Raw genomic sequence first — 1,153,433 nt, forward strand, 5'->3', positions numbered from 1 at the left:
CAGGGTATCCTACTCCTCTCGGCGGAGTTTTTCTTGCCCCGAGTAGGCTGCAATGCCCCAAACCCGCCCTCTACCTCCAGGGAGATCTGGGCAGCGACCACGGCCTCAGAGCACCTACGCAGTCGCCAGCAGCCGCCCGATCCTCTCCGCGCCGCTTTGCGAGCTGGGAGAACTACGTCCCTTCTCGCTTGCCTTATGCCTGGCGAGAGGGGGACCGCACTATCGTGCTGCCTGCCAGAGGTTGGGGACGCTCACGTGCGTCCCTCTCCATCACAGCCAGCACCAGCAGCTCCCGGGAAACAAACGCGAAGACTACCCATGGTCAGTATTCTATTGCCCTGGAAGTCCAAATAAGAGGCAGGAACGAGTATCCGCGCGAACTAGGGAGCGGACACACCCCTGCTCACCCCCTTAGTTCGGCCGAACCGCTCCGGTCTGCAGCGCGCTCCGGCAGTCGCCTATCTTCCCCACCCTTTGACTGCTCCGCGGGAGCGCCTCCCGGACGCGAGGGGCGGGGCGAGCGCGAGCTTGGACGCCTGGAGGGAGCGCGTGAGCGGAGCCGAACGGAGCCGAGTCCAGCCGAGCGGAGTCGGCAGGCGCCGCGGAGAGGCTGGCAGAGCTGGGCCAACAGCCTGCGGCTAAGCGCGGATCGAGCCCCCGTACCCCCGTCTCTGCTCAAGCTTCCGCAAAACTTTTATTCTCTGAATGTGTGAAGGACTTGGAGCGCTTCGCCAGCTCAGGGTTCCCCTACAGCGGCGGCCGAGGGGACTTGCATCCCTCGCCCGCCAGCTCTCCCGCCCTGCGCTTCCTCACCTGCTGCTCACTCCCCGGAGCCGTAAGGGGCACCCCTGGAGGGACCGCGCAGGAGCCGCCGCCCCGAACTCTCTCGGCCACCGCAGCTCACCCGCCCGGCCGCAACTTTAACTTGATTGCTCTCGCCAAGTCTGGGTACCCGCGGCAGCTGCTGCCTCACAAAAGGGCGCGGGGAGGGGAGGCGGCGCGGGTGGCGGGTTCGGAGGTCCGTGCGCAGGACGCTGGCCTAGAGCATCAGAGGCGGGTAAACAAAAGGGAAACTGCCTCGGCTCGCAGTGCCCGCTCAGAGCAGCCTGCTCGTCCGCCTCCCGCTCGGCTCCTCACCCCTGTCCCCGGTTCTCGATTGCCGCTCCGCCTCCGTCCCTGCGGGCGGCCCCCGCAGTGTTCTGAGCCCCGGCGAGCCTTCGGGGCGCGCATCGCTTTTGGTTGGGGCTCTAGCGGTAATAAATGATAGAGGATACAATGACTTTGCTGTCTCTGCTGGGTCGCATCATGCGCTACTTCTTGTTAAGACCCGAGACGCTGTTCCTGCTGTGCATCAGCCTGGCGCTATGGAGTTATTTCTTCCACACTGACGAGGTGAAGACCATCGTCAAGTCTAGCCGGGACGCTGTGAAGATGGTGAAGGGCAAGGTGGCGGAGATCATGCAGAACGATCGGCTTGGGGGTCTCGACGTGCTCGAGGCCGAGTTTTCCAAGACCTGGGAGTTCAAGAGCCACAACGTGGCTGTGTACTCCATACAGGGCCGAAGAGACCACATGGAGGATCGCTTTGAAGTCCTTACGGACCTGGCCAACAAGACGCACCCGTCCATTTTCGGAATCTTCGACGGGCACGGGGGCGAGGTAGGACTTCCCCGGGATTTTGTTTCTGTGTGTGTGTGTGTGTGTGTGTGTGTGTGTGTGTGTGTGTAAACAACAGTATGTCGTGTGCGCGGCGGACTAGGACCTTGGGTGCAAGGGGCGTGGTGGTGACCTGGTGGTGCGCTGGACAAAGTCATTCGTTCCAAATGTAGCTCAAGCTGCCAAAAACACTGCTGTGCCCACATCCCTTGGGCTGAAGGTCCGATTTGGGGGACGGAGAGTCATCCACAGCCTGTTTCGTGCCTCTTAGTTTATGAGGTTCCCAAGGCTAGACCCCAACAAATGACTCTGCTAGTTTTGCGGGGGATTAACTGCGAGAATTAATGGTTTTGGCCTTGGGCTTCAGTGCCCCTGTTCTAGGGTTCGAGGTTGACTTTGGCACAAAGAAGGAAGAAAATATCGTTGATGCCCCATTGGGGAAAAGAGACTAAGTCTGCAGAGCAGTGTGGGGGCTCAGTGAGAGTGAAGGAAGCTGTGACTTGCATCGGCTTCACTTTGGGGAGAAACCTCAGGGACAGAATTGCGTTTCTTCCCAACTCCATCAACTTTGTATAAGTGTAGTATGGCCAGTTGGCAGGAGCGCCTAGCCGCCCGCCTTGTTTTAGCTGAACCGCGGTGCTGGACCCAGGTGCCCCTGGCCTTTGCAGAGGTGGCAGTTCCCGCAGAGGAGGCGGTGCCCAGACCTCACCCCTGTGCCTTGGACCGCGGTGGGAGATCAGACGTCTCCCCGCTCCTCGACTCCTTTGGGGTTCATCTGCGAGCAGGAGAGGGGGCTAGAAGTCGGTTAAAGTCCCTCTCCCACATTTCTGCGGCACACAGGGTGCGCGATGGGGCTTAAGTTTCCTGGAGAATCCGGCGAGGGTTGGCTCTAGTCTGATGGCATTGGCCAAGGCCGATAAGTGTGAAATGTAGCTCGACCTTCCTGCACCAAAGAACACCAGGCCACCCCATCTTTCTTAATTTAGCAGTTTGTAACAGTTTCATTGCTGCATAGTTTTGTTTAGGTGGGGGAGCATACTTTCTTGCCTTACCTCACCCCAACCCCCACCCGAGCCCAGTCCTGCACCCCCTTGCTCCTATACAACCTCCCCCCCCCCCCACCATTTGCTGGACCCTTTTGGGTCTCTGGGTGGGCTGTAGGGGATGTCATTCTCTTTCAAGCATTTGCTTGTTTTTTGGGACATTGTTTTGGGTGTACATTGTGAAAGCTTTCAGTTGTTTGTCTTATCTACGTTCTCTTTTTGATATAAAGGCACTCCACCTGCTATTCTGCTAATCTTTCCAAAAGATTTACTGCCTTGGAAAACCAACTTTGCCAGGAATGACAGACTTAGTAGGAAACCTTATTTGGGAGAACTGAAATCAGTTTCTGCTGTTTCCATTCACCTAGCTCCCTTTCGCCCAACCCGCCTTTTCTTTGGTCTTTCAAAATGAAAGTTTCTCATTAGTTTTAATTTTGTCCCCTCTTATGTAGTGTGGGGTTCCCCTCTGTATGGTCACTTGGTAGGGAAAAATGTGAAGTTAATCGAGGGAAGAGATGCTGCATACTTGGGCGAAAACATACCTGAATGACAAGGTTACCGGTGTAATGACTGATTTGTTTTTTTGGCTTGAGTCAGAATGTCTATGGCTTTCATTTTATTTGCCTAGACTGTTGTAAATTGTGCAATAAGCATATATATTTTTATATTAAATTTGTTGTCTGGGGATAATCTTTTTTAATCTTAGCACATTTTATTTTTAATTTAAAGGTGTGGATGTTATATTCATGTTGTGAAGCTTTGAGGTTGTAGTTTTCTGGGTGTGATGTATTGGCTTGTTTTGAGCCTATGTAAGCGAATGGGTAGTTAAAAACAATCTTTAAGTTAATATTCTAAAACCCGAAAGCTGCAGATCCAAATAGGTTTCAAACCAAACCAAACTAGCGACCCTGTAGGACAGAGTAGAACTGCCCCACAGGGTTTCCAAGGACTGCCTGATGGGTTCGAACTGTTGAAATATTTCCAATAGTGTCTTCCTGTAAATATCGTCTAGAAAAAGAACATAGAGATGATTTTATTTAACTGAAAGTATTTTAGATATACACGGCTTTTCATTACATTTTTTAAAATAAAGGAAATGATGAACATTGGTAGCCAAACCATGAAATGCTTTTCATTGTGCTATATAAATTAAAAAGCCTGCTGTTTGAAAAATAATTAGTATTATCAGTACCCTTAAAAACAGATTAATTGTTCTCTCTGTAACCTCTTACAGGGCACAGGCAGTTCATTCGTTTTAGCTTTGCCTTAGGGCAAGATAAGGGAAGTGCTATAAAAAGAAGTTACTTAGTTGCTTTTTGGAATGCAATAATAACAAATAATTTTAGGTAATTTCTCTCTTATTTTTATAGATCATTAAAAGAAAATCCCACTGCCTAATTCTATTTTTCTGTTGTTTAGCTTCTTCAACATTTGCTGGATGAAGGTGCCACTGTTTGGTTTTGGTACAGATGACAGTTATCTACTTCCAGAAAAGAGGGAGCCTTTTCTGAACATCCTGTTTTTTGTATGTGTACTATCTGTAGAGTGGTACAGAAGATAAGTAAAAGTTTAATTTTATTTCTGATTATTCAGACTAATAAGATAGGCCATTACAAAATAGGGACCATCTATAATCATAGGGCTTTTTAGATTCAGAAGGGACCTGAGCCACCTTGTACATCAGTTTCATTCTATTTTTTAGAGATGCCAATGGCTAGAGAAGTCATGACCTTCCCAAGACTACATGGCTATTTGAGGCCTTGGTTTGGTGATTTTTGTATTAAAACCTTGGACAAATTAGCTTGCATACTTACCTTGATAGATAGCACTCTGGGTGAATGAGACATGACCCCCATTCTCAGAAAGTTTCAGTCCTGTGAGAGATAGACTGTACACCAAAAATTAAGTCATGATGTATTTAGGGTATTATGGGAACGCAGAGGAAGGACATTTCAATCAGACTGGGAGGTGGGAGACCCAGGGGAAGAACCCTTAATGGGATCATTTACTCCATGATTAGAAGCATAAGCTTTGACTTGAGATCTGGGTTTGAATCTCTGCTCTGCCTTATACTAGCTGTGTGACCTTGGGCAAGTTGCTTAGCATCTTTATCTGGGAGTTTCTTTATCTGAAAAATAGGGATAATAGTGTGCATAAGGTGCATCCTCATTGTTGGTATTATCCCTATCTGGAGAAGGACTTAATGGAGAAAAGTACTTGAAAGAAGAAAGCTAGAGAGCTAGAAGTTTGAAATCTAAGAGAGAGACTCTACATATGGACATCACGGTTTTGATCAGTAGAAAGGTATATGTTGGACAGGGATAATTCATTAGATATCCCCAGAACTTTCTCATTCTCTTTGTTCTAACTTCTGGTGCATTTCCGATTACTAAATCAGGATCCTAGGTATTCTGGGACTGGGAAAGCAGTGATTAATGAAAAGGATAATCTCTATGATTAATTAATAAATTGGTATTCTGATTTGTACTTTAGCTTCTGATCGGTTGGGTTAGCCTGAGTTACTTCCCTTGAGCTTCTTATTCAACTCTGGAATCTTTGATAAAGATATTTCTCTGGACAGCAGATGCAAGCTGGCCATGATATTTTCTAGATGATGACATCTTAAAAAGCCTTGTCTTGGTGGTTCTGTAGGTCACCTTCCTCACTTGATGCCCTTAGGCCTTGAAACATTCTAATCACCATACTATGAGTAGATAATTGACTATGTGTATGTCTAAAGCTATGGAAGTGATTGTGTTGCTGTATAACATAAGATTAAAACAACGAAAAGATTAAAAAAAACCCCAAAAGCTCAGATTGTCAGTTGATATGGAAAGATTATATTTTTTAAAGTTTAACAATAATGTTTTATAGGAAAATGGTTGTTTTTGTGCTTATCTGTAATTCACAGGCAAAAGGTGGGTTTTTTAATTTTTGTACTATACCCATTGCCGTCAAGTCGATTCCGACTCATAGCAACCCCATAGGACAGGGTAGAACTGCCCCATAGGGTTTCCAAGCAGCGGCTGGTGAATTTGAACTACTGACCTTTTGATTAGCAGTCATGGCTCTTAACCATTGTGCCACCAGGACTAGCTGGAAGAAATATTACCAATCTTTTGTGGCAACTTTGCCAATATTCATGGCTGAAACGTGTCTAGAAGAATGGATTGTTATGTGTTATGTATGTTGATTACTGTATTAAAGATCATGTATTTTGACAGTTGACACACAACTTCGCCAATGCTTAAAGCTTAGAGCTCCACATTTTTCTTCACAGAAAAGCTGTTCTTCAAATGCTTGTCAGGAGCTGCGTTCTTGAAGCTCAGTACTTCTCAGAAGCTCAGAAGGAAACTGCTTATGGAGGGTTGTCTGAAGGACATACATACAGTCTAGTTCTTTAGATCCGTGGTTCTTAACTTTTCTTGGGGTATTCTTTTCTTTGGTAGTACAGTATTGTGAAACTACAGACATAGTCCCAGGAAAAATGCACATGCACATCAAATTTTGTTTATAATTTCAAAGATCAGTGGATGCACTGAAGCCTCTGGATCCCAGGCTAGTCTAGACAGAATGAAATTTGTTTCTGATAAATCTGGACCTACAGGGAACTGTGTACCTGGGCCTCTTCCTTGGCCCTCCTGCCCTCCTCTCCATAATTTGCCTTTATTGCCTTGTGTGTTACCATTTGCCTGTGAGGGTTGTTATGAAGAATAGCCTTTGAAAGCTCTTTGACAAATAAACTGCAAAGATGTTGTTGACACTTTTACTTATTATGTTATATAGTGTCTTCTTTATTAGGACCAAGGGAGAAATAGTTCTCTGATAGCTTTTTGTTTTTACCTTAAGAATGCTGAATCATGCAACTGATTAGGTCACCCAGTGTTTCGTTTGGTGTGTGAATCTCACTCACAGGACAGCTTATCTTTCCTACATTCAGTTTTCCTATGTCCCATTTTTCTCTTTTACCTTTTGTATGTGTCATTTTGTCTTGTTCTAGTATATGTATTTATGTAAATGTCATTAGATCTTTTCTGAAATAAGATATAGTTCAGAATAAATAATGAGTGGCACAATGGATGATCTGCTTTTGAGACATTACAGCTGCTGTTAGTAAATATTTGACTCCCACATTACTGATATTCAAGAGGCCTTTGGATTTAGTGTGGACAAAATGCCTGATTGTTTAAGAGAAAATTCAGATTAGTTTAAAATGGTACATTAAGATTTCTGCAAAAAAAAAAAAAAAAAAAGTTTTTTTCTTTTCTTTTTTGTTCTATGAAACCCCTTTCTTGTGCTTAGGAACCTCTTTGTAGGTGAAGGTAGTAATCCTGACTGCTGACCTTGTTGCATCTTCTGAACAGATTGTTTAGAAATTCAGTTTAGTTAAGCCAAAGTTTTATACATAGTCTGTCATATATAGAAAACAAAAAACCCAGTTCATATATAGAGTCATATATAGAGTCATACAGTATTAGGGTCTGTGTGATGCCCAAAGATGAATCTGTGCGTTCTCTGCTCTCAGGGAACATTCCATCTAGTTGGCGAGATGAGCTTTTTAAAAATAGAGCTTCAAGATGCAGTTAGACTACTGGATGAGAGTGCGTTGACCTGACTGAGGGAGCATGGGGGAATCTTGGATAGTTTTGAGGAAGAACAGACATTTTGGTAGTATCGCAGCATTTCAGTGGACAGAGACTGGGTCAAGGAAGGAGGGGAAGATGATATTGCAGATGGGAGAAAAAGGGAAATTTTATAGAGGAAGGAAAATGCAGGTACAATTGGAAAAGGCAGGTAGCCCCATTTGTTTAGAGCAGGCTTTCCCCAACTTCAGTCATATTTTTTTTCCCATGTTGGAGTACCTTCTCTATTTTGATATACTTAATATTGTTTTTTGAATTAACTTTTTTTCACTTAACTATACAGCGAAACCTGTGAGAGCCGGAACTCAATGGGACTGCCTTGTTTTTCTGGGTCTCTCAAGTTTTCTGCCTTTGACCGGGTGTAGTCTTAGTACGTTTCTGTTGCTCGTTTTAGTGGAAAATATTTTAGTTTTCCTTCTCTGACAGGTTTCTACCTTACACAGGTTCAGCTTTTGCAGGTTTTTACTATATTTATTTTAAAAGGAATCCTCATATCAGCACTGTCAGTGGAACAGTAGTAAAATGAAATTCTTGGCCTCTACCCTAATAAGAAGCTGTCTCCATTTTGATGGAGCCAGATGATTCTAAAATACTCCTCTTCTAGTCTTTGGTTGCCTCTAGAGTCTCTCTGCTTCCTCCGTTTGCTTCTTATGAACAGAAAGATGGCTTTTAAAATTTAATTGCCAGCCATAATTTGAAGCGATGCAGGTGTTTGCTCCCCTTGCAGATTGGTTTGGAACATCTCTTCCCACTGTGGCTCTTGTGACACATAACGATGTTACGTATAACACACCACCATGGTGAACCCAGTGTTATGGGCACTTCCTAGTGTTTGAGCAGCAGTTCCATTCTCATGTCTAATGCAGGTGAGAAAACATTATAGGAATGAACTTGTATCTTTTCTAGTTTATTTTTATAAATAATTAATTCACAAGTTTTGGTTATTGAGCCATTATTGGTTACAAATTATGACATACAGTGGACAAGATATATCTGTGTGCTGGGATCCACAGTTGAGAACTCATTACCTGCAGTTTAGGGAATACACAGGAGAAAAGAGTGAGAAATACTGATAGAGATGTTGTCAGCACTGATCTTGAAAGCCACGCTGAGGAACCTGGGCTGTGTGCTGTAGACATTTCTGAGCGGTGGAATGGCAAAAGATTTATGCTTTAGTAATGCTGTTCCTCTAACCTATAAAGGATTGATTTGTTCAAGACTAGAAGGGTCAGCTGGGGCGGTAGGGGAAGGGGATGTCAAATGGGAAGCCTAAGCCAAAGCTATAAGGATGAAAGCCAGGGGTGTGGGCCATTTCTGAAAGACAGGTAAAGATGGAGATTCAAGGTGATAAGACTGCTGCCAGGGTTTCCAGTGTGGTATTATCAACTGGAAAGAGGGCAGTTGGGTGGAGGAGCAAATTCAGACAATAGTAAATTTAACTACAGAGTCATTTCCTTTTTCATTTATATTTAGATATTTCTGGGCTTCCTAAAATGTTGGTTGACCAGTTACAAGTCAGCTCTTATAAAACATTGTTTCTTTCATATCTTATCTAAATGGATATATTTTAAAACAATGAAAAAATAAATTATATATCTGATTTGTTCAAATGGAAAGGCATTTATTATTGTTTCACTTTGTTACCAGGAATAATTTAGGTTTTCCAAGATAAGCTTTTCCAAGACTAAAAATTAGGACCATGTCTTCAGTTCTCTTAAATGATTTCATTTCCCTGACAGTGGTTTTAAGATTAAAATATTGCTCATTCAATCTCAGCTGTAAGTGGTCCCTGGGCTTTGTCTAACTGTAATAAAAAAAAAAAAATTTTTTTTTTTTTTAACTGTAATATAGGCCCATAATTCACTAGGGGCTCAGTTTTTAAAAAATAACATTTTTACTTTGAATGTCTAATATTTGAAACATGTGTTTTATCCTTAATTTCTTTTTTTAACTTTTATCATTACAGTAATATATTTTTGTGGTTTAATTATTTTCATAATTCCATCTAATGAATATTAAAATAAATTTGTAACTTTTTTTTATGTAAAAATTAAGTGAATTAAAAAATTGGTACAACTACATGATAGGAAATATAGAAAAGAAAAGCAGGCACTGCAAATCTCATTATCCTATCACATATCCACTGTTATGATTTTAGTGTATTACTTGCTGGTCTTTTTTTACCCCCTAACTCCTCATACCCCCTTCCACATCCCCTGGTAACTGCTGATCTTCTTTTGTCTTGATGACTTTTATCTATTCTGGGTATTTTGTGTAAGTGGGATTATACAATATTTGTTCTTTTATATCTGATTTATTTCACTGAGCATAATGTTTTCAAGGTTTATTCATTTGGTGGCATATATCAGAACTTCACTTCTCTTTCTGGCTAATTGTAAAAACAGCATGGGGAGGTGTCTGACCTCCTCTAATTTCACAGGGGGGAAGGAGAATCAAGATCGAAAGCCCAGAAAAGGGCCACATAAACCAGAGACTCCATCAACCTGAGACCGAAGAAATTGATGGTGCCTGGCTACCATGAATGACTGCCCTGACAGGGAACACAACAGAGAGTCCATGATGGAACAGGAAAACAGTGGGGTGCAGAACTCAAATTCTAGTAAAAAGACCAGACTGCATGGTCTGACTGAGACTGGAGGGACCCCAGAAGACATGGTCCCTGGACTCTTTGTTAGCCCACAACTAAAATCATTCCCAAAGCCAGCTCTTCAGACAAAGATTAGACTGGACTCTGAGACATAAAATGATACTGATGAAGAGTGTGCTTCTTGGCTTAAGTAGATACATGAGACCAAATAGTCGGCTCCTGTCCAGAGGCGAGATGAGAAGGCAGAAGGGGACAGGAGCTGGTTGAATGGACACGGGAAATAACAGGGTGGAGAGGAGGAGTATGCTGTCACATTGTAGGGAGAGCAACTAGGGTCACATAACAATAGGTGTATAAGTTTTTGTATAAGAAACTGACCTGAATTGTAAACTTTCACTTAAAGCACAATAAAAAGAAAGAAAGAAAAAAAACATCCACAGCCCTAGGCTGATTCCTATGAGGCAGGGGTCAGACATGTCTCCTCTCTCCACCACCTTTACCAATTCTGATACCAACCATCCCTCCCACTGAACTGTCTACTTCACTGCCGGGTTCAATAATTCATTGCAATGGCCACGCAGAACTCAAAGACAGTACTCAAGATTGTGGGGTTTATTGGGGAAGTAATAGGTTATAATTCAGGCTCAGGAACAATCAAGGATACCGCTCTTCCATCAGGACAGCTGTGCTCACAGGCACCCCTCTTCCTGGTCATAGGCCTCTGCCCAAAGGCACTCAGCTTTCTCTCTCAGTGGACTGGGAAGTCCAGTGTGCTGTCTACTGCTGCCAGGTCTCTCTAATAATACACCGTTGTGTGTAAATACCACATTTTGTTTATCCATTCATCTGTTGTTAGATTGTTCCTACCTTTTGGCCATTGTGAATAGTGTTGTAGTGAACATTGGTGTATATGTGTCTATTTGAGTTGCTGCTTTCAATTTCTTTGGGAATATACCTAGGAGTGGAATAGCTGGATCTTAACGGTAATTCTGGAGTTCTTGGTTGAAACAAGTGGTTAACAGCTCGGCTGGTAATTGAATGGTTGAATGTTTGAGTCTACCCAAAAGTACCTTGGAAGAAAGATATAGTGATCTGTTTCCAAAAAATCAGCCATTGAAAATCCTGTGGAGCACAGTTCTCCACTTAAACGCATTGGGGTCACCATGAGTCAGAATGACTTGATACAACTGCTTTTTGGTTTTTATGGAAATTCTATGTTTAGCTTTCTAAAGAACCACCAAACGGTTTTCCATAGTGGCTATACTATTTTACATTCCCACCAGTAATAAATGAGCGTTAGAATTTTTTCATATCCTTGTCAACATTTATTTTCCTTTTTTTTTGAAAAACAGCCATCCTAGTGGCTATGAAGTGAAATCTTATTGTGGTTTTGATTTGCATTTCCCTAATGGGGTCGCTATGAGTTGGAATCAACTCGAGGGCACTGGGTTTTTAATGACTAATAATGTTGAGCATTTTGTCATTTGTATATCTTTAAAGAAATGTTTCTTCAAGGCCTTTGCAAATTTTTTATTTGAGTTGTTAGTCTTTTCGTTGTTGAATTTTAAGAGTTCTTTATGTATTTTGGATATTAAACTCTTCAGTTTTGACTCGTAATGACCCTGTGTACAACAGAATGAAACACTGCCCCGTCCTGCACCATCCTCACAGTTGTTATGCTTGAGCCCGTTGTTGCAGCCACTGTGTTGATCCATCTCCTTGAGGGTCTTCCTCTTTTTCTCTGACTCTCTACTTTACCAAGCATGATTTCCTTCTCCAAAGACTGGTCCTGATACCATGTCCAAAATACGTGGGATGAAATCTAGCAATCCTCGCTTCTAAGGAGCATTCTGGCTATACTTCTTCCAAGACAGATTTGTTCTTTATTCTGGCAGTCCATGGTATATTCAGTATTCTTTGCCAAACCATAATTCAAATGCATCAATTCTTCTTTGGTCTTCCTTATTCATTGTCTGCTTTCGCATGCATATGAGGTGATTGAAAATACCGTGGCTTGTGTCAGGCGTATCTTATTCCTTAAAGTGACATCTTTGTTTTTTAACACTTTAAAGAGGTCTTTTGCAGCAGATTTGCCCAGTGCAATGCATCCTTTGATTTCTTGCCTGCTGTTTTCATGGGTGTTGGTTGTGAATCCAAATAAAATGAAATCCTTGACAACTTCAGTTGTTTCTCTGTTTATCGTGATGTTGCTTATTGGTCCACTTGTGAGAATTTTTGTTTTCTTTATGTTGAGGTGTAATCCGTACTGAAGGGTGTAGTCTTTGATCTTCATCAGTAAGTGCTTCAAGTCCTCTTGGCTTCAGCAACGCAGGTTGTTAGTGAGTCTTCCTCCAATCCTTATGCCCTGTTCTTCTTCATATAGTGTAGCTTCTTGGATTATTTGCTCAACATAGAGATTGAATAAGTATAGTGAAAGATACAACCCTTATGCACATGTTTCCTGACTTTAAGCCACACAGTGTCCCCTTGTTCTGTTCAAATAACTGCCTCTTGGTCTAAGTACAGGTTCCTCTTGAGCACAATTTAGTGTTCTGGAATTCCCATTCTTCAAAATGTTATCCATAATTTGTTATGATCCATACAGTCTAATGCCTTTGCATAGTCAGTAAAACACAGCTAAACATCTTTCTGATATTCTCTGCTTTGAGCCAGGACCCATCAGATATCAGCAGTGATATTCCTGGTTGTATGTCCTCTTCTGAATCTGGCTTGAATTTCTGGCAGTTCCTTGTTGATGCACTGCTGCAACTGCTTTTGAATGATCTTCAGCAAAATTTTACTTGTGTGTGATATTAATGATGTTGTCCTTTAATTTCCGCATTCTGTTGGATCACCTTTCTTTGGAATAGGCATAAATATGGTTCTCTTCCAGTTTGTTGATCAGGTAGCTGTCTTCCATATATGGTTTCCAAATATTTTCTCTTATTCTGTAGGCTGTCTTTTCACTTTCTTGATAATGTCTCCTGATACACAAAAGTTTTTAATTTTGGTGAAGTTCAGTTTATTTTTTCTGTTGTTACTCATGCTTTTGGTGTTTGTTATGGTTTGAATTGTGTCCTCCGAAAATGTGTGTCAATTTGGCTAGGCCATGATTCCCAGTATTGTGTGACTGTCCACCATTTCATGATCTGATGTGATTATTATATGTGTTGTAATCCTAACAGGTGTGATGTTAATGAGGCAGGATTAGTGGCAGTAATGTTAATGAAGCAGGACTCAGTCTATAGGATTAAGTTGTATTTTGAATCAATCTCTTGAGATATAAAAGAGAGAAACCAGCAGAGAGGAGAGGGACCTCATGCTGCCAAGAAAGATGCACTGGGAGCAGAGTGTGTCCTTTGGACCTGGGATCCCTGTGCTGAGAAGGAACTAGACCAGGGGAAGATTGATGATGAGGACCTTCCCCTAGAACCAGTAGACAGAGAAAGCCTTCCTGGGGAGCGGGTGCCCTGAATTCAGATTTCTAGCCTCCTAGACTGTGAGGGATTTTGTTTGTTTAAGCCATCCACTTTGGTATTTCTGTTATAGCATTAGATAAATAAGATAGTGTCATATCTAAGAATACATTGCCTGAAGTTGTGTCCCTGTTTTCTTCTAAGAATTCTTTGGTTTTAGCCCTTATATTTAGGTCGTTGATCCATTTTGAATTCATTTTTGTATATGGTGTGAGGTATGGCTTCAGCTTCATTCTTTTGCATGTGGAGACCCTGTTGTCCTAGTGTCGTTTGTTAAAGACACTATTTTTTCCCCCAGTGAATGGATGGACTTGACACCTTTGTCAAAAATCATTTGGCCATGGATGTATAGGTTTATTTCTGGATTCTCAACTCTGTTCCATTGGTCTATATGTTTATCCTTACACTGTGCAACCAGGGATATCATTGCTGATATCAGATGGATCCTTGCTAAAAGGAGAAAATACCAGAAATATTTTTACCTGTGTTTTATTGACTATGCAAATGCACATGTTTTTTAATATGCCTTTTAAATGTGATTTTACATAGTTAAAACAATGTACATATAGTTTATCTTAGTTTTTTTCCACTTTGTATAAGCCTGTAAACACACTGTTAATTTGCTCCAAAATTCTTTATTATATGTTCAATATTTCTAAAATGCTTAGTGATGAAATAATATTTTACTGAAAAGATACCTGATAAATTACTCAACTGCTTCCTTATTGATGAACATTTAGGTTTCTTTAACTTTTTACCATTGTAAATAACATTGCAATATTTCTGTGCTTCTCCTGGGTTTTGGATTATTTTTGAAGGGGAAATAAACTACCGTTATTGGTAATAATAATAATAATGGCTGACATTTACCGAGTGTGTACAATATGCTAGGCAGTGTTCTAAATACTTTATATATACTATCTAATCTTAATTTTTATAGCAGTTGATCGGGTAGATCCTATGTTATTCCCATTTTAAGGATCTAGAAATTCAGGCACAGAGAGGTTAAGTAATTTGCCCAAGGTCTTGTGAGGCTCATAGGTGGTAAAACTAGGATTTGAATCTGGAATTCAGTCGTAGATCTACCTATCTCCAAAGCCTGTGCTATCAGTTTCAAGTTGCGGCTCTACAAATCCCATAAACAGGGGCAAAAAAGTGCATTGTTAAGTGGTCATGGCCTGGTGTTCTTGTGTTGCTCAGTAGGACTTTCGGTTTCTTGTGTGGGTCTCTGACTGTTGTGTCCCTGTGACATGTGATGTTGTCCTTGAAAACCCTATGCTGGAAACATTGGTAGGTGGATCTTATAATTATCTGAGAAAGTCTTACAGTTAAAAAAAAAAATTGCAAGTGGTCACCCAAGGGACAACAGTTGGTCTCTATTTGCCTGGAGCAACAGAGGAAGAAGGAGGTTCAGGAATAGGAGGAATGGACTGTGTGGCTAATTGCCTCTGAACAAACTGCCTCCTTTGGTAGGAGACCAGAACTGGATGGTGCCCAGCTACCATTACTGAACATTATGAGTAATGACGCCATAGAAGGACCCTGATCAAAAGGGGGAAAGTGAAGAGTAGAATTTCAAATTTTCATGGACATCAGACTTTCTGGAGCTATGGAGGCTAAACTCGTCATACTACTGAGATAATCTTTAAACCTTAAACCAAAAATATCCCCTGAAGTCTTCTTAAAACCAAATTATAGCTTAGCTTGATTAGTTAGAAAAGTCTGCCTTGAGAATTACGCTCTTTTAGGAATTATCTATATGGCATCAAATTGACAGCTGTAACTTGAAAGGTTAGATAAGAACCTTAGCGAACAGTGAGTTTATGTTAATGAGGAAGGAACAACTCAGAAAAGGAGGGTGAGAAAAATGTAATCAGTGTCACTGAATTGTACATGTAGAAATTGTTGAATTTGTGTATGTTTTGCTGTATATATTCTCAACAACAACAACAAAAAACTCACATTGAAACAAATGTTTTCATCCACTCCTCCACGTGCCCCTTCTTTGTTGGCAGAATCTCTGTGCCGGTGCATTGACTGTCTAATATTTTTGCCTTTTGGGTCAACGGAAGTCTTGCATCAGAAGTTGTAATGGTGTTAACATAGCCAGTCGCAATATACAAAGATGATTTATAATGTTTTATTTTACTTTAAGGAAAGAAAGGCTTGATATTAGGGGAGGTGTATAGGGTTGTATATGTGTTTGCATAATTTCTGTTTATCCTGATGCACTAATAGTTTTCTTTTGAGGGCGGACATAATTTTCTAATATGTAAATAACTGTAGTTTTAAGAAGCAGAATATTTTAAAATTTATTTATAATACTTTGTTGATAGGTTTTGTCCGAATAGACGCTACTCCGTGTTTCCATTCCAGAAGGCTACTTTACACGTTATTCTCTGAGGCATCCTTAACTGATGCCCAAGCTCTGGCGAGGGTTAGTTATAATGTTTTTAATACAAACCTTCAAAGGCAAAATTTAAATAAGCAAAGGAAGACGTTACTTTTCGTTTTGTAGTTAGCGGAACTATGTTGTTGTTAGATGCTGTTGACTCAATTTTAACTAATAGCAAGCCCATGTGACACAGTAGACCTGCCCCATACGGTTTCCTAGGCTGTAATCTTTACAGGAGCAGATTGCCAGGTCTTTCTACTGTGGTGCTGCTGGGTGAGTTCGAACTGCCAACCTTTCAGTTAGTAGCCAAGTAGTTAACTGTTGTGCCACCAGGGCTCCTTAATGGAACTGTAGTACCTTTTGTAATTTTTTAAATTGGTATAGGCCCTCCCTTGAAAAGTATAAAGTATTTTTAGTAAACATTCGTGTAGACAAAAATCATGTATACTGATAAACTGATGTCTCTGTTTTTCTCTTTACTGAGAATAGGGTCCAACTTAATGGAACCAACCTTAGTTGCCTTTCAATTTCCTAAAATAAGGGAGGGCTAGTAATTGAGTAATCTCATAGGGTCACTATGAGTCAGAATCTGCTTGATGGCAGCGGATTTTTAGTAACTGACTAGTTGTTAAGAATGAGACTTTCCCTCCATTCCTAGACAATAAAGGAGTTTCTGTCAGCTATGGCACAGGGCTACCGTGTACAATCATGCAAGATATACACTGTACAGTGATACCAGGTAGAGAGGTACTTTTTTCTAATTAATACAAAAGAAATGTAAGCTCCCCAAGCCAGACATCTGTGGGTCAGCTGTCACTTGGAGAGAATGTCTTTTTCCAATTTGTACAAAAGTGAAAGGTGCCATAGCAGTATGGAGTGTTTTTTGAGACACACAGTTTTTACCATACCATCCATCATTATTGCCCTCCTTTTCCTGCACCTAACTGTGTGAGCAGTTGACAGATGATCTAAGTACGTGTCTTATTTGCTAAACCAAAGACCAGTTATCCATTGCACATCATGCTAGCAAACCTTGTGACTTCCCTCAAGAAATGAACACTTAATTTGCATTTACTTTTCAACATTAATATCCCAGGTTTTCGTCATTGTAATTGTGAGTAGGGTTTTAATGCCCTGTAGCAGTAAATCTTAAATATTTCTAATTGTATTTTTAATAGGACAGTACATACTCAGCACTACTCTTGAACAGTAAAGTTTGTAACATAAAAGTTCCATGTTTTTAAAAAAAATATTTCCTTAGTTATAGAATTGCCATAGGGCAGAAGCTGATATATTCTGATAAGTGTATATTATTAAAAAAAATCTAACAAGTGCTATCTTTTCTATTTTTAATTAAGTAAATTAACTTTCAGTTAAATTAGTCACTGAACATTTTCTAGACAAATATGTCTGTTACTGTCAGGATTTTATGGAAATTGAGACAGTAGAACCTTTGATCATACTGTTTACCTTTTTGTCCCCTAGAATAATGAAGTGAGTTTGCTATGACAACAGGTTTAAATAGGTACATAATAAATATGACTGTCCCATGTTTGGGATTAAAAAGTTTTACTTCTCTTTTATTTTAATACGTAGATGCCTTTCTAAATTTGGAAAGAAGATATGTTTTCCTTTTAGATATGACTGGCAGAGATCTTGAATTGTCATATAGTTGAAATGTAGTCTCTAAGGCTTCACAGCTACATGAATAATGTGTTTTTAAAGACTTTCATCAAGGAGATTCCACACTATCTCTGGAGAACCTTTTCTGTATAATCCTTTCTCTCAGGAAATTCATCTTCACACATGAACTCAATTCCTTGATTTAAGCCTATTTCTCTTAGCCTGGCCCCAATAGAGAGAGATAAATTAGGATTTGGTTGTTGCCATTTTTAGGTCAGTGAGATTACTGTAACTATAACATCCCCCCATATTAAATAAGTACATCAAATTTGTAGGAGACATAGCCACCTCAAAAAAAGGAGATGAAAGGTAATTTCTACCAAAGACAATAGTTTCTGGGTGGTCAGTAATAGCTCTTCTTTGAAAAAGATAGTTTGGCAATGTTCTCTTCTGTTTTTACAGATTGGTTGGTTTTGTCTTTTATGTCCATTGTCAGAAGCCTAAGTGGACGAAGTTCTAACTGGACATCTAGATGGTGCATTATTTGTAAGTTTTTGGTTGCAAGAGACAGAAGTTTTTTTTTTTTTTTTAATCCCATGTAACAAAAGGCCTGGAGGTGGGTGTTTTCAGGGTTGCCTGATTGAGCAGCTCAGTGACTTGAAGGCTCTGGTTAGTGTCTCAGAGATTGCATAATACCTTATGGATGCAAGATGTAAGACATAGGACAGCTGCAATCATCTTTGCATAACTATATTCAGAGACACAAAAAAGGAACTATTCCTTTTTTAAGTCTGAGGAAAACTTACCTAAAAGCAATCTCTCACATCTCCTAGGCTATCGTTGTTTCCCATGTCCAGCCTGAACAAATGACTTGACCATGGGAATATGATCACCATGATTAACTCCGGCCCATGATAATGTAACCGCCATCCCTCCCCCCCCGCAGCTTTTCCCTGTATCTGGGGAGGAGTCCAGTTTCCTCTGGAACACTTGACAGTCTAGGAAGTTGAACAAGACTAGAGTTTTGTTAGTTAGGAGGAAGGGGAAGTGGGAATGGTTGTTGGATGGGCCACACAAGTGACAAAGGGAATCAGAGAAGGTAGCCAGGGAGCATTCCTAGTTCCGCACTTTAGTAGCCTCATCAGAGAATGTTGCTGTAAGGTGTATGACCCTGACATGGGAGAAAGTAAGCTTAGAGGACTTTAGAAAAAGGTAAATATTCTTATTTTCGGATGGTTTTGCCTGGGAGCTGAGGTGTATATTTGATGTTTTAGGGCCCCAACAAGTCTTAAGAAACTGTTGGTGAATAGTTTTCTAACTCAGGGCTCTTCTCTTTTCTGGGAAAAGTAACAACGGGGAGCCTGAGTGTTTGTGAGAGCAGCAAGGTGGTTTTTTTTGCCTAGCATATTTAGAATTTAGTGTGTTTAGTGTAGTAAATTCAACTGATGAATGTAGAAATATCATAACAGTTCTTTTTTTTTTTTCCTATCTCCTGTGTTTAGGTAATGCATTTATTGGTCAAGTTCAGTAGAATTCTCATCCCTTGATTATTAGATATTATGATGTTGTACTGAGTTGTTTCTGACAGAACAAAACACTGGCTGGTCCTGCGCCATCCTCACAGTCATTGCTGTGCTTGAGCCCATTGTTGCAGCCACTGTGTTGATCATCTCATTGAGGGTCTTCCTCTCTTTCGCTGACCCTCTACTGAGCGTGATGCCCTTCTCCAAGGACTGGTCCCTCCTGATAACATGTCCAAAGTACGTCGCCACCCTCGCTTCTAAGGAGCATTGTGGCTATACTTCTGAGGTGTATTGACCCTAAGAGATTTGTTCTTTCTTCTGGCAGTCCATGGTATAGTCAGTATTCTTTGCCAGTATCATAATTCAAATGCTTCAATTCTTCTTCTGTCTTCCCTTATTCATTGTCCACCTTTCACATGCATATTAGGCAGTTGAAAATACTATGGCATGGGACAAGAGCATCCTAGTGCTCAAAGTGACATCTTTGCTTTTTAGGAAGTTAAAGAAGTTAAAAAAATTAAAGAAGTTTTTACAGAGAATTTGCCCAATGCAGTGTGTCATTTGATTTTCTTGACTGCCGGTCCATGAGTGTTGGTTGTGGATCCAAGTAAAATGAAACCCTTGACAACTTCAGTCTTTTCTCTGTTTGTTGTGATACTGCTTATTGGTCCAGTTGTAAGGATTTTTGTTTTCTTTATTTTGAGATGTAATCCATACTGAAGGGTGTAGTCTTTGATCTTCATCAGTTAGTGCTTCAAGTTCTCTTTGCTTTCCAAAATCAAGGTTGCATCATCTGCATATCACAGGTTGTTAATGAGTCTTCCTCCAATCCTGATGTCCTGTTCTTCTTCATATATTTCAGTTTCTTGGATCATTTGCTCAGCATACTGATTGAGTATGGTGCAAGGATACAACGCTGACCACACCTTTCCTAATTTTAAACCACGCACTATCCCCTTGTTCTATTCAAATGACTGCCTCTTGGTCTATGTACAGGTTCCTCGTGAGCACAGTTGAGGGTTCTGAAATTCCTGTTCTTCACAATGTTATCCATAATTTGTTATGATCCACACAGTTGAATGCCTTTGCATAGTCAATAAAACACAGGTAAACTCTTTTTGGTATTCTCTGCTTTCAGCGAGGATCCATTTGACATTAGCAATGATATCCCTAGTTCACATCCTTTTCTGAATCTGGCTTGAATTTGTGGTAGTGCCCTGTTGATGTAGTGCTGCCACTTTTGAATGATCTTCAGCAAAATTTTACTTACATGTAATATTAATGATATTGTTCGATAATTTCTGCATTCTGTTGGGTACCCTTTTTTTGAAATGGGGACAAATATGGATCTCTTCCGATTGTTTGGCCAAGTAACTGTCTTCCAAGTTTCGTGGCACAGATGAGTGAGCAAACCCAGTGCTGCATCTGTTTATTGAAACATCTCAGTTGGTATTCAATCACTTCCTGAAGCCTTGTTTATTGACAGTGCATTCAGTGCAGCTTAGACTTCTTCCTTCAATACCATCGATTCTCGATTGTATGCTGTCTTCTGAAATGGTTGAACAACAACCAATTCTTATGGTACAGTGGCACTGTGTATTCCTTCCATCTTCTTTTGATGATTCCTGCATCATTCAGTATTTTGCCCATAGAATCCTTCAGTATTGCAACTGGAGGCTTGAATTTTTTCTTCAGTTCTTTCAGCTTGAGAAATGCCAAGCATGTTTTTCCTTTTTGGTTTTCTATCTCCAGGTCTTTGCACATTTCATCATAATACTTTACTTTGTCTTCTCAAGCCACTGTTTGAAATATTCTGTTCAGCTCTTTTACTTCATCATTTCTTCCATTCACTTTAGCTACTTTAGATTCAGGAACAAGTTTCAGAGTCTATTCTGACATCTCTTTTGATATTTTCTTTCTTCCCTGTCTTTTCAATGACCTTTTTCTTTCTTTACGTATGATATGCTTGATGTCAGCCCACGACTTGACTGGTCTTCGGTCATTAGTGTTCAGTGTCTCAGATATATTCTTGAGATGGTCTCTCAGTTCAGGTAAGATATACAAAGTTGTACTTTGGCTCTCATGGACTGTTTTGATTTTCTTCAGTTTCAGCTTGAACGTGCATATGAGCAATTGATGGTATGTTCTGCAGTTGGCCCCTGGCCTTGTCCTGACTGATGATGTTGAACTTCGCCATCATTTCTTTTCACAGATGTTTTAGTTTTTTTAGTTTAGGTAGGTGGTGTGTTTCCAGAAGTTTGTCCGTTTCCTCTAGGTTTTCAAATTTGGAGTATAGTTTTTCATAACACTCTGTTATGATCCTTTTTATTTCAGTTGGGTCTGTTGTAATGTCCCCCATTTCATTTCTTATTTTGGTTATTTGCATCCTCTCCTGTTTTTCTTTTATCAATTTGGCCAGTGTTTTGTCAATTTTGTCGGTCATTTCAAAGAGACAACTTTTGGTTTTGTTAATTCTTTCTATTGTTTTTCTGTTCTCTATTTCATTTATTTCTGCTCTGATCTTTATTATTTCTTCTGGTTGGCATGGGCTTCTTTTGCCGCTCTCTTTCTGTTTGTTCAAGTCGTGTTGCTAATGTTTTGATTTTGTTTCTTTCTTCTTTTTTGGTGTATTTATTGCTATAAACTGACCTCTGAGCACTGCCTTCACTGTGTCCCAAAGGTTTTGGTATCATGTGTTTTCATTCTCGTTTGATTCTAGGAATTTTTTTATTCCATCTCGAATTTCTTCTATTACCCAGTGGTTTTTAAGCAGGGTGTTATTCAGTTTCCATGTAATTGATTTTTTTTTCCTTACTCTTCCTGTTGTTAATTTCTACTTTGATGGCATTGTGGTCAGAGAGAAGATACTTATTATTATTTCAGTGTTTTGGATTTTGTTGAGGGTTGCTCAGTGTCCTAAGATGTGGTCTGTTCTGAAGAATGTTCCATGGGCATTAGAAGAGAATGTCTACTTTGCAGATGTTAGGCGAAGTGTTCTATGTATGTCTATGAGGTCAAGTTGGGTGATTGTGCCCTTTAGCTCTTCTGTATCTTTGCTGAGTTTCTTTCTAGATGTTCTGTTCTTTACCAAGAGTGGCATGTTGAAGTCTTCTGGTATTATTGTGGAACTGTCAGTTTCTGTTTTCAGTGCTGTTAGAGTTTGTTTTATGTATTTTAGAGCCCTGTCATTGGGTGCATAGATATTTATTACGGTGATGTCTTCATGATGGATTGTTCCTTTAATCATTATATAGTGCCCTTCTTTGTCTTTTATGGTGAATTTTGTTTTAAAGTCTATTTTATCTGAAATCAGTATTGCCACTCCTCCTCTTTTTTGGTAGTTATTTGCTTGATACATTTTTTTCCATCCTTTGATTTTTAATAAATTTACATCTTTGTTTCTAAGGTGTGACATATGCACACCCATGTTCGTTACAGCATTATTCACAATAGCAAAAAGATGGAAACAACCTAAGTACTATCAACAGATGAATGAATGAACAAGCTATGGTACACACACACAATGGATTATTATGCAACAATACAGAACAATGATGAATCTGCGAAACATCTTACAACATGGATGACTCTGAAGGGCATTATGCTGAGTGAAATAAGGCAATCACAAAAGGACAAACAATGTATGAGACCACTATTATAAAAATTCATGAAAAGGTTTATATACAGAAAGAAACAATCTTTGATGGTTACAAGGAGAGGAGGGGTAGGGAGGGAAAAGGACTAATTAGACAACGGGTGAGTGTTAACTTTGGGGAAGGGTAAGACAGTACATGATACTGGGGCGGCCAGCACAACTTGACTAAGGCAAAGTCACAGAAGATTCATAGAAACATCCAAACTCCCTGGGCCCCTGAGTTACTGGGCTGAGGGCTAGGGACCATGGTCTTGGAGAATAACATAGTTTATAAGGAAAATGTTCTACCTCCAACTTTGTTGAGTAGTGTTTGGGGTCTTAAAAGCTTGTAAGTGGCCACCTATGATATGTCTATTGACCCCACCCCCTCTGGAGCAGGGGAGAATGAAGAAAACCAAAGACACAAGAGAAAACTTAGTCCAAGGGACTCATGGACCACAACTACCATGGCCTCCACCAGACTGAGTCCAGCACAACTAGGTAGTGACCGGCTACCACTGACTGCTCTGACAGGGATCACAATAAAGGACCCCAGACAGAGCTGTAGAAAAACGTAGAACAAAATTCAAACACACATTAAAAAAAGACCAGACTTACTGATCTGATGGACATTGGAGAAACCCCGAAGAGTATGGCCAACAGACACCCTTTTAACTCAGTACTGCAGTCACTCCTGAGATTCGCCCTTTAGCCAAAGATTAGACAGGCCAATAAAACAAACAATAATAAGCGTAGCTCAACCATGTATACGAGGCTAAATGGGCACACCAGCCCATGGGCGAGAACAAGTAGGCAGGAAGGGATAGGAAAGCCAGACAAATGGAAATGGGGAACCCAAGGTCGAGAAGGGAGAGTGTTGACATGTTGCGGGGTTGGCAACCAATGTCACAAAACAGTATGTGTATTAATTGTTTAATGAGAAACTACTTTGCTCTGTAAACCTTCACCTAAAGAACAATAAAAAAAGGGGGGGAGGTCCTGGTGATTTACTTCTGAATAATCAGCCATTGAGAACTCTATGGAATACAGCCCTACTCTGACACACATGGAGTCACTATGAGTCAGAGTTGACTCAAGAGCAACTGTTTTTTTTAAGCACCTGGAACAGGGTTGAGCAAAACATAAAGACTTAGAGATACAACACTAAAGGAATTTGAACTCTGATCGAAGAGGAAACCAAAACCAAAAAAAAAACTAAACCTATTGCTGTCGAGTCAGTTCCGACTCACAGAGATCCTATAGGACAGAGCAGAACTGCCCCGTAGGGTTTCCAAGGAGCACTAGTGGATTCGAACTGCCCACCTTTTGGTTAGCAGCTCTAGGTTTTAACCACTACAGCAGCAGAGCTTCTTAAAGAGGAAAAGTACCTTTAAAAATGAACAAAAACACAAAATGCTTTATTGTCAGTAAAAGGCCATAAGTTCAAAGGAGGGAATTATTATGCAAAGTTGGCATGACTGAGAAAGAGGTGGAAATTGAGGGAAGCCTTGAAATAAGGACAGTACACATCTGTGGGGAAGAAGAATAAGTCTCTCAGGCAGGATGGGGTAGAGTTAACAAAGATGCAGCAGTGGGCATGTGTTTCCATTGGGTATTCAGGGAATAATGAAGAGACCAATTTGCTGCAGTTCAGAGTTTTGTGTAGGGGTGCAACAGAAGGTAAGACTGAGTGAGGCAAAGTAGTCCAGGATGTTATTATGAGAATTCAACAATCAAATGTCCAGAGAAATAAATTACAGTTGCTGGAAATCATAGAAGATTTCTGAACAAGAAACAACGTACAACCCAGGAAGTGCAGAAGGCTGACCTATCAGAGACATCACTGAATGGACTGAAGAGGAGAGAGAACAGAGACTAAGGGAACAGTTAGGAAGCCACTGTCACAATCCTAGCATGAAGTGATAAAAGCATGAATTAGTACAGAGATGGTGTGACTAGAAAGGCAGCAAGAGGATGGGAGGCATTACAGAAACTCTTACAGACTTGAATGAAGAGGAAGGAAACAAAAGATGACATGGTAGTATCAAGAGCGGGAAATTGAAAGAATGACAACACCATGAGAGGAAGAAACAAATCTGGATAGGAAATTAATCTGGGGAGAAATGAGGCAAATTTGGTTTCAGACAGGTTGTTACTGAGGCGAAAGGTAGAAAACTTAAATCAGCACGTAAAGACACAGCTAAAACGAAGGTCTGGGCTCTAGATGGGAAGAAAGGATGGTCAACTCCGTGGATGCTGCAGAGATTCTGACACAAAGATACAAAATGGGACCAGCACACTGAGCACAACCTTCCCTGAAACCTGATTATGTGAAGGAAGCAAAGCCCTGAAGGAAGTCAGAGAAGGAGCAAAAGAAAATAAGTGGTGTCATTAAGACCAAGGAGATGAGCCTCAGGAAGAGAGAGAGATGATCAAGAAAGCCAGATCCTACAAAAAAAGCAAAAAGGATGAGGACTGAGAACAGGCCATCACACATGGCAATTATAAGGCCCCTGGAGACTGTCAAAAAAGCAGGTAAAAACAAGTATATACATACACATAAATATATGTATGTCCTGCTGCGCAGTGGTTAAAGTGATCAGCTGCTAACCAAAAAGTTGGTGGGTTTGAACCCACCAGCTACTCTGTGGAAGAAAGATGTAGCAGTCGGCTTCCGAAAAGATTTGCAGACTTGGAAACCCTATGGGGGTAGTTCTACTCTGTACTACAGAGTCACTATGAGCCAGAATCAACTCAACAGTAATAGATGTATATATACATACATACATACATACGTACACACACACACACACACACACACACACACACACATACATAAAGCAGGTTCAAAAGAGTGTCAAAAGGAAATGAGTTAAGTAGGAAGAAAACAGAAGCAGTATATATGGCCTATGATTTCAAAGGTACTTTTCTGTAGGGTTGCTATGAGTTGGAAACAACTCCACAGCAATGGGTTTTGGTTTTTTTCTAAGAGATACTTTACTAACATTTTAAACCTGGAATACAAGAACAGGGGGTTTTAAGAAATTGAAGGAATCTGATAATAAGCTGTCTTTGATGGTCACAGGCCCTTCCTCGGCTCTTCTGCCCTCCGTTTCATCTGATTTCTTGGTTACCTTTCCTAACCTCTTGACTCCTCTTATTTCTAGGCTGTACTTCATTAAGAAATAAAAATGTCTAATCACTGCTATCCCTTTCACCTCTCTGTTGCTTTTTTCGCTCTCACCATGGAGGCAAAGGTAAAAGCTAGAATTTACAAGCAAACAAAAATTTATACCTATTCCTCTCCCATGTCTTCAAAAGAAGGTAATTTTCCAAAAAGTACATGGAAAGATGCTCGACATCATTAGTCATTAAGAAAATACAAATTAAAACCACAATGAGATAATTACTTTATACCTACTAAAAAAAAAAAAAAAAAATAGCATGGCTAAAATTAAAAAGACCAGAGAGGAGGTGGTACAACTGGAATTCTCCTACATAGCTGGTGACAAGGTAAAATAGTATAACCACTTTGGAAAACAGCCTAACAGTTTCTTAAAAAGTTAAACATACACTTACCACACAATCTAGTCATTCTACTCCTAGGTATTTACTTAAGTGAAATGAAAGCACATGTCCATACAAAGACTTGTATACAGTGTTCACAGCCCAAAACTGGAAACAATCCAAATGTCAAATAGCAGGTGAATGGATTAAAAAAAAAAAAAATTAGAGCATACCCGTACAATGTAATACTTCTCAGAAATAGATTTGATAGATGCAACATGGATGCAATATGGATGAATCTCAAAATAATTATGTTGAGTGGGGGAAAAAAAAAAGCCAGGAAAAACGCACATACTGGATAATTCCACATATATAAAATCTTACAAATTGCAAAATAATCTATAGTGACAGAAAACAGATCAGTGCTTGCCTGGGGGTTTTAGGGGAAAAGGGTACTCCTGTACAGAAGAGACAGATTACAAAGGGGCACAAAGAAACTTTTGAGGGTGATATTTCATCTTGATTTTGGTAATGGTTTCAGAACATATACAAAATTTATCACAGCATATACATTAAAAATGTACAGTTTACTGTATGCCAATCATACCTCAATAAACCTGTTTTTAAAAAGGACAGCATTGGGACAATTGATGAAACTTGACTATGGGCTGTATATTATATAATAATATTATATAAATGTGTTAACTTTTTTTAAAAGAAGAAGGTGGCCATCTGGATCCCCATAAAATAACTCTGCCATAGAGGCTAGGGGTGAGAGCTTCTCTCACTACCAGGCTGGAACGGACTGTGGTAACTTGGGAACAACATCAGTCAGGAACTGCCAGTGTTATCCTATTTTTTTTTTTTTATAATTTTTATTGTGCTTTAAGTGAAAGTTTACAAATCAAGTCAGTCTGTCACATATAAGGTTATATACACCTTACTACATACTCCCATTTACTTTCCCCCTAATGAGTCAGCCCGCTCCCTTCTTCCAGTCTCTCCTTTCATGATGGTTTTGCCAGTTTCTAACCCTCTCTACCCTCCCATCTCCGCTATGGACAGGAGATGCCAATACGGTCTCAAGTGTCCACCTGATACAAGTAGCTCACTCTTCATCAGCATCTCTCTCCTACCCACTGTCCAGTCCCTTCCATGTCTGATGAGTAGTCTTCAGGAATGGTTCCTGTCCTGGGCCAACAGAAGGTTTGGGGACCATGACCGCTGGGATTCTTCTAGTCTCAGTCAGACAATTAAGTCTAGTCCTTTTTTTTTTTTTTTAATGAGAATTTGGGGTCTGCATCCCACTGTTCTGCTCCCTCACGGGTTCTCTGTTGTGCTCCCTGTAAGGGCAGTCATCGGTTGTGGCCGGGCACCATCTAGTTCTTCTGGTCTCAGGATGATGTAAGTCTCTAGTTCATGTGGCCCTTTCTGTCTTGGGCTCATAGTTATTGTGTGTCCTTGGTGTTCTTCATTCTCTTTTGATCCAGGTGGGTTGAGGCCAATTGATGCATATTAGATGGCTGCTTGTTAGCATTAAAGACCCCAGACGCCACATTTCAAAGTGGGATGCAGAATGTTTTCATAATAGAGTTTATTATGCCAACTGACTTAGAAGTCCCTTAAGCCATAGTCCCCAAACCCCTGCCCTTGCTCCGCTGACCTTTGAAGCATTCAGTTTATCCCAGAAACTTCTTTGTTTTCAGTCCAGTCCAGTTGAGCTGACCTTCTGTGTATTGAGTATGGTCCTTCCCTTCACCTAAAGCAGTTCTTATCTGCTAACTAATCAGTAAATAACCCTCTCCCACCCTCCTTCCCTCCCTGCTCTGGTAACCACAAAAGAATGTGTTCTTCTCAGTTTATACTATTTCTCAAGAACTTATAATAGTGGTCTTCTACAATATTTGTCCTTTTGCCTCTGACTAATTTCACTCAGCATAATGCCTTCCAGATTCTTCCATGTTATGAAATGTTTCACAGATTCGTCACTGTTCTTTATCGATGCGTAGTATTCTATTGTGTGAAGGTACCATAATTTATTAAACCATTCATCTATTGATGGACACCTTGGTTGCTTCCAGCTTTTTCCTATTGTAAACAGTGCTGCAATAAACATGGGTGTGCACATATCTGTTCGTGTAAAGGCTCTTATTTCTCTAGTGTATATTCCGAGGAGTGGGATTTCTGGGTTGTATGGTAGTTCTATTTCTCACTTTTTAAGAAAATGCCAGATAGATTTCCAAAGTGGTTGTACCATTTTACATTCCCACCAGCAGTGTATAAGATTTCCAGTCTCTCCACAGCCCCTCCAACATTTATTATTTTGTGTTTTTTGAATTAATGCTAACCTTGTTGGAGTGAGATGGAATCTCATCGTAGTTTTAATTTGCATTTCTCTAATGGCTAATGATCGAGAGCATTTTCTCATGTGTCTGTTAGCTGCCTGAATATCTTCTTTAGTGAAGTGTGTGTTCATATCCTTTGCCCCCTTTTTGATTGGGTTGTTTGTCTTTTTGTGGTTGAGTTTTAACAAAATCATATAGATTTTAGAGATCAGGTGCTGGTCAGAGATGTCATAGCTGAAAATTTTTTCCAAATCTGTAGGTGGTCTTTTTACTCTTTTGGTGAAGTCTTTAGATGAGCATAGGTGTTTGATTTTTAGGAGCTCCCAGTTATCTGGTTTCTCTTCATCATTTTTAGTAATGTTTTGTATTCTGTTTATGCCTCGTATTAGGGCTTCTAAGGTTGTCCCTATTTTTTCTTCCATGATCTTTATCGTTTTAGTCTTTATGTTTAGGTCTTTGATCCACTTGGAGTTAGTTTTTGTGCATGGTGTGAGGTATGGGTCCTGTTTCATTTTTTTGCAAATGGATATCCAGTTATGCCAGCACCATTTGTAAAAAAGACTATCTTTTCCCCAATTAACTGACACTGGGCCTCTGTCAAATATCAGCTGCTCATATGTGGATGGATTTATATCTGGGTTCTCAATTCTGTTCCATTCATCTATGTGCCTGTTGTTGTACCAATACCAGGCTGTTTTGACTACTGTGGCTGTATAATAGGTTCTAAAATCAGGTAGAGTGAGGCCTCCCACTTTCTTCTTCTTTTTCAGTAATGCTTTACTTCTCCGGGGCTTCTTTCCCTTCCATATGAAGTTGGTGATTTGTTTCTCCATCACTCTAAAAAATGTCCTTGGAATTTGGATCGGAAGTGCATTGTATGTATAGATGGCTTTTGGTAGAATAGACATTTTTACTATGTTAAGTCTTCCTATCCGTGAGTAAGGTAAGTTTTTCCACTTATGTAGGTCCCTTTTAGTTTCTTGCACTAGTACTTTGTAGTTTTCTTTGTATAGGTCTTTTACATCTTTGGTAAGATTTATTCGTAAGTATTTTATCTTCTTGGGGGCTGTTGTGAATGGTATTGATTTGGTGATTTCCTCTTCGATGTTCTTTTTGTTGATGTAGAGGAATCCAAGTGATTTTTATATGTTTATCTTGTAACCTGAGACTCTGCCGAACTCTTCTATTAGTTTCAGTAGTTTTCTGGAGGATTTTTTAGGGTTTTCTTTGTATAAGATCATGTCGTCTGCAAATAGACATAATTTTACTTCTTCCTTGCCAGTCCAGATGCCCTTTATTTGTCTAGCCTAATTGCTCTGGCTAGGACTTCTAGCACAAATTTGAATAAGAGCGGTGATAAAGGGCATTCTTGTCTGGTTCCCCTTCTCAAGGGACATGCTTTCATGCTCTCTCCATTTAGAATGATGTTGGCTGTTGGCTTTGTATAGATGCCCTTTATTATGTTAAGGAATTTTCCTTCAATTCCTATTTTGCTGAGAGTTTTTATCACAAATGGGTGTTGGACTTTGTCAAATGCCTTTTCTGCATCAATTGATAACATCATGTGGTTTTTGTCTTTTGTTTTATTTATTTGGTAGATTACATTAATGGTTTTTCTAATATTAAAGCAACCTTGCATACCTGGTAGAAATCCCACTTGGTCGTGGTGGATTATTTCTTTGATATGTTGTTGAATTCTATTGGCTAGAATTTTGTTGAGGATTTTCGCATCTATGCTCATGAGGGATATAGGTCTGTAATTTTCCTTTTTGTGGAGTCTTTACCTGGTTTTGGTATCAGGAATATGGTGGCTTCATAGAATGAGTTTGGTAGTATTCCATCATTTTCTGTGCTTTGAAATATCTTTAGTAGTAGTGGTGTTAACTCTTCTCTGAAAGTTTGGTAGAACTTTGCAGTGAAGCCGTCCGGGCCAGGGCTTTTTTTTGTTGGGAATTTTTTGATTAACCTTTCAATCTCTTTTTTTGTTATGGGTCTATTTAGTTGTTCTACTTCTGATTGTGTTAGTTTAGGTAGGTAGTGTTTTTCCAGGAATTCATCCATTTCTTCTAGGTTTTCAAATTTGTTAGAGTACAGTTTTTCATAATAATCTGATATGATTCTTTTAATTTCCTTTGCGTCTGTTGTGATATGGCTCATCTCGTCTCTTAATCGGGTCATTTGTTTCCTTTCCTGTATTTCTTTAGTCAGTCTGGCCAATGGTTTATCAATTTTGTTAATTTTTTCAAAGAACCAGCTTTTGGCTTTGTTAATTCTTTCAATTGTTTTTCTGTTCTCTATTTCATTTAGTTCAGTTCTAATTTTTATTTGTTTTCTTCTGGTGCCTGATGGATTCTTTTGTTGCTCGCTTTCTATTTGTTCAAAGTGTAAGGACAGTTCTCTGATTTTGGCTCTTTCTTCTTTTTGTATGTGTGCATTTATTGATATAAATTGACCTCTGGGCACTGCTTTTGCTGTGTCCCAGAAGTTTTCATAGGAAGTGTTTTCATTCTCGTTGCATTCTATGAATTTCTTTATTCCCTCCTTAATGTCTTCTGTAACCCAGTCTTTTTTGATCAGGGTATTGTTCAATTTCCAAGTATTTGATTTCTTTTCTCTGATTTTTCTGTTATTGATTTCCACTTTTATGGCCTTGTGGTCTGAGAAGATGCTTTGTAATATTTCGATATTTTTGATTCTGCAAAGGTTTGTTTTATGACCTAATATGTGATCTATTCTAGGGAATGTTCCATGTACACTAGAAAAAATTATACTTTGCAGCTGTTGGGTGGACTGTTCTGTATAGGTCTATGAGGTCAAGTTGGTTGATTGTAACAATTAGGTCTTCTGTGTCTCTATTGAGCTTTTTACTGGAAGTCCTATCCTTGTCCAAAAGTGGTGTGTTGAAGTCCTCCTATAATTGTGGAGGTGTCTATCTCGCTTTTCAGTTCTGTTCAAGTTTGTTTTATGTATCTTGCAGCCCTGTCATTGGGTGCATAAATATTTCATATGGTTATGTCTTCCTGATCAATTGTCCCTTTAATCATTATGTAGTGTCCTTTATCCTTTGTGGTGGATTTAACTTTGAAGTGTATTTTGTCAGAAATTAATATTGCTACTCCTGCTCTTTTTCGATTGTTGTTTGCTTGATATATTTTTTTCCATCCTTTGAGTTTTAGTTTGTTTGTGTCTCTTAGTCTAAGGTGTGTCTCTTGTAGGGAGCATATAGACGGGTCGTGTTTCTTTACCCGGTCTGAGACTCTCTGTATTTTTATTGGTGCATTTAGTCCATTTACATTCAGTGCAATTATAGAGAAGTATGTGTTTAGTGCTGTCATTTTGATGCTTTTTTGTGTGTGTTGTTGAGAATTTCATTTTTCCACTTACTTTTTTGTGCTGAGACATTTTTCTTTGTAAATTGTGTGTTCCTCAGTTTCATAGGAATCAAATTTATGTTTGCTGAGTTGATGTGTTTTTCTTGGTTTTTATTTTGAGTTATGGAATTGTTAGACCTCTTTGTGGTTACCTTAATATTTACCCCTGTTTTTCTAAGTAAAAACCTAACTTGTGTTGTCCTATATCGCTTTATTTTCCTCTCCATATGGCAATTCTATGCCTTCTGTATTTAGTCCCTCTTTTTGACTATTGTGATCTTTTACATAATGACTTCAATGATTCCCTGTTTTGAACATTTTTTTCTTTTTAAAATTAATCTCAATTTGTTTTTGTGATTTCCTTCTTTGAGTTGATATCAGGATGTTCTGTTCTGTGACCTTGTGTTGTGTTGGTGTCTGATGTTATTTTTTTTCTGACCAAACAATTTCCTTTAGTATTTCTTGTAGCTTTGGTTTGGTTTTTGCAAATTCTCTAAGCTTGTGTTTATCTGTAAATGTTTTAATTTTGCCTTAATATTTGAGAGAGAGTTTTGCCGGATAAATGATCCTTGGCTGGCAGTTTTTCTCCTTCAGTGCTCTATATATGTCATCCCATTGCCTTCTTGACTGCATGGTTTCTGCTGCGTAGTCTGAACTTACTCTTATTGATTCTCCTTTGTAGGAGACCTTTCTTTTATCCCTGCCTGCTTTTAAAATTTTGTCTTTATCTTTGGTTTTGGCAATTTTGATGATAATATGTCTTGGTGATTTTCTTTTTGGATCAATCTTATATGGGGTTCGATGAGCATCTTGGATAGATATCCTTTTGTCTTTCATGATGTCAGGGAAGTTTTCTGCCAGCAGATCTTCAACTATTCTCTGTATTTTCTGTCATTCCTCCCTTTTCAGGAACTCCAATCACATGCAAGTTATTCTTCTTGATAGAGTCCCACGTGATTCTTAGGGTTTCTTCATTTTTTTGAATTCTTTTATCTGATTTTTTCAACTATATTGGTTTGAATTGCTTTATCTTCCAACTCCACCCCTCTGCATTCCAGTTCCTCGATTCTGCTCCTCTGACTTCCTATTGAGTTTTCTAATTCTGTAATTTTACTGTTAATCTTTTGGATTTCTGAATGCTGTCTCTCTATGGATTCTTGCAGCTTATTAATTTTTCCACTATGTTCTTGAATAATCTTTTTGATTTCTTCAACTGCTTTATCAGTGTGTTCCTTGGCTTTTTCTGTAGATTGCCTTATTTCATTTCTGAGGTCATCCCTGATGTCTTGAAGCATTCTGTAAATTAGTTTTTTATATTCTGCATCTGGCAATTCCAGGATTGTATCTTCATTTGGGAAAGATTTTGATTCTTTAATTTGGTTAGTTGTAGAAGCAATCATGGTCTGCTTCTTTATGTGGTTTGATATCGAGTGTTGTTTCCAATCCATCTATAAGATATTGTAATGATTTATTTTATATTTGCTCACTGAGTCTTATCTTGTTTTGTTTTTTTCGATATACGTAGATCGGCTACTAGATTGCGTTGTCTTGATTATTGTAGCCTTTGAGTCACTTATGTCCTATTACCAGCTGGTTTGGGCCGTTACCAGTCATATAAGCCTAATAGTCCATTCAGTATTCTTGAGTAGAATCTGATTTTGGGTCATTTAGTGTGCGGGATAGAGTGTCACCTATCCACTTAGAGGAGTAGTGGTGTTAGTTGTGTGCATCAGATTCTAGTAGCTGCAGGGGGTCACATTCCAGGGGGCGCAGGATGCTGACAGACTTCCCCCAAGTGCCAGTGAGGTAGATGTGTCTCTATTCCTAAAGCAGTTTGGTGGGTGGGCTCTGCAGCTGTACCTTAGGCACCCAATGCATGTACCTGTACAGATTGGTAGATGTCACTATCCTCAGACCCCTATGGCAGGAGGTTAGGCAGTTTGGGTGGAGCTTCAGCCCTTAGTTCCCCGTTGTGGGTCAGTGAGGGCCCTGTTTAATAGGTAGAGATATCAGACCTGGTAAACTTGTCTTTGCAGTAATCTGCTAAAACAATTACAGTCAGATTACTAACAGAATTGCCTTTGCCTTATGATAGCCACCTTGTTCCCTGTAGGGATGAAAGCCCAAGACTGTGGATCTCATATGCTTGGCTGGAGCTGGTTCTGTATTTTTAGTCCAATTTGAGGTAGTCAGTGAAGGATTCTTGGTCCCTGGTTTTTTTGTAGCTGCTTCTTTCAGGCCAAGAGAATGCGTTAGGAAAAGATCAAACAAAGAAACAAACAAACAAAAAAACCCGCAGAGTACTTCACTCTCTGGCCCAGGAAATTCCAGTGTTAATGAAGCTGCCTGGGAAGGGGAAGGGAGGGGTCAGTTAGATAGGAGGGAGTAGCACCCAGGAATATAGACAAAGTTACTGTTCTTGCTTGGTGAGGACTGTTTTACCTGAAATTCCTGAGGTGTGGGTAGCCTTTGTGCGTTGGCTGGGTTGAGATTGCCCCCGGGGGTCAGGCCCGTGTCTTGTGCTTGTGCTGTCTCAGAAGCCGTGGTCAGTTCCTCAGCTCCCGGTCCAAAGCCCAGCGCCACAGTTCCCAAGCTGGGATGCTGCACTCCCGGCTCCAAAACCAGTCACTGCCTCCCGGTGACTTCTCCTCCTGTCAGCCGCGTCGCTGCTCTGCCTGCGTGTACAGGCTGGGCTTCTCCTGAGGTCACTTCAGGGGGCTAGGGCTGTGTCCCGTGTTTGCGCTGTCTCGTGATGCCATGCTCAGCTCCCCTACGCCCAGTCCAAAACCCGATGCCAAGGTTTTCTGACTGGGACGCTGGCCCCAGGCTCCGAAAACAGTCACTGCTTCCTTGTGGTTGCTCGTTCGTTCTCTCGTTAGCCCTGTTAGTGTGCAGCCTGCTTGCGCTGTCTGAGTATGGATTTTACTCCAGGGGGCTAGGGGTTAGGGCTGTGTCCTCTGCCTGCCCCGCCTCAGCAAGCCGCTATGAGCCCTGCCACTGGGTACCAGGGAACCGTGAGGGCTCAAGGCTGTGGAGTGGGTCGCGTGTTCCAGAAGTGGTCGCTGGTTCAGGGCGCAGCTTTTCGCTCAGCTGTTACTCAGGTCAACTCTTTATATCTGTGTTTGATGGTCAGGGTTTGCAGATTGTCATGTATGTGATCAATTCACTTGTTTTTCTGAGTCTTTGTCGTAAGAGGGATCCGAAGTAGCGTCTACCTAGTCAGCCATCTTGGCCCCGCCTCCTGTTATCCTGTTGTTGAGAATAAAAAATATAGTTGTCTTTTTCATCAAAGAATTCTTTCTTAAGCAATACTTCCAAAGTAAACGCCTGCCTGTACTCTTCCATGCCTAAATCTGTTTGCACTGAATAATACTTTGAGGATAGAGACAGATCCAAGATGGCAGAATAGACAGATGATTCCGGTGCACCCTGTTTACAACAAAGACCTGAAGAAAACAAGTGAAACGAATGTATTTGTGACAAGCTGGGAGCCCTGAATTTCAAAGGCAAGCTTAGAAAAGAAACTGAGGGGCAGGGAGAGAAAGAGACCGTTCAGAAGCAGAGAGGAGGTACCAGACCTGAATTGCAGGGAGCCCTCAGGCACCATTCCCGGCGCGGCGGCGGCAGGCTGGTACTAGTGTTTGGCTGCAGTTTCCTCAGGGGAAGGTAGCCAGCCACAGCCTACTACCACCTCCGGAACCTTAGGAGAACAGCGCTTTCGGCAAAAACTAAGTAGTTGCATATATTTTAACGCACCCCCACACCCGCAAACCGGCTTCAGTGGCTGAATTCCCTGGGCCTGAGATGGGCACTGTTGAGCACCTAGAGCCATCCTCCTGGCCTTGGGGAAGGAAAAAATTTGCGTTTGGGGGAAGAGAAAATTTGCTAGCTCCACTAACCAGGGAAGGTCAGGACAGCAGCAGCTCCTGTCCAGGCATAAACCATCCGTGCACTTTTGAGCACCTTTCCCTTCTGCATGGACCTGTGTGGGCCTTTTTCGGGAGCATAGGCCCTTGTTGGCATACTCCAACCATTTCAGCTGTGCGGTGGAAAGGTGGGGTTTTGATGTTTGACATTGCTTTGCCTATTAAACAAGATCCTCACCTACCCACTTCAGGGACCTAAGGACTGGTAGCTCCATTCAGTTCACCCAGCCACCCACAACAAGGGTCCAAAGATAACTGGTTCCTCCCAGTCCTTACAACCAAAAACTTTGGGTGCCCATGGTCTGTCTACAGAACCCACCCACCTGTATGCTCTAGGGAACAGGGATGTGCTTTCCTCAGAGACACTCGTAGGTTGCTTCTCAGCCCCCTGCCGTGTTCAGAGTGTAACCCCCTGCTGCAATCAGATACTGGTATATATGCCAATCACGCCTGCCCCTCTAAGACTGTGGGACAGAGCCCGTACGACACACTTGATGACCAGCTACCTGGAAACGAGCTGAATTCATACAAGAAAACTGAATGGACTCCTTGAATGATACACCTGTTAACAGCTCTAGCCATCTGGGGACAGGACATTAGCTCTCCAAAGGTGAAAATAATCAAGCTAGCTCACTCAAGCAACCCATAGGGGTATACCAAAACAAAACAAAGCAAGGAGATATGACCCAGTAAGCAAGCATAAACTAATACAATAACTTATAGATGGCTCAGAGACAACAGTCAATATCAAGTCACACAGAGAAACAGACCATGATCGCCTCAATAGGCTCTCAGAGAATCCAGGTATCTAGATGAAAGTGCATTCCTGGAATTGCCAGATGCAGAATACAAAAGTTTAATATACAGAGCCCTTCAAGACATCAAGAAGGAAATGAAACAATATGCAGAACAAGGCAAAGAACAAACAGATAAAGCAGTTGAAGAAATTAGGTTATTCAGGAGCATAATGAAATTTTTAATAAACTGGAAACATCCATAGACAGGCACCAATCAGAAAATCAAAAAAAGATTAGCAATAAAATCACAGAAGTAGACAATCCAGTATAAAGTCAGAGGAGCAGAACTGAGCAAGTAGAAGTTAGAATTTCTGAACTCGAAGATAAATCACTTGGCATTAATATATATGAAGAAAAACCAGATAAAAAAATTAAAAAAAATGAAGAAACCTTAAGAATCATGAGGGACTCTATCAAAAGAAATAACCTGTGAGTGATTGGAGTACCAGAACAGGGAGGGATAGCAGAAAATACAGAGAGAATTGTTGAATATTTGTTGGCAGAAAACTTCCCTGATAACGTGAAAGATGAGAAGATATCTATCCAAGATGCTCATTGAATTCCACATAAGGTTGATCTTAAAGTCACCAAGACATGTTATAATCAAACTTGCCAAAACCGAAGATAAAGAGAGAATTATAAGAGCAGCAAGGGATAAACGAAAAGTCACCTACAAAGGAGAGCCAGTAAGAAAAAGCTCGGACTACTCAGCAGAAACCATGCAGGCAAGAAGGCAATGGGATACCATATTTAAAAAATTGAAGGAAAAAAATTGCCAGCCAAGAATCATATATCCAGCAAAACTGTCTCTTAAATAGGAAGGTGAAATTAAGACATTTCCAGATAAATACAAGTTTAGGGAATTCGTAAAAACCAAACCAAAACTACAAGAGATACTAAAGGGAGTTCTTTTTAGAAAATCAGTAATATCAGGCATCAACCCAAGACCAGAACACTGGGCAGAGCAACCAGAAGTCAACCCAGACAGGGATCTCCCCCCGCCAAAAAAAAAAGAAAAGAAAAAGCTCAAAAGAGGGTAACAGCAGTGTTATTGTATAAAAGAAGACAGCATTAGAATAATAAAGAGGGACTAAGAAATGTTATCATACACCTTCCATATGGAGAGGAAGGTATGGTGATACAAAGAAATGAAAGTTAGGTTTAAATTTAGAAAAATAGGGGTAAATAATAAGGTAGCCATAAAGGAGACAAACTAACCTACCCATCAAAATAAAACACAAGAAGAAAATATAGACTCAGCAGAAACAAAATCAACAACAACAAATAGGAGGAAAGGACAATATATAATCTAGTCAATACATAAAATTAAGTGGGAAAAAGAAACTTTCAACAACACACAAAAAAAGACATCAATATGATAGCACTAAATTCATACCTATCCATAATTACGCTGAATGTAAATGGACTAAATGCACCAATAAAGAGACAGAGAGTGGCAGAATGGATTAAAAAATAAGATCTGTCTATATGCTGCCTCCAAGAGACACACCTTAGACTTAGAGACACAAACACACTAAAACTCAAAGGATGGAAGAAAATATATCAAACAACAATCAAAAAAGAGCAGAAGTGGCATTATTAATTTCTGACAAAATAGACTTTCAAGTTAAATCCATCAGAAAGGATAAGGAAGGACACTATATAATGATTAAATGGACAATACACCAAGAAGATATAACCATATTAAATATTTATGAGCCCAGTGACAGGGCTGCAAGATATATAAAACAGACTCTAACAGCATTGAAAATTGAGATAGACAGCTGCTCAATAATAGAGACTTCAACACACTACTTTTGGTGAAGGACAGGACATCCAGAGAGAAGCTCAATAGAGACATGGAAGATCTAAAGGCCACAATCAACCAACTTGACCTCATAGACATATACAGAAAACTCCACCCAACAGCAACCACGTATGCTTTCTTTCCTAGTGCACATGGAACATTCTCTAGAAGTCCACATATTAGGTCATAAAGGAAGCCTTAGCAGAATCCAAAACACTGAAATATTACAAAGCATCTTCTTTGACCATAAGGCCCTAAAAGTAGAAATCAATAACAGGAAAAGCAGGGAAAAGAAATCAAACACTTGGAAACTGAACAATACCCTGCTCAGAAAAGACTAGATTATAGAAGACATTAAGGATGGAATAAAGAAATTCCTAGAATCCAATTAGAATGAAAACACTTCCTATCAGAACCTTTGGGACACAGCGAAAGCTTGCTCAGAGGCCAATTTATATCAATAAATGCACATATCCAAAAAGGAAAGGGCCAAAATGAAAGAATTATCCCTACAACTTGAACAAATAGAAAGAGAGCAACAAAAGAAACCCACAGGCGCCACAAGAAAACAAATAATAAAAATTAGAGCTAAAATAAAATAGAAAACAGAAAAACAATTGAAAGAATTAACAAGACCAAAAGCTGGTTTTTTTAAAAAATCAACAAAATTGATAAACAACTGGCCAAATTGACAACAGAAAAACAGGAGAGGAAGCAAATAACCCAAATAAGAAGTAAAACAGGCAATATTACAACAGACCCAACTGTAATTAATAGAATCATATGAGATTACTATGAAAAAAGTGTTCTCTAACAAATTTGAAAACCTCGGAGAAATGGATGAATTCCTAGAAACACACTACCTATCTAAGCTAACACCAACAGAAGTAGAACAACCAAATAGGCCCATAACAAAAGAAGAGATTGAAAAGGTAATCAAAAAACTCCAACAAAAAAAAGCCCTGGTCCCGATGTCTTCACTGCAGAGTTCTACTAAACTTTCAGAGAAGAGTTAACACCGCTACTACTAAAGGTATTTCAGAGCATAGAAAAGGACAGAATACTACCAAATTCATTCTATGAAGCCACCATATTCCTGATACCAAAACCAGGTAAAGACACCACAAGAAAAGAAAATTATAGACCTATATCCGTCATGAACGTAGGTGCAAAAATCCTCAACAAAATTCTAGCCAATAGAATTCAACAACATATCAAAAAAATAATTCACCATGACCAAGTGGGATTCATACCAGGCATGCAGGCATGGTTCAACATTAGAAAAACAATTAATGTAATCCACCACATAAATAAAACAGAAGAATCACATGATCTTATCATTTAATGCAGAAAAGGCATTTGACAAAGTTCAACACTCATTCATGATAAAAACTCTCAGCAAAATAGGAAGAGAAGGAAAATTCCTCAACATAATAAACAGCATTTATACAAAGCCAACATCCAACATCACCCTAAATGGAGAGAGCCTGAAAGCATTCCCATTGAGATGGGGAAGCCGACAAGGGTGCCCTTTATCACCGTTCTTATTTAACGTTGTGTTGGAGGTCCTAGCCAGAGCAATTAGGCTAGATAAAGAAATAAAGGGCATCGAGATTGGCAAGGAAGAAGTAAAAGTATCTGTATTTGCAGATGACATGATCTTATACACAGATTACCCTGAGGAATCCTCCAGAAAACTACTGAAACTAATAGAAGAGTTCAGCAGAGTATCAGGATACAAGATAAACATACAAAAATCAGTTGGATTCCTCTACACCCACAAAAAGAACTTCGAAGAGGAAATCACCAAATCAGTGCCATTTACAGTAGCTCCCAAGAAGGTAGAATACTCAGGAATAAATCTTACGGGAGATGTAAAAGACTAATAGAAAGAAGAGTACAGTATACCTCTGCAGGAAACCAAAAGAGACTTAAACCAAAAAAAACCCACTGCCGTCGAGTTGATTCAGACTCATAGTGACCCTACAGGACAGAGTAGAACTGCCCCATAGAGAAAGTGGAAAAACGTACCTTGCTCATGGATAGGAAGACTTAACATTATAAAAATGTCTAACCTACCAAAAGTGATCTATACATTTAATGCAATTGTGATCGAAACCCCAATGACATTCTTTAATGAGATGGAGAAACAAATCACCAACTTTATATGGAAGGAAGAGATGTCCCGGATAAATAAGGCATTACTGAAAAAGAAGAACAAAGTGGGAGGCCTTACTTTACCTCATTGTAGAACTTTACCTGCACAGTAGTCAAACCAGCCTGGCAGTGGACAACAACAGATACATAGACCAATGGAGGAGAATTGAGAATCCAGACATTAAGCCATCCACATATTTGCAGTTGATATTTGACAAAGGCCCCAAAACAGTTAAATGGGGGAAAAGACAGTCTTTTTAACAAATGGTGCTGGCATAACTGGATATCCATGTGCAAAAAAATGAAACAAGACCATTAACTCACTTCATGCACAAAAACGAGCTCAAAATGGATCAAAGACCTAAATATAAAATTTAAAACAATAAAGATCATGGAAGAAAAAATAGGGACAACGTTAGGAGCTGTAATACATGGTATAAACAGTATGTAAAACATTATTAAGAATGCAGAAAAAAAACTAGATAACTGGGAGCTCCTAAAAATCAAACACCTATGCTCATCTAAAGACTTCACCAAGAGAGTAAAAAGACTGCCTACATACTAGGAAAAAGATTTTAGCTATGACGTTTCCAATCAGCGCCTGATCTCTATAATCTACATGATGCTGTAAAAACTCAACTACAAAAAGACAAATAACCCTATTAAAAAATGGGCAAAGTATATGAATAGACACGTCACTAAAGAAGACATTCAGGTAGCTAACATACGTGAGGAAATGTTCAAGATCATTAGCCATTAGACAAATGCAGATCAAAACTAATATGAGTTTTCATCTCACTCCAACAAGGCTGGCATTAATCCAAACAGAAAATAATAAATGTTTGAGAGGCTGTGGAGAGATTGGAATACTTATACACTGCTGGTGGGAATGTGAAATGGCACAACCGCTTTGGAAATCGATTTGGCGCTTACTTAAACAGCTAGAAATAGAACTACCATACGATCCAGCAATCCCACTCCTTGGAATATATCCTAGAGAAATAAGAGCCTTTACACGAATGTATATATGGACACCTATGTTTATTGCAGCACTGTTTAGAATAGCAAAAAGATGGAAGCAACCGAGGTGCCCATGAATGGATGAATGGATAAATAAATTATGGTATGTTCACACATTGGAATACTACGCATCAATAAAGAACCGTGAGGAATCTCTGAAACATTTCATAATGTGGAGGAACCTGGAAGGCCTTGTGCTGAGTGAAATTAGTCAGTTGCAAAAGGGCGAATATTGTATAAGACCACTAGTATAATAACTTGAGAAAGTTTAAACTGAGAAGAATACATTCTTTCGTGGTTACGAGAGGAGGGAGACAGGGATGGTGGGAGAGTGGTATTCACTAAATTGATATGGTAGATAAGGAATACTTTAGGTGAAGGGAAAGAGAACACATAATACAGGCGAGGTCAGCAGAAGTGGACTAAACCAAAAGCAAAGAAGTTTCGTGAATAAACTGAATGCTTCGAAGGACAGTGTAGCAGGGGTAGGGGTTTTGGGGACCATGGTTTCAGGGGACATCTAAGTTAATTGGCATAATAAAATCTATTAAGAAAACATTCTGCCTCCCACTTTGAAGAGTGGCGCGTGGGGTCTTAAACACTAGGAAACAGCCATCTAAGATACATCAATTGGTCTCACCCCACTTGGATCAAAGGAGAATGAAGAACACCTAGGACACAAGGTAATTATGAGCCCAAGAGACAGAAAGGGCCACATGAACCAGAGACTACATCATCCTGAGACCAGAAGAACTAGATGGTGCCCGGCTACAACCGATGACTGCTCTGACAGGGAACACAACAGAGAACCCCTGAGGGAGAAGGAGAGCAGTGGGATAAAAAAAAAAAAAAAAATGCAGACCCCAAATTCTCATAAAAAGACCGGACTTAATGGTCTGACTGAGACTAGAAGGATCCCGGTGGTCCTGGCCCCCAGACTTTCTGTTGGCCCTGGACAGGAACCATTTCCGAAGCCAAGTCTTCAGATATGGATGGGACTGTACAATGGTTTGGAGAGGGATTCTGGTGAGGAGTTATCTTCTTGAATCTGGTGAACACTTGAGACGATGTTGGCATCTCCTGCTTGGAAGGTAGATGAGAGGGTAGAGGGGGTTAGAAGCTGGTGAAATGGAAACAAAAAGAGAGAGTGGAGGGAGAGAGCAGGCTGTCTCATTAGGGGGAGAGTAATTGGGAGTATGTAGCAAGGTTTTTGTGTGAGAGACTGACTTGATTTGTAAGCTTTAACTTAAAGCACAATAAAAAGTATTTAAAAAAAAATACTTTGAGGATAAACAATTTCAATCTCTTAAGTAGCTTCGTGGACCAGTTCAGGGCCTTTGGCTCTGACAGGAAGGTGTAGAGAGCATCTCTCGCCACTGCCAGGATACCAGTTCTTTACTGCTCTTATTTCCTCTTCAGAAGCCACTTGGATCCCCTCGACTTTAAAAATTCGAGCTTCCTTTCCAGCAATTCTTTGCTTCTTTGTGAATATTAATCTTAGACAAAGCTAGGATTAGACATTTTGCAAAAGAGTTTTGTCCTGAAAGTGACATATCAGAAGCTTCAGGAGGGTTGCCAGGAAAGCAGGAAAGGTCAGAATCCCCAATTGATCTCTCTTCTGAAACTACTGGAGAATAAAATCCCCCAGAATCTCCAGCCATAGGCAAGAAAGAAGCAGCAAGTGTAAATTTTTTCTATATATCTATGGGTATAAATTTCCAGGCTGAGTGCCCATCTCTACATTGCCATCTGGTGCCAAAGAAATGGCTGGCACTTAGATTAAAAATAAAGCATTCAATATGGCATTACAACTATCCTTCAAAAACTGACTTTAAAAATAATCAGGATAAATTAGTCTTAACTCCAAAAAGCCAGATGTTTCTTCTGCTTAGGATCTTTAAAACTTTAAGAGACTATATATTTCCAAAGTAATTTCACACAGAAATATACAATATGGTCTCCTTTAAAAGAAAATTTTTATCACCACCTGAAAATCTTAAAATATTCTTCAATTCTTCAATTTCTTATTCTATTATCTTATGTAAAGTACAATGGAATGATAAATGGTACCATTCACAAATTTATAAAAATTGAAGATACTCTTTTATATAATTTAAAGCACTATAAATCTGTATTTTACATGCATATATTTTATCATGTACTATACACTTACTTCGGGTATTATACATTTATAACTGCATATCATTCTACAGGATAAGATGTGCAAAACAATGTATACAGTTCTTTATGGGAAATTTGAGGGATCTTTCAAAGGAAATTTTGACTATATGTGATTTTTCCTTGTACGTCACCAACTTAGGACCTCATCCCACTCACTATGGGATTCTTACTTTTCTTACAGAGCAGGTAGTAGAAATTAGGGCTAGGATTTTATGCACAGGAAGTCTCAGATAAAACAAGGATAACATTTATCTAACTTGCAAAAGTGCCAGGATAAGATGGCTCCAGACCTCCCAGTCCTCTGGAACCAAGAGGAGGGTTTCTCGTGTGTATCTCGCTGGGTCTTCCTCAACCTGCAGAACTGGTATCCTACACAGTTGGAAATTCTGCTTCTTCTTTAGACTAATGCTTCCTAGGACATTGCTGTGAGGTGAACTTAGTGATGATATTTTTTCCCCAAATAAACAAGTTGGTGTCCTTCGTGTCATGTAATCAATATACACTGGGTTCCAGCATCATGTCTACACTAAGTCCATCCTTGTGAATATTAAACCTCTACATTATCATACCTTGAATATCCTTTTTTCCTTAGCTCTTTCTTTACCACTGGTTGTCATCTTTCATTATATAAATATCCTATTATCCATTAACTAAGACCAGTTCATATTACCCTCATCTCAACCATTTTAAATATAATCACAAATACAGGAACATGACAACACCCACTATTACAATAATGCAGTGAGGCAGGAAACGAAATGAGTATTACCATTTAGAAAGTAGAAGACAAACTTACATTATTTTTGTGATTATATATACGGTTAACTTATTGCCATCAAGTCAATTCTGACTCACAGTGACCCTATGGGACAAAGCAGAGCTGCCTCATAGGATTTACAAGGCAGTTTTTTAATATTTACGGAAGCAGTCTGCACAACTTTCTCTTGAGAAGAGGCTGGTGGGTTCAAAGCACTGACCTTTTGGTTAGCATCTGAGCGCTTAATCACTGTGCCACCAGGGCTCCTATACATATGATTACATATCATAACAAAAAAGCACAGATCACTTCCAGCCAACATGGTGCCATAGACAGAAGCACCGCACCCTCCCTCCAGAGAAAAGACCCAGAAAACTAAGATAGAGACAGACGTCACTACAGGAACATGAAGTATCAAATGAGGAGATAAAGAACTCAGCCAAGCACTGAATGGAACAAGAAACTGACAGAGGACAGAGAGTGAACAGACTGCTGCCACCCCAGGCCCCTTGGATTCACCCCACCCACATTGGCTGTGACCCTGAGCTGATGTTGATTCTTTCCATCTCTTTTGGTTTCTTCTGTGCCTCCCACCACCTCCCCTTCCTTTCCATCGAACACGTGGCTCCAGGTGCCATCTTTGCTTCTTCTTGGAAGGCTGTGAAGCCCTGCTTGACTGGGGAACAACTCCCCCGGACCACGACACCACACTGGTGGGATCCCTGGGGCTTTTTTTTTTTTTTTGCTTGTTCTGTTTTGTTTTCCTTTGTTCTGTTTTGCTTTGTTTTGTTTTCTTTCTCTTTTCGCATGTGGGAGCCCCTTCTAGCTGGGCTGCACAGCACAGCGTAGGAGCCACTCCCACAGTCTGCACGGCCACGTAGGCAGGATCCCTGGGGGGCATTTCTTACCTCTTTTTTCTCTTTTTCCCGTTCTGTCATTCTTCGTTTCTCAGTTCTCGTCTGTCTATACTTACCTTCTTTTCCTGTCTCCTGAATACCTGATGCTGTGTGACATCTATACCCCCTCTAGCCAGGCTATGCTGCGTAGCCTGGGAGACTTCCCCGGTCTTCACACCCGCACTGGTGGGACCTGTGAGGGCTTTTCTTCTTTTCCTTTTCCAAATTTTTATCTAGTTTTCCCCCCCCCCCTTTTTTTTCTTTCTGCTTTTCTCCATTCCTCAGTTTCTCATCCACTCCAAGGACAAGGTCCCTTTGCACTCTTTTTTTAATTCTCCTTTGTTTGTTTCTTTGCTTTGCTTTTGGCTCCTGTTTCTCTTGTTTCTTTCTTTCCTTTTGGCCCGTTTCCTCGTTTCTTTCCCATACCCATATTAGCTCAATACATCACAACCTCCTCCCTCTCTTCTGCCTATCCGCACCATGTGTTGAACATCACACCACCAAGCGGCACAAGCAGGACCTACTGGAACCTGCCCAGACTGATTGCTGGCCCACCCTGTCAGCCCTACTATGGGCCACAAACAACCAATCCCAGACCCTCCCCTTCAGCTGGACCTGCCCTGCTGCACCATAGCTGAGTGACTGGCCCCACCCATTGGACAAGGAGGTGAAAAGTATCACAACTACATATGAGTAAACAAAGAATGCTCGCCTGCCTGCCCAGGCATAACCAAATAAAACAAAAAACCAGGACGAGACAAACAAATCTACAATCAAGAAACGAAGAAAATAACTACTGAATGTCCCAAAGACAGGAAACAATATCAAGACATATTAAAAGAAAAGGACATGATGGTTCCAGTAGGCATCCAAAATAAAACACCAAGTGACTTTCCAGTAGAAGAAAAAGCACTAGAATTACCTGACAGGGAATTCAAATCTTAATATTCAGGGCTATCCAAGAGATGAAGCAAAAAGCAGATGAAAAAACAAACAAATTTGTGGAAAAGGCAGACAAATTTGTGGAAAAGGCAGGCAAATTCATTGAAAACAGAAAAAATGGAAGAACTCAAGCAAATAATACAGGGAGAAAATGCCAAAATAAATTCACAACTAGAAATCATACCAAAAAAATTAGAAATCCATAAGATAAACAAGATTTCAGAAATGGACAGTGTATAGAAGGGCTGAGGAGCATGTTTGAGATGATGGAAGACAGGATAGGTGAAACTGAAGACAAACACCTGGATTCAACACCGTATGAGGAAAAATCAGAGAAAAGAATGAAAAAAAATGAGGAAACCCTGAGAATTACATGGGATACATTCAAAAGCAAAAATTTATGAGTGATCGGAATTCCAGAACAGGGAGAGAAAACGGAAAACACAGAGAGGGTCACTGAAGAACTGGCAGAAAACTTTCCTAATATCATGAATGATGAAAAGCTAACCATTCAAGAAGTCAACAAACCCGATATAGGATAGACCCCAAAAGAAAAACGCCAAAGCATATCATAATCACATTTGCTAAAACCAAAGACAAAAAAATCCTGAAAGCAGCTCTATTCTATGTCTATTCTAGGATATTTTCCTAGGAGTGAGATTGCTGGATAGATCACCAGGCCTTTCTTCCAAGGTGCCTCAACCTTTTGGTTAGCAGTCAAGAGCTTTAACTGTTTGCACTGTAAAGATGTCATACAATAATCCTAACAGTAATGATGCCAAGCAAATGAAAAGGAAACACCAGGTTATATGTCTGCATTTGCTATCCGTTTGTATCTGTTGGGAACCAAATGGGTTTGTTCATTCTGACTGTTGAGTGTCCACGTGTGCCAGGAGCTTTCACTGAATCCTCATGGTCTTTTGAGGCAGCTGTTGTTATCCCTATTTTACAGTTGGGGAAACTGAGGCTCAGACTGTTTTGTGCCCAGGGTTACACAGCTGCTAAATTGCAGAGCTGGGCCTAAGATATTTTCCACATTTGCCTGATTCCAAAAGCTGTTCTCTTTGTACCATGCTGTCTTTTACTGTGTGCCGACAGGCCTGGTTTGGCACAGTATTCACATGGGGGTTATTTCTGAGGTACTGTCAGCGCTCACTTTCTAGCACTGTACTTTATCTGTGGCAAATGTTTCTAGTCCGTGGGAATGGAATTGAGTTGAGATAGCGTAATTTATCTATACCATTCACTCTTATGTACTCTCTTTGCTTTTTTCATCTGCTTTCACAGCTTGCACAAAGTATGGTCCATCCAGAAGCCCTTTAAATAATGGCAAAGGAAAATTGAGATTAAATATATAATTCTGAAGGTTAGCTGAGGCAAGTGGTTTTCATCATTTTAATAGATAACACTATTCCTGGTGTAAGGCAGGACTTTTGAAAATTGGGGTTTAGCTCCTTAGGGGAAGCTAGGTAACTTTCTCAGATAACTCAGTCTGCCTTTCAAAAGATGGCTCAGTTATTTGGTTAGAAGTGTTATGGCTTACAGTACATTCAACATGCCTCAATTTTCAAACGTAAGTACAAGAACACGTCTTAGCGCTCAGTTGAAAAAAAAAAGTTCAGTCTGCAAAAGTATCATGCAAAATAAAAGTATACATAGTATTTAGTGAGCATCAAAAAGTCGGGAAATGTAAATAAAAAACTCCACCTGCCTGGGGGCAGAAACAGTGATTCATAGACCTGAAATTTGTAATTCAGAAATTCTTGGTTTGCTCTCAAAGAAGAGAAGCAGCAGATAAATTTCATTACAGAATGTAAAACAGCACCCTGATACTGCAGGAGTACCTTAGAAAGGAATAAAAATCATTGACTTCATCTGATTTTACCTGTTGTTGTCACTATATATATATATATATATTTTAAACATTAATTGCTGCATTAAAGGAACAATATTTTTTGAAAAGGTCCAACATGAGGAATTTGTAGAATTCTTATGTACAAGATGGACATGTTCTACTTTGGGGGTGCTTTATGAATCATATTTGAAAACCAAAGTAGCTCAATTCTTTATATGTAACATTACTAGCTTCGTCTTTCTCAGCTCCTCCAACAATGAGCCATAGCAGTTGCTTTGTGTTTTTTTATCCATGCAATTATCTCCACCTGTATCATAGAATGAAAATATGATGTTTTTTAAAACATTAAATTTTCTCATTGTGTTTTCCTCTCCTTTTCAACTTTTTTTTTTAGTCTGGCATATCACATATTTATTTACTTCAATGGTTAAACTTTAGAGTTCAAGCTGCTGGAATGGAAGCTCCCCATGGGAGCTTCTTATTTATCTTTATGTAAGAAAAAAATCCTACCTTGTGTATCTTTTTCTTCCTCACAGTTTCCTTGTGTAATGTGTGAGGGTCCAACGACAGAAGGCTGTCCCTTTCAAGATCTACTTGGTAAAGGGTACTGTTTAACCATCACCACTTTGGCTCTAGTGTATCGACAGCTGTCAGCTGGTTTCCATTTGGTTCACATATATATCTATAACAAAACTTGGGAGTGTTTTTCACTTGGGAATTTAAAAAGAAAACAAAAAGTTTAATTAAGGAGTCAGAAGCCACACTATGAAATGAGAGCTATGTGTAGTTACTGCTCAATTAATTTATGTGTGAATTTATGTATGTGTGTTTACTAACACACATAACAACTACCAGTACTATTTTATGTTTTTTTTTTTTTTTCTAGTATTAACTTCTAACCCTTATTCCTGGGAATAGGTGAAACCCTTAATGAAGTGAGGCAAAGGGAATTAAATTCTCTGGTGCTTTCCTTATCTTGATGTCACTTGCTTATCTACTTTGGAATGTAATTTTCATCTGTTTTCAGGGTCTGTTAATTTTCAGGTATGCTTTGTCACTCTGCAGTAGCTCAAAGCTTGAATATTAAGTAAGAATCTTTAATAGTTAGACAGCTAAGGAAGTTGCTTTCTTCCACTTTACAAAATTTTATGCATTTATTCCCCACTGAAACTGTTTCTTTAATTTAAATAGTCCCTGCTCTGACCCTTGGTAGTGTTAAATCTGAGCTGAAAAAGCACTTCTTACTTTTCTTAAACTGAATTGAAGTTATGGCTCCAAATGTTTTGACTAGCATTATGTCTGAGATTTTATTGTTTAGTTACTGTACATCTACTTTCAGATAATTGTACTTCCTCAGGTGCCTTATACAGAGTAAGTACTCCATAAGTATTTGTCAAATTAATCTTATGGAATCAGAGATGACTAGTGCTATGAAAGGTCTTTGGTAGCTTTTCTGTCCCTTCTAGTATAAACATTTCATCTAAATTATTTATAATTTTGCAGCTTTTTATAATGATACAATTTCCAACATACAGAAAAATTTTAAGACTATTATAAGAAACTCCTGCATACCCTTTACTCAGAGTTACCCATTATTTTTCAAGGATCATTTCGGTTACTGGACATTTTGTTGAGCACCTCTAGATTCAGAATGAATTACTTGTTGCTGGGAAAGGCATAGTAAGTGTGTAAAATGGCCTCTGTCTTACTGTGTAACACAAGAATGTAAAGCAGCAAGTACAAAGGGGAATGATACAGTTGAGAAGAAAAGTGAAAGGAGAACAAAACTGAGAGTAACTTGAGTGTGATGGACCTAGAGCTGGAGACCTGTCCCAGTGGTTTTCAACATGGGATAACTTTGCCCACTCCCCGCCCCACCCCCCCCAACCAGGGTACATATGGCAATGTCTGGAAACATTTTTTTTTTTAATTAAATTTTATTGAGCTTCAAGTGAACGTTTACAAATCAAGTCAGTCTGTCACATATAAGTTTACATACATCTTACTCCCTACTTACACTTGCTCTCCCCCTAATGAGTCAGCCCTTCCAGTCTCTCCTTTTGTGACAATTTTGCCAGCTTCCAACTCTCTCTATCCTCCCATCCCCCCTCCAGACAGGAGATGCCAACACAGTCTCAAGTGTCCACCTGATATAATTAGCTCAGTCTTCATTAGCATCTCTGTCCCACCCACTGTCCAGTCCCTTTCATGTCTGATGAGTTGTCTTCGGGGATGGTTCCTGTCCTGTGCCAACAGAGGGTCTGGGGACCATGACCGCCGGGATTCCTCTAGTCTCAGTCAGACCATTAAGTCTGGTCTTTTGATGAGAATTTGGGATCTGCATCCCACTGATCTCCCGCTCCCTCAGGAGTTCTCTGTTGTGCTCCCTGTCAGGGCAGTCATCGATTGTGGCCGGGCACCAACTAGTTCTTCTGGTCTCAGGATGATGTAGGTCTCTGGTTCATGTGGCCCTTTCTGTCTCTTGGGCTCTTAGTTGTCGTGTGACCTTGGTGTTCTTCATTCTCCTTTGCTCCAGGTGGGCTGATGCATCTTAGATGGCCGCTTGTTAGCATTTAAGACCCCAGACGCCACATTCCAAAGTGGGATGCAGAATGTTTTCATAATAGAATTATTTTGCCAATTGACTTAGAAGTCCCCTTAAACCATGGTCCCCAAACCCCCACCCTTGCTCCGCTGACCTTCGAAGCATTCAGTTTATCCCAGAAACTTCTTTGCTTTTGGTCCAGTGCAATTGAGCTGACCTTCCATGTATTGAGTGTCCTTCCCTTCACCTAAAGCAGTTCTTATCTACTAATTAATCCATAAAACACCCTCTCCCTCCCTTTCTCCCTCCCCCCCTCGTAACCACAAAAGTATGTGTTCTTCTCAGTTTATACTATTTCTCAAAATCTTATACTAGTGGTCTTATACAATATTTGTCCTTTTGCCTCTGACTGATTTCGCTCAGCATAATGCCTTCCAGGTTCCTCCGTGTTATGAAATGTTTCACAGATTCGTCACTGTTCTTTATCGATGCGTAGTATTCCATTGTGTGAATATACCACAATTTATTTACCCATTCATCCATTGATGGACACCTTGGTTGCTTCCAGCTTTTTGCTATTGTAAACAGAGCTGCAATAAACATGGGTGTGCATATATCTGTTTGTGTGAAGGCTCTTGTTTCTCTAGGGTATATTCCGAGGAGTGGGATTTCTGGGTTGTATGGTAGTTCTATTTCTAACTGTTTAAGATAACGCCAGATAGATTTCCAGAGTGGTTGTACCGTTTTACATTCCCACCAGCAGTGTATAAGAGTTCCAATCTCTCCGCAGCCTCTCCAACATTTATTATTTTGTGTTTTTTGGATTAATGCCAGCCTTGTTGGAGTGAGATGGAATCTCATCGTGGTTTTAATTTGCATCTCTCTAATGTTTTTTTTTTTAATGGCTAATGATCAAGAGCATTTTCTCATGTATCTGTTAGCTGCCTGAATATCTTCTTTAGTGAAGTGTGTGTTCATATCCTTTGCCCACTTTTTGATTGGGTTGTTTGTCTTTTTGTGGTTGAGTTTTGACAGAATCATATAGATTTTAGAGATCAGGTGCTGGTCAGAGATGTCATAGCTGAAAATTCTTTCCCAGTCTGTAGGTGGTCTTTTTACTCTTTTGGTGAAGTCTTTAGATGAGCATAGGTGTTTGAATTTTAGGAGCTCCCAGTTATCTGGTTTCTCTTCGTCATTTTCAGTAATGTTTTGTATTCTGTTTATGCCTTGTATTAGGGCTTCTAAGGTTGTCCCTATTTTTTCTTCCATGATCTTTATCATTTTAGTCTTTATGTTTGGGTCTTTGATCCAGTTGGAGTTAGTTTTTGTGCTTGGTGTGAGGTATGGGTCCTGTTTCATTTTTTTGCAAATGGATATCCAGTTATGCCAGCACCATTTGTTAAAAAGACTATCTTTTCCCCAATTAACTGACACTGGGCCTTTGTCAAATATCAGCTGCTCATATGTGGATGGATTTATATCTGGGTTCTCAATTCTGTTCCACTGGTCTATGTGTCTGTTGTTGTACCAATACCAGGCTGTTTTGACTACTGTGGCTGTATAAATAGATTCTGAAATCAGGTAGAGTCAGGCCTCCCAGTTTCTTCTTCTTTTTCAGTAATGCTTTACTTATCCGAGGCTTCTTTCCCTTCCATATGAAGTTGGTGATTTGTTTCTCTGTCACCTTGAAAAATGACATTGGAATTTGGATCAGAAGTGCATTGTATGTATAGATGGCTTTTGGTAGAATAGACATTTTTACTATGTTAAGTCTTCCTATCCATGAGCAAGGTATGGTTTTCCACTTAAGTATGTCCTTTTGAATTTCTTATAGTAGACCTTTGTAGTTTTCTTTGTATAGGTCTTTTACATCCTTGGTAAGATTGATTCCTAAGTATTTTATCTTCTTGGGGGCTACTGTGAATGGTATTGATTTGGTTATTTCCTCTTCGATGTTCTTTTTGTTGATGTAGAGGAATCCAAGTGATTTTTGTATGTTTATCTTATAACCTGAGACTCTGCCAAACTCTTCTATTAGTTTCAGTAGTTTTCTGGAGGATTCCTTAGGGTTTTCTGTGTATATAATCATGTTATCTGCAAATAGAGATGATTTTACTTCCTCCTTGCCAATCCGGATGGCCTTTATTTCTTTGTCTAGCCTAATTGCTCTGGCTAGGACTTCTAGCACAATGTTGAATAAGAGTGGTGATAAAGGGCATCCTTGTCTGGTTCCCGTTCTCAAGGGAAATGCTTTCAGGTTCTCTAGAAACATTTTTGATGTCACAACTTCAAGGGTCGTGGGGGTAGTATGCTGCTGGCATCTAGTGGGTAGAGGCCAGGGATGCTTCTAAACATCCCATCATGCACAGAATTACCCTTCCCAAAATTCAGTAATGCCGAGGGTGATAAACCTTGCCCTATCCTCAGGAACCATACTTTCAGGAAAACCTATTTTGAAAACTTTAAAGGTGTTTGGCCCAGAAGCTTTTCCAAAGCCCTTGGAAAAGACAGTGAAGACCACGCAGGTAAAAAATAAGGTATGAAAAAAGTATTTTCTGCTTTTTTTAATAAATAACCCGCAAGGAGAGGGCTTAGTTGGTTTGCTTACTATAAAATTTTTGCAGCAAACAGTCTAAAAATGCTTTCCTTGGTTTTATTTTGTGTTGCTGTCTCTTATAGTGAATGTGTTCTTGTTATCTTGTAGAATTACTCTTTAGTTCTTTTTTCTGTGCCACCTTCTGCTGTAAAAAAACTGTCTAAACTGTGAAAAAGGCAAACATCATTATACAAAAGATGTTGAAGCTTAGAGTGATAGGTGTTGGGGAAATGAGATTTAGATGGCTTCCTTTCAATTCTGTGGAGAAGCTAGGTGTCAGCTCTGCTTTATCATTATCTCTAATAGGCAGGGAAGGGAATGGAAATAGCATGGGCTTTGACATTTTGTAGACCTGGATTTGAATCTAGGCCCATCTATTAGTAGATGTCCAGCCTTGGGCAAATACCTTCTATACTCTAAACTCAGTGTTTTCTTCTCTGCCAGCAGGATAATTCTCGCTTCACTGAGTGGTGATGGGCAGTGGGGTGCATTGGTTAAGGTTATAGATTTTCAGACCTAATTGCTTGGCTTTAGGTCCTAAGTCTGTTCCCCGTCTAGTTCCGTGGCCTTTTGTAAGTTTGTCAGTCTTTTAGGCCTCAGTTTCTTCATCTGAAAAATGGGAATGATTATAGTAGTACTTACCTCATAGGGTTGTTATGACATTGTTGTTACGTTTGTTGTTGTTGCTAAGTGCCATTCAATCAGTTCTGACTCATAGTGACCCCATGCACAACACAACAAAACAGTGTCTGGTCCTGCGCCATCCTCATAATCATTGCTGTGTCTGTGCCCATTGTTGCAGCCTCTGAGTCAGTCCATCTCATTGAGGGTCTTCTTCTTTTTCACTGACCCTCTGCGTTGCCAAACATTCATGTCCTTTCCTAGGGATTGGTCCCATTGGTTATGACATTAGATTAATAAATGCATGTAAGACACTTTTAAATGATGCCTGGCACATAGGCACTCAGTAAGTATCAGCTATTTTTAGGATTAATTTGAGATGAGGGATTTAAAGAACCCTATAGAGTCTAGAGTCTAACAAATAGAAGGTGTTCGATAAATGTTTTAAATTTTAGTAGCAGAGTTTGTTATAATAAAATGCCACTATCACAAAAAATTTTATTAGCTCCTGAAGTTAAATTAGTGGGGATTTACTCCTAAGAAGTCTTCAGGATGCAAAACAGAAACTGGTTATTCTTTTGATTTCTACTTATACCTGGCAAAGACTCCTTCGGAACCTTGTTCACAGTGTGCTTAAATACTTGTAGGTCTAGCCAGACTGCTGTGGAATTATAAGAAGCTACCAGAACAGCCACTTGACTGCCTGAGTACTGAGGATGAAAGTTTGAGTCGGAAGTAATTATTCTTTAGTCCAACTTTCATGAAGCCATCCTCGGTAGAGTGGAAGTGGGAAAATAGCAAGGGAAGTTTGATTCTTTCAAACTCTTTGCTTATTCTTCATATGCAGGTGTATGTCAGGATAGGTGAATGGGCCTTTCTTTCCCTTCTTGACAGTATAGGGGATTTAGCCAGTTCAGCCAGAGGTAGTTTAGCATGGAACCAGATATCGGGCTATACCAGTTCTTGCCAGGCACTGGGTTGTAGACAGGCATATTTATAGAATACACCTTCCTTGAAATACAGGAGTATATTATCTCATTGTAAGATAAAGCGTATATAAAGGGTTTAGCACAGCAACTGACATTGTAAAGTGTTTTATTAACTTAGCTATCATCATTACTCTTAATTTTTTAGTTTTAGTTTAGTTAAGAAACTAATGAAGTCTTTACTGTTCACTCAACAATTCTGTTTCCCTTTTATTTCTTTTCATGGAAGTACACGCATTCAAAAAAGTACATATCGTAATGGTACAGTTTGTTGAATTTTCACACTCATGCAGTCAACACCCAGCTTGAGAATCAGAATATAACCAGTACCCCAGATGCCCTACTCATGTCCCCTTTTGCTTACTATCCCCCTTTTTTTTTAGGAAAAAAAAAGTTTTTCATTTGTGTCATTCAAATCTACTCATGGCTTTCTGTTAACTCCTAACTGTTATAGCTGACAATTATAGCCTAGTCAAAGGAATGTCCTTATTATATGTTTTTATTTTCTTTTGCTTAAAAAAGTGCATCTAGAAAGGGATTTCACTCCTGCAGGTTGTTACATTTGGAGATGGATGGGATGAGTGATCTTGTAGATCTTCCTTTACAAATAGGTGATGTGTTCTTTGCTTTTATTTATCCTTCTGTAGAAGCCCAGTGAAACCAAAAAGTTGTCCATTGTAATAAAAGAAAAGGAAAATGACTTGCGTAAACAGACCCCTTAGATGTCCTCTCCAAGAGTATTTCACATTCAAAAGAGCTCAGGGCACATGAAAGAAGTCCTGTGGTGGAGAAAGGCTGCACAATACTGTATGCACCTGCAGGCCCTTATCTCCTGTGATAGAATGAGATGATTAAGTTGAAAGAGTAACAACTTTTACAAGTAATGGAATAACAGAGCATTTACCCTGCTTTTGTCTGGTCATATTTGGAAAACCAATGTTAATTTTTTCAGAAGGCAGCTTCTCAGAGTAAGAATAAAAATTTAGGGGTGGAGTTTGAGGCTTTTTATAGATCCTCTTTTTGAAATCAAAGCATACAGCACATTTACTCTGAAACCATCTGTACTTTAGCCTTGTCTTGCACATGCTGTTTAACTTCCTGTGCCCAGGTAGTGGCTCTGCTAAAATAATGTACATGCGTTTCAGAATGTCAGCGCTCATTTTTGGCCAGTGTTGAAATTCATATATTTATTTAGTTAAAAGCAAAAATAATGCACATGCTATAACATTTACCCCTTTAAAGTGTATAGTTAAGTGATTTTTAGTATACTCACAAAGTTGAGCAACCATTACCACTATATAATTGCAGAACATTTTATTCACCCCAAGAAGAAACCCTGTGCTCATTAGCAGTTAGCCCATATTATATTTATTTAGTTTTGTGAAATAAATGTCATGTTTATCCCCGCTATTTCATAGAAGTCTTTCACAAAAAACGTGAGAGTTGTTTGACATTTCTCATGGAGTTTGTCTCATCTAACTTCTGATCTCCCTGCATGTCTGTCAATTTGTCGTACTGTGGGGGCTTGTGCATTGCTGTGATGTTGGAAGCTATGCCACCAGTATTCTAAGCTATGCTATACCAGCAGGGACACCCATGGTGGCCAGGTTTCAGCTGAGCTTCCAGACTAAGATAGACTAGGAAGAAGGACCTGGCAGTCTACTTCTGAAAAGAATTAGCCAGTGAAAACCTTATGAATAGCAGTGGAACATTGATACAGTGCCAGAAGATGAGCCCCCCAAGTTGGAAGGCACTCAAAAGGCACTCAATAGGCGACTAGGGAAGAGCTGCCTCCTCAGAGTAGAGTAGACCATGATAACGTAAATGGAGTAAAGCTTTCAGGACCTTCATTTGCTCATGTGGCACGACTCAAAATAAAAAGAAACAGTTGCAAATATTCATAATCGGAACGTGGAAAGTACAAAGTATGAATCTAGGAAAACTGCAAATCATCAAAAATGAAATGGAATGTATAAACATTGATATCCTAGGCATTGGTGAGCTGAAATGGACTGGTACTGGCCATTTTGAGTCAAACAATTATGTGGTCTACTATGCCAGGAACGACAGCTTGAAGAGGAATGGCGTTGCATTCATTGTCAAATAGAACATTTCAAGATCTATCCTGAAGAACAACACTGTCAGTGATAGGATAATATCCATACGCCTACAAGGAAGACCAAATAAAAATTAGAGCACAATTTAATGAAATAGAAAATAGAAAAACAATTGAAAGAGTTAACAAGACCAAAAGCTGATTCTTTGAAAAGATCAACAAAATTGGTTAACCATTGGCCGTACTGACAGAAGAAAAACAGGAGAGGAAGCAAATAACCCAAATAAGGAATGAGATGGGCAATATCAAAACAGACTCAACTGAAGTGAATCATAACAGAAAACCATGAAAAATTGTACTCTAACAAATTTGAAAACCTAGAGGAAATGGACAAATTTCTAGAAACACACTACCTACCTAAACTAACACAAACAGATGTAGAACAACTAAATAAACCTATAATAGAAGAGATCGAAAAGGTAATTAAAAAACCCAACAACAACAAAAAAAGCCTGGGCCCTGATGGTTTCACTGGAGAATTCTACCAAACTTTCAGAGAAGAGTTAACACCACCACTACTACTAACGGCGTTTCAGAGCACAGAAAAGAGTGGAATACTCCCAAACTAATTCTATGAAGCCAGCTTATCCGTGATACCAAAACCAGCTAAAGACACCACAAAACAAGAAAATTACAGACCAATATCCCTCATGAACATAGATGCAAAAATCCTACACAAAATTCTAGCCAATAGAATTCAACAACATATCAAAAAAAATAATTCACCACGATCAAGTGGGATTCATACCAGGTATGCAGGGATGGTTAAAGATTAGAAAAACAATCAGTGTAATCCGTCACATAAATAAAACAAGACAAGAACCGCACGATCTTATCAATTGATGCAGAAAAGGCATTTGACAAAGTCCAACAACGATTCATGATAAAAACTCTCAGCAAAATAGGAATAGAAGAGAAATTCCTGGACATAACAAAGGGCATTTATACAAAGCCAACAGCCAACATCATCCTAAATGGAGAGAGTCTGAAAGCATTCCCCTTGAGAATGTGAACCAGACAAGGATGCTCTTTATCACCACTCTTATTTAACATTGTGTTGGAGGTCTTAGCCAGAACAATTAAAAAAAAAAAAAAAGAAGAACAATTAGGCTGGAAAAAGTACTAAAGGGCATCCAGATTGGTAAGAAGAAGTAAAAGTATATTTGCAGAAGATAAGATGTTATACACAGAAAACCTGAAAGAATCCACAAGAAAACTACTGGAATTAATAGAAGATTTCAGCAAAACATCAGGATACATAAACATGCAAAAATCAGTTGGATTCCTCTACACAAACAAAGAGAACTTCGAAGAGGAAATCACCAAATCAAACTACTTACAATAGCCCCCAAGAAGATAAAATACTTAGGAATAAATCTAACCAGAGATGTAAAAGACCTATACAAAGAAAATTACAAGGTGCTACTGCCAAGAAACCAAAAGAGACCTACGTAAGTGGAAAAACATACCTTGCTCATCATAGGAAGACTCAACATTGTGAAAATGTCAATTCTATCCAAAGCAATCCACAGATACAACGCAGTCCCGATCCAAGCCAATGGCATCTCTTGAGATGGAGAAACAAATCACCAACTTCATATGGAGAGGGATGAGGCCCCGGATAAGTAAAGCATTACCTGAAGAAGAACAAAGTAGGAGGCCTCACACAACCTGATTTTAGAACCTGTTATACGGCCACAGTAGTCAAAACAGCCTGGTACTTGTGCAACAATGGATACACAGACCAATGAAGTAGAGTTGAGAATCCACATATAAGTTCATCCACCTATAAGCCCCTGATATTTGACAAAGGCCCGAAGCCCATTAATTGGGGAAAAGACTGTCTCTTTAATAAATGGTGCTACTATAACTGGATATCCATCTGCAAAAAAATGAAACAAGATCCATACCTCACACCATGCACAAAATCTAACTCAAAATATATCAAAGACCTGAATATAAAATCTAAAACGATATAGATCATGGAAGAAAAAATAGGGACACTGCTCGGATCCTTAATACATTGCATAAACAGTATACAAAACATTACTAACAATGCACAAACACCAGAAGAGAAACTAGATAACTGGGAGCTTCTAAAAATCAAACACGCTCCTCCAAAGACATCACCAAGAGAGCCAAAAGACGACCTACAGACTGGGAAAAAATTTTGGCTACAAAAAATCCAACCAGCATCTAATCTCTAAAAGCTACAAGATAATGCAAAACCTCAACAACAAAAAGACAAATAATCTAGTTAAAACGTGGGCAAAGGATATGAACAGGCAGTTCACCAAAGTAGACATTCAGGGTGCTAACAGATACATGAGGAAATGCTCATGATCATTAGCCATTAGAGAAATGGAAATCAAATGTTGGTGTTGGTGAGGTTATGGAGAGACCAGAACACTTAAACACTGCAGCTGGGAATGTGAAATGGTACAACCACTTTGGAAATCAATTTGGTGCTTCCTTAAAAAGCTAGAAATAGAAGTACTGGCAATAGAAGCACCCAGCAATCCCATTCTTTGGAATATATCCTAGAGAAATAAGAATCCTCACACGAATAGATATATGCATACCCATGTTCATTGCAGCACTATTTACAATAGCAGAAAGATGGAAACAACCAAGGTGTGCATCAGCAGATGAATGGATAAACAAATTATGGTATATTCACCCAATGGAATGCTACGCAACGATGCTTCTGTCAAAGATCTCATAACGTGGATGAATCTGGAAGGCATTATGCTGAGTGAAATTAGTCAGTCCCAAAAGGACAAATATTGTATAAGACCACTATTATAAGAACTCAAGAGAAACTTTAAACACAGAGGAAAACATTCTTTGATGGTTAAGGGGGTGGGGAGGGAAAGAGAGGGGTATTCACTAACTAGGTAAAACCTGAAACCTATTGCCGTCGAATTGATTCTGACTTACAACGACCCTATAGGACAGAGTAGAACTGCCCCTTTGGGTTTCCAAGGAATGCCTGGTGAATTCAAGCTGCCTACCTTTTGGTTAGCAGCCATGGCTCTTAACCGCTATGCCACCAGGATTTCCACAAGCTCAACGGCACTGGGTTTTTTGGGTAGATTTAGTAGGTAAGAATTATCTTAGGTGAAGGGAAGGACAACACACAATACAGGGGAAGTCAGCACAACTGGACTAAACCAAAAGATAAGAAATTTCCTGAATACAACCAAACACTTTGAGGGACTGAGTAGCAGGGTGGGGGTCTAGGAACCATGGTTTCAGGGGACATCTAGATGAATTGGCACAACAAAGTTTATTAAGAAAATATTCTGCAACCCACTTTGGTGAGTGGCATCTGCGATCTTAAAAGCTATTTAGCGGCCGTGTAAGATGCATCAATTGGTCCAAACCCTCCTGGAGCAAAGGAGAATGAAGAACACCAAAGACACAAGGAAAATATGAGCCAGAGAGACAGAAAGGGCCACATAAATCCAGAGACTCCATCAGCCTGAGACCAGAAGGAACTAAATGGTGTCCAGCTGCCAGCAATGACTGCCCTGACAGGGAACACAACAGAGTCCCTGATGGAGCAAGAGAAAAGTGGGGTGCAGAACTCAAATTTCTAGTGAAAAGAACAGACTCAATGGTCTGACTGAGACTGGAGGACCTCAGAAGTCATGGCCCTTGGACTCCCTGTTAGCTCAGAACTGAATCCATTCCAGAAGCCAACCCTTCAGGCAGAGATTAGACTGGACTATGACATAAAGTGATACTTATGAAGAAAGGGCCTCTTAGCTCAAGTATATACATGAGACTTAATGGGCAGCTTCTGTCCGGAGGTGAGATGAGAAGGCAGAAAGGGACGGGAGCTGATTGAATGGACAAAGGAATTCTGGGGTGGAAAGGAGGAGTGTGCTGTCACATTATAGTGAGAGCAACTAGGATCACATAACAATGTGTGTATAAAGTTTTGTATGAGAAACTATCTTGAATTATAAACTTTCACTTAGAGCACAATAAAAAAAATCTAAAAAAAATTGAAAAAAGAAGTTTAATTGATCAAGAAGCCAATTCTTCTGGTCACTGTGGTAAGGTTTAGGTTTATTTGTTTCTTTAGTATTTGAGAAAGTGAATAAAATATTTATACTTAGTTATCTCTGAAGAACTGGAATTGATTGTTTCTAAACTAACATTCTTCACTTTTTAAAAATGATACCTCATTTAGATTCTATAAAGCTTTCAAATCAGTATTTTTATTATTTTAAAAAAGTAATATATGCTAGTTGAAAAACTTTAAAAAATTTTTTATTGTACTTTAGATGAAGGTTTACAGAACAAACTGGTTTCTCATTAAACAGTACACATATTGTTTTATGACATTGGTTAACAACCCCTCAACATGTCCACACTCTCCCTTCTCAACCTTGATTTCCCTATTACCAGCTTTCCTGTTCCCTCCAGTCTTCTAGTCCTTGCCTCTGGGTGGGTGTGCCCCTTTAGTCTTGTTTTGTTTTATGGGCCTGTCCAATCTTTGGCTGAAGTGTGAATCTCAGGAGTGACTTCATTAGTCAGCTGAAAGAGTGTCTGGGGATCATCCTCTGAGGGTTTCTCCACTCCCTGTAAGGCCAGGAAGTCTGATCTTTCTTTTTGAGTTGGAACTGCAGCTGTGTCTGGGACCCTCTGTTGTGATCCCTGTCAGAGCAGTCACTGGTGATAGCTGGACACCATCTAGTTGTACTGGACTCAGTCTGTTGGAATCCATGGTAGATGTGGTCCATTAGTCCTTTGGACTAATCTTTCCTTTGTATGTTTAGTTTTCTTCATTGTTCCTTGCTCAGGAAGGGGAGAACCACTGGAGTATCCTTTTAAGACCCCAGATGCTACTCACCAATGTAGAATGTAGAACATGTTCTTTATAAACTATGTTATGCCAATTGATCTAGATGTTCCCTGAAACCATGGCCCCCACAACCCTCAGCCCAGCTCTTGGGTCCCTCTGGGAGTTTGGATGTGTGTATGGAGCTTCCATGACCGCGCCTTATACGGGTTGTGCTGGCTTCCCCAGTATTCTGTACTGTCGCACCCTTCGCTGAAGTTACCACGTATCTATTGTCTATTTAGTGTTTTTCTATCCCCACACCTCCCCTCCCTTGTAACCATCAGAGATTGTTTCTTTTTTGTGTGTAAACTTTGGCATGAGTTTTTACAGTAATGGTCTCATACAATATTTGTCCTTTTGTGATTGACTTATTTCACTCAGCATAAGGTCCTCCAGATTCATCAGTTTTATGAGATGCTTCACAGATTCGTCATTGTTCTTTGTTGTTGCGTAGTACTCCATTGTATGTATGTACCACAGTTTGATTATGCACTCATCTGTTGATGGGCATCTAGGGTGTTTCCATCTTTTTGCTATTGTGAACAATGGTGCAGTGAACTTGGGTGTACATATGTCTATTTGCGTGACAACTCTTACTTCTCTAGGATATATTCCTAGGAGTGGGATTGCTGGATCTTATGGAATTTCTATTTCAAGCTTTCTAAGGAAGTACCATATCGTTTTCCAAAATGGTTGCATCATTTTGTATTCCCATCAGCAGTGCATAAGAGTTCTGATCTCCCCACAGCCTCTTCAACATTTGTTCTTTGCTTTTTTTTTGTGTGGCAGTAATGCCAGTGTGGGATGGTATCTCTTTGTGGTTTTGATTTGCATTTCTCTAATGGCTGGTGATCCTGAGCATTTCCTCATGCGTCTGTTTGCTGCTCGAACGTCTTCTTTGATGAAATGTCTGTTCATTTCCTTTGCCCATTTTTAAGTTGGATTATTTAACTTTTTGTTGTATAGGTGTTAAATTTTCTTGTAGATTTTAAAGATTAGACCTTTGTCTGATTTTGTGATAGGCAAAGTTTTTCGCTAGTCTGTAGATTATCTTTTTACTCTTTTGGTGAAGTCTTATGATGAGCATTGTTTAATTTTTAGAAGATACCAGTTATCTAGCTTATCTTCTGGTGTTTGGGTGTTGTTGGTTGTGGTTTGTATCTTGTTAAGGACATGTATTAGGGCCTCTAGCATTGATCCTATGTTTTTCATCGATGAACTTCATAGTTTTTGGCTTTATATTTAGGTCTTTGATCCATTTTGAGTTAGTTTTTGTATATGGTGTGAAGTATTGGTCCTGGTTCATTTTTTTGCAGATGAACATCCATCTTACCAGTGCCGTTTGTTAAAAAGACTGTGTTTTCCCCCATTTAATGGACTTCGGGCCCTTGTCAAAGATCAGGTGACCATAGGTTGATGGATTTACATTTGGGTTCTCAATTCTGTTCCATTGGTCAATGTGTCTGTTGTTCTATCGGTATCAGGCTATTCTGAGTACCGTAGCTGTATCGTAGGTTCTGAGGTCAGGTAATGTGAGTACTCCTACTTTATTTTTTTTCTTCAATAGTGCTTTACTTACCTGGGGCTTCTTCCCTTTCCATATAGGGTTAGTGATGTTTTTCCATCTCTTTAAAGAATGTTGTTGGTATTTAGATTGGGATTGCATTGTAAGTCGCTTTGGGTAGAATTGGAAACCCTGGTGGTGTAGCGGTTATGTGCTACGGCTGCTAACCTAAAGGTCAGCAGTTCAAATCCACCAGGTGCTCCTTGGAAACTCTATGAGGCAGCTCTACCCTGTCCTGTAGGGTTGCTATGAGCTGGAATCAACTCGACGGCAAGGGGTTTTGGTTTTGGTGTACAATTGTAATTTTCACAATGCTAAGTCTACCTATCCATGAACATGGTATGCTTTTCCATTTCTGTAGATCTGTTTTGGTTTCCGGCAGTAGTGTTTTGTACTTTTCTTTGTATAGGTCCTTTACATCCCTGGTTAGATTTGTTCCTAAGTGTTTTATTTTTTAGGGGCTATTTTAAATGGTATGGAAACCCTGGTGGCATAGTTGTTAAGAGCTAAGGCTGCTGACCAAAAGGTCAGGCGTTTGAATCCACCAAGTGCTCCTTGGAAACTGTATGGGCAGTTCTACTCTGTCCTTATAGGGTCTCTATGAGTCCTAAGTGACTCTACGGCAATTTTTTTTTTAAATAAATGTTATTGTTTTCCTTATTTCCTTTTCACTGTTTTGGTGTACAGGAATCCAACTGATTTTTGTATGTTTCTCTTGTATCCTCCTAATCTGCTGAATCTTTCTATTAGTTCCCGTAGTTTTCTCGTGAAGTCTTTCAGGTTTCCTATGTATAGTATATCATCCACAAATAGGAACAGTTTAACTTCTTCATTACCAATTTCAATGTCCTTCATTTCTTTTCTTGCTGTATTGCTCTAGCTAGAACTTTCAGCACAATGTTAAAGAGGAGTGGTGACAAAGGGCATCCTTGTCTTGTTCCTGTTGTCAATGAGAATGTTTTCAGCCTCTCTCCTGTTAAGAATTATGGTGCATGTTGGTTTTTCATAGATGCCATTTACTATGTTGAGAAATTTCCCTTCTATACCTGTATTGTTGATAGTTCTTTTCAGGAGTGGGTGTTGGACTTTGTCAAATACCTTTTCTGAGTTGACTGAGATGATCATGTGATTCTTTTCTTTTCTTTTATTTATGTGGTGGATTACATCGGTTGATTTTCTAATGTAAAACCATCCATGCATACCTGGTATGAATCCTACTTGGTCATGGTGTATTTTTGTTTTGATATGATGCTGAATTCTATTGGTTAGAATTTTGTTGAGGATTTTTGCATCTATATGGTTTTCAAGCAGGATATTATTCAGTTTCAATTTAATTGATTTTTTTCCCTTGCTCTTCCTGTTGTTAATTTCTGCTTTGATGGTGTTGTGGTCAGAGAAGATACTTTGCATTATCTCAGTGTTTCAAATTTTGTTGAGGGTTGTTCTGTGGCCTAAGATGTGGTCTATCGTGGAGAACATTCCATATGCATTGGAAAAGAATGTGTACTTTCCAGCTGTTGGGTGGAGTGTTCTATATATGTCTATGAGGTCAAGTTGGGTGATTGTGCCCTTTAGCTCTTCTGTATGTTTGTTGAGTTTCTTTCTAGATTTTCTGTCCTTTACCGAGCGTGGTGTGTTGAAGTCTACTGCTATTATTGTGAAACTGTCAGTTTCTCTTTTCATTGCTGTTAGAGTTTGTTTTATATATTTTGGCACCCTGTCATTGGGTGTGTAGATGTTTATTATGGTTAAGTCTTTATGATCGATCATCCCTTTAATCACTATATAGTGCCTTTCTTTGTCTCTTATGGTGGATTTTGTTTTAAAGTCTATTTTATCTGAAATTAGTATTGCCACTCCTCCCTTTTTTGGTAGTTATTTGCTTGATATATTTTTTTCCATCCTATGATTTTTAATAAATTTAAATCTTTGTTTCTATATAGGCAGCATATTGATGGATCCTTTTTTTCAATCCATTTTGTCACTCTGTGTCTCTGCATGAGTGCATTCAGGCCATTTATATTCAGTGTAATTATTGATAAAAAAATTTTTTTTTTATAGGTCTGACTTTATTGCTGTTGTTTCGTAGTTTTTTTTTTTTTGTTTGTGGTGCTGACATTTTCTTTGTTCCTCTTACTCTCTCTGCTGAATTCCTTTTGTTTGTGTATTTCTTTTTCTTTTTTTCTAGTTTTTGTTTTTATTGAGCTTTTATGTTTTTCTTCTTTATTTGGTGAGTAGGTTTGTTAACTTTTTTTGTGGTCATCTTGAAATTTACCCTTCCTAGGTTTGAACCAGTATATTATTACTTGGTATCACCTTGCCTTCCTCTCCATTAGAAAGTTTTATATCTACACCGTTTATTCCCTCTTTTATTGTTGTCATTTACAGATTAACCTCTCTGGTTCCCTGTTGTAATTCTTTTGGTTTTGGATAGTCCTGGAGAGTTCATTTCCTAGGTTGGCATCTGACTGGTAAAATCTAGTGTCTGTTATTCAGGCTGTGGTCTGATGTTGTTTGTTCTCAGGCTGAAGGACTCCCTTTAATAATTCTTTTGTAGGTTTTGTTTTGTTTTTACATATTCCCTTTATTTCTGTTTATCTGGAAATGTCCTAATTTCACCATCATATTTTATTGGGAGTTTTGCAGGATATATTATTCTTGGTTGGAAATTTTTTTTCTTTCAAGGTTTTATATGTGTTATCCCATTGCCTTCTTGCCTGCATGGTTTCTGCTGAATAATCAGAACTTAGACTTATTGTTTCTCCTCTGTATGTGACTTGGCTTTTCTCAAGCTCCTCTCAGGATTTTTTCTCTGTCTTTGGTTTTAGCAGATGTGATTATGATATGCCTTGGTGTTTTTCATTTGGGGTCTATCCTTTACGGGGTTCATTGAGCTTCTTGGATGGTCAGCTTTTCATCTTTCATGATATTAGGGAAGTTTTCTGTCAGCAATTCTTTAATGATCCTCTCTGTGTTTTCTATTTCCTCCTCCTGTTTTGGACCTCTGATCACTCAAAGTTTGCTTTTGATTGTATCGCACATAATTCTCAGGGTTTCTTCATTCTTTTTTCTAATTTTTCCTTAGACAGAATTGTATCCAATTGTTTGTCTTGAATTTAGCCAAGCCTGTCTTCCGTCATTTCAAACCTGCTCCTCAGCCCTTCTATGACATTGTCCATTTCTTAAATCTTTTTGTTTATTTTTCTGATATCTAATTGTTGTTTTTGTAGGATTTCTAGTTGTGATTTTTTTTTTTTTTTTGCATTTTGTTCCTGTATTATTTTCCTGAATTAGTCCCTTTTTTGGTCTGTATTTTCCATGAATTTGTCTGCCTTTTCCAGGAATTTTTCTATTTTTTCTTCATTTTTGTCTGGTTTTTGCTTCAACTCTTGGATAGCTCTGAATATTAGAGATTTGATTTACCTATCAGGTAGTTCTAGTGCCTTTTCTTCTACTGTAAAGTCATCTAGTGTTTTATTTTGGTTGCTTACTGGAACCATCCTGTCTATATATATATATATATATATATGTTTTGGTATTGTCTGCTGTCTTCAGGACATTCAGTGTTATTTTCTTCATTTACTGTTTATAGATCTGTTTGTTTAGTCCTGCTTTTTTCTTTTATTTGGTTGTGTCTGAGTAGGCAGGCTGTGTGTTCTTTATTGTTTTCTTGTCTCTGGTCATGGTACTTTTCACTTCTTTGTCAGATGGGCAGGGCCAGTTACTCAGCTATGATGCAGGAGGGCAGGTCCAGCTGAATGGGAGGGACTGGGATGGGTTGTTTGTGGCATGTACTAGGGCCGACATCGCAGGCTGGGAGTCAGTGCTGGGCAGGTTCTGGGAGGCTGTGCCTATGCTGCTGGGGTGTGATGTTCAGTGCACTGTGTTGGTAGGCAGGAAGGAGGGTGGAGGTTGTGATGCGTGGAGCTGATATGAGTATGGGAAAGAGGAGAGAGAGCAGAGAGAAACAGAAGCCAGAAACAAACAAAAAAGAATACTAAGGGAGCTTGTCTTTGGAGTGAAGAGATGAGAAACCACGAAATGGAGGAAAACAACATGGAAAACAAAATAAAGTAAAAAAGAACAAATAACTAGATAAAAGTTTGAGGAAAATAAAAAAAAGAAAAAAGGAAAGAAAAGCTCCCAAGGATCCCACTGATGCAGCTCTAAAAACCAGGGAAGTGGCTCTCAGGCTGTGCAATATAGACTGGCTAGACAGTGTATAGATGTCACAAAGTGCCAGGTATACAGGAGACGGGGAAAAGAATGTATCGAGAGAGAACTAGAAGTGAAGAAAGATAGGAAAAAAGAAAAAAAAGCAGAAAGAAAGAAAAAGTAAATGCCCCCAGGGATCCCACCTACTTGGCTGTGTGGCTTGGGGGAGTGTCTTCTAAGCCATGCAGTGCAGCCCAGCTGGAAGGGGCTCCCAAGGCACGAAATTAAAACGACAAGACAAAGCAAAACAAAACAAAGAAAAGCAAAGAAACGAAAAGCCCAGGGATTTTACCAGTGTAGTGTTGTGGGCTGGGGGAATGGTTCCCCAGTCAAGTGGCCTTTCACAGCCTTTCAAGAGGAAGCAAAGATAGCACGTGGAGCCAGGTGTTTGAGAGAAAGGAGAGGGAAGTGGTGGGAGTCATAGAAGAGACTAAAAGAAATGGAAAATAGCAATATTAGCATCAGACAAATAGCACTCAGGGAGCTGGCCAGTGTGGATGGCCGAAGTACTTGCCCCCAGGCCAAGAGACTGCGGCTGTTGGGAATCAGAGTAGGCCAAAGAGGAGGGTCGGGGGGAGAAGAAGGGTGGGGGTTAGGAAAGCATATATTGTTGATTATTGAGTGCTCTCTCTCCTGCTGGGTAATTTGAGAAGCTGCTTTCCCATACTCCCTGTCTGCCTATCTCCAGTGTGAGTGGGCAAATCCAAGCAGTATGGATGCTGCACTTTCTGGTGGGCCGAGCCACTGCTGCCAGCCAGGAAGCACAGAAGTAGAGCAGTGGGGAGAGGATGGGGGGTTGGAAAGCGTGTATTGGTGGTTACCAGGTGCTGTGTCTCCTGCTAGGAGCTCCGTGAAGCTGCTTTCCCATGTTCACTGTGTGCCGATCTCCCACAGAAGTCCAAGATGGTGCATCCATGCTGCATTAGCTGATAGGGGACCTCCACACGTGTCTCTCCTTGCTCTCTGTTCTCTGCTTTGTATTCAGTTTGGCGCTTGACTGAGTTCTTTATCTCTTCATTTGGTGCTTTGGGTTCCAGGACTGACGTTTGTCTCTGTTCTGCTTAGTTTTTTGGTTTTTTTCTGTGGAGGGATGCTGTGGTGCTTCTCTCCATGGTGCCATGTGAAAAACTTTTAAATATGTAGAGTTTAGAACAGCTGTTAAGTAAAAAATAAAGTTCTTTGTCATCCTACATCTCACTTCTTAAAGTTTTTCTGTACCTAATCATATAACTTGCTTTGTCTTTATTTTTAAAATATACTGCAGGAATGTTTGTTTATTGAATTGTGTTTTATAATTTAACACTGTTTAATGTTGCTTGGATGCTTCATAATTTCTGCCTTTCCACATGGTGGTGGTTAAAAAAAACTCCTAGTAATCTTTCTTAAAAATTCCTTTGGCCTGTTCATGGGCCAGTGGAACTTCTGAGTAACTGTGGAAATGTGCATATTTCAAGAATTGCTCTGCTTATCATCAAAGAAAGCCCCATTAATACAGAACCCTTATAGAGGCCTCCTGCCTCAGAGCAGCTTTTAGAGAAATACCTTAGGACCAAATGACCTCCAGATTCACATCTGCATCTTTTCAGATTCAAATATTTCATCATGGTGGTGCTGCCTGCAGTTGTGTATGTTCATTTTAAGTACTTCTCAGGAATAGAAAGGCTTTATTATGTAAAAAAAAAAAAAAAATTTTATTGTAGAAATTGGTTATTCATTGGCAGAATTCTTTCCTTCCAATGTCGCCACCACTTGTCTATCAGTGATGACTTGTGTGTTGCTATGATGCAGAACATGTTTCAGTGGAACTTCCAGACTAAGATGGAGTAGGGAGGAAGGCATGGTGATCTTCTCCCAAATAATTAGGCAGGGAAAGCCCTATGGATCGTAATGGTCCGATCTGCAATCAATCCTGGGAATGGTGCAGGACTGGGCAGCATTTTTTTCTGTTGTGCATGGGGTGTCCACGCATTGGGAGCGGACTTGGTGGCAGCTAACAACAACAACAACTATGTATAGAAATTAAATAATGGAGGCATCAAATTTTTTTGGTTTACTGTGTTCTAGGGGAATAGAGTATTGCACTGAAGAAATATCATAAAGATATAAGACCACGAGTAAGCTTTGTGAGAGCACCAAAAAGAGATGGGAAAAGAAACCTAAGATTACTTAAATCATAAATACCTAAGAAGACTATAATGTATGTGAACTACTACTTTAAATAAAAAAGTTGGCCTTAACTATATTGCCTGAGCAACTACCTATGGTGGGTTTAGTATCTTTGAAAAGTGCAGTGATGGTTTTATTTTGCTAGGGTAACTTGTAACAAGTTAATTTTTAGGTTACTTAGTAATTCCATAGTTTCCTTTTTAAAAATATATAAATAATTTCATTGTATTTAGTTTAACTTGCTCGTAGGCTTGTTTCATGCTATTCTCATCTGTCACACTGTTTCATTCAAATACAGATATGTTGCAATTGTAATGTGACTTGATATTGACAATGGACTGGAAAAAGTTGTAAAGAGACAAGCAAACTATCTCCTACTATATGAATAGTTAATCAACAATAAGAATATCTTGCAGAAAACGCTGGAGCTTTAATGGATATTAGATAGAACTTGCTGTTGAAAGAGAAAATTGGAAAAAAAATACTCCACAGTATAAAATGAGGTCAAGTTACCCATACTGTTTTCCTAATAAAACAGAAAAGAATTTGTAGGCTCAGAAGCTTACCTTACGTATTCAACAATCCACAAAAGGTTTGATTTTAATACTTATTAAATGGTATTTTTAAAAACTGTTTTTGTTTTTTCTTCCTAAATGCTCTCTTATCCAAAGGCAAATTAATTTCCTTTTGTAGTCACCCTGTCAAAGATTAATTTATCTTAACAAATTTTTTTGTTGATTTCTAGAAAGAAGATTCAGATAAATTTTGGTTATATCAGTGGTCAGTTGGTTAGTTACAAGGAAAATACTTCTTTAATTGTCCAAAATAAGCCTTACCTAAGGAAACAGTTGGGAGGTTGAAGGAAAGGTATGCTGGTTAACAGTCTAAGACTGGAAAGACAAAAGTGGTGATTGTTTGGGAAAGAGTATATAATCAAGAAACCACTCTGACCAGTATATCTGGCTCTGTGGTTGTTCTGAGGATGACTGGAAACTCTCTAAGTCCTTGGCACAAGGAAGTTGTTTCTTCTGTTTCAAGACTAGTATTGGGAAGTATGTTTTGTCTCACCTAGCTCGTTTTTTTCTCTATGTCATCCAACAAACATTTATAAAGTGTTTGTTTACCATGTGCTTTATCCACTGTACTAGGTATTCAAAACCAGTAGTTAAATCATTAGTATTGTACTTAAGGGTCTAAATATTCACATTTTTATAGGAGAGAATATAAAGAGTTCACTTCCTGAAACATTTTGAATGTTCTGCATAATTTTAAGCTTTGTATAAAGAAATAATAAATATAAGAGTTGTTGATTTATATTACTGTAAGTCTGAAAGTAGAAGGAAAGATGTATTACCCTTTTTTATTACTTAAAAATGCTCAAACTAAAAAATGCAAATAGTGTAAAAATATGTTCAGTACAAAAATCACATTCCCTTCCTCTCCAGATATCTGACTCTCTCCCAGAGGGAATCATCTTTATCAGTTTCCTGTTGCATTTTTTTTTTTAGTAATATTTTAAGCATGTACAAGTATATCTCCACCATGTGTCTGTCATTTTGTTGTACTGTGGTAGCTTGCCTGTTGCTGTGATACTGGAAGCTGTGCCAGCTGTATTTCCCGTAACAGCAGGGTCACTAATGGTGGATAGGTTTCAACAGAGCTTCCAGACTAAGACAGACTAAGGAGAAGGACTTGGCGGTCTACTTATGAAAAAATTGGCCAGTGAAAACCTTATGAATTGAAGTGGAACATTGTTTGATATAGTGCGAGAGGAAGAGCCCCTCAAGGTGGAAGGCACTCAAAATATGACTGGGGAAGAGCTGACTCCTAAAAGCAGAGTTGACCTCAATGATATGGATAGAGTAAAGCTTCTGGGACCTTCATTTGCTGATGTGGCATGACTTAAAATGAAGGAAACAGCTGCAAACATCCATTAATTGGAACATGGAATGTACGAAGTATAAATCTAGGAAAATTGGAAGTTGTCAAAAATGAAATGGAATGCATATATATTGATGCTCTAGGCATTAGTGGGAAACCCTGGTGGCGTAGTAGTTAAATGCTATGGCTGTTAACCAAAAGGTCAGGGGTTTGAATCCACCAGGCGCTCCTTAGAAACTGTACGGGGCAGTTCTACTATGTCCTATAGGGTTGCTTTGAGTTGGAATTGACTCAACAGCAATGGGTTTGCTTTTGATTTTGGTTTTGGCAGTCCATGGTGTATTTAATATTCTTCACCAACACCATAATTCAAATGCATCGATTCTTCTTCAGCTTTCCTTATTAATTGTACAGCCTTTGCATGCATATGAGACGATTGAAAATACCATGTCTTGGGTCAGGTGCACCTTAGATATATTTGTGTTGTTAATGTTAGGTACCATCGAGTTGGTTCCAACTCACAGTGACCCTATGTACAACAGAGAAAAAAAAAAAACACTGCATGGTCCTGTGCCATCCTCACAGTCATTGCTATGTGTGAGCCAATTGTTACAGCCATTGTGTCAATCCATCTCATTGAGGATCTTCCTCTTTTTTGCTGACCCTCTACCTTACTAAGCATGATGTCCCTCTCCAGGGACTGGTCTCTCATGATAACATGTCTAGAGTATGTGAGATGAAGTTTTACCATCCTTGCATCCAAGGAGCACTTCTGACAATCCGTGGTATACTGAATATTCTTCGCCAGCTCCATAATTCAGAGGCATCAATTCTTCTTTGGTCTTCTGCATTCATTGTCCAGCTTTAGCATGCCTGTGAGGCAACTGATAATATCATGGCTTAGATCAGGAACGTCTTAACCCTCAAAGTGACATCTTTACTTTTCAACACTCAAAAGAGATTTTTTTCAGCAGATTTACCCGATGCATTTGATTTCTTGGGTTTCCAAGGAATGGCTGGTGGATTTGAACTGCCGACCTTTTGTTTAGCAGTAGCTCTTAACTACTGAGCCACCAGGGCTCCTCAGACTTCCAGAAAAACGAACAAATCTGTCTTGGAAGAAGTACAGGCAAGATGTTCCCTAGAAGTGAAGATGGCGAGACTTCATCTCATATACTTTGGATGTGTTATCTGGAGGGACCAATTCCTGGAGAAGAACATCATGCTTGGTAAGGTAGAGGGTCAGTGAAAAAGAGGAAGACCCCCAGCAACACACAGAGGCTGCAACAATGGGCCCAAACATAGCAACAATTGTGAAGACAGCACAGGACTGGGCAACATTTTGTTCTTTGGTATGTGGGTTGCAATGAGCCGTAGTTGATTCACTGGCATCTAACAACAGTAACAGCAACACAGATATATCTATATGATCTATCCCCCTTTTAACACAAATGGGATTATGTTATAGAAATTTTTCTGTAACTTGTACCTTCTTAGTGTGTTTTGGAGATCAATTCAGAGAGAGCTACTACATTTTTTTGTTTTTAGTGGTTGCAGTTTTCCATGGAGAAACACTCATTATTTAACCATCCTTGCTGATGGACATTTAAGTTTTCCCCAGGTTTTTGTACTTCCAGAGAATGCTGTACTGATATTTTTTATACATATGTCAAAGAGTATGTAAAGTTCTAATTCTGATAGGTATTTCCAGAAGGCTCTCTATTGGGATTGGCCAATTTATACTTCCATTAGTGTAATCCTAGAGTGCCTGAATCCCCACTTTTTTGCCAGAATACTATATTTGAAAACTTATTGATCTTTGCCATTTGGATTGATAAAAAATTGTATCTCATTTTAATTTTTATTTATTTAACTATCAGTAAAGTTGAACATTTTTTCCTTCTGTTCATGCCCTTTACCATTTTCACATTGTACTGCAGGTTTTTTTCTTATCAATTTGTAAGAATTCTATCTAAAGAAAATTTGTCTTTTGTCATATGTGTTGCAAGTACATTTTTGGTGTTTTCTTATTTGTGTTTTGACTTATGACAGTGTTTTCCATCACTGATTAAAGTAAAACTTTTATGCTGTCAAATTTAGCATTTATCTCTTACAGTTTTGGGATTTTGTGGCTCACTTAGAAAGCACTTTGACATTGAATGATGAATAAAATTATCTATTTTTTCCAATATTTTTATAGATTTATTATTTTTGCCTTTGATCAATCAGAAATGTAATGTGTTGTGAGAAGCGAGGTTGTTGTTGTTAGGTGCTGTTGAGTTGGCTCTGACTCGTAGGGACCCTGTGTACAACAGAACGAAACACTGCCTGGTCCAGTGTCATCCTCACAGTTGTTATGCTTGATCCCATTGTTGCAGCCACTGTGTCAATCTGTCTCAATGAGGGTCTTCCTTGTTTTGAGTGACCCTCTACTCTACCGAGCATGATATCCTTCTCCAGGGACTGGTCCCTCCTGATAACATGTCCAGAATATGTGAGAAGAAGTCTCGCCATCCTCATTTCTAAGGAGCATTGTGGCTGTACTTCTTCCAACACAGATTTGTTTGTTCTTTTGGAAGTTCATGGTGTATCCAATATTCTTTGCCAACACCATAATTCAAAGGCATCAATTCTTCTTTGATCTTATTCATTGTCCAGCTTTCACATGCATATGAGGGGATTGAAAACACTATGGTTTGGGTCAGGTGCACCTTAGTCCTTAAAATGACATCTTTGCTTTTTAACACTTTGTCTTAGTCATCTAATACTGCTGTAACAGAAATACCACACGTGGATGACCTCAATAAACAGAAGTTTATTCTCTCACAGTCTAGTAGGCTAGAAATCCAAATTCAGGGCGTCAGCTCAAGGGGAAGGCTTTTTCAGTCTGTTCTGGAGGAAGGTACTTGTTATCAATCTTCCCCTGGACTAGGAGCTTCTCAGCACAGCGACCCCAGGTCCACAGGATGCGTTCTTTTCCTGGCACTACTTTCTTGGTGGTATGAGGACCCCATGTGTCTCTGCTTGCTTCTCTCTTATCTTTCAAAAGAGGTTGGTTTAAGACACAGTCTAATCTTGTAGATCTCATCAACATAATTGCCACTGATCCATCTCATTAACATCATAGTTATAGGATTTACAACACAGAGGAAAATCGCATCGTATGACAAAATGATGGACAGTCATACAATATCGGGATCATGGCCTAGCCAAATTGATACACATTTTTTGGGGACACAATTCCATCCATAACAACTTTAAAGAGATCTTTTGCAGCACATTTGCCCTATGCAATGTGTCCTTTGATTTCTTTACTGCTGCTTCCGTGGGGTAAACCCTGGTGGTGTGGTGGTTAAGTGCTACGGCTGCTAACCAAAAGGTAGGCAGTTTGAATCCACCAGGCACTCCTTGGAAACTCTGTGGGGCAGTTCTCTGTCCTATAGGGTTGCTATGAGTCGGAATTGACTCAATGGCAACAGGTTTTTTTTTTTGCTTCCATGGGCATTGTTTGTGATCCAAGTAAAATGAAATCCTTGACAACTTCAGTCTTTTCTCTGTTTATCATGATGTTGCTTACTGGTCCAGTTGTGAGGATTTTTGTTTTCTTTATGTTGTGGTGTAACCCATACTGAAGGTCTTTGATCTTCATCAATAAGTGCTTGAAGTTCTCTTTACTTTCAGCAAGCAAGGTTGTGTCATCTGCATATTTCAGGTTGTTAATGAGTCTTTCTGTAATCCTGATGCCTTGTGCTTCTTCATTTAGTCCACCTTCTCAGATTATTTGCTCAGCATACAGACTGAATAAGTATGGTGAAAGGATACAACCCTGACATGCACGTTTCCTGACTTTAAACCACACTGTGTCCCCTTGTTCTGTTCAAATGACTGCCTCTTGTTCTAAGTACAGGTTCCTCATGAGCACGATTAAGTGTTCTGGAATTCCCATTCTTCCAATGTTATCCATAATTTGTTATGATCCACATAGTTGAATGCCTTTTCGTAGTCTATAAAACACAGGTAAACATCTTTCTGGTGTTTTCTGCTTTCAGCTGTGATCCATCAAACATCAGCAATGATAGCCCTGGTTCCATCTCATCTTCTGAACCCAGCTTGAATTTCTTGCAGTTCCCTGTCAATATACTGCTGCAACCGCTTTTGATTGATCTTCAGCAAAATTTTAGTTTCATGTGATAGTAATGATATTTGATAATTTCTATATTCTGTCAGATCACCTTTCTTTGGAATGGGTACAAATATGAATCTCTTTCAGTTGATAGGCCAGGTAGCTGTGAGTGAGCATTTCTAGCACTGCATCCATTTGTTGAAACACCTCAATGGGTATGAAATCAATTCCTGGAGACTTGTTTTTCGCCAGTGCTTTCGGTGTAGCTTCAACCTCTTCTTTCAGTACCATCAGTTCCTGATTTTATGCTGTCTCCTGAAATGGTTGAATGTTGACCAATTTCTTTTTGCTACAGTGACTCTGTGTATTCCTTCCATCTTCTTTGGACGCTTCCCGCATTGTTTAGTATTTTCCCCATAGAATCCTTCAAAATTGGAACTCAAGGCTTGAATTTTTTCTGTAGTTCTTTCAGCTTGAGAAATGCTGAGTGTGTTTTTCCCTTCTGGTTTTCTAACTCTAGGTCTTTGCACATTTCATTATAATACTTTACTTTGTCTTCCGGAGTTGCCCTTTGAAATCTTCTGTTCAGCTCTTTTACTTCATTTCTTCCTTTCCCTCTAGTGACTCTATGTTGAAGAGCATGTTTCAGAATCTGTTCTGACATCCATTTTGGTCTATTCTTCCTTTCCTGTCTTTTTTGTGACCTCTTGCTTTCTTCATGTGTGATGTCCTTTATGTCATTCCACAACTCATCTGGTCTTTGGTCAACGTGTTGAATCAGTTCTTGAGATGGTCTCTAAATTCAGGCAGGATATACTCAAGGTTGTACTTTGGCTCTCTTGGACCTGTTCTAATTTTCTTCACCTTCAACTTGAACTTGCATATGAGAAATTGATGGTGTGTTGTGAAGTTGGCCCCGGTCTTGTTTTGACTGATGATATCGAACTTTCCCATCGCCTCTTTCCACAGATGTAGTCTATTTGATTTTTGTATATTCCCTCTGGTCAGGTGCATGTGTATAGTTGCTATTTATGTTGTTGAAAAAGGTATTCGCAATGAAGAAGTCGTTGCCTTGCAAAGTTCTATTATGCGATCTCCAGTGTGTTTCTATCACCAAGGCCATATTTTCCAACTACCAGTCCTTCTTCTTTGTTTCCAACTTTCACATTCCAATCACCAGTAATTATCAGTGCATCTTGATTGCATGTTTGATCAATTCAGACTGCAGAAGTTGATAAAAATATTCAGTTTCTTCATCTTTGGCCTTAATGGTTGGTGTGTAAATTTGAGTAATAGTTGTATTAACTGGTCTTCTGTGTAGATGTATGGATATTATCCTATTGTGACAGCACTGTATTTTCAGATAGAGCTTGAAATGTTCTTTTTGACGATGAACTCGACACCATTCTTCCTCAATTTGTCAATGTAGCATAGTTGGCCATAGGATTATCTGATTCAAAATGGCCAATACCAGTACATTTCAGCTCACTGTTGCCTAGAATATTGATGTTTATGCATTCCATTTCATTTTTGAACATTTCCAACTTTCGTAGATTCATACTTCATACATTCCATGCTCCAATTATTGATGGATGTTTGCAGCTTTTTTTTCTCATTTTGAGTCATGCCAAATCAGCAGATGAAGGTCCCGAAAACTTTACTCCATCCACATCATTAAGGTTGACTCTAATTTTAGGAGTCAGCTCTTCTCCAGTTGTAGTTTGAGTGCCTTCCAACCTGAGGGGCTCATCTTCTGGCACTGTATCAGACAGTGTTCCACTGCTGTTCATGAGGTTTTCACTGGCTAATTTCTTCAGAAGTAGACCACCAGGTCCTTCTTTCTATGCTGTCTTACTTTGGAAGCTCAGCTGAAACCTCTCTACCATGGATGACCCTGCTGGTATTTGAATACCAGTGGTATGGCTTCCAGCATCACAACAACACAAAAGCCCCCACAGTCTGACAAACTGACAGACTCATGGGGGTGTTTTAATTACTATAGCTTTGTCATGTTTTAAAATCCAGACTTTTCCTGGCTCTCCTAGAATGTTTTATATTTCTATTTGACCTTTAGAATCAGCTTATCTTGTTGCAAAAATAAAATTCTGCTAGTATCCTTATTGAGATTGCATTACCTTATAATTTAATGCTAAATTGATTATAAAATACTCAGGAACAGAATGCTTCTTTAATTTAAGACTTTTTATTATGGCTTTATTAGAGTCTTAAAGTTCTAATATAGCTCTTTTACATTTATTGTTTAACTTATCCTTAGGATTTTTTCATTTTAGTTATTGCTTTTATAAATGAGATCTTTTATGGTATAATGTCTTCCAACTTTTTTTTTATTTTAAATATACAGAAAAGCCAACTCTCTCACTGTTTGTAGTAGTTCTTACAGTTGATTTTCATAGTTTTCTTCTTTTTCAATCATAGTAGCTGTAAACACTGATAATTTTTTCTCCTCGATTTGTGTTTGTTTCTTGTTTTTTTCCCCCATTGCTCTAATTGTGGAACCTTGGCGGCGTAATGGTTAAGTGCTATGGCTGCTAACCAAAAGATTGGCGGTTCAAATCCATCAGGCGCTTCTTGGAAACTCTGTGGGGCAGATCTACTCTGACCTGTAGGGTCACTGTGAGTCGGAATTGACTCAACGGCAGTGGGTTCAGTGGGCATACTTTTAGAATAAGGTTAAATGCACTGCATTCTTTTTTTTTTCTTCAGTTCAGCAGGGTTGTATCTAGAATTTTATCACTAATCATGATGTAAACTTTGGCCTTCAGATATATATATATTTTAATCATGATAAGGAACGATATGTTTTTTATGTTTTATTAGGAATTTTTAAAATTAGGAATTGATTATGAATTTTATCAAATGTATTTTAAAATTTATAATAGTTATCATTTTTTTTCCTCCTTTGACCTGCTAAGGTAGTAAATTATGTGGATAAAACAAAACCAAAACCAAATCCAGTGCTGTCGAGTTGATTCCGACTCATAGCAACCCTATCTTGTAATATTGAATCATCCTTGCCGTATTGATAAGAACCTCACATGATCATAAATGTATTATTCTTTTAAAGTATTGATGGATTTTATTTACTAATATGTTCATCAAGATTTCTGCATTGATATTTACATGCATGTCAAGATGAGTCATATGATATTCATAAATGAGATGGCCCTGTGGTTTTTAATCTTTTTAAAAAGGTATTTATTTCAGTGTTATTCATTATAAAAACAACTTGAAGTTTCTCCACCTTTTAACTCCCACGTATTTACATATCATTGGAATTATCCATTCCTCCAAAGATTTGGTAGAATTCACCTGTGTAACTATCAGAGTCTGGTGCTTTGTGAGGTGGTGCTTTGTGAGGTAATGCTTTAAGAGGTACTGCTTTGGCATACTTCTTGGTTACATGAGCTGTTACTAACCTATTTTGATGAAGTTTAACACTGGTTAATGACTCTGTCTTACACAGTTTGGACATGTCAGGAGGGGTCAGTCTCTGGAGAAGGACATCGTGCTTGGCAGAGTACAGGGTCAGCGGAAAAGAGGAAGACCCTCAACAAGGTGGATTGACACAGTGGCTGCAACAATGAGCTCAAGCATAACAGCTAATGTAAGGGTGGCACAGGACCGGGCAGTGTTTTGTTCTGTTGTGCAGAGGGTCGCTATGAGTTGGAAACAACTAGACGGCACCTAACAACAACAACAGCAATGACATGGTGTTTGTATATTTTATACTTTGTGAGAGTTCAGATTATCATTTTTAAATGTTTTTAAAGCTTTGCCAATATTCTTGTTCCTCTGTAGCACCTTACAAATAAGGTATGCTTACTTAGCTATAATGTCTAAAATAATTTTATCTGGGTAAAAATGTAGCACAGATCTTTGCAAATATGTTGATATATATAAGAAGATGCACTAAGTGGGGGAAGGCAGAGTGGCCTGGCAGAGATGCAGTGAATCCAGGGGCCTGAACACCCTATTTATGGGGAATCTGCCCTGTGGAGAGGATCACATTTCAGAACACAGACTTTGGAATGCAGAGAGCCATGTAGGAGAACCTGTGATACAGTGAAAGTGCGCTGAGTGTAGGATGTGTCACTGTGATGAAATCTTGATGAGGGCCATGCTACTTGTGAATGCTCCGTGCAGTTGGATCTTCTTTTTCGAGATGGGACAGCATGACAAGGTAGATCTGAAGGGATGTCACAGAAGGTGGCAGAGCCTGCCATGGGGAGGCCGGCCACATCTGGGTCAATAAGGGTTGGCATTTAGATTTATGTATGTAACAGCTTTCATGTTTTCTTTTCCGTATTTGTCAGAAAGTCTGATTTGGGATTGTGTTAGCTGTAAACTGATTTGGCAGAGTTATTTTCAAGTTATATTTGTATAATGTTCATAAAGGACTGTAGATTCTAGGGGGTTTCTTTAAGTCAAAAACACATGTATCAGTTAAATTGGAACTAAGCGTCTTGCCCAGTAGAGAGAGTGAGAAGGTCTTTGACTTGTAAACATTCTCACTAGCTCACAGTATTTTCATTCATAGTGCCCAACTTGATTAGCAGTACTTTGTTTTCTTGTCTCCATCACTAGTTTTACTAGGCTAAGGTTATAACCATAGTCACTGGACTCAACGTTCTTCTAGATGCCCAGTTTTCATGAGACCATTTAAAGAGGCCATAAAATGAAGAATTAACATTTATTCATAGAAGAAAGAGTAGAAAGAGCACAGGCTTAGAGTCAATCAAATGTGAAATTATGCCGTTTGCCATTGAATTACTTACTTGACCTCTTCCAGCCTTGATTTCCTCATTTATAAATAGTAAATAGGGATAATAATATGTACTTTGTGTGGATTTAATGAAATAATATACCTGAAGAACTTAAGAATTAGCACTTAAATTTTAAATTAGTTCCTCATTCTCTTAATACTCATAGATAAAAAAACCAAACCAGTTGCTGTCAAGTTGATTCTGACAAATGGTGACCCCATGTATCAGAGTAGAACTGTGCTGCATAGGGTTTTTAATGGCAGGTTTTTCAGAAGTAAATTGCTGGATCTTTTTTCTGAGGTACCTCCTGTTGGACTCAAACCTTCAACCTTTCGATTAGCAGCTGAGTGCGTGAACTGTTTGTATCACCTTGGGATAGCCAGTAGCTTGTATTTTAGTTTTATTGCGTCCTTCTCTTCAAGTCTAGTTCCATTTCATTCATTCATTTATTCATTCATTCTAAAACCATTCACTGAGCACTTACTGTGTATCAGGCACTGTTCTTGGGCCTGGGATTAGAGCAGTGATCAAGGCAGGCAAGGTCCCTGTACTTATGAAATTTGCATTCTGGTGGTCAGGTGGAAAGAGAGAAAAAATAAACTAGAAAATATCAGGTGGTGATTAGCAATGCAATAAAAAATATGAACAGGGAGAATATACATACAGTGTTGTGAATACTTGATGGACAGGAAAGATCCCTTGGATAAAGTGACATTTTACTGAGATCTGAATAACAAAAAGGAGCCACCTGTGTTAAGATCTGGAGGAAGAATATTCCAGGTAGAGGGACCAGCTAGTGCAAAAATGGCAATGAGCTTGTTATGCTTCAGAAAGAGAAGGGTACAATTGTGCAATTAAGTGCCAGATCTTGAGGGACCTCACAGGCAAGTGTCTGGAGTTAGGTGTAAGGGGAGTGTGGAGTTCCTTGTAAGCCTAAATCTATGGATGTGTGTAAATTTTCATGGCTGAACTGTTGTGTTAATAGTCTAATCTCAGCATGAACACAAATAATATACATAATATTGTCCTTTGGTCAGAATGAGAACAAAAACCTTATCTTAATATAGTGAAGTGAGTGGATTAAAAATCAAGTGAGGCTTAATACACGTAACTCATTATTGTGTTAGCTAATGAGAGGCAATTAAAATAATATGCATGTATGATTAACTTTTTGTTATTTTTCCTAATGCGATTTAGTTTATGATACCTCTTCTTGGAATATTGTGGCGTAATATGCAACGTTATGACCACTTAGGGAATAAATTCACACTGAACTTCACTCATACTTGATGGTGGCTTGGAATTAAGATAGAAGTATATATTCCTTAAATAAACTTTTAATTTTAGAATGATTTTAGATTTGCAGAAAAGTTGTGAAGATAGTTCAGAGAATTTCCACATACCCCACATCCAATTTCCTCTATTATTAACACGTTACATTAATATGGTATGTTTGTTACAGTTAACGAACCAGTATTTGTGCGTTATTTAACTTTTTTTTTTTATTTAACTAAAGTCCATACTTTGTTCACTTTTCCTTAGTTTTTACCTATGTCATTTTTCTGTTCTGTGATTCCATCAGGATACCACATTACCTTTAGTTGTCATGTCTCCTTTGGTTTCTCTTGACTGACAGTTTTTCAGACTTTCATTGTTTTTGATGACCTTGGCAGTTTTTGTAGAATACCCCTCAGTTTGGGTTTGTCTGATTTTTTTTCATGATTGGATTGAGATTTTTGGTAGGAAGACTACAAAGGTAAAGTGCCGTTTTCATCACATCGTATCAAGGGCACATACTATCAACATAACTTACCGCTGTTGATGTTGACCTTGATCACCTGGCTGAGGTAGTGTTTGCCACATTTCTCCACTGTAAAGTTACATGTTTTCCCTCCACTTTCGTACTGTTGTGCTCTTTGGAAGAAAGTCGCTGTGTGCAGCTCACACTTCAGGAGTGGGGAGTTACACTTTACCTTCTTGAAGGTGGAGTAAAATAAAGGCATTTTTGATAGGAAGAAAGAAAAAGATTTGAAATTTATAGGTCATTGAGAATCTGCTACATTTTCTAAATATTAGAAAAAGGGAATCATAGAGCTGAATGGGACCTTTCTTTAGATGAGCATATTGAGTCCCAGAGGGGCCACATGTTAGAAGCAGTTAGAGTTCACTGTTGCGGAGAGGCACTGCAATAATTGAAGTGCTGCATCTACACATTTCTGTTTCAAGTTGCTATGATGTGTGGCTTGTGAGGTGACCTCTGATAAACACGCTGAATAAAAAGTCATTTCCCACTGGCCCCCCCGCCCCAAGGCTTTCTAATGTGTTTTGTGATAGGAAATATGGTGAGAGCTGTTTCTTTTCATGTGTAAGTAACTCAGCTCAGTAAATTCATATGCGTGTGATTTAATTTCCATGAAATTTAATTCCTCCATTGGTTGACTTTTAGAAGTTGGACTTTGGAGGTGTTGTTACTGTTGTTTTTATCTGGGCAGATTCCACTTCTGGCTTATGGAAGGAATGTTTTAGTGTATCATATTCTCCCATTCTGTGGTCTGGGGTGTCAAATTACTTGTAAAACTAGTAGAGAAAAGATGATCACTGTATTAAAGTTGACAATTGGAAAGTGGGGAAAATGCATTCTAAGTTGGCTGAAGGTATTTGAGAACTCTGCTGTGACTGGTGTCCTCGTGTCTTATAGCCTTCTCCGTGATAAAACCCTAGTTTCTAGCCATATGCAAATAACATGAAATTTTAGGTCAGAATAATTACTGAAAAGCATTTGGTATGGAAGGAGAGATGTTGTTCACCTTGAACTTTGATTTGTGTCTGATTATTATTCCTTCAAGTGCTCCAAGCAGTGGGCATGGTTTGTAACATAAAACCACTTAGCCACTTTTGTCCTCCTTATGAAGCATATGGTTTTTAATGGACTGATTAATCCAAACAACACCCTCTGAGAGCAAGATTGTTATCTTCACTTTGTGGAAGGAAGAACCCAGGGGGTTATGAAGTGATCTGATTTGAGGCTGTGGCTGAACCTTGGGAGGAGATTACCCTTGGTTGGCTTTGACTGGGTCTGTATTTGAAAATTAAAGCTGCTTCTTTAGCATTAGCAGGTGAACCTTACCTACCATGCAGAAAATTATGCCTCTAGGGAGGAAGAAATATACTATGGTCTGAAAAATCAGATGAAAATAGAAAAGTACCACTTAACAGACTGTGCAATGCATTAGCATACCTCTTCTTTAAAATTCTAATCCATCAATAAGCATTTTTCCAATGTTACAATTTTTTAAAAACAATTACTCTTTTTAAATAGAAAGCTTGATGCTTTTCTAAGTATCTCTGGACCAGGGTTTCTCAGCCTTGGCACTATTGACATTTTGGACTGGAGATTTCTTTGTTGTGTGGTGCTGTCTTGTGCATGGTAGGATGTTTAGCAGCATTCCTGGTCACTATAACCATCACCCTTACTCCCCAGTTGTGACAATCAAAATTGTCGCTAGCATTTCCAAATATCCTGTGTGTGGGGCAAATAGACCCTCAGACTCCAGTTTTGACCATGATGTATAACTTGACAGTGCCGTGCATCACCATCTTCTCTCCTGCTGTAAAATAGGGAACATCATTTGTGCCTTTTTATCGTGTTTCTAGGTCTGGTTTAGAAGATAAGTTGCTAATGAGTAACTTTGTGTAGCAAATTTATCATGACACGGTATTGAACAGTTTGAAAGTAATCCAAATCATGTTTACAAGTTAAGTACTTTCATCCAGATGAATTTAAATTATCTTCAGTCGCTGCTTAATTTTGCTCTTTTTTTTGGTTTTAGGAAAACTGTAAGCTTTCCTTCACCTCTTTAGAAACCTCACAGGGCTCCCCCAGCAGTTTTTGTCTATAGCTCTTTGACCTCAGAGAACATTTGGTAACCAGAGCTCAGTACTGGGGATTTCAACTACGTACACCCACTCCTCACTTGACATGGTTAGGTTCCAAAGACCAGGTTGTTATGTGAAAATTGACGTTATGCAAAAATGGAGAATGACCACATCAGATCAGAGAATTGAGAATGACTATGGCATTATATAACTGCCGATTACATCATTACATAACTGCCAGACTACTAAGAATCATGGCCCAGCCAAGATGACATATAACTTTAACCATCACAGTCATTGTTATTCTCTCCTTGAACCACGTGTTCATTACCACCGGATGTATGTCATTAATGCGCAAAATAGTTGATTTTTTACTATTGTAAATGTGAAATGTTGAGTAATGAAATAGTAAGTGATGACTGAAAAAAAAAAAAAAAACTATTGCCATTGAGTGGATTCCAACTCATAGTGACCCTATAGGACGGAGTAGAACTGCCCCATAGAATTGCCAAGGAGTGCCTGGTAGATTCGAATTGCTGACCTTTTGGTTTGCAGCTGTAGCTCTTAACCACTATGCAACCAGGATTTCCAAGTGAGGAATAGGTGTAGTTATTTTCCCTGAGAAAGACCTGATGTAACTAATATCAGGGAAGTCCCTTTACTGCTTTCCCCTAAATCTGAGCTCTTAGTAGAGAAGAGGAGCCCAGCTGGCACAGTGGTTAAGAGGCACGGCAAGCTACAGCTGCGAACCAAAAGGTCGGCAGTTCGAGTCAAAGGGAATACTTTCTTTCCTATCAGAGAACTACCAGCAACCAGGGGCTTCCTCCTCTCAACCTTCTCCTCCCAGTTTAAAGCTGGGAGCCTTGGAAAACCCAAACATTTTATTTTCTTCCTACCTGGGCTTGCTGGCCTGGAATTACTTAAAGGAATCAATCTCTACTACTTTCTTTAAACGTTTTGTACACATTGTGGACAAAGTTATATGGCATTTGCTTTAATGCCCTTATGTAGAAATGAAGTAAAGCAAAAGGAAACCTTCAAGCATCTGTGGCATCCATCAATTTCTCTTTTCAGATTTTCTCTTTCTGGAAGGCATGTGTTGCTTCTGTGGAGGAGCTGGAGGTAGGGGCTGAGGAGTGAAATGAGCTGCCTGGACTCAGTGACAGGTATTTCTGGACTGCATCTCTGCCGCCTCTCTTCCCACTTCATTTACCATCCCCAGCTTTTGAAGATAATCTTTTACATTAATTTGCATGGTAAAAAAATAAAAGCCAAAGCCCAGCCTGTCAATTCAGACTCATGGGGCCCCATGCCTGTAGAGTAAAATGGTGTTCCATAGGGGTTTCAAGGCTCTGATCTTTTTTTTTTTTAAATAATTTTTATCGTGCTTTAAGTGAAAGTTTACAAATCAAGTCAGTCTGTCACATGTACGCTTATATACACCTTACTACATACTCCCATTTACTCTCCCTCTAATGAGTCAGCCCGCTCTCCGTTCTTCCAGTCTCTCCTTTCGTGACCCTTTTGCCACTTTCTAACCCTCTCTACGCTCCCATCTCCCCTTCAGACAGGAGATGCCAATACAGTCTCAAGTGTCCACCTGATACAGGTAGCTCACTCTTCATCAGCTTCTCTCTCCAGCCCATTGTCCAGTCCCTTCCATGTCTGATGAGTTGTTTTCGGGAATGGTTCCTGTCCTGGGCCAACAGAAGGTTTGGGGACCATGACCTCCGGGATTCTTCTAGTCTCAGTCAGACCATTAAGTCTGGTCTTTTTATGAGAATTTGGGGTCTGCATCCCACTGTTCTCCTGCTCCCTGAGGAGTTCTCTGTTGTGTTCCCTGTCAGGGCAGTCATCGGTTCTGGCCAGGCACCATCTAGTTCTTCTGGTCTCAGGATGATATAAGTCTCTAGTTCATGTGGCCCTTTCTGTCTCGGGCTCATAGTTATCGTGTGACCTTGGTGTTCTTCATTCTCCTTTGATACAGATGGGTTGAGACCAATTGATGCATCTTTGATGGCTGCTTGTTAGCACTTAAGACCCCAGACGCCACACTTCAAAGTGGGATGCAGAATGTTATCATAATAGAGTTTATGCCAATTGACTGAGAAGTCCCCTTAAGCCATAGTCCCCAAACCCCCGCCCTTGCTCCGCTGACCTTTGAAGCATTCAGTCTATCCCGGAAACTTCTTTGCTTTTGGTCCAGTCCAGTTGAGCTGACCTTCTGTGTATTGTGTATTGTCCTTCCCTTCACCTAAAGTAGTTCTTATCTACTAACTTATCAGCAAATAACCCTCTCCCACCCTTCCTCCCTCCCTCCCCCCGCCCGTGACCACAAAAGTACGTGTTCTTCTCAGTTTATACTATTTTTCAAGATCTTATAATAGTGGTCTTCTACAATATTTGTCCTTTTGCCTCTGACTGATTTCGCTCAGCATAATGCCTACCAGGTTCCTCCATGTTATGAAATGTTTCACAGATTCGTCACTGTTCTTTATCGATGCGTAGTATTCCATTGTGTGAATATACCACAATTTATTTAACCATTCATCCGTTGATGGACACCTTGGTTGCTTCCAGCTTTTTGCTATTGTAAACAGTGCTACAGTAACACATGGGTGTGCATATATCTGTTCGTGTAAAGGCTCTTATTTCTCTAGTGTATATTCCGAGGAGTGGGATTTCTGGGTTGTGTGGTAGTTCTATTTCTAACTTTTTAAGAAAACGCCAGATAGATTTCCAAAGTGGTTGTACCATTTTACATTTCCACCAGCAGTGTATAAGAGTTCCAATCTCTCCGCAGCCTCTCCAACATTTATTATTTTGTGTTTTTTGGATTAATGCCAGCCTTGTTGGAGTGAGATGGAATCTCATCGTACTTTTAATTTGCATTTCTCTAATGGCTTATGATCGAGAGCATTTTCTCATGTGTCTGTTAGCTACCTGAATATCTTCTTTACTGAAGTGCGTGTACATATCCTTTGCCCACTTTTTGATTGGGTTGTTTGTCTTTTTGTGGTTGAGTTTTAACAGAATCATATAGATTTTAGAGATCAGGTGCTGGTCGGAGATGTCATAGCTGAAAATTCTTTCCCAATCTGTAGGTGGTCTTTTTACTCTTTTAGTGAAGTCTTTAGATGAGTATAGGTGTTTGATTTTTAGAAGCTCCCAGTTATCTGGTTTCTGGTTGTCATTTTCAGTAATGTTTTGTATTCTGTTTATGCCTTGTATTAGGGCTCCTAACCTTGTCCCTATCTTTTCTTCCATGATCTTGATCGTTTTAGTCTTTATGTTTAGGTCTTTGATCCACTTGGAGTTAGTTTTTGTGCATGGTGTGAGGTATGGGTCCTGTTTCATTTTTTTGCAAATGGATATCCAGTTATGCCAGCACCATTTGTTAAAAAGACTATCTTTTCCCCAATTAACTGACACTGGGCCTTTGTCAAATATCAGCTGCTCATATGTGGATGGATTTATATCTGGGTTCTCAATTCTGTTCCATTCGTCTTTTTGCCTGTTTTGTACCAGTACCAGGCTGTTGAGACTACTCTGGATGGAAAATATGTTCTAAAATTAGGTGGAGTGAGGCCTCCCAGTTCGTTCTTCGTTTTCAGTAATGCTTTACTTATCCGGGGCTTCTTCCCTTCCATGTGAAGTTGGTGATTTGTTTCTGCATCACATTAAAAAATATCATTTGAATTTGGATTGGAAGTGCATTGTATGTGTAGATGGCTTTTGGTAGAATAGACATTTTTACTATGTTATGTCTTCCTATCCATGAACAAGGTATGTTTTTCCACTTATGTAGGTCCTTTTTAGTTTCTTGTACTAGTACTTTATAGTTTTCTTTGTATAGGCCTTTTACATCTTTGGTAAGATTTATTCCTAAGTATTTCATCTTCTTGGGGGCTACTGTGAATGGTATTGATTTGGTGATTTCCTCTTCGATGTTCTTTTTGTTGATGTAGAGGAATCCAAGTGATTTTTGTATGTTTATCTTATAACCTGAGACTCTGCCAAACTCTTGTATTAGTTTCAGTAGTTTTCTGGAGGATTCCTTAGGGTTTTCTGTGTATAAGATCATGTCATCTGGAAATAGAGATAATTTTACTTCTTCCTTGCCAATCCGGATGGCCTTTATTTCTTTGTCTAGCCTAATTGCTCTGGCTAGGACTTCTAGCACAATGTTGAATAAGAGTGGTGATAAAGGGCATCCTTGTCTGGTTCCCATTCTCAAGGGAAATGCTTTCAGGCTCTCTCCATTTAGAGTGATGTTGGCTGTTGGCTTTGTATAGATGCCCTTTATTATGTTGAGGAATTTTCCTTCAATTCCTGTTTTGCTGAGAGTTTTTATCATGAATGGTTGTTGGACTTTGTCAAATCCCTTTTCTGCATCAATTGATAAGATCATGTGGTTTTTGTCTTTTATTTATATGGTGTATAACATTAATGGTTTTTCTAATATTAAGCCAGCCTTGCATACCTGGTATAAATCCCACTTGGTTGTGGAGGATTATTTTTTTGATATGTTGTTGAATTCTATTGGCTAGAATTTTGTTGAGAATTTTTGCATCTATGTGTCTGTAATTTTCTTTTTTTGTGGTGTCTTTACCTGGTTTTGGTATCAGGGAGATGGTGGCTTCATAGAATGAGTTAGGTAGTATTCCGTCATTTTCTATGCTTTGAAATACCTTTAGTAGTAGGGGTGTTAACTCTTCTTTGAAAGTTTGGTAGAACTCTGCAGTGAAGCCGTGTTTTTTTTTGCTGGGAGTTTTTTGATTACCGTTTCAATCTCTTTTTTTGTTATGGGTCTATTTAGTTGTTCTACTTCTTTATGTGGTAGTTTAGGTAGGTAGCGTGTTTCTAGGAATTCATCCATTTCTTCTAGGTTTGCAAATTTGTTAGAGTACAATTTTTCATAATAATCTGATAGGATTTTTTAAATTTCAGTTGGGTCTGTTGTGATGTGGCCCATCTCGTTTCTTATTCGGATTATTTGTTTCCTGTATTTCTTTAGTCAGTCTGGCCAGTGGTTTATCAATTTTGTTAATTTTTTCGAAGAACCAGCTTTTGGCTTTGTTAATTCTTTCAGTTGTTTTTGTATTCTCAAATTCATTTAGTTCAGCTCTAATTTTTATTATTTGTTTTCTTCTGGTGCCTGATGGATTCTTTTGTTGCTCGCTTTGTATTTGTTCAAGGTGTAAGGACGGTTCTCTGATTTTGGCTCTTTCTTCTTTTTGTATGTGTGCATTTATTGAGATAAATTGACCTCTGAGCACTGCTTTTGCTGTGTCCCAGAGGTTTTGATAGGAAGTATTTTCATTCTTGTTGCATTCTATGAATTTCTTTATTCCCTCCTTAATGTCTTCTATAACCCAGTCTTTTTTCAGCAGGGTATCGTTCAGTTTCCAAGTATTTGATTTCTTTTCCCTAGTTTTTCTGTTATTGATTTCCACTTTTATGGCCTTGTGGCCTGAGAAGATGCTTTGTAATATTTCGATGTTTTGGATCCTGCAAAAGTTTGTTTTATGACCTTATATTGGTCTATTCTAGAGAATGTTCCATGTGTGCTAGAAAAAAAAGTATACTTTGCAGCTGTAGAGTGGAGTGTTTTTTATAAGTCTATGAGGTCAAGTTGGTTGATTGTAGCACTTAGGTCTTCTGTGTTTCTATTGACCTTCTTACTGGAAGTTCTGTCCTTTTCTGAAAGTGGTGTGTTATAATTGTACAGGTGTCTATCTCGCTTTTCAGTTCTGTTAAAGGTTGCTTTATGTATCTTGCAGCCCTGTCATTGGGTGCATAAATATTTAATATGGTTATATCTTCCTGGTTTACTGTCCCTTTAATCATTTTGTAGTGTCCTTCTTTATCCTTTGTGGTGGATTTAACTTTAAAGCCTGTTTTGTGAGAAATTAATATTGCTACTCCTGCTCTTTTTTGCTTGTTGTTTGCTTGATATATTTTTTTCCAGTCTTTGAGTTTTTGTTTGTTTGTGTCTCTAAGTCTAAGGTGTGTCTCTTGTAGGTAGCATGTAGATGGATCGTATTTCTTCTTCCAGTCTGAGACTCTCTGTCTCTTTATTGGTTCATTTAGTCCATTTACATTCAGCGTAAGTATAGATAAGTATGTGTTTAGTGCTGTCATTTTGATGCCTTTTTGTGTGTGTTGTTGACAATTTCATTTTTCCACTTACTTTTTTGTGCTGAGATGTTTTTCTTTGTGAATTGTGTGTTCCACATTTTCATAGTAGTTGACTTTATTTTTGCCGAGTCATTATGTTTTTCTTGGTTTTTATTTTCGGTTATGGAGTTGTTATACCCCTTTGGGGTTACCTTAATATATACCTGTATTTTTCTAAGTAAAAACCTAACTTGTATTGTCCTATATCGCCTTATTTCCCTCTCCGTATGGCAGTTCTATGCCTCCTGTATTTAGTCCCTCTTTTTGATTTTTTTTTTTAATTAATGTTATCTTTTACATATTGACTTCAATGAGTCCCAGTTTTGAGCATTTTTTTCGTTTTAAAATTAATCTTAATTTGTTTTTGTGATTTCCCTATTTGAGTTGATATCAGGATGTTCTGTTCTGTGACCTTGTGTTGTGCTGGTTTCTGATAGTATTGGTTTTCTGACCAGACAATTTCCTTTAGTATTTCTTGTAGCTTTGGTTTGGTTTTTGCAAATTCTCTAAGCTTGTGTTTATCTGTAAATGTTTTAATTTCGCCTACATATTTGAGAGAGAGTTTTGCTGGATAAATGATCCTTGGCTGGCAGTTTTTCTCCTTCAGTGCTCTAAATATGTCATCCCATTGCCTACTTGACTGCATGGTTTCTGCTGGGTAGTCTGAACTTATTCTTATTGATTTTCCTTTGTAGGAAACCTTTCTTTTATCCCTGGCTGCTTTTAAAATTTTCTCTTTATCTTTGGTTTTGGTAAGTTTGATGATAATATGTCTTGGTGATTTTCTTTTTGGATCAATCTTATATGGGGTTCGATGAGCATCTTGGATAGATATCTTTTCATCTTTCATGATGTCAGGGAAGTTTTCTGCCAACAGATCTTCAATTATTCTCTCTATTTTCTCTTATCCCTTCCTGTTCTGGGACTCGAATCACACACAAGTTATTCTTCTTGTTAGAGTCCCACATGATTCTTAGGGTTTCTTCAATTTTTTAAATTTTTTTATCTGATTTTTTTTCAGCTATATTTGTGTCAATTCCCTTGTCCTCCAGATCCTCCACCCTGCATTCCAATTTCTCCTATCTGCTCCTCTGACTTCCTATTGAGTTGTCTAATTCTGTAATTTTACTGTTAATCCTTTGGATTTCTGAATGCTGTCTCTCTATGGATTCTTGCAACTTATTAATTTTTCCACTATGTTCTTGAATAATCTTTCTGAGTTCTTCAACTGCTTCATCAGTGTGTTCCTTGGCTTTTTCTGTAGATTGCCTTATTTCATTTCTGAGGTCATGCCTGATGTCTTGAAGCATTCTGTAAATTAGTTTTTTATGTTCTGCATCTGGCAATTCCAGGATTGTATCTTCATTTGGGGAAGATTTTGATTCTTTAATTTGGGGAGTTGTAGTAGAAATCATGGTCTGCTTCTTTATGTGGTTTGATATTGACTGTTGTCTCCGAGCCGTCTCGAAGATATTGTAGTGATTTATTCTGTATTTGCTCACTGAGTCTTATCTTGTTTTATTTTCTTTCAAGATACGTAGGTGGGCTACTAGATTGCGCTGTCTTGATTGTTGTAGCCCTTGAATCACTTATGTCCTATTACCAGCTGGTTTGGGCTGTTACCAGATATATGAGCCTAATAGTCCATTCACTATTCTTGAGTAGAATCTGATTTTGTGTCATCAAGTGTGTGGCGCAGACTGTCACCTATCCACCTAGAGAAGTAGTGGTGATAATTGTGTGCACCAGATTCTAGTAGCAGCAGAGGTTCACACTCTGCGGGGGGGGGGGGTCAGGTTGCTGACAGGTTTCCCCCAAGTGCCAGTGAGGTAGGTGTGTCTCTATTCCTAAAGCGCTTTGGTGGGTGGGCTCTGCAGCTGTACCTTAGGCCCCCAATGCAAGTACCTCTACAGATTGGTAGGTGTCACCCTCTTTAGACCCCTAAGGCGGGAGGTTCGGTGGTCTGGGGGGAGCTTCAGTCCTCAGTTCTGTTGTGGGTCAGTGAGGGCTGAGTTATCAGACCTGGGAAATGAATATGCAGAGTTATCAGACCTGGGAAACTTGTCTTTCCAGTAATCCGCTAAAACAGTTATAGTCAGATCCCTCTCAGAATTGCCTGTGCATTATAATAGCCAACTTGTTTCCTGTAGGGATGAAAGCCCAAGACTGTGGATCACATATGTCTGGCTGGAGCTGGTTCAGTATTTTTAGTCCAAGTAGGGAAGGATTTTTGGTCCCTGGGTTTTTTGTAGCTGCTTCTCTCAGGCCAGGAGAATTGGTTAGAAAAATATTAAAAAAAAAGAGAAAAACTGCAGAGCACTTCACTCTCTGGCTCAGGAAATTCCAGTGTTAATGAAGCCACCTGGGAAGGGGAGGGGAGAAGAGAGAGTAGCACCCCGGAATATAGACAAAGTTACTTATCTTGCTTGGGATGACTGTTTTATCTGAGATTCCCGAGGGGCGCGTCGACTGTGTGCGCTGGCTGGGTAGAGATTGCCCCCGAGGGTCAGGCCCGCGTCCGATGCTTGCGCTGTCTCAGAAGCCGTGGTTTGTTCCTCTGCTCCCAGTCTAAAGCCCAGCGCTAAGGTTCCCCGGCTGGGACGGCGCACTCCCGGCTCTGAAACCAGTCGCTGCCTCCTGGTGACTTCTCCTGTCAGCCGCGTCGCTGCACTGTCTGCGTGCACTGGCTGGGCTTCCCCTGAGGTCACTTATGAGAGCTAGGGTTGTGCCCCATGTTTGGGCTGTCTCAGGTTGCCATGCTCGGCCTCCCTGTGCCTAGTCTAAAGCCCGGCGCCAAGGTTTCCTGAGTGGGACACTGGCTCCAGGCTCTGAAAACAGTTGCTGCTTCCCTGTGGTTGTTCGTTCTCAGTCTCCGTCACTCAGGTCAACTCTTTAGATCTGTGTTTGATGGTCAGGGTTCGTAGATTGTCACGTATGTGATTGATTCACTTGTTTTTCCGAGTGTTGCAAGAGGGATCTGAGGTAGCTTCTACGTAGTCAGCCATCTTGGCCCCGCCTCCAAGGCTGTGATCTTTTGGAAGTGAATTTTCTTAGTTATGTAGTGCTGCTATAACAGAAATACCACAAGTGGATGGCTTTAACAAAGAGAAATTTATTCTCTCCGTTTAGAGTGACAGCTCCAGGGGAAGGCTTGCTCTCTTTGGCGGCTCTGGGGGAAGGTCCTTGTTTTCAGTCTTCCCTTGGTCAAGGAGCTTCTCTGCGCCGGGACCCCAGGTCCTATTCTTCTGGCTCTTGTTTCTTGGTGGTATGAAGTCCCCCTGCCTATCTGCTTGCTTCTGTCTTTTAGATCTCAAAAGAGACTGAGTCAAGATACAATCCAGTGTTGTAGATTGCGCCCTGCCTCATTAACATAACACCCTCTAATCCTGCCTCATTAACATCAAGAGGTAGAATTTACAACAGATCAGAAAGTCATAGCAGATGACAAAATGGTGGACAATCACACAATACTGGCAATCATGGCTAACAGATCATTGCCAGACCTTTCTTCTGAGGTGCCTCTAGGTAGGTTTGAACTGTTAACCTTTTGGTTAGTAGTAGAGCGCTTAAACCATTTGCACCACTCAGGGACCTCAGGTAGCATGTTAGGGGCCATTTTTTGGGTGATCTGAAAAAATTGAAAAAACCCTGAGAAAAATGTATTGCACGATATCCATCACAAGGGTATCAGCTGCACAACTTCACCTTTCCTTTTGTGGGACCTCAGGTTAGTTTGAATAGTCTCCCTTTTATAGCTGTTGCCCTTGGGTATCTCGTGGAAATGGAGGAGCATAATGATTAAGGGCTTGAGTCAGAGGCTCTGCATTTAAATTTGGTTCCGCCCCTTACCAGCTGTCTCCTAACTTCTTTGGGCCTCCTTGTAAAACAGGTGCAACAACATCTACTTCATAGGATTGGTGTGTGGATTAAATAAGATAATACCTTTTACCTGGCACTTGTTAGGACCTCAGTGAAATGTAGTCCCTGTCCTTTCACACTTGCTTCTACCTTTCTTACCCTTCACTTACGGAAGCCAGTTAATTACAGATATTTTTGATAATCCAGCATAAACGAAAGGATCTCATCTGCCACTCTCCACTTGCTCACTCTGCTCAGTATTTCTAATTGTCAGCACAGCAAGTATGTTGTGCCTCAGGCCCTTTACATTTGTTATTCTTTTTGCCAGGAACATGCTCCCCCAGATATACACATGGCTTAATCCTTCACTTCCTTAGGTCTCTATTCATATGGCAACCACTGGAGAGGCCATCTCTGACTACCATAAAATAGTACTTGCCCACTATTTCCTGGTACTTCTCTCCCCTTTAAAAAACAAACCAGTTGCCCTAGTTGCTTCTGACTCAGGGCAACCCCATGTCTGTCAGAGTAGAAGTGCTCCATAGGGTATTCAATGGCTGATATTTTGGAAGTAGATCACCAGGGCTTTCTTCAGAGGCTGCTCTGGGTAGACTCAAACCTGCAATCTTTTGGTTAGCAGCTGAGTGTTAACCGTGTGGGTCACCCAAAGATTTGCTCATCCTCTTTATCTTCTGTATTTTTCTCCATACCACTTGTCATGGATTGAATTGTCCCCCCCCTAAAATACGTGTCAAATTGGTTAGGTGTGATTTCCACCATTCTGTGGTTGTCCTCCATTTTGTGATTGTAATTTTATGTTAAAGACGATTACAGTGGGATTTAACAAAAAAAAAAAAAAAATTTTTTTTTTTTACTCAAGTCTTATCCCTGATCCAACGTAAAGGGAGTTTCCCTAGGGTGTGGCCTGCACCATCTTTTCTCTCTCAAGAGATAAAAGGAAAGGGAAGCAAGCAGAGAGTTGGGACTTCATACCACCAAGAAAGCAACACCAGGCGCAGAGTGCGTCCTTTGGACATGGGGTCCCTGCACCTGAGAAGGTCTTTGACCAGGGGAAGAGTGAGGACAAGGACTTTCCTCCAGAGCTGACGGAGAGAAAAAGCCTTCCCCTGGGCCAATGCCCTAAATTTGGACCTGTAACTTACTAGACTGTGAGAAAATAAGTTTCTCTTTGTTAAAGCCATCCACTTGTAGTATTTCTGTTACAGCAGTACTAGATGATTAAGACACCCTTCAACATCCATTGGCATATTATTTGTTTGTTTTTGTATTGTCTGTCTCCCCCAACTAGAATATAAGCTTCATAAGAACAGGGACTCTGTTATTTGCTGTATCCTCAGTGCTTGGCCTGCATTTGCTACTCAATAAACATTTGTGGAATGTGTGAATAAATGAGTATTATTTTTTAATCTGCTACATTTTCGTCGTTTTTCAAGAAAAAAAACTTGTGTGTACTGATTTTAAAAGTAGTTAAAATATTTAAATTGTCTCTTACTGTTACCGTCTCAGAATATTATTCAACTTAGATGTGGCCATTTTTAGCCTTCAGTGTTTTGTATTAAAATATGATTTATTCTGAGGCTTTTTCCTTTGCACAGTTTTAATTTTAGAGATCTTTTAATTCTATCATTAACATTCCTGTCTGTAGGTCATTGTTGTGTGGTGGATTGGGAAAACAGGGAGAAACCTATGTCCTACTTGCATCAACTTTTTGAGACCTGCAGATGATTGCAAAAATATTTAGTACTTTTTTTTAATGGAGAAGTTGATAGTACATGATGTATTGAGGTAGATTTTCTTAATAACCTGAAATGGTATTGAGAGATGTTTTATGGCCACTTGAGGGAAATCTGCTTGAGTTTTGTTTTGTTTTTCTCTTTCTCTCTTTTTAAAATCTCTTTCTCTGAAAAAATAACATGCAATCTTTCAACAACCAGAGTTGGAATCATTTTTATTTTAGCAATTCTGATGATAATTACACTTGCAAACTAGGTGATTTCTCATGTAGCTTTAAAACTCTCACCTAAGATGCTGTTTTATTTTTTGCCATATTTGCTGGTGCTTCACCTCTGTATTCTGCACGTACACCCCCTTGGATTGCACTTAGAGGAAGGCAAAATTTAAGTAAATGGATTTTATATCTTGTAGGACTGGAGAAGTGTAATACTTTATTTCTGGCAGCCTATAACAGAGAACATGGTCCAATTTAAGGCCGCCAGTCCATTTCTTATTCACATGATAGAAACTTGTTGCTGTAGGGTCTATGCTGACTCATAGCGACCCTAAAGGACAGAGTAGAACTGCTCCATGGGGTTTCCTGGTGGATTTGAACTGCCGACCTTTTGCTTATTAGCAGCTGTAGCTCTTAACCACTACACCACCAGGATTTCCATGATGAGGAGTGCTTAATGCAGAACTTACCTATTTTTCTAAGTTTTATATACATCAGCAGATGATTCAAACTTATTTTTGTTCCCAGGTGCAAAGGGGTTTTTGTGCTGCTGTGATGAAAGTTGGCACAGTCTTCCAGCAGAGCAGTCTCTGGCTATTTGTGCTGAGGTAACTTGCACTCTCTGCCTTTCCTCAAGGGACTTCTGAAGATTTTTTTTTTTCTTTCCAAACTGTGTCCTCTGCCTCTAGTCCATTTCTCTTTTAGTATTTTTCCTAAATACCACAGTGTCTCAGCCTGAGGTAATTAAAAATATACAGTCTTTATAGTATATGGGAGTTTGGGGGCTTATATTATCTACAGATTAGGTATCTATGCTACATAGATTCACATTGCTCAGTCCTGGTAGGTTTAGTGTCACATGTAGTTTGAACTTCTATAGTCGTTTACAGCTCTCCTTCCAAGTTCCCCCTTCATCCAGATGCTGTCAAATGTGGGCTAGAGCTATTTCTATCCATTGCCTTGGTTATTGGGAAAGCAAACTCTGTGCCCCCTTCTAACCCACCCCAGAACCCAGATCCTTGGCTTCAAAAGTGCTTTCCTTATAACCTCATCTTGGTGGCTTATCTGGGTTCTTCACACATCCTGTCCAGGAATTAACTCTGTAAAACTCCTTCTCCCTGAACTTCTTCCTTACGTGGAAGGACTTGTCTTTTTGATCCCATCATATTTCAGAAAGCTCTAGTTTTCTCAAAGCTCGGTCCACATGGTTTCACCCTATTTTCTCTTACCTTGAGTCCCTAACTCCCCTTTCAGATGTTCTGTGATGGTGCTTGGTCATGATATTAGTATCTCACTGGCATGATTGTACAGGCTCTTTGGAGGTAGAAAATGAACTTCATTAAGAAAGAGCATTGTAACATTCCCTTCATGTATTAACCACATGATTCCTGAATTTTCCAGGAAGTTCGAAGTGAAAACAGAAGACACAGTACTGGCCAGCTGGTCTGGCTATAACATTAAAGCAAACTCTTAAGAATAGATCAACACTTCAGCGTAAAATATGCATAGGAGAAATTTAGAGTACTACTTTTTTGTACTCAAAAGCTAAGGAGCCTTAGTGGCACTAAAGTTAAGTACTTGGCTGCTAACGGAAAGCTTGGCATTTGAACCAACCCAGTGGCTATGAGGGACAAAGATGTGATACACTTGCTCCTATAAAGATTACAGCCTAGAAAACTCTATGGAGCAGTTCTGCTCTGTCACATGGGTTTGCTATGAGTCTAAGTCGACTCAGTGGCATCTAGGAACTTAAAAGATACTGCAGGAATGGTGGGAAGAGAAGGTTTTGTTTGTTTGCTTTTTCAATAGGCAGTTGTATACTCACAGTACAGTTCATTTTCCTTATTCCCTATGTGGTGTCACTAATCCAGGCCTCTCTCCTTGGTAAGACCATCCCTGTTCTGACATCTGATGATTTGCTTAATGAAAGTTACATTCTCTTTAAATCAGTACTTCAGAAATTAAGAACTTGTGCCATTTTTAAAGAAACCACTGGTATTTTTTGCACAGATATTAATTTCTATATCAAGAAAAAAATTATTATAGTGTGTCAGACAGCAAGTTTAGATAAGACCTAATTAAAATGTTCATGTTATTTGAGACATTCTTTTCTCATATGTGTACCTGTTTTCTTGCTGGAAAAACAAAATGAAACAGAAACATCTTCTAATGATGTTACTACTATTATTTCTTTAGCTAATTATGTATAATAATTGATGGAGAACTGTTTTTCAAATTAAGCTTTGAGCCTATATGTTCAAAGGTATTTTCCTTCCTCTATCTCTAGAGATCTGACCTGTTTTGAGTTTACGTAATATTTAATCTTAAAAATTATTTGAGAGACCCTTAGCATAAAAAAAAACCCATTGCTGGCGAGTCGTTTCCAACTCATAGTGACACTATAGGTTAAAGTAGAACTGCCCCATAGAGTTTCCAAGGAGCACCTGGTGGATTTGAACTGCCCACCTTTTGGTTAGCAGTTAATCGCTACGCCACCAGGGATTCTGCCCTTAGCGTAGAGATTGTTAAATGTAATTTAACTTTTAAACAGCCTCTTTGTCAAAGAGAGGACCATTGTTTTTGCTGAATTATAACTGTTACTGTGTAAGTTCAAGCTTCCAGAGATTCTTATATCTTGCAGTTCAAAAATCTCTCTTTGAAAGTTAGAATGCCCGAGAGACTCCCATTTCCATATCTGAAATTAGAAATGACATGCAGAGACCACAGACGTTTTACCAGACATAGTAATTATATGTTTTCTCTTTTTGTTAAAACCTGAAGAAAAAAAAAAAAAGCAGTTAGCTCTTTACCAATAAACAGTCTGTCTTTGGATAGTACTTCTGTCCATTTATTTTATTTGAGAATCAGTTATAGCCACATATTTATGATGTCTTCCTTACCCACTGTCTATTTTTTGATTTAGGCTTTCTTTCCCCTTCAGTATAATTTAAGAGGCCATACAGGTGTTCTCATTTCCCGATTTTGTTGATAGGTAGGTATGTTTATGGAAGGAGCCTTAGTGGCACAGTGGTTAAGAGCTTTGCCGCTAACTGAAAGGTTGTGCAGTTGAACCTACCAGCCATTCCCCAGGAGAGATGTGGCAGTCTGCTTCTGTAAAGATTACAGCCTTGGAAACCCAATGGGGCAGTTCTACTCTGTCCTATAGGGTCACCATGAGTTGGAATCAAGTTGGTGGCAATGCGTTTTTATGTTTGTGAAAAATGCCTTTGGCAAGTTAAGCCAAGCACTTTTTTACAAATTTTGACTCTTCTTTAAGTGCCCTGTCATGCTTGGGGTCATGTACACTCCAGCTCTGCCTCGTGTCTTCAAAGGGATGCTAACTTCTCAGGGACGGTGTGGAGAATCTGCGTTTGAAGTTGGTCTCTCTAGTATTTTGCCTGACCATCACATGTAAGGGCGTAGTTAGGGTGCACTACAGAACTGATTGCCACTCCTTGCCTTTCTGAATTGCACGTCTGCCTCCTCCCTCACATTTGGGAAATTGACCTTGGGGAGGAGACTGACATGGGGCCCGAGCAGAGGAAGCAAAGTTCTGTCTGGGGGCTGAGTGACCTTCTCCTGGCATCTGAATGCTCCACCTCCTGATGTCAGGCTACCCTGCTTGGGCAGCTGGCTGTGTTCCCAGCCTAGGGGAGGATAGCTGCCCAGGTCATAGAGCCCTAGCCCAGTTTACAGATCATCTGTGATTTTTGATTACCTCTCCTGTACTCTATTGGCATGTATAATTCAGATCTGACTGCAGCTGACATCACCTTGAAGCCTAATAAGCGCGGTCTCTACCTGCATGGGCTACCTGCATCTTAATATCTGCCCAATTGTTTTCTTTTTTTCCTACAGATAAAAATAAGAAGGTCCTGCATTGAACTTGAGAAACGAAAAAGTAGAAGCTGAGCTCAGAATAGTGGTACCCAGTACTAGCATTACTGGGTGGCATAAACAGTACAAACCATAACAATATACAAACACCAGAAGGGATAACTAAAACCAAAAAACCGAACCCATTGCCGTTGAGTCGATTCCTACTCATGGTGACCCTATTGGACAGAGTAGAACTGCCCCACAGTGTTTCCATGGGGCACCTGGTGTTTTCGAACTGCCAATCTTTTGGTTAGCAGCTCTAGCTCTTAACTACTACTATGCCTCCAGAGTTCCCACTAGATAACTGGGACCTCCTAAAAATCAAACTCAGGCTCATCCGAAGACTTCACCAAATGAATAAAAAGACAACCTACAGAGTAGGGAAAAAAGTTTTGGGTACGACAAGTCTGATCTAGGGCCTAATCTCTAAAATCTACGAGATACTGCAAAACCTCAACAACAAAAAAATGGGCAAAGGATTTCAACAGGCACTTCACTAAAGAAGACATTCAGGCAGCTAACAGATACATGAGGAAATACTCACGATCATTAGCCATTAGGGAAATGCAAATCAAAACTACAATGAGATACCACCTCACCCCAGCAAGGCTAGCATTAATCCCAAACACACAAAATATTAAATGCTAGAGAGGTTATGGAGAGACTGGAACACATATACTGCTGGTGGGAATGTAAAATGATACATCCACTTTGGAAATTGACTTGACACTTCCTTAAAAAACTAGAAATAGAACTAACACACAGTCTAGCATGCAACTCCTTGGAATATATCCTAGAGAATAAGTGCCCTCACAGGAATAGATATATGCACACCCATGTTCATTGCAGCATTGTTCACAATGGCAAAACATGGGAACAACCTAGGTGCCCATCAACAGGTGAATGGATAAACAAATTATGGTATATTCACACCATGGAATACTATGCAGCAATAAACAACAACTATGAATCCGTGAAACATCTCATAACAGGGAAGAATCTGGAAGGCATTATGCTTTGTGAAATCAGTCATAAAAGGAGAAATATTATATGAGACCACTATTATAAGAACTCAAGAAAAGGTTTAAACACAGAAGAAAACATTCTTTGATGGTTTTGAGAGTTAGCAGGGAGCAAGAAGGGTACTCACTAACTAGATAGTAGACAAGAATTATCTTAGGTGAAGGGAAGGAGAACACACAATGCAGGGGAAGTCAGCCCAACTGGACTAAACCAAAACCTAAGAAGTTTCCTGAATACAACCAAACACTTTGAGGGACAGAGTAACAGGTACAGAGGTCTGGGGACCGTGGTTTCCGGGGACATCTAGGTCAATTGGCATATCAAAGTTAATTAAGAAAATGTTCTGCATTCCACTTTGGTGTGTGGTGTCTGGGTTCTTAAAAGCTTGTAAGTGGCTGTCTGTGATGCATCAATTGGCCTGAGCCTACCTGGAGTAAAGGAGAGTGAAGACACAAGGAAAACATGAGCCCAAGAGACAGAAAGGGCTGCATAAGCCAGAAGCTCCATCAGCCTGAGACCAGAAGAAGTAGATAGTGCCCAGCTATCACCAATGACTGCCCTGACAGGGAACACAACAGAGAGTCCCTGACAGAGAAAAATGAGGTGGAGAACTCAAATTCTACTAAAACGACCAGACTTAATGGTCTGACTGCAACTGGAGGGACCCCAGAAGACATGGCCCCTGGACTGCCCATTAGGCCGAAACCAAAATCATTCCCGAAGCCCACTCTTCAGACAGAGTAGACTTGACTATAAGACATAAAATGATACTTATGAAGAGTGTGCAGCTCTTGTCTGGAGATGAGATGAGAAGGCAGAGAGGAACTGGAGCTGGTTGAATTACTGTAGGGAATACAGGGTGGAAACAAGGAGTGTGCTGTCACATTTATAGGGAGAGCAGCTAGGGTCACATAAAAATGTGTGTATAAATTTTTGTATGAGAAACTAACTTGAATTGTAAACTTTCACTTAATTATTTTTAAAGCACAATATATTTAAAAATAAAATTTGGGTATAGAGGATTAATTACATAAAACTATACCATTTTGTTACCAGGTAGAAACCCCAGGTTCTTCACAGTCGACATGACTTGTATTGGACAATAAACGAGAAACTGAGGTGTGAGAACAAAAATGCACCTAATTTGTTGTACAAGAAAATGGAATTGTTTGGTGCTTCCTGCTGCCAAGACTGCTGGCTAAGGGTGAGAAGGCAGGTTATTTTAAAGGGGTTTACAAGTAGAGAGTTCATACAAGTTGTGTTAGCAACATTTTACTTTCTTTTATTTTACTTTAGATGAAGGTTTACAAAACAAACTGGTTTCTCGTTAAACAGTTAGTGTACATCTTATTTTATGAAATTAGTTAACAACCGCATAGCACATGTCAACACTCTCCCCTCTCAGCCTTCAGTACCATCAGTTCTTGATTGTATGCTACCTTCTGAAATGGTTGAAAGTCGACAGTTCTTTTTGGTTCAGTGACTTTGTATTCCTTTCGTCTTCTTTTGATGCTTCCTGTGTCGCTTAATATTTTCCCCATGGAATTTTTCAGTACTGCAATTTGAGGCTTGAATTTTTTCTTCAGTTCTTTCAGCTTGAGAAATGCAAAGCATTTTCTTCTCTTTGGGTTTTCTCTCTCCAGGTCTTTGCCAATTTCATTATAATACTTTGTCTTCTCAAGTTGCCCTTTGAAATCTTGTGTTCTCTTTTACTTCATCAATTCTTCCATTTGCTTTCGGTACTCTGCGTTCAATAGCAACTTTCAGGGTCTCCTCTGACACCCATTTTTGCCTTTTCTTTCTTTCCTGTGTTTTTAATGACCTCTTGCTTTCTTCATGTAAGATGTCCTTAATGTCATTCCACAACTTGACTGGTCTTCAGTCATTAGTGTTCAGTGCCTCAAATCTATTTTTGAGGTGGTTTCTAAATTCAGATGGGATATACTCAAGGTTGTACTTTGGCTCTGGTGTAGTTGTTTTAATTTTCTTCAGTTTCAAATTGAACTTACATATGATCAGTTGATGGTCTGTTCCACTGTTGGCCCCTGGCCTTGTTTGAAGTGATGATATTGAGTTTCTCCATAGTCTCTTTCCACAGACATACTCAGTTTGATTCCTACGTATTCCATCTGGTAAGGTCCACATGTATAGTTGCTGTTTGTATTGTTGAAAAAGGTATTTGCAATGAAGATGTCGTTGGTCTTGCAAAATTCTGTCATGTGATCTCTGGCATTGTTTCTATCACCAAGGCCATATTTTCCAACTACCATTCCTTCTTTGTTTTCAGTTTTCTCATTCCGATCACTAGCAACTATCAGTGTATTTTGATTGCATGTTTGATTAATTCCAGGCTGCAAAAATTGGAAAAAATCTTCAATTTCTTGATCTTTGGCCTAATTGTTGGTGCATTTATTTGAATAATAGTCATATTAACTGGTTTTCCTTGTAGGCATATGGGTATTATTCCATGCCTGACTGCGTTGTACTTCAGGATAGATCTTGCAGTGTCCTTTTTGATGATGAAGGTGATGCCATTCCTCTTCAATGTGTCATTCCCAGCTTTGCAGACTATATGATTGTCTGATTCAAAGTGGCCAATACCAGTTCATTTCAACTCAGTAATGCCTAGGATATTGATGTTTATGCATTCTCTTTCATTTTTAATGGCTTCCAACTTTCCTAGATTCATACTTCGTACATTCCATGTTCTGATTATTAGTCATTTTTTGTTAGACCACAGAAAACATTGAATTTCAGTGACAGTTTATTATCTAGGTTGGAGTATGGAAAGGAATGGGAATAGAGATATGAAATAAAAGTCTAGTAGCTTCTAAAACTACTCTAAGGATTCTAAGCAAAAAGTAATTATTCCTTAAAAAAAAAATTAGACATTAGTTAATACTATAGTGGACTGTAACTAGATATGAAGTGACTAGATTGAGCGCTGATCTTCTTCTACCCCCCTCTTTCCTCCCTGTCCTGAAATGAAAAGCACTGTGGTAAATGAAGACATTGAGTCCATGCTACAATTCTCATCCATCAGAATCACTGAACCTCTCTTGTACAGTGTGCTCTAACATGGGTAGGCAAAGTACGGCCTGCGGCCTGTTTTGGTGCAGCCTCACAAACTAAGAATTGCTTTTATGTTTTTGAAGGGTTGTAAGAGAAAAGAAAAACAAATATTTTACAGAAACTCTATGTGGTCCTCAAAGCCTAAATTATTTACTGTCTGGCCCTTTACAGAAAATGTTCGCTCACTCCTGTTTTAGTATATTATGAGTGGTATCTTTCTTTTATGAGCTTTCTAAATTGTTCCCTCTATGAGCTCAGCACAGTACAAGAATGAAAAAGTCGTGGGCTTTTGATTAGTCAGACCTGGCTCTCAACCCTGGCTCTATGACTTTCTACCTGGAATACCTCAGGAAAGTTATAACTCCTCTAAACCTCCGCTTGCTCAAGGTTATTGTAACTCAGTACCTTGCAGTTAATGGGAACACAGCAAATGCTAGTTATTTAGTCAAAAGACAGTGGACCAACTATAATGTCCATGGACAGCTAAGAAAGATTGTAGCAGGCTTGTCTGCAAATGAGCAAGAAAGGGAGAAAGCATTTGCGAACGCCTGAGCCATACCAAGCACTTGGTGTGCGCTGTGTGGCCATCTTCTTACCACTTTAGTCCCAAAGCAGGTTCCGCCGGAATGTAGTATTACTGTTTTTTTTTTTCTTGTTGTTCTTCTAACTTTTTTGTGCTTTAGGTGAAAGTTTATAGCACATATTAGTTTCTCATTCAAAAATTTATATACAAATTGTTTTGTGACGTTGATTGCAGTCCCCACAGTGTGTTAGCATTCTCCCCATTTTCCTTTCCACCCCGGGTTTCCCTTGTCCGTTCATCCAGTTTTCCTCTCCTTTCCTGCCTTCTGCTCTTTCTTTTGGGCCGGTGTTGCCAATTTGGTGTCCTGTACATGAGTGAACTAAAAAGCATGTTCCTCGTGTGTGTTATTGTTTGTTTTATAGGCCTGTCTAATCTTTCGCTGAAAGGTGGACATCGGGAGTTGCTTCAGTTCTGAGTTAGCAGAGTGTCCGGGGGCCATAGTCTCAGGGGTCCCTCCAATCTGTGTCAGACCAGTAAGTCTGGTCTTTTTGTACTTTGAATTTTGTTTGACATTTTTCTCCCACTTTGTCCAGGACCCTCTCTTGTGATTCCTGTTTGACCGGTTGGTGGTAGCTGGCCACTCTCTAGTTCTTCTGGGCTCAGGCTGGTGGAGGCTGTGGTTCATAAGTCCTTTGGACTAATATTTTCATTGCGCCTTTGGTTGTTTTCTTCATTCTCCTTTGCTTCGGACAGGATGGGACCAGTGGATGCATCTTAAATGGCTGCTCACAGGCTTTTAAGATCCCAGGCGCTACTAAGTAGCAAAGTAGAACATTTTCTTTGTGAACTAAGTCATGCCAACTGACCTAGATGCCCCTTGAAACCATGTTCCCCAGCCCTCAGCCCCAGCAACTGGGCTCTTCAAGGTGTTTGGATGTGTCTTTTATGATTTTGCCTTGGTCAAGTTGTGCAGACTTCCCCTATATTGTGTGTTGTCTTTCCCTTCATCAAAGTTTGCTATCTGGTTAGTGATTTCACCTCCCCATCCCTCTCCTCATTTATAATTGTCAAATGTAGTTTTTTTTTTTTCCGTGTATAAACATTTTCTTGGATTTTTATAATCGTGGTCTCATATGATATTTATCCTTTTGTGATTGACTTATTTCACTCAGAATAATGCCCTCCAGATTCATCTGTGTTGTGAAAAGTTTCATGTATTCATTATTGTTCTTTCCAGTTGTGTAGTATTCCATTGTGTGTATGTACCATAATTTGTTTATCCATTCATCTGATGTTGGGCACTTAGGTTGTTTCTATCTTTTTTCTATTGTGGATAGTGCTGCAATGAATGTGTCTACTGATCTGACAACTGTTATTTCTGTAGGATATATTCCTAGTAGAGGGATTGCTGGATTGTATGGTATTTCTATTTCTGGCTTGTTAAGGAAGTCTCATATCATATTCCATAGTGGTTTTGTCATTTTACATTCCCACCAGCAGTGTGTAAGAGTTCCAACCTCTCCTCAACCTCTCCAACATTCGTTATTTTGTTTTTTTTTTTTTTTAATTCATGCCAGTGATGTTGGGGTGAGGTGATCTCTCGTTGTAGTTTTGATTTGCATTTCTGTAATGGCTAATGATGGTATTTCCTCATGTGTCTGTTAACTGCTTGGATGTCTTCTTTTTTAACTGTCTGTTCATATCCTTTGTCCATTTCTTAGATTATTTGCCTTTTTGTTGTTGAGGTGTTGAAGTATTCTGTAGATTTAGAGATTAGACTCTTGTCAGATACATCCTGGCCAAATTTTTTTCCCCAGTTTGTACGTTCTCTTTTTATTCTTTGTTGAAGCCTTCTGATGAGCATAAGTTTGATTTTTAGGAGCTCCCAGTTATCTAGTTTATCTTTTGGTGTTTGTGCATTGTTAGTTATGGTATGCGTTCTATTTATGCCGTGTCTTAGGACCCCTAGTATTGTCCCTATTTTTTCTTCCATGATCCTTATCATTTTAGGTTTATATTTAGATCTTTGTTCCTTTTTGAGTTAGTTTTTGTGTGTAGTGTGAGGTATGGGTCCTGTTTCATTTTTAAAAAAGACCGTCTCTTCACCATTTAATGGACTTTAGTCCCTGGTCAAAGATCAGCTGACCATAGGTGGATGGATTTACGTCTGGGTTCTTGATTCTGTTCCATTGATCTATGTGTTTGTCACTGTACCAGTACTGGGCTGTTTTGACTACCATGGCTGTATGGCAGGTTCTGAGATCAGTAGTGTGAGGCCTCCTGCTTGTTCTTTTTCTTCAATGATGCTTTGCATATCTGGAGCCTCTTGCTTCTCTCCTTGAAGTTGGTGATTAATTTTTCCATCTCATTAATAAATGTTGGTATTTGGGCCGGGATTCCATTATATCTGCAGATCGCTTTGGGTAGCATTGACATTTTTACAGTGTTGAGTCTTCCCTTCTGTGATCGTAGTATGTTTTTCCACTTTTGTGGATCTCTTTTGGTTTCTTGCGATAGTATTTTGTAGTTTTCTTTGTATAGGCCTTTCACATCCCTGCTTAAATTCACTCCTACGTATTTTATCTTTTTAGGGGCTATTATCAATGATATTGTTTTCCTGATTTCCTTTTCAAAATTCTCTTTGTCGATGTATAGGAATCAAACTGATTTGGATGTTGATCATGTATCCTGCTACTGTGATGAACCTTTTTATTAGTTCTAGTAGTTTTCTTGTGGAATCTGTAGTTTTCTCTATGTATCAAATCATATCATCTGCCAGTAGGGATAATTTTACTTCTTCCCTTCCAATTTGAATGCCTGTTTCTTTTTCTTGTCTTATTGCTTTAGCTAGGACTTCCAGTACAATGTTAAATAGGAGTGGTGAAAAAGGCATCCTTGCCTTATTCCCATTCTCAGGGGAATACTTTCAGCCTCTCTCAGTTAAGAATGATGTTGTCCATTGCTTTTGTATAGATGCCCTTTAGTATGTCGAGGAATTTCCCTTCTATTCCTGTTTTATTGAGAGTTTTTGTCAGAAATAGGTGTTGGATTTTATCAAATGCCTTTTTTGCGTTGATTGAGATGATCACGTGGTTCTTTTATTTTGTTCTGTTTACGTGGTGCGTTATGTTGATTGATTTCCTAATGTTGAACCTTCCTTGCATTCATGGTATGAATCCCACTTGGTCATGGTGTATTGTTTTCTTGATATGATGATGAATTCTATTGTCTGTAATTTTGTTGAGAAATTTTGCATCTGTATTCATGAGAGTTCTTTTTTTGTTGTATCTTTGCCTGGCTTTGTTTTTAGGGTTATGCTGGCTTCATAGAATGAATTTGAGAGTATTCTTTCCTTTTCTATGCTCTGAAATAATTTGAGTAGTACTGGTGTGAGGTTTTTGAATATTTAGTAGGATTTTCCAGTGAATCTGCGCAAGCTAGGGCTTCTTTTTCCTGGGAGTTTTTTTAATTACCCCTTCAACCTGTTCTCTTGTTTTGGGTCTGTTCAGATTTTCTTTCTCAGTTTGCATTAGTTTAGGTAGGTAGTGTGTTTTAGAAATTTGTCCATTTCCTCTAGGTTCTCAAATTTGTTGGAGTTCAGTTTTTCATAGTATTCTGTTACTTTCCTTTTTATTTCTTTTTTGTCTGTTGTAATATCCTCCATCTCATTTATCTGGATTATATGTTTCCTCTCCTGTTTTTCTTTTGTCAGTTTGGCAAGTGGTTTTTTATTTTTTGCAGATCTTTTCAAAGAAACAACTCCTGGTCTCCTTGATTCTATTGTTTTTCTGTTCTCTATTTCATTTATTTCTGCTCTAATCTTTATTATTTCCTTTCTTCTGGTGCCTGTGGGCTTCTTTTTCTGTTCTCTGACTCTTTGTCTGAGTTGTAGGGCTAACGTTTTGATTTTGATGTTTTGTTCTTTTTTGATGTGTGCATTTATTGCTATAAATTGACCTCTGAGCACTGCCTTTACAGTGTCCCAAAGGTTTGATGTGTCTTCATTCTTTTTTGATCCCATGATTTTTAAAAAAATTCCCTGTCTTTCTTCTGTTATTGAGTTGTTTTTAAACAAGGTGTTGTTCAGTTTCCATCTATTTGATTATTTTTCCTTGCTCTTCCTATTGTTGATTTCTACTTTTCTCTGTGATCAGAGAGAATGCTTCGTATTTTTTTGATGTTTTCAGTTTTATTGAGAGTTGCTTTCTGGCCTAAAATGTGGTCTGTTCTGGTAAATGTTCCTTGCGTGTTGGGAAAGAATGTTTATTTTACTGGTAGGGGTGAAGCATTCTGTATATGTCTATGAGGTCAAGTTGTTTGATTGTGGACTTTATATCTTCTGTATCTTTGTTGAGTTTCTTCGTAGATATTCTGTCCTTTACTGAGAATGGTGTGTTGAAGTCTCTTACTATTATTGTGGAACTGTCTATGTCTCTTTTCTTAATTGTTAGAGTTTGTTTTATGTGTATTGGAGTACTGTCATTGGGTGAGAGAATATTTATTAAGGTTATGTCTTCTCAGTAGATTGTCCCTTTAATCATGTAGTGTCATTCCTTTTCTCTTTTGGTGGGTTTTGTTTCGTAGTTTGTTTTATCTGAGGTTAGTGTTTCCACTTTTGCTCCTTTTTGGTTACTGTTTTCTTGATTTTTTTTCTATCCTTTGATTTTTAATATGTTTATGTTTTTGTGTCTAAGGTATGTCTTTTAGATGGCATATTGATGGGTCATGTTTTTGTATCCTTTCTGCCACTGTCTCTTTATGAGTGCATTTAAAAAAGCCATTTATATTCAGCGTGATTATCAATAGGTATGAGTTTATTGTTGTCATATTGTTGTGCTTTTTCTTGTGGTGCAGACATTTTCTTTCTTCCTCTGACTTTCCTGTGCTGAGTTCCTTTTGTTTGTGGATTTTTTTTGTTTCTTTTGTTTTTTGTAGATTTTGTGTTTACTGAAACTTTATGTTTTTTTTCTTTATTTTGGTGAGTAGGTTTATTAACTTAGTTTGTGGTTACTTTTACATTTATCCTTATCTTCCTAAGCTTAAACCAAACTTTTATTACTTGATACCACTATTACTTTCTCTTCATTTGAAAGCTCTATACCCGTATCACTTATCCCCCCTTTTGTTGTTTTGATGTCATCATTTACAGATTGACATCTGTTTCCCTGTTTTAACGTCTTTTAGCTTTGTTTTATTACTGAGAGCTTTTTACCTGTTTTAGTATCTGACTGATGCTGTCCTGTGTCCTAGACTCTGGTTGATGTCTGATGTTGTTAGTTTTGTAACTGAAGGACTCCTTTTAATATTTCTTGTAAGTATTGTTTGTTTTTTACGAATGCCCGTAATTTCTGTTTATCTGGAAATGACCTAATTTTGCCGTCATAGTTGAAAGGGAGTTTTGGGGGATATATTATTCTTGGTTGGCAGTTTTTTCTTTTAAGGCTTTATTTATCTAGTCTCATTGCCTTCTTACCTGCATAGTTTTTGCTGCATAATTAGAGCTTACTTAGTCTTACTGTTTCCCCTTCGTTTTAGTTTTTCTTGTGCTCGTCTCAGGATTCTTTCTTTGTGTTTGATTTTGGCCAGTGAGATTATGATATGTCTTGGTGACTTTTTTTTTGCGGGGCAGGGGGGTGGGTCTATCTTATGTGGCATTTGTTGAACTTCTTGGATGGTCAGCTTTTTGTCTTTCATGCTATTTGGAAACGTTTTGGGAATGTTTCTGCCAGCAAATCTTCATCAGTCTTCTCTGTGTTTTCCATTTTCTCACCTGCAATCACATGTAGATTTTTGCTCTTAATTGTTTCCCACATAATTCTTGGATTTTTCTTCATTCTTTTCTCTGACTTTTGCTCAAAGTGGCATCCATGGATTTGTATTCAGTCTCACTGATTCTGTCTTCCATTGTTTCAAATTTGCTCCCAAAATCTTTTATTGAGTTGTCCATTTTTGAAATTTTAGTTTTCTAGTTGCCCATCGGTAGGGGTGGGCATACCCAGGGCGGCAGCAGGCTGGTGCCTCTCTAGCTGAAGCGTTGTGGCCCAGGCTGGTGAGGACAAAGAACAGCAAGAAAGAGAAAAATATTTAAAAAATGGTGGCTTGGTAGGGACCAGCCAATGGGTGTGGGGTGGACCTGGGAGCCAGTGGGAAGGGAGGAGAGGTGATTTACAGGGGAATTGGGAGTGAGAAAAAAAGAAAGGAGAAAAAAATGGCAGTGCCACAGGAGCTCACAGAAGAGGCTGGGGCAGGCATAAGTTGGCAGTGGGCTGGTGGCTCTCTAGCTGTGGTGGCACAGCAAGGGCCAGCGGGAAGAAGGGGGAAGTGGTATACGGGGCTAGGTGGGAGGGAGAAAGAAAAGGGAGAAAGGGTACAATAGAGAAAAAATGACGAAGCAGGCGGGCTGGCGTGTGGGGGCATGGTGGACGCGGGGGTTGATGGGAAGGTTGGGGAGGTGAAAAATGGGGTAGGTGGAGAAGAAAAAAAGAAGGAAAAAATGGCATGGTAGGAGCTGACATGTGGGGCTGGAGTGGATCTGGGGTGGTGGTGGGTTGGTGGCTGTCTAGCTGCAGTGGTGTGGCGAGAACTGGTGGGAATCTAGGTGTATGGGTCTAGGTGGAAGGAAAAAAAAAGAAAGGAAGAGAAAAAAACTGCATGGTGGGAAGGAGTAGGATGGGCCTGGGAGGCACCTTATAGTGTAGACCTCAGCAGTGGGGGTTTCTGGGTAGGGGGTTTCTTGCTTCTACTCACCAGAAGGGTAAGGGGTGAAAAAGCATGTTCCTGTGGTTACTGGGTGCGCTGTCTCCTATTGGGAGCTCTGTGAATTTGCCTTCCCCCACTCCCCCTGTCCGGGGTTATTGCTGACTATGTTCCAAGATGGTGACGCTGTGCTGTGTTAATTGGTAGGGGACTTTCACTGTTCATCTCTCCTTTTTCTCTGTTTTCTGTCACTTCCTTCTTCCATTCAATGTTTGATTAGTTCTTTATCCCTTCATTTGATGCTTAGGGTTCCAGGATTGATGTTTGTTTTACTTAGTTTTTCGGGTCTTTTCTGCAAAGGAACAGCATGGTACATCCGTCTAGGGCACCATGTTGGCTTTGCCTCGTGGTATTACTGTTACTACCCCAAAGCTTGGATCCACAATCAATACCGTGGAAACAGCGGAAATCAGAAGACACCTTGCGTTGGGCAAATCTGCTCTTGAAAGGCAAAGATGTCACCCTGAAGACTGAGGTGCTCCTGACCCAAGCTGTGGTGTTTTCCGTCACCTCATATGCATGTGAAACCTGGACAATAAATGAGAAGACCAAAGAATTGACGCGTTTGAATTGTGGTGTTGGTGAAGAATATTGAATATACCATAAACTGCCAAAAGAACGAACAAGTCTGTCTCGGAAGAAGTACAACCAGAATGCTCCTTAGAAGCAAGGACAGTGAGACTATGTCTCACATACTTTGGACATGTTATCAGGAGGTATCAGTCCCTGGATAAGGACATCATGCTTGGTAAAGTAGAGGGTCAGCAAAAAAGAAGAAGACCCTCAAGGAGATGGATTGACACAGTGGCTGCAGCAACGGGCTAAAGTATAGCGATTGTGAGGATAATTGCAGGACCAGGCAGTGTTTCGTTCTGTTGTACATAGGGTCACTATGAGTTGGAACCGACTCGACGGCACCTAACAGCAACGACAACAATGAAAAGCTTTAAACCTTGATAGGGACATTGCCCTCTCAACTCAGTTCTTTAGTGCCTTTCCTGTCCTTCATCTGTTTAAAGTTGTTCATGTCTTTGAGTCTAAACACTAGACACTTATTCAAATGAATGTGAACTTTTGGGCCTTTGAAGGTGATTTGCTGCCAAGCACTGTTTTTTCTCTCCTCCCTCCCCCTTTTTCTTCCTTAAAGACAATGTACATTAATTGGGTCAAAAAGAGGAATTTGATCCTTTTTAACTATTCCTTTCCTGATTTTGTCACTGTGATTTCCAAATGACTTCAAGCAAGGCATATAAATCATTGCTCTTTTTTCCTTCTTTGTAAAATGAAATTGACAATACTTCTAATTTATTCCAGGGGGACTCAAAAGCATTACATTCTGGGATGCTTTCAGTGGAGGCTGAAGTTTTGGGTGTGGTTTTAGAAAAGTCTTTTCTGTTTGCTGTTTTGAAATGACTGGGGCTGAGAAGTTGTCTCGCTGTGCATTAATGCACTGCCGGATTTTCTAAGAAAAGGTGATACGGTTATTCCTTTGGAGTCCTGCATTCAGTCTATGAGCTTCTTAGAGCCTGTGACTAAGAAAGGGTGTGCAAAGATCAGGCTGTCCTCCCTTTCCCTGGAAGGGTGGTACGGCTTGGCAAGGCTGCTGTAGAGGAAGTGTTTAGTGTGTGACATCAGGTACTAGAACTGCTGGCTAGGATTTCTAGCACTGATTACAGGTAGCTAAGGATTAAAGAAATTGAACATTGGAAAGTGCTTACTAATCTTAACAGAAAGCAAATAACGTATATAATACCTTTTCATTTTCATGATAAAAAACATATGTAACAGAACATTTGCTAATTCCATAATCTTTACATATACAATACAGTGATTGATTACATTCATCATGTGCAACTATTACCACTGTCCTTTTCCAGATTATTTCACCACAGTTAACAGAAATTCAGTGTCCCCAAAGCAATGACTCATTACAGCGCCTTTTTTTTTGACGTGGTATTTTTCCTTCAAGGATGTAATGGCTTTAAGGTGTTACTTATTCTGTAAGGATATTTTTTTTGTCCCTTTGGGTATTATTAATAAACAGTTTTGTGTTGTTGTTTTTTAAGGGCCAAATGGCAATCTTTTTCTGAAACTAGTATGAGAAGCCCAAGTTTTCTGTGCTTCAAACCCTATTTTAAATTCCCCAAATTACCTAGAGAGGGAATAGAAATAATAGTTATCTTTAGGTGAAAGTTTACAGCTCAAGTTAGTTTCTCATACAAAAACTTATACACATATTGTTCTGTGACCCTAGTTGCAATCCCTATAATGCACATTCCCCATTTCCACCCTGGGGTTTCCTGCGTCCATTCAACCAGCTCCTGTCCCTTCCTGCCTTCTCATGCCGCATCCACACAGGAACTGCCCATTTAGTCTTGTGTAGCTATTTGGGACGGAAGGCAGAGAATACCAGAAGGATGTTTACGTGTGTTTTATTGACTATGCAAAGGCATTTGTGTGGATCCTAACAAATTATGGATAACATTGGGAAGAATGGGAATTCCAGAACACTTAATTGTGCTCTTGAGGAACCTTTGTATAGATCAAGAGGCAGTTGTTCGGACAGAACAACAGGATACTTATTGGTTTAAAGTCAGGAAAGGTTTGCATCAGGGTTGTATTCTTTCACCATACCTATTCAGTCTGTATGCTGAGCAAATAATATGAGAAACTGGACTGTATGAAGAAGAATGGGGCATCAGGATTGGATGAAGACTCATTAACAACTTGCATTATGCAGATGACGCAATCTCGCTTGCTGAAAGTGAAAAGGAGTTGAAGAACTTACTAATGAAGATGAAAGACCACAGCCTTCAGTATGGATTGCACCTCAACATAAAGAAAACAAAAATCCTCACAACTGGACCAATGAGCAACATCATGATAAACGGAGAAAAGATTGAAGTTGTCAAGGATTTCATTTTACTTGGATCCACAATCAACAGCCATGGAAGCAGAAGTCAAGAAATCAAAAGACGCATTGCATTGGGTAAATCCGCTGCAAAGGACCCCTTTAAAGTGTTGAAAAGCAAAGATGTCACCTAGAAGACTAAGGTGTGCCTGACCCAAGCCATTGTATTTTCAATCACATCATATGCATGTGAAGCTGGACAGTGAATAAGGAAGACCGAAGAAGAATTGATGCCTTTGAATTGTGGTATTGACAAAGAATATTGAATATACCATGGACTGCCAAAAGAATGAACAAATCTGTCTTAGAAGAAGTACAACTCTAATGCTCCTCAGAAGCAAGAATGGTGAGACTGCGTCTTACGTACTTTAGACATGTTGCCAGGAAGGATCAGTCCCTGGAGAAGGACATCATGCTTGGCAGAGTACAGGGTCAGCGGAAAAGAAGAAGACCCTCAAAGAGGTGGGTTGACCCAGTGGCTGCAACTCTGAGCTCAAGCATAACGATTATGAGGATGGCGCAGGACGGGGCAGTGTTCAGTTCTGTTGTGCATAGGATCGCTATGAGTCGGAACCGACTCAAGGGCACCTACCAACATCTACTTGGGATAAGAAGCACACTCCTCACGGGTACTATTTTATGTTTTATAGTTCAGTCTAATCTTTGAAGAGTCGGCTTCAGGAATGGCTTTAATTCTGGGTTGTCAGAGTCCAGGGGCTATGTCTTCTGGGGTTCCTCTATTCTTAGTCAGACCATTAAGTCTGGTCTTTTTACATGAATTTGAGTTCTGCATCCCAATTTTCTCCTGCCCTGTTGGGGACTCTCTGTTGTGTTCTCTGTCAGGGCAATCATTGAGTTTTAGTTGTTTGTGTCTTTGAATCTAAGGTGTGTCACTTGTAGGCAGCGTATAGATGGATTGTGTTTTTTAATCCATTCTGCCACTCTATGTCTCTTTATTGGTGCATTTAATCCATTTGTATTCAGTGTAATTATTAATAGGTTATGAGTTTAGTGCTGTCATTTGGACGTATTTTTTTTTAGTGTTGACAGGTTTCTTAGTTCTACTTAATTTTTTGTGCTGAGTTATTTTTCTTTTCATCCTTTTCTTCATTGTTGATTTTGTATTTGCTGAGTCTTTGTGTTTTTCCTTTTCCATTTGGTATGTAGGTTTGTTAGTTTCCTTTGAGGTTAGCTTAATATTTACCTCTATTTTTCTAAGTTTAAACCAATCTTTTATTTCTTGATATCACTTTGACTTCCTTTTCATATGAAAGTTCTATGACTATATTATTTAGTCCCTGTTTTTTGTTTTAATGTTGTCATCTTTTACATATTGATGTCCCTGTTTCCGTATTTTAAGTGTTTTAGCTTTGATTTATTTTTGTGGTTTCCCTATCTGAGTTGATATCTGGTTATTCTTTCTTGTGTTCTAGTCTTGGGTTTTTATCTGATGTTACTGATTTTGTAACTGTAGAACTCCCTTTAGTATTTCTTATAATTTCCTCTTGGTTTTTACAAATACCCTAAACTTCTGTTTATCTGGAAATGCCTTAATTTTGCCATCATATTTGATAGGCAGTTTTATGGGATATATAAATCTTGGCTGGCGGTTTTTTTTCCTTCAAGGCTTTGTATATTTCATCCCATTGCCTTTTGCCTTCCTGGATTCTGCTTAGTAGTCAGAGCTTATTCTTATTGACTCTCCTTTGTAGGTATCTTTTCATTTATCCCTAGCTGCTCTTACAATTCTCTATTTGTCTTTGTCTTTGGCAAGTTTGATATAATATGCCTTGGTGACTTTCTTCTGGGATCTACCCTGCATAGGGCTCTATGAGCTTCTTGGATAGATATCATCTCATCTTTCATGAAACCCAGGAAATTTTCTGCCAATGAATCTTCAACAGTTCTCTCTGTATTTTATGTTATCCCCTGCTGTTCTGGTACTGCAGTCACACGCAGGTTATTCATCTTGATAGAGTCCCACATAATTCTTTGGGTTTCTTCATGTTTTTTTAAATTCTTTTATCCAGTTTTTCCTCAAATAAATTGGTTTTGAGTGCTTTATCTTTAGTCTTACTAATTCTGACTTCCATTTTCTCATTCTGTTCTTATGACTTTGTTTTGAGTTATCTAATTCTGAAATTTTATTAATATTTTGGATTTCTGTTTGCTCTCTCTATGAATTTTTGCAGCTTGTTAAATTTGTCTGGTTCACAATCTCAAGGGGAATGCTTTCAGGCTGTCTTCATTTAGGATGATGTTGGCTATTGGCTTTGTATAAATGCCCTTTATTATGTTGAGGAATTTTCCTTCTATTCCTATTTTGCTGAGAGTTTTTATCATGAAAGGGTGTTGAACTTCGTCAGATGCCTTTTCTGCATCAATTGATAAAATCATGTGAATCTTTTGTTTTATTTATATGATGAATTACATTAATTGTTTTTCTAATGTTGAACCATCCGTGCATAGCTGGCATGAATCCCACTTGGTCATGATGAATTACTTTTTTGATATGTTGTTGAATTCTGTTCGTTAGAATGTTGTTGAGGATTTTTGCACCTAAGTTCATGAGGAATGTAGGTCTGTAATTTTCTTTTTGGGGGTGTTTTTACCTGGTTTTGGTATCAGGGATATGCTGGCTTCATAAAATGGGCTTGGGAGTATTCTGTCCTTTTCTATACTATGAAATACCTGTAGTAGTAGTAGTGGTGTTGCCTCTTCTCTGAAAGTTTGGTAGGACTCTGCAGTGAAGCCGTCTGGGCCAGGGCTTTTTTTTTTTGTTGGGAGTTTTTTTAATTACCTTTTAAATCTCTTCTTTCGTTACGGGTCTATTTAGTCGTTGTACCTCTGTTTGTGTTAGTTTAGGTAGGTAGTGTGTTTCTAGGAATTTGTCCATTTCTTCTAGGTTTTCCAATTTGTTAGACTACAATTTTTCATAGTAATCTGATATGATTCTTTTAATTTCATTTGGATGTGTTGTAATATCACCCATCTCAGTTCTTACTCTGGTTGTCTGCTTCCTCAATAAATAGACCTCTGAGTACTGCTTTCTCTGTGTCACAAAGGTTCTGATAGGAATCATTTGTATTCTCCTTGGATTCTATGAATTTCTTTATTCCATCCTTAATGTCTTCTATAATCCAGTCCTTTTTGAGCAGGGTATTGTTCAGTTTCCAAGTGTTTGATTTCTTTTCCCTGCTTTTTTCTGTTATTGATTTGTACTTTTATGGCCTTATGGTCAGAGATGATGATTTGTAATATTTCAGTGTTTTGGATTTTACTAAGGCTTGGTTTATGACCTAATATGTGGTCTATTCTATAGAATGTTCCATGTGTGTTGGAAAAGAATGTATACTTGGCTGCTGTTGGGTGGAGTGTTTTGTATATGTCTATGAGGTCAGGTTGGTTGATGGTGGCATTTAGATCTTCTGTGTCTTTATTGAGCTTCTTTCTGGATGTCCTGTCCTTGACCGAAAGTGATGTGTTGAAGTCTCTTACTACTATTGTGGAGCTGTCTATCTCTGTTTTCAGTGCTGATAGAGATTGTTTTACGTATCTTTCAGCCTTGTCATTGGGTGCATAAATATTTAATATGCTTATATGCTCCTGGTATATTGTCCCTTTAATCCTTATATAGTGTCCTTCCTTCTCCTTTACGATGGATTTAACTTTAAAATCTGTTTTGTCAGAAATTAATATTGCCACTTCTGCTTTTTTTTAATTGTTGTTTGCTTGATATATTTTTTCCCATCCATTGAGTTTTAGTTTGCTTGTGTCTCTAAGTCTAAGGCGTGTCTCTTGTAGGCAGCATATAGGCAGATCGTGTTTTTTAATCCGTTCTGCCACTCTCTATCTCTTTATTGGTGCATTTAGTCCATTTACATGCAGTGTAATTATGTATAGGTATGAATTTAGTGCTATCATTTTGATGTCTTATTTTTTGTGTGTTGTTGACAGTTCCTTTTTCCAGCTTAAATTTTTTGTGCTGAGTAGTTCATATATTGTCTTTTCCTCATATTCATTGTTGTTGATGTTGTTTCTGCAGAGTCTGTTTTTTCTAGTATTTTCTTTTGGTGTGTAGGATAGTTTGTCTCCTTTGTGGTTACCTTATTATATACCCCTGTTTTTCTAAATTGAAACCTAAGTTTTGTTTTGTTATATCGCCTTGTCTTCCACTGCATATGAAAGATCTATGACTACATTTCTTAGTCCCTATTTATTGTTTTAATGTCTTCTTTTATATAATAACATTGCTGTTTCCCTGTTTTGAGGGTTTTTTTTTTATCTTGATTTGTTTTTGTGATTTCCTGTCTGGGTTGAGATCTGAATGCTCTGTCCAGTGTTCTAGTCTTGGGATGATACCTGATATTGTTGATTTTCTAACCAAAGAACTCCATTTGGTATTTCTTGTAGTTTTGGTTTCGTTTTTACGAAAACTTCTGTTTATCTGGAAATGTTCTAATTTCACCTTCATATTTGAGAGACAGTTTTGCTGGGTATATGATTATTGCCTGGCGATTTATTTCCTTCAGTTTTTTATATAAGTCAGCCCATTGTCTTCTTGCCTTCATGGTTTCTGGTGAGTAGTCTGAGTTTATTCTTATTGGTTCTCCTTTGTAGGTGAGTTTTCGTTTGTCCCCTGTTTTAAAATTCTCTCTTCGTCTTTGATTTTGACAGGTTTGATTGTAATATGTCTTGGTGACTTTCTTTTGAGATCTACCTTATGTGGTGTTTGATGAGCATCTTGGATAGTTATCGTCTCATCTTTCATGGTATCAGGGAAGGTTTCTACAACAAATCTTTCAACAATTCTCTCTATATTTTCTGTTATCCCTTCCTGTTCTGGTACTCCAGTCACTCGTAGGTTATTTCTCTTGTTAGAGTCCTACATGGATTCTTAAGGTTTCTTCATTTTTTAAAATTCTTTTATCTGATTTTTCTTCAAATATTTTGGTGGTACGTGCTTTATCTTTAAGTTCACAAATTCTGCCTTCCACTTGCTCAATTCTGCTCTTCCCGAGTTTGTGTAAAAAAAAGATTGCTGCACAACTATGGATTTTTCCAGCTTATTAAATATTTCATGATGTTCCTGAATAACCTTTTCAATTTCTTCAACTGCTTTATCTGTGTGTTCCTTGACTTGTTCTGCTTATTGCTTGATTTCCTTCCTGAAGTCTTGAATGGTTCTGTGTATTAATCTTTTGTATTCTGCCTCTGGTAATTCCAGGAAAACACTTTCATCTAGAAGATCCTTTGATTCTTTGTTTTGAGTGCTTGTTGAGGCGATCATGGTCTGTTATTTATGTCACTTGATATTGACTGTTGTCTCTGAGACATCTATAAGTTATTGTATTAATTTATTTTATGTTTGCTTACTGTATCATAGCTCTTGCTTTGTTTTGTTTTGATATGCCCAGATGGGTTGCTTTAGTGAGCTACCTTGATTATTTTCACCTTTGGAGCTCTGATGTCCAGTCCCTAGATTGCTGGAGGTGTTATCAGGTATATCAGTCTAGGAGTCCTTTCACTTTTCTTATATGAATTCAGCTTAGGTGTCCAGGTAGCTGATCATTAAGTGTGTGGTACAGTCTATGTCCTACATTCTTAGAAGGGCAGGGGTGATTGGTGTTGGTACCGGTATCTGGTTGCAGCAGGGTGCCACACTCTGAATAAGGCAGGGGGCTGAGAATCATCCCCCAAGTGTCTCTGAGGAAAGCATGTCCCTGTTCCCTAGATCTTACAGGTGGATGGGTTTTGCACATGGATCATGGGCACCCAGTGATTTTGGTTGTAAGGACTGGGAAGTACCAGTCATCCTTGGACCCATGTTGTGGGCAGCTGGGTGACTTGAGTGGAGCCACCAGCCCTTAGGCCCCTGATGTGGGTACGTGAGGACCCTGTTTAATAGGTAAAGGGGTGTCAAACATCAAACACCCACCTCTTTGCCGCACAGCTGAAACAGTTGTAGTCTGCCAACAAGGACCTATTCTCCTGAAATGGGCCCACACAGGTCCATGCAGAGGGGAAAGGTACTCAGAGTCCGCGGACCGTTTATGCCTGGATAGGAGCTGCTTCTGTCCTGAGCTCCCCCAGTTAGTGGAACTGGCAAATTTTCTTTTCCCCCAATTGTGAATTTATTCCTTCCCCAAGGCCTGGAGGATGGCTCAAGGCACTCAACAGGGCCTGTCTTAGGCCCAGGGAAATCATTAGCCTCTGAAGCCTCCTTGGGGGCGGTGGAGTGGTATTAAAATATGTAAAAGTACTTAGCTTTTGCATAGAGTACCATTCTTCTCTCCTTCCGGAAGTGTGAGTAGGCCATGTTGCTGGCTGCTTCTCCCTGAGCAAACTGTGGCCAAACACTAGTGCAAGCCCGCCGCAGCCACTTCCAGGAATGGCACCTGAGGGCTTCCGGCTATTCAGGTCTGGTAACTCCTCTCTGCTTCTGAACCATCTCTTCCTCCCTCTGCCCCTCAGTTCATTTTCTAACCTTGCCTTTGATGTTCAGGGTTCCTAGTTTGTCATAAATATACTTGTTTCACTTGTTTTTTTCAGGTCTTTGCTGTAAGAGGGCTCGCTGGAAACGTTTGTCTATTCTGCCATCTTTGCCCTGCCTCCCCCTTTCTTTTCTCATTTGGGTTATTTGCTCACCTTCCTGTTTTTCTTTTGACAGTTTGGCCAATGGTGTATCAATTTTGTTAATTTTTTCAAAGAAGCAGCTTTTGGTCTTGTCAATTCTTTTAGTTGTTTTTTTGTTTTCTATGTCATTTAATTCTGCTAATTTTTATTATTTGCTTTCTTCTGGTGCCTGAGAGTTTCTTTTGTTTTTCTCTTTCTATTATTTAACTTTGTAGGGATAATTATTTGATTTTAGGCCTTTCTTCTTTTTTTACATGTGCATTTATTGAGCACTGCTTTCGCTGTGTCCCAAAGGTTCTGACAGGAAATGTTTTCATTCTTACTGGATTTTATGAATTTCTTTATTCCATCCTTTTAATGTCTTCTATAACCCAGTTTTTTTTTTTGAGCAGGGTATTGGTCAGTTTCCAAGTGTTTGATTTCTTTTCCCTGCTTTTTCTGTTATTGATTTGTACTTTTATTGCCTTATGGTCAGAGAAGATGATTTGTAATATTTCAGTGTTTTGGATTTTGCTTAGGCTTGCTTTATAACCTAATATGTGATCTATTCTAGAGAATGTTCTATGTGTACTAGAAAAGGAAGTATACTTGGCTGCCGTTGGGTTGAGTGTTCTTCATATGTATATAAGTTCAAGTTGGTTGGTTGTGGTATTTAGATTTTCTGTGTCTTTGTTGATCTTCTCTCTGGATGCCCTGTCCTTCACTGAATGTGGTATGTTGTAGTCTCCTACTTTAATTGTGGAGCTCTCTCTCTCACTTTTCGATGCTGTTAAGAGTTGTATGTATGTATCTTGCAGCAGTGTCATTGGCTGCATTAATATAGTTATATCCTCCTGGTGTATTCTCTTTTTTAATCATTATATAGTGTCTTTCCATATCCTTTGTGGTGGATTTAACTTTAAAGTCTATTTTGTCAGCAATTAACGTTGCCACTACTGTTCTTTTTTGACTGTTGTTTGCTTGATATATTTTTTTCCCATCGTATGAGTTTTAGTTTGTTCGTTTCTCTAAGTCTAATTCGTGTCTTGTAGGCAGCATATAGACGGATCAAGTTTTTTATATCCATTCTGCCACTGTCTGTCTCTTTATTGGTGCATTTCATCCTTTTACATTCAGTGTAATTATGGATAGGTATGAATTTAGTACTGTCAGTTTGATGTCTTTTTTTGTGTGTTGTTCACAATTTCTTTTTCCCACTTATTTTTTTTTTTGGTGCTGAGTAGTTTATCTTTATTTATTGTCTTTTTCTCTTATTCGTTGTTGTTGATTTTGTTTCTGCTGAGTCTCTTTTTTTCTTGTATTTTGTTTTGATGAGTAGGATTATTAGTTTCCTTTGTGGTTACTGTAATATTTACCCCTATTTTTCTAAGTTTAAATCTAACTTTGATTTCTTTATATGGCCTTGTCTTCCTCTCTGTATGAAAGATCTATAGCTACGTTTCTTAGTCCCTCTTCATTATTTTAATGTTGTATTATTTACATAATGACATTGCTCTTTCCCTGTTTTGAGCATTTTTAAATCTTGATTCATTTTTGTGATTTTCCTGTCTGGGTTGATATCTGGTTGTTCTATCCTGTATTCTAGTCCTATATTCTAGTCTTGGGCCAATACCTGATATTACTGATTTTCTAACCAGAGAACTCCCTTTAGTATTTCATGTAGTTTTGGCTTGGTTTTTACGAATTCCGTAAACTTCTGTTTATCTGGAGTTATTCTAATTTCACCTTCGTATTTGAGAGACAGTTTTGCTGGATATATGATTCTTGGTTGACAATTTTTTTCCTTCAGTGCTTTATATAAATCAACCCATCGCTTTCTTGCTTGCCTGGTATCTTCCGAGTAGTCCAAGGTTATTCTTATTGACTTTCTTTTGTAGGTGACTTTTCATTTATCCCTAACCACTCTTAAAATTCTCTCTTTGTCTTTGGTTTTGGCAAGTTTGATTACAATATATTTTGGAGACTTTGTTTTAAAATCTACCTTATGTGTAGTTCGACAAGCATCTTGGATAGATATCTTCTCATCTCTCATGATATCAGGGAAGTTTTCTGTCAAAAAATCTTCAATGATTCTCTCAGTATTTTCTGTTATCCCTTGTTGTTTGGTACTCCAATCACTCGTAGGTCATTTCTCTTGATAGAGTCCCACATGTTTAAGATTTTTTCTTTTTTTAAAATTCTTTTATTTTTTTTCAAATATATTGGTGCCAGGTGCTTTATCTTCAAGCTTACCAATTCTGCCTTCCACTTGCTCAATGCTGCTCCTCTGACTTTCTATTCAGTTGTTGAATTCTGTAATTTTTCTGTTAATCTTATGAATTTCTGATTGATATCTCTCTATGGATTCTTGCAGCTTATTAAATTTTTCATTATTTTCTTGAATAATGTTTTTTTTTTTTTTATAATAACTTTTATTAAGCTTCAAGTGAACGTTTACAAATCCAATCAGTCTGTCACATATAAGTTTACATACATCTCACTCCCTACTCCCACTTACTCTCCCCGTCTTGAGTCAGCCCTTTCAGTCTCTCCTTTCTTGACAATTTTGCCGGCTTCCCTCTCTCTCTATCCTCCCATCCCCCCTCCAGACAAGAGTTGCCAACACAATCTCAAGTGTCCACCTGATATAATTAGCTCACTCTTCATCAGCATCTCTCTCCCACCCGCTGACCAGTCCCTTTCATTTCTGATGAGTTGTCTTCGGGGATGGTTCCTGTCCTGTGTCAACTGAAGGTCTGGGGAGCATGGCCGCCGGGATTCCTCCAGTCTCAGTCAGACCATTAAGTTTGGTCTTCTTATGAGAATTTGGGGTCTGCATCCCACTGATCTCCTGCTCCCTCAGGGGTCCTCTGCTGAGCTCCCTGTCAGGGCAGTCATCAATTGTGGCCGGGCACCAACTAGTTCTTCTGGTCTCAGGATGATGTAGGTCTCTGGTTCATGTGGCCCTTTCTGTCTCTTGGGCTCTTAGTTGTCACGTGGGCTTGGTGTTCTTCATTTTCCTTTGCTCCAGGTGGGTTGAGACCAATTGCTGCATCTTAGATGGCCGCTTGTTAGCATTTAAGACCCCAGACGCCACATTTCAAAGTGGGATGCAGAATGATTTCATAATAGAATTATTTTGCCAATTGACTTAGAAGTCCCCGCAAACCATGCTCCCCAGACCCCCGCGCTTGCTCCGCTGACCTTTGAAGCATTCATTTTATCCCGGAAATTTCTTTGCTTTTGGTCCAGTCCAATTGAGCTGACCTTCCATGTATTGAGTGTTGTCTTTCCCTTCACCTAAAGCAGTTCTTATCTACTGATTAATCAAAAAAAAAAAACCCTCTCCCACCCTCCCTCCCTCCCCCCCTCGTAACCACAAAAGTATGTGTTCTTCTCAGGTTTACTATTTCTCAAGATCTTATAATAGTGGTCTTATACAATATTTGTCCTTTTGCCTCTGACTAATTTCGCTCAGCATAATGCCTTCCAGGTTCCTCCATGTTATGAAATGTTTCAGAGATTCGTCACTGTTCTTTATCGATGCGTAGTATTCCATTGTGTGAATATACCACAATTTATTTAACCATTCATCCGTTGATGGACACCTTGGTTGCTTCCAACTTTTTGCTGTTGTAAACAGAGCTGCAATAAACATGGGTGTGCATATATCTGTTTGTATGAAGGCTCTTGTATCTCTAGGGTATATTCCTAGGAGTGGGATTTCTGGCTTGTATGGTAGTTCTATTTCTAACTGTTTAAGATAACGCCAGATAGATTTCCAAAGTGGTTGTACCATTTTACATTCCCACCAGCAGTGTATGAGAGTTCCAATCTCTCCGCAGCCTCTCCAACATTTATTATTTTGTGTTTTTTGGATTAATGCCAGCCTTGATGGTGTGAGATGGAATCTCATCGTAGTTTTAATTTGCATTTCTCTAATGGCTAATGATCGAGAGCATTTTCTCATGTATCTGTTGGCTGCCTGAATATCTTCTTTAGAGAAATGTGTGTTCATATCCTTTGCCCACTTCTTGATTGGGTTGTTTGTCTTTTTGTGGTTGAGTTTTGACAGAATCATGTAGATTTTAGAGATCAGGCGCTGGTCTGAGATGTCATAGCTGAAAATTCTTTCCCAATCTGTAGGTGGTCTTTTTACTCTTTTGGTGAAGTCTTTAGATGAGCATAGGTGTTTGATTTTTAGGAGCTCCCAGTTATCGGGTTTCTCTTCATCATTTTTGGTAATGTTTTGTATTCTGTTTATACCTTGTATTAGGGCTCCTAGGGTTGTCCCAATTTTTTCTTCCATGATCTTTATCGTTTTAGTCTTTATGTTTAGGTCTTTGATCCACTTGGAGTTAGTTTTTGTGCATGGTGTGAGGTATGGGTCCTGTTTCATTTTTTTGCAAATGGATATCCAGTTATGCCAGCACCATTTGTTAAAAAGGCTGTCTTTTCCCCAGTTAATTGACACTGGTCCTTTGTCAAATATCAGCTGCTCATACGTGGATGGATCTATGTCTGGGTTCTCAATTCTGTTCCATTGGTCTATGTGTCTGTTGTTGTACCAATACCAGGCTGTTTTGACTACTGTGGCTGTATAATAGGTTCTGAAGTCAGGTAAGGTGAGGCCTCCCACTTTCTTCTTCTTTTTCAGTAGTGCTTTGCTTATCCGGGGCTTCTTTCCCTTCCATATGAAATTGGTGATTTGTTTCTCTATCCCCTTAAAATATGACATTGGAATTTGGATCGGAAGTGCGTTAAATGTATAGATGGCTTTTGGTAGAATAGACATTTTTACTATGTTAAGTCTTCCTATCCATGAGCAAGGTATGTTTTTCCACTTAAGTATGTCCTTTTGAATTTCTTGTAGTAGAGCTTTGTAGTTTTCTTTGTATAGGTCTTTTACATCCTTGGTAAGATTTATTCCTAAGTATCTTATCTTCTTGGGGGCTACTGTGAATGGTATTGATTTGGTGATTTCCTCTTCGGTGTTCTTTTTGTTGATGTAGAGGAATCCAAGTGATTTTTGTATGTTTATTTTATAACCTGAGACTCTGCCAAACTCTTCTATTAGTTTCAGTAGTTTTCTGGAGGATTCCTTAGGGTTTTCTGTGTATATAATCATGTCATCTGCAAATAGTGATAACTTTACTTCTTCCTTGCCAATCCGGATACCTTTTATTTCTTTGTCTAGCCTGATTGCCCTGGCTAAGACTTTCAACACGATGTTGAATAAGAGGGGTGATAAAGGGCATCCTTGTCTGGTTCCCGTTCTCAAGGGAAATGCTTTCAGGTTCTCTCCATTTAGAGTGATATTGGCTGTTGGCTTTGCAGAGATGCCCTTTATTATGTTGAGGAATTTTCCTTCAATTCCTATTTTGGTAAGAGTTTTTATCATGAATGGGTGTTGGACTTTGTCAAATGCCTTTTCTGCATCAATTGATAAGATCATGTGGTTTTTGTCTTTTGTTTTATTTATGTGATGGATTACATTAATGGTTTTTCTGATATTAAACCAGCCTTGCATACCTGGTATAAATCCCACTTGATCAGGGTGAATTATTTTTTTGATGTGTTGTTGGATTCTATTGGCTAGAATTTTGTTGAGGATTTTTGCATCAATGTTCATGAGGGATATAGGTCTATAATTTTCTTTTTTTGTAATGTCTTTACCTGGTTTTGGTATCAGGGAGATGGTGGCTTCATAGAATGAGTTGGGTAGTATTCCGTCATTTTCTATGCTTTGGAATACCTTTAGTAGTAGTGGTGTTAACTCTTCTCTGAAAATTTGGTAGAACTCTGCAGTGAAGCCGTCCGGGCCAGGACTTTTTTTTGTTGGGAGTTTTTTGATTACCGTTTCAATCTCTTTTTTTGTTATGGGTCTATTTAGTTGTTCTACTTCTGAATGTGTTAGTTTAGGTAGGTAGTGTTTTTCCAGGAATTCATCCATTTCTTCTAGGTTTTCAAATTTGTTAGAGTACAATTTTTCATAATAATCTGAAATGATTCTTTTAATTTCATTTGGTTCTGTTGTGATGTGGTCCTTCTCATTTCTTATTCGGGTTATTTGTTTCCTTTCCTGTATTTCTTTAGTCAGTCTAGCCAATGGTTTATCAATTTTGTTAATTTTTTCAAAGAACCAGCTTTTGGCTTTGTTAATTCTTTCGATTGTTTTTCTGTTCTCTAATTCATTTAGTTCAGCTCTAATTTTTATTATTTGTTTTCTTCTGGTGCCTGATGGATTCTTTTGTTGCTCAGTTTCTATTTGTTCAAGTTGTAGGGACAGTTCTCTGATTTTGGCTCTTTCTTCTTTTTGTATGTGTGCATTTATTGATATAAATTGGCCTCTGAGCACTGCTTTTGCTGTGTCCCAGAGGTTTTGATAGGAAGTATTTTCATTCTCGTTGCTTTCTATGAATTTCCTTATTCCCTCCTTGATGTCTTCTATAACCCAGTCTTTTTTCAGGAGGGTATTGTTCATTTTCCAAGTATTTGATTTCTTTTCCCTCGTTTTCCTGTTATTGATCTCTAGTTTTATTGCCTTGTGGTCTGAGAAGATGCTTTGTAATATTTCGATGTTTTGGACTCTGCAAAGGTTTGTTTTATGACCTAATATGTGGTCTATTCTAGAGAATGTTCCATGTGCGCTGGAAAAAAAAGTATATTTTGCAGCAGTTGGGTGGAGAGTTCTGTATAAGTCAATGAGGTCAAGTTGGTTGATTGTTGTAATTAGATCTTCCGTGTCTCTGTTGAGCTTCTTACTGGATGTCCTGTCCTTCTCCGAAAGTGGTGTGTTGAAGTCTCCTACTATAATTGTGGAGGTATCTATCTCGCTTTTCAGTTCTGTTAAAATTTGATTTATTTATCTTGCAGCCCTGTCATTGGGTGCATAAATATTTAATATGGTTATGTCTTCCTGATCAATTGTCCCTTTTATCATTATATAGTGTCCTTCTTTATCCTTTGTGGTGGATTTAAGTCTAAAGTCTATTTTGTCAGAAATTAATATTGCTACTCCTCTTCTTTTTTGCTTATTGTTTGCTTGATATACTTTTTTCCATCCTTTGAGTTTTAGTTTGTTTGTGTCTCTAAGTCTAAGGTGTGTCTCTTGTAGGCAGCATATAGATGGATCGTGTTTCTTTATCCAGTCTGTGACTCTCTGTCTCTTTATTGGTGCATTTAGTCCATTTACATTCAGGGTAATTATAGATAAATAAGTTTTTAGTGCTGTCATTTTGATGCCTTTTTATGTGTGTTGTTGACAATTTCATTTTTCCACATACTTTTTTGTGCTGAGGCGTTTTTCTTAGTAAATTGTGAGATCCTCATTTTCAAAGTGCTTGACTTTATGTTAGTTGAGTCGTTACGTTTTTCTTGGTTTTTCTCTTGAGTTATAGAGTTGTTATACCTTTTTGTGGTTACCTTATTATTTACCCCTATTTTTCTAAGTAAAAACCTAACTTGTATCCTTCTATATCGCCTTGTATCACTCTCCATATGGCAGTTCAATGCCTCCTGTATTTAGTCCCTCTTTTTGATTATTGTGATCTTTTACCTATTGACTTCCATGATTTCCTGTTATGTGTATTTTTTTTTTTAATTAATCTTAATTTGTTTTTGTGATTTCCCTATTTGAGTTGATATCAGGACGTTCTGTTTTGTGACCTTGTGTTGTGCTGATATCTGATATTATTGGTTCTCTGACCAAACAATATCCTTTAGTATTTCTTGTAGCTTTGGTTTGGTTTTTGCAAATTCTCTAAACTTGTGTTTGTCTGTAAATATCTTAATTTCGCCTTCATATTTCAGAGAGAGTTTTGCTGGATATATGATCCTTGGTTGGCAGTTTTTCTCCTTCAGTGTTCTGTATATGTCGTCCCATTCCCTTCTTGCCTGCATGGTTTCTGCTGAGTAGTCAGAACATATTCTTATTGATTCTCCCTTGAAGGAAACCTTTCTTTTCTCCCTGGCTGCTTTTAAAATTCTCTGTTTATCTTTGGTTTTGGTGAGTTTGATGATAATATGTCTTGGTGTTTTTCTTTTTGTATCAATCTTAAATGGGGTTCGATGAGCATCTTGGATAGATATTCTTTCGTCTTTCATGATGTCAGGGAAGTTTTCTGTCAGAAGTTTTTCAACTATTTTCTCTGTGTTTTCTGTCCCCCCTCCCTGTTCTGGGACTCCAATCATCCACAGGTTATCCTTCTTGATAGAGTCCCACATAATTCTTAGGGTTTCTTCATATTTTTTAATTCTTTTATCTGATTTTTTTTCAGCTATGTTGGTGTTGATTCCCTGGTCCTCCAGATGTCCCAGTCTGCATTCTAATTGCTCGAGTCTGCTCCTCTGACTTCCTAGTGTGTTGTCTAATTCTGTTATTTTATTGTTAATCTTTTGGATTTCTACATGTTGTCTCTCTATGGATTCTTGCAACTTATTAATTTTTCCAGTATGTTCTTGAATAATCTTTTTGAGTTCTTCAACAGTTTTATCAGTGTGTTCCTTGGCTTTTTCTGCAGATATCCTAATTTCATTTGTGATATCATTAAGCATTCTGTAAATTAGTTTTTTATATTCTGTATCTGATAATTCCAAAATTGTATCTTCATTTGGGAAAGATTTTGATTCTTTTGTTTGGGGGGTTGGAGAAGCTGTCATGGTCTGCTTCTTTAAGTGGTTTGATATGGATTGTTGTCTCCGAGCCATCACTGGGAAACTAGTTTTTCCAGAAAATCCGCTAAAAAAAAACTGCAGTCAGATCCCTATCAGAGTTCTCCCTCTGGCTCAGGCTATTCAGATGTTAATGAAGCCGCCTGGGGAGGGTGGGGGAGGGAACAGAGAGATAGGAGAGTAGCACCTCAGAATATAGCCAGAGTTGCTTGTCTTGCTTGGAATGACTGTTATATCTGAGATTCCCGCGGGCGCGTCGCCTATGTGTGCTGGCTGTGTGGAGACTGCCCCCAGGGGGTCTGGCCCGCTGGAGTCACGGCCAGATCCTTCGCTTCCAGCCCCACGCCCAGCGTCAAGGCTCCCCCACTGGGACGGTGCACTCTCAACTCCAAAATCAGTCGCTGCCTCCCGGGGACTTCTCGTCCCTCCAGCCGCGTGGCCGTGCCGCCCCCGTGAACCAGGTGGGCCCCCTCCCGGGGTTAGTTCAGATGGGTGGAGTAGCTCCCCGTGCTTGTGCCGCGACCAAGTGTCCCGGGTGGAACGCTGCTCTCCCCACTCCAATACCAGTCGCTGCCTCCCGGGGACTTCTCCTACCGGCTGCGTCCCACGCCGCCCGCGCGACCCGGCTGGTCCCCTTCCCGGGGTTAGTTCAGGGGGTGGAGCAACTCTCCGTGTTTATGGCGTACCTGCGAGCAGTCCAAATCCCTGCGGGACGGTTCCCCGGCTCGGATGCTGCTCTTTGTGCTCCAAGATCAGTCACTGCCTCCCGGGGACTTCTCCTACCGGCTGCGTCCCACGCCGCCCGTGGAACCGGCTGGTCCCCCTCCCGGGGTTAGTTCAGGGGGGTGGAGCAGGTCTCTGTGCTTGTGCCGTACCTGACTGGTACGCTGGCTCCAGGCTCTGGAAACTATCGCTGCTTCCCTGTATTAGTTCGTTCTCCGTCTCTAAATCTGTGTTTGTTGTTCAGGGTTCGTAGATTGTTATGTATGTGATCGATTCACTTGTTTTTCCGTGTCTTTGTTGTAAGAGGGATCCGAGGTAACGTCTGCCTAGTCCGCCATCTTGGCTCCGCCCCCCTTGAATAATGTTTTTAATTTCTTCAACTGCTTTATCTGTTTGTTCCTTGGCTTGTTCTGCATATTGCCTGAATCTTCTTCCTGGTGTCTTGAATGGTTCTGTAGATTAATCTTTTGTATTCTGCAACTGGTATTTCCAGGAATGCACCTTCATCTAGAAGAGCCCTTGATTTTTTGTTCTGAGATCTTGTTGAAGTGATCATTGTCTCTTTCTTTATGTCCTTTGATATTGACTGTTGTCTCCGAGCCATCTATAAGCTATTGTATTAGTTTATTTTTTGTTTGCTTACTGTATCCTAGCTTCTTTCTTCGTGTTGTTTTGATAGGCCTACACGGGTTGCATGAGTGAGCTAGCTTGATTATTTTTGCCTTTGAAGCTCTGACGTCCCACCAGATGGCTAGAGCAGTTATCAGGTATATCAGTATATAGGAGTGTAAAATAACTTGTATGGGTTCAGCTTAGGTGTCCAGGTAGCTGATCATCAAGTGTGTGGTACAGGCTGTGTCCTACAGTCTTAGAGGGGCAGGGGTGATTGGTGTAGGTACTGGTATCTTGTTGCAGCAGGGGGCCATGGTCTCAACAAGGCATGGGGCTGAGAATTGTCCTTTGAGAGTCTCTGAGGAAAGTACGCCCCTCTTCCCTACAGTGTACAGGTGGGTGGATCCTGCAGTCAAACCATGGGCACCCAGTGCTTTTGGTTGTAAGGTGTGGGAGGTCCCAGTTATCCTTGGACCCGTGTTGCGGGTGGCTGGGTGACTTGAGTGGAGCCACCAGTCCCTGGGCCCCTGATATGGTTAGGTGGAAAAAAAAAATTTTTTTTTTTTTTTTAGGACCCTGATTAATAGGCAAAGTGGTGTCAAACATCAAACACTGACCTTTCCACTTCACACTTGAAACAGTTGTAGTCTGCCAACAGGGGCCTGTTCTGAAATAGGTCCATGCAGGGGGAATGGTATTCAAAGTCCGTGGGCTGTTCATGCCTAGACAGGTGCCACTTGGAGCTTGCAAGTTTCCTTTCGCCCCAAGTGCGTATTTATTCCTTCTCTGATACCAGGAGAATCGCTCCAGTGTTCAATAAGGCCTGTCTCAGGCCCAGGGAATACAACAACTTCTGAAGCTGGCTTGGGGCAGAGGGCTCAGTAAAATACACGCAAGTACTCAGCTTTTGCTGAGAGTGCCGTTCTTCTCTGGGTCCTGACATGTGAGTAGGCTGTGGGGCTGGCTGCTTTTCCCTGCGGAACCTGCAGCCAAGTGGTACTGCCAGCCCACTGCAGCTGCTCCCAGTAATGTTGCCTCAGGGATCCTAGCAATTCAGGTCCAGTAACTCCTCTCCACTTCTGAATCATCTCTCCGTCTCTGCTGCTCCGTCCATTTTCTAACTTTGCCTTTGATGTTCAGAACTCCTAGCTTGTCATAAATATAACCATTTCATTTGTTTTTTTGTGTGTTTTTGTTGTTTTTTCGTGTGTTTTTGAGAGTTCACCGGAAGCATCTGTCTATTCTGCCATCTTGGCCCTTCGTCTGCTGTGCCTCCGTATGTGATTTGATATTGACTTTTGACTCCAAGCCATCAGTAAGGTATTATAATTACATATTTGCTTAGTGTGTCCTAGGTTCTTGTTTTGTTTTGTTGGAAATGTCCAAATAGTCTGGATGTGTGAGCTACTTTGATTACTAGCATCTTTAAAGCTCTCACATCCTGTCACCAGGTGTTTAGAGCTGTTACTAGGTATGTGAGCCCAGGAGTCCATTTACTTTTGTTGTGTGGATTTAGCTTAGGTATCCAAGTCATCAGTCACCGAGTGTGTGGTGTAGGCTCTCACCTATAGTCCTAGACGGACGGGCAAGGGTGATTGGAGCAGGCACAGTAGGGGGTTATGTGCAGAGCAAGGTAGGAGGCTGATAGTTGCCCCTGAATGCCTGAGTGGAATGTGTGTCCCTGTGGCCTAGAGGGTGTAGGTGGGTGGGTTTTACAGCAGGACCTTGGGTACCCAATGCTGTTGGTTGTAAGGACTGGGAGGCATCACTTATTTTCGGACCCCTGTTGCTTGTGGCTAGGTGATGTGGGTGGAGCCACCAGTCCTTAGGCCTCTGATGTGGGCAGGTGAGAACCCTGCTTAATGGGTAGGGCGGCGCCAAATATCATGAATCTCCCACTCCACTTACGGCTGATATAGTTGATAATAGGGTTCAGGTATATACCCTGTTGTACTGTGTGAACGAGGGCCTACCGTCTTGAAATGGGCCCACAGGGGTCTATGCAGGGGCGAAAGGGATTCAGAGACTGTGGACCCCTTATTCCTGTGCCTAGGCAAAGGTACTGTGTCTGCCCTGAGTTCCTGGCTTAGGGGAGCTGGCAGATTATTTTTTCTGTTTGTTACTCTGTTCCTTCTCCAAAGCCAGGAGACTGGCTCAGGGTGCGCAATGGGTCCTACTTCCAGCCCAGGGGGTGCAGCAATTGATGAAGCCCAACCAGGACTTGGAGCAGAGCAGGGAGGGGGCAGGCAAATGGGAAGATGTACTTCCCCGGAGGGGAGGGAAGTTTTTTTATCCCACATACAGTAGGCTAGATGTACTTAACTTTTGCTGGTTCAGCGCCACTTCTCCCTGATTCTGAAGGCTTGAAGAGGCTCTCCACTGCTTGGTTTTTCCTGATGTGGGAAGCTTGTTCCAAGCATTATTGCTTGCCTTAGCCTGTGCGCGCCAGCTGATCCAGCCTGCGAGATGCCGGCCAGGTCCGTTCTGGCAAATCCTCGCTGCTTTTGAGCTGTCTGTCCTCCCTGCTGCTCTGTCTGACTCCTCAACTTTGTCTTTTATGTTCAGGGGTCTTAGAGTGTCATGTATAATCGATTCACTTGTTTTTTTTGATGTTTGTTGTAAGTGAGACCACAGGAAGTGTGTGATTACTCTGCCATCTTGGCCCTGCCTTTGCTTTTTCTTCTTCTTTTTTTATAATCCGATAAAACTAAAATAAAAATTTAGCACTGTTCTGAGAACACTAACAAATAACACTCCTCATCTACCATGCACTACTATTGCAAACTCAGGCCATTGGTTTAGGTTCATGCATGCATTTAAGCCATACATTTTTTATTTTAAATCCAAAAATACTATTCTCTAAAAACAGTTGTCTGAGAGATTCAGAAGCAAGGGAAATGAGCTTGATTTAATGGAATAATTTGCATACACTGAAATTCTTCATTCTTGACAGAAATAATTTTTGACAATTTGACCACCTAATTCTCTACATCTGAAACAAATAAAGGGGTGGGGGGCAAAAGTATAGTTTACGCATTTGAGAAAGTTTGTTTATGGATATGTAGAAAAGTAAAGGTTTTGTTTATTATTCTCAAGAGTTTTAGCTTTTAGAAGTTGAAACTGGTAATACATAGTAACTTGCTTAGACCAAAAGAGATTTATATTAAGGAAATATTTGGAACAGGATTGAGAAGGAATGAAAAGTTAGCTGATAACTTTCTACCTCCAAAAAACTGCCCTTTCTCTTCCATCTTGTGCCTTATTACCTTCCCCTTCTTTGCAGGGCTATGTCTTTCTTCATGGTATCTGGGCAACTGGGGCCTGGTGAGGTCTGAATGATGAATACTGCCCAGAGTAGGTTCAGCCTGGAGCACAGGGTGTGTTAGGCCCACCTCAGCCTAGGTGAAGTACGTGGATAACACAAAGAGAGATGTGAGAGGCACTGCCTAGGACTTGCCTGCACTCAGTGTCCTACATGCCTTTCTTCCCATTTCTGCATAGCTACAGTTTACTCATCCGTCGGGCCCTGGCTCAGATGCTCCTCTGTGAGGCTAATTCTAATTCTTCCACCCCAGTGTATATGCTCTATATCTTCTTTGAATTCTCCAAGCACATTGTTTTCTAAACTGTTCTGTTGAGTGGTAAAAAATGTTCATTTAAGCCAGTGCTGATCAAATAAGTCTGGGAACCTTTTCTTACAGAATCCAGGATGCACAATTATATGTTAAGGGTTCTGAGAAAAGTACTTATTCCAGCATTGAAAAACTTTTGATCACAAGATCTTTCTTTCTCGGGAACAATGATTGGTATTTGAGGAAGGCTCGAGTTGTCCATAATGAGTGCTTAATAAACGTTCTTTCAGTGAATAACTACCCTTGTAATATAATATCTGACATTCTACCTTTAGAAATTATTTACAGGGGCTGTGTTGAGAAACCTGATTTCTGGGAGATGTAATCAAAGAGAAGGGAAAGGGTAAAGAATGGATAAAGAGAAAGTACAGCTTTGCTAAAACAACCCAAACATTTTATATTTTGCTTTAAACAGGGCTCTTAATAAGGGCACACATCCAATCCTGTGAACAGATACTGGGGCAGCGGAAGGGTTCTTTTTTTCTTCTCTCTGGATTCTTTTTTCCTAGGAAGGGTAATATGTTTAAATAAGGTGCCAAAATCTGGAAGGAAGAGAAATCCTGGATGTAAATACTACTTATCAGTTACCTGAAATTTATCTTCCTCTCATTCCTCCTCTCCTTTTTGCATTCTCACAAAAATATGCTATCAGAATACATACAGCCTTCCATTTTGCATAGACCCCCCCCCCACCACCCAATCTTTCCTTCAATAAAGGAAGAGACAAAGGAAGGGAGAAGTTTTAGAATATCCAGATTTCAATTGAGCTGATTCTCTCCTCCTTTTAAAGAGTAAAAAGTATTAGGAACAGGGAGAAAGGAGTGGCTTGTGTATGTGTGAGTATGATATATCTGCAGTCAATGACAATTTATTTCATTTTTAGGTAAAACTCATAGGCTTCAGATTGAGGCTTTAAATATTTGTGAGTACAGTGAGAATTGCTTGTTATATTTCTTTTCTGTGGAAACCAGAACGTTTTATGAAATGGAGGAAACAAAATCATCGTCTTTGGAATATGTAAGTATGGCCTAAGAAAATGATGTTAAGATGTGAGATTTAATAAAGGCAGAGAAGTGATCTTTCATAAGCCCAAGTACAGGCTCTGTAAAGATATCTTTTGTTTGATGGTGGGAAGAATATTATAAACTTTCCATAATTCCTTAATTTTGTATTTAGGTCATTGACCAATAACTTTCTTTTCCATCTTATATTTATCTGCACTGGAGGAAAACCCTGGACCCTGTTTAGCTCTGATGACATACAGGGAAAAATCTAAAAAGCAATAGTGGTAGAAGCTATGTTCATGTTAATTTGGTTCTCTTGAATACATGGAGAGCAAAGCATACTATTCATTTCTCAACGAGGCCTCCATTGTCAGCTCTGAGAGCCTTGCTTGGTCTCATTCTTGACCTTATTTTAGAATTGCAGTTAGAGCGTTGGATACTTGGTTATTCCACAGTAAGGTCTCCTTCCTTCCACTTGCCATTCTGTTATATCTGAGTCTTTCTTATTGATAACTATTGATTAAAACAATGATCAATAATCTCTTTAGATTTTAGATTTACTAGGGATAAGAAATTGCTGGTGGTGCCGTTGACATAGACAAGACAATGAAAAAGAAATTAAGTGGTAGAAAGGAAGAGAACTTAGGAAGAGAGAAATACGAGGAGAGAGAATAAAAAGGAAGCCATAAATATGGTTTCGATCTATTAGTTATCTCTTGTGTCTCATAGATTCATAAACCAAAAAACCAAACCTGTTGCCATCCAGTTGATTCCGACTCATAGCGACCCTATAGGACAGAGTAGAACTGCCCCATAGGATTTCCAGAGAGCCCCTGGTGGATTCAAACTGCCGACCATTTGGTTAGCAGCAGTAGCTCTTAACGACTATACTACCAGGGTTTCCCATATGCATGGGTACTTTAAATCTGTGATCTCTGAAGTGGAAGGGCTAGCACCCCTGGCACCAGGAGTGGGATATAAGGTTATATACGAGACTGAAGAGTTTGAAGAGTCATTGAAGGTGGCTGAGTAACTGAATGGCAAAATAAATTGTATTTTAGACTCAGACTGATGTCAAAAGTTTATGGACAAAAGGATTGGCAGAGAGGCAAGATTTGTTGAGATGGGAGATGAGGAAAGCCTGAACTGGTGTTGGTGAGTAGAAAGGAAGCACTGGTATTGAAGAGTAGAAAGGAAGAGATGGCTGTGAAGACAAGAATTGCTAAGATGGGGGTGACAGTAATTGAATGTGTGTGATTTTTGTCATGGCACCTGCTTCAAGTATCTTGTCCTCAAACTATAGCAATCTTTGGGAAATCCTATAATTTTAATATTCAGACTGTTGTTGTAAGTTGCCGTTGAGTCCATTCTGACTTATGGTGAGACCCCCTTGTGTGCAGAGTGGAACTACTCCAAACGGTTTTCAAGGCTGTGGATTGCCAGGCTGTCTTCTGAGGTGCCTCTGGGTAGGTTTGAATCACGAACTTTTTGGCTAGCAGTTGAGCTCTTTACCGTTTGCACCACCCAGAGACTCCAGTATTCAAACTGCTTTTCTTTAATTGCTTTCTTTTGTGGTGACTATTTTATTTATTTTTACAGATCATGTTCTAATTTTTGGTTCCATAATACAGATTTCAGGAGCTTAATAGACTAGAGGAGACGATAAGAGGCAAAGTTACTCTGAAGATCTGTGCCTTAGTAATTGAGAGATGTGGTGTCGTTGATGAAGACAGAGAAGTTCAGAAAGGGATTTGGTTTGATTGGGGGGTGTAGTTTGGAAAACGGTGAGTTTAATTTGACCATGTTTAGACTGAATATATTATAATTGACCAGATATGTGAGTATCTTTTATTGGCTATAGCCTGGAATGTATAGTGGGAACAGGGACTGGAACTGGACTTTTGAGAATCAGCCACATGATTAAATATGTTTTCACAGCCTGACATACTGTATACTTTACACATTTATTTTGTTAATTTTCTCTCTCTACCCACTGGCATGTACGCTCCTAAGGACAGTGAGATTAGCCTGGAGAGGTAAGTTGGCACCATGATTATTACTATTTTTTAAATAGACATTAGATGTATATGGAAACCCTGGTGTTGTAGTGGTTAAGTGCTACAGCTGCTGACCAAAGGGTCAGCAGTTCAAATCTACCAGGCGCTCCTTGGAACCTCTATGGGGCAGTTCTACTCTGTCCTATTGGGTCACTACGAGTCGGAATTGACTTGATGGTACTGAGTTTGGTTTTTGGTAGATGTATAGAGTTAGCTTAATCCTAATCTTTGTCCTCATCTTTGCTTCTTGACAAAATGCATCATTAGCCATTTTACTACTACTTTATTTATGTACTAATAATGGAAGGAAAACCATGGAATGGAGTCTATTCATTAAGAGACTGTGTTTGGGGGGACAACCACAGTTAATGGGCGGAAGGAAAGGCAATATTCAAAGGGAGATGGAATTATAGCATGGGCAAATCAGAAATGTACAGGTTAGGGAAGCTGAAGGAAAAAAGAATTTGAAGAAAAGTATAAATATTGCCAGATATTGCAAAGATATTCAAGTGAACTAGCACACTGTATTTGACAAGAAGTTTGGAGATTCTCACGAGCAATACCAAGCACAAAGGAAAGGTTATGGAACCAAGACAAAACTGCAGCTTAAGAAAGGTCAGTGGTGAAGTTGAAATCAGTGTAAATTTAATGAAAAGCATAGGACAGGACATGTTTCATGTGAAATTATCACATCACTCATATTGCTGGGACAGTGTATTTGTTTGAAAGCCTTTGTCTAGTATTTGCTGCATAGTTCTAGTAAACTGGAATGCCTTTGAAATGATGTCTAGCTGAGTTATTGAGCTCACTTGCCCTACATTTTTTTTAACTCCTTATCGCCCTTAGTAGCACTCCTAAAATACATCAAAATATTGACTAAATAATCAGTTGATAGTTTTTAAAACTCTGAAAAATAATATATATAGCATGCAGAAAAATATAGCCACGTATTATTAAAAATCTGATACCACTTGGGAGAGTCATTTTTACTCTCCTTCTCTTCCAACTAACGCTGATTTTGTCAGATTGTTTTCCATCTGTTATAAGTTTGTAATATCCTCTGATATGTTTTGGGATGAGCAAAAAACAAGCTGTCCTTTGTTTTACTAGTGTGTGGTTCTAAATTCTGTTGCCCTGTCTTTTGGTGAGCTGCATGAAGTCTTGCCTTGGCGTTTAAAGTTAGTCAAAAGTGATTGATACATTGCTGTTTAATGAGCTTCGTGGCAGAGTTGAACAGCAGATGAAAAGGAATGCGATAGTATAAACTGATTATTTTAATTATGGCTAACAATCAGCGGTGAGCCTAAAGTGATATTTTGAGTCCAAGACTTCTAAATTAGTCTTTGATAGATTTAACTTAAGGCAAATTGCTTAATCTCACTTGGCCTAAATTCCTCTTTTAAATTATAACAAGAAAGAAATTTCTTAAAAATTGAACTTTGTAAGGTACCCTGAGATAGGTAGATTCATGACAATACATAGTTCATTTAACATAGTGTAAAAAACTGAGTAGTCCAAGTCACGAGTATCACCTGATGGCGGTCTAGGCTCTAGACCTAAGTTTTCATTTGGATTCCAGCATTGTTGAAGGCAGAGTGCATAGCCTTTCCAAAATTCATTTTCCATTGGAAAAGTGAGGAACACCACAATACATATATAATAATACAGTAAGAGCTAACATTTATCGAGCACTTATATTGTCATATATTCATCATTCATCCATTCAGCAAACATTTATTGATTTCCTGCTATGTGTCAGGCAGTGTTCTAGGTGCTGGGGATACAGCAATGAAAAATTCCTAACCTCATGGAGCTTGCATTCTAGTGGGAACAATTGGGCAGAAAATAAAGTTTTCACTGTCTGACATAGTGTATGTTTTACATATTTATTTTTTTAATTGTCTCTGTGTATCCACTAGCATGTAAGCTCCATGAGGGCAGGGATATTAGCCTGGAGAGGTAGGTTGGCACCATTATTATTATTTAAAATAGATCTTAGGTATATAGAAGAATTAGATAAATCCTAATCTTTGCTTCATGATAAACTGCATCATTGGCCCTTTTATTATACTAATAATGGAAGAAAAAATCATGAACTCAACACTGATTCCAAGAATTATTACACTGACCCTTTCTTGATCCATAAGTTTTCCTGTTGTTTACTTATTTAGAAATGATGTTTTTAAACAAGAAGTGAGGACACCGTGGAGCACAGATAGGAGGCGGGTATAGACTAGAGGTGAGGATACTGGTTAGAGTTGAGGAGAGGGTTGATCACGTGTAACCTTAGCAGAGACAGTGGAATGACGAGCTAGGAGAGACTGAATTGGAGAGAGATCACATTATTATGTTGTTATCGTGGAACACATGTTTACCAAACCTTCACATAGGTTTGGATAAAGTGCATAATGATGGAATCATCCTTGGTTTATATGTTTTTATGCTTTCAACATTTAGTGCTACAAAGCTAGAGAATCCCAGAATTTTTATTTCAGCTTAAATTTTTTATTGTAAAATATTTAACATAAAAAGGTATACACAATTTAGTACATTGAACTCATGTTCATACTATCTAGTAGAAAAAATTAATTATATTAATCCCTGTGTTTCCCTCGATTTAATTTCTTTCTCTTCAACCCCAGTAGTAACTCAGCTATTTAAATTTGCTATTTATCATTCCCTTGCTTTTTTTTTTTTTTTAACTTTTACTACATGCATATGTATCTCTAAGAAATTTGTAGTATTGATTTGTATGGTTTTAAACTTTATATGTCTCTTATTATTATGCTGTAGGTATTCTTTGGCAACTCTTTTTAGCTTGAAATTGTTAATGATATAAATACGTGTTGATTCATGTAGCATTAGTTCGCTCATTTCACTGTTGTCCATTGTGTGAATATATTACAATTTTTTTTTTCCTTTTAATGGACATTTCAGTGTTTTCCATGTTTTGGTATTATAAACGATGTTGCTGTGAACATTTGTGTACATACTTCCTTGCGTGCATATGCAAAAATTATTTTTACTATATATGTGTAGGAGTAGAATTGCCAGGTGATAAGATATGCATACCTTTCCCTTTACTAGATATTACTAAATTGTTCTTCAAAATGGTTGCACCAGTTTATACTCCACCATTCATTGCGGAGACTTCTTGAATTTTACAGTTGGGGAGAGCCTATATTTTGTAGACTAGTGCTTCTTAACAAGGGCTTAGACAGTGTTTGATGTGTGAAAATCACCCCCTAAACCACACTTCTTTTTCTTCTGCTCCTCTCCAAGTTTTGACTCCTTGGTGTATTGGGTTGTTGGTACTGGGAACTGGGAAGTTTAATTATAATGAGTCTCGCTGGGTGAGACTTACTTTCTCTTTGACAACCATCAATTTAGTGGTTAATTGATTTAATGACATATTATCATCCCCTTACAACCTCTCATTTTGTTTTTCGTTTTTTGTTAGTTATACAACCTTTTTTTTTTTTTATACAACCTAATCCTAATTATTTGTTTTTCGTCTATTTCTGCAGTTAAAAAAATTGAAATCTATTGCAGTCCTCATCTTCAGTGTCATTTTCATGTATTGTCTGCAGCAAGGTTACAGTTTTCCTATATAATCTTAAAAAAAAATTGCTTAGCTGGCGTTTTAAAGACAGTAATGCTTTAGTATAATAAAACCGTGATAAATAGGCAAGTTTCTCTGGGAAATTTTAGTTAAAAATAGTGCAGCTAAGAGTCCTAGAAGCTAGAATTTAGCTTTCTCAGATCTACTACATTAGTTACAAATTATCCACTTGCTTTACAGCTTCTGAAGTTCTGTTATTGTCTTCTGTTTTCATCATATTTGTTTCTTTCTGGTTGCTCAGTAGTTAAGAGCTCAGCTGCTAACCAAAAGATTGGCAGTTCAAATCCACCAGTCACTCCTTGGAAACCCTATGGTGCAGTTCTACTCTGTCCTATAGAGTTGCTATGAATTGGAATCGACTTGGTGGCAACGGGTTTGGATTTTTGTTTTATATTTATTTTTAATCCCTTTTTTTCTAGTAGAGTTTTGGATGAGGATAAAACTAACATGTATTCAGTATACCTCCTTTTGTTGCCTGTTAATAACATTAGTATTACTATTATTTATTGAGTCCTTACCATGTGTCAGGTTCTGTCTTAAATGTATTACCTATGTAATCTCATTTAATCTTGTGATAGCCCCAGGAGTAAAGAGACAAAGCTGGGATCAGAACTGAGTTCTTCTGACTGCAAAGACTGTACTTTTCCTCCATACCACGCAGCCTCTAGATTTTTAGTTTTAATAATTTGAAAATTATTTATAACATCATGTATATAGTTTTTTGTATTTTTGTTAACACTATTAATTTTTCTTTGTCTACTGTAGATGAAGGCATAGTTTCTCATTAAACAACTAATACACATATTGTTTTGTGACATTGGTTGCCAATTCCTTTACAGGTCCCCTTCTTGACTTTTGGTTCCCCATTACCAGCTTTCCTGTCCCCTCCTGCCTTCTCATCCTTGCCTTGGGTGATATGCTGTTTTGTTTTTATGGGCCTGCCTAATCATTGGCTGAAGGGCGAACCTTAGGAATGACTTAAGTACTGAGTTAGAAAGGTGTCCGAGGGCCATACTCTTGGGATTTCTCCAGTCTCTGTCAGACCAGTAAGTCTGGTCTTTTTTTGTGAGTTAGAATTTTGTTCTTTTTTTTTCTCCAGCTCTGTCCAGGACCCTGTATTGTGATCTGAGTCAGAGCAGTTGGTGGCAGTAGCCAGGCACCATCTAGTTGTGCTGGACTCAGTCTGGTGGAGGCTATTGTAGTGGTGGTCTGTTAGTCATTTAGACTAATCTTTCCCTTGTGTCTTTGGTATTCTTCATTCTCCCTTGCTCCAAATGGTGTGGGTCAAGTGAAGTATCTTAGATGGCCTCTTACAAGCTTTTAAAGCCCCAGAGGCATGCAACAACAACAACATAAATGGTATGCTTTCCTGAATTCCTTTTTGCAGTTTTCTTTATTGGTATGCAGGAATCCAACTGATTTTTGTATGTTTATCTTGTATCCTGCTGCTCTGCAGAATCTATTAGTTCCAGTAATTTTCTTGTGAAGTCTTTTGGATTCTCTATGTATAGTATCATATCATCTGCAAATAGGGATAGTTTTACTTCTTCCTTACCAATGTGGATACCGTTTCTTTTTCTTGCCTCATTGCTCTAACTAGGATTTCCAGCACAGTGTTTAATAGAAGTGGTGATGAAGGACATCTTGGCCTTGTTCCTGTTTTCAGGGGGAATGTGTTCATCCTCTCTCCATTAAGAATGATGTTGGATATTGGTTTTGTAAAGATGTCCTTTATTATGTTGAAGAATTTCACTTCTATACCTATTTTATTGAGAGTTTTTTTCAGGAAATGTTGTTGGACTTTATTGACTACCTTTTCTCTGTCGATTGAGATGATCACTGATTCTTTTATTTATGTGGTGGATTACTTTGATTGATTTTCTAATATTGAACCATCCTTGCATTCTTGGTAAAAATCTCACTTGGTTGTGGTGTATCACTTTTTTTTTTTTTTTAAATATGATACTGAATTCTGTTGGCTAGAATTTTTGTTGAGAATTTTTGGATCTATATTCATGAGAGGTATTGGTCTGTATTTTTCTTTTTTTGTGGTGTCCTTGCCTGATTTTGGTATAAGGGTTATGCTGGCTTCATAGAATGAATTTGGAAGTATCCCTTCCTTTTGTATGTTCTGAAATAGTTTGAGTAGTACTGGTGCAGATTCTTCCCTGAATGTTTGGTAGAATTCTCCAGCAAAGCCATCTTTTTTTGTTGTTGTTGTTGTTGGGAGCTTCTCTTATAATGTTTTCAATGTCTTCTCTTGTTATGGGCCTGTTCAGATTTTCAACCTCAGTTTGTGTTAGTTTAGATAGGTAGTAGGTTTCTAGAAATTTGTTAGGTCTTCTAATTTGTTGGAGTATAGTTTTTCATTTCACTTGGGTCTATTGTAATGTCCCCCATTTCATTTTTCATTTGTGTTATGTGCCTCCTCTCCTGTTTTTCTTTTGTTAATTGGCCAGGGGCTTGTCGATTTTGTTGATCCTTTCAAGGAACCAACTTTAGGTTTAATTGATTCTATTGTTTTTCTGTTCTCTATTTCATTTACTTCTGCTCTGATCTTTATTATTATTCCCTTTCTTATAGTGACTGTGGGCTTCTTTGGTGTTCTCTTTCTATTTGCTTGAGTTGTGTAGCTAATGTTTTGATTTTGTCACTTTTTTCTTTTTTGATATGTGCATCTATTGCTATAAATTGACCTCTGAGCGCTGCCTTTGCTGTTTCCCAAAGGTTTTGGTAGGATGTGTTTCATTCTTGTTTGATTCTAGGAATTTTTTGATTCCATCTTTGATTTCTTCTGTTACCCAGTTGTATTTAAGCAGGGTTTTATTCAGTTTCCATATATTTAATTTTTTTTCCCTCTGATATTCCTGTTATTAATTTCTAATTGTGAAGTGTTGTAACCAGAGAAGATGCTTTGTAGTATCTCAATGTTTTGGATTTTGTTGATGGTTGCTTTGTGGCCTAAGATGTGATCTGTTCTGCAGAACATTCTGTGTGTTTGAAAAGAATGTGTACTTTCCTGCTGTTGAGTGGAGTGTTCTACATATGTCTGTGAGGTCAAGCTGGTTGGTTGTGGCCTTTAGATTTTCTGTATCTATGCTGACTGTGATGGTTAAGATTGTATGTCAGCTTGGCTGGGCCATGATTCTCTGTGTTTTGGCAGTTGTATAATGTCACGATCACTTCCCTGTTGAAATTTGGTATGTAATCGCCCCCATGATGGAACCTGCTGAGTGGTACTGGCAGGAGTGGGGCCTGTGGCAGCTGACTGCCCCCTCAGCCTTCATCTCTCTGCCGTCCACTGCCTGCTTCCTTCCTGCTTGCCTTGCAAAGATTGTTGGCTTGTTCCAGATCTAGAAGCTTTCTTTTGTCTGACCTCTGGTGCTTGGGACTTGAGCTAGCAGCTTACCTGTCCATTTTGGGATTCTTCAATCTTCATGGGCTGTGAGCAAGAGTTCTGCTCCCCAACCTACCTATCTTGGGTTCACCTGCCCCTACAGCTCCATGAATCAGGAGAGACTTTGCAGTATTGCCTGCTGACCTTGGGGATTCATCAACCTTCACAACCTGTGAGCGGGAGCCCTGCCATCCGACCTGCTCATCTTGGGTTCACCAGCTTCAGCAGCTCTGTGAATTGGGAAAAGCCTCTATCTGGAACTAAGGACTTGGAATGTTCCAAACACTACAATCACGTGAGCGGTTTCTTTGATATAAATCTCTCTGTATATATTTATATGCTTTACTGGTTTTGCTTCTCTAGAGAACCCAGCCTAAGACATTTGGTACCAGGAATGGGCTGCTACTCTGACAGATATCTAAAATACGGGAGCTGTTTGGCAACTGGGTGGATAGAGGAGCAGCAGCGACAGAAGTTCAGCAGCAGCAGAGAACTTGTAGTGGCAGAGATGTGTCAGTGAAGGAGAACCAGCAGCAGCAGAACCAGGAAACCAGTGCTAGACAGTGCTTCAGCTGACCCACGGAGAGAGAGAGCTGAGTGCCTGTGTGCAGGAGGCTTCCTGGAAGAGTGAGGTGCCTCTGGGCACTTATCGGTAGAGCTAGGCTTTCTGACCCACGGAGCTAGAAAGCTGGGTGCCTGTGCACAGTAGGCTTCCTGGAGGAGTGGGGTGCCTCCAGGCACTTATCAGTGGAGGTACAGAGCTTTGGAACAGTTGCCCTGGCAGGGCAGATGTGGGGGTGAGGCCCGAGGCCAAGAAACCAGGAAGCAGAAGCTGAAGAGACAAAGAACACAAGGAACGGAGCTGCCTCAGTCTCAAAAGCTGCCTCAGTCTCATAAGGTATGGCCATTACCTCAGAGGTTTCAAAGGGTGGAGCCATGGCCTCTGGTGTTTCTAAGGGTGTAGTCACTGCTCAGATGGACTAGGAGAATGGTGCGCCTAAAGCGGAGGGAGCAGAATTGCTTGTCCCAGTGAGCCTGGAAGGCACAGCTGAAGCCCAGGGCCAAGCGGCATCCACTTAGAATCTGGACAGTGTGGCCAATACCTAGATTCTGGAGGGCAGGGCCATTTGTGTAAATTGTGTCAGAGAACAGAGGAGTAATTTCAAAGCTTTGAGGGCTAATGTAATGTGTTCTGCTAACTCGCTTGGTGCCTGTTATGCCTTCTTTACCTCCAGTTTCTCCCATTTGTAGTGGAAATGTCTAGCTTGTGCCTGTTCTGGCATTGTACCTTTGGAAGCAGGTAACTTGTATTCTAGATTTCACAGATGAAGAGGAATTTTTGGATTTTGGACTTGGAGTTAAGACTTTTGCTATGATATGATGGGATGAATATGTTTTGCATATCGCAAAAATGTGATTATTTGGGAGTCAAGGGGTGGAATGTTATGGACTGATTTATGTTCCCCCCAAAACATGTGCATTAACTTGGTTAGGCTATGATTCCCAGTATTGTGTGGTTGTCCTCCATTTTGTGATTGTAATTTTATGTTAAAGAGGATTAGGGTGGGATTGTAACAGCCTTACCAGGTCACATCCCTGATCCAGTATAAAGGGAGTTTCCCTGGAGTGTAGGCTGCACCATGTTTTATCTCTGAAGAGATAAAAGAGAAGGGAAGCTAGCAGAGAGTTGGGAACCTCATACCACTATAAAAGCAGCAACAGATGCGTCCTTCGGACCTGAGGTTCCTGTGCTGAGATGCCCCCAGACCAAGGGAAAACTGATGACAAGGACCTTCCTCTGGAGTTGACTGAGAGAGAAATCCTTCCCCTGGAGCTGACACTCTGAATTTGGACTTGTAGCCTACTAGACAGTGAGAGAGTAAATTTCTCTTTGTTAAAACCATCCACTTGTGGCATTTCTGTTATAGCAGCACTAGATGACTAAGACACTGGCTTTCTATATGTTCTGTCTTTTACTGAGAGTGGTTTGTTGAAGTCTCCTGTTGTTGTGGAACTATCAGTTTCTGTTTTCAGTATTATTAGAATTTATGTAGTTTGTAGCTCTGTCATTGGTTGTGTAGATAGTTATTGTGGTTATGTCCTCATGATGGATTGTCCCATTAATCATTATATGATGTCCTTCCTTTTCTTTAATGGTAGGTTTTGTTTTATAGTCTATTTTACCTGAGATTAGTATTGCCACTTCTGCTATTTTTTGGCTGCTGGTTCCTTGATATATATTTTTTTCCATCCTTTGATTTTTAATATATTTATGTCTTTGTTTTTAATTTGTGTCTCTTATAGACAGCATATTGATGGATCTTTTTATTCCCATTTTGTCACTCTGTTTCTTTATGGGTGCTTTTAAGCCATTTATGTTCTGTGTGATTATTGATAGGTAGAAGTTTATTGCTGCCATTTTGCAGGTTTTTTTTTTTTTGATGATGCTGTTGTTTTGTTTCTCTTACTCCTCTGTGCTGAATTCTTTTTTTGTGTGTGGATTTTTTTTTCATTTCTTTTTTTGTAGATTTTGTACTTATTGAGACTTTATATTTTTCTGCTTTATTTTGAGGGGTGGGTTAACTGTGCTTTTTTGGCTATCTTGAAATTTATCTCATCTTCCTAAGTTTTAACCAGTCTTTTATTACTTGATAGCACCTTGCCTTCCTCTCCATTTCTAAGTTCTATACTGACACTGTTTATTCCCTCTTTTATTGTTCTGATATTGTTGTCATTTATAGTTTGACCTCTCTTGCTTCTTGTAAATCCTTTAGTTTTGTTTTATCCTTGAGAGTTCGTTACCTAGGTTGGTATCTGGATGGTGCTGTCTTGTGACCTGGATTGAGGTTGTTGTCTGATGTTGGTTCTGTAACTGAGGAACGCCCTTTAATAATTCTTGTAAGTTGGTTTGGCTTTTACATATTCTCTTAAGTCTTATTTGGAAATGTCCTAATTTTGTCATCATAGTTCAGATAAAGTTTTGCAGGATATATTATTCTTTGTTGGCAGTTTTTTTCTTTCAAGGTTTTACGTGTATCATCCCATTGCCTTCTTTCCTGCATTGTTTCTGCTGAGTAATCAGAGCTTAGTCTTATTGTTCCCCTTTGTATGTGACTTTTTGTTTTTCTTGAGCCACTCTCGGGATTCTATCTTTGTATTTGGTTTTGGTGAGTGTGATTATGATATGTCTTGATTTTCTTTTGAGGTCTATTCTATATGGGGTTCTTTGAGCTTCTTGAATGGTTGCCTTTTGTCTTTCATGATATTAGGAAAGTTTTCTCTCAGCAAATCATCAATGATCCTCTCTGTGTTTTCTGTTTTTCACCATGTTCTGGAACTCTGATCACACTCAAATTTTTTATTTTGATTGTGTCCTACATCATCGTCAGTGTTTCTTCATTCTTTTCTCTTATTTTTGCTAAAAGTGGTATCCAAGGATTTCAATTCAATTTCGCTGATCCTGTCTTCCATTGTTTTAAATTTGCTCTAAAAACCTTCTGTTGCACAGTCCATTTTTGAAATCTTGTTTATCTTTTGGATTTCTAATTGTTTTTGTGTTATTTCTAGTTTTTTATGTATTTTGCCATTTTGTTCCTGCATTTTTACTTGAAATCTTCCATTGCTTTGTCTTCGTTTTTCCTTATTTTATCTGTATTTTCCATGATTTTGTCTATTTTTTCCTTTTTTTTGTCTTTGTTTTCCTTCATCTCTTGGAGACCCCTGAATACTAGAGTTTTGAATTCTCTATCAGGTAGTTCCAGTGCCTTTTCTCCTACCAGAAGATTATCCGGTGTTTTATTTTGGAAGCTTTCTGGAGCCATCTTGTATTTTTTTTTAAATGTGTTTTGATATTGTCTGCTGTCTTTGGACATTCAGGGATTATTTCTTCTTGTTTATTGCTTTTTATTTCTGCTTTTTTGTTTTATTTGGTTATGTCTGGGCAGGTTGGCTGGGTGTGTTTTGTTGCTTGCCTTTGGACATGACACTTCTCACTACCTTGTCCTGGTGGGCAGGGGTAGTCACTAAGCAGTGATGCAGCAGGAAGGGTCCAGCACGGAGATGAGGCTGGAATGGGTAGTTTGCAGCATGAACATGGACTGATGAGGTGGGGACAGGGGGCAGTGCAGGATGGGGTCAGGGGACCATGTTGGTGCTGCTTGGAGGTGTGGCGCTTGGTGCACATGCAGAGAGACAAGAGGTAAGGGAGCAGATATGATGCGTGGAGCTATGTGGGTGAGAGAAAGAAGACAGAGAAACAGCTGCAAAAAAAGAAAATAAGGAAAAAGAAAAAAATAGTAGATAAAATGGTGTAAAGGTACCATTCGACACATGGGGTGGGGCAGACCCTGCAAAGCTGTGTGCCTATGGCTGTCTAGCCAAGCAGTGTGACTCAGTCCACTGAGAAGGGGCGTGGGTGGCACATGGGTCTATGTGGGTGGAGAAAAGCAAAGTGGGAAATGAGAGGGAAGAAACTAGCCAAACAACAAAAATTAAAAAAAAAAAAGAACAAAAATAAATGTGGTGGAGGGGCAGGCCATGGTGGGCGGGATATAATTGGTGTGGTAGTGAGCTGATGTCTCTCTCACCAATTGGCATGACAGTGTATGTCAGGAAGGGGTGGAGGCAGTGCAGGGCTTAGGTTGGAGGGAGAAGGAAAAGGGAGAAGGGAAAGATGAAAAATAAAAAATATGGTGCTGAGGGAGCTGGCCTATGGGAGTGGCCCATACTCAGGGAGCCTGTGTGCCAGAGGCTGTGCAGCTGAGTGGTACAGCACACCTTACCAAGAAGGGGAGGTGTTGGCACACGGGGTTTGGTGGAAGGGAGAAGAAGGAAGGAAGGAAGGGAGAGGATAAACAACAAAAAAGAAAAAGAAACAATAAACAGAGCAGCGCTAAGAGAGCCGCTTAGTAACGGTGGTGCAGACCCAGGGAGGCTGCATGCTGGTGACTCTCCAACTGAGCAGCACGGTACTATTTCTTGAGAAGGGGCAGGGGTGGTGCACAGGTCTAGGTGGGTGAGAGAAAGGAAAGGAAGAAGGGATAGAGTACCCATACCCATTGCCATCGAGTCGATTCCGACTCATAGCAACCCTACAGGACAGAGCAGAACTGCCTCATAGGGCTTCCAAGGGAGAAGAAACAAAGAAAAACAACAAATAAAAAGATATGACGCCACAGGAACTGGCTGTTGGGGGCGACCTGCACTTGGAGAGGCCATGCACCAGTGGCTCTTTAGCCAAGCAGTGCAACACTGCCTGTTGAGAAGTGGTAGGGGCAAGTCGCAGGATTAGGTGGGCTGAAGGAAGGAAAGGAAGGAAGGAAGGCAGAAGGAGAGAGAAGAAACTGAAAAAAACCTAAAAAAAAAAAAAATACCACTGAGGGAGCCTGCTAGCGGGGTGGTGTGGATCCGAGGCTGCCATGTGCTGGTGGCTCTTTAGCCGAGGGGTGTGGGATAGCCCATCAAGAAGGGGAGGGGATGGCATATGGGGCTAGCTGGGTAGGAGAAAGAAAAGGAAGGAATGGGGAGAGAAGTAATTAAAAAAGCCCCCCCCCACCAAAAAAAAAATAACAAAAAGCAAACAACAACAAAAAAAATGGTGCTGAAGGGGCTGGCTAGTGGGGGCAGGGTGAACCTGGGTGGCACTGAGCTCGTGTCTCTCCAGCAGAGGCTGTGTACAGGGAAGAAGAGTGGGGCATGGGAAAGCATATATCCCTGGTTACTGGGTGTTCTGTCTCCTGTTGGGAGCTCTGTGAAGTTGCCTTCCTGTCCTCCTGTGTACCATCCTTGATGGCGAATCCATGCCCTGTTAGCCAATAGGGGATTTCCACTCTGTAGCTCTCCTTGTACTCTGTTCTCTGTCAGCTTCTTATTCCACTAGGTGGTTGATCGAGTTCCTTCACTTGATGCTTAGGGTTCCAGGATTGATGTTTGTATCTGTTTTACTTAGTTTTTTGGATCTTTGCTGCACAGGGTCAGCGTGGTATTTCTGTCTACAGTGCCATGTCGACTCTAACTTCCTGTTAACACTATTATAAACTGCTTAAGATTAAGGAGAAACTACCCAAAACAATTGCCATTCTTTTTTTTTAGCTTCTTTTTCTAAAAGCTGAGCTCCATCAAATGAGATATTCTTTACATGAAGAAATTAGTGTTCTGTTAATGAAAAATGAAGCTATTCCAGTATTCTGGTTTTAAAGAACTGAAGAACTCTATTTTTTGAATAAAAAAAAAATCTGCTCTCATCTTTGCTCCTTTAGTTATTGCTGTCTCTTATAGGAACCCTGCCATGATTAGAGATATGTGTAACCAAAGTGTTTCTGGAGCCAAGATTTTTGGTTTGTGCATTTGGTACTTAATGTTCTGCCACTTAGGCTCTTTGAAATCTCTTTTTAAAAAAATTACCTACTTATTCTCTATAAATAAGCATCTTTTCTACCTTTATTTAGCATTATGATAGTAAATATCCCTGAGCAATATAGATTGGAAGGCATATTTCAATTTTGAAATGTTGTCTAATAGAAATTACCGTACTCTAAAAATAATTTGTGGAGTTCCACAGTGGTGAACATATATTAGAAGCAATTTATGGAGTCCCACAATGGTGAATGTATATTATGAGTAATTTATGGAGTCCCACACTAGTAAGTGTGTATTAGGAGTGATGAAAATTTCCATACTTCAGGATCTAAGAATATCCCACTTACCTGAGCTGACCACAAAATGTTTCACTACATTTGTTTATATACTGGGCTGTGTGCTATGTTCAAGACAGTACCCCAGGCTCTGGTGCATAAAATTGAAAGCTAAATTAAGGAAAGTTGAATTAGAATTATTCCTAAAAGGAAAAAATAGGCCTAGGTTTAAAGAAAGTACAATAAGATCAAAAGGGGAAAAAGAAACAAAAACTGTAAGATAAAAAAGGTATACGAAAAGTGAATCCTGTAAGAGAAAGTAAAAAAAAGTCTCTACTCATGACAATAAAACGGTATTATCTTCTATTATCTGAAGAGAAAAAAGGCACCCTTATTTATATAAATTAGGATGCATAATTTGTATAGGCACTGGACTCCGGGGAGGTTATCACTATAGTCTTTGGTGAGACAACATTCAGTTGAGTTCTAATTTCCATGAAATTAGTTAATTTTATTTTCTGTTCTTCATGCAGTTGTTTACCTCCTTTGATTTTTCTTAGTGTTCTTCTTGATTACAGATGGTTAGGGTACTATGGGATTTTTCAAAAATAGTTGCCATGGTTGGCATTATTACTACAAAGTAATGTTAAGGCTCTTAATCTCCTATTCCACTGTATACACGACTATACTTTTTATTTGGTCTTCATGTTTTGATTCCTCTTTACAACGTTCATTATTCATTTTCTATATTGATAATGTCAGTATTAGTATAAAAATGACCTGAAGTAATTAATATAGCAGTACTCACTAACTGCTACCATTTCATAAGCATTTACCATGTGCCATGTACTTTTCATATATTATTGTTTTTGTCTGCCATTGAGTCAATTCTGACTCATAGCAACCCCTTGTGACACAGTAGAACTGCCCTATAGGGTTTTCCAGGCTGTTATTTTTATAAAGCAGATTACCAGGTTTTCTTCCTGGAGTGCTGCTGAGTGGGTTTGAATTGTGAACCTTTTGGTTAGCAGCCACCGTTGTACCACCAGGCTTCCTATTTTAGCTCATTTAATTCTCATGACAGCCTTATGAGGTAGCCATTTTTTTTTATTTTATAGATGGACACCCTGGTGGTGTAGTGGTTAAGTGCTACAGCTGCTCACCAAAAGGTCAGCAGTTTGAATCCACCAGGCGCTCCTTGGGAACTCTGTGCGGCAGTTCTACTCTGTCCTATAGGGTTGCTATGGGTTGGAATCGACTTGACAACATGGGTTTTTTTTTTTTTTTTGGTTTATTTTATAGACAGAAACCCTGGTGGCATAGTGGTTAAGAGCTACAGCAGCTAACCAAAAGGTCGGCAGTTTGAATATACCAAGTGCTCCTTGGAAATGCTATGGGGAAGTTCTACTCTGTCCTATAAAGTGGCTATGAGTTGGAATTGACTCGATGGCAATGGGTTATTTTATAGATGATGAATGTACAACACAGTGACTTGCTTAAGATTGCTTAAGATCATATAGCTACCAAGCTGGGATTTCAATCCAGTCAGTTTAACTCCAGAGCCTTTGACCGCAGTGTCATTCAGTATAGATGACCAGGTCTGATTTACTCTAAAGTTGGCTTATTTGAATCACTGAGTTCATAATGTCAAGCGACCAAAAAGACTCTTGCTTTTATTATGCAGTTCCTAGCTACACACAGAGTTCTCATTGAATTTTGAAAGGAGTTATCTATGAATGCTTATTAAAATAGTGAATTATAAGGTTGATGGTATTTTCAGTGCATGTTTTAGAACCATTAGTGTGTGATTAGGGCAGGGAGCACCCCAACGAGGGAAAGGTCTCGGCAGGCCGCCTGTGTGTGTCAGTTAGCTGGCTTAGTTTATGGCCAAAGTTTGCCCTTTTAACCCTAGTCCCCCACCTGACAAAAGTGGGCTCTTGGGCATAAGAGACTCCAGATGAGAGGATCTGGACAAATCAGTGCACTACTATTACCAAGGTGATAAAACTTTGTCATTGAACGCCTCATCGGCAACTGTGTAAACCTAACATCTGTATATACTATGTAAATTGTTTTATGTATTTTCAAACAAGACAGTAGGAAATGGTTCCAGTCTCTTATTATGGACTAGTTTTTCTTTAAATTTTAAACTTTGTCTTCTAAAAGTTGTCTTTTATATATATTTTGTTGTCGTTGTTGTTAGGTGCCGTCGAGTCCATTCCAACTCATAGCGACCCTATGCACAACAGAACGAAACACCACCCGGTCCTGCACCATCCTTACAATTGTTGTTATGCTTGAGTAAAGAGGTCCTTTGCAGCAAATTTTCCCAATGCAATGCGTCTTTTGATTTCTTGACTGCTGCTTCCATGGCTGTTGACTGTGGATCCAAGTAAAGTGAAATCCTCGAGAACTTCAGTCTTTTCTCTATTTATCATGATGTTGCTTATTGGTCCAGTTGTGAGGATTTTTGTTTTCTTTATGTTGAGGTACAATCCATACTGAAGGCTGTGGTCTTTGATCTTCATTAGTAAGTGCTTCAAGTCCTCAACACTTTCAGCAAGCAATGTTGTGTCATCTGCAGAGCACAGGTTGTTAATGAGTCTTCCTCCAGTCCTGATGCCCCATTCTTCTTCATATAGTCCAGCTTCTCATATTATTTTTTCAGCATACAGATTAAATAGGTATGGTAAAAGAATATAACCCTGACGCACACCTTTCCTGACTTTAAACCAATCAGTATCCACTTGTTCTGTCCGAACAACTCCCTCTCGATCTATGTAAAGGTTCCTCATGAGCACGATTAAGTGTTCTGGAATTCCCATTCTTTGCAGTGTTATCCATAGTTTGTTATGATCCACACAGTTGAATGCCTTTGCATAGTCAATAAAACACAGGTAGACATCCTTCTGGTATTCTCTGCTTTCAGCCAGGATCGATCTGAGATCAGCAATGATATCCCTGGTTCCATGTCCTCTTATGAAACCGACCTGAATTTCTGGCAGTTCCCTGTTGATATACTGCTGCAGCCGTTTTTGAATGATCTTCAGAAAAATTTTGCTTGCATGTGATATTAATGATATTGTTCTATAATTTCCACATTTGATTGGATCACCTTTCTTGGGAATAGGCATAAATATGGATCTCCCCTTTTTTGTGTGCTGTCTTTCCCTTCACCTAAAGTAGTTCTTATCTACTATCTAATTAGTGAATGCCTGTCTCCCACCCTCCCTCCCTCCCCCCTCTCCTAACCACGAAAGTATGTCTTCTTCTCAGTTTAAACTTTTTCTCAAGTTCTTATAATAGTGGTCTTATGTAATATTTGTCCTTTTGCAACTGACTAATTTCACTCAGCATAATGCCTTCCAGGTTCCTCCATGTTATGAAATGTTTCACAGATTGTTCACTGTTCTTTATTGATACATAGAATTCCATTGTGTGAATATACCATAATTTATTTATCCATTCAACTGTCGATGGGCACCTTGGTCGCTTCCATCTTTTTGCTATTCTAAACAGTGCTGCCGTAAACATGGGTGTACATATATCTGTTCTTGTAAAGGCTGTCATTTCTCTAGGATATATTCCGAGGAGTGGGATTGCTGGATCTTATGGTAGTTCTATTTCTAGCTGTTTAAGATAACGCCAGATAGATTTCCAAAGTGGTTGTACCATTTTACATTCCCACCAGCAGTGTATAAGTGTTTCAATCCCTCCACAGCCTCTCCAACATTTATTCTTTTGTGTTTTTTGGATTAACGCCAGCCTTGTTGGAGTGAGATGAAATCTCATTATAGTTTTGATCTGCATTTCTCTAATGGCTAATGATCGTGAACATTTCCTCATATATCTGTTAGCTACCTGACTGTCTTCTTCAGTGAAGTGTCTATTCATATCTTTTGCCCATTTTTTTTTATTAACTTTTATTGAGCTTCGAGTGAAAGTTTACAAATCAAGTCAGTCTGTCACATATAAGTTTACATACATCTTACTCCGTACTCCCACTTGCTCTCCCCCTAATGAGTCAGCCCTTCCAGTCTCTCCTTTCGTGACAATTTTGCCAGCTTCCCACTCTCTCTATCCTCCCATCCCCCCTCCAGACATGAGATGCCAACACAATCTCAAGTGTCCACCTGATATAATTAGCTCAGTCTTCATCAGCATCTCTCTCCCACCCACTGTCCACTTCCTTTCATGTCTGATGAGTTGTCTTCGGGAATGGTTCCTGTCCTGTGCCAACAGAAGGTCTGGGGACCATGGCTGCCGGGATTCCTCTAGTCTCAGTCAGACCATTAAGTCTGGTCATTTTATGAGAATTTGGGGTCTGCATCCCACTGATCTCCCGCTCCCTCAGGAGTTCTCTATTGTGCTCCCTGTCAGGGCAGTCATCGATTGTGGCCGGGCACCAACTAGTTCTTCTGGTCTCAGGATGATGTAGGTCTCTAGTTCATGTGGCCCTTTCTGTCTCTTGGGCTCTTAGTTGTCGTGTGACCTTGGTGTTCTTCATTCTCCTTTGATCCAGGTGGGTTGAGACCAATCAATGCATCTTAGATGGCCGCTTGTTAGCATTTAAGACCCCAGAAGCCACATTTCAAAGTGGAATGCAAAATGTTTTCATAATAGAATTATTTTGCCAATTGACTTAGAAGTCCCCTTAAACCATGGTCCCCAAACCCCCGCCCTTGCTCCGCTGACCTTTGAAGCATTCATTTTATCCCAGAAACTTCTTTGCTTTTGGTCCAGTGCAATTGAGCTGACCTTCCATGTATTGAGTGTTGTCTTTCCCTTCACCTAAAGCAGTTCTTATGTACTAATTAATCAATAAAAAACCCTCTCCCTTCCTCCCTCCCTCCCCACCTTGTAACCACAAAAGTATGTGTTCTTCTCAGTTTTTACTGTTTCTCAAGATCTTATACTAGTGGTCTTATACAATATTTGTCCTTTTGCAACTGACTAATTTCACTCAGATAATGCCTTCCAGGTTCCTCCATGTTATGAAATGTTTCACAGATTCGTCACTGTTCTTTATCGATGCGTAGTAGTCCATTTATTTACCCATTTATTTACCATACAGTGAGATGGAATCTCATCGTAGTTTTAATTTCCATTTCTCTAATTCTTTTGCCCATTTTTTAATAGGGTTATTTGTCTTTTTGTTTTTGAGTTTTTGCAGTATCATACAGATTTTAGAGATCAGGCGCTGATCAGAAATGTCATAGCTAAAAACTTTTTCTCAGTCTGTAGGTAGTCTTTTTACTCTTTTGGTGAAGTCTTTGGATGAGCATAAAACCCAGATCCCGTGCCATCGAGTCAATTCCGACTCATAGCAGATGAGCATCGGTGTTTGCTTTTTAGGAGCTCCCAGTTTTCTAGTTTTTCTTCTACATTCTTTATAATGTTCTCTATACTGTTTATGCCATCTATTTGCGCTCCTAACATTGTCCCTAATTTTTCTTCCATGATCTTTATTTTTTTAGATTTTATATTTAAGTCTTTCATCCATTTTGGGTTAGTTTTTGTACATGGAGTGAGGTATGGGTCTTGTTTCATTTTTTTGCAGATAGATATCCAGTTTTGCCAGCGTCATTTGTTAAAAAGACTGTCTTTTCCACATTTAACCCTTTTGGGGCCTTTGTCAAATATCAACTGCTCATATGTGGATGGATTTATGTCTGGATTCTCAAGTCTGTTCCATTGGTCCATGTATCTGTTTTACCAGTTCCAGGCTGTTTTGACTACTGTGGCAGTATAATAGGTTCTAAAATCAGGTGGAGGGAGGTCTCCCACTTTGTTCTTCTTTTTCAGTAATGCCTTATTTATCCGTGGCCTCTTTCCCTCTCTGTTGTGGTACTCCAATCACTCGTAGGTTATTTCTCTTGATAGAGTCCCACATGATTCTTAAGGTTTCTTCATTTTTTAAAATTCTCTTATCTGATATTTCCTCAATATATAAGTGCCTAGTGAGTTCAGTTCAGAAATTCTAGCTTCTACTTGCTCAATTCTGCTCCTCTGACTTTCTATTGAGTTATCTACTTCTGTAATTTTATTTTTAATCTTCTGAATTTCTGATTGCTGTCTGTCTATGGATTTTTCCACCTTAGTAAACTTTTCATTATGTTCCTGAATAATCTTTGTAATTTCTTCAGTTGCTTTTCTGTGTGTTCCTTGGGTTGTTCTGTGTATTGCCTCATTTCCTTCCTGACGTCTTGAAGGGTTCTGTATATTAAACTTTTGTATTCTGCATCTGGTAATTCCAGGAATGCACTTTCATCTAGAAGATCCCTGGATTCTTTGTTTTGAGAGCCTGTTGAGTTGATCATGGTCTGTTTCTTTATGTGACTTGATATTGACTGTTGTCTCCGAGCCATCTATAAGTTATTGTTTTAGTTTATGCTTGCTTACTGGGTTGTAACTGCTTGCTTTGTTTTGTTTTGGTATACCCCTATGGGTTGCATGAGTGAGCTAACTTGATTATTTTCTTCTTTGGAGCTCTGGTGTCCTGCCCTCAGCTGGCTAGAGCTATTATCAGGTGTATCAGTCTTGGAGTCCATTCAGTTTTCTTGTATGAATTCAGCTCAGGTTTCCAGGTAGGTGACATCAAGTGTGTGGTATAGGCTCTGTCCTACAGCCTTAGAGGGACAGGGGTGATTGGTGTATATACCGGTGTCTGATTGCAGCTGGGGGTCATGCTCTGTACAAGGCAGGGGGCTGAGAGCTGACCGCTGAGTGTCCCTGAGGAAAACGCGTCTCTGTTTCCTAGAGCGTTCTGGTGGGTGGTTTCTGCAAAGGGACCATGAGCACCCAAAGTTTTTGGTTGTAAGGACTGAGAGTTTCCAGTTATTTTTGGACCCCTGTCGTGGGTGTCTGGGTGACTTGAGTGGAGCTACCAGTCCTTCGGTCCTGATGTGGGTAGGTGAGGACTGTGTTTAATAGGCAAAGTAATGTCAAACGTCAAACCCCCACCTCTCCATCACACATCTGAAATGGTTGGAGTTTGCCAACAAAGGCCTCTTCTCCTGAAATAGGCCCACACAGGTCCATTCAGAAGGGAAAGGTGCTCAAGGTCCATGGATGGTTTATGCCTGGACAGGAGCTGCTTCTGTCCAGAGTCCCCCTGGTTAACAGAGCTAGCAAATTATCTTTTCCCCCTAGTTGCAAATTTTTTCCTTCCCCAACATTGTGAGGATGGCTGTAGGTGTTCACCAGAGTCTATCTCAGGCCCAGGGATTCAGCCGCTGAAGCCGGCTTGGGGGTGGGGGCGCACGGTAAAATATACGCAAGTACTTAGCTTTTGCCAAGAGCGCTGTTCTCCTCAGGTTCCAGAGGTGTGAGTTGGCTGTGTGGCTGGCTGCTTCCCCCTGAGGAAACTGCAGCTGGATGCTAATATCAGCCCACTGCCGCTGCCACTGCCGCTCCGGAAATGGTGCCTGGGGTCTCGTCGCGATTCACGCCCAGTAACTCCTCTCCACTTCTGAATGGCCTCTTCCTCCCTCTGTCCCTCAGTTCGTTGTCTAAGCTTGCCTTTGATGCTCAGGGCTCCCAGTTTGTTACAAATATACTCGTTTCGCTTGTTTTTTTCCGGTCTTTGTTGTAAAGATGGCTCAATGGGAGTGTCTGTCTATTCCGCCATCTTGGCTCCGCCTCCCTGCTCCTAAACTTTAAAGACCCCAGATGTTACTGACCAAACCAGAATGTAGAACATGCATCTTTGTGAACTAGTTAATTCCGATTGACCTACTTGCCCCATGAGACCGTGGTCCTGAGCCTTCAAACCCAGTAAATCAGTCCCATGAGGTGTTTGGATAGGTCTAGGAAATATCTGTTAGTGTGCTCCCTATGTGCTTTATTGTATATATGAATATATATGCAGGACATACAAACATGTATATACATATACCCACAAATATACCCATATATGCTTGTACATATACTCTCATACACCTTCACTCAGCCATATAGCATACATGTCTACCTACATAACTGCTCATATATTTTTTGTTATTACTGTTGTTGGAAGATTGTATATGTTAAAGCATTTACCATAGTTGTTCTTTATTGTTATGTAATTCTCAGTGTGTTCATTTACCTTCGTCAAGTTGTGCTGACTTTTCCCCATTGTGTATTGCCTTTCCCATCACCAGAATTAACAATGTATCTAGTAAGTGACTCCTCCTACCACCGCATTCCACCCCTGGTAACCATCAAAGAATGTTGCTTTCTGTGTGTGTACCTATTCTCAACTTTTTATAAAAGTGATACCGTGCAATATTTGTCGTTTTGTGTTTGAATTATTTTACTCAGCATTAATGTCTTCCAGATTCATCCATGTTTATTGCATTCATTATAATTCTTTATCATTGCATAGTATTCCATTGTAAAAGTATGTACCACAATTTATCCATTCATTCATTGGTGGACACTTAGGTTGTTTCCATCTTTTTGCTGTTGTGAATAATGCCACAGTGAACATGGGTGTGTATATGTCTATTTGTGTCATTGCTCTTATACCTCTAGGATATATACCTAGGAATGGGATTGCTGGGTCATGAGATATTTCCGTTTCTAGGTTTTTGAGGAAGTGCCATACCATTTTCCATAGTGATTGTACCATTGTACATTCCTACCAGTAGCATATAAGAGTTCCAGTCTCCCTACAACCTTGCCAGTATTTGTTGTTTTCTGTTTTTTTGATCCATGTCATTTTTGCAGGGGTGAGATGGTACCTCATTATAGTTTTGATTTACATCTCTCTGATGGCTAATGATTGCAAGCATCTCTTCATGTGTTTGTTAGCCAACTGAATATCCTCTTTGGTGAAGTGTCTGTTCGTGTCCTTTGCCCATTTTTTGATTGGATTATTTGCTGTTTTGTTGTTGAGGTGTTAAAGTTTTCTATATGTTTTAGAGATTAGACCCTTGTCAGATTTGTCCTTACCAAATATTTTTCTCTAGTCTACTACTGTTTTGGTAAGGACTCTGGTGAGCATAAGTATTTAATTTTTAGGAGAGCTCAGTTATCTAGTTTATCTTTTGTTGTTTGTGTATTTTTGTTTATGGTTGATATGTTTTATGCCAAAAGTTAGGAGTCCTAGCTTTGTCCCAGTTATTGTGATGGTTGAGACTGTGTGTCAGCTTGGCTGCGCCATGATTCTCAGTGTTTTGGCAGTCCTGTGATGTTGTGGTCACTTCCCTGTTGAGATTTGATACATGATCACCCCCATGATTGGATCTGCTGTGAGTAGCAAATTGGTTGAAGGGGAGATACCTTGGATGTGTAGCCTGCATTGAGTGTGGGAAAATGTTTAGGCAGGGCTGGGGGCTTTTGCTCATTCTGGATTCTGCAGCTGGCTCCTGTTTGTCTGACTTCTGGTTCTTGGGACTTGAGCTAGCAGCTTACCTGTGGTCTTGCGTTCCAACCTTGGGATTTGTTGATCTTCACAGCCTGTGAGCAACAGCTCTGCTCTTCGAACTGCTGTTCTTGAGTTCACCAGCCCCCATGGCTACATGAATCAGGAGAAGCCTCTATCCTGACCCATGGACTTGGGACGTTACAGCCTCTATAGCTGTGTGAGCCATTTCCTTGATAGGAACCTCTCTCTTTATGTTTATTTATATGCTTTACTGGTTTTTCCTCTTTAGAGAACCCAGCCTAAGACCATTATCTTCCATGAACTTTATAGTTTTAGCTATAACATTTAGGTCTTTGATCCATTTTGAGTTAGTTTTGTGTACGGTGTGAGGTATGGATCCTGTTTCATTTTTCTGCAAATGTATATCCTGTTTTGCCAGCTAAGAATTCAGCTGCTAACCAAAAGGTCAGCTGTTTGAATCCACCAGCTGCTCCTTGGAAAACCTGTGTGGCGGTTCTAATCTCCTATAGGTTAGCTATGTGTCAGAATCAATGCTATGGCAATGGGTTTGGCCGTTTTGGTTTATTTGTTAAGGATACTGTCTCCTCTCCCTTGAATGGACTTCGACCCTTTGTCGAGGATCAGCTGCCTATAGACGGATGGATTTACTTCTGTGTTCTCAATTCTGTACACTGGTCTGTGCATCTGTTGTACCAGTACCAGGCTGTTTTGATTATCGTGGCTGTATAGTAAGTTCTGAGACTGCAAAGTGTGAAGAGGCCTCCTTCTTTGTTCTTCAATATTGCTTTAGCTATTTGGAGCCTCTTTCTTCTTTTCCTCCTTTGGATAGGAAGTTGGAGGTTAGTTTTTCCATTTCATTAAAGAATGTTGTTGGGATTTGGATCAGGACTGCATTGTATTTACAGATTGCTTTGAGTAGTATTGACATTTTCACAATGTTGAGTCCTCTAATCTATGAGCATGGAATATTTTTCCATTTATGTAGGATTTCTTCCAGTAATGTTTTGTAGTTTTCCTTGTTTAAGTCTTTTACTTCCCTGGTTAGATTTAGTCCTAGGTATTTTATCCTTTTGGGGGCTATTTTAAATGGTATTATTTTCTTCATTTCTTTTTCGGAGCTCTTCTTGTTAGTGTAGAGGACCCAACTAATTTTTGAATGTTGATCTTGTACCCTGCCACTTTGCTGAACCCTTCTATTAGTTCCAGTAACTTTCTTGAGAAATCTCTGGGATTTTCTATGTGTAGGATCATGTTATCTGCAAATGGTTTTACATCTTTGTTTCCAATTTGGAAACAAATTGTCTTACTGCTCTGACTAGGACTTCCAGTACATTATTGAATAAAAGTAGCGATAATGGACATCCTTGTCTCATTCCTGTGCTCAAGGAGAATGCTTTCAGCTTCTCTGTGTTGAGAACATGCCCTTAATTATGTTGAGGAATTTCCCTTCTATTCTTTTTTTTTCTTGAAGTTTTGATACAGTATTTATTTCTACAATATTAAAAAAAACAATTTTTATTGTGCTTTAAGTGAAAGTTTACAAATCAAGTCAGTCTCTCACATATAAAATTGTATACACCTTACTACGTACTCCTACTTACTCTCCCCCTAATGAGTCAGCCCGCTCCCTCCTTCCAGTCTCTCCTTTCGTGACCGTTTTGCCAGTTTCTAACCCCCTCTACCCTCCCATCTCCCCTCCAGACAGGAGATTCCGACATAGTCTCAAGTGTCCACCTGATCCAAGACGCTCACTCCTCACCAGCATCTCTCTCAAACCCATTGTGCAGTCCAATCCAGGTCTGATGAGTAGGCTTTGGGAATGGTTCCTGTCCTGGGCGGTCTCGGGACCATGACTGCCGGGATTCTCCCAGTCTTAGACCATTAAGTCTGGTCTTTTTATGAGAATTTGGGGTCTGCATCCCACTGCTCTCCTGCTCCCTCAGGGATTTTCTGTTGTGCTCCCTGTTAGGGCAGTCATCGGTTGTAGCTGGTCACCATCTAGTTCTTCTGGTCTTAGAATGATGTAGTCTCTAGTTCATGTAGCCCTTTCTGTCTCTTGGGCTCATAATTACCTTATGACCTTGGTGTTCTTCATTCTTCTTTGATCCAGGTGGGTTGAGACTCATTGATGCATCTTAGATGGCCTCTTGCTAGCGTTTAAGACCCCGGAAGCCACACTTCAAAGTGGGATGCAGAATGTTTTCCTAATAGAATTTATTTTGACAATTGACTTAGATGTTCCCTGAAGCCATAGTGCCCAAACCCCTGCCCCTGCTCTGTAGACCTTCGAAGCATTCAGTTTATTCAGGAAACTTCTTTGCTTTTGGTTTAGTCCAGTTGAGCTGACCTCCCCTGTATTGTGTGTTGTCTTTCCCTTCAGGTAAAGTAGTTCTTATCTACTATCTAATCAGTAAATAACCCTTTCCCACCCTCCCTCCCTCCCCCCTCTCATGACCACAAAAGAATGTGTTCTTCTCAGTTTAAACTATTTCTCAAGATCTTATACTATTTGTCCTTTTGCATCTGACTAATTTCACACAGCATAATGCCTTCCAGGTTCCTCCAGGTTATGAAATGTTTCACAGATTCAGCACTGTTCTTTATCGATGTGTAGTATTCCATTGTGTGAATATACCATAATTAATTTATCCATTCATCCATTGATGGACACCTTGGTTGCTTCCAGCTTTTTGCTATTGTAAAGAGTGCTGCAATAAACATGGGTGTGCATGTATCTGTTTGTGTAAAGTCTCTTATTTCTCTAGGATATATTCCTAGGAGTGGGTTTTCTGGGATGCATGGTAGTTCTATTTCTAGCTTTTTAAGGAAATGCCAATCAATTTCCAAAGTGGTTGTACCATTTGACGGAATCAGCAGTGTAGAAGTGTTCCAATCTCTCCACAGCCTCTCCAACATTTATTCTTTTGTGTTTTTTGGATTAATGCCAGCCTTGTTGGAGTGAGATGGAATATCATTGTAGTTTTAATTTGCATTTCTCTAATGGCTAATGATGGAGAGTATCTCCTCATGTATCTGTTAGCTGCCTGAATATCCTCTTTTGTAAAGTGCATGTTCATATCCTTTGCCCAATTTTTAATTGGTTTGTTTGTCTTTTTATGGTTGAGTTTTAGCAGAATCATGTAGGTTTTAGAGATCAGGCACTGGTCGGAGATGTCATAGCTGAAAATTTTTGGTGAAGTCTTTAGATAAGCATAGGTGTTTGATTTTTAGGAGCTCCCAGTTATCTGGTTTCTCTATGTCATTTTTAGTAAGTTTTGTATTCTGTTTATGCCTTGTATTAGGGCTCCTAACGTTGCCCCTATTTTTTCTTCATGGTCTTTATCGTTTTAGACTTTATGTTTAGATCTTTCATCCATTTGGAGTTAGTTTTTTGCATGTTGTGAGGTATGGGTCCTGTTTCATTTTTTTGCAGATGGATATCCAGTTATGCCAGCACCCTTTGTTAAAAAGACTGTCTTTTCCCCAATTAACTGACACTGGGCCTCTGTCAAATATCAGCTGCTCATATGTGGATGGATTTATATCTGGGTTCTCAATTCTGTTCCATTGGTCTATGTGCCTGTTGTTGTACCAGCACCAGGCTGTTTTGACTACTGTGTTGGTATAATATGTTCTAAAATCAGGTAGAGGGAGGCCTCCCACTTTCTTCTTCTTTTTCAGTAATGCTTTACTTATCTGGGGCTTCTTTCCCTTTCATATGAAGTTAGTGATTTGTTTCTCCATCACCTTAAAAAATGACATTGGAATTTGGATCCGAAGTGCATTGTATATATAGATGGCTTTTGGTAGAATAGACACTTTTACTATGTTAAGTCTTCCCATCCATGAGCAAGGTATGTTCTTCCACTTATATAGGTCCCTTTTAGTTTCTTGCAATAGTACTTTGTAGTTTTCTTTGTATAGGTCTTTTACATCTTTGCTAAGATTTATTCCTAAGTATTTTATCTTCTTGGGGGCTGCTGTGAATGGTATTGATTTGGTGGCTTTTTCTGTGATGTTCTTTTTGTTGATGTAGAGGAATCCAACTGATTTTTGTATGTTTATCTTGTAACTTGAAACTCTGCTGAACTCTTCTATTAGTTTCAGTAGTTTTCTGGAGGATTCCTTCGGGTTTTCTATGTATAAGATCTTGTCATCTACAAGTAGAGATAATTTTACTTCTTCCTTGCCAATCTGGATGCCCGTTATTTCTTTGTCTAGCCTAATTGCTCTGGCTAGGACTTTCAGCACAATGTTGAATAAGAGCGGTGATAAAGGGCATCCTTGTCTGGTTCCCGTTCTCAAGGGAAATGCTTTCAGGCTCTCTCCATTTAGGATGATGTAGGCTGTTGGCTTTGTATAAATGCCCCTTATTATTTTGAGGAATTTTCCTTCTGTTCCTATTTTGCTGAGAGTTTTTATCATGAATGGGTTTTGGACTTTGTCAAATGCCTTTTCTGTATCAATTGATAAGATCATGTGGTTTTTGTCTTTTGTTTTATTTATATGGTGGGTTATATTAATTGTTTTTCTAATATTGAGCCAACCTTGTATATAAAAAAAAATTATACCTGGTATAAATCCCACTTGGTCATGGTGGATTATTTTTTTTGATATGTTGTTGAATTCTATTGGCTAGAATTTTGTAGAGGAAATTTACATCTATGTTCATGAGGGATATAGGTGTGTAGTTTTCTTTTTTTGTGGTGTCCTTACCTGGTTTTGGTGTCAGGGATATGCTGCCTGCATAGAATGAGTTAGCTAGTATGCCATTATTTTCTATACTTTGAAATAGCTTTAGTAGTAGTGGTGTTAACTCTTCTCTGAAAGTTTGGTAGAACTGTATAGTGAAGGCATCCGGTCCAGGGCTTTTTTTTTTGTTGGGAGTTTTTTGATTACCTTTTCAATCTCTTTTTTTGTTGTGGGTCTGTTTAGTTGTTCTACTTCTGATTGTGTTAGTTTAGGTAGGTAGTGTGTTTCTAGGAATTCATCCATTTTTTCTAGGTTTTCAAATTTGTTAGAGCATACTTTTTCGTAGTAATTTAATATGATTCTTTTAATTTCAGTTGGGTCTGTTGTGATATGGCCCATCTCCTTTGTTATTCAGGTTGTTTCCTTTTCTGTATTTCTTTAGTCAGTGTGGCCAATGGTTTATCAATTTTGTAAATTTTTTCAAACAACCAGCTTTTGGCTTTGTTAATTCTTTCAATTGTTTTTCTGTTCTCTAATTCATTCAGTTGTGCTCTAATTTTTATTATTTGTTTTCTTCTGGTGCGTGATGGATTCTTTTTTTGGTTGCTTCTATTTGTTCAAGTTGTGGGGACTGTTCTCTGATTCTGGCTCTTTCTTCTTTATGTATGTTTGCATTTATCAATATAAATTGACCTCTGAGCACTGCTTTTGCTGTGTCCCAGCAGTTTTTCTAGGAAGCGTTTTCTGTCTTGTTGCTTTCTATGAATTTCTTTATTCCCTCCTTAATGTCTTCTATAACCCTGTCTTTTTTGAGCAGGGTATTGTTCAGTTTCCAAGTATTTGATTTCTTTTCTCTTATTTTTCTGTTATTGATTTCTACTTTTATGGCCTTACGGTCTGAGAAGACGCTTTGTAATATTACAGTGTTTTGCATTCTGCAAAGGTTTGTTTTATGGCCTAATATGTGATCTATTCTAGAGAATGTTCCATGTGCACTAGAAAAAAGTATACTTTGCAGCTGTTGGGTGGAGTGTTCTGTGTAAGTCTTTGAGGTCATGTTTGTTGATTGTAGCAATTAGATCTTCCGTGTCTCTTTTGAGCTTCTTACTGAAAGTCCTATCTTTCTCTGAAAGTGGTGTGTTGAAGTCTCCTACTAGAATTATGGGGGTGTCTATCTCACTTTTCAATATGTATCTTGCAGCCCTGTCATTGGGTGCATAAATATTTAATATGGTTTTATCTTGCTGGTAAATTGTCCCTTTAATTATTATGTAGTGTCCTTCTTTATCCTTTGTGATGGATTTAACTTTAAAGTCTGTTTTGTCAGAAAGTAATATTGGCCCTCCCGCTCTTTTTTGGTTGTTGTTTGGTTGATATATTTTTTTTCATCCTTTGAGTTTTTGTTTGTTTGTGTCTCTGTAAGTCTAAGGTGTGTCTCTTGTAGGCAGCATATAGATGGATCGTTTTTTTTATCCAGTCTGAGACTCTCTGCCTCTTTATTGGTGCAGTTAGTCCATTTACAGTCAGTGTAATTATAGATAAGGATGAGTTTACTGTTGTTATTTTGTTGCCTTTTTTTGTGTGTTTTTGGCAGTTTCATTTTTCCACTTTTTTTGTGCTGAGAAGTTATTCTGTGTAAATTTTGTGTTCCTCATTTTCATAGTAGTTGAATTTATTTTTGCTGAGTCGTTGTGTTTTTCTTGGTTTTTATTTTGAAGTATGGGATTGTTAGACCTCTTTGTGGTTACCTTAATATTTACCACTGTTTTTCTAAGAAAAAACCTAGCTTGTATCATCATATATCACCTTGTTTTCCTCTCCACATGGAAGATCTATGCCTCCTGTATACTGATTATTGTAATCTTTTACATAATGACTTGCATGATTCCCTGTTTTGAGCATTTTTTTTATATTAATCTTATTTTATTTTTGTGATTTCCCTATTTGAGTTGATATCAGGATGTTCTGTTCTGTGACCTTGTGTTGTGTTGTTATCTGATATTATTGATTTTCTGACCAAAGAATTTCCTTTAGTAATTCTTGTAGCTTTGGTTTGATTTTTGCAAATTCTCTAAGCTTGTGTTTATCTGTAAATATTTTTATTTCACCTTCATGTTTGGGAGTTTCCTGGATATATGATTCTTGGCTGGCAGTTTTTCTCCTTCAGTGCTCTGTATATGTCATCTCATTGCCTTCTTGCCTGCATGGTTTTTGCGAATCATCTGAACTTATTCTTACTGATTCTCCTTTGTAGGTGAGTTTTCTTTTATCCCTGGCTGCTTTTAAAATTTTCTCTTTATCTTTGGTTTTGGCAGGTCTGATGATAATATGTCTTGATGATTTTCTTTTTGGATCAATCTTGTATGGGGTTCGTTGAGCATCTTGGATAGATATCTTTTCATCTTTCATGATGCTAGGGAAGGTTTTTGCCAGCAGACCTTCAACTGTTCTCTCTGTATTTTCTGTTATCCCTCCCTGTTCTGGAACTCCAATCACATGCAAGTTTTTCTTCTTGATAGAGTCCCACATGATTCTTAGGGTTTGTTCATTTTTTTAAGTTCTTTTATCTGGTTTTTCTTCAACTACATTGGTGTCCATTGCCTTATCCTCCATCTCCCCCAATCTGTATTCCAATTCCTCGATTCTGCTCCTCTGACTTCCTATCGAGTTGTCCAATTCTGTAATTTTATTGTTAATCTTTTGGATTTCTGAATGCTGACTCTCTGTGGATTCTTGCAGCTTATTAATTTTTCCACTATGTTCTTGAATAATCTTTTTGATTTCTTCAACTGCTTTATCGTGTGTTCCTTGGCTTTTTCTGTAGATTGCCTTATTTCATTTCTGAGGTCATCCCTGATGTCTTGAAGCATTCTGTAAATTAGTTTTTTATATTCTGCATCTGGCAATTCCAGGATTGTATCTTCATTTGGGAAAGATTTTGATTCTTTATTTTGGGGAGTTGTAGGAGCAATCATGGTCTGCTTCTTTATGTGATTTGATATCGACTGCTGTCTCCGAGCCATCTATAAGATATTGTAATGATTTATTTTATAGTTGCTCACTGAGTCTTATCTTCTTTTTTTTGTTTCAATATATCCAGATGGGCTACTAGATTACACTGTTGATTGTTGTGGCCTTTGAATCACTTATGTCCTAGTATCAGCTGCTTTGAGCTGTTACCAGATATATAAGCCTAAGAGTCTATTCACTATTCTCGAATGGAATCAGTTTAGGTGTCCTGATTTTGGGTTACTATGTGTGTTGTGTAGGTTGTCACCTATTAACTTAGAGGAGTAGTGGGTGATAGGTGTATGCACCAGATTCTAGTAGCGGCAGGGGGTCACACTCCGAGGAGGGCAGGACGCTGACAGCCTTACCCCACATGCCAGTGAGATAGGTGCATTTCTATTCCTAGAGCACTTTGGTGGGTGGGCTCTGCAGCTTGTACCTGTAAAGATTGTTAGGCATCACTATCCTCAGTCCCCTTTAGTAGATGGCTAGGTTGTTTGGGTGGAACTTTGGCCCTCAGTTCCCTGCTGTGGATCAGTGAGGGCTCTGTTTAATAGGTAGAGAAGTATCAGACCTCCAAAATTTGCCTTTCTGTTGCTTCGACAAAACAATTACAGTCAGATCTCTATCAGAATGGCCTTTGCATTGTAATAGTCACCTTGTTCTCTGTAGGGATGAAAGCCAAAGAGTGTGGATCTCTTATGCTTAGCTGGAGCTGGTTCTGTATTTTTATTCCAGTTTAGGGAAGTCAGGGAAGGATTTCCCCCTGGGTTGTTAATTGCTGCTTCTCTCAGGACAGGAGAATTGGTTAGGAAAAAAAAAAAACAAACAAAAAACCTTAGAGCACTTCAGTCCCTTGCCCAGGAAATTCCAGTGTTAATGAAGCCAGCTGGGGCAGGGAGGGGAGGGATCAGATAGATCGGAGAGAGTATTGCCCAGCAATATAGACAAAGTTACATATCTTGTTTGGTGATGACTGTTTTATCTGAGATTCCAGAGGGGTTTGTAGCCTGTATGCGCTGGCTGGGTCCAGATTGCCCCCGAGGGTCAGTGCTGCATCCCTTGCTTGCCCCATCTCAGGAATCCGTGATCAGCTCTTCTGCTTCTAGTCCAAAGCCCTGCACCAAGGTTTTCTGGTTGGGACGGTGCGCTTCGCGTTCCAAAACCAGTCGCTGCCTCCCTGTAATTTCTCCTTCTCCTGTCAGCTGCGTCATCGTTCAGCCTGCGTGCGCTGGCTGGTTTTCTGCCAAGGTTACTTCAGGGGGCTAGGGCTGCATCATGTGGTTGAGCCGTCTCAGGAAGCCGTGATCAGCTCCTCTGTGCTTAGTCCAAAGCCTGGTGCCGTGGTTTTCTGACTGAGACACTGTCTCCAGGCTCTGAAAACAGTTGCTGCTTCCCCGTGGTTGCTCGTTCTCTTGTCAGCTGCGTCAGTGTGCAGCCAGCTTGCTCTGGGTGAGTCTCTACCAACGTTACTCCAGGGGGTTAGGCCTTAGGGCTGTGTCCTGTGCTTGCCCTGTCTTAGTAAGTTGTGACCAGCCCCACCACTCTGGCACCAGGGAACCGCGAGGGCTCAGGGTTGTGGTGTGGGACGCCGGTTCCAAGAGCGGTCGCTTCGTCGGGGCACGGCTTTTCACTCCCCTCTCACTTAGGTCAACTCCTTAATTCTGTGTTTGATGGTCAGGGTTCGTAGATTGTCATGTATGTGATCGAGTCACTTGTTTTTCCGAGTCTTTGTTGCAAGAGGGATCCACGGTAGTTCTACCTAGTCAGCCATCTTGGCCCTGCCTCCCCCTTCTATTCCTATTTGTTGTTTGTTTTTATCAAGAAAGGGCATAGGACTTTATCAAAGGCCTTTACTGCACTGATTGAAATGATCAGGTGATTCTTTTCCTTTGTTTTGTTTATGTGGTGAATGTTGATTGATTTTCTAATTTTGAATCACCCTTGCATGCCTGGTATGAATCCCACTTGATCATGATGTTTTGTTGAGCATTTTTATGCCTATATTCATGAGGAATATTGGTTTTTAGTTTTCTAATTTGTGATATCTTTGCCTGGCATTGATATCAAGGTTATGCTGGCTTCATAGAATGAATTAGGGAGTATTCCTTCCTTTTCTGTGTGCTGGAATAATTTGACTAGAATTGGTATCAAGTCTTCTCTGCGTGTTTGGTAGAATTCTTCAGTTAAGCCATCTTGGCCAGGGCTTTTTTTTTAACGGGTCTACTTAGATTTTCTACCTCTTTTTGTGTTAGTTTAGGTGGGTGGTGTGTTTCTAGAAATTTGTCCATTTCTTTTAGGTTTTCAAATTTGTTGGAGTGCAATTTTTCATAATATACTGTTGTGATTCCCTTTATTTAGGTTGGTTCTGCTGTAGTGCCACCCATTTCATTTCTTATCTTGCCTATTTGAGTCTTCTCATTTTTTTTTGTTTGTTAATATGGTCAGTGATTTGTCAATTTTATTGATGCTGTCAAAGAATCAACTTCTAGTTTTGTTGATTCTATTATTTTTCTCTTTTCTATTTCATCTGTTTCTGCTCTGATCTTTATTATTTCCTTTCTTCTAGTAACTGGACTTTTCTTGCTGTTCCTTTTCTATTTGTTCAAGTTGTTGGGTTAAGTTATTGATTTTGGACCTTTCTTTTTTGACGTGTGTATTTATTGGTATTAATTTTTCTCTGAGAACTGCTTTTGCTGTGTCCCAGAGGTTTTGGTATGTTGTGTCTTCATTCTCATTTGATTCTAAGGACTTTTGAATATCATTTTTACTTCTTTTATGACCCAGTAGTTTATAAGTAAAGCAGTGTTTAGTTTCCATGTATTTAATTATTTTTTCCCTTTCTCTTTCTGTTATTTATTCCTGGTTTTATAGCATTGTGGTCAGAGAAGATGGTTTGTATTATATTGATGTTTACTGAGGCTTGCTTTATCGCTTCGAATATGATCTGTTCTGGGGGATGATCCATAGGCATTGGAGAAGAATGTGTACAGTGCTGCTATTGGTATTGTGTTTTGTATGTGTTTGTGAGGTCAAGTTGATTGAATGTGATATTTAGATCTTATATATCTTTATAGAGTTTCTAGTTGTTATGTCCATTGTCAAAAGTGCTGTATTAAAGTCTCCCACTATTATTGTAGAACTGTGTATTTCTCTTTTCAATTGTGTTAGAGTTGTTTTATGTATTTTGGAGCTCTGTCATTGGTACATAAATGTTTATTATTGTTATGTTTTCTTGGTGAATTTACCCTTTAATCATTATTTAATTTCCTTTTTTGTCTCTTATAATGGATTTTGACTTAAAGTCTATTTTATCGAAAAATATTATTGCTACTCCTGCTCTCTTTTGGTTACTATTTGCTTAATATTTTTACATCTTTTGATTTTTATCTTATTTATGTGTTTGTGTCTAAGGTATATCCTTTGTAGGCAACATATTGATGGGTGATTTTTTTTTGTCTGCCACTCTTTGTCTCTTTACTGGTGCATTTATATCCATTTACACTCAATGTGCTTAGTGGTAGATATGAATTTATTGCTGTCATTTTTTTTTTTTTACTTTTTTTTTCGTGGCATTAACGGTTTCTTTGTTCCTGTTAATTTTGTGTGCTGAGTTCTTTGTTGTATGGGTTTTTTCCATTATTAATTGTTACTGTTGTTTTTGTGTTTACTGAGCCTTTTGATTTTCTTCTTTATTTTGGTGAGTATATTTATTAATCTTCTTTGTGGTTACCCTGAAGTTTACTTCTATCCTCTTAAAATTTAAAACCATCTGTTATATCTTGAAATCGCCTTGACTACCTCTCCATATGGAAGGTCTATAACCATACCTTTTATTCTGCTTTTTGTTTTGAAATTGTTGTAGTTTACAGCATAACACCTGGTTCCCTGTAGTCAGTTTTGCAGCTTTCTTTTTTTTTTACTTTTGTGAAATCTTTAAGTTGGTATCTGGATGATGCTGTCCTGTGTCTTTACATCAGGTTGTTGTCCCTGTCATTGGTTTGCTATCCGAAGGACTCCCTTTGTTATTTCTTCTAAGGCTGGTCTGGTTAGTATATATTCCCTTATTTTCTGTTTATCTGGGAATGTCCTGGTGTCACTATTGTTTTAAAAGAGAATTTTCCTGGATATGTGAACCTTGGTGGTGTAGTGGTTAAATGCTACAGCTGCTAACCAAAGGGTCGGCAGTTCGAATCCTCCAGGCGCTCCTCGGAAACTCTATGGGGCAGTTCTAGTCTGTCCTACAGGGTTGCTATGAGTCAGAATCGACTCGACGGCACTGGGTACTGGGTATATGATTTTTGGTTGACAATTCTCATCTTTCAGAATTTAATATATGTTATTCCATTGCCTTCTTGCCTGCATGAACTCTCACAAGAAATGAATGCTTAGTCTTATTGGTGCCCTTCTGTAAGTGATATTTTGTTTTTCCTGAGCTGCTTTCAGAATTCTTTCTTTCTCTTTGGATTTGGAAAGTTTGATTATGATATGTCTTTGTGAATTTCTTTTGAGATGTATCCTATATGGGGTTCATTGATCTTCTTGGATGGAAACCTTCTAATCTTTCATGATATTTGGGAAATTTTCTGCCAGTGTATCTTTGAAAATTCTTTTTTTGCCCCTCCTCTTTTGGAATTTCTATTACATGTAAATTATTCCTCTGATGCTGTCCCACGTAACTATTAGAGTTTCTTCATTTTTCTTCTTTCTTTTTCTTATTGTTCCTCAACCAAATTAGTATCAAGGGATTTGTCCTCTACTTCACTGATTGTTTCTTCAATTGATTCAGTTCTACTTCTGTGTCCTTCCGTTGTGTTATCTATTTCTGATATTTTATTGTTAATTTCTGAATTTCTAGTTATTGTATTTGTATGGTTTCTGATTGTCTATTGGGTCCATCATATTGTTCTTGTATTGTTTTCCTGAATTCTTCTAGGGTTTTTTTTTTTTTTTTTCTGTGTTTCCCTTGATTTGTTTGAGGATCCTAAATATCTTTTGAATTCCTTCTCAGGTACTTCTATTATCATTTCTTCCTCAGAAAGGTTTTCTTTCCCTTAATTTTGCTTGCTTGTTTGAGCTGTCTTATTCTGTTTCTTCATATGATTTGTTATCATCTGGTGTCTCCAAGGCATAAAGGTGTTACTTTGTTTTTTTGTATATTTATTTATTGATTGTAATTTGTTTTGTCCTGAGTTTTTGGGTTCGTTTTGTTTTGATATATCAGAATGGGTTAACTGGCTGTGCTCCATTGATCACCAGTCTATGTGCACAGAAACACTCAGCACCTATTGCTGGCTGGGTAGGGTGGCAGCAGGGGAGGGGGTTGCAGGGCAGGTGCACACCACCGATCACTGGGCTGGTGGGGTGACAGTTGGGGGCAGGTGGGGAGGATGTGCACTACTGCCAGTCATTGGTTAGGTGGCACAGAAGTGTGCTCTGCCACTTATTGGGTGAGCAGGGGAAGGGGGTGACAGGTGGGGCAGGTGTGTGCTGCTACCAGTTGTCTTATCAGTGTGGTAGTATGTGCTGCTGCTTGCTGGTTGAGTGGGGTGGGAGGGGGGCGAAGAGTGGGGTGGGTGTGCACCACCACCAGTTATATGTTTGGCAGCGCGGGAGTGTGCGCTGTCACCTGTTGGGTGGGCAGTGCGAAGAGGGGGTGGATGGGGTGTGTGCATGCCACCACCAGCGATCAGTTCAGTGGCGTAGGTGTGCACACTGCTGCTTGTCACCTGTGTGGGTGGGGCGGCAAGTCTTGGCAGGTGGGGTGGGGCTGGTTGGGGGGATGGGGGCCTCATATCATGGTCCCCGGATGTGCAGGGCACTGGGGAGGGAGGGGTCACGTCACTGGTCCCTGGGAGGGTGGGGGACAGGGAGAGCATGATCATCTGGTCACCCAGCGTGGGTGCTGGGGCTGTTCCCATAGGCTGCAGCTAGCAATCAGGACTGAGTCCTGACCAATTGCGTGTGTGTGGGTGCTTCCTAGAGTCAGGACAGGTACGGGACCTCCTGCTAATACTCTTTGGATCTACTGTGTGCACCACCCATCCTAATTGTCAGGCACTGCTGCTGGTGAGTGGTCCTTTGCCGAGTTCCTGCCTCCTTCTCTGTTCTGTAGTTGCCAGGATCCCAGGAGCTCTCACTGACCTTCCTATACTTTCCCTTGTTAGATCTGGTTCATGTCCTGCTCATCTTTTTCACTCTGGGTTTGTCTACACAGTTTCTATGTCTCCTATTGGGAATTCTGGGAAGTTGCCTTCCTGTGCTCCTCGCCCAGTGTTGCTGCTCTCTTTGTCTCAGGATGGCCACACTGCGTGAGGTCAGTTGGCAGGGCACCTCTGATTCATAGCTCTCTTTGTTTGTTGTTTTCGTTCAGTTTTTCCTCCCAGTCAGAGTTCAGTCTAATTCTTCATTCTTCCTTTTGATGCTCAGGGTTCCAGGATTGTCATCTGTCATGGATGGAATTATGTCCCCGCAAAAATGTGTGTATCAATTTGGCTGAGCCATGATTCCCAGTTTTGTGTAGTTGTCCTCCATTTTGTAATTTTAATTTTATGCTAAAGAGGATTAGGGTGGGATTGTAACACCATTACCCAGGTCACATCCCTGATCCAACATAAAGGGAGTTTCCCTGGGGTATGGCCTGTACCACCTTTTGTCTCTCAAGATATAAAAAGAAAAGGGAAGGGGGCTGAGAGGGCAGAGGTCCTATCACCAAGAAAGCAGTGCTGGGAGCAGAGCACATCCTTTTGGACCTGGAGTCCCTACATGGAGGAGCTCCTTCCAGGGGAAGATTTATGAGAAGGCCGACAGAGAGAGAAAGCCTTCCCCTGGAGCTGCTGCCCTGAATTTGGACTTTTAGCCTACTTTACTGTGAAGAAATATATTTCTCTTTGTCAAAGCCATCCACTTATGGAATTTCTGTTGTGGCAGCACTAGATGATGAAGACATATCTGTATCTGTTTCACTTGATTTTTCGGGTCTTTGGGGTAGGGACACAGCGTGATATGTCTGACGAAGCCACCACCTTGGGCCATATCCCTCCCTTAACTTCTTATCCTTCCCTACTCTGCCAGAAATCTATGTGCCCATCATTTTTTAGGCCAGCTACTGTTTGAGGACTTGAATATTTCTCCAGGTATCTTATTAGTTAGAAATACACAATTGGCTCTAACTCTGACAGGTAGGAAATCTGTTGCCTGCAAGCACTCATCTCAGGGAAACAAAGCTCTGAAGGTTTCCAGATGTATTTTTAAGAAGTAGGAAGCTGTGCTTGACTTTATTGCTTCTCTTTGGAAAGAAATGAAGAGAGATACAGCTCAGCTGCATGAATGCAGGTCAAGGGACTTGGGAGCCTTCTGTTCTAGTACTGATCTTGTACTCTCCAGCAAGAAGGTGTATGCTTTTAGGCAGGTCACTTAGCCTGATTTTCATCATTTTTAAAATGTACGGGTGGTGCAGTAGTTAGTTAAAATGTAGGAGCTGGATTGAATTATTTCAAACTTTAAAATTTTGTTATCTGTGATCCACAGATCCCTAGAGCTAAATAAGCTGCTCACAGTCACATGAATCACCCTTGGGAGAGCCAACACTGGAACTCTAGTGTCATTGCATTCTACCCTCCTCCGTTACCCCAGTTCCTGTAGCACCTACCTTGTATATGCACTGTAGGTTAGCTGTGCCAAGATTGGACACCCTCTGTGCTTTCTGAGTGGCCTCTTAATTAATCCATCTTTAGCCAACCGGTTTTGGTTATCACCATGTACATTCCAGGCATTTTTAGGTTTCTTAGAATAGTTAACTTTTTTTTTCCTTTGATCTTTTGGTGGACTTTAACCAGTGTCATTTGATAAGGATTGTGAAAGCCCTGAATAATATTCTCTAAGACCCCAATGCAAATTGGTATTCCACTTATTAAAGAGACCTTAGTGTCACTGGAGGAAATAGACACAAATGCTTATTTCATCTTAAGAATCAAAGTTCCCAGCATTACATTCTAAAGCAGTATTTTTGACATTAAATTATTTGAGCACCACTTTGTCATTTTCCCACTTGGTTACCACCCTTATTGTAATCTCCTTAATGTTTTTCTTTAAATTGACTTACTTAAATTAATTAAAAAAAATTTAATGTCTGTGAACTCACAGGATATGTTTCATTATATTGTTTCCAGTTTACTTTGAAGTAATTATTTAAAAAAGCATCCTTGTACCATCTAAAACCATCTCATATGCATGTATCATGCTTTGGAAAACCTTGTTTAAGACTATCTGGCTCTGTTGGTAGAATGACGAGACAAGGGAGGAATAAAAGATAAGAAATAAAAATGATACTGTAATGAGCATAATTTTTATGAGTGATAAGTGAAAATGGAAACATGATTTTGTAAAAGACAAACAAATGAGTTTCCTTGCCTTCAAGTCCTTTATTGTCAAGGTAAAATTGTACTGTAAAGAAGAAAGTCTAACAGAATGACATTCTAATTTGGGGCTTAAATGTTTGCCCTGCCTTCCTTGTTATGACCCTTGCTTCAGTGAATAGCATTAAGGTCATAAGGCCATATAGATGTAAATGCTATGCCGTCCATCTTGCCAAGAAGGCCAGTTATTGTCTTAGGGAAAGGAATGCTTGTTTTTGTTGTAGGAAGGTAAAGCAGAGTCAGAAACAAATGAAATCGGATTCAGATTTCCAAGCCAAGGACAGGACTCCTGGAGACCAGAAAGCAGATTGGAGAGTGTGGTTAAGAAAAAGGGGATGGCCAGGACTGCCTTCATGGCATGTGATCTGTGCAGTCACACAAGCTTAGGAGGGCCCAGCATTGGGTTTAATGCTCTGCTGTCACCACCTTGAAATTGTTAGTAATTTTTTAACAAGGGGCCCTATATTTTCATTTTGTACTGTGCACTGCCAATCCTTGGGGTGGGGTAGGGAGGTGCTCATAGAAAGCTTAGTGGTTTGGTTCATGGGGTAGAGCTAGAAGAGTGAGAACTCGATAACGAGTTGCAGAAGAAGGTTTCAGTTATCACTTGGTGGTGCCCCTTTTGATTGAAGGGGTCCAAGACTGGACTTGAAAATTCCTTTTGCCTTAAACTCCTAGGCTGGCTTATCTTTCTTCTGTGATTAAAGGGCAGTAGAGGGAATAGTAAATTATACAAGGAGAACTTGAACAATGCAGTGAGCTGACACCTAAGAACTTGGAAAAATCATGCAATAAGATTGCTTTCTGTGAGTTAAACTGTAAAATCAATCTATGGTGAATTAAACAAGGGCTGCAAAGTTATTAAATGCCCACCAAGTGTGGCTATAAAGACCACAGGGAGTAGTGAGCACCAGAGGGAGCATGACCTGTTAAAAAGGAGAAACTGCATTTGGTTTCAGCCCATTATTATCGTCATTTTATGTTCGGCCATTTTATTGTCCAGTGTAGCTAGACCTTCCAGTTTTTTAGGAGTAGCTGGAAATATGGATTTTTAAAATATATTTTCCAGTTAAAAAAAAAAGTACTGTGTAGTCTAAGTAAAGCATATCAAATTGAATTCATTTATTCTTTAAGCAGACTTAAAAGAAATGTTTTTTTTAACTCCTCTCAAGTAAATATGGGGCCCTGGTGGTGCAGTAGTTAAGAGTTTGGCTGCTAACCAAAAGGTTGCAGTTTGAATCCACCATCCACTCCTTGAAAATCCTAAGGGGGAGTTCTATTCTGTCCTGTAGGGTAGCTATGAGTCAGAATCAACTCGATGGCAACGGATATAAAGTAAATATGGGACAGGACCATTCAAATTAATGTTTTGGGGGAGGGAGCCATAGCAATGGGATTAACTTTAATATCTTTGATGAAACCATCTCTAGTGAGGAGATGGAGTCAGGGTAAGAGTTGCCTGTGAATTTTAAGGATTATGATAGAGAAGGAACTCTAGATGTTCTATATAGGAGGAGCTTAAGGGTTTAAAGGGAATTGATTCTTGAGGACTTATGGAGCTATGTTTGCATAGCAAACTCACTGTTTTCACTTAGATTGTATGATATAAATCATAAAAAAAAAAGCCCCCTAAAACCCAGGCTTTCCAATGCATTCTTCCCACACTTAAAATACGACTGAAAAAACAGCTAAGAACCATATCCAGGAATGAGGGGAAGGGGAACCATAGGGCTTCTGGAGATTAAGGGAAAGTAAAAACTTCTTATATTGCTAGGCCAGTCTTTCACCCAACACTTTTATAGTTTATTGTGAAAATGAGGTCATCGGTATTATTGGTATTATGAGATGGATGGAACGTTTAAAATCTTAGCCAGATTCCACTAAACATGCAATTCGTCTAACCAGTTATCCCCCTTACTGTGTCATTTTCTGAATACGATTTGGCTTCCCAAGTGATCTGCCAGAGGGATAGGATGGGTAGGTCTTGCAGGTTAGAATATAGGGGTTTCCGTGACTACTATTAATTGTAATTTAATAAATTGACACTCTGGTATTGTACAGCAGTCTCGTGACTGTCATTACTGTGCATCTGCCATTGAAATTTGAAATCTCTTTGTTGTGCTGATAAATTCAAGTTTCGCATTTGTAAAGTTCAGGGACAGATCATCCACTAGGCAAATTCCCCTTGGGAAGGCCTTTCTCTAGATGACACCAAAAATACGCCTTGAATATGTGCATCTTTCCATTTGGATTCCTTTAGTTATGAAGATGAAACACATGGTCCATAAAATCACCAGGTGGAGAGGGATAGCCCTGTGCAAGTGTTAATTTCAGATAGGCTTAGGAAATGCTGGTTTAAGCGAAGGTAAACTGGTTTCTTTGTAAGAGGACTTTTCCAAAATCTTTCATCTTCAGAGTGATCTCCAGTGGAAACACATGGTTTAAGTGGTGTTTTTCCAACCTCATTTGCTAATGGAACCTTAAAATTTTTTCTTTGGGAATACCTTTGTAAAACATCGTAAAATATTTGCAAAGTATGGTCTAAAGAATACACTGAAATTGAGGTGTTTCTGGAATTCTCCTGGGGGTGCGTATATCTAACAAGTTTTGGGAAATTTTTGCTGAGTTCCAGTTTGCATTCAGTTCAGTAAGACCCCCCTGAGCATTTTGAAATCCCCAGGAAAGTCTGGGTATGACCATTTACTCACTATGTATCTAAAATGGAATTACTCTGACATGGACCCCAGGATGGGAATGAACATTGGGAATCTGGTTTGGATCCACACACATATATGAAACAGTTTGGAATCCCCAGAGTCCAAGACTCCCTTTAACTGTGTATTTCTTCTACCGACAGCTCTCCTCTTAAAATAGAATTTGGGAGATTGCTTAATAAGATTGATTCCAGAACCCAGCCTTATCGTCACATACAGGACTCAATGAGCACAGTGGTTATCACTATAGAGATTATTTTTGGAGGATCAAAGATCAAATTATAGAGAAATATGGCTTTATAGACCATATTTCTTATGGTCATTTTCTTGTCTTTTTTATTCTAAAATAAAGAAAATGAATTCAAGACTTAATTTCCAAATGAGAAATGGTGATTGTAGGAACAGCCCAATTGTGTATTCTCAGTGTGTAATGACAACACTGAGAGGAAAATTGATTAGTAGTTTTAAAGCAGGAGGGAAATTATTTTCTGCCCAAACATTGATTTGTCTTTGAATGGGTTTTCTTATAATCCTTTTCTTCCATAGACTGCAGGGTGCAGCACAGTCATGTTTTATGTGGAGTCAAGCAAAGAAACCTACTTTCAGTGATTAAACTTAATTGCTGCTTTTTTCAGCAGATGCAGATAACTTTGTCTTCAGTAGTTAACACTTTCCTGGCTTGTTAACACATCAGAACCTCTTTTATTTTTATTAAAGAGATTAAGGAGTTTATTATCTTTATTGTGGAAACAATGGAATATTTAAATTTTCTCATGATATATATTCCTCCTTTTGGCTTATAAAAAGCAATATGCTTAGCATCCTTGCATGAGTGCTTTAAAATCCTACTAGCTGAATCTCAGGTAACATTAATTTGCTTCTGGGTAGATGTTATGTTAAAATACGTGGATAAAGAAGACTGAGGTCCTTGTCCTCAGAGAACATAAGATGTATTTGAGGAGTTTAAGACATAAAAAGACAGAGGTAAGATATATAAATATTGAGCCAACATGGAGGTATAGATAGAAGTATTATGCCGTCTCTCCATAGTAAAGACCTGAAAAACTAAGTAAAACAGAGACAAATGTCAGTCCTGGATCCCTAATCATCAAATGAAGGGATAAAGAACTCAACCAAGCACTGAATAGAATAAGAAGCTGACAGTAAACAGAGTGCGAGGAGAGCTACAGTGTGGAGGTCTCCTGTCAGCTAAAATGGCACAGATTCGCCATCTTGAGCCCCTCAGCCATCAAGTACAGTGGACAGGGAGTATGGGAAGGGAGCTTCACAGAGCTCCCAGCAGGAGACAGAGCACCCAGTAACCAGTGATACAAGAGTTCCCACCCTGCATCCTTCTTCCCCCTGTTTGGCCTCCACTGCTTTCCGGTGGGCCATGCTCCCTCAGCCAGGAAGATGCTCCTTGCTGCCTAGATTCATCTCGCCCACACCAGCTGGCCCTTCAGTGCCATTTTGATGTTGTTGTTGTGCTTTTATTGGCTTCTTTTGGTTTCTTCTCTGTCTCTCACTTCCTTCCTTCCCTTTCTCTCGAACACCTGGCTACATGTGCCGTCTCCGCTCCTTCTTGAAAGGCTGTGCAGTGCTGCTTGGCTAGGGAGCCCTTTCCCTGGTCTGTGCTGCCAAGCCAGAGGGCTCCCTCAGGGCTTTTTTAAAAATCTTGGTTTCTTGTCTCTGTCTGCCTACCTTCCTTTCCTTTCTGCTGGACACTTGGCATCGTGTGCCATCTCCGCTCCTTCTTGACAGGCTATACGGTGTTGCTCAGCTAGGCAGCACCTTCCCTGGTCCACACCACCACACCAGTGGGCTCTCTCGGGTCATTTTTTTTCCTTTCTTGGTTTATTGTCTCTCTCTACCTTCCTTCCTTACCCTTATCCTGAGCACCTGGCACTGTGTGCCAGCTTTGATCCTTCTTAACAGGCTGTGCCATGCCTCTCAGCTGGGGATCCACTTCCAGAGGCTCCCTTGGGGCATTTTTTTCTCGGTTTCTTGTCTGTGTCTACCTTCCTTCCTTTCCTTCCTCCCACCCACCTGGCATCTTCTTCTTTTTTTTTAATCTGTTTCTTGTTTCTCTCTACCTTTCTTCCGTTGCTTTCTCCCAGCCACATGGCTGCGTGTGCCTTTCTGTCTCTTTTTTTATCTAGTTTTTATCTCTCTACCTTCCTTTCCTTTCTCCCACCCACATAGCCGCATGTGCTGTATCTGTCCCTTCTTAATGGGCTATGACACACTCCCCAGCTAGAAACCCACCAGAATAGGGCTCGTGTGGATCTGTGCCACTCCAATGGTAGGCTCCCTCAGCACTTTCTTTTTCTGGCTCCTTTTTCTCCTCTTTTACCCACTAGGCTGCACACATCACATCCTCTCCCATCCCTCCTGCCTATCTGCACTGTGAGCTGAGCACTGCACCCCTGAGCTCCACAGGCATGGTCTACCAGAACCTGCCCTGCACTGCCCCGTGACCCTGCCCTGTCAGCTCCGGTACGTGCCACAGATGACCCATCCCAGCCCCATCCCCTCCACTGGACCTGACCTACTGACCCATAGCTGAGCGACTGGCCCTACCCATTGGACAAGGTGTGGTGAGAAGTATTGTGTCCACAGGTGAACAAACAACAAAGAACACCCAGCCTGCCTGCTCAGACATAATGAAATAAACAAAAAATCAGAATGAAACAAACATACCTATAATCAATAAAGGAAGAAAATAATTACTGAATCTCCAAAAGACAGCATACAATATCAAAACACTAAAAAATGGAACAGGATGGTTCCAGTGGATGTCCAAAACAAAACACCAGATAACCTTTGGATAGAAAAAAAGACACTGGAACTACCTCGTAGGGAATTCAGATCTCTAATATTCAGGGCTATCCAAGAGTCGAAGGAAAAAGGAGACAAAAATGAGAAAAAAATAGAGAAAATCATGGGAATATAGACAAAATCATGGAAAAAACAAACGAAACAATGTATGAATTCAGGAAAATAAATAATACAAGATCAAAATGTCAAAATAAATTCAGAGCTGGGGATCATACCAAAACAGCAACTAGAAATCCAAAAGATAAGCAACAAGAATTCAGAAATGGACAGAGTCATAGAAGGTTTGAGGAACAGGTTTGAAACAATGGAAGACAGGATCAGCGAAATTGAAGACAAATCCTTGGATACCACTTTGAGATAAAATCAGAGAAAAGAATGAAGAAAAATGGAGAAACCCTGAGAACAGTGAGGGATACAATCAAAAGCAAAAATTTGTGAGTGATCAGAGTTCCAGAAAAGGGGGAGAAAACGGAAAACACAGAGGATCATTGAAAAATTGCTGACAAAAAACTTCCCTAATATCTTAAAAGATGAAAAGTTGACCATCCAAGAGCTCAATGAACCCCGTATAGGACAGACTTCCAAAAGAAAATCACCAAGGCATATCATGATCACACTTGCTAAAACCAAAGACAGAGAATCCTGAGAGCAGCTCAAGAAAAACGAAAAGTCACATACAGAGGGGAAAAAATAAGACTAAGCTGTGATTACTCAGCAGAAAACCATGCAGGAAGAAGGCAATAGGATGGCATATATAAAACCTTGAAAGAAAAAATTGCCAACCAAGGATGATATATCCTGCAAAACTCTTGATCAAATATGATGGTGAAATTAGGATATTTCCAGATAAACAGAAATTAAGGGAATATGTAAAAACCAAAGAAAACTTACAAAAATTATTAAAGGGAGTACTAAGGTTAGAGAACCAACAACATCAGACAAGAGCCCAAATCTAGGATGCAGGACCGCATCAGACAGATACTAACCTAGGTAATGAACTCTCAAGGATAAAACAAAATTAAAGATTTATGACAGTGAACCAGAAAGGTTAATCTGTAAATGACAACAACATCAGAACAATAAAGAAGGGAATGAACTGTGTAGGTATAGAACTTTCAAATGGAAAAGTCAAGGCATTACAAAGTAAAAGACTGGCTCAAACTTAGGAAAATAAGGGTAAATTTCAAGGTTATCACAAAGAAAGTTAACAAACCTCCTCATCAAAATAAAGGAAAAAAATATAAAGTCTCAGTAAACACAATCTACAAAAATGAAACAAACAAAGGAAAAAATCCACAAACAAGAGGAATTCAGCACAGGAGAGTAAGAAGAACAAAGGAGACGTCAATACCACAAAAAAAAAAGCACTACAAAATAACAGCAATAAAATCACACCTATCAATAACTACACTGAACATAAATGGCCTAGATGCATTTGTAAAGACACAGAGAGTGACAGAATGGATAAAAAAATAAAAAAAAGGACACAGAGAGTGACAGAATGGATAAAAAAATAGGACCCATCAATATTCTATCTACAAAAGACATACCTTAGAAACAAACACATAAATTTATTAAAAATCAGAGGAAGGAAAAAAATATATCAAGCAAACAGATACCAAAAAAAAGCAGGACTGGCAATACTAATCTCAGATAAAATAGACTTTAAATCAAAATCCAACGTTAGAGACAATGAAGGGCATTATATAAATGATTAAAAGGACAATCCATCATGAAGACATAACCATAATAAATATCTATGTACCAAATGACAGGGCTCCAAAATACATAAAACAAACTCTAACAGCACTGAAAAGAGAAATTGACAGTTCCACAATAGTAGTATGAGACTTCAACATACTACTCTCGGTAAAGGACGGAACATCTAGAAAGAAACTCGACAAAGATACAGAAGATCTAAAGGCCACAATCAGCCAATTTGACCACATAGACAAATATAGAACACTCCACCCAACAGCTGCAAAGTACACATTCTTTTCCAACACACATGGAATGTTCTCCAGAATAAACCACATCTTAGGTCACAAAGGAACCCTCAACAAAATCCAAAACAGATAATACAGAGTATCTTCTCTGATCACAGCACCATCAAAGTAGAAATTAACAGGAAGAGCAAGGACAAAAAGAAAATCAAATACATGGAAACTGAGTAAAACCCTGCTTAAAAACCACTGCATAATAAAAGAAATCAAAGATGAAATAAAAAAAAATTCCTAGAATCAAGTGAGAGTGCTCGGAGGTCAATTTATAGCAATTCATGCACACATCAAAAAAGAAGGCACAAAATCAAAACATTAGCTATACAACTTGAGCAAATATAAAGAAACCAGCAAAAGAATCCCACAGCCACCAGAAGAAAGGAAATAATTAAAGATCAGAGCAGAAATAAATAGAAAGTAGAAAAACGATAGAAAGAATCCAAAAACTAGAAGTTGTTTCTTGAAAGAATAACAAAATCGACAAATCCTGGGCCAAATTGACAAAAGAAAAACAGGAGAGGGGGCAAATAACCCAAATAAGAAATGAAATAGGGTATATTACAACAGACCCAACTGAAATAAAAAGGATGATAACAGAGTGCTATGAAAAACTATATTCTGACAAATTTGAAAACCTAGAGGGAGTGGAAAATTTCAACACAAAATGATGTTGAAAATCTGAACAGGCCCATAACAGGAGAAGAGATTGAAAAGGTAATAAAACCAAACCAAGCGAAACAAAACAAAAAACACTTCCAACAACAACAACAAAAAAGCCCTGGCCCAAATGGCTTCAGTGAAAAATTCTACCAAACATTCAGAGAAGGTCTTACACCAGTACTACTCAAACTATTTCAGAACATAGGAAAGGAAGGGATACTTCCGAATTCATTCTAGGAAGCCAGGATAACCCTGATACTAAAACCAGGCAAAGACACCACAAAAAAGAAAATTAAAGATCAACGTCTCTCATGAATACAGATGCAAAAATTCTCAACAAAGTTCGAGCCAATAGAATTCAGCATCAGATCAAAAAAATGGTACCCTACGACCAAGTGGGATTCATACCAGGTATGCAAGGATGTTCAGCATTAGAAAATCAATCGATGTAATCTACCACATAAATAAAGTAAAAGAGTCACGTGATCATCTCAATCAATGCAAGAAAGGCATTCAACAGAGTCCAACATCCATTCCTGGTAAAAACTCTCATTAATAGAAGGGAAATTCCTCAACATAATAAAAGGCACTTATGAAAACCAACAGACAATGTTATTCTTACTTGGAGAGAAGCTGAAACATTGACCCTGAGAACAGGAATAAGACAAGGATGCCTTTTATCAACACTCCTATTTAACATTCTGCTCGCAGTCCTAGCTAGAGCAATAAGGCAAGAAAAAGAAATAAAGGGCATCCAAATAGGTAGGGACGAAGTAAAACTGTCCCTATTTGCAGATGATATGATACCATACGTAGAAAACCCAAAAGATTCCATGAGAAAACTACTGGAATAATAGAAAGATTCAGCAGATTAGCAGGATACAAGGTAACAAGATAAACATACAAAAAATCAGTTGAATTCCTATATGCCAGTAAAGAAAACAACAAAATGGAAATCAGGAAAAAATTAACATTTATAATGGCCCCTAAAAAGAGAAAATACTTAGGCATAAATCTAACCAGGGATGTAAAAGACCTATACAAGGAAAACTACAAAACACTACTGCAGGAAACCACAAGACAGCTACATAAATGAAAAAACATACCATGCTCATGAATAGGTAGACTCAACATTGTGAAAATGTCAATTCTACCCAAATCAGTCTACAAACACAAGGCAATCCCGATCCAAATACCAACAACATTCTTTAAAGACATGGAAAAACTGATCATTAACTTTACAGAGAAAGAGAAGACGCCCTGGCTAAGTAAAGCATTACTGAAGAAGAATAAAGTAAGAGGACTCGCAGTACCTGACCTCGGAACCTACTCTACAGCTATGGTAGTCAGAACAGCCGGGTACTGGTACAACGACAGATACATTGACCAGTGGAACAGAAATGAGAACCCAGATGTAAATCCATCCACCTAAGGTCACCTAATCTTTGACAAGAGCCCGAAGTCCATCAGATGGGGAAAAGACAGTCTTTTTAACAAATGGTGCTGGCAAGACTAAATGTCCAAATGAAACAGGACCTATACCTCACACCGTACACAAAAACTAATTCAAAATAGATTGAAGACCTAAATATAAAACCAAAAATTACAAAGATCACAGAATAAAAAATAGGATGAATACTAGAGGCCCTAATACATGGCATTAACAGGATACAAACCATACATAGCTAACAATACACAAACTCCAGAAGCTAAGCTACATAACTGGGATTTTCTAAAAATTAAATACTTAAACTTTTCAAAAGACTTCAACAAAAGACTAAAAAGAGAACCTACAGCCTGGGAAAAAAAATTTGGCCATAACAAATAGGTCTAATCTCTAAAACCTACAGGAAAATCCAACACCTCTACAACAAGAAGAAAAATAACCCAATTAAAAAATGAGCAAAGGATATGAACAGACACTTCACCAAAGACATCAAGCAGCTAAGAAACACATGAGGAAATGCTGGAGACCACTAGCCATTAGAGAAACGCAAATAAAAACCACAGTGAGATACCATCTCACTGGACATTACTGGCAGGAATCAAAAAAACAGAAAGTAATAGTGTTTAAGAAGCTGCAGGGAGATTAGAAGTATTATGCACTGCTGGTTGGAATGCAAAATGGTATAGCCATTTTGGAAAATGATATGGTGCTTCCTTAAAAAGCTGGGAATAGAAATACCATATGATCCAGTAATCCCACTCCTAGGAATATATCCTAGGGATATAAGAGCCATCAATCAAATAGACATATGCACACCCATGTTCACTGCAGCATTGGTCACAACAGCAAAAAGATGCAAACAACCTAGATGCCCATCTGAAGATGAATGGATCAACAAACTATCATACATAAAAAAAAAAAAAAATTTACACACAGTAAAATACTGTGGAATGGTAAGGAACAACGATTAATCTGTGAAACATCTTACAATATGGATGAATCTGGAGGGCATTATGCTGAGTGAAATACGCCAATCACAAAAGGACAAATGCTGTATGAGACCACTACTATAAAAACTCATGAAAAGGTTAACACACAAAAAGAAACAATCTTTGATGGTTATGAGGGATGAAAGGGGTGGGGATGGAAAATCACTAAATAGACATTCCACCAAAACACCCACTGCCGTCGAGTCGATTCCGACTCATAGCGACCCTATAGACATTAGATAAGTGGAAATAGACATTAGATAAGTGGAAACATTGCTGAAGGGTAGGTAAGACAGTATACAATACTGGGGAAGCCAGCACAACTTGTTCAAGGCAATGTTATGAAAGTTCCATGTTGTTGTTGTTGTTAGGTGCCCTCGAGTTGGTTTTGACTCATAGCGACCCTATGCACAACAGAACGAAACACTGCCCGGTCCTGTGCCATCCTTAAAATCATTGTTATGCTTAAGCTTATTGTTGCAGCCACTGTGTCAATCCACCTCATTGAGGGTCCTCCTCTTTTCTGCTGACCCTGTACTTTGCCAAGCATGATGTCCTTCTCCAGGGACTGATCCCTCCTGACAACATGTCCAAAGTATGTAAAACGCAGTCTCACCATCCTTGCCTCTAAGGAGCATTCTGGCTGCACATCTTCCAAGACAGATACGTTCTTTCTTTTGGCAGTCCATGGTATATTCAATATTCTTTGCCAACACCACAATTCAAAGGTGTCAACTCTTCTTCGGTCTCCGTTATTCATTGTCCAGCTTTCACATGCATATGATGTGATTGAAAATACCATGGCTTGAGTCAGGCGCACCTTAGTCTTCAGGGTGACATCTTTGCTCTTCAACACTTTGAAGAGATCCTTTGCAGCAGATTTACCCAAAGCAATGTGTCTTTTGATTTCTTGACTGCTGCTTCCATGGCTGTTGATTGTGGATCCAAGTAAAATGAAATACTTGACGACTTTAATCTTTTCTCTGTTTATCATGATGTTGCTCATTGGTCCAGTTGTGAGGATTTTTGTTTTCTTTATGTTGAGGTGCAATCCATACTGAAGGCTGTGGTCTTTGATCTTCATTAGTAAGTGCTTCAGGTCCTCTTCACTTTCAGCAAGCAAGGTTGTGTCATCTGCATAATACAGGTTGTTAATGAGTCTTCCTCCAATCCTGATGCCCCGTTCTTCTTCATATAGTCCAGCTTCTTGTATTATTTGGTCAGCATACAGATTAAATAGGTATGGTGAAAGAATACAACCCTGACGCACACCTTTCTTGACTTTAAACCATGCAGTATCCCCTTGTTCTGTCTGAACAACTGTCTCTCGATCTATGTAAAGGTTCCTCATGAGCACAATTAAGTGTTCTCAAATTCCCATTCTTGACAATGTTATCCAGAGTTTGTTATGATCCACACGGTCGAATGCCTTTGCATAGTCAATAAAACACAGGTAAACATCCTTCTGGTATTCTCTGCTTTCAGACAGGATCGATCTGAGATCAGCAATGATATCACTGGTTCTATGTCCTCTTGTGAAACCGACCTGAATTTCTGGCAGTTCCCTGTCGATATACTGCTGCAGCCGTTTTTCAATGATCTTCAGAAAAATTTTGCTTGTGTGTGATATGAACGGCACTGGGTTTTTTTTTTTTTGTGATATTAATGATATTGTTCTATAATTTCCACATTTGGTTGGATCACCGTTCTTGGGAATAGGCATAAATATGGGTCTCTTGCAGTCAGTTGGCCAGGAAGCTGTCTTCCATATTTCTTGGCATAGACGAGTGAGCACTTCCAGCGCTGCATGTGTTTGTTGAAACATCTCAATTGATATTCCATCAATTCCTGGAGCCTTGTTTTTCACCAATGCCTTCAGAGCAGCTTGGACTTCTTCCTTCAGTACCTGATCATATGCCACCTCTTGAAATGGTTGAACATCGACTAATTCTTTTTGGTATAGTGACTCTGTGTATTCCTTCCATCTTCTTTTGATGCTTCCTGCGTCATTTAATATTTTCCCCATAGAATCCTTCACTATTGCAACTCGAGGCTTGAATTTTTTCTTCAATTCTTTCAGCTTGAGAAATGCCGAGCATGTTCTTCCCTTTTGGTTTTCCATCTCTAGCTATTTGCACATGTCATTATAATACTTATAATATTTTTAATACTTTACCAACGACTTCTTCACTGCGAATACCTTCTTTTGCCAACATAAACGGTGACTACACACATAGACCTCACCAGATGGAACACACAGAAATCAAATTGACTACATCTGTGGAAAGAGACAATGGAAAAGCTCAATATCATCAGTCAGAACAAGGCCAGGGGCTGACTGTGGAACAGACCATCAGTTGCTCATATGCAATTTCAAGCTGAAACTGAAGAAAATCAGAGAAAGTCCAAGAGAGCCAAAATATGACCTTGAGTATATCCCACCTGAATTTAGAGGCCACCTGAAGAATAGATTTGATGCATTGAACACTAGCGACCGAAGACCAGACGAGTTGTGGAATGACATCAAGGACATCATACATCAAGAAAGCAAGAGGTCCCTGAAAAGACCAGAAAGAAAGAAAAGACCAAGATGGATGTCAGAGGAGACTCTGAAACTTGCTCTTGAACGTTGAGCAGTTAAAGCAGTTAAGGAAGAATTGAGGAAGTAAAAGAACTGAACAGAAAGCTCCATAGACACATCCAAACTCACTGAGGGACTGGATTACTGGGCTGCGAGCTGTAGGAACCATGGTCTTGGGGAACATCTAGCTGAATGGGCGTATCACAGTTTATAAAGATAATTCTCTGTATTGTATTCTGGTGAGTAGCTTCTAGCGTCTTAAAAGCTTTTGAGCAGCCATCTAAATACTCCACTTGTCTAACCCCATCTGGCGCAAGGGATAGTGAAGAAAATCAAAGACACAAGGGAAAGATTAGTCCAAAGGACTAATGTTCCACAAGTACTACAGACTGAGAACAGCGCAGTAGTTGGCGCCCAGCCACCACCACTGACTCCTCTGACAGGGATTACGCTACAGGGTCCTGGACAGAGCTGGAGAAAAATGTATAACAAAATTCTCACTCACACACAAAGATCAGACTTACTGGTCTGACAGAGACCGAAGAAGCCCTGAGAGTGTGGCCCTCAGGCACCCTTTTAGCTAAGTAATGATGTCACTCCTGAGATTCAACCTTCAGCCAAAGAGTAGATAGGCCCATAAAACAAAACGAGACTCAATGGGCACACTGGCCCATGGGTGAGGACAAGAAGGCAGGAGGGGACAGGAAAGCTCGTAATAGGGAACCCAACGTTAAGAAGGGGAGAATGTTGACATGTTGTGGGGTTGACAACCAAAGTCACAAAACAATATGTGTACTAATTGTTTACTTAGAAGCTAGTTCTGTAAACTTTCATCTAAAGTACAATTAAAAAAAAAAACAACAAAAACCTTTTGGAGCAAAATGGGCAAAGGACTTGAATAGCAATTTCACCAAAGAGGACATTGAAATGGCCACCAAATACCGGAAAAGATGCTTAGCCATCAGAGAGATGCAAATCAAAACCACAATCAGATACTATTTAACTCCCAGTAGGATGGCTAAGATTAAAAAAAAAAAAGAAGATAACAAAGATTGGCGAGGATGTGGGAAAATTGGAAACTTACCCATTGCTGGTGGGAATGTAAAATGGTACAGCCATTGTGGAAATCAGTGTGGTGGTTCCTCAGAAAGCTAAAAATAGAACTAGCTATCATAAAAAAAAGAAAAAAATTTTTTTTTTTTTTTTATAACCTAGCAATTCCACTCCTAGGTATATACCCAAAACACTTGAAAGTGGAGACTCAAACAGAGAATTGTACACTAATAGTACTATTCACAAAAGCCAAAAGGTGGAAACAACCTAAATGCCCATCAACATGAATGGTTAAACAAAATGTGGTACATACATACAATGGAATGCTACTCAGCCAGTAGGAGAAATGAAGTCTTGATACATGCCACAATATGGATGAAGCTTGAAGACATTATGCTGAGTGAAATAATCCAATCACAGAAGGACAAATATTGTATGACCTCACTTATATAAAATGATAAGAAAAGGCATATGTATAGAGCACAGAGTTTATTAGTGGTTACCAGGGGCAAGAGGGATGGAGAAGGGGGGTTAATGGTGATGGAAGTATCACATTCATTAAGAGTAGGGTTGCATAGCCAATTATTGTAATTGCTGTCAATAAATTGTACACCTGTTAAAAAAATATATATATAAATATTGGTATAAGATAGTTTATGATATGCTCCAAATGAGTGGTTTAGAATAGTACATGATAAGTATAGAATTCCAGAGAGACTGTTTGTGAATCTTGGGGTGTTTGGGAAGAGACTTAAACAAGAGCTCGGACTTGCGCTGGGCCCTGGAGGTGGGAAGGATTTCTTCAGGTAGAGAAGGATAGGATGGATGCTGGTGGCATTGACAAAGGTAGCTAAACTGGAATTGCCTTCTTTTTGAACTGTTGAGTAGACCTGTTTGGCTTTAATAAAGAATTCAAGAAGTGGGATAATGGGAAATAAAACTGGAGAATTCAAATCAGAAAGGGCCTTGAATGCCAGGCAAAGAAATTTAGACTTTATTCTGTAGAAGATGGATAAATGTTGAAGGCTGTTGGAAAAGGAATAAGTAGAAAATATAAGCAGTGGCTTTGAAGCCTCACACGTCCCTGAGCTGAAGTGCCTTATGAAGGAACACAAGGGTGAAAGAACTATATGTACACTCTGCTTTACTTTTGATGGGGACCTACGTAGGGTAGCTGCTTAATTTTCATTTTTCCCTTTGTTTTTTCTTTCCCCTTTTAAAGTTTGTATAAAAGTCTTTTTTTTTTTTTTTTTTCTATCTTAAAATGCGCTAATTCAAATCTGACCTTCCTGGCTGCTTGATAGTTTGAATACCCAAATCTATTTTTGGTTGTTCCAGATTGTCACAAGTGTTTGATGTCCAGGTGCCAACTGGAAGGGCCAAACCAGGCCTGTGGAGGATTGCTTTTAAAATCTGATTCTAATTTAAGCACTTTGGGACAGAAGAAATGAGATATGGCCTAGTTCTAACTCACCATTTAACTAAAAGTATATGTGTTTTTCTTCTCTACCTAAATATTTGGCTCTTTCAGATTCAAAAGGCATTTAACTGAAAGCCAAGAATGTTTAGGTTCCCCTTCATTCCTTCATTCTTTTCCATAATAGTTTTTGGCTTACCCTATACTCATGAAGTTATATGTACTTTTAAAGGAATTTTTCCATATATTAGTAAAAAATTCTTTTAAAAAATTTTTGGCCCTCCTCCTATCACATATCTGACAAATTGTTGAAATGCAATTTATTTTTTGAAATGTAAGCCATTGGTAGAATGTAGACTTTTAAACATTCAAAATTAAGTTATAAACAACACTACCCAAATTAGCAGAAGGAATTATGGTATAGGGAAATACAGCATAGTGCAAGCTTCGGAGCCGTAAAAGCCTGGATTTACATCTTTGCTGTGCCATTTGCTACTTGGGTGGCCTGAGTGTATTACTGTTACTACACTCCATTTTTCTAGTTCCATGGGCAGAACTTAAAGCTGGTTCTGTTGCCGAACCCGGGAAGGTGGGTCCATGTCTGGTATGCTCAGACTTGACAATGATCTGGAGAAAGTAATTTTATTGCAATGTGCAGAGCAAGGAGCTGGGATGAAGTTCCTCAGCTCTGACTCTCCAAGCTGTGGGAAAACAGGGCTTATATGTGATCTGAGCAGCAAGATGGCAGCTGTGAAGGCATACTACCCACCCACTAAAAAAGGGAGGGAAAATTCTAGAAGGCAGAAATTATGGCGGCCAGAAAACAGGAGGTGACGTGGTTCTTGTTGGATCTTGAACTTTGGAATGAGGTTCGGGTGATGATTTGCCTTCTGATTCATTCTACCTGTTGCTTTGTCCTCTGTTGAGGTCAATTAAAGGTCACAGCTGGCCTTTCCTAGCATGTGGGGCAGGCAAAATCTGGCTTGGGCTAGTTTAAGGCAGTCTTTTCTGACTCATAGAAATTTACTGGCATTCGTAGGGCAGGTTACAGTTCTTTCCTCTCTATATGCTTGGACTTTACTTTGAGACTTACAGTGACAGAATGTGAGTAAAAATGTAAATAGACTTTTAAGGTTGCCTCCTGGCCTACAGATCTTGTGAGACACGCTGAGATACAGAAGAGTGGAAAAGGTTAATGCCCCTTGGGCAAAAAGGGGGGTGAAGGATATGGTTCCTCAGACTCCAGGCCCTTATCCTCTCTGAGCCTCAGTGCCTTCTTCATCTTTAAAATGGAGAATAATACTTTCCTCACATACCTGGGACCCCTGGTGGCAGAGTGATTAAGAGCTACAGATGGTAACCAAAGATGAGTAGTTTAACCAGCTCCTCTTTTTTTTTTTTTTTTCCACATACCTAAAAATATCTTCTGTATACCTAAAAACTGCTTTCTGAAAATTTTCATCTGTTTTTTTTTCTTTCTGTTTTCCATTATCAGCCTATTTGGGTCCATAAACTGAATCTTTAAACTTTCTATTTTGAAATATTTGTAGATTCACATGCAGTTGTAAGAAATAATACAGAAAGATTCCATATACTCTTCACCCAGTTTCCCCCAAGTGGTAACATCTTGTGTAACTGTAGGTGCATTGATACAATCCACAGTGCTTACTCAGATTTCACCAGTTTTACATGCAGTCAAATGAGTGTATGTATATATGTGTGTGTATGTGTGTAGTTCTGTGCAATTTTATTGCATGTGTAGATTCATGTGATCACCACCACAGTCAAGGTATGGAAAAGTTCCATCAACACAAGGCTCCTTTGTGGTACCCTTTTATAGCCACAGCTGTATCTCTCTCCCCGGCCCCTGGCAACCACTGATTTTTCTTCCATCTTTGCCATTTCAAAAAATGTTATCTAAATGGAAACCCTATGGGGCAATTCTGTTTTGTCCTATAGTGTCGCTATGAGTAGGAATCAACTCAATGGCAATGGCAATGGGGTTTGGGTTTTTGTTTTTTAAATAGTATCACAAAGTTTGTAACTTTTTTTTTTTTTGTAAACATCTGACCATGGGAACCACTGTTTAAGTTTTAGCCATTCACCACAGAGAGAAGGACAAAGAGCAGCTAATCCTCCAGGTTCCAGAAGCCTTCCCTACTTCACATAGATGTTTATGACGATACATAAATCAGACGTGCATGATTTTTTTAATTGAAATTTTTATTAAAATAATTGTGTATGTAAGCTTTTGAGATTTTTTTTTCCCACTTATCATATCCCTTTGAGATCCACCAAAGCTGCTATGTGCATCAGTTGTTCTTTCCTTCTTACTGCTGAGTAGTATTCCTGGGATGGATGCACTACAGTTTATTTAACCTATTCACTCATGGAAGGATATTTGGGTTGTTTCCAGTTTTTGGCTATCACAAACAAAGCTGCTGTGAACATTTGCGTACAGATTTTTGGGTGAATGTTTTCTTTTCTGTGGAATAAATGCCTGGCAGTACAATTACTGAGTCAGAATATGATAAGCACATGTTTAGTTTTGTGAGAAACTGTTTGTATTCCAGAGTGGCACCAGTTTCTTTGCATTATCTGCGTCCTTGCCAGCACCGTTATCATTATTTTTAAATGTTAGCTAATCTAATAGGTGTGTAATGATATTTCATTGTGACTTTAATTTGTATTTTCTTAATGATAAATAGTGTTAACATTTTTTTCATATGCTTATTTGCCAACTGTGTATCCTGTTTGGTGAAATGTCTCTTCATGTCTTTTGCCCAGGTTCTAATTAGATTTTTTGTTTTTGTGTTTTTACTGTTGAGTTGTAAAAACAGTGTGGGGGTTGAATCTGACCTCCTCTAACTTCACAAGGGTGAAGGAGAACCCAGATCAACAGCCCAAGGCTGATTCCTATAAGGTGGAGATCAGATATTTCTCCTCTCTCTGCCATCTTTACCAATTCTTATACCAGCCTTCCCTCCCTCAGCACTGGGTCTGATAATTCAATCCAGTGGCCACACAGGACTCACAGACTGTACTCACAATTATGTGTTTTTTTTTTTAGGGAAGTAACAATTATGATTCAGGCTTAGGAATACTCAGGGTACATTTCTTCCATCAAGTTAGCCACTTCCCAGCCATGCTCACAGGCATGCATCTCCCTGGCCCTCAGCTTTCTCTCTCCATGGGCTGGGAAGCCCATCTGCTGTCTCCTGCTGCCAGGTCTTTCCTGCTGATCTCTCCTTCCTTGCTGGCAGTGGGCTCTTCTTTTTCTTGCCTCTGGGGTGACTCATTTCAAGCCCAGTGGGATGGCACAACTGACCAATCCCCTTGGTGGGCCACAATTACCCTATCACACAGTCCCACCCAATCACCTGGGTGGGAGTTACAAAACCATGGTTAGAAAGGCCACACACAAAAGCAGTCAGTTGCATCACTGGCCACCCCCTGGTTTTCCTAGCCATGGTTCTTTCATATTTGGAGGATAACTTCTCCCTCCTGATCATTTTACCAGTCCAAAACAGTCATTAACAGTCCTGCAGTAGAGTAAAGAGTCCTAAGAATGAGGTTTTCCAGGTACCAGCCAAGTCAGGTCTGCTGCAGGTATCCATCTGATTTGGTCAGGTTCTCCAAAAGTTAGGCTTGCCTTCACTCTTTCTGACCTCTGATAAAATTTAACTGAGAGAAGATTATTCCCTTGCTCTGAGCCTCACGAGGTATCAGCATAGCAAAACTTTAAAGGGACTTTAGGTTCGACCATTATCATGGACTGAATTGTGTCCCCCCAAAAATGTGTCAACTTGTTAGGCCATGATTCCCAGTATTGTGTGGTTGTCCTTCATTTTGTGATTGTAATTTTATGTTGAGAGAATTAGGGTGGGATTGTAATACCACCCTTATACAGGTCACCTCCCTGATCCAACATAAAGGAAGTTTCCCTGCAGTGTGGCCTGCACCACCTTTTATCTCTCAAGGGATAGAAGGAAACGGAAGCAAGCAGAGTGTTGGGGAACTCATACCACCAAGAAAGCAGCAGTTGGCAGTTTGAATCTATCAGGCGCTCCTTGGAAATCCTATGGGGCAGTTTTACTTTGTCCTATAGGGTTGTTATGATTCAGAATTGACTCGCTGGCAAAGGGTTTTTTTTTTTTTTTTGGCTAGGTGAAACCTGAAGACCCTGGCACTGTATCTGCCATCCTACTTATCTGGCCTGGCTTTGGCCCAGGCCTCTTCAGCTATAGCTTTCAGCCATTACAGGTAATCAAAACCAATGTAACTATCTAAGAATCAAAAGTTTCACCTCTCCCAAACCCCTTCCAGCTTTCTCTTACAAAGTTCCATGCTTCCATGAGTCTGGAGCCATTGCAGTGAGTTTCACTCTTGACACCAAATGTAAAAAATGGCCTGGGGGTGGAGTCTGACCTCCTCTAACTTCACAAGTGGGAAGGAAAATCAAGATCAACAGCCCAAGGCTGATTGCTGTGAGGTGGAGTTCAGACATGCCTCCTCTCTCTGCCATCTTTACCAATTCTTACAGCAACCATCCCTTCCTGCAGCACTCTCTACGGGGTTCGAGAACTCATTGCAATAGCCACACAGAACTTGCAGACCATACTCACAATTATATGCTTTACTGGGGAAGTAACAGTTACAGTTCAGGCACAGGAACATGTCAGGATACAGTTCTTCCATCAGGATAGGTTCTTTCCAAAGGCTTTCAATTTTTTCTCTCCGTGGGTGGAGAAGCCCACCGTGTTGTCTCCTGCTGCTGGATTTCTGCTGCCAGGTTTCTTGTGCTGGTCTCTCCTTCCTTGGTGGTGGGCTCTTCTCTTTCCCATCTCTGGGGTGGCTCATTTCAAGCCCAGTGGGATGGCAAAACTGACCAGTCCCCTTGGTGGGCCACAATTACCCTGTCATACAGTCCTGCCCAATCCCCTGAGTGGGAGTTACAAGACCATGTCTAGAAAGGCCACACACAGAAGTAATTAATCGCACCACATGACTCTTGAGAGTTCTTTATATATTCTAGATAGTAGGCCTTTGTTAGATATGTGGTTTGAAAATATTCACTGCAAGTTTTTAATTTTCATAAAGTGCAGTTCATCAGTTTTTCCTTTTATGGATTGTGCTTTTGATGTGAACTCTGCCTAGCCCTAGAATCTGAAGTTTTTTTTTTTTGTTTTTTTAAGCTATGTTTTTAAACAACTTGATTGAGATTCAATTCACATACCATATAATTCACCACGCAAAGTGTACAGTTAAATAGCTTTTAGTTATTATTTTCACAGAGTTGTACAACCATTATCATGCTCAATTTTAGGACGTTTTCATCACCCCCAAAAGAAACCCATAAGCAGTCACTCTCCGTTCCTCCCCATCTTCTCTGCCCTCCAGCCTTAGGCAACCAGTAATCTACTTGACGGAATAGGTTTTTCTTTTGTGATGGGCTTCTTTTGCTTAGCATAATGTTTTTAAAGTTCATTAATGTTAAACCATATATTCTTCATTTTTTAAAAAATTGCTGAATAATATCCCATTGTATGGATATATAGCATATTGTAGTTGATGAACATTTTGATTGTTTCTACTTTTCAGCTATTATGAAAAATGCTACTTTGAACATTTGTATGTAATATTTTCATGTGGATTTATGTTTTCATTTCTCTTGCGTATATACCTAGGAGTGAAATTGCTAGGCCATACAATAACTCAGTGTTTATCTTTTTGAAGAACTGCCAAACTTTTTCCCAAAGTGGCTGTACCATTTTACATTGTTACAAGCAACGTATGAGGGTTTCAGTTTCTCAACATCTTTTTTAGTACATGTTATTATGTCTTTTTGATTATGCTATCCTAAAAAAAAAAAAAAAAAAAAAAATTTTTTTTTTTTTTTTATCCTAGTGGGTATGAGGTTCCCTGGTGGCATAGTGATTAAGAGCTTGTACTAACCAAAAGATCAGCAGTTTGAATTCACCAGCCACTCCTTGGAAACCCTGTGGGACAGTTCTACTCTGTCCTATAGAGTCACTATGAGTTGGAATCAACTCAGTGGCAAAGGGTTTTTTTTTTTTTGGTTAGTGGGCTTGATGAAGTGGTATCTCATTGTGATTTTGTTTTGCATTTCCCTAATGGCTAATGATATTTAGCATCTTTTCATGTCATACACACACACATGCATTTGGTATACATTCATTGGACCAATGTCTCTTCAGATCATTTGCTCATTTTTAATTATCTTTTTATTATCTAGTTATATATATATATATTTTAGTTATGAGTTCTTTATATATTCTGGACTTGTGTTCCTTATCAGATATATAGCTTGTAAATATTTTCTCCAATTTTGTGTTATGTTTCACTTTCTTGATGATATCATTTATAGCACCAGTTTTTAATTTTAATGAAGTCATATTTGTGCAAGTGTATATAAAAAAATATATACATATATACATACTATATATCTTTTTTTTTGTCACCTTTTACCTTTGAAAAGGAGCCCTGGTGGCAAGTGCTTTGCTGCTAACCAAAAGGCCAGTGGTTCAATCCCAGCAGCCAGTCTGTGGTAGAAAGATGTGAGTTGGATTCTATAAAGATTTATAGCCTTGGAAACCTTATGGGACAGTTCTACTCTGTTCTTTAAGGTCTCTATGAGTAGGAGTTGACTCGATGATGGTGGGTTTGGTTTGTGTTTTGTACTTTTGATGTTGTATCTGAAACACTATTGCCTGGACTAGGAAGATTTACTCCTTTTTTTTTTTTTTTAACAGTTTTATAGTTTTAGCTCTTACATTCAGATCTGTGATCTATTTTGAATGAATTTTTCTAATAGTTTTATGTCTTTACATTTTATATTTAAGTCCATTACCCAGTTAATTTTTGTTAAAGGTGTGAGGTTCAGCCCAATGCTTATTTTTTTGTGCCTATGAACCTCCAGTTGCACTGACACCATTTGTTGAACTTAAATTGAATGTGTAGCTTAAAATTCAGCTGTCCCATAAGTAGTCAGGTTTCAAGTGGATTTTTCTCCTGAAAAGGAAATACATTTGAAAAGGAATCTCCCATTTCATTAGCCTTTAAAGAAGAAAAATTAATAGGAAGTAGAGGTATCAAGAAACTAAGAAACAGTTATACCACCTCAGTTTTCCCACTTGTGCATTGTATGGAAATCTCAGAAAATCAGAAATCAATCACTTTTTTGGTATCAACTATGATATTAAAAAACCCATTTTTTGCTTCTTTGTTTAGTTCTGACACCAGCTGCCCATGTGGTACTTCCCTCCCTGACCCTAGTTACCCAGAGCTAGGTCAGATCTCAGAAGTTAAAAGGACATCATCCTTCAGAGTGCTAAATAGGCACACACCAGCCACAAGTTTGGGAGTCCACACAACGCCCTAACTTCTGACTTGTGGGCTACAAATTTAACGATTTTCATCTACTCCTTCAGAATACAGTCGCAGGATCAGGAGTCCCCCTTGAGTTCCCTCACTTCTTACCTGCGAACTCCCACACTCCTTTGGGTTTGATAATGCTGGAGCAACACACAGAACTCACGGAAAGGGCTATACTTATAATTACAACCTTATTACAGCAAAAAAGGATGTACAGGAACAGGTGCCTAGGATGAGGTCTGGGAGGGTTTCCATTGTGCAGCTTGCATGTCCCAAAGTGCCCTATGGGGCCCCCTCTCCCCTGCCACATGTCTTTTACCAATCAGGAAGCCCATGGAGCTTCTGTATTTGAAGGCTTTATTGGCTTCATTATGTAGTCATGATTAAGGCCTCATTGCATAGACATTATTTGGAGCCTCATTGCATAGTCATGATTAATTGAATTATGCCCCCCCATCCTTATAGGGTCCCTATGAGTCAGAATTGACTTGATGGCAATAGGTTTGGTTTGGTTTTTTATCCCTGAGGTCAGCTGATATCACGCTACCAGATGGTCTTTGTGGTCCGGCCGACTGCCCACTCACTTGCACAAATCCTCAGCTGTTGTTTCAATATCAGTTATTCCGGAGATTCCAAGGGTTTAGAGTTATCTCTTAGGAAACAGGGGAAAGACCAAGTTACTTTAGATAAAGTTAAATTTTCTGTCCCACAGCTTCCTTCTTCTTGCCAGCATGAAAATATAAAGAATAAAATCAGATTTTTTTATACAAATTTTTTATTATAAAGCTACTTTATAATGCCAATTAAAAGACTTAAAAATGGAATAGTATTGGGTAAGATTGCCCCTCAAAACAGAAAATGGAAAAGAAGTTTCTCCATGGAAATGAAAACACATGTCTTATTATAAAAGTTCTTTTAAAGTCTTCAAGCTAAAATAATGAGGCACAATAAAACAGACTTGGTTTTTTCATGTTTCAAGTTTTTTTTGTCTGGAATTTTGTTCTTCCATGGTTTTATTAGATTGTTTGTAACAGTTGGTGGACGTGTGGTGAAGTCACACCTCACTAATAGAATACAAATTTTCCATTTGGTTTTGTTTTCTCTTTCTTTGCTTTAAGAACTTGTGTCTAGGGACGTCTCAGCAGATATTTTATATTTGTTTTAAGTTAAAGTCGTCTCTATACCTCATTGTGTTCCTTTAATATTTGTATCATTAGGTTGCTCAGTTTGCAAGATGCATTTCAAAAACGGTTATCACATGTGAGACAAGCCATTAAAAGTACAACAATCTCCCATTATCTAGAATAGCTGAATGACTGAGAATTGCCGTATATACCATCTATGGTTACCAGGGAAACCAGTTGGTTAGTCATAAAGTATATTTTGAAATTATGTATAGGGCTTTTATGATGCTCTTTATAAAAAAGTTATTGACATACAACATTATAATTCATATATCATATAATTCACCCCTTTCAAGTGTATAGTTTAATGATTTTGTTGATCATTCTTCAGGCAATTATGTTTTTTTTTTTTTTTTTTACAAATTTTATATGTCTAACTTACAAAATAGATTTGATGTAATTTACAATAACAGGCTCGTTATAGTAGGGCCAATGTGATATGAGATCAAAAACATCAGCAGAAATGGAGGGATAAATATACCACAATTTTAAATTGAAGGTAATTGTCTTAGCCTGGGTTCTCTATAGAAACAAAATTGGTAAAGCATGTAAATACATATATATACATAGAGAGAGAGAGAGATTTATATCAAGGAAACGGCTCACGTGGTTGTAGAGGTTGGAACATCCCAAGTCAGGAGTAGGTCAGTAGGCTTCTCCTTATTCACATAGCTGCAGGGAGGGGCTGATGGACCTAAGATTGGCTGGTCGGAGGATAGAGCTCTTGCTCACAGGGTGTGAAGATCGCCAAATCACAAGAGTGCAGGTAAGCTGTTAGCTCAAGTCCCAAGAACCAGAGATCAGATGAACAAGAGTGAGCTGCAGGATCCAGAACAAGGAAAAGATCACAAGCCTTGCCAGAATATCCACTTACATTCAATGCAGGCCACACAGCCAAGGAAACTCCCTTTCAACTGATTGGCTGCTCACAGCAGATCCCATCATGGAGATAATCAGTTTTATCACATCTGATCATGGAAGAGATTGCAATATCATAGTACTGTCAAACCAGTGAGAATCACAGCCCAGCCAAGTTGACACACAACCTTAACCATCACAGCCTACCACTTGTCAGCGTGGCATCTGTACACATCTCTTCAACCTTCCATAATCTCTGAATAAAGACAATTACAAAGTCATACTTGCACCTAATATGATACAGCAAACACACTTACAAAGCAGAAATACTCCTAACAATTACAGACCTTGTTTCTGCAACTGGTCACATGGTCATAACTGGTATTTAGAACAACCTTCTTCTACCACCCATTCCATATTCACTTTGCCCTGAGCAAGCACCTCAGTGGTTCTTTGCCTGCTGGGGTGACCCAAACCTTTATTCCTGAAGGATCTGGGCCGTTAGTAATCATGTCAGAATTGGATTGCTGTAGTTTTCCACTGACTTTAATCACAGAGCATGGTAATACCAAGAGATACCCTAAAGGGTGTCCTGAATTCCAGATATACTCTTTTTTTACCTCTATTATGTAATATCAATCCAATTTCCTCTTGGTAATTAGGATCAACCACACAAGCCAGTGTGGTAACTCCCGTCTTTGCCTGTTGATCAGTGAAATCAGTGATGTGTCTCCAGCAGTATTCTTCCCTTTGGAACTAACACCTCTAGACCCACAGAGCATAAGTTTGTGGGGACAGTAAGCAAACAAACATCTTGCAAGTGGGTCACTAGGGGTAATAGTGAGTGGTGCCCCTTTCATTTCTACCCCTTGATTCCTGGACCCATGAATCCTGGCTATGGGAGAAACATCACCATATGTTGGATGCTGTTTAAGAGCATATACAGCCTCTTGGAGAACACTGTCCCAACCCTGCAAGGTATTGCCACCTAGCTGGTGCCTTAATTGTGCCTTTAGAAGGCCATTCCATCATCCTATCAAGCCAGCTGCTTCACGATGATGGGGAACATGGTTAGACCAGTGAATTCCATGAGGATGGGCCCATTGCCCCACTTCATTTGCTGTTATATGAGTCCCTTGATCTGAGGCAATGCTATATGGGATACCACGACGGTGGATAAGGCATTCTCTAAGTCCACAGATGATAGTTTTGGCAGAACATCATGTGCAGGAAAGGCAAATCTGTATCCAGAGTCTATTCCAGTAAGAACAAAATGCTGTCCTTTCCATTATGGAAATGGTCCAGTGTAATCAACTTGCCACTGGGTTGCTGGCTGATCACCTCGAGGGATGGTGCCATACTGGGGACTCAGTGTTGGTCTCTGCTTGCTGCTGGCAGATTGGGCACTCAGCAGTGGCTGTAGCCAAGTTGGCCTTGGTGAGTGGAAGTCCAGGTTGCTGAGCCCATGCATAACCTCCATCCCTGCCACCATGGTCATTTTGTTCATGAGCCCATTGAGCAATGATGGTAGTTGCTGGGGAAAGAGGATAACTGGTTTCTACAGAACACGTCATCCTATCCACTTGATTTTTAAAATCCTCCTCTGCTGACATCTCACCCTTTGGGGAGCATTCATGTAAGACACAAGTATCTTCACTTCTGTGGCCCACTCAGGGAGGTCTATCCGTATACTTCTTCCCTATACCTCCTTGTCTGCAATTTTCCAATCATGTTCCTTCCAAGTCCCCCACCATCCAGCCAAACTATTGGCCACAGCCCATGAATCAGTATACAGTTGCACATCTGGTTGTTTCTCCTTCTAAGCAAAGTGAGCAACCAGGTGCACTACTCTAAGTTCTGCCTGTTGGAAGGATTTCCCTTCACCACTGTCCTTCAGGGAGATCCCAGAAAAGGCTGTAATGCTGCCGTTGTCCACTTTTGAGTGGTACCTGCATATTGCACAGAACTATCTATAAACCAGGGACGAGGTTTTTCTTCCTCAGTTAACTGATCATAAGGAACTCCCCATGAGGCCATAGGTGCAGATTGGGAGATGGAAGGTAATGTGACAGAAGTGGATACCATGGGCATTTGGGCCACTTCCTCATGTAACTTGTGCCTTCACGTTCTGCTTGGGCCGCATTTCGTATATATCACTTTCATTTAGTGATGGAGTGCTCCTGTGCACGTCCAACTTCATGACTCTGCAAGTCAGACAACAAACACCCAGTTCATGATGGACAGCTCAGGCTGCATGGTGACTTGGTGTCCCATGGTTAACCATTCAGTCTCCACTAAGGCCCAGTAACAAGCCAAGAGCTGTTTTTAAAAGGAGAGTAGCTATCTGCAGAGGATGGCAGGGCTTTGCTTCAAAATCCTAAGGGTCTGTGCTGTGATTCACTAATAGGGGCTGGCCAAAGACTCCAAACAGCATCTCTATCTGCCACTGACACTTCAAGCACCACTGTCTCAGCTGGATCTTCAGTCAAGGGGTTGTGGATCTTTGAACTTGCTCAAGTCTGGGAACTGATTGAGGGGCCATGACTCACTATTCTGTTGATTCAAGTTAGACTGCTGTTCACTTGACCTAGATTTCATCTCCTTGTACAGATCAAACAATATACAGTAGATTTCTTTTCTGCATTCTACTTTGGTGAGTTGCATATGGGGGTCTTAAAAGCTTGTTAGTTGCCATCTAAGATATTTCACTGGTCTCACCCTGTCTGAAGCAAGGGATAATGAAGAAAACCAAATACATAAGGGAAAGACTAGTCCAAAGGCCTAATGGACCACAACTACCACTGCCTCCACCAAACTGAGTCCAGCATGAATAGATGGTGCCCAGCTACCACCACTGACTGTTCTGACAGGGATCACAATAGAGGGTCTCAGACAGAGCTGGAGAAAAATGTAGAACAAAATTACAATTCATACACACACACAAAAAGACCAGACTTACTGGCCTGGCAGAGACTGGAGAAACCCTGAGGGTATGGCTCCTGGACACCCTTTTAGCTCAGTAGTGAAGTCACTCCTGAGTTCACCCATCAGCCAAGGATTACACAGGCCCATAAAACAAAATGAGACTAAAGGGGCACACTAGCTCAGGGGCAAGGACTAGAAGGCAGGAGAGGATATGATAGCTAGTAACAGGGAGCCCAAGGTCAAGGAAGGAGAATGTTGACATGTGTGGTTGCTAACCAGTGTCACAAAACAATATGTGTACTAACTGTTTAATGAGAAGCTAATTTGTTCTGTAAATCTTCATCTAAAGTGCAATAATAAAAATAAAAAGGATTTCCTATCTGTTTCACTCCTAGGGACACCATGACTAAGTAGCCAATGCCATAAGTCCATACAAATCAGACTATTCTGATCACTGCTTTGACTATGCTGTCCATTACAGTAACCACCTTGTCTTTGTTGATTGAGTGACGTCACTTGGCTCCTACCATCATGGGTTCCAGTCAGCACCATTGTAGTTAGGTGTCTTAATTCAGTTAGGGCAGGTCTCACTGTCAAATCTGACTTACATAAAATAGCAATCACAGCAGTCTTCAAGGATGCTGGAGCTCCTTTCACAAATTTGTTCCTCACAGTTGTGGTAAAAGTTGTGTCTTCTGGGCACTCTACATGTGGTTCTCTGGATCTAACCTGATAAATCCACTCTAGCATGCCAATTTCTGTAAGCATTTGGCTATCTTCATCTACAGTATACCAAGATAGGTCTGATACTTCAACTTGATTTAGTGTAGGCCACCCTGTAATCCGTGGTTAAGCTACCCAACCAAATAAACTGTTGGACCCTTTCCTCACTTCTTGAGCTGAAACATTGAATGAAGAATCTGTTCTTAGTGGGCCAATATCAATAAACTCAGACTGATCCATCTTTATGTTTCTTGCATCATTATCCCACACCCTTAGTAGCCATTCTCACATATATTCCTCAGGTTTCTGTTTGTACATATTAGAAAAGTCAAGTAGTTTGTTTGGAGTGTAGTGTACCTCCTCCTGGGTCATACTTTATACTTCACCTTTTGGGGCTTGCTGGGACTTAAGTCTAGTTATAGGTCTAGAAGCCAAATTGGTGGGGAAATATTTTGAGAACATTCAGGATTGTCCTGTACAACACCTGCCTCATTTGGTGCCCCAGAAAATGACTCAGACAAAGGCTCTTTACATGCAGCTGGGTTAATCTAATTAGATGGAAAGGCTAATGGTTGTACTGGGGAGGGTCGTTTAGTATACAAACATGGTATAATCTCTTCAGATGGGAGCAAGAGATCTGGTTCTGTTGGCAGGAGTCATTCAACAGAATTTTGGGGCTCAGTGTCTTCAGCTTCCTGATTGTCTTCCCATATGCCCCCATCCCAAGTTTCGGGATCTCATTTCTTCCCAATCAATGCCCTCATGTTAACTTCAGATACCTCTCAAGGTTGGCAGATGAGGTGGCTATGTAATTCAGCTACTCTAATAATAAGACTCTAGGTTTGGTTTTCGACAGTATCAGCTCTGTTACTACAAGAAATTCGGCTTTCTTTAAAGGCACAAGTAGATACTTTGAGGTCATTTATGTGGCACTGGAGCTTTGATTCTGAAGTCCTGTGCTCATCTCTTTGTTCATCAGTTTGTCTAGGAAAGTAGAACCAAGCAACCAGCTCCCTTTTACTTCTCATTATGACAAAACTGTAGAAAGGTATTACACATGTGTTCACTCAGAGGCTTGCCTTTTACCAATACCTGATGTTTTGGTGGTGATATTTTGTGTATTTGAATTTTCACCTCATGCCATAGATTAGCAGTGCCCTCTTTATTACTGGAAGCAGAGTCATCAACATCTTTAAGACTAACCAGACTTGAGAACCAATTTAGAAAACTCATCCTTACCATTTTGTTTCTCTAGAACCAGTCTCAATATCACATGTATTAGGCTGGTTTCTCTAGAGAAGCAAAACCAGTAAAGCATATAAATATATGTATATATATATATATAGATAGATAGATAGATAGATTTATATTAAAGAAATGGCTCACATGGTTGTAGAGGCTGGAATGTCCATGTGTCAGAATGGAGGCTTCTGCTGATTCACATAGCTGCAGAGGCTGACGAACCCATGATTGGCAGGTCAGAGAGCAGGGTTCTTGCTCATGGGCTGTGAAGATCAACGAATCCCAAGATTGGCGTGCAAGACCGCAGTTAAGCTGCTAGGTCAAGTCCCAAGAATCAGAGGTCAGACAAACAGGAGCCAGCTTCAGGATCCAGAATCAGCAAAAGCCCACAAGCCTTGCCAGAATATCCACTTATATTGAATGCAGGCCACACGCCTGCATTTAAGGAAACTCCCTTTCAAGTGACTAGCCACTCACAGCAGATCGCATCATGGAGATAATTGCATTATATCATATCTCAACATGGAAGTGATCGCAACATCATAGGACTGTCAAGCCAGTGAGAATCATGGCCCAGCCAAGTTGACATACAACCTTAACCATCACAGTAATATAGTATTGCTGTTGAGCAAAACATGTAATTCTAAATCTCCTGAATCTGATAGTATCCCACGTATCATGAGTGTCAAAATTATATTCCTAAAAACAAGTAGATCATACTGCTTCTCTCTTTGAAACTCCCTCCTGATTCCCACAGCCAAAAGCCATGTTTCATGTTAGTGAATAAGACTTATAGTATATATTGAAACTGGGTACATATATTGCAATTCATGGGCAGGGTTGGAGGAATGGGATTTGGGTAAACACGATGCATTTACTTGCAGCATTAGTTTTACGTAAACTGATTTTAGGGAAAAACTAATATTTTATGTTGATTTGTAAGCATTGCTTAATATAAAAATAAACATAGGGTAGAATGTAGAATTTTCATGAAATAAAACACTTCAAATGTTATATTTGCTCTGAATTGGTAAGGGATGTTATCCCAGGAAGGGTCCAGTGGTGGTTCTGCAACCAATCATGGGAATGATGCAGGACCGGGCAGCATTTAGTTCCATTGCGCATGGAGTTGCCATGTGTCAGGGGCCAGCTCAACGGTGGATAACAACATGATCCCAGGAATCTGTCTATCCTTCCTAGTATACTTTCTTTTTACAATTATCGATCCTGCCTTGGAAATAACTGAGAAGATCTAACATACCAACTGAGCACACACGTTCATGTTATGGCTTCTCTGCTGATTCCATGGGGGGAAAGAAGCTTATTCACTTTAAGGAAGGTTGTTTTTTTTGTCATGGTTGTTATTCTCTCTGTGTCCTTCCCATACTGGACAGAGAGTAATTTCTGCCTATTATTAGGACTTCCTATCCCTAACTATTATTGCAAGAGTTTCTGGGTCCCTTCAGTCCTCCAGTGCCCATCCCTCTCTAAAAAACACCCTTATATATATTGTTGTTTTACATTTTTATTTTTTTCCTTTTTTACCTATCACAAAAAGCTTGATGTATTATGAAGGCACAAAACCTGGTATATGTTAAATTACACTTGATTTTATAGGCAAGATTTCTTTTTTTTTAAACACATAGTTAGGTGATGGGATCTCATCGTTCAGAAGATCAAGTGATTACCCCTGCCATCACAGATGATTAACAATTAAAGACAGTACCTGCTTCTAGATTAATCTGTATTTATTGAAGTAGATGTGTTTTGATTATCACCCTGGTGGGCAGTGGTTAAGAGCTCAGCATCTAACTAAAAGGTCAACAGTTTGAATCCACCAGCTGCTCCTTGGAAACCCTATGGGACAGTTCTACTCTGTGCTATAGAGTCACTTTGAGTTGAATTGACTTGATGACAATAGGTTTTTGTTTGTTTTTAGGGTTAAAAAAAGGCATCAAAGCAGTGATTCTGTTCTTTTCTTTGAAAAGCTGAGAGCCATGTCCAAACTTGAGACCACACTATGGTGCAAGCGGGTAATTTACATGCTTGTTTTTTTTCTTTTTTCCTTAGGAGTAAATTACCTTTGCCGGTAGACTTCACAGCTGCTTGGCAGGAACAGTTTCCTCCAGTATAGTGCTTTCCAAGTTGAAGTAAATTATTCCTTTTAGCAAGTCAGATCTTCCTGGAACAATTACACGGTTTATCTTTGAAAAGAATGAACTCTGTTACTGTCTAGTCAATTCTGACTCATAGTTGTCCTATTGGACAAAGTAGAACTGTCCCACAGGGTTTCAATGGAGCAGATGGTGGATTTGAATTGCTGGCCTTTTGTTTAGCAGCCATAGCTCTTAACCACTGCCTCAGCAGGACTCTTTGAAAATAATAGTTCATTAAAATATCAAATGCATTTGATGAATATCTAATATGAAATTTTAGTGGGGGAAGAAAGATAATTTTTAGAGAACAGGAGTTTTTACAAAGAGGATGTCTTAGATAAAGTGTATAGTAGGAACATTTGTTAATTAGAAGGAAAGGTTGAGTACTAGGGAAATGGAGAAGGGCAAGCCAGGAAGTGGGAAGAAAGATGGGAAGTCACTAAAGACACACTCTGTAGTTAATCCTTAGAGTAAGCATTGTTGAAGCCTATATTCTCATACCCAAGACCTTCCATTCTCTTTCAAATGTAAGTCTTGGTTTTGCTTTTCATAGAGAATGGGTTCATTGTTGTTTCTGACATCATGTCAATTTTTTCCTGTAAGGGGTAGAAAATTAGAACTGTCTGATGAAGAAAAGGTCCTGTGGTCTGTTTTATAGATAATCATTTTCTGAACCATCAAGTGAAATCCAGCTTTAGTCTTCAGGGCATATGAAGATTAGTTAGGATGCATTAAATGCTGGGAGTTTAGTGTTCATGACAAGTGTTTCATCAAGGAAGATGCTGGCTATTATTCCTCCTCAGAAAGAAATTGTTGATAAGAAACCATTTTAAGAAGTAAGATTTTTAGCAACATTAGAAGTGAGAGAAGCTGAGGTAGCCAAGCACCCAGGGCAAAAGAGTGACTGGGACCACTGAGTTTTCCTTCTGCCGCCTCTGGCCTACAGAAAAAATTGTTATTGTTGTGTGCTGTTGAGTCAGCTCTGACTCATAGAGATACTATAGGACAGAGCAGAACTGCCTCAGAGGGTTTTCAAGGCTGTAATCTTTACAGGAGTAGATTGTCAGGTCTTTCCTCCCACAGAGCCTCAGGTGGATTTGAACCACCAACTTTTCAGTTACCAGCTGAGTGCTTAATTAACCATTGCACCACTAGGGCTCCTTATTTTTTGTATAGTGTCTGTCATGGATTGAATTGTGTCCCCCAAAAATGTGTGTCAACTTGGCTAGTCCATGATTCCCTGTATTGTGGTTATCCACCATTTTGTCATCTGATGTGATGTTCCTATGTGTTGTAAATCCTGCCTCTATGATGTTAATGAGGCAGGATTAAAGGCAATTTTGTTAATGAGGCAGAACTCAATCTACAAGATTAGGTTATGTTTTAAGTCAATATCTTTTGAGATCCAAAAGAGAGAAATGAGCAGAGAGAAATGGGGAACCTCATATCACCAAGAGAGCAGCGTCAGGAGCAAGTGTGTCTTTTGGACCTTGGGTCCCTGCAATGAGAAGCTCCTAGACCAGGGCAAGATTGATGACAAGGACCTTCATCCAGAGCTGACAAGGAGAGAAAGCCTTCTCCGGGAGCTGGTGCCCTGAATTCGGACTTCTAGCCTACTAGACTGTGAGATAATAAACTTCTGTTTGTTAAAGCCATCCACTTGTGGTATTTCTGTTATAGCAGCACTAGATAACTAAGACAGCCACCCCCCGCAACAAAAAAAGTAAGAGAAATACTTTTTAAAAGCAACACTCTATTTTAATGAAACATTAATCCCCAACAGAGTTCAATGAAAAGGGACAGCAGTGATAGAGCTTCCCCTATTTTATCTTACTATTTTTCTTCTCAAATAAAATACTTAAATTTTATAATCTGTTGATTCAGGGCACTTGGATGACCTCATTCATCCAAAGAAGCAAATGACCCAAATGTAAAAAGTCAGACACACTGCAAAAATCAACACAATTAAGTGGGTGAAGTTCATCCAGCTCATCCCCTTTAAACAAACTGGCTGGAAGGGTTCCAACTTTTCATGACTGTACAGTTATCAACCATGCTTTTACTGTTGTACTTTTCGAGTTGTGTTCCATGAACAATTGATCATCTCTAGAGGAGTTTCTGGTAGTTTATTATAAGTTTATGTTTATGATACAATGGTATCTATATTGTCTTTCATCTGGAATTTACTAAAAGGATACATGTAATTGCATTTAGGGCCTATCAAGATAAACATCTCTTCTCAAGATCCTTAATTATATCATTTACCATATAGGATAATATTCACTCTTACCACATAAGGTAATATTTAAAAGTACTAGGGATCAGGACATGGAGTTATCATTTTGGGAGCTACCATTCAGTCCACTACAGGTACTTTGTCCTTTCTAACTGGTCCATAAGATTTATAAAGTTCAATTGACCTAGTCTACCAGTATTAAGAATACATCATCCTAATGCCAAATGAGAGTGAAGTGTGTACAGCTTGATGAAGGTAAATGGTAATACTACAAAATACACAAGAAAAAATTACCTGTTGGTAATTGCTGTGACATATATAATTTTGAAACAACAGCAACTGCAACCCCCAAAAATAATATGTGTAGGTATATATGTATATCCACTGTTTGTCAGTTTGTTATAGTGTGATGGCTTGCCTGTTGCTCTGATGCTGGAAGCTAGGCCATCGGTATTTCAAATACCAGCAAGGTCACCTATGGCAGACATGTTTCAGCTGAGCTTCCAGACTAAGACAGACTAGGAAGAAGGACATGACATTCTACTTCTGAAAATATTGGCCAGTGAAAACCTTATGAATAGCAGTGGAATATGGTATGATATAGTGCCAGAAAATGAGCCCCTCAGATTGGAAGGCACTCAAAAGATGACTGGGGAAGAGCTGCCTCCTCAAAGTAGAGTCAGTCTTAATGACATGGATGGAGTCAAGCTTTTGGGACCTTCATTGGCTGATGTGGCACAACTCAAATGAGAAGAAACAGCTGCAAACTTCCATTAATAATCAGAACGTGAAATGTATGAAGTATGAGTCTAGGAAAATTGGAAGTCATCAAAAATGAAATGGAACACATAAAGATCTATATGCTAGGCATTAGTGAGCTGAAATGGACTCTTATTGGCCATTTTGAATTGACAATTAATATGGTCTACTATGCTGGGAATGACACCTTGAAGAGGAATGACATCGCATTCATCATCAAAAAGAACATTTCAAGATCCATCCTGAAGTACAAACTGTCAGTGATAGGATAATATTAATATGCTTACAAGGAAAACCAGTTAATCTGACTATTATTCAAATAAATGCACCAACCACTAAGGCCAAAGATGAAGAAATTGAAGATTTTTTCCAACTTCTGCAGACTGAAATCGACAGATTGAGATGTTTCAACAAATGTTGCAATGCTAGAAGCACTCACTTGTCTATGCCAAGAAATTTGGAAGTCTGCTACCTGGCCAATTGACAGAAAGAGATTCATATTTGTGCCCATTCCAAAGAAAGGTGATTCAACAGAATGGGGAAATTACCGAAATTGATGAAGATGCATTGATCATTACTGGTGGTTGTAATGTGAAAGTTGGAAACAAGAAAGGATACACCAAAAAAACAAAAACAAAAAACCCGCTGCCTTTCAGTCAATTCTGACTCATAGCTACCCTGTAGGACAGAGTAGAACTGCCCCATAGAGTTTCCAAGGAGCGCCTGGTGGATTTAAACTTTCGACCTTTTGGTTAGCAGCCGTAGCTCTTGACCTCTGTGCAACCAGGGTCAGTAGTTGGAAAATATGGGTTTGGATAGAAATGATGCCAGAGAGCGCATGATAGAATTTTGCACCACCAATGGCTTATTCATTGAAAATACCTTTTTCAGCAGCATAAATGGGCCTTGCAAGAGGGAATACACATGAATCAAATCAGCTGCCATCTGTGGAAAAAGATGATGGAGAAGCACAAAATCATCAGTTAGAACAAGGCCGGGGGGCAACTGCAGAACAGACATCAATTGCTCATCGACAAGTTGAAGCTGAAGAAAATTAAAGCAAGTCAGAGCCAAAATACAACCTTGAGTATATATTCCACCTGAATTTAGAGACCATCTCAAGAATAGATTTGACACATTGAACATTAATAACTGGAGACCAGAACAGTTGTGGAATGCCATCAAGTACAACATACATGAAGAAAGCAAAAGATTATTAAAAAGACAGGAAAGAAAGAAAAGACCCAAATGGATTTCAGAAGAGCCTGAAACTTGCTCATGAAAGTAGAGTCGCTAAAGCAAATGAAAGAAATGATCACTTAAAAGAGCTGAAGAGAAGATTTCAAAGGGAAGCTTGAGAAGACTAAGTATTATAAAGAAATGTGCAAAGACTTAGAGTTAGGAAACCAGATAGGAAGAACATGCTCAGCATTTCTCAAGCTGAAAGAACTGAAGAAGAAATTCAAGCTTTGAGTTGCGATCCTGAAGGATTCTACAGGGAAAATATGGAACAATGCAGGAAACATCAAAAGAAGATGGATGGAATACACAGAGTCATTGTACCAAAAAGAATTGATTGGCGTTCACCAATTTCAGGAGGTAGCATATGATCAAGAACTGAGGTTTTGAAGGAAGAAGTCCAAGCTGCACTGAAGGCATTGATAAAAAACAAGTCTCCAGGAATTGATGGCATACGAATTGAGATGTTTCAACAAATGGATGCAGTACTGGAAGTGCTCACTTGTCTATGCCAAGAAATTTGGAAGACAGCTACCTGGCCAAGTGACTGGAAGAAATCCATATTTGTGCCCATTCCAAAGACAGGTGATTCAACAGAATGTGGAAATCATCTAACAATATCATTAATATTACATACAAGTAAAATTTTGCAGAAGATCATTCAAAAGCAGTTGCAGCAGTATATTGACAGGAAACTACCAGAAATTCAAGTTGGATTCAGAAGAGAATATGGAACGAGGGATATCATTGCTGATGCCAGATGAGTCTTGGCTGAAAGCAGAGAATACCAGGAAGATATTTACTTGTGTTTTATTGACTATGCAAAGGCATTTGACTCTGTGGATCCTAACAAATTATGGGTAACTTTGTGAAGATTGGGAATTCCTGAACACTCAGTTGTGCTCATGAGGAACCTGTACTTAGACCAAGAGGCAGTTGTTGGAACAGAACAAGGGGATACTGCATGGTTTAAAGTCAGGAACGGTGTGTGTCAGGGTTGTATCCTTTCACCACACTTATTCAGTCTATATGCTGAGCGAATAATCTGAGAAGCTGGACTATATGAAGAGTGCAGCATCAGGATTTGAGGAAGATTTATTAACAACCTGCAATATGCAGATGATACAGCTTTGCTTGCTGAAAGTGAGGAGGATTGAAGCACTTACTGATGAAGATCAGAGACCACAGCCTTCAATATGGATTGCACCTCAACATAAAACGAAAATCGTCACACTGAACTAATAAGCAACATCATGATAAATGTAGAAAAGATTGATATTGTCAAGGATTTCATTTTACTTGCATCCACAATCAATGCTCATGGAAGCAGCAGTCAAGAAATCAAATGATGCGTTTCATTGGGCAAATATGCTGCAAAAGACCTCTTAAAAGTGTTAAAAAGCAGAGATGTCACTTTTATGACGAAGGTCCACCTGACCCAAGCCATGATATTTTCAGCTGCCTCACATGCATATGAAAACTGGTCAATGAATAAGGAAGATCGAAAAATTGATGCCTTTGAATTATGGTTTTGGTGAAGAATATTGAATATACCATGGACTTCCTATTTTTTTTTTTTTCCTAAAGAATGAATAAATTTGTCTTGGAAGAAGTACAGTGTGAATGCTCCTTAGAACCGAGGATGCCCAGACTTCATCTCATGTACATTGGACATGTTATCAGGAAGGTCAATCCCTAGAGCAGGACATCATTCTTGGTAGAGGGTCAGGGGAAAAGAGGAAGACCCTCAATGAGATGGATTGACACAGTGGCTGGAACAGTGGTCTGAAGCCAACAATGATTGTGATAGTGCAGGACCAGGTAGCGTTTTGCTGTGTTGTACATAGGGTCGCTATGAGTCAGAACCAACTCGAGGGCACCTAACAATAACTGGTGGTGCAACAGTTAAGTCTTGGCTGCTAACTGATAGGTTGATGGTTCAAATCCACCCAGTGACTCCTCCCGAGAAAGACCTATCGATGTACTCCTGTAAGGACTGTAGCCTAGAAAACCTTTTGAGGCTCAGTCACATGGGATCGCTACAAGTTGAAATTGACTCTACAGTACCTAATAACAACTTCCCCATTTTTGGTGTGAAAGCCTCCTGCTGTAATTGCTTCCTTTCCTCACTTTTAGTAGGTCTCTCCAGTATTCCAGCTCGGCCTTTAAATGTTAACAGAAAAAAAAAAAAAGTCGCATTATTTGTGAAGCATTCAGGGCATCTCAGTTGATATGAAAAGTTGTAGAGTCTCAGTCCTAAAAGGAGAGTTATCCATATTATATAATATGAACTACTTATGGTATTTAGAGCCAGATGTGTGTGTATTTGTGTACATATGTATAGATGCAGTACATTAAATCAGTGCCTCCGTTTTAGGACAGATAACTTTCAGAACAGCTTCAAGTGCAGTGAATCACAGTAGAGTCTAATCTCCTTGTTTTTATAATGAAAAAGGATGTATTTTCCTCAAGAACTGGGAAAATTTCTCCCATTATCTCTCTCTCTTTTTTTTAAGAACATTTTATTTTGCTTTTGCCAAAAGTTTACAGAGCAAATTAGTTTCCCATTCAATAATTTATACCAAGTTGTTTCATGATATTGATTACAATCCCTGTAACGTGTCAGCACTCATCCCCTTTCCATCCCAGATTCCCTGTTTCCATTTGTCCGGTTTTCCTGCCCTTCCTGCGTTCTCATCTTTGCTTTTGGGCAGGTGTTGCCCATTTGGTTTCGTATAGTTGATTGTTCTAAGGAGCACTTTCCTCATGTATGTTATTGTTTGTTTTATGTTGTCGTTAGGTGCTGTTGAGTTGTTTTCGATTCAGCGACCCTATAGACTTATCTAATATTTGGATGAAAGGCGAACCTTGGGAGTGGCTTCAGTTCTGAATTAGAAGGGTGTCTGGGGATCATAGTCTCAGGGGTTCCTCCAGTCTCTGTCAGGCCAGTAAATCTGGTCTTTTTTGTTAATTTGAATTTTGTTCTACATTATTCTCCTGCTCTGTCCAGGACTGTCTATTGTGATTCACGTCTCATTATCTCTTTTTAGTTTCATTTTGAGTAAAAACACAAGGCAAGAGAGTGTTTACTAAATAATGCAGCACAGATAAATAAAATCCAAGATTGTCTACATCCAAAAAGAAACCAAACCCATTGCCCTGGAATCAATTCTAACTCATAGGTACCTTATAGGACAGAGTAGAACTGCCCCAGATGGATTCCAAGGCTGTAATCTTTCAGGGAGCAGACTGCTGTATTTTTCTACCACAGAGCTGTTGGTGGGTTTGAAATGCCTACGTTTCGGTTCGCAGTTAGTGTTTAACGGCTGCGCTACCAGGGCTTCTTGATTGTCTACATAGGTGGTGTTAATTATCTGCTTAAATTCTGAATGAATTACTGAAAGCTTGAGATATAGTCCTCACTCTTTGACTTTGGGCACTTCACTTTCCTCATTTGTAATAAGGGGTTGGTATGGTAGACATTTGTTTTGTCTGCTCAGCTTCCATTTCCCCCAGTCTTGGAGGAGTTGCTGTTTCCATTTTTGGTTCTCATTGTTCAGGTGGAGCCATTCCTAGTCCCTTTTATCCAGGGATGGGCACGTGACCCAGCCCAGGTCAGTGAATCTCAACCTCACCTGGCTTCTGTGGTTGGTTAGGATGGGTGAGTGACCAGGGTGGATGAATCAGAAGTTGATTTCTACACTTTGTCTGGAACTATTGAGGAGAAAAAGCATCTTGCTTTCCACTAAAGTTCCTAAATTAAGTAGAATGGAAAGCTAGAGCTATAAGGAACCTTCACATGGTGAGATTTAGAGGTGGAGCTTATACAGAGGAAAGCAGATCCAATAGACAGAGAGAGTGAGAAATTCTTGACAGCATTGTCTGAACACCTGGAACCTTGCCCTGCCTGGATCTACCACTGTTTTTTCAGGTAGTTAACCAGTAAGGCTTTTTTTTTGTTTTCTTAAGTCAGTTTGAGTTGTTCTTTCTTCTGTCACATGTAACTGACAAGGTCCAGGCTAATTCCATTGGGTTAGTTAACCTCCAGGGCCTTTCCAGTTTCCACAGTCTGTAATTTTCTGCCTTCCTGTGTCACGTGCAAGTTAGATTACTTTGATGAAATGCGGTTAGGCAAATAACAACTAGATATAGTCGAGAAGAGTAACTTCTCCATGTCAGAAACATTGGTGGAAGAAAACACCAAAACCAAACCCGTTGCTGTTGAATCAATTCTGACTCATAGCGACCCTATAGGACAGAGCAGAACTCCCCCATAGGGTTTCCAAGGAGTGCTTGGTGGATTTGAACTGCTGACCTTTTGGCTCCACTACTTGCTGTTTGAGACTCCTTTGTGCTTCAGTTCCCTGATCTGTAAAGAGGGGACAATAACAACTACTTCATAGGATTGTTGTAAGTATTGATGATTACAGTAGTTTCCTACTGCTCCTGTAACAATTTACCACAAACTTCATGACTTAAAACAACACAATTAACTTTTTTATAGTTTTAGAGGTCAGATTTCCAAAAATGGGTCTTATGGGGCTAAAATCAAAGTGTTAGCAAGGCTGCATCCCTTTTGGAGTTCTAGGGGAGAATCTGTTCCTTGCCTTTTCCAGGTTTTAGAGGTGGCCACATACCTTGGCCTGTGGCCGCCTTCCAGCAATGACATCACTGTGACCTCTGCTTTTGTTGTAACATCTCCTGTAACTTTAACATTCCTGTTTCCCTATTATAAGGACCCTTCTGATTACATTGGACTCACTTAGATAATCCAGGATAATCCTCCCATCTCAAGATATGTAACTTCATCACACCTACCAAGTCCTTTTTGCCATGTAATGTAGCAAGCATATTCAAAGGTTTTAGGAATTAGGATGTGGACATCTTTGGGGGACCATTATTCAGCATACCACAATGATGATGATGATGACAATGATGATGAAGGTAGCTACTACTGTCAATATTTCACTTGCTTCCAAAATTGCTTTCTAGTATTTTGTCAAAGAAGATTAATTCTTCTATCACAAACCATTTAAGAAGAGCAAGGCTGGCCTGATAAGGGAATTGAGCTCTGATCTAATAAAATGCTTTCCTCACCTTGCAGTCTAATATGATTTCCTTCAGAGGCCTGCCTGAAGTTCCTGGAATGTTTACATTAGTCACCTCTTTGGACTCAGGTATTGAGAAGCTAGCAAAATGCAATTATGTTGTCTGGAAACGGTAACAAACTTAACCAGCTATCATTCCAGCGTAAGTGACTATTAGAAAAATTGAGTGAGCACTGAGGAGATGTGAAACAGGACAGGTTGGTTTTGATTTAGAGTAAGATAAAGGAATGGTTCAAAGCTGAGGGTTAAAATTCGTATTTGAAATATTGAACAATCTGTTTCACTCAAGTGTTGTTGAGAAGGCAGCCTTACACAAAATATACACAGGTTTTAGTTTCCATACCTGATCCTACACACATATACACAACATCACAGACAAATACACACACAGTTCTGAAACCATAATACTGCCAAATCTCTATGATTCTTCGTTTTCAGGGGAAACTGGATAAAAACAAAGAGGTCATGTTTAGGACAGTAGTAATAATAGTAAAAAAGCATGAATGGTTGCAGGACTTAAAGAATGTAATCAGTGTCACTAAATTGTACATGTGGAAACTTAAATTGGTGTATGTTTTGCTGTGTATATTGTCAACAACAACAAAATAAATAAAATTTAGAAGGAAAAAAAAAAAAAGCCTGAGTGAGATGGTGGCAGAATAAAATGATTATCAGCCTTTTTAAAACACTAGTGTGGGGGGCCAAGATGGAGGAATAGACAGACGCTTCTGATGAGCCCTCTTCTTACAACAAAGACCCCAAAAAACAAGTAAAATGAGTATATTTATGACAAGCTAGGAGCCCTGAACATCAAAGGCAAGGTTAGAAAATGAACTGAGGGGCAGGGGGAGGAAGAGATAGTTCAGAAGCGGAGAGTAGTTACCAGACCTGAATCACGGGAGCCCTCAGGCACTATTCCTGGGAGCGGCTGTGGCTGGCCAGTATTGGTGTTCCGTCGCAGTTTCTCAGGAAGAAGCAGCCAGCCACATAGCCTACTCACAACTCCAGAACCAGAGAAGAATGGCACTCTCGGCAAAAGCTAAGAACTTGCATATATTTTACCGCGCCCCCTCGCCGCCCCCCGCCAGCTTGCAAGCCAGCTTCAGGGGCTGATTTCCCTGGGCCTGAGGTAGGCCCTGCTGAGCCCCTAGAGCCATCCTCCCAGCCTTGGAGAAGGAATAAATTTGCAATTGGGGGAAAAGATAATTTGCCAGCTCCACTAACCGGGGGAGCTCAGGACAGAAGCGGCTTCTGTCCAGGCATAAATGGTGCATGGACTTTCAGTACCTTTTCCCTCTGCATGGACCTGTGTGGGCCTATTTCAGGAGAATAGGCCCTTATTGGCAGACTACAACTGTTTCAGCTGTGTGGCAGTGAGTTGGGTATTTGATGTTTGACATTGCTTTGCTTATTAAACTGGGTCCTCATCTACCCACATCAGGGGCTTAAGGACTGGTGGCTCCACTCAGGTCACCCAGCCACCCGCGACAGGAGCCCAGGGATAACTGGTACCTCCCAGTCTTTACAACCAAAAACTTTGGGTGCCCATGGTCCATCTGCAGAACCCACCCACCTGCAAGATCTAGGGGTCAGGGACATGCTTTCCTCAGAGACACTTGGAGGACGATTCTCAGCCCCCTGCCTTGTTTAGAGCTGATACCCTGCTGCAACCAGATACCGGTACCTACACCAATCACTCCTGCCCCTCTGAGACTGTAGGACAGAGCCTGTACCACACACTTGATTGGCTACCTGGACACCTGAGATGAATTCATACAATGAAAAATGAATGGACTCCTAGACTGATATACCGGATAACAGCTCTAGCCATCTGGGGACAGGGCGGCAGAGCTCCAAAGACTAAAAATCAAGCTAGCTCACTGAGCAACCCATTTGGGCATATCAGAACAAAACAAAGCAAGAAGCTATGACACAGTAAGCAAACATAAAATAAACTAATACAATAACCTATAGATCACTCAGGGACAACCATCAATATCAAGTCATTAAAGAAACAGCATGATCACCTCAACAACCTCTCAAAACAAAGAATCAAGGGATCTTCTAGATGACAGTGCCTTCCTGGAATTACCAGAGGCAGAATACAAAAGATTAATATACAGAACCCTTCAAGACATCAGAAAAGAAATCAGGCAATATGGAGAACAAGCAAAAGAACAGACAGTTAAAGCAGTTGAAGAAATTGAAAATATTATTCGGGAACATAATGAAAAATTTAATAAGCTGGAAAAATCCATAGACAGCAATCCTACCAGAGATGTGTAAGACATAAAAGAAAATTACAAAACACTTGTGCAAGAAACCAAAAGAGACCTAGATAAGTGGAAAAACATACCTTGCTCATGGATAGGGAGACTTAACATTATAAAAATGTCTGTCCTACCAAGAGCGATCTATAGATTTAATGCAATTCCAATCCAAATTCCAACAACACTTTTTAATAATATGAAGAAACAAATCACCAACTTCATGTGGAAGGGCAAGAGGCCCCGGATATGTAAAGCATTACTGAAAAAGAAAAACAAAGTGGGAGGCCTCATTCTACCTGATTTTAGAACCTATTGTACCGCCACAGTAGTCAAAACAGCCTGGACCTGGTACAACAACAGATACGTAGACCAGTGGAACAGAATTGAGAATCCAGACATATGTCCATCCACTTCTGAGCAGCTGATACTGGACAAAGGCCCTAAAGCATTTAAATGGAGAAAAGACAGTCTTTTTAACAAATGGTGCTGGCATAACTGGATATCCATCTGCAATAAAATGAAACAAGACCCATACCTCACACCCTGCACAAAAACGAACTCAAAATGGATCAAAGACCTAAATATAAAACCTAAAATGATAAAGATCATGGAAGAAAAAATAGGGACAATGATAGGAGCCCTAATACATGGCATAAACATACAAAACATTACTAACAATGCATAAACACCAGAAGAGAAACGAGATAACTGGGAGCTCCTAAAAATCAAACATGTATGCTCATCCAAAAGACTCCACCAAAAAAGTAAAAAGATTACCTACAGACTGGGAAGAATTTTTTGGCTGTGACATTTCCGATCAGCACCTGATCTCTAAAATCTACATGATACTGCAAAAACTCAACTACAAAAAGAAAACCCAGTTAAAAAGTGGGCAAAAGATATAAACAGACACTTCACTAAAGACATTCAGGTAGCTAACAGATACATGAGTAAATGCTCACGATCATTAGCTGTTAGGGAAATGCAAATGAAAACTACAATGAGATTCCATCTCACTCCAACAATAATCCAATAAGTACAAAATAATAAATGTTGGAGAGGTTGTGGAGAGACTGGAACACTTATACTCTGCTGTGGGAGATGTAAAATGGTACAACCACTTTGGAAATCGATTTGGTGTTTCCTTAAAAAGCTAGAAATAGAACTACCCTACGATCCTGCAATCCCACTCCTTGGAATATGCAGATATATGCACACCCATGTTCACTGCAGCACTGTTTACAATAGCAAAAAGGTGGAAGCAACCAAGGTGCCCATCAACGGATGAATGGATAAATAAATCATGGTATAGTCACACAATGGAATAGTACACATCAATAAAGAACAGTGATGAATCTGTGAAACATTTTATAACATGGAGGAAACCGGAAGGCATTATGCTGAGTGAAATTAGTTGCAAAAGGACAAATACTCTATGAGACCACTATTATAAGAACTTAAGAAAGCGTTTAAACAGAGAAGAAAATATTCTTTGATGGTTATGAGAGGCGGGATGAAGGGAGCGCTGGAGGGAGGGGTATTCACTAATTAGATAGTAGATAAGGACTACTTTAGGTGATAGGAAACACAACACACAATACAGGAGAGGTCAGCATAACTGGACTAAACAAAAAGCAAAGAAGTTTCCTGCATAATCTGAGTGTTCGAAGGCCAGTGTAGCAGGGGCGGGGGTTTGAGGAGCATGGTTTCAGGGGACAATTGAGTCAATTGGCATAATAAAATCTATTAAGAAAACATTTTGCATCCCACTTTGTAGAGTGGCGTCTGGGTCTTAAACGCGCGCAAGTGGCCATCTAAGATGCATCAATTGGTCTCAATCCACCTGGACCAAAGGAGAATGAAGAACACCAAGGACAGAAGGTAATTATGAGCCCAAAAGACAGAAAGGGCCACATGAACCAGAGACTACATCAGCCTGAGATCAGAAGAACTAGATGGTGCCTGGCTACAACTGATGACTGCCCTGAGAGGGAACACAAGAGAGAACCCCTGATGAGGCGTGAGAGCAGTGGGATGCAGACCCCAAATTCTTGTAAAAAGACCAGACTTAATGGTCTGACTGAGAGTTGACGGACCCCGGTGGTCATGACCCCCAGACCTCCTGTTGGCCCAGGACAGGAACCAGTCCCAAAGTCAACTCTTCAGACAGGAATTGAACTGAACAATGGGATGGAGAAGGATGCTGGTGAGGAGTGATCTTCTTAGATCAAGTGGACACTTGAGACTATGTTGGTATCTCGTGCCTGGAGGGGAGGTGAGAGTGTAGAGGGGGTTAAAAGCTGGGAGAATGGACAGGAAAAGAAAGAGTGGAGGGAGCGAGTGGGTGTCTCATTAGGCAGAGAGCAATTGGGAGTATGTAGCAAGGTGTATATAAGCTTTTGTGTGAGAGACTGACTTGATTTGTAAACTTTCTTTTAAAGCACGGTAAAAAAAAAAAAAAAACGCTAGTGTAAATAACACCCTTGCTTTAATTTTCCTTCTAATTTATTATGAGTTATAGGTCTGCTGAGGAGAAAAAAGCAAATAGGTTGTCATTTCCTTTAAAAACACAAATCAGACAAATTGTTACACAGCAGGAAAAGATACTGTGCTAATTTTGACAGCCACTCAATGTATTCATTTACTAGCCTTTTTCAGACAAAATACCTGTGTGGTTTTTATTTCTCCTGACGTTTTCACTAACACATTTTCACATATTGGGTGTTTTTGTCAATTTATGGCAAGTATAAATTTTTTTTTTAAAAGATTAGAATTTTTTTTAGTTCAAGTAGAATACCATGATTAAAATAGTGATTTTCAACTAGAATTTTTTAAGTGTAGACTTGGAAACCACATTCAAAACATTCCCTAGCATAAGACAAGGCCTCCAGTTATCTGGTGCTACCTTAGCTTTCTAGCCTTCTTTCTCAGCTCCTGGGATACCCAATGCTGCTTACCAGCCAACTAAGTTCACTCTTACCTCTTGGCACTTGTATGTCTCCTTTATCTCCACTAAATGCCTTTTGTGATTAAATCATTGTTTCTTACAGAAATCATTATTGGTCCCAAGATGAAAGCTTTGCTCTCTTTACCCATTGGTGAAACAGGGTAAAATTTTTCATTAAAGCTTCATTCCCAAGTCCTAGCCCTGATGTACTGTTTTGAAACATGGCCAGTACCTGCACAAGTGTGACTCTGAAGTTATGAGACTGTGAAGGGGGCACTAGGATAGCTATAAAGTATGTTACTGCAGTTTGAAACATTAGCACATTAGTGTGCAATTCTCAGGTATTTATAGTCCCCTAAAAGCCCACTGGAGCCCTGGTGGTGCAGTGGTTAAGAGGTATGGCTGCTACCCAAAGGTGGGAAGTTTAAATCCACCAGCTGCTTCTTGGAAACCCTATGGGGCAGCTCTGCTCTGTCCTGTAGGGTTGTTATGAGTTGGAATCGACTCAACAGCAATGGGTTTTGGTTTTTTGGAACGCTCCCTACTGATTCAAGGACGCAGGGTACAGCTTATTAATCTAATTGAAATATTTGAGATGGAAAAACCAGCTGTGTAGATGTGGGTAGAAGGAACCCTGGGTAGGTAAAGAAGCTGGTTTTAGTAGTGGCCAAAGTCCCCTGACAAAGCACCTCAGAACCTTCACTTCCCTCGCTCAGAACATTTTATTAGATCCCACTGACTTTTTTTTTTCCTAAATCATGCCCCAAAGAGATCTCAGAATCTCATCCCTGTTCCTGTACTGCCTCTTTCTGGATCACCATCTGCTTGGGCCCCAGAAGGAATGTGTGAAAGGATATGTATATAAATGAAAATTAGAATTACCGAGTAATCCACGTATCTACTTTTAGTCAATGTTTTTGTTGTGTGCTGTCTATTCTAACTCATAACGACTCCACGGGACACAGTAGAACTTCCCTATAGTGTTTCCTAGACTGTCATCTTTATGGAAACAGATCGCCAAGTCCCTCTCCCAAAGAGCTGATAGGTGGGTTTGAACCTTTTGGTTAGCAGCCGAACGCTTAGCCATTGTGCTACCAGGGCTCCTTACATCTGGTTATAGTTTGTTTCAAATCTTTATCAATTCTTTCAGCAAAGATTTTTTTTTTTTTAGCATCTTTTTTTTTATTATTTGCCAGGCGCCAGGCATAAATAAATGAATAAGGCATGAGTCTTGTTGTCATGGATAACCAACACCGTGGACATGATACTATTTCCCCAAGAGAGTCATCCTTTCCCTAGGGCCTAAGGCTAATATTCATTGAGGTGTAAGATAGAGTACTTTATTTTCAATAGAAAATAAAAGAAGTAAGCATAAATTTCTGGGTATTAACCAAGTATTAACCAAGATTGTCCAGGAAGTTTCTGTCTTAAGAATGGGTAGAACAATTGGCAATGAATTCAGACTTGCAAGTGCAAATAAACACAAAAGTTGGCAATGAATTCAGAGTTGCAAGTGTAAATAAACACAAATATAAAGGGAAACAGTTATATTTATAAAATGATGGGCTTTAATCTACCAAATATCCAAGCTTCACATATGGGCTGCTGGATGAAGACAACATATTGTAACACTTAAAAAGATTAGTAAAAACTAGCCAAATGAGGAAGGTTTTTTTGAGAAACAAAACAAATTTAAAAAATCTGCTGTCTTCATCATGGCCTTAATTTGTTTCTAATGTATCCAGTTCTGATGCCAAATACCGGAAAGTAGAGAGCTGGCGGGTTCTGGAAAAGTCATGGATTGAGGATATGAAATAGCGTCACATAATGACTGACTAAGGAAGACTGGCTTTCCAGAAAGACAGTCTCAGAGGAAACATGATCCAGGCCTACAAAATCATGAAGTATGTGAATAGGGCAAATATGAGCTTGTCTGTCAAGTCCCAGAAACATTTTAAAGCTTTGAAAAAGGAATTTTAGGGGAGATGGAAAGTCATAAGAGTTTTGTGTGAGTGTTGGCCTTAAGATTTATGCTGTAAGATTGCCTAATATGAAACTACTTTAAGATAAGTATCAATTATAGTAATTAAGTCCCCGTGGATTCATTTCAAAATTGTTTTGCCTTTTTCTGAATTAAGTTATAAGGTAAATGGGACTTTTAGCAAAATTTCAGATACAAGTAGAGAATTCTTTATTTCAGTGAGTGATAAGGACTTAATACAAATTAATACCCATTAAGTAGTAGGTGGTAGGTTATTAGAGAAATGTTAAATGTTTATCCCTTAGCATCAATAATTGATGTCATGGAGGGCAAATGTGTTTTTTCTTAAGATACATTTTGCTATTTCTGTCAGATACCAAGATGACAATTGATCTTACTTGGTAAGGCATCTCTCATGTTTTTCTGAACTATTACAGCTGCTGTGGCTTTTTTTCACATTTTTATTAGACACAGGGAGTTTTTCTCCTCTCAATGCCCAGAAAGTACTTGGCTAAAGTACTTCTGAATCCCAAGCAAGTAAAGCCTCCTACTTACAAAGTATCTGCTTTGTATTTAGTACTATGCAAGATGGCCATGCAGACACACTGTTTGGGCTTTTAACATTAACAGGATGGTTTCACTTTACTAATTTTATAAATTATAAAGTCTAGTGGAACTGTTTGCTAGATTTTACCATAGGGTCAAGCTTGTGAGGCTTTAGTCATTTTGCTTTATTGGAAAGATCCATATCCTATGCACATTTTATGACTTACCCACATTCCCTTTAGAAATATTCAACATTTAGTACTTAATTCTTACTATTTTAGATGATGCTGTACTCATGACAAGAATAATATTACTGAAATAATTATATGCATCACCACATAATTCAAGCATCAAATGTCTTTCAATTTAAAAATTTTCAACTTAAAACTACTTTGGTAGTTGAATGTGATTTCGATGGTACTTTTTTATAAGGTATGGTAATGGTAAACCATCTTCTCCCAAACAAATAACTCATTCTCCTTTGTATTTTAGTTGCTTTGTCTCTCTATTCATGAGGTATTTTGAGCAATTAATATGACATCCCATTGTATCTGTTTTTCTAATTCATTATCTAACTAGTTTTTGGACTCAAACAAAAGCTTTCTTCCATTGCCTTTTTATATTCTTAGAATCAACTTACCTTATAACTTGTAAAAGAACTGAGAGGAAAGACGATCAGCAAGTAATATGTAGTTACTGGAAAATTACTTGAGTATTTCTAAGTTTTTAACGAACTCTTAAAAGTACCTGTAGCCTTAATTGATTTAGCAGGAATCCTAAAATCTGATTTTCATTTATTATTTTGGCTTAAAGTCAGTTCTATGTTCTATTTCTTGCAGTTTTTCTGTTCTTTTATTTCAGATTTTAAGGACAGATATTTAAGTGTCCTGGGGTCTCTGCCTCCTCCTGTATGCCCACCTCCCATGCCTTGTAGTGTTATGATGTTACTAGCATTTTATTAGTTATAGGTAACTTTCCTTGGCACTTCCTCTCCTCCCCCCTTCTTCTTCCTTAGATGTTTAAATCTAGAAGAAAATTTTTTCCTGAATAAAATTTTTTCGTCAACGTTGTAAACAGACAATTGTAAACCTTGAGTATTTGTTGATGAAGTACTTGAAAATAGGATTTATTTTCTCCTTCATTATTCCTTCATTATTGTGTTAAAAAACAGCAATGATGTTTTGATGAATGGTTGATGAAATGCAACTGACACAGTGCAGTTGGTGGCATGCTGTGGTTCTGAAGGTTAAACAGCTGTGCTGAAAGGGTCATTTTGGTTTAATCCCTTTAACTGGGTGTCTGAATTTTTTTTGAAGCTGTGTTCCAGGGCACCCACTTTCCTGAATGTGTTTCAATGAAAGTAGGGGGTTTACTTTTTATTTGCTTGTTTTCTCCTAAAGCCTAGTCTGTGGAATAGGGATCTAGTTATTCTTGATACAACTGCTTTATTTTACTGAGATAGATAAAATTTAATGATGCTTAGGAATTAGGATTTTTTCTCAGTCATGGTTTCATTAAGTACAAAGCTATTTCTATTTTAAATGAAATACATCTAACTTTGAATCTAAACATATTTAATGTGACATTTAACCTTTCCTTTTCCAAGACAATTGCAAACAGAGCTTTACCAAATCTCCTACACAGCTGGATACAAACATTGCAAATTCATGAACTTGTGGCCCTAAGAATAGTAGTTATTGCTTTACGTTTAAAACTACAAGGTTCAGCCATTTGTTCTTGGAACAGGCTGCTCCGCCATGACATGAACAAGGCCTAGCCATTTTTCTCTCTTCTAAACTTATTCTTGACTGCTCAGTTCCTTTTTCCTTGTTAAAATTTTTACCAATGACTAATGTCCTTTTCAGATTGTAAAAACAAATGATATTTTCTAAGAAAGTCTTATGACCACCGAAATTACCCCAAGAGACCAGTCACCCCCTAGGTAGATGAGGTGATACGTTGGGAGCATGATCACTGGAACGAAGCCGGGGGAGAATAACATTCCACAAGTTCCTGAAACCCATGATCTTGCCCTATAAATCTTTGAGCCAGTTTCCATTTGGGGGATACAGGCTTTGGAGGAGATCATTCCACTCTGTCTCCTGTGTATGGATACACATTAAAGCTCTTGCTACTCACCTCACCCCTGTCTCAGGAATTGGCTATCCGTGGCAGGCGGCTCTGACCTGCGAAATTGCGGTAACAAATTTTGGCGCCCACGGTGGGGCTCCAGCCATCTGAGACACGGTGGCCCCGGAGCGGGGCTTGGGGCTGATCAGTAGTTCCGTCTAGCGGCTGCTGGGGACCTTGTTCTTCCCTGGAGTAGCTGTTGGACTCAGGCTCCCCACGGCACCATAGGTCCCTGGCCGCATTCTGGGGGTGAATAAAAAGGCAAGACCTAACCTGGTACTGGGTTAACCAGGATCTTAAAATGAGTTCACGACTCTCTCCGTGTTGTGCTGAGGGCCGGGGCGGATAGGGCAGACCAGTGTGGCTTCTGGAAGTGGATCCTAGCCCTTGGTTTCTGGGGTGAGTGGCACCCTGGATGACTGACTCCGTGAGTAGGGTCACAGAGAGGGACTCTGGGGAACACTGGAGTTGGAAGGTTGATGCGGCAGCAGTTCTAACCGGGGCGGGGGCGAGGGGGAGGGATCTGGGAGGTTGAGGCCGTCAGGATCACCCCCGTCACATCTTTTGGTCGTCTGGGGGGTTGAGGCTGTCGAGATTACCTCTATTACCCTTGTGTGTTAGTCTTGTGTCAGTCTAAACGTTCTTTGTATGTCTATTCATGTGTACTTGTACCCCCGAAACCTTGTAACATCGTCATCGCAATCTTTACTTGTATAAAACTGTCCACCAGATTTAAGAACTATTTTGGTCTAAGGAAGTTTACTGTGCACAGGCTAGCTTGGAGTGGAGTCTCTGGGGAGGTTGGGGCCCTAGAATAGGGATTCCAGTAATCCTAAGAAAATTGACTCAATCTTACCAAAAATTGCTATAAACACTATAAGAAACTAGAATCCTCATATCCTTGTTTCGTGTGGTGTTGTTCAGTGAGTTCATGTGATCTTTCTGTTCTAAGAGCTTACTTCTGGTGGAGAGCATTGTGTCTAAGTTTCTGTCTGGTATCAGGTTAGAGGCTATGGCTGAGAGTTGTTGGGTTTTTCTTTTTTTTAAGGCTGTTTTAGTACCTCAGTTCTTTTCCTTCTCCAGAAAAACTGTATCTCATGTCTGTCTTAAGATTCAGATTTTTAGTAACAACTTAGAGAAACTTTTATATAAATTGGTTTATTTGAAAAGTACAAGATTTTTATGTTCTGTATGTCAGTCTTAGAGGCAAAACCTTTCTAAGTAACTTAAGCTAGACATTATATGAGATGTGTTTTATTTAAAGAAAAAAGGGTTAATTTTGTCTTAAAGTAAAAGTAACAGTTCCAGAACAGTAAAAGGGAAAGAAATTAGTTATCTTTTGCCTTTCAAAAAGGTCTAGATCGACTTAAACATATATAGATGAATTAGAATGACCTAATCTTGTCTTCTACCATAAGTTAAAAGGTAGGTAGGGCAAGTCAAGATCAGGCTTTCTCAGCCCCCAGACCCTAGTCTCCAAGGTTGTGTAGCTCCAGGGAAGCTTTTGAAAGACTTTCCAACTAGATGGAGACACTTGAAAGACAAGAAATAAGGAAAACTGCTGTTTTACTATAGTTATCAGAAATTGGGCAGATCCCAACCATAAAAGAACTGTAAACAAATTATCTCTATTGTGGGAGAACTTTAAGAAGCCAAAAAGAAAATACATATGTGTGTGTGTGTTTGGGTCTGCTAATGAGTGAGTTCATTTTTGCTATTTAAAGGGATGTAATAACAGATACGCAACAAAGAACATTTAAGAGGTTTATTGAAAAAAAAAAAGAAATTTATTTGATAATGGTCAAAAGTTTTATCTGACTGAAGTTTAATGGTTTAATTTATGGGAGTTTTTAAGAGCTTTAATGTTAAATAACATATATTCTCGCTGTTAAAATGACAAAATTTTCTTTGATTACTGAGTTAAAGAGTTGATCTGTTCTTTGTGTAATGTGCCTCAAAGACCAAGGTTTGATCTCCTGTTACCAATTGCCAATCTGACACAAAGGGTCCTTGTCTTTTCCCAAGTAAGGATACACACGAAAGACAAACTTTATCTTCGGCAAGCTTTATTTTGCTTGAATCAAGCAAAAGGAATCAGCAGGGTACTAAGCCTCTCCAAAAGACTGACTTGTCAGAGTCAGGGAGGTCACAGCTCTTATAGTTTAGGGTAGGATAATCATGTCATCTTTATTCATGGTTTTTTGAGGAATAGGTATGGTCTTCTAGGAAGGGGTGTATTTTATTATAAAGAAGTACATGCGTACCTGGAATCCAAGATGGAAACCGTAGCAAACGCTCCTGGGACTACGTGGCAGGACTTACAATGGGGTGTCTCCCCAGTGCAGTCCCTCTTCGGTGCCAGTGCGATTTCTGTTGCAGGTACTTGCATTAGGCGAAGTTCATCCTTCAGTCACCTTGTGGATGTCTGAGCGTGCTCCAGGGACCAGATCTGGCCAGTCCTTCTGAAAAACATCCTATAAGGACGTACATTGTTTGTTCTTTCCTTATGGCACATGCGAGAATGGGGGTTTTGCATTAGTCAAGAACATAGTATTTTAAGTAAGTTGCAAGTCGCAAGTGTTGCAGGGCTCCTTGCCCAGGGGGCTCAGTCACTGTTTCTTCCCTATCTCAGCTATATTAAGTTTTTACTTTGCTGATTTTCTGAAAATGTTTGGCCAACAGGAAAAAAAAAAAAAAGGACTATATTAGCCTTATGAAAAGGACTGTGACTAGACTCTGTCAAGATTTCCAGAACTCCTATACAGAAGTTGATGGGTTTGCAGGCTGCGTTTGATCCAGAATCATTTGGAACAGAAATTAACTACGTAAGACTGAGTATACAAAATAATACTATGGGTTTTATGTGAAAATATTGCTGATGTTTTAAAGTCTTTGTTTCTGGAAATAAGAAATGCTTTACAGTCCTACTTTCTAGACACAAGAAACCATTTTCTCTTTTCTCCTAAATTATATAACTAGTGGGTTTAAGTACTGTTAACTCTTGAATTAGAAGTTCCTGGTGACAAAGTTAAAGTTATAAATATTATAATCAGAAAAGTGTCTAAAATTTGAGCTATAATTTTGTAAATTAAAATAACATTAGAGTACCTATCACTTCTCTCAAGGAATAGTTTGTGCCATAATAGATAAATGTTGCTGCATTTATATTAATATAAAATCTGAGGTCTTAGAGAATGTAGTTGCTGCTGAGGCACGTGAAAAGCAGTTACTGATGCTGTATATGCATAAACAAACACCTCATGAGATTTGTTTCCTTGGTTCAAAGACCTTAGAGTCATGGTTTCATTGGTTATGTCAGACAGTTGGCCTAAAATTATTTGTTAGTGTTTCTATTTTACCTCCTGATTTGCTGTATGGTACCTGAGATCTTAAAACCAGATAGTGCTCAATTACCGTTTATTGAACATTTTTGATCAAAGGATTCTGTAAGAAGATCGTGATCCAAAAGAGGGAACCATAAAAGAGTTGCAATTCTCCTGAAATCTGATTTCTGGCTTTAATGGAGGTTGGGGTAACCCACACAGGCCATTGCCTTTGGGTGTCCTTTTGAACCTCTAGCTTTGAGGAAAAACTGGTTCCTGAAGCCACTTTGAGTCAAACAGTTGTCTGGATAAACTAGCAAGACTATTTTCTCTGGGCATTGTGTTTTTCTAAAAAGAATTCAGTCTGTTTTGAGAAACTGACTCCAAAGATCCATAAAAAGTGTTATGTTTAGGGGAAATCAGTAATCGGTTTAAAATCAGACTTCAAGACAATGCTGTATGAAATACCTGTCTAATGTTTGTAATCAAACTCTCACCCTCTTGCTATACAGAAAAGTATGTATCTTAAAGAAACCAGGTTCTCAAAAGAGGTCGACCTCATGGCTCAGACTCCATTTTGTCTTAGGTTCCACTTCTGCTTCTGAGAAGGCGACCCATGACTGGTAATAGGTAAACCAAGGAGGGGCAGCTTGCCCTAGGGAAAAACATTTAGTATGTTTTAGACAGATTAACTGGAGACCTCCAACAGACATCCATACTGTATTATTAATCATTTATTCTTTAATAGAAACTTGTTCGTCACATGTAAATTTTCTGTACCTTCGGTTTTCTCTAGACAAAGGTTGTGTGCTTTATGAGTATATGTTTTTTTGTGTGATAGATTCAACAAAAGTAATATAGATGATCACTTTCCAACTGATAGAGAATTTACATGGGCAATCTCTTGTTTAGATTGCTGGTGCATACATGGGCAATGCACTTTGAGAATCTTAAGATTATCTTTAGATAATCATAGTAATGACACTAGTAAATACTAGAAAGATAAATGTTAATTTGTTATCCATTATAAAATGAGAGTCAGAAGAAATCTCATTGGTCCAATACTCAGGATACTTATGGTATAGTTGAATTACAAAAACGTGTAAGAAATTTTTCCCAATTATCATGGGACAAATAACAGATGAAATTGCTAGAGGGATGGAAACACAACGGTGATCTTTGACCTCATTAAGCCGAGGTGACACGAAATAATGAAATAGACTTGAGATTTTATTAGCCCAGGAAAGTACAGTCTGTAGATTAATTTGGTTGTTTACCGTCAGGAATAAGTAAATGAGCTAGATCACTACTGCAAGAGATAGTCCTGATAGTATTAGGCATAATAAAATTTATCCTCTATTATCGTACACACTTAAAAGACAAAAGAAAAACCTCAGGCTAAAATGTGAATGTACATGGAGTCTGTAATGAGAACTTTACTCTTACTTAAGATCCTGGTGCTTGAGTAAGTCCAGGTATTGATCATCTCCAATCTCCGATCAAAAAGAAGGAATGGTTTAAGACATTATTCCCTGTTTTTGAACATAAAGAATGTGACCCGGCTGGAGTGGCTCGCAAGTACATATCAACTGGGCCCTGAGGTATAAAGACAATAACTAAAATAATCTCGGAAAATACCTTTTAGGGAACTTTTCACATAAAGCCAAGCAAACAGTTTTTCATCCTTATCTTTTTCTATTAACATTTAGTGAATAGAAATTTGTTGGACCAATGAAGACCCTCCTGACTGTTATTACTGAAACCTGTACCAATGATTGTTAAGAAAAGCAATTCAAAATGTAAGATTGCAGTTTCTAGCCAACCTGTAAAAAAGTAAAGCTTTCAATGGTTTTGTCCATTTTGTACGCTGTAATATTCTTAGGACTTGGGCAGACATGGCTGTGGCAACATTCTTGTCCATTTTCTTATTCTTGCCTATTCTGTAATATTCCTTTGATTTGGACAGACATGGCTCTAGCAGCATGCTTGTCTGCTTCCCACTTTTGTCTTTTTGAATATATGAGCCAGTTAAAGGACTTAAGTGGCTATTCAAGAGACAAAACAAAGACCTGTAAATAAGTGCCGTAAAAATAAATGCTGTAGAGGTATTAAAAATTGTTTTTGCTCTAGCCCTTTTATTAATTTTTATTTTAATCTTTGCTTGCATTGTTTCTCTTTCTAGTCAAGCTTATGTGTCTTGGTGTATGTCTTAATGAGTTGCTGCTTTATTTCAAGTGATTTGAAAGTTCCAGCTCCAAGTAATGGTGGAGCAGAGATTTCAACCCATTCCCCATCAAGAGGAGAGACAACAGCCCAATAAAGGGCCAATATAGATACAAGAGAGATATAATATTTTAGCTCAGACAACACAAGAGTTCCACTTCTCTAACCGTTAGGCCTCACGCCCCCATCCAGCAGGAAGCAGCTAGAGAGACTCAAAGCCCTTTTGCCCAAGATTGAGAAACTCACAACAAAAGGGGCGGATTGGAACAGGCTGCTTGGCCAGGACATGAACAGGACCTTACACCATTTTTCTCTCTTCTAAACGCATTCTCGACTGCTCAGTTCCTTTTTCCTGGTTAAAATTTTTACTGATAACTAATGTCCTTTTCAGAAACAAATGATATGATCTAAGAAATTCTTGTGACCACCAAAATCACCCCAGGAGACCAGTCACCCCCGGGCAGATGAGATGATACCTTGGGACCATGATCACAGGAACCACCCCAGGGGAGAGTGACATTCCACAAGTTCCTGAAACCCGTGATTTTGGCCTATAAATCTTTGAGCCAGTCTCCATTTGGGGGAGACAGTCTTTGGAGGAGATCATTCCCCTCTGCCTCCTGTGTATCGATAAACATTAAAGGTCTTGCTACTCATCTCACCCTAAGGAATTGCCTATCTGTGGCAGGTGGTTCTGACCCACGAAGTTGCAGTAACATTCTCAGAGGAGCATCTTTTATCTGAATAGAGTTTCTAGAATTGTGCTCTGATCAGAAGCAGTTTAAGAGCTCTGAACTTGGACTCAGGGCTTTAACCATACCTGCTCTGAAAATTTGCATTAATTACTCAGTTTCTGTAATCCTTGCTTTCCTCATCTGTACATTGATATCTAGCTCACAAGGTTGTTTTGAGGCTTTACATTTGTGAAGTCTAGAAGTACAGTGTCTATGACAGAGAAAGCTCTTTCCTTTTCTCTGTTTTTCAGCTTAAATTAATAGCCGGACTTTTAGAAGAATTAAGGTAGAGATAACCCAAGGTAGAGATAGGGATATAAAATTATCATTATGATAATAGTAGTAATGTAACTATTTGTTATTGTTAGGTGCCGTTGATTCGATTCTGACTCATTGCAACCCGTGTACAACAGAACAAAACACTGCCCAGCCCTGTGCCACCCTCATCGTTGGTATGTTTGAGCTCATTGTTGCCACCACTGTGTCAATCAGTCTCATTGAGGGTGCTTCTCTTTTTCTCAGACCCTCTACTTTACCAACCATGATGTCCTTCTCTAGTGACTGGCCCCTCCTGATAACATGCCCTAAGTAAGTGAGACAAAGTCTCATCATCCTCGCTTCTATGGAGCATTCTAGCTGTACTTCTTCCAAGGCAGATTTGTTCCTTCTTCTGGAAATCCATGGTATATTCAGTATTCTTCACCAACGTCATAATTCCAAGGTATCAGTTGTTCTTCCGCCTTCCTTATTCATTGTTCAGCTTTCACATGCACATGAGCCAGTTAAAAATACCACGGCTTGGGTCAGGTGCACCTTAGTTCTCAAAGTGACATCTTTGCTTTTAATACTTCAAAGAGGTCTTTTGCAGCAGTTTAACCCAATGCAATACGTCTTTTGATTTCTCCACTGTTGCTTCCATAGGTGTTGATTGTGGATCCAAGTAAAATGAAACCCTTGACATCTTCAGTCTTTTCTATTTATCGTGCTGCTTATTGGTCCAGTTGTGAGGATTTTCTTTTCTTTATGTTGAGGTGCAATCCACACTGAAGGCTGTAGTCTTTGACCTTTATCAGCAAGTGCTTCAAGTCCCTTTCACTTTCAGCAAGCATCTTCCACATATTAAACAGGTTGTTAATTAGTCTTTCACCAATCCTGATGCTGACAGAAATTTTATAATTTATTGTATGTATATATAACTGTGTAGATATAAAAATTTTCTGCCTCTTCTTTTGTGAATTCCCTGTTCACGTCCTGTGCCCATTTCCCTATTATTTGCTCGGCTTTGGTTTCATTTGTAAAGGCCTCTTATTATTAAGGATATCTTATGTTCTGCATGTAGTGAATGTTTTTTTTCAACTTTGCCTTTTAACGGTGTATATGGTGTTTTCTATCATGCAGAAGTTTTAAAGTTTTGTTTTCATGTCATCAACTCTACTGGTTTTCTTTGAATCTAAGAACTATCAATTTTATTGCACATAAATTTCAGAGATGTCAAAATGTGAAGAAAAAAAAAAGTCTTAGATTTGATGAAAGAAGATATTACTATTTTCTTTTACAGTCCCTGCCTTTGGTGTTGTGTATGTGTGTGTTTGTGTGTGTGCATGTGTGTGTATACAAATGTTTGTATGCATGTAAATTGGGCTCATTTTCAATATTCAGAAGAAAGGTGTTATTAAAAACCTCAGTGGGTATGGGAATGTTCTCTTCAGCCAAGAAAACTCTCAGAAGAATGTAGTTGCATAGAGCTTAGAGACCCTGGCAGGTCCTTCAGGCATTGCTTTGGAATGCTTTAGTCTTGGTTTGTCCATTGTTGCCAGAATCACATGCTGCCCTGGCTTCTGCTCTTGTCCAGCTGTCACTGTTACTCAGACCCTCCTGATATCTATCTCTGTGGTAATGACAATTCAGAATTTGTGCTGAGGGCAGGGTGAGTCTTTCTTGCCAGTACCTGCCACTTTCCGCTCTGGATGCTGCCTGTGGGGGAGAGGGGATGATAAACTCTCTAAATTAGGACACAACAAAGGCTATGATGCCAGGTAAAGTGCCAGATAAAGGCTCTTGGGATACCATGCTATATAACTACCCCTTTACCACTTTTTAGTTTTGTTTTTTTTTTTTGTACCACTGTTGAAAGTCCTTCCTCCTCCCCTCTAAAAAAAGAGTGAAGGTTGTTAAAGGCCTAGAAGCAATTGTCCTCCTAAAGTAATCCAAGAATATAAGAATATTATATAAGATTATTTATTTGGAAGTCAAGATACTGAAAGTGTCCAGATGGTTCACAAAGGATTTTATATTTATTATAGACTTAAAAAATTATGCCACTATAGTAATTAAGAGCTACTTGCTATGGTATGGGGCAGAGTAATCAACAGTAAATGAGTTGATGATATTACAGTGGCCTAAGACCCATGACACAGACAGGATGGTGGGACTATGACAGATACTCATAGCAACATTGCTGTGTCTCTGGTAACTCATGAACTGTGACAGTTCTCTGTCAGCTCTCTGTTTTGGCAGGTAACTGGCCTTAAAGCCATTGAATCTAAAGCCTTAAAATTGTGAATTAGTTGTTCTGAAGCTGATAATTAGCTTACTGAGGTCCTCCTACATAAGACAGATCTTCACACACAATTTATGAAAACAGAATAGTTAAGAGAATTTTTAAAATTTTTCTCCTATAATATTTTATTTAAACAAATGTGATATAATTTTATCTCTGGTGAATCCTGAAATAATAATAATAAATAGAGGAACACAGCTATGAGAAAGAGTAGTTATTTTAAAATCTTGGTAGATAAGTGGCACATGCGTACTCATCTACTGAGCACACCTCTGTAATTTCTCAGAAATGAAATAGTATGACCCTTTGATTGAATCCAAAGCTGGATATTTAAATAGGTAACTTGAAAGTAATTGGCTGGAAATCCAAGAGTCTATTCTGGGATGCTTTAGAAATTTTTATTCCCTTTTCACCCCAGCTTTAAAATATATATAAATATCAAGGCTTCAGTTTCAAAGTCTGCTGTTTTTCTTCTTTAAACTATCGAGATTATTCTAATCTTTTTTTGGAATAAGATTTGAACTTGAGTGGGGAGAGAAGATTATTTGTAGGACTTAAGAAGGATATAACAGTGGAATCTTAAAAAAAAAAAAAGGTTAAAGAAACAGATGTTTATTTATTGCAGAGGAACGAGAGTAGAAAGGTGATATATTATCATAAAAGTCTTCATGCACATGAAATATTCTGTTCTGGACTGTGAGGGATTAGCTGTTCTTCATCTCTGCTAAGGGAAGAATAAAAGGTAATGTTTAAAGACTGAAACACAAAGAGATTAAAGCTAGACAAGGAATCATTTTAAATACTTGCCTGTTTAACTAAGTGTATCAAGCATTTAAACAAGACTAAAAAACTAAGTATACCAATAATTCCTCGCTATTAGTCTGATTAAGTTGTAGACTCTTGAGCCTTTACTGAATGTCTTTAAACTGTAGTGGATGGTTACGTATTTCTCAAGGTTATTCCAATCCTAAAAATCAGTCTTTCATTTCATTTCCGGAGACTCTGTAGCTAAATTGCATCTTCCCTCCCTTGCTCATTCCCCTCTCTTTCTTATTTTATATAATATCAAAGAATATTTTACATTTAGGTGTCTTTTTTTTTTTTTTTAAGTTCATACTAAAGTGTCCCTTTCCACTGTAGTTCATATTATATATATATTCAGATAGCATAATTGGAACATTTTTGTGAAGCAGAAAATGTTTACTTTTGTTTTTTAATTAAAGCCTCCTTTTTCTCCAGTATGTATTTTTTTAAGCAGTCTCAGCACACTAAAGCAATGCTGTGTACAATACAGATCTTTTCTCTATCTACTCAAAACAGTCATTTCTAGAGGATTAAGTCTTTGTCCGGAGCAAGACACTTCTGCAGTGCTGAAAGGTGATATGGGCTTTTACTGTGCATTGAAGCCAACACCCTGCAATCACTCAGAGATTTAAGAAGTGTATGTTGGGAGGGGGCCAAGATGGCTGACTAGGTAGACGCTACCTCGGATCCCTCTTGCAACAAAAACTCGGAAAAACAAGTGAATCGATCACATACATGACAATCTATGAACCCTGACCAACAAACACGGATTTAAAGAGTTGACATGAGTGACAGAGACCGAGAACGAACAACTATGGGGAAGCAGCAACTGTTTTCGGAGCCTGGAACCAGCATCCCAGTCAGGAAACTTTGGTGCCGGGCTTTGGATTGGGTGCAGGGGAGCTGAGCACGGCATCCTGTGAAGGTGCAAACACGGGGCGCAGCCCTACCCCCCTGAACTGACCTAGGGAGGGGGCCAGCCGGTCCACGGCAGCGGCACGGTGATGTGGCTGGCGGGAGGAGAAGTCGGCGGAGGCAGCGACTGGTTTTGGAGCCGGGAGTGCAGCATCCCAGCCAGGGAACCTTGGCGCGGGGCTTTGGACTGGGCGCAGGGGAGCTGAGCACGACATCCTGTGATGGTACAAACACAGGGCGCAGCCCCAGCCCCCTGAACGGACCCCGGGGGGGGCCCAGCCGGTCTACACAGGCGGCACGGCGACGCGGCTGGCGGGACGAGAAGTCACCAGGAGGTAGCGACTGTTTTTGGAGCCGGGAGTGCAGCGTCCCACCCAGGGAAACTTGACGCTGGGCTTTGGACTGGCAGCGGAGGAACTGACCGCGGCCTCTGAGACAGTGCAAGCACGGGATGTGGGCCTGACCCTCAGGGGCAATCTCTACCAAGCCAGCGCACACAGGCGACGCGCGCCTTGGGAATCTCAGATAAAACAGTCATCCCAAACAAGGTAAGTAACTTTATCTATATTCCGGGGTGCTACTCTCTCCTGTTTTTCTGAACCCTCCCCTCCCCTTCCCAGGTGGCTTCGTTAACATTGGAATTTCCTGAGCCAGACGGAGAACTGCTCCGTGGTTTTTCTTTTCCTTTTTTTTTTGGTCTTTTCCTAACCCATTCTTCTGGCCTGAGAGAAGCAACCACAAAAAACCCAGGGACCAAAAATCCTTCCCTACTTGGACTAAAAACACAGAACCAGCTCCAGCCAAGCATATGTGATCCACAGTCTCAAGCTTTCATCCCTACAGCAAACAAGGTGGCTATTATAATGCAAAGGCATTTCTGATAGGGATCTGACTGCAATTGTTTTAGCAGATTTACTGGAAAGAAAAGTTTCCCAGGTCTGATATCTCTGCGTATTCAACAGAGCCCTCACTGACCCACAACAGGGAACTGAGGGCTGAAGCTCCTCCCAGAGCTCCTAGCCTCCTGCCTTAGGGGTCTAAGGAGGGTGACACCTTCAAATCTGTAGAGGTACTTGCATTGGGGGCCTAAGGTACAGCTGCAGAGCCCACCCACCAAGGTGCTCTAGGCATAGAGACACACCTACCTCACTGACACTTGGGGGAAGCCTGTCAGCATCCTGCCCCTCCTGGAGTGTGAACCCTAGCTGCTACTAGAATCTGGTGCACACAACTATCACCAGTACTTCTCAAGGTGGAGAGGTGACAGTGTGCATCACACACTTGATGACCCAAAATCAGATTTTACTCAAGAATAGTGAATGGACTCAGGCATATATATCTGGTAACAGCCCAAACCAGCTGATAATAGGTGATAAGTGATTCAAGGGCTACAACAATCAAGACAGCGCCATCTAGTAGCCCATCTACGTATCTTGAAAGAAAACAAAACAAGATAAGACTCAGTGAGCAAATATAGAATAAATCACTACAATATCTTTGTGGTGGCTCAGAGACAGCAGTCGATATCAAACCACATAAAGAAGCAGACCATGACTGCTTCTACAACCCCCCAAACTAAAGTATCAAAATCTTTCCCAAATGAAGATACAATCCTGGAATTAACAGATACAGAGTGTAAAAAACTAATTTACAGAATGCTTCAAGACATCAGGGATGACCTCAGAAATGAAATAAGGCAAGCTACAGAAAAAGCCAAGGAACACACTGATAAAACAGTTGAAGAACTCAGAAAGATTATTCAAGAACGTAGTGGAAAAATTAATAAGTTGCAAGAATCCATAGAGAGATAGCATTCAGAAATCCAAAGGATTAACAATAAAATTACAGAATTAGACAACGCATTAGGAAGTCAGAGGAGCAGATTCGAGCAATTAGAATGCAGAGTGGGAAATCTGGAGGACCAGGGAATTAACACCAATATAGCTGACCAAAAAAATCAGATAAAAGAATCAAAAAAAAAAAAATGAAGAAACCCTAAGAATCATGTGGCACTCTATCAAGAAGAATAACTTGCGTGTGACTGGAGTCCCAGAACAGGAGGGATAACAGAAAACACAGAGAGAATAGTTGAAGATCTGCTGGCAGAAAACTTCCCTGACATCATGAAAGATGAAAGGATATCTATCCAAGATGCTCATGGAACCCCATTTCAGTTGGATCCAAAAAGAAAAACACCAAGACATATTATCATCAAACTTGCCAAAACCAATAAAAAGAGAAAATTTTAAAAGCAGCCAGGGAGAAAAGAAAGGTCTCCTACAAAGGAGAATCAATAAGAATAAGTTCAGACTACTCAGCAGAAACCATGCAGTCAAGAAGGCAATGGGATGACATATGCAGAGCACTGAAGGAGAAAAACTGCCAGCCAAGGATCATATATCCAGCAAAACTCTCTCTGAAATATGAAGGCGAAATTAAGATATTTACAGATAAACACAAGCTTAGAGAATTTGCAAAAACCAAACCAAAGCTACAAGAAATGCTAAAGGAAATTGTTTGGTCAGAAAACCAATAATATCAGATACCAGCACAACACAAGGTCACAGAACAGAGCATCCTGATATCAACTGAAATAGGGAAATCACAAAAACAAATTAAGATTAATTAAAAAAAAAAGCTCAAAACAGGGAATCATTGAAGTCAATATGTAAAAGATCACAATAATCAAAAAGAGGGACTAAATACAGGTGGCATAGAACTGCCATATGGAGAGTGATACAAGGCGATATAGGACAATACAAGTTAGGTTTTTACTTAGAAAAATAGGGGTAAATATTAAGGTAACCACAAAGAGGTATAACAACTCCATAACTCAAAATAAAATCCAAGAAAAACATAACGACTCAGCAAACATAAAGTCAAATACTATGAAAATGAGGATCTCACAATTTACAAAGAAAAAGTCTCAGCACAAAAAAGTAAGTGGAAAAATGAAACTGTCAACAACACACATAAAAAGGGATCAAAATGACAGCACTAAACACATACCTATAATTACGCTGAATGTAAATGGACTAAATGCACCAATAAAGAGGCAGAGAGTCTCAGACTGGATAAAGAAACATGATCCGTCTATATGCTGCCTACAGGAGACACACCTTAGACTTAGAGACACAAACAAACTAAAACTCAAAGGATGGAAAAAATATATCAAGGAAACAAGCAAAAAAGAGCAGGAATAGCAATATTAATTTCTGACAAAGTAGACTTTAAAGTTAAATCCACCACAAAGGATAAAGAAGGACACTACATAATGATAAAAGGGACAATTGACCAGGAAGATATAACCATATTAAATAATTATGCACCCAATGACAGGGCTGCAAGATACATAAAACAAATTTTAGCAGAACTGAAAAGTGAGATAGACACCTCCACAATTATAGTAGGAGACTTCAACACACCACTTTCGGAGAAGGACAGGACATCCAGTAAGAAGCTCAAGAGAGACACGGAAGACCTACTTACAACAATCAACCACCCTGACCTCATTGACTTATACAGAACTCTCCACTCAACTGCTGCAAAGTAAACTTTTTTTTTCTAGTGCACATGGGACATTCCCTAGAATAGATCACATATTAGGTGATAAAACAAACCTTTGCAGAATCCAAAACATCGAAATATTACAAAGCATCTTTTCGGACCACAAGGCCATAAAAGTGAAAATCAATAACAGAAAAATCAGGGAAAGGAATCAAATACTTGGAAACTGAACAATACCCTGCTGAAAAAAGACTGGGTTATAGAAGACATTAAGGAGGGAATAAAGAAATTCAAAGACTGCAACGAGAATGAAAATACTTCCTATGAAAACCTCTGGGACACAGCAAAAGCAGTGCTCAGAGGCCAATTTATATCGATAAATGCACACATACAAAAAGAAGAAAGAGCCAAAATCAGAGAACTGTCCCTACAACTTGAAAAAATAGAAAGTGAGCAACAAAAATATCCATCAGGTTCCAGAAGAAAACAAATAATAAAAATCAGACCTGAACTAAATGAATTAGAGAACAGAAAAACAATTGAAAGAATTAACAAAGCCAAAAGCTGGTTGTTTGAAAAAATTAACAAAATTGATAAACCATTGGCCAGACTGACTAAAGAAATACAGGAAAGGAAACAAATAACCCGAATAAGAAACGAGAAGGGCCACATCACAACAGACCCAACTGAAATTAAAAGAATCATATCAGATTATTATGAAAAATTGTACTCTAACAAATTTGCAAACCTAGAAGAAATGGATGAATTCCTGGAAAAACACTACCTACCTAAACTAACACAATCAGAAGTAGAACAACTAAATAGACCCATAACAAAAAAAGAGATGGAAAAGGTAATCAAAAAACTCCCAACAAAAAAAAGCCCTGGCTCAGATGGCTTTACTGCAGAGTTCTACCAAACTTTCAGAGAAGATTTTACACCACTACTACTAAAGGTATTTCAAAGGTTAGAAAATGACGGAATACTACCCAACTCATTCTATGAAGCCACCATTTCCCTGATACCAAAACCAGGTGAAGACATCACAAAAAAAGAAAATTACAGACTTATATCCCTCATGAACATAGATGCAAAAATCCTCAACAAAATTCTAGCCAATAGAATTCAACAACATATCAAAAAAAGGAACCCACCATAACCAAGTGGGATTTATACCAGATATGCAAGGCTGGCTTAATATTAGAAAAACCGTTAATGTAATCCACCATATTAATAAAACAAAAGACAAAAACCACATGATCTTATCAATGGATGCAGAAAAGCCATTTGACAAAGTCCAACACCCATTTATGATAAAAACTTTCAGCAAAATAGGAATTGAAGGAAATTCCTCAACATAATAAAGGGCATCTATACAACATTTTTTTTTTTTTTTTTATACAACAACAGCCAACATCACTCTAAATGGAGAGAGCCTGAAAGCATTTCCCTTGAGAACGGGAACCAGACAAGGATGCCCTTTATCACCGCTCTTATTCAACATTGTGCTAGAGGTCCTAGCCAGAGCAATTAGGCTAGACAAAGAAATAAAGGGCATCCGGATTGGCAAGGAGGAAGTAAAATTATGTCTATTTGCAGATGACATGATCTTATACACAGAAAACCCTAAGGAATCCTCCAGAAAACTACTGAAACTAGTAGAAGAGTTTGGCAGAGTGTCAGGTTATAAGATAAACATACAAAAATCACTTGGATTCCTCTACATTAACAAAAAGAACATCGAAGAGGAAATCACCAAATCAATACCATTCACAGTAGCCCCCAAGAAGATAAAATACTTAGGAATAGATCTTACCAAAGATGTAAAAGATCTATACAAAGAAAACTGCAAAATACTACTACAAGAAACTAAAAAGGACCTACTTAAGTGGAAAAACATACCTTGCTCATGGATAGGAAGACTTAACATAGTAAAAATGTCTATTCTACCAAAAGCCATCTATACATACAGTGCACTTCCGATTCAAATTCCAATGTCATTTTTTAAGGTGATAGAGAAACAAATCACCAAGTTCATATGGAAGGGAAAGAAGCCTCAGATAAGTAAAACATTACTGAAAAAGAAGAAGAAAGTGGGAGACCTCACTCTACCTGATTTCAGAACCTATTATACAGCCACAGTAGTCAAAACAGCCTGCTACTGGCACAACAACAGGCACATAGAGGAATGGAACAGAATTGAAAACCCAGATATAAATCCGTCCACATATGAGCAGCTGGTATTTGACAAAGGCCCAGTGTCAGTTAATAATTGGGGAAAAGATAGTCTTTTTAACAAATGGTGCTGGCATACCTGGATATCCATTTGCAAAACAATGAAACAGGACGCGTACCTCACACCACGCACAAAAACTAACTCCAGGTGGATCAAAGACCTAAACATAAAGACTGTAACGATAAAGATCATGGAAGAAAAAACAGGGACAACCTTAGGAGGCTTAATACAAGGCATAAACAGAATACAAAACATTACCAAAAATGACAAAGAGAAACCAGATAACTGGGAGCTCCTAAAATTCAAACCCCTATGCTTATCTAAAGACTTCACCAAAAGAGTAAAAAGACCACCTACAGACTGGGAAAGAATTTTCAGCTATAACATCTTAGACCAGTGCCTGGTCTCTAAAATCTGTAGGATTCTGTCAAAACTCAACCACAAAAAGATAAGCAACCCAATCAAGAAGTGGGCAAAGGATATGAACATGCACTTCACTAAGGAAGATATTCAGGCAGCTAACAGATACATGAGAAAATGCTCTCGATCATTAGCCATTAGAGAAATGCAAATTAAAACCACGATGAGATTCCATCTCACTCCAACAAGGCTGGCATTAATCCAAAAAAGACAAAATAATAAATGTTCGAAAGGCCGCGGAGAGATTGGAACTCTTATACACTGCTGGTGGGAATGTAAAATGGTACAACCACTTTGGAAATCTATCTGGCGTTATCTTAAACAGTTAGAAATAGAACTACCATACCACCCAGAAGTCCCACTCCTCGGAATGTACCCTAGAGAAACAAGAGCCTTCACACAAACAGATATATGCACACCCATGTTTATTGCAGCACTGTTTACAATAGCAAAAAACTGGAAGCAACCAAGGTGTCCATCAACGGATGAATGGTTAAATAAATTGTGGTATATTCACACAATGGAATACTACGCATTGATGAAGAACAGTGACGAATCTGTGAAACATTTCATAACATGGAGGAACCTGGAAGGCATTACGCTGAGAGAAATTAGAGGCAAAAGGACAAATATCGTATAAGACACTAGTATAAGATCTTGAGAAACAGTATAAACTGAGAAGAACACATACTTTTGCGGTTACGAGTGGGGGAGAGAGGGAGGGTTGGAGAGGGTTTTTTACTGATGAGTTAGCGGATAAGAACTACTTTAGGTGAAGGGAAGGACAACACTCAATATATGGAAGTTCAGCTCAACTGGACTGGACCAAAAGCAAAGAAGTTTCTGGGATAAACTGAATGCTTCAAAGGTCAGCGGAGCAAGGGCGGGGGTTTGGGGACCATGGTTTTTGGGGACTTCTAAGTCAATTGGCAAAATAATTCTATTATGAAAACATTCTGCATCCCACTTTGAAATGTGGCATCTGGGGTCTTAAATGCTAAGAAGTGGCCATCTAAGATGCATTAATTGGTCTCAACCCGCCTGGATCAAAGGAGAATGAAGAACACCAAGGTCACATGATAACTATGAGCTCAAGAGACAGAAAAGGCCACATGAACCAGAGACTTACATCATCCTGAGACCAGAAGATGTAGTTGGTGCCCGGCCACAACCGATGACTGCCCTGACAGGGAGCACAACAGAGAACCCCTGAGGGAGGAGGAGATAGTTGGATGCAGACCCCAAATTCTCACAAAAAGACCGTACTTAATGGTCTGACTGAGACTAGAGGAATCCCGGCAGTCATGGTTCCCAAACCTTCTGTTGGCACAGGACAGGAACCATCCCCGAAGACAACTCATCAGACATGAAAGGGACTGGACAGTGGGTGGGAGGGAGATGCTGATGAAGAATGAGCTAATTATATCAGGTGGACACTTGAGACTGTGTTGGCATCTCCTGTCTGGAGGGGGGATGGGAGGGTAGAGAGGGTTGGAAGCTGGCAAAATTGTCATGAAAGGAGAGACTGGAAGGGCTGACTCATTAGGGGGAGAGAACGTGGGAGTATGGAGTAAGGTGTATATAAACTTATATGTGACATACTGACTTGATTTGTAAACGTTCACTTGAAGCTCAATAAAAATGAAAAAAAAAAAAAAAGAAGTGTATGTTGGCCATTTTGTGTCCGTTTTGGGATACAAAGACAGAGATGAGGCAGTTAAATTTTGGAGGAGAATGGTTTAGGGGGCTATTTATAACATTCACTGTCCAGAGGAAATGAATGAGCAATCATTAATGAAGAAAGACATCAGTGGCTTGAATATCTTTTATAAAACAACCCATTACTGTTTCTTTCTTCTTTTTGCTATTTTTTAAAAAATCTCCTCCTTCCATTCCATTAAAACTTCAACAAGTGATGTTTATTGGTCACCTTCCATAGGCTATATTTTAGGAACTGGGGATACAGCAGTAAACAAGAGAGACAGCTAAGATTCCTGCCCTCATGGAAGTTGCATTTCTTCATCAGTTTATGCTCACTCATATGACAAGGAACAAACCAGAATTAGTGCTTGAGATGTGTCACGTAGTAAAAAATTTTGACTGTGTTTTAATTCATTGTGAAGCAAGATAAGAAAATACTAAGTATGTTACTAGTTTTAAGCATTCAAAACTTGTTATAAGAATACCTTAGGGGGCAGTTAAGTTTATGTTAATGGAGGTGGAACAACTCAAAAGGAGAATGAGAATAGTTGTACACTTGAAGTTTGTGTAGTCAGTGTCACAGAATTATGCATGTAGAAACTGTTGAATTGGTGTATGTTTTGCTGTATATAGTCTCAACAACAAATTAAATAAATTGTATAAAACTATTAGCTGTGCTATTTAGGATTCTGGGAAAATCAGTTACTCGTCTGTCAATATTTTCATTCAAAAATTTGCGAAGGACTTTGACCCGTTACCCTAATACATAGGTAGTGTATAAGATGATTAAAATAATTGAGGTGCAGAATTTCCTTCCATATGAGCAGTCACCTTGGTGTGGAGAGTTTTCTTCCTTCTATTACAGAGTGTCTCCCCTCCTGCTGCCGGTAAAGCCAAGGAGAGTCTTTTCCTGTTGCCAAGGTTAAGGCAAGAGTATTCTAGGTTCTAATGAGAACATGGGCATCCCTCACCCACAAAAGCCATGTTATAAATGCTTTTTATATCCTATAAACAATATTACTGGCTAGAGTTAGCTGTTGTACATAGGGTCACTGTGAGTCAGAACCAATTCGATGGCATCTAACAACAACAATAGCAAGAGTTAGCTGCATAAATTTTTAAACTAATTAGACTCTTAAGTGCTAACCTTGCTCCTTAATCAAAGCTTGCAAAATTTTATCCAAAATTCAGAACAGCTGACTACAAGTAGACTTTGGAATACTACCTACCCTTGCACTGGGTAGTATGTTCAAGCCCATCCTCTGTTAACAGAACAAGTACATTTCTATTTCTGGGATGTCTGTAGTGTTAGAATTTGACCTTCCTCCAATAGGATTATGATCTTAGTTAATTTAATATACTTCACTGTGAGGAGATAAAATTGAGGATTTGGCCTTTATTCCAGGTTAAAACCTGGCTGCTAAACATGCTCTGTTCTTTCCTTTTGCTACCAAATAATGGTATCATCTTTTACCTCAGAATTTTAGAGGAGGATTGTTAGTGTTCTGTGTCTTTCAGACATTTGCTGGGCTTTTGACTACCCATCATGTGGATCCCCATTTTCTTATTGGGGTGAATTTTTTGCTGTATGGACCCTTATGGAGGGCAGAATTCCTCCTCCAGAAGAGGTCAGATCCTACATCTGCTTGTCCCCTGGAAGCTAGCCCTTGAGCCTGTAACTTAGGCTAAGGCAATTAGAATCACCCACCAAGAACTTTGAATCTTAAGGGCATGACTCAAAGAGACAGTTTACTTTTGTTAGCACTGGTAATGTTGCGGGTCCAGCAATACCACTATATTGTCAAAAAAAAAAAAAACACAAATCAGTTGCTGTCGAGTTAATTCCAAATCATGGCAAGCCCATGTGTGTCACAGTAGAACTGTGCTCCACAGGGTTTTTTTGTTTTTTTTTTTATTAACTTTTATTGAGCTTCAAGTGAATGTTTACAAATCAAGTCAGACTGTCACATATAAGTTTATGTACACCTTACTCCGTACTCCCACTTGCTGTCCCCCTAATGGGTCAGCCATTCCAGTCTCTCCTTTTGTGACAATTTTGCCAGCTTCCAACTCTCTCTATCCTCCCATCCCCCCTCCAGACAGGTGATGCCAACACAGTCTCAAGTGACCACTTGATATAATTAGCTCACTCTTCATCAGCATCTCTCACCTACCCACTGTCCAGTCCCTTTCATGTCTGATGAGTTGTCTTCGGGGATGCATCCTGTCCTGTGCCAGCAGAAGGTTTAGGGACCGTGACCACCGCGATTCCTCTAGTCTCAGTCAGACCATTAAGTATGGTTTTTTTATGCGAATTTGGGGTCTGCATCCCACTGATCTCCTGCTCCCTCAGGGGTTCTCTGTTGTGCTCCCTGTCAGGGCAGTCATCGATTGTGGCCGGGCACCAACTAGTTCTTCTGGTCTCAGGATGATGTAGGTCTCTGGTTCACATGGCCCTTTCTGTCTCTTGGGCTCTTAGTTGTCGTGTGACCTTGGTGTTCTTCATTCTCCTTTGCTCCAGGTGGGTTGAGACCAATTAATGCATCTTAGATGGCCGCTTGTTAGCATTTAAGACCCCAGACGCCACATTTCAAAGTGGGATGCAGAATGTTTTCATAATAGGATTATTTTGCCAATTGACTTAGAAATCCCCTTAAACCATGGTCCCCAAACCTCCCGCCCTTGCTCCGCTGACCTTTGAAGCATTCATTTTATCCCAGAAACTTCTTTGCTTTTGGTCCAGTCCAGTTGAGCTGATCTTCCATGTATTGAGTATTGTCCTTCCCTTCACCTAAAGCAGTTCTTATCTACTAATTAATCATTAAAAAACCTCTCCCACCCTCCCTCCCCCCCTCATAACCACAAAAGTATGTGTTCTTCTCAGTTTATACTATTTCTCAAGATCTTATACTAGTGGTCTTATACAATATTTGTCCTTTTGCTTCTGACTAATTTCTCTCAGCATAATGCCTTCCAGGTTCCTCCATGTTATGAAATGTTTCACAGATTCGTCACTGTTCTTTATCGATGCGTAGTATTCCATTGTTTGAATATACCAGAATTTATTTAACCATTCATCCGTTGATGGACACCTTGGTTGCTTCCAGCTTTTTGCTATTGTAAACAGTGCTGCAATAAACATGAGTGTGCATATATCTGTTTGTGTGAAGGCTCTTGTTTCTCTAGGGTATATTCTGAGGAGTGGGATTTCTGGGTTGTATGGTAGTTCTATTTCTAACTGTTTAAGATAACGCCAGATAGATTTCCAAAGTGGTTGTACCATTTTACATTCCCACCAGCAGTGTATAAGAGTTCCAATCTCTCCGCAGCCTCTCCAACATTTATTATTTTGTGTTTTTTGGATTAATGCCAGCCTTGTTTGAGTGTGATGGACTCTCATCGTGGTTTTAATTTGCATTTCTCTAATGGCTAATGATCGAGAGCATTTTCTCATGTATCTGTTAGCTGCCTGAATATCTTCTTTAGTGAAGTGTGTGTTCATATCCTTTGCCCACTTCTTGATTGGGTTGCTTATCTTTTTGTGGTTGAGTTTTGACAGAGTCATGTAGATTTTAGAGATCAGGCGCTGGTCGGAGATGTCACAGCTGAAAATTCTTTCCCAGTCTGTAGGTGGTCTTTTTACTCTTTTGGTGAAGTCTTTAGATGAGCATAGGGGTTTGATTTTTTGGAGCTCCCAGTTATCTGGTTTTTCTTCGTCATTTTTGGTAATGTTTTGTATTCTGTTTATGCCTTGTGTTAGGGCTCCTAAGGTTGTCCCTATTTTTTCTTCCATGATCTTTATCGTTTTAGTCTTTATGTTTAGGTCTTTGATCCAGTTGGAGTTAATTTTTGTGCATGATGTGAGGTATGGGTCCTGTTTTATTTTTTCGCAAATGGATATCCAGGTACGCCAGCACTATTTGTTAAAAAGACTATCTTTTCCCCAATTAACTGACTCTGAGTCTTTGTCAAATATCAGGTGCTCATATGTGGATGGATTTATATCTGGGTTCTCAATTCTGTTCCACTGGTCTATGTGCCTGTTGTTTTACCAATACCAGGCTGTTTTGACTACTGTGGCTGTATAATAGGTTCTGAAATCAGGTAGAGTGAGGCCTCCCACTTTCTTCTTCTTTTTCAATAATGCTTTGCTTATCCGAGGCTTCTTTCCCTTCCACATGAAGTTGGTGATTTGTTTCTCTATCACCTTAAAAAATGACATTGGAAGTTGGATCGGAAGTGCATTGTATGTATAGATGGCTTTTTGTAGAATAGACATTTTTACTATGTTAAGTCTTCCTACCCATGAGCAAGGTATGTTTTTCCACTTAAGTATGTCCTTTTGAATTTCTTGTAGTAGAGCTTTGTAGTTTTCTTTGTATAGGTCTTTTGCATCCTTGGTAAGATCTATTCCTAAGTATTTTATCTTCTTGGGGGCTACTCCACAGGGTTTTTAATGGCTGATTTTTCTTAAGTAGATCACCAGACTGTTCTTCCTAGGTGCCTCTGAGTGGACTGGAACCTCCAACCTTTTGGTTGGCAGCTGAGTGCCTTAATCATTTGCACTACCAAAACTCCGTCCTGTCATGGCAGTAGTGGTGAGAAAGGTGTTTTAACTTAGACACTTTTGTGACTAAGACTCCTGTTTCCCAGCCTCCCTTGATTCTGGCTCATCTCCAGGCCTAGTTCTTAGCTTTTCCTTTAAGTATCGGAGTTCTCAATATCTTCCAAATAAACTTTTTTCACCTTTCCGATACTCAAAATTGGTTTCTGTTTCTTGAAAGTAGGAACCCTGACTGACACATTGTGTGTGACAGAGTATATTTTCCGAAGATGGTCTCGCCAATATGTATCCTATCCTACCTACTCGTCTTAGAGTTTGCTGCTGACAGCTCCTCCAATGAGAGGTGGGTGTCTATGTTCCCACCCCTTCAGCCTAGGTGGCTCAATAGAATGTAGGGTAATTAATGCTGCATGACTTCCAAGGCTAGGCCATAAAAGGTGATACAGCTTCCTCCTGGCTCTTTCTTTCTTGTGACTTGTGCCTTGGAAGCCCAGAACTGACATGTAAGAAGTCTAGGTACTCTGAAGCCACCGTGTTAGACAGATCAAATGGAAAGAATACATCAAGTTTGAGGAAGACACTGGAGGAGCCCCAGCTGTTCCGGCAACAGATATGTGAGCAAGCAAGCTTTCAGATGATTTTAGCCCCCAGCCTTCAAGCTGGCTTAGCTAACACTGAGTGAAGCAGATATAAAGTATCTTCATAGAACCCTGTCTGTCCAGATTACAGATTCATGAACAAAATGAGTGTTGCTATTGTTTTAAGCCACTAAATTTTGGGGTAGTTTGTTATGCAGCACTATATATCTGCAACAATAGCTGTTATAAACATTCAAACTAGAACACCTGTGTTACAATTCTGAGCATAGACTCATGTCCTCATATTCTTAAAAGACTGAGGATCATTGATCTGGAATGGAATTACTGATTTTACCTGTCCTCTTTCTCATTTACAGATTAAGAGACTGGTAGTTTTTTGTTCTATTGTAGAAGTATTTGGCTGGAGTAATAATGAAAACTTTATTGTTACAAATGCAAAATACTAAGGCTATCTTCATTATTGAGATGTTAAAAATATTATTTTTCTGGATGTTTATACCAGCTTTATATCTGACTCCATTGTGGCCATAACAAAATGTTGCTTGGCAGTCCTCTGTGCACGTATGTCTCTAAATAGGGTCACTATGAGTTGGAATCAACTCGATGGCAATGGGTTTGGTTTGGTCTTAATAGACTCTTATACATCTCTGAGGAAGAAGGATGAAAATGTTGCTTCTCTTTTGAATTTGTATGTCTCACCTAACGGATTTAGAAGAAGTTTTAGAAATTAAATAAAAATATCTAAAATTTATTGAGGATTTACTGTGTGCCAGGCACTATGCTAAGTGCCTTCCAGATCTTCTCATTTAATCATCACAACAATCATCAAGTAGGATTTATTACTGTCCTTGTTTTATAGGCATGGAAACACATATACCTTAAGTAAATCTTGTTTAGGTAACATAGCTAGTAGCTGGGATTTGAACCCAGGAGTAAATGAGACTCACAGGTAGATTATCCAATAAGCAAGGTAAGCGCTGTACTTACCTTGTTTATCAGATCACCCGTACTAGAACCAGATCAAAGATGTGATGAAACCCATGTGAAATTGTTCACTACAGATTAGTAAGTAAGCAAGTAAGCACAAGTAAGCCCATGCTTTTCTTGCTTACTGGGTCATCTGCCCCTGTCAGGGATTGTAAATTTAAAAAGGGGCTTTGATTCTGTGCAATGCAGTTGGGAGAGAGATAGTTGCAAGCCATACCTAGAAGCAAAATCTTTGATGTGGTGAAAATGTGAAATTTTTCACTACAGATGATCTGGTAAACAAAGTAAGCACTGTGCTTACTTTGCCTGTTGGATAATCCACCCCTGATGGGACTCCAGGGTCAGAGCGTTTGTAACCAACATGCTGCACAGCCAGAATTGCTATGAGTACTTGGTACTTTGGCATTTTAGCTCCTGCCTTCCTCTTACTTCAAGATTATCTTTAAGGCCTCTAATATAGCCCTTTTCACCCATTTCCCTTTCAGAATCAGGCAAGGATACATTTTTCACACTTCTCTCATTTGCTATAAGCCCTAGTCTAGAAGTGTTTTAAGGAGCTCACTTACTCTATTCGGGAAAAGTGTGAGAATATAAGCTTTATAGGATTTTGATGACCTCTGTGGTACCTTGTTTCCATTAATTCTCTGGATCAAATCTGCTTTTTGTAGGAAGTACAAAAGTTGTACACAAATGATACAAAATAATTTATCCTTTATGATGACACAAACTGTCCAGTGTTTAAATAGAAGATTTCTGCCTGTCATACTTCAAATTTGAATGACATGTGACAGTAATTCAAGTATTTGAAAACTTCTGAGGGAAGAACTTGGAGACCATTCTGGTTTTGAGTGTGTCTTTGTGCCTGTGCATACTCCCTGCCATGTCTGTTATCATGGAATGATAGCAAACTGTGGTGCCCTAGAGTTGAAAAAGAACGAGAAAAATTATATTAATGTTGAATGACATCCTGATTAATATTTTATGTGTACATCATGCCTAGCTTCATCAGCATATAAGATTTATAGGGGAAAATTGGCAAACAAGATGTTGGAATAAGTTGATCTTTGTGCTTTTCACCAATGTCCAAGTCTCTTCTGAAAATGCTTCCTGTATGTTATTGCAGACACTATGCTATTGCTACATGCCAGCACCACTGAATTTTATGCAGTGAAACTCTGAGAGCTGGAACTCAATGAGACTGCCTTGCTTTTCTGGGTCTGGCAAGTTTTCCACCTGTAATAGGGTGCAGTCTTACCATTTTTCTATTGCCCTCTATTTGTAGAAAATATTTGAGTTTTCCTTGTCAGGTTTCCGCCTTACACAGGTTCTGGCTTTTGCAGGTCTTATACTGCATTTAAAGGAAACCACAGGCCCCTGGAAACTCAGCACTTCCATGTACTTTGCATTGAGTTACCATAAGTCCTTTTAATGCAGAGTCTCCATGTGGGTACAATTACAATGTTTAGAACTCCATATTGAAGTAGGTGGGTGTGGATATCTATTTTTCCTAGAGACACAGAAGAGAAAGAATAAACGTATCATGTTGATTTTGATTCTTGCATACAGCAGTCTGAGCCTAGCATATGACAAAAAAGCCTTTGCTATTTTTATACCCTTTGGGAATGACTTCTAAAAAGATGGCAACCAATCACAGGCTGGGGACCCCAACTACAGAGGAAAAAAGAAAGTGTTACTAATTAACCACAGAAAAAGGGACATTGCCACATTCTAGAGAGTCTAGGTTCTCCAGAGTCCAGTCAAAGATAAAGACTTGCCTTTTTTTTTTTTTTTTAAAGTCTAATATTTGCTCTGTTGTTTCACTGAAGACCTAGATTTAACTTGAATACTTCTCCAAGGGCTATTTATCATGATCTGTGTGTGTCATAGATATAAATCTCAGTATTCAAACTCAGGTGTATAAGAAATAATCACAATTAAAAAAAGGAAAATTTCCAGAAGAAGACCTCCCCATTCCTACCAGGCAAGAGAGAACTTTGACCTTGTTATCTTTAGAGGTCTTCCCAACCCCAAGTTCATGGGAAACTGGGGATAACTTTGGACATGTTATCAGGAGGAATCAGTCCCTGGAGAAGGATATCATGCTTGGTAAAGTAGAGGGTCAGTGAAAAAGAGGAAGACCCTCAACGAGATTGATTGTCCCAGTGGTTTTAACAATGGACTCAAAAATAGCAACAATTGTGAGGATGGTGCAGGACCAGGCAATGTTGTACATGGGGTCACTATGAGTCAGAACTGACTTGACAGCTAACAACAACAAATTGGGTGAAATGAGCCTAAGATGCCTCTTGCCTTAGTGTGCACATCCTCTTCAGATCTGACAGCTCCCTCTTGCTTTCCAGTTATGCCTGGCTTATAGAAATCATTTTGTTTTTTGAATGTGAGCACCTGGTGCCTGCCATCTTCTTTCGCTAGACCACCATTTACATTGGTCCAGTTGGAATACATGCAAATAATTTAGGTCACACATGCATTGGCATACACAATAAACATTAATTCTTTGGATCAAATCTACTTTCTGTAGGAAGTGGAACATTTGTATACAAATGATGCAAAATAATTTATCCTTCATGATGACACAGATTGTTCAGTGTTTAAAGTAGAAGATTCCTACCTCTCATAAGAAAAAGATTTTCTTAGCTTTCATAAGCATTTGGGCTCAGCGGTGTAGTGAGAGGACATGGTAGAGAAGTTTAGCAGTTGGGGCCAGTTTCTCAAGTAGGCTTGAAGAACCTACAAATGCATTAATTGGAGAAGTGGAAGAGCCTAGGAGAAGCCTCACTCCGAAGTGTGCAGCTACTTTTTAAATACATCAGATCCAGGACATGGGAGGGCCCAGGTGATCCTTTCCATCATAATTTGGAACATCTTAGCACATTCATATTAATAAAACACATGCTCAGTGCTAACCGAATATATCTGAACACATTTAATTTATGTTTACCAGGTGGAAGAATGTCCCTATGGTTAGGTCCTCCCCAGGAACCACCACTAAACCCCCATCATTTATTAAACTCAGAACCTGAATCTTAAGCAACTGAGCGACTAGTTCTGCTTTGCTCGAGGAGAGTGAGGACACCCTGCATGTGAGGGGAAATATTTGTTTTTTATGCTTTGAATGGGGCAAACAAAGAGAAGACAAAACAATATTTTCCTTTTAAAAGAGTTTGGAAGGATATGTCCTGCCACAGCGGTAACTAATGAACCTTCCCATGTATATGACACCTACTGTGTGCTTCTGATAAAGAAATGCTATCTTTTCTTCCTTGTCAAGGTTATGCAGGCCTTTGGGGGAAATATTTTATGCAACTTTTAGTTTATTTTTTAGTTGCATTACCCAAACTTTGAAGCTAAGCATTTCCATCCTAAGAATGAATGAATCCCGCCTGGAGACTATAAATTGGAGAACTAGGGCTTTTTATTCCTAGATCATAATTAAGTAGAATATCTATCTCAGGTGAGTGGGAGTATCATACTCACAAAGGGAGAACTTTCCCCAAGCCCCCCTCCCCAGTCCTGTCATTATGAATGCTCATTATGTTTCCTTTTGCTCCTTAGCTGTGTGTAAGTTATTGGTGAGTGAAAGAAAGCAGTGGGGACAAGAGAAGAGGGAGAATTTTTGCCCCCAAGGATCTTATAAATTAGTTGGGGAATGTATATACATGAAAATGTTTAGGAACAATTCAAAGTGGCGTATGATTAAAAGCCCAAGGAATTGGGAGATGATAAGTTTTTCTCGGACAGTGGCTTTGAATCAGAATCCTCCAGAGTTCTTGTTAAAATCCAAATTTCTAGACTTTCTGATTCTGTAGGTGTGGAGTGGGGCACTATAATTTGAATTTCTATTAAGTTCCCAGATGGTGCTGATGCTGCTGATCTGGAGACCACCATGTGGCAACTGCTGCTCTAGAAGATGTGAGAATAGAAAGGTGATGACAAAGGTCTGATTGATGTGTATTGACGTGGTGCTTCCTGCCCTCACCCACCTGCTGCTGCTGCCCACATTTCTCTCTTCTGTCCTCCATTTTAAGAGGACAGTTTTTAGCACTCTTCAAAATGTCTCCTTTTGATATCATAGTCAGAGTATGCTCTTTCCTATAATTAGGTAATTCTCCATGGTGAAATTTATACCCTCTTCTTGGCCATAGTAGAAGAGAGGAGCAATATTCTCATTTTTGCTTTGATCATTACAATTTTCTTTTACCACTCTCCTACTTCCAGCATTCACCTCTACATTTCCTAATGTAAATTAAGAATTTTTCTGTAGACAAATACAAATAAGAAGTACATGTTTTCAGATTCACAGCCAATTAAGTTAAAAAAACAGAGAGGAGAAAAATTCAGAAATGATGTAGGGTGAAGAGTTCAGCAAGCAGGCTTTTTGAGAAGGGGTTATTTGGTGCTGTTGAAAAGAGCACTTGGTGATTGAGTATATATATATATATATATAAATAAATATATATATATATTTGGAAAAGAAATGTAATAACATTTTCACATCCTTTGGATGGGGTTTGTTGTAGTGTTTTACTGCAGTGAAGTGGGAGATTTCCTTGCTATTAAGTTAGCAGCAATCCAAACTATTCTACTCCCAAATATGAGTTTCTACCACATCATATTGCTGGAGAATAGCATTCTGAGGTTAAAAAAAAAAAAAAAAAAAGTAAGGAATCCTTACTTAAATGCATGTTATTTGACGTTTCTATCAAGTACAAGCTAAATAAAAAGTTTTCGTAAAGTATCTCTGTCCTCTGCTGAAACCAGCTCCCAATCTGCCACTTATTTAAGGTTGACCTAATCAAGTTGGCTTTTAGGCATTATGAGGAGGGACAAGTTACCATCATCTCCTACCACCCCCATCCCAATTTTGCCATTTTAGCCTTTTCTTCTATCTTCTCCAAATGATTTACACTTTACCCCCTTCCAAATACAGTGATATTATGATTTGGGGATATAGTGAAACTCAGTGTGTATTTCATAGGGCAGTAGTTCATTGTTTTACTTTATGGTAATTTTTTAAATACTTGGTTGCATGTGATTCTTAATACAGAGAGCAGCTTTTTATTTTTTCCCACTTTTTTAGCAGCATTTAAAAATACAACTCTCTAAACTCTTCTATCTTCAAGCATACCAGTGCCTATATATAATTAGGTACTAAGCAGTACTGTGCTACTGTGTTGTAAAGATTTTGACTACAGCAATGGATAGTAATCCTTTGAATGTGAAGACATGTGTTACATGATATCTGTTACTTTGTGTCATGTATTAAATCCTATCCCCCCAAAATTTGTGTCGACTTGGTTACACCATGATTCCCAGTATTGTGTGGTTGTCCTCCATTTTGTGATTGTAAGTTTATGTTAAAGAGGATTGGGGTGGGATTGTAGCACCCTTATTAAGGTCACATCCCTGATCCAATGTAAAGTAAATTTCCCTAGAGTGTGCCCTGCACCACCTTTTATCTTACAAGAGATAAAAGGAAAGGGAAGCAAGCAGACAGTGGGGACCTCATATCACCGAGAGCACCACCAGAGCAGAGCCAGTCCTTTGGACCTGGAGTTCTGTGTGGAGAAGCTCCTAGTCCAGGGGAAGATTGACAAGAAGGACCTTCCTCCAGAGCCAACAGAGAGAGAAAGCCTTCCCCTGGAGCTGACTCCCTGAATTTGGACTTCTAGCCTACTAGACTATGAGAAAATAAACTTCTTTTTGTTAAAGCCATCCACTTGTAGTATTTCTGTTACAGCAGCTCTAGATGACTAAGACACTTTGGTTCTTATATTTACTTTAAAGAATATTAAGGACCTGATTTCAAGAGAGGGTGGCATTTCTTATAAATGTTTTCCTCCAGTTTTTTTCATGATAAGGAAAAAACTTAATTGTACTGTCATTTCCTAGAAACTGAGCTATCAATTTTTTCTTAATTCAGCGACTGTATAGGAATAGAGGGTTATTAGAAAGGACAGTGTGAGGAAGTGTGTCGAGACTGATTTGCAAGTAATTATATTCAAGTATCTTTTCAGAATGATTTTAAGCCACCCCTCCCCCTTCTTTCTTAGGATGTTAGAATCCTCCAATATGACTCATTCATCTCCAGTTTTCATTCTTTTTTAGCACTAATTAGATTTAAGAATCTGCTTCCGCTTTCAACTATTCTTCCAAGTGTTTGTTATATTTATTCCTTCTTTTCAAAAGTATTGATGGGGTTTTCATGCCTGGTACATATCTAATGACCTCACTTGTAATTTGTGTCTTGAAAGTTCCCAAGATGCTCCTTAAACTAGTCAAGTAATTGATACATATTCCATATCATTCATCTTTGAATAGAGGAAAGGAGATACACAATCTGCCTCATATACATGCTTGAATACCACTGACAAACTTAATCTTAATTCCCCAAGATACATGAATAAAGCTTTCACTACTAGTTGATGTAATCTCTTTCCTCTATGATTGTTTATTAGAGCAGACATCATCCTCAATGACAAAAAGAATCTGATTTCTGGATTCTCCATAACTTTTCCCAGACTACCACATCTGGCACTTCGTTAACATTGGAATGAATGAAGGAACAAACATTCAAAGGCTTGGAGGAAAAGTATGCATATTTTAGTAATTTCTTCAAGATGGTTACTCAGTTACACTATAAAAAAAAAAAAAGAGCTGAGCTTTTGACCTATTTTAATTTGAGTAATTTTTGAATAGGCTATTGTGATGGTTAAGGTTGTGTGTCAAGTTGGCTGGGCTGTGATTTTCAGTGCTTTAGCAGTTCTGATGTAGTTTGGTAGCTGTGTAATGATGTAGTCACCTCCACTATGAACTCTGATATAATGTAATCACCTAGGTGATGAGATCCGTTATGAGCAGCCAATCAGTTGAAAGAGAGTTTTCTTGGGAGTGTGGCCTGCATCCAATATAGGTGGACTTTCTGGCAAAGCTGGTGGGGTTTTGCTCACTCTGGATCCTGCATGGGCTCTTGTTCACCTGACATCCAGTTCTTCAGACTTGAGCTGGTAGCTTACCTGCCCGTCTTGGGATTCGTCAGCCTCCACACCCTGTGGCCAGAGGCCTGCTGTCTGACCTGCTGGTCTTGGGTTTGCCAGCCCCTACAGCTATGTGAGTCAGGAGAAGCCTCTAGCCTGATCCAGGAACTTGAGACTTTCCCGCCTCTGCAACTATGTGAGCCATTTCCTTGATATAAATCTCTGTGTATATTTATGCTCTTCACTGGTTTTGCTTCTCTGGAGAACCCAGCCTAAAACAGTGATATAGCCACATTGTTTAAAAGTAAAAAGGTATATAAACCAGAAAAACCAAATCCATTGCTGTGGAGTCGATCTCGACTCATAAGAGAACCTATAGCATGGAGCAGAACTGCCCATAGGGTTTCTAGGGCTGTAATTTTTACAGAAGTAGACTGTCACATCTTTTTCCCATGGAGTGGCTGGTTGTTTTGAATCGTTGACCTTTCAAAATGGTGGACAATCACACAATACTGGGAGTCATGGCCTAGCCAAGTTGACACAAGTTTAGGGGACACAATTCAACCCATAACATCCATGAAACTCAACAAAGTATGTGTGGTTAATGTCCTATGCTCTCTAAAATATGAACTGTGTTATATATAAAAAATATATTAAAATATTGATTACTCTGAGAAATTTTGTAGTAAGCAACCTTTAACCTTGTTTAACCCAGAGTTCCCCATAGAGCTCTTAAAAACAACAACAAAATTATATCTTGCAATCCTACTGTTCCTCAGAATACGCTTTGAAAAATGAGCTTAGGAGCTAAACATAGAGTTAGAACATTGAGTTAGAAGCCAACCAATGAGTGAGGACTGAAAAATACAACCTTTATGCTGTTTGTCTCCAATAGGAAACAGGTTCTTTTTTTACTATGGGACCCATTGACTTGCTACTTGATGGAGTGGGGGGCGGGGGATGGAGGGTAGAGGAAAGCTCCTGGGCTTCGGGGTTAGAAAGATGTGGTATGAATCCCAGCATTGCCACTTGGAGCTATGTGTCCTTAAATAAATTGCTCCATTTATCTAACCTGTGTTTCTTCATCTAAATAGGAGAAAGACATAGTGCTTATTCCTAAAGAATTTGCAGTCTTATTGGAAGATGAGACTAGAAGACTTACAGGTTATGCAATAAGAATATGACTGTTGCTGTAAGCAATATACAAAGTGTTAGGGGGGTTTTAAAGGAGGGAGAAGTCAGCCAATTGTGGACAATCAGGAAAGGCTTCATGGAGGAATTGGCACTTAGATAGTGAGCCTAGGTGAGTTAGTAAGACTTTGATATTTAGAAACCTCAGAGTGGAGAACACATTTCGGGTAGAGCAAGAGAAGCAAGAGCAAAGGTGTGGAGATGGGAAAGGAAAGACACATTTAAGGAATAGCAAATTATCTCATTTCTCTAGAGATAGTAGAGATTAAGCAGCCATCTTAACTTTGTAGCCTGTGTGCCACAGATACCCAGTACTGATGGTGGCTTTTGAGTAGACTCATGCATTTAATAATCACCATGATGTCATTACCAAGTAAACAATCTTGTACTTGAGTAGAATTGAGCTCTTGCTGGATGTTCTTAAAAATCTGGTTACTGTATTAAGGTGCTAGTATACGTATTTTAAGGAGCCCTCGTGGCACAGTGGTTAAAAAGCGACCTACTGTTAACCAAAAGCCACCTCCAGTGGCTCCTTAGGAGAAAGATGTGGCAGTCTGCTTCCACAGAGATTTACAGTCTTGGAAACCCTATGGGGTCGCTATGAGTCTGAACCGACTTGATGGCAGTACATTTGGTTTTTTCCTTTTTTTTTAATACATAGTTTAATTTGGGGGCAAGTATACATATTTTGATTTGGCACAGTGCACCCATACAATAGAATAGGGCTGCTTTCATAAATATTTCAGGAATTCTAAATTGTCTTTCCAAAATAGTGTTGCAGGAAAGCCCAATAGACAAATATGTTTTTTTAACACCGTCAAATAATATAAAACAGGTTTCTTTACTCCTAAACATGTCAAAACCTTTATCGAGCTAATGTGCAGTGTGAGTCCCATATAGGGAGATTTAACGTGTGGTATTTCCAAAGCTTATTCAACATCAGATCCCTTTGTTCTCTGAGTTCAGGTTAACATTTCCCCAAAAAATGCTCTTCTGGTCAAGGTCAGTGTTTTTATTACAGAAAGAGCTTCTTTAAAAGACAGATGCTATACTTAGCCTGCAAATCCTGGTGGCGTGGTGGTTAAGTGCTATGGCTGCTAACCAAAAGGTCGGCAGTTAGCATCCACCAGGCGCTCCTTGGAAACCCTATGGGGCAACTCTACTCTGCCCTATAGGGTCGCTACGAGTTGGAATTGACTCGACGGCAATGGGTTTATACTTAGCCCTTTTTTTTTTTTTTTTCTCTACCCTGCTTCCCTTCCAGCATATCAGACTTTTGGTGGGGTAGGGGTGGGACAGATGCTCAGAAGTTTGGGAGCAAAGTAGGCTTCCTGGTGATTCTGATATCTCTTCTCTATCACTCCAGCCTCCCACTCCCTATCTCCACTTGACCTGACCCTTATATATCATTCTGTTTGTTGCTTGAACAGTTAAAACCCACTTTCCTAGTCCCTAATTACTAAACTTTTGTGAGAAAAACCTTATCAAATAGCTGTGAAGAAAAACTTAAATACGAATATATAAGCAAAGGCCAAGTAGGTTATACGCTATCTCTAGAATACCTGCAGACCATTGGAATATTGTTGGTGTTAGGTAGAACAGAATGAAACACTGCCCAGTCTTAGGCCATCCTCACAATTGTTGTTATGCTTGAGCCTATTGTTGCAGCCACTGTGTCAATCCGTCTTGTTAAGGGTCTTCCTCTTTTTCGGTGACCCTCTACCAAGCATAAGGTCCTTCTCCAGGGACTGATCTCTGCTGATAACACATCAAATTATGGGCTTTTAAGGAGCATTCCGGCTGTACTTCTTTCAAGACAGATGTGTTCATTTTTTTGGCAGAATATTCAATATTCTTCACCAACACCTTAATTCAAAGGCATCAATAATTCTTTGGTCTTCCTTATTCATTGTCCAGCTTTTACATGCATATGAGGTTATTGAAAACACCATGACTTTGGTCAGGCACACCTTAGTCTTTAAGATGATATCTTTGCTTTTTAACACTTTAAAAAGGTCTTTTGCAGCAGTTTTGCCCAATGCAATGCATCCTTTGATTTCTTGATGGCAGCCTCCATGGGTTTTGATTGTGGATCCAAGTAAAATGAAATCTTTGACAACTTCAGTGTTTTCTCTGTTTATCATGATGTTGCTTATTGGTCCAGTTGTGAGGATTTTTGTTTCCTTTATGTTGATATATAATCCATACTGAAGGCTGTAGTCTTTGATCTTCATCAGTAAGTCCTCTTCACTTTCAGCAAGCAAAGTTGTATCATCTTCTGTATATGACAGGTAGTTAATGAGTCTTCCTTCAATCCTGATGCTGCGTTCTTCATATAGCCCAGTTTCTTGGATTGTTTGCTCAACATACAGATTAAATAAGTATGGTAAAAGGATACAACTCTGACCTATACCTTTCCTGACTTTAAACCACACGGTATTCCCTTGTTTTGTTTGTATGACTGCCTCTTGATCTAGGTACAGGTTCCTCATAAGCACAATTAGCTGTTGTGGAATTCCCATTCTTTGCAAGGTTATCCATAATTTGTTCTGATCCACACTGTTGAATGCCTTTGCATAGTCAACAAAACACAGGTAAACATCTTTCTAGTATTCTCTACTTTCAGTGAGGATCCATCTGACATTGGCAGTGATATATCCCTGGTTGCATATCCTCTTCTCACTCCAGCTTGAATTTCTGGCAGTTCCTTTTTGATGTACTGCTGCAGCTGCTTTTTAGTGATCTTCAGCAAAGTTTTACTTGCATGTGATATTAATGATATTTTTCAAAAACTTCCACATTCAGTTGAACCATCTTTCTTGGGAATAGGCATAAATAATGGATCTCTTCCAGTCTGTTAGCCAGGTAGCTGTCTTGTAAATTTCTTGGCATAGACAAGTGAGCACTTCCAGCACTGTATCTGTTTGTTGAAACATCTCAGTTGGTATTCTGTCGATTTCTGGAGCCTTGTTTTCCGCCAGTGCCTTCACTGCAGCTTGGACCTCTTCTTTCAGTATCATCGGTTCCTGACCATATGCTACCTTCTGAAATGGTTGAATGTCAGCCAGTTATTTTTTGTACAGTGATTTCTGTGTATTCCTTCCATCTTCTTTTGATGCTTCCTTTGTCATTTAGTATTTTCCCTATAGAATCCTTCAGTATTGCAACTTGAGGCTTGAGATTTTCTTCAGTTCTTTCAGCTTAATAAATGTCGATTGTATTCTTCCTTTTTGATTTTCTAACTCTAGATCTTTACACATGTCATTATAATATTTTGTCTTTCAAGCTGCCCTTTGAAATCTTCTGTTCAGCTCTTTTACTTCATCATGTCTTCTGTTTGCTTTAGCTATTCAATGTTCTAGAGCAAGTTTCAAAGTTTCTTGATACCCATTGTGGTCTTTTCTGTCTTTTTAATGACTTCTTGCCATCTTCTTGCATGAGGTACTTGATGTCATTCCACAACTTGTCTGATCTCTTTGGTCATTAGTGTTCAGCACGTCAAACCTATTCTTCAGATGGTCTCTGAATTCAAGTGGGATAAACTCAAGGTTGTACTTTGGCTCCCATGGACTTGTTCTAATTTTCTTCAGCTTCAGCTTGAAATTGATGGTCTGTTCTGCAGATGGCCCCTGGCCTTGTTTTGACTGATGATATTGAGCTTTTCCATCCTTTCTTTCCACAGATATAGTCGATTTGATTCCTGTGTATTCCATCTGGCAAGGTCTGCATTTATAGTTGCTGTCTGTGTTATTGAAAAAAGGTATTTGTGATGAAGAAGTCGTTGGCCATGCAAAATTCTGTCATGCAATCTCCAGCATCATTTCTATCACCAAGGCTGTATTTTCCAACTCAGATCCTTCTCGGTTTCCAACCTCCGCATTCCAATCACTAATAATTATCAGTGCAACCTGATTGCTTGTTTGATCAATTTCAGATTACAGAGTGGGTAAAAAAACTTCAATTTCTTCATCTTTGGCATTATTGGTTGGTGCATAAATTTGAAGAATAGTTGTGTTAACTGGTCTTCCTCGTAGTGTATAGATATTATCCTATCACTGACAGCATTGTACTTCAGGATGGATCTTGAAGTGTTCTTTTTGACAATGAATAAATACAACACCATTCCTCTTCAAGTTGTCATTCCCGGCATAGTAGACCATATGATTGTCCAATTCAGAATGGCCAATACCACTCCATTTCAGCTCACTAATGCCTAGGATATTGATGTTTATGTGTTCCATTTCATTTTTGACAATTTCCAATTTTCCTAGATTCATAGTTCATAAATTCCATGTTCTGATTATTACTGGATGTATGCAGCTGTTTCTCTTCATTTTGAGCTGTGCCACATCAACAGATGAAGGTCTCAAAAGCTTGACTCCATCCACGTCATTAAGGTTGACTCTACTTTGAGGAGACAGCACTTCCTGAGTTGTCTTTTGAGTACCTTGCAACCTGAGGGGCTGATCTTCAGTCACTATGTCATACCGTGTTCCAGCACTATATCATACCACATTCCACTGCTGTTCATCGGGTTTTTACAGGCTAATTCTTTTCAGAAATAGAGTGCCAGGTCTTTCTTCCAAGTTTTTCTTAGTCTGGAAGCTCAGCTGAAACCTGTCTACCATGGGTGGCCCTGCTGGTTTTTGAATACTGGTGGCATAGCCTCAGCATCACAGCAACACACAAGCTTCCACAATAAGACAAACTGCATACACATGGGGAATTGGAATATTATCATGCTGGACCATGCAAAGGGATATGTTTTATAATTTTACAAGTTTATTCTAAGTCTAGTTTACTTTGACTTGAATATTTTAAGTCACATTAATGTATCTTCAAACCAAATAATAACACACAAAAAAGAAAACTTTTTACTATAGATTGGGGATGATATTATGATGTTTAAATAAACAGATGTATAATTTGGCTCAGAATTATGAAGGATCTGTTTGCAAATGATATTATTTCTCTTTGCGTGCATATTTTTGTTTCTCAGATTATTAGGACTTTTTAAGGGACCAGAGAGAAGATAAAATTCTTGTTTTTACTATGTTATAATCTCTAGGTGTAAGGGAGATCACTACTATTAAATTCCTGGAATTCACTGATTTAAAAAAAAAAAAAAACGCTTGCCGTCAAGTTGATTCCAATTCATACCAACCCTATAGTATAGAACTACCCCAAAGAGTTTCTGAGGAGCAGCTGGTAGATTCGAACTGCTGACGTTTTGATTAGCAGCCATTGCTTTTAACTGATAGAGAGTAAAATAATAATTCTGTTGACCATATAAGTGTTTTTTGTTTTTTTTGCAGTTTAGATGAAGATTTACACAGCCAAGCAGACTCTCATCAAAGAATTAATACATGTATTGTTTTGTGACAACCCCACAACATGTCAACACTCTCCCCTTTTCCACCTTGGGTTGCCTGTTACCAGCTTTCCTGTCCCCTCCTGCCTTCTCATCCTTACCCCTGTGCTGGTGTGCCCATGTAGTCTTGTTTTGTTTTATGGGCCTGTCTAATCATTGGCTGAAGAGTGAACTTCAGGAGTGACCCCAGCACTCCTGAAGTTAAAAGGGCGTCTGGGAGCCACACTCCTGGGGCTTCTCCAGTCTCCGTCAGACCAGCAAGTCTGGTCCCTTTTTTTTTTTTTGAGTTAGAATTTTGTTCTACGTTTCTCTTCATCTCTGTCTGGGACCCTCTATTGTGATCCCTGTCAGAGTAGCTGGTGGCAGCAGCAAGGCACTGTCCAGTTGTACTGGACTCAGTTTGGTAGAGGCTGTGGTAGTTGTGGTCCATCAGTCCTCCAGGCTAATTTTTCCCTTGTGTCTTTGGCCCTCTTCATTCTCCTTTGTTTCAGATGATGTGGGACTAGTGGAATATCTTAGATGGCCACTCACAAGCTTTTAAGACCCCAGACACCACTCACCAAAGTAGGATGTAGAACATTTTCTTTATAAACTATGTTATGCCCATTGAGCTAGATATCCCCCAAGACTGTGGTCTCCAGCCCTCAGCCCAGTAATTCAGTCCCTCAGGGAGCTTGGATGTGTCTATGAATCTTTCATGACCTTTCCTTGGTCAAGTTGTGCTGACTTCCCCAGTATTGTGTACTGTCTTACCCTTCACCAGAGTTACCACTTATCTGTGTTTCTTTCTTTAATCTAAGTGTCCTGATATTTTGATATAGAGCCTCTTGATAAATTTTTCTTAATGGTTTTCAGATAAGAATTATATATATGTATAAAATATCTTGAATTGCCTCTGTAGAATCAGTGTATTGTAACATCATTGCATGTTGAAAGTAGTATCATGATGTACTATACCAAAGAAGATTGTGTTCAGTGATTCTCAGAAGCAAGATGTCCTTACTTCCTGAGTACCTCAAAGTATACCGAACTTGCTTTCCTGTCATCATCAAAATCCATATACTTCCTGTTAGAAATGATAATATTTATCCTTATTTTTGTGATGGATGAAATTTTTCTCTATATAGAAGGCAGGAGACCAATATAGAATAGAGGAATTTTTGTTAAGTTGCTAAAATTTATACCTCCTTCAGTGTTTCTAAAAGCATCATAAATAGTAGTATATAGTGAACACCTTCCCTCCAGCTTAGCTTTCGGAATAGCTCATTTAGTATTTTTGTTAAATATCATCACTGATACATGAACCAAATAGCATTTCCTGTTCAGTTTCCACCCATCATTTTTCTGATTCCACAAGCCAGCGTCCAGATGTCAAAATATAAAGGTGAAAGTGAATGAAATTATTTATAATTATTATTATTATTTACAGAGCTCTCCAGATCAAACCAAGTAGATCAGAATTGCCTCCCTAGCTTCCATGCCCCAATAGGTTGGTCAGTGGTCCCAAAGTAAAGGTTTGACTTTATGAGTTTCTAAATCATCGTCAGCCTTCATTGTGGTTTAAGATAAAAAGTTATGCTATTCCCAGAGGCCATTTTAGCTGAATTGTGTAATCTACTTTAAAAATTTTTGCCAGAACACAATTATGATGGGCCTTCGATAATCATTGTAACAAATGCTTCTAGGGAATTTATAAACAAAGATGACACTGAAACTGTATTGCTATTTTAACATCTCTAGCATTTCAAGAAAGATTTAGACCTCTGCTTTCTGTTTTTGTTCAAGTACTTACAAGTCTGTCTTTAAGGTATAGAGGAAACATGTAAAATTGCTTTGTGAAACACCAAAGTGCTGTGTAAGTATTATATTGGCTTTGTAGGGCTTGACTTTCTCTTCTGTGTGCATTTTAGGTTTTGTTATATTCTATTAGGACTTTTGAATTGCCTGTCATATACCCAAAAGCTACGGAATTATTTGTTGTTTGTGTAGTTGTTGTTAGGTGCTGTCGAGTTGCTTCCAAATCATATCAACTGTGATGGTCAAGGTTGTGTGTCAACTTGGCTGGGCCATGATTCTCAGTGGTTTGTTAGTCGTATGATGTTGTGACCACTTCCATGATGAGATTTGATATAATGTGATCACCCCAATGATGGGATCTGCTGTGAGTAGCCAGTCAGTTGAAAGGGAGTTTTCTTGGACGTGTGGCCAGCATCAAATATTAGTGGACATTCTGGCAAGGCTCGGGGCTTTTACTCGCTCTGTATCCTGCAGATGGCTCCTGTTCATCTGACCTTTGGTTCTTGGGACTTGAGCTAGCAGCTTACCTATGGTCTTGCCTGCCGATCTCGAGATTCGTGGATCTTCGCAGCCTGTGAGCAAGAGCTCTGCTCTCTGACCTGCCAATCTTGGGTTTGCCAGCGCCTTCAGCTATGTGAATCAGGAGAAGCCTCTGTCTTGACCTGTGGACATGGGACATTGCAGCCTCTGCAACCTCGTGGCCATTTCCTTGATATAAATGTCTCTCTACATATATTTATACGTTTTACTGGATTTGCTTCTCTAGAGAACCAAGCCTAAGACAGTGATCCTATGTACAACAAATGAAACACTGTCCTGTGCCGCCCTCACAATCATTGTTATGCCTGAGCCCATTGCTGTAGTCACTGTGTCAGTCCATCTTGTCGAGGGTCTTCCTCTTCTTTGCTGACCCTCTACTTACCAAGCATGATGTCCTTCTCCAGAGACTGGTCCCTCTTTATAAGATGTCCAAAGTATGTGAGACGAAGTCTCGCCATCCTCACTTCCAAGAAGCACCATGGCTGTACTTCTTCTGAGACAGATTTGTTCTTTCTTCTGGCAACCCATGGTATATTCAGTATTCTTCACCAACAGCATAATTCAAAGGCATCAATTCTTCTTCAGTCTTTATTCATTGTCCAGCTTTCTCATGCATTTGTGGTGATTGAAAACACCATGACTTGGGTCAGGTGCACCTTAATTCTCAAAGTGACATCTTGAAAGAGATCTTTTCCAGCAGATTTGCCCAATGCAACAAGTTGTTTGATTTCTTGACTGCTTGGCGTTGATTGTGGATCCAAGTAAAATGCAATCCTTGACAACTTTAATATTATCCCAATTTACCATGGTTTTGGTTATTGGGCCAGTAGTGAGGATTTCTGCTTTCTTTATGTTGAGGTGTAATCCATACCGAAGGCTGTAGTCTTTGATCTTCATCTGTAAGAACTTCCAGTCCTCTTTGCTTTTAGCAAGCAAGGTTGTGTCATCTGCATATTGTAGGTTGTTAATGAGCCTTTCTCCAATCCTGGTGCTGCACTCTTCTTCATATAGTCTAGTTTCTTGGATTATTTGCTCAGCATACAGATTGAATAAACGTGATGAAAGAATTTAACCCTGACACAGCTTTCCTGATTTTAAACCATTCAGTTATCCCCTTGTTCTGTTTGAACAACTGCCTCTTTGTCCATGTACAGGTTCCAAATGAGCACAATTCAGTGTTCTAGAATTCCTATTCTTCACAGTGTTTTCCATAATTTGTTATGATCCACACAGTTGAATGCCTTTGCATAGTTAATAAAACACAGCTAAACACCTTTCTGGTATTCTCTGCTTTCAGCCAAGATCTATCTGACATCAACAGTGATGCCTCTAGTTCTAAGTCCTCTTCTGAATCTGACTTGACTGGTAATTTCTTGTCGATGTATTGCTGCAACCATTTTTGAATTATCTTTGCAGATTTTTACTTGTGTATGATAATAATGATATTTTTTGATAATTTTCACATTCTCTTGGACCACCTTTCTCTGAAATGGACACAAATATGCATTTCTTCCAGTTGGTTGGCCAGGTAACTGTCTTATAAATTTCTTAACTTGACAAGTGAGCGCCTCCAGTGCTGGTTCTGTTTGTTGAAACATTTCAGTTGATATCCTGTCAATTCCTGGAGCCTTGTTTTTCTCCAGTGCCTTCAGTGCAGCTCAGACTTCTTCCTTCCTTTAATAGACTCAAATCATTTTTAAAAAGAAGGAACCATAAATAATCCCTAGTTGAGTTGCTTTATTTTTTAGATCAGAAACTAAGGCCCAGAGGAGTGAGGTACTTTGCCCAAAATCGTAAAGTTAGTTAGGAGCAGAGCTGAGACAGGAACTTTGTAATCCCTAGTTTATTATTCATTTTTCACTTTAGTAGATATTGAATCATTATTTAGCAAGAATGTTACAACGACAAAGCGTATTGGTTTTCCTCATTTTGTTAGTGTACATTTTTCTGTGATAAAAAATATACTCAATGGCCATCCTGCCTTTACCATTTTCTAATAATCGGGTATCGAGATCAGTTTGTAAGTGTGCGTCTAATGATTTTGAAATGGTAGTTTCCTGTAATGTTTTTCTTCACTTCCTAAGAACATGTTAACTTATTGTTATTTGTCGTTATTCCTTTTTACTAAACTATATCTCTTCATTTTTTTTTTTTTTTAATGCTCCCATGCCGTTTATTATATTGTGCCCTGGGGAAGAAAAGGAATTTTTCACAGCTTGGAATCCCTGGTGGTGTAGTGGTTAAGTGCTACAGCTGCTAACCAGAAGGTCGGTAGTTCGAATTCACCAGGCATTCCTTGGAAACTCTATGGGGCAGGTCTACTCTGTCCTGTAGGGTCTCTATGAGTTGGAATTGACTCAATGGCAATGGGTGGAGTTATGTTATGATGTTGCTTATGAACAGGGGTTAGATGTAACTTGGGAGTTTACTGTGATACAGCCTGACTAAATTTTGTCCTCACAGTGGTGAATTGGTACGGAGACCTCTTGATTTGCCATTGGAAGACCTGGGTGATTTCCTGCAGTACCGTTTTTCACCTGCTGTCTTAATTTGGATCATTACTAATCCCTCTGAACCTATTTCCTGACAATAAAATGGGTACAATACTTGTTTATTCTGTATCTCAGAATGTGACCTTCATAACAATCCCTAGAAGTTTATAAAGGAGTTCTTTGTTTTCTTTGGGGCCCTTATCATTTGGGTATGTTTTCTCAAACAGAGACAGTAATGTGTCAGCCTAAGCCTCCAATATTTGTTAATGAGGAAAAAAAAAGAAGATAAAAATGTTTTAGACATTGAAAAATGCACTCTCAAGGCAATGTAGTCTAGCATTGCTAGTAGTTACCCCTCAAAAATTTCTTAATTGACAATAATTTAGCTTATCCTTAGAACCATGGGGCAGTTCTACTCTGTCCTATAGGGTCGCTATGAGTCGGAATTGACTCGATGGCACTGGGTTTTTTTTTTTTTTTACTGGGTTTGGGTATCCTTAAAAAAAAAAAAAAATAGAACCAAGAAATTGCTGCACTCTGCTATTTGCTGCCCTTACTTATCTTTCAAAATCTTATTCTTCTCTAAAGGTCTGTCTCAAACACTCCCTCCTCTTCAAGCCTCCCTGATTTCTTGCACCTTTCCCACATTAGGTTGGGTATCATGATTATTTTTCTACGTAGTCCAGAACTAGAATGAAGGCCACTTCAGGGACTGCCCTCATGCACCATGTAGGAGAAAGCCTCGCACATAGTAACTACTCAGGAATATTTGTTAAATTGATTCTGGGGGAAATGCAGTTTTTAGTATTGTTTCTCAAGTTCTTCCTTACATTTTTACTTTGAGTTTTTAACTTAAAGTTTAAGCAGTAGCCAGTAAAGTGTGGGAAAAATCTTTAAATATTTTTCAGTATGTATATTTCTATTGACCAGAATTTGAGAAGTTGAAAAAAAAAAAAAAAGGCATTTTAGAGGGAAATAGTTTATTTTATAAATTGTTTTTTGGAAAGCTTACTTTTAAAATCTTATTTCATATTTTTCCTGTTTTCTCTAGTGATCATATTTAAGTGTTCAAAGAACTGAATTTTGTGCAAATAATTCCTCAAAAATCATATTAATTCATTTTTTAAAAGAAAGTTTATTTCTATTTACTCATAGCAAACTGATTTTTGGATAAAAATGTATTATCTTAAAATTGGTGACATGCTCAAGATGGTAACCAGAGCCTTCTTACCCCTTTTAAAAAGTAATTACAGAAGCCATTGTGAGCAATGATGCTTTGCATTTTGTTTTTCACTACTAGAGTATTTTAAAATAATAAAAACCACTCTTGTAAATATTACGGTGAAGAAAAAAATATTTATTGGGTAGGAGCCTTGTGCTTCTGATAGCTTTACCTGGAGTTGTAATGGAAAGTTTGACAGATTCACAACTCAAATTGACATGAATGGGAATAGCTTCATTATGATCTTGTCTAGACTTATTAGAACGTCATTTGAAAATTTTAGATAATCAAATGATTCTATGACCAAGTAAAAATAGAGCTTTTTTTTCATGTTTTAATTATTGGGTGTTTCCAGTTAGTGTAGATTCAGCGTGCCCACTTCCTTTGACTGTTAACACCTCTCATAGCTATTTTATTACCAGCCCAGTCACGGCCAAATCTGTCTTGGAAGAAGTGCAGCCAGAATGTTCCTTAGAAGTGAGGATGACAAGACTTTGTCTCACATACTATGGGCGTGTTAAAAGGAAGGACCAGACCCTGGAGAAGGACATCATGCTTGGTAGAGAGTCAGGGAAACAGAGGAAGGTCCTCAATGAGATGGATTGATACAGTGGCTCCAACAATGGGCTCAAGCTTAACAACAATTGGGAGGATGGCGCAGGACCAGGCAGTGTTTCATTCTGTTATACATAGGGTCACTGTGAGTCAGAACTGACTTGACGGCACCTAACAACAACAACAGTTCCCAGTGAGTGACTGACATTTGTATTATTACTGACTTTCGTAAAGATCATCACCAGATGTTGAAGTGCCCCTGAAGTCTCTGACTAGGTGGCCTCTGTTTTCTTTATTGCCATGACCCCTCCATGCACCTCTATAGTGGAGATGGCTCATATTAGCTGGTCCCTTAATTCTAATATAAAGGACTGTAGAATGGGCAAAAAGACCAAGAGAGTTCAATGCTAGCACTGGCTCTGACACCTAACTAGCTTTGAGACTTTGAGCAAATGAGCTTGCCTTTTCAGATTTCATTTTTCTGGTCTGTAATATGAGGGTTTATTAGAGGATCACTAAGATGCCTCTGACTCTAAGATTCTGTAATTTATGGAAAATTTGTCTGTGAGAGTAGCACTGTGATCATTAGATAGAGTGACAGTTGCATGCATGGAAATAATCTTCAGTCTAGCCTGGCTACAACTAATGACTGCCCTGACAGGGAACACAACAAAGAACCCCTGAGGAAGCAGGGGAGCAGTGGGATGCAGACCCCAAATTCTCGTAAAAAGACCGGACTTAATGGTCTGACTGAAACTAGAATGACCCTGGAGGTAATGGTCCCCAGACCTTCTGTTAGCCCAAGACAGGAACCATTCCTAAAGCTGAGGATTGGACTGGACTATGGGATAGACAATGATACTGGTGAGGAATGAGCTTCTTGGATGAAGTAGACACATGAGACTATATTGGCATCCCCTGTGTGAAAGGGAGATGAGAGGGTAGAGAGGGTCAGAAGCTGGCCAAATGGACATGAAAAAAGAGTGGAGGGTAGGAGTGTGCTGTCTCATTAGGGGGAGAGCAATTAGGAGTATATAGCAAGGTGTTTATATATTTTTGTATGAGAATCCGACTTGATTTGTAAACTTTCACTTAAAGCACAATAAAAATGAAATCTTCAGTCTACACTGTCGCTAGTGAATACCTGTATTTGCATGTTTTAATAACAACATTCTTCTGAACTCCCCACCCACACACTCACTTAGCTAAAACCTTTCTCCTCCTTCACATTTTACAACTGTGTAATTTAATGAAATCCATTACTACCAACAGAAGAGTTACAGTGATATTTTTATATGCATGGTGTGTACCTTTTAATGCATTTTTAGTATTTGAGAAACATATTTTTATCTTTCACTTTTAAGAAAGAAAAATAAAACCCTCTTTATTTAAAATGGAGGAGAAAAGACCTCCAATAAAGAAAAATGCCAGAGGTGGGGCCAATAAGGCGAAGTAGTCGGATGCTTCTGATGATCCCTCTTACAACAAAGACCTGAAAAAACAAGGGAAACAATTATGTATATGACAAGCTAGGAGCCCTGAACTTCAAAAGAAAAGTTAGAAAATGGACTGAAAGGCGGGGGAGGGAGAGGCAGTTCAGAAGTGGCGAACAGTTGCTGGATCTGATTCATCGGGAACCCTCAGGTATGATCCCCTGGAGTGACCATGGCGGGTAGCGTTCCGGATGCAGTTTTCCTCAGGGAGGGACAGAGAACCGCATGCCCACTCACACCTCCAGATCCAGAGAAAAATGGCACTCTCGGCAACAGCTAAGTACTTGCATTTATTTTACCCCGTCCCCAGCCCCAAAGCCCACTTCAGTGGCTGTCGATTTCCCTGGGCATGAGATAGGTCGTCCTGCGCACTCTGAGCTATTCTCGTAGCCTTGGAGAAGGAATAAATTAACAATTGGGGGAAAAGATAATCTGCCAGCTCCAATAATCTGGGGAATGAGGACATAAACAGCTCCTGTCCAGGCACAAGTACTCTGCAGACTCTGAATACATTTCACCCCTGCATGGACCTGTGTGGGCCCATTTAAGGAGAATAGATCCTTGCTGGCAGACTACAAGTGTTTCAGCTGTGTGGCGGAGAGGTGGGTTTTCGATGTTTGACACTGCTTTGCCTTTTAAACAGGGTCTTCACCTACCCACATCGGGGCCTAAGGACTGGTGGCTCCAACCACGTCACCTAGCCACCCACAACAGGGGTCCGAGGATAAGTGGTACCTCCCAGTCCGTAAACCAAAATATTGGGTACCCATGGTCTGGGTGCAGAACCCACCCACCTGTGTGCTCTTGGAAACAGCGATGTGCTTTCCTTATCGACAATTGGGGGATGGATGTCAGCCCCCTGCAGTGTTCAGAGTGTGACCCCCTGCTGCAACCAGAAACCTATACCTACACCATCACTCCTGCCCTCTAAGACTGTAGAACAGAGCCTGTAGTACACACTTGATGACCAACTACCTGGAAATGTGAGGTGAATCCATACAAGAAAAGTAAATGGACTCCTAGGCTGATATGCCTGGTACTAGCTCTAGCCCCCTGGTGACAGGTCATTAGAGCTTCAAAGGCACAAATAATCAAGCTAGCTCATTCAAGCAGCCTATTCGGGCATATCAAAACAAAACAAAGCAAGAATCTAGGATACAGTAATCAAACATAAGATAAACTAATACAATAGCTTATAGGTGGCTTGGAGACAACAGTCAATATCAAAGCAGACCACGATCACTTCAACAAGCTCTCAGAACAAAGAATCAAGGAATCTTCCGGGTGAAGGTGTATTCCTGGAATTACCAGATGTAGATATACCAAAGATTAATATACAGAACTTTTCAAGTGATCAGGAAGGAAATCAGGCAAAATGCAGAACAAGCCAAGGAACACACAGATAAAGCAGTTGGAGAAATTAAAAAGGTTATTCAAGAACATAATGAAAAATTTAATAAGCTGCAAGAATCCATAGACAGCAATCAGAAATTCAGAAGATTAAAAATAAAATTCCATAATTAGACAACACAAAAGAAAGTCAGAGGAGCAGAACTGAGGAAATGGAAGGTGGAATAAGTGAGATTTAAGGTAATACACTTGGCACCAATATATTCGAAGAAGAATAATCAGAAAAAATAATTTAAAAAAATGAAGAAACCGTGAGAATCACGTGAGACTCTATCAAGAGGAATTATCTATGAGTGATTGGATTACAAGAACAGGGAGGGGTAACAGAAAATACGGAGAATTGTTGAAGATTTGTTGGCAGAAAACTTCCCTGATATCGTGAAAGATGAGAAGACATCTATCCAAGATGCTAATCAAACCCCACATATGGTAGATCCCAAAAGAAAGTCATTAAGACATAATCAAACTTGCCAAAACCAAAGATAAAAAGAGAATTTTAAGAGCGGATATGGGTAAACGAAAAGTTACCTACAAAGGAGAGTCGATAAGAATAAACTTGGACTATTCAGTGGAAACCATGCAGGCAAGAAGGCAATGGGATGACTTGTGTAAAGCATTGAAGGAAAAAAAATTGCCAGCCAAGAATCATATATCCAGCGAAACTGCCTCTCAAATATGAAGGTGAAATTAGGACATTTCCAGATAAACGGAAGTTTAGGGAATTTGTAAAAACCAAACCAAAACTACAAGAAATACTAAAGGGAGTTCTCTGGTTTAGAAAATCAATAGTATCAGGTATCAGGACAAGACAGTGAAATCAGATGTCAACCTAGATAGGAAAATCACAAAAATAAATCAAGGTTAAAAAAAAAAAAAAACACTCAAAACAGGGAAACAGTGATGTCATTATGTAAAAGAAGACAATATTAAAACAATAAAGAAATAAAGAGGGATTAAGAACTGTAGTCGTAGGTCTTTTATATGGAGAGTAAGACAAGGCGATATAAAGAAATAAAAGTTAGATTTCAACTTAGAAAAATAGGATAAATATTAAGGTACCCACAAAGGACACTAACAGTCCTACTCAACAAAATAAAATACAAGAAGGAAAAGACTCAGCAAAAACAAAATCAACAACAAGGAATAAGAACAAAAGAATGTATAAAGATAAACTACTCAGCACAAAAAATTAAGTGGGAAAAAGAAACTGTCAACAACATACAAAAAAAGACATCGAAATAACAGCACTAAACTCATACCTATCCACAATTACACTGAATGTAAATGGACTAAATGCACAAAAAAAGAGAAAGCGGCAGAATGGATTAAAAAAAACATGATCCGTCTACATGCTGCCTACAAGAGACACACCTTAGACTTAGAGACACAAATAAACTAAAACTCAAAAGATGGAAAAAATATATCAAACAACAATCAAAAGAGAGCAGGAGTGGCAATATTAATTCCTGACCAAATAGACTTTAAAGTTAAATCCACCACAAAGAATAAGGAAGGACACTATATAATGATTAAAGGGACACTACCAGGAGGATATAACCATATTAAATATTTATGCACTCAGTGTCAGGGGTGCAAGATACATAAACTCTAACAGCATTGAAAAGTGAGTTAGACAGCTTCACAATAATAGTAGGAAATTTCAACACACCACTTTTGTTGAAGGACAGAACATCCAGAAAGAAGCTCAGTAAAGACACGAAAGATCTAAATGTCACAGCCAACCAACTTAACCTCATAGATATACAGAACACTTCACCCAACAGCAGCCAAGTATACTTTCTTTTCCAGCACACATAGAACATTCTCCAGAATAGACCACATATTAGGTCATAAAGCAAGCCTTAACAGAATCCATAACATCGAAATATTACAAAGCATCTTCTCTGACCATAAGGCCATAAAAGTAATCAGTAACAGAAAAAGCAAGAGAAAGAAATCAAACACTTGGAAAATGAATAATATCCTGCTCAAAAATGAATGGGTTATAAAGACATTAAGGATAGAATAAAAATATTCATAGAATCCAAAGAGAATAAAAACACTTCCTATCAGAAGCTTTGGGACACAGCTAAAGAAGTGCTCAGAGGTCAATTTGTATCAATAAATGCACACGTACAAAAAGAAGAAATGCCAAAATCAGAGAATGATCCCTACAACTTGAACAAATAGAAAGAGAGCAACAAAGGAAACCCTTAGACACCAGAAGAAGGCAAATAATAAAAATTTTAGGCAGAATTAAATGAAATAGAGAACAGAAAAACAATTGAAAGAATTAAGAAGATCAAAACTGATTTCTTGGAGAAAATTAACAAAATTGATATCCATTGGCCAAACTGACAAAAGAAAAACAGGAGAGGAAGCAAATAATTCAAATAAGAAATGAGTTGGGTGATATCACAACAAACAATTGAAATTAAAACAATCGTATCAGACTACTATGACAAATCGTACTCTAAGACATTTGAAAACCTAGAAAAAATGGATAAATTTCTAGAAACATACTACCTACCTAAACTACCACAAACAGAGGTAGAACAACTAAATAAACCCATAACAGAAGAAGGGATTTTAAAGGTAATTAAAAAACTCCCAACAAAAAAAAAAGCCCTGGCCCCGATGGCTTCACTGGAGAGTTCTACCAGACTTTCAGAGAAGAGTTAATAGCAGTACTACTAAAGGTATTTCAAAGCATAGAAAAGGGTGGAGTACTCCCAAACTCATTCTACGAAGCCAATATATCCCTGATACCAAAACCAGGTAAAGACACCACAAAAAAAAAAAAAAAAAAAAATTACAGACCTATATCCCTTGTGAACTTAGATGCAAAAATCCTTAACAAAATTCTAGCTAACAGAATTCAATAACATATCAAAAAAAAAAAAAAAATTCACCATGACCAAGTGGGATTCATACTAGGTATGCAAGGATGGTTCAACATTAGAAAAAGAATTGAATGCATCATATAAAGAAAACATCTGATGCAGAAAAGACATTTCACAAAGTTCAACTCCCATTCATGATAAAAAGTCTCAGCAAAATAGGCTTAAAGGTAAATTCCTCAACATAATAAAAGGCATTTATACAAAGGCAACAGCCAACATCATCCTAAATAGAGAGAGTCTGAAAGCATTCCCCTTGAGAATGGGAACTAGACAAGGATGCCCTTTATCGCCACTCTTGTTCAACATTGTGTTGAAGGTCCTAGCCAGAGCAGTTAGGCTATATAAAGAAATAAAGGGCACCTAGATTGGTAAGGAAGAAGTAAAATTATCTCTATTTGCAGATGACATGATCTTATACACAGAAAACCCTAAGGAATCCTCAAGAAAACTACTGAAACTAGTAGAAGAGTTCAGCAGAGTATCGGGGTACAAGATAAACATACAAAAATCACTTGGATTCCTCTACACTAACAGAGAACATCGAGGAGGAAATCACCAAATCAATACATTTACAGTAGCCCCCAAAAGATAAAATACTTAGGAATAAATTTTACCTGAGACTTAAAAGACCTATACAAAGAAAACTACAAGACACTATGCAAGAAAGCAAAAGAGACCTATATAAGTGGAAAAAGATACCTTGCTCATGGATAGGAAGACGTAACGTTGTAAAAATGTCTGTTCTAACAAAAGCGATGTATATATACAATGCAGTTCTGATCCAAATTCCTGTGACATTTTTTAATGAGATGGAGAAACAAATCACCAACTTCATATGGAAGGAAAACAGGCCCTGGATAAGTAAACTATTACTGAAAAAGAAGAACAAAGTGGGAGACGTCACACTGCCTGATTTTAGAAACTACCATACTGTCACAGTAGTCAAAACAGCCTGGTATTAGTACAACAACAGATTTGAGAATCCAGACATAAAACTATCCACATGTGATCAGCTGATATTTGACAAAGGCCAAAAGTCGGTTAAATGGGTTAAAGACAGCCTCTTTAAAAAAAGGTGCCAGCATAACTGTATATCCATCTGGAAAAAATGAAGTAAGATGCATACCTAACACCATGCACAAAAACAAACTCAAATGGATCGAAGACCTAAACATAAAATATAAAACAATGAGGACCATGGAAGAAAAGTTAGTGACAATGCTAGGAGCCCTAATACATGACATAAACAGTATACAAAACATTACTAACAATGCACAAACAGCAGAAGAGAAATTAGATAACTGGGAGCTCCTAAAAATCAAACACCTATGCTCATCCAAAGACTTCATCAAAAAAGTGAAACGATTATCTACAGACTGGGAAGAAGTTTTTAGTTAGGATATTTCCGATTAGCGTCCGGTTTCTAAAATCTACATGACACTGCAAAACCTCAGCAACAAAAAGACAAATAACCCAATTAAAAAATGGGCAAAGGATATGAACAGGCACTTCACTAAAGAAGATATTCTGGTAGCTAACAGATACATGAGGAAGTGCTCGTGATCATTAGCCATTAGAGAAATGCAAATCAAAACTACAATGAGATTCCATCTCACTCCAACAAGGCTGGCATTAATCCAAAAAATACAAAATAATGTTGCAGAGGTTGTGGAGAGACTGGAACACTTATACACTGCTGGTGGGGATGTAAAATGGTACAATCACTTTGGAAATTGATTTGGTGCTTCCTTAAAAAGCTAGAAATAGAAATACTGTATTATCCAGCCATCCCCCTCCTTGGAATATATCCTAGAGAAATAATAGCCTTTACACAAGCAGATATATGCACACTCATGTTCATTGCAGCACTGTTTACAATAGCAAAAAAATGGAAGCAACCAAGGTGCCCATCAACTGATGAATGGATAAATAAATTTTGGTGTATTCACACAATGGAATACTACACATCAGTAAAGAACAATGATGAATCCGAGAAACATTTCACAACATGGAGGAGTCTGGAAGGCATTAGGCTGAGTGAAATTAAAAAAATATAAGAGTGAAATTAGTCAGTTGCAAAAGGACAAATATTGAATGAGACCACTAATATAAGAACTGAAGAAATAGAGAAGAAAATATTCTTTGATAGTTACGATAGTGGGGAGAGAGGGAGAGAGAGGGGTTTTCCCTAATTAGATATTAGAGAAGAGCTATTTTAGGTGAAGGGAAAGACAATGCATAATACAAAATGTCAGCACAACTGGACTAAATCAAAAGCAATTTCTTGAATAAACTGAACCCTTTTAAGGCCAGGATAGTTGGAGCGGGGATATACTCCTAGTTGCTCTCCCCCTAATGAGACAGCACACTCCTCTCCACCCTGTATTTGCATGTCCATTCAGCCAGCTTCTGTCCCCCTCGGCCTTCACATCTCCACTCCAGACAGAGGCTGCCAAGGTAGTCTCATTGTCCACTTGAGCGAAGAAGCTCACTCCTCACCAGTATCATTTTCCATCCTATAGTCCAGTCCAATCCCTGTCTGAAGAGTTGGCTTTGGGAGTGGTTCCTGTCTTGGGCTAACAGAAGGTCTGGGACCATGACCTCCAGTGTCCTCCAAGGCTATAATCTGTGTGAAAGCCAACTGTAACGACTTTTTCCAACGGAGCACCTGGTGGGGTCGATCTGCTGACTTTTTGGGTTAGCAGCCGAGCACTTAACTACTATGCTACCAGTGCTCCTTATAATTATGATACATTTATAATTCGGGTACATTAATGGGTCCTTTGTTTTAAACAGTTATGACAAAGGGTTATTAAGAGTCTTACACACTTTCTTTTAGTATCCTGAAAGAAAATCATCAAAAACAAAACAAAACTACCCTTTGCAATCAAGTTGTTCCTGACTCGTAGCAAGAGATTTAAGTCTATCAAGCATAGTTATATCATCTTTCATTAGATCTTTCCCTTCCTTAGTCCAGCACAGTTTTCAATTCTTTTTTAAATTTTTATTGTGCTTTAAGTGAAAGTTTACAAATCATTTCACTCTCTCACATAAAAATTTGTATACACCTTGCTACATACTAGTTTTTAATTCTTAAAATTGTAGTATTTGTCAACTCTGTTCCCATTTAAATTTTTAATAATTTTTATTGTGCTTTAAGTGAAAGTGTACAAATCAAGTCAGTCTCTCACACAAAAACCCATATACACCTTGCTACACACTCCCAATTACTCTCCACCAATGAGACAGCCCACTCTCTCCCTCAACTTTCTCTTTTCCTGTCCATTTCGCTAGCTTCTAACCCCCTCCACCCTCTCATCTCCTCTCTAGTCAGGAGATGCCAGCATAGTCTCAAGTGTCCACCTGATCCAAGAAGCTCACTCCTCACCAGCATCCCTGTCCAACCCATTGTCCAGTCCAATCCATGTCTGAAGAGTTGGCTTTGGGAATGGTTCCTGTCCTGGGCCAACAGAAGGTCTGGGTGCCATGACCACCAGGGTCCTTCCAGTCACAGACCATTAATTCTGGTCTAATGAGAATTTGGGGCATGCATCCCACTGCTCTCCTGGTCCCTCAGGGGTTCTCTGTTGTGTTCCCTGTCGGGGCAGTCATCAGTTGTAGCCGGGCACCATCTAGTTCTTCTGGTCTCAGGATGATGTGTCTCTGGTTCATGTGGCCCTTTCTGTCTCTTGGGCTCGTAATCGCCTCGTGTCCTTGGTGTTCTTCATTCTCCTTTGATGCAGGTGGGTTGAGACCAATTGATGCATCTTAGATGGCTGCTTCCTAGCGTTTAAGACCCCAGACGCCACTCTTCAAAGTGGGATACAGAATATTTTCTTAACAGATTTTATTTTGCCAATTCATTTAGATGTCCCCTGAAATCATGGTCCCCAGACCCCTGCCCCTGCTACATTGGCCTTCAAAGCATTCAGTTTATTCACGAAATTTCTTTGCTTTTGGTTTAGTCCAATTGTGCTGACCTCGCCTGTATTGTGTGCTGTCTTTCCCTTCACCTAAAGTAGTTCTTATCTACTATCTAATTATTGAATCCCCATCTCCCCCACTCCCTCCCTCCCCCCTCTAGTAACCACAAAAGAACGTGTTCTTATCAGTTAAAACTGTTTCTCAAGTACTTATAATAGTGGTATTATACAATATTTGTCCTTTTGCAGCTGACTGATTTCACTCAGCATAATGCCTTCCAGGTTCCTCCATGCTATGAAATGTTTCGCAGATTCCATTGTGTGAAAATACCATAATTTATTTATCCATTGATGTGCACCTTGGTTACTTCCATCTTTTTGCTATTGTAAACAGTGCAGCAGTAAACATGGGTGTGCATATATCTGTTCGTGTAAAGGCTCTTATTTCTCTAGGATATATTCCGAGGAGTGGGATTGCTGGATCATGTGGTAGTTCTATTTCTAGCTTTTTAAGGAAGTGCCAAATCGATTTCCACAGTGGTTGTACCATTTTACATTCCCACCAGTAGTGTATGAGTGTTCAGTCTCTCCACAACCTCTCCAACATTTATTATTTTGTGTTTTTTGGATTAATGCCAGCCTTGTTGGAGTGAGATGAAATCTGGTTATAGTTTTGATTTGCATTTCTCTAATGGCTAATGATCGTGAACGTTTCCTCATATATCTGTTAGCTACCTGAATGTCTTCTTTAGTGAAGTGTCTATTCATATATTTTGACCATTTTTTAATTGGGTTATTTGTCTTTTTGCAGTTGAGTTTTTGCAGTATCATGTAGATTTCGGAGATCAGGCGCTCATCAGAAGTGTCATAGCTAAAAACTTTTTCCCAGTCTGTAGGTAGTCTTTTTACTCTTTTGGTGAAGTCTTTGGATGAGCATAGGTGTTTGATTTTTAGGAGCTCCCAGTTATCTAGTTTTTCTTCTACATTCTTTGTGTTTTGTATACTGTTTATGCCACGTATTAGGGCTCCTAATGTTGTCCCTATTTTTTCTTCCATGATCTTTTATCATTTTAGATTTTATATTTAGGTCCTTGATCCGTTTTGAGTTCGTTTTTGTGCATGGAATGAGGTAAGGGTCTTCTTTCGTTTTTTGCAGATGGATGTCCAGTTATGCCAGCACCATTTGTTCAAAAGACTGTCTTTTCCCCATTTAACTGTTTTGGAGCCTTTGTCAAATATCAACCGCTCATATGTGGATGGATTTATGTCTGGATTCTCGATTCTGTTCCATTGGTCCATTTATCTGTTGTTGTGCCAGTACCAGGCTGTTTTGACTACTGTGGTGGTATAATAGGTTCTAAAATCAGGTAAAGTAAGGCCTCCCACTTTGTTCTTCTTTTTCAGTAATGCCTTATTTATCCAGGGCCTCTTTCCCATCCATATGAAGTTGGTGATTTGTTGCTCCATCTCGTTGGAAAATGTCTTTGGGATTTGGATCAGAATTGCATTAAACATATAGATCACTTTTGGTAGAATAGACATTTTTATAATATTAAGTCTTCCTATCCATGAAGAAGGTATGTTTTTCCACTTATGTAAGTCTCTTTTGGTTTCTTGCAGAAGTGTACTGTAGTTTTCTTTGAGAAGTCTTTTACATCTCTGGTTAGATTTATTCCTAAGTATTTTATCTTCTTGGGGGCGACTGTAAATGGCATTGATTTGGTGATTTCCCCTTCGATGTTCTTTTTGTTGGTATAAAGGAATCCAACTGATTTTTGTATGTTCATTTTGTATCCCAATACTCTGCTGAACTCTTCTATTAGTTTCAGTAGTTTTCTGGAGGATTCCTTAGGGTTCTCTGTGTATAAAATCATGTTATCTGCAAAAAGAGATACTTTTACTTCTTCCTTGCCAATGTGGATGCCCTTTATTTCTTTATCTAGCCTAATTGCTCTGGCTAGGACTTCCAGCACAATGTTCAATAAGAGTGGTGATAAGGGGCATCCTTGTCTGGTTCCCCATCTCAGTGGTACTGTTTTCAGTCTTTCTCCATTTAGGGTGATGTTGGCTGTTGGTTTCGTATAAGTGCCCTTTATTATGTTGAGGAATTTTCCTTCTATTCCTATTTTGCTGGGAGTTTTTAGCATGAATGAATGTTGAACTTTGTCACATGCCTTTTCTGTATCAACTGATAAAATCATGTGATTCTTGTCTTTTGTTTTATTTATGTGGTGGATTACATTAATTATTTTTCTAATGTTGAACCATCCCTGCATACCTGGTATGAATCCCACTTGGTCATGGGGAATTATTTTTTTGATATGTTGTTGAATTCTATTGGCTAGAATTTTGTTGAGGATTTTTACATCTACATTCATGAGTGATATAGGTCTATAATTTTCTTTTCTTGTGGTGTCTTTACCTGTTTTGGTATCTGGGATATGGTGGCTTCATACAATGAGTTTGGGTGTATTCCGTCCTTTTCTATGCTCTGAAATACCTTTAGTAGTAGTGGTGTTAACTCTTCTCTGAAAGTTTGGTAGAACTCTGCAATGAAGCCATCCAGACCAGGGCTTTTTTTTTGCTGGGAGTTTTTCGATTACCTTTTCAGTCTCTTCTTTTGTTTTGGGTCTATATAGTTATTCTACCTCTGTTTGTGTTAGTTTTGGTAGGTAGTGTGTTTCTAGGAATTCATCCATTTCCTCTAGGTTTTCAAATTTGTTTTAGTATAGTTTTCATAATAATCTGATAAGATTCTTTTCATTTCAGTTGGGTCTGTTGTAATATCTCCCCTCTTGTTTCTTATTCGGGTTATTTGCTTCCTCTCCTGTTTTTCTTTTGTCAGTTTGACCAGTGGTTTATCAATTTTGTTGATTTTTTTCAAGAAACCATCTGTTGGTCTTGTGAATTCTTTGAATTGTTTTTCTGTTTTCTGTTTCATTTAGTTCAGATCTAATTTTATTATTTGTTTTCTGGTGGTGCCTGTGGGTTTCTTTTGTTGGTTGCTTTCTATTTGTTCAAGTTGTAGGGGTAATTCTCTGATTTTGGCCCTTCTTTTTGGATGTGTGCATTTATTGATATAAATTGGCTTCTGAGCACCACTTTTGCTGTCTCCCAAAGGTTCTGATAGGAAGTGTTTTCATTCTCATTGGATTCTCTAAATTTCTTTATTCCATCCTTAATGTCTTCTATAATCCAGTCTTTTATGACCAGGGTCTGTTCAGTTTCCAAGTGTTTGATTTCTTTTGCCTGCTTTTCCTGTTATTGATTTCCACTTTTATGGTCTTATGGTCAGAGAAGATGCTTTGTAATATTTCAGTGTTTCGGATTTTGCTAAGGCTTGCTTTATGATCTAATATGTGGTCTATTCTAGAGAATGTTCCATGTGCACTAGGAAAGAACGTATACTTGGTTACTGTTGGGTGGAGTGTTCTGTATATGTCTACAAGGTCAAGTTGGTTGTTTGTGGTATTTAGATCTTCCGTGTCTTTATTGAGCTTCTTTCTGGATGTCCTGTCCTTCACTGAAAGTGGTGTGTTGAAGTCTCCTACTATAATTGTGGAGCTGTCTATCTCACTTTTCAATGGTAATAGAGTTTGTTTTATGTATTTTGCAGCCCTGTCATTGGGTGTGTAAATATTTAATATGCTTTTATCTTCTCGTTGTATTGTCCCTTTAATCATTATATAGTGTCCTTCCTTATCCTTTACGATGGATTTAACTTTAAAGTCTATTTTGTCAGAAATTAATATTGCTACTCCTGCTCTTTTTTGATTGTTGTTTGCTTGATATATTTTTTCCATCCTTTGAGTTTTAGTTTGTTTGTGTCTCTAAGTCTAAGGTGTGTCTCTTGTAGGCAGCGCATAGACAAATCATGTTTTTGAATCCATTCTGCCACTCTCTGTGTCTTTGTTGGTGCATGTAGTCCATTTACATTCAGCTTAATGATCGATAGGTATGAATTTAGTGCTATCATTTTCATGTTTTTGTGTGTGTGTTGACAGTTTTTTTTCCCCACTTGATTTTATGTGCTAAGTAGATTTTCTTTATATATTGTCCTTTGCTCATATTCGTTGTTGAGTAGGATAGTTTGTCTCCTTTGTGGTTACCTTATTATTTATCCCTATTTTTCTAAATTTAAAACTAACTTTTTTTTCTTTATATCGCCGTATCTTCCTCTCCATATGGAAGTGTACGATTACATTTCTTATTCCCTCTTTATTATTTTAGTGTTGTCTTTTATATAATAACATCACTGTTACCCTGTTTTGGGCTTTTTTTTTTTTTAATATTCTTGCTTTGTTTTTTTGGATTTCCCTGTATGAGTTGACTTCTGGTCGCTTTGCCCAGTGTCCTAGTGTTGGGTTGATACCTGATATTATTGATTTTCCGACCAAAGAACTGCGTTTATTATTTCTTTGTAGTTTTGGTTTGGTTTTTACAAATTCCCTAAACTTGTGTTTATCTGGAAATGTCTTAATTTCACCTCCATATTTATGAGACAGTTTTGCTGGATATATGATTCTTGGCAGACAATTTTTTTCCTTCAGTTTTTTAAATATGTCATCCCATTGCCTTCTTGCCTGCATGGTTTCTGCCGAGTAGCCCGAGCTTATTCTTACTGGCTCTCCTTTGTAGGTGACTTTTTTTTTATCCCTCTTATGATTCTGTCTTTATTTTTGGTTTTGGCAAGTTTGATTATAATATGTCTTGGTAACTTTCTTTTAACATCTACCTTACGTGGAGTTCAATGAGCATCTTGGATAGATATCTTGTCATCGTTCACAATATCAGGGAAGTTTTCTGCGAACAAATCTTCGACAATTTTCTCTGTATTTTCTCCTGTCCCTCCCGGTTCTGTGACTCCAATCACTCGCAGGTTATTTCTTTTGATAGAGTTCCACATGATTCTTAAGGTTTCTTCATCTTTTTAAATTCCGTTATCTGATTTTTCTTCAAATATATTAGCGTCAAGTGGTTTATCTTTGAGTTCAGAAATTCTAGCTTCTACTTGCTCAATTCTGCTCCTCTGACTTTCTATTTAGTTGTCCAAATCTGTAATTTTATTGTTAATCTTCTGAATTTCTGATTGGTGTCTTTCTATGGATTTTTCCAGCTTATTAAACTTTTATGTTCGTGAATAATGTTTGTAATTTCTTCAGTTCCTTTATCTGTGTGTTCCTTGGCTTGTTCTTCCTAATGCCTCATTTCCTTCCTGACGTCTTGAAGGGTTCTGTATATTAAACTTTTGTATTCTGCATCCGGTAATTCCAGGAATGCACTTTCATCTAGAAGATCCCTGGATTCTTTGTTTTGAGAGCCTTTTGAGGTGATCATGGTCTGTTTCTTTATGTGAGTTGATATTGACTGTTGTCTCCCATCCATCTATAAGTTACTGTATTAGTTTATGCTTGCTTACTGTGTCGTAGCTGCTTGCTTTGTTTTGGTATACCCCTATGGTTGTTTGAGTGAGTTAGCTTAATTATTTTCGCCTTTGGAGCTCTGGTGTCCTGTCCCCAGCTGGCTAGAGCTGTTATCAGGTATATCAGTTTAGGAGTCCATTCAGTTTTCTTGTATGAATTCAGCTCAGGTTTCCAGGCAGCTGATCATCAAGTGTGTGGTACAGGCCCTGTCCTACAGTCTTAGAAGGGCAGGGGTGATTGGCATACATACCGGTATCTGATTGTAGCAGGGGGTCACGCTCTGAACAAGGCAGGTGGCTGAGAACTGACCCCCAAGTGTCTCTGAGGAAAACACGTCCCTGTTCCCTAGAGTGTGCTGGTGGGTGGGTTCTGCGGAGGGACCATGGGCACCCAATGTTTTTGGTCGTAAGCACCAGGAGGTACCAGCTATCTTTGGACCTCTGTCGTGGGTGGTTGAGTGACCTGAGTGGAGCTACCAGTCCTTAGGTCCCTGATGTGGGTAGGTGAGGACTTTGTTTAATAGGCAAAGCAATGTCAAACGTCAAACCCCCACCTCTCCACCACGTAGCTGAAATGGTTGGAGCCTGCCAACAAGGGCCTATTCTCCCAAAAGAGGCCCACACAGGTCCATGCAGCAGGGAAAGGTGCTCAAGGTCCATGGATGGTTTATACCTGGACAGGAGCCGCTTCTGTCCTGAGCTTCGCCGGTTAATGGAGCTAGCAAATTATCTTTTTCCCCTAGTTGCAAATTTTTTCCTTCCCCAAGGCCCAGAGGATGGCTATAGTTGCTAACGAGGGTCTATCTCAGGCCCAGAGATTCACTCTCTGAAGCCGGCTTGGGGTGGGGTGGGCACGGTAAAATGTACGCAAGTACTTAGCTTTTGCCGAGAGTGCCGTTCTCCTAAGGTTCCAGAGGTGTGAGTAGTCTGTGTGGTTGGCTGCTTCTCCCTGCGGAAACTGCAGCAGAATGCTAGTACCACCTGCCACTGCCACTCCGGGAATGGTGCCTGAGGGTTCCCCACCATTCAGGTCCGGTAACTCCTCTCCACTTCTGAACAGCTTCTTCCTCCCCGTGCCCCTCAGTTCATTGTCTAAGCTTACCTTTGATGCTCAGGGGTCCCGGCTTGTCAGAAATATAGTCGTTTCACTTGTTTTTTCGGGCCTTTGTTGTAAAGAGGGCTCGCTGGAAGCATCTGTCTATTCCTCCATCTTGGCTCCACCTCCTGAATTAATTTTTGATGGAAAAAGTAGAACTAGATGAAACACTTTTAAAAGTTTTTAAGAAAACATCACAATTTATAAGATAATTTTTTTCTATTTGGGCCTTTACATTTGTATTCCTCTTTTAAGCCTTTTAAAATCTTATATCTAGTTTTACTTAGTCAACTTTATCCTCTCGTTTCTCTGTTGTTTCCTTTTGAGTTTCTAGTTATTTAACAGTTCCTAAATTTCCCTCCTCTTCTTAACGTTAATATTTTTCTTTGAGGCAAAGACCATGTGTTCATATGTTTAAAATTTTATATCTCTTACTTTGGTGCCCTTTCTCGTAGTTCCCTTCAGACTTTATTTCTGTGGGAATATCCATAAAAAGAAAGAAAAGGGACTGGCTAAAATGTCTTGATCAGTATGTGTATTAGTTATTTATTGCTACATAACAAGTTACCCTAAAGATGCCAGCTTAAAACCACAAGCATTTATTATCTCACAGTGTTGGTGGTTTAGGAATCTAGGTGCAGCTTATCCGGGGGTTAAAGGCTCATCTGAAAGTTCAACTGAGGGAAAATCTACATCCAGGCCTCTTATGTTGTTGTTGGTAGGATTCAGTTCCTCATGGATTGCTGTACTGAGGGCCTGAGTTCCTTGCTGTCTGTTGGCTGGAGGCTTTCCTGAGTTCCTTGCCACATGGGCCTCCATAGGGCAGCTCACTCCTCAGGAGCTAGTACCTCTCAAAGCAAGAATAGCATTCAAGATTGAAGGCACCGTCTTTTGATACCTGAAGGAGCATCATTTTTGCCATATTCTATTTGTTAGAAGCAAGTCACTTGGTCTAGTCTACATTCGGGAGGAGGGGATAGAGAAGATTACACAAAGACATATGAAATGCCTGGAGGCAGGGATTATTAGGGTCATCCTAGATGCTTCCTACCGTTGTATGTCTTTTAAGAACAGAGCATGAAACATAATTGGAGGGAACAAAATCATAGCTTCCACCGAGGATTGAAAGCAGTAAAAATACAAGTTTGAGGTAATACTATTGGGTTACAACAGTAGAGCAGTAGCAGGGCTTTGTAAAAATATAAAATATAGATAATGATAAATAAGTAGTTTAGGATAAAGATTAAAGAAAATTTTATCAATATTAATTCTAATCTTTTTTACCTTTGTTGAAATTCTGTTATTTGAAACTTTGTTGTTGTTAGTTACTACTTAGATCTTTTAAAATAGTAAAAAATAAAAAAATTAAGAATAACTAAACAGTAATTTAGCATACATTAAGAAAAAACTTATTTACATGTTTTTCTCCTTTTCTCTCGAGTTTATTTTTTTATTTCTATGTTGCACTTCATTTCTCTTAATTGGCAATATAGTGTTTTTCCTTTTGGGTAGATAATGTAGATACTGTTTTGGATAGGTACTGTTAATGTTTGACCTTAAAATGACGTTCAAAGAAGAAATATGGCTGCTTGTCACATATGGAAAAATAAGAAATAGATGCCATGTTGTTCACACAAACATAATTTTTGTTGGATAGTTGTTTATTAGTTTCCTTTAACCCTACTTTATAAATATTCATAAACTTGGAGAGGGAGGGAGTGTGCTTGATAGTAACTGGGATTATATGTAATCTATTTAACACTCATTTCTTGTTTTAAAAAGTACATTCTGTATTTAGAAACAGTAACCGTAACACAGAAGCAAAGAGGATTGATGAAACTTATTTGCCAAATATTTATGGTGGCCTGTCTGCTTAACCCAGATGGCGTAGTGGTTAAGAGCTATGGCTGCTAACCAAAAAGTTGGCAGTTCATATCCACCAGCTGCTCCTTGGAAACTGTATGGGGCAGTTCTCCTCTGTCTTATAGGGTCACTATGAGTCATAATCGACTCAACAGCAATAGGTTTTAGTCTGCTTAATGTGAATGCAGAGATAAATGGTGAAGGAATATGGTGATTCCAAGGTAAGAGTTGTTGCTCTCATGAAGTTCACCACCAAGTAGGGCAGTAAAATGAATAAACAGTTAACTGTAATGGTGGGCAGAGTCCGGTACATGCTCTGTTAGGCGTACAGGCAAAAGTACAGGGTTGCAGAGAGTGATCACAGAAAGACTAGTGTTTGAGTTGAGCCTTGAATGATGGGTAGAATATTACAGTAGAGGAAGGGAGAATCCATTTTGGGCTCAGGGAATGACATGAATAAAACATAGCGAACTCCTACATGTACAAGCAATGGCAAGAGTGAAGTGTGCTCAGAAATTTGGTAGAAGATGAGGCCAGCAAGAGAGCATAAGGGCTGAATTGTCAAGGTCCTTGAGTATTTTGCAAAGAATCCTTTACATTTTTTACATAGTCTCTAAGGATGTTTTTGAGAAGGGGAGATAAATATTGGTAAAGTGAGGGATCAACTGGAGATGTAAGAGTGTTGCAGAGAGAGGCTATTGGTGATAATGCACAAAGGATGAGGAGAAATTTGTATGAGGAGGACGAAGATTACGTGAGGACCATGGCAATGGGAATGAAATGGAGACCGCAGATGAGTCATCATAATCACTGATAATTGAAATGGGGAGTGTCTTTCATTTGGGATGATTGGTAGAGGTGATGTTGTTACCTAAGAAGCAATAGAAGAAAAAGAGCCAGCTGTGGAAGAAAGTTAACAAGTTCAGTGTTAGACTTGTTGAGTTTGAGGTATTGGAGCATTGGTCTAATGTAGATTAATGTAATGTAATGTAGATGCCCATTAGACCCATTGAAAATTTTAGCCTGGAGCTCAAGGGTTGCCAGGGCTCAGGATAGGAATCTGAGAACAACATAATTTTTAAACCTTTGGGGATCAGTGCACCCTTTTCCAGGGAGGGAGTTCAGAGTAAAAGGAGGGTCAAAAGAGAACTCTTTAAGGAAAGGTTCGACAGAATGCCGTAAAGGAGACTGAGAAGGAGTGATCAAAGAGATGGGAGGAAAGTCAGGGGACTGTAGTTGTTATGGAAGTTAAGGGGAGGGAGAGTTTTTGAGAGAAGTCAGCAATGGCACATTAAGAGCTATGTTTATAGCAACTTTCCAGTTAGTCTTTTTTACCCAGGAGCTCTAAATTCTGCCGATGCGGGTAGATTGAGGGGTCCTCAGCATTCACAGGAGTAATTCTGGGTCTCTAGAAAACATGAAGGTGACCCCTGTAGCTGAAGTGATGCTATGGCCTAGTTAATACCATTTGGTCCTGGGAGGGAAGGAGTTGTGGATCAAGAATTAATTTCTCATCATGATAGGTCTTATCATGCCCTGCCAGATCTTGTCATGATTATTAACCATTTCCCTTTTCTAGTCACAAGTGAAAGAAGAACCTGACTGTTTCATGAAAACATTGAGCATGTAGGGAGAACAATAATGATTTTTATTGTGGATTCTGGATCTTGAAACTTAATCAAAACTTGAAACTTGAGGTGGGGCCAAGATGGCTGACTAGGTAGAAGCTACCTTGGATCCTCTTGCAACAAAGACTTGGAAAAACAAGTGAATCGATCACTACATGACAATCTGTGAACCCTGACCATCAAACACAGATATAAAAAGTTGACCTGAGTGACAGGGGAGCAAAAAGCTGTGCCCTGAAGCAGCGACCACCTCTGGAACCGGCGACCCGCTCCACAGCCTTGAGCCCTCGCGGTTCCCAGGTGCCAAGTGGCGAGGTTGATTGCGGCTTGCTGAGGCGGGGCAAGCAGGGGACATAGCCCTAACCCCTAGCCATCTGGGGTAACCTTGGTAGAGACTCAGCCAGCACATGCAGGCTGCACACTGACACGGCTAATGAGAGAATGAGCAACCATGGGGAAGGAGCGACTGTTTTCAGAGCCTGGAGCCAGCATCCCAGTCAGGAAACCTTGGCAGTGGGCTTTGGACTGGGCGCAGGGGAGCTGAGCACGGCTTCCTGAGACGACGCAATCACGGGACGCAGCCCTAGCCCCCTAAAGTGACCTCGGGGGAAGCCCAACCAGCACATGCAGGCAGCGCAAATATGCGGCTGACATGAGGAGAAGTCACCAGGAGGCAGCTACTGGTTTTGGAGCCTAGAGTGCTGCATCCCAGCCAGAGAACGTTGGCGCTGGGCTTTGGACTGGGGGTGGCGGAGCTGAGCACGGCCTCTGAGACAGCACAAGCAAGGGACGCTGACCTGACCCTCGAGGGCAATCTCAACCCAGCCAGCACACACAGGCTACACGCCCCTCAGGAATCTCAGATAAAACAGTCATCACCAAGCAAGATAAGTAACTTTGTCTATATTGCTGGGTGCTACTCTCTCCTATCTATCTGATCCCTCACCTCTCTGCCCCAGGTGGCTTTGTTAACATTGGAATTTCCTGGGCCAGGGAGTGAAGTTCTCTGTGGGGGGGGGAGGTTCTTTTCCTAACCCATTTTCCTGGCCTGAGAGAAGCAGCTCAGCTACTAAAAACCCAGGGACAAAAAAATCCATCCCTGACTTCTCTAAATTGGAATAAAAATACAGAACCAGCTCCAGCCAAGCATATGAGATCCACAGTCTTTGGCTTTCATCCCTACAGGGAACAAGGTGGCTATTATAATGCAAAGGCATTCTGATAGACATCTGACTGTAATAGTTTTAGCAGATCACTGGAAAAACAAGTTTTCCAGGTCTGATATCTCTACCTATTAAACAGAGCCCTCACTGATCCACAACAGGGAACTGAGGGCTGAAGCTCCACCCACACCACATAGACACCAGTCAAAGGGGTCTGAGGATACTGACACCTACCAATCTTTAGAGGTACATGCATTGGGTGCCTAAGGTACAGCTGCAGAGTGCACCCACCAAAGTGCTTTAGAAATAGAGACACACCTACCTCACTGGCACGTGAGGGAAGGCTGACAGCATCCTGCCCTCCCTGGAATGTGACTCCCTGCTGCTACTAGAACCTGGTGCACACAACTATCACCACTACTCCTCTAAGTTAATAGGTAACAGTCTACACCACACACGTGGTGACCCAAAATCAGAACACATAAACTGACTCTATTCAAGAATAGTGAATGGACCCTTAGGGTTATATATCTGATAACAGCCCAAACCAGCTGGTAATAGGACATAAGTGATTCAAAGGTACAACAATCAAGACAGCGCAATCTAGTAGCCCATCTACATATATTGAAAGAAAACAAAACAAGACTCGGTGAACAAATATAAAATAAATCATTACAATATCTTATAGATGGCTCAGAGACAGCAGTCGATATCAAACCACGTAAAGAAGCAGACCATGATCGCTTCTACAACTCCCCAAATTAACGAATCAAAATCTTTCCCAAATGAAGATACAATCCTGGAATTGCTAGATGCAGAATATAAAAACCTAATATGCAGAATGCTTCAAGACATCAGGGATGACCTCAAAAATGAAATAAGGCAATCTGCAGAAAAAGCCAAGGAACACACTGATAAAGCAGTTGAAGAAATCAAAAAGATTATTCAAGAACATAGTGGAAAAATTAATAAGATGCAAGAATCCATAGAGGGACAGCACTCAGAAATCCAAAAGATTAACAGTAAAACTACAAAACTAGACAACTCAATAGGAAGTCAGAGGAGCAGAATTGAGCAATTGGAATGCAGAGTGGGGGAGTTGGAGGATAAGGCAATTGACACCAATATAGTTGAAGAAAAATCATATAAAAGAACTAAAAAAAAGGTAGAAACCCTAAGAATCACGCGGGACTCTATCAAGAAAAATAACTTGCGTGTGATTGGAGTCCCAGAACAGGGAGGGATAACAGAAAACACAGAGAGAATAGTTAAAGGTCTGTTGGCAGAAAACTTCCCTGGCATCATGAAAGACGAAAGGATATCTATCCAGGATGCTCATTGAACCCCATATAAGATTGATCCAAAAAGAAAATCACCAAGACATAGTATCATTAAACTTGCCAAAACCAAAGATAAAGAGAAAATTTTAAAAGCAGCCAGGGATAAAAGAAAAGTCTCTTACAAAGGAGAATCAATAAGTTCAGACTACTCAGCAGAAACCATGCAGTCAAGAAGGCAATGGGATGACATATATAGAGCACTGAAGGAGAAAACTGCCAGCCAAGGATCACATATCCAGGAAAACCGTCTCTCAAATATGAAGGTGAAATTAAAACATTTACAGTTAAACACAAGCTTAGAGAATTTGCAAAAACCAAACAAAGCTACATGAATTACTAAAGGAAATTGGTCAGAAAATGAATAATATCAGATACCAACACAACACAAGGTCACAGAACAGAACATCCTGATATCAACTCAAATAGGGAAATCACAAAAACAAATTAAGATTAATTTTAAAAAGAAAAAAATGCTCAAAACAGGGAATCATTGAAGTCAATATGTAAAAAACAAAAAAGATCACAATAATCAAAAAGAGGGGTTAAATACAGGAGGCATAGATCTTCCATATGGAGAGGAAAACAAGGCGATATAGGACAATACAACTTAGGTTTCTACTTAAAAAAATAGGGGCAAATATTAAGGTAACCACAAAGAGGTCTAACAATTCCATGACTCAAAATAAAAACCAAGAAAAACATAACGACTCAACAAACATAAATTCAACTACTATCAAACTGAGGAACACACAATTTACAAAGAAAAACGTGAGCACAAAAAAGTAAGTGGAAAAATGGAATTATCAACAACACACACAAAAAGGCATCAAAATGACAACCCTAAACATCTATAATTACACTGAATGTAAATGGACTAAATGCACCAATAAAGAGACAGACTAGATAAAGATACATGATCCGTCTATATGCTGCCTACAAGAGACACACCTTAGACTTAGAGACTCAAACAAACTAAAACTCAAAGGATGGAAAAAATGTATCAAGCAAACAACAATCAAAAAAGAGCAGGAGTGGCAATATTAATTTCTGACAAAATAGACTTTCAAGTTAAATCCACCACAAAGGATAAAGAAGGACACTACATAATGATTAAAGGGACAATTGACCAGGAAGATATAACCATATTAAATATTTATGCACCCAATGACAGGGCTGCAAGATACATAAAACAAACTTGAACAGAACTGAAAAGTGAGATAGACACCTCCACAATTATAGTAGGAGACTTCAACACACCACTTTCGGAGAAGGATAGGACTTCCACTAAGAAGCTCAATAGAGACACGGAAGGCCTAATTGCTACAGTCAACCAACTTGACCTCATAGACTTATACAGAACACTCCACTCAACAGCTGCAAAGTATACTGTATTTTTCTAGGGCACATGGAACATTCTCTAGGATAGATCACATATTAGGTGATAAAACAAACCTTTGCAGAATCCAAAACATCAAAATATTACAAAGCATCTTCTCAGACCACAAGGCCATAAAAGTGGAAATCAATAACAGAAAAATCAGGGAAAAGAAATCAAATACTTGGAAACTGAACAGTACCCTGCTGAAAAAAGACTGGGTTGTAGAAGACAATAAGGAGGGAATAAAGAAATTCATAGAATGCAAAGAGAATGAAAACACTTCCTATGAAAACCTCTGGGACACAGCAAAAGCAGTGCTCAGAGGCCAATTTATATCGATAAATGCACACATACATAAAGAAGAAAGAGCCAAAATCAGAAAACTGTCCTTACAACTTGAACAAATAGAAAGCGAGCAACAAAAGAATCCATCAGGCACCAGAAGAAAACAAATAATAAAAATTAGACCTGAACTAAATGAATTAATTAGAGAACAGAAAAACAATTGAAAGAATTAACAAAGCCAAAAGCTGATTCTTTGAGAAAATTAAGGAAATTGTTAAACCATTGGCTAGACTGACTAAAGAAATACAGGAAAGGAAACAAATAACCCGAATAAGAAATGAGATGGGACATATCACATCAGACCCAACTGAAATTAAAAGAATCATATCAGATTATTACAAAAAATAGTACTCTAACAAATTTGTAAACCTAGAAGAAATGGATGAATTCCTAGAAAAACAGTACCTACCTAAACTAACACAATGAGAAGTAGAACAACTAAATAGACCCATAACACAAAAGAGATTGAAAAGGTAATCAAAAAGCTCCCAACAAAAGAAAAAACCCTGGCCCGGACGGCTTCACTGCAGAGTTCTACCAGACCTTCAGAGAAGAGTTAACACCACTACTACTAAAGGTATCTCAAAGCATAGAAAATGACGGAATACTACCTAACTCATTCTATGAAGCCACCATATCCCTGATACCAAAACCAGGTAAAGACACCACAAAAAAAGAAAATTACAGACCTATATCCCTCATGAACATAGATGCAAAAATCCTCAACAAAATTCTAGCCAATAGAATTCAACAACATACCAAAAATAATTCACCATGACCAAGTGGGATTTATACCAGGTTTTTTTTTTTATGCAAGGCTGGTTTAATATTAGAAAAACCATTAATGTAATCCACCATATAAATAAAACAAAAGACAAAAACCACATGATCTTATCAGTCGATGCAGAAAAGGCATTTGACAAAGTCCAGCATCCATTCTGATAGACACTCTCAGCAAAATAGGTATTGAAGGAAAATTCCTCAGCATAATAAAGGGCATCTATACAAAGCCAACATCCAACATCATTCTAAATGGAGAGAGCCTGAAAGCATTTCCCACGGGAACCAGACAAGGATGCCCTATATCACCGCTCTTATTCAACATTGTGCTAGAGGTCCTAACCAGAGCAATTAGGCTAGAGAAGGAAATAAAGGGCATCCAGATTGTCAAGGAAGAAGTAAAATTATCACTATTTGCAGATGACATGATCTTATACACAGAAAACCCTAAGGAATCTTCCAGAAAACTACTGAAACTAATAGAAGAGTTCAGCAGAGGTTCAGGTTATAAGATAAACATACAAAAATCACTTGGATTCCTCTACATCAACAAAAAGAACATCGAAGAGTAAATCACCAAATCAGTACCATTCACAGTAGCCCCAAGAAGATAAAATACTTAGGAGTAGATCTTACCAAAGATGTAAAAGAGTTATACAAAGAAAACTACAGAGTACTAGTGCAAGAAACTAAAAGGGACCTACGTAAGTGGAAAAACATACCTTGCTCATGGATAGAAAGACTTAACATAATAAAAATATCTATTCTACCAAAAGCTATCTATATATACAGTGCGCTTCCGATCCAAATTCCTATGACATTTTTTGATGTGATGGAGAAACAAATCACCAACTTCATATGGAAGGGAACGAAGCCCCGGATACGTAAAGCATTACTGAAAAAGAAGAAGAAAGTGGGAGGCTTCACTCTGCCTGATTTTAGAACATGTTATACAGCCACAGTAGTCAAAAGAGCCTGGTATTGGTACAACAATGGGCACATAGACCAATGGAACAGAATTGGGAACCCAGATATAAATCCATCCACATATGAGCAGGTGATATTTGACAAAGGCCCAGTGTCAGTTAATTGGGGAAAAGATAGTCTTTTTAACAAATGGTGCTGGCATAACTGGATATCCATTTGCAAAAAAATGAAAAAGGACCTATACTTCACACCATGCACAAAAACTAACACCAAGTGGATGAAAGACCTAAACATAAAGACTAAAACAATAAAGATTATGGAAGAAAAAATAGGGACAACGTTAGGAGCCCTACTACAAGGCATAAACAGAATACAAAACATTACTAAAAATGACGAAGAGAAAGCAGATAAATGGGAGCTCCTAAAAATCAAACACCTATGCTCATCTAAAGACTTCAACGAAAGAGTAAAAAGACCACCTACAGACTGGGAAAGAATTTTCAGCTATGACATCTCCGACCAGCGCCTGATCTCTAAAATCTGTATGATTCTGTTAAAACTCAACCACAAAAAGACAGAGAACCCAATTAAAAATTCGGCAAAGGCAATGAACACGCCCTTACTGAAGAAGATATTCAGGCGGCTAACAGATATGTGAGAAAATGCTCTCGATCTTTAGCCATTAGAGAAATGCAAATTAAAACTACGATGAGATTCCATCTCACTCTAATAAGGCTGGCATTAATCCAAAAAACACAAAATAATAAATGTTGGAGAGGCTGCAGAGATTGGAACTCTTATACACTGCTGGTGGGAATGTAAAATGGTAGAATCACTTTGGAAATCTATCTGTTGTTTTCTTAAAAAGTTAGAACTACCATAAAAAAAAAAAAGAAAAAAAACCAGAAATCCCACTCCTCGGAATATACCCTAGAGAAATAAGAGCCTTTATACGAACAGATATATGCACACCCATGTTTATTGCAGCACTGTTTACAATAGCAAAATGCTGGAACCAACAAAGGTGTCCATCAACAGATGAATGGATAAATAAATTATGGTATATTCACACGATGGAATACTATGCATCGATAAAGAACAGTGACGAATCTGTGAAACATTTCATAACATGGAGGAACCTGGAGGGCATTATGCTGAGTGAAATTAGTCAGATGCAAAAGGACAAATATTGTATGAGACCACTATTATAAGATCTTGAGAAATAGTTTAAACTGAGAAGAACACATTCTTTTGTGATTAGGAGAGGGGGCATGGAGGGAGGGTGGGAAAGGGTTATTTACTGATTAGTTAGTAGAAAAGAACTACTTTAGGTGAAGGGAAGGACAATACTCAATACAGGGAAGGTCAGCTTAACTGGACTGGACCAAAAGCAAAGTAGTTTCCAGGATAAACTGAATGCTTGGAAGGTCATTGGAGCAAGGGCAGGGGTTTGGGGACTATGGCTTAAGGGGACTTCTAAGTCAATTGGCAAAATAAATTCTATTATGAAAACCTTCTGCATCCCAGTTTGAAGTGTGGTGTCTGGGGTGTTAAATGCTAACAAGTGGCCATCTAAGATGCATCAATTGGTCTCAACCCACCTGGATCAAAGGAGATTGAAGAACACCAAGGTCACAAAATAATTATGAGCCCAAGAGACAGAAAGGGCCACATGAACTAGAGACTTACATCATCCTGAGACCAGAAGAACTAGATGGTGCCCGGCCACAACCGATGACTGCCCTGACAGGGAGTACAACAGAGAACCCCTGCGGGAGCAGGAGATCAATGGGATGCAGACCCCAAATCCTCATAAAAAGACCAGACTTAATGGTGTGACTGAGACTGGAAGAATCTCGGCGGTCATGGTCCCCAAACCTTCTGTTGGCCCAGGATAGGAACCATTCCCAAAGACAACTCATCAGACATGGAATGGACTGGATAATGGGTTGTAGATAGATGCTGATGAGGAGTGAGCTACTTGTATCAGGTGGACACTTGAGACTGTGTTGGCATCTCCTGTCTGGAGGGGACTGATGGGAGGCTAGAGAGGGTTAGAAAGTGGGAAAACATTCAGGAAAGGAGAGACTGGAAGGATGGAGCGGGCTAACTCATTAGGGGGAGAGTAAATGGGAGTATGTAGTAAGGTATATATAAGCTTATATGTGAGAGACTGACTTGATTTGTAAATTTTCACTTAAAGCACAATAAAAATTATTTAAAAAAAAAAACTTGAAACTTAATCTGTCAGTTTAATTCCGTGGCTTTTCTTTTTTAAACTCAGATGTTTCCTAAAGCTAATTTGTTTCTTTGTGTGTTTGTGTATGTGTTCCTTTTTTTTTTTCACGGAAATTAAAATAACTATTTTTTAATGTTGCATGGCTCCAGACTGCGGCAGGTGATATGTATCATGGCAAGTTATTCCTTTTGGTACTCGAAGATATTTCTTGAATTCATGGTTCAGGAACTGAAATTTGAATATATGCTACAAACTACTTCAACATTATGGTATTTTTATACCCAGTTTGGAGTTTAAAGAGCTTGACCAAACAAGATACATTAGCATCCGATCATCTGTAATAAGTAGAAAGTTATTTTCATTTGTGACAGTTTAATTATCAGGGATGTGCATCTATTGATAGCTTTACGTACACCTTCACTGTTCTGGGCTTTAACCGCAGAAGACTTTTTGGAATAGTCTAGTGGACTGTCCTCACCCACCTGTGAGGGAAGACTCCTTTTACTCTTCTGATATATGACTTAGACTAAGAGAAGTCTCCCTGGGTCCATTCACTAGGTCGAACCTTCTAATGGTTTCTGCCATCCCTGTGAGGAACAAACCCCAGGGGGAAAAAGAGATAGTGCACTAGCATTTCTTCCTAGCCTAGGCCACCTGCACCTAGACCTTCGTAAGCCAGGGATTTTACCAAGCAGGAGTCCCTGGTTGATGTATGTGGTTAAACATTAAACTGCTAGCCAAGAGGTTGGCAGTTCGAACCCACCCAGAGGTACCTCAGAAGACAGGCCTGGAAATCTGCTTCCTAAAGGTCACAGCCTTGGACCCTATGGAAGCTCTATTCTGCACACATCAGGTTTCCATGATGGGGAATTGGCTCAGTGACAGCTAGCAACAACAACTTACAAAGCGGGCTGTAGCCTTGTCACACATGAGAGGAGGCCTTTTAAAGGAGGACCAGTAGCTTCTCTTGACTCCAAATAAAGGAACCCAGAAGGAGCATGCAGAGTGGAGCCAAGGACTGTTAACTGTCTTACTACCGAGTATGAGGACCATTTGGCGTTGATGCTTCACCCATACCAATATTTTTGCTTCTTGGAGTGACTGAGTGGGAGTCTTGAAATCCCTGGGGGTAGTATATATCTATAAACAAGAGGGAAAGTACAGAATCTGGTAGAAAAGCATCTCAATTTGGGATTAATCTGCATTAAATCAAGGGAAGTAATGAAAAGGGAGAGTGGTCATGTAAAAGGCTTGGGAAGACCTAAATAATGATGATAATGGTATGTGCAAAACCATGGGATCTGTAGTTTTGATAAGACTAGAATCACACACTCTGAAAACTGAAAAGGAATTTTAGAGATGATCTGGGGTATCTTGCTTGCCATCCCCCTCCTGGACCCAGGGCAAAACTTTTTCTCAGCCCTTCCTAAAGTACTGGTTCAGGCAAATTGTTTTGCAAACCAAAAACCAAACTTACCGTCAACCAGTGGATTCCAACTCATAGTGACCCTATAGGACAAAGTAGAACTGCCCCATAGGGTTTCCAAGGCTGGAATCTTTCGGGAAGCAGAGTGCCATATCTTCCTTCTGCAGAGTGGCTGATGGGTTCCAATAACAGACCTTTGGGTAGCAGCTGAGCACTTAACTACTGTACCACCAGAGCTCCTTTTTTTATGCAAAGTAGGGCCTATTTCCCATCTCTGATCCAGGGCTCCTACCTCCATCCTCTTATCAATTGGAAAATGATCCTTTATATTTATTGGTGTTGCCTTTACAAAGAGCTTCCACATTTATGATCGCATTTAACCTTACCCATTAATCTCAGGGAGTCCCTGGATGGTGCAGACTGTTAGCTTGGCTGGTAACCTAAAAGTTGGGGGTTTGAGTCCACCCAGAGGTGCCTTGGAAGAAAGGCCTAGTGATCTGCTTCCAAAAAATTTAGCCATTGAAAACCCTATGGAGCACAGTTCTACTCTGACACACATAGGGTCTTGAAGATTCAGAAGTGACTCGATGGCAACTGGTTTATTAATCGCAGAGGAAGAAATTTAGGCACTCTTAGGATGAATCATCTGCCCAGGCTCAGTTCTCTTTATTCCTCCACAGAGCTGTCTTTTGTTATTAGGATTCTGTATTAGGAGAGCAAACCCTTAAAAGTGGGGAAAAAGATACTAAGAGGCAGCTGTCTGAGGGATTCTGGAGGCATTTCCTTTCCTCTACTAAGACGTGAAATTCCACCAACTTGGTTGTTGTTCTATTGTTAGGTGTCGTTGAGTCAGTTCTGATTCATAGCAGCCCTATGTACAACAGAAAAAAACACTGCCTGCTCCTGTGCCAACCTCACAATTGTTGTTATGCTTGAGCCCATTATTGCAGCCACTGTGTCAGTCCATCTGAGGATCTTCCTCTTTTTCGCTGACCCTCTACTTTACCAAGTATGATGTCCTTTTTCTGGGACTGGTCCCTCCTGATAACATGTCCAAAGTATGTGAGACAGAGTCTTGCCATCCTTGCATCCAAGGAGCATTCTGGCTGTACGTCTTCCAAGACAGATTTGTTCATTCTTCTGGAAGTCCATGGTGTCTTCAGTATTCTTTGCCAACACCAGAGTTCCAAGGCATCAATTCTTCTTCAGTCCTCCTTATTCATTGTCTAGCTTTCACGTGCATATGAGGAGATTGAAAATACCATGAACTGGGTCAGGGGTACCTTAGCCCTCAAAGTGACATCTTTGCTTTTCAACACTTTAAAGAGATCTTTTGCAGCAGATTTGTCCAATGCAATATATCATTTGATTTCTTGACTGCTGCTTTGATGGGCATTGCTTGTGGATCCAAGTAAAATGAAATCCTTAACCACTTCAGTATTTTCCCCATTTATCATGATGTTGCTTTTTGATCCATGTGATGGTTAAGATTGTGTGTCAGCTTGGCTGGGCCGTGATTCTCAGTGGTTTAAAAGTCATATGATGTTGTCATCACTTCCATGATGGGATCTGCTGTGAGTAGCCAGTCAGTTGAAAGTGAATTTCTTTGGGTGTGTGGCCTGCATCGAATATAAGTGGCAAGGCTTATGGCTTTTGATTGCTCTGGATTCTGCAGTTGGCACTTGTTTGCCTGACCTCTGGTTCTTGGGGCTTGAAGTAGCAGCTTACCTTCAATCTTGCCTGCCGACCTTGGGACTTGTTATCTTTGCATCCTATGATCAACAGCCCTGATCTGGGGTTCACCAGTGCCTGCAGCTAGGGCAATCAGAAGGAACCTCCAGCCTGACCATGAACTTGGGATGTTTCACCCTCTACAACCATGTGAGACATTTCCTTGATATAAATCTTTCTATGTATACATCTGTATGCTTTACTGGTTTTGCTTCTCTAGAGAACCCAGCCTAAGACAGTTGGTGCTGAAACTGGTTCTAGAGAAAATTGTAAGGATGAGTTTTCTAAATTGGTTCTCAAGTCTGGTTAGTCTTAAAGATGTTGGTGACTCTGCATCCAGTAGTAAAGAGGACACTGCTAATCCATGACATGAGGTGGCAATACAAATATACAAAATATCACTACCAATAGATCAGGTATTGCTGAAAGGTGAAGCTCTGGGTGAACACATTTGTGATACCTTTCTACAGTTTTGTGGTAATGAGAAGTAAAAGGGAGCTGATTGGTTGGTTCTACCGTGATTAGACAAACTGGTAAAAGAAAGAGATGAGCTCAAGGCTTCCGAGTCAAAGCTCAAGTGCCACATAAACAACCTCAAAGTTTCCACTTGTGCCTTGAAAGGAAGGTTGATTTTTTTTTTAGTAACAGAGCTGATATTGTTAAAAACGAAACCAGTCTTATCATAAGAGTGGCAGAATTACAACACCAATTCAATTGCCAACCTCGAACTGTGCATGAAGTTTAAGTGAGGGCATTGATTGGGAAGAAATGGGATCCTGAAACTTGGGATGGGGACATGTGGGCAGATAATCAGGAAGCTGGAAACACTGAGCCCTTAAATTCCATTGAATCACTCCTGCCAACGGAACCACTCCCATCTGAAGAGAGTACTTCATGTTTGTCTGCCTACCACCCTGCCCAGAAAAACCATTAGCCCCTCAACTCCCATCTAATGAGATTAGCTCTAGCGCAGCTGCCTCTGAAGAGCCTTGCCTGAGTCATTGCCTGGGGTATCACCTGAGGAATCGTCTGAGGCAAATACTTTACAAGACAATGCTGAACGTTCTCAAAACTATTCCACACTACTGATGCTGGCTTCTAGACCTATAACTAGACTTACGTCCCAGCAAGCCCCAAAAGGTGAAATACAAAGTGTGACCCAGGAGGAGATATGCTACATTCCCAAAGAAATGCTTGACTTTTCTAATGTATACAAACAGAAACCTGAGGAATATGTGTGGGAATGGCTATTAAGGTTGTGGGATAATGGTGCAAGGAACATGCGTGGACTGATAGATGGATCAGTCTGAGTTTATTGTTATGGTCCACTAAGCACAGATTCTTCATTCGGTGTTTCAGCTGGAGAAGTTAGGAAAGGATCTAATAGTTTATTTGGTTGGGTTGCTGAATCATGGATTATGCCTTGGCCTACACTAAATCAAGTTGAAGTACCAGACATGCCTCGGTATACTGTAGAAGAAGGTATCCAAAGGCTTAGGAAATTGGCGTGCTAGAGTGGATTTATCAGGTTAGACCCACAGACCCACACATGGAATGCCCAGAGGACATACCTTTTACCACAACTGTGAGGAACAAATTTGTGAAAGGAGCTCCTGCTTGTCTCCTTGAAGACCGCTGTTACTGCTATTTGATGTAGGTCAGATTTGACAGTGAGAACTGCCCAAACTGAATTAAGACACCTAACTACAATGGGGCTGAGTGGACCCTGTGGTAGCAGGAGCCAAGTGTCAGCACTCAGTTGACAAAGACAAGGTGAGATTGATTACCGCAATGGACAGGAAAGTCACAGCAGTAATCACAATAGTCTGGTGTTGGCTACTTAGTCATGATGTCCCTGGCAGTGAAATAGATGGGAAATCTACTAAATATTTACTTGACCTGTAGAAGCAGATGAATTCTAGGTCAAGTGAACAGCAGTCTAACTCGAATCACCAGAAAAGAGAGTCAGTTCCCAGACTTGACTGAAATTAAAGACCCACAACCCCTTGAATGAAGGGGAGGCCAGGTCTCCTTGAGGAAAGACTCTGATACACTTCCAAAAACTTATACTGGCTGGCTCCACTTGAGGAAGGACTCTCATACACTGCCCAAAACTTATACTGTTAATCTTTCTCTCAGCCTTCCCCAAAGGGATCTGTGGCCTTTTATGAGAGTGACTGTTCACTTGGGAAAAGGAAATATTCAGACTTTTTGGGGATTACTGAATACTGGCTCTGAACTGACACTAATTCCAGGGACTCAAAATGTCACTGTGGCCCACCAGTCAGAGTGAGGCCAAATGGAGGTCAGGTTATTAATGGAGTCTTAACTCATGTTCATCTCACAGAAGGTCCCATGAGTGCCTGAACCCACATGTAGGGATTTCCCCAGTTTGGGAATACATCACTGGACCAGATACTCAGCAACTGGCAGAACCCTCACATTGGATTTCTGCCAATGCAGTAAGGGCTATTACGGTAGGAAGAGCCAAGTGGAAGCCCTTAGAACTGCCCCTACCTAGGAAAATAGTAAACCAAAAGCAATAATGCATTCCTGGAGGGATTATGGAGATTGCCGCCACCATCAAGGACTTGAAGGATGCAGGGCTGGTGATTCCTACCGCATCTCCATTCAACTCACCTATTTGGCCTGTGCAAAAAACAGATGGATCTTGGAGAATGACAGTGGATTATAGAAAACTTAAGCAGGTGGCGACTCCAGTTGCAGCCTTTGTTCCGGATGTAGTTTTATTTCTTGAGTAAATTAATACATTTACTGGTGCCTGGTATACAGCTATTGATTTAGCTATTGGGTTTTTCTCCATACCTGTTTTGAAGGACCATCAGAAGCAGTTTGCCTTCAGCTGGCAAGGCCAGCAATACCTTCACTTGCCTATCTCAGGGCTTTATCAACTTTCCAGCCCTATATCATATTTTAGTCCAAAGGGACCTTGCCTGCCCTTCCACAAGACATCACACACTGGTCTATTACATTGATGACACTATGCTAATTGGACCTAGTAAGGAGGACATGTCAATGACTCTGGACTTATTGGTAAAACATTTCATGCTGGAGGGTGGGAAGTTAATCCCACAAAAACAGGAGCCTTCCACCTTAGTAAAATTTCTAGGGGACCAGTGGTACAGGGCATGTCGAAATAATCCTTGTTAAGTGAAGGGTAAGTTATTTCATCTGGCTCCTCCCACAACTAAAAAGGAGGCACAATGTCTAGTGGGCCTCTTAGGATTTTGGAAATATCATATTCCTCATTTGGGTGTGCTAAACCAAAATACCAACCGGCTGCCATCGAGTCGACTCCGACTCATAGTGAACCTATAGGGCAAAGTAGAACTGCCCCATAGAGTTTCCAAGGAGGGCCTGGTAGATTTGAACTGCCGGCCTTTTGATTAGCAGCTGTACCGCTTAACCACACGCCACCAGGGGTGTGCTACTTAGGCTTATTTATCAAGTGACTTGAAAGCCGCTAGTTTTGAGTGACACTCAGAAGAAGAGAAGGCTCTGCAACAGGTTCAGGCTGCCATGTAAGCCACTCTGCCCCATGGGCCGTATTGTCCAGCTGATCCAATGGTATTTGAAGTGTCAGTGGCAAATAGAGTTGCTGTTTGATGTCTTTGGCAGGCCTCTATTTGTGAATCACAGCATAGGTCCTTAGGATTTTGGAGCAAAGACCTGCTGTCCTCTGCAGAGAACTACTCACCTTTTGAGCAGGAGCTTTTGGCTTGTTGCTGGGACTTAGTGGAGAAACTAAATGCTTAACCATGGGCCACCAAGTCACCATGCAGCCTGAGCTGCCAATCATGAACTGGGTGTTGTCTGACCCACAGAGTCATAAAGTTAGACATGCGCAACATCAGTCCATCATTAAATGGAAGTGGTATATATGAGATCGTGCCTGAGCAGGACTTGAAGGCTCAAGTAAGTTGCATGAAGTTGCCCAAATGCCCGTGGTCTCCACTTCTGTCACATTGCCTTCCATCTCCCATTTAGCAGCTATGGCCTCATGAGGAGTGTCTTAGTTATCTAGTGCTGCTTTAACAGAAATACCACAAGTGGATGGCTTTAATAAAGAGAAGTTTATTCTTTCACAGTCTAGTAGCCTGTAAGTCCAAATTCAGGGTGCCAGCTCCAAGGGGAGACTTTCTCAGCTCTGGAAGAAGGTCCTTGTCATCAATCTTCCCCTAGTATAGGAGCTTCTCTGCACAGGAACCCTGGGTCCAGAGGATGCGCTCTGATCCTGGCACTGTTTTTTTTGTGATACGAGGTCCCCACTCTCTGCTTGCTCCGTCTTCCTTTTATCTCTTGTACAATTGGATCAGGGATGTGACTTGAACCATAGTCAGAGATTATGATTTGTAACACATAGGAAAACCACAAAATGGAGGGCAACCACAAAATACTGGGGATCATGGCCTAACCATGTTGGCAAATATTTTTGGGACACAATTCAATCCATGACAAGGAGTTCCTTATGAACAGTGGACTGAGGAAGAGAAAACTCGTGTCTGGTTTACAGATGATTCTGCTCGATATACAGGCACCACTCAAAAGCAGACAGCAACAGCTTTATAACCCCTTTCTGGGGCCTCCCTGAAGGACAGTGGTGAAAGGAAATCCTCCTAATGGGCAGAACTTAGAGCAGTGCATTTGGTTGTTCACTTTGTTGGAAGGTAAAATGGCCAGATGTGCAATTGTATACTGATTCATGGCTGAATGGTCAGGGGCTTGGAAAAAAACATGATTGGAAAATTGCAGATAAGGAGGTATGGGGAAGAGGTTTGTGGATGGACCTCTCAGAATCAGCTAAAGAAATGAAGATATTTGTGTCTCGTGTGAATGCTCACCAAAGGTGACCTCGGCAGAGGTGGATTTTAACAATCAATAAAGTGGATAGGATGAAATGTTCTGTGGAAATCAGTTATCTTCTTTCCCAGCTACTCCCGTCATTGCTCAATGGGCTCATGAACAAAATGGCCATGGTGGCAAGGAGAGAGGTTATGCATGGGCTCAGTAACATGGACTTCCGTTCACTAAGGCCTACTTGGTTACAGCCACTGCTGAGTGCCCAGTCTGCCAGCAGCAGAGATGAGCACTGAGTGCCCGATTTGGCACCATCCCTCATGGTGACCAGCCAGTAGCAACCTGGTGGCAAGTTGATTACATTGAACAACTTCCATCATGGAAATGGCAGTGTTTTGTTCTTACTGGAGTAGACACTTACTCTGGATGTCGATTTGCCTTCCCAGAATGCAATGCTTCTACCAAAACTACCATCTGTGGACTTACAGAATGCCTTATCCACCATCATAGCATCCCACACAGCATTGCCTCAGATCAAGGGACTCAATTCACAGTAAACAAAATGGGGCAATGGGCCCATGCTCATGGAATTTTTGGTCTTACCATGTTCCTCATCATCTTGAAGCAACTGGCTTGGTCGATGGAATGGCCTTCTGAAGGCACAATTATGGTGCGAGCTAGGGGGCAATACCTTGCAGAGTTATGGCTGTGTATGCTCTAAACCAGCATCCAGTATATGGTACTGTTCTCCCATAGCCAAGATTCATGGGTCCAGGAATCAAGGGATGGAAATGGGAGTGACATCACTCGCCATTACCCCTAGTGACCCACTTGCAAGATTTTTGCTCCCTTTCCCAGAGACCTTATGCTCTGCAGTTCTGGAGGTCTTAGTTCCAAAGGGAGGAGTGCAACCACCTGGAGACACATCACTCATTCCATTGAACTGGAAGCTAAGAATGCCACCTGGCCACTTTGGGCTCCTTGTGCCTCTGGATCCACATGCAAAAAAGGGAGTTACCATAATGGCTGGTGTGATTGATCCTGATTACCAAGAAGAAATTGGATTGATACTACATAATGGAGGTAAAGAAGAGTATGTCTGGAATGCAGGAGATCCTTTACGGTGTCTCTTAGTACTACATGCCCTCTGGTTAAAGTCAATAAAAAACTATAGCAGCTTAATTATGACATGACTACTACTGGCCCAGATCCTTAAGAAATGAAGGTTTGGGTCACCCCACCAGGCAAAGTGCGATAACCAGCGGAGGTGTTTGCTGAGGGCAAAGGGTGGAATGGTTCGTGGGAGAAGGTAGTTCTAAATACCAGTTACGACAATGTTGCCAGTTGCAGAAACAGGACTGTAATTCTTATGAGTATTTCTGCTTTGTATGTGTGCATCAAATATTTTTGTTTTCTTCACTTATAAAATATAAGATGTAAACGGGGCTAGTACATTTTTCTTTATTAACTTTTATTAAGCTTCAAGTGAACGTTTACAAATCCAATCAGTCTGTCACATATAAGTTTACATACATCTTACTCCCTACTCCCACTTGCTCTCCCCCTATTGAGTCAACCCTTCCAGTCTCTCCTTTCATGACAATTTTGCCAGCTTCCCTCTCTCTCTATCCTCCCATCCCCACTCCAGACAAGAGTTGCCAACACACTCTCAAGTGTCCACCTGATATAATTAGCTCACTCTTCATCAGCATCTCTCTCCCCCCCGCTGACCAGTCCCTTTCATGTCTGATGAGTTGTCTTCGGGGATGGTTCCTGTCCTGTGCCATCAGAAGGTCTGGGGAGCATGGCCGAAGGGATTCCTCTAGTCTCAGTCAGACCATTAAGTATGGTCTTTTGATGAGAATTTGGGGTCTGCATCCCACTGATCTCCTGTTCCTTCAGGAGTTCTATGTTGTGCTCCCTGTCAGGGCAGTCATCCATTGTGGCCGGGCACCAACTAGTTCTTGTGGTCTCAGGATGATGTAGGTCTCTAGTTCCTGTGGCCTTTTCTGTCTCTTGGGCTCTTAGTTGTCGTGTGACCTTGGTGTTCTTCATTCTCCTTTGACCCAGGTGGGTTGAGACCAATTGATGCATCTTAGATGGCCGCTTGTTAGCGTTTAAGACCCCAGACGCCACATTTCAAAGTGGGATGCAGAATGTTTTCATAATAGAATTATTTTGCCAATTGACTTAGAAGTCCCCTCAAACCATGTTCCCCAGACCCCCGCCCCTGCTCCGCTGACCTTTGAAGCATTCATTTTATCCCGGAAACTTCTTTGCTTTTGGTCCAGTCCAATTGAGCTGACCTTCCATGTATTGAGTGTTGTCTTTCCCTTCACCCAAAGCAGTTCTTATCTACTGATTAATCAATAAAAAACCCTCTCCCTCCCTCCCTCCCTCCCTCCCCCCTTCGTAACCACAAAAGTATGTGTTCTTCTCAGTTTTTACTATTTCTCAAGATCTTATAATAGTGGTCTTATACAATATTTGTCCTTTTGCCTCTGACTAATTTCGCTCAGCATAATGCCTTCCAGGTTCCTCCATGTTATGAAATGTTTCACAGATTCATCACTGTTCTTTATCAATGCGTAGTATTCCATTGTGTGAATATACCACAATTTATTTACCCATTCATCCGTTGACGGACACCTTGGTTGCTTCCAGCTTTTTGCTATTGTAAACACAGCTGCAATAAACATGGGTGTGCATATATCTGTTTGTGTGAAGGCTCTTGTTTCTCTAGGGTATATTCTGAGGAGTGGGATTTCTGGGTTGTATGGTAGTTCTATTTCTAACTGTTTAAGATAACGCCAGATAGATTTCCAAAGTGGTGGTACCATTTTACATTCCCACCAGCAGTGTATGAGAGTTCCAATCTCTCCACAGCCTCTCCAACATTTATTATTTTGTGTTTTTTGGATTAATGCCAGCCTTGTTGGTGTGGGATGGAATCTCATCATAGTTTTAATTTGCATTTCTCTAATGGCTAATGATCGAGAGCATTTTCTCATGTATCTGTTGGCTGCCTGAATATCTTCTTTAGTGAAATGTGTGTTCATATCCTTTGCCCATTTCTTGATTGGGTTGTTTGTCTTTTTGTGGTTGAGTTTTGACAGAATCACGTAGATTTTAGAGATCAGGCGCTGGTCTGAGATGTCATAGCTGAAAATTCTTTCCCAGTCTGTAGGTGGTCTTTTTACTCTTTTGGTGAAGTCTTTAGATGAGCATAGGTGTTTGATTTTTAGGAGCTCCCAGTTATCGGGTTTCTCTTCACCATTTTTGGTAATGTTTTGTATTCTGTTTATGCCCTGGATTAGGGCTCCTAGGGTTGTCCCTATTTTTTCTTCCATGATCTTTATCGTTTTAGTTTTTATGTTTAGGTCTTTGATCCACTTGGAGTTAGTTTTTGTGCATGGTGTGAGGTATGGGTCCTGTTTCATTCTTTTCCAAATGGATATCCAGTTATGCCAGCACCATTTGTTAAAAAGACTATCTTTTCCCCAATTAACTGACACTGGTCCTTTGTCAAATATCAGCTGCTCATACGTGGATGAATTTATATATGGGTTCTCAATTCTGTTCCATTGGTCTATGTGCCTGTTGTTGTACCAGTAGCAGGCTGTTTTGACTACTGTGGCTGTATGTATAATAGGTTCTGAAATCAGGTAGAGTGAGGGCTCCCACTTTCTTCTTCTTTTTCAGTAATGCTTTGCTTATCCGGGGCTTCTTTCCCTTCCATATGAAATTGGTGATTTGTTTCTCTATCCCCTTAAAATATGACATTGGAATTTGGATCGGAAGTGCATTATATGTATAGATGGCTTTTAGTAGAATAGACATTTTTACTATGTTAAGTCTTCCTATCCATGAGCAAGGTATGTTTTTCCACTTAAGTATGTCCTTTTGAATTTCTTGTAGTAGAGCTTTGTAGTTTTCTTTGTATAGGTCTTTTACATCCTTGGTAAGATTTATTCCTAAGTATTTTATCTTCTTGGGGGCTACTGTGAATGGTATTGATTTGGTTATTTCCTCTTCGGTGTTCTTTTTGTTGATGTAGAGGAATCCAAGTGATTTTTGTATGTTTATTTTATAACCTGAGACTCTGCCAAACTCTTCTAGTAGTTTCAGTAGTTTTCTGGAGGATTCTTTAGGGTTTTCTATGTATAGGATCGTGTCATCTGCAAATAGTGATAACTTTACTGCCTCCTTGCCAATCCAGATGCCCTTTATTTCTTTGTCTAGCCTAATTGCCCTGGCTAAGACTTCCAACACGATGTTGAATAAGAGCGGTGATAAAGGGCATCCTTGTTTGGTTCCCGTTCTCAAGGGAAATGCTTTCAGGTTCTCTCCATTTAGAGTGATATTGGCTGTTGGCTTTGCATAGATGCCCTTTATTATGTTGAGGAATTTTCCTTCAATTCCTATTTTGGTAAGAGTTTTTATCATGAATGGGTGTTGGACTTTGTCAAATGCCTTTTCTGCATCAATTGATAAGATCATGTGGTTTTTGTCTTTTGTTTTATTTATGTGATGGATTACATTAATGGTTTTTCTGATATTAAACCAGCCTTGCATACCTGGTATAAATCCCACTTGATCATGGTGAATTATTTTTTTGAAGTGTTGTTGGATTCTATTTGCTAGAATTTTGTTGAGGATTTTTGCATCTATGTTCATGAGGGATATAGGTGTATAATTTTCTTTTTTTCTAATGTCTTTACCTGGTTTTGGTATCAGGGATATGGTGGCTTCATAGAATGAGTTGGGTAGTATTCCGTCATTTTCTATGCTTTGAAATACCTTCAGTAGTAGTGGTGTTAACTCTTCTCTGAAAGTTTGGTAGAACTCTGCAGTGAAGCCGTCCGGGCCAGGGCTTTTTTTTGTTGGAAGTTTTTTGATTACCGTTTCAATCTCTTTTTTTGTTATGGGTCTATTTAGTTTTCTACTTCTGAATGTGTTAGTTTAGGTAGGTAGTATTTTTCCAAGAATTCATCCATTTCTTCTAGGTATTCAAATATGTTAGAGTACAATTTTTTGTAGTAATCTGAAATGATTCTTTTAATTTCATTTGGGTCTGTTGTGCTGCGGCCCATCTCATTTCTTATTCGGGTTATTTGTTTCCTTTCCTGTATTTCTTTAGTCAGTCTGGCCAATGGTTTATCAATTTTGTTAATTTTTTCAAAGAACCAGCTTTTGGCTTTGTTAATTCTTTCAATTGTTTTTCTGTTCTCTAATTCATTTAGTTCAGCTCTAATTTTTATTATTTGTTTTCTTCTGGTTCCTGATGGGTTCGTTTGTTGCTCAGTTTCTATTTGTTCAAGTTGTCGGGACAGTTCTCTGATTTTGGCTCTTTCTTGTTTTTGTTTGTGTGCATTTATCGATATAAATTGACCTCTGAGCACTGCTTTTGCTGTGTCCCAGAGGTTTTCATAGGAAGTATTTTCATTCTCGTTGCCATCTATGAATTTCCTTATTCCCTCCTTGATGTCTTCTATAACCCAGTCATTTTTCAGGAGGGTATTGTTCATTTTCCAAGTATTTGATTTCTTTTCCCTAGTTTTTCTGTTATTGATTTCTAGTTTTATTGCCTTGTGGTCTGAGAAGATGCTTTGTAATATTTCGATGTTTTGGACTCTGCAAAGATTTGTTTTATGACCTAATATGTGGTCTATTCTAGAGAATGTTCCATGTGCCCTAGAAAAATAAAGTATACTTTGCAGCAGTTGGGTGGAGAGTTCTGTATAAGTCAATGAGGTCAAGTTGGTTGATTGTTGTACGTGGTCTTCCGTGTCTCTACTGAGCTTCTTACTGGATGTCCTGTCCTTCTCCGAAAGTGGTGTGTTGAAGTCTCCTACTATAATTGTGGAGGTGTCTATCTCACTTTTCAGTTCTGTTAAAATTTGATTTATGTATCTTTCAGCCCTGTCATTGGATGCATAAATATTTAATATGATTATGTCTTCCTTATCAATTGTCCCTTTTATCATTATATAGTGTCCTTCTTTATCCTTTGTGGTGGATTTAAGTCTAAAGTCTATTTTGTCAGAAATTACTATTGCTTCTCCTCTTCTTTTTTGCTTATTGTTTCCTTGATATATTTTTTTCCATCCTTTGAGTTTTAGTTTGTGTCTCTAAGTCTAAGGTATGTCTCTTGTAGGCAGCATATAGATGGATCGTGTTTTTTATCCAGTCCGTGACTCTCTGTCTCTTTATTGGTGCATTTAGTCCATTTACATTCAGCGTAATTATAGATAAATAAGTTTTTAGTGCTGTCATTTTGATGCCTTCTCATGTGTGTTGTTGGCAATTTCATTTTTCCACATACTTTTTTGTGCTGAGACGTTTTTCTTAGTAAATTGTGAGATCCTCATTTTCATAGTGTTTGACTTTATGTTAGTTCAGTCGTTACGTTTTTCTTGGCTTTTATCTTGAGTTATGGAGTTGTTATACCTTTTGTGGTTACCTTATTATTTACCCCTATTTTTCTAAGTAAAAACCTAACTTGTATCGTTCTATATCGCCTTGTATCACTCTCCATCTGGCAGTTCAATGCCTCCTGTATTTAGTCCCTCTTTTTGATTATTGCGATCTTTTACCTACTGACTTCCATGATTCCCTGTTTTGTGTATTATTTTTTTTTAATTAATCTTAATTTGTTTGTTTTTGTGATTTCCCTATTTGAGTTGATATCAGGACGTTCTGTTTTGTGACCTTGTATGGTGCTCGTATCTGATATTATTGGTTTTCTGACCAAACAATATCCTTTAGTATTTCTTGTAGCTTTGGTTTGGTTTTTGCAAATTCTCTAAACTTGTGTTTATCTGTAAATATCTTAATTTCGCCTTCATATTTCAGAGAGAGTTTTGCTGGATATATGATCCTTGGCTGGCAATTTTTCTCCTTCAGTGCTCTGTGTATGTCGTCCCATTCCCTTCTTGCCTGCATGGTTTCTGCTGAGTAGTCTGAACTTATTCTTATTGATTCTCCCTTGAAGGAAACCTTTCTTTTCTCCCTGGCTGCTTTTAAAATTTTCTGTTTGTCTTTGGTTTTGGCGAGTTTGATGATAATATGTCTTGGTGTTTTTCTTTTTGGATCAATCTTAAATGGGGTTCGATGAGCATCTTGGATAGATATGCTTTCATCTTTCATGATGTCAGGGAAGTTTTGTGTCAGGAGTTCTTCAACTATTTTCTGTGTGTTTTCTGTCCCCCCTCCCTGTTCTGGGACTCCAGTCACCCGCAAGTTATCCTTCTTGATAGAGTCCCACATGATTCTCAGGGTTTCTTCATTTTTTTTAATTCTTTTATCTGATTTTTTTTCAGCTATGTTGGTGTTGATTCCCTGGTCCTCCAGATGTCCCAGTCTGCATTCTAATTGCTCGAGTCTGCTCCTCTGACTTCCTATTGCGTTGTCTAATTCTGTTATTTTATTGTTAATCTTTTGGATTTCTACATGTTGTCTCTCTATGGATTCTTGCAACTTATTAATTTTTCCAGTATGTTCTTGAATAATCTTTTTGAGTTCTTCAACATTTTTATCGGTGTGTTCCTTGGCTTTTTCTACAGTTTGCCTTATTTCACTGGTGATGTCTTGAAGCATTCTGTAAATTAGTTTTTTATATTCTGTATCTGATAATTCCAGGATTATATCTTCATTTGGGAAAGATTTTGATTCTTTTGTTTGGGGGGTTGTAGAAGCTGTTATGGTCTGCTTCTTTATGTGGTTTGATATGGACTGCTGTCTCTGAGCCATCACTGGGAAACTAGTTTTTCCAGAAAATCCGCTAAAGAAAAATGCAGTCAGATCCCCATCAGAGTTCTCCCTCTGGCTCAGGCTATTCGGATGTTAATGAAGCCGCCTGGGGAGGGTGGGGGAGGGATCAGAGAGATAGGAGAGTAGCACCTCAGAATATAGCCAGAGTTGCTTGTCTTGCTTGGAATGACTGTTATATCTGAGATTTCCTTGGGGCGCGTCGCCTATGTGTGTTGTCTGTGTGGAGATTGCCCCCGGGGGGCTGGCCCTCTGGAGTCACAGTCAGATCCTCCGGTGCCAGCCCCACGTCCAGCGTCAAGGTTCCCCTACTGGGACGGTGCACTCCCGACTCCAAAATCAGTCGCTGCCTCCTGGGGACTCCCCGTCCCACCAGCCGCGTAGCCGCGCCACCCCGCGAACTGGCTGGACTCCCCCCCGGGTTCAGCTGAGGCGAGCGGAGCAGCTCCCTGCGCCTGCGCCGCGACCGCGCATCCTGGCTGGGATGCCGGTCTCCCCGCTCCAAGACCAGTAGCTGCCCCCCGGGGACCTCCCCCACCGGCCGCATTGCCACGCCGTCCTCGCGAACCGGCTGGGCCCCCCCCGGGGCTAGTTCAGGGGGTTGAGCTGCTCCCCGCGCTTATGCTGTGCCCGCGCCCCGCCAAAATCCCGGTGGGACAGTTCCCCGGCTGGGACGCTGCTCTCCCTGCTCCAAGACCCGTCACTGCCTCCCGGGGCCTTCTCCCACCGGCTGCGTGGCCATACCATCTGCGCGATCCGGCTGGGCCCCCTCCCGGGGTTAGTTCTGGGGGGTGGAGCAGTTCCCGCTCCAAGACCAGTCACTGCCTCCCGGGGACTTCTCCCACCGGCTGGGCCGCCACGCCGCCTGCGCGAACTGGCTGGGCCCCCTCCCGGAATGAATTCGGGGGCCAGGGCTGGGCCCCTTGTTTGTGCCGTCTGCCCCGCTGGGCTCTGCCCCAAATCGGGCGCCGAAGGTCACCTGACTGGTACGCTGGCTCCAGGCTCTGAAAACAATCGCTGCCTCCCCGTATTTGTTCGTTCTCCGTCTCTAAATCTGTGTTTGTTATTCAGGGTTCATAGATTGCTATGTATGTGATCGATTCACTTGTTTTTCTGAGTCTTTGTTGCAAGAGGGATCTGTGGTAGCGTCCACCTAGTCCGCCATCTTGGCCCCGCCTCCCGGCTAGTACATTTTTGATTGTGTGTTTCTTGTATCATATTAGGCACAAGTATGACTTTATAATTGTCTTTATTCAGAAATTATGCCAGGTTGACAAGGGGTGGACTGTGATGATTGAGATTGTGTGTCAACTTGGCTTGACCCTGATTATCAGTGGTTTGTCAGTCATGTGATGTTGTGATCACCCCCATTATGGGATGTGCTGTGAGTAGCCAATCAGTTCAAAGGGAGTTTCCTTGATCATGCAGACTGCATCAAATATAATTGGACATTCTGGCATGGCTCGTGGCTTTTTGCTCACTCTGGATCCTGCATCTGGCTGCTGTTCATCTGACCTCCGGTCCTTGAGACTTGAGTCAGCAGCTTACCTGTGGTCTTACCTCCCAATCTTGGGATTCATTGATTTTCGCAGCCTGTGAGCAACAGCCCTGCTGTCTGACCTGCCGATCTTGGGTTCACCAGCCCTTGCAGCTACGTGAATCAGAAGAAGCCTCCAGCTTGACCCATGTGTGAGCCATTTCCTTGATTTTAATCTCTCTACATTTATATTTGTACACTTTACTGGTTTTGATTCTCTGGAGATCTCAGCTTAAGACTGTCCAGATGTGAGGATTTTTGTCTTTTTTATGTTGAGATGTAATCCATACTGAAGGCTGTAGTCTTTGATGTTCATCAGCAAGTGCTTCAAGTCCTCTTCATTTTCAGGAAGCAAGGTTGTGTCATCTGCATATCACAGGTTGTTGATGAGTCTTCCTCCAGTCTTGATGCCCTGTTCTCCTTCATTTAGTCCAGCTTCTTGGTTTATTTGCTCAACATACAGATTGAATAAGTATAGTGAAAGGATACAACCCTGACACACACCTTTGCTGCCTTTAAAGCACACCCTTGTTCTGTTTGAATTACTTGCCTCTTGGTCTGTGTACAGACTCCACATGAGCGCAATTAGTGTTCTGGAAATCCCATTATTCACAGTGCTATCCATAATTTGTTATGATCCACACAGTTGAATGCCTTTGCATAGTCAAAATACAGGTAAACATCTTTCTGGTATTGTCCGGTTTCAGCCAAGATCTATCTGACATCTGATATCCTTCATTCAACCATCTTTGGCAACTCTTTTCTTGGAGTCTCCTAGGATCTTCTTTTAGACTGTGAATATCCATGCAAGAGGGCTCTTTGCTCAAATTAACGTGTGCCATATAGTAATTGGAAACCCTGGTGGCGTAGTAAAGTGCTACGGCTGCTAACCAAAAGATCTGCAGTTCGAATTTACCAGGCGCTCTTTGGAAACTCTACAGGGCAGTTCTACTCTGTCCTTTAGGGTCGCTATGAGTTGGAATCAACTCGACGGCAGTGGGTTTGGTTTTTGGTTATATAGAAATTAATGAAGAAGTGGTTGATAGTTTCATTTTCTGATTCATTTGACAAATATAAAAACTTGTGAAGTTCAGGGCATTGCTCTAGGGACTATGAGGAATAGAATGCTGAATAATAAATGATCCTTTTCCCTAAAATTTTAAAATATAGTAGGAGATCATCCAGTGAAGAGAGAGGGAAGATTTGGGAAACAGATTGGCCCTGGGAAGTGAATGATTGTGACATAAATAGCCTTAAGGTTTTTTTCATGAAAGTTGAATTTCATAACCACTTTGAGATATTTATTTGGTGGCTTTGCATGCTATAATGGGACAGTCGAATGTGAATCAGGTTCTTAAAGGATAGATGATATGTTTAATGGAATGTCCTGTAGCTAGGGTAGTCTGTGGATAAAATCCACACAGATGCCATTTGAATTTCTGGAAATAGATGCACTGTCCCTGGGACCATATTTAAGAAGAAGAAAAACATAGGTTCAAATTAAGGCACATAGAATCCTAGGCCCTATGTAGTAGCTAGTAGAGTTGCATTAATGATATTTGAAGGAGACAGTGTACGCATGTTAAATTATGAGGTTGTGAAATAGGTAAATTCTATGTTTTGGACAACAAGGGTCAGTAACCAAGGCCACCTAGAAGTAGACAATGACCCATGATGTCAGAGGTCAAAGAAAAGCTGGTTTCAGTAATTTTTTACATTTTGTTAGCATGAAACTAATTTTTTTGGTAATTTTATTATGCTTTAAGTGAAAGTTTACAGCTCCAGTTAATTTATCACTCAAAAATTTATACACATATTATTTTGTGACATTGGTTGCAATCCCCACAATGTGACAGCACACTCTCCCTTTCCACCCCAGGTTCTCTGTGCCCATTCATCTAGCTCCTGTCCCTTCCTGCCTTCTTGTCTTGCTTTTGTACAGAAGTTGCCCATTTTGTCTTGTATATTTGATTGAACTAAGAAGCAACTTCCTCACATGTGTTATTTTTTTGTTTTATAGGCCTGTCTAATCTTTGTTTGAAAAGCAGTCTTCGGGAATGCTTTCATTTCTGCATTAGTTTCATTTCTGTGTTAACAGAGTATCTGAGGGCCATCGTCTCAGGGGTTCCTCTAGTCTGTCAGACCAGTAAGTCTGGTATATTTTATGAATGTGAATTCTGTGCTACATTTTTCTCCCATCCTGTTCAGGACTGTCTGTTATAATCCCTGTCAGAGCAGTCGGTGGTGGTAGCCTGGCGCCGGTGTCATCTGGTTATTCTGGTCTCAGGCTGGTGGAGACTCTGGTTCATGGGTCCTTTAATCCTTTGGGCTAGTATTTTCCTTGTGTCTTTGGTTTTCTTCATTCTCCTTTGCTCCAGATGGGATGGGTCAGATAGATATATCTTAGATGGCCGCTCGCAAGCTTTTAAGACCCCAGATGCTACTCACCAAAGTAGGATGTAGAACATTCTCTTGATGAACTATGTTATGCCTTTTGACCTAGATACCCCCGAAACTATGGTCTCCAGCCTGCAGCCCCAGCTTCTTGGTCCCTCAAAGTGTTTGGATGTGTCTAGGAAAATTCTATGTATTTTCTTTGGTCCATTTTGAAACTAATTTTTTAAATAAACATTATTAAAGTATAATTTACCTACAGTAAAATGAACCCACTTTAAGTACATCTCAGAAGGTTTTGATAAATTTATATAGCTGTGGAACTACTACCACAGCCAAGATACACATTTTTGTTACTTCAAAAATCCTGTTGTCCTTCCCAGTCATTCCCCACCCTAATCCTTGGCCCCAGCCAACCTCTGATCTACTTTCTGTTACCCTAGATTAGATTTGTCTTCTTTAGAGTTTCATATGCCTGGAATCTTACAGTATTTCTGTGTCTGGCTCTCTCTCTCTCTCTCTCTTTTTTTTTTTTGGCTCAGCATGATGTTTTTGAGATTCCTGCATGTTGTTGTGTGTCTTAGTTACCCAGTACTGCCATAACAAAAAATAACACAAGTGAGTGGCGTTAAAGAACAGGAATTTATTATCTCACAGTTTTAGAGGTTAGAAGTCCAAATCAGGGCATCGGCTCTAGGGGAAGGGTCCTTCTTTGTTGGGAGCCTCAGGCATTTCTTGGAGTTCCTTGTAGTTTGTTTATCCCCTGTGGCTGTCTCTGTGTCTATTCTGTTCTTTTTATAACTCTGCAGTGATTAGGTTTAGGACCCACTCTGCTCTAGTATGACCTTATTAACAAAAAAAAAACCTATTTCCAAACAGAATTACATCCACAAATTCAGGGTCCAGGACTTCAGTATTTTGGGGAGACACAGTTCAATCCACCCAAACCAAACCCATTACTGTCAAGTCAGTTTTGACTCATAGGACATCCCTATAGGACAGAGTAGAACTGCCCCATAAGGTTTCCAAGGCTGTTAATCTTTACAGGAGCAAACCACCACATCTTTCTCCCATGGAGCAGCTGGTGGGTTTGAACCCCTGACCGTTCAGTTAGCAGCCTAGCCACTGTGACACCAGGGCTCTTTTTTGTTCAACCTGCAACATTATATATATCAGGAATTCATTCTTTTTCATCACTGTGTAGGATTCTATTGTATGAATATATCACAACTCATGTATTAATAGGTGTTTGGGTTGTTTCCAGTTTTTCACTACCATGAATAAAGCTGCTATGAACATTTACATACAAGTCTTTATGTGAAGATATATATATATATGTTGTTAGGTGCTGTCGAGTCATAGCAACCCTACTTACAAGAGAACGAAACACTGCCTGGTCCTGCGCCATCCTCATGATCATTGCTGTGCTTGAGCTCATTGTTGCAGCCACTGTGTCAGTCCATCTTTTTCTTTTTCACTGACTCTCCACTTTACTAAGCATGATGTCCTTCCCCAGGGATGGTCCCTTCTGATAACATACCCAAAGTATGTAAGACAAAGTCTCGTCATCCTTTCTTCTAAGGAACATTCTGGCTGTACTTCTTCCAGGACAAATTTGTCTGTGTATATTCAGTATTCTTCACTAACGCCACAACTCAAAGGCATTGATTCTTCTTCTTCGGTCTTCCTTATTCATTGTCCAGCTTTTGCGTGCATATGAGGCAATTGAAAACACCATGGCTTGGGTCAGGCACACCTTAGTCCTCAAAGTGACATCTTTGCTTTTTAACGCTTTAAAGAGGTCTTTTGCAGCAGATTTGCCCAATAATGTGTGTGTGTGTATATATATATTTTTTTTTCCGCCTTGAGTGAATACTAGGCGTGGAACTGCTGGGTCATATGTTTAAGGGTATGTTTACCTTTATAATAAACTGGCAAACTGATTTCCAAAAAGCTGTATATTTTTTTATTCCACCAGCAGTCTATGAAAGTTCAAGTTTTTCCACATCTTTACTAACACTTGATGTGGTCAGTCTTTTTAATTTTAGCCATTTTAGTAGGTGTGTAATGGTGTATCATTGTGGCTTTAATCTTCATTTCCCTGATGACCAATATCGTGCTCATTGGCCATTCATGTATCCTCTTTTGTGAAGTATCTGCTCTAATCTTTGGCCTTTTTTAAAATTCTGTTCTTTATCTTTTTATTATCGAGTTGTAAGGGTTCTTTATGTATTTTGGATACAAATTCTTTATCAGATATATGCATCGTAAATACTAACACTAATTTTGACCACTAGGAATTACTGAAAGAAAATCTTGCCACAAATAGTGGTTTCAGTGCATAGTCTGAATAAAGATAATAATCTAGATGCTAAAATATAACAGATCTGTTGTGATACAGCTCATTTGAGTACAATAGGAAAATATAGATTAAAAATATTCTTTTTGTCATCTCCACCTTTCATGATCTCAGATTTCAGCTAAGATGCCTGCCTACATATCTCTCTTTTCAGTGAACTCTGTAATCTACTTTAAATACATATATATATATACTTTTTTTTATTATTATATATAAAATATATACTATTTTAGGGAGCTGGCAGTTGATTGCCAATTTTATATTCCAGTTTTATCATGGCAACCCCTTTGAGGAAGATACACTTCCAAATTCAGTTACTACTTCTTGGTCCATATGTTTCTTGTTCCATTCCTAGGTATCAGAAAGGCATTTGGGCTGAACATGTGCTGATTAAGACTATGGAGCTTGGTGAAGCAGGCCACCAAATACTGCCTCCATAGGAGGGAAAAGAGAGCCAGACCACCACCAATGCTGAGGGAAATAAGTCAAGCACAAAAGGACAAATTTTGTATGACCTCACTTATATAAAAAGACAGGAACAATTAAAGGTATAAAGACCAAAGTTTATTAGTGGTTACCAGAGGTGGAAGGCATGGGGGAATAGGGAATTTATTTCTCATGAAGTACTGAGTTTCATTTTACGATGATGGAAAAATTGCATTGATTAAGAGTCGAGTTGCACATTGCTGCCGATAAGTTGTACACCTGTTAAAAGGTGAATTGGCAAAAGTTTTGTGATAGATACATTTACAACAACAACAAAAATTAAAGAAGAGTAGCTGCTGAGGCTCCTTATATACAAGCAAACACCTTATGGGATTTCATTCCCTGGTTTGTAGGCTTAGGGTCATGGTTTCATGGAATATCCCAGTTAATTGACCTAATAACATGTTTGGTACTTCTGTTCTACCACCTAGTTCGTTGTGTAGTGCCAAACCAAAAAAACCAAACCTGTTACCATTGAGTTGCTTCTGACTATGCCTGGAGTCTTAAAAACTTGCAAGCAGCTATCCAAGGTACAACAATTTGTCTGGAAAAACAGAGGATAAGGGAGAGTCAGGAATAGGAGGAGGAAATGGAATATGTGGCTAATTGCCTCCATGAACAATGGCCTCTTTTGCCATGAGACCAGAACTGAGTGGTGTCCAGCTACCATTACTGAACGTTTTGATCAAAGATTCCATAGAAGAAGCCTAATCAAAAGAGGGAAAAATGCAGAACAGAATTTTAAATTTTCATAGAATCCAGAATTTCTGGAGCCATGGAGGCTGGATGAACACCTGAAACTGTTGCCCTGAGATGATCTTTAAACCTTAAACCAAAAATATCCCCTGAAGTCTTCTTAAAACCAAACAGTAGTTTAGTTTAACTAGTAAAGAATATGTGCCTTGAGCATTGTATTCTGTTAAGATCTATCTATATGGTATCAAATTGACAACAGCAACTTGAAAGACTAGATAGCAGACTTAGGGGATAGTGTGTTTCTGTTAATGGAAGATGAACAACTCAGAAAAGGAGCGTAAGAATGGTTGCACAGCTTAACGTAATCAATGTAACTGAATTATACATGTAGAAATTGTTGAATTGGTTTATGTTCTGCTGTGTATATTCTCAACAACAACAAAAACAAAATAAATTATTTTTTAAAAAGTAACTTAGGGACATATAGCACTAAATGCTTTTCTGCCAGTGACTTAATATTTAAACTATACAAATACTTGCTCTACAGATATATCTTTTGCCATCTCTGTGCCTTGTTCCCAGCTACATTTCATGGGGAATAGTTTCTCAAGAGCTTACAGAACAGGTGCTGAGAAGAGAGGGAATTATGACTGAATGTTTCTAATACCATTCATTTCTGGTCTTCCACAGCTGTATATCATTCATCATCTACCATCATTGACTTAGAGGCTCATATAACAGTACTTGTTTTGGTGGCATTGAGTAGACATTCTGCAAATGAATTAGTGGGACAAATTTGGTTTCAAAATCCCACTTTTGCTTAAAGGTATTTAAAAAGTCTCCAAATCTGCTAGCATTATAAATAGCTTGTCCCAGCTAATTGTATAAAAAAATATAGCCTCATCTAAATTTACACTCTTAGGTAAAGTCTAGAGTGACAGGACAGTGTAAGTGTTTCTACTTAGAGAAATTGTTGACCCTTCTAGAACTTGCATTTCTGGTAGCCTTAATTACTTTGAACATAACTGATCAGTGGACAGTAAGCAAAGTGGATCCCTGGATGACTAAAATAGATATCATAAGGTCCATTCCTTGTATCTCATTTACTTTACTTACAGCAGAATTCTTCCAGCCTCCCTCAGAGCTTGTGTACTTTTATATTAGACATATTTTTCATAAGTCTACCTATCTGGGTTCCATGTTCACAGCTTTTGAAAGCACAAAGGGAAGTGGAGTGGGGAGAGACTCCTATATGTGGACACACTGATAGCAGATCAAAGGAAGAGACCACCATCTAAAAAAAGATATGTGATTTCAAAGCAAAGACCAATTTGGGAAGATTTAGTGTAGGTGTAGTAAATTTCAGTGGACCCTGAGGTTATAGGGCATACCAAAAATGTGATGGCCCTGAATTATAAAGAAAGTATTAAACTATCATTGGTGTTCTTTTGTTCTCTGTTTATAATAAAATTTTAGGTAGATTTCAAACCAAAGTAATTACAGTAAAATAAAAATTGTTATGCATCAAAATTTAAGGCTTTGACCATCTGGAAAACTATCTCCTCTTTCCCATTCTGGTACTTCTACATCACACTCTGGTCCCCAGCACACCCACACTTACATATACGCATAAGATTAACTCCTTCTTACCCTCAGAACTCAACTGCGGAGGGCATTTCCCCTGGGAAAATCTACTTTAGCTGCCCAGACTTTGATGCCCTTTGCTGTACTTTCATGACACTATAACCCCTTATGGTAATTGCTTGTTTACCTGATCATCTTCCCCACCAAAAGGAAGCTCTTTGAGGGCAAGGATATTCATCCTGGTATATCTCTAGCACTTAGCACAGTAGTACCTGGCACGTGTTGTTATTGAATGTCATTGAGTGGATTCCAACTGGTAGAGATCTTATAGGGCAGTAGAACCACCCTTGGGGTTTCCTAGGCTGTAATGTTTAAAGGAACAGATTGCCATATCTTTTCTCCTTCAGAGCCAGGTGGTGGGTTAGAATCACTGAGTTGAGCACTTAACCATTGCACCACCTGGTCTCCTTACCTGGCACATAGTAGATGCTTAATAAATATTTCTTAAATAAATTCATGGCTGATTATATGTTGAATGAATTCAGAATAACTTCTGGGTAGCCAAGCTTTGTCTAAATGTACTCTGGAAAAGCAGAATGCCCAAGCCTTTTAAAAATTTGTGCTCTAGTCTGTTTGGAAACTTTTGTTACAAAGCATAACAGTAGATAAGAGTTCAGAATATGGTCAGGAATATCTTTAAGATGTAAAAAAAAAAAAAAAAAGTATCTAAAAAGGGGATGTTATCCATAATTATTCCAACATAATAGACAAGTTATGGGTTAAACTTATCTCTCCTTAAGAGAGGTTGATTGATATAAAAATATCCACAGCAAATTACAAAACCGAGCAGACTATATTGCTATAACTTTTGTAATTATAGTTAAACTATTATTTATAATTAAAGTTCAACATTGACTTAGCTGAAAGAGAGCAATAAGAAAGGTGTTATTTTATGGATCAAGTAACTAATAAAATATTTTTCTCAAATAATTTAAATCCAGAAAAGAGAAAAAGCTCATTACTGACAGGTTTGCTAGTGATCAAAAATCGGAGAGGCGGAGCCAACATGGCGCTATAGACAGAAGCATCATGCCCTCCTTCCACAGCAAAGACCCGAGAAAGTAAAACAAAGACAAATGTCGGTCCTGGAACCATAAGCATCAAATGAAGAGATAAAGAACTCAACCAAGCACAAAATGGAATAAGAAACTGACAGAGGACAGAGAGCGAGGAGAGATACGACCAGAGGTCCCTCATCAGCTAATGCAGCACAGATTCACAGTCTGGGACTTCTGTCGGAGATCAACAGACAGGGAGTACAAGAAAACAGCTTCACGGAGCTCCCAGCAGGAGAGAGAGCACCTCATAACCAGCGATACATACTTTCCTACCCTCCAACTTTCTTCCCCCTGCTTGGTGTCCACCACTTACCAGCCGGCCATGGTCACTCAACCCGGAGGTGCCAGGTCTCTGCCTCTTGAATTCATCCTGTCCACACCAGCTGGCTCCTTCAGTGCTATTTCTTTGTTGTTGGTGTTGCTTTTTTCAGCTTGTGGTTTCTTCCCTGGCTTTCACCTCACCCCCCTCCTTCCTCTTGAACACCTGGCACCGTGTGCCATCTTTGCTTCTTCCTGACAGACTGTGAAGAGCCACTCAGCTGCAGAACTGTTTCTCAGGTCTGCGCTGCCTTTGATTTGAGAACAAACAACATCAGACAACAGCCTGAATCTAGGATGCAAGATCACCCAGCCAGATAAGAACCTAGGAAATCACACTCAAGGACTATTCAAAACCAAAAGATTTACAACAAGGAACCAGAGAGGTTAATTTGTAAATGACAACAATGTCAAAAGGATAAAAGAGGGAATATGCAGTGTACATACAGAATTTTCTACTGGAAAGGAAGGCAAGGCGATACCAAATAATAATACAGTGGTTCAAACCTAGGAAGATAAAGGTGAATTTCAAAGTAACCACAAAGAAAGTTAACAAACCTACGCATCCAAATAAAGAAGAAAAACATAAATTCGAAGGAAAAATCTATGAAAACAAAAGAAATGAAAAAAAAAATCCACAATCAAAAGGAATTCATCACAGAAGTGTAAGAAGTACAAAGAAAACGTCAGCACCACCAAAAAAAGCACTACAAAATGACAGCAATAAACTCACACCCACTAGCAATTACACTGAACATAAATGACCTAAATGCACCCATAAAGAGACACGAGTGACAGAATGGATAAAAAACCACAACCCATCAATATGCTGCCTACAAGAGACACGCCTTAGAAACAAAGATGTAAATTTATAAAAAATCAAAGGATGGAAAAAAATATATCAAGCAAATAGCTACCAAAAAAGAGCAGGAGTGGCAATACTAATCTCAGGTAAAATAGACTTTAAAACAAAATCCACCATGAAAGACAAAGAAGAGCACTGTATAATGATTAAAGGGATGATCCACCATGATGACAAAACCATAACAAATATCTATGCACCCAATGACAGGGCTCCCAAATATATAAAACAGCACTGAAAAGAGAAATTGACGGTTCCACAGTAATAGTAGGAGACTTTAACACAGAACTCTCAGTAAAGGAGAGAACATCTAGACAGAAACAAAAAAGATACGGAAGAGCTAAAGGCCACAATCAGCCAACTTGACCTCGTAGACGCATATAGCACACTCCACCCAGCAGCTACAAAGTACACATTCTTTTCCAAGGCACGTGGAATATTCTCCAGAATAGACCACATCTTAGGCCACAGAGCAGCCATCAACGAAATCCAAAACATTGAGATAATACAAAGTATCTTCTCTGACCACAACAATATTAAAGTAGAAATTAAAAATTGTAAGAGCAAGGAAAACAGCCAATTACATGGAAACTGAGTAACACTCTGGTTAGAAACCACTGGTTAATAGAAGATATCAAAGATGGAATCCAAAAATTCCTAGAATCAAATGAGAATGGAAATACATCATACCAAAACCTTTGGGACACAGCAAAGGCAGTGCTCAGAGGTCAGTTTATAGCAATAGATGCATACATCAGAAAGGAAGAAAGGGACAAAAATAAAAATATTAGCCACACAACTTGAACAAATAGAAAGAGAGCAGCAAAAGAAGCCCACAGCTAACAAAAGAAAAGAAATAAAGATCAGAGCAGATATATATGAAACAGAAAATAGAAAAACAATAGAAAGAATTAACAAAACCAAAAGTTGGTTCTTTGAAAGGATCAAAAAAATCGACAAACCACTGGCCAAACTGACAAAACAAAAACAGGAGAGGATGCAAATAACCCAAATAAGAAATGAAATGGGACATTACAACAGACCCAACTGAAATAAAAGGATCATAATAGAGTATTATGAAAAACTATACTCCAACAAATTTGAAAACCTAGAGGAAATGGACAGATTTCTAGAAACACTACATACCCAAACTAACACAAAATTATGTTGAAAATCTGAACAGACCCATAACAAGAGATTGAAAAGGTAATTAAAAAAAAAAAATACTCCCAACAAAAAAAGCCCTGGCCCAGGTGGCTTCACTGGAGAATTCTACCAAACATTCAGAGAAGAGCTTACACCAGTACTACTCAAACTATTTCAGGATGTAGAAAAGGAAGCGATACTTCCGAATTTATTCTATGAAGCCAGCATAACCCTGATACTAAATCCAGGCGAAGACACCACAAAAAAATAAAATCACAGACCAATATCTCTCATGACTATAGATGCGAAAATTCTCAACAAAATTCTAGCTGATAAAATACAGCATCACATCAAAAAAAATAATACACCATGACCAAGTAGGATTCATATCAGGTATGCAAGGATGGTTCAACATTAGAAAATCAATCAATGTAATCTACCACATAAATAAAAGAATCACAGCACAATTCGTGTGTCTCAATTGATGCAGCAAAGGCATTCAACAAAGTCCAACACCCATTCCTGATAAAAACGCTCAATGAAATAGATACAGAAGGAAAATTCCCCAGCATAATAAAGGGCATCTATACAAAACCAAACCAACAGACAACATCATTCTTAATGGAGAGAGTCTGAAAACATTCCACTTGAGAATAGGAACAAGACAAGTATGCCCTTTTCACCACTCCATTTAACACTGTACTGGAAGCCCTAGCTAGAACAATAAGGCAAGAAAAAGAAATAAAGGGGATCCAAACTGGTAATGAAGAAGCAAAACTGTTCCTATTTGCAGATGATAATGATGCTATACATAAACCAAACCAAAACAAAACCCATTGCTGTCGAGTTGATTCTGACTCATAGCGACCTTATAGGACAGAGTAGAACTGCCCCAAAGAGTTTCCAAGGAGTGCCTGGTGGATTTGAACTGCTGACCTTTTGGTCAGCAGCTGTAGCTCTTAACCACTATGCCATACTATACAAAAAAAAAAAAAAAACCAGTGCCATCGAGTCAATTCTAACTCATAGCAACTCTATAAGACAGAGTAGAACTGCCCCATAGAGTTTCCAAGGAGCGTCTGGTGGATTCGAACTGCTGACCCTTATGTTAGCAGCCATAGCACTTAACCACTACACCACCAGCGTTTCTGCATACGATACATAGAAAACCCAAAAGACTCCACGAGAAAACTACTGGAACTAATGGAAAGATTCAGCAAAGTAGCAACATACAAGATAAACATACAAAAATGAGTTTGATTCCTATATACCAATAAAGAGAACAATGATAAGATAATTGGGAAAACAATACCATTTATAATACCTACTACCTACCCATTGCCATCGAGTCTATTCTGACTCATAGCGACCCTATAGGACAAAATAAAACTTCCCTATAAAGTTTCCAAGGAGCGCCTGGTGGATTCAAACTGCCTACCTTTTGGTCAGCACCCATAGCACTTAACACACCAAGTTTTCTCCATTTATAAAGCCCCTAAAAAAATAAAATACTTAGGAATAAATCTAACCAAGAATGTAAAAGACCTATACAAAGAAAACTACAAAACATTACTGAAAGAAACCAGAAGAGATCTACATAAATGGAAAAACATGCCATGCCCATGGATAAGTAGAGTCAACGTGAAAAATGGCAATTTACCCAAGGCAATTTACAAATACAATGCAATCCCAATCCAAATACCAACAACATTCTTTAAAGAGATGGAAAAACTAATCATTAACTTTATATGGAAAGGGAAGAGGCCCCAGGTAAATAAAGCACTATTGAAGAAAAAGAATAAAGTAGGAGGACTCGCGCTACCTGACCTGTATACAGCTGTGGTAATCAAAACAGCCTGGTACTGGACCAGTGGAACAGAATTGAGAATCCAGATGTAAACCCATCCACCTATGGTCAACTGATCTTTGAGAGAAGAGCCCAAAATCCATCAAATGGGGAAAGACAGTCTTTTTAACAAATGGTGCTGGCAAACTGGATGTCCATCTGCAAAAAATGATACAGGACCCATACCTCACAACATGCACAAAAATGAATTCAAAATGGATCAAAGACCTAAATATAAAACCAAAAACTATAAAGATCATAGAAGGGAAAATAGAATCAACACTAGAGGCCCTAATACATGGCATTAACAGGATACAAACCATAACTAACAACACACAAACTCTAGGTAGCTGGGATCTTCTAAAAATTAAACACGTCTGCTTATCAAAAGACTTCACCTGAAGAGTAAAAAGAACCTACAGACTGGGAAAAATTTTTTGGCTATTATAAATCCGACAGTGGTCTAATCTCTCAAACCTACAGGAAAATCTAACAAAAAGATATAACCCAACTAAAAAATGGGCAAATTAAATGAACAGATGCTTCACCAAAGAAGATATTCAGGCGGCTAACAGACACATGAGTAAATGCTTGCAGTCACTAGCAATTAGAGAAATGCAAATCAAAACCACAATGAAATACCATCTCACCTCAACATTACTGACATTAATCAAAAGAACATAAAATAACAAATGTTGGAGAGGGTGTGGGGAGATTGGCACTGTTATGCACTGCTGGTGGGAACGCAAAATGGTACAATCATTTTGGAAAACTATATGGTGCTTCCTTAGAAAGCTAGAAATAGAAATACCGTATGATCCAGCAATCCCACTCCTAGGAATATATCCTAGAGAAATAAGAGCTGTCACAAGAATAGACATCTGTGCACCCATGTTCATTGCAGCATTGTTCACAAAAGCAAAAAGATGGAAACAACCTAGATGCCCGTCAACAGATGAATGGATAAACAAACTATGGTACATACACACAGTGGAGTACCATACAGCAATAAAGAACAACGATGAATCTGTGAAGCGTCTCATAACATGGATGAATCTGTATGGCATCACAGTGAGTGAAATAAGTCAATCACAAAAGGACAAATATTGTATGAGACCACTGCTATAAAAATTCATGAAAAGGTTTATGCACAAAAGGAAACAATCTTTGATGGTTATGAGGGAAATGAGGAGTGGGCATGGGAAAACGCTAAAAAGACAATAGATAAGTGGTAGCTTTGGTGAAGGATAAGACAGTACACAATACTGGAAAAGCCAGCACAACTTGTACAAGGCAAGGTTGTGGAAGATCCATAGACACATCCAGACTCCCTAAGGGACTGAATTACTGCGCTGAGGGCTGTGGGGACTATGGTCTCGGGGTACCTCTAGATCAATTGGTATAACATATTTTATAAAGAAAATGTTCTACATTCTACTTTGATGAGTAGCATCTGGGGTCTTAAAAGCCTGTGAGCAGCTATCCACAGGTCTCACCCCTTCAGGAGCAAGGGAGAAAGAAGAAAACTAAAGACATAAGGAAAAGATTAGCCCAGAGGACTAATGGACCACAACTACCATGGCCTCCACCAAACTGAGTCCAGTACAACTAGATGGTGCCCAGCTACCACCACTAACTGCTCTGACAGGCATCACAATAGAGGGTCCCAGACTGAGCTGGAAAAAAATGTAGAACAAAATTCTAACTTACAAAAATAGAACAGACTTACGTGCCTGACAGAGACTGGAGAAACCCTGAGAGCATGGCCCCTAGACACCCTTTTAGCTCACTCCTGAGTTTCACCCTTCAGCCAAAGGTTAGATAGGCCCATAAAACAAAGGGAGTCTAAAGGGGCACACCAGCCCAGGGACAAGGACTAGAAGGCAGGAGGGGACAGGAAAGCTGGTGGTAATAGAGAACCCAAAGTCAAGAAGGGAGAGTGTTGGCATGTCATGGGGTCGTGAACCAGTGTTATAAAACAATATGTGTTCTACCTGTTTAATGAAAAGCTAGTTTGTTTTGTAAACCTGCATCTAAAAAAAAAACTATTGGGGGATTCATGTTTGAAGGTTTTTGAGTTTATAAAAAAGCAACCATGTGGAAGGTGCATGATATTTTAAGTGAAAGTTGGCCTATGTCATACATGCTTTTCTACCTAACATAATATGTTCTCAGTATATATTTATTTAATGAACAAATAATAAGTAATACTGGAATGTAAGTTCTCAGAGAACAGAGATTTTTGCCTCTTTTATTGATTTAAGTACCTCAATCTCTTAGAAAAGTTCTGGCACATAGTAAAAAAAAAAAAAAAAAAGAGTAGGGTGTCCATAAATATTTGTTGAATGAAAAAATAAATGATACACAAGAAAAATATCCAATTTCTCACTTAAGGTCATGGACTAATATTATTGTTAAAATGTTCTTTGTCAAAAACATAGTATTTAGAAAGAATCTTGGCAATTTAGTTTGTGGGAATAGCAAAAAAGATATGATGAATGTAAGGTGAATGAAATAGGCCTATATACCACTCTCAATCCTTATGATGAATTTTTTTTATTATAGAATATGTAAAGATTTTTAATACTTTCTTCAATAAAATAGAGTTTTAAAGGTAAAAAAAAATGAATGATGGTAAATAACACCAGGAAATTGCACTAAATTTCAAAATGCCATGTTCAAGCCATTAAACTTGGAAGTACGATGATATATACAAATGAAGACGAGGCTGGACCTAGAGTCAGGAATAAAACAGAGATTAAAGGAAAGGGTTATCAAAAACTGGGATGGTTAATGAAAAAGATTGTGAAATCTTGGACTAGCATAACGACTTTGAAATTCCTTTTATTTGTATAAGTGAGAATCATAACCACTAATACTTTTATTTTTAGAATAAAATTGGTAAAAATCCGCTAAATGTAGGAATCTACTAAATACAGACTGGGTAGGTTTTAGGATCAGCTCTGTGAGCCCTTTGATCCAACAGGCTGACTGTCCTAGAAGGCTTTTCTGAGGGCCACTCTTTCCTCCTTACTTTTTCCCTCCACTTGTCCTCAATGTCAGCTATGTTCTGCTTTTTCATTTTATCTGAAATTATAGTTGGGGTACTTAAAAACTAGGCTTTCTTCCAAAATAGGATATTTGGTTGTGGCCATTTTGACATTATTGCCTTAAAAAGAAAAGGCACTTTTTTTTTTTTAATAACCAGTAGGTATAATAGTTTTTTTATAATAGGTATAAGGAGCTCTGGTGGCACACTGGTTAAGCACTCAGCTGCTAACTGAAAGGCTGGCAGTTTAAACCCACCAACCACTACATGGGGGGAAGATGTGGCAGTCTGCTTGTGTCAAGATTACAGCCTTGGAAATACTATGGGGCAGTTCTACTCTGTCCTATAGGGTTGCTGTGAGTTGGAATCGATTCGACAGCATTGGGTATAGTAAGTATGCCTGGGCCTCATGGCACCAACTGTACCCTCATAGGGTCAGGGATGAAAGAAGGCTCATGGAAAGGTAGAGAATATCTGTTGCACGTATTACTTGTTATACAAAAGTTAGTTTGTTTTTAGACTGAGGAAAAATACCCTGCTTTCAGAAATTGCTGCATCAAAATGTCATATATCTGCTTTTTCCTGTTTTGCATTAGAAAGTTAATAAGTGAGTAAAACCAGAAAACCAAACCCATTGCTGTTGAGTCGATTTCAACTTATACTGACCTTATAGGACAGAGTAGAACTGCCCCATAGGGTTTCCAGGGAGCAGCTGGTAGATTCAAACTGCTGACCTTTTCTAGATAGCAGCTGAGCTCTTAACCATTGCGCCACCAGAGCTCCAGTAAATGAGTAGCTGGTGTGAATTGCTCTATGAAACTTGGGCTCAAGAAAATATTACTTGTCCTTATTTTTATCACTCAGATTTGCTGTTTGAACCTCTCTTGCCAGGCTCTGAGGAATCTGATGTCAGTCATTATTGGGGTCCTCCCTCACTGTCACACACACACACACATATTGTCCTACCCACCCAGGGCTTAAATAATACTGGAACACTGGGAGAGGTCTATTCCTCAGCAATCGTATGATCACTATGCCTCCCTCTGTCTACTTTTCCAAGGTGGAAATGGCATTCTAATGTGGGGAACCACTGCTGGGAGTAGGAGCCTCTCAGAAGTACCTGCCTGTAGTTCTCGTCCCTCCAGGCAGGCTGCACAGGGCCAGTGAAATGCGGCATGCTCTGAAGCTGCCCAGTGTCCACACCCATATATGGGCACTTCTCTCTGAGGTCTGCTGCTGCAGGAGCTCTATGGAAATAAGGACCAGACCTCCAAGACTCCCTATGCGCCCAGCCCTAGCATCCTTTCCCCTCCCTCAACACAAGGAGGCTTGGTTACCTCAACACAAGAAGGCTTGGTTACCTCAACACAAGAAGGCTTGGTTACCTCAACACAAGAAGGCCTTTCTTGACCTTTTCTTTCACAGTGGGGTTAAATGGCCCATCTGGAAGCTCTTAATGGATAGAACCCTAGGACCACAAAAGCCTATTTACCATTCCTGGACATGAGGGACTTAGTTTTTAGGAATGCAGAGGGTCTCCCAACTCCCAAGGGTGAACTGCATCTTTCCTTTAGACAGCTGAAACCCAGCAATTGCATATAGTTTTCATACCCTGCCACATTAAATTCTCATTTTTTTTGGTAAGTTTTACAGGGTTATTGTGGCACGCTCTACAGCTTAAGGATGCTAAACACCTTGCAGGTGTATGGCTGCCTCACAGTCTCAAGGATAGATTTCTCCCCCTACCACCTTGCCCCCGCTCTCCTTTCTCTTTCTCTCTGCCTCTCTCTCTCTCATACACACACACACATTTTTTAAAGACCTGAGAATATTTTTTTTTATTGTGGTAAAAATATATATAACAAACCTTTGCCATTTCTATGTGTACAATTCAGTGACGTTGATCACATTCACCATGTTGTGAAACCATCATCACTATACTATTTGTTTTATTTTGGATACTTCCTTCTTTTAGCAGTTGAAGGTGGCGAAGGAATCTTGTCTTAGAATGCTTATGTTATAAAATTATTTTACTCTTTCCTCAGACTTTCTTCGTATACGAGAAACTGACTATAACATGATCCAATTATAGTGTAGAATGTAGCAGACCTAGGTGTCCCCCCACCCTCAGAGCTGAAAATGTTGAGTTGCTAGAAGACCCTTATTATACAATGGCCACACCTGTGAGATAGCTACACAGTAGTGACTATGACAGTCTTTCTATTTTTATTTAGCTTTCTAGCCCTATTCTGCTTAGCCTACATCAGTAATTTGCAAAACTTTTTCTTCTAACCACAGTTTTGCCAACCAAAACCAAAATCAAACCCAGTGCTGTCGAGTCGATTCCGACTCATAGTGACCCTATAGGACAGAGTAGAACTGCCCCCATAGAGTTTCCAAGGAGTGCTGGGTGGATTCAAACTGCTGACCTTTGGTTAGCAGCCGTAGCACTTAACCACTACGCCACCAGGTTTTCCAGTTTTGCCAAAGGCATAGAAATCTGGTCAGATTTCACCAGTCAAAACTCATTGAAACTCCTGAAATTTAGTTTAGACAATTCTTGTTTTTCACTGTAGTGTATTACTATATATGTCAGAAAGCAAAAATAGCAAAAATTGGTATTTACTTACCTGCTTTCTGCTAACCAAAAGATCGGTGTTTTGAACCCATCAGACACTCTCTGGGAGAAAGATGTGTCAGCCTGCTTCCGTAAAGATTACAGCCTTGGAAACCCTATGGGGCAGTCCTACTCTGTCCTATAGGGTCACTATGAGTCGGAATCAACTGGATGGCAATTGGTTTGGTTTGGTTTTCAGTGTAATTACTGGAGAGCCTACAGTTATGCTTTTCAGTCACTAGATGGCACTTCTGCCTTGGTAAGACTAATTATGGTAACTGGCCAATCCGCAGGCTGAATGATAGGATGGCAGAAACTGGCAGTTGGTGATGTGAGTTTTTTGGTGTTCCTCTAGAGTGATTTTTTTCTGTGTGACAATTATTTTTTTCTGTGTGACAAAGACTATCCAGAAGGCTTAATTTTGGTCTTAAAATTTGACATTCAATTTTTTTTTAATTACAAGTCAAAAAGCCAAGTTCTTCTTCAGGCTTTTAAGTTTAGCTCCCAACTTTACTTTTTTCTTTTTTAGATATAAGGGGACACATTTTCATAATAATTTAAGGGGCCTTTGAATAATGTTTGATTTCATTTACAAAATTGATTAAACATTTAAACTGTGCTTATAAATTTTATATATATATATATTTTTTCTCCTTAAGTATTTAAAATCCCTGGCTTAAATGAAACATACCTGGGTGGTAAATAATGCTTTCAAATCTAACAAATTACACTTACAGACACAGTGAGCCTTAAGTTTTCTTAAATGTTTCAAATACATAAAATTCCAAAAATGTATGGATTACTGATTAGTTGATTTTTTAAGTCTTTATATACTTAACTTTTTAAAGGTCTGGAACATAAGAGACACAAACCTGTAAGTTTAAGGAAGGCAGTTACTATTTGAGTTAACTAAGGTTGCTTCCTCACTTCTAGAAGCGAGAAAGGTGAGACTTCGTCTCACGTACTTTGGACATGTTGTTAGGAGGGGCCAGTCCCTGGAGAAGGATATCATGCCAGGCAAAGTAGAGGGTCAGTGAAAAAGACCTTCAATAAATGGATTGATTGACACAGTGGCTGCAACAATGGGCTCAAACATAGCAACGATTGTGAGGATTGTGCAGGACCAGGCAGTGTTTCATTCTCTTGTACATAGAGTCTCTATGAGTCGGAACCTACTCAAGGGTACCTGACAACAACAACAACAACATTACTTAGGATAAGGGATCTCAGTGAGTGAGAGCCTTAAGGATGGTTAAGTGTTTAGCTGCTAAGTGAAAAGCCGGCAGCTTGAAAGGTTGGTCACCAGCCACTCCGGGTGAGGAGGATGTGATTGTCTGTTTCCATAAAGATTTACAGCCTTGGAAACCCTGTGAGGCAGTTCTACCCTGTCCTACAGGGGTGCTATGAGTCAGAATCGACTCAACAGCAATGGATGTGGGTTTTTTTTTTTTTGTATTACCAACTAAGGAGAGCATCAAAACCAAAAAATCAGTTGTTTCCAACTCATAGCGAAATAACCCTATAGGACAAGGTAGAACTGCCCCATAGGGTTTTCAAGGAGTGGCTGGTGGATTCAAACTGCCAGCCTTTTGGTTAGCAGCTGAGTTCTTAACCACTGTGCCACCAGGGCTCCAAATCCCAAGTAATTCAGGGTTGTTTCTCAGTATGTGGAAGGTTACAGTGATCGGAGATTTCAATCTGGATGCTAATTAAATTCTCATAGGTGATCTGGATGGAATGAATAGAACTTATTTAATAGTTGCTCTCATTTGGTTTTATATGTTGTGTAGCCAGTGTTCCTGGGTTTAGATTATATACCAAGTTTTCCTGATTAGTCAAAGAAGTCTACACCATCTGCCTGGTTCATTACTTGCGTCTCTCTGGTTCTTAAGTTATATAAATGCCTCTTCCATGTAAGTCTCAAGACTTTTGAACTGGATGGAATCTTACGTTCTTTTATGTTCTTAGGACCATACAACTCTAACAGATACTTTAAATGAGAGATAGATGGGATTTGGACATATCAGTATCTATCTTCAAGTTACATTTCATGAAGTCATAGCTCTCACAGTAGTGAAAAGAATATTTGTATTTTTGCAGATAACCAAAATTACATAACAAAAATTTTGTTTTTTTTGAGAAAGTAGTTAAATGTCAGGCACTATATGTCAGTCATAAGGAATACAGTTGTAGTTAAGATAGACATGGATTCTTTTCTTATAAAGTTTATGATAAAGTGAAGTTGACCATATCCGAGTAGTGAAGTTTTGGGAATATAATGGCAGGTACCTAAATATTATTGGAGCTGTTTTCTACTACTAAGAAGGTACTAATTTTCCTCTTCTCTAGGTGAAACTCTGCTTGTTCAGTTGGAGTTGCTATAAAATTAAGTTGGAGATTATCATTAGCAACGTAACTAGAACTTGAGGCAAATTATAGTAAGAGTGACCTCATGGAACGAAGAAATAAAGTTCACTTCTAAAAGCAATTGATTTATTCCTTTTTCACTATGCTTTATTTAAAACTCAGGAAACCTGTTGTGTAGTGGTTAAGTGCTATGGCTAATAACCAAAGGGTTGACAGTTTGAATCCACCAGCTGCTTCTTGGAAACTCTATAGGGCAGTTTTACTCTGTCCTGCAGGGTTGCTATGAGTCGGAATCGACTCAATGGCACTGGGTTTGGTTATTTAAAACTCAAGCTACTGTTCCTTTGAGGATCTGTCTCACTGTAGATAACACAATAAGTTTGACTGTAAAGAGTTTGGGCAACTCCATTCGAAACCAATCAGGAAATTGGAATGAATCACACATTACAGAAACCAGTTAGGCCGATTCCAGCCTTATTTCCTCTTGAAAATATTTTTTGAGCGAATACATTATCATTCTGAAAGGACTTTATGAAAACCATATGTTTTATTTTCTGATTCTCAGGCAAGAACTTTAAAAGTTATTCATTCTAGTCAGTCATGATGGCTTATAAAATATGGCCTGGTTTTGGCAAGTTTTAAATCAATTGAATTGTACATGCAATTGTGCTCAATTTACTGACAACATTTGGGAAATAGCTTTATTCTTCTTTTACCACTGCTCTCAAATCGCATCATATCAAATATCGAAATGGGTCTGAGAACATTAAATAGAAAAGTAGTTAAGTATCAGTTTCCTCCTCAGTCACCCCTCACTTTTAAGTGAATACTGAGGCTGGATTGGAAATTCAGACACTGACCCAAAAGTGATTCTTTGCTGGGCAAGATAGTCTCTTTCAAAAAAGCATGTGGGGCTTCATTTGAACTTTAAAAAAAAAAAACCACTGCTGCCGAGTTGATTCTGACTCATACTGACGCTATAGGACAGAGTAGAACTGACCCATAGAGTTTCTAAGGAGCTCCTGGTGGATTCGAACTGCCGACCTCTTGGTTAGCAGCCACAGCACTTAATTACTACGCCACCAGCATTTCCCATTTGAAGCATAAGGAGTGATGAGGAGTGATAAAGTCTCAGGACAGCCCCTTCCTTGGGCTCTGGGACTCTTGATACCTCACAAGATGTTTTTTTTTTTCTTCTCAGAGGAAGTAGGTAAAATTAATGAACTCTGTTATCTGTTATTCTTAGGCAAGTTACATCATAATCTGTGTACCCTTTTCCCAAGAGATGACCTACTTCAGTAAAAATGGTAGAATTTTTTTCTGTAAATGTCCTGCTAAAAGACCCTCTTCATTTGAAAATTATATTCACTTTTTTAATTTTTCATGAAAAGACGTAAGCTCTACCCTTGTCTTAGTTATATAGTGCTGCTGTAACAGAAATACCACAAGTAAGTGGCTTAAACAAATAGAAAACTTTAGGAGGGTAGAAGTCCGAATCCAGGATGTCGGCTGTAGGGGAAGCCTTTTTCTCAGTATCAGCTCTGGAGGAAGGTCCTTGTCTCTTTTGAGCTTCTACTTCTCGGTGATCTTCATGTGGCTTGGCATTTCTCTTTTCCTCATCTCTGCTTGCTCCCTTGCTTATTGAATCTCTTTTATATATCAAAAAAGATTGATTTAAAACATACCCTGCACTAATACAGTCTCATTAACATAACAAAGACAACCCGTCCCCAAATGGGATTATAACCAGAGATTTAGAGATTAGGATTTATAACACATATATTTGGGGGACACAGTTCAATTCATAACACCCTCTGTCCAAAATGATGAAAGAGATGTGATTGGATGTCACCACTGAGCCACAGTTTCTGCCCCAGGGAAAATAATTACACTCTTTGGAGCAGTCACTTGGTTGCTCCCACAGAGCTTAGCTATAGGCTATGAGCAAAACCCAGCCAGATCAGCTTGAAGCCTAGAAATTTTGAATACATTAAAGAATCCAGTATTCTGCAGAGGATTAGAAGTAGTGTGTTGTTGTTGTTAGGTGCCGTCAAGTTGGTTCCAACTCATGTATAACAGAATGAGACACTGCCTGGTCCTGTGCCGTCTTGACGATCACCGTTATGCTTGAGCCCATTGTTGGAGCCACTGTGTCAGGCCATCTTGTTGAGGGTCTTCCTCTTTTTTACTGACCCTCTACTCTACCAAGCATGATGTCCTTCTCTAGGGACTGCTCTGTCCTGATAACATGTCCAAAGTATGTGAGAAGCAGTGTGAGTAATAGCTAAATATTGTACTTGATAGGGACATTAAAATTTTTTGGCTGTTTTCTGTCTCATTATTTTTATATTCCGAAACTAAACTTAAAACTCAGTTAAAAGAATCAAAGGAGGTCTAGCCCAGAGGGGAAATGATCAGTAATTTTAGCAAGTTCTATGATAGGTAGTGAGGAATCAAGTCTAGCCAGCCAAATCCAGCCTGATAATGAATGGGGCAATTTCCACATGTGGAATTCAGCACCTACCTCCCATTGTTCTTTAGGAAAACATGAAATAGTTTAACAAACCAAGAGTTTAATTGTTAGAAAAACACAGCATCGTTAGTATAGTTGGTGCTTTGTTAATATTTGTTGTTTCAATGCTTGGTAGAGGCACTGGTACATGTCCTCCTCAGTCTAATATAAGCACCATATGGCCCATCATAGGGAAAAAGCTCTAGAGAAGAGGAGCAGTTGTGTAATAGGCTGACTTCTCCATACGGGACAGAGGTAGGTCAGTTATACTTTTGCAACCAATTGCCATTGCTGTAGAGTCAATTCTGACTCATAGCAACACTGTAGGACAGAGTAGAACTGTCCCATAGGGTTTCCAAGGCTGTAATCTTTACAGAAGTACATCACCAGGTCTTTTCTTCTGTGGAATGGCTTGTGGGTTCAAACTGCTGGCCTTTCGATTTAACCATTGCACCACCAGTGCACCTTTACTTTTGTAAAGTAAATCTAAAATTACAAGCCAAATTCTCACATATGTCTGATGATAGGAACTAACTCATGTTTAAATTTCTTTTCAGATATATTATCCTTCTGTCAGCTCTTTACTGACATATAGCTTCATTGTAGAAGTGCTTACATAGATCATCAAACATATGTAAAGTAACTATTCTCTCCTATTTGTTTTATATTCCCTTTAAGAATCAGTTGCATCTGTTCAAACTCAACTTGTAGAAATCAGAAAATTAAGAAGCTATTTCTAATCACTGAAACCTGCTTTAGAATTCTAAATATGGAAACTACGTGTTATTATCAAACGAGAAATGGTCATGACCATTTGCAATAGCTGCTGTTCTGCAAATCTGACTTACCAGTTCATGAAAATTGAATCTCATTCCAATTCATGCTACCAATGAGGTTTGGAAGTAGAAATCATTCAGTTTTTGAGAGGTTTTTATTTATTTAGTATCAGTATATTATAAAGCACATGGAAATAGAATACAGTTTTACTTTAAGCTCACCACTTTGGTGATGAAATCAACAATTCAGTTGAGTGTGACATGTTGTTCTAATTTGGTCCTTATTAACAAATTTATGGTCTTCAATTTTTACAGCAGTTTACCTGTGAAGTGTTTTAGTGAGTTATTGTGTTCTTAGGAGGCTGTTTGTTTTGCTATAAACTAGTCTCCCATTATTGGAAGTAGAACAACAAAACTCTTCATTATCTCAATAAATCTTCACATCTGTATCATTAACAATAGGGATAAAAATAATTCTACCTTATGTTTTTGGAGAATCTTTAGATAACCTTAAAGTTTAGTCACACCTATTTATCTAATATCCCCCACATGTCTGTCAGTTTGTCGAACTATGGGGACTTATGTGTTGCTGGAAGCTATACCACCAGTATTCAAATGCCAGCAGGGTCACCCATGACAGACAGGTTTCAGCTGAGCTTCCAGATTAAGATGGACTAGGAAGAAGGACCTGGCAGTCTACTTCTGGAAAGAGTTAGCCAGTGAAAACCTTATGAATAGCAGTGGAACATTGTCTGATATAGTGCCAGAAGATAAGCCTCTCAGGCAAGCAAAAGAGGACTGATGAAGCTCTGCCTCCTCAAAATAGAGTCAATCTTTATGATGTGGATGGAGTCAAGCTTTCAGGGCCTTCATTTGGTGATGTGGCATGACTCAAAATGAGAAGAAAGAGCTGCAAACATCCATTGATAAGCAGTACATGGAATTTATGAAATATGAATCTAGGAAAAGCAGAAATAGTCAAAAATGGAATGGAACACATAAACATTATCCTAGCCATTAGTTAGCTGAAATGGACTGGCATTGGCCATTTTGAATCTGATAATCCTATGGTCTACTATGCCAGAAATGACAACTTGGAGAGGAATGGATGCCAGAAATGACAACTTGGAATACATCATCAAAAAGGAACACTGAAGATCCATCCTGAAGTATAATTCTGTCAGTGATAGGATAGTATCTATACACTATGAGGAAGACCAGTTAATACAACTATTACTAAATTTATGCACCAACCAATAATGCCAAAGATGAAGAAATTGAAGTTTTTTTAACCAACTTTTTTATAGTCTGAAATTGATCAAACATGCAATCAGAATGCATTGATTATTATTAGTGATTGGAATGCGTAAGTTGGAAACCAAGAAGGATCTGAGTTGGAAAATACAGCCTTGGTGATAGAAATGACACTGGAGACTGCATGATAGAATTTTGTAAGACCAACGACTTCTTCACTGCAAATACCTTTTTTTCAACAACATTACACATGGACCTTGCCAGATGGGATAGACAGGAATCAAATTGACTACATCTGTGGAGAGAGATGATAGTAAAGCTCAATATCAGTCAGAATGAGGTCAGGGGCTGATTCCAGAACAGACCATCAACTGCTCATATGCAAGTTCAAGTTGAAACTGAAGAAAATTAGAACAAGTCCACGAGATCCGAAGTATGACCTTGAGTATATCCCACCTGAATTTAGAGACCATCTCAGGAACAGATTTGACATGTTGAGTATTAATCACTGAAGACCAGGCAAGTTATGGAATGACATCAAAGACATCGTACATGAAGAAAGCACAAGGCCATTAAAAAGACAGGAAAGAAAGAAAACACCAAAATGGATGTCAGAAGAGACTCTGAAACTTGCTCTTGAACATCGAGCAGCTAAAGCAAAAGGAAGAAACGATAAAGTAAAAGAACTGAACGGAAGATTTCAAAGGGCGTCTTGAGAAGACAAAGTAGTATAATGACATGTGCAGAGAGCTGGAGATAAAAACCAAAAGGCTCAGCATTTCTCAAGCTGAAAGAACTGAAGAAAAAATTCAAGCCTCAAGTTGCAATAGTGAAGGATTCTATGGGAAAAATATTAAACTATGCAGGAAGCATCAAAAGAAGATGAAAAGAATACAGGAGTCACTATACCAGAAAGAATTGGCTGATGTTCAACTAATTTAGGAGGTAGCATATGACCAGGAACCCATGGTACTGAAGGAAGAGGTCCAAGCTGTACTGAAGGCATTGGCAAAAAACAAGGCTCCAGGAATTGATGGAATATCAATTGAGATGTTTCAACAAACAAATATAGCACTGGAAGTGCTCATTCATCTATACCAAGAAATTTGGAAGACAGCTACCTGACCAACTGACTGGAAAAGATCCATATTTATGCCTATTCCACAGAAAGGCAATACAACTAAACGTGGAAATTATCAAACAATATCATTAATATCACATGCAAGTAAAATATTGCTGAAGATAATTGAAAAGCAGCTGCAGCAGTACATTGACAAGGAACTGCCAGAAATTCAAGCCTCTTCAATTCTGAAGAGATGTGGAATGAGGGATATCATTGATGATGTCAGATGGATCCTGGCTGAAAGCAGAGAATACCAGAAAGGTGTTTACCAGTGTTTTATTGACTATGCAAAGGCATTTGACTGTGTGATGATAACAAATTATGGATAACATTGGAAGAATGGGAATTCCAGAACACTTAATTGTACTCGTAAGGAACTTGTACATATATCAAGAGGCAGTCGTTCGAACAGAGCAAGGGGATACTGCATTGTTTCAAGTCAGGAAAGGTGTGCGTCGGGGTTGTATCCTTTCACCATACTTATTCAATCTGTATGCTGAGCAAATAATCTGAGAAGCTGGACTGTATGAAGAAGAACAGGGCATCAAGATTAGAGGATGACTCATTAACAACCTATGTATGCAGATTACATGACCTTGCTTGCTGAAAGTGAAGAGGACCTGAAGTACTTACTGATGAAGATCAAAGACCACAATCTTCAGTATGGATTACACCTCGACATAAAGAAACAAAAATCCTCACAACTGGGCCAATAAACAACATCATGATAAGTGGGGAATAGATTGAAGTTGTCAAGGATTTCATTTTACTTGGATCCAAAATCAACACTCATGGAGGCAGGAGGCAGAAAATGAAACACACATTGCATTGGGCAAATCTGCTGCAAAAGACCTTTTTAAGTGTTAAAAAACAAAGATGTCACCTTGAAGACTAAGATGCTCCTGACCCAAGCCATAGTGTTTTCAATAGCCTCATATGCGTGCAAAAGCTGGACAATGAACAAGGAAGACCTGAGAATTAACGCCTTTAAATTGTGGTGTTGGCGAAGAATATTGGATATAACATGGATTACCAAAAGAACAAACATATCTGTCTTGGAAGAAATATAACCAGAATGCTCCTTAGAAGTAAGGATGGCAAGACTACATTTCACATACTTTGGACATGTTATCAGGAGGGTTCAGTCCCTGGAGAAGGACATCGTGCTTGGTAAAGTAGAGGTCATTGATAAAAAGGAAGACCCTCAACGAGATGGCTTGACACAGTCACTGCAACCGTGGACTCAAGCATAACAACGATTGTGAGGATGGTGCAAGACCGGCCAGTGTTTCGTTCTTTTGTATGTGGGGTCGCTATGAGTCAGATCAACTCAACAGCACCTAACAACAACAACAGCCCTATTCATTCTACTGTTAGGGGATGCGAGCATTCTTTAAGGGATCATCTTGAAAGGGTTGATATTCATAGTTGATTAAGCCTACTCTGGCAGTAAAGCAGAGTCTCTGGTGGTACAAATGGTTAAATAGCTCAGCTCTTAACTGAAAGGATGGTGGTTTAAGTCCACCCAGCGTTGCCTCAAAAGAAAGTCCTGGTAATCTACTTCCAAAAAGTCAGCCACTGAAAATCCCAGGGAGCACAGTTCTACTCTGACACTCATATGGTCTCCATGAGGCAGAATCAACTCAGTGGCAACTAACCTGTTGTCGAGTCAGTTTTGACTCATAGCTACTCTATAGGACAGAGTAGAACTGCCCCACAGGATTTCCAGGAAGCAACTGGTAGATTCAAACTGCCAACCTTTTGGTTAGCAACCAAGCTCTTAACCACTGCGCCACCAGGGCTCCCAGTGGCAGCTGGTTAGCTGTAAACAAAGGAAGGTAATTTTACAGCCAGAAACCTCTGGATTCAGAATTCCAGGATCAAGGAATGCTGTCGATAGCAAGAGTGGAGACAGGCGTAAAGGAAACAGGATGAGAGGGATGTAGCCTGTTTCCTGTCTCAAACTTAGAGATGAGTGGTCTGGCTTCCTTTTCTCTGCTGATTCATATCATAACTCAGTTGAATCCTCCCTTTCTGAAGGGGTCAGGCAGTACCCTCCTTTTTACTACTTCTGGCCCTTAGTAGTTTGCACCATGCATTTTGATGCTTGCTTAGAATTCTAGAAATTGGGAACTGAAGTTTATAGATATCTAACCATGCACTTTGATTGAAGTGAGTGGAGGGAGAAGACTGCTGTGTTTGGATAAAACAGCAAATGAACACTAGACCTGGAACGAGAACTAGTTCAGATCTCTTTCTGCTATATGATTGCTTTGTAATTGTTTCATCTCAATAAGTCTGTCTTTACACTAGAAAGTTAAGCTATTTGAGGACAAAGACTTCTTAGATTTCCCTATGACAACTACACAGTGCTGAATACATTCTAGGGCCACAAAAGTGCATATTGAATTGACATAGCAAAATAATTCTGCTGTGACTCCCTCTAACCAAGTAGAGGGGTGTTTGTGTCCTTAATTTGAGAAATCCCTTTCCTGGACTGTGTTCTGAGTGTGCTATGGCAGTGGTGGCTGTGGGTGGTGGGTACAAAGTCAAGGTACTAATGTCACAGGACTGTACTCTGACCCCAGATCAAGGATCATCATGACAACGTTCTCCTGAGCCCTTCTCACCTCTGGGAATATTAGATGTATACTGCGTGAACTAATAAATAGAGGGACTTCTTTAAGAGGCAAGGCACTCGTGTCTGTTTTTTTTTTCAAGTATGTTCCAAGGACCTTGTTATAGCCCTATAACTAATCATTGAACTTCCTAGGATACCTCACAGCTAGTATTATTTCTGTTTTGCAGATGAATCAAGAAAACCAGAACTTAAGGCGAGTGGGTTGGTATCATGTAAATAGATGCACTGAAGGTCAGTGAGGCAGGAGGCCTTTTTCTGCATCTTTGCCTTTGCCAAATGTGTGTACAAGGAGCACCCCAGCCATTCTGACAGTAAAGACAGAAAACCCTAACTGTGTCACTTTAATATATTAACATCAGCAAAGACCCACAATCAAAGCTGGGCTGTGTTATCTCTTCTAACCAGAAGCTCTCTTAAGAAAGTACGGTTGGAAAAACAAAATAATTTCCAGTTGTGTCTTTGAAGTTGTCTGGTGTGATATCCTGGATGCTTAATACATGTTGTGGATATTTTCAAAATAGGGAGCAACTACATTTAAGGTCTGAAATATAAACTACATAAAATTTTGTTTTACTTTTTATTACATAAAATTTTGTATAGCTGTGTTTATATTCTGATGCTGGTGAATTTGCATTTTAAATTAGAGACTTACACATGCTGGTGGTGAAACTGTTACATATTATGTGATTTTTTTATTCCATGAAGTTTAATGTTGTTTTCACAAGATCTGTCATTTCCATTGTATTTATGTTAGTGATTAGCATGTCTGTAAGAAAAGCTGTTTGCCTTTGTCTCCTGTGACTGGTCAAATGAAATTTGTCATCAATGGTTAGGTTTAATTGGTGACTATATGAGTTTATTATACTGACTTTTCCATTTTTTTGCTAGGCAGTTCCTTTGTTGTTCAGTGTTTTTGTTTGGTATTTGGGGTCTCAGATGAACAATACTGCAAGAGAAGAGTGGTTGGCACATAGTAGGTAGTAGGTACTCAGTAAAGGTGTATTGAACTAATTAAATAAATAGAGGAATGAATGACTCAAGAGTATACTACAAAACCTAAAATAAACCAGTTACCTATTTTAGAATCATAGAATGTTAGAGCTAGGAGTGACACTCCCATTGCCATCAAGTTGATTTCGATTCACAGTGGCCCTATAGGACAAAGTAGAACTTCCTTATGGGGCTTCCAAGGCTGTAATCTTCACAGAAGCAGACTGTCATATATTTCTTCCACAGAGCAGCTGGTAGGTTCAAACTGCTGACTTTTTGGTTAGCAGCTGAGCACTTAACTACTGTGCTACCAGAGCTCCTGAAATGACATTAAAAACCTGTTGCCTTCAAGTTGATTCTGACTCATAGCTACCCTTTAGGACAGGGTAGAACTCCCTAGTAGATTTTTTGAAGAGTGCCTGGTGGATTCAAACTGCCAACCTTTTGGTTAGCAGCCGTAGCACTTAACCACTACTCCATCCTTAGAGGTTGCTTAATCTAGGCCCCTATAAGGAAATTTCAAATGATTTAGATCTGCCTGCTCTAGAAAATCTTTTAAAAGAGAGATTTGGAGGGGGCCAAGATGGCTCACTAGGTAGAAGCTACCTTGGATCCCTCTTGCAACAAAGCCTCGGAAAAACAAGTGAATTGATCACATACGTGACAATCTACGAACCCTGACTATCAAACACAGATCTAAAGAGTTGACCTGAGTGACAGAGACTGAGAACGAACAACCATGGGGAAGCAGCGGCTGTTTTCAGAGCCTGGAACCAGCGTCTCAGTCAGGAAACCTTGGTGCCGGGCTTTGGACCGGGTGCAGGGGAACTGAGTACGGCATCCTGAAACGGCACAAACACGCGACCCAGCCCTAGCCCCCAGAAGTGACCATGGTGGAAGCCCAGCCAGTGCACACAGGCAGCGCAGCGACACGGCTGACAGGAAGAGAGGTCACCAGGAGGCAGCGACTGGTTTTGGAGCCAGGAGTGTGGCGTCCCAGCCAGGGAACCTTGGCACTGGGCTTTGGACCGGGAGCGGAGGAACTAACCACAGCTTCTGAGACAGCGCAAGCACGGGTCGGGCCTGACCCTCGGGGGCAATTTCGACCCAGCCAACACACACAGGCTACACACGCCTTGGGAATCTCAGATAAAACAGTCATCCCAAGCAAGATAAGTAACTTTGTCTATATTCTGGGGTGCTACTCTCTCCTATTTATCTGAACCCTCCCCTCCCCTTCCCAGGCGGCTTCATTAACATTGGAATTTCTTGAGCAAGAGAGTGAACTGCGCTGCGGTTTTTCTTTCTTTTCTTTTTTTTGATCTTTTCCTAACCCACTCTCCTGGCCTGAGAGAAGCAGCTACAAAAAAACCCAGGGACCAAAAATCCTTCCCTAATTGGACTAAAAACACAGAACCAGATCTAGCCAAGCATATGTGATCCACAGTCTTGGGCTTTCATCCCTACAGCGAACAAGGTGGCTATTATAATGCAAAGGCATTTCTGATAGGGATCAGACTGTAATTGTTTTAGCGGATTACTGGAAAGACAAGTTTCCTAGGTCTGATATCTCTGCGTATTCAACAGAGCCCTCACTGACCCACAACAGAGAACTGAGGGCTGAAGCTCCCCCCAGACCACCTAGCCTCCTGCCTTGGGGGTCTAAGAAGGGTGACACCTACCAATCTGTAGAGGTACTTGCATTGGGGGCCTAAGGTACAGCTGCAGAGCCCACCCACCAAAGTGCTTTAGGAATAGAGACACACCTACCTCACTGGCACTTGGGGGAAGCCTGTCAGCATCCTCCCCTCCTGAAGTGTGAACCCCTGCTGTTACTAGAATCTGGTGCACACAACTATCACCATTACTTCTCAAGGTGGATAGGTGACAGTGTGCATCACATACTTGATGACCCAAAATCAGATTCTACTCAAGAATAGTGAGTGGACTCTTAGGCTTATATATCTGGTAACAGCCCAAACCAGCTGATAATAGGTGATAAGTGATTCAAGGGCTACAACAATCAAGACAGCGCAATCCAGTTGCCCATCTACATATATTGAAAGAAAACAAAACAAGATAAGACTCAGTGAGCAAATATAGAATAAATCACTACACTATCTTAGTGATGGCTCGGAGAAAGCAGTCGATATCAAACCACATAAAGAAACAGACCATGATTGCTTCTAGAACTCCCCAAACTAAAGTATCAAAATCTTTCCCAAATGAAGATACAATCCTGGAATTACCAGATACAGAATATAAAAAACTAATATGCAGAATGCTTCAAGACATCAGGGATAACCTCAGAAATGAAATAAGGCAAGCTACAGAAAAAGCCAAGGAACACACTGATAAAGCAGTTGAAGAACTCAGAAAGATTATTCAAGAACATAGTGGAAAAATTAATAAGTTGCAAGCATCTCTAGAGAGACAGGATTCAGAAATCCAAAAGATTAACAATAAAATTACAGAATTACACAATGCAATAGGAAGTCAGAGGAGCAGACTCGAGCAATTAGAATGCAGAGTGGTAGATCTGGAGGACCAGAGAATTGACACCAATATCTGAAAAAAAAATCAGATAAAAGAATTAAAAAAAATGAAGAAACACTAAGAATCATGTGGGACTGTATCAAGAAGAATAACTTGCGTGTGATTGAAGTCCCAGAACAGGGAGGAATAACATAAAACACACAGAGAATAGTTGAAGATCTGTTGGCAGAAAACTTCCCTGACATCATGAAAGACAAAAGGATATCTATCCAAGATGCTCATCGAACCCCATTTAAGATTGATCCAAAAAGAAAATCACCAAGACATATTATCATCAAACTTACCAAAACCAAAGATAAAGAGAAAATTTTAAAAGCAGCCAGGGATAAAAGAAAGGTCTCCTACAAAGGAGAATCAATAAGAATAAGTTCAGACTACCCAGCAGAAACCATGCAGTCAAGAAGGCAATGGGATGACATATATAGAGCACTGAAGGAGAAAAACTGCCAGCCAAGGATCATATATCCAGCAGAACTCTCTCTCAAATATGAAGGTGAAATTAAAACACTTACAGATAAACACAAGTTTAGAGAATTGGCAAAAACGAAACCAAAGCTACAAGAAATACTAAAGGAAATGGTTTGATCAGAAAACCAATAATATCAGATACCAGCACAACACAAGGTCACAGACCAGAACATCCTGATATCAACTCAAATCGAGAAATCACAAAAACAAATTAAGATTAATTTTAAAAAGAAAAAAATGCTCAAAACAGGGAATCATTGAAGTCAATATGTAAAAGATCACAATAATTGAAAAGAGGAACTAAATACAGGTGGCGTAGAGCTGCCATATGGAGAGGGATCCAAGGCGATATAGGACAATACAAGTTCAGTTTTTACTTAGAAAAATAGGGGTAAATATTAAGGTAACCACAAAGAGGTATAACAACTCCATAACTCAAAATAAAAACCAAGAAAAACATAACGACTCAGCAAACATAAAGTCAAATACTATGAAAATGAGGATCTCACAATTTACAAAGAAAAACGTCTCAGCACGAAAAAGTAAGTGGAAAAATGAAACTGTCAACAACACACATAAAAAGGCATCAAAATGACAGCACTAAAGACATACTTATCTATAATTACGCTGAATGTAAATGGACTAAATGCACCAATAAAGAGACAGACAGTCTCACACTGAATAGGGAAACACAATCCGTCTATATGCTGCCTACAAGAGACACACCTTAGACTTAGAGACACAAACAAACTAAAACTCAAAGGATGGAAAAAAATATATCAAGCAAACAATAAGCAAAAAAGAGCAGGAGTAGCAATATTAATTTCTGACAAAGTAGACTTTAAAGTTAAATCCACCACAAAGGATAAAGAAGGACACTACATAATGATTAGGAAGGAACAATTGACCAGGAAGATATAACCATATTAAATATTTATGCACCCAATGACAGGGCTGCAAGATACATAAAACAAACTTGAACAGAACTGAAAAGTGAGATAGACACCTCCACAATTATAGTAGGAGACTTCAACACACCACTTTCGGAGAAGGACAGGACATCCAGTAAGAAGCTCAATAGAGACATGGAAGACCTAATTGCTACAATCAACTAACTTGACCTCATTGACTTATACAGAACACTCCACCCAACTGCTACAAAGTATACTTTTTTTTCTAGCGCACATAGAACATTCTCTAGAATAGACCACATATTAGGTCGTAAAACAAACCTTTGCAGAATCCAAAACATCGAAATATTCCAAAGCATCTTCTCAGACCATAAGGCCATAGAAGTGGAAATCAATAACAGAAAAATTAGGGAAAAGAAATCAAATACTTAGAAACTGAACAATACCCTCCTGAAAAAAGACTGGGTTATAGAAGACATTAAGGAGGGAATAAAGAAATTCATAGAGTGCAACGAGAATGAAAACACTTCCTATCAAAACCTTTGGGACACAAAAACGCAGTGCTCGGAGGTCAATTTATATCAATAAATGCACACATACAAAAAGAAGAAAGAGCCAAAATCAGAGAACTGTCCCTACAACTTGAAAACATAGAAAGTGAGCAACAAAAGAACCCATCAGGCACCAGAAGAAAACAAATAATAAAAGTTAGAGCTGAACTAAATAAATTAGAGAACAGAAAAACAATTGAAAGAATTAACAAAGCCAAAAGCTGGTTCTTTGAAAAAATTAACAAAATTGATAAACCATTGGCCAGACTGACTAAAGAAATACAGGAAAGGAAACAAATAACCCGAATAAGAAACGAGATGGGCCGCAGCACAACAGACCCAAATGAAATTAAAAGAATCATATCAGATTATTACAAACCTAGAAGAAATGGATGAATTCCTAGAAAAACACTACCTACCTAAACTAACACAATCAGAAGTAGAACAACTAAATAGACCCATAATAAAAAAAGAGATTGAAACAGTAATCAAAAAACTCCCAACAAAAAAAAGCTCTGCCCCAGACGGCTTTACTGCAGAGTTCTACCAAACTTTCAGAGAAGAGTTAATACCACTACTACTAAAGGTATTTCAAAGCATAGGAAATGACGGAATACTACCTGACTCATTCTATGAAGCCACCATATCCCTGATACCAAAACCAGGTAAAGACACCACAAAAAAAGAAAATTACAGACCTATATCCCTCATGAACATAGATGCAAAAATCCTCAACAAAATTCTAGCCAATAGAATTCAACACCATATCAAAAAAATAATCCACCACGACCAAGTGGGATTTATACCAGGCATGCAAGGCTGGTGTAATATTAGAAAAACCATTAATGTAATCCACCATATAAAAAAAAGACAAAAACCACATGATCTTATCAATTGATGCAGAAAAGGCATTTGACAAAGTCCAACACCGATTTCTGATAAAAACTCTCAGCAAAATAGGAATTGAAGGAAAATTCCTCAACATAATAAAGGGCATCTATACAAAGCCAACAGCCAACATCACTCTAAAGGGAGGGAGCCTGAAAGCATTTCCCTTGAGAACAGGAACCACACAAGGATACCCTTTATCACCGCTCTTACTCAAAATTGTGCTAGAGGTCCTAGCCAGAGCAATTAGGCTAGACAAAGAAATAAAGGGCATCCAGATTGGCAAGGAGGAAGTAAAATTATGTCTATTTGCAGATGACATGATCTGATACACAGAAAACCCTATGGAATCCTCCAGAAAACTACTGAAACTAATAGAAGAGTTTGGCAGAGTCTCAGGTTATAAGATAAACATACAAAAATCACTTGGATTCCTCTACATCAACAAAAAGAACATCGAAGAGGAAATCACCAAATCAATACCATTCACAGTAGCCCCCAAGAAGATAAAATACTTAGGAATAGATCTTACCAAAGATGTAAAAGACCTATGCAAAGAAAACTACAAAATACTTCTACAAGAAACTAAAAAGGACCTACTTAAGTGGAAAAACATACCTTGCTCATGGATAGGAAGACTTAACATAGTAAAAATGTCTATTCTACCAAAAGCCATCTATACATACAATGCACTTCTGATCCAAATTCCAATGACATTTTTTAATGTGATAGAGAAACAAATCACCAAGTTCATATGGAAGGGAAAGAAGCCTCGGATAAGTAATGCATTACTGAAAAAGAAGAAGAAAGTGGGAGTCCTCACTCTACCTGATTTCAGAACCTATTATACAGCCACAGTAGTCAAAACAGCCTGGTACTGGTACAACAACAGGCACATAGACCAATGGAACAGAATTGAAAACCCAGATATAAATCCATCCACATATGAGCAGCTGATACTTGACAAAGGCCCAGTGTCAGTTAATTGGGGAAAAGATAGTCTTTTTAACAAATGGTGCTGGCATAACTGGATATCCATTTGCAAAAAAATGAAACAGGACCCATACCTCACACCATGCACAAAAACTAACTCCATTGGATCAAAGACCTAAACATAAAGACTAAAATGATCAAGATCATGGAAGAAAAAATAGGGACAATGTTAGGAGCCCTAATACAAGGCATAAACAGAATACAAGACATTACCAAAAATGACGAAGAGAAACCAGGTAACTGGGATCTTCTAAAGACTTCACCAAAAGAGTAAAAAGACCACCTACAGATTGGGAAAGAATTTTCAGCTATGACATCTCCGACCAGCGCCTGATCTCTAAAACCTATATGATCCTGTTAAAACTCAACTGCAAAAAGACAAACAACCCAATGAAGAAGTGGGCAAAGGATACGAACACGCAGTTTTGTAAAGAAGATATTCAGGCAGCTAACAGATACATGAGAAAATGCTCTCGATCATTAGCCATTAGAGAAATGCAAATTAAAACTATGATGAGATTCCATCTCACTCCAACAAGACTGGCATTAATCCAAAAAACACAAATAAATGTTGGAGAGGCTGCGGAGAGATTAGAACTCTTATACACTGCTGGTGGGAATGTAAAATGGTACAACCACTTTGGAAATCTACCTGGCATTTTCTTAAAAAGTTAGAAATAGAACTACCATACAAACCAGAAATCCCACTCCTTGAAATATAAAAAAAAAAAAGAAATAAGAGCCTTCACACGAAGAGATATATGCACACCTATGTTTACTGCAACTCTGTTTAGAATAGCAAAAAGTTGGAAGCAACCAAGGTGTCCATCAACGGATGAGTGGTTAAATAAATTGTGGTATATTCACACAATGGAATACTATGCATCGATAAAGAACAGTGACAAATCTGTGAAACATTTCATAACATGGAGGAACGTGGAAGGCATTATGCTGAGTGAAATTAGTCACAGCAAAAGGACAAATATTGTATAGGACCACCATCATAAGATCTTGAGAAACAGTATAAACTGAGAAGAACACATACTTTTGTGGTTACGAGGCGGGGGGAGGGAGGAAGGGTGGGAGAGGGTTATTTATTGATAGTAGATAAGAACTACTTTAGGTGAAGGGAAGGCCAGTACTTAATTCAGGGAAGGTCAGCTCAAATGGACTGGACCAAAAGCAAAGAGGTTTCCGGGATAAAGTGAATGCTTCAAAGGTCAGCGGATCAAGGGCAGGGGTTTGGGAACTATGGCTTAAGGGGACTTCTAAGTCAATTGGCAAAATAATTCTATTATGAAAACATTCTGCATCCCACTTTGAAATGTGGCATCTGGGGTCTTAAATGCTAACAAGCGGCCATCTAAGATGCATCAATTGGTCTCAACCTACCTGGATCAAAGGAGAATGAAGAACACCAAGGTAACACTATAACTATGAGCTCAAGAGACAGACAGGGCCACGTGAACTAGAGACCAGAAGAACTAGATGGTGCCCGGCCATAACCGATGACTGCCCTGACAGGGAGCACAACAGAGAACCCCTGAGGCAGCAGGAGATCATTGGGATGCAGACCCCAAATTCTCATAAAAAGACCAGACTTAATGGTCTGACTGAGACTAGAAGAATCCCAGCGGTCATGGTCCCCAAACCTTCTGTTGGCCCAGGACAGGAACCATTCCCAAAGACAACTCATCAGACATGGAAGGGACTGGAGAATGGGTAGGAGAGAGACGCTGATGAAGAGTGAGCTACTTGTATGGGGCGGACACTTGAAACTGTGTTGGCATCTCCTGTGTGGAGGGGAGATAGGAGGGTAGAGAGGGTTAGAAACTGGCAAAATTGTCATGAAAGGAGAGACTGGAAGGGCTGACTCACTAGGGGGAGAGTAAGTGGGAGTATGTAGTAAGGTGTATTTAAGCTTATATGTGACAGACTCACTTGATTTGTAAATGTTCACTTAAAGCTCAATAAAAATTATTAAAAAAGAGAGAGAGAGATTTGGAATGTTGGAAAGGATACTGGATTTACAGCTAGATGATCTGGGTTCCATGGCCAGGTAACTACTTGATTTTTTTCTATGATCTTAGACTTGGAAATGCAATTTGATCTCTCACATGGTCAGCTTTTCCTTCCAAAGTAAGGATAAAATGAGACACTGGATGTAAAAGTGTGAGATGCATGTATTTAATCTGCCTGGCACTCTTCTCCACTTTTGGCAACAGACCACACACCCATTCTGACTACAGGGCCCAGGCTGGGCCTCTCCTGAGGCCTTAGCCCATCTGAACAGAGATTGGTCCAGGTCGTGGGCACATGACTGAAGCAGGACCAGTTTAAATCTTTCTGTGGGATTCTTCAAACCAAACCTAACAAAGGATTTTCTTCTAGTATGGTATTTCTATAAGGATCTGAACTTAGAGGTGCCAGGAGACAACCCCTCCCTTCCTACTCTAACCTTAGAAAGAATAAGATGACATATAGAGAGTAGCAGAGATACAAGTCAGATAGAGCTTAAGTTCCTGGCTTCAATTGGTCCTGAAGCAAACCTAATTCCTGTCTTGATAGCAGTTTTCTTTGTTTTTAACCTCAAAATTCACTTTTAGGGGTTAAGGTAATAAATACACTTTACTATTGTAATACACTTTAATATTATGACTTTTAAATGGAAGATTAGAGAGTAGAATGTGCAGTTCCATTGAACTAATCAAAACTTCAAACTTGGTAAAGCTAAATCTTCTCCCTGCTTCCCTCCCCCAGCTATGACTTTTGGCAACTGGTGACCTACCTTAAGTTTCCACTTGAGAGCCAGTTTCTAAAGTTGCAAGGCCTACATGGGAAAAAGGGAGGGCAAAGAAGAAGAGGAAAAGGGAAGAGTGGGAAAATGCTTACTTGACTGGTAGTGACACAAAATGGTTTCATGCTCTTAGTGCCTTGTGAGTGTTTAAGGCTGACTTTCTCTCCTGGTTACTTTTGTAAGTTTTTCAGGCACTCTGTACCTCCAACTTAACTGCACTTGTAATGTAAGCATTTTCCTCCAGCTGGCACTTCTTCCCTTAGTACCTGGTTTTTCAGCAGTCCTCTTGGGCAGGATCTAAGTGGTATCAGACTAGCCGTCTCCCCCATGTCCCCCGTGTGTCCACAGGAATTACTGAATATCCTTGGTAGGCAGTACAGGGAGTGCAGGACAATCTAGTGCAATCGCCTCACCTTCCCACCTCTCCTTCAGCTCTTGCTCTTTTAGCTTTTCTAGGTAGGCAGACATGTATCCATCATATACTCCTCACTGTAGTAGGCATATGCCAGGCTTTCTGAATGGTTCTTTTTAAACCTCTCTCCTGACTAGAGGTTAAGGGAAAAACACCCTTCCACTTCCTCCTTTCCCCCTGTGTTATATATGAGAAGGAACTCCCAGTATAGCTTTCTCCTAAGAAATCTTCCTCAAAAACCATTTCTTTATTTCCATACTCTTGGTCCTTTCATTTCTCAGTATGGGCTAGGGCTTTTTAAAATCACAAAGTAAGTTGCCAATATTGTTTTTTCAAATTTTGCTGCTTGACTGTAACCTCAAGTTGGAATTTCATGACCCTTGTACCTTGGTAGGAGCCCTGATGGCACAGTGGTAAGAGCTTGGCTGCTAACCAAAAGATCAGCCGTTTGAGTCCACCAGCTGTTCCTTGGAAACCCTGTGGGGAAGTTCTACTCTGTCATATAAGGTAGGTGTGAGTCGGAATTGACTTGATGGCAATGGGTTTGGTTTTTTTTTTTTTTTTGGTATGTCTTGGTACCATGAAGCTTCCAATGAAACAGATTTTTTAAAACTATTCTTTACGCTGTGAAGTGCTACACAAATATAAAGAATTAGCTCCCTTTGCCTAAAGAGGTACAGGGACTGACTGAGACAGAGCAGAAAATAAAATGTGTCCTTTTCAAACAGCAAACATTTGCAAGGCTGGTCAAGATGACTTTTTTGTGTGTGTGTGGCTAGTTAATAAATACTTTATTACTTGGTTAAGGTAAATTTGTTAATAATACACAGCTTCCAATTTGTGCTGCTCTCCTAACTAAATGTATAAATGGCAGTAATAAAGACAGTAGGGGACAAACATTTGAAATGAAAAACAAGAGTCGCCCAGGGAGCCAGCATTTCTATTCCTTTTAGTTAAGGCAGCCTGCAGTTTGTATGCACATACACACCATGTCCACGTACTCGCATAGGTTTTTGTGGTTGTGGTACTATGCCAATATGAACAAGCTGATTGACCATCCTGTACCTCGCTCAAAGAAGCACTTTCTTCACTCAAGTTGGAGAAGCTGTCAGAGAGAAGGAGAGATCAAATGAAAAGCTGCACTTGGAATCACAAACCCTCATTCATCCATTAATTCATTCAGCAGTTATTTATTGAGCATCAACTATTTTCCCAGAAACTATGCTAGCCACTGGGTCTATGGTGGTAAATACAACAGGTAGGGTCCCTGCCCTTCCAGAGCTTGCAATCTAATGAGAAGACAAGCTTTAGGCATTTAAATGCCCAATTGCAAAATGTGTTTAGTGCCAAGAAGAACAAGAACAGAATGGGGAGGGCAGGAGTCTCTTAATCTTCTAACTTAGTTTGGGGTGTACAAGGAAGACACTCCTGGCAGAGGAAATAATAAAGGAACAGCCTCACTATTCATCCAGAATTGCTGTTTACTTGTATTCCTAATGAAATAGCAGTAGTAAGTAATTCTAAGTAAAATATTACATTTAATCAGAACATAGTGTTTTGCAGGAGTACAACATAGGCCTGTTTTTCCAAAATATTGTTTTCTCTTTCAGATGTTGCTTGACACTTTTCCAAAGTACACTTTAGAATTTGTTTAAAAAAGACAACTTTGGGAAGTATCACTATTTATTGGAGATAAGTTTGCGAATAATGTTTCCTCTGAGTGGTCCATTCTGTCCTCTTAGAGCATAGAAAATCTGTAATTATTGTGGTAAAATAGTTTTTTGTTTGGCATATAAAATATTCATGTAAAAATATCCTTCTTACTTGGTAATTGCAATATGTTCCTCTAAGTTAACACGGATTCTAGTTAAGAAGATTTCCAAGTATATGCAATTGCCAAGTGTATTAATTTCTTAAAAGCTGTGTGCTTGGTTCTTTCTCATTGTCAGCTTTCCCGGACAGAGAGAGAGACTGAGTAGGAAAACAAACAAAAAAAAAAAAAAACACAAAGAAATTCCTCCCCATCCCTAACTGTTTAGATAAGAATAACTGAATTTAACGTACTGTTAATAGGGCATGGCAGTTGAATGACTTTGTTGAATTGGAGAATGGATCCCCTGCCAGATGAACTTTTTGACTGTTGAGGTAGCAATGAGCTAAAAAAAAAAAAAAAACCTGATAAAGAGAGCAATCTGTCTTGTAAGAAAAATGTAGGGGGGTTATATCTTCTCTGAGGTTAGTTACTTCCAAAAGTGAAAAGTGAGTTTAATGAAAATTGACCTTGAAAATCTGTTAGCAGGGTAAGTCAAACATGGTTCTTCCTCCAGGATTGAATAATTTGGAGGAAAACGATTAATGTGCTCGAGCTCAAATGAAATGGAGTGATCGGCTGGTATTTAAAGGTCATGATGTAAAAAGAATACATATTGTATCTTCACATACTAGAGTCATACTCAGCACAGCAAGATGCTACCACACAGAAAGATTGCAAGCTTCTACCTCACTCCATCCTGGGTCTGAGCTCATTGTGCAGAATGCAGTTAATCCCCAGGTCTGAATTATTTTTTTTCTGTTTTTGTTGTTGCTGCTGCTGCTGCACATAACTGCAACTATGTAAAGTAAATGTGATATAATTATATATCAAGGCAAAAACTTTTCATATACCATGCTTATACTTTTATATATAAATTATATCATTTCTCCCCAAATTTTGAATTGTCCAGTTTGTCATGCCTGAACTTACATCTAGTAAAGATCATCAGTATGATTTACTATTCCTGATACTCCTGGGAAACCCTGATGGTGTAGTAGTTAAGAGCTATGGCTGCTAACCAAAAGGTCGGCAGTTTGAATTCACCAGGTGCTACTTAGAAACTCTGTGGGACAGCTCTCCTCTGTCCTATAGGGTCACTATGAGTTGGAATTGACTCAATGGCCATGTTTTTTTTTTTTTTTTTAATACTCCTGACCACCACTCATCTGTCAGTTTGTCACACTGTGACAGCTTGCATGTTGCTGTGATGATGGAAGCTATGCTACCAGTATTTCAAATACCAGTAGGGTCACCTATGGTAGACAGGTTTCAGCAGAGCTTCCAGACTAAGACATACTAGGAAGAAGAACCTGGTGGTCTACTTTTGAAAACACTGGCCAGTAAAAACCTTATGAATGGCAACAGAACATTATCTGATATAGTGCTGGAAGATGAGCTCCATAGATTGGAAGGCACTCAAAAGAAGACTGGGGAAGAGCTGCTTCCTCAAAATAAAGTCAACCTTAATGACATAGATGGAGTAAAGCCTTTGGGACCTTCATTAGCTAATATGGCATGACTCAAAATGGGAAGAAACAGCGGCAAACATCCACTAATAATAGGAACATGGAATGTAGAAAAATTGGAGGTTGTCAAAAATGAAGTGGAATGCATAAAAATAGATATCCTAGGCATTAGTGAGCTGAAGTGGGTTGGTTTTGGCCATTTTGAATTGGAGAATCATATGGTCTACCCTGCTGGTAATGATAAATTGAAGAGGGATGGCAATGCTTTCATCGTCAAAAAGAACATTTCAAGATCTATCCTGAACTATAACACAGTGATAGGGTAATATCCATACGCTTACAAGGAAGACCAGTTAATATGACTATTACCCAAATTTACACACCAACCGCTAATGCCAAAGATGAAGAAATTAAAGATTTTTACTAATTTCTGCAGTCTGAAATTGTTTAAATAAGTAATCAAGATGCACTGATAATTACTGGTGATTGGAATATGAAAGTTGGAAACAAAGAAGAAGGATTGGTAGTTGGAAAATATGGTCTTGGTGATAGACATGACGCCAAAGATCACATGACAGAATTTTGTCAGACCAACGAGTTATTCACTGCAAGTACCTTTTTTCAACAACATAAAGGATGACTATACATGTGGACCTCGTCAGATTGAATACATAGGAATCAAATCTACCACATCTGTGGAAAGAGATGGTGAAAAACCTCAATATCATAAGCCAAAACAAAGCCAGGGGCCGGCTGCGGAACAGACTGTCAGTTGCTTGTATACAGGTTCAAGTCAAAGCCAAAGAAGATTAAAACAAGTCCATGAGAGTCGAAATATGTCTTTGAGTATATCCCACCTGAATTTGGAGACCAATTGAAGAATAGATTTGAAACATTGAACATTAGTGACCAAAGACCAGATGAGTTGTGGGATGATATCAAGGACATCATACGTGAAAAAAGCAAAAGGTCATTAAATAGAAAAGAAAAAAAAAGACCCAAATGGATGTCAGAAGAGACTCTGAAACTTGCGCTTGAACATAGAGCAGCTAAAGCGAGTGGAAGAAATGATGAAATAAAAGAACTGAACAGAAGATTTCAAAGGGCGGCTCGAGAAGACAAAGTAAAATTTTATAATGAAATGTGCAAAGCCTTGGAATTAGAAAACTAAAAGGGAAGAACACTGTCAGCATTTTGCAAGCTGAAAGAACTGAAGAAAAAAATCAAGCCTTTAGTTACAATATTAAAGGATTCTATGGGAAAAATACTGAATGATGCAGCATCAAAAGATCATAGAAGGAATACACAGAGTTAATGTACCAAGAAGGACTGGTCAATGATCAGCCATTTTAGGGTGTCATATGATCAAGAACTGATGGTATGGAAGGAAGAAGTCCAAGCTTCACTGAAAGCATTGGCAAAAAACAAGTCTCCAGGAATTGACGGAATACCGATTGAGATTTTTCATCAAACGGATGCAGTGCCAGAGGTGCACACTTTTCTATACCAGGAAATTTGGAAGACAGCTATCTGGCAAACTCAATGGAAGAGATCCATATTTGTGCCCATTCCAAAGAAATGTGATCCAACAGAATGTGGAAATTACCAAATAATTTTATTAATGTGACATGTAAGTAAAATTTTGCTGAAGATAATTCAAAAGTGATTGCAGCAGTACATCAACAGGGAACTGCTGGAAATTCAAGCCAGATTCAGAAGAGGACGTGGAACCAGAGATATCATTGCTGATGTCAGATGGATCTTGGTTGAAAGCAGAGAATACCAGAAAGATGTTTACCTGAGTTTTATTGACTATGCAAAGGCATTTGATTTTGTGGATCATAACAAATTATGGATAACAAAGAATACTTCATTTTGCTCATGCGGAACCTGTACAAAGAACCACGAGGCAGTCATTCGAACAGAACAAGGGGGTACTGTGTAGTTTAAAATCAGGAAAAGTGTTTCAGGCTTGTATGCTTTCACCATACCTATTCAGTATGTATGCTGAACAAATAATCTGAGGAACTGCACTATATGAAGAAGAATGCATGGGATCAGGTTTGGAGGAAGACTCATTAATAACCTGCAATATGCAGATGACACAACCTTGCTTGCTGAAAATGAAGAGGATTTGAAGCACTGACTGATGAGGAACAAAGCGTTCAGTATAGATTACACTTCAACATAAACAAAACAAAAATCCTCACAACTGGCCCAATAAACAAAATCATGATAAACAGCAAAAATATTTCATTTTACTTGGATCCACAATCAATGTCCGTAGAAGTAGCAGTAAAGAAATCAAACGACACATTGCACTGGGCAAATCTGCTGCAAAAGACCTCTTTAAAGTGTTAGAAAGCAAAGATGACACCTTGAGCATTAAGGTGCCCCTGACCCAAACCATGCTATTTTCAGTTGCTTCATATGCAAATGAAAGCTGCACAATAAATAAGAAAGACTGAAGAAGAATTTATACCTTTAAATTATGGTGTTGGCAAAGAATATTGAACATACCATGGACTGCCAGAAGAATGAGCGAATCTGTCTTGGAAGAAGTACAGTCAGAGTGCTCACTAGAAGCGAGGATGACAAGACTTCGCCTCACATACTTTGGACATATTATTAAGAGGGGCCAGTCCCTGGAGAAGGACATCATGCTTGGTAAAGTGGAGGGACAGAGAAAGAGAGGAGGACCCTTAATGAGACAGATTGACACCATGACTGCAATGATGGGCTCAAGCACAGCAACAATTATGAGGATGGTATAGGACTGGGCAGGGTTTAGTTTTGTTGTACTGGGGTTGCTATGAGTTGGGACCGACTCAATGGCACCAAATAACAACAATAATACTTCTGAAACATTATCGAGTATATACAGCAGAGGTTTGCTACCAAAAGCTTGGTGACAGGGAAAGATTTAGGAAATATAATGTTAATACTGTCTTGAGAAAGGTGGTGAGGGGCAAGGAAGAGGTTACTCTCTTTAAAATACGGAGTCAGTAGTACAGTGAATATGCAGGACCTATTGAGCATGATATTGCTATTAGGCACTAGGTATACACAGAGGAATAAGACATAGGCCCTATCCTTGGGAATCTCACACTCCAGGTGAGAAAGATAAATATAAATAGATAACTAGAATACAAGTAATACATGCTATAGTAAAAGAATCTGCAAGTTATTATGGAAACACAGAGCAAGGGGTGATTGAAAATGCTTTCAGAGTTGGAAAAATCTTCACAAAGAAGGAGATTTCATCTGGCCCCTGAGTTTTCTAGACTAAAATAAAGGGTTGGAGAAAGGAAGAGAAGTTCTAAGCAGAAACTATGGAATGTCACAGAATCATGAAAATGCATGACATGTTTAGGGAGGCTGAGACTTTGAGTGTGGTCTCTGTCAGCCCTTCCTCTTGTAGGCATGGGGAGTGAGCTCAGAGTGCAGCTTGGGTAGAGTGGGTGAAGAGCTGCTGCAGCAACTTTGTTTTGCAGGACGATATCCTATTTGGACTTCGAAAGTTACCTCTGCTTTGCTTACCTGAGATATCTTTTTAACCCTGACGCTCACCCTTGGTCTAAATGGTCTCCATTTCTGGAGCCCATCCTGCTTCCATCTTATTTGCTACTCTTGGGATCACTGTGCTTGCTTTGTTGCACAAGCGGGACTTGATAGCACTATTTTTAACTATTATTTCGTTGAAGTTCTACCTAGTTCATTACTTTCTTGCCATTGTTAGTTGTTGTCAAGTCAGTTCTGACTCATAGAGATCCTATGTACAACAGAATGAAACACTGCCCAATCCTGCACCATCCCCACAATCATTGCTATGTTTGAGCCCATTGTTACATCCACTGTGTCAATCCATCTTGTTGAGGGTCTTCCTTTCTTTTGCTGACCCTCTACCAAGCATAATGTCCTTCTCCAGGGACTGGTCCCTCCTGATTACATGTCCACAGTGTATGACATGAAGTCTCGCCATTCTCACTTCTAAGGAACATTCTGGCTGTACTTTTTCCAAGACAGATTTGTTCGTTCTTTTGGCAATCCATGGTATACTCAATATTCTTTGCCAACACCATAATTCAAAGGTGTCACTTCTTCTTCAGTCTTCCTTATTCATTGTCCAGCTTTCATATGCATATGAGACAACTGAAAATACCATGGCTTGAGTCAGGCACACCTTAGTCCCCAAGGTGACGTCTTTACTTTTTAACACTTTAAAGAGGTCTTTTGCAGTAGATTTGCCCAGCGAAATACATTGTTTGATTTCTTGACCGCTACTTCCATGGGCATTGATTGTGGATCCAAGTAAAATGAAATCCTTGACAACTTCAATCTTTCCTCGTTTATCATGATGTTACTTATTGGTGCAATAGTGAGGATTTTTGTTTTCTTTATGTTGAGGTGTAATCCATACTGAAGGCTGTAGTCTTTCATCTTCATCAGTAAATGGTTCAAGTCCTCTCCACTTGCAGCAAGCCAGGTTGTGTTATTTGCATATCGCAGGTTATTAATGAGCCTTCCTTCAGTCCTGATGCCGCGCATTCTTCTTCGTATGGTCTGGCATCTCAGATTATTTGCCCAGCATACAGATTGAATAAGTATGGTGAAAGGATACAACCCTGACACACACCTTTTCTGATTTTTTAAAATACTCAGTATCCACTTTTTCTGCCCGTTGTTCTATGTACAGATTCCACATGAAGTGTTCCGGAATTCCCATTCTTCGCAATGTTATGCTTAGTTTGGTATCATCCACACAGTTGAATGCCTTTGCCCAGTCAATAAAACACTGAAACATCTTTCTTGTATTCTCTGCTTTCAGCCAAGATCCATCTGACATCAGCAATGATATCCCTTCTTCCAAGTCCCCTTCTGAATCTGGCTTGAATTTCTGGGAGTTCCCTGTTGTACTGCTGTAACCACTTTTGAATGATCTCCAGCAAAAGATAATTAGCTCCTTGCCGGAACTATATAAAATAGTATATGTGTTAAACATAGCCACATGTTTCCTAGGAAAATTAGATATAACATGTTGACCTTATCCAGTTTTACAAATTTATTGCATTAAATAAGCTTATCCAACAAGAGAGGCCTATATTCAGTAAAAAGAAACAAACACACAAAAATACATTTTTTCCATACCTGTAGAGCACTGCTCCTTGTGAGAAAGATGTGACAGTCTGCTTCCATAAAGATTTACGACCTTGGAAATGCTATTGGACAATTCTACTCTGTATTACAGGGTTGTTGAATTGAATCAACTCAGTGGTAGTGAGTTTGGTTTTATAAGGAGCCCTGGTTATGTAGTGGTTAAGTGCTCAGCTTCTAACCAAAAGGTTGGTAGTTCAAATCCACCCAGCGGCTCTGTGGGAGGAAGATGGTGGCAGTCTGCTTCTGTAAAGGTTACAGCTTTGGAAATCCTATGAGACAGTTCTATCCTTTCCTATCGGGTCACTATAAATTGGAATCGACTCAATGCAATGGGTTTTTTTTGCGGGGGGGGGAGTAATAGAGCACAGATAAAAATTTGTCTTTCACAATTAGATGAAATTTGGACAACTATTTAAACCTGACTGGATTTGTATAAAAAACGAAAAGCCAAACCCACTGCCATTGAGTCCATTCTGACTCATAGTGACCCTATAGGACAGAGTAGAACTGCCTCATAGGGTTTCCAAGGAGCAGCTGCTGGATTCGAACTGCCAAACTTTTATCAGCTGATGTCTTAACCACTGTACCCTAGTGACCCTATAGACAGAATAGAGCTGCCCCATGGGGTTTCCAAGAAGTGGCTGGTGGATTCAAACTGCTGACCTTTTGGTTAGCAGCTGAGCTCTTAACCATTGCACCTCCAGGGCTGTGAATGGATTTGTATAAGGAGTTTTAAAACAGTAATCAGTTACATGATTGAATGCTTTGTCAGTTTTGGTCTGAGTTTACACAGTTAAAACATTTTCAATGAACACTAAATTTGAGTGATCTCCAGTGCATTGGGTGTTTCATATATTGAATAAAAACTCTACAGTTATGGTTTCTTTAATAATGAAGTATCTTTTTATATATAAAGAAGAAATTCTTTACCTGCCATTGGAACAATTTGGCATACTGAGTTCAAGTATGTACTTTTTTCCCGCCTAAAATCCCATGAAATTATAAAAATGATACATTCTAAATGAATGAATATATAACTGCTCTGTAACCAAAAAATAACTCTATCAGCAGACCAGAAATTTTAAGGAATTTCTGATGGAAAGCAGATAATAATAATAGCAAATATTTACTGAGTATATACTGCATGCTAGATATTGTTCTAAACAGTTTCCACGAACACATTTCACTCTTATGGAACACATTTAATTTTCACAACAACCCCAAGGGTAGGTATCATGTGTTATCCCCATACATTATGATGGGAAATGGAGGCACAGAGAGAGAGATTAGTAATTTGTCCGTGGCCGTACATCTGATAAGTCACTGAATCAGGATTCACACCCAGGTAGGCTATCTCCAGAGCCCATGCTTTTAACCAACCACTCTGCAATTCTAACCCAGACAGAACCAAACTGATGGAACGTAAGAGCAGTAAATAAAACAAAACAACGACAAAAACTCCCACAAAACGAACAAGCAAGAAAACGAACAAAAACACTATGGCTCATTACGTTTTCAGGAGAAGTGAGTACTGCCGACTTGATGGGAGTAGTTTCTTGAGTGTCCGAAGATCACAATCGATATTCTTTGGAAAATTGTGTGTAGAAGTTTGCCCTATTCCCTCCACTTTTAACGTGGTTTTTGTGTCCAAGATAAAGGGATAAGAGTGGGTGCTCATTATGGAGATATAGTGCTGTATCCTAGATAGCTAATGACCTTCAGAGAGATCTGTATTATACAAAGAAGAGTTATCAACACATGCTCCACTCCTCCCCTACAGTCACAGAAGGTATCTCTTATCATCAGAACCTGCAATCAGGAAAACAGGGATTCTCAAGCACAAGGATATACAGACAACTAACAATCACCAAATGTTTGAGAAAAGCCATGCTTGTGAAAGGGAAGCAGTAAACTTAACAAACAGAAAAATAAACTTAAACTCAACAAACAGAAAAATAAACTTGCTTAAAATTTTGGTGAACTATTGTATGCATAAAACAAAATGGGCTTTATAACAAAGAAGAAATTGGAGCTCTCGGAAATTTGTTGTATGATCATAGAAAAACAGATGAACTGAATAGGAGGATGAAGGTAACCAAAGAGCAAATACATGAGCTTGAAGATGTAGCTCAGTGATTTTTGGAGAATGTGATGTCGAAGGGCAAACAGTCGTTGCTAGAGAATACATAGATCATGACACTTTAATACCCAACTAATGGGAGTTCCAGGATAAATTTTAGATGTATAAATGATTTTTATCATACAAATGCTTGACTCTGCTTTTGTCATGTAACAAGATTGGGCAACCAAGTATTTGAACAGTATGATTCATCATTCATCTTGGTTCTACAGGCAACCTGGCCTACTGTGGAAAAACAAACAAAAATGGGAGTTTTAAACTTTAGTGTTACTTACTTAACACTATTCCATATATATAAGTATAAATGGAATGTTTTTAGGGCAAAAACATTAAGAAGAAAATTCTTTTTTATTTAAGACTTTGCAGGTGAAGAGATGCTTGGGTTGGGTGTTGGTAGATGATGAGATTGCTGTTCTTCTCAATGGGAAGAATCTGCCCAAAGGTGTGAATATAGTCGGCCTGACCGTTCTGAAAGAAGGTAATGGAGCCCAAAGGGAAAACAATTCAAGGCATTCTCTGCATGTTCCACTATTTGCCCCTGAAATTTTTTCATTTCTTTTACCCGCCTAATAGTGTTGTTGGAAAAGATCAGTGGCTACAAGCTTAATACTTGTCAAAATGCTAAAAAGTAGCTTCAGAGCCCAAGACCTGTTGGCTTCTTGTTACCCTGAACCTGAAGGGCTTGCCAGAGAAATCATTCTTTTGTTTTTTCACTCTTTCTCATTCTCTATGGTTAATCCCTCTGCTTGTTTATTCTGTTGCAAAGCAGGGATCCAAGGGAAGTGGAGAGGGTCAGAAGGATGAATGAGGAAAGCCTTTTTTGCTATGAGTAGTTTACTAGTAAGAATGTTTCCTCCAAAACAAATTACCTAAGTTTTTTTCAAGAAAGCAGGAAAGTGAATATGCTTATGAACATAGAACAATTTTGTTTGACTGGAGTGTAATGAGTTAGAAAAGGCTTATCTTTCCTCTGTGATATATAAAAAATAATTAAAATTTTATTTATTTATTTATTTTTATATCTGTGATATGTACCTGCTTAATATGTGGGCTATAGTGAATGCTTGACAGCTGTTTAAGCAATCAGTTAAGTTTCATTTTAATAAAAATTATTTCCCAAAGGCTGCATGACATAGGATAAGTAGCACTGGACTATGCATTAAGAAATTTGATGTCTGGCTTCTATTTTGCTACTGACTAGTGGTCATCCTTGAATAAGTCACTTTAGTGCCCTGTTCCTCAGTGTCCTTAGTTACCAGATGAGGGTAGTGATACTTCCTGCCTCACTGCCTCTCAGGGTTGTTGTGAAGATAAATGGAGTAAACTTATAATATGAAGAAGTTTTTGGATGATTAAAAATCTTCACATTTGATAAATGATGACTATTGCCATTCATCTCTTTCTGGGTTTTATATTTTTAACTGATCTTAGTCGATAAAACCATGCTCCCCAAGTTCATTTATCCTTAGGCCAAGATTCATGTCATCTTACCTGGGCACCTGGCTGGGTAAAAGTTTTATGACATGCTTTCTGTTACTACAGGTACTACTCCTGGCAGCTGTATTTAAAAAATGTGTCTTTTGAAGCAGGAAAGAACTAGGTTTGAATTTAAGTCCCATCATTCACTAGCTAAATGGCCTTGTGGGAACTTAATCTTTCTGTGCTTTAGTTTCCTCATCTGTGAAATGGCTGTGAAGATTAAATGATAAAAATTAATAAAGCGCTTACATACTGCTGGGTGTTATGGTAGGCTTTTAATAAGTGCTAGTTCTCTCTCCTTTAAAGTAAACAGTATTTATGTTGTTGTTCAGTGCCCTCGAGTTGGTTCCGGCTCATAGCCACCCTTTGCACAACAGAACGAAATACTACCAGATCCTGTGCCATTCTCACAGTCGTGGTTATGCTGAGCCCATTGTCGCAACCACTGTGTCATTTCATCTCATTGAGGGTCTTCCTCTCTTTCACTGATCTTCTACTTTTCCAAGAATGATGTCCTTCTCCAGGGGCTGGAGTATGTGAGACAAAGTCTCACCATCCTAGCTTCTAAGGAACATTCGGCTGTACCTCTTCCAAGACAGATTTGTTTACTCTTTTGGCAGTCCATGGGATATTCAATATTCTTCACCAACACTATAATTCATAGGCATCAGTTCTTCTTCGGTCTTCCTTATTCATTGCCCAGCTTATGCATGCATATGAGGCAGTTGAAAATGCCATGGCTTGGGTCAGGTGCACCTTAGTCTTCAAGGTGACATCTTTGCTTTTTAACGCTTTTTAAAGAGGTCTCTTGCAGCAGATTTGCCCAATGCAGTACACCATTTGATCTCTTCACTGATGCTTCCATGGGTGTTGATTATGAATCCAAGTCAAATGAAATCCTTGACAACTTCATTCTTTTTCCTTTTTATCATGGTGTTGCTTATTGGTCTAGTTGTGAGGATTTTTGTTTTCTATATGTTGAGGTGTAATCCATACTGAAGGCTGTGGTCTTTGATCTTCACCAGTAAGTGCTTCAAGTCCTCTTCGCTTTCAGCAAGCAAGGTTGTGTCATCTGCATATTGCAGGTTGTTAATGAGTCTTCCTCCAATCCTGATCCCCCATTCTTCTTCATATAGTCCAGCTTCTCAGATTATTTGCTCAGCATACACATTGAGTAAGTATGGTGAAAGGATACAACTCTGACGCACACCTTTCCTGACTTTAATCCAGTATCCCCTTGTTCTAGGTGCAGGTTCCTTATGAGCACAATTAAGTGTTCTGGAATTCCTTTCTTTGTAATATTATCCATAATTTGTTATAACAGTATTTATGGAGCCCCGTATTTGAAAAACAGATTTTCTTTATATAAGGATCCACGACTGGATGTGATTAACCCAAATTCAGTTTCTATTCAAATTTTGCTGCAGTTGAGAAAGTGAGGCACATCTGTACTTGTTTTCTATAAAATCGTATTTTAAAAAAAATTTAGTCTTTGTACTGTATACTTATTATTTAGGGAACTGATTACACCTTTTTTAAAATAGGCATATTACAGAAAGCAACTTATTGTTTTTATTTTATTAATTTAAGATGTTATAACTTGAGTAAATGATTGTTATTCATGTGGAATTTATATCCTACGTATTTCCAGAGTCCCTATGAGTCAGTGTTGACTTGACAGCAATGGGTTTTATTTCCAGAAAAGTTTTAAAGTTGTTTACATAATTAAGCACAATAGAAAAGGAAGTAATTAAAAATGAATTGGAACAAAATAAGATAAGCAGATAATATCTTCAGACACTGGTGATGAGTGTGTGAAATACCTGTAGGGTGGAGAACGGGAAGTCTGTTTGCTTGTTGAATTTCTTGTTGTTCCACCATCATTTTTCATTATCACTTTTTGAGCGTCTTCCACGTCCTCCCTGCTCCCTCATTGTTTGGAGGAATGGGAGACATGGGAGGTTGGTGGGAAAGGAGACAAAACTGACCAGGAATTCGTATGCGAGTAGAAAATATACATTCTTTTTGTTGTCTTGACACTTTTTCCTGAATTGAACTGCAAATACTGAGTCTACAGTGTGTTGACCCTTGTCTGGTTCATGGAATACAATCAAACTTTCTTTCTCTTTTCATTTGAAATGTTTCTGGGCAGGGATGATGGAACAAATGACTTCAGACAAGCTGGTTGAATTTATGACTGAATTTCTCTTTAATGAAAGTGCCTCATGAGGAATGTATTTAGTGGAGGTTTATTTTATTATGGATATTGCACCTAATAGTGTAATTACCTACCGTATGTCATTAATCCTATTTCCACAGGGAGTTTGCCTTAAAAAAAAAAAAAAAAGCCAAAGGATAACAAGAGCAAGTGTTTTCAACTTCAACACATTAAGAAAAAACCTTGCTGTTGAGTCGATTCCAACTACAGTAGAACTGCCCCATATGGATTTAAACTTCCAATCTTCTGCTTAGCAGCTGTAACTGTTAACCACTATGCCACCAGGCTTCCATTTAGCACATTATTCATTATAAATGTAAGTTGACAAGTTGAGGAAGTGAAAAATAAATATAGATGGATCTGTTTTTTTGAAAGTAGATACCATTAAACTGTTCAAAAAGAATGTCTCTTTGCATCCCTCTCCTTCGTTGGTTTAGTGTAAAACAACTTCTTGCCACATCTTCTGTTTTTAGACTTTGATTTTCTGTGGATTACACCCCACCCCAAATACTTTTCTGGTAGGTTCCTGCTACAACTAAAGTCAAATGCTTGGAAAGAAGGGAAGGTTAATATTTAAAGAAAGAATTTAATAGGTTACGCATTCGGTGTTTCTTTCCTCACTCTTCTTTTTTGAGAGAAAGAGGTGATACTATCTAGTTTTCCTTTCTTCTTCCCATCCTTCCTACCCAACATTTGTTTTTTATTACAAAAGTAATGTATATTTATTGTAGAAATCCTAAAAAAAAAAAAAGAATCCTATGTAATTCCTCCACTCAGAACCCCTATCAACAGTGGTTCTGTACACATCCATATCTTATGTGTATATAAGTTCACACCATAGGATAGTTTTGTAGACTTTTTTTTTCAGTTAGCAATATACTGTAGACATTTTACATGTCATTAAAACTTCTTTTACATCATCATTTTTAATGGCTATTTGTTCTCTCTATCATATAAATGCGTATATCTGGGGACAAAACATTTATCTGAAGATAAAATCCTTCAAGCCTCAAACCCTGTTGGTAAGTCACATCCATGTGACCCAGCTCTAGTGAAGACCTGTGTATTGTTCCTTGAAGGCTCTGCTGCTGGGGTTGCCCAGAGAACTTTTAGGACCTTAAGGAGGGTCTGAATTACTCCGTCCCTGCTTTTTTATTCCTTGTGCCTTGCTGCTTTGGTAGCTGAAAAAAAATCCTTGAGAGAGTATCACCTGTCATTGCTCATAGCAAACCAGATCATTTGTATACAATTTCTTTTTTCCCTTTGTAGTCTGCAGGGACTAGTCAACTCTTTTTAATTAAAAATAATGACCCCTGTGAACTTTATTTTGGCAATCATTTAGTTCTCTCCTCCTGGAGGATGTGGTTTAGATTCTAATCTATTAATTTAGTCCTGACTCCAATTTCCATCTTCTTTAAAAAAAAAAAAAAAAGTGTCATTTTCAACATCTGGCTGCATCTGGCTTGTCATCATTTGACCTCCAGTTCTTGAGATTTGAGCCAACAGCCTGCCATCTCACCTTCTGGTCTTGGGTTTGTCAGCCCCTGCAGCTGTATGAGTCAGGAGAAGCCTCTAGCTGGAGACCTGACCTGTGGACTTGGGACTTTCCAGCCTCTACAACTGCATGAGCCATTTCTTTGGTATATATATGCGCTTCACTGGTTTTACTTCTCTAGAGAACCCAGCCTAAGACATTTGAAACTGAGAGTGGTTCTAGAGAAACAAAACTGTAACGATGAGTTCTCTAAATTGGTTCTGAAGCCTGGTTAGTCTTAAAGATGTTGATGACTCTGCTTCCAGTAGTAAAGAGGACACTGCTAATCCATGGTGTGAGGTGACAATATAAATACACACCATATCACCACCAATGGGTCAAGTTTTGATGAGAGGCGAGGCTCTGCATGATCGCATGATGGAATACTTTTCTACAATTTTGTTAGAAGTTTAAGGAAGCTGGTTGGTTGGTCCTACTTTTGCTAGACAAAGTAGTGAAAGAAAAAGATGAACTCAGGGCCTCAGAGTCAAAGCTCAAGCACTGCATAAATGACCTCAAAGTTTCCACTTGTACCTTGAAAGAAAGCCCTATTTCTTGAAGTAACAGAGCTGATAGTGCGAAAAACCAAACCCAGAGTCTTATCATGGCTGAATTACAATGCCAATTGAATTTTCAACCTTGAATGGTGTCTGAAGTTAAAGTGAGGGCATTAGGAAGAAATGAGATCCAGAAACTTGGGATGGGGAAATATGGGCAGATAATCAGGAAGCTGAAAACGCTAAGCCCCTAAATACTGTTGAATCGCTCCTGCCAACAAAACTATTAGTCCTTCCACTCCCATCTGATGAGATTAACCCAGCTGTGTCTGAAGAGCTTTTTTCTGAGATATCACCTGGGGTGGCTTCTGAGTTACCATAATGGACAACAGAGTCAAGGCATTAATCAGAATAGTCTGATTATATGGACTTAGTCATGGTGTACCTAGGAGTGAAATAGATAGAAAATCTACTATTTATTTGATCTGTATAAGCGGAACAATTCTAGGTCAAGTGAACAGCAGCCCAACTCGAATTACCAGAATAGAGGGTTATGGTCCCTCAATTATTTCACAGATTTGAGCCAGTTTAGAGACCCACAACCTATTAAATAAAGGGGAAGCTGAGTCCCCTTGAGGAAGGACCCCACTACATTGCCAAAAATTTATACTGTTTGTCTGTCTCCCAGTCTTCCCCAAAGGGATCTACCGTCTTTTATGAGAGTGACTGTTCTTTGGGGGAAAGGAAATAACCAGATTTTTCAGGTACTGGCCCTGACTGTCACTAATTCCAGGGATCGTGGAAGAATAAGCCCAGTGGAAGCCATTAGAACTGCCCCTACTTAGGAAAATAGTAAACCAAAAGCTATAGTACATTCCTGGATGGATTGCAGAGATTACTGCAACCACCAAGGACATGAAGGATGCAGAGGTGGTGATTCTCATCACATCCCCATTCAACTTGCCTATTTGGCTGTGTAAAAAACAGACGGGTCTTGGAGAATGACAGCGGATTACCAAAAGCTTAACCAGCTGGTTACTCCAATTGCAGCTGCTGTTCCAGATGTGGTTTCATTGAGCAAATTAATACATCTCCTGGTATTGATCTGGCTAATACCTCTTATTCCATACCTGCTTTAAAGGACTACAATAGGCAATTTTGCTTCAGCTGGCAAGGCCAGGAATACATCTTCACTGTCCTACCTCAGAAATGTATCAACTCTCCAGCCCTACGTCATAGTCATAATGTAGTCCACAGGGAACTTGATTGCCTTTCCCTTCCATAAAATGTCACATTGGTCCATTACATTGATGACATTAGGGCTGATTGGACCTAGTAAGGAAGAAGTGTCAATGACTCTGGACTTATTGGTGAAACATTTGCTTGCTAGAGGGTGGAAAAATTATCCCACAAAAATTCGGGTGCCTTCCATCCCAGTGAAATTTTTAGGGATCCAGTGGTCTCGAGCATCCTAAAGTGAAGGGTAAGTTATTGCATCTGGTTCCTCCCACACCTAAAAAGGAGGCACAATGCCTGGTGGGCCTCTTTGCATTTTGGAGACAACATATCTGTCATTTGGATGGGCTACTCCAGCCTATTTATCAAGTGACTTGAAAGCTGCTAGTTCTGAGTGAGGCCAAGAACAAAAGAAGGCTCTGCAACATATTCAGGCTGTCATGCCAGCTGCTCTGCCGCTTGGGCCATATGATCTGGCTGATCCAGTCGTGCTTGAAGTGTCAGTGGCAGATAGAGATGCTGTTTGGAGTCCTTGACAGGCCCGTATTGATGAATCACAGCACAGACCCTTAGGATTTTGGAGCAAAGTGTGGCCATCCTCTGCAGATAATTACTTTTGGGAAACAGCTTTTGGCTTGTTACTGGGCCTTAGTAGAGACTGAACTCTTAACCATGAGACACCAAGTCACCATGCGACCTGAGCTGCCCATCATGAACTGGGTGTTGTCTGGCCCACAGAGCCATAAAGTTGTACAGCCACAGCAGCACTCCATCATTAAATGGAAGTGGTATGTATGAGATCAGGCCTGATCAGGACTGAAGGCACAAGCAAGTTGCATGAGGAAGTGGCCCACATGCCTATGGTCTCCACTCCTGTAACATTACCTTCTGTCTCCCAGTCTGCACCTGTGACCTCATGGGGAGATCCTTATAATCAGCTGACTGAGGAAGAGAAAACTTGTGCCTGGTTTACAGATGATTCTTCACGATATGCAGGCACCGCTTGAAAGTGGACAGTGGCAGCATTACTGCCTCTTTCTGGGACCTCCCTGAAGGAGGGGAAATCCTCCCAATGGGCAGAACTTCGAGCAGTGCACTTGGTTGTTCATTTTTCTTGGAAAGCGAAATGGTCAGATGTGTACTGATTCATGGTCTATGGCCAATAGTTAGGCTCAATGGTCGGGGACTTGGAAGGAACATGACTGGAAGATTGGAGACAAAGGTTTATGGGGAAGAGGTATGTAGATAGACCTCTCAGAATGGGCCAAAGAATTGAAGATATTTGTGTCTCACGTGAATGCTCATCAAAGGTGACCTCGGCAGAGGAGAATTTTAACAGTCAAGAGGATAGGATAACACATTTCATGGAAATGAGTCATTCTCTTTCTTGAGCCACTTCCAGTCATTGCCCAATGGACTCATGAACAAAGTGGCCATGGTAGCAAGGATGGAGGTTATGCATGGGTTCAGCAACATGGACTGCAACTCACCAAGGCCAGATAGGTTCCAGCCACTCTTGAGTGTCCAGTCTGCCAGCAGCAGAGACCAACGCTGGGTCCTGAATATGGCTCCGTTACTTGAGGTGATCAGCCAGCAATTTGCCAGCAGGTTGATTATATTGTACAGCTTTAATCATGGAAAGGGCAGCATTTTACTGCAATAGGCACATACTCTGGAGATGGATTTGCCTTCCCTGCACGCAGTGTTTCTGCTAAAATTACCATCTTGAATTTATGGAATGCCTTATCCACCATTATGATACCCCATACAGCATCACCTCGGATCAAGGGAGTCACTTTGCAGCAAATGAAGTGCGGCAGTGGGCCCATGGTCATGGAATTCAGCAGTATGACCATGCTCATATGCAGGTTCAAGTTGAAACTGAAGACAGAACAAATCACAAGAGCCAAAATATGACCTTGAGTATATTCCACCTGAATTTAGAGACCATCCCAAGAACAGATTTGACTCATTAAACATGAAAACCAGTTCAGTTGTAGAATGGCAATTAGAACAAGTCACAAGAGCCAAAATATGACCTTGAGTATATTCCACCTGAATTTAGAGACTATCTTAAGAATAGATTTGACTCATTAGACATGAAGACCAGTCGAGTTATAGAATGACATGGAAGACATCATACATAAAGAAAGCAAGAGGCCATTAAAAAGACAGGAAAGAAAGAAAAGATCAAAAGGGATGTAAGAAGAGATTCTGAAACTTGCTTTTGAATGTAGAGTAGCTACGAAAAGGAAGAATTGATGAAGTAAAAAGAGCTGAACAGAAGATTTCCAAGAATGGCTTGAGAAGACAAAGTAAAGTATTACAATGAAATATGTGAAGACCTGGAGTTAGAAAAAAAGAAAAAAGGGAAGAACACACTCAACATTTCTCGAGCTGGAAGAAGTCAAGCTTCAAGTTCAAATATTGAAGGATTCTACAGGGAAAATACTAAACGATGCAGGAAGCATCAAAAGAAGATATAAAGAATAAACAGTCACTGTACGAAAAAGAATTGGTTGTTGTTCAACCATTTCAGGATGTAGCATATGATCAAGAACCGGTGGTACTGAAGGAAGAAATCTAAGCTGCACTGAATGCGTTGGCTAAAAACAAGGCTCCAGGGATTGACAGAATACCAATTGAAATGTTTCAACAAATGGATGCGGCACTGGAAGCACTCCCTTGTCAATGCAAGACATTTGGAAGACACCTACCTGGCAACCGACTGGAAGAGATCCATACTTGTGCCCACTCCAAAGAAAAGTGATTGAACAGAATGTGGAAATCCTCTAACAATATCATTAATATCACACACAAGTAACATTTTGTTGAAGATCATTCAAAAGCTGTTGCAGCAGTAAATCAACTGAGAACTGCTGGATACGGAAGAGGATGTGCAACCAGGGATATCATAGCTGATGTTAGATGGATCCTGGCTGAAAGTGGAGAATACCAGAAAGATGTTTACCTGTGTTCTATTGACTATGCAAAGACATTCGACTGTGTGGAGCATAACAAATTATGGATAACATTGTGAAGAATGAGAATTCCAAAACATTTAATTTTGCTCATGTGGAACCTGTGCATAGACCAAGAGGCAGTTGTTGTAACCGAATAGGGGGATACCGTGTGGTTTAAAATCAGGAAAGCTGTGCGTCAGACTTGTATCCTTTCAAGTACTTATTCAATGTGTGTGCTGAGCAAATAATCTGAGAAGCTGGAGTATAAGAAGAAGAATGTGGCATCAGGATTGGAAGAAGATTCATTAACAACCTGCAATATGTAGATGACAGAACCTTGCTTGCTGAAAGTGAAGAGAACTTGAAGCACTTATTCATGAAGATGAAAGACTACAGGCTTCAGTATGGATTACACCTCAACATAAAGAAAACAAAAATCCTCACAACTGGGCCAATGAGCAACATCATGATAAACGGAGAAAAGATTGAAGTTGTCAAGAATTTCATTTTACTTGGATCTACAATCAACACCCATGGAAACAGCAGTGAAGACATCAAACAATGTATTGCATTGGGCAATTCTGCTGCAAAAGACCTCTTTAAAGTATTAAAAAGCAAAACTGTCACTTTAAGGACTAAGGTGCGCCTGACACAAGCCATGGTGTTTTTAATCACCTTATATGCATGTGAAAGCTGGACAATGAATAATGAAGACTGAAGATTTGATGCATTTGAATTATGGTGTAGGCAAAGAATATTGACTCTACCATGGACTACCAGGAGAATGAACAAATCTGTCTTGGCAGAAGTATAGCCAGAATGCTTCTCACATGCTTTTGACATGTTATCAGAAGGAACCAGTCCCTGGAGAACATCATGCTTGTAAAGTGGAGGGTCATTGAAAAAGAGGAAGACCCTCAACAAGATGGATTGACACAGTAGCTGCAACAGTGGGCTCAAGCATAACAATTCTGACAGTGGCATAGACCAGGCAGTGTTTTGTTGTATGTAGGGTCACTATGAGTCAGAACCAACTCGATGGTACCTGACAACAACCACGTTCCCCATCATCCTGAAGCAGCTGACTTGATAGAACCATGGAATGGCCGTCTAAAGACACGATTACAGTGCCAACTACGTGGCAATACCTTGCAGGGTTGGTTGGGGCAATGTTCTCCAATATGTATGCTCTAAAACAGCATCCAACATATGGTGCTGTTTCTCCCATAGCCAGAATTCATGAGTCCAGGTATCGAGGGGCGGAAATGGGAGTGGCACCACTCACTATTATCCCTCGTGAACCACTTGCAAACTGTTTGCTTACTGTTGCTGCAACCCTATGCTCTGAGGGTCTAGAGCTCTTAGTTCCAAAGGAGGACTGTTCCCACCTGGAGCCACAACACAGATTCCATTGAACTGGAAGTTAAGAATGCCACTCGGCACTTTAGGCTTCTCATGCCTCTGGATCAACAGGCAAAGAAGGGAGTTTCTATATTGGCTGGTGTGATTGATCCTGATTACCAAGAGGAAATTGTATTGATATGACATAATGGAGGTAAAGAAGAGCATGTCTGGAATACAGGAGATCCCTTGGGACGTCTCTTAGCAGTACCATACCCTGTGATTAAAGTCAATGGAAAACTACAGCAACCCAATTCCAACATGACTACTAATGGCCCAGACCCTTCAGAAATGAAAGTTTGGGTCACCCCAGCAGGCAAAGAGCCATGACCAGCTGAGGTGCTTGCTGAATGAAGGCAAAGGGAATATGGGATGGATATTGGAAGAAGGTAGTTCTAAATACCAGTTAAGACCACATGACCAGTTACAGAAACAAGGAATGTAATTGTTAGAACTATTTCTGCATTGTATGTGTGCATCAAATATTTTTGTTTTCTTCACTTATAAAATATAAGATGCAAACAAGGCTAGTGCATTTTTGATTGTATGTGTGTTCATTGTATCATGTTAGGCACAAGTGTGACTTTATAATTGTCTTTATTTAGAGGTTATGTGTGGTTTTAGGAGATGTGTACAGGTGCCAAGTTGACAAGGGGTGGACTAAGGTTGTGTGTCAACTTGGCTAGGCTATGATTCTCGGTGGTTTGGCAGTTATATAGTTTGTAGTTATGTAATGATGTATCAGTCTCCATGATGAGACCTGATATAATGTAATCACCTCATGATGAGATCTGCTATGAGTAGCCAATCAGTTGAAAGTGTTTCCTTGGGGATGTGGCCTGCATCCAATATATATGGACTTTGTAGCAAAGTTCGCTGGCTTTTGCTCACTGTGGCTGCTGCATCTGGGTTGTCATCATATGGCCTCTAGGTCTTGAAACTTGAGCCAGTGGTTTGCTGTATTGCCTTCCAGTCTTAGCATTCATTGGCGTTTGAAGCTTGTTAACTGGCAGCCTACCATCTTACGTGCCAATCTAGGATTCCTCAAGCTCTACAGCCAGCAACTTGCCTTCTGACCTGCCAATCTGAGGTGACCCACAGACTTTTGACTTTCCAGCCTCTACTACTGCATGAGCTATTTCCTTGATAATAAATCTCTGTCACACACACATCCACACCCACACACCCTTCACTGGTTTTGCTTCTCTAGAGAACCCAGCATAAGACACTTTGTAATGCAAAACAGCCTAAAAATGAAGAATTAGAAATAGCTCTGAGATTTTTTTCCCAAATGGACTTAATAAATCCTATCTAATACTATGTTTCCTTTAAGATAGTTTAATTAATTTTTCTCCATTAGAATTATTTAATTGATTGTGAACTTTTTAATTAATTTCTTATATTTTCCGTCATTTCACATAGGCATACCTCATATGTTTTGCAATGTTTGATAGAATAACTCTGAAGTATATGAATTTCACTTGAGAAAACCAATCTAGTGTGATTTTTGTGCTGGCCAAGTGATTATTTTCACTTCTAATTTTAGTTCACTTTAATTGAGATAATAATACATGCATAATTTTTAGCTCAGTACCCAGCACATAGTAAATGCTAAGTAAATGTTGTTGTTGTCAATTGCCATCAAGTCTATTCTGACTTGTGGTGATTCCATGAGTGCAGAGTAGAACTCTATATAGGGTTTTCAAGTCTGTGAACTTTCAGAAGCAAATTGCCAGGCATATCTTCCAAGGCGCCTCTGGGTGGGTTCAAACAACCAACCTTTTGACTAGCAGTCCTGCACTTAACCATTTGCATCACTCAGGGACTCCTGAATAAATGTTAGCACTTGTTAATGTTTTTATTCTACTGACTAAAATATTTCAGTTCATTTTTGCCTATAGTAGTAACTGGTGTATTTTTTGTTTCAAGTAATTAAATCTGTGAGTATTTGTGTAGTCTCACAGAATGAAAAGAAAGCCAAACTCTGAATAATTTTAATAAAATGTGATTCCTAGGAGCTAGTAATTTAAATTAACTTTATAGCGGTCTCAGAATTAAAACTCTTCTCATTTATCATTCATTTTATTTAATGATAAAAGAATGAAAAACATGAAAAGGAATTCTTTGGCCTGGTTAAAGCATTTCAACACTTTGTGCTATTTTTAAAATTTCATATTTATCTAGGTCCCAAATGTTTTTTGTACGGAAGTGCAGTGAATTGGCATGCAGAGTTATTGGTGGTAGAAAGAGTCACAGTGCCACAGGCCCAGAGTGCGTTCTAAGTGTGTATTCCAATATTTAAATTAATATAATTACTTTTTGCAGGTGTAGGGCTATGTAAAATTGAAAGTATGTAGTTTAAGTCTTATTAAAAAGACAGATATCGGCGGGGCCAAGATGACGCACTAGGTAGATGCTACCTCGGATCCCTCTTGCAACAAAGACTCGGAAAAACAAGTGAATCAATCACATACATAACAATCTACGAACCCTGAACAACAAACACAGATTTAGAGATGGACAATGAACAAATACAGGGAAGCAGCAACTGTTTTCAGAGCCTGGAGCCAGCGTCCCAGTCAGGTAACCTTGGAGCCGGGCTTAGGTCTGGGCCCAGGGGAGCTGAACTCACATTCTTGTGATGGCACAAACAAGGGGTGCAGCCCTACCCCCCTGAACTCACCCTGGGAGGGGGCCCAGCTGGTCTGCGCGGGCAGCGTGGTGACGCAGCCGGTGGGAGAAGTCCCCAGGAGGCAGTCACTGGTTTTGGAGCCGGGAGTGCAGCGTCCCAGCCGGGGAAACTTGGCGCCGGGCTTTTGACTGGGTGCAGTCACAGCGCAAGCACGGGGCGCAGCCCTACTCCCCTGAACTAACCCCGGGAGGGGGCCCAGCTGGTTCGCAGAGGCGGCGCGGCAACGCGGCCGGCGGGACGAGAAGTCCCCGGGAGGCAGCAACTGATTTTGCAGCCGGGAGTGCAGCGTCCCAGCCGGTGAACCTTGGCGCTGGGCATTTGACTGGGTACTGTCACGGCGCAAGCACGGGGCGCAGCCCTACTCCCCTGAACTAACGCCGGGAGGGGGCCCAGCCGGTCCGCGGAGGCAGCGCGGCGACGCGGCTGGCGGAACGAGAAGTCCCCGGGAGGCAGCGACTGATTTTGCAGCCAGGACTACAGCGTTCCAGCAGGGGAACCTTGACGCTGGGCTTTGGCGGCGGAGGATCTGACCGCGGCTTCAGGGGGCCAGACCCTCGGGGGCAATCTCCACACAGCCAGCACACATAGGCGAAACGGCCTTCGGGAATCTCAGATAAAATAGTCATTCCAAGCAAGACAAGCAACTTTGGCTATATTCCAAGGTGCTACTCTCCTATTTCTCCGAACCCTCCCCCACCCTTCCCAGGCGGCTTCATTAACATTGGAATTTCCTGAGCCAGAGGGAGAATGGCTCCGGTTCCGCAGCAGCTTTGCTTTTCCCTTTTTTTTTTTTTTTTTTGGTCTTTTCCTAACCCATTCTTCCAGCCTGAGAGAAGGAACCACAAAAAACCCAGGGACAAAAAATCCATCCCTAACTGGACTAAAAACACAGAACCAGCTAAAGCCAAGCATATATGATCCAAATCTCGGAATTTCATACTTACAGGGAACAAGGTGGCGGTTATAATCCAAAGCCAGTTCTGATAGGGATCTGACTGCATTTTTTTTTTAGCAGATTTACTGGAAAAACAAGTTTCCTGGGTCTGATATCTCTGCTTATTCAACAGAGCCCTAACTGACCCACAACAGGGAACTGAGGGCTGAAGCTCCCCCCAGACCACCTAGCCTCTTGCCTTAGGGGTCTAAGGAGGGTGACATCTACCAATCAGTAGAGGTACTTGCATTGAGGGCCTAAGGTACACCTGCAGTGCCCTCCCACCAAGGTACTATAGGCATAGAGACACACCTACCTCACTGACACTTCGGGGAACCCTGTCAGCATCCTGCCCACCCCCCCGGAGGGTGAACCCCAGCTGTTAATAGAATCTGGTGCACACAACTATCACCACTACTTCTCAAGGTGGATAGGTGTTAGGGTGCAGCACACACTTGATGACCCAAAATCAGATTCGACTCAAGAATAGTCAATAGACTCAGGCATATATATCTGGAAACAGCCCAAACCAGCTGGTAATAGGTCATAAGTAAGTCAAGGGCTACAACAAACAAGAAAGCACAATCTAGTAGCCCAACCACGTATATTGAAAGAAAACAAAACAAGATAAGACTCAGTGAGCAATTACAGAATAAACCACTACTGATGGCTCGGAGACAGCAGTCGATATCAAACCACATAAAGAAGCAGACCCTGACAGCTTCTACAACCCCCCCAAACAAAAGATTCAAAATCTTTCCCAAATGGAGATACAATCCTGGAATTATCAGATACAGAATATAAAAAACGAATTTACAGAATGCTTCAAGATATCAGAAATGAAATAAGGCAAACCGCAGAAAAAGCCAAGGAACACACTGATAAAACAGTTGAAGAACTCAAAAAGATTATTCAAGAACATAGTGGAAAAATTAATAAGTTGCAAGAATCCATAGAGAGACAGCATGTAGCAATCCAAAAGATTAACAATAAAAATACAGAATTAGACAACGCAGTAGGAAGTCAGAGAAGCAGACTCGAGCAATTAGAATGCAGACTGGGAAATCTGGAGGACCAGGGAATTAACACCAACATACCTGAAAAAAAATCAGATAAAAGAATTAAAAAAAACGAAGAAACCCTAAGAATCATGTGGGACTCTATCAAGAAGGATAACTTGTGTGTGACTGGAGTCCCAGAACAGGGAGGGAGGACAGAAAACACAGAGAAGATAGTTGTAGAACGGCTGACAGAAAACTTCCCTGACTTCATGAAAGACGAAAGGATATCTATCCAAGATGCTCATCGAACCCCATTTAAGATTGATCCAAAAAGAAAAACACCAAGACATATTCTCATCAAACTCGCCAAAACCAAAGATAAAGAGAAAATTTTAAAAGCAGCCAGGGAGAAAAGAAAGGTCTCCTTCAAGGGAGAATCAATAAGTTCAGACTACTCAGCAGAAACCATGCAGGCAAGAAGGCAATGGGATGACATATACAGAACACTGAAGGAGAAAAACTGCCAGCCAAGGATCATATATCCAACAGAACTCTCTCTCAGATATGAAGGTGAAATTAAGATATTTACAGATAAACACAAGCTTATAGAATTGGCAAAAACCAAACCAAAGCTACAAGAAATACTAAAGGATATTGTTTGGTCAGAAAACCAATAATATCAGATACCAGCACAACACAAGGTCACAAAACAGAACATCCTGATATCAACTCAAACAGGGAAATCACAAAAACAAATTAAGATTAATTAAAAAAAATGCTCATAACAGGGAATCATTGAAGTCAATATGTAAAAGATCACAATAATCAAAAAGAGGGACTAAATACAGGTGGCATAGAACTGCCATATGGAGAGTGATACAAGGCGATATAGGACAATACAAGTTAGGTTTTTACTTAGAAAAATAGGGGTAAATATTAAGGTAACCACAAAGAGGTATAACAACTCCATAACTCAAGATAAAAGCCAAGAAAAATGTAATGACTCAACAAGCATAAAGTCAAACACTACGAAAACGAGGATCTCACAATTTACAAAGAAAAATGTCTCAGCACAAAAAAGTAAGTGGAAAAATGAAATTGTCAACAACACACATAAAAAAGCATCAAAATGACAACACTAAACACTTATTCATCTATAATTACGCTGAATGTAAATGGACTAAATGCACCAATAAAGAGACAGAGAGTCTCGGACTAGATAAAGAAACACGATCCGTCTATATGCTGCCTAGAAGAGACACACCTTAGACTTACAGACACAAACAAACTAAAACTCAAAGGATGGAAAAAAATATGTCAAGCAAACAATAAGCAAAAAAGAGCAGGAGTAGCAATATTAATTTCTGACAAAATAGACTTTAAAGTTAAATCCACCACAAAGGATAAAGAAGGACACTACATAATGATAAAAGGGACAATTGACCAGGAAGATATAACCATATTAAATGTATATGCACCCAATGACAGGACTGCAAGACACATAAAACAAACTTGAACAGAACTGAAAAGTGAGATAGACACCTCCACAATTATAGTAGGAGACTTCAACACACCACTTTCGGAGAAGGACAGGACATCCAGTAAGAAGCTCAACAGAGACACGGAAGACCTAATTACTACAATCAACCAACATGACCTCATTGACTTATACAGAACTCTCCACCCAACTGCTGCAAAGTATACTTTTTTTCTAGCGCACATGGAACATTCTCTAGAATAGACCACATATTAGGTCATAAAACAAACCTTTGTAGAATCCAAAACATCAAAATATTACAAAGCATCTTCTCTGACCACAGGCAATAAAACTAGAAATCAGTAACAGAAAAATTAGGGAAAAGAAATCAAATACTTGGAAAATGAACAATACCCTCCTGAAAAAAGACTGGGTTATAGAAGACATCAAGGAGGGAATAAGGAAATTCATAGATGGGAACGAGAATGAAAATACTTCCTATCAAAACCTCTGGGACACAGCAAAAGCAGTGCTCAGAGGCCAATTTATATCGATAAATGCACACATACAAAAAGAAGAAAGAGCCAAAATCAGAGAACTGTCCCTACAACTGGAACAAATAGAAAGTGAGCAACAAAAGAATCCATCAGGCACCAGAAGAAAACAAACAATAAAAATTAGACCTGAACTAAATGAATTAGAGAACAGAAAAACAATTGAAAGAATTAACAAAGCCAAAAGCTGGTTCTTTGAAAAAATTAATAAAATTGATAAACCATTGGCTAGACTGACTAAAGAAATACAGGAAAGGAAACAAATAACCCGAATAAGAAACGAGAAGGGCAACATCACAACAGACCCAACTGAAATTAAAAGAATCATATCAGATTATTACGAAAAATTGTACTCTAACAAATTTGCAAACCTAGAAGAAATGGATGAATTCCTGGAAAAACACTACCTACCTAAACTAACACAATCAGAAGTAGAACAACTAAATAGACCCATAACAAAAAAAGAGATTGAAACGGTAATCAAAAAACTCCCAACAAAAAAAAGCCCTGGCCCGGACGGCTTCACTGCAGAGTTCTACCAAACTTTCAGAGAAGAGTTAACACCACTACTACTAAAGGTATTTCAAAGCATAGAAAATGACGGAATACTACCCAACTCATTCTATGAAGCCACCAACTCCCTGATAGCAAAACCAGGTAAAGACATCACAAAAAAAGAAAATTACAGAACTATATCCGTCATGAACATAGATGCAAAAATCCTCAACAAAATTCTAGCCAATAGAATTCAACAACATACCAAAAATAATTCACCATGACCAAGTGGGATTTATACCAGGTTTTTTTTTTTATGCAAGGCTGGTTTAATATTAGAAAAACCATTAATGTAATCCACCATATTAATAAAACAAAAGAAAAAAACCACATGACCTTATCAATTGATGCAGAAAAGTCATTTGACAAAGTCCAAAACCCATTCATGATAAAAACTCTCACCAAAATAGGAACTGAAGGAAAATTCCTCAGCATAATAAAGGGCATCTATGCAAAGCCAACAGCCAACATCACTCTAAATGGAGAGAACCTGAAAGCATTTCCCTTGAGAACGGGAACCAGACAAGGATGCCCTTTATCACCGCTCTTATTCAACGTTGTGCTAGAAGTCCTAGGCAGAGCAATTAGGCTAGACAAAGAAATAAATGGCATCCAGATTGGCAAGGAGGAAGTAAAATTATCTGTATTTGCAGATAACATGATTATATACACAGAAAACCCTAAGGAATCCTCCAGAAAACTACTGAAACTAATAGAAGAGTTTGGCAGAGTCTCAGGTTATAAGATAAACATACAAAAATCACTTGGATTCCTCTACATCAACAAAAAGAACATCGAAGAGGAAATAACCAAATCAATACCATTCATAGTAGCCCCCAAGAAGATAAAATACTTAGGAATAAATCTTACCAAGGATGTAAAAGACCTATACAAAGAAAACTACAAAGCTCTACTACAAGAAATTCAAAAGGACATACTTAAGTGGAAAACCATACCTTGCTCATGGATAGGAACACTTAACATAGCAAAAATGTGTATTCTACCCAAAGCCATCTATACATACAATGCACTTCTGATCCAAATTCCAATGTCATTTTTTAAGGTGATAGAGAAACAAATCACCAACTTCATATGGAAGGGAAAGAAGCCTCGGATAAGCAAAGCATTACTGAAAAAGAAGAAGAAAGTGGGAGGCCTCACTCTACCTGATTTCAGAAGCTATTATACAGCCACAGTAGTCAAAACAGCCTGGTATTGGTACAACAACAGGCACATAGACCAGTGGAACAGAATTGAGAACCCAGATATAAATCCATCCACATATGAGCAGCTGATATTTGACAAAGGCCCAGTGTCAGTTAATTGGGGAAAAGATAGTCTTTTTAACAAATGGGGCTGGCATAACTGGATATCCATTTGCAAAAAAATGAAACAGGACCCATACCTCACACCAAGCACAAAAACTAACTCCAAGTGGATCAAAGACCTAAACATAAAGACTAAAACGATCAAGATCATGGAAGAAAAAATAGAGACAACCCTAGGAGCCCTAATGCAAGGCATAAACAGAATACAAAACATTACCAAAAATGAAGAAGAGAAACCCGATAACTGGGAGCTCCTAAAAATCAAACACCTATGCTCATCTAAAGACTTCACCAAAAGAGTAAAAAGACCACCTACAGACTGGGAAAGAATTTTCAGCTATGACATCTCCGACCAGCACCTGATCTCTAAAATCTATATGATTCTGTCAAAGCTCAACCATAAAAAGACAAACAACCCAATCAAGAAGTGGGCAAAGGATATGAACACACACTTCACTAAAGAAGATATTCAGGCAGCTAGCAGATACATGAGAAAATGCTCTCGATCATTAGCCATTAGAGAAATGCAAATTAAAACTATGTTGAGATTCCATCTCATTCCAACAAGGCTGGCATTAATCCAAAAAACACAAAATAATAAATGTTGGAGAGGCTGCAGAGAGATTGGAACTCTTATACACTGCTGGTGGGAATGTAAAATGGTACAACCACTTTGGAAATCTATCTGGCGTTATCTTAAACAGTTAGAAATAGAACTACCATACAACCCAGAAATCGCACTCCTCGGAATATACCCTAGAGAAACAAGAGCCTTCACACAAACAGATATATGCACACCCATGTTTATTGCAGCTGTGTTTACAATAGCAAAAAGTTGGAAGCAACCAAGGTGTCCATCAATGGATGAATGGTTAAATAAATTCTGGTATATTCACACAATGGAATAGTACGCATCGATAAAGAACAGTGACGAATCTGTGAAACATTTCATAACATGGAGGAACCTGGAAGGCATTATGCTGAGTGAAATTAGTCAGAGGCAAAAGGACAAATATTGTATAAGACAACTATTATAAGATCTTGAGAAACAGTATAAACTGAGAAGAACACATACTTTTGTGGTTATGAAGGGGGGAGGGAGGGAGGGAGGGAGAGGGTTTTTTACTGATTAATTAGTAGATAAGAACTGCTTTAGGTGAAGGGAAGGACAACACTGAATACATGGAAGGTCAGCTCAATTGGACTGGACCAAAAGCAAAGAAGTTTCCGGGATAAAATGAATGCTTCAAAGGTCAGCGGAGCAAGGGCGGGGGTTTGGGGTCCATGGTTTAAGAGGACTTCTAAGTCAATTGGCAAAATAATTCTATTATGAAAACATTCTGCATCCCACTTTGAAATGTGGCGTCTGGGGTCTTAAATGCTAACAAGCGGCCATCTAAGATGCATCAACTGGTCTGAACCCACCTGTAGCAAAGGAGAATGAAGAACACCAAGGTCACACGACAACTAAGAGCCCAAGAGACAGAAAGGGCCACATGAACCAGAGACCTACATCATCCTGAGACCAGAAGAACTAGTTGGTGCCCGGCCACAATCGATGACTGCCCGGACAGGGAGCACTACAGAGAACCCCTTAGGGAGCAGGAGATCAGTGGGATGCAGACCCCAAATTCTCATCAAAAGACCATACTTAATGGTCTGACTGAGACTAGAGGAATCCCGGCAGTCATGGTTCCCAAACCTTCTGTTGGCACAGGACAGGAACCATCCCCGAAGACAACTCATCAGACATGAAAGGGACTGGACAGTGGGTGGGAGGGAGATGCTGATGAAGAATGAGCTAATTATATCAGGTGGACACTTGAGACTGTGTTGGCATCTCCTGTCTGGAGGGGGGATGGGAGGATAGAGAGAGTTGGAAGCTGGCAAAATTGTCACGAAAGGAGAGACTGGAAGGGTTGACTGATTAGGGGGAGAGCAAGCAGTAGTATGGAGTAAGATGTATATAAAGTTATATGTGACAGTCTGACTTGATTTGTAAACATTCACTTGAAGCTCAATAAAAGTTAATAAAAAAAAAAAAAAGACATATCAAGAGTGCTTGCTCTAGCCCCATCCAAGGGATAACAATTGTTCTCTATTACCTGGAGCAAGAGAGGAAGAAGGAGAGTCTGGAATGGGAGGAACAAATGGAATGTGTGGCTAATTGTCTCCACAAACAACTGCCTCCTTTGCCTTGACACCAGAAGAACTGGGTGGTGCCTGGCTACCATTACCGAACATTTTGATCAAAGATTCCATAGAAGAAGCCTGATTAAAGGGAGGAAAATACAAAACAGAATTTCAAATTTTCATGGCCTCTATATTTCCTGGAGCCAGGAAGGTTGGATAAACCCCTGAAACTATTGCCCCGAGATAATCTTTAAACCTTGAATCAAAAATACACCCTGAAGTCATCTTAAAACTGAACAATAGTTTAGCTTAACTAGTAAAAGAAGTCTTCCCTGAGAATTACGCTCTTTTAAGAATTATCTATACAGGATCAAACTGACAACAACAGCTCCAAAGATTTCATAAGAACCTTACGGGGTAGTGAATTTATGTTAGTAGGGAAAGAAAAACTCAGAAAAGGAAAGTGAAAATGATTGCATAACTCGAAGAATGTAATCAGTGTCACCACATGGTACATGTAGAAACTGTTGAATTGGTATATGTTCTGCTGTATATATTCTCAACAACAACTAAATAAATAAATAAAATTTTAAAAGATCCTCCCTCAAAAAAAGAGTGCTTGCCTTAAAGTGTTAAATGTTTTAAAATTCTTGACAGGAGTTCCACAGAAGTATTTTACCCATTGTTCATTCTTCTATTATGATTGCTTATTATCACTGCATGGTTGTAATGTTGAAAACCAGTCACACTAGGTCTCCTTTTGGCTGCCTTAATTAAGACTCATTTTAAGAGAATTGCTATTATTTAATAAATGCGTATGTTCATTGTCACTATGTGACAGCAAGATTTTGAGCCATCTGATTTCTTAGCTTGTTTTGGCATTTGAATAATGGCTTCATACTGCCAATGGATGGCTGCTAAGTCACTAAAGTAACTCAAGTCTTCAGAAAAACTTCTAATGATATCTGAAAATGTGAGCATATTTTAAAGCTTCTGGATAATCAGTATGCCTTCTGTTTGTTGTTGTTGTTAGGTGCCATCAAGTCGGTTCCAACTCATAGCGACCCTATGCACAACAGAATGAAACACTGCCCTGTCCTGAACCATCCTTACAATTGTTGTTATGCTTGATTTCATTGTTGCAGCCTCTGTGTCAGTCCACCTCGTTGAGGGTCTTCCTGTTGTTGAGATGCAATCCATACTGAAGGCTGTGGTCTTTGATCTTCATCAATAAGTGCTTCAAGTGCTTTTTGCTTTCAGCAAGCAAGGTTGTGTCATCTGCATATTGCAGGTTGTTAATGAGTCTTCATCCAGTCCTAATGCTGCACTCTTCTTCATATAGTCCAGCTTCTCAGATTATTTGCTCAGCAAACACATTGAATAAGTATGGTGAAAGAATACAACCCCGACGCACATCTTTCCCGATTTTAAACCATGCAGCATCCCCTTGTTCTGTTCCAACAACTGCCTCTTGGTCTATTTGTAGGTTCCAGATGAGCACAATTAAGTATTCTGGAACTTCCATTCTTCACAATGTTATCCAGAATTTATTACGATTCACGCAGTTGAATGCTTTTGCATAGTTAGTAAAACACAGGTGAACATCTAAATCATAGTTATCATATCAACTCATTAGTTATTATATAGATCACTTTAACTCATGCTGTCCCTGTTAATGGTCTACTTAAAGAACAACTGAAATACGACTCATTCGGACCTTGGAATTTATCTTGAAGTATTTCGTTTCTGTGGTCTTAAAAGCATAAAATAATTGACTATGTAGCCTGGAAATTGTTTTTAAAACACACACACAGACACACACCTTTTTAATCTCAATATGATAAAGCCAATTTAAGACCCCAGCAGGAAGTTGTGTTTGAAAATTATTTGTTTTCATCTGATTTAATAAGATGAGTCTAATATTATCTATTTGAGATCTCTGTTCTGTCAGACTTTCCCCACATACATGTATCCTCTACAAGGCTGCCCCAGTTACTGTCTTAAAACACAAGTCTGCAAGTCCATTCCTTTGCTTAAAACACTGCAGGATTTGTCACATTGTAGATTCTGCAAAAAAAAAAAAAAAAATTCTTACAAGTTGGGAATATAAATAACTTGGTCCTAAAATCAGATAGTGACTTGTGCTGAAATCCCAGCTTTCTAATTTACTAAATTGAGCATGTTACCTAGCCTTTTTGAGTCTTATCTAAAAAATGGGTATTAGAGAGTCATAATGAAGAATAAATGAGATAATGCATGTAAGTACTTATCATAATGTTCAGCATATAGAAATGGTTCAATAAATGTTCCTGTTTATTACCGTTATAGGATTAAATTTCCTAAATATACATACATGCTTCCAGCCTACTGTTAGTTCTTCACCTCCTGCCATTTCCTCGACCTTTCCTTTCTTCTCCAGACACACACACTCTGTCTCTCCCTCTTTCTCTCTCTCCAGTCCAACCCTGTAACCCAATTTTAACCTCAGACATACTATGCTTTTTCATACCTTTGTGTGTTTGTATGCGCTGTACTCTCTACTTGGGTTGCTATCCAGTCGTTCTGCCTTACAAGCTCCTTATATCCCTTAAAACTCAATCACCTATCCCTTCTAACATGGTGTTTCCAAGGCTGCTCAGAGAATTCACTGTACTCTTTTGTTTATGAATTGTCTACTTCCTTAAATTACAAGCTAATTTAGGGCAAAGACTTTGTTTTTGATTTCTGTGTCTTTAATGTTCAGCATAATGTTGGAGCATTGTAAATGCTCAATAAATGTTGAAGGAAGAAATACTTGAATTATTAGGCTTGCTTTGTAACCCAATACAGGCAGCCTTCTCACTTTCATAGCTGTGAATTTCTACAGTTGCTCATCTATTAGACAAGAGGACAACCATCTCTTACTGCATTTATTCACCTTGCCTCTAGAAGAGCATGGAAGTTCATTTCACTTGATTCATGGGTGGCATGGTTTCATGGTGTTTTCCAGAAGCATAGTCTGGTAATTCTTCTTTCATTCTTGTTCATTGGTTTCCTCAGTATTTTAAAAAGTTGGTCTATTACAAATAATGTTTGGAAACATTGATTTGGCAATAACATGTATGCGAACTAAGTATTCTAAGCTAACTATTGCTCACTTGTTCCAGTCTGTTAATAAAAATATTTGAAATGCCATGACTATAGAAACTTTCCATGCCCTATTTGCTTTCCTTTATCTAGCACATATGGACAATAATGAAAACCAGTGGCAGAGATCCTAGAGAAAATGGTTTACAGAGTGTACAGAGCTCTAACTTTCTTGATTGTATATCTATCTATATATATATTTTTCAAATGGACAAAAATGCAGCAAAGTATCTTAAGTGATTTAAGGTAAATGCATTATTAGTTTAACATTTTGGATATTGAATTTTTAAAATGTTTCATTGACACTGAAGTCTTTCAATTCATTCATTCAGCAAATATTTGTTGACTACTCTATGCCTGACACTGTGCAATGTGCTAAAGAACCAGAGATGAAAGGCATAGTTTCAGTCATGAGCCAAATAAGGAATATTTAGGGAAGAATATAAAGCAAAGTGCTAAAGAACCAGAGATGAAAGGCATAATTTCAGTCATGGACCAACACTGTGCAATGTGCTAAAGAACCAGAGATGAAAGGCATAGTTTCAGTCATGAGCCAAATAAGGAATATTTAGGGAAGAATATAAAGCAAAGTGCTAAAGAACCAGAGATGAAAGGCATAATTTCAGTCATGGACCAAACAAAGAATACTTACGTAAAAACATAAAGCTATATAATTTTTCGTAAGACAAACCATACAACTGGATTTATTCATAAGTTGCTCATGTTCCTTTACCCACTCATATATTATAAACATCACAGACATAGTAAAGTTTCTAGTTTTGTTCATTCCACATTGATGGATTTTCTGAGAATATATGAATCAAATGGGAAATTTTTAAATGATTTTTGATAAGAAGTAGATATGTATTAAATATGCACGTTTCTGCTTCTTACACTCCACTTACTTGAAGAATAGATTCTTTGTTCATCTCAACTATCTGGAGTATTAAAATGAACCAGGAAATAAACGAAAAAGGACTGAGGGGAAAATAACAATCACAGAGCCCATGCCTCCTTCTCCAGTAAGAAGGTTAAACATTTTCTGAGTCCTGGGGCTAGATACTTGTGAATAAAATAACCTCTTAGAAGCAGGGTTTTTCTGCCTATGGAGGGAGAACTCAGTTTCTCAGAGTGACCTGGCATGGGAACCAGCCCCAAAAGCAGGAGATAAGTATGTTACAACCCTCAATTCATGTTCCAAAGATGACCTGAGATCATCAAGAAAATACTCCATTTTCTTCAGTGCATTCTCTTTGAAGAAACGTGAAAGTTTGTGTTTCACTTTAGAAACATTTCTATCAAAAGAGGTTAAAATAAATTTTCATCCTTTAGGGCAGTAGAATTAAATGTGACATTCGCTTATGTGGCTAAATTACAACACCAATTCATTTGCCAAACTCAAGAGGTATCTGAAGTTAAGGTGAGGGCATTGATTGGGAAGAAATGGGATCCTGAAACTTGGGGTGGGGACATGTGGGCAGATAGATAATCAGGAAGCTGGGGACAATAAGTCCGTAATTCCATTGAATCACTCCTGCCAACAGAGCCAGCCCTCTCACTCCAGTCTGAAGAGATTACTCCATGTCTGTCTGCTAAACCACCCTCCCCAGTAGAAACATCAGCCCCTCCACTCCCATCTGATGAGATTAACCCAGCTGCATCCAAACAGCCTTTGTCTGAGTCATTGCCTGTGGCATCATCTGAGGCAGATTCTTTATAAGACAATGCTGAATTTTCTCAAGACACATCCTCACCACTCATTTAGGTTTCTAGACCTATAACTAGACTTCAGTCCCAGCAAATCATAAAAGGTGAAGTACAAAGTGTGGCCCAGGAGGAGGTACGCTACACTCCAAAAGAACTGCTTGAATTTTCTAATATGTACAAACCGAATCCTGGGGAATATATGTGAGAATGACTATGAAGGGTGTGGGATAATGGTGCAAGGAAACATAAAGATGGATCAGTCTGAGTTTATTGGTATGAGCCCACTGAGCACAGATTCTTCATGCAGTGTTACATTAGGAAAGGATTTAATGGTTTATTTGGTTGGGTCATTGAAGCATGGTTGTGGGGTGGCTTAAACTAAATAAAGTTGAAATACCAGACCTGCTTTGGTATACTGTAGAAGAAGGTATCCAAAGGCTTAGGGAAATTGGCATGCTAGATTGGATTTATCAGGGTAGACCCACAAACCCACACATGGAGTGCCCAGAGGATACAGCTTTTACCACAACTGTGAGGAACAAATATGTGAAGGAAGTCCCAACATCCTTGAAGACTGCTGTGTTGCTAATTTATGTAAGTCAGATTTGACAGTGGGAACTGCCTTAACAGAATTAAGATGCATAACAATGGGGCTGATTGGACCCCATGGTAGTAGGGACCAAGTAGCAGCACTCAATCTACAAAGACAAGGTGGGCGTGGTTACTGTAGTAGACAGCAGAGTCAAAGCAGTAACCAGAGTAGTCTGACTCCTATGGACTTATGACATTGGTTACTTAGTCATGGTGCCCCTAGGAGTGAAATAGATAGGAAATCTACGAAATACTTACTTGATCTGTACAGGCAGAAGAATTCTAGGTCAAGTGAACAGCAGTCTAAAATCACCAGAATAGAGAGTCACTGGCCCCTCAATCAATTCCCAGACTTGAGCAAGGTTAAAGACCCACAACCCCTTGAATAAAGGGGAGGCCAGGTCCCCTTGAGGAAGGACCTCACTACACTGCCAAAAATTTACACTGTTGATCTTTCTCCCAATCTTCCCCAAAGAGCTCTACGGCCTTTAACAAGAGTAATTGTTCATTAGGGGAAAGGGAATAATCAGACTTTTCAGGGATTACTCAACACTGGCTCTGAACTGACACTAATTCCAAGAGGCCAAAAATGTCGCTGTGCCCCACCAGTCAGAGTGGAGGCATGTCGAGGTCAGGTTACTAATGAAGTCTTAGCTCATGCCTGTCTCAGAGTAGGCCCAGTGGGTCCCCCAACCCATCCTGTAGTGATTTCACCAGTTCAGGAATGCGTAATTGGAGTAGAGATGCTCAGCAACTGACAGAACCCCCACATTGAATCACTGACAAATGGAGTAAGGGCTATTATGGTAGGAAAAGCCAAGAGGAAGACAACAAAACTGCTCCTACCTAGGAAAATTCTCAACCAAAAGCAATATCGCATTCCTGGAGGGATTGCAGGAGTGGTGATTCCCACCACATCCCCATTCAACTTGCCTATGTGGCCTGTGCAAAAAACAGATGGATCCTGGAGAATGACAGTAGATTTTTGAAAACTTAACCAGGTTGTCTTAGTTATCTGTGCTGCCATAACAGAAATACCACAAATGGATGGCTTTAACAAAGAGAAATTTATTTCCTCACAGTAAAGTGAGCTAACCGTCCAAATTCAAGGCATCAGCTCCAGGGAAGGCTTTCTTTCTCTGTCGGCTCTGGGGAAAGGTCGTTGTCCTCATTCTTCCCATAGTCGAGGAGCTTCTCGACTTCCTTTGCGGTTTGAGGTCCCCAACTCTCTGCTTGCTTCCCTTTCCTTTTCTCTCTTAAGAGATAAAAGGTGGTGCAGGCCACACCCCAGGGAAACTTCCTTTACACTAGATCTGAATAAGGATGGTGTTACAATCCCACCCTAATCCTCTCAACATAAAACTCCAGTCACAAAATGGAGGACAAACACAGAATACTGGGAATCGTGGCATAACCAAGTTAATCCACACGTATTTGGGGGGACACAGTTCAACCCAGGACATTGCACCCTTTGGCCCCCCAAAATCACATTCTTACAACATGCAAAACATGTTTATCCCATCATATTATAGCAAAGTCTTAAATCAACTCCAAGTCCAAAATCCAAAAATTCTTCCTCACTGTGAAATCTAGAATACAAGTTATCTGCTTCCAAAGGTACAATGGCAGAACAAGCACATGCTGGATATTTCCATTACAAATGGGAGAAGCTGAAGGGAAAGAAGGCATAACAGGCACCAAGCAAGTCAGAAGAACACATTACATTAGCCCTCAAAGCTTTGAAAATACTCCTTTGTTCTCTGAGACAATTTACACAATAACCCTGCCCTCCAGCCTCTAGGTATTGGCCACACTCAGGATTCTGAGTGGAGGCCCCTCAGCCCTGGGCTTCACCTCTGCCTTCCAGGCCCACTGGGACAGCAGCTCTGCTCCCTCGGCTTTAAGCGCACCATTCTCTTCAGCCGTCTGAGTGGCAACTCCACCCTTAGAAACACCAGAGGCCATGGCTCCACCTTTTGAAGCTCCTGAGGTCACGGCCATACCTTTGAAGACTGATGTAGCTCAGCTTCTTGTGTTCCTTGTCTCTTCAGCTTCTGCTTCATGATTTCTTCACTTCTCAGCTTCTAGGGCCTCACACCCACATCTGCCCTTCTGGGGCAAGGGTTCTAAAGCTCTGTAGCTCCACTAATAAGTGCCTGGAGCCACCCCACTCCACTGGGAAGCCTCTTGCATACAGGCACTCAGCTCTCTTGCTCCGTTGGTCAGCAAGCCTAGCTCCACCGATAAGTGCCCTGAGGCACTGCACTCCACCAAGAAGCCTCCTGTGCACAGGCACTCAGCCCTCTCGCTCTGTGGGTCGGCTCCAGCACCATCTCTTGCTGGTCTCCTGGTTCTGCTGCTGCTGGTTCTCTGCTGTTGCCACTTCTTTTCCATTGCAGGTTCTTTGCTGCCCTGGTCCTCTGCCGCTGTTGCAACTCTACCCATTCACAGTTTCAAAACCGCTTCCACATTTTCGGTATCTGTTAGAGCAGCACTCCACTCTCTCGGTACCAAATTCTGTCTTAGTCGTCTAGCGCTGCCATAACAGAATTACCACATGTGGATGGCTTTAACAATTTGTTTCCTCACAGTAAAGTAGGCTAAATGTCCAAATTCAAGGTGTCAGCCCCAGGGGAAGGCTTTCTCTCTCTGTTGGCTCTGGAGGAAGGTCCTTGTCCTCAATCTTCCCATGGTCAAATAGCTTCTCAGGCGCAGGGACCCCGGGTCCAAAGGATGCACTCTGCTCCCGGTGCTGCTTTCTTGGTGGTATGAGGTCCCCAACTCTTGCTTCCCTTTCCTTTTCTCTCTCAAGAAGTAAAGGTGATGTAGGCCACACCCCAGGGAAACTCCCTTTACATTGGAACTGAGTAAAGATGGTGTTACAGTCCCACCCTAATCTTAACAACATAAAATTACAATCACAAAATGGAGGGCAATCACAGAATACTGGGAATCATGGCCTAACCAAGTTGATCCATGCATTTTTTGAGGGACATAATTCAATCCATGACACAGGTGGTGACTCCAATTGCAGTTGCTGTTCCATTTGTAGCCTCATTGCTTGAGGAAATTAATACATCTCTTGGTACTTGATATGCAGCTATGGATCTGGCTAATGCCTTTTTCTCCACACCTGTTTCAAAAGACCATCAGAAGCAATTTTCCTTCAGCTGGCAAGGCCAGCAAGACACCTTCATTTGCCTGCCTCAGTGCTATATCAACTCTCCAGCCCTGTATCATAATTTAGGCCACAGGGACCTTGATCAACTTTCCCTTTCACAAGATATCACACTGGTGCATTACATAGATGACATTGTGGTGACTAGACCTTGTAAGGAAGAAATGTCAATGACTCTGGACTTATTGTTAAAACATTGGTGTACTAGACGGTGGTAAATTAATCCCACAGAAATTCAGACACCTCAGTGAAATTTCTAGGGGTCAAGTGGTGTGGCCGTGTCCAGATATCCCTCCTCAAGTAAAGGATAAGTTATTGCATCTGACTCCTCCCACAACTAAAAAGGAGGCACAATGCCTAGTGGGCCTCTGCATTTTGGAGACAACATATCCTTCATATGGATGTGCCACTCTGGCCTATTTATCAAGTGACTGGAAAAACTGCTAGTTTTGAGTGGGATCCAGAATAAGAGAAGGCTCTGCAACAGGTTCGGGCTGCCCTGTAAGCCATTCTGCTCCTTGGGATGTATGATCCAGCTAATCTAATTGTGCTTGAAATGTCAGTGGCAGATAGAGATGCTGTTTGGAGTCTTTGACAGGCCCCCATTGGTGAATCACAGCGCAAACGCTTAGGATTTTGGAGCAAAGACCTGCCATCATCTGCAGATAACTACTCTCTTTTTGAGAAACAGCTTTGGGCTTGTTACTGGGCCTTAGTAGAGACTGAACACTTAACTATGGGCCACCAAGTGCAGCAGTCCATCATTATATGGAAGTGTATATATGAGATCAGGCCCACACAGGACCTGAAGACACAAGTAAGTTGCATGAGGAAGTGGCCCAAATGCCCTCGTATCCACCCCTGTCACATTGCCTGCCCTCTCCCAGTCTGTACCTTATGATCAGTTGACTGAGGAAGAGAAAATTGTTGTTGTCGTTAGGTGCCATTGAGTCAGTTCCTACTCACAGTGACCCTATGCAGAACAGAACGGAACACTGCCTGGTCCTGAGCCATCCTTACAATCGTTGCTGTGCTTGAGCTCGTTGTAGCCGCTGTGTCAATCCACCTCGTTGAGGGTCTTCCTTTTTTCAGCTGACCCTGTACTCTGCCAAGCATGATGTTCTTCTCCAGGGACTGATCCCTCCTGACAACAAGTCCAAAGTATGTAAGACGCAGTCTCGCCATCCTTGCCTCTAAGGAGCATTCTGGCTGTATTTCTTCCAAGACAGCTTTGTTTGTTCTTTTGGCAGTCCAATATTCTTCGAGAACACCACAATTCAAAGGCGTCAGTTCTTCTTTGGTCTTCCTTATTCATTGTCCAGCTTTCACATGCATATGATGCAATTGAAAATACTATGGCTTGGGTCAGGCGCCACCTTAGTCTTCAAGGTGACATCTTCGCTCTTCAACACTTTAAAGAGGTCCTTTACAGTAGATTTACCCAGTGCAGTGTGTCTTTTGATTTCGTGACTGCTGCTTCCATGAGTGTTGATTCTGGATCCAAGTAAAACGAAATGCTTGACAACTTCAATCTTTTCTCCGTTTATCACGATGTTACTCGTTGGTCCAGTTGTGAGGATTTTTGTTTTCTTTATGTTCAGGTGCAATCCATACCGAAGGCTGTGGTCTTTGATCTTCATTAGTAAGTGCTTCAAGTCCTCTTCACTTTCAGCAAGCAAGGTTGTGTCATCTGCATAACACAGGTTCTTAATCAGTCTTCCTCCAATCCTGATGCCCCATTCTTCATATAGTCCAGCTTCTCGTATTATCTGTCAGCATACAGATTGAATAGGTATGGGGAAAGAATATAACCCTAAGGCACACCTTTCCTGACTTTAAACCAATCAGTATCCCCTTGTTCTGTCCAAACAACTGCCTCTTGATCTATATAAAGGTTCCTCATGAGCACAATTAAGTGTTCTGGAATTCCCACTCTTCGCAATGTTATCCATAATTTGTTATGATCCACATAGTTGAATGCCTTTGCATAGTCAATAAACACAGGTAAACATCCTTCTGGTATTCTCTGCTTTCAGCCAGGATCCATCTGACATCAGCAATGATATCCCTGGTTCCATGTCCTCTCCTGAAACCGGCCTGAATTTCTGGCAGTTCCCTGTCGATTTACTGCTGCAGCCGTTTCTGTATGATCTTCAGCAAAATTTTGCTTGTGTGTGATATTAATGATATTGTTCTATAATTTCCACATTGGGTTGGATCACCTTTCTTGGGAATAGGCATAAATACATATCTCTTCCATTCAGTTGGCCAGGAAGCTGTCTTCCATATTTCTTGGCATAGATGAGTGAGCACCTCCAGTGCTGCATCTGTTTGTTGAAACATCTCATTTGAGATTCCATCAGTTCCTGATCATATGCCACCTATTGAAATGGTTGAACATTGACTAATTCTTTTCGGTATAATGACTCTGTGTATTCCTTCCATCTTCTTTTGATGCTTCCTGCATCGTTTAATATTTTCCCCATAGAATCCTTCACTATTGCAACTTGAGGCTTGAATATATTCTTCAGTTCTTTCAGCTTGAGAAACACCTAGTGTGTTCTTCCCTTTTGGTTTTCCATCTCCAGCTCTTTGCACATGTCATTATAATACTTTGTCTTCTCAAGACACCCTTTGAAATCATCTGTTCAGCTCTTTTACTTCATCAATTCTTCCTTTTGCTTTAGCTGCTTGACGTTCTAGAGCAAGTTTCAGAGTCTCCTCTGACATCCATCTTGGTCTTTTCTGTCTTTTCAGTGACCTCTTGCTTTCTTCATGTATTATGTCCTTGATGTCATCCCACAACTTGTCTGGTCTTCGGCCACTAGTGTTCGATGGGTCAAATCTATTCTTCAGTTGGTCACTAAGTGGGATGTACTCAAGGTCATATTTTGACTCTCGTGGACTTGCTCTAATTTTCTTCAGCTTCAGCTTGAGCTTCCATATAAGCAATTGATGGTCTGTTCCACAGCCAGCCCCTGGCCTTGTTCTGACTAAGAGAAAACTACTACCTGGTTTACAGATGCTTTTGCACAATATGCAGGTACCACTTGAAAGTGGACAGCGGCTGCATTACAGCCTGTTTCTGGGAACTCTCTGAAGGGGACAGTGGTGAAGGGAATCCTCCCAGTGGGCAGAACTTCGAGCAGTGGACCTGGTTGTTCACCTTGCTTGGAAGCAGAAGGGCCAGATGTGTGATTATATACCGATTCATGGTCTGTGGCTAATGGTTGGGCTAAATGGTCAGGAACTTGGAAGGAACATGATTGGAAAATTGGAAACAAAGAGGTATGGGGAAGAGGTATGTGGATAGACCTCTGAATGGGCCAACGAAGTGAAGATATTTGTGCCTCGTGTTGATGCTTATCAAAGAGTGACCTTAGCAGAGGAGGATTTTAACAATCAAATGGATAGGATGACGAGTTCTGTGAAACTAGTCATCCTTGTTCCCCAGCTTCTCCCATCACTGCTTGAGGGGCTTATGAACAAAATAGCCATGGTTGCAGGAATGAAGGTTATGCATGGCCTCAGCAACATGATCTTCCACTCACTAAGGCCAACTTAGCTACAGCCACTGCTGAGTACCCAATCTGCTAGCAGCAGAAACCAACAGACTCCCCAATACGGCACCATTCCTTGAGGTGATCAGCCAGTATCCTGATGGCAAGTTGATTACATTGGACCACTTCTATCATGGAAAGAACAGCATTTTGTTCTTACTGGAATAGACACTGTGGATATGGATTTGTCTTCCTGCGCACCATGCTTCTGCCAAAAGTACCATCCATGGACTTAAACAATGCCTTATCCATGTCGTGGTATACCACACAGCAATGCCTCAGATCAAGGGACTCACTTCACAGCAAATGAAGTGCAGCAGTGGTCCCATGCTCATGGAATTTACTGGTCTTACACCCTGTTCCCCATCATCCTGAAGCAGCTGGTTTGACAAGCGTGAAATGGCCTTCTAAAGACACAGTTATGGTGCCAGCTAGGTGACAATACCTTGCAGGTTTGGGGCAGCATTCTCCAGGAGGTTGGGTATGCATCCATTATATGGTGCTGTTCTCCCATGGCCAGGAATCAAGAGGTGGAAATGGGAGTGGCACCACTCATTAATCCCTAGTGACCGACTCACAAAATTTTTGCTTCCTGCCCTCACCACTTTATGCTCTGCAGGTCTAGAAGTCTTAGTTCTAAAGGGAAGAATGCTCCCACCTGGAGACGCATCACTGATTCCACTGAAATGGAAGCTAAGAATGCCACCTGGCCACTTTGGGCCTCATATGTCTCTGGATCAACAGGCAAAGAAGTGAGTTACCGTCCTGGCTGGTATGATTGATCCTGATTACCAAGAAGAAATTGGATTGATATTACATAATGGAATTAAAGAAGAATATATCTAATGGAATTAAAGAAGAATATATCTGGAATGCAGGAAATTCCTTAGGGCATCTCTTAATTCTCCCGTGCCCTATGATTAAAGTCAATGGAAAACTACAGCAACCCAGTTCCAACATGACTAGGAATAGCCCAGACCCTTCAGAAATGAAAGTCTGGGTCACCCCAGCAGGCAAAGAGCCATGACCAGCTGAGGTGCTTGCTGAAGGCAAAGGGAATATGTAATGGATATAGAAGAAGGTAGTTCTAAATACCAGTTAAGACCACTTGATCAGTTGCAGAAACAAGGACTGTAATTGTTATGAGTATTTCTGCTTTGTATGTGTGCATCAAATATTTTTGTTTTCTTCACTTATAAAATATAAGATGCAAACAAGGCTAGTGCATTTTCGATTGTATATGTGTTCATTGTATCATGTTAGGCACTAGTGTGACTTTATACTTATCATTATTCAGAGATTATGTATGGTTTAAGGAGGTGTGTGCAAGTGCTAAATTGACAATGGGTGGACTGGGATGATTAAGATTGTGTGTCAACATGGCTGGGCCACAATTCTCAGTGGTTTGACAGTCATATGATATTGTGATCACGCCCATGATGGGATCTGCTGTGAATAGCCAATCATTTGAAAGGGAGTTTCCTTGAGCATATGACATGTGTCAAATATAAGCGTAATTGCTCTGGTAAGGTGTGGCTTTTGTTTGGTCTGGATCCTGCTGCTGGCTCCTATTCATCTGACTTCTGGTTCTTGGGACTTGAGCTAGCACCTTACCTGGGGTCTTGCCTTCCAATCTTGGGATTCATCCATCTTTGCATCCTGTGAGCAACAGCTCTGCTCTCTGATTTGCCAGTCTTGGGTTCGCCAGCCCCTGCAGCTACATGAATCAAAAGAAGCCTTCAGCCTGACCCATGGACTTGGGATGTTCCATTCTGTATAACTGCATGAGCCATTTTCTTGATATAAATATGTAAATATACACTTAGATGCTTTACTCGTTCTCCTTCTGTAGAGAACCCAGCCTAAGACAAGGATACTATGACTTGTGCATATGGTTGCTTTTATTTGTTTGCACTGAGAACCAGGGAACTCAGAGTGTTTTTAATTTATTTCTAACAAATGAAAGGAATCGTAGGCATGCATTTTGTGTTTCAACTTCATTCCTGGTTTCACCTTATTTTTACTATGTTATTTTTTTAAAACTCTGAATCCCTCAAGAATTAATTTTTTAAAACCTTGTATGTATTTCACAACTGTGGTCTTATGTTCTCTTAAATCAAGTTAGAGTATAAACACATGAATAAAACTTGTGTTCTTATTTCCCTGCACCCTGGTTTTCCCACTTTCTGATTTTATATTTTGATTACATTTATCTTGGAGCTATTTTAGAATTAGAGAGTGGTTGGGAAAGGCAATAGGTGGGTGGTTGAATGGTTAAACAAGCTTCTTTCCTTAAACATTCTAAAGTATGGTTACTCAGAATTTTCAACACTTATTGAGCACTCAAGATGTCCAGGGCCCTTTGGTGAGTATGTAAACCTCATAAGAATATATTTTCTCCCCCATTGTCTAAAGAATTATTTTCTTTACCAACAAGGCTGGCTCTCTCATTCCCGGAAAGGATTTTGAACCCTACAGTGTTCAGTTACCCATAGGATGAATGTCCCTAGGCCATAGGCTGATTTATCCCTGGTTTCACTGTGTGTCCTGGACTGGGAATCTGCAGAAATAGATTTATTAAAAATATGTCTTAGAGCAGTGATAGCCTAGAAACTGCTGATTGACTGGAAGTCCAGAAATAATCACTTTGTTACCAAACTTATTTAAAAAATTAGTTCAGAATGAAATTTCAGTTATTTTTATCTTTTCTTCCCCTACATTCATACTTTCCTTTAGTGGGAACTGACTCTACTACATTAATTAATTGAAATCTGCTTGTTGGGGCAAATGTGATAAAAGGAAATGTGCTGTGCATGGCAGTTAGGTGAACCCCAGGCCACTTATATCACTTGGTTAATAAGTCATGGGTGGAGAACGAACTCCCTTTTAAAACAAAAATAACTTTAAGGTCAGATATGTGTATAGTTATCCAATAGAAAACATATACCTTGTCCTAAAGTCCTGTGTGAAAATAATAGTACAGGTAGATTCTTGCATAAAACAATGGCTCTTACTTTTTCGAAGTGAAATGTCTTAATTTTCTAAGTTATTAATATTTCATACCATAAACAAAAATGAATGATAGATTTGCCACTGTTAATAAGTAGGAAATCTCATTAATCAGTCAACTATCTGTAGTCTTTTCTGCACGTTTAATGGAATAATTTCCTCAAGTCGGTTCTGACTCATAGCGACCCTATAACACTGCCTGGTCCTTCGCCATGCTCACAATCGTTGCTATGCTTAAGCCCATTGTTGCAGCCACTGTGTCATTCCATCTCATCAAGGGTCTTCCTCTTTTTCACTGACCCTGTACTCTACCAGGCATGATGTCCTTCTACAGGGACTGATCACTCCTAACAACATGTCCAAAGTATGTAAGACGCAGTCTTGCCATCCTTGCTTCTAAGGGGCGTTCTGGTTGTGCTTCTTCCAAGACAGATTTGTTCGTTCTTTTGGCAGTCCATGGTATATTCAGTGTTCTTCGCCAACACCACAGTTCAAAGGCGTCAATTCTGCTTCAGTCTTCCTCATTCATTGTCCAGCTTTCACATGCATAGGATGGGTTGAAAATACCATGGCTTGGGTCCAGTGCACCTTAGTCTTCAAGGTGACATCTTTGCTTTTCAACACGTTAAAGAGGTCTTTCACAGCAGATTTGCCCAATGCAATGCATCTCTTAATTTCTCGACTGCTGCTTCCATGGCTGTTGACTGTGGATCCAAGTGAAAAGAAATCCTTTACAACTTCAATCTGTTCTCCATTTATCCTGATGCTGCTTATTGGTCCAGATGTGATGATTTTTGTTTCCTTTATGTTGAGGTGTAATCCATACTGAAGGCTGTGGTCTTTGATCTTCATCAGTAAGTGCTTCAAATCCTCCCCACTTTCAGCAAGCAAGCTAGTGTCATCTGCGTGATGCATGTTGTCAATGAGTCTTCCTCCAATTCTGATGCCCCATTCTTCTTCCTACAATCCAGCTTCTTGGATTATCTGCACAGCATACAGATTGAACACATATGGTGAAAGGATACAACCCTGACGCACACCTTTCCTGACTTTAAACCACACAGTATTCCCTTATTCTGTTCAAACAACTGCCTCTTGATCTATGTACAGGTTCCTCATGAGCACAATTAAGTTTTCTGGAATTCCCATTCTTAGCAATGTTATCCATAATTCCTTATAACCCACACAGTTGAATGCCTTTGCATAGTCAGTAAAACACAGGTAAACATCTTTTTGAAAGCAGAGAATAACAGAAAGAATGACATACAAAGGTACTAAGCCTGTGGTGTTGGGATAATGTCTCTGTGAAGGGAGAGTCATAGTTTGGAATGGTAGAGATGACCACAGTAGGCATAGTCTTTTAAAAAAAAAAAATGATGCTTATCTATCTATTTTTACTTCTGGTACAAAAGTGATGAGTACTGCTTGCTCCAGCAGAGTGTATAACCAAGGATAAATTGCTTAACAAGCTCTTTAAATATAGGATTCTTTATCTATAAAAATCTATTAGGATTGTTATGAGGATTGAATAAGCTAACATATGTAGAGCATTCAGCACACAGTGATCAATCATTTCTCTTTTTATTGTTTTTATTTTAGAAAATTCAAAAATTACAGAAAACTACAGAGAGAAAAATAACCCATATTCTTACTACTATTAGACAACTAATGTTGATGAGTATGTTTGTTAACTTTCTTTGTGGTTACCTTGAAATTTACCTCTATCTTTCTAAATTTGAACCAGTCTTTTATTGCTTGATATCGCCTTTATTTCCTTTCCATTTGGAAGTTCTATATCTACACCATTTATTTCCTCTTTTATTGTTCTGACCTTTTTGTCGTTTATAGATTTACCTCTCTGGTTCCCAATTGTAAATCTTTTAGTTTTGTTTTATCCTTGAGAGCTTATTACCTAGGTTGCAATCTGGCTTATGTGGCCTTGCATTCTAGATTCAGGCTGTTATCTGATGCTGTTTGTTCTCTAACTGAAGGACTCCCTTTAATAATTCTTGTGAGTTTGGTTTGGTTTTTACATATTTCCTTAATTTCTGTTTATCTGAAAATATCCTAATTTCACCATCATGTTTGAGGAAGAGTTTTTCAGAATGTATTATTCTTGGTTGACAATTTTTTTCTTTCAAGGTTTTATATATGTCATCCTATTGCCTTCTTGCCTGCGTGGTTTCTGCTGAGTAATGAGAGCTGAGTCTTATTGTTTCCTCTGAATGTGATGTTTTGTTTTTCTTAAGCTGCTCTCAGGATTCTTTGTCTTTGGTTTTAGCAAGTGTGATTATGATATGTCTTGGTGATTGCGGGGGAGGTCTATCCTATATGGGGTCCATTGATCTTCTTGGATGATCAGCTTTTCATGTTTCAGGATATTAGGGAAGTTTTCTGTCAACAATTCTTCAGTGATCCTCTGTGTGTTTCCCGTATTCTTCTGTTCTGGAATTCTGATCATTTGCAGATTTGTGGTTTGGATTGTATCCCACATTATTCTCAGGATTTCTTCATTCTTTTCTCTGATTTGTCTCAAAGTGGTATCCAAGGATTTGTTTTCAATTTCACTGATCCTGCTGCCTTCCATTCTTTCAAATTTGCTCCTAAAACCTTCTATTGTGCTGTCCATTTTGAAATCTCGTTGTTTATCTTTTGAATTTCTAATTGCTGTTTTTGTTTGATTTCTAATTGTGAATTTATTTTGACATTTTGTTCCTGTATTATTTTCCGGAACTATTCCATTTTTTGTCTGTATTTTCCATGATTTTGTCTATTTTTTCCTTATTTTTATCTGTGTTTTCCTTCATCTCTTGGAGAGCCCTGAATATTAGAGTTTTGAATTCCCTATCAGGTAGTTCCAGTGCCATTTCTTCTATCAGTAAGTCACGTGGTGTTTTATTTTGGAAGCTTTCTGGAGCTATCCTTTTTTTTTTTTTTGTATGTTTTGTTATTGCCTGCTCTCCTTGGGACATCCAAGAATTATTTTTCTACATTTATTGATTGTCGATTTATTTATTTCATTCTGCTTTTCTGTTTTATTTGGTTATGTCTGGGCAGGTGGGCTGGGTGTTCTCTGTTGTTTGCTTGTCTGTGGGCACGATACTTCTCACCACCTCATACAGGTGGGCAGTGCATGTCACTCAGCTGTGGTGCAGCAGGGTAAGTCCAGTGGAGGGGGAGAGGTGAAGGATGGATTATTTGTTGCATGTACTGGGGCTGACAGGGTGGGGCCAGAGGGCAGTGCAGGGAAGGGTCCAGTGGTCCGTGCCTGGTCCAGGGGTGGTGCTCAGCATGTGTTGCATATAGGCAGGAGGGAAGGGGGAGAATGTGATGTGTGGAGCTCAGTGTGTGTGGGAAAGAAGAGAGATAAACAGAACCCAACAAAAATGTGTGGGGGATCCTGCCCTTGGAGTGGCATGCCTCGAGGAAACCACGTGCAGAAGGCTCTCTAGCCAGTTGGTGTGGCACATCCTGTGATGAAGGGATGGAGACAGCACATGTGGCCAGGTGGACAGGAGAAAGCAAAGGAAGGAAGAAAGAGAGACAAGAAACTGAGAAAAAAATAATGCCCTGAGGAAGCCCATTGGTGTTGTGGTGCAGATTAGGTAAGCTGTGTGCCAGCAGTTCCCCAACTGAGTGATGTGGCACAGCCCTTCAAAAAGCAGCAGAGACAATACATGCAGCCAGGTGGTCGAGAGAAAGGACAGAGAGTCAAGAAACCAAGAAAAAAAATTTTTAAATGCCCTGAGGGAGTCCACTGGCATTGCAGCATGGACCAGGGAAGCAGCTCCCCAGCTGAGTGTACAGCACAGTCTGTCAAGAAGGATGACAGATGGCACATGATGGCAGGTGGTCAGGAGAAAGGAAGGGAGTAGATAGAAGAAACACAGAGAAAGAAAAAAAAATGCCCTCACCCAATGACATGATGGCATGGACCAGGGAAGCAACTCCCCAGCTGAGCAGCACTGCACAGCCCGTCAAGAAGGAGCGTAGATGGCGCACGATAGCAGGTGTGTGAGAGAAAGGAAAGGAAGGAGGTGAGAGAGCGAAGAAACAAAAACTAAAAGATGGCACTAAAGGAGCTGCCCAGTGGGCGCAGAGTGAATCCAAGTGTCAAGGAGCCAGCATCTCCCCAGTCAAGGGACCGTGGTCTGCCAGAAAGAGGCAGAGGCCATGTAGAGGCATGAAGAGGGGAGGTGAGAAAGCATGTATTACTGCTTACCTGGGGCTCTGTCTCCTGCTGGGAGCTCTGTGAAGTTGCCTTGCTGTGCTCCATCTGCCATTCTTGGTGGCTGAAGGGTCCAAGATGGTGAGTCCATACCACGTCACCTGATAGGGGACTACAGCTGTGTAGCTCTCTTCGTTCTCTGTCAATTTATTATTCCATTCAGTGCTTGGTTGAGTTCTTTATCCCTTCTTTTGACACTTAGGGTTCCAGTATTGATGTTTGTTATCTGTTTTGCTTAGTTTTATGGGTCTTTGTTGTAGAGGGACAGCATGGTGCTTCTGTCTGTAGTGCCATGTTGGCTCCCCCATCCCTCATAATTTAATATTCTTTCATAACATGATTTCTAATGGCTACCTTGTACTCTGTTGCATGGATATGCCATAATGTAATAAACCAATGCCGAATTGCAATACACATTTTTAATGTCATGAGTAATACTTTGATAAGCATGTTTGCATGTAAGTTTTTGCACTCGTCTTTAACTTTCCTTAAGATAAGTTCCTAGAAAGAGAATCAAAAAAGACATAAACGATTTTGGAGTTCTTGTTACATTTTTTTCATTTACTGTCCAAAAAGATTGTCTGATGTTTACTCCAACCACAAGGTGTAAGAATGCCAGTTTTTCTTTTCCTCCAGACTCTTCCTTGTCTCCTTCTTCAACCCCATTCTATTTTAGGACAGCTTAAACTCAGGTCCACGCACATTCTTCCTCAAATAAGATTTAATGGTTTACTTCACTCCTTAAGATATTATAGTTGTTTACTGTTACTAATTGCTACAAATCATAATTCTCTGGTTTAACAAGAACTTTAGACCTCTTCACTACCCAGCTGTCTCATACTCCTAATGTTATCACCTTCATCTTGTATTATTTCTCCATATGAACTCACACTCACTGCTTTGTAGATTACTTTTCTTTCCTGCAGTAAGTGGCTCTTACCTCAAGTCTTTAAACTCCACCAGAATGACTTCTTAATTCTTTTCTGCGTCCCTCTCCAATCTTAATTTTTCTACCTAGAGGACTCTCAGCACTTAACACAGCTCACGTGTTAACGAAGTATATTAATATATCTCAAGATTGTTGAATATGCACGCTTATTTTTATGTTGCTCTATGAAATGTATTTTTCCATTGTTTCATTTGAGTGTTGTGTTGGAAGTTGAAACCGTAGGCTCCTTTATGGTAGAGCTTTGTTCTCCCAACAGTGTCGAGTCTAATGTGCTTTGCTCAGCAGACTCTGAATATGTTGGAATTGACTTGCTGACAGTTTTTTGTTTTTTAAGATGAATTGCGAAGCATTTAGTGACTTTCAAAATATACTTTTGCCCCCACCCTTCAAGTTATTCATATATATTATTTCTTATACAGCATACCACTGTAATACTAGGTAGCTTTTTGGCATAATGACCAATATCAGTATTCTAACTACTGTTGTTGTTGTTAGGTGCCATCAAGTTGATTCCGACTCATAGCGACCCTATGTACCACAGAACGAAACACTGCCTGGTCCTGCGCCATGCTCACAATCATTGTTATGCTGGAGCCCATTGTTGCAGCCACTGTGTCAGTCCATCTCGTTGAGGGTCTTCCTCTTTTCTGCTGACCCTGTATTTTACCAAGCATGATGTCCTTCTCCAGAAACTGATCCCTCCTGACAGCATGTCCAAGGTATGTAAGAAAGTAACTCTTGCCATCCTTGCTTCTAAGGAGCATTCTGATTGTACTCCTTCCGAGACAGATTTGTTCATTCTTTTGGCAGTCCATGGTATATTCAATATTCTTCACCAACACCACAATTCAAAGGCATCAGTACTTTGGTTTTCCTTATTCATTGTCTAGCTTTTGTATGCATATGATGCAATTGAAAATACTATGGCTTGGGTCACGTCCACCTTAGTCGTCAAGGTGACATCTTGGTCTTCAACACTTTAAAGAGGTCCTTTGCAGCAGATTTGCCCACTGCACTACATCTTTTGATTTCTTAACTGCTGCTGCCATGGGTGTTGATTGTGGATCCAAGTAAAATGGAATCCTTGACAACTTCAATCTGTTCTCCATTTATCATAATATTGCTTATTGGTCCAGTTGTAAGGATTTTTGTTTTCTTTATGTTGAGGTGTAATCCTACTGAAGGCTGTAGTCTTTGATCTTCAGTAAGTGCTTCAAGTCCTCTTCACTTTCAGCAAGGAAGGTTGTATCATCACCATAACGCAGGTTGTTAGTGAGTCTTTCTCCAATCCTGATGCCCCATTCATCTTCATATAGTCCAGCTTCTGGGATTATTTGCTCAACGTACAGATGGAATAGGTATGGAGAAAGATACAACTCTGACACACACGTTTCCTGACTTGAAACTATTCAATATCCACTTGTTCTGTCTGAACAACTGCCTTTTTATCTATGTACAGGTTCCTCATGAGCACAATTAAGTGTTCTAGAATTCCCATTCTTTGCAATGCCATCCCTAATTTGTTATGACCCATACAGTCAAATGCCTCTGCATAGTCAATAAAGCACAGGTAACATCCTTCTGGTATTCTCTGGATCCATCTGACATCAGCAAGGATATCACTAGCTCCACGTCCTCACCTGGATCTGGCCTGAATTTCTGGCAATTCACTGTCGATATACTGCTGCAGCTGCTTTTTAATGATCTTCAGCAAAATTTTGCTTGTGTGTAATGTTAGTGATATTGTTCGATAATTTCCACCTTTAGTTCTATCACCTTTCTTGGGAATAGGTATAAATATGGAACTCTTCCTTTCGGTTGGCCAGGTAGGTGTCTTCCAAATTTTTTGGCATAGACGAGTGAGTGCTTCCAGTGCTGCATCTGTTTGTTGAAACCTCTCAATTGATATTCCGTTAATTCTCGGAGCCTTGTTTTTTGCCATTGCCTTCAGTGCAGCTTGGACTTCTTCCTTCAGTACTATCGGTTCCTAATCATATGCTACCTCTTGAAATGGTTGAATGTCAACAGTTCATCTTGGTATAATGACTGTCTATATTCTTTCCATCTTCCTTTGATACTTTCTGCATAGTTTAATGTTTTCCCCATAGAATCCTTCACTATTGCAACTCAAGGCTTGAATTTTTTCTTGAGTTCTTTCAGCTCGAGAAGTGTGTTCTTGCCTTTTGGTTTTTTATCTCCACCGGTTTGCACATGTCATTATAATACTTTATTTTGTCTTCTCGAGCTGCCCTTTGAAATCTTCTGCTCATTTCTTTTACTTCATCATTTCTTCCTTTTGCTGTAGCTGCTCGACATTCAAGAGCAAGTTTCAGAGTCTCTTCTGACATCCATTTTGGTTTTTTCTTTCTTTCCTGTCTTTTTAATGACTGCGTGCTTTTTTCATGTATGATGCCCTTGATGTCATTCCACAACTCATCTGGTCTTTGGTCATTAATGTTCAACATGTCAAATCTATTTGTGAGGTGGTCTCTAAATTCAGGTGGGATATACTCAAGGTCATACTTTTGCTCTCGTGGACTTGTTCTAATCTTCTTCCGTTTCAGCTTGAACTTGCATATGAGCAATTGATGGTATGTTCCGCAGTCGGCCCCAGCCTCATTTTGACTGATGTTATTGAGCTTTTCCATCATCTCTTTCCACAGATGTAGTCAATTTGATTCCTGTGTATTCCACCTGAGCAAGGTCCATGCGTATACTCACTGATTATGCTGGTGAAAAAAGTTATTTGCAATGAAGAAGTCATTGGTCTTGCAAAAGAATTTTTATCACCAAGGCCATATTTTCCAACTACTGATCCTTCTTCTTTGTTTCCAACCTATGCATTTCAATCACCAGTAATTATCAATGAATCCTGATTGCATGTTCCATCAATTTCAGACTTCAGAAGCTGGTAAAAACTTCAGTTTCTTCATCTTTGGCATTAGTGGTTGGTGTGTAAATTTGTCAGTTTGTCATACTGTGGGGGCTTACTTGTTGCTGTGATGCTGGAAACTATGCCACTGGTATTCCAACATGAGCAGGGTCACCGATGGTGGACAGGTTTCAGCTGAGCTTCAGAATAAGACAGACTAGGAAGAAGGACCCAGCAGTCTACTTCTGAAAAGAAATAGCCAGTGAAAACCTTATGAATAGCAGCAGAACATTGTCGGATATAGTGCCAGAAAATGAGCCCCCCAGATTGGAAGGCACTCAAAAGACAACTGGAGAAGAGCTGCCTCTTCAAAGTAGAGTCGACCTTAATGACGTGGTTGGAGTCAAGCTTTTGGGACCTTCATTTGCTGATGTGGCACGACTCAAAATGAGAAGAAACAATTGCAAACATCCATTAATAATCAGAATGTGGAATGTACAAAGTATGAATCTAGGTAAATTGGTAGTTGTCAAAAATGAAATGGAATACATAAACGTTGGTATCTTAGGCATTAGTGAGCTGAAATGGACTGGTATTGGCCATTTTGAATTGGACAATCGTATGGTCTACTATGCCAGGAATGACAATTTGAAGAGGAATGGTGTTGCATTCATTGTCAAAAAGAACGTTTCAAGATCTGTCCTGAAGTACAACACTGTCAGTGATAGGATACTATCCGTAAGTCTACAAGGAAGACCAGTTAACACGACTATTATTCAAATTTATGCATCAACCTCTAAGGCCAAAGATGAAGAAATTGAAGATTTTTTACTGGTTTCTGCAGCCTGAAATTGATTGATTCTAAGTACTAAAAAAAAAAAAAAAAAAAAAAAACTTTAAAAAAAAAAAAGTACTAGGTTTCCAGAATTTAGATTCTCAGTGCTTCTGCTTCTTTTCTTCTATGCTTTTTGCCCACTGAGTTCTTTTTACAAGGTCTACACTAGCCCTTTACTGTCTTTCAGACTGCAGTTGACATGGTTATTATAAATTATGGAAATTTTGTAAGAAAGTATATCAGGCACCTTTTGTGCCCTGCACCACAAACTTTTAACGGATCTTTTTATTGTAGCTATTGCTGTGGCCATCAGCTTCTCAGGCATAAGTGGAGGGAACCACTGAACTATTTATGTTCCACTTTCTGCCCTGAGATTTCTCTGCCACCACTGGTTTGCGTTTGAGAAGCCACTCAGCAGTTCAGAGTTCACACCTCATGGGGCAACTCTGAAATCAGGTGCACAGTTCTGAGGTATATTCTACATGACTTCTCATAGGGTGCCTAGCAAAATCAAGCCCCATTGCGCAGAATTGATTAGCTCGATAATGGATCTTTAGATCGGCTATTTCTGCTTTCCATTTTACCCCCCTCAGTTCCCCATTCCTGCTCTTTGGGATTACTTCCAAAAATAAACTCCCTGCATGTAAGCCTTGGTCTCAACAGCTGCTCTTTGGGGAGAACTCATCTGAGACAGAAAGTGTCTGGAAAAATCATCTTAATAAGGTTGTGACTGGTTATAATTTCATTGAGAATAGTTACTAACAAAACTTTGTCTTAATAAAAGAGAGACATTGCCAACACTAAGAGTTTTTAATGTTAAAACAATTTCTCTTTTTCTAACTTTTATTTAGAACTCCTTTGTTTCCTGGTTGCCAGGGGCAGAGAAGAGTGCAGCTTTAAATGTATAGCAAGAGGGAATTTTTTGTGTCGATGGAAAGGTTCTACATCCTGATCATGTAATGGCTATGTGAATCTGTACATCTTTTAAAATTCATAGAACTGTGTGTTTTTTAAAAAGGCAATTTTACCTTATGTTAATTTTACAAAGTTAAATATTCAAAACCTCCTTTGTTCGTTTGATTGTGGGACAAATCAAATACGCCACTTTTGTTTTGCTCAGCCTTCTAAGATTTAATTAGTTTATAAATATGTGAATAACTACCGTGTGCCAGGTCCTGTGCTACATGCTGGGGATATATTAATAATTCTTATCACGTTATTTCACCTGACTGTGAAGTAGATGGAAACCCTGCTAGTGTAGTGGTTAAGAGCTATGGCTGCTAGCTAAAAGGTCAGCAGTTTGAATCCACCAGGCACACCTTGGAAACTGTATGGGGCAGTTCTACTTTGTTCTATAGGGTCGCTATGAGTCAGAATCGACTTGACGGCAAGGGGTTTGGTTTTGGGTGTATGAAGTAGGTATTATTATGATCCCATTATACAGATGAAGAAAATGAGGGATGAAAAGGTATGTAACTTGCCCAAGATCACTCAGTTAGTTAACGCTTTTTAGACAGCTCTCTCTGGTTAGATACCATGGAGAGGAGACTGGAGGAGGCAAGACTGGAGGCAGAGAGACCAGTTGAGGAAGCTGGAAGCTATGGCAGTAATCCAGGTGATAGAAGATGCTGACCTGAATTAAGTTAGTGGTAATAGAGGTAGACAGAAGAGGATAGAGTTAAGAGACGTGAAGAGACAGAATCAACAGTGCTTTATAATTAATTGGATATGGATGGTGAGAGAGAGAGAGAAGTCAATAACAACACCCATACTTCTGACTTGGGTGACTGGCTGGACAGTGGTACTATTCCCTGAGATGGGAAATACAAGAGTAAGAAAAAATTTGGGGTATGGTTGGGGGCAATAATGATGAGTTCCATTTTGAACTTGTTACAGTTTGTTAGAATTTTGGTGCCAAGGACCAACCAAAATGTTTAGTACACAAAATTTGAAAATTGTATAATATAGTATTGTCTTAAACATTTTGAACTCATCAAAGTATCTCTGTTCAGTCAAATATATCTTTTTTTTTTAATTATATATGGTTTACTTAATTTAGTGTTACTAAGTGTTTTGATACAGTTGAAACCAAACACTAAACCCCCATGGTTAGTTTTGTTATTTTCAGAAACTTCCTAATTAAAAATGAATACCCTAAACTTATATCTTTATTCCAGTGTGTTAGCAAGAATCATTTTCATATCCCAGATAAAAAGCTGTTATAGCAGCTATATATATATGTTATAATATGTACATGTAATATATGCATTTATACATGTAATATTTATATAATAAAATGGTATACCAAGTTATATTATGGTCTGTACACCATAATGTTGTTGTGTTTGAAGATAGATATACTTTCTATCACTAGGAAATTTGGCCTTTCCCAAATTTTGAGAATTATTTAGGATAGCTGAAAACCAACTCAACATATTTAAAATAAAACTTCTTGTAATGCACACGTTAAATTTATCTCTTAAAACTAAGAACACAAAACACATTATATATTTCTTGGAAATAAACCAAGCAAGAAATATGTAAGGACTATAGAAAAATATATATTTTTAAAAATAAAAAGGATATAGATAAAAAGATACAAGACATAACATATCTTTGAATGGAAATTTCAGTATTATAAAGATGTCAATTCTACACAAATGAACCTGTGAATTCAATGTAATCCCAAACAAAATCCTAGGAAGATTATTATGGAAAGTAGGCTCTCTTATATATACCGATGGTGGAAATAGAAATTGCTGTAGCCTTTTTGAAGAGCTCTATGGCAGATCTATCAAAATTCTAAGTGTATGTACATGTTTATTATCAGTCCGAGGGTCGAATGAATTCATTTGGGCTGACTCATGTTAACTAAACTCATAAGCATCTTAAGAATATAAACTTAGATTCCCAGTTGTTAATTAACAGCCAAAAATGTAACTGTCAGACAGACTTACATTCCCACGGAGCTGGCCACTGTATTTTCCGTACAAACTACATGAAAAGATCATTTGTTAAGCTTAGAATGAGAAAAAAATGACTACTGGTTATTATCATTATTCCTTATAAAAATAAGAGAGAGCCCTTACTATGTATTAAGCACTGATTTGTTATTTCAAGGTCTGATAGATAACTTTGAATTCACCCATCTCCACAATAGTAATATACTTGCTAGGCATAGCAGGCACTGGTATCTGGAGATCAACTCTTCAGAGAGTCCTTGTTTGGACACTCCCAAAATTTGCTCCACAGACACACCTTATTTTTCTATGTTCTGTTGACACATTTTTTTCTTTTGCAATACTAATATACACAAAGGGGTATATATAACAATTTAGTGAGCGTCCAGATACCCACCACCCAGCTTATGTATAAAATGTTCACGATACAGTGAAAGTTCTTTTCATCTGTCTTTTGATTTTAATGGCTTCTATGAGGTGTGGGATTTTATTTTACCGTACTTACAAACTATTAAATCTACCTGCTACCCTTTTATGAATGTTGGCACAGAACACAAAACTAGACAGAAACACAAGAGTTTATTGTTCACAGGACAGCAAGCAGCAGGAACATCTTGTTTGTGTCTGTTCCCCTTGTCCCCCACATCCAATGGGACAACTTCAAGGGGCCCAGATGGATGGTGCGCATACAATGGGCTTGCGTCGCAACTGAGGAACACTGAACATGGGAAACTCATTGTTTTGTAGCAAGACGTAAGCAAGACTGCTTTTAGTCCCCAAGAAAGTCACTACCTCATCCCTCAAGGTTGCTTGCTGCACTCACATTTTTTTTAATAATTTTTATTGTGCTTTAAGTGAAAGTTTACAAATCAAGTCAGCCTGTCACACATAAGCCTATGTACACCTTACTACAAACTCCCATTTACTCTACCCTTAATGAGTCAGCCCGCTCCCTTTTTCCAGTCTCTCCTTTCCTGATCATTTTGCCAGTTTCTTTTTAACCCTCTCTACCCTCCCATCTCCCTTCCAGACAGGAGATGCCAACACAGTCTCAAGTGTCCACCCCATACAAGTAGCTCACTCTTCATCAGCATCTCTCTCCAACCCATTGCCAGTCCCTTCCATGTCTGATGAGTTGTCTTCGGGAATGGTTCCTGTACTGGGACAACAGAAGGTTTGGGGACCATGACCGCCAGGATTCTTCTAGTCTCAGTCAGACCATTAAGTCTGGCCTTTTTATGAGAATTTGGGGTCTGCATCCCACTGTTCTCCTGCTCCTCAGAGGTTCTCTATACTGCTCCCTGTCAGGGCCGTCATCGGTTGTGGCCGGGCACCGTCTAGTTCTTCTGGTCTCAAGATGACGTAAGTCTCTAGCTCATGTGGCCCTTTTTATCTCTTGGGCTCATAGTTATCGTGTAACCTTGGTGTTCTTCATTCTCCTTTGATCCAGGTGGGTCGAGACCAATTGATGCATCTTAGATAACCCTTGTTAGCATTTAACACCCCAGACGTCACACTTCAAAGTGAGATGCAGAATGTTTTCATAATAGAATTTATTTTGCCAATTGACTTAGAAGTCCCCTTAAGCCATAGTCCCCAAACCCCTGCCCTTGCCCCACTGACCTTCGAAGCATTCAGTTTATCCCAGAAACTTCTTTGCTTTTGATCCAGTCCCGTTGAGCTGACCTTCCCTGTATTGAGTATTGTCCTTCCCTTCACCTAAAGTAGTTCTTTTCTACTAACTAATCAGTAAATAACCCTCTCCTACCCTCCCTCCCTCCCCCTTCTCGTAACCACAAAAGAATGTGTTCTTCTCAGTTTATCCTATTTTTCAAGATCTTATAATAGTGCTCTTACACAATATTTGTCCTTTTGCCTCTGACTAATTTCACTCAGCATAATGCCTTCCAGGTTCCTCCATGTTATGAAATGTTTCACTGATTCGTCCCTGTCTTTATCGATGCATAGTATTCCATTGTGTGAATATACCATAATTTATTTAACCGTTCATCCGTTCATGGACACTGTGGTTGCTTCCAGCTTTTTGCTATTGTAAACAGTGCTGCAATTTTGGGTGTGCATATATCTGTCCATGTAAAGGCTCTTATTTCTCTAGGGTATATTCTGAGGAGTGGGATTTCTGGGTTGTATGCTAGTTCTATTTCTAACTTTTTAAGAAAACGCCAGATAGATTTCCAAAGTGGTTGTACCATTTTACATTCCCACCAGCAGTGTATAAGAGTTCCAGTCTCTCTGCAGCCTCTCCAACATTTATTATTTTGTACTTTTTGGATTAATGCCAGCCTTTTTTTTTTGTTGGCGTGTGATGGAATCTCATCGTAGTTTTAATTTGCATTTCTCTAATGGCTAATGATTAAGAGCATTTTCTCATGTATCTGTTAAAAAAAAAAAAAAGTATCTGTTAGCTGCCTGAATATCTTCTTTAGTGAAGTGTGTGTTCATATCCTTTGCCCACTTCTTGATTGGGTTGTTTGTCTTTTTGTGGTTGAGTTTTAACAGAACCATATAGACTTTAGAGATCAGGCACTGGTCGGAGATGTCATAGCTGAAAATTCTTTCCCAATCTGTAGGTGGTCTTTTTACTCTTTTGGTGAAGTCTTTAGATGAGCATAGGTGTTTGATTTTTAGGAGCTCCCAGTTATCTGCTTTCTCTTTGTCATTTTTGGTAATGTTTTGTCTTCTGTTTATGCCTTGTATTAGGGCTCCTAACGTTGTCCCTATTTTTTCTTTCATGATCTTTATCATTTTAGTCTTTATGTTTAGGTCTTTGATCTACTTGGAGTTAGTTTTTGTGCATGGTGTGAGGTATGGGTCCTGTTTCATTTTTTTGCAGATGGATATCCAGTTATGCCAGCGCCATTTGTTTAAAAGACTATCCTTTCCCCAATTAACTGACACTGGGCCTTTGTCAAATATCAGCTGCTCATATGTGGATGGATTTATATCTGGGTTCTCAATTCTGTTCCATAGGTCTATGTGCCTGTTGTTGTACAAGTACCAGGCTGTTTTGACTACTGTAGCTGTATAATACGTTCTAAAATCAGGTAGAGTGAGGCCTCCCACTTTCTTCTTCTTTTTCAGTAACGCTTTACTTATCTGGGGCTTTTCCCTTCCATATGAAGTTGGGGATTTGTTTCTTCATCACATTAAAAAATGTCATTGGAATTTGGATCAGAAGTGCATTGTATGTATAGATGCCTTTGGTAGAATAGACATTTTTACTATGTTAAGTCTTCCTATCCATGAGCAAGGTATATTTTTCCACTTATGTAGGTGCTTTTTAGTTTCTTGCAGTAGTACTTTGTAGTTTTCTTTGTATAGGTCTTTTACATCTTTGGTAAGATTTATTCCTAAGTATTTTATCTTCTTGGGAACTACTGTGGATGGTATTGATTCGGTGAGGTGATTTCCTCTTGGATGTTCTCTTTGTTGAGGTAGAGGAATCCAAGTAATTTTTTTATGTTTATCTTGTAAACTGAGACTCTGCTGAAGTCTTCTATTCGTTTCAGTAGTTTTCTGGAGGATTCCTTAGGGTTTTCTGTGTATAAGATCATGTCATCTGCAAACAGAGATAATTTTACTTCTTCTTTGCCAATCCGGATGCCTTTTATTTCTTTGTCTAGCCTAATTGCTCTGCCTAGGACCTCTAGCACAATGTTGAATAAGAGCGATGATAAAGGGCATCCTTGTCTGGTTCCCGTTCTCAAGGGAAATGCTTTCAGGCTCTCTCCATTTTGAATGATATTGGCTGTTGGCTTTGTATAGATGCCCTTTATTATGTTGAGGGATTTTCCTTCAATTCCTTTTTAGCTGAGAGTTTTTATCATGAATGGGTGTTGAACTTTGTCAAATGCCTTTTCTGCATCAATTGATAAGATTATGTGGTTTTTGTCTTTGTTTTATTTATATGGTGGATTACATTAATGGTTTTTCTAATATTAAACCAACCTTGCATACCTGGTATAAATCCCACTTGATTGTGGTGGATTATTTTTTTGATATGTTTTTGAATTCTATTGGCTAGAATTTTGTTGAGGATTTTTGCATCTATGTTCATGAGAGATATAGGTCTGTAATTTTCTTTTTTTGTGATGTCTTTACCTGGTTTTGATATCAGGGATATGGTGGCTTCACAGAATGAGTTAGGTAGTATTCCATCATTTTCTATGCTTTGAAATACCTTTAGTAGTAGTGGTGTTAACTCTTCTCTGAAAGTTTGGTAGAACTCTGCAGTGAAGCCGTCCGGGCCAGGGCTTTTTCTTGTTGGGAGTTTTTCGATTACCTTTTCAATCTCTTTTTTTGTTATGGGTTTATTTAGTTGTTCTACTTCTTTATGTGTTAGTTGAGGTAGGTAGTGTTTTTCTAGGAGTTCATCCTTTTCTTCTAGGTTTGTAAATTTGTTAGAGTGCAATTTTTTGTAATAATCTGATATGATTCTTTTAATTTTAGTTTGGTCTGTTGTGATGTGGCCCATCCCCTTTCTTATTTGGGTTATTTGTTTCTTTTCCTGTATTTCTTTTGTCAGTCTGGCCAATAGTTTATCAATTTTGTTAATTTTTTCAAATAATCACCTTTGGCTTTGTTAATTCTTTCAATTGTTTTTCTGTTCTCTAATTCATTAAGTTCAGCTCTAATTTTTATTGTTTGTTTTCTTCTGGTGCCTGATGGATTCTTTTGTTGCTCGCTTTCTATTTGTTCAAGTTGTCGGGACAGTTCTCTGATTTTGGCTCTTTCTTCTTTATGTATGTGTGCATTTATCGATATAAATTGACCTCTGAGCACTGCTTTTACTGTGTCCCAGAGGTTTTGATAGGAAGTGTTTTCATTCTCATTGCATTCTATGAATTTCTTTATTCCCTCCTCAATGTCTTCTATAACCCAGTCCTTTTTGATCAGGGTATTGTTCAGTTTCCAAGTATTTGATTTCTTTTCCCTAATTTTCTGTTATTGATTTCCACTTTTATGGCCTTGTGGTCTGAGAATACGCTTTGTAATATTTCGATGTTTTAGATTCTGCAAAGGTTTGTTTTATGACCTAATATGTGATCTATTCTAGAGAATGTTCCATGTGTGCTAGAAAAAAATTATACTTTGCAGCTGTTGGGTGGAGTGTTCTGTATAAGTCTATGAGGTCAAGTTGGTTGATTGTAGCAGTTAGGTCTTCCGTGTCTGTATTGAACTTCTTACTGGAAGTCCTATCCTTCTCCGAAAGTGGTGTGTTGAAGTCTCCTACTGTAATTGTGGAGGTGTCTATCTCACTTTTCAGTTCTGTTCAAGTTTGTTTTATGTATCTTGCAGCCCTGTCATTGGGTGCATAAATATTTAATATGGTTATATCTTCCTGGTTAATTGTCCCTTTAATCATTATGTATGTACTGTCCTGCTTTATCCTTTGTGGTGGATTTAACTTTAAGGTGTATTTTGTCAGAAATTAATATTGCTACTCCTGCTCTCTTTTGCTTGTTGTTTGCTTGATATATTTTTTCCATCCTTTGAGTTTTAGTTTGTTTGTGTCTCTAAGTCTAAGGTGTGTCTATTATGGGCAGCATATAGACGGATCGTGTTTCTCTATTCAGTGTGAGACTGTCTGTCTCTTTATTGGTGCATTTAGTCCATTTACATTCAGCGTAATTATAGATAAGTATGTGTTTAGTGCTGTCATTTTGATGTCTTTTTCTCTGTTGTTGACAATTTCATTTTTCCACTTACTTTTTTGTGCTGAGACGTTTTTCTTTGTAAATTGTGCGTTCCTCATTTTCATAGTAGTTGAATTTATGTTTGCTGAGTCGTTATGTTTTTCTTCATTTTTATTTTGAGTTATGGAATTGTTAGACCTCTTTTTGTTTACCTTAATATTTACCCCTATTTTTCTAAGTAAAAGCGTAACTCTTATCGTCCTGTATCGCCTTGTTTTCCTCTCCATATGGAAGTTCTATGCCTCCTGTATTTAGTCCCTCTTTTTGATTGTTGTGATCTTTTACATAATGACTTCAATGATTCCCTGTTTTGAGCATTTTTTTTTCTCTTTAAAATTAATCTTAATTTGTTTTTGTGATTTTCCAATTTGAGTTGATATCAGGATGTTCTGTTCTTTGACCTTGTGTTGTGTAGGTATCTGATATTATTGATTTTCTGACCAAACAATTTCCTTTAGTATTTCTTGTAGCTTTGCTTTGCTTTTTGCAAATTCTTTAAGCTTGTGTTTATCTGTAAATGTTTTAATTTCACCTTATATTTGAGAGAGTGTTTTGCTGGATATATTATCCTTGGTTGGCAGTTTTTCTCCTTCAGTGCTCTATATATGTCATCCCATTGCCTTCTTGACTGCATGGTTTCTGCTGAGTAGTCTGAACTTATTCTTATTGATTCTCCTTCGTAGGAGACCTATCTTTTCTCCCTGGCTGCTTTTAAAATTTTCTCTTTATCTTTGGTTTTGGCAAGTTTGATGATAATATGTCTTGGTGATTTTCTTTTTGGATCAATCTTAAATGGGGTTCGATGAGCATCTTGGATAGATATCCTTTCATCTTTCATGATGTCAGGGAAGTTTTCTGCCAACAGATCTTCAACAATTCTCTCTGTATTTTCTGTTATTCCTCCCTGTTCTGGAACTCCAATCACACGCAAGTTATTCTTCTTGATAGAGTCCGACATGATTCTTAAGTTTTCTTCATTTTTTACAATTCTTTTATTTGATTTTTCTTCAACTATATTGGAGTCAATTGCTTTATCTTCCATCTCCCCCACTCTGCATTCCAATTCCTCGATTCAGCTCCTCTGACTTCCTATTGAGTTGTCTAATTCTGTAATTTTACTGTTAATCTTTTGGATTTCTGAATGCTGTCTCTCTGTGGATTCTTGCAGCTTATTAATTTTTCCACTGTGTTCTTGAATAATCTTTTTGATTTCTTCAACTCTTTTATCAGTGTGTTCCTTGGCTTTTTCTGTAGATTGTCTTATTTCATTTCTGAGGTCATCCCTGATGTCTTGAAGCATTCTGTAAATTAGTTTTTTATATTCTGCATCTGGCAATTCCAGGATTCTACCTTCATTTGGGAAAGATTTTGATACTTTAATTTGGGGAGTTGTAGAAGCTGTCATGGTCTGCTTCTTTATGTGGTTTGGTATCGACTGCTGTCTCCGAGCCATCTGTAAGATATTGTAATGATTTATTTTATATTTGCTCACTGAGTCTTATCTTGTTTTGTTTTTTTTTTTTCAGTATACGTAGATGGGCTACTAGATTGCGTTGTCTTGATTGTTGTACCTTTGAATCACTTATGTCCTATTACCAGCTGGTTTGGGCTGTTACCAGATATATAAGCCTAAGTGTCTATTCAGTATTTTTGAGTAGAATCTGATTTTCGGTCACCAAGTGTGTGGTGTAGACTGTCACCTATTCACTTAGCGGAGTAGTTGTGATAGTTGTGTGCACCAGATTCTAGTAGCAGCAGGGGTCACACTCTAGGGGGGGCAGGATGCTGACAGGCTTCCCCCAAGTGCCAGTGAGGTAGTTGTGTCTCTATTCCTAAAGCACTTTGGTGGGTGGGCTCTGCAGCTGTACCTTAGGCCCCCAATGCAAGTACCTCTACAGATTGGTAGATGTCACTATCCTCAGACCCCTATGGCAGGAGGCTAGGTGGTTTGGGTGGAGCTTCAGCCCTCAGTTCCCCGTGGTGGGTCACTGAGGGCTCTGTTTAATAGGTATCAGACCTGGGAAACTTGTCTTTCCAGTAATCCACTAAAACAATTACAGTCAAATTACTATCAGAATTGCCTTTGCATTATACTAGCCACCTTGTTGCCTGTAGGTATGAAAGCCCAAGACTGTGGATCTCATATGCTTGGCTGGAGCTGTTTCTGTATTTTTAGTCCAATTTCGGGGAGTCAGGGAAGGATTTTTGGTCCTTGGGTTTTTTGGAGCTGTTTCTCTCAGGCCAGGAGAATGGGTTAGGAAAAGATAAAAACAAAACAAAACAAAAAGATAAAAAAAAAAACCCGCAGAGCACTTCAGTTTCTGGGCCAGGAAATTCCAATGTTAATGAAACCACCTGGGAATGTTAGGGAAGGGATCATCGCTGTCCTGCCTGCGTGCACTGGCTGGGCTTCCCCCGAGGTCACTTCAGGGGGCTAGGGCTGCGTCCTGTGTTTGCACTGTCTCAGGATGCCGTGCTCAGCTCCCCTGCACCCAGTCCAAAATCCGGTGCCAAGGTTTTCTGACTGGGACACTGGCTCCAGGCTCTGAAAACAGTCGCTGCTTCCTCATGGTTGCTCGTTCGTTCTCTCGTTAGCCCTGTTAGTGTGCAGCCTGCTTGCGCTGGTTGAGTCTCTAAAGAGGTTACCCCAGGGGGCTAGGAGTTAGGGCTGTGTCCTTTGCCTGCCCCACCTCAGCAAGCCACAATCAGCCCTGCCACTCGGCACCAGGGGAATGTGAGGGCTCAAGGCTGTGGCGCGGGTCATTGGTTCCAGAAGCAGTCGCTGCTTCAAGGTGCAGCTTTTTGCTCCCTTGTCACTCAGGCCAACTCTTTAGATCTGTGTTTGATGGTCAGGGTTCGTAGATTGTCATGTATGTGATCGATTCACTTGTTTTTCCAAGTCTTTGTTGCAAGAGAGATGCGAGGTAGCTTCTACCTAGTCAGCCATCTTGGCCCCGCCTCACTCACAACATTAAGAAATGGCCTAGGTAAACAGTAGTCAAGGCCTTGTATTCTTGCATACTCAACAGTAATGTACAAGGAGGCTCAGGGCCCACGTCTGATTGCCTCTACCAGTACCTTCATGGAGTCATTCTGTCTGTAAATGACTGTATATTTCTAACCTGTTGTGTGTTTACTTCATTTGGTAATGATAAAAGGACAACCTGATTTTCAGGTTCCTGAAAGAGCCATTGTTGTTCCCATGGACCAGCCTTTAGGCATGGACTATTTTCTCTGTGTCTGGTTTAGAGTTAGCCAGCCTAATAGTTTTGAATAGCACAGATGGATCTTCTGAACTGGGCATAGAAGATCTACATTCTTGAGAAGGGTAGATGTTTGCAAATGAACACACATAAACCCAAAAATGCTTGGGGGTGAAATCATCATAGAAAGAAGTGAGATTAATGAAGAAAATGGTAGGAATAGATAAGATCAAATGATTATCATGGGTACGAGGACATTAAAGCTTCAAATACAGCTTTGTATGCGATGTACATAATTTGTCATTTTGGCATGTGAATGATGATTTGGGTTCAAGCTGTTTACTTCCTTAAAATAATGGCATCAATGATAATTAAATATCAAGGGTTGTTCCATTTGCCAGTAGAAAAGCAGATTTTTCTTCTCTATCTGGAGTCATAAAAGGAAGCTTTGATTGCAGACTATGCTCAAAGAACTATGAACTGTCAAAAATTTTTCTCCAAAGGTTACCTCAAAGTACCTGATTCTTAGATACAGTTAAGATATTGAGCTTTGTGATACAGAACACAAGCCATATGCTGGGGAACATGATGATGTAGAAGATACAATCCTTATTTCACCCAACTGGGAAGTTAAAATACCAACACAAATAATTGAAAGATGGTCGGGTACTATAAGAGGTATAAAAATAAAATTCTACTATTTGGTATTCATAGAAGTTAGATTAAGTATCACTAACACAGTATATTGCATTTGAGCCACACTTTGAAGAATATGAAGAATTGCACCAAACCAACAAGGTTATTATGAAGATAAACACTAATGAGGGCATAAATTGCTCAGAAAAGTATAAAGTACTACCCAAATGCAAGATACTGATAATGGTAATAATAACATCATTGTTTCTAGAATGGATATGTTATAAAAATATGCAATTTAGGATTTAAACTTCCAGTAATATTTCTAATTAATTAAAAAATAGGTAATCATTCCTCTATTTTTAATCTTGTTTGTCAGTTCATTTTTAGAATCCAAGTGAAATTATAAAATTTAAATTACTCTTTGTGTTACCTTACTTAGGGAGTAATTCTAATCTTGGGTAATGATATGGCAGCCTATTTTTGAACATAAGGTCATGCTTGAACATAAGGTCCCATTGCTAATTGAATACATTAGAGCATCACCTCATCACCTCAACATAAAGGTGATTTCTTGAAAAATCTTGACAGAGTCTAATATTTTACCTAGAGTTATTTCCTCCTTTTCTTCTAATAATCTCTTCCCTATGGAAAGAAATCTATACATGAAGTTACACTGGTTAAGATATGAAATTCCAAAATATAACTCCAATATGATCATTGATATAGGCCCTGTTCAAAGGCCTGCATTGTGGTTTTAATTTAAAAAGTAAGTTTGGTTTCAAACACAATCAGTGGGCACAATTGGGAGGAAATGGTGGAATGCTTTCAATAGTGTAACGTATATCAACTTTCATAAAATGTGAATTACAGAACCATTTCCTGTATCTTGTAGGTATTTCCAAGGGGGAAAAAAAAATAGGCAGATGTTACACTGAATAGCAAGGTACTGTGAGTTTAAAAAGAATTGTTCTGCAGTGCATCTCTTCATTTTTCAGTGAGGAGAAAATTGTTATTAAACTCTAGAATTACTTCTGGCCAACATGGCACCATAAACAGAAGCACTGTGCTGTCCCACCACAGCAAAGACCTGTAAAACAGAGACAGACGTTGCTTCTGGAACCCAGAGTGTCAAATGAAGAGATACAGAGCTCAGCCAAGCACCAAATGGAATAAGAAACTGACAGAGACAGAGAGCGAGGAGAGATCCGTGTGGAGGTTCCCTATCAGCTAATGCAGCATGGATCCACCATCTGGAACTCCTGTCAGAGGTCAGTGGACAGGGAGCATGGGAAAGCAGATTCACAGAGCTCCTAGCAGGAGACATAGCACCCAGTAACCAGTGATACATGCTTTCCCACCACCGATCCTATCCCTGCTGCTCTACCTCTGTTATTTTTGTCTGGCAGCAGTGGCTCTGCCAGCTGAGAAGTGCAGCATCCATGCCACTTGGATTCGCCCACCCACGTCGGAGATCGGCAGACAAGGAATATGGGAAAGCAGCTTCACAAAGTTCCCAGCAGGTGACACAGCACCCGGTAACCAGCAATATATGCATTCCTAACCCCACCCTTCTTCCCCCACCACCTTGGCCTCCTCTGCTTCCTGCTGGCCACAGCCCCTTGGCCAGGAGGCAACTGCTTCCACCTGGGCCACTTCGATTCACCTTGCCCACACTGGCCAGCTACCTGAGTGCCATTTGTCTGTTGCTGCTGTTGTTTTTTTCTGTTTCTCTTGGTTTCTTCTGTGCCTCCCACCACTTCCCCTACTGTCCTGTCAAACACCTGGCACTATATGTGCCACATTTGCATCTTCTTGAAAGGCTGTGAAACACCACTCAACTGGAGAGCCATTCCCTCAGCCGAAGACTCCACACTGGTGGGAACCCTGGGGTTTTTTGTTTTGTTTTGTTCTGTTCTGTTTTACTTATTTGCTTATTTTTTTAATTCTTTTTGTGGTTTGTGAGCCCTTCTAGCTGGGCTGCGCTGCTCAGCTTAGGAACCACTTCCCCAGTTGGTGGGATCCCTGAGGGCATTTCTTTTCTTTTTTTTCCCTTTCTGTCTTACTTCAGTTCTCAGTTCTTGTCTCTCTATACTTACCTCCTCTTCCTGTCTTGTGAATACCTGGCACTGTGTGACATCTATACCCCCTCTAGCCAGGTTATACTGTGCAGGCTGTGAGCCACTCCCTTGTCTTTGCAGCTTCACCAGTGGGACCCCTGGGGGCTTTACTCTTTTTTTTCCAAATTTTTATCTAGTTACTTTTTTTTCTTTTTTCCTTTTTGTATTTCTCCATGTCTTGGTTTCTTATCTCTCCACTCCAACGGCAACTTCCCTTAGCACTCTGTTTTGTTTTGATTTGTTTTGGGCTCCTGTTTTCTCTCCACTTTCTACTCTTTCCTGTACCCATATTAGCTCCGCACATCACAATCTCCACCCTCCTTCCTGACTACCTGAACCACGCACTGAACGTAACAACCCCGAGCCTCCCAGAACCTGCCCAGCACTGATTCCTGGCCCACCCTGTCAGCCCTAGTATGTGTCACAAACGACCCATCCCAGCCCCTCCCCTTCAGCTGCACCTGCCCTACTGCACCACATGTGAGCAACTGGCCCTGCCAATTGGAAAAGGAACTGAAAAGTATTGTGACCATGGACCAGCAAACAGCAAAGAATGCCCAGCCCACCTCCTCACACATAACTGATTAAAACAAAAAAGCAGGTGAAACAAACAGATCTACAACCAATAAATGAAGAAAATAACTACTGAATGTCCCGAAGACAGCAGACAATATCAAAACATATATTAAAAAAAAAAAGGAACAAATGGTTCCAGTAGGTGTCCAAAAGAAAACACCAGATGACTTTCCAGTAGAAGAAAAGGCACTAGAACTACCTGACAGGGAATTCAAATTTCTAATATTCAGAGCTATCCAAGAGTTAAAGCAAAAAGCAGATAAAAATGAGGAAGAAATAGACAAATTCATGGAAAAGGGAGACAAATTCATGGGAAATACAGACCAAAAAAATGGAAGAATTCATGAAACTAATGCAGGAACAAAATGCCAAAATAAATTCTCAACTAAAAATCACACAAAAACAATTAGAGATCTGAAAGATAAACAACAAAATTTCAGAAACGGACAGTGTCATAGAAGGGCCGAGGAGCAAGTTTGAAATGACAGGAAAAAAAAAGAAAAAAAGAAGACAGGATCAGTGAAATTGAAGACAAACACGTCTACAACTCTGTTTGAGGAAAAAAAAAAAACAAAGAAAAATGAAGAAATCCTGAGAATTATGTGGGATACAATCAAAAACAAAAATTTACGAGTGACCAGCGTTCCAGAACAGGGGGAGAAAATGGAAAAACAGAGAGGATCATTGAACAATTGCTGTTCAGAAAACTTCCCTAATATCATGAAACATGAAAAGCTGATCATCCAAGAAGCTCAACGAACCCCATGTAGGATAGACCTCCCCAAAAAATCACCAAGGCATATCATAATCACACTTGTTAAAACCAAAGACAAAGAAAAAATCCAGTGAGCAGCTTGAGAAAAACAAAAAGTCACATACAGAGGTGAAACAATGAAACTAAGCTCTGATTATTCAGCAGAAACAATGCAGGCAAGAAGGCAATGGGATGACATATAAAACCTTGAAAGAAAATAATTGCCAACCAAGAATAATATGTCCTGCAAAACTCTCATTCAAATATGATGGCAAAATTAGGATATTTCCAGATAAACAGAAATTGAGTGAAGGTGTGAAAAACAAATCAAACTTACAAGAATTATTAAAGAGAGTCCTTTGGTCTGAGGACAAACAACATTAGATGACAGCCTGAATCTAGGACACAAGATTGTACCAGCCAGATACCAACCTAGGAGATGAACTCTCAAAGACTTTCCAAAACCAAAAGAAATACAACAGGGAACCAGAGAGGCTAATCTGTAAATGATAACAATGTCAAAACAATAAAAGAGGGAATAAATGGTATAGATATAGAACTTTCTAATCGAGAGGAAGGCAAGGCGATACCAAGTAATAATAGGCTGGTTCAAACCTAGGAAGATAAAGGTAAGTTTTGAGGTAACCATGAAGAAAGTTAACAAACCTACCCATCAAAATAGAGAAGAAAAACAAAGCCTCGATAAAAGCAAAATCTACAAAAACAAACGAAATGAAAAATAAATCCACAAACAAAAGGAATTCAGCACAGGAGAGTAAAAGGAACAAAAAAAGCACCACAAAAAAAAAGCACTGCAATATGACAGCAATAAACTCACACCTATCAATAATTACACTGAATGTAAATGGCCTGAATTCACCCACAAAGAGACACGAGTGACAGAATGGATAAAAAAACAGGATCCATCAATATGCTGTCTATAAGAGACACACCTTAGAAACAAAGAAGTAAATTTATTAAAAATCAAAGGATGGAAAAATATATCAAGCAAACAACTACCGAAAAAGATCAGGAGTGGCAATACTAATCTCAGATAAAATGACTATAAAACAAAATCCACCGTAAAAGACAAAGAAGGGCACTATATAATGATTAAATGGGTGATCCATCTTGAAGACTTAACCACAATAACCATCTGTGCACCCAATGACAGGGCTCCAAAATACATAAAACAAACTCTAACAGCCCTGAAAAGAGAAATTGACAGTTCCACAATAATAGTAGGAGACTTCAACACACCACTCTTGGTAAAGGACAGAACATCTAGAAAGAAACTCAGCAAAGATACAGAAGAGCTAAAGGGCACAATCACCCAACTTGACCTCATAGACATATATAGAATACTTCACCCAACAGCTGCAAAGTACACATTCTTTTCCAGCGCACATGGAACGTTCTCCAGAATCGAACACATGTTAGGCCACAGGAGCAGCCCTCAAGAAAATCCAAAACATTGAAATAATACAAAGTATCTTCTCTGACCACAGTGCCGTCAAAGTAGAAATTAACAACAGGAAGAGCAAGGAAAAAAAAATCAATTACATGGAAACTGAATAACACTCTGCTTAAAAACCAGTGGGTAATAGAAGAAATCAAAGATGGAATCAAAAAATTCCTAAAATCAAACGAGAATGAAAACACATCATACCAAAACCTTTGGGACACAGCAAAGGCAGTCTTCAGAGGTCAGTTTATAGCACTAGATGCACACATCAAAAAAGAAGAAAGGGACAAAATCAAAACATTAGCTGTACAACCTGAACAAACAGGACAGCAAAAGAAGCCGACAGCCACCAGAATAAAGGAAATAAATATCAGAGAAGAAATAAACAAAATAGAGAACAGAAAAATGGTAGAAGGAATTAACAAATCCAAAAGTTGGTTCTTTGAAAGGATCAACAAAATTGATAAACCACTGGCCAAACTGACAAAAGTAAAACAAGAAAGGAAGCAATTAACACAAATAAATGAAATGGGGGATATTACAACATACCCAGCTGAAATAAAAAGGACCATAACAGAGTATTTCAGAACAAACTATTTGAGAACATAGAAAAGGAAGCAATACTTCCAAATTCATTCTATGAAGCCAGCATAATCCTGATACCAAAACCAGGCAAAGACACCACAAAAGAAGAAAATTACAGACAAATACCTCTCATGGATATAGATGCAAAAATTCTCAACAAAATTCTAGCCAATAGAATTCAGCATCATATCAAAAAAATAGTACACCATGACCAAGTAGGATTCTTATCAGGTATGCAAGGATGGTTTAACATTAGAAAATCAATCAACATAATCCACCACATGAATAAAAGGAAAGAGAAGAATCACCTGATCATCTCAATTGATGCAGAAGAGGCATTCGACAAAGTCCAACACCCATTCCTGATAAAAACTCTCAAGAAAATAGGTATAGAAGTGAAAATTCTCAACATAATAAAGGGAATCTATGCAAAACCAACGGCCAACGTTATTCTTAATGTAGAGAGGCTGAAATCATTCCCCTTGAGAACAGGAACAAGGATGCCCTTTATCACCACTCCTATTTAATGTTGTGTTGGATGTCCCTAGCTAGAGCCATAAGGCAAGAAACAGAAATGAAGGGCATGCAAATTGGTAACGAAAAAGTTGAACTGTCCCTATTTGCAGATGATATACTAAGAAAACCCAAAAGACTCCACGAGAAAGCTATGGGAACTAACAGAAAGATTCAGCATAGTAGCGGGATAGAAGATAAACATAAAAAATCGGTTGGGATTCCTATACACCAACAAAGAGAATGATGAAAACGAAATCAAGAAAGCAATACCATTTACAATAATAATAATAAAAAAAAACCCAATAGCCCCTAAAAAATAAAATACTTGAGAATAAGTCTAACCAAGGATGTGAAAGACCTATACAAAGAAAATTACAAAACACTACTGCAAGAAACCAAAAGAGATCAATGTTGTGAAAATTACAATTCTACCCAAAACGATTTACAAATACAATGCAATCCTGATCCAAATACCAACAACATTCCTTAAAGAGATGGAAAAACTTATCATTAACTTTATATGGGAAGGGAAGAAGCCCCAGATAAGTAAAGGACTATTGAAGAAGAATAAAGTAGGAGGACTTGCACTACCTGACCTCAGAATCTTCTATACAGCTACAGCAGTCAAAGCAGCCTGGTACTGGTACAAGGAAAGATACAGTGACTAATGGAACAGAGTTAAGATCCCAAATGCAAATCCATCCACCTGTGTCACCTGATCTTCAACAAGGGCCCCAAGTCCATCAAATGGGGAAAAGACTGTCAGTGCTAGCAAAACTGGATGTCCATCTGCAAAAAAATGCAGCAGGACCCATACCTCATACCATATACAAAAAGTAACTCAAAATGGATGCAAGACCTAAATATAAAGCCAAAAGTTATGAAGTTCATAGAAGAAAAAATAGGGTCAATGCTAGAGGCCCTAATACACAGCATTAACAGGATACAAACCACAACCAACAACACACAAGCTCCAGAGGATAAGCTAGATAACTGGGATCTTCCAAAAATTAAACACTTAGGCTCATCAAAAGACATCACCAAAAGAGTAAGAGAACCTACAGACTGGGAAAAAAAGTTTGGCTATTACAAATCAGACAGAGGCCTAATCTCTAAAATCTACAAGAAAATCTAGCACCTCTATAAGAAAGAGACAAATAATCCCATTAAAAATGGGCAAAGGAATGAACAGACACTTCCCCAAAGAAGATATTCAAGCAACCAACAGACACATGAGGAAATGCTCACAATCTCTAGCCATCAAACAAATGCAAATCAAAACCACAGTGAAATACCATCTCACCCCTGCATTACTGGAAATCAATAAAACAAAAAATGACAAATGTTGGAGAGACTGCAGGGAGTTCGGAACTCTTAAGCACTGCTGATAGGAATGCAAAATGATACAACCATTTTGGAAAACGATATGGGACTTCCTTAGAAAGCTAGAACTAGGAATAGCATATGATCAGCAGTCCCACCCCTAGGAATATATCCTAGAGAAATAAGAGTTGTCATGCCAATAGACATATGCACAATCATGTTCATTGCAGCATTGTCTGCAATAGCAAAAAGATGGAAACAACCTAGAAGCCCATCAACAGATGAATGGATAAACAAATCGTGGTACATACACACAATGGAGTATTACACAACGATAAAGAACAACAACGTATCTGTGAAGCATCTCACAACATGGATGAATCTGGAGGGCATTATGCTGAGTGAAATAAGTTAATAACAAAACGACAAATATTGTATGAGGCCACTACTGTAAAAACTTATGAAAATGTTTACACACACACAAAAAAAAACAGTCTTTGATGGTTACGAGGGAGAGGAGGAGTGGAGATAGAAAAATACTAAATAGACAATAGATAAGTGGTAACTTTGGTGAAGGGTAAGACAGTACACAATACTGGGGAAGCCAGCACAACTTGTACAAGGCAAGGCCATGTAAGCTCCATAGGTTTATCCAAACACCCTGAGGGACCAAATTGCTGGGCTGAGGGCTGTGGGGACCATGGTCTCGGGGAACAACTAGCTCAATTGGTATAACATAGTTTATAAAGAAAATGTTCTACATTCTACTGTGGTGAGTAGCATCTGGGGTTTTAAAAGCCGGTGAGCAGCCATCTAGGATATTCCTCTGGTCTCACCGCTTCAGGAGCAAGGAATAATGAAGAAAACTAAAGATTAACAAGGGAGAGATTAGTCCAAAGGACTTATGGACCACATCTACCATGGCCTCCACGAGACTGCATGCAGTACAACTAGATGGTGCCCGGTTACCACCACTGACTGCTTTGACAGAGATCACAATAGAGGGTCCTGGACAGAGCTGGAGAAAAATGTAGAACAAAATTCTAACTCAAAAAGAAAGACCAGACTTGCTGGCCTGACAGAGACAGGAGAAACCCAGAAAGTATGGCCCCCAGGAACCCTTTAGACTCAGTAATGATGTCACTCCTGAGGTTCCCCCCTCAGCCAAAGATTGGACAGGCCCATAAAACTAAGCAAGACTAAAGGGACACACCAGCCCTGGGGCAAGGACTAGAAGACATGAGGGAACAGGAAAGCTGGTAATATGGAACCTAAGACTGAGAAGTGAGAGTGTTGACATGTTGTGGGGTGATTAACCAATGTCATGAAACAATATGTGTACTCAACTGTTTAATGAGAAACTAGTTTGTTCTGTAAACCTTCATCTAAAGTACAACAAAAATTTTAAATAATAAACTATAATTAAATATGTTCTGCTAATGTGCTGAGTCTATTTACATTTTATGGAATAATTTTATTTGTTCTACACTGGCTGACTGGCACAAAATTGAACTATGCTCGATGATATATATTTTAAGGTTGTAATTCAATCAGCAGTTGACTTTGGAAATCTAAATGTAAACCCAAAAATAAAACATGTTTTGTGCTGTTTGGCTACTCGAAGGACTGAAATATAACCTTCCCCCATCTTGAGAAATCAGTTGACATTGCTCTGGCAAGTTTCTTTTCATCCTAAATTGTACTAACATTTGAAAGGAAAACTGTCAAGGTTATAAAGAAACATATTTTAAAGATTATTTTTTTAATTATAATACGTTAATAACAATATAGAAATGCAAAAACTAAAAAGTGAGTGTCTTCCATAACTGGAATATATCCTCCCATATATTCTTTTATGCATATATGATGGGTTGTTGTTGTTAGGTGCAGTCGGTTCCGACCCATAGCGACCCTATGCACAACAGAACGAAACACTGCCCAGTCCTGAGCCATCCTTACAATCGTTTTTATGCTTGAGCTCATTGTTGCGGCCACTGTGTCAATCCACCTCTTTGAGGGTCTTCCTCTTTTCCACTGACTCTGTACTCTGCCAAGCATGATGTCCTTCTCCAGGGACTGATCTCTCGTGACAACATGTCCAAAGTATGTAAGATGCAGTCTCACCACCCTTGCTTCTAAGGAGCATACTGGTTGTACTTCTTCTAAGACAGATTTGTTCGTTCTTTTGGCAGTCCATGGTATATTCAGTATTCTTCACCAACACCACCATTCAAAGGCGTCAGTTCTTCTTTGGTCCTCCTTGTTCATTGTCCAGCTTTCACATGCATATGATGCAATTGTAAATACCATGGCTTGGGTCAGGCGCACCTTAGTGTTCAAGGTGACATCTTTGCTCTTCAACACTTTAAAGAGGTCCCTTGCAGCAGATTTGCACAATGCAATGCATCTTTTGATTTCTTGACTGCTGCTTCCATGGCTGTTGATTGTGGATCTAAGTAAAATGAAACCCTTGACAACTTCAATCTTTTCTCCATTTATCATGATGTTGCTTATTGGTCCAGTTGCATATATGATAATAATTAATATTTATATATATGTTCTTTTTACAAAGAAGGATATACTGTCCCTGGTGTTCTGTAGCTTTGTTTTTTACCTTAATAATACATCATGGAAGTCTTCCCTTGACCTACCACATGTTTCTTGAAGGCTATGTAGCATACCATTCTACAAATGAAGAAAAATGAACCCCTACTGATGAGCATGTACTATATATGTATATCTCTCTGTGTGTGTGCTTAATTCAAACTTAAATTATATGGTGAAACCTGTGAGAGTTGGAAGTCCACGGTATTGCTTTGTTTTTTTGGGTCTCATAAGTTTCTGCCTTTGACAGCGTGTGTAGCCTTACCACTTTTCTATCACTCCTTTTAGTGGAAAATATTTGAGTTTTCCTTCTCTAACAGGTTTCTGCCATACACAGGTTTTGACTTTTACAAGTTTTACTGTACAGTTAAAATCTATACAGTAATAGAGGGGCCCAGGCAGAGCAGGAGAAAAATGTAGAATTCAAATTCACAAAAAAAGACTAGACTTACTGGTCTGACACTGACTGATGGAACCCTTGAGACTGTGACCCCTGGACACTCTGCTGACTGATTTGAAGCCATTCCTTGAAGTCCACCTTTCAGCCAAAGATTAGACAGGCCTATGAAAAGGCCTGTGAAACAAACAACACAGGTAAGGAATGTGCTTCTTAATTCAATCAAGTCAAAGAGACCAAATGGGCATCATCTGTCCAAATCGGAGAGGCAAAGGCAGGAAGGGACAGGAAAATGGATGAATGAACACTGAGAAGCCAGGGTGGAAAGGGAAAGGAGGAGAGTGCTGACACATTGTGGGGATTGCAACAATGTCACAAAACAATTTGTGTATACAATTTTTGAATGAAAAACTAATTCACACTGTAAACTTTCACCTAAAGCACAATAAAATTAATAAAAAAGCTGTACGGGCCTTTTAAAGAAATCTAAACTATATAGACATGTCTTCACCTTGTTCTAGGCTCATACCCCAGAGGCGATCTTTTTTAATAGTTTCTTTTATTTCAGTTTTCTAGTGGCTATGAGTATAATTTTAAACAATACATGTATACCTCCATTTATTGGTTTATCAACTTTAGACAATATCTAGGTGATGTAGGACTGCTCTGCAAGGAAATAGAAAACTTTTGACATTCTGCAGATACATGTTTTAAGGATTTCAGAGTGATTCACCCATCTGCTCTATCACTTAATTTCTCCCTTAAAATTTATTAAAGCTGTGATTCTCAATGGGAGGGAGAAAGTATGCTCTCTCCCCAACCCACCAGAAGAACATATCAGAATCCTTGGGAAGGTCTTTTTCAAAATGCATGTGCCTTCATTCCTACCCTACATGCTTACCTGGTTGAAGATCACCGCATGTAATCTCAGATGTTACTAATCGGGAGTGTGTTGCATACATAGGAGCCCCTGGATGGTGCAAACAGTTAAGCACTCAGCTACTAACTGAAAGGTTGGTGGTTCAGATTCACCCAGAGGCACCTCAGAAGGAAGTCCTGATGACCTGCTTCTGAGAGATCACAGCCTTGACAACCCTGTCAAGGGAGAAGTTCTATTCTGAAATGCATTGGCTTGCCATGAGCCGGATTTGACTTGATGGCAGTTAGTTAGTAGTTGTGTACATAGTGTGAAAGTAGGGAAAAAGAGTTAAGAATAAGTGGCAGACATTTCTTTTTTCAGGTTAAGAGGCATCAGTGTCTTCATTTTCTGTCACTTCCGTTGTCAGCACTAGCTGAGCTCTCCTTTCTATTTACTTCAAGAATGTTCCTGCATAAGCATTAATGCAAGAACAGCAAATCAAAGTAGGGGTGTGGATGCAATAGCATGGGTGGATTCACTTCTGAGATGAGTGTGTAGCTTCTACATTCAAGATAAGGGCAAGTCAAATTTGTTCAGCAAAATTACTGTCACGAAGCCTTCAGTGTTCACTTGAACAGTTGAAACTCTGAATACTAATTCTGTGAATGCCAACCCAAATCTATCATCTTTTCTACCTTTAAACCTGGTAGAAAACTCTGAGAGTTCTGTAATTCTGTCTATTTGAAGAACCACCTTACTGGGTAGAGTCTAAAAATGACAATGACAAGGCCATGCTTGTCTAGAGGGTTGGTTCTTCAGTGCTTTGAGTTCCCCCTTCACCTGAGGGTAAGTGAAAAGCCTGAGATGAGAAGTACTAATGGAGTTCTCTGCCTGTTTTATCCACAGACTGCAGCTGAATATGTAAAATCTCGACTCCCAGAGGCCCTGAAACAGCATCTTCAGGAATATGAGAAAGACAAAGAGAACAGTGCACTGTCTTACCAGACCATCCTTGAACAGCAGATCCTGTCAATTGACCGAGAAATGCTGGAGAAGTTGACTGTGTCCTATGATGAAGCAGGTATGTTTATCTGCATACAAGTGCTATTTTTTTTTTTTTTCCTGCAGAAATTTCTTTGTAGAACTTAGTAAAATTTAGGCCCTTTTCTGAAATAGTAGGTTAAGGGAAAACTGTATTCCAAGTTCTATAACATGGATTAATAGTAAATTTCTCCTCTACAGTTTTAATATCAAGCCTTGGCAGGTGATTCCTAAAACTGGCTCTTAAATATAAAATCCCCTTTAAATTTTTTATCTTTTTTACATGGAATTTTTCTGGCCTTTCATCAGCCATGTATTTCTATTGATCTAATCTTTTAAAATGTCACATCAATTTTGATTACAAACTGAAAAATTTTATATCTGATTGTCCAAGAACTGTTATTCGGTTCAAGTACTTTTTTAAAAATCTGAGATTTTCTTTTCTAAAAATATACTTTTTTTTCCTTGAAGTTGTAGCTGAACTTGGACTTTATTTTCCTTTGGCTCCTCAGATGAATCCTAGCCCTTAATACCACACCAGAGACTTCAGTTCACTGTCTGCCATAGATTCATTCCATCCAAGGGAGCTTACTAATGAAATCATGGACAGGCCATGAAGAACACTGTGTTTCTCTATTACATAGTCTGTCAGTTAAAACCCAATTTTAATGAAATACGTGTTATTATTACTTGAAACTATTATACTCTTTAATAAAATTAAACTTACTTAACAGAAATACCCTAATTAAAACTGCCACACACACATACCCCCCAAAAAATGGAGAAAATACAAGAAAATAGTTTCTAATGATTAAATGTTGATATTATTGATCCTTATTTTAACACCAGAAACTTCTATTTTTATTTCCACAAGGAAATTGTTAGCATGTCTCCTATTTTCTCAATCATAATATAGTTTCAATGGTGACCTTCTTAATATATGATTTTAAGCTTGACTAGCAAACAGAAAAGGGAGGAAAGATACATCTGCCTAACCACTAATGCAGTTTTTCTAGTTGTTTAGCAGCCCCATTTACATTCCAACCTCTAGCCTCATATACATCCCACTCAGACAGGATTCACATGTCAGCCTTGCCCAGAACATCGCTACTCTCTGTGATTCTCCATTGCTTCATTAAATTTCCAGACACATTGGCTTTCTTCTACCTATTAGGTGGTAGCTGTTTGGTCTCTGTATTTGTTTTGTTTGTTTTTAATATTTTTTTCTTTGGAATTCTCATTCATTGCCTCTCTCATCCTTCATGGAATAAAGTTCTCATCCTTCATGGAATAAAGTAAGGCGGTGATCAGTCCCAATCAAAGTAACATTAAATAATTATAGCATCTTAGAGATTATAGAACTCATATTATTCACCCCCTCCCTGCCCCCATAATCATTTTATAGTGAGGAAACTGAGACCCATAGGCTTGCCCAAAATAACACAACTACTTAGTGGTGGGGCTGGGATCCTGACCTCCTAATTACTAATCAAGCCGGGCTTTCACCACACTAATCCAGGTTCTCATTCAATCAATAAGCATATCTTGAATGTATAGTAATGTACTGGGCAGTTGGAAGAAAGAGGGAAGGGCATTGAAAAGGTGGGGAGGAATTTGAGATTAAGTAAGATGTGGATCTTACTTAAGGACTAGCTGAGGAGCTAAAACATCCATGCATGACCTCATGAGAAATATTCCAGTGGGACTTGGGAACAAGTGCACTCCATTATATCCACAAGCTATTAAAGTTAAACTTAAGGCATATAGAGCAAAGGAATTGTGGAAGTGGGTCAAATTTTCCATGGAATTTGTTAGGAGAGGATTTTATTTAAACCCTGAAGGACAAATGATGGATGTGGATTTGTGAAGAGAAGAACACATTCTGTGTGGGTGAATGGGCACAAGTGGGCATAAAGGTGGAAATGAACATCAACTGCTCAGTTTTTTCTTCTGCAGGAATCATTTTCCACTCCTTCACACTGTGGTTGAGCAATTACTAACCTGTACCACCACCACCACCAGTTGCTGTCAACTTAACCCCAACTCATAGTGCCCCATGTGTGTCAGAGTGGAACTGTGCTCCATAGAGTTTTCAATGGATGATTTTTTGGAAGTAGACCACCCAAGGTGCCTCTGTGTGAATTTAAGCCTCCAACATTTTGGTTAGCAGCTGAGCATGTTAACTATTTGTACCACCCCACCATTCCTACTAGTCTGCAGAAGTACACTTACATATACGTGGTCTTCAGGGGCAAATATTTTGGCATGAATTAATCTATCAGTAAACTCTGCAGTATGAAAGTGTGGAAATAACCACAGGGTTGAGAGAGGATCTAAGTTCCAGGCTTTCACCTCTAGCTTAATACTGGCACAATCTTTAGCAAATTAGCCTCTTAGTGCCACTGGTTCTTCATCTCTAAAGTTGGGCTAATAGGGTTATCATGATGATAAAATATGATTATGTTTGAGGAAGTGCTTAAAAATCATATTGCAAATGCTAATTAATGCTGCTAATGCTGAACGAGAACAGATTTGGATCTTGTTTCTCCTGGGACAAGTTTAAAGTACTCTGAGTCTTTTCTTGGCATGTTTTTGGAGAGGCAAAGGAAAATTTTAAAAGATGATCATTAGAAACTCTGAGAAGTAAAGCAACATCTTTTGTTAAACCATCCACTATGGGTTCAGTTTGCTCTTGATCATCCTGCATCAGGGAACACAAGGTAATGAATTTGGTGGGGTCCATGTATGTAAGAACGAATGAGTGCCATTCACTGCCTCCTCTTCTGTACCCACTTGTCAATGATTTCAACTAAAAAAAAGTAGAAAATACAAAAAGATTTTGCTATTTTTAAAAGAAAAATATTTCCTAATAACACAAAGGAGTTGGAGTATGAAATTAATACAGTCTCCAATACCTTTAAATGTAAGCATCCTATACTAAGACAGGAAACCCTGGTTAAGCGCTGTGGCTGCAAACCAAAAGGTAAGCAGTTCAAATCCACCCGGCACTCCTTGGAAACTCTATGGGGCAGTTCTACTCTGTCCTATAGTGCCACTATGAGTCGGAATTGACTCGATGGCAACAGGTTTGGTTTTTTGTTTTTGTTTTTCTTTTATACTAAGACACACTCATTTGCTTTTTTCCATGCTATCCCAGTTTTGACTTCACCACATTCTCAGCCCTTCTGGTTGGTTTAGAAAGTGGCTAATGGGAAGACATTCTGGTCTCTAGAGAGGTTAACTTGTTTTTAATGTTCATCCACTAATAAATCAGCTTGAGTGACTTAATGACAATTACCACCATCTATAAATAAAAATATTTTTTTAATTTTATTTATGGCTTCTAAACTTCTAAAAATGAATTTAACGTGAAAAAAAATCTTTGCACACTTGTCTAAAAACATTGGCTCAAAACCTTTTCTCCTTCCCTTCTCTTTCTCTACCTCTGCTTCTCTCTGTGTCCTCTTTTCTCCTTTAAATACATACATAGCTTAATGCTTTATCCATCTAGAAATTCAGTTATCTAGCAACCTACCATATCTGAAATTCAGTGAAGAAATGGGAATAAGCAAAAGCCACAGGGGTGCAACCATACCATGTCAAAGAATTTGTGAACAAGCCTATAAAATGGAGGCTTGATTTTCTCACCTAGAATCTATATATTTTTTTTATATAGTTCTGACCACTCAGATTGTATTTTCCAATGTGATATTTTCTTGTTTTAGAATTCTTTTTCTAACTTTAAGAGTATTTTGTTGTAGAAATAAGTAGAACAATATAATAAGAGAATAATAATTCTCGGTAATTCTATCATTGTAAATATTTTGGTGTATTTCCCTCACTCTAAGCATTTTTGGAATATGGTTAATATCTTGTAGTTTTATATCTTGCTTTTTTCACTTAACATTATCAATAAGTACTTCCTCGTTTTATTAAAACTTCTTTATGTGAAGTTAACATTAATGGCTACGTAATGATTCATTCTTTGAAAGTACCATTCACTAAACATCCTCCTACATTAGACATTTAAGCTTTTGTTTTTGCTATTATGAGTAATGCTGCAGTAAACAATATTATTCTTCTGTTTGTACATTTTTACACACTTCATATTACTTTACAGAATAGACTTTAGAAACCTTAACAGTTTAGTATTAGAATTAGAAGGTAGGGGAAAGGGTGATGCTTAGGGCAGAGATACTGAGAGCAGCAAGGAGTGAGAGCAGAGAGTAAGCAGCAAATCTCTGAAAAGCAGTGATCAGATTCCCGAAAACCATGCCACACTATGCTCTAAGCATTAGAAAAACCAAAACCAAACCCGACTCATAGCAACCCTATAGGACAGAATAGAACTGCCCCGTAGAGTTTCCAAGGAGTGCCTGGCAGATTCAAACTGCTGACCTCTTGGATAGCAGCCATAGCACTTAACCACTACGCCACCAGGGCTTCCCTCTAACCATTAAAAAAAAAAAAAGTCAAAACAGCATTCATAGACTCTGTGTTACAGGGTCAACGTTGTTGATGTTCATAATGATGACCTTGATTCACAGAAAAGAGGTTCAATAATACTTATTACAATCTGTATATAAAAATAAGGAGTCCCTGGGTGGTGCAAACAGTTAAGAGCTCAACTACTAGCCAAAAGGTTGGTAGTTTGAACCCACCCAGAGGTGCTCTGGGAGACATGCCTGATGATCTGCTTCCAAAAGGTCACAGCCTTCAAAACCCTATGGAGCAGTTTCTACTCTGCACAGATGGGGTCACCATGAGTCCAAATTGATTCAAGAACAACTAACAACAAGGATAAAAACATGAAATGTGTAAGACAGTTTAGAAAGATTTTCATCTAAAACTGTTGTAAGTTTTGGTACTTAGAGGAATAATAAAGAGATTTTGTGGAATAATGGAAAGAAACCTCAGAACCAAAAGATCCAGATTCTGTTCCCAGCTCTGTTGCCAACCTTGAGTAAGTTTCCAAACATTTCTAACAGCCATTTTCCTGTAAATTGCATGAACAGGATCTCATAGGTTGCTCCCAGCAATTAAACTATGATTCTGGTCTCTTAACAATGGCAAACTCAGGTAGTCATAGTTTCTCCAAAGTTGCATTGGGTTTCTGTTTGATCTGTTGCCTTTCTCCTCTCTCCTCACACAGCCCACATAATTTGTTCATAATGTCTGGCTGAAAAGAAGACCACTCACTGCTCAGCTTTCCCAGCATGTGCACTCAATGCCCAGTCATCCGCTTGGTGGTAAACCTGGGACTCTGGCAGTATGAGTTGAGCAAAACTAGGTTTTGGAAGAGGAGGCTCTGAGTCAGCATTCATGAATCCTCATTAAGACAGCTTAGATCCTTTTAACAGCCTTTTATAATGCTAAACAAAATATAAAGTAAGAAGTAAGGTATGCTTTAAATTTGATCTAGTAATATTTTTATTTGAATAGAAGTGCAATTTCATTCACATTTCAATAGATTAGGCCTAGTATAGAGAACTTTCCAAGGAAAGCAGTGGCAAGATTTGAAAAGAAGATATCAAAAGAGAGTATTTCACACTAAGAGAGCATCAGTATCCTAAATATTATTTATAATAGTGTGCAGAAGTTGAAGGCTTGAAATACTGGAAGAGAGAATTTTATCTCATTTATTTTTGTGCTGGTGTGTTATTCATTTGTGTGTGTGTGTGCTTTAAGTGAAAGTATACAGTTCAAGTTAGTTTCTCATACAAAAATTTGTGCATACATTCTTACATGACCCTAGTTGCTCTCCCTATGTGACAGCACACTCCTCCTTTCCACCCCAGATTTCCCATGTGCATTCAGCCAGCTCCTGTCCCTTTCTGCCTTCTCGTCTCAACTCTGCACAGGAGCTACCCATTTAGTTTCATGTATCTACTTGAGCTAAGAAGCACACTCTTCACAAGTATCACTTTATGTCTTATGGTCCAGTCTAATCTTTGTCTGAAGGGTTGGATTTGGGAATAGCTTTAGTTTTGGGTTAACAGAGTCTGGGAGCCATGTCCTCTGGGATCCCTCCAGTTGCAGTTAAACCATTAAGTCTGGTCTTTTTTACTAGAATTTGAGTTCTGCACCCTGCTTTTCTCCTGCTCAGTCAGGGACTCTCTGTTGTGTTCCCTGTCAAGGCTATCATTGGTGGTAGCCACGCACCATCTAGTTCTTCCAGTCTCAGGCTGATGAAGTCTCTGGTTTATGTGGCCCTATAAGGTAGCTATGAGTTGGAATCCACTCGACGGCGGCAGGTTTGGGGTTTTTTTGTTTGTTTTTTCTGTCTCTTGGGCTCATATTTTGCTTGTGTCTTTGGTGTTCTTCATTCTCCTTTGCTCCAGATGGGTTGGGACCAATTGATGCATCTTAGATGGCTGCTTGCTGTCTTTTAAGACCCCAGACAGCACTCACCAAAGTGGGATGGAGAACATTTTTTTAATAAACTTTGTTATGCCAATTGACCTAGATGTCCCCTGAAACCATGGTCCCCAGACCCCCGCCCCTGCTACTCTGTCCCTCAAAGGGTTTGGATGCATTCAAGAAATGTCTTAGCTTTTGGTTTAGTCTAGTTGTGCTGTGCTGTATAGGGTCACTATGAGTTGGAATCGACTTGATGGCAGCAGGTTTTTTTTTTTTTTTTTTTTTTGGTTTAGTTGTGCTGACTTCCCCTGTATTGTATGTTGTCCTTCCCTACACCTAATATAATTCTTGTTATCTAGTTAGTGAATACTCCTCTCTCCCTCCCCACACTCATAACCATCAAAGAATGTTTTCTTCTGTGTTTAAACCTTTTCTTGAGTTCTTATAATAGTGGTCTCATACAATATTTGTCCTTTTGGGACTGACTAATTTCACTCAGTATAATGTCTTCATATTCATCCATGTTATGAGATGTTTCACAGATTCATCATTGTTCTTTATCATTGGGTAGTATTCCATTATGTGAATGTACCGTAATTTGTTTATGCATTCATACGTTGATGGACACCTAGGTTGTTTCCAGTGCTGTAGTCAGCATGGCTGTACATATATCTATTTGTGTGAGGGCTCTTATTTCTCTAGGATATATTCCAAGGAATGGGATTGCTGAATCCTATGGTAGTTCTATTTCTAGCTTTTTAAGGAAGTGCAAAATCAATTTCCAAAGTGGTCATACCATTTCACATTCCCACCAGCAGTGTATAAGTGTTCCAGTCTCTCCACAACCTCTCCAACATTTGTTAGTTTGTGTTTTTTGGGAAAATCTACCCTTGTTGGGGTGAGATGGTATCTCATTGTAGTTTTGATTTGCGTTTCTGATGGCTAATGATCCTGAGCATTTCCTCATGTATCTGTTGTTTTGTACGTTTATCTTGTATCCTGAATGTCTTCTTTGGTGAAGTGCCTTTTCATATCCATTGCCCATTTTTTAATTGGGTTATTTGTCTTTTTGTTGTTGAGGTTTTGCAGTATCTTGTAAATCTTAGAGATTAGACACTGATCGGATTTGTCGTAGCCAAAATGTTTTCCCAGTCTGTAGGTTGTCTTTTTACTCTTCTGGTGAAGTCTTTGAATAAGCGTGTTTGATTTTTAGGAGCTTCCAGCTATCTAGTTTCTCTTCTGATGTTTCTGCATTGTTAGTAATGTTTTATATTCTGTCTATGCCATGTATTAGGGCTCCTAGCATTGTCCCTTTTTTTTCTTCCATGATCTTTATCATTTTAGATTTTATATTTAGGTCTTTGATCCAATTTGAGTTAGATTTTGTGCATTGTGTGAGGTATGGGTCTTGTTTAATTTTTTTACACATGGATATCCAGTTATGCCAGCACCATTTGTTAAAGAGACCATCTTTTCCCCAATTAAGGGACTTTGGGCCTTTGTCAAATATCAGTTGCTCATAAGTGGATGAATTTACATCTCGATTCTCAATTCTGTTCCATTGGTCTGTGTATCTGTTGTTGTACCAGTACCAGGCTGTACTGTGGTGGTGGTATAGTAGTTTCTAAAATCAGGTAGTATGAGGCCTCTCACTTTGTTCTTCTTCAGTAATGCTTTACTTATCTGGGCCCTCCTCGTTTTCCATAAGAAGTGGTGATTTGTTTCTCCATCTCATTAAAAAATGTCACTGGGATTTGGATCGTGATTGCATTGTATCTGTAGATCACCTTGGGTAGAATTGACATTTTTACAATATTGAGCCTCCTATCCGTGAGCAAGATATGTTTTTCCACCTATGTAGGTCTCTTGGTTTCTTGCAGTAATGTCGTCTAGTTTTCTTTGAATAGGTCTTTTACATCTCTGATTAGATTTATTCCTAAGTATTTTATCTTCTTGGGGGTTAATCGTAAATGATATTGATTTGGTGATTTCCTCTTTGAAGTTCTCTTTGTTGGTGTAGAGGAATCCAACTGATTTTTGTATGTTTATGTTGTATTCTGATACTTTGCTGAAACCTGCTATTAGTTCCAGTAGTTTTCTTGTGGATTCTTTGGGGTTTTCTGTGTATAAGATCATGTCATCTGCAAATAGAGATATCTTACTTCTTCCTTACCAATTTAGATGTCCTTTTTTTTTCTTTTTCTAGCCTAATTGCCGTGGCTAGGACCTCCAGCACAATGTTGCATAATGGTGATAAAAGGCATTCTTATCTAGTTCCCATTGTCCAGGGGAATACTTTCAGACTCTCTCCATTTAAGATGATGTTGGCTATTGGCTTTGTATAAATGCCCTTTATTATGTTGAGGAATTTTCCTTCTATTCCTATTTTGCTAAGAATTTTTATCATTAATGGGTGTTGGACTTTGTCAAATGCCTTTTCTGCATCAATTGATAAGGTCATCTGGTTCTTGTCTCTTGTTTTATTTATGTGATGGATTATATTGACCGTTTCTGTAATGTTGAACCATCCCTGCATACCTGGTATGAATCCCACTTGGTCATGGTGTATTATTTTTTTAATATGTTGTTGAATTCTATTGGCTAGAATTTTGTTGATGGTTTTTGCATCTATGTTCATTAGGCATATTTGTGTGTAATTTTCTTTTTTTGTGGTGTCTTTACTTCATTTTGGTATCAGGGTTATGGTAGCTTCATAGAATGAGCTTTGGAGTATTCCATCCTTTTCTACGCTCTGAAATACTGTTACTAGTAGTGGTGTTAACTCTTCTCTGAAAGTTTGGCAGAATTCTCCAGTGTAGCCGTCAGGGCCTGGGCTTTTTTTTCTTGGGAGTTTTTTGTTTTTTTTTTAAATAATTTTTATTGTGCTTTAAATGAAGGGAGTTTTTTAAATTACCTTTTCAATCTCTTCTTCTGTTATACATTTATTTAGTTGTTCTTCCTTTGTTTGTGTTGGTTTAGATAGGTAGTGAGTTTCTAGAAATTTGTCCATTTCCTCTAAATTTTCAAATTTGTTAGAGTACAGTTTTTCCTGGGAATAGGTATAAATTTGGATCTCCTCCCGTCAGTTCGACAGGAAGCTGTCTTCCATATTTCTTGGCATAGGCAAGTGAGCACCTCCAGGACTGTATCTGTTTACTGAAACATTTCAATTGATAGTCCGTCAATTCCTGGAGCCTTGTTTTTTGCCAGTGCCTTCAGTGCAGCTTCAACTTCTTCCTTCAGTACCATGGGTTCTTGATGCTACCTCTTGAAATGGTTTAATGTCAACTAATTCTTTTTTGGTATAATGACTCCGTCTTTTGTTGCTCCCTGTGTCATTTTATATTTTCCCCATAGAATCTTTCACTATTGCAACTCGAGGCTTGGATTGTTTCTTCAGTGCTTTCAGCTTGAGAAATGCTGAGCATGTTCTTCCCTTTTGGTTTTCTAATTCCAGGTCTTTGCACATTTCATTATAACATTTTACTTTGTCTTCTCTAGCTGCCCTTTGAAATCTTCTGTTCAGTTCTTTTACTTCATCATTCCTTCCTTTGCTTTAGCTGCTCGACATTCAAGAGCAAGTTTCAGAGTCTCTTCTGACATCCATCTTGGTCTTTTCTTTCTTTCCTGTCTTTTCAGTAACCTCTTGCTTTCTTCATGTACGATGTTCTTGATGTCATTCCACAACTCATCTGGTCTTCCATCACTAGTGTTCAGTGCGTCAAATCTGTTCTTGAGATGGTCTCTAAATTCAGGTGGGATATACTCAAGGTGATATTTTGGCTCTCACCGACTTGCTCTGATTTTCTTCAGTTTCAGCTTGAACTTGCATATGAGCAATCGATGGTCTGTTCCACAGTCAGCCCCTGGCCTTGTTCTGACTGATGATATTGAGCTTTACCATTGTCTTTTTCCACAGATATAGTCAATTTGATTCCTGTGTGTTCCGTCTGGCGAGGTCCATGTGTATAAAAAAAAATAATCACCATTTATGTTGGTCAAAAAAGGTTTTTGCAATGAATGAGTCATTGGTCTTGGAAAATTCTATCATCCAATTTCCAGCATTGTTTCTATCACCAAGGCCATATTTTCCAACTACCGATCCTTCTTCTTTGTTTCCAACTTTCACATTCCAATCACCAGTAATTATCAATGCATCCTGATTGCATGTTTGATCAATTTCAGACCGGGGAAGATGATAAAAATCTTCAGTTTTTTCGCCTTTGGCCTTAGTGGTTGGTGCATAAATTTGAATAATAGTCATATTAACTGGTCTTCCTTGTAGGCATATGGATAGTATCCTATCACTGACAGTGTTATACTTCAGGATAGTTCTTGAAATGTTCTTTTTGCCGATGAATGCAACACCCTTCCTCTTCAAATTGTCATTCCCCGCATAGTAGACTGTATGATTGAATCAAAATGGCCAATACCAGCTCATCTTCTGGCACTATATCAGACAATGTCCACTGCTATTCACAAAGTTTGCACTGGCTAATTCTTTTCAGAAGTAGACTACCGGGTCCTTCTTCTCAGTCTGTCTTAGTTGGAAGCTCAGCTGAAACCTGTCCTCCATGGGTGACACATGGGGGTATCTGAATACCGGTGGCATGGCTTCCAGCATCACTGCAACATGCAGGCCGCCACAGTACAACAACTGACAGACATGTGGGGGCCTCCTGACATCTTGACCCTTTAATCATTATATAGCATTCTTCCTTATCATTTTTGTGGTGGCTTTTAAAGTCTATTTTGTCAGAGATTAATATTACCACTCCTGCCCTTTTTTGATTGCTGTTTGCTTGATATATTTTTTTGCATCCTTTGAGTTTTAGTTTGTATCTTTAAGTCTAAGATGCGGCTCTTGTAGGCAGCATATGGATGGAGCATGTTTTTTTAATCCATTCTGCCACTCTCTGTTTCTTTATTCGTGCATTTAGTCCATTTCCATTCAATGTAATGATTGATAGACGTGAGTTTAGAGCTGTCATTTTGATGTCTTTTTTGTGTGTTGTTGACAGTTTCTTTGTTCCACTTAATTGTCTGTGCTGAGTCTTTTTTTTTATGTATTTCCTTTTCATCTTTGTCATTGTTTTGATTTTGTATTTGCTGAGTCTTTATGTTTTTCTTGTTTTTTATTTTGATGTGTAGGATTGTTAGTTTCCTTTATGGTTAACTTAATATCTACTCCTATTTTTCCAAGTTTAAACCAATCTTTTATTTCTTTATGTCATCCTGACTTCCTCTCCATATGAAAGATCTATGACCTTTTTTTTAGTTCCCCTTTTTTGTTTTAATGTTGTCGTCTGTTACATATTGACATCTTTGTTTCACTATTTTCAGTGTTTTAGCTTTGATTTATTTTTGTGACCTCCCTATCTGGGTTGATACCAGTTTGCTCAGTGTTGTGTTGTAGTCTTGGGTTGTTACCTGATGTTATTTATTTTCTAATCAGAGGACTCCTTTTACTGTTCCTTGTAATTTTGGTTTGGTTTTTGCAAATTTCCTAAACGTCTGTTTATCTGGAAATATCCCAATTTTGCCATATTTAAGAGATAGTTTTTTTCTTATTGTGCTTTCAGTGAAAGTTTACAAATCAAGTCAGTCTCTCATACAAAAATTTTTATACACCTTGATATGTTCTCCTAGTTGCTCTCCCCCTAATGAGACAGCACACTCCTCCTCTCCACCCTGTGTTCTCCATGTCCATTCAGCCAGCTCCTGTCCCCCTCTGCCTTCTCACATCCCCTCCAGACATGAGCTGCCCATATAGTCCTCATGTGTCTACTTGAGCCAAGAAGTTCACTTCACACCAGTGTCATTTTCTGTCTTATAGTCCAGTGCAATCCCTGTCTGAAGAGTTGGCTTTGGGAATGGTTCCAGTCGTGGGCTAATGGAAGGCCTGGGAACCATGACCTCTGGGTTCCCTCTACTTGAGAGACAGATTTGCTGGATATATAATTCTTGCCTGGAAGTTTTTTTTTCCTTCAAGGCTTTATACATGTCAACTCATTGCCTTCTTACCTGCATGGTTTCTGCTGAGTAGTCTGAGCTTAGTCTTATTGACTCTCCTTTGTGTATGACTTTTCATTTATCCCTAGCCACTCTTAAAATTCTTTCTTTATCTTTGGTGTTGGCAAGTATGTTTATAATATGACTTGGTGACTTTCTTTTGGGATCTACCTTGTATGGGGTTCAATAAGCATCTTGGATAGATACCTTCTCATCTTTCACGATATCAGGGAAGTTTTCTGCCAACAAATTTTCAAGAATTCTCCCTATTTTTTGTTATCCCCCCCTTGTTCTGGTACTCCAATTACTCATAGGTTATTCCTCTTGATAGAGTCTGACATAATTCTTAGGGTTTCTTCACTTTTTTAAATTCTTTTATCTGATTGTTCCTCAAATAAGTTGGTGTCAAGTGCTTTATCTTCAGTTTCCATAATTTTGACTTCCATTGCCTCAATTCTACTCCTATGACTTTCTGTTGAGTTGCCTAATTCTGAAATTTTATTGTTAATCTTCTGGATTTCTGTTTGCTGTCTTTCTATGGATTCTTGCAGCCTGTTAAATTTGTCATGATATTCTCATATAATCGTCTTAAGTTTCTGTATTGCTTTATCTGGTGTTCCTTGGCTTGTTCTGTTTTTTGCCTGATCTCCTGAAGAATTCTATATATTAATCTTTTGTATTCTACTCTTGGTCATTCCAGGAAACTATCTTCCTCCAGAAGATTTCTTGAGTCTTTGTTTTGGTTGCTTGCTGAAGCCATCATGGTCTGCCTGTTTATGTTATTTGATGTTGATTGTTGTCTCCAAGCCATCAATAAGTTATTATATTTATTTTATGTTTGCTTACTGTATCCTAGCTCCTTGTTTTGTTTTGATAAGCCCAAATAGGCTGCCCATGTGAGCTATTTTACTGGTGCCTTTGAAGCTCTAACATCCTGTCTTAAGGTGGTTAGATCTGTTATTAGACACAGGAGCCCAGGAGTCCATTTACTTTTCTTATATGGATTTAGCTCAGGTGTCCAAGTAGCCGGTCACCAAGTGGGTGGTACAGGCTCTCACCTACAATCCTAGACTGGTAGGTGTGAATGGTGTAGGCACAGGTATCTGGCTGTAGTAGGAGTTCATGCACTGAGCAAGACAGGGGGCTGACAGCTGCCCCTGAGTGTCTGGGAGGAAAACGTGTCCCTGTACCCTGGAGCATGTAGGAGGGTGGGTTTTGCAGCTGGAATGGTCACCCAGTGCTGTTGGCTGTAAGGAATGGGAGGCACCATTTATTCTTCAACCCCTGTCTCAGGCAGCTAGGTGGCATGGGTGGAGCCACCAGTCCTCAGGCCCCAGATGTGGGTAGGTGAGGACCCGGCTTAATAGGCAGAGTGGCGTCAAATGTCATTAACCTGCCACTGTACTATATAGCTGATACAATAAAGTTAGGCATCAGGTACATACCCTGTTGTACTGTGCCAAAGAGGGCCTACACTGTTGAAATGGGTCCACACAGGTCTATGCAGGGGTGAAAGGCATTTAAAGTTCATGGACCCCTTATGCCTGTGCCTGGGCAAAGGAGTGGTACCTGTCCTCAGTTCCCAACTCAGGGGAGCTGGCAGATTATTTTTTCCTTTTTGTTAATTTTTTCCTTCTCCAAGGCCAGGAGAATGGCTCAGGACACTTGATGGGTCATTCTCCCTGTCCAGGGCACGTGGGAATCGCTGAAACCAGCCCAGACTGGTGCACAGGGGCAAGGGAGCTGCTAACTGAGAGATTTTTCCCAAAGGGGTGTTTATTAATCTGTGCAGTAGGTTAGATGCATGTACTTATCTTTTGCCTTTTGAGGGACACTTCTCACTGGTTATGAAGGCTGGAGTAGACTCTCTGCCACTCGGTCTCTCCTGATGTGGAAAGCGCATCCTAAGCTCCACTGCTTGCCTCACCACTGGTGCGAGCCGATCTAGCCTGCAGGATGCCAGTTCTTGTCTGGCAACTCCTCGCTACTTCTGAACCGTCCCTCCCTCCCCCTGCTGCTCAGTCATGTTCTTCAACTTTGCCTTTGATGTTCAGGGCTCCTAGATTGTCATATATAATCAATTCACTTGTTTTTTCAGGTCTTTGTTGTAAGAGGGACCACAGGAAGCATCTGACCATTCCACCGTCTTGGCCCCGCCTCCTCATGTTTAAGTAATCTCAAATTCTATTTTTAATTTCTTCTTTAAGTTTGTACATGAATAAATAATCTATATATCCCCTTATTAAGGCTACAATAGTATGGTTTGTACTGCCATCTGTTTGAGGTAATTGTGAGGAAAGTAGTCCCATTTATTTGAGAGTGATATTCCATGTCGCAGACTCAAGACCTCCAGCATGTGGGAGGAGCCTGGGAGCAGAGAAATGAAGTGCCAAGTACTTTTCCCTTTGGGAAAGCTGAGTATACCTGGGTGGGTAGAATGCCCAGTGGTAGCATCTTACTGCAGGCTACCTACCTAAGTAGTTACTTAGATCTCTTCCTTCTCAGAGTTAAACCTAAATCCAGCAAGGTTTTTATTTCTGTCCTTACAGTTCATGAGAAACCCTTTTAGCTTTCCATTGAGCACGTGTTTCTACCACATTGCAAGAATACTTAAAAGTAGAAGGTGAACTAGATAGTGCAGATGAGGAAAGGCAAGAACTCAGCTGGCTGTTTATGATGTTCATTTGGGTGTCAGTTAAAGCTGGGGGCTTGCAGATCCATTTACAAGTGTCAGGTAATCGCATACAAGTTTCCCAAAGAAGGAGAGAAAGAAGCAGCAGCATTAAGTTTTCTACCTCTGCTTTGTGATTCCCTGATGCAGCTAAACATTGGAAATTCATGAAAGCCGGGCCCAGGTAGAGCTACCTGCCACGAAGACACACACTAAGCCCTGAATTATGCTTTTTGGAGAAACTGCTTTTGAAAAGGGTGGGGGAGTGCGCTCTAAGAAATTTGGGAGAGTAGATAGAGGGCTACCTCCTGTTGAGCATATTTTATTCTTCTTAAAATAGATGATGCCTAAAAATTACATCTATGTTTTAATTGAGCCATTGGTGTCATAGTAATCAGTAATCTCAAAAGGAAAGCCATTTGCTGTCATGAAGAAAGAGTGAACACACATCCCAAAACCAAACCCAGGAAAGAGATTGTGAATTATTTAGGGCCTTTTCAGGTTTCCTAGGAACATAAGAAAAAATGCAGTATGCAGGAAGTTCTTCACTCTAACAAATTCAGTATATTTCTCAAACAGGTCTTAAGGGAAGAGGTGACACTAAGGTTTTCTTACTTTATATCTTCAGTCAGGGCCCTATTTCTGGGCTCAAAAAGATATCCTCATCAAGGCGTTGCTTGCAGGAATCAGGATATGGAAAGAGAAATACAGACAGCCAAAGGAAATTTATAAAGGGAAGCTCAGTATTGACTGTGCAACCTCTGATACCAACTTTTGAATTCCTGCAAAAAATTAAATCTTTTTTATTTTCCCATTACAAGAGTAATCTAAATATGTCTTAGAGCATTTTTAAAATATAGGAAAATAGAGGAGAAAGGATGCTCTCTAATTCTACTACGTAAACATAACCACCATTTTTGATATATTTACTTCTGCTCATTTTTCTTTGCTGGGTTTTGTTAATACCCGATTTTGTAACTTTTTAAGAATTTATTTAACACTGTAACATAATTTAAGTTTGTGCATGAATAAATAGTCTATAAGGATACAGCAGTATGGTTTAGAATCCCTTCTGTTCAAGGAAAAAGGAATTTGTAATGGCTGCATAGTATCCTATTGATGCCACAGTTTACCGTTCCTGTAACCTTACAGTATTTTTAGCACGGACTCTCCCTTTTAGCCTTGTTTTAGGTCTCTTCACCACATAGAATCCCTGAATTTGGAGATCTGTTTCTTATCTGTGAAAAGATGAGAATGACAGTATGATTAATACTAATAATTAAGGATTTTATAATGCAGTCAATTATTAGTCATGTAACAGTGGGAAGAAAGGAGTGAAATAGGTAATCAAAATCCACTCATAGACTGGAACTTCTTTCTGGCCAGTTATACCAATCTTTTTCCCTACTAGGCTTTTTAACCAAGCTGATTTCAACTTCAGTTATAATTCCTTTATTTTTCCTTTATGTTGTGGTTTTTAAAAACCAAAAAATAAAAGAGGGAGGAAGCAGTAACTAGACAAAGTGACTTCTACAGGTTAGAAAATTAACTCTCCCCCATGGCAGTTCTAAAAGACATAATATTATAATTCAAGAGCCCTGGAGTCTGTTTCCCTGTCTGTCTGTTTAAGGCATTCAGCCTCTCTGCTTGGTTCTTCAACTGTAAAATAAGGGCATTGAATTAGATATTTACTTTAGTTTCTTCCAGATTTAACACTGTGTGATTCTGTTCATTTAACATTCATTGGTTCATTCGTGTATTTACTCGGTAAACATGGTGCCCACTTCTGGAGACAATCAGATCCAGATGACCACGTGGCCCTTCAATCCAGATGCAGTGTGTGTGTGCCGGGCACAGGCAGGGGTGGAGGTACAAGGAGACGATGTTAGAAACAACTAGAATACAACAAAATCAGTGTGAAGGGGATGTGTTCAGAGGACAGTAGATGTGCAGAGGAATAAGGAATTAGGTTTGAATTTAGGAAAGACTTCTTAAATCAGAAAATCATAAGAGAACCCGTAAGCCTCTTGAGCTGTGCATCTTGAATTCTAATGTCAATTACATTGTTAAAGGCTTCTTGTGAGTAATGCACTCTTCTTGCTTCTGTAACTGGTTATGTGCCAGTGCCTTATGCAGACCTACTCTTGCCCTCTGCCATAGCATCACCTACATACTACGTTCTAACTGTTGCTCTCCAGCTAATATGCTTACGTTAATATGTTATCAGCATTGCCCATTTACTTATGAGGTCTTTAAAAAAGAAAAATGGTAATTCAGACAATCTTGTAGAAGTAGTATCATAGGGAGTTACTTAAAACTTCATCTTACCTTTTAATAGGATGCCTCATATTCACTCTGAAAATACACTGCTCCAAGTTTTGCAGTGGGCAAAATAAAATTTAAAGTACCTTGGCGAGAATACTGGAAGCCACAAGCTAGCACTGAGATTTATAATCAGGAAGTGCCACCTATAGTAATCTCTCTAGTGATTAAAACATTTGAACTGTTCCAGTGTTTGTTATTCTAATCAAGTTATCATTGTTTGCCACAAGGGAACTAATGTCGCTACCTGTCTCTGAAGTAGTATTTGATTACAAGGACTGAAGAAAATGTGTACACTTCAAAGAAAATAATTTTACCAAATGATCACAATTTAGAGTGTGTTGGCTGGCCAGAGACAGGACGCTGATGCTATCTGTACCTCTTCTTTTCTTTACTATTGGAATTTCGTAACCAAGATTCTGTAGACCTTATTGGAATGCTTATAATAAATTTTAATGAGATACAAGTTAATGGTAAGACCTTCATTTTGTTGGGAAAAATAGGATCATTTTAACAGTGTCAGGATTTGTAATGTACTTGGACTGTCCATTTATAGTAGTGAGTAAGCGAAATGTAACCTCTGACTGACTTTCAGACACTGAAGATCTATAATCATAGGCAGCTGGCCTGCAGTTTAATGTCATTTTGCAAGAGTGTTAAGTTCAATCTTTCGGAGCTACTAGACAGTCTGAAATCTCATCTGATAAACTGCTTCCTGAAAAGCACTATTTTCAAGCCACCTTTTAGTTCCTGGAGGAATTGTCTTTGTGTTCCTTTCTTTAGTTAATAGCCTTGTCTCAAGGCTATGTGGCTTAGGCCATCTCTAATGGAGCAGGTTTGATAAAGAGTTTGCAGTACATACCCTCCAAAATCACCTGGACATGCTTTTGTAGTTCTGTAATCAATCCAGGGGAGCTGTAAATCTATTACAGAGACATCAGTAGGAAAAACACTGTTCATTCAACAAACATTTACTATGTACCAGATTCTGCCTACATGCTGAGAGTCTAAGAAATGGGGAGAGACAGTCAAGTGCTCCCCTTAAATTTTTTGCTAATCTTGACTGTCCCTATGAATCCATCTTCTAAGAACTGCTTCAAAAGCACACCTTAACTTTATCAGCTCCCTCCTTACCTGAGGTCAGGTTTTTCCCTTCCCTGATCTCAGCCTCACTTCTCATTCAGTGGGTAAGTAACACAAATTACATTTTTATTATTTACAACCTGTTTTTAAAGTTTTATTTGCTGTATGTATAATAATAATGTTATACTATAACATTGTAAAAATAGAAAATCAATGCCGTGAAAAGAGAAGGAAACAAATGTACTAATCCTGAAGAGTAATAAGTTACTTTACTTAAGCATCTAATTTCCCTCCAAGATTTCTGATAACCAAGGCAAAAAGAGAATCCTAATAAGTTATACAGTTCTCACTATTTTAATAGACGAAATGATTTTTCACTGGAGACAGCCTCTCTTCTGGTACTAAAGTGTATAAGGACTTTACCATGAGGCACCTTGTATAAGGAACATTGAACAACATTGTTTTAGATTGGGTTTCCCAAAAGTGGAGCCTGATACAAAAGGCTTGAAAATAGGTAATTTGGGGGGAAATGTGATCCTCAGGAGCAGCAATGAGGGACATTGGGAATGAAACAGGATAGAAGGACTCATTGAGCTGGCCTCCTTTAAGCATGAATGTGCTCAAGTCTATGGCACCTTCTAAGGAAGGTCATGAATAGCATCCTAGAACTATCTACCAGGGGATGAAGGGGAAAGTAGGTACCAGCCACATTCCCACATTGGGCAAGAGTAGCTCTACAGACAGCAGCTTCCTTGACTTCTGGTTTGCTTATGCCTAGGTGCTAAATGGGTTCTCTGGGCATCCCACTCTTTGGCAACAAGGAAGTTCCAGGACAGGAAACGAAGTGGGATGTGGTTCGGTCCAAGGCCACATCTGGGTTAAATTGGTCCCTGCAGCAGTGACTTGATTAAGAGATGGTGCTGAGAGAGTGTAAAATGATACACAGGAAATGTCCTGTACAAGCACCCCAAGTGAAATCTTAAAACATCTTTACAGAAAATGCATGTTCATTCTTCTTATGATTTTTTCTTACATATCAACCATCTATAAAAGCTGAAAATACATTATTCACCCTTTTTCAGAGTTCCTGTACAACATCTAGACATGTCCAGTACAGAGTATGCTCAAATGCATTTGTAGAAATATCTTATATATAGCAAAACACAAGAGGAAAGGATGTGTTGTTTGACATAACAGTTCAACAGGATGGCTTCTCAGCTCAAACCAAAATGATCAATTAATCCTCATGTTTATGACTAATGAGTTCAGGTACCTGGGGCCTTCAACTTGAGTTGCACAGTGAGATGTGGCTTTCAAATTGGGGTGTGTTTTTTCATATGCTTGAAAAATGATTAAACCCAGCCCAGTGCTGTCTGGGGTCTTAAAAGCATGTGAGCAGCCATCTAAGATACAACTATCAGTCTCTACTCATGGAACAAAAGAGAATGAAGGAAATCAAAGGCTCAAAGAAGAGACTAGTCCATGAAACTAATAACCCACATAAACCACAACCTCTTCTAACCTGAGACCAGAAGAACTAGATGGTCCCCAGCTACCAACTGTTCTGACCAGGGACACAAATGAAAGGTCCCAGTTAAAATGGGAGAGAAATGTAGAACAAAACTAGAGGAACCTCTGAGACTATCACTGTAGGATACCCTTTGAACTTAGAATTGAAGCTATTTCTATAGGTCACCTTTCAGCCAAAAAATAGATTGCCTTATAAAATAAACAATATCACCTGTCTTAGTTATCTAGTGCTGTTATAACAGAAATACTACAAATGGATGGCTCTCAGAAACACAATTTTATTCTATCACAGTCTTGTAGGCTAGAAGTCCAGATTCAGGATGCCAGCTCCAAGGGAAGGCTTTCTCTGTTGGCTCTGGAGGAAGGTCCTTGACATCAAACTTTCCTTCCTCTAGGAGCTTCTCACAGATGGACCTTGGGTCAAAAGGATACGCTCTGCTCCTGACACTACTTTCTTGGTGGTGTGAGGGCTCCCTGTCTCTCTACTTGCTTCTGTCTTTTACATCTCAAAAGAGATTGACTTAAGACACAACCTAACCTTTTAGATTGGGTCCTGCCTCATTAATATAACTGCTGCTAATCCCGCCCTCATTAACATCATAGAGTAGGATTTACAACACATAGGAAAATAACATCAGATGACAAAATGTTGGACAGTCACACAATACTGGGAATCACGGCCTAACCAAGTTGACACACATTTTTGGGGGACACAGTTTAATCTATAGCATCACCCATGAGTAATGTGCTCCCTTTAACAATTAACTATATGAGACCAAATGGTCAACAGTTATCCGAAAGCAAAGATGAGAAGGCAAAGAGGGGAAGGAAAGCTAGGTCAATGGAAACAGAACAAACATAATGGAAATAATGAGAATGTTAACACATTGTAAAAATTGTAACCAATGGCATGGAACAATTTGTATAAAAATTGTTAAAGGGGAACCTAATTTGCTATGTAACCTTTCACCTAAAACAATAAAATATTATTTTTTTAAAGTACAATATATTTACAGTGATAGAAGTTGGGGCATACATAGTACAGAGGAGGTTGTGAGGGGTCAGGGAAAGCTGCAGGGAGGTGAGGTTCAACAGGAATTTGATCGATGAATAGGAACTCATTGTGCAGATTGTATCACAGTGAAGGAGGAAAAGAGGAAATAGAGGAAGAAAAAAAGGCAGATTTGTCACGCAACGACGTCTGACACTAACTCATAATCAGGAAGTAGAAGATGGACTAGAGAGTTTGGGACGGTATCTATTAGTGGTGCTGTGAAAACCAGAATGAGCTTTGATTTGACCAAGAATGAGCTAAAATGGAGATTATCTTCTCTGGTACCTCTCTTGGACATACCTTTTAAATGGGTAGATACCTTCCATTTCATCAACATGGAAACCTACAGTTTCGAACCTATGACCCTATTTGGGCATTTGGGAATCCCAGAGAGTTTAGAAAACCAGGATACTCTGTTGTCATTTAAAATTAAGGTTCTAGCCTCTTTTTCTTTTTCCAGCTAAAATTTCTGGTTAGCTAAAAAAATTCTTGACCTTAATAAACTTTAGCTTATTTGAGTGTTTTCAGAGATCAGGTATCTTTCTTTTTATGAGATTAGATAAAAAATGTTATTTAATATAAACTAAGATTTTGGTTAGCGTAACATGGCTATATTACATGTTAATGTTAGGGGAAGTTGGATAAAGGGTACATGGAAACTATCTATGCTGTCTTTGCAACTCTTCTGCAAACCTTAAATCTTTAAAAATAAAAAATTTAAAGGTTAGCTAAGAAAGACGTTTCTCATGGTAACTAACCAGTTTAGCATCTCCTCCAATTAAAACCAGAAAATGATTTTAAAAAGAATGAAAAAAGTGAATCAGAACTGAAATCCAACTTTCTATTGGCTTATGGCTAAACTCCTAATATGTTTTCAGAAAGTTGCTCTTTTTGCATGTAGTTCTGAAATAAAAACAACTTATCCTTGGGAAATAAAAAATAATTAACCTCCATAGATAAACTCACAGCAGTGGTTACTCTGGGGAAAAGAAGCTGGAAAGGAGAATAACCTTTTTACTGAATACTCTTATGATATTGTTTGAATTTTTAATTTTGTCCATGTATATTTTTTTTAACTTACAAAAAGTAAGTATATAAATAAAAACAAAGAAAACCTTCCTAATACGTTTTGCCTTATGTTCAGTGCTGGAAATGGAATATAATAAGGCAGAAAGCCATTCTTTTTGCTTCCAATAAAGCTATAATGTCTTCTTTTCACCCTTAAGTCATGTACATTTTTAGAATAAGTCAAGGAAAGAACTCAGTGACATTACCAGCAAATGTAAACCTGGGGTGCCAAGGTCAGAGAAGGTCACCAGTGAGACAGATTCAATACTATACCAGTGAGCACCTGGGGTCCAGGGCTCTTACCAAAGGTTGCTGGGTATCCTTCATGCTCAGGCCCAGAACTGGTCCCAGAGTTCAGGGCCAGGCTGGCCTTATTGCAGATTGAAAAAAAAAAAAAGTTCAGCTGAAAGAGAAACAGGATTCATGGGCAACGACCTGGTGAGGATTCAGCTGAGTTTCTAATTTCACTTACTGTTAGTTGCCTCTGTTTCACCCCAGAGCTTTATGTTCATATGTCTCACAAGTAACCTGACTTGTCAGGTTTATCTGCTTTACTTGGCCTTTAATCAGACCTTCTGTTGATTTTCTTTCAAGGCAGTGCAATATAGTGGAAAGAGCCTAGGCTTTGACGCCAAACTGTCTTCATGATAATTCCTTATGATATCGTATCTGATGGGGCTTTTAATAAGGATTAAAGATAACACATGGAAAATGGCAGACATAGTAGACACGCTTCCAACAACAGTTTTCCTGTTATTATCATTGCTGTTACTTAGCTTGCCATGTACGTGGCATGGTGGTGTTTTTGTTGTGTGCTGTCAAGTCAGTTCTGACTCGTAGCAACATATAGGACAGAGTAGAGCCGACCCAATAGGGTTTCATAGGCTGTAGTCTTTACAGGAGCAGATTGCCAGGTCTTGTGGGTTTGAACTGCTGACCTTTGAGTTAGCAGCCAAATGCTTAACCAATTCACCACCAGAGCTCCTTTGGCATGGTGTACAGGGATATTTCTCCAATTCCCTCCACAGTAGAAGAATCACCTATCCTGTGTTTTATGTAAGTTTACTTCCTGTCTAAGGTGCAATAGAAGACAGCAAAATACTTAGTCAGCCTCATCTTCCTACCTTGCCCTGTCCTTAATGGAAAAGCAGTTCCTCAAGTTAAGTGTATTCTTACTATGTTTTTATATATTTGTTTATTTTGTTTTTTCTTCTTCTAAGGCTATGTATTAGTTATCTGTCACTGCGTTACAAATTGCTCTAAAGCCGAGTAGCTTAAAACAACAAATGTTTATGATCTCACACAGTTTCTGAGGTTCAGGAATCCTGTTCGGCTCTTTCATGAGGCTGCAGTCAAGCAGTCTTATTCTCTGAAGACGTGACTGGGACTGGAAATTCTGCTTCCAAGCTTACTCATGATAAGACACTTCAGTTCCTTACTACCTGGGCCTCTCCATAGGCTGCTTGCTACACGGCTTCCCCCAGTATGACCAAGAGAAAGCAAGGGAACACCCAAGACAGAGCCACACAGTCTTTTATAACCTAATGTGGGAATTGACATACCAATAACCTGTTCTGTTGGTCACATAGACAAACCCTGGTTCATTTGTGAGGGGACTACACAAGGGTGTTAATACTAGGAGGAAGGGATAATTGGGGGCATTTTAGAGGCTAGATACCACAGGCTGCATTGCAAAAATATTTACTCTGACCCTGCTATTTCCTTCACCTCCCCTTTCTGTTATCATTGCCTTTCTCTCTCTTTTTCTATTCTCTGTTTCATTTATCTCTGCTCAGTTATTTCCTTCCTTTGGGTAGCCTTGGACTTCGTTTGCTTTTGTTTTTCTAGTTTCTCAAGTCGTGTAGTTAGGTTATTGACTTGAGATCTTTCTTCTTTTTTAATATGGGCGTTTACTACTATCAGTTTCCCTCTGAACACAGCTTTTGTTGCATCCCTCAAGTTTTGGTATGTTGTTTGTTTTCATTTTCATTTGACTCTAGGTATTTCCTGATTTCTCCCTTGATTTATTAAGTTCTTTAATACTGTGTTGTTTAATTTCCACATATTTGTATATTTTCTAGTTTTCTTTCTGTTATTAATTTCTAGTTTCATTTCATTGAAGCCGAAGAAGATAACTTACATGATTTCAATTTTAAAAAATTTATTGAGTCTAGTTTGTGATCTAGCATATGGCCTACCCTAGAGAATGATTTGTGTGCACTGGAGAAGAATGTATAGTCTGTTGTTATTCGGTAGAGTGTTCTACGAATGTCTTTTAGGTCAAGTTGGTTTATAAGTGTCATTCAGGTCCTCAATTTCCTTATTGGTCTCAGGTCTAGATGTTTTATCCATTATTGAAAGGAGTATATTGAAGTTTCCAAGTATTATTGTAGAACTGTCTATTTATTACTCCCTTCAGTTCTGTCAGTGTTTGCTTCAGTTCTGTCAGTGTTTGCTTCATATATATATTTGGGGGCTTTGATGTTAGGTGCATATATATTTATAGTCATTATATTTTATTGATGAATTGACCCTTTTATCATTATATAATGCCCTTCATTGTATCTTACAAAAGATTTTGATTTAATGTCTATTTTGTTTGATATCAATATAGCCAACCCAGCTCCCTTTTGATTACTATTTGTATGGAAAAATTTTTTCCACCCTTTCACTTTTAACCTTTTTGTGTCTCTGGGCCTAAAGTGTATCTCTTATAAACAGCATATAGATGGATTCTGGTTTATTTTTATTATTTTTTAATCCATTCTTCCACTTCTGCCATTTGATTGGAAAATTTAATCCATTTACTCGTAAACCCATTGCCATCAAGTTGATTCCAACTCATAGTGACCCTATAGGACAGACTAGAACTGACCCATCAGGTTTCCAAGGAACAGCAAGTGGATTTCAAACTGTTGACCTTTTGATGAGTAGCTGAATGCTTAACCACTGTGTCCAATAAGGAAGGACTTCTGTTATTTTGTTGTTTATTTTGTGTGTTTCCTCTACCTTCTTTGTCCCTCATTTCCTCCAGTACTGCCATCATTTGTGTTTGAGTTTTTGTATTGAACTATTTTAATTCCCTTCTCCTTTCCTTCTGTGTGTATCTTTTACATATTTCTTTGTGGCTACTATGAAAGTTACATTTAACATCTTAAGTTTATAACAACCTGGCTTCAAATGATACCAGCTTTTCAGTGTCATACAAAAGTTCTATTCTTATACCACTTTTTCTCCCACCCGTTTACAGTGTTATTATCACCAATAACAACCTTATACATCATGTGCCCAATAACATAAATTTATACTAACAGCTTCAATTAAACCAAAAAAACCAAACTCATTGCTGTCGAGTTGGTTCCAACTCATAGTGACCCTATAGGACAGAGTAGAACAGCCCTATAGGGTTTCCAAGCAGCAGCTAGTGGATTCAAACTGCTGACCTTTTGGTTAGCAGGCGAGCTCTTAACCACTGTGCCATCAGGGCTCCAAAAATTACCAACCAAAAATAACGTAAAATTGACCCTTACATTTGTGCATGAAATTACCTTTACTGGAGATCTTTTTTTTTTATTTGTACAACCTTAAGTTACTGTTTAACATCCTTTCCTTTTCATCTGAAGGACTCCTTTTAGCATTTCTTAATAGAGTAGGCCTGGTTGTAACATACTCCCTCAGCTTAAGTTTATTTGGGAATATCTTAATTTCATCCTTATTTTTGAAATACAGTGTTGCCAGATATAGAAGTCATGGTTGACAGTTCTTTTCTTTCTGTACTTTAAATATGTCATTACATTGCCTTCTGGCCATCAGGTTTCTGAGGAGAAATCAGCATTTAATTTTTTTGAGGATTACTTGTATGACAATTTGCCTCTCTCATATTACTTTTAGGATTCTCTCTTAATCTTTGGTTTTCAAGAGTTTAATTACAATATGTCACAATGTGGATCTCTTTCAGTCTATCCTTCTTGGTATTGTTGAGCTTCTTGGATTTGTGAATTCATGTTCATCAAATCTGGAAAGTTTTTTTGCTATTATTTCTTCAAATATTTTTTCTGTCCCTTTTGCTCTCTCTTTCTCTTCCCTTTCTGGAATTTTTATGGGTGTCCCACAATTACATTAGGCTTTACTCCATTTTCTTCATCTCTTTTTCATGTTTCTCTTCAGTCTCAATAATTTCATGCTTTCTTCTGCCAACTCAAATTTGTTATTAAGTCCTTTTGATGAATATTTTTAATTTCAGTTATTGTATTCTTAAGCTCCAATATATCAATTTGAGTATTTTTTATAGTTTCTATCTCTTTGTTGAAATTCCCATTTTTCCTGTACCATTTTCCTGATTTCCTTTAGTTCATTGTTTCTATTATTCTTTAGTTCTTTGAGCATATTTAATATTGTTATTTTAAAGCCTTATAATTTGTCCATTATCCAGGATTCCATAGGGTCAATTTCTGTCTATTCGTATTGTTCTTTCATTTGGGCGACCTTTTCTGTTTCTTGTGTGCCTTGTGATTTTTTGTGGAAATGGGGATATCTCAGTAATAAAATGTAGTTGCTCTGGAACTCAGACTCTTCCTCTTCCCCTGGGATTGCAGGTTTTTTTTATTTTGTTTTGTTTTGTTTTATGTTTTTGTTGTTTTGTTTTACATCGTTAAAGGTTGTAACACTCTGCCTGCTCAGTAACCTTCCATGACTACTTTTCCAAATATTGCTCTCTAAAACATGCATGCACATTGAAGAATACTCACTGTATTCCATGCCCAACTACTGTTTCAAAGGAGAATTTTTTGTACTGCAGGGAAGTCATAAATAGCAAAACACAGAAAATATCTTGTTTACTTAACGAAGGCTGCAGTCAACTGTTTGTTTAGTGACTTTTCCAAACTAACTATTACAAAGTGGGTGTTCTAATTTTGTTATCTTTGCAGTCAGTCGGTGACCCGATGGATTTCTTCTAAGGGCATGCTGACCTATTGAGTCTTCCAGAAGAGTAAAGCCCTTTCTATAAGAGTACCAAAACCACTGCAATAGTCTGTACCTATCCCTTAGGTACCACCAGACCAACCCAACTGTGCAAAGTTTGCAACTCCAAATTCTGGCACCAGCCAGCCACTCTAGGAGCAGGGGCCACTGTCCCACTACCACAGTGAGGGTGAGGAGTAGGGGATGGTAGCCGGTTGATGCACATGTTTCACCTAGGAAATCTCGGCAGCTTTTCCTTTCATTAAGCATTATCCTGGTTAAGTTAAGTATCCATTCTGATTCCAGAGTCCCAAAATAGTTAATTACAATGGTTTTCTCCAGTGCAATTGTTATTTACAGGGACAGATGGACCTCTAGGAACCCCTACTCAGCCATTTTGTATAATTACATGGTGCATTTGAAAGTTCCAAATTCTGAAAGACACTCTCACACCAGCCCTTTTCCTTCATACCTTAGAAGATGACTCTATGCTTCAGTATGTTTTAGTCACACTAATTTATCCCATTTGATTAAGAATGGGTATAACCAATGTCACAAAACTTGTGTATAAATTTTTTAATGAGAAACTATTTTGCACTATAAACTTTCACCTAAAACATAATAAAATAAAGCTTGGGCATAGCTTGTGGGTACTACTTGGTGCTTCCCTCCCAGTCACATGCAAGTGCAGATGCTATGCATATCAGAAAGATCACCTCCTAAGTCCTTCAGGCAGCCCCCAGACAGATATGAACGGACAGGCACAATTCAGCAAAAGAATCTGTTCCACATATTCTTGAGCCAGAGAGCACGTCCCTGTCTGGAGCATAGTTTGTGGTTCAGGGTTACCACTAAAACAGCAGCCTCTACTACAGCCCCCACTGCTGCAGAGGTAAGGGAGGGAAGAGAACATCTATGGTAGAAAAATTTTGTATTTACCATTTGAGAGCAGACTTTTTCTTTTTTCAAATTCAGCATTTGCTTAGATTCTGTAAACCTTTGGCTGGTTTCCACAGAAATGGAATTAAGTCTGAGACATGTTTTCTGTTTTAGTTTTGGGGGGCTAGGAGCATGCAGCTGTTTATGCTCATATCTTGCTTCTTTCCTTTGTGTCTTTTTCTAATCACTATCCTGTAGATTTTCTAACCTTTTCTAACTTATATCCCACTTCCCTTATATCCAAAGCTAGAGTGTTCAGCCCTGCATGAAGCACCAGGGTGCCCTTAGAATTATTTAAACCCAGCATGCTTTCTGTTAATTGCTAATACCCATACTGTTATTAAGTATTTTGAATATCACTTCTGAGCTCCCTAACACCATGCACAGGTACCTCTACAGTTGTGAAATTGCAGTTTAGTTTTTCATAGCAGTATCCAAAATCCTTCAAGATTAAGGCATTACTCTCTGTGTAGTAAATAAAAGTCAATCTCTCAATTAGTAAGGAAGAAGTAAAAGTATCTCTATTTGCAGATGATATGATCTTATACACAGAAAACCCTAAAGACTTCACAAGAAAACTACTGAAACTAATAGAAGAGTTCAGCAAAGTATCACGATACAAGATAAACATACAAAAATCAGTTGAATTCCTCTACACCAACAAAGAGGAAACCAACAAATCAATACCATTTACAGTTACCCACAAGAAGATAAAATACTTAGGAATAAATCTAACCAGAGACGTAAAAGACCTACACAAAGAAAACTACAAGACAGTACTGCAAGAAACCAAAAGAGACCTACATAAGTAGATAAACATACCTTGCTCATGGATAGGAAGACTCAACATTGTGTAAATGTCTGTTCTACCCAAAGCGATCTATAGATACAATGCAATCCACATCCAAATTCCAATGACATTTTTTATTGAGACAGAGAAACAAATCACCAACTTCATATGGAACAGGAAGAGGCCCTGTGTAAGTTAATATTGCTGAAGAAGAAGAACAAACTGGGAGGCCTCATGCTACTTGATTTTAGAACTTATTACACTGCCACAGGAATCAAAACAGCCTGGTACAACAACAGATACATAGACCAGTGGAACAGAATTGAGAATCCAGACGTAAATTCATCTACCTATGAGCAGCTGATATTTGACTAAGGCCCAAAGTCAGTTAAATGGGGAAAAGACAGCCTCTTTAATAAATGGTGCTGGCATAACTGGATATCCATGTGCAAAAAAAAAAAAATGCAACAAGACCTGTACCTCACACCACGCACAAAAACTCACTCAAAATGGATCAAAGATCTAAATATGAAATCTAAAATGATAAAGATCATGGAAGAAAAAATAGAAACAGCACTAGGAGCCCTTATACATGGCATGAACAGTATACAAAACATGCACAAACACGAAAAGAGAAGATAGATAACTGGGAGTTCCTAAAAATCAAACACCTATGCTCATCCAAAGACTTCCCCCAAAAGAGTGAAAAGACAACTTACAGACTGGGAAAACAATTTTGGCTATGACAAATCTAATCAGCATTGAATCTCTAAAATCTACAAGATATTGCAAAACCTCAACAACAAAAAGATAAATAACCCAATTAAAAAATGGGCAAAAGATATGAACAGACACTTCACTAAAGAAGACATTCAGGCAGCTAACAGATGAGGAAATGCTCACGATCATTAGCCATTAGAGAATGCAAATCAAAACTACAATGAGATGCCATCTCACTGCAACAAGGCTGGCATTAATCCAAAAAACACAAAATAATAAATGTTGGAGAGGTTGTGGAGAGTCTGGTGGGAATGTAAAATGGTACAACCACTTTGGAAATCAATTTGGTGCCTCCTTAAAAAACTAGAATTAGAACTACCATACGATCCAGCAATCCCACTCCTTGGAATATATCCTAGGGAAATACACACTCATGTTCATTGCAGCACTGTTAATAATAGCAAAAACTTGGAAATAACCAAGGTACACATCAGTGGATGAATGGATAAACAAATTATGGTATATTCACACAATGGGATACTACGAAATGATAACAATAATGAATCTGTGAAACATCTCATAACATGGATGAATCTGGCAGGCATTATGCTGAGTGGAATTAGTTGCAAAAGGACAAATATTGTATGAGACCTGTATTTTCAAGAAAAGGCTTAAACACAGAGGAGAACATTCTTTGATGGTTACAGGGTGGGGAGGGAAGGAGAAGGGTATTCACTAATTAGATAGTAGACAAGAATTATTTTAAGTGAAGGGAAGGATAACACACAATACAGGGGAAGTCAGCACAATTGAACTAAACCAAAAGCTAAGAAGTTTCCTGAATACAATGAAACACTTCTAGGAACAGAGTAGCAGGGACGGGGGTCCTGGGACCATGGTTTCAGGGGACATCTAGATCAACTGGCATAACGAAGTATATTAACAGAACGTTCTGCATCCCACTTTGATGAGTGGTGTCTGGGGTCTTACAAGCTAGCAAGCAGCCATCTAAGATGCATCAATTGGTCTGAACCTACCTAGAGCAAAGGAGAATGAAGAACACCAAAGACATAAGGAAAATATGAGCCCAAGAGACAGAAAGGGCCACATAAACCAGAGACCCCATCAGCCTGAGACCAGAAGAACTAGGTGGTGCCCAGCTACAACCGATGACTGCCCTGACGGGGAACACAACAGAGAACCCCTGAGGGAGCAGGAGGGCAGTGGGATGCAGACCTCAAATTCTCGTAAAAAGACCAGACTTAATGGTCTGACTGAGACTGGAGGGACCTCGGAGGTCATGGGCTCATGGCCCCCGGACTGTCTGTTAGCCCAAAACTAAAACCATTCCCAAAACCAACTCTTCAGGCAAAGATTAGACTGGACTATGGGACATGAAATGATAGTAGTGAGAAGTGTGCTTCTTAGCTCAAGTAGACACGTGAGACTGCGTGGGCAGCTCCTGTCTGGAGGCGAGATGAGAAGGCAGAGGGGGATAGGAGCTGGTTGAATGGACACCAGAAATACAGGGTGGAGAGAAGGAGTATGCTGTTACATTGTAGGGAGAGCAATTGGTGTCACATAACAATGAGTGTATATGTTTTTGTATGAGAAACCTACTTGAAATGTAAACTTTCACTTAGAGCACAATTTAAAAAAAGTCAATCTCTCTTCCTTCAGTCTCTCCCCTTCTGTCCCTCCCTCCCTCCACTCGTCCCCTTTGTTTTTCTCCATTAACTAGCTATGTTCTAAAATTGGTCACTTTTTAAATTTTTTTAGTTATTATATAATTTGAAAACTGTTTTTATATTTGACCTTCAATTTTTGACGCAGTAGTTGCCCAGTAATTTCCTATCCCTTCTTTTTTGGTTTTTGGCTGCTTTTTCTATTGTTAAGCAGCAAAAATGAGGTAGTCACTGAATATTGTGTCTTAATTTCCCTTGTGAGCTTCACTTTTCTACCAAGCCCCGTCTTAGATTCTTTGTTCCCAGAGAAAACAGCAGTAAACAGGTAAGTCTTTTATTGTGTCAGCTTTAATGGAAGAGGAATGTGGATTGAACTTGGGACTGTTTCACTGTGGCTAGATTTTTTTTAAAAAGTTTTGAGGAAAATGCTGTTTTTGACAGAACTCATATTTTTTAACCTACTTCTCTTTTAAATTGCTTCCTGATCTATAGGAAATTCAATCTGCACCTAAGCATTAAAGAACTAGAAAAAATGAAAATGCCTTACAGAATTAGAGGTAAATTTGGTTTTTACACTGAAGACTCAGCTTATGAAAATTATTGGCCCACATAAAAAGAAGGAAGTAAACTCAGCCAAATTTACCTACTTGTCTGCAGGCCTACATGTGTTTTAAAATCACGCCTGAAAACATGGGCCTGGTATAATTGTATTTGCAAATAAAATGCAGGAAGGTCTAAGGCTCAGAGTACAATTAATCCACTGCCATCGAGTCGATTCCGACTCATAGCGACCCTATAGGACAGAATAGAACTGCCCCCATAGAGTTTCCAAGGAGCGCCTGGCGGATTTGAACTGCTGACCTCTTGGTTAGCAGCTGTAGCACGTAACCACTACACCACCATGGTTTCCCAGAGAACAATTAGGTGTGTTAATTTTCCCTGTTTGATGTAATGTCAGTAACTTCAGGGCTCTTCAGTTGATTGTACCTCCTTGTAAACCTGCCCCTGTAGGAGAAATCAGTATTCCAGAACCACCAACAAAAATGAGCTTCTCTAAAAATAGTTGCTTGTTGACAAGATTTTAGGAGATTTTTTTTTTTTGAAAGCTTTACTAAATGGAATGAGGTCAAATATGACAGACATGGCCAAATTCACTTCTAATCAGTAAATCCCTGACTAGCTAAAGTTGTGTTAATTTTTAGGTGGATATTTTTAAGTTTTGTGAATTTAGAACATTCTCAGCATTTTTCCATCCCTAACCATTTGAGGGAACTAAGTTGCATTCTGTGCGTTGAAGATCAGTGTACTGTTCACTGGCACAAACAGGGCCCTACCTGCTACAGTGTCAGATGAGGTTCTGTTCTTCCCTGCTTTTATTTTCCAGGAGTTGTTTTTTTAACAACTGAAAATAATAAATTGATTTAATATAGTATGCCTTCCTTTATAGGAAACCCTGGTGGCGTAGTGTTTAAGTGCTACGGCTGCTAACCAAGAGGTCGGCAGTTCAAATCCACCAGGTGCTCCTCGGAAACTCTATGGGGCAGTTCTGCTCTGTCCTTATAGGGTCGCTATGAGTCAGAATCGACTCGATGGCACTGGGTTTGGTTTTTTTTTTTTTGAGTCGGAATTGATGGCACTGTTTGTTTTTTTTTTATATATATATTAGTGGTTCCTGATGATGTGTGATTTGACCCCCTGGGGGACATTTGTCTTTTGAGAGCCCCTCAGTGGTGCAAACAACACTCATGACTGCTGATCAAAAAGTTGGCTGTTTGAGTCCACCCAGAGGTGCCTCAGAAGAAAGGACTGGCAATCTACTTCCAAAAAATCAACCATTGAAAACCCTATGGAGCACAGTTCTACTCTGACACACATGGGGTTGCCATGAGTTGGAGTTGATTTGTTGGCAACTAGTTGGTTGTTGCTTGGGAGACGTTTTTGATGATCACAGTTGAGGAGGTGGAATGGGAAGAGGGCTAGTATATCTAATGGTTAGAGGCCAAGGATGCTGCTAAACATCTTAAAAAAAAAAAAAAACTTACGATGTATAAAATTGTTATTGCCATCAAGTCGATTCTGACTCATGGCGATGTCATGTGTGTAGAGTAAAACTTCCCCATAGGGTTTTCAAGACCGTCACCTTTTCGAAGCAGATCACCAGGCTTGTCTTCCAAACAAAGTTTGGTTTTAAAGCCCAAACTTTTGGCTAATAGTCAAGCACTAACCATTCGTGCCACTCAGGGCCTCCTGTGTACAAGTAGCCCTCCACAATAAGAACTACCTGGCCCAAAACGTCAGTAGTGCTGAGGTTGAGAAACTGATTTAGAGCAACAGCTCTCAACCCGTGTGATATATTATTAGAATCACCATGGGGAGCTTATGTCCAGGCTGCACCTAGACCAGTTAGGCTTCCCTAAGTAATTCCAGTGTGACACCAAGATTGAGAACCACTACATTAGAGCAAAATTTTTTAGAGGACAAAACTAGTTTAGATATCATTTCAGGTAGTTTTCTTACTAAAGTAGCCAAAAGAACCTTATTAAAGTGTAGTATTATAATGAGGTTCATATGAATTTTTAATAACTATTTTTATATTCTCTGAGGCCAGTGCTAGAAACTTGAGAAACTGCTATTCTCTTTGCCGTATTGAAGGTTTGTTTTCCTTTGTTTCTTTCTAGCTAATAAAATATGTTCTTTCTCCTTCTAGCAAGTGGAGATAAGTATTTACTAGAAACCCTGGTGGCATAGTGGTTAAGAGTTCAGCTGCTAACCAAAAGTTCGGCAGTTCAAATCCACCAGGTGCTCCTTGAAAATCCTATGGAGCAGTTCTACTCTGTCCTAAAAGATGAGTATGAGTCGGACTCAACAGCAACAGGTTTGGTTTTTTTTTTTTTTTTTTTTTTTAATAACTTTTATTAAGCTTCAAGTGAACGTTTACAAATCCAATCAGTCTGTCACATATAAGTTTACATACATCTCACTCCCTACTCCCACTTACTCTCCCCCTCTTGAGTCAGCCCTTTCAGTCTCTCCTTTCTTGACAATTTTGCCGGCTTCCCTCTCTCTCTAACCTCCCATCCCCCCTCCAGACAAGAGTTGCCAACACAATCTCAAGTGTCCACCTGATATAATTAGCTCACTCTTCATCGGCGTCTCTCTCCCACCCCCTGACCAGTCCCTTTCATTTCTGATGAGTTGTCTTCGGGGATGGTTCCTGTCCTGTGTCAACTGAAGGTCTGGGGAGCATGGCCGCCGGGATTCCTCCAGTCTCAGTCAGACCATTAAGTTTGGTCTTTTTATGAGAATTTGGGGTCTCTCTCTCTCTAACCTCCCATCCCCCCTCCAGACAAGAGTTGCCAACACAATCTCAAGTGTCCATCTGATATAATTAGCTCACTCTTCATCAGCGTCTCTCTCCCACCCTCTGACCAGTCCCTTTCATTTCTGATGAGTTGTCTTCGGGGATGGTTCCTGTCCTGTGTCAACAGAAGGTCTGGGGAGCATGGCCGCCGGGATTCCTCCAGTCTCAGTCAGACCGTTAAGTTTGGTCTTTTTATGAGAATTTGGGGTCTGTATCCCACTGATCTCCTGCTCCCTCAGGGGTCCTCTGCTGTGCTCCCTGTCAGGGCAGTCATCGATTGTGGCCGGGCACCAACTAGTTCTTCTGGTCTCAGGATGATGTAGGTCTCTGGTTCATGTGGCCCTTTCTGTCTCTTGGGCTCTTAGTTGTCGTGTGGCCTTAGTGTTCTTCATTTTCCTTTGCTCCAGGTGGGTTGAGACCAATTGCTGCATCTTAGATGGCCGCTTGTTAGCATTTAAGACCCCAGACGCCACATTTCAAAGTGGGATGCAGAATGATTTCATAATAGAATTATTTTGCCAATTGACTTAGAAGTCCCCGCAAACCATGTTCCCCAGACCCCCGCCCCTGCTCCGCTGACCTTTGAAGCATTCATTTTATCCCGGAAACTTCTTTGCTTTTGGTCCAGTCCATTTGAGCTGACCTTCCATGTATCGAGTGTTGTCTTTCCCTTCACCTAAAGCAGTTCTTATCTACTGATTAATCAATAAAAAAACCCTCTCCCACCCTCCCTCCCTCCCCTCCTCGTAACCACAAAAGTATGTGTTCTTCTCAGGTTTACTATTTCTCAAGATCTTATAATAGTGGTCTTATACAATATTTGTCCTTTTGCCTCTGACTCATTTCGCTCAGCATAATGCCTTCCAGGTTCCTCCATGTTATGAAATGTTTCAGAGATTCGTCACTGTTCTTTATTGATGCGTAGTATTCCATTGTGTGAATATACCACCATTTATTTACCCACTCATCCGTTGACGGACACTGTGGTTGCTTCCAACTTTTTGCTATTGTAAACAGAGCTGCAATAAACATGGGTGTGCATGTATCTGTTTGTATGAAGGCTCTTGTATCTCTAGGGTATATTCCTAGGAGTGGAATTTCTGGGTTGTATGGTAGTTCTATTTCTAACTGTTTAAGATAACGCCAGATAGATTTCCAAAGTGGTTGTACCATTTTACATTCCCACCAGCAGTGTATGAGAGTTCCAATCTCTCCGCAGCCTCTCCAACATTTATTATTTTGTGTTTTTTGGATTAATGCCAGCCTTGCTGGTGTGAGATGGAATCTCATCGAAGTTTTAATTTGCATTTCTCTAATGGCTAATGATCGAGAGCATTTTCTCATGTATCTGTTGGCTGCCTGAATATCTTCTTTAGTGAAATGTGTGTTCATATCCTTTGCCCACTTCTTGATTGGGTTGTTTGTCTTTTTGTGGTTGAGTTTTGACAGAATCATGTAGATTTTAGAGATCAGGCGCTGGTCGGAGATGTCATAGCTGAAAATTCTTTCCCAGTCCGTAGGTGGTCTTTTTACTCTTTTGGAGAAGTCTTTAGATGAGCATAGGTGTTTCATTTTTAGGAGCTCCCAGTTATCTGGTTTCTCTTCATCATTTTTGGTAATGTTTTGTATTCTGTTTATGCCTTGTATTAGGGCTCCTAGGGTTGTCCCAATTTTTTCTTCCATGATCTTTATCGTTTTAGTCTTTATGTTTAGGTCTTTGATCCACTTGGAGTTAGTTTTTGTGCATGGTGTGAGGTATGGGTCCTGTTTCATTTTTTTGCAAAGGGATATCCAGTTATGCCAGCACCATTTGTTAAAAAGGCTATCTTTTCCCCAGTTAATTGACACTGGTCCTTTGTCAAATATCAGCTGCTCATACATGGATGGATCTATGTCTGGGTTCTCAATTCTGTTCCATTGGTCTATGTGTCTGTTGTTATACCAATACCAGGCTGTTTTGACTACTGTGGCTGTATAATAGGTTCTGAAGTCAGGTAAGGTGAGGCCTCCCACTTTCTTCTTCTTTTTCAGTAGTGCTTTGCTTATCCGGGGCTTCTTTCCCTTCCATATGAAATTGGTGATTTGTTTCTCTATCCCCTTAAAATATGACATTGGAATTTGGATCGGAAGTCCGTTAAATGTATAGATGGCTTTTGGTAGAATAGACATTTTTACTATGTTAAGTCTTCCTATCCATGAGCAGGGTATGTTTTTCCACTTAAGTATGTCCTTTTGAATTTCTTGTAGTAGAGCTTTGTAGTTTTCTTTGTATAGGTCTTCTACATCCTTGGTAAGATTTATTCCTAAGTATCTTATCTTCTTGGGGGCTACTGTGAATGGTATTGATTTGGTTATTTCTTCTTCGGTGTTCTTTTTGTTGATGTAGAGGAATCCAAGTGATTTTTGTATGTTTATTTTATAACCTGAGACTCTGCCAAACTCTTCTATTAGTTTCAGTAGTTTTCTGGAGGATTCCTTAGGGTTTTCTGTGTATATAATCATGTCATCTGCAAATAGTGATAACTTTACTTCCTCCTTGCCAATCGGGATACCTTTTATTTCTTTGTCTAGCCTAATTGCCCTGGCTAAGACTTCCAACACGATGTTGAATAAGAGCGGTGATAAAGGGCATCCTTGTTTGGTTCCCGTTCTCAAGGGAAATGCTTTCAGGTTCTCTCCATTTAGAGTGATATTGGCTGTTGGCTTTGCATAGATGCCCTTTATTATGTTGAGGAATTTTCCTTCAATTCCTATTTTGGTAAGAGTTTTTATCATGAATGGGTGTTGGACTTTGTCAAATGCCTTTTCTGCATCAATTGATAAGATCATGTGGTTTTTGTCTTTTGTTTTATTTATGTGATGGATTACATTAATGGTTTTTCTGATATTAAACCAGCCTTGCATACCTCTTGATCAGGGTGAATTATTTTTTTGATGTGTTGTTGGATTCTATTGGCTAGAATTTTGTTGAGGATTTTTGCATCAATGTTCATGAGGGATATAGGTCTATAATTTTCTTTTTTTGTAATGTCTTTACCTGGTTTTGGTATCAGGGAGATGGTGGCTTCATAGAATGAGTTGGGTAGTATTCCGTCATTTTCTATGCTTTGGAATACCTTTAGTAGTAGTGGTGTTAACTCTTCTCTGAAAGTTTGGTAGAACTCTGCAGTGAAGCCGTCCGGGCCAGGACTTTTTTTTGTTGGGAGTTTTTTGATTACCGTTTCAATCTCTTTTTTTGTTATGGGTCTATTTAGTTGTTCTACTTCTGATTGTATTAGTTTAGGTAGATAGTGTTTTTCCAAGAATTCATCCATTTCTTCTAGGTTTTCAAATTTGTTAGAGTACAATTTTTCATAATAATCTGAAATGATTCTTTTAATTTCATTTGGTTCTGTTGTGATGTGGTCCTTCTCGTTTCTTATTCGGGTTATTTGTTTCCTTTCCTGTATTTCTTTAGTCAGTCTAGCCAATGGTTTATCAATTTTGTTAATTTTTTCAAAGAACCAGCTTTTGGCTTTGTTAATTCTTTCAATTGTTTTTCTGTTCTCTAATTCATTTAGTTCAGCTCTAATTTTTATTATTTGTTTTCTTCTGGTGCCTGATGGATTCTTTTGTTGCTCAGTTTCTATTTGTTCAAGTTGTAGGGACAGTTCTCTGATTTTGGCTCTTTCTTCTTTTTGTATGTGTGCATTTATTGATATAAATTGGCCTCTGAGCACTGCTTTTGCTGTGTCCCAGAGGTTTTGATAGGAAGTGTTTTCATTCTCGTTGCTTTCTATGAATTTCCGTATTCCCTCCTTAATGTCTTCTATAACCCAGTCTTTTTTCAGAAGCGTGTTGTTCATTTTCCAAGTATTTGATTTCTTTTCCCTCGTTTTTCTGTTATTGATCTCTAGTTTTATTGCCTTGTGGTCTGAGAAGATGCTTTGTAATATTTCGATGTTTTGGACTCTGCAAAGGTTTGTTTTATGACCTAATATGTGGTCTATTCTAGAGAATGTTCCATGTGCGCTAGAAAAAAAAGTATACTTTGTAGCAGTTGGGTGGAGAGTTCTGTATAAGTCAATGAGGTCAAGTTGGTTGATTGTTGTAATTAGATCTTCCGTGTCTCTGTTGAGCTTCTTACTGGATGTCCTGTCCTTCTCCGAAAGTGGTGTGTTGAAGTCTCCTACTATAATTGTGGAGGTATCTATCTCACTTTTCAATTCTGTTAAAATTTGATTTATGTATCTTGCAGCCCTGTCATTGGGTGCATAAATATTTAATATGGTTATGTCTTCCTGATCAATTGTCCCTTTTGTCATTATATAGTGTCCTTCTTTATCCTTTGTGGTGGATTTAAGTCTAAAGTCTATTGTGTCAGAAATTAGTATTGCTACTCCTCTTCTTTTTTGCTTATTGTTTGCTTGATATACTTTTTTCCATCCTTTGAGTTTTAGTTTGTTTGTGTCTCTAAGTCTAAGGTGTGTCTCTTGTGGGCAGCATATAGATGGATCGTGTTTCTTTATCCAGTCTGTGACTCTCTGTCTCTTTATTGGTGCATTTAGTCCATTTACATTCAGGGTAATTATAGATAAATAAGTTTTTAGTGCTGTCATTTTGATGCCTTTTTATGTGTGTTGTTGACAATTTCATTTTTCCACATACTTTTTTGTGCTGAGGCGTTTTTCTTAGTAAATTGTGAGATCCTCATTTTCAAAGTGCTTGACTTTATGTTAGTTGAGTCGTTACGTTTTTCTTGGTTTTTCTCTTGAGTTATAGAGTTGTTATACCTTTTTGTGGTTACCTTATTATTTACCCCTATTTTTCTAAGTAAAAACCTAACTTGTATCCTTCTATATCGCCTTGTATCACTCTCCATATGGCAGTTCAATGCCTCCTGTATTTAGTCCCTCTTTTTGATTATTGTGATCTTTTACCTATTGACTTCCATGATTTCCTGTTATGTGTATTTTTTTTTTTAATTAATCTTAATTTGTTTTTGTGATTTCCCTATTTGAGTTGATATCAGGACGTTCTGTTTTGTGACCTTGTGTTGTGCTGATATCTGATATTATTGGTTCTCTGACCAAACAATATCCTTTAGTATTTCTTGTAGCTTTGGTTTGGTTTTTGCAAATTCTCTAAACTTGTGTTTGTCTGTAAATATCTTAATTTCGCCTTCATATTTCAGAGAGAGTTTTGCTGGATATATGATCCTTGGCTGGCAGTTTTTCTCCTTCAGTGTTCTGTATATGTCGTCCCATTCTCTTCTTGCCTGCATGGTTTCTGCTGAGTAGTCAGAACATATTCTTATTGATTCTCCCTTGAAGGAAACCTTTCTTTTCTCCCTGGCTGCTTTTAAAATTTTCTGTTTATCTTTGGTTTTGGTGAGTTTGATGGTAATATGTCTTGGTGTTTTTCTTTTTGGATCAATCTTAAATGGGGTTCGATGAGCATCTTGGATAGATATCCTTTCGTCTTTCATGATGTCAGGGAAGTTTTGTGTCAGGAGTTCTTCAACTATTTTCTCTGTGTTTTCTGTCCCCCCTCCCTGTTCTGGGACTCCAATCACCTGCAGGTTATCCTTCTTGATAGAGTCCCACATAATTCTTAGGGTTTCTTCATTTTTTTTAATTCTTTTATCTGATTTTTTTTCAGCTATGTTGGTGTTGATTCCCTGGTCCTCCAGATGTCCCAGTCTGCATTCTAATTGCTCGAGTCTGCTCCTCTGACTTCCTATTGCGTTGTCTAATTCTGTTATTTTATTGTTAATCTTTTGGATTTCTACATGTTGTCTCTCTATGGATTCTCGCAACTTATTAATTTTTCCAGTATGTTCTTGAATAATCTTTTTGAGTTCTTCAACAGTTTTATCAGTGTGTTCCTTGGCTTTTTCTGCAGTTATCCTAATTTCATTTGTGATAAAGTTAAGCATTCTGTAAATTAGTTTTTTATATTCTGTATCTGATAATTCCAAGGTTGTATCTTCATTTGGGGAAGATTTTGATTCTTTTGTTTGGGGGGTTGGAGAAGCTGTCATGGTCTGCTTCTTTAAGTGGTTTGATATGGATTGTTGTCTCCGAGCCATCACTGGGAAACTAGTTTTTCAAGAAAATCCGCTAAAAAAAAAATGCAGTCAGATCCCTATCAGAGTTCTCCCTCTGGCTCAGGCTATTCGGATGTTAATGAAGCCGCCTGGGGAGGGTGGGGGAGGGAACAGAGAGATAGGAGAGTAGCACCTCAGAATATAGCCAGAGTTGCTTGTCTTGCTTGGAATGACTATTATATCTGAGACTCCCGCGGGGCGTGTCGCCTATGTGTGCTGGCTGTGTGGAGATTGCCCCCGGGGGGTCTGGCCCGCTGGAGTCACAGTCAGATCCTCCGCTTCCAGCCCCACGCCCAGCGTCAAGGCTCCCCTACTGGGACGGTGCACTCTCGACTCCAAAATCAGTCGGTGCCTCCCGGGGACTTCTCGTCCCTCCAGCCACGTGGCCGTGCCGCCTCCGAGAACCAGTTGGGCCTCCTCCCGGGGTTAGTTCAGATGGGTGGAGCAGGTCCCTGTGCTTGTGCCGTGACCGAATGTCCCGGCTGGGATGCTGTTCTCCCTACTCCAATACCAGTCGCTGCCTCCCAGGGACTTCTCCTACCGGCTGCGTCCCACGCCGCCCGCGCGACCCGGCTGGGCCCCTTCCCGGGGTTAGTTCAGGGGGTTGGAGCAACTCTCCGTGTTTATGCCGTACCTGCGTCCAGTCCAAATCCCTGTGGGACGTTTCCCCAGCTCGGACGCTGCTCTTTCTGCTCCAAGACCAGTCACTGCCTCCTGGGGACTTCTCCTACCGGCTGCGTCCCACGCCGCCCATGGAACCGGCTGGTCCCCCTCCCGGGGTTAGTTCAGGTGGAGCCGCTGTCTGTGCTTGTGCCGTACCTGACTGGTACGCTGGCTCCAGGCTCTGGAAACAATCGCTGCTTCCCCGTATTAGTTCATTCTCCATCTCTAAATCTGTGTTTGTTGTTCAGGGTTCGTAGATTGTTATGTATGTGATCGATTCACTTGTTTTTCCGTGTCTTTGTTGTAAGAGGGATCCGAGGTAGCATCTGCCTAGTCCGCCATCTTGCAACAGGTTTGGTTTTGCTTTGGTTTTTATCCAATAAAGTTCTTTCAAATTATGTTTGGAGTGTTTGGAACATTGATGATTTGCTTTCTGTGAAGATTTCTGCAATGTCAGTATATTCACAAGTTCTTAGTGAAGGACGGTTTGGAGCAGAGCACAGACTAGACACTGCTAATAGTGTGATCAACAGGCATTTATTATTTACAGGACAGGGATGAGCAGAACAGCATACATCATCATCAGCCTAGGTTGCCCCAAGTTGGGCTCCTGTCCACAGGGCTATATCGCATCCATGCATGCCTCAGTTCATGTCTTGCAAGGGGAATAACTGAATTCCTCTCTCCCAAGATTCAATACTAATCGGGCAGTCATGTCTGCATGCCAAATAGCATGTACAAAGAGCAGGTGGGGAAGGGCAAATGAAAGGTAAAAAATGGTAATAAAAGTGGAAAGCCTCCTGCAGGCACTGGACATCATTCATTGCCCTTGTTCAGAGTAGGCTAGCTTTACTAGAGCCTCCTTCTTTACCCCACTAAGATGGCTGGGTTTCTTCAGAGGGCAATCCTCTCCCCCTAAAACACATACTTTATGTCCATTAGTAGCTATTAGCATCTAGAGAGATGGTAAGAGTATTCATAAATATTCTCCAAGTATTATTAGTATATAACTTTTTATTTTATTTTAGATGCCTGTGTTGATGCAGCTTCTTAGAGAAACCCTCCCCCCCCCAAAAAAAAAAAATTAAATAGGTAAAAATAAATGAATCTCAAAGCTTTTGACTGCCAGGATAGATTGAACAATTTTTAGTGATGAATACAATAAAAACCATCCTATTTATAAAAACCAGCACATGCCTGCCTAGTAAACAATAAAACTGTTCTACGTTTGTTTCAATACCTCAGTGGAGATCAGGTCGACCAACTCTGGAAAACATCTACCTTCTTTGAAGAAATAGTGTGGTATTACTCATGAAGAGCCACCTGATATTTGAATCATTAACCTGCTCTTGCTACCTGTGCCCTACAACTTGTCAGTAGATGCTGTTGAATAATATAAAAGGAACAGGGGTGAGGAAGGGAGTGGTGGTGATGGCAGAGCCTTGAGGCTCCTCTTGTTCTGTAGGTTAGTCAGATTCCTCGGGGGGACAGAGATGGGCCTAGAATTTCTGGGGCCAGAAGCTTACACAATTTGGAGAACCCTCTTTAGGAAAAACTTAGGTACAAAATAAAAATTTATTTAGAATGGGAAAAGCATATTACAAATTTTAAAGAACTAACAAATACCTAAACATCACAAAACCCAGGAAAATAACATAATATTTTTGTTAATGAATTGCCTGACATATTCTATAGTATTTTCCCCGTGTCTTTGGCTGCATACTCTTTCATCACCTCTTCATATAGCAAGTTTGTAACATCATTCTCCATAGAGGGACTAGGAAGAAAATTCAGTGTTTCATCTAGCTTGATTGAACAAAATTTATGGGGGTTTTTGGTTTGTTTTTTAATTGACATTTTAGAAAGTCTCTTTCCACTTTTTAAGTTGTCATTGGTAATGTCGTGTAAATGTTTAGGATTGCTGCCAATCTGGCAAAACGTCTATCAAAATTTCTTACAGGTATGCGATATAAGATTTTGAAGCATTTCAAGTTTTCCTATGCAATGACTAATCATAAATACTCCTTGATTTTATAACACTCATTATGAGTTTTGTTTATCTTCACTGAATGTCAAGTCATTAATATAAACCTGTTGAATTGTAACTGGGTGAGGTTGTTTCAGGTCAAGGGAGAACAAAAGTATGGCCTGGCAAAGGCAAGGTGTCCAGTTTGGGTACAGTCTAGTGTATGAGTAGGGCAGCAGCGGGCAACTGGAATAGCAAAGTGTGCTGTAGTTAGGCAGGCGAGTGGGAAAGAGTGTCAAAAGTTGGCAAGTGGCTTAGCGTAGACTATCATACCTTTAAGTTTAAGAAATCCTAGGTCATTGGTAGACAACCAAGCACACGAAAAGTGGCATGGTATAATGTTAACATCATTGACCCTGTTGTTATTAGGTGCCTTCAAGTTGGCTTCGACTCAAAGTGAATAACAGAATGAAACATTGCCTGGTCCTGTGCCATGTTCATGACAGTTGGTATGTTTGAGTGCATTGTTGTGGCTGTTGTGTCAATGCATATCATTAAGGGTTTGCCTCATTTTCACTGACGCTTCACTTTACGAGTCACAATGTCCTTTTCTAGAAATCGGCCTTTCCTGATGATGTATCCCAAGTAAGTGAGCCAGCGTCTCACCATCTTCACTTCTAAGGAGCATTCTGGTTGTATTTTTTCTAAGACTGATCTGTTCATTCTTTCAGCAGTCCACAGTATATTCAGTATTCTTCAGTAACACCACAGTTCGAATGCATCAGCTCTCCTGTCTTCTTTTTTCATTGTTCAGTTTTCACATACATATGAGGCAATCGAAAACCTCATTGGCCTTGTTGCTGTTGTTGATAGGTCTCGTCGAGTCAATTCCAACTCATAGTGACCCAGTGTACAACAGAACGAAACACTGCGCAGTCCTATACCATCCTCACAATCATTATGCTTGAGACCATTGTTGCAGCCAGTGTCAGTCCATCTCACTGAGAGTCTTCCTCTTTTTAACTGACCCTCTACTTAAAAAAAAGAGTTTTTTTTCTTTTTTTTCTACTTTACCAAGCCAAATTTAGCCAGCCAAATTCCCGTGTGAATCCTAGCTCTTCCCCTAACTGGCCAGTGAAATCTCACTAGCAATGACTTAACTATACATGGAAGTGACTGCAAACTACATAAAATATATTTCACTATATCCAGACTTAATCCTCAACTGAATCCCCCTTAGCTGGATGCTAGCTGGAGACTACTGTAACATCACTCTATACAAAGGGACATATGAGTAAGGGGAGGTCAGAGTGAAAAGAGACAGTGGTCTTACCTGCTTATAAGTTAAAATATCTTATTTCTGGGCAAATGCATCCACTACCCATCTGTCAGTGTGTCATACTCTGGTGGCTTGTATGTTTCTATGATGCTGGAAACTATGCCACTGATATTTTAAATACCAGCAGTGTTATCCATGGTAGGCAGGTTTCAGTGGTGCTTCCAGACTAAGACAGAGTAGGAAGAAAGGCCTGTCAATCTCCTTCCAAAAATTAGCCAATGAAAACCTTATGGATCACAACAGAATATTGTCTGATATAGTGCTGGAGGATGAGTTCCCTAGGTTGGAAGGCACTATACAATAGCCTCAATAATGAACTCAAACATACCAATGATCATGAGGATGATGCAGTACTGGGCAATATTTCATTCTGCTGTAGATGGGGTCCCCATGCATCAGAGGTAACTCAATGGCAACTAACAACAACAGGCAAATACATAGAGATAAAATTTTATTAGTGATTACCAGGTGCTGGGGTAGGGAGGAATGGGGAGTCATTTCTTCAAGGGATGCTGAGTTTCCATTTAGGATGATGCAAAATTTTTGGAAATGGATAATGGTGATGATTGCACAACATGGTGAATATAATTAATGCCACTGAATTATACACTTAAAAATTATTAAAATGGTAAGTTTTTGTTATGTATTTTACCACAATAAAAAATTTTTTAAATATTTTATTTCTGCAAATTTTCCAAAAACATACAACTCAGAGCCTTGGATGGAACTTCTGCAAGGGAAGAGGGGTCCTGAAGTTTAAACTTTATTACCTTCAAATAAATCTACTAGCTCTGGCTTTGGAAGAGGCAGAATCTCTAGAAGAGTTCGTGACTGAGGAGGAAATAATGGGATCTCTGTTGTAGACACTGCCAAGAGTACCAGCCATGTTAATGCCTTCCACAAGCAGTTTGGTGTATAGGAGGACTTAGGCAAGACAGAGGGAATAGGGCAGATGCCTGGAGTGACCATGCTCTGGGAGGTACTCCTTGTCAACTTGTAGAAACGTTCAGGGGAGTTTTTATAAGCACAGTTGCTGTCAAGAGCGTGACATTTGAGTTATTGATGTTTATATGAGATCTGCAGGCAAGTGAGGCATAGATGCACTCAGGTTAAGCAGTAAGTGAATAATATCAGAAAATCAAACTTGTTCTTCAAATGAGAACAGGTTTGACCTTGAGAAACATCAAAGGATGATAGAACCACTTCACAGCTGCTATGTTGTTCTTGTTGTTGGGTGCCGTTGAGTCGGTTCTGACTCATGTGACCCTATGCACAACAGAATGAAACACTGCCCAGTCCTGAGCCATCCTTAAAATCGTTGTTATGCTTGAGCTCATTGTTGCAGCCACTGTGTCAATCCACCTCTTTGAGGGTCTTCCTCTTTTCTGCTGACCCTGTACTTTGCCATGCATGATGTCCTTCTCCAGGGACTGATCCCTCCTGACAACATGTCCAAAGTGTGTCGCCATTTTGCTTCCAAGAAGCATTGTGGCTATACTTCTTCCAAGACAGATTTGTTCATTCTTTTGGCAGTCTGTGGTATACTCAGTATTCTTCACCAGCACCACAATTCAAAGGCGTCAATTCTTCTTCGGTCTTCGTCATTCATTGTCCAGCTTCACATGCATATGATGCAATTAAAAATACCATGGCTTGAGTCAGGCGCACCTTAGGCTTCAAGGTGACATCTTTGCTTTTCAACACTTTAAAGAGGTGCTTTGCAGCAGATTTACCCAATGCAATGTGTCGTTTGATTTCTTCACTGCTGCTTCCATGGCTGTTGATTGTGGACCCAAGTAAGATGAAATCCTTGACAACTTCATTCTTTTCTCCATTTAACATGATGTTGCTCATTGGTCCAGTTTTGAGGATTTTTGTTTTACGTTGAGGTGCAATGCATACTGAAGTCTGTGGTCTTTGATCTTCATTAGTAAGTGCTTCAAGTCCTTTTCACTTTCAGCAAGCAAGGATGTGTCATCTGCATAATGCAGGTTGTTACTGAGTCTTCCTCCAATCCTGATGCCTCGTTCTTCTTCATATAGTCCAGTTTCTCAGATTATTTGCTCAGCATACAGATTGAATAGGTATGGTGAAAGTATACAACCCTGACGCACACCTTTCCTGACTTGAAACCACTCAGTATCCCTTTGTTCTCTCCGAACAGCTGCCTCTTGATCTATGTAAAGCTTCCTCATGAGTACAATTAACACTTAACACAATTAAGTGTTCTGGAATTCCCATTCTTCGCAATGTTATCCATAATTTGTTATGATCCACACAGTCGAAAGCCTTTGCATAGTCAATAAAACACAGGTAAACATCCTTCTGGTATTCTCTGCTTTCAGCCAGGATCCATCTGACATCAGCAGTGATATCCCTGGTTCCACGTCCTCTTCGGAAACCAGCCTGAATTTCTGGCAGTTCCCTGTCGGTATACTGCTGCAGCAGTTTCTGAATGATCTTCAGCAAAATTTTGCTTTCGTGTGATATTAATGATATTGTCCTATAATTTCCGCATTCGGTTGGATCGCCTTTCTTGGATCTCTTTCAGTCATTTGGCTAGGAAACTGTCTTCCAAGTTTTTTGGCATAGACGAGTGAGCACCTCCCTCCAGTGCTGCATCCATTTGTTGAAACATCTCAGTTGATGTTCTGTCAATTCCTGGAGCCTTATTTTTTGCCAGTGCCTTCAGAGCAGCTTGGAATTCTTCCTTCAGTACCATCGGTTCCTGATTATATGCTACCTCTTGAAATGGTTGAACATTGACTAATTCTTTTTGGTATAATGACTGTGTGTATTCCTTCCATCTTCTTTTGATGCTACCTGCATCGTTTAATATTTTCCCCACAGAATCCTTCACTACTGCAACTCAAGGCTTGAATTTTTTTCTTCAGTTCTTTCAGCTTGAGAAACACCAAGCGTGTCCTTCCCTTTTGGTTTCCTATCTCCAGCTCTTTGTACATGTCATTATAATACTTTGTCTTCTCGAGCTGCCCTTTGAAATCTTCTGTTCAGTTCTTTTACTTCATCATTTCTTCCTTTTGCTTTAGCTGCTGAACGTTCATGTGCAAGTTCCAGAGTCTCCTCTGACATCCATCTTGGTCTTTTCTTTCTTTCCTGTCTTTTCAATGACCCTTCTTTCTTCATATATGATGTCCTTGATGTCATTCCACAACCCGTCTGGTCTTCAGTCACTAGTGTTCAGTGCATCAAATCTATTCTTGAGATGGTCTCTAAATTCAGGTGGGATATACTCATGGTCATATTTTGGCTCTCGTGGACTTGCTCTGATTTTCTTCAGTTTCAGCTTGAACTTGCGTACGAGCAATTGACGGTCCATTCCACAGTTGGCCCCTGGCCTTGTTCTGACTGATGATATTGAGCTTTTGCATTGTCTTTTTCCACAGATGTTGTCAATTTGAATCCTGTGTGTTCCATCTGGCGAGGCCCACGTGTCTGTCCATTTGTCCTACTGTGGGGACTTGTGTGTTGCTGTAATGCTGGAAGCTATGCCACCGGTATTCAGATACCAGCAGAGTCACCCATGGAGGACAGGTTTCAGCTGAGCTTCCAGACTAAGAAGGACTAGGAAGAAGGACCCAGCAACCTACTTCTGAAAAGCATTAGCCAGTGAAAACCTTATGAATAGCAGCAAAACACTGTCTGATATAGTGCTGGAAGATAAGCCCTCCAAATTGGAGGGCACTCAAAAGTCAACTGGGGAAGAGCTGCCTCCTCAAAGTAGAGTTGACCTTAATGATGTGGATGGAGTAAAGCTCTTGGGACCTTCATTTGCTGATGTGGCATCACTCAAAATGAGAAGAAACAGCTGCAAACACCCATTAATAATTGGAACCTGGAATGTATAAAGTATGAATCGAGGAAAATTGGAAATTGTCAAAAATGAAATGGAACACATAAACATCAATATCCTAGGCTGAAATGGACTGGTATTGGCCATTTTGAATTGGACAATCACATAGTCCGCTATGCTGGGAATGACAACTTGAAAAGGAATGGTGTTGCATTCATCGTCAAGAAGAACATTTCAAGATCTATCCTGAAGTACAATGCTGTCAGTGATCGGATAACATCCATATGCCTACAAGGAAGACCAGTTAATACGAGTATTATTCAAATTTATGCACCAACCACTACGGCTAAAGATGAAGAAATAGAAGATTTTTATCAACAGCTGCAGTCTGAAATTGATCAAACATGCATTCAGGATGCATTGATAATTACTGGTGAAATTTGGAAACAAAGGAGAAGGATGAGTAGTTGGACAATATGGCCTTGATGATAAAAACTATGCTGGAGACTGAATGACAGCATTTTGCAAGACCGACTTCTTCATTGCAAATACCTTCTTTGACCAACATAAACGGCGACAATACACATGGACCATGACAGATGGAACACACGGGAATCAAATTGAATTGACTATATGCAGCTGCTATAGATTTCTGATGCTGCCATAGATTTCTGACTTTTAGAAGCAGATGTTAAATATCAGATTTTCTTGGCTTTTAGTCTTTCTGTCCCAGTCAGTAATTAACAACATTGAAACATCTTTCCTTTGAGATCCTTAAACTATCTAAGTGATCAGCTTAGCTCAGCCGAGCATCCTGGGGTAGTAAGCAAAGGGAAAATATGTTTCCAATTTTGGTCTGTGTGCTATTAGAGCAGGTACTACTAAAAAAGAAAGAAAATGTTTTATAACCTTCCTTTCTGCTTGGGGGTACTAATTCATGGGGAAGTTAAGTGACTTTCTCAGGGCCTCAAAACATTTTACTAGAATAGAATAACCAGTCTTTAACTACCAAAGTTTTCCTGGGAGCCACCATTTATGCTCTGCTAACCTGCTTTCTCTGTTCACAAAGAATTTATAATGGTAGCGCAGTTAGCCAGAGATGTCTAAGATTTGGTATGCTTGAGAAGAGGCCAGAGAATCTCTGTGATTTCATATACTAGTGAATCTCATGAGCAGCAGATTTTAAGGGTATAGTACCTTAGTAATCACAACCTTACTAGAAAACTTAGTTGCTGTGGAAGGGGGGAAGGTATGTTTCTTTTGTAGGAAAGACCAAACCTTAGCCAGCTAATATAAAATGTGATGCACTGATTAAAGTGAATGTTGTTACTTCTTGTGTCACGGAGTAGAAAGGGGACAATAGACTGAAACAAACAGAGCAATCCCTTAGGAAAATCTGACACTTGAGTATAAGGACATCACTGCCACATGTTGAAGTCTTGCCTTTCCTATCAGTATTTCTTTACCTGTTTACTTACTTGCCCATTTCTTTTTTTTTCTTCAATTGATATAGCACCACATCCTGTAAAACCAACATGACGTTTAGCCTGAATAAGTTGCTCTGCAGTAGAAAGCTTTATAGAAAAACAATTTGAGCATTTCTCTCCTATTAATACTCCAAAGCAGTGTTCTCACCTTACCAGACCCAACACTTTCTTTTCATAGCAGATATTATTTAACACTCTGTTTGCCATCCTGGAATGAAATTCACAGATAATATGATCTGGCTATATGAATAATGTTTTTTTAAAAATCAGTGAAATGCCCTAACAATATAAAGGGAAAAATGAAGAAAGTAATTTATAATAAGTTATGTGTATTTCAACATGTAAATACTCAGGTACCAATACTTTAGAAATCATAATTGAGTTGTAAGATGCTTGCACGTAAATGCTTTTAGTATCTCCATGAAGACAACAGCTACAAATGCAGACTGATGGTAGTTTTTTTTTGTTTTTATTGACAACTCAGACAACAAAGTACAGCTTCCCCTAATTTACACAGTAGTTGCATTCCTGGAAAATTTAGTGTATAGTAAAGCCATTCCAGAATTACTCTTTGTTTACATATAAACAGAAGGTCCAGGCTCACGAAATTATAAACAGGTTTTTCACCTCTATTAAGGAGCCATCATGGGGCAGTGGTCAAGCACTCAGCTGCTAACTGAAAGATCAGTGGTTTGACCCCACCAGCTGCTCCGTGGGAGAAAGATGTAGCAGTCTGCATCTGTAAAGATTACAGCACTGAAAACTATGGGCAGTTCTACTGTGTTCTGTGAGGTTGCTATGAGTCAGAACAGACTCCGTGGCAATTGGTTTTTTGGGTTTGTCTCTATCATTTGAAAGTTGTGTCAGATGTTGTAAAGTCTGATTCGTAGGCCTGTCCATTAGATTGCAGAATCTCTAGTGCCCCTGACTCCTGCCAAATAAGCCCCAGTGGTACCCCAGTCATTGTGACAACCAAAAATGCCCCGACAAATATTCAAAACACCCTCACTCAGAACCAGTGTTCTAAAGTCTGAAATAAGGTGAAGAAATAATCCAGGTGGGAGATGTGAACCTTTCCGAATACATTTTGGATGTTTCTGATTCATTTTCTTTAGTTTTGAGATGTTAAGAGCCACTGCTTCACTTTCAAATACTGGAAACTTAAGGACTTAGGATCTTCTCAGAAAAAAGAAAGATGGTATGATGGTATTGAAATGGCACGTTGAATTTATTGCTTTCCCAAAGCCATTTGAGTTTCATTAAGAATCTCTAAGGAAGGTTTTGTGAGGGGAAGAGGATTCCCAACTGCAGTTACTGGTTCAAACCTAAACACAAGCTTCAGGAACCTAGAAAATGGGGTCAGTTATAGCTTGGGCAATTGTGTAACTCTTTTATGAAACAGAAAATACTGTTTCTTCTCAGATTAATCTAGATCTACTGTAAGTCTGTTAGAATCTCCCAAAAGTCACACTCTCATTTTCTGTGGAGTCCTTGAAACCTGAGCCTTCACTGTAATTTTAAGGGAATGACCCACATGAGGAACCGGAAACTTTCCATGTTCCAATGAAAGCCCAAGATGTTTAACTGGAAATTCACCAGCCTAATATATACAAGTTTCTATCATTCATCTCATCATACAGCATTCTGTATAGTTACGACACATCTATAGCAAATTTATAAAGAGTTCCATCTCTAGCTTCCCCTAGCCAAAGATTTTCACAACTTGTGATTCCAGAGGAAGAGAGGCCCTCTCTTTCCTGGTATCCACAGGGAAAACTCTGGCCAGTTTGGATCACAAACTCATCTTTGAACCAAGAACTGTGGTCAAGAAAGAAGAACCCTAATTGGCCAGCCTGAGTCATTTGCTCATCCCTGTAAAGGAGGGTCGGCAGACACAGCGGACCTCATGGTTTGAGAGAGAAGGGACTTCCCAGGGGAAATGGATGCCAGAGAGGTAAAAATAACAGGTGACTACTTGAGGAACCCAAACTGAGCCAGAACAACTGCTACTGTTCCTGCATCAGCAGGCCGTTGTATCCCTAAACTCATAACTGAATTGTTGATCCAGGTACAGTGTATACTGGTGTTATAATAAGAAGGGTTTTTTTCCTTTGTTTATTTTGCTATATACATAAAGATATGGAATTATAAACAGTGCCTAACATAGGGTAATAGTTTATTGTTAGCTGATATTATTATAATGTTTCTCCTATTCCCTGAATAATGAGGAATTTGAGAAAAAATTTACTACATTGAATAGTGGTCTTGGGTGATGCTTATCAACAATATCCCAATGCTTGTCAGTGACTACATGAATTTTGGGGCAGCATTTCCTTGTCTAAATTACTCTTCAATTTCATAAATTATCCTGATTCTCTATGTCAGATCTGAGAAGAAAAAAAAAGGAAGTTAGGTAAGAAAACACAGGAATTGAGCCACAAATTTTACACTAAAGATGATCAAAGTAGAAATTGTTACAAGGTGCTAAAAAATTGCCTTCTACCTGCCCGATATTTGGCAGTTGGAAAACATTATTCTGGTAATGATTCTAAACCATCAGTAGCACTCTGCCTATATTGGAGTGACTTGGGGAACTTTGCAAAACTAGTCATGGGCCTCAAACCTGGAGACTGATTTAGTAAGTGGGGATGGACCCAGACTCCCAGGGTGAGTTTAATGTGCAGCCAAGCATGAGAACTGCTATATTCAACCTCTGTAATTTATAAAGAGGAGGCAGATATCATAGTATCATAGGGTTCTCTAGAGAAACAGAACCAGTGAGATGATACACCCACACACACACACACACACACACACATGCATATGCAATATATGTGTATATGTGTGTGTGTGTGTATAGACACACACACACATATACATGTATAGAGAGAGAGAGATTTATTTTAAAGAATTGCATCACTCAATTGTGGGGGACTGGCAAGTCCAAAATCTGTAGATCGGATGACAGATTGGAGATTCCTGCAGGCATGTGTCCCAAGATCTGAAGGTAAGATGAGGGGAAAAATGAAGAGTGAGTGACTTCTGGCAAAATATCTATTTATAGTTTGGAGGCAGAATACACACTAGAGAGAATGTTTGTATTTGCTCTTAAGGCCTTCAACTGATCAGTTGAGGCCCACTTACATTATAGAATGTAATCTGCCTTACTTAAAGCCAATTGATTTAATCACATGTAACTACTTCATTACAGCAACTAAACTAGTGTTTGGCATCATAGCCTAACCACGTTGACACATAAAATTAACCATCACACACAGTAAGATTACAGATCAGTATTTCAGGCACACTTAAGCTGTAAAAACTTGGATGTCTATAGACATCCAGAGGTTCACATCCTATTCCTCCTTTCAGTGACAAAGCTGTTCTGGACCCATAGTACAGTTAACAATTACTCCTTAGCGCCTCATTTTTCTCCCATCAGGGGCTGATACTCAAAGCCTGCTCTTCACCCCCACCCCATTTTTCACTTTTCCTTTACTGCTTAGTTAATTTCACTTTGAACTGTCTGTTTCTCATGTATGTAAGCAAATTCATCCTAACATTTTTCTGTTCTCTTTTGCAAATCTTACTCAAGATTTTTTTTTTTTTGAAAATACTATTTCTTCTCTCCATTTATTAATGAATAAAGATAACTGAATATAGCTGATAAATTTTACTCATTCATTCAAAAATAGTTATCAGGCACCTACAATATGTCAGGCACAGTCTAAGTTCTGAAAATTCAGCTATGTATAAGACAAGATCCCTTTTCTCACAGAGCTTGCAGTGTAGTCAAGGAGACAATTTTATAAATAAATATTCATATGATGCCAATTGATGATAAGTGCTATGGAGAAAAATAAAGCAGGATAAGGGACTTGCGATTGATGACTGGAGGCGGGGGAGACAGAGGTGAGTGGTAAGGAAGCAGAGTGAGCCATTGTAAGATCTGCAGGAGGAGCATTTCAAGGCAAAACCAAACAAAAAAAAATTAGTACTGTTGAGTCAATGCGTACAGAATAGAACTGTTCCATAGGGTTTCAAGGCTGTGATCTTTCAGAAACAGATTGCCAGACCTTTCTTTCGAGGTACTTCTGGGATTGGAACCACCAACTTTTGGTTATTAGCTGAAGGCTTAATCATTTGTGCCACCTAGGGACTCCTATTCCAAGCAAAGAGACCAGCAAATGCTGGGATCTGAGGTGGGAATAAATTCGACCTGTTCAAGGAACAGAATGAACAAGGGAGAGGATGGTAGAATATAGAGTTGGATAGATGAAGAGAGGCCATGTCACAGAGGCTTGTGGGACATTGTTTCAAATGCTGTTAAGTGGTGGAGTAAAACAAAAAACATAAGTTGACAATTAGATTTGGCAAGATGAAAGCAGTGTCCTCAACAAGAGCAGTTTTATTGGCACTATGAGGACAAAAGGTTGTTTGAAGTGGGTTAGGGAAAAAAATGTGGAAAAGAAGTAGAAATTTCAAGTAAAGACAACTTTTTCTTGCATTTCACTGTAAAGGTGAGCAAAGAAATGCATGGGTAGCTAGAGGCTTAGTGGTATCTAGGTTATTTTTTTTTAAGATGGGAAAAATAACTGCATATTGTTATGCTAATGGAAATATCTGTTAGAATGGGAGAAATTGATGAGGAGGCGAGATAAGAATTTTTCTAGGATCAAAGCTCTTGAATAGGGGAGACAGACAGGAAGGAAGAAAGACAAGAGATTTTTGGCTCTATGAGTTGATAAATTGATAAATACATTAGTTTTCCCTCTCTGAGTGTTTTCTTAGCAAAATAGGTGAGATCACGAGTTGAGACTAGGGATGGGGAAATGGTATTGGGAATTTGAGTAAAGAGGAAAATCTGTGAAATAGCCAGTGCAGAAGCTGAGAAACCGAATTACCTAGGGAAATGTAGTAAAAGTGCAGTGATGAGTGTTGATCTGAGTTTTATGGTCATTTAAATTTAAAGTGAGACTTCAGGAAAATTGTGTTTACGGAGTAAAGACATGAAGTCAAAAGAGGACTGGATTTTACCAGTGTTGATGTTTTGCCAGGCCAAGTCAACAGAGGGAAGAACAAAGGAAGAATTTTAGTGATGGGCAAGGTAGGAGGGATATGAGGACTTAAGGGGGGGTGAGGGGCAGTAAAAAAATGTTTGGACCAAGTGGTCCTTTTGGGTTAAAGAATTATTGGAGTCAAAGTACCAGTAAGAGTTAAAAAAAAAAGTCAGATAGTAAGATGTTTCAACTAAAGATTTTTGAGGTGGTTCCATAAGGTGAGTAGCCGGGGTTTTAATGAATGGTCTCTGTGGATGGTGACAATGACAGTGGTAGAGAAAGTGACAGGAAGAATGCTGCTAGCCCTTAAATGAATGACGACGTGTAACCAGGAGAACGGTAAATGATTGCCTCAAGGTGCAGGCAGTCAAATAGTCTGATGGCGGATGCTTCAGAGGATCGAGATGTTTGAGGGAGGGAAAATGGTGTGGAAGCAGCAGTGAAGAACAAAGAAGAGACCTGCAACTTTGGAATGAGGGTTATGGGAGAGAAAACAGCCATCACTTAAGAGAGATACAGGAGATGCAGTGTCCTCAGCTTATATATAGCCAGGTTTCAGAGCAAGAAGATGAAGGGAATGTTCAAAAAAAAAAAAATTTGAAGGATTAGGAGATTTTGCTGATAAGAAGTTCCAGTGGACACAATGGAAAGGTTGGGGGAGGGAGTGTAGCAAAACAAAAGGGATAAATGGGAGCTGGGGGACAGTTCAGGAAATGTTTAGAGACAAGTTGGGATGAGTTCAGGCGATGGGGCTTGGATTTTCATGGTGACTGAAGTAAACAGGGACATACAAAATGGTAAATGATGATCTTTTGGGGGGAAGATAACTATAACCTCCTTTTAGGGATTGTTCTCTAGGTTAGGGTCTACTGGTTGCCTACCCTATATCTACCCACACCCGTTAGAACCTCTAATTTTTATTTGGGCATAATGCTGTCTAGAATAAAAGCTGTGCTTCCCAACCTTCTTTGCATCTAAATGTGGTGTTATGGTACCTTTCATCACTGCTCAAAATTTAGAGTCTAGGGCAGGTATGCTTGATTGCCGGTCCCGGGCTTTGTACCAAGGGAGAATGTGAAAAGGAGTAACCAAGCTGTTTGTATAGGAAAAAGTCAAACAAACTGCACGCCAACAATAGGGAATAATTGGAATAAACTAAAGGTTCAGAGTAACCTGAAATACCAAAAAACCACCAACAAAGGATTAGTTGAAACAACTTCAGTGCTTCAGAATAAGAGGTTAAACCCGTTGCCGTCGAGTCAATTCTGACTCACAGCAACCCTATAGGATATAGTCGAACTGTCCCATAAGGTTTCCAAGGAGCGGCTGGTGGATTTGAACTGCCAGCCTTTTGGTTAGCAGCCTGAGCTCTTAACCACTGCGCCACCAGAGATTAGCTGGAAAAAATGAAATGTCTAATGAATGGCATTAACTAGAATGGCCTAAATGTCCTTCAACCTTACACATAAAAATTGAAAATGTAAACAAATAAGTAGGGCAAGCAAACATAATTGTCTTAAAATGAATTAGAAAAGTATTTAAAATAGAAACACCACAATTCCCCTATAATTTCAAATTCAGTGGGGTATGTTTTTTTTTAATGTTTCAACTTGTTATAAAAGCACTGGATGGTTATTCCAAGGAAATCATGAAATGCAAGACAACTGACAGATTATTTAAAGATCCATAATTCTATATATTTAGAAGGAAGTAACTGCTTACACCACAATATATATTTTTGCAGAATCTCTTTTATGCACATACTGTTGTCGTTAGGTACCATCGAGTTGGTTCTGACTCATAGTGACCCTCTGTACTACAAAACGAAATACTACCTGGTCCTGGACCATCCTCACAATCGTTGTTATGTTTGAACCCATTGTTGCAGCCACTGTATCAGTTCATCTCGTTGAGGGTCTTCCTCTTTTTCGCTGACCCTCTACTTTGCCAAGCATAATGTCCTTCTCCAGAGACATAACCCCCCTTATAACATGTCCAGAGTATTTGAAATGAAACCTTGCCATCCTCCTTCCAAAGAGCACTCTGGCCGTATTTCTTCCAAGACAGACTTCTGGCCATCCATGGTATATTCAGTATTCTTTGCCAACACCGTAATTCAAAGGTATCAATTCTTCATTATACATTGCCCAGCTTTCCCATGCATAAGAGTTGACTGAAAATATCATGGCTTGAGTGAACTGCACCTTAGTCCTAAACTGACATCTTTGCTTTTTAACACATTAAAGAGGTCTTCTGCAGAAGATTTGTCCAATGCAGTACATCCTGACTGCTGCTTCCACGGGCCCTAACTGTAGATCCAAGTAAAATGAAATAATTGACAATGTCAGTCTTTTCTCCATTTATCATGATGTTGCTTATTGGTCCAGTTGTGAAGGTTTTTATTTTCTTTATGTTGAGGTGTAATCCATACTGAAGGCTGTGGTATTTGATCTTCATTAGTAAGTGCTTCCTCTTTGCTTTCTGCAAGCAAGGTTGTGTCATCTGCATATCGCAGGTTGTTAATGAGCCTTCCACCAATCCTGATACCATATTCTTCTTCATGTAGTCCAGCTCCTAGGATTATTTGCTCAGCATATAGATTGAATAAGTATGGTGAAAGGATGCAACCCTGTTGCACACCTTTCTTGATTTTAAACCATCTTCTCTGTTCTCTGTTTTAAACCATCTTCTCTGTTCAAACGACTGCCTCTTGGTCTATATACAGATTCCACATGAGCACAATTAAGTGTTCTGGAATTCCCATTCTTTGCAATGTTATCCATAATTTGTTATGATCCACACAGTTGAATGCCTTTGCATAATCAATAAAACCCAAGTAAACATCTTTCTGGTATTCTCTGCTTTCAGCCAAGATCCCCCTGACATTAGCAGTGATATCCCTTGTTCCACATCCTCTTCTGAATTCAGCTTGAATTTCTGGCAGTTCCCTGTTGATGAACTGCTATAACCACTTTTGAATGATTTTCAGCAAAATTTTACTTGTGTGTAATATTCATGATATTGTTCAATAATTTCCACATTCTGTTGGATTCTTTGTGATGAGTGCAAATATGGATCTCTTCCAGTTTGTTGCCCAGGTAGCTGTCTTCCAAATTTCTTGGCATAGACGAATGAGCACCTCTAGCCCTGCATCCGTTTCCTGAAACATTTCAATTGGTATTCCATCACTTCCTGGAGCCTTGTTTTTTGCCAGTGCCTTCAGTGCAGCTTGGACATCTTCCTTTAATACCATCAGTTCTTGCTCATATGTTACCTCCTGAAATGGTTGAACATTGATCAGTTCTTTTTGGTACAATGACTCTGTGTTTTCCTTCCATCAGTTTTTGATGCTTCCTGCATTACTCAATATTTTATCCATGGAATTCTTCAAAACTGAAACTCGAGGCTTGAATTTTTTCCTCAGTTCTTTCAGCTTAAGAATTGCCAAGTGCATTCTTTGCTTTTGGTTTTCTAATTCCAGGTCTTTGCACATTTCGTTATAATACTTTACTTCGTCTTCTTGAGCCGCCCTTGGAAATCTTCTGTTCAGCTCTTTTGCTTCATCATTTCTTCCTTTCACTTTAGCTACTCTACATTCAAGAGCAAGTTTCAGGGTCTCTTCTGACATCTATTTTGGTCTATTCTTTCTTTCCTGCCTTTATTAATGACCTCTTGCTCTCTTCATGTATGATGTCCTTGATATCCTTCCACAACTCCTCTGGTCTTCGGTCATTAGTGTCCAATGCATCAAATCTATTCTTGAGGTGGTCTCCAAATTCACTCTTCTGGACTTAATTTTCTTCTCTTTCAGTTTGAACTTGCTTATGAAGAATTGACGGTCTGTTCTGTAGTTGGCATCTGGCCTTGCTCCGACTGATGATATTGAGCTTTTCCGTAATCTCTTTCCATAGATGTAGTTGATTTGATTCCTGTGTCTTCCATCTGGTGAGGTCCATGTGTATAGTCACTGTTTATGTTGCTGAAAAAAGATATTTGCAAGAAGAAGTCGTTGGTCTTGCAAAATTTTGTCATGCACTCTCCGGTGTTGTTTCTATCACCAGTGCCATATTTTCCAACTACCAATCCTTCTTTGTTTCCAGCTTTCACATTCCAATCACCAATAATTATAAATGCATCTTGATTGCATGTTTGATCAATTTTAGACTTCAGAAATTGGTAAAAATCTTCAATTTCTTCATCTTTGGCCTTAGTTGTTGCTACATAATTTTGAATAATAGTTGTATTAACTGGTCTTCCTTGTAGGTGTATGGATATTATCCTATCACTGACAGCATTGTACTTCAGGATGGATCTTGAAATGTTCTTTTTGACAATGAATGCAACAGCATTCCTCTTCAAGTTGTCATTCCTGGCACAGTAGACCATATGATTGTCCAATTCAAAATGGCAGATACCAGTCCATTTCAGCTCAGTAATGCCCAAGGTATTGATTTATGCATTTATGCATTCCATTTCATTTTTTATGATTTCCAACTTTCCTAGATTCATATTTCATAAATTCCATGTTCCAATTATTCATGGATATTTGCAGCTGTTTCCTCTCATTTTCAGTTGTGCCACATCAGCAAATGCAGGTCTCAGAATCTTGACTCCATCCACATCATTACGGTTGACTCCACTTTGAGGAGGCAGCTTTTCCTCAGTTGTATTTTGAGTGCCTTCCAACCTGAAGGGCTCATCTTCTGGCACTATATCAAACAGTGTTATGCTGCTATTCATAAGGTTTTTACTGGCCTATTTTTTCAGAAGTAGACTGCCAGGTCCTTCTTCCTAGTTGTCCTAGTTTGAAAGCTCTGCTCAAACCTGTCCACCAATGGCGACCCTCCTGGTATCTGAAATACCGGTAAAAAAGCTCCCAGTATCACAATAACATCAATCCACCACAGTGCAGCAAAATGGCAGATGCGGGGTGGTTATATACATATATAATCATATAGGGAGCCCTGGTGGCTCAGTAGTTAAGAGTTCAGGCTGCTAACCAAAAGCTCAGCAGTTTGAATCCACCATCCACTCCTTGGAAACCTATGGGGCAGTTGTACTCTGTCCTGTAGGGTCGCTGTAAGTCAGAATCATCCTGGTGGCAATGGGTTTTTTTTAATTTTTTGAAATATATATAATCATATATTATTTTTCTGTAAAAATGTAATCATTCTGTACATGCTGTTTTATAACATCACAATTTATTTAAACCACTCAATACTTTTGGATATTTCAACTAATCCTTATTGTGAGCCTTTAATTTGTTCTAACTAATCATTAATTTACTTGTTAGGTATTTAAGTTGCTCTAACTTCTCACTGTTGACAACAGTAGGAATAATTGGTCAAATATGCACTAGAAATTATTTAAGAGAAAACAAATAAATAAACCAATTCTTTTTTTTTAAGCCTGTTTAGGAGAAGTTCTTCTAACCAAACTTCACTTAATTGACTGTCAGGTTAAGGGACTATATCTGGTCCCCCTGTAGAACATGCAGACTGACACCCATGGGAAGCTGAACCCTCACAGAAGATAGCTGCTGTCTAGTACATACTCTGCTAGTATGTCAGTTCCAACAGGGCAGGGATTTCTATTTGTTTTATTTAATGATGCATCCTAAGTGCTTTAAAACAGTGCCTGCTATTTACTGAATGATTCAATGAATGAATGAGAAAAAGTTTGTAAAAATTTAGACGGATTCTGCTCAAAGATTGCTTATGCACTTTGAGTCCTTGCTCTGCTTTAGAGAATCTGAAACTGGACATCTGAGATCAATACTTCTCAAACTTTAGCATGCATCAGTCATCTGGAGGGCTGGGCCCACCTTGGAGTTTCTGATTCAGTAAGTCTGGGATGGTTCCTGAAATTTTGCATTCCTAACAAGCTTCAGGTGATACTGATGCTGCTGGTCCAGAGACCACATTTTGAGAACGATGGCCCAGATAATACTTAAGGAACATGGTTTATGCAAAAAAATAATCTTGAAATCGGGTATTAGGTCAACTACCTGTCTCAAATGTACTGGCAGGAGCGGCTTCTACTGTACTTAGAGTTTGATCAGATGTGTGAGACAGTGTAAAGGAAAAGGGTCACAAATGACTCTGGACTGGTTTTTTTGTTCTAAGAAACAAAAACAGTCTTTAGCTAATTTAAGCAGAAAGGGAATTTATTGGAAGACAATTGGTTAGATTGTAGTTGTGATACTGAAGAACTAGCCTCGAAAAATATGCAGGAATAGGAGAAGGATACACACCAGAAACATGGCAAAAATATCACCCCTGAACTGGTCCAATGAGAATATTGCTTCCACAGCTTATAGCACCAACGCTGGATACTAGACATTACTGCTGCCGTTGTTTCATCTGGAAGCTGACTAATGCTATCTCTGCCTGAAAGAATTCTCCCCAAATCCCTGCAACTTTGCATCCTTAGCTCTGGATTCAGAGTGTAGGGCTAGCGATCTGTGCAACCAGGCCTTGGTCGTGTGCAGCATTCTCGTTGGCAAGGGAGGCTGGGAAAGTGAGTATCTGGACTTTTCAGTTTCTGTAGCAGGAGGTAGACTCTGCCTCCCACCGTTTATTAAAACGATGAGACTATTGCCAAATATGTTCCATATCTGCTGGAGATGACTTTTGAGTTTTCGACCTTGAGTGAAAAGGAGAATGATAATGCTGTTGGCAGAAATGTATATGGTGACAGAGGAAGCCTGATTGCAAAACAATTTATTGTATTCTTTTGCATGTGTCAGTTATGGTTATTTAAGTATGTCACAAGAAATCTGAGCAGTTCTAGGCAATCACATTGGCAGATGCCAAACAAGCTGGTTTAATGACTAACTCATTGCCATCTCAAGGACAAGCTTAGGGCAGACCCAAACAAGACTGAGTAAAGTCCAGGTATTGGTAGCTGGCTCTAAAAATTTTTTGATGTAATGAAAATATCAGATGGGTAAACAGGACACAAAGAAACAAATATATCTGCAATTTTGTTTTTCTAGTATTATAAATTGCTTCCACTCTTCTCGGTTAGATAGGAATGGCTTCTTGCTAACCACCTCAAAACAAAATTGTGTGTCCTGAATAACCTACCAGGATTAGAACAGCTGAGAACCACATAAAGAAGGATCCAAGTCACTTATGCAAGGAAATGGGTTTGGTGAAAAACTTTAGAAGAGTATATCACAGAACCTATTTGGAAAATATAACAGAATGCCCTTATTGTACAAATTATTTTAAATATACAAGTAGCTTTTGCGTTCAAGACAAATAACATTACTGGATAAATTCTTCTCTATTGGAAGACATTCCCACATTCCAATTTCCACATTAGAGACTGCATAATGAAAGTGCCCAAAATTGTGTTGAAATGACCACAAATACCATCCTTAGCCAGAACAGGATTGATTTTCACCTGGGACTCACTATTCTAGTTGTTTATAGGCAGCATCTGTTCTAATTGGTTAGCATCTATGCCTTGTTAGTGGTTAGTGTTTTTATCATCACTCCTGCTACAGCATTTATTTGTCAAATAGCAAAAAGTATATACAAATTAATGTAACAGGAACAAAATATAAAATTTTATTTAATTTGGTGTGGTTCTTATCATTGTCATTCTTATACCTCCTCCCTCCCCTCCCTTTTTTTTCTTTTACAGCAAATCATAAAGGTGATTTTGTCGTTACCTTCATCAGGGTCACAGAATTAAAAGGATTTTCTTGAGGGATATCTTTAGCATCTTTGAAGAGATGTCTGGGGTGACACTAGGAAATTGTGCAAGAATACATAAATTTATTGGCAGTTTTATCAGACCTGTTAAAAGTCTTTTCTTTAGTGTAAATTTCTTTGAAGCTGGTGTAAGTTTTGACCATTAAGTTATACCACTATAACACAAGGATCATTATAACACAGGGACCGACAGGATGAAAAGCTACATGATCCCTCTAAGCCCAGAACTGACAGGGCTGACCTGTGAAGTTTAAAATAGCATGACATGTATGTACATAATCAACTATAATCTAAGATTTTTTGAAAAAGGGCAGGAGGCAAACTCAAACATGCTGGTGATTATGAGGATGATGCAGGACTAGGCAACATTTCATTCTGTTGTACATAAGGTCGCCATGAATGGGGTCAACTGGATGGCAGCTAACAACAAGAAGATAAAAATGTGATTAAGTGCCATAAGTACAGGTTTTCTAGAATTCCAGGGAAGGAGAAGGCCAGCTCAAGCTCAGAATGGGAAGGTATTATGGAAAGAGTAGTATGTGAGAAGGTAGCAAAGGATAATAACTAAACATAGGATCAGGAACCAGCCTTGCCTGGGTTTAAATCCTGATGTCACTTACTGAATGACCTAGGGCAAATTACTCAGTAAGCTGTGACTCAATTTCCTCATCTATGAAACAAAAACAGTAGTATTTACCTTTTGGATCTCTTTTGAGTATTAAATGAGTTATGACATGTAGAGCACCTAGAATACAATGTAAGTCCTCTATTTTTTATTTTTATTATTGGTTGTCATCAAGTCAGCTCTGACGCATGGTGACCTTATGTATAATAGAAGGAAACATTGCCCAGTCCTGTACCATCCACAAAGGTTAACTGTTGTTCTGTAGACTGGGTCTCGAAACATAAGATAAATAGGATTTAGACATGTAAAAATGAGTGAGAATGAAGTAAATTTCAGAAACAGAAAAGATTAAAAGGTAAGAAATCGTATTAGTAGTAGAAAACTGGTTAATTTTTATTTGTAATCACAGAGGAGAAAAGGCCATCTTAGGTATGATTGCAGACCCACAAGCTGTAAATAAAAGTGTTGATAAATTCACCAGTACATTTTTGAAAAACTACATAAAAATCATAAATAACAATAGATTTTTGCAGAATCAAAGTTGACAAAGATAAACTTAAGTATTAAGTCACTGTTAATGTGATTCTTTTAAAAAAAAAAATGTAAGCTTTGCATAATGGTTTAGGTGAGGTGGAAAAAATTTTTTAACTTTTTTTTTTAGTTGTGATTTAGGTGAAGCTTTACAGAGTAAATTAATTTCTCATTAAACAATTAATACATACATTGTTTTGTGACATTAGTTGCCAACCCCTCAACCTGTCAATACTCTCCCCTTCTTGACTTTGAGTTCCCCATTTCCATTCATCCAGCTTTCTTGTCCCTTCCTACCTTCTTGTCCTTGCCCCTGGGTTGGTGTGCCCATTTAGTCTTGTATACATGGTTGGGCTACGTGTATTATTGTTTGATTTATAGGCCTGTCTAATCTTTGGCTGAAGGGTGAACCTCAGGAGTGACTTCAGTACTGAGTTAAAAAGGCATCCGGGGGCCGTACTCTCAGGGTTGAAAAAATTTTTAAGTAACTTTTTTCCCTCAAAATTCCATTCCTTTTTCTTTCACTCTGGTATTTGAAGCTTTTATGTCATCAAATACCTTCTGAAATCCTACCCTCAACAAGATTCCTGACCCCTTTGCCATTAATGTATACCACTGCTAGTCACTCCTCTTCACATTCTAATTATCTACTTATTTCATAATATTTATTGAACATATACTATGTGCCACGTACTATCCTAGACAATAGAAATTTAGCAGTGACCAGAAGAACATTCCTATATCCATGGAATTATAGTTTAATTGGGGGAGACAAATAATAAACAAGTAAATATCTAGTATGTCAGATGGTGTTAAGGGGTCCAGAGAAAAATAGAGTAGTGTGAGATAGGAAAGGAATGCTAAGACATAAGAGATTGCTATTTTATATAGTGTAATTTTTTTTTAATTTTATATAGCATAATCAATTCTGTGTGATGCCTCACACAGAAGTTGACATTTGAGTAGATATCTGAAGAAAATGAAGAAGCCTGAAAGGTGGATATCTGGGGGAATAATTTTCATGTAAAGGGACCATCAAGGGCAAAGGCCCAGAGGCAGGAATAGCTTGATGTGTTTGGGGAAGAGCAAGGGGGTAGCTTGAGGAAAGTGAGCAAGTAGAAGGAGTAGGAGATTAGATCAGAGAAGTAGTGGTGAGCAGGGCAGATCACGTTTGGCATTGTGGGCCATTATGTAGACTAATTTTTACTTTAAGTGAGATAGGAGCCATTGGACCATGCTGAGCAGAGGAGTAACATCATCTAAATTATGATTTGCCTGTGGCTACTAGGTGGAAAATAGACTACATGAGAGAGAAGGTAGAAGCAGGAAGACAAGTCAGGAAAAAGATGATGGTAGCTGTCATAGATTGAATTGTGTCCCCCCCAAAATATCTGTCAATTTGGCTAGGTCATGATTCCCAGTAATGAGCGATTGTCCATCATTTTGTCATCTGATGTGATTTTCCTATGTGTTGTATATCCTCTCACTATGGTATTAATGAGATGGATTAGCAGCAATTATGTTGATGAGATCTACAAGATTAGTGTCTGAAGCCAGTCTCTCTTGAGATACAAAAGAGAGAAGCGAGCAGAGAGAGACATGGGGACCTCATACCACCAAGAAAGCAGTGCCAGGAGCAAAGCGCATCCTTTGGACCTGAGGTTCCTGCTCTGAGGTTCTCCCATACCAAAGGAAGACTGATGCATCACAAGTACCTTCCTCCAGAGCTGACAGAAAAAGAAAGCCTTCCCCTGGAGCTGGCACCCTGAATTCAGACTTCTAGCCTACTGGACTTTGAGAGAATAAAATTCTCTTTGTTAAAGCCATCCACTTGTGCTATTTCTGTTACAGCAGCACTAGATGACTAAGACAGTAGCTAAGACCAGGTGCTAGTAATGGAGGTATGAAGAAGTGGTCAGTTTCTGGCTACATTGCGAAGGAGGAGCCAGTGGGGATTTCTAATGAATTGGATGTGAGGTGTGAGAAAAAGAAGAGTTAAGGATGGCTCTTTGACCCAGGTCTTTGGCCCAAGCAGCTGTCAGGATGGAGGCACTGTATACTGAGGCAGGAGATACTACAAGAAGAGCATATTTGCTGGGATAATATCAGGAGCTTAGTTTTGAACATGTTAAGTTTGAGACGCTCAGTTAGGTCAAGCAGGCAATTGAATAGATGAGTCTGAAATTCAGTGGAGAGATCAGGGATGGAAACAAAAGTCTGGAAATCATCAGTGTGATGGTATTGAAAGCCATTAGACTGGGTGAGACCACATAGGGAGTAAGCGTAATTGAGGAAGAGTTCTGTGGACTGAGCCCTGCTGTTCATGGCGGCCCCATATGTTATACAGTAGAACTACTCCATAGGGTTTTCTTGGCCGTAATCTTAATGGACGCAGATTATCAGACCTTTTCTTCCATGGTACCACTGGATGGGTTTGAACCATCAATCTATACATTAGCAGGTGAGCACAAACTGCACCACCCAGGGACCTTGAACTGAACCTAGGGTGCCCCATTTTAAGGTGGGGGAGATAAGGAAGAAGCCGCAAAGGCTGAGGAGCAACCAGTGGTACTGGTACTGGTAGTGAGATGGGAAGAAAATGGAGAAGTTGTTATCTTAGAAAATGTCCCTTTGCAAGTGACTCTTTACTTAACAAGTGACTCTGATTAACTGATGCAAATATTTATTTCTGTAGTGTTTTATCAGTTGCCAGGATGATCTTTACTCCCAGTTACATGACTGGTGCTGATCTCGGGTTACTCTTGAATGGTAAGACAAGTGTTCTGGATAATTTGCCTACAGTGTTTTCCCCACGGGTGTTTTCAATATTTTCATTTTTGGAATGGTACACCCACTAATATGTAAGCTTATATATAGAAAGTTAAGTTTATCTAGAAGTTAAAATATATATATATATATGACCACTTAGAGATGCAGTGTTTGCTTTTTTAATAGGATGCAAATCAACGTTCTACGTCAGCTCAGTGAAGATGATGTTTTGAAATCCCAGTCCTACCAGCTTTGTTACCTAGCTCTGTTGCTTGTTCATCACTCATTCCCAGCAGTGAGGGCAAGCGCAGCCAGTAAGAGTCTGGTCTCTCAGCAGCCTCTTAAAATGCGGAGTAAGAACTTACTGATTTACTTGTTACAGCACCTCCCTCTCTTGCCTGTGGCCACAAATTAGTCTCAGTCAGAAATGGTGGTGAGATAATAAGGCTATATATAGACTGTTCTTTTCTATTCTTTCCAAAATACTTTTTTTTTTTGAACTAGAAGGTGACAAAAGCAAGCTCAAAACCAGCTGCAGGCTGTGTCTCCTACGGTTGAAATCCTTTGTACTTTAAAACCAAACATTTTGGCTTGCTATACCCTATTAAGTACAGGAAGCAATGCTTGCCATGATACATCTTTTCCTGAAAGATATTCAAATTGTGTCACTTAACAGAAGTAATTGTTTCTAACATCAATCCCCAAATCTAAAATATGCATGATAGTTGCTTTAATGTCCCCATAATTTAATGTCTCTTGGCTTATAAAGCCAAATAATATCACTTTCTATTTCCAAGTCAAGATTTTCAATAGTAGTAGAAAATAGTATAAGCACTAACTCGTCGGATATCTCTATGCTTCGGATATCTTTTGGTTTGGGATGTTTAAGGGGTTATATTATACTATCTCCAAGCAATTGAATTCTACCACTCATAGAGCAAAATGAGTATACCTGAGTTTCCCTGGTACTATGTGCAGGCAACTCTACTTGCATATATAAAGAGCTGGCAAGGAAGAGAGCTACTCCATGTGAAAATTTTCAGTTGTAAATCAAAGAGCAGGAAGTCTTCTAGGTGTGTGTGGAGAGCAATTGGTAGACAGAAAAGCAAGGGAGACTGAACGTGAAATATTTTCAATGAATTCTCCCCCCTCCCCACACTCACATACCAAAAACATCACATTGTTGTTCATAGTTACTGTGGAGTTGATTCCGATTTGTGGCGACCGTATGTGTACAAAGAATTGCTCCATAGGGTTTTCAAGGTTGTGACCTTTCAGAAGCAGATCACCAGGCCTGCCTCCCAAGGTGCTTCTGGGGGGATTCAAACCACCAGACTTTCCACTAGTAGTCAAGCACTTAACCATTTGTATCACCCATGGACTAAAAAATCATCATAATATATGTTTTTATTTTTTAATTAATAATTATGCACTATATTGGGTTCTACTTTCCAGATTTTGGTAGTTTGACCCTAGTATTCCATTGCAGACCCTGGCTCAGGTGTGAGGTAATACTGGTGATCCTTCTTTCACTCCAGTGTCCCTAGACTAGCTGAAAAGCTGTGCAGTTATTTATAGGACACCTCAGTGAAATTAGCAGTAGACTGAAATATGATTGTGCCACTGATATGTACAAGTTTTTTATAAAACTTCATTGCCAGGGCCTGCAGATAATGCAGTTGTAAAAACAATTTGTCAAATGTGATCGGAAATCTAAAGGGGATTTTCCAGCAGCTGTGTTCTGTTAATGCCGGTGCTGACTGAGTTGATCTCAAGATAAAAACCAGTCATTATTTATATGCTTCGGCTGTATTCACTAATTAAATCCCCTGAGTTATCCCCATCACCTACCACCTGGGACCCATCTCCAGACAAAGGCTTTCTTGTGGCACCCAGCTGAGCCAGATTCAGGCCCTTCTGTTTCATGTCAGAGTAAATATTTTAGCTCTGAGACTTTTTGTCCAAGTGGATTTGGTGTTTCTCTTGTTGGTTGCTTAATTTCTTCAGCAAGAATCAGTTTACCAAGTTAGCTGCTGTTTGTACTGGCTTAATTAAAGCCTGCTCAGTGTGTGTGCAGCCAAATATTGCCCAGCACAGAACTTGAGAGGCATTTTATTAATTAAAACAGGCATTGTTAGTTATCTCCAGCCAATCTGACCCTAGAGTTTGCTTTTACATTGTTCATCCTTGTGAAAGTATATCCCCTTCAAGGTTTACCGCACTTGAAAAGTGAGGCATGCCCAGAGTTCCTAGGCTTTGGGCAATTCTAGGAAAGAGAAATGTGGCCTGAGTGTTCCCGAGAATAGTCCTGCTTTAACTTCATATGTGTCCAGGTCACTGGGAGATGTGGCCATATCACATGACATTTGGCCTCATGAGACACTTTGGATTTAGCTCTGTATATTGTAAAAAAAAAATTTTTTTTTTTTATTATTTTATCAAGGTATCATGTACAGTGGAAGCTTTGCCAACACTGTCATTCCTTTGAGTGGGGACACCCTAGACAAAAAAAAAACCTGGTAAAAAAATAAATATTGTCTCAGGTAGTTAACTAGATTAGACTATTATCTCTATCAACATTTATTAACTTATGCAGTTATTTTATAGTGTTGTATACTAGGAGAGACCCATCAGATTCCCCTATGGATTAGAGGAATATAACCTTAAGGATGAAACATACATACAAAGAGATAATTCTATTATGATGTGATAGTCTCTCAGATTTCTAAATTAGATAAATGGGTGATGATGATGCCCTAACCAAGATACGGCACCCTGAAGAAGGGACGGATTGGAGAAAGGGGAGAGAGGGAGGAAGGGTTTAAAGTGCTCACAGAGCATCCAGGTTGAAGTATCTAGTCAGCAGTTCTAAATAGGGCCAAGGAGGCAGGCGAGGAACTTCTTGCAGGGAAGTATTTCATAGCGTCCCTTTCAGAGGGCAATGCCTAACAGGTTTTTCTAGGAGAGAGGGATAAAGAAAAGGTTGGGAGTGGAGGTCACCATGGTTGGGCACCATACTAGGGAACAGTAAACTTCTCAAGAGCAACTTCATTAATCCTCAATTTTATCTACAGTGGTACCTGATTATCGCAATATGTCCATTGTTTGGAAGCTTTCTTAGAGGTTAACCAGTGAATAGGAGTCCCTGGGTGGTGCAAAATCGTTGAATGGTTAAATGAGTCCACCCAGAGGCACCTAGAAGAAAGGCCTGGCAATCTACTTCAGAAAAATCAGCCATTGAAAACCCTATGGAACACAGTTCTACTCTGACACACAACTCAAAATCGAGTTGTTGACAACTGGTTTTACTTGTAACTGATTGTCGGGGGACAGCCCAAGCAGGAAAAGACCCTCACTGTGTGTCCTGGCAGATAATCCAAAGAACTGACACTAGCCCTTTCCTAATTCATACATTCAGGGAAACTTACTGACATGGGCAAGCAGCTGCTCTCCAGTGGCAGCTGGCTGGAGTATTTTCTGCAACCACCTAGCAAGGGACCCAAGTTTATATACCATTCCAGTTGGGACCAAGGCTCATTGTTTTCTCCCATGTCCTTGGGCAGTCAGTGTTCCCAGGGCCTTCACATCCAGGCCCAGATGTTTTCCTTCTTGTTGCTAAGGTGTTCTTCAGCCTTGGCCACTGGCCCAGTCATGCCACTCCTGGCCTTTTGCCTTAGCCCAAGTCCATCCCAAATTCATCCCAGCATGCTTCAGGGAAGTGCAAAGCTGACTCCATTAGGGAGGGGATGCATATAGCTAAATAGCATTACCCTACACTGATAAATGAGCCTTTACTGGAAAAGCGTATGTGCATGGATTACTTATTCATTTGTAGGAGAGGATTCTGTTTTCTCTTTTCTTGGAAGATGATATCTGAAATGGTGTCTGCACCATTTCCTTCCTGTTTGTGCTTATACTGCCAAATCATGAAAGAGCCAATTTAAAATATTTCAATTGGCTTTTCTAGCTGGAAATTTATGGACTAGGTCATCATTTTTAAAGTAGAACTGTTGAGAGAGGTGATTCATAGCCTTCGTTTTTGCAGATGGCTCCTTAGAGGGAGTTGAGTGTGTACCTTCGTTTATCTTAGGAAGATGGTGAAATTGTCCCATAAATGGTCCCAAATTAAAGAACATTTTAAACCAATGCCATGGTGAAATTTGAAAAGGGAATAGAATGTCATAGAATACAATAAACACCAAATTGTCAGAACTCTAAGGAGTTTGAAGGAGATTAAATAGAGAGTAATGTAACATTTTTCTTTTTAGACCAATTATGGAATCTGAGCATCTTGATTCAACTGATTTTGCTGATTGGTTCTTCAGTAGCATATTCATTTCTTCACCAATTTTCCTATTCTCCAAAGACCTTCAAGGTTCTAATACATAACTAAATGAACTACCTACATTTTGGTATTTTATTGAAAATCTGTTGGGTTCCATCTTCTTAAGTAAATGCCCAACTTCAGAAGTGTCCATTATGCTTATAGTGTTACAATTTTACTAAGCCCAGAATTGTCTTGCAATGTTGAAAATATTTCAGTGGCCAAAGAAAAAGGGTAAATAGCTCTCTAAAGGAATTAGTTAGTTCTTTTTCCAAGTCCCATTCTGTCATTGGTGCAAAAGTGCCAGCCTGTCTTTATAAGAATAAATGGGACATATACCTTGGAATCATTTAGTTCAGCTGTCAATCTTGAAAGACACTGAGCCAATTATAAACCAAATTAAGTTTGCGTGAAGAGACTTCATGTGAATGTGTTAGTCTCATCGTAGATTAAGTACCTGCAACCACATTCTGTGCAGTGGCTCATCACGTGGGGCATCTTTATAGAAGAATGCTCTATGGAAGATCACAAATACAGGATTTGCATGTATACACAAAAGACCCTGATGCATCAATTTTATAAAGAACTCTCTTCATTTTACAATTGGCTCTAAACAACAATTTCTCAAATAGAAATCTTCAAATTTATTTTTATTACTATTCAATAGTAATAATATCAAATGGCTTTCATATCTTCTCTCATCTTTCTATTAGCCATGAAAGATAACATAGATATAATATTTATAAATGGAATGTAACATTATTGCTTTGGAATTTTTGTTTTTTCGGCTATAAGACCTTATATTACCTAAAATGTCAAACTATAACTGATGACAAGGAACAGTTAATTAGTTTAGGATTAGATTTAATTAGTATTTTAATGAACCTGAATCACATTTTTTCAAAGGAATTTTGTAGTTTCAGAATTGTGACTATTCTTTCTTGTAGTATAAATATTTATTATACTCTGTGCAGTTGCTATGAAACTGATAAAATTTAAATCCAAGAATAGTATTTCTTTTAATTTAATAGGAAAATTTTAAGGAAACAATAGTATTACTGTAGGAGCCTGATGGCAGGAGAATCAAACAGAGCTGACCAATTTCCAATGTATGTTCCTTGAGACTTAGGCATTCCAGGTATCCTGGGGAGGAAAAAAGTTTGGGGTGTGTTGCATACCATAGCCGCTCTTGGGATCCACCATTTGACAGCACGTTAAGGGCTCTGTAAAGACTGATGGTAAACACACTGGTTTAACTTTGGTAATTTTGTGTCATGGATTGCATTGTGTCCCCCAAAAATATGTATCAGCTTGGTTAGGCCATGATTCCCAGTATTGCGTGGTTGTCCTCCATTTTGTGATTGTAATTTTCCTATGTATTGTAAATCCTGTCTGCCTGTGGTTAATGAGGCAAGATTAGATTATGTTAAAGAGGATTAGGGTGGGAGTGTAACGGTCATATCCCTGATCCAATGTAAAGGGAGTTTCCCTGGGGTGTGGCTGAGAAGGACCTTCAGAGCCCACAGAGAAAGGAAGTCTTCCCCTGGAACTGACACCCTGAATTTGAACTTTTAGCTTACTAGACTGTGAGAAAATAAATTTCTCTTCATTAAAGCCATCCACTGGTAGTATTTCTGTTACAGCAGCACTAGATGACTAAGACACTTGGTGTTCCTCAAACTTAATAAAACACAAACCCTTTTATTTAGTAACCCCTATTTTTTTATTTACATCCAGCTGAATTGGCATTCCATGGAAACTACTTTGGGAAACACTGAAGTAGCAAATAAGATTATTTCACGAATTTAGTCAATTGGTTATCAGTTTTAGATAATACTATATATGTTGCTTAAAATCTCAATCCAAATTGAGACATTTTTGGTAATTCTGGTTCTTTTCTAACTACTAAGATAAATAAATAGGGTATGAGTCGGAATCAACTCGACGGCACTGGGTTTGGGTAAGATAAATTTTAGGTACTTTTCAGTGAGGTACAATATCATATTTTTTTTGCAAATAATGAGCCCTCCCTCATAAGGTATTTTTCACAAGCGCCACTATGTCATTTTTTTTTTCATGTTGCTGTGGAAAAAAAAAATACCTCACAGAGGGAGGGCACAGTTGGCAAACAAATGTAGAAGGTGGGCGCTATTTGCATAAAATACAGTAATTTTTTAAGAAATATATGGAAATTTTTTCCAAAGTTAAATAGAATCAAAGCACCGTTTAGCAATAAGACTTGTGTGTGTAGTCACAGGGGGCACAGCCATGAAAACTCCTTAGCCATAATAACCAAGCAACTTGCAGGACTGAATCGCTGAACTTGAGGGTATAGGACTGTAGTCTTGGAGGTCATCAAGGACACCTGGCATAACATAGTCCATAAAGACAATGTTCTACATTCTACCTGAGTAGCGACTAGGGTCTTAAAAGCTTGCGAGCAACCATCTAAAATACAGCAGTTGGTCTCTTCCCATCCAGAGCCAAGGAGAGTGAAGAAAACCAAAGACTCAAGGAAACAATTAGTCCAAAGGACTAATGGACCACATGAACCAGAGCCTCCACTAGCCTGAGACAAGCAGAACTAAGTGGTGCCCAGCTACCACTACTGACCGCTCTGACTGGGATCACAATAGTAGGTCCTGGACAGAGTGAGAGAAAAATGTAGAACAAAATTCAAATTCATAAATAAGACCTAACTTACTGGTCTGATATAGCCTGGTAAGACTATGGCCCTTACTACACATCCTTCAAACTTGGAAGTGAACCCACTTGGGTAGATCACATTATAACCAAATAATAGATAGGCCTATAAAGTGAACAATAACAATGCACCTCAGAACAATCAACTATATGAGACCAAAAGGGCACCATTTGCCCAAAAGTAAATTTCAAAAGGCAGATATGGGCAGGAAAGATGGGAACAGGGAACCCAGGGAGGAAGGAGGGAGAGTGCTGGCACATTGAGAGGATTGCAACCAATGTCATGAAACAAGCTGCGTATAAATTGTTGAATGGGAAACTAATTTGCTCTGTAGACTTTCACCTAAATCACAATAAAGTGTTACTAAAAAAAAAAGTATAGAACAAATTCACAAATAAGCAAATTTGAGTAGGTTTGTGTTATCTGCCACTGCTGCATTGTCAGTCAGTCAACTTGTATTTGTCGAACATCTACTGTGCGTGTAGGTCCACTAAGATCAGAGTCCCACTTTAGCAAAATTATGCAGCAAGTTGGCTTTAATCTCTAAACTCTTAAGACAAGTTAACGATAAAAAGGTATGGTAAGCCTAGAAAAAAGCCATCTCATAACTCAATCTTATACTCTAATATATTCTGGCACTTGAAAATTTTTGAAAATGTGCTTGAGTCCTGAATTCCCATGTAGTCAGATATGCCCATTTTTTATTTCTTAGGGGTACATCTAAAATAATACTGTTTTCTTTCCCTCTTAAATTCATAAGCAATTGAGAAATAAGAAATAGGTGACAGTCAAGTAGCAATCAAAATAATCCTCTTTTTTTCTGGTAAAGCTGATTAAGGAGCCTAACTTTAAAATAAGCAAACATTTTAGAGCAGAGGAATAGGAATGTCCCTTAAAAGGAGGCTCAACCCCATTACTAATGGAGACGCAAATTAAAATCACCGTGAGATACCATTTTACCCACATCAAATGGGCAAAAAAGAAAAAGTCAACAATTTAGTGTTGCTGAGGTTCTGGAGCAATAAGAATTCGGTTGTTGAACATGTGATTTGGCAGTGTGGTTGAGCATGTGATGCAGCCCTTTCTGTGGCTGATGTTCCCAGAGTTTTATGATAAGAGCATTTTTTGCTTGTACCAGGTCTCATATCTAGAAATGGGCATGTTAAACAGGATGTTGGTAATACGCTCTTACAACAGGTTCTCTAGATAGATGCAGCACACCTGGGCAATTTTAACCACAGACAAAATTAGGAGAACATGATAAAAATAATTTGCTGCCATTAAAGGAAAACATTTTAGATTTTCAAGTAAAAATAAAGTCTTATCAAAACCTGTTGCCATCGAGACTATTAGGATTCATGGTGGCCCCATTTGCTGCTCCATAGAGTTTTCTTGTCTGTAATCTTTATGGAAGCAGCCAGTCACAAACCAATTGCACCTCCCAGGCTCCTTAAAGTAAGCACCTGTTAACCTCTTGCCATCAAATCGATTCCAACTCATAGTGACCCTATAGGACAGAGTAGAACTTCCCCCTGGGGTTTCCAAGGAGCAGCTGGTAGATTCCAACTGCTGACCCTTAGGTTAGCAGCTGTAACTCTTAACTACTGTGCCACCAGGGATCCTAAAAAAAAAAAAAAAAAAAAGCAAGTAGCAAATCCAATAATTTCTTGTATTCTTCTCACCAAACCTATGTCCAGTAACTTATGGGTGACAGATTTATTCAAAACTTAATATATAAAATATATAAACTTAGCTATATAAAAGAGAGCTTAGTCTTGGCCTTTAGCTCAAGGGCTGGTCTTTATTGCTGTCCTTTTAACCAATATTCACAAATGAATTATTTGATGTCTTTGTGGGGTGAACATTCAGAAGATGAAGCAGCTGCCCTCAAAGGCATTCTGTTACTTAGGAATTAGCTTTCCTGACTGTGCTACATACAGTTTCACATCAAGATCCTCTTATGTTGGGCCTTTTCATTTCATTTCACAAGGGTGAAATTTTAGATCATTTTTCTATTCTAGTCTTAATTGCATACTCCCTGCTATTGATGTTGCAATCCTCTGCATTCTCCTTCTTCATTTGCCTTAACTTGGATAAATGTGGTCAAGAGTTACTTTTTACTCATAGACTAGAATGGAGGGGAGAGAGAGGGTTACCATGAACAGTCAATGTAAACAGCTGCAGAAAAAAAGATGAGAGTAATGAAAGGAAACTCATCATAGACTCCCAGCTGGAGTCCTTAGCTTCTAATTTACAAGATAATTTCTCCTATCAGATTTATTTTTCTAAAGGAATGCATGTAGATGTCTGACTTTTGCTTCCTAGCTGGGACTATTTCAGGTCTCAGGAGATGCCAGAGTAATTTAATACAAGTGCTCGTTATATCTATATCTCTTCTAATCTATATATCATCTATATCTATCTAACAGCTTTATTGATACATAATTCACAAACCATAAAATTAACCACTTTAAAGTATACAATTCAGTGCTTGGTAGTATAGTCACAGAGTTGTACAACTCTCAGCACTGTTTAACTCTAGAACATTTTCATTACCCTAAGAAGAAACTTTTAGTATCATCACTTTCCATTTTCCCACCATACCACCCTACAGTGCTAGAAAACAAACACCTTTCTGTCTTTATAGATTTGCCTTTTATGGACATTTCATATAAATGAAATCATACAATATATGATCTTTTGTGCCTGGCTTCTCTCATTAAGCGTAATGTTTTCGTGGCTCTTCTGTATTGTAGTATATATCAGTACTTGATTCCTTTTGATGGCTGAATAGCATTCCATTTATGGATATACCACGTTTTGTTTATCCCTTCATTAGTTGATGGGCATTTGGTTGCTTTCCATATTTTAGCTAATGAGACAAATGCTACTATGAACATCTGTGTACAGGCTATTGCCAGGGTTATGAATGAGATCCATTCCTAACTGTGTCTTTAAGTCACTTTTGTAGGTAAGTCGGAACAGGTGCACACAGTTCTTATTTAGCCTTACTTTAGGAGCCCTGGTGGTGCAGTGATTAAGAGCTATGGCTGCTAACCAAAAGGTCAACAGCTAGAATCCACCAGTCGCTCCTTAGAAACCCTATGGGGCAGCTCTACTCTGTCCTGTAGGGTTGCTATGAGTCGAAATCAATTCGACAGCAGCTGGGTTTTTTGTTTCGTTTTGTTTTTAGTGCAAGAAAAGGCTCGAAGCCTTGTCAGTGATTTAAAACCTGCATGTGCGGCAAGTGACAGGGATTGTGATGAAGTATTTGTTGTGAGTAGGGGTTGGTTCAATCGAATTTTAAAGTGAGAGCAAATTTACGTAACATTAAAGGGCAAATATGTGTTGTCTTTAAGTCGGACATTCTATCCCAGGGACTGCCTATACAAGTTTTTGTGTGGACATATGTTTTCATTTGTCTTGGTATGTATATACCTAGGAGTACAATTGTTGAGTCCTTGGTAACTGGATGTTTAACTTTTTGAGGCACTTCCAAACTTTCCCGGAGTGGCTGCACCATCTCACATTCCTTCTCCACATCCTCATCAACACATGTTATTGCCTATCTATTTTATTTTATTTGTGAAGTGGTATCTCATTTGTGTACTCGCATTTCCCTAATGACTAATGGAAATCCCTGGGTGGTGCAAATGGTTAACGCGCTCAGCTGCTAACCAAAGGTTGGAGGTTCAAGTTCACCCAGAGGTGCCTCAGAAGAAAAGCCTAACAATCTACTCTCAAAAAAGCCAGCTATTGAAAACCCTATGGAACACAGTTCTACTGTGACCCACCTGAAGTCACCGTGAGTCCGAGTGAGCTGATGGCAACTGGTAATGATGTTGAGAATTTTTCTGTGTGTTTATCGGCCATTTGTACGTCTTTTTTGAAGAAATGTCTATGAAAATCCTTTGTCTATAATTAAATTGAGTTGTCTTTATTATTGAGTAGTTAAGAGTTTTTTATATATGCCGGACACAAGTCCCTCATCAGATATATGATTTACAAATATTTTCTGCCATTCTGTGAGTTGTCCTTTCACTTTTCTGATGGTGTCCTTTGAAGCACAAAAGTTTTTAAATTCTGATGAAGGCTAATTTTTTTTTCTTTTGTCACTTGTGTTTTTGGTGTTATATCTAATAAACTGTTGTCTAATCTTAGGTCACAAAAGGTTATCCCTATGTTTTCTTCTAAGAATTTTAGTGTTTTAGTTGTTACATCTAGGTCTATGATCATTTTGGGTTAGTTTTTGTATATGGTTTCATGTAGTGATCCCTATGAATCCATCCCTTTTGCATGTGGCTGTCCAGTTGCCCCAGCACCATTTATTGAAGAGACTATTCTTTCTCCACTGAATCGTCTTTGCACACTTATTGAAAGTAAATTGACCATAAATGTAAGGGATTATTTCTGGACTCTCAATTCTATTCCATTGATTTGTATTTCCATCCTTGTGCCAATAAAATATTCCTTTGATTACTATAGCTTCACAGTAAGTTTTGAAATTTAGAAGTGTGAGACCTCCAACTTTGTTTATTCTTAACAATGTTTTGGCTATTCTGGGTTCTTTGAATTATCATATGAACTTTAGGATTATCTTGTCAATTTATGCAAAAAGAGCATCTGGGATTTTGATTGAGATGGAGTTGAATGTGTAGATTAATTTGGGGAATGCTACCATTTTAACAACATTAAGTCTTTCAATTCCTGAACATGGGATGTCTTTCCACTTACTTAGGTCTTTTTAAAATTTCTTCTGGCAATGTTTTATAGTTTTCAGTGTACAAATCTTATATTTCTTTTGTTAAATTTATTGCTAATTATTTTATTCTTCTTGATGCTATTACATGTGGAATTATTTTCTTAATTTCATTTTCTGGTTGCCCATTGTTAGTATCTAAAAATACAATTGATTTTTGTATATTGATTGAGCTCATTTATTAGTTCTAATATTAGCTTCTAATTTACAGGATTATTACTCCTATTGGATTTAGCTTTTTCTGTGGAATTATTTGGATTTTCTATATGCAAGATTCTATCTGCATGTCGTCTGTAATGCCTTTTCACTCTGGATAGCTTTTATTTTCTTTTTCTTGCCTAATTGCTCTGGCTCAATTCTCCAGTACAATGTTAAATAAAAATAGTGAGAGTGGACATCCTTATCTGGTACCTGATGTTAGAAGGGAAAGCATTCAGTCTTTCACCATCAAGTATGATATTAGTTATACCTATTTTGTAGATGTTCTTAATCAGGTTGAGGAAGACCCCTTCTATTCCTAGTTAGTGAAGTATCTTTAGCATGAAAGAGTGTCAGATTTTTTTCCAGTGTTTTTCTGAGTCTATTGAAATGATTGTGTGGTTTTTGTCCTTATTCTATTAATATGATGTATTAAAAAAAATTTATTTATTTATTTATTTATTTTTTTACTGATATATTTTCATATTGTAAACTAATCTTGCATTCCTGGAAAAAATCATTCTTGGTCATGGTATATAATCCTTTTTATATGTTGCTGGGTTTGGTTTGCTAGTATTTTCTTAAGGATTTTTGCATCTATATTCCTAAGGGATTTTGGTCTGTAGCATATTTTTCTTGTGAAGCCTTTGTCTGATTTTGGTGTCTGGGTAATACTAGCCTCATAGAATGACTTGAGAAATGTTCTCTCCTTTTCTATTTTCTGGAAGAGTTTGTGAGAATTTGGTATTAATTCTTTTTTGAATGGTAGAATTCACCAATGAAACCATTTGGATCTGGGCTTTCCTCTATAGGAAGTTTTATTTTATTTCTAATTCAATTTCTTTACTTGTTATTAGTCTATTCAGATTTCTTACATCAGTTTCCATAGTTTTATCTTTTTAGAAATTTTTAATTTCATCTAGGTTATCTAATGTGTTGACATACAATTGTTCATAGTATTCCTTATAATCCTTTTTTATTTCTGTAAGGCCAGTAGTGATGTCCTCTCTTTCATTCTGACTTTAGTAATTTGCGTCTTCTTTTTTTTTTTCTGTAGTCAAGCTAGCTAAAGTGTCAATTTTGGTGATCTTTTCAAAGAACCAAATTTTGGTTTTATTGATTTTTGTATTTTTTTCTTGTTTATTTCTGCTTCAATCTTTATTATTTCTTTTCTTCTTTGGGGTTTAGTTTGCTCTTATTTTTCTAGTTTCTTAGAGTATAATGTCAGGTTTTTTATCTGAGATCTCTCTCTCTTTTTTTAATAATGATTGTGAGGATGGTGCAAGACCAGGCAGTGTTTCATTCTGTAATACGTAGGGTCGCTGACTCAATGGCATCTAACAACAACAAGAATAACTCACTGCTTTAGCTGTATCACATACATTTTGGTATGTTATTTTTCATCTTTATTCAGCTCAAAGTATTTACTAATTTTCCTGTGATTTCTTCACTGACCCTTTGGTGACCTGGAATTCTGCTGATTACTTTTTATGTATTTTTGGATTTCCTAAATTTATGCCTTTTATTTCTAATTTTATTCCTTTGTGGTCAGAGAATGTACTTCATTTGATTCCAACCCTTTTATACTTACTGAAGCTTATTTTATGGCATAACATATGGTCTATCTTGGTTAATGTTCCGTGTGCACTTGAGAAGAATGTGTATTTTGCTGTTGTCAGGTCAGGCATTCTATATATGTCTATTAGGTCTCGTTAGTTTATGCTGTTGTTCAAGTCTTCCAGTTTCTTTATTGATCTTCTGCGTAGTTCTATCCATTATTTAATGTGGGGTACTGAAGTTTCCCTCTGTTATTGTTGAATGGTCTATTTATCCTTTCAGTTCTGTCAGTTTTTACTCCATGTATTTTGGGGTTCTGTAGTTTCATGCATGTATGTTTATTATTGTTATATCTCTCTGATAGAATGACCCTTTTCTCATTATAAAATATCTTTCCTTTTTTTCCCCATTGCTATAGCTTAAAAACTAAAATCTATTTCCAATTTGACAAGAGTAAGTAAAATTAAAATACATTTGAGGCCAGGCTGTACATACAAAAATGGACCACAGTCTGGTGTTCTGGCTCTTGTAACCTGAGTTAAGTTGGAGGTTCATTCTGTAGATTGACACTGTAATGCTGTTGCTTGCCTTTGAATTGTCTTCTCCAGTGTTGCACTATAATATTCATACGTTGAGTAAAAGTACCCAAAGAAGAACAAATTTATAGATAAGAATTATGCAGTCTTCATTTGACAAAGGCATTCTCATAGTAAACATCAAATATCCTAACTTAAGGGCTACCATGAGTTCATGGTCCCAAGGCCAGAAACTCCCTATGCACTGTATCATTTGTAAGATGGTATTTAAGTGTAGTTTTTGGCATAGTGGTTAAGTGCTATGCCTGCAAACCAAAAGGTCGGCAGTTTGAATCTGCCAGGTGCTCCTTGGGAACTCTATGGGGCAGTTCTACTCTGTCCTATAGGGTTGCTATGAGGCAGAATCGACTCAACAGCACCGGGTTTGGTTTGGTTTTTTTTGGTATTTAAGTGTAGAACATGCAAGATTCAGTCCATGGTGGATTCTTGCAGGTATAAAAGGAATTTTTATCTTAAAGTCTATTTTGTCTGATAATCTATTCTGCCAGTCTCTGCCTTTTGATTTTTCAGTTCATTTGCATTTAATGTAATTCCTGATAAGATAGGATTTATGTCTACCATTTTAGCTATTTGTTTTCTATATGTCATATCTTTTTGTTTCTCTGTTCTTCCATTATTGCATTCTTTTGTATTAACTATATGTTTTCTATTTTAATTTTATTGTTTCCTTTACTATATATTTTAAAGCTATTTTCTTAGTGGTTGCTTTAGGGATTACAATTAACACCTTAAATGTATCTATTTCAGATTCTAGTGACTGTTTTTATTCCTGTGTACAAGCAATACTATTCTGGTTCTTTTGTATGTCTCATATTTTTTGTTTTCACTTCTTGTTTGTGTTGGGGCTCAGGATAGCTCTAGGTAATAAATTAAGGCCTTTTCAGGTCTTTCCTGGGCATGCACACAGTCCGGCACATGCATGTGGCTTTCCAGATCCCCAGAAATATGTTGAAGCTTTTCAAAGCCCACTATGAATATCTCCTTCAAATCCTCCTCATAAGTTGTTTGGCCAGTCTCTTTTTTGCCCCAACTGCTAACGCCATCTCAGACAACTGTGATGTTCAATAATTGCCTCTGATCATTTTTAACCAATGCCCTGGAGATAGGGCTTTCTCACTGACGGTGCTCTGAATCAGGGCAATTAACAACAAACCCTAAAAATGGGGCTTTCCCAGGGAGCTGCCAGACAGGTCAGATAGTGACAATTCTCCAAGCATGGGGCTTTTTGGAACTCCATACTCACTCTGCTCCTTCTAGTGGCTATTAGGCAGCTAGTTTTTACAACTACTGTGGTTGCAAGGCTGCTGCTTTTCGAGGCTACTGCAAGCTGAGGAGAGAAGAGTGGAAATAAGGCAAGTTAAAAATGCCATAAAACACTATTCTCACTAAGATCCAGCCATTTTTCTTGAATAAACACCCCTTGGATTATTATAATCATTAAGGTAATTTTCAGAGTCCTGAAAAACTTTACTATGAAACTTTCTGCCAGTGTTCTACATCCCACTTCGGTGAGTAGCGCCTGGAGTCTTAAAAGCTTGTGAGCGGCCGTCTAAGATACTCTACAGTTCCCAGCCCATCTGGAGCAAGGGAGAAAGAAGAAAACCAAAGACACAAGGGAAAGATTAGTTCAAAGGACTAATGAACCACAACTACCACAGCCTCCACTAGACTGAGTCCAGCACAACTAGATAGTGCCCAGCTACCACCACCAACTGCTCTGACAGGGGTCACATAGAAGGTCCCAGACAGAGCAGGAGAAAAATGTAGAACAAAATTCTAACTCATAAAAATAGACCAGACTTACTGATCTGGCAGAATCTGGAGAAATTCTGAGTGTATGGCCCCCAGATACCCTTTTAAGTCGGTACAGAAGTCACTCTTGAGGTTCACCCTTCAGCCAAAGCCAGTCTAAGGTCATAAAACAAAATGAGACTAAATGGGCACACCAGCCCAGGGGCAAGGACAAGAAGGCAGGAGGGGACAGGAAAACTGGTAACAGACAACCCAAGGTTGAGAAAGGGAGAATATTGACATGCCGTGGGGTTGGCAATCAGTGTCACAAAACAGTATGTGTATTGTTTAATGCGAAACTAATTTGTTCTGTAAACATTCATCTAAATACAATAAAAAAATTAAAATAATTTTAAAAATTCTTAGGAAAATATTCTGCCAATGTTTATATTGCTTTATGGTGGAGCAGATTTTTTTAAGTCCTTACTCTAACATTCCAGAAGTCCTCTATAGGTTTCTTAAAATATGTTAAGTCTAATAAAAAATGAACAACTGATTCAAAGCCCTGGTGGTGAGAGAGGAAGCTGGAAGGTCATACAGGGATTAACTCTTGAAAGCTGTGTTACTCTTTGGAGAGTTTTAAGATGGAGAATGACAGGGATGTAATGACAGTGAGTGTAGTGGTTAAGATCCTGGGCTCTGGATCTAAGGACTAGAATCTGGGATCAAATTTTGACTCTGGAATTTACTGCCTTTGTGACCTTGGACAAGTTAAACAGGGCTTCAGACTGGTTCATATCCATTCGAACCCTTGCTGAGAATTTCCATTTCCACCCCAGATACACTGTATCAGAATCTACATTTTAACAAAATCCCCAGATGATTCTTAAGTATAATAAATGTTGAGAACTACTGCTCTACTAGTAGTTCTCAGAATTGTACCCTAACCAGCAGCATTAGCATCACCTGGGAACTTGTTAGAAATGCAAATTCTCAGCAGAAGTTCAAACCTGATGATAATTCTATGGTTCAAAGCCTGGTAGCATCTTCTATGCCTAGGGGGAAAAATGGAAGAGAGCAGAATCTAACAGATTCTTCCTCCCATCTCCTACCACCCCCACCAGCACCATCAGCCTACTTTATTTTAAGACTTGAACACCTGAGGAGCACAAGTGGCCAACTTTTAAAGTACTTCCTTATAAAAGTATCAGTAGAGATGTAATACCAGTGGGTTAGAGTGTAGCCACTTTCTTCCCCAATAAATAGTAGCAAAGAAAATGCCTCCTTTCTATCCTAATAGGATTCAATATTTTCATATTTCAAAAAGAAATCCTTAAAAAGACCAGACTTAACGGTCTGACTAAGACTAGAAGAATCCCGGTGGTCATGGTCCTCAAACCTTCTGTTGGCCCAGGATAGGAACCATTCCCGGAGACAACTCATCAGACGTGGAAGGGACTGGACAATGGGTTGGTGAGAGATGCTGATGAGGAGTGAGCTACTTGTATCAGGTGGACACTTGAGACTGTGTTGGCATCTCCTGTCTGGAGGGGAGGTGGGAGGGTAGAGAGGGTTAGAAACTGGCAAAATGGTCACAAAAGGAGAGACTGGAAGGAGGGAGCAGGCTGACTCATTAGGGGGAGAGTAAATGGGAGTATGTAGTAAGGTGTATATAAGTTTATATGTGAGAGACTGACTTGATTTGTAAACTTTCACTTAAAGCACAATAAAAATTATTTTAAAAAAGAAAAGAAATCCTATGCTGACCTTAGTTGACTACTCCATCAACTGAAAAAGTCACCCCTGAGTAATTTGTGAACACCCAAAATAACTAAAACATTTATTACATGACTACCCTTACTTTACCCTTACACATAAATGGAGTTCGTCATCACCTTCTTGATACACTTTGAAAAAGCTCTAGGAAGATTTCCCTACTCAAATCTATCTCCCATCAGTATATGGCATTCCCTGATTCCCACCATTGCAGATTCCTTACCTTATGTCAGTAGAATAAGTTGCTGTTAATTGCCATTCACCTAACATCTAGGATCTTCAAACCAAGGTTACAGGAATTCTAATGAAGGGGTGAGTGTGGAGAGGGAAGGGGTAGAGGTGAAAGATTGTGGATGCTTGGAGCATTGGTTGTGAAGAACAGCCACGGATGGAGTGTCTCAGTAGGCAGAAAAGCCTAAAAGTATTGGGTGCTAAGGGATGGGGTCAGCACCCCCCCACCCCCAGGGAGGAGATGGAGTGTGAGGTCCTTTGAGACAAAATCAGGTCACAAAATTGGATCACAGTTTTGTCTGAGCTTGGCTGACAGTGCAGGAAGCTCGCAAACCTGATAAAAAAACATGTAGAGTTTTCATCTCATGATTTATGCGGTACAAGGGCCCCTTGGCCAAAGAGGAAAGAGCTAATTTTGAGAGAAGTGACCATTGCTTTTAAGTCTCTAGTAAGTGGTTTTGACTATCTTCAGAAGTGCTGAGGGCTGTGTCCTAGCACTTGAATGCAAAATACTTATAGCTTCTCTTTGTTGTTGATGTAGAAATACTAGCTGAAAGAATGGATAAAAAGAATAGGAGAAACAAGTTTAAAATGACATGAATGGGAGAGGAAGTATAAGGCTAAGACTTACCTCATGTCAGAGAGATTAGTTTATTTCCCAACTAAATAAAATCATGTCATTTAAGAGTGTAAATTGTGATTCTTGCCAAGAACACAAGAGTTAAGGTAACTTTACAGCATCCTCTCATTTTCCCAGTTCCTGAATATTCTTAATGGATGACTTTGCTATCTTCAGGACATTCTTGAGGTTTGAATACATTAGGTCTTTTTTACAGTGCTTCTCAATTTATGGCTGAACACACTCTGAAAATGTCATGGTTTGTCCAGCCAGCTGATTTCAATATTTCTTGATCATCTCTAGTTAGTGGGCTGTACCTCTTTTATTTTCATCACTTGAAACCAGAGAAATAAAGGGGAAACATTACGCGAGCAAGTCTGAATCAAGCTATGACTCAGACTTTCCCAAGAAATAGAAGTTAGAATGTACTTTGTCTTTTTTTGTTGTTACGTGGCATTGAGTTGATTCCGACTTACAACAACCATGTGTACAATTGTTTTGCCAATTGCTGCTATGTTTCAGCCCACTGTTACAGCCTCTGTGTCAATCCATCTTGTTGAGGGTCTTCCTCTTTTTCACTGACCCTCTACTTTACCAAGTGTGATGTCTTTCTCCAGAGACTGGTCCCTCTTGATAACATGTCCAAAGTGAGACAAAGGTTCGCTGTCCTCACTTCTAAGGAGCATTCAGGCTCTACTTCTTCCAAGACAGATTTGTTCTTTCTTATGGCAGTCCATGGTATATTCAGTATTCTCTGCCAACACCATACTTCAAATGCATCAATTCTTCTTTGGTCTTTCTTATACATTGTCCAGCTTTCACATGCATATGAGGTGATTGAAACTACCATGGCTTGGGTCAGGCGTACCTTAGTCCTTAAGTGACATCTTTGCTTTTTAACACTTTAAAGAAGTCTTTTGCAGCAGATTTGCCCAATGCAGTGAATCGTTTGATTTCTTGGCTGCTGCTTCCATGGGTTTTGATTGTGGATCCAAGTAAAATGAAATCCTTGACAGCAGCAATATTTTTTTCATTTATTATGATGTTGCTTATTGGTCCAGTTGTGAGTATTTTTGTTTTCTTTATGTTGAGGTGTAATCTATACTGAAGGCTACAGTCTTTGATCTTCATCAGTAAGTGCTTCTTCTTCTCTTACAGCAAGCAAGGTTGTATCACCTGCGTATTGCAGTTGTTAATGTGTCTTCCTCCAATCCTGATGTTGTGTTCTTCGTATAGTCCAGCTTCTTGGATTATTTGCTCAGCATATAGATTGATTAAGTATGGTGAAAGGATACAACCCAGACACACACCTTTCCTGATTTTAAACCACTCAGTATCCCCTTGTTCTATTCAAACAACAGCCTCTTGGTCTATGTACAGGTTTTGCATGAGCACAATTAAGTGTTCTGGAATTCCCATTCTTCACAGTGTTATCCATAATTTGTTATGATCCACAGAGCTGAATGCCTTTGCATAGTCAATAAAGCACAGCTAAACAGCTTTCTCTGCTTTTTTTAAACAGCTTTCTCTGCTTTCAGCCAAGATTCATCCGGCATTTGCAGCGATATCCCTTGTTCCATGTCCTCTTCTGAATTCAGCTTGAAATTCTGGCAGTTCCCTATAGATGTACAGCTGCAACCATTTTTGAACTATCTTCAGCAAAATTTTACATCTGTGTGATTAATGATATTTTTTGATAATTTTCACATTCTGTTGGATCACCTTTCTTTGGAGTGGCACAAATACGGATCTCCTCCAGTTGGTTAGTGTCTTAGTTATCTACTGCTGCTATAACAGAAATACCACAAGAGGATGGCTTCAACAAACAGAAGTTTATTCTTTCACAGTTTAGGAGGCTAGAAGTCTGAATTCAGGGCACCAGCTCCAGGGGAATGTTTTCTCTTTTTGTCAGCTCTGGGAGAAGGTCCTTGTCATCAGTATTCCTCTGGTCCAGAAGCTTTTCAGCACAGGTACCCTGAGCCCAAAGGATGCACTCCACTCCTGGCTCTTCTTGCTTAGTGATAATGAGGTCCCTATCTCTCCAATCGCTTGTAAGATATAAAAGGTGATACAAGCCACACTCCAGGGGAAACTCCCCTTACATCAAATCAGGGCTGTGACCTGAGTAAGGGTGTTGCATCCCACCCTAATCCTCTTTAACATAACCTAATCTTGCCTCATTAACCACAGGGAGAGATTAGGATTTACAACACATGGGAAAATTACATCAGTTCACAAAACGGAGGACAACCACACAATACTGGGAAACATGGACTACCCAAGTTGACACATTTTCGGGGGACACAATTCAATCCATAACAGTTGGCCACATAGCTGTATTCCAAATTTCTTGGCATAGATGAGTGAGTGCTTCTAGCGTCACATTCATTTGTTGAAACATCTCAATTGGTATTCCATCAATTCCTGGAGCCTTGTTTTTTCACCAATTCCTTCAGCGCAGCTTGGACTTCTTCCTTCAGTACCATCAGTTCTTGATCATATGCTACCTCCTGAAATGGCTGAATATCGACCATTTCTTTTTGGTACAGTAACTCTGTATTCCTTCCATCTTGTTTCCTGTGTCATTCAATATTAATGGGGATTCGTTTTCTATAAAGCCCCTCATTTTTTAATCCTATATGAGATCAGTATTTAAAGTAAAAATCCTAGAAAAAATAAAAGAAACCTTGATATTCTTTCTGATCTGTGCTTTGCTAGCCCAGATTTTCTGACTCTTGGCAATCAGTAAACGTTACTGTGATGATTTTAAAGACATGTCCACAGATTCTTTTATATCCCCCCTCAAGAAGCGGAGCTTAATTTCTCTCCTCATGAATGTGGGCTGGCCTTAGTGGCTCCCTTCTGGTTGATGAATATAGTAGAAATTATGAGATGTCACTTCAGAGACTAGATTATTAAAAGACATGGCTTCTGTCTTGGATGTGGTGTCTTGATCTCTCTTAGTCTCTTGAGTATCTTGCTCTGTGGAAAGCCAGCTGCCATTGTGAGGCAACCCTGGGGAGTAGAAAGTTAACTGCCATATTACTTGGGCAGCGAGTGAAGAGACCGAAATGGTGAGAACTGAGACCTTCCAAATGCCATGTAAATAAGTTTGGAAGCATACCCTCCCCTCCTTGAGTTCTGAGATGATTGACAGCTTGGCTGCAACTTTATGAGAGATCCTGAGGCAAAGCTACCCAGCTAAACTGCTCCTAGGTTCTTAACCCTCAGAAACCATGTAAGATAATAAAGATGATTTGAAGGCACAGTTAAGATGAATGAATCTGTGTCCACTTCTTCAGCCAGAGACTAAGTCACATTGCCTCACATGAATTTACAGCAGAAGGATGGTTACAGGTTGTATATAAGTGTAGTCAAAAGTTTTATTTTTCTTTCATAAAACAAAATTTATACTATCCTGGCATCTTTTTTATTCTTTATTCTAAGTACATCTTCTTGATGCATTTATATTCTAGCCTCTCCTTTCCAGTAATTAGTCTGAAAATCATGTGAAAATTCTTCTGTTTCTCCAGTGATTCTGCCTCTCACCAACTAAGAATGAAAGACCCCGAGGACTCTACTTGAGGAAAAATGATCGAGGCACTTGTGTTCTGCCCTGTTAGAAAACAGGGTGGCTGAATGGAAAAGCAGTAAGGAGAATTCATGTGTTATTTCCTCTGAAGCTATACCTGCACTGGAACCTCCAAAGTTAGATTTCCTTGGAAATTTATGAAGCTCTTACCTCATCATATTTTAAATTATTATAAATAACTTCTCCCATTTTGCAAATTTAGATAGAAAGCACTGAACAAACCTGCTTCCCATCTGCTGATCAAATTGGAGCCTGAATTAAATAAACTTCTTTGATATAAAGGATAAAATCGGATGTCCCCAAGCCTTTGGATGTTTAATAGTTGACTTCCAGAAAGGTGGTCCTGGACCCCTTTGGAAACTGGGTATAAATCTACCAGGCTTGGGTCTGAGATGGGTTCTTCCATTTCTTTGACCTCTTTAAGGCCACAAGAACTTGCCACACTTCCTTATCATACTTTGGAAAAGTATTAGCTGGCCAGTTGCCTAGTGCTTAGTGAAATACACCCTTTTATCTCTGGACAACCCTTAGTTTTTTTCTTTATGTTAAAATATTTCTTTCTAGGAGTGACATGTCAACATTTTTTAATCAGAATCTTAAAGTAAGATACATAATTATTCCTAAATTACGTACTTAAAAATTTAATTCTGCACAATAAAGAAAAAATTTAATTCTTAAGTCATGCTAAGGCTCCCCTCCCACTTTTTTTAAGCTCCTTCACTTACGTCTGTCATTCAGCCATTGTATCAAGGGACTGACATAACATGCATTCTTAAGATCCTTAAGGCTTGGAATTTTCCATTGCACATTGGTTTAAATTTACAAGAAAAGAAAGCAACATGTTCCCTGACTCTCTATAAGGTTAAACATGTGAACTGAAAATAGAGTAAGAGAAAAATCAAATACAGTAATTTACTTTCTAGAGTACTCTAACTGGGCTCTATAGCATACAGTCAGAGTCTTCACTTTTAAGTAATCACAGAAAATTCCATATGGATGATTTGTGAACATTCTAAAGTCAGGTTGAGAATTTTCTTCTTTTTCATGTTTTCTTTCTAAACACAATTTTCTTAAATGGTGTGTAAATCTCTATTCATATTTGCAACTCAGTAATGTTTAAGAACTTTGACATTTCTTAATGTCAGTAATTTCCATACTGAAACTTGACATATATTTGGACTCACGCTAAAGCAAATGTTCCATTCATCATCATCTTAAAAGAATATTTTAAAACTCTTTTTCAAGTATGAAAGAGAAAAAAATCTCCTTTCATTCATTTATTTATTTAACACCTCCTTGCACACACTGGTATGAGCACTGGTTGTGCACTAGTGGCTCAGTGGTAAAACGCTCGGCTGCTAACTGAAAGGCCAGCAGTTCAAACCCACCAGCTGCTCTGTGGGAGACAGATGTGTCAATATGCTCCCATAAAGTTTTACAGCCTTGGCAACCCTATGGGGCAGTTCTACTCCATCTTATACGGTCACTATGAGTTGGAATCAACTTGACAGCAATGAGTTTGTTTTTTTTTTTGTTCATTTTCACACACACATGGACCACCACACACACACACATATACATATACATATACATATACATATACATATACATATACATATACATATACATATACATATACATATACATATACATATACAATCCTAGCCTTCCACCCGTCAATTTTGTTTCAGTAACTCCTATTCATCAGTTAAAACTCAGCTCAAATATCTCCTCTTCACACAAGTGCAGGCTGGTTCCTGTGCTCGCCTCTCTTAACTCCAACCATAATAGAATTGTTTTTCTATTCCTCCCTTCCCACCCCCTGTTAAGTTGTGACTTCTTTTTAGGGACTGCATTTTTTTGTTTCTGAGTCCCCATGAATTGCCAGAATGCCTGGCACAGCAGAAAGTGCTTGTTAAGTGCCTGCTGAGTAAATAAATAACTCGAGCCTCCCTCCAGGCTAGCTAGCAGATGAGTTTAGAGGCTCTGTAAGCATCATGCATAAGCTCAGCCAGATTCTTGCAGCAACCAGAGCCGCAGAAGCCCAGCAGGTGACGGACACTGTGGCCCAGGGCATCATAACTCTTCCAGGTGCTATTCAAGGTCAGACAACACAGGAAACCACAGGTAGAGGGGCCCTCCCACCCCAGATTCCTACTGCCTAGCAGTTTTATGCCATCATGGGCCAGAACCAACTCGTTGTGAACAGGGTTCCCTCAAACTTTTGGCTTATTCAGAAACTCCAAGAAGTAAAATAGGAACATTTCCCATGCTGGAGCCCTAAAGAAAATTGTCTCAATTACATGAGTCATGCTTAACATTTTAAAACGTTGTCTTCCATTCAAGTCAGGTGTCAGCTTCGTTGCGTTTGCCTGGGAAATAGACTGTTAACAAGTGAAAAAACTACCTTCAGAAGCCAGTTCAATTTACCGTGGATCCAAAAGAGCAAACAGTGAGGCTGTGAGAAGCTTCACTTCTCAGCTGTTAACCAGATGCGGACTTTCCAAGGATCCAAGGAGTAGGGTTTAGATATTGGAGATTGTAATCGTTGAAGTTCTCTTACTTTTCAGTTCAAAAGATGCCTCTTACCATTGACATATTAAGCAGCTGGGGTCAAGAGGGAGTTTAGACCTATTTAGAGCACAGTGCTTCATTTTTAATTGTAGAATCTCCTTGTTCTTAACTGAGCCTCATACCTCATTTAACAAGTGGAGGTTAATGACATCACTCAGGGTCATTGGGAGAATTATTTGATATAACTGCAAAATCTGAAGACTATAAAGAAAGTATAGTCTCTCTCAGATACACTAGAAACTTTACATTCTAAACACCCCAAGAGCCCCTTCTTCAGTGTCGTATTAGTCTTGGAGAGCTGGGAAAGGGTGGTGTTTCCAAACTGATCAGTTCCTTTCCCTCACTTACCCCTTGGGCTTTTTGCTTTCTTATTGTTTCTGGCCTCTAAGGAAATCACCAGCTCAGCCATGACTTTTTTTTATTTTTATTTTTTATTTTATACAGCATTTGTGTACCCTACCAGAAAGGTTTCTTTGAACATTTCATTTATATATTGCCTTATATTGTTCTTTAGTAGAAGCAAATATAAACTTTAAAGAATCCTCGAATAAAGCTATACGCTGCCAAAACTAACTGCCTCTCACCTCACTCCTGATAAAGTTCTCCAACCTGCAGAAAATGTAAAAAAGCATAATTTAGCATGTCAGACCTGGGTTCAAATTCCAGATTTTCCATTCAAAAGCTATCTGGACTTGGTGACCTTCATGTTCCATATCTGTAAAATGAGCATAATATGTACCATCCAGGGTTTTTGTGAAACTAAATGAGGTCAGGTATACAAAAGCAGCAAGGAAAGTACCTGGCCCGTTGTAGCTGTTTGGTTAATGATATTTTTCATTGTGACTTGACATCTGTTTGAGATTCTGGCATTTTTTAACTTCTTCTCCTTTGTCCCGTTAGCCTGACTTCCTGTAGTGTGACATCCACTCAGTAAGGCGCCTGTAGCAGGAATAGACTTGCCACTGTTGCCTTTAGAAACTGGCTCTCCCTGGTCAATACTTCCTATTAGCAAGTATTTCATAATCAGCCTGTCCCTGCTGCCCTGTGCCACTTTCCTGCTGCCTTCCATGGTCATTCCCTGTCCCCTGCCCTCCTGGGCAGCAGGATCAGTGTCACATAAGTGTGATGTCAGCAAACCCAGAGCTTTCTAAGCCCTATCCATGATGAGTCTGGAGCCTGACGCTCCCTACTCCCCTTGACATTGTTTCTTCTTTCCTTGGAATTACATGGGCCAATGTGGAAAACAGGAAGGTAGTAAGGTTTATCAATATTTTACTCACATAGCCTCAGTCTTAAGCTACTGAAATGGCAGGTTGGTTCAATGAGAAAAAAATCAAACAAATTAGCCAAAATTCTAATCAAGTCATTGTAGACCACAGCAGAAGACCCTTGTAGGAAGGAAATAAAATCCCCAGTACCAAGTGCTGAATTGGGTAAAAGTGAAGTAATTTCTTAAAATGAGTCCTATTAAATGTGGAAAATTCAGAAAAATTCTGAGAAATCTTTTTAAAAAATTTTTAAATCGACTTTAATAACCAATATTTTTATTTACTTGTAATATTTTATGTATCTATGTATAGATGTAAAGTATATATTTAAGTAAATAAAATTGGAATTACATATATATAGATTTTTCAAGTAAAAATACCCATGTAATATATTTTTAGGTTTTTTCATTAATTTTTCACATAATATATCATGAGCAGTTTCCCAAACCATATATATTCCTCATAAAAATATTTAATATCTTTATAATTCTTCACTATTTGGATATTTTGTAATGTATTTTCTCTTCCTATATCTACTTATTTTTATTTCTATTGTTTTAAATAATTCTATGAGGGAAATTCTTGTAAATAAACCTCTGTTTGCATCTCTAATTATTTTCTTAGGATAAAATCCAAGAAATAGCATTGCTGGATTAAACAGTATGAATACTGTCTGCTGTATTTTTGGTTTGGAAAGTGAAATATAGAGAAATTCCCTTTTGAAAGGTGCATCTTCTATTGATTTTTATTCTACAGATTCTTTACCTCCTTTTATGTGCCAAGAAACATTAAAAAAAAATAAGACCAAAACCATTGCCATCAGTCAATTCCAATTCATAGTGACCCTATTGGACAGAGTAGCACTGCCCCACAGGGTTTTCAAGGCTGTAATCTTTATGGAAGCAGACTGTCACTTCTTTCTCATGAAGAGTGGCTGGTGGGTTTGAACTGCCAACCTTTAGATTAGCAGCTGAGCTCCCCCCACCATCCACCATCTCCCCACACTGGGCCAAGTCACCCTCTCTACCATAACCCCCATCCACACACCCAGGCTTTCATTGCACTGTCATATTAGCATTTACCACACTGGATTCTAAGTGTCTGCGTGGTTCCGTTTTGCCATTAGACCATAAGCACCTTTAGGGTAAGGACTGTATGTTGTTCATTTTTATTGCCCTAGCACCAAGCCCAGTGCTTTGCCAACCCAACAGAGACACAAAATTATTCAGGCAACACACACACACATTCAGTCTTATATTATTATTAGGTGTTGAAGGAGAAAGGGGCATTTTCAATTTCATGTGTTGTATTTTCTCAGTTATTTTTTTAGATATGTAGGTAGAGATACACTTTCTGATTTGTGTCCAGATTGGCCAGAGAGAATTAAATTCAGCATTTTTTCAGGTCTTTGGGGCAGCAGACTTCCTGAAGACATAGATTTACAGTCAGGATTTTAGTCCACTAAGCCCAAAACAAGCTGGAGAATTAATAAGTATTGGATCAAATTACGGGGCAGTTCAACTCAACGGCACTGGGTGGGATCAAATTGACCCTAAATCTGATTTGGGTTTATTTATCTGAGATGGATTGACACAGTGGCTGCAACAATGGACTCAAACATAGCAACAATTGTGAGGACGGTGCAGGACTGGGCAGTGTTTTCTTCTGTTGTACATAGGGTCGTTATGAGTTGGAATCAATTTGACAGCACCTAACAACATTGTCCTAATTGCACATAATTGCACAACCTTTATTTTGTCCCTTTAAATGGGAATACTAGTCACTGTGTTTTGAAGCTAAAATCTTGCTTCATTCGCTTCAAGGTATATTCAATCATTTCCTGATTTTTCTCAGCTTCTTTTGTGTAAATACCAAGTTGGTTACATGATTTTTACCCCTTTTTCCCAGGGGTAATCTAAGAGTCAGTAGTATATCGTTTTTATCCTGACATCTGCTGGAATGACTTAGGGTCTCCATGACCTGTGGTTGGGGGCCTACTCATCCCAGCTTTGAAACTCCTTTGAGTTGTTCATTCCTCACTGGTGGGGATGTGGGACGGGGAGGAGTGAGTAGTTCTCAGATGCCCTTCTCAATTCATACTAGGCTATTTGAGTAAGCTTCTCATTCAGCCATTGCCTCTCCATACTGGGGTAGGGGTTATGATTTTGTGCTCTATACCCTGGAAAGCTAGGTCTTTGTGCTTTGAGTTCCATTGGATTCACACATCAAACACTCCCTCCTGTTTTTCTCTTTGTCTCCCCCCTACTCTTCTACCTACCCCACTTTCTTAGCCTGGTCAACCTTACTGGTCAGGGGGAGCAGGAAGGGAGGACTTATGGAAAGGAAAACCCACTGTACGTGTACCTGTTGTTTAGTCCAGAACCTTGGCTGATGTATGCTCAAAAAGATTTTTTTCTTGTGAATATTGTCTCTACAGTGAGTATCTATACTCTCCTTTAAACTCAAAAGCTATTTCTTTCTCTTTGCGTTCCAGCCATAGCAATCCTAATCTTCCTTTGGACAATGGGTGACTTGGGATGAATAGGGGAGGGTCATGTACAAGCAAAGGGGCAGGAACCCCAGTTAACATCTCCAAATACCATCTCGCCAACATATGTATATGTAAATGGATGTACGAAAAAAAAAAATCCCCAAACTGGTTGCCATGTAGTGAATTCCGACTCATAGCAACTTACCATATAGCTAAGTGGATGTATAGCTATATGGTAATTTTAATGAGGATAACTTAATAATCTCAAAGGCCAGGTTTGTTTGTAATCAAAATTATAGGGAAGAGGGTGGACTCCAGGCTAAGAAATAAAAGTAAAAAAATACAGTTCTCTATTCACCCAATGCATCTGACTGTACCTCTCATTTCCAGCTTTCTGCTCCCTGCCCCTCCCCCCAGGAGGGCAAATGCCCCTTTTAATAAAACCCAATTTCAGAAGTTCTCATTATAGTCCATTCCCATAGCATTCATAAAAAAGCAGAGACAGTACTTGTAGTTTTCTGGGAACTTTAAAGCTTGGAAGTTTCTTTGTATCTCACGGAAGAAACCTCAGATACCATGAAGTGAAAAAAAAATAAAAATGTAACCAATACTTTCCTGGCCTGTATAGAAGTCAAAGCAACCATGAAATTAAGTTTATTTGCCTTTAAAGGATACTGGACTTAGAATCTGGGTTGTGATTACGTAATTATATTTTTAGTAGCATGCTGTAATCTCAACTAAATATCAACAGCAGTTATGAGAAGTGTTTTAATGAGCATCACAAAAACATGTCTGCTTCCTTGGACCTCAAAATAGTCATTGCCCAGAGAGAGCATATATGAAGTCTTCTGCAACAAGAGGAGCTGCAGTTTTCTAAAATGCCCCCCACCCCATGCATGTTATCAGCTTAATAAAAAATAGTTCTTTCTAACATGTTCATACTGAACAGAAAAAGAAGAATCAGAAGGGTGTCCAGGCTGCACTCAACTGTTATTATTACAGCAGTTGAAATGTGAAGTTGAAGAACATTTCCATTTCAGAATAGTGTTCATGAGCATCAGGTGACACATCTATACTTTAACTCTGGTGAAGTGTGAAAATTAAATGAATACTCCACCAGATTCTTAAAGCCTGAATTATGAGCCCCCTCTACCATTAAAGAAATTGTTTCTCATATTTACAGTGGCACACTTAATTTGTGGCAAAGACCTTTCTGGCCTTCATACGCTGTTTCTCATTTCTTCCAATCATTTCATTAACTACTATGTATATGTTTGTTGGGGAAGAGCCCAAGGATCCCTGAATCTAGAATTAAACTATATGATACCAGGGTTTAAAATAAAATTTGTCATCAAGTTGACTGCCTCACGTTCAGCCAGTGTCAAACAGAATGGTTGATATTTTTGCTTATGTACAGAGAGGAAAAGAAAATTCCAGTTTACAGACCTGCTTCTCACAACATGTTGTTCTTATCATTCTGCCCCTCCAGCATGCAATGAGCTGAGGCAGGTTGGGTTGCAAAGGAAGACCCAAGAAAGTGCCATTTTGGGCACCTTCTGTCTGTGCCCAGTATGGGGGCTCATATAAGCCTCCCTGCATAGATAGGTGTGTTTCATCACCACATCCTCAGTTTAGAGCCCATAAAGATGGTTTGCCATCCCCGTACTTCAGGTCTTGACAGAAGACGTGTTCTCAGTAATATCCTTTGGCCTCAGGTGTGTTGTTGTTGATATCTCACTCTGGCAATAGCACTGCTACCAGTCTCTGTGTGAAGAAGAAACCCTACAATGTGCTGTTCTGCTGGAAGTCTTCACTGGCTGACTCTGTCCTTTGGGAGTAGGGGTGGGAGGGAGATTATAGCCTAGCAGCAGGGTTGCCCATATTGTTGTACATGTTTGAACTACAAAGCTCTAGGGGTCACACTGTGGTTCTTGTCGATTTGAATGTGTATTATGGCCATTTTATGGAGGAAGAGGCATCTTTTTCTGATTACACAAAAACACTAAATATGGGCAAGAAACTGCCTCAAAGTTGAAAGCAAAACTTTGACCATAAACTAGATGGGTTCTCTTCCTCCCTAGCCATGTGACCTTGGGGTAATCACTTAATCTGTTTTATCATCTGCAAAATAGGAATAATAATAGTATCTCATGGACTGTTAGGAGGATTAAAGACGTTATACATGCTGAGTATTTAGCACAGAGCCTGACACGTAGTGAATGCTCAATATCTGGTAGCTCTCATAATTTTGGCCAGCACATGTTTCTTCACAGATGAGTCACTTTCAGCTCAACATAAATTAACTTTCAATCTCATTGCTACAAGAGTCATTACAGTGGGACTACTGATTTATGGTTGCTGTTGTTAGGTGCTGTCCAGTCAGTTCCGACTCATAGCAACCCTATGCACAACAGAATGAAACACTGCCCAGGCTGTGCCATCCTTACAATCCTTATTATGCTTGAGACCATTGTTGTAGCCACTTGTCAATCCACCTTGTTGAGGGTCTTCCTTTTTTCCACTGACGCTGTACTTTACCAAGCATGATGTCCTTCCCCAGGGACTGATCCCTCCTGACAACATGTCCAAAGTATGTGAGAAGTAGTCTCGCCATCCTTGCTTCTAAGGAGCATTCTAGTTGTATTTCTTCCAAGACAGATTTGTTCATTCTTTTGGCAGTCCATGGTATGCTCAATATTCTTTGCCAACACCACAATTCAAAGGTGTCAATTCTTCCATCTTCCTTATTCATTGTCCAGCTTTCACATGCATATGATGCAATTGAAAATACCATGGCTTGGGTCAGGCACACCTAAGTCTTCAAGATGACATCTTTGCTTTTTAACACTTTAAAGAGGTCCTTTGCAGCTGATTTGCCCAATGCAATGCTTCTTTTGATTTCTTGACTGCTGCTTCCATGGGTGTTGATTGTGGGTCCAAGTAAAATGAAATCCTTGACAACTTCAATCTTTTCTCTGTTTATCATGATGTTGCTTACTGGTCCAGTTGTGAAGATTTTTGTTTTCTTTATGTTGAGGTATAATCCATACTGAAGGCTGTGTTCTTTGATCTTCGTTAGTAAGTGCTTCAAGTCCTCTTGACTTTCAGCAAGCAAGGTTGTGTCATCTGCATAACGCAGGTTGTTAATAAGTCTTCCTCCAGTCCTGATGCCCCGTTCTTCTTCATATAGTCCAACTTCTCGGATTATTTGCTCAGCATATATGATTTATGGTATGAATTACTAATTACTATCAATTTAATACCCTCTCTCACAGAGTTAGACTAATGTGTCAGGTGATTACCTTGGCCCAGCCATACACTAATATGGCTCTGGAGATGGCCTCGCTCTGAGATAATTTAGAGCAAGGGTTGCAAGGACTCAGACAACAAACAAGAGAAAAAAGGAATAAGGAAGGCAAGATTAGAGGTCACTCTTTTGTTTTCCAGACAACAGATGGTCCCTAACACATCTGTCTGTGGCACGGCATTAATTATTAGGAGAAATACTGAAGAATCAGCTCTAAGCCGGTTAAACTTTGTTCAACTTAAAGATGATGCCAACAGGGATGGGGGCAGAAGTCTTATCTGAGAGCCTGGTGCTTTATCTGTGTTTCAGGACAGGTCCATGACTGGTCACAACATCCACAGTGGGAGGTAGGGGCTGGAAGCTCCATGATAGTGATCTTACCATTCATGCCTGATACTTTCATTAATGGCTGCCTTCGCCTGCTTGTATTCCAGTATGTTGCACACCAATATAATTTCTGCCAGTTATCACGCCTAATGTCATCTCAGCCCTGAAACTGTGTTATTGAACTAACATTCATAGTCAAACCTTTACAAGATAAAACCTATTTCTCCACATCCTAAAAATGTGTTGATTTTTCTATGTTGTGTATAATGAAATCCCTTTGACTATTATGACACCTTCTCTGAAATTCTCTCTTACTCCCTCCTTCCCTCACCTCTTCCTTCTGTCTTCTCCTTCTCCCCTCCCCCTCCCCCCTGCCACCCCACCCCCACCTCCTTACTCCTTCCACTCCCTCCCTGTTTTCTTTCTTTTTCCTAAAGGTAAAAAAAAAGGCCATTGTGAATAAAATGTGGCTTTAAATAACGTACTAAATTCATCTTAATACAGTACAAAGAAGAAAACAAATTCGTCCAAAATCCCATGACCCAGATAGCTCTGTTAATATTAAAAAAATAAATAAATAAGAGTCTATAACTATATAGAATATGTACTATGTATGTATAAGGCAAGAAACCCTGGTGGCAAAGGGGTTAAGAGCAGTTCGAATCCACCGGATGCTCTTTGGAAACCCTATGGTGCAGTTCTACTCTGTCCTATATGGTCGCTATGAGTTGGAATCAACTGAATGGCAATGGGATTTTGGGTTTTTATATATAATGCAAAGGTGTAAATTGCACAAATAGTACAATTAATATGAAGTTTAAATTGAAAACATCCCCATTCCTCACCACCATCCCAATCCTCAGCCCCTCCCCCAGCATTATGAGTCAGTGCAGTATAAAAAGTGCTGTTATGAGAATACAGCAATGAATAAGGCATCACCCTGGTCCCCAAAGGGCCTGTCAGCCTAATGGGTTGAAGAATCTGAAATGAGACATGCAAATGGAATTGTATGTGTGGGGCAGTCAGTAGGGAGCTGAGCAGCCATGAAATGTGATGCAAGCAGCATGACCCTGAGCCAGGGAACCTAGGTCAGTATAGTTATCTCCCTCCCCATCTCCACTTCAGCTAACTAACCACATGACCTTAAACAAATACCTAAGATCTCTTTGTCCAGGTATTTATAAAATCGGTATGATAATTCTTCCCTGGCTAATGAGTGATAGAATTTGATGATGGATTAAATGTCAGGAATGAGGAAAAGAGAAAAACCTAGCTTTCTGGCTTGAGCAACTGGTGGATTGTGGTGCCATTTTCTGAGGCTTAACAGTTAAATAACTTGCCAGACTCATTCAACTAGAACATTGAAGTCTAGTATGTGTGAATTTACTTTCTGAATTTTATTTTTTTACCTATGAAGTGAGGTTAGTAGGTTACATTTTTAAGATCTTTGCTAGCTTTTCAATTAAATACTCATCTAGATAAATTGTTAACATAGAAACAGAAATAGTATTTTCAGGCCCCGATATCTTTGGTAAATTGTACTATGATAGACCAAGGATTTTTTGTTGTTGTTGTTATATTTTGTTTTTTAGAGGAACCCTGGTGGTGCAGTGGTTAAGTGCTTGGCCGCTAACCAAAAAGTTGGTGGTTCAAACCCAGCAGCCACTCTGTGGGAGAAAGATATGGCAGTCTGCTTCTGTAAAGATCTGCAGCCTTGAAAACCCTATGGGGCAGTCCTACTCTATCCTATAGGGTCACTATCAGTCAGAATCTATAGCAGTGGGTTTGGTTTGTTTTTTAAATCTAAAACCTAGTAGCCAGAATCTTGGGGATGATTTTTCTCAAGCATACAAAACAAAAAGGGATTTTGTCCACTTTCTAGGGCAATTCCAAGGCAAACTATTTTTCTGGAGTTTCTCAGCAATGGGGCAGTTTGCTCTATAAAGTAAAATTAGATTATAAACTATATACTAGGCTAGGACTATAAATCCAAACACTGCTTACACTGAAGCATAGTGTGGTTTGTTTCAGATGCTTGAGCCTTCTACCCAGGCGCTCTGCACTGCTTTGCACACATTATTTCTCCAGCCCCACCCAGGATCTGGAAAGGTTTCTTCAGAGAGAGGAATGGAGACATTTCAGTGATACACATTACTGCTTGATAACTCTGATTGTACCATCTGAGGCTCACTCATTTTGGCAAGGTCTAAGATTCTGTTGCTAACACAGGCACTGTGGATAGGCCCTCTACAATGTCATATTTGACATAAAATACTAACGTCAATGAATTTTTTAAAAACATTTAATTAACTCTAGCTGTTAATTTGGGGTTAACAATTATAGATTTTCTGAAATTTAGAAGGACATTTGGAATGATTTGATTGGTGCAGGAGGAGATAGAGATTTGCTCTCACTGTTGTTTCTAGCTATTTGATACTGGGATTATTTATTAAAGTAACTTTTTGTATTTCAGGACCACACCAAGGTCTTTGTTTTGCATTGCTCTCTTCCTCATTGTCATCAATGGTAGCCTTGATGAGAAAAAAAAAAAAAAAAAAAATTTTTTTTTTTTGATGAGAGGGTAGAAATATTACCTCGGAAGGGCGGGGGGCGGAGTCTTAACTAAACAAGAGATAGGCCTTTCAGGTGAGGCATTGGTGGTTCAGTGGTGGAATTCTCGTCTTCCATGCAGGAGATCTGGGTTTGATTTCTGGCCAGTGCATATTATGCACCTGACAGCCAGTGAAACACTATGAATCTCAACAGACTGATCCATGGTGCATCATGGAGATGATGCAGAACCAGGCAGCATTTTGTTGCCATGAGTCAGGGGCTGACTTGACAGCAAATAACAAAAAAAACAACAACAGGTCTATTAAACTGGGGATGGATGTGTGTGTTCCAGGCAGAAGCACTATCCTCAGCAGAGGCACATAGGTATGAAAGAACCCAGTGTGGTCAAGGATTCTCAGAGTTTAATGTGGCCAGAATACAGTATGGAAGAGGAAAGGTTGAAGAAATATATGCCATATTAAGGAGTTCAGATTTTTCTCATAGGCCAGGAATTTTCTAACTATGCTCTGTACTGTCCTAGGGGATCCAGGGAGAGGCTTTGTGGCCACCATGTCAGGGAGGGAAGGAACCACCTAGCCCCCTCTCCACCCCATTTCAGCCAAAGCATCTCTGCATGTATTTGTTAGCAGTATTGAGATGCTACATAATATTTTAAAAAGGAGGTAGGGGCCTTTTCTATACCGAGAGAAAATTTTTAATTTGCTCTTAAATGTGATTAATAACCAATGAAGGGTTTAAAGTAGGGTAATGACATGATGAGATTTGTGTTTAAAAAAATCACTGCAGAGGCGGAGCCAAGATGGCAGAATAGCCAGATGCTTCTGGTGATCCCTCTTACAACACAGACCCAAAAAATCAAGTGAAACGATTTTATTTATGACAACCTTTTTAGGAGCCCTGAACATCAAAGGCAAAGTTAGAAAACAGACTGTGTGGCAGGAGGAGGGAGAGTCGGTTCAGAAGTACAGTGGAGTTACTGGACCTAAATTGCCTGAATCCCTCAGGCAGCATTCCCAGGAGTGACTGCAGCAGGCTGGTAGTAGCTTTCAGCCACAACTTCCTCAGGGAAAAGCAGCCAGCCGCACAGCCTACTCACACCTCTGGACCCAGAGAAGAATGGCGCTTTCAGCAATAGCTAAGTACTTGCGTATATTTTACCGCACCCCCAGCCACCAAACCGGCTTCAGTGGCTGTTGATTTCCCTGGGCCTGCCTGACATAGGCCCATTTGAGCACCCCGAGCCATGCTCCCGGACTTGGAGAAGGAATAAATTCACAACAGGGGAAAAAGATAATTTGCCAGCTCCACTAACCTGGGGAGCTCAGGACAGAAGTGGCTGCTGTCCAGGCATAAATGGTATGTGGACTTTGAATACCTTTCTCCCCTGCATGACCTGTGTGGGCCTATTTCAGAAGAATGCAGAATGGAACTGTTTAAGCTGTGCAGTGGAGAGGTGGATGTTTAATATTCGACACCACTTTGCCTATTAAACAGGGTCTTCACCTACCCACATCAGGGGCATAAGGGTGGGTGGGTCCACTCAGGTCACCCACCCACCCACGACAGGGGTCCAAAGATAACTGGTACCTCCCAGCCCTTAAAACCAAAAGCACTGGGTGCCCGTGGTCTGTCTACAGAACCCACCCACCTGTATGCTCTAGGGGACAAAGGCATGCTTTCCTCAGAGACACCCGGGGGACGGTTCTCAGCCCCCTGCTTTGCTCAGAGCATGACCCCCTGCTGCAAACAGATACCGGTACCTACACCAAACACTCCTGCCCTTCTAAGACCATAGGACAGAATATGTACCACACACTTGATGACCAGCTACCTAGACACCTGAGCTGAATCCACACAAGAAAAGTGAATGGACTTATGAGCTCATATACCTGATAACAGCTCTAGCCATCTGGTGACAGGATGTCAGACCTCCAAAGGTGAAAATCGTCAAGCTAGCTCACTCAAGCAACCCATTTGGGTATATCAAAACAAAACAAAGCAAGAAACTAGGATAGAGTAAGGAAACATAAAATGAACTAATACAATAACTTATAGATAGCTCGGAGACAGCAGCCACTATCAAAACACATAAAGAAACAGGCCATGATCACTTCAACAAACTCTCAAAACACAGAATAAAAGGATCTTCTGGATGAAGGTGCTATCCTGGAATTAATGGATGCAGAACTCAAAAGATTAATATACAGAACTCTTCAAGACATCAGGAAGGAGATCAGACAATATGCAGAACAAGCCAAAGAACACACAGATAAAACAGTTGAAGAAATTAAAAAGGTTATTCCAGAACATAATGGAAATTTAATAAGCTGCCAGAATCCACAGACAGCAATCAGATTTTCAGAAGATTAACAGTAAAATTACAGAACTAGACAACTCAGTAGAAAGAGGAGCAGAATCGAGCAAGTGGAAGGCAGAATTGGTGACCTCGAAGGTAAAGCACTTGGCACCAGTATATTTGAAGAAAAATCACATAAAAGAATTTTCAAAAATGAAGAAACCTTAAGAATCATGTAGAACTCTATCAACAGAAATACCCTATGAGTGACGGGAGTACCAGAACAGGGAGGGATAACAGAAAAAATGGAGAGAATTGTTGAACGTTTGTTGGCAGAAAACTTCCCTGATATCGTGAAAGATGAGAAGATATCAATCCAAGATGCTCATCAAACTACACATAAGGTAGATTCACATGATTTTATCACTTGATGAAGAAAGGTCTTAGACAAAGTTCAACACCCATTCATGATAAAAACGCTCAGCAAAATAGGAATAGAAGGAAAATTCCTCAACATCATAAAGGACATTTATACAAAGCCAATACCAGTATCATCCTAAATGGAGAGAGCCTGAAAGCATTTCCCCTGAGATCGCGAACCAGACAAGGATGCCCTTTCTCACCACTCTTATTCAACATTGTGCTGGAAGTCCTAGCCAGAGAGATTACACTAGATAAAGAAATAAAGTGCATATAGATTGGCAAGAAAGAAGTAAAAGTATCTCTATCTGCAGATGACATGATATTATACACAGAAAACCCTAAGGAATCCTCAAGAAAACTACTGAAACTAATAAAACTGTTCAACAGAATATCAGGATACAAGATAAATATACAAAAATCAGTTGGATTCCTCTACACCAAAAAAGAGAACATCAAAGAGGAAATCACCTAATCAATGCCATTTACAGTAGCCCCCAAGAAGATAAAATACTTAGGAATAAATCTTACCAGAGATGTAAAAGATTTATACAAAGAAAACTACAATACACTTCTGCAAGAAAACAAAAGGGACTTACATAAGTGGAAAAACATACCTTGCTCATGGATAGGAAGATTTAACATTGTAAAAATGTCTATTCTATATTCAATGCAATTCCGATCCAAATTCCAACAAAATTTTTTAATGAGATGGAGAAACAAATCACCAACTTCATATGGAAGGGAAAGAGGCCTTGGATAATTAAAGCATTACTGAAAAATAACAAAGTGGGAGGCCTCACACTACCTGATTTTAGAACCTATTATATGCCACAGTAGTCAAAACAGCCTAGTACTGGTACAACAACAGATACATAGACCCTTGGGACAGAATTGAGAATCCAGACATAAATCCATCCACATATGAGCAGCTGATATTTGACAAAAGGCCCCAATTCAGTTAAATGGGGAAAAGACAGTCTCTTTAACAAATAGTGCTGCCATAACTAGATATCCATCAGCAAAAAAAAATGAAAGAAGACCTGTACCTCACTCCATGCACAAAAGCTAACTCAAAATGAATCAAAAACCTAAATATAAAACCTAAAACAATAAAGATCATGGAAGAAAAAATAGGGACAATGCTAAGGGCCTTAATACATGGCATAAACAGTATACAAAACATTATTAACAATGCACAAAAACCAGAAGAGAAACTAGAAAACTGGGAGCTCCTAAAAATCAAACACCATCCAAATACTTCACCGAAACAGTAAAATGTTACCTGCAGTCTGGGAAAAAGTTTTTAGGTATCACATTTCCAATCAGCATCTAATCTCTAAAATCTACATGATACTGCAAAAACTCAACAACAAAAAGAAAAATAACCCAATTAAAAAATGGGCAAAGGAGAACAAATAAATGGACCCATAACAAAAGAAGAGATTGAAAAGGTAATCAAAAAACTCCCAACCCAAAAAATTCCTGGTCTGGACGGCTTCACAGCAGAGTTCTACCAAACATTCAGAGAAGAGTTAACACCACTACTACTAAAGGTATTTCAGAGCACAGAAAAGGATGGAATGCTACCAAACCCACTCTATGAAGCCATCATATCCCTGATACCGAAACCAGGTAAAGACACCACAAAAAAAGAAAATTATACACCTGTATCCCTCAAGAATGTAGATGCAAAAATCCTCGACAGAATTCTAGCCAATAGAATTCAACAACATATCAAAAGAATAATTCACCATGACCAAGTGGGATTCATACCAGGTATGCAGGGATGCTTCAACATTAGAAAAACAAATAATGTAATCCACCACATAAATAAAACAAAAGACAAGAAGCACATGACTTTATCAATTGATGCAAAAAAGGCATTTCAAAAAAGTCAACACCCATTCATGATAAAAACTCTCAACAAAATAGGAATAGAAGGAAAATTCCTCAACATAATAAAGGGCATTTATACAAAACCAACAGCCAGCATCTCCCTAAATGGAAAGAGCCTGAAAGTATTCCCGTTGAGATCGGGAACAAGACAAGGAAGCCCTTTCCTCACCACTCTTACTCAACATTGTGTTGGAGGTCCTAGCCAGAGCAATTAGGCTACATAAAGAAATAAAGTGCATCCAGATTGGCAAGGAAGAAGTAAAATTATCTCTATTTGCAGATGACATGATCTTAAACACAGAAAACCCTAAGGAATCCTCCAGAAAACTACTGAAACTAATAGAAGAGTTCAGCAGAGTATCAGGATACGAGATAAACATACAAAAATCAGTTGGATTCCTCTACACCAACAAAAAGAACATCGAAGAAGAAACCACGACATCAATGCCATTTGCAGTAGACCCCAAGAAGATAAAATACTTAGGAATAAATCTTACCAGAGATGTAAAAGACTTATACAAAGAAAACTACAAAACACTTCTGCAAGAAAACAAAAGGGACTTACATAAGTGGAAAAACATACCTTGCTCATGGATAAGAAGACTTAACATTATAAAAATGTTTATTCTACCAAAAGCAATCTATACATTTACTGCAATTCCAATTCAAATCCCAACGACATTCTTTAATGAGATGGAGAAACAAATCACCAACTTCATATGGAAGGGAAAGAGGCCCCAGATAAGTAAGGCATTACTGAAAAAGAACAACAAAGTAGGAGGCCTTACTTTACCTGATTTTAGAACCTATTATACCGCCACAGTAGTCAAAACAGTCTGGTACCAGTACAACAACAGATACATAGACCAGTGGAACAGAATTGAGAATCCGGACATAAATCCATCCACATATGAGCAGTTGATATTTGACGAATGCCCCAAAACTGTTAAATGGGGAAAGGACAGTCTTTTTAACAAACGGTATTGGCATAACTGGATATCCATCTGCAAAAAAATGAAACAAGACCCATACCTCACTCCATGCCCAAAAACAAGCTCAAAATGCATCAAAGACCTAAATATGAAATCTAAAACAATAAAGATCCTGGGAGAAAAAATAGGGACAACATTAGGAGCCCTAATACATAGTCTAAACGGTATACAAAACATTATTAAGAATGCAGAAGAAAAACTAGATAACTGGGAGCTCCTAGAAATCAAACACCTACGCTCATCCAAAGACTTCACCAAAAGAGTAAAAAGACTACCTACAGACTGGGGAAAAGTTTTTAGCTATGACATTTCTGATCAGCACCTGATCGCTAAAATCTACATGATACTGCAAAAACTCAACTACAAAAAGACAAATAACCCAATTAAAAAATGGGCAAAAGATATGAATAGACACTTCACTAAAGAAGACGTTCAGGTAGCTAACAGATACGTGAGGAAATGCTCACGATCATTAGCCATTAGGGAAAGGCAAATCAAAACTACAGTGAGATTTCATCTCACTCCAACAAGGCTGACATTAACCCAAAAAACACAAAATAATAAATGTTGGAGAGGCTGTGGAGAGACTGGAATACTTCTACACTGCTGGTGGGAATATCAAATGGTACTACCACTTTGGAAATCAATTTGGCACTTCCTTAAAAAGCTAGAAATAGAACAACCCAGCAATCCCACTCCTCGGAATATATCCTAGAGAGATAAGGGTCTTTACATGAACAGGTATGTGCACACCCATGTTTCTTGCAGCACTGTTTACAATAGCAAAAAGATGGACGCAACCAAGGTGCCCATCAACGGATGAATGGATAAATAATTTATGGTATATTCACACAATGGAATACTACACATCGATAAAGAACAGAGATGAATCTGTGAAACATTTCATAACATGGAGGAACCTGGAAGGCATTATGCTGAGTGAAATTAGTTGCAAAAGGACAAATATTGTATAAGACCACTATTATAAGAACTTGAGAAATAGTTTATAAACTGAGAATAAAACATTCTTTTGTGGTTACAAAAGTGGGGAGGGAGGGAGGGTGGGAGAGGGATATTCACTAATTAGATAGTAGATAAGTACTACTTTAGGTGAAGGGAAAGACAACACACAATACAGGGGAGGTCAGCACGACTGAACTAAACCAAAAACAAAGAAGTTTCCTGAATAAACCGAATGCTTCGAAGGCCAGCGTAGCAAGGCAGGGGTTTGGGGACCATGGTTTCAGGGTACATCTACGTCAACTGGCATAATAAAATCTATTAAGAAAACATTCTGCATCCCACTTTGAAGAGTGGTGTGTGGGGTCTTAAGTGCTAGCAAGCAGCCATCTGAGATGCATCAATGAGTCTTAACCCACCTGGATCAAAGGAGAACAAAGAACACCAAGGACACAATGTAATTACAAGCTCAAGAGACAGAAAGAGCCACAAAAACCAGAGACTACATCATCCTGAGACCAGAAGAACTAGATGGTGCCCAGCTACAATGGATGACTGCTCTGACAGGGAACACAACAGAGAACCCCTGAGGGAACAGAAGAGCAGTGGGATGCAGACCCCAAATTCTTGTAAAAAGACCAGACTTAATGGTCTGACTGAGACTAGAAGGACCCTGGTGGTCATGGCCCCCAGGCCTTCTGTTGGCCCAGGACAGGAACCATTCCCAAAGCCAACTCTTCAGACATGGATTGGACTGGAGAGGGATGCTGGTAAGGAGTTAGCTTCTTGGATCAGGTGCACACTTGAGACTATGCTGGTATCTCCTGCCTGGAGGGTAGAAGAAAGGGTAAAGGGGGTTAGAACCTGGCGAAATGGATACAAAAAGAGAGAGTGGAGGCAGGGAGCAGGCTTTCTTATTAGGGGGAGAGTAATTGGGAGTATGTAGCAAGGTGTATATAAGTTTCTGTGTGAGAGACTGACTTAATTTGTAAACTTTCACTTCAAGCACAATAAAAATTATATATATAAAAAAAAACAGGCAAAGGATATGAACAGGCACTGCACCAGAGAAGACATTCAGGCAGCTAACAGATACATGAGGAAATGCTCACAATCATTAGCCATTAGAGAAATGCAAATCAAAACTATGATGAGATTCCATCTCACTCCAACAAGGCTGGTATTAATCCAAAATCACAAAATAATAAATGTTGAAGAGGTTGTGGAGAGACTGGAACACTTATACACTGTTGGGGGAATGTAAAATGGTACAACTACTTTGGAAATCGATTTGGCGCTTCCTTAAAAAGCTAGAAATAGAACTACCATACAACCCAGCAATACCACTTCTCGGAGTATATCCTAGGGAAATAAGAGCCTTTACATGAACAGATATATGCACAGCCATGTTCACTGCAGCACTGTTTAGAATAGCAAAAAGATGGAAGCAACCAAGGTGCCCATCAAGAGATGAATGGATAAATAAATTATGCTATATTCACACATCTATAAAGAGCAGCGATGAATCCGTGAAACATTTCATAACATGGAGGATTTTGGAAGGCATTATGCTGAGTGAAATTACTCAGTTTTAAGAGGACAAATATTGTATAAGACCACTATTATAAGAGCTCAAGAAATAGTTTAAACACAGAAGAAAATATTCTTTGAGGGTTATGAGGGTAGGGAGGGAGAGGGGTATTCACTAATTAGGTAGTAGATAAGAACTATTTTAGGTGAAGGGACAGACAACACACAACATGTGAGAGGTCAGCACAACTAGACTAAACCAAAAAGAAAGAAGTTTACTGAATAAACTGAACATTTTGAAGGCCACAGTAGCAGGGGTGGGGTTCTGGAGACCATGGTTTCAGGGGACATCTAAGTCCAATTGGCATAATAAAATCTATTAAGAAAACATTCTGCATCCCACTTTGGTGAGTTGTGTCTGGGGTCTTAAACGTTAGCAAGTGGGCACCTGAGATGCATTAATTAGTCTCAACCCACCTGATGCAAAGGCGAATGAAGAACACCAAAGACACAAGGTAATTATGAGCCCAAGAGATAGACAGGGCCACATAAATCAGAGACTACATCAACCTGAGACCAGAAGAACTAGATGGTGCCTGGCTATAACCGATGACTGCTCTGACAGGGAACACAACTGAGAATCCCTGATGGAGTGGGAGAGTAGTGGGATGCAGACCTTAAATTGTCTTAAAAAGACCAGACTTAATGGTCTGACTGAGACTAGAGGGATCCTGGAGTTCATGGTCCGCAGACCTTGTGTTAGACCAAGAGTGGAACCATTCCTAAAGCCAACTCTTCAGACAGGGATTGGACTGGATTATAAAATAGAAAATGATACTGGTGAAGAGTGAGCTTCTTGGCTCAATTAGACACTTGAGAGTATGTGGGCAGCTTCTGTCTGGAGGGGAGATGAGAAGGCAGAGGGGGACAGAAGCTGGCTAAATGGACACAGGGAACACAGGGTGGAGAGAAGGAGTGTGCTGTCTCATTAGGGGGAGAGCAACTAGGAATATCTAGCAAGGTGTATATAAATTTTTGTATGAGAGACTGACTTGTAAACTTTCACTTACAGTGCAATAAAAATCAATTTAAAAAAGAATTCAGTCTTTTTTTTCTGTGAAGACTAAACTGTTTATAGTTTACACTATTATGGAATACGATCTTCATAAGGAGGGGAATTTTAATGAAGACTAATTAATGACTAATTTTAACAAGTAAAGGAGTTATCATTTTGGAGCAAGAGATTGGGTTCTGCATTTCAGCAGGGAACCGTACAGGTAGTAAGGGCAAGCTCCAGTGGGAACAGGTGAGTCAACTATATTTGCCTTTATCCAGTCTCATTTCAAAAAGGATTTGAGGAGAGTTTTTCAGTGTGTCTTGCATGGCCTCCAGACAAGCAGATCTTTGGTCTTGCTTCCCTTCTGACTCTGACCACCCCACCTCTTGTCTACCTGGGCCTCTTTTCAGTCATCACCCTAGATTTTTCTGCTACCACCTTCACAGTCTGCCCCATCACACCCTTGAGCTGTCCTATTTCTGGCCATTAGTCTTTGCATAGGGAAATTCATCCTTTCCTCACACCAGCAGCTCCCTTTTTGCTCCACAGGATCTGACTGTTGGCATCTGTCATTTCCTGGCTTTTCCAGGCCCTCCAGCAGAGGAGCCAACCCTGCCCCACTCTCCCCACTTTCATCTGGGGATTAACAGAAACTCATCACCAATGAGAAGCAGAAAATACATACCAATTATCTGAAGTTTCACACTGATTTTGACTTTCTCCTAATCCTTTTAAATATGATATGTGTTTAAATTAAGAGTAGCAGAAACAAAAATGATTTGGGAAAATGATAATGTAATCCTAGCCTATTTCAGTGACACTCTAACATGGTTAAGAAAATGGACTGTCAGATTTGATCAATGTTGTTGAAGTAAATGGCCATCATTCCTGGAGTGGCTGAAGTCCAATTCTTACCCAGCAGGAGTGGTTTTAATGACTCAGGAAGCCAGTAACTACAAGAAGCAACTGAACCTGAATGCATTGCTGACCTCCTACATTGTATCTCTCTTCTATTTTTCAGGCACAACATGTTTGATTGCTCTGCTATCAGATAAAGACCTCACTGTGGCCAATGTCGGCGACTCACGTGGCGTCCTGTGTGACAAGGACGGGAATGCCATTCCTTTGTCTCATGACCACAAGCCTTACCAACTGAAGGAAAGAAAGAGAATAAAGAGAGCTGGTGAGCTTGTGAACTCTCTGAGGAATGTCTACCATCTTGTTTGGTGGGCAAGGTGGCTTGTTGGAGGAGCTCCTGTGAGATAAAATGTTTGGTTACCCAGCAATTAGTAGATCAATACAGGGACTGCTGCTGAAGTAGCTGAGACTTTGTAACATTTTCTATCAAATAAATGGCCACTGAATTTGCTCTTCTTCATGATCAAAGATTCCAAAGAGGATGAAGAAGCCCAGTTTAAAGGCTAAGATCATTGGGCCCCTGCTTCCCACACCTCCACTCTCATCTCTTGTATGCCCCTTTCCTTCTAGCTACATCAAACTACTAACCATTCCCTAAACTTCTCTGTTTTTTTGCATAACAATTACATGTCCTTTAAGATTCACTTTAAATGTGTCCTCTTGGAAGCCTTCCCTGTCACACTGTGTCAAATGCTCCTCTCCCACCTGGGTTAGGTGCCCTTAACTGTCTTCCCCAGCATCACATGTGGACTTCTTCTGTTACCTTTCATAATGTATGGACATCCTCTCATGTGTCTTGCCTTCCCATCTGTGAACTCTTTGAAGGCAGGAACTAGATCTTATTTATCTTATACCTTCAGCATCTAGCACTCTGCTTGGTCTAAGTAAATATTTCAGAGGGTTGTCCCTTATTCATTCACTGAGTCAACATTCTAGGGTTTTCGAATACAGCAATGCCCCCCCCCCGAAAAAAATAAAACCCTCATGAAACTTACTGGAGTTGGGGTAGAGAGGAAGAGTTCAAACTAACATTAACATAAAAAATAATAAGTTAGACTTCCAGCCAACATGGCACTGTAGACAGAAGCATCACGCTGTCCCTCCCCAGCAAAGGTCCAACTAAGTAAAACAGAGAAAAATGTCATTCCTGGAACTGAAGCGCCAAATGAAGGGATAAAGAACTCAGCCAAGCACCGAATGAAATAAGAAACTGACAGAGGACAGAGAGCTAGGAGAGATACGTGCGGAGGGCCCCATCAGCTAATGCAGCGTGGATCCACCACCTTGGACTCCTGTCGGGGATCAGCAAAAGGAGAAAGCAGTCTCACAGAACTCCCAGCAGGAGACAGAGCACCCGGTAACCAGCGATAAACACATTCTCACCCCCCCCCCCACCCCGTTCTCTTCCCACTGCTCTACCTCCAAGCTTCCTGGCTGTCTGCAGTGGCTCAGCTGGCGGGGAAGTGCAGTGTCCATGCTGCTTAGATTCACCCCACCCACATCAGAGATCGGTGGACAGGTAGTACCGGAAAGCAGTTTCACGAAGTTTCCAGCAGGAGACAGAGCACCTGGTAAGGAGCAACATACACTTTCCTAACCCACCCCTTTCTTCCCACCCAGCATCCTCTGCTTCCCGCCAGCTGCAGTCTCTTGGCCAGGAGGCAACTGCTTTGTCCTCAGGCTGCTTGGATTTGCCCTGCCCACACTGGCCAGGCCCCTGTGCTGGTGTTGGTTTTTTCCATCTCTTTTGGTTTCTTCTGTGCCTCCTACCACCTCCCCCTCCTTTCTCTGGAACACCTGGCTCTGTGTTCCATCTTTCCTTCTTGAAAGGCTGTGAAGCCACGCTCAACTGGGGAACCACTCCCCCAGCCTGCAACACCACGCTGGTGGGATCCCTGGGGCTTTTTTTTTTTTTTTTACCTTGTTTTGCTTTGTTCTGTTTTGTTTTGTTTGTTTCGTTTTCTTTTTGCAGTTTGGGAGCCCCCTCTAGCCGGGTTGCACTGCACGGCATAGGATCCACTCCCGGAATCTGCACAGCTGCATATAGGTGGGATCCCTGGGGGCATTTCTTTTTTTTTTTTCTCTCACTTTTCCCCTTTCTATCTTTCTTCATTTCTCAGTTCTCATCTCTCTACACTTCTTTTCCTGTCTCCTGAATACCTGCTGCTGTGTGACATCTATACCCCCTCCAGCCAGGCTGTACTGCACAGCCTGGGAACCACTTCTCCCGTCTTAGCAGCCCCACCAGTGTGACTCTGGGACTCCTGGGGGCTTTTCTTTTCTTTTTCTCTTTTACAAATTTTTATCTAGTTTTTTTTTTCTTTCTTTTTACCTTTTTTTTCCTTTTTGCATTTCTCCATTTCTCTGTTTCTCATCTCTCCACTCCAATGGCAAGCTCCCTTAGCAATCTTTTTTTTTTCTTTCTTCGCTTGTTTGTTTTTGCCTCCTGCTTGTCTCTCCTCTCTTTCCTCTTTCCCATACCCTTATTAGCTCCACACATCACAACCTGTCCCCTCTTTCCTGCCTACCTGAACCATGCACTGAACATCACGCCCCTGAGCAGCACAGGCATGGCCTACTGGAACCTGCCCAGTACTGATGCCTGGCCTGCCCTGTCGGCCCTAGTACATGCCAAAAACAACCCATCCCAGCCCCTCCCCTTCAGCTGGACCTGCCGTGCTGCACCATAGCTGAATGACTGGCCCTGCCCATTGGATAAGGAGGTGAAAAGTAGCGTGACTACAGACGAGCAAACAACAAAGAATGGACAGCACACCTGTTCAGACATAACCACATAAAACCAAAAAGCAGGACAAAACGAACAAATCTACAATCAAGAAACAAAGAAAATAACGCTGAACGTCCCAAAGACAGTAGACAATATCAAAACATTAAAAAAAAAAAAAAAAGGACAGAATGGTTCCAGTACGTGTCCAATATAAAACACCAGATGACTTTCCAGTAGAAAAAAGGAACTAGAGCTACCTGACAAGGAATTCATCTCTCTAATATTCAGAGCAATCCAAGAGTTGAACCAAAAAGCAGACAAAAATGAAGAAAAAATAGACCAGTTTATGGAAAAGGCAGACAAATTTGGAAAACACAGACAAAATTGGAACAGTTCAGGAAAGTAATACAGGAACAAAATGCCAAAATAAATTCACAACTAGAAATCATACAAAAACAACAATTAGAAATCCAAAAGATAAACAACAAGATTTCAGAAATGGACAGTGTCATAGAAGGGCTGAGGAGCAAGACAAAATCAGTGAAATTGAAGACAAACACTTGGATACAACTCTGAGGAAAAATCAGAAAAAAGAACAAAGAAAAATGAGGAAAACCTGAGAATTATTTGGGATACAATCAAAAGCAAAAATTTGCAAGTGATCAGAGTTCCAGAACAGAGAGGGAAAACAGAAAACACAGAATCATTGAAGAATTGCTGACGGAAAACTTCCCTAGTATCATGAATGATGAAAAGCTGACCATCCAAGAAGCTCAGTAAACCCCATATAGCATAGACCCCAAAAGAAAAACACCAAGGCATATCATAATCACACTCTCTAAAACCAAAGACAAAGAAAAAATCCTGCAAGCAGCTTAAGAAAAACCAAAAGTCACATACAGAGGAGAAACAATAAGACTAAGCTCTGATTATTCAGCAGAAACCATGCAGGCAAGAAGGCAATGGGATGACATATATAAAACCTCGAAAGAAAAAAATCAGCAACCAAGAATAAAATATCCTGCAAAACTTTCATTCAAATGTGGTGGTGAAATTAGGACATTTCCAGATAAACAAAAATTAAGGGAATACGTAAAGACCAAACTAAATTTACAATTATCAAAGGGAGTCCTTCGGTCTCAGAACAACAACATAAGACCACGGCCTGAATCTAGGACACAAGATTGTACCAGCCAAATACTATCCTGGGAAATGAACTCTCAAGGACTTTCCAAAACTGAAAGAATTGCAGCAGGGAACCACAGAGGTTAATCTGTAAATGACAACAACGTCAGAGCAATAAAAGAGGAAATAGACGGTATAGATATAGAACTTTCTAATGGAGAGGAAGGCAAGGTGATACCAAGTACTAATAGACTGTTTCAAACCTAGGAAGATAAGGGTAAATTTCAAGGTAATCACAAAAAACATTAACAAACCTACTCATCAAAATAAAGAAGAAAAACAAAGTCTCAATAAAAAACAAAATCTACAAAAAAAAATCCACAAACAAAAGGAACTCAGCACAGGAGAGTAAGAGGAAAAAAGAATGTTAGCACCACCAAAAATGCACTACAAAATGACAGCAATAAACTCACACCTATCACTAATTACACTGAATATAAATGGCCTAAATGCACCCATAAAAAGACACAGAGTGATGGAATGGATAAAACAGATCTATGTACACCCATGTTCATTGCAGCATTGTCTGCAATAGCAAAAGATGGTAACAACCTAGATGCCCATCAACAGATGAATGGATAAACAAACTGTGGTACATACACACAATGGAGTATTATACAACGATAAAGAACAACGATGAATCTGTGAAGCATCTCATAACATGGATGCATCTAGATGACATTATGCTGAGTGAACTAAGTCAATCAGAAAAGGACAAATATTGTATGAGACCACTACTGTAAAAACTCATGAAAAGGTTTACATACAAAAAGAAATAATATTTGATGGTTACAAGGGAGGGGAGGGATGGGGATGGAAAAACAATACACAATAGATAAGCGATAACTTTGGTGAAGGGTAAGACAGTACACAATACTGGGGAAGCCAGCACAACCTGTACAAGCCAAGGCCATGGTAGCTCCATGGACACAACCAAACTCCCTGAGGGACTGAATTGCTCGGCTGAAGGCTGTGGGGACCATGGTCTCAGGGAACATCTAGCTCAATTGGCATTAACAGAGTTTATAAAGAAAATCTTCTACATTCTACTTTGGTGAGTAGCGTCTGGGGTCTTAAAAGCCTATGAGTGGCCATCTAGGATACTCCACTGGTCTCACCCCTTTGGGAGCAAGGAATAATGAAGAAAACTAAAGACACAGGGAAAGATTAGTCCAAAGGAGTAATGAACCACATCTACCATGGTCCATTACAAGTAGGTGGTGCCCGGCTACCACCACTGACTGCTCTGACAGGGATCACAATTTCTATTTCTAGCTTTTTAAAGAAGCACCAAATCAATTTCCAAAGTGGCTGTACCATTTTACATTCCCACCAGCAGAGTATAAGTGTTCCAGTCTCTCCACAACCTCTCCAACCTTTATTATTTTGTGTTTTTTGGATTAATGCCAGCCTTGTTGGAGTGAAATGGAATCTCATTGTAGTTTTAATTCGCATTCTCTAATGGCTAATGATCATGACCATTTCCTCATGTTTCTGTTAGCTACCTGAATGTCATCTTTAGTTAAGTGCCTGTTTATATCCTTTGCCCATTTTTTTAATTGGGTTATTGGTCTTTTTGTAGTTGAGTTTTTGCAGTACCATGTAGATTTTAGAGGGTCCCAGACAGAGCTGGAGAAAAATGTAGAACAAAATTCTAACTCAAAAAGACCAGACTTGCTGATCTGACAGATACAGGAGAAACCCTGAGAGTATGGCCCTCAGACACCGTTTCAGCTCAGTAATGAGGCCGCTCCTGAGGTTCATCCTTCAGCCAAAGTTTGAACAGGCCCATGGAACAAAACAAGACTAAAGAGGAGCACCAGCCATAGGGCAGGGACTGGAAGGCAAGAGGGAACAGGAAAGCTGGTAATAGGGAACGCAGGGTTGAGAAGGGAGAATGTTTACATATCTTGGGGTTGTTAACCAATGTCATACAACAATGTGTATACTAACTGATTGATGAGAAAGTAGTTCTATAAACCTTCATCTAAAGTTCAATAATAAAAAAAAATAGTAAATTATACAGTATGCTGGAAGATGATAAATGCGAGAGACATGAAACAGCAAAGGGGATAAAGTGCCAAAAACCCATTGCTATCCAGTCAATTCTGACTCATAGCGACCCTACAGGACAGAGTAGAACTGCCCCATAGGGTTTCCAAGGAGTGGCTAGTGGATTTGAACTGCCAGCCTTGTGGTTAGCAGCTGACGTCTTAATCACTACCTCACCAGGTCTCCAGGGAGTGTCAAGATATTATAATTTTAAATAGACTGGTCAGTGTGGTCAGTGTGGGCCTCTCTAAGAACATGACATTTAGACAAAGACTTCAAGGAGGATTATTGAGAAATTATTACATTTTCGTAATTATATTTGGGGGGAGGTTCCTTTATACTTGTGGGAGGGAGAAATTCATTCCCTCCCCAGACCTCCCCCTACAGTGTGGTGGCTCTGTGTAATTGCCAAGTAGCAGGCCCAGGGCCATCTAGATGTGCATGCACACTGCCTCTAGACCTGGGATCACTCCTACTATCTGGGCTGATCTGCATGCAGGTTGACTGTCAATCTCTACAGGTCAGCTTCTACCCAAAACCATTTAAGTTTTTACAGAAGGAAGCTGTCCTGTTGAATCAGAAAATGTTGAATTATATTATAAACCCCTGCTTCAGTGCCTGCTTTAGATGCAGAATAATTTTTTTTTAATTGTACTTTAGATGAAGGTTTACAGAACAGGTGACCATGGGAGAATGGATTTACATCTGGGTTCTCAATTCTGTTCCATTGGTCAATGTATCTGTCGTTGGACCAGTACCAGGCTGTTGTGACTACTGTAGGTGTATTGTAGATTCTGAGGTCAGGTAGAGCAAGTCCTCCTACTTTATTCTTCTCTTCAATAGTGCTTTCCTTATCCGGGGCTTCTTCCTTTTCCATATAAAGTTAATGATAAGTTTTTCCACGTCTTTAAAGCATGTTGTTGGTATTTCGATCAGGATTGCATTCTATTTGTAAATTGCTTTGTCATTTTCACATGGAATGTTTTTCTGTTTATGTAGATCTCTTTTGGTTTCTTGGAGTAGTGTTTTGTAGTTTTCTTTATTTAAGTCTTTTACATCCCTGAAACTATTGTCCCCAAACCCCCACCCCGGCTACTCTGGCTTTTGAAGCATTCAGTTTATTTAGGAAACTGCTTTTGGTTTAGTCCAGTTGTGCTGACCTCTCCTGTATTGTGTGCTGTCTTTCCCTTCACCTAAAATAGTTCTTGTCTACTATCTGATTAGTGAATACCCATCTCCCTCCCTCCGTCCCCACTCTCGTATAACCATCAAAATATATTTTCTTCTCTGTTTAAACTATTTCTCGAGTTCTTAGTGGTCTCATACAATATTTGTGACTAATTTCACTCAGCATAATGCCTTCCAGATTCCTCCATGTTATGAAATGTTTCACGGATTCATCATTGTTCTTTATCAATGCGTAGTATTCCATTGTGTGAATATACCATAATATACCCACTCATCCATTGATGGGCACCTTGGTTGCTTCCATCTTTTTGCTGTTGTAAACAGTGCTGCAATGAACATAGGTGTGCATATATCTGTTCGTGTAAAGGCTCTTATTTCTCTAGGATATATTCCAAGGAGTCGAATTGCTAGATCGTATGGTAGTTCTATTTCTAGCTTTTTAAAGAAGCACCAAATCGATTTCCAAAGTGGCTGTACCATTTTACATTCCCGCCAGCAGAGTATAAGTGTTCCAGTCTCTCCACAACCTCTCCAACCTTTATTATTTTGTGTTTTTTGGATTAATGCCAGCCTTGTTGGAGTGAAATGGAATCTCATTGTAGTTTTGATTCGCATTCTCTAATGGCTAATGATCATGACCATTTCCTCATGTATCTGTTAGCTACCTGAATGTCATCTTTAGTTAAGTGCCTGTTTATATTCTTTGCCCATTTTTTAATTGGGTTATTGGTCTTTTTGTAGTTGAGTTTTTGCAGTATCATGTAGATTTTAGAGATCAGATGCTGATTGGAAATGTCATAGCTAAAAACTTTTTCCCAATCTGTAGGTAATCTTTTTTACTCTTTTGGTGAAGTCTTTGGATGAGCATAGGTGTTTGATTTTTAGGAGCTCCCAGTTATCTAGTTTCTCTTCTAGTCTTTGTGCATTGTTAGTAATGTCTTGTATACTGTTTATGCTGTGTATTAGGGCTCCTAACGTTGTCCCTATTTTTTCTTCCATGATCTTTATCCTTTTAGATTTTATATTTAGGTCTTTGATTTATTTTGAATTAGTTTTTGTGCATGGTGTGAGGTATGGGTCTTGTTTCATTTTTTTGCAGATGGATATCCAGTTCTGCCAGTACCATTTGTTGAAAAGACTGTCTTTTCCCCATTTAACTGACTTTGGACCTTTGTCAAATATCAACTGCTCGTATGTGGATGGATTTATGTCTGGATTCTCAATTGTTCCATTGGTCCATGTATCTGTTGTTGTACCAGTACCAGGCTGATTTGACTACTGTGGCGGTATAATAGGTTCTAAAATCAGGTAGTGTGAGGCCTCCCACTTTGTTCTTCCTTTTCAGTAATCCTTTACTTTTCCGGGGCCTCTTTGCATTTCTAGGAATTTTTTTATTCCATCTTTGATTTCTTCTGTTACCCAGTGGTTTTTAAGCAGGATGTTATTCAGTTTCCATGTAATTGATTTTTTTTCCTTACTTTTCCTGTTATTTATTTCTACTTTGATGGTGCTGTAGTCAAAGAAGTTACTTTGTATGATTTCAGTGTTTTGAATTTTGTTGAGAGTTCCTCTGCGGCCTAACCTGTGAGCTATTCTAGAGAACGTTCCATGTGTGTTGGAAAAGAACGTGTACTTTGCAGCTGTTGGGTGGAGCATTCTATATATTTCTATGAGGCCATCTTGGCTGGTTATGCTCTTTAGCTTTTCTGTACCTTTGTTGAGTTTCTTTTAAGATGTTTCATCCTTTAGAGTGGTGTGTTGAAATCTTCTACTGTTATTGTGGAACTGTCAGTTTCTCTTTTCAGTGCTGTTAGAGTTTGTTTTATGTATTTCAGAGTCCTGTCATTGGTTGTGTAGATGTTTATTATGGTTAAGTCTTCATGATGGATTGTCCCTTTAATCATTATATAGTGCCCTTCTTTGTCTTTTATGGTGGATTTTGTTTTAAAGTCTATTTCATCTGAGATTAGTATGCCACTCCTGCTCTTTTTTGGTTGCTGTCTGCTTGATATATTTTTTTCCATCCTTTGATTTTTAATAAATTTACATCTTTGTTTCTAAGGCGTGGCTCTTGCAGACAGCACAGTGATGGATCCTGTTTTTTGTTTTTTTTTTTTTAATCCATTCTGTCACTTTCTGTCTCTTTATGGGTGTATTTAGGCCATTTACATTCAGTGTAATTGTTGATAGGTGTGAGTTTATTGCTGTCATTTTGTAGTGCTTTTTTTTGTGGTGTTAACATTTTCTTTGTTCCTCTTACTGTCTTGTGCTGAGTTTCTTTTTTATTTCTTTTGTTTTTGTAGGTTTTTTTTTTTTTATTGAGACTTCATGTTTTTCATCTTTATTTGGATGAGTAGGTTAACTTTCTTTGTGGTTACCTTTATCTTCCTAGGTTCGAACCAGTCTTGGTATCACCTTGTCTTCTGCTCCATTAGAAAGTTCTACACCTACACCATTTATTCCCTCTTTAATTTTCTGATGTTTTTATCATTTACAGATTAACCTCTCTGGTTCCCTGTTGCAATTCTTGTGTTTTTGGATAGTCCTTGAGAGTTCACTTCCTAAGTTGGTATTTGGCTGGTACACCAAAAAAGGACTCTCTTTAATAATTCTTGTAAGTTTTTTTTTTTTTTTTTTGGGGGGGTTTGGTTTTTACATCTTCCTTTAATTTCTGTTTATCTGGAAATGTCCTAATTTCACCATCATATTAGAACAAGAGTTATGCAGGATATATTATTCTTGGTTGGCAATGTTTTTCTTTCAAGGTTTTATATATGTCATCCCATTGTCTTCTTGACAGCAAGGTTTCTGCTGAATAATCAGAGCTTAGTCTTATTGTTTCTCCTCTGTATGTGATTTTTTGTTTTTCTCGAGCTGCTCTCAGTATTTTTTCATTGTCTTTGGTTTTAGAGAGTGTGATTATGATATGCCTTGGTGATTTTCTTTTGGGATCTATCCTAGATAAGGTTTGGTGGGCTTCTTGGATGGTCAGCTTTTCATGTTTCTTGATATTAGGGAAGTTTCCTGTCAGCAAGTCTTTAGTGATCCTCTCTGTGCTTTCCATTTTCTCCCCTGTTCTGGAACTCTGATCGCTCACAAATTTTTGCTTTTGATTGTATCCCACATAATTCTCAGGGCTTCTTCTTTTTTCTGATTTTTCCTCAAAGAGAGCTGTATCCAAGTGTTTGCCTTCACTTTCTCTGATCCTGTCTTCCATCATTTCAAACCTGCTACTCAGCCCTTCTATGACACTGTTCATTTCTGAAATCTTGTTGTTTACCTTTTGGATTTCTAATTGTTGTTTTTGTATGATATCTAAAAAAAAGATATCTAGTTGTGGATTTATCTTGGAATTTTGTTCCTGTATGCTTTTTCCTGAATTCTTCCTTTTTTTTTTTTTTTTTTGTCTGTATCATCCATGAATTTGTCTGCCTTTTACATAAATTTGTCTATTTTTTCCTCATTTTTGTCTGCTTTTTGGTTCAACTCTTGGCTAGCTCTGAATGTTAGAGATTTGAATTACCTGTCAGATAGTTCTAGTGCCTTTTCTTCTACTGGAAAGTCATCTGGTGTTTTCTTTACAACTCCTACTGGAACCATCCTGTCCTGTTTTTTACATGTTTTGATATTGTCTAGATGCAGAATGATTTTAATGAAAGCTTAGGTCGGGTTTTCTGTTGATGCATGGAATGAACAATATTTTAGGAGCATCTATCAAGGTTTGATGAGCCAGGTGGTAGGAGCGAAATACTGCGGCTTCCATACTGATGAGGGCACTATCTCCACAAAAGGGCCCACTATAACCCTAGACTTAAGATACAGCTGGCCCACTTTCTGTGCTGAAAAAAGGATGGTGACATTAGGCAAGAATGTGTGCGTCATACACCTGGAAATGTCATCTTAGCATCCAATACTCGCTTCTGAAATGTCACTCCCATTTTATCATCCCTCCCCTTTCCTGACATACACATTCTTTCTCCAAACACCACCAACAACAACCCCTCAACACACCCACACCTACAGCCACACCCGCCCACTGTACCCACACACACACACCAATGCAGTGATTCTTTTCTTTTTTCCTTTTTTTATTGTGTGTTAAATAAAAGTTTACGATTCAAGTTAGTTTCTCATACAAAAATTTATACACACTTTGTTATGTGACCCTAGTTGCCCTGCCTATAATGTGACAGCACACTCTTCCTTCCCACCCCATATTTCCCATGTCTATTCAACCAGCTCCTGTCCCTTTCTGCCTTCTCATCTCCCCTCTGCACAGGAGCTGCCCATTTAGTCTCAGGTATCTACTTGAGCTAAGAAGCACACTCCTCACAGAAATATCATTTTATGTCTTATTTATGTCTTATACTCCAGTCTAATCTTTCTCTGAAGAGTCAGCTTTGGGAACGGTTTCAGTTCTGAGCTAACAGAGTCTGGGGCATATGTCTTCCAGGGTCCCTCCTGTCTCAGTCAGACAATTAAGTCTGGTCTTTTTACTAGACTTTGAGTTCTTCACCCCACTATTCCTCTGCTCCATCAGGGACTCTCTGTTGTGGTCCCTTTCAGGGTGGTCATTGGTGATAGCCGGTGCCATCTTGTTCTTCTGGTCTCAGGCTGATGGAGTCTCTGGTTTATATGGCCCTTTCTGTCTCATATTTTCCTTGTCTTTGATGTTTTTCATTCTCCTTTGCACCAGCTGGGTTGAGAACAAACTGATGCATCTTAGATGGCCACTTGCTAGCTTCTAAGACCCCAAACCCAGCTCACCAAAGTAGGGTGCAGAACATTTTCTTAATAAACTTTGTTATGCCAGTTGACCTAGATGTCCCCTGAAACCATGGTCCCCAAACTCCCGTCCCTGCTACTCTGTCCCTCAAAGTGTTTGATTGTGTTCAGGAAACTTCTTAGCTTTTGGTTTAGTCCAATTGTGCTGACTTCCCCTGTATTGCGTCTTGTCCTTCCCTTCACCTAAAATAATTCTTGTCTACTATCTAGTCAGTGAATTCCCCTCTCCCTCCTTCCCCACACTCATAACCATCAAGGAATGTTTTCTTCTGTGTTTAAAACTTGCCTCGAGTTATTATAATAGTGGTCTCATACAATATTTGTCATTTTGCAACTAATTTCACTCAGCATAATGCCTTCCAGATTCCTCTGTTATGAGATGTTTCACAGATTCATTATTGTTCTTTATCATTGCATAGTATTCCCTTGTGTGAATATACCATAATTTCTTATCCAGTCATCCATTGATGGGCACGTAGGTTGTTTCCATGCTTTAGCTATTGTGAACACTGCTGCAATGAACATGGGTGTGCATATGTCTATTAGTGTGACAGCTCTTATATCTCTAGGATATATTCTAAGGAGTGAGATTGCTGGATTATGTGGTAGTTCTATTTCTGGCTTTTTAAAGAAGTGCCAAATCAATTTCCAAAGTGGTTTTACCATTTGACATTCCCACCAGCAGTGTATAAGTGTTCCAGTCTCTCCACAGCCTCGCCAACATTTATTATTTTGTGTTTTTTGATTAATGCTTGCCTTGTTGGGGTGGGAAACTCTGGTGGTGTAGTGGTTAAGTGCTACCACTGCTAACCAAGAGGTCAGCAGTTTGAATCTGCCAGGCGCTCCTTGGAAGCTCTATGGGGCAGTTCTACTGTGTTCTATATGGTCGCTATGAGTCGAAATCAACTCAACGGCAGTGGGTTTGGTTTTCTTTTTGGTTTTGTTGGGGTGAGATGGTATGTCATTGCAGTTTTGTTTTGCATTTCTCTAATGGCTAATGATTATGAGCATTTCCTCATGTATCTGTTAGCTGCCTGAATGTATTCTTTGGTGAAGTGCCTGTTCATGTCCTTTGCCCATTTTTTATTTGGGTTATTGTCTTTTTGTTGTTGAGGTGTTGCAGTATGTTGTAGATTTTAGAGATTAGACCCTGATCTAATTTGCTGTAGCCAAAATTTTTTTCCCAGCCAGTAGGTTGTCTTTTTAGTCTTTTGGTGAAGTCTTTGGATGAACATAAGTGTTTGATTTTCTGAGCTCCCAGTTATCTAGTGTCTGTTCTGATGTTTGTGCATTGTTAGTTATGGTTTCTATTCTGTTTATGCCATATATTAGGGCTCTTGGTGTTGTTCCTGCTTTTTCTTCCATGATCTTTATAATTTTAGGTTTTATATTTAGGTCTTTGATCCATTTTGAGTTAGCTTTTGTGCATGGTGTGAGGTGTGGGTCTTGTTTCATTTTTTTGCAGATGGATATCCAGTTATGCCAGCACCATTTGTTAAAAATTTGTTAAAGAGGCTGTCTTTTCCTGATTTAATGGACTTTGGGCCTTTTTCAAATATCAGCGGCTTATACGTGGATGGATTTATGTCTGGATTCTCAATTCTGTTCTATTGGTTTATACAACTGTTGTCGTACCAGTACCAGGCTGTTTTGACTACCCCAGTGGTTTAATAGGTTCTCAAATTAGGTAGTGTGAGGCCTCCCAGTTTGTTCATCTTCAGCAATGCTTTACTTATCCGGGTCCTCTTCCCTGTCATATGAAGTTGGTGATTTGTTTCTCCATCTTGCTAAAAAAAGGCCTTTGGAATTTGGATCGGGATTCATTGTATCTATAGAACGTTTTCAGTAGAATAGACATTTTTGCAATGTTGAGTCTTCCTATCCATGAACAAGGTATGTTTTTCCAGTTACGTAGGTCTCTTTTGGTTTCTTGAAGTACTCTCTTGTAGTTTTCTTTGTATAGGTCTTTTATGTCTCTGGTTAGATTTATTCCTAAGTATTTTATCTTCTTGGGGGCTACTGTAAATGGTATTGATTTGGTGATTTCCTCTTTGATGTTGTCTTTGTTGGGATAGCGGACTCCAACTGATTTTTGTCTGTTTATCTTGTATCCTGATACTCTGCTGAACTCTTCTATTATTTTCAGTATTTTTCTTGCGGATTCTTTAGGGTTTTTTGTATAAGATCAATGTCATATGCAAATATAGATACTTTTACTTCTTCCTTACCAATTTGGATGCCCTTTATTTCTTTAACTAGCCTAATTACTCTGACTAGGACCTCCAGAAAAATGTTGAATAAAAGTGGTGATAAAGGGCATCCTTGTCTGGTTCCCGTTCTCAAGGGGACTGCTTTCAGACTCTCTCCATTTAAGATAATGTTGGCTGTTGGCTTTGTAAAATGCCCTTTATTATGTTGAGGAATTTGCCTTCTATTCCTATTTTGCTGAGAGTTTTTTTTATCATGAATGGGTGTTGGACTTTGTCAGATGCCTTTTCTGCATCAATTGAGAAGATCATGTGGTTCTTTTGTTTTATTTATGTGATACATTACATTGATTATTTTTCTAATGTTGAACTATCACTGCATACCTGATGTGAATCCCACTTGGTCATGGTGAATTTTTTTTTTTTTTTGATGTTTTGTTGAAGTCTGTTGACTAGAATTTTGTTGACGATTTTTACCTCTGTGTTTATGAGGGATAATCATCTGTAATATTCTTTTTTTGTAGTATCTTTCCCTCATTTTGGTATCTGTGTTATTGTAGCTTCATAGAATGAGTTTGGGAGTATTCCTTCCTTATCTGTGGTCTGAAATACCTTTAGTAATAGTGGTGTTAGCTCTTCTCTGAAAGTTTTGTAGAATTCTCCAGTGAAGCCGTCAGGGCCAGGGCTTTTTTTTTGGCAGATTTTTAGTTACCTTTTCAATCTCTTCTTTTGTTACAGGTTTATATAATTGTTTTACCTCTGTTTGTGTTAGTTTAGGTAGGTAGTGTGTTTCTAGAAATTTGTCTATTTCCTCTAGGTTTTCAAATTTCTTAGAGCACAATTTTCATAGGGTTATGATATTACCCATCTCATTTCTTATTCAGGTTATTTGCTTCTGCCCCTGTTTTTCTTTTGTCAATTTGGCCAGTGGTTTTTTGATTTTGTTGATCTTTTCAAAGAACCAACTTTTGGTCTTGTTAAATCTTTCAGTTGTTTTTCTCTTCTCTATTTCATTTAGTTCTGCTCTAATTTTTATTAATTTGCTTTCTCCTGGTGTTCAAGGGCTTCTTTTGCTGCTCTCTTTTTATTTGTTTGAGTTGTAGGGTTAATGCTTTGGTTTGGGCCCATTCTTCTTTTTGGATGTATGCATTTATTGCTATGAATTGACCTCTGAGCACTGCTTTTGCTGTGTCCCAAAGTTTCTGGCAGGATGTGTTCATTCTCATTTGATTCTGTGCATTTTTTTATTCTGTCCTCAATTTCATCTATAACCCAGTAGTTTTGGGGCAAGCTGTTCTTCAGTTTCCATGTGTTTGATTTTTTTCCCTTGCTTTTTCTGTTATTGATTTCTACTTTTATGGCTTTGTGGTCATAAAAGATGCTTTGTAATATTTCAATGATTTGGATTCTGTTAAGGCTTGCTTTATGACCTAATATGTGGTCTAGCCTCGAAAATGTTCCATGTGCATTGGAAAAGAAAGTATACTTGGCTGCTCTTGGGAGAAGCGGTCTCTATATGTCTATGAGAGTAAGCTGGTTGACTCTGGCATTTAGATCTTCCATGTCTTTACTGAGCTTCTTTCTGAATGTTCTGTCTTTGACCAAAAGTAGTGTGTTGAGAAAGTCTCCTACTATTATTGTGGAACTTTCTGTCTCTCTTTTCAATGCTGTTAAGAGTTTGTTTTATGTATTTTGGAACTCTGTCATTGGGTGCGTAAGTATTTATTATGGTTATGTCCTCCTGGTATATTGACCCTTTAATCATTATATAGTGTCCTTCCTTATCTTTTGTGGTGGATTTTACTTTAAAGTCTATTTTGTCAAAGATTAATATTGCCGCTCCTGCTGTTTTTTTTTTTTTTTGAACTTTAGATGAACATTTACAGAACTAGTTTCAAATGAAACAATTAGTACACACATTGTTGTATGATATTGATTAACAATCCCACGACCTGTCAGCACTCTCCCTTCTCAATCTTTAGTTCCCTATTACCAGCTTTCCTGTTCCCTCCTGCTTTCCAGTCTCTGCCCCAGGGCTGGTGCTCCCCTTTAGTCTTGTTTTGTCCCATGAGCCTGTTCAGTCTTTGGCTGAAGGAGTGACATCATTACTGAGCTGAAAGGGTGTCCGGGGCCATAGTCTCAGGGTGTCCTAGTCAGGTAGTGCTGCTGTAACAGAAATACCACAAGTGCATGGCTTTAACAAAGCGAAATTTATTCTCTCACAGTAATGTAGGGTAGCAGTCCAAATTCAGGGCATCGGCTCCAGGGGAAGTCTTTTTCTCTCTGTCAGCTCTGGAGGAAGGTCTTTGTCCTCATTCTTCCCCTGGTCAAGGAGCTTCTCAGGCAGAGGGACTCCAGATCCAAAGGACGTGATCTGCTCCTGGTGCTGCTCTCTTGGTGGTATGAGGTCCCCCTGTCTCTCTGCTCACTTCTTTTATATCTCAAGAGATTGCCTCAAGACACAATCCAATCTTGTGGGTTGAGTCCTGCCTCACTAACACAACTGCCGCCCATCCTCCCTCATTAACATCATAGAGGCAGGATTTACAACATATAGGAAAATCACTCAATATTGGGAATCATGGCCCAGGCAAATCGATACACACATTTTCGGGGGGACATAATTCAACCCATGACACAGGGTTTCTCCAAACTTTGTCAAGCCAGCAAGTCTGGTCTTTCTTTTTGAGTTAATTTTTTCTACAATTTTCTCTAGCTGTATCCAGGACTCTCTATTGTGATCCCTGTCGGTCCTGCTCTTTTTTGGTTGTTGTTTGCTTGATATATATTTTTCCATCCTTCAAGTTTTAAGTCTAAGGTGCGTCTTTTGTAGGCAGCATATAGATGGATTGCGGGGTTTTTAATCCATTCTGTCACTCTCTGTCTCTTTAGTTGTATATTTATTCCATTTACCGTCAGCATAATTACGTATAGGTAAGAGTTTAGTGCTATCATTTTGATGTCTTTGTGTGTGTGTGTGTGTGTGTGTGTGTGTGTGTGTGTGTGTGTGCTGGTAACAGTTTTTTTTTTCCACTTAATTTTTTGTGCTGAATCATTTTTCTTTATGTATTTTCTTTTCATCTTTGTCATTGTTTTGATTTTGTATTTACTGAGTCTTTATGATTTTTTTGCTTTTTATTTTGATGTGTAGGATTGCTAGTTTCCTTTGTGATTACCTTAATATTTACCTCTATTTTTCTAAATTTAAACCAAACTTTTATTTCTTTACATTGTCTTGACTTCCTCTCTATATGAAAGATCTATGACTACATTTTTTTTTAGTCCCTCTTTTTTGTTTCACTGTTGTCGTCTTTTGCATATTGACATCTGTTTCCCTATTTTTAGTGTTTTAGCTTTGTTTTATTTTTGTGACTTCCCTATCTGGGCTGATATCTGGTTGCTCTGTCTTGTGTTCTAGTGGTGGGTTTTTATCTGATGTTATTGATTCTCTAACTGGAAGACTTCCGTTAGTATTTCTTATAATTTTGGTTTGGTTTTTTAAAAATTCCCTAAACTTCTGTTTATCTGGAAATATCCTAATTTTGCCATCATATTTGAGAGACAGTTTTTCTGGATATATAATTCTTGCCTGGCAATTTTTTTCCTTCAAGGCTTTATATATGTCATCCCATTGCCTTCTTGCCTGCAAGGTTTCTGCTGAGTAGTCCAAGCTAAGTCTTATTGACTCTTCTCTATAGATGACTTTTCGTTTATCCTTGACCACTGTTAAAATTCTTTATCTTTGGCTTTGGCAAGTTTGATTATAATATGTCTTGGTGACTTTCTTTTGGGGTCTACCTTGTGTGGGGTTCGATGAGCATCTTGGATAGATATCTTCTCAACTTTCATGCTATCAGGGAAGTTTTCAGCCAACAAATCTTCAATGATTCCCTTTGTATTTTCTGCTATTCCTCCTCCTCCTCCCTCCCCCCATTCTGGTACTGCAATCACTCATAGGTTATTCCTCCGATAGGGTCCCACATAATTCAAATAAGTTGGTGCTTTATCCTCAATCTCACTAATTCTGACTGCCATTGCCTCAGTTCTGCTTCTATGACTTTCTCTTAAGTTGCCTAATTCTGTTTGCTGTGGGTTCTTTCAGCCTATTAAATTTGTCATTATGCTCTCGTATAATCTCCTTAATTTCCTCTATTGCTTTGTGTGTTCCTTGGCTTGTTCTGCGTTTTGCCTTATCTTCCTGATCTCTTGAAGAGTTCTGTATATTAATCTTTTGTATCTGGGTTTTTTTATTATACCTCCGGTAATTCCAAGAACTTATCTTCCTCCAGAAGATTTCTTGATTCTTTGTTTTGGTTGCTTCCTGAAGCCATCACGGTCTGCTTCTTTATGTGATTTGATATTGACTGTTGTCTCTGAGCCAGCAATAAGTTATTATATTTATTTATTTTATGTTTGCTTACTGTGTCCTAGTTTCTTGTTGTTTTTTTTTTTTTTTTTTTTTGATATGCCCATATAGGCTGCTTGGGTGAGCTACTTTGATTATTGTGCCTTTGAAGCTCTCACATTCTATCACCAGATGGTTAGATCTGTTACTACATATGTGAACCCAGGAGTCCTTTTACTATTCTTGTATGGATTCAGCTCAGGTATCCAGGTAGTCAATTACCAAGTCTGTGGTGCAAGAGCTCACCTACAGTCCTAGATGGGCAGGGGTGACTGGTGTGTGCACAGGTATCTGGGTGCAGTAGGGAGCCAAGCACTAAATAGGCAGGGGGCTGACAGCTGCCCCTGAGTGTCTGGAAGAAAAGCTTGTCTCATTCCCTCGAGTGAGTAGGTGGGTGGGTTTTGCAGCTGGACTGTTTGCTGTTGGCTATAAGGACTGGAAGGCCCCACTTATTCTTGGACCCCTGTCACAGGTGGCTAAGTGGTATGGGTGGAGCCACCAGTCCTCAGTCCCCTGATGTAGGTAGGTGAGGACCCTGCTTAATGGGCAGAGCAGTGTCAGATATCACGAACCTACCATTCCACCATATAGCTCATACAGTTGAAGTTGGGCTTCAGGTATATACCCTGTTGTACTGTGCTAATGAGGGCCTATGCTGTTGAAATGGGCCCACACAGGTCTACATAGGGGTGAAAGGCATTCACAGTTCACGGACTCCTTATGCCTGTGCCTAGGCAAAGGGGCTGTGCCTGCCCTAAGTTTATTTTTCCCTGTTTATTAATTGGTTCCCTCGCCAAGGCCAGGAGAATGGCTCAGGACACATGACGGGTCCTACTTCCAGCCCAGGTGATGCAGCAATCTCTGAAGCCAGCCCAGGACCCAGTACAGAGCGGGGAGAGGGCAGGTAAATGGGAGAGCGGTTTCTCCCAAAGGGGAGTATCTTAATTATCTATTGCTACTATAACAGAAATACCACAAGTGGGTGGCTTTAACAAAGAGAAGTTTATTTTCTCACAATAAAGTAGGCTAAAAGTCCAAATTCGGGTGTAAGCTCCAGGGGAAGGCTTTCTCTCTCTGTCGGCCTTCTCATCAATCTTTCCCCAGACTAGGAGCTTCTCTGTGCAGGGGTCCAAAGGATGTGCTCTGCTCCCAGCACTGCTTTCTTGGTGATATGAAGTCCCTCTGTCTCTCTGCTCGCTTCTCCCTTTTACATCTCAAGAGATTGCCTCAAGACACAATCAAATCCTGTATGTTGAGTCCTGCCTCACTAACACAGTTGCCACCTATCCTCTCTCATTAACATCATAGAGACAGGATTTACAACATGTAGGAGAATCACACAATACCGGGAATCATGGCCCAGCCCAACTGATACACATATCTTTTGGGGGACATAATTCAATCCATGATAGGGTGTTTTTGGATCTATGCAGTAGGTAAGATGCATGTACTTATCTTTTGCCAGTTGAGCGTCGCTTTTCACTGGTTCTGGAAGTTTGAGTGGACTCTCCATCACTCAGTCTCTCCTGATGTGGAAAACTCTCCCTAAGTGCCGCTGCTTGCCTCACCATACATAGGCGATCCATCCTGCAGAGTGCTGGTTCCTGCTGAGTCATGTCTGGCAACTCCTCGCTGCTTCTGAACCATCTCTCCCTCCCCCTGACACTCGGTCTGATTCCTCAACTTTGCTTTTGATGTTCAGAGCTCCTAGATGGTCATATATGATCGGTTCACTTGTTTTTTTGGGGTCTTTGTAAGAGGGCCCACAAGAAATGTCTGACTACTCCACCATCTGGTCCTGCCTCTTGAGGTTCGCAGTGATTCTTCATAGAGGCAACTTTGGACACCATCTCCAAAGAGGTTAATCTAATCTACTGTCTTCTTTTATGGACTTTGGTCAAGCATGCATTTTATAGCAAGGCTTAAGGGAAAATTGGGAATTGGGTTTACCACTTATATATGTGTTTTCACTGACCCCTGCTTTCCTTTCAAAATATCTGCCCCTTTCCTACTTAGCGTGACAATAAGCTGCAACCAGTCTACATGCTGACCTTTTTGTCTCCCCTCCTTATGCTGCTTCCAATAACAACAACACTACTGATATCAGCTGCCATTTATTCTGTGTTCATTATGTGCTAGGAGCCAAGCCTAGCACTTCACATACACTTTCTCTTTACCTTCCTTATGAAGTCAATGATATCCTTCCTCACTTTATAACCAAAGAACTGGAACCTCAAAGAGGTTGAGTTACCTGCCCAGTACCCACACAGCTAGTGAATAGTGAGACCAGAATTGAAACTCAGGCCTGTCTGACCCTTGCCCACTATACATACTTTCTGGAATGTTCTCACTACATCCATACCCATAGATGTTCTACCCATCATTCAAGTCCCGGCTTTAATGATCACTCCTCCTAATCATCACAACTGGAAATCATCCCTTCCTCCTCCATCTGCCTACAGCATTTAGCAGGCACCAGTCTCCCCCTAAAGGAATACTGCTTTATGCTTATAGCTATTAATATGTGTGACTTACCCCTCCTGCCAGACTCTCTGTTTCTTCAGAGAAGGGTCTAGGCCTTGTATAACTTCATATACTGTAAATTGCCTTGCATGGAGTAGGTATTTAGTAAATGTATGATGAATGACATGTGAATGAACAAAGGTCTGTCTCCCTTAAAGAAATAATAGATAATTATTGAGTGTGTATTATGTTTCATCACTGTGCTAAGTAATTTATATGAAATAACTCCTTTGTTTCTCACAAGAACCCAGTAAGATAGGTACTATTATTATTCCCATTTTGCAACCAGGGAAACCAAGTATAAGAGAGAGCTTCTCATTCACCATCACACAAAGCTAGAAATGACAGAGCCAGGAATAAAATCCAAGCAGTTCACCCCCAGAGCCTGAATGAACCTTTGACCACTGTGCTAAAATGTGCTTTTCTTTAATCCTGATCTTATTTAGGGCAGGGGGTGGGGGTTGGGAGGTTATTCTGAGATCTATATAGGCACATCCAAGGGTGGCCTCAAGCTAAACATGTATACCAGTATATGTCTCAGGCCCATCCACCTGCCTTTTCAGCATTCTTTTGCCACTTTCTCAGAACTCTCATCCTAGTGCTCCCCTCTGTCCCCTTCCCTCTCCCTCTGTCAGTCACTGAAAGGACAAGGTGTTGTTAAATTAAAACTGATGCCCTCCCCCACACCCATGCTGTATCCCCAATTTTCTTATTTATATATTCTTGAAGGCCTTCAAGATGTCAAGGATGAGGACATGAGAATCTGTTGGCAGAGTGCCAAACCTCAAGTCAAGCAGTGGAAGAGGGGGCCTGCCAATGGCCCCCAGTTCATATCCAATCAGTCAACCCATAAACATGTACCCAGCATGTTAGCTAGTCATACTAATGGGCTCTTTCTGTCTTTCTAGGTGGTTTCATCAGTTTTAATGGTTCCTGGAGGGTCCAGGGCATCCTGGCCATGTCTCGGTCCCTGGGGGATTATCCACTCAAAAATCTCAACGTGGTCATCCCTGACCCAGATATCCTGACCTTTGACCTGGACAAGCTCCAGCCCGAGTTCATGATCTTGGCATCAGATGGCCTCTGGGATGCTTTCAGCAATGAAGAAGCTGTTCGATTCATCAAGGAGCGCTTGGATGAACCTCACTTTGGGGCCAAGAGCATAGTTTTACAGTCATTTTACAGAGGCTGCCCTGACAATATAACAGTCATGGTAGTGAAGTTCAGGAATAGCGGCAAAACAGAAGAGCAGTGAACCCTCCAAGGGTCTCAGCTGCCTTACACTAAAGGACTTTCAACACACTGGTCTGTTTTTAATGTAATGAAAGGTGTGGGAGTTAGGATCATCCATCCCAGGCATGGGTTTCCCTCTCCCTGGTGGTCTTAGATCTATATTCGGTGATGAACAGAAGGTGCTTTTGGCCAATGTATCTGAGAGGCTGAAAAATGGTTTCTTCATGTTTCCCCAACGCTTCATCCGATGTTCAAAATATATAAATATATAGCTGTAGATTCACTTGTATGATGTGAATGGCGTAGGCGCCATATATCTCCCTTTGAAGGTTCTTTTAAGGATCCCTTGCAAGGTCTTCCAGGCATCAGACTTTGTGCCATCCCTTTGGAGGAGTGGGCTGGGCAAGCTTCCCAGAGCTACAGGATGCAGGCTGTAGAGTCACCTGTGAGTCAGAGGCTGACGTGCCAGCACCCTTTGCCAAGAGGCAGGGGTGCCCTGCGAACATCTTTGTCCTCTTGAGCCTGGATTTTCTGCTCAGCAGCAACCCAGAGGCAGATTTGGAATAGTTTCTTACTCTTCGGCTGCTCTCGGAGACTGAAGGAAGTGAGGATGGGAGATCAGTGGCAGGTGCCTTCACAGCAGAAATCACCCTTTTCCCTGGCTCCTTTTATTAGTTAAATAGACGTGCGTATCACCTGACCAGCCTTTGTGTGTTTATCCTAATCATGCATGAATGACCTTAATAACCTTTTGCTTACGCCTTACCTTATATAATCAAAAAACAAACCAAACTGTTCTGCCCCATAGGGTTTCCAAGGAGCAGCTGGAGGATTCGAACTGCTGACCTTTTGATTAGAAGCCAGGCTCTTCACGACTGTACCACCAGGGCTCCCCTTTGTAGTAGGCAGCTGTTGAACTTCACCACCAGGCAGTTTTTTTGTCTTACATTACCAAGAAACCATATTAGGGGAAGTTAGAAAAAGCAAATCACAGTGGTGGTATTCAGCCATAATTCCTTCCACCCTTAAGGGTAGATAGAGGAAAAGAATGTTGAGTCACAGTGTTTGCACTAGAAAGGCTGAGCTGCTGAGGTTGCCACCCTGAACTGAGCTCCAGCTGCCAGTTTGTGTGTGTGTGTGTGTGTGTGTGTGTGTGTGTGTTTTCCTATCTTAGTATCTTTCAAGAGTCTTTCAAGCAGTGTTTTGAGAAGCAGCAACCTAGAATTGTGTCTATGTTCCTTGAAGCTGGATGCAGAGTTCCCAGCCACTGCCGTTTGAAATTTGGTGGTAAACAACTGGGACAAGCATTGGAAAGGAAAGGCAGTAGCCTTTAATATGCGGTTGCTACTTACCGTCCATACGAGGTACCTTCACTCAAGCAGATGTAAACTGGCCACAAGCCGCCTGCGGGGACACCTTTGGGCCGCATGTGTGGCGACCAACGCAGCCGGCTTGGAATTCAGGCACAGAACAGTATTGATGAAGCTGTCAAGAATTATTTTTGGCCCAGGCTTGCTGCTTTCCATTTCCTATTACAAAGTCATGTTTCCAATCTCAGTATTTTATAAATTAATTTACAGAAAATGCTGAGTTATCCTGTTTGCCTGACTGAGGCACCACAAACAACCAAACAGGATTTTTGTTGTGTTCGACCCCGTTCTGTCTGAAATGCCAGGTGTTCGCCGGGTTTCGCTCTTGGCAAGGTTATTGTGGTTACAGCTTCTGCAAGACCGGGTTCAGTCGCCCCCTACTGCGCAGAGTGGAGCTTTCCAGAAGCAAGTTCCCAGGGAGAAGCAGTTTACAGATGAGATTCCCTTGTGGCTGCGGAGGACTGCAAACCAAAAAAAAAAAAAAAGACCGTTGAGAATTAAAATTAAGCTTTCAAGAGCTCTGGTGGGACAATGGTTAAAGCACTTGCCTGCTAACAGGTTGGCATCGAATCCACCAGCTGATCCTTGGAAGCCCTATGGGGCGGTTCTACTCTGAGTTGGAATTGACCCCACAGCAGTGGGTTTGGTTTAAGGCATTTTTATTATTCATTCATTATTTATTTATTCATTTTTTAGCCGTAGAATGTTCTAATACAAAACGTCTGCCACCACTTTAGATTTAAGCATTTGCCTGCTCAGAGACACTGAGCTTTTGGATTTATGCCTCTAGGGTGGAGAGTGGGGAGGGGTGTGTGGAAAACAAGAAACAAGTGCTGGCTGTGATCAGTGATGGGACACTTCACACCAAGGGGCCTGAGTTTGATTGGCAATTTAGGACATCCTGACTCTGGAGAGTTAACCAAAGCTACCGACTAACTGAAGTTCAGGAATAAGCGGTTTCAGCCCTTTTTACAGTACAGTCACTTTTCTTTTTTTTTTAGTTAATGCAAAAATACATAATACAAGGGAAAGACATTTTAAAATTCCACAATCATTTTAATTGTCTAAAATAAAAATAGTAACATTTTAGTGAAGATTTTTTAAAAAGCTACGAAATTAGTGTTTATTTACACTGCAATTTTTCTTAATAGATGGTGCTGAAGGCAGAAGTTGTATAACTTTACCTTTAATTGAGGCTCAAAAGGCATCTTCTAAATTTTGCTTTGTAGAATTAATTCATTTCTGACTGTCGCCAAATAGTGTATTTCCAAGCTCCCTTTCTGCCTCCTCCCCACCCGACTTTGGCTTGTAGATTTTTTTACAAGAGAGGAATTCTAAGCAAAAGCGTCACGTTTTGATTAATAATTATGTGTGTAAAGTCAGGGTGCTTTGTTTCTTCCCAGCAGCCTCCCGGAGCTCTCCCTCCCTGACCCTTTTGCTGCTGTTGCCCTTTGGCAGACGTCACTCCTGGGGTGCCCTGTGGCCCATGCACTGCTCTGAGTCTCTGGGGATGAGTGAAAGGTTGAATGTTGCCATTAGGGAAGTTGATCTGAGAAGTTTGCATAAGAAACTTCCCTAAAAAAGCACTGCCAAAGCTTTGGAATTGTTGCCCGAGGCTTCTAGGACTCTCTAGCCCAAATTCACATTGCCAGTAATCCCCATGGTGCCAAATTGTGGGATGGTTTTTACAGTCTTTTAGAAATGAAGCTGGGAATGACAGCGTGTTTATGAGCCCCCAGCAAGATGCCAACCCCAGGCCTTCATGAATCACTGCTCTGCTGCTGATCCATTAGCAATCTGTACTCTTAAAATGGATTGGGATTGGGGTAGAGGTGGGGTGGGCAGGGAAGTTTTTTATTTTAATTCACTATATTTGCAATTCTTTAATCAAAAGAATAAACAATACTTATACAGAAAGCTCCAAAGCTAGTTCTCAAGCAAAGCCTGCATTTTTCATGACCAACTTGCCCAAGGTACTTAACTCTGAAGTCTCTGTTCTAATACAAGACTATACAATGTGTGCACATTACTGGTACCCAGTGGCTACATTGTATTCCTTGATGTGGATTAAAGATATTGGCTTTTTAAATCTTGTATATGTAATAAGAGTATTACAGAGAGCATTTTATAGAATGAAGGGGCATATACAAGCTGGATAATTTAAAACAGGCCTTATTAGATGCAAGTGGCAAACAGGACTGCCTGAGAGTGAGGGCATCATTTTAAGCCAATCTGAAGTGATCCTGGAAATTGTATGGCTCCTTTTGGAACAGATAAATGGGGTATCTGGCAACACATGAGGGAATCACAGGAGCAATCCCTCATTCCTTTACTGGGTGCACCTTTATTTTCCTGATTTTTTCTTTTTTTGGTGGCGGTGGAGGGTAGTTTCCAGATCTCCTAACTCTCTTACAGTGTGTCAACTCAAAAGGTTTAGGTTTAGAAACGGCAAGATTTCAATGTGTTTTTAAAAGCACAGAAATACTTTTGATGAGACTTGATTTTCCAGTGATTTCAGAAAAGCATTTTTTCTCCTTTTGACCCATCACTAGACTGAGCTTTGCTTGTATTCCCTGAAAATTGCCTTAGCACATCACACCAGCATTCCTGACGCAGCTCTAAAGAAATGACGTGATTATTAGACACTATGCTGGGGTTCATTTAATGGCATCTGCATTAAATCACTGGTATCTAGATGTCTGAGCTAGTTAGCTGCATCCTGCAGGAGTAATAGAATCCAGTGTTCCCCAAAACATGTTCCATAGAACACAAGTTCCAAAGTTGCTCTTCCAAATATAGGGTTCCAGAATCAAATGAGTCTGGGAAACGCATAGTGTTTTAGAAAGTTAGTGCGTACAAGCACATCAAAGGATCTAAATTAGATCCTGCAGGGGAAAACAAAACACACCACGTGTGTAACTTCAGTTAGCTTAGTGTTTTTAAGATTAATTTGACCACAGAAACGTTTTTTGAGTAATACCCGGTAACATTCCAAGGAACTTGTCTTCCACCAAACCCACTTTCAGAAATTCCGGTATATCAAAATATTGCCGTTTTCTCCTTCATTCTGACTCTTGTATATGTAATAAGTCATATGTAATATGACTCTTAGTAGTAGCAGTACAATTTGTAATTTAGAAGCACTAATCCTTTCACCCTGGTGGCGTAGTGTTTAAGCGCTACAGCTGCTAACAAAAGGTTGGCAGTTTGAATCCACCAGGCGCTCTTTAGAAACTCTATGGGCCAGTTCTACTCTATCTTATAGGGTTGCTGTGAGTCGGAATCGACTTGACGACAGTGGGTTTTGGTTTGGTGATCCTTTCAGCAAGAGGCTGTCTCGTTAGTAAAAGCAGTGTTAAGAAACATTATGACTTAACTTGACCAGCAGCAGCATCGCATTGATTGAGAACTAAAATTCATGTAGAATAGCAGAAGCCCAGCAATCAGTCAGTCTTCAGCCTCTCAACATGGTCTCCCACCTATTACATGAATAAAAAGTAAGAGCCTTGCATGGCTAGGCATTTCTCAAATTCATTCCAAGAGTTTTTGGTTGCTTTTTTGTGGTTATCTTTACTTTCTGGATTGAATCAAAATAAATATATTTTTACATTTCATCACTATGTCACAGTAAAAAGAAAAAAATGGTGGGGGAGCATGTTTGACTTTAATTCATTTTTAAATTTTTAACTAGATTATTAAAATTCTTCGTTATGTAGTAATAGAAATATAAACTTATTTACTCTGTTGTCTCCAAATTCAGTAAATAATTTGAGATCATTCATTTGAAGATTTCTTTCCCACGTCGCCTGCCTTTTCTGTTTTATGTTTATAGTTAGGTTGGCAAGGCATCTCTTGCCTAAAATGTAAGGTTTGACTTTTGCTCCATAATCATCAAACTCAGCCTGGGACAATATGTTTGGGAAAATATGAGAGATATTCCAAAATAATGCATGAAATAAATCTTTCAGAAACTTGATACACGATGAATTTAAGGTAAAGTCATTAAAATAAGATCCAATGTTTAGGAGCACACCCACCATCCAGATATTTTCCAAAACAGTAAAAAAATAAAAGTAAAATCACTTGGCCTAGATGGCAAATTGTGAAAAAGACAGTTGATAACACGAAGCTTCCATTAGCTATGTATTTATAAACAACATGCTTTTTAATATGTAAATATTTTTGCTGATTCTTAGTAATCTTAATGCTTTGTTTATTACTCTTCATTTTTACCACTGTTAAGCTGGCAAACTGTTTAACTGGGGGTTGATTATGAAAATTTTTATGTGTTTAGTAATAATCACACCATCATATATAAAATCACCTTAATAAATTCAGTTTAAGGACTTTGAGGAGAGCATGTAATAACTGTTCGCTTTATCAAATCACCATAAGGCATTTTCACAATTCAGAACTCCACCAAAAAGCAAGCATTCATTAAAGGCATAAATTATATTTAGAGATGTGTTTCCATTAATTCTAGAAGTCCTGTAATCTGGCATTATTTAACCCCCAAATCCCATCTGACATTTGCCAAATCCAAATTAATCTGAAAAATCTCCAACGGCCAGCATCCCTAGCTCTGAGTGCTAAATAGATTACTGTAAAGGGTTCTGATAGATTATAGGTGCTGGGGCTGGGGGATTCAGGACAATTTGCCTGGGTCACTCACTGCCTCTGTAGGAGAGGGACTGTGTGTCAGTCACACACTCTCATCACCTTTTGTCATGAGGCAATTCAGAAGCTAAATGAGGTATCATGCATTATCTCAAAATAGTTCTACTTCAATTAGACAATCCGTAATTTTAAATGTGTTCATACAGAAGCTAAAGTAGTAGTAGTCAAGGAAATGGGGAGGGGCCCCTTTAGGTTATCTAGACATTAACAACGTAAAAAGTAGGTTATCCAAATTTTGGATTATCATACTTTTACCATACATGGCTTATATTTAATACATGTACCTGGAGCAGTAGAAGGCTGTTCTACTTTTCACTTGCTCAAGTAATTGTTGTAGTCATTAGTTGCTGAGGCTCCTCCTAGGTTCCGATCACTTTCCAAATCCTGTACATGTTTTTGCATTTTTTGAGGAGGAAATAGTCCTTTTTAGAATTTTTAAACGTAGTAAGATAGACTAAATTACCAATTGACCTTCCATTTTAAACCAAAACTCGTTGTCGTCGAGTCATATCCTACTCATAGCGACCCTATAGGACAAAGTAAAGTGCCCAAATAAAACTCAAGTCCGATAAACACAGTCAACAGCTACAACTGAGAGAGAATTTTAACTTACCAGCGTGAATACCTGTTTGTCCTCAATCTAAAATAGACAATCTGACAAAAACAAACTACAGGGTAGTTTAATGTTCTTGCTTCTTAGAGAGTTTTCTAATCTATATAATGCAAAGGGTCATGTTTGCTCTAGTGAGTAAAAAAAAAACTAATCCTTAGATGTGATGGTGCAGTGTTTGGCTGCTAACCAAAAGGTCGGCAGCTTGAATCCACCAGCTGCTCCTTGGAAACCCTATGGGGCAGACGGCAAATGGGTTTTGTTTTTTTTTAACCCAAGAGAATGATGTCTCTTGGGTAAGTTTTAAATTCCCATCTGTCTTAGTAGATGTAAGACAGTGACTGCTTAGTGTAATGATGAATAGGTATAAATCTTGTTAGAGGAAAACTAGAGCCATGGGACATTAAGCAAGAATACTCTCACTGATTTAGGTTTCAAGACTACAACCAGTCTTTATGTATTTATCCTCTTGATTACCTTTTCATCTCAGGCATATATTCAGAAAATGAAATAATAAAAATGAAGAAAACCCATTACTTTTGCTTCTATTCTAGAAAGCAGTATTTGCCCTTCTTAATTCATGTGAAATACATGTTCATATTGAAACATCAACATCTACAACATCGTCTTTTGGTTTACTCTTCAATTACTAAAGCAAATAGTTTTGATTTATAACACACTACTTCAATTCAGGTCACAATTCATTATTTAGTAATGCCTCAGCATGCGTATGGATGGCCAAAGAAAAAGAAAAACAAAGAAATTTTAGTGTGCTCAGAAGAGTGATTATTCTTTTATTGAGATAAACCTGGAAAATAGTTATTAAACAGTTCCAAAATACGTGACGTGAACTATGTTCATGTAAATTATTCCTATGTACAAAAGGTATCCTTTTAAAAGCATGATTGCATTTATAACATTTTAATCCTACCCTAAGAACAGATTTAATTGGGAAAGTCACTATTTTTGTTATATGTAAGACTGCTTGTATATTTTATTGTCTCATTTATTTAAAAAAAAAAAATTTTGAGCACCTACCGCTATCAGTCAAAATCGACTCAACTGCAATGGGTTTGGTTTTTTGGTATCGTGTGCCAGGTACTGACTGCTCTAAGCACAGTGTATATAACCAGCCAGTTGCCATCCAGTCAGTTCTGACTCATGGCAAGCTCTTGTGTGCCAGAGTAGAACTGTGCTCCACAGGGTTTTCCATGGCTGATTTTTTGGAAGTAGTTCGCCAGGCCTTTCTTTTGAGGTGCCAGTAGGTGAGCTCAAACCTCCAACCTTTCAGCTGGCAGTCGAACACGTTAACATTTATACCACCCAGAGACTCTATAGTATAAGCAAAAACCCCTGCCCTCTTGGCCAGTGGGGCCCTCACGGATATTATAGCATGAAAATTGTTATTGTTCAAGATTTCTGGTTTTAAACTGGTGTCTTAGCTACCTAGTGCTGCTATAACACAAAAACCACAGTGGATGACCTTAACAAACAGAAATTTATTTTCTCACAGTTTAGAGGGCTAAAAGTCTGAATTCAGGATGCCGGCTCTAGACAGGCTTCCTGTCTCTGTCGGCTCTGGAGGAAGGTCCTTGTCTCTTGTGAGCTTCTGCTTCTGGGCAAACTTCATGTGGCTTGGCATCTCTCTTTCCCCATCCCTGCTTCCTGGCTTGCTTGTTTAATCTCTTATATCTCAAAAGAGGTTGACTTAAAGTACACCCTACACTAATCCTGCTTCATTAACATAACAAAGACAACCCATTCCCAAATAGGATTATAACCACAGGCATGTCGTTGTTGTTGTTAGGTGCCGTAAAGTCACTTCCGAATTTTAGTGAACCTATGTACAACAGAAAGAAACGCTGCCCAGTCTTGTGCCATCCTCACAATCTTTGTTATGCTTGACCCCTTGTTGTATCCATCTTTTTGAGGGTCTTCCTCTTATTCGCTGACCCTCCACTTTAGAAAGCATAATGTCTTTCTCCAAGGACTGGTCCCTCCTGCTAACATGCCCAAAGTATGTGAAATGAAGTCTCACCATCCTTGCTTCTAAGGAGCATTCTTGTCGTACCTCTTCCAAGACAGACTTGTTCATTCTTCTGGCAATCCATGGTACATTAAATAGTCTTCACAAACACCATAATTCAAATGCAACAACTCTTCTTCAGTCTTCCTTATTCATATTCCAGCTTTCATATGCATATGAGGTGACTGAAAATACCATGGCTTGGGTCAGGCTTACTTTAGTCCTCAAAGTGACATCCTTGTTTTTTAATACTTTAAAAAGATCTTTTGCAGCAGATTTGCCCAATGCAATTCATCCTTTGATTTCTTGACTGCTGCTTCCATGAGCACCAGTTGTGGATCCAAATAAAATGAAATCCTTGACAACTTCAATATTTTCTCCATTTATCATGAGTTTGCTTATTGGTCCAGTTGTGAGGATTTTTGTTTTATGTTGAGGTGCAATCCATAGTGAAGGTTGTAGTCTTTGGTCTTCATCAGTAAGTGCTTCAAGTTCCCTTCACTTTCAGCAAGCAGAGTTGTATCATCTGCATATTGCAGATTGTTAACGAGTCTTCCTCCAGTCATGATGCAGACATAATAGAGAGTGAAAATAATCTTGCCCACACCCAAGTAAACTGTGTCAGATAAATCCTCTTGTTACTAGGTCACCAAGGATGGGTGGGGAGATGAGACATGAGGCCTCTGTGCATGAGGGCGGGTTAGCACTGTCCTACTGGAACCCTCTACTGAAGAGGGACAGCAGCTATGCAAAGGCTCAGCAGTTGTACACTCAAAGCCTGTTTGTCTCTTCCCCCAGGATTCTTCCAGAGAGAGTGGAAAATTACAGAAAAGGAGAACAGTGAAGAATGGAAGCATCTCTCCAAGGCCTATCTTTATTTTTGTTCCCAAAGGGCTGTAGAGAGAAACAACCTCACGCCCCCAAAAAAGAACCCAGAACTGAGATTATTTATTATTAGTGTTCCTAAGTATACAAATTAATCCATTATATAGACAGGCACATAATTATTTTTTTTTAATTTTTATTGTGCTTTAAGTGAAAGTTTACAGATCAAGTCAGTCTCTCATACAAAAATTTACATACACCTTGCTATATATTCCTTTTTTTTTTCTATATATTCCTAGTTGCTCTCCCCCTAATGAGACAGCACACTCCTTCTCTCCACCCTGTATTCCCCGTGTCCATTTAGCCAGCTTCTGTCCCCCTCTGCCTTCTCATCTCCCTGCCAGACTGGAGTTGCCCACGTAGTCTCATGTGTCTAACTGAGCCAAGAAGCTTACTCTTCACCAGTATCATATTCTATCTTATAGTCCAGTCCAATCCCTGTCTGAAGAGTTGTCTTTGGGAATGGTTCCAGTCTTGGGCTAACAGAAGGTCTGGGGACCATGACCTCCAGGATCCCTCTAGTCTCAGTCAGACCATTAAGTCTGGTCTTTTTAAGAGAATTTGAGGTCTATATCCCACTGCTCTCCTACTCCATCGAGGATTCTCTGTTGTGTTCCCTGTCAGCACAGTCGTCGGTTGTAGCTGAGCACCATCCAGTTCTTCTGGTCTCAGGCTGATGTAGTCTCTGATTTATGTGGCCCTTTCTGTCTCCTGGGCTCATAATTACCTTGTGTCTTTGGTGTTCTTTATTCTCCTTTGCTCCAGGTGGGTTGAAATACATTGATGCATCTTAGATGGCCACTTGCTAGCGTTTAGGACCCCAGGCACCACTCACCAAAGTGGGACGCAGGATGTTTTCTTAATAGATTTTATTATGCCAATTGACCTAGATGTCCTCTGAAACCATGGTCCCCAAAACCCTGCCCCTGCTACTCTGGCCTTCAAAGCATTCGGTTTATTCAGGAAACTTCTTTGCTTTTGGTTTAGTCCAGTTGTGCTGACCTCTCCCGTATTGTGTGTTGTCTTTCCCTTCACCTAAAATAGATTAAAATAGATCTTGTCTGCTATCTAATTAGTGAACAGCCCTCTCCCTCCCTCCCTTCCCACTCTCCCAACCATCAAAGAATATTTTCTTCTCAATTTAAACTATTTCTTGGGTTCTCATAATAGTGGTCTCATACAATATTTGTATCAGGAACATAATTATTTCTTGATTTCAAATCTGAACAGAAGACTAAATGTAAGATTTGTTAAATCATAAATTTGGAATCCATAATTACTTTGCACATTCCAGAGTCTAGGCATGGAATTTAAGTTTTATATTTTGGACAAAAATAGTAAATCTATTTTCCGTATGACAAAGCAAAACTAAATACTAGACTTTTAACCACAGGAGCCACCTTTCTTTCTAAATTGTTTGTCTTTCTGGTCATCTTGCTCAGACATTTCTTCCTGTTCATGCTGATGGCTTCTTTATCAAAGTACTAATACTAATCCCAGTGCCGTCAAGTCGACTAGCTATTGCTAAATAACATTAGAATCCTATTGAATTATCCCATTATCATCAGAAAAAAATTTTTTTGGTTTTGTTTTATTTTTAATCTTGAGAACATGTAAAAGGAAATTCAAATTAAGCTACGCCAATTTCTGATTTGGTATGATTAAAACCATAGTTGGAGCCCAGTGTTTACGGAAGGAAGGAAGGAAAGGAGGGAGTGGAGAGAGAAAAAAACCATTATCAAGTAGTATTTGTTGTGAATAGTATCAAGTTTCAAAAGCTCTGATCTCTTACCCTGTTCAATTTTGAAAGAGTGACTTTGTATAAGGTTTTATTTTTTCCTATTTCAATATCACAAAATTTTTTCCATCAGTATTTTCTTGCTATTTTAAAAAACTCAGAAGAGCTTGTTTGTATTTAAAAAGATACAAGTGTTCACAATCTATTAGACAATGCTTTCTTTTAGGAATCTTCAAGTTGTATTTAATAATTAAATCACAGGTCCAGTTAACTCTGCTTAAATCAGTCAGGCTCTGCCATAAGTTAGTCCCTGAAAACTGTGCATGATAAATAAACACAACAAAACCTTGGCAAAACCTCATTACTGCTGGTACTTTTCACAGTTTTTTATAACCGCTATTCTATATTTGTCTCTAAGAGACATTTGCAAACAAAGCTAGATTTGTTTTAACATTACCTGTACCAGAGCTCAGAGTATGTGGCAGTGCACAGTAACTCAAGGTCCATGGTGTGTCGTATGAGTCCCTTTGGTGTGTGTTAGGGGTAGATGTAGCCTTGTAGAGACTAATGTGTTCATGCAATCACTGATTCTGTTTTGTTATACACAAAATGAACTGCTAAAAATCACCCTTGATGACAAGATTAAAGGGAAACTAAAAAGATTAAAGTTATTAGACTTTGCACGTGGGACTGCTGCTATTCTTTTCTTTTGGTTAAACTCATTTTCCATGCTAAGATCTGTTCTGGAATTTTATTATTTCTCCATGCTTTTGAGTTAGGCTAGCTGTTAAATTGAGATTCTACATAAATAGCACAAAACCAATTCATGAGCACGGGACAAGACCAAAAGCATAACAGAAGCAAGAGATGAGATATTGAGACACAGGTGCTTTCTTTTGGAACAGGAATGGGTACTTGAATTTCATTAGCCTGGCTCTTGTTGGAAACAATATGATTTTTTTTAATTTATACAAAACGTATGCGACAAAAAATGTTTATGTTAACATAGCACCGCCTTTAACCAGCTTTATGCCTCATCAGCAAAGTTAGTAGTGTAATCAGTATTAGCTAATAACGGCTAAATTAGCTATATATGCATGTAGACTCCAACAATATGGCATGGCACACCTCTGAAAAAAGTGCTCAGAACAGAATATTTATCTGGGGAGGTTTGCATATGATGCAGAAAGGAACACTGTAGAATTTGGAGATAGATTGAAATAGGCGTGCACACTATTTTTAGTATTCTAAAGATGAAATGCACAAATGTGAACAGCAACTGGAACCTTGATGAGGAACAATAAAAGTCAATCACCAGATGCTGGATTTGGAATTGGGTATACCAAAGCAACAGGGAGCCCTGGTGGTGCAGTGGTTAAAGCCTTCGGCTACTAACCAAAAGGTAGCTGGTTTGAACCCACTAGCTGCTCCACGGGAGAAAGATGTGGCAGTTTGCTTCTGTAAAGATTACAGCCTTGGAAACCCTATGGGACAGTTTTACTCTGTCCTACAGCATCGTTATGAGTCGAACTTGACTCAATGACACGGGGCATAACAAAGCAGAAGAATATGCCTTGGATTATTTTTCTCCCTTTCATTAAAATAAAATTTGATAGATTGGAATGTGCAGCCCACAAAATCTGGTCTTAATTCTTTCCTCTGGTAGAAAATTTGTAACATAAAAATGAGGGGTGTGATTAGAGATTTCAGGATAGGAATTTGCCATCAGGATTAGAACAAGGATTATGGACTTTTCCAACACCAGCCACAGACTCAAAGAAACAGGGAACAACGACCTCACACACCCCACCTTCACTTAAAGTGACGGGTTATGTGCTCATGTTTTCCCCCCCCTTCCTCTTTCTTTCCTGTTTTATTTTATAAATATAATAATATGATAGTGACAGTTTACTTGGTTTTTTTTGAGGTGATAGTGGCAGACTCTGGTAGATTAAGCAGAAAGGAAACTTTTTAATATAAAGATTTTAGTGGTGCCTCATGGAATCCAAAGGCAATCCAAAGTATCTCAACGGGGCCTCAGGAACAGTTCTCACCAAAGACTATCAAGGACTATTGAAGACTATCGGGGGCTTCCTCTTCCAGCTGTGACATAGTATCTGTTGTTGGACTAGAACATCCACTATAAACAACCATAGAACTGGACAAAATATATAGGCAACTGTTCTCAGGCATTGGACAACAGTCAGTGCAACACAGCAATCCCTGAGGAAAGGAAAAATCACAAGTTACCCATGATCACTCCAGATCTCTATGCAGGGACAATTTTCTGATTGTGGCACAGAAGGCTGAGGTATAAGCAGAGCTAGACTGCACTGGGAGCACAGAAATCAAAGTTTGGGGCAAGTGAAGTGGCCAGAATCTGCAGAGAGTTGAAGAGAGGGGGAGTTTCAGAAGTCTATGTGTGGGTTACTCATGACGCCTTGACTGAGGGTTTTACTGCATGGGTGCAGGGTGAAAGTACCCAAGGCTTAACAGAAAGTGGCTGATACAGGATTGAGAGGGAATACAAATACTATAGTTTGAGCATTGCTGGGGTATGTTGAAGTTCTAGACCTAGCAGAATGGAGAGACCTCACATCCTGACATCCACCTGTGACACTTAAAAAGGCTATGCCTTAGGAATGAGGATCACTGTCTAATTAAGACCTACTTCAGACGTAACCTAATTGAGCCTAAAGTGAAGCTCTGATAAGATTCACAAGGAAAACTGAGTTGGGAAGTTGAATCCCAACAAGTTAGAGGGGCTTGGGAAACACTCTGGGGTTTCTACCGACCTGCTAAAATAAACCAAGAAACAAACAAACATAAGATGATCACCTAATAACTGCATATTAGAACTAAAATAAAAACCCTTCAAAATCAAAACTCTTCAAATAGAATCCAGAATACACTAGCAACATATCAATCATAATGTCAAGTACAGTATACAACAAAAATATTACCAACATGCCAAGAAACAGGAAAATGTGACTAAAAATCAAGAAAAAATAGTAGTAGATAGTAACCAACCCAAAGAGGCCAAGATGTATATAGAAAGATTTTACCGCCATTATTATAAATATATTCAAAGAATTAAAGATATAGCCTTAATTGGAAACTCTGGTGGTGTAGTGGTTAAGTGCTTATGGCTGCTAACCAAAACGTCGACAGTTCGAATTCACCAGGCGCTCCTTGGAAACTCTATGGGGCAGTTTTATTCTGTCCTATAGGGTCGCTATGAGTCAGAATTGACTCGACGGCAATAGGTTTGGTTTGTTTGTTTGGTTTAATAGTCTTAATTATGAATTATGGTGTTGGCTTTAAAGAGTTTTGATTTGAATTATGGTGTTGACTTAGAATATTGAGTATACCATAAATCGCCAGAAGAATGAACAAATCTGTCTTGGAGGAAGTATAGGCAGAATGCTCCCTAGTTAGAAACAAGGATGGTAAGGCTTCATCTCACGTACTTTGGACATGTTATCAGAAGGGATGAGTCCCTAGGGAACAACAGCATGCTTGTTAAAGTGGAGGGTCAGTAAAAAACAGGAAGACCCTCGGCAAGATTGTTTAACACAGTAGCTGCAACAACGAGCTCAAATATAACAATTGTGAGGATTGCACAGGACTGAGTGGTGTTTCCTTCTGTTGTACATACGGTCACTATGAGTTGGAAGCAGCTCAATGGAAACAACAACATAGTCTTAATGAACAAACAGGAAATCTCATCAGAGAAATGGAAAATTAAAAATGAAAATTTTAGAACATCAAAGTAGCTAACTGTGATGGTTAACGTTATGTATCAAATTGGCTAAGCCATGATTCTCAATGGTTTGGCAGGTATTTTGAAATCATCCTCCATTCTGTGATCTGATGTGAGCAGCCAATCAGTTGAAAGGGGAGTTTCCTTGGGGATGTGGCCTGCATATAATATATATGAATATCCCAGCAAAGCTCGCCCTCTCTCGATGCTGCAGCAAACTCATCATCCTCCGACCTCCAGTTCTTGGGACATGAGCCAGCAGCCTGCTGTCCAACTTGCAGAGTTTGGAATTCACCAGCTCCCACAGCTCTGTGAGCTAGCAGTCGGCTGTCTGAACTGACAATTTTGGGTTCATCAGCTGCTGCAACCATGTGAGTCAGGAGAAGCCTCCAGCCTGATGCCTGATGCAAGGATTTGGAACTTGCCAGCCTCCACAACTGTGTGAGCCACTTCCTTGAAATAAGTCTCTCTCTATACATTTATATATTTGCTTCACTTGTTTTGCTCCTCTAGAGAACCGAGCCTAAGACAATAACTGTAGTGAAAAAATTCATTCGATGGGCTTAACAGCAACTTGTAGATGGCAAGAGAAGTCAGTGAACTTGATTATCCAATATGAAGAAAAGATGGGGAAAATATTGAAGAAAAATTAACAAAAACTTAGGGACATATAGGACAATATAAAACAGTATAAGATACATGTTATTCAAATGCTAGAGAGAGACAAGAGCAAGAATACAGCCAAAAAAATATCTGAAGATACGCTGTTGTTGTTAGGTGCCTGGACCAATGAGCTGTTGCTGTTGTTAGGGGCTGTCCAGTCAGTTCCAACTCATAGCGACCCTATGTACAATAGAACAAAACATTGCCCAGTCCTGCACCACCCTTAGAATTGTTGCTATGCTCAAGCCCGTTGTTGCAGCCACTGTGTCAATCCATCTCGTTGACGGTCTTCCTCTTTTTCACTGACCCGGTGTTTTACTAGGCATGATGTCCTTCTCCAAGGACTGGTCCCTTCTGACGATATGTCTAAAAAGTATGTGAGACGTGGTCTTGCCATCCTTGCTTCTAAGGAGCATTCTGGCTGCACTTCCTTCAAGAGGAACATTTCAAGATCTATCCTGAAGTACAACGCTATCAGTGATAGGATAATATCCATATGCCTACAAGGAAAACCAGTTAATACAACTATTATTCAAGTTTACGTACCAACCACTAAGGCCAAAGATGAAGAAATTGAAGACTTTTATCAACTTCTGCAGTCTGAAATTGATCAAACATGAAATCTGGATGCACTGATAGTTACTGGAGATTGGAATACAAAAGTTGGAATTCAGTAGTTGGAAAATATGGCCTTGGTAATAGAAATGATGCCAGAGATCGCATGATTGAATTTTTTAAGACCAACGACTTCTTCATTGCAAATACCTTTTTTCACCAACATAAATGGTGACTGTACACATGGACCTCACCAGATGGAATACACATGACCAATGAGCAACATCATAATAAATGGAGAAAATACTGAAGTTGTCAAGAATTTCATTTTACTTGGATCCACAATCAACGCCCATGGAAGCAGCAGTTAAGAAATCAAATGATGTACTGCATTGGGTAAATCTGCTGCAAAAACCTCTTAAAAGCATTGAAAAGCAAAGACATGATGTCGAGGACTAAGGTGCACCTCACCCAAGCCATGGTATTTCCAATCACTTCATATGCGTGTGAAAGCTGGATAATGAATAAGGAACACCAAAGAAGAATTGATGGATTTGAATTACGGTGTTGGCAAAGAATACTGAATATACCATGTACTGCCAGATTATTTAAAGCAATAATGGTCCTGAATTCTTCAAAATTGATTTAAAAACATTAACATATAGATCCAGGAATATCAGCAGCCCCTAAGGAAGCTGTTTACAAAGAAAACACATCCCACAACAAAAAATTATCCAGTTCAAAACGTCAATAGTGCTGAGGTTGAAAAACCCTATTCTAGATCAACCAATTAAAAAATAAAATAAAAAGATATAACTAAGAAGGCAAAATTGGAAATGAAATGGAACACAAAAAAACAGTTACCCAAAAAAGAGGCAGGGAAGGAGCCACGAAGGCACAAAATGGAAAGCAAATAATAGGATGGTACACTTAAGCCCAATCATATCAATAATTACATAAAACATTAATGGAATAAACATTCCCGAAAGTCGTTTTCAAAAAATGTTCCTAGGACAACTGGATATTGGTAGGGAGAAAATGAACTTTAAACCCTTTCTCACTCTAAAATTTAAATTTGAGATGAATTATAGATCTAAATGTAAAACCTAAAATGATAAAGCTTCTGGAATAAAACATAGGAGAAAATCTTGATCTTGGGGTAGGTAAAGATTTCTTGGACAAGCCACAAAAAGCAAGATGCGTAAAAGAAAAATGTACGAAAGTACAAGGTACACTTTGAATAACTGTTTATCATTTTCTAATAGTTAAACATACATCTACCCAATGAGCCAGCAATTCAATTTCTAGGAAAAATAAAAATATAAAAAACATAAATCTACAAAACACTTGTATGAAGATCTTCCTAGCAATTTTATTCATAATACTTTAAAACTTCAAATGATCCATATGGATAAACAAATTTTTTATTCATATAATGAAATGTTGTTGTTGTTAGGTGCTGTTGAGTCGGTTCTGACTCATAGCAACCCTATGTACAACAGAACAAAACACTGCCCAGTCCTGCACCATCCTCAAAATCATCGCTATGCTTGAGTCCATCGTTGCAGCCACTGTGTCAATCCGTCTTGTTCAGGGTCTTCCTCTTTTTCATTGACTCTACCAAGCATGATGTCTTCTGAAGTACATGATACAAAGTCTCGCCAGCCTCGTTTCTAAGAAGCATTCTGGCTATACTTCTTCCAAGACAGATTTGTTCATTCTTCTGGTAGTTCATGGTATATTCAACATTCTTCGCCAACACCACAATTCAAAGGCATCAATTCTTCCATCTTCATTATTCATTGTCCAGCTTTCACATGAATGTGAGGCAATTGAAAATACCATGGCTTGGGTCAAGTGCACATTAGTCCTCAAGGTGACATCTTTGCTTTTTAACACTTTAAAGAGGTCTTTTGCAGTAGATTTGCCCAATGCAATGAACGCAGCATCAGGATTGGAGGAAGACTAATAAACAATCTGTGACATGCAGATGACACAACCTTACTTGCTCAAAGTGAAGAGGACTTGAAGCACTCTCTTATGGAGATCAAAGACTACATACAGCCTTCAGTATGGATTTTACCTCGACATAAAGAAAACAAAATAATGAATTAATACCCAGCAATAAAAAGAATTGTGGTGTTGGCGAAGCATGTTGAATACACTATGGACTGCCAGAGGAACGAACAGATCTGTCTTGGAAGAAGTACAACCAGAGTGCTTCTTAGAAGCAAGGATGGCAAGACTACATCTTACACACTTTGGAGATGTTGTCAGGAGAGATCAGTCCCTGGAGAAGGACATCATGCTTGGTAAAGTACAGGGTCAACGAAGAAGAGGAAGACCCTCAACGAGATGGACTCATACAGTGGCTGCAACAATGGGCTTAGGTATAACAATGATTGTGGGCATGGCACAGAACCGGGCAGTGTTTCGTTCTGCTGTACATAGGGTTGCTATGACTCGACAGCACCTAACAGCAACAATAAAAAGAACAAACTTCTGATGCACAAAATAACATGGGTTATTCTTAAATACATTGTGTTAAGTGAGACAGGCAAGACTCCAAATAATACATACTGCATGAATCCGTTCACATGAAATCCAAAACAGGAAAAACTAAATCTGTAATGATAGCGATCAGAAGTCGTTGTTCTGGAATGAGGTGGGTGGAGATCGGGTAGAGATTGATTGGAAAATGGCAAAGGGAAACTTTCTGTTGATATTTGTTTTTTAATCTTGTTTTAGGTGATAGTTAAGGAGCCCTGGTGGTGCAGTGGTTAAAGTGCTCAGCTGCCAATCAAAAGGTTGGCAGTTTGAACCCACCAGCTGCTTGTGTGGCAGAAAGATGTGGCAGTCTGCTTCCGTAAAGATTACAGCCTTGGAAACCTTATGGGACAGTTCTAGCCTGCCCTCTAGGGTCACTATGAGTCAGAATATAGGAAGTTGGAGAAAAGAGGTGATGGCTACACTAACGTATAAAACTGTTCAAGCTCATTGAACTGAACACTTAATTTCTATGCATTTTGCTGTATGTTAATTATACCTCAATTAAAAAATACCATTTACAATAGCATCAAAAATATAAAACACTTAGGAATAAATCTAACAAAAGATGTGCAAGACCACTACATTGAAAACTTCAGAACATTGCTGAGAAATAAAACCAAACAAAAACCAAACCCATTACCATCGAGTCAATTCCAAATCACAGCGACCCTACAGGACAGAGTAGAACTGCCCCACAGGGTTTCCACAGAGGGCCTGGTGAATACAAATGGCTGGCCTTTTGGTTAGCAGCCACCAGGGTTTCCGAGAGGAATTAAAGTAGATCTAAATAAATAGAAATAGTCCATGTTCATAAATTCAGCATTGTTGAAATATACTTTCTCCCCAATCTTTAGATTAATGCGGTCCCAATTAAAAGCCCTGAAGGCGCTTTTATAGAAACTGACAAGCTGATTTAAAAATTTTTGTGGAAACACAAAGGACCTGCAATGGCCAAAACAATTTTGCAAAAGAAGAACAAGTTTGGAAGACTTATACTGCCTGATTTCAAGAATTATCATAAAACCAAACTAATCAAGATACTGTGTCACTGAAGTAAAAATAGACTTAATTAAAGAGCAATGGAACAGAATAGAAAGCTTGGGAAAAGTCAATACATGTATGATCAACTCATTTTTTCAGCCTTGTTCCTCTCCTTAGAATATGCTACCTGCCCCCAATTTCTCTGTCCCCCGACTGCTGGTGGTATTTCCAGATTCTGGCCCTGAAGGCAGCAGAAATATCCATTCCATAATGCCCACTCCTCTGTTTCCAACCATCCTTTATAACTAAATGGTGGTTTAATGACATTTCCCATTTACTGAGCACATAACTACCTGCTGGCCCCTTTATATCTACCACTTTGATAAATCCTCACAAAATCACTATGAGGCAGACACTCTTAAAATCTCCTTGCCATCTGTTATGGATTGGATTACCAAAAACCCAAACCAAACCCAGTGCCGTCAAGTCGATTCTGACTCATAGCAACCTTATAGGACAGAGTAGAACTGCCCCGTAGAGTTTCCAAGGAGGGCCTGGCGGATTCAAACTGCCGACCCTTTGGTTAGCAGCTGTAGCACTTAACCACTACGTCACCAGGGTTTCCATGGATTGGATTATGTCCCCCCAAAATGTGTGTCAACTTGGCTAGGCCATGATTTCCAGTTTGTGTGGTTGTCCACTATTTTGTGACCAGATGTGATTATTCTATGTGTTGTAAATCCTAATGTCTATGATGTTAATCCTAACGTCTATGATGTAGATTGAGGCAAGACTCAATCTACAGAAATAGATTGTATCTTGAGTCAATCTCTTTTGAAATATAAAAGAGAGAAGTGAGCAGAGAGCAGAGGGACCTCACTCCCCACCAAGGAAGACGATCCAGGAGCAGAGCATGTCTGTTGGACCTGAGGTCCCTGTGCTGAGAAGCTTCTAGACCCCAGGAAGATTGATAAGAAGGACCTTTCCCCAGAGTCAATGAGACAGCCTTCCCCTGGAGCTGGCACCCTGAATTCAGACTTTTAGTCTCCTAGACTGTGAGAGAATAAATTGCTGTTTGTTAAAGCCAACCACTTGTGGTATTTCTGTTATAGTAGCACTAGATAACTAAGACACCACCTATAAGGAAAATAAAGTACAGAAAGGAGAAAGGTAACCCAGATAATAAGAGGAAGAGGTAAAATTTGAATTCAGATCTATATGACTCCAAAGCTGCTATGAGTACTTTTCTCAAGGTAGATTTTTCATGTCCAGATCCTGTTTAATTCTTGACTCTTTAGCTTCTTTACAAAGGACTCTCCAGCTTCTCTTACTCTCCTTTAGGATGGGGAATTCACGATTTCTGTTGCAACTGTATCTCCCTAAAATCTTTCTCCCATTCACTTTCCCCACTGCTCTTGGTTCAGCCTTTCAGAGTCCCTCTGATCAAGACCATTTTCTCTGCCACAGGGCCTCCTCTTCTGCAGACTAAATAGTCCCCACACAGTCTTTAAATAATCATTTGACTCTTAACAGAGAATGAGAATTACTCTCTCTCTTTATAGATAAAGAAATGGAGATCCAGAAAAAAATCAAAGTACATTCCATGTAAAGAAAACAGCTTAGGCAAAGGCAGGTAGGCCAGGCAAGGGCCTAGGGTGAAATAATAGGAAGAATGGAGAAGGCTGGTGTGCAAGGCATAGGGTAGAGTTTAGAGAGCCCAGGGCTTCCTTGGCAGGGTGGAATCCTAAGACCCCTGACAGTGTTGGATCGCCCATCAAAGACATTAAGGCTCTAGATGTAGAGCGAGCCATACTTGGTCCATACTTGGTCCTGTGTGCTAGGGAGACCAGTCTGGGGTTGACATCCACAGGAATCCATGTCCCCTGCTGGAGTCTGAATGGAGGAGAAGCCTGCAGATTCTCAGGCCTGCCAGCCTAGTCCTAGGCTTGCCATTGAGAAGGGGAACTGGCCTTGGCCCAGGGCCCATCTGAACATGGGCATTTTTCTGTTTCTGTAAGCTACTGCCCTTACATGAGCCCTAGACTCCTGCTTTGAAACTATATCCAGGAATTATAGTCTCAGCCTCCACTGAGCATGCCTGTGGCCATGCCACAGCCTTCTATGAGTGATGCCCATTCTTTCAAACTCATGTACTTCTGGATCAGGAGGTGAGGGGCTTCAGCATGTCTTAAATCACTCTGCCTTCTTATACATGCCTAATTTTCTCAAGACTCAACCAATAGGAAATATCACTATTCCCCTTCCTTGCTGCCATTTTCTGCCTGCCCCATCTCTCCTCTACATTCTACACAGACCTTGAACCCACTCTATCTTTTTTCTCATCCCAAGTCCTGCCACCCCCCGGCTACCTTTAGTATCTACTACACACCCATGAAAACAACTAAAACCTAAACAACGATTAAAATGTGCTGTTGAGGAAGTGCAGCAATTGGAACCCTTGCACGTTGCTGCTGGGAATGTAAACAGAATGGAAATGGAAACTGGCAGTTTCTTACAAAGTTAGACATATACTTGACATATTGTTGCTGTTGTTAGGTGCTGTCAAGTAGGTTCAGACTTATAGTGACTTTATACGACAGAGTAGAACTGCCCCATACAGTTTCCAAGGAGTGTTGGTGGATTCGAACTGCCAATCTTCTAGTTAGCAGTTGAGTTCTTAATCACTGTGCCCCCAGGGCTCCAACATATAACCTAGCAATTCCTCACACACATATTTACCTGAAAGAAATGAAAATGTGTATCTATAAACAACTTGTACATGAATGTTTATTATTTCTTTATTGACAGTAACCAAAAACTGAAAACAACCCAATCCAGTCATAAGTAGATAAACAAAATGTGGTCTACCCATACAAGGAAATGTTGTTGTTAGGTGCCATTGAGTCGGTTCTGATTCATAGTTGAGGACAGAGTAGAAATGTCCCATAGGGTTTCCCAGGAGTAGATGGTGGATTTGAACTGCCAACATTTTGGTTAGCACCTAAGCTCTTAACCACTACGCCACCAGGACTCCATATGAGGGAATACTACTTCACAGTAAAAGGAACAATGCATCAACATGGATGTCATGGACTGAACTGCGTCTCCCCAAAAATACGTGTCAACTTGGTTAGGTCATGATTCCCAGTATTGTGTGGTTGTCCTCCATTTTGTGATTGTAACTTTATGTTAAGAGAATTAGTGTGGGATTGTAACACAACCCTTACTCAGGTCACCTCCCTGATCCAAGGTAAAGGGAGTTTCCCTGGGGTGTGGCCTGTACCACCTTTTATCGCTCAAGAGATGAAAGGGAAGCAAGCAGAAAGTTGAGGACCTCATACCACCAAGAAAGCAGCACCAGGAACAGAGTGCATCCTTTGGACACAGGGTCCCTGCACCTGACAAGCTCCTTGACCAGGGGAATATTGAGGATAAGAACCTTCCTCCAGAGCCAACAGAGAGAGAAAGCCTTCCCCTGGAGCTGACACCCTGAATTTGGGCTTGTAACCTACTAGAGTGTGAGAGAATAAGTTTCTTTGTTAAAGCCATCCACTTGTGGTATTTCTGTTATAGCAGCACTAGATGACTAAGACAGTGGAGGATCTCATAATCATTATACTGAGCTAAAAAAGACAGACACAAAACAGTCTGTATGATTCCACTTATACAGGCAAAACTTACCTAGAGAAATAGAAGCCAGATCAGTGGTTGCCCTGGGCAGTGAATGGCGTGGGGTTATTGACTGCAAAAGGATAGAAAGAACCTTTCTGGGCTGATTGAAATGATGGTATATATCTGCCAAAACTCAACAAACTGACACTTCAAATATGTACATTTTTATATATAAATTATACCTCAATAAAACTGATTTTTAAAATCCATCAAAATTCTTTGCTCATTACACATTTCTATTTTTTCTGTTTCTGCTTTTTCATTCTTATCTCTTGCTGCAGATGAACAATAAACTTTCTTTAAAAAGTTACAGATGAAAAAATGGCTAATACCAACATTTTCCAGATTTATATCTCCTTGAGAGAATGCTCAGACTTATTTTGAATTGCTTAGTACTGAGGGACTGAGATAGACTGAGATTGTTGGATGGCTGGCCCAGTGAACTATCTCCAGGTTTCTAGGATCATGAATAGGGTCACATTGTACTAACATGGCAACGTATACTAACCACATAGATGGAGTTTGTGGATTCACAGAACTAGCCGTTTTTAGAAAAAAATATTTAACAATTAAGACAATAATTATTCACTCTATTCACTTTCAAATTTAAGCCTGAGAAATACAGAATTTCATTTCTACATATAAAATTCTTTTTTAAAAATTTATTTCTTTTTTAAGGATAACAGAAGAGAAATAAAATAATGTGTGAAATTTTTTAAAAGCACATACAAAATGAGATTCAATAGCTAAAGTGAGGTTAAATTACTCTTGTCATCCTACTATTCTTTGAGCTAGAAGACAGAGTTGATTATCATTTGACCTTTGGACACCATATTAACCACTACTGACAGTTTTTCAACTATTCTTATCCTGAAACCTTAAGAAAATTTTTTCAAATTTTTATTGTGCTTTAAGTGAAAGTTTATAGATCAAGTCAATCTGTCATACAAAAATTTATATAGAACTTACTATATACTCCTAATTGCTCTCCCCCTGAGACAGCCCACTCCTTCCCTCCACTGTTTGTTTACATTCCTCCGGCTTCTAACCCCCTCTGCACTCTCATCTCCCCTCCAGATAAGAGATGCGAACATAGTCTAAAGTGTTTCCTTGATTCAAGAAGCTCATCCTTCACCAAGCATGTTTTTCTATCGCATTGTCCAATCCAATCCCTATCTGAAAGAGTTGGCTTTGAGAATGGTTCCTGTCCTGGGATAACAGAAGATCTGGGGGCCATGACCACCGGGGTCCTTCTAGTCTCAGTCAGACCATTAAGTCTGGGCTTTTTATGAGAATATGCGGTCTGCATCCCACTGCTCTCATGCTCCCTCAGGGGTTCTCTGCTGTGTTCCCTGTCAGGGAAGTCATCCCTTGTACCCAGGCACCGTCTAGTTCTTCTGGTCTCAGGATGATGTTGTCTCTGGTATGTGGCCCTTTCTCTCTCTGGCTCGTAATTACCTTGTGTCCTTGGTGATCTTCACTCTCCTTTGCTCCAGATGGCCACTTGCGAGCATTTAAGACCCCAGACACCACTCTGGAAAGTACGATGCAGAATGTTTTCTTAATAGATTTTATTATGCCAATTAACTTAAACGTCCCCTGAAACCATGGTCCCCGAATCCCCACTCTGCTGCGCTGGCCTTTGAAGCATTCAGTTTATTTAGGAAACTTCTTTACTTTTAGGTAATCCAGCTGTATTGACCTCTCCTGTATTGTGTGTTGTCTTTTGCCTTCACCTAAAGTAGTTCTTTTCTACTATCTAATTAGTGAATACCTCTCTCCCTCCCTTCCCCTCTAGTAACCATCAAAGAATAATTTCTTCTCTGTTTCAACTACTTCTCGAGTTTTTGTAATAGTGGTCTTATACAATATCTGTCCTTTTGTAACTGACTAATTTCACTTAGCATAATGCCTTCCAGATTCCTCCATGTTTTGAAATGTTTCACAGATTCATCTCTGTTCTTTACTGATGCATAGTATTCCATTGTGTGAATATGCCATAATTTATTTATCCATTCTTCGGTTGATGGGCACATTGCTTGCTTCCATCTTTTTGCTATTGTAAACAGTGCAGCAATGAACATGGGTGTGAAGAATATCTGTTTGTGTAAAGGCTCTTATTTCTCCAGGATATATTCCAGTGAGTGGGATTGCTGGATCCTATGGTAATTCTATTACTAGCTTTTTAAGGAAGTGCCAAATCAATTGCCAAAGTGGTTGTTCCATTTTACATTCCCACCAGCAGAGTATAAGTGTTCCAATCTCTCACAACCTCTCCAACATTTTGTTGTTTTGTGTTTTTGGAATTAATGCCAGCCTTGTTGGAGATGAAATCTCATTGTAGTTTCGATTTGCATTTCTATAATGGCTAATGATTATGAGCATTTCCTCATGTATCTGTTAGCTTCCTGAATGTCTTCTTTAGTAAAGTCTCTGTTCATATCTTTTGCCCACTTTTTAATTGGGTTATTTGTCTTTTTGTAGTTGAGTTTTTGCAGTATCATGTAGATTTTAGAGATCAGGCACTGATCGGAAATGCCATAGCTAAAACCTTTTTCCCAGTTTGTAGGTAATCTTTTTACTCTTTTGGTGAAGTCTTTGGATGAGCATAGGTGTTTGATTTTTAGGAGCTCCCAGTTATCCAGTTTTTCTTCTGCATTGTTAGTAATGTTTTGAATACTGTTGATGCCATGTATTAGCACTCCTACCATTGTCCCTATTTTTCCTTCCATGATCTTCATCGTTTTAGATTTTATATTTAGATCTTTGATCCATTTTGAGTTTGTTTTTGTGCATGGTGCGAGGTATGGGTCTTGTTTCATTTTTTTGCAGATGGATATCCAGTTATGCCAGCACCATTTGTTAAAAGGACTGTCCTTTCCCCATTGTCAAATATCAACTGCTCAGATGTGGATGGATTTATGTCTGGATTCTCAATTCTGTTCCATTGGTCCATGTAACTGTTGTTGTACCAGTACTACGCTGTTTTGACTACTGTGGGGGTATAATAGGTTCTAAAATCAGGTAAAGTAAGGCCTTCCACTTTGTTCTTCTTTTTCGGTAATGCCTTATTTATCTGGGGCCTCTTTCCCTTCCATATGAAGTTGTTGATTTGTTTCTCCATCTCATTAGAAAAAGTCATTGGAATCTGGATTGGAATCACATTAAATCTACAGATCACTTTTGGTAGAATAGACATCTTTCCCATGTCAAGTCCTCCTATCCATGAGCAAGGTATGTTTTTCCACTTCTGCAGGTCTCCTTTGGTTTCTTGCAGAAGCGTTTTGTAGTTTTCTTCGTATAAGTCTTTTACATCTCTGGTTAGATTTATTCATAAGTATTTTATCTTCTTGGGGGCTGCTGTAAATGGTATTCATTGGTGATTTCCTCTTTGATGTCCTTTTTGTTGGTGTAGAGGAATGCAACTGATTTTTGTATGTTTATCTTGTATTCCGATGCTCTGCTGAACTCTTCTATTAGTTTCAGTAGTTTTCTTGAGGATTCCTTCAGGTTTTCTGTGTATAAGATCATGTCAACTGCAGATAGAGATACTTTTACTTCTTCCTTTTTTACCAATCTGGATGCCCTTTTTTTCTTTATCTAGCCTAATTGCTCTGGCTAGGTCCTCCAGCACAATGTTGAATAAGAGTGGTCATAAAGGGAATCCTTGTCTGGTTCCCGATCTCAAGGGGAATGCTTCCGGGCTCTCTCCATTTAGGATGATGCTGGCTATTCGCTTTGTATAAACGCCCTTTATTATGTTGAGGAATGTTCCTTCTATTCCTATTTTGCTGAGAGTTTTTTATCAGGAATGGATGTTGAACTTTGTCAAATGCCTTTTCTGCATCAATTGATAAAGTCATGTGATTCTTGTCTTTTGTTTTATTTATATAATGGATTACATTAATTGTTTTTCTAATGTTGAACAATCCCTGCATACCTGGTATGAATCCCACTTGGTCATGTTAAATTATTTTTTTGATATGTTGTTGAGTTCTATTGGTTAGAATTTTGTTGAGGATTTTTGCATCTAAGCTCATGACAGATATAGGTCTGTAATTTTCTTTTTTTGTGGTGTCTTTACCTAGTTTTGTATCAGGGATATGGTGGCTTCATAGAATGAGTTTGGGAGTATTCCTTCCTTTTCTATACTCTGAAATACCTTTAGTAGTAGTGGTGTTAACTCTTCTCTGAAAGTTTGGTAGAATTCTGCAGTGAAGCCAGCCCCGCCAGGGCTTTTTGTTGTTCATAGTTTTTTGATTACCTTTTTCAATCTCTTCTGTTATGGATTTATTTAGTTGTTCTACCTCTGTTTGTGTTAGTTTTGGTAGGTAGTGAGTTTCTAGGAATTCATCTATTTCTTCTAGCCTTTCAAATTTGTTAGAGTACAATTTCTCATAGTAATCTGATATGATTCTTTTAATTTCAGTTGGATGTTGTAATATCATCCATATCATTTCTTATTTGGGTTACTTGCTTCCTCTCCTGTTTTTCTTTTCTCATTTTGGCCAAGGGTTTATCAATTTTGGTGATTTTTTCAAAGCACCAGCTTTTGGTCTTGTTAATTCTTTCAATTGTTTTTCTGTTTTCTATTTCTAATTCTGCTGTAATTTTTATTATTTGTTTTCTTCTGGTGCCTGAGGGTTTCTTTGGTTGCTCTCTTTCTATCCGTTCAAGTTGTAGGGATAATTCTTTGATTTTGGCCCTTTCTTCTTTTTGTATGTGTGCATTTATTGATATAAATTGACCTCTGAGCACTGCTTTGGCTGTGTCCCAAATGTTCTGATAGGAAGCATTTTCATTCTCATTGGATTCTCTGAATTTCTTTGTTCTGTTATTAATGTCTTCTATAATCCAGTCTTTTTTGAGCAGGGCATTGTTCAGTTTCCAAGTGTTTGATTTCTTTTCCCTGCTTTTCTGTTATTGATTTCTACTTTTATGGCCTTATGGTCAGAGAAGATGGTTTGTAATATTTCATTCTTTTGGATTCTGCTAAGGCTTAGTTTATGACCTAATATTTGGTCTGTTTTAGAGAATGTTCCATGTGCACTAGAAAAGAAAGTATACTTGGCCACTGTTGGGTGGAGTGGTCTGTATATGTCTATGAGATCAAGTTGGTTGATTGTGGCATTTAGATCTTCCGTGTCTTTATTGAGTTGAGCTTCTTTCTGGATGTCCTGTCCTTCATTGAAAGTGGTGTGTTGAAGTCTCCTACTATTGTGGAGCTATCTATCTCACTTTTCAATGCTGACAGAGATTGCTTTATGTATCTTGCAGCCCTGTCATTGGGTGCATAAATATTTAATGTGGTTATATCCTCCTGGTATATTGTCCCTTTAATCATTATATAGTGTCCTTCCTTATCCTTTATGATGGATTTAACTTGAAAGTCTATTTTGTCAGAAATTATATTGCCACTCCTGCTCTTTTTTGATTGTTGTTTGCTTGATATATTTTTTCCATCCTTTGAGTTTTAGTTTGTTTGTGTTTCTAAGGTGTGTCTCCTGTAGGCAACATATAGATGGATCGTGTTTTTTAATCCATCCTGCCACTCTCTGTCTCTTCATTGATGCATTTAGTCTATTTACATTCAGCGTAATTATGGATAGGTATGAATTTAGTGCTATTATTTTGATGTCTTTTTTGTGTGTTGGTGAGTTTCTTTTTCCCACTTAATTTTTTGTGCTGAGTAGATTATGTGTATATATTGTCTTTTCCTCATATTCTTTGTTGTTGATTTTGTTTCTGCTGAGTCTCTATTGTTTTCTTGTATTTTATTTTGATGTGTAGGATAGTTTGTCTCCTTTGTGGTTACCTTATTATTTACCCCTATTTTTCTAAATTTAAACCTAGCTTTTATTTCTTTGTATTGCTTTGTTTTCCTCTCCATATGAAAGATCTATGACTACATTTCTTAGTCCCTCTTTATTGTTTTAATGTTGTCTTATATAATGACATCACTGTTTACATAATAAAATGCTGTTTTGAGTGTTTTTTTAATCTTGATTTATTTTTGTGATTTCTGTGTTTTGGTTGACATCTGATTGCTCTGGCCAGTGTTCTAGTCTTGGGTTGATACCTGATATTACTGATTTTCTAACCCAAGAACTCCCTGTAGTAGTTCTTGTAGTTTTGGTTTGGTTTTTATGAATTCCCTAAACTTCTGTTTATCTGGAAATATCCTAATTTCACCTTCATATTAGAGAGACAGTTTTGCTGGATATATGATTCTTGGCTGGCAGCTTTTTTCCTTCAATTTTTTATATGTCATCCCATTGCATTCTTGCCTGCATGGTTTCTGCCGTGTAGTCCAAGCTTATTCTTATGGACTCTCCTTTTTAGGTGACTCTTCGTTTATCCCTACCTGCTCTTAAAATTCTCTCTTTATCTTTGGTTTTAGCAAGTTTGATTATAGTATGTCTTGGTGACTTTCTTTTAAAATCAACCTTATGTGGCATTCGATGAGCATCTTGGATAAGTATCTCCTCATTTTCACGATATCAGGGAAGTTTTCTGCCAACAAATCTTCAACAATCCTCTCTGCATTTTCTGTTATCCCTCCCTGTTCTGGAATTCCAATCACTCACAGGCTATTTCTCTTGATAGAGTCCCACATGATTCTTAAGGTTTCTTCATTGTTTAAAATCTTTTTATCTGATTTTTCTTCAAATATGGTGGTGTCAAGTGCTTTATCCTCAAGTTCACAAATTCTGCTCAATTCTTCTCCTTTGAATTTCTATTGAGTTGTCTACTTCTGTAATTTTATTGTTAATCTTCCAAATTTCTGATTGCTGTCTCTCTATGGATTTTTCAAGCTTATTACATTTTTCATTATGTTCCTGAATAACCTTTTGAATTTCTTCAACTGCTTTATCTCTGTGTTCCTTGGCTTGTTCTGCATATTGCCTGATTTCCTTCCGTATGTATTGAAGGATTCTGTACATTAATCTTTTGTATTCTGCCTCTGGTAATTCCAGGAAGGCACCTTCATCTAGAAGATCCCTTGATTCTTTGTTTTGAGAGCTTGTTGAGGCGATCATGGTCTGTTTCTTTACATGAGTTGATATTGACTGTTGTCTCTGAGCCATCTATAAGGTATTGTATTAGTTTATTTTATGTTTGCTTACTGTATCTTTGCTTCTTGCTTTGTTTTGTTTTGATATGCACAAATGGGTTGCTTGAGTGAGCTAGCTTGGTTATTTTCACCTTTGGAGCTCTGATGTCCTGTCCCCAGATGGCTAGAGCTGTTATCAGGTATATTGGTCTAGAAGTCCATTCAGTTTTCTTGTATGAATTCAGCTCAGGTGTCCAGGTTGTTGGTCATGAAGTGTGTGGTACAGGCTCTGTCCTACAGTCTTAGAGGGGCAGGAGTGACTGCAGTAGGTACCAGTGTCTGGTTGCAGCAGGGGGTCACACTCTGAACAAGGCAGGGGGCTGAGAATCATCCCCCGATTGTCTCTGAGGAAACCGTGTCCCTGTTCCCTAGTGTGTACAGGTGGGTGAGTTCTGCACATGGTCCATGGGTACCCAATGTTTTTGGTTTTAAGGACTGGAAGGTTCCAGTTATCCTTGGACCCTTGTCATGGGTGGCTGGGTGACCTGAGTGGAGCCACCAGTCCTTAGGCCACTGATATGGGTAGCTGAGGACTCTGTTTAGTAGGCAAAGCTGTGTCAAACATCAAACACCCACCTCTCTACCGCACAGCTGAAACAGTTGTAGTCTGCCAACAAGGGCCCATTCTTCTGAAATAGGCCCACACAGGTCCATGCAGAGGGGAAAGGTACTCAAGGTCCATGGACCATTTATGCCTGGACAGGAGCCGCTTCTGTCCTGAGCTCCCCCGGTTAATGGAGGTGGCAAATTATCTTTTCCCCCAATTGTGAATTTATTCCTTCTCCAGGGCCTGGAGGATAGCTCAAGGTGCTCAACAGGGCCTATCTCAGGCCCAGGGAAATCAACAGCTGCTGAAGCCAGCTTGGGGGCTGGGGGTGCATGGTAAAATATATGCAAGTACTTAACTTTTGCCAAGAGCACCATTCTTCTCTGGTTCTGGAGGTATGAGTAGGCTGTGTGGCTGGCTGCTTCTCCCTGAGGAAACTGTGGCCAAATGCTAGTATCAGCCCACCAGAGCAGCTCCTGGGAATGGTGCTGTGGGCTCCCAGCAATTCAGGTCCGGTAAGTCCTCTCTGCTTCTGAACGGTCTCTTCCACTCCCTGCTCCTCAGTTTGTTTTCTAACCTTGCCTTTGATGTTCAGAGCTTGTAGCTTGTCATAAATATACTCATTTTACTTCTTTTTTCTGGTCTTTCTTGTAAGAGGGCTTGACAGAATTGTCGGTCTATTCCTCCATCATGGCCCGCCTCCGGAGAAATTTCATTTTGAGTGAAGCAATCACAACAGCTTCATGGGAGAGAAGAACTAATTGGGAGTCCAGAGCAGTAACTAATCCTTTCATTGTGAATTTGCCTAAAGCCAGAGATTTTCCAGCTTCACATTTATGAAGAGGGCATAGTGAACATTGTTACCAGGCCCTAAATCAACCTTGTGGCAAGTTCATAAAATAAAGCTTCTGTGATAATATTCAAGGTCCTGGTGGCACAGTGGTTAAGAGCTCAGTTGCTAACAAAAAGGTCAGCAGCTCGAATCCACCAGCCATTTCTGGAAACTCTATGGGGCAATTCTACTCTGTCCTATAGGGTCACTATGAGTTGGAATCAACTCAACAGCAATGAGTTTGGTTTGTTTGTTTGATGTCATACAGTAAAAAGCAAGCAAGCTTTTGTTGCCCAAAAGTTAAGACTTGGTTCCATAGAGTTATGGCTTAGTTGGTGAGAGATGTGCAAACTTTTCAGGGCTACACTCCTTGGTCTTGAGCTCCTCTCTGCTCCAGCAGATAGAACTACAGGCCCTGGTTCCCTTAAGCAGAAGGCAAATGCTGGTAGAGGAGCGAGTAGAAAACCAAAAACCCATGCCACTGAGTCGATTCGAACTCATAGAGGAGCGAATGAGAGAAGAGGAATTTCCTGTTTCCTCCATTCTTTAGTGTGTCAGTGCGGGCTGCTCATTGAAACTGGGGTTCCACTCTCCAGCAGGATCTATCTCAGATCCTCAGAGCTCCAGGGTCATGAACCAGCTGTTTTCTCTCTGCTCCAGGTGAAACTGGGCTGACTTGTCTCTTCCCATTTGCCCACTTGCATTGGCACAAACCCCCATGGAGCGGAAAATTTGCTCCTTATGTCCCTACAGTTGGCATGCCCTCAGCTGTAACAAACTATTGGATTCAAAATCAGTAGTTCCCTCACATACAGACTCTAAGAAGCATGTGGTCCCAAGGTTAGCTCTGTGGCTCAATGGTGTCACCAAGGACCAGGCTTTCTTCATCTTTCTTGTCACCACCTCAGCCCACTGCCCTGGCCTTTAATCTGGCCTCTTCATGGGATCAGCATGGTTGCTGCAGATCCCAGCATTGTAGACACAACAATATCTGGCCAAAGAAATGGGCCCTTCTCCTTTGTCTTTCCTTATTAGAGAGGAACACTCCCAGAAGTCCACCAGCAGACATCTTCTGGGGTCCCAGTGGCTGGGATTCAAGTGACAAAGCCTTAGCAGCAAGCAAGGACGAGAAAGACTGCTTAGCATCTGTGGCCTCTGTGGTGGGAGGCAGCCTCTACCTGCAGGGGAAGAGTGGTGATGGTGTGCAGGGAGGGCTGTTGGCTCAGCAGCAAACACAGCATTTGACACTGTTCCCACCAGCCTTTCCTCCATGCCATTTTCTGGCCCTGCTTTCTACCTTTACCTACATTTGTTAATCTATCTTTTAAAAAAGTTCATGTTATAAAGGTAAGTTATGCTCATTGTTGAGAATGAAGTAATAAAAGGTATTTTAAAACTAGGAAAAAGTCAAGAGTATCTTTCCATCCTGCTTTGTTTCTGTACAGTTTCTACATAAATACCAAGAAGAGGGAAAAGTGACATTTAAAACTGGCACTGCAGCTACTGCAACCTTTTAAGAGAATGGCATAATTTATCTTTGGGAAAGTTGATTTCTTTTTATCAGGGAAAATGTCTTTAATGGCATTCTTTGAGGGGTAAATGTGGGTAGCACTAATCTCTACCCCTGCCTCCCACATGGCCTGAAAGGCAAGACTAAAACATAAGGAAGGCTAAATTGAAAGACATTTTGGAAATTATTTATTGATAACTTAAAGCAGGGGTAAAGGATGTGAGGTTAAAGCTTGGCCTGAGGCATAGGGAGGGTCATAGTTGATGGGAAAGTTCCTGTGATTAAAACCAGTTGCTCAGACCCATGGCAATATCCTGTGTGTCAGAGTAGAACTGTGCTCCATAGGGGTTTTCGATGGCTGATTTTTTGGAAGTAGATCATCAGGTCTTTCTTCTGAGGTACCTCTGGCTGGCCTTAAATCTCCAAACTTTCTGTTAGCCGTAGAGCATGTTAACTGTTTGTACCACCCAGGGACTCCTTCCTGTGATTAGAAATGTTTCAAATTATAACAAACCACCCCAAACCTTGGTGCTTAAAACAAAATGTGTTATTCGATATGGTTCTGTGGGTTGATGGGGATCAGCTGGGGGGTTCTCAATTGGGGTCTCATGCCATTTCTGGCTGGAATCGTCTAAAGGCTCAATTTGGCTGGACATCCAAGATGTTCCATGTCTGGTGCCTTGGCTGTCTGGACAGGAACATGGGGGCTGGCCAGGCATCTCTCTCTCTTCACAGGGACTCTCCACTTGGCTAGTTGGTCTTCCTCCCAATTCAGTGGTCAGGGAAGATGAAGCATGCATTCCAAAAGGGGTAAGTTGCAAGACTCCTTTGCCCTGGCAATTCATACAAAGTATCTTCTGTCATATTTAATTGGTTACAAGGGGCTTGCCCAGAGTCAATGTGGGAGAAAGCTACACGGAAGGCGACAAAAATATGTTTATTAGGGGCCTATCTTTGGAGACATCTTTGCTTTTTAACACATTAAAGAGGTCTTTTGCAGCATATTTGCCCAATGCAATACATTGTTTGATTTCTTGACTGTTGCTTCTATGGGCAGTGATTGTTGATCCAAGTAAAATAAAATCCTTGACAACTTCAATATTTTTTCCGTTTATCATGATGTTGCTTACTGGTCCAGTTGTATCTATAATCACCACATATGCATGTAACAGCTGGACAATGAATAAGAAGACCAAAAAAGAATTGATGCCTTTGAACTATGGTGTTGGTGAAGAATATTGAATATACCATGGACTGCCAGAAGAACGAACAAATCTGTCTTGGAAGTAGCCAAAATGCTTCTTAGAAGCGAGGATGGTGAGACTTCATCTCATATACTTTGAACATATTATCAGGAGGGACCAATCTCTGGAGAAGGGCATCATGCTTGGTAAGGCAGAGGGTCAGCAAAAAAGAGGAAGACTTTCCATGAGATGGATTGACACAACGGCTGCAAAAATGGGCTCAAACATAGCAAACATTGTGAGGATGGTGCAGGACAGGACAGTGTTTTGTTCTGTTGTACACAGGGTTGCTATGAGTCAGATTGACTCTATGGCACCTAGTAACATCTTTGGAGACCACTACCACGAGAAATGACTGCTGAGTTTCTGGGAGCACTGACATCATATGTTGAATTTGAAGATCTTAACCTCCCTGGGTAATAAGTAATTACATCTCACTACTCTCAAACCTTAAGTGAAACCGTAAAATTCACAGCAAGCTTGTGTTAGTGAACCTTTGTGAGGGAAAAAAAAGAAGTGGGCTGGCATCCCCCATGAGGAGAAGTATTATGGGGAGAGGTGGCACAGTCAAGGGTCACAGCCAGAAAGTGGCATGGACTGACTCATAAGAATTGTAAGCCACTTCTCTATCCTAGGATGTTCAGAGATTTCAGGGATGGCATGCGGATTTATTACAGGATACTAAATAAGTAATGTAATATTACAGGATATTACATCTAAACTATTCTATTTCAATATGGAAGAAGAAGGAAGGCTGGCGGATTTGGAGATATCTGGGCACACACAATTCAGATCACGTCACACACACACTTTTTATCTCACATAAATTTAGGCTTACACAAAAAACTCTTTATAAGCATTATTCTTGGTGGCTGTATTATATTCAAACTTATGACAACAGTGAAATATAATCGATGTTCTCTTAATGTTGAACTTTGGAAGACTTTTCAATTCTAGCAGTAGAATATCTTTGGCAAAGAGTATGAATATTGGAAAGGCAAACTGCCAAATTGTCTTCAAGAAACATCTAACACTTTATAACTCCGTTTGCAGTGTATGGAAGGACCTTTCACCTTTAAGACTAGATACATTAATCCGATATAGTCCTCTTCCTCTTCCCATGTTCTGGTTTTGTCATGGTCATAATGGCCATGTCTTTTCACCATTTGACTTCAGAACTTCACTCTCCCAGGATACATGACTGCTAGGTCTGATGTTCAGGGCCATCCCCCAGGATGCAGTCTTTCCTCACCTGGGCAATTCCTGCTGCATAGAAGCTTCCCTGCACCGAGGGGAAGGGAAGTCAGTGGAATTGAGTTAGGGTTCTCATTGGTCATGAAAGAAGGGATTCCTCACCCTGGAACTAACAGCCACCCGGAGAACTGGGGGCTACAGACTAAAAAGCACAACTTCTGTACCTCAGGAGTCCTTCTTGGGGGCCTTGCAGCTTCACCCAGGAAGGGGAAAGGCCATTTATCACCTTGCAGATGCCAGAGAGAAAAAAATATCCACAGCTGGCCTGAATCCTACTCCACTACCTCTAGACTGACAGAGATCATTCCACAGAGGTCGGAAGATGTCTTATCTTGCCCTCCTTCCCTTCCCTCCATGCCTCTACTCCCAGATACAGTTTCAGACTTCGGCAGTGGGAAGTAGGGAAGTGGCAGAGGAGGCAGAAGAGCTTCAGATAGAGATGATGGAGATCAAGTCTAGAATCCCGGTATAGTTGCATCTGTATTAAGCTTAGGCAGGGTTGCTGGTGACGTTTGTGGGCAAGAGACAGAGACATGAGGACCTAAGAACTTCAGCTTACTGCTGAGGGGCAGTAGCAAAATGCCTTAAATGACTCCTCTAAATAGCACAAAGTTTAGGTTGTTCTTGTTAGCTGCTATTACTCCTGGTGACCCCATGCACAATGGAATGAAACATTGCTTGGTCCTGCAACATCCCTGTGATCCATTGTGGATCAGATCATTAAGATCCATAGGATTTTTATTGGCTGATTTTCAGAAGCAAATCACTAGTCCTTTATTCCTAGTCCATCTTAGTCTGGAAGCTCCACTGAAACCTGTTCGGCATCATAACAACACACAAACCACCACTGATAGATGGGTAGTGGCTGTGCTTCAGGTGCACTGCTAGACATTGAACCTGGGTCTCCCTCATGGAAGATTAGAATTCTACCACTGAACCATCAGTGCCTCCCCAGGTTTAAGTATTCTGTGACAAATTCTAAAATGCTATTTTTGAAGTCCAAATCCAGTTTTTAAACAAAAAAATAATAACAACAAGTTACATAGCGTTTACTATGTGCCCACAACCCTGAAGTGTGTAGTTTTCCTCTTTTTTGTATATAAAGAAAACAAGGCACAAAAAAGTAATTTGCAGTAACACTGTCATGGATTGAATTACGTTCCCCCAAAAATGTGTGCATCAACTCGGTTAGGCCACGATTCCCTGTATTGTGTGATTGTCCTCCATTTCGTAATTGTAATTTTATGTTAAGAGGGTTAGGGTGAGATTGTAATACCACCCTTACTCAGGTCACCTTCTTGATCCAAGGCAAAGGGAGTTTCCATGGAGTTTCAAGAGATAAAAGGAAAGGGAAGCAAGCAGAGAGTTGGGGACCTCGTACCACCAAGAAAGCAGCACCAGGAGCAGAGCATGTCCTTTGGGCACTGGGTCCCTGCCCCTGAAAAGCTCCTCAACCAGGGGAAGATTGAAGACAAGGACCTTCCTCCAGAGCCAACAGAGAGAAAGGCTTCCCCTAGAGCTGACACCCTGTATTTGGACTTATAACCTACTAGACCGTGAGAAAAGTTTCTCTTTGTTAAAGCCATCCGCTTGTGGCATTTCTGTTATGGCAGCACTAGGTAACTAAGACAAACACACTGGTAGGTCCCAGAGCTAGTAATTAGAGAAGGCTTGATTTAAACCTAAGCAGCCTGGCTTAGGGTATCCTAAAGCTAAGAACATGAGAATTTGTTTTCTGTTATTGGGGTCTGAAGTGACAAATAAATATATTCCTTGTTATAGGTGGTTTGAGGGTTGCAATAGTCACTTTATTGTGTTCTTTTCTCCTAGTTAATACCTTTTCATAGATATTGTATGCAACAAGTGGAGACCTGTGGCACAAAGGCTCAACTCCTATTTGGAGCTGTCTCACTGTTCTTGGCTCTTGTCCCCTTCCAGAATCCTGGACTCTACATCCTGCCTCCTGCACAGCCCACAGCGTTTCCACAAGCATGTGTTCTGGCTGTCTGTAATGACAAACATTTTTATTTTGAAGTGCACCTGCAGCAAGCTTTGTATAACCTCATCAGAAATCCCAATGCTCTCCTTCTGGGGCCTGGCTATGGGAGTGTCTAATACAGGGAGCCTACTGCTAGGGGCAGCACCTGTGCGGTAGTCACTGCCCAGGCTCAGTTCTCTGTTGCCCACTGGTCTGCCCCGTGACTTCTTCAAGATGTCTTGGTGCCATACTTCTCCTCCAATCCTTTGGAAATGGTAGCCTGGCACCTTGAAGTTCCTCTCATCACTGAGTCAGGGGTGATTCCTTCTGGTAATTTCTGCAACTAACAGAAAGGGAGTTGCAGAGGAAGAAGATATGGGGCTGGCTGGGCTTGGCTTGACAGTGCCTTGGACAAAATACACGACTCCGTTGGATCTAATTGCCTTTATATCAAAGAACGGAAGTTCCCAGCCCTTTTCTTGGTAAAGATCCCTTCTACTGTCCTCTCTCCTCAATAAACCATTACCCATGACTCTGCACTTACTATCATTTAGTTTCTCCATTTTATTAATCAAAACCAGTCGAAAGTTCTGTTAGCATAAACAACCAGCACTATTGCCTGGGTTAAAGTCTTGCCAATAGAAACATTCTCTTTAGCTTGGGCAACCTTACCTCAGGTAAATGTTTGAATTCCACTCAGGTTTTGGAATGTTGAAAACTGTACGTAACTCCCATTGGTCCATCCCCTGTCACACAACAGCCTCGAAACCATGGGAGAGACGACTTCTAAGGTCTCTCTCAGCTTAATCTGCAAGTCACTACTCCTGGCTATGTTGACTACACCCAGTACTCAGGCTATCCAAGTGCAGGTTTTATGCCTTTCTGTCACTCACCTTGACTACAGGGTCATCACACCCATCCTTACTGATCCCTTCTCATGTCCCTTGAGACCCAGGAGTTGGCACTTCCCTCAGGCACAAATCCTGTCTAGGGACTGAGTCATCACCCTAATTGTCTCCCAGTTTTCAGGGCCTGTTTCCCATGCTTGCTTCAGTATGCTATCCACACCCCCATCAACATATGCCATCTATTTTGATGGATTCCTTGAAGGTTTGGACCCATATTAACCACATGCAGGATCATCAGGGAGCTGATGAAGAGCGTGAAGGAAAGCCCTATGAGAGTTGGCTCACACAAAAATCCAGGCTTGGTTTAATATAAAGGAGACTAATTCACAGTGGATTAAAGGATGTTAAGAACCCCAAAGAAACATGATGGGCTTGCCATGTTTCCCATTTTCACCCTTCCTATAAAAAAAATAATAATAATAATTTTTTTTTTTTATTCCTCCAGGGGAAACCTTGGTAATGTAGTGGTTAAGTTCTATGGCTGCTAGCCAAAGAGTCGGCAGTTCAAATCCGCCAGGCGCTCGTTGGAAACTCTATGGGGCAGTTCTGTTCTGTCCTATAGGGGTCGCTATGAGTCGGAATCAACTCAATGGCACTGGGTTTTGTTCTGTTATTCCTCAAGGCAGACCCTCTTCCTAGTGCTCTTTTTCTCTCCATCCTGTAACAACTGCCTACCACACACCCCAAGAGAAAAGGGCTTTTTCCCCAACCACATGTTCAGAAATGCTTTGTTGCTATTAATATCTCAGCTCTGGCTGTTCTGCATCTGGGAAGCCGATGGGAACAGGATAATGCCAAGACCATTTATGGTAGAGCCATGGAAAGATTAATGAGGGTTAAGTGGCGGCCCTCAGCGAAGAGCTCAAAGTCCAAACCACCAGTTTCAAGTCAGCCAGGAAAACTGATCCACTTGAGCCATTTCAGAACTAGAGAACCCTGAGCTCCTTTTTCCCTTCCACACACTCAGTGTGGCAGATCATATTACTGTACCCATCTATTCATTCCCTGTGGGGTAAGAGGACTGACTATACAGCCCTGCCTGATGCCACGTGACTTCAGTACTTCCTGTGACAGGATATACTTCCCCACCCCACTGACACTGGACATGCCCATGGCGATTTGCTTTGGTCAGGAGATGTCTATGCCACTGTGAGCTTCTGCCATGTCCTTTTTCCTTCCCTCTAGAATAGCATGCTCCCAATAGGAGCTGCACCTTCAGCCTGGGTCTTGAGAAGGCACAGGAAGCAGGGTCACAGCCAATCGTCAGAAAGTGCTGATATGCAATGTGGGTGAAAACATGGTTGTCATAAACCACTGAGATCTAGCAGTTTTTATTGCAGCACAATCTGGAAAAAGCTAACTAGTACACTGTTGTTAGATGCCACTGAGTCTGCTCTGACTCAAAACATTGCCCAGTCCTGCGCCACCTTCATGACTGTTGTCATACTTGAGTCCATTGTTGAGTCACTGTGTATTCTGAGCGCCTTCCAACCCTGAGAGCTCATGTTCCAGCACTATATTGGACAATACTCTATTGTGATCCATAGGGTTTTCACTGGTTAGTTTTCAGAAGTAGATTGCCAGGCCTTTCTTCCTAGCCTTAGTCTGAAGGCTCTGCTGAAACCTATTCACCATGGGTGACCCTGCTAGTATGTGAAATACTGGTGGTATAGCTGCCAATGTTACAACATACAAGCCATCACAGTACAACCGACAGATGGTGAAATTACACATTGGGGGTCATTAACTCAATGCTTATAAGCAAGCAAAGTAAATGAGGAAGAGAGTGTGTAAGACCATGGGGATGTGGCAGACGGGGAGAGAATCTGCCTAGGTGTAGGCTCCAGTATTAAACTTTGCTATACAAAAATAAATCAAGTATTGCCACTAGGGTTCCAGTTGGTACATGCAAGAGTTTATTACAAGCAAAACATGTTTAAACATGGCTTTGTGATCAGTGGATGGCTGCAGACAAGTTCTCGCAGTAATACACTTGCCTTAGTCTCACTTAGGGTGCCTTCAAAAACAAGGATACTTTTTGTGTCATGGAAGAAAATGATTTTGAGGTCAGGGCTGATACCAAAATTTTAACAAAACTCCAGTGGACATCCTCCCAAATCACTGAAGCTTTCCAACAAGTTTATGGGAATGCTGCCCCACATCAAACAAGTTTTTAGATGGATCAAACATTTTAAGGCAAGTCAGGAAGACCTCAAAGATGAGCCAAGAAAAGGAAGACCACTCAGAAGGTTATGCTGACTATCTTTTGTGATTCCCAAAGGGCAATCTTGATAAGATTTTCTCAAGGGCACAGGACGATCATGGGGGCTTATTATGAAGAAATTAATAATAATAATAATTCTTATTATTAAGAAAACTGAAAACTGCATTGGTGGAGTAAGAGGCCAGGAAAGTTGTGCCAAAGAATTTTTTCCATCACAACGCACCTGCTCATTCTTCGAGGGTAGGAATGCTGTCCTATGAGAATTTCATTGGGAAACCTTACCCTATCCACCCTACAGCCCTGATCTTGCCCTTTCAAGACTTCTTTTTGTTTCCAAAGCTCCAAGAACATTTAAAAGGAACACAATTTTGAATTAGGATACCAAAACTGCCATTTTGACACGGTGTAAATCAGAGAGCACAGAACTCTTCAGAACAGGGTTAGAGAGATGGAAACATTGCCTTCGGAAGTGTAGAGACCTAGATGGAAGGTATGTTGAGAAACAATAGCTTCACGTTTTGATATTCTCGTTTAATAATTGTTTCTATGATTTTGTAGCAATACTTTTTGACTTACTGTCATATGAGTTAACATAAAAAATGTTTCTGGTTATTTGGCTAACTCTCAGATGCCAAGATTTTAATAACCCAGTTGACTAGTATTTGCTACCTGGAAGCTTAGGCTATTAAGAAACATGTAATTAAAACAAAAATATGCATATAATGATTCAACCTCTTTATGTTTTCATAACCATTTAATATTTTAGAAATCTTTTCAGTACCACTCCCTAGTTCCAGAAGGAACATTGTTCTGAAATTTGGCAATTATTCACATTTTACTTTTTTTTTTCCAGTCTTATCTTAAAGGAAATTTATTTTTTGTTTTAAAAGTTCTCTCTAAAACTTCTCTGATTTAGCTTCCCAAATATCAATATTATATTCTGTAAAATCAATCAAGTCTAATCATACCACAAAAATCACCACCACCATGTGTCTTAAAGGAAATGACTTCTACGTGAATGGGGATTAACAAGTGCATAGATCCGGTTTCACAGAATATTTCATTTAGTTGATGGTATTGTAAATGTATTAATCTGAGCCCTGGGAACTGGAAATAGTCGTATTATACAGAATCACACACTACAATAATTTTCATTGAAATTAGGTCTTTCTTATGGGGAAATTATAAATATTTGAATATTACAAGAGCTGAACACATACTTTCATGTTTTTATTGCCTGCCAAAGGATTTATTTAGTCTTTTGCCAACATGTAATCCAGAAAAAAAGACCCTTTGTTTCCATATCAATAGTAAATGCCACAATTCCAGAAATACGGGGACTAGGAACGCTCTTCTTTGACCTACTAGAAGCAGAAAGCTCTAGTACACTGTTTTTTCAAGAACGGCCCTCGGGCGTACATGGCCTTCCCAGTTCAGATTGCTTCACCCAGGACTGCCTGAACCTAAGTCTGCTTCCTACCACTGCCAGGTGCTGAGCAGCCAAGCAGCTAGCTTTAGAAAATGCCACAGGAAGAAGGCCTCTGGGCATCTCATGCTACACTGAGTACCTACTTTAGCAAGAGCTTGCTTGGCAAAGTAGCCCAACAAAAGATACATCACCTAATAAAAAAAGATAAAAATCTAAAAAAGATACATCACCGCTTCTATTAAGAATGTGCTTCCATATGAGATTTAAATCAGGTTTGATTTTAGACCACACATTACAGCTTTCCTCTTGATGTGAAACAAATAAAAACAGCAGCAGTAGTTTCTTTTTTCTTTTATTCACAAACTTATTTTTAAGGAGAAAAGACATGGGAATAGATTAATAACGTGACTCTTCTCTTTCTAGTTCCAAATACTGGTATATGACGCTATTTCATAATACTGTGGCCAACAGGTTCTCTCTTCTTTTTTGCCTTCAAAGTTATTTCCAAAAGAAGACATACTGCATGACATTTTGTATTATTTCTGACTTCCAAGTGGAAAATGAGACAGATAAAGCGATATCTAAAAGCACTGGGCACTGGGGATTATATTTTTAAAAACAAGATAATAATTTAGAAATTCATTCTTTAACTCTTTTCTATATTAGCACAGTAAGATATTTATCAAAGTCCAAGACAGTTACTTATACTCAATAATGATTTTACATTGATGGGGCTATCAATAAAAGACTGATCTGTGAAGTAACTGGAAAAAAAAGTTCAAACGTGAAGGGTGATTCACTACTCTGTACTGAAACACTATTCCATACTGAAACAACCATAACATTCAAACCCCAGAAAATTTTAAGTAACATTAAAATAATAATTGATAGCTCTGAAATACTGCAACATCTTGAAGTACCTTCTGAATGACCAAAAACAAATGGAATTTTGTTCGATATAACTTTAGTTAAGTTTTTCACACAGAACTATATGTTTTTCTAATCCATAATCTATGTAAGATATACATGAAATCCTTAACTGACTAGACTGCTCAATAAAGAGCCCCCCACTGCTTGGTTGTTATGGATCAAAGAGTTATAATTCAGTGAGACCCTTTTAAGATGTTCTCATCTACAGAATGACATGTTTAAATTGTTTGTTTTACTAGCAAAAATCTCTTGCTCCTTTATGTTAATTCCTCTGAAGGTCATCATAAAATGACCTGACTTGATTTTTGTCAAAATAAGTCACAACTGACATATTGCCCTCCAACTTCTGTCCTATGAGTTCTTGTTGAGTGTCTGTCTGTTCAGTGTAAGCCAGCACACAGATGTTTCCATGGGTTTTCCCTTTTTCACAATACAACTTTCACACTTTCCAAAGATACCTCGCCCTTCTCTAGGCTTTTGGTAGAATGTAAAATTAATAATGGCATGTGGTATTTCTTAGCATAACTTGCCAAAATGTGATAATTTCCTTGGAAGAAAAGCCATGGGCTGCAATCACACGTCTGAGCTGACAGACATCCAAATGGATTCTATATAAAAAGAAAAGGTTGGTATCTTCTGGAATATGAATGTCCACTTTTAATAAATTCAAACAGATTCCAACATAAACATCTTCAAACTTGATGGGCTTTACATGACCCATCATTTCATAAATTCTTGGCACCAAATCTCTGGACATTATATAACCCAGCCCGCTGCAGTAGGGAGGAAACACCTTGAAAGGATACTCCTGGTATGAGATATGGGCTTTTTGGTAAAATCCTCTATACGAATAATTATCAATTAGAGGATAACCTGTAAAAAATTTTTCTGACTGGTTTAAATTTAAAAGGTACTTCACTAAATTGCCAGTATTGATGAAAATATCAGTGTCTGTCTTCATGATATACTTGGCATTGGGGCAAAACTCAGTTACCCACCTGAATGCCATAATTGTTTTCAATGTCAGGTTGTTATATGCGTCTAAAAAATCTTGGCGTATTATGTCACCATAAAGAAGGTGTTCATCCTCTAAGGACAATGCTAACATTTTGTCTTCCTTTTCAGCCTGTTGGCCTAATAAAAAAAATGTAAGAACCTCATATCCCCACCAAGACTTTTTTTCACCCCAAGTAACTCTAATGGCCTGTCTCGCTTTCACATCTGAGGGGTGTGAGGTAACCAGGATGACAAGAAATGGGTTTTGATGAGAGCAGTTTGAACGCTCTCGAAGTGTAAAGTGAAAGTCTTGTCTGTAAATCGGCTCATACTCGTAGAAGTACATGGAGTTTACACGTTCTATCACATTGTAGTGGGGAAGGCTGAGGTACCACATCACAAGGAAACTCAGGATTGACAGCAGCAGGAGGCTCCATTTGAGGGATCTCAGTGACATCCTACTTGGAAGGGTGGTCCAGGGAGCCAGGGCCATCCACCACAGCAGCTTAGAAGCAAACAAGCCTTAGGTTCTGGAAGATTTATCAAAGATCTGGTTAGTATTGCACCACTCAAAATATATTTTTAAATGATATCTGATTATCTATTCAGGGGTAAGAGAGTAGGAGAACAAATGCTCCAAAGCAAAACCCCAAATCCTGACCTGAATCTACTTAATTTCATTTGGCTATAAGTGGATGAATACCAACAATCAAAAATGCACTTTAGCTTTTTACAGCAAAACCAAGGTTAAAAATATATCCCTGATTATTTTGGGCAAACTAATACTTATTTTGTTAGTATACACAGAATATATGTGTTAACAAACACATAATAACTGTTTATTATGAAACAAGATTTTTGTCCTAGATGCTCAGAGGGACAGAAAGAAATGGGGAATGGTAGATTAAAAGATAAATCTGCAATTAAAAACAAACATAAAACTACATCTGTTCTTTACCACCATGAAAACGAAGTAGAGGATTTAATGCGACAGATATACCAGCAGCAAGCAAGGGTCTTTCTCAGCTGTGTGACCTGATAAGGATTCTAGCAAATCTAGAGTAGGGAAAGCCCTGCAGCTATAACTATTCAAGGTGACCAGCTGATGTGAGATAAGATGAAGGTGGAGACTCATTCATCTGAGACACATATAGAATAAGCATCTCATGAGTTTATAAATGCTCAGAATGTGAAATAGCTTTTACTTGGATCAAACCCTATCCCAGCCTTGTTTTTACATCATTGGTTGAACTCAATGGTTACTCTGGATCCAAACCTTGCCATCAAGTTGATTCCAACTCATGGCGACCCCATGTGTTACACAGTAGAACCAAACCTCATGGGATTTTCTTGGTTGTAATTTTTCCAGAAGCAGACTGCCAAGACTTTCTTCTGAGGCACCACTGGGTGAGTTCAAACTGCCAACCTTTCAAAACTGCCAACCTTTCAGTTAGCAGTCGAGTGCAAACTGTTTGCACCACCACAGCAAGTGCTTATATTAGAAGGCCTGTCCTTAGTATTGAGTTTTCCATTCCGATCTGCTCAGAAATCATACAAGAGATCAGAATCACTGGATAGAACCTCCTAGAATACTTGCTTTTACACAGAACCTCCAGCTAGGAAAAGAAAACAGAGCTCTGTGACACAATACGGTCAGATGGCTGAGTGACAGCGAGGCCTCAGCTCTGCTCCAAAACCCACAGCTGAAGTCGGCTTACAATCTGAGATCCCACAGGGCTTTCCCAGCACCATGATCATAGGCCTCAGTCTAAGACATCTGTCTTAGTTATCTAGTGCTGCTATAACAGAAATACCACAAGTGGATAGTTTTAACAAAGAGAAATTTATTCTCTCACAGTCTAGTAGGTTACAAGTCCAAATTCAGGGTGTCAGCTCCAGAGGAAGGCTTTCTGTCTTTGTTGGCTCTGGAGGAAAGTCCTTGTCATCCATCTTCCCTTGGTCTGGGAGCATCTCAGTGCAGGAACCTGAGGTCCAAAGGATGTGCTTTGCTCCTGGTGCTGCTTTCTTGGTGGTATGAGGTCCCCAACTCTCTGCTTGCTTCCCTTTCATCTCTTGAGAGATAAAAGGTGGTAGCAGGCCACACCCCAGGGAAACTCCCTTTACCTTGGATCAGGGAGGTGACCTGAGTAACGGTCCTCTTAACATAAAATCACAATCACAAAATGGAGGACAACCACACAATACTGGGAATCATGGCCTAACCAAGTTGATACACACATTTTTGGGGGGACATATTTCAATCCATGACAACATTCACGTTCTAAGTGTTCACTGGTATCTCCTACATCCACATACTACACCAGGTACTACAGGGACCAAAGGAAATAGGAGATGGGATGAGAAAAAAATCCCAACACAACATGTAAACACGGCATGATAATGTGGTACAGATTATATCATGTGCTAAATAACTTCAGAGTAAGAAAAAGATTAACTCAATGAAAGTGGGCTGGGGAGGCTCTGACAAGTGCCCTTTTACCCACAATCATCTTGAGGAAGGGTGTCCCAGGAATCCAGAATTTACTATAACCTATAACCCATTGCCACTGGGTCAATCATGGCTCACAGTGACCCTATATAGGACAGAGTAGAACTGCCCCATAGGGTTTCCAAGGAGCAGCTGGCGGATTTGAACTGCTGAGCTTTACGTTAGCAGCTGAGCTCTTACCCATTGAGCCACCAGGGCTCCAGAATTGACTGTGTTGTTGGTACATGCTGTCAAGTTGGTTCTGACTCATAGTGACCCTATATACCACAGAACGAAACACGGCCTAATCCTGCGCCATCCTTACAAATCATTGTTATGCTTGAGCCCACTGTTGCAGCCACTATGTCAATCCATCTTGTTGAGGGTCTTCCTCTTTTCCACTGACGCTGTACTTTACCAAGCATGATTTTACTCTGGAGGATATAAATTAATGTCATTGTGTGGAAAGGCTGGTCTACCAAGGGTTCTACCTTGGGTCACTCTTAGGGTCTCTGGACACACACCTATTCTGCCTCTTAATATTATGACAAGGATAGGAGCTCAAGATCTCTTACCCTCCCCATCTAGTCATATCTTATCTGCCAGATTACTTCTGGCCACAATAAACTTCCCTATCTCTAATGCTTTCTATATTTTAGGTCACATAATGCAATGGAATGTTTTAGCAAACACTGTCCAATTCTGTTTAATATATAGGTGTCTTGCTTGTCTCCACTTACATTCTGTGACTTTGTAAAGAGGCCAAGAGTATTTCTGTCACAATGGTCAAAGTGCAAGACAGAGGGAATAGCAGGAATACAACACACAGTGACTTGTTTGATACACTATTTCTACTTAGTATAGTGAGAAAATGTAGGCCTGTCTACTTCATGCTTATCCTCCTCTCTCCCCTCTTATTAGCCATACACAGCGGCTCCCGAGACAGAATAAACCTGAAACAGATCTAGAATGAGAATCATAGAAGTAATTATCACCTTCTTACATTTTCTCCTCACCTAGCTACTGGGCATTGCATAACCCTAGGGGGAATCATTTATATCTTGGCCCCTGGCAACTTGTACATTTATTACAATTTTCTGTCAGATGGCAATTTTATGTCTCATTCTAATAAATGAGCACAAATTTCCAATGAATAGAAGGAAAGTATACTGAGGAAGGGGTGCCACTTCTAACTGTATATGGGCAATGGAGGCCTTGCTACTCTTCAATATTAGGAAGAACTCAAAGCAGCAAATCTTATTTTAAAAGTTGTCTTATATGAATTCTACAAGCCATTGTTTCTAAATATAAAAATGTGACTATGGTTATGATATCTATTGCTAACAAAAACCATGAAAAAATAAGGAAGCAGAAAAAGAAGAGGAATTCTCTGGTCTAATAGGTCAGAAAGGCCTTCAGAGGACTGGCCAGAATAGAGTTTAGGTTACCTACAACACAGAGACCGGAGAGACCAGAGTCCACACCCCACCTCTGTCCTTTACTAATCATGGCAGGTGGGTATCTTATTTATCTCTTGAAGTCTCAGTTTACTCATCAATATACTGAAAATATTAATACAGTACAAATTACTGATAATGTATGCAGAGTATCTGGTCTATTTTAAGTATTCAATAAATATAAGTATTATCACTAGCTGTGGTTCTACCCTTGGCATCCTTTCCATCATGTTTATGTTCTTTAAATTGATTTATATTGTCTAAAGGGATCATCCAAAAGAAATAATCTTGATGAATTCTTACTACTTGAAGAAAAGTACAATTCAAAGCCATAAATATATTTCTATTTTTTATCTTCTTCTTGTTGACTTATTTCTTCTGAAAGACCTTCAAATTTAACCAAATGAATGTTCAACAGTCAAAAACAATCCTTGAATAGAAAATTTCTGTAAGATACATCAGAAACATAACAGTGTTTACTTTTGGGTCAGAGAACTAGGGGTCAAAGAGAGGAAGAACTAGGAATATATGTTGAAAAAAAAAGTTAAAAAAATACTGCTGAGCCACAAAATTTAGAGAATTTGTGGCCTTATCATGGGAAAAAGGGAACTTGGTATTAAAAAACTGTGAGTACTCAAGACTGAAAACATGTATCAAAGTTCTCTTTTAGCTGGTGTCTTATGTCACCCAACCACTCTCCACTTTCCTCAATAAAGAACTCAGGGCTCACTAAAAGGAGTGAAACAGAAACTAAGACACAGCTGGAATCCTCCCTCTTTAATTCTCTGTTCCCCACACATAGCTGAAGGTTAGACAATTCAAGTGAAATAAAGACATTTTCAAGCACACTAGGACTTATAAAGTCCACAGAGCCTTGTGAAGAAGTACAAAAAGATATATTTTAGTATGAAGAAAAATGAACTCAAGAGGACAGGATGAATATAACAAACAAAGGTAAGCAAAGAGATTATTAAAAGATAGTGAAAACTAGTAAGTACAAATAGTAAAAGAATACAAAGAAGGAGAAGGAGAAGCAGCAGCAGCAGCATACCACCACCACTACAATATTTTTTCATGTGGTAAAAAAAAAAAGAAAGAGAAACTGAAATAGTAGATAAAAATAACATAGTTGCTGCAAAGAGATGTTTCAGAGGAAAATTAAAACATGCTAACATTATCTATTCAGGAGGAACAAATAGATTCTGATAAGCCTGAACATTTTGTAAAAAAATCCATTTAAGAATATATATTAACCTTTACAGTGACCTTTGAAAGAACAGATATGGAATATACACCTTCCCAAACTGACAGATGAATAAAGGAAACAAAGCAACTTATCAATTCAATAGAAAGTAGGAAAACAGGATTAAAAAAAAAAAAAAAGGCAGAGAAAATGCATGGCAGAAAACCTAAGAGTCGGCAAAAATAAATCTCAATGTATTTTTAATTAGAATAAATATAAATGTAAACTCACCTATTAAAAAACAGACTCTCAAGCTGAGTTAAAAACATGCCATATACTGCTTAAAAGACACACCTAAAATAAAACAACACAAAAAGTTTAAAAATTAAAAGATGAAAAAACACATATCAGGAAAATACCAATCAAAAGAAGCCTGCTGTAGTTAAATATTAATATCAGGCATTTTAAATGAGCAGCATTTAAAAGAGACAAAGGAGATTTTGTTACTAATAAAAGGAACCATCTAACAAGATAATTTATCATGAAGCTATATAACCGTAATAACATAGCCTCAAAAGATATAAAGCAAAAACTGAAAAGCATGGGTGTAAACTGACCAATCTATTATCCCAATGAGAGATTTTTACATATCACTCTAAGTAACTGTTACATCAAGCAGACAAGAAATAACAGTGTGTTTCAAATAATACAATTAATAATCTGATCTCATAGAAACATTTAGTGCCTTTCATCCAATAAATAGAACGGTAATATTCATTTCAAGACCACATGAAACATTTATTAAAAAATGGATCATATATTAAGTTTCACAGGCAGTCTCAAAAATTTCAGAAACTCAATTTCACACAAACTACATTCTTTGATCACAATGCAATTATAAATCAACTACAAAAACATACTTCGAAGACAAAAAATCTGTTTGGAAACTTAAAACCCACACACAATTTCTGTTTAACCCATAGTTTAAAAAGAAGACCATATTGCAAATTATAAAATACCTGCAACTGAAAACACCACCAATGTATTTCAACAGGGCATTTTAACAAGGCAGCTATTACACCAGCTTTTTACTTCAAAATTATTGGGGGTGGGGGAGGAACAAGCTTTCTTCTTTTTTTTCCCCCTGCTTTAAAGAATGATCTATGGTTCTGGGGAGACAAATAATTAAAGCTGAAGAGGAAAAGCTCTTCTTTATAGAAACATGCCACTAGTAAGTGTAGACAGAAAGACAGAATAGGAAAATAGTTTGTAACCTCCCATGAAATAAATAATTCAGGCAATGATTACTGTTCAGTGTTTTGATCATCAAAAGAAAGGTTGATGGAGACTTGGGCATTTGTATGGTGCCAAAGTAATAAACCAAACCAAATCAAACCCAGTGCCGTCGGGTCGATTCTGACCCGTAGTGACCCTATATGGGTTGGCCAAAGTAATACCACAAAAAAAAAAGATTCTCCAGTTGCAAAGACTAAAAATATATTAACTTTATATAACTTTTGAGATATAAAAGGGAGAAGCACGTGGAGAGACAGAGGGGCCTCATACCACCAAGAAAGTAGCGCCGGGAGCAGAACACATCCTTTGGACCTGGGATTCCTGTGCGGAGAAACTCTTAGTCCAGGGGAAGATTGATGAGAAGGATCTTCCTCCAGAGCTGACAGTGAAAGCCTTCCCCTGAAGCTGACACTTAGAATTTGGACTTCTAGCCTACCAGACTAAGAGAAAATAAATTTCTCTTTGTTAAAGCCATCTACTTGTGGTATTTCTGTTATAGTAGTACTAGATAACTAAGATAGTAACCAATGTCACAAACCAATATGTGTACTAATTGTCTAATGAGAAGCTAGTTTGTTCTGTAACCCTTCGTCTAAAGTACAATAAATAAAATAATAATATTAAAAAAAAAAAAAGAAAGACGACCTTATAACTTTGACAAATAGAAAACTATAAATGGCCCAACAGGGAAGCAGACTATTAGTATTTTTATTATTCACAATAGAATTGCTTCTTAAATAATAATGTCATACATCACTGTCAAGAAAGGGAGAAAATTACAACTTGTGTTGCGGTGGCTTGTGTGTTGCTGTGATACTGGAAGCTATGCCACTGGTATTTCAAAAAACCAACAGGGTCACCCATGGTAGACAGGTTTCATTACAGCTTCCAGACTAAGACAGACTAGGAAGACGGACATGGCAATCTACTTCTGAAAAAAATGGCCAGTGAAAACCTTATGAATAGCATCAGAACATTGTCTGATATAGTGCCAGATGAGCTCCTCAGGTTGGAAGGCATTCAAAATATTACTGGGGAAGACTTGTCTCCTCAAAGTAGAGTCGACCTTAATGACGTGGGTGAAGTCAAGCTTTCGGGACCTCCATTTGCTGATGTGGAACTATTCAAAATGAGAAGAAACAGCTCCAAACATCTATTAATAATTGGAACATGAAATGTACAAAGTATTAACCCAGGAAAATTAGACAGCTTCAAAAATTAAATGGAACATATAAAGATTGATATTCTAGGCATTTTTGAGTTGAAATGGACTGGTATTGGTCATTTTGACTTAGACAATCACATGGTCTTCTATGCAAGGAAAGACAAATTGAAAAGGAATGGTATCACAATCATCATCAAACAGAACATTTCAGCATCTATTTGGAAGTACAATTCGGTCAGTGATAGGATAATACCCATAGGCCTACAAGTGCAACCAGGTAAATATGACTATTATTCAAATTTATACACCAACCACTAATGTCAAAGATGAAACTGAAGATTTTTACAAACGCTTCTACAGTCTGAAATTGATGAAACATGCAATCAAGGTGCATTGATAATTACTGGTGATTGGAACTCAAAAGTTTGAAACAAAGAAGGAGGATCTGTAGTATGACAATATGGCCTTGGTGACAGAAACGACATTGGAGATTTCATTATAGAATTTTCCAAGACCAACAACTTACTCAGTGCAAATACATTTTTTCAACAAAATAAAAGGCATACAGACCTCACTGGATGGAATACACAGGAATCAAATTGACTACATCCGTGGGAAGAGACAATGGAGAAGCTCAATATCATCAGTCAGAACAAGGACAGGGTAGACTGCAGGAAAGACCATCAATTACTCATATGTAAGTTCAAGTTGAAGCTGAAGAAAATTAAAACAAGTACACAACAGCCAAAATATCACTTTGAGTATATCCCATCTGAATTTAGAGACCATCTCAAAAATAGATTTGACCCACTGAACACTAAGGACCAAAGACCAGAGAAGTTGTGTGATGACATCAAGGACATCATGTATGAAGAAAGCAAAAGGTCATTAAAAACACAGGAAAGAAAGAAAAGACCAAAATGGATATCAGAAGAGACTCTGAAACTTGCTCTTCAACACAGAGTAGCTAAAGTGAATGGAAGAAATGATGAAGTAAAAGAGCTAAACTGAAGATTTCCAAGTGCAGCTCAAGAAGACAAAGTATTATAATGAAATGGGCAAAGACATGCAGTTAGAAAACCAAAACACACCGGGCACTTCTCAAGCTGAACACACTCAGCACTTCTTAAGCTGAAGAAAAAATTCAAGTCTCGAGCTGCAGTTTTGAAGGATTCTAAAGGCAAAACACTGAAAGACACAAGAAGCATCAAAAGAAGATGGAAGGAATACAGAGTCACCATATCAAAAAGAATTGGTCAACATTCAACCATTTCAGGAGGTAGTATATGATCAAGAACCAACAGTCCTGAAGAAAGAAGTCCAAGCTGCACTGAAGGCACTGGTGAAAAACAAGACTCCAGGAACTGATGGAATACCAATTGAAATGTTTCATCAAATGGATAGAGGGCTGGAAGTGCCCACTTGTTCATGCCAAGAAATTTGGAAGACAGCTACCTGTTCAACAATCTGGAAGCGATCCATATTAGTGCCATTCCAAATGAAGGCGATCCAATACAATTTGGAAATTAGCAAACAATATCATTAATATCACATGCAAGTAAATTATTGATGAAGATAATTCAAAAGTGGTTGCAGTAGTACATCAAAAGGGAACTGCCAGAAAGTCAAGTTGGATTCAGAAGGGGATGTGGAATGATGGAGCAGGATGTTGATGTCTGATGGATCCTGGCTGAAAGCAAAGAATAACAGAAAGATGTTTACCTGTGTTTTATTGACTGTGTAAAGATATTCAACTGTGTGGATCACAACGAATTATGGATAACACTGCAAAGAATGGGAATTCCAGAACACTTTGTGCTCATGAGGAACATGTACATAGAGCAAGAGGTAGCCACTCAAACAGAATAAGGACATATTGTGTGGTCCAAAATCAGGAAAGTTGTGCATCTGGGTTGTATGCTGAAGAAATAGTCTGAGAAGGTACACTATATGAGAAGAACGTGGCATCAGGATTGGAGGAAGACTCATTAATAACCTTCAATATGCAGATGACACAACCTTTCTTGCTCAAAGTGAAGAGGAATTGAAGCAGTTACTGGTGAAGATCAAAGACCATAGCCTTCACTATGGATTACAGCTCAACACAAAGAAAAAAATCCTCACTACCGGACTGATAAGCAACATCATGACAAATGGAGAAAAGACTGAAGTTGTCAAAGATTTCATTTTACTTGGATCCACAATCAACACCCATGGAAGCAGCAGTCAAGAAATCAAAAGACGCATTGCATTGGGCAAATCTGGTGCAAAAGACCTCTTTAAAGTGCTGAAAAGCAAAGATGTCGCTTCGAGGACTAAAGTACCCCTTCTGCAAGCCATGGTATTTTCAATTGCCTCATGTTGTTGTTTTTAGGTGCTGTCGAGTCAGTTCCAACTCATAGCGACCCTATGTACAATATAACGAAGCACTGCCTGGTCCTGCTCCATCCTTACAATTGTTATGCTTGAGCCCATTGTTGCTGCCACTGTGTCAACCCATCTCATAGAGGGTTTTCATCTTTTTTGCTGACGCTCTACCAAGCATGATGTCCTTCTCCAGGAACTGATCCCTTCTGACAACATGTCCAAACTATGTGAGACATACTCTTCCCATCCTTGCTACTAAAGAGCATTCTGATTGTACTTCTTCTGAGATAGGTTTTTCATTCTTTTGTCAGTCCATGGTACATTCAATATTCTTTGCCAACACCACAATTCAAATGAATCAATTCCTCTTCGGTCTTCTTTATTCATCGTCCAGCTTTCACATGCATATGAAGCGACTGAAAACACCACGGCTTGGGTCAGGAGCACCTTAGTCTTCAAGGTGACGTCTTTGCTTTTCAATACTTTAGAGATCTTTTGCAGCAGATTTGCCCAATGCAATGCATCTTTCGATTTCTTGACTGCTACTTCCATGGGTGTCAACTGTGGATCCAAGTAAAATGAAATCCTTGACAACTTCAATCTTTCCTCCACTTATCATGATGTTGTTTACTGGTCCAGTAGTGAGGATTTTTGTTTTCTTTATGTTGAGGTATAATTCACACTGAAGGCTGTGGTCTTTCATCTTCATCAGTAAGTGCTTCAAGTCCTCTTCACTTTCAGCACACAAGGTTGTGTCACGTGCACAATGCAGGTTGGTAATGAGTCTTCTTCTAATCCTGATGCCCCATTCTTCTTCATATAGTGCAGCTTCTCGGATTATTTGCTCAGCATACAGAATGAATAGGTATGATGAAAGGATATAACCCTGATGCACACCTTTCCTGACTTTAAACCACGCAGTATCCCTTCCTATGAATGCAAAAGCTGGACAATGAAATAAGAAAGACTTAAGAAGACCGGAAGCATTTGAATTATGGTATTGGCAAAGACTACTGAATATACCATGGACTGCTAGAAGAATGCACAAATCTGTCCTGGAAGAAGTACAGCCAGGGTGCTCCTTAGAAGCAAGGATGGTGAGAGTTTGTCTAATGCACTTTGGACATGTTATCAGGAGGGACCAGTCCCTGGACAAGGACATCATGCTTGGTAGGGCAGAAGGTCAGCAAAAAAGAGGAAGACCCCTGATGAGATGGATTGACACAGTGGCTTCAACAATGGGCTCAAACATAGCAATGATTGTGATAATGGCACCGGACTGGGCTGTGTTTCATTCTGTTGTACACAGGGTCACTATGAGTTGGAACCAACTTGACGGCACCTAACAACAATAACATTTTATAAAAGATAAACTTGTGATTATGTTAACAACACATGCAATGACCAACTAGATTATGAACAATTTATGTTAAGTAAACAACATATTCACTATCCCACAAGACTAGAACAATGCTGGGCGCACACCAGATCACCACTAATTACTTGTTGATCCACAAGGGCTGAAGAAACATCTGAAATATAGAAAAGCTCAGAAAACCTCCAGACACAAAACAGGTTGCCAGCTTCCCAATTATCCAGTGCACCAATGTTTTAATCATCAAATGAAACAATCATCCTAAGAGATGGAATCACCATCTCAGCTATTAAGCATCAGAAGTCTATTAGCAAGCAAAGACTGCTGCCCTCTCTTCACTGGGCAACACAGTTAGAGGCTGCATCTGTATGCTATTTTCAGGTGTTACCACCTCAAAAGAGCTCTGTGGGCCAAAAAAAAAGGAAATCATTCAAACAAAACTAAACTGTTATTTCTAATGAAGACATTCTTAGAGTTTTTAACATGCTAATGTCCTTTCTCTATGAATGGGATATATTATGCAATGTTTCTCAAGCTTAACTGACCCTACTTTAATTTTCAGAGCCTTTGGGAAATTCTGTCCTAGAGCATCTTTGTATTCATCCCAGTTAGAGGCTAATTTTGTAAATTAATGAATAAAAAGTAATTTTTTATAATAATAATTTGGAGTAGATATAAATTGGCTCAATTACTCTGGAAAACTGTTTAGTGTTATTTACTAAAGCTGAACATACAGGTACCCTATGACACAGCAATCCCACTCCTTAGTGGAACACCCAAAAGTAAGATGTACATAAACCAAAAACCAAACCCACTGCTGTCGAGTCGATTCCAACTCACAGCAGCCCCATGTGACAGAGCAGAACTGCTCCGTAAGAATTTCTTAGCTATAATCTTTATGGAGGCAGATCTCCAGGTCTTTCTTCTGTGGTGCCACTGGGTGGGTTCAAATCACCAACCTTTCAGTTAGCAGCCAAGAGCAAACTGTTTGCAACACCCAGGGACCTCAATGTGTACATAATGGCACCAAAAAAAATATACAAGAACGTTCATAACAGCACACTATTCATGACAGGCCCAAACTGGAAATACCTCAAATATCCATCCACACTAGAAGAGAAAAATAAATGTATAAAATAGCATATTATAGAGAATGAAAAAGAAGACACTACAGCCTCATACAACAAGAAGAGTTCTCAAACATAAAGTTGAGAGAAAGCAGCCAGATATGAAAAGAATACACACTATGATTCCATCAATATAAAGCTGAAAAGCAGGCAAAACTAATCTACAGAGTTAGAACTCAGGATACTGGTAATTTTTGGGGAGAGGGAAGAAAATGCAGTTGGGAGTGTCTGAGGGGACTTCCTGAGGTGTTGGCCAAGTTCTATTTCTTGATGTGTTCAGTCTGTGATAATCCAGCAGTATGCTTATAACTTGTGCACTTTTCTTTCTGTATGTTCTGCTTCAACGAAAAAATTTAAAAAGCTTGGTAGTCCAACCAGTCCTGTATATTTGGTTACTGTGCGCAATCAGTGTTGATAGGTGTCTCAGCCATAGCGATAAGAACAATAAGTGCTCTCAGACACTAACTCATGTAATATTCAAGAACTAAGGCACTTTTACACCCTTAATTCGGTGAGGAAACTAAGGCTTGCGGACAGTCAATAACTTGCCCCAAGTCACAGGCTGCTAACTCGTAAGGACAAAACTCAAACACGACTCCCAATCTAGCATTTCTGGCCATTATGCTTCCTGTCCTAGGGAGTCTGCTGCATCCCTTTTAACCTGGGTTGCTTTGAGTGAAGTTTTATTTCTTGCAACCAATAGACCTTTATAGAAACAGTAAAGTATCATTTTTACACTGAAAAACTCAAGACCTACACTCTGAAAACCCAAAATACAAGTTATTAACAAGAGTAACAACTAATCATTCATGTAAATAAATACCTTTTTATTTTTTATCAAAAACATTCTGGGCACTAGAAATAAATTGAGGGTGGGAGGGTGGGAGTCGGATCAACTGCAAAGACTCCAGAAAAATAAAAGTGTTTTTGCAATGGTGCAATTGTTGAAACCAAAATAACTTGAAATTCTTTCCTGGGGTGCAACAATGATGGCTATTTTCTGCATGGAGAAAGTAAATGGGTTTTTTTTTGTTGTTGTTTCAAAGTTGGTTCCTTCTCATGCTTCAGATTTCAGCTAAATGTCATTTAGAAGAGTCCTTCTCTGACCTCTTATCTAAAGCAGTTCCCCAGCCCTAATTTTCTGTCACATTCCTAGTTATTCCCTTCCCAGTATATACCTCTCTCTGGATTTGTTTATTTATGTGTCTACTTGTTTATCGTCTGCTCCCTTCACAAGAATATGAAGTTCACGAGAAAAAAGACCTTGATCATCTTGTTCACTGCCAGATCCCCTATGTCTAGCACATCGGTGAATATGTGAATACTGTGTGAATGGCTTGGTAAACTGCTTTTATCCATTGGAGTCCCTGGGTGGTGCAAAAGGTTAATGTGCTCAGCTGCTAACTGAAAGGCTGGAGGTTTTAGTCCACCCAGAGGCAGTTTGGAAAAAAGGCCTGGTGATCTACTTCAAAAAATTGGCCATATATGCACAACAATATTCACTGCAGCATTATTCACAATAGCAAAAAGATGGAAACAACCTAAGTGGCCATCGACAGACCAATGAGTAAATAAAATGTGGTTCATACATACAATGGAATACTACTCAGCCATAAAGAACAATAATGAGTTCTCAAAATAAAATGTGGATGAATCTGGAGAACACTATGCTGAGTGAAATAAGTCAATCACAAAAGGACAAATATTATATTACTGCAGTTTTATAAAAAGACAAGAATAGAGTCGGGGCCAAGATGGCAGAATAGATGATGCTTCCGGCGAGCGCTCTTAAAACAAAGACCTGGAAAAACAAGTGAAGCAAGTGTATTTATGACAAGCTAGGAGCTCTGAACATCAAAGGCAAAGTTAGAAAACAAACTGAGCAGCAGGGGGAGAAAAAGACAGTTCATAAGCAGAGAGGAGTTACCAGACCTGAACCGCCAGGAGCCGTCAGGCACCAGTTCAAGGAGTGGCTGCAGTGGGCTGGTACTAGCATTCGGCCGCAGTTTCCTCAGGGAAAAGCAACCAGCCATGCAGCTTACTCAAACCTCCAGAACCAGGGAAGAATGGTGCTCCCAGCAAAAGCTAAGTACTTGCGTATATTTTACCACGTGCCCCACCCCCAAGCTGGATTCAGCGGCTGTTGATTTCCCTGGCCCTGAGATAGGCCCTGTTGAGCGTCTAGAGGCATTCTCCCAGCCATGGAGAAGAAATGAATTTGCAATTGGAGAAAAAGATAATTTGCCAGCTCCACTAACTGGGGGAGCTCAGGACACAAGTGGCTCCTGTCCAGGCATAAATGGTCAGTGGGCTTTCAGTACCTTTCTCCTCTGCATGGTCCTGTGTGGGCCTATTTCAAGAGAATAGGCCCTCGTTGGCAAACTACAACTATTCTTGCCGTGCAGTGCAGAGATGGGTGTTTCATGTTTGACACTGCTTTGCCTATTAAACAGGGTCCTCACTTACCCACATCAGGGGCCTATGGACTAGTGGATCCACTCAGGTCACCCAGCCACCGGTGACAGGGGTCCAAGGATAACTGATACCTCCCAGTCCTTAAAACCAAAAACACTGGGTGCCCATGGTCCATCTGCAGAACTCACTCACCTATACACTATACAGAAGAGGCACATGCTTTCCTCAGAGACACATGGGGGATGATTCTCAATCTGCTGTCTTGTTCAGAGCATAACCCCCTGCTGCAACCAGATACCGGTACCTACACCAATAACCCCTGCCCCTCTAAGACTGTAGGATGGAGTCTGTACCACACACTTGATGATCAGCTACCTGGACACCTGAGCTGAATTCAAACAAGGAAAGTGAATGGACTCCTAGACTGATATTCCTGAAAACACCTCTAGCCACCTGGGAACAGGACGTCAGTGCTAATCAAGCTAGCTCACTCAAGCAAACCATTTGTGCATATCAAAACAAAACAAAGCAAGAAGATATGACACAGTAAGCAAGCATAAAACAAACTAATACAATACTTTATAGATGGCTCAGAGACAACAGGCAATATTAAGTCACATAAGGAAACGGACCACGATCAACTCAACAAGCTCTCAATACAAAGAATCAAGGGATCTTCCAAATGAAGGTGACTTCCTGGAATTACCAGAGGTGGATACAAAAGATTAATATACAGAACCGTTGAAGACATCAGGAAGGAAATCAGGCAATATGCAGAACAAGCCAAGGAACACACAGATAAAGCATATATATTTTGGGGGCTAGGGAGACAGCCCACTCCCTGCCTCTACTTTCTCTTTTCATGTCCATTTTGCCAGCTTCTAACCCCCTCCACCCTCTCATCTCCCCTCCAGGGAGAAGATACCAACATAGTCTCAAGTGTCCACCTGATCCAAGAAGCTCAATCCTCACCAGCATCCCACTCCAACCCACTGTCCAGTCCAATCCCTGTCTGAAGAGTTGGCTTTGGGCATGGTTCCTGTACCAGGTCAAGAGAATGTCTGGGGGCCATGACCACCAGTGTCCTTCTAGTCTTAGTCAGACGATTAAGTCTGGTCTTTTTATGAGAATTTGGGGTCTGCATCCCACTGCTCTCCTGCTCCCTCAGGTGTTCTCTGTTGTGTTCCCTGTCAGGGCAGTCATTGGTTGTAGCCAGGCACCATCTAGCTCTTCTGGTCTCAGGATGATGTAGTCTCTGGTTTATATGGCCCTTTCTGTGTCTTGGGCTCATAATTACCTTGTGTCTTTAGTGTTCTTCATTCTCCTTTGATCTACATGGGTTGAGACCAATTGATGCATCTTAGATGGCCGCTTGCTAGCGTTTAAGACCCCCGACACCACTCTCCAAAGTGGGATGCAGAATGTTTTCTTAATAGATTTTATTATGCCAATTGACTTAGATGTCCCCTGAAACCATGGTCCCCAGACCCCAGCCCCTGCAACGTTGGCCTTTGAAGCATTCAGTTTATTCAGGAAACTTCTTTGCTTTTGGTTTAGTCCAGTTGTGCTGACCTCGCCCATATTGTGTGTTGTTTTTCCCATCAACTAAAGTAGTTCTTATCTACTATCTAATTAATGAATACCACTCTCCCACCCTGCCTCCCTCCCCCCTCTCATAACCATCAAAGAATATTTTCTTCTCTGTTTAAACTATTTCTCAAGTTCTTATACTAGTAGTCTTATACAAAATTTGTCCTTTTGGAACTGACTAGTTTCACTCAGCATAATGCCTTCCAGATTCCTCCATTTTATGAAATGTTTCACAGATTCATCACTGCTCTTTATCGATGCATAGTATTCCATTGTGTGAATACACCATAATTTATTTATCCATTCATCTGCTGAGGGGTACCTTGGTTGCTTCCATCTTTTTGCTATTGTAAACAGTGCTGCAATAAACATGGGTGTGCATATATCTGTTCGTGTAAAGGCTCTTATTTCTTGAGGATATATTCCAAGGAATGGGTTTTTATGAATTTCCTGAACTTCTGTTTATCTGGAAATGTCATAATTTCACCTTCATATTTACGAGACAGTTTTGCTGGATATGTGATTCTTGGTTGGGAATTCTTTTCCTTCAATTTTTTAAATAAGTCATCCCATTGCCTTCTTGCCTACATGGCTTCTGCCGAGTAGTCTGAGCTTATTCTTATTGGCTTTCCTGTGTAGGTGACTTTTCGTTTATCCCTAGCTGCTCTTAAAATTCTCTATCTTTGGTTTTGGGAAATATGATTAAAATATGTCTTGGTGACTTTCTTTTAACATCTAGCCTAAGTGGAGTTCGATGAGCATCATGGATAGATAGCTTCTCATCTTTCATGATATTAGGAAAGTTTTCTGCCAACAAATCTTCAACAATTCTCTCTATATTTTCTGTTATCCCTCCGTGTTCTGATACTCCAATCACTCGTAGGTTATTTCTCTTGATAGAGTCCCACATGATTCTTAAGGTTTCTTCATTTTTTTTAAATTATTTTATCTGATTTTCCTTCAAATATATTAGTGCCAAGTGCTTTATCTTCAAGTTCACAAATTCTGCCTTCCACTTGCTCAATTCTGCTCCTCTGACTTTCTATTGAGTTGTCTACTTCTGTAATTTTATTGTTAATCTTCTGAATTTCTGATTGCTGTCTCTCTATGGATTTTTCCAGCTTATAAATTTTTCATTATGTTCCTGAATAATCTTTTTAATTTCTTCAATTACTTTATCTGTGTGTTCCTTGGCTTGTTCTGCGCATTGCCTGATTTCTTTCTTGATGTCTTGAATGGTTCTGTATATTAATTTTTTGTATTCTGCCTCTGGTAATTCCAGGAAAGCACTTTCATCTAGAAGATTCTTTGAGAGCTTGTTGAGTTGATCATGGTCTGTTTCTTTATGTGACTTGATATTGCCTGTTGTCTCTGAGCCATCTATAAGGTATTGTATTAGTTTGTTTTATGCTTGCTTACTGTGTCATATCTTCTTGCTTTGTTTTGTTTTGATATGCCCAAATGGGTTGCTTGAGTAAGCTACCTTGATTATTTTCACCTTTGGAGCTCTGACGTCCTGTCCCCAGATGGCTAGAGGTGTCATCAGGAATATCAGTCTAGGAGTGCATTTACTTTTCTTGGATGAAATCAGCTCAGGTGTCCAGGTAGCTGATCATCAAGTGTGTGGTACAGACTCTGTCCTACAGTCTTGGGGGGGAGGGGTGATTGGTGTAGGTACTGGTATCTGGTTGCAGCAAGGGGTCACACTCTGAACAAGGCAAGGGGCTAAGAATCATCCCCCACGTGTCTCTGAGGAAAGCGTGCCCCTGATCCCTAGAGTGTACAGGTGGGTGGGTTCTGCAGATGGACCATGGGCACCCAATGTTTTTGGTTTTAAGGACTGGGAGGTACCAGTTACCCTTGGACTCCAGTCGCGGGTGGCTAGGTGACCTGACCGGAGCTACCAGTCCTTAGGCCCCCGATGTGGGTGAGGACCCCGTTTAATAGGCAAAGCAATGTCAAACATCGAATACCCACCTCTCCATCGCATGGCTGAAACTGTTGGATTCTGCCAACAAGAGCCTATTCTCCTGAAATAGGCCCACACAGGTCCATGCAGAGGGGAAAGGCACTGAAAGTCCATGGACCGTTTATGCCTGGACAAGAGGAGCTTCTGTCCTGAGCTCCCCTGGTTAGTGGAGTTGGCAAATTATTTTTTCCCCCAATTGCAAATGTTTTCCTTCTCCAAGGCAGGGAAGATGGCTCTAGGTGCTCAACAGGGCCTATCTCAGGACCAGGGAATTCAGCCGCTGAAGCCGGCTTCGAGGCAGGGAGGCGCGGTAAAATACATGCAAGTACTTAGCCTTTGCCAAGAGTGCCGTTATTCTCTGGTTCCGGAGGTATGAGTAGGATGTGTGGCTGCCTGCTTCTCCCTGAGGAAACTGCAGCAGAAAGCTAGTACCATCCTGCCGCCACCACTCTGGGAATGGTGCCTGGGGGCTCCCCATGTTTCAGATCTGGTGACTCCTCTCCGCTTCTGAATTGTCTCTTCTTCCTCCTGTACCTCAGTTTGTTTTCTAAGCTTGCCGCTGATGCTCAGGGCTCCTAACTTGTCATAAATATACCCGTTTCGCTTGTTTTTTCGAGTCTTTCTTGTAAAGAGGGCTTGCCGGAAGCATCTGTCTATTCCACCATCTTGGCTCCACCTCATAAAGAAAATTTTAAGAGCGGCTAGGGATAAACAAAAAGTCACCTATGAAAGAGAGTCAGTAAGACTAAACCAGCGGAAACCATGCAGGCAAGAAGGCAATGGGATGACTTACATAAAGTATTGATGGAAAAAAACTGCCAACCAAGAGTCATATCCAGCAAAACTGTCTCTCAGATATGAAGGTGAAATTAGGACATTTCCAGATAAATAGAAATTTAGGGAATTCATAAAAACCAAACCAAAACTACAAGAAATATTAAAGGGAGTTCTTTGGTTAGACGATCAATAATATAAGGTATGAACTCAAGACTAGAACACTGGAGAGATGTCAACCAAGGCGCAGAAATCACAAAATAAATCAAGATAAAAACATGCTCAGAACAGAGAAACAGCAATGTTATTATGTAAAACATTAAAACAATAAAAACGGACTAAGAAAAGTAGTCACAGATCTTTCACATCGACAGGAAAACAAGGCAATACGAAGAAATAAAATTTAGGTTTAAATTTAGAAAAACAGGGGTAAATAATAAGGTAACCACAAAGGAGACAAACTATCCTATGCATCAAAATAAAATACACGGGAAAAATACAGACTCAGCAGAAACAAAATCAACAACAATGAACATGAGGAAAAGACTATATATAAAGATAATCTACTCAGCACAAAAAATAAGAAGGGAACTCTCAACAGCACACAAAAAAGACATCAATGCTCTCCATCATTAGCCATTACAGAAATGCAAATTAAAACTACGATCAGATTCCATCTCACTCCAACAAGGCTGGCATTAATCCAAAAAACACAAAACAATAAATGTTGGAGACGGTGCAGAGAGATTGGAACTCTTATACACTGCTGGTGGGAATGTAAAATGGTACAACCACTTTGGAAATCTATCTGGCATTTTCTTAAAAAGTTAGAAATAGAACTACAGTACAACCCAGAAATCCCACTCCTCGGAATATACCCTAGAGAAATAAGAGCCTTCACACGAACAGATATATGCACACCCATGTTTATTACAGCTCTGTTTACAATAGCAAAAAGCTGGAAGCAACCAAGGTGTCCATCAACAGATGAATGGTTAAATAAATTGTGGTATATTCACACAATGGAATACTACACATCGATAAAGAACAGTGAGGAATCCGTGAAACATTTCATAACATGGAGGAACCTGGAAGGCATTATGCTGAGTGAAATTAGTCAGAGGCAAAAGGACAAATATTGTACAAGACCACTATTATAAGATCTTGAGAAACAGTATAAACTGAGAAGAACACATACTTTTGTGGTTATGAGGAGGGGAGAGAGGGAGGGTGGGAGAGGGTTTTTTACTGATTAGTTAGTAGATAAGAACTACTTTAGGTGAAGGGAAGGACAATACTCAATACAGGGAAGGTCAGCTCAACTGGACTGGACCAAAAGCAAAGAAGTTTCTGGGATAAACTGAATGCTTCGAAGGTCAGCGGAGCAAGGGCGGGGGTTTGGGGACTATGGCTTAAGGGGACTTATAAGTCAATTCGCAAAATAATTCTATTATGAAAACATCCTGCATCCCACTTTGAAGTGTGGCATCTGGGGTCTTAAATGCTAACAAGCGGCCATCTAAGATGCATCAATTGGTCTCAACCCACCTGGATCAAGGGAGAATGAAGAACACCAAGGTCACACGATCACTACGAGCCCAAGAGAGAGAAAGGGCCACATGAACCAGAAACTTACATCATCCTGAGACCAGAAGAACTAGATGGTGCCCGGCCACAACCGATGACTGCCCTGACAGGGAGCACAACAGAGAACCCCTGAGGGAGCAGGACAACAATGGGATGCAGACCCCAAATTCTCATAAAAAGACCAGACTTAATGGTCTGACTGAGACTAGAAGAATCCCGGCAGTCATGGTCCCCAAACCTTCATTGGCCCAGGACAGGAATCACTCCTGAAGACAACTCATCAGACATGGAGGGGACTGGACAATGGGCTGGAGAGAGATGCTGATGAAGGTGAGCTACTTGTATCAGGTGGACACTTGAGACCGTGTTGGAATCTCCTGTCTGGAGGGGAGATAGGAGGGTAGAGAGGGTTAGAAACTGGCAAAATCGTCACAAAAGGAGAGACTGGAAGGAGGGAGCGGGATGACTCATTAGGGGGAGAGTAAGTGGGAGTATGGAGTAAGGTGTATATAAACTTATATGTGACAGACTGACTGCATTTGTAAACTTTCACTTAAAGCACAATAAAAATTATTTTTAAAAAAAGACATCAAAATGACAGCACTAAATGCATACACATCCATAATTATGCTGAATGTAAATGGACTAAATGAACCAATAAGGAGACAGAGAGTGGCAGAATGGATTAAAAAACATGATCTGTCTGTATGTTGCCAACAAAAGACACACCTTCAGAATTACAGACAGAAACGAACTAAAACTCAAAGGATGGGAAAAATACATCAAGCAGACAACAAACAAAAAACAGCAAGAGTGGCAATAATAATTTCTGACAAAATATATTTTAAAGTTAAATCCATCATAAAGGATAAGGCAGGGCACTAAATAATGATTAAAGGGAAACATACCAGAAAGATATAACCATATTAAGTATTTATACACCCAATGACAGGGCTGCAACATACATAAAACAAATTCTATCAGCACAGAAAAGTAAGATAGACAACTTCATGATAACAGTAGGAGACTTCAACACACGACTTTTGGTGAAGGACACGGCATCCAGAAGGAAACTCAATAAAGACACAGAAGACCTAAATGCCACAATCAACCAACTTTACCTCACAGACATATATAGACACTCCACTCAACAGCAACCAAGTATACTTTCTTTACCAGCGCACATGGAACATTCTCTAGAATAGACCACATAAAGCAAGCCTTAGCAGAATCCAAAACATTGAAATATTACAAAGCACTTTCTCTGACCATAAGGCCATAAAAGTAGAAATCAATAACACAAAAAGCAGAGAAAAGAAATCAAACACTTGGAAACTGAACAATACCCTGTTCATAAAAGACTGGATTATAGAAGACATTAAGGATGGACTAAAGGAATTCATAGAATCCAATGAGAATGAAAATATTTCCTATCAGAACGTTTGTGACACAGCAAAAGCAGTGCTCGGAGGTCAATTTATATCAATAAATACACACACACAAAAAGAAGAAAGGGACATAATCAGAGAATTATCCCTACCACTTGGACAAATACAAGGGGAGCAACAAAAGAAACCCTCAGGCACCAGAAGAAAGCAAATAATAAAAATTAGAGCAGAATTAAATGAAATAGAAAACAGAAAAACAACTGAAAGAATTAACAAGACCAAAAGGTGGTTCTCTGAAAAAATTCAAAAAATTGATGAACCACTGGCCAAACCAACAAAACAAAAAGAGTAAAGGAAGCAAAAAATCCTAATAAGAAATGAGATGGGCGATGCTACAACAGACCCAACTGAAATTAAAGGAATCATATCAGATTACTATAAAAAATTGCAGTCTAACAAATTTGAAAACCTGGAAGAAATGGGTGAAGCCCTACAAACACACTACCTACCTAAGCTAACACAAACAGAGGTAGAACAACTAAATAGATCCATAACAAAAGAAGAGATTGAAAAGGTAATCAAAAAAACTCCCAACAACAACAACAAAAAAAGCCACAGCCCAGACGGCTTCACTGTACAGTTCTACCAAACATTCAGAGAAGGGTTAACACCACTACCACTAAAGGTATTTCAGAGCATAGAAAAGGACGGAATACTCCCAAACTAATTCTATGAAGCCACCATATCCCTGATACCAAAAACAGGTCAAGACACCACAAAAAAAAAAAGAAAATTACAGACCTATGTCCGTCATGAGCTTAGATACAAAAATCCTCAACAAAATTCTAGCCAATAGAGTTCAACAACATATCAAAATAATAATTCACCGTGACCAAGTGGGATTCAAACCAGGTATGCAGGGATGGTTCAACATTAGAAAAACAATAAATGTAATCCATCATATAAATAAAACAAAACACAAGAATCACATGATTTTATCAATTGATGCAGAAAAGGCATTTGACAAAGGTCAACACCCATTCAGGATAAAAACTCTCAGTAAAATAAGAATAAAAGGAAAATTCCTCAACATAATAAAGGGCATTCATACAAAGCCAATAGCCAACATCATCCTAAATGGAGAAAGCCTGAAACCATTCCCATTGAGATCGGGAACCACATAAGGATGCCCTTTATCACCACTCTCATTCAACATTGTGCTGGAGTTCCTAGTCAGAGAAATTACACTAGATAAGGAAATAAAGGGCATTGAGATTGGCAAGAAAGAAGTAAAAGTATCTCTCTCTGCAGATGACATGATCTTATACACAGAAAACCCAAAGGAATCCTCAAGAAAACTACTGAAACTAAGAGTTCAGCCGAGCATCGGGATACAAGATAAACATACAAAAATCAGTTGCATTCCTCTACACCAACAAAAAGAACATCAAAGAGGAAATCACCAAATCAATACCATTTACAGTAGCCCTCAAGAAGATAAAATACTTAGGAATAAATCTAACCAGAGATGTAAAAGACTTATACAAAGAAAACTACGAAACACTTCTGCAAGAAACCAAAAGGGATCTACACAAGTGGAAAAACATACCTTGCTCATGGATAGGAAGATTTAATATTGTTAAAATGTCTGTTCTACCAAAAGCGATCTATAGATTTAATGCAATTCCAATCCAAATTCCAATGACATTCCTTATTGATATGGAGAAACAAATCACCAAATTCATATGGTAGAGAAAGAGGGCCCAGATAAGTAAAACATTACTGAAAAAGAATAAAGTGGGAGGCCTCACTCTATCTGATTTTAGAACCTATTATACCGCCACAGTAGTCAAAACAGCCTGGTACTGGTTCAACAACAGATACATAAACCAAGGGAACAGAATCGAGATTCCAGACATAAATCCATCCACATATGAGCAGCTGATATTTGACAAAGGCCCCAATTCAGTTAAATGGAGAAAAGACAGTCTTTTTAACAAATGGTGCTGGCATAACTGCATATCCATCTGCAAAAAAATGAAACAAGACCCATACCTCACACCATGCACAAAAACAAACGCAAAATGGATCAAAGATCTAAATATAAAATCTAAAATGATGAAGATCATGGAAGGAAAAACAGGGACAACGGTAGGAGCGCTAATACATGGCATCAACAGTATTCAAAACATTACTAACAATGCAGAAGAAAAACTAGATAACTGGGAGCTCCTAAAAGTCAAACACCTATGCTCATCCAAAGACTTCACCAAAAGAGTGAAAAGACTACGTACAGACTGGGAAAAAGGTTTTAGCTATGGCATTTCCGATCAGTGCCTGATCTCTAAAATCTACATGATACTGCAAAAACTCAACTACAAAAAGACAAATAACCCAATTAAAAAATGGGCAAAAGATATGAACAGAGACTTTACTAAAGAAGACATTTAGGAAGCTAACAGATACATGAGGAAATGCTCATAATCATTAGCCATTATAGAAATGCAAATTGAAACTACAATGAGATTTCATCTCACTCCAACAAGGCTGGCATTAATTCCAAAAACACAAAACAATAAATGTTGGAGAGGTTGTGGAGAGACTGGAACACTTATACTCTGCTGGTGGGAATGTAAAATGGAACAACCACTTTGGCAATTGATTTGGCACTTCCTTAAAAAACTAGTAATAGAATTACTATAGGATCCAGCTATCACACTCATTGTAATATATCCTAAGGAAATAAGAGCCTTTACAGGAACAGATATATGCACACCACGTTCACTGCGGCACTGTTTACAATAGCAAAAAGATGGAAGCAACCAAGGTGCCCATCAATGGATGACTGGATAAATAAATTATGGTATATTCACACAATGGAATATTATGCAATGATAAAGAGCAGAGATGAATCTGTGAAACATTTCATAACGTGGAGGAATCTGGAAGGCATTATGCTGAGTGAAATTAGTTACAAAAGGACAGATACTGTATAAGACCACTATTACAAAAACTCGAGAAATAGTTGAAACAGAGAAGAAAATATTCTTTGATGGTTTCAAGAGGAGGGGAGGGAGAGCAGTAATTCACTAATTTTACAGTAGATAAGAACTACTTCAGATGAAGAGAAAGACAATACACAAAGCAGGAGAGGTCAGCGCAGCTGGATGGAACCAAAAGCAGAGAAGTTTCCTGAATAAACTGAATGCTCCGAAGGCCAGCCAGCATAGCAGGGGCAGGGGTTTGGCGACCATGGTTTCAGGGGACATCTAAGTCAACTGGCATAATAAAATCTATTAAGAAAACATTCTGCACCCCATTTTGGAGAGTGGTGTCTGGGGTCTTAAACACTAGCAAGCAGCCATCTAAGATGCATCGATTGGTCTCAACCCATCCATCTGGAGCAAAGGAAAATGAAGAACACCGAGGACACAAGGTAATTATGAGCCCAAGACACAGAAAGGGCCACATAAACCAGAGACTACATCAGTCTGAGACCAGAAGAGCTAGACGGTGCCCGCTACAACCGATGACTGCCCTGACAGGGAACACAACAGAGAACCTCTGAGGGAGCAGGAGAGCAGTGGGATGCAGACCCCAAATTCTTGTAAAAAGACCAAACTTAATGGTCTGACTGAGACTAGCAGGACCCCGGTGATCGTGGCCCCCAGATCTTCTGTCAGCTCAAAACAGGAACCATTCCCAAAGCCAACTCTTCAGACACGGATTGGACTGGGCAACGGGATAGAAAAAGATGCTGATGAAGAATGAGCCTTTTGGATCAAGTAGACACTTGAGACTATGTTGGCACCTCCTGTCTGTTGGGGAGATGAGAGGAGGGCAGAGGGGGCCAGAAGCTGGCAGAATGGACATGAAAAGAGAGAGTGGAAAGAGAGAGTGGAGGGAAGGAGTGGGCTGTCTCATTAGGAGGAGAGTGATTAGAAGTATATAGTAAGGTGTATATAAATTTTTGTATGAGAGACTGACTTGATTCGTAAACTTTCACTTAAAGCACAATGAAAATTTTTTAAAAAAGAAAAGAACAAGTATACACAGAAATTAACATTCATTAGTGGTTACCAGGGATGGGAAGGCGAGGGAAGGGAAACCACTCTCTAGACAGTAGGCATTGTTATTTTTGGTGATGGGAAAGGCAATATTACATGTGGGTGAAGTGTGCACAATCTGACCAAGGTAAATGATAACACCAAGAAGTATACCTCAAGCATATCAACAATTGTGAGGACGGTGCAGGAAGGCAGTGCTTCATTCTGCTGTACGTAGGGTCACTGAAAGTCAGAACTGGCTCAATGGTACCTAATGACAAGACGTATACATGAATAAGGGATTTTTTTGGTAAATGCTGTACATACGCAACTTTGCAACAACAGCAATAACAACCAAACAATGTATTATGTGGTTATACAGTATAGGAAGGTATATGTGTGTGTGTGTGTGTGTATGTATATATATATATATGTGTGCACATACAGATGTATCTATGTTGTTGTTGGTGTTAGGTGTTGTTGAGTCGGTGCCAACTCATAGCGACCCTATGCACAACAGAAGGGAACACTGCCTGGTCCTGCACCATCCTTAAAATCATTGTTATGCTTGAGCCCATTGTTACAGCCACTGTGTCAATCCACCTCGTTGAGAGTCTTCCGCTTTTCCATTGACCCTGTACTTTGCCAAGCATGATGTCCTTCTCCAGGGACTGATCCCTCCTGACAACTTGTCCTAAGTATGTGTCTTGGTTAACTAGTGCTGCTATAACAGAAGTACCACAAGTGGATGACTTTAACAAAGACAAATTTATTTTCTCACTGTCTAGTAGGTTACAAGCCCAAATTCAGGGTGTCGGTTCCAGGGGAAGGCTTTCTCTCTCTGTTGGCTCTGGAGGAAGGTCCTTGTCCTCAATATTCCCATGGTTAAGGAGCTTCTCAGGCGCAGGGACCCTGGGTCCAAAGGATGCACTCTGCTCCTGGTGCTGCTTTCTTGGTGGTATGAGGTCCCCAACTCTCTGCTTGCTTCCCTTTCCTTTTATCTCTTGAGAGATAAAACTTGGTGCAGGCCACACCCCAGGGAAACTCCCTTTACTTTGGATCAGGGAGGTGACCTGGGTAACGGTGGTGTTACAATCCCACTCTAATCCTCTCAGGATAAAATTACAGTCACAAAATGGAAGACAACCACACAATACTGGGAATCATAGCCTAACCAAGTTGATACACACATTTTTGGAGGGACATAATTCAATCCATGACAGTATGTAAGATGCAGTCTCACCATCCTTGGTTCTAAGGAGCATTCTGGTTGTACTTCTAAGACAGATTTGTTTGTTCTCTTGGCAGTCCATGGTATATTCAATATTCTTTGCCAACACCACAATTCAAAGGCGTCAATTCTCCTTCGGTCTTCCTTATTCATTGTCCAGCTTTCACATGCATATGATGTGATTGAAAATACCATGGCTTGATTCAGCTGCACCTTGTCTTCAAGGTGACATCTTTGCTCTTCAACACTTTAAAGAGGTCCTTTGCAGCAGATTTTCCCAATCCAGTGCGTCTTTCCATTTCTTGACTGCTGCTTCCATGGCTGTTGATTGTGGATTCAAGTAAAATGAAATCCTTGACAACTTCAGTCTTTTCTATGTTTATCATGATGTTCCTTATTGGTCCAGTTGTGAGGATTTTTGTTTTCTTCATGTTGAGGTGCAACCCATACTGAAGGCTCTGTTCTTTGATCTTCATTAGTAAGTGCTTCAAGTCCTTTTCACTTTCAGCAAGCAGGGTTGTGTCATCTGCATAATGCAGGTTGTTAATGAGTGCTGCTACAATCCTGATGCCCCGTTCTTCTTCACATAGTCCAGCTTCTTGGGTTATCTGCTCAGCATACAGATTGAATAGGTATGGTGAGAGGATACAACCCTGATACACACCTTTCCTGACTTTAAACCAATCAGTATCCCCTTGTTCTGTCCAAACAACTGCCTCTTTATCTAGGTATAGGCTCTTTATGAGGTATAGGCTCTTTATGAGGTATAGGCTCTTTCTGGAATTTCCCCTCTTTGTAATATTATCCATAATTTGTTATGATCCACACAGTCAAATGCCTCTGCATAGTCAATAAAACACAGGTAAACATCCTTCTATTCTTCAGATGGTCTCTAAATTCAGGTGGAATATACTCCAGGTCATATTTTGGCTCTCATGGACTTGGTCTCTTTTTCTTCAGTTTCAGCTTGAACTTGCATATGAGCAATTGATGGTCTGTTCCACAGTCGGCCCCTGGCCTTGTTCTTGTTCTGACTGATGATATTGAGCTTTTCCATCGTCTCTATCCACAGATGTAGTCAACTTGATTTCTATGTGTTCCATCTGGCGAGGTCCATGTGTATAGTCGCCGTTTATGTTGGTGAAAGAAGGTATTTGCAGTGAAGAAGTCGTTGGTCTTGCAAAGTTGTCATTCGATCTCCGGCATTGTTTCTATCACCAAGGCCATATTTTCCAACTACAGATCCTTCTTGTTTGTTTCTGACTTTCGCATTCCAGTCGCCAATAATTATCTATGCATCCTGATTGCTTGTTTGATTAATTTCAGACTGTAGCAGCAGATAAAAATCTTCCGTTTCCTCATCTTTGGCCTTAGTGGTTGGTGCATATATTTGAATAATAGTCGTATTGTGGTCTTTCTTGTAGGCATATGGATATTATCCCATCACTGACAGCATTGTACTTCAGGATAGATCTTGAAACGTTCTTTTTGATGATGAATGCAACGCCATTCCTCTTCAAGTTGTCATTCCCAGCACAGTAGACTATATGACTGTCCAATTCAAAATGGCCAATACCAGTCCATTTCAGCTCACTAATGCCTAGGATATCGATGTTTATGCGTTCCATTTCATTTTTGATGATTTCCAATTTTCCTAGATTCATACTTCATACATTCCAGGTTCTGATTATTAAAGGATGTTTGCAGCTGTTTGTTCTCATTTTGAGTCATGCCACATCAGCAAATGAGGGTCCTGAAAGCTTTACTCCATACACATGATTATGGTCGACTCTACTTTGAGGAGGCAGCTCATACATGAAGAAGGGGTCGTTGAAAAGAAAGGAAAGAAAGAAAAGACCAAGATGGATTGCAGAGGAGACTCCGAAACTTGCTCACAAACATCGAGCAGCTATAGCAAAAGGAAGAATTGATGAAGTAAAAGAACGGAACAGAAGATTTCAAAGGGCGGCTCGAGAAGACAAAGTAAAGCATTATAATAACATGTGCAAAGAGCTGGAGATGGAAAACCAAAAGGGAAGAACACGCTCGACATTTCTCAAGCTGAAAAAACTGAAGAATAAATGCAAGCCTCGAGTTGCAATAGTGAAGGATTCTATGGGGAAAATATTAAACAACGCAGGAAGCATCAAAAGAAGATGGAAGGGATACACAGAGTCATTACACCAAAAAGAATGTCGACTTTCAACCTGAAGGCACTGGTGAAAAACAAGGTTCCAGGAATTGATGGAATATCAATTGAGATGTTTCAACAAATGGATGCAGTGCTGGAGGTGCTTACTCGTCTACGGCAAGAAATATGGAAGATAGCTTCCTGGCAAACTGACTGGAAAAGATCCATATTTATGCCTATTCCCAATAAAGGTGATCCAACCAAATGTAGAAATTATAGAACAATATCTTTTTTTTATCATTAATATCACACGCAAGCAAAATTTTGCTGAAGATCAAACAAAATCAGCTGCCGCAGTATATTGACAGGGAACTGCCAGAAATTCAGGCCAGTTTCAGAAGAGGATGTGGATCCAGGGATATCATTGCCGATGTCAGATGGATCCTGGCTGAAAGCAGAGAATACCAGAAGGTGTTTACCTGTGTTTTATTGCCTATGCAAAGGCTTTCGACTGTGTGGATCATAACAAATTATGGATAACATTGCGAAGAATGGGAATTCCAGAACACTTAATTGTGCTCATGAGGAAACTTTATATAGATCAAGAGGCAGTTGTTTGGACTGATTGGTTTAACATCAGGAGAGGTGTGCATAAGGGTTGTATTCTTTCACTATACCTATTCAATCTGTATGCTGAGCAAATAATACGAGGAGCTGGGCTACATGAAGAACAGGGCATCAGGGCTGGAGAAAGATTCATTAACAACCTGCGTTATGCAGATGATACAACCTTGCTTGCTGAAAGTGAAAAGGACTTGAAGCACTTACTAATAAAGATCAAAGAACAGAACCTTCAGTATGGGCTGCACCTCACCATGAAGAAAACAAAAATCCTCACAACTGGACCAATAAGGAACATCCTGATAGACACAGAAAAGACTGAAGTTGTCAGGGATTTCATTTTACTTGGATCCACAATCAACAGCCATGGAAGCAGCAGTCAAGAAATCAAAAGACGCATTGTACTGGGTAAATCTCTGCAAAGGACCTCTTTAAAGTGTTGAAGACCAATGATGTCACCTTGAAGACTAAGGTATGCCTGACCCAAGCCATGGTATTTTCAATCACATCATATGCATGTGAAAGCTGGACAATGAATAAGGAAGACCGAAGGAGAACTGACACGTTTGAATTGCGGTGCTGGTGAATAATATTGAATATACCATGGACTGCCAAAAGAACGAACAAATCTGCCTTAGAAGAAGTACAACCAGAATGCTCATTAGAAGCAAGGATGGTGAGACTGCGTTTTACATACTTTGAACACGTTGTCAGGAGGGATCAGTTTCTGGAGAAGGACATCATGGTTGGCAAAGTACAGGGTCAGCAGAAAAGAGGAAGACCCTCAACAAGGTGGATTGACACAGTGGCTGCAACAATGAGCTCAAGCATAACAACGATTATAAGGATGGCTCAGGACCGGGCAGTGTTTCATTCTGTTGTACATAGGGTCGCTATGAGTCGGAACCGACTCAATGGCACCTAACAACAACAAACATCCTTCCAGTATTCTCTGCTTTCGGCCAGGATCCATGTGACATCAGCAATGATATCCCTGGTTCTATGTCCTCATCTGAAACTGGCCTGAATTGCTGGTAGTTCCCTGTAGATACACCGCTGCAGCCACTTCTGAATGATCTTCAGCAAAATTTTACTTGCATGTGATATTAATGACTTTGTTTGATAATTTCTGCATTCGATTGGATCACCTTTCTTGAGAATAGACATAAATATGGATCTCTTCCAGTCAGTTGGCCAGGAAGCTGTCTTCCATATTTCTTGGCATAGATGAGTAAGCACTGCCAGCACTGCATATGTTTGTTGAAACATCTCAAATGATATTCCATCAGTTCCTGGAGCCTTGTTTTTCACCAATGCCTTCAGTGCAGCTTGGGCTTCTTCCTTCAGTACCACTGGTTCCTGATCATATGCTACCTCTTGAAATGGTCAGTGTTCAACCATTTCAAGAGGTAGCATATGATCAGGAACCAATGATACTGAAGAAGTCCAAGCTGCACTGAAGATGTATCTGTAGGGATATGTATATACATGTATGTGTGTGATGCATATGTATTCAGATACATAATAAAGCACATAGGGAGCACAGTTGTGGATACTTCCTAGACATAACCAAACAGCTCATGGAATTGGTTTAGTGGGCTTGAAGACTTAGGACCATAATCTCAGAGGACAACTCGGTGAATTGGCATAACATAGTTCATAAAGTTTATGTTATACATCCTAGTTTGGTAAGTAGTGTCTGGGGTCTTAAAAGCTTGTGTGTGGCCATCTAAGATACCACTATTGGTCTCTACTCATCTGGGCAAAAGAGAAACAAGGAAACTGAAGACTCAAAAAAGGAACTAATCTACAGGACCAAGAGCCCACATGAGTCACGACTCATCTGTCCTGAGACCGGAAGAACTAGATGGTTCCCCGCTACCAGTAACAGCCATTCTTACCAGGGTCACAATAGATGGACCTGGATAGAATGGGAGAAAAATGTAGAATAAAACTCAAATTCTTTAAAAAAGCCAGAATTACTGGACTGGCAGAGACTAGAGGAACCCCCAAGACCTCACCCTGAGATACCTTTTAAACTTTGTACTGAAATCATACTCGAAGGTCACCTTTCAGCTAAATAACAAATGGGCTAGTAAAATAAATAGTGTCACCCATGAGTACGGTGCCTATTTAAAAAATCATCTATATGACACCAAATGGTCAACATTTACCCTAAAGCAAAGATGAGAAGGGGCAGGGAGGGGCAGGGAAGCTAGATTAATGGAAACAGAACAGTCAGAATGGAAATGAAAACCTTAACACATTATGAAAAATGTAACCAATGTCACTGAACACTATGTACAGGAATTGTTAAATGGGAACCTAATTTGTTGTGTAAACTTTCTTCAAAAACAAAATAAAGTCATTTAAAGCATGATAAAAATTAAAAAAAATAAAAAACAATAAAATATTATAAAAAAGATACATCAGTCACTGAAAACCCAATGGTGCACAATTCTCATGACACATTGGAATCGACTCTATGGCAAATGTTTTTTTAATCCATTTAATATATTAAGAAAATGTTCTCAAGAATAAATTTAGTCCAAAAATAATCCTGAATTTCTGTTTTATTATGCTTATTTTCTTCAGCCTTATTCTAATAGGCTACCCTCACTCTGGATCATGCATGTATTAAAAGGCCAAGACAAGAAAAAAAAATTTTTTTTAACTAAATTCCAAGCCTAAGCATGCTAGATTCAGGGTCATCTAAAGAGAAAAAAGGTGCTAATTTTTAAAGATAATTACTAAGCTCTTACCAGTTGTGCAACATTATGATTTTTCTTCTATATAAAAGAAATAGTACTGAAGAGATGGAAATCCAAATTGCCTGAAGATGTAATCCTAAATTAAGGTCCTATGCATATTAAATTCAATGCAAGTCATAATTACACATATTAATCACATCCTATTTACTACGGGAAAAAGAAATGTGCATATTAATACACATCCTTGAGGAAAATTTCCTTAGTAATACTCTCTCACACTAAACACATTAATTCATAAACCAAACATAAAACTCTACCATTCAGTTAGATTCCTAAACACCTAATTATTTTACAAGCCAACACTGCTTTGTTTTTAACCACATCCTGATTGTTTTAGAAACAACACAAACCATGACATCTGACCACTACTTTTCTTTTCTATCTTCTTTCTTCAGTAATCCAGTGGTTCTCAAACTTTGTTCCATACTGTAATCTCCAGGAAAGCTTGAACAAGTCCCTGGGTGGCTCAAATGGTTTGCTCTCAACTACTAACCAAAGGTTGGTGGTTTGAACCCACTTAGCAACACCACAAAAGAAAGGCCTGGCCATAAAGATTAATCACTGAAAACCCTATGAAGCACAGTTCTACAAAAGGGGTCGCCATGATTTGGAATTGACTGGGCAGCAACAGGTTTGCTTTATTTGGAGAGCCAGACTGCACTCCAGGACCAACTAAACCAGAGTTTCTGAGGGTAGGACCCAGGTAATAGTAGCTTGTAAAGCTCCCCAGGTAATTCCAATGTGCCCTCAGGCTGGGTACAGTTGAGCAGCTCCAGGTCTTCACTATGAATAGTGTGTTTTATCAGCAAACTACTATGAGAGCTAATGAGAAATATGGAGTCTCAGGCCCCACCCCAGACCTACTAAATCAGAAACTGCATTTTATCAAGATCTCCAGGTGATTGGTGCACATATTAAAGTTTGAGAAACACTACGTACCCACTTGGGCAAATGACTTAACCTTTTTAAGCTTCAGTTACCTCATTATAAAATGCTAGCAATGATATCTTTCCTTGTGGGCTTACAAGGAGTCCTGGTGGCACAGTGATTAAAGCACTCAGCTGTTAATGGCTGACAGATCAAACCCACCAACACTTGGAGGGAGAAAGATGTGGCAGACTACTTCTGTAAAGATTTACAACCTTGGAAACCCTACAGGGCAGTTCTACTCTGTCCAATAGGGTCGCTATGAGTAGGAACTGATTTAACAGCAGAGGGTTAGGTTTTTGTTTTTTTGTGTGGGCTCACCATGAGGACTAAATGAAATAATACACACTTAACATTTAGGATGGGTCTGCACACACGGCAGGCGCTAAATAGATAATACTCTTATTATTATTAGAGTCCACACTATGTGCTCTTCTTCACATCCATTACATTTACCAATCTTGCTGTTAGGTCCCAAATGGCTCATTATATGACTCTACAAGCTATACAACTCAAACGTGCAAATAAATCCTAGTCTATCCCCCTTCTCCCTCCAAATCAGTAAGCCTTCTTGTAGAGTCCAAGGGTTGTTTCCTCTAGACCTTCAAGTTCTGGATGTTCTGCTGCCCTGCAGAGAGAAGCCCACAGGAACTACCTGCAGAGGTCGACAGTGCTAAAATGTACTTTTTTAGTTCCTCCTCCACACACATGCCCCGCTCTGCCATAACCCTTCCTCCCACCCCTGGAGTCCTAAAACTCTTTGCTACATCTGAACAACACTTTTTGTTCTCTATGCAAGATTTGCACTGTCAAAAGTCCTACAGTAGGGACTTCTAGCTGCTGCAGAACTATAAAGTACATTAACCTTTTCAAATTGAAGAGAAAGATATTCAAATGGCATCAGGCTACATTATTTAAGGGTTGCACATATTTGACATGGTTCTCATTTTTTCTCTTACTTTGGGGTACACGTTTGAATATATTATAGAGAATCAAATGTTATTTATTGAATGAGTGAAGAGAAATTGCTCTATCTGTCTGTCTTAGTTATCTAGTGCGCTGTAACAGAAATACCACAGTGGATGATTTTAACAAACAGAAATTTATTTTCTCACAGTTTAGGGAATTAGAAGCCCAAATTCAGGGTGCCGGCTCTAGGAGAAGGCTCTCTCTGTTGGCTCTGGAGGAAGGTCCTTGTCTCTTTAGCTTCTGCTTCCTAGTTCCTTGGAGATTTCCTTGTGTCTTGGCATTTCTCTTCCCCCATCTCTGCTTCTAGCTTGTGTTTAATCTCTTTTATATCTCAAAAGAGACTGACTCAAGATATAACCTACATTAATCCTGCCTCATTAACATAACAAAGACAACCCATTCCCAAATGGGATTATAACCACAGGCATAGAAGGTTAGGATTCGCAACACATATTTTCGAGGACACGAATCCGTAACACTAACTAATTTAATAATGCTTAAAAATGAAATATGTTTTACTATATCAGGGCAAACGAAGCTTTACATTAAAAAAAAAAAACTTGCTTTCTACTTTATACAACTTTTTAACACTCTCCTTCCATAATTTTAGCAATCGATAATGTTTATGGTAAATCTGCTCTGTCCTGGCACTGTAATACACATTTTTCGTATTTCATTTGTTTAATGAGTAAAACCACCTTATAAGATAGGTACCATTATTATAAGAAAAAACACTAGTGCCAAAGGGGACTGAAATTTAGAAGCCTGCCCATTAGTCAGGGTAGAGCAGGGCTGTGAATCCAGGGAATTCAGGTATCTCATCCCCTACAGGAATCTGTAACCACTGCACTACAAAGTCTCCTTCCTAAGTTGTTTTTATGTTGCTGGCCTCTTCACACTTTCCTCCATGTAGTGCAGCACCTCTATTCTTCTTCAGGAATGAAAAGTTAAAGCTAAACCAGAAATTTTAAACAAAGGGAAATCCTAAAAGCAAACACCATTCAATCTCTGCAAATTATGCTTAAACCCATTGTCCTCAAGTCAATTCCAACTCACAGCTACCCTATAGGACAGAATAGAACAGCCCCATGGGGTTTTCAAGGAGTGGCTGGTGGATCTGAACTGTTGACATTTTGGTTAGCAGCTGAGTTCTTAACCACTGTACCACCACAGCTCTTTCAAATTTTCCTCTAGACACTTTTTTAAACCAGTCTTCCAAGTGACACGCTTAGCAATAAAGGAATTGCTGAAGGGAATGATGTTAAAAATTTTATATTCCAAATAACCCTGAATAAATTTCTGAACTTTTGTAAACATTAGTGAACACTCAGATACAAAATCAAGCACCATCAGAAGCCATTACAGGTTCACTAAGAGTGCTTCATTGACTTATCCTCATTTTCTAGTTCCTAGACCAGAAGAGGAAACCCTCGTAGCACAGTGGTTAAGAGCTATGGCTGCTAACCAAAAAGGTCAGCAGTTGGAATCCACCAGGTGTTCCCTGGAAACCATATGGGGCAGTTCTACTCTGTCCTATAGGGTTGCTATGAGTCGGAATCTACTCGATGGCAACGGGTTTGGTTTGGTTTGGTTTAGACCAGAAGAATAAAGAAAGCCTTAGATAACACGCAGGAATTAAGCTTTTGTGAAGTGGGCAGGACACTGAAAGGTCCCTGTGAACACAACACCAAAATCTGAGTTCAGTGACAGTGGTTAGGTGGCTTCAAAATTGGCTGATCAAACAGAGTTGGAGTATTGATACTGGCTTCAAGACTTACTATAAAGCTACAGTGATCAAGACAGTGTGATGATGATGAGGAAATATGACAAGTAGTAGACAAAGGGTCAAGATAATGTAATGGACAAAGGATAGTTTTTTAAACAAATGGTGCTGGAACAATTAGACATCCACGTGCAAAAAAAAAAGGATTTAGATACTGACCTTACATTTTTCACAAAAAATGAACTCAAAATGGATCACAGACCTAAATCTAAGACTCAAAATTACACATCTTCTTGAAGATAACAAAGGAGAAAATTGGGGTGACCTTGGGTTTGGTGATGACTTTTTAGACACAAGACAAAAAGCATGATCATAAAAGAAAAAATTGGATTTCATTAAAAACTTCTGCTCTGAGAAAGACACTGTTAAGAGAATAAAAACACAAGCCATGAATTGGTAGAAAATATTTATAAAACATACCTGATAAAGGACTTGTATCCAAAATATATAGAGAACTCATAAAACTCAAAAATAAGAAAACAACCTTATTAAAAAATGAGCAAAAGATCTGAATAGACACTTCACCAAAGAAGCTATACAAACAGCAAAAAGCATATGAAAAGATGTTCAACATATTTCATTAAGAAATTGAAAATTAAAACAAAAAGATACCACTACACACCTATTGTTGTTGTTAGGTGCTGTTGAAGAGGTTCCAACTCATAGTGACCCTATGTACAAAAGAACAAAACGCTGCCTGGTCCTGTACCATCCTCACAATTGCTGTCATGCTTGAGCCCATATGCACCTACTAGAATGGCTAAAAATCAAAACACTGACAACACAAAATGCTGGTGAAGTAGCTGGTACAGCTACTTTAGAAGACAGACTGGAAGTTTCTGACAAAGCCAAATATAGGCTTACTAAATGATCCAGCAATTACGATCTTAGGTATTTATCCAAAATGAGATGAAAACATTAAGTCCGTAAAAAACCTGCACATGAATGTTTACAGCAGCTTTATTCATAACAGCCAAAAATTGGAATCAACTAAGATGTTTTTCAACAGATGAATGGAAAAACAATCAATGGAGTGTTATTGAACAATGTAAAGAAATAAGCTATCAAGCTATGTAAAGACATGGAAGAACTTCAAAGCCATACTGGTAAGTGAAAGAAGGCAGTCTGAAAAAGCTACATATTATATGATTCCAACTATATGACATTCTGGAAAAGAGAAAACTATAAACAGCAAAAAGATCAGTGATTCCAGGGGCTCAGGAAGGGATAAACAGGTGAAGCACTGGCATTTTTTAAGGCAATGAAACTATTATACCTAACACTGTAATGGTGAACACAAGATAATATGCATTTGCCAAAACCCATAGGACTATACATCACAAAGAGTAAACCCTAATATAAACTATGGACATCAGTTAATAATAATATTTCAATATTGGTTTATCAATTGTATCAAATATTTTATACTAATATAAAATGTTAGTATGAGGAGAAACTGGGGAAGAGAGAAAGGGGGTATATGGGAAGTCTGTAATTTCTGCTTAATTTTTCTGTTAACCTAAAAATGCTCTGAAAATAAAGTCTATTAAAAAAAACTGGCTGATCAATCATACCCAGTGTATTTTTCATGCAGTCATTTGCTTAACACACATTTCTTGGGCTTGTGATGGATTCTGAGAATACAGTGTTCACCAAACAGTCACAGGCCTACCCTCACGTCTGTGTTTTAAAGTTAATTAGAACATCTTTCATCAACCTGGGAGAAAACCTCTAGGGTTTAATCACAGGCATATCTTTAGTTTTTTCCTGTTTAATATTTCTTATTAAAGATAAGAGTCCTGGTGGTGCAGTGGTTAAGTGTTTGGCGGCTAATCAAAAGGTTGAAGGTTCAAACCCACCAGCTTCTCTGAGGGAGAAAGATGTAGCAGTAGGCTTCCGTAAAGATTTACAGCCTTGGAAACTATGGGGCAGTTCTACTCTGTCTATAAGGTTACTGTAAGTCGGAATCAACTCAGCGGCAATGGGTAATAAAGATAAATACACACTTATTCAATTTTGTAGACAAGAAAAGCAGGGAAAACAAATTCATTACGAGATACAATTATGATCCAAAAAGTTTTCAACAGGTTAGAATATGGCTAAAACAAGATAAAATCTGACAGAATGAACTTATTGTCCTGTATCAGGCATCAAAAAACCAACTGCACAAGAGCAGGACTGTTCTTGTTGTCACTGTTGTTAGGTGCCTTCAGGTCAACTTCAACTCACAGCAACTTCATGTGACAGAGCAGAACTGCCCCATAGGGTTTTCTAGGCTATAATCTTTATGGAGTAGATTGCCAGGTCTTTTTCCTACAGAGCTGCAGGGTGCGTTTGAACCACCAACCTTTCGGTTAGTAACTGAGTGCTTAACTGTCTGTGCCACCAGGGCTCCTTAGAGCAGGATCTCACAAAAAAAATGAAACCCATTGCCATCAAGCTGATTCCAACTCAGCAATCCGGTAGGACAGTGGAGAACTGCCCCATAGGGTTTCCAAGGCTGTGAATCCTTTACGAAAGTAGACCATCACATCTTTCTCCCATGGAGTGGCTGGTGGGTTCAAACCACTGATCCTTCAGTTAGCAGACGAGCACTTTAACCACTGTGCCACCACAGCTCCCTTAGAGCAGGCTCAGGGACCATTTAGAAAGACCTATGGTTTTAGTTGAGTATGAGTTCAAGATGAGGAAGGGTGGGGATACAAAGGAGTAACTGGGCAATCAGGAGGTATAGATTCTCTCATCCCAACAGCTCAGGGATCTTGAGCAAGACACTAGATTTGGGGAGTTAGTTTTTTCTTATCAAAATAGTAAGGGGTTGGGCCAGGAGAGCTCTCCAATCCCATTTAGCTCCATTATCACAGACCAGTTCGGTTCTGCTCACTGCTGCATACCAGCTTCTAGCACAGTGCCTGGCACACAGAAAGCAAGCCCTAAGTACTTGCTGAATGACAAAATGACAATGCTAATGGAAATTCTACAAGTTAATGCTATAACGTGCTCCTTCTCACACATACGCCCTACAAAAACCCTAATACACTCTTGGGTTCAAAAAACAGAAAAAATGTCTGGGCAAAAGAGTTCATAATCCCATATCCACATGTGTTCCATTTTAAAAGGGTCATTGATAACATGGATTTAAATCAGAGGAGGGTGACCCACTTCAAGAAGTTTTACCATCTCCCCCAAGGACTGGCTGAAAGAGCTAGAGAAATAAACTGTGGAAAATAAAGCCATGATAAACACTTTCAAACATTCTGAACACTTTGTGTTAGCCAGAAGGCAAATGGGAACCCAAAAATAAAAATTAGTGGGAGAGTTTGATATTGATTACTAGAACGGGCTGTTCCTTATCAATGGAAAGCCCCAAGCTACTGTCATAAATGTTGTGCAATTTAATTTCTTATTGAGTTCTAAGTTATTCTAGTTAACTTCTAGGGATCCTCCCAACTCCAAGATTCCATGACTTTGTTATTTATGAAATTAAACATTTAATATATAGAAAAGGTTTAATTTTTCCATAAATTTTAAAATTGTTCAATTTTTAAGAACAAATCTAAAGACTCACTGAGTTTAAAAAACGAAACCCACATCAAGCACAACTAAGGCTGTTATACAGTTTTATATAAACCAAACTCACTGCCGTCGAGTCAATCCGACTCATAGCGACCCTACAGCACATAGTAGGACTGCCCCATAGCGTTTCCAAGGAGCACTGGTGGCTTCAAACTGCTGACCTTTTAGTTAGCAGCCAAACTCTTAACCATTGCATCACCATGGCTCCTTTTTGTACACCCAGAAAAAAGAAAAAACACACACAATGAGTATAAATACATAATACCACGTTACCATCTCCAAATTTTGCCCTTGAGTCCCCTGCTGACTCCGTAAGTACCACCTCCAGGAGTATTCTAAGATGTATGAGTGAATTTCTTTCATTCAAGTCTTATTAAAATGGAAGCCTCTTGCCTCAGTGTACTGAAGGGGAAGACTTCTGGGTTCTTAAACACATACTTAAATAAAACACACTATATACTGTTTGAGAGTCCCTGGGTGGTGCAAACCATTAAATACTCGGGTGCTAATTAAAAGGTTGGAAGTTTAAGTACTCCCAGAAGCACCCTGGAAGAAAGGCCTGGCAATCTACTTCCAAAAAACTCAGCCATTGAAAATCCTATGGAGCACAGTTTTAATCTGACATACATGTAGTTACCATGAATTGGAATCAACTCAATGACTACTAGTTACTTACTGTTTGCAAACAAAATAGTTTCTTGGGGGAAAAAATTGTTATACATAGGAATCTTTCACAGACTTCTTGGGCTGTAACATATAGGGTTTTGGGATGAGAAAAATGAAGAGCAAAAAAAAAAAAAGGAAGAAACAGCAGGATGACTGGAGAAAGAATATTCAGCTGCCATTTTCTTTTTTGCTTCGTCATATGTACACATGAACCCAACCAAAACATTCTTAGTACTTTGCAATATACTGCAATTTTAAAGTTTTTTTTTTTTTTTAATATATACAAGAGAAAGAGGACTTTTAGACTTAAGTCTAAAGCATTTCTGGGACAATTTACAAAGCACATTTCACAACATCATAAAATGGGTATTACCATCATTTTTCAAAGACCTGCTCAAAATTTCTAGCCTGGAATCCAAACTCAGGCCTTTTATTCCAAATGTTCTGTTCCTCTTACCAGAATACAACACACATGAGAGAGCTCAGCCTCCTGAGACCAGAGCACAGTACCCATGGGAGAGCTCAGCCTCAACACAATCCACAGCTTCCTGAGATAAGAACACAGTGCCCAAGGGAGAGCTCAGCCTCAGACCCAATCCATAGCCTCCTAAGACCACTGCACAGTGCTCATGGAAGAGCTCAGTCTCAGACCCAATCCCACAGACTCCTGAAACCACAGCACAGTGCCCATGGGAGAGCTCAGCCTAAGATCCAATCCCATAGCCTCCTGAGACCAGAGCACAGTGCCTATGGGTAAACTCAGCTTCCTGAGACCAGAATACAGTGCCCATGAGAGAGCTCAGCCTCAATCCTATCCACAGCCTCCTGAGACCAAAATACAGTGCCCATGGGACAGCTCAGCCTCAACCCAATCCACAGTCTCCTGAGACCAAAACACAGTGCATGGGAGAGCTCAGTCTCAGATACAATCCCAGTCTCCTGAGAATCCTAGGCAGGGAGCAAAGTGGAATTAACTGGACATATCTCTGCATTCAGAAACCCTGGTGGCGTAGTGCTTAAGTGCTACGGCTGCTAACCAAAGGATCGGCAGTTTGAATCCGCCAGGCGCTCCTTGGGAACTCTGTGGGGCAGTTCTACTCTGTCCTGTAGGGTCGCTATAAGTCAGAATCGACTTGACGGCACTGGGTTTGGTTTTTTTTATTTGTATCTCTGCATTCCGGGTTAGAAGTCTCAGAGAGCGCCATGTGAGGGAGCAGCCTGTGGGAAAAGCAACAGGATGGACAGGTCTGGGAAGCTGGGAAAACTAGAGCTGAGCAAAGTTCACACAATTCAGGCAGAACAGCAGCAAGGTTGACCAGAAAGCTGTGCTTTCTGACTGTTTCTTTACTAACAACTTCATCCACTGCAGGAAGGGGACGGTGGAAGCTGCTCCAGTTAACATTTCTTTCGCATTGTTACCGTAGATTAGGAATATTACAGATCTTTATCATCCTTATCTGTTGACCTAAGTCATCGATATCTTTCTCTTTAGTTATGTAAGGGTATTTCATTCACTCATTGGATAAGTTGAACCTTTGTTAGAGGCTGGGGCTGCAGCGGTGAAGAAGACCAACAAGCCCTGCCTTCAAGGAGCTGACGCTCAACGTAAGGCATACAGAAGGGTTCACAGCTCCAAGTACATCACAAGTACAGCGCACTTGGAGAAGATGGAAAGAGACCTCCCAGCTCAAATTAGTGGTTGGAATCCACGGCAGAGAGCTCTCAGGAAGTGATGATGCCTGGTAAAAGTTCAAATGAGAGAATTTTTATCAGTCTAGAAAAGGAAACTCTTTAATACTAAGACATGAGTCAATGACAATTTTTCTTAGATCTGAAACTGGTAACTCCAGCCTTAAAAACAGTTTGCTACCAAAACAGTAGTCAAATATAGTTTCAGATAAGAGACATAAGGTGATTTGACCCTTTTTTTTGTCATGGTTTACACTCGACTACTGACCCAAAGTTTGGTGGTTCGAACCCACCCAGCACAGTGGAAGGCTGGCAATCTGCTCCCATAAAGATTACTGTGTTTCTCTAACAGGAGCCTTCTAGTTTGTTTGCCAACTGTGCCCTCCTCCAGACAGGTCTTTTCATAAGTGCTGCTATGCCAATTTTTTTTAAATGTTGCATAAAAAAATTAGCAGAGTGCTGACGAAAATACTCCGCGGGGGAGGGCACGGATGGCAAACATACCTAAAAGGCGTGCATTATTTGCATAAAAATACGGTACAATCAAGAAAACCCTATGGAGCAGTTCTATGCTGTAACACATGGGGCTGTCATGAGTCAGAACTGACTTGATGGCAAGGACTTTAGTTTTTTTTTGGTTTTAGTGCTGGTAACATGGTACCTACCTGAAATAGCTCCTAGAGGGTAGGCAGGGCTATTAAATATTAACTAGGCTGTGGATACCATAGGCTGACAACAAAAGATCTTAGCTTACTGATTAGATACCCATGTTCAGGGTCAGATGCACATGGGATGGGAAACATTGATAATCTACTCCAGCTTTCTGGTTTTTATTCATTAATTCCTCAGTTTCTAGGAACACAGGCTATCTCCTTAGCCAAAATTTCCATCCTGCAGCTTCTTGGCTTCTAGAGCTCGTCTGTGGCTTCATCTCCACGTCACCTAGAGTCGCCCTCCCCATCACCATGCTTCTAGCTAATGCCCTTCCCTCCCCTCCCCTCTAATTCATGATGTGTCAAAAGCCGTGGTGCCAAATGCAAATCAAAATTTACAGTATGTAATTTTTATTGAAATAAAACTATTGTTCATAAAAAATGTTTGCTAAAGAGTCTGCTGCTCAGTGCACAGTAAGGACTGAATGCATTTGTTATACAAGGTCATTTAAGAGAATCCTGTTTGACCTCAAACATGTGTGACCTCAAACAAGGCTGGACTGTGTGGTTTCGAGAAGGAGCAGGCCACAAGATAGGCAGTGATAATAATATCTGTTAGAGCTGCCTCAGAAAGCATATTTGGCCCGGGTTATATAATCGTGAAAGGGATACAGACATTTCTTAAAGTGAGGTTCTACCTATACAGTCGGCAGAATAGAGTGGGAGGGAGGTTAGGCAGAGAGAGAAGGCAAATCATACAAAGGATAAAGAACAGATAAGAAAATATCCACTGGAGCATTTTCTTAGGGTAATGAGAATTGAGTCTGGACCTGAAACTGAATATGACCACCACATTAAGTATATACTGCTATGAAATTTTCCTAAAGTACCAAGGTATTATAATAATAATTCAATTTATAAAAATAAACTTATTATCCAGAATGGTTTAATAAAGTTTAATTCTTGCACCTCCTCAAAACCTTTGTGGAAAGAAATATACTAGACAAAATTTTTAACTAAGCAGATAACACTTAAATCTTATAACGGATACTACTGTATGAATTTTTAACCAATTAGGATAATTTTAAAATAACAAACAAATAAATAATAAGATGAATTTACCTGTAAAATTTCAGATGAGATTAAAGCACAGACTGAATTTTTTGTTGTTGTTTTCTGTATTCCATGCTTTTATTAAACACTCAGGTTTGCTGTGAACTACTGTACAGAAGAACAGAAAGAGAATATCTGAGTTATAATGTAAAACAAAAAAAAAAAATTAAAATTCAAGGTTCTATACCTAGCAAGCAAGAGCAAGTTATTTTATCAAAACTTTTCATATTTGGAAAGCCTTGATCCTCTCTTCTCCTTCCTTGTCCTCAACTCACCTCACCTATCTCATATGGAATTATATGTGGCCACTGAGAGCTGCAGTTACCCTACGGTCATTCATTTAAATGAACTTTCTAGCCCACGAGAAAAAAAAAATCATCAACTCTTCTCTCTTAGGTTTAAATAGCTTCCTTCTCCAGACTGATATAAGTTTAAGAATTTGCACTTTTATCAGGCATCAATACATTCTGAGAGAGCAAACTCAGCTGCCTGCATCTGTCTAAGCCGCCTGGGGGAAGCTAAAACACAACCTCGTTCACAGTTGAAGACTGCAAATTCAAACCTTCCTTGCCACCGAAAACAACCAAAAAAAAAAAAAGGGGGTTTGGTAATTTGTTCCTTGGTAGTAGCTCTTTCTGACAAGGCACTCACCTAAATGCTAGCACTCTGTGCAAAATAAACACAGGAAACAAAACCATCTCTGGCTGCTAACCTCCCTCTCATTACAGCGTTGAGGAGCGGAAGGAACACAGATTGGAATGATCACCCGCGCTTGCTGTTGGCATCATTCCTTACTGCTTGGAAAAGTAAGACTCCATTGTACCTTTAATATTTATTTTAAAATGCACTGTATGCTCGTTAAGATCTTACAAATCATGTAGCCCTAACTTCTCTGGGTTTCCCCCTCTCTCTGCCCGATTCGCCCACTCCATAGAGAACACTCCCACAATTCGGTTCCCAGGCCCATCTTCCCTGGTGCCTCGGGAATGCATTCGCCCCAGGCCTGGTGGTGGTCCACCAACACCGAAACACCGTCCTCTCCCCCACCACCGCGACAAACGCGCCCCCCGGACCGCTCCCCTGGTTTGGTGGAGGCCAGAACGGCGCCAGGGAACTGAGAGGCAGGGACTACCCCCACGAGCAGGGCGGGCGCCGTGGTCCCCGAAGCTGCGGCCTGGGCCCACCACGCGCCTCGGGGCTCCTCGGCGTAGCCCACGGTCCCCGGCCCTTTCCCCTGCGCTCACCGGAGCCAGGCAACTGCTGGTCGCCGAGGCCAGAGCCCAGGGCGCGGCGGCTGCCAGCACAACCCCAGCCGCGCTCCAGAAAGGGCCGAAGGAGTGGGCGGTGCCTCCCCTCCACAGCCCGCCGCCCCGGCCTCGGCGTCCCGGAGGAGGACGCGAGCTTGGAGAGGCAGATTCCGGGCTGATCCGCCCTACAGCCCCGGATCTTGGCGGCCTTCAGGCCCGCCCCAACGCCCCCACCGCACACTCACCTACCGCGCCGCGGACTGTACTCCTGCCTGCGCGCACACGCAGCCTCCCCGCAGCCGCACGCACGGCCGGGCGCGCGCAGACCTCGCTTGCTCGCCCGCCTGCCGGCACGGCCCTGCACCCCCAGCGAGCGCGGCCCCGCATGGATAGCCTTATGCTTGCTTGTCTTCGCGCGCCATTTCGATCGGCAGCACCTTGCAAACCAAGCACAGTAATGTTGTCCTACCCATTTCACAGTTAAGGCTGGAAGAGGTTAGGCAGCTTTCTGGAGGTTAGTAGCAAACCTGGGCTAAAATTTCTGTTTAGAAACGCGTCCCCCCTTTGTCCGCTGGCCACGTTTCGAAGCTGCGTAATTTGCACTACCCCGAGTCAGTCCTGAGGGAATTTACTTGTTGAAATCCACACAGGGCTAGTAATAGGAAACCGCGCTCCCTTGGAAGGGGAATGAAGGACGAGACATGTCGGGTTACAAACGTCTGGTGCGTTAACGGGAGTTCCAGGGAGTCTTGTACTCTTGGGGAAGTCCCCTCAAAACTCTAGTCTGGAAAGTTCAAAGGTCTGTCGCCTTCCCCTGCTCCCCGTCGTCACCATCCAGAGCTCCTTCGGAGGGATGGAGTGGCCTTTAGACATGGTCTTTGGGTGCAGATAGTTGAATTAATCAGAAATAGTACTTCTCTCTTGGTGCCCCTGGAATAGTGCTATCTGAAAACAGTTCCCATTATGGCCAGTTATCTGCGAAAATGTGAACAGTTGAAATAATAGTTCAAAGAACACCCGTATACATTCTTCCAAGATTCAGTGTTATTTGCCATAATTGCCTTCTCTCTCTCCTAAATACATATCTCCTGCATATCCTAAGAATAGACATTTTTCTACACAACCACAAAACTCTTATCACACAAAAGAAATAAAGTAATAACTTAATATCACTTAGCATCTAGCCCATATTCAAATTTCCCTAATTGTTAAAAAAAAAAGTCTCACATATTGGTTTTGTAGGAAGATGATGCAATCAGGATTCATGCATTGCATTTGTTATGTCTATTGTCTCTCTTAATGAATAGTCCTTTTTTGAAGAGTCTAGGCAAGTTATCTGGTAGAGTGTTCCACATTCAGGATTTGTCCAGTTTTGTTTGTTTTTTCTCCTGGTGTCATTTAACTTTTCCTCTAGCTCCTGCTTTTCTTGTAAACTGGAAGGAAGGTTTAGAGGCTTGATTAGATGGCAAGAATCTTTCATATGTGATGTTGTGCTCTTCATGGGATTTTCCATCAGGAAACACGTAATATTAAGCTGATAACATTAGGTTGTCCCAGAATTAATGATCAGTAGGTTAAGGCCGTGTTCTCCAGGCTTCTCTATTAAAAAAGTCCATTGTTTCTTTTTGTGGTTAACTGTAACTATGGGGGTGATACTTTGGAACACTTTAGAGGTAAAAGTCTTAGATCCCCTCAAGGAAGACACAACCTACACAAGACCAGTGTACAAATGGATAAACAGTGACTCTCCCACAAGATGCCACTCAAGGTCAAGTGTCCCCAAAGGATAAAGTATGGGCTAATATGGCAGTCCTTGGGTATATGGCACAGTGGTTAAGTACTTGGCTGCTAACCCAAAGGTCAGTGGTTGGAACCCACCAGCTGCTCCTCGGAGAAAGGTATGACAGACAGTCTGCTTCTGTAAAAATTACAGCCTTGGAAACCCTATGGGGCAGTTCTACTCTGTCCTATAGTGTTGCTATGAGTCAGAATTAACTCAACAGCAATGGGAATGGATGAGTATGGAAATCAGTCTATGAAAGCATTTCATCAGGGACAGAGCAGCATACAAGGTAGACGAGGACCCCGCAAGATTTATATTCCTAGAGGGAGATAAAAAAGTTGGCAAGATAATTTCTGATGGTAGTAAGCATTATAAAGGGGTAGGAGGATGTGGTAGGGAGTGACATTGTAAACAGACCAGTGTTACTGTCTCTGAGGGATGATTGACATCTTTTTAAAAAATCACTATCAGTTTTGATCAGTTGTCCCTTCTACTCCACTGGGTGGCTGTAAGCTTTCGGTGTAAGGTATTAAGATAGCAGTTGTGAGTCTTGAAAGGCAAATCCATCACCCAGATATGTGGCATAATCACCTGGATCAGTCTGGCACCTTCCACGTCAGATGCACCTAGGGATAGATGCTTCATAGCATGTGGTGAATTGAGCACTAAAACCCTATCTCTGTGGAGTTTGGGCCACTTTCCAGTTCCTGTGGGTAATTCTGGTAAAAGCAGAGATGCTTTATACAGGGTTTTGTGGGGTTCATTTTAAGAAGATTTGACAAAAGGCAGGAGTTTACTATATTTAGGTGGGCATACCTGGTCTAAGCTCCCAGATCCTTTCTAATAACAGAAATAAATGGAGAATGTGTAATACTATGTGTAATCTCTGCCTGTTGTCATCTGGTCTCTGACTTATAGATCATAAATATCTACGGGCATGAGCTCATTCATTTAAGCTCATAAGTGCTGCTGAAGAGCCATATCCAGCATATACAGTTTACTCTGTATAACAGTGACCACAAGACAACTCTTGATGGCATCATCAATTCCACAGTGTTTTAAACAAACAGCCTATATTCTTACACCTCAGAAAATGGAAAGTTTTCAGGAAGTCATTCCAAGTTAGTGGATCTTATTGATGGTTTTCGTTTGCATCAGCAAATTAATTTCTACTCTTGCCCCTGCCAGTTGGCTTGAATTTCATCAGAGCCATCATTCTTATAGACCAGGTCATAAGCTTCAAGCAGAAGCTAGCCTCCGAAGCTATGTAGCATCATTTTGCCACATTCTATTAGTCAAAAGCAAGATTCATTCAAGATTCCAGGGGAGGGAACGAAGCAAAAGTGTGATCACTAGGTGAGGCTCATGGTGGTGGTAGCGGTGGGGGAGCATCTTTGGAAAGGAGCTACCACACCCTCTAGGCCAAATGCAAACTCAACATATGTAGTATTGATCATACTGGTCCTTTGCTCAAAAGCAGTTGGATCTGGATCGTATAGTTAATCACTACCCAATCCTAGCCACAACCTCTGTCTTAGCTAGTGCTGCTATAACACAAATACCACAAGTTGGTGGCTTTAAAGAATGGCAGTTTATTTCCTCATAGTTCTAGGTGCTAAAAGTCCAAATCAGGGTCTTGGCTTCCTCAATTCCTTTTATTGTATGTAGCCCCTTGCATTCCTTGGTTCTTGGTGATCCTCACATGGCATCTGTCTTCCCCAGTATGTTCTGGAATCTGTGTTTCATCTCCTCTTTTTATAACTCAGAAATAATTAGGTTTAGGACACACCCTACATTGGTATGGCCTCATTAGCATAACAAAGAAACCCCTATTTCCAAACAGGATTACATCCTCAGGAATAAGGATTAAGATTCCAACATATAGTTTAAGGGCCACAATTCAATCTATGACAATAACCGATGCCCAATTTTGACTGACACATTTTATATCAAGACTATAAACATTGTCCACCATTTTCTCTTCTTTTTTTTTTTAAACAGATTCCTTTATTCAACTATTTCTTCCTTTATTAAAGGCTTTTTTCTGCAAAACGGAAAAGAATAAGGGATCAAAATGAATGTGCAACAAAGTTATGTTTAGATAGTACCAGTCTAAGTTCAGGACTTGGTCAGCACTGTATAAATATCCAAATCTAAATTGTGGCCGTGATTCTTTTCCTGGGTCCAGCCCTGGCGGGTAGCTCTGTCCTTTGCAGAGGGTAAAGTGATTGCTGCCCTGCTGATACCTTTACCACAGCCGTACTTCACCGTGGCTGACAGTTTACCTCACTAAGTAAAAGAAGTCAGGCAGGTTCCACTGCAAATAGATTAACATAGAAAAAAAACAACAACAACAACAACTGCTACCTGGTGTCAGGTTAGTTGTGACTCACAGCTATCTTATGAATAACAAAAGGAAATGTTGCCCAGTCCAGTGCCATCCTCACAATAGTAGGTATGTTTGAGCCCATTGTTATAGCCACTATGACAGTCCATCTCTTTGAGGGTCTTCCTCTTTTTTGCTGGCCCTTTACCAAGTGTGATTGGTTGATGTTATATGTCAACTTGGCTAGGTCATGATTCTCAGTAGTTTGGCAGATATTATGTAATTATTCTCCATTTTGTGATCTGATGTGAGCAGCAATCAGGTGAAAGGGGTGTTTCCTTGGGGTGTGGCTTGCATCTAATATATGATGTCCTGGCAAATCTTGCCCTCTCTCTGGATCCTGCATCTGACTCATCATCCCCTGACCTCTGGTTCTTGGGATGAGTCAGCAGCCTGCCGTTTGACCTACCTATATTGGAGTTGTCATCCCCTGCAACCATGAGTCAGAAGAAGCCTCCAGCCTGACAACTGGCCTACGGATTTGGGACTTGCCAGCCTCAGACCAGCTTCACTGGTTTTGCTTCTTTGAAAAACCAAGCCTAAGACACCAAGCATGATGTCCTTCCCTAGGGACTGGTCCCTCCTGATAACATGTCCAAAGTAAACGAGAGAAAGTCTCGCCATCCTCACGTCTAAGGAACATTCTGGGTGTACTTTGTCTAAGACATATCTGTTCGTTCTTCTGGAAGCATGCTTTAGGATGTTGATACCATATTTTACAAGTTGCTGGTATTATATTTTATGAGTTATTTTAGGAAAGTTATATTGCAGTACCCATTTTTGAAGTGTTTCAAATGTCCTTTGAATAACTAGCAGGTATGTGTGCCCAAAACGTTCCCAGAATGGGAAACAGAGCCATGGACAGCAGATTGGGGGGTAAAAAATTCTCCTAAGTGAAATGAATGGGCATAAAAAGCTCCAAAACTGTTAAGAGATCATTTCCTTTGAGTCAGTCTCCTTGTTCTTTGTGTAGCACTTATCAGCTTGTAGTTTGGTTATCTATTGCTGCAGAGTAAACCCTCTAAAAGTTTAGTGGTTTAGAATAGTAGCAATTTATTATTTCTCCCAATTCTGAGGGTTGGTTGGGTAGTTCCTCTCTGTTTTTTTCTGGGCTCACTCACAAAGGGCCAGATAGCAAATATTTTAGACTTTTTCTCTGTCACATATTCTTCTTTGTTATTTATTTATTTAATAAAAACTTTAAATAATGTAAAGGCCATTCTTAGCCTTCTTCAAAGGCACTACAAAAATAGGCCAAGGGCCAGATGTGGCCCACAGGCTATAGTTTGCTGACCCCTGAACTAAAGAGTTTGCTGAGCTGAAGGTCCAAGATGGCCTCACTCACATGTCAGGTAGTTGGTGCTGGCTGTCACCACTGCTGTCCTCCATGAGGCTTTTCATCATCCAGTAGGATAGTTTGTTTGTCTGTGGCAGTATCCAAAAGTGTAAAGATGGAAGTCTTAAGACTTCTTCAGGTGTAGCCTTGGGAATCATGCAAGGTCACCTATGCCACATTCTATGAATCAAAGCAAATCACAAATCCGGCCCAGATTCAAGGGCTGGCCAAATTAAGTGGGAGATTTCTAACGTGAGGGAGGATTGGCACTGATGATGACCTCAATATTAGATTGGTTTTCAGAGCCTTACTCAAATAACTTCAAATTGAGTCATAAAACTTTGAATTTATGATCTCTGATGGCAGGTTTTTTTCTGTATTGTTTATACTGTTTACACTACCCCAGCCTGTTGTTTATAATTCTGTGAGCACTCATTTACTTCCCTCAGTACTTGTTTACAGGTAGGGTCTCTGTTGTGAGATTATCAACTCCGTGAGGGAAAAGACCAAGACCTACCACTCTGCTTGCTATAATATATCTTCAATAGATATTGTGTAGAATTTAATTGAATGGCCTTACTGAGATTTGTTGTTGTTGACTGTGACGGAGTCAGCTCCAACTCATGGCAACCTTATGTATAACACAATGAAACATTGCCCAGTCCTACACCATCCTCACAATTATTAGTATGCTTGAGCCTTCTTTCTCTTTTTTTTTTTATTGTGCTTTAAGTGCAAGTTTGCAGTTCAAGTTAGTTTCTCATACAAAAATTTATGTGCACATTGTTTTGTGAACCTTGTTGCTCTCCCTATAATATGACAGCACATTTCTCCTTTCCACCCTAGATTTCCCATGTCCATTCAATAACTTTTTGCCTTCTTATCTTGCCTCCAGACAGAAGCTGCCCATTTAGTCTTATGTATCTATTTGTTGTTGTTATCTATTTGAGCTAAGAAGCACTGTCTTCACGAGTTTCACTTTATGTCTTATAATCCGGTCTAATCTTTGTCTGAAGAGTTGGGTTTGGGGATGGTTTTAGTTCTGGGCTAACAGAGAGTCCGGCCTCAGTCAGACTATTAAGTCTGGTCTTTTTAGTAGAATTTGAGTTCTGCACCCCACTTTTCTCCTGCTCTTGTCAGGAACCCTCATTGTGTTCCCTGTCAGGGCTGTCGTTGGTGGTAGCTGGGCACCATCTAGTTCTTCTGGTGTCAGGCTGGTGGAGTCTCTGGTTTGTATGGTCCTTTCTGTTCTCTTGGGCTAATATTTTCCTTGTGTCTTTGGTGTTCTTCATTTTCCTTTGCTCTGTGTGGGTTGGGACCAATTGATGTAAATTAGATGGCAGCTTGCTAGCTTTTAAGACCCTAGATGCCCCTCACCAAAGCAGGATGCAGAACCTTTTCTTAATAAACTTTGTTATGCCAATTGACTTAAATGTCCCCTGAAACCATAGTCCCCAGACTCCCACACCTGCTACTCAGTCCCTTGAAGTGTTTGGTTGTATTCAGGAAGCTTCTTAGCTTTTGGTTTAGTCCAGTTGTGCTGACTGCCCCTATACTGTGTGTTGTCCTTCCCGTCATGTCACCTAAGATAATTCTTATCTACTATTTATTTAGCAAATACCCCCTCCCTCCCTACCTACCCTCATAACCATCAAAGGATGTTTTCTTGTGTGTTTAAACCTTTTCTTGAGTTCTTATAAGAGTGGTCTCATACAATATTTGTCCTTTTGCGACTGACTAATTTCACTCAGCATAATGCCTTCCAGAATCATCCATGTTATGAAATGTTTCAAGGATCCATCATTGTTCTTTATCGTTGCATAGTATTCCACTGGTAAACCATAATTTGTTTATCCATTTGTCCATGGATGGGCACCTAGGTTGTTTCCATGTTTTTGCTATTGTGAACAGTGCTGCAGTGAACATGGGTGTGCATGTATCTGTTCTTGTGAAGGCTCTTATTTCTTTAGGATACATTCCAAGGAGAGTGGGTTTGCTGGATTGTATGGTGCTTCTATTTCTAGCTTTTTAAGGAAGCACCAAATCCTTTTCCAAAGTAGTTGTACTTTTCACTTTCCCACCAGCAGTGTATGATTGTTCCGGTCTCTCCACAACCTCTCCAACATTTATTATTTTGTGATTTTTGAATTAGTGCTAGCCTTGTTGGGGTGAGATGGTATCTCGTTGTAGTTTTGATTTGCATTTCTGTAATGGCTGATGATTGTGAGCATTTCCTCATGTATCTGGTAGCCACCTGAATGTCTTCTTTGGTGAAGTGCCTGTCCATATCCTTAGCCCAATTTTTAATTGGGTTATTTGTCTTTTAATTGTTGAGGTTTTACAGTATCTTGTAGATTTTAGAGATTAGACACTGATCGTATTTGTTGTAGCCAGATTTTTTTCCCAGTTTGTAGGTTGCCTTTTTACTCTTTTGGTGAAGTCTTTTGATGAGCATAAGTGTTTAAACTTTAGGAGCTCCCAGTTGTCTAATTTCTCTTCTGGTGTTTGTGCACTGTTAGTAATATTTGTATTCTGTTTATGCCATGTATTTGGGCTCCAAGCATTGCCCTTTCTTTTTCTTCCATGATCTTTTTTTTTTTTTAATAATTTTTATTGCGCTTTAAGTGAACATTTACAAATCAAGTCAGTCTGTCACGTATAAGCTTATATACACCTTACTCCATACTCCCACTTACTCTCCCCCTAATGAGTCAGCCCTTCCGGTCTCTCCTTTCATAACAATTTTGCCAGTTTCTAACCCTCTCTACCCTCCCATCTCCCCTCCAGACAGGAGATGCCAACACAGTCTCAAGTGTCCACCTGATACAAGTAGCTCACTCTTCATCAACATCTCTCTCCAACCCATTGTCCAGTCCCTTCCATGTCTGATGAGTTGTCTTCGGGAATGGTTCCTGTCCTGGGCCAACAGAAGGTTTGGGGACCATGACCGCCAGGATTCCTCTAGTATCAGTCAGACCATTAAGTCTGGTCTTTTTATGAGAATTTGGGGTCTGCATCCCACTGATCTCCTGCTCCCTCAGGGGTTCTCTGTTGTGCTCCCTGTCAGGGCAGTCATCGGTTGTAGCCGGACACCATCTAGTTCTTCTGGTCTCAGGATGATGTAAGTCTCTGGTTCATGTGGCCCTTTCTGTCTCTTGGGCTCATAGTTGTCGTGTGACCTTGGTGTTCTTCATTCTCCTTTGATCCAGGTGGGTTGAGACCAATTGATGCATCTTAGATGGCCACTTGGTAGCATTTAAGACCCCAGATACCACATTTCAAAGTAGGATGCAGAATGTTTTCATAATAGTATTATTTTGCCAATTGACTTAGAAGTCCCCTTAAGCCATAGTCCCCAAACCCCCACCCTTGCTTCGCTGACCTTTGAAGCATTCAGTTTCTCTGGGAAACTTCTTTGCTTTTGGTCCAGTCCGTTTGAGCTGATCTTCTGTGTATTGAGTATTGTCCTTCCCTTCACCTAAAGTAGTTCTTATCTACTAACTAATCAGTAAAAAACCCTCTCCCACCCTCCCTCCCTCCCCGCCTCGTAACCACAAAAGTATGTGTTCTTCTCAGTTTATACTATTTCTCAAGATCTTGTAATAGTGGTGTTATACAATATTTGTCCTTTTGCCTCTGACTAATTTCACTCAGCATAATGCCTTCCAGGTTCCTCCATGTTATGAAATGTTTCACAGATTCGTCACTGTTCTTTATCGATGCGTACTATTCCATTGTGTGAATATACCACAATTTATTTAACCATTCATCCGTTGATGGACACCTTGGTTGCTTCCAGCTTTTTGCTATTGTAAACAGAGCTGCAATAAACATGGGTGTGCACATATCTGTTCGTGTGAAGGCTCTTATTTCTCTAGGGTATATTCCGAGGAGTGGGATTTCTGGGTTGTATGGTAGTTCTATTTCTAACTGTTTAAGATAACGCCAGATAGATTTCCAAAGTGGTTGTACCATTTTACATTCCCACCAGCAGTGTATAAGAGTTCCAATCTCTCTGCAGCCTCTCCAACATTTATTATTTTGTGTTTTTTGGATTAATGCCAGCCTTGTTGGAGTGAGTGAGATGGAATCTCATCGTAGTTTTAATTTGCATTTCTCTAATGGCTAATGATCGAGAGCATTTTCTCATGTGTCTGTTAGCTGCCTGAATATCTTCTTTAGTAAAGTGTGTGTTCATATCCTTTGCCCACTTTTTGATTGGGTTGTTTCTCTTTTTGTGGTTGAGTTTTGACAGAATCATAAAGATTTTAGAGATCAGGCGCTGGTCGGAGATGTCATAGCTGAAAATTCTTTCCCAGTCTGTAGGTGGTCTTTTTACTCTTTTGGTGAAGTCTTTAGATGAGCATAGGTGTTTGATTTTTAGGAGCTCCCAGTTATCTGGTTTCTCTTTGTCATTTTTGGTAATGTTTTGTATTCTGTTTATGCCTTGTATTAGGGCTCCTAAGGTTGTCCCTATTTTTTCTTCTATGATCTTTATCATTTTAGTCTTTATGTTTAGGTCTTTGATCCACTTGGAGTTAGTTTTTGTGCATGGTGTGAGGTATGGGTCCTGTTTCATTTTTTTGCAAATGGATATCCAGTTATGCCAGCACCATTTGTTAAAAAGACTATCTTTTCCCCAATTAACTGACACTGGGCCTTTGTCAAATATCAGCTGCTCATATGTGGATGGATTTATATCTGGGTTCTCAATTCTGTCCCACTGGTCTATGTGTCTGTTGTTGTACCAGTACCAGGCTGTTCTGACTACTGTGGCTGTATAATAGGTTCTGAAATCAGGTAGAGTGAGGTCTCCCACTTTCTTCTTCTTTTTCAGTAATGCTTTGCTTATCCGGGGCTTCTTTCCCTTCCATATGAAGTTGGTGATTTGTTTCTCTATCACCTTAAAAAATGTCCTTGGAATTTGGATCGGAAGTGCATTGTATGTATAGATGGCTTTTGGTAGAATAGACATTTTTACTGTGTTAAGTCTTCCTATCCATGAGCAAGGTATGTTTTTCCACTTAAGTATGTCCTTTTTAATTTCTTGTAGTAGAGCTTTGTAGTTTTCTTTGTATAGGTCTTTTACATCCTTGGTAAGATTTATTCCTATGTATTTTATCTTCTTGGGGGCTACTATGAATGGTATTGATTTGGTTATTTCCTCTTCGATGTTCTTTTTGTTGATGTAGAGGAATCCAAGTGATTTTTGTATGTTTATCTTATAACCTAAGACTCTGCCAAACTCTTCTATTAGTTTCAGTAGTTTTCTGGAGGATTCGTTGGGGTTTTCTGTGTATAAGATCCTGTGATCTGCAAATAGAGATAATTTTACTTCCTCTTTGCCAATCTGGATGCTCTTTATTTCTTTGTCTAGCCTAATTGCTCTGGCTAGGACTTCTAGCACAATGTTGAATAAGAGCGGTGATAAAGGGCATCCTTGTCTGGTTCCCATTCTCAAGGGAAATGCTTTCAGGTTCTCTCCATTTAGAGTGATGTTGGCTGTTGGCTTTGCATAAAAAAAAAAAAAAAAGCCCTTTATTATGTTGAGGAATTTTCCTTCAATTCCTATTTTGGTGAGAGTTTTATCATAAATGGGTGTTGGACTTTGTCAAATGCCTTTTCTGCATCAATTGATAAGATCATGTGGTTTTTGTCTTTTGTTTTATTAATATGGTGGATTACATTAATGGTTTTTCTAATATTAAACCAGCCTTGCATAAAAAAAAAAACCTGGTATAAATCCCACTTGGTCGTGGTGAATTATTTTTTTGATATGTTGTTGAATTCTATTGGCTAGAATTTTGTTGAGGATTTTTGCATCTATGTTCCTGAGGGATATAGGTCTATAATTTTCTTTTTTTGTAATGCCTTTACCTGGTTTTGCTATCAGGGAGATGGTGGCTTCATAGAATGAGTTGGGTAGTATTCCGTCATTTTCTATGCTTTGAAATACCTTCAGAAGTAGTGGTGTTAACTCTTCTCTGAAAGTTTGGTAGAACTCTGCAGTGAAGCCGTCCGGGCCAGGGCTTTTTCTTGTTGGGAGTTTTTTGATTACCATTTCAGTCTCTTTTTTTGTTATGGGTCTATTTAGTTGTTCTATTTCTGAATGCGTTAGTTTAGGTAGGTAGTGTTTTTCCAAGAATTCATCCATTTCTTCTAGGTTTGCAAATTTGTTAGAGTACAATTTTTCATAATTCTTTTAATTTCAGTTGGGTCTGTTGTGATGTGGCCCTTCTCGTTTCTTATTCGGGTTATTTGTTTCCTTTCCTGTATTTCTTTAGTCAGTCTAGCCAATGGTTTATCAATTTTGTTAATTTTTTCAAAGAACCAGCTTTTGCCATGTTAATTCTTTCAATTGTTTTTCTGTTCTCTAATTCATTTAGTTCAGCTCTAATTTTTATTATTTGTTTTCTTCTGGTGTCTGATGGATTCTTTTGTTGCTCACTTTCTATTTGTTCAAGTTGTAGGGACAGTTCTCTGATTTTGGCTCTTTCTTCTTTTTGTATGTGTGCATTTATCGATATAAATTGGCCTCTGAGCACTGCTTTTGCTGTGTCCCAGAGGTTTTGATAGGAAGTATTTTCATTCTCGTTGCATTCTATGAATTTCCTTATTCCCTCCTTAATGTCTTCTATAACCCAGTCTTTCTTCAGGAGGGTATTGTTCATTTTCCAAGTATTTGATTTCTTTTCCCTAGTTTTTCTGTTATTGATTTCTAGTTTTATTGCCTTGTGGTCTGAGAAGATGCTTTGTAATATTTCGATGTTTTGGATTCTGCAAAGGTTTGTTTTATGACCTAATATGTGGTCTATTCTAGAGAATGTTCCACGTGTGCTAGAAAAAAAGTATACTTTGTAGCAGTTGGGTGGAGAGTTCTGTATAAGTCAATGAGGTCAAGTTGGTTGATTGTTGTAAGTGGTCTTCCGTGTCTCTATTGAGCTTCATACTGGATATCCTGTCCTTCTCCGAAAGTGGTGTGTTGAAGTCTCCTACTATAATTGTGGAGGTGTCTATCTCACTTTTCAGTTCTGTTAAAATTTGATTTATGTATCTGGCAGCCCTGTCATTGGGTGCATAAATATTTAATATGGTTATATCTTCCTGATCAATTGTCCCTTTTATCATTATGTAGTGTCCTTCTTTATCCTTTGTGGTGGATTTAAGTTTAAAGTCTATTTTGTCAGAAATTAATATTGCTACTCCTTTTTTGCTTATTGTTTGCTTGATATGTTTTTTTCCATCCTTTGAGTTTTAGTTTGTTTGTGTCTCTAAGTCTAAGGTGTGTCTCTTGTAGGCAGCATATAGACGGATCGTGTTTCTTTATCCAGTCCGAGACTCTCTGTCTCTTTATTGGTGCATTTAGTCCATTTACATTCAGGGTAATTATAGATAAATAAGTTTTTAGTGTTGTCATTTTGATGCCTTTTTATGTGTGTTGTTGACAATTTCATTTTTCCACTTACTTTTTTGTGCTGAGACGTTTTTCTTTGTAAATTGTGAGATCCTCATTTTCATAGTATTTGACTTTATGTTTGTTGAGTCGTTACGTTTTTCTTGGCTTTTATTTTGAGTTATGGAGTTGTTATACCTCTTTGTGGTTACCTTAATATTTACTCCTATTTTTCTAAGTAAAAACCTAACTTGTATTGTCCTATATCGCCTTGTATCACTCTCCATATGGCAGTTCGATGCCACCTGTATTTAGTCCCTCTTTTTGATTATTGTGATCTTTTATGCATTGACTTCAATGATTCCCTGTTATGAGCTTTTTTTTTTTAATTAATCTTAATTTGTTTTTGTGATTTCCCTATTTGAGTTGATATCAGGATGCTCTGTTTTGTGACCTTGTGTTGTGCTGGTATCTGATATTATTGGTTTTCTGACCGAACAATTTCCTTTAGTATTTCTTGTAGCTTTGGTTTGGTTTTTGCAAATTCTCTAAGCTTGTGTTTATCTGTAAATATCTTAACTTTGCCTCATATTTCAGAGAGAGTTTTGCAGGATATATGATCCTTGGCTGGCAGTTTTTCTCCTTCAGTGCTCTGTATATGTCATCCCATTGCCTTCTCGCCTGCATGGTTTCTGCTGAGTAGTCTGAACTTATTCTTACTGATTCTCCCTTGAAGGAGACCTTTCTTTTCTCCCTGGCTGCTTTTAAAATTTTCTCTTTATCTTTGTTTTTGGCAAGTTTGATGATAATATGTCTTGGTGTTTTTCTTTTTGGATCAATCTTAAATGGGGTTCGATGAGCATCTTGGATAGATATCCTTTCGTCTTTCATGATGTCAGGGAAGTTTTTTGTCAGCAGATCTTCAACTATTTTCTCTGTGTTTTCTGTCCTCCCTCCCTGTTCTGGGACTCCAGTCACACACAAGTTATCCTTCTTGATAGAGTCCCACATGATTCTTAGGGTTTCTTGATTTTTTTTAATTCTTTTATCTGATTTTTTTTCAGCTATATTGGTGTTAATTCCCTGGTCCTCCAGATGTCCCAGCCTGCATTCTAAGTGCTCGAGTCTGCTCCTCTGACTTCCTATTGCGTTGTCTAATTCTGTAATTTTATTGTTAATCTTTTGGATTTCTGCATGCTGTCTCTCTATGGATTCTTGCAACTTATTAATTTTTCCACTATGTTCTTGAATAATCTTTTTGAGTTCTTCAACAGTTTTATCAGTGTGTTCCTTGGCTTTTTCTGCGGTTTGCCTTATTTCATTTCTGAGGTCATCCCTTATGTCTTGAAGCATTCTGTAAATTAGTTTTTTATATTCTGTATCTGATAATTCCAAGATTGTATCTCCATTTGGGAAAGATTTTGATTCTTTTGTTTGGGGGGGTTGTAGAAGCTGTCATGGTCTGCTTCTTTATGTGGTTTGATATCGACTGCTGTCTCTGAGCCATCACTAAGATATACACATACACTTAGTGGTTTATTCTATAATTGCTCACTGAGTCTTGTTTTGTTTTCTTTAATATACGTGGTTGGGCTACTAGATTGTGCTGTCTTGTTTGTTGTAGCCCTTGACTTACTTATGACCTATTACCAGCTGGTTTGGGCTGTTGCCAGATATATATGCCTGAGTCTATTTACTATTCTTGAGTAGAATCTGATTTTGGGTCATCAAGTGTGTGCTGCACCCTAACACCTATCCACCTCGAGAAGTAGTGGTGATAGTTGTGTGCACCAGATTCTATTAGCAGCTGGGGTTCACACTCGGGGGGGCAGGATGCTGACAGGCTTCCCCCAAGTGTCAGGGAGGTAGGTGTGTCTCTATTCCTATAGCACCTTGGTGAGTGGGCTCTGCAGCTGTACGTTAGGCCTCCAATGTAAGTACCTCTACTGATTGGTAGGTGTCACCCTCCTTAGACCCCCAAGGCAGGAGGCTAGGTGGTCTGGGGGGAGCTTCAGCCCTCAGTTCCCTGTTGTGGGTCAGTTAGGACTCTGTTGAATACACAGAGATATCAGACCTGGGAAACTTGTTTTTCCAGTAAATCTGCTAAAAAAAAAAATGCAGTTAGATCCCTATCAGAACTGGCTTTGGATTATAACCGCCACCTTGTTCCCTGTAAGGATGAAAGCCCGAGGTTTGGATCATATATGCTTGGCTGGAGCTGGTTCTGTGTTTTTAGTCCAATTAGGGAAGGATTTTTGGTCTCTGGGTGTTTTGTGGTTGCTTCTCTCAGGCCAGAAGAATGGGTTAGGAAAAGACCAAAAAAAAAAAAGGGAAAAGCAAAGCCGCCACAGAGCCAGAGCCATTCTTCCTCTGGCTCAGGAAATTCCAATGTTAATGAAGCCACCTGGGAAGGGGAGGGGGGGTTCAGAAAAACAGGAGAGTAGCACCCCAGAACATAGCCAAAGTTGCTTATCTTGCTTGGAATGACTATTTTATCTGTCGCCTATGTGTACTGGCTGTGTGGAGATTGCCCCCGAGGGTCTGGCCCGCTAAAGCCGCGGTTAGATACTCCGCTGCCAGTCCAAAGCCCAGCGTCAAGGTTCCCCTGCTGAGACGCTGCACTCCCGGCTCCAAAACCAGTCACGGCCTCCCAGGGACTTCTCGTCCCACCAGCCGCGTCGCCGCGCCGCCACTGCGGACTGGCTGGGCCCCCTCCTGGGGTTAGTTAGGGGAGTAGGGCTGTGCCGCATGTTTGTGCTGTGAGTAGATGCCGTGTTCAGCTCCCCTGTGCCCAGTCCAAAGCCCGGCGCCAAGGTTCCCTGGCTGGGACGCTGCACCCCCGGCTCCAAAACCAGTCACTGCCTTCCGGAGACTTCTCCCACCAGCCGCGTCGCCACACTGCCCGCACGGACCAGTTGGGCCCCCTCCCGGGGTCAGTTCAGGGGGGTAGGGCTGCGCCCCGTGTTTGGGCCGTCACAGGATGTTGTGTTCAGCTCTCCTGCACCCAGTCCTAAGCCCTGCGCCAAGGTTACCTGACTAGGACGCTGGCTCCAGGCTCTGAAAACAGTCGCTGCTTCCCCGTATTTGTTCGTTCTCCGTCTCTGTCATTCAGGTCAACTCTTTGAATCTGTGTTTGTTCAGTGTTTGTAGATTGTTATGTATGTGATCGATTCACTTGTTTTTCCGAGTCTTTGTTGCAAGAGGGATCCGAGGTAGCATCTACCTAGTCAGCCATCTTGGCCCCCTCTCTCCATGATCTTTTTCATTTTAGATTTTGTACTTAGGTCTTTGATCCATTTTGAGTTAGTTTTTGTACATCGTGTGAGGTATGGGTTTTGTTTCATTTTTTTGCAGATGGTTATCCAGTTAGGCCAGCACCATTTGTTAAAGAGACTGTCTTTTCCCCAATTAACAGATTTTGGGCCTTTGTCAAATATCAGCTGCTCAAGATAGATGGATTTACGTCTGGATTCTCAATTCTGCTCCGCTGGTGTATGCATCTGTTATTTACCAGTACCAGGCTGTTTTGACTACTGTGGTGCTATAATAGGTTCTAAAATCAGGTAGTGTAAGGCCTCCTAGTTTCTTCTTCTCCAGTAATGCTTTCCTTATCTGGGGTCTCTTCCCTTTCCATATGAAGTTGGTGATTTGTTTCACCATCTCCTTAAAAAATGCCATTGGAATTTGGATTGGGATTGGATTGTATCTGTAGATCACTTTAGGTAGAATAGACTTTTTCACAATGTTGAGTCTTCCTATCCATGAACAAGGTATGCTTTTCCACTTACATAGGTCCCTTTTGGTTTCTTGCAGTAGTGTCTTCTAGTTTTCTTTGTGTAGGTCTTTTACGTCTCTGGTTAGATTTATTCCTAAATATTTTATCTTCTTGGGGGCTATTGTAAATGGTATTGATTTGGTGATTTCCTCTTCAAAGTTCCCTTTGTTGGTGTAGAGGAATCCAACTGATCTTTGTATGTTTATCTTGTAGCCTGATACTTTGCTGAAATCTTCTATGAGTTCCAGTAGTTTTCTTGTGGGTTCTTTAGGGTTTTCTGTATATAAGATCATGTCATCTGCAAATAGAGATACTTTTGCTTCTTCCTTACCAATTTGAGTGCCCTTTTTTTCTCCGTCTAGCCTAATTGCTCTGGTCCTTGAGCCCATTTTTTGTTACAGCTATTGTGTTAATCCATCTCATGGAAGGATTTCCTTGTTTCATTGACCCTCCGCTGTACCAGACATAATGTCCTTTCTAGCAGTTGGTCTTTCCTGATGACATGTCCAAAGTAAGCGAGATAAGGTCTCTCCATCTTTGCTTCTAAGGAGTGATCTGGCTGTATTTCTTCAAGACTGATTTGTTCATTCTTCTGGAAGTCCATGATCTATTCAATATTCTTAACCAATACTGCAATTCAAATGCATCAGTTCTTCTTCAGCTTCCTTTTTCATTGTCTACCTTTTGCATACATATGAGGCAATTGAAAATACCACGGCTAGGATCAGGCACACCTTAGTCATCAAAGTGACATCTTTGATTTTTAAGATTATAAAAAAGTCTTTTGTAGCAGATTTTACCAATGCAACATGTCACTTGATTTTTTTTTTTTTTGACTGCTGCTTCCATGGGCGTTGGTTATTGATCAAAATAGAATGAAATCTTTGACAACTTCAATTTCTTCACCATTTATCATGATATTGTTTATTGGTTGTTCAGTTGTTACTCATTGTTTATTGGCTGCTCTGTTGTTATTCATTTTTGGAAGTAGATCACCAGGCCCTTCTTCCTTAGTCTAGAAGCTCTGCTAGAGCCCATCCACCATGGGTGACCCTACTGGTATTTGAAATACTGGTGGCATAGCTTCAAGCATCATAGAAAAACTCAAGCCACCACAGTACAACGAACTGACAGGTAAGCAGTGGTTTAAATCGAAGACTAAAGTCAGTGTAATTGTTGAGATTGTGTGTCAACTTGGCTACGTTATGATTCTCAGTGATTTGATAGTGGTATGATAGTGTGATCACTTCCATGATGAGATTTGATGTTATGTGATCACCTCCATGATGGGATCTGCTATGAGTAGCCAGTCAGCTGAAAGGGAGTTTCCTTGGGTGTGTGGCCTGCATTGAATGTAAGTGGATATTCTAGCAAGGCTTGTGGGCTTTTGTTCATTCTGGATCCTGCAGCTGGCTGCTGTTTATCTGATCTCTGGTTCTTGGGACTTGAGCTAGCAGTTTATCTGTGGTCTTGCCTGCCAGTCTTTGGGATTTGTCAATCCTCGCACCCTGTGAACGAGACTTGGACTTGGAACGTTCCAGCCTCTACAACCATGTGAGCTATTTCTTTGATATAAATCTCTCTCTATGTATGTATTTATATGCTTTACTGGTTTTGCTTCTCTAGAGAACCCAGCCTAAGATAGTCAGGTTATTTGCTTACTTCACTGAAGTGAAATGGATTTTTAAGAATCCAGCACTACCTACAAATTCTGGAAGAAAAGTCATATTTCACACCCATATGATGTCTAATCAAAGAGTTATATTTCACACCCATATGATGTGTAATCAATCAGGTGGTTAAACTTCCTAGCAGTTTTCCAAACATATAATCAAGAGTTGGGAAGCTGCATCCTTAATGATGAGTTTGAACTAGCAATTACCTTTAAGGGTATATTATACCTTAAATTTTTCTGGAGATGAAAATGGAAGCTTAACAATAGTTTGTAATACATGCTGTATGTGTTCCAAGGCAGAAATGATCCTGAAGAGGGTTTTTATTCTAGAGTAAATGTTGCTACTAATTGCTCAGTTAAATTTTTTAATATGGTTTTCTTCCAAATCTCATTGTAACTCTGTCTTCTTATGCTTTTTGGAAAACCGTGACAATTTATTATGTTTAGAAGCAGCTGGGGTGTATTTCTAATTGATGATTTGTTATTTTGTGTTTCTTACCTGACTAGCCATGTCTTTCATTCTCTTCAGCATTTTCCTCCAGCGTCTTCTGTCTTACTGAACTTGATGGATGGTGCTGCTTTTGTGCAAACTCAGGCAGTATCTTCAGTCTCTCCACTGCCTCCTTCCTTCAGATGACAGATACAGGAATGATACTAGATAACATGTATACGGCACTTAACCATAAACAATGTATATTCACGATAATCAACTATATCAATGAGTTATTAATACATCAGTCCTGTGAGATGGATACTGTTATTACCTTCAATTGGCAGGTGGGGAACTGGTGAATAAATGTCCCAGAAATATGTCAAATTTAACATGTCTAAGCCAACCTAACTACCTTTCCATAAAATCTGTTTATTCCCCCAGAGTCCTGATTTGGTGAAAGCAGCTTCATTTCTCAGTTATCCAAGTTAGACCCTAAATTCTTCCTTACCCTTTATCCCACTCATTGTGTCAGTCACTAGGACCCTGTGCATTTTAGCTGAGACCCCCCCCTTTCTGATCCTTCCCCTGGTCCCCAAAAGCCTCCTCTCTTAACTGGGTTTATGTCAGAGCCTTCTATCTGATCCCCTGACCTACAAGTTGCTTATCTGGTCCTTCATATTTGCCAGTAGGTTTCTCTCCCTCAAACTCAGATCTTTTCATGCATTCCTGTTTTAAATTGGTTAGCAGCTCTCCACTGCCCACAGGACACAATCCAAAGGGCTACAGAGCTCTTCATAATCGGTTCCAATCTACTTTGCTCCTGCTTTTCTGGTTTCCTTCTGTGCATATATTGTTACATACTATGTCTTTGTGCACTGTTCCCTCAGAATGCAACTTCACCACCTGATTCCTTGACCCTAGACCAGAACCCACCTGACTGGCCAGAGGCGCATGTCCTCTATATTAGTGCTTCTCAAACCTAAATGTGAATAAGAATTACCAGGGGGTCTTGTTAAATGCAGATTCTGATTCAGTAGGTCTTGGGTGAGGCCAAAGATTCTGCCTTCTAACAAGCTATATGATACCGTACTGTTGGTTGGTGGACCACATTTTAAGTAGCAAGAGTCTAGAGCTGCACTGTTCAATAGAACTCTGTGATGATGGAAATGCTGTACATCTGTATTGTCCAGTTGGGTAGCCACTAATCACATGTAGCTATTGAGTGCTTGATAGGTAGCTATTAAGACTGAGGAACTGAATTTTTTTTACTTTAAGTAGCCACATTTGTGTAGTGGCTGCCACATTGAACAGTGCAGATCTATGGGAACCCATTTTCATCCTTCAAAACTCAGTTCAAATGTAGTTCAGCCCCAGAACCAGCTACATAATTTGTGGAGATTAGTGCATAATGAAAATGCAGAGTCCTTTGTTCAAAATTCTTACAAATTAGAAGATAGTGACAGCAGAGCATGAAACCAAGTGCAGGCCCTTGTAAGCACAGGGCCTTGTGTGACTGCATAGGTTGCATGCCACTAAAGCCTACCCTGCTCAAACCTGTAGAAAATTTGACAAAGAATATGAGCAAGCAACTCAAAAATGTTCCATGGCCAGTAAATATCTGAAAAGATACACATTTTCAAAGCAATCAGAGAAATGCAAATAAAAACCACAATGGAATACAATTTTGTAGCTGCTTATTGCCAAAAATTTTAAAGTCCATTAATACCAAAATGCTGAAGAAAAAGAAGACATGTACAAGAATTTTATGGTAATTTCTTTTTAACAGAAAAATCTGAAACAACTAAACATGCACAAATAGAGGGATCAATAAATGAAGTACAAAATTTTAAAGTCCATTAATACCAAAATGCTGAAGAAAAAGAAGACATGTACAAGAATTTTATGGTAATTTCTTTTTAACAGAAAAATCTGAAACAACTAAACATGCACAAATAGAGGGATCAATAAATGAAGTACAGTATATTCTTAGGAAGAATTCCATAGGACAGTTAAAATGAATGGAATCAGAGCTACATTTCTCAGCTTGGGTAAATCTCAAAAACATTGTGTTGAGCAAAGAAAGGAAGTGCCTGAAAGGTGCTATTTAGGAAAATGTTTTATAAATGTGAAAAACATAGGTATATATTGTTTGTAAATATATACATATGGTAAATATATAAAATCAAAGCATAGGAATGATAAAAACCAAATTAGCATAGTGATTACCTCAGGGGCAAGGGATAGATACTTGGGAGGGGTGCAAAGGCGGGCTTCGCAGAATCAGCAGTGATTTATTTTTTGAAAATAATCATCTGACAAATATAAATATACATAAACAAATGAAACAGTGCAAGTACTAGAAAAAAATGGATGAGTTACTTTATAACATAGGGAGAGGGAAAATTACACAAATTATGACTCAGAATCAAGAATCAATAAAGGAAAATATTCATAAATGTGTCTATAGAAAAATTTAAAATATATTTCTTCATCAGAAAAAAATGAGAAAGTAAAAAAGATAACTGGGGAAAATATTTGCAATGTATATCTTTTTTTTAATATATCATAGGCATAAGGCTAATATTTTTCCCAATATTTCATTATAAAGATTTTCTAACAAATAGCAAAGCTGAAAAACTTTACAGTAAACACTCATATACCTACCATCTAGATTTCACTGTTAACATTTTACTGTACTTACTCTATCCCATATATGTTTATCCCACCCATCAATCTATTTTATTTTTTGATACCATTTCAGAGTACACTGCAGACATTAATATTAAAAAAAAAAAAAAAACCCAGTGCCGTCGATATACTGCCTCCTTATTAATCAGAGGTCAATATTTGTTTACCATTTTTTCTTCTGATATGAAATTTACAGTAACATGCACAAATCTTAAGGGTACATTCGCTGAGTTTTGACAGATGCATACACTTGTTTAGCTCAAACCCATGTACAGAGGGATAATATTAATATATAAAAAGCTCCTAAAAATTGAGAAGAAAAATATCCACAACTTGATAGAAAAAAAATGGATAAAAGATACGAACAGATAATTCACAGGAAAAGAAATGCAAATGGCCCTTAAACATATGAAAAGATGTTTAATTCACTTGTAATAAAAGAAACGCTAATTAAAACTGTACTGAGATGTCACTTCTCACCCATCAGACTGACACAAATCCAAAACTTTAAAGCTTCAGGGCTGTGGCAAAACAGGCACTCTCGTTGCTAGTGAGAAGATAAAAATGTATAACCATTATGAAGTAGAATTTGACAATAGCTAGAAAAAATTACACATGCATTTACCCTTTGATTCAACAATCCCACTTTTAGGAATGTCTTCGAAAGATATACTGGTAAAAATATGAAATTACAGACACAAAGTAATCTCTAAATACCAGCTCCCCACTGACAGGGTGTTTGGAGAAATCACTGATTTCTAAGTCTGGGGTAGGGGAAGTACACAGTAAAGAAGTTCTCAAGATTAATCAGGACATTGTCAAAAGGACATAGAATCTGACTTGAACTTGTTCCCAATGGTCAAATTTTGGGCCAGTTGAGCATCAAAAATAATAATGATGCTAATGGATTATATTATCTTGAATAAAAAAAAGAACCGATAAACCCAGAGCAGCACTTAAAGGTAGCAGTGAAGGTGCACTCTCTTCTTTTAAAAGAGTGGCAGATTATAAATGTAGACACCATAAAAAAAAAAAATCACCATTTTGCAACCACTATTGTGTATAAAAATATTTTTTATTTTATTGTGTATTAATTCAAACAAGGATCATCCGTGGATGCTAAAACTATTGGGTGAAGATTTTTTAGGATTATTGGGGAATGGGATATTCACACGATGTCATATATCAGCACACAGATTAATTATTACCAGGAGAAAATATACCTTTAAAATACAAATATGTGGCAAACCCCAAATGAACCAGGTGATCAAACCGAACATTACAATGGTGGGACAAACTGCATGTGATGTACCTCCTGATGTAACTGAAGTCTATACATTACCTATGTGGTGTTCTTGTCAGAAATGTTTAACCTGATTCTAGTCAGTAAATCCATATTGGGGGACATTCTGCAATACAACTGGCTTGGACTCTTTAAAAATGTCAGTGTCACAAAAGAGCAAGGAAAAAAAGTGGAAAGTGGAGCTCTTCTAGATTAATGAAAATTAAAGAGATTTGAAGGAGCCCTGATGATGCAATGGTTAAGCACTTAGCTGCTAACTGAAAAGTCAGTGGTTTGAACCCACCAGTGACTCTGAAGAAGATAAGAGCTGGTGATCTGCTCCCATAAAGATTACAGCCTAAGAAACCCTATGGGGCAACTCTACTGTGTCATATAGGGTCACTATGAGTTAGAATTGACTCAATGGATCACAGAAGCAACAACAACAACAGAGACATGACAAATGAATGCAATGTGTGGTCTTTGCCTTTTGGTTAAAAAAATAACTATAAAGAACATTATCGAGATAATTGGGGAAGATTTCAGTGTGGGTTATATTTAGATAATCTTTTATGAAAATTAAGTATCTTCAGTGTAATGATATTGCAGGTAGTAAAAGAATGTCTTTGATCTCAGGAGATACATGTTGAAGTATTTAGGAGTGAAGTGTCCTGATAGCTGCAATTTATTTTCACATGATTTAGCTAGAGAGAGAGAAGGAAGAAAGATACAGGAAGAGGGGAGGAAGGAGGAAGGGGGAGGAGAAAGAAAAAAGGGAGAGGGAAGGAATAGAGAAAGGGAGGGAGGAAAGGATAGAGAAGGAAAATGAGGAAGAGAGAGGAAGGGGGAGGAAAAGAGGAAGGAAGTGCTGAAGGTAGAAAGAATGTGTAAAAATAATAAATAAAAAAAGAAAATCATAAAAACTCATTGTTTTCATTTGAGGCAACTATTAAAACAACTCCTAAGAACACCAAAGACACAAGGTAATTATGAGCCCAAGACACAGAAAGGGCCACATGAACCAGAGACTACATCATCCTGAGACCAGAAGAACTAGATGGTGCCTGGCTACAACCGATGACTGCCCTGACAGGGAACACAACAGAGAACCCCTGAGGGAGCAGGAGAGCAGTGGGATGCAGACCCCAAATTCTTGTAAAAAGACCAGACTTAATGGTCTGACTGAGACTAGAAGGACCCCAGAGGTCCCCAGACCTTCTGTTAGCCTGAGACAGTAGCCATTCCCAAAGCCAACTTTTCAGATAGGGATTGGACTAGCCTATGAAATAGAAAATGATACTGGTGAAGAGTGAGCATCTTGGCTCAAGTAGGCACATGAGACTATGTGGGCAGCTCCTGTCTGAAGGGGAGATGAGAGGGCAGAGGGGGTCAGAAGCTGACCAAATGGACACAAAAACTAGGAGTATGTAGCAAGGTGTTTATAAATAGTTTTTGTATGAGAGACTGACTTGGTTTGTAAACTTTCACTTAAAGCACAACAAAAAAAAAAATCTCTTTACTTTGAAAATTGGTAACATTGGTAACATAAAGACCTTCCCTTTTTGTAGGAGTTGTACTTAAGGGTAACTTTATAGCTATAATTGATGAATGGAAAGCTTAACAGAAGAAGGAAAGAAATGATAGAATCACTCACCAAATCCTAGTGTTACTGATTCAGTCAAGAATTATCAATTGGTAGAATACCAATAGGTGAATGTTTTGGGGGACACAACATTTGTATTATAGCAAAGTAGTACCAACAAATCATTTCCTCATCACAAATTCATTATGTAGACATATCAGACTGTTGTCCCCCTGATTCCTCTCTATACCCTCCTAGCTTAGCTTGACAGAAACACCACTTCTGGCAGCATGGCCAAGAATACAATGTTTCCTCCCCACAGGTCCAACTATGAGGACTACTGTCTGTTTCCTGGAAGGGGCAGGATGTCAGCATTTCCCACCCTGCCTCCAGCTATTTGATGCAGAGACTAAGTTCTGGGTGGGTGTGGCTGAGAGATGGGGGCTTTTTTCTTCCACTCAGCTTCCAATTGTGGGACAGAAGTCTAAATTAGGTGCAGTGTGCTGGGGATACTGGGGCCCCAATTGCCCTGTCTCTGGCTTGTAGGATAGAGGTTCCATGCTGGGAAAGGTAAAATGAGAAGACCTGAGGATACAGCTGCACCCGCTCTGCCAAGCACAGAGCTCCTAAAGCAGGAGTACCACTCAGAGGGAAGCTTACCCCGATCCAGAGTCTTGGCTCAGAGATTGCTCCCAGGTGGAGAAGAGGCTATAAAACAGAGAACTCTGAAGCACTTCCCAAAGAAACTGACTACATTTACATCAGCATGTGAGGAAGATCAAGCCTCAGGATGCTCTCAAGAACAATGGAAGTTGTGGTGAAAAGCAATTAAGAGGAGGTTGGTAGATTCATTAGAGATAGAAGGTAAACCATATGCCAGAGAGCACCAGGAAGGATTACCAGAGAGAAGCAACAAGAGAGACAGCTAAGAAGAGCCCTCCTGAGATCAGAAAAAATTCACAAACACTGACCTCAAAAACTATCCTTGTAAAGGATCCCAAATTTAATTTCATGAATTACTCCATTTCATTGAAAACAATAGTGTAATTATCCAACAATTGGATAATTAGAAGTGGGGTATGGTCAGGAAAAGAGACAGTTCAAGAGATCTCTGCCAAAACCACTGTTATCCCAAGGTAAATATGTGTATGCTCAAGGCTGCACACACTTTGAGCAACTTCAGAGGTTTTACACTAAGGAGGGAGGGAAGGAAATAGGATTCACTAAAGTAATGTAGCAAATCACTAAACATTTGAACAAACAATAATAATTGATGACCAGTACCCACAGTTGTTACAATAGATTATCTGAGATGTTCAGTTTCCAACAACAAATTACAAGACGGTCAAAGAAACAGGAAAACATGACCCACACATTGGAAGAAAAACAGGCAACAGAAACTGCCTGTGAGAGCAACCAGATGTTGGATTTAGCAAAGACTTCAAAGTAGCCATTATAACTGTGTTTGAAGAACTAAAGGAAAGCATGCTTAAAGAAGGAAAGCAAAGTAGGATAGCAATGTTGCATTAAATAGAGAATATCGATGAAGAGAAATTATTATAAAGATCCAAATGGAATTTCTGGAGCTGAAAGTACAATAACTGAAATGAAAAATTCACTAGAAGGGCTCACTAGTAGGTTTGAACTAAAAGAACAAAGAATCAGCAAACCTGAAGATAGCTTGCAATCCAAAGAACAGAGATAAAAAAAGAATGAATAAAAAATACAGCCTCAAAGAAATGTGAGCCACAAGTAAGTGCACCAACATATGTGTAAGGCGAGTGGGAGAAGAGGAGAGAAGAAAGAGCAGAAAAAAAATGTGAAGAAATAATGGCTAAAAAGAAAACTAACTACCTTCAGCATTATTGGGAAATACACTAAATACCTGTAACTATTAAATAAGTGTTGATCATTAAAATAAAAAACATACCTTCGTGTATCACCTTATTATACGCACCAATGTAGGGGGGGAAGGATTGTCATATGTTATAAACCATTGAGAAGGTTAAAAAAAAAAAAAGAATAATGGCTAAAAACTTCCCAAATTTATTGGAAAACCTTAATCTACACATCTAAGAAGATTAACAAATTCCAATAAGAATAAATGCAAAGAGACTCACTAGCAAACACATCAGAGCAAAAATGCTGAAATCCAAAGAAAAGGAGAAGACCTTGAAAACAGCAGGAGAAAAACAATCATCTCTTACAAGGGAACCCAAATAAGATTAACAGATGACTTCCAATAAGAAACAATGGAGGCCAGAAGGACAATGGGATAACATTCAAAGTGCTCAAGGGGAAAAAATTGTGTGTATATATATATATATATATCCAGCAAAGCTATCTTTCAAAAATAAAAGGAAATAAAGACACTCCCAGATTAAAAAAAAAAAAAACTGAGAAAATTTGTTGCTAGGAGACCTACCTTACAAGAAATAGTGAAGGAAGTTCTTCATGCTGAAAGCCAGTGACCCCCAGACAGTAATTCAAATCCACATGAGAAACAAAGAACAATAGTAAAGGTAATTATGTAATTATAAAAGTATAAATGCATGTTATTTTCCTTTATTCTATTGACTTATTTAACAGGCAATTATATAAAACTATACATATAATAAAAAAAAATTTATATATATATAATGTATTCTTTGGCCTCTGACATACAGAAATGTAGTATGTTTGCCAGTAACAGCACAAATGAGGTAGGTGGGAGCAAGGCTATATTGGGCTAAGGAAGTGACTCCAGGTGGTAATTTGGATCCACAGGTACAAATGAAGAGAACCAGAAATAGGAAGCTAAAAGTTTGATATAACAAAAGCTATAAATAATTGCTTGCTTTCCTTCTCTCAGCTTCTTTAAATGGCATAAAATTACATACAGTAATAGCTATAATAATGTATTTTTGGGTTTGTAACTGTTAATAAAAATCAAAATAAGGCCAATTCCATAAATGCAAAGATAACTCACATCCCTGCTTTCCCACTTCTCCATCTCTGACACCAGCCACCTACATGGCACTCTCTCTCTCTAAACCTAACCACCCAGAGTTAGGTTAGATCTCATCCCTGGTCACTTTGAACCAGGTCAAAACACACAAGTTAGGACTCTATTCTTCAGACTGTCACATTGGCAGATACCAGCCTCTGCTGGCTCTCTCTGCCCCTGGTGGGTTTAACGGTTCACTAGAATGACTTATACAACTCGTGAAAAGGGATATACCCAATATAACCTTTTTCATAAAACCAAAAAAGAATACACATGAAGAGATGCACAAGCAAGATTGTGAGGGAGTTTGTAGCATGTGACTGCGTTACCCCAGAGAACTGCATACCTCCCACATATATCATCAATCTGGAAGCTCAAAGACACTTCTATGGCCAGAGCCTTTATGGACTGGATGTGATTAGGGCCTCATTGCATATGCATGATCGATTGAATCAATATGTATGATTGATTGCATCATGCCCCCCTCCCTTCTTGAAGTTATTAGCCATGTGTGGTCTTTAGGGCCCCCACTACGTTTGCACATGTTTGATTCTTCCCTAGTTATTTTGGAAAGCAAAGGCAACTTGATTGCTGGAAAATTCCAAGGGTTCAGGAACCAGAGACGAAAGGCCAAATTGAGTTAATTGTCCCACAGGAACATATACAAATATGATATATGCAATGAAACCTTGAGAGCTGGAACTCAACAGGACTGCCTTGCTTTTCCAGGTCTCGAGAGTTCTCCTTCCTTGACAGGGTGCGGTCTTTTCTATTGCTCATTTTAGTAGAAAGTATTTGAGTTTTCATTCTTTGACAGGTTTCCACCTTCCACAGGTTCCAACTTTCACAGGTTTTCCTGTATAACAATAATACACAGAAGAGAAAAGGAAGAGAGCTACATAGGAGTAATGTTTCTGTATCTCATTGGAATTAACATAAATCTGAAGCAGATTCTGATAAATTTAGATGTGTAGTATACGGCAAGCCTTAGAACAATCACTAGAGAAATAACTAAAAAAGAAAAATCATTTAAAAAATTAAAGTTTTACATTAAAAATATTCACTTAATGCAAAGAAAACAGTAAAGGAGTTATCCAAATGAAAACCAAACCCATTGCTCTCTAGTCAATTCCAACTCATAGCAAAGCTAAAAGACAGAGTAGAACTGCCCAATAGGATTTCCAAGGCTGTAAACTATAGGGTCACTATGAGTCAGAATCAACTTGACAGCACTGCTTTTTTTTTTTTTTTTTTAATATTTAAGGAAGCAGACTGCTACATCTTTCTTCTGCAGAGTGGCTGGTGGTTTGAACCACAGACCTTCAGGTTAGCAGCCAAACACTCTAATCACTGTACCATCAGGGCTTCTCCAAAGGAGGTATAAACCAAAAAACCATTGTGTTCGAGTTGGTTCTGACTCATAGTGACCCTACAGGACAGAGTAAAAATACAAATAGATTGAAAGTAAAAGGCTAGAAAACATACAGACAACATCCATAAGAAATCTGAATTGAGTTTGCATACAGTTTATGACATAGATGATCCTTGAAACCATGTTAAGTGAAATAAGCTGAACACAAAACCAGACTTACTGGTCTGACAGAGACTGGTGAAACCCCTGAGACTATATAGCCCTTAGACACCCTTCAAGCTTGGAATTGAAATCACTTCCAGAGATCATATTAGAGTCATACAACAGGCCTATAAAATGAACAATAACACCAGTGAGGAATGTACACCTCAGAACAATCAACTATACGAGACCTAAAGGGCAGTGTTTGCCCAAAAGCAAAGTGCAGAAAGATGGTAGGGGTATGAAGGCTCGGTGAATGGACACAGGGAACCCAGGGAGGAAGGAGGGACAGTGCAAAAACATTCAGGGGTTTGCAACCAGTGTCATGAAACAAGCTGTGTATAAATGTTGAATGGGAAACTAATTTGCTCTGTAAACTCCCACCTAAACAATTAAATGTTTTAAAAAAAGAAAAGAAAGAAGCCAGACACAAAGGACAAAATTGTATGATCTAATTTATATGAAATATCTAGAATAGAAAAATCCATAGAGACAGAAAGTGTATTATTGGTTATCATGTGCCAAGGGGAGGAGGAATTGGGGAGTTTCAATTATACCTCAATAAAACTGTTAAATTTTTCAAAAAAGAAAGAAAGCTAGAGTGACTATACTAAAACAAAATAGACTTTAAAACAAACAAAAAATGTTATTATAGATAAAGATGGAGCATTGGTGGTGCAGTTGTTAAGTGCTCGGCTGCTAAGCAAAAGGTCAGTAGTTCAAATCCACTGCTCCTCGGAAACTCTCTGGGGCAGTTCTACTCTGTCCTATAGGGTCTGCTATGAGTTGGAATCAACTTAGTGACAAAAGGTTTTTTAAAGACATTTTATAATGACAAAAAGGTCAATATGGGATTCGGAGCCAAGATGGCGGAGTTCTCAGATGCTTCCAGTGGTCCCTCTTACAACAAAGACCCGAAAAAACAAGTGAAACCATTGTATTTATGGCAAGCTAGGAGACCTGAACGTCAAAGGCAAAGTTAGAAAATGGACTGAGTGGCAGTGGGAGAGAGAAACAGTTCAGAAGTGGAGAGGAGTTGCCAGACCTGAATTGCTGGGAACCCTCATCCACCATTCCCAGGAGCATCTCCTGAAGGGTGTTGTTAGCATTTGGCTGCAGTTTCCTCAGGGACAGACAGCCAGCCACACACCCTGCTCACAGCTCTGGAGCCAAAGAAGAAAGGCTCTCAGCAAAAGCTAACTACTTGTGTATATTTTACAGTGCCCCAGCCCCCAAGTCAGCTTCAGTGGCTGTCAATTTCCCTGGGCCTGAGATAGGTCCTGCTGAGCATGCTGAGCCATTCTCACAGCTTTGGAGAAGGAATAAATTCACAACTGGGGGAAGAGATAATCTGCCAGCTCCACTAACTTGGGGACCTCAGGACAGAAGTGGATCCTGTCCAGGCATAAATGGTCTGTGGACTTTGAATAACTTTCCCCACTGCGTGGACCTGTGTGGGCCTATTATAGGAGAATAGGCCCTTGTTGGCAAACTGCAACTATTTCAGCTGTGCTGTGGAGAGGCGAGTGTTTGATGTTTGACACCACCTTGGCTATTAAACAGGGTCCTCACCTACTCACATCAGGGGCCTAAGGACTGCTGACTCCACTCAGGTCTCCTAGCCACCCACGACAGGGGTCCAAAGATAACTGGTACCTCCTAATCCTTACAACCAAAAACATTGGGCGCCTGTGGTCCTTCTGCAGAACACACCCACATGTGCACTCTAGGGAACAGGGAGGCACTTTCCTCACAAACACTAGGGGGACTGTTGTCAGCCCCTGCCTTGTTCAGAGCATGATCCCCTGCTGCAACCAGATACCGTCAACTACACCAATGACCCCTGCCCCTCCAAGACTGTAGGGCAGAGCCTGTACACATACTTCATGACCAACAACCTGGACACCTGAGCTGAATCCATACAGGAAAAGTGAATGCACTCCTAGACTGATAACAGCTCTAGCCGTCTGGAGACAGGACGTTAGAGCTTCAAAGACAAAAAATAATCAAGCTAGCTCACTCAAGCAACCCATTTGGGCATATCAAAACAAAACAAAGCAAGAAGCTAGGATACACTAAGCAAACTTAAACTAATACAATAAGTTATAGATGGCTTAGAGAAAAAAAACCTGTTGCCATCAAGTCAAATGGCTTAGAGACAACAGTCAATATCAAATCACATGAAGAAGCAGACCATGATCACTTCAACAAGCTCTCAAAACAAAGACTCAAGGGATTGTCTGGATGAAGGTGCCTTCCTGGAATTATTGGATGCAGAATACAAAAGATTAATATACAGAACTATTCAAGACATCAGGAATGAGACCAGGAAGGAGATCAGGCAATATGCAGAACAAACCAGGGAACACACAGATAAAGCAGTTAAAGAAATTAAAAAGTTTATTGAAGAACATAATGAAAAATCTAGTAAGTGGCAAGAATCCATAAAGAGACAGCAATCAGAAATTCAGGAGATTAACAATAAAATTACAGAATTAGACAACGCAATTGAAAGTCAGGAGCAGAACTGAGCAAGTGGAAAGCAGAGCTGGTGAGATTGAAGATAAAGCACTTGGCACCAATATATTTGAACAAAAATCAGATACAAGAATTTTAAAAATGAAAAAAACCCTAAAAATCATCTGGGACTCTATCAAGAGAAATAACCTATGAGTGACTGGACTACCAGAACAGAAAAGGATAACAGAAAATACAGAGAGAATAGTTGAAGATTTATTGGCAGAAAACTTCCCTAATATTGTGAAAGATGAGAAGATTTCTATCCAAGATGCTTTTCAAACTCCACTGAAGGTAGATCTTAAAAGAAAGTCACCAAGACATTATAATAGAACTTGCCAAAATCAAAGATAGGGAACTTTAAGAGCAGCTAAGGATAAACAAAAAGTCGCCTACAAAGGAGAGTCAATAAGAATAACCTGGGACTACTAGGCAGAAACCATGCAGATAAGAAGGCAATTGCCAGCCAAGAATCATATATCCAGCAAAATTGTCTCTCAAATATGAGGGTGAAATTAGGACATTTCCAGATAAACAGAAGTTTAGGGAATCCATAAAAACCAAACCAAAACTACAAGAAATATTAAAGGGAGTTCTCTAGTTAGAAAAATGAATAATGACAGATATCAACCCAAGACTAGAACACTGGGCAGAGCAATCAGATGTCAACCCAGACAGGGAAATCACAAAAATAAATCAAGATAAAAAAATGCTCAAAACAAGGAAACAGTGATTTCATTATGTAAAAAATAGACAATATTAAAACAATAAAGATGGACTAAGAAATGTAGTCATAGATCTTTCATATGGAGAGGAAGACAAGGAGATATAAAGAAGTAAAAGTTAGGTGTAAATGTGGAAAAATAGGGGTAAGTATTAAGGTAACCACAAAGGAGACTAACAATCCTACTCATCAAAATACAAGAAAAAAATAGAGACTTGACAGAAACAAAATCAACTACAACGAATAAGAGGAAAAGATAATATATGAAGATAAACTACTCAGCACAAAAAATTAAGCGGGAAAAAGAAAATGGCAACAACACATGAAAAAAGACATCAAAATGACGGTACTAAACTCATAAAAAAAAAAAAAAATACCTATCCATAATTATGCTGAATGTAAATGGGCTAAATGCACAAATAAAGAAAAATACAGTGGCAGAATGGATAAAAAAACAAGGTCCGTCTATATGCTGCTTACAAGAGACACACCTTAGACTTAGAGACACAAACAAACTAAAACTCAAAGGATGGGAAAAAAAAAACATATCAAGCAAACAACAATCAAAAAAGAGCAGGAGTGGCAATATTAATTTCTGACAGAATAGACTTTAAACTTAAATCCACCACAAAGGATAAAGAAGGACACTATATAAAGGACACTATATAATGACAATATACCAGGAGACTATAGCCATATTAAATATTTATGCACACAATGACAGGGCTGCAAGATACATAAAACACACTCTATCAGCATTGAAAAGCGAGATAGACAGCTTCACAATAATAGTAGGAGACTTCAACACACCACTTTCGGTGAAGGACAGGACATCCAGAAAGAAGCTCAATAAAGCCACGGAAGACCTAAATACCACCATCAACCAACTTGACCTTATACATCCCACAGCAGCCAAGTATACTTTTCTTCCTCATGCACATGGAACAGTCTCTAGAATAGACCACCTATTAGGTCATAAAGGAAGTCTTAGCAGAATCCAAAACATCGAAATATTACAAAGCATCTTCTCTGACCGTGAGGCCCTAAAAGTAGAAATCAATAACAGAAAAAGCAGGGAAAAGAAATCAGAGACTTGGAAACTGAACAACACCCTCCTTACAAACCACTGGGTTATATAAGATGTGAAGGATGGAATAAAGAAATTCATAGAATCCAATAAGAATGAAAACACTTCCTATCAGAACCTTTGGGACATAGCTAAGGCAATGCTCAGAGGTCAATTTATATCAATAAATGCACACATCCAAAAAGAAAAAAGGGCCCAAATCAAAGAATTATCCCTACAACTTGAACAAATAGAAAAAGAGAAACAAAAGAAACCCTCAAGCATCAGAAGAAAGCAAATAATAAAAAATTAGAGCAGAATTAAATGAAATAGAGAACAGAAAAACACTTGAAAGAGTTAACATGACCAAAAGGTGGTTCTTTGAAAAAAAATAACAAAACTGATAAACCATTGGCCGAATTGATTAAAGAAAGCAGGAAAGGAAGCAAATAACCTGAATAAGAAATGATATGGGCGATATTACAACAGACTCAACTAAAATTAAAAGAATCATATCATATTACTATGAAACATTGTACTCTAACAAAGTTGAAAACCTAGAAGAAATGGATAAATACCTAGAAACACACTACCTACCTAAACTAACACAAACAGAGGTAGAACAGCAAAATAAACCCATAACAAAAGAACAGATTGAAAAGGTAATGAAAAAAACTCTCAACAAAAAAAAAGCCCTGGCTCGGACAGCTTCACTGGAGAGTTCTACCAAACTTTCAGAGAAGGGTTAACACCACTACTCCTAGAAGTATTTCAGAGCATAGAAAAGACGGAATACTCCCAAACTCATTCTATGGAGCCAGCATATCCGTGATACCAAAACCAGGTAAAGACACCACAAAAAAAAAAAAAAATTACACACTTATATCTCTCATGAAAAAAGATGCAAATCCTAAACAAAATTCTAGCCAATAGAATTCAGCATACCTGGGATTCATACTAGGTATGCAGGGATGGTTCAATATTAGAAAAAAAATTAATGTAATCCATCATATAAAAAAAAGACAAGAAGTACATGATCTTATCAATTGATACAGAAAAGGCATTTGGCAAAGTTCAACACCCATTCATGATAAAAAAAATTCTTGGCAAAATAGGAATAGAAGGAAGATTCCTCAGCATAATAAAGGGCATTTATACAAAGCCAATAGCTAACATCATCCTAAATGGGGAGAGTCTGAAATATTCCCCTTGAGATGGGGAACCAGACAAGGATGCCCTTTATCACCACTCTTACTCAACATTGTGCTGGAAGTCCTAGCCAGACCAATTAGGCTAGATAAAGAAATAAAGGGCATCCAGATTGGTAAGGAAGAATTATATATATTTGCAGATGACATAATCTTATACACAGAAAACCCTAAGGAATCCTCCAGAAAACTACTGAAACTAATAGAAGAGTTCAGCAGACTATCAGGGTACAAGATAAACATACAAAAATCAGTTGGATTCCTCTACACCAACAAAAAGAATGTTGAAGAGGAAATCGCCAAATGAATACCATTTACAGTAGCCCCCAAGAAGGATAAAATACTTATGAATAAATCTTACCAGAGATGTAAAAGACTTATACAAAGAAACCTACAAAACGATTCTGCAAGAAACCAAAGGAGACCTGCAGATGTGCAAAAACATACCTTGCTCATGGATAGGAAGATTTAACATTGTGAAAATGTCTAGTCTACCAAAAGCTAAAATGCAATTCTGATCCAAATTCTAATGACATTTTTTAATAAGATGGAGAAACAAATCACCAACTTCATATGGAAGGGAAAGAGGCCCCAGATAAGTAAAGCATTACTGAAAAAGAACAAAGTGGGAGGCCTCCCTCTACCTGGTTTTAGAACCTGTTACACCACCAAAGTAGTCAAAACACCCTGGTACTGGTACAACAACAGACACATAGACCCATGGAACAGAATTGAGCATTCAGACATAAATGCATCCACATATTGGCAGCAGATATTTGATAAAGGCCCAAAGTCAGTTAAATAGGGAAAAGACAGTCTCTTTAACAGAATCATGCTGGCATAACTGGATATCCATGTGCAAAAAAATGAAACAATATCCATACCTCACACCATCCACAGAAACTAATTCAAAATGGATCAAAGACCTAAATATAAAATCTAAAACAATGAAGGTCATGGAAGGAAAAATAGGGAAAACGCTAGGAGCCCTAATACGTGGAATAAACAGTATACAACATTACTAAGAATGCAGAAGAGAAACTAGATAACTGAGAGGTCCTAAAAATCAAACAGCTCTGCTCATCCAAAGACTTCACCAAAAGAGTAAAAAGATTACCTACAGACTGGGGAAAAGTTTTAGCTGTGATATTTCTGATCAGTGCCTGATCTCCAAAATCTATATAATACTGCAAAAACGCAACTACAAAAAGACAAACAACCCAGTTAAAAATGGGCAAGGGATATGAACAGACACTTCACTAATGAAAACATTCAGGTAGCTAACAGATACATGAGGAAATGCTCAGGATCCTTAGCCATTAGAGAAATGCAAATCAAAACTACAATGAGATTCCATCTCCCACAAGGTGGGCATTAATCCAAAAAACAAAATAATAAATGTTGAGAGGCTGTGGAGAGACTGGAACACTTATGCACTGCTGGTGGGAATGTAAAATGGTACAACCACTTTGGAAATCAATTTTGCACTTTCCTAAAAAACTATAAATAGAACTACCTGATGATCCAGCAATCCCACTCTTTTGAATATATCCTAGAAAAATAAGAGACTTTACACGAACAGATGTATGCACACCCATGTTCATTGCAACACTGTTTACAATAGCAAAAAAGATGGAAGCAACCAAGGTGCCCATGAACAGATGCGTGGATAAATGATGGTATATTTACACAATGGAATACTAGGCACTGATAAAGAACAATGACGAATCCGTGAAACATTTCATAACATGGAGAATCTGGAAGGCAATATGCTGAGTGGAATTGTTGTTGTTGTTAGGTGCCGTCGAGTCGATTCTGACTCATAGCAAACCTTATGCAGAACAGAATGAAACACTGCCCGGTCCTGAGCCATCCTTACAATCGTTGTTATATTCGAGGGCATTGTTGCAGCCCCTGTATCAATCCACCTGGTTGAGGGTCTTCCTCTTTTCTGCTGACCCTGTACTCTGCCAAGCATGATATGCTTTTCCAGAGACTGATCCCCTCTGACAACATGTCCAAAGTACGTAAGATGCAGTCTTGTCATCCTTGCTTCTAAGGAGCATTCTGGTTGTACTTCTTCCGAGACAGATTTGTTCGTTCTTCTAGCAGTCCGTGGTATATTCAATATTCTTCACCAACACCACAATTCAAAGGCATCAATTCTTCCGTCTTCCTTATTCACTGTCCAGCTTTCACATGCATATGATGCGATAGAAAATACTAAGGCTTGAGTCAAGCACACCTTAGTCTTCGAGGTGAGATCTTTGCTTTTCAACACTTTAAAGAGGTCCTTTGCAGAGATTTACCCAATACAATGCATCTTTTGATTTCTTGACTGCTGCTTCCATGGCTGTTGATTGTGGATCCAAGTAAAATGAAATCCTTGACAACTTCAATCTTTTCTCCATTTATCATGATATTGCTGATTGGAGTCCAGTTGTGAGGATTTTTTTTCTTTATGTTGGTGCAATCCATAGTGAAGGCTGTGGTCTTTGATCTTCATTAATAAGTGCTTCAAGTCCTCTTCACTTTCAGCAAGCAAGGTTGTGTTATCTGCATAACGCAGGTTGTTAATCAGTTTTCCTCCAATCCTGATGCCCCGTTCTTCTTCATATAGTCCAGCTTCTTGGATTATTTGCTCAGCATACAGATTGAATAGGTATGATGAAAGAATATAACCCTGACACACACCTTTCCTGACTTTAAACCATGCAGTATCCCCTTGTTCTATCCAAACAACTGCCTCTTGGTCTATGTAAAGTGTCCTCATGAGCACAATTAAGTGTTCTGGAATTCCCACTCTTCGCAATGTTATCCATAATTTGTTATGATCCACATAGTTGAATGCCTTTGCATAGTCAATAAAACACAGGTAAACATCCTTCTGGTATTCTCTGCTTTCAGCCAGGATCCATCTGACATCAGCAATGATATCCCTGGTTCCACGTCTTCTTCTGAAACCAGTCTGAATTTCTGGCAGTTCCCTATCAATATACTGCTGCAGCTGTTTTTGAATGATTTTCAGCAAAATTTTGTTTGTGTGTGATGTTAATGATATCATTCTATAATTTCCGCATTCGGTTGGATCACCTTTCTTGGGAATAGGTGTAAATATGGATCTCTTCCAGTCAGTTGGCCAGGAAGCTGTCTTCCATACTGCTTGGCATAGACAAATGAGCACCTCCAGCGCTGCATCTGTTTGTTGAGACATCTCAATTGATAGTCCATCAATTCCTGGAACCTTGTTTTTCGCCAATGCCTTCAGAGCAGCTTGGACTTCTTCCTCCAGTACCATCGGTTCCTGATCATATGCTACTTCTTGAAATGGTTGAGTGTCAACTAATTCTTTTTGGTATAATGACTCTGTGTATTCCTTCCATCTTCTTTTGATGCTTCCTGCGTCATTTAATATTTTCCCCATGGAATTCTTCACTATTGCAACTCGAAGCCTGAATTTTTTCTTCAGTTCTTTCAGCTTGAGAAATGCCAAGTGTGTTCTTCCCTTTTGGTTTTCGATCTCCAGCTCTTTGCACATGTCATTATAATATTTTACTTTGTCTTCTCAAGAGGCCCTTTGAAATCTTCTGTTCAGTTCTTTTACTTCATCAATTCTTCCTTTTGCTTTAGCTGCTCTACGTTCGAGAGCAAGTTTCAGAGTCTCCTCTGACATCCATCTTGGTCTTTTCTTTCTTTCCTGTCTTTTCAATGACCTCTTGCTTGATGTTATTCCAGAACTCATCTGGTCTTTGGTCACCAGTGTTCAGTGTGTCAAATCTATTCTTGAGATGGTCTCTAAATTCAGGTGGGATATACTCAAGGTCATATTTTGGCTCTCATGGACTTGCTCTGATTTTCTTCAGTTTCAGCTTGAACTTGCATATGAGCAATTGATGGTCTGTTCCACAGTCGGTCCCTGGCCTTCCTGTGACTGATGATATTGAGCTTTTCCACCGTCTCTTTCCACAGATGTAGTCAGTTTGATTTCTGTGTGTTCCATCTGGCGAGGTCCATGTGTATAGTTGCCATTTATGTTGGTGAAAGAAGGTATTTGCAATGAAGTCGTTGGTCTTGCAAAATTCTATCATTCGTTCTCCAGCATTGTTTCTATCACCAAGGCCGTATTTTCCAACTACTGATCCTTCTTCTTTGTTTCCAACTTTCACATTAAAATCACCAGTAATTATCAATGCATCCTGATTGCATGTTTGATCAATTTCAGACTGTAGCAGCCGATAAAAATCTTCTGTTTCCTCATCTTTGGCCATAGTGGTTGGTGTGTATGTTTGAATAATAGTCGTATTAACTGGTCTTCCTTGTAGGCGTATGGATATTATCCAATCACTGACAGCATTGTACTTCAGGAGAGATCTTGAAATGTTCTTTTTGGTCATGAATACAATACCATTCCTCTGTAATTTGTCATTCCCAGCATAGTAGACTATATGATCGTCCAATTCAAAATGGCCAATACTAGTCCATTTCAGTTCACTAATGCCTAGGATATCAATGTTTATGCATTCCATTTCATTTTGACAATTTCTAATTTTCCTAGATTCATACTTCATACATTCCAGGTTCCGATTATTAGTGGATGTTTGCAGCTGTTTCTTCTCATTTTGAGTAGTGTCACTTCAGCAAATGAAGGTCCTGGAAGCTTTACTCCACCCATGTCATTAAGGTCGACTCTACTTTAAGGAGGCAGCTCTTCCCCAGTCATCTTTTAAGTGCCTTTCAACCTGGGGGGCTTATCTTCCAGCACTATATCAGACAATGTTCTGCTGCTATTCGTAAGGTTTTCACTGGCTAATACTTTTCAGAAATAGACTGCCAGGTCCTTCTTCCTAGTCTGTCTTAGTCTGGAAGCTCAGCTGAAACCTGTCCTCCATGGGTGACCCTGCTGGATATCTGAATACTGGTGGCATAGCTTCTAGCTTCACAGCAACACGCAAGCCCCCACAGTATGACAAACTGACAGACACGTGGGGTGAGTGAAATTAGTCAGTTGCAAAAAGACAAATATTGTATGAGACAACTATTATAAGAACTCAAAAAATAGTTTAAACAGAGAAGAAAATATTCTTCGATGGTTATGAGAGTGGGGTGGGGAGGGACAGAGAGAGAAGGGAGAGGGATTTTCACTAATTAGATAGTAGACAAGAACTATGTAAAAAGACAACACACAATACGGGGAGGTCAGCACAGCTGGACTAAACCAAAAGCAAAAAAGTTTCCTCAGTAAACTGAACGCTTTGAAGGCCAGCATAGCAGTGGCAGGAGTTTGACGACTGTGGTTTCAGGGGACATCTTGGTCACTTGGCATAATAAAATCTATTAAGAAAGCATTCTGCATCCCACTTTGGAGAGTGGCGCCTGGGTCTTAAATGCTGGCAAGCGGCCATCTAAGATGCATCAATTGGTCTCAACCCACCTGGAGCAAAGGAGAATGAAGAACACCGAAGACACAAGGTAATTGTGAGCCCAAGAGACAGAAATGGCCACATAAATCAGAGACTACATCATCCAGAGACCAGAAGAACTAGATGGTGCCTGGCTACAACCAATGACTGCCCTGACAGGGAACACAACAGAGAACACCTGAGGGAGTAGGAGAGCAGTGGAATGCAGACCTCAAATTCTCATAAAAAGACCAGACTTAATGGTCTGACTGAGACTAGATGGACCCCAGAGGTAATGGTCCCCAGACCTTCTGTTAGCAGAAGACAGAACCATTCTCAAAGCAAACTCTTCAGACAGGGATTGGACTGGACTATGGGATAGAAAATGATACTGGTGAAAAGTGAGCTTCTTGAATCATGTAGACGCATGAGACTATGTGGGCAGCTCCTGTCTGGAGGGGAGATGAGAGGGCAGAGGGGGTCAGAAGCTGGCCGAATGGAACGAAAATACAAAGTGGGGGGAAGGAGTGTGCTGTCTTTTAGGGGGAGATCGACTAGGAGTATATAGCAAGGAGTATATAAATTTTTGTATTAGAAACTGCCTTGGTTTGTAAACTTTCACTTAAATCACAATAAAATTTTTTTGAAAAGGTCAATACATCAGAAAGATATACAAGTTGTAAACAAATATGACCCTAATAGAAGAGCACCAAAATACTCTGTTTTAGTTATGACAGAAATACTTCAAGTGGATGGCTTTAACAAACAAATTTATTCTCTGGTAACCTGGGAGGCTATAAGTCCAAATTCAGGGCACCAGCTCCAGCTTTCTGTCTCTGTCAGTTCTGGGAGAGGGTCTTTGTCATCAATCTTCCTCTGATGTAGGACTCTGGGGCCAAAGGAAATGATCTGCTCTTGACATTTCTTTTTTGGTTGTATGACATCCCTCTCTTCTCTGCTCGATTCTCTCTCTTATATCTCAAAAGAGATTTACTCAAGATACAACCTAATCCTGTAGATTGAGTCCTGCGTAATTAACATAACTACCTCTAATTCTGCCTCATTAATGTCATAGAGGTTAGGATTTACAACACATAATCACATCAGATCACAAAATGATAGACAACCACACAATACTGGGACTCGTGGCCTAGCCCAGCTGACACACATTTTGGGGGGACACAATTCAATCCATAAGGAAGTTTTGACAGAAATAAAGAGAGAAATTGACAATTAGACAATAATAGTTGAAGAACTTCAGTATCTGACTTCCAATAATGGGTAGAATAACAAGGTGGAAGATCAAGAAGGAAATAAAACACTTGATCAACACTAAATGATACCAACTAGACCTGTTTGGCTTCTCTTGCTTCATTGTTCCCACACTCTCTGTGTGGTAATACTGAGTAGTATTTGTATTATCCATACTTTGTGTTTTCAGAACAGCCTTGGCATCTATAAAGTGCCTAATGAATATTTGTTTGGTGAGTGTTCAGTGTAAACTCTTCAACTATGTGTATTGAGTATGACTTCAAAGAACCACCCTGGTTTTCTCTTAAGAGCAGTAGCTTTCAGACATTCTGAATGCCACTCATAATACAAGAAATGCATTTGCTATCATAATTCAGTATTCACACATGCATAATTGAAAGATAAGTTTTCTGAATTACTTATCCTCACCATGTAATGCATTTTGATGTTTTCTATTTTGTTCTAGTCTGTTCACTTTATTAAAAAATGCTGTTCATGAGGCACTTAATTTTATGATCCAATAGGGTCTCTATGATTCAGAATTGACACGATGGCAACAGATTAATGGGAGCCCTGGTGGTACAGTGCTTAAGAACTCAGCTACTAACCAAAAGGGTGGCAGTTCGAATTTGCCAGCCACCCTTGGAAACCCTATGGGGTGGTTCTACTCTATCTTATAGGGTCAGAATCAACTCGATGGCAATGGGTTAGTGGGACATGCAAAATACCAATTGAAATGTTTCAACAAATAGAGGCAGTGCTGAAGGTGTTCATTCATTTATGCCAAGAGATTTGGAATACAGCTACCTGGCCAACAAACTGGAAGAGATCCATATTTGCCCCCTTTCCAAAGAAAGGTGATTCAACAGAATGCACAAATTATCAAACAATATCATTAATATAACACACAGGTAAAATTTTGCTGAAGATCATTCAAAAGCAGCTGCAGCAGTACATCAACAGGGAGCTGCCAGAAATTGAAGCCAGATTCAGAAGATGTGGAATGAGGAATATCATTGCTAACGTCAGACGGATCTTTGCTGAAAGTAGAGAATACCAGAAAGATGTTTATCTGTGTTTTATTAACTATGCAAAGGCATTTGACTGTGTGGATCATAACAAATTATGGATAATACTGCAAAGAATGGGAATTCCAGGGCACTTAATTATGCTAATGCAGAACCTGTACATAGATCAAGAGGCAGTCATTCAAGCAGAACAGGTGTATAGTGTGTGGTTTAAAATCAGGAAAGCTGTGCATCAGGCTTGTGTATTTTCACTATACTTATACGATCTATATGCTGAGGAAATAATCTGGGAAGCTGGACTGTATGAAAAAGAATGGGACATCAGAATTGGAGGAAGACTCAATAACAACCTGCCATATGCAGATCACACAACCTTGCTTGCTGAAAGTGAAGAGGTCTTGAAGCACTTACTGATGAAGATCAAAGACTACAAATTTAGGTATGTATTACACCTCAACATGAAGAAAACAAAAACCTTCAAAACTGGACCAATATGTAACATCATGATAAATGGAGAAAATACTGAAGTTGTCAAGAATTTTATTTTACTTGGATCCACAATCAACACCCATGGAAACAGCAGTCAGGGAATCAAATGACATATCTCATTGGGCAAATCTGCAGCAAAAGAATAGAAAGCAAAGATGTCACTTTGAGGACTAAGTGCACCTGACCCAAACCATGGTATTTTCAATTACTTCACATGCATGTGAAAGCTGGACAATGAATAAGGAAGACCGAAGAATGATGCCTTTGAATTATGGTGTTGGCAGGAATATTGAATATACCATAAAAAAAAAAAAAAAATTTTTTTTTTTTTTTTATGCCATGGACTGCCAGAAAAATGAACAAATCTGTCTTGGAACAAGTACAGCCAGAATGCTCCTTAGAAGCAAGGTTGGCGAGACTTTGTCTCAAGCACCTTGGACATGTTATTGGGAAGGACCAGTGCCTGGAGAAGGATATCATGATTGTTAAAGTAGAGGGTCAGAGAAAGAGAGAAAGACCCTCAACGAGTTGGATTGACACAGTGTCTACAATGATGGGCTCAAGTATAGCAAGGACTGTGAGGTTGGCACAGGACCAGGCAGTGTTTTGTTCTGTTGTACTTAAGGTTCCTATGAGTTGGAACCAACTTGACAGCACCTAAAACAACAAAACAGCAATGGGACATGACTGCTCTTTGAAAACTACTTTTTTAGTTGAGCACTCAGGAAGAGTGAAGTAATACAAAAATGTAAAGAGAACATAGAATTGAGAGTAAAAAGACTCTGATTTTGAATTAATTAGCTCATTAATTTATTCATCTTCATCAAATATTTTTAGAAAAATGCAAAGCTCTGGACTAAATGAAACCTGTGGACATATCCTTGTCCTTCAACTGTGAATAGCTCACAGCCTCATGGACATTTAACCATTAATTACAGAACAAAACTATATTAAGTGATATAGCCACACTAGGAGACCTGGTGCCAAAGTGGGTAAAGCAATCAAATGTCAACAGATAGGTTGATGGTTCAAAACCACCTGTGGCTCTGTGGGAGAAAGATGTGGCAGTCTGCTTCCACAGGGATTTACAGCCTTGGAAACCCTATGGGGTTGCTCTGAGTTGGAAATGACTTGATAAAAAAAATAATAATATTATTATTTATTTATTTTTTTTAGCAGTGGGTTTTTTTGTTTTGTTTGTAGGGGTATGCACACTAGGAATATTGAGGTATGAAAAAAGAACATTGGTGTTGCAATCTTAACTCTTGGAATCATCTCTGTAATTTGGGGACAAGGTTACTCTTTGAGACTAAAAAAGGAACACTTTCAATACGATGAACACCTTACATCCTGCCTATCCTTTTTTGTAAGTACAATGCAGATACTAGGAGAGTGTTTCTAAAGAATTCTACCAGTGATCAGGGTACAGCTTTAAGAAAACATTCCAGGAATGTTTTACTATGTTAATGTTGGAACCTACACCATAGTTCTGTTTGAGCTAATTTTGCATTGTGCTAAATGAGATATAAACAAAAGCAAGACAAAACAAAAACACTAACCAGGAAACATCTGTTTTTGTGTCTCCAGCTGCATCCTGGGGAAACGCCTGCTCATGGTTGGGATCATAGGAAAACAGCAATGTGAACAGCAGTTATTTAATCCATTCACCCAGGCTTAATGGGAATATCCCTGAAGAACTAAAAAAAAAAAAATTTCTCTCTGTTCCTCCAAGCGTTCCCAGTTGGAAACCCTAGGTTCTTGCTCAGCATGACTTGTATTGGCCAATAAATGAGAGACTGAGGTGGGAGAAGAGGAGAGGTACATTTATTTCCTTGAACAAGAAAAAGAGTCACTCGGAGTTGCTGCTGCCAAGACTGCTCGCCAAGGGCAGACAGGCAAGTTACCTTTAAAGGGGCTTACAACTAGGGAGTTCATACAAGTTATGTCAGCAACATTCTTAATCATAGTGTGAAGGCCTAGTGGGGTTTACATATAACCTCCAAGCAAAAGCAGGATTCAGATGCAAAGCTGCAGGGGAGGGAGAGAAAGCCCAGCAAAGGCCCTGTCTCACAAGTAACCTACTAGTTGTTGTTAGGTGCCGTAGAGTCGGTCCCGACCCATAGCAACCCTATGCACAACAGAATAAAACACTGCCCGGTCCCGCGCTATCCTTAAAATCGTTGTTATGCTTGAGCCCATTGTTGCAGCCACTGTGTCAATCCACCTTGTTAAGGGTCTTCCTCTTTTCCACTGACCCTGTACTTTACCAAGCATGATGCCCTTCTCCAGGGACTGATCCCTCCTGACAACACGACTTAAGTATGTAAGATGCAGTCTCACCATCTTTGCTTCTAAGGAGCATTCTGGTTGTACTTCTTCCAAGACAGATTTGTTCGTTCTTTTGGCAGTCCATGGTATACTCAGTATTCTTCACCAACACCACAATTCAAAGCTATCAATTCTTCTTCGGTCTTCCTTATTCATTGTCCAGCTTTCACATGCATATGATGCAACTGAAAATATCATGGCTTGGGTGAGGCACACCTTAGTCCTCAAGGTGACATCTTTGCTTTTCAACACTTTAAAGAGGTCCTTTGCAGCAGATTTACCCAATGCAAAGAGTCTTTTGATTTCTTGACTGCTGCTTCCATGGCTGTTGATTGTGCATCCAAGTAAAATGAAATCCTTGACAACTTCAATCTTTTCCCTTTTTATCATGATGTTGCTTATTGGTCCAGCTGTGAGGATTTTTGTTTTCTTTATGTTGTGCAATCCATAGTGAAGGCTGTGTTCTTTGATCTTCATTAGTAAGTGCTTCAAGTCCCCTTGACTTTCAGCAAGCAAGGTTATGTCATCTACATAACGCAGGTTGTCAGTGAATCTTCCTCCAATCCTGATGCCTGTTCTTCACATAATCCAAAATACCCTAATATTGCTAAGAGAAAACTGAGGCTTAAATACTTTAAGGAATGTGCCCAAGATCACACAGAAAGTTGAGGATCTGGGACCAAAGTCCAGGCTCTTAAACCTTCTCTTTAGAAAAGGCCCTGCTTAATTTTATAATATGAAGAAAAAACTTTAAACATCTTCCTATCGTTTCCTTTAATCATTCTATCTCTGAGAATTTAATATTGGGAAATAAAGAATGTTGTGGAAATTTATTTCTAAGAATGTTTATTGCATCACTTTTACTAGGCATCCATTAAAAACTATTCTTGACAAAGCCAACAGCCAACATCACCCTAAATGGAGAGAGCCTGAAAGCATTCCCATTAAGATTGGGAATCAGACAAGGACGCCCTTTATCACCGCTCTTATTCAACATTGTGTTGGAGGTCCTAGCCAGAGCAACTAGGCTAGATAAAGGGCATCCACATTGGCAAGGAAGAAGTAAAAGTATCTCTATTTGCAGATGACATGATCTTATACACAGAAAACCCTAAGGAATCCCCCAGAAAACTACTGAAACTAATAGAAGAGTTCAGCAGACTATCAGGATACAAGACAAACATACAAAAATCAGTTGGATTCCTCTATACCAACAAAAAGAACATCGAACAGGAAATCACCAAGTCAATGGCATTTACAGTAGCCCCCAAGAAGATAAAATACTTAGGAATAAATCTTACCAGAGATGTAAAAGACTTACACAAAGAAAACTACAGTACACTTCTGCAAGAAACCAAAAGAGACTTACATAAGTGGAAAAATATGCCTTGCTCATGGATAGGAAGAAAACATTATAAAAATGTCTATTCTACAAAAAGCAATCTATATATTTAATGTAATTCTGATCCAAATCCCAACAACATTCTTTAATGAGATGAGGAAACAAATCACCAACTTCATATGGAAGGGAAAGAGGCCCCGGATAAATAAGACATTACTGAAAAAGAAGAACAAAGTGGGAGGCCTTACTTTACCTGATTTTAGAACTTACTTTACCTGATTTTTGACTGCCACAGTAGTCAAAACAGCCTGGTAAAGGTACAAAAATAGATACATGGACCAATGAAACAGAATTGAGAATCCAGACATAAATCCATCCACATATGAGCAGTTGATATTTGACAAAGGCCCCAAGACAGTTAAACGGGGAAAAGATAGTCTTTTTAACAAATGGTGCTGGCAGAACTGGATATCCATCTGCAAAAAAATGAAACAAGACCCATACCTCACTCCATGTACAAAAACTAACTCAAAATGGATCAAAGACCTAAATATAAAATCTAAAATGATAAAGATCATGGAAGAAAAAACAGGGACAAAGTTAGGAGCCCTAATACATGGCATAAACAGTATACAAAACATTATTAAGAATGCAGACGAAAAACTAGATAACTGGGAGCTCCTAAAAATCAAACACCCGTGCTCATCCAAAGACTTCGCCAAAAGAGTACAAAGACTACCTACAGACTGGGAAAAAGTTTTTAGCTATGATATTTCCCATCAATGCCTGATCTCTAAAATCTACATGATACTGCAAAAACTCAACTACAAAAAGACAAATAACCCAATTAAAAATGGGCAAAAGATATAACTAGACACTTAACTAAGAGGAAACCCTGGTGATGTACTGGTTAAGTGCTATGGTTGCTAACCAAAGGGTCAGCAGTTTGAATCCGCCAGGCGCTCCTTGGACACTCTATGGGGCAGTCCTACTCTGTCCTATAGGGTCTCTATGAGTCGGAATTGATGGCACTGGGTTTGGTGTTTTTGGTTTCACAAAAGAGGACATTCAGGTAGCTAACAGACACATGAGGAAATGTTCACAGTCGTTAGCCGTTAGAGAAATGCAGATCAAAACTACAATGAGATTTCATCTCACTCCAACAAGGCTGGCATTAATCCGAAAAACACAAAATAATAAATGTTAGAGAGGCTGTGGAGAGATTGGAACACTTCTGCACTGCTGGTGGGAAAGCCAAATAGTACAACCACTTTGGAAATGGATTTGGTGCTTCCTCAAAAAAGCTGGAAATAGAACTACCATACAATCTAGCAATCCCACTCCTTGGAATATATCCTAGAGAAATAAGAGCCTTTACATGAACAGATATATGCACACCCATGTTTATTGCAGCACCGTTTACAATAGCAAAAAGATGGAAGCAACCGAGGTGCCCATCAATGGACGAATGGATAAATTATGGTATATTTACACAATGGAATTCTATGCATCGATGAAGAACAGTGAGGAATCTGTGAAACATTTCATAACGTGGAGGAACCTGGAAGGCATTATACTGAGTGAAATTACTCAGTTGCAAAAGGACAAATATTGTATAAGACCACTATTATAAGAACTTGAGAGGAGGCTGGGTCAAGATGGCTGACTAGGTAGAAGCTACCTCAGATCCCTCTTGCAACAAAAACTTGGAAAAACAAGTGAATCGATCAGATACGTGACAATCTACGAACCCTGACCATGAAACACAGATCTAAAGAGTTGACCTGAGTGACAAGAGACTGAGAACAAACAACCACAGGGAAGCAGCGACAGTTTTTGGAGCCTGGAACCAGCATCCCAGTCAGGAAACCTTGGCACCGGGCTTTGGATTGGGCACAGGGGAGCTGAGCACGGCATCCTGTGACGGCACAAACACGGGACGCAGCCCTAGCCCCCTGAACTGACCTTGGGGGAAGCCCAGCAAGTGCACGCAGGCAGTGCAGCGACGCGGCTGACAGGAGGAGAAGTCACTGGGAGGCAGTGACTGGTTTTGGAGCCGGGAGTGCGGCATCCCAGCCAGGGAACCTTGGTGCTGGGCTTTGGACTGAGAGCGGAGGAACTAACCGTGGCTTCTGAGACAGAGCAAGCAGGGGACGCGGGCCCGACCCTTGAGGGCAATCTCTACCCAGCCAGCGCACACAGTCGACGTGCCCCCCTCGGGAATCTCAGATGAAACAGTCATCCCAAGCAAGATAAGTAACTTTGTCTATATTCCGGGGTGCTACTCTCTCCTATTTATCTGAACCCTCTCCTCCCCTTCCCAGGTGGCTTCATTAACATTGGAATTTCCTGAGCCAGAAAGTGAACTGCACTGTGTTTTTTTTTTTTTTTTCTTTCTTTCTCTCTCTCCTTCCCTCCCTCCTTCCTTCCTTCCTTTCTTTTTTCTTTTTTTGGTCTTTTCCTAACCCGTTCTCCTGGCCTGAGAGAAGCAGCTACAAAAAACCCAGGGACCAAAAATCCTCCCTAATTGGACTAAAAACACAGAACCAGCTCCAGCCAAGCATATGTGATCCAGAGTCTGGGGCTTTCATCCCTACAGGGAACAAGGTGGCTATTATAATGCAAAGGCATTTCTGATAGGGATCTGACTGTAATTGTTTTAGTGGATTACTGGAAAGACAAGTTTCCCAGGTCTGATATCTCTGCTTATTCAACAGAGCCCTCGCTGACCCACAACAGGGAACTGAGGGCTGAAGCTCCCCCCAGACCACCTAGCATCCTGCCTTAGGGGTCTAAGGAGGGTGACACCTACCAATCTGTAGAGGTACTTGCATTGGGGGCCTAAGGTACAGCTGCAGAGCCCACCCACCAAAGTGCTTTAGGAATAGAGACACACCTACCTCACTGACACTTGGGGGAAGCCTGTCAGCATCCTGCCCCCCCTAGAGTGTGAACCCCTGCTGCTACTAGAATCTGGTGCACACAACTATCACCACTACTCCTCTAGGTGGATAGGTGACAGTGTGCACCACACACTTGATGACCCAAAATCAGATTCTACTCAAGAATAGTGAATGGACTCTTAGGCTTATATATCTGGTAACAGCCCAAACCAGCTGGTAATAGGTCATAAGTGACTCAAGGGCTACAACAATCAAGACAACGCAATCTAGTAGCCCATCTACGTACATTGAAAGAAAATAAAACAAGATAAGACTCAGTGAGCAAATATAGACTAAATCAGTATAATATCTTAGTGATGACTCGGAGATAGCAGTCGATATCAAACCACATAAAGAAGCAGACCATGATTGCTTCTACAACTCCCCAAATTAAAGAATCAAAATCTTTCCCAAATGAAGACACAATCCTGGAATTGCCAGATGCAGAATATAAAAAACTAATTTACAGAATGCTTCAAGACATCAGGCATGACCTCAGAAATGAAATAAGGCAATCTGCAGAAAAAGCCAAGGAACACACTGATAAAGCAGTTGAAGAACTCAAAAAGATTATTCAAGAACATAGTGGAAAAATTAATAAGTTGCAAGAATCCCTAGAGAGACAGCATTCAGAAATCCAAAAGATTAACAATAAAATTACAGAATTAGACAACGCAATAGGAAGTCAGAGGAGCAGACTCGAGCAATTGGAATGCAGAGTGGGAGATCTGGAGGACCAGGAAATTGACACCAATATAGCTGAAAAAAAATCAGATAAAAGGACTTGAGAAATAGTTTAAACTGAGAAGAAAACATTCTTTTTGGTTCCGAGAGTGGGGAGGGAGGGAGGGTGGGGGAGGGGTATTCACTAATTAGACAGTAGATAAAAACTTTAATTTAGGTGAAGGGAAAGAGCACACAATACAGGGGAGGTCAGCACAATTGGACTAAACCAAAAGCAAAAAAGTTTCCCAAAGAAACTGAATGCTTCGAAGGCCAGTGTAGCAGGGGCAGGGGTCTGGGGACCATTTATTCAGGGGACATCTAAGTCAATTGGCATAATAAAATCTATTAAGAAAATATTCTGCATCCCACTTTGGAGAGTGGCGTTTGAGGTCTTAAACGCTGGCAAGCAGCCATCTAAGACGCATCAATTGGTCTCAGCCCACCTATATCAAAGGAGAATGAAGAACACCAAGGACACAAGGCAATTATGAGCCCAAGAGACAGAAAGGGCCACATGAACCAGGGACTACATCATCCTGAGACTAGAAGAACTAGATGGTGCCCGGCTACAACCGATGATTGCCCTGACAGGGAATACAACAGAAAATCCCCGAGGGAGCAGGAGAGCAGTGGAATGCAGACCCCAAATTCCTGTAAAAAGACCAGACTTAAGGGTCTGGCTGAGACTGGAAGGACCCTGGTGGTCATGGCCCCCATACCTTCTGATGGCCCAGGACAGGAACCATTCCCAAAGCCAGCTCTTCAGACATGGATTGGACTGGACAATGGGTTGGAGAGGGACGCTGGTGAGGAGTGAGCTTCTTGGATCAGGTGGACACTTGAGACTATGTTGGCATTTCCTGCCTGGAGTGGAGATGAGAGGGTGGAGGGGTTAGAAGCTAGTGAAATGGACACGAAAAGAGAGAGTGGAGGGAGAGAGCAGGCTGTCTCATTAAAAAAGAGTAATTGGGAGTGTGTAGCAAGGTGTATATGGGTTTTTGTGTGAGATACTGACTTTATTTGTAAACAATAAAAATTATTTTTTTTAAAAACTATTCTTGAAGCATATTTAAGGATCTTGGAGAAAGCGAATATTTTATTTTTCAAATGAAAAGTCAGTTTATACAACAGAATGTAGAACAAAGTCTAATATTATACAGTACACATGCACACACACTCATACATACTTGCTCTTTGAGATAGTTCCCTCACCTTTATGAGCCTTCAGTTTCCTAGAGTGGGAAAAGCTCTTTTACAATCTGAGAAGAGATGTTTAGGTTGAAAAACCAAGTGTTCTATTTTGTAATATAAATATAGTGTGTCTTGCAGCCAAGAGATGTTTTATAAAACCAAGCCGCAGCAACCTTGTTTCTTCCTTAGGAGAAGGCATTTTTTTCTTTTTTTAGGTTTAGACTGTGCTCTGTTTGGTTTTTATTGTTGGAGATATATACATATTTTTCTTTACGGAGTAACTCACAGAGATTCAGAAGCAAAACCTCTTAAGGCTGTAGATGAGATACACAGATCTGAAACTCCACCGGGGCTTTGAAGGAGTGATCTGGACTAGCTCCAGCTCAGCACAGAGCGAATTGTGGGTTATGCAGATTAGGATTCCATAGTCCAGTGTGTACTGATGTTCTCTGATATTATGTTGTAATTGTGCTGAGGGGTGGGAGTGCACAGGAGGGGGGAGGTGTTTGGAGCTCAGGATAACCATAACCCTGAGAGTTAGGGCGGAGAGTCTTCTGAAGGGAGACAAAAGTCCACTGTCACTTATCCACCAGAATAAACCAAAATTTCAAACTTGTTGCCGTAAACTCCATTCCGACTCATGGCGACTCTGTGTATTACAGACTGTTACAGACTATGCGGTTTTCTTTGGGCTTCCTGGGTGGTGCAAACGGTTAAGCGCTCTATTAATACCCGTAAGGTTGGCAGTTGAACCCACCCAGGGGTGCGTGGAAAACAGGCCTGGGGATCTGCTTTCGAAAGTTCACAGCCTTGAAAGCCTTATGGAGCAGCTCTACTCTGCACATATGGGGACGCCATGAGTCAGAATTGACTCCACAGCAACTAGCAACAACAACAAATCTTTATGGAGGCAGATTGCCAGGACTTTCTTCCTCAGTGCTGCCAGGTGGGTATGCACTGCCAACCTTTAGGTTAGTAATTGAGTGCAAACCGTTCATACTACCTAGGGACCTCCCACCGGAATAAACCAAAAACCAAACCAAACCCATTGCTGTCGAGTTGATTTCGACTCATAGCAACCCTATAGGACAGAGTAGGACTGCCCCATAGAGCATCCAAGGAATGCCTGGTAGATTCAAACTGCCGACATGTTGGTTTGCAGCCGTACCTGTTAACCACTATGTCACCAGTAATAGTTATAAATTACTCTAGTGCAAAAATTGACTATGCAGTAGGGTCAGGAAGTAAAGAGAAAAAACTTTTTCCTCATTTGGGTCCTTGTTGGGAGTTTGGCATGGACCTTGAGGCATGAATATGGATAAGATCCAAACAGGGAGGCAGCGAAGGCAGTGTCATAAGGGACTGGGAATGGTGGCTCTAAGAGTAGCCGCTTTTAGCAGCACTTGAAAGTGATTCCCTGTGCTATACTTCTCTTCCAGCCTGTCGCTTAGGGCATCAAGGAAAGGGTCTGCCGCTGCTATGGTCACAGTGGGAAATCACAGAGCACTCCCTGTCCCCTAAGGCCAAAGTGGAGATGAGAGGGATATCCCCAGTTAGTGAAGTATTTTCCAAAGGGTACAGAGGTCATTAGGTACACGTTCTATTAAAGTTGATTAATTAATGAAGTGTGTACCCATTACTCATTGTTCTCATCTCCCCCTTATCCTATCCATAAAAACCAGTTATTACTTGTTGAGTCAATTTCGACTCACTGGGATTTTGAAATTCCAATGGTTTTGAAACAATGTTTTTTTTATAAGTTTGTAACAATGTCATTTGATGACAAAACTTGACTAGAACTTAAGTAAGGTTATTCACGTTTATTTATCTCACTTGATTTCTGTATATATATGTTTTGATGCAAAAATATTGCATAGTGTGTTTGTTAATGGGGTACTGCCTCAGAGTTCTCTGGGCATGCTACATGGTATGTTGTTGTTGCTGTCAGCTGTCATTGAGTAGGCCCTCCACTCATGGCAACGCCATGTGCAACAGAACACTGAACAATTCTGCCCCATTCCCATGACCAGCTGCAAATTGGACCTTTGTGATTCGTAGGATTTTCATTGGTTGATTTTCAGTTGATCCCAGGCCTTTCTCCCTAGCCTGTCTTAGTCTGGAAGCTTCACTAAAACTTCTTCAGCCTCATAACAAGATGCAAGCTTCCACTGACAGATAGGTGGTGGCTGTGCATAAGGTGCACTGACTGGCCAGAAATGAACTGGGTCTCCCACATGGAAGGTGAGAATTCTACCACTGAACTACCAATGCCTCAGGTGTACTACAGATGTATTCAATATCCTTCTTATCCTTTTTAACATGCACCTCCCAATGAAAAAAAATCTTTGGTTTATTTGTGTGAAGCTCTTTTTTTTTTTACTGTTGGTGTTGGTTGGGGGCCATTGATAGAAGAAAATACTCAACTCCTCACTTGGTGCCAGAGGAATCTCTCAGTGTAACAATATACAGTATGTATACCACAGCTGTGCTTTTCCTGTGTGCTTTTCCTGTGGTCTGAGTAAGACCAGATCTGCTCTCTCAGGGTGTGGGGCCCCAGACCTTGATCTCCAAACCCTGGAAAGCGAAGGAAGAAGAGAGCTGGAGACCTCATACTACCAAGAAAGCAGCACCAGGAGCAGAGAGTGTCCTTCAGACCCAGGGTCCCTGTACCCAAGAAGCTCCTTGACCAGGGGAAGATTGATGACAGGGATCTTCCTCACAAGCCCACAGAAAAAGAAAGCCTTCCCCTGGAGCTGATGCCCTGAATTTGGATTTGTAGCCTTCCAGACTGTGAGAGAATAAATTTGTCTTTGTTAAAGCCATCCACTTGTGGTATTTCCGTTATAACAGCACTAGATGACTAAGACAGTGTCCTTCCTTATCCTTTCTGGTGGATTTTGCTTTAAAGTCTATTTTATCACAGTTTAATATTGCCACACCTGCTCTATTTTGACTGTTGTTTGCTTGATATATTTTTTTCATCCTTTGAGTTTTAGTTTGTGCATTTAAGTCTAAGGTGTGTCTCTTGTAGGCAGCATATTGATGGATAGAGTTTTTTTTAATCCATTCTGTCACTCTCTGTCTCTTTATTGGTACATTTAGTGCCTTTATATTCAAAGTAATTATTTAAAAAAAAATTTTTTATGAGTTTTGTGCTGTTATTTTGATGTATTTTTTTGTGTGTTGTTGACAGTTTCTTTATTCCACTTAATTTTCTGTGCTGAGTCATTTGTCTTTATGTATTTTCTTTTCATCTTTTTCATTATTGTTGGTTTGTATTTGCTGAGTCTTTATGTTTTTCTTCTTTTTAATTTGATGGGTAGATTTGTTAGTTTTCTTTGTGGTTACCTTAAAATTTACCTCTATTTTTCTAAGTTTAAAATGATCTTTTATTTCCTGACATCACCTTAACTTCCTCTCCGTATGAAAGTTCTGTGACTACACTATTTAGTCACTATTTGTTTTAATGTTGTCATCTTTTACATATTGATGTCTCTGTTTTCCTATTTTCAGGGTTTTAGCTTTCACTTATTTTTGTGACTTCCCTATCTGGATTGATATCTGTTTGTTCTGTCCTGTGTTCTAGTCTTGGATTGTCATCTAATATTCTTGATTCTTTAGCCAAAGTACCCCCTTTAGTATTTATTGTAATTTTGGTTTGGTTTTTACAAATTCCCTTAACTTCTGCTTATCTGCAAATGCCATAATTTTGCCTTCATATTTGAGAGACAGTTTTGCTGGATATATAATTCTTGGCTGGCAATTTTTTTCCTTCAAGGCTTTATGTATGTCATCCCATTGCCTTCTTGCCTGCCTAGCTTCTGCTGAGTAATCAGAGCTTAGTCTTATTGATTCTTTTTTGTAAGTGACTTTTTATTTGTCCATAGCCACTCTTAAAATTCTCTCTTTATCTTTGGTTTTGGCAAGTTTGATTATAATATATCTTGATGACAACTTTCTTTTGGGCTCTACCCTGTGTGGGGTTTGATGTGCTTCTCAAGTAGATATCTTCTCATCTTTCATGATATCGGGGAAGTTTTCTGCCAACAAATCTTCAACGATTCTCTCTGTATTTTGTACCCCTCCCTGCCCTGGTTCTGGTACCACAATTTACTCATAGATTATTCCTTTTGATAGAGTCCCAGATAATTCTTTGAGTTTCTTCATCTTTTTAAATTCTTTTATCTGATTTTTCCTCAAATATGTTCATATCAACTGCTTTATCTTCAATCTAACTAATTCTGTCTTCCATTGCCTTAATTCTGCTCCTATGACTTTCTGTTGAGTTGTCTAATTCTGAAATTTTCTTCTTAATCTTTTGGATTTCTATTTTCTGTCTCCCGGTGAATTCTAGCAGCCTGTGAAATTTGTTACTCTGCTTTTGTATAAAAAAAAAAAAAAAAAAATTTTTTTTTTTTTGGCTTTCCTAAATTCCTCTCTTGCTTTGTCTGTGTGTTCTTTGGCTTGGTCTGTTTTGCCTGATCTCCTTCTTGATCTCTAGAAGAGCTCTGTATATTAATCTTTTGAATTCTACCACTGGTAATTCCAAGGCCATCTCTTCCTCTGGGACGTTTCCTGGTTCTTTGCTTTGGTTGCTTGCTGAATCATTGTGGTCTTCCTCTTTGTGTAATTTGATATTGACTGTTGTCTTTGAGCCATCAATAAATTATTATATTTATTTATTGTATGTTTGCTTACTTACTATATCTTAGCTTCTTGTTTTGTTTTGATATGCCCAGATAGGCTGGGTGTGTGAGCTACTTTAATTATTGGTATCTTTGAAGCTCTCACATCCTGTCACTAGGTGGTTAGAGCTGCTATTAGGAATGTGAGCCCAGGAGTCTGTTTATTTTTCTTCTGTGGATTCAGCTCAGGTGTCCAGGTCATTGGTAATGAGTGTGTGGTGGAGTGTGTGGTGGAGGCTCTGACCTTATAGTCCTAAATGGGCAGGGCTACATAAGGGTGATTGGAGCAGGCAGAGATCTCTGGCTACAGTAGGCATTTATGTGCTGGGAAAGGTAGGGGGCTGATGGCTGCCCCTGAGTGCCTAGGTGGAAGGCATGTCTCTGCCTCCTAAAGCACATAGGTGGGTGGGTTTTGCAGCTGGACTTTGGGTACCCAATGCTGTTGGTTCAAGAAGTGGAGGCACCACTTATTCTCGGATCCCTATCATGGGTGGCTAGGTGAAGTGGGTGGAGACACCAGTCCTCAGGCGCATGATGTAAGGACACTGCTTAACGGGCAGGTTAGTGTCAAATGCCACGAATCTGCTGCTGCCCCTTAGCTGTAGCAGTTGAAAATAGGCTTCAGTTATATACCCTGTTGTACTATGCTAATGAGGGCATGTGCTGTTGAATGGGCCCACACAGGTCTAGGCAAGGGTGAAAGCATTCAAAATATGTGGGCCCTTTATACCTGTGCCTAGGCAAAGGGGTAGTTGCTGCCCTGAATTCCCAGCTTATGGGGTGTGGTGATTTTTTAAAGCTGTGAAACTGGATTGGGTGTGGTTAGCCCTGAGCTTCCAGCTTAGGATAGCTGGCAGTTTCTTTTTGTTTGTTTGTTTGTTCAATTTGTTTACTTGTTCCCTACTTAAGCTGGTGGATTGGCTTGGGTGCAACGGGTCCCACTTCTGGCCTAAGGGGTGCAGCTACCACTGAACACTGCTGAACCAGGACCAGAGCAGAGTGGGGAGAGGGTGTTGAGAGGAGAAGAGGCACTTCCCAGAGAGGGGAAGGTTATTTTGATTCTGCACAGTAGGTTAGATGCTTGCACTTAACTTTCACAGAACCAGTGCCGCTTCCCCTGGCTCCGGAGGCTTGTGCAGACTCTCTGCCACTCGGTTTCTCCTGAGGTAGTAAAACTCGTCCCATGATCTACTGCTCGCATCAGCCCACATGTGCCAAATTATCCAGACTGCAGGGTTCTGGCTAAGTAAGGTCTGGCACGCCTTTGTTACTTCTGAACCGTCTGTCTCTCCCCCGCCACTCAGTCCAACTCTTCAACTTAGCCTTTGATGTTCAGGGCTCCTAGATGGTTATATATAATCAATTCACTTGTTTTTTCAGGTCTTTGTTGTAACAGGGACCACAAGAAGAATCTGACTATTCTGCCATCTTGACCCTGGACTTCTGCTTTCTGAATTTTTGATCAGAGCCATTCTTGCAAGGGTGAGATGGTATCTCATCATGGTTTTAATTTGCATCTCTCTAAATGGCCATATGGTTGCTATGAGTTGGAATCGATTTGACAGCAGTGGGTTTTGGAATAGCTAATAATTCCGATAATCTTTTCATGTGTTTATTGGCGGCCAGAATGTTCTCTTTGGTGAAGTGTCTGTTCATGTTCTTTGCCCATTTTATGATTGAGTTGCTTGTCTTTTTATTCATTTGTTTATTTTCTTTTTTATTATACTTTAGGTGAAAGTTTCCAGGACAAACTAGTTTCTCATCAAACAATTAGTACACACATTGTTCTATGATGTTGGTTAACAACCCCACAACATGTCAGCACTCTCCCTTCTCAATCCTGGGTTCCCTGTTACCAGCTTTCCTGTTCCATCCTGCCTTCCAGTCCCTGTGCCCAGGGCTGGTGCACCCCTTTAGTCTTGCTTTGTTCCATGGGCCTATTCAGTCTTGGACTGAAGAGTGAACCTCATGAGTGACCTCATTACAGAGCTGAAATGGTGTCTGGGGACCATACTCTCAGGGTTTCTCCAGTCTCTGTTGGGCCAGCAAGTCTGGTCTTTCTTTTTGAATTAGAATTTTGTCCTACATTTTTCTCCAGCTCTGTCCGGGACCCTATATTGTGATCTCTGTCAGAGCAGTCAGTGGTGGTAGCTGGACACCATCTAGTTTTACTGGACTGAATCTGGTGGAGGCCATGATAGATGTGGTCCATTAGTCCTTGGAATAATCTTTCCCTTGTATCCTTAGTTTTCTTCATTCTTCCTTGCTCCCAAAGGGGTGAAACCAGTGGAGTATCCTAGATGGCAGCTCACAGGCTTTTAAGACCCTAGATGCTACTCACCAAAGTAGAAGGTAGAACATATTCTTTATAAACTGTGTTATGCCAGTTGAGCTAGATTTTCCCCAAGATCATGGTCCCCACAGCCCTCAGCCCCACAATTTGGTCCCTCAGGGAGTTTGGATGTCTCTATGGAGCTCCCATGACTTTGCCTTCTACAGGTTGTGCTGGCTTCCCCAGTATTGTGTAGTGTCCTACCCTTCACCAAAGTTTCCACTTATATCTTGCCTATTAAGTGTTTTTCCATCTCACAGCTCCCCTCCCTCACAACCATCAAAAATTGTGTCTTTTTGTATGTAAACCTTTTCATGAGTTTTTACAGTAGTGATCTAATACAGTATTTGTCCTTTTGTGATTGACTTATTTCATTTGGCATAATATCCTCTAGATTCATCCATGTTATAAGATGTTTCACAGATTCATCATTGTTCTTTATCATTACATAATACTCCATTGTGTGTATGTACCATAGTTTGTTTATCCATTCATCTGTTGAAGGGCATCTGGGTTGCTTCCATCCTTTTGCTATTGTGAACAATGCTGCGATGAATGCAGGTGTGCATATGTCTATTCACGTGTGCTTGTCTTTTTAGTGTTGAGTTGTTAAAGTTTTTTGTATATTTTGGAGATTAAACCTTTTCAGGTATGGCATTGCCAAAGATTTTTTGCCAGTCTGTAGGTTCTCTTTTTATTCTCTTGGAAATGTCTTTTGATGAGCAAAAGTATTTAATTTTTAGGACGTCCCAGTTATCTGACTGTTGGATGTTGATCTTCTACCCTGCCCCATTGCTGAATCCTTGTATTAGTTCCAGTAGTTTTGCTTGTGAATTTTCTGGGATTTTCTATGTATAGGATCATATGATCTGTGAACAGGGATTGTTGTATTTCTTCCTCACCAATTTGGATGCCCTTTATTTCCGTTTCTTGTCTTATTGTTCCAGCTAACACTTCCAATGCAATTTTCAACAAGAATTGTGATAAAGGCCATTTTTGTCTGGTTCCCCTGCTTTCAGTCTCTCTTCACTGAGGATAATGTTGGCTGTTGATTTTGTGTATACGCCTGTCATGGATTGAATTGTGTCCCCTCCAAAATATGTCAACATGGCTAGGCCATGATTCCCAGTATTGTGTGATTGTCCACCATTTTTTCATCTGATGTGATTATCCTATGTGTTGTAAATCCTATCTCTGTGATGTTAATGAGGTGGGATTAGCAGCAGTTATGTTAATGAGGCAGGACTCAATCTGCAAGATTAAGTTGTCTTTTGACATATAAAAGAGAGAAGTAAGTAGAGACAGGGGGCCTCCTACTGCCAAAAACCCAGAGCCAGGAGAATAGCATGTCTTTTTGACCTGGGGTTCCTGTACTAAGAAGCTCTTCAACAAGGAAAGATTGATGAGAAGGACCTTCCTCCAGAGCTGACAGACAGAGAAAGCCTTCCCCTGGAGCTGGTGCCCGAATCCATACTTCTAGCCTACTAGATTGTGAGAGAATAATTTATGTTTTTTAAAGCCATCCACTTGTGATATGTCTGTTATAGCAACACTAGATAATCAAGACAGAATTTGGTAGTGAGAGAGTGGGGTGCTAATTTAACAGATACCTAAAATGTGGAAGCAGTTTTGAAACTCAGTGGATAGAGGCTGGAAAAGTTTTGAAGTGCCTAATACTAAAAGTCTAGATTACTTTGAAAAGACTGTTGATGGAATTAGGGGTGTCAAAGAAAAATCTGTTGAGGACTCAAAGGAAGTGAGAGAGACGTTACACTGGAAACAGTGAAGATGACAAGAAGAAGCAGCAGAGAAACGGCAGCAGCAGAACCAGGAGACCAGCACGAGATAGCGCTGGAACTGACATGGAGTGAGAGGGCTGAGTGCCTTTGCATAGGAGCCTTCCTGGCAGAGTGGGGTGCCTCTAGGCACTTATCCGTAGAGCTAAAGAACTTTGGAACACTTGCCCACGCAGGGCAGGTGTGGGCAGTGAGCCCCCAGGAGCCTACAGGCCAACAACCTAGGGAGCAGATGCTGAAGAGACATTTATTTAACATGTTAACATCTGTCTTGGTCATCTAGTGCTGCTATAACAGGAATACCACAAGTGGATGGTTTTAACAAAGAGAAATTTGTTTTCTTGCAGTCTAGTGAGCTAGAAGTCCAAATTCAGGCTGTCAGCTCCAGAAGAAGGCTTTCTTTCTCTGTTGGCTCTGGAGGAAGGTCTTTGTCCTTAATCTTCCCCTGGTTGAGGAGCTTCTCAGGTGCAGGGACTCTGGGTCCAAAGGACATGCTCTGCTCCCAGTGGGTGCTGCTTTCTTGGTGGTATGAGGTCCCCAACTCTCTGCTTGCTTCCCTTTTCTTTTATCCCTTGAGAGATAAAAGGTGGTGCAGGCCACATCCCAGGGAAACTCCCTTTACCTTGGATCAGGAAGGTGACCTGAGTAAGGGTGGTATTACAATCCCACCCTAATCCTCTCAACATGAAATTACAATCACAAAATGAAGGACAACCACATAATATTGGGAATCATGGCCTAACCAAGTCGATACAAACATTTTTTGGGGGACGTAATTCAATCCATGACAACATCTCTGAACTTGAGATGCACTTAACAATTGCTGGTGTCTTACAGGAAACCCTGGTGGCCCAGTGGTTAAACAGCTATGGCTGCTAACCAAAAGATCAGCAGTTTGAATCCACCAGGCAGTCCTTGGAAACTCTACGGGGCAGTTCTACTCTGTCCCATAGGGTCACTATGAGTTGGAATCAACTCAATGGCAGTGAGTTTGGCTTTTTTTGTTTCAGGTATCTTACAGTGGCAATGAACCAGGCAACAGTCATGATGTAGTTGTCATCAATTTTGCAGGTGCAAAATTAGATGTTATTACTGGTGGACCTCCTGGATATCTGCCCAACCCCCCCCCCCACCTTGACGATTCAGTCAACAAATAAGGACACCAGATCCTGAAGCTTGCATATGTAACGGAGAAGACTCAAGCAATTTTTTAAAGATGTAGATCTGCTTCAGGAAGATTCTTTGTCCCCAAGAATGGTGAAGTAAATACCAACTTTCCTCACCAAAAAAGAGAAAGCACCATTTATTCTCTAGAGGATAGAAATCCCACACCAGGTATAACTATGTCACTGTATTTTTTATCATATAAATTCATGTATGAATTCTAAGCTTCAAATTTGTTTAAAAATTTCAATGTAGCATAGATATTTATACTTATGAATAATTTGCATCTTCCCCAATAATTTTTCAAGAACTTGACAGAAGAATTGAGATTTTGGTCTTCAGATTATGTGGTTTCCAAAGTCTAAAATGCTTTATTCTGTTTATTCTAAAAATGAAAATGTAAATAAAAAATCTCATTGACAACTGACAGTAAATTGATTCTAGGAGTTTGTCTAAGTTATCAATTGCTACTATAACAGAAATACAAATGGATGGCTTTAACAAACAAAAATTTATTTCCTCATTGTTTAAGAGGCTAGTCAGTCCAAATTCTGGGTGCTCTAGGGGATGGCTTTCTCTGTTGGCTCTGGAGGAAGGCCCTTGTCTCTTCAAACTTCTGCTCCTGGGAGATCTTCATGTAGCTTGGCATCTCTCTTCCTCCATCTCTACTACTTAGCTTGCTTGTTTAATCTTTTCTATCTCAAAAGAGATTGACTCAAGATACACCCTAAACTTGCCTCATTAATATAACAAACATGACCTAACTCACTAACATAACCTAATCCTGCCTTATTAATATAACAAACACAACCCATTCACAAATGGGATTATAACCACAGGCAGAGTTTAGGATTTACAACACATCAGAAAATGGAGGACAAGCACACAATACTGGAAATCATGACCTCACCAAGTTAACACATGTCTTGGGGGGACACAATTCAATTTATAACAGGTCTGAAACCTGTATTCCTCTGGAAATGAATCTTTTGGGAATTCAAACTTTCTCAGTATCGCTGCCAGTTACTCTGTTACTGTCCAAATTTATTTCAAATTGCTAATCTTCCTTAAATGGAGCCAGTGCCTTAGTTTGTAAAGTATTTGCTTCCCAGCTATGCATTTTACAGGGTCTATTTGCTTTTTTTTTTTTTTTTTTTTTTTGCTTATATTAAATTCAGTAGCTAAGCCCTTTATGTTCACTTAAGAAAAACATTTCAGAAGCTCATATTCCTATCTCATCTTAAAATGAAAAGCCTAAATTTGCTTCTGGAAACAACATAATAGCTCTCAGCAAGCATATTCTCTTTAAAACTCAGCATTAGTTTTGTTTCCTTTTTTTCTGGATTTGTTACTCCTCACCTTGAGGCAGCAATTTTGTGTCTCACTATCTTGATTCTGTTTCAAATGGAGATGAAATAGAAAAGATCTCCTTTCAGTTGCTACTCATTTTCCTAGTTTTTGAATCAGTTTTTCCTACTCCTGACTTATTTACTGACATACGTTTTGTGTAAAATATATATTGATATAAAAATATTGATGAGGGGGCGGAGCCAAGATGGCGGACTAGGCAGACACTACCTCGGATCCCTCTTACATCAAAGACACGGAAAAACAAGTGAATCCATCACATGCATAACAATCTACGAACCCTGAACAACAAACACAGATTTAGAGACGGAGAACGAACTAATACGGGGAAGCAGCGATTGTTTCCAGAGCCTGGAGCCAGCGTATCAGTTAGGTACAGCACAAGCACAGAGAGCGGCTCCACCCCCCTGAACTAACCCCGGGAGGGGGACCAGCCGGTTCCACGGGCGGCGTGGGACGCAGCCGGTAGGAGAAGTCCCCGGGAGGCAGTGACTGGTCTTGGAGCAGAAAGAGCAGCATCCGAGCCGGGGAACCATCCCGCAGGGATTTGGACTGGATGCAGCGGATTTTCTGGAAAAACTAGTTTCCCAGTGATGGCTAGGAGACAACAATCCATATAAAACCACTTAAAGAAGCAGACCACGACAGCTTCTCCATCCCCCCAAACAAAAGAATCAAAATCTTCCCCAAATGAAGATACAATCTTGGAATTATCGGATACAGAATATAAAAAACTAATTTACAGAATGCTTAAAGATATCACAAATGAAATTAGGATAAATGCAGAAAAAGCCAAGGAACACACTGATAAAACTGTTGAAGAACTCAAAAAGATTATTCAAGAACATAGTGGAAAAATTAATAAGTTGCAAAAATCCATAGAGAGACAACATGTAGAAATCCAAAAGATTAACAATAAAATAACAGAATTAGACAACGCACTAGGAAGTCAGAGGAGCAGACTCGAGCAATTAGAATGCAGACTGGGACATCTGGAGGACCAGGGAATCAACACCAACATAGCTGAAAAAAAATCAGATAAAAGAATTAAAAAAAATGAAGAAACCCTAAGAATTATGTGGGACTCTATCAAGAAGGATAACCTGCGGGTGATTGGAGTCCCAGAACAGGGAGGGGGGACAGAAAACACAGAGAAAATAGTTGAAGAACTCCTGACACAAAACTTCCCTGACATCATGAAAGACGAAAGGATATCTATCCAAGATGCTCATCGAACCCCATTTGAGATTGATCCAAAAAGAAAAACACCAAGACATATTATCATCAAACTCACCAAAACCAAAGATAAACAGAAAATTTTAAAAGCAGCCAGGGAGAAAAGAAAGGTTTCCTTCAAGGGAGAATCAATAAGAATATGTTCTGACTACTCAGCAGAAACCATGCAGGCAAGAAGGGAATGGGACGACATATACAGAACACTGAAGGAGAAAAACTGCCAGCCAAGGATCATATATCCAGCAAAACTCTCTCTGAAATATGAAGGCGAAATTAAGATATTTACAGACAAACACAAGTTTAGAGAATTTGCAAAAACCAAACCAAAGCTACAAGAAATACTAAAGGATATTGTTTGGTCAGAGAACCAATAATATCAGATATCAGCACAACACAAGGTCACAAAACAGAACGTCCTGATATCAACTCAAATAGGGAAATCACAAAAACAAACAAATTAAGATTAATTAAAAAAAAAATACACATAACAGGGAACCATGGAAGTCAATAGGTAAAAGATCACAATAATCAAAAAGAGGGACTAAATACAGGAGGCATAGAACTGCCATATGGAGAGTGATACAAGGCGATATAGAAGGATACAACTTAGGTTTTTACTTAGAAAAATAGGGGTAAATAATAAGGTAACCACAAAAGGGTATAACAACTCTATAACTCAAGATAAAAACCAAGAAAAACGTAATGACTCAACTAACATAAAGTCAAGCACTATAAAAATGAGAATCTCACAATTTACTAAGAAAAACGCCTCAGCACAAAAAAGTATGTGGAAAAATGAAATTGTCAACAACACACATAAAAAGGCATCAAAATGACAGCACTAAAAACTTATTTATCTATAATTACCCTGAATGTAAATGGACTAAATGCACCAATAAAGAGACAGAGAGTCACAGACTGGATAAAGAAACACGATCCATCTATATGCTGCCCACAAGAGACACACCTTAGACTTAGAGACACAAACAAACTAAAACTCAAAGGATGGAAAAAAGTGTATCAAGCAAACAATAAGCAAAAAAGAAGAGGAGTAGCAATATTAATTTCTGACACAATAGACTTTAGACTTAAATCCACCACAAAGGGTAAAGAAGGACACTATATAATGACAAAAGGGACAATTGATCAGGAAGACATAACCATATTAAATATTTATGCACCCAATGACAGGGCTGCAAGATACATAAATCAAATTTTAACAGAATTGAAAAGTGAGATAGATACCTCCACAATTATAGTAGGAGACTTCAACACACCACTTTCGGAGAAGGACAGGACATCCAGTAAGAAGCTCAACAGAGACATGGAAGATTTAATTACAACAATCAACCAACTTGACCTCATTGACTTATACAGAACTCTCCACCCAACTGCTACAAAGTATACTTTTTTTTGTAGCGCACATGGAACATTCTCTAGAATAGACCACATATTAGGTCATAAAACAAACCTTTGCAGAGTCCAAAACATCGAAATATTACAAAGCATCTTCTCAGACCACAAGGCAATAAAACTAGAGATCAATAACAGAAAAACTAGGGAAAAGAAATCAAATACTTGGAAAATGAACAATACCCTCCTGAAAAAAGACTGGGTTATAGAAGTCATCAAGGAGGGAATTCGGAAATTCTTAGAAAGCAATGAGAATGAAAATACTTCCTATGAAAACCTCTGGGACACAGCAAAAGCAGTGCTCAGAGGCCAATTTATATCAATAAATGCACACATACAAAAAGAAGAAAGAGCCAAAATCAGAGAACTGTCCCTACAACTGGAACAAATAGAAAGTGAGCAACAAAAGAATCCATCAGACACCAGAAGAAAAAAAATAATAAAAATTAGAGCTGAACTAAATGAATTAGAGAACAGAAAAACAATTGAAAGAATTAACAAAGCCAAAAGCTGGTTCTTTGAAAAAATTAACAAAATTGATAAACCATTGGCTAGACTGACTAAAGAAATACAGGAAAGGAAACAAATAACCCAAATAAGAAATGAGAAGGACCACATCACGACAGAACCAAAGGAAAATAAAAGAATCATTTCAGATTATTATGAAAAATTGTACTCTAACAAATTTGAAAACCTAGAAGAAATGGATGAATTCCTGGAAAAACACTACCTACCTAAACTAACACATTCAGAAGTAGAACAACTAAATAGACCCATAACAAAAAAAGAGATTGAAACGGTAATTAAAAAACTTCCAACAAAAAAAAGCCCTGGCCTGGACAGCTTCACTGCAGAGTTCTACCAAACTTTCAGAGAAGAGTTAACACCACTACTACTAAAGGTATTCCAAAGCATAGAAAATGACGGAATACTACCCAACTCATTCTATGAAGCCACCATCTCCCTGATACCAAAACCAGGTAAAGACATTACAAAAAAAGGAAATTATAGACCTATATCCCTCATGAACATTGATGCAAAAATCCTCAACAAAATTCTAGCCAATAGAATTCAACAACATATCAAAAAAATAATTCACCCTGATCAAGTGGGATTTATACCAGGTATGCAAGGCTGGTTTAATATCAGAAAAACCATTAATGTAATCCATCACATAAATAAAACAAAAGACAAAAACCACATGATCTTATCAATTGATGCAGAAAAGGCATTTGACAAAGTCCAACACCCATTCATGATAAAAACTCTTACCAAAATAGGAATTGAAGGAAAATTCCTCAACATAATAAAGGGCATCTATGCAAAGCCAACAGCCAATATCACTCTAAGTGGAGAGAACCTGAAAGCATTTCACTTGAGAACGGGAACCAGACAAGGATGCCCTTTATCACCGCTCTTATTCAACATCGTGTTGGAAGTCTTAGCCAGGGCAATTAGGCTAGACAAAGAAATAAAAGGTATCTGGATTGGCAAGGAAGAAGTAAAGTTATCACTATTTGCAGATGACATGATTATATACACAGAAAACCCTAAGGAATCCTCCAGAAAACTACTGAAACTAATAGAAGAGTTTGGCAGAGTCTCAGGTTATAAAATAAACATACAAAAATCACTTGGATTCCTCTACATCAACAAAAAGAACACCGAAGAAGAAATAACCAAATCAATACCATTCACAGTAGCCCCCAAGAAGATAAGATACTTAGGAATAAATCTTACCAAGGATGTAAAAGACCTGTACAAAGAAAACTGCAAAGCTCTACTACAAGAAATTCAAAAGGACATGCTTAAGTGGAAAAACATACCCTGCTCGTGGATACGAAGACTTAACATAGTAAAAATGTCTATTCTACCAAAAGCCATCTATACATTTAACGCACTTCCGATCCAAATTCCAACGTGATATTTTAAGGGGATAGAGAAACAAATCACCAATTTCATATGGAAGGGAAAGAAGCCCCGGATAAGCAAAGCACTACTGAAAAAGAAGAAGAAAGTGGGAGACCTCACCTTACCTGACTTCAGAACCTATTATACAGCTGCAGTAGTCAAAACAGCCTGGTATTGGTACAACAACAGACACATAGACCAATGGAACAGAATTGAGAACCCAGACATAGATCCATCCACGTATGAGCAGCTGATATTTGACAAAGGACCAGTGTCAATTAACTGGGGAAAAGATAGCCTTTTTAACAAATGGTGCTGGCATAACTGGATATCCATTTGCAAAAAAATGAAACAGGACCCATACCTCACACCATGCACAAAAACTAACTCCAAGTGGATCAAAGACCTAAACATAAAGACTAAAACGATAAAGATCATGGAAGAAAAAATTGGGACAACCCTAGGAGCCCTAATACAAGGTATAAACAGAATACAAAACATTACCAAAAATGACGAAGAGAAACCCGATAACTGGGAGCTCCTAAAAATCAAACACCTATGCTCGTCTAAAGACTTCTCCAAAAGGGCAAAAAGACCACCTACAGATTGGGAAAGAATTTTCAGCTATGACATCTCTGACCAGCGCGTGATCTCTAAAATCTACATGATTCTGTCAAAACTCAACCACAAAAAGACAAACAACCCAATCAAGAAGTGGGCAAAGGATATGAACACACATTTCACTAAAGAAGATATTCAGGCAGCCAACAGATACATGAGAAAATGCTCTCGATCATTAGCCATTAGAGAAATGCAAATTAAAACTAGGATGAGATTCCATCTCACACCAGCAAGGCTGGCATTAATCCAAGAAACACAAAATAATAAATGTTGGAGAGGCTGCGGAGAGATTGGAACTCTTATACACTGCTGGTGGGAATGTAAAATGGTACAACCACTTTGGAAATCTATCTGGCGTTATCTTAAACAGTTAGAAATAGAACTACCATACAACCCAGAAATCCCACTCCTAGGAATATACCCTAGAGATACAGGAGCCTTCATACAAACAGATATATGCACACCCATGTTTATTGCAGCTCTGTTTACAATAGCAAAAAGTTGGAAGCAACCAAGGTGTCCATCAATGGATGAATGGGTAAATAAATTGTGGTATATTCACACAATGGAATACTACTCATCGATAAAGAACAGTGACGAATCTCTGAAACATTTCATAACATGGAGGAACCTGGAAGGCATTATGCTGAGCGAAATTAGTCAGAGGCAAAAGGACAAATATCGTATAAGACCACTACTATAAGATCTTGAGAAATAGTAAACCTGAGAAGAACACATACTTTTGTGGTTACGAGGGGGGGAGGGAGGGAGGGTGGGAGAGGGTTTTTTATTGATTAATCAGTAGATAAGAACTGCTTCAGGTGAAGGGAAAGACAACACTCAATACATGGAAGGTCACCTCAATTGGACTGGACCAAAAGCAAAGAAGTTTCCGGGATAAAATGAATGCTTCAAAGGTCAGCGGAACAAGCGCGGGGGTCTGGGGAACATGGTTTGCGGGGACTTCTAAGTCAATTGGCAAAATAATACTATTATGAAATCATTCTGCATCCCACTTTGAAATGTGGCGTCTGGGGTCTTAAATGCTAACAAGCGGCCATCTAAGATGCAGCAATTGGTCTCAACCCACCTGGAGCAAAGGAAAATGAAGAACACCAAGGCCACACGACAACTAAGAGCCCAAGAGACAGAAAGGGCCACATGAACCAGAGACCTACATCATCTTGAGACCAAAAGAACTAGTTGGTGCCCGGCCACAATCGATGACTGCCCTGACAGGGAGCGCAGCAGAGGACCCCTGAGGGAGCAGATCAGTGGGATACAGACCCCAAATTCTCATAAAAAGACCAAACTTAATGGTCTGACTGAGACTGGAGGAATCCCGGCGGCCATGCTCCCCAGACCTTCTGTTGACACAGGACAGGAACCATCCCCTAAGCCAACTCATCAGAAATGAAAAGGACTGGTCAGCACGTGGGAGAGAGATGCTGATGAAGAGTGAGCTAATTATATCAGGTGGACACTTGAGATTGTGTTGGCAACTCTTGTCTCGAGGGGGGATGGGAGGATAGAGAGAGAGGGAAGCCGGCAAAATTGTCAAGAAAGGAGAGACTGAAAGGGCTGACTCAAGAGGGGGAGAGCAAGTGGGAGTAGGGAGTGAGATGTATGTAAACTTATATGTGACAGACTGATTGGATTTGTAAACGTTCACTTGAAGCTTAATAAAAGTTATTAAAAAAAAATATTGATGAAAAATAGAAATTTGAACTTCATTTCTGCTTTGTCTGCTTGGCAGCTTCTTCCAGGAACTGACTCTTCTCTCCGTTCCCTCTGCCCTAACCTACCCCCATGCTCAACCCCACACTATCTGCTTGATCCAAACCTCACAGCCATAGTGATACATTCAGGCTACCTGAGTCAAAGTTGGGCCTATCAGAATCTCTCTTCAGGCATTTGGAATTTGGACTAAGAAATTCCAGGCATATTCTGCCTAGATTTTGGAACAGAGGAGAACTAAAATTAAGATTAAATTATAAACAATACAAGATAATGCTTCAAGATGAAAACTCAGAAGATGTCAGTGAATACATTCCACTTCATAAATCAGGATGAAGGCCAAGCCAGTCTGTAGTTAAGAAAAACAAACCATTTGCCCTTGACTCAACTCTGAGTCATGGTGACCCCATTTGTGTCAGAGTAGAACTGTGTACCACAGGGTTTTCAATGACTGATTTTTCAAAACTAGATTGCCAGCACTTTCTTCCGAAATACCTCTGGGTGGACTCAAATCTCCAACCTTGCAGGTAGCAGCCAAGTGCATTAACTGTTTGCACTACCCAGGGACTCCCTAGTCTGTTATAAGACGGGAGAAAAAACCAGATGCAGAGACAGGAGCAGAGTTGGGAGATGTAGTGGGGAAACATTCTTGCCTGGCTACATCCTGCTTTTAGACCATTTGAATTACCTCTGCTTCCTTTTTTTTGGGTTTAGCTAGTGAGAGATGGTTTCTATTACTTATAATAAAAGAAAGATGTTAACTAATGTGGTGTCTTTTACATGCAAATTTGGAGGCATTTCCCCTACTTTCTTAGTTGTTTCCATTAGATAGTAATGACCGGAAAGAGACTTTCTTGGGAAACTTTCCTTCCTGTGTTTCCTACCTCATCTGTACATGTTGAGTAGCTCAATCTTCTTTTCTTTTATTCTTGCCAAAGCCAGTGTTACATATCTTTCTGTGTCAGGAATATAGTTATTTGCACCAAAAACAAAAAGGGCTGGAAAGATCTGGGACCTATACATTACCTAAATTAAACTCTTTTCCAGGACAAAACTCCTCAAAGTGGAGAAACTACTGGCGATAAAACCCAAATTTAGAAGCTGCAGACAATAAATGCCAAAGAAAAAGAACACCCATATTTAAAATGGGTGTGGGGGGGGTGGGAAGGTAGGTAGAAAATCTAAAAAAAAAAAAAAGCCTTGTTCTTGAATACTTTGTTTAAAAGAATATTAATAGTAACCAAAAAGAATTCTAAAATTGTTAACAGTTAAAAGTTATCCAAGAGGCAGAGCCAACACAGTGCCCTAGACAAACATACCATGCCATCCCTCTGAGCAAAGACCTGAAAAACTAAGTAAAACAGATACAAATGTCAATCCTGGAACACTAAGCATCAGATGAAAGAATAAAGAACTAGATCAAACACTGAATGGAAGAAGAAACTGACAGAAAACAAGGAGAGATACAGAATGGGGGTCCTTTGCCAACTAACACAATACAGCATCACCATCCTGGGGTACAGCCAGCAGTGACCCCAGACAGGGAGTATGGGGAGGCAACTTTATGGAGCTCCCAACAGCAGACAGAGCAACTGGTAGCCAGAAAAACATGTTTTTCCACCCCTCACCCTTCTAGTGAGTTGAAGCAAGAACCTGCTATTCCAGCAGGCCCCACTGCAAAGGTCTACAATGTGAGCCTCCCACCCCTGGCCTGCCTTGCCCTGACCCACCCCACACCCTCCCACCACGCTGCTTTTTTCCTCCCCTTTCTTTTCTTTCTCCCTCCCATCTATCCCATATACCACCTCCCCCCCTTCCCACCGACTCCTGCTGCAGCTAGAGAACCTCTGGATTGCTGCTGTCCCAAGTCTGCCCTGGCCCCACACACTGGCTCTGGTCACACCACCATTTTGTTTGTTTGTTTTCCTTTTTTTCAGCTTTCTCTCTTTTCTTTCCCCCCTCACCTAGGCCCATACACCACCTCCACCACTTCCCGCTGGCCCCTGCAATGCCACAGATGCTAGAAAGCCACTGGCCCATTGCAGCCAGAATCTGCCACACCCTCACGGTCAGGCTTTCTCCCTCCGATGTAACCCAATACTCCATCTCCCACCTTCCCGCTGACCCCTGCCATGCTTCTGTGGCTACAGAGTCACTGGTCCGCTGCCACCTTGGGTCAGCCCCACCCCCACCTGCAAGCCCCTGCAGCACCCCCATCTTTTTTTCTTTCTCCCTCCCACCTAACCCAATAAATCACTTCCCCTCTATTCCCACTGCCCCCCAGGTCTGCTCCTCCTGCACTCACCGGCCCTCACCATGCTGCCATTTTTTCTCATTTTCTATTTTTTTTTCTTTTCTCTCTTCCTCCCACCTAGCCCCATACACCACGTTTCTCTGCTGCTAGAGAGCCACCAGCCTGCCACCATCTAAGGACCATCCCGCCACCACCCACAGGCCCCTGATGTGTCACCAATTTTTTTCTTTTTTTCTTTCTCCTTTCCACCTAGCCCCATACGTCACATGCCCTGTCTTCCCACTGACCCCCGGGGCTGCCCCACCCCCACTCACTGGCCTTCATCACTCTACTATTTTTTCTCTTTTACTTCTCTCTTTCTTCCTTTTCTTTCTTCCTCCCACCTAGCCCACCTAGTCACTTAGGCCACCCCTTCCCATTGGCTCCTCCTGTGCCTCCACGGATAGAATGTACATGGCACTCAGACCCACTGCCACACAGAGCGCAACTGTCCTTCTCCTCCTGCCACTTGACCAGGGGTGGAATGGTGGAAATTGAGCTATACCACTCCCCGTGTGACCCCCTTGCCCATCTGGAGAGAGGCTTTGAACACTCCTACACTCCTGGACTAGTACAGGAGGCAGACAGTGCTTGCCCAGTCTGCCCTCAGCCATCTCACCAAACCAGCGTACATTGAAGCAGGCTCACCCTGCCTGGCACTTCCCTGTTCACCCGGACAAGGTGGTAAGAGCTATTGTACCCACAGATGAGCAAGCAGCAAAGCATGTCTGGCTCACCCACCCTGACATATCAAAACAAAACAGAGAAGCAGGATGAAACAAATGAACACATAATCAGTAAATAAAGAAAACAATACCTTAATGTCTCAGAGACAGCAGACAATATCAAAACAAGTTAAAAAAAGCAGGACAAGATGGCTCCAGCAAGTGACCAAAATAAAGAATCAGATAAACTTCTTGTAGAAGAAAAGACAGTGGAACTACTTGATATGGAATTCAAAGGACTAGTATTTAGGCTATCGAAGACATTGGGAAATAGATCAAGGAAAACACAGATAAAACCAAGGAAAAATAGACAAAATCATGGAGAACACAGACAAAACAAAGGAAAACACAGCAAAAATCAAGGAAAGCACAGATAAAGCAATAGCAGAATTTAGGAAAATAATACAAGAACAAAAGTCAAAATAAATAAACAAGTAGAAATCATACAAAAACAGCAATTAGAAAGACAAAAGATAAACAACAAAATTACAGAAACAGACAACTCAATAGAAGGTTTCAGGAGCAAATTTGAAACAATGGGAAATAGAATCAGTGAAATTGAAGACAAATCCATGGATGTCACTTTATTTGAGTAAAAATCAAAAAAAAAAAAAAAAGACTGAAGAGAACCTAATAATTTTGTGCGACACAAGAGCAAAAATTTGCACCTGATTGGAGTTCCAAAACAGGGAGAAAATGAAAAAACAGAGAAGGTTGTCAAAGATTTGCTAGCAGAACACTTGCCAAATATCATGACAGTCAAAAAGCCGATGATCCAAAAACACCAAAAAAAAAAAAAAGTCACCAAAACATATCATAATCACACTTGCTAAAAGCAAAGATGAAGAAAGAATTCTGATTGCAGCTCGAGAAAAACAAAAATCACCTATGAAGGGGAGACAATAAGACTAAGTTCTGATTACTTGGCAGAAACTATGCAGGCAAGAAGGCAAAACCTTGAAAGAAAAAAAAAAAAATTCCAACCAAGAATAATATATCATGCAAAACTCTCTCTCAAATATGATGAAGAAATTAGGACATTTCCAGATAAACAGAAATTAACGGAATTTGTAAAAATCAAACCAATATTACGAGAAATATTAAAAAGTCTTTTGGTTATGGAATCAACAACATGAGGCAAAGAAACAGAGTCTAGAACATAGGACAGCATTAGCCAGACACCAAACTAGGTAGAGAAATCTCAATAACAAAATGAAGCTAAAAGACTTAAAAAAAAAGGCAAACAGAGACATCAATCTGTAAATGGCAACAATGTCGAAACAATAAATGGGAAAAAATGGTGTAGATATAGAACTTTCAAGTGGAGAGGATGTCGAGACAATATCAAGAAATAAAAGATGGGTTCAAATTTAGGAAGAACAGGGTAAATTTCAAGGTAACCACAGAGAAAGTCAACAAATCTACCCATCAAAATAAGAGAAGAAGAAAAACATAAAGTCCCAGGAAACACAAGATCTATAATAATGAAAGAAAAGAAAAGAAAATTCACACACACACACAAAAACAAGGAACTCAGCACAGGAAAGTAAGAGGAACAAGGAAAATGTCAGCACCACACACACACACAAAAGGCACAGCAATAAACTCATAGCTATCAATAACCACGCTGAATGTAAACGGGTTAAACGCACCTGGAAAGAGACAGAAAGTGGCAGAACGGATATAAAGACACAACCCATCAATATGCTATCTACAAGAGACACACCTTAGACACAAAGACATAAAAGTATTAAAAATCAAAGGATGGAAAAAAAAATCAAGCAAACAGTAACCAAAAAAGAAGAGGAGTGGAAATACTAATCTCAGATAAAATAGGCTTTGAGGCAAAACCCACCGTAAAAGACAAAAGAAAAAAAACCCAAACCCATTGCTGTCTAGTCATTTCTGATTTATGGCAATCCTACAGACAGCATAGAACTGCCCCATGCGTTTCCAAGGAGCAGCTCGTGGGTTTGAGCTGCTGACCTTTTAGTTAGTAGCCATAGCCCTCAACCACTGCACCACGAGGGCACCCCATAAAAGACAAGGAGTGACATTATAAAATGATTAAAGGGACAATTCACCAAGAAGATATAATCTTAATAAATATCTACATACCCAAGGACAGCACTCCAAAATATATAAAACAAACTTTAATGGCACTGAAAAGAGAAACAGACAGTTCAACAATAATAGTTGGAGACTTCAACAAACCATTTTCAGTAACGGATAGGACAGTTAGAAAGAAACTCAACAAAGATACAGAAGACCTAAAGCCCACTAAATCAAACAACCTGACCTCATAGACGTATATAGAACACTCCACCAACAGCAGCAAAGTATATATTCTTTTCCAACACACGTAGAACATTCTCAGAATAGACCACAAAGCAACTCTTAATAAAATTTTTGGCCACAAAGCAACCCTCAATAAAACCCAAAACATCAAAATAATACAAAGCATTCTCTCTGATCACAAAGCCATAAAAGTAGAAATCAGTAACAGAAAGAGCAAGGAAAAAAAAAATCAAATACATGGAAATTGGATAACACCTTGTTTAAAAACCACTGGGTAATAGAAGAAATGAAAGAGGGAATAAAAAATTCCTAGAATCATATGAGAATGAAAACATATCATACCAAAACCTTTGGGACACAGCAAAGGCAGTGCTCAGAGGTCAATTTATAGCAATAAATGCACACATCTAAAAAGAAGAAAGGGACAAGATTAAAATGTTAGCCCCACAACTCAAAGAAACAGAGTGCAGAAAGAAAAGCCCACAGGCACCAGAAAAAGAACATAATAAAGATTAGAGCAGAAATAAACGACGTAGAGAACATAAAAACAATAGAATCAACTAGACCAGAAGATGGTTCTTTGAAAAGATCAACAAAATCGAGAAACCACTGGCCAAATTTTCAAAAGAAAAACAGAAGAGGAAGCAAATAACCCAAATAAGAAATGAGATGGTGGACATTACAACAGACCCAGCTAAAATAAAAAGGATCAAAGCAGAATATTATGAAAAATTGTATTCCAACAAATTTGAGAACCTAGAGGTAACGGGCAAATTTCTAGAAACCACTACCTACCAAAACTAACACCAACTGAGGCAGAAAATCTGAATAGACCCATAACAAGAAAAGAGATTGAAGAGGTTTAAAAGAAAACAAAAACTCCTAATAAAAAGAAGCCTTGACCCTGAAGGCTTCACAGAAGAATTCCACCAAATATTTAGAGAAGAGCTCACACCAGTACTACTCAAACTGTTTCAGAGGACATAAAGGGAAGAAATACTCATGAATCTGTACTATGAAGCCAGCATAACAAACCAGGCAAAGCCACCACAAAAAAAGAAAATTGCAGACCAATGTCTTTCATGAATATAGATGCAAAAATTCTCAACAAAATTCTAGCCAGTAGAACTCAGCATCACATCAAGAAAAAAAAATACACCATGACCAAGTGAGATTCACATCAGATATGCAAGGATGGTTCACCATTACATAATCAATCAACATAATCCACCACATAAATAGAAGAAAAGAATCACAAGATCATCTCAATCCACCCTGAAAAGGCATTTGATAAAGTCCAACACATATTCCTGATAAAAACTCTCAACAAAATAGGAATAGAATATAAATTCCCCAACATAATAAAGGGCTTATACAAAACTAACAACTATCATCATTCTCTACAGAGAGAGGCTGAAAGCATTCCCCTGAGAACAGGAAAAAAAGGATACCTTTTATCATCACTGCTATCTAACATTGTGGTGGAAGTCCTAGCTAAAGCAAATAAGACAAGAAAAAGAAACAAAGGATATCCAAATTGGAAAGGAAGAAGTATAACTATCCCTATTTGCAGATGATATGATAGTATACATAGAGGACCCCAAAGATTCCACAAGAAAACAACTGGAACTAATAAAAAGATTCATCAGAGCAGCAGGATACAAAATCACCATTCAAATCCATTGGATTCCTATACACCAAGGAAGAGAACTATGAAAACGAAATCAGGGAAATAATACCATTTATAATAGTCCCTAAAAAGATAAAAGACATAGGAATAAATATAAGCAGGGATGGAAAAGATCTATACAAGGAAAACTACAAAACATTATTGTAAGAAACGAAGAGACCCACATAAATGGAAAAACATACTATGCTCATGGATATAAAGATTCAACATTGTGCATATGTTGATTCTACCCAATGCTATCTACAAATATAATGCAATACTGATCCAAATATCAACAACACTCTTTAACAAGTTGCAAAAATTAATCAATTTTATATAGAAAGGAAAGAGGCCTAGATAAGCAAAGCATTATTGGAGAAAAAGAATAAAGTAGGAGGCCTCACACTACCTGATCTCAGAAAGTGCTATACAGCCACAGTAGTCAAAACAGCCTGGTACTGGTACAGTGACAGACACATAGACTAATGGAACGGAATTGAGAACCAAGACATAAATCCATTCACATATGGTCTAAGTCATCTAGTGCCGCTATAACAGAAATACCACAAGTGGATAGCTTTAACAAAGACAAATTTATTTCCTCACAGTAAAGTAGGCTAAAAGTCCGAATTCAGGGTGTTGGGTCCAGGGTAAGTCTTTCTTTTTCTGTCAGCTCTGGAGGAAGGTCCTTGTCCTCAGTCTTCCCCTGGTTGAGTTGCTTCTCAGGCGCAGGGACCCCAGGTCTAAAGGACACACTTTGCTCCCGATGCTGCTTTCTTGGTGGTATGAGGTCCCCATCTCTGCTTGCTTCCCTTTCATCTCTTGAGAAATAAAAGGTGGTGCAGACCACACCCCAGGGAAACTCCCTTTATATTGGATCAGGGATGTGACCTGGGGTAAGGGTGGTGTTACAATCACACCCTAATCCTCTTTAATATAAAATTACAATCACAAAATGAAGGACAACCACACAACACTGGGAATCATTGCCTAACAAAGTTGACACATATTTTGGGGGGGACACAATTCAATCCATGATAAATGATGAAAAGACAATCTTTTAACAAATGGTGCTGACAAAACTGAATGTCTTTAAGTAAAAAAATGAAACGGAACTCATACCTAACACCACATACAGAAACTAACTCAAAATGAATCAAAGATCTAAATATAAAACCTAAAATGATAAAGATAATGGAAGAAAAAATAGGGACAATGCTAGGTGACCTAATACATGACCTAAATTCAATACAAACCATAACTAACAAGGCAGAAGCACCAGAAGAGAAACTAGATAACTGGGAGCTCCTAAAAATTAAACACTTATGCTCATCGAAGGACTTCATCAAAAGAGTAAAAAGAGAATCTACTGACTAGGAGAATATTTTTGGCTATGACATATCCAATAAGGGTCTAATCCCTAGAATTTATAGAATGCTTCAACATCTCAACAACAACAACAACAACAAAAACCCCATTTTAATAGTGGGCAAAGGATATAAACACTTCACCAAAGAAGACATTGAGGTGGTTAACAGGACACATGATTAAATGCTGATGATCATTATGCATTAAAAGAAATGTAAATCAAAACTACGATGAAATACCATCTCACCCTGACATTACTGGCACTAATCAAAAAAAAAAAACAGAAAATAACAAACATTGGAGAGGCTCCAGGGAGATTATACTGTCATGCACTACTGGTGGGAATGCAAAATTGCACAGCCACTATAGAAGAAGACATGGTGCCTCCATAAAAGCTAGAGATAGAAAATACCATACAATTCAGCAATTTCACTCCTAGGAATATATCCTAGAGAAATAAGATCCATCACACAAATAGACATATGAACACCCATATTCATTGCAGCATTATTCACAATAGCAATAAGATAGAAACAACGGCCCATTAACACGTGAATGGATAAACAAATTATGGTACATACGCATGATGGAATACCATGCAATAACAAAGAACAATGATGAATCCTTGAGACATCTCACAACAGGATGAATCTGGAGGGTACTATGCTGAGTGAAATAAGTTGATCACAGAAAGACAAATATTGTATGAGATCACTATTATAAAAACTCAAGGAAAGGTTTACACATAGAAGGAAACAATCTTTGATAGTTACCTGGCGGGATGTGTAGGGAGGGGAAATCACTAACTAGTTAGTAGACAAGTGTTAAGATAGTAGACAAGGTGAAGGGAAAGACAACATGCAATATAGAGGAAGTCAACACAACTTGACCAAGGCAGTCATAGAAGCTTCCTGAACACATCCAAACACCTTGAGGGACCAAGTTGCTGGGGCTGAGGGCTGCATATCATGGTCTCAGGGGACATCTAGGTCAATTGGCATAACATAGTTCATAAAGAAAATGTTCTATATCCTACTTTGATGAGTAGAGTCTGGGGTCTTAAAAGCTTTAAAGTGCCCATCTAAGATACATCTATTGGTCCCATCTCATCTGAAGCAGAGGAGAATGAAGAAAACCAAAGACATAAGGACAATATTAGTCCAAAGGACTAATGGACCACATGAACCACAGCCTGCACCAGTTTGAGCCCATCTATTCCTAATAGATGGTACCTGGCTACCAACACCGAACGGCTGGACAGGGATCACAATAGAAGGTCCCAAACAGTGGGACAAAAATGTAGAACAAGATTCAAATTCACACACACACACACACACACACACACAAAGACCAGACTTACTGGTCTGACTAGATTGGAGGAATCTCTGAGACTACAAATGTGAGGAAAGTGCCTCTCAGTTCAATCAAATGGGCAATACCTACCCAAAAGCAAAGACGAGAAGGCAGGAAGGGACAGGAAAACTTGAGAAATGGACACAAGGAACCCAGGGTGGGAAGAGAAAGGGGGAGTGTTGACAATGCAGGGATTCCAACTAATGTCACAAAACAATTTCTGTATAAATTTTTGAGTAAGAAGTTAATTTGCAGTGTAAACTTTCACCTAAAGCACAATTGAGAAAAAAAAAAGTTATCCAAAACCACATTACTTTCACAGAAAAAAAAAGACAGAGCAAGTAGAAAGTTTCCAGTTCAAATATCAAATTTATAAGGAAAATGAGATTAACAAACAAAATAACATTCATGCAGTGAAGAAAACATGCTCAAAAGACCTTCCCACAAAGCAGATAAAAACTATCATCTAATATTTTAAAACAAGCTAGAAGAAACTAAGAAAATGATATCCCCCCCCAAAAAAAAAACTCATTGCTGTAGAGTCGATTCTGATTCATAGTGACCCTATAAGACAGCGTAGAATTGCCCCATAGGGTTGTAATTATTTACGGAAGCAGATTGTCTCTTTCTGCTGCAGAGTGGCTGGTGGGTTTGAACATCTGACCTTTCGGTTAGCAGCCAAGCACTTTACCATTGCACCACCAGAGCTCTTCAGAAAATTATATAAGAGATTAAGAAAAAAATCAGAACTTATTTGAGGCTATACAATTCAGGAAAGAAGTAAAAGAAAATTGTTAAAAATAGAGAACTAAACTTAAGATTAAACTACATAGAATACAAGATATATAATGCCTCAGGACAAATGGAAGATGAAAAAAGGAAAATTTTAAGAATCTAAAAGAAAGAATAGAGATGAAAAAGGATTCAAAAAAACTAAGATAAGCAAAGAAGATCCAATAAACACATAATAAGAATGCCTGAAGAAGAAAATCATGGTAAATAAAAAAACCCAAAATCTATAATTTGAAAAACTGAAGTAAAATGAGATTTGAAACAATATTGAGGGGGCAGTTTATCCGAGAAAATTTGCTGAGAATGACCATCACTGACATACATGTACTGTAGTGAAATTACCGGATTTTACAGCAAAAGATGGTGCAGTAGTTAAGAGCTCGGCTGCTAACCAAAAGGTTGGCAGTTCTAATCTGCCATCTGCTCCTTGGAAATGCTACGGGGCAGTTCTACTCTGTCCTATAGGGTCACCATGAGTGGAACTGACTCAACAGCAACAGGTATAGTAAAGGAAATAAAAATTCTTTAGGCATCCAGAGAAAAAGACCAAGTCACTTACAGGGGAAAGAAATCAAATTGTCTTCAAAATTTTTTTGATCCCAACACTTTTTGCCAGAAGAAAATTGAGTAATACATTTAAGATATTCCAAGAAAGAAAATGTGAGCTAGGGATTTTATATCTAGATATAAAAACATGCAAAAACTCAGGGAATACTGTTCTTTATGAATGTACTTGAGAAAGGGATTCAGACAATCAAAAATATGTGAAGTGACATTGACAATGAGCCTTAAAAATCATTTCTGTGTAAAGCCAAGACTAAATGAGAGATATAAGGAAGAGTGTATAGTATGTAATGGCTATACACTCTGACAATGTAGATACAGTACAATTGTAAAAAAAAAAAAAGTGGGGCAAAAATGGGGAAAGTCTATGCAAAAATATTTAAAAAATTTTTTTTATGCATTGAACACTAATGACCAAAGACCAGATGAGTTGTGGAAGGACATCATCCATGAAGAAATCAAGAGGTCATTAAAAGGACAGGAAAGAAAGAAAAGACCAACATGGTCTGTTTATATATGATGTCAGAAGAAACTCTGAAAATTGCTCTTGAACATAGAATAGCTAAAGCAAAAGAAAGAAATGAAGTAAAAGAACTTAACAGGAGATTTCAAAGGGCAGCTGTAGAAAACCAAGTATTGTAATGAAATGTGCAAAGATCCAGAGACAGAAAACCAACAGGGAAGAACACACTCAGCATTTCTCAAGCTGAAAGAACTGAAGAAAAAATTCAAGACTCCAGTTGCAATATTGAAGGATTCTACAGGGAAAATATTAAATTATCCAGAAAGCATCAAAAGAAGATGGAAGAAATACACAGAGTCACTGTACCGAAAAGACTTGGTTGACATTCAACCATTCCAGGAGGTAGAATATGATCAAGAACTGATGGTACTTGTGATTGTTAAGATTGTGTGTCAAATTGGCTGGGCCTTGATATTCAGTGTTTATATGTGATCACCCTCACAATGTGATCTGCTATGAGTTTATGAGTAGCCAATCAATTGAAAGGGAGTTTCCTTGGGCGTGTGTCCTGCATCTGAATACAAGTGGTTGGTCTGGCTTTTACCTCCTCTGGATCCTGTAGTTTCCTCCTGTTCACCCCCTTGAGCTAGCAGCTTATCTGCTGATCTCGGGATTTGTCAATCTTTACAGCCTGTGAGCAAGAACCCTGCTCTCCAACCTGCCGATCATGGGTTCGCCAGCCCCTGCAGCTACGTGAAGTAGGAGAAGCCTTGTGGTATTGCCTGCCAATCTTGGGATTCATTGATCTTCACAGCCTGTGAGCAAGAGCCCTGCTCTCTGACCTGCTGATCTTAAGTGTTCCAGCTCCTATGGCTACATGAATCAGGAGAAGCCTCTATCTTGATCCACAGACTTGAGACTTTCCAGCCTCTACAATCATGTGAGACATTTCATTGATATAAATTTCTGTATATAGATGTTTCAACAAATGGATGCAGCACTGGAAGTGCCCACTAGTCTATGCCAATAAATTTGGAAGAGAGCTACCTGGCCAAAAAACTGAAAGAGATCCATATTTGTGCCCTTTCCAAAGGAAGATGATCCAACAGAATGTGGAAATTATCAAACAATATCATTAATATCACACACAAGTAAAATTTTGCTAAAGATCATTCAAAAGCAGTTGCAGCAGTACCTTGACAGGGAAATGCCAGAAATTCAAGCCAGATTCAGAAGAGGACGTGGAACAAGGGATATCATTGCTGATGTCAGATGGATCTTGGCTGAAAGCAGAGAATTACAAAAAGATGTTTACTTCTATTTTATTGACTATGCAAAGCCATTTGACTGTGTGGATCATAAGAAATTATGGATAACATTGCAAAGAATGGGAATTCTAGAACACTTGATTGTGCTCATGAGGAACCTGTACTTAGACCAAGAGGCAGTCTTCGAACAGAACAAGTGGATACTGAGTGGTTTAAAGTCAAGAATTGTGTGTCAGAGTTGTATCCTTTCACCACTGTTATTTGATCTGTATGCTGAGCAAATAACTGAGAAAACCTGAACTATGTGAAGTAGAATGTGGCATCAGGATTGGAGGAAGACTAACAATCTGAGATACGGAGATGACACAACCTTGATTGCTGAAAATGAAGAGGACTTGAATACTTGTTGATGAAGTACTTACTGATGTGGTCAAAGACTACAGCCTTCAGTATGGCTTACACCTCAACATAGAGAAAACAAAAACCCTCACAACTGGACCAATGAGCAACATCATGATAAATGAAGAAAATATTGAAGTTGTAAAGGATTTCATTTTACTTGGATCCACAATCAACACCCATGGAAGCAGCAATCAAGAAATCAAATGACGCATTGCACTGGGCAAACCTGTTGCAAAAGACTTTTTAAAGTGTTAAAACGCAAAGAAGTCACTTTAAGGACTCAGGTGTTCCTGACCCAATCCATGGTGTTTTCAATTGCCTCATACGCATGTGAAAGTTGGACTATGAAGAAGGAAGGCCAAAGAATTGATCTCTTTGAATTACTGCATTGGCGAAGAATATTGACTATACCGTGAACTGGCAGAAGAACGAACAAATCTGTCTTGGAAGAAGTACAGCCAGAATGCTCCTTAGAAGCGAGGATAACGAGACTTCATCTCACATACTTTGGACATGTTATCTGGAGGGACAGGTCCTTGTATAAGGAGGTCATGCCTGGTAAAGTAGAGGGTCAGTGAAAAAGAGGAAGACCTTCAATGAGATGGATTGACACAGTGACTGCAACAATGGGCTCAAACATAAAAAGATTGTGAGGATGGTGCAGGGCTAGGCAGTGTTTCGTTTTGTTGTCTGTAGGGTTGCTATGAGTCAGAACTGACTGGACAGTACATAACAACAATATCAAGTGAATTATTGAATCTAAGCATGGAGCATCATTGGCTGCTAACATCAGAAACATATTTTGTACCTTCTGGAAGAACACAGCACTATCTATGAAGTACTCCAGCCAAAAGGAAAAAAAAAAAAAAATCGAACCTGAATCTGACTAAGCCTAGAGATTCAGAAAGATGCTGTCTGTTGCACTCTGCAATCCAAATTATTGAACTTTTTTTTTTTTTTTTGGAGCATGAAATAGCCAACTGCTTCTCCGTCCCAAACTGAAGCAATTTTAAGTGGTTCGTGGCTGTGAAACAGTAACCTAACTAAAGACTATGCCCCAAACGTTTTTCTGGTATATTCTCATAATTGTCCTCAACTAGATAAAGGGAACAAACTCGCCAGCAAAGATCAGACCACCCATGTGGTCTGAAGATAGCCATAGGTGAGGAGGATAAAAAGTGAGAAGTCAGTAAGTAAGCAAGAAACATATCATTAAAAATTATGTCTGGGCAAGTTCTTTGGCTGTGGTTCTTACTGCAGACTAGAAGCCTGCTAAGTTTTTGAGGAACCATATTGTCAAAAAAAATTCTAAGTACTGGAAAGCAAAAGTTTATTAATTTCAACCCTTTAAATAATTTTCACTCCTCTAATCTGCACCAGAAGGAATCTGCACCAGAAGGAAGTGATCTGCAAAAGTTGCACACCTCAGGAAAGTCATCCTGCCAAATTGAACTTCCAACATAAACTTGAAAGGCAACAGATCAGAAAAATCTGCCTAGCAGCAGAACCATGACTGAGTGGTGGGTTGACCAGGGAAGTCCTAGTCAATAATGTACAACACTGCTATTTCTGCCTGAATGAATTTGTGAATTTGAAGATTTCTATAGACCAGTGAATACTGAATATAGGTAGTCCCCCGAATTTGTACGAAATTTGGAACAGTTAGATAAGGTTCATATCTAATGTCAGTTAGTCAAATGTTCACCTTAATATATAGTATATAGTGTACCTTTTTATGCATTAAAAAGCATTAAAGAAACACTTCCAGATACTCTGACACATCTTTAACATAATAATACAGTAATAATAATGTTTTGATGCACACCATAAGGTAGTGTCCGTTTTTTATTTGTGCCTCGAATTTTTAATATAATAGGCTTTACAGGAGTTGGTTCATAACTACCAATTGTATGTAAGTCAGATGTTCATAACCCAGGGACTGCCTTACAAATTCTTTGTTACCAGCATCAGGAACAGAGCCAGCTTTGTTTTTGCCTCTAATTCAGTGCCTTCCCCATTTCTGGGTGCTGAGGATTTCCCTTATTTTCCTGGGATCTTGGCTTTGTATTTAAAAGTACATTGATCACTTTTTTTTTTTTTAGGCTGACACCTTTGTCAGTTTTTTTTATTGTTCTTGAAGTGAAAGTTTACAAATCAGTCTCTCATACAAAAACTTACACACACCTTGTTATGTACTCCTAGCTGCTCTCCCCCTAATGAGACAGCATATTCCCCCTCTCCACCCTGTGTCCCCTGTGTCCATTCAACCAATTCCTGTCCCGCTCTGGCTTCTCATCTCACTGCCAGACAGGAGCTGCCCACATTGTCTCATGTGTCTACTTGAGCCAAGAAGCTAACTCCTCATCAGTATCATTTTCTGTCTTATAGTCTAGTCTAATCCCTGTCTGAAGAAATGGCTTTGGGAATGGTTCCAGTCTTGGGCTAACAGAGGGTCCAGGGACCATGACCTCTGGGGTCCCTCAAGTCTCAGTCAGACCGTTAAGTCTGGTCTTTTTACAAGAATTTGAGGTCTTCATCCCACTGTCCACCTGCTCCATTAGGGATTCTCTGTTGTGTTCCCTGTCAGGACAGTCATCAGTTGTAGCTGGGCGCCATCTAGTTCTTCTGGTCTCAGGCTGATATAGTCTCTGGTTTACGTGGCCTTTCTGTCTCTTTGGCTCATAATTATCTTGTGTCTTTGATGTTCTTCATTCTCCTTTGCTCCAGGTGGGTTGAGACCAATTGATGCATCTTGGATGGCCACTTGTTTGCATTTAAGATCCCAGACGCCACTCACCAAAGCAGGATGCAGAACGTTTTCTTAACACATTTTGTTATGCCAATTGACCTAGATGTCCCCTGAAACCATCGTCCCCTGACCCCCATCCCTGTTACCATGGCCTTCAAAGCATTTAGTTGTATTCAGGAAACCTCTTTGGTTTTTATTTGTCCAGTTGTGCCGACCTCCCCTGAATTGTGTGTTGTCTTTCCCTTCATCTAAAATAGTTCTTGTCTACCAAATTGATCACATTTTATGTAATATTTCCAGGTTTTTATAGTCAGAGCATTTTTCAGTTAATTTAATTCAATAAATGAGTCCAAAATCGGGATTTAAACACAGGTCAGTCAGGATTGCACTGAGTGATGAATAAAATTTAAAGAAGCATCTACACAATGTCAAAGGCCCTCCTATAACTGACTGTCCTCTGAATATCTTCAGAGTAGTCCCTGGACACTCTCATTAACGAGAATGCCATTAACCATCAGTGAACTGAAGCAGAGAGCAATGTGAACTTCCCCACGGATGTAGTTCCCAGAATAGTTTTTTTTTTTTAGTGATTAGGCCAAAAGAAGAAGCTTGTTACAGTTAGGCCTGGTAATTATTTTTATATAGGACCCCTGGTGGTGCAACGGTTAAGTGCTTGATTGCTAACCAAAAGGTCAGCAACTCGAACTCACCAGGCTCTTCATGGGAGAAAAGACCTGGCAATCTGCTCTTGTAAAAATTATAGCCTGCAAAACCCTATGGGGCAGTTCTACTCTGTCATATAGGGTGGCCATGAGTTGAAATTGACTCAACAGCACAAAACAATGACAATTATTTTTATATTGCATTCAGAAGCATTATTGGTTAAATGGGCTTTTGTGTTAAATCGTTTCTGTGGGAAAAAAAATATGTTCAAAGTTCTGAATCAGTGACCTGATAATGAACATTTAAAAAATAACCTTTCCTCAAGATGCCCGATTCCTATACAATTAAATGAAAAATAATACAGTAAATGCAACTGCTGGAGAAGGAGTAGATTTAATTGGAGATTGACAGAGAGGTAGATGAAGACATCTGTGGAGATTCTGCAAGGTCATTTTGAGCCCTTTCAAGAATTTTTAGAATTGAAGTAACTGGTTCATCTTTTTTTTTTGCTTTTCATTTCTGTGCGGTTGTTGAAATTTTATAGTTTCCGTCTCTCTTAACATAGCTGTAGAACCACAAACAGACTTTCATAACTAACTCTCAAATGTGTGAAACTCTTTGACAGGAAAGAATGAAGAGAAAGAGAGACAGAGAGCACCAAAGCAACTGGGGTAATAATTTGAAGACAGGGAATTCCATTATCATTTATATCATGGGTTTAGTTTTCTTCCTTTTTATTGTCTTTACTTTTTCTTTTCATGCTTGCCTCAGAAAATGCCCACACCCTCCATGGCAACATGTAGAAATACTCATTTATTTTCATAGTGTTAATATACATTTTAATGAGTGAGGTAGAACATCTTGCATGTATTTAAAAGCCATTTGTACTTGTTCTTCTGTGAACTATCTCTTCATATTCTATGCTGATTTTCCAGAATTGTTGGTCTTTTTCTTATTGATTTGTAAGAGCTTTGTTTGTATTAAAGAGCTTAACCTTTATGAGCAACATGTGCAGCTAAAATTTTTATCCACCGTCCCCTTTTTTGTTAGTTGTTTTTATCTATTTTTTATGGCATTTTTCCTCATAGAAATATTTTAAACTTACTTAATAAATTTATTGTTCTTTTCATTTTGTTGCTTTTTGGTTCTGTCTCTTGCTTATAATAACTTTCATCCTTATGAGATGATTATTTGAAGTTTACCTATTTTTGTCACTTTATGTAAATTTTTTCACTGAGATACTTGACTTGTCTTAAAATTATTTGGGTAAAAGGAATGAGGTTGTCACAACTCCATCTATTAAACAGTTCTTTTTGCCACTAATTTTTCAAATACAACCTTTATAACATTAATAATGCCCTTATATATTTAGGTCCAGCCAACCTTCCATATCTACAAGTTCTGCACATTCAACCGAGGATTGAAAATATGCAGGAAAAAAAATTCCAAAAGTCAAAACTTGAATTTGCTGCATGCTGAACACTGTACTAAATCCACGTAAATGAAGTGATGTGTAGGCATCCCCTGCTGTAGCCTCCCATCATTTCACAGATCCCAGTCTTTCTCCCGCACTTGTTTGAACATTGTTCACCTCATGTCTCCTTTGTTTGCTACTTGTGTTGTGTGCACCCTTTGTTTCTGTGAGAAAATGGCTTCTAAAAAGCAATGAAGTGGTCAAAGTAATCCCCCTCAAAGGCTAAGTGTGACAGGTTCAGGAGAGCAAGAGGAAGGAGTTTCAGGCTAGTACGGGCTGAGTGGCTAGCTCTGTAAAGTGCTACCGCCTCCAGAACTTCAAGATCACAGGCAATGGGCAGTATCAGTATTTATCAGTATTCCTAGAAGAGCTCAAGAAACTCAGAGAAAAGAAAGGCTACCTTCCAAAGCAAGTCTTCAGTTGTGATGAAACAGCAATTTACATAGCATTTACATTGTATTAAGCAACCTAGAGATGATTTAAAGTATATGGGAAGATGTGTGTGTTTTCTGGAAACCCTGGTGGCATAGTGGTTAAGTGCTATGGCTGCTAACCAAAGGGTCAGCAGTTCAAATCTGCCAGGGGCTCCTTGGAAACTCTATGGGGCAGTTCTACTCTGTCCTCTAGGGTTGCTATGAGTCAGAATTGACTCGACAGCACTGGGTTTGGTTTTGGTTTGGTGCATGTTTTATGTGCAAATATTATGCTATTTTATATAAGGGACTTGAGCATCTGCGAATTTTGGTATCGAGCAGTGGCGGGGAAGGGGGGGGTGTCCAGGAACCAATCTCCTGAGGATACCAAGGGACAAGTGTACTTCTGGATTCCATTCCATTTATCTATTTATGCAACACTACTAAATTAAAAAAAAAAATGGTACCATGAGGATGCTGTATTATTGCCTGAAATACAAGGAACTACTGAAAGCCCAAGCCTCTGGATTGTTAGAAATCAGAAAGTTTTATCTTTTTTTCTAGAAGTCTGCTGTTAAAGTGACTCAGTTCTAACAGCTCACGTTCTTAGAGTTCAAAATGTCAAATTCCTTGGAAGATGTGATTGGCTCAGCTTAGACTGGTTATCAAATTTAGAATGAATTATTTATTCTTGGGAAGGGTGGATTATTTCACCTAGTACACATGAAATTACTGGATGCCCAACCCTGTGTATCAAGAGAAGTTTCCAAATAAGCACAAAGTTTTGTCAGCTGAACAGCAGTTAAAAAGGAGTCTACTACTATGTATCACGAGGCTGTCACTTTGTTGTACTGCAGTGGCTTGCATGTTGCTGTGATACTAGAGGCTTTGCCATGGGTATTTCAAATACCAGCAGGGTCACCTTTGGTGGATAAGTTTCAGTGGAGCTTCCAGACTAAGATATACTAAGAAGAAGGACCTGGCAGTCTACTTCTGAAAAAATTTGTCAGTGAAAACCTTATGAATAGCAGCAGAACATAGTCTGATATAGTGCTAGAAGATAAGCACCTCAGGTTGGAAGGCACTCAAAATATGATAGTCTTCTCAAAGTAGAGACTACCTTAATGATGTGGATGGAGTCAAGCTTTTGGGACCTTCGTTTGCTGGTGTGGCACCACTCAAAATGAGAAGAAACAGCTGCAAACATCCATTAATAATCAGAATGTGGGATGTAAAAAGTATGAATCTAGGAAAATTGGAAGTCATCAAAAAATGAAATGGAATGCATAAAGATCAATATCCTAGACATTAGGGAGCTGAAATGGATTGGTATTGGCCATTTTGAATCACACAGTCATATGGTCTATCATGCCAGGAACGACAAATTGAAGATGAATGGTGTCACATTCATTGTCCAAAAGAACATTTCAACATCTATCCTGAAGTACAACGCTGTCAGTGATAGGATAATAACCATATGCCTAAAAGGAATCTCGGTCAACATGACTATTATTCTCAAATTTACATACCAACCACTAAGGCCAAGGATGAATTTAAGATTTTTACCAACTTCTGCAGTCTGAAATTGATCAAACATGCATTCAGGATGCACTGATAATTACTGTTGAGTGAAGTTCAAAATTGGGAAACGAAGAAGGATTGGTAGTTGGAAAATATGGCCTTGGTGATAGAAACAACACTGGAGATTGCATGATAGAATTTTGCAAGACCAATGACTTCATTGCAAATACCTTTTGTCAAACAGCGACTATACACGTGGATCTCACCAGCTAGAACACACAGGAATCAAATTGACTACATCTGTGGAATGAGCAAGGCCAGGGGTAGACTGTAGAATGGACCATCAATTGGTCATATGCAAATTCAAGTTGAAGTTAATTAGAAGAAGTCCACAGAACCAAAGTATGGCCTTCAATATATCCCACCTGAATTTAGAGACCATCTTAAGAATAGATTTGACACATTGAACGCTAATGACTGAAGACCAGACGAGGTGTGGAATGACATCAAGGACATCATACATGAAAAAAGAAAGAGGTCATTAGAAATATAGGAGAGACAGGGGAAAAACTTTTCCAAAGGACTTATGGACCACAACTACCGTAGCCCACCAGACTGAGTCCAGCACAACTATATGATGCCTGGCTACAACTATTGACTTCTCTGACAGTGATCACAGCAGAGAGCCCCAGACAGAGCTGGAGAAAAATGTAAAACAAAATTCTAACTCATAAAAAAAAAAAACAGATTTACTGGTCTGACCCACTGGAGAAGCTCTGAGAGTATGGCCCCCAGATACACTTTTAACTCAGTACTGAAGTTACTCCTGAGGTTCACCATTCAGCCAAAGATTAGACAGGCACACAAAACAAAATGAGACTAAATGGGCATACTAGCCCAGGGGTAAGGACAAGAAGGCAGGAGGGGACAGAAAAGCTGGTAATGGGGAACTCAAGATTGAGAAGGGGGAGAGTGTTGACATGTTGTGGGGTTGGCATCCAATGTCACAAAACAATGTTTGTATTAATTGTTCAATGAGAAACTAATTTACTCTGTAAACTTTAACCTAAAGTACAAAAAAAAAAAAAAACAGGAAAGAAAGAAAAGACCAAAATGTCAGAAGAGACTCTGAAATTTACTCTTGGAAGTAGAGTAGCTAAAGCAAAAGGAGGAAGTGATGAAGTAAGAGAGCTGAAAAGAAGATTTAAAAGGGTGACACGAGAAGACAAAGTAAAGTATTATAATGAAATGTGCAAAGACCTGGCGTTAGAAAACCAAAAGGGAAGAACACACTCAGCATTTCTCAAGCTGAAAGAACTGAAGAAAAAATTCAAGCCTCGAGTTTCTACAGGGAAAATATTAAATGACTGAGGAAGCATCAAAAGGAGATGGAAGTAATACACGGAGTCACAGTACCGAAAAGAATTTGTCGACATTCAACCATTTCAGGATGTAGAATATGATGAAGAACTGATTGCACTGAAGGAAGAAGTCAAAGCTGCACTGAAGGCACTGGTGAAAAACAAGCCTGCAGGAACTGATAGAATACCAACTGAGATGTTTCAACAAAGAGATGCAGCACTGGAAGTGCTCATTCATCTATACTAAGAAATTTGGAACACAGTTACCTGTCCAACCAACTGGAAGAGATCCATATTTGTGCACATTCCAAAGAAAGTGATCCAACAGAATGCAGAAATTATTAAATGATATCATTAATATCACACACAAGTAAAATTTCATGAAGATCATTCAAAAGCGGTTGCAGCAGTATACATAGACAGGGAAATGCCAGAAATTCAAGCTGGATTCAGAAGAGGACATGGAACAAGGGATATCATTGCTGATGTCAGATGGATCTTGACTGAAAACAGAGAATATCAGAAAATGTTTACCTGTGTTTTATTGACTATACAAAAGCATTTGACTGTGTGGATCATAACAAATTATGGATAACATTGCGAAGAATGGGAATTCCAGAATACCTGTGCTTAGACCAAGAGGCAGTCATTTGAACAGAAGAAGGGGATAGATAATGCTTTAAGCTTTAAAAGTTAAGGTAGGTGTGTGTCAGGGTCGTATTCTTTCACTGTACTTACTCAATCTGTATGCTGAACACATAACCTGAGAAGCTGAACTGGATGAAGAAGAACACGGCATCAGAATTGGAGGAAGACTCATTAACAACCTGCGATATGCAGATGACACAACCTTGCTTGCTGAAAGTGAGAAGGGACTTGAAGTACTTATTGATGAAGATCAAAGACCACAATCTTCAGTATGGATTACACCTCAACACAAAGAAAACAAAAAATCCTTACAACTGGACCAATAAGCAACATCATGATAGATGGAAAAAATATTGACGTCGTCAAGGATTTCATTTTACTTGGATCCACAATCAATGCCCATGGAAGCAGGAGTCAAGATATCAAATGATGCATTGCATTGGGCAAATCTGCTGTAAAAGACTTCTTGAAAGTGTTAAAAAGCCAAAGATGTCACTTTAAGGACTCAGGTGTGCCTGATCCAAGCCATGGTGTTTTTGATCACCTCATATGCATGTGAAAACTGGACAATGAGTAAAGAAGACCTAAGAAGAATTGATGCCTTTGAACTATGGTATTTGCAAAGAATATTGAATATACCATGGACTTCCAGAAAAACAAACAAATCTGTCTTGGACAAAGTACAGGCCAAATGCTCTTTAGAAGGAAGGATGATGAGACTTCGTCTCACATAGTTTAGACATGATATCAGAAGAAACCAGTCCCTACGGGAGGACGTTATGCTTGGTAAAGTAGAAGGTCAGTGAAAAAGAGGAAGACCCTCAACAAGATGGATTGACATAGTGGCTGCAGCAATGGGCTAAAGCATGACAAAGATTGTGAGTATGGCGCAGGGCCAGGCAGTGTTTCATTCTGTAGTCCATAGGGTTGCTATGAGTTGGAACCAACTAGATGGCACCAAACAACAACATACATACTGCACTATGCCAATCACCCTTCTCAACCATCTGAAGTTTCCCTATCCACATAGTACAACTCTCCCACAACTAATCATAGTCACATCTTCTAACAGGAGACGATACAACTTTGTGTCCATTTACGGATATAGAGGCAATGTCATAGGATCATACAGCTCTAAGCTCAGTGTTTCCTAAGGTGTTCTTACTACTCCAGCTTTGTAAAAAAAAAAAAAAAAAAAATTATTTTCGTATGTTCTGCAACATTGAACTGGATAGAAAATTTAATCATCACTAACAAACCTTAAATAACAGAGGTTTTCAAATTGAGATACAAGTGCACATAAAACAAAAAATGAAATTGGTTGCTGTTGAGTAAATCCTGACTCATGGTGACCCTACATGTTACAGAGAAGAACTGTGCTCCATAGGGTTTTCTTGGTTGTGGTTTTCTTTTTATGTCACTTCTTGCCTTAGTTATCTAGTGCTGCTATAACAAATACCGCAAGTGCATGGCTTTAACAAAGTCAAATTTATTCTCTTACAGTCTCGGATACTAGAAATCCGAATTCCAAGGGAAGCCTGTCTCTTTCTGTCAGCCCTGGGGAAGGTCCTTATGTCATCAATCTTCCCCTGGTCTAGGATCTTCTCAGTGCAGGGACCCCTGGTCCAAAGGATGCACTCCCCTCCTGGTTCTTTATTCTGTGGTAGGAGGTTCCTCTGTCTCTCTGCTTGCTTCTTTTATATCTCAAAAGAGTTTGACTCAAGACACAACTTAATCTTGTAGATTGAGTTCTGCCTCATTAACATAACTGCTTCTAATGCTGCTTCATTAACATCATTGAGGTAGGATTTACAACACATAGAAAAATCACATCAGATGACAAAGTGGTGGACACTCACACAATACTGGCAATCATGGCCTAGCCAAGTTGACACACATTTTTGGGGGACACAAGTCAATCCATAACACTTCTCTAACTTTAAAAAAAATAATTTAGTTTCTGATGTGAAAAAAAAATAATAAAATAAAATTTTTTATTTATTTTTTGTTGTGTTGAGAATATATACAGCAAAAACACACACCTATTCAAATGTCTACATATACAATTCTGTGACATTGATTACATTCTTCAAATTGTGCAACAATTCTCCCTCTCCTTTTCTGAGCTGTTCCTCCCCCATGAACATAAGCTCACTGCCTTCTAAGTTTCCTATCTAACTTTTCTATGTTTTCTTTGGTTTTTAAAATTGCATTAATTTTTTAAATTTGTTTTGTTGTTTAGAATACACACAGCAAAACATATACCAATTCAACAGTGTCTATGTTTTTTTTTGTACATTTCAGTGGCGCTGATTACATTCTTCAAGTTGTGCAACCATTTTCACCCTCCTTTTATGTTTTGTTCCTTCTCTATTAACATAAGTTCACTGCCCTCTAAGGTTCCTATCTAATATTTCAAGGTGCTGCTGTCAATTTGATCCCACATAGATAGATCTTAAAAGAGCATAATGCTCAAGTTAGACATTCTTTACTAGTTAAAGTAAGCTATTGTTTGGTTTAAAGAAGACTTCAGGAGATATTTTTGGTTTAAGGTTTAAAGATTATTTTATGGCAATAGTTTCAGGAGTTCATCCAGCCTCCATGGCTCCAGAAAGTCTGGAGTCCATAAAAATTTGAAATTCTAATCTACATTTTCCCCCTTTTGATCAGGATTCTGCTATAGAATCTTTGATCAAAATGTTCAGAAATGGTATCTGGCGCCATCCAGTTCTGGTCTCATGACAAATGAGGCAGTTGTTCATGAAGGCTATTAGGCACACATTCCATATCCTCCTCCTATTCCTGACTTTCCTTTTTGCTCTGTTGCTTCATGTGAATAGAGACCAATTGTGGTGCTTGGATGGCTGCTTGCAAGCTTTTAAGACACCAGGCACTATGCAAAGAAATAGGAGGTAGAACAGAAGCACTAAACACGTTATTAAGCCAATTAACTGGGATGTCCCATGAAACCATGACCCTAAACCTCCAAACGTAGGATCAAAATGCCATGAGGTTTTTGGTTGTACAAAGGCAACTTCAGCATTAGTAGTTATTCTTTTTTTTTTTTTTTTGGCATTGCTGTAAATATATCTAGCACACAGCTTCTGCCAATTCAACTTTTTACAGGTGTACCACTTATTGACAGCAATTACAACAATTGGCTGTGCAAACCTACCATTAATCAATGCAATTTTTCTATCACTGTTAAGCCCCCCGTCCTTGCTCCCTCTGCCCCTCCTAACCACTAATAAACTTTGGTCTCTATACATTTGCCTTTTCTTGTCTTTTTATATAAGTGAGGCCATACAATATTCTTTTGTGATTGACTTATTTCACTCAGGATAATGTCTTCACGTTCCCTCCGTACTGTAGCATGTACCAAGACTTTTTTCTCCTACTGGTTAAGTAGTATTCCATTGTATGTATGTACCACATTTTGTTTATCCATTCATACATCAATGGGTATTTAGGTTGTTTACACCTTTTGGCTATTGTGAATAGTGCTGCAATGAACCTGGATGTACAAGTCTCTCCTTTCAAATTTTTTGAATATATACCCAGGAGTGGAATTGCCAGGTCATATGGTAGTTCTAGTTTCTCCCCAGCAAAGGGTAAGGGTTCCAATTTCCCCACATCCTCACTGACTTTTGTTATTTTCTGTTTGTTTTTTTTTTTAATTTATTTTAGGGAGTTAAGTAGTATCTCATTGTGGCTTTGATTTGCATCTCTCTGATGGCTAATGGGAAACCATGGTTGCGTAGTGATTAAGTGCTATGGCTGTTAACCAAGAGGTTGGCAGTTCAAATCTACCAGGTGCTCCTCGGAAACTCTATGGGGCAGTTCTACTCTGTCCTATAGGGTCGCTATGGGTTGGATTTGACTCGACGGCACTGGGTTGGGATGGCTAATGACGTTGTGCATCCTTTAATGTGAATAATGGCCATCTGAGTGTCCTGTTTGGTGAAATGTCTATTCAATTCCTTTGCCCATTTCATGATAGGGTTGTCTATTTGTTGTTAAGTTATGGAAGTTTTATATGTATTTTGGTTATTGGGTTCTTATCAAATACATGATTTCTGAAGATATTCTCCTGGTCGGTAGCTCATCTTTTCACTTTTTCAGTAAAGTCTTTTGATGAACAAAAGTTTTGATTTTTATGAGGTCCCATTTATTTATTTTGTCTTTTTGCTGTTTGTGCTTTTGCTATTATATTAGATAATCCATTGTTTAAAGCTAGGTCTGACAGCATTGCCCCTGCATTTTCTTCTAAGAATTTTATAGTTTAGTTAGGTCCTTGGAAACCCTGGTGGCATAGTGGTTAAGTGCTAAGGGTGCTAACCGAGAGGTCAGCAGTTTGAATCCACCAGGAGCTCCTTGGAAGCTCTATAGGGCAGTTCTACTCTGTCCTATAGGGTTGCTATGAGTCGGAATTGACTCGATGGCAATGGGTTTTTGGGTTTAGTTAGATCCTTAATCCATTTTGAATTTGTTTTTGAGTGTAGTGTGAGGCATGGATCCTGTTTCATTTTTCTGCATGTGGAAATCCAGTTTTCCCAGCATATTTGTTAAATGGACTTTCCACATCTAATGGACTTAGCATCCTTGGCAAAAATCAGTTTATCATAGATGTGTGGGTTTATTTCTGGACTCTCAATTCCATTTCATTGGTCTGTGTGTCTATTGTTACACCAGTACCAGGCTGTTTTGATTACTGTAGATGTATAGTATATTTTAAAATTAAGAAGAGTGAGTCCTCTTGCTTTGTTCTTTTCTTTCAGTTTTCTTTAGCTATTCAGGGCCTCTTGCCATTCCATATAAAGTTGAGGATTGGTTTTTCCATTTCAGTAAAGAAGGCTGTTGAAATGTTGATTGGGATTGCATTGATTCTATAGAATCCTGTAGGTAGTATGGACATCTTAACAATATTAAGTCTTCCAATTCATGAACATAGAGCATCTTTCCATTTATTTAAGTCTTCTTTACTCTCTTTCATTGGTGTTTTATAATTTTCATTGAGTAAGTCCTTCACATTCCTTGTTAAATTTATTTCTAGGTATTTTATCCTCTTAGATGCTATTGTAAATGAATTGTTTCCGTAATTTTACTTTCAGATTTCTTATTGCTGGTGTATACAAACCAAACTGATTTTTGTTTGTTGACTTTCTACCTTGGAAGTTTGCTAAATTTCTCTGTTAGCTCTAGGCGTTTTCTTGTGAATTATTTGGGATTATATATAGGGGTGTGTGTGTGTGTGTGTGTGTGTGTGTGTGTGTGTATGTGTGCAGTAAGTTTTGAAATTCAGAACGGTTAGTTCTCCAATATTGTTCATATTTTTAACAATGTTTTGGCTACTCTGGGTCACTTGAATTACCATATGAATTTTAGGATTAGCTTGTCAATTAGCGAAAAGAGCATCTGGGATTGTGATCAAGATGGAGTTGACTCTGTAGATTAATTTGGGGAATTTTACCATCTTAACAATATTAAGTCTTCCAATCCATGAATATAGATGTCTTTCCACTTATTTATATCTTTAAAAAAAATTTTTAGGATTGTTTTATAGTTATCAACATACAAATCTTACACTTATTTTGTTAAATTTATTGCTAATTATTTTATTCTTTTTGATGCTATTTTACATGGAATTATTTTCTTAATTTCATTTTTTAATTTTCCTTTGTTATCTGGAAGTACAATTGATTTTTGTATATTAATTGGGCTCATTTATTAGTTCTAACAGTTTTTTTGTGAGGATTTATTTGGGTTTTCTATATGTAAAATCATGTCATCTTCAATGCCTTTTCACTCTGCATGTCTTTCTTTCTTTTCCTTGCCTAACTGCTCTGGTTCAATACTCCAGTACAATGTTGAATAGCAGTGGTGAGAATGGAGATCTTTGTCTTGTTTCTGATATAAGGAAGAAAAGCTTTCACCCTGAGCAGTCAGAAACAGTGGTGCCCTGCTCAAAGATGGCAGTCAGCCAAGTTGCTTTGAATGTATGTCACTCTCCACAGTCCTGCCCGTAATCCAGTCTTACACATCAGAGTCCTGAAAGGGGCTCACTGCACCTCTTCTGAGTCTCCCATTCCAAAGGCTGACTCATAGTTTTTCCATTTCTGTTATCATTCCAGGATAACATTAAGCATAATGTTAGTTACACCTTTTTGGTAGGTTGATGTTCTTTATTATGTTGAGGAAGTCCTTTTCTTTTCCTAGTTTGTTGTCTTTATCATGAAAGACTGTTTGATTTCTTTCAAATGCTTTTTCTGAGTCTATTGAAATGACTTGTGGTTTTTGTCCTTTATTCTATTAGTACGGTGTATTACACTGATTGCTTTTCCTTTTGTGAACTAAACTAGCATTCCTGGGATGAATCACCCCTGGTTATGGTATATAATCCTTTTTATATTTGCTGGATTTGATTTGCTAGTATTCTTGATTTTTCCATCTGTGTTCATAAGGGACTTTCATCTGTAATATTCTTTTCCTATGATGTCTTAGTCTGGTTTTCATCTCAGGGTAATACTAGCCTCATAGAATAACTTTGGAAATGTTGCTTCCAGAGTTTTGAACCAGTTCAAATAGATTCAGTCATGGCCAACAAAGCGAAACTGGAACAGACTTAAATTTTTACAATTTGGGTGATCTGGAATAATAACAGAAATGGACAAATTACGGGTCAAAGCTTTGGAATGGAAGACTAGGAAGAGGCATAGTGAGTTCTTTCAGGAGCCTGATGTGTGAGATTGGATTATTGACAGGACTGTGGAGAGTGACACACATTCAAAGCAGTGCCGCTGGCCACCATCTTTGAGCAGAGCACTGCTGTTTCTGACTCCACTCAAAATTTGGCAGGCAAGAAATTCCGTTGCTATGCAACATGTATGCTGCCCTTGTTTTCTAAGAAGGAGAATAGGTTTCTAGCAGTTTTGACCCATAATTTTTCCCATTCTGGTTCACCAAATTATAAAAATTTGGATCTGTTCCGTGTTTCACTTCCTCAACCATGACTGAACCAGGAAGGACTGGTTTGAAGCCCTGGTTCCCACCTCTTCTATTTTTTGGAAGAGCTTGAGAAAAATTGGTATTAACTCTTTGTTGACTATTTGGTAAAATTCACCAGTGAAGCTATCTGGATCTGGACTTTCCTCTGTTGGATGTTTTTGGTTTCTAATTCAATCTCTTTATTGATCTATTCATTTATTGAGGTTTATTTTATGGCCTGGAATATGGTCTGCCTTGCAGAATGTTACATGTGCACTTGAAATGTGTATTTTGCTGTTATCTGGTTGAGTATTCTATATATGTCTGTTAGGTCTAGTTAGCCTATGGTGTTTGAGTCTTTTAGTTCCTTATTGCTCTTCTGCCTAGTTGTTCTATTCATTATTTAAAGTGGAGATATTGAAGTCTTCATATATTATTGTTGAATAATGTATCCTTACAGCTTTGTCAGTTTTTGCTCCATATATTTTGGGGTTTGGTTTTTACATGCATATGTGTTTATCATTGTTGTATCTCTCTGGTGGGATGACCCTTTTCTTATTATAAAACATCCTTCTGTCTCTAGTAACAATTTTTGTCTTAAAGTCTATTCTATCTGATAATCTATTCTGCCAGCCTCTGCCCTTTGATTTGAGTATTCAACTCATTTGCATTTAATGTAATTACTGATAAGATAGGATTATGTCTACCATTTAGTTATTTGTTTTCTATATGTCATATCTTTTTCTCTATTCTGACATTACTGCATTTTGTGTTAACTAGATATTTTGTAATGTTAATTTCATTGTTGTTTCTTTTACTATATTTTAAAGTTAATATGAATTAGATACATTTAAGAAAAAGTAGTTACTTTGAAGATTACAATTAACATCTTAAATGTATCTAGTTCGTAGTAATTCCAACTGAATTGCAATTGTATAAAAAAATTTTGCTTCAGTGTAGCTTCATTCCCTCATCCTTCTTTGTGCTATTATTGTTAATCTGTTTACACGTTACACATTTCTATGTTACAAGCCCATCACACAGTTATAGAATTACTGCTTTAGCCATTCTCTTTTTAAATCAGACAGAACAAAACAGTTACAAACAAAAATACATTTATGCTGTCTTTCACATTTACCTAGTTAGTAACCTTGTGTTTTTTATTTCTTTGTGTGGTTTTGTGTTATGGTTTAGTATCTTTTCATTTTAGCCTGAAGGACTTCCTTTAATATTTTTGGCGGAGGACAAGGCTTCAAGTGACAAAATTGCTGAGTATCTATCTGGGAATTTCATCTTTGAAGAATAGTTTTGTGCATATAGAATTTTGGACTGACAATCTTTTCTTTCATCACTTTGAATATGTCGTTCCACTGATTTTTGCCCTCCATGGTTATACTGATATAGCTGTTAGTCTTTTTGAGGATTTCTTATGTGCAATGAATTATTTTCCTTTTGCTGCTTTCAAGATTATCTTTTGAGCTTTGGATTTCAGCAGTTGGATTATGATGTGTCTAGATCCAGAGCTCTTTGAGTTTACTCAGCTTGAGCTCCTCGGATGTGTAGATTAATGTTTTTGGTCCTTTTTGGGAAGTTTTGGGCCATTTTTCTTCAAATATTCTTTCTGCCCCTTTCTCTCTCACTGCCGTTATGCATATTTTGGTGTGCTTCATGGTCCCACAGGTCTCTGAGGCTCTGTTATTTTATTATTATTGTTACATTTTCATTCTGTTCCTCAGACTGTATAACACCCATTGACTTAGCTTCTAATTTGCTAATTGTTTCTTCTGCCTACTTGAAGCTGTTGTTGAGCCCTTATATTGCATTTTTAAATTATATTTACTGTCCTTTTCAACTCCAGTTGCATCCCTGGGTGAATACAAACAACCAACCTTTAGGTGCAAATTGTTTGTGCCACCCAGGGAGCTTTCAAATAAACTTACGGGCGCATGAAAACTTTCTAAGAGGTACTCCAGCATGACGAGTTTTCCAAGGGAATCAATTTCCAGAATTCTTACTTGTAATTGATCCACCTGAGATGTGTTTGAGCTCAAGAACTCTTGACTCTACTTTGCCATCACAACAGACTTTCCTCACTTTACAAATATACCTTTCCTCTATCTCGTATCTTATTATTGTGCATTTACCCAGGTGTAAACCCTCAGGAGGACCAAACAACAGGCCATTTTAGGTCATTGTTGTTGGGGCAGCTTCCTTTAATAATGGCACCATAAACCCACAGAAGGGCTCTGGGTCTTTTGCTGTCTAAAATAACTTCAGTTGAGGGTAAAGCATCAATTAGATATCTGAACCTAGATATATTAGTAAGTGGAGCAGCAAGAGGAATGATAGATTTCCTTCAATGACTCAGTCTTTTTCATTACCTGAATCTTGTCAAAGTTCTTCTGTGGGCCCCTTGAAAACAAAGGAAAGACTATTGGCAGGAAATTCAGGCTCTAGTACCTTGCTCACTCAGGTAACAAACCCGTGACAAAGCTCTGTATCTTGTCTAAATTAGATATTCAAGATTTATAAAGACCAAGCTGGAGAATTGCCCACTGGCTAAAAAGAAAGTGTCCTCTGCATTTTACCACTCTTATTTAGCTTGGTGGCTAGTTCAATGCACTTTTATCTTGTGGTTTTTTTCATTAGATGTCTTCGAGTTGGTTCCAACTCATAGTGACCTTATAGACAACAGAACAAAACATTGCCTGGTCCTGCACCATCCTCACAACCATTGCTACGTTTGAGCCCATCGTTGCAGCCACTGTGTTCATCTATCTCATTGAGGATCTTCCTCTTTTTTCACTGACCCTCTACTTACCAAGCATGAAGTCCTTCTACAGGGATAAGTCTCTCCTGATAATATGTCCAAAGTGAGTGAGATGAAGTCTTACCTTCCTTGCATCTAAGGGGCTTTCTGCCTGTACTTCTTCCAAGACAGATTTGTTTTTTCTCTTGCTGTCTGTGATGTATATTCAATATTCTTTGCCAACACTATAATTCAAAAGAATCAGTTCTTCATTGGTCTCATATGCTTGCGCATGCATATGAGGTGATTAAAAATACTATAGCTTGGGTCAGACAAGCCTTAGTCCTCAAAGTGACATTCTGTGGTGCTGACAAAACAGGATGCCCACCTGTAAAAAAAAAAAGAAAGAAAGAAAGAAACAGGACCCATACCTCACACCATACACAAAAACTAACTCAAAATGGATCAAAGACCTAAATATAAAACCCAAAACCATGAAGATCATAGAAGAAAAAATAGGGTCTACATCAGGGGTCTAATATATGGCATAAATAGGATACTAACCATAACTAACAATACACAAACACCACAAGATAAGCTAGGTAACTGATATCCTCAAAAATTAAACAGTTATATTCAAAAGGTTTCACCAAAGTAAAAAGAGAGCCTACAGACTGGGGGAAAAAATTTGGCTATGACATACGCAACAAAGGCCTAATCTCTAAAATCTATGGGAAAATCCAACACCTCTATAACAAAAAGACAAGTAATCCAATGAACAATTGGGCAAAGGATATAAACGGACACTTCACCAAAGAAGACATTCAGGCAGCTAACAGTCATTAGAGAAATGCAAATCAAAACTACAGTGAGATACCATCTCACTCTGACGTTACTTACACTAATCAAAAAAACAGAAAATAACAAGTATTGGAGAGGCTGCAGGGAGATTGGAACTTTTATGCACTGCTGGTAGGAATGCAAAATTGTACAACCATTTTGGAAAATGATATGGTGCTCCCTTAAAAAGCTAAAAATAGAAATACTGTAGGATCCAGCAATCCCACTCCTAGGAATATACCCTAGAAAAATAAGAGCCATCACACAAATAGACATATGCACACCCACGTTCATTGCAGCATTATTCACAACAGCAAAAATGAAAACAACCTAAGTGCCCATCAAAAGATGAATGGGTAAACACACTATGGTACATACACACAATGGAATACTGTGCAGAACAATGATGAATCTGCAAAACTTCTCACAACATGGATGAATCTGGAGGGCATTATGCTGAGTGAAATAAGTCAATCACAAAAGGACAAATACTGTAAGAGACCACTATTGTAAAAACTCATGAAAATGTTTTTATACACAGAAAGACAAAATTGTTGATGATTATGGGGGGTGAGAAAAACACTAACTAGACAATAGACAAATAAGTGGTACCTTGGTAAATGGTAAGACAGCACACAATACTGGGGAAGTCAGCACAACTTGACCAAGGGAAAGTCATAGAAGCTTCACAGACATACCCAAACCCCCTGAGGGACTGAGATACTGGGCTGAGAGCTGGGGACCATGGTCTTGGGGGACATCTAGCTCATAGTTTATAAAGAAAATCTTCTACATCCAACTTTGGTGAGTAGTGTCTGGAGTCTTAAAAACTTGTGAGCAGCCATCTAAGATATGCCTACTGGTCCCATCCCGTCTGGAGCAAAGGAGAATGAAGAAAACCAAAGACATGAGGGAAAGATTAGTCCAAAGAACTAGTGGACCATGACTACCACAGCCTCCACCAGATTGAGTCCAGCACAACTAGATGGTGCCTGGCTACCACCACTGACTGCTCTGACAGGGATCACAGTGGAGGGTCCTGGACAGAACTGGAGAAAAATGTAGAACAAAATTCTAACTCACACACACACACACACAAAAAACTTACTAGCCAGACAGAGACTGGAGACACCCTGAGAGTAAGGGCCCCAGACACCCTTTTAACTCAACACTGAAGTAATCCTGTGGTCCACGCTTCACCCAAAGATTAGACAGGCCCATAAAACAAAACAAGGCTAAACGGACACACCAGCTCAAGGATAAGGATGAGAAAGCAGGAGATGACAGGAAAGCTGGTAACAGGGAACCCAAGATGGAGAAGGGGAGAATGTTGATGTGTCATGGAGTTGGCAACCAATGTTACAAAAAATACGTGTATTAATTGTTTAATGAGAAAACTAATTTCCTCTGTAAACCTTCATTAAAAAAAAATTAAATGTACAATATCAAAAAAAAAAAAAATCAAATGAGAGGCCGGGCCAACATGGCAGAATAGTCAGATACTTCTGTAGTCCCTGTTACAACAAAGACCAGAAAAAAACAAGTGAATCAAATATATATGACAATCCAAAAACCCTAATCATCAAAGACAAAGCTGAAGAATTGGACTGAGCAGCAGGTAGAAGGAGAGACAGTTCAAAAGCAGTGGAAATGGGGAACCACAGACCCTGGATTCACTGGCACCATGCTAGGCTGAGGCAAGAGCAAAATCCCAAGCGAGGCCCATCACATCTGGTGCAGCTAAATAGCTGTGAGTCTGTACACAGATCCAGAACCAAACAAGAGCAGCACCAGGCCTGCAAAAATTAAGTGCAAGCTCAAGCTACTGCACATGCTGGCAAAATAACTCCTCCCTACCCTAGAGCTTTACAGTGGAGAAATGGCTCTTTTATCTCACTTACCTCCCACCCCACCCCACTCAGATACCAGTCCTGTGACATTCAACAATGCCATGCCCCCTAAACTGGAACCCAGGGCTAGTAAGGAGGCCCTACCATTCACCTAGTCACTGGCTTACGGGATCGATGGACTTGTAGCACCTCTCACTCCCACCCAGTCCCTTGTGGGCCAATTCAATACTTAGCATAAAACAGCAAGACATACACCTGAAGCCCATTTTCATCAAAGGAGACACAAAATACTAGTCATCAAAATAAAATAGAAGAAAAAAATAGAGACTGAGCAGAAACAAAATCAACTACAACAAAGAGGAAAAGTCGATATATAAAGATAAACTACTCAGCACAAAAAAATTAAGTTGGAAAAAGAAGCTGTCAACAACACACAAAAAAAGACATCAAAATGACAGCACTGAACTCATAAAAAGAAAAAAAAGAACTCATACCTATCCATAATTATGCTTAATGTAAATGGACTAAATGCATCAATAAAGACACAGAGAGTGGCAGAAAGGATTAAAACAAACAAACAAACATGATCCGTCTATAGTCTGCCTACAAGAGACACACCTTAGACATTGAGACGCAACTAAAAGGATGGAAAAATATATATATCATGCAAACAACAAGCAAAAAAGAGCAAGAGTGGCAATATTAATATCTGACAAAATAGATTTTAAAGTTAAATTTACCGTGAAGAATAAGGAGGAACAATATATAATGATTAAAGGGACAATATACCAAGAGGACATAACCATATTAAATAGCAGGAAAAAGAAATCGAATAGTTGGAAACTGAACAATACCCTGCTCAAAAACGACTGGGTTATAGAAGACATTAAGCATGGAATAAAGAAATTCATGGAATCCAGTGAGAACGAAAACACTTCGTATCAGAACCTTTGGGAAACAGTTAAAGCAATGGTCAACAAAAGAAACTCTCAGGCACCAGAAGAAAGCAAATAACAAAAATTAGAGCAGAATTCAATGAAATAAAGAGAAAAACAATTGAAAGAGTTAACAACACCAAAAGCTGGTTCTTTGAAAAAAAGTAAGAAAATTGATAAACCTCTGGCCAATGTGACAAAAGAAAAACAGGAGAGGAAACAAATAACCCAAATAAGAAATGAGATGCGTGATATCACAACAGACTCAACTGAAATTAAGAGAATCATATCAGATTGTACTCCAACAAATTTGAAAACCTAGAAGAAATGGATGAATTTCTAGAAACACACTGCCTACCTAAAGTAACAGAAACAGAAGTAGGACAAATAAATAAACCCATAACAAAAGAAGATATTGAAAAGGTAATTAAAAAACTCCCAACAAAAACAGCAAAAAAAGGCCTGGCCTGGAAGGCTTCACTGGAGAGTCCTATAAAACTTTCAGCGAAGAGATAACACCACCACTACTAAAGGTATTTCAGAAAATAGAAGAGGATGGAATACTCCCAAACTCATTCTATGATACCAGGGATATGACACCACAAAAAAAGAAAATTACAGACCTGTATATCCTTCATGAACTTAGATGCAAAAATCCTCCTCAAAATTCTAGCCAATATAATTCAACAATATATCAAAAAAAATAATTCACCATGACCAAGTGGGATTCATACCAGGTAATCAGAGAAGGTTCAACATTAGAAAAACAATTAATGTAATCCACTACATAAATAAAACAAAAGACAAAACCATATGATCTTACCAATTGATGCAGAAAAGGCATTTAGCAAAATTCAACACCCATTCCTGATAAAAACTCTCAGCAAAATAGGAATAGAAGGAAAATTCCTCAGTGTAATAAAGGGCATTTATACAAAGCCAATAGCCAACATCATCCTAAATGGAGAGAGTCTGAAACATTCCTCTTCAGATGGGGAACCAGACAAAGATGCCCTTTATTGCCACTGTTATTCAACATTCAGCTCCCAGCCAGAACAATTAGGCTAGATAAAGAAATAAAGGGCATCCAGATTGGTAAGGAAGAAGTGAAAGCATCTCTATTTGCAGATGACATAATCTTATACACAAAAAAACCCTAAAGAATCCTCAAGAAAACTACTGAAACTAATGGAAGACGTTCAGCAGAGGATCAGGATACAAGATAAATATACAAAAATCAGTTGGATTCCTCTACACCAATAAAAAGAACATCGAAGAGGAAGTCATCAAATGAATCCCATTTACAATAACCCCTGAGAAGATAAAATACTTAGGAATAAATCTAACCAGAGGCATAAAAGACCTATACAAAGAAAACTACAAGACACTACTGCAAGAAACCAAAAGAGACCTACATACGTGGAAAAACATACCTTGCTCATGGATAGGAAGACTCGACATTGGAAAAATGTCTATTCTACCAAAAGTGATCTAGAGATACAACGCAATTTCAGTCCAAATTCCGCTGACATTTTCAATGACGTGGAGAAATAAATCCCCAACTTCATGTGGAAGGGAAAGAGACCCTGGATAAGTAAAGCATTACTGAAAAAGAAGAACAAAGTGGGAGTCCTCACACTACCTGATTTCAGGATGTATACTGCCACAGTAGTCAAAACAGCCTGATACTGGTACAACAACAGATACATAGACCAATGGAACAGAATTGAGAATCCAGACATAAATCCATCCACATGTGAGCACCTGATATTTGACAAAGGCCCAAAGTCAGTTAAATGGGGAAAGAGTGTCTCTTTAACAAACGGTCCTGGCATATCTGTATAAAAAACAAAAACCAAACCCAGTTCCATCGAGTCGATTCTGACTCATAGCAACCCTATAGGACAGAGAAGAACTGTCCCTATAGAGTTTCCAAGGAGTGCCTGGTGGATTTGAACTGCTGACCCTTTGGTTAGCAGCTGTAGCACTTAGCCACTACTCCACTAGGGTTTCCCATAACTGTATATCCATCTGCAAAAAAATGAAACAAAAGCTATACCTAACACCATGCACAAAAACTAACTCAAAATGGATCAAAGACCTAAATATAAAATCTAAAACGATAAAGATCATGGAATAAAAAATAGGGACAAAGCTAGGAGCCCTAATACATGGCATAAACAGTATACAAAACATTACTAACAATGGATAAACACCAGAAAAGAAACTAGATAAATGGGAGCTCCTAAAAATCAAACATCTATGCTTAACCAAAGACTTCACCAAAAAAGTAAAAAGATTACCTATAGACTGGGAAAAAGTTTTTAGCTATGACATTTCCGATCAGCAGCTGATCTCTAAAATCTACATGATACTGCAAAAACTCAACTGCAAAAAGACAAATAACCCAACTAAAAAATGGTCAAAGGATATGAACAGGCACTTCACTAAAGATGACATTCAAGTAGCTAACAGATACCTGAGGAAACGCTCATAATCGTTAGCTATTAGAGAAATGCAAGTCAAAACTACACTGAGATTCCATCTCACTCCAACAAGGCTGGCATTAATCCAAAAAACACAAAATAATAAATGTTGGAGAGCTTGTGGAGAGACTGGAATACTTATACACTATTAGTGGGAATGTAAAATGTTACAGCTACTTTGGAATTCGATTTGGCACTTCCTTAAAAAGCTAGAAATAGAAGTTACCATACGATCCAGCAATCCCACTCCTTGGAATATATCCTAGAGAAATAAGAGTCTTCACACAAACAGATATATGCACACCCATGTTCATTGCAGCACTGTTTACAATAGCAAAAAGATGGAAGCAACCACAGTGCCCATCAATGGATGAGTGGATAAATAAATTATGGTATAATCACACAATGGAATACTACGCATCAATAAAGAACAGTGATGAATCTGTGAAACATTTCATAACATGGAGGAATCTGGAATGCATTATGCTGAGTGAAATTAGTTGCAAAAGGACAAATATTGTATGAGACCACTATTATAAGAACTAGAAAAATAGTTTAAACAGGGAAGAAAATATTCTTTGATGGTTATGAGAGTGGGGACGGAGGGAGGGAGAGGGGTATTCGCTAATTAGATAGTAAACAAAACCTGTTTTAGGTGACGAGAAAGACAACACACAATACAGGGGAAGTCAGCACAACTAGACTAAACTAAAAGCAAAGAAGTTTCCTGAGTAAACTGAATGCTTTGAAGGCCAGTGTAGCAAGGATGGGGGCTTGGGACTGTGGCATCTTGGGTCTTAAATGCTAGAAAGCGGCCATCTAAGATCCATCAATGTTTTTTAACCCACCTGGAGCAAAAGAGAATAAAGAACACTAAAGACACAAAGTAACTATGAGCCCAAGAGACAGAAAGGGCCACATAAACCAGAGACTACATTAGCCTGAGACCGGAAGGACTAGATGGTGCCCGGCTACAACCAATGACTACCCTGACAGGGAACACAACAGAGAACACCTGAGGGAGTAGGAGAGCAGTGGGATGCAGACCTCAAATTCTCATAAAAGACCAGACTTAATGATTTGACTGAGACTGGAAGGACCCAAGAGGTCATGGTCCCCAGACCTCCTATTAGCCCAAGACAGGAACCATTCTCGAGGCCAGTTCTTCAGCCAGGGATTGGACTGGAGTATAAGATAGAAAATGATATTGGTGAGGAGTGAGCTTCTTGGATCAAGTAGACACATGAGACTATGGGGGCAGCTCCTGTCTGGATGGGAGATGAGAAGGTGGAGGGGATCAGAAGCTTGCTGAATAGACATGAAAATAAAGAGTGAAGAGAAGAGTGTACTGTCTCATCAGGGGGAGAGCAACTACTAGTACATAGCAAAATGTATATAAATATTTGTATGAGAGACTGACTTGATTTGTAAACTTTCGCTTAAAGCATAATAAAAATAAAAAAAAATACAGGATGAAGTAAAGAAAAATACAATAAATAAATGTATTAACTTATTGATACTTTGAGGACAGAAGTTGATGTCAAATCACTTAAAGAAACAGAACAAGATGGCTACAGCAAGTGACCAAAATAAAGAACCAGAAAACCTTCCAGAATAAGATAAGACAATGAAACTACCTAAAAAAGAATTCAAAAGACTAATATAAAGAGCTCTCCAAGACATCAGTCAAAACTCTGACTAAGCCAAAGAATATACAGTCAAAGCAATAGAAGAATTCAGGAAAAAAACACAAGAACAAAATGAAAGAATACACAGGCCACTAGAAACCGTACAGAGACAGCAACTTGAATTCCAAAAGATTAGCAATAAAATTTCAGAATTAGGCAACTCAATAGAAGGTCATAGGAGCAGAATTGAGACAATGGAAGTCAGAATTAGTGACATCGAAGATAAATCCCTTGGCATCAATTTGTTTGAGGAAAAAAAAAAAAGAATGAAAAATAATGAGGCAAACCTAAGAATTATGTGGGGTACTATCAAGAGGAAAACCCTATGCGTGATCAGAGTAGCAGAACAAAAGGGGATAACAGAAAACACAGAGAGATTTGTTGAAGATTTACTAGCAGAAAACTTCCCTAAAATCATGAAAGACCTGAAGATATTTACCCAAGATGCTCATCGAACCCCACACAAGGTAGACCCCAAAAGAAAGTCACCAAGACATATTATAATCAAACTTGTGAAAACCAAAGACAAAGAATTTGAGAGTGGCTGGGGATAAATAAAAAGTCACCTACAAAGGAGAACCAATAAGAGTAAGCTCTGATTACTCAGCAGAAGCCATGCAGGCAAGAAGGCAATGAGATGACATATATAAAGTCTTGAAGGAAAAAAAATTACCAGCCAAGTATTATATATCCAGCAAAATTGTCTTTCAAATATGATGGTGAAATTAGATCATTTCCAGATAAACAGAAATTAAGGGAATTTGTAAAAAGCCAGACCAAAATTACAAGAAATATTAAAAGGAATCCTCTGATTAGAGAACCAACAACATCAGACAACAATCCAAGACTAGGACACAGGACAGATCAATCAGTAATCAGCCTATATAGGGAATTCACAAGAGCAAATCAAAGCTAAAAGACTGAAAATAGGTAACCAGAGATGTCAATATGAAACTGATGACAATGTCAAAATAAAAAAGAGGGGATAAACAGTGTAGTTTTAGTACTTCCAAATATAGAAGAAGTTAAAGCAATATCAAGAAATAAAAGGCTGGTTTAAACTTAGAAAAGTAAAGGTAAATTTCAAGGTAACCACAAAGGAAGTTGACAAACCTACCCATCAAAATAAAAAAGAAGAAAAGACAAAGACTCAGCAAACACAAAATCAACAATAATGAGAGGTGAAAAAAATACATAAACAAAAAGAACTCAGTACAGAAAATTAAGTGGAACAAAGAAACTGTCGACATCACAAAAATAAAAAATAACAGCAGTAAATTCATACCTATCAATAATTACACTGAATGTAAATGGACTAAATCTACCAGTAAAGACAGAGAGTGGTAGATGGATTAAAAAAACATGATCCATCTATATGCTGCCTAAAAGAGACACACCTTAGACACAAAAACCTAAACAAACTAAAACTCAAAGGATGGGCAAAAAAAATATGTCAAGCAAACAACCACCAAAAAAGAGCAGTAGTGGCAATATTAATCTCCAGTAAAATAGACTTTAAAGCAAAATTCACCATAAAGGATAAAGAAGGACACTATGTAATGATTAAAGGATCAATACACCAGGAGGCAATAACCATAATGAGTATATACGCACCCAATGACAGGTCTCCAAAATACATAAAATGAACTCTAACAGCATGGAAAAGAAAAATAGACAGATCCACAAAAATAGTAGGAGACTTCAACACACCACTTTTGGTGAAAGACAGAACATCTAGAAAGAAGCTCGATAAAGATACAGAACATCTAAATGCCACAATCAAACACCTTGACCTCATAGACATATACGGAAACTCCACCCGACAGGAGCTAAGTACAAATTCTTTTCCAACACATATGGAACATTCTCCAGAATACACCACATTTTAGGCCATAAAGCAAGTCTTAACAGAATCCGAAACATGGAAATAATACAAAGTATCTTCTCTGATCATAATGCCATAAAAATAGAAATCAATAACAGAGACAGCAAGGGAAAAAAAATTCAAATACGTAGAAACTGAATAACAACTTGCTTAAAAACTATGGAGTTGTAGAAGAAATCAAGGGCGGAATAAAGAAATTCATGGAATCAAATGAGAATGAAAATGCATCATACTGAAACCTTTGGGACACAGCAAAACCAGTGCTTAGAGGTCAATTTATATCAATAAATGCACACATCAGAAAAGAAGAAAGGGTCAAAATCACAACCTTAACCCTACAGCATTAACAAATAGAGAGCAGCAAAAGGAGCCCTCAGGCACCAGAAGAAAGGAAATAATGAAGAGCAGAAATAAATGAAATTGAGAATAGAAAAAAAAAAATTGAAAGAATCAACTAGACCAAAAAATGATTCTTTGAAAAGATCAACAAAATCGACAAACCACTGGCCAAACTGACAAAAGAAAACCAGGAAAGGAAGCAAACAACCCAAATAAGAAATGAGATGGGTAATATCACAACAGACCGAACTGAAATAAAAAGGATCGTAACAGCATACTATGAAAAATTGTACTCCAATAAATTTGAAAACCTAGAGGAAATGGACAGATTTCTGGAAACACACTGCCTACCTAAACTAACCTAAACTGAGGTAGAAAAATTAAACAAATCCATAATGAAACAATATTGAAGAGGTAATAAAAAAAATTCCCATCCCACCCCCCCAACCCCCACCAAAAAAAAAAAAAAAAAAAAAGCCCTGGTCTGGGTGGCTTTAAGAGACGAGATTATACCAATACTATTCAAACTATTTTGGAGCACGGAAAAGGAAGGAATACTCCTGAGCTCATTTTATGAAGCCAGCATATCCCTCATACCAAAAAAAAAAAAAGGCAAAAAAAGACACCACAAAAAAAGAAAACTACAGACCAATATCCCTCGTGAACATAGAGAAAAAAAATCTCAACAAAATTCTGGTGAATAGAATTCAACCGTAAAAAAATATAGACATGACCAAGTGGAACTCATATGTAGGCATGGTTCAACATTAGAAAATCAATCAATGTAATCCACCACATAAATAAAACAAAAGAACAACATGATCTTATTAATCGATGCAGAAAAGGCATTTGACAAAGTCCAACACCCATTCCTGATTAAAAAAAAAAAAACTCTCAGCAAAATACAAATAGAAGGAAAATTCCTCAACATAATAAAAAGCATTTATACAAAGCCAACAGGCAATATCATTCTAAATAGAGAGAAACAAAGTATTCCCCTTGAAAATGAAAACCAGACAAGGATGCCCTTTATACACACTCTTATTCAACATTGTGTTGGAGGTCCTAGCTAGAGGACTAAGGCAAGAAAAAGAAATAAAGGACATCCAAATTGGTAAGGAAGAGGTAAAATTATCCCTATTCACAGATGATATGATCTTATACGCAGAAAACTCCAAAGAATCCACAAGAAAACTATTGGAACGAATAGAAGATGTCAGCAAAGTAGCAAGATACAAGATAAACACACAACGATCGGTGTGATTCCTCTAAGCCAACGAGGAGAACTTCGAAAAAGAAATCACCAAATCAATACCATTTACAATAGGCACCAAGAAGATAAAGTACTTAGGAATAAATCTAACCAGGGTCGTAAAAGACCTATACAAAGAAAACTACAAAACGCTGCAGCTAGTAACCAAAAAAGACCTACATAAGTGGAAAAATATATCACGCCCATGGATAGGAAGACTCAACATTGTGAAAATGTCAGCTCTACCCAAAGTGATCTACAGATACAATTCTGGCAAAATTCTAACAGCATTTTTAATGAGATGGAGAAACAAATGACCAACTTTCTATCAAAAGGGAAGAGGCCCCAGATAAGTAAAGCATTGCTGAAGAAGAACAAAGTGGGAGGCTTCATACTACCTGATTTTTAGAACTTATTATACCACCATGGTAGTCAAAACAGCCTGGTATTAGTACAACAACAACAACAGATACATAGACCAATGGAACAGAATTGAGAAAAAAAAGATTTTTTTTTTTTTTTTAAATTCACCCATCGGTGAGCAGCTGATATTTGACAAAGGCCCGAAGTCAATTAAATGGGGAAAAGACAGTCTCTTTAACAAATGGTGCTGGCATAACTGGATATCCATCAGTGACAAAAATGAAACAGGACCCATATCTCACACCATACACAAAAATTAACACAAAATGGATCAAAGACCTAAATATAAAACCTAAAAATGATAAAGATCATGGAAGAGAAAGTAGGGACAACGCTAAGAGCCCTAACACACACAAAAAAAATAACACATGGCATAAATACAATACAAACCATAGTTAACAATGCACAAACAGCAGAAGAGAAAGTAGGTACCTGGGAGCTCCTAAAAATCAAACACTTATGCTCACCAAAAGAGTAAAAGGAGATTCTACAGTCTGGGAAAAAATTTTAGCTATGACATATCCAATAAGAGTCTAATCTCTAAATTCTACAAGGTACTGCAACCCCTCAACAACAAAAAGACAAATAATTCAACTTAAAAATGGGCAAAGAATATGAACAAACACTTCACCAAAGAAGACATTCAGGTGGCTAATAGACACATGAGGAAATGCTCGAGATTATTAGCCATTAGAGAAATGCAAATCAAAACTACATTGATATACCATCTCACCCTAACAATACAGGCACTAATCCAAAAACCACAAAATAACAAATGTTGGAGAGGTTGTGGGGAGATTGGAACTCTTACGCACTGCTGGTAAAAAAAAAAAAAAAACTCTTATGCACTGCTGGTAGGAATGTAAAATGGTACAACCACTGTGGAAAATGATATGGGGCTATCTTAAAAAGCTGGAAATAGAAATATCATATAATCAACCTCACTCCTAGGAATATACCTTAAGGAAATAATATCTGTCACATGAATAGACTTATGCACATCCATGTTTGTTGCAGCACTGTTCACAATAGCAAAAAGATGGAAACAACCTACAACAAATGCCAATCTACAGATGAATGGATAAACAAAATACGGTACATACACACGATGGAATACTACGTAATGATAAAGAAACAAGGCTGAATCTGGGAAACATCTCACAACATGAATGAATCTGGAGGGCATTGTGCTCAGCGAAATAAATCAATCACAAAAGGGCAAATATTGTATGAGACCACTATTATAAGAACTCAAGAAAAGTTTACATACAGAAAAAAAACATTATTTTTGGTTATGAGGGTGGAGAGGGAGAGGGAGTGGAAATCATCAGATAGTAGATAAATTTCAATTTCAATGAAGGGAAGGACAACACACAATCTAGTGAAGTCGGCAAAACTGGGCCAAAGCAAAAGCACAGGAGTTTTCTAGACACATCTAAACACCTTGAAGGACCAAGTAGTTGGGGCTGCAGCCTCAGCACCATAATTTTGGAAAGCACCTAGGTCAACTATCATAACAAAGTTTATAAAGAAAATATTCTAAATCCCACTCTAGTGAGTAGTGTCTGTGGTCATAAAAGCCTGCAAGCGGCCATTTAAGACACAACTTTTTGTCCCATCTGGGGTCTTAAAAGTTTGTGAGTGGCCATCTAAAATACATCTATTGGTCCCATTCATCCAGAGCACAGGAGAATGAAGAAAACCAAAGACTCAAGGAAAATACTAGCCCAAACGACTAATGGACCACAGGAGCCAGAGACTCCACCAGCCTGAGACCAGAAGAACTAGATGGTGCCTGACTACAACCAATGACTGCCCTGACAGGGAACACAACAGAGAACACCTGAGTGAATAGGAGAGCAGTGGAATGCAGACCTCAAATTCTCGTAAAAAGACCATACTTCATGGTCTGACTGAAACTGGAAGTACCCCGGAGGTACTGGTCCCCAGACCTTCTGTTAGCCCAAGACTGGAACCATTCTCAAAGCCAACTCTTCAGACAGGGATTGGACTGGACAATGGGCTAGGAAATGATACTGGTGAAGAGTGAGCTTCTTGAGTCAAGTAGACACATGAGACTATGTGGGCAGCTCCTGTCTGGAGGGAAGATGAGAGGGCAGAAGGGGTCAGAAGCTGGCCAAATGGACACGAAAATAGAGAGTGGAGGGAAGGAGTGTGCTGTCTCCTTAGGAGGAGAGCAACTAGGAGTACATAGCAAGTAGTATATCAATTTTTGCATTAGAGACTGCCTTGGTTCTTAAACTTTCACTTAAAGCACAATAAAAAGTTAAAAAAAAAAAAAAGTCAACACAATGACCACCCTGACAGAGATCACAACAGACAGTCCCAGACAGAGCAGGAGAAAAATGTAGAAGAGAATTAAAATTCACATAAAAAGACCAGTCTTACTGATCTGACAGAAACTGGAAGAGTTCCCAAAACTTTGGTTGCTAGATGCTCCGCTAACCCAGAACTGAAACCATTCCTGAAGCCCCCTTTTCAGACAAAGATTAAACATCCCTATAAGATAAGAAATAACACACGTGAAGAACGTGCTTCTTAGTTTAGTCAAATATATGAGACCAAACAGGCAACTCCCATCCAAAAGGAGGATGAGATGGTTGGAAGGGACAGGAACTGGATGAATGAACACAGGGAACCCGGGGTGGAAAGGGGAAGCGTGCTGTCACGTTGTGGAGATTGCAACCAATGTCACAAAATAATATGTATACAAATTTTTTTAATGAGAAATTAACCTGAGTTGCAAGTTTTTACCTAAAGCACAATTAAAAAAAAAAAAAAGGTAGATCTAAAAAAGAAATCAAACAATGTATTGCATTGGGCAAATCTGCTGCAAAAGACCTCTTGAAAGTATTAAGCCAAGATGTCGCTTTGAGAACTAAGGTGCAACTGACACAACTAATGGTATTTTCAATCTCCTCATATACATGTAAAAGCTGGACAATGAATAAGGAAGACCTAAGAGGAATTTATGCCTTTGAGTTATGGCGTTGGCAAAGAATATTGAATATATCATGGACTGCCAGAAGAACTAACAAACCAGTCTTGTAGGAAGTACAGCCAGAATGTTTCTTAGACTCAAGGATGGCTACATTTCATCTCACTACTTTGCACATGTTATGAAGAGGAACCATTCCTTGGAGATGGGAATCATGCTTGGTAAAGTATCCAAGCCAAAACCAAATCCGTTGCCATCAATTCTATTCTGACTCATAGAGATCCTGTGGCACAGACTAGAACTGCCTCATAGGGTTTCCAAGGAGCAGCTGATGGATTCAAACTGCTGAACTTTTGTTTAGCAGCTGGGCCTTAATCACAGGAAGACCCGCAACAAGATGGTTTTACACAGTGGCTGCAAAGATTGTGAGGATGGCACAGAAGCAGGCAGTGTTTTTTTTTGTTGTGTATGTGATCACCGTGAGTTGGAACCCACTCAACAGCACTTAATAACAAAAACAACAGATTGAATAAGTAGGGTGAAAAGATACAACTCTGATGCACACAAATAAAAGGAAATCCTTGATAACTTCAGTCTTTTCTCTGTTTATCGTGGTGTTTTTTATTGGCCCAGTCTCGAAGGTTTTTGTTTTTTTATGTTGATGTGTAATCCATAGTAAAGGCTGTAGTCTTTGATCTTCATCAGTGAGTGCTTCAAGTCTTCTTCACTTCAGCAAGGAAAGTTGTGTTACCTGCATATTGCAGGTCGTTAATGAGTCTTCCTCCAATCCTGATATCCTGTTCTTCCTCATATAGTCCAGTTTCTTGGATTATTTGCTCAGCATACAGATTGAAAAATATGGTGAAAGGATACAACTCTGATGCACACTTTTCTGATTTTAAACCATGTAGTATCCCCTTGTTCTGTCTGAACGACTGCCCTTGGTCTAAGTACAGTTTCCTCAAGGGCACAATTAAGTGTTCTGGAATTCCCATTCTTCACAATGTTATTCATAATTTTGTTATGATCCACACAGTCGAATGCCTTTGCATAGTCAATAAAACACAGGTAAACATCTTTCTGGGATTCTCTGTTTTTAGCTATGATGCATCTGACTTCATCAATGATATCTCTTGCTCCACGTCCTCTTCTGAACCTGGCTTGAACTTCTGGCCGTTGCCTGTTGATGTACTGCTGCAACCGCTTTTTAATGGTCTTCAGCAAAATTTTACTTGTGTGTGATAATTTCCGCATTTGGTCGGATCACCTTTCTTTGAAATGAGTACAAATATAGATCTCTTCTAGTCAGTTGGCCAAGTAGCTCTCTCCCAAATTTCTTGGCATAGACGAGTGAGCATTTCCAGCACTGCACCTGTTTGCTGAAACATCTCACTTGATATTCCATCAGTTTCTGGAGACTTGTTTTTCCCCAATGCTTTCTGTACAGCTTGACCCTCTTCCTTCAGTACCATCAGTTCTTGATCATATGTGACCTCCTGAAATGGTTGAATGTCGACCAGTTTTTTTTTTTTTTTTTGGTACAGTAACTCTGTGTATTCCTTCCATCTTCTTTTGAGACTTCCTGCATCGTTTACTATTTTCCCTGTAGAATCCTTCAATATTGCAGCTTGAGTCTTGAATTTTTACTTGAACTTGCATATAAGCAATTGATGGTCTCTTCTGCAGGTGGCCCCTGGCCTTGTTCCAACTTATGATATTGAGCTTCTCTATTGTCTCTTTTTACAGATGTAGTCTATTTGATACCTGTGTATTCCATCCTGCAAGGTCCACTTGTGTGGTCTCCATATGTTATCAGAAAAAAGATATTTCCAATGAATAAGTTGTTGGTCTTTCAAAATTCTATTATGTGATATCCAGCGTCATTTCTATCACCAAGGCCATATTTTCTAACTACTCTTCCTTCTTTGTTTCCACCTTTTACATTCTAATCACCATAATTATGAATGCATCTTGATTGCATGTTTGATCAAGTTCAGACTACAGAGGTTGATAAAATCTTCATCATAAAAAAGTTACTTTTGTCTTAGTTACATGTTTTTTAAGATTTCAAGAAAGAAGCAAAAAGTTATATATTTTCTTCTGTCAGATCAATGTTATAACTTCAGAGAAAAAGAACATATACTGAGGGTAAGTTAATGTTCATTTTGTCTTGACGATTTATTTATACTTATAGAAGAATCATTTACATTGTGTTTAGCAAAAGATTTTTACTGGAGGCGGAGCCAAGATGGCGGACTAGACAGACACGCCTGGCGAGCCCTCTTTACAACAAAGACAAAAAAAACAAGTGTAACGAGTATATTCATGACAAGCTAGGAGCCCTGAACATCAAAGGCAAGCTTAGAAAACGAACCGAGGGGAAGGGGGAGGAAGAGATTTTTCAGAATCGGAGAGGAGTTATCAGACCTGAATCATGGGGCACACTCAGGCATCATTCTGGGACCAACAGGGGCAGGCTGGTACAAGCATTCAGCCGCAGTTTCCTCAGGGAGAAGCATCCAGCCACACAGCCTACTCACACCTCTGGAACCAGAGAAAAATGGCGCTCTCAGCAAAAGCTAAGTACTTGCATATATTTTATCACACCCTCCCCCCCGCCCCCAAGCCAGCTTCAGGGCTGAATTACCCGGGCCTGAGATAGACCCTGGCGAGCACCTAGAGCCACCCTCCCAGCCTTGGAGAAGGAAAAAAATTGCAATTATTTGCCAGCTCCACTAACTGGGGGAGCTCAGAACACAAGAGACTCCTGTCCAGACATAAACAGTCCATGGACCTTGAATAACTTTCCCCTCTGCATGGACCTGTGTGGGCCTATTTCAGGCTAATAGGCCCTTGTTGGCAGATTCCAACTGTTTCTGCTGTGCAGCAGAGAGGTGGGGGTTTGATGTTTGACATTGCTTTGCCTATTAAACAGGGTCCTCACCTACCCACATCTGGGGCCTAAGGATTGGTAGCTCCACTCAGGTCACCCAACCACCCACGACAGGGGCCCAAGGATAACTGGTACCTCCCAGTCCTTATAACCAAAAACATTGGGTGCTCATGGTCTGTCTGCAGAACCCAACCACCTGTACACTCTAGGGAACAGGGACATGCTTTCCTCCGAGACACATGGGGGATGATTCTCAGGACCCTGCCATGTCCAGGGTGTGACCCCCTGCTGCAACCAGATACTGGTACCTGCACCAGTCACCCCTGCCCCTCTAAGACTGTAGGACAGAGCCTAAAACACACACTTGATAATCAGCTGCCTGGAAACCTGAGCTGAATTCATACAAGAAACCTGAATGCACTCTTAGACTGATATACCTGATAACAGGTCTAGCCATCTGGGGACAAGACGTCAGAGCTTCAAAGGCGAAAATAATCAAGCTAGCTCACTCAAGCTACCCATTTGGGCATACCAAAACAAAACAAAGCAAGAAGCTATGACATAGTAAGCAAACATAAAATAAACTAATACTAATAGATGGCTCAGAGTCAACAGCCAATATCAAGTCACATAAAGAAACAGACTATGATCACCTCAACAAGCTCTCAAAATGAAGAATCCAGGGATCTTGTAGAAGAAAGTGCCTTCCTGGAATTAGCAGGAACAGAATACAAAAGATTAATATACAGAACACTTTAAGACATTGGGAAGGAAATGAGGCAATACACAGAACAAGCCAAGGAACACACAGAGTAAGCAATTGAAGAAATTAAAAAGATTATTCAGGAACATAATGAAAAATTTAATAAGCTGGAAAAATCCATAATAGACAGCAATTAGAAATTCAGAAGATTAGCAATAAAATTATAGAAGTAGACAACAGAAAGTCACAGAAGCAGATTTGAGTGAGTGGAAGGCAGAATTTGTGAACTTGAAGATAAAGCATATGGCACTAATATATTTGAAGAAAAATCACAGAAATGAATTTAAAAAAGCAAAGAAACCTTAAGAATCATGCGGGACTCTATCAAGAGAAATAACCTACAAGTGATTGGAATACCAGAGCAGGGAGGGATAACAGAAAATACAGAGAGGATTGTGGAAGATTTGTTGGCAGAAAACTTCCCTGTTATCATGAAAGATGAGAAGATACCTATCCAAGGTGCTCATCGAACTCCACATAAGGTAGATGTTAAAAGAAAGTCACCAAGACATATTATAATCAAACTTGCCAAAACCAAAGATAAAGAGAGAATTTTAAGAGCAGCTAGGGATAAACAAAAAGTCACCTACAAAGGAGAGCCAATGAGAATAAGCTCGGACTACTCGGCAGAAACCATGGGGGCAAGAAGGCAATGCGATGACTTATATAAAAAATTGAAGGAAAAAAATTGCCAGCCAAGAATCATATATCCAGCAAAACTGTCTCTCACATATGAAGGTGAATTTAGGGCATTTCCAGATAAACCAAAGTTTAGGGAATTTGTAAAAACCAAACCAAAACTACAAGAAATACTAAAGGGAGTTTTTTGGTTAGAAAATCAATAATATCAGTTATCAACCTGAGATTAGAACACTGGGCAGAGCAATCAGAAGTCAACCCAGACAGGAAAACCAAAAAAATAAATCAAGATTAAAAAAAAAACACTCAAGAGGTGGAGCCAAGATGGCGGAATAGACAGACGCTTCCGTCGAGCCCTGTTTACAACAAAGACCCGAAAAAACAAGTGAAACGAGTATATTTGTGACAAGCTGGGAGCCCTGAGCATCAAAGGCAAACTTAGACAATGAGCTGAGGGGCAGGGGGAGGAAGAGGCCATTCAGACGTGGAGAGGAGTTAATGGCCCTGAATCATGGGGAGCCCTCAGGCACCATTCCCAGAGCTGCAGCGGCAGGCTGGAACTAGCGTTCAGCCGCAGTTTCCTCAGGGAGAAGCAGCCAGCTGCGCAGCCCATTCACACCTCCGGAACCTGAGGAGAAGGGCACTCTTGGCAAAAGCTAAGTACTTGGGTATATTTTATCGCACCCTCCCCCCTGCCCCCAAGCCAGCTTCAAGGCTGAATTACCCGGGCCTGAGATAGGCCCTGTTGAGCACCTAGAGCCATCCTCTTGGCCTTGGAGAAGGAAAAAAATTGCAACTATTTGCCAGCTCCACTAACCTGGGGAGGGTAGGACAGAATAGGGACAAATAGGGACAATGTTAGGAGCCCTAATACATGGCATAAATGGTATACAAAACATTATAAAGAATGCAGAAGAAAAACTAGATAACTGGGAGCTCCTAAAAATAAAACACCTATGCTCATCCAAAGACTTAACCAAAAGAGTGAAAAGACTACCTACAGACTGGGAAAAAGTTTTTAGCTCTGACATTTCTGATCAGCACCTGATCTCTAAAATCTGCATGATACTGCAAAAACTCAACTGCAAAAAGACAACCCAATTAAAAAATGGGCAAAAGATATGAATAGACACTTCACTAAAGAAGACATTCAGGTAACTAACAGATATATGAGGAAATGTTCAGGATCATTAGCCATTAGAGAAATGCAGATCAAAACTACAATGAGATTTCGTTTCACTCCAACAAGGCTGGCATTAATCCAAAAAACACAAAATAATAATTGTTGGAGAGGCTGTGGAGAGATTGGAACACTTTGACACTGCTGGTGGGAATGTCAAATGGTACAACCACTTTGGAAATCCGTTTGGCACTTCCTTAAAGAGCTAGAAATAGAACTACCATAATACGAGCCAGCAATCCCACTCCTTGAAATATATCCTAGACAAGTAACAGCCTTCACACGAACAGATATATGCACACCCATGTTAGTTGCCGCACTGTTTACAATAGCAAAAACATGGAAGCAACCAAGGTGTCCATCAATGGAAGAATGGATAAATAAATTATGGTATATTCACACAATGGAATACTACACATCGATAAAGGGCAGTGATGATTCTGTGAAACATTTCATAACATGGAGGAACCTGGAAGGCATTATGCTGAGTGAAATTAGTCAGTTGCAAAAGGACAAATATTGTATAAGACCACTATCATAAGAACTGGAAAAAGAGTTTAAACATAGAAGAAAACGTTCTTTGATGATTACCAGAGGAGGAAGGGAGGGAGGGTGGGAGGGGGCATTCACTAATTAGATAGTAGATAAGAACTACTTTAGGTGATGGGAAAGACAACACACAATACAGGCAAGGTCAGCACAACTCTACTAAACCAAAAGCAAAGAAGTTTCCTGAATAAACTGAATGCCTCGAAGCCAGTGTAGCAGGGGCAGGGGTCTGGGGACCATGGTTTCAGGGGACATCTAAGTCAATTGGCATTGTAAAATCTATTAAGAAAACATTCTGTGTCCTGCTTTGGAGAATGGCATCTGGGGTCTCAAACGCTAGCAAGCAGCCATCTAAGATGCATCAATTGGTCTCAACCTACCTGGATCAAAGGAGAACGAAGAACACAAAGGACAGAAGGTATTTATGAACCCAAGAGACAGAAAGGGCCACATAAACCAGAAACTACATCAGCCTGAGTGCAGAAGAACTAGATGGTGCCTGGCTACAACCGATGACTGCCCTGAGAGGGAACACAACAGAGAACCCCTGAGGAAGCAGGAGAGCAATGGGATGCAGACCCGAAATTCTTGTAAAAAGGCCAGACTTAATGGTCTGACTGAGACTAGAAGAACCCCAGTAATCATGGCCCCCAGACCTTCTGTTGGCCCAGGACAGAAACCATTCCCAAAGCCAACTCTTCAGACATGGATTGGACTGGACAATGGGTTGGAGAAGGATGCTGGCGAGGAGTGAGGTTTTTGGATCAGGTAGACACCTGAGACTATGTTGACATCTCCTGCCTGGAGGGGAGATGAGAGGGTAGAGGGCATTAGAAGCTGGCGAAATTGACACGAAAAGGGATAGTGGAGGGAGGAAGCAGGCTGTCTCATTAGGGGGAGAGCAATTGGGAGTAGGAAGCAAGATGTATATATAACTTTTTGTGTGAGAGACTGACTTGATTTGTAAACTTTCACTTAAAGCACAATAAAAAAATTTTTTTTAATTAAAAGAAAAAAGATTATTTCTTACTCAAAAGTCTATTTATTTTTACTTGGAGCTAAGTTTACTGCTTGTTGTCATTCATTAACCAATTCTGTGTTCATTTATTTATTCCTAGAATGTACTAATTAGGTGTATATTAACTAACAAAAATTTGTTCTGAATTTTACAAAATCATGAAATTAGCCACTATCACTGAAACACATCCTTGAGACCTGCTTTACTAGTGACCCAATGTTTTCCTTCATTTTGTTAACTTCCACAGAATAGATTAAAACTGCACCCTTGAACTTATGATTTCTACAAAATGTTCCCAAAATTGGAATGTAGTACCCCAAATTAAATGCTGTACGGAATTAAAATTAGTTCATCTTTTGCAGATGATTTCCTGTTTTAATTCTATCAAATGCATAATTACAAACTCACTCATTGTCAGCCACTGAATGAAGTTGTAAGTACGTATTAGTATCCATCTTTATCCATCTGTTGCCTTTTTAGGACCCTGTGGGAATATAAAAAATATTGACTTTTGGTATGAATATTATTCACAGCCCATTGTAAAAAGTATAAAAGTATGTTCTTCAATTTTATGGGGCTGTTTTAAACTTAGCTTTGTATAATTTTAGCTTCAAAAATAAGGTATCTCTAAGTAAAATAGGTGTAATGAATCGTTATTTGAAAAGTGTTTGTTAACATTTTTAGGTGTATTTTCCAGAAATGAGAAAGTAAATGTCTCTCATACTTGGATTTAAAAATTTTTTTTTATAGCAAGACAGGTGGTTTCTAATTCTTTGCTTTCAATAAAATTGAAGGAGGACCTAATTGTGTTGTCAAATATTATATTCTTAAAAATATTTTTGATAATACATCACAATACTATTTTTTAAACAACTCAGAAGAAATTGAGAGAACCAAATGACACACTAGGACAAAATTCCTTTTTATGTACTTATTTATGTGAATAAGATTTCTTATCAATTACATTCATCAAAATAAAAGAAAATTAGAATACATTAATGTGATGCCATGTCTCATTCTGTTAATGAGTATTATTCATTCACAGATTTACAAACTATATATTTTAAAAGCTCCATGTAGTTGAATAGAAGATGAATATCTGATAATTTTTTATGTAATAATAATAAAAATATGTTTCGTATATGTGCTGTTTTGATAACTTCTGTTTAAATATTAATTGTAGGGATATTTTAATCCAGGAGATATTTTTTAGCCTTGTAGTCTTATATGCAGAGAAGTGAAAAATTAATTTTATTTTATATACATTTTTGCACAGAATATGAGAGAATGATCAATAAAAGACATTCATACATAAAAAAATATAATACATTAGGATAAAATCTTGTGGAGGACATCTTTTCATATGTTTATTTTCCATTTGTATATTTTCGATAGGGTGTATTTTTAGATAGCCCACTTTGTAACTGAGTTGTTGGTTTTCTTATTGTTGAGTTTTAAGAATTCTTTGTATATCTTGGATACAAGTCCTTTATCAGATAGGCTTTTTGCAAATATTTTCTTCCATTCTGTGGTTTCTCTTTTCATTCTCTTAATAATGTCTTCCTCAGAGCAGAAGTTTTTAATTGTAATAAAACCCAACTTACCAATTTGTTTTTGTGGATCATGCTTTTGGTGTTATAGCTAAAAACTGTTGCCAAGCTTCCTAGACATATTTAAACACCTTGAGGGACCAAGTTGCTGGGGCTGAGGGCTGGGTACCATGGTCTCAGGGGACATCTAGGTCAATTGGCATAGCATAGTTCGTAAAGAAAGTGTCCTAAATTCTACTTTGGGAGTAGCATCTGAGGTCTTAGGAGCTTGTGAGCAGCCATCTAAGATACATCTATTGCTCCCATCAATCCAGAGCAAAGGAGAATGAAGAAAACCAAAGACACAAGGAAAATATTAGTCCAAAGGACTAATGGACCACATGAACCACAGCCTCCACCAGCCAGCCTGAGCCCGGAAGAACTACCACCACCACTGACTACTTTGACAGGGATCACATTAGAGGGTCCTGGACAAAGCTGGAGAAATATGTAGAACAAAATTCAAATTCACAAAAAAAGACTAGACTTACTGATCTGACGGAGACTGAAAGAACCTCCAAGGCAGTGGCCACCAAACAGTCTGCTAACTTCGAACTTAAGCCACTCCTGAAGTCCACCCTTCAGCCAAAGATTAGACAGTCCTATGAAACAAACAATAACACATGTGAGGAACTTATTTTTTGAGTGAATCAAGTATATGAGACCAAATAGGCAACACTTGCCCAAAAGCAAAGACAAGCAGGCAGGAAGGGACAAGAAAACTAGACGAATGGATGCAGAGAACCCAGGGTGGAAAGGGAAAGGGAGAGAGTACTGACACATTGTGGGGATTGCAACGAATGTCAAAAAACAATTTGTGTATTCATTTTTGAATGAAAAACTGTATGCTTTCACTGAAAACAACAACAACAAAAAAACTCATTGCAAACCCAAGGTCACCTAGATTTTCTCCTATGTTATTATCATCTAGAACTTTTATAGTTTTGCAGTTTACATTTAAGTTTATGATCCATTTTTATTTAATTTGTTTGAAAGATGTAAGGTCTTTTTTTGCACATGGATTTCCAGCTATTTTTGAAAAGACTGTCCTTTTTCTACTAGACCTTATTTTGAAAAGACTGTCCTCTTTCTATTGGATTGTGTTTGCTCCTTTGTCAAATATCAGTTGACTATATATGTCACACTGTATTTGTGTAGATCTATTTCTGTGTTCTCTATTCTGTTCCATACCACACTGTTGTGATCACTGCAGCTTTATAGTAAGTCTTGAAATTGAGTAGTGTTGTCCTCTGATTGGCTCTTCTTCAATATTGTGTTGGCTATTCTGGGCCTTTTTCTTTTCCATATAAACTTTAGGATCAGTTTTTTATATCCACAAAGTAAATTGCTGGAATTTTTATTGGGATTTCATTGAATTATGGGTCACATTGGGAAGAAATGACATCTTAACAATATTGTCATTCTACAGAAGAACATGAGCACAATTAAGAATTCCTATTCTTTGCAATGTTTTCCATAATTTATTATGATCTACACAGTGGAGTGCTTGTGCATAGCCAATAAAACACAGGTAAACGTCTTTCTGGTATTCTCTGCTTTCAGCCAGGATCCATCTGACATTAGCAACGATATCCCTCATTCCAGGTCCTCTTCTGAATCTAGCTTGAATTTGTGGCTGCAACCACTTTTGAATGCTCTTCAGCAAAATTTTATTTGTGTGTGATATTAATGATATTGTTCAGTAATTTCCACCTTCGATTTGATCACCTTTCTTTGGAATAGGCATAAATATGAATCTCTTCCCATAGGTTGGCCAGGTAGAGGTCTTCAAAATTTCTTGACATAAATGAGTGATCACTTCCAGCACTGCATCCATTTGTTGAAACATTTCAATTGTTATTCCATCAATTCCTGGAGCCTTGTTTTTTGCCAATGCTTTAGGGAAGCTTGAACCTCTTCCTTCAGTATCATTGGCTCCTGATCATATGCTACCTCCTAAAATGGTTGAGCATGACCAATTCTTTTTGGTATATTGACTGTATATTCCTTCCACCTTCTTTTTTTTTTTCTTTTGATTGCAAAAAATGGGAATTTCAGAACACTTAATTGTGCTCATGAGGAACCTGTACATAGATCAAGAGGCAGCTATTCAAACAAAACAAGGAGATACTGTGTGGTTTAAAGTCAGGAAATTTGTGTGTCAGGGTTGTATCCTTTCACCATACTCATTCAATCTGTATGCTGAGCAAATAATCTGCGAAGCTGGACTATATGAAGAAAAACGGGCCACCAGGTTTGGAGGAAGTCTCATTAACAACCTGTTGTATGCAAATGACACAGCCTTGCTTGCTGAAAGTAGAGAGGGGTTGAAGCACTTACTGATGAAGATCAAAGACTACAACCTTCAGCATGATTACACCTCAACATAAAGGAAACAGAAATTCTTACAACTGGACCAATAAGCAACATCATGATAAACGGAGTTGTCAAGGATTTCATTTTACTTTGATCCACAATCAACACTCATGGAAGTAGCAGTCGATAAATCAAAAGACGCATTGCACTGGGCAAATCTGCTGCAAAAGATCTCTTTAAAGTATTAAAAAGCCAAGACATCACCTTGGAAACTAAGGTGGGCCTGAGCCAAGCCATTTGTTTTCAATCGCCTCATATGCATACAAAAGCTAGATAATCAACAAGGAAGCCTGAAGAAGAATTGATACCTTTGACTTATGGTGTTGCAGAAGAATATTGAGTATACCATTGACTGCCAAAAGAATAAACAAATCTTTCCTGGAAGAAGTACAACCAGAATGCTCCTTAGAAACAAGGATGGCGAGACTATATCTCACATACTTTGGACATCTCACCAGCAGAGATCAGTCCCTGGAGAAGAGCATCTTGCTTAGTAGAGTACAGGGTCAGCGAAAAAGAGGGAGACTCTCAATGAGATGGTTTGACACAGTGGCTGCAACAATGGGCTAAGCATAACAGCTATTGTGAGGATGACACAGGACTGGGCGGTGTTTCGTTCTGTTGCGCATAGCATCACTATGAGTCCGACTCGGCAGCTAACAACAACCCAATAACATGGAATATCTCTCCATTTATTTACATCTTCATTGACCACTTTCAACAGAGTTCTGCAGTTTCCCTCATATAGCTCTTGTACATATTTTGTTAGATTTATACGTATTTCTCTTTTTATGCTAATGTAAGTGGCGTTATATTTTTAATTTCAAGTTCCAGTTGCTCATTGCTAGTATATAGGAAAGAAATGAACCATTGTACACTGCAACCTTGCTAATTACTTACTAGTTTAAGAAGTTTTTTGTTGTTGTCGATTCTTTAAGATTTTCTGTATAAACAGTCATATGAAAAGAAAGACAACTTTATTTTTTCCTTTGTAATATGTATAACTTTTATTTCCTTTTCTTATTGCATTAGCTAGAACTGCCAGCCAATATGGAATAGAATTGGTGAGAGGACACATTCTTGTCCTTAGGGGTAAACCATCAAGTCTTTCACCATTGTTTATGATGCTAGCTGCAGATTCTTACAGATGTTTTAAAAATCAGGTTGAAGAAGTTCCCCTCTATTTGTAGTTTGCTGAGTTTTTTTTTTCTTTAAACATGAATGGGTATTGGATTTTGTTAAATGCTTTTTGTTCATCTATTGGTATGATCATTTTTTTTTCTTTAGCCTGTTGATGTGATTGATTATATTAATTGATTTTTGAATGTTGAACCAGCCTTGCATACCTGGAATAAGTCCCACTTAGTCATGGTGTATAATTCTTTTTTATAATTCATTATAATATTTGCAATAAAAATTAGTAAAAACAATAACAAAAAAAGGTGGCAGCTGCTAATAAGCCCAAGCTGAGTTTTGCTATGTAGGAACAGAGTCTCTAGTTACCAGATCTCCCCCCATTTTTTGGACTTTTTTCAAAATTTGAAATTTTTAAAATAAAATCTCTTGATTTCATTAAAAAAAAAAATGTGACCAAACAAAACACATCTATGGGTTTGAGTTTGTTCTTGGGTCATCTGTATCATTTGGTTATGAGGTGTTTTCCCTTGAATTTAGAATGTGTTAAAGCTTTCAGTAACTTTTTAAAACCACATGGTGATAATTCAATCCCATGAGTGATACATTGTTACTGTTCTAACAGAGCTCTGAGTATAGTCAGGGGAAGGACATGTAACCAAAGGCTTAGAACACAACATAATTGCACAAAACGTAGAACAGGCAGAGATACAGTGGATAAAAAAAAAAAAACCAGTGGATATATGAAAGAAATATATAGCCATGGTCCAAAGGTAGGAATGCTTAAATTTGGTTAGGTTCGTCTGAAATCTCCAGAAAGGAGGTCCTACACATGTATTGGGGTCCCTGGGTGGTACAAATGATTCATGTGAAACGTTGGCAGTTCAAGTCCACCCAGAGGAGCCCCAGAAGAAAGGCCTGGAAATCTACATCTAAAAAATCAGCGATTAAAAGCCCTATGGAGGAGGCAGAGCCAAGATGATGGAACAGACAGATGCTTCCGTCGAGCCCTCTTTACAACAAAGACCCAAAAAACCAAGTGAAACGAGTATATTTGTGACAAGCTGGGAGCCCTGAGCATCAAAGGCAAGCTTATACAATGAACTGAGGGGCAGAGGAAGGAAGAGACCGTTCAGGAGTGGAGAGGAGTGGCTGGACCTGAATCTCGGGGAGCCCTCAGGCATCATTCCCGGAGCGGCTGCGGCAGCGGAAGCGGCAGCGGCAGCAGTGGGCTAGTCCTAGCATTCGGCCGCAGTTTCCTCAGGGAGAAGCAGCCAGCCACACAGCCCACTCACACCTTTGGAACCTAAGGAGAAGGGTGCTCTCGGCAAAAGCTAAGTACTTGTGTATATTTTACTGTGCCCTCCCCACCCCCAACCCAGCTTTAGTGGCTGAATCCCTAGGCCTGAGATAGACCCTGGTGACCACCCAGAGCTGTCCTCCCGGCCTTGGGGAAGGAAAAAATTTCCAACTGGGGGAAAAAGATAATTTGCTAGCTCCATTAACTGGGGGAGCTCAGGACAGAAGCGGCTCCTGTCCAGGCATAAACCATCCGTGGATCTTGAGCACCTTTACCTTCTGCATGGACCTGTGTGGGCCTATTTCAGGAGAATAGGCACTTGTTGGCAAACTCAACCATTTCAGTGGTGCGGTGGAGAGGTGGGGGTTTGAGGCTTGATATTGCTTTTCCTATTAAACAAGTTCCTCACCTACCCACAACAGGGACCTAAGGGCTGGTGGCTCCACTTGGGTCACCTAGCCACCCACAAAAGGGTCCCAGGGATAACTGGTACCTCCCAGTCCTTACAAAAAAATCTTTGGGTGCCCATGGCCCCTCTGCAGAGCCCACCCACCAGCACTCTCTAGGGAACAGAGACGCATTTTCCTCAGAGACACGTGGGGGTCGGTTCTCCGCTCCCTGTCTTGTTCAGAGCGTGACCCCCTGCTGCAATCAGATACGGGTATATACGCCAATCTGCCCCTCTAAGACTGTAGGACAGAGCCTGTACCACACACTTAATATCAGCTACCTGGAAACCTGAGCTGAATTCATATAAGAAAACTGAATGGACTCCTAGACTGATATACCTGATAACAGCCCTAGCCAGCTGGGGACAGGACACCAGAGCTCCAAAGGCGAAAATAATCAAGCTAGCTCACTCAAGCAGGATATACCAAAACAAAACAAAGCAAGCAGTTATGACACACTAAGTAAGCATAAACTAATACAATAACTTATAATGGCTCAGAGAAAACAGTCAATATAAGTCACATAAAGAAACAGGCCATGATCACCTCAACAGGCTCTGAAAACAAAGAATCCAGGGATCTTTTAGATGAAAGTGCATTCCTGAAATTGCCAGATGCAGAATACAAAAGTTTAATATACAGAACCCTTCAAGACATCAGGAAGGAAATGAGGCAATACGCAGAACAAGCCAAGGAACACACAGATAAAGCAACTGAAGAACTCAGAAAGATTATTCAGGAACATAATGAAAAGTTTAATATGCTGGAAAAATCCATAGACAGCAATCAGAAATTCAGAAGATTAACAATAAAATTACAGAATTAGATAACTCAATAGAAAGTAAGAGGAGCAGAATTGAGCAAGTAGAAGCTAGAATTTCTGAACTCAAAGATAAATCACTTGGCACTAATATATTTGAGAAAAATTAGAAAAAAGAATTTAAAAAAATGAAGAAACCTTAAGAATCATGTGGGACTCTTTCAAGAGAAATAACCTACGAGTGATTGGAATACCAGAACATGGAGGGATAACAGAAAATACAGAGAAAATTGTTTAGGATTTGTTTGTGGAAAACTTCCCTGATATTGCTAAAGATGAGAAGATATCTATCCAAGATGCTCATTGAACTCCACATAAGGTAGATCTTAAAAGAAAGTCACCAAGACATATTATAATCAAGCTTGCCAAAACCAAAGATAAGGAGACAATTATAAGAGCAGCGAGGGATAAAAGAAAAGTCACCTACAAGGGAGAGCCGATAAGAATAAGCTTGGACTACTCGGCAGAAAACATGCAGACAAGAAGGCAATGGGATGACATATTTAAAAAACTGAAGGAAAAAAATTGCCTGCATAGAATCATATATCCAACAAAACTGTCTCTTAAATATGAAGGTGAAATTAAGACATTTCCAGATAAACACAGGTTGAGGGAATTCATAAAAACCAAACCAAAACTACAAGAAATACTAAAGGGAGTTCTTTGTTTAGAAAATCGATAATATCAGGTATCGGCCCAAGAGTAGAACACTGGGCAGAGCAACCAGAAGTCAACCCAGACAGGGAAATCCAAAAAAAAAAAAAAAAAAGAAAGAAAAAACAAAGCAAGATTCAAAAAAAAAAAAAAAGCCCAACACAGGGTAACGGTGATGTTATTAAATAAAAGAAGAAAACATTAAAATAATAAGGAGGGACTAAGAAATGTAATCATACACCTTCCAAATGGAGAAGAAGATAGGGCAATACAAAGAAATAAAAGTTAGTTATAAATTTAGAAAAATTAGGGTGAATAATAAGGTAGCCGCAAAGGAGACGAACTATCCTACTCATCAAAATAAAATACAAGGGAAAAATACAGACTCAGCAGAAACAAAATAAACAACAACAAATACGAAGAAGTGACAGTATATAAAGAAAATCTACTCAGCACATAAAATCAAGTGGGAAAAAGAAGGTGTCAACACACAAAAAAGACATCAAAATGATAGCACTAAATTCATCCCTATCCATAAGTACCCTGAATGTAAACAGACTAAATGCACCAATAAAGAGATAAAGAGTGGCAGAACGGATTAAAAAACAAGATCTGTCTATATGCTGCCTACAAGAGACACACCTTAGAGACACAAACAAACTAAAACTCAAGGGATAGAAAAAAATCTATCAAGCAAACAACAATCACAAAAGAGCAGGAGTGGCAATATTAATTTCTGACAAAATAGACTTTCAAGTTAAATCCATCAGAAAGGATAAGGAAGGACACTATATAGTGATTAAAGGGGCAATACACCAAGAAGATATAACCATATTAAATATTTGTGCACCAAATGACAGGGCTGCAAGATACATAAAACAAACTCTATCAGCATTGAAAAGTGAGATAGACAGCTCCATAGTAATAGTAGGAGACTTCAACACACCACTTTCAGTGACGGACAGGACATCCAGAAAGAAACTCAATAAAGATACGGAAGATCTAAATGCCACAATCAACCAACTTGACCTCGTAGACATATACAGAACACTCCACCCAACAGCAACCAACTATACTTTGTTTTCTAGTGCACATGGAATATTCTTTAGAATAGACCACATATTAGGTCATAAAGCAAGCCTTAACCCACTCCCAGTGCCGTCGAGTCTTGCCTTAGCAGAATCCAAAACATTGAAATATTACAAAGCATCTTCTCTGACCATAAGGCCATATAAGTGGAAATCAATAACAGGAAAATCAGGGAACAGAAATCAAACACTTGGAAACTGAACAATATCCTGCTCAAAAAAGACTGCATTATAGAAGACATTAAGGATGAAATAAAGAAATTCAGAGAATCCAATGAGAATGAAAACACTTCCTATCAGAACCTTTGGGACACAGCAAAAGCGGTGCTCAGAGGCCAATTTATATCAATAAATGCACACATCCAAAAGGAAAAAAGGACCAAAATCAAAGGACTATCCCTACAACTTGAACAAATAGAGAGGAACAAAAGAAACACACAGGCACCAGAAGAAAACAAATAATAAAAATTAGAGCTGATCTAAATGAAAGAGAAAACAGAAAAACAATTGAAAGAATGAACAAGACCAAAAGCTGGTTTTTTGAAAACTCAACAAAATTGATAAACCATTGGCCAAAATGATGAAAGAAAAACAGGACAGGAAGCAAATACACCAAATAAGAAATGAGATGGGCGATATTACAACAGACCCAACTGAAATTAAAAGAATCATATCAGATTACTATGAAAAACTATACTCAAACAAATTTGAAAACCTAGAAGAAATGGATGAATTCCTAGAAACACACTACCTACCTAAACTAACACAAACAGAGGTAGAACAACTAAATAGACCCATAACAAAAGAAGAGATTGAAAAGGTAGTCAAAAAACTCCCAACAAAAAAAAGCCCTGGTCCGGACAGCTTCACTGCAGAGTTCTACCAAACTTTCAGAGAAGAGTTAACACCACTACTACTAAAGGTATTTCAGAGCATAGAAAAGGATGGAATACTACCAAATTCATTCTATGAAGCCACCATATCCCCAATACCAAAACCAGGTAAAGACACCACAAGAAAAGAAAATTATAGACCTATATCCCTCATGAATGTAGATGCAAAAATCCTCAACAAAAATCTAGCCAATGGAATTCAACAACATACAAAAAAATAATTCACCATGACCAAGTGGGATTCATACCAGGTATGCAGGGATGGTTCAACATTAGAAAAACAATTAACGTGATCCACCATATACATAAAGCAAAAGAAAAGAATCACATGATTTTATCAATTGATGCAGAAAAGGCATTTGACAAAGTTCAACACTCATTCATGATAAAAACTCTCAGCAACATAGGAATAGAAGGAAAATTTCTCACCATAATAAAGGGCATTTATACAAAGCCAACAGCCAACATCACCCTAAGTGGAGAGAGCCTGAGAGCATTCCCACTGAGATCGGGAACCAGACAAGGATGCCCTTAGCACCACTCTTACTCAACATTGTGCTGGAAGTCCTAGCCAGAGCAATTAGGCTAGATAAAGAAATATAGGGCATCCAGATTGGCAAGGAAGAAGTCAAAGTATCTCTATTTGCAGATGACATGATCTAACACACAGAAAACCCTAAGGAATCCTCCAGAAAACTACTGAAACTAATAGAAGAGTTCGGCAGACTATCAGGATACAAGATAAACATACAAAAATCAGTTGGATTCCTCTACATCAACAAAAAGAACATCGAAGAGGAAATCACCAAATCAATGCCATTTACAGTAGACCCCAAGAAGATAAAATAATTAGGAATAAATCTTACCAGAGATTTAAAAGACTTAACAAAGAAAACTACAGTACACTTCTGCAAGAAACCAAAAGAGACTTACATAAGAGGAAGAACATACTTTGCTCGTGGATAGGAAGACTTAACATTATAAAAATGTTTATTCTACCAAAAGCGATCTATACATTTAATGCAATTCCAATTCAAATCCCAACAACATTCTTTAATGAGATGGAGAAACAAATCACCAACTTCATATGGAAAGGAAAGAGGCTCCAGATAAATAAGACATTACTGAAAAAGAAGTACAAAGTGGTAAGCCTTACTTTCCCTGATTTTAGAACCTATTCTACCCCCACAGTAGTCAAGACAGCCTCGTACTGGTACAGCAGATACACGGACCAATGAGTGGAACAGAATTGAGAATCCAGACATAAATCCTTCCACATATAAGCAGCTGATATTTGACAAAGGCCCCAAGACAGTTAAACGGGGAAAAGACAGTCTTTTTAACAAATGGTGCTGGCAGAACTGGATATCCATCTGCAAAAAAATGAAACTGAACAATATCCTGCTCAAACAATATCCTCACTCCATGTACAAAAACTAACTCAAAATGGATCAAAGACCTAAATATAAAATCTAAAACGATAAAGATCATGGAAGAAAAAATAGGGGCAACATTAGGAGCCCTAATACATGGCATAAACAGTATAGAAAACATTATAAGGAATGTACAAGAAAAACTAGATAACTGGGAGCTCCTAAAAATCAAACACTTATGCTCATCCAAAGACTTCACTAAAAGAGTAAAAAGGCTACCTACAGACTAGGAAAAAGTCTTTAGCGATGACATTTCTGATCAGCGCCTGATCTCTAAAATCTACATAATACTGCAAAAACTCAATTGCAAAAAGACAAATAACTCAATTAAAAAATGGGGAAAAGATATGAATAGACACTTCACTGAAGAAGACTTTCAGGTAGCTAACAGATATATGAGGAAATGTTCATGATCATTAGCCATTAGAGAAATGCAGATCCAAACTACAATGAGATTTCATCTCACTCCAACAAAGCTGGCATTAATCCAAAAAAACACAAAATAATAAATGTTGGAGAGGCTGTGGAGATATTGGAATACTTCTACACTGCTGGTGGGAATGTCAAATGGTACAACCACTTTGGAAATCGATTTGGCACTTCCTTAAAAAGCTAGAAATAGAACTACCATACGATCCAGGAATCTTACTCCTTGGAATATATCCTAGAAAAATAAGAGCCTTTACATAAACAGATATATGCACACCCATGTTTATTGCAGCACTGTTTACAGTAGCAAAAACATGGAAGCAACCAAGATGCCCATCAACGGATGAATGGATAAATATATTGTGGTATACTCACACAATGGAATACTATGCATTGATAAAGAACAGTGATTAATCTGTGTAACATTTCATAACATTGAGGAATGTGAAGGCATTATGCTGAGTGAAATTAGTCAGTTGCAAAAGGACAAATATCGTATAATGCCACTATTATAAGAACTTGAGAAATAGTTTAAACTGAGAAGAAAACATTCTTTTGTGGTTACGAGAGTGGGGAGGGAGGGAGAGGGGGATTCACTAATTAGATAGTAGATAAGAACTACTTTAGGTGAGGGGAAAGACAGCACATAGCACAGGGGAGGTCAGCACAATTGGACTAAACCAAAAGCAAAGAAGTTTCCTGAATAAACTGAATGCTTCGAAGGCCAGCGTAGCAGGGGCGGGGGTCTGGGGACCATGGTTTCAGGGGACATCTAAGTCAATTGGCATAATAAAATCTATTAAGAAACATTCTGCATCTCACTTTGAAGAGTGGTGTCTGGGGTCTTAAATGCCAGCAAGCAGCCATCTAAGATGCATCAATTGGTCTCAAACCACCTGTATCAAAGGAGAAAGAAGAACACCAAGGATACAAGGTGATTACGAGCCCAAGACACAGAAAGAGCCGCATGAACCAGTGACTACATCATCCTGAGACCAGAAGAACTAGATGGTGCCCGGCTACAAGTGATGACTGCCCTGACAGGGAACACAACAGAGAACCCCTGAGGGAGCAGGGGAGCAGTGGAATGCAGACCCCAAATTCTCATAAGACCAGACTTAATGGTCTGACTGAAACTGGAAGGACCCTGGTGGTCATGGCCCCCAGACCTTCTGGTGGCCCAGAACAGGAACCATTCCTGGGGCCAACTCTTCAGACATGCATTGGACTGGACAATGGGCTGGAGAGGGGGACGCAGGTGAGGAGAGAGCTTCTTGGATCAGGTGGAGAAACTATGTTGGCATCTCCTGCCTGGAGGAGAGATGAGAGGGTGGAGGGGATTAGAAGCTGGTGAAATGGACAGGAAAAGAGAGAGTGGAGGGAGGGAGCGGGATGTCTCATTAAGGGGAGAGTAATTGGGCGTGTGTAGCAAGGTGTATATGGGTTTTTGCGTGAGAAACTGACTTGATTTGTAAACTTTCACTTAAAGCACAATAAAAATAATAATAAAAAAAGAAGAAGATGGAAAGAATACACAGAGTCGTTACACCAAGAAGGCATTCAATGTTTAACCATTTCAAGAGGTAGCATATGATCAGTAATTGATGGCACTGAAGGAAGAAGTCCAAGCTGCACTGAAGGCATTGGCAAAAAACAAGGCTCCAGGAATTGACAGAATATCAACTGAGATTTTTCAACAAATGGATGCAGCACTGGAAGTACTCACTTGTCTATGCCAAGAAATATGGAAGACAGCTTCCTGGCAAACTGACTGGAAGAGATTCATATTTATGCCTGTTCCCAAGAAAGGTGATCCAACTGAATGCAGAAATTATAGAACAATATCATTAATATCACACACAAGCAAAATTTTGCTGAAGATCATTCAAAAGCAGCTGCAGCAATATATCGACAGGGAACTGACAGAAATTCAGGTCAGTTTCAGAAGAGGATGTGGAACCAGGGATATCATTGCTGTTGTCAGATGGATCCTGGCTGAAAGCAGAGAATACAAGAAGGATGTTTACCTTTGTTTTATGACTATGCAAAGGCATTTGACTGTATGGATCATAACAAATTGTGGATAACATTGCAAAGAATGGGAATTCTAGAACACTTAATTGTGCTCATGAGGAAACTTTACATAGATCAAGAGGCAGTTGTTCAGACAGAACAAGGAGATACTGATTGGTTTAAAGTCAGGAAAGGTGTGCGTCAGGGTTGTATCCTTTCACCATACTCATTCAATCTGTATGCTGAGCAAATAAACCTAGAAGCTGGACTATATAAAGAAGAATGAGGAATTAGGGTTGGAGGAAGACTCGTTAACAACCTGCGATATGCAGATGATACAACCTTGCTTCCTGAAAATGAAGAGGACTTGAAGCAATTGCTAATGAAGATCAAAGACCACAGCCTTCAGTATGGATCGCACCTCAACATAAAGAAACAAAAATCCTCAGAACTAGACCAATAAACAATATCATGATAAAAGCAGAAAAGATTGAAGTTGTCAAGGATTTCATTTTACTTGGATCCACAATCAACAGCCATGGAAGCAGCAGTCAAGAAATCAAATGACGCATTGCATTGGGTAAATCTTCTGCAAAGGACCTCTTTGAAATCTTGAAAAACAAAGATGTCACCTTGAAGACTAAGATGTCCCTGACCCAAGCCATGGTGTTTTCAATCGCATCATATGCATGTGAAAGCTGAACCATGAATAAGGAAGATGGAAGAAGAATTGATGCCTTTGAATTGTGTTATTGGCGAAGAATATTGAATATGCCATGGACTGTCAAAAAAAAAGAACAAATCTGCCTTGGAAGAAGTACGAACAGAATGCTCCTTAGACGCAAGAATGGTGAGACTTCGTCTTACATACTTTGGACATGTTGTCAGAGGGATCAGTCCCTGGAGAAGGACATCATGCTTGGCAAAGTACAGGGTCAGTGGAAAAGAGGAAGGCCCTCAACTAGGTGGGTTGACACAGTGGCTGCAACAATGAGCTCAAGCATAACAACGATTGTAAGGATGGCTCAGGACCAGGCAGTGTTTCGTTCTGTTGTGCATGGGGTCGCTATGAGTTGTAATTGACTTGACGCCACCTAACAACGACTAAAAAATGTGGAGGTAGGGCTGCTTTAGGCAAGTCTGATCCAACTGCTCAGCTATATTAATAAGAGCTGATCCTGTGAGAAAGGCCACTGTCCTGACTGAAAACGATCACATGACAGTCACTTTGGTAACTGGCAACAGCAAGTGCCCCATGGTGCCTCCTTAGGAGTCAGCCCTGGGAGCTGTGGAGACCAGCCACTCCGTCTTACATCATGGAGAATATAGACAACACAATATACATCCAGGAGCCCTGGAGCATGATAGTTAAGCTCTGGGCTGCTAACTGAAAACTTGGTGGCTTGAACCCACAAGTGGTTCCGCAGAAGAAAAGACCTGAGGATCGCTCCCATAAGGATTACAGCCTATGAAACCCTATGGGGCAGTTGTACTCTGTCCTATAGGGCCTTGATGAGTGAGAAGCGACTGGAAGGTACACAATAACATGTATATCCCAGGAATTTGTCTCTACCTCCTGGCCAGGAGGTCAGTAAGCCACACACCTCCCTGGTGTACCCACAGTTGATCTCGGAGAGAATCTGGGAATAGGGGTAGAGCTCTGAAAAACAGCATTTACTTGAATCTTTTGGGCAGAGACTGAGATAGGTAAGAAGCAGTTTAATTAGTTGGATTGGACTATATTACCAGTTTGGAATAAAACTTAGCTTTTTCTTTTTGATAGTCACTGGCTTATTAAAAAGATCAGTTACAGAGAAATTTTTAAAAGCTGTATTCCCATTGTACATTTGATCATCAAGTGAATGATTTATGACCTCATTGTTAAAATTATTACTTTGCCATTAACAAATAATATGTGTTCATTAAGGAGAATTTGTAAACTTTAGAAAACAGAAGGAAAAAAAGGTCACTCCTCACTGCCCAAACATAATCACTATAAACATGCTCACATATTTCTTTCCAGTTTTTTCTGTGAGTAGATTTTCTCTATATTGTTGAAATCATATTATATATGTGGGAATTTATTTCTTTTTTAGCATTATATCAAAGCATTTTTTTGGTCTCTATACACATAATTTCAATGAGTATGTAATATTGCATTAATATTCCGTTGCATAATATCCCAGAGTTGACTTAATGGTGTTTTAATGCTGTTTTTGTTTTTGTTTGTTTTAATAAGACAAGCACCATATTCCTTAAAGAAGAGAAAAATTAAAAAAAAAAGTTTAAGGCAAATCATGTGCATAAAAATGGACAGGTTACTTCTCGTCCCATATAGATCTCTCCCTGTTCTATTCCCCTGAACTACAATCAAGTTGAAATACTGGCCCAAAGCAGTAAGCTTTACAAGTGGAAAGTATCACTTCCACGGTAATTCAGAATTTGTCCATCTGACCAATTTTTACAAAGCTAGAGCAATCAGACAAGCTAAGCCTTAGCATGTAAATGTGGGTATTGTCTGTTCCCAGCTCATGTCATCAAAACTGTTGCACTAATTTGTGGGCTCAGCACCTTATGAATCAGTGGATCAGATATTTGCTCTGCTTTGGTTGTGTGAAACTGGCTAGATAAAAAAAAAAAAAAATTTTAGGTAGTATAAATTTTCAGACTAATGAGCTTACACAAAGAGTTTGAAAAGAATGCAGAATACTGGAAAGTTGTTGCTTTTTTTCTGTTTTCTCCATTTTAAAGCATATACATTCTACACAGATTGCTTTCCATAAGTGAATTCCATAAGAATATATGTAGTCTCTTACAAAATAAATAGCATTTCTTATTCAACAGCTACTCCTTCAGTCTGCAGTAGCATCAAATTCTTGGCAGACTCTTTCCCTCTAGAGGTAAAAACAAGTGGAGGAAAGAGTTAACATTTTCTTTGGCCCCAGTGACCTGGATTCTGCATTTTTCTCTGCTCTGCATAACTAGCCACTCATATGTGTATATAAAAAATAAAATTGAAATAGGAAAGAGTAGGAACATGTAAAACATTGTCTTTTATTTGATGAAGCAATAAAGCTAATCTCTAAATCTTTCTCCGTGTGGTAAAGGACATACATTACTGCACAGACGTTATGTTCTATTTTTGTCACGTATATGTTTAACTTCACGTGTTAAAACAAAAAGGGTAGTACTTGTAAAGTACAACAACGTGTAAAATGTTCTTAAAATTTGTTTCTAGTAACATAGCCCCTAAGTTTTAAGCCCCTTATAAAAGCTGAATTTTGTGTTTAAAATTAAAGTATTTTTTGTTTTAGCACTGACCAGTGTATCATTTATGTGATACAATTTAGGAAGAAATTTTAAAATGGAAATAATGCTCAGATATTTCTGTAGGTCAATGCTGGTCCCCTATGCAGGATTCAATTATAATGGAAGCTGGATTTTGGCCCTTTTATTAAGATCAGCAGAGATATAATTCTATACATCTTAATCAAATCTTCTGTGGCTAATTCAGTCCGTAGGATTGTGCTTGTAAATGTAGCCTTCCAGTAATAGTGCTCATTCTATCAATCAATATCAAATTAACCTCAAGATTACTGAAAACGTGGAATAAAATACTGAATAATTCATTTTTAAAATCATAGGTAATAAATGTGTGTTGCTCTGGAGGAATGTCACTTGGTTCTTTAATGCAGAATTTACGAAATGTTTAGGAATGGTGAGGAATGTTCTGCCTTCTCTCCTCCATGTCAGAGGATGAGCTCAGTGGGTACAACTGTTAGCCATCACATATTGATGAGTTAGTCCACTTGTGTCTTGTATTTCAAAGGCTGCCCCGTCCCAATTCAACCTGAGGGAGTTTTGTTCAATGTAACTTTGTCTACCATTTCAATCTGACAAAACTTGAATAAGCAAAGCACTATGCTAGGTTGTATTAATAAACCAGTTGCTTTTGAGTCAATTCCAACTGAAGGCAACATTAAAATTATGATAATAATAACAATAAAACTGTTGCTGTCTAGTCAATTCTGACCCATGGTGACCCTGTGTGTGTGAGAGTACAACTGTGCTCCAAAAGATTTTCAATCGCTAACTTTTCAGAAGTAGATCAGCAGGCCTTTCTTCTGAGGTGCCTCTAGGTAGACTACCTTTTGGTTAGCAGCTGAAAACATTAACTATTTGCATGACCCAGTGTTGATTATATTAATAAGAGATCCTTAATGGTAAGGAAAGAAAAGTTTACCTCAGGTTTGCTTATGTGAAGGGTGGGTACAGAGAAGTGTCATAGAATCTGTAGCAGAAAGTCAGCCAGATCTCAGTGGAACTGGAAAGTTATTAGACATCATCTCCTTTCCCTTCCCTTCCCCCAACATATACACCATTTTCCCTTCCCTTTTCTTTTGTTTCCTTTGTCTTTTTGGCTGTATGGTGTCCTCTCTCTGCCATATTTCTACTTAGTTCTGCTTTCTGTAAGCCTCTTTCTCTGCTCTTGTTTGCTTGTACATGGCCCATCATGGCTACCCCCAAATGGCAGCCTCAGCCCCTAAGTCTGCATTACCTTCCAACTAAATTGTGTGTATGTGTGTTCTATTTCCAAATTCAGATGGAGAAAATCTGATTGGCCTAATCTAAATCAAGTGTCCACTCCTGCTCCAATCAGCTGTTACCATAGGTAGGAAAGTTGAAAGGTCATGTATAATTAGGGATGCCCGTTTTTACAATAGGTTGAGCAGGTAAATTACCCAACAGGGAGTCAGAGTAGGGAGGATAAAGGAGACACCAATAGTGGCCCCCAACATGCAATCTTATGGAAGAGGCAAATATGTATATCATTTTAGCACAAGACAGATTGTGATAAGAGGTACAAAAAAATAAGTGCTCTTAGAGTATGGAGGCAAGAGAGATTGAGACAAGGATCTAGGAGAGCTTCTATGATTGGAAGACACTCAGTATATCAGAAATACCTTGAATGAAAACCTAGGTATAAGGAGGTGTGGCATGAAGTCCAAGCAGACGTGGTAGTTGAGGAGCAGAGGTACTATGGGGATAGGCATGACTTGAGAATAGGCATGACTTGATTTATGCTTCTGCAATGGGAAATCATCAAAGGTTTTCAATCAGGAGAATCGATCAAATACATGCTTTACAAAGAGTCTCAGGACATGCTAGATGGATTGAATATGGTATAGGGACTGGAGCTCCTGAACAACTCTAGGAGCCAGGCAGATCAGTTAATCTGCAGGAGATGTATTTATGGTCTGAATCAGGATAGAGGCTATGGAAATGAGCAAGCATGAATAATCATTATATTTAACAAGATGGTGTAATTTTGCTGTGGAATTTATGAATAATAACTGGAAGATGAAATACTAATAAAATGTTAAATATTCCTAGTAAAACCTGGCATGATTTTTAAATTGTTAACTTTTAAGTAGAGGAAGGAGGAAGAATACAGACGGAAAAGTGTTAAGCTGGCTATTTTAAGGTTTTTTTTTTTTTTAATGTTTTGTCAGCCCTGGAACTGCTGACCCATAGGCCAATGCTTAGTCCAATACTATGTGATCAGGGCCATGGCTGGCGTCTCCAAGGAAGGACAAGGAAAAGTACAGTTAGTGACAGAGTTGGCATGACAAGAAGTCCTAAAACATGGGCAAGGAGAGAGGTCACAGGTGGAGAGTTCCATAAATGATAGGGTCCTGGCTCTCTGCAAGATAGTAAAGAGCAGTTGGACTCAGAGGAGCTGGAAAGGAATTATGATATAGAGAAAGCCAGGTTTATAGCTTTGGAAGGTTTCTTGTGCAAATGTTCCCTCTAAGATGATCAGACTGTGGCCAATGGCCACATTCTCGGTTAAGGAATATGTTCTCAGTGAGTACTTACTACATGCAAAGCATTGGTACAGAAATCAAGTGACCTTCAAAGCTGTGGGGTGGGGTGTAACATTTTTGAAGACTTAAAATATATTCAAGGTACATTGCTGTATGCTTTGTAAATGTTATTTAATTTAATGACTTTTTTTTTTTTAACTTCTACTTTTTGAACTTTGTTGCAATTAATAGGACTTTTTCCATGTTCAGTCAGGGTACTAGTTCGTTCGTTTTTTGTGGCATATTCTTGAATTAATTGCTTTCCCTGAAACACACAATTGGGAAAAATACTTCCATCCAGAGGTCCGTAGTTGAGTTAGCGAGCTTTCCCCTCATCATCTGAAACCTCACCCAACAGAGGCTTCTGACCTTCCCCAGTGCCTCTTCATGCTGCCAGCTGTTGGCTGTGGCCCTTCTCCAGCCCTCTGAGGCCGCCCTAAGCAGATGATGCTTCTTCTCCTCAGCCGAATACTTCCTTCTAACCAGAGCTCGCAATCTATTTGGGGAAGTTTTGCCTTCCAAAACCACACTTTCCAGAGCATGAGAAATGCTCTTCATCAAAAATACAGTAATTAAAAAAAAAAAACCTGTTGCCTACTCTAAAACACAGAATTTTGAAAGAAAAAAAAAAGACACCAAAGGATAATACATTGTACTATTTATTTTCTCAGACCTCATTGTTTTGTTTCTCATTTATTTGTTATTTGTTTATCCAAATAAGAAAAATATTTGTGTGAATTCTCCTCTGTAACAACTGGTTTCCAGTTTGCAAAATAGAAAGTTATTTGAGATTCTCAAACTCATTGCCTTTACATCGAGTCTGGCTTACAGTGACCATACAGGACAGAGTAGAACTTCATCATAGGGTTTCCAAGGCTATAGTCCTTAGGGAAGCAGGCTGCCACATCTTTCTCAAACAGAGCAACTGGTAGGTTCAAACCTCCAACATTTGGATTAGCAGCCAAGCGCTTACCGGCTGCGCCACCAGGGCTCCTCTACCACAGATTACAAATATGTAAAACATGTACATAGAAGGGTAACGACTGGAAGGAAGGGAATCTTTTCAAATAAAACATAGTTGTGGAGTGATCAAGAGTAAGTTTTTGCTGTCTTCAAACTTTGCCCTGTTACTATCATGGATTTGCAAAGAAATTTTTTTTTTAAAAAAAACAATTTGAAAACAAAGTACAAATCCGGAATTTTTTTTTTCACTCTCATTGGTGTAGGATCCTCTCCAGCTAGTTTTCCTGGATACAAATTTCCTAATAACAATCCAGCCAGTTTTTTTCCTTACGTGAAGACTTTTCTGTGTTCAGTACTTAGCTCATTCTAAACATTGTATCTTGAACACAGTGAATTATGTTATATAGGAGATTTATTATAACAGTTTCCATCCTCTTAGCAATTAATCTTTTTAATGAAAATATATATAATTACATATGTTATATTAGAAATACTTTTACACATTTAAATATTTTAAATCAATGAAGCTATCTTCTCTGTTTGGAATGCCCTCCCTTCACCCCTGGTACATGTGAATTCTTTAAATGTTTAACTATACATAAAAATACCTAAATACATGCTTATTATAAAAATGAAAACAATATGGAAGTATATAGAAAAGATATCTTTTCTCTCTTAAAAAAAAAATGCTGATTATGTTTGGGGCATCAATGTACCACCAAACTGAAAAACTACATTTCCCAGGCTTCCTTGCTGCCATGTGTGGCCACATGTAATAGTTCTGGCCAATGAGATATAAGTTTAAGTCTGTTAGTATGAGCATATGAGAAATGTTTTTTTTTTCCCTGAAAAAAACAGATTCATCTGTCACTCATCTTTTTCTCTTTTTTTTTTTTTGATCTTCTTCCTAACGGGAATTTGGTGGCAATGCCTGGAGGTGGAGAACAATATTGTGATGATGAGTATGGAAGACACACAAGAAAGATGATGAGACAGAAGCTAAGGAGTCTTAAGCCTCGACGGCTTCCTTGAGCAGCTGTCCCACCTGGACAGCCTACCTCTGGACCTGCTATGTAAGCCAAAATAGGCCCCTTGTTTAAGTCAGTGTTTCTGTTCTATGTACTTATAACCCCAATTCCAGTCTCACTCCACAGGTAAACATTCTTAATATTTAGTGGGTATCTTTTGAGACCCATTTATATTCATACTCCATTAAATTTTTACCCACTTTTTTCCAAATATAAGATAATACTGTATGTATTACACTAAACTTCCTTTTTTGATTTAACAATATGGCCTCAACTTTTTTCCATGTAACTACAAAGTGAGTTTTCTCATCCCAAAAATATTAAAGAGACTTTTTTCTGTTAAAAGTGACACTTGTTTATATAAGCAATAGAGAAAAATTTAAGGTAAAAACCCACGAATGTCCTCAAATTCCACTTACCTGAAATAACCAGTATTATTATTTGATGGCCATTATTCCTATCAAATCTTCTTAAAAATACAAGGAGTTATTTTCTCCCACTCCCACCTGCATGTGCATGTGTGTTCACACCCAAACACAAATACACACAGACATATATACACTCACACAAACAAACGAATATGACATAAACAGAAAATAAATACAGAAAAATATACACACACAAATACACCATTTGCTCACATGACAGGGGGACAGACAGAGGTAATTTTACAAAAATCAGAACCTACTAAAATGTTTAATTTTACTCGAATTATTAGTAGAATGCTTTTGAAGGTTATGATCAAAATACCTATAGAAAGCCATGAGAGAGATCTGCAAAATTCAAACTAGATATTGTTTTATAAGAGTAATAAAACTTTTGGAAATATTTAAGAGAACCAAAAATATATTAATATTTTCTTTTGCTAAGCAATCTGTGTTTATTTAGTATTATGTACAGAATAGAACTACCTCCCATTGACTAGAAGAGATCCATATTTGTGCCCATTCCAGAAAAAGGTGACCCGACAGAATGCAAAAATTATTGAACAATGTAATTAATATCACACTCAAGTAAAATTTGGCTGAAGATATTCAAAAAATGATTGTAGCAGTACATCAATTGCCAGAAATTCAAGCTGGCCCTATGTACTACAGAATGAAACACTGCCTAGTCCTTTGCCATACTCACAATTGTTGTAATGCTTAACACGGAATGAGGACATGGAACAAGGGATAGCATTGCTGATGTCAGATGGATCTTGGCTGAAAGCAGAGAATATCAGAAAGATATTTACCTGTGTTTTATTAACTATGCAAAGGCATTTAACTGTGTGGATCATAACAATTATGGATAACATTGCAAATCCCAGAACACTTAATTGTGCCAAGAGGCAGTCGTTCAAACAGAACAAGGGGATGTTGCATGATTTAAAACCAGGAAAGGTGTGCATCAGGGTTGTATCCTTTCACCATACTTATTCAGTCTGTATGCTGAGCAAATAATCTAAGAGGCTGGACTATACGAAGAAGACAATGGCATCAGAATTGGAGGAAGACTCATTAACAACCTGTGATATGCAGATGACAGAACCTGGCATGAAGAGGAGTTGAAGCACTTACTGATGAAGATCAAAGACAACAGCCTTCGGTATGGATTATATCTCAACATAAAGAAAACAAAAATCCTCACAACTGGACCAATAAGCAACATCATAATAAGTGGAGAAAATATTGAAGTTGTGAAGAATTTCATTTTACTTGAATCCACAATCAACACCCATGGAGACAGAAGTCAAGAATTCAAACAATGTAGTGCATCGGGCAAATCTACTGCAAAGGAATTAAAAAGCAAAGATGTCACTTTAAGGGCTAAGGTGCACCTGACCCAAGCTATGGTATTTCCAATCACCTCATATGCATGAGAAAGCTGGGCAATGAATAAAGAAGACCGAAGAAGAATTCATGTATTTGAATTATGGTGTTGGTGAAGAATATTTAATACATCATGGACTACCAGAAGAATGAACAAGTCTGCTTGGAAGAAGTACAGCCAAGGTGGTCCTTGGAAACAAGAATGGTAAGACTTCATCTTATGTACTTTGGACATGTTATCAGGAGGGTCCAGTCCCTGGAGAACATCATGCTTAGTAAAATGGAGAATCGGGGAAGAAAAGGAAGACCGGAAGAGGTGGACTAATGCAGTGGCTGCAACAACGGGCTTAAGCATAACAGCTATTGTGAGGATGGCGCAGGACCAGGCAGTGTTTCATTCTGTTGTACATAGGGTCGCTATGATTTCGAACCAACTCGATGGCACCTAACAACAAATAATTAACAACAATCTGGTTTTTTAGATTAATAAAGCAGACTTGTGATTCCAATTTAAAGTGTAGGCTTGAGTAATTGATCTAAACTTGTGAATTAAAGTAGAAAATTTACTAAGTTTTTATACAGTATTGGAACATTTAAAAGATATTGTTAGGTGCCGTCGAGTCAGTTCCGACTCATAGCGAGCCTGTGTACTACAGAATAAAACACTGCCCAGTCCTTTGCCATGCTCACAATTGTTCTTATGCTTAAGCTCATAGTTTCAGCCACTGTGTCAATCCATCTCATTGAGAGTCTTCCTCTTTTTCACTGACCTTGTACTCTCTCAAGCATGATATCCTTCTCCAGGGACTGATCCTTCCTGACGACATGTCCCAAGTATGTAACATGCAGTCTTGCCATCCTTGTTTCTTCTTTTTGTATGTGTGCATTTATTGATATAAATTGGCCTCTGAGCACTGCTTTTGCTGTGTCCCAGAGGTTTTCATAGGAAGTATTTTCATTCTCGTTGCTTTCTAAGAATTTCCGAATTCCTTCCTTGATGTCTTCTATAACCCAGTCTTTTTTCAGGAGGGTATTGTTCATTTTCCAAGTATTTGATTTCTTTTCCCTAGTTTTTCTGTTATTGATCTCTAGTTTTATTGCCTTGTGGTCTGAGAAGATGCTTTGTAATATTTTGATGTTTTGGACTCTGCAAAGGTTTGTTTTATGACCTAATATGTGGTCTATTCTAGAGAATGTTCCATGTGCGCTAGAAAAAAAAGTATACTTTGTAGCAGTTGGGTGGAGAGTTCTGTATAAGTCAATGAGGTCAAGTTGGTTGATTGTTGTAATTAGATCTTCCGTGTCTCTGTTGAGCTTCTTACTGGATGTCCTGTCCTTCTCCGAAAGTGGTGTGTTGAAGTCTCCTACTATAATTGTGGAGGTATCTATCTCGCTTTTCAATTCTGTTAAAATTTGATTTATGTATCTTGCAGCCCTGTCATTGGGTGCATAAATATTTAATATGGTTATGTCTTCCTGATCAATTGTCCCTTTTATCATTATATAGTGTCCTTCTTTATCCTTTGTGGTGGATTTAAGTCTAAAGTCTATTGTGTCAGAAATTAGTATTGCTACTCCTCTTCTTTTTTGCTTATTGTTTGCTTGATATACTTTTTTCCATCCTTTGAGTTTTAGTTTGTTTGTGTCTCTAAGTCTAAGGTGTGTCTCTTGTAGGCAGCATATAGATGGATCGTGTTTCTTTATCCAGTCTGTGACTCTCTGTCTTTTTATTGGTGCATTTAGTCCATTTACATTCAGGGTAATTATAGATAAATAAGTTTTTAGTGCTGTCATTTTGATGCCTTTTTATGTGTGTTGTTGACAATTTCATTTTTCCACATACTTTTTTGTGCTGAGGCGTTTTTCTTAGTAAGTTGTGAGATCCTCATTTTCATAGTGCTTGACTTTATGTTAGTTGAGTCGTTACGTTTTTCTTGGTTTTTATCTTGAGTTATAGAGTTGTTATACCTTTTTGTGGTTACCTTATTATTTACCCCTATTTTTCTAAGTAAAAACCTAAGTTGTATCCTTCTATATCGCCTTGTATCACTCTCCATATGGCAGTTCAATGCCTCCTGTATTTAGTCCCTCTTTTTGATTATTGTGATCTTTTACCTATTGACTTCCATGGTTCCCTGTTATGTGTATTTTTTTTTTTTAATTAATCTTAATTTGTTTGTTTTTGTGATTTCCCTATTTGAGTTGATATCAGGACGTTCTGTTTTGTGATCTTGTGTTGTGCTGATATCTGATATTATTGGTTCTCTGACCAAACAATATCCTTTAGTATTTCTTGTAGCTTTGGTTTGGTTTTTGCAAATTCTCTAAACTTGTGTTTGTCTGTAAATATCTTAATTTCGCCTTCATATTTCAGAGAGAGTTTTGCTGGATATATGATCCTTGGCTGGCAGTTTTTCTCCTTCAGTGTTCTGTATATGTCGTCCCATTCCCTTCTTGCCTGCATGGTTTCTGCTGAGTAGTCAGAACATATTCTTATTGATTCTCCCTTGAAGGAAACCTTTCTTTTCTCCCTGGCTGCTTTTAAAATTTTCTGTTTATCTTTGGTTTTGGTGAGTTTGATGATAATATGTCTTGGTGTTTTTCTTTTTGGATCAATCTCAAATGGGGTTTGATGAGCATCTTGGATAGATATCCTTTCGTCTTTCATGATGTCAGGGAAGTTTTGTGTCAGGAGTTCTTCAACTATTTTCTCTGTGTTTTCTGTCCCCCCTCCCTGTTCTGGGACTCCAATCACCCGCAGGTTATCCTTCTTGATAGAGTCCCACATAATTCTTAGGGTTTCTTCATTTTTTTTAATTCTTTTATCTGATTTTTTTTCAGCTATGTTGGTGTTGATTCCCTGGTCCTCCAGATGTCCCAGTCTGCATTCTAATTGCTCGAGTCTGCTCCTCTGACTTCCTATTGCGTTGTCTAATTCTGTTATTTTATTGTTAATCTTTTGGATTTCTACATGTTGTCTCTCTATGGATTCTTGCAACTTATTAATTTTTCCACTATGTTCTTGAATAATCTTTTTGAGTTCTTCAACAGTTTTATCAGTGTGTTCCTTGGCTTTTTCTGCAGTTATCCTAATTTCATTTGTGATATCATTAAGCATTCTGTAAATTAGTTTTTTATATTCTGTATCTGATAATTCCAAGATTGTATCTTCATTTGGGGAAGATTTTGATTCTTTTGTTTGGGGGGTTGGAGAAGCTGTCATGGTCTGCTTCTTTAAGTGGTTTGATATGGATTGTTGTCTCCGAGCCATCACTGGGAAACTAGTTTTTCCAGAAAATCCGCTAAAAAAAAAATGCAGTCAGATCCCTATCAGAGTTCTCCCTCTGGCTCAAGCTATTCGGACGTTAATGAAGCCGCCTGGGGAGAGTGGGGGAGGGAACAGAGAGATAGGAGAGTAGCACCTCAGAATATAGCCAGAGTTGCTTGTCTTGCTTGTAATGACTATTATATCTGAGATTCCCGCGGGTGCCTCGCCTATGTGTGCTGGCTGTGAGGAGATTGCCCCCGGGGGGTCTGGCCCGCTGGAGTCACGGTCAGATCCTCTGCTTCCAGCCCCACGCCCAGCGTCAAGGCTCCCCTACTGGGACGGTGCACTCTCGACTCCAAAATCAGTCGGTGCCTCCCGGGGACTTCTCGTCCCTCCAGCCACGTGGCCGTGCCGCCCCCGAGAACCAGTTAGGCCTCCTCCCGGGGTTAGTTCAGATGGGTGGAGCAGCTCCCCGTGCTTGTGCCGTGACCGAGTGTCCTGGCTGGGATGCTGTTCTCCCCGCTCCAATACCAGTCACTGCCTCCCAGGGACTTCTCCTACCGGCTGCGTCCCACGCCGCCCGCGCGACCCGGCTGGGCCCCTTCCCGGGGTTAGTTCAGGGGGGTGGAGCAACTCTCCGTGTTTATGCCGTACCTGCGTCCAGTCCAAATCCCTGCAGGACGGTTCCCCAGCTCGGACGCTGCTCTTTCTGCTCCAAGACCAGTCACTGCCTCCCGGGGACTTCTCCTACCGGCTGCGTCCCACGCCGCCCGTGGAACCGGCTGGTCCCCCTCCCGGGGTTAGTTCAGGGGGGTGGAGCCGCTCTCTGTGCTTGTGCCGTACCTGACTGGTACGCTGGCTCCAGGCTCTGGAAACAATCGCTGCTTCCCCGTATTAGTTTGTTCTCCGTCTCTAAATCCGTGTTTGTTGTTCAGGGTTCGTAGATTGTTATGTATGTGATCGATTCACTTGTTTTTCTGAGTCTTTGTTGTAAGAGGGATCCGAGGTAGCGTCTGCTTAGTCCGCCATCTTGGTTCCGCCTCCGCCATCCTTGTTTCTGAGGAGCATTCTGGTTGTACTTCTTCCAAGACAGATTTGTTCATTCTTTTGGCAGTCCATGGTATATTTAATATTCCTCACCAATACCACGACTCAAAGGCTTAAATTCTCCTTCAGTCATCCTTATTCGTTGTCCAGCTTTCACATGCATAAGATGCAATTGAAAATACCATGGCTTGGGTTAGGCACACCTTGGTCTTCAAGATGACATTTTTGCTTTTCAACCCTTTAAAGAGGTCTTTTGCAGCAGATTTGCCCAATGCAACGCGTCTCTTGATTTCTTGACTGCTGCTTCCATGGGCATTGATGTTGGATCCATGTAAAATGAAACTCTTGACAACTTCAGTCTTTTCTCTGTTGATCATGATGTTGCTCATTGGTCCGGTTGTGAGAATTTCTGTTTTCTTTATGGTGAGGTGTAATTCATACCGAAGGCTGTAGTCTTTGGTCTTCATCAGTAAGTGCTTCAAGTCCTCTTCACTTTCAGCAGGCAAGCTGGTGTCATCTGCATGATGCAGGTTGTTAATGAGTCTTCCTCCAATCCTGATACCCTATTCTTCTTCATACAGTCCAGACTCTTGGATTATTTGCTCAGCATACAGATTGAACAGGTATGATGAAAAGTTACAACTCTGACACACACCTTTTCTGACTGTAAAGCAATCAGTATCCCCTTGTACTGTTAGAACAACTGACTCTTGATCTACCTACAGGTTCCTCATGAGCACAAGTAAGTGTTCTGGAATTCCCATTCTTAACAACGTTATCCATAATTTGTCATGATCCACACAGTCAAATGCCTTTGCATATTCAATAAAACACAGATAAACACCTTTCTGGTATTCTCTGCTTTCAGTCAGGATCCTTCTGACATCAGCAATGATATCCCTGGCTCCATGTCCTCTTCTGAATCCGGCTTGAATTTCTGACAGTTCCCTGTCGATATACTGCTGCAGCCACTTTTGAGTGATCTTCAGCAAAATTTTATTTGTTTGTGATATTAATGATATTGTTCAATAATTTCCACATTCAGTTGGATCACCTTTCTTGGGAACAGGCATAAACATGGATCTTTTCCAGTCAGTTGGCCAGGTAGCTCTCTTCCAAATCTCCTCGCATAGATGAGTGAGTGCTTCCAGCGCTGCATCTGTTTGTTGAAACATCTCAATTGATATTCTCTCAATTCCTGGAGCCTTGTTTTTCACCAATGCCTTCAGTGCAGCTTGGCCTTCTTCCTTCAGTACCAGCAGTTCCTGATGATATGCTACCTCTTGAAATGGTTGAACATTGACCATTTCTTTTTGGTATAATGACTCTGCATATTCTTTCAGTCTTCTTTTGGTGCTTCCTGCATCATTTAATATTTTCCCCATGGAATCCTTCACTATTACAACATGAGGCTTGAATTTTTTCTTCAATTCTTTCAGCTTGAAAAATGCCGAGTGTGTTCTTCCCTTTTGGTTTTTCCATCTCCAGCTCTGTATATGTCATTACAATACTTTGTCTTTTTGAGCCACCCTTTGAAATCTTCTGTTCAGTTCTTTTACTTCATCATTTCTTCCTTTTGCTTTAGCTGCTCAATGTTCAAAAGCAAGTTTCAGAGAGTCACTTCTGACATCCATTTTGGTCGTTTCTTTCTTGTCTTTTTAATGACCTTTTGCTTTCTTCTTGGATGACGATGTCCTTGATGTCATCCCACAGCTCGTCTCGTCTTCAGTCATCAGTGTTCAACGTGTCAAATCTATTCTTGGGATGGTCTCTAAATACAGATGGGATATACTCAAGGTTGTATTTTGGTTCTTGTCAACTTGTTCTGATTTTCTTCAGCTTCAACTTGAACTTGCATATAAGAAATTGGTGGTCTGTTCCACAGTTGGTCCCTGGCCTTGTTCTGACTGATGATATTGAGCTTTTCTATCATTTCTTTCCACAAATGTAGTCGATTTAATTCCTGTGTGTTCCCTCTGGTGAGGTCCGTGTGCATAGTCACTGTTTATGTTGGTGAAAGAAGGTATTTGCAATGAAGAAGTCATTGGTGTTGCAAAATTCTATCATTCAATCTCCAGCATTGTTTCTATCACTAACGCCATATTTTCCAACTACCAGTTCTTCCTCTTTGTTTCCAACTAATCGCATTCCAATCACCGGTAATTATCTATGCATCCTGATTGCATGTTCGATCAATTTCAGACTGTAACAGCTGATAAAAATCTTTAATTTCTTCATCTTTGGCCTTAGTGGTTGGTGCATAAATTTGAATAACAGTCTTATTAACTAGTCTTCCTTGTAGGTGTATGGATATTATTCTACCACCGACAACTTTGTACTTAAAGATAGATCTTTAAATGCTCTTTTTGACAATGAATGCAACATCATTCGCCTTCAAGTTGTCACTCCTGGTGTAAGTAGACCATATGATTATCTGATTCGAAATGACCAATACCAGTCCACTTCAGCTCACTAATGCCTAGGATATTACTGTTTATGTGTTCCACTTCATTTCTGATGATTTCCAATTTTCCTAGATTCATGCTTCATACATTCCATGTTCCAATTGTTAATGGATGTTTGCAGCTGTTTCTTCTTGTTTTGAGTCACGCCACATCAGCAAATGAAGGTCCTGAAAGCTTGACTCTATCCACGTCATTAAGATGGACTCTGTTTTGAGGAGGCAGCTCTTCCCCAGTCATCTGTTGAGTGCCTTCCAGCCTGGGGGCTCATTTTCTGGCACTATATCAGACAATGTTCTGCTGCTATTCATAAGGTTTTCACTGGCTAATGCTTTTCAGAAGTAGACTACTGGGTCTTCTTCCTAGTCTGTCTTAGTCTGGAAACTCAGCTGAAACCTGTCCACCATGGGTGACCCTGTTGGTATCTGAATGCCGGTGGCATAGCTTCCAGGATTACAGGAACACACAAGCCCCCACAGTACGACAAACTGACAGACACATGGGGATAAAAGACCTTAAGGTTCACCATTTTTTTTTAAGTTTAATTAATTTAATTCCTAAAAACGTCTTAATTACTTCTGAAGATTCATCATTCAGACAACTGAAGGACTTTTAAAAAGATACTAAATTTATAAACTCAGCTTAAGACACTTAAAAACGTTTAATGAACTAAGCTTGAAAATTGAACCAAGTATTAATTGAAGACCAAAAGTGACAGTACAAACTTGCTGGGCTTATAAATGGATTGAGATTTGTAAGCTGAATTTAGATATTTAAGGAAGAATTAAATTGGAGTCTGTGGTTTAATAAATTGATTATTAATTTTTGAAACCAATGTCATCTCTAGAATTGTCCTTTCTATGACCATAAAGAAACTCATATTTATGCAAGAAGGAAAAAAACTGAGGTGAAACTTAAAGAATTGTCAACTTTGGATAAATGTTTCTGCAACATTAAGACATATCATATCATAGATTCCCTAAAGCTAAGAAAAAAGATTATAAGAACTATTAAGGTGTTAGAGTCATTATGTTGTTAGGAGTCCCTGGGTGGTGCAAACAGTTAAGTGCTCTACTACTAACTGAAAGGTTGGTGATTCCAATCCACCCAGAGGCATCTCAGAAGAAAGGCCTGATGGTCTAGCGATCTGCTTTTGTGAAAGATCACAGCCTTGAAAACTCTATGGAGCACAGTTCTACTCTGCAACACATGGGTCTGCCATGAGTCTGGAAGCTGGTTTGGTTTGATTTATGTTGTTGCTATTGTTTTTTGTTTTTTTTTTTTTTTTGGTATTTTTTTTTAACATTCAGTATTTTCCTGCTGTGAGAGATAATAGGATTAGCACTAGGAGGTAGGGTGACCATCCATCCCTGTTTGCCCAAGATTCAGGGGTTTCTCGATACTTGAGACTTTCAGCGGTAAAACCAGTATTGAGGCATCATGGTATAGCTGCCCAGACTGCAGATTCTAACATCTATGTTTGAGGCTTGAGTCCTCAACTTACTACCTATGTATCATGGGCAAACTACTTATTTTTGTGCCTCTGTTTTTTCTTCTGTAAAACTAGAGTAAAATAACGACTACCTATCCCAGGGAGCCCTGGTGGCACAGCAGTTAAGAGCTCAGCTGCTAGCCAAAAAGATCAGCAGTTCAAATCCACCAGCCACCCCTTGGAACCCTATGGGGCAGTTCCACTCTGTCCTGTAGGGTCACTATGAGTTGGAATTGACTTGAGGGCAATGGGACTGGTTTTTTGGTTTATCCCAAAGGGTTATTATGAACCATAAAATGAGTTATCATATGGAAAGAACTTAAAATGGTACTTAGAATTCTGTTGTTGTATGCCATCAAGTCAATGATAACTCATAGTGACCCTACAGGACAGAGTAGAACTGCCCCATAGGGTTTTCTAGGCTGTAAGTCTTTATGGAAACAGACTGCCAGGTCTTTTCTTCCTCAGAGTGGCTGGTGAGTTGAAACCACTGACCTTTCAGTTAGCAGCCAAGTGCTTAACCATTGAGATTAGCACTAAATATATGCTAACTGCCACCCCTTTTTCCTGATTTTGTAGCTTATTTTCTTTTTTGCCCCAATTATTGATTCTTCATTTTATATATAAATAGATTTGATGCTTACCACTAGTCATTTTACTGTGGCTTTTCCATTCTTGAGTTCTTTATTTTGATTCTTTATTCGTTGGGTTTCCTGATTGACTAGTTTTTGTAGAAAGAGCTCATGGATACTATATTCTCTGAATTCTTTGATATTTGAAACTGTTGCTTGAATTTATGACTGAATGACATCTTGGCCTGATTAATACTCTTGGATCTCACTTTTATCTGTCAGCACTTGGTAGATAGTGCTCCATTTTCTTCTAGAGTTGATGTTTGCTATGCTGAAGTCTGAGACCAGCCTGACATTTTTTCTTTTATAGATGACTTGTTCAGCCTGAATGTCCAAATTATTTTTTAATTCTTGAAGTTTAATAAGTTACTGACACTGTATCTTGTTCTATATAATTTTTTTTCCTTATACCCTATGTGTTTTCAAACTACAGGCTCAGTTCTTGTATTTCAGGGCATTACTATACTTTATTTTTTGATACTTTTTCTATTCTGTTTATTGAGTTTTACCTCAGGGACATCAATTATTCTTATGTTGTGTCACCTTTATCTGTTCTTCATTTTGTCATGTTCTCTGAAATTACTTTAATCTCTTTGCCTTTATCTTTTGAATTCATTAAGATATCCTTGAGTCTTTCTTATATGTCATCTAGCAGACAGTAATAATTTCCAATAAATATAAGCTTTTTCCTTTTCCCTTACTAACAAAATCTTATTTTGTTTTTGATTGTAATGCCTATAGCTTAAAAAGTTGTTTTCTTGGGCTATCTTGCACCTAGGGGTCAATATATGACACAGTTCTGGCCAATGAGATGTAGTATAAGTTTGCTTTGTTGGATATTTAAATAGTTCTTTAAAAGGGATCAGGTTAAGCTGGCATATGCCTTTCGTCTTCCATTCTGCCTGTCTGGCATATAGATGCAAGGTGGAGGGAGAAGCAACTATCTTGGAATCAAGAAATGTTTATGAGCATAAAACTATACACTAGAGATGTTAGAGCAGAAAGTTAACTGGAACTTTGATAGCTTATTTGAAGAATCAAGAAAAATAACCACCATAATTTGTTTAAACAATAGATTTTCTATTCCATACAACTGAAAATAATTCCTAGTGATACAGGCTATTCATTTGATCTTTAGTGATGTAAAAATGTGGAATACTTTAGTAATTTTCATATCATTTTTTGGTAGGAGTCATGCCAATCCCAGCTATATTGCTCTAATTTTGATATATGTGCTCTTCAAGGGAGCAGGATATTGTTTTTTCTTCAATAGTGAAAAAGATTTGAAAGGAAGGCAGTCAGGTCACTGAGGTCAAGCAAATCTTGTCATCCTCAACAAGGATTAATGTAGTGATAATTACATAAATCAATGAGGAGAAGCACAGGAAGGGAGGAAGAACCTGATAGTGGACTGCTCTCAGAAGTAACAGGAAATGACATTATATTTCATCTCATTTTGTCAGACTTTCAAATCACCCTTTTCAAATTTTTGATGATGTGGTGTTTTTTCAAAATTATGTTCTGCTTTCCAGTATTTTATAAGAAGTAATCCAGAGTTGTGTGTCCAGAATTGAAAAAATGAGTTTGAAATTATCTTGATAATGTACATATTGAGATAATAAATTTTAAAATGAGGTATTTAAAGCAGGAAAGCTTGAAACAGTTGAACTCAGGGAAAAGGATTGTGGCCAATATTGGCCTGGGATTTAGAACAAATTTGAACATTTTGTTGTTATTACTGAATTAGAATTGCCTGGTACTTTACCCAGCTGTTAATTAAGCACTTAAGAAGCCACAGTCATTTAACTCCTTCAGGTCCCCAGGATACTGTTTAGTTATTGCTTCTATTTACTGTACTAAATTCACTAATAGGCAATGCTTTAAAAACACTGAGAATACTACTTCATAATATGTTTAGTCTTCTGTAAGATTAGATGGAAAAAGCAAATCAAATTTAGTTCCTTGTTCATTTTAATTTATGTTAGCAGATGTTCTACGTGTATGCTGGTCAACTATTCAATTTGCATTATGGAAGAGCCTATAATAGCAATTTATCATTTTTTTTTTCTTTCTTTCTTTACATTGGGGTTTTAATTTCTTTGAAAATGTTGCTATAAAAATAGGATAAATTTTATTTTTCTAATTCATGTTTCATATCCCAAAAGAAAATTTGGGTTCATAAAATTCAAGCAATATTTTAAAATTAATTTTAAGAAGGGATGAGAGAAATAGAAAAAGAAAAGTAAAGCAAAGAAGGTAAGAAAACTGAACAATGAAGCCCTCAGCTTGCCAAGGATACAAATTCACTCTTAGAACAGGTGGTGGTAGATGGAAGCAGTTCATGTGGGAATGTCCCCATTTCTACTATAATGTTGCTATTCAAAAACTTATGTGTATTACATATTCCCACGTGTCTGTCAGTTTGTCGTAGTGTGGGGGCTTGTGTGTTGGTGTGATGCTGGAAGCTATGCCACCGGTATTCAGATACCAGCAGGGTCACCCATGGAGGACAGGTTTCAGTTGAGCTTCCAGACTAAGACAGGCTAGGAAGAAGGACCCGGCAGTCTATTTCTGAAAAGCATTAGCCAGTGAAAACCTTATGAATAGCAGTGGAACATTGCCTGATATAGTGCTGGAAGATGAGCCCCCCAGGTTGGAAGGCACTCAAAAGATGACTGGGGAAGAACTGCCTCCTCAAAGTAGACTCGACCTCAATGACATGGATGGAGTAAAGCTTTTCGGACCTTCATTTGCTGATGTGGCACGACTCAAAATGAGAAGAAACAGCTGCAAACATCCATTAATAATCGGAACCTGGAGTGTATGAAGTATGAATCTAGGAAAATTGGAAATCATCAAAAACGGGATGGAAGGCATAAACATTGATATCCTAGGCATTAGTGAGCTGAAATGGACTGGTATTTGCCATTTTGAGCCAGACAATCATATAGTCCACTATGCTGGGAATGACAACTCGAAGAGGAATGGTGTTGCATTCATTGTCAAAAAGAACGTTTCAAGATCTATCCTGAAGTACAACCCTGTCAGTGATACGATAATATAAGACCAGTTAATACGACTATTATTCACATTTATGCACCAACCACAATGGCCAAAGATGAAGAAATAGATTTTTATCAGCTCCTGCAGTCTGAAATTGATCGAACATGCAATCAAGATGCATTGATAATTACTGGTGATTGGAATGCGAAAGTTGGAAACAAAGAAGAAGGATCAGTAGTTGGAAAATATGGCCTTGGTAATAGAAACAATGCCGGAGATCGAATGATAGAAGTTTGCAAGACCAACGACTTCTTCATTGCAAATACCTTCTTTCACCAACATACATGGCGACTGTACACATGGATCTCGCCAGATGGAACACACAGAAATCAAATTGACTACATCTGTGGAAAGAGATGGTGGAAAAGCTCAATATCATCAGTCAGAACAAGGCCAGGGGCCGACAGTGGAACAGACCATCAATTGCTCATATGCAAATTCAAGCTGAAACTGAAGAAAATCAGAGCAAGTCCACGAGAGTCAAAATATGACCTTGAGTATATCCCACCTGAATTTAGAGACCATCTCAAGAATAGATTTGATGCATTCAACACTAGTGACCGAAGACCAGACAATTTGTGGAATGACATCAAGGACATCATCCATGAAGAAAGCAAGAGGTCACTGAAAAGAAAGAAAAGACCAAGAAGGATGTCAGAGGAGACTCTGAAACTTGCTCTTGAGCGTCGAGCAACTAAAGCAAAGGGAAGAATTCATGAAGTAAAAGAGCTGAACAGAAGATTTAAAAGGGCCTCTCGAGAAGATGAAATAAAGTATTATAATGATATGTGCAAAGAGCTGGAGATGGAAAACCAAAAGGGTAGAACACACTTAGCGTTTCTCAAGCTGAAAGAAGTGAAGAAAAAATTCAAGCCTCGAGTTGCAATAGTGAAGGATTCCATGGAGAAAATATTAAATGATGCAGGAAGCATCAAAAGAAGATGGAAGGAATACACAGAGTCATTATAACAAAAAGAATTAGTCGATATTCAGCCATTTCAAGAGGTGGCATATAATCAGCAACCGATGGTACTGAAGGAAGAAGTCCAAGCTGCTCTGAAGGCATTGGCGAAAAACAAGGCTCCAGGAATTGATGGAATATCAGTTGAGATGTTTCAACAAACAGATGCAGCAATGGAGGTGCTCACTATTCTATGCCAAGAAATATGGAAGACAGCTTCCTGGCCAACTGACTGGAAGAGATCCATATTTATGCCTATTCCCAAGAAAGGTGATCCAACCGAAAGTGGAAATTATAGAACAATATCATTAATATCACACACAAGCAAAATTCTGCTGAAGATCATTCAAAAAGGGCTGCAGCAGTATATCGACAGGGAACTGCTAGAAATTCAGGCCGGTTTCAGAAGAGGATATGGAACCAGGGATATCGTTGCTGATGTCAGATGGATCCTGGCTGAAAGCAGAGAATACCAGAAGGATGTCTACCTGTGTTTTATTGTTTATGCAAAGGCATTTGACTGTGTGGATCATAACAAACTATGGATAGCACTGCAAAGAATGGGAATTCCAGAACAATTGTGCTCATGAGGAATCTTTACATAGATCAAGAGGCAGTTGTTCGGACAGAACAAAGGGATACTGATTGGTTTAAAGTCAGGAAAGTTGTGCGTCAGGGTTGTATTCTTTCACCATACCTATTTAATCTGTATGCTGAACAAATAATACGAGAAGCTGGACTATATGAAGAACAGGGCATCAGGATTGGAGGAAGACTGATTAACAACCTGTGTTATGCAGATGACACAACTTTGCTTGCTGAAAGTGAAGAGGACTTTAAGCACTTACTAATGAAGATCAAAGACCACAGCCTTCAGTATGGATTACACCTCAACATAAAGAAAACAAAAATCCTCACAACTGGACCAATGAGCAACATCATGATAAATGGAGAAAAGATTGAAGTTGTCAAGGATTTCATTTTACTTGGATCCACAATCAACAGCCATGGAAGCAGCAGTCAAGAAATCAAAAGATGCATTGCATTGGGCAAATCTGCTGCAAAGGACCTCTTCAAAGTGTTGAAGAGCAAACGTGTCACCCTGAGGACTAAGGTGTGCCTGACCCAAGCCATGGTATTTTCAATCACATCATATGCATGGACAGCCAAAAGTACGAACAAATCTGTCTTAGAAGAGGTACAGCCAGAATCGTCCTTAGAAGCAAGGATGGTGAGACTGCGTCTTATGTACTTTGGACATGTCAGGAGGGATCAGTTGCTGGAGAAGGACATCATGCTTGGCAGAATACAGGGTCAGTGGAAAAGAGGAAGACCCTCAACAAGGTGGATTGACACAGTGGCTGCAACAATGAGCTCAAGCGTAACAACGATTGTAAGGATGGCGCAGGACCGGGCAGTGTTTCGTTCTGTTGTGGATAGGGTCGCTATGAGTCGGAACTGACTCAACGGCACCTAACAACAACAACAGCTCATGGATATGAGAATTTTTGTGCAAATCATCATTTGGATAAATGGGTGGCAATGCACATAACAACATTTTCATTTTGTACCATATAGGGTTTTCCAAATCTTAGTTAGAGTTAATCAGAACTTTTTTCCTTGCTTCTTGAAATGTGGAGAAAATAACTTCCTGGGTATTCAGTTAAAAGACCTCTGTATTCAGTTAAAAGACCTCTGACAAATCAAAACCACAATGAGATATTATTTCACCCACACTAGAGTGGCTATTATTAGCAAAACAAAAAACAAGTGTTGGCAAGGATGTAGGGAAATTGGAACCTCACATCCACTGTTGGTGGGACTGTAAAATGGTGCAGTTGCTGGGGAAAACAGTTTGACAGTTCCTCAAAAAGTTAAACAGAATTTTCAGCAATTCCGCTCCTGGGTATATACCCAAAAGATTTGAAAGCAGGAACACAGATACTTGTACACCAATGTTCATTGCAGCCCTGTTCCCAATAGCCAAGAGGTGTAAACAACCCAAATGTGCATCAAAGGATGAATGGATAAACAAATGTGGTAAGTCCATACCAAAACGAAACAAACAAACCAGTTGCTGTCAAGTTGATTCCAACTCATGTTGAGTAGAATTATGCTCCATAGGGTTTTCCATGGCTGTGAACTTTTGGAAGCAGATCACTAGGCACTTCTTCCAAGGTACCTCTGGGTGAATTTGAACTGACAACCTTTCCATTAGTAGCAGAGCACTTAACTCTTTGTGCCACGCAGGGACTCTAATACTGGTATTCCTTGCTTAACTCACAATTAGTTCTGTAGTACATGTGATTTGGACGTTGTGGGAACACCAGCATCCTGGGGCATGGGGCTGGAGGAGGCACGGGGCTCCCCAGCGCACGGACTGGGGCCTGGGGACTGCTGTGCCGGAGCAACAGGGGCAGCTCTGGCTACAGAGGCATCAGGTGAGCGCTTGGCTGGAACCGCCCAGCGCCCGGTCCAGCAGCCTGGTTAAGGTCACTGCTGTGAGGCTCTGGGCGTGAGTGGGCCCGGACAGCAGCGTACAGGTCTAGGCGGTATTGCGCCCCGCTCTGGCTGGGCCCGGCAATGCATGTTGATCTTTGGGGCTTGGGAGCAGCAACAGAGTTGTCTGTTCTGCGGGTGGAGGGTGGCAAGGTGTGCTGGCTGCCCAGTAGGGCTGTGGGAAGGTATTAAAAATATTAGTATGTTTAAACTGTCAGGGAGCCAAAGTGTCACCTTAAAGCAAAAACAAAGCCAGGGGAAAAGGGAGACATCAAAAAGCATTCAGGCCAGGATGGCCTTGTGCATATCATTGTGGCTAAGGAAGATTTATGACTCGGTATCCCAAAGCTGTAAACAGAGCACAAAACAGCAAACACTTGCTCCTTAAGTCCAATACATTGTGGAGGTGCAACATGAAAGGGGAGCCAGGCTAGGCAGGAAGAGAGAACCCTCAGCAAAAATCCACACACCAGCATTTTCTCTTCACACTGGCCCTGTAGGGTGTGGCATTTGAAGAAAGAAATGGGTCAATAATCAACCCACACTTTCTTCTCCAAACTGCTGAAGTGACTGTCGCTACCTTCTTTGCTAAACCAGCTGCTGGGAAGCCTAGCTCTCTGAGAACCTGCCCGGAGGAGGCCTGTGCCAGCCAAGGAGACCAAGGGCGACTGAGCCAGGGCTGGGGCACTGGCAGCGGATACCTTTCCATCTGCGCCCTAGGGGACAACACTGGGCAAAATGCAGGGACTAGACCCACTGAGTCGCGCTGGAGCCAAGGGGGCCTGTGACTGGCAGACTAGGTGGCTTCCAGCCTGGTAGAAATGGGGCTCTGACCGCGAGTTGAGGATCTGGCATTGGAGCACTCAGACATCTTGGTGGCCTCTCCACGGATGTGTATGTGGTCCAGCATTGCCCGAGTGGACATTAGGTGACATATACCTGTATTCATACAATGGAATATTACTCAGCCATTAAAACAAATGAAATTCTGATACATCTTACAACATGGATAACCTTGAAAACATTATGCTGAGTGAAATAAGTTAGACACAAAAGAACACTTATCGTATGATTTTATTTATTTGATGTGTCTAGAATAGGCAAATTCATACAGACCAACGTTTATTAGTGGAAGGGAGAGACAGGAAGTTACTAAGGGCACTGAGTTTCTATTAAGGGTGATGAAAAAATCTGGAAATGGATAGTGAAGATGGTTGTACCATATGGTGGACATGATTAATTTCAGTGAATTTTACACATAAAAAAGATTGAAATGCTAAATGTTTTATTAATGTCATTACCACATTAAAAATAATAATAAAAAAACCTTTGAGTCTGCTAATTCATAGGGAGGAATTTGGGAGGCTCCAATGTCATACTTTATAAATTTTGCTTTTGAATTTATTTTTGGCTATTTGTGGAAATAATTTCAATCCCCTTCCACCAGTCAAAAGAGCTGTTTAAACTGTTTTATGAAAAGCTGTTGCTTGGATTAGTTTGGAAACCTTCAGGTTTCCATATGGCATCAGTCTAGCTCTTTTCATTATATTTACAGCAGATTATATGCATCTATCAAGTCATTACATACTGTTTCTTTACTTTGGGGATGACTGCCCTCATTTTACCACAATCATTTTTTAGTTATTAGTTATCCTATTAGTGACTTGGGCAAGTCACTTAAACCCTGCCTCATATATCTGTTCTATAAAATGAAGATGTTATTGTTGTTAGGTGCTGTGGAGTCAATTCTGACTCATAGCGACCCTGTAGAACAGGGTAGAACTGCCCCATAGCATTTCCAAGACTGTAATCTTTACAGAAGCAGACTACTGCACCTCCTCCCCACCCCAGAGAGGCTGATGGGCTCAAATCTTCAACCTTCTGGTTAGCAGCAGAAAGGATGGGGGGGGGGGGGAAGTGTGTGGGGATAGGGCGAAGCCGGCAAATAAAGGCAGATGGCTTGTGTTACTTTTGTAAAAATATGGTAGTAGCAGTAGTATATACGTGGTCAGCGACCTCTATGATGATCCTAGTGATTCCCACATCCTGGTATTCATGCCCTTCTGTAATTCCTTCCTCTTATGTGTGGAAACCCTGGTGGCCTAGTGGTTAAGTGCTACAGCTGCTAACCAAAAGTTTGGCAGTTCAAATCTACCAGTCGCTCCTTGGAAACTCTATGGTTCTAATCCGTCCTATAGAGTTGCCATGCATCAGACTAGATGGCAAGGGGTTTGGTTTTTTGGGTTTTTGTGCGTGGGCTGGATTTAGTGACTCACTTCTAAAGAAGAAAGATACAACAAAAGTGATGGGAGATCACTTACAAGATTAGGCTACAAAAAGGCTGTGAATTTTAACCCTCCCCCTCTCTCCATGGGAGGCAGACTGCCATGCTGTAAGGTTCCCTAAGAAGAGGTCCACTTGAGGAGGAAAGATGTCTCTGTCCAATAGCCAGAGAGAACCTGAGGCCTGACAATAGCCACATTAGTTTGGAAGCAGATTCTCCCCCAGCGGAGCCTTGAGATGACTGCAGCCCCAGCTAACACTTGACTGTAGCCTGAAGAGAGACCTGAGCCAGAGGACCCGGCCTGGATTCCCAATCTACAGAAATTGTGAGAAAATAAATGTTTGTTTCTTTAAGCTGCTGAATTTTGGGTAATTTTTTTTAATGCAACAGTAGATAACTAATACAACTACATCATACGGTTGTTTTGATGGTTAAATAAGCGCAAGTAATAAATTTTAGTTACCATTATTAGCTTGGTATACCAGAACATTGCTCAAGAAGTTACTTTTTTAATATAGATTACACCTATAATGTTCAGTTCAATTTTTCGACATTTTGATAGTTTTCGTTCTTGTTTTTAGTTTCCCCAAACTCTCCCATCACTCTTAAGTTAGGGTTATAGACATTTCTACTTTCCTATTCATGTTGGAAATATATAATTGGCAAAATTAGTCCCATCCTAGACCTTATAAAAAACACAAAACAAATAAGTTAAGTTGTAAAGTATTTAACTACTGTCTAGAGACGTGTATATAGATGAAGACAGAAAAAAAAATGGTTTTTAGCTCGTATGCTGAAAAGCCACTTTATCAAACACATATATTCTTTGTAAGGGTTTGATTAAGGAGTGGCTTTTTGTAGTCCTATATCTTCTATATTTGGGATCATCCTCAGAAAACTTCAGGCCACAGTAGTAACAAATTTGTTGCTGTTGTTCGGTGCTGCTGAGTCAATTTTGACTCATGGCTACCCCATGTGACAGAGCAGAAGAGCTCCTTAGGATTCCTTGGCTGTAATCTTTGTGGAAGCAAATCCCTAGGTCTGTCTCCTACAGAGCTGCTGGTAGGTTTGAATCGCCAATCTTTTGGTTTGCTTAACCATTGCACCACCAGGGCTCCTTAGTAACAAGTTTATCATGGTGCATATATTGATTAATAAGGCTTGTGAGAAGTATTTTAATTATATGAGACTTAGATCTCAAATACAGTGCCCTCAGGAAAATGGGTAGTGCAAGCTGAGTGGGAAACACAGTTCCCTTAAGAGCTGTAGACACCCAGCTTCTGCCCAGTGTTCTCCTGCAAGAATTTGAGTCCTGGGTTGCCAGGTTCTCCAAACTTTGAAGAAAAGATGGAAATCTGGGCTTTTGTTTATGCTTTTTAAGATTGTTTTTGAGGGAGGCAGGGCCAAAATGGAGGAGTAGTCAGACACTTCATGTAGTCCTTCTTACAACAAAGACCCCAAAAAAACCAAGTGAATCGATTATATATGACAATCTAGGAGCCCTGAACATCAAAGGCAAAGTTGAGAAATCTGGCTGAGTGACAGGGGGATGGAGAGATGGTTCAGAAGCAGTGAGGAGTTGCCAGACCTGACCCAGCAGGAACTGGCACCCCTCAGGCTGGATCCACTGGCACAAGTGCAGTGAGGCAAGCAGTGGCATTCGGGACACGTTTTCCACATCAAGACAGACCAAGTGGCAGAGAGTCCACTCACACCTCTAGAATCAGCAAAAAGTGGCACTCTTCGCAAAAGATGAGTACATGCATCTAATCTACCCCATGGACCAAGAAAAACCCCTTTGAGAAAAAACTCTCTCCCATTTACCTGACCCCTCCCTGGTCTGTACAGGATCCCAAGCTGCTTTCCCTGGGCGGGAAGTAGAACCTGTCACACCCTGAGCCATTCTCCTGGCCTTGGAGAAGAAAAAAATTAACAAGCAGAGAAAAAATAATCTGCCGGCTCCCCTACAGGGAACTCTGGGAGGAAACAGCTCCTTTGCCTAGGCACAGACACAAGGGGTCCATAAACTCTGAACATCCTTCATCCCTGCATAGACCTGTATGGGTCAGTTTCAACAGTGTAGGCCCTCATTAGCACAGTACAACAGGTTATATACCTGAAGACTATTTTCAACTGTTTCAGCTCTATAGTGGAGAAGCAAGTTCATGATGTTTGACACCACTCTGCCTATTAAGCAGGGTCCTCACCTACCCACATCAAGGCCCTGAGGACTGGTGGCTCCACCCACACCACCTAGCCACCCTTAACAGGGGTCCAAGGATAAGTGGTACCTCCCAGTCCTTACAGCCAACACCACTGGAGGTGCAAAGTCTGGATGGAAAACCCACCCACCTACCTGCTCTAGAGGACAGGGACGTGCTTTACTAACAGACACTGGGGGGCAGTTGTCAGCCCCCTGCCTTGCTCAGCACATGACCCTGTGCAGCCAGATACCTGTTCCTACACCAATCACCCCTGCTCGTCTAAGTCTGTAGGTGAGAACCTGAACCACAAGTTGGGGACTGACTACCTGGACACCTGAGCTGAATCCAAACAAGAAAAGTAAATGGACTCCTCTTCTCATATACCTAGTAACAACTCTAACCACCTGGTGACAGGACGAGAGAGCTTCAAAGACGCCAATAATCGAACTAGCTCACACAACCAGCCTATTTGGGCATATCAAAACAAAACAAAACAAGAAGCTAGGGCACAGTAAGCAAACATAAAATAAATATAATAATTTATCAATGGCCCAGAGACAACAGTCAGTATCAAATCACATAAAGAGGCAGACCATGATGGCTTTAGCAAGCAACCAAAACAAAGAATCAAGAAACCTTCCAGAAGAAGATAACTTGGAATTATTGGAGGTGGAGTTAAGAAGATTAATATACAGAGCTCTTAAAGAGATCAGGCAAACCCAGAACAAGCCAAGGAACACACAGATAAAGCAATAAAGGAACTTAACATGATTAGAGAAAAGCATAATGACAAGCTTAATAGGCTGCAAGAATCCTTAGATTCAGCAATCAGAAATCCAGAAGTTTAACAATAAAATTTCAGAATTAGACAGCTCAGTGGAAAGTCACAGGAGCAGAATTGAAGAAATGGAAGTTAGAAATATTGAGATGGAAGATAAAGCACTTGACACTAACATATTTGAGAAAAATCAGATAAAAGAATTTAAAAAATTGAAGAAACCCTAAGAATCATGTGGGACTCTATCACAAGGAATGACCTATGGTAATTGGAATATCAGAGTGAAAGTGGGGGGATAACAGAAAACACAGAGAGAATTGTCGAAGATTTGTTGGCAGAAACGTTCCCTGATATCATGAAAGATGAGAAGATATCTATCCAAGAAGCTCGTCAACCCCACACAAAGTAGATCCTGAAAGAAAGTCACGAAGACATATTATAATCAAACTTGCCAAAACCAAAGATAAAGATAGAATTTTAAGAGTGGCTAGGGATAAATGAAAAGTCACCTAAAAAGGAGAGTCAATAAGACTAAGCTCAGACTACTCAGCAGAAACCATGCAGGCAAGAAGAAAATGGGATGACATATATAAAGCCTTGAAGGAGAATAATTGCCAGGCAAGAATTATATATCCAGCAAAACTGTCTCTCAGATATGAAGGCATAATCAGGACATTTCCAGATAAACAGAAGTTTAGGGAATTTGCAAAAACTAAACCAAAATCACAAGAAGTACTAGAGGGAGTCCTCTGCTTCGAAAATCAGTAACATCAGATAACAACCTAAGACTAGAACACAGGACAGAGCAACCAGATATCAATCCAGACAGGGAAATCACAAAAATAAATCAAAGCTAAAATGCTGAAAACAGGGAAAAAGAGAAGTCACTATGTAAAAGCTGACAACATTAAACAAAAAAGAGGGACTAAAAAATGTAGCCATGGATCTTTCATATGGGGAGGAAGTCAAGGTGATATAAAGAAATTAAAGATTGGTTTAAACTTAGAAAAATAGGGGTAAATATTAAGGTAAGCACAAAGGAAACTAACGATCTTACTCATCAAAATAAAAAACAAGAAAAACATAAAGACTCAGCAAATACAAAAGCAATGACAATGAAGAGGAAAAGACAATATTTAAAGAAAAATGACTCAGCACAGAAAATTAAGTGGAAAAAAGAAAGTGTTAACAACACACAAAAAAGACATCAAAATGACAGCACTTAACTCATACCTATTCATAATTACGCTGAATATAAATGGACTAAATGCACCAATAAAGAGACAGAGAGTGGCGGAATGGATTAAAAAAAGACATGATCCGTCTATATGCTGCTTACAAGAGACACACCTTAGACCTAAAGACACAAACAAACTAAAACTCAACGAATGGAAAAAATATATCGAGCAAACAACAATCCAAAAAGAGCAGGAGTGACAATATTAATTTCTGACAAAATACACTATAAAGTAAAACCAACCACAAAGGATAAGTAAGGATACTGTATAATGATTAAAGGGTTTTTTATACTGGGAGGACATAAACATAATAACTATTTACACACCCAACAGGGTGCCAAAATACATAAAAGAAACTCTAACAGCATTGAAAGTAGAGATAGACAGCTCCACGATAATAGTAGGAGGCTTCAACACACTACATTCGGTGAAGGGCAGAATATTCAGAGAAAAGCTCAAAAAGACATGGAAGATATAAATACCACAATCAACCAACTTGACCTCATAGACATATACAGAACACTCCACCCAACAGCAGCCAGGTATACTTTCTTTTCCAACATACATGCAGCATTCTCCAGAATAGACCACATATTGGGCCATAAAGCAAACCTTAACAGAATCCAAAGCATCAAAATATTGCAAAACATCTTTTCTGACCACAAAGCCATAAAAGTAGAAATCAATAACAGAAAAAGCAAGGGAAAAAAAAATCAAACACATGGAAAATGAAGAACACCTTGTGCAAAACAACTGGGGTATAGAAGAAATTAAGGATGGAATAAAGAAATTCATAGAATCAAATGAGAATGAAAATACATCCTACCAGAATCTTTGGGACACAGCAAAGCACAGCTCAGAGGGCAATTTATGGCAATAAAGGCACACAACCAAAAGAGGAAAGGGCCAAAATCCACACATTAGCCTTATGACTCAAACAAATAGCAACAAAGGAGCCTTAGGGCATGAGAGGAAAGCAAATAATAAAAATTAGAGCAGAGTTAAATGAAATAGAGATAGAAGAACAATAGAAAAAGTTAACAAGACCAAAAGCTGGTTCTTTGAAAAGATCAACATAATCGATAAACCACTGGCCAAACTGACAAAAGAAAAACAGGAGAGGAAGTAAATACCCTGAATAAGAAATGAGATGGGAGATATTACAACAGACCCAACTGAAACTGAAATAATCATAACAAAATACTATGAAAACTTAAACTCTAACAAATTCGAAAGACTAGAGGAAATGGGCAAATTTCTAGAAACACGCACTACCTACATAAAATAACACAAAAAGAGGTAGAACAACTAAATAAACCTATAACAAAAGAAGGCATTTAAAAGGTAATTAAAAAAACTCCCAACCAAAAAAAAAAAAAAAAAGTCCTGGCCCTGATGGAATCGCTGGAGAATTCTCCCAACTTTCAGAGAAGAGTTAACACCACTGCTACTAAAGTTATTTCAGGGCAGAGAAAAGGGTGGAATACTCCCAAACTCATTCTTTGAAGCCACCATAACCCTGATACTGAAACCAGGTAAAGACACCACAAAAAAATAAAATTACAGACCAATATGCTTCACGAGCATAGATGCAGGGATTGGCAACAAAATTCTAGCCAACAGAATTCAACAACATATCAAAAAAAACAATTCACCATGACCAAGTGGGATTCATACCAGGCATGCAGGGATGGTTCAACATTAGAAAAACAATCAATGTAATCCATCACATAAATAAAACGAAAGACAAGAACCACATGATCTTATCATTTGATGAAGAAAAGGCATTTGGCAAAGTCCAACACCCATTCATGATAAAAAGTCTCAGCAAAATAGGAATAGAAGGGAAATTCCTCAACATAGTAAAGGGCATTTATACAGAGCCAACAGCCAACATCATCCTAAATAGAGAGAATCTGAAAGCGTTCCCCTTGAGATCGGGAACAAGACAAGGATGCCCTTTATCACCACTCTTATTCAACGTTGTGCTGGAGGTCCCACCCAGAGCATTAGGATAGAAAAAGAAATAAAGGGCATCCAAATTGGTAAGGAAGAAGTAAAAGTATCTCTATTTGCAGATGATATGATCTTATGCACAGAACACGCTAAAGAATACACGAGAAAACTACTAGAACTAATAGAAGATTTCAGCAAAGTATCAGGATACAAGACAAACATACAAAAATCAGTTGGATTACTCTACACTAACAAAGAGAACATGGAAAAGGAAATCACCAAATCAATACCATTTACAACAGCCCCCAAGAAGATCAAATACTTAGGAATAAATTTAAACAGAGACATAAAAGACCTATACAAAGAAAACTACAAGACACTACTGCGAGAAACCAAAAGATACCTATGTAAGTGGAAAAACATACCTTGCTTATGGATAGGAAGACTCAGCATGGTGAAAATGTCTATTCTACCTAAAGCGATCTACAGATACAATGCAATCCTGATCCAAATTCCAAAGGAATTTTTTTAAATTGAGCTTTAGATGAAGGTTTACAGAACAAACTAATTTCTCATCAAACAGTTAGTACACACATCATGGTATGACATTGGTTAACAACCCCACGACATGTCAACACTCTCCCTTCTGAACCCTGGGTTCCATATTGCCAGCTTTCCTGTTCCCACCCCAGGGCTGGTGCACCCCTTTAGTCTTGTTTTGTTCCATAAGCCTGTTCAATCTTTGGCTGAAGGGTGAACCTCAGAAGTGGCCTCATTACTGAGCTGAAAGGGTGTCCAGGAGCCATACTCTCAGGGTTTCTCCAGTCTCTGTCAGGCCAGCAAGTCTGGTCTTTCTTTTTGAGTTAGAATTTTGTTCTACATTTTTTCTCCAGCTCTGTCCAGGACCCTCTATTGTGATCCCTGTCAGAGCAGTCAGTGGTGGTAGCCGGGCACCATCTAGTTGTTCTGGACTCAGTCTGGTGGAGACCATGGTAGATGTGGTCCACTAGTCCTTTGGACTGATCTTTCCCTTGTGTCTTTAGTTTTCTTCATTATTCCTTGTTCCCGAAGGCGTGAGACCAGTGGAGTATCCTAGGTGGCCGCTCGCAGGCTTTTAAGACCCTAGACGCTACTCACCAAAGTAGAATGTAGAACATTTTCTTTATAAACTCTGTTATGCCAGTTGAGCTAGATGTTCCCCGAGACCATGGTCCTCACAGCCCTCAGTTCAGCAATTTGGTCCCTCAAGGAGTTTGGATGTGTCTATGCAGCTACCATGGCCAACGGCATTTTTTAATGAGATGGAGAAACAAATCACCAACTTCATATGGAAAGGGAAGAGGTTTCGGATAAGTAAAGCATTACTGAAGAAGAAGAGCAAAGTGGGAGGCCTCACACTACCTGATTTTAGAACCTATTATACCACCAGGGCAGTCAAAGCAGCCTGGTACTGGTACAACAACAGGTACATAGACCAATGGAACAAAAATTGAGAATCCAGACATAAAGTCATCCACCTATGAGCAGCTGATACTTGACAAAGGCCCAAAGTCCGTTAACTGGGGAAAAGACAGTCTCTTTAACAAATGGTGCTGTTATGACTGGATATCCATCTGCAAAAAAAATGTAACAAGACCCATACCTCACAGCATGCACAAAAACTAACTCAAAATGGATCAAAGACCTAAATATAAAATCTGAAATGATAAAGATCATGAAAGAAAAAATAGGGACAATGCTAGGAGCCCTAATACATGGCATAAACAGGATATAAAACATTACTAACAATGTACAAGCACCAGAAGAGAAACTAGAAAACTGGGAGCTTCTAAAAATCAAACACTTATGCTCATCCAAAGACTTCAGCAAAAGAGTAAAAAGACAACCTACAGTAAAAAGACCCCATGTGACACAGTAGAACTGCCCCATTGGGTTTTCTAGGCTATAAGCTTTGCGGTAGCAGATTGCCAGGTTTTTCTCCAGAGGAGCTGCTAAGTGAGTTCAACTGCCAACCTTTTGATTAGCAGCTGAGTGCTTAACTGTTGTGCCACCAGGGCTTTTCAAATCCAATCTAAGATCAGGTCTTATTTAGTTTTCATGTCTCTTTAGTCTCCTTTAATATGAAACATTTCTTTTGATTTTCATTTCATTGTCTTTTATAAGACTGACATTTTGAAAAAAAAAAAGAAAACCACTGTTTTTAAACACTAGAATATTCCTTTTTTTGAGTTTATCTATTATTTACTCACTATTAAATTCAGATTATACATCCTGGTCATAATATTAGATAAGTAATGAATTCTTTTCAGGGGATCACATCTGGAGGCACACAACCTGTGTCCCATCTGCCTTTCATTGTGATGTTAATTCTGATTTCCTGGTCAAGGTGTCATATGAGTTTCCATGTTATAGTTACTAGTTTTTTTTCTCTTATTACTAATAAGCATTCTGTGGGAAGACACCCTAAGACCATGCCAATATCCCACTCTTCATCAAAATTTTTTCCCCTAGATTTAGCATCTAATGATGATTCTTGTCTGAACCAGCCTTCACTGTGTTGGCTGAAAATTTATGGTTTGCCATTTCAAGTACTCCTTTCACTTATACAAGTTAGCATTTGGCCTTTTTTTGTAAGGAAGAGCTCTTCTTTATATATTTATCACTGCTTATCAATATGTATTCATAAAGTGTTATTCTTATCACTGGTTGGTGCTCAAATTGTCCAAGATTTGGTCTCTGTGTTCTTATAACATGCCCTTTACCATGTTTTGAGTAGTTCCTTACTTCGTGACATAACAAGATGCTCCAGGCTCACCTCATATCTTTTCTGCTTCAGCAGTTTCTTCAAAAAGCCCTAGTTCCTTCTAGCAGAGAAAAGTGTTAGAAGCCAAGATCTGAGCTCTATGTGCTGATAATGTTTTAAGGATAGATCCTAAGAACTGGAATTTTTGGGTCAAAGCATATAACTTTGAGGATTCTCGTACATATCACCAAATTGCTTCCTGAAAATGTACTGATTTAGTCTCACATTCCCAGCATATGAGATTGTGTTTCTGTCTCCACTCTCACTAACATTTATTATCTTTTTCTTAACTTTACTGTTTAAAAAGTTTATCATAATTTTTGTGTTTCCTAGTTTATTAAAAAGATTTATTAATTTATTAGCTTTTTTCATTTATTTTCCTGTTCATACTGCGTCTATTTTTATCAGGAGCTTAGTGTTTTATATATCCATATGAGGTATTTACATGTATTAAATATGTTGATCCATTCTCATATTTGTGTCAATTAGTTTTCTAGTTTGTTATTTACATTTCAATTTGTATTTTTACTTTATATTCAAATACTTAATTTTTGTATTGAGTCAAACCTAGCCATCTTTTCTAGTGCGATTTTTTCCATTGCTACAATGCTTAGAAAGTCTATTTTTGTGTAGTATATATTTAATGATCTAATAAATATTTTAGTGCTGATTATATTCATATCACCCAAATCAAAAGGTCAAATTTTTTTTTTAATGGAAAAGAAAGGATGAGTATGTGGTAGTTTCAAAGAGAATTTCATAATAGTGACAGTTAATAATGGGAACAGTAGTAAAAAAGATGGTGTGTGGGTGTTTCTTAAGAGTGCCGTTAAAATCAGGACCACTGCTCAGCTTTCTCTCTGGGGCCAAAACCCCCAAAAACCAAATTTGTTGTTGTTGAGTTGATTCCAACTTATTAAAACCCTATAGGACAGAGTAGAACTGCCCCATAGGGTTTCTAAGGAGCAACTGGTGGATTCGAACTGCCTACTTTTGGTTAGCAGCCAAATGCTTAACCACAAAAGGTAATGCAACCACACTAAAAAAAGATTAGTTGATGTTATTTATTTTTACAAAAAACAAATGGAATAAAGATGCCCTCTAGTGGGAAGTTAGTTCCTACTTCTACAATCACAATGAAAGAATAGAAAATCTACCATCCATTCCTTTCTAAAATGCTCTACATATATAATTGTGGTGTGGCTGCTTTTGCTGTCTTTCTGAACAATAGAATCAATAAGAGAGTTAAGAAATTTGTTATCTCTCATTGTTATTCATGAATGGATTATACTTATTTTAATTGCTTGTAAGGCACATTATTGGTAACTAGGAGCAACCAAATTGTCATGGTTACCAAAGTCTGTTATCTTTTTAAAAAGATGTTGGTCATTCTCTATTGCAAGTAAATCAATTCTTCCTGGTAAGTTTATACAAGTAAATACTGACTTGTTCAAGAGATCACCCGAATGTAAATGTTGATTGGAATTTAATTTTATGAAAAAAAATTCTCTAATTTTGCTTCAATATTATAAAAAAATAATTTGCAAAGACCTAATGATAAATATCTAGAAAATAAAGTTGACAAAAATGCTTATTTTATGACTTTCAGAATCAATGTGCTTGAATAAGAGACAAAGGCTATAATATGTATATTCAGCAACTAGAGTGAACAAATGATTGCTACAGGTACCAACAGGGATGAATCTCATAAACATAATGTTGAGTGAAAGAAGCCAAACCCAAAGGTATACATGCTGTATTTTCCGTTGACATAAAGTTCAAAAATAGACAAAACTAATCAACAGTGTAGCAACCTGGTTAGTGGCTACCTTTTGGGGTTGGTGCATGAGGGGGCCATGTGGGGTCCTGGTTATGTTCTGTTTCTTATATGGTTGCTGGTTACCCAGGTGGGTCTATGTGGTGAAAATTCATTGAGCTGTACTACGTAAGATCTGCACACTTTTCTGTGGTTATTACGTTTTTCAATAGTTTACTTTAGAACATTAAAAACAAAAACTGCCTATATTAAAAAAAAAAAAACTGATCTAAAATGATTCTTTCAAAAAAGAAGTAGGTTGGCTAATTTAATTATATCCGAAGGAGTAACATAAAAGAAAACAAAACCCATTGCCCTTGAGTCAATTCCAACTCATAGCAACCTGTAGGACAAAGTAGAACTGCCCCAAAGAGTTTCCAAAGAGCACCTGGTGGATTCAAACTGCCATCCTTTTGGTTAACAACTGTAGCACTTAACCACTGTGCCACCAGGGTTTCCATCTGAAGGAGTAGGGAGACAGAAACCAGTAGATTAAGTAATGGAGTCCCATTATCTCATCATGAGACCATGTTCAACGAGTATTACTTCTTTTGTGATTCAATCCTTTTTACCACAAAACAATATCAATGACTACAAAAAACAGAAAATGGTTGAACTAAAAAGCTTACCAAATACCTGTATTAACCTTAAAAATAGCTAAACCCTTCATGAGGCTAAATTATGCTAGAAGGTAGTTTAATAAAATTCACATATTTTCCCTAAAATTTGACTTTAATGATAACAGTGAAATAGCCTTTTAAAATGTTTTCAAAGACATTAAAATTTTGTTCATTTTTTTCCTTTGTCCTGGATCCACAGGGGGGAAAAGCTGCATGCTAATAAAATGGAAAAAGAAAAAGGAGTGCTTCTTACTGAAAGATGTGATTAAATGGTTAAATCAATGGTGGAAGTGGACTGAGGGATACGTTAGCCACAAAGGAAGCAAGCCAAGAAGCAACTTTCTGCTGAGCAAAAGCTAATTTAAGATCATACGTTGCAGATAAAAGAATTTCCTAGAGGAGGCGGAGCCAAGATGGCAGACTAGACAGATGCTCCCGGCAAGCCCTCTTTACAGCAAAGACCCAAAAAAAAAAACAAGTGAAATGAAGATATTTGTGAAAAGCTGGGAGCCCTGAGCTACAAAGCCAAGCTTAGAAAATGAACTGAGGGACAGGTGGAAGAAGAGACCGTTCAGAAGTGGAGAGAAGTTACCAGACCTGAATCGCAGGGAGCCCTCAGGCACCATTCCCAGAGAGGCAGCTGCGGTGGGCTGCTACTAGCATTCAGTCACAGTTTCCTCAGGGAGAAGCAGCCAGCCACACAGCCTACTCACACCTCTGGGACCTGAGAAGAACAGCGCTTTCAGCAAAAGATAAGTACTTGCGTATATTTTACCGTGACCCCACACCCTCAAGATGGTTTCAGTGGCTGAATTCCCTGGGCCTGAGATAGGTTCTACTGAGCACCTAGAGCCATCCTCCCAGCCTTGGGGAAGGAAAAAAAAACTTGCAACTAAGGGGAAAAGATAATTTGCTAGCTCCACTAACCAGGGAAGCTCAGGACAGAAGGGGCTCCTGTCCAGGCATAAGCCATCCATGGACTTTGAGCACCTTTACCTTCTGCATGGACCCGTGTGGGCCTATTTTGAGAGTATAGGCCCTTGTTAGCAGATTCCAACCATTTCGGCTGTGTGGTGGAGAGGCGGGTGTTTGATGTTTGACATTGCCTGTTAAACAAGGTCCTCACCTACTCACATCAGGGACCTGAGGACTAGTAGCTCCACTCAGGTCACCCAGCCACCCACAACAGGGGTCCAAAGATAACTGGTACCTCCTAGTCCTTACAACCAAAAACTTTGGGTGCCCATGGTCCCTCTGCAGAACCCACCCACCTGCACGCACTAGGGAACAGGGACATGCTTTCCTCAGAGACACTCGGGGGTCTCTTCTCAGCCCCCTGCCTTGTTCAGAGCATGGCCCCCCAGATGCAATCAGATACCAGTATACACACCAATCACCCCTGTCGCCCTAAGACTGTATGACAGAGCTTGTACCACACACGTGATGATCAGCTACTTGGAAACCTGAGCTTGAAAACTGAATGGACTCCTAGACTGATATACCTGATAACAGCTATAGCCATCTGGGGACAGGACGTCAGAGCTCCAAAGGCGAAAATAATCAAGCTAGTTCACTCAAGCAACCCATAGGGGTATACCAAAGCAAAACAAAGCAAGAAGCTACGACACGGTAAGCAAGCATAAACAAATACAATAACATACAGATGGCTCAGAGACTATAGTCAATATCAAGTCACATAAAGAAAAAGACCATGATCACCTCACCAAGCTCTCAAATTCCAGGGATCTTCTAGATGAAAGAGCATTCCTGGAATTACCACACACAGAATAAAAAGTTTAATATATAGAACACTTCAAGATATCAGGAAGGCAATACACAGAACAAGCCAAGGAACACACAGACAAAGCAATTGAAGAAATTAGAAAGATTTTTCAGGAACATAATGAAAAGTTTAATAAGCTGGAAAAATCCATAGACAAACAGCAATCAGAAATTCAGGAGATTAACAATAAAATTACAGAAGTAGACAACTCAATACAAAGTCAGAGGAACAGAATTGATCACGTAGAAGCTAGAATTTCTGAACTCGAAGATAAATCACTTGGCAATAATATATTTGAAGAAAATCAGAGAAAAAAATTTTTTAAATGAAGAAATCTTAAGAATCATGTGGAATTGTATCAAGAGAAATAACCTCCAAGTGATGAACTACCAGAACAGGGAGGGATAACAGAAAATACAGAGAAAATTGTTGAAGGTTTGTTGGCGGAAAACTTCCCTGATATCGTGAAAGATGAGAAGATATCTATCCAAGATGCTCATCGAACTCCACATAAGGTAGATGTTAAAAGAAAGTCACTAAGACTTTTAAGACATATTATAATCAAACTTGCCAAAACCAGAGATAAAGACAGAATTATAAGCACAGCAAGGGATAAATGAAAAGTCACCTACAAAGGAGAGTCAATAAGAATAACCTTGGACTACTTGGCAGAAACCATGCAGGCAAGAAGGCAATTGGATGACATATTTAAAAAACTGAAGGAAAAATTTGCCTGCCAGGCATCATATATCCATCAAAACTGTCTCTTAAATACGAAGGTGGAATTAAGACATTTCCATATAAACACAAGTTGAAGGAATTCATTAAAACCAAACCAAAACTACAAGAAATACTAAAGGGAGTTCTTTGGTTAGAAAATCAATAATATCAGGTATCAACCCAAGACTAGAACACTGAGCAGAGCAACCAGAAGTCAACCCAGACAGGGAAACCCAAAAAAACAAAGCAACAATATTAAAAAAAGAGCTCAAAACAGGGTAACAGCGATGTTATTATATAAAAGAAGACAACATAAAATAATAAAGAGGGACTAAGAAATGTAATCATACACCTTCCATATGGAGAGGAAGATACAGCAATACAAAGAAATAAAAGTTCGTTTTAAATTTAGAAAAATAGGGGTAAACAATAAGGTGACCACAAAGGAGACAAACTAACCTACTCATCTAAATAAAACACAAGAAAAAAATAGAGACTCAGCAGAAACAAAATCAACAACAACAAATATGAGGAAAGGACAACGTATAAAGAAAATCTATTCAGCACATAAAATTAAGTGGGAAAAAGAAGCTGTCAACACACAAAAAAAAGACATCAAAATGATAGCACTAAATTCATACCTATCCATAATTACCCTGAATGTAAATGGACTAAATGCACCAATAAAGACACAGAGAGTGGCAGAATGGATTAAAAAACAAGATGCGTCTATATGCTGCCTACAAGAGACACACCTCAGACTTAGAGACACAAACAAACTAAAACTCAAAGGATGGGGAAAAAAATCTATCAAGCAAACAACAATCACAAAAGAGCAGGAGTGGCAATATTAATTTCTGACAAAATAGACTTTCAAGTTAAATCCATCAGAAAGGATAAGGAAGGACACTATATAATGATTAAAGGGACAATATACCAAGAAAATATAACCATATTAAATATTTATGCACCCAATGACAGGGCTGCCAGATACATAAAGCAAACTCTAACAGCATTGAAAGGGGAGATAGAGCGCTCCACAATAATAGTAGGAGACTTCAACATACCACTTTCGGTGAAGGAGAGGTAATCCAGAAAGAAGCTCAACAAAGACACAGAAGATCTAAAGTCCACAATCAACCAAACTGACCTCATAGACATATACAGAACACTCCACCCAAGAGCAACCAAGGATACTTTCTTTTCTCGTGCACATGGAACAATCTCTAGAATAGACCACATATTAGGTCATAAAGCAAGCCTTAGCAGAATCCAAAACATTGAAATATTACAAAGCATCTCCTCTGACCATAAGGCCATAAAAGTGGAAATCAATAACAGGAAAAGCAGGGAAAAGAAATCAAACACTTGGAAACTGAATAATATCCTGCTCAAAAAAGACTGCATTATAGAAGACATTAAGGTTGGAATAAAGAAATTCAGAGAATCCAATGAGAATGAAAACACTTCCTATCAGAGCCTTTGGGACACAGCAAAAGCGGTGCTCAGAGGCCAATTTATATCAATAAATGCAAATATCCAAGAAGAAGAGAGGGCCAGAATCAAAGAATTATCCCTACAGCTTGAACAAATAGAAAGAGAGCAACAAAACAAACCCATAGGCACCAGAAGAAAACAAATAATAAAAATTAGAGCTGAACTAACTGAAATAGAAAACAGGAAAACAATTGAAAGAATTAACAAGACCAAAAGCTGGTGCTTTGAAAAAATCAACAAAATTGATAAACCATTGGCCAAAATGACAAAAGAAAAACAGGACAGGAAGCAAATAACCTGAAAAAGAAATGAGATGGGCGATATTACAACAGACCCAACTGAAATTAAAATAATCATATCAGATTGCTATGAGAAATTGTACTCTAACAAATTTGAAAACCTAGAAGAAATGGATGAATTCCTAGAAACACACTACCTACCTAAACTAACACAAACAGAGGTAAAACAACTAAATAGACCCATAACAAAAGAAGAGATTGAAAAGGTAATCAAAAAACTCCCAGCAAAAAAAAGCCCTTGTCCGCAGAGACTTGCATCATCCTGAGACCAGAAGAACTAGATGGTGCCCAGCCACAACCGATGACTACCCTGACAGGGAGCACAACAGAGAACCCCCGAGGGAGCAGGAGATCAGTGGGATGCAGACCCCAAATTCTCATAAAAAGACCAGACTTAATGGTCTGACTGAGACTAGAGGAATCCTGGCGGTCATGGTCCCCAAACCTTCTGTTGGCCCAGGACAGGAACCATTCCCGAAGACAACTCATCAGACATGGAAGGGACTGGACAATGGGTAGGATAGAGATGCTGATGAAGAGTGAGCTACTTGTATCAGGTGGACACTTGAGACTGTGTTGGCATCTCCTGTCTGGAGTGGAGATAGGAGGGTAGAGGGGGTTAGAAACTGGCAAAATTGTCACGAAAGGGGAGACTGGAAGGGCTGACTCATTAGAGGGAGACTAAGTGGGAGTATGGAGTAAGTTTATATGTGACAGACTGGCTTGATCTGTAAACGTTCACTTAAAGCTCAATAAAAATTATTAAAAAAAAAAAAAAAGCCCTGGTCCGGACAGCTTCACCGCAGAGTTCTACCAAACTTTCAGAGAAGAGTTAACACCACTACTACTAAAGGTATTTCAGAGCATGGAAAAGGATGGGATACTACCAAACTCATTCTATGAAGCCACCATATCCCTGATACCAAAGCCAGGTAAAGACACCACAAGAAAAGAAAATTATAGACCTATATCCCTGATGAACTTAGATGCAAAAATCCTCAACAAAATTCTAGCCAATTGAATTCAACAACATATCAAAAAAATAATTCACCATGACCAAGTGGGATTCATACCAGGTATGCAGGGATGGTTCAACATTAGAAAATTAATGTAATCCACCACATAAATAAAACAAAAGACAAGAATCACATGATTTTATCAATTCATGCAGAAAAGACATTTGACAGAGCTCAACACCCATTCATGATAAAAACTCTCAGCAAAATAGGAATAGAAGGAAAATTCCTCAACATAATGAAGGGCATTTATACAAAGCCAACAGCCATCATCACCCTAAATGGAGAGAGCCTGAAAGCATTTCTACCGAGATCAGGAACCAGACAAGCATGCCCTTTATCACCGCTCTTATTCAACATTGTGTTGGAGATCCTAGCCAGAGCAATTAGGCTAGATAAAGAAATAAAGGGCATCCAGATTGGCAAGGAAGAAGTCAAAGTATCTCTATTTGCAGATGACATGATCGGACCAGATGACATGATCTTATACACAGAAAACCCTAAGGAATCCTCCAGAAAACTACTGAACCTAATAGAAGAGTTCAGCAGACTATCAGGATACAAGATAAACATACAAAAACCAGTTGGATTCCCCTACACCAACAAAAAGAACATCAAACAGGAAATCACCAAGTCAATGCCATTTACAGTAGCCCCCAAGAAGATAAAATACTTCAGAATAAATCTTACCAGGGATGTAAAAGACTCATACAAAGAAAACTACAGTTCTGCAAGAAACCAAAAGAGACTTATGTAAGTGGAAAATCATACCTTGCTCATGGTTGGGAAGACTTAACGTTATAAAAATGTCTATTTTACCAAAAGCGATCTATACATTTAATGCAATTCCAATCCAAATCCCAACAACATTCTTTAATGAGATGGAGAAACAAATCACCAAATTCATATGGAAGGGAAAGAGGCCCGAATAAATAAGGCATTACTGAAAAAGGAGAACAAAGTGGGAGGCCTTACTTTACCTGATTTTAGAACCTATTATACCGCAAGAGTACTCAGAACTGCCTGGTACCGGTACAACAACAGATACATAGACCAATGGAACAGAATTGAGAATCCAGACATAAATCCTTCCACATATAAGCAGTTGATATTTGACAAAGGCCCCAAAACAGTTAAATGGGGAAAAGACAGCCTGTTTAAATAATGGTGCTGTTATGACTGCATATCCATCTGCAAAAAAATGAAACAAGACCCATATCTCACTCCATGCACAAAAACAAGCTCAAAATGGGTTAAAGACCTAAATATAAAAACTAAAATGATAAAGATCATGGAAGAAAAAATAGAGACAACATTAAGAGCCCTAATACATGGCATAAACAGTATACAAAACATTATTAAAAATGCACAAGAAAAACTAGATAGCTGGGAGCTCCTAATAATCAAACACCTATCCAAAGACTTCACCAAAAGAGTAAAAAGACTACCTGCAGACTGGGAAAAAATTTTTAGCTATTCTATTTCTGATCAGTGCCTGATCCCTACAATCTACATGATACTGTAAAAACTCAACTACAAAAAGACAAATAACCCAATTAAAAAATGGGCAAGAGATGAATAGACACCTCACTAAAGAAGACAATCAGGTAGCTAACAGATACATGAGGAAATGTTCACAATCATTAGCCATCAGAGAAATGCAAATCAAAACTACAGTGAGATTTAATCTCACTCCAACAAGGCTGGCATTAATCCAAAGAACACAAAATAATAAATGTTGGAGAGGCTGTGGATAGATTGGAACACTTCTACAGTGCTGGTGGGAATGTCAAATGGTACAACCACTTTGGAAACCGATTTGGCGCTTCCTTTAAAAGCTTGAAATAGAACTACCATAGGATCTAGCAATCCCACTCATTGGAATATATCCTAGAGAAATAAGAGCCTTTACACGAACAGATATATGCACACCCATGTTCATTGCATTGTTAACAATAGCAAAGAGATGGAAGCAACCAAGGTGCCCATCAATGGATGAATGGATAAATAAATTATGGTATATTAACACAATGGAATACTACGCATTGATAAAGAACAGTGAGGAATCTGTGAAACATTTCAAACATGGAGGAACCTGGAAGGCATTATGCTGAGTGAAATTAGTCAGTTGCAAAAGGCCAAATATCAAGTTCACTATTATAAGGACTTGAGAAATAGTTTTAACTGAGAAGAAAACATTCTTTTGTGGTTATGAGAGGAGGAGAGAGGAAGGGTGTGAGATGGGTATTCACTAATCAGTAGATTAGAACTACTTTCGGTGAAGGGAAAGACAACACACAATACAGAAGAGGTCAGCACAACTGGACTAAACCAAAGGCAAAGAAGTTTCCTGAATAAACTGAATGCTTCGAAGGCCAGTGTAGCAGGGGCAGGGGTTTGGGGACCATGGTTTCAGGGGACATCTAAGTCAATTGGCATAATAAAATCTGTTAAGAAAACATTCTGCATCCCACTCTGAAGAGCGGTGTCTGGGGTCTTAAATGCTAGCAAGCAGCCATGTAAGATGCATCAATTGGTCTCAACCCACCTGGATCAAAGGAGAATGAAGAACACCAAGGACACAAGGTAATTACAAGCCCAAGAGATAGAAAGGGCCACATGAACCAGAGACTACATCATCCTGAGACCAGAAGAACTAGATGGTGCCTGGCTACAACTGATGACTGCCTGACAGGGACCACAATAGAGAACCCCTGAGGGAGCAGTAGATCAGTGGGATGCAGGCCCCAGATTCTTGTAAAAAGACCAGTCTTAATGATCTGACTGAGACTAGAAGGACCCCGGTGATCATGGCCCCCAGACTTTCTGTTGGCCTAGGACAGGAACCATTCCCGAAGACAACTCTTCAGACATGGATCAGACGGAACAATGGGTTGGAGAGGGATGCTGGTGAGGAGTGAGCTTCTTGGATCAGGTGGACACTTGAGACTATGTTGGCATCTCCTGCCTGGAGGGGAGATGAGAGAGTAGAGGGGGTTAGAAGCTGGCGAAATGGACATTAAAAGAGAGAGTGGAGGGAGAGATTGGGCTGTCTCATTAGGGAGAGAGTAATTGGGAGTATGTAGCAAGGTGTATATAAGTTTTTGTGTGAGAGCCTGACTTGATTTGTGAACTTTCACTTAAAGCACAATAAAAATTACTAAAAAAAAGAAAGTAGGAGCCAGAAAAAAAAAGTATTTCCTAGAGATAATTAATGCCTATAGATCTTTACCTAGATTGTCAAATTAGTATCAAATTACTTTCAAAGGTTTTCTCCTTCCATATATAACATATCAAAATATTACATACAAAGGGACATTAGACCCTGCCACTACACAAACCACACCCCCACCCCCCAACTTCCAGAAGCTTTACTGCTACAGCACATTTTACATTTCATGAAATGGTATGCCTGTTTTGCCCTAGACGTTCCTTTCTATGTGAGTTAATTAGCAGAACTTAGTTGAAGAATGTGTGGAAATGTCTAACAGTGTAATCATTTTAGATGGATCTAAGAGAAAGGGCTCCTTCCCTGAGTCTTAAATTTTGTTCAAGGGTGATCAACCTGACAACAAACCTACCCATACACTTGGAAGGGAATCTTTAATCAGCAGTCAAAGGCCATGGAGTTGTTTTAGACATTTGGCTCTGCACACACATGATTTTGACAAGTGTGAATAAGGCACTGCTTGGGTACGTCCTGGATACAACTGTACCCCATCCAGGTGCAGTTCATCTAGCACAGAATTATATGATACATATCACATTTGAAGGAGTACAGTACATACTCACAGGCCTAAATAAACTTCTTATTCATTATTCTCAACCTCTCTAGGCTAGAACAACTTATTTGATCCTGCATTCCATGCTGTAGAGTTAGAGCAAGGACCTGTTACCCAGATGGCTCTAGGAGTCAGGCTAATACATCATTGGACGAGCTCTGGAGTCCAATCTACAGGCCCAGATTTACTTAACTTGGCGCGAATGTGTGTAGGACTCATGAGTTTTAAGAAGAAGAAAAAGATTCAGACTGTGCAAAATACCTGCCTCACTCATTGTCCAATTGCATAATCACTAGTCATAGCTAGACAATAGTCCTGTGTCATTTTGTTTGCAGTTTTATTTTGGATTTTTTGTTTGTTTTTGCCATTTAAGCCTTGTTGGGTAAAAAACATCACAAAGTTTAGTAAAGCAAAAAGAAAATTTTATTTGGCATACATTCAAAAAGGCAAAAGTGGGAAGTGGACAAGCATGCTGCCAGAGCTAATATCTGCTCAAGTCCAAGGAAATGTTACTGAATAAGCAAGAATAGGAAAATGGACAAGCAAGCTGCCACAGCCACATCTGCTCAAGTCCAAAGAACATTACAGAGTCATCAGTACATATTAACACCATGAAATGGGAAAAACCATTGAAAGCTTCACCTTTTCACAGATTGGCTGGAAACTGTGATCCTACATTTCAAATCATCTTTCTTAACAATCATTTGTACAGGTTTCAGTAAGACAGCCAGGAGTGTCTTCAGTGGTCCAACAAATTTTCCATTCACTAAATGCTAATAGAAAAAGATAAGAGTGGAAAGTCTTTTGTGTTCTGGCTTACCAAAGGTTCCCTAAAAGATATTTTTCAAGATTATCTTAGCTATTATCATTATACCTTAGGGCCCAAATGATGTGTCCTTTTGGGTCCTTGTGAGCCCAGCTCCAGCTGGGTCAAGGTCTCTATACTCAAAGACAGGAAATAATGACTCCAATATTATTTCCTAAATCAGCCTGTACATTGGAATATGAAGAGATTTGTATTTAGCCAATCTCTGTAAATTGGAGGCATGTATTTCTCAGGGAAACACCCATTTCCTTTGGAGATGTCCTTCCTTTCAATCCAGTTGGAATGATGGGGTGCCATGCCCAGTTGTGCTGTCTCAATAAAATCCCAATGTTTTTAAGCTCATCACAAGTTTTATCCAGAATATTTTAATCGTGGATGAACTGCTAGAAGTTATACATGTCTGCTTAAACCTTGGTCTATCTTAACCACTGTTTTCATGCTGAAACTCTTGCTCATCCTGGATCACACTGCAGAGGCAGAGAGCTGATTTGGATCAGGAGCCAGGCTCAATCACTGGCTTTAACACTTGCTGGCTTTGTAATCTCTGATAAGTCCCATAGACCTTTAGCTTTGCTTTCCTTTTAAGTATCTTACGGATTTGTTGTAACAGTTAAATAAGTTAATGTTTGTAAATTTGCCTAGAGTAGTGCTTGATCTTGAATATTAATTGAACTTAAATCTGACAGATTTAATCTTTTAGAATTTAGCATGTGCAAAAATTCTTTAAGTAATTTTTATTGCCATTGGTGGGTTTTGTTGAAAAACCTCTGAATTTCAACAATAAATTAGTTGCTAGAATTTTAGATTTTTTTGTTGTATCCTCTATAAGAAAAATGCTTGCATCTAAAAGCATTTCCTCGTATTTGGAATTAAGATTTATGACTACATGCAAAGCCATTCACAAGCAAATATCATATTCTGGGCCACCACTTACCCTGTTGGAAGCTTTCTGGAAAAACTAATGAGAATTTGTTGAACTCAAGTAAATTTTCACTGAGCTGTTTGATTCCTCACTCTGTTGGGTGGATTATAGGATATTGGAGAAAGGCCATAGTTGACAGTGTGACTGATGGACCAGGAAACAGCGAGCCTGCACAATAACGCATGGAAGGAAAATCACCCCATGTAGGGATTAAGATTTTAATTGGCTTATCTAGGCACTTCCAAACTCTATTCAGAAGCTAATTCTGAATTTTAAAAAATACTTAAAAAGTGCTGCCATGACCATTTAGGGTTTCTATTTTACGTTCATAAATATTAATTGAATGCATGACTACTTTTTGAAAATTGTCTAATAAATATTTACCAAAGTCAGCTGGCTATTAGACTTCTTAACTTAATGCTTCCAACTGTTAATTTTGCCAATGAATGTGCAAATTTCTAAGCTTGTTTAGGGATTCTAAACTTGGGGCAAAGATGTGGGAGTAGGAGGGAGTATTTAAAATTATCAAAAGAGGAGGCAGTCCAAGATGGTGGAATAGTCAGATGCTTTGTGTTGTCTCTCTTACAACAACAAAAAAAAAAAAAAAATTATTTTTTTTAAAAAAACAAGTGAATCAGATGTTTATATAACAACTTAGGAACCCTAAGCATCAAAGAGAAAGCTGAGGAATTGGGCTGAGAGACAGGTGGAAGGAGAGACAATTCAAAAACAGCAGAAATGGAGAATTATGGGTTGCTGGAGTCCTGCTAGATGGACTTACACAGCGTAGACATATTGAGACAAGGAAGCAGCATTCCCAGCAGAAACCAACCCCACCTGGTTCACCTAAGCAGGAGTGACTCTGCACACTCCTCTAGAGCAAGCCAGGAGTGGCTCCAGCCCTCTGATAGTTAAGTGCACACACACCACACACACCCCATCACCCCCTGTGCCAGAGTTCTGCAGGTCTGAGGGCACTCCCACCCTCCTTACTCATCCCCTCTCCCTGCTTGTGACTCCTGTCTGGTGGCCTTTGACACTGCCATGCCCCCTAAGCCAGGAGCTCATGGCCCTATCCAGAGGTACCCGCCCCTTTGCCCAGCCCCTAGCACCAGGGTCCATGAATTTGCAGCACCTTCCACCACCTCTGATCACCCATGCCAGGGCCTTGCTAGCTGAGCAGACACAGAACAGCCCCATACTGGCGGACAGCCTTCCTAGCTGAAGCCCACTTTACCTGCCGCAACTAAGCAGGAGTGATTCTGTGTGCAAGTTAGCCAGACAAGTGGGCTTCTAGCCCGCCAAAAGTTAAGTGCAGGTGCCCCACACACCATGCAGAAATCAGCCCCCTGCGTCAGAGGTCCGTGGGCCTGGGTGGTACTCCCACCATTCTCGCACATACCCTCTCTCTGGTTGCAGCTGCAGACCTGTGGCATTCAACACTGTCCCAACCCCTAATATGGGAGCTCAATCACCCAAATTGGGAGGGAGTCTGAGGACTAGTGGCACCCTCCAATCCCTCTAGCCAATGGAACGGAGCATCCAAGGCCCAGGTGCACAACCTCCTTCATGACACACTCTAGCAGACAGAGGCGTGCCCTCCAACCAGGCACCCATGGGCAGGTGATATCCCCCATGCCTCGCCCTCTGCATCATGCCCATCTGCAACTGGAGGCTTGTGCCTACTCTAAACACCCTCACGTAGCCCTTCCTGGCAGGGACTGTAGGTGAGAATCTCCACACCACCCACCTGGTGACTGATGACCCAGGCACCTTCACCCCGACCAACTGGCAAGTGGCAGAGTGCACAAACAACACCCAACCCAAAGATCAGGGAAAACACCCCCTGGACCCATGACCAGGTGACCAGCAGGACAGATACATCACTTCACCAAAAACACCACCCACATCTTCAGCAGCCTTACAAGACCAGTGAACAGGGACCCATGCCCACACTCCTGGTAGCAGCTCCACCTACCTGCAGACAGGAGTTGAGAGATTCAATGTGGCCAGATTAGTGAACAGAGTAGCACAAACACCCAACCTATTTGGATATATCAAAACAAAACAAAAAACCAGGATGCACCATACAATAAATAAATAAATATAATAACTTCATGATGCCTCAAACAACATACAGTATCAAATAACATGAAGAAGCAGGACAATTTGGCTCCAGCAACTGCCCAGAATAAAGAACCTGAAAGCCTGCCAGAAGAAGGTAAAGCAATGGAACTACCTGATAAAGAATTCAAAAGAATAATATACAGAGTTCTCCAAGAGATCAGGGAAAGTACAGACAAAAACAAGGAAAACACAAAACAATAAGAGAATTCAGGAAAACAATACAGTACAGAATAAATAGGCTATTAGAAACCATACAAAAACAGCAATTAGAAATCCAAAAGATTAACAATAAAATTTCAGAATTAGACAACTCAATAAAAACATAAGAGCAAAATTGAGACAATGGAAGACAGAATCAGTGAAATTGAAGACAAATCTCTTGACACCAATTCGTTTGAGGGAAAATTAGAAAGAAAAGAAACCTAAGAATTATGTGGGACATGGTCAAGAGGAAAAACTTATGTGTGATCAGAGTTCCAGAACAAAGGTAGGGGAAAGGGAAAATAGAAAATACAGAGAGAATTGTTAAAGTTTGCTGACAGAAAACTTCCCTAATATCATCAAAAATGAGAAGATATCCACCCAAGAAGCTCAACGAACACCATACAAGATAGACCTAAAAAGAAAGTCAACAAGACATATCATAATCAAACTTGCCAAAACCAAAGACAAAGAAAGAATCATGAGAGAAGCTGCGGAAAAACAAAAAGTCACCTCCAAAGGAGAACCAATAAGACTAAGCTCAATAAGACTCAGCAGAAACCATGGAAGAAAGAAGGCAGTGGGATGACATACATAAAGCCCTGAAGGAAAAAAAAAAATTGCTAGCCAAGAATTACGTATGCAGCAAAATTTTCTCTCAAATACGTTGGTGAAATTAGAACAATTCCAGATAAACAGAAATTAAGGGAATTTGTAAAAACCAGACCAAACTGACAAGAAATATTAAAGGGGGTTCTCCGGTTAGAGAGCCAACAACATCAGACAACACTCTGAGATTAGGATACAGGACAGATCAGCCAGATAAAAACCCAGATAGGGGATTCTCAAAAAAAATACAAAAAAATTAAAAGACTGAAAATAGAGAACCAGAGACATCAATATGTAAATGATGACAACATTAAAACAAACAAGAGGGAATTTGGAGTGGAAGTCAAAGTGCTGTCAAGAAAAAAAGACTAGGAGTCAGCAGACATGGCTGTGGCACCATGCTTGTCCATTCTCCCATTCTTGTACATTCTGTAATATTTCTTGAACTCAGGCAGACATGGCTGTGGCAGCATGCTTGCCTGTTTTCCCATTCTTGCTTATTCTGTAATATTTCCTTGGACTTAGACAGACATGGCTCTATCAACATGCTTGTTTGCTTCCCACTTTTGCCTTATTGAATATATGCCAAATAAAACTTTTTTTGCTTTACTAAACTTTGTGATGTTTTTCCTCTACAGCAGTTAATGTCATAGTTGGCAGGATATCTGAAGCTACCAATCCAGTTAGCCTCGAGGAGACCTGGACTGTGGAGCAGAAGCTGGCAAAGAAAAGTCCTATATTCTGGACCCATGTGTTCCCACTCCATGTCCCTTCAACACTGATGGGGTGAGTGCTGTTGGAAAACAAGCCTTGGCTTATTCTTTTGTGTCCTCTTTCTCATGTTTTCTCAAGTTTTGTTTGGTGTATTTATTTGAAAAACTGATTGGTTAATTAAGGAGAATTTTCTTAGATTTTTGCTTGATTGTTTGGTTAAGGATGACATTTAGTAACTCTTTTGGTGAACTGCAGTTTAGGTCCAGATTCAGCCATTTGAAACATTGAAGAGGCAATCCTGTTTTCAAAAAGCTTCAAGCCGGAAACACTCAGGCATGGGTCAACCAGTAAAAGCCATTAGGGCGGTAACCAGTTCTCATCACAAGCATTAAAATCTCCCATGAGAGGATAAGGTAATCGTAAAACAGGCTAGAGCTCTAGGCTGCCTGCTACCCACAAGCCAAACTCTCGCACAATGAAGGTACACATTGGTCTAAGAAAAACACTGTCCAAAACCCGCAGCTTTCCTTGTTTTGTATGTCAATCTTAGAAGTGAAACTTTTCTAAGTAACAAGCTAGATATTATATGAAATGTGTTTTATTTAAGGAAAAGGGATAATTTTGTCTTAAAGCAAGGACAATTGTAGAAGTGAAAGAAATTAGTAATCTTTTTCCTTTCAAAATGTCTAGGTCAACTTAAACATACGTAAAGGAATTGGAGTGACCTAATCTTGTCTGTGGAAACCCTGGTGGCTTAGTGGTTAAGTGCTACGGCTGCTAACCCAAGGGCTGGCAGTTCAAATCCACCAGGCACTCCTTGGAAACTCTATGGGGGCAGTTCTATTCTGTCCTATAGCGTCACTATGAGTCAGAATCGACTCGACAGCACTGGGTTTGGTTTTTTTTTTTTAATCTTGTCTCTTACCATGAGTTAAAAGATAGGTAGGGTAGGGCAAGATCAGGCCTCCTCAGCCCCCAGTCCCCAGTCTCCAAGGTCATATAGCTCTAGGGAAACTTTTGAAAGACCCTTTCCAACTAGGCGGAGACCTTTTAAGATAAAGATAAGAAAAATGGCTGTCTTGCTATAGTTATCAGAAATTGGGTGGATCCCAGTCACAGGACTGTAAACAAGTTCTATTATAGAGGAATTTCAAGAAGTCAAAAAATAGAAATCACAATGAGACACACCTGAAATGCTCTATGAACTCCACAGTAACCGGAGACTTAATGTCATATCCCTGTCAATGAACTGGTCAGTTGAACAGAGACTTTGTGTTTTGCAAAGCCAGTTGATAAAACCCTAAGAGCTAAAATTAGATTGGGAGAATATTGGAAATAGTAAAAGTTGAATGAAATTTAAAATGTTTAAAGAGACTTTCGATTACACTTAGGTTTTATACTATACAACCTTCAAATAATTTCTAAGACATTTCAAGTAACCTATTTTTTTTTTTTTTAAGGTGCATGGTCTTTATTTATATATTGTGCTTTAAGAGGAAGTTTACAAACCAAGTCAGTATCTCATACAAAAACTTATATACACCTTGCTAAATACTCCTAGTTCCTCTCCCTCTAATGAGACAGCACACTCCATCCCTCCACTCTCTATTTTCATGTTCTTTCCGCCAGCTTCTGAGTCCCCCTGCCCTCTCATCCCCTCTCCAGACAGAAGCTGCCAACATAGTCTCATGTGTCTACTTGATCCCAGAAGCTCACTCTTCACCAGTATCATTTCCTATCCCACAGTCAGTCTGAAGAGCTGGCTTTGGGAGTGGTCCCTGTCTTGGGCTAATAGAAGGTCTGGGGACCATGACCTCTGGGGTCCTTCTAGCCTCAGTCAGACTATTAAGTCTGATCTTTTTGCAAGAATTTGGGGTCTGCATCCCACTGCTCTCTTGCTCTCTTGGGGGTACTCTGTTGGGTACCCAGTCAGGGCAGTCATTGGTTGTAGCCAGGCACCATCTAGTTCTTCTGGTCTCAGGATGATGTAGTCTCTGGTTTATGTGGTCCTTTCTGTCTCTTGGGCTCATAATTACCTGGTGTCTTTGGTGTTCTTCATTCTCCTTTGCTCCAGGTGGGTTGAGACCAATTGATGCATCTTAGATGGCCTCTTGCTAGCATTTAAGACCCCAGACGCCACTCTCCATAGTGGGATGCAGAATGTTTTCTTAATAGGTTTTATTACGCCAAGTGTTTTAGATGCTCCCTGAAACAATAGTCCCCAAAACCCGCCCCTGCTACACTGGCCTTCGAAGCGTTCAGCTTATTCAGGAAACTTCTTTGCTTTTGGTTTAGTCCAGTTGCGCTGACCTCTCCTGTACTGCATGTTGTTTTTCCCGTCACCTAAAATAGTTCTTATCTACTATCTAATTAGTGAATACCCTTCTCCCTCCTTCCCTCCCTCACCGCTCTCAGAACCATCAAAGAATATTTTCTTCTCTCTTTAAACTATTTTTCAAGTTCTTGTAATAGTGGTCTTATGCAATATTTGTCCTTTTGCAACTGACTAATTTCACTCAGCATAATGCCTTCCAGGTTCCTCCACGTCATGAAATGTTTCACAGATTTATCATTGTTCTTTATCAATGCATAGTATTCCACTGTGTGACCATACCATAATTTATCTATCCATTCATCCGTTGATGGGCACCTTGGTTGCTTCCATCTATTTGCTATTGTAAACAATGCTGCAAGAAACATGGGTGTGCATATACCTGTTCATGTAAAGGGTTTTATTTCTCTAGGATATATTCCAAAGAGTGGGATTGCTGGATCATATGGTAGTTCTATTTCGAGCTTTTTAAGGAACCACCAAATCGATTTCCAAAGTGGTTGTGCCATTTTACATTCCCACCACCAGTGTATAAGAGTTCCAGTCTCTCCACAATCTCTCCAACATTTATTATTTTGTGTTTTTGGGTTAATGTGAGCCTTGTTGGAGTGAGATGAGATTTGCTCATTGTAGTTTTGATTTATATTTCACTAATGGATAATGATCATGAGAATTTCCTCATGTATCTGTTAGCTACCCGAATGTCTTCTTTAGTGAAGTGTCTGTTCATATCCTTTGCCCATTTTTTAATTGGGTTATGTCTTTTTGTAGTTGAGTTTTTGCAGTATCATGTGGATTTTAGATTGAACGCTGATCGGAAATGTCATAGCTAGAAACTTTTTCCCGGTCTGTAGGTAATCTTTTTACTCTTTTGGTGAAGTCTTTGGATGAGCATAGGTTTTTGATTTTTAGGAGCTCTCAGTGATCTAGTTTCTCTTCTGCATTGTTAGTTTTGTTTTGTATACTGTTTATGCCATGTATTAGAGCTCCTAGTGTTGTCCCAATTTTTTCTTCCATGATCTTTATCATTTTAGATTTTATATTTACGTCTTTGATCCATTTTGAGTTCATTTTTGTCCATGGTGTGAGGTAGGGATCTTGTTTCATTTCTTTTGCAGATGGATATCCAGTTAGGCCAGCACCATTTGTTAAAGAGACTGTCTTTTCCACATGTAACTGACTTTAGGCCTTTGTCAGATATCAGCTGCTCACATGTGGATGGATTTATGTCTGGATTCTCAATTCTGTTCCATTGGTCTATGTATCTGTTGTTGTACCAGTACCAGGCTGTTTTGACTACAGTGGCAGTATAATAGTTTCTAAAATCAGGTGGAGTGAGGCCTCCCACTTTGTTCTTCTTTATCAGTAAGGCTTTACTTATCCGAGGCCTCTTTCCCTTCCATATGAATTTGGTGATTTGTTTCTCCATCTCATTAAAAAATGTCATTGGAATTTGGACAGGAATTACATTGTATCTATAGATGGCTTTTGGTAGAATAGACATATTTACAATGTTGAGTCTTCCTATCCATGAGCAAGGTATGTTTTTCCACTTATGTTGGTCTCTTTTGGTTTCTTGTAGTTTTCTATGTATAGGCCTTTTACATCTCTGGTAAGATTTATTCCTAAATATTTTATCTTCTTGGGGGCTACTGTAAATGGTATTGATTTGATGATTTTCTCTTTGATGTTCTTTTTGTTGGTGTAGAGGAATCCAACTGATTTTTGTATGTTTATCTTGTATCCCCGTACTCTGCTGAACTCTTCTATTAGTTTCAGTAGTTTTCTTGAGGATTCTTTAGGTTTTCTGTGTATAAGATCATGTCATCTGCAAATAGAGATACTTTGACTTCTTCCTTGCCAATCTGGATGCCCTTTACTTCTTTATCTAGCAATTCTAATTGCTCTGGCTAGGACTTCCAGCACAATGTTGAATAAGAGTGGTGATAAATGGCATCCTTGTCTGGTTCCCCATCTAGAGGAGAATGCTTTTAGACTCTCTCCATTTAGGATGATGTTCGCTCTTGGCTTCGTATAAATGCCCTTTGTTACGTTGAGGAATTTTCCTTCTATTTCTATTTTGCTGAGACTTTTTATCATAAATGGGTGTTGAACTTTGTCAAATACCTTTTCTGCATCAGTTGATAAGATCATGTGGTTCTTGTCTTTTGTTTTTGTACAATGGATTACAGTAATTGTTTTCTAATGTTGAACCATCCCTGCATACCTGGTATGAATCCCACTTGGTCATGGTGAATTTTTTTTTTTGATGTGTTGTTGAATTCTATTGGCTAGAATTTTGTTGAAGATTTTTGCATCTAAGTTCATGAGGGATATAGGTCTGTAATTTTCTTTTTTTGTGGTGTCTTCACCTGGTTTTGGTATCAGGGATACGGTGGCTTCATAGAATGTGTTTGGGAGTATTCCATCCTTTTCTATGCTCTGAAATACCTTTAGTAGTAGCAGTGTTAACTCTTCTCTGAAAGTTTGGTAGATCTCTACAGTGAAGCCATCCGGGCCAGGGGTTTTTTTTTGTTATTGGGAGTTTTTTAATTACATTTTCAATGTCTTCTTTTGTTATAGGTTTATTTAGTTGTTCTACTTCTGCGTTAACTTAGGTAGGTAGTGTGTTTCTATAAATTCATCCATTTCTTCTAGGTTTTCAGATTTGTTAAGAGTACAGTTTTCATAGTAATCTGATATGGCTCTTGTAATTTCAATTGGGTCTGTTACAATATCACCTATCTCATATTTTATTTGGGTTATTTGCTTCCTCTCCTGTGTTTCTTTTGTCAATTTGGCCAATGGTTTATCAATTTTGTTAATTTTTTCAAAGAACTTGCTTTCGGTCTTGTTAACTCTTTCAATTGTTTTTGTGTTCTCTATGTCTTTTAATTGTGCTCTAATTTTTATTATTTGCTTTCTTTTGGTGGCTGACAGTTTCTTTTGTTGTTCTCTTTCTATTGGTTCAAGTTGTAGGGATAATTCTTTGATTATGTCCCTTTCTTCTTTTTGTATGTGTGCATTTACTGATATAAATTGACCTCTGAGCATTGCTTTTGCTGTCCTGAAGGTTCTGATATGAAGTGTTTTCATTCTCCTTGGATTCTGTGAATGTCTTTATTCCATCCCTGGTGTCTTCTATAACCCAGTAGTTTTTGCACAGGGTATTGTTCAGTTTCCAAGTGTTTGACTTCTTTTCCCTGCTTTTTCTACTTTTAAGGCCTATGGTCAGAGTAGATGCTTTGTAATATTTTGATGTTTTGGATTCTGCAAAGGGTTACTTTATGTCCTAATACGTGGTCTATTCTAGAGAATGTTCCATGTGTGTTGGAAAAGAAAGTGTACTTGGCTGCCGTTGGGTGGATTGTTCTGTATGTGTCTGTGAGGTCAAGTTAGTTAATTGTGGCATTTAGATCTTCTGTGTCTTTATTGGGCTTCTTTCTGCATGTTCTGTCCTTCACCAGAAGTGGTGTGTTGAAGTCTCCTATATCATTGTGGAGCTGCCTATCTCACTTTTCAATGGGGATAGAGTTTGTTTTATGTATCTTGCAGCCCTGTCATTAGGTGCAGAAATATTTAGTATGGTTATAGTGTCCCTTTAATCATTGTATAGTGAACTTCTTTATCCTTTGTGGTGGATTTAACTTCAAAGTCTATTTGTCAGAAATTAATATTGCCACTCCTGGTGTTTTTTGATTGTTGTTTGCTTGATGTATTTTTCCTATTAAAAAAAAAAAAATTTTTTTTTTTTGAGTTTTAATTTGTGTCTTTAATCTAAGGTGTGTCTTTTGTAGGCAGTGTATAGACAGATTGTGTGTTTTTTTAAATCCATTCTGCCACTCTCTGTCTCTTTATTGATGTGTTTAGTCCGTTTACATTTAGTGTAATTATGGATAGGTCTGAGTTTAGTGCAGTCATTTTGATGTCTTTTTTTGTGTGTTGTTGACAGTTTCTTTTTCCCATTTAATTTTTTGTGCTGATTAATTTATATATTGTCTTTTCCTCTTATTTGTTTTAGTTGATTTTGTTTCTGCTGAGTCTCTATTTTTTTCTTTTATTTTGATGAGTAGGATTTTTAGTCTCCTTTGTGGTTACCTTAATATTTACCCCTATTTTTCTAAGTTTAAACCTAACTTTTATTTCTTTATATGGCCTTGTCTTCCTCTCCATATGAAAGATCTCTGACTACATTTCTTAGTTCCTCTTTATTGTTTTAGTGTTGTCTTCTTTTACATAATTACTTAGCTGTTTCCCTCTTTTGAACTTTTTTATCTTGATTTAGTTTTGTGATTTCCCTATTTGTGTTGAAATCTGATTGCTCTGTCCAGTGTTCTAGTCTTGACTTGATATCTGATATTATTGATTTTCTAACCAGAGAACTCCCTTTAGTATTTCTCGTAGTTTTGGTTTGGTTTTTACAAATTCCCTAAACTTCTGTTTATCTGGAAATGTCCTAATTTCACCTTCATTTTTGAGAGACAGTTTTGCTGGATATATGATTCTTGGGTGGCAATTTTTTTCCTTCAGTGCTTTATATAAGTCATCCCACTGCCTTCTTGCCTGCATGGTTTCTGCTGAGTAGTCCGAGCTTATTCTTATTGACTCTCCTTTGTAGGTGACTTTTCATTTATCCCTAGCTGCTCTTAAAATTCTTTCCCTATCTCTGGTTTTAGCAACTTTGATTAGAATATGCCATGGTGATTTCCTTTTAACATCTACCTTATGTGGAGTTTGATGAGCATCTTGGATAGACACCTTCTCATCTTTCACGATATCAGAGAAGTTTTCTGCCAACAAATCTTCAGCAATTCTGTCTGTATTTTCATGTTTTCCTTCCCTGTTCTGGTACTCCAATGACCCTTAGGTTATTTGTCTTAATAGCGTCCCACATGATTCTTAGGATTTCTTCATTTTTTAAAAATTCTTTTATCTGATTTTTCTTTGAATATATTGGTGCCAAGTGTTTTATCTTCAGTCTCACCCATTCTGCCTTCCACTTGCTCAATTCTGCTCCTCTGACTTTCTCTTGAGTTGTCTAATTTTATTGTTAATCTTCTGAATTTATGATTGCTCTCTCTATGGTTTCTTGCAGCTTATTAAATTTTTCATTATGTTCTTGAATAACCTTTTTAATTTCTTCAACTGCTTTATCTGTGTGTTTCTTGGCTTGTTCTGTGTATTGCCTGATCTCCCTCCAGATCTCATTCCTGATGTCTTGAAGAGTTCTGTACATTAACCTTTTGTATTCTGCATCCAGTAATTCCAGGAAGGCACCTTCATCCAGAAGATCCCTTGATTCTTTTTTGAGGGCTTGTTGAAGTGATCATGGTCTGCTTCTTTGTGTGATTTGATATTGACTGTTGTCTCCATGCCACTTATAAGTTATCATATTAGTTTATTTTATGTTTGTTTTCTATATCCTAGCTTCTTGCTTTGTTTTGTTTTGATATGTCCGAAAGGTTGCTTGAGTGAGCTAGCTTGATTTTTTTTTGCCTTTGAAGCTCTGACGTCCTGTCATCAGATAGCTAGGGCTGTTACCAGGTCTATGAAACTAGGAGTCCATTCACTTTTCTGGTATGGATTTGGCTCAGGTGTCCAGGTAGTCGGTCATCACGTGTGTTGGACAGGCTCTGTCCTACAGTCTGAGAGATGCAGTGGTGATTGGTGTAGGTACCAGTATCTGGTTGCAGCAGGTAGTTACACTCTGAACAAGGCAGGGGACTGACATCCATCCGCCTAGTGTGTGTGAGGAAAGCGCGCCCCTCACCCCTAGAGTGCACAGGTGGGTGGGTTCTGCCGACAGACCATGGGCACTCAATGCTTTATGTTGCAAGGACTGGGGGGTACCAGTTATCCTCGGAACCCTGTTGCTGGTGGCTAGGTGACCTGGCTGGAGCCACTAGTCCTTAGGTCCTGATGTGGGTAGGTGAGGACCTTGTTTAACAGTGAACGTGGTGTCAAATATCAAATACCCACCTCTCCACTGCACAGCTAAACAGTTGCAGTCTGTCAACAAGGGCCTCTTCTCCTAAAATAGGCCCACACAGGTCCATGTATAGGGGAAAGGTATTCAAAGTCCATGCCCCATTTATGCTTGGGTAGGAGCTGATTCTGTCATGAGCTCCCCAGGTTAGGAGAGCCGGCAGATTATCTTTTCCCCAATGTGAATTTATTCCCTCTCCAGGCAGGGAGAATGGCTCAGGATGCACAACAGGACCTATCTCAGGCCCAGGGAAATCGACAGCCACTGAAGCCAGCTTGAGGGCCAGGGGCAAGGTAAAATATATGCAAATACTTAGCTTTTGCCGAGAGAGTTCTGTTTTTCTCTGATTCTGGAGGTGTGAGTAGGGTGTGCGGCTGGCTGTTTCTCCCTGAGGAAATTGCTTCCAAACTCTACCACCAGCCCACAACAGCCCAAGGGTTCCTGGCAATTCAGTACTGGCAATTTCTCTCTGCTTCTGAACCGTCTCTCCCTCCCCCTGCTGCTCAGTCCGTTTTCTAACTTCACCTTTGATGTTCAGGGCTTCTAGCTCATCATAAATGTAATCATTTCACTTGTTTTTTCGGGTCTTTGTTGTAAGAGATTTCACTGGAAGCATCAGACTACTCCACCATCTTGGCCCCGGCTCCCCCTAGCTAACTTATTGATGTTAAACTGAGTAATAATCATAATAATTTAAGTTCATATACTTTTGCTTTTTATACCACAAAAGAAATAATGTATATATGTGTATATTTGTGTCTACTAATGAATGAGTTCATTTTTTGCCATTTTAAAGGGGTGCAGTATAAGAGGTATGCACCAAAGACAATGTTTAAAAGATTCATTGAAAAAAATTTAATTTGATATGGTCAAAATCTTTATCTGTCTGACTAAAGTTTAACAGTTTAATTTATGAAATTTTTGGGATCTTTAATGTTAAATAACATGTAAAACAAAGACTTAGGTTTCTTGCTGTTAAAATAACAAAATTTTCTTTGATTACTGAGTTGAATCTATTCTTTGTGTAATTTGCCTTGAAGATAAAGGTTCGGTCTCTCATTAGAATAAGATTCCTGAGTCAGAAATAAAGCCGCATGGCTTTAGGGAAAAAAAAAAAAAAAAGGCAAGGTTTTTAACTTTAAGATCTTTAGTTAAATAACTTAAGTATTATGTCATGGTGACCTATAATAAACTCCTGGTAACTCTAAAACTTCATGGAGAGCCACAAAATTTTTATGAAGGAAAAGTGCTGAAAAGGTTTGTTTGACATGTTATATATTATATGGAATGAGTTGTCAAAATCAAGAGAAGGGCCTGGTTCTCTTTGGATTAAAATTTATACTTTAGTATTTCCTGTTATGTTTTTCCTAATATTAGACAGCAAATGCATTATATTGTGTCATAATTTTATTATTATTTCTTAATTGTTAACTTGGTTGCAACTTTATCAAACCAATGATTTAATTGGGGAATTCACATCGTTTACCTATGAAGTTTTTTAAATTACTATTCAGGCATTTAAATTCTTGATAATCTTGGTATACCCTGACTATGATATTTTGTTTCAAGATTATTATGTATTATATCTGAAGTTCTTTAAAAGTATGCTTAATGGTTATATTAGAAATATTTTTATCTAAAGTTTTTTTATCTGACTTTATTTTGGCCTTTATGTTACGCTTGTAATTAATTTCTGTCAGGTCTTTCACTATTAAGTGTATTATTTTTATAAATGAATCATGGCCATATTAAGTTTTGTTATCTGCAGATAAGTTTTTACTTTGCTGATTTGCTGAAAATGTTTGACCAAAATATCTCAACAAGATGGACTATATTTGACTTATGAAAAAAAAAAACTGTGACTAGACTCAATCAAGATTTCCAGAACTCCCATGCAGAAACTGATGGGTTCACAGACTGTGCCTGATCCAGAATCACACGGAACAGAAATTACATAAGAATGAGTAAACGAAAGGATACTAAGGGTTTTTATGTGAGAATATTGCTGCTGTTTTAAGGTTCTACTTCCTGGATATAAGAAATCATTTTCCTTTTTCCTAAATTATCTAACTTATGGGTTTAGATATTGTAACTCTCAAATTAGAAGTTCCTATGGAAACCCCGGTGGTGTAGTGGTTAAGTGCTACGGCTGCTAACCAAAGAGTCGGCAGTTCAAATCCGCCAGGTGCTCCTTGGAAACTCCATGGGGACAGTTTTACTCTGTCCTATAGGGTCGCTATAAGTTGGAACCGACTCGATGGCACTGGGTTTGTTTTTTTTTAATTATTGGTAAACTCAGCAAAGTTGTAATATCGTAACCAGATAAGTGTCTGAAATTTGAGCTATGATTTTACAAAATAGAACAGCATTAGATTTCCTAGTTCTTTTGGAACAATTTCTGCCTTAATGGATAAATGTTTCTCTATTTATGTTAAAATGCAAGCTGAGGTTTTGCAGAAAGTAGTTGCTGTTGAGGAACATGAAAAGCAGTTACTGCTGTTGTTTCTGCATAAACAAATACCTCATGAGATTTGTTTCCTTGGTTCAAAGACCTTAGAGTCATGGTTTCTTTGGTTATTTCAGACAATTGGCCTAATATTATTGTTAGTGTTTCTGTTTTACTTCATGGTTTGCTGCATGGTGCCCAGGATCTTAAAAAACAGATGATGCCCATTTACCATTTATTGAGCATTTTTGAAGATTCTGTAGCAAGTTCTTAATCCAAAGGAAAGAATGTTGGAGAGACATATGTAATTCTCCTGAAATCCAGATTTCTGGCTTTCATGTAGGTTGGGGCAACCAACATAAGCGACCACCTTTGTGTGTCATTTTGAAGCTCAAGCTTTGAGGAAAAAAAAAAAAATTCCTGAAGCCACTTTGAGTCAAATGATAGTCCAGATAAACTAGTAAGACCCTTTTGCTCTGGGCATTGTGTGTGTGTGTGTGTGTGTGTGTGTGTTTTAAAGAATTCAGCCTGTTTTATGAAACTGACCCATAAGATCAGATTGAGATTTATGTTTAAGGTAAATCAGTAAATAGTTTTATCAGTCTTCAAGACAATTTTGTATGAAATACCTGTCTAATGTTTGTAATCATACTCTCACCCTCTTTTTTTTTTTATAAATTTTGCGCAGTAGAACTGCCTTGCATGGGTATTAAAAATGCAGATGTGTGTGGAAGCAGAATCTCTGGAAATGCAAGATCCAGGTTTGCTTTTTTAAAATAATTTTCATTATGCTTTAAGTGAAAGTTTACAAATCAAGCCAGTCTCTCACACAAAAACCCATATACACCTTGCTACACACTCCCAATTACCCTCCCCTTAATGAGACAGCCCACTCCCTCCCTCCACTCTCTCTTTACCTGTCACTTTCGCCAGCTTCTAACCCCCTCCACCCTCTCATCTCCCCTCCAAGCAGGAGATGCCAGCATAGTCTCAAGTGGCCACCTGATCCAAGAAGCTCACTCCTCATGAGCATCCCTCTCCAAATTATTGTCCAGTCCAATCCATGTCTGAAGAGTTGGCTTTGGGAATGGTTCCTGTCCTAGGCCAACAGAAGGTCTGGGGGCCATGACCACAGGGTCCTTCTAGTCTCAGTCAGACCATTAAGTCTGGTCTTATGAGAATTTGGGGTCTGCATCCCACTGCTCTCCTGCTTCCTCAGGAGTTCTCTGTTGTGTTCCCTGTCAGTGCAGTCATCGGTTGTAGCCGGGCACCATCTAGTTCTTCTGGTCTCAGGATGATGTAGTCTCTGGTTCATGTGGCCCTTTCTATCTCTTGGGCTCGTAATCGCCCTGTGTCCTTGGTGTTCTTCATTCTCCTCTGATCCAGGTGGGTTGAGACTAATTGATGCATCTTAGATGGCTGCTTGCTAGTGTTTAAGACCCCAGACGCCACTCTTCAAGGTGGGACGCAGAATGTGTTCTTAATAGATTTTATTATGCCAATTGACTTAGACGTCCCCTGAAACCATGGTCCCGAGACCCTCGCCCCTGCTACGCTGGCCTTTGAAGCATTCAATTTATTCAGGAAACGTCTTTGCTTTTGCTTTAGTCCAATTGTGCTGACCTCCCCTGTATTGTGTGCTGTCTTTCCCTTCACCTAAAGTAGTTCTTAAAAAAAGTAGTTCTTATCTACTATCTAATTAGTGAATGCCCCTCTCCCACCCTCCCTCCCTCCCCCTCTCAGAACCACAAAAGAATGTTTTCTTCTCAGATTAAACTATTTCTCAATTCTTACAATAGCGGTCTTATACAAATTTGTCCTTTGGCAACTGACTAATTTCACTCAGCATAATGCCTTCCACGTTCCTCCATGTTATGAAATGTTTCACAGATTCATCACTGGTCTTTATTGATGCGTTATATTCCATTGTGTGAATATACCATAATTTATTTATCCATTCATCCTTTGATGGGCACCTTGGTTACTTCCATCTTTTTGCTATTGTAAACAGTGCTACAATAAACATGGGACTGCATATATCTGTTCGTGTAAAGGCTCTTATATCTCTAGGGTATATTCCAAGGAGTGGGATGCCTGGATCATACGGTAGCTCTATCTCTAGCTTTTTAAGGCAGCGCCAAATCGATGTCCAAAGTGGTTGTACCATTTGACATTCCCACCAGCACTGTAGAAGTGTTCCAATTTCTCCACAACGTCTCCAACATTTATTATTTTGTGTTCTTTGGATTAATGCCAGCCTTGTTGGAGTGAGATGAAATCTCATTGTAGTTTTGATTTGCATTTCTCTGATGGCTAATGATTGTGAACATTTCCTCATGTATCTGTTAGCTACCTGATTGTCTTCTTTAGTGAAGTGTCCATTCATCTTTTGCCCATTTTTTTATTAACTTTTATTGAGCTTCAAGTGAACGTTTACAAATCAAGTCAGTCTGTCACATATAACTTAATATACATCTTACTCCTTACTCCCACTTGCTCTCCCCCTAATGAGTCAGCCCTTCCAGTCTCTCCTTTCGTGAAAACTTTGGCAGCCTCCAACTCTCTCTATCCTCCCATCCCCCCTCCAGACAGGAGATGCCAACACAGTCTCAAGTATCCACCTAATATTATTAGCTCACTCTTCATCAGCATCTCTCTCCCACCCACTGTCCAGTCCCTTTCATGTCTGATGAATTGTCTTCGGGGATGGTTCCCGTCCTGTGCCAACAGAAGGTTTGGGGACCATGACCGCCAGGATTCCTCTAGTCACATCCAGACCATTAAGTATGGTCTTTTTATGAGAATTTGGGGTCTGCATCCCACTTATCTCCTGCTCCCTCAGGGGTTCTCTATTGTGCTCCCTGTCAGGGCAGTCATCGATTGTGGCCGGGCACCAACTAGTTCTTTGGTTCTCAGGATGATGTAGGTCTCTGGTTCATGTGGCCCTTTCTGTCTCTTGGGCTCTTAGTTGTCATGTGACCTTGGTGTTCTTCATTCTCCTTTGCTCCAGGTGAGTTGAGACCAGTTGATGCATCTTAGATGGCCCCTTGTTAGCTTTTAAGACCCCAGACGCCACATTTCAAAGTGGGATGCAGAATCTTTTCATAATAGAATTATTTTGCCAATTGGATTAGAAGTCCCCTTAAACCATGGTTCCCAAACCCCCGCCCTTGCTCCGCTGACCTTTGAAGCATTCAGTTTATCCTGGAAGCTTCTTTGCTTTTGGTCCAGTCCAGTCCAGTCGAGCTGACCTTCCATATATTGAGTGTTGTCCTTCCCTTCACCTAAAGCAGTTCTTTTCAGCTAATTAATCAGTAAAAAAACCCTCTCCCTCCCTCCCTCCCTCCCCCCCTCGTAACCACAAAAGTATGTGTTCTTCTCAGTTTATACTATTTCTCAAGATCTTATAGTAGTGGTCTTATACAATAAATCGTCCTTTTGCCTCTGACTGATTTTGCTCAGCATAATGGCTTCCAGGTTTCTCCATGTTATGAAATGTTTGACAGATTCGTCACTGTTCTTTATTGATGCATAGTATTCCACCGTGTGAATATACCACAATATATTTACCCATTCATCCGTTGATGGACACCTTGGTTGCTTCCAGCTTTTTGCTATTGTAACCAGAGCTGCAATAAACATGGGTGTGCATATAGCTGTTTGTGTGAAGGCTCTTATTTCTCTAGGGTATATTCCGAGGAGTGGGATTTCTGGGTTGTATGGTAGTTCTATTTCTAACTGTTTAAGATAACGCCAGATAGATTTCCAAAGTGGTTGTACCATTTTACATTCCCACCAGCAGTGTATAAGAGTTCCAATCTCTCCGCAGCCTCTCCAACATTTATTATTTTGGATTAATGCCAGCCTTGTTGGTGTGAGATGGAATCTCATCGCAGTTTTAATTTGCATTTCTCTAATGGCTAATGATCGAGAGCATTTTCTCATGTATCTGTTAGCTGCCTGAATATCTTCTTTAGTGAAGTGTGTGTTCATATCCTTTTCCCACTTCTTGCTTGGGTTGTTTGTCTTTTTGTGGTTGAGTTTTGACAGAATCATGTAGATTTTAGAGATCAGGCGCTGGTCGGAGATGTCATAGCTGAAAATTCTTTCCCAGTCTGTAGGTGGTCTTTTTACTCTTTTGGTGAAGTCTTTAGATGAGCATAGGTGTTTGATTTTTAGGAGCTCCCAGTTATCGGGTTTCTCTTCGTCATTTTTGGTAATGTTTTGTATTCTGTTTATACCTTGTATTAGGGCTCCTAGGGTTGTCCCAATTTTTTCTTCCATGATCTTTATCGTTTTAGTCTTTATGTTTAGGTCTTTGATCCACTTGGAGTTAGTTTTTGTGCATGGTGTGAGGTATGGGTCCTGTTTCATTTTTTTGCAAATGGATATCCAGTTATGCCAGCACCATTTGTTAAAAAGACTATCTTTTCCCCAATTAACTGACACTGGGGCTTTGTCAAATATCAGCTGCTCATACGTGGATGGATTTATATCTGGGTTCTCAATTCTGTTCCATTGGTCTATGTGCCTGTTGTTGTACCAGTACCAGGCTGTTTTGACTACTGTGGCTGTATAATAGCTTCTGAAATCAGGTAGAGTGAGGCCTCCCACTTTCTTCTTCTTTTTCAGTAATGCTTTGCTTATCCGAGGCTTCTTTCCCTTCCATATGAAGTTGGTGATTTGTTTCTCTATCACCTTAAAAATGACATTGGAATTTGGATCGGAAGTGCATTGTATGTATAGATGGCTTTTGGTAGAATAGACATTTTTACTATGTTAAGTCTTCCTATCCATGAGCAAGGTATGTTTGTCCACTTAATTAAGTCCTTTTGAATTTCTTGTAGTAGAGCTTTGTAGTTTTCTTTGTATAGGTCTTTTACTTCCTTGGTAAGATTTATTCCTAAGTATTTTATCTTCTTGGGGACTACTGAGAATGGTATTGATTTGGTGATTTCCTCTTCTATGTTCTTTTTGTTGATGTAGAGGAATCCAAGTGATTTTTGTATGTTTATTTTATAACCTGAGACTCTGCCAAACTCTTCTATTAGTTTCAGTAATTTTCTGGAGGATTCCTTAGGGTTTTCTGTGTATTAAATCACGTCATCTGCAAATAGTGATAATTTTACTTCCTCCTTGCCAGTCGGGATACCTTTTATTTCTTTGTCTAGCCTAATTGCCCTGGCTAGGACTTCTAGCACGATGTTGAATAAGAGCGGTGATAAAGGGCATCCTTGTCTGGTTCCTGTTCTCAAGGGAAATGCTTTCAGGCTCTCTCCATTTAGAGTGATGTTGGCTGTTGGGTTTGCATAGATGCCCTTTATTATGTTGAGGAATTTTCCTTCAATTCCTATTTTGGTGAGAGTTTTTATCATAAATGGGTGTTGGATTTTGTCAAATGCCTTTTCTGCATCAATTGATAAGATCATGTGGTTTTTGTCTTTTGTTTTATTTATATGGTGGATTACATTAATGGTTTTTCTGATATTAAACCAGCCTTGCATACCTGGTATAAATCCCACTTCATCGTGGTGAATTATTTTTTTTGATATGTTGTTGAATTCTATTGGCTAGAATTTTGTTGAGGATTTTTGCATCTATGTTCATGAGGGATATAGGTCTGTAATTTTCTTTTTTTGTAATGCCTTTACCTGGTTTTGGTATCAGGGAGATGGTGGCTTCATAGAATGAGTTGGGTAGTATTCCGTCATTTTCTATGCTTTGGAATACCTTCAGAAGTAGTGGTGTTAACTCTTCTCTGAATGTTTGGTAGAACTCTGCAGTGAAGCCGTCCGGGCCAGGGCTTTTTTTGTTGGGAGTTTTTTGATTACCGTTTCAATCTCTTCTTTTGCTATGGGTCTATTTAGTTGTTCTACTTCTGAATGTGTTAGTTTAGGTAGGTAGTGTTTTTCCAGGAATTCATCCATTTCTTCTAGGTTTGCAAATTTGTTAGAGTACAATTTTTTGTAATAATCTGATATGATTCTTTTAATTTCAGTTGGTTCTGTTGTGATGTGGTCCTTCTCGGTTCTTATTCGGGTTATTTGTTTCCTTTCCTGTATTTCTTTAGTCAGTCTAGCCAATGGTTTATCAATTTTGTTAATTTTTTCAGAGAACCAACTTTTGGCTTTGTTAATTCTTTCAATTGTTTTTCTGTTCTCTAATTCATTCAGTTCAGCTCTAATTTTTATTATTTGTTTTCTTCTGGTGTCTGATGGATTCTTTTGTTGCTCACTTTCTATTTGTTCAAGTTGTAGGGACAGTTCTCTGATTTTGGCTCTTTCTTCTTTTTGTATGTGTGCATTTATCGATATAAATTGGCCTCTGAGCACTGCTTTTGCTGTGTCCCAGAGGTTTCGATAGGAAGTATTTTCATTCTCATTGCATTCTATGAATTTCCTTATTCCCTCCTTAATGTCTTCTATAACGCAGTCTTTTTTCAGGAGGGTATTGTTCAGTTTCCAAGTATTTGATTTCTTTTCCCTGGTTTTTCTGTTATTGATTTCTACTTTTATTGCCTTGTGGTCTGAGAAGATGCTTTGTAATATTTCGATGTTTTGGATTCTGCAAAGGTTTGTTTTATGACCTAATATGTGGTCTATTCTAGGGAATGTTCCATGTGCGCTAGAAAAAAAAGTATACTTTGTAGCAGTTGGGTGGAGAGTTCTGTATAAGTCAATGAGGTCAAGTTGGTTGATTGTTGTAAGTAGGTCTTCCGTGTCTCTATTGAGCTTCTTACTGGATGTCCTGTCCTTCTCCGAAAGTGGTGTGTTGAAGTCTCCTAGTATAGTTGTGGAGGTGTCTATCTCACTTTTCAGTTCTGTTAAAATTTGATTTATGTATCTGGCAGCCCTGTCATTGGGTGCATAAATATTTAATATGGTTATGTCTTCCTGATCAATTATCCCTTTTATCATTATGTAGTGTCCTTCTTTTTCCTTTGTGGCGGATTTAAGTCTAAAGTCTATTTTGTCAGAAATTAATATTGTTACTCCTCTTCTTTTTGCTTATTGTTTGCTTGATATATTTTTTCCCATCCTTTGAGTTTTAGTTTGTTTGTGTCTCTAAGTCTAAGGTGTGTCTCTTGTAGGCAGCATATAGACGGATCGTGTTTCTTTATCCAGTCCGTGACTCTCTCTTTATTGGTGCATTTAGTCCATTTACATTCAGCGTAATTATAAATAAGTGTTTAGTGTTGTCATTTTGATGCCTTTTTATGTGTGTTGTTGACAATTTCATTTTTCCACATACTTTTTTGTGCTGAGGCGTTTTTCTTAGTAAATTGTGAGATCCTCATTTTCGTAGTGTTTGGCTTTATGTTTGTTGAGTCATTACGTTTTTCTTGGCTTTTGTCTTGAGTTATGGAGTTGTTATACCTCTTTGTGGTTACCTTATTATTTACCCCTATTTTTCTAAGTAAAAACCTAACTTGTATCGTTCTATGTCACCTTGTATCACTCTCCATATGGCAGTTCTATGCCTCCTCTATTTAGTCCCTCTTTTTGATTATTGTGATCTTTTACATTTTGACTTCAGTGATTCCCTGTTATGAGCATTTTTTTTTAAGTAATCTTAAGTTGTTTTTGTGATTTCCCTATTTTAGTTGATATCAGGATGTTCTGTTTTGTGACCTTGTGTTGTGCTGATATCTGATATTATTGGTTTTCTGACCAAACAATATCCTTTAGTATTTCTTGTAGCTTTGGTTTGGTTTTTGCAAATTCTCTAAACTTGTGTTTATCTGTAAATATCTTAATTTCGCCTTCATATTTCAGAGAGAGTTTTGCTGGATATATGATCCTTGGCTGGCAGTTTTTCTCCTTCAGTGTACTGTATATGTCATCCCATTCCCTTCTTGCCTGCATGGTTTCTGTTGAGTAGTCTGAACTTATTGATTCTCCCTTGAAGGAAACCTTTCTTTTCTCCCTGGCTGCTTTTAAAATTTTCTGTTTATCTTTGGTTTTGGTGAGTTTGTTGATAATATGTCTTGTGTTTTTCTTTTTGGATCAATCTTAAATGGGGTTCAATGAGCATCTTGGATAGATATCCTTTCGTCTTTCATGATGTCAGGGAAGTTTTCTGCCAGGAAATCTTCAACTATTTTCTCTGTGTTTTCTGTCACCCCTCCCTGTTCTGGGACTCCAATCACCTGCAGATTATCCTTCTTGATACAGTCCCACATGATTCTTAGGGTTTCTTCATTTTTTTTAATTCTTTTATCTGATTTTTTTTCAGCTATGTTGGTGTTGATTCCCTGGTCCTCCAGATGTCCCAGTCTGCATTCTAATTGCTCGAGTCTGCTCCTCTGACTTCCTATTGCATTGTCTAATTCTGTAATTTTATTGTTAATCTTTTGGATTTCTACATGCTGTCTCTCTATGGATTCTTGCAACTTATTAATTTTTCCACTATGTTCTTGAATAATCTTTTTGAGTTCTTCAACAGTTTTATCAGTGTGTTCCTTGGCTTTTTCTGCAGTTTGCCTTATTTCATTTGTGATGTCTTGAAGCATTCTGTAAATTAGTTTTTTATATTCTGTATCTGATAATTCCAGGATTGTATCTTCATTTGGGAAAGATTTTGATTCTTTTGTTTGGGGAGTTGGAGAAGCTGTCGTGGTCTGCTTCTTTATGTGGTTTGATATGGACTGCTGTCTCCGAGCCATCACTGGGAAACTAGTTTTTCCAAAAAATCCGCTAAAAAAAAATGCAGTCAGATCCCTATCAGAGTTCTCCCTCTGGCTTAGGCTATTTGGATATTAATGAAGCTGCCTGGGGAATGTGGGGGAGGGAACAGAGAGATAGGAGAGTAGCACCTCAGAATATAGCCAGAGTTGCTAGTCTTGCTTGGAATGACTATTATATCTGAGATTCCCGCGGGGCGCGTCGCCTATGTATGCTGGCTGTGTGGAGATTGCCCCCTGGGGGTCTGGGCTGCTGGAGTCACGGTCAGATCCTCCACTTCCAGCCCCACGCCCAGGGTTAAGGCTCCCCTGCGGGGACGGTGCACTCTCGACTCCAAAATCAGTCGCTGCCTCCCAGGGACTTCTCGTCCCGCCATCTGCGTCGCCGTGCCGCCCCGCGAACCGGCTGGGTCCCCTCCCGGGGTTAGTTCAGGTGAGTGGAGTAGCTCCCCATGCTTGTGCCGTGACCGAGTGTCCCAGCTGGGACACTGCTCTCCCTGCTCCAATACCAGTCGCTGCCTCCCAGGGACTTCTCCTACCGGCTGCGTCCCACGCCACCAAGCGAACCGGCTGGGCCCCCTCCCAGGGTTAGTTCAGGGGGGTGGAGCAGCTCTCCGTGTTTATGCCATACCTGCGTCCAATCCAAATCCTGGCGGGATGGTTCCCTGGCTGGGACGCTGCTCTCCCCGCTCCAAGACCAGTCACTGCCTCCTGGGGACTTCTCCCACCGGCTGCATCCCACGCCACCAAGCGAACCGGCTGGGCCCCCTCCCAGGGTTAGTTCAGGGGGATGGAGCAGCTCTCTGTGCTTGTGCCGTACCTGACTGTTACGCTGGCTTCAGGCTCTGAAAACAATCGCTGCTTCCCGGTATTAGTTTGTTCTCCATCTCTAAATCTGTGTTTGTTGTTCAGGGTTCGCAGATTGTTATGTATGTGATGGATTCACTTGTTTTTCCGTGTCTTTGTTGCAAGAGGGATCCGAGGTAGCGTCTGCCTAGTCCGCCATCTTGGCCCCGCCTCCCAGTTCAGGTTCTATGAATTTCTTTATTCCACCGTTAATGTCTTCTATAATCCAGTCTTTTTTGAGCAGGGTATTGTTCAGTTTCCAAGTGTTTGATTTCTTTTCCCTGCTTTTCCTGTTATTGATTTCCACTTTTCTAGCCTTATGGTCAGCGAAGATGCTTTTTAATATTTCAATGTTTTGGATTCTGCTAAGGCTTGCTTTATGACCTAATATGTGGTCTCTTCTAAAGATCGTTCCTTGTGCACTAGAAACGAAAGTATCCTTGGTTGCTGTTGGGTGACGTGTTCTGTATATGTCTACGAGGTCAAGATGGTTGATTGTGGCATTTAGATCTTCTGTGTCTTTATTGAGCTTCTTTCTGGATATCCTGTCCTTCGCAAAAGTGGTGTGTTGAAGTCTCCTACTATTATTGTGGATCTGTCTATCTCACTTTTCAGTGCTGATAGAGTTTGTTTTATGTATATTGCATCCCTGTCATTGGGTGCATAAGTATTTAATATGGTTATATCTTCTTGGTGTATTGCCCCTTTAATCATTATATAGTGTCCTTCCTTATCCTTTCTGATGGATTTAACTTGAAAGTCTATTTTGTCAGAAATTAATATTGCCACTCCTGCTGTTTTGTGATTCTTGTTTGCTTGGTAGAGTTTTTTTTCCCATCCTTTGAGTTTTAGTTTGTTTGTGTCTCTAAGTCTAAGGTGTGTCTCTTGTAGATACACATCTCGTTTTTTAATCCATTCTACCACTCTCTGTGTCTTTATTGGTGCATTTAGTCCATCTACATTCAGGGTAATTGTGGATAGGTATGAATTTAGTGCTATCATTTTGATGTCTTTTTTTGTGTGTTGACAGCTTCTTTTTCCCACTTGATTTTATGTGCTGAGTAGATTTTCTTTATATATTGTCCTTTCCTCATATTTATTGTTGTTGATTTTGTTTCTGCTGAGTCTCTATTTTTTTCTTGTGTTTTATTTTGATGAGTAGGATAGTTTGTCTCCTTTGTGGTTACCTTATTATTTACCCTATTTTTCTAAATTTAAAACTAACTTTTACTTCTTTGTATTGCCGTATCTTCCTATCCACATGGAAGGTATAGGATTACATTTCTTAGTCCCCCTTTATTATTTTAATGTTGTCTTCTTTTATCTAATAACATCACTGTTACCTGTTTTGGGCTTTTTAAAAAAATAATCTTGCTTTGTTTTCTTTTTTGGTTTCCCTGTCTGGATTGACTCCTGGTTGCTCTGCCCAGTGTTCTAGTCTTGGGTTGATACCTGATATTATTGATTTTTCTAACCAAAGAACTCCCTTTAGTACTTCTTGTAGTTTTGGTTTGGTTTTTCCGAATTCCTTCAACTTGTGTTTATCTGGAAATGTCTTAATTTCACCTTCATATTTGAGACACAGTTTTGATGGATATATGATTCTTGTCAGGCAATTTTTTTCCTTCAATTTTTTAAACATGTCATCCATTTGCCTTCTTGCCTGCATGATTTCTGCCGAGTAGTCCGAGCTTACTCTTATTGGCTCTCATTTGTAGGTGACTTTTCTTTTATCCCTTGCTGCTCTTATAATTCTCTCTTTATCTTTGGTTTTGGCAAGCTTAATTATAATATGTCTTGGTGACTTTCTTTTAAGATCTAGCTTATGTGGAGTTTGATGAGCATCTTGGATACATATCTTCTCATCTTTCACAATTTCAGGGAAGTTTTCTGCCAACAAATCTTCAACAATTTTCTCTGTATGTTCTGTTATCTCTCTCTGTTCTGGTACTCCAATTACTTATAGGTTATTTCTCTTGATAGAGTCCCACATGATTCTTAAGGTTTCTTCATTTTTTAAAATTCTTTTGTCTGATATTTCCTCAATATATAAGTGCCAAGTGATTTATCTTCGAGTTCAGAAATTCTAGCCTCTACTTACTCAATTCTGCTCCTTTGACTTTCTATTGAGTTATCTACTTCTGTAACTTATTTGTGAATCTTCTGCATTTCAGATTGGTGTCTGTCTATGGATTTTTCCAGCTTATTAAACTTTTCATTATGTTCCTGAATAATCTTTCTGAGTTCTTCAGTTGCTTTATCTGTGTGTTCCTTGGCTTGTTCTACGTATTGCATCATTTCCTTCCTGATGTCTTGAAGGGTTCTGTATATTAAACTTTTGTATTCTGCATCTGGTAATTCCAGGAATGCACTTTCATCTAAAAGATTCCTGGATTCTTTGTTTTGAGAGCCTGTTGAGGTGATCATGGTCTGTTTCTGTATGTGACTTGATATCGATTGTTGTCTCCAAGCCATCTATAAGTTATTGTATTTATTTTATGTTTGCTTACTGTGTCATAGCTTCTTGCTTTGTTTTGTTTTGGTATACACCTATGGGTTGCTCGAGTGAGCTAGCTTGATTATTTTTGCTTTTGGAGCTCTGGTGTCTTGTCCCCAGCTGGCTAAATCTGTTATCAGGTATATCAGTCAAGGAGTCCATTCAGTTTTCTTGTAGGAATTCAGCTCAGGTTTCCAGGTAGCTGATATCAAGTGTGTGGTACAGGCTCTGTCGTATAGGCTTAGAGGGGCAAGGGTGATTGGCGTATATACTGGTATCTGATTGCAGCAGAGGGTCATGCTCTGAACAAGGCAGGGGGCTGAGAACTGACCCCCAAGTGTCTCTGAGGAAAATGCGTCTCTGTTCCCTAGAGTGTGCTGGTGGGTGGGTTCTGCAGAGGGACCATGGGCACCCAAAGTTTTTGGTTGTAAGGACTGGGAGGTACCAGTTATCTTTGGACCCCTGTTGAGGATGGCTGGGTGACCTGAGTGGAGGTACCAGTCCTTAGGTCCCAGATGTGAGTAGGTGAGGACCTTGTTTAATAGGCAATGTCAAACATCAAACACCCACCTCTCCACCGCACTGCTGAAATGGTTGGAGTTTGCCAACAAGGCCCTATTCTCCCAAAATAGGCCCACACAGGTCCACGCAGAAGCGAAAGGTGCTCAAGGTCCATGGATGATTTATGCCTGGACAGGAGCCGCTTCTGTCCCGAGCTCCCCCAGTTAGTGGAGCTAGCAAATTATCTTTTCCCCCCAGTTGAAAATTTTTTCCTTCCCCAAGGCTGGGAGGATGGCTCTAGGTGCGCATTAGGGTCTATCTCAGGCCCAGGGATTCAGCCGCTGAAGCCGGCTTGGGGGCGGGGGGAGGGCACGGGAAAATATATGCAAGTACTTATCTTTTGTTGAGAGCGCCGTTCTCCTCAGATTCCAGTACTGTGAGTAGGCTGCATGGCTGGCTGCTTCTCCCTGAGGACACTGTGGCTGAACGCTAGTACCAGCCCTCTGCTGCCACCGCCACTGCCCCCGCCGTCACCCCCACTCCAGGAATGGTGCCTGAGTGCTCCCCGCGATTCAGGTTTGGTAACTCCTCTCCACTTCTAAATGACCTCTTCCTACCCCTGCCCCTCAGTTCGTTGTCTAAGCTTGCCTTTGATGCTCAGTGCTCCCAGCTTGTCACAAATATACTTGTTTCACTTGTTTTTTTGGGTCTTTTTTGTAAGGAGGGCTCGATGGAAGCGTCTGTCTATTCTGCCATCTTGGCTCTGCCTCTCACCCTCTTACTTTGTGAAAATTTACGTATCTTAAAGATACCAAGTTGAGATGAGATAACAAAATAGCCTTAGATTTTTTGTTAGCCCACGAAAGTGTAATCTGTGCTGTAGTAAATATCACTTGTTGCATTTGGATATATAGCACAGGAGGAGTAGGATAGGAAGAAAATAACTGAAATAAGTACATGGGTGGTATCACAAGAGAATCAACTGAAATAAAAAGGATTATAATGGAATACTATTAACAATTATACTCCAACAAAAATGAAAACCTAGAAGAAATGAAGAAATTTCTAAAAACACAGCACCTAGCTAAACTAACATAAACTAAGGTAGAAAACAGATCTATAACAAAAGGAGAGATTGAAGAGGTAATTAAAACAAACAAACAAAAAAACTCCCAACCAAAAAAAAAAGCCTTGACCTGGATGGCTTCACTGGAGAGTTCTACCAAACATATAAAGAAGAGGTCGCACCAATACTATTCAAACTATTTCAGAGCACAGAAAAGGAAGGAATACTTCCCAATTCATTCTATGAAGCCAGCATAACCCTGACACCAAAGCCAGATAAAAACACCACAAAAAAGAAAACTACCAACCATTATCCCTCATGAATACAGACGCAAAAAGTCTCAAGAAAATTCTAGCCAATAGGATTCAACAGCATATCAAAAAGTAATACATCAAGACCAGGTGGGATTCATACCAGGTATGTAAGGTTTGTTTGATATTAGAAAATCAGTCAACGTAATAGACCACACAAATAAAATAAAATAGAAGAATCACATGATTATCTTGATTGAAACAGAAAAGGCATTTAATGAAGTCCAGCACCCATTCCTGATAAAAACTCTCAGCAAAATAGAAATAGAAGGAAAATTCCTCGGTATAATAAAGAGCATTTACACAAAAACCAACAGCCAACATTATTCTCAATGGAGAGAGGCTGAAAACATTCCCCTTGAGAATGGGAACCAGACAAGGATGACCTTTATTACCACTCTTATTTACCATCATGTGATGTCCTAGCTAGAGTAATAAGGCAAGAAAAAGAAATAAAGGGCATCCAAATTAGTGAGGAATAGGTAGAACTATTCCTATTTTCAGATGATGTGATCCTATAGGTAGAGAGTCAGAAAAAAAAAGAGGAAGACCCTTGACCAGATGGATTGACACAGGGCTGCAACAATGGGCTCAAACATAGCAATGATTGTGAGAATGGCACAGGACTTGGCAGGGTTTTATTCTGTTGTACATAGGGTTGCTATGAGTCAGAATTAACTCTGTGGCACCTAACAACAACAACATGATCTTAAACATAAAAACCTCAAAGAATCAACAAGAAAGCTACTGGAACATAAGTTTTCAGCATTTATGTACAAAAATTAGTTGAATTACTCTACATCAACAAAGAAAACTCAGAAAAGGAAATCAGGAAAACAATACCATTTACAATAGCCACAAAGAAGATAAAATACATAGGAATAAATCTAACCAGGGATGTAAAAGACCTATACAAAGAAAACTATAAAATGCTACTGCAAGAAACCAAAAAAGACCTACACAAATGGAAAAACATACCATGTTCATGGATAGGAAACTCAACATTGTGAAAATGTCAGTACTACCCAAAGCAATCTACAGATATAATGCAACCCAAATCCAAATTCAAACTGCATTCTTTAGTGAGATGGAGAAATCAAACACCAACTTTATATTGAAAAGGAAGGGGCCCTGGATAAGTAAAGCATTGTTGAAGAAGAACAAAGTGGGATGCCTCACACTACCTGATCTAGAACCTATTATACAGCCATGGTAGTCAAAAGAGCCTGGTACTGGTACAAAACAACAGACATATAGACCAATGGAACAGAACTGAGAACCCAGATATAAATCCATCCAACCATGGGGGCTGATATTTGTCAAATGCCCAAAGTCCATTAAATGAGGAAAAGACACTCTCTTTAACAAATGGTACTGGCATAACTGGATGTCGGTCTGTAAAAAAATGAAACAGGACTCATCCTTACACCATATACGAATACCAACTCAAAAAGGATCCAAAACCTAAATATAAAACCTGAAATGATTAAGATCGTAGAAGAAAACATAGGGACAACTCTAGGGGCCCTAATATATGGCATAAATACAATACAAACCATAACTAACCATGCACAAATACCAGAAAATAAAGTTGATAACTGGGAACTCCTAAAAATTAAACACTTATGCTCATCAAATGACTTCATCAAAAGAGTAAAAAGAGAACCTACAGACTGGGAAAAAATCCTTGGCTATGACATATCCCACAAGGGTCTAATATCTGAATTCTACAAAATACTTCAACACCTCAGCAACAAAAACACAAATAATCCAATTAAAAAAAGTGGGCAAAGGATATGAATAGGCACTTCACCAAAGAAGACATTCATGAGGCTAACAGACATATGAGGAAATGCTTGCCATCATTAGCCATTACAGAAATGCTAATCAAAACTACAATGAGATACCATATCACCCAACAATACTGGCACTAAACCAAAAAGGTAGAAAATAATAAATATTAGAGAGGTTATGGGGAGATTGGAACCCTTATGCACTGTTTTTGGGAATGTAAAATGATAACAACCACTATAGAAATCTATATGGTGCTTCCTTAAAAGGCTGGAAATAGAAATACCGTAGAATCCAGCAATCCCACTCCTAGGAGTATATCCTGGAGATATAAGAGCCGTCATACTAATAGACATATGTACACCCAAGTTCATGGCAGCATTATTCAAAATAGTAAAAAGATGGAAACAACCTAGGTGCTCATCAACACATGAATGGATAAACAAATTATGGTGCATACAAGCAATGGAATACTATGCAATGATAAAGAACAATGATGAACCCTCGAAACGTATTACAGCATGGATGAATCTGGAGGGCATTATGCAGAGTGAAATAAGTCAATCACAAAAGGACAAATGTTGCATGAGGCCACTGTTATAAAAACTCAAGAAAAGGTTTATATACAGAAAAAAACAAACTTTGATGGTTATGAGGGGGAGGGACCTAAAGGGGAAATCACTAACTAGAGAATAGACAAATGTCAACTTTGGTGAAGGGGAAGATAATACACAATATAGGGGAAGTCAGCACAACTTGACCAAGGGAAAGTCATAGAAGCTTCCTAGATACATCCAAACACCTGACGGACAAAGTTGCCAGTGTTGAGGGCTGGGGACCATGGTCTCGGGGTACATCTAGGTCAATTGGCATAGCATAGTTCACAAAGAAAATGTTCTACATTCTACTTTGGTGAGCAGCATCTGGGGTCTTAAAAGCTTGCAAGCTGCCATCTAAGATACATCTGTTAGTTCCATCCTATCAGGAGAAAAGTGGAGTGAAGAAAACCAATAATAGTCTAAAGGACTAATGGACCACATGAACCATAGCCTCCACCAGCCTGAGCCCTTCTGGGTGGTACCTACAACCACTGACCGCTCTGACAGAGATCATGGTAGAGGGTCTCAGACAGAGTAAAATATAAACGTAGAACAAAATTCAAATTCACAAAAAATAAAAAGACCAAGCTTACTGGTCTGACAGAGACTGGAGGAACCCCTGAGACCGTGGCCCTAGGACACCCTGCTAACTCATAAGTGAAGCCACTCCTGAAGTCCACTTTTCAGGCAAAGATTAGACAGGCCTATAAAACAAATGGTAACACACATGAGGAATGTGCTTTTTAGTTCGATCAAGTATACAAGACAAAACAGGCAACTCCTGCCCAAAGGCAAGACAAGAAGGCAGGAAGGGACAGGAAAACTGCAGGAATGGACATGGGGAACCTGGGGTGGAAAGGGGGAGAGTGCTGACACAATGTGGGGAGTGCAACCAATGTCTCAAAACAATTTGTGTATAAATTTTTGAATGAGAAACTAATTTGCACTGTAAACTTTCACTAAAGCACAATAAAATAAAAACTAGCAAAAAAGGAACTGTAAAACAGGAGGCGGTGATTCAGTTTTTCTCCATCTCTAGTAATGACAAGTCTCCTTCATTTGCTTGCATGATTTAGGCTCTGCTGATGACATGAACATGCCATGCACTTCTGAGCTAATGATGCAAAGGAGTGGAGACTGTGTGGGGACCTATGGTGACTGCGTAGTCAATATTCAGGGCAGCAGGGGCTGTGGTGCTACTAGCAGCAGCTGATGTCTATGGTGCAAGCTACAGCATGTCTTTGTGAGTGTGATGTCTGTGTGGTCTTGGCTGCATGAGTTGCTTCTGCTTTGTGATTTTGGGTGGTGTAGTTAGTTAGCCAGGCCCTGTATCTGGTCCTCCAAACTTCCCTAGTGTCTTAGGCTGGGTTCTCCAGAGCAAAACCAGTAAAATATATATATAAATATACAGGGAGAGATTTTTTCAAGGAAATGGCTCATGCAGTTATGGAGACTGGCAAGTCCCATATCCATGGGTCAGGCAGCGGGCTGATAGAGGCTTCTCCTGACTCATGTGGTTGCAAGGGCTACCAAACCCAAAGGTAAGGTTTCAGACTGCTGGCTCTCGGGGCTGCAGGAACTGTTGAATAGAAACTCTGCAGGTCAGGTGCAGGCTGCTGGCTCACACCCCAAGAACTGGAGGTCAGAGAACGATGAGACAAATGCTGGATCCAGAGAAACTGTGAGCTTTTCCAGAACATCCATATATATTGGGTTCAGGCCACACCCCCAAGGAAAATCTCCTTCCAACTGATTGGTTGCTCATATCGGATGACAAAATGGAGGATGATTACGTAATATCTGCCAAACCACTGAGAATCTTGGCCCAGTCAAGTTGACACATAACATAAACCATCACACCCGGGATTCTGGTAATTACCTAAGAGCATGTTTACAAATTCTTTTTCTGTTAAACGAATGAGTCAGTTTCTCTCACTTGTATCTAAGAACATTGTGTGCTAGAGCAACCAAGTCAATTTTTTTAAAACCAGTATTGTCGTTGTTGTTATTAGTTGCCATTGAGTTGGTTTCGACTCACAGCAACCCCATGTACAACAGGATAAAACATTACTGGGGTTCTGCACAATCTTTATGATCATTGGTATGTTTGAGGCTGTTGTGGCCACTGTGTGTTCTGAGTGACTTCCAACCTGGAGGGGCTCATCTTCCAGCCCTTATTGGACAATATTCTGTTGTGATCCACAGGGATTTCATTGGCTAATTTTCAGGAATAGATTGCCTTAGTATGTCCTAGTCTGTCTTAGTCTGGAAGCTCTACTGAAACCTGTCCACGATGGGTGACCCAATATTTGAAATACTGGTGGCATAGCTTCCAGCATCGCAGCAACACTCATGCCACCACAGTGTGATAAACTGACAGACGAGTGGAGGTAACCAATGTTAGGTCTACCAAAAAACTCTCACGGATTAAATTCAGTGTGTAGCCCACTAATTTGAGAATTCCCTGATAAATTATAAGCTTCTTTATAGATGAATTATAAGGAGTCCTGGTGGCACAGTAGTTAAGTGCTTGGCTGCGAACTGAAAAGTTGGCAGTTTGAACCTACCAGCTGCTCCACAGAAGAAAGATTTGTCAGTCAGCTTCTGTAAAGCTTACAGCCTTGGAAACCCTGTGGGGCAGTTCTACTCTGTTCTATACGGAAGCTATGAGTAGGAATCAACTCAACAGCAATGAGTAACGTCATAAATGAATCAGGAGAAGACAAAAAAAATAGTCAATACAAGTTAAGTTTCTTCAATTTTTTCCTAATCATCAAAGTAATACATTGTCCTGCCTTTTTAAAACAACATTTTTAATAGAGTAGTAATCGTAAAGGAACTCTTTAACCAATTGTTACAGGTTCAGGGAAACGGCAACGGTCAAGGGTAGAATGGTTTGTCCTTAGGGCACATACATGACCGCAAAGAGTTGTTTGGTTGGTTTAGGGCACATATAGTTTACCTGAGTTCTTGACACATTGTGGTGCCCTGAGACAAGCTGGCTGGGAAATACATATTTAAAAATACTCAAAACAATCATGTAGGCTGGTAGAAAATCATGTAGAAAGTCAAGCCAGATTTAGAAGAGGACGTGGAACCAGGGATATCATGGCTGATGTCAGATGGATCCTGCCTGAAAGCAAAGAATACCAGAAAGATGTTTATCAGTGTTTTATCGATACAATTATCGATGCTAAGGCATTGGACTTTGTGGATAATAACAAATTATGGATAACATTGCAAAGAATGGGAATTTCAGAGCACTTAATTGTGCTCATGAGGAATCTGTACATGGATAAAGAGGCAGTTGTTCTAACAGAACAAGAGGATACTGCATGGTTTAAAGTCAAGAAAGGTGTGCATCGGGGTTATATCTTTTCACCATACCTATTCAATCTATATGCTGAACAAATAATCCCAGAAGCTGGACTATATGAAGAAGAACAAACAAATCTGTCTTGGGAGAAGTACAACCAGAGTGCTCCTTAGAAGCAAGGATGGCTAGACTGCGTCTTACATACTTTTATCAAGAGCGATCAGTCCCTAGAGAAAGAGAGGAAGACCCTCAAAGAGATGGATTGACACGGCGGCTATCAGGATTGGAGGTAGACTCATTAACAACCTGCATTATGCAGATGACACAACCTTGCTTGTTGAAAGTGAAGAGGACTTGAAGCACCTCCTGATGAAGATCAAAGACCATAGCCTTCAGTATGGATTCCATCTCAACATAAAGAAAACAAAAATCCTCACAACTGGACCAATAAACAACATCATGATAAATGGAGAAAAGATTGAGGTTGTCAAGGATTTCGTTTTATTTGGATCCACAATCAACACCCATGGAAGCAGCAGTCAGGAAATCAAAAGACGTATTGCACTGGGAAAATCTGTTGCAAAAGATTTCTTTGAAGTGTGGAAAAGCAAAGGTGTCACCTTGAGGACTAAGGTGCACTTGATCCAAGCCATGATGCTTTCAATTGCCTCATATGCATGCCAAAGCTGGACAATGAATAAGGAAGACCACAGGAGAATTGACACCTTTGAATTGTGGTATAGGCGAAGGATATTGAATATATCATGGACTGCCAAAAAGAACAAATAAATCTGTCTTGGGAGAAGTACAACCAGAGTGCTCCTTAGAAGCAAGGATGGCTAGACTGCGTCTTACATACTTTTATCAAGAGCGATCAGTCCCTAGGGAAAGAGAGGAAGACCCTCAACGAGATGGATTGACACGGTGGCTACAACAATGAGCTCAAGCACAGCAACAATTGTGAGGATGGCGCAGGATGGGGCAGTGCTTCATTCTGTTGTGCATAGGGTTGCTATGAGTTGGAACCAACACCATGGCACCTATCAACAACAAGAACAGAGACCTGTGAGGCCTTGTGATACATAGAAGTCTATTAGATATATTTACTTAATTATTCGTTTGGTTATTTATTTAGTTTTGGCTAATATTTCAAGCATACATAACCAATTATCATACCCTAGGTTTTTTTTTTTTAAACTATATTCACTTGACTAACTTGAACACATAGTGAAGCAGTATATAATCTCCAAGTTATAAGTAAACCCAAATTATACAGACAAATGTATGTCCCCAATGGTCACATGCGTAGGTATAGTAATTTAAAAAAATTGTATGTAGAATTATGACAAAGTTGTTTTTTAAATGTGGGAATGTAAAATTACATCTTGAAAAAATGAAGAGATTATCTGTACACTTCAAAAATAAAAAAGGACATAAGAGAGATGAATAACAGTTATAGGATTAAAGTAAATCTAGAAAGAAATTAGGGAAAAAAAAGAAATCTAAAGCCAGTTACCTAATATTTTTCTAATTGCCTAAAAAAGAACTGCAATGTCATTAAAAGAAAACTACACCTCCATCTTAGCTGAAAATCTTGCATTAAGGAAGTTCTGCAAAAAATGTAATGCAACCAAAACATTTCAAACTCCAAATTAAAAATCTGCTAGGCTCAAATTAATATATGGAATGTTACAGATGAAAAAAAATGTTTGGTTTATTGAAAGATATCAAAATTTGTTGACTTTTTTGAAGCTTGGAAATACTAAATTTTATGTCTCTGAATATTTCCTTCTAGCAATACAAGTTATCTTGAATAGCTTACAGTCATTCTCTACAAAACACTTTTGTCATTTGCTATTCAGATAAAACACAAAGTATTCTACATTAATTAGCCATCTCTGTATTTTTGTTGTAACACTTAGCACATGATAGCTAATATTTTTCCATTAAAACAAAACAGCACAATATTTTTGTTCTGTCAGTACTTCATCTAAAATATGTTAATATTAACAATAACAACAACTAATTTCTTTGACTTTAATTGTGAGCCTGAGATAGAAAGGGTTAACTGTGCTGGCGGAACAAAACAACTGTTAAAAGATTACCATCTAAAAGTTTAGTAAACAGGAACCACACTCTGCCAACAGGAAATATGGTTAAAACAATCCTTACTACCTTCTTAGTGTTAAAACAACCTGTGAATTACCTTCTCCTTCTTAGTGTTTTTCTAGTCCCTTCCCCCTTTTACAGGCTCCACATGTGCAGAGGAACAAAGTGTGACCGTGGTGTTTGAGCTTCCTTAGCTGGCCGAAGAGGGCGACCGACGTGCCCAAGATCAGTGCGCCCATGCTATATTCCATATTAAGTGATGCCAAGGGCTGCCAAGAGGACCTCAACCTAATTAGCAAGCACTGCCATTCCGAGAAGTACCCACCCCTTGAAAGAAACCCACTAAATATTCATTACTCTATTGTCTCCATCGAATCCATGTAAGCCCTAGCCTTGCCCCCCTTTCTGAGTCAGATTTTTGGAGCAGCATGAGCCCTCTCTGACTCCTTTTACTTGTCACAAGCAAAATAAACCTGTTAGAGTTGAATCCAAAATTGTCTCTCCTGTGTAAGAGAAAGACCAGGACCCATTGAATGCGAAGGGCCTTGGAGCCCTCCGCGGTAACAAGCTCACAAGAAAGAAAGCCTATGAACAGAATGCAGAATTCCTTGAAGCAGTCTGAGAGGACAGTGCAGATACTTCATTATCTTTTTTTTTTTTAATGGAGTTGCAATGTTTCAGAATCGACTTGATATCATCTTGTTGGCTTAAGGCTATATTTGTACAGAAAATCTGAAACTGACTGCAAATACAGAAAGGGTTGCTAAAACAAAACACCCTAGTGTTTTATAGCGACCCTATAGGACAGCATAGAACTGCCCCATAGAGATTCCAGGGAGCGTCTGGCAGATTTGAACTGCCGACCCTTGGGTTAGCAGCTGTAGCACTTAACCACTACGCCACCAGGGTTTCCAGAAAGGGTTCTAGAGAATTTAAATGTGATGAAAGGAAGCGTAGTTATCGTTTATTGACTCAGTTTTTCACACGCAATAGGGCTTCGCTATTGTGGGATAATGGAGAAGGGTAAGGATAGACATGAGTAGTTAGTATAGAAGATAAGAGTTTTAAATTCTACTTAAATTCCATAATAACCTCAGGAACTGATTTCTGGTTCCCACTGCAGAGGTTTGGAGGTGAGGCCAAGAAATCTGCATTGTTAACATGCATTCAGGATGACTCTGCTTCAAATTGGTCTTAACGCTTAAGTCAGAATCTGGGCTTCACTTCTTTCTAGGTACCTTAGCTTTGCAAAGTAACAGTCTCTCCAAGCTTCAGTTACTTCACCTGCCAAATGGGGATTAACACCTATCGTTATAAAAATTAAATTAAATCGTGTATAATAAGGTGTCTGGCATATAGTAGGTAACTCAACAAATATTTCTTCCTTATCTCTCTTTTTTCTAGGGGCTTAAGATCCAGTTGGGAAGAAAAGCTGTAAATCCATGAAAAAGTAAAGAACATCTGAGAGCTAAGCAATAATTCACATGTACTAAGGTGGTTGGAGAAGATGATCTGTAATGTCCCCTCTGGCTCTCAACATTGATTAGTCTATGACAGCTGTATGAGAAGTGTCATGGGACAGTGGATGATGAATTGGCCATTGGGAGGTACAGACAGTAAGTGCTGTGGGGTCAGAGGAGGCAGTGACTGCCCTGAGCTGGAATGGTTTAGGAAGACTACTAAAAAAAATTCTGAGCTGTCTGAACTCCAACGAAAGCCTAATTCAATTAAGAGAGCTACTGGCAAGAGTCTGATTATAACACAAATTCAGGGCAAGCTGAGGAGAATAAGAAACAAAATGCTAGAGGGAAAGGAGAAAAGAAAAGGCAATATCATCAATTTGATTGCTAAAACACACGAGGAATATTAAGTTTTGTCCTATAGGGTCGTTATGAGTCGGAATCGACTCGATGGCAGTGGCTTTTTTTTTTTTTTTTTCCATGGCTTCATTCTTACAACTGTCCTGTAAGGTAGGCAATGTGTATCAGCTCTAGCAAGAATCTCCTGTGAGTCTTCATATCTGTTAGAAATGTGTTCGGTTATAAATCACAGAAAACAAGCGACAGTGGCTTACACACACACGCACACCATTTTTTTACATAGAACTCTAAAGGTGGACAGTCCAGTGTTTGTGTCTGTCATGGGCTGAATTATGTCCCCCCCAAAAACGTATGTATCAGTTGGGCTGGGCCATGATTCCTGGCATTGTGTGATTTTCTTATATGTTGTAAATCATGCCTCTATGGTGTTAATGAGGGAGGATGGGCAGTTGTATTAGTGAACCAGGACTCAATCTACAGGATTGGATTGTGTCTTGATGCAATCTCTTGAGATATAAGTGAGCAGAGAGACAGGGCACCTTGTACCACTAAGAAAACAGCACCAGAAGCAGAGGGCATCCTTTGGACCCAGGGTCCCTGCACCTGAGAAGCTCCTCAACCATGGGAAGATTGAGGACAAGGACCTTCCTCCAAAGCCCACAGAGAGAAAAAAGCCTTCCCCTGGAGATGACACCCTGCGTTTGAATTTTTAACCTACTTTACTGTGAGAAGATAAACTTCTCTTTGTTAAAGCCATCCACTTGTGGTATTTCTGTTACAGCAGCACTAACCCAATCCATTGCCTTCGAGTCAGTTCTGACTCATAGCGACCTTATAGGACAGAGTAGAGCTGCCCCATAGGATTTCCAAGGAGCACCTGGTGGATTCAAGCTGCCAACCTTTTGGTTAGCAGCCATAACTCTGAATCACTACGCTACCAAGGTTTCCACAGCAGCACTAGATGACTAAAATAGTGTCCCTTCATACTAACACTGCCAAGACGCAGGTTCTTTCTAGCTCTCTGCCTCACTGTCCTAGCATGATGGTATTTGCCCTTATTCCTTGTTGCCTATGGTCATTAGATGGCTGCTGCACCTCCAGACATCACATTTACATTCTAGACAGGAAGGAGACAGAAGGGCAAATGAGCAAAGCCTGAGAGCAAAATGGCATACCTACTGAGTCTGTGCCTTTTTATTAAGAAAACTAAAGCTTTCATGGAAGACTGCCCAGTAGACATCCTCTTGCAACCTACTGTCCAAAAATTGTGTGTCATAGCTTACCCTACCTGGAAGGAGACTGGGAAGAAGGGAGGTATGTTAAAGTAAGTCAGACAATCAACGATGCAGAGAAAAGTGTTGAAGCCTTGTGAAAAAAAAAAAAAAAAATGCTACAAAAGATAAAACCAGAAAGTTGTTTTCTTTAAACAGAAATTTTTACCCTATTTTTTTAAACGAAACTTTTAATTTGGGGATCATTGTAGATTCACATGCAGTTGTAAGAAATAATACAGAGAGATTGTACTCTTTACTCAGTTTCCTCCAATGGTAACATCTTGCAAAATTATATACACTACCACAATCAACATAATAACATTGATTCAGTCAAGCTACAGAACATTTCCATCACATCGGGATTCCTCATGCTGTCCTTTTAAAGCCACATTACTTCCTTCCCTCCTGCACCCCCTACTTAGTCCCTGGCAACCACCAATCTGTTCTCCTTTTCTATGATTTTGTCATTTCAAGGGTGTTATGTAAATGGAATCATAAGTGTGTGATCTTTTGGAGTGCCTTTTTTTTTTTTTTACTCAGCATAATTCTTTGGAGATTCACCCAGGTTGTTGTGTATATCAACAGTTCATTCCTTTTATTGCACAGAATAGGATTCTAGGTTGGAAATTATTCTAATTTCTGGCGTTGCTATTGAGAAGTCTGAAGCCATTCTGATCTTGATCCTCTGTATGTGGCCTCTTTTTTTTTCCCCCTGGAAGCTCCTAGGATTTGCCTTTCATCACCAGTGTTCTCATATCTCAAGATAATGATCTCTGGTGTATATCTACTTTCATCTACTTTGCTGGGAATGTAGGGAACACTTTTGTTACCGGAATAAGGTTCTTATTCTCACTGGTCAAGAATGAGCAGGTAAGGCATGTAGTTTTCTACATGAGCAAAGCTTTATTAAAGAGGCTTGCAAGCGGAGACGAGGAGGGCCTAGAGCAACGCATACCCTCCTCTCACAGAACAAAAGACAGGCCTGAGTTTTTAAGTTCTTGGGCGGGAAAAGATTCATGTTTATTCATAGAGACAGGCAGGGATATGTTAACTAAGGTGCCTGTGCAGCAGCTTTCCAAGATGGCTCCTGTCCTGGAAGCCTCTGGGATTCGTAGCAGGACTTATTACAAGGTGTTGCGCCTGTGCAGTTTCCCGCTTCCCAGATTCGATTCCCCGGCTGGGGCTGTAGCCCCTCACTGCCCCTGGTGGAAGGTCACACAGCGGTCACAGGTAGATGTTCTGTGCATGTCCTTGGGCCTGGTCTTCTCCAACTGCTTCTGAAGGGCAACTTTAAAGAAGTTTGTGGGCTATTTTTGGATACCCTGCCCCATTGTTCCGGGGAATGGCTTTGTTTCTGTGCCCTGGCCCGTTTCTTGTTACTTTGTTTGCAGATTTTAGGGCCCCTCTGTTCCCTGTCTTACTAAGTCTCTAGGTTCCACACTCTACCCCCTATTACCTCCCTTATAACATAGTTTGTTTCTCTTTTAGTTGGTTCTCCTATAACCACACCAGTCTCTTTGCTATTTCTCAAACAGGCATGCTCTGATCTCAGGGCCTTTGCTCCCTGTCTTACTTTCAAGCTGTAAATTTAATGTCATTCCATTCTGGAAATATCACTTGGATTATTTCTTCAATAATAATAATGTTCTTCTAATAAATTTCTTCTATTCTTTGCTCTCTTAAATGTGAATTTGTAATATGGGAGAAAGTTGTCAGAATTTTTTTTCATAAAAACTGATTAGTAAATAGTGACTAACCCAGTTGCTGTTGAGTCAATTCTGACTCATTGCAACCCCATGTATGTCGGACTAGAACAGTGTTTATAGGGTTTTCATGGCTGTGACCTTTTGGAAGCACATTGCCAGGCCTTTCTTCTCAGGAAATAGTGACTAGGCATTCTTAAATTATCCTTGATGTCTATATTGTGCTTGAACATCTCAAATGAATGTAAAAATTGTCCAGTCTTGCTAATATTTGGCCTACGTTATTATAAACTTCCAAGCTATTTTTAAGGAGAGGTTGCTTTAAGTTTCCAGCCCTCAGACGCTTGGGCAATATTATATTACTGTACTTTCACATAATTGCAGTGACACTCTCAGTTCTTGAATGGCTTCAGTGGTGATGGGTGTGGTGCTCTGTTCAGCTAGGAGATTAATTGGGAGGCCATGTTTTCATTAACTGAAAAGTGTTCTAAAATGAATCAGCTATACACTCAGACATTTTAGAAAGTATTTTTTTCTGACGTTCAAATTTGCTTACTTACAGCCTCTGTATATCCTTAGAATCTCTCCTGAAACTCAATTTCAGATAATACAAAATGTCTACAGATTCAAACTAAGTTCATTTCTAAACAGTTTTGGGAGGCACATTCTCCCCACCACCTCAACACTGGTTGTCATTAGTGCAGTTTTGATGTCTTCTCCATTCTTGCTACTGAAATGACATGATAAAATAGAGCATCAACCATCTATGAGATCATCTGAGGGGAAGAGGTGAGGAGGATTTCAGCAAGAATTAGACGATGACATGGTAGTAATTGTGGAAAAAAAGGATCAGAAAATATGTCACTTTCATATCCCCAGTTTCTTAGTCCTTTGAGACCCAGAGTATACTCAGTTTTATTCTTGAAAGTTATTTTGGTACATCTAAATTCGTTTATTTCTGCTTTCCCCCTCTTCGTCTGTTTTAAGTTACCTATGAAATTTATCTTTATAAAATATTTCCTGGTATACAGTTCTCCCTCCATCACCAACACTCAGAACTTAGAGGTCATTCAGTGATTACATTTATTAAAAACTACAGTGAAACATAAATTCAATCTGTAATATTCTGGAATTTACAGTAATGTGGAAATTGCTCAAATATTATTACTGTAATTTCAGCATTTTATTTTTGTTTCACTTACTAGAATTCTATTAAGATTGTATTTTTGTTGAAGTTTAGTATACATGCAGAAATATGCACAGATAAGTTATACCCGAATGAATTTCACAAAGTTCACAAAGTGAACTCCCAAATTTTTGTTTACTAAATTTCTTTATATTGTAAATTAATAGTAAAGCAGAATTGCAAGTGTACTGTATCACATTGGATGTGTCAAATACAAAACATTTCTTGCTACTTAATGCAATTTCAGTTAAGAACCTTTATCTGAGAATAACAATACCTACATTCATAAGAGTTCTTTGCAGTTCATTAAGCACTTTAACATACTTTACCTCAATCAATTCTCACAAGAACTTTACAAGGTAGGGATTATTACATAGTTTTAGAGAGGAGGAAACTGAGGCTCAGATATGTAAAGCAACTTCACAGGGCCAGAGTCTTCAAGTAGCCAATCTTGGACTTGAAACAAGGTCTTCAGAGCCTAGGTCTCATATCAGCTCTACTAGACACACCACTTCCTGCACATTGTGAGGCACTGCCCAGATCCCCCTCCGGGAGTGAAGGGGTTAATCCTCAGCGGCAGAGAGTGCTGCTGGCAGAAAGTCCTCAGTTTCACTCACTCAGGGACTCCCTTGGCTGAAAAGAGAAAACTCTTCAAGGTCACACCTCCTTCCTTGGGCAGTCGAATTCAATGACTCATCAGTGAACAAAGGCCCAGCCCCTCAGGAAAAATCTGAATAGTTTTCTTAGCTTCAGAGCAAACCCTAGGGTTGGCTGAGGCCTCCGCTAAGACTACAATGTGCTTCCTTCCCTTCCCTTCCACAGGTGTTCATTCTAAAAGTTCTCTTTGATAAACCTCCTCTGTGAGGAGCCCTGGTGGTGCAGTGGTTAAAGTGCTCGGCTCCTAGCTGCTCGGTGGGAGAAACAGGTGGTAGTCTGCTTCTGTAAAGATTTACAGCCTTGGAAACCCTCTGGGGGCAGTTCCACTCTGTCCTATAGGGTTGCTATGAATCATAATGGACTCAATGACAAGTTTTTTAGTTTTTACCTTAAATACCAAACGCTCCCTCTCTTGGCCAAAATGAGTAACTACTACTTCTTTATCAATTAACAGCTTTATCCTCCCACTAGTCTCCCCTCCCTATGGAAAAGACCCAATCATGGAATAACCCCTGTTTCTGGCAGCATCCAATCTAGAGTAATTTCCTGCTTCCTTAGACCCTTAGACCCTCCCCTAAATCACAGCCCAAATATTATATAATAGGCTCTTTCTAACACCCTTTCACTGAGGCACCCCATGATCCCTCACGTTCTCCCTTCCTTGCTGCAGTGAGTTGTAAACTCAACCTGTTTAATTATAGTCATGACCCTGGTGTTGTTTGGCCAAAGGGCATTGACAGTGTGAATGCAAAAAATGGAGAATATTGGTTCAGAGCTGTTGTGGGTATTAAATGGATAACGAATTTACCAGCACACATTGAGTGTCAGTTTTGTGCAAGGCACTGTGCTAGGTGTGGGAAACACTGAGAAGAACAAAACCCAGACTGCTCTCCAGGGTTTGAATCTGTAGGACATGCAGAGTAGAAAATTTATGGTCCAAGACAATGCTGTAAACATTTTTATAGAGCCATACACCTCCTGTAATATATATAGAAAAAAAAAAAGGAGCACCTAAATCTGCTGGTTCTTAGGGAAGGATGGGTTAGAAGAGGAGGAGATGTGTGGTAGGCAGGATAACGGCCTCCCAACCATGTCTGCATCTTAACTCCCAAAACCTGTGAATATTATCACATTACATGGCAAAAGGGATTTTGCAGATATTAAGGATCTTGAGATGGGAAGATTATACTGAATTATTCAGTCGGGCTCTCTGTAATCACAAAAGCCCTTATAAAAGGGAGGTTGGAGGGTCACAGAACGAGATATGATGACAGAATGCTGTGGCCAGGAGCCAAGGAATGCAGGCAGCCTCTAGAAGCTGGAAAAGCAAGGAAAGGGAGTCTCTCTTAGTGCCTTCAGAAGGAACATAGTCCCGCTCACCCATTTTAGACTTTGGAACTCCGGAATTATAAGAAATGTGTTGCTTTAATGTAAAATCAAAACTTAAAAAAATTGTGGCAATTTTTTTTTTTTTAAATAGCAGCAATAGGAAACTAATACAGGACGCTTGGGCTTAACCTCTAAGGCAGAGGAACTGTGACATGACCTGTGCTGCTCTAAGATCAAGAGATAAGGTCAAGGAAGTACTGAATGCCCTATCAGGAAGCATATTTTAATAATTAGAGCAGTCTAAAAATAACAGCCTTCTTCACAGATAATTATGCCTATTTTTCGTTACTTCATCTGTTCAATAGTCATTGAGCACTTAGGTTGTGCCGAGTATTGGGTATGTGACAGTGAACAAAATAAAACATTACTCTCCATGGTCTGTAATTTCTTTGTGTAATGTACTGTTTGTAGAGAACGTTTAATCATTTAACCAAGAAGCAAGCTCCAGTCTAGAATACCTGAAAGGTTATTTATATACACTCACGGGCAACCTTGGTCTGGAATGACCTCTGGCCGGGGAAAATCAGGAATGAAAACAACCCAATAGAAAGGCTGAAACTCCACAGACGTCTCAGGCACTGTGGGACCTAAGGGAGGTCCCATGACTTGCCTCTCCACGCTCCCTCCCAGAAACCAGCACCTCTTCCCCTCCTCTCAGGTCGTTGTTGCTTTTTCTTTCCTCCGCCCTCACGCTCTTCCTTAACTGGCAGCTCTCGGGCCACGGGATTTCGAATCTTCTCGCGATATCTTCACGGGCGCCAGGCGGTCGGCGATAGCGCAAGAGGTGTTGTGGCGGTGGCGTTTGGGTCTGTAGCGCGTTTCCATCAAATTTTGGTCCTTTTTTTTTTTTTTTTGGTCCGGCCAGGAGGCGCTGAGCAGTTTCTGTGACGCTGAGACTGAGGTTGCCGGTGCGCGGGTCCTTGAGTATGGGCTGTGGTCGGGCTCCCTGGCCTTGGGCGGGCCTTGACACGCGTGTGCGCCGCGTGTGCGCCTCTGGCCCGGAGCCCGGGTGGAATCGCGCCCCCGGGGTCCGGGTGCGGGTCGGGATGGGTGACCTGCGGGAGAGTCACGCCGCCCAAGACCGCTTGCTGCGCGGACTGAGGTACAGTCGCCCGGTGCGGGGAGGGTCTTTGTGGCCGGTGAGCGGGACCCGGGCGGCTCTGGCCTGCTCTGACCCCGCGTAGTCCGCGGGGGTTGGTGCCCCGGCGAGGCCTAAGGTCAGCGGCCCAGCTTGGTGGCTTGAGGGTCTCGCATATGGGAGACTGCAAAAATTGCTTGGTTTTGATCCTCAAAGTTGTATCTTCCACACTTACCTCCTGATTTACTAGGTCTTTCTGCCGAATCAGAGAGGCAGAAAGACGACTTTTGTAAGAGGTGAATAGATAATTCCCACGATTCGTTTGTGTGTCTTTTTTTGATTAAGGCATACGGGACAATGGAGTATATGACAGAATCTACAGACCGCAGCCCTGGGCACATGTGAGTCACGTCCCATCTTCCCCATCCCCCTTAATTTTAAGTATGTTAAAGTGAGTCTTTGAAACTGTCGCCTTGTGGTGTGGAGAGATTTTTTTGTCATAAAAGGGAACAATTTTTAAAGAAAATTGAATTCATTTTAAGTTAGAAAGTTGTAATAAATACATGCTTTAAGAGGGCAACAGTTCTGTATATCCTTCTGGATTGTCACTGTTTGATATGGTAGCCATGAGCCACATGCGGCCATTTAAGTTTAAATTAATTAAAATGAAATAATTTTCTCAGTTCTAGCAGCATTTCAGGAGCTCAGTAGCCACATGTCTAGTAGCTAGCATATTAGATTTGCAGCTTATATGACTTTTTTTTGAACAACACTTCTACATCAGTGGCTCTCAAACTTTTTCTGCCCCCTGTACACCTTGTGTTTTGACATTCCCACGAGTTATGGTCAATCAGTACACATTGATATTCTTCCCTTTCTGTTCAAATATTTCTGTGCTGGGTAAATGTTTGCATTTTGACAGTCCTTGTGCTATACTGGGAGCCTTGGTGGCACAGTGGTTAAGGTACAGCTGCTAACCACAAAAAGGTCGGCAGTTCGAATCCACCAGCTGCTCCTTGGAAACCCTATGGAGCAGTTCTACGCTGTCCTATAGGGTTGCTATGAGCCGGAATCAACTCAAGGGCAACTGGTTTGGTTTTGGTGCTATAAAAAACGAAACAGAAACTAAACCTGTTGTCTACGAGTTGATTCCTACTCATAGCGACCCTATATACTGAGGCTTTTTTGGCAGGGAAGGGGAGATTACTTTTGGAGTATATTGCTGTTTGATGAATACAACTAGAAATGACTGACTTCAGTTTCTCTTGGTGTAGTTCAGTGGTTTATCCTTTTTCCAGAAGTAGACTTTAGAAATGTTTACCAGATAGAGATTGGTACACAGCTGTAGTCGTTTTTAATCTTATAATACCATACTCCTTACTCAGGACTGTTCAGAACAAATGGCATCAACTAGACTAAGTAGGTAACTGCGTTTTTTAAAGGCTTAGTATTTAGAGATGAGGTGGTTTAATTAAAAAGAGACATGCCTGTTGCCATCTAGTTGATTCCGACTCATAGTGACCCTGTAGGACAGAATAGAACTGCCCCATAGGGTTTCCAAGGAGTGGCTGGTAGATTCATACTGCCAACCTTTTGGTTAGCAGTTGAGGTCTTAACCACTGCACCACCAAGATCCTTCGCCCCCCAAAAAGAAACAAATAGATCTTACGTATTTTTGACATAGAATTCTCTTTTTGCTGTTGATGTCTTTCTTAGTTTTCCAGTTTTAAAAAAAGATGATGAATAATGATGCTTTCCAACTTTCCTCAAATTTGCAATTACGTTTTCAGCTGTGAAATTTATTCTAAGTCCTTGTTTATTGGTAAAAATTAATGTGGATGTTTCTGTGTGCATAGAAAATGCCTGGAAGCAAGTATATACAAATAGTTAATACTAGTTACCGTGGTGCAGTGGTTAAGAGTTACGACTTAACCAAACGGTTCAACAGTTTGAATCCACCAGTTGCTCCTTGGAAACCCCATGGGGCAGTTCTGTTCTGTCCTGTGGGGTTGCTATGAGTCAGAATCGACTGGATGGCAATGGGTAATATGAAGACTTTCTTTGCTTTTTGGGTAGTATTTTATTTATTAGTGCATTTATGAAATCTAATTTGGGAATTTTATGCTTCATTTATTCAAGCTTATGTTGCGAGTGTGGTGTCCTGATTAGTCCAAATCCTGCCAATATATGTGTCGCCTGTTTGAGAAGTAAAGTAGACATCAGCCAAGGCATTCCGAAGCAGGTTTCTATTTCTTTCTGCAAACAGTGTCAAAGGTACAGTGTGATACTCTTCCATCTTACTTAGAGTTGAGATTTATAGATAGGAGAGCTACCAGGTTATGCTGAGATTGTGACAAGATATATAGAATAAAGTGCATTCAAATGAGATCCAATTTTTATTTATGTTGGTTGTCACCAAAGACTTTAGAATTTGCAATTTTATAGTGTACTTTTCTAGCTCGCCCTGCAAATCTGGTAAAAATAGTGTAAAGACATTTAACTCTCTTTTTCTTTGAAGAGTATAATGTATATAGTTAATGAGAGTAGATGTTTGTAAGGGTGAGAAAGCAGATTATTAAGGACATATTCCTGTTTTTCTTTTCCAGTTACTATGAGCAATGTATGATAAAAAAGTACTTTATATTTTAAGTAGTTTAATAACGTGTTTGAAAAAAATATTAATGTTCACATATGATTAAAATGACTGCAGTTGATGGAAAAGCTCAGTAAATCATATCTGGGATGGTCTGAATTTGAAGGCAGAAGACTTCTAAAAGATAATGTTTCATTCCCTGTTTATATTCTTTAGTTCTTGGTGTAAACAGCTTATATTTAGTAGGCCATTTAGTAACACGAAACTGCCAAATGAATGTAGCATATGCCTGTGATTTCCTAGATGGGTTAGTACACTAGTTCTTCTTAACTGTTTTTATAGGGGGAGATGAGGTTCATGGACTCTTTTAAGAACTGAAAACTGTATTTGCCCCCAAAATATTTAACATGTTTATATATACAAACACATGAAACTTTGTGTACTCTTTCAGCGATTCTGCAGAAGCTTGGAAAGTGTGAGGTTTAATCTTTTATAAGTATTTCCTATTTTTAAAAACATAGTAAGGTGAAAAAAGTGCTGGACAAAGAATCCATTGCAGGGTAAAAAAAGCACTGGACAAAGAATCAGGGGGAGATGTATATCTTTATTTCTCAGAAACCAGCTTTTGGAAACTCTTGGCCGTTTAACCTCTCTAAGAAACCCTAGTACCATAGTGGTTAAGAGCGATGGCTGCTAGCCAAAAGGTTGGCAGTTCGAATCCACCAGGCGCTCCTTGGAAACTCAATAGGGGCAGTTCTGCTGGGTCCTGTAGGGTTGCTATGAGTCGGAATCGACGGCAGTGGGTTTGTTTGTTTGTTTGTTTGTTTGTTTTGAGGCTTTGGTTTTCTCATCGGAATGAAGGGGTTTTAATTAGATGATATTTGAAGTCTGTTCTAACTCTGAAAGTGTTCTTAAAAGCAAAGGGTCCTGTGTAAGGTTTTTGATTAACCATTTAATAGTGAACATCAGAACTTTCACCATTTAACAAGTATGTCAAAAAACAGTATTCATATAACACACGGAAGTATTATGTATTTAATAAACATTTACTGAGCACCAACTGTGTGCTGAGCCCTTTAAGTTTTAATTTAATCAGGTTTTACCTAAGATTTTAAAACTTGAATTTTGTAATTTAAATTTTGAAAATAGGTGATTAGTCTGAGCTATTGCTGAAACATAGTGCTGTGAGGGACTAATTTACCTTTTTTTATGGAAAATAAGCAGTCCTCAAACATTTCAGAAGTATATAATAAGTCATTTTTAATGCCATTTTGAGATGATCCTCATTTTTTCAGAGAATAATTTCAAGAAAGGAACTCTTGGGCATTTTGTCATCCTGGAATTCTTACTGGTGGTTGCGGTAATAAGGCCTCTTTAATAATGTTATTTCAGACTTGCTTTCTCAATTATTTGAGATATAAATTATTGAGAAAGCAAGTCCATTTTAACTAAAGGTAGTGGTCTGATTGAAAGCTTTCTGGAACTATTAAAATGTATTTGGGTTAAGTGCTTCAGATCAGCCTTGAGTAGTATTATGTTTGGCAATAGTTTGTGTTATGTGTGCTATTCAGATGGAAATTTCTGTTTTTTCCTGAGAGATACTGAATTTCTGTGCGTTATCTTCTCTCTCAGATATTTTCAGCCACCAGGAACTTGGATACAGTGTGCTTTAGAATCCAGGGAACTTCTTGCTTTATGTTTGAAAAAACTCAAAGCACCTCTGGCTAAGGTAGGTCAAATAGCTAAAATCAATTTTTTTGCAGGTGAGCTTTTATTAAAGCTCTTACTTTCAGAAAATCCAATGAGTAGGTTTTTCAGAAGCAACTATTAAATGTTACTTTTGGTAAATACCCCACTACAAATCCTATTTTCATTTTGAAAATTATGTATATTCTTTTTTATGAAAGTATCTTTTAGTGTTAAAACATTATGGAATCATTTTTTTCATTATTGAGAATCACTTATTGCAGTAATTTTTTGTGAGCATCTTTGTATAAAACCATTCATAAACATAATTTAGGAAATCACAGCATTATGACTATGGTATTCTTTTTTTTTTTAATTTTTGATACTGCCCTGGAAAGAAAATACTTGTGTCTGTTACTTAACGTCAGTGGATAAATGTCTTCAAAGGTCATTGTGAGTCTAGTTTACTTGACATAACACTTTCAAGTTTTTGTTGTTGTTAAGCTTTATCACTAACTTCTACAAGGTATGTTTTTAACTTGAAATGGACTCAGAATTTGAAGGCTTTTCAGATTCTCTTTTCAGCGCTGTCCAAGTTTCATAAAATAGTTCTTTGAAAATTTTCCCTTTCTACCCATCTCCCAGAAATTCTGTTAGACAAAAATGGGCCCCCTGGTTTAAAACTTTTTAATTTTTTCCTCTCATATTTAACAAAATTTCTTCATCTTTTTTCTGTGTTCTTGATGATTTCCTTGACTTTGTCTCTCAATCCTTCCATTAGTTTTTTAGTAACAGTAATTGTCCTAGTTATCTAGTGCTGCTGTTATAACAGAAATACCACAAGTGGATGGCTTTAACAAACAGAAATTTATTCTCTCACAGTTTAGGAGGCTAGTTGTTTGAAATCAGGACACCAGCTCTAAGGGAAGGCTCTGTAGAAAGTTCTTGTCTCCTTTCAACATCTGTGGGCCGAGTGTTTCTTGGAGCTGTCCATGTGTCTTGGCATCAATCTTCTCCTGGGTCTAGGTGTTACTCAGCACAGGGACCCCGGGTCCAAAGGACATGCTCTGTTCCCAGCTTTTCTTTCTTTGTGGTAATGAGGTCCCTTTGTCTAGTTCTCTCTCCTTTTATCTCTTGTAAGATGAAAGATGATGCAGGCCAGACCCCAGGGAAACTCCTCTCAAATACATCAGGGCTGTGACTTGAGTAAGGAAAGGTGTTACATCCTACCCTAATCCTCATTAACATAACCTTGTGTTGCTTCATTAATCGTAGGCAGAGATTAGGATTTGTAACATATAGGACAGTTAGATCACACAATACTGGGAATCATGGCCTAGCCAAGTTGACACATATTTTTGGGGGACATGACAGTAATATTTTTAAGTTCCAGAGCATTTCATGTTTTTTTTTTATAGTGCTTCAAGTGAAAGTTTACAAATTAAGTCAGTCTCTCATACAAAAATGTGTATACACCTTGCTGTGTACTCCTACTTGCTCTCCCCCAATGAGACCGCACACTCCCCCTCTCCACCCTGTATTTCCTCTGTCTGTTCAGCCAGCTCATGTGCCCCTCTGCCTTCTCATCTCTCCAGACAGGAGCTGCCCACAAAGCCTCATGTGTCTGCTTGAGCCAAGAATCTCACTCCTCACCAGCATGATTTTCTGTCTAACAATCTAGTCCAATCCTTGTCTGAAGAGTTGGCTTTGGGAATGGTTCCAGTCTTGGGCTAACAGAAGGTCCTAGGACCATGACCTCCAGGGTCTTTCTAGTCTCAGACCATTAGGTCTGGTCTTCTTACAAGAATTTGATGTCTATATCCCACTCTTCTGTTCCATCAGGGATTATCTGTTGTGTTCCCTGTCAGGGCAGTCATTGGTGGTAGCCAGGCACCATCTAGTTCTACTGGTCTCAGACTGTTGTAGTCTCTGATTGATGTGGCCCTTTATGTCTCTTGGGTTCATATTTACCTTGTGCCTTTGGTGCTCTTCATTTTCCTTTGCTCCAGGTGGGTTGAGGCCAATTGATGCAGCTTAGATTGCCGCTTGCTAGCATTTAGGATCCCAGATGCCACTCACCAAAGTGGGATTCAGAATGTTTTCTTAATACATTTCGTTATGCCAGTTGACCTAGATGTCCCCTGGAACCATGGTCCCCAGACCCCCGCCCCTGTTACTTGTCTGAAGCCTTTGGTTGTGTTTAGGAAAATTCTTTGCTTTTGGTTTAGTCCAGTTGTGTTGACCTCTTCTACATTGTGTGTTGTCTTTCCCTTCACCTAAAATAGTTCTTGTCTACTACTAATTAGTGAATACACTATTCCCTCCCTCCCCACCCTTGTAAACATCAAAGAATATTTTCTTCTCTGTTTAAACTATTTCTTGAGTTCTTATAATAGTGGTCTCATACAGTATTTGTCCTTGTGCAACTAATTTCACTCAGCATAATGCCTTCCAGATTCCTCCATGTTTTGAGATGTTTTGTGGATTCATTATTGTTCTTTATCATTATGTAGTATTCCGTTATGTGACTGTACCATAGTATATTTATCCATTGATCCAGTGTTGGGCACCTTGGTTGCTTACATCTTTTTGCTGTTGTGAACAGTGCTGCAATGAACATGGGTGTGCATATATCTGTTTGTGTGAAGGTTCTTATTTCTCTAGGATGTATTCCAAAGACTGGGATTGCTAGATCATGTGGTAGTTCTATTTCAAGCTTTTTAAGGAAGTGCCAAATGGATTTCCAAAGTGGTTGTACCATTTTACCTTTCCACCAGCAGTGTGTAAGTGTTCCAGTCTCTCTGCAACCTCTCCAACATTTATTATTTTGTGTTTTTGGATTAATGCCAGCATCGCTGGGGTGTGATGGTATCTCATTGTAGTTTTGATTTGTATTTCTCTAATGGCTAATGATCATGAGCATTTCCTCATGTATCTGTTAGCTGCTTGAATGTCTTCTTTGGTGAAGTGTCTGTTCATATCCTTTGCCCAGTTTTTAATTGGGTTATTTGTCTTCTTGTTGTTGAGTTTTTGCAGTATCACGTAGATTTTAGAGATCAGACACTGATTGGATTTCTCATAGCCAAAAATTTTTTCCTAGTCTGTAGGTAATCTTTTTACCCTTTTGGTGAAGTCTTTGGATGAGCATAGGTGTTTGATTTTTAGGAGCCCGCAGTTATCTAGTTTCTCCTCTGCATTGTTAGTAATGTTTTATATACTGTTTATGCCATGTCTTAGGGCTCCTAGCATTGTCCCTATTTTTTGTTCCATGATCCTTTTCATTTTAGATTTTATATTTAGGTCTTTGATCCATTTTGAGTTCGTTTTTGTGCATGGTGTGAGGTATGGGTCTTGTTTCATTTTTTTGCAGAGGGATATCCACTTATGCCAGCACCATTTGTTAGAGACTGTCTTTTCCCTATTTAACAGACTTTGGGGTCTTTGTCAAATATCAGCTGCTCTGGGGTCTTTGTCAAATATCAGCTGTTCATATGTGCATGGATTTATGTCTGGATTCTCAATTCCGTTCCGTTGGTCTATGTATCTGTTGTACCAGTACCAGGCTGTTTTGACTACTGTGGTGGTATAATAGGTTCTAAAACCAGGTAGTGTGAGGCCTCCCACTTTGTTCTCCTTCTTCAGTAATGCTTTACTTATCTGGGGCCTCTTTTCCTTCTATATGAAGTTGGTGAATTTGTTTCTCCATCTCGTTAAAAAATGTCATTGGAATTTGGATTGGAATTGCATTGTATCTATAGATCACCTTGGGTAGAATAGACATTTTTACAGTGTTCAGTCTGCCTATCCATGAACAAGGTATGTTTTTCCACTTATGTAGGTCTCTTTCGGTTTCTTGCAGTAGCGTCTTGTAGTTTCCTTTGTATAGGTTTTTTATGTCTCCGATTAGATTTATTCCCAAGTATTTTATCTTCTTGGGGGCTATTGTAAATGGTATTGATTTGGTTATGTCCTCTTCGAAGTTCTCTTTGTTGGTGTAGAGGAATCCAACTGATTTTGGTATGTTTATCTTGTATCCTGACGCTCTGCTGAACTCTTCTATTAGTTTCAGTAGTTTTCTTTAGGGTTTTCTGTGTCTAAGATCATGGCATCTGCAAATAGAGATACTTCTACTTCTTCCTTACCAATTTGGATGCCCTTTATTTCTTTATCTAGCCTAATGCTCTGGCTGGGAATAAGAGTGGTAATAAAGGCCGTCCTTCCCTGGTTCCCATTCTCAAGGGGAATGCTTTCAGACTCTCTCCATTTAGGATAATGCTGGCTGTTAGCTTTGTATAAATGCCCTTTATTATGTTGGGGAATTTTCCTTCTATTCTTGTTTTGCTGAGAGTTTTTATCATGAGTGGATGTTGGATTTTGCCAAATGCTTTTTATGCATTAGTTGATAAGATCATGTGGTTCTTGTTTTCTGTTTTATTTATATGATCGATCATATTTTTCTAATGTTGAACCATCCCTGCATACCTGGTATGAATCCCACTTGGCCATGGTGAATTATTTTTTTGATACGTTATTTAATTCTATCGGCTAGAATTTTGTTGAGAATTTTTGTGTCTAAGTTCATGAGGGATATGGGTCTGTAATTTTTTTTTGTGTGTGTGGTATCTTTACCTAGTTTTAGTACCAGGGAAATGCTGGCTTCATAGAATGAGTTTGGGAGTATTCCATCCTTTTCTAATCTTTGAAATACCTTTAGTAGTAGTGGTGTTAACTCTTCTCTGAAATTTTGGTAGAATTCTCCAGTGAAGCCATCAGGGCCAGGGTTTTTTTTTTTGTTGGTAGTTTTTAAATTACCTTTTCAATCTCTTTGTTATGGGTTTTAGTAGTTTTACCTCTGTGTTAGTTTAGGAAGGCAATGTGCTCCTAGAAATTTGTCCATTTCCTCTAGGTTTTCAAATTTGTTAAGAGTACAGTGTTTCATGGTAATCTGGTATGATTTTTTAAATTCAGTTGGGTCCAATTTGGTCTGCCTCTCTCATTTCTTATTTCTGTTATTTGCCTTCTCTCCTGTTTTTCTATTGTCATTTTGGCCATTGGTTTATTGATTTTGTTAATCTTTTCAAAGAACCAGTTTTTAGTATTGTTAACCCATTTGTTTTTCTGTTCTCTGTTTCATTTAATTCTGCTTTAATTTTTATTATTTGCTTTCTTCTGGTGCCTGAGGGTTTCTTCTGTTGTTCTCCTTCTGTTCAAGTTGTAGGGATAGTTCTTTGATTTTGATCCTTTTGAAAGTGTGCATTTATTGCTATAATGTGACCTCTGAGCACTGCTTTAGCTATGTTCCAAACGTTCTGGTAGAAAATGTTTTCATTCTCATTGGATTCTATGAATTTCTTTATTCCATCCTTAATTTCTCCATAACCCAGTGTTTTTTGAACAAGGTGTTGTTTCGTCTCCAAGTGTTTGATTGCTTTTTCCTGATTTTTCTGTTATTTTTTCCTACTTTCATGGCTCTGTGGTCCGAGAGGATGCTTTGTAATATTTTGATGTTTTGGATTCTGTTAAGGCTTGCTCTGTGCTCTGTGACCTAATATGTTACCTGTTTTAGAGAATGTTCCATGTGTGTTGGAAAAGAAAGTATACTTGGCTGCCATTGGGTGGAGTGTCCTGTATATGTCTGTGAGGTCAAGTTGGTTGATTGTGGTATTTAGATCTTCAGTGTCTTTATTGTCTCACTTTTCAATACTGTTAGAGTTTGTTTTATGTATCTTGAAGCCCTGTTGTTGGATGTGTAAATATTTAATATCTTTATATCCTCCTGCTGTATTGTCCCTTTAATCATTATTAGTGTCCTTCCTTATCCTTTATGATGGATTTAACTTTGAAGTCTATTTTGTCTTTAATATTGCCATTGCTGCTCTTTTTTATTGTTGTTTGCTTGATCCATTTTTTTTTTCCATCCTTTGCGTTTTAGTTTGTGTGTTTAAGGTGTGTCTCTTGTAGGCAGCATATAGATGGATCGTGTTTTTTTAATCCATTTTGCCACTTCCTGCATCTTTATGGGTGCATTTAGTCCATTAACATTCATCATCTTTATGGATAGATAGGAGTTAATGCTGTGATTTTGATGTCTTTTTTTGTGTGTTGTTGACAGTTTCTTTTTTCCACTGAATTTTTTGTGCTGCATAGTTTTTCTTTATATATTGTCTTTTTATCGTTGTTTATGATTTTGTTTTTACTGAGAATGTTTTTCTTGTATTTTATTTTGATGTGTAGGATTATTAGTTTCCCTGGTGGTTACCTTAGTATTTATCCCCGTTTTTCCAAGTTTAAACCAAACTTTTATTTCTTTATATCGCCTTGACTTCCTCTCCCTGTGAAAGATGTGTGACTACATTTTTTAGTCCCTCTTTATTGATTTAATGTTGTCGTCTTTTAGATAATGACATCGCTGTTGCCCTTTTTTGAGTGTTTTTTAATCTTTATTTTTGCGATTTCCCTATCTGGGTTACTATCCTGTTTCCTCCGTCCTGTGTTCTAATCTTGGGTTGATATCTGATGTTATTGATTTTTCTGACCAAAGAACTCCGTTTAGTATTTATTGTAGTTTTGGTTTGGGTTTTTTCAAATTCCCTAAACTTCTGTTTATCTGGAAATTTCCTAATTTCACCTTCGTATTTGAGAGAGACTTTTGCTGGATGTATGATTCTTGGCTGGGAATTTTTTTCATTCAAGGCTTTATATATGTCATCCCATTGCCTTCTTGCATGCATGGTTTCTGCTGCTGAGTAGTCTGAGTTTATTCTCATTGAGTCTCCTTTGTAGGTGACTTTTTATCCCTAGCTGCTCTTTAAATTCTCTCCTTTTCTTTGGTTTTGGTAAGTTTGATTGTAATATGTTTCAGTGACTTTCTTTTGGGATCTGCCTTTTGTGAGGTTTGATGAGCATTTTGGAGAGATTATCATCTCATCGTTTGTGATATCAGCAAAGGTTCTCCCAACAAATCTTCAACAATTCTCTTTGTATTTTCTCTTATTCCTACGTGTTCTGGCACTCCAGTCACTCATAGGTTATTTCTCTTGGTAGAGTCCCATATGATACTTAGGGTTTCTTCAGTTTTTTAAGTTCTTTTATCTGATTTTTTTTTTTGAATGTATTGGTGCCAAGCGTTTTTTCTTCAGTCTCACTAATTTTGACTTCCATTTCCTCAGTTCTGCTCCTCTGACTTTCTACCGAGTTGTCTAATTCTGAAATTTTATTTTTAATCTTCTAAATTGTAGTTTGCTGTCCCTCTATGGATTCTTGCAGCCTATTAAGTTTTTCATTGTGCTCTTAAATAACCTTCTTAATTTCCACAACTGCTTTATCTTTCTGTTTCTTGGCTTGTTCTGTGTTTTACCCGATCTCTTTCCTGATCTCTTGAAGAGTTCCATATATTAATCTTTTGTATTCTACCTCAGATAATTCTAGGAATACCCTTCATCTGGAATGCTCCTTGATTCTTTTTTTTTTTTTTTTGAGAACTTTTCAAGGTGATCATGGTCTGCTGCTTCATGTGATTTGTTATTGATTGTCTCTGAACCACCTAGAACATACTGTATTAATTTCTTCTATGTCGGCTACTGTGTCTTAGCTTCTTGCTTTGTTTTATTTCGATATGCCCAAGTAGGTTGCTTGAGTGACCTAGCTTGATTTTTTGCCCCCTTGAAGATGGCTAGAGATGTTGCCAGGTATATGAGCCCAGGAGTCCATTCACTTTTCTAGTGTGGATTCAACTCGGCTGTCCAGGTAGTTGGTCATAAAGTGTGTGGTGCAAGCTCTGTCCTACAGTTTTAGAGGAGTGGGGGTGATTGGTGTAGGCAGAGGTATCTGGTTGGTACAGGGGGTCACACTCTCAGCAAGGCAGAGGGCTGACAGCCATCCCCCGAGAGTCTGTGAGGAAAGCACGTCCCTGTCCCCTAGAGTGCACAAGTGGGTGCGTTCTTCATCCAGATCGTGGGCATCCGGTGCTTTTAGTTGTAAGGCCTTGGAGGCACCACTTATTCTTAGACCTGTGTTGCTGTCACTAGGTAACATGGGTGGAGCCACCAGTCATCAGGCCCCTTGTGTGGGTAGGTGAGGCCCCTGTTTAATAGGCAGAGTGGTGTCAAACATCAAAAACTTGCCTCTCCACTGCACAGCTGAAACAATTGAAATCAGATCTCAGGCATATACACTGTTGCAATCTGCCATCAGGTGCCTAAGCTCCTGAAATGGGCCCATATAGGTCCCTGCAGGGATGAAAATTATTCAGAGTCCATGGACCATTTGTTCCTGGCCTGGAGCCTCTTCTGCCTTTTGGTCCCAGCTTAGGGGAGTCGGCAGATTATCTTTTCCACAAATTGTTAATTTATTCCTTCTCCAAGTCCAGGAGAATGGCCCAGTACACGCAGCAGAACCTAATTCTGGCCCAGGGAAATCGACAGCCACTGAAGCCAGCTTGGAGGTTGGGGGTGCAGTAAATTAAATGCAAGTACTTATCTTTTATCTAGAGTACTGTTCTTCTTTGATTCTGGAAGCATGAGTAGACTGTGCAGCTTGCTGTCTCGCCCTGAGGAAACCACGTCCCGAACCCTACCACCAGCCCTGCCGTGGTCGCGCCAGGGGGTCCTGCCTGAGGGGCACTGGTTCCTGCTGAGTTAGGTCGGGCAACTCCTCACTGCTTCTGAACCATCTCTCCCTTCCTCTGCCGCTCAGTCTGATTTCCTAACTTTGCCTTTGATGTTCAGGGCTCCTAGCTTGTAATATATATAATTGCTTCACTTGTTTTTTCAGGACTTTTTTCTGACAGGGATCACCAGAAGCATCTGACTACTCAGCCGTCTTGGCCCCGCCTCATGTTTCATGTTCTTAATGCAATCTTTCCATGATTTTTTTTCCTGAATAATTTTGATAACAGGATTTTTTTTTTAAGGTTTCCTTCTATTCCCTGATTTATCTCAGCCCTCTCCCCTCTCCACTCAGTTTTTTGTGTACATTGGTCTTTTGCCCTTATATTGCAAACATTTGTCAAATGTACAGTGAGCCTTAGGAATTCATCGGTTCATTCAGCAGATGTTTATTAAGTGCTAACTGTGCGAAATTGTTTTTAGTGTTGGGATACAGCAGTGAATAAGAGAGACAAATCTTTGTCTTAGCGAGCTTATTTTCTAGTTGAGGGATGTGGAGTAGGCAATGAACAAAATTAAATAAGTATACTATATGGTATATTAAAGGTGGAGAAAATTAAAGTTAGAAAGTGGATAAGAATGTGTAGGGAAGGGTTGCAACTTAAAATAGGGCAGTTAGGGAGGGCCTCACTGATAAGTAACGTTTGAGTAAACAGTAAAGGCAGTGAGGAAGGGAGTCTGCAGAAATGTGGAGCAAGAACATTATGGGTACAGGGAAAGAAGCAAGAAGCGTAGAGGCCAGAGGCAGAAGCATGGCAGTGCAGCTTAGAGTGGAGTGGTAAGGGGAAAATTAGTTGGGATGAAGTCAGAGAAGTCTTGGAAGGTCAGAGTATGTCAGGCTTTGTAGGTCCTTGTAAGGACTAGTATTTACTCTGAGTGTGATGGGTGTAGAGGGTATAAGGCAGAGTAGTGAGATGATGTGACTGATGTTTTGTCAGAATCCCATCAGTTGTTATATTTTGAAGGATCTTAGGGAGTGATTGTAACAATCATGATGAGAAATAATGGCATTTGGATCAGCAGTGGAGCTGGTGAGAAGTGGACAAATTCTGGATCTGTTTTGAAGGTGGTCAGTAGGATTTACTGACGTAGCATGATACATGTGTGAGGTGGGAGAGTTAAGGGTATCTTCCAGGGTTTTGGTCCTGAATAACTAGAAGGAAGGAATTGCTGTTAGTAAGGTGTAGGAAAAGCTTCAGGAGGAGTAGGAAGAAAAAAAAAAAAAAACCCATTGTGGTGAGTTGATTCCCACTCATAGTGACCCTGTAGGACAGAGTGGAACTGCCCTGTAGAGTTCCCAAGGAACACTTCTTGGATTCAAACTGCCGACCTTTTGGCTAGCAGCCATGGCACTTAACCACTATGCCACAGGGGTTTCCAGAGGGAATAGGGAGTTGGATAAATAAGCAGAGTAGTCCAGGGTGGTGATGATAAATTCGAGGTATAGATGGTATTTAAAGCCATGAGATTACCCGAGGGAGTTAGTTTTGATAAAGAAGGGAGGAAATTTGAAGACTGAGTTCTGGGGCCCTTTAATGATAAAAGTTGGTGAAGATGAGGAGGAACCAGCAAAAGAGACTGAAAAGGAGCACTAGTGGTGAGGCAGGAGGAAAATTAGGTGAGTGTGGTGTTTGTTCTGGAAAGCAAGGGAGTGTTTCAAGAAGGGAGTGGTTAGCTCTGTCATTTGCAGCTGCTGGGTCAACTAAGATGAGTTCTGTGGATTTAGCAATCAGGAAGTCAGTAGTGACCTTGATAAGCAGTTTCTGTTGAGTGGTAGGGATAAAGACCTGGTTTGAATGTTAATGAAGGGAGTGGGAGAGGAATTGGAGGCAGAAAGTACTACACACCCACTTACCCACTCCTCACTCATTGACATGATTAGGTACCAAAGATCAGGCTGTTATGTGAAAACTGGCGCTGTATGAAAATGGAGGATTTTTTTTTTTTTTCTGTTTTCAGACCATCCATTTGTCCAGTTTTTTTTATTTAGAAAATATGATTGTAGAAATAATAACAGATTTACTTTTATGCTCATTATTGTGATGAGTTGAGTTATGGACTGTTCCTCTGAGGAGAAGGAGGCTTGGAGAAGACACAGTTGGTTAAAGCTGGACTGTGTGACTGGAGGGCCCACAGCTTAACCACTTCACCTCTCTGCTGTACTGGGCCAAATCTTCCCATTCAACATGATCCTGGAGCCTGGTTGTCCCCTGGGCCTGGTGAGTCACTGAGGCCCAGGGCTTCCTGTGAGGGCAAAGGCAGCCCAGCTGCACACCCAACCACACTGAGGCGGAGGCTTCAGGCCCAGTTCAGCTCACTTTTAGGATGTCATTAAACTGTCATGCATTTCTTCCAAACACCCTCTCCGTTGCCTCTTTATTTCCTCCCTCGTATCCCACAGCAGTTTTGAACTGCAGGGCCTCAGGTCGCATAGGAGCTGGGAACCCAGAACAGGTGCCCCCTGGCGCAGAGCTGCCTGCACGCAAACACCATGGAGGAGGCTGGACCCATATGGCAGGTGGACACAGTGGCCCTACTGGCAGGAGGGAGTGGGGGCCATGGGGCAGTACGGCCCAGCTTCCTGGAGGCCGCTTGGAGACCCTCCTCAAGGGAGGGAATGGTCCGCAGCTGTTGCTTCATTAATTCGGATTTTTTACTATTGTTGTAAAATGTTTCATAATAAGATAGTTGATAAATGAGGAATAGGTGAATAGACAGTGCATTTAAGATTGCTGTAAAAGGGAACAAAGAAGTAGGGCAGTGACTGGAGGCACAAGTTGGGAAGGAGCACATCTTTTTTTGAGATGCGAGCTGTAACAATATATTTGTAAGCTGTCTGGTAATGATCCAGTACAAAAGGAAAAGTTTGTGAAGCTGCAAGGAGGCAGTAATTGGCATGGGGAATGTCCTTAAGAAGTGGGAAAGACATGAGCTATAGCACGCTAGTGGAAAAATACAATTGTTTGTTAATTTAGTCATTCAACAAATATTTAGCACTTAATTTTCTGCCAGACACCATTTTGGAAGCCTAGAGTATTTCATAGAACAAAAGAAAGATCTGTCTCCCAATAGTTGGTCTTGATAGAAGTGTGGACAGTTCATTTGTGATAACAGGAGGGAAGGTGTTGATAAATGGGAGCTTGTGGAGATTCTCTTGATTCCTCTTTTTTTTTTTTAATTGAGAAAACAAGTATACGCAGCAGCAGTGAAGGAAGAAGGTATTGGATGTTAGAGGAGAGAGAGAGGAGAAGGTATGAACTAGTCCTTTACGAGAGTAGGAGAGTGAATGCACTGGAACAGTGTGTGATTGCTTGGTAGCACTAAGGATTATTTAAAGTAAGAGTAGTCAAGCATAGTGTATTTGTTTCTCTGGCTACATCAGCAGCACAGGTAAGGCATAGAGCAGGCAAGGCATTAGACTTAAGCAACATTATGATTTAGCCAAGTGACTAAAGGTATAAAGTGAGAGAAGGACCAAGGGATTTGAGAGTGTGTTCGTCGGAATGATTTTGATGATTGACTTTGAAATTAAGCTGAGGTACTGTTGGCATTTAGAAGGTGAGGAATAGTTGTGGTAGGACGAATCATTTGTAGGTCACAGTAGATTCAGGGATGGATTACCCAATAAGCAACGTACTTGGGTCAGAAAAATAGTACTACCTAGGTGCCCAATCTGGATACTCAGGCATCATTTTCAAGTCTGTTCTCTTTCTCTTTCCTATATCCAGTTAGCATTATGTCCTATATTTTACCTTTTAAGTAGCTATTGGATCTTTCTGCTTCTGGTATTTCCAGTGCTTCTCTTCCTTAGTTCAGGGTACCTATAACTCATGCCTAGATTTTTGCAACAGCCTTCATCCTTGTTCTCTAATCACTTCTTCCCATAGCAGCCAGAGTGATTGTTTCGAATGCAGATTTGATTATCTGGTCCTCAGTACCCTCAGATGAGCATGTCGTAAGATTCTGCAGGGTCTGGTCTGTGTTCACATCTTTGTTCTCATCTCGCCCATCTCCCTTGCAGTTTGTATACTCATTCCAGTCATATTGAGCTGTGTTCAGTTCACTACACATAGCAAACTGATTTTGGCCTCTGAAGATGCTGCTGACTCAGCAGTGAGTTCTTGTTACGTGTTCAGTATTCAGTGCATGAGACTCCTTCTGACAAGTGTCCATTCTTTAAAAAAAAAACAAAAAACAAAACCCACAAGAATGTATCTAATATATGGGAATAAACCAAGTGGAAACTTGTTTGTGAGGTTTCTAGTGGATGATAAGGTCACTAGGTCCTTGCTTTCTTCTAAAAAATATAATTTCCATCCAAAGAGCAGTATACTTTTTAGAGAAAAGGATTTTTTTCCCTATGCTAATCTTTTAATGTTTTTGCATGGATTATACTAATTGCAGTCATTGAGTTGTACTTTTAGTTGTTGTTATTGCTGCCCTACCTCTGATGGTGAATCTTTCTTTAGTGATAATAGTGTGTAGTGATGCTAATCACAAATTCCTTAAGCATCTTACAAAATCTTTCAGTTGTTGAATTATTCTTTCATATCATTTCTTCTCAGGTGGGAACTTATATTTCTTTCTGCTTGTGTTCTATTGAAGGTACGACTTGTAGATGCAGGTTTTATTTGGACTGAGCCCCATTCTAAGAGACTTAAAGTTAAACTCACAATTCAGAAAGAGGTAAGCATGGTACACATTCTCTCCCACCCAGTGCCGTCGAGTCCATGTGTGGACACGTTCTCTCAGCATGGTTAAATTGTAGGTAGAGAGAGGGAAGGCCTAGTGGTTAATTTATTTCATGCCTAGAACAGGTGAAAAGGAAAATAATGAATTCTTACTTTTTAGCCCTTGTTTTTTGGATCATCTGCACAAATGATGAGGTCACTAGGAAGAACAGCCATTGCTGATGCTGAGTGGGCTAAGATCACCTTTTCAGTGCCATTTTTACTAGGAAAAAATAAATTTATGTCAGCTAAGGCACTGATTCTCAAACTTGCTTGTCATGACTCACAGTAACTGAATCAAAATTTCTGGATGTAAAGCCCAGGAATGTGTATATTTAAAAAGCTTCCCAGGTGATTTCTGATAGTTGGCTAAGCTTGAGAAATATTAAGGAATGTTTTCTTTTTCGAGAGTTTTGTCTTGATATATATATAATTCTTCAAAGAATATCCTCACAACCACTTCAATTATAATTTAAATGTTAATCTTATAAACACTAGGAATTAAATTAAGCCTGCATGAATTTCTTGAAATAGTATGATTCATTCATATGACTTTACATTTAACTGGTTTTTTATTGATACCCTCATAGCATTCATGAAAAAAGATTTTAAATTAAATATTAAAGCATCATCTCTTAAGAGAAATATTTGCTATTTAACAGAAATAAAGGAATGAAAGAGTATGAATTGTCTTTATCAGGTGATGAACGGCGCTATCCTTCAGCAAGTGTTTATGGTGGATTATGTTATCCAGTCTCAAATGTGTGGAGATTGCCATAGAGTAGAAGCTAAGGATTTCTGGAAGGCTGTAGTTCAAGTGAGGCAAAAGGTAATGAGAGAAGGGTCATGAGTGAATTCTCCATCTTGTATTTTATTTTTGTCAGTATAAACAGCTAGTAAAGCTTCCTTTTCCTTTTCAGATACTTCAGACTCCAGGGGTAATTATGTCTTGGAGCATTCACTTTTGGAAATTGATCACTGTTACATTTTAGATAATCTTTACAGTTGTTTTTGTTTTAAAAAATAAGTGTGCCATATCTGCAGATGGTATGACTGTTTTTTTTGCATTTGATCTATCGATCTAACAGTGCATTTATATTTAGACCTTGCACAAAAAGACTTTCTACTATCTTGAACAATTGATTTTGAAATATGGAATGCATCAGAACACACTTCGTGTCAAAGAGATTCATGGTGAGTTAAAATTTAAAAGCATTTGAAATTGTGTCAAAATTTTATTTCAGCTTACCTAAGTAAGTTTTTATCTTTACTGATAATACCTGGAATAGTATTGTCCAAAATAACTTTCTCCAGGCAAGAAAAAATCTTAGTTCTCTATCTGAACCATCCAGTATAGTAGCCACTAGCCACATGTGGCTCTTGAGCTTTTGAAATGTGGCTAGTGCAATTGAGAAGCTGAATTTTTAATTTTCAATTTTAGTTAATTAAAATTCACATTTAAATAGCCACACGTGGCTAGTGGCTACTGTGTTGGATAGCACATATCTAGAATTAAGATTTTTTTCTTTGAAGTTCCCCCACCCCATCCAGTTTGGTTAGAATGTTAGTCCCTGCCCTCAGTAGATTTTGTCTGATAGGATAGCCAGATGGATTTTGTCTGATAGGATAGCCAGATGAGTAACCCAGTGACTACAATAATGGAGAGTAAAGTGCTGTTACAGAAAATTCATCTTGGATTTATTTTATGCAGAGATCAGTTTGGTTGGAAGAAAATAATTATTTTTGAGATCTGTAAGTTCTTTTATAATGGTTTTATATTTTTTATATGCTTAGAGGCGTTTGTGATGGATGCGTCAATTCAGAAGCCTAAACTCAATAAACAGATATACAAATCATAGGTTTCTTGAAGATAGAATTTTAAAATTTTTGCATAATTTCATAATGGCCTGTTAGGGCTTGTACTGTCCTAGCATTTACTGTTGATGTAGCATAGTTCTTATATATATTAAATGTTGGATAAATATTTGCTTAATAATACTGTGAAATATAAATATCCTTTGGCAAACTCTAGCCTCTTGCTATAGGTTAGTGTTGTGGGGTAGTGCTTGCTACTGGTGGACATGCTTTGTTTTCCTAGTGTCTTTCTAAAGTATAGGTTTTGAGATAGCTGTTGTGATTTTACTTTTTAGCTGTTGTGAAGCAATCGCCAAGTTCTTAAATTATACTTTTTAGTTTAAAACTTTGAATTCCACTGGTACTTACTGGTCTATTACTCATTTGTTTTTTATGTGTCGAGAAAAGTCGTTAGAAGTGTGTGGTCTTGGATCTTTAAATTAATATTGCAATAAATGAATGAATATTGTAAGGCTTCCATCTGAAACCTGAGTGTATTACCTGTAGGGTTATTATTCTAAATCAGTGAAACACAGCTTCCTACCCCATTACCTTGAAGTCAGTTCCAACCCATAGGAACCCTATATAGACAGAGTAGAACTGCCCCATAGGGTTTCCAAGGCTGTAATCTTTATGGAAGCAGACTGCCACATCTTTCTTCTGCCAAGTGGTTGGTAGGTTTGAACTGCTGACCTTTTGGTTAGCAGCCAAACACTTGTGGATCCTACTGCCTGTTTAACTGGTTATTTCTGGCTAGCCACCAGGCAGAAAAATGCATCTTTGTTTTGAGTAACTGTGTTTTAAGTAACTCTTTAGGGATAATGAGACCCAAATATTTTAACTGAGGAAGCAAAACACTATTACTGTAGTTTATCACCATTGCAGAAATAGCTCCACACTGTTGGAATTTTTTGGTAGCAAAAAGACTCAGGTACATATGGGATATAGTTTTGGGATCACTTTCAAAACCAAGCATTGCAAATTTAAGAATTCTTTCATCCAGAAAAAGTAATTTGTCCTGTCCCGTCCCCCTCCTCCCCATTCTTGATGTTGATTTAGATGACTTGCTTGTTTATTTTTAACTTTGTTTTTAAAATTATAAAAATTCAAACATTGAAGTATATATGGATAAAGAATTTCCCCCTTCCCCCTCATTCACTTGTCTTCACCAGAGATAGCCACTTAAAATAGAATATATTATCTGTATGTCTGTGTGTAAACTGTGGTGATAGTGGTTGTTTCCCTCATATGTGGGATCATTCTGTAATGTTCTGTGACTTGCTTTCTTAGTGTATTTATAAATATTTCCCCATCATATAGTTCTGTTTTGTTGTTTTTATCTGCTACATGATACTCATTTTGTAATGTATGTTTAATGATTTCCTTATTAATGGGCTTGGAAGTTGTTCCATTTTTTTGCTACAAATAGCACTGTAGTGAATATCGTTTTGTACTTTTGTGCATGTGTAGTGGTATTTCTGTGGAATTGATTTTCAGAATTGAAATTACTAGATAAGAGTATCCAAATTTTAAATTTTCATCAGTACTGGTAGATTGTCTTAAAATAGTGGCAGTTTACATTCTCATCACAATGAGAGTTCTCATTTATTCACACACTTGCCAACTACTGAGTAAGACTGTATTGGCCTTTCTGATTTTTGCTGACTTAGTGGATAAAAGGACCCCTGGTGGCCCAGTGGTTAAAAGCTCGGCTACTAACCAAAAGGTTAGAATCTACCAGTTGGAATCTACCAGCCGCTCCTTGGAAACACTATGGGGCAGTTCTAGTCTGTCCTGAAGAGTCCCCGTGAGTTGGAATCGACACCCCTAAGTATGATGTTTATTTTAAGTTTCTATTTGATACATACACATACATACTTTTACATACTTCATGCTATTCTGCCCAATCTTGGTATCTGTTATTTTCTACTTAGGGTTAATCTACCTCTTGAAGGTTTATAAGAACCTGCCCACTAAACCATCCACCATTTGGTGCCTTATTGGAAAGGGGTATAAATCCTTTTAGTTTCTTTTAATATCATTAATAGCTTTCAGGTTTTCTACCTCTTCTTGAATCAATTTTGATAGCATTTTCTAAGAAATCATTTCACCTAGCTTTTGACATTCTTGGTATAAAATTGAACGTAATACATTCTCATGTTCAGTTTCATCCACAATAGTCCTCTTGTTCCTAATGTTTGTCTTTTCTCGCCCCTTCCCCTAGGTCAGACTTGCCAAAGTTTTATCTGTTAGTTATTTTTTCCTTAAGAATTAGCTTTCATTTTATTGAAAAGTCTTATTTTTCTTAATTTTTGCTTTGTCACTGAATTCTACTTTAGTTTTATTTTGTTTGAATTAATTGAAAGTTTATTTAAATTTCTAATAACTATACTTAAGGTTATAAATTTTCTTTTCAGTATCATGTTGGCTCTGTAGCTGGTATTTATAGCTACTTCTACTACCCAAAAAAAAAAAAAAGAAAAAAAATTTTTTTTTTTTTTCTACTACCCATTCTGTATTTCCTTTGCCCTCAGTAAGCACCTCTTGAGTACTTATGTAGGTGTGGAATTGAGAGAATCGTATGGTAAATTTGTATTTATCTTTTTAAAAGACTGTCACACTGTTTCCAAAGTGGCTGTGCTATTTTACATTCCCACAACATTTGAGGGTTCCATTTTATTCAGATCTTCATCAACACTTGTTATTGTCTGTCTTTTTGATTAGAGCCATTCTAGAGGGTATGAAGTAATAACGTCAGTGTGGTTTTAATTAGCGTTTCCCTACCGGAAACGCTGGTGGTGTAGTGGCTAAGTGCTACAGCTGCTAATCAAAGCGTCTGCAGTTCGGATCCACCAGGCTCTCCTTGGAAACTCTGTGGGGCAGTCCTACTCTGTCCTGTAGGGCCGCTATGAGTTGGAATCGACTTGGCGGCAATGGGTTTGGTTTTTTTTTCGTAAAGAATGTGGATTCTTGATGGCGCAGTGATTAAGAACTCAGCTGCTAACCAAAAGATTGGCAGTTCGAATCCACCAGCCGCTCCTTGGAAACCTGTGGGGCAGTTCTACTCTGTCTTATAGTATAGGGTCGCTATGAGTTGAAATCAAATTGATGGCAACGAGTTTGGCTTTTTTTGGTAATGATGTTGAGCATCTTTTTGTGAGCTTATTAGCCATTGCTGTATCTTTTTAAGGAGCCCTGGTTGCGCAGTGCTTAAGCCCTTGGCTGCTAACTGAAAGGTTGGTGGTTTGAACCCAACAGCCCCTCTGTGGGAGAAAGATGTGGCAGTCTGTTTCTGTAAAGATTACGGCCTTGGAAACCTTACAGGGTAGTTCTATTCTGGCCTATAGGGTCGCTATGAATCAGAATCGACTTGACAGGAATGGGTATATCATCTTTCAAATATTTAGCTCATTTTTGGATTGGATTGTCCATCTTACTGAATTGTTGATGTTCTTTATTTATGTATTCTGGATGCAAGTCTCTTACCACGTACGTAATTTGCAGATGTTTTCTTCTAGTCTATAGCTTATCTTTTCATTCTTTTTAATGGTGACTTTTGAATTGCAAAAGTTTTAAATTTGGATGAAGTCCAATTTATCATTTTTTTTTTCTTTTATCTATCATGCTTTTGGTGTTGTATTTAAGAACTTTCTGCCTAACTCAGGTCATAAGGAATTTCTCCTATGGATTTTTTAAAATAATTTTACAGTTTTAGCTCTTACATTTAGGTAGGGGTGGATTTTCCAATAAACAAGGTAAGCATGGTGCTTACCTTGCTTATCAGATCATCTGTAGTGAACAATTTCACATTTTTCACCACATCAAAGATTCTGCTACTAGGTATGGCTGGCATCTGTCTGTCTCGCAACCCCACAGCACCTTCCTACAAAATCAAAACCTCTTTTCAAATTTACAATCACTGACAGGGGAAGGTGACCCAGTAAGCAAGGCAAGCGTGGGCTTACTTGTGCTTACTTACACATCATGTGGTGAAACCATGTGAAATTGATCACTACAGATTAGTAAGGAAGCACAAGTAAGCTCGTGTTTTCCTTGCTTTTTGGCTAATCAGCCCCTGCACTTAGGCCTGTTGTACTGATCTGTATATTTATTCTTATGCCAGTACCACACTGTCTTGATTGCTTAACTTTATAGTGAGTTTTGAAATTAAGAAGATGCATTTTTTTAATTTCTTAAAAATTGTTTTGACTATTCTAGGTAATTTTATTATTTAGTTGAGTTATTTACGAGAATGTCTAAATATTTCTTAACAGATAGTTTTGCTTTTGGCTCTCCTTTTGTTGCTGAGTTTTAATGCTGCTGCATTGTGATTGGATAATGCTGTTTCTTGTAATTTTTACCTTTTGGAATTTATTGAATTTTTTTTTTATTCTTAGTTCATGATTATCTTACGAAAGTTTTATGAATATTTCAAAGTAATATGTATTCTTTTTTGGGACTGTTATATACATCTTGATTAAATCAACTTTGACAGTTGAATTCAAGTTCTCTGTATCCTAATTATTTTTTGTCAATTTGATCATTTCTGTTTTGAGAGAAACGTATTTCCATTTCCCATAAAGATTGTGTATTTGTTAACATTTGTTAATTTTTTCTTTTCTTTTTAATAGTCTTTATTTTATTCATCTCAATGCTAAGTTATTAGCATATTATCTTCTTGGTAGATTGTTCCATTTATTACATAAAATGCCCTTGTTCTGTTTGGTGTTTTTTCTTCCCTCTTTGGCATCGAATTGATTTTCTCTGAAGTTAAAATTTGAATTTTGTTTTCCTTTACTAGCATTTCTCAGATTTATTTTGCCCACCCTTTTGCCAAATTAATCTTAAATGGTGTTCCTGATCTGTTGTGGCCACAACATAGTATGTTTTTTTCTAGTATTTTGATTTTGTTGTTTAATGTGGATTTAATTTGTAACGTAGTCATGTTGGTGGAGGAAAATCTTATTTTGTGGTTATTTTCATGTGGGCCTTTTTTTTTTTTTTAAAAAGATGGTCTGGATTTCTACTATTCCTCAAAACAGCATGCTCAGAAGATGGTAGAGTTTCTTCAGTGTACAGTTCCCTGCAGGTATGTTCGAAACCTGAATATGACTGAATTCAAGGAGCTGGGAATAAGTGTAGGCTACATTGGTTCTTTAGGTTTAGACATACTGTCTTATGTTAAAATATTCTAAATTGTAGTAGGGTTATTTGTACAACTAGTAATGGGTTTAGTAAGTATTTATTGAATTAGCCACTATAAGGTAAATAGTAGCTGAAGAAGCATTTAAGAATTTCTTTGAGGAGCTAGAACTAAGACGTGATAGTTAAGAGCACTGTAGTGCTGAGCCATGCAACATAAATATTTGATAAGAGAAAGGAAAGGTGAGGGTAGAGTGCTTTGAGGAGAGGCTTCATGAAAGATGTAGGACTTGAGCTCCAAAGATGGGGAAATTTTCATAGGTGGAGTTTTTACTGAAAGGTTAGGAGAGCCATGTGAACAAAGACTCCTGAATGGTGTAATGGTTAAGCAACAGCTGCTAACCAAAAGTTCGGCAGTTCAGATCCACGAGGCACTCCTTGGAAACTCTAGCGGGGCAGTTCTCTGTCCTATAGGGTCGCTATGAGTCAGAATCGACTTGACGGGAGTGAGTTTGGAGTTTTTTTGATGTGTAGACTGAGTTGGTCTGAGCCAAGGCTATGTTTTAGAGGTTTTTGGTAGATAAGGTTTAATAGGTAGGGCATAGTCAACTTGGTGGAAGTTTTGAAATGCAAGTGGATGAAATTAGGCTTCATCATAGTAGGCATCATAGAAGCCGTTTCAGACCTTGGACAGGGATGGTTGATTTGATTTGATGAAAAATAAATATGCTGAGTCTAGGCAAGTAAGGACGTTGTCTTTAAATTACTGTTCACTTTTTTTGTCTTAATAGGTACAAAGCATCCCAGAGATTGATCTCGCAGGATATCCATAGTAATATGTACAATTACAAAAGTACTTTTTCTGTGGAAATTGTTCCAATATGCAAGGTATTTTTTTCCTCATTTAATTCATATTTATACATGAGTAGAAGTAATTAACTGGTTTATATGTAATTATTCACTCCTGGTTTCCTTCTGTGGTTGGTTAAAAATTTAGAATAATTTCTTAAACGTGATTTCTGACATGACACATTTAGCCACATTAAAAAGATGTAAAAAAAAAATCATGCTTAAAATTATAAATTGGCATGCCTTTCATTTTTATGGAAACCCTGATGGCGTAGTGGTTAAGAGCTAGAGCTGCTAACCAAAAGGTCTGAAGTTCGAATCCACCAGGTGCTCCTTGGAAACTCTGTGGGGCAGTTTTACTCTGTCCTGTAGGGTTGCTATGAGTCAGAATTGGACTTGACTCGATGGCAGTGGGTTTGATTTGGTTTTTGTTTTCATTTTTATAAATTAGAATGAAAAGGCCCGGTTGTAGTTTTTAAAGGTCCATATTTCTTAAAATTTGCGAATTAGTGGACACATGGCAGTTACACAGAATTTTGAAACAGGAAATAACGTTAAAATAAGTATCCAGGAACCACTTCATGGAACGTGTGTGCAGATTGGATTTTGGAGAGCCAAAATTAAACAGTATTACTGAAATCAGAATCTTTTCTATGATTTAAAAACATAATCTAAATAACACATTTAAAATGTAGATTATCAGTTCATTTAATTGTCGTAAGGTAAAAACCTTGCTTAAAAAATATCAATGAATTAAAATTCAACAAATTCACTGTATAGAAGCCAGTGCGCTAAGAATTATGTAATCTAGAGGTCTCTGGCATGTAGGAACTTATAGGTCAGTATTAAATTACTGATAATGAGAACTGCGTTAATTTATTGTGACCGTTCTACATAAAGTTAGCATCGAGGTACTTTAGTATCTTTAACCTCGTTCACTTCTGGTAATAACTCAGGTAAGTCATACCGTCATTTTAAAGACAAGGAAATTGAAGCTGAGGTTAGAATACCTGACCAAAGTTATCTAATGTCGGAGCTAGGATTTGCTTCCACGTCTGTGACTCTAAAGCTTTAAAGCTATTATCATCACTAATTCATGGTGGAGCTTATCAAACTTTTTCTGTAAAGGGCCAGATAGTAAATATTTTTGACTTTGCCAGCCATATAGTCTCTCTTGCAACTACTCAAGTCTGCTATTAAAGCACAGAAATAGCCGTAGATAATATGTAAACGATTGGCTGTGCCTGTGATCCAACAAAACTTGATTACAAAAACAGGTGGTCGTGGGCCAAATTTGTCTTGAGGGTCATACTTTGCTGACCCCTGGTTTAAAGCAGTGAACATTTTCCTGACACAAAGTTTGGGCACACTAAGACCTTGTGTATTAAGTGCTTTGAGTGACTCTTAGAAGCACTAGAGGAATACGTAATATAAGGAGTATTTTCATTTGTGTTTGGAGACTCTTATTAGAAAAAGAACAAAATACTGGGCCAGTTGCAATTAAGGATGCACAGAATGTTCCTTTCAGTGGAGGAGCCCATGATTGTGAAAAATATAGCTTAAAATGAAAACTCAGATTCCTTTTATATTTTAATATAGTTTACAGAGGGATAATTGCATTACTGGTTAATATAATATCTCCCAGACATGTATGTTTTTTGGGGGGATTAAATCTTTGATTCCATATTGGTACATGTAGCCATGGAAGAGAAATACTTTGTTCCTTTGAAATTAGTTTTTTATGGAGATTGAAAGGAGTCATCCAGTAGATTTATAAAGCCGCTCTCTTTCTGATGTTTATAATACGTTGCTTGGAATGTGCATTGTATTAGCACATACCATGGTAAGGAAGCATTCAAACTTCAATAAAATTGAAATAAACTTAATAATATTGTGATGAGTAGGTTCTGGAAGATGATATTTTTTTAACGCATTTTTATTAAATATGCCCATTTTAAGAAGGTATAGCTTACTTTCTGTTCCAGTAAAGTCTGATTCTTTTCTTTAGGCCCTTTGTTGATAATAGAATTAAAAAAAATAACTTGGGCTTAGACAGATGCAGTTGGACCAGATTTACATGGATGAGTGTTGACTAGAGACTGTTATTTAGGATTTGCCTCATTTTAAATGTTAATACTTATGCCTAGGATAATGTTGTCTGTCTGTCTCCAAAACTGGCTCAAAGCCTGGGAAATATGAACCAGATTTGTGTGTGTATTCGAGTAACCAATGCCATTCATCTCATAGATCCCAACACTCTACAAGGTAAGTTTCAGGAACTATTAACAGTTTTGTTCTGTGTAGCAAAATGTTGTAATTTATGTTGCTAGTTTTATCAAACGTTGACAACAACATTGGAAACACTAGTTATGTTTTTACTATTGTTTAATTAATACCTATAAAAATTGGTATTAAAAAGCTTTTGGTTAGGTACCCTTGTATTATTTAGAGAAACAGTTCTGTGAACTTTTAAGAATTTACTAGTTATTATAGTACATTACCCGTTGACTCATAGTTGAAACCAACTTATTTATTTACTTGTTTAATTTTTGTGACTAGTAAGTTAAGCTTATGACAAATTTCAGTGTACAGTAAGTATTTTAAAGTTTGGAACATTGGACCTTTTGTGATCCAGTAGAATATTTTTAATAGAATATTTAGTTTGAGCCTGAATTTTAACTGATTTCATTATTATAGATCATTTTTTTAACATTTCCTTTATAGAAATTGTTTTTTAAAGAAGACCCCATATCAACAGGTATCACAGTATGTGACTGCATCTTTTTGATCTTTCAGATATTTTAATGGCAGTATTCTGTTACTAAAAATTGTTCTTTTTTGTTCTTATTGAGATTTTTCAGAAAGTTATTATCCTTATCAATTGAAATTCATTTGTGAAGGCCTGTTTACAGTATTGGGGTGAACATTTGTTATCTGCCAGGTAGAACACAGCTAAGGGGAAATCCTTAATGAGATGGATTGGCATGATAGCCATGACGGACTCAGTGGAAATAATGGACTCAAACATACTGACGATCATGAAGAGGGCAATGTTTTGCTCTGTTATACATAAAGTCACCATGAGTCGGGGCCAACTGGACAGCACCTGACAACAACAGAAAACAGCTAAGAGGACTAGTATGTTTCTAAAATGAAATGCCAGCACATGAAGCAGCTATACAACTGATTGGATCTGACCTTATTTAAAAGGCACTTAGCTCTGTGGCATTCTGATTATAGTGACTACTTAATACCTGATAACTTCTCTTGCTATGAGAAGTTTGGGGCTGGTTTATAGGAATAAATGATGATCCTGGAGTGTGAGGTGTGATACTGTAGTTCATTCCAACTCCTTCCCTGTTAACACATCTGATAGCTCTTTGAAATCCTTTAATTCTCCTGTTGTTTAATGTTCTGCATTTGTTCTTAGTTGCAGATATTGATGGGAGCACTTTTTGGAGTCACCCTTTCAATAGTTTGTGCCATCTCAAACAGCTAGAGGAGTTTCTTGTGATGGAATGTAGCATAGTCCGTAATGTAAAGCGCAGTGCAGGTGCTGGAATGATATCAAAAAAAGTAAGTTCCATCCTGCCCACCTTTCTTTTGCAGGTATCCCCTTTGCCTCCTTTTTATGTGGTGATAACCCCCAAATGTGCAGTTCAAATAACGTGAACACCACGTTAGGTTAAAAATGAATTCCTTTTTTTTTTTTTTTTTTTTAAAGATTTGATTATTGTGGTGAAAGTGATGAGGCTTATCTGTTGGTTAATTTTTATCTTCAATGTTAGAAAGCTAATTTAAAAAAATACTCCATTATTAGGAAAAAGCATTCCTTTGTTTTTTAGAAAAGGACTTAATGATCAGGTAACCTTTGTTGACTTAAATTTTTTTTGAACATTTTGAATTATAGATATAATATACCACTAAACACTAGTTGTAATACAGTTATATATAAAACAATTCTAGTGTACATTTGCATTTTTTCATTTCTTCCAAAAGAGTCTTTTATGATTTGTTCAAACTAGTATCCAATTGAGGACCCGTATTACATTTGAATATTATCTTTCTTATTCTTTTTATTGTGCTTTTTGTGAAAGGTTACAGCTCTGTTTTCTCATATAAACATTTATATACTTATTGTGATGTGATATTAGTTGCAATCCCTATAATGTGACAGAACATTTCCGCTTTCCACCCTGGGTTTCTTGTGTCCATTCATCCAGTTCCTGACCCTTCCTGTCTTCCCATCATGCCTCTGGACAGTAGCTGCCCATTTGCTCTCATGTATCTGCTTGAACTAAGAAGCGCACTTTTCATAAGTATTATTTTATGTTTTATAGTCCAGTCTAATCGTTGTCTGAAGAGTGGGCTTCGGGAATGGTTTTAGTTCTGAGTTGACAGAGTATATGGGGGCCATGCCTTTGGGGGTTCCTCCAGTCTCAGACTGTTAAGTCTGACTTTTTTCCTTTTTACATTAATTTGACTTCTCCACACTTTTCTCCTGCTACATTAGGGACTCTTTTATATTCCCTGTCAGGGTGGTCATTGATGATAGCTGGGGACCATCTAGTTCTGGTCTCAGGCTGAGGGAATCTCTGGTTTATGTGGTCGTTGTGTCTCTTGGGGTAACACTTTCCTGGGTCATTGGTGTTCTTCATTCTCCTTTGCTCCAAGTGGGTTGGGACCAATTGATGCATTTTAGATGGCTGCTTGCAGGCTTTTAAGACCCCAGATGCCACTCACCAAAGTGGGATGCAGAACATTTTCTTAAACTTCGTTATGCCTGTTGACTTAGATGTCCTCCGAAGTCATGGTCCCCACACCCCAGCCCTGGTTACTCTGTCCCTAAAAGTGTTTGGTTATGTTCAGGAAACTTCTTAGCTTTTGCTTTAGTCCAGTTGTGCTGACGCGCCTGTATTGTGTGCTGTCCTTCTCTCATCTAATTCTTGTCTACCGTCTAGTTAGTGAATTTCCCTCTGCCCTACACACCCTCATAACCATCAAAGAATGTTTTCTTCTGTGTTTAAGCCTTTTTTGAGTCCTTCTGATAGCCGTCTCGTACAATATTTGTCCTTTTGCGACTAACTAATTTCACTCAGCATAGTGCTCTCCAGGTTCATCCATGCTGTGAGATGTTTCATGGATTCATCATTGTTCTTTATTGTTGCATAGTATTACATTGTGTGAATTGTTGTTAGGTGCCATCGAGTTGGTCCCGACTCAAAGTGATGCTATGCACAACAGAACGAAACACCGCCCAGTCCTGAGCCATCCTTACAATTATTGTTATCCTTGAGCTCATTGTTGCAGCCACTGTGTTAATCCACCTCGGTGAGGGTCTTCCTCTTTTCCGCTGACCCTGTACTCTGCCAAGCATGATAAGGAACTGATCCTTCCTGACAACATGTCCTGAGTATGTAAGACGCAGTCTCGCCATCCTTGCCTCTAAGGAGCATTCTGGCCGCACTTCCTCCAAGACAAATTTGTTTGTTCTTTTGGCAGTCTATGGTATATTCAATATTCCTCGCCAACACCACAATTCAAAGGTGTCAATTCTTCTTCGGTCTTCCTTATTCATTGTCCAGCTTTCACATACATATGATGCGATTGAAAATACCATGGTTTGGGTCAGGTGCACCTTAGTCTTCAAGGTGACATCTTCACTTTTCAAAACTTTAAAGAGGTCCTTTGCAGCAGATTTACCCAATGCAATGCGTCTTTTGATTTCTAGGATATCGATATTTATGCGTTCCATTTCACGTGGGGGAAACAACAAACATTGTGTGAATATAACATAGTTTATTTATCCATTCATCTGTTGATGGGCCCTGTGCCCGTTTTTTAATTATTTTTCTTTTTATTGTTGAGGTGTTGCAGTCATCTTGTAGATTTTAGAGATTAGACCCTTATTGGATATGTTGTAGCCAAAAATTTTTTCCAGTCTCTAGGTTTTCTTTTTACTGTTTTGGTGAAGAGCTTTTAGGAGCTGCCAGTTACCTAGTTTCTCTTCTGATATTCCTGCATTATTAATTATATATTCTGCTTATACCATGTATATTGGGGTCCTAGCATTGTCCTTATTTTTTCTGCCATGATCTTTATTGTTTTAGATTTTATATTTAGGTCTTTGATCCATTTTGAGTTAGATTTTGTACCTGATGTGAGATATGGGTCTTGTTTCTTTTTTTTTGCAGATGGTTGTCCAGTTAGCCAACACCATTTGTTAAAGAGACTGCCTTTTCCCCGTTTAAAGGACTTTGGGCCTTTGTCAGATATCATCTGCTCATAGGTAGATGAATTTACATCTAGACTCTCAATTCTGTTCCATTGGTCTGTGTTTTTTATCTGTTGTTGTACCAGTACCAGGCTGTTTTGGCTACCCTGGCAATATAAAACCAAAAAAAAAAAAAAACAAAACACCAAACCCATTGCCATTGAGTCAATTCTGACTCATAGCAACCCTGTAGGACAGAGTAGAACTGCCCCGTAGGGTTTCCAGGGAGTGCCTGGTGGATTTGAACTGCTTACCTTTTGGTTAGCAGTCCTAGTTCATAACCACTACACCACCAGGGTTTCCCTTGGCAGTATAATAGGCTCTAAAATCAGATAGTGTGAGGCCTCCCACTTTGTTGTTCTTCTTCAGTAATGCTTTAGTTATCCAGGGCCTCTTCCCTTTCTGTACAAAGATGGTGATTTGTTTCTGTATCTCATTAAAAAATGTCATTGGAATTTGGATCAGGATTGCTCTGTATCTGTAGATCGCTTTGGGAAGAATTGACTTTCACTATGTTGAGTCTTCCTGTTACGAGCATGATATGTTTTTTGACTTGTATAGGTTTCTTTGGTTTCTTGTAGTAGTGCCTTCTAGTTTTCTTTGTATAGGTCTTTTACTCTCTGGCTAGATTTATTCCTATGTATTTTATCTTCTTGGGGGCTATTGTAAATGGTATTGGTTTGGTGATTTCCTTTTTGAAGCTCTCTTTCTCGGTGTGGAGGAATCCAACTGATTTTTGTATGTTTATCTTGTATCCTGATATTTTGATGAAATTTTTTATTAGTTCCAGTAGTTCTCTTGTGAATTCTTCGGGATTTTCTGTATATAAGATCATATCATCTACAAATAGGGATACTTTTAAACCCTGGTGGTGTAGTGGTTAAGAGTTACGGCTGCTGATCAAAAGGTCACTAGTTCGAATCTACCAGGCGCTCTTTGGAAACCCTATGGGGAATTTCAACTCTATCCCGTAGGGTCTCTATGAGACAGAATCAACTCAGTGGCAGAGGGTATGGTTTTTTGGTTTTACTTCTTTACCAATTTGGATGCTCTTTATTTCTGTTTCTTGCCTTACTGCTCTGGCTAGGACCTCCAGCACAATGTTCAGTAAGAGTGGTAATAAAGGGCATCCTTGTCTGGTTCCTGTTCTCAGGGGGATTGCTTTTAGACTCTCCATTTAGGATGATGTTGGCTGTTGGCTTTGTATAAATGCCCTCTATTACATCGAGGAATCTCCATAATGTTTCTATCTCGCTGAGAGGTTTTTATCATGAGTGGGTTTTGGACTTTGTCAAATGCATTTCTGCATCGATTGTTAAGATCATGAGGTCCTTTTGTTTTATGTGATGGATTACAGTGATTATTTTTCTAACATTGAACCATCCCTGTATAAAAATCCCTGTATACCTGGTATGAATTCCACTTGGTCAGGGTGGATTATTTTTTTGATATATTGTTGAATTCTATTCACTAGAATTTTGTTGAGTTTGCATCTATGAAATTTTTCTTTTTTTGTGGTGCCTTTACCTATGGGGTTGCTATGGGGTTGCTATGAGTCAGAATCGACTCGATGGCAGTGGGTTTTTTTGGTTTTACCTGGTTTTGGTATTAGGGTTATGCTGGTTTCACAGAATGAGTTTGGAAGTATTCCATCCTTTTAATGCTCTGAAACACCTTTAATAGACTGGTGTTAACTCTTCCCTGAAGGTTTGGTAGAATTCTCCAGTGAAGTCATTAGGGCCAGGGCTTTTTTTGGTCGGGAGCTTTTTCTGTTACCTCTTTAATCTTTTTTTTTTTTGTTTGTTTCTATTCAGGCTTAATTGGTTCACTTTTTTTGTGTGTGTATAAAAACCACTATATTGTTGCCACAGTGATACAGGTCCTCTGCACTGAGACTCTGGTATGGGTCTTTACGAGATGGTCAGTGAATTTCTGGTAGGAAGACTTGGTGAACACAGTCTCTTTGCAGAGGTCATGGGGTAAGATAGGTGTAGGTCTTGGAGATGGCATCAAAGGTGGCCTTGGCGAAATTGCAGCACAGCCACTGGTTCAGGTGTAGCTGTTGTCAATACTGGCCATCAGCAGCAGCTTCCTGGGCATAGGGCATGAGTCTGTGCCAGTGCCCCTGGGGGCAGGGATAAGGCGTACCAGCACAGAGCCACAGCGGCCAGTCTTCTTGCGGAGAACAGTATGGGGCTTGCTGGCAATATTTTTCACTTGAAGGCTTTATATATGGTGATCCCATTGCTTTCTTGCCTGCCTGGAGTAGTCAGAGTCTAGTCTTACTGACTCTGCTTTGTAGGTGACTTTTCGTTTATCCCTAGCCTCTCTTAAAATTCTCTTCTTTATCTTTGGTTTCGACAAGTTTGATTATAATATTTCTTGCTGACTCTCTTTTGGGATCTACCCTGTGTGGGGTTCAGTCAGCTTCTTGGATAGATACCGTCTCATTTTTCACGATATCAGGTAAGTTTTCTGCCAGCAAATCTTCAACAATTCCTTCTGTATTTTCTGTTACACCTACCTCCCCCCCACCCCCATGTTCTGGTATGCCAATTAATTGAAGGTTATTTCTCTTCATAGTGTCCCACATAAATTTTTAGGGTCTCTTCATTTTTTTAAATTCTTGTATCTGACTTGTCCTCAAATAGATTGATGTCAAATGCTTTATCTTCAGTCTCACTAATTCTGACTACCGTTGCCTTAATTCTGCTCCTATGACTTTCTTTTGGGTTGTCTAATTCTGAAATTTTGTTGTTAATCTTTCGGATTTCTAGTTGCTGTCTCCCTGTAAATTCTAGCAGTCTATTAAGTTTATCATGCTGATCTTGTATAGCTTTCCTGAAATCCTCTATAGCTTTGTCTGTGTGTTCCTTGCCTTGGTCTGAGTTTTGCCTGATTTCCTTCCTGATCTTGAAGAGTTATGTATATTAATCTTTTGAATTCTGCCTCTGAGAATTCCAAGCTTTCTCTTCCTCTGGGAGGTTTCCTGGTTCTTTGTTTTGGTTGCTAGCTGAAACCATCCTCTTTATGTGATTTGATATTGACTTCTGTCTGAGCCATCAATAAGTTATTATATTTATTGTATGTTTGTGTTCTGTGTCCTAGCATTTTGTTTTCTTTTGATATGCACAAATAGGCTCACCGTGTGAGTTATTTGATTATTGGTGTCTTTGAAGTTCTCATGTCCTGTCACCAGGTAGTTAGACCTGCTAGTAGGTATGTGAGCCCCGTAGTCCGTTTACTTTTCTTATGTGAATTCAGCTTAGATGTCCAGGTCGTCAGTCATTGAGTGTGTGGTACAGGCTCTCACCTACAGACCTAGACAGACAGGGCTGTGTAGGGATGATTGGAGCAGGCATAGGTATCTGGCTGCAGTAGGTGGCTATGTTCTGAACAAGGCAGGGGGGCTGATGGCTCCCCCTGAGTGCGTAGATGGAAGGCGTGTCCCTGTCCCATAGAGCGTGCAGGTAGGTAGGTTTTGCAGCTGAACTTTGGGCACTCAGTGCTGTTGGCTGTAAGAACCAGGAGGTAGCACTTATTCATGGACCTCTGTCTTTGGTGGCTAGGTGCAGTGGATGAAGCTGGTAGTCATCCGGTCCCTGATGTAGGTGAGTGAGGCCCCTGCTTAATGGGCAGGGAAGTGCCACATGTCAAGAATCTACCAGTTCCCCTAGGCTGTCGCAGTTGAAAATAGGCTTCGGGTATATACCCTGTTCTATACTAATAAGGGCGTGTGCTGTTGAATCGGCCCACACAGGTCTAGGCAAGGGCGAAAGGTGTTCCAAGTCCATGAAACCCTTATACCTGTGCCTAGGCAAAGAGGCAGTGCCTACCCTGAGTTACCAGTCTGGCGATTTTTTAAAGCCATGAGACTGGTTTGGGTGTGATTAGTCCAGAGTAGTGGGCTTAGGGAAACTCTGGTGGCTTAGTGGTTAAGTGCTATGGCTGCTAACCAAAAGGTTGGCAGTTCGAATCCTCCAGGCACTCCTTGGAAACTCTACAGGGCAGTTCTACTCTGTCCTATAAGGGTTGCTGTGAGTTGGAATCGACTTGATGGCAGTGGGTTTGGTTTTTGGGTTTAGTGGGCTTAGGGGAGTTTGTTTTTTTCCCTAAAGCCTCCATACTGGTTTGGGTGAGACAAGCTCCTGTTTCTGGCTTAGGGGGCATGGCAGTTGTTGAATACTGATGGACTGGCATCAGAGTGGAGCCGGGAAGGGGGAAGGTGAGAGGAAAAGAGGCACTTCTAGGAAAGTCTCTGAGGGGGAGTGCTTTTTTTGATCCCGAACAGCAAGTTAGATACTTAACTTTCTAGGTCTGGCTTTGCTTCCCCCAGGGTCCAGAGGCTTGTGCAAAATCTCTGCTTCCTGGTCTCTCCTGACGTGGTAAAATGCATCCCGAGCACTACTGATTGCCTCAGCCTACATGCACCAGCCTATTCAGTCCGTCAGATGCTGGCTTCCTGAAGTCTGGCATTTCTTTGTTGCTTCTGAACTGCCTCTCCCTCCCCCTGCCGCTCAGTTCTACTCCTCAACTTTGTGTTTGATGCTCAGGGCTCCTAGATTATCATATATAAATGATTCACTTGTTTTTTTGGGTCTTTGTTGAAAGAGGTACCACAGGAAATGTCTGATTATTCTATCTTGGCCCCGCCCTCAGGGGTCTTAAATTTTTTATTTAATAGCAGTCGTTTCCATCCTTTTTTTTATGATACTGACTTCCTAAGGCAAGTAAGGCATTTGTTTTACAGAATGTTCCACCTTTTGGATTTTTCTTATTATTTCCTCATCATTTAACATGCTTTTCATCCCTTGTATTTCCTGTACACAGCAAAGTAGATCTAAAGGCTTGCTTAAATTTAGGTTAAACATTTTTGGACAGAATATTTCAGGGGTGGTGATGTGTGCCTTTTATGATATCATGTCAAGAGACAGATAATGGGTGATTGTTTCACTGCTTAAAATGGTGATAGCCAAATCCCTCCAATGTAATATTATGATTTTTTTTTTAACTCTTTGTGAGCAGCAAGTAATTTGTGAGGTGATATATTGATAATATGTAAATACCAAGTTCCTATTACCTTTTTGTACCCCTGGTTTTAGCATCTGTTAATAATTCTTACCTAAATCAATTATTTTATTTACGGTTGCAAAATCATGAGTTTTCTTTAAATGTTTTTTTTGGTTCGTTTTTAATTGTGTTTCAAGTGAAAGTTTACAAATCAAGTCAGTCTCTCCTACAAAAGCTTACATACACCTTGCTATGTACTCCTAGTTGCTCTCCAACCTATAAGACAGCACACACCTCTCCATCCTGGATTCACCGTGTCCATTCAGTCAGCTTCTGTCCCCTTCTGCCTTCTCATCTCATAATTACCTGGAGACTTTGGTGTTCTTCATTCTCTTTTGGTCCAGGTGAGTTGAGACCAATTGATGCATCTTAGATGGCCGCTTGCTAGCATTTAAGACCCCAGATGGCACTTAATAGATTTCATTATGCCAATTGACCTGGATGTCCCCTGAAACCATGGTCCCCAGACCCCTGTCCCTGCTACTGTGGCCTTTGAAGCTTTTAGTTTATTCAGGAAATTTCCTTCCTTTTGGCTTAGCCCAGTTGCGCTGACCTGTATTGTGTGTTGTCTTTCCTTTCACCTAAAATAGTTCTTGTCTACTAATTAGTGAATACCCCTCTCCCTCACTCCCTCTTTACCTTCGTAACCATCAAAGAATATTTTCTTATGTGTTTCTTACGTGTTTAAACTATTTCTTGAGTTCTTGTAATAGTGGTCTCATATAGTATTTGTCCTTATGCAACTGACTAATTTTACTCAGCATAATGTCTTCTAGATTCCTCCATGTTATGAGATGTTTCACAAATTCATCCTTCTTTATCGTTGGTGTAGTATTACATTGTGTGAATATAACATAGTTTATTTATCTGCTCATCTGCTGATGTGCACCTTGGTTGCTTCCATCTTTTTGCTATTGTAAACAGTGCTGCAGCAAACATTGGTGGGCATATACCTGTTAAGGATCTTATTTCTCTAGGATTGCTGGATTGTTCTATTTCTAGGTTTATAAGGAAGCGCCAAATCGATTTCCAAAGTGGTTGTACCATTTTACCTTCCCACCAGCAGTGTATAAGTGTTCCAGTCTCTCCAAAACCTCTCCCAACATTTATTGTGTTTTTTGGATTAATGCCAGCCTTGTGGAGTGAGATGCTATTTCATTGTAGTTTTGATTTGCATTTCTCTAATGGCTAATGATCATGAGCATTTCCTCATGTATCTTTTAGCTGCCTGAATGTTCTCTTTGGTGAAGTGCCTGTTCATATCCTTTGCGCATCTTTTAATTGCGTTATTTGTCTCTTTGTTGAGTTTTTTGCGGTATCATGTAGATTTTAGACATCAGACACTGTTCAGGTTTGTTGTAGCCAAAAATTTTTTCCTAGTCTGTAGGTAATCTTTCTACTCTTTTGGTGAAGTCTTTGAATGAGCATAAGCGTTTGATTTTTAGGAGCTCCCAGTTATCTAGTTTCTCTTCTCGTTTTTGTACATTGTTAGTAATGTTTTCTATGCTGTTAATGCCATGTATTAGGACTCCTAACGTTGTCCCTGTTTTTTTCTTGCATGATCTTTATTCTTTTAGGTTTTATATTTAGGTCGTTGATCCATTTTGGTTTAGTTTTTGTGCGTGGTGTGAGATATGGGTCTTTTTAATTTTTTTTTTTTTTTGCAGATGGGTATCCAGTTATGCCAAAACCTTTTGTTAAAGAGACTGTCTTTTCCCCTGTTTAACTGAGTTTGGGCCATTGTCAAATATCAGCTGCTCATATGTGGATGGATTTATGTCTGGATTATCAATTCTGTTCCATTGGTCTGTATATCTGTTGTTGTACCAGTACAGGCTGTGAGGCCTGCCACTTGGTTCTTCTTTTTCGGTAATGCTTTACTTATCCGGGGTCTCTTTCCCTTCCATATGAAGTTGGTGATTTGTTTCTCCATCTCATTGAAAAATATCGTTGGAATTCGGACCGGAAGTGCATTGTATCTACTGGTCACTTTGGGTAGAATAGACATTTTTACAATGTTGAGTCTTCTATCCATGAGCAAGATATGTTTTTCCACTTATGTAGGTCTTTTTTTGGTTTTTTTGCAGTAGTATCTTGTAGTTTTCTTTCTATAGGTCTTTTACACCTCTGGTTAGATTTATTCCCAAGTATTTTATCTTCTTGGGGTTATTGAAAATGGCATTGATTTGGTGATTTCCTCTTCAGAGTTCTCTTTGTTGGTGGAGAGGAATCCAACTTATTTTTGTATGTTTATCTTATAACCTGATACTCTGCTGAACTCTTCTGTTAGCTTCAGTAGTTTTCTTGTGGATTCTTTAGGGTTTTCTGTGTATAAGAGCATGTCATCTGCAAACAGATATACTTTTACTGCTTCCTTACCAATTTGAATACTCTTTATTTCTTTATCTAGCCTAATTGCTCTGTCTAGGACCTCCAGCAAATGTTGAGTAAGAGTGGTGATAAAGGGCATCCTTGTCTGGTTCCTGTTCTCTAAAGGAATGCTTTCAGATTGTTTCCATTTAGGATGATGTTGGCTGTTAGCTTTGTATAAATGCCCTTTATTATGTTGAGGAATTTCTCTTTTATTCCTATTTTGCTGAGAGTTTTTATCATGAATGGGTGTTGAACTTTGTCAAATGCCTTTTGTACATCAATTGATAAGAGCATGTGATTCTTTTGTTTTATTTATGTGATGGATGACATTGATTTTCTAATGTTGAACCATCCCTGCTTACCTGGTATGAATCCCACTTGTTCATGGTGAATCATATGTTTGATATGTTATTCTGGTGGCTAAAATTTTGTTGAGGACTTTTGCATCTAAGTTTGTGAGGGATTTTCTTTTTTTCTGGTGTCTTTATCTGGTTTAGGTATCAGGGATGTGCTGGCTTCATAGAATAAGTTTGGGAGTATCTCATCCTTTTCTATGCTTTGGAATACCTTCATTAGCAGTGGTGTCAGCTCTCCTCTGAAAGTTTTGTAGAAGTCTCCTGTGAAGCTGTCAGGGCCAGGGCTTTTTTTTTGTTTGGGGTTTATAAATTAACCTTTTCAATCTCTTTTGTTGTGGGTTTATTTAGTTATTCTACCTCTGTTTGTGTTAGTTTAAGTATGTAGTGTGTTTCTAGAATTTTGTCCATTTCTTCTAGGTTTTCAAATTTGTTAAAGCACGGTTTTCCATAGTAATCTGATATGATTCGTTTAATTTCAGTTGGGTCTGTGGTGATATCACTATCTCATTTCATTTTTGGATTATTTGCTTTCCTGTTTTCCTTTTGTCAGTGTGGTCAGTAGGTTATTGATTTTGTTAATTTTTTCAAAGAACCAATTTTTGGTCTTGTTAACTCTTTCAATTTGTTTTTCTGTTCTCTGTTTTGTTTAATTCTGCTCTAATTTTTATTATTTGCTTTCTTCTGGTGCCTGAGGGCTTCTTTTGTTGCTCCCTTTCTGTTTGTCCAAGTTGTGGGGATAATTTGTTGATTTTTGTCCTGTCTTCTTTTTGTATGTGTGCATTTATTGATATAAATTGACCTCTGAGCACTGCTTTTGCTGTGTTCCAAAGGTTCTGATAGGTAGAGTTTTCGTTCTCATTGGATTCTATGAATTTCTTTATTGCATTCTTAATGTCTTCTATAACCCAGTCTTTTTTGAGCAGGGTATTGTTCAGTTTCCGAGTGTTTGACTTCTTTTCCCTGCTTTTTCTGTTAACTGATTTCTACTTTTATGGCCTTATTTCTATGGTCAGGGAAGATGCTTTGTAATATTTCGATGTTTTGGATTGTCCTAATGCTTGCTTCATGACCTAATGGGAGGTGTATTCTCTAGAATGTTCCATGTGCGCTAGAAGGGAAAGTATACTTGGCTGCTGTTGGGTGGAGTGTTCTGTATATATCTGTGAGGTCAAGTTGGTTGATTGTGGCATTTAGATCTTCTGTGTCTTTATTGAGCTTTCTGGATGTTCTGTCCTTCACCAAAAGTGGTGTGTTGAAGTCTCCTAGTATATTTTGGAGCTGTCTATCTCACTTTTTAATGGTGTTAGAATTGTTTTCTGTATCTTGAAGTCCTGTTTTGGGTGCGTAAATATTTAATATCTTCGTATCTCTCTTATATTTTGGCCCTTTAATCATTATATAGTGTCCTTCCTTATCCTTTGTGGTGGATTTAACTTTAAAGTCTATTTTGTCAGAAATTAATATTGCCACTCCTCTTTTTTCATTGTTGTTTGCTTGCTACATTTTTTTTCCAGTTTTTGTTTGTTTGTGTCTTCAAGTCTAAGGTTTGTTTCTTGTAGGCGGCATATAGACAGGTCATTTTTTTTTATCCCTTCTGCCACTCTCTGTCTCTTTATTGGTACATTTAGTCCATTTACATTCAGTGTAATTCTGGATAGGTATGAGTTTTGTGCTGTCATTTTGATGTCTTTTTTCGTATGTTGACAGTTTCTTTTTTCCACTGATTTTTTTGTGCCTCATAGTTTTTCTTTATATATTGTCTTTTTCTCTTTTTCATCGTTGTTGATTCTGTTTTATTTTTGAGTCTTTATGTTTTTCTCGTATTTTATTTTGATGTATAGGATTGTTAGTCTCCTTTATGGTTATCTTAATATTTACCCCTATTTTTCTAAGTTTAAACCTGACTTTTATTTCTTTATATTGCCTTGTCTTTCTCTCTGTATGCAAGATCTATGACTGCATTTCTTAGTCCCTCTTTACTGTTTTAATGTTGTCTTCTTTTACATAGTGACACTCCTGTTTTCCTGTTTTGAATGTTTTTTTAATCTTGATTGAGTTTTGTGATTTTCTTATCTGGGTTGACATCTGATTGCTCTGTCCAGTGTTCTAGTCTTGAGTTGATATCTGACATTACTGATTGTATAACCAGAGAACTCCCTTTAGTATTTCTTGTAGTTTTGGTTTGGTTTTTCCCAATTCCCTAAACTTCTGTTGATCTGGAAGTGTCCTAATTTCCCCTTCATAATTGAGAGACAGTTTTGCTGGATGTATGATTCTCGGCTGGCAATTTTTTTTCCTTCAGTGCTTTATATAAGCCATCCCACTGCCTTCTTGCCTGCGTGGTTTCTGCTGAGTAGTCCGAGCTTATTCTTATTGACTCTCCTTTGTAGGTGACTTTTCGTTTATCCCTAGCTGCTCTTAAAATTCTCTCCCTATTTTTGGTTTTTAGCAAGTTTGATTAGAATGTCATGGTGATTTCCTTTTAAGATCTACCTTATGTGGAGTTCGATGAGCATCTTGGATAGATATGTACTCATACTCCACGATACCAGGGAAGTTTTCTGCCAACAAATCTTCAAGAATTCTCCCTGTTTTTTCTGTTATCCCTCCCTGTTCTCGTACTCCAATCACTTGTAGGTTATTACTCTTTACACAGTCCCACATGATTCTTAGGGTTTCTTTGTTGTTTTTACATCTTTTATCTGATTTTTCTTCAAATATGTTGGTGCCAAGTGTTTCATGTTCAATCTCACTCATTTTGATTTCCGTTTCCTCATTTCTGCTCCTCTGAATTTCTCGAGTTGTCTGATTCTGAAATTTCATTGTTAATCTTCGGGATTTCTGTTTGCTCTCTATGGATTCTTGCAGCCTTTTAAATTTGTCATTATGCTCTTGAATAACCTTAACTTCCTCAACGTGTTTATCTGTCTGTTCCTTGGACTGTTCTGTTTCACCTGAAGATTTCTGTTTTTTAATCTTTTGTATTCTACCTGTGGTAATTCCAGGAATACCTCTTCATCCAGAAGATTCCTTGATTCTTCATTTTGAGAGCTTGTTGGAGCAATCATGATCTCCTTCTTTATTTGGTTTGATATCGAGCGTTGTTTCTGTGCCATCTATAAGTCATTGCATGAATTTATGTTTGGTTACCGTATCCTAGCTTCTTCTTTGTTTTGTTTTGATATGCCCAAATGGGCTGCTTGAGTGTGTTAACTTGATTATTTGTGCCTTTGAAGCTCTAACTTCCTGGCACCCGATGGCTAGAGCTGTTACCAGGTATATGAGCCTAGGAGTCCATTCGCTTTTCCTGTATGAATTCAGCTTAGGTGTTCAGGTAGTCAGTCTCAAAGTGTGTCATGCAGGCTTTGTTCCGCAGTCTTAGAGTGGCAGGGGTGATTGGCTTCTGCACAGGTATCTGCTAGCACCAGGGGTCAGTCTCTAAGCAAAGCAGGGGGCTGACTAGTCGTTCCCCAAGTGTCTGGAAATCTTGTCCCTGTTCTAGAGCCCATAGGTGGGTGGGTTCTGCAGACAGACTGTGGGCACCCGATACTTTCAGTTGTATTATTTGGGTAGTACTGTGTGTCCTTGCACCCCTGATGCAGTTGGCTAAGTGACATGGGTGGAGCCACCAGTCCTCAGGCCCCTGATGTGGGTAGGTGAAGACCCTGATTAATAGGCAGAGACGTGTCAGAAGTCAAAAACCCATCTCCCTACCGCACAGCTGAAACAGTTGAAATCAGATGTTAGGTGCATGCACTGTTGTAGTCTGTTAACAAGGGCCTAAGCTCCTGAAGGGGCCCCACAGAGCTCCAAGCAGGCGTGAAAGGCATTCAGAGTCCATGGACCGTTTGTGCCTGTATATGATCTGCTTCTGTCCTGGGTTCACAGGTTATAGGAGCCAGCAGATTATCTTTTCCCCAAATTTTTATTTATTCCTTCTCCAAGGCTGGGAGAATGACTCAGGGGGTGTAGCAGGACCTACCTCAGGCCCAGGAAAGTCGATAGCCACTGAAGCCAGCTTGGAGCCTGGGGTGCAGTAAATTAGATGCAAGTCCTTAACTTTTGATGAAAGCGTTGTTCTTCTCTGATTCCAGAGGTGTGTGTAGGCTGTGCAGCTCATTGTCTCTCCCTGAGTAACCCGTGTTCCAAACGCTACTGCCAGCTCCACTGCGGTCATGCCAGGGGATCGTGCCTGAGAGTCACTGGTTCCCTCCAAGTCAGTCAGGTCTGGCAACTCTTGGCTGCTTCTGAACCGTCTGTCCATCCCCCTGCCACTCAGTCCCATGTCCTAACTTTGGGTTTCATGTTTAGGCCTCCCAGCTTGTCATATACATAATCACTTCATTTGTTTTTTTGGGGAGTCTTTGTTGTAAGCGGTTTCACCGGAAGTGTCTGACTACTCTGCCATCTTGGCCCCACCTGCAAAATCATGTTTTCTGTTTCTATTAGTATTATTATTTTTTTTTTTTCTGGAGCCTTAGTAGTAAGGGCCTTGGCTGCCAGCTGAAAGGTTGGTATTCGAATCTACCAGCCACTCCATGGAAGAAAAATTTGGTAGCCTGTTTCTGTAAAGATTACAGCTTTGGAAAGCCATAGGACAGTTCTGCTGTGTCCCATAGGGTCGCTGTGAGTTGGAATCAAGTTGCTGGCAATGGGTTTGGGTGTTTTTTTTTTTTGGATAGTATTTTTTATATATTTGTTAGTTGGCATTATTTATTAAGGAAGAACTTTCCATTGTCAGGAAACCCTGGTGGCGTAGTGGTTAAGTGCTACGGCTGCTAACCAAGAGGTTGGCAGTTCAGATCCTCCTGGCGCTCCTTGGAAACTCTATGGGGCAGTTCTACTCTGTCCTATAGGGTCGCTGTGAGTCGGAAATCTACTTGACGGCAGTGACGGGTTCCATTGTCATGTGATTACCCTAAAATGCTCTTTATGTGTGTGTGTGTAAACCTTTTCGTGAGTTTTTATAGTAGTGGCTTCATACAATATCTGTCCTTTAGCGATTGACTTATTTCACTCAGCACAGCACTCTCTAGATCTATCCATGTGAGATGCTTCTCAGATTCATCATTCTTTATTGTTACATAGTATTCCATTGTATGTATATACCATAGTTTGTTTATTAATTTTTCTGTTGATGTTACCTATATGTTTTTCCATTTTTACTATTGTGAACAATGCTGCAGTGAACACAGGCAGAGTATGTGTATTTGTGTGATGGCTCTTTTTTCTCTAGGATTTATTTCTACAAGTGGGATTGGTGGATTGTATGGTGTTTCTCTATTTCTGGCTTTTAAAGGAATCACCATATTGTTTTCCAAAATGGTTGTACCATTTTGTGTTCCCACCAGCAGTGTGTAAGAGTTTCCGTCTCCCCACAGCCTCTCCAACTGACATTTGTTATTTTTTGTTTTTTGATTGGTGCCAATAATGTCGGGGTGAGATGGTATCTCCTTGTGATTTTGATTTACATTTCTCTAATGGCTAGTGATTGCAAGCATTTCCTCATTTATCTATTAGCTTCCCGAATGTCTTCTTTGGTGAAGTGTCTTTTCATTTCTTTTGCCCATTTTTTTAATTGGATCATTTGTCTTTTTGTTACAGAGGTGTTAGATTTTCCTTTAGATTTTAGAGATTAGACATTTATCGGATTTGTAACAGTCAAAAATTTTTTCCCCATCTGTAGGTTCTCTTTTCACTCTTGGTGAAGTCTTTTGATGAACATAAGTGTTAAATTTTTAGAAGATTACAGTTATCTAGCTTATCTTCTGATGTTTGTGTATTGTTGGTTGTGGTTTGTATCTTATTATTGCCGTGTATTAGGGCCTCTAGTTTTGACCCTATTTTTTTTCCTATGACCTCCATAGTTTTTGGTTTTATATTTAGGCCTCTGATCCATTTTGAATTAGTTTTCCCAGCACTATTTGTTAAAAAGACTGTATTTTCCCCATTTGATGGACTTTGGGTCTTTGTTGAAGATCAGATGACCATAGGTGGATGGATTTATATCTGGATTCTCAGTTCTGTTCCTTTGGTCAGTGTGTCTGTTGTTTTACTAGTACCAGGCCGTTTTGACTACTATAGGTGTATAGTAGGTTCTGAGGTCACGTGCTGCGAGTTCTCCTACTTCATTCTTCTTCAGTAGTGCTTTACTTATTGGGGGCCTCTTCGGTTTCCTTATAATTATTACTTTTCCCATCTCTTTAAAGAATGCTGTTGGTGTTTGGATTGAAATTGCATTTTATTTGTAGATTGCTTTGGGTAGAATTGACGTTTTCACAATGTTGAGTCTACCTATCCAAGAGCATGGTATGTTTTCCATTTACGTAGGTCTCTTGGTTTCTTGCGGTAGTGTTTTGTAGTTTCCTTTGTATAGGTCCTTTACATCCCTGGTTAGATTTAGTTATTATTATTTTTTAAGGGACTATTATATATGGTGTTGTTTTCCTGATTTCCTTTTCATCCTCTTTTTTTTGGTGTATAGGAATCCAATTGGTTTTTATATGTTTATGTTATATTCTGCTACTCTGCTGAATTTTCTACTAGATCGTTAGTTTTCTCGTGGAGTCTTTTGAGTTTTCTATGTATAGTATATTCTCCGCAAATAGGGGCAATTTTACTTTTTCTTTACCACTTTGGATGCCCTTTATTTCTTTTTCTTGCTTTATTGCTCTAACTAGGACTTCTAGCACAATGGATCCTTGTCCTGTTACTGTCCTCAAGGGAATGATTTCAACCTTTCTCCATTGAGAATGATGTTATCTCGAAGAGGAAATAACCAAATCAATACCATTCACAGTAGTCCCCAAGAAGATAAAATACTTAGGAATAAATCTTACCAAGGATGTAAAAGACCTATACAAAGAAAACTACAAAGCTCTACTGCAAGAAATTAAAAAGGATATACTTAAGTGGAAAAACATACCTTGCTCATGGATAGGAAGACTTAACGTAGTAAAAATGTCTATTCTACCAAAAGCCATCTATACATACAATGCACTTCCAATCCAAATTCCAATGTCATTTTTTAAGGTGATAGAGAAACAAATCACCAACTTCATATGGAAGGGAAAGAAGCCTCGGATAAGCAAAGCATTACTGAAAAAGAAGAAGAAAGTGGGAGGCCTCACTCTACCTGATTTCAGAAGCTATTATACAGCCACAGTAGTCAAAACAGCCTGGTACTGGTACAACAACAGGCACGTAGACCAGTGGAACAGAATTGAGAACCCAGATATAAATCCATCCACATATGAGCAGCTGATATTTGACAAAGGCCCGGTGTCAGTTAATTGGGGAAAAGATAGCCTTTTTAACAAATGGTGCTGGCATAACTGGATATCCATTTGCAAAAAAATGAAACAGGACCCATACCTGACACCATGCACAAAAACTAACTCCAAGTGGATCAAAGGCCTAAACATAAAGACTAAAACGATAAAGATCATGGAAGAAAAAATAGGGACAACCTTAGGAGCCCTAATACAAGGCATAAACAGAATACAAAACATTACCAAAAATGACGAAGAGAAACCCGATAACTGGGAGCTTCTAAAAATCAAACACCTAAGCTCATCTAAGCACTTCACCAAAAGAGTGAAAAGACCACCTACAGACTGGGAAAGAATTTTCAGCTATGACATCTCCGACCAGCGCCTCATCTTTTATTATGCTCATCTAAGGACTTCACCAAAAGAGTGAAAAGACCACCTACAGACTGGGGAAGAATTTTCAGCTATGACATCTCCGACCGGCGCCTCATCTCTAAAATCTATATGATTCTGTCAAAACTCAACCACAAAAAGACAAACTACCCAACCAAGAAGTGGGCAAAGGATATGAACACACACTTGACTAAAGAAGATATTCAGGCAGCTAACAGATACATGAAAAAATGCTCTCAATCATTAGCCATTAGAGAAATGCAAATTAAAACTACAATGAGATTCCATCTCACTCACTCCAACAAGGCTGGCATTAATCCAAAAAACACAAAATAATAAATGTTGGAGAGGCTGCGGAGAGATTGGAACTCTTATACACTGCTGGTGGGAATGTAAAATGGTACAACCACTTTGGAAATCTATCTGGCGTTATCTTAAACAGTTAGAAGTAGAACTACCATACAACCCAGAAATCCCACTCCTCGGAATATACCCTAGAGAAATAAGAGCCTTCACACAAACAGATATATGCACGCCCATGTTTATTGCAGCTCTGTTTACAATAGCAAAGAGCTGGAAGCAACCAAGGTGTCCATCAACGGATGAATGGTTAAATAAATTGTGGTATATTCACACAGTGGAATAGTACCCATCGATAAAGAACAGTGACGAATCTGTGAAACATTTCATAACATGGAGGAACCTGGAAGGCATTATGCTGAGCGAAATTAGTCAGAGGCAAAAGGACAAATATTGTATAAGAGCACTATTATAAGATCTTGAGAAATAGCATAAACTGAGAAGAACACATACTTTTGTGGTTACGAGGGGCCGGAGGGAGGGAGGGTGGGAGAGGGTTTTTCACTGATTAATTAGTTGATAAGAACTGCTTTAGGTGAAGGGGAAGACAATACTCAATACATGGAAGGTCAGCTCAACTGGACTGGACCAAAAGCAAAGAAGTTTCCGGGATAAAATGAATGCTTCAAAGGTCAGCAGAACAGGGGCGGGAGCTTGGGGACCATGTTTTAAGGGGACTTCTAAGTCAATTGGCAAAATAATTCTATTATGAAAACATTCTGCATCCCACTTTGAAATGTGGCGTCTGGGGTCTTAAATGGTAACAAGCAGCCATCTAAGATGCATCAATTGGTCTCAACCCACCTGGAGCAAAGGAGAATGAAGAACACCAAGGTCACACGATAACTAAGAGCCCAAGAGACAGTAACAGCCACATGAACCAGAGACCTACATTATCCTGAGACCAGAAGAACTAGTTGGTGCCCAGCCACAATCGATGAGTGCCCTGACAGGGAGCACAACAGAGAACCCCAGAGGGAGCAGGAGATCAGTGGGATGCAGATCCCAAATTCTCATAAAAAGACCATACTTAATGGTCTGACTGAGACTAGAGGAATCCCAGCGGTCGTGGTCCCTAAACCTTCTGATGGCCCAGGACAGGAACCATTCCCGAAGACAACTCATCAGACATGAAAGGGACTGGACAGTGGGTAGGAGAGAGATGCTGATGAAGAGTGAGCTAATTATATCAGGTGGACACTTGAGACTGTGTTGGCATCTCCTGTCTGGAGGGGGGGTGGGAGGATAGAGAGAGTTGGAAGCTGGCAAAATTGTCACGAAAGGAGAGACTGGAAGAGCTGACTGATTAGGGGGAGAGCAAGTGGGAGTACGGAGTAAGGTGTATATAAACTTATATGTGACAGTCTGGCTTGATTTGTAAACGTTCACTTGAAGCTCAATAAAAGTTAAAAAAAAAGAATGATGTTAGCTGTTGGTTTTGTATAAATGCTCTTATTATGTTGAGGAATTTCTCTTCTATACCTTTTTTATTGAAAGTGTTTATCAGGAATGGGTGTTGGAGTTTGTGAGATGCCTTTTTTGCTGTTTTTGAGGTGATCCTGTGATTCTTTTATTTATATGGTGGATTACATTGATTGGTTTTGTAATGTTGAACCATCCTTGCATACCTGGTATGAGTCTCACTTGATCGTGGTGTATTTTTTATATGATGCTGAATTCTATTGGCTAGAATTTTGCTGAGAATTTTTGCATCTATATTCATGAGAGAGATTGGTTTGTAATTTTCTTTTTGTATTATCCTTGCCTAATTTTTTTTATCAGGTTATGCTGGCTTCATAAAATGAATTTGGAAGTATTCCTTCCTTTTCTGTGTTTTGAAATAGTTTGAGTAATGCTGGTGTAAGCTGTTTTCTGAATGTTTGGTAGAATTCTCCAGTGAAGCCATCTAGGCCAGGACTTTTTTTGTTGTTGAAAAAAACCTTTTTTTTATTACCTTTCAGTGTCTTGTATGGGTCTGTTCAGATTTTTGACTTCAGTTTGTTTTAGTTTGGGTAAATAGTGTGTTTCTAGAAATTTGTCTGTTTCCTCTAGGTTTTTGTATTAGTTGGAGTATAGTTTTTCATAGTACTCTGTCATGGTCCTTTTTATTTCAGTTGGGTCTTTTGTAATGTTCCCCTTTCATTTCTTATTTGGGTTATTTGTGTCTTTTTCTGTTTTTCTTTTGTCAGTTTGGCCATTGATTTGTCAGTTTTGATCTTTCAAAGAAGCAACTTTTTGGTTTTGTTGATTGTTTCTATTGTTTTTCTATTCTCTATTTACTTCTGCTTTGATCTTTATTATTTCCTTCTAATGGCTGTGGATTTCTTTTTCAGTTCTCTATTTGTTTCAGTTGTGTAGCTGTTACTTTTTGTCCTTCTTTTTTGGTATGTGCATCTATTTCTATAAATTGACCTTTGAGCAGTAACTTTGCTGTGTCCCAGAGTTTTTGGTATGATGTGTGTTCACTCTTGTTTGAGTCTACGAATTTTTTGATTCCATCCTTGATTTTCTTCTGTTACCCAGTGGTTTTCAAGCAAGGTGTTATTCAGTTTCCATGTATTTGATTTTTTTCCCTTGCTCTTCTATTGTTAATTTCTACTTTGATAAAGTTGTGATCAGAGAACATACTTGGTATTATCTAAATGTTGAGTGTTCCTCAACAAAATAGTAGTAGAAGAATCCTGCTATTATTGTGGATCTATCAGTTTCTCTTGTCAGTAATGTTAGAGGTTGTTTTACGTATTTTGGTGGTTTGTCATTGAGTGCTTATGTAGTATAACTATGTCTTCGTGGTGGATTAGTAGGTCATCTTAATTTTGGTTGCTTTCTGGACCCATCTTCCTCTACTTTTTAGTGTTTTGATATTATCTGCTGCCTCTGAGGCATTGAGGAATTATTTTGTTTATTGATTGTAGATTTGATTGTTTCCTTCTGCTTTTTTGTTTTATTTGGTTTTGTTAAAGCAGGCGGGCTTGGTGTGTTTTGTTGCTTGCTTGCCTGTGGGCATGATTCTTCTGGTACCTTGTCCAAATCACTCAGCAGGTACTCTGTCTCCTGCTAGGAGCTCAGTGAAGTTACCTTCCCCTACTCCCTTTGTGGAGTTCTTTGGTGACTGTAGCCCAAGATGGCAAATCTGGGTGGCGTTGAGCTGGTATCTCTCCAGCTGAGCACCCGGGTCCATTGGCAAGCGGTTGAGGTCTTGTACAGGGAGAAAGGGTATGGGGTGTGAAAGCGTGTATCCCTGAATCATGAATACCCTGTCTCTGTTGGGAGCTCAATGAAGTTACCTTCCTGTACTCCCAGTTCTCTGGAGGCTGTGACCCCAGATGGCAAATCCGGCCATGTTAGCCTGTATGGGACTTCCACTCCATAGTGCTCCTTGTTCTCTGTCAGTTTCTTATTCCATTCGGTGCTTGATCGAGTTCTTTATTCCTTCATTTGGTACTTAAGGTTCCAGGATTGACATTTGCATTTGTTTTACTTAGTTTTTTGGGGTTTTGGGGGCAGAGGGGCTGCATGGTGCTCTTATCTAATAGCACCATGGTTTCCTCAGTGAAACACTATTCTTATGAAAGCACTGGATAACTTCTTAGTTCTTTCTCTTTTAGCACCTATTTTCAGTTACGGTAAGGAGTTTGTCTAAGTCCCCTCTAGTCCTGGAAATTAGTTTTTATATTTTGATATTCTCTTTGATTGTCATTGTGGTCTTTATTTCTTTTCTTTTCCTCTTTTCTTCCCTCTCTTCCTTCCTTTTTTTTTTTTAATGCTCAGATTGCCCCAAATTTAGCCAGTGGGAACCTTCCTTCAGAGTGGTTCCTATGTCCTTTTGACATGACTTTCCTTGTCTTGCTTATGTCACAGCAAGGTGTTAATAGAATTACATGTTATAGTTCTTGCCCCATATCTGAGATCAGGTATTTCTTAAAAGAATATGGTTTCCTTTCATTTGAAATAGCAATTACAGACCCCAGTATGGGTATTATGGGTACTAAAGGTACTCCTTGCTATTAAGGTAACATTGCTTCTTAAGACAAAAATAACTTCTGATAAATTGGGAAAATCAGTAGAAATAGAAGAGAGATTACTTCTTATATATTTATTAAAATAATAATATAGTTAAGAACAAACTTTGATCACTTTTAATAAATGTATAGAATACTACCACAACCCCTCAGATACATATAAAACTAAATATAGTATTATATACATATATTTTTAAGTACATTTAGCTAGAACAGAACAGGTTTAAAAGTCTTATAAATAAAAGCCATGTAAACCAAAAACCAAACCCACTGCTGTCAAGTTGATTCCGATTCATAGCGACCCTATAGGACAGAGTAGAACTGCCCCCATAGAGTTTTCAAGGAGTGCCTGGCGGATTCAAACTGCCGACCCTTTGGTTAGCAGCCGTAGCACTTAACCACTATGCCACCAGGGTTTCCAAAAGCAATATAGTAGCTAGAAATTGAATCCTGTTTAAGTAGAATTAGTCTCTACCTGGTAATTCACTTTTTCTTTTCAGTTCTTTCCTAATTCTAGGATCTGTCCTTTATATCAGTTCTCTCTTCTACTTCTACCTTTTCATCTCTTTGAGATTCCTAATTCTACCTCTATGTCTTAGTTCTTGGTCCAGTTTTACTTGTGTTGGTCTTTGTTAGGAAAAGGTGTGGCATGTCCTATAGTTAACACAACCAGGAAGTTTGAGATGTCAGGTTATGAATACCATAAGTGCTCGTAAATATTCAGAGTGGAAAGGGATTATAATGGTTTTCTAGTTTAAAATTTCAAATTTAGGTTGTTGTTTCTGCAACAAATAGTAAGCAAGATTACCCTCCAACTAGTGGTATCTAAAAATTAATTTCATAACGATTTGGGTTCTGTAGTAGTGTGACACTAAAAAAACCCACTGCCATTGAGTCAATTCCAACTCATAGTGACCCTATAGTAGGATTGCTATATGGCTTTGTGTGAACCCTGTCTTTCTGTACCCCATCAGTAAAACAAGGGGTTGCCTCAAATATTTCCTGGTTTTAAGATTTCCTTATCCTTTTATTCTTTTTGTAATATCTGTATTGGCCCATTTTCCTGTGGAAACATTTCTTTTGAAAACGTTCCCCTATCTATTTTTAGGTCCTATTTTATCAGTAATTTAATGTTTTATAAAAGCTTTAAATAAAATCTTAACAAAAAACAGTGGTTTATTTTTTATGAATTTCTTGTGAGTATTTTTCTATACTCACAGTACAGTAATTTGTTAATTTTGATTGTTTCAGAGGTCTGGAAAATAATAAAATTTTTTTTCCTTTTTTCCATAATTACAGTTAGAATACCCAGAGTCAAAATCGTGTTTAACTTTTCTGTGAGATACTTTTTGAGTTATGTTTTGATTATTGAAGAGTTCATTTTCTTTTCTATTAAGCATATCCTCGGGGAAGTCTGGGTACAGAAAACTTCTGAAATGAATACAGATAAACAGTATTTTTGTCGCACACACTTGGGGCATCTTCTAAATCCTGGAGACCTGGTGTTGGGGTTTGTATTACTTTATCGTATTTTAAGCATCCAATTAGTATTGCAGATTTTCTCTGGTTGCCAGGAAAGCTGTCTAAAATACTAAAGTTGTTTATTCTGAAAAGAATATAATAGTCCTTAGGAGGGTTTTAACTCATTTTATTATTGATAAGTAATTAAACTGAATTGGGTGGAAGCCATTAGTTTTCTATTCTTAGCCATAATCTTTGTCATTCATTCCAAGTTTTTGTGTAATTGAACCCTGAAATTGATCTATATTTACAGTTTTTTTTGAAGGATAAGTAGTTTTTTATTATGTAAATGTTTTACTTTAAAAAAATGGCAGCCATATATGCAAAGGGTCTTCACAGGCATAGTATAACCCTTTCTTACACAGAGCTTATCAGCATGTCTTCAACATGACTTTTGCTCTTAAGGTTTCAATTCTTTCTACTAGAGAATAACGGTTTTTTTGATATACTAGATGGAACCAGCCACCTGAGTTCTAAAGTTAGACTAATTTATGATTCTTTTACAAGTGGAGAATATGTGAAACTCAGAGCATTATTAATTTTACCACAAATTACAGAAGCATATTTCTTGCATAGTGAATTACATGTGTCCATTTCAGGTTTGACTTGGCCAACTGTAACTTGAATGATGAACATGTCAACAAAATGAACTCAGATAGAGTCCCAGATGTGGTAAGGCTTTAGATTTTTCCTTTTTTCCCCATTTTAAAGAGACCAATAAAACTCTTTTAAGGGTAAGATGAATGAGTTTACACTTTTTTGAAAATGGCAAATCAATTTAGAGGGTTTTTTTTGAAATTGCAGTTAATGTATAACATAATTGCAGTTGCAAATACAATCTTCACAGCATCAAGTCTTGGAGAAAATTATTTCTGAGAAACCTCTTAAATTGTAACATGATGAACTTAAAAGATTCATGATCTAGAGTAAATACGAAATCAGTGTGAAAGACCCTGTCTCCTGTTTCCTTTAATATTTTCAAATGAGCATTGATTTCTTTAGCTGTGAGTAGAAGTGAAGTTCTGGTCAGAGAATGACCTCCCACCATCCACTTGTGTTTTTATTTCTAATAAATTAGTAAATAGAAGCATGGTTTATGTGTAAGTTGAAATAAGCATTCCTAAAAAATTTTTTTTTTTAATAAGGTTAGAGGAGGAGATCAAGATGGTCTTAAAAAATTTTATATTGTATAAAATTATTTATTTTTTCCATAATTCTTTATTGAACACTGTGCTAGGACATATAGTTGTGAAAATCATGATGTAGTGTTGTAAGTGCTAATAATGGGAAAAACAGGAGAAAAAGTGTCTGCCTGTGATAACGTTTCAGAATGATTTGTAAGAATAGTAGCTAAAACTGAAATTTGGTTTAAAAAAATTCACAGTCTTAATTTTCAGTCACTGGAAATTTTCAGTTGGTATATGTTAACAGTTATACAAATCATGCCGCATTAAGTACCTTGAAAAAAATGCCCTCTCAACATTGTCTCTTAATCCTTAAACTCCTGTCTCATGAGGTATTGACACCATCAGTTGGTGATTTTTCCCTGGTATTCTCATAACCTTTCATTTTTCAACTCTAATGAATTTTGAGATCCTACTATATAGTTCTTGCTTTTTGGTAACTCTTCAAATAATTCTGTTACCTTTAGGTATTAATCAAGAAGAGCTATGACCGTATCAAACGTCAGCGTCGCAGAAACTGGAAACTGAAAGAGCTTGCAAGAGATAGAGGAAACATGGATACAAAAGATGAAAGGTCCCACTTTTCTTTAAACCTAATATGTTGTCTCTTAAAGGAAATCTTTGTGACAAATTATGATTTTTATATTGTAAAGAAAGTCATCACACATTTGATCCTTGCACGTAGCCTGGTGAGCGTTTTCTAACCACTGAAGCAGAGTTTCTTCTGTTTTGCATGTTATACCTGGTAAGAATTAGTAATTCCACAGTCGCGGTGTTCTTTCCATTCTTACCCGTATCTCATTTACCAAGGTATGAGCGGTTAGGCTGAGAAGACTTGAGGATTGAACTTACAGAACACTCTAGTCATTAAGAAATATCAACATTTTATTGTAAAAGTTTTCAAACATATTGAAAATTTTAAAGTTACCATATTTCCCCCACGTAGATTCAACAGTTGTTAAAATCTATACATAATTGGTTTATTTCACACACTACACAAATTTTTTGCTGAACCATTTGAAAGTAAGTTGCAGGTATCAAGACATTTCACCACTAAATACTCCAGCTATTAAAAATAAAGGCTCTTACCACACCTGGAAAAATAGCAATAACTCCATAATATTATCTAATACCTCGCCCACATTCAAATTTCTCTAGCTATCCCAAACTTTCTTTTATGGTTTTTTCTTAACCAAGATCCAATCAAGGATTATATATTGAAATTATCTTTTATGTCTTTTCATTCTTTTTTGACTTAGAACAGTCTCTCCTTGTCTTTTTTGTTTTGTTTTAGATAACATTCTTCTTTCTGAAGAGCTCAGGCCAGTTATAGAATGCCTAACTTTCTGGATTTGCTTGATTGTTTCCTTCTAGTGTTATTTAACTTAGTCATCCATCTATATTTTTGGTAAACTAGAAATTTAGAGCTTGATTACATTTTTTTTTTTTGCAAGAATAATTAATGAGTGAAGGTGTATGTTATATGTATTAGAAGGCATGGGATGGGACAAACTGACATTATTGGTGATGCTACTTGTTAAGCTGGTGACTGTCTAATATTTTCATTGTCCCTGTTGTTAAGTGAGCAATTTGACAGGTGATACTTTGCTACTGTGCAGCTATTCTAACACCTTTCATCTAATAGTTTTGTTTTAGTATCTACTGTCTGATTCACTTATTACATTGGGTCTTAGAATTTGGTGGTTTTCTCTTATTCCTTCTACACTTATTAGCTGTCATTATTTATTCGATGTGTTATCAAGTTCAGATATTATTATCTTCGTTGCTCAAATTGTCCCAAATTTGGCCAGGGGCAGCCTTTTGATGTAACTCATTGGTAAGGACTTCCTTGCTTTCTGGCTTACCTGCCCCAGTACTTGGAATTGACCGTTTTTCCAGAGAGCCCCAATTCTTGTTGATGGGGAATTATATTAGGGATATAAATTATAGATAATAATCATTGATAATGCATTATGTCAGTTAAAGAAAATGGCCAGTATTTTAAATGGCAATGACCAAAGACATAAAGACAGCCAGAGATTGGGGTGTTTAGCTTCTCTGCCTCTATAAAAATAAGTTGCTTTTGGAATTTATACATAGTAGAGCTTGGACATCTGAAAATTTAAAAAAACTTTTTCACCTAAGTGTAATATACATAAGGAAGGGTATAGATAATTAGTATGGAAGTTTGATAAATGGTCACAAACTGAACATACCTGTGTGGCTAGCACCCAGATTAAGAAATAGAACTCCAACACTCAAGAAGCCATTCCTTCCTATACTTATTTCTAGTCATCAACTGTAAAAGTGGCATGGCAGTGGTGTCAGACTTTGTCTAACTTCACAAAGGGGAGGAGAATCAGTACCAGCAGCCAAAGGTTGATTGCTGTGAGGTGAAGGTCAGACATACCTCCACCCTCCAGCCTTTTTACCAGTTGTGACACCAGCCATCCGTCCCACGGCACTCTGCTTCTCTGCTGGGTTTGATAATTGGTTGCAGTGGCCACGCAGAACTCACAGGCTATACTTACAGTTATGGGGTTCATTAGAGAAGTAACAGGTTACAATTCAGGGTCAGGAACAACTCAGGATACAGTTCTTCGATCAGGACAGCCTCTTATCAGTCGTGCCTCCAGGCAGGTCTCCCTCTGGCCTGTTTGGGCAAGTGTTACAAAGCTGTTCAGCTTTGCCAGTAAGTACCCCAGATGCACCCCACTCTGCCAGTAAGTCTTGGCTTGAAGATGCTCGGCTCTCTTGCTCTGTGGGCTGGCAAGCCTAGCTCTGCCATCTCATGCTCGTCTACTGGTTCTGCTGCTGACACTTCTCTGCCACCACTTCTTGCCATTTTGTGCCATCTCCGGTGTTATAGCTCTTTGTCTTCTGGGTCTAGGAGGTTCTCAGCACAGGGACCCCAGGCCCAAGTCTTTGGTATTACAGCTCTCTCTCTCTCTGTCTCCTGGATCTAGGAGGTTCTCAGCACAAGGACCCCAGGTCCAAAGAATGTGCTTCACTCTTGTCTCATCTTCTTGGTGGTAGTGAGGTTCTCCCCTTTCTGCCTCTGGTATGGCTCATTTTAAGTCTAGTGGAATGGCAAAACTGACCAATTCCCTCATTATGGTTCCATACACCTTATTTGCATGGCCCCACCCACACAAGTGTACCATGTACCTTACTTGCATTATTAGCAAGCTGTCCTATCACCTTAGTGGGCCGCAAGCACCTTATTTGCATTGTCCCACCTGTTACAAGACCATGGTGAGAAAGGCCATGTAAAAGTGATCCATTGTACCAAACTGACTCTTCTCCCTGCCCCTCAAGTAACCAGTCTCAACTTCTAACACCACGGACAAGGTTTACCTGTTTTTTGTACCGTATATAAATTCAATTTATATAGCAGACCATTGTATACAACATTTTGCTTAAAATTCTGTACAGTTCATTGATATTGTTGTATGTCATTATATACTGTTTATTTTCATTGCTGAATAGGATTTAATTTCTCTATTCTGCTATGGTGAGCATTTGGGGAGAAAGAAGCCAGCCAGTCTGTGCTGCTATGAACATTTTAGTACATGTCTTTTGGAGAACATATGGATTATTTTCTGTTGAGTATATTCTAGGAGTGAAACTACTGGTCATAGGGTATGCCCTCTTGTAATACTGCCAAATGGTTTTCCAAAGAGGTTGTGTTACATGTTCATTCCTTTCAGTAGTGTATGAGAGTTCTGGTTGCTTCCACATCCCTGTCAACACTTGTTATTTTCTGTGTTTTTCTTTTTAGCCATTTATGATGCATTGTAGTTTTAGTTTAATTTTTATGATGACTGCTGAAGTTTAGTGTACCTTTTCATGCATTTACTGATGAATTAGAAATCAAGTGTGTAATTCTTATACTCCTTTTTGTGTTGGTTTGCCTTTTTTTCTTTTTGATTTGTAGTAGCTCTTGACATATATTCTGGATATGAATACTTGTTGCATATATGTATTGTGAATATCTTCTCCCACTCTGAGTTGCCTTTTCAGAGCGTCTTAATTTTAAATAAACCCCACAAGGTATTCTGGTGCATACTACAATGTGAAAACGACTGGCATGCTTCTTTATTTGGAGAAAGAAAGAACAGCCTCAGCTCTGCATCCAGATTGTCAGTAGTATGATCTGGTTGGTCTATAGTATGATAATTTTGCAAAATGGGATGGAAACAGTGTGCTTTGGAAGATGTTTTTGCATTTCATCTTGAGTATAGGTGAAAGAGTTTGGAATTTTGTGATATTTTAAAGGGATACTAAGGACATACCGAAATTCTGACTGGGGAATTGGAAGACTATTCGGCATTGTTGTCTTGCCCTTCTACTTTGAATTTTGTCCTGCCCTTCCTTTCATCATTAAAATAGTGATATCACTGTTCAGGGTGATACTGAGCAGGCTTCTCTCTGCTGAGCTGGCACACAGCCCTTTCTTCATGGAGGAAAGAACTTTAACAGTGTTTTATTATAAAAGCTGGGCATATCTCTTGGTAGGAGCTTTACAAAGGCCTTAATGGTCACTTAGTGCTTAAGAACACTAGATGAAATGAGAGGTGGCATTAATATTATTAAAACTTGGTAATTAAGATTGCAACTTAATACCACTTTTTTTTTAGGGAGGGGTGCTGGTGCCTTCCTCAACTTGTTCTCTATCCATTGTATTTCCTGTAAACTGGTAGTCAGTTCTAGAAATTTTAATAGATTTAGGTTCTTCTTTTTTTTTTTTTAGGAGGGGAGCAAGAATTCCTAGGTGATGGTATGAATTTCCTATTGCATCACATCAGAAGATACATGTCTGGTTGTTTCACTTTTTGTGATGCTGCTTCATCAGTGGGTTTTCATGTTTTCAGTTAAATTCATCCATTTTAAAGCTCCTCATGAATCTTTCACGTAATGTTCATGTTCGGCCAGCTTCTGACCCCCTCTGCCCTTTCAACTCCCATCCAGACAGGAGCCACTCATATAGTCTCATGTGTCTCCTTGATCCAAGAAGCCCACTCATCACCAGCATTATCTTCTATCCCATAGCCCAGTCCAATCCCTGTCTGAAGAGTTGGCTTTGAGAATGGTTCCTGTCTTGGGCTAATAAAAGGTCTGGGGGCCATGACCTCCAGGCTCCTTTCAGTCTCAGTCAGACCATTAAGTCTGGTCTTTTTAGAAGAATTTGAGGTCTACATCCCAATGCTCTGCTGCTCCCTCAGGGGTTCTCTGTTGTGTTCCCTGTCAGGGCAGTCATCGGTTGTAGTTGGGCACCATCTGGTTCTTCTGGTCTCAGGCTGATGTAGTCTCTGGTTTATGTGGCCCTTTCTGTCTGGCTCATAATTACCTTGTATCTTTGGTGTTCTTCATTCTCCTTTGCTCCAGGTGGGTTGAGACCAATTGATGCATCTTAGATGGCCATGAGCTAGCTTTTAAGACCCCAGATGGCACTCACCAAAGTGGGATGCAGAATGTTTTCTTAATAGATTTTATTATGCCAATTGACCTAGATGTCCCCTGAAACTATGGTCCCCAAACCCCTGCTACACTGGCCTTCAAAGCGTTCAGTTTATTCAGGAAACTTCTTTGCTTTTGGTTTAGTCCAGTTGTACTGACCTCTCTTGTATAGTGTGTTGTCTTTCCCTTCACCTAAGATAGTTTTTTTTTTTTAAGATGGTTTTTGCTTACTATCTAATTAGTGAATACTGCTCTCCCTCCCTCCCTCCCCACTCTCGTAACCATCAAAGAATATTTTCCTCTCTGTTTAAACTATTTCTTGAGTTCTTATAATAGTGGTCCTGTACAATACTTGTCCTTTTGCAGCTGACTAATTTCACTCAGCATAATGCCTTCCAGATTTCTCCATATTATGAAATGTTCACAGATTCATCATTGTTCTTTATTGATGTGTAGTATTCCATTGTGTGAATATACTATAATTTACTTATCCATTCATCCATTGGTGGGCACATTGGTTGCTTCCATCTTTTTGCTATTGTAAACAGTGCTGTAGTGAACATGGGTGTGTATACATCTGTTCGTGTAAAGGCTCTTATTTCTATAGGATAAATTCCAAGGAGTGGGCTTGCTGGATCATATGGTAGTTCTATTTCTGTTTCTATTTTATGGTAGTTCTATTTCTAGCTTTTTAAGGAAACGCCAAATCAATTTCCAGAGTGGTTGTATCATTTTACATTCCCACCAGCAATATGTAAGTGTTCCAGTCTCTCCACAACCTCTCCAGCATTTATTATTTTGTGTTTTTTGGATTAATGCCAGCCTTGTTGGAGTGAGATGGAGTCTCATTGTAGTTTTGATTTGCATTTGTCTAATGGCTAATGATCATGAGCGTTTCTTCATGTGTCTGTTAGCCACCTGAATGTCTTCTTTAGTGAAGTGCCTGTTCATATCCTTTGCCCATTTTTAATTGCATTATTTGTCTTTTTGTAGTTGAGTTTTTGCAGCATCATGTAGATTTTAGAGATCAGATGCTGATCAGAAATGTCATAGCTAAAAACTTTTTCCCAGTCTGTAGGTAATCTTTTTACTCTTCTGTTGAAGTCTTTGGATGAGTATAGGTGTTTAATTTTTAGGAGCTCCCATTTATCTAGTTTCTCTTCTGGTGTTTGTGCATTGTCCCTATTTTTTCTTCCATAATCTTTATTGTTTTAGATTTTATATTTAGGTCTTTGATCCATTTTGAGTTAGTTTTTGTGCATGGTGTGAGGTATGGGTCTTGTCTGATTTTTTTGCAGGTGCAGTCTCTTGTTTGAGTTACTCCCAAATTATATTATTTTGAACGACAAAGTACAATTAGGGAAGACAAATTTTCCAGAAATGACCTAACTGAGTATTAATTTTGGATTCTTGTTGAGGTATCAATTGAATCAGTATAAAAGAACAAAATGATATTTAACACAGGTTTGCTAATTATTTCTGGGGTTATAACCTGACAATTACAGTGAGAAGTTAAGGGTATCACCAATAGCAAATGGACACCTGTGATTTGAGATTAAAGTAAGACATAACTCACTAATATCAAAGATGCTATTTCTCAAACAACTTAAATAGAAATGAATGTAATGTGCTCTAGAGAACTGTATTGTTTTTTTCCAAAATCAACCCTAGTGATTGTGAAGAGACAGATGTCTAAAAAATGAAGAGTTTAAATAAAATGGTTTTGTAAAATGTGAGTGGAAAAGAGCAATATTTCTAAAATAGAATCTTAAAATGTAATTTAAAATAGATATTTATATGCATGTTAAATTAATCAGATATTAACTAATATATTTTACTATTTTACTTATAGTCTTAGAAGTGTGTATGTATTCAACTTGGCTATGAGACTTTTAGGAGAAAGGTAGAGTAGGGAATCTTCTCATTGTCTTATATTTAACAACTCCTTATTTTTTTTTTTATTAAGCTATGTAATTTTTTTAGTGATGTAATTTTAAAAGAAAAAAGTTTTTAAACCTATGTCGAAATATTTAATTAACATTAGTATTTGACCTGCAAATATTCTTTTGTAAGATTTTAATACTTAGAGCACATTTATCCTACAGCGCTAAAAGTAAACGTAACTTTATGCTTTCTTGGTAAAGATGAAAAACTTAAATGTTTCTATACCCTTGTATAGGCAATATGAAGATTTCCTTGAAGATCTCGAAGAAGATGAGGCAATTAGAAAAAATATCAACATTTACCGAGGTTGGTTTTTGAGGAGTGTTTGACTTAAGCCATATCTTGTGTGTGTGTGGATTTATTACCGGTAGCATGAGTATTTTGATATCTTAAACTTTGATTATCATTGTTTGTTTTTTAAACTACTCTGTAGTCACACTTTTTTAAAAAATAGTATTTGCAGAGCAGTAAGACAGTAAAATATTTTCTGTACCACATTTGGTATCATTTGCATCTCAGCCTGATTCCTCAGATTGCTGGCCTCTATACTAATGGTGGTTTTTTATACTAGTGGAGGAAACCCTGGTGGCATAGCGGTCAAGTGCTACAGCTGCTAACCAAAAGGTTGGCAGTTCAAGTCCACCAGGTGCTCCTTGGAAACTCTATGGGGCAGTTCTACTCTGTCCTATAGGGCCGCTATGAGTCGGATCGACTTGACAGCAGTGGGTTTGGGTTTTTTTTATATTAGTGGAAATTTCATACATTTGTACACGTCATTCATTTAGTGCATATTTGAATGCCTGCTCTAGATATGATCCAGAAGCCTCTGATCAAACAAAAACCCAAAAACCCATTGCTGTCGAGTCAATTCCAACTCATAGCAACCCTACAGAACTGCCCCATAGGGTTTCCAAGGAGTGGCTAATGGATTCTAACTGCTAACCTTTTGGTTAGCAGCCAAGCTTTAAACCACTGTGCCACCAGGGCTCCCCTGATCAAACATAGTTAGATAAAAACAGTGGTGTGGTCGGGGGGAGGGCAGGTATTTGTATATTTCCATATTTATATTCGTTTGAAATCTTTCTTGTATTTTTTTCTTAGATTCTACCATCCCTGTGGAAGGTGATGCAGATGATGAAGGAGCACCTCGAATTAGTCTGGCTGAAATGCTTGAAGACCTTCACATTTCCCAGGATGCCACTGGTGAAGAAGGTGCATCAATGATGACAGAATGAGATCATGCTGTAGACTTTTCACATCTGTGAACTTCAGGGAATTGGACAGAATAATTTTTTCCGAGTATTCCATCTATGTCTCCATATTGAAAGAAGAGAAGTTTAGCTTGGAACATGAATAAACATGAGTATTTTGATTGCTCACTCAAAGCGCTGAAAAACATGGATGACTTTGAAATTTTAGATAACAAAAAATATGAAGAATGTAATTATTACTGATATTTAGGCCACTTCTGAACTTGTAGAGTTTTATCACATTGCTTTTTAGCGTACTGTGATGCTAGATTTGGAAGCTCAACTTATTAACTAGATTTTCAAGCATATAACAAGCTTTTACATTCTTTTCACATAGATTGATTTAGTAAAAGAGCTTATAAAAATTGTTTTAGCGTAAACTTATTACACACTTTGATCCACTTTAGATTATTTTTATGTTGTTGAGTTTAAGATGTTGAGGCTCAGCTTATCACCAGGCATTTGGAAGGAAAGTTAGTCTTTATTTCTTCATAAAGTTAACATCTTTAAATACTGTTAGACTGGGGGTTGTCTTGATTTTTATTACAGTAGAAGAAAATACATTTAAAATAGTTGCGGAATTTGAGCAAACAATCTTTATTTATAAAAGTTTAAATTAAAAAAATAGTACTTCTGTTAATTTTGCCTGTGCCTGCAGCTCAGGAAAGTAGCTGCTTTTGTCATAAAAATGTTTTCCTATCATTTCAAGGATTTCGTTGTAAGTTTTGATTATGATTTGAGAAGGAAGGAATTTGCTGTCATTGAACATGTCACTGTTCAGAAGAGTAATAGATACCAGGATATTGATGATGAACTAACAAAATTGGGCTACATGCTTTTTAAAACCATGAATAAGGTTTGAATGAGGAATGCCTTACATTCTTGAAAGAAAACCCTTGAAGTATTAAGCTCCCATTTTTGTAAGGAAGATCAGACGTACTAATTATACCAGAACTAAGAGCTAATTCGTTAATTCTATGTGTGATGTTGTTAGGTGCTGTCCAGTCAGTTTTTGAATCATAGGGACCCCATCTGATAGAACTGCCTCATAGGGTTTTTTAGGTTGTTTTTTTTTTTTAATATATTGGAGCAGGTTGCCGGGTCTTTCTCTTGTGCAGCTGCTGGATGGATTTGAACTGCCAGCCTTTCGGTTAGCAGTTGAGTGCTTAACCACTGTGCCACCAGGGCTCCTTAATTCTGTGTATACCACCAAATAAAGAGACTGAGCAAGTGTGAATAGAACATTTTCTTTTTTTTAAGGATTGCATACCCCAATTCTAAAGTTTTGAATGAAGGCCTGAACTTTCTAAAGTGGCTTCCTTTTTGTCTACGTAGTCGGTTAAAGTTATAGAACTAAGAGCTATGTCCTTTTCTTTTTCACGGTAATCTAACGGGGATGCCAAGTTCTTCACAGGTGAGCTTGACCATAGCCAGTTCACGCTTGTGGTCTGTGTTTTACCTCTTCTTTATCAAGACTTTTAAAAGTATGAAAATAGAAACATTTCCGCCCTTTTTTGTGTGTCACTGAAGTGATGGCATCAACGTCATATTTAAATGAAAGGGTATCTAATGTAGCTTTCTAAGGTAGAATTGTTATGTTCTTTAAGTGCTTGTTATATATGATTTTTCCACTGAAAAATAGTTTCCCACCATTCCAATTTGGTCTTAACTGTTTTTGATGATGTGTCTTTACGAGTAATGAAATCTGTTGGTTGAAAGAAAGCTGTGACAAGGTAAAGGAATATAGCTAAGACAAAAACTTAGTAAAGAACTTGCACAGAAGTTATATGACCTTGATAAATCTACCATTTTAGAGTTTGGTTTCCAGGCTTGCAGGTTCTAAAATCTTCTTACTGAAGTCCCAAAGTTTATATTACTTGGGGACGCTGGTATTGATTAATTCACAAGAAGCTGATTAGTAACCCAGTTCATAAATATCTTACAATTCAATATGATCATTATCTTCCTTTGTAGCCGGATTTGCTCTTGAAGCTGCTGTCTATAGTTAGAAGTTCCTTGATGAGCAAGGAAACAGGAGACAGAGTTGGTTGTGTAATTTAAATGTTTAATAATATCAAGTTAATTCCTTGCCACAGTAAAAAAAAAAAAAAGCTGCCTTTGAGTTCATTTTTACTCAATGGCAACCATGTGTGTATCAGAGTAGAATTGTGCTTCATAGAGTTTTCAATGACAGATTTTTCAAAAGTACCTTTTTTTACACAAATAACACACATATGTTTTTTCGCCAACTGCTCAAACCTCCCCTTCCAGCACTGTTTTCATAAATGGGCTAGGCCACTGCATTAAATGTGTGAGTGCGTTATTTGGGAAAAAATATGGTATATCACCAGGACTTTCTTCCAGGGAGCTTCTGGGTGGATTTGAACCTCCAACCCTTTGGTTGGCAGCTGAACTTAGGAACTTCATGCTGTGTGCTGGGGACTTAGGAACTTCATGCTGTGTGCTGGGGACATACCCCTTGCATAGTACTGAGCCATTGCCAGAGTTTTCCTTAGAGTCTAGTAGATGTGTTCATGTTGACTTGATCAGATATTTCTTGCCCAAGGGACATTTGTATTTTTTAATGGCTTATTTTTAATTTTGACATAATCTCAGACTTAAAAAAAAGGTGCAAGAGTAGTACAAAAAATTCCTGGGTACCTTTCACTGAGATTTGCCAAATATTAACATTTTACTTCATTTGCCTTGTACAAGTCTCTCTTTGTCTCCCTTTCTCTTTATCTCTGTTATTCCTGGATCTTTTAAAACTAAGGTACAGACCTCATGCCCCTTTAACCCTAAAATACAGTTTTACTGTCAACTTGTGATGTGTTCTTTAACTTTATGATTTGCTTTTTATGTATCATATAAATGGAATCATATAGTATGTAGCCTTTTGAGTCTGGGTTCTTTCATTTAGTGCAATGCATTTCAGATTCAACCAACTTGTTACATATATAAAGAGTTTATTCCTTTTTATTTCTGAGTAGTATTGCATTTTATGATGTACTACAGTTTGTCCATTTCGCTGTTGAGAGACATTTGAGTTGCTTCCAATTTTTGATGACTAGGAGTAAAGTTACTCTGAACAATTTTGTACAGATTATCATTCTGTTTGGGTAAATAACTAGGAATGGGATTGCTGGGTCCTGTGGTAATTGTAGGGGCTCTTAACAATGGTTAAGTGCTTGACTGCTAATCAAAAGGTTAGAGCTTTTAGCCTACCAGCAACTGCGTAGGAGAAAAGACCTGACAATCTGCCCCTATAAAGGTTGTTGTGAGCTGTCAAGTTGAGTCTGACTCAGTGAACCTACAGGACACCGTAGAACTGCCCCATAGGGCTTCCTAGCTGTAATCTTGACAGGAGCAGATTACGAGATCTTTTCTTCTGTGGAGATGCTGGTGGGTTCAAACTGCCGACCTTTTGGTTAGCACTTGAGCTCGTAACCATTGCAGCAGCAGCACTCCTTCAATGAAGATTACAGCCTAGAAAACCATGTAGGACAGTTTTATTCTGTCCTTCAGAGTCACTATCAGCCAGAATCAACTCGGTGGCATACAGCAACAACATGGCAAGTATATATTTAACTTTATAAAGATCTGCCAAACTGTTTTTCAAAGTGGCTGTGCCATTTTGTGTTCCCACCAGCAGTGTGGGAATGCATCGTTGTTAGTACTTAGTGTTGCCACTTTTTTCATTTGAGCCATTCTAATAGGTGGGTGATGGTGTCCTTTGGGTGGTTTTAATTTTCACATCCCTAATGGCTAATGATGTTGAGCATCTTTTCATGTATTTTTATATTGTGGGGACTTGTGTGTTGCTGTGATGCTGGAAGCTATGCCAGCGGTATTCAAATACCAGCAGGATCACCCATGGTGGACAGGTTTCAGGTGAGCTTCCAGACTAAGACAGGCTAGAAAGAAGGACCTGGCTGTATATTTCTGAAAAAAAAAATAGCCAGTGAAAACCTTATGAATAGCAGTAAAACATTCTCTGTTAACAGTGCTGGAAGATGAGCCCCTCAGGTTGGAAGGCACACAAAAGACGACTAGGGAAGTGCTGCCTCAAAGTAGAGTTGACCTTAATGATGTGGATGGAGGCAAAGTTTTGGCACCTTCATTTGCTGAGGTGGCGTGACTCCAAGTGAGAAGAAACAACTGCAAACATCCATTAATCAAAAACTGGAATGTATGAAGTATGAATGTAGGAAAATTGGAAATCATCAAAAATGAAATGGAACATATAAAGATAGATATCCTAGGCATTGGTGAGCTGAAATGGACTGGTATTGGCCATTTTGAATCAAACACTCATATGGTTTACTATGTTGGGAATGACAAATTGAACAGTAATGACATTGCAGTCATCGTCAAGAACATTTCAAGATCTGTCCTGAAGTACAGTGCTGTCAGCGATAGGATAATATCCATATGCCTACAAGGAAGACCAGTTAATACGATTATTATTCAAACTTATGCACCAACCACTAAGGCCAAAGATGAAGAAAGTGAAGGTTTTTACCAACTTCTGCATTCTGAAATTGAATATGCAGTCAGGATGCATTGATAATTACTGGTGATTGGCATGCGAAAGTTGGAAATAAAGAAGGACCGGTAGTTGGAAAATATGGCTTTGATTAGAGAAAGGATGCTAGAGATCACGGGATAGAATTTTGCAAGACCAATGACTTCTTTATTGCAAATACCCTTTTTCAGCAACATAAATGGCCACTGTACACATGGGCCTCACCAGATGAAATACACAGGAATCAAGTTGACTACATCTGTGGAAAGAAACGATGGAAAAGCTTGATATTGTCAGGACAAGGCCAGGGGCTGACTGCGGAACAGACCATCAATTGCTCATAGGCAAGTTAAAATTGAAGCTAATGAAGATTACAGCAACTCCAAGAGAGCCAAAGTATGACCTTGAGTTTACCCCCCCTGAATTTAGAGACTATCTCAAGAATAGGTTTGACACATGAGCACTAATGACCAAAGACCAGATGAGCTGTGGGATGACATCAAGGACATCATACATCAAGAGGTCATTAAAAAGACGGAAAGAAATAAATGACCAAAATGGATGTCAGAAGAGACTGAAACTTGCTCTTAAATGTCAGGTAGCTAAAGCTAATAGGAGAAATGATGAAGTAAAAGAGCTGAACAGAGCATTTCAAAGGGCGGCTCAAGAAGACAAAGTATTGTAATGAAATGTGCAAATACCTGGAGTTAGAAAACCAAACAGGAAGAATGTGTGTGGCATTTCTCAAGCTGAAAGAACTGAAGAAAAAATTTAAGCCTTGAGTTGCAATAGTGAAGAATTCTATTGGCAGAATATTGAATGACTCAGGAAGCTTCAAAAGAAGATGGAAGGAATACAGAGTCACTGTGTCAAAAAAATGGGTTGACGTTCAGTCATTTCAGGAGGTAGCATATGATCAAGAACCAATGGTACTGAAGGAAGAAGTCAAAGCTGCACTGAAGGCATTGGCAAAAAACAACAATCCAGGAATTGACAGAATACCAGTTGAGATGTTTCAGCAAACCAATACAGCACTGGAAGTGCCTACTCGTCTTTGCAAAGAAGTTTGGAAGACAGCTACCTGGCCAACTGACTGGAAGAGATCCATATTTATGCCTATTCCAAAGAAAGGTGATCCATCCAAACGTGGAAATTATTGAACAATATCATGAATATTACACACAAGTAACATTTTGCTGAAGATCATTCAAAAGCAGTTGCAGAAATACATAGACAAAGAACTGCCAGAAATTCAAGGTGGATTCAGAAGAGGACATAGAACAAAAGATGCCATTGCTGTTTTCAGATGATTCCTGGCTGGAAGCAGAAATACCAGAAAGATGTTTACCTGTGTTTTACTGACTATGCAAAGGCACTCGACTGTTGGATAGCAACAAATTATGGATAACATTGGGAAGAATGGGAATTCCAGAACATTTAACTGTGCTCATGAGGAACTGTACATAGATCCAGAGGCAGTCGTTCGAGCAGAACTAGGGGATACTGTGTGATTTAAAGTCAGGAAAGATGTGCCTCAGGGTTGTATCCTTTCCCTGTACTTAGTATGTATGCTGAGCAAATAATCCAAGAAGCTGGACTATGTGAAGAAGAATGCAGCATCAGGATTGGAGGAAGACTCATAAACAACCTGTGTTACGCTGATGACACAACCTTGCTTACTGAAAGTGAAGAGGACTTAAAGCACTTAACTGATGAAGTTCAAAGGCTACAACTTTCAGTATGGATTATACCTCAACATGAAAATCCTCACAACTGGACCAGTAAGGAACATCATGATAAATGGAGAAAAGATTGCATTTGTCAAGGACTTCCCTTTACTTGGATCCACAGTCAACACCCATGGAAGCAGCAGTCAAGAAATCAGATGACACATTGCATTGGGCAAATCTGCTGCAAAAGACCTTTTCAAAATGTTAAAACCAAAGATGTCACTTTAAGTACTAAGGTGCACCCGACCCAAGCCATAGTGTTTTCAATTGCCTCATATACATATGAAACCTGGGCAGTGAATAAGGAAGACTGACGAATTGATGCCTTCAAATTATCGTTTTGGCAAAGAATATTGAATATACCATGGACTGCCAAAAAAATGAACAAATTTGTCTTGGAAGAAGTGCACCCAGAATGCTCCTCAGAGGGAGGATGGTGAGACTTCGTCTCATATAGTTTGGACATGTTATCAGGAGGGATCAGTCCCTGGAGAAGGCCATCATGCTTGGTGAAGTAGAGGGTCAGTGAAAAAGAGGAAGGCCCTCAATGAGATGGACAGGCTACAACAATGGGCTCAAGCATAACAGTGACCATGAGGATGGCGCAGGATTGGGCAGTGTCTTGTTCTGTTGTACATAGAGTCGCTGTGAGTTGGTACTGACCTGATGACAGCTAACAAAGTGTTATCTATCTTTGGTGAAGTGGCTTTTTTTGTTGTTGTTTGTTTTCTTATTGTTGAATATAATTTTTGCTTTGATGCTCAAATTTTCCCAAAATTGGCTAGTGGGAACTCCTTCAAGCTGGCTCCAGTGTCCTTTTGATAGGTACGTTTTCCATTTATTTTACCTTTTTCATGGTTGTTGTGTGCCATCGAGTAAATTCTGGTTAGGGACCCTATGGGTCAGAGTAGAATTGCCACATAGGGTTTCCTTAGGCTGAAATCTTTACAGTAGCAGATCACTAGGTCTTTTCTCCCACAGAGCTGCTGGTGGGTTCAAGCTGCTGACATTTTGGTTTGTAGCCTAGAGCTTAACCATTGCTCCACCAGGGCTCGTTTGTTCATTGTTTCTGATATTATAATGTTTAACTCCTAGGGTAGGTTTTTTGAGTTTCCCTGGGGCAGGCCCCATTTGCAGTCTGCTCTGTGCTTATTTTGCTTTCATGATATAGCAACAGTTTTAAAATTAGGCCAGCCTTAGTTGAGACTTCCTGTGACTTGACGAATCATGAAACAAGAGTATAAAAAAATAACCTAGATGTAAGGACTGTTCATCCTGTTTATCACTTCTACCACATGGTGAAATAGCTTTACCAATTCAATGGTGAGCCTTAATGAAGGTAAGAGGTCAGTCTAGATATGATTTTTTTGAACTTAGTATCTGATGAAAATACTCAATTTTAGTTCTTTGATACATTTTGAAAGAACTGCCTTATTGCCTAGGGAACAGGCATGATTCAGGGTGTATTCTGGTAAAACAAGATCTCTATAGCATCTAAAAGTTAGTGGTTAAGCACTCAGCGGCTGGAACCCTCCAGCTGCTATGTGGGAGAAAGATGGGGCAGTTAGCGTCCATAGAGATTACAGCCTTGGAAACCCTACTTGGTCAGTTCTACTCTGTCCTATAGGGTCGCTATGAGTCAGAATCGAGTAGATGGCACAATGGGTTTGATTTGGTTTGGTTTAGGAGTAGGTTTGACAGCCACTGTGTTTCTGTGGCAATCCTGCTTACGCTGTTTGCTGGAAGTTTTTGTGGAATCAGCACTGTAGTGGTGTCTGTCACACATTTTTCTTCTGACTCAATTTCATATACATGTAGGTATTTGTAACCTACTTCACAGCATTTTCAGAGCCCTGGTGCAGTGGTTAAGAGCTCAGCTGCTCACCAAAGGGTTGGCAGTTCAGATCCAGTAGCCACTCCTTGGAAACCTTTCGGGCAGTTCTACTCTGTCTTGTAGGGTTGCTATGAGTCAGAATCAACTTGATAGCAGTGGGTTTTTTCACAGCAATTTGAGTATTTAGGTACATGGAAATAATTTAGGATAATACATGTACTAGCACTAGCTTATAAAGTGCTTAACAAGTAATTGTTCTGGGGAGGCTCTATTATATGGAAATAATGTGTTTTGAAGTCACCTTACCTCCTGTTTATTAAGCCGTGTGACTTAAACTTTCTGAACCTGTTTCCTCATCTTGTAAAAGGGTGTTGTACTGTTCACTACAGAGTATTGCTAAAATTCTTAACATAGTATATAACAAATTTTAATTTTTCAACAAATAGTATCTGCTTTTAAAATTTATAATCACAGTTCTAATGTTTAGTGTTTAAATGAATCGGGCACAAGACAAATTTTATATGCATACGCTTTTGGGTACACTTTAGAGCAGCATATTACTTATTCTAGAGAATGTGTATGGCACAGCAACTTATAAAGACAAAAGGATAAATGGCCCAAATCCCAGCTCAAGGGGATGATCACTGTTAACATTTTGGTATCTTTCTCTTTTAAAAAAATTACTTTTTAAGAACAGTTTTAGCTGTACAGAAAAATTAGAAGATAGTATGGTGAGTTCCCATATACCCCACGATGTTCTCTATTAATAAAATCTTATATTAGTACATTTGTTTAAAAAAAATTTTTTTTTTTTTTATTGATGCATCATTATTAACAAAAGTCCATAGTTTATTTAGATTTTCTTAGTTTTACTTAATGTTCCTTTTCTTTTCTAGAATCCCACTCAGGATACCACATTACACTTAGTTGTCATGTCTCTTTAGGCTTCTCTTGGCTGTGAAAGTTTCTTACACTCTCCTTGTTTTGGATGACTTTCACAGTTTTGAGGCGTATTGGTCAGGTATTTTGTAGGATGCCCCACTATTGGAATTTGATTTTTTTTTTTTATAAGACTGGGTTTATGGGTTATTGGGAAAAAGACCACAAAGGTAAAATGCAGTTTTCATAACATCGTATCAAGGGTTATTGTTGTTATTAGGTTGCCGTCCAGTCAGTTCTGACTCACAGCAACCCTGTGTACAACAGAATGAAACACTGCCCTGTCCTGCACCATCCTCAGTCTTTTATGTTTGAGTCTATTGCAGCCACTGTTTCAGCCCATCTCATTGAGGGTCTTCCTCTTTTTCGTGGACCCTCTACTTTACCAAGCGTGATGTCCTTCTCCAGGGACTGGTCCCTTCTGATAACACGTCCAGAGTACGTGAGACAAAGTCTCACCACCCTTGCTTCCAAGGAGTACTCTGGCTGTACTTCTTCCAAGACAGACTTGTTCTTCTGGCATTCAGTATTCTTTGCCAATACTTTAATTCAAAGGCATCAGTTCTTCAGTCTTCCTTATTCATTGTCCAGCTTTCACATGCATATAAGGTGATTGAAAATACCATGGCTTGAGTCAGCCGTACCTCAGTCTGCAAATAACTTTGCTCTTTAACACTTTAAAGAGGTCTTTTGCAACAGATGCAATGCGTCATCTGACTACTTGACTGCTGCTTCCATGGGTGTTGATTGTGGATCCAAGTAAAATGAAATCCTTGACAACTTCAATCTTTTTCCCATTTATCATGGTGTTCCTTACTGGTCCAGTTGTGAGGACTTTTATTTTCTTTATGTTGAGGTGTAATCCATACTGAAGGCTGTAGTCTTTGATCTTCATCAGTAAGTGCTTCAAGTCCTCTTCACTTTCAGCAAGCAAGGTTGTGCCATCTCCATATCACAGGCTGTTAATGAGTCTTCCTCCAATCCTAATGCTGCATTCTAATTCATATAGTTCAGCTTCTTGGATTATCTGCTCAGTATACAGATTGAATCCACAAAAGGATACAACCCTGAGGCACATGTTTCCTGATTAAACCACACAGTATCCTATCCCCCTGTTCTGTTCAAACAACTGCTTCTTGATCTATGTACAGGTTCTCCTGAGCACAATTAAGTGTTCTGGAATTCCAGTTCTTTGCAGTGTTACCTGTAATTTGTTATCATCCATACAGTTGAGTGCCTTTGCATAGTCAATAAAACTCAGGTGAACATCTTTCTGGTATTCTGTGCCTTTAGCCAAGATCCATCTGACATCGGCAATGATATCCCTCATTCCAAGGCCTGTTCTGAATCCAGCTTGAACTTCTTGCAGTTCTGTATGTACTGCTGAATGATCTTCAGTGAAATTTTACTAATGTGAGATATTACTGGAGCCCCGGTGGTGCAGTGGTTAAGAACTTGGCTGTTAACCAAAGGTTGGCAGTTGGAGTCCACCACCTGCTCCTTGGAAACCCTATGGAGCAGCTCTACTCTGTTCTATAGAGTTGCTATGAGTTGGAATTGAATTGATGGCAATTGGGGGGGAGGATGATATTAATGATATTTTTCAGTAATTTCTGCATTCTCTTGAATCACCTTTCTTTGGAATAGGTATAAATATGGATCTCTTCCGGTTAGTTGACCAGGTAGCTGTCTTCCAAATTTTTTTTACATAGCTTCTCCAGCACTGTATCTGTTTGTTGAAACATCTCAATTGGTAAATTGGTGTTCTGTCAATTCCTAGAACCTTGTTTTTCATCATTCCCTTCAGTGCAGCTTGGACTTGGCTTCCTTCAGTTCCATCTGTTGATCTTATGCTACCTTCTGAAATGGTTGAACGTTGACCAAATCTTTTTGGTACAGTGACTGTGTATTCCTCCCATCTTCTTTTGATGCTTCCTGCTTGTTTAATATTTTCTCCGTAGAATCCGTCACTATTGCCACTTGAGGCTTGAAGTTTTTATTCAGTTCCCTCAGCTTGAGAAATGCCATACATGTTCTTTCCTTTTGGTTTTCTAACCCCAGGTCTTTGCACATTTCATTATAATACTTTGTCTTCTTGAGCTGCCCTTTGAAATATTCTCTTCGGCTCGTTTACTTCATTATTTCTTCCATTCATTTTAGCTACTCTGCATTCAAGAGCAAGTTTCAGAGTCTCTTCTGACATCCATTTTGGTCTTTTCTTTCTTTCCTGTCTTTTTAACGATCACTTTCTTCATTTATGATGTCCTTGGTGTCATCCCACAAGTCGTCTGGTCTTTGGTCATTAGTGTTCAATGCGTCAAATCTATTCTTGAGATGGTCTCTAAATTCAGGTGGGTATACTGAAGGTCATATTTCGGCTCTCGTGGACTTTAATTTTCTTCAGTTTCAACTTGAACTTGCATAGGAGCAATTGATGATCTGTCCTGCAGTCAGCCTCTCACCTCATTCAGAGTGATGATAATGAGCTTCTCCATCGTCTCTTTCCACAGATATAGTTGATTTGATTCCTGTGTATCCTGTCCGGCAAGGTCCATGTGTATCGTGGCCTTTTATGTTATTGAAAAAAGTATTTGCCATGAAGAAGCTGGTCTTGCAAAATTATGTCGTGAAATATCTGGCGTTGTTTCCGTCACCAAGGCCATACTCTCCAAGTACTGATCCTTCTTTGTTTCCAACTTTGACATTCCAATCACCAGTGATTATCATTGCATCTTGATTGTATGTTTGATCAATTTCAGACTGCAAAGGTTGACAAAAATCTTCCATTTCCTCATCTTTGGCATTAGTGGTTGGTGTGCAAATTTGAATAATAGTCATATTAACTGGTTTTCCTTGTAGGCATGGATATTATCCTATCACTGACAGCACTGTACTTCTGAATAGGTCTTGAAATGTTCTTTTTGATGGTGAATGCGATGCCATTCCTCTTCAATTTTTCGTTCCAGCATAGTAGACCATATGGTTGTCTGATTCAAAATGACCAATGCCATTCCTTTCAGCTCACTAATACCTAGGATATTAGTTTATGCATTCCATTTCATTTTTGACATCTTCTGATTTTCCTAGATTCATACTTCATACATTCCATGTTCTGATTATTAATGAATGTTTGCAATTGTTTCTTCTTATTTTGAGCTGTGCCACCTCAGCAAATGAAGCTCCTGAAAGAAAGCTTGAGTCCATTTATCGTCATTAAGGTCAACTCTACTTTGAGGAGGCAGCTCCTCCCCGCTTGTATTTTGAGTGTCTTCTAACCTTAGGTGCTCATCTTCTGGCACTATACCAGACATTTTGCTGCTATTCATGAGGTTTTCACTAGCCAATTTTTTCAGAAGTAGACCACCAGGTCCTTCCTAGTCTGTCTTAGTCTGGAAATGCTGCTGAAGCCTGTTCACCATGGGTGACCCTACTGATATTTGAATACCAGTGGCATAGCTTCCAGCATCACAGCCAACACACAAGCTACCAGAGTACGACAAACTGACATGTGGGGATATGAAGGGTACATACTATATATGTGACATATCACTCTTGGTATTGACCTTGATCCACCTGGTTGAGGTAGTATTTGTCAAATTTCTTCCTTTCCATGCTGTACACTTTGGAAGGAAATCCACTATCTGCAGGCCACAGTTAAGGAATGGGGAGGTTATTTGCATAAATTATTTGGAATTCTTCTGCATGAGAGATTTGTCTTCCATTTATTTATTCAACCATATATTCATACAACCATATATTTATATCAGTATTAACTCATGAATATTTTGGGGATCATAATCCAATACTACTTTATTGTTCAAATAGTTCCAGCTTTGGCCGTTGGGAGTTCTTTTAGTTGACTCGTATGTTCCTTTGATATACGCCCATCAATGTGGATCTTTTTTTTTTTAAAGCTATTCCTTTCTGGCCTTACAAGGTACAACAGGATCATCTTTTACATCTCCTGTCCTTGTTCTGTTGTTAGGTGCCATCAAGTCGGTTCCAACTCATAGCGACCCTATGCCAAGCAGAACAAAACACAGCCGGGTCCCGCGCCATCCTTACAATCGTTGTTATGCTTGAGCTCGTTGCAGCCACTGTGTCAGTCCACCTCGTTGAGGGTCTTCCTCTTTCCTGCTGACCCTGTACTTTGCCAAGCATGATGTCCTTCTCCAGGGACTGATCCCTCCTGACAACATGTCCAAAGTATGTAAGACGCAATCTTGCCATCCTCGCCTCTAGGGAGCATTCTGGCCGCACTTCTTCCAAGGTCCTTGCTCTAGAACCTGCCATTTTTCCAAGAGGCTCTGGTTCCTTTTATTGGGGAATGATACTAGAAACCAAGGTCTAGGCACCAAGCATGCCCTCTCAGCTAACATGTGTTTATACTAACTTGTGTATGTAAACATATTTATGAATATTCCTCTAAGTAGCCTATGACTCTATGAAGTAAACATAAGTTCATACTGATGATTTATCTCTAATACATTAGCAAATGGATCATTCTTGGTTCCTCCCTTGCTTCTCCTCCAACTCCCACTCCAATAGTGAGAAACTTTGCTCCCGCCATGTGCAATCCATTTAGTCAGTCATTCCATTCTAGTATACATGCATAGCAGTATCAGAATTGTTAACCTATACCAACATGAGAAACTATTAACTACAGTACAGTGGATATGTGCCGTTCCATTGCCGTTTATAGACTTTCTTTGTTTCCACAGTTAGTTACGCCAGCATCTTTTCCCCTCTTTGCCTTTAGTGAGGTTGTTTCATATATCTGTTATACAAATGAGTATCTTGTCACAGTCTGCATTCCTTCCTGGGATTCCCCAAACTCATAAATTATTACTACTTAATTTGCATACATTAAGGCTCATTCTTTGTTATGTAAATATGCATGAGTTTTTACAAATGCTTAATGCTATATCCACCATTACAGTATCACTGCTCTAAAAATCCCTGTTGCTTCACCTATTCACCCCAAATCCCCAACCCCTGGCAACTAGTGATCATTTTACTGTCTGTAATTTTGCCTTTTCCAGATGTCATATAATTTGAATCATACAATATATCCATTTTCAGACTAGCTATACTTTTGAGATTCTTTCATGTTTTTTCATGGCTTAATAGCTCATTTCTTTATTTCATTGAATAATACTCCATTGTATTTATCTACCACAGTCTGTGTACTCATTTGCCTATTGACAGCATGGTTGTTTGCAGGCTCTGGTTATTATTAATAAAGCTGCTATTAACGTTCATGTGCAGGTTTTTGTGAGTGTACGTTTTCAGATCAATTGAGTAAATACCAAGGAGGGTGATTTTTGGGTCCTACTTTTTTTTTTTTTATGGTAAGACTATATGTAGCTTTGTAAGAAACTGCTTACAACTGCTTATAAGAGGCTATATCATATTACAAATCCACTAGTAATGAATGTGAGTTCCTATTGCTCTCCATTTTTGTCAGCTTTTGGTATTGTCAGTTTTTTTGGATTTTAACCATGCAGTTTATGAGAATACCTCTTATAATCTTATCTTCTTGCTTGGTGTATTTTCTCTTTTCACTTATCTCTCCTAACCTCATCAGGTGGGACCAGTCCATAGTGATCTGCTTATTGAACTTCTCTAGCAGTTACCAGTGGTCTTGATTAGTTTTTATATGCCTCCTTGAGTTATTTTCATTATTGTTTTTATATGTATTTGTTTTCCTCTAAAGCTAGACTATACATTTGTTTGGAGCAGCACAGATATAGTACAATCTGAATTGAGTTGACATTTTGAAAAATGATTACTTAAGAGTACATGAAATAAGAAACAGATCTGAATGGATTTGGAGAGGTAGTAAATGAGACTTGTCAAGAGAGTTGTCATGTTGGTCAAGACTTCGTTTTGTTTATAGACCTAAAACCTGCATCTGATTCTATACTTTGGTAAATTTTATGTAACCTGTGCAAACGAGGTTTGCTAATTAACTACATTCATTTAATAATGCATTAATACAAACTGTTCAGCTTAACAGATAAATTGTTGCCTTTGTCAAAAGTACTTTATTCTGGAGGCGGGGCCAAGATGGCTGACTAGGTAGAAGCTACTGCGGATCCCTCTTGCAATAAAGACTCGGAAAAACAAGTGAATCGATCACATACATGACAGTCTATGAACCCTGACCATCAAACACATAACTAAAAAGTTGACCTGAGTGACTGGGGAGCGAAAAGCCGTGCCCTGAAGCAGCGACCGCTTCTAGAACCATCATCCCGTGCCACAGCCTTGAGCCCTCGCAGTTCCTTGGTGCCAAGTGGTGGGGCTGACTGCGGCTTTATGAGGCGGGGCAAGCATGGGACACAGCCCTAACCCCTAACCCCCTGGGGTAACCTTGGTAGACACTCATCCAGTGCAATCAGGCTGCATACTGATGTGGCTGATACGAGAACCGGCAACCACGGGGAAGCAGTGACTGTTTTTGGAGCCTGGAGTGCAGCATCCCAGCCAGGAAAACTTGGCACTGGGCTTTGGACTAGGAGCAGAGGAGCTGACCACGGCTTCTGAGATGACACAAGCACAGGACACAGGCCTGACACTCGGGGGCAGTCTCGACCCAGCCAGCTCACACAGATAAAACAGTCATCACCAAGCAAGATAAGTAACTTTGTCTATATTGCTGGCTGCTACTCTCTCCTATCTATCTGATCCCTCCCCTCCCTACCCCAGGCGGCTTCACTAACATTGGAATTTCCTGGGCCAGGGAGTGAAGTGCTCTGCGGGGTTTGGGGGGGAGTGTTTCCTAACCCATTCTCCTGGCCTGAGAGAAGCAGCTACTAACAACCCAGGGAGAAAAATCCTTCCCTGACTTCCCTAAACTAGAATAAAAATACAGAACCAGCTCCAGCCAAGCATATGAGATCCACGGTCTTTGGCTTTCATCCCTACAGGGAACAAAGTGGCTATTATAATGAAAAGGCAATTCTGATAGAGACCTGACTGTAATTGTTTTAGCAGATCACTAGAAAGACAAGTTTTCCAGGTCTGATATCTCTACCTATTAAACAGAGCCCTCACTGATCCACAGCAGGGAACTGAGGGCTGAAGCTCCACCCAAACTACCTAGCCACCTGGCAAAGGGGCCTGAGGATACTGACGCCTACCAGTCTTTAGAGGTACATGCATTGGGTGCCTAAGGTACAGCTGCAGAGCGCACCCACCAAAGTGCTTTAGGAATAGAGACACACCTACCTCACTGGCACATGGGGGAAGCCTGTCAGGATCCTGCCCTCCTTGGAGTGTGACCCCCTGCTGCTACTAGAATCTGGTGCACACAACTATCACTATTCCTCTAAGTTAATAGGTGACAGTCTACACCACACACTTGGTGACCCAAAATCAGAACACCTAAGCTGATTCTATTCAAGAATAGTGAATGGACTCAGGCTTATATATCTGGTAACAGCCCAAACCAGCTGGTAATAGGACATAAGTGATTCAAAGGTACAACAATTAAGACAGCGCAATCTAGTAGCCCATCTGGGTATACTGAAACAAAATAAAACAAGATAAGACTCAGTGAGCAAACATAAAATAAATCATTACAATATCTTATAGATGGCTTGGAGACAGCAATCGATATCAAATCACATAAAGAAGCAGACCATGGTTGCTTCTACAAATCCCCAAATTAAAGAATCAAAATCTTTCCCAAATGAAGATACCATCCTGGAATCGCCAGATGCAGAATATAAAAAACTCATGTACAGAATGCTTCAAGACATCAGGGATGACCTCAGAAATGAAATAAGACAATCTACAGAAAAAGCCAAGGAACACACTGATAAAGCAGTTGAAGAAATCAAAAAGATTGTTCAAGAACATAGTGGAATAAGCTGCAGGAATCCATAGACAGCATTCAGAAATCCAAAAGATTAACAGTAAAATTACAGAATTAGACAACTCAATAGGAAGTCAGAGGAGCAGAATTGAGGAATTGGAATGCAGAGGGGGGGAGTTGGAGGATAAGGCAATGGACACCAATATAGTTGAAGAAAAATCAGATAAAAGAATTAAATGAAGAAACCCTAAGAGTCATGTGGGACTCTATCAAGAAGAATAACTTGTGTGTGATTGGAGTTCCAGAACAGGGAGGAATAACAGAGAATACAGAGAGAATAGTTGAAGATCGGTTGACAGAAAACTTCCCTGGTATCATGAAAGACAAAAAGGTATCTATCCAAGATGCTCATCGAACCCCATGTAAGATTGACCCAAAAAGAAAATCACAAAGAATTACTATAATGAAACTTGCCAAAACCAAAGATAAAGAGAAAATTTTAAAAGTAGCCAGGGATAAACGAAAAGTCACCTGCAAAGGAGAATCAATAAGGTCAGACTACTCAGCAGAAACTGTGCAGTCAAGAAGGCAATGGGATGACATATATAGAGCACTGAAGGAGAAAAACTGCCAACCAAGGATCATATATCCAGCAAAACTCTCTCTCAAATATGAAGGTGTTTACAAGCTTAGAGAATTTGCAAAAGCCAAACCAAAGCTACAAGAATTACTAAAGGGAATTGGTCAGAAAATCAATAATATCAGATACCAATACAACACAAGGTCACAGAACAGAACATCCTGATATCAACTCAAATAGGGAAATCACAAAAACAAATTCAGATTAATTTTAAAAAGAAAAAAAAATGCTCAAAACAGAGAATCATTGAAGTCATTATGTAAAAGATTACAATAATCAAAAAAAGGGACTAAATACAGGAGGCATAGATCTTCCATCTGGAGAGGAAAACAAGGCGATAAAGGATGATACAAGTTTGGTTTTTACTTAGAAAAATAGGGGTAAATATTAAGGCAACCACAAAGAGGTATAACAATTCCATAACTCAAAATAAAAACCAAGAAAACACAACTCAGCAAACATAAATTCAACTACTATGAAAATGAGGAATACACAATTTACAAAGAAAAACGTCTCAGTACAAAAAAGTAAGTGGGAAAATGAAATTGTCAACAACACACACAAAAAGACATCAAAATGACAGCACTAAACTCATCTATAATTACGCTGAATGTAAATGGACTAAACGCACCAATAAAGAAACAGAGTCTCAGACTGGATAAAGAAACACGATCCATCTATATGCTGCCTACAAGAGGCACACCTGAGACTTAAGAGACACGAACTAAAACTCAAAGAATGGAAAAAAATATATTAAACAAACAGCAATCAAAAAAGAGCAGGAGTGGCAATATTAATTTCTGACAAAATAGACTTTAAAGTTAAATACACCACAAAGGATAAAGAAGGACACTACATAATAATTAAAGGGACGATTTACCCGGAAGATATAACCATATTAAATATTTATGCACCCAATGACAGGGCTGCAAGATACATAAAACAAACATTAACAGAATTGAAAAGTGAGATAGACACCTCCACAATTATAGTAGGAGTGTTCAACACACCACTTTCGGAGAAGGACAGGACCTCCAATAAGAACCTCAATAGAGACACGGAAGACCTAATTGCTACCATCAACCAACTTGACCTCATAGACTTATACAGAACACTCCACCCAACAGCTGCAAAGTATACTTTTTTTTTCCTACCACACATGGAACATTCTCTAGAATAGGATTAGGTCATAAAACAAACCTTCACAGAATCCAAAACATCAAAATATTACAAAGCATCTTCTCAGACCACAAGGCCATAAAAGTAGAAATCAATAACAGAAAAATCAGGGAAAAGAAATCAAATACTTGGAAACTGAACAATACCCTGCTGAAAAAAGACTGGGTCATAGAAGACATTAAGGAGGGAATAAAGAAATTCACAGAATGCAATGAGAATGAAAATACTTCCTATCAAAACCTCTGGGACACAGCAAAAGCAGTGCTCAGGGGTCAATTTATATCGATAAATGCACACATACATAAAGAAGAAAGAGCCAAAATCAGAGGACTGTCCCTACAACCTGAACAAATAGAAAGCAAACAACAAAAGAATCCATCAGGCACCAGAAGAAAACAAATAATAAAAATTAGAGCTGAACTAAATGAAATAGAGAACAGAAAAACAATTGAAAGAATTAACAAAGCCAAAAGCTGGCTCTTTGAAAAAATTAACAAAATTGATAAACCATTGGCCAGACTGGCTAAAGAAATACAGGAAAGGAAACAAATAACCTGAATAAGAAATGAGATGGGCCATATCATAACAGACCCAACTGAAATTAAAAGAATCCTATCAGATTATTATGAAAAATTGTACTCTAACAAATTTGCAAACCTAGAAGAAATGAATTCCTGGAAAAACACTACCTACCTAAACCAACACAATCAGAAGTAGAACAACTAAATAGACCCATAACAAAAAAAAGAAATTGAAAAGGTAATCAAAAAACTCCCAACAAAAAAAAGCCCTGGCCTGGATGGCTTCACTGCAGGGTTCTACCAAACTTTTAGAGAAGAGTTAACACCAGTACTACTAAAAGTATTTCAAAGCATAGAAAATGATGGAATACTACCTAACTCATTCTATGAAGCCAGCATACCCCTGATACCAAAACCAGGTAAAGACACTATAAAAAAAGAAAATTACACACCTATATCCCTCATGAACATAGATGCAAAAGTCCTCAACAAAATTCTAGCCAATAGAATTCAACAACATATCAAAAAAATAATCCACCATGACCAAGTGGGATTTATACCAGGTATGCAAGGTTGGTTCAATATTAGAAAAACCATTAATGTAATCCATCACATAAATAAAGCAAAAGACAAAAACCACATGATGTTATCAATTGATGCAGAAAAGGCATTTGACAAAATCCAACACCCATTCATGATAAAAACTCTCAGCAAAATAGGAATTGAAGGAAAATTCCTCAACATGATAAAGGGCATGTGTACAAAGCCAACAGCCAACATCACTCTAAATGGAGAGAGCCTGAATGCATTTCCCTGGAGAACGGGAACCAGACAAGGATGCCCTTTATCACTGCTCTTATTCAACATTGTGCTAGAGGTCTTAGCCAGGGCAATTAGGCTAGACAAAGAAATAAAGGGTATCCAGATTGGCAAGGAAGGAGTAAAATTATCTCTATTTGCAGATGACATGATCTTATACACAGAAAACCCTAAGGAATCCTCCAGAAAACTACTGAAACTAATAGAGGGGTTTGGCAGAGTCTCAGGTTATATGATAAACATACAAAAATCACTTGGATTCCTCTACATCAACAAAAAGAACATCGAAGAGGAAATCACCAAATCAATACCATTCACAGTAGCCCCCAAGAAGATAAAATACTTAGGAATAAATCTTACCAAAGATGTAAAACACCTATACAAAGAAAACTACAAAGTACTAGTGCAAGAAACTAAAAGGGACCTATATAAGTGGAAAAACATACCTTGCTCATGGATAGGAAGACTTAACATAGTAAAAATGTCTATTCTACCAAAACCCGTTTATATATATGATGCACTTCTGATCCAAATTCCAATGACATTTTTTAATATGATGGAAAAACAAATCACCAACTTCATATGGAAGGGAAAGAAGCCCCAGATAAGTAAAGCATTACTGAAAAAGAACAAAGTGGGAGGCCTCACGCTAGCTGGTTTTAGAACATATTATATGGCCACAGTAGTCAAAACAGCCTGGTACTGGCACAACAACAGGCACATAGACCAATGGAACAGAACTGAGAACCCAGATATAATTCCATCCACATATGAGCACCTGATATTTGACAAAGGCCCAGTGTCAGTAAATTGGGGAAAAGATAGTCTTTTTAACAAATGGTGCTGGCATAACTGGATATCCATTTGCAAAATAAATGAAACAGGACCCATACCTCACACCATGCACAAAAACTAACTCCAAGTGAATCAAAGACCTAAACATAAAGACTAAAACGATAAAGATCATGGAAGAAAAAATAGGGACAACATTAGGAGCCCTAATACAAGGCATAAACAGAATACAAAATATTACCAAAAATGACAAAGAGAGACCAGATAACTGGGAGCTCCTAAAAATCAAACACCTATGCTCATCTAAAGACTTCACCAAAAGAGTAAAAAGACCGCCTACAGACTGGGAAAAAATTTTCAGCTATGACATCTCCGACCAGTGCCTGATCTCTAAAATCTATATGATTCTGTTAAAACTCAACCACAAAAAGACAAACAACCCAATCAAGAAGTCGGCAAAGGATATGAACACACAGTTCACTAAAGAAGATATTCAGGCAGCTAACAGATACATGAGAAAGTGCTCTTGATTATTAGCCATTAGAGAAATGCAAATCAAAACTATGATGAGATTCCATCTCACTCCAAAAAGGCTGGCATTAATCCAAAAAACACAAAGTAATAAATGTTGGAGAGGCAATGGAGAGATTGGAACTCTTAAACACAGCTGGTGAAAATTAAAATGGTACAACCACTTTGGAAATCTATCTGGTGTTTTCTTAAACAGTTAGAAATAGAACTACCATACAACCCAGAAATCCCACTCCTCAGAATATATCCTAGAGGAATAAGAGCCTTTACATGAAGAGATACATGCACACCCATGTTTACTGCAGCACTGTCTACAATAGCAAAAGGGTGGAAGCAACGAAGGTGTCCATGAATGGATGAATGGATAAATTATGGTATATTCACACAATGGAATACTATGCATCGATAAAGAACAGTGAGGAATCTGTGAAACATTTCATAACATGGAAGAACCTGGAAGGCATTATGCTGAGTGAAATTAGTCAGATGCAAAAGGACAAATATTGTATAAGTCCACTATTATAACATCTTGAGAAATAGTTTAAACTGAGAACACATTCTTTTGTGGTTACGGGAGGGAGGGTGGGAGACGGGTATTTACTGATTAGATAATAGATAAGAACTACTTTAGGTTAAGGGAAGGACAACAGTCAATACAGGGAAGGTCAGCTCAACTGGACTGGACCAAAAGCAGTTTCCTGAATAAACTGAATGCTTCGAAGGTCAGCGGAGCAAGGGCGGGGGTTTGGGGACTGTGGCTTCAGGGGACATCTAAGTCAATTGGCAAAATAAATTCTATTAAGAAAACATCCCACTTTAAAGTGTGGCGTGTGGGGTCTTAAATGGTAACAAACGGCCATCTAAGATGCATCAATTGGTCTCAACCCACCTGGATCAAAGGAGGATGAAGAACACCAAGGTCACATGATAACTATGAGCCCAAGAGACAGAAAGGGCCAGATGAACTAGAGACTTACATCATCCTGAGACCAGAAGAACTTGTTGGTGCCCGGCCATAACCGATGACTGCCCTGACAGGGAGCACAACAGAGAACCCCTGAGGGAGCAGGAGAACAGTGGGATGCAGACCCTAAATTCTCATAAAAAGACCAGACTTAATGGTCTGACTGAGACTAGAAGAATCCCGGGGGTCATGGTCCCCAAACCTTCTGTTGGTCCAGGACAGGAACCATTCCAGAAGACAACTCATCAGACATGGATTGGACTGGACAATGGGTTCGAGAGATGCTGATGGGGAGTGAGCTACTTGTATCAGGTGGATACTTGAGACTATGTTGGCAACTCCTATCTAGAGGGGAGATGGGAGGGTAGGGTAGAGGGGGTTAGAAACTGGCAAAACGGTCATGAAAGGAGCAACTGGAATGAGGGAGCTGGCTGACTCATTAGGGGGAGAGTGAGTGGGTGTATGTAGTAAGGTGTATATAAGTTTGTATGTGAGAGACTGACTTGATTTGTAAACTTTCACTTAAAGTGCAATAAAAATTATTTTTAAAAAACATTAAAAAAAAGTACTTTATAGCATGACACATAATGCTCTTTGTAAATAATCAGGTGGGTAGAGAAGTATAAATGACCTATAAACAGAAGAAAAAACTAACAGCTTCTTTAAGAAGCACAGAATTTGTCTGCCAGCTTTCTTGTGTTTATAGACCTAGAGCAGAATAAGATTGATGGGCTGACTACTTGACAAAGACTGAGATGAATCAGTGTTCTTCTGGATTCAGTGTAACATAAAAGATGGTTGTGAAAGTCTCCAGACAATGTCACCTGGCAGAATCCTGGGTTGTGATACTTTGAATGTCTGGTGTATGAAATTCTGTATCTCAGAAAGAGGTTCTTTACAAAAAAAAAAAAAATCAGTGTTTTGATTGTAAAGTTCCATTTTGGCACTTTGTCTTTTGTGAGAATAAGTAAACTGATTCAAGGTAAATTTGTAATATAGCAAAAGTTTGTTTGGGGTTGTTCTCCTAACCCCCTACCCTTTACCCTTTCTAGTCTTGTTTGCCGGCCCTCTCTTTTCATGGGAGATTGTATGATGTTTGTAATAAGAGATAAATAATTATGGAGTAAAGTGTTACTTCTGAGTGTACAGTCTTTTTTGTCAGGGACCATAGGCTTAAGCAAAAGCACTTTCAGATGGGGGAAATATTTTGAAAAGTAGCAAGTCTTCTGTAGGGTAGACTGACTTGTTGGTCACAATTCTTCCTTCCTCTGTAGTAATTAATATTTAGCCATACACTTGCCCTGTCCTCCCATAGGTGGAGTGTACCTCTCTGCTCTTTGACTTTGGGCTTGGCCATGTAACTTGCATTGGCCAATGGGGTGTTAGTGGACTTGATAAAAGCAGAGAGTTGAAATGCTTTTGCTCATATGCACTGTGTTCTTGTGCTTCTACTATCCCCATGCTCTGGGATGGTCACTGCCTCCCCATCTGGGCTCGGAATGGGATATGTGAAGCAGCTGCACCCCAGACAACTCAGAAACCTATGTGTATGAGAATAAATAATAATTGTTTTAGGCCACTGAATTTTTATGTGGTTTATTATACAGCATTATGATACCTTCTGCATTTTTAAAACTTATTTTGCTTAGCAGTTGCTGATGTATAATTCTTACTCTGATAGCAGAGATACCTCCTCTCCCCTGATTATTTGTTAGGGTTAAAGTTCAGGTGATAGTATATGTGTCCCTGTAGGTTCTCTTAGAGAGCTGCCTGTCTTTCACTGCTACTGTTGGACCTGAGTGGGCACAAAAATTACATCTGGTTCATTCTCATACATTCTCATTTTTGCCTGCATTATAAATTTACTGGTTTAATAGTGCTCTGGAAGGTATCTCGGGCAGGGAGGGAGACTAAGAAGACCTAACTCCAGTTGTTCCCAGCCTTGCTTCGGGCTGAGCAGCCCCACTTTTATTGTAGATATTGGGTTTTCATGTAAAATTTTGTTCGAAAAAAAGTCTTTAAAAGGAGTTAAAAAAAACATTGTTACAGCCAAATTGGTATATCCCTTTCATGGAATTTATTTAGCTATAAAAGGAACAAACTGTTGATACAGCTTGGGTAGCTCTTGAGGGAATTATACTGAGTGAAAAAAGTCAATCTCAAAAAGTTACGTGCTTTATTTATTGTTCCAGTTACATAATGTTCTTGAAATAACAAATTTACAGAGATGGAGAACAGCTTACTTAGTGGTTGCCAGGGGTTAGGAATGGGATTTGGGGAGGGAGTGGGCATGAGAATAAAGGGGTAGTACAAGGAAGCCCTGTGGCGATGGAACAATTCTGTATCTTGATAATGGTGATGGCTACACAAAGCTACAGGTGATAAAGTTGCATAGAACTATCTGTGTACACACACACACACACACACACACGAGTGCTTAGATGAAATCTGAAAGCACTATGGTTCATATCAGTTACGTGGTTTTGATTGTGTACTATAGTTATGCAACACATTGCCATTGTGGGAGGCTGGGTGAAGGGTACATAGGACCTCTATAGGATTTTTTTTTTTGCAACTTCTCGTGAATCTATAATTATTTAAAAAGCTAATAAAAAACATTACCATGTGTAATAGCTAATAATAAAGGAAAAGAGGTAATTTTTCCCTAGCTTTTATCAAGTAACTTATTTGAAAGAAACCTGAGTAAATATTGACACATTTTATTGGGCAGCTTGTGGTTCATTGGTAGAATTCTCACATTCCACACGGGAGACCTGGTTTGATTCCTGGCCAGTGACTCAAGTGCAGCCATCACCTGTCTGTGAGGTGGAGGCTTGCATGTTGCTATGATGCTGAGCAGGTTTCACCATTGCTTCCAGACTAAGACTAGAAAGAAAGGCCTAGCAATCTACCTCTGAAAATCAACCAATAAAAGCCCTGCGGATCATGATTTGAATCTGTTGTGCATGGGATCACTGTGAGTCGAGGGCCGGCTTGACAGGAGCTAACAGCAACGTTTATCCCTAATAATCTGAAGGTGATTTTTAGGGAAAAGTTAATGTGACAAGAGTGTGTGTCTCTTACTCTGTTTCATCTAATGGAAGTTATTTAGAAGAGTCCCACAAAAGAAAAAAACTTCTGTGTTAGGAAATTAAAAGTTTATTTTCATTCAGAGTGTTCACAGCTGTGAATGTTCACAGTAACATGCTCTTCTGCTGTCAAATATTTGGGAACAAGCTGAAGCTTACGAGAGTTCTGTGGAGGCTTAGTGATTTGGGAACAGAATCATCTAACAGCCCCTTGCTTTGGACTATCCCCTAATTCGGTGATGATAACATCACTAATTTCCTATACTTTTTTTCCCCATGACTTCATGACTTGAGAATTTCCAATACAAGCAACAATAAACCAAATGCTTTCTAATTTTTTTTTGAAGAGAATTTTAAAAGTTGTGATATGGCTTGTCTAGTACTTTTAATATTTCAAAATAGTTTATGATGAGAAACAGTCTAACATGGGTTCTGTTGTTGTTACGTGCTGTTGAGTTGATTGTGACTCAGCAATCCTATACAGCAGAGTAGAACTGACCCATAGGATTTCTAAGGAGCAGCTGGTGGGTTTGAACTGCTGACCTTTTGGCTAGCAGCTGTAGCTCTTAATCACTGTGACAGGCCTGATAATATCTTTACCTCATCTGGCACTTTCTATTAACTGGATCATGGAAGTTTAGCATCAGTTATGTGGTATGACATATATGAAATCATATTAGGTTTACCCCAGGCATATAAATAAGTCTGTCAAGGACAGGTCCCTAGGTGGCGCAAACTGTGCTAGTCTGGTAGCCAAAAGGTTAGCAGTTTGAACCCACCCAGCAGCACCACAGAAGAAAGTTATGGTGACCGACTATCATAAGATGATAGAAATTGAAAACTTTATGGAAAACAGTTATACTCTGAAACACATGAGATCGCCACAAGTTGGAATGGACTCAACAACAGCAGGTTTTGGTTTTATCAAGAATGCATAGAAGCTAGTCATGTCACTTTATTGCATAACTATTTTTTCCCATTTTCCTTTTTTTAAGGAATGAGGATACAAAAAACACTTAAAAGGCCCACAGGCATTATTTAGCTGTCTTTATCATACAGCCGCTTTTAATATGGCATCAAGTGGAAATGTAATTTTACTTTATGTATGTGAAATGAAGTATAGAATATAGTAAAATGTATGGGCTAAAGAGCTAGATTGTAATCCCAGTTTTGCTAGTTAATAGCTGTGACCCTCAGGCAAGTACTTACCTTCTCTGTGACTTAATCTCCTCATCTGTAAAATGGAAATTCAGTTGTTTAAAATTGTGGGGTCCTATTATTGAGCTTGGAAAACCTGGTGGTGTAGTGGTTAAGTGTTGTGTCTGCTAACCAAGAAGTTGGCAGTTTGAATCTGCCAGGTGCTCCTTGGAAACTCAAAAAAAAAAAAAAATTTTTTTTTTTTTTTTATTATTGAGCTTGGAAAACCTGGTGGTGTAGTGGTTAAGTGTTGTGTCTGCTAACCAAGAGGTTGGCAGTTTGAATCTGCCAGGTGCTCCTTGGAAGCTCTATGGTGCAGTTCTACTCTGTCCTATAGGGTTGCTATGAGTCGGAATCTACTCGATGGCGGTGGGTTTGGTTTGGTTTTTATTACTGAGCTTAATACAAAAGCGATTGCTAGGAAAGGACATCATGTTTGGTTAGAGGGCCAGCAAAAACAAGAAAAGCACTCAATGAGAAGGATTAACACAATAGCCTCAACAATGGACTCAAACACACCAACGATCATAAAGATGGTACAGGACCGGGTAGTGTTTTGTCCTGTTATACATAAAGCTGCCATGCGTGAGGCAGAGCTGACTTGACAGCAACTAACAACAAAATATAAAGCAATATTTTTCAGATGGTTCTGTACTATCATAAAGGGGCCAGAAGTGCAAAAGGCAAGACAAATGGGGGCAGAAATTGAGAAGGAGGATGAAGGGTGATACCTAGAAAGCAGAAGCTACGGATACCTCTGGGCTTCAGCCTTTGAGTGGACCTGCTGCTGCAGTGTTGAAGACACTGTTACAGTCAGGCCTGGATCTGTTGAAGAGGTGTTACACTTAACCAAAGGGTGCTGCCTCTGCCCCAGCCACTTACCTGGAATCACTCTGTTCCCTGGCAGCAGGAGTAGCTGCCAGCAACTGTCACAGTTTTGGAGCCAGGAGCCTTTCTTTTTGGTCAGTCTCCTCTTTTCCTTTCAGTGCCTAACAGGAAGACATCAGGCGAAGGAGCCCAAAAAAGTTGTTTTATGTTTCCCAGCCCCAGATGTTCAGAGTAGTTATAGAAGAGGAGGTGGGGCTGAAAAACAATATATGAATGACCCGTGCAAAGACTTGATACATAGGATATATATGCATGTATCTCCTATAAAAAACAAGTAACTGAGCCTGTCTCTAGGAAGGAGAACTCCTAGGGCCCAGCAGTGGAGGGATGCATTCTTTTTACTTATTGCCTTCTTGGATTTGTTTCTAAGGCCTTCAACTCATTTTGCGGCACACTGACTTTGACCTATGCAAATCACCAGGCCCATTTCCTTTCTCCTGTTGTTTCCCATGCCACGTATGTCCATCTGCTGTGATTTTATTTAGATACATTGAAGTTCTTGAAAGATGTATAGTATAATCCTATGGGCTGAATTTGAATAAATGATGTGCTAAAAATTTTACTCTTTATTGCTTTTCTTACACTGAGCATTGGATGGGTCCATGTTACAGTACATAAATTTGGATTATTTTTTTGTTGCACGGTATTTACTGTATGCATACACCACATTTTGTCTTATCAATTTTCCCATTGATGGGCACCTAAGCTGCCTGTAACTGTCTCACACACAATGCTGCAATGAATAATCTCGTCCCTCTTTTCTTGTCAAACTGTTGATAATTTCTGGAATATACACCCAGTGTGGTAGGCAGCCTCTAAAAAGGCTCCCAGTGGTCCTACCTCCTGATATTCACACCCTTGTTAAATCTCCCCCTCTTGAATGTGAATTAGACTCAGTGACTCAATTCTAATAAATAGAAAACGGCAAGCGTGAGAACATGTCACTTCTGAGATTAAGTTACAAAAGGAGAGTAAATTCTATCTTGCTTGCCATTTCTCTTTCTCTCTTAGAGCCCTTGTCTGGGGAAGCACACTGCCATGTTGTGAACTGCCCTATGGAGAAGTCCATGAGGCAAAGAACTGATGTCTTCATCCAACAGCTTTGTGAGTGAGTTTGGAAACAGATCCTCCCCACTTGATCCTTGAGATGACTGCAGCCTCAGCCAACACTTGATTGCTGTTTTTTAAGAAGTCCTGAGTCAGAGGCACCCAGCTAGTATGAGCAGTGAAACAGCAGTCCTTCAACGAGCTACTTGGGGGAAAAAAAGTTTTGTGTTTAAGTAAAGGTGAACTGTTTCCCTCTCCACAGCTCACTTTATGTTACAGGCTTTTTGAAGGCCTGCAGTGATGATTCTCAATGAACTTGGGGACATTTTGTAAATAAATGCAAGTGTTTCTGTTGCCACTGATTGGGCCATGGATGCTAGATCGTCTGCAGTACACAGAACGGTCCCATAAAACACAAATTGTCCCTCATCTCTTGGGACTTTCACTTGTCCTAACAGTCATGTAGGTAAAAACCTATTTATAATTTTTTAATCATATAACCTGTTTTGCAGATAAACCCAAACTATTTTCTCTGACTTTATAGTGGAATGAAGGATATCATCGCTGATGTCAGAAGGATCTTGGCTGAAAGCAGAGAATACCAGAAAAGTGTTTACCTGTGTTTTATTGACTATGCAAAGGCGTTTGACTGTGTGGATCATGGCAAATTATGGATAACATTGAGAATTCCAGAACACTTAATTGTGCTCATATGGAACCTGTGCAAAGACCAAGAAGCAGTTGTTCAAACAGAAAAAGGGGATAATGTGTGGTTTAAAATCAGGAAAGGTGTGCGTGAGGGTTGTATCCTTTTGCCATACTTATTCAATCTGTATGCTGAGCAAATAATCCGAGAAGCTGTACTACATGAAGAAGAATGGAGCATTAGGTTTGAAGGAAGACTGACAACCTGTGATACGCAAATGACACAACCTTACTTGCTGAAAGTGAAGAGGATTTGAAGCACTTGCTGATGAAGATCAAAGACAACAGCCTTCTGCATGGATTACACCTCAACATAAAGAAACAAAAGTCCTCACAACTGGACCAGTAAGCAACATCATGATAAACAGAAAAAAGATTGACATTGTTAAGGATTTCATTTTACTTGGCTCCCCAGTTAACACCAGTGGAAGCAGCAGAAGAAATCAAATGATTGGGTAAATCTGCTGCAAAAGACCTCTTTAAAGTGTTGAAAAGCAAAGATGTCACCTTGAAGACTAAGGTATGCCTGACCGAAAAAAAAAAAAGCCATGGTATTTTCAGTCACCTCATATGGATGCAAAAGCTGGACAATAAATAAAGAAGACCAAAGAAGAATTGATACCCTTGAATTAAGGTGTTGGCAAAGAATATTGAATATACTATGGACTGCCAGGAGAATGAACAAGTCCGTCTTGGAAGAAGTACAGTCAGAGTGCTCCTTAGACGTGAGGATGGTAACACTATGTCTCAAGTATTTTGGACATATTATCAGGAGAGACCAGTCAAGTGTTGTACATAAGGTTGGAACTGACTCAACGGCACCTAACAACAACACATGAGTAAAGAATTTTTTTTCCAGATTGTATTTTTTTTTTTACTATCAAATTTAATAGGTAATACTCTACATATGGAACAATTAAAAGGTACATAAGGTTACACCGTGAAAAGGAAGTCTCCTTCCCACCCTATCCCTAGCCACTAAGTTCTCCTCACCAAATGGAGCACTGTTACTATTTTCTTTTGTATCCTTCCAGGGATATTCTATGGGTATCCTTTTTTTAAAAAATCTCAGAAGTTTCATACTGTACAGCCCTTGCTGTTTTCATTTACAATATCTTGACAATCCATATCAGTCATATGGAGCAGGTGCATTATTTCTGATGGCTGCATGGTATTCTATGGTTTGGAACAGAGGCGGCAGCCATACATGTTTGCCGAATGGATGGTGGGTTTCTTAGCTATCATGTTGTTGTTCTTAGCTGCCATCAAGTCAGCCCCTGACTCATTATGACTCCATGCACAAAAGAACAAAATGCTGCTGATCCTCTGGCATCCCCATGATTGGTTGTGGATTGGACCATTGTGACCCACAAGGTTGGATGATTTTCAGAAGTAGATCATTAGGCCTTTCTTCCTCGTCCTTCTTAGTCCAGAAGCTCCACTGAAACCTGTTCAGCATCATAGCAACATGCAAGCCTCCACTGACAGATGGATGGTAGTTATACGTGAGGTGCGTTGGCCAGGAATCAAACCCAGGTTTCTCACATGAAAGGGGAGAATTCTGCCACTGAATCACCACTGACCCCTATGGCTATCATAGGTGCCCTAAACTCTTGTGGCTCTCTAGCCATCTAGTGTTGGGTGTTCAGGGAGGGTGAGATGCCTGTTCTGGGCTGATCCAGCAAAGTTTACCAAAGGCTGACAACACCCTGTGTGAACTGCCGAGGATGGTGCCCATCTTCAGGCCAGGAGGTAGTGAAGGTGGAACACAGAGACTGTGGCTTCTATTTCCTGTCCTGTTGTGCCTTTGTTTTTGCATTTCTTTTTATTGTGCTTTAGGTGAAAGTTCACAGCTTAAGTTAATTTCTCGTTCAAACATTTATACACATATTGTTTTGTGACACTGGTTATAATCCCCTCAATGTGACAGCACACTCCTCCATTCCACTCTGGGTTCCCTGTGTTCATTCGTTCAGTTCCTGTCCCTTCCTGCCCTCTCATCCTGCTGCCCATTTGGTCTCGTATACTTGATTGAGCTAAGAAACACATTCCTCACGTGTTATTTTTGTTTTATAGGCCTGTCTAATCTTTGTCTGGAAAGTGGGCTCTAGGAATATTTTCAGTTCTGGGTTAGCAGAGTGTCTGGGGGCCATAGTTTTGGGGGTTCCTGCAGTCTCTACCAGACCAGTAAGTCTGGTCTTTTTACATGAGTTTGAATTCTGTTCTACATTTTTCTCCCACTCTGTCTAGGACTTTCTGTTGTGACCCCTATTAGGGAGGTGGTTGGTGGTAACTAGACATCTTCTATTTCTTCTGGTCTCAGACTGATGGAGTCTCTGGTTCATGTGATCCTTTAGTCCTTTGGGCTGGTAATTTCCTTGCGTGTTTGGTTTTCTTCATTCTCCTTTGCTCTGGACAGGATGGGACCAACAGATGTATCTTAGATGGCCATTCTCAGGTTTTTAAGAACCCAGAAGCTACTCACCAAAGTGGGATGTAGATCATTTTCTTTATAGACTTTGTTATGCCAATTAACCTAGATGTCCTCTGAAACCATGGTCCCCAGGTGCCATCCCCAGCTACTGGTTCCCTTAAAGTGTCTGGATGTGTCTAGGAAACTTTTATACTTTTTGCTTTTGTCCAGGTGTGCTGACTTCCCCTATATTGTGTGTTGTCCTTCCCTTCACTGAAGTTGACACTTGTCTACTATCTACTGATTTCTCTTTATCCTCACTCCCTCATAACCATCAAAGAATGCTTCTGTGTGTAAACCTTTTCTTGAGTTCTTATAATAGTGGTATCATGCAATATTTGTCCTTTTGTGCCTGACTTATTTCACTCAGCATAATGCCCTCCAGATTCATCTACATTGTGATATATATCACGGATTCATAATTGTTCTTTATCGTTGGATATTATTCCATTGTGTGTATGTACCATAATTTGTTTATCTTTTCATCTGCTGATGGGCATTTAGGTTGTTTCCATCTTTTTGCTATTGTGAATAGTGCTGCAATGAACACAAGTGTGCATATGTCTATTCGTGTGACAGCTCTTATTTCTCTAGGGTATATTCCTAGGAGTGGCATGGCTGGATTGTATGGTATTTCAGTTTCTAGCTTTTTAAGGAAGCACCATATTATTTTTCAAAGTGGTTGTACTATTTCACATTCCCACCAGCAGTTCATAAGACTTCCAATCTCCCCGCAACCTCTCCAACATTTGTTATTTTGTGTTTTTTGCGTTAGTGCCAGTATTGTTGGGTTGGGCTAGTATCTCAATATAGTTTTGATTTGCATTTCTCTAATGGCTAATGGTGACCCATCCAAATGCAGAAATTATCGAACAATATTAGTGATATTACACACAAGTGAAATTTTGCTGAAGAGCATTTAAAAGTATTTTCAGCAGTACATCAACAGGGAACTGCCAGAAATTCAAGCTGGATTCAGAAGAGAATGTGGAACCAGGGGTATCGTTGCTCATGTCAAATGAATCCTGGCTGAAGGCAGAGAACACCAGAAAGGTGTTTAACTGTGTTTTATTGACTATACGAAGGCTGTGTGGATCATAACAAATTATGGTTAACATTGCAAAGAATGGGAATTCCAGAGCACTTAATCGTGCTCATAAGGAACCTGTGCATAGATCAAGAGGCAGATGTTCTAACAGAACAAGGGGATATTGCGTGATTTAAAGTCAGAAAAGGTGTGTGTCAGAGTTGTATCCTTTTGCCATATTTAGTGGGTTTGCTGAGCACATAATCCAAGAAGCTGGACTATATGAAGAACAATGCAGCATCAGGATTGGAGTAAGACTCATTAACAGCCTGTGTTATACAGATGACACAACCTTGTTTGCTGAAAGTGAGGAGGACTTGAAGTACTTACTGATGAAGATCAAAGACCACAGCCTTCTGTATAGATTACACCTCAACATAAAGAAACAAAAATCTCACAACTGGACTGATAAGCAACATCATGATAAACAGAAAAGATTGCAGTTGCCAAGGATTTCATTTTATACGGATCCACAATCAACACCAATGAAAGCAGCAGCCGTGGAATCAGATGATGCATTGCTTTGGGCAAATCTGCAAAAGACCTCTTTAAAGTGTTAAAAAGCAAAGATGTTACTTTAACGACTAAGGTTCACCTGACCCAACAAGTCATGGCATTTTCAACTGCCTCATATGCATGTGAAAGCTGGACAATGAATAAGAAAGACTGAAGAAGAATTCATGCTTTTGAATTATGGTGTCTGGCAAAGAATATTGAATATATCATGGACTTCCAAAAGAGGGAAAACCTGGTGGAGTAGTGTTTAAGTGCTACAGCTGCTAACCAAAAGGCCAGCAGTTCAAATCCACCAGGTGCTCCTTGGAAACTCTGTGGGGCAGTTCTACTCTGTCCTATAGGGTTGCTATGATTTGGAATTGACTCAATGGCAATGAGCTAGATTAGGTTAGGCCAAAAGAAGGAACAAATCTGGGAAAAGTACAGCCAGAATGCTCCTTAGAAGCGAGGATGGTGAGACTTAGTCTCCCATACTTTGGACATGTTATCAGAAGGGATCAGTCCCTGGAGAAGGACATGATGCTTGGTAAAGTAGAGGGTCACTGAAAAAGAGGAAGACCCTCAATAAGATGGACTGATTCAGTGGCTGCAACAATGGGCTCAAGCATAGCAACCATCCTGAGGATGGTGCAGGACCAGGCAGTATTTCGATCTGTTATACATAGCATCACTATGAGTCAGAACCGACTCGTTGGCACCTAACAACAGCACAATAATGGCTATTGATCTCGAACATTTCCTCATGTGTCTGTTAGTGGCCTGGTTGTCTTCTTTGGTGAAGTGTCTGTTCATATCCTTTGCCCGTTTTTTAATTGGATTATTTGTTTTTTTGTTGTTGCAGTATCTCGTAGACTTTAGAGATTAGACATTTTTCTCATGAGTAAAATTTGTCTTTCCAGAATCTGTAAACTTAGTTCTTCCGTAAGAATGAAGTTGTCACACTTCTGCGTAAAGGTTTGTATTTAAGTCATCGAGATAAGTCTGCACTAGTTGGAACTGGCTTGATGGCACATAACATCAACAACAACAATTTTTTGGATGCCTTCATGCGTTTTTTTCAGTAAGTATATACACATTGTTAAAGAAGAAAAATCTATTTGAAAGAACTTTATACACTTTCCCCTACTTTTCATGCAAGATTCAAATGTGTCAATGATGGTGTAATATGTGGTTACATGAAATTAATCTCTGGGACTCAATACTTGTGAAGCACTTCTTTCATTTACTTGTTTCTTTCTAATGCTTCTGTGATGGTAAACTGCTTGATAATCAATATTTGGCAGTATTTGTTGTGTTTTCAAATTTTTCAAAATCTCTTAAAGTATGTAAATCCCTATTAATGACTGGTAGAGATCTGTGCATGTTTTTGAATTTACTTCTGAATCTTGGAGAGCTTGACTCATCCAATGAAAATGCTGCAATATATTGTTCCGCATAACCAACATAAATACATACTCTAGTGTTTGCGTTTTGTTGATGATGTTTTCAGCTTCTCTTCTGGTATCTCCTTTTTGTGTCTAGTCATCAGCAATATTTTGTAAGGGCTTTAGAATCTGAGTGTACAATTCCAGGATTACACCCCTTGCTACAGCATGTGCTTTCCAATGTGTATTAGAAAGACACTTTAATACTTGATCGTTGCCTAAATACGTCTTAAGAACTGCCTATCAGTGAGTAAAGGAAGCAAAAAATGTGTAGAGTAACTGAAGAGTACAAAAAAATCAATTGCTTCCTGGCAACAATCTACTGCTCTACATCCTACAGGATTAAGTGAATGCACAGCACATGGCATGAAAATGGCATGTTCATTATGTTCTAAAATTTTCTGTTGTATGCCTTTATAAAGCCATGACATATTGACAGCATTGTCATAGGATTGGCCTCTCCACTTAGAAACTTGCAAACTTCATGTAAATAGTGAAGTACTTGATTTTCAATTTCTTCACTGGTACGACTTTTTAAGCTAGTAAATGTGATCAGTCGCTCCACAAATTTTCCATCTGTCGGAGATGCATAAAACAATACTTAGCTGATCTGTATGAGAAAGTTCAGGAGTGGAATCGACAAATTGAGATATACTTATTTGGCTGACAATAGTTGATCAAACTTTATCATTTATTAAGTTTATTAATTCTTCACATGTTGTTTTACAATGGGTTGACCTTTCATGTGTCAGCATATTTTGAGATGTGACCTGCTAGAAATGAATCAAAGTGAGCAACAAGTTCAAGTAAATCCAAAAATATCCATTTTGTGGGGTCCCAAGCACTTCATTTCTTCCTCAAAAAGATAGTCCATGTTCAGCAATTGTTACAATCACAGCAACAATGCGTTGCAATGCTGACATTCTTCACCAATTTGTGTTTCCAGTTCATGAGTTAAAAAACCATGTCTTTTGTTTAAATATAACAACATATAATCTCTGTGAATCAAACTGTTTTCATGTTTATCAATCATATTTGAGTTATGCCAATCACTAAACCCATCTGTAGCAAATCAAGAATTAAATGATTTAGGACTGAATACTTTGAAAACGAAATAATATACAGAACTGACTGATAGGGAATACAGTAGCCACTCCCTCTTATGATTTTCACCATGAATTTTGCACCCTAGAAATATATTCTGGCTACACAACCTTGTTTGTTTACTATCCAGAAATTTTCAACACAAATTTTCAAATGGTCCATTGTGATGTTGATAATCACTTGCCCCTCTTTCAATCCAATAATTTAAATTTTAGAAGAAAAATTATTTCACAAAGCAGGATCTGTATGTCTGATATTTACGGGGTCTGCAGATGTGATAATTTCAGATTCTAAAATAGTTTCACTTTCTACACCATTATTATTATTTTTTTACTACAGCAAGGAATGGATGCAGAATTTGTAACAAATTCTGTTACATTTGTATTGCTATTAGTAATTTCAGCACTAGCAGTACTAGTACAGTGATTTGTACCCATTAAACTTGAGCATTCAATGCAAGATGTCTCTTCTGATTGATTATGTTTTAAAATGGAAGTCAATTCAGAATTGTCTTTAAGGATTCACAAATCCTTTTTATCTTCTGCTAGCTTTAGTTTTTGTGCTACACTTGCTGTTTCATTTTACCTGACTATAAAATTGTCACTTTTTAAATTTGGTTCTACTGTAGCAAATAAATTTGAATAATTGAAAATAAATAAAATTTATAAACAAGTAAAATTTTTAAAATAAAATTTGCGTTTGAATTTGGACATTAACATAAAAATTTATATAATTTACATTTGAAAATTAGTAAAAAAATTGGTTTGGAACATGTAATTTTGTTCTTCAGGTCTGAGATAGTAAAAAGAAATAGTACTTACAAGGCAGTTGGAAATTATTTCATTCATTTGTAGTATGATGTTTGTTGATGTGCCCTTCACAGATCTCCACCAGTATTTTTTTGCCTTGAAATAATACTTTAAAACTTGCTCGCTCACTTTCTGGCCTTCTGGGTCTTCACAGTTCATTGGACTACTGCTGATACCCATTGGGGGCAAGAGCAATTGCAAAGAGCATGACACAAATACAAGAGTATGTTCAACCTGAAAATATGTTTTGGTTCACTTTGAGCAGGACAGAACTAGAAAAGTCACGAGTCACCTGTTTATAGTGCTGTTGGCAAGTTCTTATGTGGTTGACGAGACAGAACTGAATGTGAGGTTATACTCAAGCAGTTCAAAATGAAAAGGAAAATATGATTGTTATCATATACAAAATTTAAAAAATGTACATTTTATTTCTTTGTGATATTGCTCAACTTCCATATTTGCAGATATATACATCATTAATGTAACAATAGCACCATTTCTCGACCAGCAAGCTTGTTTTGTGAGTCATAACAATATCAATCAATTTCTTAAAAGTAAGTCAGCCTGACGGGAAATGGAAAATAAATTACATTTATATAATTTCTATTATCTAAATACTCATTTAATTAATTTCCTTGAGGAATTGTTCAGTTTCCTTGCATGGAGATACATAAATACTCTGATAAAATATGAATGTTATGTTCTTGGAAGACGAACTTAGAAACACACTCATTGTTGCAAAACAGAAATATATTTTGCGTGATAAATAAATACTGGATTTTGGGTCCTGTTAATATGCCTAAAAAATCCCCCAAGCCCCAAACCTTTTTCCGTTGAGTCGATTCCAACTCATAACGACCCTATAAGACAGAATAGAACTGCCCTATAGGATTTCCAAGGAGCAGCTGATGGATTCAAACTGCCAATCTTTCGGTTAGCAGCTGAGTTCTTAATCACTGTGCCACCAGGCTCCTTAATGTGCCTAATACCTTATTCATTAGCATATATAGAGTAATATCAAGCACTGTGTCCTGCACAAAAGACAATAAAAAGAAGAAACTCACTTGATACATAAAACTTTTTGTGTTAGATAAATATTAAAATTTCTAGTATTTTTGTACGTTTTCTACATTAGCATTAAATTAGTACCCATATTAATATTATGTTAAATGTATGCTAGATTGCATCAGCACATATGCCAAACATACTTTAAAGTTAAAGTTATAAATATTATTGTTTACAAAATTTAGGACATAACTGTATGTAAATGCAATACAGTTAAAAAGCAAATCGAATTTATTGCAATGGTCTACTTATTTGAGTTCTCTCATTTTACGGGTCATCTGGGACTGAAGTTCCAATTGGTTGTTAAACAGGACATGCGCAAGAGCATACCCTTGTGTTTGTATCATGGGAAAGAGCATTGCTGGCCCTTCTGGCTGGAGTTGCTGGATCAGCAGATGTCGGCGTATAAGACAGTTCTCTGAAAATGGATCAGAGGCCTGTTATCTATTAATATAATCCATCCTTGTCCCGTAACCCCTCATTTTGGATCCAGTTGCATATTGGGTGAATGTAGCCAGTTAGACTCTGCAGCCCACCTCCACCTCTTGTTTATTAGAAAGAGATAATATACTCCCAAGAGACCCACCGAGATAAGGAGTTTCAGTTACATGAAAAGGGACCAAAGGAGACAGACATCAGTGAAGGTGTAGAAGTGGTAGGGACCTCGTAGTTTTTTCTTTTGTGTATGTGTGCTTTAGGTGAAAGTTTACGTCTCAAGTTAGTTTCTCATTCAAAAATTTATACACATTGTTTTGTGACGTTGGTTGCAATCCCCACAATGTGACAGGATTCTCCCCCTTTCCACACTGGGTTCCTCGTGTCCATTTGTTCAGTTTTCCTGTCTTTTCCTGCCTTCTTATCTTGCTTTGGGGCAGGAGTTGCCCACTTAGTCTCGTATAATGATTGAACTCAGAGGCGTGTTCTTCACTTGTGTTGTTTGTTTTAGAGACATGTCTAATCTTTGAAAAGTAAGCTTCAGGAGAGGCTTCGGTTCTGAGTTAGCAGGGTGTCCTGGGGCCATAGTCTCAGGGTTTCCTCCAGTCTCTGTCACACCAGTAAGTCTGGTCTTTTTTTGTGTGAATTTGAATTTTGTTCTACATTTTCTCCTACTCTGTCCAGGCCTCTCTATTGTGGTTACTGTCAGACCATTTGGTGGTTGTAACTGGGCACCATCTAATTCTTCTGGGCTCAGGCTGGTGGAAGCTGTGGTTCATGTGGTCTTTTAGTCCTCTGGACTAATATTTTCTTTGTGTCTTTTGTTTTCTTCATTCTTCTTTGCTCTGGATAGGATGAGGCCAATAGACGTACCTTAGATGGGCACTTGCAAGCTTTTAAGACTGCAGAAGCTACTCGCCAAAGTAGAATGGAGAACGTTTTCTTTATGAAACTATGTTATGCCAATTGACCTAGATGTTCGCCAAGACTATGGTCCCCAGCCCTCAGGCGCAGCAACTTGGTCCCTTAAGGTGTTTGATGTGTCTAGGAAGCTTCTATGACTTTGTGTTGGACATGTTGTGCTGACTTCCTCCATATTGTGTGTTGACTTTCTCTTCACCAAAGTTGATACTTGTCTACTATCTAGTTAGTGATTTCCCTTTCCCAGCCCTCCCCTCCCTCGTAAACATCAGATTGTTTCTTTCTGTGTATAAACCTTTTCGTGAGTTTTTATAATAGTGGTCTTATACAATATTTATCCTTTTGTGATTGATTTATTTCACTCAGTATAATGCCCTCCAGATTCATCCATGATGTGAGATGTTTTCGTGGCTTCATCATTGTTCTTTATTATTTTGTAGTGTTCTGTAGCCTATCATACCACAATTTTTTTATCCATTCATCTGTTGATGTGCACTTAGGTTGCTTCCATCTTTTTGCTATTGTGAATAATGCTGCATTGAACATGGGTGTACATATGCCTATTCATGTGATGGCTTTTAATTCTCTAGGGTATATTCCTAGGAGTGGGAATGCTGGATCATATGATATATATATATTTTTTATTCAATACGCCATTTGATTTCTTTCTTTTTTTTAAATTTATTGTGCTTTAAGTGAAAGTTTACAAAGTCAGTCTCTCATACAAACTTATACACACCTTTCTATTTACGCCTACCTGCTCTCCCCTAATGACACAGCACACTCCTCCTCTCCACCCTGTATTCCCTTTGTCCATTCAACCAGCTCCTGTGCCCTCTGCCTTCTCATCTCACCTCCAGACACGAGTTGCCCACATAGTCTCATGTGTCTACTTCAGCCAAGAAGCTCACTCCTCACCAGTATCGTTTTCTATCTTATTGTTCAGTCCAATCCCTGTCTGAAGAGTTGGCTTTGGGAATGGTTCCAGTCTTGGGCTAACAAAGAGCCCGGGAACCATGACCTCCGAGGTCCCTCTAGTCTCAGTCAGACCATTAAGTCTGGTCTTTTTTCAAGAACTTGAGGTCAGCATCCCGTTGTTCTCCTGCTTTATCAGAGATTCTCTGTTGTGTTGCCTGTCAGGGCAGTCATCGGTGGTAGCCAGGCACTATCTAGTTCTTCTGGTCTCAGGCTGATGTACTCTGATTTCTGTGGTCCTTTCTGTCTCTTGGGCTCATAATTACCTTGTGTCTTTGGTGTTCTTCATTCTCCTTTGGTCCAGGTGGGTTGAGATACATTGATGCATCTTAGATGGCCGCTTGCTAGTGTTTAAGATCCCAGATGCCACTCTTCAAAGTGGGATGCAGAATGTTTTCTTAATAGATTTTGTTATGCCAATTGACCTAGATGTCCCCTGAAACCATGGTCCCCAGACCCCTGCCCCTGCTACGCTGGCCTTCGAAACATTCAGTTTATTCAGGAAACTTCTTTGCCTTTGGTTTAGTCCAACTGTGCTGGCCTCCCCTGTATTGCGTGCTGTCTTTCCCTTCACCTAAAGTAGTTATTATCTACTAGCTAAGTAGTGAGTGCCCCTCTCCCACCCCCTCCCTCCCGCCTCTTGTAAGCACAAAAGAATGTTTTCTTCTCAGTTTAAACTATTTCTCAAGTTCTTATAATAGTGGTCTCATACAATATTTGTCCTTTTGCAACTGGCTAATTTCACTCAGCATAATGCCTTCCAGATTCCTCCATGTTATGAATTGTTTCACAGATTCATCATTGTTCTTTGTCAATGTGGGTACTTCATTGTGTGAGCATACCATAATTTATTAATTCATTCATCCATCGATGGGCACCTTGATTGCTTCCATCTTTTTGCTATCGTAAACAGTGTTGCAATGAACATGGGTGTACATATATCTGTTCGTGTAAAGGCTCTTATTTCTCTAGAATATATTCCAAGGAGTGGGACTGCTGGATTGTATGGTAGTTCTATTTCTAGCTTTTAAAGGAAGCGCCAAATTGATTTCCAATGTGGTTGTACCATTCTACATTCCCACCAGCAATGTATTAGGGTTGCAGTCTCTCCACAACTCCTTCGACATTTATGAATCTCATCGTAGTTTTAATTTGCGTATCTCTAATGGCTAATGATTGTAAGCATTTCCTGTGTCTGTTAGCCACCTGAATATCTTCTTCGGTGAAGTGCCTGTTCATATCCTTTGCCCAGTTTTAATTGGGTTATCTGCCATTATGTTGTTGAGTTTTTGGAGTATCATGTAGATTTTAGAGATCAAAAGCTGATGGGAAATTTCATAGCTAAAAACTTTTTCCCAATCTATAGGTAATCTTTTTACTCTTCTTTCGATGAGCATAGGTGTTTGATTTTTAGGAGCTCCCAGTTATCTAGTTTCTCTTCTGATATATTTGCATTGTTAATAATGTTTTGTACACGGTTTATGTCATGTATTTGAGCTCCTAGTGTTGTCCCTATTTTTTCTTCCATGATCTTTATTGTTTTAGGTTTTATATTTAGGTCTTTGATCCATTTTGTGTTAGTTATTGTGCATGGTGTGAGGTATGGGTCTTGTTTCATTTTTTTGCAGATGGATATGAGTTATGCCAGTGCCAGTTGTTAAAGAGCCTGCCTTTTCCCCGTTTAACTGACTTTGGACCTTTGTCGAATATCAGCTGCTTGTATGTGGATGGCTTTATGTCTGGGTTCTCAATTCTGTTCCACTGGTCTATGTATCTGTTGTACCAGTACCAGGCTCTTTTGACTACTGTGGCTGTATAATAGGTTCTAAAATCAGGTAGTGTGAGCCCTCCCACCTCTTCAGTAATGCTTTACTTGTCTGGGGCCTCTTTCCCTTTCATATGAAGTCGGTGATTTGTTTCTCCAACTCACTAAAAAATGTCATTGGTATTTGGATAGTGATTGCATTTTATCTATAGGTCCCTTTGGGTAGAATAGACGTTTTTACAATGTTGAGTCTTTGTATCTGTGTGTCGTGGATTGGATTATGTTCCCCCCAAAATGTGTGTATCAACTTGGTTAGGCAATGATTCCCAGTATTGTGTGGTTGTCCTCTATATTGTGATTGTAATTCTATGTTAAGAGGATTACAGTGGGATTATAACACCACCCTTACTCAGGTTGCCTCCCGATCCAAGGTAAAGGTGGTTTCCCTGGGGTGTGGCCTGCACCACCTTTTATCTTTCAAGAGATAAAAGGAAAGGGAAGCAAGCAGAGAGTTGGGGACCACATACCACCAAGAAAGCAGCACAAGGAGCAGAGCGCGTCCTTTGAACCCGGGGCTCTTGTGCCTGAGAAGCTCCTCAACCATGGGAAGATTGAGAACAAGGACTTTTTCCAGAGCTAACAGAGAGAGAAAGCCTTCCCCTGGAGCTGATACCCTGAATTTGGACTTGTAACCTACTAGACTGTGAGAAAATAAATTTCTCTTTGTTAAAGCCATCCACTTGTGGTATTTCTGTTATGGCAACACTAGATCACTAAGACACAATGAGCAAGGTATGTTTTTCCACTTGTGTAGGTCTTTTTTGGTTTCTTGCAGTAGAGTCTTGTAGTTTTCTTTGTATAGGTCTTTCACATCTCTGGTTAGATTTATTCCTAAGTATTTTATCTTCTTGGGTACAATGGTATTGATTTGGTGATTTTCTCTTTGATGTTCTCTTTGTTGGTGTAGAGGAATCCAACTGATTTTTGTATGTTTATATTGTATCCTGACACTCTGCTGAACTCTTCTATTAGTTTCAGTAGTTTTCTTGTGGATTCTTTAGGGTTTTCTTTATAGAAGATCATGTCATCTGCAAATAGAGATATGTTTACTTCTTCTTTGCCAATTTGGATGACCTTTATTTTTTTATCTAGCCTAATTGCTCTGGCTAGGACCTCTAGCACAATGTTGAATAAGAGTGGTGATCCTTGTCTGTTTCTCATTCTCAGCGGGAATAGTTTTAGACTCTCTCCATTTAGGATGATGTTGGCTTTTGCCTCTGTATAAAAAAAAAAATTATAAATACCCTTTATTATGTTGGGGAATTTTTCTTCTATTCCTATTTTGCCAAGAGTTATTTTTTATCATGAATAGGTGTTGGATTTTGTCAAATGCGTCTTTTGCATCTGTTGATAAGATCATGTAGTTCTTGTCTCTTATGGTTGATTACATTGATTGTTTTTCTAATGTTGAACCATTGCTGCATACCTGGTATGAATCCCACTTGGTCATATTTTTGATATGTTGTTGAATTCTATTGGCTAGAATTTTGTTGAGGATTTTTGTGTCTAAGTTCATGAGGGATATAGGCCTGTAATTTTCTTTTTCTGTGCTGTCTTTACCTGGTTTTGGTATCAGGGAAATGCTGGCTTCATAGAATGAGTTTGGGAGTATCCATCCTTTTCTATGTTCTGAAACACCTTTAGTAGTAGTGCTGTTAACTCTTCTCTGAAAGTTTGGTAGGATTCTCCAGTGAAGCCGTTGGCTCCAGGGCTTTTTTTGGTTGGGAGTTTTTTAATTACCTTTTCAATCTCTTCTTTTGTTATGGCTTTATTTGGTTGTTCTACCTCTGCTTGTGTTAGTATAGGTAGGTAGTATGTTTCTAGAAATTTGTCCATCTCTTCTAGGTTTTCAAATTTGTTAGGGTACAATTTTTCATAGTAATTGTATATGATTCTTCTAATTTCAGTTGATTCTGTTGTGATATCACCCATCTCATTTCTTTTTGGGGTTATTTGCTTCATCTTCTGTTGTTCTTTTGTCAGTCTGGCCAATGGTTTATCAATTTTATGATTCTTTTTAAAGAACCAGCTTTTGGTCTTTTTAACTCTTTCAGTTGTTTGTCTATCCTCTATATCATTTAATTCTGCTCCAATTTTTATTATATACTTTCTTCTGGTGGCTGAGAGTTTCTTTTGTTGCTCATTCTATTTGTTCAAGTGGTAGGGATAATTCTTCGATTTTGGCCCTTTCTTCTCTTTGGATATGTGCGTTTTTGCTATAAATTGACCTCTGAGCACTGCTTTTGCTGTGTCACAAAGGTTCTGATAGGAAGTGTTTTCATTCTCATTGGATTCTCTGAATTTCTTTATTCCATCCTTAATGTCTTCTATAAAGAAAAAAAAATTTTTTTTTTTTTATAGACTTCTATAACCCAGTCTTTTTTGAGCAGGTTATTGTTCAGTTTCCAAGTGTTTGATTTCTTTTCCCTGCTTTTACTGTTATTGATTTCTACTTTTATGGCTTTATGGTCAGAGAAGATGGTTTGTAGTATTCTGATGTTTTGGATTCTGTTAAGGTTTGCTTTATTACTTAATATGTGATCTATTCTGTAGAATGTTCTGTGTGTGTTGGAAAATAAAGTATACTTGCCTCTGTTGGGTGGAGTGTTCTGTATATGTCTATGAGGTCAAGTTGGTTGATTGTGGCATTTAGATCTTCTGTGTCTGTATTGAGCTTCTTTCTGGATGTTCTGTCCTTCACCTAAAGGGGTGTGTTGAAGTCCCCTACTCTTATTGTGGAGTTGTCTATCCCACTTTTCAATGCTGTTAGAGTTTGTTTTATGTATCTTCAAGCCCTGTTGTTGGGTGCGTAAATATTTAATACGGTAATATCCTCCTGGTGTATTCTCCCTTTGATCATTATATAGTGTCCTTTCTTATCCTTTGTGGTGGATTTAACTTTAAAATCTATTTTGTCAGAAATTAGTATTGCCACTCCTGCTCTTTTTTGATTGTTGTTTGCTCGATATGTTTTTTTCATTCTTTGAGTTTTAGTTTGTGTCTCTAAGTCTAAGGTGTGTCTCTTGTAGGCAGCATATAGACAAATCATTTTTTAAAAATCTATTCTGGCACTCTCTCTTTTGGTTAATTTAGTCCATTTACATTCAGCATAATTATGGATAGGTATGAATTTTTATGAATTTAGTTGATACGGTTGACCACCTTTTGAAATAGTCAATGTTCAACCATATGATTAGGAACCAATGGCACTGAAGGAAGAAGTCCAAGCTGCTCTGAAGGCATTGGTGAAAAACAAGGCTTTAGGAATTGATGGGATATCAATTCAGATGTTTCAACAAACGGATGCCGCACTGGAGTTGCTCACTCATCTATGCCAAGAAATATGGAAGACAGCTTTCTGGCCAACTGATTGGAAGAGATCCATATTTATGCCTATTCCTAAGAAAGGCAATCCAACCAAATGTGGAAATTATAGAACAATATCATTAATATCACAAGCAAGTAAAATTTTGCTGAAGATCATTCAAAAACGGCTGCAGCAGTGTATCGACAGGGAACTGCCAGAAATTCAGGCTGGTTTCAGAAGAGGACGTGGAACCAAGGATATCATTGCTGATGTCAGATGGCTCCTGGCTGAAAGCAGACAATGCCAGAAGGATGTTTACCTGTGTTTTATTGACTATGCAAAGGCATTCAACTGTGTGGATCATAACAAACTATGGATAACACTGCGAATTCCAGAACACTTAATTGTGCTCATGAGGAACCTTTACATAGATCAAGAGGCAGTTGTTCGGACAGAACAAGGGGATACTGATTGGCTTAAAGTCAGGAAAGGTGTGTGTCAGGGTTGTATTCTTTCACCATACCTATTTAATCTGTATGCTGAACAAATAATCTGAGAAGCTGGATTATATGAAGAAGAACAGGGCATCAGGATTGGAGGCAGACTCATTAACAACCTGCGTTATGCATATGAGACAACCTTGCTTGCTGAAAGTTAAGAGGACTTGAAGCACTTACTAATGAAGATCGAAGACCACAGCCTTCAGTATGGATTGGACCCCAACATAAAGAAAACAAAAATCCTCACAACTGGACCAATGAGCAATATCACGATAAATGAAGAAAAGATTGAAGTTGTCAAGGATTTCATTTTACTTGGATCCACAATCAACGCCCATGAAAGTAGCAGTCAAGAAATTAAAAGATGCATTGCATTGGGTAAAACTGCTGCAAAGGACCTCTTTAAAGTGTTGAAGAGCAAAGGTGTCCCCTTGAAGTCTAAGGTGTGCCTGACCCAAGCCATGGTATTTTCAATCGCATCATATGCATGTGAAAGCTGGACAATGAATAAGGAAGACCGAAGAAGAATTAACACCTTTGAATTGTGGTGTTGGCAAAGAATATTGAATATACCATGGACTACCAAAAGAACAAACAAATCCATCTTAGAAGTACAGCCAGAACGCTCCTTAGAGGCAAGGATGGTGAGAGTGCGTCTTCCATACTTTGGACATGTTGTCAGGAGGGATCAGTCACTGGAGAAGGGCATCATGCTTGGCAGAGTACAGGGTCAACGGAAAAGAGGAAGACCCTCAGCAAGGTGGATTGACACAGTGCCTGCAACAATGAGCTCAAGCATAACAACGATTGTAAGGATGGCTCAGGACCTGGCAGTGTTTCATTCTGTTGTGGATTTGGGTCGCTATGAGTCGGAACCGACTTGATGCACCTAACAACAACAACATGAGTTTAGTGTTGTCATTTTGATGTCTTTTTTTGTGTGTTGTTGATAGTTTCTTTTTCCACATAATTTTTTTGCCGAGTAGTTTTTCTTTATAAATTGTCTCTTCCTGTTTTTCATTGTGTTGTTGGTTTTGTTTTTGCTGAGTCTTTATGTTTTTCTTGTACTTTATTTTGATGCGTAGGATTGTTAGTCTCCTTTGTGGTTACCTTATTATTTACACCTATTTTTCTAAGTTTAAACCGAACTTTTTTCTCTCTACATTACCTTGACTTCCTCTCCATATGAAAGATCTATGACTACATTTTTAAGTCTCTCTTTATTGATTTATGTTGTCATCTTTTACATAATGACTTCTCTATTTCCCTCTTTTGATCATTTTTGAACCTGATTTATTTTTGTGATTTCTCTATCTGGGTTGATATATGTTTGCTCTGTCCTGTGTTCTAGTCTTGGGTTGTTATCTGATGTTATTGACTTTCTAACCAGAAGACTCTCTTTAGTATTTATTTTAGTTTTGGTTTTGCAAATGCCCTAAACTTCTGTTTAGGTGGAAATGTCCTAATTTTACCTTCATATTTGAGTGACAGTTTTGCTGGATATAGGATTCCTAGCTAACAATTTTTTCCCAACAAGGTTTTATACATGTCATCCCATTGCCTTCTTGCCTGCATGGTTTCTACTGAGTAGTCTGCAAAAGCAAACTTCTTCTTATTGACTCTTCTTTGTAGGTGACCTTTCGTTTATTCCTAGCCACTCTTAAAATTCTTATCTTTGATTTTGGCAAGTTTGATTATAATATGTCTTGGTGACTTTCTTTTGGGGTCTACCTTGTGTGGGATTTGATTAGCATCTTGGAGAGGTATCTTCTCATCTTTCACGATATCAGGGAAATTTTCTGCTAACAAACCTTCAACAATTCTCTCTGGATTTTCTGTTCTCCCTGTTCTGGCACTTCAATCACTCTTACATTTTTTCTCTTGATAGAGTCCCACATGATTTTTAGGGTTTCTTCATTTTTTAAAATGCTTTTATCTGATTTTTCTTCAAATATATTGGTGCCAAATTTTTTATCTTCAATCTCTGTAATTCTACTTCCATTTCCTCAATTCTCCTCCTCCGTCTACTGAGTTGTCTAATTCTGAAATTATATTGTTAATCTTCTGAATTCCTGATTGCTGTCTTTCTATGGCTTCTTGCAGCCTATTAAATTTTTCGTTATGCTCTTGAATAACCTTCTTAATTTCCTCAACTGTTTTATCTGTGTTTTCCTTGGCTTGTTCTAGTATTGTCTGATCTCCTCACTGATCTCTTGAAGAGTTCTGTATATTAATCTTTCGTAGTCTATTGCTGATAATCCCAGGAATACCTCTGCATTGGGAAGATTCCTTGATTCTTTGTTTTGGGAGCTTGTTGAAGTGATCATGATCTGCTTCTTTATGTGATTTGATATTGACTGTTGTCTCCAAGCTATCTCTAAGTTATTGTATTTATTTTATGTTTCCTTACTCTGCCCTTGCTTCTTGCTTTGTTTTGTTTTGATATACTCAAATAGGCTGGTCAAGTGAACAAGCTTGATTATTGGAGACTTTGAAGGGCTAATGTCCTCTTACAGGATGGCTAGAACTGTTACCAGGTACATAAGCCTAGGAGTCCATTCACTTTTCTTGTATGGATTCAGCTCAGGTGCCCATGTAGTCAGTCACCAAGTGTGTGGTGCAGTCTCTCACCTACAGTCTTAGAGGAGTAGTGGTGATTGGTGTAGGCACAGGTTTCTAGTTGCAGCAGGAGGTCACAACCTGAGCAAGGCAGGGTCTGACAACTGCCCCTCAAGTGTCTGTGAGAAAGGCGTGTCCCTGTTCTCTAAAGCACGTAGGTTAGTGGGCTCTGCAGCTGTACCATAGGCACCCAATGCTTTTCACTGTAAGGATTGGGAGACACCACCTATCCTTGGACTCGTGTTGTGGATGGTTAGGTGGCATGGGTGGAGCAACCAGTCCTCAGTCCCCTGATGTGGGTAAGTGAGGACCTTGCTTAATAGGCAAAGCAGTGTCATACGTCAAAAACCTGCCTCTCTACCACACAGCTGAAACAGTTAAAGTCAGACCTCAGGCACATACACCCTTGTACTGTAACAACAAAGAGCTAGCTGCTGAAATGGGGCCACATGTTGGGGTGAAATGCATTCAAAGTCCATGGACTGTTTGTACCCAGACAGGACCCACTTCTGCCCTAAATTCCCAGCTTAAGGGAGCCAGAAGATTTTTTTTTTTTCCTTGTTTGTTAATTTGTTCTTCTCCAAGGCCGGGAGAACGGCTCAGGGCACATAGCAGGACCTATCTCAGACCCAGGGAAATCAACTGTCACTGAAGCTGGCTTGGGGCCTGGGGCAGAGGGAGGAGGGATCAGATAAGTGGGAGAGAGTTTTTTTGACAGGGGTGCTTTTAGATCCACAGGGTAAATTAGATGCAAGCACTTAAATTTTGCCGAGCATGCTGTTCTTCGCTGATCCCTGAGTTGTGATCCTTGCTCTCTGTGGCTGAGAAAACCGTGTCCAGCATGCTTCCGCCTGCTCTGCCATGGTCGCACCAGGGCATTGGGGCTGAGGGGCACCGGTCCCCACCGAGTCAGGTCTGGCAACTCCTTGCTGCTTCTGAACTGTCTCTCCCTCCCTCTGCCATTCAGTCCGATTTCTTAACTTTGTCTTTGATGTTCAGGGCTCAGGTTGTCATATATTCGCTTGTTTTTCTGGATCTTTGTTGTAAGAGAGACCACCGGAAGTATCTTACTCTGCCATCTTGGTCCTGCCTCTATTTTTAGCTTTTTAAGGAAGCTCTATATCATTTTCCAAAGTGATTGTACCATTTTACATTCCCACCAGCAATGCATAAGTGTTCCAGTCTCCTCGCAATGCCTTCAACTTTCATTATTTTCTGTTTTTTTGATTAGTGTCAGTATTGTCGTGGTAAGATGGTATTTCATTTGTAGTTTTGATTTGCATTTTCCTAATGGACAATGATCATGAGCATTTCCTCATGTGTCTGTTAGTTGCTAGGATGTCTTCTTTGGTGAAGTGTCTGTTCATATCTTTTGCTCATTTTTTTTAAATGGACTGTTTGTCTTTTTGTTATTGAAATATTTGAGAGGTTAGAGCCTTGTCAGATATGTTGTAGTCAAAATTTTTTTCCCAATCTGTAGACTCTGTTTTTACTCTTTTGGTGGAGTCTATCGATGAGCTTAAATATTTAATTTTTAGGAGCTCCCAGTTATCTACGTTCTCTTTGAGTCTTTGTGCGTTGTTAGTTATGGTTTGTATATTGCTTATGCCATGTATTAGTGTTATTCCTATTTTTTCTTCCACGATCTTTATTTTTTTAGCTTTTATATTTAGCTTTTTGATCTATTTTGCGTTAGTTTTTGTGTACGGTGTGAGGTATGGATTTTGTCTTATTTATTTTTTTAATAGATGGACAACCAGTTATGGCAGCACCATGTATTAAAGAGACCATCTTTTCCTTCATTTAATGGACTTTGGGCCTTTGTCAAATATCAGTCACCTATAGTTGGATGGATTTACGTCTGGGTTCTCAATTCTGTTCCATTGGTCAATGTGTCTGTTGTACCAGTACCAGGCTGTTTTGAATATTGTGGCTGTATAATGGGTTCTAAGATCAGGTAGTATGAGGCCTCCCACTTTGTTCTTCATCTTCAATAATGTTTTACTTATCTGGGGCTAATTCCTTTTCCATATAAATTTGGTGATTTGTTTCTCCATTTTGTTAAAGAATGCTGTTGGAATTTGGATCAGGATTACATTCTGTCTCTAGATCACTTTGGCTACTATTGACATTTTCACAATGTTGAGTGTTCCTATCCATGAACATGGTATGTTTTTCCATTTATGTAGGTCTCTTTTGTTTTCTTGAAGTAATGTTTTGTAGTTTTCCTTGTATAGGTCTTTTACATCCCTGGTTAGATTTATTCCTAAGTATTTTATCTTCTTGGTGGCTATTGCAAATGGTGTTGATTTGCTGATTTCCTTTTCAAAGTTCTTTTTGTTGGTGTTTTATATGCTAATCTTGTATCTTCCTACTTTGTTGAAATCTTCTATTAGTTTCTTTAGTTTTCATGTGGATTCTTTGAGGTTTTCTGTGTATAAGATCATATCATCTGCACATAGGGATAGTTTTACCTATTCCTTATCAATTTGGATGCCGTTTATTTCTTTTTCTTGCCTTAGTGCTCTAGCTAAGACTTCCAGCAAGATGTTGAATAAGAGCAGTGATAAAAGGGATCCTTGTCTGGTTCCCATTCTCAAGGGGAATGCTTTCAGTCTCTCTCCATTGAGAATGACGTTGGCAGTTGGTTTGGTATAAATGCCCTTTATTATGTTGAGGGATTTCCCTTCTATTCCTATTTTGCTGAGAGTGTTTGTTAGGAATGGGCATTGGACTTTTTCAAATGCTTTTTCTGCTTCAGTTGATATGGTCATGTGATTCTTTTGGTCTATTTATGTGAGCGATTACATTGATTTTCTAATGTTGAACCATCCCTTCACACCTGGTATGAATCCAAGCTGCTCATGATGTGTTATTTTTTTGATATGTTATTGAAATCTATTGGCTAGATTTTTCGTTGAGAATTTTTGCATCTAACTTCATGAGGGATATTGGTCTGTAATTTTCTTTTTTGTGGTGTCTTTTTTATATATTTAAAAAAATTTTTTTTTTTTTTTGCGTAACTTTGGTGTCAGGGTTATGCTGGCATCATAGAATGAATTTGTATGCTCTGAAATAGTTTGAATAGTATTGGTGTGAACTCTTCTCTGAACGTTTGATAGAATTCTTCAGTGAAGCCGTCTGGGCCAGAACTTTTTTTTTGTTGGGAGCTTTTATTATTACTTTTCAGTCACTTCTTTTGTTATGAGTCTGGTTTCTTTTTTCTACCTCAGTTTGTGTTAATTTAAGTAGGTAGTGTGTTTCTAGAAATTTGTCCATTTCCTCTAGGTTTTCAGATTTGTTGGAGTACAATTTTTCATAGTATCTGTTATGATCTTTTTTGTTTTAGTTTGATCTGTTGTGATATCACCCTTTTCATTTCTTATTCAGGTTATTTTCATCTCCTGTTTTTCTTTTGTCAGTTTAGTCAGTGGTTTGTTGATTTTGTTGATCTTTTCAAAGAGCCAACTTTTGGTCTTGTTGATTCTTTCTACTTTCCGTTCTCTATTTCATTTATTTCTGCTCTAAACCTGATTTTTCCCTTTTTTTGTGTTTTCTCTGCACTTCTTTTGCTACTCTTTATTTGTTCAAGTTGTAGGGTTAATGATTTGATTTTGGCCCTTTCTTCTCTTTTTTGACATGCGCATTTATTGCTATAAACTGACCCTTCAGCACTGCTTTTGTTGTGATCCAAAGGTTTTGGTAAGATGTATTTTCATTCTCATTTGATTGTGTTAATTCTTTTATTCCATCCTTGATTTCTTCTATTACCCGGTGGTTTTTAAGCAAGGTGTCATTCAGTTTCCATATATTTGATTTTTTTCATTGCTATTTCTGTTACTGATTTCTACTTTTATGACATTGTGATCGGAGAAGATGCTTTGTATTATTTTTATGTTTTGGATTTTGTTGAGGCTTGCTTTGTGGCCCAAAATGTGGCCTATCCTGGAAAATGTTCCTAGTGCATTGGAAAAGAATACATACTTTGCTGCTTTTGGGTGGATGTTCTGCATATGCCTGTGAGGTTGAGTTAGTTGATTGTGGCAGTTAGATCTTATGTATCTTTATTGGGTTTCTTTCTAGATGTTCTGTCTTTCACTGAAAGCGGTGTGTTGAAGTCTCCTACTATTATTGTGGAACCGTCTATTTCCTATTTCTCTCTTCAGTGCTGTTAGAGTTTGTTTTAAGGATTTTGGAGCCCTGTCATTGGGTGTGTATATATTTATTATGGTTATGTCCTCTTGGTGTATTGACCCTTTGATCATTATGTAGTGTCCTTCCTTATCGTATATGGGAATTTTGCTTTAAAGCCTACTTTATTGTAGACTAATATTGCCATCCTGCCCTTTTTGGGTTGTTGTTAGCTTGATGTATATTTTTCCATCCTTTGAATTTCAGTTTGTTTATGTCTTTGTGTCTCTTGTAGACAGCATATAGATGGATCATGTGTTTTCACCCATTCTGCTACTCTGTCTCTTTACTGGTGTATTTAGGCCATTTACATTCAGTGTAATTTTTGATAAAAAGAGGAAGACCCTCAAAAAGATAGATGGACACAGTGGCTGCAACAATGGGCTCAAGCATAACAATGATTATGAGGATGGCACAAGACCAGGCAGTGTTTCATTCTGTTGTACGTAGTGTCACTATAAGTTGGAAGTGACTCAATGGCTCCTAACAACAACAACATGAGTTTACTGCTGTCATTCTTTTTGTGTGTGTGTGTGTATGTGGTGTTGATGGTTTCTTTGTTCTGTTAATTTTCTATGATGAGTTCTTTTTGTTTATGGATTTTCTTTCAATTTCTTTCATTGCTATTGATTTTGTGTTTGCTGAGTTTTTATGTTTTTCTTTTTACTTTTGATGGGCAGGTCTGTTAGCTTCCTTTGTAGTTACATTGAAATTTACCTTTATTTTTATAAGTTTAGTCTTTTATTTCTTAATATCACCTTGACTTTCTCTCCATATTGAGGTTCTAGTACTATACCATTTATTCCCTCTTTTTTGTTTTGACTTTGTCATTGTTTACGTATTAATGTCTCTGTTTCCCTATTTTCACACTTTTAGCTTTGTTATTGTTGTTTTTAGAATTCCCTATCTGGGTCGATATACGGTTAATCTGTCCTATGTCCTAGTCTTGGATTGTTGTCTGATGTTGGTTCTTTATCTGGAGGACCACCTTTAATATTTATTGTAATTTTTGTCTGGTTTTTACATAGTTACTTAATTTGTATTTATCTGGAAATAACCTAATTTTGCCATAATATTTGAAAAAACAATTTTACTGGATATATAATTCTTGGATGGCAATTTTTTTTTCCTTCAAAGCTTTATATATATCATCCCATTGCCTTTTTGTCTCTATGGTTTCTGTTGATTAATCACAGTTTAATCTTATTGGTTCTCCTTTGTAGGTGACTTTTCTTTTATCCCTAGCTACTCCCAGGGTACTTTCTTGTCTTTGATTTTGGCAAATTTGATTATGATATGCCTTGGTGACTTTCTCATGGGGTCTATTCTCTATGTGCTTCTTTGAGCTTCTTGGATAGATACCTTCTCATCTTTCATGATACTAGGGAAGTTTTCTGCCAACAAATCTTCAATAATTCTCTCTCTGTTTTCTATTATCCTCCCTCCCCCAATTTTGGAACTCTGATCACTTGTAATTTTTTCCTCTTGATAGCATCCCACATAATTCTTAGGCTTTCTTCATTTTCCTTCAGTCTTTTTTCTCTGATTTTTTGTTGAACTAATTGTTGTTGAGGGATTTATCTTCTATCTCACTAACTCTGACTTCCACTGTCTTAATTCTTCTCCTATGACCATCTAACATGTTGTCTAATTCTGAAATTTTATTGTTAACCTTTTGAATTTCTAGTTGCTGTTTTTGTATTGTTTTCCTGAAAACGTCTATTGTTTTGTCTGTGTGTTAACTTGGTTTGGTCTGTATTTCCCCTAATCTCCTTCTTGATATCTTGGAGAGCTCTCTATATTAGTGTTTTGAATTCTTTATCAGGTCACTGCCTTGCTTTACCCTGCTCTGGAATATTTTCTGGTTCTTTATTTTGGTTGCTTGCTGGAGCTGTCTTGTCCTGCTTCTTTATGTGATTTTATATTGACTGTTGTCTCCAAGGCATCAAGAAGTTATTATATTTAGAGGACTTCCAGTGAACATGGTGCCATAGACAGAAGCACCACACTGTCCATCTGTAGTAAAGACCCAAAAAACTAAGTAAAACAGAGACAAACATCATTCCTGGAACCCAAATTGTCAAATGAAGAGATAAAGACCTCAGCCAAACCCTGAATGGAATAAAAATTGACAGGGATCAGAGAGTGAGGAGAGATATGTGCAGAGGTCCCTTATCAGCTAATGCAGCACGTATTTGCTGTCTCGGACTCCTGTTGGAGATCAGTGGACAGAGAGCACAGGAAAGCAGATTCACAGAGTTCTCAGCAGGAGACAGAGCACCCAGTAACCAGTGATACATGCTTTCCCACCCCCATTCTCTCACCGCTGCTCTACCTCCATGCTTTCTCTCTGGAAGCGGTGGCTTGGCTGGCTGGGAAGTGCAGCATTGGTGCTGCTTGGATTTGCCCCACTAACACTGGAGACTGGCAAACAGGGAGCATGGGAAAGCAGTTTCATGAAGTTCCCAGCAGAAGACAGAGCACTGGGTAACCAATGATGTACACTTTCCTAATGCCCACCCTTTGTCCCCACCCCCTCTGCCTCCTTTCCTTCCTGCTGGCTGCAATCTATTGGCCAGGGGGCAACTGCTTCAGCCCAACTGCTTGAATTTGCGCTGCCCACACTGGCTGGCTCCCTGAGTGCCATTTTTCTGCTGTTGGTGTTGCTTTTTTCCGCTTCTTTTGGATTCTTCCCTGCCTCCCATAATATCCCCCTCCTTTTTCTTGAACACCTGGTTCCATATGCCATTTTTGCTTCTTCTTGAAAGGCTTTGAGCTGCTGCCCAACACCATGCTGGTGGGATCCGTGGGGCTTTTTGTTGTTGTTGTTGTTTTGTTAGTTTTCTTTTTCTGGCATGGGAACCCCCTCTAGCCAGGCTGCATTTCATGGCTTAGGAGTCACTTCCCTAGTCTGTGCAGCCCCTGGGGGCATTTCATTTTTCTCTGTCTTTTTTCCTTTCTTTCCTCATTTCTCAGTTCTCATCTATCTATGCTTGTCTTCTTTTCCTGTATCCTGAATACCTGGAGCTGTGTGACATCTATACCCCTTCTAGCCAGGCTATACTACCGTGCAGCCTGGGAGCCACTTCCCTGGTCTTCGCAGCAGCACTGATGGGAGCCCTGGAGCCTTTTCTTTTTTTTCCAAATTTTAATCTAGTCATTTTTTCTTTTTCACTTTCTCTCCATTTCTTGTTTTTTCATCTCTCCACTCCAATGACAAGCTCCCTTAGCACTCTTTTTTTTTCCTTTGTTTTTGGATCATTTCCTTTTCCCATACCCATATTAGCCCCATATATCACAACCTCCTCCTCCTTCCTGCCTATCTGCATTGTGTGCTGAACGTCACACCCCTGAACAGCACAGGCATGGCCTACCGAAACCTGCTCAGCACTGATTCCTGACCTGCCCTGTTGACCACAATATGTGCCACAAACAGCTCATCTCAGCTCCCCCTTTAGCTGGACCTGCCCTGCTGCACCATAGCTGAGTGACTGGCCCTGGCTATTGGACAAGGAGGTGAAAAATATCATGACCATGAGTAAAAAAAGAACACACAGCTTGTCTGCTTAGACATAACCAAATAAAACAAAAAAACAGGATGAAACAAACAGGTCTACCATCAATAAATGAAGAAAATAACTACTGAATGTCCCGAAGACAGCAGAAAATTTCAAAATATTAAGAAAAGGACAGGATAGTTCCAGAAGGCACCCAAAATAAAACAGCAGAAGACTTTCCAATAGAAGAAAAAGCAGTAGAACTACTTGATGGGGAACTCAAATCTCTAATATGTAGAGCTATCCAAGAGTTGAATCAAAAAGCAGACAAAAATAAGGAAAAAATAGACAAATTTATGGAAAAGGCAGAAAAATTCATGGCAATGACAGACAAAAAGATGGAAGAATTCAGCAAAATAATACAGGAACAAAATACCAAAATAAACTCACAACCAGAAATCCTACAAAAACAATTAGAAATGCAAAAGATAAACAACAAGATTTCAGAAATGGACAGCATCATAGAAGGGCTGAGGAGCAGATTTGAAATGATGGAAGACAGATCAGCATAACTGAGGACAAAATCAGAAAAAAGAATGAAGAAAATCTGAGAATTATGTGGGCTACAATCAAAACTAAAAATCTATGAGTGATCAGAGTTTCAGAAGAGGGACAAAATGCAAAACAGAGAGGATCGTTAAAGAATTGCTGACAGAAAACTTCCCTAATATCAGGAAAGATGAAAAGCTGACCATTCAAGAAGCTCAATGAACACTGAATAGAATAGACCAAAAAGAAAAACACCCAGGCATATCATAATCACACTCACTAAAGCCAAAGACAAAGAAAAAAACCTGTTCGCCACTCGAGAAAAAAGAAAGTCACATACAGAGGTGATACAATAAGGCTAAGCTCTGATTATTCGGCAGAAACTGTGCAGGCAAAAAAGCAACAAGATGACATATATAAAACCTTGAAAGAAAAAAAATTGCCAACCAAGAATAATATATCCTGAAAAACTCTCATTCAGATATTATGGTGGGATTAGGACATTTCCTGATAAACAGAAATTAAGAGAAGATGTCAAAACCAAGCCAACTTTACAAGAATTTTTAAAGGTAGTCTTTGGTTTGAGAACAGATGACAGATTGAATCTATAAGGCAAGATTGTACCAGCCAGATACCGACCTAGGAAATGAACTCTCAAGGACTATCCAAAACCAAAAGAATTGCGACACAGAACCAGAGAAGTTAATCTGTAAATGACAACAACATCAGAACAATAAAATAGGGAATAAACGGTGTGGGTATAGAACTTTCTAATGGACAGGAAGGCAAGGTGATACCAAGTAATAATAGACTGGTTCAAACCTAGGAAGATAAGGGTAAATTTCAAGGTAACCACAAAGTTAAGAAAGCTACTCATCAAGATAAAGAAGAAAAACAAAGTCTCAATAAAAACAAAATCTGCAAAAACAAAAGAAATGAAAAAGAAATCCACAAACAAAAGGAATTCAGCACAGAGAGTAAGAGGAAGAAAGAAAATGTCAGCACCACAAAAAAGTACTACAAAATGACAGCAATAATTTTTTTTATTAATAATTACACTGAATGTAAATGGCCTAAATGCACCCATAAAGAGACACAGAGTGACAGAATAGATTTTAAAAAAAAAAAAACAGGATCCATCAATATGCTGCCTACAAGAGACACACCTTAGAAACAAAGATGTAAATTTATTTAAAAGCAAAGGATGGAAAAAATATATATATCAAGCAAATAACTACCAAAAAAAAAAAGCAGGAGTGGCAATTCTAATCTCAGATAAAATAGACACTAAAACAAAAGCCACCATAAAAGACAAAGAAGGGTGCTATATAATGATTAAAGAGTTGATCAATCATGAAGACTTAACCATAATAAACATCTAAGGACCAGTGAGTGACAAGGCTCCAAAATACATTAAAAAAAAAAAAAACTCTAACAGCATTGAAAAAAGAAACTGACAGTTCCAAAATAATAGTAGGAGACTTCAACACACCACCCTCAGTAAAGGACAGCACACCTAGAAAGAAACTCAACAAAGATACAGAAGAGGAAAAGGTACAATCAGCCAACTTGACCTCATAGATGTATATAGAACACTCCGCCCCACAGCTATAAAGTACATATTCTTTTCCAACGCCCACGGAATGTTCTCCAGAATAGACCACATCTTAGGCCACAGAGAAAGCCTCAACAAAATTCAAAATGTTGAAATAATACAAAGTATCTTCTTTGACCACAATGCCATCAAAGTAGAAATTAACAACAGGAAGAGCAAGGAAAAAAATTCATTTACATGGAAACTGAATAACACCCTTCTTGAAAAACCAATGGGTAATAGAAGAAATCAGAGATGGAATAAAAAAATTCCTAGAATCCAATGGGAAAGAAAACATGTCATACCAAAACCTTTGGGATACAGCAAAGACAGTCCTCAGAGGTCAATTTATAGTAATAAATGCACACATAAAAAAAGAAGAAAGGGACGAAACAAAAACATAAGCTACACAACTTGAACAAATAGAGAACAGCAAAAGAAGTCCACAGCCATCAGAAGAAAGGAAATAATAAAGATCAGAGCAGACATAAATGAAATAGAGAATAGAAAAACAATAGAAAGAATCATCAAAACCAAACGTTGGTTCTTTTAAAGGATCAGTAAAATGAGAAACCACGGGCCAAACTGACAAAAGAAAGACGAGACGATGCAAATAACGCAAATAAGAAATGAAATGAGGGACAATACAACAGACCCAGCTGAAATAAAAAGGACCATAACAGAGTATTATGAAAAACTATACTGCAACAAATTTGAAAACCTAGAAAAATTGGACAAATTTCTAGAAACACACTACCTACCCAAACTAACACAAAGTGATGCTGAAAATCTGAATAGACCCATGACAAGAGAAGAGATTGAAAAGGTAATAAAACAACTCCCAACAAAGAAAATCCCTGGCCAAGGTGGCTTCACTGGATAATTCTACCAAACATTCAGAGAAGAACTTACACCGTACTACTCAAACTATTTCAGAAAATAGAAAAGGAAGTGATACTTTCAAATTCATTCTATGAAGCCAGCATAACCCTCATACCAAAAGTAGGCAAAGACACCTTAAAAAAAAATTACAGACCAATATCTCTCATGAATATAGATGCAAAAATTCTCAACAAAATTCTAGTGAATAGATTTCAGCATCATATCAAGAAAAAAAAAAAAAAGAATACACCACGATCAAGTAGGATTCACACCAGGTATGCAAGGGTGGTTCAACTTTAGAAAATCTATCAATGTAATAATCCACCACATAAGTAAAAGGAAAGAAAAGAATCACAAGATCATCTCAATCAATACAGAAAAGACACTCAATAAAGTCCAACATCCATTCCTGATAAAAACTCTTAATAAAATATGTATAGAAGGAAAATTTCTCAACATAATAAAGGGCATCGATGTAAAGCCAACTGCCAATGTTATTCTTAATGAAGAGAGGCTGAAAACATTCCCCTTGAGAACAGGAACAAGACAAGGATGCCCTTTGTCACCACTCCCACTCCTATTTAACATCGTGCTAGAAGTCTTAGCTACAGCAATAAAGCAAGAAACAGAAATAAAGGGCATCTAAATTGGTAAAGAAGTTAAACTCTCCCTATTTGCAGATGATATGATACTATATATACATAGAAAACCCAAAAGACTCCATAAGAAAACTACTGGAATTAATAGAAAATTCAGCAGAGTTGCAGGATAACAGACAAACATACAAAATTCAGTTGGATTCCTATACACAAAGAGAAGTATGAAAAGGAAATCAGGAAAACAATACAATTTATAATACCCCCTAAAAAATAAAATACTTAGGAATAAATCTAACCAAGGCTGTAAAAGACTTATACAAAGAAAACTACAAAACACTACTGCAAGAAACCAAAAGAGATCTAAATAAATGGAAAAACATACCATGCTCGTGGTTAAGTAGGCTCAACATTGTGAAAATGACAATCCTGCCCAAAGCAATTTACAAATACAATGCAATACCAATCCAAATACCAACAACATTCTTTAAAGAGATGAAAAAGCTTATCATTAACTCTATATGGGAAGGGAAAAAGCCCTGGATAAGTAAAGCACTATTGAAGAAGAAGAATAAAGTAGGAGGGCTCACACTACCTGACCTCAGAACCTACTATACAGCTACAGTATTCAGAACAGCCTGGTACTGGTACAATGACAAATACATTGACCAATGGAACAGAATTGAGAACCTAGATGTAAATTGATCCACCTGTGGCCACCTGATCTTTGACAACAGCCCAAAGTCCTTCAGATGGGGAAAAGACAGTCTTTTTAACAAATGGTGATGGCAAAACTGCATGTCTATCTCCAAAAAAAAAGAGAAACAGGACCCATACCTCACACCATACACAAAAAATAATTCAAGACTTCTGGTCAACATGGCACCATAGACAGAAGGACCATGGCATCCCTCCATAGCAAAGACCCGAAAAACTAAGTAAAAACAGAGATACATATCATTCCTGGAACCCAAAGTGTCAAATGAAGAGATAAAGAACTCAGCCAAACACTGAATGGAATAAGAAACTGACAGAGGACAGAGAGCTGGGAGAGATATCTGTAGAGGTTCCTTATCAGCCAAAGCAGCAGCGATTCACCATCTTGAACTCCTGTTGGAGGTCTGCTGACAGGGAGCACGGGAAAGCAACTTCATGGAGCTCTCAGCAGGAGACAGAACACCCGGTAACCAGCGATACACACTTTTCCACACCCCCATCCTCTTTCCGCTGCTCTACCTTCAAGCTTCCTGGCTGACTGCAGTGGTTCAGCTGTCCAGGAAGTGCCACGTCTGTGCCACTTGGATTCGCTACACCCACATCACAGATTGGCAGACAGGGAGTACATGAAAGCAGCTTCAAGAAGTTCCCAGCAGGAGACAGAGTACCGGTAATGAGCAATATACATTTTCCTAACCCCCACCCTTCTTCCCCCATGCTTTGGCCTCCTGTGCTTCCCGCCAGCTGCAGTCTCTTGGCCAGGAGGCAACTGCTTCTGCCCCAGACCATTTGGATTCACTCCACCCACACTGGCTGGGTTCCTGAGCTGGTGTTGCTTTTTTCTGTCTCTTTTGATTTCTTCTGTGCCTTCCACCACCTCCCCCTCCTTTCTCTTGAACACCTGGCTCCATGTGACATCTTTGCTTCTTTTTGAAAGGCTGTGAAGCCCCATTTGACTGGGGAACCACTCCTCTGGCCTGCAACACCACACTGGTGGGATCCCTGGGGCTTTTTTTGTTTGTTCTGCTTGTTTTGTTTTGCTCTGCTCTGTTTTACTTTGTTTGTTTTCTCTTTTGACAATTGGGAGCCCCTTCTAGCTGGGCTGCATTGCACAGCTTAGGAGCCACTCCCCCAATCTGCACAGCTGTGTAGGTGGGATCCCAGGAGGCATTTCTTTTCTTTCTTTCTTTTTTTTTATTTTATTATTTTTCTTCTCTCTTTTTCCCTTTCTGTCTTTTCATTTCTCAGTTCCTGTCTGTCTATACTTACCTTCTTTCCTGTCTCGTGAATACCTGGTGCTGTGTGACATCTCTATCCCCTCTAGCGAGGCTATACTGTGCATCCTGGGAGACTTCCCTGTCTTCACAGCCACACCAGTAGGGCTTTTCTTTTCTTCTTTTTTTCCTCAAATTTTTATCTAGTTTTTTTTTTTATTTTTTTCCATTTTTGCTTTTCTCCATTTCTTGGTTTCTTATCTCTCCACTCCAATGGCAAGATCTCTTTGCATTCTTTTTTTTCCCCTTTGTTTGCTCTTGGCTCCTGTTTCTTTGTCCTCTTTCCCATAGCCATATTAGCTTCATACATCACAGCCCCCCCCCCGTCCTGTCTACCTGCACTATGCACTGAAATTCACACCTCTGAGCAACACAGGCAAGGCCTACCAGAACCTGCCAAGCACTGATTCCTGGCCTGTCCCTGCCGGCCTTAGTATGTACCACAAACAACTGATCCCATCCCCTCCCCTTAAGCTGGACCTGTCCTACTGCACCATAGCTGAGTGACTGGCCCTGCCTATTAGACAAGGAGGTGAAAAGTATCACGACTACAGAGAAGCAAACAACAAAGAATGCATAGCCCACCTGCTCAGACATAACCAAGAAAACCCAAAAAACCAGGATGAAACAAACAAATCTACAATCAAGAAATGAAGAAAACAACTACTGAATGTCCCGAAGACAACAGACAATATCAAAACGTTTAAAAAACAGGATGGTTCCAGTAGACATCCAAAATAAAACACCAGATGACTTTCCAGTAGAAGAAAAGGCACTAGAGCTACCTGACAGGGAATTCAAATCTCTCATATGCAGAGCTATCCAAGAGTTGAAGCAAAAAACAGACAAAAATGAGGAAAAAATAGACAAATTTATGGAAAAGGCAGAAAAATTCATGGAAAATACAGACAAAAAATGTAATAACTCAGTAAAATAATACAAGAACAAAATGCCAAAATAAATTCACAACTAGAAATCCTACAAAAACAACAATTAGGAATCCAAAAGATAAACAACAAGATTTCAGAAATGGACAGTGTCATAGAAGGGCTGAGGAGCAGGTTTGAAATGATGGAAGACAGGATCAGTAAAATTGAAGACATACACTTGGATACAACTCTGTTTGAGGAGAATCAAAAAAAGAATGAAGAAAGATGAGGAAACCCTGAGAATTATATGGGATACAATCAAAAGCAAAAATTTATGAGTGATTGGAGTTCCAGAACAGGGAGAGAAAATGGAAAACACAGAGAGGATCACTGAAGAGCTGCTGACAGAAAACTTCTTGAATATCATGAAAGGTGAAAAGCTGACCATTCAAGAAGCTCAACAAACCCCATATAGGATACACCCCAAAAGAAAAACACCAAGGCATATCATAATCACACTTGCTAAAACCAAAGACAGAAAAAATCTTGTTAGCAGCTTGAGTAAAACAAAATGTCACATACAGAAGAGAAGTAATAAGACTAAGCTGTGATTATTCAGCAGAAACCATGCAGGCAAGAAGGCAATGGGATGACATACATAAAACTTTGAAAGAAAAAAAATTGCCAGCCAAGAATAATATACCCTGCAAAACTCTCATTCAAATATGATGGTGAGATTAGGACATTCCTAGATAAACAGAAATTAAGGGAAGATGTCAAAACCAAACCAAACCTACAAGAATTGGTAAGGGGTGTCCTTTGGTCTGAGAACAAACAACATCAGGCCATAGCCTGAATCTATGACACAAGATTGTGCCAGCCAGATACCAACCTAGGAAATGAACTCTCAAGGACTATCTGAAACTAAAAGAATTGCAACAGGGAACCAGAGGGGTTAATCTGTAAATGACAACAATGTCAGAACAATAAAAGAAGGAATAAATGGTGTGGGTATAGAGCTTTCTAATGGAGAGGAAGTCAAGGGGCTACCAAGTAATAATAGACTGGTTCAATCCTAGGAAGATAAGGGTAAATTTCAAGGTAACCACAAAGAAAGCTAAGAAACCTTTTTACCAAAATAAAGATGAAAAACATAAAGTCTCAATAAAAACAAAATCTACAAAAACAAAAGAAATGAAAAAGAAATCCAAGAACAAAAGGTACTCAGTACAGAAGAGTAAGAGGAACAAAGAAAGTGTTAGCACCACACACACACACACACACACACGCACTACAAAATGACAGCAATAAACTCACACCTACCAATAATTACACTGAATATAAATGGCCTAAATGCTTCCATAAAAGACACAGAGTGACAGAGTGGATAAAAAACCAGAATCCATCAACATGCTGTTTACGAGAGACAAACCTTAGAAACAAAGATGCAAATTTATTAAAAAGCAAAGGATGGAAAAAAAATACATCAAGCAAATAACTACCCAAAAAGAGCAGGAGTAGCAATACCAATCTCAGATAAAATAGGCTTTAAAACAAAATCTACCATAAAAGACAAAGAAGGGCGGTATATAATGATTAAAGAGATGATCCATCATGAAAACTTAACCAAAGTAAACATCTAGGCACCAACGACAGGGCTCCAAAATACATACAACAAACTCTAACAGCACTGAAAAGAGAAATTGACAGTTTCACAATAATAGTAGGAGACTTCAACACACCACTCTTGGTGAAGGACAGAACATCTAGAAAGACACTCAACAAAGACACAGAAAAGCTAAAGGGCGCAATCAGCCAACTTGACCTTATAGACATATATAGAACACTCCACCCCAGGGCTGCAAAGTACACATTCTTTTCCAGTGCACATGGAATGTTCTCCAGAATAGAACACATCTTAGGCCACAGAGAAACCCTCAACAAAATTCAAAACACTGAAATAATACAAAGTATCTCCTTTGACCACAATACCATAAAGTAGAAATTAAAAACAGGAAGAGTAAGGGGGGGGAACAAGTTACATGGAAACTGAATAACACTCTACTTAAAAACCAATAGGTAATAGAAGAAATCAGAGATGGAATAAAAAGATTCCTAGAATCAAATGAGAATGAAAACACATCATATCAAAACCTTTGGGACACAGCAAGATAGTCCCTCAGAGGTCAATTTATAGCAATAGATGCACAAGTCAAAAAAGAAGGAAAGGACAAAATCGAAACATTGCTACACAACTTGAACAAATAGAAAGAGAATAGCAAAGAAGCCCACAGCCACCAGAAGAAGAAGCAGAAATAAATGAAATACAGGATAGAAAACAATAGAAACAATCAACAAAACCAAAAGTTGGTTCTTTTAAAGGATAAACAAAATAGACAAATCACTGGCCAAATGACAAAAGAAAAACATGAAAGGATGCAAATAACCCAAATAAGAAATGAAATGAGGGACATTACAACAGACCCAACTGAATTAAAAAGGATCATAACGGAGTATTATGAAAAACTATACTCTAACAAATTTGAAAACCTAGAGGAAATGGACAAATTCCTAGAAGCACACTTCCTACCCAAACTAACACAAAATGATGTTGAAAATCTGAACAGACCCATTAGAAGAGATTGAATAGGTAATAAAACAACTCCCAACAAAAAAAAAGCCCTGTCCCAGATGGCTTTACTGGATAATTCTACCAAACATTCAGAGAACAGCTTACTCCAGTACTACTCAAACTATTTCAGAACATAGAAAAGTAAGCTGTACTTCCAAATTCATTCTCTGAAGCCAGTATAACCCTGATACCAAAATCAGGCAAAGACACCAAAAAAAGAAAATTACAGACCAATATCTCTCATGAATATAGATGCAAAAATTCTCAACAAAATCATATCAAAAAAAGAATACACCATGACCAAGTAGGATTCATACCAACCAGGTATGCAAGGATGGTTCAACATCAGAAAATCAATCAATGCAATCCACCACATAAATAAAAGGAAAGAAAAGAACCACATGATCATCTCAATTGAAGCAGAAAAGGCATTCGACAAAGTCCAATGTACATTCCTGATAAAAACTGCCAATAAAATAGGTATAGAAGGAAAATTTCTCAACAAAATAAAGGGCATATATGCAAAACCAACAGCCAACATCATTCTTAGTGGAGAGATACTGAAAACATTCCCCTTGAGGACAGGAACAAGACAAGGATGTCCTTTATCACCTATTTAACATTGTGTTGGAAATCCTAGCTACAGCAATAAGGCAAGAAACATAAAGGGCATCCAAATTGGTAATGAAGAAGTTAAACTCTCCCTATTTGCAGATGATATGATACTGTACATATAAAACCCAAAAGATTCCACAAGAAAACTATTGGAACTAATAGAAAGATTCAGCAAAGTAGCAGGAGATGAGATAAACATACAAAAATCAGTTGGATTCCTACACACCAATAAAGAGAAGTATGAAAAGGAAATCGGGAAAACAATACAATTTACAATAGCTCCTAAAAAAATAAAATACTTGGGAATAAATCTAACCACAGATGGAAAAGAACTATACAATGAAACTACAAAACACTACTGCGAGAAACCAGAAAAGATCTAAATAAATGGAAAAACATACCATGCTCATGGATAGGTAGACTCAACATTGTGAAAATGACAATTCTACCCAAAGCAATTTAGAAATACAATGCAATACCAATCCAAATACCAACAACATTCTTTAAAGAGATGGAAACAGGATCCATACCTCACACCATATCAAAAACTAACTCAAAATGGATCGAAGACCTAAATAGAAAAATAAAACTATGAAGTTCATAGAAGAAAAAATAGGATCAACACTAGAGGCCCTAACACACAGCATTAACAGGATACAAACCAAAACGAACAACACACAAACTCCAGAGGATAAGCTAGATAACTGGGATCTTTTAAAAATTAAACACTCATACTCATCACAGGAATAGACATACGCACACCCATGTTCATTGCAGCATTGTTCACAATAGCAAAAAGATGGAAACAACCTAAATGCCCATGAACAGATGAATGGATAAACAAACTGTGGTACAGACACAAAATGGAGTATTATGCAACAATAAGAACAATGATGAATCTGGAGGACACTATGCTGAATGAAATAAGTCAATCACAAAAGGACAAATACTGTATGAGACCACTACTGTAAAAACTCATGAAAAGGTATGCACACAAAAGGAAACAATCTTTGAAGGTTATGAGGGAAGGAAGGGGTGGGGATGGAAAAACACTAAATAGACAATAGATAAGTGGTAACTTTGGTGAATGGTAAGACAGTACACAGTACTGGAGAAGCCAGCACAACTTGTCGTGGAAGCTCCACGTTGTTGTTGTTGTTAGGTGCTGTTCAGTTGGTTCCGATTCAGTGACCCTCTGCACAACAGAATGAAACACCGCCTGGTCCTGCGCCATCCTTATAATCGTTGTTATGCTTAAGCTCATCTTTGCAGCCACCGTGTAAATCCACCTCATTGAGGGTCTTCCTCTTTTTCGCTGACCCTGTACTCTGCCAAGCATGATGTCTTTCTCCAGGGACTGATCCCTCCTGACAACATGTCCTTGCCTCTAAGGAGCATTCTGGCTGCACTTCTTCCAAGACAGATTTGTTCATTCTTTTGGCAGTCCATGGTATATTCAATATTCTTCACCGACACCACAATTCAAAGGCGTCAGTTCTTCTTCGGTCTTCCTTATTCATCGTCCAGCTTCACATGCATATGATGCAATTGAAAACACCATGGCTTGGGTCAGGCGCACCTTAGTCTTCAGGGTGACATCTTCGCTCTTCAACACTTTGAAGAGGTCCTTTGCAGCAGATTTGCCCAGTGCAATGCATCTTTTGATTTCTTGACTGCTGCTTCCATGGCTGTTGATTGTGGATCCAAGTGAAATGAAATCCTTGACAACTTCGATCTTCTCTCCGTTTATCACGATGTTGCTCATTGGTCCAGTTGTGAGGATATTTGTTTTCTTTATGTTGAGGTATAATCTATACTGAAGGCTGTGGTCTTTGATCTTCATTAGTAAGTGTTTCAAGTCCTCTTCGCTTTCAGCAAGCAAGGTTGTGTCATCTGCATAACGCAGGTTGTTAATGAGTCTGCCTTCAATCCTGATGCCCCGTTCTTCTTCATATAGTCCAGCTTCTCAGATTATTTGTTCAGCATACAGATTGAATAGGTATAGTGAAAGAATACAACCCTGACACACACCTTTCTTGACTTTAAGCCAATCAGTATCCCCTTGTTCTGTCCGAACAACTGCCTCTTGATCTATGTAAAGGTTCCTCATGAGCACAATTAAGTGTTCTGGAATTCCCATTCTTCGCAATGTTATCCATGATTTGTTATGATCCACACAGTTGAATGCCTTTGCATAATCAATAAATCACAGGTAAACATCCTTCTGGTATTCTCTGCTTTCAGCCAGGATTCATCTGACATCAGCAATGGTATCCCTGGTTCCACGTCCTCTTCTGAAACTGGCCTGAATTTCTGGCAGTTCCCTGTCGATATATTGCTGCAGCCGTTTTTGATCTTCAGCAAAATTTTGCTTGCATGTGATATTAATGATATTGTCCTATAATTTCCACATTTGGTTGGATCACCTTTCTTGGGAATAGGCATAAATATGGATCTCTTCCAATCAGTTGGCCAGGAAGCTGTCTTCCATATCTCTTGGCATAGATGAGTGCGCACCTCCAGTGCTGCATCTGTTTGTTGAAACATTTCAATTGACATCCCATCGATTCCTGGAGCCTTGTTTTTTGCCAATGCCTTCAGAGCAGCTTGGACTTCTTCCTTCAGTACCATCGGTTCCTGATCATATGCCACCTCTTGAAATGGTTGAAAATCGACTAATTCTTTTTGGTATAATGACTCTGTGTATTCTTTCCATCTTCTTTTGATGCTTCCTGCGTCGTTTAATATTTTCCCCATAGAATCCTTCACTATTGCAACTTGAGGCTTGAAATTTTTCTTCAGTTCTTTCAGTTGAGAAATGCCAAGTGTGTTCTTCCCTTTTGGTTTTCCATCTCCAGCTCTTTGCACATGTCATTATAATACTTTACTTTGTCTTCTCGAGAGGCCCTTTGAAATCTTCTGTTCAGTTCTTTTACTTCATCACTTCTTCCTTTTGCTTTAGCTGCTCGACGCTCAAGAGCAAGTTTCAGAGTCTCCTCTGACATCCATGTTGGTCTTTTCTTTCTTTCCTGTCTTTTCAGTGACCTCTTGCTTTCTTCATGGATGATGTCCTTGATGTCATTCCACAACTTGTCTGGTCTTCAATCACTAGTGTTCAATGCATCAAATCTGTTCTTGAAATGGTCTCTAAATTCACGTGGGATATACTCAAGGTCATATTTTGACTCTTGTGGACTTGCTCTGATTTTCTTCAGTTTCAGATTGAACTTGCATATGAGCAATTGATGGTCTGTTCCACAGTCGGCCCCTGGCCTTGTTCTGACTGATGATATTGAGCTTTTCCACCATCTCTTTCCACAGATGTAGTCAATTTGATTTCTGTGTGTTCCATCTGGCGAGGTCCATGTGTAAAAAAAAATAGTCGCTGTTTATGTTGGTAAAAGAAGGTATTTGCAATGAAGAAGTTGTTGGTCTTGCAAAATTCTATCATTCAATCTCTGGCATTATTTCTGTCAACAAGGCCATATTTTCCAACTACTTTCACATTCCAGTCGCCAGTAATTATCAGTGCAGGAAGCTCCATAGACACATACAAACTCCCTGAGGGAACAAATTGCTGCTGAGGGCTGTGGGGACCATGGTCTTGGGGAATATCTAGCTCAACTGCCATAACATAGTTTATAAAGAAAATGTTCTACCTTCTGCTTTGGTGAGTAGCGTCTGGGGTCTTAGGAGCCTGTAAGTAGCTGTCTAAGATACTTTACTAGTCTCACCCCTTCAGGAGCGAGGAAGAATGAAGAAAACTAAAGATACAAGGGGAAGATTAAGCCAAAGGACTGACAGACCACATCTACCATGGCCTCCACCAGCCTGTCCAGCACAACTGGGTGGTGCCCAGCTACCACCACTGATTGCTCTGACAGGGATCACAATAGAGGGTCCCAGACAGAGCTGGAGGAAAGTGTAGAACAAAATTCTAACTCAAAAAGAAAGACCAGACTTGCTGGCCTGACGGAGACTGCAGAAACCCTGAGAGTATGGCCCCTGGACACCCTTTTAGCTCAGTAATGAAGTCACTCCTGAGGTTCACCCTTTAGCCAAAGATTAGACAGACCCAAAAAACAAGACTAACGGGGTATACGAGCCCTGGGGAAAGGACTAGAAGGCAGGAGGGGACAGGAAAGCTGGTATTAGGGAACCCAAGGTTGAGAAGAGAGAGGGTTGATGTGTTATGGGATTGTCAACCAATGTCATAAAACAATATGTGTAGTGTTAAATAAGAAACCAGTTTGTTCTGTAAACCTTCATCTAAAGTAAAATAAAAGTTATTATATTTATTTATTTATTGTATGTTTGTTTTCTGTGTTCTGATTTTTTTTTTTTTTGATATATCCAAAGTAGACTGGGCATGTGTGCTACTCTGGTCATTTACCTGGCCACATTGAAGCTCTCACCTCCTGTCTCTAGGTGGGTGGAGCTGCTACTAAGTGTGTGAGCCTGGGAATCTTTCACTATTCTTGTGGGGCTGCTGAGGATGCAGGTGGTGTTTTTGGTGAGGTGATACATCTGGCCTGTTGGTCACCTGGCTGTGGGTGTTGGGAGTGTTCTCCCTGGTTGTTGGGTTGGTTATTGTGTGTGTGCTTTGCCACTTGCCAGATGGTCTGGGGGAAGTATGCCCTGGTTGTGGGTCACTGTGTGTGGGGAGACTCACCTACAGTCCTTGGCAGGCAAGGCTGTGTGGGGGTGTTTGGAGAAGCACAGGTCTGTGGTTTCAGTGGGGGGAGTTGCAAGGGGGCAAGGGAGGGGGCTCTCAGCTATCCCCTGTGCTCAGATGGAGGGCATGCCCCAGTCTGCTAAAGTGCATGGTGGTGGGAGAGGGGATAGTGCATCCAGTCCTTGGGTATCCGGTGCCATTGGTTGGAGGGGTTGGGGAGCACTACTGCTTCTCAGGCTTCTGTCATCCGAGGGTGGATGGAGTGAGTGGTACCATTGGTCTCAGGACCCCGGTATAGGGGTTGAGGCCCTTTCTTAGGGGACAGCGCAATGTTGAATGCCACAAATGCAGCTCTCACTTTGCTGCTCTAGGTAAAAATGGGCTTCAGCTGGGAGTCCTGCCTGCTTTGTCCTAATGAGACTGGGCTGCAACGCACTGTTGTGGGTGATTGGTGGGGGTGAAGTGCACTGCAACCCTGTGGACCCCCTGCACCAGTGGTTGGGGTAATGGGTAGGTGCCTCCAACTGAGCTGAGAGCTGCTGGCTTAGCGGGCAGGGTGATGTTGGATGTCACAGATCTGCAGTTCCCACCTGGCTGCTGCCAGTGAAAACGGGCTACAGCTGGGAACTCTGCCCGCCTTATGCCAGTGTGGGCATGCTTTGCTGACTTGGCCAGCAAGACACTGGTGTGGATGCTTGGGGTAGGTGGAGGGTGCTGTAAGCTCGCGGACCCCCTGTGCCAGTGGCTGGGTGAAGGGACTTGTGCTTCTGGCCCAGGCCGTGAGTTCTTGGCTTAGGAGGTATGGCAATGTTGAATGCCACTGGACTGGTGTTGGAGTGGGGAGGGAGATGTAAAAGGGGGAAAGGGTGCTCCTTGGCCCATGGGGGTGGGGGGCTGTTGTACCTGTGATGGGTTGGGAGCGTGCACTTAACTTTTGCAGGTCTGGTGTCACTCCTGTTTGATTCTGGAGGTGTGTGCAGAGTCGCTCCAGTTTAGCTTCACCAGATGGGGAGGGTTTTGGCTTGGGATGCTGCTGCTTGTCTCAAAATGTCTGGCTGTGCAGGTTTGGCTAGAAGGATACTGGCAATCTGGTGATCTGTATTTCTCCGTTTCCGCTGTTTCTAAATTGTCTCCCTTTCTATCTGTCATTCAGTCTGATTCTTCAGCTTTGTCTTTGATGATTAGGGTTCCTAAAAAAAAAAAAAAAAAGGTTCCTAGACTGTCATGTATATCCTATTCACTTGTTTTCTGGGTCTTTGTTGTAAGACAGACGGCACAAACATCTGACTATTCTGGCATTTTGTCCCCACCTAGCAGCCTCATAGCTTGAACAACCTTGCTCATGGTCACCCTTGTGACCCTGGATGAACTTTATTTCTGGGCAGCACATTCTCACACACTGGAGCTGGTATCAGTTTCATTTAGTGCCCTGCCAGTTTCCTCCCTCTGTAGTGCTCATTTTCCTTTGTGTCCTGTCTACTTGACATCTGTAAGTCTTTGCTTTGGATAATCGGTGGCCCTGTTTTGTTCATGCCCTAAGGATGTGCTTACCTTGCTTATTGGGTAATCGTTCCCCACAGTTCTTTTGGGGTATGTTGGGGTGTGTCCCGTACCCTCTATGACAGAGGACTGTGTCAGCAATCAGCTCTATCTGCCCAAGGAGCACTAGCAGCCCTGGCTGAGCCCACTTTTCTCCAAAGGATAAGTATCAAAGGGACATTGGGGGGCAAAGTTAGGAGGTAATATTGCAGCTGGGAGCTGCAGGAATGGAGCGGGAGGTTAAGAGTTAGGCAGTCAATGTGTCCAAGGCTTTTGTGGGGATTTGTGTCCAAGACTCTGGTTTGTGTTGCTCAACTTGCTTACAGATCCAGGGCTGGGCTAGACAGTGATGCATAGTTTTGTGGGTACAAAAGCGTCCTCAATGTAGTCTCTGTCACTTGAGGAACCTATAACCTATCTGTGAGAGAAGAATCACAGTTTAAAAAAAGAAAATGAAAGGAATAAGATAATAATAAATTTTACTAAGTTCTAGAGGACTAGGAAGTCTGGTGTGCAGTGGTTAAGTGATATGGGTAACCAAAAGATTGGCAGTTCGAATCCACCAGCTGCTTCTTGGAACCCTTTGGAGCAGTTCTACCCTATCCTGTAGGGTCACTATGGGTCGGAATCAACTCGATGGCCCTGGGGTTTCTTTTTTAGAGGGGTAGATTAAGGTGCAAATAGAAAAGGGTAGGGTCAGTGTGAGCTGAGGGTATGGGAAGTCTTTGTGGGCTTTGAGGCACAGAGAGGGTCTGGAGATTGTGGCTCATTTCCATGTACATGGCCCCCTCCCCACAGGAATCCTCTGTTAGGTCTGTGCTGAGATCTCAACATGAGTGAAAGTAACAGCAGAGACATGAAGGGCAGCAGTGAAGAGGTCAGTAGAATGCAGCCTTACTCAATTTAATTATTAGAAATGTCACTTATCATAGAAACTATCCTGGCTCTCATACTTCAGCCATGGGAAAGCCAAGAGCTCCTCGAGTCCTACTGTTGGGTGAAAGAGTGGTTGTAGTGACATGGCCAGCCGTAGGTGAGTTGTGCTGTGTGGGCAGTATTTCTCACATCTGGACGACACAGGTCGACCTGTCTTTGCAATTGGGAGAGTTTGGGGCCCGGGGCCAGACTCACCTTGTCTGCCTTGAATCGCCTTTCTGTGGCATGGTCTTTGTTCTGCTGTATTGGCTTTCCTGGTTGTAAAGATGGCCACTCAGACTGAGGCCTGTGCAGGCATGTGCTTCTTGGTACTAAATGGGAGGCACGAATCTCCTGGTGTCTCTTTCCAGAACACACACACCTCCCCAAGTTTTGCACACTTCACGCTTGGCATTTGTTAGGAGGCACAGAATCTCGAGCTCCTCTGAGGCGTGAAATAAGATGTTCTTATCAATTACTGGCTTTTTTGTCCTTGGTTTTCTGTTGGAAGAGAGTTGATTAATAAAACCTGTTATTTGGCCTGGCTGCATTAAGAATTGACAGGGATGATTTGATTCCTATATTGCATTACCTCTTACTTAACTGTCAATCACTAATTCTAAGCTCTCTTCAAGACTACAAAACAGTACATGCCACCTAAAATCTCAAAAGAAATATCTTTGTCACTGCAAAATCTTATATTACGACTTTAAAGGTCTTTTCTGAATTATTCCCAGATGATTAGAAAGCCCAGACAACTGACTCCTTCACTTCTTGACTGATCAACTGACACTTAACAAATGTCTCAAGGGCATTCCAAAATTGGCTGTAAAGTGAAAAGCCTGTCGATTCACTGATTCATTCAATATGTGTTTATTGGACGTTTACTCTCTGTCAATGAGGCAATGGCTGTATAGTGGTAGAATTTCTTTTCTATGAGGAGACCAGGGTTTTATTTCTGGCCAATGTACCTCATGTGGAACCACTGCCTGTCAGTGGAGGCTTGTGTGCTGCTATGATGCTGAATAGGTTTTGTGAAGCTTCCAGACTAGACAGACAGGGATGAAAGACCTGATGATCTGCTTCTGAAAATCAGTCAGTGAAAACCCTATAGATCACAACCGTCCAATCCACAACTGATTGCGGAGACGGCACAGAACCAAGCAGCATTTCATTCCATTATGCATATGGTCACTATGAGTCAGGGCTGACTTGATGGCAGCTAACAACAACTCTCTGTTGTGCTGTGTTCATGGTGTTGGGAATACAGCAGTGAATAAAACAGCCCCAAACCTTGTCCTTATATCTTGGAAGAAGATAAATAACTGAGGAAATAATGTAATTGGGTATTTGAGGATGGTTATTATTTTTCTGTGGGAAAAATAAATCAAGGGAGAAGCTGTAGGCTGCTAGTTTGCAAAGGCATGTAGGGAAAGAGTTTCCATTTTAAATAGTATCATCTGGGAAGACCTCACCTGAGAAAGTGGCAGTAGAGCAAATCTGGAAGAAGAAGCTGTGAGCTTGTGTATAAATGGGGAAAGGGTGTCCCAGGCTAAGGGAGCAGTGTGTACAGGGGCCCTGAGGTGGGAGGTGCCTGGTGTGCTCCAAACCAGGTTGATAGCATTAGCACACACATTTGGTGCATTCCCAACTGTTCTAAAGGTTTTACACTCACTATCTCATTTGAGCCTCAATATTTTTCCTATTCGTAATTTACAGAGGAAGAAACTGAATTCAAGACAGGTTAAGTAACTTGCCTGTGGTTACTCAACTAGAAAGTGATGGAAACCAGGCAGTCATGTCTGACTCTGCTCTGTGGCCTTGTGTCAAAGACTCGGGCTGTGCAGGGCATTGTTCATTACATTGTACTGTGCCACTTTTACTCAGGTTTTCAGGAGAAGATATTTTCCTGATCTTTATGTTGGCATTAGTTATGCTTTTCTGGAGCAGCTGGTTTATTTCAATCTAATGGACACCGGGGTCTGTGACAATAACTTCTGATGGGTGGTGTTATATTGTACACTAAATACTTAAAGGTAAGAGTTTGACCAACTCTTGTTTCTTTTTCTTTCTTATCTACTTCACATTGTTGTGTTTTGTGTATAATTATAACTACCTTAAATCCTTTTTTAAAATAGAGAATAATAAGTGAATGGAAATACTTTTTTTTGTTTTTTTTTTTAATTTTACTGTGAAAGTTTACAGTACAAATTTCTCATTCAAAAATTTATAAACAGATTGTTTTGTGATATTGGCTGCAATCCCCACATTGTGTCAGCACTCTCGCCTTTTCTCTTTCCACTCCAGGTTCCCCGTATCCATTTGTCCAGTTTCCCTGTCCCTTCCTGCCTTCTCGTCTTTGCTTTTGGGCAGGTGTTGCCCGTTTGGTCCTGTATATTTGACTGAACTAAGAAGCACATTATTGTTTGTTTTATAGGCCTGTCTAATACTTGTCTGAAAGGTGGGCTTTAGGAGTGGCTTCAATTCTGAGTTAGCAGAGTGTCTGGGGGCCATAGTCTGGGAGGTTCTTCCAGTCTCTGTTAGACCAGTAAATCTGTTCTTTTTTTGTGAATGTGAATTTTGCTCTACATTTTTCTCTGGAATTAATGTAGCTCAATAGTCCTTTGGAGTGATATTTTCTATATGTCTTTGGTTTTCATCATTCTCCTTTGCTCAGGATGGGATGGGATCAATAATATGGCCACTCACAAGCTTTTAAAACCTCAGACGATACTCATCAAAGTAAGATGTAGAATATTTTCTTTATGAACTATGTTATGCCAATTGACCTAGATGTCCCCCATAGAAATACATTTTAAATAAAAGCTTGGAGTATTTAGCAGTTTGTAAGAAGCAAGCAGCCTGGCTTTGGAAAGAGTCACCTCCAGCCTGGCCATGCAGGACTAGAATTCCTTTTTTTCCATTCTCCCAGCCTCAGCCCTTTTTTCTTGATCATATTCAGGGTTCTTTCTGGAGCTGAGGGGAGACGGAAGAAGAAGGCTTCTCCCTGAAACCTCAGACCTGACTACTGCAGGCCCTGTGGCCATATAGCACAGCAGTTATGAGCACGGACTACTCTCAGACAGTTCATACCCTGGTTCACCACTTCTCTGGGTCTGAGTCTTCAGCTTCCTTGTCTGTAAAATGGAGATAAAAAATAGTGCCTACCTCACAGAATCATGAGAATTAAATAGGATGATGTGTGTAAAGTATGTAACAGAGCTGATGTATACTAACCACCATGCATCTTAGCTGTTATTATTTACCATTCTGGTTGAGAAGTGGCTCTTCATTTTCTCCAGCCACGTGCTCTGTGGCTCTGTTGTACTGACCTATCATATCTTGGGGCCTCAAATTATTATGGCCTATTGGAAGTAAAACAAAACAAACAATAGTGTATGAAAGCAACAACCAAAATCAGGATCCAATTTACTAAAAGCCTCAGTAATGCTAAGGATGGTGTTTCACAGAGGTGAGGAGCTGTCTCAGGAAGTACCTCTACTTATAAGCTGATCACCCTCCCTCAGCCACTTCTAATTGTTCAAGAATAGTTTAGGCTTCTCAGAAAATCAGCATTTACTTTTTAGGTTTGGTTCAAGCTCTGCGTAAAGAAAATGATCCAGCTAATGAGGCTTAAAAAAAATCCAGTGAAATACATTATAACTAATTGTGTTAGAATAAAAGACTTTTTCCAAATAGCCCACATGTTTAATTTTATATATATGTCACTTTGGGGTTAAGGTGCACCTGACCCAAGCCCAAGTATTTTCAGTCACCTCATATACATGTGAAAGCTGGACAATGAATAAGAAAGACTGAAGAAGAATTGATACCTTGTGGTGTTGGCGAAGAATATTGAATGTATCATGGACTGCCAGAAGAACAAACAAATCTGTCTTGAAGGAAGTACAGCCAGAATGCTCCTTAAAATTGAGGATAGCGAGACTTCATCACACGTATTTTGGACATGTTATCAGGTGGGATCAGTCCCTGGAGAAGGGTATCATGCTTGGTAAAGTAGAGGGTCAGCGAAAGAGAGGAAGGCCCTCAAAAAAATGGATTGACACAGTGGCTATAACAATGCACTGAAACATAGTAATGATTGTGAGGATGGTGCAAGACTGGACAGTGGTTCATTCTGTTTTATGTAGGGTCAGTATAAGTCAGAACTGTCTTGACACCACCTAATGACAACATGTATATGTATGTGTATGTGTATGTGTATGTGTATGTGTATGTGTATGTGTATGTGTATGTGTATGTGTATGTGTATGTGTATGTGTATGTGTATGTGTATATAATTTCATAAGCATGTTGAATTGCTGATATTTGAGGAGCAACAAAGAGTGTGAGCTTCAGGGTCAGACTGATGTGGGCCCAACTCCTAGCTATGTGGTTGAAGGCTGCACTTAGCTCACTGAGCTGCAGCCATCTCATCTGTAAAATGGGGATCACACCTACCACACAAGGCACCTGTGCAGCAGATTAAATGCCATGTATGGGAAGTTCCTAGCATATAATAGGCTTTCAATGATAGTTTTATTTTTGGAGTCCCTGAGTGTCACAAACATATGCTTGACTACTAGGCAAAAGGCTGGCTGTTAGCACTCACCCAGAGGCTCCTCAGGAGACAAGCCTGGCAATCTGCTCCTGAAAGGTCACAGCCTTGAAAATCCTATGAAGCACGGTTCTACTATGCACATCATTTTGTTGTTAGGTGCTGTTGAGTCAGTTCTGACTCATAGCACATCATTAGAACTGCCTAATTATTCAGGATTTAGATGTCCAGTTTATAGATTGTCAAAACTGTTTTCTAATAGGTCTCTCTTTTGTTGGCTTTTTAAATTGCAATATAACTGTAAATTATGAGAAATAGTAGATGATTCAACATTGATATTGCTGAATGTCTTGATAAAATGGTTTTATGAGGAAACAATTTGAAATTATATTTAAAATAAAAAGGCTTTCTTTAAGTTTATGTATAAACATATTTTACAAGTTTTCTAGTTTTTTTATTTTTAAGATTATTTTTTTCTGATTATGTAAAAATCACAAAATGTGAAGAGCAGAATAAATTCACTCATAATCCTAACCAAAACCAAACCCATTGTCGTCAAGTTGATTCCGACTCAGTGACCCTGTAGACAGAGTAGAACTGCCCCATAGGATTTCCTAGGCTGTAATCTTTATGGAAGCAGACTGCCACATCTTTCTTCTGTGGAGCAGCTGGTGGGTTCAAACTGCTTTTGGTTAGCAGCCAAGAGCTTGACCACTGTACCACCAGAGCTCCTACTTGTTGCCCAGAAATAACTGCTATTAACTTTTGATTTTCCCTCTTTTATAGCATAGTTCTTTATATGACTTTTTCCACCTAAAGGTATACCATAATTATTCTACCATATTGTTAAAGCAATTTACTTTCATAATGGATGTGCTAGAATCAACATAACCATTTCCTTAGTTTAGATATTACAATTGTTTCAATTTTTACTGCTATAATCATTTCTCCACAAGAAAGCTTGAATATAAACCTCCATCTGCATTTTTTATTAGCACCTAAGGATGAATTCCTAGAAGTAAAATGTTTGGGTCAGTTATCTATTGCTATGTAACAAACCACCACAAAATTTAGTGACTTAAAATAGCAGCAATAATTTATTTGCTCATGATTTTGCAATTTGGGCAGAGTTTTGTGGGACAGTTTGTCTCTGTTCCATGAGCTATCACCTGGGGTGGCTCAACTGGATGGAAGATCCATTTCCAAGATGGCTCACTCAAATGGCTGACACGTTGGTGCATGCTATTGGCTGGTGGCCTTAGTTCTTCTCCATGTGGGTCTTTCCACTGAGTTCCCAGGTGGAAGAAGTGGAAGCTGCCAGTCTTCTTAAAGGTTAGGCCTGAAACCAGCACAGGCTCTCTTTTGCAATGCTCTATTCGTCAAAAAATTCACAGGCCAGATTCCAGAGGGTGGTGAAATAGCCTACACATCCTTCTGGGGGAACTGACAAAGAAGACCTTGTCACACTTAATCTACCACAGTCAAAGAACATATTGTTGAAAGGTATTTGTGTTGTTGTAGTAGTTCCTTGCTGTTGAGTTGATTTTTGACTCATAGCAACCCAACATGACAGAATAGAATTAGGGCTTTCTAGGCTACAAATCTTTCAAAGTTACAAATCTTTACACGAGTGGATCACCAGGTCTTTTTTCCACAGAGCTGAGAGGTGGGTTCAAACTGCCAACGTTTCAGTTAGTAGCTGAGTGGTTAACTATTATGCCACCAGAGCACCTTATTTTTATATTGTTTTATATTTTTATATTTATATTGTTGAAGGATCTTTGTACATATTACCAAATCACTTCCCAGAAAGTTTGTGCCAATATGCAATTCTACCAGCAGTACCTGAGAATGCACTCGTCAACTTTAAATATTAAAAATTTCAAAAATCTTTACTTATTCAATAGATAAAATGTGACCCCATTGTTTCAATTTTTTTATTATTAGTGAACTTTTATATATATATATTTTTTTAATTAACTTTTATTAAGCTTCAAGTGAACGTTTACAAATCCAATCAGTCTGTCACATATAAGTTTACATACATCTTACTCCCTACTCCCACTTGCTCTCCCCCTATTGAGTCAGCCCTTTCAGTCTCTCCTTTCGTGACAATTTTGCCAGCTTCCCTCTATCTCTATCCTCCCATCCCCCCTCCAGACAAGAGTTTCCAACACACTCTCAAGTGTCCACCTGATTTAATTAGCTCACTCTTCATCAGCATCTTTCTCCCCTCCGCTGACCAGTCCCTTTCATGTCTGATGAGTTGTCTTCGGGGATGGTTCCTGTCCTGTGCCAACAGAAGGTCTGGGGAGCATGGCTGCCGGGATTCCTCTAGTCTCAGTCAGACCATTAAGTATGGTCTTTTTATGAGAATTTGGGATCTGCATCCCACTGATCTCCTGATCCCTCAAGAGTTCTCTGTTGTGCTCCCTGTCAGGGCAGTCATCAGTTGTGGCCGGGCACCATCTAGTTCTTCTGGTCTCAGGATGATGTAGGTCTCTGGTTCATGTGGCCCTTTCAGTCTCTTGGGCTCATAGGTGTCGTGTGACCTTGGTGTTCTTCATTTTCCTTTGCTCCAGGTGGGTTGAGACCAACTGATGCATCTTAGATGGCCGCTTGTTAGCATTTAAGACCCCAGATGCCACATTTCAAAGTGGGATGCAGAATGTTTTCATAATAGAATTATTTTGCCTATTGACTTAGAAGTCCCCTAAAACCATGTTCCCCAGACCCCCACCCCTGCTCCGCTGACCTTTGAAGCATTCATTTTATCCCGGAAACTTCTTTGCTTTTGGTCCAGTCCAATTGAGCTGACCTTCCATGTATTGAGTATTGTCTTTCCCTTCACCCAAAGCAGTTCTTATCTACTGATTAATCAGTAAAAACCCTCTCCCTCCCTCTCTCCCTCCCCCCTTCGTAACCACAAAAGTATGTGTTCTTCTCAGTTTTTACAATTTCTCAAGATCTTATAATAGTGGTCTTATACAATATTTGTCCTTTTGCCTCTGACTGATTTCGCTCAGCATAATGCCTTCCAGGTTCCTCCATGTTATGAAATGTTTCACAGATTCGTCACTGTTCTTTATCGATGTGTAGTATTCCATTGTGTGAATATACCACAATTTATTTACCCATTCATCCGTTGACGGACACCTTGGTTGCTTCCAGCTTTTTGCTATTGTAAACAGAGTTGCAATAAACATGGGTGTGCATATATCTGTTTGGGTGAAGGCTCTTGTATCTCTAGGGTATATTCCGAGGAGTGGGATTTCTGGGTTGTATGGTAGTTCTATTTCTAACTGTTTAAGATAACGTTAGATAGATTTCCAAAGTGGTTGTACCATTTTACATTCCCACCAGCAGTGTATAAGACTTCCAATCTCTCCGCAGCCTCTCCAACATTTATTATTTTGTGTTTTTTGGATTAATGCCAGCCTTGTTGGTGTGAGATGGAATCTCATCGCAGTTTTAATTTGCATTTCTCTAATGGCTAATGATCGAGAGCATTTTCTCATGTATCTGTTGGCTGCCTGATTATCTTCTTTAGTGAAATGTGTGTTCATATTCTTTGCCCACTTCTTGATTGGGTTGTTTGTCTTTTTGTGGTTGAGTTTTGACAGAATCATGCAGATTTTAGAGATCAGGTGCTGGTCTGAGATGTCATAGATGAAAATTCTTTCCCAGTCTGTAGGTGGTCTTTTTACTCTTTTGGTGAAGTCTTTAGATGAGCATGGGTGTTTGATTTTTAGGAGCTCCCAGTTATCGGGTTTCTCTTCATCATTTTTGGTAATGTTTTGTATTCTGTTTATGCCTTGTATTAGGGCTCCTAGGGTTGTCCCTATTTTTTCTTCCATCATCGTTATCGTTTTAGTCTTTATGTTTAGATCTTTGATCCACTTGGAGTTAGTTTTTGTGCATGGTGTGAGGTATGGGTCCTGTTTCATTCTTTTGCAAATGGATATCCAGTTATGCCAGCACCATTTGTTAAAAAGACTATCTTTTCCCCAATTGACTGACACTGGTCCTTTGTCAAATATCAGCTGCTCATATGTGGATGGATTTATATCTGGGTTCTCAATTCTGTTCCATTGGTCTATGTGCCTGTTGTTGTTCCAGTACCAGGCTGTTTTGACTACTGTGGCTGTATAACAGGTTCTGAAATCAGGTAGAGTGAGGCCTCCCACTTTCTTCTTCTTTTTCAGTAATGCTTTGCTTATCCGGGGATTCTTTCCCTTCCATATGAAATTGGTGATTTGTTTCTCTATCCCCTTAAAATATCACATTGGAATTTGGATCGGAAGTGCGTTATATGTATAGATGGCTTTTGGTAGAATAGACATTTTTACTATGTTAAGTCTTCCTATCCATGAGCAAGGTATGTTTTTCCACTTAAGTATGTCCTTTTTAATTTCTTGTAGTAGAGCTTTGCAGTTTTCTTTGTATAGGTCTTTTACATCCTTGGTAAGATTTATTCCTAAGTATTTTATCTTCTTGGGGGCTACTGTGAATGGTATTGATTTGGTTATTTCCTCTTCGGTGTTCTTTTTGTTGATATAGAGGAATCCAAGTGATTTTTGTATGTTTATTTTATAACCTGAGACTCTGCCAAACTCTTCTATTAGTTTCAGTAGTTTTCTGGAGGATTCCTTAGGGTTTTCTGTGTATACGATCATGTCATCTGCAAATAGTGATAACTTTACTTCCTCCTTGCCAATCCGGATACCCTTTATTTCTTTGTCTAGCCTAATTGCCCTGGCTAGGACTTCAAGTACGATGTTGAATAAGAGCGGTGATAAAGGGCATCCTTGTCTGGTTCCTGTTCTCAAGGGAAATGCTTTCAGGTTCTCTCCATTTACAGTGATATTGGCTGTTGGCTTTGCATAGATGCCCTTTATTATGTTGAGGAAATTTCCTTCAATTCCTATTTTGGTAAGAGTTTTTATCAGAAGTGTTGGACTTTGTCAAATGCCTTTTCTGCATCAGTTGATAAGATCATGTGGTTTTTATCTTTTGTTTTATTTATGTGATGGATTACATTAATGGTTTTTCTGATATTAAACCAGCCTTGCATACCTGGTATAAATCCCACTTGATCAGGGTGAATTATTTTTTTGATGTGTTGTTGGGTTCTATTGGCTAGAATTTTGTTGAGGATTTTTGCATCTATGTTCATGAGGGATATAGGTCTATAATTTTCTTTTTTTGTAATGTCTTTACCTGGTTTTGGTATCATGGAGATGGTGGCTTCATAGAATGAGTTAGGTAGTATTCCGTCATTTTCTGTGCTTTGAAATACCGTCAGTAGTAGTGGTGTTAACTCTTCTCTGAAAGTTTGGTAGAACTCTGCAGTGAAGCCGTCCGGGCCAGGGCTTTTTTTTGTTGGGAGTTTTTTGATTACCGTTTCAATCTCTTTTTTTTGTTATGGGTCTATTTAGTTGTTCTACTTCTGAATGTGTTAGTTTAGGTAGGTAGTGTTTTTCCAAGAATTCATCCATTTCTTCTAGGTTTTCAAATTTGTTAGAGTACAATTTTTCGTAGTAATCTGAAATGATTCTTTTAATTTCATTTGGTTCTGTTGTGATGTGGTCCTTCTCGTTTCTTATTCAGGTTATTTGTTTCCTTTCCTGGATTTCTTTAGTCAGTCTAGCCAATGGTTTATCAATTTTGTTAATTTTTTCAAAGAACCAGCTTTTGGCTTTGTTAATTCTTTCAATTGTTTTTCTGTTCTCTAATTCATTTAGTTCAGCTCTAATTTTTATTATTTGTTTTCTTCTGGTGTCTGATGAATTCTTTTGTTGCTCACTTTCTATTTGTTCAAGTTGTAGGGACAGTTCTCTGATTTTGGCTCAGAGAACTTGGCTTGAAGAAGAACTTTTTGTATGTGTACATTTATCGATATAAATTGGCCTCTGAGCACTGCTTTTGCTGTGTCCCAGAGATTTTGATAGGAAGTATTTTCATTCTCGTTGCATTCTATGAATTTCCTTATTCCCTCCTTGATGTCTTCTATAACCCAGTCTTTTTTCAGGAGGGTATTGTTCTTTTTCCAAGTATTTGATTTCTTTTCCCTAGTTTTTCTGTTATTGATTTCTACTTTTACTGCCTTGTGGTCTGAGAAGATGCTTGGTAATATTTTGATGTTTTGGACTCTGCAAAGGTTTGTTTTATGACCTAATATGTGGTCTATTCTAGAGAATGTTCCATGTACGCTAGAAAAAAAAGTATACTTTGTCGCAGTTGGGTGGAGAGTTCTGTATAAGTCAATAAGGTCAAGTTGGTTGATTGTTGTAAGTAGGTCTTCCATGTCTCTATTGAGCTTCTTACTGGATGTCCTGTCCTTCTCCGAAAGTGGTGTGTTGAAGTCTCCTACTATAATTGTGGAGGTGTCTATCTCACTTTTCAATTCTGTTAAAATTTGATTTATGTATCTTGCAGCCCTGTCATTGGGTGCATAAATATTTAATATGGTTATGTCTTCCTGATCAATTGTCCCTTTTATCATTATGTAGTGTCCTTCTTTATCCTTTGTGGTGGATTTAAGTCTAAAGTCTATTTTGTCAGAAATTAATATTGCTACTCCTCTTCTTTTTTGCTTATTGTTTGCTTGATATATTTTTTTTCCATCCTTTGAGTTTTAGTTTGTTTGTGTCTCTACATCTAAGGTGTGTCTCTTGTAGGCAGCATATAGATGGATCGTGTTTCTTTATCCAGTCCGTGACTCTCTGTCTCTTTATTGGTGCATTTAGTCCATTTACATTCAGCGTAATTATAGATAAATAAGTTTTTAGTGCTGTCATTTTGATGCCTTTTCATGTGTGTTGTTGGCCATTTCATTTTTCCACATACTTTTTTGTGCTGAGACGTTTTTCTTAGTAAATTGTGAGATCCTCATTTTCATAGTGTTTGACTTTATGTTAGTTGAGTCATTACGTTTTTCTTGGCTTTTATCTTGAGTTATGGAGTTGTTATACCTTTTTGTGGTTACCTTATTATTTACCCCTATTTTTCTAAGTAAAAACCTAACTTGTATCGTTCTATATCGCCTTGTATCACTGTCCATCTGGCAGTTCAATGCCTCCTGTATTTAGTCCCTCTTTTTCATTATTGTGATCTTTTACCTATTGACTTCCATGATTCCCTGTTATGTGTATTATTTTATGTATTTATTTATTTTAATTAATCTTAATTTGTTTTTGTGATTTCCCTATTTGAGTTGATATCAGGACGTTCTGTTTTGTGACCTTGTGTTGTGCTGGTATCTGATATTATTGGTTTTCTGACCAAACAATATCCTTTAGTATTTCTTGTAGCTTTGGTTTGGTTTTTGCAAATTCTCTAAACTTGTGTTTGTCTGTAAATATCTTAATTTCGCCTTCATATTTCAGAGAGAGTTTTGCTGGATATATGATCCTTGGCTGGCAGTTTTTCTCCTTCAGTGTTCTGTATATGTCGTCCCATTCCCTTCTTGCCTGCATGGTTTCTGCTGAGTAGTCAGAACATATTCTTATTGATTCTCCCTTGAAAGAAACCTTTCTTTTCTCCCTGGCTGCTTTTAAAATTTTCTGTTTATCTTTGGTTTTGGTGAGTTTGATGATAATATGTCTTGGTGTTTTTCTTTTTGGATCAATCTTAAATGGGGTTCGATGAGCATCTTGGATAGATATCCTTTCGTCTTTCATGATGTCAGGGAAGTTTTGTGTCAGGAGTTCTTCAACTATTTTCTCTGTGTTTTCTGTCCCCCCTCCCTGTTCTGGGACTCCAATCACCCGCAGGTTATCCTTCTTGATAGAGTCCCACATGATTCTTAGGGTTTCTTCATTTTTTTAATTCTTTTATCTGATTTTTTTTCAGCTATGTTGGTGTTGATTCCCTGGTCCTCCAGATGTCCCAGTCTGCATTCCAATTTCTCGAGTCTGCTCCTCTGACTTCCTATTGCGTTGTCTAATTCTGTAATTTTATTGTTAATCTTTTGGATTTCTACATGCTGTCTCTCTATGGATTCTTGCAACTTATTAATTTTTCCACTATGTTCTTGAATAATCTTTTTGAGTTCTTCAACAGTTTTATCAGTGTGTTCCTTGGCTTTTTCTGCAGTTTGCCTTCTTTTGTTTGTGATGTCTTGAAGCATTCTGTAAATTAGTTTTTTATATTCTGTATCTGATAATTCCAGGATTGTATCTTCATTTGGGAAAGATTTTGATTCTTTTGTTTGGGGGGTTGGAGAAGCTGTCATGGTCTGCTTCTTTATGTGGTTTGATATGGACTGCTGTCTCCGAGCCATCACTGGGAAACTAGTTTTTTCAGAAAATCCGCTAAAAAAAAATGCAGTCAGATCCCTATCAGAGTTCTCCCTCTGGCTCAGGCTATTCGGATGTTAATGAAGCCACCTGAAGAGGGTGGGGGAGGGATCAGAGAGATAGGAGAGTAGCACCTCAGAATATAGCCAGAGTTGCTTGTCTTGCTTTGAATGACTATTATATCTGAGATTTCCATGGGGTGCGTCACCTATGTATGCTGGCTGTGTGGAGATTGCCCCCAGGGTGTCTGGCCTGCTGGAGTCATGGTCAGATCCTCTGCTGTCAGCCACACGCCCAAGGTTAAGGTTCCCCTACTGGGACGGTGCACTCCAGACTCCAAAATCAGTCGCTGCCTCCCGGGGACTCCCCGTCCCACCAGCCGTGTTGCTGTGCCGCCCCCGCGAAACGGCTGGGCCCCCCCCCAGGGTCAGGTCAGGAGAGCGGAGCAGCTCCCCGTGCCTGTGCCGCAACCGCGCGTCCTGGCTGGGACGCCGCTCTCCCCGCTCCAAGACTAGTCACTGCCTCCCAGGGACTTCTCCCACCGGCTGTGCCGCCACGCCGCCCGCGTGATCTGGCTGGCTCCCCCCTCGGGGTCAGTTCAGGGGAATGGAGCTGCTCCCTGTGGTTATGCCACGCCCGTGCCCCGCCAAAATCCCGGCGGGACGGCTCCCCAGCCGGGACACTGCTCTCCCCGCTCCAAGACCAGTCACTGCCTCCTCGGGACTTCTCCCACCGGCTGCACCACCACGCCACCCACGCAAGCCGGCTGGGCCCCCTCCCGGAATGAGTTCAGGGGCTAGGGCTGGGCCCCTTGTTTGTGCCGTCTGCCCCCCTGGGCTCTGCCCCAAATCGGGCGCTGAAGGTCACCTGACTGGTACGCTGGCTCCAGGCTCTGAAAACAATCGCTGCCTCCCCGTATTTGTTCGTTCTCCATCTCTAAATCTGTGTTTGTTGTTTAGAGTTCGTAGATTGTTATGTATGTGATTGATTCACTTGTTTTTCCGAGTCGTTGTTGCAAGAGGGATCCACGGTAGTGTCCACCTAGTCCGCCATCTTGGCCCCGCCTCCAACTGTTATATTTTTGATAAAAACTTATATTTCTTCCTTTCTGAATTTTCTGCTCATTTTTGTCCAATTCATTTTAGTCTTCCTTATGGAATTACATGAGCTGTTTATATGTTAATAACATAAAGAATGTGCCATATTTGTCATGAATATTCCTTTTCATTTCTCTCAAACAAAAAATTTTCATCTTAGGTGACAATTTGGACAAAAACTATTTCCCATTAAATTCACATGATTTTTCATAGAAGTTTGGCTGCCATGCATTAGTCTCAAAATAATAATAAATATTCTACATTTTAATACAATAATATTCCAAAAAAATTTTTGGTTTTACTCATATAACATATAACCCAGAAAACTGTGTGATTTATTAGTTATTTTCATTTTGGAGGGACTGAACCTAAAAACAGTTTAAACAACTTTACTAGAAAAGAAATAGAAGAACAGAATTATGTCATCATCCCTTAATTTTTTCTTTGTCACTTAGCTGCATGGTGGGCAAGCCACTAAATCTCTCTGAGCCCCATTTTTTAAAAATTGTACAATGGGATAATAGCAAGGGTGCTGTGAGGTTTAGAAAAGATGTTTATGAGAAGCCTATCTAGCACAGGCAGAGCCTGGTTTGTAGTGGCACCATCATTATTTGCCAATTGAGCTCTGCCTCATGAATCTAGAAAGTCCTTATTGCTGGAATATCAGATGAATGCTGTAAGTGGCTTTCAGCCCAGGATTTGGGTTATGTGAGTGCTATTATTCAGCTCACCTCGTTTAGTGTCCATTATTCACAGGTAGGGGTTTCCACAGATTGTGGTACAAACTGCCTGTTTTAGTTCTAAATGGCACATCTCACTGTTGTCAGGCCACAAATGAAGTAAATGTCTGTGTGGCTATATGACATACTCCTTGAGAATGACCCTCAGGGAGCTTCTCAGAGAAATCTGGTGTCCAATCTTAACACTGTGAGAGTTCTAGCCCAGTATTATGACTAATAACAACTTTTATTTGTAGCACTTTACAGTTTTCACAGAACTTTCATGTGTTTTGTCTCCTTTGATCTTTGCAGTCATCCTGGGAGGAAATCAGGTCAGATATTATCATTTCCCTTCTACCCATGAGAAAGTCAAGGTTCAGTGAGGTTATGACTTGTCCAAATTTACAAAGCTGGTAAGTGCCAAACGCAGTGCCAGATTGCTCCCACAGGTTCAGTCCAGAATTTTCCTATTGGGTCATATGCTTCCTAACTCTCCACTAACTATGTCACACAGATAGCCCTAGGAGGAAACACATTTTTTATTTTTGGTCTTAGATGAAAATGGATAGCAGAATAAAGTAGTCACTATGGACTCTGGAGTCATTGTCTAGGTTTGGATCCTGCCTCCATTGTTTGTTAGTTGTGTGACCTTGAACAAGTTATTCAGCCTCTCTGTGCCTCAGTTTTTCCATCTGTAAAATGGAAATAATACTGGTACCTAACTCAGGGATATTGTGGGGATTAAATTGAGATCATCAATACGAAGCACCAGCACAATGCCTGGCATCAAGTAAACATTAACTAAAACTTTAGCTCTTACTTAGTAAGCTGAAAACTTGCTTCTGCTGGTCCTTCACTGTGCCTTGGACTGAATGCATTGGTTTCCGATGGTTTCCAAGAGCTCTGTTATAAAAGAACCGTCTTCCGACTCGATGGCACTGGGTTCCATGGGTGAGGCAGCCCTTTGCACACAAGCATCCTCCACCCCTTATCATGGTTTATCAGATTGGCTCTGAGAAAACAATGAGACAAGTAAGTATTGATTGTTTAAAAAAAAAAAAAAATCACCCATTAGCCATTGTTACCATTTTGGTGTATTTTATTCCTGTCTTATATAACCTTTAAAAAATTGGAGTCATATTGTAGAAAGACTTTTCATGATTTGCTTTTTTCAGTTCACTTTTATATTGTCTTTCCATCTCAGTAATACAAATAAATCTGCTTTAATTGTTGTATTGGATTCCAGAAGTGGAGTGCTATTATTTATTGACAATTTGATAGGTGCAACAGTTTGATTTTCCCATTAACATTTTTTGGGTAAGCATCCTTTTATGCAAATCTTTGAGATTCTCTCCGATGATATCCTTAGAATAAATTCCTACGGGTGAAATTACTAAAAAGGTATATACATTTTGAGAAATACTGCTGAACTGTCCCTTCAGAAAATTTTACAGTCAACTACTCCCACCTACGGTGTATGTATCAGTGATTGAATCATTCACCTAATGGAGTCACTCGATTTCATAGTTTTTAGCTTTTAGAAGGAGGAAACCAGTAAGTCTGGAGTGGTAAGTGAGCTCTGTGGCATCAGGTTCAAATTCTTAGCCTGACACACAAACCTCCCACATTTTCTCCTATTCAACCTTCCTTTTCACGCTTTGCTCTAAATATATCCCTGTATAAAGCCTGTACACACAAGGTTCAGCCATGGTAAACACCATGACACTGCTGTGATTTGGATTTGAATCGAGATTGGCCACAACGCAGAGTACTGACCACTGTACATTCACAGTGTGCCACAAGCTCCTAGCATTGCATCACCTTGGGTGAATCTGCTACAAAAGATCTCTTTAAAGTGTTAAGAAGCAAAGATGTCACCTTGGAGACTAAGGTGCACCTGACCCAAGCCATGGTATTTTCAATCACCTCAAATGCATGCAAAAGCTGGGTGATAAATAAGGAAGACCAAAAAAGAATTGACACCTTTGAATTATGGTGTTGATGAAGAATATTGAATATATCGTGGACTACCAGAAGAACAAACAAATCTGTCTTGGAAGAAGTACAACCAAGATGCTCCTTAGAAACAAGAAGGGCGAGACTACATCTCACATACTTTGGACATGTTATCAGGAGGGATCAGTCCCTGAATAAGGACATCATGTTTGGTAAAGTAGAGGGTCAGTGAAAAAGAGGAAGACCCTCAACAAGATGGATTGACACAGTGGCTGCAACAATGGGCTTAAGTATAACAATGATTGTGAGGATGGTGCAGTACCAGGCAGTGTTTCGTTCTGTTGTGCATAGGGTTGCCATGAGTTGGAACTGGCTTGACAGCACCTAAAAACAACAACAAAGCCTGTACTTTAGAACTTTCCCTGGTTCTAGCCATATTGCTTCATTTAGTGTCTTCTACAGGATTGCTATGAGTCAGAATCAACTCAACGGCAATGGTTAAACACCCTTCATGGCTTCCATCTTTAGACCTTTGCCATATTTCTCTGGAAATGTTTTCCTCCACTATTCTCATCTCTGAATCATTTGTTCTTCATTCAAATTCCAACTCATCTACACAGCCTTTCCTGATGGTCCAACTTAGTGAAGCCTCCCCTCTGAGATCCCTCAATCCTCTGTTACCTTTGCCACTTACTTGATACTCATCACATGCTGCCTTATATTGTGAATATCGTTTATATATGCCTATGTTGTTTCCCAAAGAGCTTGTATAGTAGAGAATTACACTTTAAATTCCTTATATTACACATAAAATATATAGCTGTAACTTTGTATATTTGAATATATAATGTATACAATAATGCATAGTATAAAACTGCAGATGGGAGTTTATAATGAAAAATTAAATCACCTTTTGGATAATTGCCCCACCAGATCAAACCCTCCCCATCATTCTAATTACCAAGAAAAAAACTGGTATCCCTGTCAGACCTGCCCCAGATATCCAGGACACCCAGAACTCAGCCTCCTTGAATCTAAATCTCTTATGTTCTACACCTAAAACCACCTAAATTATAAAATGATAGAGACTCTTTTCTATATGACACTTAAGGAATAGCTGGATCTCAATTTTTAATCATAAAATTGTTACAATTGATCAATGTTTAGAATCAGGAATAAAAGTCAATTTGACAAAGGACATATATACACTGCAAACGGCTAAGTCCTGAGCTACTTACCACAAGGTAGGAAGCTCTAACCCACCCAAAGATGCCTCAGAAGAAAGGTCTGGTGATCTGCATTGAAAAGGTCACAGCCATGAAAACCCTATGGACAACAGTTCTGCTCTGACACTCATGGGGTTGCCACGAGTCAGAATTGACTTGACGACAAGTAGTTTTACACTGCAAAACAAACCCAAATACGAGTCTTAAAAAATATTTTTTCACCTGAATGATGTAGGAAATCTAGATACTGTTAGTGATCAGAAATGATAGATTTTTGAAGAAATACTGTGATGGAACAAATGTTCAATCAGTCTCATTATATAAATAAGTAGCTGTTGTTAGATACCATCGAGGCAGCCCCTGACTCATGGTGACCCCATACACAACAGGATCTTCCCATTGTGATCCACGGGGTTTTCCCTGGCTACATAATATGAACACACCACAAGGAACTGGGAATTCCATAATTTCCTGTTGCATTTAAATGTAATAAGTGCTTCGTCACTGATTTTATATGATCTAGTTAGCATCCTGGCAACCTTAGAAGACAGGTATATGACCAGATAGCTAAAATGGATATTTATACAGTACTTTATAGTTATAGAGCACAGTTTATAGAGTTCATTGTCCCTCTGGAGAATGCTGATCACACTTTGAGATAGGTACTAATTGTAAAAATGAAGAATCAGAGACCCAGGGAGGTTAAAAACTTGGTTAAAGCCATGCAACCAGTAAGTTGGTGTCTGAGTCTCACATCTAGGTCCTCTGGTTTCTGGTGAGCTTTCAGCTGAAATTGGCATTTCTACTCACATGAAGAGCACACTTCAGGTTTAGAGGCCCTGTTCGGGTTTCAGGGTCTTTACACTTGTGCTTTTCTTCGCCTGGAGAATTATCCCACAGATATTTATTTGGCTTGCTTCCTCACCTCCTTCAGTTCTCTGCTCAAATATTACTTCATTTGTTAGTTCTTTCCTGATTATTTAAAATTTCAATTGCCCATCTACTCAGCCCCCCACAAGAGGACTAGAATTTTTATTCTGTTCTCTAGTGTGTCCCATACCTAGAACAATGATTGGCCTTTAGAAGTCACTCAAAAAAAATATTTGTAGAATGAATACAAGTTAAAAAATAAATCCATATACTTTCAAGTATGAATTTATAGCAGTAAAGTTGGATTATATGCCAGTATAGTCTAAGCTGCCTGAGTTATAGCTCTGAGTACTTCATTCATTCACTTATTCGTCCTATCCCTTATCAACACCTGAAACTTTATTACATACTTACTCATTTGGTTATTTTTGTCTGTCTCCCTCTTTCATTATAACATATGCTACAAGAAGGCAGAGAATTTATCTGCCTTGTAAAGTGCTATATCCCCTACACCAAGAACAGTCTCTGGCATATAAAAGGTGTTCAAGAAATATCTCTTACAAAATAACAAATTAGTCAATGTATTCATTTAAGAAATGTTTGTTGAGCGCCTACTATATGTCTGGTGCAATCTCTGTCTTTAGCCTCATGAGGGAGAAAAACAAGTAAATGGGAAATTTCATCATAAGGTAAGGTTTGCCACAAAAGGGGCTTTTCTAACCAGCTGTGAGGGATAAAGGAGAACTTTCCAGGTGGAATTACCCTGAGCCAAATTTGAAGGATGACAGCACATACAAAGGCACTGAGAACGTGGCAAAGTTTTAGAAGTGCAAACATTTTGATATGGCGGGAGACTAGTATTTGGGGTTGGAGAAGAAGGGGCAAAAGAGGAAACTGAGGAGCTTTTATGACATGCTGAGCTGTTAGGCTTTATTCTGAAGTCAGAGAAGGATTTCAGTCAGGGATGTGACATGAGCAGATTATCTTTATCATCCCAGTATAACCTTTTGAGAAGGAGGACAAGGCAGCAAAATCAATCCTCATGTCAGATACACAATGTTAGCAAATTGTAGGTTTACTAAAATAACTAAGCTGGCTACAAATGAATCCTCACAGGAATAGATACTGGGCTTTGCATATCCCAGGACAGATGAAAATGCCAAAAAATACCATTAAGGGATTGGAACAAAAGATACTGTACCAGTTTGGGCCACTGAGTTATATTCATCAGACCAAGGAACACATTTTACAGCCCACAGGGTGCAGCAATGGGCCAAGAAATAACATATTAAATTGATGTACCATTTTGCACACAACCTTCAAAGAAATGTTTTAATAGAGAATTGGAATAGGCAATTGAAACATCTGTTATCCAAAACGGGGGGCAATGAAGGCATGAAAGGCTGGTGACACACCTTTATGAGTGAGTATATGGTCATGTTCAACATGAGGGGGACAAAGTGAGGATCACCACTAGACAGATTCCTATACTTCTCCAGGGGAACTGGGGAACAGAGGGTGGGGAAGGACGCTAGTGCCACTGTACAGTTCTTCCCCACATCACCTAAGATTGCTTTTTGCCTGCCAGATGCTATGGTTCTAGGACCAGGGATGAGCTGTGGGTGCCAGAAGCAGGGGTGACCCTTAAGCAAGCAACTATAACTATATCCCTGAACATGTATGCCAGAATTTCCGAGGGCCTGATGGGATGGATTGTACTTTCCCCCATCTGGAAAAATTGAGGTTGACAGTAAATTCTGCCATATTGCCTATTGGGTGTGATAGTCCACTAGTGCTGTACCTATGTAACACTACCCAACATGAATGGCAGTGGACTGAGGGGGAAGCACTTGCTAGACTGGACTTGCTACCAGCAATTTGGACTAGCACAGCAGCTGAACTTGATGTTCCTTCCCCAGGTGGAAAAGTTAGGGTAAAAATACATCACAAATGGAAGGAAGGAGAAATAATTGCTGAAAGTAAAGGAATGAATAAGCGGATTATGCAGTGGGGGGAAACCCAACATTATGCTGATACCTCAAGAGAGACTCAGAGCAAGGGAATAATCTTCTCTCAGTTAAATTTTGTCAGAAACCAGAAAGGGTGAAGACAAGACGGCTTTTGGAGAAATTGGCCAGATTAGATAGAAACCCACAGCAGACCTGAATGGCTGGTGCCTGAGTAAACTCATCCTTTGGACTCTTTGCTGTATTGAAGGAGTAATTGTTAATGACTGTTTTGGGCTGGTATAATGATTGGGAGGGGGAAGTTATCCTCCAAATGTGAAAGAACACATGGCTAGAAAAGCCAGGGGGAGACCTGTGCTGGATCAGTTACTTTTGCGTGTAGCCTTTATAGCCATGGTCTTGTAACTCCCACCCAGGTGATTGTGTGATGGGCTAATTGTGGCCTACCAAGGGGATTGGTCAGTTTTGTCTTAAAAGAGAGCCAATTCCAGAGCAAAGACGAGAGCCTACCATCACTGAAGAAGGAGAAATCTGCAGCAGAAATTGGCGGCAGAGACCTGTGGGAGATGGCACGTTGGGCTTTCGGACTCACAGAGGGAGAAAGCTGAGTACCTTTGAGCAGAGACTGAGGGCCAGAGAGAAGTCTAGGTCTGACCCAGGAATTTGGGACTCGCCAGCCTCCAAAACTTCGTGAGCCATTTCCTTATATGGTCTGTGAGTTCTGTGAGATGTTGCAAGAAATTAGGGACCCCAAAGACAGAGGAAGAGTACTGAGGCGAGAGGTAGCAGTTGATGTTAGAGATGATGGCAGCTAGACCTTTGGAACGTCTTTAACCTCCACCTCATAGGAACCAGCTTTGTGCTGATCCTTACAAAAGGTGGCATGGACATGAGATGTGACTGTACTCCTGATCAAACCTCCAGCCTGGCTGGTGCAGAAACACAATTACAAGCCCAGCTTTGAGTAAGTGAGAGGTTAGAATGTCCCTTGGCTGCATGGGGATGTCCTAACCCCTGTTAGTTCTTCTGGCAGTTTACAGGTGTCTTTGAAATGCCTGCTGGAGGCTTTCTCCCTAGTGAAACACCAAAATCTCTTGATAAGCTAGTAATACACACTTTAAACGACTCCAGAGAGTAACAAAAAGATAAACCCCTCCTTTTTCCACTTCAATCATACACGCAACTTTAAATGATGCACATAAATCCAGAAACCACAGATAAGGAGGACCTTTTTTAAAACAATAGAGTGGGTAAATACAAAACAAAATAAAAATGATAGTATGAATCACCTTTGACCAAATCTTCAGCTTTTTGAGACTTTATGCCAATCTGTGTCAGCAAAGCCAGCCCCTGCCTGAGTGTAATATGGGGAGAAATAATAGGGGACTTAGGGATGTATGATTGGGGTAGGGAGATTCGTTCCTCTGGGGAAAAACTCACAGCAACAGAGAGAAGCAGCTTGGTAAGGAGCAAGTGCCCATTCATTCAGTTTGCATTAGTAGTATCTACATGTGAATATGTAGATTTAGTTGTATCTATACGGACGGAAACCCTGGTGGTGTAGTGGTTAAGTGCTTCGGATGCTAACCAAAAGGTCGGCAATTTGAATCCGCCAGGCCCTCCTTGGAAACTCTATGGGGCAGCTCTATTCTGTCCTATAGGGTCACTATGAGTCGGAATTGACTTGACGGCAGTGGTTTGGTTTTATATGTTACCTATAACCAAACCAAAAACCCATTGCTGTCAAGTCAGTTCCGACTCATAGTGACCCTATAATACAGAGTAGAACTGCCCCATAGGATTTCCAAGGAGCGCCTGGTGGATTGAAACTGCTGACCTTTTGGTTAGGAGCCATAGCTCTTAACCACTACTCCACCAGGGTTTCCTATGTTAACTATATATCTACATTAATCAAGACTGTATGATATTGGTGGAAGGAAAAACACATAGGTCAATGAAACAGTATAGAGGACCCAGAAATAGACCCACACAAATATGTTCAGCAGACTTTTGATAAAAGAGGCGAAGCAATTCAATGGAAGAATAGTCTTTACAACAAATGGAGCTAGAACAATTGGCCATTCATTGGCAAAGAAAATAAACCTTAACATAATCCTTACTCCTTATAAAAAATTAATTCAAAATTAATCATGGTTTTAAACGTAAAATGTAAAATGTGAAACTATAAAACTCCTAAAAGAAAATAAAGGAGAAAATTTTCTAGACCTAGGGCTAGGTGAAGAGTTCTTAGACATGACACCCAAAGCATGATCATCAAAATTATAAGCTTTGCATTACAAAAGACTCTGATGAGAACTTGGAAAGGCAGGCTACTGAATGAGAGAAAACATATGAGACGAAGGTGCTGTATCTAGAATATACAAAGAACTTAAACTCAACAGTGGAAAAACAAATGTCCAGTTAGAAAATGGGCAAAAGCTCCTCCAAAGAGGAGCTACAGATGACAAATAAGCCCATGAAAAGATGTTCAACATCATTAGCCATTAGGAAATGCAAATTAAAACCACAACAAGTAGAGAACATACATCCTTTTTAAACTACATGGAATATAATAAAAATTGACCATATATTGAACCACAAATATCCTCAATAAATTCTAAAAAGCTTAGCTTATAAAAACCATATTCTATAACCACCAAAAAACCCAAAAAACCCAATGCCGTTGAGTTGATTTTGACTTCTAGCAACACTATAGGACAGAGTAGAACTGCCCCATACGGTTTCCAAGGAGCACCTGGTGGATTCGAACTGCCGATACTTTGGTTAGCAGCCGTAGCTCTTAACCACTATGCTACCAGGGTTTCCTCTGTAACTACAGTGCAGAACAATTATCATTGCTTACTATAAGACTACAGTTACTAAAACAATGAGAAATAGTTGCTTAGAACAGATTGTTAGGTGCTGTCCAGTATGTTCTAGCTTATAGTGACCCTATATGACAGAGTAGAACTGCCCCATAGGGTTTCCAAGGAGCGTTAGTGGACTTGAACTGCTGACCTTTTGGTTGACATCCGATCAAATATCATAAATGATATCATAGGATATCAAATATGATAAATTCCCCTGTATATATGGGCCTGTTTAATGACTTTCTAATCTGTTCTCATGTCCAGCCCACGTGTTTCAGAGTAGAACTGTGCTCCATAGGATTTTCAATGGCTGTAATCTTTCAGAGGAGTCCTTTGGTGGCACAAATTCTTAAGAGCTGGACTACTAACAGAAAGGTTGGTGGTTCAAACTCACCCAGAGGCTCCTCGAAAGTAACTAGAGGTTTGCTTCCAAAAGGTCAGTCTTGAAAATCCTGTGGAGCAGTTCTATTCTGCTCACATGGGGTCACCATGAATCAGAATCAACTCAATGGCACCTAACAACAACACCACCATTTCACAGGTAGATCTCCAGCCCTTTGAATCACAAACCTTTCAGTTAGTAACTGATGGCTTTAACCGTTTGCACTACCGAAGGACTCTTCATAACCCACAGAACTATATAAACCAGAACCCTAATGTAAACTGTGGACTTTAGTTAATAAAAATGTACCTGTCAATATTGGTTCATCAATTGTAACAAAGGAACCACACTAGTGTAAGATGTTAATAAAAGGAGAAACTGGAGAAAGGGAATTTTCTGTACTTTCTACACAAAATTTCTGTTAACTAAAACTGCTGCAGACAATAAAACCAGTTGTTGTTGAGTTGATTCTGACTCATGGCTGCCCCTTGTGTGTCAGAGTAGAATTGTGCTCCATGGGGTTTTCAATGGCTGCTTTTTCCCTGGAAGTAGATTGCCAGGCCTTTCTTCTGAGGCACTTCTGGGTGGACTCAAATCTCTAATCTTTTGATTAGCAGTTGAGTATGTTAACTGCATCACCGAGGGACTTCCTTTAGAGAACAAAGCCTATTTAATGTATATATTGCCGTGCAATGAATTACTTAATATGGCCCTTCTAGCCATGGTCTTTGTGACTCACACACAATGATTGAGTGGGACTATTCAAATAAGGTATATGGAACCTGTGATTTTAGGGTTATGTATCAACTTTACAAGGCCATGGTTCCCAGTATTGTGTGCTTGTTCTCCATTTTATGTGTTGTATATCCTGACCTCTACATGTTGATGAGGCAGGATTGGTGTAAGGTGTGTCTTGGGTTGCAGCCTTGCAGAAGGGCGTGACTCAAGCCCCATCCTTACTAAAATTATATTCTTTCCTGGGGTGTGGACTGCGTCTAAGATACATGTGTGTGTGTCCTGGGGAAGCTCTTTCTCTCTGCATATGGGTCTCACGGCCAGTTTGTGATCAATTGACCACCCCTGAGGCCTGCTGTCTGACCTGCTGATTCTGGGATTTGCTGGCCTCTACAGCCCCTTGGGCTGGTGGCCTTTCATGTGACCTAATTTGCCAGCTTCCACAGGCTTGTGAGCCAGCAGCCTGTGGTTTGAACTGCAGTTTGGGTTCATTAGCTCCTGCAGCCACATGGGTCAGGAAAAGCCTAGCTTGACCCATGAATTTGGGACTTGTCAGCCTCCACATTTTGTTCATATGGTTCATGAGTTCTGTGAGATGTTGCAGTGAGTTAGGGAGCCCAAAGGTGGGAGGGAGAGTACTGAGGGGAGAAGGAGTAGTTGATGTTAGATGATGGTGTGGTACAGCAGCTTGAAAAAGTTGGACATTTGGGGCATTTCTGACCTCTGTCTTATAGGAATCAGCTTTGTGCTCATCCTTATAAAAGAAATTATTTGTTTATACACACACACACACATATATACATATATATATGAACAATGATATATTACTACACACCTGTCAGAATGACTAAAAAAATAATGATAATACTGGCCAGAAGGCAGAGAAACTGGAAAACTGTATTCCTCATACATTGCTAGTGGGAATGCAAAATAGTGGTCGCTCTGGAAAAGTAGTTTAACAGTTTCCTGTAAAACTAAACTTGTGCTTACCCTAAGGACCCAGCAATCATACTCTTGGACGCTTATCCCAAAGAAATGAAAACTTATGTTCACATAGAAAACCTGTATACAAGTATTTATAGTGGCTTTTTTTATTTCAGCTCCAAACTGAAAACAACCAAATTCTGGTAGATCCATACCACTGAATATTGCTGTTATTGTTGTTTTTGCCTTTGAGTCGGTTCTGACTCATGCCGATCCCAGGTATGCAGAGTGGAACTGCTCCATAGGATTTTCTTGGTTGTAATCCTAATGGAAGCAGATCACCAGGCCCTTTCTTCTGTGGTGCTGTTGGGTGGGTTTGAACTGCCAGCCTTTAGTTTAGCAGTTGAGAGCAAACTGTCTGCACCACTTAGGGACCTTTTCTATGGAAAGCTACACAGTAATAGAAAGGAATGAACTTTTGATACATGCAAATAGGCATTGTGCCTAGTGAAAAGTCAGTCTCCAAAGGTTATATACTATATGATTCCGTTTATGTAACATTCTCAAAGTGATAAAACTATAGTGATGGAGAACAGGCTCGTGGACAGGGAAGGGGCATGTAAATACGAAGGGGTAGCATGAGAGAGTTACTTTGTGGTGATGGAATAGTTCTATATCTTGATTGTGGTGGTGGTTACATGAGTATCTACATGAGATAAATTGCATAGAACTACACTCGCGCATGCGCGCACACACACACACTAGTGCATGGTGAAAATTGAACAAGGTCTGTGGTCTAGTTAACAGTATTGTATCAATATCAATTTCCTATTTCATTATTTTATAGAAGATGTAAGTTTTATAAGATGTCACCATTGGGGAAAGCTAGGCGAGGGTTACAATGACTCCATGTGCTGTTTTGCAACTTCCTTCAAATCAATACTTACTTCAAAATAAAAAGTTAAAAAAACAAAACAAAACGAAACAACAGCAAAACAAACAAACAAACAAACAAAAACTATGTGGTGTGTAAAATGCCCAGGAGAATATTTAGAAATATCTGTATATTGTATAAGGACTCCTGGTGGTACCAGTGGTTAAGAGCTCATCTGCTAACCAAAAGGTCAAACCCACCAGCCGCTTCTTGGAAATCCTATGAGGCAGTTCTACTTTGTCCTATAGGGTCGCTATAAGTCAGAATTGACTTGACGGCAATGGGCATATTGTGTAATATAAGTAAAAATAATTTAAATAAAGGGTATAATGATTTTGAACATAAAAACATTTCTCTGGGATAAATGTCCAAAAGTGCAATTACTGGGTCTTATGGGAATCAACTCAATGGCAATAGTTTTGGTTTATGGTAAGCACATGGTTAATTTTGTAAGAAACTGCCAAATCATTTTTTCAGAGTGTCTGTAGCATTACGGAGCCCTGATGGTACAATATGTAGGAGCTCAACTGCTAACCAAAGGGTCAGCAGTTCAAATCTACCAGGTGCTCCCTGGAAACCCTATAGGGCACTTCTACTCTATCCTATAGGGTCTCTATGAGTTGGAGTTGACTTGACAGCAATGGGGTTTTTTTTGTTTGTTCGTGTTTTAGTCATCTAGTGCTGCTTTAACAGAAATACTACAAGTGGATGGCTTTAACAAACAGAAGTTTATTCTCTGACAGTCTAAATTCAGTGCGTCAGCTCCAGGGTAAGCCTTTCTCTATCAGCTCTGGAGGAAGGTCCAGCACAGGCACCTCGGGTCCAGAGAATGTGCTTTGCTCCTGGTGCTGCTTTCTTGGTGGTATGAGGCCCCCTGCCTCCCCCCCATTTCCCTTTCCTTTTATCTCTTGTAAGATAAAAGGTGGTGTAGGCCACATCCCAGGGAAACTCCCTTTACATTGGATCAGGGAGGTGACCTTAGCAAGAGTGTTGCAACCCCACCCTAATCTCTTTAACATAATCTAATTTTGCCTCATTAACCACAAGCAGAGATTAGGATTTACAACGTATACAACAGTATTGTATGAAGGACAACCACACAATACTGGGAATTATGGGCCTAACCAAGTTGACACATATTTTTGGGGGACACAATTCAATCCATGACAGTTTGATATCATTATACATTCCCACCAGCAATGTGTGATGTTAGGCTTTGCTAAACGTTCTAGGAGAGTAAGAGGAATTTCTTGCCCTCTGTGTGCTTAAGGATCGTGGGGAAGATAGGTTAGAAAATGGCACACAATGTGAGACAGATAGGGTTAACTGCACTGGCAGAACAAATAAGCTGTTGAAAGATTATCATCTAGAAGCTGGGTAAACAAGAACCACACCCTGTCAACATGAGATAACGCTGAAACAACCCTGAATTACTATCTCCTTCTTAGTGTTTTTTCCAGTCCCTTCCCCCTTTACAGGCTCCCCCATGCACAGAAGAACAAAGCCTGACCACTATTTAACCTTCCATAGCCCTCCGAAGATGGTGATGTAGTGCCAAAGATCAGTGCATCAGTGCGCTTGCACTATATTCCATAATAAGTGATGCCAAGGGCTGTTGAGAGGAGTCCATCTTGGATTACAGATGCACACTCAACCTAATTAACATGCACCGCCACTCTGAGACGTACCCAGCCCTTGAAAGAAGCCCACTGTTCATTATTCTATTGTCTCCGTTGAACCCATATAAGCTCTAGCCTTGCTTCCCTTTTCGAGTCAGTCTTTTGGAGAGGCTTAGATCCTCGCTGGCTCCTTTTGCTTGACTCAAGCAAAATAAAGCTTGCTGAAGATAAAGTTTGTCTTTCTGGTGTATTCTTACTCAGGAAAAGACAAGGACCCTTTGTGTCAGATTGGCAATTGGTAACAAAAGTACTGGAAGGTATAAACAGCCACCTCTAATGTCGGAGGCAAATAAATTGAGTAATAACGAGCCAAGTTCACAGGAATTTAAAGGTAAAAGATTTTTAACGTGGCCTGGTTGGCTGGGGAAAAGCTTTTGGAGGAGGTGATTTTTAAAGTGAATCTTGAAGGATGGGCTTGACTCTGAAGGTTCAGAGAGAGTAAGGACGTCATAGGGTCACCATGACTCGAAGGGAGCTAACAACAATAACTACACCATTACATCTTAGATTTTTTGTTATTGTTGTTAGTGTCTTTCAAATTTCTAATTTTTTTGCAAAGCTGATTCTTTCATGCCTTTTAGTCTACGAAGCCAGATGTGTTTACATATGGTAAAAATGCACCATGGGGACTGCCTTGAAATGTTGTTTGGAAGCTCAAATGAATTTAGAGTCATTTTATATTTCTGCAAGGGTAGTTCTCATTAAAATGGGAGAATTTAAGTCCTAGGACCTATTGCCATTTGCCAGGAGGTACTAAGCTGAAGTCATGTAGCTATGAATGCTGCCACAATAAAAGAGCATTTCTTCCATCCTTGTAGTTTTTGTCAGGAAGAACTTGAAAAATGAATTGAAATTGAAAACCAAGAATGGCTGACAATAAAGAATATCGCCCCAGGTAGGAACTCAACAAACCATTTGCAGTTAATAGAGTCCTGATTCTGTATTTTCTTGCATTTACTTAAATTTGGGCTCCAGTGCAGAGGAGCCAAATCCAAAGAAAAAATAAGAGCCAGATATAAATAGACCCTGAGCACAGGCAACTTATTCCATCACTGGTTATAAGGAGGAATTTACATTTTACTTGGTCCTGTCCTACTTTATTGGCAAGTGTCAACTATATTATTTGCCCTAAGAAAGTTTTACTCTATCTAGGTAGGCACTAATTTATACTTCAGGAGATGATTAAAATGGGCCTTTAAACTGCGGAAAAATATATCCTTGCTGAGCAAACCGGTAGAATGGATGTCCAGTTACAGAAAGAATCCCAGGTGTTGAAGCTGAAAGGAGCCCTGGTGATCATCTTATTTAACAACCCATTTCACAGGCAAGGAAACTGAGACCAGAAGAAAATGCTCCTTCTTCAGAGAATACATGGTCTTCAAGCTGTTCATTCATTCATTGTTCAACACTTTCTGGGTACCTATGAGCCAGGCATTTTTCTTGTGGCTGGAGATGTACGGGCCTGCTTCCATAGAGTTTAAGTGTGTATGTGGAGGAGGACCTAGATAATTAAAAGGTAAACAGATCAACTGCCAACTTCATCACAGTGATAAGTGCTCTAAAGAAAACAGGACTTGGATTGGGGGAGGGGGCCAGGGAAGGTCCTCTTGAGGAGATGACATATAAGCAGAGGCCTGAATGACAAGCAAACATCTGTGTTAAGACGATGGGGGAGAGTGTCCTAGATAGAGGAGGAGCCAAGGCCCTGAGGCAAGGAACTGACTGGTAGGTTCAAAGAGTAGAAAAGAGACTAATGTATATGGAGTGAGGTGTGCCTTTAGGTTCCAGAGCTTGGCAGAGCTGGGGTCTTGCAGGCCTTGGAGGCTGAGGTGCAGATTTTTAAGGCCATTGAGGGTTTAAACAGAGGAAAGACAGTATCTGATTTATGTTTTAAAAATATTTTGTTGAATGTGTCATGGAATGGTGTGTAGACAGGTAAGAGCATGAGGTGGGAAACCGCTAGATGGAGAGTAAGGCAGGCAGTCACTGGAAGCTGCCATTTTCCCTCACTGATGGCCCCAGTGCTACTGCACCGACCTGAAGATGTCAGCATCATTACAGGGGTTGTCCACCAATCCTGATGGACCAGGCCCCTGGCCATGCCCTGAACATGCCTTGAAGAATAGCACACCCCTACTCTGTTTTCTTCCTCTATATAAATCCGTGTGCCTGCAGATGGAGGAGCCATCTTGGTGACACAAGTCCTGGTGTGTTACTTTGTTTGGCCAACCAAATAAAGTGTTTTTCTTTTGCTTTCACCAGACTTGTGTCTCAGTGTCTCCCTGAGCGAGATCTGGTGAGGTGGTAACCAGCAGAGACAGGGAGACTAGTCATAGGGCTACTGCAGTTGGGCCAGGCAGGAATGCTGTGACTAGAATGGCGGCAGTGGCAGAAAAGAGAGAAAGAGAGGTAAATGGATTTAGGATATGTTTTGGAGACAGACTGGTAGGACTGTGGTTTGATTGAATGTGGGGGTAGGCAAAGGGGAGAGAGTAATCACGTGTACTGAAGTCTTTGACTTAAGCAAGGAGGTAGGACCATTTCCTGAGACAAGGAAGTCTGGGGAGAAGCAGGTTACGGAGAGTGTGGTGGGGTGAGGAACCAAGGGTAATGAAAGTAAATGGGTATAAACCAAAAAACAAAAAAAACAGACCGGTTGCTGTTGAATCAATTCTGACTCATAGTGACTTTATAGTATAAAAAACCAAAACCTAAGCCCATTGCCCTAGAGTTGATTCTGACTCATAGCGACCCTATAGGACAGAGTAGAACTGCCCCATGGGGTTTCCAAGGAGTGCCTGATGGATTTGAACTGCTGACCTTTTGGTTAGCAGCCATAGTTCTTAACCACCATGCTGCTAGTGTTTCCGAAACAGTTGCTATGGTGTTGACTCCAACTTATGTGGACCCTATGTGTCAGGGAAACCCTGGTGGTGTAGTGGTTAAGTGCTATGGCTGCTAACCAAAGGGTCGGCAGTTCGAATCCACCAGGCGCTCCTTGGAAACTCTATGGGGCAGTTCTACTCTGTCCTATAGGGTCGCTATGAGTCAGAATCGACTCGACAGCACTGGGTTTGGTTTTGGTTTTGGTTATGTGTGTCAGAGTAGAAATGTGTTCCACAGGGTTTTCAATATCTGATTTTTCAGAAGTAGATTGTCAGGCCTTTCTTCTGGGTGTCTGGATAGACTTGAACCTCACAATGTTTTGGTTAGCGACCAATCGCATTAACTGTGTGTACCACCCAGGGACTGTATAGTATAGAGATAGGAAAAACAGGAGTAGACTTATTTTAATAGAGTAGTAAAGGAAGGCGTCATTCAGGAGTTAATATTTAAGGTAAGATCTGAAAGATGTGAAGAGCCAGGGAAGAACGTTCCAATAGAGAAAAGTGTGGTGCAAAAGCTGTAGGGAGGAAATGGCTTGGCCAGTCAGGTGACTGAAAGAAGCTATTGTGGCTACAGGGCAGGGAGTGAGGTAATCAAAGAAGTGGTTTCCATTAACACTGCAACTTAGATGTGCAAAAGGAAATGTACTGAAGATGCTGAAGAAATTGAAGTACTTCAGTTTGTGCTTGATTCTATGTCTAATTTGCTCTTTTTATAACTCGGAAGTGATTCGGCTTAGGACACACTCTACAATGATATGGCCTTATTAACATAGCAAAGAAAACCTTTTTTCCGAATAGGATTATATTCACAGATTTAAGGGTTAGGATTCTAAGACATATTTTTGGGGGGACATAATTCAGTCCATAACAGGAGCCTCATGGGACCTCAAGGTGTCAGGGAAGAGGGAGGCCTCAGGTACATAAGAACCCGAGCTACCCTCTGGCTCCTTCTATTTCCATGGGCATGCCCCTTGTCCATCTAGTAAGGTGGTAGGGTTGGGAGCTCTGGAGAACTCTTAGTCTGTTCTCTGGGCTGAGTCTGGAGATCCTTCCTGGAGACTCACCCCCCAACTCTGTTTTTGTCTGGTATCACGATTCCTTCTCCCTGAGGCCTGAGGTCTCCTGTGACTCCCAGATTGAGGCACTTCAGGATCACCTAAGTACTACTGTGCAGCATCTTTGCCAGCAGTAACATCATCGTCTCTTCACATCTTTCACAAAGCAAACAGGATCATCTAGTTCCCTTCCATGCTACATGAGAGCCAAGGAAGGCTCTGATTGGGTAACTCAGGCTCTCTTATTATTTAACTGTACAGTGCTGCCATTTTTACATTGCTGTGGCCATTCATGGTTGCTGCCCTATCTGGTGTCATCTTCCCAGAGTCCTAAGTGGGAAGTGGTAACATCTCTCTACTCTTTGTTTTCCCCTTGACAGCTTGTCCCATCTAACACCAGCCCTGGTGGCACAGTAGTTAAAAGCTATGGCTACTAACCAAAAGATTGGCAGTTTGAATCCACCAGCTGTGCCTTGGAAACCCTATGGGGCAATTCTACTCTGCCCTATAGGGTCTCTGTGAGTCAAAATTGACTTGATGGCAAGGGGTTTGAACTTTTTTTAATGATGTTAGGGCTGAGAGCTGTGAAATGATCCATAACATGCATCTGACAACTTGCTTTCTTTATATCTCTTCTCTTTCTAACAAATCCCCTGAGCTGTAAACTATACTTCCTTGTGATAGTTTTGAAACATGTCTGTAAATTCTTTGATACTTTTTCCATCAAGAAGTAAAGTCTATGTCATTTCCCCTTGAACCTGGGTGGGCCTTCATGACTTTCTCAATGAAAAAAAAATATGGCCAAGTGATGCTGTGTGACATCTGAGGCTAGGTTAGAAAAGGGCCTACAGCTTCTGCCAGATTCTCTTGGGCCACTTGCTCTGGGGAACTTTAGCAAGCAATCTAAGAAGTCCAGCTATCATGAGGCTACCATCTGGGGAGACCACGTAAAGTAACCTCAGAGGGAGAGGAGGGATGATAGAGGAGAGATACAGAGGGATTAACCTGAGAACACTGAGCTATTTTTAGCTGTTCAAGTCTGCCAAGCCCAGGTGCTGGCCTGTGAGTTAAGATGCCTTCAAGACGATGCCAGCTCCAACCACTGTCTGACTGCAACATCAAGAGACACCCTGAGCGAGAACCACCTATCTAAGGTCATTCAATGCCCACGTCATGAACAAAATAAATGATTGCTCTTGTTTTAAGTTACTCTTTTGGGGTAGTTTGCTAATAGATAACAGGAGCACTCCTTCTGCAGCTCACATTCTTACCAGAACTCCCTTTGTATCTTATGTTATCTCTATGGCTCATAATTAAACTCTAGATTCAAACCTCCAAGTAGGGTGACCAACCATCCTGGTTTGCATGGGACTGAGGGGGTTCCCAGGATGTGGGGTTTTAGTACTAAAACCAGGAAAGTCTTGGGCAAGTGGAGGTGAGTTAGTTATCCTCTGTCTAAGTTTTGCTTTTGTTATATAAAGGTAGTTGAAGGAATTTAAAACTATTACATGACTATAAATTTTAAAAAGAGGCAGCTTTGGGTGTGGAAACTTACTTTTTGTTCTAGGTGATAGTTCGCTTCACAAAGGGATGGATGCTACAGGATCAATGAGTGGACTACTAAAAGGCAAAAATAATTATATGATATGAAAATACACTTGAAAATATTTCAAAAATATCTCCTAACTTTGGGAAAACTAGATCCAGACAGGGTCACTGTCTTTCTCAAGGGCAAACAGTGACAAGGTCAGAATCTGGGATGCAGATACTCGGACTTCAGTCCAGAGGTCTTATGCCCATATTATGCAATTTCCAATTCTTATCCATACTTACCATGAGAGTGTGGTGTAATATTGAACCCTGGAAAATATTCAGACTGAGGGAGAGATGTCTCTGCCAGTAAGACAGTTTACTATCTGCAGCTCTAGGCAGCACCAAATCAAAAAATAAACCCACTGCTGTCAAGTCAATTCTGACTCATGGAGACCCTAAAGGACAGAGTAGAACTGCCCTGTAGGGTTTCCAAGGCTATAAATATTTATGGAAGCAGACTGCCACATGTTTCTCCGGTGGAGTGCCTGGCGGGCTTGACCTGCCAGCCTTTTGGTCAGCATCTGAGTGCTTTAACCATGTGCCACCAGGGCTCCCGAGGCAGCACAGATTCCACTAAAACTTAATCTCAGCCATACATGGACATACAAGTAAATATATCTCACTTAAAAACAAACCCCAAACCAACTTCATCTCTGTTTTGAAATGGAGAGTTTAACAATCTCATAATGAATGTTAGTGCAAAATTGTAGTCTCTGATGTTGCCACCCCAGAAGAAACCCAGTTAACTGTGGGCCCAGATTTCAGGGTTCCTCCTGAAAGAGAAGGATAAGAGGCACCCAGCCAGCAGCAGGGCTGGTGTACCTGGGTATGGGAATATCCCACATCAGGTAGCAAAGGAGACTTCCCGGGCGTGTCTTTTGGCAAAACAAGCCCAAACAGCTTTGGCTAACAAATAGGAGGCTGGTAACTAGCTTCAGGAGTAGCTTCAGGAGTGGGAGGGAATGGATGGGAGCCGGGGTGGAGAAGGAGAGCACTGCTGTGAGGTCTGATTTGGCAGGAAACTCTTTGTGCTCGCCCCACCTTTGCTCAGAAAGTGTATGTGGTATGCCTGGGTGTGGGCTCTGTGTATACCTAACAACCAGAGCAGGGCTTTCATCAAACAGGGCAAACTGCTTACTGATAATGAATCCAGTGACATGGCCACCCAAGAACCAGCCTTATCCTGTCCCATGGGAACCAGGAGGAAACTCTGCTCTGACCAGCTCGACCCATATGGTGATTAGGCTGTGAGTCACACACCAGTTAAATTCAGCTGACATGTGGGCAGGCGTGAGTTGTGTTTCATATATCATGATTACAAAATAAATCCCCATAATTTTGCACAGACCTGGGACTCATTCATGTGAAACCGAAAATTAAACAAAACAAGGAGTTAAATACTTGGGGTGGGATAATATTTTGAGATTTTTTAACCTTTACTTTTCTTCTGCATTTCCTCCTTTCCCTTACTTGAATTCGAGCAAGTGGTTAAGTCTGTCTTTGCTTCAGTGGAGGGATATGGTCGGGAGAAAGCAAGAACACTCTACATATGTCTTCTTGGTGTTGGGAACAGAGATGGGGAGCATGTGGGCCGGAAAGCACAGACACAACACAGAAATGACCAGAAACCCCAAAGAAAAAAATTTCTCTGAGACTAGAGAGAGATTTCCCAGTGCTAGAAGGATGGAACTTGAGAACAGAGAGCTCTGAGGTCCTAGGCCAGAGAGTGCACACGCTGTTTATCTTTCAAAATTCATTCAACTCCTTTATATGTCAGATACTGGTACAAGTGCAGTGAACTCATGGATAAAAATCACTGACCTCATGAAGCTTAGATTTCAATGAATACCAAAAAGTATAGGATTCTTATATATACCAGATACTATTCTAAGTGCTTGGCATATACCTACATCTCACAGAAACCCCTTGAATTAAGTACTATATTCCCATGTTGCAAAATTGGCATATACCTACATCTCACAGAAACCCCTTGAATTAAGTACTATATTCCCATGTTGCAAATGAAGAAAGTGAGACTTAGGTTATGTAATTTTCTGATCATAAACCCAACCCTCACAGCTAGTTAAGTGGCAGAGATGTAATTTAAACCCAGATGAGCTGGCTTCAGGGTCATTTCTTGCAACTGCTCTGGCACACAGTTGCTTAATTCCCAGGTGGGCCTTAGGAGAAGGGTGGCAAGACACTAGAGTTGAGATGGCCACTTAGAGCAATTTCACAGATCCTTTGCCCAAGTCGGAAAGACTCTGAAATCCTAGGAGCCACTGTCTGGGTGAAGGTGAAGGATGTCTTAGGGGCAATCCATCCCTGACTGCCTTTCAAGGCCTGAGATCCTGGAACTTAGCAGGATGGAAACATGAAATAGAAATTAAGCCAAGTTAAAAGAATATAAAAAAAATAAAAATAATTTTTGTAACTCTGATTTTGTGGAGAATTCAGCTGCATACTCCGGGAAATGTGGGCTTAGAGAGAACTATGTGCTGTTGAAAGGAGTACTGGGTGGCACAAATGGTTTGCTCTCAACTACTAACCTGAAGGTTGATGGTTTGAATCCACCCAGCCGCTCTACAGTGGAAAGGCCTGGTGATTTGCTTCCATAAAGATTACAGCAAGAAAACTCTAGGGAGCACAGTTCTACTCTGTAATACATGGTGTCTCCATGAGTTGGAATCGACTCTACTATAATGGTTTTATTTATTCTTTTATTGCTGCCAATGGGAAGATTTAATTTCTGCCTCATATCTTCATCCCTAGCATTAGGGCATTATGAAAGCAGGGTCTTAGATTTTAAAACTGCTGAAGATGGAAATCTAATCAAGTCAGAATATTCATCTGTTTTTGCAAAGAAATGAGTAGTGAAAATTCTACATGGGTGCTAGCAGACCCTGTGTATCTTTCACAATTCCATAAAAATAAAAAAGTGCAGAACACGCAAATTACACTCTAACCAAGACAAATCAAATCAAATTATTTGGTCTCCTCACTAAACACACACCAGGATCTGCAGTAGAGAGAAATCCTGTCATATCCAACTTAGAACTGAACTGCCTGGAGAAGATGCCCTTAAGTACACATATTGGGAAAAGATCTTCAAATCTGCCCCACTGGTTATAATCAAGAGCTTAATAGTTGCATACACAGATACAAGTTCTGTCCACAAAGATGAAGACCTGTATAATTTCTCTTTGTTTAAAAAACAAAATAAAAAAAGCAAATTTATAAAGCACTGCTAATGTATTGGCTTTTAAAGCCAATGTTTCTTAGGTGTGAGGCCAGTTCCTTTGAAACACATTTGGTAATTCATCCTAGTGCTCTAAACTCTATATTTTTATCAAGTTGGATTACTGCAAATAATGTATTCTGACTCAATTTGTATTGTTCCTACAAAATTGCTTTTCCTCTGGTGTGATTTGAATTGTATGGTCCGCTTTTAAGAAGTTTTAAGAATGTTTCTATAAAACTGCTGTTTGAAGACATTATCTGTTCTGTTAGTATTTCCTTTATATAAGAGTCCAAATACTTTGTTCTTAGGAGAATTTAGTGACAGGCACATTGGTTTCCTTTAAGACAATTAGTGTGAACTCAAGATCCAGGCTCATTCTCTGCCTTCCTTGTCATCAGCCCCTGAAACTAGGTTTTTTTTCTCAGCACCTGCTCTACCAAGGGGCCAGTGACTTTCTAGTTTCCATATTCTCTGGTCAGCTTTTGTCACAGGTGCTGAATCAAGATCTTGATCTCCTCTCATGTGCCCATACGGAAACCCACATCACACTGTCTTGCCTCCTCCTTGTAATCTGAATGAGCCTTAGGCCTATGATGGACTGCAGTATCAGATGGGGAAGGAAGGAAAACAGTCAGCTTGGTAAAGGAGAGCTCCCTCCAGCTCCCTGCACATCCAAAGCTGGGATGTCTGGCAGGTCTCCATCTGAGAACTGCAGCACTGCTGATTGTGGCTCAGGACCCCAAAGCAGCTCTTGTGTCCTCTGTGATGAATACCTCGAGGCAACTGGTCATATTGTCTTCCGTTCAGAATGCTGCTCCTCCTGCTTCCTCTGAGTGCCCTCACTCTCATCCTTTCTAAGGAAGAGGCTCTGACTGGATGGGTTTGTCATCACAGAGGGTCCCTGAGGGGCACTGCTGAGTTCTTATTGATCAAATTCCTTCCTTGTCAGATTGATCCAAATGTGAAATAGTGATGAACAGTTTTAAACTGCAAGTTGTATAAACTGCTCTTGAATAAAATGGTATAAACGCCATGATAAATCTATCTTTGGCTCTAGCTTGAGCATCTAGTACATGGAGATCCCTGTCTGTGAATTCAGTCCTAGGCTAAGCCCTTTCCTTTTCATAGACACAATATGAACCATCTACCTCTGTTTATCTAATAGCTATTGCTCCTTGATTTTTTAAAAATATTAACATCATGATGACTCTGTCCACTATGGGGAACAGCATTGGATCTTCCTTAAACGAAATTCAGAGATGAGTCAAAATTTACCAAGTGTATTTATTTATAATTTACATTCTTTGTAGTTTCAAAAAACATTTGTGATCACTTACAATAAAAATACATAGTCAGGTTTATTAAGAGGAAGGTAGAATCAGAAGTCCACCTGCTTTTCCTTTAGGAGAAGGAGCTCCTGCTGACTCTAGAAAGTGTCCCCACAACATCCTTTGCAAGTTTCAATCCCAGAGCTGAATTCATTACATTGCCATCATTGCCTGTCCCACTGGATGCTGGTCCTTTTTATATCTTCTGTCTTCGTATCCACACAGCGAGCATAATGTCTGACCTATTGTGAGTCCTCCACAAATATCTGTTAAATGGACTTATTTATTGAAGGAAGAACTTATATGCTTTTCTTCTCACATGATAGAAGCATTGTACCATTTTCTAGTTTTCTTTTCCTTTGCATACCAGAAAGCTCTGATCCAAATTGTGTACTCTCTGATGATAACTATCTTACTCCAATTCCAGGCTTTTTGACTTCTGATTTTATCTTCCTTTTAATTAGCCTGACTACATATTTTTATTGTAAGTGATCACAAGTGCTTTTTGAAACTACAAAGAACATAAATTATAAATAAACACACTTAGTAAATTTTGGCTCATCTTTGATTTTTGTTTAAGGAAGCTCTAATGCCTTTCACCATAGTGAGGCTAGACATCATGATGGTAACATTTAGAAAAATCAAGGAGCAGTAGCTCTTAGATAAACATTGGAAAGTGGTACATATTATGTTTATGAATAGGAAAGGCAATAGGGATCATTCAAAGAGTGACTGCTGATTTATAAACTGTGAACAGATGTAAATTTATGAGGAGAGTTACTAAAGTTGACGAGATTAGGGGATGGTTGTGTTGGCTAGATGCAATGATATAAATCAGCAAAAATATTATTTTGTGAAGTGAGAGGCTATTCTTTTGTCAAATTATCCTTGTTTTGCTATAGGTTTACCAAAAGGCCTAGGATCAGAGGAAAATTGAAAAAATAGGAAACAGCAGGAGAGAAAAGAAAAATCAAAATGCTTGATGACAAGGCAGAGTTTTATTTATTAAGATTTTACTTTGGAAATTCTGAGAAAGTAAAGAAGTTCGGCATTTTCTTGAGCCCAAACTAGACCATTGGTCTTACGTATAAAGCAAACAGCACTTTCTAGATTAAAAACAAATAAAAGAATGATCATTTTACCACTAAATGAGTCAATATTTGTTCTTTTATGATGATCAGAAATTCTCATTTTGTTTTTTAATCCAGATAGTATGAATTTTAGTGGAAAGGTGTTTAAGCTTTAACAAAAAATTGGAAAGAGTTTCCTAATGGTAAAAGAGTTTTGGTCTTAGAAAAGGACTCCGGTTTTAGAATGAAACATGTTCTTATTTAGAACTTTTTTTTGTTTTAGAAACGTGTCCTAATTTAGAACCTTTTTTGCTTGCCATTGGTGACAAGGACATCCAGATATTGAAAATGGAAAAGGAACTGGTCTGTGGAAAGTGCTGGGGTCTGCACTGGTTAAGGAAGCTCAGAGGGTTTGCTTGGCCTGTCCTGTGGTAAGAGCTCTCATCCTTAAGAGCTGCTCTCAGAGGTCATAAAACATGTAGTGTTTGAAAATTTTCATATTTATTAGAATATTTCATCATGAGATTTCACTTAAAAATGCACATTTCTGACTTCCTTGAAATATTCCTCCATAACAACAATCAGAGGAACTGAATAGAGGCTGTTCATTTGGGTCGGAAAGAGTTCCTCGTCTCTCCCCTACCCCCATTTTCTTCAGATGTAGAGCCTGAGTGTCAATTGCTATCTGTCAATGTGCTTGCACAACTGTTTGTCTTATGGTACAATTAATCGGATACTGGAATATTTCTTATACCTTTGTTTCTATTGAAAGTGTGATAATGATAGACTAAATGCCACATGATTAAAGAACAATGGCAGAAGTCATATTTCTTTGTGGAAGTCAAGAGTGTCCTAGAGGGTTAACGTGCATATAAGATATATCTGTGTAGAAATCACTTCTCTGTTTTACTAATTTACTCCCCTGTAGACTTTTGTTTAGGAGCCATTGTGGTGCAGTGGTTAAAACATTTGGCCATGAACGGAAAGGTTGGCAGTTCAAACTCACCAGCTGCTCTGTAAAGATTAAAGCCATGGAGACCTTATGGGGCAGTTCTGCTCTGACGTATAGAGTTCCTATGAGTCAGAATTGACTCAGTGGCAACGAATTTGGATTTTTAGAATCTCCACTGGAGCAGATTGCCAGATTTTCCTCCCAGGGGGCCACTGGGTGGGCTTGAACTGCCAACCTTTCGGTTAGCAGCCAAGCCCTTAATCATTGCACCACCAGGGCAGTCTAATAGCATAGAATAATTTTGTCAGTTTTTTGAACCTTAGGTAAATGAAATTACACAGCATGTACTCCTTTGTGCTTGACTCTTTTTTTTTAACCTGAAAAATGGTATATTATCTAAACTAAAAAATTTAAGTGTAGATTCTGTCCAAAATATTGATGTTCGAACAGTTTTTTTTTTTTTTTTTTATTGTGCCTTAGGGGAAAGTTTACAGAGCAAATTAGTTTCTCATTCAACAATCTATGCACAAATTGTTTTGTGACATTGGTTGCAATCCCCATGATGCATCAACACTCTACCCTTCCACATCCCAATTCCCTGTTTCCATTGCCCATTTTTCCTGTCCCTTCCTGACTTCTCATCATTGCTTTTGGGAATATGTTGCCCTTTTGGTCTCCTATACATGATTGAACTAAGAAGCACGTTCCTCACATGTGTTATTGTTTATTTCATAGACCTGTCTAATCTTTGACTGAAGGGTAAACGTCAGGAGTGGCTTCAATTCTGAGTTAATGGGGTGTCCAGGGGCCACAGCCTCAGGGGTTCTTCCAGTCTATGTCAGGCCAGTAAGCCTGGTCTTTTTTTTTTTGTTTTGTTTGGAATTTTATTCTACATTTTTCTTCTGCTTTGTCCAGGACCCTCTATTGTGATCTCTGTCAAGCTGTTGGTGGTGGTAGCCAGGCACTGTCTAGTTTTTCTGGGCTCAGGCTGGTGGAGGCTGTGGTACTTGTGGTCCTTTACACCCTTGGAGTAATGTTTTCCCTGTGTCTTTGGTTCCCTTCATTTGCCTTTGCTCTGGATGGAATGGAACCAGTATCTTAGATGGCCACTTGCAAGCTTTTAAGACCCCAGAGTCTACTCAGCAAAGTTGGTTGTAGAAAATTTTCTTGATGAAATTTGTTTTGTCACTTGACCTAGATGACCACAGCAACCATGGTCCCCAGTTCTCAGCCCTAGTAACTTGGTCCCTCAGAGTGTTTGGATATGTTTATGAAGCTTCTATAACTTTGCCTTGGACACATTATGCCGACTTCCCCTATTATGTGCACTGTCTTTCCCTTCACAAAAGTTAATGTATATCTGTTACAATTATTGTTTTTGTTAGGTGCCGTCAAGTTGGTTCCAACTCACTGAGACCCTATGTACAACAAAATGAAACACTGCCCAGTCCTTTGTCATCTTCACAATCGTTGTTATGCTTGAGCCCATTATTGCAGCCACTGTATCAACCCATCTTGTTGAGAGTCTTCCTCTTTTTCACTCACTCTTGACTTTACCAAGCGTGATGTCCTTCTCCATGGACTGATCCCTCCTGGTAACATGTCCAAACTATGTAAAACGTAGTCTCACCATCCTTGGCTTCTAAGGAGCATTCTGGTTGTTCTTCTTCCAAGACAGATTTGTTCGTTCTTTTAGCAGTTCATTGTATATTCAATATTCTTTGCCAACATAATTCAAAGGCATCAATTCTTCTTCGGTCTTCCTTATTCATTGTCTAGTTTTTGTATGTATATGAGGTGATTGAAAACACCATGGCTTGGGTCAGGCATACCATAGTCTGGGGTGACACCTTTGCTTTTTAACACTTCAAAGGTCTTTTGCAGCAGATTCTTTCAGTACAAAGCGTCATTTAATTTCTTGACTGCTGCTTCCATGAGTGTTGATTGTGGATCCAAGAAAAATGAAATCCTTGACAACTTCAATTTTTTCTCCATTTATCATGATGCTGCTTATTGGTCCAGTTGTGAGAATTTTTGTTTTCTTTATGTTGAGGTATAATCCAAACTGAAGGCTGTGGTCTTTGATCTTCATCAGTAAGTACTTCAAGTCCTCTTCATTTTCAGCAAACAAGATTGTGTCATCTGCATAACGCAGGTTGTTAATGAGTCTTCCTCCAATCTTGATGTCCTGTTCTTCATAGAGTTCAGCTTCTCGGATTATTTGCTCAGCATTCAGATTGAATAGGTATGGTGAAAGGATACAACCCTGACGAACACCTTTCCTGACTTCAAATCATGCAGTATCCCCTTGTTCTCTTAGAATGACTGACTCTTGATCTATGTACAGGTTCCTCATGAGCACAATTAAATGTTCTGGGATTCCCATTCTTTGCAATGTTATCCATAATTTGTTATGAGCCATGTGGTCGAATGCCTTTGCATAGTCAATAAAATACAAGTAAACATCTTTCTGGTATTCTCTGCCTTCAGCAAGGATTCATCTAACATTAGAAATGATATCCCTGGTTCCACATCCTCTTCTAAATCCAGCTTGAATTTATGGCATTTTCCTGTCAATATACTGCTACAGCCACTTTTGAATGATCTTCAGCAAAGTTTTACTTGAGCATGATATTAATGATATTGTTCGATAATTTCTGCATTTGGTTGGATCACCTTTCTTGGGACTAGGCATAAATATGGATCTCTTTCTGTCAATTGACCAGGTAGCTGTCTTCCAAATTTCTTAGCATAAGTGAGTGAGCATTTCCAGTGCTGCATTCATTTGTTGAAACATCTCAGTTGACATTCCATTAATTTCTGGAGCCTTGTTTTTTTGACAATGCTTTCAGTGCAGCTTGGACTTCTTCCTTCAGTATCATCCTTCGGTAATCATCTGTCAGTTTGTCGTACTGTGGGGGCTAGTGTTTTGCTGTGATGCTGGAAGCTATGCCACCAATACTCAAATACTAGCAGGGTAACCCATGGCGGACAGGTTTCAGCTTAGCTACTAGACTAAGACAGACTAGGAAGAAGGACTCAGCGGTCTCTTCTGAAAAGAATTAGCCAGTGAAAACCTTATGAATAACAGCAGAACCATGGACGGAGTCAAGCTTTCAGGACCTTCATTTGCTGATGTGGCACAACTCAAAATGAGAAGAAATAGCAGCAAACATTCATTAATAATCGGATGGTGGAATGTGTGAAGTATGATTATAGGAAAATTGGAAGTTGTCAAAAATGAAATGGAATGCATAAACATTGATATCCTAGGCATAAGTGAGCTGAAATGGCCTGGTATTGGCCATTTTGAATAGGGCAATCATATGGTCTACTATGCTGGGAATGACATCCTGAAGACAAATGGCGTTGCATTCATCATCAAAAAGAACATTTCAAGATTTATCCTGAAGCACACAATCAGTAATAGGATAATATCTATATGCCTACAAGGAAGACCAGTTAATATGGCTATTATTCAAACTTATGCACCAACCACTAAGGCCAAAGATGAAGAAAATTGAAGATTTTTACCTATTTCTGCAGCCTGAAATTGATCAAACATGCAATCAGGATGCATTGATAATTACTGGCAACTGGAATGCAAAAGTTGAAACAAAGAAGAAGGATCCATAGTTGGAAAATATGGCCTTGGGGATAGAAATGATGCCAGAGATTGAATGATAGAATTTTGCAAGACCAATGACTTGCTCATTGCAAATTCCTTTTTTCACCAACATAAACAGCGACTACATATGGACCTCACCAGATGGAATACACGGGAATCAAATCACTACATCTGTGGAAAGAGACAATGGAAAAGCTCAATATCATCAGTCAGAACAAGGTCAGAGGCTGACTGCAGAAGAGACCATCAATTGCTGATATGCAATTTTGAGTTGAAATGGAAGAAAATGAGAACAAGCCCATGAGAGCCAAAGTATAGCCTTGAGTATATTCCACCTGGCTAGAGATTATCTCAAGATTAGATCTGATGCGTTGAACACTAATGGCTGAAGACCAGACTAGTTGTGGAATGACAATAAGGACATCATACATGAAGAAAGCAAGAGGTCATTAAAAAGGGAGGACACAAAGAAAAGACCAAAATGAATACAGACGAGACTCTGCTAAAGCAAAAGGAAGAAAGGATGTAGTAAAAGAGCTGCACAGAAGATTTCAAAGGGTGGCTCAAGGAAACAAAATAAAGTATTATAATGACGTGTGCAAAGACCTGGAGTCAGAAAACCAAAAGAGAAGAACATGCTCAACATTTCTCAAGCTGAAAGAACTGAAGAAAAAAATTCAATAAAAGTAAATAAATTGCAATACTGAAGGATTGTCCAAGGAATATCTGAAACGACACAGAAAGCATCAAAAGAAGAAGGAAGGAATACACAGAGTCTTTACGCCAAAAAGAATTGAAATGGTTAAAGTTCAACCGTTTCAGGAGGTAGCATATTATCAGGAACCAATGGTACTGAAGGAAGAAGTCCAAGCTGCACTGAACATATATATCTACTATCTAATTAATGATTTCCCCTCCCCAACTCTCCCTTCCCTCATAACCATCAATGATTTTTTCTTTCTGTGTGTAAATCTTTCCTTGAGTTTTTATAATAGTGGTCTAATACAATATTTGTCCTTTTGAGATTGACTTATTTCACTCAGCATAATGCCCTCCAGATTTATCCATGTTGTATGTTTTGAGGATTCGTCATTGTTCTTTATCACTGCGTAGTATTACATTGTGTGTATGTTCTATAATTTGTTTAACCATTCATCTGTTGATAGGCAATCTTAGGTTGTTTCCCTCTTCTTGCTATTGTGAGTAGTGCTGCAATGAACATGGGTGTGTGTATATCTATTCGTGTGATTTTTTTTTCTCTAGGAAATATTCCTAGGGGTGGGATTGCTGGATCATATAGTATTTCTATTTCTAGGTTTTTTAGAATGTGCCATATTGTTTTCCACAGTGGTTGGACCATTTTACATTCCCACCAGCAGTGCATAAGAACTTCAGTCTCCTGGCAACTTCCCCCAAAATTACTATTTTCTCTTTTTTTCATAAGTGCCAGTAATATTGGGGTGAGATGATATCTTAATGTAGTTTTGATTTGCATCTCTCTAATGGCTAATTTTTTTTAATGGCTAATGATCTTGAGCATTTCCTCATGAGTTTGTTAGCTACCTGAATGTCTTCTTTAAGTGTCTGTTCATATCCTTTGCCCATTTTTTAGCTGGATTACTTGACTCTTTTTTGTTGTGGTGGAGTACTCTACAGATTTTAGAGATTAGACCTTTGTCGGATGTGTTGAAGACAAAAAATTTTTCTCAGTCTGTAAGTTCTCTTTTTGTGAAGTCTTTTGATGAGTATAACTTTAATTTTTAGGCTCTCTCAGTAAAAAAAAAAAAAAAAATTTTTTTTTTTTTTCTCAGTTATCTAGTTTACCTTCTGGTGCTTGTGTATTGTTACTTATGGTTTGTAACCTATTTATGCCATATTGTAGGGGCTCTAATGTTGCATCTATTTTAATTCAATGATCTTTATAGTTTTCGGTTTTATATTAAGTCTTCAATCCATTTTGAATTAGTTTTTGTATATGGGGTGAGGTATGGGTGCTGTTTCATTTTTTTACAGATGAACATCCAGTTTTGCCAGTACCATTTTTTAAAGACTGTCTTTTTTTTCCCATTTAATGGAACTTGGGCCTTTGTCAAAGATCAACTAGTGGTAGATGGATGGATTTATACCTGATTCTCAATTCTGTTCCATTGGCCTATATGTCTGTCATTGTACCAGTACCACACTGGTAATACTGTGCTGTGTAGTAGGTTCTAAGATCAGGTAGTACGAGGCCTCCTACCTTGTTCTTCTTCAATAATGCTTTACTTTTCTGGGGTTGTTTGTATTTGGTTTGGTATTGCATTATATCTGTAGATCACTTTGGGTAGAATTGATGTTTTACAATGTTGAGCTTTCCTATCCATGAACGTGGTATGTTTTTTGGTTTATGTAGGTCTCTTTTGGTTTCTTGCAGTACTGTTTTGTAGTTTTCTTTGCATAGGTTTTTTATGTCCCTGGTCAGATTTATTCCTAAGTATTTTATTTTTTAGGGATGATTATAAATGGTATTGTTTTCTTGATTTCCTTTTTGAAGTTCTCTTTTTTGGTGTATAGAAATCCAACTGATTTTTGTATGTTGATCTTGTATCCTGCTACCCTACTGAATCCCTCTATTAATTTCGGTAGTTTTCTTGTGAAGTCTATGAGGTTCTTTACGTACAGTATCATATCATCTGCAAATAGGGATAGTTTTACTTCTTCCTTTCCAAAATTTATGTCCTTGTGTCTTCAATGTGTCTCTTTTAGACAGCATATTGATGGGTTGTGTTTTTTTTAATCCATTCTTCCACTCTCTGTCTCCTTACGGGCTCATTTAAACCATTATATTCAGTGTGATTTTCAATAGGTATGAGTCTATTACTGTCATATTGTGCTTTTTTTTTTTTTGTGGTGTTGGCATTTTCTTTGTTCTTCTTACTCTCTTCTGCTGAGTTCCTTTTGTTTGTGAATTTTCTTTTCTTTTGTTAGTGTAGATTTTGTGTTCACTGAGTCTTCATGTTTTTCATCTTTTCTATTCTGATGAGTAGATTTGTTAACTTTCTTTATGGTTACCTTTATCTTCCTAAGTTTGAATCAGTCTTTTATTATTTAATATCGCCTTGACTTCCTCTCCATTTGAAAGTTCTATACCTATACCTTTTATTGTTTTGACATTGTTGTCATTTTAGATTGATGTCTCTTTCCCTGTTTCAAATCTTTTAGCTTTGTTTTGTTATTGAGAGTTTTTTTTTTTTTTTTTTTTAAATCTAGGTTGGTATCTGGCTGATTCTGTCTTGTGTCTTAGACTCCGGTTGTTGTCTGATGTTGTTGGATCTCTAACCAAGGTACTCCCTTTAATATTTTTTGTAAGTTTCATTTAGTTTTTGTGAATTCCCTTAATTTCCATGTATCTGGAAATGTCCTAATTTTGCCCTCGTATTTAAGAGAGAGTTTTGCAGGATATATTATTCTTGGTTGGCAGTTTTTGTCTTTCAAGATTTTATATATGTCATCCCACTGCCTTCTTGTTTGTGTTGTTTCTGCTGAGTAATCGGAGCTTAGTCTTATTGTTTCCTTCTTTGTAAGTGACTTTTCATTTTTCTTGAACCACTCTCAGGATTCTTTCTTTGTCTTTGGTTTTGGCGAGTGTGATTTTGGTGTGTCTTGGTGACTTTCTTTTACGGTCTACCATATATGGGGTTCATTGAGCTTCTTGTATGGTCAGCTTTTCATCTTTGATGGCATTTGGGATGTTTTCTGCCAGCAAATCTTCAATTTTCTCTGTTTTCCATTTTCTCCTCCTGTTCTAGAACTCCAACCATGTGCAATTTTTTGCTCTTGATTGTGTCCCACTTAATTCTTTAGGTTTTCCTCATTCTTTTCTTTGGTTTTTCCTCAAAGTGCCATCTATGGATTTGTCTTCAAACTACTTCGCTGTACACTGGCTGAGGGTGGACTGGGTGGGCGCAGTCTGTGTCATCATGTCAGTTTAGCAGTGTGAGAGCTTTCCCCGCCATTTGCCAGACAGGCAGGGGTGTCGGATGGGGAGTGGTGTGGGCTCACTTGTCACTGTTCAGCAGCTGGTCCAGTGGCAGGAGGGCATTGCAGGCCCATGTCGAATCTAGCCTGAGCACCAAGGGTGCTCAAGCAGCAATGGTACATTGTGGGATGGTGGGAAAGGGATTGGCGTACAGCATGGTTACTCTGTTTCCTGTTGAGAACTCCATGAAGTTTTTGTCCTGTATTCCCTGTCTTGGGTTGTTGCTGGCTGTGCTCCAAGATGGCAAAGCTGTGCCACATTAGCTGGCAGGGGACCTTCACTCTGTAGCTGTCCTTGTTCTCTGTCAGTTTCTTCTTCCTTTCAGTGCTTTTTCTACTTCTTTATCCTTCATTTGATGCTTAGGGTTCCAGGATTCATATTTGTATCTGTTTTACTTAGTTTTTGGGTCTTCACTGTAGAGGGATGGCATGGTGCTTCTGTCTAGACCACCATATTCTAAAGAAAGAAATTTTTGACCTATTCTAAAAATTCAGGTTCTCTCAGTTAATGAAAATTAGAAGTGTTGGTTTTATTGTTGGAAGAAACATTAATTCTTTAAAAGTCTTTACTGAGGCTTAATTTCTATACAAATGGTTGTTTGAACATACAAAGTGTCAAATATAAATGCTAATGTAGCAAGAAAATACATTGTCATAAATAATTATTTAATCAGTTGGAATAACTCAGAAAATCCTTTCAAGGATTTTGCTTACACAAAGAATGGGAAGATATTGTAAGTTTTTGTGACATATAAAGGCAGCTGATCTTAATTCATTATTATTACACCCCTTTCTTCTTTAATATGTTGAAGTTATTACTTGTCAACTCATTGAGTTTATTATGTGAGCCACCACCAGAAGGATGTGTCTTGGAATGCCAACATCTGCAATAAGCCACTTAGTAAGACACAAGAACGTCAATACTTCTTTCATTTACCAATTTATGCTTTTCCTTTTTATATTCGGAGATGAATCAAGCAATCCTTCTGTTGTATTTTAATTTTTTTTTCCAGGAGGAATGGATGTAAGGTAGGCAAGTGGAGCATTAAGCAGTGTACTAACCAGGTGCTGTGGAGTTGATTCTGACTTGTGGAGTGACCCATGTGTACTAAAGTAGAACTGTGCTCCATAGGGTTTTCGGTGGCTGAGTTTTCAGGAGTAGATCACCAGGCCTTTCTTACTAGGAGCCTCTGAGTAGACTTAAACCTTCAACTTTTGGCTAGTAGTTGGGTGTGTTAAGCATTTGCACCACCCAGGGTCTCCAGTAGTACACTGGCCAAGGAAAGGTACTAAGGAAAGTCATTAGAAACTGTGTGCTTCCATGGGTTGGGAGTGCTTAGGGAGCACCATCCTTAGATGGCCCACATTATCTAGCACTTCTCTAGAGTACTCTTGCCCTTGGATGAAACTGTAGTACTTATGTGCTGTGTTTGCAGCCTTGTCTTAGCTGAATGGGCCATGCTGTTCCCTGTGGTTGTAGTTCATCCCTTGCTGTATAACATTTCGTTGTGTGAACATGCCATAATTTATTTATCCATTTTACTGCTGATGGATTCTTTCTTAATGCTTATCATTCCATTAAGCTACAACTCCATGAGGTATTCAATGGACTTTTGTTGGATGAATGGATGCTATGTAGGTGATATAAAAGGCATGGTGATATGAGATAATACTAGAAAAGTTAGTTGGGGCCCTATTGTGAAGAAATATAAAAGTCCAGCAAGAAGTTTGTACTAATTTGTTAAGTAATGAGGCTTCAGAGTGGTGTGGTTAAAAGCATGGACTATGGAGCCAGACTATTTGGGTTTGACCACCATTTCTACCACTTACTAGCTGTGTAACCTTGGGGCAACTTACCTAATATCTCTGTGCTTCAGTTTCCTTATCTAAAAAAGTGGGTATCATAGTGTTATTACGAAGATTAAATGAGTTAATGTTTGTAAAGAGCTTCGATCATGACTGAGCACATAGTAAGTCTACAGCAGCATTTGTTAAATAAAAGGAAGGTCCATTGGAGTTTCTTGAGCAGGGAAGTGACATTTTGGAACAGGGTGAGAGGCTGTAATAGAAGCAAGACCAGTGGTCCAGCTACAGCTACGGTTCTTGTCAGGAGGCTGATGCTCACCGACCTGGGGTGCCTGGGCAAGAAATGCTGGTGAGAGGCTCACAGGCAGAGGAAAAACTTGACAATGGGAATAAGAACGCTAAGCTTTCTCCCATTTTGAAGAGAGGCATCTGGGGTCTTAAATGCTAGCAAGTAGCCACCTATGATGCATCAATTGGTCTCAACCCACCTAGATCAAAGGAGAATGAAGAACACTAAGGACACAAGGCAATTACAAGCCCAAGAGACAGAAAGGGCCACATGAAGCAGCGACTACATCATCGTGAGACCAGAAGAACTAGATGGTGCCTGGCTACAACTGATGACTGCCCTGACAGGGAACACAACAGAGAACCCCTGAGGGAGCAGGAGAGCAGTGGGATGCAGACCCCAAATTCTCATAAGGACACCAGACTTAACGGTGTGACACCGACTAGAAGGACCCCGGAGGTCATGGCCCCTAGACCTTTTGTTGGCCCAGGACAGGAACCATTCCCAAAGCCAACTCTTCAGACATGGATTGGACTGGACGATGGGTTGGAGAGGGATGCTGGCGAGGAGTGAGCTTCTTGGATCAGGTGGACACTTGAGACTATGTTGGCATCTCCTGCCTGCAGGGCAGATGAGAGGGTGGAGGGGGTTAGAAGCAGGCGAAATGGACATGAAAAGAGAGAGTGGAGGGAGAGAGTGGGCTGTCTCATTAGAGGGAGAGTAATTGGTAGTGTGTAGCAAGGTGTATACGGGTTTTTGCGTGGGAGACTGACTTGATTTGTAAGCTTTCACTTAAAGCACAATAAAAATTATTTTTTTTAAAAAAGAATGCTATGCTTTCAAAGATCCCATCATTTTCCTTTGCAGACAAGTTCTGAATGGGCAGTTTTCAGTTATAACTTGTAATAAGAAAAATTTCATCGTTTAGAACCATCATTTAACGAGTGAACTCTAGTTATTTCAGTGGTGTAATTTCAGAGAAGAAGGAGTGGGATTATTTTCCATTCCACTGAAATGACACAACACAAGACTATCTATGTTTCCTAAACATAAGGTTGGACTCTTGAGATTTGCAGAAATACCGCCCCCCCCCCCCCCCCCGCCGACCGAAATTCTCTGTAGTGAAGTCTGTATAGAGATGGGTTATCCCACTGGACCCAGACTATGGAGCAGTCTGCGTCTGGAAAGAAACAGATGCTGCACTCCAACTAAGTTATTTGCCAAGAGTTTTTAAGGAAAAGATCATTTACAAAGTTAGGGAAACCTTCAAAGGGTAGGGTACAATTCCGAGGACACCTGATATCATAAGCCTGAAGCTGCCCAAGGAAGAGGCATTACCAGGACTCAGAGAGGGCTGAGGATAGAAACTCATGGCTCCCTGATAAGGAGGGAGCTGTGAGAATGAATATCTTGCCATTGGCTGAACCTTTCAGGAAGCTGGAAGTCACAGGAGTCTGTTGATGCAATTGGTAAAAATCAGCCTTCCGAAGACACAAAGCAGGTAGCGAAGGGGGTGATGTGGATTTAGTGGCAAATGGTGGATGTCTAGTACAAACAGAAAACCAAGACACAGCCAGGCAGCCCATTTAGCTATTTCCAGAGTAAACCTAATCTCATGAAACAACTGTAATTAGTATCAGTAGTAGTAATTAAAATTAGTAGCTTTTGTCTACTGCGCTTCCTTGTGGGCAAGACATGGTGTTCAGTACATCGCATATTTTATTTCATTTAATTTTCACGATATTCACATACTTAGTATCTTGCTGTTTTGCAGAAAAGGACAATGGAGGTTTAGAAAAGTCAAGTGACTTGCCCAAGTTCCCATAGCTTGTAAGAAGTACCAGAATCCAAGTTTTGTCTCAGATTTTCTGAAGCCAAAGTCATAGACTTTCCAGCACTTGAGTAATATAGAACCTGAGTAATATACGGATCCCCTTTATTTGTTTACTTAAACTAGTTTTTTACTCAGGCAAATATAATTTGAACAAAAATCAAATATAGAAATTTATAGATTAAAAAGTTCAGTTTCTTCCTTCCCACATTCTGTCCTCAAATCACTTCCCTTCCCAGAAGTTATTACTGTTAACAGTGTGTGTATCTCCTTCCAGACCCTTTTATTTCTAATGTATTTACGTACTTACATATACATAAACATATATACAGGGTCTTTTTGTTTACAATTTTCTTTAACTTCTTTTGAATTTGTACTTTTTTTTCCCACTTTGAGTCCTCCCTACTTGCTTATAGTGGTTTGAATTATTTTATTTTATTATACTGTGTCTTAAATAAGGAGCCATCGTGGTGCAGTGGTTAAAGCATTCAACTCTAACTGAAAGGTAAGTGGTTTGAAACCATCATCAGCTCCACGGGAGAAAGATGTGGCAATATGCTTCCATGAAGATTTATAGCCTTGGAAATGCTATGGGGTCACTATAAGTCAAAATTGACTCAATGGCATTATATGTACAGACATATAATTAAGTATAAAATTTCCTTGTGTTTCTAGGTTGCGCACAATATAAAACCAAAATAAAAGATACAATATTTCAAAATAAAAACTTAAATTAGCAAAGTTAATTTAATGCAGTTTAATGTAATTAAAATAAATTTGGGTTTAATGGTTGAACTTAACAGTATGCCTAATTTTTGCTTGTCACCTTGGTTCTCTTGATTTGGAGTGTGATGAACCACCATTTAAGTATCACATTTTCATTGTTACTGTTTTCCCTTTTAAACAATAAACACTGTTTTTGATCCTATGACCAATCAATGTAATAGTGTATACCCAAACAATGCTGAGATTTTTTTAAATGACCATTTAACAAAAATATTTTCTATGTATGTCTACAACTGCATATTCTGGTAACAAACTTTTGCAAGCTGATTAGTACAGAAATGGATACATGCTAAGAATCCACTTGTTTCCTGAATTCCTGAGTATAGTATGATGACTCAGTTCTGCCACAAATTTCTCCCTCTTAGAACTATTGTTATTTTTTGCTTATATAGCACAAGATGAGGTCATATGGGCTGCAGTTGACCTGCATGCCTTGTTTCATTCCAGGCTTACCACAATTATTTTCTTATTTGTCTTCTCCAGTTAGAGTGTATTATTCTGCACTGCTATTTTCATGATATCATATCAAAATTCCAAATTATAAATTAAGAAAGTAAAGTTTTAATTCATGAAAGTGTCTATCAATTCTAAGTATCATTGCAAATTTTAAGATTTATCTCTTTGATTAGTTAAACCACTTAAGTCCAATAACAGATATAGAATGTTGTCATTTGGACATTTGGATGTGCCAGCTCAAAAACATTCAGTTATGTATCTCAGTGCATGGAAGTTGAGTGTTACACCTACAAGATGATCACTTGATGACAACCTTATTACAAAGAGCAGTGAAAAAAATGCAGACACTAGAATTAGTGGCTGTTTGTGAGTATTAAATTGTCATTCAGATGGCCCACACGAACAGACCTGTTATTACCAAACTCTCACAGGGTTTTTGTCTGCTGCTGACAAGAAAGCTGGTGTTAAGAGTAGGACACTATGGTCTGTGTGGGTTTATACCTCCCAATTCCCAGCCCAGGGAGATATTTCTCCCTCCTGCAGGCAGGCTTAGACTAAATCCCCCTTTTTGAATGTCTGGGCCCTGCCAGATTGTTGTCTTTCCAAGTCACCCCTCCTCTAGTTTGTACTGTGGTTTGAGGCCCTTTGGTCCTGTTCTGAGGCATGCTCATTCACTAGAAAAGATAAGAGGGGAAGCCATAATGGTGGTTGTGTGGCATGCAATGGCTTGTAAATGGATTACATGGCTGTCTAACTCACCTAGTTGTCATGAGTGCCAGAAATGTGTTTTGTTCCTAGATCTCTCTTTGGGATTCAATGAGTATACCTAATTTAAGGGGAAGTATTCCCTTAAAATACTAACTACTTGTTTTCAAAGTAACTGATAGTTAAGAAAAAGGCACCAAATATTAATTTTCCTTCCTTCCTCCCTCCTTCCCCTCTCCCCTTCCTCCTCTTGACCCACCTTCTCTTCTCTGTTCCCTCCCTTTCTCCTCCTTCTCTTCTCCTTTTCTGGGAGGTATTCTTTAGGCTAGGGATAGAGTGGTGGTTCAGTGGTGGAATTCTTGCCTTTCCATGTAAGAGACCCGGTTTTGATGCCTGGCCAACACACCTCATATGCAGAGACCACCCATCTGTGAGTGGAGACTTACATATTGCTATGATGCTGAACAGGTTTCAGTATAGCTTCCACACTAACCTAGACTAGAAGAAAGACCTGGAAATCTACTTCTGAAAATCAGCCAGTGAAAACTCTATGACTCACAGTGGTCCAATCCATAACCCATCATGGGGATGGCACAGGACTGGGCAGCATTTCCTTCCATTGTGCATGGGGTCACCATGAGTTGGAGGTCAACTTCAGGGCAGCTAACAACAACTACAACATCCTTTAGACTATCTCCTTTGGTGTGGAAGTATAACATGGTACATTCCTGAGTTGGTAGAGCTGGTTAGTGGCAGAGCTGTGACTAGACCTAGGTGTCTAAGACTCCTAGAACCGTTCTCCTCATACTAGGCCCCTACTGAGGAGAATAAATGAATAATATATTAAAAAATACCCAGCCTTGAGTAAGGAAAAATGAAGAAAACTAAAGATACAAGGGAAATATTAGTCCAAAGGACAAATGGACCACATCTAACATGGCCTCCACAAGGTTAAATCCAGTACAGCTAGATGGTACCTAGCTACCACTACTGACTGCTCTCACAGGGATCTCACAATAGAGGGTCCGAGACAGAGCTGGAGAAAAATGTAGAACAAAATTCTAACTCACATAAAAAGACCAGACTTACTGGCCTGACAGAGACTGGAGAAACCCTGAGAGTGTGGCCCCCAGACACCCCTTTAGCTCAGTGATGATGTCACGCCCGAGGTTCACCCCTTAGCCAAAGATGAGACAGGCCCATAAGACAAAACAAGACTAAAGGGGCACAACAGACTAGAGGCAAGGACTAGAAGACAGGAGGGGACTGGAAAGCTGGTAATAGGGAATCGAAGGTCAAGAAGAGAGAGTGTTGACATATTGTGGGGCTGTTAACAAATGTCATAAAACAATATGTGTACTGTTTAGTGAGAAACTAGTTTGTTTTGTAAACCTTCATCTAAAGTACAACAAAAAAAAAGAAAAAAAAACAGCCTTATAAAGACAAATGCCAATTAATATATGTAGAAGGAATGGGGGAAATACAAAACCACCATTAAAACCAAAACCGAACCCAGTGCCATTGAGTCGATTCTGACTCATAGCTACCCTATAGGACAGAGTAAAACTGCCCCATAGAGTTTCCAAGGAGCACCTGGTGGATTTGAACTGCTGACCCTTTGGTTGGCAGCCATAGCACTTAACCACTATGCCACCAGGGTTTCCAAACCACCATTACACAAGTAATAACTGCTGAAGTTAAGATCCATGGATGGAAAATTTCAGTGAGTGAAAGTTTAAGGAGAAATAGGATATAAGCATAGCCTCAAAGTATCTCCTCTAAGGTATTTTGTCAACTACAAAGGGAAAAATAGTAACTTTACAGTGGACAAACCCAACAGATACCATCTTAAGCAAGCAATCAAGGCTAACATCATTGATATATCAATATCAAGTACCTCTCGATATCATGCACCATGAAAGACATAGCATCACTTCTTCAGTATTCTTAGCATGGATAACACATGGAATTTCACAGGAAACATTGAAGGCTTGGTGAATATGAGGGAGATGAAGAGGAATCAAAGAAGGCTTGAAGATTTTAAGAATGGATTCTTTAGGAGCCCTAATACATGGCATAAACATTATACAAAACATTACTAACGATGCACAAACACCAGAAGACAAACAGGATAAATGGGAGCTCCTAAAAATTAAACACTTATGCTCATCTAAAGACTTCACCAAAAGAGTAAAAAGATCACCTACAGACTGGGAAAAAGTTTTTGGCTATGACAAACCCGATCAGCATCTGATCTCTAAAATCTACATGATACTGTAAAAACTCAACCACAGAAAGACAAATAACCCAATTAAAAAATGAGCAAAGGGTATGAACAGGCAGTTCACCAAAGAAGGCATTCAGGCAGCTAACAGATACATGAGGAAATTATTATGACCATTAGCCATTAGAGAAATGCAAATCAAAACTACAATGAGATACCATTCACTCCAACAAAACTAAACAAGGCTAGCATTAATCCAAAAAGCACAAAATAATAAATGTTGGAGAGGTTGTGGAGAGACTGGAACACATACACTGCTGGTGGGAATGTAAAATGGTACAACCACTTTGGAAAGTGATTTGGTGCTTCCTTAAAAAGCTAGATATAGAACTACCATATGAGTCAGCAATCCCACTCCTTGGAATGTATTCTAGAGAAATAAGAGCCTTCACACAAACAGATACATGCCTACCTCTGTTCATTGCAGCACTGTTTACAATAGAAAAAAGATGGAAGCAACCAAGGTGTCCATCAATGGATGAATGAATAAATAAATTGCAGTATATTCACATAATGGAATACTACACAACAATTAAGAACAGCAATGAATCCTTGAAACATAACATGGAGGAATCTGGAAGGCATTACACTGAGTGAAGTTTGTCAGTTGCAAAAGGACTATCGTAGGAGACCACTATTATAAGAACTCAAGAAATAGTTTAAACACAGAAAAAAATATTCTTTGTGGTTACAACTGTGGGGAGGGAGGGAGAGGGGTATTCACTAATTAGATAGTAGACAAGAACAATTCTAGGTGATGGGAAAGACAACAACACTGAATTGGGCAGCACAACCAGACTAAATCAAAAGCAAAGAGGTTTCCTGAAACAACCGAATGCTTTGGGGTCTGGGGAACATGGTTTCAAGGGAGATCTAGGTCAATTAGCATAACAAAATGTATTAAGAAGATGTTCTGCATCCTATTTTGGTGAGTGGCATCTAGGGTCTTAAATGCTAACAAGCGCCCATCTAAGAAGCACTTATTGGTCTCAACCCACCTGGAGCAAAGGAGAATGAAGAACATCAAAGACACAAGGTAAATAAGAGCCCAAGAGACGGTAAGGGCCACATAAACCAGAGACTACATCGTCCTGAGACCAGAAGAACTAGATGGTACCCGGCTACAACCAATGACTGCCCTGACAGGGAACACAACAGAGAATCCCATAAGGAGCAGAACAGTGGGATGAAGACCTTCAATTCTCATGAAAAGACCAGACTTAATAGTCTGACTGAGACTAAAGGGACCCCTGATGTCATGGTCCCCAGACCTTCTGTTAGCCCAAGACTAGAACCATTCCCGAACCCAACTCTTCAGACAGTGATTGGACTGGACTATAAGACAGAAAATGATAACTTGTGAGGAATGAGCTTCTTGGCTCAAGTAGACACATGAGACTATGGGGGCAGCTTCTGCCTGGAGGTGAGATGAGATGGCAGAGGGGGACAGGAGCTGGTTGAGTGGACACAGGGAATACAGGGTGGAGAGGAGGAGAGTACTGTCTCATTAGGGGGAGAGCAGCTAGGAGTACATAGCAAGGTGGGTATAAGTTTTTGTGTGAGAGACTGACTTGATTTGTAAACTTTCATTTAAAGCACACAAAAAAAGAATGGATCCTGGCACCAATGACATCAGGAAATTCAGGGGGCAAGGGAGTTTGGGGAAGAAGCATATCATCTGACGTTAAGTTTGAGATGTTGTAAGAGATTCAAATGAAAATGCTTTAGTAATAATTTTATAAATTCATTCATTCATTCAACCAATGCTTATTTATAACCTGCTAAAAAAAATTTTTTTTTTTTTTTTGTGCCAGGATATATGCTAGATCCCGCCAATGTAAATCCCATGGCATGGATCTTACTCTAAGAAAGTCTGGTAGGAGACAGACAGTACAGAGTAGGTTGCATATAAATTGTGACGGTAGGGAGCATGAGGGACTCTGGGAGCACAAAGGAGAGTCTCTTTTCCTAGGGTGCTGGGGATATGGGACTGGAGCTCAGATAAAATACAGAAATACTGGAAATTTTGGAATCATCACCAAGAAGTAGTAGTGGAAGCCTGAAATAGCTGTCCAATTTTAATGAAAGAAAAAAGGCAGAAGCTCAAGGAGTGGGTGCTGGTGAGTTTCACACTCGAAGAACAAGAGAAAGTGGAGAGTCAGTAATAGAATGAAGAAAGTTCTGGAAATTTGCAGGAGAATATGTAGCATGTGGTGTCACAGATATTGAAGAGAGTTTCAAGAATGGAGTTTGCAATTGTTTTGAATTTGAAACTGCTTTGAGGGGATAGTTTTAGTGGAGTGGAAAGGGTAGGAGGTGGAGAGTAACCCAAAAGGAAATGAAAGGATTCAGCACTCATTTGAAAGGTCTGGTAATGAAGCTTACTGTCTAAAAGGAGAATTGACATTAAATAAAATTTATCACCAAACCAAACCCATTGCTGTCAAGTTGATTCCGACTCATAGCGACCCTATAGGACAGAGTAGAGCTGCCCTATAGGGTTTCCAAGCCTGTTATATATATATATATATACACACATATGTATATTTTTTATATATATTATGAGTCGGAATTGACTCGACAGCAGTGGGTTGGGTTGGGTATATGTTGGGTATATGTTGTTGTTAGGTGCCGTTGAGTTGGCTCTGACTCATAACCACCCTAAGTACAAGAGAACGGAACCCTGCCTGGTCCTGCATCATCCTTACAATCGTTATGCTTAAGCCCATTGTTGCAGCCTCTGTGTTAATCCATCTCATTGAGAGTCTTCTTCTTCTTCACTGACCCTCTACTTTACCAAGCATGATGTCGTTCTCCAGGGACTGATCCCTCCTGTCAACATGTCCAAAGTATGTGAGACGTATTCTCTCCATCTTTGCTTCTAAAGAGCATTCTGGCTGTATTTCTTCCAAGAAAGATTTGTTCATTCTCTTGGCAGTTAATGGTGTATTCAGTATTCTTCTCCAACACCGCAATTCAAAGGCGTCAATTCTTCAGTCTTCTTTATTCATTGTCCAGCTTTCACATGCATAGGAGGCGATTGAAAACACCATGGTTTGGGTCAGGTGCACCTTAGTCTTCAAGGTCACAATTTTGCTTTTCAACACTTTAAAGAGGTCTTTTGCAGCAGATTTACCGAATGCAATGTGTCTTTTGATTTCTTGACTGCTCCTTCCATGGGTGTTGATTGTGGATCCAAGTAAAATGAAATCCTTGACAGCTTCAATCTTTTATCCGCTTATCACAATGATGCTTATTGGTCCAGTTGTGAGGATTTTTGTTTTTTTTTTTATGTTGAGGTGTAATCTATACTGAAGGCTGTGGTCTTTGATCTTCATCAGTAAGTACTTCAAATCCTCTTCACTTTCAGCAAGCAAGGTTGTGTCATCTGCATAATGCAGGTTGTTAATGAGTCTTCCTCCAATCCTGATGCCCCATTCTTCTTCATATCGTCCAACTTCCCAGGTTATTTCCTCAGCATACAGATTGAATATGTATGGTGAAAGGATACAACCCTGATGAGTACCTTTCCTGAGTTTAAACCACACAGTATCTCCTTGTTCTGTTCAAACGACAGCCTCTTGATCTATGTACAGGCTCCTCATGAGCACAATTAAGTGTTGTGGAATTCCCATTCTTTACAATATTATCCATAATTTGTTATGATCCACACAGTCGAATGCCTTTGCATAGTCAATAAAACACAGGTAAACATCTTTCTGGTATTCTTTCTTTTAGCCAGGATCCATCTGACTTCAGCAATGATACCCCTGGTTCAATATCCTCTTTGGAATCTGGCTTGAATTTCTGGCAGTTCTTGTCGATATACTGCTGCAGCTGCTTTTGAATGATCTTCAGCAAAATTTTACTTGCTTGTGATATTAATGATATTGTTCGATAATTTTCGGATTTGGTGGGATCACCTTTCTTGAGAATAGGAATAAATATAGATATATAGATCTCTTCCAGTGGGTTGGCCAGGTAGCTGTCTTCCAAATTTCTTGGCGTAGACAAATGAGTACTTCCAGCACTGCATAGGTTTGCTGAAATGTCTCAATTGGGATTCCGTCAATTCCTGGTGCCTTGTTTTTCTCCAATTATATATATATATATATATATATATATATATATATATATATAATTTTAGGTTGATTTTAATGAGAGGGAGAAAGGGAGGAAGGGGAAATGAAATTTAAAAATAGAGAAAAGAAACTTTGGAAGAAAACAACATTTATTTACTTGACAAACATTTATCAAACATCTACCATGTGCCTGGCACTTGTTAGGAGCTGGGTACCCAGAGATAAGTAAGATTTCAGTCCTTGCTTTCAAGCCTTTCTCTGGGTAGGTTTGAGTCACTAAACTTTCAGTTAGTAGTTGAGCACTTAATCATTTGTGCCAGCCAGGGACTCCTAGGGAATAGAGTAAGCAAAGGCAATTTTCAGATTCAAGTATTACATTAGGTCTGTGATATCTGATTTAATATTCCATTCCCTACATTTAGGTATAGGTTTTTTTTTTTTATAGCATGTTTATAGCGTGTTAGGTGCCATCAGGTTGATTCTGACTCATTGTGACTGCATGCGACGAAATAGAACTGCCCCATAGGGTTTCCTAGGCACCTAACAGCAACAACCTTTTTTTTTTTTTTAATAGTACATTTAGTTTTATTGTGCTTTAGGTGAAAGTTTACAGTGCAAGTTAGTTTCTTATTCAAAAATTTATGCACAGATTGTTTTGTGACATTGGTTGCGATCCCTTCAACGTGACAGCACCCTCTCTCTATTCTGGGCTGTCTCTGTTCACTTGTCCAGTTTCCCTGTCCCTTTCTGCTTGTCTTGCTTTGGGGCAGGTGTTGCCCATTTGGTCTCATGTATTTGTCTAAACTAAGAAGCATGTTCCTAACTTGTGTTATTGTTTATTTTACAGGCCTATCTAATCTTTGTCTGAAAAGTGGGCTTCAGGAGTGGCTTCAGTTCTGAATTAGCAAAGTGATTGGAAACCCTGGCGGAGTAGTGGTTAAGTGCTGCTATGGCTGTTAACCAAAAGGTTGGCAGTTCAAATCCACCAGACGCTCCTTGGAAACTCTATGGAGCAGTTTTACTCTGTCCTATAGGGTTGCTATGAGTCAGAATTGACTCAACGGCAATGGGTTTGGTTTTTTGTTTTTTTTTTTCTGAAGCCATAGTCTCAGGGGACCCTCCAGTCTCTGTCAGACCATTAAGTCTGCTCTTTTTTTGTGTGTGTGACTTTGAATTTTGTTCTACATTTTTTTCCCACTCTGTCTGGGACTCTGTATTGTGGTTCCTGTCAGGGCAGTCAGTGGTAGTAGCCAGACACCATCTAGTTTTTCTGGGCTCAGGTTGAAGGAGGCTATGGTTCATGTGGTCCTTTAGTCCTTTGGACTAATATTTTCTTTGTGTCTTTGGTTTTCTTCATTCTCCTTTGTTCTGAACAAGATGGGACCAATAGATGTATCTAGATGGCTACTCGCAAGCTTTAAACCCCAGACACTACTTACCAAGGTAGGATGTAGAGCATTTTCTATGTTATGTCAATTGACCTAGATGTCTGCTGAGACCATGGTACTGAGCCCTCAGCCCCAGCAACTCCATTCCTCAAGATGTTTGGATGTGTCTAGGAAGCTTCTATGACCTTGCCTTGGGAACATTGGCTGACTTCCCCTATATTGTCTTTCCCTTCATTAAAGTTGACACTTGTCTACCATCTAGTTAATGATTTTCCCTCCCCAACCCTTTCTTCCCTCGTAACGGCGAAAGATTGTTTCTTTCTGTGTACAAACCTTTTCATGAGTTTTTATAATAGTGGTCTCATACAATATTTGTCCTTTTGTGATTTACTTATTTCATACAGCATGATGTCTTCCAGATTCATCTATGTTGTGAGATGTTTCACGGATTTGTCATTGTTCTTTATTGTTTTATAGTATTCCATTCTATGTACATACAATAATTTGTTTATCCATTCATCTGCTGGTGGGCAGTTAGGTTGTTTCCATCTTTTTTTTTTTAATTGTGAATAGTGCTACAATGGCCATGGTCGTGCATATGTCCATTCATGTGATGCCTCTTATTTCTCTAAGACATATTCCTAGAGTGGGATTGCTGGATCATAGCTTTTAAAGGACCATTTTACATTCCCACCAGCAGTGAATAAGAGTTCCAGTCTTTCCACAACTTCTCCAACATTTATTATTTTCTGTTTTTTTGATGACAGTATTGTTGGGGTGAGATGGTATCTCATTATTGCTTTGATTTGCATTTCTCTAATGGTTAATGATCATGAGCGTTTCTTCACCTGTCAGCTAGCTGTCTGAATGTTTTCTTCTGTTCATATCCTTTGTCCATTTTCAAATTGAACTGACTTTCTGTTGTTGAGGTGTTGAAGCATTCTACAGATTTTAGAGATTAGACCTGTGTCAGATATGTTGTAGCCAAAAATGTTTTCCCAGTCTGCATCTTCTCTCTTTACTGTTTTGGTGAAGTCTTTTGGTGAGCATAAGTGTTTGCTTTTTAGGAGCTCCCAATGATCTAGTTTCTCTTCTGGTGTTTGTGTACTGTTAGTTATGATTTGTATACTATTTATTCCATGTATCAGGAACCCTAGCATTGTCCCTATTTTTTTCTTCCATGATCTTTATCATTTTTATGTTTTATATTTAGGCCTTTGATCTATTTTGAGTTAGTTTTTGTGTATGGTATGAGGTATGGGTCCTGTTTCATTTTTTTACAGATGGACATCCAGTTATGCAACACTATTTTTTAAAGAGACTGTCTTTTCCCCACTTGTTGGACTTTGGCCCCTTGTCAAATATCGGCTGCCCACAGATGAATGAATTTACATCTGGGTGCTCAACTCTGTTCCATTGGTCTATGTGTCTGTTGCTGTCATCAGTACCAGGGTGTTTTGACTGCCATGGCAGTATAGTGGGTTCTAAGACTAGCTAGTGTGAGGCCTCCCACTTTGTTTTTCTTTTTCTATAATAATTTACTTCTCTGGGGCTTCTTCCTTTCCATAAAAAATTGGTGGTTTGTCTCTCTATCTTGTTAAAGAATGCTGTTGGAATTTGGCTGGGGATTACATTCTATCTGTAGATCGCTTTGGGTAGTATTGACATTTTCACAATGTTGAGTGTTCCTATCCATGAGCATGGTTATTTTCCCATTTACGTAAGTCCCTTTTGGTTTCTTACGATAGTGTTTTGTAGTTGTCTTTGCATATGTCTTTTACATCCCTGGTTAAATTTAATCCTAAGTATTTCATCTTTTGGGGGCTATCATAAATGGTTTTGGAGCCCTTGTGGTGAATTGGTTAAGAGGTCAGCCGCTAACCAAAAAGTCAGAGTTTGAATCCACTGCTTGGAAACCCTGTGGGGCAATTCTACTCTGTCCTAGAGGGTCATTATGAGTTGGAATCAACTCCACGGCAACAGGCTTGGCTTTTTTTGTTCAGTCAATGGTATTTATTTTTTGATATCCTTTTTAAACTTCTCTTTGTTGGTGTAGAGGAATCCAACTGATTTTTGTATGTTAATCTTGTATCCTGCTACTTTGTTGAAACCTTCAAGACTGTAATCTTTACATTAGCAGACTACCCACATTTTCTCTCATGGAGTGGCTAGTGGGTTTGAACTTTTGACTTTTGGGTTAGCAGCTAAACAAGTAACCACTGTGCCACCACTGTGCAAAAGAAAGAAATTGTGCTATTATGGGATCTGTGATCATTCAAAAAAGGGTTGTGCTCAAATTCACCTTCGTCTTATGAAAAGAGGGTTTGCTAAACAAATTAATAGCAGGAAGGTTATGACCCCTTTATGAAAAATGTGTTCATCTGCAGAGGTGTGCAAATGGGCACATTGGGCTTGTTCTAAAATTTGAGGCAACTCTAATTTTTTTCTAATGTGGGCACTGACTTCAGATGACCTCAGGTGTAAACTTGTTCTGCTCCCCTCCTGAGCCTTTCAACTCACCTTTTCAAAGTCCAGAATGGTGCCAGGAACATGATCCAGAAGTGTGGAGCTGGTGTTTAGCACTGACCCTTGGAAGCTGGGTCAAGTTGACTAAAGGTTTCCCTACCCTTCCAACTCCCATGGACAGCCTAGTATTTGGAATCCTCAGGTACTCCTTTCCCAGGGGCGGGAACCCTGGAGTTTCCAGGAAGCAAACCCTCCAGCCTCTGGGGTTTATTTCTCACTTTAGCTTGATACCCTATTTCTGTTCTACAAAACTGTTAGCTCCTGGTTGATTTTCCTTTGTGCCTGGATCCTGCTCTTGGTTTTTGGCACCAACTTGATAATCTGGAATCATCTATGATAGCTCTCTTTGCTCTAAAAATATATTTTTTTTGTCGCAGAAAGCTGGGGCAAATTAACCACTAAACAAGGTACACGTGGGCTTACATTAAATTTACATTAGTGTTTACTTGTGAATCTATAGTGCATAATTTCACGTGGGTTTCACCACATTAAAGATTGGGTAAATCTGTCTATCAGGAAGTATTAAGCTTCCAGCATCGAGAGAGGTTTCATCATTTCGTTTGCCCTGCCCCTCATTTGGAAGGCAGGTAACCTCAAGTTTCCAGGACATAGGATAGTCTTTAAAGTAAATGACTTTTGAGCTTGGTTTGAGTGTTCTGTTATGATAATTAACCCAGAGCCATCCTGGCACAGCTTTGAAGAAGTGAGAAGTAATTGTGCCCTCTTGGCATTTCTTCTGGAAGCTTCTGGTTGCTCTCAAGTCTAACAGGTAACTGTCTTACAAAGCTTGTCTCTGATCAGGCTAAATAAGTTATTCATCAGTATAATAAATTTGAAAAATATGATTATTAATGAAAGGCGGGATCATCAAAACAAAAACCAATGACATAGGATTACAATGTGTCTCTTTTAATCCTTTCTCTAACCATTATGCTTCCCTATTGGCACATTATTTGTCTGGAACTCACTAAAATGTAGGACCTTTTCTCTCACATCCTCATGGAGTTATCAGCTCATTACCTCTGATTTACTGGTGAGTCTGTAGCTCTGAACTGTAAGAGGGAACACTTCCCTCACTCTACGGTGTCCTGAAATATTTTCTCCTTTTCTAATCAAGAGTTTCATTAACTCTTTCCCTCCCTTCTTAACAACCCAAAATATCACTTGGAAGTGATATTTTAAGCCTTTCATATGTCAAGTAAGTTACCACAATTACACAAAGACTGAATTTTATTCTTGCAGGTAATTTAAGTTTTTCTTTGGGTTTTGGGAAGGAACAGTAAACTTCATTTTTAAAAGGTTATATTTTGGGGTTCAAGAAATATACCCAATTACAAGGGGGTACTTATATTAGGAAAAAAACTGATTTTAATTGCTGGTTTTAATGTGGTGAGTTGCTATTCATCCTTTAATATGAAGCTCAAGTATTACTTCCGTAGGAAAACGTCTCTGGATTTCTCCTACTCCCACCCAATAGGCATAAACTGGGACTGATCTGGGCCAACCAGGATGTATGGTTACCCTATATAATGTTATGTCTAATCTTAATCAGGGTGCTTTGCACATTGATTGGCCTATAATCACACAGAGTCACTAGATGACAGAATGGCAAAAAAAAAAAAAAAAAAAGGGTCCTATAGGATATGCCTTATCTGGGTGTTCAGAAGAAGGTAGCCAATTAGTCCAATGGTTAAATGCATTACCTAAGGAGCAGACTGATTCTGTTCAAATTCCAGCTTTCTCACTGGCTGTGTAACCTTCAGCAAGTCGCTTAAACAATCTGTATCTCAGCTTTCTCCACATGTAGAATGGGGGTAGAGTTGTTAGTGAGGATTAAATGAATTGCATATGCAAGATATTTAGAGCAGTGCCTGACACTTAGTAAGTGCTATATAAATATTAGCTATTTATTGTTATGGAATAAAGGAAGGAAACAAAAACCCTCACAACTGGACCAATAAATATCATCATGATAAATGAAGAAAAATATGAATTTGTCAATGATTTCATTCTGCTCGAATCGACAATTTCCACAGAAGCAGCAGTCAAGAAATCAAATTGGGCAAATCTCCTGCAAAAGATCTCTTTATAGTTTTAAAAAGCAAAGATGCCACTTTGATGGCTGAAGTGCAACTGACCCAAGGTGTGCTCTTTTCAATCACCTCACATGCATGCAAAAGCTGAACAATAAAAAAGAAAGACAGAAGAATTAATGCATTCAAATTGTGATGTTGGTGGAGAATATCAAATATACCACAAACTGCCAGAAGAATGAACAAATCAGCCTTAGAAGAAATACAACAAATACTCTTTAGAAGCAAACATGGTGAGACTTTTGCTTGTTTATGTTGGACACATTATCAGGAAGGACCACTTGCTACAAAGGGACACCACGATTGATAAAGTAGAGGACTGGTGAAGGCGAGTGTAAAAACAGTGTGGGGGTGGCATCTGACCTCTAAGTTCACAAGGGGGAAGGAGAATAGAGATAAACAGCTCAACGCTGATTCCTATGAGGCGGAGGTCAGACGTACCTCCACTCTCTGTCATCTTTACCAATTCTAGACACCAACTATCCTTCCTACAGCACTCTCTACTTCTCTGCTGGGTTTGACAATTCATCGCAATGGCCAGAACAGAACTCACAGATGATACAATTACAGGGTTTATTAGGGAAGTAACAGATTACAATTCAGGTTCAGTATAGTTCTTCCATTAGGATGGCCTCTTCTCAGCCATGCTCACAGGAACATGCCTCTCTGGCCCTCAGCCTCTGCCCTGCTCAGGGAAAGTGTTAAAAAGCTCTTTTAGCTCTGCTGATAAGTGCCCAGAGGCACCCTACTCCACCAGCAACCCTCCTGCCCAAGGGCACTCAGCTTTCTCGCTCAGTGGGCCAGCGAGCTCAACATACTGTCTCCTGCCATCGTTCCTCTGTCACTTTTTCTGCCACCACATCTCAAGAGCTCTCTCTCTGTCTCCTGGCTCCAGGAGTTTTTCAGTGTAGGGATCCAGGGTCCAAAGGACACACGCTCTCTGCTCCTGGCTGTTCCTCCTTGGTGTTGGTGGGATTCCCTCTCTGCTCTGGAATTGGCTCTCTTTTAAGCTTAGCAGAATGGCAAAACTGACCAGTCCCCTTGGTGGGCCGCAATTATCTTATTTGCACAGTACCACGCAGTCACTTGGGTGGAAGTTACAAGACTGTAACAAGAAAGGTCACACAAAAGGCCGTCTATGAGATAGATTGACACAGTGGCTGAAACAATGGACTCGAACATGGCAAGGATCATGAGGATGGCTCAAGACTGGGCAATATTTCATTCTGTTATCCATAAGGTCACTATGAGTTGGGGCTAACTCAGGCAACTAACAGTAACAGCAACATTGTTAATGCACGAAGCTGCCCTAGTAGAAGAGGTAGAATTTGAAATGGAGCTGAAGGATAAGAGTGACTGGGTAGATAGACACAGACTGTCAGTATGTGTATACATTTTTATATGGCTGGGAAGATCAACAGTTAAGCTGTTGTAAATAGTTGTATCATTTTATTGCTACTTATCTCCATTCACTGTACTGGGCTGAGAAGTAATTCTCCAGTCATTGGTTCAGTAGACTTAAACTCCACTTTCCTCCCCTGACCTCATGGTAGATACTAATATGTTGATAATGGTCTCATTTCCAATGAGCAGATATAAACTCAGAGCCTTTCTCAGCCCAGCCCTCTAGGGAGGGCCTGCCAGTAACGGGAGTAATTAATATGATAAAGGTGATCCAATCGAATGCGGAATTATTGAACAATATTAGTAATATCACATGCAAGCAAAATTTTGCTGAATGTCATTCAAAAGTGGCTGTAGCAGTATATTGAAAGGGAACTGCCAGAAATTCAGGCCGGATTCAGAAGGGGACGTGGAGCCAGGGATATCATTGCTGATGTTAGATGGATCCTGGCCGAAATCAGAGAATACTAGAAGGATGTTTACCTGTGTTTTATTGACCATGCGAAGACATTTGACTTTGTGGATCATAACAAACTATGGATAACACTGCGAAGAATCGGAATTCCAGAACACTCATGAGGAACCTGAGGAACATGAGGATCAAGAGGGAGTTGTTCAGACAGAGCAAGGGGATATTGCATGGTTTAAAGTCAGGAAAAGTGTGCGTCAGGGTTGTATCCTTTTACAATACCTATTCAGTCTGTATGCTGAGCAAATAATCCAAGAAGCTGGACTGTATGAAGAAGAACAAGGTGTCAGGATTGGAGGAAGGCTCATTAACAACCTGCTTTATGCAGATGACACAACCTTGCTTGCTGGAAGTGAAGAGGACTTGAAGCACTTACTGGTGAAGACCAAAGACCACAGACTTCAGTATGGTTTACACCTCAACATAAAACAAAAATCCTCACAACTGGACCACTAAGCCCTATCATGATAAACAGAGAAAAGATTGAAGTTGTCAAGGATTTCATTTTACTTGGATCCACAATCAACACCCATGGAAGCAGCAGACAAGAAATCAAAAGACACATTGCACTGGGTAAATCTGCTGCAAAGGACCTCTTTAAAGTGTTAAAAAGCAAAGTCGTCACCTTGAAGACTAAGGTGCACTTCACCCAAGCCATGGTATTTTCAATCGCATCACAGGCATGGGAAAGCTGGACAGTGAATAAGGAAGACCGAAGAACTGACACCTTTGAATTGTGGTATTGGTGAAGAATATTGAATATACCATGGACTGCCAAAGGAAGGAACAAATCTGACTTGGAAGAGGTACAACCGGAATGCTCCTTAGAAGCAAGGATGGCAAGACTGTGTCTTACATACTTTGGACATGTTGTCAGGAGGGATCAGTCCCTGGAGAAGGACATCATGGTTGGCAAAGTACAGGGTCAGTGGAAAAGAGGAAGACCCTCACGAGGTGGATTGATACAGTGGCTGCAACAATGAGCTCAAGCATAACAGCGATTATAACGTGGCACAGGATTGCTAGTGTTTTAATCTGTGGTACATAGGGTCGCTATGAGTTGAAACTAACTGAGGGCACCCAACAAACAACAACAACAATATGATAAAAACAATGTCATTCTCAATTGAAACCCTTATTTCATGGAAGAGCTATCTGGAGTCTTGAGAAGCTAAGATACTTGCCCAAGGCCACACACAGCTAGCCAGAGCAAGAACTAGAAGTTGGGTCACTCCACTTTGAGGTTGGTGTTTATCTTTCCATCACATATATCACTTGGTTAGCTTAGTTTCTAATTAAAATGCTTTCTGCCATGAATTATATTGGTGAAGCCTTAATGGTAAATATGAATATGTGTGTGACAATGAAAACATATAGCTAAAACTAATTAAACACAAAAGGCATGAGATACAGTCATTCATCCGTGTGGCATTCTACAACATGATTATAAAATACATAAAGCCTTGCATACTCCCCAGCAATGCTGATGGTGCTATTTACCTGGCTGGACCAAATCACTGTGACATGATCTTGTACTCAGGTTGCAAATGAAAAACTCCACTAGACTCTTCAGCAGCAAAGTGAGTGTACTTTAGAATTTCATGTCTGTGAGCATAAATTGTGATACTTTACTGCTCTTAAATGATACATGATGAAATGATTGAAGACACCATTATGTGGGACAAAATCCAGTGGGGAGCATGATGCTCTTAACTATTTAGCACTTCAAGCTCTTATGGGAATGTTAAGTACTTTTACTGAAGAAAAGTAGGGAAGTGGTGTTTGTTTGAAGACTGTATCTGGAGAAACAGTAGTGCATTGATCATATCATAGACAAGTTCAGTGTGCTGGACAAGTTGGAGATAGTAATAGAATATCCAGCTCTAAGCTGGATTAAAAAAAAAAAATGTTAGTGGGTTAATCAGTATTTACTGAAAGCCTGGAAAAGTGGCACTCAGTCTTGACATTAGAACCACCTGGGGAGCTTTTAAAAAATACCATGCCCAGGCCCTCCTCCAGGGATTTCGATTTAATTTTTCAGGGGGTGGGGAGCATTGGTAGTTTGAAAGCTCCCCAGATGATTCTCATGTACAGTAGAGTTGAGAACTTGAAGAGCATATTGTTTGCAGATCTTTGCAAATTCATCAATTATCCCTTTTGATCCATCAGAATTGACTGAATGGCAACTACCCTTTCTAATGAAAAATCATGTCTGGAATTGTTACCGGAATAAGGTTCTTGCCTCTCACTGCTCAAGAATGAACAGTTAAGGCACATAGAGTTTCCACAGGAGCAAAGCTTTATTAAAGAGGCTTCCAAGTGGAGATGAGGAGGGCCTAGAGCAATGCATATCCCCGTCTCACAGAACAAAAGGCTGGCCTGGGTTTTTAAAAGTTCTTGGATGGGAAAAGATCCATGTTTATTCATAGGCACAGGTGGGGATATGTTAACTACGGTGCAGGTGCAGCAACTTTCTGAGATGGCTCCTGTCCCGGAGGCCTCTGGGATTTGTAGCAGGACTTATTATGGAGTGTTGCACCTGCGCAGTCTCTCACTCTCTGGGTTCAATTCCCTGGCTGGTGCTGTAGCCCCTCACTGCGCCTGGTGGAAAGTCACACAACAGTCAGAGGTGGATGTTCTTCACATGTCCCTGGGCTGGTTTTCTCCAGCTGCTTCTGAAAGGCAACTTTAAAGAAGTTTGTGGGCTATTTTTTGATACCGTGCCCCATTGTTCTGCGGAATGGCTTTGTTTCTGTGCCCCTGCCCATTTCTTGTTACTTTGTTTGCAGTTGCTGTTCAGTCAATCCTGACTCATGGTGACCCCATGTGTGCTCAGTAGAACTACTCCATAGGGTTTTCAAGGCTGTGACCTTTTGGAAAGAGATCACCAGGCTTGTCTCCCCAGGCATCTCTAGGTGGGTTTTTCAAACCACTAACCTTTTGATTAGTAGCCACTTAACCATTTGCACCATTCAGGGGCTCCTTTTACTGAGTAGAGGCTTTCATGTTAAAACTGCCTGATTTCTTGACATTTGTGTGTGTGTATGTGTGTGTGTGTTTGTTGTTTTTGGACAAGTAGATAAAACCAGATTTGACTTGGCCAATATCAGTGAAGAAATATTTTATGATTTCTAGTTAAGTGACAAATTGAAGCTCATTGGAACTATGGAACTTTTGGCTTTTTTTTTTTTTAATTTAAATTCTGTTCACAATATTGAAATATGCAAATAATAGAAGAAAAAGAAAAGCACACAAAAAGTGTTTCTAATCAAGGCTAACAGCAGTCAAGGTAAAGGGCATTTATGGCCTACAAAATCAACAGAGCAGGCAGAGCAGCCTTTCTTCCCATTGTCTGCTGATAGTTATTTTTCCAAAAAATGTTTGAAGAGCCCTGGTGGTACAGTGGTTAAGACCTTGGTGCTAACCAAATGGTCAGCAGTTCAAATCCACCAGCTGATCCTTGGAAACTCTATAAGGCAGTTCTTCTCTGTCCTATAGGGTCACTATGAGGTGGAATTGACTTGACAGCAATGGGTTTGGTTTTTTGGTTTGTATTTATTATTTTGATTGCTCAGAGGAAATGCTTACCTTCAAAGCGACATCCTGGGACAGTACTATGCAATAACCTTTTATTAAGCCTTACTGTGTCTATTCATGTTTATTTTAACTCTCATATATATATATATATATATATAATTTTTTTTTTTTGAGAAGGTTAATGCAGTATCTTTGAGACTGAATTCCAAGAGTGCTTCCATTCCCAGTTTACAAGGTTGAATCATTGTAAACCGGGAACGCATCCAAGCTCATACTTAGCTGAGAATTCTGTGTTAAATATTTAACAGTCAAAACAATCTTTCAAAATAGGCATGTGGGTCTGGGTAACATAGAAAGGGGTGAGCACAATACTGCAGGTACAGCCACAACAGTGGCATCTGGGACCTGGACTTGTTCCTCCAATCTCGGCTGTCTCCTCAGGCCCCTAACCCTTTAATTTGATGGAGTTCTGCTGGCTAAGATGTTGGTAACCCCCATTTCTTCATCATTAATTTGCTCCCCCTTTCCCCCCATGGGCTTCAATGTGGCAAATACTCGCAGGGTCCAATGTGGCCCTGACCTGGATTTGCATCTTTGCTGTTTTTAGTAACTAAGTGATCTTGAATAAGAAAAATTTCTGTTTCAAGTCCCTTACCTCTAAGTGGGAGGCCTTAATACTGACTTCGACATATAAAATATGTTCGGCGGGGGCAGACCCTTGATAAATGTTAGTTCTTGCTCTACCATTCTAAGAACCTTTACCACACTGAAGCAGTAAAAAACAAAACAAAACAAACGAACAACCCAAACCCCTGTCCTCAAGTTGACTCCAACTTATAGTGACCTTGTAGGACAAAGTAGAACTATTCCATATGGTTTCTAAGGCTATAAATCTTTATGAAAGCAGATTGTCACATATTTCTCCCACAGAGCAGCTGGTGGGTTCTAACTACTGACCTTTTGGCTAGCACCCAAGCATTTTAACCACTATGCCACCGGGGCTCCTATTGGATTAGTAAGAGAATAATTTTGGGCAAAATATGAATGTAATAACCAAAATATTTAGTACAAGGGAAAAGCAAGTTCGGAGGTGGATACTTATAAATTTAAGCTTAGTTTAATTTGCAGAAATCAACAAGCATATGTTCAGATTTGGTTTCTCTTCAAAACATGTGTTGGCTTTTGTAACAAAGATACAAATTAATTTGGCATACCAAACATCTTTCTCTCTAATTCCCTTGGAAGTTTTTTTTTTTTTTTTCATAACATAAACAAGAGTGCAAATATTGTTGAAAAATGATTTGCATTTGTACTTTCCAGAATTACTAGCATTAATATTTTTTTTGGAGGAAAGAAAAACTGCAAAGCTTAATCTTTGGCATTCACATTTGATTCAGCAGTATAATTAAAACTTGTATGTTTTAAAGATAAACACTTTGAAGGAAATTTAATGAATTTTGTTTCTGCTCTGCAAAGGAGCCACTATATCAAAGCATTTAACTGGCGCTGTCGAGTTCCTGCTGGTAGAATATTACTTCCAGCCTATTTATTAGCTTTTCTTCCTGTAGCCCAGTACATACTTTTTTTTCCTCTCTCCACTGAGTGAAAGCACAGAAAGAAAGCAAATTTTATTCTCTTTTTTTTCCCCCCAGCATCATGCAAGGCAAGGCAGCATCACAAGTCAGGACATCTGAATTTACTTTGATTCTATTTTATTTCTTAATGTTATTTTGTATTATAATACTTGGTTATCTAAAATCAACATTGTTGTCTAAACTGTCATAAAGTCAGACTTTTACAGGCATTTGAAACAATTCATGAACCATGTCTGAAAGGAGATAATTGTCTTTAGCCCATTCTTTTGCATTTGAAAATGAAGAATTTCAGGTATCAGCAGTTTACTAGAAAATAAGACTTTGGGGGGGTCAATAAAATTTATTTACTTTTTTTTTTTTTACATATTATAAACAAGAATAGGATACATCTGACAGTAGCCTATGATTTTTAAAAATATATTCTTTAATATAGAATAGGCATCAAAGGAGCCTTTTAAATATAATTCTTGTAGGCATCCTATGAGTCAGATTTCCAGAAAATTTTTAAATGAAATTGTCTTTATTAACAACAAAAAATCTGAAGTCATAGATATGAGTTAAGAGAATATGATATGTGAGGTAAAGCTCTCCAGGCAGGATATAAGGGTGCTTTTTGGGTCAGATAGTGAAAGAAGACAAAGTATTTGCATAAATCAGTAAGTTGTAAGCAACATATAAATATGCAATGCCATTTCACAGAATGCAAATAAGATCAGTTAGAAATTGTAGTATGTAATCCATATATTTTTGAGAAGAATTCCCAAGCCAGGCGAATGTGGATTGGGATAAAGACATAGGCAGTGTACACCACCATAGCAAAAATGGTTAGTAAGATGGTATTGAACATAGATTGCTCCCAGGGCTCCAAAACAGCACAGCAACTAATAATTTGGTATTGATAGTAGATCCAGGAGAAATATTCCTTTACACGCCTGAAATCCATGGTTGGCTCCTTCCAGCTGCAGAAAGTCTGACCTGTTATGAAGGCAACAGATAAGAAGAAAATATAATAAGGAACCAAACACAGAACCTCCTTCGATTTTCAAGATCTAAGCATGTTAAATAAAACCTTTCAGAGAATGTTAAAGATCATTGAATGGGTTATTAATATGAATATCATATAGAAATAATACATAATACATTAATAATAGAAATTAACAATATTACTACTACTACTAATTATTATTAATACTAAAATTAATAGCAATAATATTAGTAACAGTAATATTTATGCAATAATGATAATTGCTAGTAAGAGTTCTTGTGATAATACCTAAAAATTGAGACTAATCACATTTTTTTAAGCCATGTGTGCAGAGAGAGATAAATGTGAACCTTTCTATTTCTTACAACATATATTCTGGCAGAAGTTTAAAGAATGGTGTGCAGAAAAGAGTTAACATAGCAAACCTGAAGCTGCTATCTTTAGAAAGGTCTGCTTGCAAGGTAGACCACTGGCTGGTGTCTGGGAACTTGGCTTCCAGAATGTTCCCTCCCTTCTTAACTGATGAGGATGATTCACTGTGCCTAGACTGTATAAACAATGCAATTTATGGTGAACACCTGCTTTATTCTGGGAGTCTGGAATTTTGTAATTGTCAGAAAAAGGGTGCCTACGTGACCAGACCCAATAAAAACCTTGGGTGCTGAGTCTTTGATGGGCTTCCATGGGCAGAAATATTGCACATATATTACTGTGTATTTCACTGGTAGAGAAAGAAGCATACTCAGTGTGTCCACTCATGGGAAGGAGAGAGCATTTGAAGGCTGTGCATGGATTTCTCCCAGATTCCACCTGTGCCTTTTTTCCTTGTTGATCTTCTTGTATGTACTTTCTCTGTAATAAACCTTAGCTTTGAGTACAAATATATGCTGAGACCCATAAGTCCTTCTAGCAAATCACTGAACATGTGGGCAAGTCTTGGGGATCCCTCTAAAAATAGGAAGACAAAAGCGTACTTTTGGGTGATCATTTGTTTTTTCAGTAGAGAACTCATAATGAAAACTACATAGAAATGTTTTGTTGGCCTTCAGATATGACCAACCACATGTAAAACTACCCCAAAAGAACAGCATCTATCATTTCTTAGAAAGATTCCTGGTAAGATTTCGCAGACTTTAATGTCATAGTTGGTGTGAATGTTCAGGAAGGGATACAGGCTTGCCTTTATGTCTGTTCTGCTTATACCTAAGAATGGTGCCACATCGTTAAAGTCCATTTTTGATAACTTCTACTATTCCAATAACAGCTGAAATTGTATGACAATCATGTCTATCTTCTAACCTGGAAATGTCTCTCTTTTCTTTAATCCTTCTTTGAGTAAAAGTGGGATAGTTTTGCTCCATAAGACTATAGACTCCTTGGGATTTGGGGTGATCCTCACTGAACCTTTTCTACCTGGATCGTAGAATAGTGCCTGGCAGACAGGCAGTCTTCAGTAAATATTTGCTGAGTGAATGAGTCAATGAATGAATGTCAACTTAAAAAATAATAATAGCAAACTTATGGTCCCAAGCTAAGTGGCATATAGTTACCTAAGTTGATTTTCACAAGATTGGCTTTGACAAGAAATAATCCTTCTGATTCTATCCTGAAGTACAATGCTGTCAGTGATAGGATAATACCCACATGCCTACAAGGAAGACCAGTTAATATGACTATTATTCAAATTTACACAGCAACCAATAAGGCCAAAGATGAAGAAATTGAAGATTTTTACCTACTTCTGCAGTCTGAAACTGATTAAACATACAACCAAGTTGCATTGATAACTACTGGTGATTGGAATGCAAAAGTTGGAAATGAAGAAGGCTTGGTAATTGGAAAATACGGCCTTGGTGATAGAAATAACACAGGATATCGCATGATAGATTTTTGCAAAACTAATAACTTCTTCATTGCAAACACCTTTTTTCAACAACATAATTGGTGACTATATACATGGACCTCGCCTGATGAAATACACAGGAATGAAATTGACTACATCGGAAAAGAGAAAATGGAAAAGCTTAATATCATCAGTCAGAACAAGGCCAGGGGCTGACTGCAGAACAGACTATCAATTGCTCATGTGCAAGTTCAAGTTGAAACTGAAGAAAATTAGAACAAGTCTGCAAGAGCTAAATTATGATCTTGAATACACCCCACCTGAATTTAGTGATCATCTCAAGAATAGATTTGACACGTTGAACACTAATGACCAAAGACCAGATGAGCTGTGGAATGAAATCATGAAGAAAGCAAGAGGTAATTAAAAAGACAGGAAAGAAAGAAAAGACCAAATGGATGTAGAAGAGACTCTGAAACTTGCTCTTGAACATCGAGTAGCTAAAGCAAATGGGAGAAATGGTGAAGTAAAACAGCTGAACAGAAACTTCAAAGGGTGGCTTGAGAAGACAAAGTAAAGTATTAAAATGACATGTGCAAAGACCTGGAGTTAGAAAATCAAAAGGGAAGAACACGCTCGGTATTTCTCCAGCTGAAAGAACTGAAGAAAAAATTCAAGCCTCGAGTTACAATATTGAAGAATTCAACAGGGAAAATATTAAACAGCACAGGAAGCATCAAAAGAAGATGGAAGGAATACAGAGTCACTATACCAAAAGAATTGGTCGACATTCAATCATTTCAGGAGGTAGCGTACAATCAGGAACTGATGGTACTGAAGGTAGAGGTCTAAGCTGTACTGAAGGCTTTGGTGAAAAACAGGCTCCAGGAATTGACAGAATACCAACTGAGATGTTTCAACAAACAGATGCAGCACTGAAAGTGCTCACTCATCTATGCCAAGAAATTTGGAAGACAGCTTCCTGGCCAACTGACTGGAAGAGATCCATATTTATGCCTATTTCCAAGAAAGGTGATCCGACAGAATGCGGAAATTATCAAACAATATCATGAATATCACATGTAGCAACATTTTGCTGAAGATCATTCAAAAGGGGATGCAGCAGTACATTGACAGGAAACTGCCAGAAATTCAAGCTGTATTCAGAAAAGGACGTGGAACCAGGGATATCATTGCTGATGTCAGATGGATTCTGGCTGAAAGCAGAGAATACCAGAAAGATGTTTACCCGTGTTTTATCGACTATGCAAAGGGATAACATTATGAAGAATGGGAATTCCAGAACACTTACTTGTGCTTATGAGGAACCTGTACATAGATCAAGAGGCAGTTGTTCGAACAGAACAAGGGGATATCGTGTGGTTTAAAGTCAGGAAAGGTGTGTTTCAGGGTTGTATCCTTTCACCATACCTATTCAATCTGTATGCTGAGCAAATAATATGAGAAGCTGGATTATATGAAGAAGAAAGGGGCGTCAGGATTGGAGGAAGACTCATTAACAACCTGTGTTGTGCAGAGGACACAACCTTGCTTGCTGAAAGTGAAGAGGACTTGAAGCACTTACTAAGGAAGATCAAAGACCACAGCCTTCAGTATGGATTGCACCTCAACATAAAACAGAAATCTTCTCAACTGTACCAATGAGCAACATCATGATAAATGGAGAAAAAATTGGAGTTGTCAAGGATTTCATTTTTCTTGGATCCACAATCAACACCCAAGGAAGCTGCAGTGAAGAAATTAAATGACACACTGCATTGAGCGAATCTGCTGCAAAAGACCTTTAAAGTGTTAAAAAGCAAAGATGTCACCTTGAAGACTAAGGTGTGCCTGACCCAAGCCGTGGTGTTTTCAATTGCCTCATATGCATATAAAACCTAGACAATGAATAAGGAAGACCAAAGAAGAGTTGACACATTTGAATTGTGGTGTTGGTGAAGAATATTGAATATACTATAGACTGTCAAGTCTGTCTTGGAAAAAGTACAGCCAGAATGCTCCTTAGAAGCAAAGATGTTGAGACTATGTCTCACATACTTTGGACATGTTGTTAGGAGTGATCAATCCCTGGAGGACATCATGCTTGATAAAGCAGAGGGTCAGTGAAAAAGAGGAAGGCCCTCAAAGAGATGGACTGACACAGTGGCTGCAACAATGGGCTCAAGGATAACAATGATTGTGAGTATGGCACAGGATCAGGCAGTATTTCGATCGGTTGTACATAGGGCCGAGTCAGAGTGGAGTTGACGGCATCTAACAACAACAACAACAATCCTTCTGATAAGGATTATTTCCACAAAAACCTAAAATTAAAAGTCCATTTGTAACTAGGTCTCAATTAACTGTAATAATGGGTAGGATAATCCTAATCAATAGATAACATAAAATGAAAACAATTTTGCCTTTCCTATGAAAAAAAATTCAGACTCCTCCATCTCTCCTAAAAATAGGAAATAAGTGATTGAACTTAAGCATATTGTTCTGGTAGGTGGGCGTCAGTAAGAGGTAGCTCAAACATTTTCTCTCCCAGCTCTGGTTGCAGAGAAAGAGCAAAGGTAAATGGGATTAGGTCTTGGAGGAAATGAGTGACAGGAGTAATAATTTCAGCAAATGATATTACCTAAGCAACCAAGATTTTCCATAAAAAAAAAAAAATAGATCGGCTGAAATAGGAAAAATTAGGAGTTATCATTATTGAGCTTTTAGGTTGTGCCACTAGACAGTTGTATATTCCAAACTAAACTTAATTTTTAAAAATCTTACTCATGGCTACTCACAGTTGCTTCCTTGAAATTATCCAGCCAGAGTTTGGGGCAGCACCAGCTACAGGGTCAGGAGTGTGAGAGTCCACTCATTTACCAACTATCATTTACTAGGCTGTGCTGGGTGAAGCTGAGATAATGATGGCCAAGGCTGACCCAGTCCTTTCCCTTATGAAGTTTGGACTAGTTGGAGAGACAGATAGTAACCAAATCATATATACAAATATAGAATCATCGACTGTGTTACGTGATCTAAAGGAAAAGTGCAATGTGTAAGTGGCTGTGGGGAACCTGATCCAGTCTGGGCCTGTCTCTGAGGAAGAGACATTTGAGCAATGATCTGAAGGATGATTAGAAGTCAAATAGATAAAATGGGTAGTGAGGTGGGGAGAACCGTCAAGGCAGGGCTCAACTCCTGCAAAGGTTGGAGAAGGGAAAGGGTGCAGTAGATGGTCAGCAAGTGAAGAAGCATAGAGAACTGAGGAGGGAGGTCAGGGGTATGATAAAACTGAGGAGGTGGACATGGCCAGAGTCAGGTGTGCCCTGTAGGGCCTAGTTAGATATACTAAGCATTTTGCTTTATCCTATGCGTTAGGGAGACCCCAGGGGCTTTTAATGGGGAAATGCTGCGGTGGGTTTGAGAGCATGAAACTTTAAGCTCATTATGGACATGTATTCTAAAGCCACGTTGAAATGATTTTAGATTTATGAATTGTTTCAGAAAATCTATGCCTGTATCTCCCCATGGACATTACTTATTCAGAATCAACTGTGTTTTGTGCACTGAAAATCTGTTTAAAATGGTCTTGATACTTTTTCCCACTTTTACAAATGATAGGATAATGCTCATTTAGAAATATCATTGACTTTTTCTCTATACATTTTAGCCTTTAAAAATGCATGAATTAATTGGCTATTATTACTTGATTGCAGTCTTGTGAGAGACCCTGAGCCAGAGGCATTCAGCTAAGCTGTGCCCAGATTCTGGAGATACAGGAGTGACGAGTGTGATGGTTAAGGTTGTGCGTCAACTTGGCTGGGCCATGATTCTCAGCAGTTTGGCAGTTACGATGTAGTTTGGCAGTTATGTAATGATGTAGTCAACTCCATGATGAGATCTGCTATGAGCAGCCAATCAGTTGAAAAGCAGTTTCCTTTGGGGTGTGGCCTGCCTCCAGTATATAAATGGATGTCCCAGCAAGGGTCTTGGTTTGGATCCCACATCCAGCTTGTCATCATCTGACCTCCGGTTCTTGGGACTTGAGCTAGCTGCTTACTTGCAGATCTTGCGATTCCTCAGCCTCCACAGCCTGTGAGTCAGCAGTCTGCTGCCTGACCTGCTGATCTTGTGTTCATCAGACTCTGCAGCTACATGAGTCAGGAGAAGCCTCCAGCCTGATGCCTGACTCATGGACTTGGGACTTGCCAGCCTCAGCCTCTACAACTACGTGAGCCATTTTTTTAAGATAAATCTCTCTCTTTCTCTATGTGTGTGTGTGTGTATGTGTGTGTGTGTGTGTGTGTGTGTGTGTGTGTAGTGCATCACTGGCTTTGCTTCTCTGGAGAATGCAGCCTAACGCAGTGAGATAATAAATGTTCCTTGTTTTAAGCTGCTAAAAATCGATCAATCGAGGAAAAGACAGATCTGAAGCACAGCAACGTGAGTTACACCAAAGGTGTAGTCTGGTAAGATTTTAGTCACAAATACCCAAAGTCTGCACTGACTTGAAATCTGGTCATTTTAAATATGCTTTCTTACTGCTCAAAACAAACGGAGTTAAGACGAAAAAGTTTTTTTTTCTTGTCGTGTTCCACAAAATCTCCTGTGTCATTTCCTGCATTCATTGTTTCATCTCACTTTAATCTCATGAACTCTGGGAGTCAGTAAATAGAAAACATTGATTTCCCTCTCTATTTTTACTTTTTTTCCTTTAGCGATGCAGAGAAATTTTAAAGACTGTTTATTCATTGTTTCTTCTTATGAAAAGGTGAGAAGAGGGAGTCAGTTATTACTGGTAAACCATCTGCTACAATCTATTGTTAGAATATGCATTAATTTTTGGATCTAGAGTCACTTAGGTAATATATTTCCACTTCTTTCTGAGTCCATTTTCTTATCTTCTAGGGGACTACAGGAGCCCTGGTGGCACAGTGGTTAAGAGCTTGCCTGCTAACCAAAAATCAGCTGGCAGTTTGAATTCACCAGCTGCTCCTTGGAAACCCTATGGGGCAGTTCAACTCTATCCTATAGTGTTGCCATGAGTCAGAATCAACTCAATGGCAATGAGTTTTATGAGACTACATAACAGTTTTTTTTTTTAAAGACTTTAGACAATTTAAAATGAGTAACATGGATAGAAAAATTCATTCATTGACTGAACAAATACATTTTGAGTACTACTATGTACACTTTTTCCTCACTAATTGACTACCTCACTGTCTGACATTTTGCATTTAAGACTAGTAAAAAATCTACTATCTGACTATTTTGTACATTAATGATGTACTTCTGGCAATAACAAACACCGAGGTGTGAGGTGAGAGTAAATGATGGTTAAGTTATATATCAGTTTGGCTGGGCCATGATTCTCAATGTTTTGGCAGTTATGTAATGGTATAGCCATCCTCTGTTTTGTGATCTGATGTGGTCATCCTCCATTTTCACATAATGCCAATTTCACATAACAAACTAATCTTTGGAAACTAACCATGTTGATGAGTGAGAAGAGTGTAGTTTCTTCTGAATGGTAAAGGTTTCTCAAAGAAAGTTTCCCAGGAGGCATTGCAGTTGGGAGATACTCTTCTAGTAGCAGTACCAATTACTGGGAAGTTGATTTTGACTCATGGCAACCTCATATGTGTCAGAGTAGAATTGTGTTCCATAGGGTTTTCAGTGGCTGATTTTTCAGAATTAGATCACCAGGCCTTTCTTCTGAGATGCCTCTAGGTGGACATGACCCTCTAACCTTCTGGTTAGCAACTGAGTGTCTTAACTTTTTGTGCCACCCTGAGACAATACTTTTTTTTTTTTCTAGGCAGCAGCAAACTAGGCCATTTAACAACTCGAGGCTATGAATGGGCACTCAGAACCGCTTAAAGTGGGAAAAAATAGATGGAAGATCCTAAGGAAGCTAGGAAAAGAGTCTGAATTCGGGGAAAGAAGGTGGCAGAAAGGCCATGAAATTAATTATTCCTAGGTAACCTGGAACTACTTGACAGTAAAAGTCTTAAAACCTTAAGTTTTTACAATAAAATGTGAAATTAATTTACTCACTTCCTTAAAGACCTAATGCCATATCCCAGCAAAACTAAACAAAGGGCTTGAAATGTTTACTGAAGAACGCTGTGACTCTTGTTGTTTTTAGAGTGTATTTTTTAAAAGATGATATCCCAAATATGGAAAAGAAGGAATAATTTTCTTTCTTTTTTAAAATTTTTTTTTCTCTAAAATTGAGGGCTTTAAAAACCCTGTTAGATTTTTAACAAGGTTGTACACTCAAAGGTGGCCTTGCTTAAGGAGATGATGGTATATCTTCAGGGGTTCAGTGGCCTGGGTATGATATTAACATGCTGACTCTGTATGATGAGGCCCTTGGGGGAGAAGAGGGAGGAGTAGGGGCTTTTACCAGAGTCTTATCACCTTGGGGAAGGAGCTCTGGTGGTGCAAGTGGTTAGATGCTTGGCTGCTAACCAAAAGGTTGGTGGTTCGAACCCACCCAGTGGCTGTATGGGAGAAAGATCTGGAGATGTGCTCCCATAAAGATTATAGCCTAGGAAACCCTATGGGGCAATTCTACTCTGTTATATAGGGTTGCTATGAGTTGGACTAGACTAGACAGCACCTAACAGCATTACCTTGGAGACTGTGCTCCTCAGGAGGCCCTATGTGGAACACAAAGGGATCAGAGTTCCCTGTAAAATGGCAAGGAGTGGGAAGTTCAGCACCGTTACCTGGAGGAATGGATTATGAAGCCTGAGCAAAGGCTTTTTCTGGGCCATTGTTTCTAAAATGTGATAAAGACTCCTTCAGGAATAGCCAGTGCAGCACCACAATCTAGGATACCTAGTGGGTTATTCATCAGAGTGTCTCTAGTAATAATAACAGCTTATATTTTCATAGGATTATGTGTAGTTTAGAAAGTGCTTTTATTCACTTGCATAATGTAGAGTATGGATTTGGGAATAAAGACGGACCTGGGTTCTTGATTGCCTTACTTACTGGCAGTGTGATCTTAGGCCAGTTACCTAATTTTTTGAGCCTCAATTTTAATTTCTGTAAAATAAAGATAGTAATCCCTACTGCTGTGAGTATTATCAGTAATGCAAGTAAAGCATTAATCCCAAGTGCTTATGTATGGAGGAAGTGCTTACACAGAAGATAGAATATAAGTGGAGAAAACCTTTCCTCCCTTCCATCTATTTACTGAAAATAATTATTAACATGGTGGGAATTGCAGTTAGAACTGGAGATTCCATAGTGACTTACTTAGATACTTAGGTTGCTGCCCTCAAGGATTATTATTCAGCTGAGTATACTCTGCCAACACGTGTTATGTAGCAAAAGTGGAACCCTACAGTGTCAGTGACTGGATGAACTGTAGTGATCCCCTAGACCAAATCATTCATTTTAAAAGAAAAGGACCAAGGCCATGGGGCTAATATTAAATTTATATTTATTTTTTTGACATTAAGTTGGTTTGTCAAACTGTGCTAAAATACTTGGACCACGTGGAGAAATGTCCTTTGATTTGTGACCTGACATTGGATAAAAGAAGTAGAAATTCCAGTGGAGGCTTTCTTTGGCCTTCAAAGACCAAAGTCTGGCAAGGATAATGGAGTTGGGTGTGTGAGATGTCTGAAAGGCCTCAGTTTCATTCTCTCTCTCAATTTCCTCAGATCCTACTCCTTCCTTACTCAAGACTTTTTCCTTAAATCCTGCAGCTCAGATTCTCCTTCAGCCAACTGAAGGTCTGAATGCCTATTTATTGCAAATATTACTGGGAACTGGAAAAACCTAAGGTTCTTATTAGTAATTAATGTATATTTTAGCACAGGTGAAGACCCAAAGCAGAGGTTTGCCAAGTTGGAGGTAGGGAAATGGAGAAGGATAATTAGAGCCTTGGGAACCAGAGGGAGGGACTAAATCCTAAAGGGACTCCCCTGAATGAGTAGGGACACTAGGACAGTGGAAAATATTCATGACTAATATTTTAGTCCTCCAAAGAGATTATTTCATAATTAATTGGAGAATAAGAAACTATTTTTTATTTCTGAATGTCACCACCCTTTTATCAACAGATGATGTTTTCTCACTAGATTTATGTGCAGTGAGGAAGGAGATGACGTTTCATCTCTCTCAGAATGACACGGAGAAGACTTGGGATTTATGACACACATTACTCAGAGGTAGCAATTTCTTCTGACCTGAATGGAGAAGAAAGTTAGAATAAACGTAGCAACAGTTAAAAAAAAAAAAAAAAAAAAAAGAAAGCCATGTGTTGACATAAGCCCATAAGTATGAGTCACAAAATGAGAACATTTTAAGGGGAGCATGCAGGAAAGTAACAAAATTAGTGGCTGGGCTGGCTCAGGAAGTTCTTTTTTATTGTTGTTTTCTGTCCATGGGAAAAAGAGTGGTAGAAAGCGAAGCAATTGCAATGAACGATGAGTAGCTGGTGAGTTTGGTAGGGTGGCATTTTTAACTTGGGAGTATTACAGAAGACTGATCTTGCAACCAAAAAAAAACACTCCAATTGGATTTTCTCTGCAAGGGATTTCCCTTCTTAAAAATTAGCTAAAACTGAATCTTCTCCCCTGGGGAGAAAGATATCACATGTTTTTGTGTTAGAGTTACTTCTAGAACATCATAATCAGGGGCTGAAGAGAAATGCCAGAAGGATCTGCAATCGATTTTGGGTTACCCCCATTCCAACTTATTTTGGAATTCCCCGTCATTTGCTCAGTGATTTTTGTGCTTCATATTTGGAGCCTGTAAATCTGAAAAGCAATAAAAGTGTCCTGTCTGTTGCAGAGAGAGAATGCTGTCTCCAAAAAGAGACTGTGTCTGTACTGAGAAGTAGCTTTCTTCGGGAAGAGCTGAACATGACTTACTCAAGGTCAAGCCTTCCTTTAATTAGTGTATTTATTTAAAAAATTAGGAGCATAGTGACTTCCTTCCAAAGAGTGCAGTCTACAGTGGAGAAATCTGACAAACACTACCTCATCCAGGTGTTCAAGGTCATATCAACAGTCATAAATCATAATTTTTTACCTTTGATATGATGTGATGAGAATGACACTTTACATATGTGGTCTTCCTCCTAAAACCCTGTTATGGACTGAATCGTGTCCTCCAAAAATGTGTGTCAACTTGGCTAGGCCATGATTCTCAGTATTGTGTGATTGTCCACCATTTTGTCATCTGATGTGATTTTCCTTTGTATTGTAAATCCTACCTCTATGACATTAATGAAGCAAGATTAGAGGCAGTTGTGTTAATGAGGCAGGACTCAATCTACAAGGTTAAATTGTGTCTTGAGTCAATGTCTTTTGAGATATAAAAGTGAGAAGTGAGTGGGGAGAGGGGAGGCTGGGGGGGGGTGCCTCATGCCACCAAGAATGTAGTGCCAGGGGGGTAGCATGTTCTTTAGAACTGAGGTCCCCGTACTGAGACTCTCCTAATCCAGGGGAAGATTGATAGCAAAGACCTTTCTCTAGAGCCAACAGAGAGAGAAAGCCTCCCCCTGGAGCTGGTGCCCTGAATTCAGACTTCTAGCCTCCTAGACTGTGAGAGAATAAACTTTTGTTTGATGAAGCCATCCACTTGTGGTATTTCTGTTATAGCAGCACTAGATAACTAAGACAAACCCTTTAGTGCAGTCTAATCGTAAGAAAAACATCAGACAATTCCAGTAGAGGGGCATCCTACGCAATACCTGACCAGTACTCCTTAAAACTGTCAAGATCATCAAAAACAAGGAAAGTCTGAAAAAGTGTCATGTTAATGAAGCAGGATTAGAGGCAGTTAGTTAGGTTAATGAGGCAGAACTCAATCTACAAGATTAAGTTGTATCTTGAGTCAATCTCTTTTAAGATACAAGAGAGAGAAGTGAGCAGAGAGACAGGGGAATCTCATGCCACCAAGATGAAGCCTAAGGAGACATGACAACTAAATGTAATGTGATGTCCTGGATGGGGTTCTGGAACAAAAAAATGACAAAGTAAAAACTAACAAAATCTGAATAAAATATTGACATTAGTTAACAGTAATGTATCAATATTGGCTCATTAATTGTAACAAATGTTCCATACTAAGACATTAATAATAGAGGCAACAGAGTGCAGAGTATATGGGAACTCTGTAAAATGATTAGGAAAGTCTTGAAAGGTTCACAGTTGTCCCTAGTTCAACTCTAATTAACTTTGCTTATGCTGTCCTGCCCTTCTAGAAAACTCTTTCCACTAACTCAAGATTCAACCTAATCTTGTAAATTGAGTCCTGCCTCATTAACATAACTCCCTCACTGAGTGCCTTCTGGTGGAAGTTTACTAGAGGAGTGGGGTAACTCGAGGTACTTATTGGTGGAGCTAAACAGCTTTGGAACACTTGTCCTAGCAGGGTTCCAGAGAGAGGCCAGGGTTCCAGAGAGGACAAGAGGCCTTGGAAACTATTGTGTGATTGTCCACCATTTTGTCATCTGATGTAATTTTTCTATCTCATAAATCCTACCTCTGTGATGTTAATGAAGCAGGATTAGAGGCAGTTAATTATGCTAATGAGCCAGACTCAATCTACAAGATTAAGTTGTGTATTGAGTCAATCTCTTTTGAGATATGAGAGAAGTGAGCAGAGAGATGGGGGATCTCATGCCACCAAGAATGAAGGACTAGGAGGGGAGTGTGTCCTTTGGACCTCAGATCCCTGGGCTGAGAAGCTCCTAGACCAGAGGAAGACTGATGACAAGGACCTTCCCCCAGAACCAACAGAAACAGAAAGCCTTCCCCTAGAGCTGGCACTCTGAATTTGGACTTCTAGCCTCCTAGATTATGAGAAAATAAACTTCTGTTTGATGAAGCCATCCGCTTGTGGTATTTCTTTTATAGCAGCACTAGGTAACTAAGACAAGGGTCATCCTCTTTTTCACTGACCCTTTACTTTATCAAGCATGATGTCCTTCTTTAGGGACTGGTCCCTCCTGATAGGTTGCCCAAAGTACGTGAGATGAAGTCTCACCATCCTTGCTTCCAAGGAGAATTCTGGCTGTACTTCTCCCAAGGCAGATTTGTTCATTCTTCTGGCAGTCCATGGCATATTCAATAGATGTCTACACACTTGAATATTGCAGCTGCTAGCCACATGTGGCAATTTAAATTTCTAGTGCTCAATAGCCACATAAAGCTACCATATTGAACTTCTTTTTTTTTTTAATAATATTTTAGTGAGTTTTCAGTGAAGGTTTAAACAGCAGTTTAGGTTCCCATTCAACAATTTCTACACAAGCTGTTCAGTGACTTTGGTTACATTCTTCACAATGCATGATCATCTTCATTATTTCTGTTCTGGTTGTTCCTTTTCCATTAATCTAGTTTCTTTGCCCCTGTATATTCTTGTTTTTGTTTTAAAACAATTTTTGACCACTTGGTTTGATACAGGTGATTTTTTAAAGGAGCACAGTACTTATGTGTGATTTTAATTGTTTTTTCAGCCAACTCATTATTTAGCTAAGAGGTACCTCAGGGGTTAGCTCCAGTTCAAGGTTTGAAGAGAATCTCGGGGCAAATCTTGGGGAGTCCTTTCAATCTCAACCAGTCCAGTAGGTCAGTTTTTTTTTTTTTTTTTTGGAATTTGAGGTTCTGTTCCACATTTTTCACCCATTCTACCAGGGTCAATCTATTGTGACCCTAATTAGAATGGTTGGTAGTTGTAGCTGGACTGTTTCAATCATTGCAGAAAGTTTTACGGAACAGTGCTGTGGACTGTCTCCAACTCTTGTTGGGCTAATGCAATAATCTACCAATTTGTCTCCTTTTCACTTTACAATCTTCTACACTGCTGCTGGAATTAACTTTTTAAAATTATAGATCCATTTCTCTGCTTGAAAATCTTCAATAACTCTTTATTTCCTATGGGATGAAACATTCATTCACTGTTTGATTCCTCTATCTCTCCAGCCTCGTCTCTCAACACTCCTGTGAAATACTATTCACTTTCAAGCTTTCATGCTTTAAAAAACCCATGTTTTTTCTTTTCTAGAAATGTTTTTGTGCCCTTTCTCTGCCATATAAAATCCTATTACTTTCAAAACCTAGCTCCTCTTCTATGAAACATTTTCAGAAGACTCCCCACCTCTCCTGCCAAGGGAAAATTTTGCTTTTTTCTATGTGTTACTATTGTAGCAACATTTCAGCACTTATACTATATTATAATTAGCCATGTGCAATCTGTTTCCTCAATAGACTATGAGGTCTTTGAGCACAGGGAACATGCTACATTCATCTCTTTATCCCCAGTGGCTGGAACGTGGGATACTTATAAAAAATGTTGCATCATTTATTGTTGATACAATAAATGATAGCTGATTAGCTGCCTGACCGACCAAATGAATTGTAAGGTTGCTGAGGGCAGGGACCACATGTGTATTTATTTAATATTTTCCGTAGCAGTATCGAGCACAATATGGGGGTACATAAAAGGCGCTCATGAATTCTCATTGTCTGCTTCAGGCAATGAGTTTTATACAGATTGTTTTCTGCAATTTCAGTACAATCTGTCTTTTTATAAGCTGGAAAAGATCTGGTGCTAGGTTTTTTTTCTAACAAATGTAAAAAATTTTTTTCATAAATATTAAAAGTTCATGGACTCTGTGAGGAATACAAAATACCAGTTAAGTGGTTTTAAATCCCGTTAAAATGGCTTTTAAAAGTACTTACTCTAGGTGAGTAATAATTTAAGATTGGTAGATAGAAAAGTGGCCCTAGTGGGAAAAAATCACAGGCTAGGAATATCTGGAAACCTGAATTCTATTGCATTCTTCCTTCCTTCCTTCCTTCCTTCCTTCCTTCCTTCCTTCCTTCCTTCCTTCCTTCCTTCCTTCCTTCCTTCCTTCCTTCCTTCCTTCCTCCCTCCCTCCCTCCCTCCCTCCCTCCCTCCCTCCCTCCCTCCCTCCCTCCCTCCCTCCCTCCTTCCTTCCTTCTTTCTTTCTTTATTTTTACTTTGTGTACTTGGGCAAGTTACAAAATCTTTCTGCATCACAGTTTATGTATAAACTTTAGATAATTGATAATTGCCTCTAATTTTGTCTAAGTAATGTGGTAAAGAGAGTAGGGCAGGGTTCTGAGCTCTTTAGAATATGATATATTAGTTCAAAGTAATGGTAGTGTTTGTTGTCATTACTTGTGGACTGGTACAACTATAAACTGTAAGATTTTACTAAATTATAGAGTCAAAGAGTTTTTGTGGAAGAGCCTATTACAGTTACTTCAATAATGAAGTGGATTGTATATTTTATAGAAAATATCAGCCCTAATATTGAACTGCCTAGTACATTAAAAAATAAATAAAACAATGCATGTGTATAGCCATTACTGAAAACCACTATTTGAAAAACATTTCAATCTTTATATGAATTTTCAAATGTATCTTGGGTGGGGCCACCACATAATGTTGTGTGGGCTATGTACTGCACAACTTACATCATGGCTCTTGGCTGGGGGGCCTAATCACAACCCGCTTCTCTAAGTGAGCACAATTAGATTCACAAAGATACAAAAACTCACAATTTCTTAGTGATTTTAGAGATATGAATGTGGTTTAAGTTTATGTGATTAATGGCAGATCCTTATGTCTATGGGAGAATTGTGCACAACAGATTGTGTCTCAGTTTCCAGATATCTTGATGCAAGTTTTATGTTAGTAGTTCAGTGTTTTCTGTGCCTCGTGGAATAGTCCATCCTTCCTTAACATGTTTCTGGGAATTCCCTTTCATCTTAGAATACTTGCCATTCTTTCTGTGGGAACAAATTTCTCATGCTGACACAGAGTAACTATTTGAAGTAAAGACTGAAAGTGATGACTTTAGAGTCCATGTATTAAGATGAAGCGTAAAAACCAACTTAAAGGTCTGTGATGAATGAAAGCCTAGGAAGAAACCAGCCAGTAAGAAACTTTTTCCACACATTTGTGAATTAGTTGGATAATTCTGTAGGCTCCCCAGAGAGAGAGAAACAAACAATTGTAAGTCAAAGCATGCTATTGCTTTTAGGCAGTTAAGTCGCTCTAATTAGATTTTATAATGGCAACAGGATTTTTGGATTTAGAAGTGAATTACCGAAATGATGTACTAAATGAAAAGCCTCACCAACAGATTAGCCAAGTTGTTGTTGGTATGTTGTCATTTTCAGTTATACACAAGAGTGGAGTGTTTTTTGTGGTTATCTGAACCAACCTTATTGCCTCAAGATCTCATTAACACTAACAAAAGCAGAACAATAGAAAGAAAACATGTATTTTCAGTCCAACTATTAACTGATGCCATTGCTCAACATGAGGTGTATTGACTAACTGTAGTTTCAAAGCAGTCCCTGATTTCTGGCATACTCTGAAAGACTCTAGAGGCATTTATGAATAAAGGACTTTTGGCTGGGAAAGAAAATTTAGAATCTGACTTTAACAGAAAATTTTGTAATAATTTAGGGAATACTAAGGTTAGATTAGATCACTCTAAATGTCATGTGGCTGTCGAAAAGAACATACATATTTTGAAACTAAAAAGAGGAGCAAATGCATTAATATTAGTAGATGTTATAATGGAATGAGAAATTTGTTGTGGGGCCATAATACATTTCATCTTGTTCCTGGTATCCTTTCACTTACTAGTATAGAAAAGGGGCAAGTACTGTATTTCTGGCAATATTGGAGTAAAGAGTAGGGCTTCTGGGCCAAGTTTTTAACTTCAATGTTATTTCTTAGAATGAAACTCTTTATTACTATATTATTAAAAATATACATTTAGAAAACCCATATATATAAACCCTATCATCCTATTAAGAAGGAAAGAGGAAAGTGTGTAGCTTCTGGGTGGCTTTTTCTTTCCGAAGTTAGTGCTCCCAAGGACTGCCAAGTTGTTTTTAGAACCAAAAAGTAAACAGAGTTACAACATTAGTAGTGGACTTAAAAAATTGTTAAAAGTCACTGGGATTCTCAAGTTGGAATGGGGCATTACTAGTCTAGCAAAACCTCAAAGACGCACCATCTAAAGCTGAGTAAACAGACAACCCCAAAGGCCTTCAAATAATAATTTGCAAAGTGGGGGGCCAAGATGGCTAACTAGTCAGAAGCTTCCACTGAACCCTCTTGCAACAAAGTCCTGAAAAAAACAAGTGAATTGATTACATATATGACAATCTATGAATCCTGACCATCAAACACAGAACTAAGGAATTGACCTGGGTGACGGGAGCAAGAGACCACACAGAAGCAGCGGCAAGTTGCCGAGCCCATGCAGCTCCTCAGCTCCGACTCCTTGGTACTGTTCTTTGGCGCAAATGTGGCGGGGCTCATGGTAGTTTCCTGAGACACAGGACACAGCCCTAACCCCCTGGGGCAATCTCGGCGGGGGCCCACCCAGTGCACACAGGCTACACACACCTCTGGAATCTGAGATAAAAACAGCCGCTGTCAACACAAGATAAGTGATTATGTCTAATTTACCGTGCAGATCTAATAGCTCCTTCTGAAAGTACTCTCTCCTATCTATCTGATCCCTCCCCTCCCTGCCCCAGCTGGCTTCATTAACATTTGAATTCCCTGGGCCTGAGATAGAACATGCCATGTTTTTTCTGAATCGTTCTCCCAACCCGGGAGAAGGAGCAAATTAACAAACAGAGGAAAAATACTTTCCCGACTCCCTTAAACTGGAAGACCAGAGCAGAAGCGGCTCCAGTCCAGGCATAAGCAATCCACAGACTTTGGCTTTCACTCCTACATGGATCCAGGTCGCTATTATAGTGTAAAGGCAAATCTGTTAGAGGTCTGACTGTAATTGTTTCAGCTGTGTGGTGGAGAGGTAGGTTTTGGAGGTCTGATACCACTCTACCTACTAAACAGAGCCCTCACCTACCCACAGCAGGGACTTGAGGGCTGAGGCTCCATCCACACCACCTAGCCAACTGTGAAGTGGGTCTGAGGATAGTGATGCCTACCACTCTTTACAGGTATAAGCATTGGGTGCCTAAGGTACAGCTGCAAAGCCCACCTACCAGAGCGATCTAGAGAACAGAGATGCTACTTCCTCATTGACACTTGGGGGAAGGCTGTCAGCACCCTGCCCTCCTCAGAGTGTGACCCACCTGCCGCTACCAGAAACCAGTGCATACAACCACCATCACTGCTCTTCTAAGATAGTAGGTGAGAGTCTATACCACACACTAGGTGACTGACTATCAGGACACCTGAGCTGAATCTACTCAAGAATAGTGAATGGACTCATAGGCTTATATACCTGGTAACAGATCTAACCATCTGGTAGCAGGACATTAGTGCTTCAAAGGCTCTAATCAAGTTAGTGCACTCTAGTAGCCTATCTGGGTATATTGAAACAAAACAAGAAGATTGGACACAGTGAGCAAACATAAATTAATTATTACAATAACTTATAGATAGCTTGGAGACAGCAGTTGATATCAAATCATGTAAAGAAGCAGACCATGATTGCTTCTATAAACTCCCAAAACAGAGAATCAAGGTCTCTCCTCGATGAAGATGTATTCCTGGAATTGCCAGATGTAGAATATGAAAGATTAATACACAGAATGCTTCAAGACATCAGGAATGAAATCAGACAATGTACAGAAAAAGCCAAGGAACACACAGATAAAACAGTTGAAGAAATTAAAAAGATTATTCAAGAAGATAATGAAAAATTTAATAAGCTGCAAGAATCCATAAAGAGACAGCATTCAGAAGTTCAAAAGATTAACAGTAAAATTACAGAATTAGACCAGTCAATAGGAAGTCAGAGGAGCAGAACTGAGGAATTGGAATGCAGAATTGGGGAGATGGCAGATAAGGCACTTGGCACCAATATATTTGAAGAAAAATCAGATAAAAGAAGTTAAAAAAATGAAGAAACCCTAAGAATCATGTGGGACTCTATCAAGAAGAATAACTTGCGAGTAATTGGAATTCCAGAACAGGGAGGGATAACAGAAAATACAGAGAGAATTGTTAAAGATTTGTTGGCAGAAAACTTCCCTGACATCATGAAAGATGAAAGGATATCTATCCAAGATGCTCATTGAACCCTATACAAGGTAGATCCCAAAAGAAAGTCACCTAGACATATTATCATCAGAGTTGCCAAAACCAAAGATAAAGGGAAAAGTTTAAGAATAGCCAGGGATAAACAAAAAGTCACTTACAAAGGAGAATCAATAAGAATAAGTTCGGACCACTTGGCAGAAACCATGCAGGCAAGAAGGCAATGGGATGACATATATAGGGCATTGAAGGAGAAAAATTGCCAGCCAAGAATCATATATCGGCAAAACTGTCTCTCAAATACGAAGGTGAGATTAAGTCATTTACAGATAAACACAAGCTTAGAAAATTTGCAAATACCAAACCAAAACTACAAGAAATACTAAAAGGAATTCTCTGGTTAGAAAATCAATAATATCAGATATCAACACAACACAAGGATACAGAACAGAGCATCCTGATATCAACTCAGACAGGGAAATCACAAAAATAAAATATGATTTAAAAAAAACACTCAAAACAGGGAATCACTGATGTCATTCTATAAAAGATGACAATAATCAATAAAGAGGGACTAAATACAGTAGGCATAGATCTTCCATATGGAGATGAAATCAAGGCGATACAGGGAGATAAAAGTTAGGTTTATACTTAGAAAAATAGGAGTAAATATTAAGGTAACCACAAAGAAGACTAACAATCCCATACTTCAAAATAAAAACCAAGATAAACATAAAGACTCAGCAAAAACAAATTCAACTGCAATGAAAAAGAGGAACACACAATTTACAAAGAAAAAATCTCAGCACAAAAAGTAAATGGAAAAATGAAACTGTCAACAACACACACACAAAAAATGAATCAAAATGACAGCACTAAACTCATACCTATCTATAATTATGCTGAATGTAAATGGACTAAACCCACCAATAAAGAGAGAGTTGCAAGTTGGATTAAAAAAACATAATCCAGCGATATGCTGCCTACAAGAGACACACCTTAGACTAAGAGACACAAACAAACTTAAAGGATGGAAAAAAATATATCAAGCAAACAACAATCAAATAAGAGCAGGAGTGGCAATATTAATTTCTGACAAAATAGACTCTAAAGTTAAATCCACCACAAAGGATAAAAAATGACACTATATAATTTTTAAATGGACAACTTGCCAGGAAGATATAATCATATTAAATATTTACGCACCCAATGACAGGGGTTCAAGATACATAAAACAAACTCTATCAGCATTGAAAAGTGAGATAGCTCCACAATTATAGCAGGAGGCGTCAACACACCACTTTTGGTGAAGGACAGGACATCCGGTAGGAAGCTCGATAAAGACATGGAAGATCTAAAGACCACAATCAACCAACTTGACCTCATAGACATATGCAGAACACTCCACCCAACAGCTGCAAAGTATACTTTCTTTTCTAGTGCACATGGAACATTCTCTAGAATAGACCACATATTAAGTCATAAAGCAAGCCTTAGAATCCAGGACACTGAAATATTACAAAGCATCATCTCAGAACATACAGCCATAAAAGTAGAAATCAATAACAGAAAAACCAGGAAAAAGAAATCAAATATTTGGAAACTGAACATTACCCTGCTCAAAAAAGACTGGGTTATAGAAGACATTAAGGAGGGAATAAAGAAATTCATAGAATCCAATGAGAATGAAAACACTTCCTATCAGAACTTTTGGGACACAGCGAAAGCGGTGCTCAAAGGTCAGTTTATATCAATAAATGCACACATAAAAAGGAGAAGGGGCCAAAATCAAAGAACTGTCCCTACTACTTGAACAAATAGAAAGAGAGCAACAAAAGAAACCCTCAGACACAAGACAAAAGCAAATAATAAAAATTAGAGCAGAATTAAATGAATTAGAGAACAGAAAAACAATTGAAAGAGTTAACAAGACCAAAAGCTTGTTCTTTGAAAAAATTAACAAAATTGATAAACCATTAGTCAAAATGACCAAAGAAGAACAGAAAAGGAAACAAATAACCCGAATAAGAAATGAGATGGGCAATATCACAACAGACCCAACCAAAATTAAAACAATCATTATCAGATTACTATGAACAATTGTACTCTAACAAATTTGAAACCCTAGAAGAAATGGATGAATTCCTAGAAACACACTACCTACTTAACACAAACAGAGGTAGAACAACTAAATAGATGCATAACAAAAGAAAAGATTGAAAAGGTAATCAAAAAAAAAACTCCCAACAAAAAAAAACCCTGGCCTGGACGGCTTCACTGCAGAGTTCTACCAAACTTTCAGAGAAGAGTTAACACCACTACTACTAATGGCATTTCAGAGCATAGAAAAGGACGGAATTCCAAACTCACTCTAGGAAACCAGCATATCGCTCATACCAAAACCAGGTAAAGACACCCCCAAAAAACAAAATTACAGACCTATATCCCTCATGAACTTGGATGCAAAAATCCTCAACAAATTTCTAGCCAATAGAATTCAACAACATATGAAAAAAAATAATTTACCATGACGAAGTGGGATTCATACCAGGTATGCAGGGATGGTTCAACATTAGAAAAACAATTAATGTAATCCATTATATAAATAAAAGACAAGAACCACATGATTTTATCAATTGATGCAGAAAAGTCTGACGAAGTCCAACACCCATTCATAATAGAAACTCTCATTAAAATAGGAATAGAAGGAAAACGCTTCAACATAATTAAGGGCATTTATACAAAGCCAATATCATCCTAAATGGAGAGATTCTGAAAGCATTCCCCTTGAGATCGGGAACCAGACAAGGATGCCCCTTATCACCACTCTTATTCAACATTGTGTCGGAGGTCCTAGCCAGAGCAATTAGGCTAGATAAAGAAATAAGGAGCATGCAGATTGGTAAGGAAGAAGTAAAAATATCTCTACTTGCAGATGATATGATCTTATACACAGAAAGCCCTAAGGCATCCTCAAAAAAACTACTGAAAATAATAGAAGAGTTCAGCAGAGTATCAGGACACAAGATAAACATACAAAAATACAGTTGGATTCCTCGACACCAACAAAAAGAACATCGAAGAAGATATCACCAAATCAATATCATTTACAGTAGCCTCCAAGAAGATAAAATACTTAGGAATAAATCTTTCCAGAGATGTAAAAAACTTATACAACGAAAACTACAAGACACTACTGCAAGAAACCAAGAGAACTACATAAGAGGAAAAACAGACCTTGCTCATGGATAGCAAGACTTAACATTGTAAAAATGGCTATACTACCAAAAGCCATCTATAGATACAATCCAATTCTGATCCAAATTCCAATGACGTTTTTTAATGAGACAGAGAAACAAATCACCAACTACATACGGAAGGGCAATAGACCCTGGATAAGTGAAGCATTACTGAAAAAGAACAAAGTAGGCCTCACTCTACCTGATTTTAGAACCTATTATACTGCCACAGTAGTCAAAACAGCCTGGTACTAGTACAACAACAGATACATAGACCAATGAAACAGAATTGAAAATCCAGACATAAATCCATCCACATATGAGCAGCTGATTTGACAAAGGCCCAAAGTCAGTTAAATTGGAAAAGACAGTCTCTTTAACAAATGGTGCTGGCATAACTGGATATCCATCTGCAAAAAAATGAAACGAGACCCATACCTCACACCATGCACAAAAACTAAGTCAAAATGGATCAAAGACCTAAACCTAAAATCTAAAATGATAAAGCTCATGGAACAAAAAATAGGGACAACATTAGGAGCCCTAATACATGGCATAAACATTATACAAAACATTACTAACAATGCAGAACAGAAACCAGATACCTGGGAGCTCCTAAAAATCAAACACCTATGCTCATCCAAAGACTTCACCAAAGGCGTAGAAAGACTACCTACAGACTGGTAAAAAGTATTTAGCTATGACATTTCTGATCAGTGCCTGATCTCTAAAATCTACATGATTCTGCAAAAACTCAACAACAAAAAGACAAATAACCCAATTAAAAATGGGCAAAGGATATGAACAGGCACTTCACTAAAGAAGACGTTCAGCCTGCTAACAGATACATGAGGAAATGCTCATGATCGTTAGCCATTAGAGAAATGCAAATCAAAACTACAGTGAGATTCCATCTCATTCCAACAATGTTGGCACTGATCCAAAAAGCACATAATAATGGAGAGACTGGAACACTTCTATACTGCTGGTGGGAATGTAAAATGGTACAACCATTTTGGAATCGATTTGGTGCTTCCTTAACAAACTAGAAATAGAGCTACCATACAATCCAGCAATTCTACTCCTTGGAGTATATCCCAAAGAAATAAGAAACTTTACACAAACAAATATATGCACACCCATGTTCTTTGCAGCACTGTTCACAATAGCAAAAAGTTGGAAGCAACTAAAGTGCCCATCAACAGAGGAATGGATAAATAAATTATAATATATTCACACAATGGAATACTATGCATTGATAAAGAACAATGATGAATTCATGAAATATTTGATGACATGGAGGAATGTGGAAGGAATTATACTGAGTGAAATTAGTCAGTTGCAAAAGGACAAATATTGTATAAGACCACTATTATAAGAACTTGAGAAATAGCGTAAACAGAGAAGAAAATATTCTTTGATGGTTATGAGAAGCGGGGAGGGAGAGAGGGAGAGGGGCTTTCACCAATTAGATAGTAGATAAGTTTTATTTTAGGTGAAGGGAAAGACAACACACAATACAGGAGAGGTCAACACTACTGGACTAAATGAAAAGCAAAGAAGCTTCCTGAATAAACTGAATGCTTCAAAGGCCAGTGTAGCAGGGGTTGGGGTTTGGGGACCATGGTTTCAAGGGACATCTAAGTCAATTGGCTTAATAAAATCAACTAATAGAACATTCTGCATCCCACTTTGGAGAGTGGTGTCTGGGGTCTTAAATGCTAGCAAGTAGTTATCTAAGATGCATCAGTTCGTCTCAACCCACTTGGAGCAAGGAAGAAAGAAGAACACCAATGATACAAGGTAATTATAAGCCTAAGAGACAGAATGGACCCACAAACCAGAGACTACATCAGTCTGAGACCAGAAGAATTAGATGGCGCCTGGCCACAACCGATAACTGCCCTGACAGGGAACAGAACAGCGAACCCCCAATGAAGCAAGAGAACAGTGGGATGCAGACCCCAAATTCTCGTAAAAAGCCAGACTTAATGGTCAGACTAGGACTAGAAGCAGCCTGGAGGCTATGGTCCCCAGACCTCCTGTTAGCCCAAGACGGGATCCATTCCCAAAGCGAACTCTTCAGACAGGGGTTAGACTGGAATATGGGATGGAAAATGATATTGGTGAAGAATGAGCTTCTTATATCAAGTAGACACATGAGACTATATTGGCTTTTCCTGTCTGGAGGGGAGATGAGAGGGCAGAGGGGGCCAGAAGCTACCTGAACGGACAGGAGGAGAGAGAGTGGAGGGAAGGAGTGTTCTGTCTCATTAGGGGGAGAGCAATTAGGAGTGTATAGCAAGGTGTATGTAAATTTTTATATGAGAGACTGACCTGATTTGTAAACTCTCACTTAAAGCACAATGAAAATTAATTAAAAAAAAAAATTGCAAAGTCCCCACTGGGGTTCTCTTCTTGGCTTTCAGGATATAAAAGGGAAACTGCGAACTGCCAAACTACAAAGAAATTTCTGAAAGGAGGGTTGGTGTGTTTAAGTTTATTCTTGGCATCAAAGTTCTAGCAGCTTAATCTCTTGCAATATTTGAATCAATTCAATGGTATGCTTACCTTATTTTGTGAAATAAGGGGCTCATAAGACCCCACTACCCAGAGCACTTGAAAGGGATTAAGAGTGGGCAGTTAGCTAAACTGTTCCACAGAAGTATTTCTCTACTGTCATTACAAATCCCTTTCCTGGTTACTGTTTTCCACGCACATTGTGACAGTGCCCACTTTCTCTTCTCACATGGCTGTCAAATCCACAGCGTGGTAAAGGAACTATGTGCTCAGTGTTTGTGTGTAAGGATTCTGTTTTATGTAGAATCTAGGAGCCCCTAGATGGCACAGTTAAGTGGTCGACTACTAACTGAAAAGTTGGCTGTTCGAACCCAATCAGAGGCACTTCAAAAGACAAGCCTGGGAATTTGCTACTGAAAGGTCACAGCCTTAAAATCCCAATGGGGCAGTTCTACTCTGCTATGTGGGGTTGCCAGGAATTGGAATTGACTCAACCCCAATTAACAACAACAACAATAACAACAACAACAGAAGCCTGACTCTGAAAAATTAAGCGTTTATCTCATGCCCGTTGGTAGTCATTATATTTGATGAATATTCAGAAACTGAAGACTTTTTATCCAAGGGACAATTTGATAGTGAGGAAGGTCAGTTACTGTAATACTGGTTTATCAAAAGTATTTTTTATGCCTACTGATCACTTGCTCCCAGAGTTCTGCCAAAGGAAATCTGGTTGCATAAACAGTGGGTCAACCAAGACCTCTTCAACAGTACTTTCTATCACAAATTGTTGACTTTTTTTTTTGCAAAATTTTTTTTTTTTTTTGGTAATACTGAACAGCTTTGCTCATAAAACTTTTTTTATTCTCGTTTTTCAGTCCTTCTTTTCCTCCTTTTTTTTTGACTTATTCTTTATTCCTTATTACATTCTCTAGAAAGCTTCTGGTGATAAGTTCAGTGCTTTTCTTTTTTTGGTGACCAGAAACATTGAGATTTCATAGGTGTGACTTCGTGGCAATAGTAATATAGCCTGTTGCTCTTTCAAGTGACCTGCTTCTGTGTCTCAGTTATTACCACTTTTAGGAAAATGAGTTGAGAGCTTGGCTCATCCCGAAGATCCTGGAGATAGATACAGTATTGTTGAAGTACTCTCTCTGCCAACCCCTAGATCAAAGTAAAATTTCCTACTGGATTGGTTACACTGCTGTGTTCCAGGTCAGATGGTTCTAGGGGATAGGAAAGAGGGCAGTGAGAAGGAAGGCAAGACAGCAAGCTAAGTCAAAATATGCTATGGCTTTTAGGCAATTAATTTATCCTAACTGGATTTTATAATCTTGTACTTAGAAGTCAATTATATACTGACGTACTAAAAGGAAAAGCCTCACTGACAACCAAGTGGATTTCTCACTCTCCTGGGCAAAATGCTGTGGACCCGTTACTGCTAGCCTCTGTTGTTTTAAGCCAACCCACCTTGTGGGACTGTGTTACGGTAGCCCTAGGAAACTAATACAGAGATCTTCCTTGTAAATACTAGAATCTTATAATGTGGAACTTTCTCAGGGAGCAGAAACAGCATTTATTGAGGCCAATACGGCAGGCACTGGCTAGATAAACCCAGAAACCAAACCCAGTGCCGTCGAGTTGATTCTGACTCAGCAACCCTATAGGAGTAGAGTAGAACTGCCCCATAGAGTTTCCAAGGAGCGCCTGGAAGATCTGAACTGCCGACCCTTTGGTTATAAGCTGTAGCACTTAACCACTATGCCACCAGGGTTTCCAGCTGGCTAGATGCTTAACTTAAATGACTCCTATTTTATGGATGAGAAAATGAGGACCAAGGTCCTGAGAGGTGGTGTGATGGAAAAGTTACAAACTTAGGCTCTGAATCCTCTCTGGGTTTGAATCTGGGCTCTATCACATACTAACTGTGACCCTGGCTAAGTTACTCAATCACTCTGTCCCTCGATTTCCTCAAGTGGAAAATTGGGATGATAATAGACTTCACTTTCAGGGTTACTTAATTTATAATAGTACATAGCAAAACCAATTGCCAGCTCAAGTCAATTCCAACCCATGGAGACTCCATGCATGTCAGAACAGAACTTTGTTCCACAGAGTTTTTCGTGGCTGATTTTTCGGAAGCAGATCATCAGGTCTTTCTTCTAAGGTGCCTCTGGGTGCACTTGAACCTCTAACCTTTTGATCAGCAGCAGAGTGCATTAACCATTTGCACCACCCAGGACACCACAATAAAATAACAAACAAAAACCAAACTTGTTGCTGTTGAGTCAATTCTGACTCAGAATGACCCTGTAAGACAGAGTAGAACTGCCCCATAGGGTTTCTAAGGCTATAAATCTTTACAGAAGCAGACTGTCACATCTTTCTCCCACGGAGCTGCTTGGTGGGTTCAAAATGCTGACCTTTCAGTTAACAGCTGAGCTCTTAACGACTGTGCCACCAGGGCTAAATGAATGCTAGCTATTGTGATTACTACTACACGACACCAATATACTATTGTTAAGGTTATTAATATGAGATGCAAAAGAGTGAAAGATAATAGGATTATTTTTAAGGCATAACATGTGACCTTCATCAATTCCTAAATCAGAAGCCATTTTTAAGCAATATGGAGCCTTGGTGGTGCAGTGGTTAAGAGCTACGGTGTGCTACAGCTGTTAGTCAAAAGGTCGGCAGTTTGACTCTACCAGCTGCTCCTTGGAAACCCTATGGAGCAGTTCTACTCTGTCCTGTAGGGTTGCCATGAATCAGAATCAACTTGATAGCAATGGATTTGGTTTTGGTTTAGCAATATCATTCTTCAAAATGGTTACTCAGTTCTGGTGTGGCTGTCCTAAAGGGGATTAAAAAGGCCTCAACAACCTCATCAGTAGCCACTCTTTGCTTCTTACCTTATTTTAAGAACTATAACTAAACACTTTAAATATATTACCTCATCTCTTAGATGAGGAAACTGAGGCTCAAAAGCCTTTTTTTGCCTTGTTTATTGTCAGAAACTTAGGAGGAAATAACATTGAGATTCAGTCCTGGGACCCTTTGACTCCCAAATGTTCTGTCATACCACACTGCCTCCTAGAACAGTGCTTTATTTTTTGAATTAGTGGAATTGTCTCATTACCAATAACTTTAAAGTACTATTGGAGGTTCCCAAACTATCCGAAATGACAGAAATAGTTGCCAACTATTTCACAACCATAAATCTCCAGAAATGTTGTAACAAAAGGGAAGGATTACAAAACAACTGTTCAGAAGATAAGTTTATTTTTTCCACACCCCCTTCCCTCTTTCCCATTGGCTGGTAGGTCACTCTTACTATAGACTAAAAGTGGACAGGCAGCTGGTATTATTCAAGGTTTTTTTTTTTTTTTTTCGTTATGTTTCCTTTCCTTTCTCTTTTTTCTTAAAAATAAAAGAATCAGAGAGAAAGTGGATGTTCTGTTATTAACACTGACCACCCTCACTTTCATTGCTAATATTTTTGGGAGACAATGTTTTCATTTTACTGTATTTCTCTCTTAATTCCTCCCATCTGGTTAATTAAATGCTTATTAAATCATGCATTCCTCTCTCATATCAAAGGTCTTCCAGCATAAGCTGCTGTTACATTTTAAAAAAAGATGAAGGATGCTGAAACAGAAGCAGCCTTTAACCAATAGATTCATAAATAAGACAGTAGCTGGTGCTATGTAATTCTGATGGTGGCACTTGTACTGGGATTGGCTTTTTTAGGCCAGGGGTTCCTAACCTGGAGGTGAGGGACTTGTGGGAAGGCATTTGTGAACTTCTTGAAATGTAGGCAAAATTTTGCACAGATCAACATTATGGCTTGAATTATGTCCCCCCAAAATATGTGTCAACTTGTCTAGACAATGACTCTCAGTAATATGTAATTATCCTCCATTTGTGATCTGAGGTAATGATCCTATGTGTTGTAAGCCCTAACCTCTATGACGTTAATGAGGCAGGATTGGAGGCAGTTCTGTTAATGAGGCAGGGCAAAATCAACAGGATTAGGTTATATCCTGAGTCAATCTCTTTTGAGATATAAAAGAGATTAAATAAGTTAGCAGAGATTGAGGATCTCCTACCACCAAGAAAGAAGAGCTGGCAGCAGAGTACATCCTTTGGATCTGGGGTCCCCATGCTGAGAAACTCCTAGACCCAAGGGAAGATAGATGGCCAAGAACTGGGAGGGAGAAAAAGCCTTCCCTTGGAGCCGGCAACTGAATTCAGATTCTAGCCTTCTAACCAGTGAGAGAATAAATTTCTGTTTGATGAAGTCATCCACTTGTGGTATTTTCGTTATAGCAGTGGTAGATAACTAAGACAGAATAATATATTTCTGCATGTATTTCAAAGGAGCCTGTAGTGTCTTTAACCACTGTTGACCACTGTTTTGAAGCTTTCTTTCTAAGGTTAATTGCCTTATTTTACTCAGTTTTATCATCTTACAATGTCATTACGATATCAGGTATGTAATAAACGCTTCAGAAACCCCGGCGGTATAGTGGTTAAGTGCTACAGCTGCTAACCAAAGGGTCAGCAGTTCGAATCCACTAGGCGCTCCTTGGAAACTCTATGGGGCAGTTCTACTCTGGCCTATAGGGTTGCTATGAGTCGGAATCGACTCGACGGCACTGGGTTAATAAATGCTTGTTGGTTGCCAAAGAGAGAACTGGATGCTTCACCTAGTTAAAGATGGCTTCTTGTAATAAAAAGAGTTTGATTCATAAAGTGAGACTCCATGATAGAATCAGAAGAATTTACCTGCCTAAGAGGGTTCAGGTCTGGGTTCTCGTCCTTGCTCCTCCACGAAATGACCCTGCTTGAGTTACTTCTCCTCTCTGGGCTGCTGTTTCTTCATCTGTAAAGGCATTGGGCTAAATAAATCCAAAGGTACCTTCAAGCTTTAAACATTTCAGTTTCATGTAAAAGATCATTAAGCCACCTAGATGTAAGATGATCTCCCACAAAACTCTAAAATGTTTTGTAAAAACAAGGCACACCTGTGTGACAGCCAGCCACCTGCCTTGCCCCTACACCTCCTGAGAGCGCCTGAATGACCCCCAGCTGCCGACCCTGCCCATCCTTTCCAGAGAGAGCACCTATGTGACTCCTGCTCTATCACCCTGCCCATTTCTCACTGGAGAGAGCACCTGTGTGCCCCTTGGCTGAGTGCTTCACTCCCCCTGGTGGAAGGCGCACCTCAGTATCCCTCAGACACCTGCCTTTCTCCTCGCCTGTTGCCTGACCACCTGGTGAGTGACTGTGAGCATTCTCATACCACTACATAGCATCTGCCCAGCATGCCCTCACATGTACAGTGAACAATGATGAGGGCTTGCTCTGCCCACCATTGTCCCATTCAACTAGCGGAAGGGAGTGAATGCCCCTGTGCCACCAGATGAGAAATCACTGAAGCAAGCCCAACCTGCCCACACTGATAAATCAAAACAAAATATAACAAACCATAAATAAATAAAACAACATCTTAACACCTTGAGACAGCTGACAATATCAAATCACACAAAGAAACAAAACAAGATGGCTCAACCAAATGACCAAAATAAAGGGCAGAAAATCTTCCTGAGGAAGAGACAGTAATGGAACTTTCTGATAAGGAATTCAAACGGCTTATATATAGGGTCCTCAAAGAGGTCAAGGAAACCACAGTCAAAATTCTAGAAGAATTCAAGAAAACAATGCAAGAACAAAATGACAAACTAAATAGACAACTAGAAATCACACAAAAACAGCAACTAGAAATACAGAAGATTACAATATTGGAAATAGATAACTCAATGGAAGGATATACAAGTAGAACTGAAACAAGGGAAGAAAGAATTAGCGAGTTAGAGGACATATCCCTTCATACAAATTTGTTTGAGAAACAATCAGAAAAAGAATGAAAAAAAAAAATGAAGAAAGCCTAAGACTTATGTGGGACACTATGAAGAGGAATAATTCCCACATGATGGGAATCTCAGAACAGGAGGTGACAAAATAAATAAATAAAATCACAGAGAGAATTTTTGAAGATTTGGTGGAATTTTCCCAATATCATGAAAGACAAGAAGATTTTCATCCAAGAAGCTCAATGAACCCCATACAGGACAGACTCCAAAAGATAGTCAGGAAGACATATTATAATCAAACGTTCCAAGTCCAAGGATAAAGAAAAAATTCTGAGAGCAGCTTGAGAAAAATGAAGTAACACCTACAAAGGGACTCCAATAAGACTAAGCTCTCATTTCTTGGCAGAGACCATGCAGGAAAGAAGACAAAGGGTGACAATATACAAAACTCTGAAAGAGAAGAACTCCCAACCAAGAATGATACACCCAGCAAAACTGTGTCTTAAATATGATGGCAAGTTTAGGACATTCCTAGATAAGCAGAAATCAAGGGAATTTGTAAAAACTAGAACAAACTTACCAGAAATATTAAAGGTAGTCCTTTGGATAGAGAACCACCAACAGCAGACAACAACCTGAGAGTAAGGCACATGATGTCAGCCAAGATAGAGAAATCTCAAAAGTAAAATAAAGCTACAGAACCGAAAACAGGGAACCAGAGATGTCAATGACAACTTCAAAACAAAAAGGGGTAATGAATGGTGTAGTTACAGAACTTCCAAAGGGAGAGGAAGTCAAGGCGATACCTAAAAATAACAGAATGTTTTAAACATAGGATGATAAAGGCAAACTTCACAGTAACCACAAAGAAAATTAACAAACCTACCTACCAACCAAAATAAAGAAGAAAATAAAAAATACTCAGTAAACACAAAATCAACAAAAATGAATGAAATGAAAGACATCCATGAACAAAAAGAACTCGGCACAAAAAATTAAGCAGAACAAAGAAACTATCAACACCAAAAAAAAAAAAAAAGGCAAAACAAAATGACAGCAGTAAATTCATATCTAGCAATAATCACATGGAATGTAAACAGATTAAATGCACCAGTCAAGAGACAGAGGGTGGCAGAATGGATTAAAAAAAAAAATGACTCATCAGTATGTTGCCTACATGAGACACACCTTCGACACAAAGACATAAAGAGGTTAAAAATCAAAGGATGGAAAAGAATATATTAAGCAAACAGTAACCAAAAAAGAGCAGGAGTAGCAATATTAATCTCTGATAAAACAAATTTTAAATCAAACTTCAGGAAGGACACTATATAATGATTAAGGGATCATTCCACCAAGAGGACATAACCATAATAAATACCTATGCACCCAAAGACAGAGCTCCAAAATACATAAAACAAACTGAAGTAGAAATGAAAAGAGAAATAATTCTACAATAATAGTAGCAGACTTTAATACACCATTTAAGACGACGGACAGACCAACTAGAAAGAAACTCAACAAAGACACAGAAGACCTAAATACCACAATCAACCGACTGGACTTCACAGACATGTATACAGCACTCCACCCAACAGCAGCACAGTATGCATTCTTCTCCAGCACACATGAATCATCCTGTAGAATAGAAATATCCTAGGCCCAAAGCAAGCTTCAATAAATTAAAAAATATTGAAATAATGTAAAACATCTTCTCAGATCACAATGCTATAAAACTAGAAACTGATAACAGGAAGAACAAGGGAAAAAATAAAATACTTGGAAACTGAACAACACCATGCTTAAAAACTACTGGGTAATAGAAGAAATTAAAAATGAAATAAAAAATTCCTAGATTCAAACGAGAATGAAAATACAACATACCGAAACCTTTCAGACACAGCAAAAAAAGTGCTTAGAGGCCAGTTTATAACAATAAACACACACATCAAAAAAGAAGAGCCAAAATCAATACTTTAACCCAACAACTTAGACAAATAGAAAAAGAGCAGCAAAGGAAGCTGCCAGAAGAAAGAAAATGTAAAGGTTAGAGCAGAAATAAATGAAACAGAAAAACAATGCACAAGACTAGAAGCTGGTTCTATGAAAAGATAGATAAAATTGACTAACCACTAAACAAAATCGGGAAAAGTAAAAAAGAGAAGATGCAAATAACCCAAATAAGAAACAAGATAGGCAACATCACAACAGAACCAACTGAAATAAAAAGGATCCTAACAAAATATGATGAAGGATTATATTACGACAAATTTGAAAATCTGGAGGAAATGGACAAATTCCTAGAAACATACTACCTACCTAAACTAATACAAATTGAAGTAGAAAATCTGAACAGATCCATAATAAAATATGAAGTTGAAGAGGCCATTAAAAAACTACAACATAAAAAAGCCCTGGCAAGGATGGTTTCATTGGAGAATACTACCAAACATTCAGATGAAAGTTGACACCAATACTACTCAAACTATTCCGGAACCTAGAAAAGGAAGGAATACTCCTGAATTCATTCCATGAACCCAGCATAAGGTTGACACCAAAGCCACTAAAGAAGAAAATTATAGACCAATATCCTCATGAATATCAATGCAAAAATTCTCAACAAAATTCTAGTCAATAGAACCCAACAGTGTATCAAAAAATAATACATCATGACCAAGTGGGATTCATATCGGGTACACAAGGATGGTTCTACATTAGAAAATCAATCAACAATCCACCACATAAATACAAGTGTCACATGATCATCTCAACTGATTCATTAAAAGCATTTGATAAAGTCCAATACCCATTCCTGATTTAAAAAAAACCCTGAAAAAAACTCTCTGCGAAATAGGAATAGGAGGGAAATTCCTTAATATAATTAAGGGAATATACACAAAACCAACAGCCAACATTATTCTCAGTGGAGAGAGACTGAAAGCATTCCTCCTGAGAACAGAACCAGATAAGGGCACCCTTTATCACCACTCTTATTCAACACTGTGCTGGAAGTCCTAGCTGGAGCAATAAGGCAAGAAAGGGAAAGGTAGTGCATCCAAACTGGTAAGAAAGAAGTAAAACTATCTCTATTTGCAGATGATATGATACCATACATAGAAAGTCCACGAGAATCCACAAGAAAGTTACTGGAACTAATAGAAGGATTCATCAAAGTGACAGGGTAAAAGATCAACATACAAAAATGAGTCAGATTCCTCTACACTAAAAAAGAAAACACCAAAAAGGAAACAATACCAGTTACAATAGCACCCCCCACAAAAAAAAAAAATAGAGATAAAATACTTAGGAATAACCCTAACTAGGGATGTAAAGACTTATACAAAGAAAACTATAAAACACTACTGCAAGAAACCCAAATAGACCTTCATAAATGAAAAAAACATACCATTCTCATGGATAGGAAGTATAACATTGTGAAAATGTCAATACTACCCAAAGCAATCTATAGATACAACGCAATCCTGACCCAAATCCCAACAACATTCTTTAACGAGATGGAAAAACTAATCACCACCTTCACATGGAAAGGAGAGTCCCCAGATAAGTAAAGCATTACTGAAAAAGAAGAATAAACTAGGAGGCCTCATACTACCTGATGTCAGAACCTACCATACAGCTACAGTAGTCAAAACAGCATGGTACTGGTACAATGACAGGCACATAGACCAATGGAACAGAACTGAGAACCCAGAAATAAATCTATCCACCTGTGGACACCTTCTCTTCAACAAAAGTTTTAAGTCCATTAAATGGGGAAGAGACAGTCTCTTCAACAAATGGCACTGGCAAAACTAGATATCCATTTGCAGAAAAATGAAACAGATTCCATACCTCACGCCATACACAGAAACTAACTCAAAATGGACCAAAGACCTAATTGTAAAACTAAAACTACAAAGTTCATGAAAAAAGAAAAAAATAGGGACAATGCTAGAGGCCCTAATTTATGGTATGAAGATAATATCAAGCATAACTAAAAATGCACAAGCTCCAGAAGACAAACTAGATAGCAGGGACCTCCTAAAAATTAAATACTTATGCTCATCAAAGGCTTTTCCAAGAGAGTAAAAAGAGAACCTACAGACTAGGAAAAAATCTTTGGCAACAACATATCTGATAAAAGTTTAATCTCTGAAATACACAGAAACTTCAACAACTCAACATAAAAAGACAAGCAACCAATCACAAAATGGGCAAAGGACATGAACAGACACTTCACCAAAGAGGACATTCAGGCAGCCAACAAATGCATGAAAAGATGCTTGTGGCCATTAGCTATAAGAGAGATGCAAATCAAAACCATGATGAGATACCATATAACCCCTGCAAGAATGGCACTGATCAAAAATTCTGAAAATGATGAATGCTGACAATGTTGTGGGGAGATTGGAACTCTCATACACTGTCAGTGGGAATGTAAAATGGTACAATCACTATGGAAAACAATATGGTGCTTCCTTAAAAAGCTATAAATAGAAATACCATATGATCTAGCAATCTCACTCCTAGGAATATATCCCAGAGAAATAAGAACTGTCACATGAATAGACATATGCACACCCACGTTCACTGCAGCATTATTCACAATACCAAAAAGATGTAAACAAAGAATGCCCATCAACAGATGAACAGATAAACAAATTATGGTACATACACACAATGGAATGCTTCACAATGATAAAGAACAATGATGAATCTGTGAAACATCTCACAACATGGATGAACCTGGAAAGCATTATGTTGAATGAAATGACTCAATCACGAAAGGACAAATACTGTATGACACCACCACTATAAAAACTCAAGAAAAGGTTTAGACACAGAAAAAAAAATCTTTGATGGTTATAAGGGAGAGGAGGGGTGACAAAAGGAAATCACTAACTAGATAGTAAACAAGTGTTTGGTCAAGAGAACGACAATACACAATGTAGGGGAAGTCAGCACATCTTGACTATCGCAAAGGAAGACACTTAGAGGAACACAAGGAAAAACAGACAAAAAAACCCCAAAGCAACTACAACAAATACTATGGCATATACAACCCTACAACAGTAAAAACAAATAATTTACAAGCAGATACATAGGCAGATATGCTGAATAGGGGAAGGAGGGTGTATAGGAGTATGCTCATGTACACCTATAGGTCAGGCTGTGGATATATTTATATATTTGTATGTATGGCATGTATTTTTTTTTTATGGCATGTATACTCATATATATAATAGAGCACAAAGGGGGACAGTTATAGAAGCATCCTATACACATCCAAACACCTTGAGGGACCGAGTTACTGGGGTTGAGGGCTGGGGATCATGGTCTCAGTGGGCATACACGTCAACTGGCATAACAAAGTTCATGAAGAAAATGGTTCTATATCACTTTGGTGAGTAGCATCTGGGTCTTAAAAGCTTTCTAGTGGCCATCTAAGATACATCTATTGGTCCCATGCCATCCACAGCAAAGGAGAATGAAGAAAACATAAGACAAAAGGAAAATATTAGTCCAAAGGACCAATGGACCACATAAACCGTGGCCTCTACCAGCCTGAGCCCTGAAGAACTAGATGATGCCTGGCTACCAGCATCAACTGCTCTGAGAGGTATCATAATAGAGGTTCCTGAACAGAGTAAAAGAAAAATGTAGAAAAAAACTCAAATTCATAAAAAAGACCAGACTCACTGGTCTGACAAAGACTGGGGGAACCCCCAAGACTATGGGCCCCGGACACCCTTCTAACTCAGAACTGAAGCCACTCCTTTCAGCCAAAGATTAGACAGCCTTATAAAACAAACAATAACACAGGTGAGGAATGTGCCTCTTAAATCAACCAAGTATATGAGACCAAATGGGCAACACTTGCCCACAAGCAAAGTTGAGAAGGCAGGAAGGGACAGGAAAACTGGATGAATGGAAACCGGGAACCCAGAGTGAAAAGGGGGAGAGTGTTGACATATTGCAGGGATTGCAACCAATGTCAAGAAACAATTTGTATATAAATTTTTGAATGAGGAACTAATTTGATCTGTAAAATTTCACCTAAAGCACACGCACACAACACCAAAAAAAAAAAAAAAGGCACACCAATTTAGCCTATTTTAAAAATTGTTTTTAGAGATGGTTTCAGTTTGAGAAATGCTATAGGCTAGTGATTTTTCAGTTGCACTCTGAGGACTACAGAGGTGCTTCAGGTGTCATCCATACCAAGGATGAGGAGAGGCCTCAGATGGGGCAAACAGACAGGGGCTAAAAGCCCCCCACCATCTCAATTTTATCAAAGCAGCCGATTTTAATCTGCCTTATACATCGCATTTTACAATGCTATTTTGTAGAAAATATTTCTTGATTTTAATTACTTTCTGTTGAAATGCGTGTTAAAATTTAAAAAAGTAGAGAGTAGCTAAATCACAAGTGTTTAAAAATCCTTTTTTTTCTTGAAAAAGCACTGGATACAGGGTCAGAGGTCCTGAGACCTATCTTCTATTTTGCCCTTTATTATCTGTGTCATACTAGGCAAGTCATCTAATCTTTCTGAATCCTTTTCCACACTCGTAGAACAATTATAGTTTATTATCTACGGGGTAGTTGTGGTAATTAAATAATACATGTGAAAGTGTTTTGTAATTGGTGAAGCACCATGAAAATGATTAGTGGGTCTTTAGCAGGGAGTCCTATGTTGTTATTTGTTGCCTTTGAGTGGATTCCAACCCATGGAGATCCCATGTGTGCAGAGTAGAACTGCTCCATAGAGTTTTCAAGGTTGTGACTTTTTGGAAGCAGATCACCAGGCCTTTGTTCCAAGGCATCTCTGGGTAGATTGAAACTACCAACCTTTCAGCTGGTAGTCGAGTGTTTAACTCTTTGTGCCACCCAGGAACTCCTAGAGAGCCTATAGGGTTCTGAATTTTGCCTGACCATTGTAACATCTGAGTTAATGCATGGAAAATATGGGTGATCAAATTTGCAGATGACCCCAAGTTACACGATGAGTATATAAGATACTTAGCGGATGGCAGAGTTCAAGAAGATCTGAGGGTAAAACTTTAAGGGAAACATAAAGTCTTATTCTCCAGTTCAAAAAGTCAATTTTCTAAGGACAAGATGAGGAAACTTTAGGCTATGTGCAGTTCACATTAAAAAAGACTAAGGGATTTTACTTGATTTCAAGTTTATTACGAGCCAAAAGTGTGATATGGTTGGCAAATAAAAAAATAAGTAAATGCAATGTTTTTATATATTTGTCAAAGTACCACGCCACAGATGAGAAAAAGGAACTATGGCTCTTGGCTTTGATTAACATCCTTCATCCAGCTGTTAAAACCTGGCTACTCCAGCAAGTTGAGTTTCATCCATAGAAAGCCAGATGGAGGTGTTCTGGAAGGTTTTCAATGAGGAATGTTGAGAGAACTAAGGATCTTTAGACTTGAGAAGATTTTGTGGGAGGAGTATCTCAGAAAGGTATTAAAAGGTGTTAGAGTTTTCAAGGAGGAGAACTGTTTCATTGTTTTTGAAGGTGAATATCACAAAAAAACACATTTAAGCAATGTTGTTAGTTGCCGCCAAGTAGGCTCCAACTCATGGTGATCCCACGTACAACAGAAAAAAATGTTGCCTGGCCCTGTGCCATCTTCATGATCCATGGACAATGCTCAGGTCCATTGTGTATGCTCAGGCTATAGCGTATTCTGAGTGTCTTCCAATCTCGGGGGCTCATTTTCCATAAATGGACTACATTTTGTCTTGATTCATAGGGTTTTCATTGGCTAATTTTCGTAGATAAATTGACAGGCTTTTCTTCTTAGTCTGTCTTAATCTGGAAGGTCTCCTGAAACCTGTCTACCATGGATGACCTGCTAGTATTTGAAATACCAGTGACATAGTTTCCAGCATCATAGCAACACATAACCCACCACAGTACAACAAACTGCTTAAAGAGGAAGAGGATATGGTGGGAGATTGTAAGAGCTCCATCAGGGAACTTGTAGAACTTGTAGAAGCAGAGATTAAATAACACTTTTTAAGTGTTGTTATAAAGCAAGAGGAAGGTTTTAAAAAGAGGTTACTAAGATTTCACTAATTCTAAGATTTTATTTCTATAAATTGAAACCAGTAGTTCTGACTCATAGCGACCCTACAGAACAGAGTAGAGCTGTCCCATAGAGTTTTCTAGGCTGTAATCTTTACGGAAGCAGATCATCACATCTTTTTCCTGCGGAGCTGCTGCATATGTTTGAACCATTAGCATTTCGGTTAGCAGTTGAGAGCTTAACCATAGCGCTACCAGGTTTCCTCTGATAGAAGCAGAGGGAGGCATTAAAGTTACTGGGTTCCCATAGGTTGGTCATGGGCTGTTCTTCATCTCATTTAGACTTGAACCTTCTGTTTTCTGACTTTAAAAAGAGGGTGGTAGATAACTACATGTGACACACTATAATTTTGACACAGAAAAGAGGATGATTAGATTTACAAATAAAGAGAGGCATAATATAGCACCCTTTTTTTTTATGTTTAGATAAGCCTCTATTTTAAAAAAGATTTTTTTGTTTTGTTTTGTTTTGGCTTTTCTTTCTTCTCATGCACCAGTGAACATTTATCCTTATTTGACATTGCATTCTATGAGGAATAATGAGGATGTTCCAGAGCATAGAGATGAACCGGTACCTTCAACGGGGGGGTGAACTATCTGTGGGGGGATGTGGTATGAGAGCAGTAGAGGTATTATTGCTCCAGAAAAGTTGCTTAGACACGCCATTCTGAGCTTTTTTTCCTTCTTTATTTTTCTAGTCCTTTTAATTTTCTTGTTTAATATCCTACTTATATTCATTTCCAAATTTTCTTTTTAATTTTTTCATTGATCTTAAACTCTTAAGTGGTAACTTTAGCTTGTGATCCTTTGATCTTAGAATGAATTGAAAGCAGGGATAAAACACTTGAATGGCAAAACTATCACCCAGAAAGCTGCCTTTCTATATTGATAGCACCTCATATTTATTGAACAACTTATGTTCCAGAACTGTGCAAAGGACTTTATATGTATTATCTTATGCAGTTTGCAATAACAATGCTATAATGGAGGCACTATTTCTATAACCATTTTTACAAATGTGGAAATAAAGTATTGGGAAACCTAAAAACTGGCCCAAGTCACACTGCTTATGCGGAGCACATACTCTTAGCCACTCTGCCAGGTTGACTTTCTGTCTGAAGAGTTCTGATTATAACCTGGCAAATCATCCGTCCACCCACCGAATCCGTCCGTCCGTCCGTCCGTCCGTCCATCCATCCATCCATCCAATAAAATATTTAGCATGCATGTCTGAGGGATATAAACTGTAAATAAGACAGACATGGTCACTGTTCTCAGCCTGCTATCAGGAGAGAAGGAGGGACAATTAAGCAACATCACCACACTGTGTGCTATGACAGGGAAGTGTAGAGAACTATGGGACACAGAAGCAGGCTCCAACCCAGTATGGAGGGAGTGTCAAGACAGGCAGGTCAGAAAGTACTTGTCCTCATCACTGTGTTCTTCAACTATTTTATAGCAAAATGCATACGATGTAAACACTAGAAAGAAAGGTCTTTGAAAGCAGAGGCCTCCTCTCCTTCCCCCAGTAAGTGGCACATAGAAACTGCTCAATTAAAATTTGTGGAATAAATAAATGAGAATTCTAATGTTCCATAATTACTTCTTTATAACAGGGTGTATTTTGACTTATATCTTTTCTCTGAACATTTTTAGACACTCCTAAGTCTGAAAACACTGGTGGTGTTGTGGTTAAGTGCTACGGCTGCTAACCAAAGGGTGGGCAGTTCAAATCCTCCAGGCACTCCTTGGAAACTCTATGGGGCAGTTCTACTCTGTCATATAGGGTCGCTATGAGTCGGAATTGACTCCACGGCACTGGGTTTGGTTTTTGGTTTTTAAGCCTGAAATAAATGTTCCCTTTTGACTTACAAAATCAAGTCCCTGCTTCCTTTAAATATTACCTGAAGGCTCTATCTCAGGAAAGGAGCCACACCCTTTATATTTTACTAGAACAATTCGTCCCCAAATATCTTTTAAAGCAGGTGTCCTGAGTAGAGATTATGGGACAGTGTAGGAAAGTGGTGATAACTTAGGTTGGTTCCCCCTGCACCTTGTTTTTTTTCCCCCAGTTTGTCTGTGGGAGTTAATGCTTTACACACTCCCTGTAGTTCTGGAAGATTTGGTTTCCCTTCACATTTCCAGGCTGGCCTGCAAATTTTCCTTCCTTTCAGCCTCTCTCTGGCCCTCTTGCTCTTCAAAAGGTGTTAACTTTGAGGAAGCAGTTCTTAATTATCTACCACACAATCCCTTGGCAGACTACAAGAATCCAGGGCAGAGCAGAGAGAGAAAGGCCAAAAGAAAACTGAAATCTCAGGCTAATGATTTCCCTCAGCAAGAATTCTTGTTATCGTAAGGCGGTGTTTTGTTTCTGCTGTAATTCTTTAGAGCAGGTATGTTGGGTTATGTCTTCCTAGTGCCTGCTCGGAATGTGTTGGGGCTAATGTTATATTATCCTTAATGAAACAGCAGCAAATCCAAGGCAGCAAAATAATGCTGGTTGTTGAAGTTAATTGGAAGGGGAAACCAAAGCTGTAAAAGAAGGAGAAATGTTAACTTGGAGCTTGTAATTCTTGTGGCCTATTCCAAAGTCATGGTGACCAAATTTATACACAATGCTTACATTATTTAATTACATAATAGTACTTCCTAGCCTGATCCCACAATTTAAAATTGTATCTCATTCTTTCCCTGCTTTATTTTTCTTCAAAGCTCTTATCTCCTATGCTATATAATTCATATAATTCACATTTTTTTCTTCTCTGCAACATCCCTGCTAGAACTTAACCTCCTCCAGGCAGGAATTTTTGTCTGTTTTGTTTATTGCTCATCCAGAACTTAGAAGTATCCTGGTATAGAGGAAGGCATGCAAAAAATACCTATTGAATAAATGAATTATTAATACAGATTAAAGTAATTTTATTCAATAATAATTATGACCAAGTTTTTTTTTTTTTCTACATGTATTTAATTTATTTACAACTGGTTGGACGGTTAAGAGCAATTTACAGAAATTTTTTATTAGACAAAATATAATAGAACCTCTGCAAAAGCTTTGAAGGTCATAACTTGCATGGAGTCCATTTTACTAGCATGGTATGCCCCTTTGAACCCGTGCACGGGAGGATAAACCAGAACCCTCCTTCCCTGCTCCCAGCACTGTGGTACATTAAAGCAAATGGTTAAGTGTTCAACTGCTAATGGAAATGTCGGAGATTCAAACCCACAAGAGAAAAGGCCTGGCAATCTTCTCCATAAAGATTACAGCCTAGAAAACCCTCTGGGGCAGTTCTACTCTAACCTATAGGGTCTATGAGTGAGAATTAACTCAGGGGTATAAAAGAACAACAACAAAAAAAACAACAACCTCTCTCTTACCACCCAGGTCAATGGAAACAGCAGGATGGGAGATGAAAGATAAGAACATATTAGAATCTATGTTAATCTGATGGTCTACTTTTATGGTCAGTGGCTAAAGAGGAGGTTACATTTGACTTCAATACTATTATCACAGTGTGAGGCAGATGAAATATAGTGAACCATTCATTATGTCAGCAAAGAGATAATTTGGAAATTTTTTTTTTTTATATATATATACTTAGGGGAAAAACTCCAATGGTTCTAGTAGGATTGGGAAGTTTAAATGGCCTCCTTGGTTAAAGTAAGGCAGAAGGCTGTTCTGAAAAGACAAAACAACAGAGCCCCAGATTGTTTTTGCTTTTCATTAGAAAGACAATTACCCAGAAAAGACATCAATTCAATCTACATTACTCCTTTTCTGAGGGCATCTAACTAACTGAGACAGGTAGTCCTTGGGGCTGGAGTGTGGTATGCATGTGAGTGGGTGGGGATAAGGGTGGCTTTGGGATGGCAGAGCTGATAGAAGCTGGTTCTACCAGGAGAAAAGCAGGAGGGGCCACTACTCTTCCTGGTGTAGTAAATAGGTCACTTTTTAGGGCTTTCCAGTGAGGGGACTTTCTGATCCTGAGTGGGGCCTGACATGTCCCTGACATCCCTACAAGTAAGTGTGTGTGTGTGTGAGTGTGAGCGAAAGCGTGTGTGTGTGTGTGTGTGTGTGGTGGAGGGAGAAAGTTTATTTTATACCTGGTTTATCAGCTATATAGTGAGGCCTGGTGGCGCAGTGGTTAAGAGCTCAGGTTGCCAACCAAAAGCTCAGCAGTTCCAGCCGCTCGTTGGAAGCCCTATGGGGCAGTTCTACTCTGTCCTATAGGGTCACTGTGAGTCAGAATTGACTTGATGGCAACAGGTTTATCAGCCATATTCTAAGATCTCGGTTTCTCCTTTAATGGACTGTCTCTTCTTCGACCCTCCTCCTTGGCAGTTTGAAGTTGTATCCTTACTTTATGAGTGTGTACTGCAATGCAGAAGCTATTCATCTCTCTCAGGGTACAGTCTGCCTAAGTTGTTATGGTGTGAAAACCCTGGGGTCTTGATTATGGGCCCTCACGCTAGCTAACCAAAACCAAAAATCAAACCCAGTGCCATGGAGTCGATTCCGACTCATAGCGACCCTACAGGGCAGAATAGAACTGCCCCATAGAGTTTCCAGGCAGTGCCTGTTGGATTCGAACTGCCAACCCTTTGGTTAGTAGCCATAGCACTTAACCACTATGCCACCAGGTTTTCCCCCACACTGGCTAGATACTATTAATATGGATGGAAAACTCTCAAAAACACATCTAGGTATTTTGGAACCATGCACAAGCAGCTTGCTCTCAAATGTATTTGATTCTTAAAAGAATAGCTGACATTAAATATTAGCCTCTTGGAACCCTGGCTCTTTCAGAATCATCCAAGTTACCTTCATCATGCACAAGGAAGCTGTCTATGAAATTCTCAACCAACCTAAGGAAAAGTCTCTTGCCATCCTGAGAGTTAACATTCTTAGTATTTTTAAATAATAACCTGTAGTTCAGACTTTCACAAAGAAAATGGACTACTGTTGAAAAGATTTAAATAACTATTTCCCCAAGTAAAGGTTTTCTCTTAATAAATAAGACTGCATTGGACAGAATGGAAGATCCTTAAAGTTTCCTGAAACAGGCCAGACTTACCTGAATCACTGAAGCTAAGGATATGGTTTTGTTAAGTGTACTCATAACTCTCTAGCAACAAGTTCAGGTGCTGCTTCCCACTCCCGTGAAACTCAGAGCCTCGCTAATTTTGTATTCCCACTTCTAAACGAAACATTATCATCTAGTTCCATGGCTCTTACAAGCAGCTTGTGGGAACTCAAAACATAAAAGATGAATAGAGGAATATATTATTTGGCAGTTTCTCCTGCATTTGAGATTGTCATAATCTCAAGAGATGATTCCCAGTAATGACAAGTCAGTGTGCTGTAAAGATCATAGTGGCTGCTCCAGCTCTTTCTTTCCTTTAAGACTGTACTTTCAAGGCCCATCTAGTTTAAGGGGAAACTGGGGCAATCTGAGTGGCAGATAAGTAAGTACCCTCTTGGCTAAGATTCACGTACCTCCCTCTGTCTGACAATGTGGGCCATAAGTAACTCAGTAACTGGCTAGAAGCAGGAGGAACAACTAACCTCATTGGGCTTGGATTAATATCCTAAGTGGGTGAGTCTGAAACATGACAGAGCAAATTAATTCTCTATAGGACTGCATTAACGATAGAGCCTTATTTCTAAACAAAGGAGAGCAGGTGCGTAGGCATATGCAAATTGCATAGCTGTGACACAACTGTGCCACCCGTCTTCATAAGTTTCAATGTGGGCCTTGGTAAAGAGCTTCATGTAAACTACTGGTCTAGTGGCACACAGGGATTCATGAATTCCCAGCTTGAAACTAATCCACTCTTTTAATATCTTGGATAATTTTTTATACAGCTTTATTGAGATATAATTCCCATACGTACAACTCATCCATTTAACATGCACAATTCAATGGTTTTTCATATATTCACAGAGTTATGCAATCATCACTACAGTCAATTTTAGAACATTTTCATCAATTCCAAAAGACACCCTGTTTTCTTTAGCAATCATTCCCTGTTTGTCCCCAATCCAGTATCCCTCTGCGGCCCTAGTTAACCACTAATATGTTTTCTGTTCCTATAGATTTACCTATTCTGGACACTTACACGTAATCATATAATATGTGGTTTTATTTAGCATAATGTTTTTGAGATTCATCCATGTTGTGGCATGTATCAGCACTTCATTCCTTTTTATTGCTGGATAGTATTCCATCGTTCCCTTCCATAAAAACATTTTTATTTATCTATTCCTCAGTTGACGGACATTTGGATTGTTTCTACTTTTTGGCTATTACAAGTAATACTACTAGGAACATTTGTGTACAAGTTTTTGCATGAACATGTTTTCAATACTCTTGAGTACCTAGGAGTAGAATTTCTGGGTTATGTGGTAAGTCTATCTTTAACTTTTTTGAGGAGCTACCAAACTGTTTTCCAAAGTGGCTGCACTATTTTATATTTCCACCAACAGTATATGAGGGTTCCAGTTTCTCCATATCATCTCCAATGCCTGTTATTACATGTCTTTTTGATTATAGATATCCTAGTGTATCTGAAGCAATATTTCATTGCAGTTTTGATTTGCATTTTCTTAATGGCTAATAATACTGAATATCTCTTCATGTTCTTATTGGCCATTTGTACTTCTGTAAAGAAATGTCTATTCAAATCCTTTGCACATTTTGTAATTGAGTTATTTGTCTTTTTAGTTGAGTTGTTCTGGAATATATGTTCTGGATAAAAATCCTTTGTCAGATGTATGATTTGCAATAATTTTCTTCCATCCTGAGGGCTGTCTTTTCACTTTCTTGATGGTGTCTTTCAAAGCTCACAGATTTTAATTTTGATGAAGTCCAATTTAGCTTTCCTCTTTTGTCACTTGTGCTTTGGTGTCAAATCTAAGAAACCATTGCCTAACCCAAGGTCATGAAGATTTACTCCTATGTTTTCTTCCAGGGGTTTTAGAATTTTAGCTTTTACATTTAGGTATTTGACCCATTCTATTTGATTTTAATGTATGGTGTGAGATAGGGTCCATGTTCATTTTTTTACATGTGGATATCAAGTTGCCTCAGCACCATTTGTTAAAAAGATAATATTTTTTCCCAATTGAATTGTCTTGACACCTTTCTCAAAAATCAACTGTCCATAAATACAAGTGTTTATTTCTGAAATCTTAATTCTATTCTGTTGAGCTATATAGGTCTATTCTTGTGCCAGCACTGTATTGTCTTGATTCGTGTAGTTTTGCAGTAAGTTTTGAAGTTGGAAAATATCAGTCTTCCAACTTTGTTCTCCTTTTTCAAGGTTGATTTGGCTCTTCAAGGTGGCTTGCAATTCCATATACATTTTAGGATCTGCTTGACAATTTTTGCAAAAAAATGCAGATGGAATTTTGATAGGGATTGATTTAAATTAGTAGATCAATTTGGGGAGCATCGCCATCTTAACAATATTAAGTCTTCTGACCCATGAACATGGAATACCATTCCATTTATTTAGTACTTCTTTAATTTCTTTCAACACTTTTGTAGTTTTCAGGGCATAAGTTTTACATTTCTTTTGTTAGTTTCGTTCCTAAATATTTTATTTTCTTTTGATGCTTTTGTAAATTAAATTGAATTGTTTTCTTAATATAATTTTTAGGTTGTTCTAGTGTTTAGTGTACATAAATATAATTGATTTTTTGAAAGAAGAAATATGACTTGGCTGGTCTACTTTAGTGAAGCCTATTTTCCCAGAAGTGTGTAGGCTCTGATGTTACTCCTCAGAGAACACAATTTTTCACATGCACAGTCACCCTGGGGTGACAGTGGTTTTATCATGGCTGTCTTTGATTGATCCTTCCTTTTATTGTTCTGTGAATCAGGCTGCCTGTTGGTATTATACCTAGCTGTTATCCTCTACTAATTGCTCTATTGTTTCTGATACTGCACATATAGTTCCACAATCTGATCCATTTAAATTTAGGTCCCATTCCAGCGATAGTTTATGAGGTTAGTCTTTGAGCTTTATTCTGACTCCAGAGAGCTCATTTTAGCTGTATCTTTCCCTGGCTTTCTCTGGTACACTTTTAGCTAGTCTAAGGTTTACCTTGGAGTCCCTGGATAGTGCAAATGGTTAATATGCTCAGCGGCTAACCAAAAGGTTGAAGGTTTGAATCTACCCAGAGGTATCTTAGAAGAAAGGTCTAATGACCTACTTCTGAAAAATCAGCCATTGAAAACCCTATGAAGCATGGTCCTACTCTGACACATGTGAGGTTGCCATGAGTTGGAATCAACTTGATAGCAACTGGTACTGCTAATGTTTACCTTATTACTCTTATGGAGTTACCTGTCTTCTTAATTGCTTACCACCAAAATCTCCATGGTTTTTGACAGTGCCTTTAGGCTTGAACTTTCTCATGCTTTGTTCCAAATAAATTCAGTTCCCTTGGGGAAAGCTTTGGAGCTCTCTTTTCTTAAGGCCTGCCTCTGTCTCTGGGCAAAACCCTCTGCACCACTGCTTCAGAGTTGAGGGTGGGAAAAATACCCCCCTTTTTTCTGAATGACACTGCTGCTTTGTGAGCAGAGTGCTTGGTGAAGGTGGTGGCCTCTGGTCTTCTTTGCTCGCCTCTCGTGGCAGAGAACTTCTGCTGTACAAGAGAGTGGGAGTGAGGGTGTTTTGGTTATCTAGTACTGCTATAACAGAAATACCACAATTAGATGGCTTTAACAAAGAGAAATTTATTCTCTCACAGTCTAGGAGGCTGGAAGTCCGAATTCAGGATGCCAGCTCCAGGGGAAGGCTTTCTCTCTCTAATAGCTCTAGAGGAAGGTCCTTTCATCAATCTTCCCTGGTCAAGGAGCTTCTCAGTACAGTGACCCCAAAGGACGTGCTATTTTCCTGCCTCTTGTTTCTTGGTGGTATGAGGGCCCCCGTCCCTCTGCTCACTTCTCTTTTTTAATATCTCAAAAGAGATTGACATAAAACACAACCTAATCTTGTTCCTGCATCCTTAGCATAGCTGCCACTAATCCCACCTCATTAACAGTACAGAGGTAGGATTTATAACACATACAAAAATCACATCAGATGACAAAATAGTAGGCAATCACATAATGCTGGGAATTATGGCCTAGCCAAGTTGACTCACATTTTGGGGGACACAGTTCAATCCACAACAGAGGGTAATCAGGGACCTTGTATTCTTGGCTTGCCATGCCTGGGGTAGAGCTTCTGCCCTAAAAGTGGGGACTGTGTGGAGGGAGAGAGCCTTAGATTTCTCAGCTGCACTTGCAAGGAGCTGGGGAGGATGAGAAACGCTGGTAGCCTGCCTGCTTCTCCTAGTGCAGATACAATAGCCCTAGATTGGGATCTAAGTGGATAGGGAGCCCTGTGCTCTTGGCTTCACCAGTCCAGAGTAGAACACTGTCATGCTGAGCTGGAGGGAGCCAGGGAAGTAGGTTGTGGCTCAAGTGCCACAAACCCTAGTTGTTCTTACCAAAAGTTAAATATGTTATCTTGACTAAATATTTCTTCATTTGCTGTATTTTCTAAGGTTAATTTCCAGAGACTATAAAGGGTTGTTTATAAATAAATTTTCACTAGTTATGGTTGTTTTACTGTGGAGTGTGTTTGTGGA

The 1,153,433-nt window shown here is 39.3% G+C and overlaps 4 protein-coding genes across 12 annotated transcripts; 2 read left to right on the forward strand and 2 right to left on the reverse strand.

The window, feature by feature from the left end:
- The first annotated feature begins 614 nt into the window (after positions 1-614).
- PPM1L (protein phosphatase, Mg2+/Mn2+ dependent 1L) lies at positions 615-578,324 on the forward strand. The gene is made up of 4 exons (XM_003422197.4): positions 615-1,659; positions 439,414-439,588; positions 550,975-551,136; positions 572,853-578,324. The coding sequence occupies exons 1-4, from the start codon at positions 1,261-1,263 to the stop codon at positions 573,197-573,199; spliced, it is 1,083 nt and encodes a 360-aa protein (XP_003422245.1). The 5' UTR covers positions 615-1,260; the 3' UTR covers positions 573,200-578,324.
- Positions 578,325-614,804: 36,480 nt separating this feature from the next.
- On the reverse strand, positions 614,805-663,939 carry B3GALNT1 (beta-1,3-N-acetylgalactosaminyltransferase 1 (Globoside blood group)). Of its 2 annotated transcripts, none has more exons than XM_010601515.3 (4): positions 663,483-663,939; positions 662,000-662,098; positions 623,053-623,115; positions 614,805-618,163 (listed from the first exon to the last, which is right to left on the reverse strand). In XM_010601515.3, the coding sequence occupies exon 4, from the start codon at positions 618,124-618,126 to the stop codon at positions 617,131-617,133; it is 996 nt and encodes a 331-aa protein (XP_010599817.1). In that variant the 5' UTR covers positions 618,127-618,163; positions 623,053-623,115; positions 662,000-662,098; positions 663,483-663,939; the 3' UTR covers positions 614,805-617,130. The 2 variants fall into 2 exon arrangements, with proteins under 2 accessions (XP_010599817.1, XP_010599816.1); XM_010601514.2 differs by lacking the exon at positions 663,483-663,939 and adding an exon at positions 663,235-663,325.
- Positions 663,940-894,770: 230,831 nt separating this feature from the next.
- On the forward strand, positions 894,771-960,274 carry NMD3 (NMD3 ribosome export adaptor). 8 transcript variants are annotated; one of them, XM_023541318.2, is made up of 17 exons: positions 894,771-894,846; positions 895,464-895,519; positions 897,258-897,392; positions 899,344-899,440; positions 912,669-912,749; positions 913,494-913,622; positions 913,714-913,731; positions 913,897-913,987; positions 919,658-919,736; positions 920,581-920,677; positions 922,786-922,903; positions 924,069-924,214; positions 948,155-948,267; positions 948,878-948,950; positions 949,930-950,036; positions 957,102-957,172; positions 957,968-960,274. In XM_023541318.2, exons 2-17 carry the CDS (start codon positions 895,476-895,478, stop codon positions 958,099-958,101), a joined length of 1,533 nt encoding a protein of 510 aa, XP_023397086.1. In that variant the 5' UTR covers positions 894,771-894,846; positions 895,464-895,475; the 3' UTR covers positions 958,102-960,274. The 8 variants fall into 8 exon arrangements, with proteins under 8 accessions (XP_023397086.1, XP_023397087.1, XP_023397088.1 ...); XM_023541319.2 differs by lacking the exon at positions 894,771-894,846 and adding an exon at positions 894,888-894,948; XM_023541320.2 differs by lacking the exon at positions 894,771-894,846 and adding an exon at positions 894,923-894,941.
- A 144,388-nt stretch (positions 960,275-1,104,662) lies between these two features.
- SPTSSB (serine palmitoyltransferase small subunit B) lies at positions 1,104,663-1,105,155 on the reverse strand. Its single transcript, XM_003422200.4, has one exon. It carries the CDS (start codon positions 1,105,124-1,105,126, stop codon positions 1,104,896-1,104,898), a length of 231 nt encoding a protein of 76 aa, XP_003422248.1. The 5' UTR covers positions 1,105,127-1,105,155; the 3' UTR covers positions 1,104,663-1,104,895.
- Between the last annotated feature and the right edge of the window lie 48,278 nt (positions 1,105,156-1,153,433).

The sequence above is a fragment of the Loxodonta africana genome, chromosome 23 (assembly GCF_030014295.1).
Source record: "Loxodonta africana isolate mLoxAfr1 chromosome 23, mLoxAfr1.hap2, whole genome shotgun sequence".
Taxonomy (NCBI): domain Eukaryota; kingdom Metazoa; phylum Chordata; class Mammalia; order Proboscidea; family Elephantidae; genus Loxodonta; species Loxodonta africana.

Coding starts and splice junctions, on each gene's coding strand:
- PPM1L (XM_003422197.4), top strand. CDS start 1,261: ATGATAGAGGATACAATGACTTTGCTGTCTCTGCTGGGTCGCATCATG. Junction 1,660..439,413: donor TCGACGGGCACGGGGGCGAG/GTAGGACTTCCC, acceptor TTTTATCCACAG/ACTGCAGCTGAATATGTAAA. Junction 439,589..550,974: donor TGTGTCCTATGATGAAGCAG/GTATGTTTATCT, acceptor TCTATTTTTCAG/GCACAACATGTTTGATTGCT.
- B3GALNT1 (XM_010601515.3), bottom strand. CDS start 618,126: ATGGCCCTGGCTCCCTGGACCACCCTTCCAAGTAGGATGTCACTGAGA.
- NMD3 (XM_023541318.2), top strand. CDS start 895,476: ATGGAGTATATGACAGAATCTACAGACCGCAGCCCTGGGCACAT. Junction 899,441..912,668: donor TCAAAGCACCTCTGGCTAAG/GTAGGTCAAATA, acceptor GTTCTATTGAAG/GTACGACTTGTAGATGCAGG. Junction 950,037..957,101: donor ATGGATACAAAAGATGAAAG/GTCCCACTTTTC, acceptor ACCCTTGTATAG/GCAATATGAAGATTTCCTTG.
- SPTSSB (XM_003422200.4), bottom strand. CDS start 1,105,126: ATGGATTTCAGGCGTGTAAAGGAATATTTCTCCTGGATCTACTATCAA.